The sequence below is a fragment of the Lissotriton vulgaris genome, chromosome 10, assembly GCF_964263255.1.
Source record: "Lissotriton vulgaris chromosome 10, aLisVul1.2, whole genome shotgun sequence".
Classification (NCBI taxonomy): domain Eukaryota; kingdom Metazoa; phylum Chordata; class Amphibia; order Caudata; family Salamandridae; genus Lissotriton; species Lissotriton vulgaris.
The window spans coordinates 97,660,384-98,813,816 of NC_141698.1; the positions used below are offsets into that span (position 1 = coordinate 97,660,384).

A 1,153,433-nucleotide genomic window follows, 5' to 3' on the forward strand; every position below is an offset into this window, starting at 1 on the left:
TCTCAAAGCTCTGCTTAGAAGCCCTCAGCTGGCACTATTAAATGTTGGCGTGCCCAATACCAAGGCTGCATAGTCTTGAATCCACCTCAGGCCTCTATTATCCACTGCTGGACACTCCCTGCCCCTTTATCTCCCTTTGTGACATTTTACCTTCTTTCTCATCCTCCTTCTTCTCCAATTGAGAGGTTTTCTCACCCTTGCTGTCTGGTTAGAAAAAAAAAAGTGTCAGTCACCAACAATGAGTGCCAGTGAGCCCCACCAGCAACCACCAGCCCAAATTAAGCACTGCTACCTTTCCATAAATGCCTCTAGCGTTGTTGGCATCCTTTTGATTTTGATGGGCCTTTGCCGTCATAAGTAATCTTTCTGCTGTTATTCCTCAACACATTAAGATGACTTTAAAATATACCCGGAGAGGCTTGTAATGATATTAATAACAGAACTTCCCTTTCCAAAATACCTCATGCCTATTCCTACATTGGGGCCGAAGTAGGCAACAGCAATACTTTCAAGCAAACAGCCGGAAAGAGAGACTAGCAGCTAGATTCATCAAAGAGCCGTTTTGCGAGTCCTTAATAGCGATTATTAAGGAATCGCTATTAAGGACTTGCAAAACGGGATTCATGTAGGAATCGCTGAATAAATTGTGATTCCTACACATTCCTTATTTGTGATTAGCAAATTGCTAATCGCAAATAAGGAATACTCCCCACTCATTCCTATGGGCCTAAAGGCCTATAGGAATGAATGGGGAGTATTCCTTATTTGCGATTAGCAATTTGCTAATCGCAAATAAGATAGCGATTTCAAGGGTGCCAGGGGTGTCCAAAGGACACCCTGTAGCATCCCTGAAATGCAAATTTACACAGGTGTTGCGCACACACATGTCCAAAGGACATGTGTGTGTGTAACATGCAACAGAGAAAAATGCACTGAAGTGCATTTTTCTATTTTTTCGCTATTTACCACGAAGTCAGACTTCGTGGTAAATAGCAGCCAAATATTGCGAATTCGCAATTTAAAATTGGTTAATGAATTGCATTTAATGAATCTCTAATAGAGATTCCTTAAATGCAATTCCTCGCAAATATGCAATTTCGCAAATAGCGATTTTTGCATTTGGGATGATGAATCCCAAATGCAAAAATTGCGCTCGCAAAGTACCAGATTCTCAGAATCTGGCCCTTTGCAAGCGCAATTTCCTTTCATGAATCTAGCTGTTTGAGCTGTATTATGCAAAGTTCCTCAGGGTCACAACAGGTTTCTTTCTCCTGGCCCATGGAAATGAATGGGAAAATATTCCTTAATTGCGATTAGCAATTTGCTAATCGCAATTAAGGAATTCGCAATTAAGGAATTTTAAGAAATCGATAAAAATAGCGATTTTCTACAGACATCCCAAATTGCAATTCTGAAATAGCGATTTCGAAAAAATCGCTATTTGAGAATCGCAAATGATGGTGATGATACATCTGCCCCTATGTTCCAAAAGGGTGCCCTTCTTCGAGGTGTACAGGGCTCCGGGGTCACCCCAGCCATCCTCTTGCAGGTGGGTGCAGCCACTCGCCGGACCTGGCTGCAGGTGGACCTCTGCTCCCCTAAATACGAGGAGGTGTTTTAAGCCTCATTATTTCTAACATTAATTAATCTAATTATTTCTAACTGTTCCCAGTGCAGGTGCAAATTCGCTGTGAACAGCCCATGGACTGTAATAGGGGGAACTGTCCCACCCGAAAAAGGTGCACAGGGAGGCTGGGTGAGACAGTGGGCACCATTTTTATTTCCAAGTAAATCCCCTCCCCTATTGTTTGTTTTGTGCAATAATTATACTCAGTAATTGCATACCTAATGTAGGTATTTTCACAGAGCACAAATAGCAAAGACGTATAATACCAGTGTGGTACCTTTCGACGCTGCTTCTCAGGTCACCTCTTTTGTAGGGTAACAGAATACTGCCACCGTATATTATTCATGAGTGACAGTATGAATAATGCATTTCTATATCTGTCAAGTGATGAGCGACAGCGTCGTGTCCACCCGGTGTTGACAAACCGATAGTCCTGGTGCGCCTGTGCGATGGTATTGTGTTTCACTACCATACCGCACCTTTCTTAGAAAGAGAGCGATCTCCGGCCAAAGAAAAGAAAACTAATTAATGATGGCAGCTCCTGCAAAATACTACAATTGTGTAAAGCAATAAAGCAATGACCAGGGGTTGGTTACTGGCATTTTCCATGCTGGATTTATATGGTGCATTGAATGCAACTGATTGTGCACAAGGCAACTGGAAGAACTCGATTTTGTGGCTGCAGCATTTACCGCATAATTATGTATTTGCTGTAATTGCCACATATTCCATTGCCTGCTGCAAAATTCGCATCTTTGAGCAAAATTCCAGCTCAAACGGATCAAAAGTTATAAAATTGGGGTGTGTACTTTTGCACAAAATGTGGAAGTGTAGTAAGTTCAAAAACTAGTAAGAGGGAAATTTAGGAGAACTACCTGCGATACTCTAATGTGAAATTCCAAAATCCACCCAGTTTGTAATCCTGTAAATCTGGGAATGCGTCAAGTCCCATGGTTGTTGCATGGGAACACCCACAGCAGCACCCAAGGAACGCCCCTTTCGTGCCGAGTTATGCGTGAAAGGGAAACATATTTACAAGGCCATGAAAAGTCACGCAGGGTGCCTTTACATGGCCTTGTAAATATGGAGAAGCCACCGGAGGCGCAATGGACTTGTAAATAAGCCCCATTATCTCCTCAATATACTCTGGTCATATCTAGGGAGAAGAACATGAAAAAAAATTGTGATTTTTTTCCATCAACCATCACATAAAAGTCACATTTTTTTGTATTACCCAAACAATTCACACAATTTCATGTTTATGACCTTCAAACCATCATATTCCTCACTGCTGCTTCAGTGGCGATACCAGGACCCCAAATGTTGTTGATTCGGTGCACACAATACCTCATATGTTAGGTGAAAGTCTGCCATTTCAATAGCTCGCTACGAGGACCTTATCCTTTGGCGCAATCACAGTGATAGGAATATGTAACCCATGCATAGTGCTGAGCTACTCTGTGCACTGTTGGGTAATATAAAGCAATCACAGTGACACAACTTCACAACGTATTATGCCAGAACATTTTAGGCTTAAAACCGAAGGGCCACATATTAAATGTGAGTGAGGGTAATTTTATATTGAATTGTGCGCCATCTTGACAACTCCAAATATAATTCAAATCAGAAAAACGTAAATCGTGAATAAAACCGAAAAAATTTTGGACAATTATTTCACATTCAGATCCTTATGATTTTTTTTTCTCACAGAGAACGGTATAAGCATGATTCCCTTTTCTCTACAGGGTGTATGTGGGGAAACCGCAGCAGTGGATTGACAACTTGGACAGTGAACCATAGCAAAATGGTGATTGGTTAAAAGTTAATAGTCTCTCTAATTCAAGATGACCATTTAACCTTAGATTTGCATTTTAAGTGAAAAAATACATTTTTTTTTATTTTTTCTGTAGGGTAATCAAGTTGTTGTGGACAAATACTTTCTCTGTGACTGTCTGTTAGACTTGGCATCCTTGGGGTGGTTTCCCCTGACTTTTTGCCTCACCCTCTTGCATTTTTCACTGTGTGACGGAATTTGTTTGCTGGCTTAGATGCTTTGGGCACTTTGCCACGGCTGATCAGTGTCAAAGTACAAGTGCTCCCTGTGTAAATTGCAACATGATTGGTTATCCAAGATTGGCACATTTGATTAACAGGTACGTCCCTAGTACAGTGCACTGGGTGTGCCCAGGGCATGTAAATCAAATGCTACTAAAGGGCCTGCAGCGCTGATTGTGCCACCCACACGAGAAGCCCAGTAAAAGTACCTAATTCCTGCCACTGCAGTGTCCTCGCGCCCAGTATTAATCTTTCTATGCATGATCAGGAGCATTTTTTGTCTCTTTAATTGAGCACTAAGCACAGTTTGACAGGTTTACATTGTTCTTTGGTGAAATAGGCTCCACTTGTAACTGATGTGAATAGGAGTTTGAGACGGAGTAAACACAATTACCAATCTGTTCCTCTCTATTCTTCGCTAATTTGGCCAAAAGCACGTGGCTCACAACCATATTTGCATTTTTGATCAGACTATGACTTTCTGGCTATGAGGTTATAATTGGTGATCATTATTTGTTAAATTATGAGTTCTCTCGAATAGACTGATGTATAAAATGATGTATTTTTGTTCATAGATACACCTGATCAAGGGCCTGGTAGTGACCCGAAATGCACTGGGTTTGAAATAATTTGGTAATCTTCATGAAAGTAAAAGACGCGCCATTCAATTGGATGAATCAACAACAACCACTTGTCTTTGCAGCATTTTTCATTGGACTACTGCTTACTTAATTTTGTACATTCTGGAAACAATTTGTGGATGCATTCCTTGTGACTAATGATTTTCTATTATTGATATCAATGTCTGATTGAATTACATTGGGAAGAAAACCCTAGAGGGGGACACCGTAGTGCACCTGGTGTCTAGACCAGTGGTTCCAGATATCTTTTACTTGTATTCCAGGGGCCGGGGTGGAACCCCTTCACCAAGTACATTTTATAAGCATGAGCAAACTGTTTAGGTTGTTTTTGGTAAAGAAGAATCAAAACAAGTGCATCACAACCATATTCATCACTTTAAGAAAGTAGGCATTTTCTTGTTTAACCATGTGTGCTTCTGCTGGTTTGTGTATTGACTGTCTGGTTTTTGGAGTGACAGAAGCTGGGGATGTGAATTCACTGTAGACAGTCACAAGAGGGGTCGAGTTGTGCCCTGCCTATCCTGAGTGACTCATAGCTGGGCTGAACAGACCTTGGCTGCATTTAGAGTGGTGGGAGGAGTTTCACTTACACCGGAATAAGCTGTATCTCCTTTGCACAATGATGTCTCCGCCTGCTGAGGTCATGCTGCACCAGAGAGGACAGAACTGGTTTGGACTGGGCTCTGAGACCCATGCCACAGAGAGAACAAAGCTGAAAATTGGGTATAAGTATTGGGCCTTAAACCACAGAGACTTAGATCATTTCTGGACTCAAGGGGGACCTCTGCCAAGGAGAAGAGCTGGAAAGCTGTAAGGAGGAGAATAGCTCCTTTGCTGTGTTGCTTGGCTGCGTTGACCTGTAGTTACTGCTTATGCCAAAGAGAGGACATAACTGGAACCTTGCTGTGAATATACTTGAAGAAGAGTCTTCAAGGGCTTGTGTCTGCTTGCTTCCTGTTCTGAAGTCTCAGGGCCACAAAGACTTCACCTGCACCCACTGACCAGCATCTGGACTCCTGTGTGGACTCCTGTGTTCAAAAGGGTGCCAATTCCAGTTCCTGGGCCTTGAGAATTGTGTAGTTGGTTTTGCAAAGCAAGAAGAACAATTCCAATGCAACCAGTGACACAGCGACCTGCACTGAGGCTGGGGGCTTGATGCCACGCCTTCCCTTGGCATAAAGGAATCAGCTTCTCCTCTGCACCCACACCTTACCTCCATGACACCGTGCATTGTCTGTTGACTTTGTTTCCAAGGTACTGTTGGTTGGGGGTTCGTGTGATTCATTGTCTGGCCCGCGAACCTCCATGTCGGTGCCGTACTTTGGATTTGTGCCTGTCACGATATCGCAATAGCCCCAGGTGGAGATATTTTGTTTCTACCGTTCTATTTTTGCAAGTAACCATTTTAAAAGTACTATCTTGATACATGTATGTTGGATTTTTGTCGTTTTGGTCTTGTTTGGTTTAGATAAAGATAATGTACTTTTCTAAACTTGTGTGGTGTCCATTTGTAGTGTTTTCACTGTGTTACTTTGTGTTTGGAGTACAAATACTTTACACATTGCCTTTGGGATAAGTGAGTCTGCTCGTGCCAAGCTACTAAGGGGGTGAGCAGGGGTTATCTAAAGTGTGTAACTCCCTTACCCTGACTAGAAGGAAGAATCCCTACTTGGACAAAGGTGCATACCTCTTCCAATTGGAGACCCCATTTCTAACACTGTCCATTTAATGTTATCTGGAGAGTGTTGGTTTTTAAAAATTAATGTGTAATCAATTTCATGATGCGTTTTGATTGTCGAATTGTGCTTCAATGTTCTGGAATTCCTAGTTTAACCGTGCTGGAAGTTAATCCAATTCATTACAATTGACAGGGGCAATCCTATGTGGCATTTGTCTTTTATGTCTGGTAACATAGTTTGCCATGTACCAGCTGTTCACGTTTCTGCTCTCTCATCTAAAAGCAAATCTGGGTTAAATCATGGCTGATTGCCTGCACTCAAGTTCTTCCAACTCTCTGTATGATTTTCTTCATCTGCTTTGACTAAGTGCAATAATTGCAGTCATGCCCTCAGTTTTATTTTTCACATGTGGTTCTAGTTAAACATTTCATGTTGCTATAAAAGCTTGTTTGTTGGCTTTTTGAATCATTCCTTTGTGGTAACCCTGTGCCCTAAATCTAACCTGAGGATTTTTTGCCTGGATCGTCTATGCCTCCGTGGTTCTACTATTCCTTTAATATCTCAAAAACTGTCCCACAGGAAGATCTTGAATGAGATGATTTGTTGGATAATAGTGCAATATTTTCTTTTGGTTTTAAACCACACTGTTCCGCAGACTCATCTCTGGACATAATTCGTAGGTAAGTTGTTATTTTGTTGGTTGATTAGTTAGAAACAGCTCCTTATCTTTAGGTGTTCCGTACCAAATGTATAAAGCATTATTAGGACATTGGAATGTTGAGCGCTCCATTGAAGACAATGGAGTGCGTCGGGCTTCTAATGACTGGTAGAAGCCTGGAGAGCAACATTCCAATGCTTTTTTAATTTCACAGCTGTTGCTGAGAACAAAGACCTCTTGGAGCCCGAGGGGATTTAAGCCCCCTCAGGCTCTTTGTTTTTACAAATGAGAACATTCTGCCCTCAAGGAGCAGAATGTTCTAATAGCCTGAGAACCCTCAGTAGCAGGCTCTACTGGCAATTTAAGGCCCGCTCCCATGTTAAAGGCCCGAGCCGAAGCCTTTAATGGCCGGAAGAGCCTGCTACTAAGGGCACTATGGCTACATTATAGCACTTTTTCCACAGTTTACTCTACCCAGATAAAGACTCATGCCACTGTGGAAATAAGCTTCTTCAAACAAAACTGGGCAACAAAAATAGTCACAAGGCAGGGCGTAAAGAGATCCCCATCTAGGTCCCACCCACTTGCTAATATTATTGTCCCTAAACTCGAAAAAGTTATTTGTTAAAGACAACGCAAAACACTGAATAACAAATTGGATGGGGCATCATAAAACCATTCTGTCTACAGCTTCCAAGGTTGCTCTCTGAAGGATGCTTCTGGAGAGCATTGATGTCTAACGTTACCAAAATGTAATTATCAGACTCAAACTGATAACCCTTAATGATCTTCAATACCTGCACGGTATCCCTGAGTAATGATGTCATGTTAGCTATTATCTCCCTAAGAGAAAAACCCACTGTATTTGGGTAGTGGTTCTAAATTAGACGCTATGTCTGAAATGATGGGACATCATGGTGGGGTATATTTGTTTTCATGTAGTTTAGGGAGAATGTAAAAGTTTAGTATGGGTGGATTTTGTTCAATTAGGGAATTTAAACATCCATGCACTTATCCATTTTGTATTTTTTGCATTTTCAAAATTAGAAGAATAGAGTTCCAAACCTTGTCTGCGAGATAATGCATATTTAACTGATAATTGCTTTGGTTACTCAGTAGTCTCACTGCCTCTGCAATGTATATATCTGTATCTACAAGGACTGTAGCGCCACCTTTATTGGCTGGCTTAATCACTATGTATTGATTATGATTGAGGTTCTATGGGGCTTATCTTTCACCCAAGGAAAGGTTTTGAAAGGATTTATACTAATGTTTTTTGAGTGCCTCTAATTCTTTCAGAACTGTATTCTCAAAAGTCTTTGGCACTGGAGTTGTGGGGCTATATAGGGGGAGGAATGAGAGTGGTAGTGTAAATCCATTGAAAATAGTTCTGCTTGCCAAGGTTGGTTGCCAAAAGATTGGCACAATCAAATTTTTCTCATAATTTCAAAACATTACAACCTGAAGGTAAATAGATTGTTGGTAGCACTTAGAACAAACCCCAGTTCCTTTTGTAGTACTCTCATTCCATACTCATAATAAGTGTATTTAAAGAGGGTTATATTATGGGATTCTGTTGGTTGAACCCTCTGATTGAGGCTGCTGTTGAACAGCCACCAGACACAGGGTTTGATTGTCTCTCATTACTTCAAGAGGAATCGACCAACCCCTGAAAATGCTCCCACAATTGCTCCATACTACTGGTCAGTGGAATACACTGTCCTATTTTAAGTGTTTTCTAGCCATGTTTGATCCTTCCATGACCAACAGTCCTTATATCAGGCTGGATACAGCAACTCTGGAATATGCTTCATGGTAGATAAAGAGAAAACAAGGCATCAAGAAATGACCTTTGCTGAAAAGAAATAGAGACCTTCACCACAATCAATTTTTACAGTAGTGGCAGCATCTGTGAATACTGCTGAAGCCAGTTTGTGCTGTAGAATATACCATGTCCATTTGCTGGTTAATGTCCTGCATTCTGTGATCATCTGACCGCTGCAGACTTTAGGAAGGGAAAATGCTCCCCGGTTAGGCTAGGGAGAGCATGTACTGCTGCCTTAAAGCCCCTATAGCAAACTGTCATGTTTTTTGGATAACCAATCCCACCAACAGAGTAATTCATTATTAAATTTAATATTTGCTTTGTACCAAATAGGAGAATACTTGAAAAAATCTAATTTTAGCAGTGAATGTTGTAAAAGGGATCTTGCTAACAATGCAGAATAATCAGTAACAGAAGAAGAAACAAAGAAAGGTTTCTTTACCATATATACAAACTCCTTAAATGTAAAAGGAGAGAATAAAGTATGTTCTTACTTCTGCCAGATGTTTAGACATTCTGGAGGTCTGTCAGACAAAAATGGTCACATCTGGTCAAGTGTAAATGCTGAATGGTAATTCCTAAAATTCAGGAAAATGACACCATTTTGTTTGGAATACTGTACTTTGTCCAAAGAAATCCGAGCCCTTTTGGAATTACACAGAAATTTGGTTCTACAACTAGCTACGGCTATATAAAACAAAATTAATAAGAGGTTAAAAAAAAAAAATAAAAAAAATTATAATAATAAGAGGTAAAAGTAGCATTTTAATGGTGTCAAGCCTTCTCCCCCAAGAAAGCAAAAGAGGAGACCACTTTTCTGTGAGCACCCCAATTTTACGTTTAATTTCCTGAAGATTAATAATGATAGTTTTGCTTATAGAGTTTGAATTGAAAATACCTAAGTATTTTATTTTCATAGATTTCCAGCTGAAACCCCTGCTTAAAAACATATCTTTATAACAGTATAACTGTATTTTTTTAGTGCGATTGCTTCAGGCCTATCAATATTTAACCTGTAGCCAGAAACTAGTGAATATGAATTTCAAAAAAGGACAGGACGGATGTATCAGGGTTAGACACATAAAACAAAATGTCATCTGCAAAACCAGTAAACTTGGCTTCAGCTTCTTTAAATTTGTATCCACTAAAATTAGTAGAAGTATAAATCTTCTCTTTGAAAAAAAAGGTTACCATGTTAAACTATAGAGTGAAGGTGAATGAGGGCAACCTTGCCTGGTAACTCTTCTAGGATCAAAATATGAAGATTGTATGCCAGGAACAAAGACTATGATATATAATAAAGTGAAATATTGTGTTAGAGTTTTGGCCAAAAACCATGTAATTGTAAATCTTTAAGCATAAATTCCAAGATTACCCAATCTAGTGTGATTGTAGCAACTGGATCTGATATTCTTGATAAACCATGAATTATATTTTAAAAAGTCCTAAAATTATCAGCAAGATATGGATTAGAAACAAAACCAGATTGCGTGTGTCTCACCAAAGAAGGGATACATTCTCTAATATGCATTATCAGTACTTATCAATAAAATAGGTTTAACGTTTTAGCAATCTGATAGGTCCTTTTTATTTTTAGGTATCAAGCAACACATAATATCTAGAAAGGAACCTTGAGCATAACCTTCAGAATGAAAAGTTTGAAACAACAACAGTATTTTAGGAATAAGAATCTCAGAGAATTAAGAATAGAACTCAACAGAAACCCAATCAGACGCAGGAGCTTTGTCTTTGAGGAGAATGGAAATAGCATTTTAATATACTCAATGACAATATCTGCTTCTAATAAAGATAGGTCCAGTTGCTGTGTTTCATTTTTAGGTATAGTATCAAAATAGTTGTCAATGATATACTGTGATGGAGTATACCCAGGTGTTTAAAACTCCACAAAACAATTCAGAAAATCAGAATTGTTGTAAAGTTTATTACCCTGAGAGTAATTATGGACTTTTCTCTCTTAATTTTAAAGTAATTAGCTAGCGGTTTGTTATCTTTATTACGTTCATCAACATATTTGGCATTAATCTTCAAGAGTGTTCCGCATACCTCATTGGTAGATTTCTTGTCAATTTACAATTTTGCCTGAATAAGTCAAGCAAAAGTATCTTTATGACTGGAAGAGAAATATTTACACTCTAAACGTTTGATAGACTTTAAACGCTACAAGGACTCTTTAGCAGCTAATTTCTTTTTAACAGCAACATAGTTAATAATGAAACCTCTAGCAGTGGCTTTGAACGAATCCCCAAAATAATTATGTTTTGAGTCAATAGTAGTGTTGATGTCAAAGAATTCTGTAGCAAATGTAACACATTTATCAGTAAAAACGTAATCTTGCAATAAGAAATTAATAACTCTCCACATTTACAGTCAGAAGATGCTGATAGAAGATCCTAGAGCACCAGCACTAGGGTGTGTCCAGATGATATTAAAATGGTATCTTTTTCAGAATGTATATGAGATTAAGTAATGGTTTACTTAAGAAAATAAGGTCTATTCTAGATCTGGCTTGATGACCAAAATATTGGGGTTGCATAGCCTCCGAGTATCTAATAGATCTCTAGAATTAATAGCCTTCTGAAAACCTTTTCGCATTATATTGGGATTATATTTTGGATTTGAATTTCGATCAGTAAATGGGTCCTGTTGATTGCAATCACCTTCCATGAGAAGGTTAGTGTTAGAAATCACCCTCATTTGGATTCAGTACCAACCCAAAAATTAACATTAATGCCATTAGGACCATATATGTTAAAAATGGAAAAGGGGGCATTATTAATCTTTAGATCTAGAAATAACCATCTGCCATTATTATCAACTTATTGTTTTAAAAAACTTGTAGGTTTAGATAGAGAACAATGACACAATTTTCGTAACAGATAAAAATGTATCCAATGCGGTCAATTGAGGCTCTTTATATGTTAACTGTGTTTCCTGAAGTAAAGCAATTTGGCATTCCAATTTTGAACAGTGTGTAATGAATCTCTGTCTTTTCATGGGATTACAAATTACTTCAACACACACACCCACACACCCACACCTATATATATATATATATATATATATAAAAAATTTCTTCCTCACACAAGCAGGCAAGCATGGATGATGCCGTGTACTGGCCAATAGTACTTTATTGGGACAGCTGTCCCAATAAAGTACAATTGGCCAGTACACGGCGCCGTCCATCCTTGCCTGCTTGTGTGAGAACGAAATTTGATATTCAGGACCGTACCTGGGTGGTCCTTTGGCGACGACGAACTCGCTGCTCTGGAGCGCAGCGGCGTTACCGAGGTGGGGAAGAGTACAATATATATATATTAGAATCACAGCACTGTACGGTACCTATTCCATCACCTAAACAAGGAAATGCTGCTCACGTGAGGTCCACCTTCTTGCTTAATAATTGCCAAAAGTCCTTCTTGTCACAGAAAGAATGGGCGCACCGCAGACTTTAGGAAGATAACAGTCATGCCACTTTTATTTAGGTATGAAACACCAACACCAGCACCAAACATATGCGCCTGTTCTTTTGGAATCCGTTTACCCTTTTCAGTGAATTCCTAAACATTTTTCATTTAAAGTAACATATTATTAAAATTCCTGACTGTAATATCACTTTAACATATGTTTTTCAGTAAATTTCTATTTAAAAAAAATGTGAAGTAAGATGTTGATTGCCATGTCAGGTGTAGGGTTGGGGGCCCAAATCACCTGCTGTGCACAGTCTTTGGCCATTGACGGCTTGGTGTGGGTCACAGGGCCTGGCTTTCAGCCTGGCGCTACACCCAACCCCTGGCCACACACAGCTGACTATGTCATCTAACAATGTAGAGGGTGTCATTTTAAGTAAGGCAGACCTACTGGCTTTGTTAACACATCAAAATACAAAAAGTGTTGGACCTATTGACTTTAAGAAGTCAGCACATCAAAGCAGAAATATTTGTTTTGTCCCAGAACCCCCAAGCCCCGGCTGGCTTCCCAACCAACACTGTGGCGGGAGCCGGCCAAGTTTTAATTGTTTAGTGGATGTCCACCCTTGGGACCAACTAGTTAGGTTTCAACGGAGGCTGTGGGAGGAGCCCCAAAGACCTCATAGCCCCTGGCAGCTCCCCTGGCAGAAGCCGGACAATTTTTCATTTTTTAGTGGGTGCCCCAATACCCACCTGGGGCACCCACGTGCTAGATTTTGTTGGTGGACACAAGGGGAGCCCCCAAGGCCTCTGTGGCCCCTGCCGGCTCCCGTGGTGGGAGCCGACCATTTTTTAATTATTTTGAAGAAATATTTTCATTTTTGATGGTTGCAAGCCCCCCTCCCCTTTTGTAAATAATTGGTCTCAGCGGATGGGGGCCAAACGGCCTGTCGAAGGCCCGGAATGGAACTTAGCGCGAGTCCCTGTCCTAAATATTAACATACCAGTTTCGGGGGATGGAGTCCCCAAGGTCCATTCAAGGCTCATCAAAAGGAGGGAGACCACTTTTTTAAATTTTTGATCGTTGATGCAAATCCTCCGCTGATTCACAGCCAATTACAAAATACTGTTTTTGCTCCCCCTCAACCAGGTCTGGGGGCCTGGGTGTCCCTATCCTACCCCCATATGTTTTTTTTCCTTTTTATAGGGCAAGTGATTGAGTCCCCAGGTCCTAATATGACTGCCATCACATCCTTGTTGATATGGTCAGATCTCATTTTGAGATCCTCCACAGTGTGAAGTATGAAAAATGAATGGGGAAACACGTTTTGGCATTCCGCCCTTTTTCTCATCCTCACTTGATGGATCACCACAAATCTTTTCAGGAACGAGCTTAGGTGGATAAAACTTTTTTCTGGAATGTTTTGTCAAGATGTGTGAAATGGCACCAAGTTATAAGCAAACCAGGAAATGCTGGCATAGGGATTTATTTATTTTTCTATGGCATGACGCGTTTCAGCTGATGTGCCTTCCTTAAATGCCAATGGCTCTGGTGCTCACCTGAGGGTTTTTACATGCATGCTGCCTCGCTCCTATTGGAGGAAACCATATGGTTGTTCCAACTACATGTCCCAGCATTCCCCTCGATGGGAACACTGTTGATTGCTCCTTGCAACAGAGTCTGTACTGAAAAATGTAAATGCCTCTGCAGACACCTATGTCCTCCTCAATTTCCAATGTATGCAGACCTGAAGGCGCAATTTAAGTAATTGGCGTCTCTCCAGAAAGTCTTGGCCTGACTCAGTCAGCCGGTTTCATCTCCTCTCGGGTTTGCAGCGGTACGGAGTCTTACAATACCTTGAAAGAAACAAAACACCTGGTGCCACTGCTGCCTCCTAACAATAGAAGGAGGGGTTCCCAAGTGTGCCTGTGGGCGCACGCATATATCACACCAAGTTATTTCCTTCAATATGGGTACACATATATGTCTACCCATGCCAATGTTAAATATAGAATTATATCCACTTGGAGATATATTGAAGGTTAACCCTATTCTATTCTATATATTTTTTTCAGATCCCAGACGGCACACTATGTGCAATACCAATGAGCACCGAATTCAAAGATAATCTACACAGAAAAGCGACCCCAACATGAAACCTCTTCTTGGGCTACTACAGCCGAACTATCATGATCTGGTACTTTATCCTTGTAAGGTCTCGCCTGAGCCAGCGGATGTGCTGGACTGGTGAGACATTTAGTGAGCGGGCTTTAGAAATCCGACCACAAGCTTTTGTTTTTGGCCTAAAGCTTGCGGTTACGCGCACGGGCATGTGCACAGCCGCCATCTGCCTCTCCTATCTCTTCCTTAATAAGCGTCATGTGCCATCTGGCTTTCCTTGTCAAGGCTCATTTACTCTCTCGTCATGGCTAATTAAACTTTCAGTGCACCCCCTCACCTGCCTAGCCTTTCCTTATGACCAATGTCCCCCCCAGCACACAACCTGCCCCCCCCCTCCTGGCCACTCACTGCCTATCAGCCTCCTCTCAGCAAGGTCCCTTGACGCTTTTCCTCCTCACTGCCCCGGTTTGTTGCCTGGCCTCTTTTTATTGTCTATCCTCCTCAAACCCAGAGCACCGTTCAGGGCCTACCACCCTCGCAGGCCCCACAAAAGCAGCTCGGCCTGCCACCCACGGAACTTGGCTTGCCCACAGCAGACATACCTCTGACCGCTGTACTCTTTCCAGCACAGCCCTTACACCTCACAGCCGGCTACCCGGCCCCTCCCCTCGTCACTGCCCAGTCCTGACAGCAGCTCCCCTCTTTCTCGGTCATAGCCTGCGGCCCCTCATGCTGCCCCTCCAAAGGCTGCCTTCTTCACAGCCTTCCTCACCGCTTGTTCTGCTCGCTGGCTTTTCTTCTCACCGCCTACCTCCTCAAAGCCTGTCCTCATGCGCATAAGTAAAATGAAGTCACAATTTAACAGTATAATGCACTTATGCAGCTCTGCCTGGCTTCTCTCACGACTCTGATGTTTCTGTCCCTCTAATTAGCCGCCTGCAGCCAAGCCCTTATCAGCTCCTAGCAGACGGCAGGCCGGGCACCCTTTCCGTAGCAGTAATCTCTGACACGCAGCCCTCCTCCTCTTTAGCAACCCCTTCCCTGTCTAGCCTTGCCTCACAACCAACGCCACCCCCCTAACACACAACCCGGCCCCCTTCCCGCACACACAACCCGCCCCCCTCCCAGCCACTCACTGCCAATCAGCCTCCTCTCAGCCAGGTCCCTCACCGCTTTTCCTCTTCACTGCCCCTGTTTGTTGCCTGGCCTCTTTTTACAGTCTTTCCTCCTCAAATGCAGCACACAGATCACTGCCTGCTACCCTCGCAGCCCCCACATAACCAGCTCGGCCTGCCACCCTCGGAACCTGCCGTGCCCACAGCAGACGTACCTCTGATGGCTGTACTCTTTACAGCATAGCCCTTACACCTCACAGCTGGCATCCGGGACCTGCCCTCGTCACTGCCCAGTCCTTACAGCAGCCCCCCCTTCTCTGTCATAGCCTTGCGCCCCTCATGCTGCCCCTTCAAAGGCTGCCTTGTTCACAGCCTTCCTCACAGCTAGCCCTGCTAGCTGGCTTTTCTTCTCACCGCCTTCCTCCTCGAAGCCTGGCCTCATGCGCATAAGTAAAATGAAGTCACAATTTGACAGTATAATGCAGATTTTCAAAGCGCAAAAACATTATTCCTAATTTTATATTCAACAAGAAGGCTCGGCAGCACAGACCGTGATCTTGATTCGTGGGGGAGGGAGGAGGGAGTGATGTTTGAAAATTGGTAGGGCATAATTTTTAACCCCAATTTCAGCAAAGACAGCAAGTCCAACTTGTAGGCGGATTCGGGTCAGTAGGAAGGGGGCAGGGAGAGAAAATTTAGAGACCATGGTATCATATCATGCGTTTAAGGGCACAATTTTCACACCTATTTTCTAAACAAGCATTGGCATAGCCAATAGGTCTTGCCTTTGGAACCTTATAAGTATTTAGTTATGCAGCACAATATCCTTACTGCAACAACATTAACTGTTGCATGGCTAAACACTTATATGGTCCCAAAGACCTATGCCAATGCTTGTTGTTTTAGTTATTATAACTATTCGCCATCAAGACCCACACCAATTATTTTGATAGTCGGGGACTAACCCAGGGGAGCATCTGTGAAACATACCTGGCTTCCAACGGGTATAGATACACTCCTTAATTACATTCAGTTAAACCAGGGGCAGACTAGCACTGGGCAACGACCCCGATCACTCCGTACAGCCCACCAGACTTAACCAAAGGACACTGTGGACGACATCATGGGAATTGAGGTCCGAGAATGAATACCCGTGGGAAATACGACAAGGGCCAACACACCATTAGGTTTACTAAATTCTTTTGAAGATTTCATGTTGATAAAATTGCATCATATAAAAATATACATAATCTTTTGTTCGATTAATTGTGGTGTATATACAACTTTATTGGTTTAATGAAGATGGCAACATTGAATAAAAGGTCTTTTCTTCATTTTTATCTCGCTGAATGCTTCGGCCTGATATAATGTTTAAATGCCTGTAAGATTACTCTTGTGGTCATCTGACCAGACTCTAAGGAGTCAAAACGCATTATCTACTGTCTGCCTGATATTAAATCAATGCATTGACCAGCATCAATTACGGGGTGGCTGTTTTCTTTTCCTCAGATATGAGAATCGAATTTCCTCTGTGCGTGTGTTGTATGTCGGTTTAGATTCCGTATGCATTTTCCCGATTCATGCTCTTATATTGGTATAATTCACATTGCCCTTATATAGGCATAGAAATCCAGTCCATATTTAGGCATAGCCCATGCTACCCGAGGTGGATCACTGACATAATATCGAGGGACATAATATCGACTACCAAAAATATCGGCGACAAAATATCGACAGACAGAATATCGACTTTGTATCTACAAACAGGTAAGTACAAAAATATCGAGTAAAAAATATCGTTTACAAAAATATAGTTTTTAAAAATATCGACTTTATAAAAAACAATGTTAAATTAAATTAATATTACAAATTATTTAATAAAATATACTTAAAAATACTTAAATTACCTTATAATAATTAAATAATTAATTAAAGTTATAAAAAAGTTTTACAATCATATTTGTTAGCACATATATATATATATATATAGAAACCAAAATATCCAATATTATTACCGTAGGATAGCGGAAGTGTAAAAGTACTATTCCCACTCCAGAGAGTGCAACAGTAGATAAGGCATTGGATAGCGTAGAGGTAAAAATTACTATTCCCACTCCAGAGAGTGCAACAGTAGGGAAAGTGTTGGATAGCGTAGGGGTAAAAATTACTATTCCCACTCCAGACAGTGCAACAGTAGGGAAAGGGTTGGATAGCGTAGGGGTTAAAATTACTATTCCCACTCCAGTGGGTGCAACAGTAGGGAAAGCGTTGGATAGCGTAGGGGTTAAAATTACTATTTCCACTCCAGTGGGTGCAACAGTAGGGAAAGCATTGGATAGTGTAGGGGTTAAAATTACTATTCCCACTCCAGTGGGTGCAAAAGTAGGGAAAGCGTTGGATAGCATAGGGGTTAAAATTACTATTCCCACTCCAGTGGGTGCAACAGTAGGGAAAGCGTTGGATAGCATAGGGGTTAAAATTACTATTCCCACTCCAGTGGGTGCAACAGTAGGGAAAGCGTTGGATAGCGTAGGGGGTTAAACTTACTATTCCCACTCCAGTGGGTGCAACAGTAGGAAAAGCGTTGGATAGCGTAGGGGTTAAAATTACTATTCCAACTCCATTGGATGCAACAGTAAGGAAAGCGTTGGAAAGCGTAGTTGTAAAAATTAAATTAGTAAAAATCACATATTAACCAATTAATCAATTAATATAAAATAATTAACAATTATTATTTAATTAATTAACACATATAAATTAATTATCAATTATTTACTAATTACTATCAATAAATATATTTACATATTTAATTATCATTAATTAAATTACTTCCCACCCTATTCCCCTACAATCCCACAACCCGCTACTGCATTAAATTAGTAAAATTTACATATTTACCAATTAATCAATTTTTATTAATTATTTTGCAATTACTATTAAATTAGTTGACACATATAAATTAATTAACAATTATTTTTAAATTAATATCAATTAATTAATTTACATATTTAATTAATTATAATTAAATTACTTCCCACCCTATTCCCCTATAAACCCACAACCCGCTACAGAATTACATTACGCAATTATTATAAAAACAAAATTAATTTAATATAATTATTTATAACATAAATACACACTTTTCACACATATTATTACATAAAAACACACTATAAAATATTATATATTATTAAAAATTCGATATTTTTGATATCTATATTTTATACAGTCGATATTACTTCACTTACCTTAAAAACGATATTTTTGTAGTCGATATTCTGTCCAGTCGATATTTTGTCCAGTCTATATTATTTACTCGATATTATGTCCAAACGATATTTTGGACTCGATATTATGTCTGTGAACAGATAGATAGATAGATAGATAGATAGATAGATAGATAGATAGATAGATAGATAGATAGATAGATAGATAGATAGATAGATAGATAGATAGTTATAGTTTTATAGGTAGCTCTGGTTTTATAGTTAGGACCATGTTTCCACAGGAATAGCGTTCTTTGACTTGCCTATATCGTTGGTGGTGTTTGAAGAATCTTCATGAAAAAGGTTTGGTCAAAAAAGGGTGTTTCCAATGTTAATTCCCATAGGGGTTTTGAACATGACTACAGCTCAAACTGCTGGACGAATTACACCAAATTGGGCAGAAATGTATATTTGTAATGAGATTGCGCTTTTGGTTATTTGGTGTAAATCAATTCAGTAGTTTTGGAGATATTAAAGGAAATCCATATTTGCATCTCTATGGATGCCGATCTTCTAAGTATCTGACAGTCTCCGTGCTGAAATCTGATTGACTGCCAACAATTCAACCAGGAAGTGTTGGCAGCCACCTTGGGACTCGGCTGAAGCTGAGCCCCCCAAAAAAAGAAAAGGGGGCATGGTAGGAATACCCTAACCCCCCAACTATGGTCCTGGGGTCCCCATGGGACCCTGCCAAGACAAAAAGCACTTTAAAAAATGTAAATTGTTGTAAAATATTGACGAAGTCGCAAATCCACAGCAAAAAACAAGTGTGGTCTCCTGCGATTGTTTACATTATAGTCCCAGGTGGGCCACGTTCTGGGGCCATGTGGGCATTAAAAATTAAAAGGAGGGGACTGCACAGGGTCCACCCTCCGAGGGCTCTTTGAGCCCCGAGCACCACCAGCTCCCCAGGGCTTTGTTTTTAATAAAAGAGTGGGGCTGCTCAGATCCCCTTCCTAGGCTTCCTAGAAGCCCCAGGGACCACCACCTTCCCAGGTCTTTGTTTTCAATAATGATGGGGGACTGCCACCTCCCAGGGCTGGCTCCTGCTATGTCTTGGGATGACCGCCTCAGGACATTGCAGTTTGCATAGCAGTGATGGAATCAATGTGAGGACAAGCCATGACCCAGCCGCCTCGCTGCTGTTGCATGCCGGGGGAATCCCTGAAACTCGGCTGTCGGATTGATTGACAGTCTGTCATCCAGCGCGGCAGCTAGGCAGCAAGGCAGCGCAGCAGCGAGGACGCCGTTGCATGCCCAGCTCAAAGGATTATCGGATGATTCGCAGCAGAACAGAGGGCTGCCTAATACTCTGCGTGGCTATCTTCTTTAGGCGCCGGCATCGGGGCTGTCTTGGAACAGTGGTTTCTATGGCCCTGAACGCACGATCACCGGCGGCGGTCAAACTGCACTTCTGGCAGCCAGACAGGAGCAACAGAGCTCTGGGAAAGAGGATGACGACGAGGCAGCAAAAAAACAAATTGAACCTAATACAGGCCGAAGGAGAGAAGGCGGACGTGACCCTGAAAGGTAAACGGGACTTGGGGGCAGTTAGGAAGACTACTCTAAAGACTACTCTAAAACCTAATACAGCTAAGGAGGTAACCTTGAATAGCCCAGGACACCCTCCAGGGCACCCTCCCTCAATTAGCCAACATTTTGCAAGCTTGGGAACTAAATCTACAACCGCCTCAACTGCTCCCACTAACACCCCGGCAGACGCTAGCTCAATAGAGAGCGGGAATGACAGGCAGAACCATCAGGATAACTGCTCCCAAGATCTCTCACCTGAGGAGATAACGCAATTATCGCAAAGAAGAGCCCCAAATGTGAGCCTAGAGACAGGGACATTCACTGCACTAGCGGCAAATGATGCTGGGGGTATGGAGCAAGCGATACCTGTAGTCGGAGTGACCGAAGGAGGGAGCAGAGATAATGATAATGGAGAGATCCTTGTTTTTAATCATGACGGCCCTCCTCCTCAAACCCCAGACCCTGGCACGGAGCATTTTTTCTCGGTATCCAACGGTTCTGAAACCGAAAACGACCGAGAGAGCTACTCGTTGTCAGAAGACCCCCAGTCAGAAGGGCTCTTGAGTGAAGGAGAGGCCTCTCAAAGTAAAACAATGGATACGGTACTAAGGAAAAGACAGTCTAGAAAAAAACGTAGACAACTAAAGTGGGATTACACTGACTCCCCTAGCTTGACACCCAACGGGGAAGGTGCAATGTCACAGTTACCTAGTAAATTACCCACCCCAGAACCTGAAGCACCCTCACTTGCCTCCATCCTTAAATCCATCAAACAATTCCAAGAAGAGGTGCGATGCGATAGCCACACAGCTAGAAATGCTGCTAAGAGATTGTAGTCTGGTATGAGGAAACTGAACAAAGCATGTACTGAAATTGGGGACAGGGTGGTAATGGTGGAGGCCAGGATGGAGGTACTGGAAGTAGAGGTAGCTAAAGTCAAAGAGCAGGGTAGCTCTCACGAAGCGTGTCTGACTGATCTAATGACAAAACTCGAGGACCAGGAAAACAGGTTACGCCGAAACAACTTGCGACTGCTAGGCGTCCCGGAGGGAGTGGAAGGGGGTGACCCTAGGGGGTATGTAGTCAGACTACTTCAAGCCGCGTTTCCAGAAGAGACTAATTGGAACTGGGATCTCGAAGTGTAGAGAGCGCACAGATTCCCATTCAACATCAAAGCAAGAAGGGGGAAGCTCATACCAACTCAAAACCCCGAGTCTTCCTAGTATTCTTTGGTAACTTTTTACTGAGCCAGGAGGTCTATGATCAGGCAAGACCAAATGCGCAGAAAGAAGCGAATGGGGTCAAATTCTTCGCAAAACCAGATTTCTATCACGCTACAGTCGAGCGCCGGTGGAGACTTCGCCAATTAATCTCGCCCTTTCAACAACAAGGAGCAAAGTCTTCCTCATGAACCCGGCCAGGCTAAAAGTATTGCACGAGGGGAAAACCTGTGTCTTCCTCTCAGAAGTTAAGGCAGGAGAATTCCTAAAGGTCATCACTGAAGGGAGGTCTCAGAGAAGCTGAATTGAGTCATGAATTAGACTAACATATTCTGGTTGTGACATTAAGGATTCCAGCCTCTCTATTTGTCTTTTTGTTGATTTTCTTTTGCGGTTTTGTTTTTTTATCGGCTGCTTTTTTGGGTTTTTTTTTTTTACTACACTGTTCTTTTGTTTCTACAACTAAATAGTGGCGGGCGGCTGGAACTCACACATGATCTCCATCTTACAAGACCATCTTGACTGCTCAGCAAGAGTGTGGGGGAGGAGGGTGGGCACACCTAAAAATGAGGTACCAAGGGAAGCACTTAGACACAATGGGCCAGATTTTAAGGAGGGAGAAAAGAGAGGAAAAACATTACTGCACACAGGGGCTTCATGGCAAGGACTGGAAACCGTAGTAGAAGCTGAGGCTGGGAAACTTAGGCTAACTAGAGTAAATAAAGAACAAGCATTTACAATGCAATGGTTTTGCCTTTGTTAAAGTTAGAGCTATTGACATTGCTCTTGACATTATTTTTATATGTTTTTTTTTAACATAAATAAATGGCATTGTCATTTACAATGCCACTAGCTTTATCTCTCGCAAATGACACACACAAACACACACAGAGCCCCCCCACACACACCCACACAGAGCCCCCCACACACACAGCCACACAAAGCTCCCCACACAGAGCCCTCCACACACCCACACAGAGCCTTCCACACACACCCACACAGCACAAGCAGGCAACAGGGGCACGAAAACGGAGGCACAAGCAGGCAACAGGGGCACACGGAGGCACAAGCAGGCAATAGGGGCACACAGAGGCACAAGCAGGCAATAGGGGCACACAGAGGCACAAGCAGGCAACAGGGTCACGAAAACATGCACAAGCAGGCAAAAGGGTCACAAGCAGGAATTGTAATTTAGACGGGGCTGAAGTGGAGAACGGTCAGTAGGGAAGTAGTGCGGCTGGTGCAGTGGTACCAGGCTGAAAGGTGAGAGGGGCTGTCTGCACCCCAGTTTGGACAGTTTCCACTACCTAACAGGGATTGGTGGGAGGGGGGTGTACTTCTTGCTTTCTTTAGGGCTGTTACTTCGGGGACGCAGTGCACGCTCTTGCCTGCTGCCTGCTGCCGCCGGGACACGACAACAGGCAGGGAGAGGACAGGCTGGGAGTGGGCAGGGAGGGGACAGGCTGGGAGAGGGCAGGTTGGGAGAGGGCAGGCTGGAAGTGGACAAGCTGGGAGAGGACAGGCTGGGAAAGGTCATGGAGGGGACAGGCTGGGAGAGGGCAGGCTGGAAGTGGACAGGCTGGAAGAGGACAGACTGGGAAAGGGCAGGGAGGGGACAGGCTGGGAGTGGGCAGGCTGGGAGTGGGCAGGCTGCGAGAGGACAGGCTGCGAGAGGACAGGCTGCGAGAGGACAGGCAGGGAGGGGACAGGCTGGAAGTGGACAAGCTGGGAGAGGACAGGCTGGGAAAGGTCATGGAGGGGACAGGCTGGGAAAGGTCATGGAGGGGACAGGCTGGGAGAGGGCAGGCTGGAAGTGGACAGGCTGGAAGAGGACAGGCTGGGAAAGGGCAGGGAGAGGGCAGGCTGGGAGTGGACAGGCTGGGAGTGGACAGGCTGGGAGTGGGCAGGCTGCGAGAGGACAGGCTGCGAGAGGACAGGCTGCGAGAGGACAGGCTGCGAGAGGACAGGCTGCGAGAGGACAGGCTGCGAGAGGACAGGCTGCGAGAGGACAGGCTGCGAGAGGACAGGCTGCGAGAGGGCAGGCTGGGAGAGGGCAGGCTGGGAGAGGGCAGGCTGGGAGAGGGCAGGCTGGGAGAGGGCAGGCTGGGTGACGACAGGCTGGGAAGCAGAGAGGGTCTTAACTGAGAAGTCTGCCAGCGCGGAGCTCTCCGGGGCGCAGAGCAGCAGCAGGGCCCAGCAGAGCAGGGCGGGGGGCGGTAGGGGCTCGCAGAGGTGGCTCCTGGGGCAGCCGACCAGGTCCACCATGGTTTGGCTCCGAGCCCCAAGCTCACATGGTGCCAGCCCTCCTCCGGGGCAGGCGCTTCACACCTTTGTGACACTTCACACCCCTTCACTGGCCTCTTTTTAACAGAAGGCGATGGTTGTCAAGCTATGCTCCTTGCTAATAAACTAGCGGGTCAAAAAGGGACATTTGCACCTAAAGTATCGGAGAAACCGATACTGGAAACACACACAAGGGCTGAAGTAATGTGCTTAATTAATTGTATTTAACGCACTCCAATTTAACATATATGAGATATGATCACATTCACAGGAGTACATTATGCATTTTACGGACCTTCATTTGAAAACATGGACACATAAAACGTTGACACAACCATGCATACTAAGGCCGAGGGAGACAGCCTGGCATCTGATATATTGGGTAACACCGGTTCTTGTCCTTGTGTCTCGTCCATGCAACGAAAGTACTGACGTTCTCGGATGGGTGTGCGCTTACCTATGAGCAGGGCATATAGGATCTGAATGAGGGGCTCGTGTTTCAGCCCCCTAAAGGCAGTGCTGGGGATCCGTTCCAGAATCCCCTCGTAGATGCGCCGTGCCACCTCATGGTCCGAGGGCTGAAATTCCCGAATGTAAACCCGGTCCTTGGTCCTGGCATCCTCCTCTTCAGCGGCGACAAAGGACGAGGAGACCGGGGCAGCTGCTGGCATCAAGGGCCACATCTGGGAGGAGGACACGATCTGGGCATCTTTCTGTGTGCTCCCCGGTATGGAATTGTGATCTTCAGCCACTATTTTACTCTTGCAAACCATTTTGGAAGACGAATACATCCTAAGTCATTCCGATCCTTACGACTCGTGTGGGGGGAAGGGGGGGGGGGAGGGAGGGGGACTCACGCGGGGGTTAAAAAGTACATTTTTTTAAAATAAGAAAACTTACCTGACTGCCCGTGTCCGCGTCAGAGCGGAGGAAGCAGCTCTAGTGATTACGCGACTCTTTGCACCTGCCCTCCTCACCACATCTGTTGCCTACAGCCACCGGAAGCCCCTCTTTTTCGTCCACTTCTCACCACATCCAGTTTAGATTACAATTTACAAGTAAAGCGCCTCGAGGCCAGGCTTCCCTCCTCTGCTTGCTAACACCCTTCACAGTTTGCTACACTATTGGTTAAAGCTTTGCTGATGCATTGCTGCTCTCAAGTTGCTGCCAGTGCCAGTTTAGTTGCTCCCTTGGTTAATCATTTGCATAGTTACACCCATGTTTATGCCATGGCTTTGAAAATAAATGTGGCCCATTAACACATAACATGTTATTTAGATTAACCGTACTAATAAGCGCACATTCACACGTTACTACTTCGGTGCAAAGATCAAATTAGATGTTATTATCGCAATTCAGCAAAAGAAGCAGGAGAAAAACACCTATGTTGCTTCACAGATTGCATTCAACTATTACTCTACACAGGGAAACAACTCCCCTAATAGTCACAGATATCCCTTCGGTGTGGTTGTACAGTGCTGAACAAATTGCAATAGCCTCTGCATCCTGATTTCAGTGAAATATGGTTACAAAAATAAATAAAGAAAAGAAACAGAATAAAATTCTCCAGCACAAACCATATATGCAGGTGCACAATATATAACATGAGATTTAGTACCACAGTTGAGTTTAGGGAGGGGGGTCATGGCCTGTTTTACAATGGAAATAAAAGACAAATTATATACCTGCGTGTTTATTATATATATGTGTGTGTGTTTACACACACACAGAACTCCCGCTCCCGAAGAATAATTTATGTATCTCATTGATTTCCTTTTTCCTGGTCACAAGCTGATTACTCGAGTTGACAGAAAATATCCGAATACAACGAACACATCCAAACATGATACCCGGATTCACCACTAGTATTGATGCAATCAGCCTCCCCTGCAAGAAATGTACACAAAACGGGGACATTTCCATTGAAACCACGGACCACTGCAAGCCGAACACTGCAGGAATCTGCGAGGCAACCCTTCACTTCTGCATACAATTGTGCTCATTGTGCATTCATAAAATCTCCCTCTTCTCAAGAGCAAACTCGAACATGCCCTGTTCTTGTACCACAGAGAACGGACAGCCGAACAGCAGGTGCAGTATTTGCATTTCTGTTTTCAAAAACATGTTCCGTTTTAAAAAAAGGGGCCAAGTATTCCATACCTAGTGTGGCAAAACAATCATGAAATACATAACGGGTGACAAGTGTTTTATGGTCTAAGGTGGGGATGGACATCTTGTGATTAAGGGGAGAGCACAGTAAATTCCCGCTTCCTTTCCCCCATCTTCCTTCTCTCCCTAAGCTCTCACGAGCTCTCGAGAAGAGAGAGACACTCGGGAGAGCACCTACCGTGTCACATTCACACGCGCACAGACGGTGCTGTCACAGGTACCTTATGGTCTAAGGTGGGGATGGACATCTTGTGATTAAGGGGAGAGCACAGTAAATTCCCGCTTCCTTTCCCCCATCTTCCTTCTCTCCCTAAGCTCTCACGAGCTCTCGAGAAGAGAGAGACACTCGGGAGAGCACCTACCGTGTCACATTCACACGCGCACAGACGGTGCTGTCACAGGTACCTTATGGTCTAAGGTGGGGATGGACATCTTGTGATTAAGGGGAGAGCACAGTAAATTCCCGCTTCCTTTCCCCCATCTTCCTTCTCTCCCTAAGCTCTCACGAGCTCTCGAGAAGAGAGAGACACTCGGGAGAGCACCTACCGTGTCACATTCACACGCGCACAGACGGTGCTGTCACAGGTACCCTATGACGCAGAGGAGACTGCAGCAGACACTTCCACGTGCCGAGCTGCGCGAGGCCCGTGGTGCCCAGTGTAACATGGCGCTCCCAGTGCCAGGCGGACTCGTGCACAGTACTCAGCCATGGCAGTGTAATGTATGCGGTGCGGTACACATAAATAACGTCCCAGTTCGATTTCAGATGTGCACAGAGTAATGTGCTCAAATACGTCTGCGCAGACCAAGAGAAGGCAGAACTATCAGCGTTTGGAAAGATAATAGTGGCCATCTTGGGAAGGTAAACGCAGGCATAACAGGCGATCACACCACATAGATCAAGAGAAGGCAGAGCTTTTCAGTGTTCATAAAGGTAAAGGCGCTAATGAGCAACACTTTCGCCCGAACTACCCGATATAGCGGTGGGAGGCAGAGATGTTGCTTAGTCACAACAGAACACACCAGAGACCAACAGATAAAACGAAAACAAAACTCCAACTTGGGGGGCGGCCGTCGTAAGGGCACACAAGCGAAGGAAAGTCACGAGACCTACACAAACGCCTCAAACCCAGCAGGAAAGGCAGTGTAAAAGGCTTAGCTGTAGTGAGACCAGTCATACCCAAGTCACGTTCTTTCCCCGGGGCTCCTCCTGTGCTCGGGAGCCTCGGGACGGTCGGTGAAGGCTGCTTCCTCCTTCCGGCTCTCTCCTCCTCCTGCGATGACGCAGAAGGGGGCTCGGCCGGCTGGGCCAATCCCAGCGCGGCCCCAACAGATAAAACGAAAACAAAACTCCAACTGGGGGGGGGGGGGGGCGGCCGTCGTAAGGGCACACAAGCGAAGGAAAGTCACGAGACCTACACAAACGCCTCAAACCCAGCAGGAAAGGCAGTGTAAAAGGCTTAGCTGTAGTGAGACCAGTCATACCCAAGTCACGTTCTTTCCCCGGGGCTCCTCCTGTGCTCGGGAGCCTCGGGACGGTCGGTGAAGGCTGCTTCCTCCTTCCGGCTCTCTCCTCCTCCTGCGATGACGCAGAAGGGGGCTCGGCCGGCTGGGCCAATCCCAGCGCGGCCCCAACAGATAAAACAAAAACAAAACTCCAACTGGGGGGGGGGGGGGGGGGGGGGCGGCCGTCGTAAGGGCACACAAGCGAAGGAAAGGCATGAGACCTACACAAACGTCTCAAACCCAGCAGGAAAGGCAGTGGGGGGGGGGGAAGTGCCGGCAATGCCGGACCAGACACGGGGGCGTTCCCGGCGTCGCGTGACGTCGGCAAAAGCCAAAGAATGTCGGGAACGCCCCCGTGTCTGGTCCGGCATTGACGGACAGGCCCTCTCGTCCAATGGCAAGGCTCCGTTTACGGAGCCAGCCAATCAACGACGAGGGCCGAGCCAAAGCCACACTATGCAACTCAACAGGATTTCGCCTGCGCCGAAAAGATGCGCAGAGCGCATCTTCGGCGAGGCAAAACCTAAAAATGAGTGGAATAAGCAATTTGAAAATAGTAACACTGAACATCTGTGGACTCAACGACATGAAGAAAAGGCAGAAGGTTGCACTTGGACTACGGACATTGGGTCCAGATATAATATGCTTACAAGAGACACACATTGAAGGGGCTCAAAAACAACTTTTAAACTCGATGGGATTCAAACTAATCGGGGCTACTACCGAGGGGGTCAGAGTGAAAGGAGTTGGGATCCTAGTAAATCACAGGCTTTCTTTAAAAATGGAGAAGGTCAAATCAGATAGTTTGGGCCGATGAGTAATCGCCCGCTGCTCTCAACCGTCACAGCACTCCTTCACAATTTGCTCTATCTATGGAAGTAACTTAGACGACCCAGGGGTAATTAACTGGATGACAGACGAACTGGCACATTGGCAAACTCCTATTGTATTATGTGGAGATTTAAATATAAACCTACCAAGCCACTGACAAGCGGAGAGGAATTGGAAATACACGAGGAGAAAACCAAGGGTATATCAAGCCATGCTAAATTTGATTGAAACACACGGGCTCGTGGACGTCTGGGCAGACCTAAGACCTATGCAAGATGGCTATACGTTCTTTTCAGCTCCCCATGGGTCACTTGCTAGACTCGACTATTTCCTTATCTCTTCTGGTCTGATTGATTCCTCACAAGTGGAAATATCCCCCCGGTTTTTATCAGATCACAACCCAATTATACTAACTCTGAAAGGTATAAATCCAGAAGCCCTAAGCATAACATGGACTTTTGAAAAAGCACTATTGCTTGACGACAAGTATAAAACACATATGAAGAGTTGGATTTCTGAATTCTTTCAGGTAAACATGGGAACTGCTCCTCTTATGATTGTCTGGGATACATTCAAAGCTGGAGTCAGGGGCGAGACTATTAGCTACTCACTAAGGAAGAATAAAATTGAAAGGGGGCAGGTGCAGAAGCTCCAGGAAAGGCTAAAGGGAGAGGAAACTAAATTAACACAGGCCATTAAATCCGGCGGGCTATCTGAGACAGCTCAGCAGTCGATTGCCAAGCTTAAAGCTGAAATTGGCTCAGTATTTGCGGAAAGAATAGAAGCAAAATGGGCCTCAACTCATGGAAAGATCTACGAATGTGGGGAGCAAATAGGACACCATCTAGCTCTCGCCATTAGGCAGCAATCAACTATAAATCCAATAATAGCAATAAATATAGAGGGTGAGGGAGTTACCAAGGATCTGGGAAAAATTTGCAAGGCCTTTGAAGGGTATTACTTGAACCTTTACCTTGAGACAGATGCTAGGCCTTTAGAGGTCAGGAGTTCTGACATTGCAGACTACTTAGACCCTACACCAATGATCAGACTTAGCCCCGACAAGCAAGAACTAATGGAACATCCCCCCTCTTGGGAGGAAATAGACAACGCAATAAAAACCTTGCCGGATGGCAAAGCAACTGGCTTGGATTGTATCCCAGCCGAGTTTTATAAAACATTTTTTGGGCAAATTAAAGAAATTTTCACTTCAGTCGTTCTTTCCATATTAGGTGGCACCCATCCTCCTCCCTCTTGGTCTCTTGCGAAGATAGTCATCTTTCCTAAAAAAGACAAAAATCCACACAAAATGTCTTCATATAGGCCAATAATGCTGATCAATACGGATTCTAAAATCTTTTCTAAAATACTGGCTGGCAGAATTTACCTAAACATACAGGACTTAGTTTCCAATTGGCAAAATGGCTACATCCCTAAAAAGGGTACCACTGAGCATGTGCGAAGACAATATGTTGTTTGACGCCGCTAAGATAGCAGGAGATTCGATCGCCTTAATATTATTAGATACCAAAAAGGCATTCGATCAGGTCTCCTGGCACTTCTTATGGGAGGTCATGAAGAGGGCGGGCTTCGGCCCTAATATACTGCTGGCAGTCCAGGCACTGTATAGAACCCCAAGGGCCAAAATTATGGTAAATGGTAAACTTACGGACACAATAGAAATCTCAAGAGGGACCAGACAGGGATACCCTCGCTCCCCTCTACTTTTTGCCCTATTCATTAATCCACGTATTTGCAAAATAGAGGCTAATCTCGAGATACCATCAGACACCAGACACGGTATAAGTACAAAAATCATAGCAAAGGCTGATAACTTAGCTATAGTGACCCCAAACCCCATGAAATCCATAAAAGCCTTAGAAAAAGAAGCCCTATCATGTGGGAAAATTTCTGGATATGCACTAAACAAAACTAAGACACAGATAATTGTGAATGAAAACATTGTCTGGACAGACAGACGGGTAGTTCCTCAAGCGAAGTATTTAGGAGTAAATATTATGGCTAATCTAGAGCAGATAGTAGAGAAAAATCTGAGCCCCCTATCCATAGATATAAAAAAAGCCCTCAAAAGAATTGATAATCTACATCTGACTATAATTGGACGCTGTAACGTAATAAAAATGACGTATTTCCCGAAACTATTATACTACTTCCGCACGATCCCCCTGGAATTTAATAACTCAATCCTGCATCTATTTGAACACATTTTTTGCCACTTCTTTTGGACCTATTCTAATACAAGGAGGTCCTATAAATTACTATCTTTACCTAAAGAGAGAGGAGGTTGGGCACTCCCAAACCTGAAACTGTACTACTGTCTACTGGGCAACCGTCTTGCAGTACAGCTCATGGTTACTACATGACACTTGTGGAACGATAAATTCAGGATTACCCTCCCCATATATGGCGTTACTGGGGGAAGACAGCAAGGGATCCCTATGGAGACAACTTGAGTTTGGGTACTACAAACGTGTGCGCTGTAAGACTCTCGAGAATGCATACCGGGTCTTCACCAACTCCCGAAAACTATTTGGATTGGGCAGACTGAACTACTATACACCACTAACTAATAACCCAATGATTGTTTGGCAACGCATATCTTCAGAGATGGAATAGCTCAGGAGTCAAGAGATTGGGTGATCTGATTACAACTGAGGGGGTAAAGACCTTCGCTGAGCTCAGCTCGCAATTCTCGATAGAGGGGAATCAGAGCTTCCACTATCACGCAATCAGGGATTTCCTAATACGCAAGACAGGGGGCCTAGCCGGCTTTGTAAGAGTAGACATTGTTGATAGATTGCAGGAAGGGATGACACCTCAAATAGGAACAATATATACTGCTATGAACACTAAAATGCCGGATGACCTGGAAAAAATTTACACAAAATGGCAGGCCAAACTCAATAATGACCAGAACACCTTCCACAAAGCCCTGAAGTTATCCCATAAATATCTATTGTCAACTAAACTGCAGGCCCAATTCTATAAGACAGGATTTTTCCTCTATATAACACCTAGCAAAATAGCCAAGTGGGGATCGGGTAGTGGAACTCTCTGTCCCAGGTGTCATGTATTCTCAGCCGATCAAGTACATATGTTCGCCACCTGTCCGAAACTTAGTCCACTTTTAGAACAAATACAGCATTTCATTGGGGCAGTTTTGGGACAGGACATACAATTAACACCCACAATTAACACTCTTGGGCTGGATGACACAAACCAGATTGGGGGCCCCTTCATTTTTGTAGCCTTGACCATCTATAGAATCTGCATTGCAGCCAACTGGAAAGGTCAAGATCCCCCTTCATTCGCACAATGGAAAGCTAGGCTGTTAGCTACCTGTAAACTTGAGATAGCCATCTATGGGAAAAATGCAAACGAGCTAGGAAAACTGGGCTCTTGGTCTGGGAACAATTGTCTAACTGGATAGAGGGGACACCTGAAGAAACTACCAGCGGGTAATAGGAGGAAGCGATGGATAGAAAATGATACCGCAGCCTTAGCCTCATTATGCTTTTATTATGCTTTTATAGTTCCAGTCAGGAGGAGTGTTAAACTTAGATTGTTTTTAGCTTTCTTAAGATGTAAAGTATGTTCTGTATTTTCTTCTCACTAAATTCTTCTTTTTTTCCCCCTTTTTTCTCTATCTTCGTTGTCCTTCTCTCTCTTTTTCATCTATTTGAAGTATGCTCAAATTTTTTTTCCTTTGTCTTAATTACGATGTGACCTAAAGGTGTGTGGGTGGGGAGAGGGGGGGGGAACGCTGGAAAACAAAAAGTGACGGTAACTTTGTAACTTCTGGTTTTTCTTTGTGACGAAAAAAAAATTAACATTTATTATTAAAAATAAAGGACATTGCAGTTTGCTCTGACTTGGCAGAAGCTCCCGCTAAGTTAGCACAAACACTAATTCCACTCCCAGCAAGCGGGAGCTGGAAACCGCACCCGCTTCCTGTGAGCTGATTTTTTTGTCTGTTTCCCTGCCCTCTCTTAGGAAAACGGGAAAACTGATGTAAGAATTGCTCTCACACACAGGGAGCTGCTTGTATCGCAGCTCCCTGTGTGTGAGAGCAATGCAGGCTCCCGGGGGCATTCCACCTCCCCCGCGGTCAACCAACGTGCTGACTGGGTGCCTTGGGTGGGTTCCAGGACTCCCAACATTTCAAGGCCAGACCCAGGGGAATAGGGTGCCCAGGATCAAAATCAGCCGGGGAGGGGGGCAGCCAACTGTATTGTGGTCAGGCCCCAGGGAGGCGGTCCCTGGGTTGAAATCAGCTCGGGAGGGGGGCGTGTGGCCCCCCTCCCTTTCTAATAATTGAGCAGGCCTCCCTGCCCACCCTAGTAGTAGGCAAAGGTCTTCTTGCCTTTACAAAGGATGATGGACAGCTTACCAAAAGGCCCCCCAGCATTTCCCACTGATTTGGGTGATGCATTCTTCATGCCGAGGAATATGAGGATAGCTACACCAAACAAAAAAGGACTTACTTCATATAGCTAAGAGGAAGTACCACTGTTTGGTGGAGATCTACCTCTCTGTAGTCTCGTTGTCCTCTCTATAGGAATATTCATGTTATCACAGATTTCTGGATAAAGGCGCAGAAGGAACAATCACATTGCCGAAATGCACACAAGGTCACTAGAGCCATTTCCTTATGGTCTATTTGGCAGCTGGAGTGTAGAATATGCACTGGACATTTACTCAATGAGGTAGCAGTTACTAATTAACCAGAAGAGAGTACTCCACTTGATATTTAGGGCATGTATGTTTTGTTGTGGTCCAGTTACTCACACAGATACTGACACATACACTTAGACACCCACACACACCCTCAAACGCTCACACACCCAATGAAAGACCCACTCAGACACTTATACACCTACTCAGACACTCACACACCCACTCAGACTCATTCACACCGACTCAAAGACCTATTCAGAGACTCTCACACAAACTCATAGACCCGCTCACTCATGCAGCCACTCACAGACACCCTTAGACACACACTCATTCATAGACCCACTCAGACTCTCATGCACCCCCTTACAGAACCACTCATGCTGTCTCACACCCACTAACAGACCTACTTAGAGACTCATGCAGTGACTCAGAGACTCAGATAGAGACTCACAGATCCACTCACAGACCCACTCAGTGAATCACGCACCCACTCCCAGACCCACTCACAGTCGTACTCACACACACACACACAGATTCATTCAGACAGTCATGCACTCACTCACAAACTGACTCACACATTCATGGAAGCACTCGCAAACCCATTCAGACACTCTCTCACCCACTCACAGAACCACTCAGATACTCATACACCTACTCACAGATCCAGACAGCCACTCACACCCACAAAATCCCTCACACACCGAGTCACAGACCCATACAGCTACTCACACACACACTCACCAACCTATACAGCCACTCATACACACACTCTCAAAGGTTACAGTTGAGAAATAAAATTTTAAAAACTCTCCGAAATTCAATAAAAAAGCAAAGTTTACAGGGACTTTAGAGTTAGGAATTAATATTAAAAACCCTTAGAAATTCACTGAAAAACAAATGTTACTGGGATGTTATAGTTAAGAAATATCATTTTTTTAAACCTTAAAAATTCACTGAAAACAAACAAAGGTTACAGGGACATTATAGTTAGGCTCAGATTTCACTTGTACAAAACCATAGAAATTCAGCATTTATGGTTACTTGAGCTAACTATAACTTACACCCCGCAATGCACTACTTATGACCTCACTTATTACAGAACTCATTGTCATTGGATTCTTTATTCGATGATTAAAAATCACCATAAAAGTACAAACATTCAATATACATTCAATTCATTTTTTTAAAAAAGACCATTAAATTAACATGAATCCTAATATAAGTGCAACAAAGTCCCAGTATGTTAAAAAACATTTTAAGCCTTTAAAAAAAAAACAATCACAGAAATCTCACAATTCCCCCCCCCCTCTAGTTGCTCTTATTCGAACCGCTACTTTAATAAAATTAATGATGCAGCACTATGTAAGGGGATCCGTCGCCTGTTGTAAAAAAATCAAAGCCTCTTGAGCATATTTTATGTTAGATTTTTTAAGGATGTCTACCAAGAATCTACGCCTAGGTTCAGAATAAAATGAACATAACAGTACAAAATGAAGGGAATCCTGCGGGGACCTATTGTCGCAGCCGCAGGTTCCCTTCTGCTCAATAGTAAGTGAATACCCTAGTGGTGATCCCAATGAATATGGTAAAAGATTGAGCCTAAAACGGTTCATTAAAAACCTTTCCTGTGCATTATGTATCAAATATAGATAAGGTTCCTTTCCTTCTGTGGTCTTTACAAGGTTATATGCGCACACCGTGGATTTAGCCCTTTCTTGCTCTGTTCTCTGTGCGACTTTGTGTGTAAGGAACGCTTTTTTAACAATTGTCTTGTGCTGGGGAATAATCGCTGTCGGATCCGCAAAGAGATTCCCGAGGCCCAAGGTTACCAATACAGACTTGACATAACTGAGCCACGGGATTCGCAACCATTTTGCTCTGCCCAAGCAGTCCTTCATTATTTCCCTGCTTAGGCTTGCCTCTGGGTTTATCCAGATTTTAAGCCAGGCTAGGATTGTCCTAACCTTTATCGAATCTTCAGGGTAGGGTATCCCTAACTCCCTGTGTGCAATTGCAGCTGCTAAACTGTGTGGGGCTTTCAGGACGGAGCGTAGATGTTTATTCTCCTACCGCTGCAGTTGGCAAGTATTTACAAAGCCCCACACCTCTGCCCCATAAATAACTTTAGAGCAACACATTGAGTTGTACAGGTTCATCACCTGTTCACGGCACCACCTCCCCAGCCTTCGACCATAATCTGCTATTTAATCAATCAATCAATCATAGACATTTATAGAGCGCTCTACTTACCCGGAGGGTCTCAAGGCGCTAGGGGGGGGGGGGTGCTGCTACTACCCGAACAGCCAGGTCTTGAGCTTCTTCCTGAAGGCGAGGTGGTCTTGGGTCAGGTGCAGGTCGGGAGGGAGGGAGTTCCAGGTCTTGGCGGCCAGGTGGGAGAAGGACCTTCCTCCTGTTGTCGTTCTTCGGATGCGGGGGACGGCGGCGAGGGCGTGACTGGCTGATCGGAGGTGTCGTTTGGGAGCGTAGAAGTTGATGCGGTTGTTGAGGTAGCTCGGGCCTTGATCGTGAAGAGCTTTGTGTGCGTGGGTAAGGAGACGGAAGGTGATTCTCTTGTTGACCGGGAGCCAGTGCAGGTCTCTTAGGTGTCCGGAGATGTGGCTGTGTCGTGGGATGTCGAGGATGAGTCTGGCTGAGGCGTTCTGGATCCGTTGGAGTCTCTTCTGGAGCTTGGCGGTGGTTCCGGCGTAGAGGGCGTTGCCGTAGTCCAGTCGGCTGGTGACGAGTGCCTGGTTGACCGTCTTCCTGGTCTCGGTGGGGATCCACCGGAAGTTCTTCCGTAGCATGCGCAGGATGTTGAAGCACGACGAGGAGACTGCGTTGACTTGCTTGGTCATGGAGAGGGAGGAGTCCAGGATGAAGCCCTGGTTGCGTGCGTGGTCTGTCGTTTTGGGTGCGGTTCCCAGGGCGGGGGGCCACCAGGAGTCGTCCCAGGCGGAGGGCGAGGATCCCAGGATGAGGACTTCCGTCTTGTCCGAGTTCAGCTTCAGGCGGCTGGTCGACATCCACTCGGCTACCTCTTTCATTCCTTCGTGAAGGTTGGCTCTGGCGGCGGCGGGGTCGTTGGTAAGGGAGAGGATCAGCTGGGTATCGTCGGCGTAGGAGATGATGTTCAGGTTGTGTTGGCGTGCGATGGCCGCGAGGGGGCTCATGTATACGTTGAAGAGGGTTGGGCTCAGCGAGGATCCTTGGGGTATTGCCCCATTGGCAAAAAACACAGTTGATGGACAGAATGTAGAACAATGTCATACATTCACCCCAGTACAAGGATCTGGGCCTAAATCCATCGTTTTTTTGCACTCCACACCACCCTGGGTTAGACACTGGCTATATGCAAATCAGCTCTGACCCTGTGCCTCATGGGAACAGTCCAGTCCGAACTATCAAGCCATGTCTTTCCCAGACCGGAATCAAGCATCCAAGGACCGGTTTCTGGCTATCAGCCTTCTTCAGCCTGGATAGCTTGACTCCAGTGGTGTGGAGAGCCTGGGACTCACGTCTGAGTATACCCAGCACACTCGGGGTGAAAATTGCAAAAAACACAGTTGATGGACAGAATGTAGAACAATGTCATACATTTACCCCAGTACAAGGATCTGGGCCTAAATCCATCGTTTTTTTGCACTCCACACCACCCTGGGTTAGACACTGGCTATATGCAAATCAGCTCTGACCCTGTGCCTCATGGGAACAGTCCAGTCCGAACTACCAAGCCATGTCTTTCCCAGACCGGAATCAAGCATCCAAGGACCGGTTTCTGGCTATCAGCCTCTTCAGCCTGGATAACTTGTCTAACCCAGGGTGGTGTGGAGTGCAAAAAAACGATGGATTTAGGCCCAGATCCTTGTACTGGGGTGAATGTATGACATTGTTCTACATTCTATCCATCAACTGTGTTTTTTTGCAATTTTCACCCCGAGTGTGCTGGGTATACTCAGACGTGAGTCCCAGGCTCTCCACACCACTGGAGTCAAGCTATCCAGGCTGATGAAGGCTGATAGCCAGAAACCGGTCCTTGGATGCTTGATTCCGGTCTGGGAAAGACATGGCTTGGTAGTTCGGACTGGACTTTTCCCATGAGGCACAGGGTCAGAGCTGATTTGCATATAGCCAGTGACTAACCCAGGGTGTTGTGGAGTGCAAAAAAACGATGGATTTAGGCCCAGATCCTTGTACTGGGGTGAATGTATGACATTGTTCTACATTCTATCCATCAACTGTGTTTTTTTGCAATTTTCACCCCGAGTGTGCTGGGTATACTCAGACGTGAGTCCCAGGCTCTCCACACCACTGGAGTCAAGCTATCCAGGCTGATGAAGGCTGATAGCCAGAAACCGGTCCTTGGATGCTTGATTCCGGTCTGGGAAAGACATGGCTTGGCAGTTCGGACTGGACTGTTCCCATGAGGCACAGGATAAAGGCTAATTTGCATATGGCCATGTCTGAACTGGGGTGGTGTGGTGAGCAAAGAGAACGATGGATTTAGGCCCAGATCTCTGTACTGGGGTGAATGTATGACATTGTTCTGCATTCTGTCCATCAACTGTGGTTTTTGCAATTTTCACCCCGAGTGTGCTGGGTATACTCAGACCTAAGTCCCAGGCTCTCCACATCACTGGAGTCAAGCTATACAGGCTGAAGAAGGCTGATAGCCAGAAACCGGTCCTTGGATGCTTGATTCCGGTCTAGGAAAGACAGGCTTGGTAGTTCGGGCTGGACTGTTCCCATGAGGCACAGGGCCAAGGCTGATTTGCATATAGTCATTGTCTGACCTAGGGTGGTGTGGAGTGCAAAAAAACGATGGATTTAGGCCCAGATCCTTGTACTGGGGTGAATGTATGACATTGTTCTACATTCTATCCATCAACTGTGGTTTTTTTCAATTGCCCCATTGGCGGCATTCATTTTACGGCAACGATCCTCTATCAGGGCATTAAATTTTAATAACCCGTCAAATAGTAAGCCCAGATATGAGAATGATTTAACTTTCTCTATCTTGTGACTCCCTATCGTGAAGGTGCATTTGTTGGAGGGTTTTTTGCCAGCAGATAAAACATAGGATTTTCCCAAATTAACAGAAAGGTCTAATGAGCCCATAAAAGAAACAAAACCATCAATTAAAATCTGTAAACTCTTTGGTGTGCGTCCGAGGAGGACCGTGTCATCTGCGTAAAGTAACACAGGAACATGACGCGTCCCTACTCAGGGACAGTCAGATCCTAACTGTAAGAGATACTGCTCAAGATTATTAATATAAAGGGAGAATAAAAAAGGCACCAGGATGCAGCCTTGGCGTACCCCACTTCTGCATTGGAAGGAGTCAGTACGTCCACCCTCCATGTTATACCTAACTTGCGCTGAGGTATTACTATGCAGTTCCCTTAAGATGTTAATAAGACTTAAAGATATATACTAAGTTACACGATAAGTTATTCTTTCTGTACTACTAATGAATGGTAGTGCTTCTAACATATGCCATCTGAGTGCCTTTGTGACTGTCTGTATAAGTGTGGAGTAGGTTTATGAGTGGCTGTATGGGTGAATAAATGGGGGTGTAAGTAGCTTTTTGGGTAAATAAATGAATGGGTGTGTGAGCACCTGTATGGGTGAGTGAGTGCCTGTATGGGTGAGTGAGTGAATGTGTAAGTGGCTGTGTGGGTGAGTGGCTGTTTGAGTGAGTGTTTGGTTAACTGAGTATATATCTTTGATCTCAAAAACATTTACGAAACACTTACACTTCACTGGCTGATGTAATCAGTGATGTCATTTGCGGCAGAACGAAGCAGCTTAATATCTAACAAACCTTCTTCACTTGAAAAGAGAAGTCACACTCTCGGATTTGCAGCAAGTTGTTTTAATGGTTTCACTCCTACAGAAATTTTATTCGAATCCATGCTGCCATTTTGGTACTACAACCAATAAATAAGTCTATGTAAAATGCATTGGGGTCCATATCTGTTTGGGGCCTCCTTTTTTTCATTGCACCCCCCTTAACCAAACCCTGCAACACTTTCTGTCATCTGCCAATGTACAACGAGGAATAGTTCTGGAAAATTTCGTGAGCTTTGTCAAACGGGAACAAAGTTACTAAGCAGCAAAAATCAGAAGAATTCCTATCTTTGGCAATCATAACTATAACTACAGAGTGGCTAACACCACTCTGTGATATATATATATATATATATATTTATTAGAGTTTTTTTACCTGGTAACAAGGATGCTCAGTATTTATGTATTTATGTACTTTGGAAATTACAAATATGATTGTGTAACATGTCGGTATCAAGTCTTTGCAGAGCCATGCTATACCCTGCTAATATTTGTATTAGTGGCAAGTGTACCTAGTGATCATTTAAGAATTTTAAAAAAATCTATGAATGCACTAAAACGGCTATTCTAAGTAATGATAACAGACTGACATGTTAAGGCACAGGGATCGATTTCGAATTATTTTATACATTTTTAACTATTTTCAAATGTATTTTTATCATGTGCTGCTAGTTTGCACGAGTGTAATGTTTACAGCAATATCAATCAGGCATGATGTCAACAGCAATAACAAAAAAACAACCATGATAATTCACCCAGTTGAAATATGTCTTCTATGACCATTCCTCCCTGGTATCAGGTGGTGTGTTGGGTTGTATTTCTTTAAATGGTGGTTTCGAGGGGCGTCAGTAGATGTGAGCAAGGGCCGAAATGCCTCATCTGGTCCTGTTGGTGAATAAAAGAAACTAAAGTCAGCACAAAACTTGGAGTCCGTGTCCCGTTTCTGCATTGGAGCGTAGTGGGATGTTTTTGGAAATATATATATTAAAATATATATATATATATATTAAAAAAAATATATATATATATATATATATGCACACACACACTTCCACAAATAGCATACTCAGACGTCTTCTTACATATTTAAGGACTAACAATGACAATCAATTTGCTTTCAGTTGAATATCCTAAGTTAAGGATTTCAGCATAGCCTTTTTCAAGACAACTGTGTCACAGGGCATTCCATATTCTGCAGTAGGTGATGATTCCTTTGTATACATGAAAGTGAAACCTAAAGTGATCACAGTATCTTGGCGTCATATCATGTGATCTTTGCTGGAAAACACCGGGCACACCCTTTGAAACAGCAACGCCTGGTTCTAACCTCTCACCACCTGTCAGTCCTTTCTGACTCACCTTCTGATTCACAAGCTTGTCCACACCTTATGAGCTGGCAGAAGGTATGGCACATTATGCTGCTAAAAGGTAAACAATAGCCCTTGATGCAGAGCTAGACTAAAAGCATTCACAGTGCTGCAGCCATTACCTTCCGGTAAATTTAAAAGTGAAAAGCTATCCTATGTGGCAAGGATAACTGATCTTTAAATTAATCTGGCTAATATCAGAATGACCATCTGCATTAAAGATTTTGGATCTGGTACCATGCTGATTTTAGACAGCATTGATCAGTGTTCATATTCCTCGTTATTAGCATGCAGAGACAACTTTAGCTGTGGCGGTGACCGGTGCAACAATTGTTTTTGGTGCCCCCACACTCCATGACCGGCTCCTCGGAATCTCTCACTACCACCGGGCAAAAGGGTCCCTCATTTCTCCAATCATAAGTTATTGCTAAACGCAGCGTCACCCCTATGAGGTCAGCGCCCCCTCCACAGGTCAGTGCCCAGTTTGGCCGCACCGGTCGCACTGCCCTCAAGCCGGCCCTGTTACCATGTCAAAGGGTAAAGAACTGTTTCTAAAGCAGAGGTCTTGAATTGGTATTGGGGTGGGGTGCCAGGCTCTGGCCATGAGGTGCATTTATTATACTCTAGGGACAGAGGCACATCGTTCTTCAAACAATGCTGTGTTTTAGCAAAAGAAAACATTTGCAGTGAGCCACTATATTGCTCCGTGATTAATGTCATCAGTGGCCAATAATTATAAGTGATTGTAATGACCATTCTTTCCCAATTTCCTAAAACAATGGGGCCTAGTGATGCACAGATTACAGACCCTGATGATGAACCAGACTCCTCCCGCCTTCTCAATTGGCCTTGTTCTTCCCTTTTGGTTTTCTTGAGAAGAGGAATTCCCTCTGGGAACACTGGCTCACTTTCTTCACACACTAAGTGCACTTTAGAGCTGGCATTTACACCTCACCACTTTCAAGGTTCACTTGCCACCCCAGGCATGGATCCTTCTCCCACAGAGCGACTAAACTTCAAATTCCCTCACTACTGGAGAAGTGTGGCTCAATGGTTAGAGCGGCAGAACCTGATGCAGAGGTCTGGCCCGGGACCAGGGTTCAATTCCCCGCCTCGGCGGGTCTTGGGCTCAAAAATTCCACGGACCTGATAATTCTTGCCTCGGTGCCTATTCCAATCATAGAGTCCCACTCTGCAACTCTGGGCAATAGCTTGCTTAATCTCCATAACGGCCCTCACAACGCTAAGGATGCCTGGCCTCCACCTTGGGGGCGCCCAGGAGTGGACGCCTCACAGGGAAAGCCAGGATGGGTTCCACAGCGGTATTCGTACAAGCGCCTTGAGACCCTTGCGGGTGAGTAATGCGCTATACAAGTATCAATTTACATTTACCTGGCCCAGGCCAGGTTAAAAAAGTATTCTTAGTCCATGGTGCAGAAACTCTCTCTTCCTCAAAGGCCTGGCTAAGGCTATGTGCACAGATGACAACCTAGTCCTTGAGGAAGGGTGCAGTCTATGATGCAGAGAACAGGCATTGCCATGCAGCCTCCAAAGGTTCCTTCTAAATGGCGCCCATTAAAGATATATCAAGAGAGAGAAGACGCATAACTAGGCTTCTTATTTTTTTTACCAGCAAGTTGCTTCGCATGGAGTTTTGTTAAGGTTTATTGAGAAATGTCCAATACCAAACGAGCAGCTAAATTAAGAATGAATACACCATGCCTCTTAATGCACTTTAAACATTCTAAAATGGCGTATTAAATCCAGCACAGGTCCACACCTCTACTATTGGATCAATCTGTGACATATGAAGGTGTCAGGGAAAGCAACGACGGACATTAACCGGGCTTATCTCGAATCAACTATTCGCTAGGCCAAGGCCCCGCCACAAGGCGAGGAGCTTCCCTTCCAAATAAATATTTTGCTAGATAAACTACTATTGGGGGCAGTGTAGTCGCGTGCGAGCTTCCAACTCACAGAGAACGTCTTTGTATGCATATACATTTTCACAATGAATATTCACGCTGTCGACTAGAAGAAATATTACTTTACCTATATTTAGAACTCTATTTCTTTATATATGTATATATATATATAAAGAAATAGAGATCTAAATATAGGTAAAGTGATATTTATTCTAATCAACAGCGTGATTATTCATAGTGAATTATCTAGCAGCACAGATAATATTTTTCCACACTTATTACCCTTTTAACCAGACAATAATGTCTCCCTTGTGCGAACATTACGGCGAGGTAATTCATGCTGAATTGAGGCACACACCTCTACAAAGCTTTCATTTTGTTAGGAGGGGTGGTCCCGTGGAATGAGGTTTTTGTACCGCTGCGCGGAGGCAAATATTGCATTTACGCCCCTATAATGATATCTGGGCATTAACCCAGCTCATCATTAATCTGAATCTCAACACATGTGCCTCGTGCCTCATGTTCTAAGACGCACCCAGTGCCCGGGAGCAAATTTCCACGGTGATTGCTGAAGACGTAAAGATGCCTGGCTGTGTGAATTCGCTTACCTCACAGACGCAGGCCCTCTCTGGGCGGTGGGTCTGGCCGCGGTGCATTTAAAGTGACAGTCGCACACCTATTACCATGCAGCGACAGTCACCGGCTTAATCATGTGCTTCGGTGATTTTCAGCGCAAAGGCTGACGCTGAGCCTTGCCTTAACTGCAAAAGTAATTTACAGTAATTATAAATAAATCAAACCACTCACATCGCCCGTGATGGAAGGTGCGCACGCGGCAAGCATAATTCATGCGCTCGAGACACTTCGACAGGGGTTTGCTATTTTCATTGTCATAAATGCAGCGAATGCAGATCGCCGCGTAATGAACTTGCACCCTCGCGCGCTCCTCGGTTCTGAAGTCCAGCAGCCTAAACTTTTAAGCAGACTGAAATAGAATTCAAAATGGCAGGTGAGGTCACTAATGCCACCTGAAAAACTCAAAGCACAAAATATCGAGGCGCTACGATTCAGTGCCACTGGGATATTTTTTTTCGAACACGGATATGAACCCTATTCCAACATCTGACCCAGATATGTAAACTTTTTCGTAATATAGAATTAAGAATAGTTAAGGATTGGTACCCTTCTGACGCAATTTGATCCAAATTGATGCTTTAGCTAAGATCTGACTATTTTGTTGTTTGGCACATATATAGCGCTTGGTCGAATATTATTATGTCATAGCCGCGTGTTTGTAGTCCAGGGCCTTATCATGATGGGCTGATCTGCCTCAGCACAGGCACCAGTTTGAATGAGCCTTCACAATTTGAGCTGTGGTTGCAGGTGAGGCCCACTTACACTTAGGGGCAGATTTACAATAACTGGCGCATCCCCAGGGATGCAGCAGTTATTGTGCGCCACAGCTCCGCCACCCATGGTGCGCCGCATTTACAATGCGGCGCACCATGGGGCAAAAACGGCACAGATGCGTGACGCATCTGTGCCGTAAAGGTGGCGCATTGCTGGAGTTGCGTCGCAAGCGCGACGCAGCTCCAGCAAGGCTCGGGGGTGCCCTATTAGTCCAATGCTGCGTCAAGCCTTACGCCTGCTTCAAGCAGGCGCAGGGTTTTGACGCAGCATTGGCCTAAAAGTGAGTGAGTGAAATCTTGTAGATTTCACTCAGCCACTTTTGCGAGGCGCACCTGCCCCGGAACGCCCACCCTGTGCTAGAACGCCCACATGTGGCGCAGGGCTTTACACTGTGACGCATCTGCCTAGAAGCGTCACGTTGTAAATGGGTCGCAGGGATGCGTGACGCAACGGCGGCTTAAACGTGGCACAAGTCCGACATAAATCTGCCCCTTGGGGAATTATATACGAGAAGTGTCACTTCGCTGCCCTCCTTGCAACACGATGGATGAGTCATATTTACTGTATGACGCGTCATGTCGCAAGGAATGAGTGATACGTCAGTATTGCTGACGTATCTGTCAGCGCAAAAGTGGCGCATTACTGGAGTGTGTCTGAAAACAGACGCAACTCCAGCAATGTGTCCAGGGCCTGCGTCACTCTTACGCCTGCCATGAGGCAGGCGTAAGGTTTTGACACACTGGCGTCCTAGAAGTGGCGCAGTTAAATCTTATAGATTTCACTGCGCCACTCCTACGACCCTTTCTTGTGGGGGAATGCCCATCCTGCATACATTATACCTGACGCAGGTATAAGTAGCGCAGGGGTTTATGGAATGACGCATCTGCCTAGATGAAAAGTGCAACATGGCGCATTATTTACGCCACTGCTGGTCAGCAATGGCGGCGCAAAAGTGGCACAGGGGCTCTTAAATAAGTACCTTATTCCTAATTCTTCTCTGAGCAAGAGAGAGAAAAACACAGCAGGTGGAGGCAAAGGACAGAAAAACAGTGACAAAGAGAGAAAGTTAGGATGCAAAAGAACCTGCAATAGTGAAATAAGGGGTCAGTAAGTGCTTGGTGGTGCGTGAAAGAGGCACGAGGCAGAACCAAAACTAGGCAGGCGCAGCAGCTCCTCTGCTAAGGCGGAGGTGCGTTGCCCCACTGCTTTTGAGCAGTGAAAAAAAAGAGAAAATGATAATAACAAAGTTTTTTTCATTTAGGTTTTTCCTCGCTTACTTCCTGCAGTGGAGTATTCAAAACTGTTCATTGATTACTGGGACCCCTTCCTCTTATCACGTTACTTCCTGCAGTGAGCCAAGGGCAGGACCATCCATTCACGTCGACACAGCCGCAAGAAGGAGGAGGAGTGGCATAGCTTCTTTTAAGGACACATGAAATTTTGCCGGCCATCTAAGGCCAACCAAACCGTCATGCGCACTTAGATCTCTCCCCCCGAGATGTGTTTTACAGCTGGGTGGAGAACAAGCAGAGGGTCATTATCCCTTAGTGAGAGCCTAACTATGGAGCTCACACCAATCACTGCGCTGCTCTCTTGCTGGGTAATACCAGCATGAGAGCAGCGTCTGGACTGGTGTAGGGGACCCTGTGGCATGCTAGGAGTTAAGGAGTAGAGACCAGAGGAGCACCGTCGCTGCAAAATGCAGGTAAGCATTATTTTTTCAATTTTTTTCCCCCGTGCTGCCCCCCGCGCTGCCCTCCCCGCGCTACCCTTCCCCGCGCTACCTCACCACTTAAATGCCACAGAAGCCGCCACTGGCAGCTTTGGTGTTTACACCCAAACATTCTACAGCCCAGCAGGAGGCTTTTAAGCCTAGCACTGTTGCAATGTAAGTTCTGCGCTGTCAGTGGGTAAAGTGTATTCATTTAACCCAATATTTCTCTGAGTTAGGGCTTGATTTTCAGACAGTACAGCTCAGAAACAGTGAGAAGGTGTTTACCTCTTTTTTGTTTCTGAGCTGTGCTGGCTAAAATACTGCACTAAGCCAGAGAAACAAAAAGTTAAATGAAGTCACTTTACAAACTGCAGGTGCATAACAATAGGTGCTCAGCTCTGCACTAAGCCAGAGCAACCCTTCCTAGTACATCCCCTGGTGTGACCGTCCAAATGGTTTTCCAATGCAGATCAGTCTGAATAGGGTTGTGCATATGGGAATGTGCCATTGTTAAGTGAATTTGTGAGACCTCAGGGGTTGTGATATGGCCAGCTCAGGCCAGGAGGCTCTACAGCAGTGGGCTTCAAACTTTTTAATGCAGCACCACCCCCCATGAAAAATAATCATAGCCCCCCTCAAAAATGTTCACAATTATTCTATGAAACTGCCAATCTTTACAAATATCTAGACTTATTTAAACATTGCAGTTAAGTTCTGCTACCATTTTAAAAATGAAATCAAATACATGATTGCCGCACATAACATTCTGGTCAAGCAGGCTAACGTGTAAAAGTCCCACAGTGTGATTATTAGAAATGGGGGTGGGGGTTCTGAAGAATATTTGGAGTCCCTTCCCATTTGACATCTTCTCCTAGCCAGGATATAAGTGACAAAAGATGTTAGTGATGGCCCATTAGAGCGCGGCTTACTGCTGCTCCCGCCACCAGCTGAAATTAAAGCACTGTTATCGGCATAATGCTTCTTTTGGCCAGAGCCTGGTGTCCCCTCCCCCATCACTTGAGGCCCCCCAGTTTGGAGATCCCTGCTCTACAGGATCATTCACAGATCTCAGGAAGTGCCCCAGCACATTTCCTGACATGTATGGTGGGTTTAGGTAGCAGGTGGAGCAGTAGTGGCCCGTATAGGGCGTGCTGCCGGGCGGTGACGTGGGGCGGGAAAGGGGCAGGGTGGGGGGCGATGCAGGGCGCGCAACGAAATTTGTTTTATTGATTTAACTGTCTACTTACCTGCATTCGTCAGTTTGCCGGTGTTTACTACCCCCCCGCCCCACCTCACCGCCCGCCAGCACACCCTATAAAGGTCACTACTGAGGTGGAGGCCCCCGGGCTCAGTACAAGAAGACACATGTTTTTATGCGTTTGAGTTGTCCAAAGTTCATATGTGTCATGCGGAATTTCCTTAAGTTAAGGAATGAAATGCAGACAGCACAGGGCGGAAACAGTGAGCACTGATTGCTTCTCTCTGTTGCCGACTTGTGCTGTCTGAAATTAATTCATTTAACTGAGAGAAATTCCGAGCTATATGTATGAACTATAGACACAGCAAATTCAATAAAGAGGCAGTTGGCTCGGCTGTGATCCTGCGCACGTGAGCCCGCGCACATGTTCACGGAAATGGCCGAGAGGCCCATTGGTTCAGACAGTTCGGAGCGTGTGATTGGACGTCTGTATTCATGCATTCTGCTATAGGAAATAGTGCTTAATTTGATCCGGTGGGTATAGGTGGAGCCCACCAGCACTCTTTATTGGTATACGGAATGTATTTCTCCATAATTATCCATAGCTCTAGAACAAGAGAGAGAGCGCGAGAGGGGCAGAAAAAAGGGGAAAAGAAAGGAAGAGGATTATGGAAAAATCATTTGAAATGGCGAGAGCAGGGATGAAAAAGAACCTGCAAGAGTGAGAAAATGTGGCAGGTACATAGTGTATGGTGATGGATGGAAGAGGCATGCGATGGAATCAAGACTGGGTAGCCTTGGCATTCGGCCACGACATTGTTCGGTAGCACCAGCCGCAGGCTTCTGAGAAAAAGGTTTGGACACCAGCACATATTATTTTACAAATTAAGCCCTGAATTGCGAAATATGTGGTGCTGTGCATTATTAGTGCAAAGTGCTGTTGTGTGGATGGAAGTGGTTAAATTGACTAACGGCCAGATTCATGAAAGACCCATTTTGCGAGTCTGAAATAGCGATTCATAAGGAATCGCTATTACAGACTCGCAAAACGTGATTCATGTAGGAATCGCAAAATTAAATGCGATTCCTACAGATTCCTTATTTGCGATTAGCAAATTGCTAATCACAAATAAGGAATAACTCCCCATTCATTCTGAATGGGGAGTAATTCCTTATTTGCGATTAGCAATTTGCTAATCGCAAAGAAGATAGCGATTTGAAGGGTGCCAGGGGTGTCCAAAGGACACCCTGTAGCACCCCTTAAATGCACATTTCAATAGGTGTTGCGCACACACATGTCCTAAGAACATGTGTGTGTGTAACATGCAACTTAGAAAAATGCTTTTAAAAGCATTTTTCTAAGTTTTCGCAATTTACCACGAGGTTTGACCTCGCTGTAAATAGCGGCCGAAATTTGCGAATTCGCATTTTTAAAATGTTTCAAGAATAGCATTTAAGGAATCTCAAATAGAGATTCCTTAAATGCTATTCCTCGCAAATTTGCGAGTTTCTAAATAGCGATTTTTGCATTTGGGATGATGAATCCCAAATGCAAAAATTCCACTCGCAAAGGGCCAGATTCTCAGAATCTGGCCCTTTGCGAGCGCAAATATGATTGATGAATCAGGCTGTAAATGCCAAGCCTGCACATTTCAGCGAGCTTGGAAGAAATGTGGACACTGCTGATAAAGTCAGATGGAAAACCTGCTTTGGAATTGTCCCATTGTCCCAGCCTTATTAGTAAAAGTACAAATTGGGGGGGCGTGGCTTGGCGGGCGAAGATGGCGGTCGCAGCCTTGTAGAGCTCCCGCCGGCCCGGACTTAATTCGATCATTTATCCTGACCCCCGAGCCCACTGTTGGTACCCAGTGATTGCTTTCGATCTGGTGAAGTCTCCTGTCTACTTTGGTGTGTCGATCCTGCATTTCTTCCCTTCCTGCGATCGGAGGGAGGCGGCGGCGGAGTGCGGCCTGGTGGCCGGCCGGAGACCGGGGTCCTCGAGTTTCACGACGCCTGGTGGCAGTTGCGATCTGGCGGGTGCGGGTGGCATCCGCTACGCCGCCCTTGGCTCATCTCTTTGGCCGCGATCGTCTGGAGATCAGGACAGTGCCAACAGCTCCTACCCATCGGCTCGCCCCCTGTGTGACCAACGAGCGGAGGCGGTGAGGCGTGCCCCGCGACAGTCTGGAGACGGGGTTCCTTGAGCCCCGAGGCGGCCGGTGACGGACTGGCGGACGGAAGTGGCATCCGATCTGCCCCCCCCTGGCCCGGCCCGTTGGATACGGCTGCCCACAGACCACGGACCCACAGCTTCTTCCTTTTGTACTTTGGACGGCCGCTCGTGGGGACGAGGGCGGGTGCGGCCTGTCCCGCCTGGGTGACGCCGGGACCTCGATTTTCGCGACACCCGGTCACGGCGGCCGGCCCGCATTCCTTTCTGGGGCCTCATCTGGGCCGTCCCGTTCAGGACTTGTGACAGTGCCCGAAGGTTCGGGGGTGGTGCCCGCTCTGCTCAGCGTGTGCCATGACCAGGGACAGAGGAGGTGGCCCGCCTAAACATGGCCCCATCGATAAATTCACCGGGCCGAGTGGTGGCGCCGGGGCGGCCGGTGGCAGCGGTGGCCCTGGGCCGGACAATGCAGCTATACTGGCGGCCATCACCCAATCCCGAGACATGCTCGATGCCAAGATTGGAGCGGTTGGGGCGGATGTCACGCTCCTGCGCCAGGACCTCCGCAACGCGGTGGAGCGGATCGCTGGGGCGGAGACCCGTATCACGGAGACCGAGGCGGACATTGGTGGCCTAAAGAAGCGACTGGCAGAGGTGGAGAGCATCCAAAAGACACTGGCGGCCCGCGTGGAAGATGCAGAAGGGCGCGCGCGGCGCAACAACCTCCGCTTCATTGGCTTTCCAGAGCGGTGCGAGAAGGACAACATGGAGCGGTTCCTAACCGGGTGGCTGGAAAGCTGGCTCCCCGAAGGGGCACTGTCTACGTGCTTCGTGATTGAGAGGGCCCACAGGGCCCTGACCCAGCGACCGCCGGAGGGCGAGCGCCCACGGCCTGTTATCGCTCGCCTGCTGAACTATCATGACCGGGATGTTATCCTGCGGGAGGCGAGGAACAAGGGCTCACTCGCCTTCGAGAATCATACTATCATGATTTTCCCGGACTACACGAAGATGGTGCAGCAACAGAGGCAATCCTTCATGGACGCTAAGGCTAAGCTTAGGGGCCTCAAGCTCCAATACTCGCTCCTGTATCCGGCTCGCCTGCGTGTAATATATCAGTCTCGGACCCATTTCTTCGATTCGCCGGAGGAGGTGTTCCGCTGGACCGATGAGGCGGTGCGACTCAGGCCCCATGCCCAGCCGGGGCTGGACCCGGGCAGGTCCCAGGGATCGTCGCCGGAACGGACGGATCGCCCAAACAGGAAGGGCCGCCATCGGAGGTCTCGCTCCAAGAAGAGATCGGCTTCCGCCAGTGCATCGCAATCGGGTGGTGCCAGGGACTCGGAGCACTCCGATGCGGGCAGCTGAACATTGCTGGGTCTACACGCACTTTGTATGCTGAATACTGAACTGCTCTGCTTTGGCTGGTGAGACTGTTTCATTCTGTCCTTGATGTGCCAGTCGGTTCCCATGTGAAGACTCCAGTTATTGCCATGGGGACGCAGTGGGGCTCGGGGGTACCGCTTGTGGGCCTCAGACCCTCACGGATGTGAGTGTTGTTGGGGGGGTGGTGTGTGTGTCATTGTGGGGTTGTTGGGATCCATTGGTATGGCGGGCCCTGGGTCCTCTGTTTTGGACCCGGGTCTCTCCATGCCGCGACAGATACTTCAATGTTTTCTGAGGTATTGGGGTGGTGGGTGTGGGGCGTGGGGGGGAGTTCTGGTGTTGCGCTTGTTGGGGGGGTTCTGGGTTTGGAAGGGGGCGCTGAGTTTGCAGGCTGGGGGGGTGGGTCCACACATGTCTGAGGCTTTGATTCTTGTCGATTTGCGGGTTGCACCAGGGTGGGAGGGAGGGCCGGATTCTGGACTGTGTATTGACAATGGCTGATACTGCGCTTGTGTCTCCTTCGAAGACCCTGCGGGTGGTGACATGGAATGTGCGGGGTATCCTGGATAAGATCAAGCGTGGGGCTGTGCTGCGGTGGGGGAAGAGGGAGATGGTGGATGTACTCCTGCTCCAGGAGACTCACATGCTGGGCTCCAAGGCCCTTAGCCTTTAGAGGTTCGGCTATCAACAGGTTTATCATGCTGGCTTTACGAGGGGATCACGGGGGTGGCCATTTTGGTACATCGTAGGGTGGCCTATGTTCATGAGAAGCAATGGATTGATCCTCAGGGTAGGTTTGTCTTTATTAAGGGCCTACTGGGTTCCGAGCCGGTGGTCTTTGGAAGTGTTTACGCCCCTCCCCCCTGCAATGGGCACTGTCTGAGCGGCTGTTTGCGCTGTGGGACGAAATCCCCGAGGTCCTGACCATGGTGGGGGGTGATTGGAATGAGGTCATGGATGTGGGCCTGGACCGCCTGAGGCGAGCACATGTAGTGTCTGACCCCCCCCCCGCGGCTGCTCCCACCCGATTGTGTGCGACTGTGCGTAGTCTGGGCTGGATTGATGTGTGGCGGCATTTTCATCCTGCAGTGCAGGCCTTCACGTATGTATCGGCGGTGCATGGGTCCTTCTCGAGACTCGACTATCTGTTTGTACCGGGTGCCTGTCTGAGCCGTATCAGGGATGCCGCGATACTCCCCAGGGGCCTCTCGGATCATTCCCCTGTCCTAGCCACCATGACCCTCCCCTCTAAACGGCAACCCTTTCGCTGGCGTATGTCCGCCTGGCAGCTGCAGCGGCCGGAGTACGTGACGCATTTACGCGAAGCGATCGATCACTTCTGGCGCGAGAACTTAGTGGGGGGTGTCGATGCCATTGTTGTGTGGGAGGCGCTGAAGCCTACGATCCGGGGCATTGATATAACTTGGTGTGCGGCCGCTCGGCGGGAGCGTCAGGAAGCCATTGTGACTGCCGCGGCCCGCGTGGAGGAGCTGGAGCAGCGTGGTCGACTCGGGGGTGACGAGGGCGTCGTGCGACGGCTCCTGCAGGCCCAGCAGACGTATGCCTCGGTCCTATACGAGGAGGCCCGACAGGCGTGGCTCGCCACGCGCAGCAGGGTGTACCAGTGGGGCGATAAGTCCTGCACCATGTTGCATAGGCTTTGCCAGGCGACTTTCCAGCCCCTAGAGCTGCCCGGCCTTACGGCGGAGGACGGCTCGGTCATGACCGACCCGTGTCTGTTGGCGGCTAGCTTTGCCCGCTACTACGAGGCACAATACGCTCCTCGTGACCCCTCGGTGGAGGGCGAGATTGCCTCATACTTGGACGACCTACTCCCACAGGCAGTCCCGGATGAGACTAGAACGGCCTTGGAGGCCCCGCTTACATCCGAGGAACTTGGGGAGGCCCTTGGCCAGTTGAATACTGGGAAGGCGCCCGGCCCGAGCGGTTATCCTGCCGAATTTTATAAAAAGTTCCACGTTCAGCTGGGACCCCACTTTCGCAACGCCCTGGAGGCAGCGCGGACTAGAGGCGAGCTGCCACCTGACTGGCGTCATGCCGAGATTGTGGTCTTCTTGAAGCCGGGCAGGGCGCCGGACCGACACGACTCTTACAGGCCGATCTCCCTTCTCAACATCGAGGCCAAAATTTTGGCGAAAGCCCTGGCGAACCGCCTTCTACCCCACGTCGCCGACCTGGTCCACCCTGACCAGGCCGGGTTCATGCCACGCAGGGCCACCCGGCATAATATCCGGCGGGCACAGGCAGCGATCGACGCCATGGGTGCTAGGGATGAACAGGCCGCACTCCTTCTTGCGGACATGGACCGAGCCTTTGACTCGGTGAGTTGGGCGTATTTGTTCACCTTGCTGGCCCGCCTCAATCTAGGGCCTGTCTTCTTGTCCTATATTCGTCTCCTATACACCAATGTTACGGCGTCGGTCCGTGTAGCCGGTGCGGTCTCTGGGCGCTTCCAAATCGGACGTGGTACTCGACAGGGTTGCCCGCTGTCCCCCTACCTGTTCGCCCTGGCCATGGAGCCCCTGGCGTCGCGGATACGACTGGATGCCCATCTACGCGGCTTTGTCTGGAACGATAACCTAACAGATAGGATTGCACTCTATGCGGACGACGTCCTCCTGTTCCTCACTAATCTGCGGCGCTCGGGTCCCCGAGTTTTGGAGATCATGCGGGGGTTTGGCGAGGTCTCGGGGCTTCATCTTAATCTGTCTAAATCGACCCTGCGGATTCTACATGGCGGAGTGGTTGCCGACCCTTGGGCCGCCGACTTGCGCGTGGCGACGGACGGCCTGAAGTATCTGGGTGTCTTCCTCTCGACCTCGCGAGCCGTGGCCTGGACACGCAGTGTCTTGCCGGTGTGGGAACGGGTCCAGACAGATGTCAAAACATGGTCCAGGATGCCCCTCACAATCTTTGGGAGGTCGGCCATCTTTAAGATGGTGGCGCTGCCGAGGCTGTTGTACCAACTCCAAAACTTCCCGCACCCTATTGGCATGGAGTGGTTCCGCCAGGTGAACTCTGTGCTGAGCCGCTTCCTGTGGGATGGCGGTGCAGCCAGGGTGGCCCTGAGGACGTGTTTTCTGTCCACATACTGTGGTGGCTTGGCCACATCCGACCTCCTCTCCTACTACCAGGCGTCACACCTGCTTGTCCTCAATGACTGGTGGTACGGGGATAGGAGTGACCCGGCCTATGCCCTGGAGAGACATCTCATGGGAGATCGTACGCTCCACACCATTCTTTATTTGGCCCGTATACGCCGTGGGTTGCCGTCGGTAACTAAAGTGGTCTTTGCAGTGTGGCGGCAGTCTCTGCGCTGCATGGGTTGGTGGGGCAAATTAACAGCTGAAACGCCGCTGTGGCACAATGGCATGCTCCCGGAACTGGCGGCCCTGGCCGGGTTTGAGGGTTGGGAGGCTATTGGAATTACACAACTGGGCCAGGTCGTATCGGGCGCCACCCTCAAGTCTTTTGAAGACCTCCGTGTGGAGTTCCAGATGCCTCAGTCCCAGTTCTTCCGTTACCTCCAGCTGAGGCATGCCCTTGCCCCGAGCATTGCCGGCCTCGACTCCCTGCCGGAGTTCAGCCCAATTGAGGCGAAAGTGTTTATGGGAGACTTGGGAGACAAGAAGGTCTCTAGGATCTATCAGTCACTTGTTACTCACTGCTCCTCCACTCTCAGCTCCCTTCGGGAGGCGTGGGAGGTGGACGTGGGCGCCCTAGATGAGGACGATTGGAGGGAGGCGCTGGAGTCCCCGCGCGGCACCGCTGTTGCGGTTCGGCTCCGCCTGATACAGTTCAAATACCTGCATCGTGCCTATTATACACGTGAACGTCTGTGGAAGGCTGGTTTGATTGCGTCATCGGAGTGCCTGCGCTGTGGGGAAGTGCCTGGCTCCCTGCTACATACGGTGTGGTCGTGTGGTCGCCTGGCTGGATTCTGGAGGGGCGTATGGAGTTGCCTGGCTGAGGTCCTGGGCTGGGATCTTCCTCGAACCCACCGGCTAGGCCTGCTGCATATTAGGGAAGGGGTTGGGGGCAACATGTATAAGCGCCATCTGTTGCTCCTGGGCCTGGTCGTGGCCAAGCGGGACCTGGCTCGGGCCTGGAAATCTGTGAGGCCCCCCCCCCTGTCTGCATGGAAGGCTGGGCTGGACTACTTTATGGGCCTTGAAAAACCGGTCTTTGAGGCGCGGGGCTGCCCACGCAAACATTTCAAGATCTGGAAGCGGTGGGCCGACTACCGTGGCCTGTCCTTGGAACCCCCGGCGGAGCAGGAGGTGGACATTTGATCACAGTGACACTTCTGGCCCGAATGGCAAAGCCCTGGTTGCATTATACCTGCTTCTTCTATGTATATCGTATTTGTGTTGCTTCTGTACATGTGTGGTGGGGGGGGTGTTGGGTACGGGTGGGGGTGTAGTTGGGGTTGGGGTGGGCTGTTAGGGCGTCTTTAAAGCTGAGCTTCATTGACACTTGCTTCATGGATTACTATGTATGTCACCATTACATTGATACTGTTGTGGGGATCTTGGTGTGTGAAGATACCACATTCTTAATACTCTTCTGCTCAATAAAATTGGTTGTGAAAAAAAAGTACAAATTGGGTTCTCTGTCTCAGGTGTGTGGATACAGGGAGTAAAATCTTTTCTGAGATTTTCAATCCTCAAGGCCATATCTCCCAAAAATATTTTGGGGGAGATTTTTAAAAAATACACGCAATGCAGCGCAGCCCCCGCGAGGCTGCGCAGCATCGTGCGACAAGAAGGGATCAGGGGAGCGCCATATGTTCAGAGATATGTCTCTCTGCTCCCCTTTCCCTTGCGCCACTGCTGATTTCAGCTGCCGTGCGCCAGGCACACAGCTGAGTGGCATAGCGCTAAGGTGTGTGCATGAGTCTAGCATAGGTTTTGTACAAACTACTATGCCTGGGCATGATGCAAAGCTTTTAACCCACTTTATGTGCATGCTGCACAGTGCAGCAGATATGCAAAGTCGGAAAATCAAGGAGAAATGAAAGCACCTCCATTGAAGGGGCGTTAACTTTTGGTGCCAAACCATTTCTACAAATCTTTATAAATATGGTTTTGTGTCAAAAGACATGGGTGGTTGCATGGGAACGCCCATGTGCCACCCATATAACGCCCCCTTGGCACTAAGTAACACCCAACAGTGCTTCACGCTGCTTTGCGCTTCTTTGCGCTACTTTGAGGGTGCTCTCCAGCGCAAAGCAAGTTTTGCGCTGGAAAGTATATATAAAAATAAACATTTGGTACTGATTAGCATCACTTTGTGGCATTAACCTAGCACAAAATGTTTGTAATTCTCCCCCTTTGTGTTCACAAAGCCTGCGCTTGGCACAGCGACAGGCTTTGTGAATGCAAAATCCTGAATCACAATGTGCTAAAATCATATTTCCAATTGTAAAAGTATTTGTGCATAGCAATGTTCACAGTGCAACATCCTTGTGAGCTGTAATGCAAAAGGGGCAACATATGGGTGTTCCCATCCTTCATGGGACTCACAAAAAAATGTAGCAGTGATTTGTGGCAACTCATGCGGTTGCAAACCATTGAAAGGTTACATATAAGGGGCTGAGGCAAAAAAACATTGACTATGTGAATCGGTCACATGTAGTTTTATTGGAATTATTTTCGCCTCTTGTGGACATAATGAAAACTTCAAGAGCCTCCAAACCCCTTGGACAACGGTTCTATTACACACTTCTGATCCACTGAATTTGATACAACAGAACATGCAGAGCTCCTGAAATACCAGCATCGATTACCCCTGTCTACCGTAGCATGGCTATAATCTTCGGCGCATTGCATTTTCCACAGGTACGTCCTCTATACTGGAACACAGAGTGGTTCCTGTTGATGCCGACCCTGAACAGATCACTCATAGTAAGTAATGCCGACACTTCACCTGTAATGGGTTTTTGCTTATAAAGAGTAAATGTTCTTCATCGAAGAGGCTTCACTGATGCTACTGAATTTATTTATGGATGTATGATGAATCCTGCTCTTGGTTCATATTTGTTGTTTTAATAAATTATTCTATCATGGCAGTTGAAATACATTTTTTAAAGTGTAATAAAAGAGTAGGGCTGGTGCATGGAATGTTCATTTTCTAGGCAAAGTGAAATTTTGGTCTGGTCGGGGCAATCTCGTGCCCCCCTCCATATGAGCGAACCCTTTGGAGGCCCTTAGTGCCTTTCCATACAACCATCTTTACTAAATGGACGTAGATTCAGCAAAGGGCCAGGGGCAGTGGAAGTGACATCACAAACCTTTTGACTCCCAGTGACATCACATGGTAAACACCTTGAACCATTGTTAGGCTGTCAAAAGCCTCCTGTTTTCTGCTGCAGGGCCAGCACAGACCTTTGAGAAAATTAACTGGCAAGAGATCCAAAAAGCAAGACAGTGACTCTTCAATGCTCTGGCTACCTCACAGATATACAAAGGTCCTGGAAGGCCCTGAAGAGTGGGGAACCTTTGTATCACTGGGATTTCAGGAGCCATTGTTACAGCTCGAGGCAAAGGTAATGAACAGCCCTGTCAGGTTTCCTTGGTCCATGCATGATGTGCTGCTCCAGACCAGTTTTTTTCTTGAATTCTGGGACATGTAATCTGGTTTGTTGTATTATAGAACAGGACTACAAGTCCCAGAATACATACAAAAAAACCTGAGTTGGACTAGCACATCACACATGAACCTGGGAAAATCGCCACTATGACTTGAGCACCAAAGAACTACAGCTAAGCATGGGTGAAGGGAAGAGGAGGGTTCATATATGAAGAACAACTCTCACAACCAATATCAGAACACAGATTATCAGACATAAACTGGTGTGTATTGATCGAGGGACTAGATCCAAGTAATGAAGGACTGCCCTATGTGTTACTGTACAACTTGAGACAGCTAAAGGGGCCTATCAGAGGTTAGTGGTGACTCTTTAAAGGTGGCCTGGAGGTGGCTAGCAAGACCAAGAGCTACTACTGTGTTTTTGTTGAGTGATACTTGGTACTGAAGATCCTAAAATGATATCTGAAAGGACTATGGGCTTCATTTAGATGTGGATGGTAATGGGATACCTTCCAAATAATGGATGTCCCGTTCACACACCTCTTAGTTCCTACACCTCAATTAGAGAAGCGCGAACCACAATGTTACAGAGATCAGAGCCTCAGGCAGCTCTACTGTTGGAAATATCCTCAGGCCAGACACCGCAAAACTGCAGGTTTCATCATGTTGGACAATTACTCCTACTTGGACCAGAAATCCAATGCCATTTCGCCAAATCTTATTGTGCCCAGAGCCACCATGCATGCCAGTTCCAGGATAGATTAAACGAATACTGCCATTTGAGGGTTTGACTTGGAAAGATACATAAAATGAATTGAGTCTCGTTCTTTGCCGGGTCGAAAAAGGAGGTGCCTCTATCACCCCAGTGGCTGTTCATATGGCGCTAAATGAACCCTTAAGTTTTCTAGAACTACATTACCAATAAAGTGTATTACAATTTATAAAAATACAAGTTTCACATAAAAAGATACCACGATAGAATACACTCTAATACAATAATTATGTAAATTAAGCATGAAATCAATTCGCCATCGCTTGACTGTATCAATATATCCTACGCACCTCATAATAACTCCAGATCAATCAGATAAAAACTTGATTAATTCTCTAAATTAACAACAAAATCCACTTATGCCTGAAGATATTTCTCAAGATCGTCTCTCGCATCCAGGTTTTGCGCAGATAATAAAGCTGGGTGCTCCACCTAGACACGATAAAGAGTTTCCTGGTGCTCACCACCCACTCTGCAGACAGCCTCCTGCATGCATTTTACCACTGGGCTTTTTCAACCTTATGTGAATTAGCCATTTTACTTCAATTCAACTTAGCAGCAACAGCTTTAACTTCTGTTGATGCTTCATCAAGTGGACAGTAGCAGACCATTGCAGTTAGAAGTATGACTCAAAGACACAGAAATGTACCCTTTTTTCCACTGCCAGTGATGAATGTTGATCAACGCCTCAGATCTTACACTTTTTCAGCCTATGGTCCTAAAACCCTCTGAAATGATGTCCCTTTGCACATCAGATATTGTGAACCATCCATATTCCGGCTTCGATATTCCAGACCTGCACCCTCTATGAGTAGAGCTCCATGTCCATTGGTCAGGGGTCCCTCTCCCTTTCAGTGGGTGGTTGGCAGCCTTGCCAGTCCTAATGGACAAGGGGACTTCCAAAGGGGGCAAGGGAACCACTAGCAGAGCTCTCTGTGCATTTGAAGAGCACAAGCTAAGAAGGAGCTTGGCGTATAATACATATATAACAAATAAGGCTCCCTGTTTTCTATTTTTACAGATAAATACAGACAGAAAACAATGTGTTTTCTGTCTAAATTTATTTTAAAAATTGATAAATACAGAAAATTTTGCTTTTTTTAGTGACTCTCCGTACTGTCTTTAATGAATTGTAGCCCAATAGCTGAGCAGATGGACAGTGTGGTAAATTAGAAAACAGGATGAAATTTCTTTAAATAATGTCATATGTCAACATATATTTGTGGTATAATGCTAATATTTAGTGGATGTATCATTACGTAATATTTGGCAGCTTAAGTAGCTACATCATGACAGACATCAACCTTTGAGAATGTGTCTATCAGTTAAATAAATATGGAAATGTACAGTTTTAAAACTTCATTAATACAAAAAACACAAAATAAATGTGGATAAATGCAGATAAACTGGCCAAAAAATAAATACTGATAAAAACAGACCGAAATGTTACAAAAATAAATACCCTAAAACCAGGAGCCCTAATAATAAAGTAATCCAGGAACACCAGCACGGGTAATTCCAGTTACATCTTGTAACTAATTGTTTGAGTCTAATGGTTTCTTTTTGTATTGTTTTAAGCTCTAGAACATCCTGAATTCACTTCTTGTGTTTGGAGTGACTGGAAAGTGTTACTGTTCCCCAAACTTATTTCCTCTTCAACATGGGATAGGGAAAGAATGCTGCCGTCTTGATTACAATCAGAAAGGGGGATCCACTAAGATGGTGCTGATCCCATTGACAATTTGGTTTATTGATAGAAGAGATCCTTTTTCTTGTGATGAGAACTGTGAATTCAAAGTTAGAAGTGGGGTGGCTTCCCAGCTGCTGCCACAAAAGGCCATTATTAGGATTTGAGAAGCCCTTTCAACAGGCACCTTTGGGGATGGGTGTGTTTGACAACTTGTTTCCTTTGCCACCTTAACCTCCTGTAACATATAGGGTGACATAAAATCACCTAAACTTTATGGGGCCGATTCACAGAACTAATCTGAGATAAAATCCTAAACTTACTACTTTTGGTATTCACAGAAGGCAATTAGAAGTAGTAAAGTTAAGACTCCTAACTTTACTACTACATATATGGTCATTATATACCAAGGCATTATGCTAAGCTTAACCTAAGGTGACCATCTATGGTTTCTGATGGGTATCTTGGCATATATGGATACTTCTGACATTTGGTGGCTATGTTGGGCATACCTGGCTTTTTGATAAAGTGGGAATTTGAGTCAGATTCTGTCTATTAGGGTAAACTGCGCTTGTGATAAGTAGACGGAAATTACAAACTGGTATTTGAGCTTCCATTTCTTGGGTTAATAAAAAGAAATGTTGGCTTTTGGGTGGACAAACGTTGTTTTAAAATAATGAAATGCTTTTGTTTGGGACACTAATTTGTTTTACCCTAAAATGAATACCTGTTATTTGGAAGCAATTTTTCAGAAAATGTCAAAATGATGTTTGGGGAAAAATGATTTCTTTTACGTGCTATCCTTAACACTAATATTTTAGTGATAATTCCTGCTGAATTGGAGAACAGATATTAATGATATTATTTTGTGCCAAAAAGGTCTTGCTACAGTGACAGTTTTTCATGACTCATGGAAATATAAAACATGTTGGTACTATTATCACTATTTCCATCAGAAGTCAGTCTGTAAGGTTGGGGTAACCTGAAGCATATGTCTGCGGGGAACATCCTTTACGACGCGGATGTTACTCCGCGCTACCATTACGACGCGTCTCTTACAACGCAAGTCGTAACCACGACTTGCGCTGGAGGGCGCTCAAGGACAAGGAATAGTTAATTTACTATTCCAACACCTTCCCTACTATCCACGGGGACTGGTGTTGGAATAGTAAATTAAACTATTCCTAAGTCCGCACCCTACAGCGCAAGTCGTGGTAACGACTTGCGTTGTAAAACACGCGTTGTAACGGTACGCGTGGTAATAGCCCGGGTCGTACTGTCATACATCCTATGTCTGCTGGTCTAAAACTGTTAGGTCGACTTGCCTGGCACCAAGTTGGCTTCACTTCTAGGAGTGTGTATTGGCCATTTTCCACTGTTGGGAAGGCAGTGATGAAGCTTTGGTGATTGGAGGCAATCAATGGAGGAGACAGCATCTTTGGGGGCAGCCCAGCCTGTCCCATACGCCACCCCCAGAATTGGCAAGATCGTGACACCAACCTCCGAAAGGTAAAGGACAGTTCCTATATAGCCCAGTAAATTGGTGAAAATGGTGGGTGTGCTATGGTACTCCCCCAGTGGAGCTGGAGACCAGGGAGTCCTTTCAAAGTGTGAGGTAGGGTGGCAAGGAGAACAGGAAGAGAGACAGTCAATGTTTAAATCTGTTTTATTGTTTTTTCAAATATCAGGGAGCATATTCATGGTACATACAGCGTTAGCTTCAATTGTACAATATGTGCATCCATATACGTAAAGCCACCTACCGTATCATAATGCAGAGTGTAACAGTACAATGCTAGTATGTATGCAATCATTAATTTCCATTAGTGGACCAGGCTTCAATGAGTTTGGATTACAGATCTAGACAATGTTTACTGCAAACCAACATAATATAGCATACACTTGTTATACGGCTACCCAAAAACGAAAAAATGGGAAGAGAGAAAATATCTTGTCCCAATCAACAAATCTCGTCAGTCCAATGCTACGTGTATTATGCACCTTCATCTGGGTGAGTATAGGTTCCTATATCAGTGGCTGCTACCAATGCTTTTAACGTCAATGGATGGTTCGGCACAACTAAGAATGGATATCCACACTGTCATGAGGAAGAGACAGTGGCGGCCACCACTGATGGGTAGTAACATTCATTTAAAAGAAATCACACACTTACCTGCAGCCAGCTCTGCCTCAGAGGTTCCAGGAGACTTGGGACTGCTGCCTTAGACCTAAGATCAGCCAATGAGGGAAGGAAGCAGTCCCTACGTCGTCACAGAGTGGGATGGGGTCAGTAAGACTGCTGGCCCCACCCCACGTCACTGAGTGACACTCGACCCTGTGCGCTTCAGGGCTTACAACTGAAGCGCCCAGGTGCGAGGCAATCAGTGACGCTACCCCTCGTCACTGAGGGGAGGGCCTCGAGGACCTTTACTGAGCTGAGGAGGTCACGCCCCCAGGAGCTGTGAGTTCCTCAGCCCAGCAAAGTTCAGCTCAGGCAGCCAGGAACCTGTGCATTTAGCGCATGTCTGGCTCCTGGCTGCCTGACCTGAAATGAACCGGGTCTGGCAGGCTGACCTTTGTTCACCCTGACAGACACTATTCGTGAGTAGCAAAAGGGGAGGTGGCTTCGACCCTTAGCCCCAATGGACTGGCAATGGCTGGAAATACAGACAGTCATAAGGAGAGAATAGGGAGATGCAACTGGCTCAGTGCCAATGGGTTTTCTACCTGTACAGTGATGATGACCGACTGCCTGCATAGAGCTCCTGAACACTGCAGAGCTGTGGATGTATTAAGAACTATGCCACCAAAAAGAACACAACCCACCCAAACACTAAGAAAGATGTATTTACCCCAAGGGCCCAATATCAAATCAGAGGCTGTCAAGAGGAAGTAGATTTTCCGGAAGACTCTGGATCATGGCTCTCATAGAAAGAGTTCCTGATAATGAGTATGTCCAGAGACTTGCAGGGAACTATACAAAGAGTTGAGGAGAAAGTTCCTCCATGGAAAGGGCAGTGGAAAATACTCAAAGGTGTGTCTGGAGTACAGAAGGGAAGGTTAAAAACTGAATCAGAGAATGATTCTGGTGGAGGAACTTTCAGTGAAGATCTAGAGAAGTGAGTTTTTTACTTTTCTCTTTTTCGTTTTTGATAGGACATATTTATCTTTGTTGAAACCAATGCCCATTGATTTGTTCAGAGTCTAAATTGCTCCTTCATTTTCTTTCCCCCACTTGTGTCCTGTTCTGGGGTTACATATGGTGGAGCCAATGCAAAATATCTAGAGCTATTGAAATATATTATTCTGTTCCATTTCCGCGGGTGCTTGTTTCGACTACTAGAAGTGTGTTTAATCCTATGTATTAGTATTGCTTGCCACTGCTGTTCGCGTGCTTCTCAAAACATCTCAATAAAACAAAAGAGTCAAACCTAAAACTGTAAGGTTTTTCTAACTTTAGCAATAGATCTAGCTTAACCTTGTGTGTGAGCTGTCTAGCCTGAGGAAGTATCTCCACTCCATACTGATAGAGATTATGAGATATGTGTAACTTTTCATTTTCTCACCCTGCACCTCCAAGTGCCAAGGGCTGGCTGACAAAATGAAACATACTGGGAGGTAGAAGTGTTTGGCACAAGATTAAAGTGATGGACCCCATCATGCATTCTCTTTCAGAACCTATGCCTTTCACCAATTTGTCTGCAAAATGTGAAAAGAAAGACAACATTTTACCACATTCTAACCTTAACATGCCACAGGAAAGAGCTCTCCTTCCTAGTACCCTGCTGGGCGGGACAGGCTTGCTCATCCTCTCTGGGATGTTCAAGTCGGCTATTTATTTTTTACAACTTTAAAATGTCACCAGCTGTCCTGATCTACCTGCCTAGGTGTAATATTCCTTGCAGGTCGCCTGTTCGTCCACGCTTGCCAATCCTAGGTCCGCCTTGCTGGACACATCCCTTGTGGTGACCTTAGTGAAGCTGTGCCCAGGGACCTATTGCTCAGTAAATATGAAAAACTCCACTTATTTCTCCCTCCAACCTTGCCTGTTCAGGACCACAAAAATACACAGAATCTCAGATTAGACAACCCAGTGTAGTAACCGGCTAAGCAGACTATATCATATGAAATACCATAAACGGACCTGTAGAGCTGTACAAAGCTTCCAGCACACTGAAAACAATAGAACTGCCCGTTGGTCACTCACAGTTCATCCTCCAACACACTGCTACGCGGTGTGACCCATAACACAATAACCGCACCTCGGTGGTCATCACACACGACATGGAAACATTTCCCACTCCGGATAAAACAATATCAACATCCTTCCAACTACAGAGCCGACCAGTGGGGGCTCCTCCGCTATGGTGGAAGAGCGTCGTCCCCCTACAGCAGCCGCAAAACTCGAAAAGTAAAATGATAATACGGGTTGACGATCATTTTAATATTTTACAAGAATGAGTCCTGGGGAGGGGCCAGACAGTGACAGGCTCGGGGTAGAGTGTTGGGCACTGCTGTCAGTGCGCATGTCGGTTTCTCTGGTCTCATAGGGCTGCCAAACTGACATGCGTACTGCAATGTCTCCAACCTGAGCTGCATTGCCGGGTTGTAGACAGCAGGCACAGGCTCCTAGTCTCACTGGGAGCGCAAATTGAGAGCACTCAGGCCAATTCTGAGAGCAGCGTCAGGATTGCATGAGAGCAGCGTCAGCATTGGCTGCCGTGGAGTCTGGGAGCCTGTACTGTGCAGCAAAAGAGCACCGAGTTGGCAATGCAGCAATCGGCAGGTAAGTGGTTTTCTTTTTTTCCGTGGTCATCCATCGTCTGATCCACCACCTGCCCCGCCAGTCTGCCCTAATACTAGCCGCCACTGGAGCCTACAAGGTGTATAATGCTACTCAAGTAGGAAAGCACTTTAGCCCCCCCACTGATGGGTAGTAAGCACTACATAAATGCTACAATACAATAACATATAATAGGACCTCTGTTTATTCGTGCACCACCATCAGGTGGCGCTACAGTACTCTTCTCAGATAATGTGATAGTATGAAAAGGCCCCAGAAAGTGAAGCCATCAACTCAACTGCAAAGGCTGGCTCCTTCCCCTTCTTCACAACAGTGCCACTGTGTTAAAAAATCCTTTACTCCCCGTGACCCCCTTTCCTTCAAACTAGAGCGCTTCAGTAGTTCCTCACTCGCTTGTCCTTAAACATATGACCTTCCAGGAAGAGAGAAACATGTCGTCTTTAGTGCCTCGTCAACAAGCAGCAAGTAGAAGGCCGCAATCAAGGAGGGTTTATCCAACTGAAGGACGTTCTTGAAACTCCACGGGGTGCATTTTATTGTTCCTTTGACTTAAGATGCTTTCATCACCAAATGAGTGATTTATACTTTTATGTTATCAGTAATGTGCACGATTATTCACTCCTAATAAGACAGTTATCAATTATTCCATCTTAATTAGCCAGCAATAACTATCATATTGTACTTTAATTAAATCCTTAATTGTCGCAGAGAGTTGCCGCGGTTCGGGCCTATAATCTCCGCCTTTCATTCGTCGAGGCTTCCGCTTCGGCTGGGCGGCCCCTGTTCGGAGCCGCGTGCAGCCGAACGGCGCGTGGATTACACTCCCTTCCCGCCAGATAATTACCGGAAGGACAAAATAAAACCCCAGGATTCAAAGCTGCGGCACAGTCTGGGAGTGTGAGGTGCTCTTAACACGCAGCAACTAAAAACCGGCTGGCGAAAAAAACACAGGAACAAACTAATGAAAAACAAAAATTAATGAAAAGCAATAAATCAGCGAGGCTTCTTGTTCGGAGCGTGTTGTTACCCCGTAATTACCCGCGCCAGACCTTGCTTACACCAGTGCTGTGCAGGCGGCTTGTTTTGAGGGCTTTTGCTTGTCATCAATTAAACGGAAGTGTTGTGTGCAGTCTCTTCTTGCAAACTGACCAATCTGTGTACAAAGGTGGCGTTCTGTTGCACCTAATGCCAATTTCTTTAGTGCTGAACCGTCTGATTCACAAAGGGGCATATGTACAAGCCTCTATCGCCACCGAAGCATCAAATTGTTTTGACGTTCTGGTGGTGTAGCGCCATTTCCCATATTTACAAGGTGGGTCTAAGCCACTTAAAGTGGGTTAAAGTCAGGGCTTTAAGTGGGCCGGATCTCACCGTGTCTGAGCACCAGCAGTTTTTTAAAGGGGGTCTCCAAACGGGTCTGTTTCGGGCTCTGATTTGTGCCTGCTGTCACTGCAGTCCGTTTTTTTCTGTGTGCGCGTGCTCGCGTTGCTCTCTTCTCACAAGTGTAGAATTTACGGCATAGCGTCATGCCAGGTGAGCTTTGTAGGGGAAGGGAGATCCTTTAAAGAGAGGCCTTTTCTCTCTGGATTTCCCTTCTCGTTTTGAAACTCGGGAGCAGCAACACTGTCCTTGTGTCACCAGGGCTCTGAGTGGAAGCTTTTTCAATATTATATACAACAAGCCATAGTTACTGCTTATTTATCTAATGCAACTAACAACCATTGATAAAGCCAATAGTCCTGACTTGTTCTAGGTATGATGTTACTTGTACTATATCTAGATGCAATAACAAACAGCAAAATACTAGTCGGGAGGCACACTATGCTAAGCACAGATTTTTTAGTTTAAGTGTTTTAAGCCACGCCCTTAATTACATTGGCCACGCCCTTTTGAGAGACCCTCCAGTTTTTTCATCCCACTTAAAGCCCTCCTTAACATCACCTTGTAAATAAGCCCCTTTCGATCGCAGTCCTCTGCGGCAAAGGGGCGTGCAATGTGTGCTGCAGTGGGCATTCCAGTGCAACAGCCACTGTTTTTTGACGCTGCCCCAGATTTACAAGGCTGAGGCAGCTCCAAAAAAGATAGCCGTGGAATACATGGTATTAGAATGGCGATACAAGGAAAATGTATTTCTCCTTTTTTTTTGCTCTTCCTATGTGCGCTGCATTCTTCAACACACATAGAAAGAGCAACTCACGATTATTGATTGTTTATGTGCAGGAAGGTGTCCCTTCTTGCACAAAAACAATCGTCCCTGTAGCGCAGGCACCCTTGCCACATGGTGGCAGGGTGCCTGCGTATCGCTTGGCAGCTTTTCTTGCGCTAGTGCTCGGGGACACAGAGGGGTGCACCATATTCTTGTGAATATGTTGCAATGCTGCATCTAAAAATGTTTTACTTGATAGGGGTTAGCATCAAAAGCATGAGTGGTTGCATGGGAACCCCCATGTGCACCCATGTAACGCCCCCTTGACGCAAAGTAATGCAAAGCAGCATTTTGTGCATTCAAACCAACGCAAATACCAATTTGCGTTGGTTTGTTAATCTCCAAAAAGGTTTAGCATCGGTTTGACGTCAATAAAGTAACACTAACCCGATGCTAAACCTTTGTGAATCTTGTCCTAGGACTCAAGCACTTTCAATGTTCGAAGCGCTCCAGTGACTTTGCAGGGATAGATACTTTATTTAGTTTACTAAAGTTCCACTTTATTGCATCAAAGTAGCTTGCAGCCATTCAACCCCCTACTTTATCTAGGTGACTCTGAAAAAACACACTCATATACGTCTGAAACTTCAGGGTCTACCGCACAATTTGTCAGTAAGGAACTTATATGTTGTTTCCTCTTTTTGCGCTGTTGTCTTCGTTGGGTCTGTGTCAAGTGTCTAAGTAGAGGCATCATATCATTGTAATGGTTTGTATCCGCAGGCCGGAAGACAGGAAAAGTCAGTGGAGTTTTCAGGAGCAGACAGTAGCAAAACCTAGGGACTTAATTACAAGGTGGCATTAAGCCACATTAAGTGGCTTGATGCCACTTTTTAAATAAGGAGAAGGGGATATCCCCCAGAACGTCATAACAGTGACATTCTGGTGGCAATATTCCCTTGTAAATATGTCCCCTAGAGTACAGTGGACCAGGATACCACAGTCATTTGGAAGTTCTGTTGAGCTATGACTATGTCATGGGTTCTACAAGGCTGTGCGGTTTACTCCCAAGCCGAACCAGGGACATTGCCTATCCAGTGCTTAATTTGTAAAATAGGAAGTACAGGTGCTCAAATGTTTGTTGGAGGCCACGCCTACTTTCGCTGGCTCCACCCATTTCCTCCATGGGCTCCACCCACTTTATTAGCTCCACCCACATCCTCAGCTGGCACTGCTAAAAGTCAGATGTAATATGGGGTACAAATACCTGTTCGTAACAATTCAGGGAAAGGGTGGAAACAGTAACATGATAATTGCACCGACGAGAGGATAAAAAAACAAGCACTGGCGTTGCCAATAGGTCTCGCAGTAGGAAAGTTGGAGCTATTGGTTTTGTAAATGACATTTTATATTTATGTTTTGTGATTTACAAGCCTTAGTTTGATGAGTATTTTGAGCACTAGAATTCTCTCCATTTTCCATTCCTGCGGAATGGAAAAAGCGAGACCTAAAAACAACCTGTGTGCACAAGAGGAAGTAGTGATGCCAAGGCATATACATGCTTTGAGTAGAGGGGCGGGCGCTGTTGTAGTAATATATAATATTACACTAAGAGACATTGGGTGAAGTGCAACAAACATGAAGTCTCCGTCCCAAGTTTCACAGCAGACTGGCCCCTTCCCCACCCAGACAAATTAGTAGCTTACTAATGCGTTAATGATCGGCAACTTGCTGCTCTCCATGTAGCGGGTGTCTCCCTTTGACCCCCACCCCCAATCCTGTCCCGGGACTGGCATTTGAAAGCAATTGTACTTCACTGTACTCTGCTCCTGAGGGCTGAGCGGACTCGGACACAGCTGCGGCTCTCCCCGTGCTGCATAATGGAATGCAGATGGCCTGGAATGAGGTGCATCGGCAGAGCTATCATTTGGACACAAGACAGGAATATCCAGGGCAAGGAACCAGGAAGTCACGGTTAAGGTGAATAGGCAGAGCGCTGCACGTGGTAGTTATGCATGCTATGAGAGTTATAGAGCGCATGGTGGAAAGTTTGTTTTCGTGAGTCTTTGTATTGGGCTTTTGGGTGCGTAGTGTATGGTTTTGCATGGGGAATAGTTCTAGGTATGCTGTAAATGTTTTTGATTCAGTTGGCGGCATGGAATTCTTTGCGCAGTAATCAATGATTTTACATGGAGCGCATGAGGTTTTCACTAATCACGAGTTTGTCATTTTATTTATTTTCAACTTTGGTGGAGGTCTTTGAGTGATTAAGTTTGGGATTGAAATACAGGAACCCTATGTCAGGGGTCCAGAGACCTGGTAGGTGTTTGTATGGTCACTGCTTATTAAGTCAGTGTGTACCAAAAAATGTGTAAAAAAGAAAAGTATGCGGTCCGGCGAGGAGACACCAGGTAGTACCGAGCGGGTCTGCCGATAGGAACAATGTTTCCACGAGGCGTTCCTGCCCTTGCCTAAGACCATGGGGTGTAATTATATACTCATTTAAAAATCGAAGTGAAATACAAAACGTATGTAAAACAACACGCATGTTTATTGACAACAGCGTTCATTGTAAATAAGTATTTTTAGCAATACTTTTTCATTTGAAAAACAGGAGTGGCAATACAGGGCTGGACCCTGTATGGTCCTGAAGAAAAGCTTGGGGGAGCTTGAAACATGTTGACCTTGACACTGATCTAACCCAGTAAAAGTTAGAAGACAGTGTTACCCCTTTTTAATTTTTTATACCACACTAGGAGCGAAATAAATTGTTGAGGCCCACTAGCACGGTATTTTTAATTCCACACCCACTCCATCATCATTACACATGCACCACACATAGTCATCTCACAAATCCAGTGCTCCTGCGTAGTCGCCTTGTCGCAGCACGCCCCTTTTCGTAGAGAACTGGGATGGCCCCAATGATGAAGCATGTCACTGTGGGGCAACCCCGGTGAGTGAGGGGACTCTAAAAAGAAATTTTTCTTTTTTACACATTTTTTGGTACACACTGACTTAATAAGCAGTGACCATACAAACACCTACCAGGTCTCTGGACCCCTGACATAGGGTTCCTGTATTTCGTACACAGAGTGGAGGACGACCTGGTTTGGTTTAACCTCCTTCTCCCTCCTTTTTTGTTTAAGTTTGGGATTGCACATTATGCACGGGGTGATTTAGGGCCAAATTGCTCATTAACCCCTTCACTGCGGCGGCAATTCCGCCGCAGCGCTAGGGGGGAGGGGGCTGAGCGGCGCTCTCATGCTGGTGACGGAACCGCTCCGTCACCAGCCATGGTTGCGCTGTGCTTATGACGGAGCGGTTCCGTCATGGCCCCGCCCGCTCAATAGAACACGCCGCGCAGGCGCGAAATCAGCGCCACGCAGGAGCGCCGAGCGGGCCATGACGGAACCTCTCCGTCATCAGCACAGCGCTACCGAGGCTGATGACGGACCGGTTCCGTCATCAGCATGGAACCGGTTAACGGAAGACACATGTTATCTGCTGGTACTGATGTGCTTTTTTTTATACATTACTGTTACCCCTGAATCTAGTAATGGAATAAACTGAGGGCCTCTGGGGCAGGGTGGACGTACATTGGTGGGTCTAAGCTTGGACACTGAAATGATGCGGCAGGGCAGAAAAGAAGTGGGGGGCACAGGCAGGTCTGTATGTAGTCTCCAGATTCGAAAAGGGTGCTTGGACTATCAGGAGTGCTGACCTCCTGGCATGGCTTTTCTAAAGGGGTTCACTCTTACCATTTTGATTGTGATTCATCTTTTTCATACCCCGGCCAAGCATAATACATATTTTTAAAGGGCTCCTGATTTGCAAATCAGTTTCTTAAAGAATGGATGACAACAGCTCATGTACCCTTCTTTCACAATAGCCCACTGTATCTGTCTCTACACCCCCTTTCTTATGCTTAGCACTGCACATTGAAAACTGCTGGTATTCAGATGTACTCGTTTTGCCACAGGCTTATGCAATGACAATCATTTCCTCTGGCACTTTGTAATCTGCCTGAGAACCTCTGGAAAATTGAAAACACCTTTCATTTTGGAAGCCTTTTAAGAGTTTTTTGCTCATAGAACTGCCCAACCCTGATGCTCCTTTGCCCATAAATGTGAACTTCCTGTTCAAAATCATGCTTCGGTTTTCGGTCATTCTGTCCCGGGCCGGCATAAGTGTACCCCATTCTACGGGAAGTGACATGGTCAACTGTGAGGAGTGAAGGTCCTGACTAGCATCTTCTTAAAATGGAAAGGACAGGCTTCTCCGAATCCTCATCCCCAAGATGAAGGCATTCTCCTGAGGGAGGCTGGGCGTTACCTGGACTGTGGCCGGCAGACATTCTGTCCACAAGGGAGGTGGCCAGAATCCTCCGCAAGTTCAGGTTTTACCTGCTATACCGAATGTGTCTCATTTCATGTGTGTGCTATTAATCCACCCAGTGAACCTTTTTTGGAGCCACATGGTCTCTTTCTGGCACCATGCCGCAACACCTTCGCCAGCGTTAGGCTTTTGTGTTTTGTGGTCTGAGATATGTCGTGGAATTTTTCTACGGTAAACTCAGATGACTTAACTGGGACACAGGAAGATATCCACATCATGTGTCAGTGGGGAGCTAGGACTTATAACAGTCAGTCTCCATGTCCATTCCTTACAAGGTGAGATCATATCAACATCTACACCCTCAAATTAAGCTGGAATATACTCTGGAGAAAAACTAGGAAAGTGAGTTTAACCATAGTGAGATTATCCATCAGCAAAGAGATGCCCATCATGTTAGATGCTGGATGTCATTTATAGTCACCTGGTATAATATCAAGGCATACGAAATAGTATGTAACAAATACAATTTGCACTGGGTGCTCATCCAGTTTTAGGGCTGATTTTGACCTCTGCATGAGCATTTTTAATAACAAGTGCAAATAGTTTTAGCACCCATTTCCACCTCTAAATGCAACATTTTGCAGATGTTGGTTGCTTCTGATGGTGCTAGTTTTGCTCATCTGCATCAGAGCAGCCATATAAACAGGCTTAATAGAAACTTGTGCTCATTTTAGGTCTGGCCTAGAAAAAACTTTGGGTGTCTCACCAGCCTCATGTTTTCCAAAATAATCATGATAAAAATAGAATATACTCTTCATCCACTGGTCTGTTCAAGTTATATTCACATTTTGCATCCACCATCCCACAGCATACAACATGTGGCAATGGTTCTGGCTACTTCATTCACAGGCTGCCTCATACGGTCACTGCATTTTGCCTGACGGCATGTACACAGCTGCCAGAAGAGGAGTGCACTTCAGGGTCAAGGGCTGGTGTGCCAGTGCTACTGGGCCCCTCCTTTAATTGTTATAATGTTCTCTTTTTGTTTATATTTTACATATGTTTGCCAATGAAAAACTATTTGACATATTTTCAAAAGTGCAAGATTGTCAAGGCCACACCTCTTTGCTTTTGCCAATGCCTGTTACTGGCAGTATCATCTGGCACAGGGCGGGCAGGGAAGTGGGGCAAAGATAAAAAAAGAAAACTTACCTCCTCATGTCTCTCCGCGTTGTCCCTCGTCATCGTCCTTCCGCTCCAGCCAGAAGTGGAAGCAGCCAGGCTGCCCTGACCAATCACAACGAAGCAATGCACTGTTGTGATTGGGCTGAGTGCCGTGGTACGGCGCTCGATGGGGAACGGAGGCCTGGGAATGTTCTCCATTCAGGCTATATTGCAGTCTGCATGGTGTACATGCAAAGTGCACATGACTCTTTGGCCTGCCCAAGAGGGCCAGTCAAACATTCATTCGCACTTTACAGAGTGCCACCACTTCTTTCCCTGCTCTTAGAGCAGAGCAGCCCCACCCCACAAAGACGCAGGAACAAACAAAATGCTAATAACCCCAAGTTATTATCATTTTATTTTTCCTTCATTTCCACTGCGAAGAGCAGTGGGGCGATGCTCCTCCACCTCAGCGTAGGAGCCGCCACTGGTTACTGGTTTGGGTTAAAAGTAGTAGGAACAAGGGGGCATATTACCAAGCAATAGCGATAATTATTGCTATTGCTTGGTTAGAGACAAAAATGTATCGCCGACCTGCGGCGATTTTTAACGCAGATAAACCTTGGTATTACCAAGGTTTATCGCAAATGCAATAAAAATCGGCCGCAATGCATGAATATCGCTGAAAAGTCAGCGATATTCAAGCATTACTGAGCTAATGCTCTTAGCCATGTTATCCACCTCCCATTGGATAACATGGCTAAGAACTGCTCAGGGGCAGGTGTTAGCTTTTGGAGATATTCGCTCTTAGCGGGAATATCTCCAAAAGTTGGTAATAGGAGATAGTGATATTAGCGACTGTTTCCAGTCGCTAACATCTTGGCACGCCCACTTTGCATGTCATTAGTGATAAATATCACTGACATGCAAAGTGGGGCCCAAGATCAGGGCCGGCTCTAGGCTCATGGTGGCCCTGTGCAGGGAGCGTAGATGGGGGCCCCGGAAGAGGGGGTCCGGACAGGGCGGAGCTCAGGAAGGTGTTTTACTAATAATACGTCCAGAAAAGTCGTTAGATGATTGACCAGTACCTGTGCAGCTGCTCCTACCCTTCCGAATTCGTCTCAGAACGATACAATTTAGGAGGAGGAGGGCATTGTGACACACGACCTGAGGGACTGGGCGCACAAAAAAATGTTTATGGAAGGAAATTTCTGAACCGAAGAAAGAGCTCCTCTAAAGTCCAGTACACTCCCATAGGCCACAGATTGGACATTCATTGTTCTCTTGTGTTATTACAAAAAATGGAGACATGCAACTCTCATATTTGCGAGGAAAAATAAAGTAGGAAAACTTGAGTTCACACACTACTGAACGCGCACTCTTAAGTGCATCAGCAGTGCACTGTGAATCGGAGCGTTTCACAGTCCTGTCACAGATAAGAAATGCTATCAAAACGAAATCTTACAAAACAATATACTACTGGCCGGCAGCAACTCATACCCGGACAACGTTGGGACGGCCTGCTATTAAATATAGTTTGATGTGATTGCTAGACTGCAGTGACCTTAATGGTACTTCTGTTTCTTCAAGCTGGTGATGTCTGGACAAGAATGATGTCTTTTTTTTTTTGTCTAAAACCTTTTAATAAAACGTTTTTATTTTCCTCCAGTTTGCAGTTTGGCCTTTTTATTGTCTATCTTAATACAGAACCATTAGTTGGGGTGACACAAGGAACAGTCTTACTCTCTTTTCAAAAGCAATTCAGGCACCTCACACATACACACATGGACATGCATATTGAGATGGAGTTTCCCAGCGTATGCCTGGCAGTTTACATGCTGCTCTATGGTGCTGGCACATAACTCACTAATCTCACCATTATATGGCAGGAACCCTCATTTTTGTGACCAACAGGTAACTGAAGGACCTATTGCAACAACAGCAGCAACACGGTGGTCAAAAACATTCAAATCTATCACCTGCGTGTTATACACTGTGCTGGGGAGCAGGCACATAATCCCTCCATGCTAGCTTATGGTGAAACCTGCTATTCATCTGCATACACCCCTCCAGGATTTAGAACGCACCAGAGTGGTTGGGGGTATCTATGATAATAAGACGTTATTGCTACCCAAAGGAACCCTTTTAGCAACCTTAGAGTAATGACCGATTGAGAAAAAACACATTAAGGTTCTAAACCCTTGTCTTGCAGGTTACATGCAACTCCTTGATGGAGCTTCATAGATCACTGCAATATTCAAAGGATTGGAATTTATGAACTCCAAGTACAAAAGCATCTCGGTGTCAAAAGAAAGTTACACACTTCCCTAGAAATATAAAATACAAGTACATGATCTGCAGGCTTCACAACCTGATTTGCAGTAGGCATGTTAAACGTATAAGCTACTATGACTCAGAACTGCACGAGACAAAACACATATCTCTTCAGCAAGTGCATTAACCACCAGAGTTATTTTACTGTTATTAGCCCTGGAAAAATCGCTGGGCACACAAGATCTCTGCAGGCTCAGGTGCCCCAACCCATAAAGTATTTTAATAAACACAAGTTTTTTTTTAAATTATAAATTGACTGTCAGACTCTGTTCTCGTGAGCCCGCCCCCTTTCCACCGCCAGACCTTGAACCCCAATTTATGGCTTCCCAGACCCGGAGTAAATGTTTTCCATTTCCGGCACTGCCCAACACCCCCCATTTCCACATTATGAGAAGTTTCACCAGACTGCAAGACACCTTTCTCTCTCATCTAATCAAACTAGTCACCCTAGAAAGAGAGTCTATGCAGAATATGTATTTGCAAGTTTACCTCTTGGACAGTTTTTTTTAACAGAATGGCCCTGCACAATAATAAGTGTTTACTTGGGGCATGTTTTATTCCGTACTACTATGTTAGTGTTAGATAGAAATACGTGCGGCAATTACATTATTGCAAAGGTTACGGCTTCGACACTAGTAAGTGGCGCTATGAAAAACTTTGAAGCATAACTTCAGAACGGTTGCCAAAAATAACAAAAAACAAGCTTTGTAACTTTGCACACCCATTATGTTTTTGCCTAATGTGTGCGCCTTCTTTCAGCCAGACTTTCGATTGCAAAATGTTTGTAACTAACCACGGAAGAGAGTCGTTGTTTCCTTTCTGTGGTGTTTACTACTTCTAACCACAGTTTAAAAAGCAGCTGCCGTGGATGGGGTAACACAGTGACATTCATAAGATCACACTGTGCGCTGGCGGCAGGACGTGCATGCATTAAATACCGGAGCAGGCTTTCTCCAATGTGACTGGGCCTGTACTTTATGGGGAAGGGGGTTATACGGGGAGTAGAATCCGGAGCCTGGCCTGTAGCTGGAGCCCCCCAGGCCCCCGAAAGCATGTACCCTCTGCAGGTCTGCTTACCAGAGGGTTCCCGCGCTCCCTGTGCTGAAGGATTCTGATTGAATCAAAGCTCCTTGAGACACATGTGTTGTTATTAACACTCACTCGTCGATGATCGGGTGGTCGGCGACAGGACGACGTTATTTGTTCTTTGATTCTCAGTCTCAAACACGACGATGAGTGACGAATCGACGCACCGCTCACTGACGCACTCAGTCTCCCAGTGAGGCGGGTCGGAGTCGCGTGACCACAGCACCGTGACGCGTCACTGCTGAGCGGCTAAATTGCGCACAGCGCGCGGGGGCTGTCCCAGGGCCGTCTCGTCGTTGTAGGGCTAAGATTGACGGCCCTGGTACCCAACTGTCTGCTGGCTGGCTGCCTGGGCAAGTGAAACCAATTTAAACATCAGCACAGGGGCGTAGCTAGAGCTTGTGGCGCCCGGGGATATCCCTCAGATTGCCGCCCCTGGGGTGGGGGAAGGTGCTGGGGAAAAAGGACGGCGAGCACTTGAAAGCGGTCCGAGAGACACGTAGTATCGCCATTAATAATTACCTCGATCATGCAAGTTACATGCACATACATGACACGGTCCAAAGCTACACAGTTGAATACATTGGTGACTGGCAGTACAAAAGAGAACACACAGACTGCATGATCTATCTGGGGACTCAGAAAAAACGCATGTGACATCCATCAGAGAGCTGCATGAACAATTACTTGGTAATCCCCTCAGCACAATGCAAACATGCACATACATGACACTGTTCAGGGATCCATCATCTACAGCTGACATTAAATGACCATTCATCATGGTCCTCCCATTAAATCAGTGCACTTTGTGGTCTGCATAATACATGTTGTTTGCACCAGGCACATTAACCCTCTGTGCTACCTTTCCAGGAGTCAACCCTTCCCCTAGACAAAACTCCAATCTCTAGGAAGAACATTAATCACCGAAGTTATCATGACATTTTTATTGTTTCTGAAAATTGTTGGAGGCAGCAAGTTTTTTAAAAACCATAATATACTTGCAAACACTACGCACCCACTCGAAACCCAGCGCAGTCACAGTGTTCGCACCGCCCTAACCTGCTCAAGGTTCATGTGACCTCAGTGAACTTATTGAAATATAATTATTTGTTTATAAGGCTGTGTGTCTGTGTTTTGACTCTCATTGTACACTTGGAGAGATTCAAGTAATCAATGAAAAATATTAAAATGTGTAGAATGGAAATCTTACTATATTTGTTCCACTATTTTCAGCAGTTGGGATATTCTGAGACAAGGCAGCAACCATAGAAAGTGTGTGAAATTCAGGCTGCTACTTCAAGTTTATTCTAGTATTTCTGGCTCCCCACAGACACAGCTTTAGATTTGTCACAAAAGGCAAAGGGTTGGATAAATGCTTCAAAGCATTATTGTTCCAACAACGGAAGATGAGAGTTTGACAGGATCATGCCTAACAAGTTACATTGCACAAATCCGTTTTTTAGGCACAGCAAGATTAAGTGATTTGTCCAGAACCACAGGATACTAGGCCGATGCAGAGACTCGCACCTAGTTCCCTAGCCCCAAATTCTGCAGCTGTGGCCTAACACATTCTCTGCTTGCGTTGTTGAATGCCTGGTCAGTCATGCCTCTAATGGATGCTGGTTTGCATGGACCACACCCATGCCACTTACTGAAGAGCATCAGCTAGGTGTCACAAATCACTGCACAAGTATCTGCATAAATGACAGGACAGGCGTGGTGCCTGCACATGCAACCAATACACCAGATACGCATTTGTAAACAGGATTTGAACTTCAGTCTGTAGATCTAACCTGCCACTTTACTGGCACAAAATAGTCATCTTTCATTGTGGCCTATTTCTAGTGCAGTCCATTAAACATTGGGCTAAGACACAGGGCAGGAGGGAAATAGTTAGAGCTGAAGCTCCTTTTGCCCAGTTGGTGTTGTGCCTGCCTGCCATCCATTCTTTACTCTTACTTCCGTATCCCTTGCCCTCCACTCGCCTACATTCTCTCTCCTTTCATGTCTCCTGCCATTCTCTCCATCTCGGGAGGTCTTGCCTTCCCTCCTCCTTCCTGTCTCCCTTTCAGAACTTCCTCCTCTCTCAGAAGCGCTTCTTTCCCCCCACGCAAAAGTTTCCGGGTGTTCTGCTCGCCCCCTATCTTTCTTGCCACCTGCCCCCCTTTCTCCCTCATCCCTTTCACACCTCCACTATCAGCGCCTAAAGTGATCCACAAGATGAACTGCAGCGTTTTAAAAAACATCTAACCAAAGAAACACTCTATCTGATGTATTCTTCGGCTTCCCACCCTTTGAGACTGGGGATGGGATGAGGCCTGCCGCCTCACGGCCAGATCTGCCGAGCGGGGACCCAGGTTTGAGCCTCAGCGTCCTGTGGTTCTGCGCAAATCAGTTTATCTCCCCGTGTCAGTAAAAAAGAATGTGTCCTTGTGTAACCTAACTGGACTGGTGCTCATCATGTAAAGCGCTCCACTACCTTCGGGTCTAGTTCGCGCTATACAAAAACACTCTCTCCAGGACCCTACTGTGGTGTCGCTGCCCGCTGGGCTGGGGAGATGGCGGTTCGGCTGGAGCTGCGGGCGGGTTGCTGCTGCCTCAACCTCTTTCTTGTTGTTACCTCAGTACTTCTTCATTACCTCTTCCGCTAGGGAGGGACACGAGCAGGCGGGGGCAGCATAGCGCAGCACCTGTACCGCCGTGCCCCGCATGCCTGCATCTGTTCCTGGGCAGCTTCTTCAGATTATGTCACGCGCGGGCTGCGGGGGCCCCACGCTGCAGTCAACTCATGATGAAAGACTGCCACATATCCCATTAATTTTAGAGAAGGCGGAGTACCGGGACTACAGCGTTGCCCTTCCCCTGGCACTGCAATTTAGGCGCGAGGGCTGGCCAAACATTGTTACCAGGGCCGTCATTGGTAGCGCTTTCACGCGCTACAAGATTGACGGCCCTGGGACAGTCACGGGACCCACAAACGCGGTACGCACTATGTTGTGCACCGTACGTGCACTGCAGGCAGTATTTACAACTTAGTAGATGTTCTGCTTGCATTTCACGTGGTTTCATTTCTGCTCGTCCGTCGGTCGTCGTGGCGGCCCCTGGGGTTTGGCGGCCCCTGGGGTTTGGCGGCCCTGTGCAGGTGCACAGTTTGCACATGCCTAGGGCCGGCCCTGCCAAGATGGTCGCTATCTCCTACTAGCTGTCGCTAACTGGTGTTAGAGACAGCTAGGTAATAGGGAGATAATTTTATCACCGCTTTCTTGGCTTTAAAAGCCAAGAAAGCGGAGATAAACCCCCTTGATAATATGCCCCATGGTCTTTATAACTTGGGTTTATTTGCCACAACCTCATTTTTTTTTTTTTTTAACATCATTTTTATTGCATCACCAATATAAAGTACAGACAAGATATTCATCAACATCAGTATAAACATGGACCAATTCAATTGAGGGGTTTTGCGTCTTCTTTCCGGGGGGTTCTCCCCGCTTGTGATGCGGGCATCTTCATCTTCCGTCTTGGTCTCGTACTTCTTACATTGTCTGACCGCTTCATTGTGCAAATAACCCTGGAATGCTTTTGTGGTTTACGCCCCTCCCCCTCCCCAAATCTTGGTGCCCCAATCCCCCTCCAAATCAGCTTCCTATACACCCTCCCCCGTGGCCGCGCTACGCTTGAGTAATCATGTGACAGTGCCTGGTGCGTTGCAGGAGGAAGCAAACAATCGCTAAGGTGTGTTCTCCTGTATAGTGTTAGGGTCTGCTCCTGCTAGTCCGCTCTCGCCTTCCTGCTCCTCATCGCCCACATCCCTGAGCGCCTGCACCATCATCTCCCATGCAGTCGCCCTTTCCAGTGCTTTCTCGTCATTCGACCTCCAGGCCATCTGGTATCGCAGAGTGCTATCACACGCGGCCCATCTCAGACACTCCCCATACCATCTTTTATACGTGGGCCCCACTCTGGACTTCCAATTTCGTGTGATCTCCCGCTTGGCCAAGATAAGCCCTAAATCTATAAATTTACTTGACATCGTATTTCTAGGTGTATGTGGGAACCAGTGAAGGATGCCAACTGCCTTAGTATACTGAATATCCCTATCCGTCGCCTCGTTAAGGGCCCGCCCAACTTCCTGCCAATAGTCGCCCAGAGAGGGGCAATCCCACAGCATATGACATAGATCCGCCCCCGCTGTACTACATCTGGGGCAAGCAGCGTCGGTCGCCCCAAAGTATTTTTGGATTTTCCCGGGCGTGAGGTATGCCCTGTGGACAACATAAAAGTGGATCAATTGGAACCTGGCATTCCTCGAGCTCTTCCGCGCCCTCCCCAGCAGTTGGCCCCAGGTCGTGTCTGGTATCTCCACCTGGAGGTCCAACTCCCACTTGGCCTTCAGGGCTGTCAAAGGTTGCAAGGCCTCCCGCTGCATTCTCGAGTACAAGCACGTGACGGCCTTAAAGGTTCCCGCCGCCATCATGGCGTACTGGCATGCCATTGAGGTACCTGGTTCCTGCTGCCCTTCCCCCCAATGGGCTCGCACGGCGCCTGTGACTGCCGCGTGCAGCAGATAGTCACCCCTCGGTAGGTCAAATCTCTCTTGTAGGTCCTGAAACGACAGCAACACCCCATCTTCGTAGAGGTCACCCAGCACGTGTACTCCCGCCTCCTCCCACCCGAGCAAGCGCGACCAGTCACCTCCGTGTGGGAGGGCAGTGATCATTCCCAGCGGTATTTCGGGGGCGTACATAAGGCGGACACCCGCCCGCTTACGGGCTCGGTCCCAACATAGACGGAAAGTCTGCTCCTCGACCGACAGGTCTCCCACTCGGAGTTTCTGGTGCAGCGTGATATACGCCAGAACGGGGTGCCTTCGATTCTCGCGTCCTCGGGACCTCTATATACTCTCGCCACCTCCTGAGTAAAAGTCTGCAGCTGGGCAGCAAGGTAATATCCTTCGAAGTCCGGCACTGCCATACCTCCCTCATCTTTGGGGCGTAACAGCGTGTCGAGCGCTATGCGTCTCCTGCCCGTGCCCCACAGGAACATTATGATCAGTGACCTCAGGCGTTTGAAAATCGAACTCGGGATCCATACCGGCAGTGTCCTAAAATAGTACAAAAGCCTGGGCAGGGCTATCATTTTTAGCAGGGAAATTCTACCAGCCAGAGAGAGCGGTAGAGTCGCCCAGAAGTCCATGGATCCAGGCAGGGCGTTAATACAGCGAGTTACGTTGCCATCTAGCAGGTCGGATGGGGTGTGGTAGACATAAACCCCTAGATAATGTAGGCAGCGCGGCTCCCACCGGAGTTCCTGAGCAGTGAGTGGGCACGGCTCTCCCGGCCTCAGGGGGAACAGACAGGATTTGGGCCAGTTGACCCTCAAGCCCGATAATCTACCGAACTGCTCCAGTAGCCTCCGTGCCCCCTGGAGTTCAGCGCCGGCATCAGCCAAAAACATTAACAAGTCATCCGCATAAAGGGAGATGAGGTGTGGCCTCCCCCTAAAAGGCAAACCTGCGTAGTGGCGGCCCAGTCTGGCTACCGCAGCGAAGGGTTCCATTGCTAACGCAAACAGTAGCGGGGATAGGGAACAACCCTGTCTAGTGCCACGCCTGATCGGGTATTGTCTCGAGATCAGCGCACCTACCCGGACCCTTGCCACCGCCTCAGTATAGAGGACCTTGGTCCACTGTATATATCCGTCTCCCAGTCCAAAGCGACGCATCACCTCATACAGGTATCCCCATTCGAGGCTGTCAAACGCCTTTTCAATGTCGATGGACAGGACAAATGGGGAGACGGCGTCTGGCCAGTCCACACCCATCAGTCTCGTGAGTCTGCGGATGTTATGTGTGGTGTTGCGTGTCGGTATGAAACCGCACTGGTCACCATGAACCAGGCTCGTCATATGCACTAGCAATCTGTTGGCTAGAATTTTACTGAGGATTTTGTAATCCGTCGTCAGCATAGACAACGGGCGGTACGAGGACAGCGCCGTACCCTCCCTGCCCGGCTTCAAGAGTGGGATCATAAGGGCCTCGCACATGGAGCCCGGGAGTCGGCCCTTCTCCTGCGCCTCATTGTATACCTCGCGCAGCCGTGGGGCAAGATGCTCCAGGTATTTGCCATAAAATTCGATCGGTAGACCGTCAAGGCCCGGGGTCTTGTTTCTAGCCATCTGTTTTACAGCGCAACCTATTTCTCCGAGGGAGATGGGCCGTCCTAACTCCTCTGCCTCCGAGTCCTCCACTCGCGGCAACTCCAGCCCGTCCAAGAACTCCTCTAGCTCCTCCGCCCCTCCAGTATCACCACTCAGATAGAGCCCTTCATAATAGGCTCGGAACTTGTTCAGGATCCCGGGCTGGGAGTGGCAAGGCTCCTCCCCTGGCACCTGGATCCTCATGATCGGCCCTCCCCCCCGGATAGGGTTAGCAAGCCAAGCCAACATCGCCCCCGCCTTATCACCTTCCGCATGCGCCCTCGTCACGTACGCCTTGTGGTCGAAGCTACGCAGCCGCTCTAGCTCTACCGCCAGCCCCTCCCGCGCCCCGCTAAGCCCCTCCTGTAATTCTGGGTGATTCGGGCGCCTCTTCTCAAGATCCCTCAGCCGCGTCTCAGCCTTATCTAAGTCATCCAACAAAGTCTTCCGTGCCCCTGCCGTGTGCCCAATACAGTGTCCCCGCACCACCACCTTGAAAGCATCCCATTCCACCGCCCTCGTGGAAGCCGAGCCACTGTTCTCCTCAAAATATCTCTCAATACGGTCACTCAGGGCCTCCCTGAACAACAAGTCGTCCAGGGTGTCAGGTTGCAGGCGCCATGTTGGTACGCTGTTGACAGTCACCATCCATTCCAGAGACATCAACAAGGGGTTGTGGTCCGATATCGTCCTTGCCAAGTATTCCGCCCCACCCACCGCAGGGAGCACACATTCCGAACAAAGAAACGCATCCAGCCTCACATGTAAATCATGCAGGTGCGAGTGAAAGGAGTAATCCCTAGTGGTGGGGTGCAACGCCCGCCATGCATCCTTGAGGGCCCAGCTCTCCTGCCACTCTAATCTGCGCTTGGCGATCCTATGTGCTGGGGATGCGCGAAGCGGGGGATGGGACCTATCTAGTAGTACATCCTCAACCGAGTTGAAGTCCCCCCCCAGGAGGACCGGCCCTGCCAAGTAGCCCGCCAATTTGCCCGAAACGTTAGATAAGAAAGCGGGCAGGTCTACATTAGGAGCATACACATTGCATAGCGATATCATCCTGCCTCTCAGCCTTCCTTCCACAGCCACATATCTGCCCTCTGGGTCTATCGACGACTTCGAGACTTGGAAGGGGACCCCCGCCCGTATCCAAATCAATGTCCCCCTCGCAAATGCTGAAAATGTCGTGTAGAATAACTGCCCCCTCCAGCGCCTTTGTAGAGCCGCCCCTTCCTGCTTATTTAGGTGCGTCTCCTGCAGGAACGCTATGTGAACCCCCCTACGCTTGAGGTATGCCTGAACCTTATGTCTGCGCGTCATGGACTGCATGCCCCGCACATTCCAGGTAACACATTTCAATGCTCCAGTACTAGCCATTCCCCCCTACACAACCGGACCATACAACAAAGAACAGTGGTCGCCTAAGTCCCGCGACCACGGGCCCTCCCCCCCACCCTCTCCAAACAGGAAGCCAAACCCCTCCAACAAATACAACCCCTCGAGCAACCCCAACGGCCCGCAACTCCCACCCCCCCAGGACAGGCCCCCCCGCAACTGGAAGTACCCCCATCCAAACCAACACTCCCGACCACCCCTCAAGGAAAGGCGGTAATATTCGCAGTCTCCACTGCGATGACCTTAGGGGCCAGTAAGGCGCGGTTCAATGCTATAAGACCTCCAACAAATCAGCCCCGCGTGCTCCACCCCACAATCCCCACATTACAGTTCCCCAAAACCTCAATCAATGTCTTTCCACTGCTGTGGGTCCATCGCCCCGGTGTCCAACCAGCGAGTCCATTCCGCCAACCCAGTTCAGCACGCCTCCAGTATCTCTCCCGAGGTCTGTGGCGTCACAATAGGGCCCCGGGCTCCACCAAACTCCGATTGTCCTGTCTCTGAGCCCGTTCCTGGGGCCTCCGAATCCGTGCCCTTCCCAGATTGAGTCCTGGCGGCTCTAGATAAGTCCACCACCGCCTGTAGGGCCGCCTGCCTCTCCGCCTCCGTCTGTGACATCGAGGGTTTCCCGGTCCTCCTGCGATTCTTCCTGATCCGTTGGGACTGTCTGATCGGCCTATCCGCCTTGGCCTCTTCCTCCCTGACCTTGGCACCGTCCGTTCCTGCCTTATAAGTGTCCCACCAGTCCCATGCATCCGCGGAAGTCGTGAAGAATAAAGACTTTTCGTCCACCACCACTCGTAGTTTGGCAGGAAACAACAGGGAGTACTTGATGCCTTCCTGGCGGAGCTCTCGCTTGAGGGACAAGAAGTTTGCTCGAAGTCGCTGAGTCTCAAACGTGTAGTCCGGGAACATGGTGACTCTGTTGTTTTCCACTTGAAAGGGCCCTGCCTCTCTCGCCCTCTGCAAAAGCCAGTCTCTGTCTCGGTAATGGAGCAACTTGAACACCACCGGGCGAGGAGGAAGGCCCAAGGCTGGCGGACGCGCCGGGACTCTATGCGCCCGCTCCAGGGAGAAGAAGGGGGACAGACCTTCAGGTGCCACCTCCGTCCGCAGCCAGTTATCCAAGTAGCCCACCATGTCGTCGCCTTCAATTTTCTCCGGCAGGCCCACTAGGCGTACGTTGTTGCGCCTGTTCCTGTTTTCTGCATCCTCGGCCCTCCTTTCCAGTACCTTCAGACGGTCCATCACATCGGCCATCTGGGCCTTCACCGTTGCCTGGGCCGGGGCTAAATCCTTAACCGTGGTCTCCACGGATTTCACCCTGTCCTTCAGTTTGTCGTGGTCGGCCTTCAGGAGACCCAAGCCCGTCGCCACCTGAGCTATATCTTGCTGCAGGGCATCCTTTGTGGTGGCGATGGCTTCCAGGATACGATCCTGCATCCGTTGTAACGCCGCCTGGTCTCTCTCCGCTCCTTCCGCCGCCTCAGTGTCGGTCGCGCCATCTCCCTTCCCCTTCGGTTTCCCCATCTGGGCCGGGATGGGCGGTGGACCTCAGAATATGTTCCTGGTCACCCTCCAAGCGTCGCCGGGCACCTTCCTCCGGCCGGGTCCTCAGTTCCAGAAGCGTCACCAAGAGGCAGGAAGCACCGAGCGGTCTTGGCCCGGCCAGCGCCAGTTGCGCCTGAGATCCGGGGTTCTCGTCTCCGAGTCACTGTCGCTCCGTTGTCGCCCCAGTCAGGAGACGGCCCTCAACCACCGCCCAAGGGTGCGCCCAAAGTTCTGCCAGTGCCGGGGGAGAGGCGCGACGCGGCCGCCAGCACCTCTAGCGTGTCCGGGAGCGATCTTCAGTGGGTCTCCAGGCAGATGTCTCCGTCACCAGCGATCTCATGCCATCGCCGCCATTTTGGGGTCCGCGACTTCTCGGCCGAGTTCAGCTTTCGAAGTTACGATACTGCTGCGGGAATGCTCGGTGTCGTCTTCCACGGGTCCCGGACCCTCCGCAGTACCGTCTAGTATCGGATTATGTCCTTTATCATGGGGTTCGAATGGATTTTCAGGATATTTTCCGGGATCGGGCACGGAGCTCCGAGCTCACGCTGCCTACCTCCTCGGCATCCAAGCCACGCCCCCCTTGCCACAACCTCATAACATAACATGTTTTTTAAAAACATATGTAGTTTTCATACATGCGGAAAACATAGCCATAATTTAAGCAGCCAGGAAACCATCACACATAATAGAGTAGGAACCCATGACTTTGCTTCTGTTGTTGAACTTTTAGGAAGAAGCGCCCACTTGACTTTACGATGTACAACATTTTGTGGTTTTTGTTCATATTTGGCCCCAGCCAGCTCTTCAAGTTAGGTCTTCTGGGCACAATCAGACCACTTACAGAGATGCTACGAATCTGTTTTTTTAGTCATGGAACGAAGCAGCCCGAAAACATTTTGATATTCTTTTAGGTTTGTAGCCTTCTACCCAACCATAAAACCCCACCATGTGTGCAACTCACATCATTCTGTGGCTAAGACCAAGGAAACAGCATTTTGGTCGTATTCACTGTTTTCAGGATCAGCAAACTAGACTTCCAGCTGAGACGTCATACACCAGATATTGCTTAGGAGGTAACCTTCATACCAAATGGTAGCCGCAGGGTTTATCTACGATGGGGTCACAAGCTTGAGGAAGTCTCAAAGGCATTCAGATTTTACATGCACAGATGATTTGTGATCTGGCAACTAACTTTATTACTCCTGGAAACCCTGATCTGGACAGAGTCAGCCGACTTCTCACTTGGCACACTGGGGTTTAAAAGTAGACACTCAAGAGGAGAGCACATTCTAGATCATGGCTGGTATCTTGAAGTCTAAGTCCCTCTTCATGTATGACTATGCAAGACCATTATTAGATAATTACTAGAGTTCGGGCGACATTTACAACAAGCCATTTTACTGCACCAAGTTGCGTCATTTTAAAAGCAGAAGGATGCGTTGTATTTGGATCACTGAAATAATATCGAGGGACAAAATATCGACTTGCAAAAATATTGTGGACAAAATATCGACAGTCAAAATATCGAGTTTGTATCTACAAACAGGTAAGTACAAAAATATCGAGTACAAAATATCGTTTACAATAATATTGTTGCAAAAAATATCGACTTTATTAAAAACAGTGTTAAATTAAATTAATATTCAAATTTAATTACTAAAATATACTTAAAAATACTTAAATTATCTTATAATAATTAAATAATAAATGAAAATAATAAAAAAAATTACAATCTTATTTGTTAAAACATATATATATAGTAACATACTATAATTAAATAAGATACTATTATATTACCGTACGATACCAGCAGTGTAAAAAATACTATTCCCACTCCAAAGAGTGCAAGCGTAGGGAAAGCGTTGGATAGCGTAGGGGTTAAAATTACTATTCCCACTCCAGTGGGTGCAACAGTAGGGAAAACTGACCCTGAACCCAAAGAATACCCCTTTACCCAAGAACTGAAAACTGACCCTTAACCCTAAAAATACCCCTTTACCCAAAAACCCAAAACTGACCCTGAACCCTAAAAATACCCCTTTACCCAAAAACTGAAAACTGACCCTGAACCAAAAAAATACCCCTTTACCCAAAAACTGAAAACTGACCCTGAACCCTAAAAATACCCCTTTACCCAAAAACTGAAAACTGACCCTGTACCCTAAAAATACCCCTTTACCCAAAAACTGAAAACTGACCCTGAACCCTAAAAATACCCCTTTACCCAAAAACTGAAAACTGACCCAGAACCCTAAAAATACCCTTTTACCCAAAAAACAAGAACTGACCCTGAATCCTAAAAATACCCCTTTACCCAAAAACCAAAACTGACCCTGAACCCTAAAAAAGACTCATTTACCCAAAATTAATTAATATTATTTAATTACCAATTAATTATTAATTAACAATAACAATAAAGTAAATATATTAGCACATTAGCTGTAATTAATTAAATTTAATAATTAATATTATTTTTCCCAATTAATTAATTAACAATAACTAAAAATTATATATATAAATAAATTACTCTAATTAACTAATTAATATTATTTAATTACCAATTAATTACTAATTAAAAATATGTACAAAATTATATTAATTAATTAACTAATTAATATTAATTAATTACCAATTAATTATTAATTAAAAATATTTGCAAACATATATTAATTAATTAATTATTATTAAATTACTCCCCACCCTTATCCCCTATTAACCCAACATCCCGCTCCTAAACATTAACTACAATTTATATTACTATTAATAAAAAAATAAAAAAATTGTAACCTTTTTTCTACATATTATCTATATTTTTTACTTTGACTATTTATCAATATTTTGTCTTGTCAATTTTTTTGAGTCGATATTTTTGTACTTGATATTTTTTTATCATTATTTTATTCGATATATTTACCAACGATATTTTTGTTATCGATATTTTATTGTTGTCGATATTTTTAACTCGATATTTTGTCCATTCGATATTTTGGAGTCGATATTTTGTCTGTGCACCGTTGTATTTACAACAATATGACGCATCCCTGTGCTTTCCCTTGTGCTGGTGCACAATTGACTGCTGTTGGAAATGGCTCTTTTTGCAGGGCTACCCCCAAACTTTTTGCTTCTTCATCCTGTATTTTTCCTGACCTGTGGTTGTTGGTGATAGGACTCTGGGCACATTACCACTGCTGATCAGTGCTAAAGTGCATATGCTCTCTGTGTACATTGTTATTGTGATTGGTTATCCATGATTGGCATATTTGTTTTACCAGTGGGTCCCTAGTAAAGTGCAGTGAGTGTGCCAGGGCTGGTGATTCAAATGCTGCTAGTGGGCCTGCAGCACTGATTGTGCCAACCACACGAGTAGCCCTAATAGGTGTCTCAGGCCTGCCACCGCAGTGCCTGTGTGCAGTTGCTAACTGCCATGCTGACCCGACCAGTGTCCACACTAGCCAGGCCTAACCCTTCCCTTTCTGTACACATTGGACACTCCTATGGAAGGCCCAAGGTACCCCCCTGGGCAGGGTGCAGTGTATGTGACAGGTAGAGCATGTACTAGTGTAGGTGACATGCTCTGATAGTGAAATACTGCCAATTTCGTTTTTCACTATTGAAAGGCTATCTTGCCCATAGGCTATAATGGGGAATGCTGAATATAATGTTTACCTGCATATCTTCCCATAGGAGCAAGATAGAAAATTGAAGTCTGGTATCCCTGAACTCGGAATTTAATAACCCATTTTTTAGGAAAAGATATTTTTTAAATCCTGCGTTTGAAAACAGCACTTTTAGAAAGTGGCTGTTTTCTTGTCTAACCTTTCTGTATGCCTCTGCCTGTTGGTGAATTGACTGTCTGGTTTGTGAGTGACAGGGGCTGGGGTGGCTCCAGGAGGCTGGATGAGTCAGCACAGGGCTGAATAGCTCCATCTGCATCTTGAGTGATGGGAGGGGATAGCACTTGGGCCTGAATAGGCCTGTGCCTGCCTTCCACAATGCTGGCTCCACGTCCTGCTGGGCGGCTGACGACCCTGCCCCTCTCTCTCAAAGGAAAGAAGGAGTCATGTAAACAGAGTGCTCCAGGACTGACCAGAACTGGTTCGGACCTCTGCCTTCTGAGAACAAAGACAATATTGGTATAAAAAGGGATACTCAGACCCCAGAACTTTAGATCATCCTAGAATCAAGAAGGAAGTGGAACCTCTGCCAAGGAGAAAGCTGGAAGACTGAAGAAGAAGGACTGACCTGCTGTAAGGCTGACCTACAGTTGCTTTGCTGCCAAGGAGAGGGGAAGGACTTTGCTTTTGCTGTGTCTCCTTGCTTGAAGAGATCTCCAAGGGCCTGAGGAGAGCTGGCCTCATGTTAAGAAGTCCCAGGAACAAAAGGACTTCACCCCAGCTTCCCCCAAGAACTCTGCTGTGTGAGTTCTGACCTGCATCGAGTTCTTGATCCATTTGTGGGGCCTCTGGAGGTTGTTTTTCTGCTGTTTGGGGAGCTGGACAAGAAGAAAAGAAGAAGATATACAATTTACACGCATCGCTCGCTTGCGGAGCACATCGTCGACAGTGCGAGAGAATTCCCGTCACTGCGAAGATCGTCGCAGCACCTGTTGCCGCTGCAAGAACCAACGCATTATTCGTTTGCACAGCGCATCGCCCCGGTGCGGGAAGATTTCTGTCGCTGCGAGTATCATCACAGAGCCTGTCATTGCTGTGTGAGATTGTCACACCGCTTGCTTTCTGATCGCATCACGTCGCTGCGAACATCGTTGCAGAGTCCAGCGCAAGCGCATTGAGGGGCCGCGGCAGAAGAGGATCAATGCTGCGCCTTGCATCGCCGCTGCACCGAAGATCGTTACCGCCCCGAAGATCGTCGCATTATGCCTGTGCGAGACGCATCCTACCAGAGAAGCTATGCGCTGTAATCCCCACAAGGTATCGCATCCCCTCCCCATACAGACCGGATTCGTCTCAACACGTCCGCTGCATGCAGCGGGGCTGTCGCATCGCCTCCCCAGGGTCTCAAGAGTGACAAATCTCTTGTTTTTAAACACTTCAGTTACCGCTTGGAACTTTTGTCGCATCTACAGGTACTTTGGACTGAAAGTGACGCAACTGTTTATTTTGACGCAAACCCTAGATTTCTTTTTAAATCATTTTCTTGAACTGTGTATGTTGGATTTTTGTCGTTTTGGTCTTCTGTAGTTTATATAAAGATACTTTATTTTCTAAACTGGTGTGGAGTCCATTTGTGGTGTTTTCACTGTGTTTCTGTGAGTGTTGGTACAAATACTTTACACATTGCCTTTGATAAGCCTGTCTGCTCCTGCCAAGCTACCAAGGGGGTGAGCAGGGGCTATTTAGAGAGTGTATCCCTCTTACCCTGTCTAGATGCAAGGGTCCCTATCTGGACATTGGTACCTACCTCTGCCAACTAGAGACCCCCAGATCTAACAGCTGCCATGTACCTACACAGGCACCCTTGCACCATGGTGTAAGGATGCCTGCTTTGTGGGGATGAATGTTGTTGTGCAGGAGGGGATCAAATTGATGCACAAAAATATAAATTGATGGAGTTTTACTCTTTCGATGCAAGCTGCAGATTGCAACACGCACACAAAGAGGAAAGAACTAGGACAAATACAGGTATTTCTCATCGTTGCACCTCCTTAGGCATACAATTTTGATGCATTCCCATGTTTACAAAGTACTGTAAATCTAGGAATGCAGAAGAATCCATGGGTTTTGCTTGGGAAAACTCACAGCAATACCAATGGCAAGCCCCTTTCACGCAAAGTGATGCGTGAAAAGGGACTGTATTTACAAGGCCATGAAAAGCTACACCGAGTGGCTTTGCGTGACCTTGTGAATATGGGCCAACCCACTGAGCCCCTGGTGCGTCAAACAAGTGACACAATGGCGGTGCAAGGGACTTGTAAAAAAGCCCCTTCATGTTTGCCTGGTTGCCTCCTCCACTCATCAGTGCCTCAAACCTGGTAGGTAGAGTCCTTTACATAGGAATAAAGTGACTGAGGTACAGGTTGCTCTCTGGAATAATTAAGGTTCATGGGGCCCTCATTTACAGTTTGGGGAAAAGTGAACTCTAGCACAAATCTGGTGGAGTACCCTTCTGCAAAACTGACATCTGACCACTCTATGTAGAGTTAGGCAAACGGTCATGTTTCTGCCAGCGATGCTTCTGCTGAATTTGGTGACAGAAACCTTAGACCAGGGGTCTCCAAACCGCATGGCCGGAACATGCCAGATTTTTTGGATATCCCCATTGAGATACATGTAGTTATGTAAAAAATCTGGGATGGATCCGGCCCTCCAGGACCGGTTTGGAGACCCCTGCCTTAGACTGATCGACCGACCGACTTGGTGCCGTTGCTCACAGATGGTCCGTCTTTTTTAGAGTAAACAGTCCGATGTACTTTTTTTCAATTCCGGACTGGCAGGTGCAAGGTCCAATAGTTTTTCATTTTACAAAAATAGATTCTGGGAGTTTGGTTTAGTAAAAAAAAAAGTTACTGAGTGGTTGCCTGAATCATAGCAACTTTCAATGTCTCTAGAGGAGCCACCATGGTGGCAGGCAGAAGACAGTGAGCCTCCCTCCAGGTATAATGAAGGGCCTCATGTACTTATTTTGGGCGTAGGGCAGTGCCCCAAGTCTTCCTGCTGCGCTGCCCTACATCAAACGAAAAGGGCGGGAATGCACCGTATCTATGAGACACAGCACATTCTTGGCCTCTTACCTGTGCTGGCGCAAAAATGGCTGCCTAGCACGAAAGCAGGCTTCCTTGCAAGGGTGCCTGCATTGAAATCAGGTTGTTTGTGTGCAGGAAGGAGCACCTTCCTTCATGAAAACAACCGTTACACCACCCTTGGGGAGGAGTAGACTTTGGACGCATTCCCAGTTTTACAACATGTCTTAATTCTAGAATGTGTCAAATGACATGGGTGTTATGTGGAAACGCCCACCATACCGCCCATGGCATGCCTCCCTATCGCAGTGTGAGGCACACAGCGAATTGCGTTGCTTTGCCTCACACCATTTCTACGAGGCCATGAAAAGCCACCCAGGGTGGCTTTACGTAACCTCGTAGATATGGCTTTGTAGTGTGCGTTACCGGAGCGTCATTAAAAGTGAAGTTTGGCTTGTAAATGAGCCCCAAAGTCTTTAGCCTTTAAATCCCTTCTGTTATCCGGCCCACCCTCATTCATAGTACTCCAGTGCAATCTTGAAGGGGAAACGGCCACTACAACGTGGCCGTTTCCACGGAAACATTAACCACGCATGCATTACAACGCATGCGTGGTTACCACGAAAGCCTTTACCACGCATACCATTACTACGAGGTACGTAGTAAAGGCATGTGTGGTAAAGGGTAACAAAATAAAGGGGGGCTTGGGGGGGTCTCCCCCCCAAAAAAAGAAACTCACCTCAAAAAACGTCGAGATGTGCAGGCAAACGGCGTCCTTTAAGAGGAAACGGAAAGAAACTTCCTCTTCCTCTTAACGACGTACAACGTCACCACGGAAGTATTAGAGGAAAAAGCTATGCGAAGAAAATCCATTCCGTTGTAACGCATGCGTGGTAAAGGCATGCGTTGCAACGGAATTCGTTGTAAGAACACATATTCTCTTAAAGGGGCCATCAGGTGGATGATGTCAGACTAGATACGAAAACCCAAGCAGGCACCATCAAACAAACCCAAGCAGGCACCATCAAACAAACCCAAGCAGGCATCATCAAACAAACCCAAGCAGGCACCATCAAACAAACCCAAGCAGGCATCATCAAACAAAGGGTCATTCTAAAACATCACCACATCTTAAACTATGTGTCTGATAGATGCACTGCACACAGAAAGCATGTTTTTTTTGTTTCCATGTTTTTAATGCAGCAGGCTGGTTTAAAGTCTTAGTCAGAACTTAAAAGGCAAGCCAGGCCAGGCCTATTGGCTTTGCCAATGCTTGTTAGTACAAGGCTGCCTGCACACTTGGGTTGAGTCAGCACAACGGGCCAGATTTTATCAGAACTGACTTGGTTTCCTCTGGAGTGCACTCGAGTTCAGACCCCATGGAAGAACCAGTCACAGGCTGGGGTGATGTCTAACACTATTTTTACAGATTCCTCCCACCGATGATGATGATGATGCTGTTTTTGTGTCTGCTGAGGGGAGGAAATCCTTCTTGATGAATGATAACTGATATTTCTGTTAGCAGCTGGTGTGCTGGTGGGACATAACAATGCTTTAGTCATTGCCTGCTCACAGAATGACCACCGCGGTCACCGCCCTGACGCGCGTCTGAAAGAGGTGAGCCATCGCACACTTCCTTCCCTACTGGATGGCTTCCTCGTGGTATGGAGGCGTGCTGCGGCAACCCTCACAAAGTACGTGTCACACCACAGACCACATGCCTACACACCACTTGACAAGACCTGCTGCTGAAGACAAATCATTGAGCAAAGCATTTTTCATTGAACAAAGGTTTGAGCAATTCCATCCAAATGCTAATAAAAAGTAGCATTTCGATTTAAAGCAAGGGTGTGTGTCACTATGTTGAAATCAACAATATCTACCTACAAAAAAGTTGTAGATGCTACATTGCATACCCCTGCATCTAAAACATAAAGATATATTTACTCTTCTTAACTATGTACAGGGCCACTGGAATTATGTGATTGGTAAGCTGCTGAGTTTTTCGTATACATATGTTGCCACATAATCCATTTTCTGCTGCTTAATCTGCATATTTTAACAAAAAATAAATATTGTTTCTAGCTTAAACGGTTCAAACGTGACTAAAAATGCAGCAACGTCATGTTGCCGTGCAGTAGAAGGCCCTTTACAAAGCTTGATTGGTCACCTTTCTGTTGCTTATTTGCTATATTTGGGTGTTAAACTGGTACTGATGAGGTGCAACCAATGCCCAGAGAATATTAACAAGTGTAAAATGACAAAATAATGCAGGCATTACCACGCAGTGTCTTTATCATGCATCATTTACCATGCATTGCCTTGACAACGCAATGCCTTCACCATGCATGCCTTACCACGCAAATGACTTCACCACACATATGCCTTTACAAGGCAAGGTAAGTATAGTTAAGGTAAGTATGTGTGTGAGTGTGTGTGTGTGTGTGTGTGTGTGTGTGTATGGATAGATAGATAGATAGATAGATAGATAGATAGATAGATAGATAGATAGATAGATAGATAGATAGATAGATAGATAGATAGATAGATAGATAGATAGATAGATAGATAGATAGATAGATAGATAGATAGATAGATAGATAGATAGATAGATATGTATAAATTAGGGTATAAGGGTAAGTAAGGTTATAGGGTGGTAATGTTGTCTAAAGGGTTTAGGGGTGGTTAGGAGTATAAGGTGATAAAGGTGTTTTTAGGCTTCAGGGGTGTGTAGAGGTATAGCGTGGTAAGGGCATTTTTAGGGTTTAGAGGTGGGTAGGGGTATGGGGTGGTAAGGGTATTTTTATGGTTTAGGGTTGAGTAGGGGTATAGGTTGGTAGAGATTTTTTTAGAGTTATGGGGTGGGTAGAAGTATAGGGTGGTAAGGGCATTTTTAGGGGTGTGTAAGGATATAGGGTGCGCAGGTGCCTCGGATGAATCCTCCAAATTACATGCAATGACTTACCCTATGCACCCAGTATTACCCTTCAAACTATGCTGCGATTTTCGGATTTTTTTTTCAGTCGGAGACTTAGTCGCCTGGCATGGCAGGTCCGTCGACACAGTGGGAGACTTATTCTTAGACCAACACTTACTGACGTTCAACTAATTACAAGAAGATCATGGAATTCCCAGAGGCCAATTTCTGGTCCATGGCCAATTGCTGGCCACATTCCGTCAACTGTGACGTACGGTTGAGAAAGAACGTTGTCATACACAAGAACGTTGTCATACACATCTTATTCACTATGGATCCTGGGCAGCACCTGATAACATGGCTAAACAAGGCCATCTAGGAACATACAAGGGTGCCCTTGTTGTCTCCACATCAGAAATGAATAGAAGACATTGTGCATCCCCTTCATGACTCTGAGGGGGTAATGGCACTTGAATCCCCACAGACCATTCCTCAAAAATTAACAATACGTGATACTACACAGAGCCCACTTAACCCCGCCCAAACTAAATTGCATATTAGCCACAGTGGGGCTCAGCTGTCCAAGATGTCACTCTAATGAGGCAGACTTCCAGAACATGTTTAGGTCCTGTCCCACCTGGGCGAACTATTAGTGCGCTGTCCATGAGACCCTTGCTTCGGTCTCTGAAGTCCTACACTTGAATAACTGGGCAGCCACCACCTTATCACCTTAGCCTCGTCGAACGTTCAGCACCCAGTGCTGAACGTTCGAATAACGAGCGCTGGCCCGTCGCCCAACGGTCGTTCGCAGCACTGGGGAGGTAGCGTTGCCGTCGGCCATTGGCCGACGGCATCGCTTAAGGGGTTATGGATATATAAGTGAAGGAAGACACCGATGGGTCGAGTTCTATTTGTGAACCAGGCCACCCTACTGGTCAAAAGCACTCTTATGTTGCGCTTTAGAGCCATCCCAGCCCCCTTCACTTACCTAGTGGTGCACAGCAATGCTGCAATGGGAGGAGGGCGAAAGCACTAATCTCTATTACGGAGAGGTGCGTTGCCTCCTCAAGAAATCCATAGCAACAGCCTGGAACACAATGCTCACACAATTCCAGAAACTATCACAAGAAGGCAAACCTTCCTGAGATTGTCAGACACAGTAATGCATGCAGCCCCTCCACTAAGCTGGCCCGCCCCAGTACAGAGCACTAAGCGCATTCACGACCCCTCCACAACACACTCGCACAAGATGCCACTGCTCCTTATGGACCCATGATGTATCCATTAGTCAATTCACAGCCCGCCGCCTCCTCCTGGCTCGCTTGGGCACCTGTGACCTGCCCCAGTCCCACAGGCACACTTGATGCTCACACCAGCTCTGCCGTTTCAGCTACCCCCTTTTCCCCAGTTTTGATTCCATAGAAGATTGTACACTTACCAACACACTACAAGAGCTTGTTTCCATAGGGGACATGACCTAACAACACTCAGATCACATACCTCACTATGCACCTGACATGGGTCCAACGACAAAGCTCTACTGTCACGACCCGAATGACTTTCATAACACACTTATGTGTTGGTCTAAATAACTGTATACACCAGATATTGCAATTGAATTTAACATTAATCTGGCTTGATTGTAACCATGGCAAAGATGTGTAAATGTTACAAAACTAAAACCTCAATAAAAAGAGTTGAAAAAAACAAAATTGAGCGAAGAGCCAGGCTGGTGTGGTGGATCCCAATGTTCCTGCCTTATAATATAAAATTCCTTTTCAAAGAAAAAGAAGTGGGAGCAAACTGCCTCACATCCCAGCACTCAGTTCGCCCCAGTGCATCATGGTAAATGCACTCCATGATAACACTTCCTACAGTGACAGTCTTTAGTTTTTCACCCTTGTTAGTACAGCCAGTGCTATGTATAGGGCTCTAGACACGTATTTCAGGATAGTTGCCCATCTTAAAAGAGCAACAACATTGTTTGGGGTGCTGGAAATGCTGCCCAAAATCTTCTCAGGTCTCTGTACCACTCTCTGGGTGTATGTGCCTCAGCCAGAGCTCGTCAGCTCATTAGCCCAAGGGAGCCTTTTCAAACAAAAAGAGGTTGGGCGCACACTGCCCCACATCCCAGCACTCAGTGTGCCCCAATGCATCACGACATAGAATTCCTAGGGGCTGGAGTGTTGCTTTAAGTGGCATGTGTAATTAGAGGGTGGCCTCCATGCAGGCTGTCCCATCACAAAGGATTTACCTGTGGTGATGGCTTTTGGATGTCTTTAGCTCTGTCTATTGCTTGGTATGCATTCACTCCTTGGGCCTTCTTAGTTAGTCTGAAATACGTTTTCTGCTGCACAGCTAAATGACTGTGGTCAGTGGTAACTCTGACCAACCTCTATGTCAGATCAGTAGATACCTTATGACATACAAGCATGAAGCGCAGTTACAGGTATCGAGCAGACTACATCTTTTTTCCCAGAGCCTCGTAGATACTAAGCAGGTCTCCCATATACATAAAAAATTAGAATAAAACATTTAAGCCGCTTTTGTATCACATTTTACTGATGCTGCGGCAGCATAAACAATCCGCCACATTGGGCCCTATTTACAAAGTGACGCATCTAGACAGATTGCTCACTTTGTAAACCCCTCTGCTACATTATTCCCGCGACAGGTGTAATGTATGCAAGGTGGGCGTTCTGAAGCAGGAAAGCCTTGTAGAAGTGGAGCAGTGAAATCTATGCGATTTCACGTCACCACTTTTACGGCGTAACTGTGTCAAATCCTTATGCCCGTTTGAAGCAGGTGTGAGGGGTGATGCAGGCCTTTTCACATGGGGCTGCCACTTACCCCATATGAAATGACACATTTCTGGAGATGCATCTGTTTTTAGACACACACCATTTTTTGCGCCCCGAAAGATATGTCAGGATTCCAGACGTATCTGTTAATCCTTGGGACAGGGAGCGCTACACTGTAAATACGGCACATCCATGGTGTCGCAAGGATGGCGCACTGAAAAGTGTTGCATCGCTGTTCTCCCACAGCACTGCGACACTTTTCATAAATAAAGCCCTGATTTTCTTAAGTACCGTTAGCCTCATTACGATGCCCCTGAATGTGAGGCTGTTAAAATTAAAGCCCTAGGGTTAATGATACTAGGGATCCTGTTAACTCAAGGTTGAAATTAACGGGGATTCCAGGTTAAACTCTGAGATTCCGCAGTGGCATGAGGGATTGCTGGGGAAACAGCCATTCAGGACCCAATTTCTCCAGTTATTCCTCATCCTCACCAGCTGTTACTCTCACAGATTTTGCCTGTGTTCAGCAGCCACCATATCCAAGGAAAACATGAAAGGGTTCCCAGTTACTCTGCAGATGTTCTGGGGCTTATTTCTGCAAACTGTTGATTCGCTGCGTAAAAATAGCGCTGCAACAGTTTTCACTGCGCCCTCCTTGCGACAAGATGGATGCGCCTTATTTAATGTACGGCGCTCCATATCCCAAGGAGATACAGATACGTCAGTATTTCTGACTTATCTGAAGGCGCAGTAATAACGCATTGCTGGAGTATGTCGCAAAAGTGACGCAGCTCCAGCAATGAGTCATTAGACATGGGCAAGTCCCATGTTAAAGTGCCTGCTTCAGTCTTACGCTTGCTGTGAGGCAGGCATAAGATTTTGATGCAGTGGCGTCCTAGAAGTGGCACAGTGAAATCTGATAGATTTCACTGCGCCACTTCTACGAGGCTTTTTGCAGGGGAAGGCCCACCCTGCATACATTATACCTGATGCAGGTATAATGTAGCGCAGGGCTTTACAAAGTGATGCATCTGCTTAGATGTGTCACTTTGTAAATAGGGCACACATGGTGCATTTTTGACGCCACCAGTGCACGTCAAAATATGACGCAACGGCAGCACAAAAGTGTTGCAAGGCCTCATAATTAGGGCTCTCTGTTTCCAGATGGAGCTGTTAACAGGATTACTGCACCCATCAGGAATGACGGGCTTTTCGTAATTATGTTTATTTTTTTGTTTTTATAAATGATCTTTATTATTTTCCAGTAATGTTAAATGTCATATACTTGTAAAGCGCACAGCTGCCCCAGCAAAGGGGCGTCCCGGCGTTGTATACCGCTGGGGAACCCATCCTGGCTTTCCCTGTGAGATGGTCCCTCCTGGGCATCTCCAAGGTGAAGACAAGCATCCCCGGCGCTGATGGGGCCGTTAGTTGCCCAGAGTTACTGAGTGGGACCCATTGTTGGAGTAGGCACCGAGGCGAGAATTATCGAGTCCGCTGACCATGGCCCAAGACCCTGCCGCGTCGGGAATTGAACCCTGGTCCCGGGCAGACCTCTGCTTCCGGGTCTGCCGCCTCTAACCAGTGAGCCACACCACTCCACTGAACAACACAAGACATACACAGCACCATTATTTCAGCAGCCCTGTGCAATGTAAATAGATTTTTCTTGTTGGGCACACCAGTCCACCACTGCCCGCCACTCAACCAAAGAGGGGGTCTGTGAAGAGTTCCATCTCTGGACGATATTGTGCTTGGCAACCGAAGAGGTGACCCTAATGAACATCTGTTCTGCCCGTGGATCACCAAGATCATCTAGTATGCCCAGTAAGGTCACCCTGGTGATAAGAACCACAGGTCAGTCAAGCACCTGTTAGAGGTCTTGTGTTATCTCCTGCCAGTAGCAAACCATCATGGGGCAGGCCCAAACCACATGGTAAAAGTGTACATCGGGCGCAGAACAGTGAAAGTAGGCGACCTGGTTGATTCTACCAGCTCGATCGAGTCATATAGGGGTCTTATAAGTCAAGTAATGTTCATTAGGGTCACCTCTCCGGTTGCCAAGCACAATATCGTCCAGAGATGGAACTCTTCGCAGACCCCCTCTTTGGTTGAGTGGCGGGCAGTGGTGGATGTCAGTTTCTGGAGGTTTGTTGGTAGTGAGGGCCTGGCGCAACTGCAGAATGATGAGCAGGCACTATTCCACTGAAATGTTTTGCACCCCAGTCCTTTTGTTAATATGTTGGAAATACTAAAATGTTGTATGGCTCTTACATACAAAGAAAAATAATGTTACACTACAGAAGCCAATATAATTACCTACACATGCAAATAGTGTTTACTGCTGTGGTTAATAAATATGACTAATGAGATCAATGACAATAAAATCAAATTAAATATTTCACATCTTTATAGATCTAATTTTGGCAAATGCATAAATGGAAAAGTCAAATTAGTGGACAGAGTTAAATCAGCAGAACATACGGAGTGGGAATGGTGACTGATAGGGAGAGGTTCTCATGGAAAGACAACACAGCCTCTATCCTTCGAGATTATTAACGTTTAATTGAACAACATTATGTTTTTTGAATGATTTCAAGTCACATTTCAGGACACATCTGTTATTATTTTGTGTTCTTCTATTACACTAAAATTACTTTAACCAACTGTAAATCATCTGCTACATTCTTTTATAATTGTTGTTTGATTTGATTTTATTGTGAAAATATTTAGGCCCATATTTACTACATTTTCTCGCAGCGGAGCAGCCAAAAATGCGGCGCTGGTGCAGAAATTTGCTGCTGTGTGCCACGCACACATCTTTGCACCATAGTGCAAAGGTGTCTGCGTGAGTTAGTAGAGTCTTTTTTAGGTCAAGCCTAGGCAGCGCTAACTCTGTCTCTTCCAGACATGTTGTATACACTTTGTGGGCTTACAGCCTGCCCATTGCCTTTTTAGTCATTGCTTCGATTGTCCTTTAAAATGGCTTGCTTGCTGGTGGTTAATGTTTGCTTTTTGTCCCTTCTTTTTGAGTTTTATTTTACTCCTAAGGAGAACCTCCCAATTACAGGTATCATTACATTTTGGTGCTTATCAGTTCGTTTTTGGGCACTATTTTTTTCTTTGTGTCCTGCCCGTTTTTTGAAGAAGATTCCCTTTTCGCGGGTTCCTCGTTAGGAGTGCCGCGTTTTCACTTGCTATAGTGCCATTGTAAACAAGGCTGTAAAACATGTTCTTATCTCTCCATATTTGCGGAGCATTCAAAGTCTGAGATCAAATGTCAGACAGTGCACTTGTTCTGTGCCCCAACCCCCTCCCTCATCGCTGCTTGCTGAATCCGTTAAATCATTGCTCACTGCAGCCCCTCAGCAGAAACTGCTTGCCTGGATCACCCTGTCCCTGGCAGACTTGACTGTCTGAGGAAAGCTTTCCTGACATGGACTCAGGGCCACTGGATTTATGTGATTGTGCAGCCACAGCGATTTCCACATAAATATAGATTTGCCACATTTGACACATAATCCATCATGTGCCGCATGATCTGCAGATTTTAACAAAAAACATTTTGTTTCTAGTTCAAAGGTTACTAAAAATGAAATAACATGTGTTGCTGTGCAGTGAAAGGCCCTTTGAAAAGCTGGGCTTGTCACATTTTGGTAGCTTATTGGTTTTTTGGGTATTAAAATGGCACTAATGAGGTGCAAACAGTGCCCAGACAGTGTTGTCAAGTTTAAAAATGATGAAATAATGAAGTAATACTATGATAAAATATGCTACACAATTTGGCTTTTCTTGCCGCACAATTTGTCTCTCTCTTGCCACATAATTCCTGTGGCCCTAACCATACTGATTCACAGAAGGTAAAAAACTAATCTCATGATTCTCCAGGTAATACAAACATTTGATCTTTGTGCTATGATGTCAACAGAGGGGCTCAGTGTAATAGGAGGGATGCCAATGAAGAATTTCCATCTGGCATTGTAGTCCGCAACTCATGCATCGTGCTTTTTCCTGCGGCATGTAATACAACTAAACAGAAAAAATGTATGGTACCGTAAATTGAATTAACCATGGCTCTGCCAGCTTACTAGACGCGATTTGCATGATTATGTCTCTTGCTTTTTCTTGCGGCATTTAACACAACTAAACAGAAAAAAAGTATGGTACAGTGAATTGAATTAACCATTGCTCCTCCAGCTTACTACACGCGATGTGCGTGATTATGTCACTTGTCCCGGCATCATGGGCTGTGTAGTTTTGGAGCTGCCCGACAACACCCAAGAAAAGACTGTTTTGTATTCTCGAGCGGCGGCTTTCTAGTACACCATGTCCTCCGCTCACTGATAATATTCGGAGGGTGCGCTCACTGGCCAAAAGCATCACTTCTGCAAAATACAAATGTAACAATTTATCAGGTTAACACCTTGCATTGCATTATCCACTTGAAGACTATCTAAATTTTTGATACCAAGAGCTTTCCAACTACATTGTTATTATCAATCATATCCTATTACAACATCATTTCCTGAGCTTTCAGTTTTGACTTTCACCTCTCTGTTTCAGAGCACTCTATTTAACTTTAAACTTAATACCACATAAATACACCACACATAAAACCACTCTATGCCACATAGCAACAATCCACATAACTACACTCCTCACCATGCCAAATAATTCCAATCAGCATAATTTCACTCAACGCCACACAGTTCCACAGCACAAAATTCAACTTCACACATTTCCATTCCACACCAGCTAATTTAACATAATTCAACCAGTGGCGGCTCCTCCCCTAAGGCAGAGTAGTGTCGCCTCACTGCTCAAAACAAAAAATAAAATGATAATAACGTATTGTTATTATTTTATTTTTACTATTGCAGTCAGTGGCTCTGTTTCATGCGGGCGGAGCTGACCAGAGCAGGGGGGAGGAGTGGGGGCACTCTTTAAGTGTGTATGACTGTTTGGTTGGCCGTCTTGGGCTGGCCAAACAGTAATGCATACTTTGCTTGTTCCCCACCAAGCTGTAATGCACAGCCTGGTGGGGAACATGCACATGCTCTATGTCCCCTTCCGTGCGCCGAACCATGGCGCTCAGACCAATTGCAACGCTGCACAGCAGCATTGTGATTGTCTTAGGGGAGTCACTTAGGGGAGCTTAGGAGAGCCACAAAATTCCACAGCACTCCACATAATTATACTCTAATACTTACCTCGCCACAACACAAAATACCATTCCACATAATTACACTACATGACACACAAACCCACTCCACATAATTCTAGTACACACAATACCACATAACTACTATCCACATAATTCCATTACACAATGCCACATAATTCTACCTCTCAGATGCCCTCCACACCACACTATTCCACACCACACAATTCCACTAATAATTCCAATCCAACCCACATAATTTCATTCCACACCACATATGTCCAAGCCACTCCATAACACATGGGTAAAAGGCATTGTCATTTACAACGGCTATAGGTAAAACTCTTGCAAATGCGAGACCTATTGGCTTTGCCAATGCTGGTTTCACTTATGTCCTGATTGAAAGTAGGTGTCAAAGTTTGGGGGAGTTGATTGAGGGGTTCCAAATAACCCTCAAAAGTCCTCATTACAGGAGCACAGAAAATGTTGATATGCGTGGTAACGGCTGATACCATGCATATCACAATCTTGGGTTTGTGATCAATATTTGCAGGTCAAACCTGCCGTGTTTATCTGGGGGATAATGCCCAGTATTTAACCGTAACATGTGAATTTTGGTGCCATGGGTACCTAACACTCAAGTTATTCCCCGAAAACTAGTAATTGGGTGGTATTTATCGCACATGGGGCATATTACCAAGCAATAGCGATAATTGTCGCTATTGCTTGTTTAGAGACAAAAATTTACCGCTGAGCTGCGGCGATTTTTATCGCAAATAAACCTTGGTATTACCAAGGTTTATCGCAAATGCGATAAAAATCGGCCACAATGCATGAATATCGCTGAAAAGTCCGCGATATTCATGCATTAGCGAGCTAATGCTCTTAGCCATGTTATCCACCTCCCATTGGATAACATGGCTAAGAACTGCTCAGGGCAGGTGTTAGCTTTTGGAGATATTCGCGCTTAGCGCGAATATCTCCAAAAGTTGGTAATAGGAGATAGCGATGTTAGCGACTGTTTTCAGTCTCTAACATCTTGGCACGCCCACTTTGCATATCATTAGTGATAAATATCACTGACATGCAAAGTGGGGCCTAAGATGGTCGCTTTCTCCTACTAGCTGTCGCTAACTGGTGTTAGCGACAGCTAGGTAATAGGGAGATAATTTTATCTCCGCTTTCTTGGCTTTTAAAGCCAAAAAAGCGGAGATAAACCCCCTTGATAATATGCCCCCTGATTATTCCAATTCATAGTTGAGTTTTATCAGGTGTAATAAACAAAAATATGTTTGTCATTCAGGGAGTTTCTGACGGTTTTTTTTAACACACGAAGAGCGGGTGGCACGCGCCATTACAGAGTTTGAACTCAATGCTTCCCTGTGTAGTTCGGCTCCTGCTTACATCCTCAGAGTGTTCGGCGCTGGCCCCACGAACTGCTGTCTTTTTAAAGATTATACCGCCCTCTGCTGGTGTTTAGTGGTCTGGCCACTTACATCACGCGCACAATGTGACATTTTAGGGAAGCCATTTTCAAATCTGCCTGATTAACAAAAGCCAATGTTTTACAGTTTAAAATGTGTCTTAGATTCTTTTTAATTGGGAAACTTTTCCTTAGTCTAGATGTTATTAAATCTTATATTCCACCGATTAATGATGCGTTGATCCTAATAGGAATCAAGACACTAATTGTCAAATAATGAATGCATCCTGTTAGAAAATAATTATGGCTGATTTTCAAGCAATGTACATTTTAGGATTCTAACTTTCAAGATTAAATATTGTTGTAGATTAAACAGAAGATGTGTTTTCTATCTCGAAATGCGCTCATATCCCGTTGTATTTTATTGTCTCAAACTCCTCCAATATCGTACTCTCAGTTCACATGCCTAATTCCCAAGCCACCCATTTTGGTCGATTAATTTCCACATGGGAGTTCAGGGAAGAAATGCAAGGGCCAAGGAGAGGGAGAGTAGACTCGGTGGAATAAAGATTACAGGTAATTAATGAGAACATTCATCGTCCTCATCACATTCTTTACTTTATTTAATCTTGGCGTTTGTAAAAAAGAATTGCCAGAGTGCCTGGCTTAATATCCTCCCGCCTAAACGTGTTACTTTGTTACAGGTTTGGCAACATTTCAGTTCGAACTGTTAATGATTGTAAGTACTGAAAGGTGGCTGACGCAAAGATAGACACAGGGCAACGAAAAACAATGCAATGGTAACTTTGTAATTGGAATTCAAAGTGTCTCGAAACTTGGGAAAGTAGAATAAAGTATCGTGAAAGGTAAACCAGTTTGCTGATTTAGGATTATGGTGAACCATTTGACAATAGTGTGTAAACCCTGCTGGATAAATTGCACACTCAGGGGCTTATTTCCAAGCCCATTGCGCCGCTGGTGCGTCACTTTTATTGACGCATCGGCAGCACCATGGGCTTCCCCATATTTACAAGACCATGTAAAGTCACCCTGCGTGACTTTTCATGGCCTTGTAAATATGTTTCCCTTGGTTTCCAAAATACCACCAGTGCGTGAGGCAGCTGTGTGTTGAACAAGCCGGTAGACCCGCGTTGTGCTCGATTTCGAACGCGAGTAAATACTTTGATGAATTAACTTTAGTTTAAGCAAGAACCAAGCCAGGACTCGTAGACTGGCAGTATTTTGGAAATTAACAAACACCGGGCTCTTTACCAATGACCCTCAACTTTGTTTGGGCTTTATTCACAGAGTCCCATTGAACGGAATCTTTGGATTCAATATCTCTTACATTCTCACGTCATTAAAGAACAGTGATCGTTTTTTCATCATATTGAAGGTTGGAGCACACCATTTTGGTGGCCAACCTCCTTGATTGGGGTGCTGTGTCTACCATTATATGTATAGGTTCCCTCCCATTCCCTGTCCTGAGGAAGACCCGTAGCTGAGGTGTTGATCCTCCCACCAATGCGCAAGGGTCGAAACTTTGACAATTTCCCCCCTATTATGAAGCCTGAACCTCTTCTCCCTTTCCCCTTTCTTTAGATAACGCATTTGATCATTCTGATTAATTACGTGGGTCAAGCTCCTACAAAGGAATTTGTACCTGTTTTTCAGGAATTATTGACTTTTTCTTTAGAATTCAGTTTTTCCTTTTTCCTATCACTTGAGCACCACTTTTGCACTTTCTACTGCACCTGGCAGCATCCTTTAGATTTTCTCAAATTTCTTTGTTTTAATGAATACGTGTATATTATTGTATAATAAATTGAGAAATAATATATCTCTATGCAAAGTTGTTTTCTGAATTAATTATGGGTACTATTTCTTTGTTTTAGATTTGAAATGCATTTGGCTTTTTACAAGTGTTTTTCTTTATTTTAGGATTAAGTCCTATGAAGTATATATAAAAAAGTTTCTTTGATTGATTATCTGTATAAAACTTGATGCTCTCTGGCCATCATCCAAGCACCGTATTGTAAACAACAGTCTCCCAAACATGAAGATGTTCTCAATCATATATCATAACCCCAGTGAATGGTGCACCGGCTAGTTAATGCAATCAACCTCCCATAAGGACACGTTCTGTTGATCACAATCATTATTACAAAACTAATACAAACAAAGGGAGGTTCTGGTGGGTTTTACTGTGCTCCTCGTTCTAGAAACAAATATCTGGACCGGGTATGCAACAGGACCTATGAAGTACTGGTCAGGTAGGAGTGGTCGGCTGCAGTCACATCAGGTCTGAGAAGATTTATTCACAAACACCTGGGTCCTTAATATAATCGCACTAGGGTACGCAAACTATGTTCGCGGTCGTCCATTTAATTCAACCTTCTCTTACCATGACACATATGTGGTAGACTCCAGCTTCACTCTTATTTACAAGTATTCCATGTCCATTACAGACACTCTTTTAAGGTTTTACCTATCTTAATGGAACATGAAATAGAGTTTCTCTGCGATGCATTGATATGTTCAATATTCAGTAATTTGCTTGACTGTGGCTTACATCTGGTCCACACATCCATCAACATACACAAAAAGAGAGTGTTTATTAATCCATAGTTACAAGTATGTTAGATAAAAGAAGCACATAGATGTTTGCGAGAAAGTAAACAGATTTTCTTACATACAAGTAAGCTAGGCAGTGCTTATTAGAACCTGTGGTTTCCGGTGCTCAGCACCGGCACTTAATCATCAACATCAGCACTTTTCATGAGCACCAGTTAAGGATACATTAATTTAAGGGAAATTCCCCAGAATCCCAGGATATTGAACGGACCCTGAGACTTGAACCTTGCTCCCCAGCTCTGGCCATTATGCCACATCCTCTCCCCACTTTCATGGTTAGCAGTTGGTTCTGTTTTAGGCAGCGCTAACACGAGAAATGGGCTAGTGCAACCTGCCTCCTGGTGAGAGCCCCAGCTTTTTAGTTTTTTTACAAATTAACCACCTAAGCTAGATTACTTAATGCAGATGGGGACACAGACCACAATCAACAACAAATATATTTTTATACATACGACACACGACTTAGAACGTGGAACACACACAACTCAAATAGTGGAAAATCAAATGCTAAGATGAATTTTTATTAAATGAGTGACTTTTTGAGAATAAGATGTTTCGGTATTCAGACCTATACTAAGCCTGGGGGAAATTTTATTTATATTGGTGCAATCATGCATAATTTTCAGGTTTTTGCATTGCATGACGTGCCCACGATTGTGTCATTACACCACATTGCGTAGTTGAGATTTCTTCCAAGTAGAAATCCTATCTCTGGAGCACAGGAAAAACACAAATGGTTAGAACATGAGTGACTGTTGCCTTCCCCAAACGTAATTTTGTGCAAAATGTATCTTCATGAGCAAAATGGAGCAGTCCTACAATCAGATAACCTCCTAGTTGACCCCCACAGGCAACGCATTCTCTCTCCTGCTCAACTGTGCTTCCAAGCTTTCCTTGTTTGGACAAAGCAAGAGTTTTTGTCCATGCGAAGGAAACGGGTCGCAAACCACTGCCATCAGGAAAGTTGAGGTTTAAGCGATTGGTGGTGAAACGCATTGCAGAAGCATCAGCAAGGTAGGCGCTTGCTGATCGGCCAGTACTGACCTCTCTCGAGGGCCTGTGTGAACAGCACTACAGATACCCCAGTTTTACCCAAAGCAGAGTTCCAAACCCCGCGATGCCATAACTGAGTAGTCAGGTCATTGACTGAGTCCCCAGTGAGTGAGAAGGTCACTTCCACTTGGGTCATGTCTTCAGTACAAGCATGTACCTGGGTCACTGAGCAGGTCAGAAGATCGCTGGTGCTACCCAGAAGGCCACAAAGTGTAAATTCCAGAATTATACGTGTGGTTTAGTATGCTTAAGTGAGAGACTGCAGTTGAAACAATGTCTTCCAATCATGGTAATCTCTGCCACACCACTTTATCACTATATGGAGTTCCTAACCTAAAAGATTTCCATTTGCTCACTTCAAGCCCTCAAAGTTCAGAAAATTGAATACAAATCAGACAGCAATTAGAGAAAATAGATTTATTACTCAAATGCGCCCGACCACAAGACATTCCAGCTGCAAGCCAGGTGTGGCTCTTCCAGCGTTCTCTGCTCTTTGCATATGTGCTTACATGGAAGAAAGTTTCTATCATTTCACAAATCAACTGAATACTAATCAGCATTTTTTTAGAAGATCACATATCAATTGATTCCATAATGAATTCCAGTGTGTGTAGGTAATGGCAATTGGAAAAAATGTAAATTCTGTGATACAAAAAGACGGTCTCAAAAGAACATCAAACCCTGGAGGCTAAGGAGAAACAGTCGAATATGTTAAGGCGGGTTAACATTGATAAAGTTGCTGGACATTTTTGGTGCATATTTAGTACACTGACACAACTACATATAGGCTCATTGGAAATATGCTAATGCTTATTGTACACATCTATTGATTTATTGATGTGGCTTGAATGGCTCCTCAATAGCTCCTCAGTGTGGCTATTTCTATATGGATAAAAAGGAACAAAATGCAGCATAAGGTAGGCATTAACATGATCATACATTTTTGGGGGACCACTTTGTCTCTCTTGCTTATCACATCGATTCACGCAGGCAGCACAACCAGCCTGGTATTTGAGTCATAGTTTGAAATAGAAACATGAAAGACAATGTTGGGGGATGTGTTTGATGAAATAGCTGAATGTACCCAAATTTGAAGTTTGTGCCCACCTTCAAAGACTGACCCATGCATCAAGAGACTCCTAAAAGACAGACGATAATGTACCACAGAGGAGAAAATAATGCCAGATGGTTCAACAATGGCTACTAACCGAATCCCCAGGGAGACATACCGTTTTCAAAAGTATGTGGCAAAAGCCAGAGCACAAACTTGCCACCTCACCCAAACCCTGGTGAAAGTTTGCTGGTTATTTCCAGTGTGTTAGTTCCCCCACTAGGCAGCATTCCTCGTCCTCAGAACATGGCTGCATGTTTTATCTGTGAATCAGTTTAAATGGCAAGTGTACTCAATTTTATCCTCAGCCAGGGCTTTAAGTCAAGCCGGTGCTCGACACTATCAGTTCTAAAAAGCAGGCACTGAGACTGGTCCCTATTGGGCTCTCGATTTTTGCCCTCACCCTCAGAATGGAAAAACAATCTTAACTCTGCAGTAGTACCACCCTTCACTGCCTTTGAGGTAACTACAAGGCGACTTGTTATAGTTCTTTCAGAATCTCATCATGTCAGAACTGAAGCATTTTCAATGTTATATACATAAAGCCATAGTTGTTGCTTATTTATCTTTTGCAACTAACAACCATTGGCAAAGCCAATAGTCCTGGCTAGTTGTAGGTGTATTTGTTACTTGTATTATATATCTGAATGGAATGACAGAAGCAGCAAAATACCAGTCTATGCCAAGCACAGATTTTTAGTTTATGGGTTTTTAAGCTATGCCCCTAATTACATTGGCCACACCCCTTTGAGAGAACCCTCAGTTTTTTCATCCCACGTAAAGACCGGTCCTCAGCCTAAGGCCTGTCATTTTGTAATACATGTACATTTACACCAGGCCCCATCTCTTTCAGAACGGAGATACAATTTATCATTGAAAGGCACAAGGGTCTTCGCACAGTGCAGACCAAATACTTGAAAAGGTTTTAACCGCATGAATGCTGATGATATCCTCCTACTATGCTGATAATGGTGATATCCCATTGAGCATCGAAGGGGTTAATCCCCATCCCAACCCCTACCCATCTGCCACTCTCCACTCTCCCCTTACACTATAACTCCTACTGATCTCTCCTTTCCTTTTCTTCTCTCTCTTCCCACCTCCTTCTCTCTATCGCTCTTCACCCATCTGCATAAAAACAAGATACCTCTCACACCTCCCTCAGTAAATAACTTTACTCTCTCACCATACAAACATTAGACAACTCTACCTCATCTTTATAAACAGATACACGTATACCTCACCTCTTCCTCTACATAAAACCCACTTATATGGGATATACTGTTGCTTCCATATGGATTGCCAGTACCGTCCACCCTATGGTTTGCTTTCTCTGTATTTTCTGAGCTGTACCTTAATATTTGTACAAAATCCTAATAAAAAAACTTTCTGGAAAAAATAAAAAAGGTTTTATTCTGTCATTGCAGGATGATGCTCATGTGAATTTTCTTGCACCTGCAGGAATAAAGTCATCATGGCCATGAAGATGAAGAGTAGTGACTGCATCCTGAGCAAGTCTTTCTAGCGGCTTCTTACGAGCCATGTCTCAAAGTTAGAATAAAAGTTTCCTTCCCGCACTGCTTCAAGTTCAGAATCTGGCTCTTGCGTTCCAACGCCATGGAGAAGAGAAGTTCAATCTGTCAGACTCTGCCCAGGCCTTCATTTTGCTCTACTATATCTGATCCAGTTGGTGAGTGTGGTTCAGTCCGGCTCAGAGCTGCAGAGCTCTGGATCTCGTCTTCATGCTCACGAGCTTTGGCCCTCAGGGTGGCAATGCTGTGAGATCTGAAATCCTCTGCACACATACGCTCCTCTTCCAGGGTCTTCTGTGGTTCCTTGCTACATGGGGAGTTAGGGTGAGCATGGTCTTGGATGGACGCTCCCTCGATGTTTGCAATCCTAGGGTTCAAGTCTTGCCTTTCAGCCTCCTCACATGTTTTGGATTTCCTGTCGGAAGGAGAGTCGTTACTGATATTTGTACCTCCAGACCTCATGTGTTGTACTTTCATCTGTCGTCTCATCTTTGCTCGACGATTCTGGAACCAAACCTAGAACAATAAATAAAAAAAGCAAATTTGTATCACTACTGTCTTCAACAAGCCCAAAACATATCCTGTTAGGAGGAAACATTGCTGTAGAAAAGTGATCATAAGATATCCAGTAGATAACTCATTTGAGTGACATTAAATGTTTACTAGATTGTGGCTGACACTGGAAAGGACAGAAGACATCACCCAGGATAACCATTAGAGTAACAAGCAAAAGCAAAGCCAATCAGTCTCTTTTACCAATTTTGAGCGAACAACACAATCAGCTTTGCCAATGACCGGATGGCCATGTTAAAATTATACTTTCTATACTTCCAAGATGGCTACCAAGTCGGGTAACGCAACATGTACTATGTCCTCATGCATTGCTGGCATGGCGCAACACATCATGCAATGTGGAGGCCATCTTGAAAATATAGAAAATAATGTTTTCATTCTTTTCTATACAATCTGAAGGACTGGACCCCACTACTGACTTCACCAGTGCTGGTGGAGACTAAAGCCACCACCATTAGTACAGCCAATAGTGAGTATCACCATACGAGTGGCAATATCCAGGGCATCACCAAGGTTATAATTTGATGGCTTGCACACCACAGAGGAGCATCATCAGGGAAAGTGGTAGGGAACATTCATGGCAGCACAAAGGCCGCCTTCCAGTGCCTGCAATGCTGCTAAGGTGCATCTAGATGGAGGACTATAGGGAATATCCAGGGCTTCACCAAGGCCACCATGTGGGGACTGGCATGTCATTGAGGGGCATCAAGAGGGAAGGCAGGAGGGAAAGATGGAGGAGTTGGGGTGGGTAAAATTGAAGTGTGTGAGCTTGCTCTGAAAAACAGGGTGTGCACTACCACTGAGTGCTAAAGAGGTAATGACAATAACAAAAACATAATAAATAGTTCCATGATACCAGCAGTGGAAGGCTACACCATAATCAATAGAAAGCAAGAGGGCGTAACATGGTTGGTGCTACTGGTTTTGAAGCAAATCCCTATCTACTAACATTTGTCTATAGTAATTAGCACCAAAGAATTACACACCCTCGATGCAAGCGTGGACAGTGGAGGAAGTTTTACAACTCTCCACTTTGCTAGTATGCTGCACAGTACAGCACGCATACAAAGTGAAGATAGTAATAAAGCATTGTTTTAGTTTTTGTGCTAGAAGGGTCCAATTTCAGTACAAGGCCTGCGCTTGATAGAACGCAAACACCCTTGCACCACAGGACAAGGTTGTGTGCATTGGCGCATGGCAGCGTGTGCCAGCGCAGGGAGAAAGAACAACAGAGCCATACCTTGGTATATATGGCGCTGTTCTCCTCTCTTTCTTTCATGCAACACAGGAACTTTGATTACTGCACTGCAATGTGGGAAAAGTTAGTAAATCTGGCCCTCAGACTCATGAGTTCAACCAGGTAATATTACACATAAAACAAAACTCCTCTTAAAATGGCTGTTAGTGTATCCTGAACAAGCAAAGTTGTAAACTGTCTCCTGCTAGCTAGCTAGCACTTTTAAAGAGGAGATACCTAGACCAAAACTTTAGGTAGCCAATGCTTATCGGTGCATGGATTCTTGGCGTGATAGCTTAATGCATGGTTTTTCATTGACTTGGGGTGGTACTACAGGACAAGTAGGTAAGGGGAAGGAATGACAGCTGGATGAGTATCAATTCAATCTTAAATATCCTTTAAATATTCATTCCAACTCCGATCTCACACCTAGTCTGGTTCATTAGAATGCTATAAGCGTGATAACTTAAGTAGATTGTGGTTGTCACTCACAGCTATTTACTTCTATTGCCACATTTAGTGAAATATTCAAAGTGTTTTTAACAATTCTCTATGGACAGAGGTCAAAATATCTATACTCTTGACCTAAACATTCCATAGGTGTCAACAGAACGGCAGATAAAGGTCCTAAAACCTTTCTTACTCTTACTGAACACCTAAACTAAACACAAATGAACCAGGCATAAGTGCTGCAGGTAGTACAGTAAGGTACAACAATTTTATGCAGGTTTTGAATGAAATGTTAGGAAGGGGTGCCATATAATCGAAATAATTTATTTTTGGCTAAAGAAATGTGAAAACAAAATAATTTGTGAATTTGCTTTTTTTCTTAAAATAGAAATTCATACTGTATGCAAAGTGTACAGTGAGCATATTTAGGGCTAAAGGCGGCCTATCATCTTGCACTTAAGCATGCGATTTATTTCATTTTAGGGATTGGTAGTGTGTGCAGCCCCCAAAAGGGTTTCCCGGGACAAAGCAAAAAAGGAGGGTAAACTAGGTGCATCAGATTAAAAAATCCAGGTCTTCAGTCCCTTGCGGAACCCAATTAGTGATGTACAGTGTCTCAAAGACTCTGGAAGAGAGTTCCATAACTTCGGGCCTAAGTAGGCAAAGGAGCGCCCTTTCATGCGAGCCAGGAGGAATCTAGGCACAGTGAATCATTCTCGGTTCAGAGATCTCAGGACCGGCTGATAGGGCATCACCAAATCCTGAATGTAGCGTGAACCGAATCCAGTTTTAGCCTTACACATAAGGCTTTGAATTTGATGCGTTTAGAGATAGTGAGCCAATGCAGCTTGTGGAAAAGATGGGAGACTGAGGCAAATTTTGGGAGCTGGTCCAGGAGCCTAGCGGCTGCATTCTGTACTACCTGTAGCCGGCGAATAGTTGTCTCTTCAGTACCCAGATAAAATTCATTACCCTAGTATAATCTGGGTAAGATTAGGGAATGGATCATAGTCCTTTGGGCTGAAGCGGGGATCAACCAGATTACCTTTTTTAGCCACTTGAGCACTGCAAAGTTTATCCAAAAGAAATAGCAAATTTTTAACCTTTGAAGAAGGAATAAGGGTGCCCCTTGAGGTTCTGCCCAATGATGCGGGCCCCAGAGAGAGGAGTGCTTGCCTGGAATCATGACCTCAGTTTTATCACCACTGAGCTTGAGCGAGTTTTTTTTCATCCATGAGGAGATGCGAGTCTAGCCCAGGCTGAGGGCAGAAAGAACGCGATTCTGTGCAGATGACAAAGTAAAGATAATCTGCGTATCATCAGCATAAGAAGGAAGGGTCAGGCCACAACTCTCCACTACAGCCGCCAAAGAGCGGACAAAAATTTTGAACAACACAGGGCTCAGAACCGAGCCTTGAGGGATTCCTGAGGTTAAAGTTTGCAGTTCGGACCTGGCACGAGATAAAAAGACTTGGAATGAACGCTCTTTTAAAAAAGATTTAAGCCAAGCCAGAGCTGAGCCTGGGAGGCAAAGTGGCATCCATCTTTCCACCAAAATGGAGTGGGACACAGTGCCAAAAGCCGCTCAGAGATCTAATAGAATAAGCACGACTGTTCCTCCCTCATCAAGGCGCTGCCTGCGATGCTCGGTTATGCACAGGAGGACGGACTCCGTATTGTGTCCAGCCCTAAAACTCGACTGCAATGGATGCAAGAAGTTTTGAGCCTACACAAATGAAGTGAGCTGAGCATTGATATGTTTCTCCAAAATATTGGAGAAGATAGGTAGCAAGGAGATAGGGTGATAATTCGACAAAGTTGATGAATCCAAATTAGCTTTTTTTGGAAGCGGAAGACTCATCGCATGCCTCCAATTATGAGGGGCAAACCCCTCAGATAAAGAGGAGTTGTGAAGCTCTATTATCATTAGTAGCGAACTAGAGTTCAGTAACCTAAGCATATTGGGCGGTAGGGGATCCCAATTTAATGGACTGTAGAATGGCTTTAAGGTCACAATTTATAAAGGAGACCATATCCTTATTGTTTTTTTTTTTGTGAATATAATACTCAGGCAAATGTATGGACAACACTAGCACATGATTATTGGCATTAGCCAAATAAAAAAAAAAAAAAAAAAAAAAAAACATATCCTTATTGTACATATAAAGCCAGGACTGGTCAAAGTGTCAATATAATCTGCTTGAGTAGGATTTCGAATGTCAGCTTCTACAGCAGGGACAGTCAACTGTACTCCTTTCATGCAATCCTTCGCCTGTTGGGAATTAATATTTCCCACTTTATGGGTAAAAAAAGAGCTAGCTCCTTGAATTGAGTCTGGGAAAGAGGGGGTGTAGGAGGCAAGTTATTAGAGGCAGAAAGTTCTTTCACCACTTGAAAAAGTGTGACAAGTTTGAGCACTTACAATTTTATCAGAGTAAAACATTGCAAGAGACGATTTGCAAAGCCCATGGTACTTTTTTAGCGCTACTCAGTAATTAGTTTTAACTTTCTCTATATAGGACTTTCTCCAGAGTCTTTCTAAGAACTGGCATTGTTTTTCTCCTGTATCATTAAACCAGAGAGCTGGTGGATAGCAATGGCCTGAGCATTTTACTGTGGCCGGTAAAGTTTCCTCTACAGCTTCCATAAGCCAATTATGAACCAGATCCTGATCCATGTCAGCCGCTTGCTTTAAAGCAGCCCTGGTGCTATGAAGTTTCTCATTCGGAGCAAAGGCATTCAGTTTTGACCAATTTCTAGATTTTGATGAAAACGTGTCATGTTGTTAAAGGACAAAGTGGGATTCTAATCAAGACAAGTCAGTCTTCTTTTTATTGCAGGTGCACTAGTGTGCATGCACGCTGCTTCCCCACATACTTTGAACAGCTTCGGCTTTGTTAAATGGCAGTGGACGCAATCGGCTCCCTGTCATGATACACCGCTTGGAGAGCAAAATACAGCTTTTTGGGACTGTTTGCTCCTTTCTTAAGCCCTTCTCCAAGGGTCGTAAAATTTACTGGTCAAGGCTTTGCCTTAGAGGTTTCAGGCCGCCGTCTTCACATCTTAATCTACTGATTTGTTTCTGGCCTATTATTGAGGACACTCCCGCCCTAGACTCCCTTTGGGATTGGGCATGTGGAGCTTGTGGATATTTCTAAAATTTGTGAGTGCCAGCCCTTTGACAGTGGGGAATACATGGATTATGAGAATGACCCTGCGAGGACCGATTTGGAAGAGCAATTGGTGGAAGCCTTTAACAACTCTCTCTGAAAAGATATGGGCTGTGCCAACACAATGGCTCCTCTGCTCCATTTGTCGAAATAAAGGTGCCTGACAATATGGCGTCCTCAGCAACAAGAAAAGAGGCAGCGAATTGCCCGCTTACTGATGCCCTTGAAAAGATCTCTCATTATATTTTGCTAGACCAATGGATATGAGGCGCTCGGGATTCCAGGCCCCTCGGGGTCTGACCCTCTGAGCAGACATGCTTTTGGTGATGTCTCTTCCCTCTCTTCTGAATCAAATTAATCTCAGGATGAACCTCAGCCTATGAAAGCAAAACAGAAACGAAAGGTCCATTATGATGAGGCGAACCCTTTGCTTGAGGGAAAAGGGAGAGTGCTAGATTTTGAACCAGAAGAAATTGTGCACCCTAGATCTGCAGGCTGGATGCCTAGTCTGGAGGTGGCAGAATAAGTATAAATTCAACTCTGCAAAGATTGGAAAGAAAAGTTAGAAATCGGCTACATGCCGAATGCCCCTGACCATCACTCACTGGTAAAGTGGCGAGTGACGCCAGAGGTTGACTCCAATATGGCGGTGTTCATGTGAAATTTTCCAAAGACCCCAAAGTAAACTTCTTGATATAACCAGCCCTCTAATGAAAATTTTAGAATTGGCCTACAAAGCCAAAGACACTTTTACCCCCACTGACCCTGATGTTTTAATTTGATTGTCCCAATGCAGTTTGCCAGTTGGGCAATGTAAATTGTGAAATCTCCTCGGACAGGTGCTGCTCTATCCTAATGCGCACACATTCAAAACTTACGGACCTGACAACCCCTGAAGCCGGTCCATTGGCCAATAGACGCATTCATCAAATCAAATCAAATCACAAAAGTATTCCAAACTGGCCTTTTTGCCAGGGCTGAATGGTTAGGAGGCCGATCACCAGACCAAGGTTATTATCAGACCTCCCAAAGAGAATTCAGCACTCGGAGACACGGAAGATGGGTGGACAGCAATAGAGGAAACCCATTCTTTCCCTTCAGAGCTCAATGGGGAAAGGGCCACTTTAACTGAGGCATCTACAGAGGTGAAGACACAGGAATCTCAAGCCCCAACAATACAGATAAACATTATCCCACTATCCATGGTGGTTCCGTGAGGCAGGGAGCGTTGCTTTTTGCAAAATTGACACTCTCACCCACCACACATAGGTTCTAGAAACAATAGAAAGGTACAGACTGGAATTTTATGGGACTCCCTCTACAACAATATCACCCCAAACCCATACATTGTTCCTAACAAGAGAAAGCCTTCATATAATCCGAGACCCAGGAGTTACTGGGCAAGGTAGCTAACTGCCGCACGTAGCCACATTGTCGAGGGTTCCTCAGCACTATCTTTTTAGTACAAAAGAAAGGAGGTTCAGATTGGTCCTGACCCTGCTAGATTTCAATTTCTAGATAGTATATCGTCATTTCAAGATGGAGGGTATTCATCTTCTTCGGGATCTCCTTCAAGAAGGGTGTTGGTACATTCCGTCACAATCTCAAAGACACCTATCTCACTGTACCCATTCTTCCACCCCACAGGAGATTTCTCCAATTCCAGTGGGTGGCAAATTGGTACAAATTCACAGTCGTGCTATTCGGGCTATCATCCGTAGTGCTTCAGCAAAAGGATGAGATCAGAGGCCGAATCTCTCAAAGCAAAAGTTATATACCAGGAAGTTTACTTGGACGACCGGATCTTAATGGCTCAGAATCAAACCACACAGAGCAGTTAACCCTGTTTTGGATAATTCAACTGCTCCAAGACTTAGTTTTCATAATTCATTTCTTGAAATCGAGGTTTGTGCCAACTCAATGTATCAAATACCTGGGATTCCAAGTGGACTCAATGCAAATACAAATCACATTACCTATGCAGAAGGTGAATTCTATCAAGAAAGAGTTCAAACTGGCATTGCCCTTTCAGCCATTATATTTAAGGTCTCTGGCCAGGATTGTGGGGTTGTTGACTTCATCTATCCAAGCGATCTTCCAGGGCCCCTCCATTATTGGGCCCTGCAGCACCTCCACCTATGGAAAGGGGTAACATATTTAGAGCAGATTTCCCTGCCCGAGGAAGCCAGGATGGAGATCTCATAGTGACTCAGTCATATGCATGCATGGAATGGCAGAGCTATCTTTGGTAGAGTTCTGGAAGTCATAAAGGAATCAGATGCCAGAAGGTGGGTTGGGATGCTAGATGCAGCCCCATTTCCACAGGGGGCAGACAATCTTCTGCAGAGTTACAACTCCATATCAACTGTCTGGAGCTTCTGTCTGGGTCATTTGCCACCATACCCTTGCAACTCACAAGGCGAACTGTTGCATCCTCCTTGTGATGGACAACATTTCCTAGGTGAGGTATATAAACAAATTGGTGGGAACCCAGTCCTGGCTGTTGACAGAGATAGCCAAGGATTTCTGGCTTTTTTGCCTTCATCATCAAATCTCCATCATAGTGGAGTACATCATGGATAGAAAAATGTCATAGTAGATTGGAATTCTCTATTTTAGCGGGACAAAAGCAACTGGAAGTTGCAACCTCAGATATTCAAGTTAATCAATCAATAGTGGGTTCCATATGCAGCAGACCTCTTTGCAGCCCATCTGAACAGTTGCCAATTTTCTTCAGTTTGAGACCTGATCACTTAGTGGCGAGTTCCAAAGTATTCCTGAAAAATTGGGGGTGGGAACATTTTCACTATGTCTTCCCTCCCTTTGTGATGACACCAAAAGTGTACTCTTAAATGAGGTGTCAGGCAGCCAAATTGGTTCTGGTGACACCAATGTTGAAGGCACAGCCTTGGTACCCAGTGCTACTGGGAATGTCTTACAACAGTCCGATGAAGCTTCCAACCTTCCAGGTCCTTCTAACGGACCAGATGGGTATGCCTTATCCATTGATTATGACAGATCAACTCTCCGTGATGGCATGGAGGATTTCAGTGCCCATGGCAAATGTCAGGAATTTTGCAACAAGCTTCTTTCCATCTGCGACAATCTTGGGCTGCCAGTACCCATAAATGAAATTCTTCAGCCTGGCGATGATAGGTTAGATGGTACAACAATTGGAATGTAGATCCTCTGGCAGCAGAGTTGCATCTAATTATTAATTTTCTTTTCCAACTAGCAGAAAGTGGTTTAGCATACAGCTCTGTTAACAATTTTCGATCTGCAATTTCAGCCAGTAACAATACCATCAATGGTAAACCTGTGGAGGAACACCCTTAAATCTGTAAAATGTTTAGGGGTATTAGACTAGTACAGCCTCCCAAACCTAAATACTTGATTTTGTAGGATGTGAAAGGGGTTTTAGAATTTTTGGAAAGATGGCCTGCTAATGACGATTTCTCAAGAAAGCAGTTATCAGCCAAATTGACTGTTCTACTATGCCTCACTTTGTGTTGGAAAGTCTTGGATGTATGAGCTCTTAATCTGCAGATAGAGTATTCTCTCCTTCTGGTGTGATTTTTACAATTTCGAAAAGAGCAAAAACAAACTCCCAGTGTGTGTCTTATTCAGCCTTTCCTGACATTCCCAGGTTTGTGTGGTCAATCAATCAATCAATCAATCAGAACATTTGTAAAGCGCGCTACTTACCCGTGGGGGTCTCTAGGCGCGGGGAGGGGGGAGGATGCTGCTCGAATAGCCAGGTCTTGAGTAGTCTTCTGAAGGTTAGCAGGTCCTGGGTCTGCCGTAGGAGGATGGGGAGGGTGTTCCAGGTCTTGACAGCAAGGTGGGAGAACGATATGCTGCCGGATGTCACTCTTCGGATACGGGGGACGGTGGCGAGGGAGAGGTCTGCGGAGCGGAGCTGGTGGTTGAGGGTGTAGAAGGTGAGACGTCTGTTGAGGTATGCTGGTCCGGTGTCGTGGAGTGCCTTGTGTGCGTGGGTGAGGAGCTTGAAGGTGATCCTCTTGTTGACACGGAGCCAGTGCAGGTAGGGTGTGATGTGGCTGCGGCAGGGGATGTCGAGGACCAGGCGTGCAGAGGCGTTCTGAATGCGTTTTAGAAGTTTGGCAGGGGCTCCTGCATAGAGGGTGTTTCCGTAGTCCAACCTGCTGCTGCTGATGAGGGCCTGGGTGATCGTTCTTCTTGTTTTGGTGGGGATCTACCTGTAGATCTTGCGGAGCATGTAGAGGGTATTGAAGCAGGAGGACGAGACGGAGTTGACCTGCTTTGTCATGGAGAGAGTAGAGTCGAGGATGAACCCCATGTTGCGTGCTTGGTCGGTGGGTGTGGGTTCTGTTGCCAGTGCGGTCGGGCACCAGGAGTTGGCCCAGGCTGAGGGGGTGGAGCTGAGGATGAGGACATCTGTCTTGTCCGAGTTTAGCTTCAGGCGGCCGTTCTTCATCCACTCGGCGACGGCTTTCATTCCTTCATGGAGGTTGGTTTTGGCGGTGAGGGGGTCCTTGGTGAGGGATAGGATCAGCTGGGTGTCGTTGGCGTAGGAGATGATGTTGAGGTCATGCAGTGGGGCGACCTGGGCGAGCGGTGCCATGTAGATGTTGAACAATGTCAGGCTGAGGGATGAGCCCTGGGGTACGCCGCAGATAATCTCGGTGGCTTCGGAGCGGAAAGGGGGAGGCGGATGCTCTGGGTTCTGCCGGAGAGGTAGGATGTGGTCCAGAGCCTGGTCTCGGATCCCTGCTTCGTGAAGGCGTGTGCGTAGGGTGCGGTGGCAGACAGTGTCGAAGGCGGCTGACAGGCCCAGTAGGATGAGGGCCGCTGTTTCGCCGTTGTCCAGCAGGGCCCTGATGTCATCAGTGGTGGCAATGAGAGCAGTTTCGGTGCTGTGGTTGCTGCGGAACCCCGCCTGGGATGGGTCCAGGATGTTGTTCTCCTCGAGGTAGCGGGTCAGTTGTCTGTTGATGGTCTTCTTGATGACCTTCGCCGGGAATGGGAGCAGGGAGATGGGCCGGAAGTTCTTGAGATCCTTAGGGTCAGTCTTGGGTTTTTTGAGTAGAGCGTTGATCTCGGCGTGCTTCCAGCTCTCCGGAAAGGTTGCTGTCTTGAAGGAGATGTTCATGGCTTTCCGGAGGTGGGGTGCAATGGTGGTGCTGGCTTTGTTGAAGATGTGGTGTGGGCATGGGTCTGACGGAGATCCGGAGTGGATGATGTTCATGATTTTGATAGAGTCGTCGTCGCTTATGTTGGTCCAGGAGAGCAGGGGATCGGTGCGGATGGTGGCCGTGGGGATGAGGGTCTCAGTGGCTGTCAGGGCGGTCGTGACGTTGAAGCTGTCGTGGATGTCTACGATGTTGCGATGGAAGATGGTGGCAAGGGAGTCACACAGGTCTTGCGAAGGTGGGATGTTGTTGGTGTAGGAGAGTTCCTTCACGATGCTGAAGAGCTCTTTGCTGTTGTGTGTGTTGTCGTCTAGGCGGTCTTTGAAGGAGGCCCTTTTGGCGGATCTGATGAGGTGATGGTGTTGGCGCATGGCTTTCTTGTGGGCTGTATAGTTGTCCGGTGTTGGTTCACAGTGCCATGTCTTCTCTAGTTTTCTGCAAGTTTGTTTGGAGGCATGGAGGTCTTCGGTGAACCAGCTGGCTTTCTTGCTGGTGAGTCTGTTGGAGGGTTTCTTGATTGGGCGAGGGTGTTGGCGCAGTTGTCGATCCACTGTCTGAGGTTGCGGGCGGCGGTGTCGGGGTCGGTGGGTTCGGCGGGTGGGCTCCAGGCGAGGGTGGTTGTTAGATGGTCTTCGGTGACTTTGCTCCAGCAGCGGCGAGGGATCTGTTGGGTGCGGTGGTGCGTGGTGGATTTCCGGATGGTGAAGTGGATGCAGGGATGGTCGGTCCAATGGAGTTTGGTGGAGTGGCTGAAGGAGACGTGGGAGCTTGCGGAGAAGATGGGGTCAAGCGTGTGGCCGGCAGAGTGGGTGGGTGTTGTGACGATGGGGTCAAGCGTGTGGCCGGTAGAGTGGGTGGGTGTTGTGACGATCTGTCTGAGTCCAAGGTTGGCGAGGTTGGCGATCAAGGTGGTGGAGTTGGTGTCATTGTTGTTCTAGAGGTGGAAGTTCAGGTCTCCGAGGAGGATGTAGTATGTGGAGGCAAGGGCGTGTGTACTTTAGAAGTCGGCGATGGAGTTGCTGAACTGTGGCCGGGGTCCGGGGTGTCTGTAGATGAGAGTTCCTTTGAGGGTGGTGTTGGTATCGGTGTGGATCTGGAAGTGCAGGTGTTCGGCGGTGTTGGTCGAGACTCTGAGAGTGTTCCTGTGGACGATGGCGATTCCTCCTCCTGTTCCATTGGTGCGGTCCCTGCGGATGATCTTGTAGCCTTCTGGGATGGCTATGGCGATGTCGGGTGACGAGGAGGGGTTCATCCAAGTCTCCGTCAGGAAGGCGACGTCTGGGGAGGTGGAGTTGAGTAGGTCCCAGAGTTTAACGGCGTGTTTGCGGGCGGAGCGGGTGTTGAGAAGGATGCATCTGAGGTGGTTGCGTTCTTTCACGGTGGGTGGCTTGGTGGATCGGATGCTGGTGAAGCTGCAGTTCGGCAGGAGAAGGGTCCTTGGGTGCGCTTCAGGGCGGCCAGGAAGCAGGTGTGTGATCATCCGGTGTTGAGTGCGTGGAGGGTGCTGGCATCGTAGCGGTGTCTGGTGTCGTGGTGTTCGCGGGGGCCAGGGGTTTTGGCTCTGGGCGCGGTCCATGTGCGGACGGGTGCAGACGGGCTTGCCTTAGGCGTGGCTTCGGCGCGGCCGCCATAAGAAGGGGAGATGGGAGGGAGGAGCAGCTGGGAGAAGGGCGTGAGCGAATGGACAAGCGGGGGTGCGGGCCACAGGGGACGCAGCGGTGGGAAGAACGGGGGCAGGAACAGCGTGGGAATAGAAGGCGAAAGGGGCACAGGGCACAGAATGCAAGGGGAAAGGAAGAAAAACGAAATAATTAAACAATATAAAGGCAGAAGCAATACAGTACAAAGCAGGGGGGTGGGGCCGCAGGGGATGCAGCGGCGGGAAAAAAGGGGGCCGGAACGGCGAGGTAACAGAGGCAAAAGGGGCACAGGGCACAGAGGACAAAGGGGAAAGGAGGAAAAATGAAACAATGAAACAATAAAAAACAGAAGCAATACAGTATCTGTGGTAAAATGCTTGAAAGCATACGAGGACAGTACAAGGGAGTTAAGACAGGATTCCTCTGGACAATTACTGATTGCGCTTCACAAAACTTTTAGACCAGTAACGTTGGCTACTTTAGCTAGATGGGTAAGATGGCTGTTTGCTGAAGTTGATTTGTCTGCTTTTGGAGCACATTCTGTTAGGGTACTATGGCTTACAGAGCTTATTTTCTAGTCTCTCATCTGGAGAATATCATGCGGCAGAAGATTGGTCATCAGAGTCGACCTTTAATATATTCTATCATAAACCAATCATGGATGGTGCTTCTGTTGCTATGGTAGAGCCTCCAGTCGTGACATAGAATAAAACATTTTCTAGCTGACGCATCAAGAACTTTCAATTCTATTAAGGACACAGAGTTGAGGATCATACCCCCTTATCTGACTTTATGTTCAGTATTTAATGATGTGTGATTACAATATAATACGTTTATTATTGCATATTGGGGTTGGTATATGATGGCGAACCCTTCCTGTTATTGTCTGAGGTTGATTATATGTTCTTCATTAATAGTGGTACGGCTTTAGATTTTTCTTTCACAGGGAATGAACAGAACAAGACTGAGCTTCAATATCAACCATCTAAATTGTGGCTGTGGTGGATGTTGGTGTAGTTCCCTGAGCAGATCGTTCCACCATCGATTAGCCAGGCAAACGTTTAGTGAGAACTGTGAGCTACTGGATTTCAATTGGACTGGCAAGAAGTTTCCATGGGTTTAGAGACAGTTAAAGTTGATGTCCGGTGCATTTTGTGGGCTGTGGTGCAAAGAAAGAGAATGGACAATAATCTCTTCTGATTATATAGGACTACAAGGGCTCTGAATGGTGGTTGGAGTCACCTTAAGGTTGCAAGTATTCATGGGAAATTAAGTTTAAAGTCAATGATGGCTTTCATTGGCTGCTGTTTGCAAGCAGTAAAGTTTAAGAAGCATAATCATTGCTACCGAGTCCTTAATAGAATTGAAAGTTCTTGACACGTCAACTAGAATTTGTTTTAGTCTTCCTCCTGATTGTCATATGAGCAAAACAATACATGAATTAAAAGTACAGTGGTCATTTGTTGACAATGGCACTAAATTGCAAAGATGTCCAGCTTTCTATGTATTGCTGCAAACAGGAAATGTATGTAACTCAACAGCAATGGATGACTTGGCTCTAGGCACTGGAATCTGCAAAATATCCATGGGAGGAGAAACAACGCTGTGACAATTTGCATTAGGATTTTTAGCCTATGTAAGCCTACTTCATTCATTCAACACTCACTTCTAAATTGTCGGTGGCTTACTGACTTTACCTGGACTCTGGCTTCGATGAGATCGAGGCGCAGGGCCAACGCCTCCCTCATAAAGATGTCAGGGTAGTGGGTGGTCTCAAACACCTTCTCCAGCTCCTCCAGCTGCCAGCTGCTGTAGTTAGCCCGGGCTCTTCGCTGCTTCAATGGACGGCCTTCATCTAGGGAGAAACAGTTCTACAAATCAGCCATGGAAAGAGAGGCAGCCACTGGGAGGACAGCGCTGACGCGAATGAGCTCTAGAAACCAGTCATCGAAAGAGAGGAGGCCACACAGTCCTAGAGGTAGGAAAGTGCTTCAGAAATGATATAATACAATAAAGTGTTGAGAGAATAAGCTCAGAGGCCAGTGGTCAAAAGAGAACTGCTCACAGAGAAGAAGAGTGCTGAAGAGAGAATCCATGCAAGAGATCAGTCAAGAGAAAGAGAGAGGCGTCCACTGGGAAGAGTGCTGTGGAGAGACATCTCTAAAGATCTGTCCTCAAAAGAGAGGCTGCCAAACAGAGAACAGTGCTAAAACGAATGTTCTTTACAAATCAGGCAAGGAAAAAGAGACAACAAAAGGGAAGATCAGTGCTGAGGAGAATCAGTTCTAGGATTCAAACATGGAAGGAGAGGCAGCCACAGCAAAGATAGCATTGAAGAGCATCAGATCTAGAAATCAGTCATGGATGGAGAGTTTGCTTAGTAGTAATAATAGCAGCAACTTACAGTGCACAGTACTTGCAGCAGTAATGAGCATTGGTAGTAATATCACAGGTTGGAGGAGCAGTCATGTATTGGAGGCACCAGTAATGGCAATAACACTAGAGTTGGTCATAGTAGCAGTTCTAAAAGTAACACTAACAGTAGAAGTCTATGCTACTGAGAGAGCACAGACTACTTGCAGCAGTAGTGTACATTTAGTAGTAGTATCACTAGTGGGAGCGGTAGTGTAGCAGTGGCACCAGTAGTAATAACACTACATTTACTCATAGTAGCAGTTCTGGAAATAATGCTAGAGGTATTCTGTGCTCCTCAGACAGCGCACAGTACTTGCAGCAGTAGTGTACTTTTAGTAGTATTTAGGTAGCTGTGCAAGCAGCAGTGTAGTAGTGGTACCAGTCGTAGTAACAATGGGGTTAGTCATAGTAACAGTTCCAGAAGTAATACTATTTTATTTTATTTATAAAGTTTTATATAGCGCGAACCTGACCCAAGAGGGTATCAGAGCTCTTTACATTTAGGATCGTTGCGTTTAAAGTTACATCAGTTACAAGAGCATAGTAAGGTACAGTACACATAAACAATGTTGCAAGAATTTGTAGGAGGGTGGGGAGGAAGGAGTAATAGCGGGGAGATGAGGAGGAACTGTGCCAATGTCCGGCTGGGTAGGTGACGGTCAAGGGGCTAACCAGGGCCAATCTCATTAGCTGTCTAGCAGCTTCACCGGGCATCAGCCATATTGTTCAGGTCTCAGCGTTCAGGAAAAACAGTTTTGAGTTTATTTGATTTGAGATGTTTACATATCGCTGGTTAGACCCGGAGGTATCAGAGCGCTTAACCAGAGGACGTTGCATTAGAAGGTACATCGAAAAAGGTTTATATAGCGCTGGCTAGACCCGGAGGAATCAGAGCGCTATACCAGAAGAACATTACGTTACAAGTTGCAACAGTTAAAATAGCGTAGTAAGGTACAGTAAACAAACAATGAGGTTGTGAGAATTTGTAGGAAAGGAGGGGAGGAAGGAGCCATGGTAGGGAGACGAGGAAGAACTGTGACTAATATACGGCTGGATAGGTGACGGTCGTGGGGGGAAACCAGGGCTAATCTCCTCATTAGCTGTCTTGCAACTCCACGGGGCATCAGCCATGTTGCTCAGATCTCAGCGTTTCAGGAAAAATCGTTTTGAATAGATACATAGGCTACAGTAACAGAGTCAGGTAGTGGAAGAGCATGTCCCCACTGGAGGATAGAGGTAAAACAAAGGAGGTGGGGGAGGGAGTAAAAACAAACCAGAGAAGGAGCTGGGGCTGCCTTTTAGGCCGATGGGGGATGTGTTCCAGGTCTCGACGGAGTACAGTGGTAGGGAAAACTGTGGCAGCCGTCATGGGGTCAGGTAAGGGATTCCGACTCTACATCTGATGTGAATTATCCCTGTGCCAAGGTTTGCTGGATTCCGTGTGGGGTCAAGTTAAGGTTGCGTCTGCATCACCTTTAATGTATTGTTTTGTCCCTTCACTTGCTGTAGTTGGGCCTGTGTACTGTAGGAGCGTCACGACCGGGCGCCATCTTGGGGTCATACTAGAGGTAGTGTTCTGTGCTCCTCAAGCAGCAGCTACGACTTGCAGCAATAGAGTACATTTAGTAGTAGTGTCACTAGTTTTGGAAGCAGTAGTGTAGCAGCGGCACCAGCAGTAATAACAATAGAATTAGTCACAGCAGAAGTAATACTAGCACAAGTCTTCTGAAAGTACAGAGTCTAGATACCACACTTACACCAAGGTGAGCACAACAGACCACCAAAGCCAAGCAGTTGGTAGCGCGCTGCCAATCAACAGCACTGCTACAGACCACAACAGGTTCTTGTCTAGAACCCCTCCGATAAAACTCCTGCCTGCCCCACATTGAAGCACACAACGTCACATAATTGTCTCTGGACCAATCTTATCCACACCTGCAGCACATGTCAAGGTCCCCTGTCTGCACTGGAGGAGAAAGATCAACAGGAACAAGAAAAGCCTGGGTTGACCACCCACATGCGCCACAGCAGGCCATTGTATGCACCCACTGCGGTCTGAAATCAGAGCAGCCACTTATGGGCACCCCTGCTGACGTTGCATCAGCCCTAGCCCCCAACCTCTGCAATGAAGACATATTCCACCACTCTGTCTGCTACATCTCACTCTAGGGCAAGCAGTGAAGTGCACTGCCATTTGTATTAGGATAACTCACTGAATTGCCCACAAGCACTTACACCTTCACCATACCCCACTCGCAGGCTGACATCCTGCACGAGCCAGCCAGATACTTGGACATGTACGGCTTCCAAGAGGTGTCCTGCTGTTTGGTGCAGATTCTGTTTGTCCCCACTTTGTACTAGTCACCCACAAGGCATGACTGCAGCCCTCCATCACACTGAACTCTTTCCCAGTTGAGCCTCGATGGCCTCGTCCCACACTGTCCTGCCACTCGCAAAGGGCTCGGTGTGCCACCCGAACCCTGCCTGTGACTGTACTGTCGCTACTCAACCTGTCTAATACCTGTCGACCTGCATGCTGCTGCAGATGATTCAGAACTCTCAAAGAAGCAACATGAGGTGCTAAAACACATATAAAATGACTTTATCTGCTCATATACTTTACCACAGCCATTTCCCTACTGGGCTCACTCCCAAAGACCCCTAGCGCACACTTGAATATTTGACATTGACTATAATAGCTTCAACTTCAGCAGTGCAACACTAGGGTGCACGGAGAAAAGAACATGTTTCACACCAAACACGGTGGTGAGACTTCGATAAAGAGGACAGAATCCAAACAAAATACTACCTGGGTGGCACTAACAGCAGAGGCAGTGACACATCTTATGCAGCCCAAATGTGACACTGGGCGATGCTTGGAGAAAAGACCCAACAAATAAGGAACCTTACTTAATCCAAGTATAGAGATATTACCGTCTGTATGATGGCAATGGAATGACGTATGCCTAAATCACACGGTCTTAACCACGACCGCGTCTTTACCACTCATGCCTTAACCACGTATGCTTTTACCACACAATTTTGTGGTAAACACATGATTGGTAAAGGGGCATGTGTGCTAAAGCTCATACCCCTGTCCCTTTCCCCCAACCCATCTTGAGCCCTAAAAATTAATCCCACGCCCTAAAAACGAACCCTACCCCTGTAAAGTACCCTGACCTAGCCCCCCTCCGCCCTGAGGCCTACAACTGCCGCAGCCCTGAAAACTGTCCCTTCCACCAAACCTCGCCCTGAGCCCAACAAACTGACCCCATGCCCTAAATACGACCTCGGCCTCAGCCCCCCTGCCCTGAGCCCTAAAACTGCTCCCTGCCCTATAAACAACCCCGAGCCATAAAAACTACCACCTTCCCAAAAAACTACCTCCTCCACTCCCCCCCCCAAGACCTGGCCCCAGCCCCACTTACCTCACAGCGTGCTCTCCCGATCCTTCCTCCTCCTGTTTTCCTGTGCCCACCCATCAGCTCTGCATCTATACCACGCATTGCCTTAACCACGCATTTGCGCTATTAAGGCATATACATGGTTAAAGCAAGCATGGTACGGCTTGTGGGGAAACGGCACGCGTGGTTGAGCCCATAAGGCAGTTTCCTAATAATACCACGTCCCTGGCAGTCTCCTCCATCAAGTGGACCATACTCAGTCAGCCCATCTACTTTCCAAGTTGACTCATCTCGAACCATTTTGTGCTACATGGGGGTCCACCATGGAACTACACGGCTTGCTTCTACACCACCAATGGCAGGTCCAAACAAACAATCAGTGTGTTAGTCCCTACCTACACCTGTGATTTGCAGACAAAGGCACAATACAGGGTTTACAGCAAGCTCAACCACTTAGCAGCTAGGATACCCTTCCCCAACACAGCAAAGCACACATCATTAGCTGATGTTGTTTGCAAGACAACGGGCTTCCCTCGACGATTCTTGAACAATCCTCCATGTCTATGACATTCTGCTGGAAACATTGATATTTATTTTATTTTATTTTGCAGCATTTATAGAGCGCTAACATTCATCTCCAGAGGGACATCTCGGCTCTTATACTGCCATATGTTCAATCAACAGGAAAACTGGGGAAGGAGAAGGTCGATTAGTCTGGCAAAAGCCATGTTTCAGTTTTTTTCTGCACCCAAAATAGTTCTCAGCAAGGCGAATATCCAAAGGAAGTAGATTGCATTGGGCCGCGGCCAAATAGGTAAAAGAACGGCCTCCAGCTCTGGCTTTCCTGATGCTTTTTGTTTCAGCTAGGACTTTATTTATGGACCTTAGATTTCTTGAGGGTTGATAGAATTCCACCTTTGGTCTCAGAATCAAAAGTCCTGAGCTACGTTCCCTCTAAGGCGCGGGCGCGCGCGCGCACCGCTCCTGACCTCACCGCGCACCACCTAGCGTGGAGCGTGCACACAGTCAGGAAGTCGCGCCGCCGGCCGCTTTGAAAGAAGCGAGCGGCGCGAATGCGGCGGAGCGGTCGTTAGGCATGCAGGTAAGGAGGTGGGGGAGGGCTTGTGGCGCTTGAGGCTATGGAGGGAGGGCGGGGTAGACTCTGGCCTTTTGTTTAAGTAATGCTGTTAATCAGAGCCCCTTCACGGGCTCCGATTAACAGTAATACTTAAACAAAAGGCCAGAGTCTTCCCCGCGCTTTCCTAACAAAAGAGTAGACAGTTTCCAAACACACGCTGTGTTTGGAAACTGCCTACGCTTTTGTTAGGAAAGCGCGGGGAAGACTCTGGCATTTTGCTTAAGTATTACAAGACGTTTCGGTCTCTGAGGTATGAGTATGTGAGACTATCATCCGAACAATATAGCATACTGCCAAAATGGCCATAGATATCCAAATATAAAAGAAATTAAAAAGTATAGATAAGCATAGGAGTAAACAATACACGAGAATACCGTAAACAGGGCTAAATGTGATCAAGCAAAAGGCACATGTTGGACCAGACCCAAACAATAAGCGAAACCATGTTGGCTATTCACTAACAACCTACTGACCTATTGGGCTACTCACCAAGATTAAAACAAGACAAAAAATCTAATAGCTGTAGGCAGATGCTAAAAAAGGCGGACCAGCTAAGAATGCATCTTATGTCAAGGGCCCAAATAGCTTCTGAGTCAAAATAGTGTCAGAGAGAAATGACATGTTAATGGTACTCGAATAATCAGTCCATTGAGGAAAATAAATCTTAGCCTACTATACAGAACAATTATGACCAAGTATATTATTCTAAAATCCATAATGGTGTGCTGAGTATATAGGCGAATCATAAAGTAGTCAACAGCAAGAGGAATACTGAAGGGCCCTTATATCTCACCTTAGACTTCAGAGCAATAAAGATAAGTGTGAGTGAGGACTGAAGCACCTAGGTGCAGCCTATGATTTTTTTTCTGCTAGAGACTCGTTATCGAAGACGTCCTCTTGTACTGTTGACTTTAGAGCCATTGATGGTTATTCCACAGTGGCTTGGAACTATTTCACAGTGCACTGTTCATTGTAACCAAGACTTTGATTGGCCCTTTTCCCCTTGTCAAGTGGAACTACAGCTACACTGATTTATGTAACTTTGTTATGCGTGGACTTTGATCTCAATAGCTCTTTGCATAGATGTCAGCTGTTCCGTTTTTGCCAGGACAGTCCTGGCAAGTTGGAGACTGTCCCGGGTAATTCAGTATCCCGGTACAGACCCGGCAATTGCACTTCCAGTCCTGCCTAGTGTCTTGTAGGGAATTACGATGATAATTTCAAACTGAGTTGGAAAAAGTCTCCAATGCAGATGAATGGAAGAATTTTTCCAACTCAGCTATTTTGTTTGATCTTAAGTTTGAAATTCCCATCTCAATTTCTTGGAATTCTCTCTTTATTGTATGTGGGTTGAACTTTACATCACACATGCAATGTGTGAAAACTCTAAACGTTTGTCTGCTCATAGTATTTTCTAAAGGCAAGGAACCATTCCAGGACAAATTCTGTGCTAGACATCACACATTAATAAATTAAGTATTTCTAAAGCTCATACACATTCCATAAGGCGTCTGAGCACTGATGCAGTTGTAGCTAACTGGTGGGCAGATTATGAAAGTTAGATAGATTTCCAAGGCAAAAAGCCAGGTCTTCAAAGTTTTACGGAAAGGAAGATGTAGCTCTGAACTGGATATGGATAAAGGAAGAGTTTTCCAGTTCTTAGCTACTGTGACCAAGAAGGCTTTCCTCCCCTCTTGCTCTTCTGTATGTCGAAACTATCATCATGTTTTTATTGGTTGATTGTAATTGTCAATTAGGGATATAGAGGAGGAAGATGTTTCTGATTCCTGCTGGTCCTATATTGAGTAGTGCCTTATGAACAATGCACAAAAGTTTAAATAAAATTCTTGCTGACAGCCAATGCAAATATATAAATCGCTCCAAGTTTGCTGACCTAGTAAAGATGGAAGGCTGAGCCTGCCTGCCTGGTGTGTCTGTTCCTGCGTGTGCATAGGCAGTGCCACTTTTCCTCGTGTTTATGTGTGTTGCTGCCACTGGCCTCTTAATCTTTATTTGGGAGTGTGTAGTTTCTTTCCACTGACGCACAGCAGGAGAAAAGCCTCTGTGGAGCAGTTATCAGAACCCCTTCCCAGCGTGAGAAGCTGGGTGGGGTAGGTGGGTGGGAGGTAGGTGGGCAGTGGTGGGTAAGGCGGATAGAGGGGCCAGTTCCTAATAGCCGTTTGAAATGCTCTAGGGCACGGTGGGTTCGCTGATTCTCAGTGATTTCTGGAAGTTTATCTCGCTGTTTGTCTTTTTCCAATTTCGCGGGAGGGAGCCTTGGGAGGAGGTCGAATCGCGGGCTTCCAACTCTGCCTGACATCCTTCAAAGTTTGTTCAAGTCAACTAACTGAACACGAGTCCATCTATACTACTATTATAAAGAGAGAACTGTGTTCTTTGAGCCAGGTAAACTCGAAAAGTACACCACCAATCCAAACACCCAAGACATCTTTGAAAACCTCAGGGCAAGCTGAAGGACATAGGCTATATAAAAATAAAAAATATACGTTCTTTAAAAAATTTAGGAATAAAAAAAAAGTAGTCCCTTGCAAGTAGCGCAGGCCGCGACTTGCGTGATGACATCGGGAGCGCGGGGAGGAGCAAGAGGAAAAGTGGTGGGGAGGAGCGCGGGGAGGAGCTGCGGACAGGCGAGGAGCAGAGGCAAGCGGTGGACAAGCGGTGAGGAGCAGCGAGAAGCAGAGGAGCAGTAAACAGCCGCGCGGAGAGGAGCGGCGGCTGAGGTAAGTGAAGCAGCCGCGGGTGCGCACCGAGGGACGGGCGGGGGCCATAAGTGCTCGCAAGCCTTTTCCTCAAAGTCGGGACGTCGGGGGAAACAGCGGACACGAGCGTGGGCAAAAGCGGCCAGGAGCAACAAAACCGGAGCAAGGAAAGACTGTAAGTACGCTCTGCTGCTCCCGGCCACTCTGCTGCGCCTCTCCTGCAGCGATGCTCCCCCAGCCCCCTTCTGCCCCGGGCAACGCTGGGGCGGGCTGCTAGTTGAGTAGTAATATTAAATGTTCTGCCGGTCTGTCGCCTGAGTTATCCGGTTGAAATGCGCTAACCAAAAGCAAGTGGGGCAGAGGGCAGGAGGGCACCAAAAGCGAGTGGGGCAGAGGACAGGAGGGCACCAAAAGCGAGTGGGGCAGAGGGCAGGAGGGCACCAAAAGCGAGTGGGACAGAGGGCAGGAGGGCACCAAAAGCGAGTGGGGCAGAGGGCAGAAAGGCACCAAAAGCGAGTGGGGCAGAGGGCAGGAGGGCACCAAAAGCGAGTGGGACAGAGGGCAGGAGGGCACCAAAAGCGAGTGGGGCAGAGGGCAGGAGGGCACCAAAAACGAGAGGCATTTGGCGCCGCAGACACGCGAGGTTCGGTTCCTGGCGCACATAGCCATGGTTGCAGCGCACAGAGACCCTCCACTGCCGCACACAGAGGAAAATAATTAGAGGGAACATTGGTCCTGAGTCCTTTGATTCTCCACAAGCACCTATCGTAAGCACAGGCACCACATGCACATATTGTAAGCAACAAACCTCCATTGCCCCACATTGACAATAGCACACACGATGTCAGCAATGCAACCAGGTGACCCATTGTGATTGCTTCTAAAATCAAGCACGATAGAGGAATGTGCCTCTGCATGGATACAAAATGCTGCAAAAAGATGGACCATCAGATGGGATCATTAGTCGTTACAAAATATAATGATATCACAACGGTTATGGGATCCTGAACTTCTGAAAACTCATCCTCAACGCAAGGTACCACCACCTTGATCTCCATTCAAACTGGCAGTACATCCCAACCTGCACCACCTTGGCCCGACACACTCAGGAGGCTCCATGTTGGGGGTTCTTTTGCTGCTGAAATCCCTCAGAATTTGTTAATGAAATCCATGTTGGGCTGTGACATGAAAGAGCCAATTGATGCCTTTTAACATAATGTGATGGATCAGGACACAATACAAGTCTATTAAAATGGCGGCATGGAGAATGGTGCACTAGACACACATCTGAGATTCCGAGAATTAATTGTAGGTAAACAGTTGTGGAAGTCAAAGTTTAAAAGGTCTCTTCTCTGAATGCATTTCTGTGAGGATCTCTTTATAAATTATTCTCCGTGATGGCATTTTTGTACCTTGTACCTGGCGAAAAACATCATTATTTGGTATGTGAATGTGGGAGGATGGGGTCGGCTAATATTTCAGAAAAACATGGAAATGAAGAAAGATGTTATGGTGTATTTTAAAAAAGCTGTAGATATATTATTTTGCTAATATCATTTGGATTTAATTCGAAAAAAAGAATTGCCAAAGCCTAAAGGTCTGGGTTTGCAAGTGTGTCATTTTCGTTTGCAAACATGAAATATGGAAAAGAAATTTGGAAAAAATATAAAAAATATATAAAAGGAGTTGTCTAGCAACCCAGCGCCACCTGCCTTGGCCCTGAAGTACACTCCTTTTCAGGTGGCTATGCACATGTGACCATGCAAAATTGCCACACCTCTCACTCTGCAAGTAAACCAGTAGATGAAGTGGGCTCACCCCCTGTCCCATGCTGTGGTGGGCTGAAGCAAAATGTGAATGGCATTTCAATAGACCAATGAATGAAGATGTTTGTATGTATATATATATATATATATATATATATATATATATATATATATATATATATATATATATATATATCCTAGCACATTCTGAAAAACGGCATTCTCGGACCACAGAATGACGGACCACCAGGCAGCAAATAAGTATTTCAGGATGACTTATTAACTCTTCTCACGGTTTTCTTCCGGCATGACGCGGTTAACAGGTAACCTTGATCACATGGCGACAATGCAGTATACTTCCTCAATAAATACTTAATTTTTTTATTCATTCTCACCACGTGGTGCATAAAAAGTGAAGACATACTTTTGCTGACAATCTCTATATTCACATGAAAATGCAATGTTACATTTACATCAACCTGTTTGTGTACTCGGTTTCAATCTATTTTGCAGTCACTTTATATGTTTGTGCATAAATGCATTATTTATAACTGTGCAACATTCTGCCATAAATAGTAATAAATAATAAATAATAAATATGTGTAAAATTATTACATTTACAACATTTTAGAAAAAAATGGTTAAAAACTCTAAAATTCATCGCATTTTAGAATTCATATATACCAGCATAAATGCTTTAAAACCAAATTGTTTTTGTGCAATATCACGCATTGGTTATGTTAAACTCATAAGAATATAACACTTTAGAGTTAAAACAAGATAACGGCATTAATGCATATAAAACCAATTTTTGTGCAATTTACGCAATTACAGTGCAAAAAAGAAGAGCAAAGAACCTTACTGCATATATATACATACATAAAATGAGGCTAACGAGCCAGGTAAAGCTGTCTCTAGCCAGGCCTATAATTGGTGTTAATTGTGTCTATTTCAAGATATGTTTCAGGGTGACATCAATTATATGGTAAAACATCCTGGGACACTTTGAGAAATACTTCACCCTTTTCCAAGGTATTTCTCTTCTGTAATTAAGTGCATAAATATGCCAGCGACCCCCTCACCTTTCACGGCTCCTCCCACTTACTCAGGCTCCCTACAAGGTACAAATCCCTTCCCTGACTCCACACCTTGCCGCTCACTCCCTCACGACCCTTCCACCACCCCCAGAGCAATCCATCGCCCTCCTGACACCCATTATTTGTGGAGCGAGCTTTGCCTTGAACAAACATATGTTAATGTCTTAGGAACTGTACCATTCATTTTATTTTAATTTCAAAAGTCCACCGTATCAATATTTCATGAACATAATATTGTGTGCGCGGTGCCTGGGCCGCCGCACTGGTTTAAACCTTGGAGCCTAAATTGAAAAATGATTTATATTAAAGTGAAAGAAAATTGTTTTGCTGGAATGTCAAAAGGGGGGAGTGAAAAAAACATGTCTAGGAAATAACTTTTTTTCTTATTGCTGGTTATTATTAATGTGCCCCTTCGTTTATGGCACTGTGTAAATGCGGGCATGTATAATATGTATGCACTGGAGAACAGTTTGCAATTTCCTATTGAAAGGTTTTATCGCACAAGATTTCCATTTATTTCTGTTCACTTGCCGTTGTATGTGTTTCCGGGCAAGGGGAGCTCAACCTTGCAACGAGAGAGAAATAAAGGTTACCGAATGAAAATCCCCAATGCTCCTTGAATAACAGCCCTGCTAATGCCACACGTCAGGCCAGTAAATCTAGACACATTTAGTGTTTGTGTACACATGGGGTGTTATGTACTGGCTGGCATCGCTGGCAAGGATGTTGTTGGTGGTTCGCGCGATTGCCAGGTCAGAAACGGCGGGCGGAACCTTGGGTGCCAGCGGCCATTTTGTGGAATTTCAGGTTTGTTGAATTACAAACCTTTATCAATCTCTTAGGATTCAGGAGGTTTTAGAAAAAGTATAATTTTACACAAGGAAGATGTGTTTTATTTTTCTTCTGATTGATTGGTTTGCTGCATTCTTAGCGTCAAGAAGCCTTGGTTGGCTGTAATGTACTTAATACAATTAATATGTTAATTAAAAAAATAATGAATTGCTAAATCCCTTGCTTTTGCCAATGACTAACCCTAAAGCCAGCTTCCATTAGGAACTCAGGTATGGGAGGGGACGTCGTCTATTGGCTAAATCAGATCAGGAAAACTAGGTCAGTGTAAGTTTCAATCCCGGCTTACTCACTTCACAAATGGGCACAGACCTCAGCAAATCACTTGACATCACTATGTCTTTGGTCCCTTATCTGATAAATGTGTGAGCAATTCAGAACAGGTTAAAACAGTTTTTAACCAAACTATTAGATGAGCCCAGACAAAACCATTAGTTTGGATTATGGCGTGGTGGAAAGCTGTTGGGTTGCACGGTGAAGGCATGTAGCGGCGGGGAGTACAGAACCCAGGAAAATGGGGATTGAAAACTGTGCTCTTTGTGACGAAAGAGTGCGAAGAGTGGCTACATAGGTTTTGAACGTTAGACAACATAGCAGGTTATATTAATCTGTTTTGTAATTTTTTATCCAAATGGGCCAATTGTTGATATTGCAGTTCATCAGGATGTTTGCTTCAGTAAACTTGCACACATTTATTTGGTTTTCTCTATAACATGTTTGTGGTATATTTTTACTAACTGACAAACCTTCAGTGTATATCTGTGTTATGGATTTAGGTTCTAACAAGTATACATGGACTTACTGTCGGTGACAATGCAATCTAACAGCAAAATTGATAGCCTTCATTTTAATTTCACCCACTGCCTTCACCACACTGTGCAATCCTGAGCAAACACTTCACCTCTCAGTGCATCCATTTCCTTCCTTGTCAAAAGTGGGTGTTCTCTGAAAAAATTGAAATATTGGTATAAAGCTCTATAAAAATAAGCATTTACAGATTCAATTTTTGAACCTTATACCCTAGCGAAATGTCAAAATGGCGACTGATTAGTGTGAAGATATAGCCCTACCTACCGGGTAGTCGCATGGTGTAGAGAGTATCTATTTAAATCACTCCTGTGTGTTGAACTAACCATTTGCAACAAACACACGGAGGGTCTGTTCCCGATGACAAGCATATAGCAAGGTGGGTTCTATCATTTATTGCTAACGAATATGCGAGCGAGCCGTTAGGAGCTTAGTAGTGGTCACTCTAAGTTTTTTAGGGATATGATATCTATATATCCTGTTGTTTAACTTAATATGGATAGAGTTAAACATAGGGGGCTAACATAAAACATAACATAAAACAAGATGTGAGTTTCTCATAAAATCTATAGACAATTAAAGACATTTCTATAGCTGGTATTTATCTTGTATGGTGCCAGGAAGTAAGTTCAAAATCCTGTTAGGAGGTATAGGGAACACTGTAACAGCTTATGAGCGGCCAACCAATAATGATTGATGGAGGGGGGAAATGTGACATGCTGAAACAAGCTTTTTTATAACTAAGGATGTGAAAAGAAATAGGCAGAATAAGGGACCCCCCACATAGTGTTTGTAGTTAATAAGAGGACTTTTTGCTCATTTATTTGAGGAAATATTTATACATCACAATAATAAATGATGATATTTTTTTCTAGGCTATTTTGGGCCACCTAATTTGATGGAGGTATAAATCTATACCTCAACAAAAAGTGGCGAATTACTATCCCACTTTAAGCATAATATATGCAGATTCTTACAGATAAAAGAACCCAGGTAACAATTGCTACCAACATTTTTTTGCATTGATTTTTATGAAATGAATAATGGACAAACAACAATTAATGGGGCGAATGCCCTTATTTTCAGGTTTCTGTCGGGCTCAACCAGGGATATAATGTATAGGGAGATATACCAACATCAACTGGTATGAGGAGTGGACAATCTAGATTCCCTAATGTTTGGAAAGGAATCTATTTATAAAGAGAACATTTATTTTTATATCTACATGGAAGGTTTACCTATTTTGTACTTTCTTAAATTAAAATGATACTGTGGTATGATAGAGTGATGGCTGTTACAGTATGAAAGAGATAATTTATTTAGGAACTTTTAATATCACACTAATGTAAATACTTTTAACATTGGAATGAATTAATGTTATGTAAGCGAAGGATATATTATTTTATGCTCATTTTATGTTTCTGTATATTGTTTTGATAGAATAATGTTGTTGGGAGATATCGTTCTTTCTGAGGAAGGTGGTCGAGAAACCAATGAACCCACCAAAATGCGTCAATGCTATGAAAAATTGTACACTAGATGACCTAAACGTTTGATTGAACTAAAAAATTAGGACAAAAGAACCTCATTTTAATAAGGGGTTGGTTCAACTAATGATTTTTTTGTGATTAGTGTCTCTCTAATGACATAATTTATTGTCTAAAATACTCTCCCACTAGGTATTAATGTTTTGTTAATGAATGTTTTTATGAATATTTTTATTTTTTTTCTGATAGAATGATCAGTGTGATCTTTTAAATGGTAAATATGCTCGGATTATTACAATATTCAATATAGAGTGTTTTTAATCAATGTACAACAATTTTTCTATAGAAATAAATATTTGTTTATATATATATATATATATAAGAATTTATTTTTTGCTGATATTGGTTGGTCCTTGGTATGAATGATTGAAAGTTGGTTGTGAAGTTACCCAAGGGGGAATTACTTTGACTTATTGTCGGCTTTAATTGTTCCACCTGATCTTGTTCTCGGAAACTGTGAACTGTCATCACCAGCGTCCAGGATCTGTGTCAGCTGTGTAGAGGTATCAGCAGTCACTGATGTTTGACACCCAGTATCTCCTTCAACAGTTAGATCCGATAAACGTTGAGTTGAATGCCTGAAGTGAGAACAGTCTATGGTTATAGACTTCCAAGGGCTCTGGGCAGTCACCACGTGTCCCTTGGCAGACACCACTTGAAAAGGTTCTGCATCAAATGGAGTATCAAATTTTCTTCTTTGCATCTGTTGTGCGAGTACTCAATCTCCTTTTTTGAACCCATTCGCTACCAGGCCTCCCCCGTGCCATGACCTTGTTTGGCTATTTGGGGTAGTTCGCGCTAAGGCCCCTATAACTTTTTGTCCACATGAGGTATCTGTGCCAAATTGGCATCCTTTTCTTCCAACATGCTGAGGATTCTAAAAGGTATCCTAGGGTTTGGTAATTCCCCTGGAGGGGATCGAGAAATTAGGCAAAAATGTTGAGAGATCTTGGGTTTTGGGGGGAAATGGGGAAAAAGTGCTGCAGAAGAAAGCATCTATTTTTTTCCCTGCAAATGGTATCAATGAAGGTTTTGTGGTGCTATAACCACCATCTTCCCAGCGTTCAGGATCAGGCAGACTGTCACGCAGACTTTTGCCAGAAATCTAAATTTTCTACACAGTTTTGCCATTTTACTGGGACATAGCCTATTTTTATATTTTTGTGCTTTCAACCTCCTTCCAGTCAGTGGTAGAAATGGGTGTGAAAACAATAATGGATCCAGGATAGCTATATATTTCTGAAAAGTAGGCAAAGTTCTGAATTCAGCAAGGGGTCATTTGTGTAGATCCTTCAAGGGTTTCCTTTAGAAAGTAACAGTTGAAATAAAAGAATATTGACATTTTGTTGAAAAAAAAACAGCCATTTGTGCCTCCATTTTCACCTGTAACTTCTAACTATGGTAGATGTTTGAAAGCTATATACTGTTACGTCCAGAGAACCCTTCTAGTTGCAGTTATATATAGAGATTGTGGTGTTTACAAATAACCCGAGGTACCCAGAGCCAATAACTGAGCTGCACCTTGCAATGGTTTTTCATTGTGGACCGGGTATACAGTAACTCATTTGGTAAAACATAGTAGTGAAAAATAGGTATCAAGGAAACCTATGTATATCTGAAATTGGAACAAGATATGGAGTTTAGGAGCAGTGGTTATTTGTGCATCTCTGAATTTGCGGGTTCTCATATTAGCATGTGAATTAGAGGGTATTGTTCAAAATGACTTCTTTTTTACACACTGTCTTACATGTTGAAGGCAGAAATGCATAGAAAGACAAATGGTAATTACACTTGTTCTACTATTCCATCCCAATAAAAATGCTACTTCTTCACTTGTGTGGGTAGACCTAGTATCTGCAACATGAAATGTCCCAAAACGCAACGTCGACAAGTCACATTTTTCCACTGAAACCTGACCCATTTTTCGCAATGTGCCTAGTTGAGGATTTTTGACCCTAGCTCAGTGGACACGAATGGAAACCTAGCAAACCTGCTTATTCAGGGGAATCTTGGATGGGGTGACTTGAGTGGCTCTCACTTAGGGCCATATGTATGAAGCCGTTTTTGAATCGCAAAGGCCGAAATTCGCAGAATTTCGGCCTTTGCGATTCGCACACGGCCTTTTTGCATTATTTCCAATGTATCATACAATCGCAATTTAAGGAATCGTAATAATTTGCGATTCCTTAAATGATATGTATGATACATTATTGAAGTGCGATTTTGTGTTAAGGAATCGCAATTTACCACCAACTTGTAGTTGGTGGTAATTTGCGATTTCTCATAATAATGCCCTATTTGGCATTCGTGAGGGTGGTATGTGACACACATACATGCCCATAGGGCATGTATGTGTGCCACATGCACACACATGTAGATTTGAGGGGTGCAGCAGGGTGTCTTTGAGACACCCCTGCACCCTTGTAATAATTCTCAAATTGGGATTAGCAAATTGCGAATTCGCAATTTGAGAATTTTTGCACCATCATTCCTATGGGCCTCCTGGCCCATAGGAATGCATTGGAAATCATTCTTTATTTGCGATTTCGCAAATTGGGAATTCGCAAATAAAGAATGATAAGGAATCGCTAAAAAATAGCGATTTTGTACATACATACCGTTTTGCGATTTCTAAATAGTGATTCGCAAAAAATCGCTATTTAGAAATCGCAAAACGATATCTTGATACATACGGCCCAAAGTTCTGTTACCCAGAATCCCTAGAAAACCTCAAACTTTGTCAAAAAACTAATTTTCCTCACATTTTTGTGAGGGAAAGTTCTGGAATCTGCGGGGAGCCACACACTTCCACCCACCCAGCATTTCCCTCATGTCTGCCAATATAAATGGTACTTCACTTGTGTGGGTAGGCCTAGTGTCCATGGCAGGGATAGGTCTAAAACACAACATGGAAACATCACATTTTTCCGGTGAAAACTGACCCTTTTTTTGTAATGTGCCTAGCTGTGGAGTTTGGGCCCTAGAACTGCAGCACCTAGGTAAACCGAACAAACCTGTACATTTTTTTAAAACTAGATACCCAGGGGAGTCCAGGATAGGGTGACTTGTGTGACTCTCACAAAGGTATGTTACCCAGAATCCCTTGCAAACCTCAAACTTTGTCAAAAAAACTACTTTTTCTCACATTTCTGTGACCAAGCATGACCCACCATTCCCCCAAGTCTTCCAATAAAAATGGTACCTCACTTCTGTGGGTAGGCCTAGATGCTGCAATAGGAAATGGCCAAAAACGTATTATGAATACATCAAAATCATTTTTCACGAAACACACTGGTCATCTGTGTTTTTGGTCCCGGGATCAACGGTCATCTAGGGAAACTGACCAAACCCAGACATTTCTGAAAAATAGACACCCAGGGGAGTCGAGGGAAGTGTAGCTTACGTGGATCCCCCAATGTTTTTTGCCCAGAATCCCCTGCAAACCTCAAATTTTGCTTGAAAAAAATCTACTTCTTTACAGCAGCTGGAGTTGCACTTTGACTCCACATGAGTTAAGCATCGGTTCTGCACTTTGACTGCAACATACGTAGCACGCAGCAGTAGTTTGCTTGGACTACGGCAAACTCTCTGGGAGAGCATTGTCGATCTTCAGGTTACTGATCTCCTAACTCGTCACCAGTTGTAGGGTCTTCCCCAGCCTGGGTACCCGCCAATGACTACGCCACACATGGAGCTTAGTTTTACATCTCTATTTGTCTGAGTGTAACTGCAAACTCAACATTCTAAACCAGCTTTCAGAACATACTTCGCTAACACTCCTATCAGAGTTCTACGGATTCCATCAGGAGCTGAAAGGGTTCCATCATTTCTAACTCGCAAGACACTACAAAGAACACATAAAACAAGTACAGAATAGGCAGCTGCTGAGCATGCTTCTCTCACACAAGGCAAGGTAAGACTGGAGCAGTAGCAGAGAAGGCATCTCTAACATCATAGGAAGCAGCTGTGTGAATGCCCTCCACACAAAAGGTACTCCTTCCACAGCATCAAATCAATCTTACAACACACATGGGACCAATGTGCCTCTTATTGCCCAATCTCACTTATTAATATGGAGGTGAAGCTAGATTTCAAGGTCATGATGAATAGGCTCCTCCGACTACTTAGCCAATTAGTTTATCCAGACCAAATCGACTTTATGCCGCACACCACAGTACATAACATTGTAGCCACAGAGTACAGGTAGTCCTAGCACAGGTGCATCATCTCAGAGATTCAGTGTCATTGCTAGTCATTGACTTTGAGAATGAATTTGAGTCCTTGGACTGGGAGTTTCTGGAGGGGCATTGTTAAAAATGGATTTTAGTCCTAGGTTCATGTTGTATGTTCAAATCTTTTACGGTCACCCACAGGCACATGTGCAAGTGAATAGCACTCTCTCTCCCTGGTTCACAACAAGTCGATGTACCAGGCAGGGATGCCCTCTAGCCCCAACTCCTTTTTGCCCTGGTAATCTGGGCCAGATATGATGCACAAGTGTGGAGGTTTGAATGGGGGATCACAGTGGAAGATCGGATTGCCCTCTATGCTAACAACGTGCTTTTCTTCCCTCTCTCACCATTCATGTTCTGGGCCTTACCTAGTGTACATGCTTGAGCTCTATGGAGTTGCGCTGAGTCTGTGGGTGAACTAGTCCAAGTCCCTGCTTGTGCTCCTGAAGAGAGACAAGGGAAAAATGGAGTGGAAGGAGCAACTACATATCTGTATAGTGTGGAGTAAAAAATGAGGGCTCCACATCACCCTTGAATCCAATCTCACTTAGGCCCTAAATCTAGGCCCACAGACACTTTTGCCGAACAACTGGATAAGTGGGAGGTGGACTGATTCCGTGTTTCATCTAGAGGTGGCCACGGTGGGCCCCAACAATGTTACCTACATACTTTATGTCTATCCCTTCCCTTGCACTCTTACAGAGATTACTAGGGTGGTATTTCTGGCGTGGCAAGCGACCATCAGATCGACTGTGTGGGAGCAGAGGGTCACAACGGAGCTCCTCCATCTGGCACCGCAGATGTCTACATCATTGCACACCACTTTCTTGGTTCTACAAATGGGACCTCATTGGTTTCTTGTGGCTGGGTACATATTGCAAGATTCTCAGATGAGGTAATTTTCTGAATTCCAACAGAGTGAACTAATGGTGTTTGAGGAAGGTAGCAATCTAGCTTAGCCAGTCTCATCACTCCATAGAAGGTATTAATGATGCTTGAGTAAGACTGAGGTCTGGCTGAGCCATGGTCCTCAATCCATAGAGTGTGATAATGAAGGTTGAGGAAGGTAGAGGTGTGGTTAAGCAAATCCCATCAATCCATAGGTTGCTAATATTTGATACAGACACTAGTCCGATCACAACAGATGACACAGACACTCATTTGAATAAAATGTACTCGTAGATAGCACAATGCATACAGTATGAGAGAACTAGCATCTTATGACGATCTATGGGAAAGGTATCAAGCAAACCTCACACTATGCCAAACCTGCCAATATTTACTGGGAGAAAAAACCTAATAATACCAATGTATGCAGAATTCAGTGGGGTAAGCAGTATATTCCACATGTTACGCCTCATTTTACAAGTGAAACTTTAAAATAGTATAGATTAATCATACACAGAAAATCTCACCCAGTAATGTTTATATTTACCAGGTATGGTAAATATCTCATTACCATCTTACCCACTTGGATTTCCTTCTTGCTTGACTGTGGAGCAGACTGCCTGCTTGTTCAGCTCTGGAAGAAAGGGAGATGATGGCTAGTGGTACCTACCTGTGATGATGTCTCGGCACCCTCTTAAGCCCCCGGCATGACTGGCCAGCAGCAGAGCCTGCTTGCAGGTTTCTGGAGGGGCGCAAGACTGGATAAGTTGATATCGAAACAGCGGTCCCGACATGTAGAGATTTGTGCCAAAATGGATGGGGACTGTCGGGCTGTAAAGGTGACCCGCAGCCAGGAGGTGCCCTGTAGTGAACATCCTTTCCTGGGACATTAGAGGAGCTGCACCTGCAAGAGAAAAAAGAGAATGGTGGAGCTGTATGCATGGACAAAAGAGAGGTGCCATGGATAAATACTTGGGAGAAAAGATTGACAATTTAATTATAATTGTAACACTATTATTATTACTTTTGTTATTAGTTTTATTAGTATTACTGATAATAACATCATGTTTCTGTACAGTTTTTAAACTCTATAAGGGATCTGAGCGAACAATCATAACAGATGTAACTATTGCCCAACTCAATGGTACTCATTTTCACAACTTGAAATGAATGAAAGACGGAGGGCCTCACTTAGCGATTGGCAGGTGGGAGTTATCTGACAAAAGTAGTCATGTGACCTGTAAACCAGTCCTCCAGTTCCCCTCCTCATTCAGAGTTGGGGCAGCCCCAGTGTCTCTGCCATCAGGAACCTTTAGCTGTTGGTTTATCCACTGCTAAACTACTGGCTTGAGAAGATCAGAAGGACCACCCTCTTTATAGTGAGTGTACTGAAGCTCTTTTTTCCCATCTGTCAAGCACTATGTAAACCATGGTGGTAATGTACAGGAAAATGAAGAAGCTCCCTGAGACAAAAGCTCCCTGTGAATCAGTGTTATTTATAATTTTTTTCCGGAAATAAATCAATTTCTTAGAGTGAGCACATTCCAAGACTTTAAACTGGAAAGAATAGAAACTTTTAGCAAACTAAGATGGTTACACATGATACATATGACAAAGAATGAGAGTTAGAAAACGCAGATTAGAAAAAAAATGAGAATTGAAGACTGCCAGATTAAAAGAGGGAACGCATTGGGAAAGGAGTGAAGTGAGTGTTAGAGATTTAGAAAATTAAAGCAGTCAGGGTATTTTGGACATACAACAAGAAGTAGTGAAGGATAGAATCCTCAGATCTAAATAGAATTAGGTTCTGAGTAACTATAGACCTAATTCATTTCTTCCCACAGTTGCTAAATTACTTGAGAAAAATGTTAATAGGCAGATTTCACATTTTCTTGAATCTAATCCCCTGCTGCACGACTTCCAATTAGGATTCTGTGCTGGCTACAACTCTGAGTCAGCCCTGCTTGAAGTCTCAAAACACATTGAAGAAAATTTGGATTTAAATACCCCGGTGATGGTAATGCTCCTGGACCTTTACTCAGCATTCAATATAGTCTCTCATGCTGTTCTGCTTGAGAGACTAGAAAAGATCGGTCGGTATTAGAGACCAAGCCCTGTTATGGTTGAAATCCTTCATTAGCGACTGCACCCAGGCAGTTTTTCTCCCAGCTTTTACCTCTGCCACAAAACCACTAGAGTGCAGAGTGCCTCAGTGCTCAGCCCCTAGCCCTACCAATTTTAATATATATTTTAAGCTACGGGTAAAAGTAGGCAAGTCTTGGGGATGAGAGTTGTATCCTACACGGATGACACCCTACTCTCCTGGCCTTCCAGGAAAACGCCCCCACAACTCTGTGTTCCTTCAAACTTTGTCTCAAAGCAGTTGTTGATTGGATGAATGCAAGCTGTCTAAAACTAAACTCAGAAAAGACGGAAATTCTTTTCTTTGTCATTAAAACCTCTCCCGGTCCAGTATTTGGTGGCCATCTGAAATGCCCCCCCCCCCCCTCCTCCCACCTCTTCCGGCACCATTGGTAAGAAATCTCAGGGTGAAATTTTACTCCAACCTTGCCTTTGAGACCCAAATCAAGTCATTATCTGCTACCTGCTTCTTCACTCTTAAGCCCTTAAGAAGGATACTGCATCTCATCCCTGTGGATTTCCGCAAGAATATAGTTCATGCCTTCATTATCTCCAGGTTGGATTATGCCAACAGTTTGTACCTGGGGCTGTCTGCTTTTCTGATTCAGCGTCTTCAGATTATTCAGAATGCTGCTGCCTGGCTACTTCTTAAGATTCCCCCTAGAGCAGCAGTGTCAGGATACTTACAACATCTTCTTTGGCTTCCAGTAAATAAAAGGATCCAGTTTAAGGCAGTCATCTTTGCCTTTAGCGCCTACACCCATAAAGACCCTCTCTATCGCAGGCGCCACGTCAAACCTTACACCCAGAAGAGATCTTTGAGATCTAACAAATTTAAACACCACCAGTTCCCCTGCATCCGTAATGCCAGAAGAGGAGGTAGATTGTTCTCCTCGCCTCAAAATTGTGTAATGCTCTTTTTATTGGCCTGAGAAGCAGCCCGTCTTAAGCTGTCTTCAGAAAGAGCCTCCTCTTCGACTCTAGCCTAAACGTCGTCTAGGTTCTCTGCTGTCAGATTTCTTATAGATGATCTGTCTGCCAGCATTGGGCCGCCTCCTTGGAGGTAGCTTGGCCGGTACTGTCTCCTGGGAAGCAGAGTCAGTAACAAAAGATCTCTGGCGAGACACAGCGCTTACGCGCTGTTTTTGCTACGAGACCTAAAAAGGGATCTTTCTGAACCAATCCCGACATTTTTGCCAAATTTGATGTAAATCCGTTCAGCAGTTTGGGGTGTAGCTTTGTTAAAAGTTGCTATGGAAATTAACATGGGGAAAACGTGTTTTAGAACCTCCCTTATTTCTCGGTCCCCGCTTGACAAATCACCCAGAAACTTACAAGACAGGAGCTGACCGTAGTGAGCCATCTTTTTAGAACATTTCGCGAAGATTCATCAAATGGCGCCAAAGTTACTGGCAAAACAAAAAACGACTTACCTATGGAAACTAGGTTTTAACTATAACTACCTACTGGCGACCGCCAGTAGGATATATATATATATATATATATATATATATATATGTATATATATATATATATATATATATATAATATATATATATATACATACACACACCCTGAATCTCGAATACCCGACTAATTAGGGACAATATAACTCCCAATAATTTCTTCCCATAAATGCACCCCAGGACAAAAGAACATGCTAAACACAATGCTAAACCAACACCACACTTCTCCGTTTCAGACATCCAATGACACACAACACAGTGCAAACTAGCACTCATAAATAGGCAACATGAAACCTAGCTAGTTGGCCAGATAGACCTGATAAAAAGTCCAGCAAAAAAAAAAAAAGAAAACGCCAAAAAAGCTTTGCCATTGTTGGATTTGGACTTTACAGTGAAACTCGAAAAAGAGAAGCGGGAGGAAGAGTCAGACAGGTATGGGGCCAGTTCAAGCCCCGGGGCAGGTGGAGAAGGGGTTAAAAAACAGGGAAACACTGCAAACGTGAGACCAGTGGGGAGGTGGTGGCAGGGACGAGCAGCAGAAAGACTTTTGGTGCCAAGGAACCCACAGAGCCACAGCATTTGGGGCGGTGGGATTTGGAGGGTGCCAAGAGAGAGAGAAGCCAATGAAGGATTGCGGAAACAGGCATGAGACAAGTAGACCAGAGCAAGGTAGACGCTGGGCGATTCAGAGGCATTGTCATTTCCCTTTCTGACCATAATTCTGAGGGGCATATTTATGAAGGTTTTGCGTCACCCTTACGCCCCAAAAGGGGGTACTGGGGCGATGCAAAACCTAAGTCGGATTTATCAAGCCAAGCAAGGCCACCTTGCATGGCCCTGCGTGGCTTGATAAATCTAGAGTAACGCAACGCAGCGCAAATCGCTGCATTGCGTTACTCTGGCCCGGGGAGGCATTCAATGGGTGGGGTGTGGGTTTTCCCACACATCCTCCCATGGATTTTGGTGCATTCCCAGATTTACCAGCACTGGTAAACTTGGGAATGTGTCAAAATGCAACACCTCCCCAGGGGAGACAAAACAAGGAGAACTATGTTTATTTCTCCTCATTTTTCCCTCTTTCAATGAGTGCTGCATCATTCTGCAGCACACAAATAAATGCAGCACTCATACAAATAGGAAAATGTCTAAGTGGCATGGGCGGTTCTTGTATATGGGTGTGGTGGGCTTGACCCCCTACTGGGAGGCCCCACAGTCAGACAGACTAATTCTTAACCTATTTTCCCTGCTAAATACATGCGTACCATCATTAAGTTCCCTTCATTAGGGTCGGGCTGCAGCGCTCTCTCTCTTTCTCTCATTCATTGGGACGATCAGGAACATCTGAGGCAAATTTGACTGAACTGCGCATGTGAGATTGGCCGGTGTTTTCACTGTGGCCAGCCTAACATGCGCAGTTCAGGCTTCCAGAACCAATGCTACCAACAAGCTGGAATAGCAGACCCACATCCCCATTGGTCTCCGATGGAGCGCTGTGTCTGCCTGACCAAGCCAATCCTGGAACTGCTCTTATGCTGTTTAGTATTATAAGCATTATGAGAGAAATGCTTATATTGGCTGGGAAGCTTAAGGCTGATGTTCTGTGGGACCAGCATGATTTACAGCCAGGCAGCGCAACACAAGAGAATTTAAACCTCTGGTGTACCGCAAGCTGAATAAAGGTGTCATGGTAAGATTATCTTTAATACTCCAAGCTAACAATGGACAGTAAATGCTTCATAAATAGAATGTGCCGCTATCACCTCTGCATTACGAATTCCATTCTGCAACTATGCTATGCTTCAAAATTGAATTCGTATTGCAGGGGTGATCTGGGCATATTCTATTTATAAAGCAATTCCCGTCCACTATCAGTATATTTAACTCTTACGTGCCTCACCACTTTCAAAGGTCATCAGCCGCTGCTGCTGGGAGGATTGTTTTTTATGCACAAAGGTGTCCCTTCCTGCTCAAAAACAATCCTGTCTGCAACGCAGGCACCCTTGCACCTCAGCGCAAGCGTGCCTGCATAGGTGCTAGGCGGCAGGCCCGGACTGGCCGTTGAGGGCACCGGGCAATCCCCCGGAGGGCCGCATGGTTGGGGGACGGTTTTCGGCCCCTGGGGCCGTTTTTGTTACAGGGCCGTTATGCTGCAAAAACGGCCCTGTAACAAAAACGGCCGAAAACCGGCCCTGTCACAGAGCGCGGTCGCACCTCTTCCCCCCTCCCCTCTCCTCCCGGAGGGGGGAGGGGGGCCGGCCGAGCACTTTGCCAGGGCCGGTTCGGGTTCCCAGTCCGGCCCTGCTAGGCGGCCAAAAGGGCGCCCGTGCAAGGACAGAAATGCGTTGTAATATGCTACATAGGGCACATTCCGCCCTGCCTGCCTTAAGCCCCTGGCATCCAGCGCTGTTATACCCTGACAGGCGAAACACACCACATCACTTCAAAAATATGTGCAACATCACTCAGTGTTTCACAGAAAAATGGCATAGTGCCTGTACCTTGCAGATTTTTACATTTTTAACAGACTTTTTGAGGTTTCAACATGTGATGCAGATAATTCCACAAAGACAGTAACCTTATTTGCAACAGAGTAAAAGTAGTTCATCCATTGTTGACTGCTCAGGCCGCTGTAGCAACGTTATCCACTGCTTGGTATAGGTAATAAACTATCAACGCTGGGTTGCTGTAGATACAACACTGGGTGCAAACTATCAACGTCGGTGCACTAACTATCAACTCTGGGGTGCAGCAAATGCAACACAGAGTGAAAATTGTCCCAGGCACACACTATCAACGCTGGGGTGCTGCAAATGCAACACAGAGTGCAAATTGTCCCAAGCACACACTATCAACGCTGGGGTGCTGCAAATGCAACACAGAGTGCAAATTGTCCCAAGCACACACTATCAACGCTGGGGTGCTGCAAATGAAACACAGAGTGCAAATTGTCCCAAGAACACACTATCAACGCTGGGGTGCTGCAAATGCAACACAGAGTGCAAATTGTCCCAAGCACACACTATCAACGCTGGGGTGCTGCAAATGCAACACAGAGTGCAAATTGTCCCAAGCACACACTATCAACGCTGGGGTGCTGCAAATGCAACACAGAGTGCAAATTGTCCCAGGCACACACTATCAACGCTGGGGTGCTGCAAATGCAACACAGAGTGCAAATTGTCCCAGGCACACACTATCAACGCTGGGGTGCTGCAAATGCAACACTGGGTGCAAACTATCAACGTTGAGGTGGTGCAAAGGAAACACTGTCCACAAACTATCAACACTGGGTTGCTGCAGATGCAACACTGGGTGCAAACTATCAACGTTGAGGTGGTGCAAAGGAAACACTGTCCACAAACTATCAACACTGGGTTGCTGCAGATGCAACACTGGGTGCAAACTATCAACGTTGAGGTGGTGCAAAGGAAACACTGTCCACAAACTATCAACACTGGGTTGTTGCAGATGCAACACTGGGTGCAAACTATCAACGTTGAGGTGGTGCAAAGGAAACACTGTCCACAAACTATCAACACTGGGTTGCTGCAGATGCAACACTGGGTGCAAACTATCAACGTTGAGGTGGTGCAAAGGAAACACTGTCCACAAACTATCAACACTGGGTTGCTGCAGATGCAACACTGGGTGCAAACTATCAACGTTGAGGTGGTGCAAAGGAAACACTGTCCACAAACTATCAACACTGGGGTGCTGCAGATGCAACACTGGGTGCAAACTATCAACGTTGAGGTGGTGCAAAGGCAACACTGTTCACAAACTATCAACACTGGGGTTCTGCAGATGCAACACTGGGTGCAAACTATCAACACTGGGGTGCTGCGGATGCAACACCAAGTACACACTATCAACACTGGGTGCAAACTATCAACACTGGGGTGCTGCAGATGCAACACCAAGTACACACTATCAACACTGGGTGCAAACTATCAACGCTGGGATGCTGCAAATGCAACATCGGGTGGGTGCAAATTGTCAACTCCAGGCACACACTATCAAAGCTGGGGTGCTGCAAATGTAGCGTCAGGTGCAAACTATCAACTCCAGGAACAAACTATCAACACAGGGGTGCTGCAAATCCAACAGCACTCGAGGGGGCTTGATTTTCCCTCCCCTCACAGCGGGAAGAGAATTCCAGGGAACCGAAGCAGCTAAATGGCGCCCAAGCCCTAAACACATCATGGCTGACCAACACTGGAAAACTTTTTATCATGGCAGAACATGTAATATACCAACTTGCATCAAAACAAAATAGCAAACATAGTATCATAACATAACAATGAAGCAGATGTTCTCTTATCTTTGGTGTAAATAACTAGCAACATAACATGTTAAAGAGTAAGATAAATGCATAAAAAACCATCATTTAATGACACGGTAAAACATTAAATCATATCACCACCCGCTTTTGAAATATAACATTGTAAGGCTTAGTGCGATGCTAGCAATGAGAGCTGGGGATACTGCACAAACGGTTTAGAGAGAAAAGGGGTTGATTTACCATAATGTCCAAGGTGAGGGAGGGTTTTTTGCCACATTTAGCATGGAGGATCTATATGGGGTGCTGCAAATTCATTAAGGATGTGGAAACCATATATTCTTTCTAGAGTTGTGTTTTCACCTCTTCTCTGGAGTGCAAGTGAGGAGTAACATAACAATATCATAGATAAAATAAAACATTATAATCAGGGCCACAGGAATTATGCTGCAGAGGATGACCAAATTAGGCATCAGGGAAGCCCAAATCATGTCACAAGAAAAATCAAATTATGGGACACAAGGAGGCACATTTTGTGTTAGTATTACTTCCTTATTTTGTCATTTTTGTGCAGGTTAACACTGTCTGGGCAAATGTTTCACCTCATTAGTACCAATTTAAAACCCAAATATACACTAAGAAACAGAAAGGGGGCCAATCAATTTATGCAAATGATCTTTCAGTGCGCTGCAACACGTGTCACATCACTATCAGGGACTTTCGATCCGTTTGAATTAGAAACAAATATTTGCAGAGTATGCTGCAAATCATAGATTATGTGGCATACACCGCTAATGCATAAAACCTCTGCGGCCGCATAATTGCAGTGTCCCTGATTATAACACACCATAGATTGTGAGACACAGCAGGATATAACATACTATAAAATTTGCTACATGTTATACTGTGTTCCATCAAAACCTTACCTCTTCCTTGGCCCAAACCCCAAAGTACTGAATTCTCCTGTTCTCTGTAGTCTAGTTGAGCTGACGCAATGGGCGGCTATTGGCTGATTCTTGGATGGACGGCCCGGACTCTCAATCAGGCAGCGCGGTTATTTCTTGGACCCGGTGCTGGCCAGAGTTGCTCGGTCCCAGGTGAAGCACGAGACTAAATCAGAGCACGAGAGGAGGGACGCGCCTGGTGACGGCCCTGAGGTGTCCTGTTCCACTAATGCCCGGCTGTCTCCCCGCCAGTGGGAGTCGCTCGGCTCCCCATCACCTGCCGTCAGCCACTAGACACTGCTCCTTCCCTTCAAAGGGGCTCTTCAGTCAATTAAGGACAAGTGTGAGCAGAAGCCAGGGTAGAGTTTCCGAGTAAATACGCATCTAATGCATCCGTGCCACTGACCCGGAAAAGCTGTCTCAACCCGAGCGATGACTTCACGTAGCAGGCCTCGCGCAGAGCAAAGAAGATCAGTCAGACGGGCAGACAGCTCTAGACCCCTGACGCCATTTTGTAAGTTACCGAAACCTGCCACCTTACCTGAGGCAGCCGGAAAACACGGGGGACCGTGAATATGGGATGCCAAAGAGAGAGACATTCAGCAATAACATGGTGTCTGTCTCCTTCCCATCCAATGCATGAGTGGAGGGGGGCAAGGGGTCTTAAGTGGACTTTGAAGTTTACAGCGCACTGGCATTCCACTTTCTCAATGACCATAGGACAGTTTACACAACTTTATAGTAGAACATGCAGAGATTCTGTGTGCTGACGAATAGACTCTAAATTTTGAGACTGGTCTCCTTGCTTCTCAAAAAGCATAACTTTTATTTTAGAGGGATCAGTTTTCTCACTCTTTTTCCCAAAGGCCCTTCAAAACAGTTGGCTATCCAAACTTCAAGCATGAATCTGATACTACACAAGTTCAGACAACCGTGTTTGATAAACTACACACTGCCCTTTTGTTCCAGATTTCCCAAGCAACATCAGAGAGGTCTGAGGTTTGAACTTGAAGCCTCGCTCGTCTGCACCATTCTCCAGTGAAAAGAAAAGCACGGCTTCCCAAAGCTTAGCTCTGAAAACTCACCCCTTCAAGCTGCCACTCTTAAATTTGTGTGATTGTGTCACTCAGTCTCTCCTCTGCATTTCCATCCCCTCATCGTGGTTACTTCTTCGCTGTGGACTTTCCTCATCAGAACTTAATCCAGGCTGCCTATCAGTTTCAGAAAGCATGTACTCAAAAACAGAAGGCAGCTGCCTTTTTCAGAAAGGAAATGAAGTTATGCAGGAACCCGAGTGATATCAGTTATCAAGATATTTTTTTTATTTCAATTCTAAGAATGTCATTGGTCCACCAAGAGAGAAAGAGGCATAGAGATACTCTGGATGAATATAATTTATTATAGCAAGTGCCCAAGGAGTCTACTCAGAGAAAAAACCCATTAAAATTATAAATCTCATATTATTATTATTATTATTATTATTATTATTATTTATTTTTATAAAGCGCGATAGTCACCCGGAGGTATCCCAGCGCTGAGGAACCCTAAATCACCAAATCTGAGGAGCGGGAGCTGAGGTCGGAAGAGGGAAGGATGAAGGATCAAAACAGGGGGGGGGGTGCACAGGTTAGGGAAAGAGATGGGTTTTTAGCAGCTTCCTGAAGCGCAGGTATTGAGGTTCAAGTCGTAAGTCACGAGGGAGTGAGTTCCAAAGGCGGGCGGCTTGTACCGAGAAGCGTCTTCCTCCTGATCGAGTTTTCCTGAATCTTGGGGCGTTGATAAGGTTTTCTGCATTGGAACGGAGGGATCTAGAAGTTCTGTAGGGGGTGACAAAATTACTGAGGACAGGGGGGCCTTGGTTATGCAGAGTTTTGTGGACGAGACATAAGGCCTTAAATTTGACTCTCTCCCTTATGGGGAGCCAATGGAGGAGTTTGAGAGCGGGTTTAGCAGATGATCTGGCCGGGGTGTTTGTGATGATCCGGGCGGCAGTGTTCTGAATTCTCTGCAGTTTAGTAAGGGTCGCTTCGGGAGCGCCCAGATAAATCACGTTACTATAATCCAGCCTCGATATTATGAGACCTTGGACTAATAGTTTTTGGGATTTAGGGGGGAGAAGGGGCAGGACTTTCCTCAGAGATTTTAAGAGACCAAAGCAGGTCCCTGCCACCTTCTTTGCTTGCGAAGTGAATGAGAGATCGGAATCGATCCACACACCCAGACTTTTCACCTCTGTTTTTGGGTCAGGGGGAGGACCCAGACAGGTTGGCCAACTGTCCAGGGGAAGTGAGGTTCCTTTTGGGCCAAGTATAAGGACCTCGGTTTTTGTCCCATTTAGCTTTAGGGCTGATCTGTTCATCCAGCGATGGACCTGCGTAAGGCAGTTGAAGAGATCAGCTTTCTGTTGTTTGGGATGGGACAGAGACACCACTAGTTGTGTGTCGTCAGCGTAGCTGACGACGCTCACTCCGAAAGGGGTGATAACCTCCTCCAATGTGGACATATAGATATTAAATAATGTAGGGCTCAGGGAGGAGCCCTGAGGCACACCAAATTGGAGGGGCATTTCGGAGGAGCGGGCGTTCTTTTCCCAAATCTGGTAAGACCGCTGGGCCAGGAAAGATGAAAGCCAAGATAAGGCTGTACCTTCCACTCCAACTCTAGCCAATCTTTCGATGAGGAGTTGGTGGTCTACGGTATCGAACGCCGCACTAAGGTCGAGGAGGATCACTGCCACTGATCCTCCCCCATCCAATAGTGCTCTGGCCTCCTCTACCGCAGCCAGAAGGGCGATGTCCGTGCCCTGTCCTGGTCGGAAGCCCGTCTGGGAGCTTTTTAATTTGTTATTGGCCTCTAGGAACTGCGAGAGTTTCCTGTTGACCAGCTTCTCTGCGATCTTGCTAACTCCTGGGAGTAAGGAAATGGGCCTGTAATTTGCCAGGTTCTCGGGATCGAGCGCAGGTTTCTTCAGTAGGGCTTTTACCACAGCCTTCTTCCAGCTCGAGGGTACCACTCCTTGTTGTAGTGAAGTATTAATCAGATGGGTAAGGGGGGGGATGATAGTTGGGGCTACCTCCTTAAGGATCCGAAGAGGAGCAGGGTCACTAGGGGAGCCGCTCTTCATGGAGTTGAACGTATTTCTCACCTCGTCTATCGTGACCTGGCCCCACGTAGACAGACAGGTGGAGGTGTGTGGAAAAGCAATTTCTTCCTCAGGGCTAGAGGGGGGGATTGATTCCAGAATTAGTCGGATTTTATCGTGGAAGAAATTAGCCAGTTGTTGGCATTTCTCCAGGTCGACTTTAGGATCAGAAGGAGGTCCTAGTCCTTGTTCTGGGGGTTTTGAAAGCTCTTTAAGGATGGCGTACGCTTCCTTGCTAGAGCATCCCGCTTTCTCTATTCTCTCCTGAAAAAACACGCTTTTGGTTTTACGAATAGCGGTTTTATAGGTCAGAAGAGAAATAGAGTAGATGTTCTTATTGGGTCCTGTTTTGTCGCGTCTCCAAGAGCGTTCGGTTTTTTTACACTCTTGACGCAGAGCTTTAAGCTCTGGGGTGTACCATAAAGCGGGGGGTATTCTTTTAGGTTGTTTGAAGGTGGTAGTTTTCGGAAGCAACGTATCAAGGGAGGAAGTGATCCAATCGCTGAATTGTTTATCAGCTGTATTGGGGTCAGAGGAGAGCTCAGGGATGGAATCTGCAAGAAAGTCAGCCCATATCTCAGGTGATAGTTTGCGCCATTGTCGGTCGGTAACCTGGGTTTTAGGGATAGAGTGAGTGGGTGTGGGGATTTCCCAGGAAAAAGGGACCAGAAAGTGGTCCGTCCATGGTAGGGTCACAGGTAGGTTAGTGGTCACTGTTGCTATATTGGTAAGGATAGGATCCAATAGGTGGCCCTTCTCATGGGTAGGCTCGTTGTTCACTAGACGAATCTTTAAGGATGTTAAATCGTGTCTAATGTCCGATGCTGCTCGATCCGTGGGGTCCAGGAAGTGGACGTTCAAGTCACCTAGTATAAGGAAATTGGGGGTGGAGGAAGCTAGTTGTGATACGGATTCGAATACAGCGTTGATGAAATTACCCGGGGCCCCTGGGGGGCGGTAGATCAGAAGCCCTGCCAGGGTAAGAGCTGGGGAAATTTGGATGGAGAATTGGCCGCTCTCGCAATCCTCAATACCAGCGTTGGTCATCCGACAGGTAAATTGTTCCCTGTGGATTATAGCTACCCCGCCTCCTCTCCCTCTAGGTCTATTTAGAGCTTGGCAGATATACCCGGTGGGGAGGGCCGCGACAACATCCGAGTCGGTGTTGTCTGAAAGCCATGTTTCCGTTATGAACAGTAGGTCAAGCTCCTGGTTCTGGATCAGGAGGTTCATTTCGGTAGCATGTTTGGGGAGGGAGCGGCAGTTAAGAAGTCCCAGTTTCAGAGCAAGAGTGGTTGATTTCAGGGTGGGGGTCGGATTGCATCGTGGACAGGTCGAGAATGCCTTACCAGCAGTAAGCGTGTGGTGGCAGGCAAGGATGTTCTTAGGTCGTAAGTCGCGTAATGCATCCGCTGTATACGTTACTCGTACCTGAGGGCTACCCGGCAGAGTAACGGGGCCTGGGGCCGTCTGGGCCCGGACGGGCCCAGACGGGCTTGCCTTTGGCCCGCCTTCGGCGCGCTGACGGCGCGCCCGCTGCGCCCGTCCGCTGCGCGTCCGGTAGTTGCACATCTTTTATGTGTAGGAAAAAGGGCGGGTGGGCGTGGCCTCAAAGTGGGCGTGGCCTCTCTCCCTCGCCGTGAATGGCGGCAGAAATGTTTGTTTTGCTGGTTTTAAAGTTGCAGCGAAGGGGTCGCTGTTTCGGCGATTCTGAGCCCGCTCCAGTGGTGGCAGACGGGTGAGTGATATTTTAAAACACAGAGTATTTAGGCGGGTTGTGACACATATACAATTTAAAAAAATAAGTGATTAGTCTCCCGGCTTCCGCCTCAGGAGCTTTCAGGGTTCTGATTTGTAGCGCTGAAGGCAGCGTTTAAATACCGTGGGCGGCGGGTGGGCGTGGCCTCAAAGTGGGCGTGGCCTCTCTCCCTCGCCGTGAATGGCGGCAGAAATGTTTGTTTTGCTGGTTTTAAAGTTGCAGCGAAGGGGTCGCTGTTTCGGCGATTCTGAGCCCGCTCCAGTGGTGGCAGACGGGTGAGTGATATTTTAAAACACAGAGTATTTAGGCGGGTTGTGACACATATACAATTTTAAAAATAAGTGATTAGTCTCCCGGCTTCCGCCTCAGGAGCTTTCAGGGTTCTGATTTGTAGCGCTGAAGGCAGCGTTTAAATACCGTGGGCGGCGGGTGGGCGTGGCCTCAAAGTGGGCGTGGCCTCTCTCCCTCGCCGTGAATGGCGGCAGAAATGTTTATTTTGCTGGTTTTAAAGTTGCAGCGAAGGGGTCGCTGTTTCGGCGATTCTGAGCCCGCTCCAGTGGTGGCAGACGGGTGAGTGATATTTTAAAACACAGAGTATTTAGGCGGGTTGTGACACATATACAATTTAAAAAAATAAGTGATTAGTCTCCCGGCTTCCGCCTCAGGAGCTTTCAGGGTTCTGATTTGTAGCGCTGAAGGCAGCGTTTAAATACCGTGGGCGGCGGGTGGGCGTGGCCTCAAAGTGGGCGTGGCCTCTCTCCCTCGCCGTGAATGGCGGCAGAAATGTTTGTTTTGCTGGTTTTAAAGTTGCAGCGAAGGGGTCGCTGTTTCGGCGATTCTGAGCCCGCTCCAGTGGTGGCAGACGGGTGAGTGATATTTTAAAACACAGAGTATTTAGGCGGGTTGTGACACATATACAATTTTAAAAAATAAGTGATTAGTCTCCCGGCTTCCGCCTCAGGAGCTTTCAGGGTTCTCATATTAGATATGTACTATGATCTAAGGAGACAACACTCAGCAGAGTGAAACATCAGAGTAGTGATACCTACTGTCTCTGTTTCTTTCTCTTTTCCCATTCCCCTTTCCTTAGGTCTATTGCAAACCATCATATTCTTATTGTGTATGTTTCATTGTGGATATGGAGAGTGCAGAATAGTCCATTGCTCCCGTTGAATCTAGAATTCAGGTTAGTGCATTCTGACAGAAACTTAGAGCATATTCAACAAAATTGCTCGCAATGCAGGGCAGCAAGCAAAGTTGCTGTGCTGCGTTGTGTGAACGGGAGAGAGCTACTAAGATATGGCACCCTTCACCACCCTCCTAATGCTGGTACCCTTGTGGCTGCCTAACGCCAATGCAGGCACCCTTGCGCTACGCTGCAAGGTTGCCCGTGATATGGCCATGATTATTTTTGTGCAGGAAGGGATACCTTCCTGCACAAAAACAATCTTGTAAGGCGATTTCCTCTTTCTAAGCATGATATAGAATGCATCACATCTAGAAAGAGGAATTAATGAGGAGAAATTAATATATTTCTCCTTGCTACTCCTCACTGGGGAAGTGGGGTAGTATATTGATGTATTCCCAGGTTTACTCACTTTAGAACATCTGGGAATGCGCCAAAGTCCATTGGTGGAGGCATGGGCATCCATCCATCCATGGAAAACATCCCAGATGCAGTGTAACACAACGTAGCGCAAAGGGCTATATTGCTTTACATTTTCTTTACCAACACAAGTTGGGCTTAGTGTGGCTTAGTAAATATCAACTAACATTTTGCGTCATGGCTGTATCAATAAATGGCGCAACTCCGACACAAAATGTTAGGAAGTTTAGGCCTAAGAGTTGTAATGAAATACATGGCAATATGATGGTGAACAACCTTTACAATGAAACTTTTACAACGCACTACCATTACAACGCAACCATTACAACGCAAAGCATTACAACGCATTGCGCTGGGGGGCGCTCTAGGATAGGGAATACGTTTAATTTACTATCCCACACCTTCCCTAATGTCCACGGGGACTGGAGTTGGAATAGTAAATTAAACTTTTCACTATCCAGCACCCCAAAGCGCTATGCGTTGTAAAGGTTTGCAATGTAAAAACCGCGTTGTAAAGGCATGCGTGGTAAAAGTATGCGTTGTAACGTCATACATCCCAATATGATACACAATAGGGAAATTATTTTAAGAATGCAGATGCCTACAACAATATTGGAGGAAGGAGTTGGCTGTGCCAATGTGAATACATTAATTTTATCATTTGTTTTTATTTTGGTATATATATATATAGGTTAGCTTTTATTTTGATTAATTCTCTCCTGAGACAAACAGAGATTCAGATAAACTCTTGGAATTCCCTTACATATTTGAAAAAAATGATTTACAGGCATTTACGGTTACTGTTTGAAATATTCAGTTTATTATGTTGCACATAGTTTCACTGTTATGCATTGCATTTTTCAAAATTAAGGCTAGACTCATCGCAAAAAGATGTGGATATATTAATTGAAACAGTACTGGGAAATTAATCTGAACTGCTGGGTTCTCTCCAGGGTCAAAGGAACATAACTGAGAACAATGACATCAGGAATGCTAATTTGAAAACTAATTGAGTTGAATTACACTCTCTCACTGTTTATGACAAGGCAACTGCACTGTATTCATCATCTACAATAACACAATATGAAACACCACAGCAACAATGGTATCTGAGTAATTGGTGCCTTCTGGTGATATCACATTTCTACTGTACTCCAATTTCAGTTTGTTTAGCATACAATGACTGACACAGAGCAAACATGTATCATCAACTGAATTTACACAGTTTCTCTCATTAACTGAGAAAAGGTAGAGGATACACTAGAGGATACACACATTTTTAAATGGGATAATCTTGTAACTAGCATATATTTTCAAAAATGACTTTTTATTACATTTACTACAATTAGATTATGATTTTCTAAGGTTTTATTAGTGAGGATGGTAAGTGTGTATGTATGTGTCTACACCAGCTTGTCACGCTGCCCTCTCTTCTAGTGTTTTTTGCTAATGCCTTTTAAGGGGAACAAAAGGTTTTGAGTTTGCATGCTAGTCTTTCTTTTTGTCTATTGTTAGTTATTAAAACATTTGGGGACACATTGATAATGGTAAATTTGAGGTAGATTTAAGAGGAGGTTACGTGTTATGAGGAGGGACACATATAATTCAGAGATGGAAACCTTTCAGTGAAATCCTCAAAAAGTCAAATAAAAAGGCATCAAAGTTGAAAGGCATGTTAGAATTTGCCTTTCATGCCATTTCCAGCTTTGATGAATTTTGGTCCAGATATTTTTGAGAAAGAATCCAAAATGTGGCTGTCTGATGGGCATGCAATCTATGAATATATCAATTAGTCTTCTATAGAATGACAGGATTCTTCTTTTTTTTTTTTAAATAAAGAGGCCCTCTTATCGGCAGAAAAGTTCTAATGTACTCGTACACAAACAAACAAAAACATCAACATGATCACAGGCTATCGAAAAAAGAAAGAAAATAGATCTTAAATGTAAAAAACATGCAACACCAGTTGAAAATGGTACACGTGGTGAAACATGTTCTTTTTATGTGGCAAAAGGGAGCTTTTTGAAAAAGAAATCTTCTAATGTTTGCAAAACATTGGAAGGGATTAGAATATGCAGCACCGCAGGAGACTGGAAGCTTCATAATGCAAAAGTGGGCAGGCCACTAAAGAACCCACTTTTGTCCCTTTCCTCACTGGACTGCCATCTTGTCCCATAAGTAGGGCGTCACATCAGTACAGTTGTCCTGCACAGGTCCCAAAGAGGTTTAAAAATATAGCCCTTCCTTGTAGAACAGCAGAGGTAGTGTAACATAATGGCTTCTCCATTCCTGTTACTATTGATGTGTCAAAGGGAAGATAGCACTATTTTCTCCCCAACCTTACCAAGGGAATGTGGAGAGATGTTTTCGAACTCCTGCAGCAGGGGCGGCTCTAGGCTCATGGCGGCCCTGGGCAGGGATCATAGGTAGGGGGCCCCGGAAGAGGGGGTCCGGGCGGGGTGGAGCGCGGAGGCCAGTAAAGAGGGGGGGGGGGGGCAGGGTGTTTGGAAGTGGAACAGAGCCGGAGGCCACCAAATCCCTGCCAGTGGCCGCTAAGCAAATATGTATCCATCCTCAGATGATTATTATATTAAGGATATATATTGGCGTGGTGGCCCCTGGGATTTGGTGGCCCTGTGCAGGTGCACAGCTTGCACATGCTTAAGGCCACCCCTGCCTGCAACCTTGCACACAGGCTTATCTGGCAGACAAGTTCACCTTCTCTGGTGGTTTTCAGCACACGCAGCCAGGATACGATTAGACTGCAGACTATGAAGTGTGTAAAATAAGACTGCAGGTCTTTTCCATCTATGCAGATAGGATCTGTAACAACATCTCTGTAAACACGAGGACCGCCCCCACCGCTCTCAGACTTACTTACCTCTTTAAAAAACACTACATCACAATGCATTAACTGTCCACAACCCAGGTTCCTCTCTTATTGATTGTTGATTTTATGCTTGTCTTTGACCATGTACAGTGTTCCACTGACTTTTGGCTAGGTTTGCTCAATATAAATATTATATAAACACATACATCGGACAAACTTCGATTTGAATTCTATTTGGGTGCCCCAAGTCGACAAACATTTAAGAGGTATGGGCTCTGAAGTTCGTGGCAATTCAAACATGTCTGTGTTTTTTGTAAACTGCAGAGCCAGTAGTTTGTGCCTGAAGTTGTTCACAAGAAGCAGTCTTATTTTCTTGGAGTCTTGAAAAAGCTGGCAGAAGTGAAATGAAATATAAAAAACGTATTTTTTTTCAACAGGCACAAAACGGTGCTTAAATAGCGAAGAATGTGTGTACAGAAGGCTACAGGTATCAATCTTTTTTGTAAACCAGAATTATTTCTTGGAACTAGAGATAGTTGTTAATTTGGCCCAATTCAATGGTACTTAATTTATTGACTTCAGGAGTATGGAAGTCTGAGTAATCAATGGCTGTATTATAACTAGGGCTTCCGGGTTTCCTTTTTACTGATATTTACAAATAAATCAGACCGAAAACAATGTGCTTCCTGTCTGTATTTATTTTTAAAAGTGGAAAATACTGAAAATTGGAGTTCTTGTGTGCGACACTCAATGCTCTCTTTCATGAATTCTTGGCCAAAAGATGAGCTGATAGGCAGCATGGGGATTGTATTTCCTTAAATACAGGCGTACATTAACATATATTTGCAGTATATTGCTAATATTTACCTGTGGGTGTACTGTTTTGTTATATTTGGCTGCTTAATTTTGGTAACACATAACAGGCAACAAAGCCAGAGTGCATGTTTAGCAGTTAAATAAATGTGGAAATACACCATTTTACGACATAATTTAGTCTCAAAATGCCAAATAAATATGGTTAAATACCAACAAAATGTCCCAAAAATGAATATGAAGAAAAACAGACGGTAACATTAAAATAAAATGCATACCATAAAGCCGAGAGCCCAAATTTCAACCCACCCCTGCATTGATATCTTAACCCAATGAGCTATCTGACTGTGAAACTCAAATTTGAATTATACAGTTTTGTATTTATAAACTGCTAGTATCAGAATGTAAAAGCAGGAACCAGGACTGGAAGAGGTACTTACGGTGCAAGTTGGACAATTTGTGATCTCTTGCTTTGCCCAGACCTGTGAATTTTGGATTATCCCTATTCAGTCTCACAACACTTACCGCCTTCTTTTCCCATATGGTGTCTCTACTACTCTGCAGCCATTCATCCTTCTGGGGGGTCTGTTTTTGAAGAAGTGTTTTCATGTTACCCAGGTTCTACAGGCTATATCTGAAGTTAACCAGCAAAGTAGCAAATCTCCTACGGAGTATATAGCTCAGATTTGCATACCACATTTGGAAACTTTGCGTCTCTGGACACGAAAAGTGCTCACTTGTTCACAAGCAGGCCCATAGCCAAAAGTTTATTTTTAGGGTAGGCCCTTAGCTATGACAAAACATTAAAGCTATGCACTATAGGTGCATTCTTTTTCAAATTAAAGGACACAATGCTTTTTTGGTGCTGTTTATATTATTGGTGGGATTCTATTTGAAGGAATACTTGGAGTTTTTTTTAAGTACATACTAAGCGCACTTAATTAAGTTTTCACAATCAAACTTTAAATCATATCAATTAGATAGAATTTAAAGTGCAGGGGTGTAAAGCTGTACAGTCAGCTGACTCTCAACTGTGTGCATTTTTTAAACTGTTCACGCTTTGAGAAATGCAAAGCTTGTGAAGTTATTATTATTTTATTTTAATGAACGAGCCCTAGGTTGGAGCCTCTCTCCCACACCTCTTACTTGAGGTGCTGGATGTCCAGTCCCCACACTCAACATATTTTTCCTGAATGATGTTCTAACTGGGACACTCTGCATCAGGAAATCGTAACATGTGGAAGGCTCCTGTTTCCATGTTATTGGACTTCTCCGAAGGGTGTTCCCCTTGCTACCTGATTCCACCAGGAAAACTTTAGTTCAGTCGCTCGTGCTGAGTAGACTGGACTACTGTAATGGTTTGCTGCTAGCCACCAATGAAGGGGTCATTGCTAGACTTCAAGTCGTGCAGAACACGGCTGCCCGCCTTGTTCTCAATGCCCCGGCCAGGACTCCTTCAAAGCCGCTCCTCAAAAAACTTCACTGGCTCACCATAAAACAAAGAGTGCTGTTTAAGACTTGCTGCACTATTCACAAGTGCCTGTCTGGTAGAGGCCCGGAGGACCTAAATAAGAAATTCATCCCATATACTCCCGCAAGAACCCTGAGATCCGGAGACCATGAACTATTATGTGTTCCCAGATTTCGGAAGACACGACAAGGTGGAAGAGCTCTGTCAGTGGCAGGTCCGAAACTTTGGAATGAACTTCCATTGCAAATCAGAACATGCAGGGAACATTTTCCCTTCAGGAAAAAGCTTAAAACTTTCCTGTTTAACTACTAATACTGCTGAATATTAATAATATATGATAGGGCTTCTGCTTTCTGATGTTGCCAAGGGCGCGGAGATACTCCCAAGGGAGTCGATTCTTAGCGCGGTACACGTCTGAAAATAAATAAAATAAATAAAGGCCCTGAGGGATAAACCTTACCTCAAGTAAAGTTAGGAAACTTCATATGCTTCGCCAAGTGTGGAGTTTTCTAATTCATCCAACTTCATACGTGAAGTTTTAATTTAACCCACCACTAATTTAAAATAACTTTACATGGGAAAGTAGTGGCAAACGGTGTGTTTTAAACATTTAGAGCTGAAATAATGGTGAAAAGAAAATAGAATTTAAATCTAATTTTACAGGGGAAGTTGGGAAAGTAAGAAAGAACTTGGTCACTCTTAGCTATATTTGTCCTTTGCTGGTGGCCTCATACGAATATTCAGAGGCAACCTGGCCCAAGATTTCCTTTCGAAGTATTCTAAATACTCTTGGTGCTAAGTGTAACAAGACAATGGGATGCTATAGGAAAAGTTACCTTGTCCAGGATGGCTAAGGCATTTCATTCCAATTTTGTTAGCCAATAGTGCAACAACCAGGTGCTGCTCTGGTCTAAGGTACATGCTCTTCCCCAATACATGTTTCTAAACCTTACAGCTGAATTAGCTGCCATTCAGACACCACAGTGGCTCAGATATATCTCAATGGAGCTGATAGAATTATTTTTCTTTGTCATGACAATGACTGTTATATCTCGTTTATAGGTGGCTGAGGAGTTTCAGTAAACACTGAATAGTTGACACACTACCTGCAATTTATCGTTGATCTGGGCCTTACAAATGGTTCGTTACAACATTGTTAAGAAATAGTTCATGGTCTTCTAATTTGGGCCAAACTCAGAGAAATTGGATGGGGAGAGCAGGATGATTTTCCACAAAATGGTGGCACCTGTGATCCACCAGCAGCTTCCAACTTCAAAGCTTGATCCCCGCTCTCAAATAGAGATATCTGAGGTGTAAATTAGGGTTGTGGTAAGCTGCAAAGTAGGAAAAGTCACATTTTTGCATTTTTTCTAAAAACATTGCCTACTTTGCTGCAACAGAAACCTTTCCTTCTGCAACCAAGGACCATGCAAGGCAGTAGAAGAACCACCACCTGTTCTAGCCATCGACCCCTCTACTAAATAGTGAGTTTTGTGCAAGAACTGTTGTAGTAACCACGCTACGCTGGTATGATGTAAACCAAGTAGGTTTATTCACAAGTAAGTAACAGGTGGTAAATTACAGTAAACCACAGCCCCACCAGGAGCAGCCTGCTAGCTGCTCAGCCTCTCTGACCAACTGTCACCCCTCATCCAGTCACCCAGGCATTCTAGTGAAGGTCCACGCACCAACATTCCATACAGAGGACACACACACAGGCTGAGCAGCTAGAGTGAAGAAACAGGGAAAGAAACACCATGTGAGGATACTACATACCTCTTCCCTAATGAACAGAAGAAAGAGTGAATGCATAGCAAAGAACATGCAATTAACTATAAGCATAAATGTACAATATACAAAAATAGTCCACATCTCAAAAATGAAGAAAACATCATGAAGAGAAAATGAACAATTTAAAATAGAGTCAAAAGCCCAAACCCAGGGATGACGGGAACACCGCACCACGAGAGGGAAAGGAACCCAAGACAAGAAGGAAAGATGGCCGTTCAATACAATACAATACAACCATCCCCCTTCTCAAATACAGAAAATAAATATAGACCAAATTGAAATGTGGAATAAGGGACAGAAACCCCAAATACTGCCCCCACAATTAACAAGGGACAACTGTAATGTGGATAAAAATGGACTGAAACCTGAAATCCTGCCCCCACCATTAACAAGGGACAACTGTAATGTGGAATAGAGGGACTGAAACCCAAAACCCTGCTGCAAGGGGAAAGAAACACCATGTGAGGATACTACAAAGGTCTGAACCTGCCCTGCAAGGGACCTTGCTGTATCTGCTGCAGCACAGCATACCTACTCTTCCCACATTCAAGCTGCAGTGAGCCGTCCCCTGCTTTCCCTGGCAATCGAGCTGTCCTGTGGCACCTTGGCCTCACAAATACACAGCTATGGTCACCGGGTCCCCCGGCACCTAACCTATTTCCAGCTAACCCAAAGCCACCCCAGACCTCACACAGTTTTGCTTTCCCTCTGCTCTCTACCTCCATGTCTTTGTAGGGAGGGTTTGTAGCTACGCCGTCAGAGATTTCCTGGTGCTGGCTGTCCCATCCGTGGACAATCAGCATCAGGAAATCCTGTCTCCAGTTGGATCACACAAGTTTCACTTCCACTCAGGTGCAGTAAAGCAAAGTTAGGATTCTTTACCAACCTTCACCAAGACAGTTTCTGCAATTTATTTTGAGTATGTGAGCAAAATAAAAGTATCTCAGGGGTAACCTGTCCTTCACGGCTGAGATAAAAACGAGATGGCTACCATCAAAGTTGAGTACCCATCTAATGAGTAAAGCAATTGTTGTGAATCAGATAAAATATTGTTATTTGTTTCCTAGATTTATTTATTTATTTATTCATGTGTTTTATAGAGCACGGACTTAACCCGTTAGGGTATCAGAGCGCTTTACAGAGTCATAGAGTTGTACAAGAGGCATGGGATCGCAAGAGTATACCATAAATTAGGGAGGGTGGGGGGGACTGAGTACAAGAGGGATGGAAGTATGCAGTACAGTTAGTATTACAGATAAAATATTGTTATCTAGCAACATTTAGTGTGACAATGTAGCTTTAACTGATGACCCACATTTGAACATAAATCCTACTCTTATTTTACTCCACGGTTTGAGTATTCATGTGACTTGGCCAACTCAATGCATCAATGTTTTGAATTTTTAATTCAAGTTCACAATCTTATTACATAATTGGTTTTGGAGAAGAACAGCATCTGTCTGACTGGATACTAATTAATTATTTTGAACATCTTTAAATGATCCTAATTTTGATGTGCACTATTAATCTTTAATGACATTGCTATGTCTCCATGGGTTGTCTTTTATGATGTCTCTGGAGTACACGGAGGTCAGGGGAGCAGGTCACAGCACTAGTGATACCCTTCTATAATTTAACTTTCTAAGACAGGCAACCTTTTGAAATGTTTAAATGGGACTATTTAATGCTACTGCGATTGTTCGACACTAATCTGCCCACGCAAGTTTTGTGTTCCCACAAGCAGAAACTCAAATCAATTTGTTGGAAGACATGGAGTGGTGGTCACATTGGACCCTCCTCATTTCCTCAAAATGTTCTAGGTGTGCCAATTTTTGATCCCATAAATTTACAACAAAGCAGACAGGAAACACATTTCTTTATGCCCTCTCTCTCAAAATATGTTGACCCTATTTATAAGTGTAAATTAAATCTTCACAGTGCATAGTGACAAATCCTCCACACTTTATTCCAAATCTTCAATGATGGCCTCATATAAGTATTGCATCAAAGTAGCGGCATGACTCTTCTTTTTGGCCAGATGCAATCAAATAATAGTAAGAAAAGGACTGAAATTTGTGTTACCCATTGTATCACCTTTACTCTGATCTTGAACAGTCCTGCTTGTTGACTTCCACTCTCAACAAACTCTTGTAAATGATAAATAAACTCTACCACTTCAGCAGGATAGATAATTGACATCTATAAGTATTTCGACGCCAGCTTTGCAGGTAATTTTGAACCACCACAAAACTTCCATCGGATGATATGAAATGAAATGCCAGCATTTGTAAAGTGCACAGCTACCTCCGGAGAGGTGTCCCGGCGCTGGGGGCCGTCGTGTAGATTAAACAAGCTCTTGCCCAGTCACATGGTGCTGGGCTAACCTACCGCAGGTGATCGAACCGTGAATCCCGTGGTCCAGAGTCAGGCGCCCTGGCTGCTGCGCCACACCTCTTCCATTTGTTACTTTGCCCTCCCAAGCCATATGTTTATAATCTCTTGTGTATTTGCTATATTTCTGGTAGAGGCACACTTCACCAATATATGCAGGCTTTTTTTAACAGTTCACTAGAATTAATGGATTTTCCCACATTTTTAGAAATCATTATTGTTTGATAAATGGATTTTGACAACAATCTCGTTTGCACCTTGTGACTGTGACAGGATTAACTAGGCTCCAATATTTCCAAATCTGAAAAAATGTCAATATTACCTTATGGGAAGCAACATTCCTCTAACAAGCACCTGAGCTTGTTCATATCATTTGTAAACATGTTTACCTCCCATTTCTAGTAGAGGCTGTCGTAAATTTTTTCTGCTACTTGGAGTGCATGACATTTTATATTTCTGTCCTCATTTCCTACAACAGAAAAATGATATATTGTAGTGAAAGAATTGACAATATGGGTGAAACTATTAATAACACTATGTGTAAGGCCATTTGGTCAGAACGACAAAAATAGATACTCAGAGTAAAATGGGATACAGGTGCTGGAGCCATCCTGACAGACTCAGAAAGGGAACGGATATTGGAGAATTTAGGAGTTCTATAGTAACCCATATCTACATAGAGTACATATGACCCCCACAATCATCGGCAAAGTATAGTTGGAGCATGGACAAATTACCTTAGGTATTACTGGCAGGTGAAGACATCGTGCACATGGTATAGATATGGCCAGTGGCTACCGTGTTTTGGGAAAGATTTACAAAAAGTAGGAGGATCCATGATGGACATACATATGAAACAATGTATATTGAGATTACATAAAATCCCAAAGGGTAAACATATACAGTACAAATTCATAGCCCTAGCATTGACCTTAACACACATAAGAATAGCGATTCATTGGAAGTGGGCAAGGGGACATGAATATATGTTAGGTAAAAAGATTTTTGGGACTTGACATTGGCAGAAGAACTGCGTCTAAGAGAGGTCCGTAATGACACAAAACCCGAAACTGATATTGCAACATGGAAACAATAGAAGATATGGGGCAAATTGATCATAGTGTTGCAGTGTTCTTGTGTCCTGGCCAAAAAGATGATAAAGTGTTAGCTTGAAATGCGAATGTAAATAGTGTGGGTGACGAGAAGTAATGTTACATAATATAAATGTGCGTATTCATGGTATTTGTGTAAAATACTGAAGTGTGTTGAACATGCATATTGAACATGACATGTTACACTCTAGTAAACAGATTTCAAAAAAAGAAAAATTGAGGACCTTATTACGATGGCGGTGAGACCGCCAATCACAGGGCGTCAGTGGCGGTCCCACCACCGACAGCTCTTCGGTACAACCGTCACATTGCGATGCTGGCGGTCGGACCATTTCTGTCGAAGGACGGACCGCTACCTCCGATAGGATCTACTGATCCCGATGGTACGGCAGTCGAAATGGCAATCTCTAATGGCGGCGTGCCGATGCAGGCACCCATGTCCGGATTACGATGTCTCTTTCCGACAGTCTTTTTCATTGCAGTCCGAATGCCATGGAAAGGCTGTCAGATAGGGACTTTGGGGGTCACAAACAGGGCTCCATTCCCCCGTGGGCCACATGTAGTGCTCCCACTCCCCATGTGCCACTTGGAGCATGAATGTGCAGGAAATTTTCTTTAACACCGTGGCTGGTGTTGTGGCCCTTTTCCTGGATTAAAGTGCACTTTTAGACCGCAGGCTCGGTGGTCGCATTATGATTTGGCAGTCGGACCACCAACTGCTTGTCGGGCAGTCTCCTGACTGCTGTGATAGCGGTCAGTGGTACGACCACTGATATCATAATAAGACCTTAAATGTTCTCCTTAAAAACCAAGAATATGAAACACTCGTCTATTATATTTTTCTTGTGTTCTGTTTTTTTTTTAATAGTGAGAATTGTATTTATTATTATATTTTAGAGAGCATCACACAGTACAGATTCATCAAAACAAACAAAAGAAATTCCATCAATCACAATGATACCAACACCAATCAGCCAGGAGAACAAAGGATAATAAACAAAAAAAAAACATAAAGTGTAATGTGCATCAGATAAAAATACATATAGCTAACAAATCATTGAACAAAAATCCAATTAATGCCATACGCTATGAAAATAACAGTTCATGACCCGCCACAACTTTTGACATCCATACTCTCAGTGAGTCCCAGATACGGTTTAATCTGGATCGATGACTGACATTTTCTAGAATAAACATTTAAAAATTCTTGCCACCATATCTTTGGACCCAGTGCTACACTTAGCACCCAGTGTTGTGCCAGAACCAAGAGAAATAGCTGAAAATAAATCCCTGTTACTGCAGGTGGAATCAGAGGGTCATGCTTGAGTTTTATCAATTTATTGTCACATGTGAGGTGGATGAAAAAAAATCCCATTTAGTGGCTAGAAAATATAGTCCCAGTACCCATGATACTTATACATGCAGCAGAAATATTAACAGCTCCTGTTCCATCTGCCACACACTGATAAATTGACTTTTCTGCCTTCTCCTATTTCCATGCAAACAATACGGTGTATAGTGCAATCGTTCATAAACTTAAAATGGTGGGCCTTGACTTGAGACACATTCAAAACAGTCTGTGCATGAATGTTACTACTCTCAGTCTCATGATGTCACGTCACTCACATGTGCACTACTCAAATTAAGAACTTATATTTCCCTATATTAATTCCACCACTAATCCTTTTGAGTTCCGGAGTAGAGTGTTAATCACCAAAAAATTTGCTTAAACGCCTCGTTAGGGGTAGTAAGCACTATATAAATACAATCACAATATGTCACCTCAGCTTCAGAATATCCACTTTATTTATCAGCTCTAAGTTGATGATACTGTATGTTGCATCAAGGTTTTTTGTAATTGCATATAAACTTTTGCCAAAGGGCTTCAATTTTATAAAAAAAACATAGCAAGGTATAGCGGTATAAATACCGAAGCAGAATAACCATTTTTAGAAGATTACACCTCCCACTAAGCCCCAAATACAGTCTTTTCAATTTGTTAAAAAGCACTATGGATTGTTGTAAACTTTAAACAGCCTTATCTTAAGTGTATGCAACACTTAACCTTAGCGCAGTGTTGCTGTATAGCGGAACCCGCTAAAAATATATAAACACTCTTAATTGCGTTTTCAAAAAGAGTTTTTAGTATTTTTACAAACGAATATTTTCAAAGCTTCATAAACACAATCCAATTTTGTTATAAGTTCAACACAAACAATGTTAACAACATAACATTTCCAAAAACTTCAATGTCAGTTTCTTGAAACTTTTTACATTTCCTCTGTATATGCCCAATGCATTTCGAGCTGTATGCAGCTCTTCGTCGGGGGCCTGTAAAGATGAGATATAAGATACAATACAATCACTTCAAATTCTTCTAGAACATGGCATTAGATATGTATAGGCACTCAAAATGGTTTAAAAGAGAATTAATCTTCGTCATAAGATCAGTTAGATAGGTTTGTTTGTATGTTTTGTTTTTGCAGAAGGATTTAGCTCTTGAGGAGCGCGAATATAGTAAGTTCATAGTGGTGTTGTATTTTCACATGCACTAAGGTGTTGGTGATGGTTTCATCTGGTAGTATCATTACCGCTTTCTTTTAAACCATTTTGAGTGCCTATACATATCTAATGCCATGTACTAGAAGAATTTGAAGTGATTGTATTGTATCTTATATCTCATCTTTACAGGCCCCCGACGAAGAGCTGCATACAGCTCGAAATGCATTGGGCATATACAGAGGAAATGTAAAAAGTTTCAAGAAACTGACATTGAAGTTTTTGAAATGTTATGTTGTTAACATTGTTTGTGTTGAACTTATAACAAAATTGGATTGTGTTTATGAAGCTTTGAAAATATTCGTTTGTAAAAATACTAAAAACTCTTTTTGAAAACGCAATTAAGAGTGTTTATATATTTTTAGCGGGTTCCGCTATACAGCAACAGTGCGCTAAGGTTAAGTGTTGCATACACTTAAGATAAGGCTGTTTAATGTTAGGCACGTTTTAGGGCAGACGTGCCACCTCAGCTGCACGCTTAAGTTAAAATTCTAAATAGCTAAAAACAAAAGATAAGCAAGAATAATACTAAAGTGAGTGCTCCTCTCATCACACAAATATACATTTTGTTGTAAACTTTGCCATAATTTAGGTCAATGGCCTCCTCAGGTCGCATAGTCCTTTCCACCCCTAGGGAAATTCAGAATGTACCTTCCTATTATCAAGATCCAGCACAGAGACATTTGAAATAACCTGGACCTTATTGGAGTTAAGCATATAACGAGAGACCCGACCGAACTCCGTTGCCAGTGATTCTGCCGCCCTCAATGCTACGACCATGGAGGATGTTAGAATAGAAACATCAACAGTATAGGCAAGGACTTTAAGCTCTAAGTGAAGCAGGCGCAATGCGCTGATGGAGTCCACAAGCTGCAAAGCCTAGATATAGGTTCAAGATAGAGCGCAAGACAGTTTGGTGGTAAGGGACACTGCTGCTGTGTGCCTCTGGTAATTTTAAATATGATCAGATAAATTGCCACCACATTAGAACCTCGCACTTAATCCCCTGTACAGTAGTTTAACCTAAGGATAAACCCTAGGCCAAACCCTGAGATGGCCATAATAGCCCAGTTGAACTGCCAGAAGACCTGATCAAATGACTTTTCGGCATGCACCATGATCATCCCAACAGGGCCTCTTCCTCTGACGCTACCTACAAGGCAGTTATGGCAGGAGATCGTATCACGTCCTAGGATAAACCCATGTTGCTTATGGTCAACCAGGTGCAGATAATCTATTGGCCAATATCCTAGTGTAAATCTTTGAATCCGCATTAATCAAGAATATAGGCCAAACCACAGTGCGTTGGATCCTTCCCTTTCTTCAGCAAGATGATGATTTTGGTTTCTCCCACGAACAGGGGCCCTGGATAAAAAAGTCAAATGAGTTAAAGAGATCTCAGAGGAGCAGTGCGAGTACCCTTGTAAAAGGTTTATAGAACTCCAGGCAAATTTTATCCGGCCTGGATACGTTTCCCTTCACTAGCTGGCTAATAGCCATTTACACTTCAACTATAATGACAAGCCCGTCCAACCTTTCCTGGTGTTGTTGTCTCAATTTTCAGTGCTGGAATTTTTCTATATATTTGTTGAAAGCTTCTAGGAAGGCAACACAATCCTCTTTATAAAGGCTTTGATAACATTTTCTAAACACCCTGATTTCCATCTGCTCAACAATTGACTCCCCCTGTTCATTAAAAATCTTCTGAATGAGATTACCACTTACTTTGTCCTTTACCCTGAAAGCAAGTACACAGCCCATATCCTCATTACTCTCAAAATATAACATTTGTCCATCTTAATATTGTTATTATCCGTAACCCAGATATTTTAAGGTCTCGGACCGTAGGCTGCGCTTGCGCAGTCTCGCTCCGATATTTAATGTTTCTTAGTATGGGGGCTTGAACCCGCCCCTCTTATCCATTGGCTGGCTTCCTAAAAGGAGGCCAGCCATTGGAGGAGAGAGGCGTCACTCTGTTCAAGGCCCATCTTTTTCGGATTCGGGGGCGTGTTTTTTGCATGTTTTAACTATGTGACGTCATCCGTCACTCACAGCAAAAACCATGCCCCGAATGCGAAAATGTCAGCGCTTTTCTGACGCCATTTCTGCCCGACCGCCGCCGCAAGAAGTCGAGAAGCTGCCGAGTCCTCCGGTGAGTGCTTACTGTCCTGTCCCTTCGTTGCTCGTGCTTTCTGTCCTGCCTCCCCCTCGTTGCTCGTGTTTGCTGTCCTGCCCCCCCTCATTGTTTGTGCTTGCTGTCTTGCCCCCTCGTTGCTTGTGCTGGCTGTCCTGCCCCCTCGTTGCTCGTGCTTGCTCTCCTGCCCCCCTTGTTGCTTGTGCTTGCTGTCCTGCCCCCCCCTCGTTGCTTGTGCTTGCTGTCCTGCCCCCTCATTGCTTGTGCTTGCTGTCCTGCCCCCTCGTTCATTGTGCTTGCTGTCCTGCCCCCTTGTTGCTTGTGCTTACTGTCCTGCCCCCCCTCGTTGCTTGTGCTTGCTGTACTGCCCCCCTCGTTGGTTGTGCTTGCTGTCCTGCCCCCCCCTCGTTGCTTGTGCTTGCTCTCCAGCCCCCCCCTCGCTGGTTGTGCTTGCTCTCCTGCCCCCCCTCGTTGCATGTATTGTGTACCATTCATAAGTTTGTCTTTGCCACGATTCCTGTTGACACTTATCAGTCAACCTTGTGTTTCAACCGCTCTTTTACCTGTGCTGCTGTAGATGGAATTTCTTTTTGTTCTGCAAGCAAGTTCAGTGTAATTTGAGTGGGTGACTGCTTCCACGTTTCTCCAAAATGGCCTCTAGTACGGGCTCCCATTCCCCTACTGCTTGAATTCCCTTCCTCAGAGTAGCGATTTAAGAAGGTTGAGCCCTCCATCTGGTAATTCCATCTGCTTTTGGCTGTTTTGATTTATTCCAATTAACCAGTTGCCACGTTACCAATAATGTGCTTGAAAAACAAAACGAAAGTTACTTTGAAAACCAGCCAGCCTAAATGCAGCAGTGTCACGAGAAACTGAGCCCAGTGCTCCCATAGAATATTGCTGGCGGAAGGCCATCCCATCTAGACTCTTAAGATGCCATAAACATACATTGTAAACTGTCAGAGCGAGAGCAGCTGCAAGTTCTTTGAAATCTTCATGTGGTAACTTCAGCTTGGTTAACACAGTTGAAATTAGCCGTCAAAGTAGCAAATAAATGGTTCAATACAGACATGGCAGGCTGGGATGCAGGTGTTAGTGATGATGGAAGCCAATATGGTCAGCTACCTACAAAGACTGCTGAAAAAACAACTTTGGACGCTTCCTGCAAGGTGTTTCTAGGCCCCAGAACGACAAAGACAAGTTTGATAGGGCTGCAACCAAACTAGTAAACTGTTCAGTATTTTGACCTTAGAAATGTGACTGAATAAGAACCATCCAACAAATCTTCGTATGTGATCTGCTGAATAGTATAAAAACCTTGCCTCTTTCACTGACTAGATAAAAAAAATCAAGAGAGCAACAACATGGAGCGCCCCTTTCGCTAGCATTTCACCACCAAAAAACACTTGCAACCTTTTCTAAGTTGTCAACCGTTAATGTCTCTTACATTTTAAAAGCAGCCCAAAATAACAATCAAATATTAAGCCCCTCGTTGGTTGTGCTTGCTCTCCTGCCCCCCCTCGTTGCTTGTGCTTGCTGTCCTGCCCCCTCATTGCTCATGCTTGTTGTCCTGCCCCCCCTCGTTGCTCGTGCTTGCTGTCCTGCCCCCCTCGTTGCATGTGCTTGCTGTCTTGCCCCCTCGTTGCTTGTGCTTGCAGTCCTGCCCCCTCGTTGCTCGTGCTTGCTCTCCTGCCCCCCTCGTTGCTTGTGCTTGCTGTCCTGCCCCCTCGTTGCTTGTGCTTGCTCCCTTGCCCCCTCGTTGGCTATGCTTGCTCTCCTGCCCCCCCTCGCTGGTTGTGCTTTCTCTCCTGCCCCCCCCCTCGTTGCTTGTGCTTGCTGTCCTGCCTCCTCGTTGCTTGTACTTGCTGTCTTGCCCCTTCGTTGCTTGTGCTTGCTGTCTTGCCCCCTCGTTGCTTGTGCTTGCTGTCTTGCCCCCTCGTTGCTTGTGCTTGCTATCCTGCCCCCCTCATTGCTTGTGCTTGCTCTCCCGCCCCCCTCATTGCTTGTGCTTGCTGTCCTGCCCCATGTTGCTTGTGCTTGCTGTCCTGCCCCCTCCTTGCTTGAGCTTGCTGTCCTGCCCCCTCGTTGCTTGTGCTTGCTGTCCTTCTCCCTCGTTGCTTGTGCTTGCTGTCCTGCCCCCTCGTTGCTTGTGCTTGCTATCCTGCCCCCTCGTAGCTTGTGCTTGCTGTTCTGCCCCCTCGTTCGTTGTGCTTGCTCTCATGCCCTGCTATTGGCATTGTAAATGACAATGCCATTTATTTATGTTTAAAAAAAAAAACATAAATAAAAATAATGTCATGAGCAAAGCCAATAGCTCTAACTTTAAGAATGCCGAGACCATTGCATTGTAAATGCTTGTTCTTTAAAGTTTTGTCAAGCTGTTTTGCTGTTTTGAGACCTTTGAGTCTCCTTTGGCAGTCTTGGTCAATTATACATTGGGCCATTCTAACCTCGATTCCCACCACACCCTCCTGCTCGGCCTCCACCATATGGGAATCCAAGGGAAAGCCCTCAAATGGGACTCTTTATTTTCCTCCGGCCGAACCGAAAGTGTCCGCTTCCCACCTTTCACCTCGGGCCGAAATACATAATCTGTGGTATCCCACAAGGATCCTCTCTAATCCCCGACCCTTTTCAACACTTATATGGCACCCCTGGTCACCCTGGTCAGATCCAACATCATGAACGTAATTTCCTACAGTGACAACACTCAGCTTATCCTCTCGCTCTCCTCGGAACTCACTAAATAACACCCAATCTAACTTCCACAGGTGCATGACCAGTGTTGCAGGCTGGATGCACAGTAAATGCCTCAAACTCAACACAGACTCATACTCATCTTTGGGAGCAGCAACTCCCTGTGGCATTACTCCTGGTGGCAAACGGAGCTCGGTCCCACACCCACAGTACAGGCTAGAAACCTCAGAATAAAACCTGACAGCAAGCTCTCGATGAGGATGCAGATAAACGCTGACTCATCCTCTTGATTTCTCACCCTGCACTTACTCGAAAAATCTTCAACTGTTTCCCCTTCAAAATCAGATGCACTGTCACCCAAGCCCTCATCTCAACTACTTAACAGACTCCGGACCATCCAAAACACAGCAGCTAGGCTCATTCCCGAACTCCAGAGGCAGACCCACACCCCCACCTCAAAGCCCTACACTGGCTCCCCATCAGCAAACAGTGCCAGTTCAAACTTCTCACCCTCACCTACAAAGCCCTTCACAACAAAGTTCCAGCTTACCTCAACCCCAGGGTGAACTTCCACCAACCTACCTGCATACTTCATTCCTCATCCCTCTTCCTGGCCCACACCCACAGAAACAGGAGCGGTGGCTGCGCCTTCTCACACCTGGCAGCCAAGTCCTGGAACGGCCTCCCTCTCCACTTACATACCTCCCCCACCCTGCAGGAGTTCAGAAAGGACCTGAAGACCTAGCTCTTGAACTAACTCATCTCAGCCACAGGATCCTCACCCCCCATCGCCTGGATACCCTCAGGGATGATAAGTAGCGCTCTACAAATCCTATTTGATTGATCTGGCTGAGAGAAAGCCACTTTTGAGACTTCACATTATACCAGGCTTTCTGTAGATGTTTTGAAAAAGTGTACATTTGCACCCTAGAGAAAGCCTTAAGTTCAACCCAAATAACAATTGTAGATTTGATCTGAATGTAACAACGATGTAATCCCTTAAACTATTGTTCATTACACTGGCGTATTCTTCATCCAATAGCAGCTTCCAGTCAAAAGTTAAGTTACATAGGTTAGGGGACTGACAAAGCCACTTTGTGATAATAGACATTGACAAAGAGTTATGATCCAATATTATTCTCGCGTTTAAGTGGATACTAACGTAAGAGTGAAGTGATTAACTCACTAAGAACGCGTCATTCCGAGAAAGAGACTCATGGGGTGATGAATAGAAAGTAAAATCTACAACGCCAAACATCCACCAATGGATGAGAACTCATAATCTGTTTCTTTGAGGTTTCTTTTCTCCCCCCACTTACCATGTTTAATAATCCCCTATGACTAGAGTCAACCCATGGACATAGGGTAATGTTAAAATTCCCACATAACACTATGGGCTCAGGCCCTTGATGAAGTTCGGCCAGCTGATTGAAATTACTGCAATCAGCCACCCCCCCCCCTATATTAGATTTCGTTTTCACTAAAACCCAGTTAGGATCGCCTACCAGTAAAGCTACCTCCCTCTAATTGGAATTATAGCTAGAGGCACTAAGGAACCTACACCACAGCTCCATTAATAGAGAAGTTTGCTCACAAGACAGATGAGTTTCCTGCATACAAATAATATGCGGCTTAAGAGCATGTAATTCCAGCTTAATCAGCTTGCGCTTATGTAGTGCTTTCATACCATTAATGTTCCAAGAAATAATGTGAACTTGGAGCCACAACCTGTCACACCATTACCCATCACCTTACCTTTTTCTTAAAACGCCGCCACATGCACCATCCTTTCCACATACCTGTTTGCCCAACGCATTAATTCCATTTGTTGCAATTATTTTCCCTATTTTGACCCCCTGTACTTCTACACCATTGAAAGTGATATGAAGTATGCTTAAACCTTGACCCCTCCTATGCACCACCACAATTTACACCCGCACAACCACGCCTACCCAGACAACAAACCCACCCCTCAACTTCTATGCCCAAATCCTGGGTCATCCACCCACTCACCTATCCACCATGCCTTATAAAGTAACACCAATCAACAGTTTAGCCCCCCCCCCAGGTATAACAAAATAATCACTGGTCAACATAATACAAACAGTAAGTATAACTGGAAGAAAAAAAAGAATAAATAAAAAAGGGAAGAGCAAAAAACCTCATCACGACTAGGGGGGAGGGGGTACTCCAGATAAAGAGAGAATGTGGCATAACAGCTAGAGCTGCTGACTTTGAAACTGGGGAACCAGGTTCGAGTCTCTGTGTCAGCTCAAAATCCTGTGATTCTGGGCAAATCACCTAATTTCCCTATGCCTACAAAAATGAATTTGTCCTTCTGTAATATAACTGGTGCTCAACGTAGAGCACTTCATTACCTTTGGGTCGAGTTTGTGCGATATAAAACTGCAGAAAAAAAGAACAGATATCTGCACTTGGCTTGAGATGCTCCAAACCTTTAGGAGATAAAAAAGCAATTTTACTGATTGCCACTTGTTGTGCAATTCCTCAACTTAAGCAGCATCTTAGCAGAAATACATATGTCCTTTGAATTTGATCCTCAAGTTAGCTGGCTCCATTAAGGAGACCGTTATCCCGATATTCTGTAATGCCGGAATTAATTCACAAAGTTGCCAGCAATGAACAACTGTTATATAACAGAAGTTGGATCAAACCAAAAACTCCAAACCACAAGCTCTGACAGGGTATTGAGGACACACCACTTGAAAAATCGCCTGTCGCAAAATGAAGTTTCCAGCATATATTAAGATAGCCTGAGGATAGCGGGCAGCTCTGCCCTTCCTGGGTTGCTGAAATGGAAACGGTGTGCCCTTTGAATAATAGGGTCCGTGTCCCAGTCATTTAGTGCCAGAAAGGCTTCTCTGAAGGGACTGACAATATACCTTCTTGGGTCATATTCTTTGATGCCCTCAAGAAAACATAAAACCCTGAGGTTATTCCTCCAAGATCGATTTTCCAAGTCTTCTAATTTAGATTTTTGCTTCTGAGTGGCAGATTAATTCTCTCTGACTGACTGTTGTAAAGTGACCTGACACTCCGCTAGGTCCTCCTATCGAGTATGGAGAATGTCCATATTTCTAGACTGTTTTCTTAGCACCGCCTGTGTCTTCAGGTGTGCTGTCTTTAGAAATAGAGTCCTTTCTACACTCCTTCCTATGGAGCTGGAGTGGAGATCATAGATAGCAGCTAGGGTGGGAGTATCGTTTGGAGTGGCTTTCTTGAGCTCAGCAGCGATCGCCTCCGTTACACTAGGCCTGACGGTGCAGACTTCGCAGACCTACAGGGAGAGAGAGTGAAGACGTCTCTTTGTGATGGACTAAAATAGCTTTTTAGAGCATGCCCTAGACCGTCAGGATCTCATAAAAGTTCTTCCTCCAATCTAGAGATTACAGGATCCAATTCCCCTTGAGCAAAGACATTATTAACCAAGTCTTCCAGCTGCTTAGTTGTTAGGGGTCTGGCCACATCTTCTGCCGGATTACTGTCAACTGCTTCCTTACCAGCAGTCGCTTTTAATTACGAATACAACAACTCCCTATGATCCATTGCCGCCACTTCAGCTGGGTTATCCAAACCAAGCTCTGCAGCTTCCAGATCTGGCAAGCTGCTAGAATCTGACAGTGCGTAAAAAAGCCTTGGCAGGTTCCTGTGGATTTAGGCCAGGGTGCTGAATATCACTGGCCTCTGGGACATCTAAATCAAAGATCCTGTCCTGCTGCACGATTTGCCCTCCCCCTACTCTTCCAGAGTGCCACTTACCATTTGCCCAGATATTAATGGGTTACACCTTCCACCACATCTGTTCCTTAAAGGCTCTAGGGTCATCAGAGTCATCACTTTCAACCAATTTCCCACTGCCTTCAATATTGCCAGAGTGTTTTCATGCTTGAATCTGTTGTACCTAAAAGAGGCTCCTTTAATGCAGATGAATTAGAGACCGATGATTCAGGAGCAGAAGCAAGAGCAAATATGAGTACAGATTTAGTAGGCACCACCCTAGAATCATTGGTAAATGTGCTGCTAAAGTGATTAGCAGGTCTACCCAGCCCAGCTGTTCCACTCACATCTCCCACCAACATTGGGTTAGGAGGGCATATGTACTGATCAATAGTTTTTTGAGAGAGGTCTGACAAGGAGGCATCCGTTTAAAGCAGAGGGAAGTTGAGACAAGCCACATGAAAACAAGGAGTTACAGGTACAATTCAGGAGAGCTCAGCATCCTCCCGAGGAATTCCCCATGCCGCCATCTTGCAGCCTGGAACTTTTCCTTGTTTTCTGTCACCAAAAGCAATGCATTGCTATTACTGGTCCTGTTGTAGATGCCTGGGATGACAGAATTAACCCGAATGGTGCCCAAAGTCTTGAAAGATGCTGTTAGGAAGCACTCAGTGATGCTCACAACACCAAAAGGGAGCTTTCTTAAAAGGCCCTTGTTAGACTTGACATCTTTTGGCGTGTTTCCCCTGAGTTTTTGCTTTCTGAACTCCCGATTTTGACTCCGTTTTTACTGGCGTAGTGTTTCTGTGCACTTTTCTCACTGCTGATCAGTGGTAATGTGCAAGTGCTCCTGTGGTAAATTGTGTTATGGATTGGTGTTTCCATGATTAGATATTTGATTACCTTGTTAGTCCCTAGTAAAGCGCTCTGAGTGTGCCAAGGCCTGTGAATCAAATGCTACTAGTGGGCCTGCAGCACTGATTGTGCCACCCACATGAGTAGCCCTGAAAAGATAACTCAGACCCGCCATTGCGGAGTCTGCACGCAGTTTGTAACTGCCATGTCGACTTGGCCAGTGCGCACACTTGCCAGTTCCTCACCTTCCCTTTTCTTACATGTCAGCCACCCCTAAGGTAGGTCCAAGGTACCCCTGTGTGCCTGGTGCAGTGTATGTGAAAGGTAGGACATGCCCTGGTGTGTGTGGCATGTCCTGATAGCGAATTACAGGCAATTTCGTTTTTTGCTATTGCAAGGCTACCTGTTCCTCATAGGACAGAATTAGGAGTTTGTTTATTACATCTTATATACATAACTGGCCCGGTAATTAGGTAGGAAATTAAAGTTTAGTATATCTGAACTCAGAATCCAAAGATGTCTGCTGTGACATACAGCGTTCACCTGCAAAGCTCAGTTCAGCAGACAGGAAACAACAAAAAGAAAGCAAAACCATAGGCCTTTTTTTATTTATTTAAAGCGACAAGAACCCACCTCAAACAAACCCTAAACATAGTTTCAAATAAACACACCTTTCTTTACACATAAGCATTGTCCTATGTTTGTAATATGTTTGACAATATTACACTGCAAACTCAACCATATTATTCAAAAATTCTTAAAGCCTGTTAATACCAGTGTATGGGAAGTAAGAGAGAGAGAGAGAGAGAGAGAGAGAAAGGGTGTGTGTGCGTGTGTGTGTGTGTGTGTGGGTGCGTGGGTGTGTGTGTGGGTGTGGGTGTATATACATTACATATATGTGTATATAACATAAAATCAAGTACTGCTGCAAGGCTAAGAATGTAAATGTGTATCACTGACGGCACAGTGAATTTAAAAAAAATACAAAATTCGCCCGCCTCCCCTTACAAGAGTGCATTAACACAGGGGAAGGGAACGGGTTAATACAGGTTAATACACCACTTGCTGCTGGCAAATCCTGCAAGCTAAAGAGGCTGATTCCTTTCCCTTGAATCCTTTATCCATTTTCAGTAATGCATGTTTGTCTCTGCTCCTAAGACAGAAACAAGGGCTACAGAAACACACAATGCCTCTTCACAAATAACAGGGACACACACATGGCTGATTTCACCTAATATTTCAGTGCGGTTTAACTCTAAATTCAGATACTTCATTGCTTTGAGAAATAAAACAAAAACAACAGAGAAAATGTAATCATTTATAATGGTAAATAAATCAAATGGGAAAGCAGGCATGGAAATTTCATCTAAAATATACCTCAAGAAGAATTTTCCAGGGCATAATTGCTACAATGCGAAACTGAAATTTGGAAAAAGATAGGAAAAGGAAAGTTGCAGCATTAGAGCTTTTCCTCTGTGGTTAGCACAAACCTTTATTTCCGTCCCCCGACTCCCCTGAGGTTAAGTGGTTTGGATCTTTTGTGTAAGAAGTTATAAACTTCGGAAGGTGATCGGTTTGGAAAATAAAGGATATCGTGTTCCCCCTGGAGCCGTACGCCGCACCCGGAGAGAGTTAATAAGTACAGTCTGTACAGATCACTGTAATTCTCTCTTGCAGACAGATGAATGCCTGCAACCTTAACCTTCACCCTAGACGGATCCAGATGGGCTCCTTCCACGAAGCTTTTTTCATGTGTAAATCAGACAGACATAAGGGAAAGAAAATCTGTATGCAAAACTCCCAGGTGACCCGCAAAAGCTGGTTTTGCATGGTGGCCTTTGCACGGGCTAGGCTCTCCTATGCCTGCATGTGTGTGTGTGCACACAAAAACTATTTATATATATATATATATATATATATATATATATATATATATATATATATATATATGTGTGTGTGTGTGTGTGTGCGCGTGTGTGTGTGTGTCTATATCTATATGTATATATATATATATATATATATATATATATATATATATATATATATATATATATATATATATACGCAGATCCCGCTGAGGGGGAACCTTGTGCTCTCATATATATATATATATATATATATATATATATATATATATATATATATATATATATATATATATATATATATATATATATGTGTGTGTGTCTAGATAGATAGATAGATAGATAGATAGATAGATAGATAGATAGATAGATGGATGGATGGATGGATGGATGGATGATGGATGGATGGATGGATGGATGGATGGATGGATGGATGGATGGATGGATGGATGGATGGATGGATGGATGGATGGATGGATGGATGGATGGATGGATAGATAGATAGATAGATAGATAGACAGACAGACAGACAGACAGACAGACAGACAGATAGATAGATAGATAGATAGATAGATAGATAGATAGATAGATAGATAGATAGATAGATAGATAGATAGATAGATAGATAGCATCGGACAGCACCAACACCATAGCCCCCCTCAAGAAAAACAATACCCGTGCCAAGAAAGCCAGATGGTTTACCACCGAACTTCGAGAGTCCAGGCGCACATGCCGCCGCCTTGAAAAGGCCTGGAGAAACACCAAATCCACAGAAGCCCACAACAACTTCAGAGCCGCCACCAACGCCCACCATCAACTCATCAGAGAAACGAGGAAAAAAGCGATTGAAGACAGAATCTCCACCCACGCACACAACAGCAAGGAACTCTTCAGTATCATCAAGGAGTTCGCCCAACCCACCAGCGAGTCTACCGACATCCCTCCCTCACAAGACCTCTGCGACAAACTCAGCATCTTTTTCCACCACAAAATCAAGAGCATCTACGACAACTTCGACGAAGACAACCAACACACTGAACCCTCACCAACCACCCCCGACACCCGGAAACCAGCGATTGATGACTGGACAGCCCTCACCACCGAAGACACACTGAAGACAATGAAGTCAATCCACTCAGGGGCCCCCACGGACCCCTGCCCCCACCACATCTTCAACAGAGCCGCCAACACCATCGCACCCATGCTCCGCCAAACCATCAACCGCTCCCTGGCGACCGCCTCGTTCCCCGACGACTGGAAACACGCCGAGGTCAACCCCCTCCTAAAGAAACCCTCAGCGGACCCCACCGACCTCAAAAACTACAGACCCATCTCCCTGCTCCCGTTCCCAGCGAAAGCCATCGAGAAAGCCATCAACAGCCAACTCGCCCCATTCATTGAAGAACACAACATCCTCGACTCCTCCCAATCCGGCTTCAGAAAAAACCACAGTACGGAAACCGCCCTCCTCGCCGCAACAGACGACATCCGCACCTTACTGGACAAAGGAGAAACAGTAGCCCTCATCCTCCTCGACCTATCAGCGGCGTTCGACACAGTCTCCCACCGCACCCTAATACGCAGACTCTACGATGCAGGAATCCAGGACAAGGCCCTCGACTGGATCCGCTCCTTCCTCTCCGGCAGGACACAGCGGGTCAGACTCCCCCCTTTCCTCTCGGACCCCACACCGATCACCTGCGGAGTACCCCAGGGCTCCTCCCTCAGCCCGACGCTCTTCAACGTCTACATGGCTCCACTTGCCCCCATCATCAGAACCTACGGACTCAACATCGTGTCATATGCAGACGACACCCAGCTCATCCTCTCCCTATCCAACGAGCCCAACACCGCCAGACGCAACTTTCGAGAAGGCATGGAAGCCGTCGCCAAATGGATGAAAAACAGCTGCCTTCAACTAAACACCAACAAAACAGAAGTACTCATCATGGGCCCAAACCCCGACGCCTGGAGCGACACCTGGTGGCCCACCGCCCTCGGAAACCTGCCAACCCCCACAGACCACGCACGCAACCTGGGAATCATCCTGGACTCCAAGCTCAAAATGGACCGCCAGATCAACTCTGTCTCATCTTCCTGCTTCCACACCCTCCGCCTCCTTCGTAAGACCTTCAAATGGATCCCCCTCGAACACCGAAAGACAGTCACTCACGCCCTGGTCACCAGCAGACTCGACTACGGCAACGCACTCTACGCCGGAATAAACAAAAACCTCATCGCAAGCTACAGAACATCCAGAACGCCGCTGCAAGACTGGACCTCAACCTGCCAAAACACTGCCACATCTCCCAGCACCTGCGCACACTCCACTGGCTCCCCGTAGAGGCGAGAATCACCTTTAAGATGCTCACCCACGCACACAAGGCCCTCCACGGCACCGGACCAGCATACCTGAACAGCCGACTCAAATTCCACGCACCCCAAAGGACCCTACGATCAGCCCAGCTTTCCTACGCCGTGGTCCCCTGCACCAGAAAGACCAGATCGGGAGGCCGCTCCTTCTCCTTCCTCGCGGCCAAAGCATGGAACGCCCTTCCGCTCCACCTCAGACAGACAACATCGCTCCCCATCTTCGCAAGAAACCTCAAAACCTGGCTCTTCGACAGACCCCCCTCCTTGATGGAATGGAACCTGCACCCCCCCACCCCCCCACCCCTAGCGCCTTGAGACCCTTACGGGTGAGTAGTCGCGCTTTAACAAACTCCTGATTAATTGATTGATAGATAGATAGTACCCCGGCACAGGAAAAAGCTACTGTAACATTACTACTAATAGTCGTGTCCCCATTTAAAGGCGGAAAACCCTAAATCCTGAGGTAATACCAGAGCACTCATTTGTGGTATTTCTCCTGGATTAGCTGCAGGAGTCCAAATGGGGTCTCCTGCAAGTGATTTTTAACACATCGTATTGTGTACTAAGCCCTTTCTCTGACACTGTTCCGTGGGGTGCAAATCTGGAGTAGAAAGAACTTCCTTCGAGTGTACATAGTCGAACAACCACCTCAAAATGCCTGATCAGATACTCGAGCTTCTGTACAGACATACAACCAAATAAACCAGCCTACCAGATCTTTAGTCAAACCTATAACCTGCCAGACCTAGACAAAACAATGAGGGACTGATTCGCAAAGGTAAACGTACACTTTTGTGTAAGTTTACGATTGTTTGCTATTCAAAAATGGATTTACGAGTAGCATCTTTAAGCGTGCAGGGTCTTCGCACATAAAAAGATAAGACAGTCCTATTGGGGCGGTGGAATTTATTGGGTGCGATAAATTACACCTATTTTAAGATTTTGAGGGGGAATACCATGAGGAATTTGATGCCTCCCGCTGCAATTTCCGTATGTCACGAACATACCTTACATTTTTCCCCTGTTGAAATGCAGCAGGTTGAACCTGCCAGAATTGATCAAATGGGACAGAATTTTTCTTACCAGGTAATTATCTAGAACTTCGAACTCGGAGTAAATAGGGTGTTGCAAAGGTGACAGAAACCTCTGGCTGATTCATAATCAGAGCCTTTATCATCTTTCTCAGAACAGAATTGTTTGATTTGCAAGAGTGCAAGCTCAGTTCTCACCGGCGCCATCATCTCCATTTCCCTTCCTACTGTTTCAAAATATCTTTATGCTTTCAGGATCGTCTACACTTTTGCTAGCATTCTTCTTGCACTACTTTCACCTCTAACTCCTTAATATTACTATGGTAGCAGTGAGTAAGTATATGTGCACATCTCCAGATTGTATGTGGCAGTATAGGAAAACAGCAAGTATAATAAAGAAACTTACTTTGGCGAATAGATATATGCAACTATGACAAACTGGACTTTATCATGGCTGTAATTCAACAAATTATAGCAATAAAAAGTCTGCCAAGTAGATTAAAGTCTATGTATTTATAAGAAATCAGTTGTAGACGGTATGTACTCCTAAAGACAATGGACAATATAGAGATGACAGGGCCAAATCAAAAGTGCAGAGACTCTCAGAGTTAGGTTACATAATGTAGTGCTGTCATAATTGTTTATTAAAAATCACATTTCTCTGATCTCTGATTTTGAATTCAGATACCATGTATATGCATCTTATCTAAAATTCATAAACCGTCTAGCCTTCCCTCCAGGTAGACCAATAATCTTTGCTCTAAATTAACCAGCAGAACACATTTCTCCAAACATACGTGTTCATTCAACCGCTGGTACACAGCTTAGCATCATACATACATGACTCTAAATTTCATAAATACAATCAGCAATATACTGTGGACACCAAACATGATTTTTGTGACACTAGATGTCTGCTCATTATACACCTGTATACCTCATTCTGATGGCCTCTCTGACATGAACTATTTTCTATCCAACAGTGATGCCAATCTACAGGCACGCACAACCATGCTTGTGGATATGATTTCCTTGGTCTTGGATAATGATGCGTTCTTACACACGCGGTAGTATTGCCAGCATTGGGAGTTGCGATGTGCCCGAATGTTTCTCCACCATACACTAGCCACCATAAGGGGTGGTTAGATTCAGCAAAAACTAGAACAAATCCAGTATAGGAGGTATACATGGACAATGGAAGTGGAGTGGTGTGGCTCACTGGTTAGAGGCAGCAGACCCAGGAGCAGAGGACGGCCCGGGACCAGGGTTCAATTCCCGACGCGGCAGGGTCGTGGACCAGGGTCAGCGGACTCGATAATTCTCACCTCGGTGCCTACTCTAACCAGGGATCACACTCGGCAACTCTGGGCATTAGCTTGCCTCATCTCCACATACGCCGGGGATGCCTGGTTTCCCCTTGGAGATACCCAGTAGGGACCATCTCACAGGTAAAGCCAGGACGGGTTCCCCAGCGGTCTATTGCGCAGAGATACCCCTTCAGGAGTCGATTCTAGCGCGTTAGAAACACACAATTAAATGGGAAAATAGCATTCAAAATCTATTGCAAACCCAGAACTTGCAACTCAATTCTGTTTGTGAATAGAGTACATCCTAAATCACAAATAACATATATGCCCAAGGGAGAAATGAAAGGATTACATAGAAACTGTATTAATGATGATGTTTTTCAATGATGATGCTTTAATGACGCTTTACCCAACACCTTCAGCAACTTGCAATTTGGGTCAGTTACAGTAATGGTCTCTACACCCACTCTAACATCTCTCCATGTGCTATCATTCGATAGATGGCTGTAGGCAAACACTCCAGAATTTGATCTGGAGGTCAAAGGAAATGTTTCTTCTACCCAGTGCTGATTTTGTGCAGGTGGTTTCCGGTGCGCTGCTCCCACTTAATTGTCAACACCGGCATTTATGACAGCTGCCACATGGTGGCGCTGTTTGTGTAATTTAGAGAAGAGCAGAACAGCAGCTGTTTATTAATTCAACATACATTAAAAACAAGTGATACCTATCGCCCAAGCCATTCTTCTATCTTTGGAGGCCTGGAGTAGTCTGAATTGTCACACTTGTAGGAGTGTGATGGTTAGTAGTTGTGTTGGTACTGTCTTTGCACAACTCTGGCAAAGGAAGTGGGCGGTGCAAGCTGCAGTGCCATCCTAACGAGGACCATGGCATGTATTTTTTTTTTATAAATTAAGCACTGCTGCTACCTAACCTGTCCAATTACATGTCCTACTGTCCTAATTTTTGGCACCTCCCTCTTTCAGGGGCGGCTCCTCTGCTAAGGCGGAGGAGCATCACCCCACTAAGCAGGTCAAAGAGGAAAAAATTAAATGATAATAACTCCTTGTTATTATCATTTTAGTTTTCCCCTTGATGTGGAGAAGTGTGGCTCAATGGTCAGAGTGGCAGACCCTGATGCAGAGGTCTGGCCCGGGACCAGGGTTCAATTCCCGCCTCGGCGGGTCTTGGGCTCAATTTCCTCGGACCTGATAATTGTCGCCACTGTGCCTATTCTAATCATGGGTCCCACTCTGCAACTCTGGGCAATAGCTTGCTTCATCTCCACAACAGCCCCAACAGCGCTGGGATGCCTTCACCTTGGGGGTGCCCAGGAGTGGACATTTCACAGGGAAAAGCCAGGAAGGGTTCCACAGCGGTATGTGTACAGCGCCAAGATGCCTCAGGTATAAGTGCGCAATACAAGTACGAATTCATTTCATTTCACCTGGGTAGGGGCAGGGTTGTTCTGCTCACAGAGCAAGGCAGGAGTGGTTGGCCCACTGCAAGTGTGCAGGACTCTTTGACCAGCAGTCTTGAGCCGGGCAAACACAGTGCACACTTTGCTAGTTCTCCATGGAGGCTGGAGAACACGCCCAGACTCCCATTCTCTAGCTGAGAGCTGATTTACGGCACTCAGACCAATCACAATGCTGCATGGCAGCGTTGTGATTGGCTGCTGGGAGCTTTCTGCTTCCTGCCCTGGAAGCGGGTGAAGAGGAGGCAGCGGTAGAAAGCTTTTTTCCTTCAGTCACTACCCCCTTGGCCCCGCAAGAACAAGAAGAACTATTACTCGTAGAATTTTCTAAACATTAATTCAGAGCCATCCTTCACTTGAGGTGAATCTCCTAGGGAAACATAACACCTCTCCCTATATTACACATTCTGTTTGCAATCATGAGGCACCTTTTGATGGGGTGTTCAAGCTCCTAAGGGTTCAGTTTCAAATTCATATGGCACACTGTGTTCCAATATCTACAATAGTACAGCTTCATCTTTCCAGCTGTGGCCTTCAGAACCAAGTTTTAGCCTCCATATTACCTGGATACACCACCCAGGCACTGCACTCATACACACCCAGATTCGATTCATGGAAGCACACAGCAAGACTCCCTAGAGGTGATTCCCCCAGCCCAACCTCATTTACATAGACAACCCCTCTATTACTCCCACTTTAAACATCAATGAAAATATAAGACAAGTAATGTTTTTGCGTAGTCGAGATGGGCCTTCATCTTCTATGCCACCAGGACACTTGCATCTCCAGTTGTCCCCTTTAGCCTATTCTCTACTCATCAGAGATTGGTATTCTGTCCATGAGCTGGACAGTGTGACAGAAAGTCTGGTCCAAACAACTGGCAGGAAGATTTACTACGGCCATGGGAGTCCCAGACCGTCTTCACAAAGAACATGGTGCAGCAGGTGGAGATGGATTGGATACCCTGGGGGTAAGTACCCTCCCGGGGAACCAGGCCCCCTGCGTATGCGCACTCCAGTTATGGAGATAATTTTATGGGCGTAGGGGGTGTTCGGGGGGAAGTACCCTCCCGGGGAACCGGGCCCCCGGCGCATACGCACTCCAGTTGGAGTGCGGGCATAGCTTGATCAGGATTTGGGGGCCAGTTCTGACCTTGCCGTGGGCTCAAACAGGGATACGCAGAAAGATAATGATATTTGTTTTGAATGTTTAGTTTAGGATAGGAATGTCTATGTATTAGAAACTTGTTAATGTTAGACAACAAGAAATATGTACCTATCAATATAACTGTTTGACTTTCTGCATATTGTATACTGTGAATATACTGTATTGTTTGAATATTAATGTCTAAATATTAATTTTTTAATTTTAATAAATACGGCCAGGGGTTTACGACCAATAATCCAAAAAGTTGTGTTTTTATGGATTATTTGCTTTGGCGGAAGATGGGAGGTGAGCCCTTTGGGACACCGAGGTGGCCCCGTCTTCACTCAGAGAGGGTTACACAGTTAGAGGGGCACTAGGCGGTACCTGGCCATATCACAAAGAACATGATGCAGCCGGTGGAGATGGATTGTACCCTGGATCCAATTACATTGTTTACGGTGTAGGTGATTGATGAACTATGGGTTACAAGGGACAGGGCTACCCACCAGGGTGTGTAAGCAAGACCACAGTACTCCAGGTTTGCAGGGGGGGGGGCTCTGCCTTAGATTCAGGTCCAACTAGTTTCCTAGCATAGAATAAAAGCACAACCTGACACGAGTTGGGCCGTTAGGGGACAAATGAGGAGTGGTGCCTTACACTGAGTTCTCAAGTTTACCAGGTCCATGTGTAAGAAGCTCATCCATTTCAAGATATTTCTTTGAAACCTGGGAGATGCAGCCTTGCTGTAATAATGGGATGAACAGGAGTACCAATCTCAAAAATGCAAACAAAACAGCTGGACTGGATGAGCTGCTCAAGGATTGACTTGGGAAACTTGAGAAGTCTACCCACACCTACTTGTAGATTCCATGCAATTTCATTGCAGCCTGTCTGCAACCACTAGATCAGGTGGGAGACGCGTTTGGGTTACTACTAGGACGGTGTGAGGAGCCCCCATCAATCAGCAAGGAAGAGTAGGAATTATCAAAATACGGAGCGAAAATCTAGGGTCATAATGAAGAGAAGAGTGTAGATTATACGAGGAAGCAATTGACTATACGTTAAACTATATTTCTCTGGACCAGGGTGTTAGTGCACAATACCCAGTTGGGAACCATTATAAAGTAATTTTAGCTACGCATGGAAATATCGGAGCATAAGTAGTTGTTTCTCATGTTTTGCTCCCAATTATTGTAGAGTGGGATGGCGCTTGAATGCTTAGGGGTGAGTTTTCACTTGATAAATGGGTGATTGAGTGAATAGTAATAATGTTAGCATTCCATAACCAGGTCAAGGCACTCAGTAAACAATATGACAATGTCGAAATTTTTCTGTATGCCCTGAATATACGTTGCTTTCTAAACCAGAAAGGGACACTGCTCCCGTACAAGCTATGACCAACCCAGAAATGCTGTCCATGGACTTGGGTGTCTCCTATATCGGAATCGACATCTACAACTACAAATCCCAGAAAGCAAAGCACTATCTAAAAAAAACAACAATTGGCTGGCAGTCACACATGGCACGAGGTCACTTTGCAGCCATACTATAAAATCTGTATCCAAACCACAAAGTAAGCTAATGTGCTACTGCACTAGACTCACATCTATCTTTACTTTGGAGACTTCAATCTCTTTATTAAAGCCTGTTTCTAATTTCCTTATTACAGGCGAGAGAGACTTAGGGGGTCATTAGGATGGCGGGCGGACTTTGCCCGCCCGCCATCCTCGTGGTAATCGGGACGGCCCGCCATAAGGGCGGGGGTCCCGTGGGGATCATTAGGATGTGCCCTGTATTTTTAGCATTGTGGTGGGCAGTGCTCTCTGCACCACCTGCCACAATGCTAAAAAAGCATTTCAGCATTTGTATAATCAAAGCAGCAGGCAACGCGCGGTGCCTGCCACTTTGATTATGCAAATGCAGGGGTGTACCACAGGTACCCCCCGTGTGCACCCCCGTACTCTCCTTCACTCTGGGGGCCCGCAGGGTGCCCCAAGAGTGAAGACCGCATGCCTTTCCGTGGCGGCATTGCCGCCACGGAAAGGCATCTACTAAAGACCATTGTAATATGGCTGGCGGTGTCTAATAGACACCGCAACCATATGAAACATTTTCCGCCCCGGCCTCAAGGCGACCGGGCGGAAAAGTGGCGTGCATTGTTTTGCTCCGCTGCGGTCCCCCCGCCATTGTAATATGGCGGGGGGAATTCAGGGAAGGATGTCGGGCGGATTGTCCCCACCAGGCTGGCGGGGGCTACCGCCAGCCTGGCGGGGGCAATCCGTCCGACATCCTAATGGGCCCCTTAATGTCTCTAGTCACCTGTAATAAATTACATAGCAGGTCTGTAATAAAATTATTTCCAGAGCCAGAAGCCCAGGTCACAGAGCATAACGACTGCTGCCACTTAAACACGAAAAATGAAAACTGTTTTTTTGTTCTTCTGATCTGTTTTTCTAAAATGATCAGCAGAAAAGAGAGATTTATTGTAACATGTTTTTTGCATGAGCCATTAGAGGACAGATAGAATCTCTCTGCCGGTTTTTATACATTCTGACCCTTAGCATTTTGTTTCTATCCGACTTACACTAAACTGGCACTAATATCTTTTTTGCAACAAATTGCTAAATGCTCTTTGGTGCGCTAAATTTCAAACAACAGATTCTGCTTTTATTTTTCATGTCTGCAGCCATGCTAACTCCTTCATACGAAAGAGCCAGAAGTCAAGGATGTAAGATGTGTATGGGAAGGCTGATGGTGTAATTATGTAATATAAGGAATAAAATATCCTCTGAAACAAGTTAAATGGATATTGCAAGTCACCTCGGAGTTCCATGGCACTATAGAGGAACTCAGCAGGGCTTTAAGCGGGCGGGGTCCTGCCGGTGCTGAGCACCAACTGTTCTAAAAAGTAGGTGCTGAGACTGGTCCCTATCGGGCTCTCAATTTTTGTCCTCGCCCTCAGGGTGAAAAAGAATCTTCACTCTGCATCAGTACTACGCTTTGTTGCCTTTCATCTCATTTCAAAGATACTAGTTACAGTTCTTTCTCAGTCTCATTATTTCAGAACTGAATCATTTTCGATATTATATACAACAAAGCCATAGTTGTTGGTTATTTATCTTATGCAACTAACAACCACTGACAAAGCCATTAGTCCTGGTTTGTAGGTGTAATGTTACTTGTTGTATGATATATTGGGATGCAATGACAGAAGCAACAAAATACCAGTAGGGTGGCATGCTATGCTAAGCACAGATTTTTAGGTCTTGCACCTGCGATACAGGGCGAAAGCCCTGTCGCAGCGAGACCTGTTGCTGTTGGCTCTGCTTACAAGGAGCCAAAAGGGAGACAAGAGATGGGCACGCGCAGCATGCCAGAATCGGATCAGGTCGCGCGCGTGAACACGCGCTACAATTCTGGCATGCTGGTCACACACACACACACACAGACGCGCACACACACACACACAGGCACACAAGCATACACACATCCCTTCCCTCTCTCCCCCCCCACTCACCGGGCTCTTTCCGCGTGTTCTTCCGAAGCGGGTCAGTCTCGGCAGCAGGCTCTAATTCAGACTCGGAGCTCGGCGTGTCTTCTCCGGTGATCCTCAGCTTGCGCCGGGACAGCCGATGTGCACGCTCACGGCGATGGCGTCTCGTGCGCTCCCACCGCACTTTCAGTTTCGCGTGCTGAGACAATGTCCCCGCTGCACTCCGACGACTCCGTGGGCTTAATATTTTACAGTACCTAGAGAGAAAGGCTGCAAAAGGAGGCACCAGCGGATCCAAAAGTAGATGTACATGACACTGCATTACGCCGCTGTAATAAGGTGGGCGTCCTGGCGAATCCATCGCCTTTAATTCCTGCAATTATGTTAAGTATTCCAGCTCCCACACACTGGCAACATTCCCCCAGAAATAAAAGCCAATTTATGTAATTGGCCTTTCTTCCTAAAATGTTAATTCAAATCCCAGAGCAGCGGCTTCTTCCTAAGTAACTGTACATCAAGAGGCGGCGGATACAGGCCTCGCACATGGTACGCGGAGCTGTGATGCCTCAGACGCTGTGACAACATCGATCGGGTGTGGGAGGGGCACCCGGGGGGCCTTATCCCTCGGAGAGGCGCTGCTGATCCGGGGATTATCCGTTTGTCACTGGAGTGGGCCAGGGTTTAGCTGTCCACAGGCTGAGCCGGCACCTGGCCGGGAAAGATTGGAGCAGCTCCGACAGCAGGTAACACGAGTGGACGCAGATCACACTGCCAGGCAGGCAGCGCGCCGGGACTTGAGATGCTGTCAGGGAGAAACAGCGCAAATAAACCTGGGTGCCTCTAAAGCTCCTTCCATCCCGGAGAGCAAGGTCTTAATCTGAGGCTGGATGAACACATCACCTGCTGAACGGCTAAATTACTGAAGAAGAACAGGCACTGGTAAATCCAACCGTTCTGGATGTAACCTGGGAAGAGAAGTATGCGCACGTGTGCGTTTGTACATGTGTCAGCACGAGGAACTAACAGAGGGACAGAGATGTATAAAACGGTCCCTCATTTATTGCAATATGCGCTCCTTTGAGCTGCAAGGGCGCAGACAATAGCATTAGGAGATAGAAATCCTCCCCAGGGCTTAGCAAGATGTGATTGACTAAGTAAACCCAATGGTTTAAAAGGGCCGGCCCAAAGATCACAGTATATATTATGGAAAATAATAGTTCGATTTAAATTAGACATGCACAGAATCCTAAATCGAGACATTTTGTTGTTTTCCTTCCAAGCAGTGCTGTTAACTGGAGGTATGACTTGGGTGACTTCAGCCACTCCTGGTTTTGTTAAACAAAGACTTCCATGACCTGCTTCCCTAATTTGCTCATCCGTAACCACCATCTTGAATTGATAAATAAAAAAAGCAAAGCAAATTGCACCCATGACATTCTTCTAGTGTGCAAGCTTTCTGATGCATGCTCACACATAAGTCATCATGCACCACTGGAATGATGCAGATGTCAGCAGCAGCGCCGGCCACATAACACACCACCATTTGTCTGTGCCTCGGCATTAGACTGCAAAGGCTGCCGCTCCCCCGCCCCCGCGTGCACATCACGCACCACCATTTGTCTGTGCCTCGGCATCAGACTTCAAACTCTGCCGCTCCCCAGCCCCCCCCCCCCCCCCCCCAGCCACAGCAATGCCGAGAGCTTGTTTCTGGTGGAAAGTAAAAGCCTACTGTGCTTGTTTACAGTAGCCTTGCTCCTCAAATGCTTTGTTGCTGTGTTGCCATCTCTCTAGGGACACTCAGCTTGAAAACACTCAACTTGCTAGCTGCAATGCTACATCCGCTATACTTTGCCTCTAGACACGTTGATCCCTCGTAGGCTGTGCTGGCTATGCCCCTCCTGATTCTGAAACTGACCAACGCAGTCACCACGCAGTCTCTTCTCTCTATCTTATGATGTCTGCCCTGCCACCATTTACTTCGGAACGTCACATCTCCTCACCCTCACACACCCTCTCACCCTCACACACCCTCACTCACCCTCACTCACCCTCAACCACCATCACTCACCCTCACCCACCCTCACTCACACCTCCTCACCCTCATACCCCCTCACCCTCACCCTCACACACCCTCACCCTCCATTACTCAACCTCACCCACCCTCACTCACCCTCACTCACACCTCCTCACCCTCACCCTCACACCCCCTCACCCTCACACACTCTCACCCCATCACCCTCACCCCGCCACCCTCACCCTCACACCCCCTCACCCTCACACACGCTCATTCACCCTCAAACCCTCACTCGCCCTTACAACCTCACACCCCTCACCCTTACAACCCTCTCACCCTCACTCACCCTCACACCCTCACACACCACATCACTCAGGAACACCACCACATCACTCAGGGACACCACCACATCACTCAGAGGCACCACTCAGGGGTACCACCACGTCACTCAGGGACACCACCACATCACTCAGGAACACCACCACATCACTCAGGAACACCATCACATCACTCGGACACCACCACATCACTCAGGGACACCACCACATCACTCTGGGACACCACCACATCACTCGGGTACACCACCACATCACTCGGGGGCACCACCACATCACTCGGGGGCACCACCACATCACTCGGGAACACCACCACATCACTCGGAGACACCACCACATCACTCGGAGACACCACCACATCACTCTGGGACACCACCACATCACTCAGGAACATCGCCACATCACTCAGGGGCACCGCCACATCACTCAGGGACACCACCACATCACTCAGGGACACCACCACATCACTCAGGAACACCACCACATCACTCAGGGACACCACCACATCACTCAGGGGCACCACTCAGGGGCACCACAACATCACTCAGGGACACCACCACATCACTCAGGGGCACCACTCAGGGGCACCACCACATCACTCAGGGACACCACCACATCACTCAGGGGCACCACACCACATCCCTCAGGAACACCACACCACATCACTCAGGGGCACCACCACATCACTCAGGAACATCACCACATCACTCGGGGACACCACCACATCACTCGGGGACACCACCACTTCACTCTGGGACAACACCACATCACTCTGGGACACCACCACATCACTCAGGAACACCACCTCATCACTCAGGGGCACCACCACATCACTCAGGGGCACCACCACATCATTCAGGGACACCACCACATCACTCGGGGACACCACCACATCACTCGGGGACACCACCTCATCACTCAGGAACACCACCTCATCACTCAGGAACACCACCACATCACTCAGGGGCACCACCACATCACTCGGGGACACCACCACATCACTCAGAAACACCACCACATCACTCGGGGACACCACCACATCACTCAGGGACACCACCACATCACTCAGGGGCACCACCACATCACTCAGGAGCACCACTCAGGGGCACCACACATCACTCAGGGACACCACCACATCACTCTGGGACACTACCACATCACTCTAATACACCACCACATCACTCTAATACACCACCACATCACTCGGGGACACCCCCACGTCACTCAGCCCAACCACATCATCACTCAGCACCACAACAGCACTGTCCTTGCTTGTTTTTACCTGTCGCCTGCCCAAGATCAGGAAGCAGGCACACCGAACCAGCACCTCCTCACCACTTCTTGACAGCCAATAGCAACCCCCATGCCCAGCATACACAGAAAACTACACTGCTATGGCACAGCACTACCAACTGCCTGCCCCTACACTGTTACCCCGCGGTGCAGCCACAGGACAGTGGCTACATTGCCCGTGTCTGCCCCACAACATGTTGTTCCTGCTATGGAGGTTTCCCACAACCAGGTGCAGTTAATAAGTACAGGGACCCAAAGATATGTGGCATCGCAGAATAAGAACTGACGTGGTACAGGTAGGCTTTTTAAAATGTATTTATTCGTTTTCACTTTTATATAGCGCAAACTTTACCCGCAGGTATAAGAGCGCTTTAAATCAGCATGCTTATAACAAGCAAGACTAGCACTCTATATTACTTCCAACTTTGCTTAGCATAAGCAACAGCTAACCATTCACAAACAATGTTTATTTACCAATTGCAAATTAAAAAAAATTAATGCAAAACATTGTCATTTATAATGCCAGTAACTCAAACTTTAATGCTGCGAGACCTACTGCATTGTAAATGCTTGTTTGCTTATGTGTTCAAAAGCCACACCCTTAATTAGAACGGCCATGCCCCTTTGAGAGAACCCACTTGCATACCTGCCAGCTTGAAGAACAATCTTACCCTGTGAGAAGGAGGCAGGGCCTTGAAGGGGCGGGCCCATTGCGGAGAAGTACCTACGAGGCACTTTTGAACCCCACCCCCCTCAAAAAAAAAAAAAAAAAGATTGCAGAGGCTGGTGCCGATGTCCTAGGGTGTTTTCACACCCCTCAATAGACGACGATATTTCAAAGCCTCAGAAAAGGATCTGGAAACCACTATTTATACAGTGCTATTCAGCCAGGGTTGGCTCCTCTATTAGTGTGGAGGAGCGCCGGCCCATTGCTTTCTCACAGTGCGAGAAGCAGAAACATAAAATGGTATTTTAAATACCATTTTATGTTTCAGCTTCTCCCACTGAGAGAAAGCAGAAGGTATTGCAATAAGTAAAAGTGTATAGCTAGGTGATTATTCAAACCAACAACATTTCTATATCTCTCTGGGACCAATGAACCCCCCCCTCCTAACACATCTACACACAGTGATGAATCTAGAAACACATATTTATTTTATTATTTGATATATAATTCATAATCAAATTTTTGCATTTTTTTTAAACACATTTTATTGTCAAAGTTGCAAATGCAGCACAGGGCCCTGACACCCAAGGGAACCTGTCACAGGAAACATCACAAGATCCTCAGCATTTGACTTTTCCACTGTATAAACATACACTACAAAGAAAACGTGAAAGCCCCCTAACCCACTCTCCTGTGCCCCACCCACTCCCCCTCCCAACTGCCCCCCACACCCCAACTCCCTTTCCCACCCCTTTCCCCTTTCCCCTCCCGCACCCCTCCCCCCCACAGTCGCACAGCTTTCAAGAAGACCAGAGAAAAATAACGAGGAAAAGAAGTCCACACCGAACATATATTATGCCATATGTAGAATCGAGCCCCTATAGTCCATACATCCTGTCTGCACCATATTCCAGACTCTTTAATACAGCCCCCGTCACTCATACAGAGGGAGAACATCCTGCTCCAGCGGAGGCTCCAACCACACCCCCCTGTAATCTGCCCAGCGTTTCCAAATTTGAAAATGCTTCCGAGGGCAACCCCTAGCAATTTAAATCGGGCGCTCCAGGCCCATATCGAAATCAAGGCCCCTCTTCCAGATCGTCATCTTAGGGGCACGGGATCCTTCCACCCTTGGGCTATGTCTCTCTTAGCAGTGGTAAGGCCTAGTAACGTCAGGTGTCTTTTATACAAGTTGCCCCCGACCCCATCCATCACATGCAATAAGGCAAACTGCGGCGTATGTGGGAGCTCCCACCCCAACACCTCCGCTAAGCAGGCCAGCATTCCCCTCCAGAAACGCGCTACAATCCCGCAACTCCATACCATGTGGAGGAATGTCCCTTCCTCGCTCTGGCAGCGAAGACAAGCCGGCGAGGCTATCAGGTCCGCCCTAAACAGACGAACTCTTGTATAATAGACCCTATGCAGGAATTTGAACTGGACCAAGCAGAGGCGCATAGCAATAGCCGCGCCCGAGGTGAGGCCAGCGCCTCCCTCCAGTCCTCCTCCTCCTACTCCCCCACATCTCCCTCCCAGTGTTCCCTGAGTTTCTGAAGCATGGGAGAACTATGGATGACCAGTGTTTGGTATATGCGTGAAATCTTCTTTGTTACAAGGTCCCCCATGAACACTTTCGCTTCCAGGGGATTGAAGTCCGGCAATGTCTACAGACTCACCAGGCTGGGGGATAGGGTGTGGCGAAACTGAAGGTAGCGAAAAAATTGGGAATTGGGCATCTCAAATTCATCTCGGAGTTCTTGGAAAGATTTCAGTGTAGTGTCATGCATCACATCCCCTAAGGTTGAGATCCCCACCCTGTCCCACCCCACAAAGCCCTGTAGAGAGGCTAGAGCTGGAAAGCGGCCATTGTGCCATAAGGGTGTCTCCGCCGTCAGGGCATAACACCACCCCACGCGGCGCAGGGCCTGTTTCCAGATGAGGAATACCAACCGAGTAGCTGTGGGCAGTGCATTACGCAGGGGCGCAGAGTAGAGGATAGTATGAAGCGTATGAGGGCCCATCAAAAAGAGCTCCATGGCATAAGCCGGATCCGCATGGTCACCATACCACCATTCATTCAACACCATCAAATGGGAGGCCTGATAGTAGGAAAGAACATCCGACGTGGCCAGTCCACCACAATAGGTGGAGAGGAAGCACGTGCGCAATGCTACCCGGACCGCACCCCCCTCCCACAAGAATTGTCCCAGGTGAGAATTGACCTGACGAAACCAGCTCGGGAGAATCGGATAGGGGTGATTCTGGAGCTGATACAGCAGGCGCAGGAGCGCCACCATCTTAAAGATGGCCGATCTACCATAAATGGTAAGTGGCATACGCGCCCAGGTCTTCAAAATTTTTGCTTTTTAATTCATAGACATGTGCCTTTTTAAATTCATTGATTTCATATAAAACATTTGACAGAAATCCACATACGTAAACACAATCCTTAAATATATACGACAGACGTGAAGATGGTGGAGGCAGTGCGGCAGGTCTAAGAAAGTAGAAGGTATGCCTGGTTGAGGGCAGGCGGGTCAGGGAGGAGAGAATTGTCCAATGCTGTGGGCCCTGACTGTTTGATCAGCCCTCTGGGGCCAACCAAACCAGTCATGCGCACTCTGACTTTACTCTATGTAGGTTGCTTGCCTCCTCATAGGCGCTCGGCTGGGCGCCGACCCCACCAATCACAACGCTAGCATTGAGATTGGCTTAGGGGAGGGGAGAGTGGCTGCCTGGGGCTGCTTCCTGTTAGGAAAACGTGGGACCCGGCCCGGAGCTGAGGCAGTGCGGGACCTGGTAAGGTACGTTTTATTAAATTTTAATTAAGGCCCACCCGCCTTCCACCCCGTGAACATGCGTTGCCCCCTCAGTGACCCCCACCCGCCCCCGAGTCATGCCAGCCGCCACTGTTTTCAGCTCGTTTTTCCTGCCAGCATGTGATATAGGCCTCCTCACAGGTAGACCGAGTGATGGGAGCCAATATTGTGTGTCACATGGTGGCACTGTGAGATTTGGCAGGTATGCACTTTCCCCCTAGATTTTTCATCCCACTTAAAGCCCAGGAACTCTCCCTTTGGGCTCGTTCCTCTCTATGGTCACACCCCTCTGGCCTGGTTCCTCTCTATGGTCACATCCCTCCTCTGTGATATTCAATATCCTGCTAGAAGTGATTTCCTTGCCGGGCTCGGATCGCTTTCACAAAAGGCAAACGAGTCTCCTTTCTGGAACGGAATGTAAACAGGGAGACACCAAATCACTCACAGATAGCAGGTAATTTAATTACCTCCACTCACCTGCGCGCATTAACCAAATCACCTAGCTGTCTGCGGCTAGAACCCACCCACAAAAACCCCGTCTGACAGGTTATTACGGCGACTCCTTCCTCAATTAACTGCAGATTACTGAACAGACGGGCAGCCCCGCTGCAGCTAACAGGTCCCCCCTGCACTCTCCGCGCTCAATTAGCCAGCAGCGCCTGACAGCTGTTAATTTACAAAACGTTTCCAAAACGCTTCACCTATCCGAAGAGGACCCCCAGTGCGCCCCCGCGGAGCCACCGCCATATGCAGAGGAGATGAGCGCGTTAAATAACACTTGGATAAATCAGTTTGTAAACAGACACCCCCATTTGTCTCAATATAGGCGCATCGGCTCACAATCCTTTTCAAGAGATAGCAGCTAGTTTAACTCTGGCTGTTCCACTGTTTCCACAGGCAGCTCAACTCTGGCAAAATTGTGTTGTATTGGTATGTATATAGCGTTTCTTTAGATCTTGCGAAGCCTAAAGCGCTTAAAATGTGGATTTTTTGTTCTTGCTGTGAGTCAACGGCACAAAAGCTGGAAAAAGCCCTGCAACAAAGTAGCACATCTTTACAATATCTATAGGGTGACCAGGTTTCCCAGATCTTTCCGGGACAGTCACGGTTTATTTATTTATTTATTTATTTTAGTCACTTGTAAAGCGCGAACAGCTACCCGCAACGGGGGTGTCCAGGTGCAGACAACGTGTGAAGTCCTAGAGGGTCCAACAGAGAGTTCCAACAGGCTAGATCTGAGAGAAAAACCAGGTTTTGAGTTTCCTGCGAAAAACAACCTTGGATGAAAGAAATCTCAGTTCTTCTGGAAGGGCCTTCCACAATCTTGAAGTGGCCACGGCAAAAGCTCTACCGCCTGTGCGAGTCAGACGAAAGCGTGGGCAGAACATAAGCCCAAGATGGTTGGTTCTAAGATCCCTAGTGGCAAGAGATCGCCTGATTCTGAGCCTTAAGAATGCCGGGCCACGACCATTGAGAGCTCTGAAGGCAAGGACCAAGGCCTTGAACTGGATGCGATATCTCACAGGTAGCCAATGGAGGTTGGCCCTGGTGGGGTGAAATCGAGTGGCGATAGGGGATGTTGCAGATCAGCCGGGTCGCTGAATTCTGCACAAGTTGCAGCCGGTTAATGAGATAAGCAGGGGCGGTTTATTAACTGCTGTACTGGCAGATTTCAGTTACTTTGGCTCAAACACCGGTTTTCAGACATAGCCAACTGAAAACGGTGGAAGGAAGCTTTAATGTGTTCCAAAGCAACACTATTTACAGGGCTTCAGTAAGGAGAAAAAAACTGGGGAGTCTCTCAAAGTGGCGTGGGCAATATAATTAAGGGGAGTGGCTTATAAACACGGTTAAGCTAAAAATCTGTGCTTAGCATAGTGTGCAGCTGGACTTGTATTTTGCTGTTTCTGTCATTGCATCCAGATATATGATACAACATGTAACGTCATACCTACAACAAGTCAGGACTATTGGCTTTGTCAAAGGTTCTTAGTTGCATAAGATAAATAAGCAGTAACTATGGCTTGTATATTATTGAAAAAGCTTCCACTTAAGGCCCTGGTGACACCACGACAATGTTGCTGCTCCTGAGTTTCAAAAAGAAAAGGAAAATCCAGAGAGAAAATGACTCTCTAAAGGATTTCCCTTCCCCTACAATGCTTACCTGGCATGACGTCATGCCCTAACTTCTCCACTAGTGAAAAGTGAGCAGTGTGAGCACGCATACATAGACCTGCCTGTAGTCTGGGGAAAAACGGACCGCCTGTGCCAGGACACAAAACGGAGCTCGATAGAGACCCGTTTCAAGACATCCTTTAAAAAACTGCCGGTGCTCAGAACCGGTGAGACCCGGGCCACTTAAAGCCCTGGGTTAGCAACTGTTATCTGAAAGCAATTTGATGAGAATGAGGTAAGATACTGGAATAAAAAAAGTGCATTTTATTTCTTTAGTAACTTATTGTCTGTGTTGTTTTTTGAATGAGCACTGTCATTCTGTGCCCTCGGGTGATGTAAAGGTGTGGTTCTTCTTTTATTTTTGCAACATGTCCCGTTTTTTCGTTTTCAAAATCCTGGTCACCCTAAATTACTAATAGGGTGTAAAATAGACTGGAGGCAGAGCTCCCAGGTTTTCCAGGTTCATGTTAGCAGTTCATCCAGTCCAGGTTTTTACTTTGCATTCTGGATCTTGTAGTTTGTTTTTTGTCTCATTATACAATTAGGACTTACCTAACCTAGGGCCTGTTTGACAAATTGCATTTTATAATAGGTAAAGCAGTTCTTTTGATAGTACTTCTACGTAGTGCAATTCACATACCTCCTGGTTGGAGATTTCCTGCACTCCTGTCTCTTCTGTGTGGAGAGCTCTGCCACATTGTTGGATATCTCCATACAGGTAGGTCTACGTTTTGGAAGTAAATGTGGAAGTAGCAAGGGAAGAGGCTGGAAAATTGGGAATAGTTACTACTAAATGGGTGGGGCTTAGGGAATGTAAGCAGGTGTTTGGAAGGGACATACTAATACAAAACACACACCCACACAAAAGTAAGACACTTACCATACACAAAATACACTTCTAAAGTTACTACAGACTTAAAGGTGTCAGAACAGGTGTAAAGGTACTCCAGCCTAGGCTTGGAGTAAGTAAAGAACCATACGTGGCCAACCGCTGGCACTGCAGCAGACTCCCATATGAAGAAATGGATGAAAGGGATTAAAAAATAACACCCCATAAAAACTAATGTTAAATTAATTAACACGTAACATTATCTAAAATAACAAAGAAGAGAACCCTGGGCAGTTCCAAGGGTTCCCATCTTCTTTTATCCATAATTTATGCTGCCCTTCAAACATGAAAGGGCACTATTTGGATTTTAAATTATGAACACCTACTTATGTTAAGTGATTACAAATTATATGCAATTATTAATTAAAAATATAATAAACTTAATTTTAAAATAACTACATTCAACTTTTGAAAATAAAAAAATTATATATTTTAAGCACATTAATTATATAACCGATAACCATGTTTACAAAATATTAAATAAAAATTAAAATGTTAGTGGGTATATTTTCAAAGTATTGTTCAAAACTTAATATGTATGTAGTTTTTTAATATAATTTATGTTATCATTGAAAACACATTTAATTTGAGGAGTTAATGTGCTGTACAATTGTGTTCTATTAGTTCCAGGCTAATAATACATGTTTTAAATAATTTATATGTATATAGTTCACCCTCTTTTTTATTTTTTATTGATTTTTTTGTTGCAAGTAAAGCAGATTATATCATATTATTCAGATATTCAAGATATATACATACATTCTACAAAGCATCAAAAACGAAATACAAAGAGACAAGGGCGACAATAAAGAGAACATATATAGATCTTATTGGGTCGTTTCCCCATCAATCCATTGTTGTATTGGAGTCCAGATTTTCATGCCTAATTGCTTCCTTTTTCTTCCTTTTGTTGTATAGATTGCAAGTTCAAATTTGTATCTAGCTAATAATCAACCCCTCCATATCGAGAACAACGGTGGTTCCGGACTAATCCATTCCTGAGTGATACATGCACGCAGTTCAGACATCATGATAAATAATAAATTTTGTTGTTCCAACTCTGTGGAGTCTTTAGATATACCAAATAATATTAACTCAGGTGATAAGATTATTGTTTTTCCTATAGTTTTTTCAATACATTTTTGAATATCAGACATTATATTTGCAAGCTTTATACAAGAATAAAACATATGTATTGTGTCAGCTCCTCTCGTATTACATTGATTACTGCTTATTCCAACCGTAGCCCCCCATTTCATAACCTTGGCAGGTGTGTAATAGAGATCACACATTACCATATATTGTTGAGTTCGAGTTCGCCCTGAAAATAAAATAGAATTAGCCACTTTAATTGATTCCTTTAACATTAAATCTTTCATTCCTAATTTCTCTTCCCATTTATAACACAGACTATTAAAGTCATCAGGGAGGTAGGTCATAAATATGTTATAGTAATAGCCTATTTTTCTTTTAATAGCCAGACTGTCCAAAAGCAAGATTGGTTTTAATCCTTGTCTCTCATCATTAGAGAATGACTTTAAGAAGCTATAAATCTGTAGGTATTTAAAATAATCTTGAGAAGGGAGTTTGTACTTATGCTGGAGATCAGTAAAAGAAAGTAAGGAGGTAGAGTTAGTTGTATATAAATCAGAAAGATAGCGAATACCTTTAGTATTCCATTTCTTCATCACCTGATCTCTAAATATGGGGGGAAAGTAATGTATTGAATTTAATGGGGTGTATCTTATAACCTTTCTAATGCCGACCAATTTTTTTATGATTCGCCATACTTTGTATGCTGCTACTATAATCTTGAATTTTGTTTTTTTATAGAATCTTGGTTCTATTATTTTTAAAAGATGATGATTAGCTTCAGTACCTAATACTAATTCATATATCGTTGGATATTGTGCTAATGATGTAGGCATTTTATTACCAGCAGTCAAAGGGGATATGTATTGAAGTACAGCTGCTAGGTAATAAAATAAAAAGTGTGGTACAGCCCAACCCCCTCTATCTCTTGGAATAATCATCTTCTTGTAAGCTCTCCTGATGCCTCTATATCCCCAGAAAAATCTTCCTGAAATTTTTTCAAGTTCTTGAAAAAAAACTAACGGAAATTCCAACGGAATTGTTCTAAATAGGTAAATAAATTTCGGAAGTATTAGCATCTTTAATACATTATTTCTACCATGGAGGGATAAGTGTAGATGATTTAATCTTTCCAAAGTTGAGTTGACTTTCTTAAGGATCGGGGTATAGTTTAGGCTAGGTATTTTCGAAATTGGTGTGGTTAGTTTAATTCCTAAGTAGACTGCTTCAGAGACTACATTTCTAATAGGCGGAGGATTAGAACCTATGAAAAGAATTTGTGTCTTAGACAAATTGAATTTATATCCTGAGAAGGATCCAAATATATCTGCAAATTCTTCGATCCTTAAGAAAGCTCTTTCAATATCTTTGGTAACCACTACCAAATCATCTGCGTAGGCAAGAGCTCTATAGGAGATGCCTACTAACTGTACCGGTAATATGTTCTCGTCTCTATTCAATTGGTTAAGACAAATATCAATATATATGGCAAAAAGAAGAGGGGAAGATGGGCATCCCTGACGTGTTCCTCGCTGAATAGGAAATAGTGCAGACTTAGTGGGTCCTATTTTTACAGCTGATACCGGGTTTTTAAATAGAGCTTTAAATGCAGTCACTATTCCTGGACCAAAGCCTTTCATAGACAACAAATCCCAGAGATAGGGCCATGCCACCCTATCAAATGCTTTTTCAGCATCCAGGAGGGGGATCCCTATTGATATATTAGAGGCTTCCGCCCAGTCCATCATGGCGATAATTCTTCGTATATGATCTGCTGTATCTCTGTTTGGAATGAATCCATGTTGCCATCGGGACACTATTAAGGATATTATTTTTGAAAGTCGTGTGGCTAGTATTTTAGAGTATATTTTGCTGTCAGCATTTATTAAAGATATTGGCCTGTAGGATACTGGATTAGTTGGATCCTTATCCTTTTTTAAGAAAGTCATGATTACTGATTGGGCCCAAGAATCTGGTGGTATGCCTTTCTGAGCTTCCAAAAAAGTAATGAGCATATCATGTTTTATGTTATTTCTGAAAATCTTATAAAACTCTAATGGAATAAGATCAGGTCCAGTTGCTTTGCCTATTGCTAATGAATTTAGTGCATTTTCTATTTCTTCCCAAGTGATTGCTGATTCTAAAAAAGCAGTTTGATCATAAGAGAGAGATGGCAAGACATTTTCCTTGGCAAAGTTCATACATGCTTCTAACGAATAATAGTCGTTCTCTTATTTGTAAAGTTTAAGGTAAAATTGGCGTAAGACTTCCAGAATTGATTCCGGTTTATTATGTAACTGGCCTGTTTCGTCTTGTATTACATTAATAGAATTATAAGCTTCTTTTTGCCTGGTTCTTTTTGCCAATATTTTCCCAGTATTTTCACCCATCTCATATAACTGAGATCTAAAAGTTGCCATCTGTTGTGCTGCTTTGTATGCAAAGGATTCATAACAAGAAGCTTTATGAATCGCTAGATTCGTTTCTATGTCAGATATTGGTTGTTTTTGTGCAATTGCTGTTATTGGTTTCTTTTCCCATAATGATACTCTTTCATATACTTGTTCGATTTTTCCACGTATAATTTTCTGTTTTTTTATAACATATGACAGTGATTCACCCCTTATCCCTGATTTGAACGTATCCCAGACTATTTGAACTGAGGCTGTTCCTCTATTAATGTCAAAAAATTATTTTATCCATAAGGACATCAAGTCTAAGTATTCCGAGTCATATAATAATTTACGATCAAAAGTCCAGGGTTTTGGTTGGAAAATTGATGTATCATTTTTAATTTCAATCAGTATTGGGTTGTGATCCGAAATTATACGTGGAAATAGATCGAATTTAGTATCATAGATAAATGATTTTTTAATAAAGAAATAATCCAGACGCACAAACTTTTTATGAGGACAGGAGAAAAATGTGAACCCAGGAGATGGTAATTTTTTTTCATAGACTACATCAACTAAACCATGGTCCAAAACCAATGAACGGAAAGCCTTAAATGATTTCTTTTTAGACCCTTGGTAACTAAAGAAGTCGCATATATCCATATTAGAATCTAAATGAAGATTAAAATCCCCGCAGAGTATTAGTGATGAGGACCAGTTGGCTAATTCCAAGTTCAGAAGGTCCAGAATGGATGGATCATCTACATTTGGAGCATAGACAGCACAAACAGTCCATACTATATTGTTAATTCTAAACTCTGTAATTGCCCATCTACCGTATTGGTCTGCTTTATGCCGGATCAGAGTACCCAAGCCTTTCCTAAATAGAATTGCAACTCCTTTTGTTGTTGACCCTTGTGATGTACAGACAGCTAAATTCATGCCTAAGTCTTTATATAAATGTCTTTCCTTCCACGTAATATGTGATTCCTGGATACAGAGTATATCAGGTTTCATGGACTGTATGATTTGTGCCGCAATCCCTCTCTTTTTTTTATTATTCAACCCAGATATATTCCATGAGCAGATTCGTAGTTTTCCCATTTAAATTAAAAAGTTTCCTCCCCCCTCACTTCCCAGGTGAGAGATCATGCAAGACAATATATAAGTAAATACAATCAAACGATACCTCCAATATATCACCATGTCAGAGAGATTTAAGAACAAAATGAAAGCTAGAAAAATAATCACGAATGCCAAAAAAGAAGTCCTTCTGCTTTACTCAGCCTGAGCCCACCCCCCCCCCCACCCCCCAAAGCTATCAGGGCAGAGGGACTTAATAGTTCCTCGCATTGATGATGTGATGAGCGCTAAGTGGTTCTCATCGTATGGCTCTATTCCATGATTATTGCTCCTTTCTGAAAGTCATTTCAGATTCAGCATATCTGAAAATATTATTCAATATTAAATGAAAAAAAAGAACAGCTAAGCAGTCTATATCATTCATTTGCTGAGCCTTTTGTCAATTTCTACAAGCCTGTAGAGACACAGAAAGGAAAACAGAGAAAAAAAGAACTTACACTATATTGAATTCTTATTTCATTCTTATTACATTGGAACATGTCTAGTCGGTGAGCCGCTATAGTCCATACTTAATCAGAAAAAAAAAGAATTCCCCCCCCCCCCCAAAGATAGCCGAGGATAGCTATTGTATTTTTCCCCCTCATATAGACATTAGAAACTCTTTGGCTGCTCCCTCTGAAGTGAAAAAATAGGAGCGCTCCTTATAAATTACTTTAAGTTTGGCAGGGTTTAAGAGAAATGCCTGCGCTCCTTTCGCTTGGAATAGAGGAATAAGCTGTCGAAGCTGCCATCGTAGTTGAACTGTAGCGTGGCAGTAATCGGGGCGCACGAAGAATTCCACATCTTTAGCCTTGCGCTTTCTGTTAGGTCTTGCCAGATCGTAGAGGGCTTCTCTAGCCAAGAAGTTGTTTAATGAGATCAAAATAGCTCGTGGTTTGAGAGCTGAATCTTGTCGTGTTATCTGAAACGGAAATCTATGGGCCCTTTGAATTTCAATCTCCCATTTCCACTGAGTTAACTCTGGGAAGGCATCTGAAAATAAGTCTATCACATATTGTCGTGGATTTGAATCTTCCTTCCCTTCCGGCACACCTAAGACTCGGAGATTATTGCGGCGTGATCTATTTTCTAAATCCACGAGTTTCCAGTTGATCTCCTCTTTCAAGCCCTCCATTGATTTTAATTGAGAGCTCTGTTGAACCATTGAATCTTCTATTTGCGATATTCTATTTTCTGTCTCAGTAACTCTGACGACCGTATCGTTAGAAATTTTCATCACTTTTCTCAGGTTGTTTTGTAGTTTTCTCACAGCTCCCTGAGTTCGGAGATTTTCGGCTTTAGTTTCCTCTCTATGATGTAACATCACTTGATAAAGAACTTCCAATGTTATCTCGGGTGATTCAATAGGTGATTTATTAGTTTCTGGTGTAGTGGCGGTAGGAGGTGAGATAGGTCTGTTAGGGCCCTGCATAGTGGCATTAGGATTCTCCTCATCTTCTTCCTCCCCCATTCAGGTCTGTTAGGGGACTCCTCAGGATCCGAGTCTTCAAGATTACTTAGCTCCTCTTGTCCTGGATCTGAGAAGGATTTTTCATGCTCCTGCAATGAACCCCCATCTCTCGCCAAATCTTCTGTACTATCCGAATCTAGTGCTTGTGAGAGGTCAGTCATAGAATAAAAATTGCCAGCAGAGTCTATAGATTCCGTGTCTTCACCTCTGGTCTCAGTAGCTACCAGTGTCTTTTCTATTGGATCACGACTTTGCTCAATGGTGGCTACTTCTTTGACAGAGCTTTCAGTCACGTATAGTTGCTTATCTAAAATTTTTAAATTGAGGTCTGAGTTGACCGTTTTTTTTCTAAACATGACTGGAATTTTTGGTATAGCTCCTAGCCTACAACTCCCAGAATTCACCTAATTCGTATCTTCAGCCCTGGCGATATTAGAAACTGCTATTGGTAATTCCGAAGGAGTAGGCTGTGAAGTAGTATGTAAATGGCCTTCAATCAGAGTCATATTGGTAAGTGCAGCATCTGAATTTGATAGAATGTTCGTACTCACAGTAGTAAACGAGAGATTAGTTACAGATACTGCCCCCGCATGCTGGTTCGTCTCATGTGCAGCCGCGGTGACTGCTCTCGTTTTCGGCTTCTGCTGCCTCTGTGCTCCCGTCGGATTCTTCGGTGCCATTGAAGCAGGAGAAATTTCCGACGCTGATGCAGAGTCTCTTAGATGTTTCTTCCGTGGTTGCCGAGCGTACTCCGCAAGGTGCGAGCGTCCCATCCGGGATTGGAGCCGGCGTGTACCACAGATAGCCGGTTCAATCGCTCCCAATGTATCCCTGGGTGAGAGCGGTGAGAGCGGAGGAGTTGGGCGTAGCCACGCCGAATGAAGAGTACGAGTGTAACTCTTCCAAAGATCCAGGCGCATAGCCGTACACTCTCTCCGTAGACTCCAGCCGCAGTAAAAAGCAGTAAATGTAAGTAAGTAGCAGTCCCCAACAAGTAGCAGCACAAAGTTTTTAAGTTCTTTAAGAAATCAGCGTGCGTGAAACAGAGCCACACGAGAGCTCCAGTTCAGCGTCTCCTTACTCGGACTCGCCGTCCGCCATCTTGCCCCCATATGTATATAGTTCATGAGAAAATATTTGTACTTATTTAAAAAACATAAATTACAAATTACTTTTAAAAATTTCTCGATTTTTTCCCATGGGGAGATCTCTCTGGCTGAGTTTGTCACCCCTATGGCAGACGTGTGCCAACTCGGAAGGACATAAAATACAGTTGTAAAGGTACTTCTAGTAACTTAACTGTCAGAAATACCATTGTGCAAACCTTAGTGTAAATATTCATTCTGAAAAAGAGAATAGTAAAATGTGAGGTACATCTACGTATTGGGGTAAATATAGACATGAGTAAATATACATGTGTAAATGTACCTTTGTGAATCAGGCCTTAAGACTTGGCAAGCTACTCACAGGTGGACCTAGGGATCTTGAGAGCTCTACGAACGGGCACATTAACATCACCCAGGCTGTTTGTAGTCTCCTCCAAAATTATTTAAAGTGTTATAAAAAAGCAAAACTACATTAAAAACGTATTTATATAACATGCATTGGCAAGGGCAATAGGTCAAACCTTGCAATTGCATTACCCTACCTTTTGGCTTTGCCATTGCTTGTTGCTGATGATATTCTGTTTTGACAAAAAGGAAAAACATGGCTGTTTCCTAATGCAAAAAAGTATCAGCAAAAACAACAGGTGGAGTAAAACGAATGGATTCACATGCATGCATGTTAGTCATGACGCTTATGACAGCTAGAGCACAAACCCACATGAACCATGACTTATGCCCTCGAATGCATCACTGTGCATGTCAGGATGCTGTGGTCATTTTGTTTTTAATTTAATTTGCCTTTGTAAGGTGGGGACGCCCATCTTTGAGTGGAAAATTGAAAAATCATAAAAAGTGCACCCAAGTATATATTTTTAGGTCGAGCTATTAAATCCCGCAGGGATTAATTAGCTCGACCCTATAGCAGGGGAACAAACTCTCTTGACCAAGCGGATTTCTCTGCGGATTTTTCACAATGCATGTTAACTCTTGAAGCGTGACGCTTCTCCAGCGCGCGCTTGGCCTCGCACACCACATCAAAGGCTTCTGCTCCCCCTCACTCACACCCCATCCCCATATGTTCCTTCCCTCCCTCCCACTCCCTGGCTCCCCCGCCCCCCCCCCCCCACCAGGCTCTTGAAGCGCGACGCTTCCCCAGCGCTTCCCTCCCACTCGCTCACTCCCCTTCTCCCCCGCCCCCACCCCCATCCGACTTGTTTCACTTGCATGTGCCTCAGCTGTTTCAGGGTCTCATGTAAACTCGCGCTGTGTCTCTTGGGGTTCTGGAAGTTTTTTAAAGCCAGACAGATGGGCCTATTTGCTACTCTAAATATTTGTGTGAATGTTTTCCAGAAGAGGGAGTCATTTGCCAACGAATTAATGTCCGTCGCCTTTCCTCACCAACTTGTTTCCGTCTCGAACGCCACAATGTCGGCACTTCCCTTTCACAGGTTTGTTTGATGTTAACCAAAAATGTGCCCCTTATCATCTGCAATGAAGCCCTAAACAGGACGCTGGACAAGGTTACTATAAGCGCTGAAGAGCACTTCGGGCCGGTGCCCAGGGGACTAATTCACCACAGTTAAAATGGTGCGTCAAGGTGATTAGGAACTGGTCTAAAAAAAACATATACGATGTTTATTTATACTTGATCTGTCTTGTTTTAACTGGTATACTTCACATTATTTCTTAGTTTTAAAAAGCACAATGGGTTCCCTGCTTTTAAGCGTCAAGTAGAATTTATTTTCAACAAATTAAAAGTGAAAACTAATCTGACATGTCACCTTATCCGTGCGAACTGTTACCAATGTCGACATGTTAGCGGATTTTACGTGACAATATCATACATGCCCACAGTGTTAATGGAAATAAAGTGACTGTAAGTGAAAGCCCGATCCTTACGGCAGGCACCTTGAGTAGCCCGCGTTAACAATATTAAATGCTTGGTTATTCGCCGCTGACAAGTTGCATCATTCTCACGCTCACCTGGCACTGTTTGGGAAAGCGCCTTGAATCTGAGTTAGGCGCTTTTAGATCTGATCGGTTGTGATCGGAGGGGGAGAGAGCTCGATCCAGACTGGTGAACCCGTGTGCGTACAGAGTTTAACTTAGATTCAGTTTATACATTAAAGCATCCACGTCAAACCCTTTCACAAATGACACGTCACTCTTATCTCCGTAGTGCTTTGCTTTCTTTACTTTGTAAAGAAATTAAGCGAAGGCGCTGAAAAAAAAACATTTCAGTTAAGTCAACGTTAAATAACAACACTCCCCCAAAATTTTTTTTAACTAAAACTTTTAAAACTGAATATCTGCCCAGTTGTTGCAAAATATGATCAGAAAAGCGGATGTTTCTTTTTGCAGGTGCACACATATACAGATGGATGGAACAGTGCTTGTTTGGACTTTGATTGTGCCACTGCCGCTTTTACAGCTTTCAAATCATACATATTTTTAGGTCGAGCAGACCTACATTCAATGCGTAAGCATTGATTGTGTCTGCTTTAGACCTATTGTCACCCGTATTTAGGAATGAAGACACGAGTCAGACGCGCGCTTTTGCAGTCTCAGTTTTGACCGAGGAGCACACACACACACTCCGGTTTCCAGGAGTCCTTAAACTCTAGGGTTACTCATACAGTTGATCTACCTGGCGCAACATTCAGTAAGTGGCGCAGTTATGCGCATTCGGATACTTATGTTATTGTCCACAGGCACAATATGTTTACAGTGCACAACCCCCTCTCACCTCCTGCTGCGGGCCCGGCCGGGGATGCTGCTGCTGCCGGGCCTCGGACTCGCTGACCAGCGAGGTCTTGAGCTTGGCCAGGTCGCGTTCCGTCAGGCCCCGGCTCTCCCGGCTCTTCTCCTCCTGCTCGCCCTCCTCCTTGAAGGAGATCATCTCGTCGTTGGCCCTCAGGTCATCGCCACCGCCGCTGCTGAGCTGGGGCATGGTGACGGCCGGGGGGGGCACCGGGTTGGAAGAGGCCCCTGAGGGTGGACTGGAAGGGTCCGGGGGGGGGGGGTCAAACACTAGAGGGGACGAGGTGCGGGGCTCCCTGAGGACCCTAATGCAGGTACCTTAGAGGGGGCTCTGGATCCTTAGTGGGGGCGGGGGCCCTCCATGTGCTCGGGCGTTACTTTGGGGGAGGGGGTCGTTTCCTGCTCTGTCTGGCGAGGGTAGTTTTCTTCCCTGGTTGGGGGTGGGGGGTGCTGGGAAGAGTGTTGTTCTTTCCTTGCTCTTGGTGGAAGCGGTGCGGACTCCCCTCTTCTGTTCTCCAGGTGGGGGCTGCTCCCCACGCTCTGCCCCGGGCTCTGCTTCTCTTGGGGCGGGGAGCTCCTCCCTCTCTCGGTGGTGTGCCGGTCGGGGGTCTCCGGTGTCCCCGGAGCAGGGCTCTACGCTGGCTCCAAACTTTCCCTGCGCCGGCTCTGCTACTGGGAGTCTCTAGGCGCCGGAGCGTGTGAGCTGCTGAGAGCACAGGGGGCGGGGCCACGACTTCAAAGCACGCCGTCGCTGATTGACAAGGAGCGCCGCGGGGAGCAGCGCATTCTTAAAGGGCCAGGAGCCGATCGAGCAGCATGCACAATGCACTGGAGAAACGCTGGGCATCCAGGCACCAATCACTCATCCTCCATGCCGGGAGACCCAAGCTCAGTGTGTGGTGGTGTGTCCCACCGCACCTTCCTGCTTCTCTTGCTGAAACCCACACAGCCGGGGGAGGGGGGTTAAGGGGAGTCTCGGGTATTCTTAGGAAGAGGGACTTTGTGTTTTTTTTATTTTCTATATACCTGTGCAGTGTGATCCCATGCAGTCCTTAATTTGTAAAAAAAAAAAATAAATAAGTGACCGGGCTTTCGTCAGGAGGCCACTGCAGCTTTCATCAGTGCCCCAGCCAGAGCTGCAAATGATAGTAACAACACAAATAACCATTACACTCCCCTAAGCGTGACAATTGCCACTATTTCTAGCCTCAAAAGCTATAAGAATGACTTTGGGAGAAGGTACTAGTAATTCACCACCACATCACTCACAGACACCACCACATAACTCACAAACACCACCACATCACTCAGGGACACCACCACATCACTCAGGGACACCACCACATCACTCGGGGACACCACCACATCACTCGGGGACACCACCACATCACTTGGGGACACCATCACATCACTCGGGGACACCACAACATCACTCAGGGCACCACCACATCACTCAGGGACACCACCATATGACTCAGGGACACCACCACATCACTCACAGACACCACCACACCACCACATCACTCTGGGGCACCACCATATGACTCAGGGACACCACCACATCACTCACAGACACCACCACACCACCACATCACTCTGGGACACCACCACAACACTCTGGGACACCACCACATCACTCTGGGACACCACCACATCACTCACAGACACCACCACATCACTCGGGGACACCACCACATCACTCACAGACACCACCACATCATTACAAATGCTATAGGTGTCACATTTGCGAAAGTTAAAACTATTGGCATTGTAAATGACAAAGCTATTAATTTCGCTATTTTCAAAACCAACACATAAATAAAAAAATTGTCATGTACAATACCAATAGCTCAAATTTTCCTAATGCGAGACCTATTGCATTGCAAATGCTTGTTTTAATTCTGTGACTGAGTCATTAAATGCTTTCAATTCTTCAACTAGGCTGGGCTATGAGATGGTTTGAAAAGATAGAGTTTGCGCACACAAAGAATAGGTTGCATTAAAAAAAATATTTGTGGTCTGACATGAGGGCTTTGTGCTCCTGTCATGCAGTGCAGGGCACTGCTGTTTGTGCTTGGGACATCTCGACATATTTACTGCCCTCCCCTCCCCTCTTTCCAGGCCAGACCAGGCACAAAGGGAACCAGGTAATAAATCACCATCAGGTGCTCGAAAGATGACCGCAGATAAACCTTGCAGAGGCCAGGCACTACCTGAGACGACTGAAGCTCTTTCCCATCACTTCACTGCCAGTAAACACCCGGGGGCTTGTTTTCATACAAAACAAAACGCCCTTGAAGCAACATCATGAACCAATGGCACATGGAACAAACCTACTCCTATCACAGCTTATAATACACTTTAGGTGTCGGAGTATTGTAATGCAACTTCGATGCATCCAAAACCCAAACTTAACAAGAACTGACAATGCCAACTGTCTGAACACCTTTCAGAGGGCCGCAGGCATGCAGGGGCTACTATACTAGCCCAACCATTGGGGTTGAGGCCTTTTATTCCTTATGTTTCAGAGCCAGATCGACTATGTCACCAGAGCACTTGACTTTCAGTGGAGAGGGTGGGATGGAGGCGGAACAGGCTCACAATTCAAAATATGTTCGACAGTAACAATAAATGAGTGTCCCGCTTGATCTCACTCATGGCACAAATATGAGATTTTGCAACACTTTTTTAATCACTCTGAGCACGCACTATAGTTTACCTTGACTTGATGTAATTTCACGTTCTTCATGGGCAGCTGCCCAGTGCTAAACAATGCTGACAGTGCATGGCAAAGTCGTGCGGTCTGAACAAACATATTAAGTATAATAAGTTGTTGTAATTGGTATTGGTTTCTCCTTTTTTAAGAAAATGTTAGTTTCTATTTTTGAATGTGTGTGTCTAAGGTTATTTTATGCTGATAGGAGGTCTGCCACTTTGTCACAAGGATGTTGTCATCAGTGATGTCATTTGAGATGTCATCAGTGATGTCATGAGTGATGTCACTGACCATGTCATGAGTGATGTAATATGGGACGTCATCAGCAGTGCATTGCACGCGCAAGTTATAGTGAGTCCAACTAACTATAACGTGGGAATTTCAATGGTTTTATGCGAGTAAAATTTCCACCTAACTATAACTGGTGTGAAACCTATGGTTTTTTCAGTGAATTTAATAGGTTTTTTAAATGCTAATTCCTAACTATAACTGGTGTGAAACCTATGGTTTTTTTCAGTGAATATATATCATTTCTATGGCAAAATGAAACCCCTCATTTTGTTCCTTTTCTTATTAAATGTATTAAGTGTTACCACTTTATTCCAATCAAGATGACTTCAGGTGTGCCATACTTTTGTCATAAGTAAGACTGTTAGCGTTCTAGTTATTCTTTAGAACACTCTGGGACATTCTGTCATTGGGCTATAGTTGGGCTACATCTGGCTGATATTTGGGCTACATTTGGGCTCTTTTGTCTCTGGTGGCCATCTTGGGAGACTGCATATCAGAATTTTTTTAATGAAATATAAGAGGATTTGAGAAGTCACTCAAAATGTGCCCTAATTTTTCTTTCTTCAGCACTAATCATAATTTCTATGGCAAAATGAACCCCCTCATTTTGTTCCTTTGCAAATTAAATGTTTTAAGTGTTAACACTTTATTCCAATCAAGATGACTTCAGGTGTGCCATACTTTTGTCATAAGTAAGACTGTTAGCGCTCTAGTTGTTCTTTAGAACACTCTGGGACATTCTGTCATTGGGCTATAGTTGGGCTACATCTGGCTGATATTTGGGCTACATTTGTTTTTTTTTGTCTCTGGTGGCCATCTTTGGGCTACATTGGGCTACATTTGGGCTCTAACATATATAGCCCAATGTAGCCCAATATATATTTTTTCAAAGTTAATTTTCGTAAAAACCACTGGAGCACATATCTTGAGACATAGCAAAGGCACATCGGGCTACCAGTCCCTACAATTTTGCCAAGTTTGGTGGAAATCCATTCAGCCGTTCGGGCTAAAAGTGAGGTCGACCGCCCTATGGAAATTAACATGGGGAAAACACATTTTGGAACCCCCCTTTTATCTCGGCCCCCGCTTGACGAATCCCCCCGAAACTTTCAGGGAAGGACCGGAGCTCCGCGAGGCAAATTTGAGGACATTTGCAGGCAGATTCGTCAACTGGCGCCAAAGTTATTCTTAATAGAATTTTGAGATTTTGCATTGAAAAAAATCCTAACTATAACTACCTACTGGCGACCGCCAGTAGGTAATATATATGTATGTGTGTATATGTATGTATATATATATATATATATATATATATATATACATATATACATATGTATATATATATATATATATATATATATATATATATATATATATATATATATATATATATATATATATATATATATATATATAAGAAAAAGAGAAACGCTTCTTCCGGGGTGCTGGGACCCATGGGAGTTGGCGCAAATACCGGCGAAGCAGTCCGGTTGAACAGTATCCAAGGAAAACCAAGTTCGTTTTGGGCTCTCAGGTAATCAGACAAAAGATTCCAAAGTGTAATATAAGCAGTTTATTACACTGCTTATATTACACTTTGGAATCTTTTGTCTGATTACCTGAGAGCGCAAAACGAACTTGGTTTTCCTTGGATATATATATATATACACACACCAAGGTACCTATTTGCGGAGAGGGTTAGTTTTTCAAATATTCAAAGTCTATACATACTTACCTTTCAATATTTTGGTCTGCAATATCTGGTCAGGATATTGTGATTACTCTAAATTCTTTCTTCGATATTCCAGACCCACACCCACTGTGAGATGATATCGATCTACTGTGAAAACTATGTTTGAGCTACCTTTCTAGTAAATCCCTCCATGAACTTAAATTGCAGTAATCCGTTTCATCAATATTACATGAACCATTATAACTTGTTCTTTTGTGACTATAGGGAATGAAAAAATGCTTGCTAAATTTTTACAACTCGTCTCATTTTGTTGTGATCTCATACCTTACAATAGTGATATGTTTCTGTGTTTTTCTCATACTAGGAGAACGGCCTCTTGCTCGGATCTCCTGCAAATTAAACCTTCTATGCACACTTGCATGTACAACCACCTTTCATAGGTTGCTTGTTTTGATGTTTTTCCTTTTTTACTCAAATTACACGCTAGAGACGCGAAGCATACTTATTTATTCTGCCAGGCTCGATTTGAAGGTTTACTGAAATACCCTGAAGCTTGTTGAAAGTCATTGACTATCCTAGCTTTTATTCGACATACGACCTCAAGGGAAAATTCATTTCCCACGTTGTCGTGTGTTGAAATCCCCCCTACCTAGCCCCACCGCTCTTACCTGCACAGGCCGCGGCAGCAAGTACAGCTATTGGATCTTCACCATCGTATTGATTCATCTTTTGTGGTTGGATTGATATCATTCAGAGTGGAACTTTTAGACATTAATCTCGTATTTATTCATTACTGAAACGTGATTTACAAGATTAATATTGTTAAGGAACTTTATGACTTGTACCCTTTTAAACAATATCTATCGAATATATTGACTTTCATATGTATGCAGCTTTTCTTTTCTCATTTTTGAGGATGCTATTGCATTACGAACTACTTGTTTGATTGAGTTAAAAACATTCTATGTTTTCATCTTTTGGGACAAGCAGTTGAAGCAGAACATTCAAAATATTTCCTTTTTATAAGTGATTCCCTTGTCAGCTCGTTACCTTTCAATATAGTTTTGTTGCATGGGCCACTTGGCGGGCTGCCGGCCTTTGCTGTGAGTTGTACCTAGAATGGCACAGTGGTCTCTTTCATGTCTGGCTCATGGCTCACGGCCTTCAAAGCAGCTTCCCACATTGCACCAAACAATCTCCTCCCCTGGAAACACCAGAATTCCAGAAATCCCAATGGTGCTCAGTAGCGATGCTCTTAGATATATGGCATATGGTCTCCCTGGGACTGTGAGAAGTACATATATCTGTATAGTTTCATTAACTCCTTAACTGCGGCGCAAATTCCGCCACGGTGCAGGAGTTCTGTTAAGTGGGCGGGGCCGCGTCGGCCAACGGACGTGCCCAGCACTACCGAGGTAGTGCTCCCAATGGCCGTTGGCCGACGCGCGCACGCAACGTGTTAACATAGCCGTAAACAGGAACATACCATGAGGGTAATTTTCAACCATTCCTCCTTTTCCATCCATCAGCACCATCCATGTTGTGACTTGCAGATTCACTTTTCCCATTCTAATTATTGGCCTACATGCTGAGCATGCTTAGTGTGTACTTGGCTAAGAAACAATGCAGCATGTTTACAACAAAATGGCACAGCGCAAAGCTGCAAGCAATTTAGCAGCGCCAAGCTGCGTCATTCTAAAAATGCAGGGATGTACTGTATTGACAAGAATACGACGCACCCATACGTTTTCCCTTGCGCCGGCGCTATAAAAGTTGCCTATCGCCAGCGCAGGCACCCTTGCACCATGTTACAAGGGTGCCTGCCTTGTGTGGATGATTGTGTTTGTACAGGAAGGGACACCGTCCTGCACAAAAACAACCATTAATGTCGTTTTGCTCCTTCTATGTGGGCTGCAGAATGCAGCACACACAGAAAGAGCAAAAAACGAGTAGAAATAAAAGTATTTCTCCTCGTTGCACCACTCCAAAGTCTCCTTTTCAAAGCCGTTAGTTATTGGCGCTGCCTCAGATTTACATATCCTTGTAAAACTGGGGCAGTGTCAAAAAGCAGTGGGTGTTACGTGGGTACGCCCACAGCAACACCTGTTACCCATTTGCCGAGGAAAACTGCCGGGAGGAGGCCCATATTTACAAGGCGGTAGTAGTAAAGCTTTATTTCGATATAGAAACATATCATAAAAGCAAAACAAGACAGCATAAAAACAATGGTCGAAACAAAGCAATTTACAATTCATATTATCATTAAAAACATTTCATATTTACACGAGATAATCTTAAAATTTATGAAAAATGAAAAAGGGACACTTTACTGTATCGTCAGTTGTTTAGCAGATCTTATGCGCCAAGCCCAGCCTAGGAATTTAGCCAAACAAATGGCAAAAAAGGGTCTTGTATCTGAGAGCAGTATTCTTATAGCTTCCAGATGTGAGCGAGTTCCCAGGCTCCTACAAAGAGGCTTCAACCACCTCCGTCTAGGGGCCATATAGACTCGACACTCAAATAGAAAGTGTGCGACAGATTCAATTTTTAGCTCGCAAAATGGGCAATAGGGTACAGTTTGCAGTGGTGGTTTCCAGGTAGAGGTAAACTGACATAAAGGTAAGACCCCAACCCTGAATTTAAAATATAATGCCCTATCATGTGAACTGTGAATCAAGTCCAAATATGGTTCTCTGGAGGGAATATCTTTAACCATCAAGAAGTTGGCAACAGATCTTGGGTGATTTGATTTACCAAGTCTCTCGTTATCCACCCAAGACCAGTAAGCCTTCTTCAGTTCTTGTTTAAGAGGTGCTGTTTTATTTTCCCACGCAGCTCCCAGACCGAGCTTGTATAATGCCCTCTTGACCTCTCTGAGCCAGGCGATCTTATGCCAGCCAGGTAAGGACAGTACATCTTTTAGGGCGTCTGCATAGCTGTGGAGTTCGGGGACGTTCCAAATTCTAGACCAAAGTAGTAAGGGGCGTAATTTAGCTTGCTCGCAGATTGGACGAGTACCTGCGTCCAGCAAGAGGGGGATTGTGGGGGTGCTCTGGGGTAGCCTCATCAGATCTTTGTGAAATTTATTTTCTAGGTGGGCCAAAGTATCCACTCTCTGGGTACCCCAAAGTTCTGCGCCATACAGTGCTGCACTCACAACCCTACCCCTATAAATATCAAGAAGTGCCCCAATAGGTTTTATGGGGGAAGCACGCTGCTCTTTAAGTAAAGCACCAACAACCCTCTTATGGGTTAGAAACACTTTTTGGTGATGGGCCTTCCAGCTCATACTATCACAAAGACGTATGCCTAGATAGTCAAATTCTTTGACCCGTTCTAATGTGACAGAGTCTAGAGTGGGGGGTTTAACAGATTTCTTAGGGGGGTTGAGGACAAGAAATTTGGTCTTGCCAATATTTATGGCCAGTCCCTTGGTGTCACAGAAGGCCTTGAAGCTGGAAAGTAGTGACTGTATGCCTGCAGGTGATTTCGAAATCAGGAGGGTGTCGTCCGCAAACAGGAGCGTCGGGATTTTCCTTCCAGCCAGGGATGGTGCATCTGCAGGATGTTGAAGAAGGTGCTCCACCACTCCATTGACGTAAAGCGAAAACAGAGTGGGGGCAAGCACACACCCCTGGCGGACGCCCCTGTCTACTGGAATACACGGGGTTTTTTCTCCCTGGGCACCCCATCTGATTTGGGCAAGGTTGTTTTCGTGGAATTTTATCAGCAAGGCCAACAAATAGGGAGGTAGACCTAACTCGTCAAGGACCTTCCACAATAATGCTCTTGGAACCAGGTCGAAGGCTGTTTTTAAGTCTATGAAGACTAAGTATAAGCTGCCCCCTCCTAGCACCACTACCTTCCAATAGAGCATTAAAAGGCGGAATGTCTGCTCGACGGTGCCTGTCCCTGATCTAAAACCCGCTTGGAAATCAGACAATATCTGATTTTCATCCACCCACTCCAGAATCCTGCCCAATACCACTTTCCCCGCTACCTTTTGCGTCGAATCCAGCAAACTGATGGGGCGGTAATTGGCTGGGTCTTCCCTGCTACCCTTCTTGAAAATGGGGACTACTTCAGCGCCCCTCCAAGAGTCAGGGAAAGACCCCCCCCCAACATAACCTCATTAAGAAGAGCAGCAATTAATCTGCTCCAAAATGGGGGATTATTTTTTATCAGGTCGCCCGGGATCCCATCAGGTCCTGCCGCTTTGTTAGAAACAGTACACCTAATTGCCTTCTCTACTTCCAAGGTGGTAAATAGGACTTCATTTGGTGGGAGATCTGTGGAACTGAGCCTTGGGAGCGGGTCTGGTTGCGGAGGCCCTGTCTGAGCCGAATACAATTTCGAAAAGTGGGCAAACCAGGCAACACCAGGGATATTACAAGTCAGTTGTTGATCAATGGGCTTGTCTCTTGATCTTAGCAAGTCCCAGAACCCCTTAGCATCTTTCCTTGTGCTCGCCTCCGTTAGGTCACACCAAAAGTTGAAATCATATGTCCGCTTGGCCTCAGTCACAGTTTTCCTATAAAGTTTCCTTGCAGACCTGATGGTAGCTTTGTCTTTTCCTTTTACTGCAGCAACAAGATCACCCTTAGCAAGTCGACACTTGGCTGTGAACCACTTTTCACTTGTTCTCAGGGCCCCCTTTGAAGCAGTTCTGGAGCTGGGTTTGGGAATGATAAACAGCCCACTTAGTGCCGTTACAGTCTCCGTAAATAACGATAAAAACATCTTGCTATCGCTATTCGTGCTATCAAGCCTAGATTCAGCCTCTAGTAAGATGGTTTCAGCTTGTGACATCCTAGCCTCATCCGCTGAGACTCTTGCCCATTTAAGACGTCTGCCACAGTTTGAGGGAAGAATCTCATGTGAAGCTTTCCATAACTGATTAGTGGTTTCTTGAGACCCAGTTTGCCAGGGGACAGAAATGGTTAAAGCGAGAGGGTTGTGGTCGCTGTCACAGGTCTCTATAACCTCCATGTCTTGATGATATGGCCAGAGGTTATAGTTGAGCATAACAAAGTCAATTCTGGATGAGTGGCCCGTCCTATTGTATGTATGGGCACCCATGGGATCTGATTTAGAACGCCCATTCGTTGCTCTCAAGTTATACTCCATGCAAAGAGCATTTATATCGATCGCCATTTGTGTCCATTTAGGGATCGGTTCGAGGTTCAAAATAGGGATGCCCCTCCTGTTATCCTCATCGTTGGTATCCAGAATATCTTCTTTGGCTAAAGGCTCAAAACAGCATTGGGAACAAGACATTGTAATGTGGCACTAAGGATATTACTTTCAGACACTCGCACATTTTACGCATGCGCCACCTCGAAGTATCTTGGGTGGGCATGGCGGATTCGGTCAAAAAGACTTAGACAAATTGTTTAATCATGTTTTTACCTTTGTGGTCTGTTTCATAAACATACCTTTTTAGGTAATTTATATATTCTTCCCCTAAAAAATAATAGTAAAAATTGCAGATTTACATCATGCAAGGGGTCTTTTATACGTTTTATCCTTAATGCTTTGAAAAGAATTTTATATGTATGTATGCTTTTCAAGATATTTTTTATGTCGAAATAAAGCCTTTTTGACTTGACTTGACTTGAAAATAGGGATGCCCCTCCTGTTATCCTCATCGTTGGTATCCAGAATATCTTCTTTGGCTAAAGGCTCAAAACAGCAATTAAAATCGCCTGCCAGCAGGACGAGAGAGTCGGCGTCACAGGCAGACAGGTAGTTACTTAGGCCTAAAGAGTTTAGAGATCCTCCGTTCCTATTGCCCCTTAAGTAGAGATTAAATAGTTCTAGTTTCCTTCCCCCTTTGTAGTGCACTGTTAGCCATTGAAGGTCAGGTGTTTCGGTGGTCCTTTGAGAAACACTGAGGTCTAGTGCTATGTTGATCCAGATGAGAAGACCACCGGATGGGCGTCCTTTAGAACCTTGGTGACATACAGCCGGAACATAGAAGGTCGAAAACCCCACTCTATGTCTAGGTTCCTGGCACCATGTTTCCTGTAGCAAGCAAATGTCATAGGGTGCCAGGAAGGTGTTCCATTCCGGGTTATCAAAGTTACGTGCAAGGCCAGCCACATTCCAGCTTAAGACCCTCAGTGAAGAATCGCCTGGGGAGGCAACTCTATCAGGCAGGTCGATCTCCATTGGATTAGATTGTACTGGAGGAGGGGGGATCGGACAGGGGCTGTCTGGCCTCGTTTCCACTCTTTTGCAATCTAAAATGGCAATTTTGATCGGTTCCATGGCCCGGGGCAAGAGAGTCAGAAGCCCGGCTTGGCTAGTTGGAGGGCCGTTGGTTGGATTTCCAATTATGTCTGTAACATGTGGAGACGATGCTTTTTCTAGTTGTGGGCATGCTGGGAACATAGAAAGTCAATCGACCTCCTCCAGGTCTCCAAATCTATTGTAGGTTGAAAGGCCATTCCAGTGTAAAAGAGTATTCTTTTGCCTCATGGGATGGGTGTTCCATGGGTGGTGCTGCACCAAGGACCAGTTATCCGCTTGGGTATGCACTTGGCGTGGGGGGTAAAAATAGGATAGCGGCCTTGGTATGACTAAAGAATCTTCACTAGTTGGCCAGGAACAGATATGGTGCGCCGTATGTGGGTCTTCAAAAGTTACAACTACACAGTCCCCTTGCTTAGATTTCTTGGTTGGGCCCACCCAGGGTATTCTACGGACCATCATTACTCGGCTTCTTTTGCCATTGGGAATCGGTCTGTTGACGTTAAGCCAGTGCATAGTTTTATTTTTCAATGACCAGTGGTTTTCGTGTTGGTCAGTGCCAATCACAGGGACGCCTGTCAACACGACCACATAGTCATTGGCCTCTGGTGGAAGGTCTATATAGCCTCCTCTAAAATTTTCTTTTGGACGAGGACCCTGGGTTTCGGCAGGCTGGGGTCTGGCGGATGCTACCAGGTTTGGATTTACTTTTCCAGGCTTAGAGTTCCGTGTGGGGATCTGCGGTTTGGTAGCCTGAGGTTTAGCGGTTATGGAAACTTGATCCACAGCCACAGTCCTCGGCTTAGGAACAGGCCTTACAGCAACAGGTACTGGTGGGGGGTGCTGCTCAGCTTGCAAAACAGGGGCTGGCGAAAGTGGGTCAGATAAGGACACGCCCTGGTTTTCGAGACTTCTCAGGCCAAGAGTGGCCAGAGCAATAATGCTCTTCTCCATCTCGAGTAGATTGTTTTCTATCCTAGACAATCTTAAGTCGAGTGGTGAGAGAAGTTTTTTTAATGTTTCCCAGACTTGATCTATAAATTCCTTATCATTCCTTCCCTGGTCTTGTACCTGCGCCCCCTCGTCTACTGGGGTGGTGTTGGCTGGACCCTCTCCCATACTTTGGCATACTGACTGTGTGCTCGAGGAACCCTCAGGTAAAGCATTACATGCCTGAGTGTTGGTCATTGTGAGCTGGTGGGAGACTGCGACCTTTGCCTTTTTACGAGAGTAGGCTGAGCGTGATTGGCGTTTTCTTTTGGGTTGTGCACCACTAACACGGGAAGTAGTTGGGAATACTTGGGAAAGGGGATTAAGGGTGGGGGTCTGGGCCTGAGAAGGTGCAGCGAAACTTAGCTCTTCTGTAATGCGTGATTGTTCTAAGGGCGGAGTGAGGGTGGAAGTAATCGGGGGCTGGTGTAAATCAACCTGGGTGGTAATACTATTTGGGCGGGCAGGGCATGCTGGAGTGACAGCAGAGGCTATATGTCCTAGGGATGATTTTTTCGAGAGGGCAATTACCTCGGACAGCCTACGTGCAGCTACCAATTCTAGGGATACCCGGGTTTGAAGTTTAGATATTTCTTCATCGATGGCTATATTTGTGCGGGTGATGAAGTCGTCCATAGGGCCACAGATTTGTGAACCACCTTTGGAGGCTTTGCTACGTGTCATCCTAGTACTCATGGTGCTTACGATGAGATCAGGGTCGTCACTCGACTTACTAACTAGGGAGCTTCAGTTTAAGCTAACCTGTCTCAGCACGATGATACAATAACAAGCAGGTTAGGAGCAATAAGGGGGGTGGGCCAGGGCCGTCCTCTGCCGTCCTCGAACGGCCTCAAACGGCCCGCTCTTAGCCCGGTCTTAGCCCGGTCTTCGCCCCGGCCGTTGCCCCGCGCGCGTCCCGCGTGCGCGTTGTCCACACAAGCTATGAAGGAAAAACAAGCGGAAGGGGCAGGAAGAGGACCAGCTGCGGCCGATCCACGCCGCTAGGAATGCTGGTCCTCGCAGTCCCGCCTCTACCCCTGTTGACCAGATGACAGCTTGCAAGGGGCGCGTTGGTGCTCAAAGCATGTGAAGGGAGGCAGAAAGGATGTTCCCCAGAGAGAGTCTAAGCCTACGAGCGGCGCCCGCGAAGCGGGGGCCGCGAGGCGTGGCGAAGTGGCCAGACAGCAACAACACAGGAACAGCGCTTCTTTGCAGGAAGGGTCCCAAGGCTCACTCACTCCACACAGATTTTAAAGAGGAGGAGGAGGGGGCGGGAAGAGGACCAGCTGCGGCCGATCCTCGCCGCTAGGAATGCTGGTCCTCGCAGTCCCGCCTCTACCCCTGTTGACCAGATGACAGCTTGCAAGGGGCGCGTTGGTGCTCAAAGCACGTGAAGGGAGGCAGAAAGGATGTTCCCCAGAGAGAGTCTAAGCCTACGAGCGGCTCCCGCGAAGCGGGGGCCGCGAGGCGTGGCGAAGTGGCCAGACAGCAACAACACAGGAACAGCGCTTCTTTGCAGGAAGGGTCCCAAGGCTCACTCACTCCACACAGATTTTAAAGAGGAGGAGGAGGGGGCGGGAAGAGGACCAACTGCGGCCGATCCACGCCGCTAGGAATGCTGGTCCTCGCAGTCCCGCCTCTACCCCTGTTGACCAGATGACAGCTTGCAAGGGGCGCGTTGGTACCAGATTCTTTTTATGGATGGCTGGTAGAGGGAGGTGGAGATGGGTGGCATGACACCAGGTTTGATATGACATAGGGAGCTGAGGCAGATGAAGTCCTCCTGAGTATGCCCACCCCCTTGAATCTTGTACAACTGCTTCCAACTCCTGTTGGAAGCAGGGTGTGATGACTTGCATGGGCCATTAAAGAAACGTATGATTGTTGATGGTTACAGTGACTAACTGGGGTGTTTTTCACCTTGGGGTTCTGACTGGCATCATAGACTACTGAAATGTATGTCTTGTTGGCTATTCTAGCCTTAGAGCCCTCTGTAGCGGGCTTTACTGGCCATTAAAGGCCCGCTCCAGCATTAAAGTGCCAAGGCGAGGGCCTTTATCAAGGGAGTGGGCCTTTAATGGCCGGTAGAGCTCGCTACAGAGGGTTCTAAGGCTATTAGAACATTCCGCCCCTTGAGGGCAGAATGTTCTAGTTAGTAAAAACAAAGGCCTCTCGGAGGCCGAGGGGCTTTAAATCCCCTCGGCTTCGAGAGACTTTTGTTCAAAGAAACAGCTGTGAAATGACAAAAACATTGGAATGTTGCTCTCCGTGCTTCTACCAGCCATTAAAAGCCCGGAGCACTTCATTGACTTCAATAAAGTGCTCAACATTCCAGTGTTCTAATTATTGTTATTCAGAACCACTCAGGGAAAAACATTTGTTATTTACTGCTACCCATCTCTATATACATAATGCATACCTGTAATAATTGTATACCTACATGTCCCTTATATATAGTCAAGTAGTAAAATCACTAGTCCCCTGTATAAGGAAAGTGACATTACAACTCTCCTTTAGTAAGTTACTACAAATAGGTTGTGCAGTCACAATGCCTTGTAGCAGCAGACAATGTGAAAAGTAGGCCAATAAACAGAATTACGACAGCTGTTTTATAATAAAAGGGTGGCTATCTTTTGGGCTTTTTTTTAATCTGAGCTATTGTTCTCTGAAGATTCCTTATTTGTGGATAAGGTGCATTTTCCCTCGACACACTTCTGCACTCGAGAAATAGCAACTCGGGAACAATGTCATTTCCAGTACTACACCTGCAAACCTATGACTGGTGCAGCTTTCTAGGCGTACTACTGAAAATGTTGTAAGAAGATAAAAAAATCATAAATGTGCTTCCATATGCAGGAGTACTTTTATTGGTTCAGGCTTATGATTCCCCTTATCAATCGGGCCCATGGTGTGTCCTGGGACCTCACCATAATCTCTCTTTGGGCATTGATTGTCGATTTCAATAATATTTGTATACATATGGGCCTATTTCTTTTTTGGATATAGACCACCATAGTATGAAACTCAGAGAAGCAGGCCCTTAACTCTGGAAAAAAATATGATGTCTCCGTTTTGGACATGGGTCTTGGGATTTAGCAGTATTAAACAGGCAAAGTGTGCCAACACAAACAGGCTACAAGCTATTGGCTTTGTAGGAGAAATCCATGTTTTGTTTATAAATTCTCTAACCTAGCTATTAAATAATGTATTGAGACGAGAGAGAAGAAGGGGTCAGCATGTTTTTCCTGATGAATTATTTAGGTCTTGTTGTTCCTTTTTTTTCTATTCTTCACTTAGTTGAACATTTTGTACATTCATTTTGCAGAAAACAAGTGTCTGGTCCAAGCTAGCTTCATCTTCCAACAATCATAAGGATGACAGAGGCATATCCCTTGGCCCCCTCCCATGACATCACAGGAAATGGCATCACAATACCCTTGATCCTAAGAGTATTATTTCAGCATTTAACCCTGTTGACATCACAGAAAGTAGACAACGTGGGGCATCTAGCTATTTAGCAAATGGCGTGGGTTCAGGAGTAGATTAGTCTGGCATATGCAAATCTCCCAGATTCATAATTGGTCATTAGATCTGTCTTGACAGTCCCAGGCATTATGGGATCAACAGAAAAAGAGCTTTAAGAAGCACTACTTAGAGAGGGACTTTGCTGCTGCCAAAATATTGATTTTCCTGCTGTTGATTGTGCAGGCATTTATGCTTCCATAGAGAAAGAGTGCTAGTATTGCACTTTTTGTCTTATGAGAAAGCTAAGCATAATACAGCAGGACTGACCTGGCTATTGCGATAAGCTATTACTCAAGGCCATAGGCCTGATTTGTTTAATATGAAACATCACAACAAAGGCATTAGGCTTGTATATTGCTTTGACAATCATCATTTTGTACATGTTTTTAATTTTATGACTGTATACCAATAGTTGCCTTGTGGGAAAGCGTATGTGGAATACTTTAGGCCCAAGTTGCTTAGTAATAAATGCTATAGGACTAATTGGTTCTTTGGAAAAATGTGTCTCAGATGCCATATGTCTGACATATTTATCATGTTAAATTGAGACAAATACAAAAGATTGAGTTATTGATTGTGAAAATCATATGTTAAAGCCAATAGGCCTTTAAGTGTGGATTTGTAGTACCCATTGTTAAAGCCTGTAGACAGATATTGCATGGATTATCACAGATCACACTAGTGGGCAAAGGTTTTGAGTTTGGCTCGTTTTCACCTCTTTCGAACTCTGCAGGTAGATTTGCACTTTGATAATATTTGTTGACTCTTCTAGGCAGGGTTGAATATTGCCGTACAAACTAAAATTTCGTGTATATTTATAATTTTCTAACTGTATGCCTGAGGGCTACCTTATGGGAAAGTTCCTACAGATCTACTAGGCCTTAGTTGGGTATGGTGACACACCAGTGATAAAAGCTATAGCACTGATAGGTTATTTGGGAAATTTTATATGAGATGCCAAAGGTCTAATAAATACATTTATTGTGAAAAGCATTTGTTAAAGACAATAGGCCTTTAAAGGAGGATAGCATTTACATGGAGTTTCATATTACCATAGTAGAAAAGGGTCTGTGTTAGTTACCACCTCTGACAAATATGTGGGTCCAGATTTATCAACACTTTGCACTATTGAAAAAGGTTGCATGTTGGAACAACAAGGTCCTCTACCCCGCATACCTTAACAACGCAGTCTCTATAACAACCGCACCTTAACCACGAATTGCTTTACAACGCATGTCTTTACCACAAATTTTTGTGTTAAAGGTATGCATGGTAAACAGCTATGTGTGGATAATGTTACCACCCCTCCCCCTTCCCCTGAGCCCTAAAAACAACCCTGTCCTCCCTATATCCCTTTAAATGACCCCATCTCCCTCCCTGAGCCCTAAAAACAACCCCTATAAAAAATACCCCAAACTCTCTCTGAAAATGTTCACGAACTCCAATCTACCCCCTAAAAACTACCCCAAACCCCCACCCCTAAAAACTACTGCAATCCTCCAACCCCTAAAAACTACCCTAGAACTACCCTGAACCCCCAACCCCTAAAAATTACCCAGAACCTCCCACCCATGAAAACGACCCCGAACCCCCACCCCCCAAAGAGTACCCTGAAACCCCACATACCTGTCCGTGTCCACTTACTGACGCTCCTCTCTCCCCGCCCATTCAGAAAACTTGATCGCCTTTGCCTTAACCACGCACATGCGTGGTTAAGGCAAAGTCGTTGTTCGGGCAAGTCGTTGTTCGGCTTGCGGACTTCCGGAACTTGTGGCTCTGGCCTTATTTTTCCTGATTTTTCCCATTGAAAAATCATCAAAGGTGATGCAAACCAGAGCAAAGTGTCAATGTGGGATTTGCTTTCTGGCACAAACCTTATTTCGCACTGGGAAGTGATTGTAAGTTACCACAAAGTAGAGCTTTGCACAACTTTGTGTCAAGTGAGTTCTCATGCAACCAGCTGTGGTTTTTGACCCTGAGCACTATCTACTAACATTTGTAAACAGGGATTTGCTCCACAAATTTTCAACCCCTTGAGGAGTGCGCAAAGTTGGAAAAAAGTTTTATTTGCTGCTCTGAATTTCTTGAGAAAATGTGTAAATGTAAATGTGCTTCGATTTATATAGCGCACTTTAACCCAGGGGCCTCAAGGCGCTTGCTTAGGGAACCCGTCCTGGTATTCCCCTGTGAGACACCCCGGCCGGGTATCCACAAGGTGAAAGCCAGGCATCCCGCCGCGAGGGGCTGTAGTGGAGATTAAGCAAGCTATTGCCCAGAGTCGCAGAGTGTGACCCCGTGAGTCGAGTAGGCACCAGAGCGAGAATTATCAACTCCGTGGAATTTTTGAGCCCGAGACCCCCCCGAGGCGGGGAATCGAACCCTGGTCCACGGCCGATCTCAGCTTCTGGGTCTGCCACCTCTAACCACTGAGCCACGCTTCTCCACATAGTAAATGTATCCCATGGAGGTGAAGGTTTGCAATGTGATAAACCTTGTTAGGCCGTTTTCAGATGGGTTCTATATTGCTTTGCCAATTGTTATTTTGAGTATAGCCTCAGCTGATTATCACAACAAGCAATCAAGAAAGCTATGGTCTTCATTGGTTAATTAGAAAAGATTATGTCAGATGTCATAAGTCTGATCTGTATATTATGAAAGTTATGACAATGGTGGTAAGCCTGACATATGTATTATGAAATGCATTTGTCGCCTTAGCTGCGCCCCTTGCCAGTATACATCCTGCAAGAAACAGTGCTTTGATAAAAGAAGTGGGGCCAGATGTTCACATGTGCAGAAGAATTCAGAACAATGTATTTCCTTCTATTTAAAGTTATGCCATGCTCTCATGACCAAAACTGATTGACACTGCATCCTTGCTCCTGTACTGTGTGCTACATGAAGCCGAAGGTGTCCATCTCCAAGTTCCCATGTATTGTGGTCCTCTTCGACGACCTAACGTCTGTGGTGCAATCCTAAATCCTCTCCAAGCTGGACTACGATAACACAAAGATAATGGGCTCCCCTAAATCACGCCAGACTACTCTCTGTGGAGAGTCGCTTTGACCACATCACTCCCACACTCAGTACACTCAGCTGTCTACAAATAGAGGCTACCAATCAAGGTGAGGTGTACATTCATAACCCACAACGCTCTCTACACTGAAAGCCATCCTACCTCGCTAACAAACTAACAAAAACTGGCTAAAATAAACCTCTTTGAAGCTCCAATACCCTACTCCTGATTACACCCAAATTCAAGAAAGAAAAACAACGCTCTGCTCATTCTCCGGGAATGCGCAAAAACTCTGGAATTCGCTGCCGTAGGACATACGTGAGGAACAATCATTCCCTCTCTTCAGAAAAAATCGTCAACTACTTCCTCTCAACAAATACGTAAACCCTCCCCTTAAACCAGGGGTCTCCAATCCGGTCCTAGAGGGCAGGATCCATGCCAGATTTTTTGGATATCCCCATTGAGATACATGTAGCTTTTTTAAAAATCTGGCATGGATCCGGCCCTTCAGGACCGGTTTGGAGACCCCTGCCTTAAACCAACCACTGCGCCTAACGCTCCTACCTTTTACCCTCCAATGAATCTGAACTTTAAGTAATCAGGATAAAACTGTGACTCCACCTCCCTTACTCCTGAGGCTCTGTACCGAATCTACCTTTGAACTAATTCAGCCACATTTCCCTTGTGTCTATTGTAATCATCTTTTATATATAATCACCATATTTTTTTTATTTTTCTTCTACTTACCACATTTACACCTTGTGCAACTGCTACTGTGCTACTATTCTACCTCACTACGTATTTTGCACAAATCCTTGCACCTACTGTCATTTTCTTTTATATATCGTCACATGTATTTTTGTTTTCCTGCATACACCGTATGCACCACATGTAACTGCTGCTATGCTTCCATATCTAACTCACTATGCATTGTGCATCTTTATGTACGCCTCATGCACCTCATGTAATTGCTACTGTGCTAACCCTATGAAACACTCTGATACCTTCGAGTCAAGTTCACGCTCTACAAAACCCAATGAATAAAATAAATATATGCCTGTGGCGGCAGCAACGTGGAACCAGTAGCAAAGTACTCAAAGCCTTGGTAATTACAGGTGGGAATCTTATGCTTCAAGTGCTCTTCTGGTAAATAAGATGTGTTTGTGCTGCTTTGAGTTCTCAGGTCTCACACTGGCAGAAGATGTAGAGCTTGTTTGTAAATAGCAGGTTTCCTGAGGCTGCAACAATCCCTACCACAGAAAGTACTCTTCATTTCTGATGTCCAGGTCTTCAATACTGGTGCATGGTGCATCATGTGGGTACATGCTGGGCACTCTTCTGAAGCAGAATTTGCAGTTGAGGTCCAAAAGTCACATGAAGCAGATATGCTCCTGCCTCTCGCATCACTGCCTTTTTTGATATGGCACAGCATCAATGTCAAGCTGCTGTGAGAATTCCTTACATGTCCCCTTTGCATTCCCCACAGACTTGCTGCCTGTTGTCCCCACTTAAATTGAATGCGTTGAGTCTCCAAGCCGCCAAAACAGGGTATAGCATAGAGTGTACCACTGGTGGAGAAAGGATTCAAGAAAAAAGAACTTGCTCGGATCAATTCCTCATTAACAAGTACTAATCTCTAGATATAGAAAGGAAGTGAAAATTAACATACGCACGACATTCACATATGGGGGAGAGAGCTTTTGGCATGTAAATAACAAAGAATAATTTGCAGCACGATCAAATGTAGCTTTAACCTGAAAATGCTTCTGCGCATGCGCAAACCAGAACCTACTAAATGATCATGTGATTAACTTGTTTGAGAGGGAAACTCTTGCGCATGTGCAGGAATTACGAACCTTGGGTCTTGAGGCACTGCGTGCCTAGCACATGCTTGCTTGAAGTTTAAAAGAAGATGTTGCTGCTAATGCTTTTGCTTAAAGAAAGAGCATTTAACATGGGATAGAGTTGGAGTGGGTGGTGAACAGTGATTCTTTTATTAATAGTGTACATGTACATTTGGGCCGGTATATCTTGACAATGAAAGAAAATGGCGCTGGAAGAAAGATTGTACTGCGCATGTCCGGTAAGAGACGGAATGTGACCTAGTGCCCAGAAAGATGAACAACTGCCAAAGATCAAGGACAGTAGCTGTGTGAACATGGGAACGTGTGATATTTGTCAATGGAGCTTGAATAAAATGTTATTTAATAAGTTACAAAATGTGTATGGGAAAGAAAGACATTGATGAGCTAAACGGGAAGGGTTTACAAAACAAAAGGGTCTTAATAAATTGCCTGTGTCAGCATAGTATGATGTGAACTCCCCTAGTCTTAACCAATCACATTTTATATATTACTGAGATTTGCAACTTTTGAGTGTGGGACGTGCAGAAGCAAGAGTATAACTAGAGTGACATTAGTTGAAAGGGGTGTCGTCGATGCTGAGTGAGGTGTGGGGGAAATCTGCTGCTGCAAAGAAGAAGAACAGACTGGGAAGATTCATTCTTGAAAGACAGCCTGATTAGATTGAAGACTGCGGAAGAATATTGAGGAGGGAGAGAGAGTAAGAGAGGGTTGCGCTCCGGTGCGTCGGGGTTCTAGAGAAGTTTTAGTAAGTATTATCCTATCCTTATCCTGTCCTATAGTCTGAGTCCCTTGCTCACTTTGCCACTGGATTCGAGCAAGCCTGGCTGAAGACTGCTGTAATGCCAGAAACCGGTCCTAGGAAGCTTGTTTCCGGTCCAGGGAAGGCATGGCTTGGCAGTTCGGGCTGGATTGTTCCCATGAGGCACAGGGTCAGACTGATTTGCATATGGCCATGTCTGAACTGGGGTGGCAGAGTGGGCTAAAGAACGGTGATGGATTAAACCCAGATCTGTTGACTGGGTGTGAGTGTTTGATTGGTTCAGATGCTCCGTCCATCACCACCCCCTTTTGTACCGCTTTGTTCGCCATAAATTGGCAGGGTATGCTCAGACGTGAGTCCCTTGCTCACTTTGCCACTGGATTCAAGCAAGCCTGGCTGAAGACGGCTGTAATGCCAGAAAACGGTTGTAGGAAGCTTGTTTCCGGTCCAGGGAAGGCATGGCTTGGCAGTTCGGGCTGAGCTGTTCCCATGAGGCACAGGGTCAGACGGATTTGCATATGGCCATGTCTGAACTGGGGTGGCAGAGTGGGCTAAAGAACGGTGATGGATTAAACCCAGATCTGTTGACTGGGTGTGAGTGTTTGATTGGTTCAGATGCTCCGTCCATCACCACCCCCTTTTGTACCGCTTTGACTAAAAGCGAAGCACAATCCATGTGATTTCCCTCAAACTGCCCAGTTTCAGGATGCGATTTAAAGAAGGGTTTGAAGGCCTACACGGCTTCTTGCCCGTATGCTGGCCCAGCCATGCCCTCAGCGCTGGTGGAACATAGCCACGCAGTGGTCTCTCCGGGAATTAGCCACTAACTAGTTCAGTTGACTACCGGGGTTTTGCTGGACCGGCTTTTAAGTGAAACTTTAGATAGCTGGTTACCCATTGAGTACAAATACACTTAGAGGGGCGCTTGTCTATCCTTCTACTTATTTCAAATATTTATCTTGCTTTACGATGCATACGTTTTAGACATAGAGGTCGTCAAATTCATTTTCAAAATGTGTTCTAAATGAATTGTGTACGTTCAAGTTTTATTTGAGCCGCTCTTGTTTTCTCCTTTTTCCATGACTTCTGTTAAATGTTTTTGATCTCTGTATACTTTACTATGTTTATGTTTCTCGTTCTCTACGTTTCACATAAGTTTCGCATTTGCACTAACGGATTTGCTCAGAATCTCGGGCACACTTTTAGGTCTCGCCTTGGCAGCGCATAAGAATTTATGCTATTGGCATTGTAAATGACAATGCCTTTTATTTACTTGTTTAAAAAATCAACACATTAATAAAAGGCATTGAAATCTACTATGCCAATAGCTCAAACTCCAGTAAATGCAAGACCTATTGCATTGCAAATGCTTGTTTTGTTTTCTTGGTCACCTTTGAATCCTTTAATCAATGTCTTCATGTTGTAGCATTTTTTTACGTAAATACATTTTGTTAAGACTAGGAGTGGGCAGAATTGGCCGAATTTGATTCTGCAGTATTCCATGGAATTACATTTAAATTCCACAATATTACGTGGAATCTGCAACAGTTCTTAGAGCGTAATGCACCCTTGCGTCCAAAAATGGATTCAAGGATGCATTTTGCACTAAGAAATAGCACTGCCAAATACCAAATGCACTGCAGTGAATATACCTCACCACCCTTACATACTCTGCAGTTATTACTGAAGAGTATATAAGGGCACCGAGGGGTATGCCCTGTAGTACATACCCGTTGGGACCCTTAGATGCTCTGCAGAAATAAATGCAGAGTATGTTGGGGCATCGAAGAGTATGCAATGCTGTGCATATCCCTCAGTGCCCCTACATACTCTGCAATAATCACTACAGAGTATGTAAGGGTACCAAGGGTTATGCACTATAGTGTATACTGAATACTCCTCGAGTGCATACAGTGGTTACTAAACAGGGCCAGAAGAGGGGGCTGTCCCTCTATGTTTAAAAACCACTGCAGCTTAAACTTTCATCTGCAGTGGTTTTTAAATATAGAAAGACCCTTTCCCCCTCCAAGCCCGTTTAAAAACCAAACACTCCCGATAATTTCCGCTGGGGGAGTGGTGGGGTTTATCAGTAATTCCTTGTTACAAGAGTAACGCACAGTTACAAAATTGCTCTAATACTACAGGTGGAATGAATACTTCTGCCCAGGCCTAGGTAAGACTACCCTGATTTGGTCCTTCTAAGATCTTTATTGCTTAAGTGCATTGGTGTATTAACTAGTTGTTGCATAAGCTACTGATAGCATGGCTGCTTGTGGTAAGCTATCAAAAGGCAGCCAGGAATTGCTCTCAAAAACCTGGTTAGCATTGTGGGTGAGCTTGTTTGAGCAAGCTAACTTCAAGATGATGGCCTCCATCCCCCATAGCCTAGCAATCCGATTCCCTGCATGTTCCAAAGTCCATCATTGAAATAGAGGCTAGTAAAGTGCACTTGTCTCCCATAACACTTTAAAGACAAAAAAAACACCAACAACAAACACTCTTACAGACAATGGAAAAACTAGACATCCAGCAACACAACACCCACCTTGAAAAAAAACCTATAAACATACAGCTCAAAGACATACATATCCTCTACAACTGGATCTCCACTGCACTGAAAAAAAAGATACCAACAAAAACCACATCCAAAGTTGACCATTAAAAGAACACAACATTAGCTAGTGGCAAAATCAAAAGAATGAAAACACAACTTAACATACTACAACGCAAATGGAGACAATCAAGAGATGAAATCAACAAAAGCATGCTCAGGCACTATAGCAGGGGACTACAAAAGATCCATCAGAACCACAAAAAGACACCACTGCTCCACACACACGTAACGTAAGCAGACTGTTCTTCCAAAGAATTCCATGAATTCTCACTAAATTCTGATATGCAGAGTGCCTAAACACAGAAAAACCACGACCACAAGACATTTGTGACAAAATGTCCAATTGATTGATCTAAAAATTTACAAAGATTGAAAATTGCTTGAAGATGAACACAGACAACACCACAACGTGTGACCTAACCACCACAGAAAGAGACAATAATAACCACCCATCAATGCATAACTTGAATACCCTGTTACCAAAGGCTTTCTTCAATATTATTATTGCAGCAAGACCATCAGGATCACCTCAGCACATCTAAGAATCTCTGATGCTATCCTACGCTCAGTCTGTGCAGGAGAGCCAGATGCCTACTCAAGAAGTCCCTGGAACAAAGTTAATTCCCATCTGAGCTAAAAAAACAAACTCCTGCATCAGACCTATCCTCAAAAAGAGAGAGCAGTGTTTTCTCAACTCTCTAATTTTACAGAACATTGTGGCTTGCTGTCGGACCAACAGTCCAGTTTCAGAGGAGGCAAAGGCACAGAGTCAGCCATTCTGTCCATCTGTAATGATCTAAAACTCACAGTGGACAAAAACGGTTTAGCTGCCTCATCACTTCTGGATTTATCAGATGCATTTGACACTGTCTACCACCACACCATACTTCAAAGACTTCACAATATTGGAATCCGTGAAAATGCTTTTAAAATGGATTGCTTGTTATCTCACAGACAGACACAGTATAGTCTATCTAGCCTCTTTTACATTCTCACGGGCCCATTATATCCCCTCTATTGTTCAATATCTACCTAACCCCCATTACCAAATCTATTTAAACCATACAACCTCACCTGTTACAACTATGCAGATGCCACCAAAATAAGTTTGAAAATAGATAGCACCCAAGACCTAAACCATTCAAAACTCAATAACTGTCTTCAAGTCCTAAACACGTGGATGATGAACCATCCAAAGCTAAATACCGCAAAGAGAGATTATGACAAGCGGACAATGGTAAAACTACAAGCCTACTCAGATATGCCCTCTGTAACTTCAAGCCCCTCCAAAACATCAAGAGAAGTTAGCATCCATGGATAACCATGTATTCCGACTAATCTTTAATACTGCATGCTAACAACTTCACAAAGATGGCCTTCTACTCAATTGAAACACTAAGACGCATCCTCCCACACCTTGCATACTAACAAACTACAACCCATCCCCACGCTCATAATCTCCAAGATTGACTAAGCATATACTGTGGCGCACCTGCAATCATTAGATGCAAAATATAACACATCCAAAATGCTGCTGCAAGGCTTCTTCTCCACCTTCGCTCAAAAGAACTGCAATTGCTCCACTGTGCACTTATTGCTAGAAGAGCAATGTTCAAGGCACTGTGCATTGTCTACTGAGCCCCCAAGGAAAAGGACCACTATAACTACAATTATTAAGAAAAGAGAGGTACCCCTCTTTTTGCTGTTGATCATGGATTGAATGTGACATATTAAATAGTTTTTTTCAATCTCTTCTAATATGTTGCATATCTATTTTAGGGATATTATATGACCCCCTGGTTACGACAGATATTGTGATAGTCTTGAAAAAGGTGGCAAAAATGAAGAAAATCCACCGAAACGCGTCAACGCTTTCTCAAGTTGTATAATTCAAGACTCCTCCATCGTTGTAGATATACTGATGATTTATATATATGACATTGATGTGATCAATTAGGAGTCCGAATATACTAGGAGTATTGTACAATTTTTATGTCTTACTGTTTCTGTCTTCCTTTCACCAATTATGCGGGTCATAATTGTATGTAATGTATTTTATGTCCTGTATTGATTTGTTTTTATTCAAAATCCTTTATATGTGTTCAGTTCAAGAATCTACTGTATTTTAGTGCAATTTTCATTGTATGTATACATAACAAACTGTGATTTCCTTTTTGATTTAGTGTGTAAAGATATTTATTATTTCCTGTGATTTTGGTTTTAATTGCTCTTACCAAATACTGTATAGTTTTGTTCAAGGGAATTTTACTTTTTTCTGGTTGTTCACCACTATAACTAAAAGCTAAATCCTAGCTTTACAATCCAAATAGAACACTGTGCTCCAGGCTTGCACCACTCATCATTGTACCACCTTACCATAAGAAATCTGTAGGAGGCACTGCCTTTTCAGTACAAGCTGTCAAGCTCTGTAACTCACTATAGCCAGCATTAGAAGCACCCAGGAGAATTTACACTTCCGAAGACAGGTGAATGCTTAGCTATTCCCTAGATAAATGCACCACCTGCAGATAGGCAACAGTGCTAAAAATCCACCAGAACTATTCAAATGCTGATGGAACAGATGTGCTTTAAAAGGCCACCATTCCATTAAAATATTGCTGTTTAGAGACTACAGGATTAGTAAACTGTCCAGGATAGCATGGAATACATCAGTAAAGTTCAATTCTAAAAGCATTGCTTAGTGAAAAGTTTGGATGCTAAACAGCATAAAATATGTAAAATAGAATAGGGAATGCTGAAACCCCTGGAAACTGCCCATTTTAACTAAAGGCCACTGCAAGTGAAATGCATCAATCAGCCAGTAACTGGTCTGGACACTTAAATTGTAATTGCATTAATAAGCGCTTACTGCCCCTGACGAGGCGTCAAATTGCTTTTTAGGGGAGTTGCAAGCTACTCCGGAACCTGAAAAGGATTAGTGGTGAAGGAAAATATTAAATTAACTTGCGCTGCAGAACTGTTAGTCTGTTATTTGGATTGAAAAGGATACTGGAGGGATAGAAGAGGGAAGGGTTTGCATTTATATAGCGCTTATATAGCGCCTGATGGGGTGTTGAAGCGCTTTTCGGCGGGTAGCACTAGCACGCTACTCCGGAACCCAAGCAGAATTAGTCGGTAACTAGTATAGGGGAATATAAAATGATTTTAAGTGGTGGACTTGCGAGTTTATTATTTGTATTGAAAAAGGATAGTGGAGGGATAGAAGAGGGAAGGGTTTTCATATACATATTGCTTGCTATCTCTGATAAGGTGTTGAAGTGATTTTCGGCAGACAGCACGATACTCCGAAACCCAAAAAAGATTAGTGGTTAAATAATATAGGGAAATATTAAATTAATTTGACCGGTGGACATGTTAGTCTGTTATTTTGATTGAAAAGGGATAGTGGAGGAATATAAGAGAGAAGGGTTTGTATTTATATTTATATATCGCTTGCTGATGAAGTGTTGAAGCGCTTTTCGGCAGGTAGCACGCTACTCCGGAAACCATTAGGATTAGTGGGGAATTAGTATAGGGAAATATTAAACTGATTTGAATGGTGGACATGCTAGTCTGTTATTTGGATTGAAAAGGATAGTGGAGGGATAGAAGAGGGAAGGATTTAGAATGACTCAAATCGATCAACGTCTTTCAAGCATTTGGATTGTTTCAGAGCCAACTGTATCAAGCCCAATGAGTCTTTTTGCCTTTACTAGTGAGGTAATATAAATTTTATGGTCATGTTGTGTTCCCTAGCGAGTACCCCACCGACTCCATGTACGAGTTAAAAGTGCATGTAACTTCCCTCCTGTACCAGCTATGAAGACGCAAATACATTTGCGTCCAACGTTAACTTGTCCTCTTTCAGACCCACCATGAATGGGTTTGATGGTCCGTTCCTAAGTATGCTATGCCAACGTCTTTTTGAAGTGTACTCCTACGTTTTTCAGCCTGGCTGAAAGTAGGCCCTGAATCTCTGCCACCGAGCCTCTTTTCTGGCTTCTGACTGCGAGGGCCTCTGCCCAAGCAGCCCCCGTACCCGTGAACTCTGACTTACTTCTAGCGCGGCCCTCCGTGCTCAGCTCAGCCTGCTGCCTGCCAAGATTGACTATAACCTTCGAGTTATCTGTTTTCCTCCCCGAAGATACATTCCAGCCTGCTAGCTTCAGTAAACATCCTTCCTCAGCTACAGGGCTAAAGGGCCGACCTGTCTTTATGCAAGTAATTCATAGCCTCTGTTGCCATGCTTCCATGGAAGGCCCCATGCCCCCACGCTTCTCATACAGACACTCAGGCGCTTATACACGCACTCACAGCAAGTATAGAATAGCTTCTGCTCTAGAGACCTTTCTGCCCAGATAGCTTAGTTCCTAAACATCAGATATCGGATATGATAGAAGCACAAGTTGATCTGACATGCCAGACTTCTGTCTCTTTCCGCCAGTGTAAATGTCAAGTCCCCTGCACCCCGTCTATCACACGTCATGCAGCTGCGCGCGCATCCAAGCTTCCGATTTCCGCTGACATTGCAACATTCTGTTAGCACCACCCCTTGGTGCCACCCACTTGCGTCACCTATCAGTGACGTTTCTAGCACACACGCCTAGTTTACGCCTCTTGATGATGTACTAGCACCACGTGTATACTGTTATCTTGTCTTCTCTCAGCTGTTACGCCTCTTACATTGAACATTATGATGTAAATCAAGTATATAAGCTATGTATTGTCAATAAACGACGGCGCGCTCATCTATCCCTTCTGACATCCTGTGTGGTGGTCAGAACATGATATCCTGATTCCTTTATGAGGAATAAAACCCTTAGAAACTCTTACACCACGGACTCTGTTTTCCTTCTTTCCGATTGAGTTATTATTGATTAAGTACTTACCTGCATAGAAATTAAGAGAGTAAATTAATTATTTACATCATTTTGGCGCCCGAATAGGGACCCCTCCCCCACCTCACGCGCCGGAAGGTGCGTTGCAATCCGTGTCCCCTGCCATCAGTTAGACGGACAACACGTGTACTGGCAGGATTTCCTGCATCCCCCTCTGACACACGGAGGTGACGAAGACTGCGATCAGTGCCCAGACGAGGCGGTGAGGAGTGCGGAGGATCCCGACCAGAGCCCAGCCGAAGGAAGCAAGGTCCGAGGTGTGAAGAGGCCCACCAGTTTTCCGAAGTTTTCCGAAGTTTTCCGAAGTTTTCCGAAGTTTTCCGAAGTTCCGAGTCGAGTCCAGTCGAGTTTTCCGAGGCCTTCTGTTTTCCGTGCTTCCCGGTGAGTACCATTGCTGGGTCGTATCTAGACGGGTTTGGGTACGCAAGTCCGGTCTGCACTGTTTTTAGGCAGTGTATCTGTACTGTTTAGCAGTATATAAAGTATTCCGAATTTCTGCACTGTTACAGCAGTGTATCTGTATCGTTGAGCGGTACATTCAGAGTAGGGGGAAGTTAGCTATGTCTTTAAATGTTTCATGTGATTAATGTCGTGGTATGAATGTGATTGTTCTTGTGTATTATTGTGTTTTTTTGTTTAAATAGTTACAGGCGAAATTAAGTATTAAGGATCAAGCATTTCAGTATCAAGTAGGCACAATGCCGTTTTTTAACAAATTAAAGCAGATAGGAACTAGGAAAGGGATGTTAGAGGAAGAGATTCCAATCCCCCCTAGGGACACTCCAGGTAATTTCATGTATAATAAGCATGGCATAGACGCCATCTTGTATCTAGAGTTATGGACAGATTATACCAAGCACCTAGAGGAAAGATACCGATGGCCAGTTAACGGAACATGGGATGCCGAGTGCATCATAAAGGTAGAAGAAATATTACGGAAAAAGAAAGCTAGACAATCTCAGAAAGACGCCATAGAATTTTGGCGTAAGGAATCACGTAAGCGTGCTGATAGAGCACTCCGTAGAGAAGACAGGCTTAAAGAATCAGAAAAGGCCCAAGAAAACGAATTAGTTACTGAGGGAATTCGAGTAAAAGTAGAACAAATAGATCGTATCCTAAATGGCAAAGTGAACAACATGTATCTTTTGGCCGATGGTACCCCTGACGCCATTTCAGAAATACCGAAAAATTTGCCGTCACCATTAGTTCCAACTAAAGTAATGCATAAGACTACTAAAGACATATTCCTAAATTCATATCTCGAAGATGTAGCGCCAGCTTACACCAATCTGCCTGTTCGTGCCCTGCCTACTGACAGGGCCGGGGGTGGTACTGCCCCCCAAGATCACTCTCAGCCGACACCGAAAAAGACTAGTCCCGTTCCGCCAGCTCCGCCACTTCCCTCACCTAAAACTGATCTGCCGAAACCACTTCAATCAGATCCTACTAAAAGACAAATTCAGATACTGACTACACACAGAGATAATGCCCAAGTTTCCGCTTCAGGAGGTGCGACCGCGGGTCTCCAGACCCCGCCACCGACTCACAGATTAAATCTCAGAGGTATGCAGAGTCCTTTTACGCACAGATCCCCCCGTTCTTCTAATTCATCCCGTCTTGATGCACTAAAAGAAAATATGTCAGTTTGTAGATATGATCCAGAACCTGGACAGGACGACTTAATGATATTAGCGTCTTTACGGTTAAGATCTGCTACTGATAGTTTGTTATGTTATGCAGGAATGAAGGAGCACCTAGATAGAATATATGAGTTCGTTCAAACGGGAAAGGACCCCGACAGTATTAAGGATGCCCTGGAGAAACAGAAAGTTACCATGCAAGCACTGATACTACGATTTTTCATAAATTGTCTAATAAGAGAACGAGACAGGCCCGGAACAGAGCAGAGTGAATTGGATGCATTGAACAAGTGGGGTCAAAATATAGCCGATGGAAAACATGACAGACAAAATTGCATAGAGGCCATGTATAAAAAGATTAAGAAAGCAGTGATAGCAGTACACGAGAAAGAGAAAGAAAAGGCTCCCTCCGAGGAGGAAGAAGAATCTGAAGAACTAGAACCGACTACAAGCACTATAGCATATGTAGGTAAGGGAACTTATCTTAGGAAGGGTATCCGTCCAGAAAGCAAGAGAGTTTTCTTCTCTGCCTTAACGAATCCGAATTCTGCTGAACATCAGTTCCAGGAAACTGATAAACGGCTTCGAGATCGAGTTGGGTACCATGTACTCAATTCTATGGATGAACAAGAATTAGCCCGATCAGCGGTATCATGGGCCGAAAATGCAGACATATATAATGATGACACCGTAGCACAGACATTTCTGAACCTCTCCCCCGACGAACAGAAATTAGCAGGTATATATATGATTCAGCACCTTCTCATTAAGTACAGAAAACATTATTCCGATCCAGGTCCCTTACATGAGACACTAGAAGCACTACTGATGGATAGATGGAGAGGCCTAAGCACTAAATTAGTCCAAATAATTCTAGAACAACGACGCAGATATGACACCTTTGTAAGTCCTGAATATGTTCCCGCCCCACCTCCAGAAAGGAAAATGTACCATATGCAGTGCGGGGGTGGTATTGAAAGTCAGAACCCCTTGCGAGAAGTGCACCCTGTTATGGGTGAGGATAAAATTTTGAAACGCGTGTATGTACACACACCTCTAACTAAATTAGAACTGTTAGAAATGAAGAAATTAGTACCGTGCCATGATAAAGACCCTGCAGGTTTTCATAGAGAGCTCAAAGACATGTTACTGATGGGGGACTACACATATGATGATATCATGAAAATGTTGAAAGTATTATTGCCTACGGGTATATTCGAGAAATTAAAGGAAAAGGACTGGGAGGTGGGAGACGCAAAGATTGCCTGGGCAGAAATAGAGGATGAAGAAAAGAAACGGGTTCCAGGGTTAGGCCTTGGGGACAAAACTAAAGCATTACCAGGTTTAATAGTACAGGTCCTGCCCAGATTATTGACAACTAGAAAGGAGGATTGGGATGCAATCTCGTCCTGTAAACAGAAACATGATGAAGATACTAGCGACTTTTATTCAAGATTCGAGAAATGTTTTATTATCAATAGTGGCCTCCAGCCAAGTAGCGAGTCGTACCCACATCTTTTTGTATCAAAGTTAGTCGAGAATTCCCTACCGTTAGTTAAAAATAGAGTGTATAAAGTCGAGAGTACATGGCAAGCAAATACGCCATCCCAGATGTTACAAATGTTACAATATCACCAGAATAGAATTAGGGAAGAACAAGATCAGGAACAGAAACGTATGAAAGACACGAAAATGAAAATGTTAGTAGCCCAGACGGTTCCATCCGACAGTCACAGAAAAGGTACGACCCAGACAAGTCACACTGCAGCTCCTGTTAAAGGGACATGCAATTATTGCAAGCAGCCAGGTCACTACGTACACGAATGTGCAGTTCTGAAACATAACATAGCGACAGGTAAAACTAAAGAGAGACCGCATCCGCCTAGACAAGACCATAACCAGCATCAGTCTACACAGAATACACAGCCCATGCATGCATCCGCACAGACAGCACAGACCGTAGCAGTACCACAGCCACAGCCCATTGCTGCAACTCAGCAAGTCTCACAACAGATGTATCAGTATGCCCAGTCTGCTTACCCCGAATATTCCCGATATACATGAAACAGCCTAGAGAGGGAAGGTGGCTTGCCTCTTATCGAGATTCCTGTAGATCAAGAAGGTCCTTATGTACACAGTCAAGTATTGGGGAAAGATAGAAAGTTTTTAATTGACACAGGGGCAAGTCGCACTACAATAAGTCATGACGAAGTTCCAGGGGCACCCCTCTCAGGCTCACAAAATGTTTCCCTTGGTTTTTCAGGACAACCTATTGTAAATGAAGTCTCAGAACCAGTTCCCCTGGCTGTGGGTCCATTATCACGCGTTACAGACCTGTTACTAACAAAATCATGTCCGGAAAATCTGTTAGGAATTAAAACACTGAAGGCTCTAGGGGCTATAATATGCTGCTCCCCGGAGGGAGTTAGACTCTTTCTGCGGGATTTCAAGGGTCATTACGTCCTTCGTGAGTTTGACGTCAGATTGAAAAATGTACCTGATTACTTGTGGGCAAAAGGCCCAACTGATGTAGGATGTATGCACATTACACCATACCGCGTTACCCTCAAGGCAGGTGTTGTATTACCCAGAATCAGACAATACAAGTTACCACCCGATGCTGTAGCGGCTTTACTGAAAATCATTGAAGAGCTCATTGCCCAAGGAGTGGTCGTCGAGACCGACTCCAATATCTGTAACTCACCCATCATTCCGATTCTTAAACGTACTGATCCCAATGCACCGCCAGTATATCGGCTGGTGATTGATCTTCGAGAATTGAATAAATGCATTATCCCACAGTATCCTGTGGTCCCCGATATATCATCTCTCTTGACTGCTATTGATTCAGAAGCAACGTTCTTTACTGTAATTGATCTCAAGAACGCCTTCTTCAGCGTGCCTATTGATCCAGAGAGCCAATATCTCTTCGGATTCTGTTTAAATGGACGCAGTTTCAAATTTTCGCGCGCACCTCAAGGATTCACAGAAAGCCCCAGCATCTATAGTCAAGCACTGAAAAGACAACTAGATTGTATTCAAATGCCAGTTAACACCGCTTTACTACAATACGTCGATGATCTGCTGATCACCGCACGAAGTGAGCCCGAATGTGAAAAAGCATCACTGACAGTTTTACATTTCCTGGCTGACAAGGGACACAAGGTGTCTCCTTCGAAGCTACAATTCTGCGCTCAGCAAGTTGTGTACTTGGGTCACTTACTGTCCAAAGTGGGGAGACAGCTCACTCCCGATCGCATTCAGTTAATTGTGAACATGCCGCAACCCAAGACACAAAAGGAAGTGCGGGCCTTCATAGGCCTCACCTCGTACTGCAGACAATGGATTCCCCAGTATGCATTTCTAGCTAAACCACTCATCCAGTTAACGACACAGGAGGCAGCGACTTCGACTGTCCTCCCTTGGACTCAGGAACACACACAAGCTTTTGAAGAATTAAAGAAAGTTTTATGCCAAGCACCAGTTTTAGCGACACCATGTTACAGCAAACCGTTTACACTTTTTGTTACAGAACGTGATGGCACAGCGTTGTCTGTCCTCACTCAAGACCAAGCAGGTTCACATAAGCCTTGTGCTTATTTTTCTAGTACATTGGATTCAGTAGCTCAAGCACTCCCTGCGTGCTTAAAGTCAGTAGCAGCAACAGCGTTAGCAATAAGACAAAGTGATTCAATTGTTTTAGGTCATCAGTTAACAGTTCAAGTACCACATTCTGTAGAGGTTTTGTTAAACAGAACCCAGACTCAACACTTAACTATAGCACGACTGACAGGTTATGAATTAACACTATTCCAGCCACACATAGAAATCAGACGTTGCAGCATCCTGAACCCAGCAACACTGTTACCTACAGTTATGACAGATCCAGCTCCGCATGATTGTATAGAAATAATTAATGCAGTAACTAAGCCTAGACGAGACTTAACAGATGTCCCATTGACAAATCCAGACCTGACACTTTATGTGGACGGTTCATGCATGAGAACAAGTACAGGAGAATTAGTGGCCGCGTACGCCGTGACCACTGAAACTGAAATTAAAGAAACACATCGTATTGACACCCTGTCTGCTCAAGCAGCAGAGCTCATCGCTCTGACCCGAGCTTGTATTCTAGCCAAGAACAGAAATGTTAACATATACACAGATTCCCGCTATGCCTTCGGAGTTGTACACGACTTCGGAGTCCTCTGGCAAGAACGAGGTTTTCTGACTTCCCATGGGGCCAAGATACAACATGGCCCCCTCATTCAAGCACTGTTAGAAGCAATACATTTGCCCTCGGGCATATCAGTCATGAAGTGTAAGGCACATACTAAAGTCACAGATTCTGTTTCCCAGGGTAACGACCTGGCAGACCAGACAGCAAAACATACAGCATTGACTTACACCCAGACTACTGATGTGACAAAGACAATAGTCCAGACCCAGTGTATGGCAGTTAGAGATCCCGCCCTAGATGTAATTGATATCCAGACACATGCTACTCCAGAGGAGATAAAGAAATGGACTGAACTAGGAGGGATTCAGACAGATCAAGGTTGGGTGACGAAGGGAAAATCTATATGGTTTCTCCCCGACTCAATGGTTCAAGTCATGATAAATACAGCACATAGTCCTGCCCATCTTGGAGAGAAAGCCATGTTAGACAGTTTACAGAATCTCTGGTACAACAAACACTTACGAGCAGCAGCAAAACAGAAAGTGCGTACTTGCATGATCTGTTGTCAGTTCAATCCAGGTAAAAGCGTCCCTGTTGAGCAAGGTGGATTCCATCCTCCCGATCACCCTTTTGAAGTCCTCCAGATGGATTATATCCAGATGAATAGCTGTAGAGGATTTAAGTATGTCCTTGTAATTGTTTGTGCTCTGTCCCGCTGGACCGAAGCATACCCAGTCCCAGACTACACTGCTCCGACCACTGCCAGACAGTTGGTTCGTGAATTCTTCCCACGGTACGGTTTGCCCCGTGTCGTGTATTCAGACAACGGACAGCCGTTCTCGTCCGAGCTGATGAGACAAGTTTCCCTCTTGCTAGGATATCAGTGGAGGTTCCACTGTGTCCGACATCCCGAAGCAGCTGGCCTTGTAGAAAGGCATAATCAGACACTAAAAATCCGTCTTGCCAAGATCTGTCAGGAAAAAGGGGTCGACTGGATAGTCGCCCTGCCCGTGGCACTATTCTACATGAGGATGGTCGCCCACTCGAGATCAGGGCTATCCCCGTACGAAGTGGTCTTTGGCAGACCGCCGAATATGTGGGGGACGCCCGTTCCGAAAAAGATCACTGATATTGATTGTAACATGTTGACAGATTACCTTGCCTCCTTGATGTCTGCACTCCAATCATGTCGTTCACAGGTTGCCGCAGCCTTCCCTGACAACACCGATGTAAAGGCGCATGAGGTCCGTCCAGGGGACCTGGTAGTCGTCCGGAATTTCGACCGGAAAAGTCCGCTGGAGCCCCGCTGGAAGTCTCCAAAGACCGTTCTGCTTACCACTAGGACCGCCGTGAAAATCGAGGGGAGAAAGGGGTGGGTCCACACGAGTCACATCAAACTATGCAATGAACTAAAAAACGGACTGAAACAGGACTCTGACTCGTCCACCCCCACCAAAGACTGTGTTGAAGCACAAGACGTTACTGTGCCTAAAAGAGAAAAGACTCCTCAAGAACTTTACCGAATGAAGCTTCGATCTAGCAAGTCAGACAGTTTAATTGTTTAAGTCCTCCCTTAGGTGAATCGGTTAAATAGTTTCTGACATGTATCCCCTAGATCGAGTTAGAGAGAGAGAGGAAAAGAGAAGAACATATTGCAAATCACTTCGTAGTCACTGCATAGTGACACTAATAATCATGTTTATTCTGAGTATTCTAATTATTATTGCCAGCATTCTGCTTCCTATGTACTGGCCTATTTTCAGGCGTGAACAATCTGCTTACAATGTCTCTGCTGAACACACTTTTAGTGAACTTCCTGCACATGAACTCTCTTACAGACTTGCGCTGCGCAACAATACATTTATTAGTATGTTACACCATTCCCATCAGACAAATAATGCTACAGACTGTTGGATATGTGGCCGACTCCCTCCCTACCAGAATTACAAGGGAGCTCTGCCTCTCTTTCCGTACCCATTCACTCACAATGGCTCCTGTGGAGCATGGTTTAAAATAATTAATTCTTTAGATCCTGATATTGCTGTTTTCGATGGGGGCTGGGTTTGGGGAAACTTGAACTTAGTCCTGCTCAACGTCTGTTATCCGGATAAAGAGGGACTTCCCACTCGAATAGGAACTGATCTAGAAAATGAAGTATATGGATTAGGTAATTACACAATTAGCCTTATGATCCTCACTGTTGAATCTGAAACTGCTCCAGTTTTGCCCCATATGTTAGTGTTACCAGTCACAGGTGAATTATGTGTTAGCAAGAAAGGTTCAGTACACGTAGGTCATAGTAAATGCACTACTGTGGTCGAGTTCAGTGACCATGGTAAATCGTCCTTTAAAGCTATCAGTCATTCCTACTTTGTTTGTGGTCATACCGCATACATACGTTTGCCTCCAGACTGGGATGGTACCTGTTACATTGCATTCCTTCTGCCACCTGTTTTCCTAGCTCCTCCTGATTACCATAGAAATACGAATCTAGCACCGAATAGACCCAAAAGAGATATTCCCCTTGTCGACTACACAGAAACGGCATGGGAACAGTACACTGATTTCAATAAAGGATTCTTTTTCTTCCTAGGACCTGTCCAAAACAGTAAATTAATACGCAGATTAACGAGAACACTTGAAGCAGTAGTGAACGAAACTGCCTCCGCTCTAGGTAACTTAACAGAGGAGCAGTCTGCTATACGGACTGTTGTCCTTCAAAATCGTCTCGTGATTGACGTCATCTTGGCAGATAGAGGTGGAGCCTGTAAGGTCATCGGGTCAAGTTGCTGTGTTTTCATTCCACAAAATGCACCATCTGTCTATCAGGCTATCACCCGTTTACATAAAATTGCAAATCAGATACATCAGAATCCAGGCACCTGGACTTGGTCCGGTTGGTTCTGGACTACGTTGACAGCTTGGGGATGGAAGATCTTATCGTTCCTAGGCATTGGCCTTGTTATAGTATTCAGTTGTTGCCTATGCCTGCAGTGTGGGCCAGCGATATGTGGACTGTGTGCCACATCCTGCATTGAGCATTCCAGTTGTCTTTCAAACAGTCAAAGAAAGAAAGACGAACATATAATGTTACAAGAACAAACCGATCGATTTATGAGGATCGACATATCATGAAGGGTCCGTAGGGAACAAGGAGGGAATGAGGTAATATAAATTTTATGGTCATGTTGTGTTCCCTAGCGAGTACCCCACCGACTCCATGTACGAGTTAAAAGTGCATGTAACTTCCCTCCTGTACCAGCTATGAAGACGCAAATACATTTGCGTCCAACGTTAACTTGTCCTCTTTCAGACCCACCATGAATGGGTTTGATGGTCCGTTCCTAAGTATGCTATGCCAACGTCTTTTTGAAGTGTACTCCTACGTTTTTCAGCCTGGCTGAAAGTAGGCCCTGAATCTCTGCCACCGAGCCTCTTTTCTGGCTTCTGACTGCGAGGGCCTCTGCCCAAGCAGCCCCCGTACCCGTGAACTCTGACTTACTTCTAGCGCGGCCCTCCGTGCTCAGCTCAGCCTGCTGCCTGCCAAGATTGACTATAACCTTCGAGTTATCTGTTTTCCTCCCCGAAGATACATTCCAGCCTGCTAGCTTCAGTAAACATCCTTCCTCAGCTACAGGGCTAAAGGGCCGACCTGTCTTTATGCAAGTAATTCATAGCCTCTGTTGCCATGCTTCCATGGAAGGCCCCATGCCCCCACGCTTCTCATACAGACACTCAGGCGCTTATACACGCACTCACAGCAAGTATAGAATAGCTTCTGCTCTAGAGACCTTTCTGCCCAGATAGCTTAGTTCCTAAACATCAGATATCGGATATGATAGAAGCACAAGTTGATCTGACATGCCAGACTTCTGTCTCTTTCCGCCAGTGTAAATGTCAAGTCCCCTGCACCCCGTCTATCACACGTCATGCAGCTGCGCGCGCATCCAAGCTTCCGATTTCCGCTGACATTGCAACATTCTGTTAGCACCACCCCTTGGTGCCACCCACTTGCGTCACCTATCAGTGACGTTTCTAGCACACACGCCTAGTTTACGCCTCTTGATGATGTACTAGCACCACGTGTATACTGTTATCTTGTCTTCTCTCAGCTGTTACGCCTCTTACATTGAACATTATGATGTAAATCAAGTATATAAGCTATGTATTGTCAATAAACGACGGCGCGCTCATCTATCCCTTCTGACATCCTGTGTGGTGGTCAGAACATGATATCCTGATTCCTTTATGAGGAATAAAACCCTTAGAAACTCTTACACCACGGACTCTGTTTTCCTTCTTTCCGATTGAGTTATTATTGATTAAGTACTTACCTGCATAGAAATTAAGAGAGTAAATTAATTATTTACATCACTAGGACTGTAAGTATTTCAGCTTTGGAACTGGTAAACTGCCATTCAAGTAAACCTAAAACACATATAAAAATAAATCATGTATAGTATATCCTTCGCTGTCAGTGCGTTATATTCCCATCCTCTCTCTCTTTTGATTGTCCCTTCCTTTCTTCTGCCCTGTGCCTGCTCTCCACAGATCATCGAAGCAGCATTAAAGGCGCTATACAAAGCGACTAGCATGGTATGAAATAACTGCGACACCGAAATGACGTCAGTGCAGCTCCCGCTGGCAGATTCGGGCGCCCTTCCTCGGGCAGCAGGCCCGCCTGAGTTGTGAAGACGTCTGCCCGCGTGCGTGGCACGCGCGCCCCGAGGCTGTCGCGAGCCCAGGCTGTTCCCGCCACAGCTCCTCGCGGAAGGCTTTCACCCCTATTTACCTCGGCACCAGTCACCGTTAATCCAAGATGATTCCCGCCAGTCAGTCAGAAGGGCGCAGCTACAAATCGGAGCAACTCGCGAGACAAATGACCTCCCACTGTACACAAAGGGGGTGTTAGCGGCACAATGAAGGGGCAGATCTCGCCCACATTACCCCCGAGGGGAGAGACGCGGGGTAAGCCTGCGACTGATACCGCATTGTCTGCACTAAAAGCTTCGCGGGTACCTCCTCGGCATTAAGGGAGGGCGCACGTGTCTGCGGGCGGACAATGGCCAAGCGTTTCCCGCCACTAAAGGCCGCACATGGCGCTCTTGTCCTCCATTAGTGCGTCTGATATGATCAGCCCTCGGACTTTGCAGGGATTTGGCCGATTACAAAAAGGCAGACGCACTGGCTGTAAGAGCCAGACACGCCACAGGAGAGGCTCATTGTGACAGATTTCAGAGATACACCAGAATGGGAGTGAGGGAGTCATTGTATAGCGCTTACTACCCCTGACAAGGCGTTGAAGCGCTTTACGGCGTGTAGCTCGCTATTTTCGAACCCAAGGTTAGTAGTCAAGTGGTTATTGTTGGAAAGTGTCATTAGTCACGTGCTCTTAAGAAGAAAAAGTGTGTGTGCATTTATGTTTTTATTTGTTGTACAGCACATTCCCAATTCCTTTAAAAGGTGTCAGTGCACTTAACAAAAGCAAAATAATGTTTTAACAGATATATATAGAATATATAATCACAGGGGATACATGTACCAGTAGGTATGCTGGAGACATATTATTTTAGCGAGATTAAAAAAACGTGCAGCTACTCAAAAGAGTGTGCCAATGCTGAATCAGGCAGCCTACAACAATAAGCAATAATGCTTGCTGGAAGAGCTGTGTTTTTAGTTTTTTTTCTTGAAAGTGGAGAGTTCCATTGTAGTTTGTAGCTCTAGAGGGAGTTTATTCTATGTGACTGGCCCAAGATCAGAAAAATACCTGCCACAGCTCTGGCACGATGGTTTTTAGGAACTCTACCCAGTTGCTCTGCAGAGGAGTGAAGGCTTCTGGTAGGCACATAGGGCCATATGTATCAAGCCAAATTGACTTCGCAAAAGCCGAAATTCGCAGAATTTCAGCGTTTGCGAATGCAATTTGGCCTAATGGTATGTATCAAGGAAATCTGCTTGCAGAATAAGGAATCGCAAAATTTGCGATTCCTTATTTTGCGATTGCATTTAAGGAATCATAACATTTGCGATTCCTTAAATGCAATGTAAGAAGCCAAAAACATTCGCAAATTGGCCTTAAGGAATCGCAAATTACCACCAACTTCTAGTTGGTGGTAAGTTGCAAATTCCTTGAAAAATGCATATTTTTGCATTTTTCAAAGTGCCATGTGACGCACATACATGCCCTTAGGGCATGTATGTGCGCCACATATGCACCCATGCATATTTCAGGGGTGCAACAGGGTGTCCTTTGGACACCCCTGCACCCTTGAAAATATTCTCAATTTGCGATTAGCAAATTGCGAATCGCAAATTTCCCATTCATTCCTATGGGCCTCCTGGCCCATAGAAATGAATGGGAAAGTATTCCTTAATTGCGAATTCGCAATTAAGGAATATCAGGAAATCGCTATAAAATTGCGAATTTCTTGATACATAGCAATTAGCAATTCTGAAATAGCGATTTCTTAAAAATCGCTATTATAGAATCGCTAATTGCTACCTTCATACATTTGGCCCATAGTCATGAATCCTCTCTTTCAAATAGTTGGCTTCTGAGACTTGCAGAGGTTTGTGTTTCAGGGATTTTAAGAGAATCCTTTTTTTTTCCAATGAGGAGCCAGTGCAGAGCTCAGATGCGGGGAAATGCGTTTTCTCGGGGAAGATTGAGGCAGATACGGGCTGCCGCATTTTGCACCACCTGAAGTCTACTAAGAAGGTACTCTGGGAGACCCAGGTGTAGGGCATTTTCCTAGTCCAGCCTGGAGGTTATTAAAGCTTTGATTGCCTTTATCTTAGTGTCCTCCAACAATAGAGTGAGGAATTTTTTCATTGACCGTAACAGCCAGAAACAGGAACCACTCAGTGCAAGAAAAGGCATTATCAAACTTGATTCTTAAGTTCTTTACTGTGCCATGTTGGGCGCCGTGTAGGGGGGGCTTCCTTTAGCCAGAAGGTCATCCATAAATCTGGCGATGTTGGGCCAAAAAACACAATCTCTGTTTTATCCTAAATACATTTTAGTTGGTTGATATACAACCAATTGAACACATTAGATTTTCATTTTTAAACGACTTCCCCAGCGAGCTCTTCTCCTTTCCCACAAGAGAAGAGAAGCTGAGTATCATCAGCATAGGAGATTACTTTAGCTCCTAGAGTCTCTGCTAATACAGCTAAGGGCGTGAGATAAACATTGAACCAAGTAAGGCTGAGTGCAACCAAACCTCTTGTCTTCTTCCCTCCAGAAAGTAGGTGAGCCTCTTTAGGGCTATGCTCTTGATCCCAATAGCTTGGAGTCGATCAAGGAGTCTCTGAAAGCGGGCAGTATCGAAGGCCACTGATAAGTCCAACATGATCAAGGTGGCCTTCTCCCCCATTGTCTAGGGAGCCCTTTATGTGCTCTGCATCCCCTAATAGGACCGTCACAGTGCTAAAATGGGGTATGAAGCCCGATTGACTAGAGTGCAAAAGATTATTCTCCTCCAAAAATTGAGAGAGCTGCGAATTTCAATTTTTACAATATTTTTGAAAAAGCGGGTAGCAGGGAGATGGTCCTATAATTCGCTGGGACCTTGGGAGCCGCAGTGGGTTTTTTAAGCAGTGGCAGAATTTTTGCATTTTATCCAATTTGCAAGGACTGAGCCAGTTGGCAATGAGTTGTTCAACACACTATATTACATGAGTACTTGTAAACATTTTCCTAGGGGCCAAAACGTTTGGTCTTTGGTGTAACCAAGGGCCGCACTGATGCCAGTGGGATAGTAGTCATGGTGGCCTAAAATGGGTGTAGGGGAAGTGAAGCATGTACATCTAGTGGCTGAACTGAATTGCCCAATGTGGAACCAGAAAACCTAGGGTGAATCCCGGCTTCTCCACTTGTGGAAATTGCGTGATCCTGGGCAATTGTTTTATTTCAATTTCCCTCCATTTTCTTCATTATCACATATGAGGGCCTCGAAATACAAAACATCAGGATGTGTGCTGTAAAAACCCTTCTCCTGTGTTTGGATTAAATCACTAATGGCATGGGGGGGGGAAGAATGAACGTTTCTAAATTCATGTTTGAAAACCATGATTAGAAATAAAATACGTCTTGCACAACTTTAACCAGTATCAAGTGAGAGCATGGGTCAGATGGCGATCCCGATTTAAGGCTCTTGATGGGCGCCACAGAATCCTCTAGGGACATAGGTTGTTAGTTGGAAATGGCCGTCATCCCAGAAATGGTTTTAGTTGCATTCAAGACAGACATAAATTTGCCAGCGCCACAACAGTAACATAAACGTAACCAGCTGGATGTTCCAGCTGAACCATTGCAACTGATGACCTTTTATGTCTGCTTATGCCTGTTGTTTTGGGTTGGTGTTTCTCTGCCCAAGACTTCTCCTTGTTTTTCTGTACACTCTAATGGAGTCTGGATAAACCGTATGCAAATGCTGGGGGTCCATGTTTTTATTGGAGGAGGGAGAGGAACATAGCGTGAATCTGAAATTTCCTGGCAGTCCCCATAATGTACACAAACAAAATGATGATGGTGAATGCCAGGCAAGAGTACTAGAGGGAAGAAGGAAGGGTCAGTATTATTGGGTGTGTAAAGGAGTTGGGATTCGTAGGACGAATGAGGATGTTACTCTGAAAAGTAATTACCATTCTTGGTAACTTTAATGATATTATAATGGACTGGGGTTTTATCTTCTTTTTAATGTGTAATACTTTTCTTATTTTTTGTAACTTGCAAAGGTTTTTTTTAAATCATGCAATAAAGTTTAAAGTACTGCAACTTTAATGATATTAACACATGAGATTGCCAGTTCTGTCACCATCTCAGTTTTCTCGTCCCTCTAAGGACCTCTTTCAGAGGTGGTAGGAAATATTAATCTGGTAACAGGAGTTACTGGCCAAATTGGGATTACAAATTTCACAGGAAAATCTGCAGCTCTGCTATTTTCACATTTACATTTCACCACAGAGAACCATAGAAATGTGAATGAGAAGCAGGGACCTGTATTTGGGGGGAAAGCTGGGGGAATCGGTGTGGAAACACCAATTTAAACGATTATTCAATTCCAGGAATTCCTCCCAATTTCCCAGGTCGCTCATAATGTTGAAAGAGCTGTACCTGTAATTATGAATTCTATTCTGAGGAATTCGATTGGTGGTCCCATTTCCAGAAAGGACAAAATTCTGAAGTAGTACTATCACAAAATATGCTGCATAATGCTACATAATTTACTCAAGCCTGCCTCATAATTTGACCCTTCCCTGCTGCCTAATTTCAGTTGTCTTGCCTATTTTTCCAAAATTGTAACTTGCAATGCAGGTAACACAATGATTTCTGCAACAAAAAGCATTAACCTGCTGAGCTATCAGCCAATAATTTTCGATTTACAGAGTGCATGGGATGGGCAGTAGCAAACAGATTAATTCTCTGGGCTATTTTTTGAGGAGTCAAATTTGTGTCTAGAGAATGCCTCCAGATCTCTCAAGCAAATGCATTAACCTCCTCAGCTTTAACACTATGATACCCTGAAGTTGTACCCTCCCCCAAGCCATTTTAGTGTGTTTGTGTCAATTGAGTGAGTCACAACGGCTTTACCATCTCAAGTTTTCATGTAGAGAAATTGATAAAAATATAAAAATAAAGGAATCTGCAGCCCAGCTAAACCTATCCTGGAACCGAAATGCACCTCCTATTCAGTCAGGTATTCACTTGTGACCAGGGCTCAGCTTCGGCAGTTCTAAAAAAAAAATAACTCTGCAGCGGAGCCAACCTTCACTGCCTTTCATGTAATTTCAAAGCCACTCGGTATAGTTCTTTCACAGTCTCATCATTTCAGAACTGAAGCATTTCCAATATTCTATACAACAAAGTCATAGTTGTTGCTTATTTACCTTATGCAACTAACAACCATTGGCAAAGCCAATAGTCCTGGCTTGTTGTGGGTGTAATTTAACTTGTATTACATATCTGGATGCAATGACATAAGCAGCAAATTACCAGTCAGGCGACACACTATGCTAAGCACAGATTTTAAGCTTACTTTTAAGCCACGCCCCTTTGAGAGAGACCCCTCCCTCCTTCAGTTTTTTTAATCCCACTTAAAGACCTGCTGGTGACCATGCAAAACTTCTGTCACTAAAAGAACAAGACTTACAATAGATGAAGGTAGCTGGGCTGTAAGCTATGATGGGTGGTAGCTAGGGTCAGCACTTGGCGCTGACCTGGGAGGGGAAAAGAGGGAGGTCTGTGTTTAGAAATTTCTTATGGTTTTAAAAGCACCTGCTGCTGAGTTCCTTGTGTGTGCAGCAGTTTTCAGGCAGCAATATAAATGTCAAAATAACTCTGTGATTATGGTTACTGCTGGAGAGAGATCAGAGTTTTGTCTATGGCAGTTTGACTCATCAAAAAGTAGCCCAGAGGGTTATTGTGCCTGCTGCAACAAATGTGTGCCATGCAGATCACAGAACTATATTTTATGTAGCTAGATCAGTGGCTTACTACTTTTGTCACAGAGATCCCGTTGTTACTTGCAGTTCATAAGTTACAACCCTAATTATAGAACAGTGACTTATGAGAGCTGTCTTGGCAGGGGGGACGGCGTCCACCCTGTGAAAAGAGTGGGGGTATGCCGTGTACCTGCGTGTACCCCCGACTCGAGCCCTGGGTATTTGTGCATGCGCTTACTTATGAATTGATGGAAAACTCGAGGCTGGTGAGCCCGCTAAAGCTGCCACTTAAGACGAGGCACGGGGTGGTGCCAGGAAAACTTGGACTAGGGATGAAAGGGGTGATGAGGTATGACCCAAAGATACCCCTGTGCCAGAACAGTTATCGGGTGAGGCAAAGAGAGGCTCACCGTAGTTCAGTTTGTTTATACAACTTTGGAAAATTATTTTGTTTCCGATGTTGCACATCGGAAAAAGTCTTTGTGAATTGGGCCCCGTATTTAATGTTTCCTGTGAACCTTTTTCATGACAACGCATGCACACGAAAGAAACAGGGGCGTAACACAGGCAACTGTGGCAAAGGGGGACCCCCAAAGCTACTGGGGGGCTCCATTCCGACCAAGACACATGAATATATCAGAGTCTCCGGGGCCCCTTATCTACATTTTGTAGGGGCCCCAATCATGATGCGCCACTGACTAACACGAAGATACACAGAACAAGCAATTGCAACAACACGAGGCTTCGCGGGACAAACCTATAAAACCGGCATGTAGGCGAAACATTGTTCCTGGAACTGACAGTCCTACCTTCAAAAGTTGCTTCAGGGCCTTTAATATTATCTGCCTGCCCTGTGCCAACCAGTTTAGTTTCGGGTCATTGGCGACGTGAAAACCCGTGCAGGCGAATCTCACAAGAAGAGACTGTCTGGAGTGCCAGAAATCCTACTTCAAAGGCAGGTGTGTAACCGAAGCGAGTAGTAGACATTCTTCGGTGCAGTCTAGTGCACGTGACGTCATGCGTGTTAGATAGAGAAAAAAGTGAAGAGGTGTCCTCCCTACGAGGATAGTCCGGCTAGCTAGTAAGCAGGTGCCTGTGAGTTGTAAAACTAGTCATTGTTTATCATCAGCGGCAAACATATTTTATTTGTTTATATTATATAAGATAGGGTGCATCGTGCGAAACCCATACACACTAGTTAGTAAAGAGACGTACACCACAAACAACTTTCAGAGTTATTGCCCCCCAAAACTTGTTTGAAATAGTAGATTTTGCCAGGTGTTTTAAATAGGAAACACATAATCAGCCTATTGCATTTTAAATTCCAGAATGTTATGCTCCAATTTTTTGTAAATCCGATGCCATTTCCACAGCTTTATGACTGGCTCTCTTTGATTTCTCAAAGTGTGGGGCTAAATGTAGGTTATCATGTTGGAGGGAGCTGCTATGTTGTGGCACTGGAGTTAAAGACCCTGGCGCAATGTCTGATGCAACCAGTTCACCTTCCGAACAATGGAGACTGCTGCAGTTGAAGGTTTACGCATAAATGCTCCCAAATTAGCCAGGCAAATAAAGATTTCCTTAACCTTAATAAGGTAGTCACTTTTAGAGTTTGATGAAATGGCAGAAAACCTATGAAGCGGTAGGGCTTCCGTATACCAAATCCGAGGTTATCCCCATCTTATTTAATGTGCAGAACTCAAGGCTCTACCCTTGGAAACCTTTGACCAGCCCATCCACCAGAGGGCTGGTCAAAGGGTTGTGTACATGCCACAAGGCTTGCCCAATATGGGTCACACCTTCTGACGGCTTCTTCTCCATCACACATCCTGAGCGGGCCACAATGAATTGGTGGCCTCCCCCCGCCCTTGGAAAGCATGTTACCACCACGTTGGCAGGAGGACTTTCTGCAAAAACTGATCCAACAAAGCATTGGGTAACTCAGAAAATCACTCGTGGATTGCAGCGGCCTCTGCAATTTCTGACAAAGGCTCCCCCAACTCGGGGGAGCCACGCATATGGCGGCGAGACAGTCCAAACCGGGGTTGCAGCATGGTGCGCCGCAACTTTACAACGACAGTTGGTGTGGGATTAGCTGGCATGGGCAAGGTCCCATAGGGGGGGGGCAGACAGTAGGTGAACTATGCTGGCCTGCAGCAGGCGAGTCCATGATTAGAGCCATATAAAGAATCCTCTTCTTTTTAGACCAAAATAACAGCAGCGTCATGGGACCCGCCAAGGAGTGCTGGCAGCAAGTTGAAGGGAGGTTGCAGGGGCACATTGCAGCCATTGACACATGGTCCTTACCTGCCAACCGCCCACGCAGGCGCACTGGATGCAACCTAGCACAGGCGCTTGGGGTGGGGGTACAAATGCTGGGTGTAGGGGGTGCCCGAGGTAAGTATCCCAGTAGTGGCGGTCGGTGAGTCGGGTCCTCCCATTAGGAGGGACCCACCCATGTGCAGTTTGATTAGACACAAGGTGTTAAGAGGAAAGGACACCAGAACCAGTTATGATCTCACCTGAAAATGGCAGAAGCAACTGTGGCCTCAGGGCACTAGTTGGCAAGGAGAAGTTAAGAAACACAGAGAACATAATATCAGTAGAAAACTACAGACAAGGAAAAGAAACTCCAGACAGCGGTACCAAATGGTTCACAAAGGGCTCAACCAGACAAGAGGCCCTGAGAGCAAGAATACCATCACTTCCATCTCCAGGAAGCAGCACAAAAGGGACAGTGACAGACCCTAGTAATCAGTTACCACCAGAGCTAAAGTACAGTAAAACGGGGGGAGTGCAAAGCACAAAGCTAGCAGATGGACACATCCTGGCAGATCTCACAGACAGTCAAACACATGCTCGCGTCCAGGGGACAGTCAACCTCACAGGACAAAGAAACCAGCAAAAATGGCCAAGTGGCCAGAACCAAGTATCCAGGTCCAGTAAAAACAGAAGATCCGCACACAGGCAAATAAATCATAAGGATGAACTGCACGTCCACTCCACTATGGGCAAATGCACCACACGACCATGCAAGAGCAAGAAGCGCAGCGGGCAGGAGAACTCAACCATCAACAGAGGCTGCGGGTAAAATGACATAACCTGCTGCATAAGAAACACCTTTGGTGGGGAATCACTATCCAAAGTCTAGTTATCATTCAGACAGCATAGAACCTACCACTGGTAGTACACTAGAGCTACATTAGCAGAGACCACCAAAACAGTGATTGGTAAAATAAACTCAACAAGGAACATTACCTTCTGGCGCCCTAACAGAGCACACATTTTGATAATGACAATCCATTTAACAAGAGTGAGTCCAACATGGAGACAGCCCCAGCAGGTTGCCTTCCCCAAAAAATGCAGGATGAAAAAAATACCTGGAAGGTAAAGTCAACAAGACAGAAAAGAGGTTCAAAAAAAGGGAACTGAACACACACCCTTTCACTAAAGAAGCATTGGCAAAGCCAATCAATTGCCCCTATGCATGAGCTATCGGCTTTGACAATATATTTTAGCGATGTTGCTCACCAGCATTGCTAAAAAGTAGTGGCGTAAAAGAGAGTGGTGTGGATTAGAGTGTCGTTAAGTAGAATGTCATGGAGTAGAGTGGACTGCTGTAGAGACTCGTGGAATGGCATGAAGTGGTTTAGAGTAGAGTTAAGTGTCATGGAGTGGTGTAAAATGTTGTGGAGTGTCGCTGAGGGAATAGATTTTTGTATATTGGAAGGGTGTATAGTGGAGAAGAGTAGAGTGATGTATAGTGAAGTGGCGTATAGGGTATTGCATAGAGTGTTGCAGAGTACAATGGCGTGGAGTAGATTGTCATAGAATTATTGTAGGAAAAGAGGATCAGCTTTTATGGTTTCCCTCACTTTTTGCTTGGTGCTAAGCAGTTTCTGACCAGTCTGACTGGGATCCTGCTAACCAGGACCCCAGTTTCTGCGCTTTCTCCCCTAAATTGGTTATAGTAAGTTCTTAGGTACATCCCAGATTGGATACTGGTGTACCCTTATAAGTCCCTAGTATATGGTACTGAGGTACCCAGGGCATAGGTACACCAGGGGACCCCCATGGGCTGAATCACGTATTATGCCACTCAAACTGTAACTACAGGCCTGCCATTGCAGCCTGTGTAAGCTGGTGCTAGCAAAACTTATGAAAGATATATGTTTCCCTATATCCAAGGTCACTGCACTTAAAACCTATGTCATCTCTTCAATATTGAAGGCAGGGTGCTTGGTTCTAAATGTGAGGGTGCCCCTGCATGAGTAGGACACCCCTACAACCTTTAGAGTCCATTCTTCCAGGTTATAAGTGCAGCAGCCATTACGATATATAGAGTGGCCATGCGTCATTACGCCATGACCATCTCTAAGCTGGCTGTATTGAACCCGGTCATGTTTGGTATCAAATGTGTCGGAATCATACCCCTACACCATAAACAGTGTGAGAGGTATGATACCATGCACTGTAAAGCTCCTCCGGGAGGCCCTCGGTGCTCCTAGTACCAGACTTCTAGACCCAGACATCGCAACATGACTGCTGCTGACCAGAGACACGATTCTGCCTGCCAGTGCTCAGCAGCAAACCATGCTTGAGCAGGGGAAGGCAGAACAATAGGTATCCTGTCACAGGGAGGTGTGACCACCTCCCAGACAGGGTTTAGTGTATTGGGGCCCGGTGGGAGCGCTTGCCAACATCATTCAGTCTGCTTGAAGAGCACATTTGGTACCCTCCTTGCATAGTCCAGTTCAAACCAGCTCAGGGAGCCGTTGGCTCCCGCTCTGGCGCACACCTGGACATGGGAGTATCCTTCCCACTGTCCAGCCCCTACCCTGGGAGGGAACCCTGAATCATCCCAACCCTTTCCTTAGGCTTACCAGAGGGTGGGTCCCTAGATTTGTTGTGGGACAAGATTCATTTCAAGACACCACTTCTTCGACCGTCCAGGCACTCTGGACTTCACTGGACTTCACTCTGGGCATCAAGACTGCGACTGGGAAGACTCCTGCTGCTTCTGGTCTCATCGCCCTGCTTGTCTGCTGCAACGTCCATGCCTGTGCTCTATACAGGAACCTTCCAAGGCCTGTGGACATCCAAGACACCTGAAGGAATCTCTCTTGAAGTGAAGGAGTCCCTTCCCTGCATCTGCAGGCACCGCAACAAAGCTGTCTGGTCTGCTGATCCTGGGCTCCCAAGTACTCTGGAAGGCTCAGCAACACAGGTGGTGGTTGTTCAAATCCCTCAAGGCCTGCCCTGTTCTCTCACTAGGTTTGAGGCCACTATCCCTACAGCTACATGCAAGTAGCTCTCCTGTGTGCAACACACTCTACTAAATTAGATGCTTTATATTGGTTGAATTAATATATGTATATCAAAAATGAGAATGTGCACTTGAGACAAAAATGTGTATATTTTCTGAATTTGTAAGTTGATGAAAACCAGCTCAGTTACAAAATATATATTTAAAGCAGACATTTGAGTGATAAACAATGTGGTGTTGAAGAGATTAATTGAACAAGTTACTTACCTTTGGTAAAACTCTTTCTGGTACTCTATCTAGTTGCAGATTCGTCACCTTTTGAATATGCCCCAGGCACCAGACTGGATCCAGGAACTTTTGAGTAGTAACTTGGAGCGCCATCTGGTGGCACCATGTGGATCTGCACAGACGCCTTATTGCTGCACAAATTAGTTGCAGGGTCCTCCCAGTCACGCGAATGTCAGCTGCTTGTGAGTCTGTCCGTGTTCCCAGACGTTGAACCTCATGTGCGAATTGGTTGTGAGCAGGATCCTAGACTGGGATCTCAATAATGAGTAGAGTCCAATCACAGAACAAGGAGGATAAGAGGAATCTGCGGTCAGATAGTCTCTACCAGAAAGAGCATTACTGAAGTTAAGTAACTTGTTCTTCTGATGAGACTTCCAGCTGCAGATTCCTCAACTTTTGAATAGATACCAAAGCAGTAGCTATTGGGAGGAGAGTCTGTAGATGGACTCAAACCAGAAGGTCCTACAGGACCAAGCAGACAAAGAGCCCCTCTCAACAAACCTGGCTATCCAGGCACTAGTGTTATGTGAATGTATGGAGAGACCCCATGAAGGTGTCTAGCAGATGTCTAGGACAGGACATACTCATGCTGACAAAGTGGTAGCAGCTTTGGCCCTGGTAGAATGAGCACGCAGTCCTTCCAAAGGCTGCTCTTTAGCACGTGCATAGCAGATTTTAATGCAGTGAACGTCCAAGTGGAAGAAGGTTCTCTTCTGCAATTATTTACTTTATTCTGCACCAGCAAACACCACAACGAGCTGATTGTCCACCTGGTGTTCTCTGGTACACTCTATGCAGATTCTCAGTGCTCTCTTGGGGTCCAAAGATGGAGTATTTCCTCCTCCTTAAAGGGGTGGCGCAGCACATAGACCGCTAGCAGGATGATGGCTTTATCGACGTGGAATGGCATCACAACTTTCGGCAGTCTGCAAACCAGTTTGTCTGGGGGAAAAGTGGTGTATGATTGATTAACACAAAGAGCCTGAAGTTAACAGTCTGTGCCAAGGTGATGGCGACGAGGAGCACACTCTTGATAGTAAGTAGCCATGGCTGCTCAAACAGAGTGCACATCAGGCATGTGAGGACCAGGTTAAAGGTCCCATTGGGGCATCACAAAGGGAGAAGGGGGTAACCTGTTGAATCCCTTTCAAAAATTGCATCTCAACTCTCAACTTAAATGAGGAGGGCTGATCTGGCCAATGCAAAAAGCCTTTATTAAGCCTCTATATCACTTCTGATAAAGAATTGTGAATTGGCCACTGGCGTCACACAGCACCAGCTGACGCACAAGTTACTTACCTTCGGTAACGATATATCTGCAAGAAACAGTAGTTAGTATTAGATTCCTTACCTTAGAATATCCCCAGGCATCAGACTGGATCTGGAAACTTTTGCGTAGCAGTACCCTTGCACGTCGGTAGGCGTCGTCTGCGGTTCCGCGTCCGTCGTCGGCGTCGTGATGACGTCAGAGTACTTAGACGCCGCCCTTGCGCGCTGACGTCAGTTCCTATACACAGCTTTTCCGAACGAGAAACTCAGAGCCATGATAAAAACTAACACTGGTGCCATGAAACTAGGGCCATGAAAGGGGATGACCTTAACCCTAGATATCTGTTCGCAGAACGGGGAGGATGGGTGGGGCGGTAAGGAATCTTATACTAACTACTGTTTCTTACAGATATATTGTTACCGAAGGTAAGTAACTTGTGCATCTGAAAGAAACAGGTTAGTATTAGATTCCTTACCTTAGAATAGATACCCCAACAATACCAACCCCGGTGGTGGGTCTGCGAACTAATAATCACACCAGAAAGTCCTGGAGGACGGAACGGCCATAGCTGCCTGACAGATGTCCTGCAAGGGGACTACCCGACCCAGGGCAGTAGTAGCCACCGTGGCCCGAGTGGAATGGGCCCTCAGCCCAACAGGAAGCTCCTTCTTAGCCAAAGAGTAGCATGCCTTGATGCACAACACGACCCACCGAGAGATGGTCCGTTTGTGCACTGCCCGTCCCTTCTTAGCGCCCACATAACCAACAAAGAGTTGGTCATCCACCCGGAACTGGCGTGTGCGATCCAGATAGAATGAGAGCCCGCGTTTTGGGTCCAGATGGTGGAGACACTCTTCCTCTTTAGAGGGATGCGGAGGCGGAAAGAAGTTGGGCAAAGTGATGGACTGCCCGATGGGGAAAGCTGTGACTACCTTGGGCAGGAAAGAGGGTCTTGTCCGCAACACAACTTTGCCCGGATGGACAGAAAGGAAGGGGTTTCGAGGAAAGAGCCTGGAGCTCACTCACTCTTCTGGCAGAGGTGATGGCAACCAGGAAAGCATTCTTAAGCGTAAGAAGACGGAGAGGACAGTTATGAAGTGGCTCGAAAGGAGCGCACATCAGATAAATCAGAACAAGGTTCAAGTCCCACTGGGGCATCACGAAAGGAACAGGGGGAAACATGTGAGTGATGCCCTTCAAAAACCTATTTACAATCTGGCACTTGAACAAAGAAGGCTGATCAGGTAGCCTCAAGAAGGCGGAAAGGGCAGAAAGATTGCCCTTGATAGTGCCCAGAGCAGAGCCCTGCTGGGCAAGAGAAAGAAGGAAGAGGAGAACCTCAGAAAGAGGGGCAGAGAGTGGATCCACAGCCTTTGCTGTGCACCATGCCACAAATCTGTTCCACCTGCAGGCGTATACCGACTTAGTGGAGGGACGCCTGGCTGCCAGAATCACATTACTAACTTCAGGAGGCAAGTCAAATGGCCTCAACTGTCGCCGCTCAATCTCCAAGCATGGTGGAGACTGGACAGGTTCGGGTTGAGGACCGTCCCCATCTGCAGCGACAGAAGGTCCTCCTGAAGAGGCAGATGCATCGGGGGATCAACAGACATGCTGAGTAGCTCGGGATACCAGTATCTTCATGCCCAGTCCGGAGCCACAAGGATGACTTGGGCCCGGTCACGCCTGATCTTCTTCAACACTCTGGGCAGAAGTGGTGTAGGCGGAAAGGCGTACAACAGACAGCAGCTCCACTCGCGACAAAAAGCGTCTCCGAGCGAGTGCCGCCTTGGAAATCCCAACGCGCGGAACTGATGACATTGCCCGTTCTCTTCTGTGGCGAATAGATCTAACCAAGGCTCTCCCCACTGCTGAAAGAGGCCTTGCGCCACGTCCGAGTTCAGACGCCATTCGTGATCCATCATGCACTGACGGCTGAGTTAGTCCGCTCTGGCGTTCAGGGAACCTGCCAGGTGTTGAACCACCAGGGTCACTCCCTGATGTTCCAGCATTGGGTCCACGACCCCACCCCGCCCTGTTTGTTGGAGTACCACATGGCGGTGGTGTTGTCCGTGAACACCTGCAATACACTCCCCCGGACAGAGGGGAGGAATGCCTTCAGTGCAAGCCGGATCGCCCGCAGCTCCAGAAGGTTGATATGGAGCCGGGACTCCGCCGGAGACCAGAGGCCTCTGATCTCCGCCTCTCCCATGTGGCTCCCCCAGCCCTGGGGGGGCGCGTCCGTCACAACTACGTGCTCCGGGTGGGGTAGGGAGAGGGATCTGCCGCTGACCCAATCGCGGTCCGTGAGCCACCACTGCAACTGTCTTGCAGTGCCCTCCGAGATCAAGACATGGTCGGACAAGTTGCCCTGATGCTGAGCCCAATGAAACTTCAGGTTCCACTGCAGAGCCCGCATCCGCCACCTGGCGTGATGCACCTGAAGGATGCAGGAGGTCATCAGCCCCAGAAGCCGCAGCGTCAACCTGACCGAGTGTAATGGCTGACTTTTTCTGGCTCCTTTAAGAGGGAGAATGATGGAGAGTGACTCCAGTCTATCATCCTTATAGCATAGGGATTAGGACTATAGATAGGACCTCTGTCTTTTACATAGTAGGGTATTTTCGTGCCCCTTTCTTTAGAGTAGGGCTTATGAATTCAAGCTAGGGGATAAATATATAAGTATTAATCATGATCTGTCCTTTTGCTAGCGTGTTAGGATATTTTCCATGGAGTTATGCGCATTGTGGGCCCCGTAGACCTTAAACGGGACAGACTCCATCTTGCCCTCTGCCCGGTAGCTCGAGAGTCCTTCTAGGTCAAGTGTAATGTTTTAGTTTCAAGCTGTTGTTCGCTTGGAGAGAACCGGCTCAGGCTGGCCCTTATCGAAGGAATGTATTTTTCTCTACTCCGAAGACACAACTTCAGGCCGGCCGGCTGGGAACGTGTCCTTGGTACGGGGAGGTACAAGAATTTGGTGGGCGGCAGGTTACTGGCCGTAGCTTTCCATGAAGGAACATGCTTTGATATTAGCGAAGGTGTTAGACAGTCGAGAGTTAGTTCGTAGGCGGCAGCTAGCCGTTAGCATCTCTGCCATTAATTATTTCATGGCGGACAGTCGCCATCTTTGAAGTCCGAGAAAGATTTAAGACCGAGACTCTCTGAGAAAGACTGAAGGAGAATTAGCGCGGAGCGCACTGAAACAGAGAGATAGAGAGATACGGTAGCTAATAATCAGCAAGGTTCCAGTGGCTTGGAGGGAAGCAGACGAGATTGAGCCTAGCGGTGCAGATGTGTACTTGTGACGGCTGGGGTGTGACTGCGAGACGAGCCAAGACACAGAGACGAGAAAGGAACCTAGATGACTGCCGAGTCCCGACTTCACATTAATAAGGTGACCTCCGCCCTTTCCGTAATGAGCGCGCATTCTAATCTTTACCTTTTCTTTGCAGAATCTGTGTTGCATAGTACTGTGTTATATGTTTATTGACAATAAATACCCTAGTTCTTAGTGAACTGATATGTGCCGTGTATTCTTGTTCAATCCTGGTAAACGGAGCTTCTAGTTGATAATTGTTTATATGAACGGATGTGTAATCCCGATCAGGTAAGTGGTGATCAAATAAATAGGGAGCTAGTGGACCTTTTATGCCAAGAATAAGAGGTACATCATACTATTCGGAAACCGTACTAAATTCTATTATTATAGTTTTATCCCAAGTAGACAAATGAGAAATTGTTCTGATAGGTGCTCATAGGAAAGTGGTCGTCGTTGATATACAGCGTTAGTGAGAGCGCTGGGGTGGATTACCAGCGTGTAGGTTCGCCGGATTGCGACCGTGTGTAAGTGAGAGCGCTTGGGCGGATTACCAGCGTGTAGGTTCGCCGGATTGTGAACCGTGTGTAAAAGAGAGCACTGGGTTCTGCAGGCCCGTGTGTAGACACGCCGGATTGTGTGTCACATCTGCCCTGGGGTAGATCAGTCTGGGTCTGAGAGGCCGCGAGACTAACCGAGGTGAATAAGATATGGTAGAAAGCCTATGCATGTGTATTGCTATTTTCCCATCCTTAGTTACGATCTGTACATATATATATCTATACCCATTGTAAATACGTTCCAAGGAGGGAGGTAAGTACGTTCTGGCTGGGTTAGAGGGGCCCCCAGGGGCTGATTCCACCTAAGTGGAAAATCCGGCCATTACACCGAGACTCGGGATAACGTCTGAAAGATCGGAATCAGAGCCTGAATATCCCGAACCCGCTGTTCGGGAGGATAAACCCGAAACTGTGCCTAGTCGAGAACAGCTCCGATGAAGAGGAGCTTCTGAGAGGGGCACAGGTGTGACTTCAGCACATTGATGAAGAACCCCAGCAGGTACAGGAGGTCGGCCATAGTCTGGAGGTGGCTGACGACTGTCTGGGGCGAGCCCGCCTTCAACAACCAGTCGTCGAGGTAGGGGAAGACTGACACCCCTAACCTGCGCAGATGAGCTGGGACCACCGCCATCACTTTCGTGAACACCCATGGGGCGCTGGTAAGGCCGAAGGGGAGCACGGTAAACTGAAAGTGCTCGTTGCCTACCGTGAACCGCAGCTAACACCGGTGGGCCGGCAGGACAGGAATGTGGAAATAAGCGTCCTGCAAGTCCAACGCTACCATCCAGTCTCCTGGGTCCAGGGCAGCTAAGACCTGAGGCAAAGTGAGCATCTTGAACTTCTCCTTCCGGAGAAAGCCGCTGACGTTCCGTAGGTCCAAGATAGGGCGTAAGCCCCCTTTGCCCTTCTTGGGTACCAGAAAGTAGTGGGAGTAACAACCACACCCTACGTCTGGCCCAGGAACGCCCTCGATGGCCCCCTTGGCCAAGAGGGCCGTAACTTCCTCTTGTAGAAGTATCAAGTGATCCCCCGACATGCGGTGGTACTGCGGTGGCATGGCTGAAGGGGTCGCCTTGAAGGGGAGCGAGTAGCCCCTTCGGACTATTTGCAGCACCCACATGTCCGATGTGACAGTGCGCCAGTGGTGGTGGTGATGGTGAACCCTGCCCCCCACTGGCGTCACATGGGCCTGAAAGCTCGGACTAGGAGGATTTAGAGGCGGATGCTGCAGGGGCAGGTGTGGACTGGCCTCGCCATTGTCCCCGACTGCCGCAACGGCGGTCTCTACGTCCGCCACTGCGCTGGATGGTAGTCTGCGGCCCTTGGCTGGCAGGATATGTGGGGGCGCCCCTTCCTTGGCCACGAAAGGAGCGAAAGGTGACCGTTTGCTGGCGTGGGGCCGAGAGGCTCAAGGACTTGGCCATAGCCCTGGATTACTTAAAACTCTCAAGCGCATGGTCCGCCTTGTCGCCAAAGAGGCGATGGCCATCAAACGGCATGTCCATAAGAGTATTTTGGACATCTGGCGAAAAGTTAGCGGACCTCAACCAGGCGTGGCGTCGCCTCGTCACCGTCGTTGCAATTGCTCTGCCCAGTGAGTCCGTGGTATCCAGTCCACACCGGATGGAATACCGCGCTGCATCTCGACCCTCCGCAAGGGCTTGGGCAAGTTTAGTCCGGACCCTCTCCGGACATTGTGGCAGCACGTCCGCGACCGTGTCCCACAGAGAGTGGGTGTAACGGCCCAAGAGGCACGCGGTGTTGACTGACCGCAACCCCAAACTAATTGAGGAGAACATCTTTTTACCATACTGTTCATACCTCTTGGATTCCCGATCGGGGGAGCTGACGGGAATGCAGTCTGGGAGTTGGAGGCCTGGATGACCAGGCTCTCGGGGTGGCGTGGGTGGACAGGAAGCAAGGGTCGCCCGGAGCCGGGCAGTGGCGCCTGGCCACGTTCCTATCTACAGGCGAACCTGTAGCGGGCTTGGACCAAGTGCCCAGAAGAACGTCCGACAAGGCCTCATTAAACGGCAGCAGAGGCTCAGCCGAGCTTGCTTGTGGTTTAAGGACCTCAGTGAGGAGGTTGGTCCTCACGGCCGGGATGGGGAGCTCAAGGCCCAAAGCCTTGGCAGCCCATGTCAGCACCACACTATAGGTAGCCCCCTCCTCCGTAGCCAGTAGGAGGGGAGACAAAACCAGTGTCGGACAAAGTATCCAGACCACTGGCATCCCCAAGCTCACCTGCCCAGTCCTGAGTAGACTGGCACTCACGTGCCAGAGGGTCCTCGGACCCCTCCCTATCCCCCTCGTCACCCATCACCTGGTACTCAGGTGTAAAGGATGGGGCCGGGACATAGAAAGAAAAATCTCCAAGCGGCGTCGTATACGGCGCCGCTCCGACGTCGGACCCGAATCGAGGGTGGGATCGGGGACGGCGCCGTCCTGAAAGGCGCCGGAGGCGACACCCTGGGGGGCGGCGAGGTTGTAAGGTTGACCGACGACGACCCGGATCCGGAGCCGGATCCAGCGGGACCCTGCGCCGTCGGGACCGAAGCAGCCAACAGCGCCGGGGCTGAAGCACCCAACGGCGCCGGGGCCGAAGCACCCGGCCCGCATGGGCCCAGTTGGGGCCGCTTGGCCCGAAGGTGCCACGGAACCCGACGGAGGAGTGAGTGACCTCATGGCCGAGAGGAACGCCTTGATCTCCTCCGGTGTCGCATTCTGCCCAGGGACTGGCGGGTATGGAGCAGGCCGCGATGCCTGCGGCTCCGGCGGAGCCACGGTGTCGCCCGAAGCCCCGGCCACGTCGTGCGAGCGTCGTGGGGGAGTCAGAAGAGCGATGACGCCTCTTCGACTTCTTGTGCCTCTTACCTGAGGACTTCGAGCCCGAAGACAGGTGACGACTCCTAGAGCGATGATGATTCCGAACCCGCGACCGGTCCCTCGACCTCATCGTGGACCGGGACCTCGAGCGACGCGGGGCCGACTGACGGAGCTCGAGTCGCTTGCGAGACCGCTCCCGTCTAGCTTTGGACGCCAGGGCCCGGCAGTTGGAACAGGACTTGTCGTCGTGGTCGGGGCCCAGACAGTGAAGGCACCGGCGATGGGGGTCGGTCGGATGTGGAGTGGTGTTGCTCACCAGTTAGAGGCGGCAGACCCGGGAGCAGAAGTCGGCCGGGACCAGGGTTCAATTCCCGACGCGGCAGGGTCGTGGACTTGGATCAGCAGACTCGATAATTCTCGCTTCGGTGCCTACTCTAATCTGGGGTCTCACTCGGCAACTCTGGGCATTAGCTTGCCTAATCTCCACAACTGCCCCCCCCAACGCTGGGGATGCCTGGCTCCACCCTGGGGACTCCCAGCAGGGACCACCCCACAGGGAAAGCCAGGACGGGTTCCCCAGCGTTGCACAGCGCCAGGAAACCTCCGGGTAGCAGCGCGCTTTACAAGTGCAAACATAATAATAATAATAATAATAATAATAATAATAACCGACATCAGTCGGTTGCAGTCGACGCAGGGTTTAAACCCGGGCATCCCTACCGGCACCGTCGAGTCGATAGACTTCGAGAAAAATTATCAAAAAGGATCGAAAAAGTTAGTAAAAAATTGACTAAGGGTACTACTTTTTCCGGATCGGCGCTTGCTGGCGCGGAAAAAAGAAGAACTGACGTCAGCGCACGAGGACGGCGTCTAAGTACTCCGACGACGTCATCACGGCGCCAACGACGGACGCCGAGCCGCAGACAACGCCTACCGACGCGCAAGGGTACTGCTACGCAAAAGTTTCCGGATCCAGTCTGACGCCTGGGGATATTCTAAGGTTAGGAATCTAATACTAACCTGTTTCTTTCAAATACTGGTGACACGCAGCACTTTGAAATTTTTGTTGATAAAGTCTGACACATGGGAAAGGGTTTACAAACTGAATCTGTGGTAAACAGTATCCATTAAAATGAATCAAAAAACAAAATGACCATCTATAGATCACACTGGCATTATTGCATGGGTTTTTATTTAACGAAAGCCAATTCAAATTGTAAATGTTGCAAGTGCACACTAGTGTGAATTTAGGGCACAGGCTAAACCCTTATGAAACCAAACTAAAGGCAAAATAAGAAAAGCAAAGGAAATACAGATAAAAAGGTGGCTGTAGGAAGGTGGATGCCCGACTATGGTTACCCTAGATTTTTTGCCTAGTGTTTAGCTGGTTTTCGACTTAGTTGGCCTGGGATCCTGCTAATTAGGGCCCCAGGCTATCCACTCACACTGTAAAATGGACTCCATGTACTTTAGGTATATCTCCAATTGGATATTGGGTCACCTTACGAGCCCCTGTATAGTGTACCTTAGTTACCCAGGGCATAGGTGCATCCAAGGCCTACCAGGGGCTGCAACACATATTATGCCACCCCTGGCTGGCCATTCACATTGACACAACTGGCTGATCACTCAGCTGGGGCAAGGTCGTGTAATCACCCTTTGCTTAGGTGTAGTATCCCTATACCTATCTTTAAATATAGACACATATATACCTATACGTCACTCCTATGGCAGGCCTTAACAATCCTGGAGGCAGAGTGCTTGGTTTTATGTGAGATGGTGCTCTAGCATGGGCTGAGCCTGTCTGCAGCTTTCGGAACCATGTCCTTATAGCTGTTCTAGGATATTGCCATACCATATACTCTTAAGTGCATTATAACCCTTGCGGTTATTGCAAACTTTGGTTTGGCTTTATCAAAATATGTCGTGTAAGGTGTCATACGCTTTGGAGTACCACCCCCTCGCAAGTTCTGGCGACGGGGGTAGCATTCCACCCTTCTAGAGGGAGAAGACATGTTGTTCCTAGTAAACCCGGTTAAAGTTAACCAGAGCCTCAGCATCACAAAATGAATGCTGCTGCCACAGACACAAGTCTGACCTCCTGCTGCTGGGAGTCCTTCCAGCGAGGGAGGCTTGGACAATAGGTTTCCTGTCTTTGGAGGTGCTAGCACCACCCCAGACAGGCTATAGTGTATTGGGGCAGGGAGGGCTGAATGAAATGAGACACTGCCTGGGGCACACAAGGTGTCCCATGCATAGTCCAGTTCAAACCGGTGTTGGGCACTCCAGCCCCAGCTCTGGCGTGAAACTGGACAAATGTAAAGGGGTGTAACCACCCCTTTCCCTGGTCCCACCCATAGGAGGGACCTAGCAGGTAATCCAGCTCCTAAATTTGGTATATAGGTAGGAGCCGAGTCCCAAGACTTTAGATTAATCGTGACTGCAACTTGAAACAAAACTCTGGACCTTCGACGTTCTACTTGAAGATAGAAGACTGAAGAATCTCCCTTGTGGTCAAGGAAGGACCACCCTGCACAAGCAGGCACCATCAAGCGATCAACGGTTTGCTTTGTCGTCTCTCCCGCCGGAGCCCGAACACAGAGCCTGACAAGACCCGGACTTCCAGACTTCCTTCAGCCCGATCCACAGCAAAGCTGAGACCCGTGGAGGCGACGCGAGACGTGGGACCAGCCATCTCTGAAAGCCCGCGAATTGCTTTCCGTGCTACTTCTGAGGCACCCTCGAAGTTGTGCATTGGGGATTGAGAAGCCCCAGCCCCGAGCACCAACTGCACCGAAGATCAGCTCTCCACACTCCACGAGTTCTGCGTGGGGCCCTTCTGCATTTTCCTGCTCGACGCGTCTGTCCGGTCACTTGCCCGTTGGCTAGTGGCCTCTGTGATGACGAAACCTTGAATCTACTGGTCTGGTTGCTCCAGACTGGCCCTTGCTTCCCTGAAAAGGAGAAGCCCATCAGACCTTGCTGGTCTGATCCAGAAGCCATCTTCGATTCCTGCGTGGGTTGCCTTTGCCAAGGCTTGTTGACTCCAATCCGGAAGCAGACAACGCCGACAGCGAGAGCCTTCATCGGACAGTCCGTGCCTGACTCCTGGTCGTCGTCGATGCCTCCTGGTCCACATGGCTGCAGAGACAAGCTTCACGACATCGCCTGGTTCCTTCCTGGTCACTGGCTAGTGACCCAGACTCTGTCCCCTCTGCTTTCAGGTGCTCTTCATCCTCGATCCGCCCTTGGATCCAACCGGACACTTCTCTCCTGGTCGCCTGCAGCATCTTTCTTCAAGGCTCCATAGGATTCAGCGACTAAACCTGACACACTTTGACACCTATGCACGAGCTTCCTGTGGGTGAGGTAACGCAAGTACTCCGGTGCTCCTGTGGATATTAACTATCCTAGTGTCCTAGTTTCAAGTAGCTTTCTCCTAGTCCATCCGGAAGTGACCTAAAAGAACTAGTTTCCAATTCTTTCGTTCCCATTCTAACTCTATGGTAACGTGTGTGTGTGTAAAGACACTGCACACGCCTCCCGTCGGCCTCCTACTTCCTTTTCTTTTTGTAGTACAGTGTAGCCCCAACGATTCCCTAGGCCTATCCTTTGTTCGTGACGTGGTTCTTATACCACTATTTTAGTATATGGTTCGACGTGCCCCTAGGCACTACTGTGTATTGTGCAACTTATTGTATGATAATTGAGTCTCTTGTTATGTGCTTTTACCTATGACCTCAAAGAGTTCAGAGGGGTTGTGTTAGAAATAAATACATATATATATTTTATATATAACCTGTGTGGTGTCCTTTCATTTGGTATTAAAGGGGTTACATATGGTAAAACAGCTGGCTTTACACGCCCTCTTGCGTTTAGCCTAAGACTGCTTTGTCCATGCTACCATTAGGATAGCTGGTCTATAAGGTTGACTTTACAACCATCACTATAAGGGTTGTTTGGACTGATACAGGGTGCCCACTAGAATAGTGGACATCACATATCAGGCCAACTTCTCACATTGGTGTGCAGTGGTTGGGATAAGAGCTTACTGTTGTTTTACCAATTGTAGTCTTTGAGATATCGTTTCAAAGATCACATTAGGTACCTATAGGTACATATATCAAGATTTATAATACTTAAGTTCTACTGAACGTAGTTGTTGTAGACCAAAGGGCCTAGCACACCCTGACTACAACTCCTAGAGAGGTTTAGTAGGAAACACTCAGTGTAGGTAGGTGCAGACACCACACCTCACTAGATCATGTCTACCACAGATGAACCTAGTGTGTCTCTACCTGTGGAAGGTGACCCCCCAAGGGCACCCTCCAGATATGATATACTCAGCTTCAGAGAACTGAGACACTTGTGTACCACAAGAAAGCTGAAACAGCGGTCTAATCCTACCCTGCAGCAACTGATAGAACTCCTAGAGGAATCTGAAGTTCTTAAGGCCTCTGGTTCAGGCCCTACAGGGAATGCAGATGAGGTCCTCCCCTCAGCAGATGATGCCACTGATCCTGCAGTCATAGAAGATGATGAGGATGACATTGAGGAAGATTATGAGGAAGAGGTAGACAGCCAGGCCCAAGTTAGGAGACTTAGCCAGGCTAACCTAAGCCTATTTGGGGCTGAGAATGGGGCAGCCCCATTCAGTCCTACAAGTGGACTTAATCAGAGGCAGAGGAGGGACAGATCCCACTCAAGAGATTCTCTCCACTCCAATGCTTCAAGGGGTTCCCAGAGGGGATGACTTCCCCTCAGAGAAGAGAACACCGGGCTAGGATGAGGGAAGTCAATCTCAGAATTGAGAGAGAAGAACTTGCCCTAGCCAAAGAGAAACTTGCTTTTGCTAGAGAGCAGACGTTGAGTGGGTCAGAACCCACTGGTGGCAGCAATATCCCTAAGGATAAAGACAGGTCCTATGACAATAGAAACCTAAGTAAGATTGTGCCCCCCTTACAAAGATGGGGATGACATCCATAAATGGATAACTGCTTTGGAGAGGGCCTGCAAAGCACAGCAGGTACCCCAAAGTCAGTGGGCAGCAATCTTGTGGCTCTCCTTTTTAGAAAAAGGTAGAGATAAGCTCCTCACAGTTAGTGATGAGGATGCTAAAAACTACTCAGCCCTGAAGAGTGCTCTAATTGATGGGTTTGGCTTAACCACTGAGCAATAAAGGTTGTTGTTCAAGGATACCCATAAGACACAGACTCAGGACTGGACTGAATTTGTAGATTGTGCTACTAAGGCTCTGGAGGGCTGGTTATTGGGCAGCAAAGTACATGACTATACAGGATTGTATAATTTGATTATGAGGGAGCAGATCCTTAGTAATTGTCAAAACCAGCTTCTACACCAGCACCTGGTGGACTCAGATCTGACCTCACCACAAGAATTAGGTAAGAGGGCAGACAAATGGGTCAGAACCAGGATTAGGCCTAAAATTCAGGGTGGTGACCAGAAGAAAGATTCTTCCAAGCCTAAAGAGAAAGGTGGGGATAAATCAAAAGACAAGTCCTCCACTGGGCCCCAAAACTCCAATGGTGGGGGTGGGTCCCACAACACTTTCTCTAACCCTAAGAAACCTTATTGCCATGTCTGTAAACAGCCTGGCCACTGGAAGACTGACAGCAGTTGCCCAAGGGCCAACAATAAGGAAAACATTCCCCCAAGTAATACTCCCAGACCTCCAGTTACTATTTGTAGTAATCCCCCAGGTGGTGGGAGTGCCCCCAAGAATTTGGCTGGGTTTACTATGGGAACTCATGTGGTCTCTGGCCTAACCAGTTCCCCTCATGTAGCTACTTTTGTCTGTGAAAATGGCATGGGGTTTATAAACTTCACTGCTTGTCCCAACACTTTGGGCAAGTACAGACAGGAGCCCCACATCAATGGCCAGAAAGTTGAAGCCTACAGAGACACAGGGGCTAGCATCACTATGGTGACTGACAGTCTAGTCCCCGCGGGACCTTTTACCTGGGTTCACCTATTAGGTGAACAACATTGATGGAGTGCAGAAAGATCATCCCATGGCACTAGTTAATGTCAGCTGGGGAGGTGTCACTGGCCCCAAGAGAGTGGAAATGTCTACAAACTTGCCTGTAGATTGTCTACTGGGGAATGATCTAGAGATCTCAGCCTGGGCTGGGGTAGAGCAAGAAACCCATTCCAAAATGATAGGCCTTTCATAAAAGGTTAGTGGGCTGTGACGGCTACAGCCCCAGCTCAAGCAGAATTCCTTCCTAAAGAGGTTGGAAGGGCTGTGATGGTCACAGCCCAAGCAGACTTCCCTGAAAAGGTTGGCAGGGCTGTGATGGTCACAGCCCACACACAAACAGAGTTCCTTCCTGAAAAGGTTGATAGGGCTGTGTCAGTCAGTCAGTCAAAAAATAACTTTATTTGGTTTATTATAACCATAAAGCTTTTAAAACCCAATTCATTACATGAAAATATTAAAAGCGATGCGTTTTTTCCACTCTGTTAAAATATTTACAATTTCAATAAAAGGACCTTTTCTGGCCCGAGCCTTTAGTCTTTTCCAGTTTTCGTGAGTAGATTTTCCACTAATGACATGAATTTTACCCCCCGACATATTAAAATGTTTGATGAGGCGCCCATCCAACTTGTTACCACATGTCTACAAGTGCGAACGTGTAAATTGATTAAGACCGTTTTCAGCATGCTCCTTCTTTCCGCTTTTACTGATTCACAGACGCACAGTAGGTGGCTTGAAGTTTCCATATGGTACCCACATAAACGACATGCCTTTGTTTGGTGTTTATTTTTCCAGGTAGGAGCCAAGTCCTTCGAGCAGTGATCGCCAAATCTAAATGCCATAAACTTCCTTTTTAATGATAATCGGAAGTGGGCTGCTAGGTAGGGTTGTGGTTTTAAGCTTGTATATGAGTTTATTACAAACCATGCAAGGGTGCGTTTGGCCAGTCTCCTTTTATCTTCCACCAAGGATAATGCCTTTGCCCTGATGTTACAGGCTTTGTTAAATGAGGACCTTTCCATCTTGCTATTCCATGCTTCTTCGATTTTCAGTTTTTCCATGGCAGTGCGCAAATGGTCACCCCAGGTGTTTGGGATTCTCTGCTCATATTGTAGTTTTATTCCTGTCCAACATACTTTGTTTAATGTACCCGTTTCTGCTGCTCTTAGTTTCCAGCATAATTTTACCAAGATTGCTTTCCTTTGGAATTCTTGGTTCTGGAGCCCAAATTCCAAGCGTTTTTGTGCTGGCGACGAGCCTTTAAAAATATTGAATACTGCTTTGTAGACCCTGATTTGTAGTTTGTTTAAAATGTTGTTTTCTTGGCTGTGCCATGTTTCCAATCCATAGGATAAGGTTGGGAGCAATTGTGCTGCCATGATTTTTAGATGTTCGTGTGAAGGCCATTCCAATTTCTTATATAACTGTTTATAGGCAAAGTTTAATGATTGGGCTTTTGCTGTGATCTCCCTTTTCTGGTCCGCCCAAGACATATTTAATACATATATATATTTTATATATAACCTGTGTAGTGTCCTTTCATTTGGTATTAAAGGGTCTACATATGGTAAAAAAGCTGGCTTCACATGCCCTCCTGAGTTTAGCCTAAGACTGCTTTGTCCATGCTACCACTAGGATAGCTGGTCTATAAGGTTGACTTTACAACCATCACCATAAGGGTTGTTTGGACTGATACAGGGTGCCCACTAGAATAGTGGACATCACATATCAGGCCAACTTCTCACAGTGGCATCCTTTGAAACCCTGAGAAAGGCATGCTGTACTTTTAAGGTACCCAGTAGCCCCAGGGATACACAATGCATTGTATTGGCTATTACATTAGTTTGATTTGAAGGAACCACACTATAGCGATCTTCAATAATCTACTATTCTGATGTCGCTTCCTGGGAAGGATGAAGAGGTACTTACGACTTCAACAATGATTCTCAAGATGATAACTAGAACCACAAACATTTCTTTCTCCATCGTGGGATGATCATTTGTTGCCAAACACTGAATAGCCCATCAGAAAGTGGAAGGAAGACCAACAGGATGGTAACCCATACAGATGATTTAATCAAACAGACTACACCGAGTGCCACACTTGGATGTCTGCCTTGGATTAGAGTCCGGATAGTGCTGTCTAATAAACATGTGACCAGACATTCATGTTGCCACTTGGTGTATGTCAGCTATGGGGACATTTTATATTAAAGCTGAGATAGCAATGTTTCCACTTGTGAAATTGGCCTTTGGTTTCAATGGAAGGCATCTGTTAACCTTCCGATAACAAAGATATGCAAGATACTTTCCATCTGAATAGAAGTCCCAGTGCAAATGAGCTTATATTACACAAATAGTGGTATTTAGTTAAAAGCGTTTGATGAAGAATTAAAGGGACGCCATGACGTCTCTGTTTTTAATAAACACTGTGTATGGTTCTTGTGACGGTACGAAGTGCATCTCACTAACTCTACAAATAGAGGTGAATGCTGCTAGGAAGGTTGCCTTCCATAAAAGATGTACAAGCACGGGAGCAATTTCATGTGATTTCCCTCCCAGATATCACCCAATTTGGAAATTCACATGCAGTCACAGGACCTAAAGCTTGTGCTGAGTTGGCCAGACAATTACCCTGTCGAAGAGGAGTTCATGCTTGATTGAGCCTGCCCTTTCAATCAACTAATCTGTATCGGGACTTCATGTCAAGCTTGTAATGCGATTTTCATGACGGAGAGGATCCCTTACACAGCAGTGGTTCCCAATGAATCCTGCTCTACCCTGTGTGCCGAGTTCATTGCTTTTTCTGAAAGGCAATTCGCAGTTAGTGATAAGTTGAGTCATCCAGTAGTAAAGTTGCATGCCTGGTATGCCCTGACCCCGTCATATGCCATCTGCAAGCATCTAGCGAAGGACACCATAGATTTTTTTCCTGTTCACAAGAATTTGCAAAGTAGTGAGTGCACCGTGAGGAAGAAAGCAGCTAGAATTTCATTTGGGTATTGTAGGAGTGTGTAAAGCTTGCTCTGTAATGCAATCATTTTGTAGTGTTGATCTTCCCAAGATAGTTGAAGAGAGTCCCAACCCCAGAGGTTTCACTGATGTGTTTCTAATAACAGGAGCATATTGAGGTCCCAGTGCCATTGTTGGTGCCATGAGATATGATTAATAAGGTATATGGAACTTACTGGCTGGATCTGCGGCCCAGAGTGCCTTTCCGCTGCCCGTCACTGAATAGAGCGCAGATTTATCCTAATTTACCATAAAGGTTCAGGATTTCCATTGACCACTGGCCAACCCATAGGGGATAAGTATAACCTCCACATAGAAACACAATCAATCTTCTATTTCCCCCCTTCCATTGAAAACCGTGTAATAAACAGTCTTTTTCAGATCCCCTCAGCCAGTGGCTCCATCACAGCTGCAAACAGAGGTGGCAACGCATACCCATCGATGATTTAATTCAATGACGAACGCCTAAAATCACTTGAGCTAATGGGCCAGTGTGGATCGCAAAACACACAAGATGATGGACGAAATGTTGCACAATGGCAAAACAATCACCCCCAGTCACAGATCTGGGTTTAATCTATTGTTATTTTGCTCACCAAGCCACCCCAATTCAGACATGGCTATTTGCTAATCAGTCTTGACCCTGTGCCTCATGGGAACAGTCCAGCCCGAACTGCTAAGCCATGTCTTCCCTGGACCGGTTTCGGGCTATCAGCCATCTTCAGCCAGGATAGCTTGACTCCAGTGGCTTAGTGAGCACGGGACCCACCTCTGGGCATAAAGTCACAGATCTGGGTTTAATCCATCGTTATTTTGCTCACCAAGTAACCCCAGTTCAGACATGGCCATATGCAAATCAGTCTTGACCCTGTGCCTCATGGGAACAGTCCAGCCCGAACTGCTAAGCCATGTCTTCCCTGGACCGGAATCAAGCATCCTAGGACCGGTTTCTGGCTATCAGCCGTCTTCAGCCAGGATAGCTTGACTTCAGTGGCTTAGTGAGCACGGGACCCACGTCTGGGCATACCCTTCCCACATAGGGTGAACAGCAAAGCACACAAGATGATGGACGAAATGTTGCACAATGGCAAAACAATCACCCCTAGTCACAGATCTGGGTTTAATCCATCGTTATTTTGCTCACCAAGCCACCCCAGCTCAGACATGGCCATATGCAAATCAGTCTTGACCCTACGCCTCATAGGAACAGTTCAGCCCGAACTGCTAAGCAATGTCTTCCCTGCACCGGAATCAAGCATCCTAGGACCGGTTTCTGGCTATCAGCCGTCTTCAGCCAGGATAGCTTGACTCTAGTGGCTTAGTGAGCACGGGACCCACGTCTGGGCATACCCTTCCCACATAGGGTGAACAGCAAAACACACAAGATGATGGACGAAATGTTGCACAATGGCTAAACAATCCCCCCCAGTCACAGATCTGGGTTTAATCCATCGTTATTTTGCTCACCAAGCCACCCCAGTTCAGACATGGCCATATGCAAATCAGTCTTGACCCTATGCCTCATAGGAACAGTTCAGCCCGAACTGCTAAACCATGTCTTCCCTGCACCGGAATCAAGCATCCTAGGACCGGTTTCTGGCTATCAGCCATCTTCAGCCAGGATAGCTTGACTCTAGTGGCTTAGTGAGCACGGGACCCACGTCTGGGCATACCCTTCCCACATAGGGTGAACAGCAAAACACACAAGATGATGGACGAAATGTTGCACAATGGCTAAACAATCCCCCCCAGTCACAGATCTGGGTTTAATCCATCGTTATTTTGCTCACCAAGCCACCCCAGTTCAGACATGGCCATATGCAAATCAGTCTTGACCCTATGCCTCATAGGAACAGTTCAGCCCGAACTGCTAAACCATGTCTTCCCTGCACCGGAATCAAGCATCCTAGGACCGGTTTCTGGCTATCAGCCGTCTTCAGCCAGGATAGCTTGACTCTAGTGGCTTAGTGAGCACGGGACCCACGTCTGGGCATACCCTTCCCACATAGGGTGAACAGCAAAACACACAAGATGATGGACCAAATGTTGCACAATGGCACAACAATCACCCCCAGTCACAGATCTGGGTTTAATCCATCGTTATTTTGCTCACCAAACCACCCCAGTTCAGACATGGCCATACGCAAATCAGTCTTGACCCTGTGCCACATGGGAATAGTCCAGCCCAAACTGCTAAGCCATGTCTTCCCCGGACCGGAATCAAGCATCCTAGGACCGGTTTCTGGCTATCAGCCGTCTTCAGCCACGATAGCTTGACTCAAGTGGAGTGAGGCCATATTTCATCTTGTGTCTTAATTTGCATAGAGTTCTAGCTAAGGGAATCAAACGCCGTCTCAAAATCCACCAGGGCACAAGGACCTGAAAACTCATAGGCAATTTCTACTGCCGGTGGGCGATAAGGCTAGGTGCTACGTGCAGGCATAAAGCCATGTGAGCCAGGAAAATCACAGACCTGATCAGATGGTTTGCAGTACCTGGTCTACAATGTTTGTCTTCATGTAAAGAGGACGATCTGCCTGTAGGAAGAGCATCTGTAGAAGTTCAACAAGGCTTTAGCAGCACTTTTATTGAAGCACCATGGAGAACGGTCTTGTCTGGGATACCCTTTGAATAGAGCCACTCGGTGGGGAGAGAAAGAAGGAATGAGGACGTTTGAAGAGCTGTTGTCAGGGCCCGTAAGGGCCAGAGTCTTATCTGACTGCATCCCAGCATTTGCTTCAGAGACTTCTTAAGACGACAGAGGGAGCTGAAGATCTTCTTAGCCTGACTCACCTAGCGCCTGGACAGGAAGGTCCAGGATTAAGAGGTTTGCTGCTTCAACTTCCGGTGAATGGCTCACCGGGTATAGTAAGTGGTAATAATCAACAAATATGCCTATGATTCCGAGAGAATTGGCAGCTGTGCGTACTGTGGGAACCATTCTAGAAGCGCCTTAGGAGTAGACAGTCAATAAAAAATGTACCTTTTAAAGGTTGATGTAACCTATGGCTCTTTCTCGAATGACTGTCTTAAATGCCTCCCATAAAAAGTAAAGTGAGACTGCGTGTACACTTAACCTGAAGTACAACTCCATCTCTCTCCACAGGAAAGGTGCAAAGGCATCATGAGTGAGCCACCAGGCATTCACCTGTCACAAATTGTGTGGCCAAGGCGCTGGGCAGTAAACCTCCATCTCCGCTACTGAGAGATACGATAAGCCCAAGGAAGGATGTGGTTCCCTACCACCTTATAAATATCTGATAATCGGAGGTTAACAATTTACACAGGAAAAGGAACCAGGGGGACTGGAGTAAAAGGTGTGCCTCTCTTCCAGACCCACAAACATCATTAGGCTCAGAGAATCTGCCTAAGTTGGCAACCGCTCAAGACAAGGGGTTTCATATATACCAGTTCTTGTTAAAGATGGCATTGAAATCTCACAGGGCATGGTTGCACCTAGCAGTGTCTATCAGAAGGTTGGTAAGGGATGTCCACCAAAGAGGGCAGGGCACATACCCTGTGTTTAGGAGGACAGTCACTCCTCTAGTCCCTACTGTATAACCAGAGTGGAACACTCCGGAAATCACATTTGGTGTGTTTCTTAAAGCTTGGGAAATGGCGAATAGCAAACTAATGGACTGCTCCTCTTTTAATCTTGAATTTGAGAATGCTGATGAGGTATGAGAGGGCCCCCCTATACGTGCAGGTGTCTGCTGTGACAACTAGGTAGGCCATAAAAAAATTGCTGAGAAAATTCCCTCAAGCAAATCATTTACAGTAACAAGCATTGGAAATGCAATAGGTCTCGCATTAGGAAAGTTTGAGCTATTGGTCTTATAAATGCCTTTTTTTTATTTATGTGTTTTTTAAAATAGCTAAATTAATAGCTTTGTCATTTACAATGCCAATAGTTATAACTTTCGCAAATGTGACACCTATAGCATTTGTAATGCAACATGTTTTGTATTTACGTGACTTAGATGTATTGATATTACAAATAACAATGGCTTTTAATTTTTTTAAATAATTAATACTTAAATAATTTATTTAATTTGTAATGTCAATAGCTTAAACTTTTGTAAATAACTTTTGTGAAGATTATGTTCAGTGTTTTTTATTGTGACGAAAATCCAAGAACAGAAGTGAAATATTAACATCTTTTTGTGATTTGTAATAAAGCTTGAAAACAGCTTGAAACATTGAAAGAACATATTTGAACCAGTGATGCTGTGGTTGCGCTGAGTGCTGCTGTGGTTGCGCTGAGTGCTGCTGTGGTTGCGCTGAGTGCTGCTGTGGTTGCGCTGAGTGCTGCTGTGGTTGCGCTGAGTGCTGCTGTGGTTGCGCTGAGTGATGCTGTGGTTGCGCTGAGTGATGCTGTGGTTGCGCGGGGTGATGCTGTGGTGGTGCTGGGGTAGCGCTGAGTGATGATGTGGTGATGCTGAGTGGTGCTGTGGTGGTGCGGGGTGATGCTGAGTGGGAGATGGGGAGAGGGAGAAAAAGGAGGGAGAGGGTAAAGAGAGGGAGAGAAGAGAGGGAAAGGGAGAGAGGGAGAGGGAAGTGAGGGAAAGGGAGAGAGGGTAGAGGGAGAGAGGGGGAGGACGAGAGCGAAGGACGGAGGGGAGAGAGAGGGGAGAGGAGAGCAGGCAGAGTGGGAGAGGGAGAAAAAGGAGAGCAGGGGGAAGGTAAATAGAGGGAGAGAGGGAGAGAGGAGAGAGAAAGGGAGAGGGTGAGAGAGGAGAGAGGGAAGGGAGGGAAAGAGGGAGAGTGAGAGTGAGGACGAGAGGGAAGGAGGGAGAGGAGAGGGAGTGGAGTGAGAGAGAGGTAAAGAAAAATAAAAAAAACTGGGAAGCCTTGCTTCAAAAAGAGGCATACCTTATGTTTTACTTATTTGTAACACAATACTGATATTGCCGACCACATTAAACATGTTAGGATGTTGTCCGAGCATGTGATTTCATAAGAGTTCCATCTATTAATTGGAGAACTTCAAATTGTCACCCTACATAAATCTAAATGAAACAAACGTATGTTCGACATGATATAGACTACCGATTTAAGGTGTGCATTGGTCACACAGACAGGCAGTTAGGTGTAAATCGAAGAGAGGGCGCTACTGCATGCTTAAACAAAAGACTAATCTTAATATTGCGGGTAGCAGTTAACAGGGTTTCAAACTTTAGTAAGTTAGCAGGTCATCATCAGTACAAGAAAATATTGATCAGGGAGTTTTTAATCTGCCGAGAGGTCAGTTCAAGAGGTACAAATAAATCTTGAATCCACCTAGTCAGAATATTGTACGGGTATCCTGAAATTCAGTCCTGTACAAGACACTTCCTAGAAGTTTAGCTCTTTGGGAATGTTGGCAACACCCACACAGTTGGACTTTTCTTATACCTCTCCCACCCTTCTTGCTTACATATGTTTTTGTACTAAAACAGTTGATGTAAATTGAAACACATGTAATCTATAATTGTCTCTGGGGTGAGCTGGGGCCATCTGAGAATGCTACAGAACACAAAGCCCATTCATTCATTAGTGCCTGGAGACACTAGCATCCTTCTTTGCAGCACGTTTGTAGAGCTAGTGATTTCTTCCTCAGCTTGGAAGCTGGGGAAAGAGCTAAGTGAACTAATGATTCCACTGAAGAGTAAAAAAAGTGATCACATAACGTGTAAAGCGCTCTGATACCTTCGGGTCTAGCTAGCTATACAAATTTAAAACAATAACAGGCTCCAAATTCAGTCTTTCATCCTTACGAGTCGAAAAAAAGGGTAACATTGAGTTGGGTAGTAATGTACATATCAGTGCCTAGATCCCAAACACAAAATGGTAGACAGCGCTATGTACAGTTAATTGTGTTATTTTTGTCTTCCAAAGCCGTACATAAGTTGGCTCAACAATACTTTTTCCGGGCTAACTAAAAAAAATTTACATTAAAAGTAATACCTGTGGCGTACACATTCCTTGCACTGGCTGTGTTTTCAAAAACTTAAACCGGTGCGAAATATTTCGCGAGTCTCAGGCCACACATCCCCGCAGCTGGTGAAAGGAGGTGCAAGCGGAACCGAGTGGTGAAGAACAGAGGTGAAATGAGCAACACTGAACAAAAGGCGCGCCCTCTGAAGTGTTGTGGCAGCTTTAACATCTTTTCTGTGACGTGGCCGAGGTGCGAATGGCGGCGGCACAAGCTACAGTAAGGTCCCTGCTAGAGGACTGCAGCAACATGGGGCAGAGGAGGAGCACGAATGACAAAAGAGAAGTGGGAAGTTGAGAAGCCAAACAAGGAAGGGGCAGAAAGGATCGGATTGCAGACTATGGTCAGAGATCAAAAGATAGCAACACAAGGGGAGCCTTGGAGTGACGAGGCGCTATTTGTATGTCTTGCAGATGGATGCGGGGAGGAAGGAACCGGAAGGAACGGCAGGCTGCTGTAATGAGCGTCATTCAATATGTGTGGGAGAATGAACGAGGGGCACTCACTGCAGGTGAATAAACAAACACGGGCCCGCAGTGGGATTGCCCGAACAGGAAAGTTATCAGAATACATCACACAGAAGGAGGTCGCCAAAAGTTAGGTAAACTTGCACACACATGGCCACGCCGACTCTCATCTGGCGTCTAACTTGGGTGCACTCAAAGAAAGATGAAATTAGATGTACTGATAGAAGACAATCCAGATGTGGTGTCGTCCCCGAGACAATTCCTTTCTCAACAAGACGGAGGGCATTGCTGTGGGGAGGGGGGAGGAGAAATGCGACACGGCGGGCAGGGGAGGGGGCGGAGCGGCGATGAAAATAGATTGACTACTTGCTTTAGTTGGGATTGCAGATTGCTCTAAAAATGATATGATGAAACAAGAATCCCGCCGCCGCCCCGTTTCCATCTCTTGTGCCTCCACGCGAGACTGAGGTAGCGCAGGATGTCTGCACACTGCTGTTGCCTTAAGAACAAGAAGCAGTGGCGCTGTCAAGAACACGTTTGCATCAAATAAAGTAAGCGAGTGAAGCCGGCTACCACTTACGGCCTGTCATTAGAGGGACGAAGTCAGGCAGGTAGCAAACTATAGTCCCGACTTCCATGCGGAAGTAAAACAAATCAGATTATATTTGTTTATCCTCGGGTCAATGTAGCGTGAACTCGGCTTGAAGGTATTCGAGTGCTTTACATGAGCACCATTTACATTACACAGCCTCAGGTTCATTTGTGTAGGCGCGGGGAGAGTACGTGATTTGTCCAGCATCGCAGGATGTTGAGGCGACGCTGAGACACCCGATTCTCCTATTCCACTGTGGGCCGCTCTGGTTGTTAAACACATTCTGATCCCACTTTACCTGCACCCTGTGACACTGTCATGGCATTTGGATGCAGAGCAGCAAAGAAAGGACACAGCAATTGATACCCAGAAGCACGTTTTACTTCTCACAGTATGTGTGTGCCAGGGACAAAGCTGCACACCTTTACAGTAAAGTGCTGTTATTAATAGTTGTTACAAACAGCCACCAAAATGGTCGTGGTGAAGAAAATTTGACACCCTTGGACGCTAAGCTGCCATTTCCACCATTCAAACGTTATCGTGCACCTGCGAGAGTTCACACACTGAAGACTGACTCGATCACATGTAGCACACACTGCAAACTGACCCGCCTCTAAGCGCTATCTAAGGAAGTACTAATCACACGCATAGAACACACTGAAAACTGACTCGCCTCTAAGCTCTTCCAGTGAGACTACTAATCACACAGGTCTCAGTCGCACTACAAACTGACTCTCCTCTAAGCGCGACCTCTCGAAGTAATGATCACACAGATCGCACACTCACTGCAAACTGACTCTCCTCTAAGCTCTTTCAGTGAGAGTACTAATCGCACAGATCGCAGTCACACTACTCGCCTCTAAGCACTACCTATGGAAGTATTAATAACACGCATTGCATACAGAATCGCCTCTAAGCTCTACGAGTGAAGTACTAATCACACAGATCGCAGTCACACTACAAACTGACCCGCCTCTAAGCGCTATCTAAGGAAGTTCTAATCACACGCATAGCACACACTGCAACCAGAATCGCCTCTAAGCTCTACCTGTGGAAGTACTCAGAAAGAGAGCTGTTATTAGCTTCAGATTAACCAGGATCTTGTTGGGACTAGAAACAGAGAACACTGCCAGCAGACCAAAAATGAGCCGTAGCCGGCATCGGGCCAAGATCACAGTCTGAGAAGAGGGGTGGGGGAGGAGAAATGCGACACGGCGGGCAGGGGAGGGGGCGGAGCGGGTAAAAAAAAAAAAAGCAAGACGGAGGGAAGGCAGAGAAGGGGAGGTGGGAGGAGAAATGCGACACGGCGGGCAGGGGAGGGGGCGGAGCGGGGAGCGGGTGTGAAAGCAGCAGGGGCCTGGAGTGCGGCTGAGGGAATAGACGGCGATTTGGTGATGTGCACGCGCATTTTAGGTCAATGCGCTTGCGCATTGACCTAAAAGCCACGGGCACAGCACCAAATCGCCCAGTAAGTTAAAGTTTGTTTGAAGCCCTATATGCTCGCAAGCTCGATGCGTGCGCATCGAATAGCGAGACCTAATAAAAACACAACACACACATGACTATTCCATTCTTTAATGGAATAGTCCATTATGGGTAGGAATGTTTGCTGCAGTGCAGAGGGATTTGTGATAAATTAAACTCTGACAAACATGTAATGAAACAAAAAGGCAATTTGCAAAAATATTTTTTAATTTACATAAAATGGTCTACCTCCAAACACAAAGAACTGTACAATAACAATATTTTAATCAAGGACTTCTGTATGCTCGACTATGAGGATATTTGCATTTAACGGGTAATAAGGATGTGACGTACGTGTATGGTCCTAGCCAAAACAAAACAAACGGAATGCTAATGTGTATGGAAACCAAAAATCATTACATTTCTCATTATATTATTTCATTCCTCTTACAGGCTGAACTTTCAGCTATGATAAATAAAATAGTATCTCGGATGTACAGACATCAAGAACGCAAACGCATTTGTATTTACTCGCCATCTGCTTTGACAGAAACAACGATGAATCAGATGTATTTCAAGGTTCCACTGCAAATCCTCAAAGTGCCAATGTTGATTCTGCTTCATATCCATTCCATCTGACCTATTACATGAGGTAAAACGTCTCCATGTCATACGTCCCATTGGCAAATCAAATGTTCACAATAAAATCCTACTCATTTACAAGTATTTAGTCCCAGGAGAGTTCAGCACTTCGATCACGTCAAGGCTTCCATATGAAGGACCTTCAGGGTCTCAGAAATCTGTGAGCTAGTGTCCACCTGTCCATACATTCCAACCAGAAAGGCCCTGTGCAGCAACACTGCAGCATGTTCTGCAACAAGAGAAAAGACAGTGGTTTAGGGGATCTGGATGCTGTATGATAAAAAGCAAAACTAATGCCAAAAACATATTATGCAATGCATGCAGAAAAAAAGGTTCACTATCTACAACATCTGCGTTAATCAAGGCTGGTGTTGAGACTTCAGTTACAAAGAGACCTCTTCACCTTCCACCCACAAATGTACCCCTCAGAGAACTCCCACCACATGACTTAAAATCCATTCCAATGCTATTTAATTGGCGAGTCAAAACGAATATCCTACTTACCAGTATGCATCTGTTCTTGGCATGTAGGGCTGCTGACATTCATATCTGTGCATAGATTGCCGCCTAGTGTTGGGTCCGGATGATCGCACATTGTTGTCCTGGAAGAGTCTTCGAAGTATCACGAGATAGGTGGCTCCTCCCCTGGACTACAGTGCGCATGGGCATCGACTCCATCCCCAGATTGTTTTTAGCCATTGTGGCAAAGATGGAGTGTAACACTGTGAGTGATGACCATGCTAAGAGTATTTCTGAGTGCTGCAGCCGCTACAGGCGCCGGGGAGGAGGGCGGGCGATATGAATGTCAGCAGCCCTACATGCCAAGAACAGATGCATACTGGTAAGTAGCATATTCGGTTCGAGGCATGTGGGCTGCTGAATTCATATCTGTGCATAGAATACATAGCAGTCCCTCCATTAGCGGCGGCCGCCTGTGCCAGCTGCAGCAGTTTGAAAAAGTGTTTTTAGAACAGCCTGCCCTACAGCTGCCTGCTGTTTGGAGTGCACATCTACACAGTAGTGTTTTGTAAATGTGTGAGTGGTAGACCATGTGGCTGCTCTACATATGTCTTCTAAAGGAATATTTCCAAGGAAAGCGATGGAGGCCCCCAACTTCCGGGTGGAGTGGGCCCGTGGGGGGACCGTTAGAGTGCGCTTGGCTTTCTGATAGCAGATCTGAATACACTTAACGATCCACCTGGCTATCCCTGCTTTGGAAATGGGGTTGCCTTTGTGTTGTGGCGAAAAGGCAACAAATAGTTGTTTCGTCTTCCGAAAATCTTTGGTCCTATCAATGTAGTACATCAAGTCTCTCTTGACGTCTAGTGTGTGGAGCCTTCTCTCCGCCACTGACTCAGGATTTTGGAAGAACACAGGCAGTTCTATAGTCTGATTGATATGGAACTGTGAAACCACCTTAGGAAGAAATTTAGGGTTAGTGCGAAGCACCACCCTGTTGGAGTGAATCTGTATGAATGGCTCTAGGATAGTTAGTGCCTGGAGTTCACTAACGCGTCGTAGCGATGTAATCTCTATCAGGAAAGCCACTTTCCATGTTAAGAACTGAATCTCGCATGAATGCAGAGGCTCAAAAGGTGGACCCATCAGTCTGGTGAGGACCACATTCAGGTTCCATTCGGGGGCTGGTGGGGTCCGGGGAGGAATGACTCGTTTGAGTCCTTCCAGAAAGGCTTTGATGGCAGGCACTCTGAAAAGTGAGAGATGCTGCCTGTTTTGGAGATAAGAAGCTATTGCGGATAAATGTATACGAATGGAAGCATAGGCCAGATTGCATTTGTATAGATGTAACAGATAACAAATGATGTTTTGAGTAGATGCGTGTAGCGGGTTGATGTTGTGGTTTGCACAATAAATGACAAACCGCTTCCATTTTGCCGCATAGCATGCTCTGGTGGTGGGCTTCCTTGCCTCTCTGATGATGTCCATACAGTCGGGAGGCAAGTTGAGGTAGCCAAATTCTAAGACCTCAGGAGCCAGATCGCCAGGTTGAGCTGTTGCGGATCTGGATGCTGAATGTCGCCATGGCTCTGCGTCAAAAGCCTGGGTGTGAGGTGCAGCCTTTGATGCGGTACCACGGATAGTTCCAGAACGTGGTGTACCAAGGTTGGCGTGCCCACGTTGGAGCAACCAGGATGAGTGTCATCGAGTGTTGCTTCAGCTTGCGTGCCACCAGCGGTATTAGAGGTGCTGGGGGAAAAGCGTACGCAAATATGCCTGACCAGTTCATCCATATCGCATTGCCCTGCGACTGTGGGTGTGGAAACCTGGCGGCAAGGCTTCGGCATTTGGCGTTTTCCTTTGTGGCGAACAGGCTATCTCTGGATGACCCCACTGCTGGAAGTACGGGTGGAGTACTGATGGATGTATCTCCCACTCGTGCATCTGGTGGCTGTACCTGCTGAGCAGGTCCGCCATCTGATTGTCCTTGCCTGGGAGGTGTTCCGCCATGAGGAAGATGTTCCTCTGAATGGCCCACTTCCACATGCTCTGAGCCAGATGAGACAGCTGTGGAGAGTGTGTACCTCCCTGCTTCTGAATGTAGTACATGGCCGTCATGTTGTCCGTCCGGATCAACACGACCTTGTTACACAGATGTACTTTGAATGCTGTCATCGCCATGAAGATAGCCATCAGTTCTAGAACGTTGATGTGCACCTTCTTTTGCTGCGTTGTCCATAGTCCCTGCACTGTGTAGTGGAGAACATGAGCTCCCCAACCCTGGAGAGATGCGTCCGTCGTCGGAATGATCTGTGGCACAGGCTCCTGGAACGGTCGTCCCTTACAAAGGTTTTGTGGATTCCACCAATGCAGAGAGTTGTATGCACGACCGGTTACCAACACTAGGTCTTTAAACTGTCCGTGAGCCTGATTCCACTGACGTGCTAAGCACTCCTGAAGCGGACGCATATGTAGTCTCGCGTGCGGCACTATGAAGATGCAGGAGGCCATCATGCCTATCAACTGCATGAACACTTGTGCCTGAAGCGAGTGTTGAGGTCTGAATTTCTGTATCAGCGATTGAATGCTGCTAATCCTCACTGAATTTGGCTGTGCTTTGGCTGCCAGAGTGTATCGTCGCACCCAGATACTGCCGTATGAGGGCGGGTTGCAGGTGGGACTTCGGGTAATTCAGTGAGAATCCCAGATCGTGAAGAAGGTGAATGGTGTGGGACATGTGGGCGGCACACTGCTGGGCCAACTTTGCTTGGATAAGCCAGTCGTCCAGATAAGGGTAGACGTGAATGTTTTGTCTTCGTAGGTGTGCCGTCACCGTCGCCAGGCACTTTGTAAACACCCTGGGTGCCGTTGTTACTCCGAAAGGGAGGACCTTGAATTGGTAATGCTGATTTTGAATGGTGAATCTGAGGTATTTTCTGTGTGACGGGTGTAGTGGAATATGAAAATACGCATCCTTCAGATCTAATGTTGCGAGGAAATCTCCCTGACTGAGCAACGGTAGAACCTACTGCAGTGTTAGCATATGAAAGTGTTCTGATAGAATATACTGATTGAGGGGTCTGAGGTCCAGTATGGGTCTGAGGGACCCGTCCTTTTTTGGGATCAAGAAGTACAGAGAGTAAACTCCTGTGCCTCTTTCTTCCACAGGCACGAGCTCGATTGCTCCTTTTTGCAGCATGACGAGTACCTCCTGCCGCAATAAGTGCAAATGCTCTGTGGACATAGGACGGTGTCTTGGGGTTATGTTGGGTGGAGTGGATGTTAACTCCAGACAATAACCGTACTGGATAAGCTTTGTGACCCACCTGTCTGTGGTGATGGACTTCCAGACTGGCAGGAACTGTTGGAGTCTCCTCCCGACCGGTGTTGTATGGTTGGGGGGCAGTGACAAGGCGTCACTGTTTGTTAGTGGCAGAGGACCTGGAGCTGTTGTTTCCACGACCTCTGCCCTTGGCGCTGTTTTCACGATAGCCACCTCTACTTTGTTTGGTATAGGTGTTTTGCGCGCCACCTTTATTGTACTGTGTTTGCTGGGACAGCTGGCCTCTGGAAACACCGCTATTGCCTGAGCGACGAAAAGAACCACCCCTGAACTGCTGCGACTGGAGAGCCCCCATAGACTTTGCAGTCTCAGTGTCTTTCTTGATTTTCTCCAAGGTGGTGTCCACCTCTGGGCCAAATAAATGATCAGGGTTTACTGGCTGATTGAGAATGGTGGTCTGTATCTCTGACTTGAACCCGGAGATTCTGAGCCAGGCATGTCGCCTCAACATGACACTAGTGTTAACGGCTCTGGCCGTGGTGTCTGCTGCGTCCAGTGCACATTTGATAGAAGCGTTTGATATGAGCTTCCCTTCCTGAATGAGCATCTCAGCTGCCTCCTTATATTCATCTGGCAGGTGCTGTAACAGGGTCTCCAGTGTGTCGTAATGGGCCCTGTCATACCTGGCTAAGAGTGCCTGAGTGTTTGAAATGCGCCAGATATTGGCCGCTTGAGCTGCCACCCTTTTCCCAGATGCCTCTAGCACCTTAGATTCTTTATCAGGGGGAGGAGCATCACCCATTGTTTGTGAATTAGCCCTCTTCCGGGCATTAGAAACAACAAGAGAGTCCAACGGCAACTGTCCCTTAATGTAGGTAGGGTCCCCAGGCGCCGGTTTGTACTTTTTCTCCATCATGGGGTTTTTCACCCTGGCCCTTGTGGGCTCCTTATATATCTCCCCAGCATGTTTCAAGACACCCTTCAGCATAGGCAGAGTCTTGACAGTCCTCTCTGAGGTGGAAAAGGTGTCGAACAGAAAGTCCACTTCAATAGGGTCAGCATGGAGCTGGACGTCATGATTCTTGGCTGCCCTTTCAATAAGTGCATTAAACGCCGCCGAATCCTCAGTAGGCGATGTTTTTACAGTATACACATGAGCGTCTGGGGCAGTGTGTGGATCTCATTATTATCTTCTGGATCAGTGTCCACAGGATAGTTGTTCTCCTCATCGTCACCTTCCCCTGTTTCTACATCCGAATAAGTGGTTGAGACATCTTGGCCACGTGGAGAAACAGGTTCTACAAGAACAGGTGTTGTAGTAGAATCCTTCTTTTTCAGTGGGATTCTATACAACTCCATTGGCTGTTCCGGGGCGATCTTTCGTTTATAAATAGAAAGTCTGCCTGTATCGGCATCGATAAACTGTTCCTGTTGCTCTTCAGGCGAGGGTTGTCGATGCTTTGTGGCCGGAATCCCAGTTGTGGGCTTCAGCCCCGTGGACACCTTCCTGGGCGCTTCGACGGCCGGTTTAGGGACGAAGGCCTTCGGCACCACTTTTGGTTGCAGCGTGAAGTGGATGGGCGCCAACGTCTTTTGAGGCTTATCGGCAGGCTTCGATGGTGGAGGATCCTTTGGTCCGACAGCCGAAGCCTTGTCCTTAATGCGCTTTAGTGATTCCGCCACCTGCTTCGAGAAGGAGGTGGACGGCTGCGTTGACTCGACGGAATCCTTCGAGGCACCGCCAGGCGTGAACTCTAGGGTTGTACCACTTTTAGCCTTGTCCGGTCGACGCATAGGCTGGAGAACCTTTGGATCACCAAGACCTTTGTCGGTGTCGACTGTCTTTGGCGCCAATTTTTTCGGGTCGACGTCCTTGACCTGTGCCTTCGGCGTGCCAGACTTTGGCTCGACGCCCTTTAGCGGTCTCTTCGGGTCGATAACACTTTTATGCTTCGTCGGTGCCGACAGTTCTGAGGACTTCGAGCCGACCAAAGCAATACGCACTTTCGGTTTCGATTTCGCCTCAAGTGCTTTGGGTTGCGTAGACACCGAAGCTTTCTCTTTCGGTTTTGATTTTGCAACTTGCGGCTCCTTAGAAATGTCCGACGCCGAGCCCGAAGGCGGGGCTGTAGAACTTAGTGGAAGATCTTGGGTAAGGCCAAGAGGCGATCCCTCGACCTGAGCTTTATGAAGTGTCTTGGCCCCAGTATCAGTTTGTGGGCCTAGCTCCTCGCTTGAGCTATCTTCCATGGCCCCAAAGGCCCCATCGTCGTCTCCTACCTCGTCGACGACGTCTTCCGCATCGAGCATCTCAACATCAGCGTCGTAGATGGAGTCGACCTCCGATGCGGGATCCGACAGGTTCTCTCGAACCTCCCGCTCTGCTCCATCATCATCCTCGGCATCGAAGATGTTCACCGGTTCAGGTGCCGTCTGCTGGGCTTCCTTGCGTGCAGAAGTCGAATTGTCTTCTTGGATCGGAAACGGGAACAAGCCATACAGCTGGCTTCATCGCGATCCAACGACAGGCACTTGTTGCACAACGGGTGGACATCGATGTGAGGATATTTCGAGTTGCACACGGGACATCTTTTTGAACGGGCTCCGTTCCATGATGAATCGTCGATAAGGCCTCTGGCGTCGACCGGGCCTTCAGTGCCGAAAAGCACGCGGCTCCTCTGGGTGTCTGGCTCGGGAACTGAGCTGGAACAGAACTGGGCACCGATCGCAAGACAATACCGACGATAAACTAAAGGCCTTTTGGCCAAAAGAGAGTTTTATATCGATTCCGAACTTGAGTGAAACAATATGCATCCGAACCCAATGGTGGAAAAAAACAATCTGGGGATGGAGTCGATGCCCATGCGCACTGTAGTCCAGGGGAGGAGCCACCTATCTTGTGATACTTCGAAGACTCTTCCAGGACAACAATGTGCGATCATCCGGACCCAACACTAGGCGGCGATCTATGCACAGATATGAATTCAGCAGCCCACATGCCTCGAACCACTGTCGAGGTAAGTTAGCCTTTTATGTCTCTCAATCAGCTGAAAATGATCCTCACTTCATGCACGATTGTCAAGTTGGTCTCAAAAAGGCCTTAAAACAACTACAGAAATGCTTGAACTGAACTTTGAGACGCTCTCAATATGGTGAGTTAATATCATTATGTTGAGTTGTGATAATTTGTGTAGCGCGCTAATCATACTTAAGGGTATCCAGGCACTTTGCAGTTGGGTAAGCGGCTGTCTACTTGGTGAACTTATTTGAAGAGCTAGGTCTTCAACTTCTTGCAGAACTCAAGAAGCAATGAGGAGCCTCTGATGTGATAAGGGAGGTCTTTGCAGCTGAATTTACAGAATTAAAGGTCTGTTACGACTGATCGCTTACACTCTCTGAACGTTTGCAGACTGAATGCAACAGGGTTTTACCAGTACCAGATCAAAGCTTCAGCAAATTTCTAGTAATGCTCGTTCTTTTTTGTTGTTGCAATCTTTACTTATTAAAGCTTTCAAACAAGAGGTGGGTACAGAAAAAAAATGTGAGCAACACTCTAGAGAGAGAACAATGGGAAGCATCCAAATCATTTTAGTCAGATTAGTATCCAAAAACAATATCCCCAACACCCCCTAACAAAAGAGAGAGGGTGGGGAGAATCCGTGGGTGTGGTGATTCAGGATGAAGGAAAAGGGGACACATGGCTGGAGGTGGGCGGGAAGAGGAGGGATAGTGGTGGGCACAGAGGTCATAATATGGGTGGGGGATTGAACCATGTTGGGCACCAGTTGTACTGGGACCCATCCAGGCCATCCAAGCAAAGGCAGGGAAGAAGCACCTAAGCAAATCATGCAGAGCATGTAGCTGTGCAACAGTTGGGAGAGCACCTAATGAGGGGCCGTGTGAGAATGGGTCAGATGATAAAAAAAACTTGCCTCAAATGGTGTTGAAAGTGTTCAGTTTATCATTGATCTCGTAGGTGGCCCGTTCATGGCCAAACACTCTGCAAAGTTTGAAGAGCCACTCCGTGCATGTTTCTGAAGAGGGTGAGGTTCCGTGATAATTGTAAGTGGTGTTTTCGACTCGCACGAATATGGTCGAGTCTGGTATCTACGAACCGCAAATTACGAGTTCAGTGGGTGTGCGCAGTTTCGCTGTGCTAACCTAAACCGTTCGTCTGTTTCGTGGGTTTATCCATCTGTACCCACGGGTTCCATCTTAGATACGGCATCCATTTTGTCTCTTGCCCTCAAGTAGCCAGCGAACGGACGTTGTCCGCTTCGCGACCCTGGGATTCCCAAGCCATTTGCAGAAGACACATTTCCTTTGAAAGTGTCTTTATGATGAGGGGGATGATACTGTAAGGCAGATGGCCCCGCTCGAGGCTCATCTTACCGTGCCGGTCTATTGTCTCAGCCGTTCATCCCATTAGGCACGTCCCTTTGATGCCTGTAGCTCGTGTTTCCCGATACCTCCCCTTTTACACCCTTTCCCATCTCCCCACTGTTTCCATCTTCCTTTGCACCTGTCCTTGTTCCCTCTTCGATCTGTTTATTGTTGATTGGAGTGTACTAATGGTGGGAAGATAGGTTTTTACAGTTGGGAACCGCCAAATGTTTCCGCACTTATGTTCCGGACCCTGAATACATCAATGCGACACCCTTTCGGGGATAATTATGGGAACCAAGTTGTAAACCTTTGTGTACCATGTAAACGTATGGGAGAAATGTGTATATAAGGAGCGACCCACTTGCAGCAATTTGAAGCAGTCTCCCCAAGTTGCACGTGTTGTACTTGCTGTGACTTCTGTGTTCCCTGCAGTAATAAACCTCGAATCTTTGACGCCGAAGGAAGTGTCCCGTGTCTCTGTCACTTGTACTCCGGAACAGGTTACCCACGAAGGTTTCAGGTGTTGTCCCCTGGCACCGCTGGGTCTTAAAGAACCCAGTCCTTCAGTTGGCGCCCAACGTGGGGCTGCATCAGTGGTACCGGTCCAAGCCTGACGATCGTGAGGAACTTCGTTTGAAATCTCCGAGGGAAGGTGCACTCCGCTTCATCGATCCTGTTGTCGAAATAAGTGGCCTGAAGACTTTTCCCGCGAAGATTCCCGCCTCCTAACGGCTGCGACGGACTGCTGCCCTGACTGTAGACCTGTTTTGGCGCCTGGCGTAGACCTTGGTATAGCGAGACGATTGGCGGGCCTTCCTGGTGACGCCATTGATCTTTGAGTTAAGTATTTGTGGGTCGCTCCCAGAGTTCTTGGTTGTGGTTGCTTAGTTGTTGCATGGTTCCATTGCATTTGTGGTTCTTGGTACTTTGTTGTGATATTTGACGACTGCAGCCGCCAAAGACCGAGGGTTTTTTGCTCTTTACTGGGACTTGGTAAATCCCGTAACCCTTGAAGTTTGTGAAACTCGGCTAGTGTGCAAGATGCCTGGTCGCTGTACTCTGTTTAGTTGTTTCAGACGTTGTGGTACGGATTCCCGACTGAAGGACTCTTGTCCGATACCTCCGGTTGGAACTCCCACTTATGAGCTCTACAGTAAGCACGGGCTAGGCCCGATTACTTTTAATGAATATTGGATTCGTTACACCAAAAAAGATGGTGTCCTTAGTTGGCCACCTCATGGTAGTTTCGAGACCCCGATCTTAGATAACCTCGAGGCAAAATTGTTTAAGAAAAAGTCAAGGCCGGCCATGTTTGATGCTTTTTGGTTGTGGCGTAAGGAAGCCCGACAGAAAGAGATCAGACAGACTAAACGTAATCAGAGAGATGGTGTGGCTACTATTGTAAAGAAAGCAGAGCAGTTCCAGCGTGATAAGGAGGATAAGGAAAAGGAAGTATTTGATAGGCTACAGCGTATGTCGATAGATAAATGCTATCCTGTTTAGCCTGCGGAGTCGGATAACAAGGAAGAATTAGTTGAGGATCCTTTAATGTCCTATCTTATGAAATCACCACCTCCGTATGTACAGGGTACCGCGGCTCCTGTGGTTCCCTCTGTACCTGCTCCTCAACCTGCACCCGTTCTTCCGACTGTTCCCGCTCCTTTGTCTACTGCTGTTCCTACTGCTCCTCCGCTTATACTTCCACATACTCCTGCTCCCGCTACCGCTACCGCTTTACTTACTCCTGTTGCTTCGTCTGTCTCTACTCCTTCTCTTGTTAACCCCTTATGCTATTCTTCTCCATCTACTCGAAGTCGTACCTCTCCGGTTGCGGCTAGCTTCTTTAATTCTCTTGGCCCTGTTCTTGGGTCCGCTGGTTCGGACGGTCCTCAAAGGCGTAGCCAGCTTCCTGGAAACAGGGAACGTGCCGCGCTGTATAACATGGCGATGGGTTGGATGACATATCCTCTTAGAAATCCTCCACGTGCTGTACTTGACACGTTCTGTCAATTCAATATTCCGACGCAGAGATACGTTTTCGAAGAAATGTGTAAGGTTCTGCGCGATCAAATATCGGCCGATGCACCTGATGATGTATTGACCGCTCTGTCCGATCTACAGCTGCAGTTTTCGAGCGGAATGATAGTGGACACCAACGTTCGACGTGCTGTCGAACGTTTGTTGTCTCTCCGTCCCTCTCCGATACCTCAAGCCTTGTTCGTTGAGGACGTTGAGAGGCAGTTAGATGCGTCTGGTCAGTTTCCCATGCGTGAAGTTCCACCAGTGTGGATGCCGGGTGATGCCGCCCAAGTTCCGCCGATTCTGCCACATTTCCAGAGAGTATGGATACATCTCCCATGGAAACGTTCTGAAGTTTTGCAGGTGAAGCAATCTTTGCCTGATCCTCGCAAAAATCCTGCAGGATATTATAAGGAATTGTCACAGCTCGTAGACGCTACGATAATGAATCTTGCCGATATCGATATGCTGTTTGGCAATGTCGTACCGCAACCGGTATGGGCTAAGATTCGTCAGGAAGATCATGCAAACGAATTGGGTGGTGATTGGGCTGCCCTTACTGCGGCAGATACACGACAAATTGGTGGGGCTAAGCCCGAACAGCTCATTACGGCTCTCCCACAGAGAATAATTACCCTAATTATTATTATTATTATTATTGAATTTTGTACCGCGCACGGTTACCATGAGGCATCCCAGCGCTTATAGAAACCAAGAAGCAGGCTACTAATAAAAAACAGAGAAGCTACAGTTATTCTGGGAACAGATACGTTTTCAGATGTTTCCGGAATCTGAGAAGGTTTGGTTCGGACCGCAGCGAGAATGGGAGGGAGTTCCAGGCGAGCGCTGTATGGATAGAAAAACTCCTGCCCCCTGAGCGGGATCTCCTGATTCTCTTAGTCTGAAGGAAATGTTTATTGTCAGAATGAAAACACTTATGCCAGCTATGAGGGTGAACTGGGACAAATTGTCAGCTTGCAAACAAAAGAAGGACGAGAGTGTCTCGGATTTCTTTACGAGATTCGAGGAGGCTTTCCTCGACCACAGCGGTCAAGATATGGGCACCGAAGGTGGTCAAAGGTTGTTTGTGGACAAATTTGTTTCAAATTTACTGCCTGACTTGAGCAATAAATTAAAAAATTCTGAGAGTGCGTGGGCTGTTTCTACCTCTGCTCAAATACTGGCTACGGCACAGTATTACGAGAACAGAGAAAAAGAGGAGAACGACCGTGCAGATAAAAAGACGAAAGAACTCAAAACAAAAGTGTTGTTGCAGCAGGCTTATCCTCCGCGTTCGAATCAGAATGCTTCACAGCAAAATAGATCGCAGTCGCAATTGAATAGGTTGCAATCTCGAAATGACTCCTCTTCCCAAAGATCTTCGTTAGGGTACAATCAGTGTGCCTATTGTAGACAGGAGGGTCACTTAAAATTCAACTGTCCTGTTCTAAATGATCGTAATAATGGTAACTCCTCTAGAGGAGGTCGTGGTGGTTCTCAGCAGACATCACGTGGTAGGGGTCGTGGTGCTCAAAATGATCGTTCAGATAACTCATCGAATTCCAATAACTGTTTTGATCAACGTGGATCATCGCAAGGACGATCTGCGCAGTACAATGTAGACGATTATTAAGTCGATCAGGGAACTGACGACAGTAATTACTAGGACAGCCATAGACAAGGAGAGGGAGTGGTATCAGTTCCGGTTGATCAGAGAGGGCCTTACGTCGCAGTTGCTACATCGGGCGTCGTTGAGCCTTTTCTGTTGGACACTGGTGCAGCGAAAAGTTCCATAATGCATTCGAAACTCCCTGGCGCACCTTTGTCTGGCTTAACAAATGTTTCCGTTGGATTCTCTGGCGCCCCCGTTAGCAATCCAGTTTCACGCCCTTTGTCCCTTGCAATTGGGCCACGTGAGCTCGAAGCTCCGTTGATTTTGACTACTGGTTGTGGTGAAAATCTTTTGGGCCTGGATTTGCTAAAACGTTTGTATGCGACTTTGTATTGTTCTCCTGCGGGAGTAAAGCTTACTTTGGGTGAGAGGGTTGTCTCTCCTATGTACTTGTCTCTCGATAAGCTTCCACCGGAATTGAGCTCTCTTCCTGCATCTTTGTGGGCAACGGGTCCCAATGATGTGGGCCTGCTCGATATCTCCCCTTATGTTGTTCAGTTGAAATCTAATGTACGATTGCCACGTATTCCCCAGTATCGAATCTCTCTTGATGGTGAACGAGCACTGTTAGCGATCATCTATGATCTGATCGAGAAAGACGTTATTGAAGAAACTCGGGGAAACGTGTGCAATAGCCCTGTACTGCCCATTCTGAAACGCACCGATCCTTCGAAACCGCCTGCTTATCGTTTTGTTATCGATTTACGGGAGGTAAATAAAATTGTGATTCCTCAGTTCCCTGTTGTGCCTGACATCACGGCGCTACTGACTCTGATTCCAGCTTCTGCATCTTGGTTTTCGGTGATCGATTTGAAGATTGCTTTCTTTAGCATTCCGATTGCCGAAGAAAGCAGAGACCTTTTCGGTTTCTCCCTTGGTGGACGTAGTTTCCGGTTTAAACGTGCTCCTCAGGGCTACTGTGAGAGTCCATCGATTTACAGTCAAGCCTTGAAGGGTCAACTGGATGCGTTTGTGTTGCCGGCTGGTGCGGCTTTAATCCAATATGTCGACGACTTATTGGTGGCTGCAGATACTCAGGACATTTGCAAAATTGCTACGGTGTCGTTGCTGCAGCATCTCTGTGACTTACATCACAAGGTGTCCCCTTCTAAACTCCAATATTGTTATCAAGAAGTAACCTATCTAGGTCACTTATTGTCAAAGGAGGGAAGGCGGTTGACCCTAGAGAGAATTGCAGCAATTGCGCGAATGACTGTGCCAACAACCCAAAGAGATGTGCGTGCCTTTCTGGGCATCACGTCATACTGCAGACAGTGGATCCCGAATTTTTCACTGTTAGCGAAACCATTGGTGGCTCTCACGTGCAAGGATGTTTCAACTCCTTTACCATGGACGGAAGAATGTCAGAAGAGTTTTTCTGAATTGCGTGACTCATTGTGTTCGGCTCCTGTGTTAGGTACCCCTGACTACAGCAAGCCGTTTACATTATATGTTCACGAGAGGGAAGGTTGTGCTTTGAGTGTCTTAACGTAACCTTTTGGAGGAAAGCAACGTCCATGTGCATATTTTTCCTCGACCTTGGACCCTGTAGCTAGAGCATTGCCAAGTTGCCTGAGAGCAACAGCGGCAGCTGCGGTGTCTATCCGACAATCAGCAGGATTGGTCATGGATAATATGCTTACGGTGATGGTTCCGCATGCAGTTGACACTCTTTTGAATCGTACGAAAACTCAGCATTTGACGAGTGCGAGGTTGTCTGGGTACGAGTTGACGCTGTTGGCAAGTCATATTCAGATAAAACGCTGCAATGTTCTGAACCCGGCGACTTTGTTACCAATCAGTACGGAGTCAGATGAAATAGCAGAACATGACTGTTATTTGAGGACTGAAGAGGAAACAAAAGGTCGAGTGGACCTTAAAAACACTCCTTTGGAAAATCCAGATGGAACTTTGTATGTGGATGGTTCATGTTTCAAATTGCCAAATGGTGATGTGACTACTGCGTATGCTGTTGTAACTTTGAATACTGTTGTGGAAGCTGCAAGATTGAATCAGAACTCTGCCCAGGCTGCAGAACTGATTGCTCTCACTAGAGCGTGTGTGTTAGCGAAAGGGAAACGTGTGAATGTGTTTACTGACAGCCAATATGCATTTGGCGTCGCTCATAGTTTTGGACGATTGTGGAGAGAGAGAGGGTTTATGACGTCGCATGGTACGAAGATTCAGCATGGTCAGCTTGTCAATGATCTTTTGGATGCACTCACGTTGCCTAAGCAGGTAGCGATTGTTAAATGTAGTGCGCATCGTAAGGTGACGGATGATGTCGGTCGTGGTAATGCGTTTGCGGACGAAACTGCTAAGGAGACTGCCCGGAACCTTAGCACTCGAATGTATGTAGCGAGTTCGGTTAGGTGGCCTACAGAAACGATAATGTGTGAGGATACTATCGAGAGTGTGAAAGCGATACAGAATGAGGCCACCGAGACTGAAAAGACGAAGTGGAAAGAAAGTACGGGAAAGTTGGATGCGAATGGTTGTTGGGTCGATTTGTCGGAACACAAGAGATGGATGTTGCCAGATGCGTATGTGCTAGCTGTTGTGACGATGGCACATGGGTTGGCACATATTAGTGTGAAAGGTATTTGTAAATTGCTGTCCCCTGTGTAGAAGAATGATGGTATCACGAAATGTGCTGAACGGTTGGTTAAGAATTGTATGGTGTGTATGTTGTACAATCCTGGTAAGGGAACCCCAACACCTCCTGGCCATTTTGCTCCACCATCATGTCCTTTTGAGGTGATTCAATTAGACTTCATCCATATGGAGAGATGCAATAACCTGAAATACGTTTTAGTTGTGGTTTGCGCGTTCTCCCGATGGATTGAAGCCTACCCTCTCAAAGACAACACTGCCCTGTCGACTGCGAAAATCCTGCTGAAGGAATACTTTCCTCGGTATGGAATGCCTCGGATTGTATGGTCTGATAACGGAAGTGAGTTTGTGGGGAGTGTGATGAAGAGTGTGTGTAAGGGCCTTGGAATTAATCAGAAATTCCATAGCGCCAATCATCCCCAGTCAGCTGGTTTGGTTGAAGGGTATAATGGCACCCTTAAACTAAAGTTGGCGAAGATTCAGGCTACGACTGGTCTTTCGTGGCCTGACGCTTTACCCTTAGCTTTATTGTCAACAAGGGCGACAGTACACTCCCGAGTAGGGCTCAGTCCCTACGAGATAGTGTTCGGTCGTCCTGCAAATATTTGGGGGGTCCCTAGACCTAAACTGTTTTCACATCTTGAGTACCCCATGTTGATTGACTATCTTCATGATCTGACTGCTAAACTGAGGTTAATTCATCAACAGGTCTTTGAAGCACTGCCGATGCAGACGGAGGGTCCAGGTCACCAGCTGCAACCTGGTGATTGGGTGGTGACGCGCAACTTTAGCCGAAAACACAGTTTGGAACCCCGCTTCACTGGACCCCATCAAGTCTTGCTGGCCACGAGGACTGCTGTTCGATTGGAGGGACGTAAACATTGGGTGCACGCCACCCATACTAAAAAGGTCCCTATTCCTTTACCAGCAGACTCGTGGGTGAAGAAAGGCATCGCTTCATTTGAGACCGAAACAACATCGAAGTTCGTTCCTTTCAGTGACGCGCAGCTTGTCGGAGACACCTCAGTGCAGCAGGAAGATATTGTTGAACATTTGTCACCAAACTCAAGATTTAAACATTCAACTGATCCACAGAACTCTGTTTCGTCACCAGACCAATTGTTTGAAGAACAGACACGTCCTGGGAGACATCGTTATTCTCTTCGTTCTAACGTTAAAGATTAATAAAATCCATACTTTTGATTCTCCCCTGACATACTACGTTACCCTCAACGTTGCTACTCTTCAGTCTGAACACCCGTATTATTGTGATTGTTTTTGTATGTATTGAGTTTCATTCCACCTGCGTTTTTGTTCCCATAGCTGAGAGACATTTTGTATATACATTGTGAATAAAGGCCGTAGGGCCGTGCGTGTACTTCCTTCTGGTTAGTAGGTCTTGACGCTAGGTTAAAGGCCGTCGGTTCCTGGGAACCCCTAGGGATTGACTACTGCTACACAAAACGAAGTGCGTCAAGAAACGTTGCGGACGGTCATAGGGGATGGCGTTTTCAAAGCTGATGGACTTGGAAGAAGCTCAGGCGCAAAGATTCAAACTGCAACAACTTAGTCGTACCAAATGTTTTGTGTTTCAAGTGTTCGTATTACTTTTGACTGTTTCTGCACTATTGGCGGGTGGGGTGTATTACATGATGTCGTACTTCTTACCTTCTGCCATACCTACTCCTACTTCTGACCCTAAACTTACCTCCACTGTATCCCCTCATTCTTTCCCGAACACGAGCAGGCTAGACGTGCAGAATTCCAAAATAATTCCTTTATTCAGCTCCTTCACCAGCACCAGTTAGTGGTTAACACTACTAATTGTTGGGTGTGTGGGCTGATGCCACATACCACGGATAAGGGAATTCCATATCTGGTCTTACCGTATAGCTCCCAGGGTTCAGCTCGAGCATTTCAAACAATGTTTCGAAGCGCACTAGATTCTTACCCCAGTCGAGAGCCACGTTCTCCCTACTTTGGCCCTGGCTCGTATCATAAGCCTTTGTCTATAGCGATAGAAGATTTAGATAGAGATATCTATGAGCCGTCGCTCATCCCAGAGGAAGAGGTACAAGCCTATAGGGTCCTGAGTAAGGTCGAGTATAGTGCGCTCACGAGTGAAAAACAGTTTAGAAGCTCGCCTCCTATATGGGTCGTACCCCACATTGGAAATTTTTGTTTAATGGGTCGTGGCCGAAGATCGAAAGCTCGACTTGGAGAGAGTGCTTGCACAGAGAATTACATTCTGCCGATGGTTTCGTCCCCTGTGTTTCTGGCTGCCAAGGGTACATACTTTGTCTGCCATGATCATGCGTATGCATGGTTGCCCTCCGACTTTGTGGGCTCATGTTTTATCGCAAATCTGTTGCCTCCGACGTTCACTGTAGATGGAGACTATCACAAGACTAGAGTTGTGAGGGGCGTAATTAGCGAAGAGGACACTGCCGGTCAAGAGGCAGGAGACTTTTTCAAGGGTTTCCTCCCGTTTTGGGGGCCTATGGCTAATAGTAGGAACCTGAGACAATTGACTCGAGTGGTGGAATCGACAGCTAATATTACTGCCAGTGCCCTTGGTAATATCACCACAGAACTTCAGGCGGATAGGCTTATGACGTTACAAAACCGAATGGTTTTAGACGTGATCTTAGCAGATCGCGGTGGGGTATGTAAGGTGATCCATTCGAGCTGCTGTATTTTCATTCCAGATAATGCTCCGACTGTTTATCAAGCCATCTCAAAGTTGCATAAGATCTCTGAGTCCATACACGTGGACGTAGGGGATTGGACGCTGCTTGGGTGGTTTTGGGGCTTGATGTCGACTTGGGGTTGGAAGATTCTGATGATTGTCGGAGTCGTTGTGGCGTTCCTGTTCACGTGCTGCCTTTGTGTGCAGTGTGGACCTGCCTTATGTGGCCTCTGTGCTACGACGTGTATAAGGCAACCACCTGTTACCAGAGGAGCTCGGTTGGACAGAGCGATGTTACAGCAACATCTAGATGGTCTGATGAATATCGAATATGATTCCGACTAGTGCTTGCCTACATGAGGGCAAAAGGAGCGTCTGAGGTTCCGTGATAATTGTAAGTGGTGTTTTCGACTCGCACGAATATGGTCGAGTCTGGTATCTACGAACCGCAAATGACGAGTTCAGTGGGTGTGCGCAGTTTCGCTGTGCTAACCTAAACCGTTCGTCTGTTTCGTGGGTTTATCCATCTGTACCCACGGGTTCCATCTTAGATACGGCATCCATTTTGTCTCTTGCCCTCAAGTAGCCAGCGAACGGACGTTGTCCGCTTCGCGACCCTGGGATTCCCAAGCCATTTGCAGAAGACACATTTCCTTTGAAAGTGTCTTTATGATGAGGGGGATGATACTGTAAGGCAGATGGCCCCGCTCGAGGCTCATCTTACCGTGCCAGTCTATTGTCTCAGCCGTTCATCCCATTAGGCACGTCCCTTTGATGCCTGTAGCTCGTGTTTCCCGATACCTCCCCTTTTACACCCTTTCCCATCTCCCCACTGTTTCCATCTTCCTTTGCACCTGTCCTTGTTCCCTCTTCGATCTGTTTATTGTTGATTGGAGTGTACTAATGGTGGGAAGATAGGTTTTTACAGTTGGGAACCGCCAAATGTTTCCGCACTTATGTTCCGGACCCTGAATACATCAATGCGACCCCCTTTCGGGGATAATTATGGGAACCAAGTTGTAAACCTTTGTGTACCATGTAAACGTATGGGAGAAATGTGTATATAAGGAGCGACCCACTTGCAGCAATTTGAAGCAGTCTCCCCAAGTTGCACGTGTTGTACTTGCTGTGACTTCTGTGTTCCCTGCAGTAATAAACCTCGAATCTTTGACGCCGAAGGAAGTGTCCTGTGTCTCTGTCACTTGTACGCCGGAACAGGTTACCCACGAAGGTTTCAGGTGTTGTCCCCTGGCACCGCTGGGTCTTAAAGAACCCAGTCCTTCAAGGGCTGCATCCAATGGTGGAGAATGCAGATTTTGGGCTCTGCAAGGTACGTCGCCAGAGATCGGTGCTTAGGTGACATGAATTCAGGGTTGTCCATACATCATGGAGAATTGCCAATGGGGGAGGGGCAGAGCAGAAGCGAGCCTTAGTGACGCAGTTCTGAACACAGTTGTCCAATAGCCAGACAAAGCCGGGCAAGACAACAGGATATGGTGCTAAATACAATTATCAAATTAAATTTTCAACAGATGTTGTGCGGCAGCTGCTTTGAAATCTCTAATTTCCTGGGGGACCGGTACCAATCATGGAGGATATTAAAATATAAACATTTCATTTTAGATTCACAGAGTGCTCGGTCATGGTCAAGGAGGAGGGATGCCCAGTTGTCTAAGGAGTAGGCTTTATGGAGGATTTGCCTGCCAGCATAGTCTGATTGCGAAAAGGATGGGAGCGGAGTGTGTGGCTTTAATGAGCACCCTGCATAATTCAGAGGCCTCACCCTCAGTATTGGCTCAGGGTTTGAATGTAGTGAAGAACAAGGGCAGGGAGGATAAGCTTATCTTGATATTGTTTCAAGCCTTAACTGTATTGTAAGAAGAGAGAGGAACCCCTTGAGTTAATCAAGGGAAGTGGGGTATTAGACCCAAAAATTAAACTAGTTCCCTTGAGACATATACAGGATAAGCTGAGACTTAGCTATCAATCAAACAAAGATAAAATCATGAACTAATGCAATTCTAAACATAAGATACACAACAATTTATTAAAGAAGCAATAATAAAAACAGTTTACATCATGTATACATCATACAATTTCTAAGTAACAATTAAAATTTGAACTAATAATACAATCTATTGTGACCTGCACAATACAAAAGACAGACAACAATTTTTTGTAAAACATAAAAAATTGTAAAATACAAGTGGTACATTCAATACTACAATTTCATCACTCCCTTGTTTTATAGCCACAAATTTGTATATCAACAAGGGAGGAGAGGACTTGAATTGTACAGGAGTTGGGCGTCGACGCGTTTCGGTGGTTCTGAAGCAGATATGATCCACCTTTATCAAGACTAAGGTTCGATGTCTGTCTTGTTTCAGGGTCTGTACAATTCCCCGGTGTACATCTGTAAAATGCGGTAAACGGATGGGTCTGGAGATCAATTCTCTTGTCACGTTTTTAAGAAGCAATGTAGGATAAATTCCTGTCTTATCTCTTCGAGATGTTGAATGATGGCACTTTATGAATTGCGTAGATGTACAAATTAAAGTGGTTCCTGAAGAAGATCAGTCAATTTCCATCTCTAAAATCGAGTGAAGTGTCTTCTCCAGTAAGGGGAACAATCACGCTGTTTCTGGGGGTTCTGGTTCGAATGATATGATTCGAACCAGAACCCCCAGAAGCAGCGTGATTGATCCGCTTAATTAGGGGAGATTCTATTCCCGCTCGAGGAAACTGCTAGAGCGCTCCGCCTAAAAAACATCAACATTCATTGACAGCAAAAGACGCTAACCGTTTCCCAGCAGAACCATGCAATCATAACGTTCTTCTTTCCCTTACTGGAGAAGACACTTCACTCGATTTTAGAGATGGAAATTGACTGATCTCCTTCAGGAACCACTTTAATTTGTACATCTACGCAATTCATAAAGTGCCATCATTCAACATCTCGAAGAGATAAGACAGGAATTTATCCTACATTGCTTCTTAAAAACGTGACAAGAGAATTGATCTCCAGACCCATCCGTTTACCGCATTTTACAGATGTACACCGGGGAATTGTACAGACCCTGAAACAAGACAGACATCGAACCTTAGTCTTGATAAAGGTGGATCATATCTGCTATAGAAACCACCGAAACGCGTCGACGCCCAACTCCTGTACAATTCAAGTCCTCTCCTCCCTTGTTGATATACAAATTTGTGGCCATAAAACAAGGGAGTGATGAAATTGTAGTATTGAATGTACCACTTGTATTTTACAATTTTTTATGTTTTACAAAAAATTGTTGTCTGTCTTTTGTATTGTGCAGGTCACAATAGATTGTATTATTAGTTCAAATTTTAATTGTTACTTAGAAATTGTATGATGTATAAATGTAAACAGTTTTTATTATTGCTTCTTTAATAAATTGTTGTGTATCTTATGTTTAGAATTGCATTAGTTCATGATTTTATCTTTGTTTGATTGATAGCTAAGTCTCAGCTTATCCTGTATATGTCTCAAGGGAACTAGTTTAATTTTCAAGCCTTAACTGCACACTGCTTCTGGACAACAATATCAGCCTATTTATCAGTAGTTGCCGGCATTGCTTGTGGGTGGGGTCGGAGGGAGGTGAGAGGGGTCACGGGGGGATTCACGGGGTGTGTCCTCGGGCAGGAGAGGGGTTGTGAGGGGTCGCAGGGAAATAAAAAAAATCGAATATTAAACTTACCTTTCTACCGGGTCCCGCGTCTTCTCGGCTCCTGCTCTCGTACCTCAAACAGGAACAGGAATCCGGCAGCCAGACTCTCTCCCCAAAGCCAATCACAACACTGCAAGCAGCATTGGGATTGGTCAGGATCCTGCCCTGACAGGGGCTAATCGGTTGGCCATGTTCTCCATGACAAGGGCAGAGTGGCAATAACTGGTTTGAGCGGCCCGAGAGGGCCGACCAAACCGTCTTTGCGCACTCAGGAGTGGGCAAACCACTCCTCCCCATTCCTGATAAAAGAGCAGAGCAGCCCTGCCCACCCGCCCGCCCGCCCGCAATACGCAAAGTAAACAAAATTATAATACCATTTCGTTATTACCATTTTATGTTTTGGCTTTCGTGGAGGAGCAGCCCCTGATTTTTATGTTACTGCAATGCGCTTTGGCATCACTTCTGTGAATTTTTTCTGCACCCACAAATGGCAAACTTCAAAGAATGAACTAAAGGAATGAACACAAGCAGCCTACCAAAATCCCAACGATACATGTAAACTAATTAACTGAGAGGCCACTCTTTTGCACGGGGAGGAGGGCGGGCAGGAATCTTTGAGGAAAATGAGAGTATCCAATAGGAACAGTGTTGCCGAAGGTAATTAACTTGATCTTCTGATGGATACTTCTTTCTGCACATTTTTAACCTTTAGAAAAAGTCCCCAAGGAATGCTAACATTGAAGGTGGGATTGAGGAGTGTCACCCTACACCAAAAAAGAGCAGAAAAACACACAGGTCCCAATTATGAAAATGCCCATTGCTCCTTGCAAGAGTCTAGGCAGTAATGGCTGCAAACATAAGGAGAAAACACCACTTTACATTGCCACCTGTGCCCTTAGTTCTAGTGGAATGGCTAATCTTCCCCAAATCTTAGCTTTTTTTTTTTGTTAAGTTCAACGTGAGGAACAAGTTACTTACCTTTGGTAACACACTTCACCTGAGGAGCTGGTCTAAGGATTGTGACTGCTATCCTGTACTTTGGTACACTGTGTGTTTCCCCCCTGATTACCTTTAAGAAGTGCCTATCGGTCTTCAAGTAGACTAAAGCCAAGATGGCTGAGTTGGAGCCCTTGGAATATGAATCCTATCCTTCTAATGAAGCTCAAAGGCATTACCTATAAGATGATGTAGTGAAGGCTCATGACCTAAGGCCTTGACAGCCGCCCTTAAACCCATCACAAGGTAACTTGAGCAATATGCCAAAAGTCAGGGATGTGCCCAACCGTCTAGTTCCAACTCTGGGCAAGAACTGTGAAAAAATACCAGAAGGCGAAAGACAAATCAGGCTCCTAGCCGCATGCTGAAGTGCTTACTACTAGACTATTGCAAAACTACCTAGCATGGCTATTGTACAGCACCTAACTTACCAAACAAATTCTCAAACCTGTCAACTCATAAGACCGGCACAGATACAGACGCTGATCAATCTAACTAGCCCGACCAAAACAAGATCTCCCAACGCAAACGAAAAAGGCAAGCAGATCCTGCGAACTTGTGGGAGTGCAATCTGTTGATAGCAAACCCCCGTAATTTGACCCGGAAGACATTGTGCACCAAAGGTCGTCCGACAGGGTTCCATCTTCCGCTATGAGGGAACATCTGCATACCAGAATTTGAAAGAACTTTGATAAGGAGGTACGTAACAGGTTGTGAGCAGAAGGCCCAAAACTGGATTTGTCATGCAGAGCTGCCGACACCCCTTATGTAGACCCCTGCAAGCTCACCTTTTTGAAAAAATATGGGAAAGACCCAAAGAAGGGTACAGACTGCGCTTGGCTTAGCAAGCCTGTCTAGACAAGCTGCTGGATGTGACAGGGCTATTTGATAAAAACCTGTAGTTGGTATTGAAGGAGAAAGAAACAGGGCAACCTATTGTCCCGGATACACTTGCAGGCAGGTCTCAATGTGAAGTGCGCCTATAAGGTAACGCTAACTGCGCTTTCTCATCAGAACAACTCAAATCTCTGCTTATGCGCATTGACCCTAAACTGGTTGTTCTCGTCTCGGATGAGGCAGGCCCGTTTGCTTAAGGACTTTTATTTGGAGACATGTTTGTCAAAGATTTCAGCAAGTTCGTCAGTACCTTTACGGCCTAGGATAAGGCTCAAATATCTTTGAGGAAGGTCTTTCAACCCCACCTTTTTGGGAGGGCCCGTCGAAGCCAGGGGCATTCATCATGCCGACTACAATTTCAGGGCCCCTAAAGAGTTTAATGCCTACCACAAAAATTGGCAAGACAGTTCCAGAGGAGGAGCCCAAACTGCCAAGCCAGGTCTTCCGTGGACCGGAAACAAGCATCCTGGGACTGGTTTCGGGGTAACACCACATATCAGCCAGGCTAGCTTGAATCCAGTGGCAAAGTGAGCAAGGGACCCACATCTGGACATACCCTGCCAACCTAGGGCGAACAAAGCAAACAAGGAGATAATAGACGGAGCGCTGAAACTTTTCAGACACTCACCCCCCAGTTACAGATCTGGGCTGAATCCATCATTGTTCTTTAGCTTACTTCGCCACACCAGATCACATCCAGCCATATGCAAGTCAGTCTTGATCCTGTGCCTCATGGGAACAGTCCTGCCCAAACTACCAAGACAGCCGAAGATATACACAATGCACACAATGCTTTTCAATAGAAACAGATGAGTAGCACGTAATACACAATGGTCACCAGGGGGAGACCAAATCAAATACTAAAATAGTGGTATGCGAACCACGACTCGAGTCAAGGCTATACCGGGAAGACATAAAAGTGCCGGGGAGCCAAGGAACCACCTGAGGTAAGTAACTAGGAGCCCCACGGAGGCCATGTGCAGAGTGGGAACACGACCTTAGATCAATGCAAGCCAATGGGTACGTCGCAGTAGCAATTTTTAAGAAGGACCCTTCCCAGTGGACCCAGAAGAAACCCCGTGGAAGACAGAAGGTTGGAGAGCCATCCCACTTGTGGATGCCTTAGGAACCAGGATACCTGCACCAGGGAAGCCGGGTGCATAGGTGTGAAGTGATGTCGGAAACCGCTGTCGAACTGAACAGAGGTCTTCATGAAGATGTTGCTGCTGGAGAAGGTGAAAGTGTGCGGTGGAACCCAAAGGTGGATTCCGGATGTGAAGAACCTGCAAGCAGAGGGAACAGAGTCATGGGTGACCAGGAGGCACGGAAGACTAATGCCCACTACGTTTTGCAGGAGAGCTGATGGGGACCTTGATACTGCAGCTCTGTGGACCAATTGACGCTGTAGAAGATCAGGAGCCGTACACCATCTGTTCCACGTCGGATGTTGAGAGTTGAAGTGTTGGTGTCCGGCGGGAGCACCAACAAGCCTTGGCAACTGCAACCAACATGGAAGTTGAAGAATTTGCAATGTCGGGACCAGCAAGGTATAAGAGATTTACCACAAGCAGGGGAGCCAGGGCAGGCCCGAGCAATCATGGGAGCACAAAGAATTCAAAGCTGACCATCAAGAGGACACACAGGCCGGACGCACTGGAGTTGTAAGAGTAACTCGAGCAGCTTACCAAAGATGCAAGCCCATGATACAAGTGATGCGGTGAGGGTGAAGGTCTTGGTCACATGAGATGCTTGAGGTTGGGGCTACTTGGAGCCTGAAGATCTTGGTGGAGGAAGATAATAAGCCTTTGCAACTGCTAGTCGACGCGGTGCACAGGGGTTCGGTTCCTTGGGCTCCAATGAAGGATACTGGCCTCAAACTTGGTGAGAAGACAGGGCAGGCCTCGAGGGATGAGAAGAACCACTACCTGAGTTGCTGACCCTTTCGGAGTCCGTGGGAGCTCAGGATCAACAGACCGGCCAGCTTAGTTGCAGTGCCTGCATATGCAGGGAAGTGACTCCTTCACTTCAAGGGAGATCCCTTGAGGTGTCTTGAATGCCCACAGGCCTTGGAAGGTTCCTATATGGTGCACAGGCACAGACGTTGCAGCAGACTAGCAGAGTGAGAAGTTTAGGAGCAGCAGGAGACTTCCCGGTTGCAGCCTTGATACACAGAGCATAGTCCAGAGTGCCCAGACGTTTAAAGAAGTGGTGTCTTGAATGAATCTTGTCCCATGACGAATCTAGGGACCCACCCACAGGTAAGTCCTTAACGACCCTTAGGAAGGCATTGGGATGATTCAGGGGTCCCTCCCTACGGAGCGGCTGGACGAGGGGGAGGATACTCCCTGTCCTTTGTCCAGTTTAGCGCCAGAGCTGGAGCCAACACCTCCCTGGACTGGACTATGCATGGAGGGCACCAAGTGTGCCCTTCATACAGACTATGTGGCACCGGTAAGCGCCCCCACCATGCCCCAATCCACTGAACCCTGTCTGGGAAGTGGTCACACCCCTTGCGACAGGATACCTATTGTTCTGCCTTCCCCTGCCCAAGTGTGGCTCAGCAGTAGGAGGGCAGAAATGTGTCTCTGGCCAGCAGCAGCCCTAGCTTGCTATCCGGGTTTTGAAGACTGGTACCGGGAGCACAGTTTTACGGTGTATGGAATCATACCTCCCACACCGTTTATGGTGTGGGGGTATGATTCCAACATGTTGGATACCAAACATGACAGGGTTCGATACAGCCAGTTTAGAGATGGTCATTGCGTAATGACGTGGTGCCCCTCTATATGTTATATGACCGTCTCACTTACAACCCAGGAGAATGGACTCCGTCGGCTGTAGGGGTGCCCTCACACTTAGAACCGTCACCCTGCCTTAAGGATTTACTTATAGGTTTTAAGTGAGGAGACCTTAGATATAGGTAAAACTATATCTTTCATAAGTGATGCTAGCACCAGCTTACACAGGCTGCAATGGCAGGCCTATAGTTACATATTGAGTGGTCTCCCATGGGTGGCATGCTTCAGCCCATGGGGGAGCCTTTGTGTGCCTATGCCCTGGGTACATTAGTACCATATACTAGGGATTGATAAGGTTACACCAGTTTCCAATCTAGGATGTATCTAGGTACTTACCAACCAAATTTAGGGGAGAAAGCACAGAGACGGGGGTCCTGGTTAGCAGGATCCTAGTCAGAAGGAAAATGCTACTTACCAGTATGCATCTGTTCTTGGCATGTAGAGCTGCAGAGTTGTACACTATGCATTAGATCGCCACCTGGTGTTGGGCTCGGATGATTGCAGGTTGTTGTCTTCTTGGAAGAAGTCTTTGTAGTCACGAGATAGGCGACTCCTCCCTTGGACAATACTGCGCATGGACATCGGCTCTATCCTTAGATTGTTTTTCGCCATGATGGGGAATGATGGAGTCAGTAGAAGTAAAGAAAAAAGGATGTCCATGCGTGTGCATCTAAGTAAGATAAAAAACAGGAACGGATACAAGTCCCGGGGAGGCGGGAGGGCGTGTACAACTCTGCAGCTCTACATGCCAAGAACAGATGCATACTGGTAAGTAACATTTTCCGTTCAAGGCATATGAGCTGCAGATTGTACACTATGCATTGATTGTGCAGCAGTGTCTCCCTTAGCGGTGGTCACCTGTATCCGTTGCAGTAGTTTGAAAGAGAGTTCTAAGGACAGCTTGGCCTACTGCAGCTTGCTGCTTGGCTTGCACGTCAACACAATAGTGTTTTGTGAAGGTGTGTGGTGTAGACCATGTTGCTGCCCTGCATATGTCCTCTAGGGTTATGTTTCCTAAGAAAGCCATAGAGGCTCCTAGTTTGCGAGTGGAGTGCGCTCTAGGAGGAACTGTTAATGTACGTTTAGCTTTAATATAGCATATTTGTATACACTTTACAATCCACCTTGCAATCCCACCTTTGGAGATGGGGTTGCCTTTGTGTGGAGGAGAGCAAGATACAAAAAGTTGTTTTGTCTTTCGAAAGGATTTAGTTCTATCTATCTATACTACTATTATAAAGAGAGAACTTGCACCTTTTGGCCAGGTAAACTCGGGAACCACAGCGCCAATCTACACACCCGATACATCGTAGAAAACGTCAGGGTGTGTAGATGGTTATAGGCTATAAACATTTTCAAAATAAACGTTATTTAAAAAGATATATTTTTTAAAAAAGTAGTCCCCCAAATTAGCGTCGACCACGACGTGCGTGGTCACGTCAGGAGCAGGGGAGGAGCGGCTAGGAGCGTTGGACTGAGGAGCGGAGGCAAAGGTAAGGCAGCAGGGGGCAGGGGTCGGGGCAGGCAGGGGTCGGGGCAGGCAGGGGTCGGGGCAGGCGGGGGCCGGGGCAGGCGGGGGCCGGGGCAGGCGGGGAACGGGCCGGGCGATAGCTGCACTTATCATTTCTCTCGATGTGTGGATGACGAGTCAGTGCAGCTATCGGCACCAATTGTAGCGCAATTGCAGAACATAACTATTACTAGAAACACCCAGGGTGGGTGGATGAAGGAACCCGTGGAGAAGTGAACAGATGGAGCAACGAGTGTGTGAAGGAATGTTTTAATGAACATCTGAATGAATACATATGAATGAATGAAGCAACATGCGAGTGTCTGCATGTATCAATCTGTGCGCTAATGATTGAAATAATTGCCTGTGTGAATGAATGTGTTAATGGACACACACGAACATGTAAATGAACCAGTGTGTGCACCACGCTAACGAGGGGTTCCAGCATTCTTAAGGGGTTTCATTGCACAACCATAGTGCAAGAGATGCCCACCCACCTGAAGCCGAGGGGTGGCCCGTCTCAGAGGTCATGACCTTGAGGATGAAGGCTCGCTGAGGAGGACGGAAGTGGAGGACGTGGGGTGACCTTCTGTAATGTGACTGGTGCTCACGTAAAGCGCTGCAATCCCTTCGGGTGGAGTTAGCGCTATGTAAAGCTGCAACAAACATATAAAGTACCGTATTTAAACCCGATACATGCCTCCCTCGCCAGTAGCAAGACCGGGGAGCATGTGGCTAGATGGCATCAGGCGGGCACCTCGTAAATAAATAAATGGAGGCGAGGGGCTCCCCCCGTGGCCCCCCTTCCCTCCCCGCGCCCGGCACCCCCTCCTCTCATGCACCTGCTGGAGCTCGGTGGTTCGGGGCTCGGATACACAGCCTGCTGGCAGGATGAATGCCCAGCCAGTCAGACTGGCTCGGGTGACAGCCGAGGGAGGGAAACTCATGACCAATACCCGGAGAGCTCCCCGTGGGGCGAGTGCCAGGGCGGCCCTAAGAAAGTACACACAACCAGAGGTACATGCTACAGGCCAGCCAGGCAGATGCACACAGCCAGAGAAGAGGTACACACTGCAGACAACCAGACAGGCAGGCACACACAGCCAGAGGTACACACTGCGGACAACCAGGCAGGCACACACAGCCAGAGGTACACACTGCAGACAACCAGACAGCAGGCACACACAGCCAGAGGTACACACTGCAGACAACCAGGCAGGCACACACAGCCAGAGGTACACACTGCAGACAACCAGACAGGCAGGCATACACAGCCAGAGGCACACACTACAGGCCAGACAGGCACACACAGCCAGAGGTACACACTGCAGACAACCAGACAGGCAGGCACACACAGCCAGAGGTACACACCGCAGACAACCAGGCAGGCACACACAGCCAGAGGTACACACTGCAGACAACCAGGCAGGCACACACAGCCAGAGGTACTCACTGCAGAGAACCAGGCAGGCACACACAGCCAGAGGTACACACTGCAGACAGGCAGGCACACACAGCCAGAGGTACACACTGCAGACAGGCAGGCAGGCACACACAGCCAGAGGTACACACTGCAGACAACCAGGCAGGCACACACAGCCAGAGGTACACACTGCAGACAACCAGGCAGGCACACACAACCAGAGGTACACACTGCAGACAACTAGGCAGGCACACACAGCCAGAGGTACACACTGCAGACAACCAGGCAGGCAGGCACACACAGCCAGAGGTACACACTGCAGAGAACCAGGCAGGCACACACAGCCAGAGGTACACACTGCAGACAACCAGACATGCAGGCACACACAGCCAGAGGTACACACTGCAGACAACCAGGCAGGCACACACAACCAGGAGGTACACACTGCAGACAACCAGGCAGGCACACACAGCCAGAGGTACACACTGCAGACAACCAGACAGGCAGGCACACACAGCCAGAGGTACACACTGCAGGCCAGACAGGCACACACAGCCAGAGGTACACACTGCAGACAACCAGACAGGCAGGCACACACAGCCAGAGGTACACACTGCAGACAACCAGGCAGGCACACACAGCCAGAGGTACTCACTGCAGAGAACCAGGCAGGCACACACAGCCAGAGGTACACACTGCAGACAGGCAGGCAGGCACACACAGCCAGAGGTACACACTGCAGACAGGCAGGCAGGCACACACAGCCAGAGGTACACACTGCAGACAACCAGGCAGACACACACAGCCAGAGGTACACACTGCAGACAACCAGGCAGGCAGGCACACACAGCCAGAGGTACACACTGCAGACAACCAGACAGGCAGGCACACACAGCCAGAGGTACACACTGCAGACAACCAGGCAGGCACACACAGCCAGAGGTACTCACTGCAGAGAACCAGGCAGGCACACACAGCCAGAGGTACACACTGCAGACAGGCAGGCAGGCGCGCACAGCCAGAGGTACACATTGCAGGCAGGCACACACAGTCAGAGGTACACACTGCAGACAACCAGGCAGAAACACACAGCCAGAGGTACACGCTGCAGACAACCAGGCAGGCAGGCACACACAGCCAGAGGTACACACTGTAGAGAACCAGGCAGGCACACACAGCCAGAGGTACACACTGCAGACAACCAGACAGGCAGGCACACACAGACAGAGGTACACACTGCAGACAACCAGGCAGGCACACACAATCAGAGGTACACACTGCAGACAACCAGGCAGGCACACACAGCCAGAGGTACACACTGCAGACAACCAGACAGGCAGGCACACACAGCCAGAGGTACACACTGCAGGCCAGACAGGCACACACAGCCAGAGGTACACACTGCAGACAACCAGACAGGCAGGCACACACAGCCAGAGGTACACACTGCAGACAACCAGGCAGGCACACACAGCCAGAGGTACTCACTGCAGAGAACCAGGCAGGCACACACAGCCAGAGGTACACACTGCAGACAGGCAGGCAGGCACACACAGCCAGAGGTACACACTGCAGACAGGCAGGCAGGCACACACAGCCAGAGGTACACACTGCAGACAACCAGGCAGACACACACAGCCAGAGGTACACACTGCAGACAACCAGGCAGGCAGGCACACACAGCCAGAGGTACACACTGCAGACAACCAGACAGGCAGGCACACACAGCCAGAGGTACACACTGCAGACAACCAGGCAGGCACACACAGCCAGAGGTACTCACTGCAGAGAACCAGGCAGGCACACACAGCCAGAGGTACACACTGCAGACAGGCAGGCAGGCGCGCACAGCCAGAGGTACACATTGCAGGCAGGCACACACAGTCAGAGGTACACACTGCAGACAACCAGGCAGACACACACAGCCAGAGGTACACGCTGCAGACAACCAGGCAGGCAGGCACACACAGCCAGAGGTACACACTGCAGAGAACCAGGCAGGCACACACAGCCAGAGGTACACACTGCAGACAACCAGACAGGCAGGCACACACAGACAGAGGTACACACTGCAGACAACCAGGCAGGCACACACAATCAGAGGTACACACTGCAGACAACCAGGCAGGCACACACAGCCAGAGGTACACACTGCAGACAACCAGACAGGCAGGCACACACAGCCAGAGGTACACACTGCAGGCCAGACTGGCACACACAGCCAGAGGTACACACTGCAGACAACCAGACAGGCAGGCACACACAGCCAGAGGTACACACTGCAGACAACCAGGCAGGCACACACAGCCAGAGGTACTCACTGCAGAGAACCAGGCAGGCACACACAGCCAGAGGTACACACTGCAGACAGGCAGGCAGGCACACACAGCCAGAGGTACACACTGCAGACAGGCAGGCAGGCACACACAGCCAGAGGTACACACTGCAGACAGGCAGGCAGGCACACACAGCCAGAGGTACACACTGCAGACAACCAGGCAGACACACACAGCCAGAGGTACACACTGCAGACAACCAGGCAGGCAGGCACACACAGCCAGAGGTACACACTGCAGACAACCAGACAGGCAGGCACACACAGCCAGAGGTACACACTGCAGACAACCAGGCAGGCACACACAGCCAGAGGTACTCACTGCAGAGAACCAGGCAGGCACACACAGCCAGAGGTACACACTGCAGACAGGCAGGCAGGCGCGCACAGCCAGAGGTACACATTGCAGGCAGGCACACACAGTCAGAGGTACACACTGCAGACAACCAGGCAGACACACACAGCCAGAGGTACACGCTGCAGACAACCAGGCAGGCAGGCACACACAGCCAGAGGTACACACTGCAGAGAACCAGGCAGGCACACACAGCCAGAGGTACACACTGCAGACAACCAGACAGGCAGGCACACACAGACAGAGGTACACACTGCAGACAACCAGGCAGGCACACACAATCAGAGGTACACACTGCAGACAACCAGGCAGGCACACACAGCCAGAGGTACACACTGCAGACAACCAGACAGGCAGGCACACACAGCCAGAGGTACACACTGCAGGCCAGACAGGCACACACAGCCAGAGGTACACACTGCAGACAACCAGACAGGCAGGCACACACAGCCAGAGGTACACACTGCAGACAACCAGGCAGGCACACACAGCCAGAGGTACTCACTGCAGAGAACCAGGCAGGCACACACAGCCAGAGGTACACACTGCAGACAGGCAGGCAGGCACACACAGCCAGAGGTACACACTGCAGACAGGCAGGCAGGCACACACAGCCAGAGGTACACACTGCAGACAACCAGGCAGACACACACAGCCAGAGGTACACACTGCAGACAACCAGGCAGGCAGGCACACACAGCCAGAGGTACACACTGCAGACAACCAGACAGGCAGGCACACACAGCCAGAGGTACACACTGCAGACAACCAGGCAGGCACACACAGCCAGAGGTACTCACTGCAGAGAACCAGGCAGGCACACACAGCCAGAGGTACACACTGCAGACAGGCAGGCAGGCGCGCACAGCCAGAGGTACACATTGCAGGCAGGCACACACAGTCAGAGGTACACACTGCAGACAACCAGGCAGACACACACAGCCAGAGGTACACGCTGCAGACAACCAGGCAGGCAGGCACACACAGCCAGAGGTACACACTGCAGAGAACCAGGCAGGCACACACAGCCAGAGGTACACACTGCAGACAACCAGACATGCAGGCACACACAGACAGAGGTACACACTGCAGACAACCAGGCAGGCACACACAATCAGAGGTACACACTGCAGACAACCAGGCAGGCACACACAGCCAGAGGTACACACTGCAGACAACCAGACAGGCAGGCACACACAGCCAGAGGTACACACTGCAGGCCAGACAGGCACACACAGCCAGAGGTACACACTGCAGACAACCAGACAGGCAGGCACACACAGCTAGAGGTACACACTGCAGACAACCAGGCAGGCACACACAGCCAGAGGTACTCACTGCAGAGAACCAGGCAGGCACACACAGCCAGAGGTACACACTGCAGACAACCAGACAGGCAGGCACACACAGCCAGAGGTACACACTGCAGGCCAGACAGGCACACACAGCCAGAGGTACACACTGCAGACAACCAGACAGGCAGGCACACACAGCCAGAGGTACACACTGCAGACAACCAGGCAGGCACACACAGCCAGAGGTACTCACTGCAGAGAACCAGGCAGGCACACACAGCCAGAGGTACACACTGCAGACAACCAGGCAGGCAGGCACACACAGCCAGAGGTACACACTGCAGAGAACCAGGCAGGCACACACAGCCAGAGGTACACACTACAGACAACCAGACAGGCAGGCACACACAGCCAGAGGTACACACTGCAGACAACCAGACAGGCAGGCACACACAGCCAGAGGTACACACTGCAGGCTACCAGGCAGGCAGGCACACACAGCCAGAGGTACACACTGCAGATAACCAGGCAGGCACACACAGCCAGAGGTACACACTGCAGACAACCAGACATGCAGGCACACACAGACAGAGGTACACACTGCAGACAACCAGGCAGGCACACACAATCAGAGGTACACACTGCAGACAACCAGGCAGGCACACACAGCCAGAGGTACACACTGCAGACAACCAGACAGGCAGGCACACACAGCCAGAGGTACACACTGCAGACAACCAGACAGGCAGGCACACACAGCCAGAGGTACACACTGCAGACAACCAGGCAGGCACACACAGCCAGAGGTACTCACTGCAGAGAACCAGGCAGGCACACACAGCCAGAGGTACACACTGCAGACAGGCAGGCAGGCACACACAGCCAGAGGTACACACTGCAGACAGGCAGGCAGGCACACACAGCCAGAGGTACACACTGCAGACAACCAGGCAGACACACACAGCCAGAGGTACACACTGCAGACAACCAGGCAGGCAGGCACACACAGCCAGAGGTACACACTGCAGACAACCAGGCAGGCACACACAGCCAGAGGTACTCACTGCAGAGAACCAGGCAGGCACACACAGCCAGAGGTACACACTGCAGACAGGCAGGCAGGCGCGCACAGCCAGAGGTACACATTGCAGGCAGGCACACACAGTCAGAGGTACACACTGCAGACAACCAGGCAGACACACACAGCCAGAGGTACACGCTGCAGACAACCAGGCAGGCAGGCACACACAGCCAGAGGTACACACTGCAGAGAACCAGGCAGGCACACACAGCCAGAGGTACACACTACAGACAACCAGACAGGCAGGCACACACAGCCAGAGGTACACACTGCAGACGACCAGGCAGGCACACACAACCAGAGGTACAAACTGCAGAGAACCAGGCAGGCACACACAGCCAGAGGTACACACTGCAGACAGGCAGGCAGGCAAACACAGCCAGAGGTACACACTGCAGACAACCAGGCAGACACACACAGCCAAAGGTACACACTGCAGACAACCAGGCAGGCAGGCACACACAGCCAGAGGTACACACTGCAGACAACCAGGCAGGCACACACAGCCAGAGGTACACACTGTAGACAACTAGACAGGCAGGCACACACAGCCAGAGGTACACACTGCAGACAACCAGGCAGGCAGGCACACACAGCCAGAGGTACTCACTGCAGAGAATCAGGCAGGTACACACAACCAGATGTACACTCTGCAGACAACCAGGAGGAGGAGCGACAGGAGGAGCGGCGTACAGGCGGGGAGGAGCAGCGGAGGATAGGCGGTGAGGAGCAGCGGACAGGCGGTGAAGAGCAGTGGACAGGCGGTGAAGAGCAGCGGACAGGCGGTGAGGAGCGGTGGACAGGCGGTGAGGAGCGGAGGACAGGTGGTGAGGAGCAGCGGACAGGAGTGGTGAGGAGCAGCGGAGGACAGGCGGTGAGGAGCAGCGGACAGGCGGTGAGGAGCGGCGGACAGGCGGGGAGGAGCGGTGAGGAGCAGCGGAGTACAGGCGGTGAGGACCGGCGGACAGGCGGAGGTAAGTGAAGCAGCCACGGGTGCGCTCACGGGGCGGGCGGGGGCCCTGAAGCCTGATTGCTCCCGGACAAGGTCGGGACGGGCTGCTAGTATAGTATAAAAGAGCCCTTTTAACATCTAATGTGTAAAGCCCTTTCCGCTACAGAGTCTAAGTTTTGGAAAAACACAGGTAACTCTACGGATTGATTTAGGTGAAAAGGAGTGATGACCTTTGGAAGAAATTTTGGATTAAATTAAGAACCACTTTGTTAGGATGTATTTGAAAAAATAGTTCTTGTATAGCGAAAGCTTGTATCTCACTTACTCTTCTGAGAGAAGTAATTGCAACAAGGAAAGCTGTTTTCCATGTTAGGAATTGCAGTTCACATTTATGTAGAGGCTCGAAAGGGGACCCCATGAGTCTTGTAAGGACAAGATTCATGTTCCACACAGGAGAAGGTGGCAATCTGGGTGGGATTATTCTTTTTAATCCTTCCATGAATGCTTTGATTGCAGGTACTCTGAAGAGAGACAGTTGTTGCCTGTTTTGTAAAGAGGCTGCAATTGCTGCAAGGTGCAGGCGTATGGAAGAATATTACAAATTAGACCTTTGTAAATGTAAAAGGTAGCAAATGATATTTTGGATGGAAGCATCCAGGGGATCAATTTGGTTATTGTTGCAATAAATGGCAAATCTTTTCCATTTAGCGGCATAACACACTCTGGTAGTAGGTCTCCTAGCCTCTTTAATGATGTACATACAGTCTGGTGGTAGGTTTAGATAACCAAACTCTAAGACTTCAGGAGCCAGATCGCCAAATTCAGTTGGTTTGGGTCTGGGTGTCTGATTTCTCCATGGTTCTGTGTTAACAGGGAGGGTGTGAGCTGTAACTTTGATGTGGAACTAGAGAGAGATCTAGTAGTGTGGTGAACCATGGTTGGCGTGCCCATGTGGGAGCTACCAGGATCAATGTGAGAGACTGTTGTATGAGCTTGCGCACTACTAATGGAATGAGTGGGAGAGGCGGAAAAGCGTACGCAAATCTGCCTGACCAGTTCATCCATATTGCATTGCCTTCGGACAGTGGGTGTGGAAACCTGGCGGCGAAGGCTGGGTATTTTGCATTGTCGTGTGTGGCAACCAGATCTATGTGTGGGTGCCCCCACCTTTGGAAGAATGGCTGAAGAAATTGTGGATGTAGTTCCCATTCGTGAAGCTGTTGTGACTGTCGACTTAACAGATCTGCTATCCGATTGTGAACTCCTGGAAGGTGTTCCGCTAACAGATGTATGTTTTGAGGAATGGCCCATCTTCAAATGTTCTCTGCAAGTTGGGACAGTTGCAGAGAGTGTGTCGCCCCCCTGTTTTTGTATATAGTACATGGCTGTCATATTGTCTGTTCGGATTAGGACAGCTTTGTTTTGTACTTGAAGTTGAAAAGTTTTGAGTGCTAAGAATATTGCTAGCAGCTCTAGATGGTTGATATGGAACAATTTTTGTTGATTGGTCCATTGACCCCGAGTTGTGTGATGTAAGAGATGGGCTCCCCATCCTGTGAGGGATGCGTCTGTTGTGAGCACTACCTGTGGAACAGGCTTGAGGAACGGCCGCCCCTTTGTCAAGTTTTTGGTGTTTCACCACTGCAGAGAGCGATGCGTGAGACTGTCTACCAACACCAGGTCTGTTAGTTGACCTTGAGCTTGGTTCCACTGTTGTGCTAGGCACTCTTGTAATGGACGCATTTGCAATCTTGCGTGTGGTACTATGAAGATGCAAGATGCCTTCATGCCTATTAGTCTCATGAACACCCTGGCTTGCAGAAACTGCTGGTGTTGAAAAGTGGCGACAAAGGCTTGAATGCTTTGTATCCTGGCTGAACTGGGATACGCTAGGGCTGTAGACGTGTTTAGTGTAGCTCCTAGATATTGATGTACATGCGATGGCTGCAGGTGCGACTTGGTGTAGTTTATTGTAAACCCTAAGTCGTGCAATGTTTGAATTGTCTGATGTGTGTGTTGGACACACTGATTGAATGACTTGGCTTTTATGAGCCAGTCGTCTAGATAAGGGAAGACATGTATTTGCTGTCTTCTGAGATGTGCTGCTACCACTGCTAGGAACTTTGTGAATACTCTTGGTGCCGTTGTCACTACGAATGGGAGGACTTTGAACTGATAGTGTTGTCCTTCCAGTACAAACCTTAGATACTTTCTGTGAGCAGGATGTATGGGGATATGGAAGTAGGCATCCTTTAGATCTAGTGTTGTAAGGAAGTCGCCTTGTTGTAGCAGTGGAAGCACTTGTTGTAGAGTGATCGTATGAAAATGATCTGATTGTATATAATGGTTGAGGGGCCGGAGGTCGAGAATTGGCCTTAGTGTTCCGTCCTTCTTGGGAATTAGAAAGTACAGCGAGTAAACCCCTGTTCCTTGTTCTTCTAAAGGAACTATTTGAATAGCATCTTTTTGTAGAAGTGATAGAACTTCCTGTTGAAGCAGAGTTAGATGGTCTGTAGACATTGGACGCTGCCTGGGAGGTATGGTTGGAGGAGTTGCTGTAAGTTCAAGGCAGTAGCCATGCTGGATAATCTGTCTTACCCACTTGTCTGTTGTAATGGAGTTCCAGACAGGCAGGAACTGTGGTAATCTGCACCCTACAGGAGTGGAATTCTGTGGGGGAGCAGGGGGAAGTCACTGTTTTGTGGCGGAAGAGGATTGGTTACTATTGTTACCGCAACCTCTTCCTTTGCTATTATTGCCTCTGTATCCTCCTCTAAATTATCCCTTGTTAGAGGATGTTTGTGATTTAATAGATGATGTAGTGTCTGCTCCAGTTTGTTTGGAGCCTCCTCTGAAGAAGGAGCGACGAAAGGAGCTTCTAGCTGGTGTAAAGCCCCCATAGACTTTGTGGTGTTGGTATCTTTCTTCATTTTTTCCAGTGTAGTGTCTACCTCTAGGCCAAATAACTGGTTCTGATTAAATGGTTGGTTTAAAATGGTGGTTTGCACTTCTTGTTTAAACCCTGAAATGCGTAACCACGCATGTCTCCTAAGTATGACACTGGTATTTACAGCTCTAGATTTTGTGTCTGCGACATCTAGCGCACATTTTATTGAGGCATTGGATATTAGCTTGCCTTCGTCATTTGCTTGATCTTTGTACTGATCTGGTAGGTGCTCAAGTAGTTTTTCTAATTGATCATAATGAGCCCTATCGTAACGAGAGAGGAGGGCTCGAGTATTTGCTATCAGCAAATGTTTGTAGCTTGTGCAGCTATTCTTTTACCTGACGCATCAATTACTTTTGATTCCTTGTCAGGTGGGGGTGCTTCGCCAGAAGTTTAGTGTTTGCCCTCTTTCTAGCATTGGCCACAACTAATCAGTCCAGTGGTCGATGCCCTTTAATGTAGACTGGATCCGTGGGTGCCGGTCTATATTTTTTCTCGATTTGAGGGTTTAATATTCTAGTGCGTACAGGGTATTTAAATACCTCTGGAGCGTGTTTTATAACCCCCTTGATCATGGGAAGAATTTGAGCAGACTGCTGAGACTGCTCAAAGGTAGCTAGTACAAAATCCTCCTCAATGTCATCAGAATGCATAGGGACGCCATGATAAACAGCAGCTCTGTTTAACAGATGGCCAAAATCAATGGTATCTTCTGGAGGGGAAGGTTTTGATGGGTATGACTGCGGTTCAGGAATGAAGACCACAAAAGAGATGACTGGGCTGTTCCTTAGGGAAGGAAGAAGGAAAGGGTCACTAGGGAAAAAGGGTTAGTCCTCAATGGAGGACAACCCCTGGGTATCCAATTTGTTGGATATAATGGCCTCACAAACCCTTGCTAGTGTCATGCTTCATCATCGGCAATGCTCCTCGTTGGGCAGGCGGTGCAATGCCCAACAGGCTCACCTCAAAGAGGGGCTCTTTATCGGAGATCTTTTATCCAACTGCCTATGGGTGAAGTGGAGTGGGGGTGAGGGGTCAGGACAGAGTAGATAGTGTGGGTGTGGATAAAATGTGGCACAAGGTACCGGAAAGCAATTTTATTCTGGTGGTCCTCTGCCACAAGTAAAATCAAGGATAGCCGGTGCTCATGGGGACTATGGTTTCCCAGAGTGGACCAGGGCTAAAGTGCAAATGGTGTGGTCAACATGTTTCTCGCTTCTAGTACATTGACTGCGATTCTTCAGGACCTAGTAAAAAACTACAAAAATCTACAAAACATGACCTAATGATTAGTATCAGTTTAAATACATCACATAAGTTGTACTACCTGTATGACACTGCTCTTGCCTAAGGGTTAGAGTTATTGTAATTGTAATTTATATTTATATAGCGCATTATCACCAACGGTCTCTAAGCGCTTGCTTTGGGAACCCGTCCTGGTGTTTCCCTGTGAGATAACCCGTACTGGGCACCCCCAAGGTGAAAGCCAGGCATTCCGCCGCGGGGGGCCATAGTGGAGATTAAGCAAGCTATTGCCGGGAGTTGCAGAGTGTGAACCCGTGATTCGAGCAGGCACCGAAGCGAGAATTATCGAGTCCGTGGACATTTGGGCTCAAGACCCTGCCGCGTCGGGAATTGAACCCTGGTCCCGGGTCTGACCTCTGCTTCATGGTCTGCCTCTTCTAACCATTGAGCCACACTTCTCCACTGTGTCAACAGTACCCGGTGGGTCTGACATCAAGGGAGAAGCCATAAAGTTTGAGGTTTCTACTGCTCGTGTCAGGGCCAGTCAAGCCTACCCATCTGACCGGTTCAGGAATGTCAGGCACATTTTGTGGGTTTGTAAAGTCCCATATAGGCACATTTTTTGGGTTTGAAAAGTCCCATATACCCTCATCTACCTGGTATGAATCAGGTTCTTGAATGTCCTCCCCTCCACCCAAATTGTATTCATCATCATTCTGCTGTGGGGAATGTGATGATAATGGAGAATGAACAGGAGAGATTTGAGGCGATATGTGAGGAGGAACAGGAGAAGAAGGAAGAGGAGGTATAGGAGAGGAAGGGTGCATAGGAGATGTTGCACAGTCCTTCTTCTTGGCAGGAACCACAGGTGTGGGTGGTGCATCTGCTGGTCTCTTCTTGTGAGGTGTAGCACCTACATGACCTGTCTTTGGGTCTATGTAGATTTTCTTTTGTCGAGGATCTGGTGCCGAAGAGTCGTTTGACTTCGGTGTTGAAGGGTCTTTTGGCTTCGGTGCCGAGGCATCTTTATTTTTCGGTGCCGATGGAAGAGGCTTGCTCGGTGTCGAGGCACTAGAAGGCTTAGTTGGTTTCTTCGGAGCCGGGCTGGAAGGCGGGGCTTTCGAAGCAGGTATTCGGTCTCGACTGGGCCCTTTGGGCGGAGTGCTGACCTTTGCCTTCCGTTTGGGCAGAATATGTGGTGCAGGGGCAGTAATACTCACGTGCTGACTCGATGGAATGGAGTCATCTGAGTCGTCTGCCTCCGAAACGATCTGGAGATCAGGTGAACGAGAGGAACCTCTTTGTCGAAGATGTCTTCCGGTGCTGGAGCTGATCTCCTCATTTCGTGTCGACGGGCCCTCCGGTCCAGATTGTTTTCTTCGATCGAAAGGATGCAAAAGCTGTGCAAGTGGACTCGTCGTGTTCCGGCGATAGACAGAGGTTGCAGACCTCGTGGTGGTCGCTATGTGGAAACTTTGCTCGACATACCGGGCATCTTTTGAACAGAGTTCTTTCCATGTGGTGTAGGCCGCACGGCGTCGGTAGGCCCAACGGGCCGCGTCGATGACCGGAATGGAACTGATGGAGTCAAAAGTATTGTAGTCGATGTCGAGGGTAGTTTGTAGAAGTTTGAGGAAGTTCTGCGCTTCGAAGTTGCTGAAAAGTCTTTTTCTAGTCGGAGCGGAGAAACTTTCATCCGAACCCAGTGGCGGAAAAAAACAATCTAAGGATGGAGCCGATGCCCTTGCGCAGTATTGTCCAAAGGAGGAGTCACCTATCTCGTGACTACAAAGACTTCTTCCAAGAAGATAACAATCTGCAATCATCCGAGCCCAACACCAGGTGGCGATCTAATGCATAGTGTACAATCTGCAGCTCTTATGCCTCGAACACAGTATTACATCAAGCAAAAAGTGGGGGTAACCATAAAAGCAGATCCTACTTTCCGACAGCCAGAAACTGGTTTTACACACCTGGCCACTTGGCAATTCTCCAGTGGGGAAAATGGCTCTGAGTGCCCATCAAGGTATCAGTGAGGGCCTTGGGGAGCTAGGGCTCAGACGCAGGTGGCACATGATGCTAAAATGTCTGTAAGGACATTAGTCTTCATCTCGATTGAAGTCAGCTGCAATTCCAGGACTTCCGCTGCCCACTACTGCAAATCATGCACTTCCTTTAGTTGGAGGTCCAAGTGGCGAACGCAACCATGTGTCGGGTAAGTTTTCAAGTCTACTGATCCTTTGTAAGTCCATGTAAAAACAGTCATCGTCATAAAGAGGGGGGAGATCACTGTCCACTTCCTCACCATTATTACATTCCTCTGGTGGATTACCTTGCACAGAACGGGAGCCAAAAAGATAATGGAGCTTCTATTGGTGCTCTGCCTTGGTCGAGGCATTAGTACAGAGTCAGGCTGTATGGTATGTTATATTATACATGCTTGTATAGCGCATGGCTGCCCCAGCAACGGGGCGTCCCAGTGCTTGCGGATGGGTGGTCATAGAAGATGACTGCTAGCCATATGGAAAGGCAGCCAGGAAAGTCTTTCTAAAAACCCAGGGAGCAGGAGCGTAGCATGCGGGCGCATCAGGTGCTATGATGACCTATTGCGCTTTAGTAATTGTGTTGCACAATATCGGTTTAGTATGGTTTAAGTCGACTCAGGGTTGGACAACAGAATTCGCACTGCATCCTCTTCCAGTGCCTTCAACAAGGAAAGGCCCAGTCAGATCCTGAGACAGTAGATGTACGTCCTGGAGTTGGTAAGTGATTCAAAATGGGTACCAAGTGCTCAGATGATGCAGACTTGCTGTAACTCGACTAGAGGCCCCTGCAGTTCCTTGGGGCCCAAAGGCGTGAAAGTGAGTATGTGGCAAAATCTGCAGCATGGGCTCCTTGAAGGCATCAGTCTCCTGAGGCATTGCCAATGGCGCAGGAAATTCATGGCACACTGGAATCAGTAGGGGGATCATCTCCATGACCAGGGACCTAGAGGGAGACCAACTGGCATTGTGATATCCTTGCAACCTCTCTTCATATAGGGTGCTGGAATGTGGTCAAGTCCTGTTTTCTTTTTTATGCTTGATCTTTGATTTGGATTTACTGGAGGACTTCAACCATGAAGTAGACCTCTTGCAGGGAACGGCCTTGGAAGCAAGAACGAGGCTGCAACATCGACTTGCTGCAGGACATATGCAAAGGAACAGGAGTTTTACTTATGTTCGGGGACGTACCGCTTTGTTTCTCGGTAATGGATTGCCATCGGGTGCATGAGGGCGCACCTGTTGTGAGACACATCATGTATGGGTCCGTAACAGACATCGGATTCCAACCGTCACTACATGGGTTGAAACCTGTTGTTTTAGTAGAGGACATTGTTCCCAAGCACAATGGATTGAGTTCCTGATCCGTATTGAAAGGTGCAGAAAGAAAGGAAGAAAGTAACCAGCTTACATGCAGTCCCCACTTCGGGGTGGAATGGAACCAGCGTGGAGCCGCACAGTGCCTCCTTTTTCTACACAGATGCATTGCTGGAAAACGTTTACAGTCTGGCCCTAAGGGAGTATTCTAAGGTGAAGAATCTGGTGTTAGAAGTATCCATCAGAAACAATCATATTATTCAAAATATTTGATTAGTTTTTTTAAGTGGTTGGTGCTATAGGCTCCACACCAACGACTTTATCTTCCGCCTGATAAAGAGAACAACAAAGATGCAATAAGTAAACCAGACACACAAACCTGAAGACTGCCAACACAGGAAGAGTTGCCATTAGATGAAATATCGGGATCATAGCTCAAAACGCCATGAGGCATCTGGCAAGGGAAAAGATTTCGCTGAGGTCCACATCAACAGCCACCCATATGAAGATAGAAACATGGCTGGTTACAGTTGCAATTTCTTGGCATTGACTGAAAGATGGTGGAGGATATCCACAGTCTGCATCAGGTGCATGGAGACCAAGTAGGGTGAATTTGCCTTTACTAATCATTATCACCTTAATGAAAAACAAAGGTGCTGACATCAGCTCTAAGGACAGAATTGTATTCCAACGCAAAACAGTGGCACCTCCTCTGAGAAAGCAGAATTGGACTGTGGAAGTAGGCATTATGCAAGTCTAAGGACAAAATCCTGAGTCAAATACCAGGGACAACATCTTGAGCTTGACCTGTCTCAGAAAACAATTGGAGCAGTAAGTACAAAGCTAGCGTATTAGGTTTACATTAACAAATAAACATGTGTGTACATATATATATATTTTTTTAACAAAGTGGCCATAACCACTGAATAGTTATGTTTTAACCCTGCTTTCCAATGAAAAGGTATTTTTTTGGTTTGCTTATAACTTTGGAACTCATGGGCATACCTACTTCAAATCTGGCACTCCCTTAGCTTATGCGGCAGAGGTCTTGTTTGTCAATTTTGTTTTCAAGTGGAAAAAAGATAACGGATTTAGTGAAAAGAAGACGCAAATTCCGATTTTAACTCCAGGAAATGTTTCTCATTACTACAGCAGAAACCGCTGAACAGGTTTATGCCCAACTTGCCATGAAAGTATAACTTAACTCAGAAAGCGAGCTTTCAGTGAAAGTACAACTTAACTCGGAACGCTCACACCTTCACACCTTCACTCCTCTCTCCAGGATTCAAATTGTTTTCGTTTTTATTTAAAGGTATTCCTTGCTGCAGTGTACACATGCACGCAGCAAGGCTCAAAGGTTAAAGAACCTTTGTCTAGGTTTTGCAAAGCCCTTGGACACTAAATGGCCCCCTTCTAGGTCCAATAAGGGCCCACAAGTCTGAAAGGGTTTGCTACACACCACCTCTCAACAAAATAAAAAAAATAAGAGGCTAGCCCCCGCTTGAATGCTCGTAGGACATGCACAGCGAGGGGCGCCCAACATACTCCCTGCAAAGGGCCTTGTAATTCTCCTGCTTTCCCCCAAAACACTGATGTTTCCTGGTACCCCTAATTTTGACAAATGGTTGAGGAAAAATACCAGGCACCCCTATTTAGGCCTTAAGTCCTACTTTGTAGTTATTGCATTGTGTTCGATGTGGAAACGAAATATAGTCATCATTTAGTATATAAAATGTAAATTGAATGTACATATTTCTTGGTATTTTAAAATCAAAAACAGATACAAAATAAGTGACTGACTCAGTTTATGCTTCAACCTGAAAAAGAGATGGTTAGAAGGTTCATAAACTGTTAACAACATTAACAGCAGAACTGAACTGTATATCGGTGGAGCGTCTCTAGATTGGAGGATGCTGGAAGGGACCTGAAACAATGTCGCCCGACACCCCATAGCAGAGCAGAAGCTAAACTTCAACAGGAGACTGAGTTTACACAACATTTGCAGAATATTTGGTTTCTGGATGTCTAGCAATGATAAATACATCCTTTGTTATCGCTCTTGAATTTCGGATAGGAAAATACATGGAAAAAACTCAAAACCCCAGAGAACAGAAGCATTAGGTAGAGTTCATCCCTTGCCGATCTCCAGTGCTGTGAATGTAGTGCAGGTTCCTCTACTTGGTCACAATAAATAGATAAATAGAAGGCAGGAAAAGTAAGGTGGCTCAAGTAGCAGTTACAGTCATCTGACCCAAGTGGATGGTGTCTAGGCAGGATACTTTCACTGGCTCACAGAGCAAGCCTTGACCCCTGACTAGAACATCTGGATTGCCTTGGAAGTGAGAGTCTGAGGTTTGCTACTAGACACAAACAACTTTAGTATCTGTATGCCCGATTGTTGATGCTATCTCAGGTGATCAGATAAGATAACAAGCACACACGAAGGATCGTGGACAGTGTTGTCCTCAAGGACAAATGAGGAAATGCGTCCTTAAATCAAGAATATATTTAAAACAGCACTTTAAACAGCAATCAATTAATAAGACAATTCTGAAGTATTTGAGTCGAGGCTTATTTGAAAAGGATCGAGATCACAATTAAGAAAACTTGAAGGTTTATATGGTTTATGAAAACAAAGTGCAATACAGAAGGCAACAATTGAGCGTCTCAAATTGTAAAATAAATGAGTCACAGGGAATTAACAGCATGAGCAAAATCTAGGAAACAGTCTAACACAAGAATATTCAGCAAATTATTAGAAAATCGGGCAGCATCCCTAGAGGCTGGGGAAGAGTCCAAAAAGGTCTCCTGGCGCACTCCTAAAATCTTATCCGTTTATGGACAAATGCATGCCAGTGCTTAATATATTTCATAACAGGATGCAATATAGTTTTTACCTTGGCAGAGGAGGGTGTACTCCGGTAGGTTCCTCAACGCTGTCTGTACTACTTCAAAATCCCGACTTCCAAGACAGTACATATAGGTGGGAAGGAAGTCTGCGGCGATGCTGCAGAAACAAAGCATAAACAACCCTAATGTACATATGAACCTGTTAAGCAAATATGTTTCAGTGCAAATAAATGGATGCCTGCACAACTCCTGAAAAGCCAGTGAATCGCACCAAACTAGTGGCAACTGCTAATCCCAAGCAATCAGTCGTATCCAAGGAACCACAATTCATTTATTTGGCTGCATCCTGACCATCTTAAATGGTCTGAGGCAGAGGCCCTAAATTCTTCCTAATTTGTTGACCTACCTTCAAGGCTAGACTCGCTGAAGAAAATATTCGATTTTTGAATACCTTGATCCTCTTTGACTATCTATACAAGGGAGGGGTGGAGAATTAGGTTATGGAGTATGAACTATGATTCACCTTGCTGGTGGAAAGTTAGTACACAAACGTCTCCAGAGGAACATATTGTGTAAGAAAATCAGTGTCACCAAGCGTTGGTCTGTGGTACCTGGCCACCGGTCTGTTCCCCAGTGGGCAAGAGAAAGGCCTTCCTAGACCAAGTGCTCATCAGAGTGAGCGTGAGGAATCGTTGAATCATTGCACGATTTAGGCCCGTGCCAAAGATCAATGGGGTACCTCATGTACGCCAGTTACTGCCACCTGATTCTGCAGTCTCACCATGTTTTGAAGCCTGTAGTTTTAGGTAGGAACATCATTCCTGCGTACTAATTCATTTTAATTGTCTGCAAAAGACGTAGTGGAAAACTCTAGATCCACATTTGAAGTCGTAGAAAAAAAGGAACTGCCCTCTGCGTGCAGGGCGGCGCTTACATGCAGCTCCATTCCCAGGTAAAAAGGTAGCCTATACGATACCACACATTGACTCCTAGCAGCACACTGGAGCACCACTATAATACGTTTCCAGGTCCTAGCACACGCTTGGGGAATATGGCTAAAGGTGACAAATCTGTGGTAAGAAGTATTGATCAAGCCTCGCCCCAAGACTATAAGACTCCCCTTTATTTCAAAAGATCAGGACAAATCTGAAACACCTGCCATCTCCGAGTTAATCCTCTGGTGCTTTCCAGGGTGTTTTTCATACACACAATTCCATTAACACACCTGAATGCTCCCAAATACAGACAACTACATCCCTTACCTCCCCCCCAAAGTGCTTTGCAAGCGTACTCGGCATCTTGAGCTCTCTACAACAGAGAGAGCTCTGAGAAGAGTTTGACATGAAGAATTAGATACCAGCGAATTAAAATGAACATTGACGCCACATCAGAAACCCATTGTGGGTTGGAAATATCCCCACATAGAAAAACAGTTTTTACACAACTAATAGCCTTGAGAAAGTCGCAGGATGACCTCCAGGTTGCGACGAAACAAGTGTTGGCTGTAGAGAACAATTTGTGAAGACTTGCACATATTAAATTGAACGACAAAGAAGAAAGAAGAACAATTTCTTGTCTATTATTTATGTTTGTACTTATTGAACACATTACGCACCTGTGTTACCTCAAAGATTGATATATACGTGTGCTAAGGAGTGTTATATGTTCTTGAAGGCTGAGGCTTGTCCTGAGGAGTTAGGTGGTTCTCCCCACTGTTTAGCACCGTTAAATAATTGTTTTTTTTAACGATATTGTGTGCGAATACTCTACGTGGCGCCGTTGTACCTAAACTTAATACCACTGTCCGGATTAATTGATTTATAAGCCTCCTCTGTTGTACTGGTGCACTTTAGGTGATGGGGTAAGGGTTGACAGCAGTCAATCAAAAAAATACTTTAAAAATCATTCATTGCTATGAAGGACCCCCTCCCATCAGAAAAGGAAGAAATATTAATTTGCAGCTTCTTAATAGGACAGAGTTTTTATATTGCACTCATGACGCACAAGTTACTACTTGTGTAACAATATATCTGTAAGAGACATTAGTTAGTGATAGATTCCTTACCTTAGAATATCCCCAGGCGTCAGACTGGATACGGAAAGTTTTGCATAGCAGTACCCCTGCGCGTCAGTAGGTGGCACCCTGCGACTCCGCGTCCGTCACTGGCGTTGTTGGCGCCGAGACGACGTCACAGAGGGTACTTAGGCGCCACCCATCCACGCTGACGTCAGTTCTGTACACGACTTTTCGCGCCGAACGCGGAGCCATGCAAGATACTGACCATTGGTGCATAAAACTAGGGCCCTAAAAGGGGATGAGCCTAACCAGAGTAAGTAGTTCGCAGAATGGGGAGGATGGGTGGGGCGGTAAGGAATCTATCACTAACTAATGTCTCTTACAGATATATCGTTACACAAATGGTAACTTGTGCATCTGAAAGAGACACGTTAGTGATAGATTCCTTACCTTAGAATAGATACCCCAGCAATACCAACTCCGGTGGTGGGTCTGCGAACAAAATTACACCAGAAAGTCACGGAGCATGGAACGGCCAAAGAAGCTGGCTCTCCGGACCGGACTGTCAAGGCAACAGTGCTTGGCAAACGTGTGCTGCATGGCTCACGTAGCTGCTTGATTAAATGTCCTGCAAGGGAACGCCGCGTCCCAAGGCAGTAGTGGCTGCAGTTGCCCTGGTCGAATGGGCACGCAACCCAATAGGAGACTCCTTCTTGGCCAAGGAGTAACATGCTTTGATGCACAGAATGACCCACAAGGAGATGGTCCGTTTGTGGACAGCCTGACCTTTTTTGGCGCCTGTGTAGCCAACAAAGAGCTGATCATCCACCCGGAACTGCTGTGTCAGCTGTAGATAGAATGCAAGCGCACGGTTTGGGTCCAGACGGTGGAGCCTCTCCTCTTTCTTTGAAGGATGCGGAGGAGGAAAGAAGGTGGGCAAAGTGATGGTCTGCCCGATGTGGAAGGGCGTGACAACCTTTGGCAGAAAAGAAGGACGGGTCCTTAAAACCACCTTGTCCGGATGAACAGAAAGGAAAGGAGGTTTGGAAGAAAGGGCCTGGAGCTCACTCACTCTTCTGGCAGAGGTGATAGCAATCAGGAAAGCCGTCTTTAGAATGAGAAGACGTAAGGGACAGTTAATGAAGGGGCTCAAAGGGAGCGCATATCAGAAAAGTCAAGACAAGATTCAATTCCCACTAAGGCATTATGAAGGGCAAGGGTGGAAACGTATGGGTAATGCCTTTAATGAAACGGCTAACAACCGGGGACTTAAAAAAGAGAAGGCTGATCTGGAAGCCGTAGAAAGGCAGAGATGGCCGAAAGATAACCTTTGATAGTGCCCAGAGCAGAGCCCTGCTGGGCCAAAGAGAGGGAACAGAAGAACCTCCCGAAGAGGCAGACGGATCGGGGGATCGATGCTCATACTGAGTAGCTCAGGATACCATACTCTTTGAGCCCAGTCCGGAGCCACAAGCATGACTTGGGCTCGTCACGCCTGATCTTCTTCAGCACTCTGGGCAGAAGTGGTATAGGCTTCACTCGAGACGAAAAGCATCTCCGAGCGAGTGCCACCTTGGAAATTCCAACGTGCAGAACTGATGACATTGCACGTTCTCTTCGGTGGTGAATAGATCTAACCAAGGCTCTCCCCAACACAGAAAGAGACCTTGCGCCACGTCCAAGTTCAGACGCCATTCGTGATCCACCATGCACCGGCGGCTGAGTTAGTCCGCCCTGGCGTTCAGAAAACCTGCCAGGTGTTGAACCACCAAGGTAATGCCTTGATGTTTCAGCCATGTCCAGAGGTGCAGAGCCTCCTGACATAGGGTCCACGACCCCACCCGCCCTGTTTTTTGCAATACCACATGGCGGTGGTGTTGTCCTTGAACACCTGCACTACACTTCCCCGGACAGAGGGAAGAAATGCCTTCAGTGCAAGTCGGATCGCCCGCAGCTCCAGAAGGTTGATATGGAGCCGGGAATCCGTCGGAGACCAGAACCCTCTGATCTCCGCCTCTCCCAAGTGGCCGCCCCATCCTAGGAGGGATGCATCCATCACCACTGTGTGCTCCGGTTGGGGAAGGGAGAGGGATCTGCCACTGACCCAATCGCGATTTGTGAGCCACCACTGCAACTGTCGTGCAGCGCCCTCCGAGATCTGGACATGATCGGACTGGTTGCCCTGATGCTGTGCCTACTGGAACTTCAGGTCCCACAGCAGAACCCGCATATGCCATCTGGCATGTGTCACCAGCAGGATGCAGGAGACCATCAGGCCCAGAAGCGGGAGGGTCATCCTGACAAACCCGGGATAGAGGCTGAAAGAGCGGAATCATAGCTTGAATATCCCGGACTCGCTGCTCGGGAGGATATACCCGAAACAGCGTCGAATCCAGAACCGCTCCGATGAAGGGGAGCTTCTGAGAGGGACTCAGGTGCAATTTCGGCACATTGATGGAGAACCCCAGCAAATGCAGGAGGTCGGCCGTAGTATGGAGGTGGGTGACGACAGCCAGTCGTCGAGGTAAGGGAAGACTGACACCCCTGACCTGCGCAGATGGACTGCGACCACCGCCATCACCTTTGTGAACACCCGAGGGGCACTGGTAAGACTGAAGGGGAGCACGGCAAATTTAAAATGCTCCCGGCCTACCGTGAACCGTAGTAAACGCCGATGGGCCGGGCATGTGAAAATAAGCGTCCTGCAAGTCCAACGCTACCATCCAGTCACCAGGGTAGCCAGGACCTGAGCCAGAGTCAGCATCTTGAACTTCTACTTCCGAAGGAAGCGATTGGTGTCCCAGAGGTCCAAGATGGGGCGCAGGCCCCCCTTGTCCTTGTTGGGGATCAGAAAGTAGTGAGAATAACAATCACTCAATACTTCCTGACCGGGAACGCACTCAATGGCCGCCTTGGCCAGGAGGGACGTGTCTTCCTGATGGAGAGGAGCCAAATGATCCCCCGACATGCGGTGGTAACGAGGTGGCATGGCTGGAGGGGAGGACAGAAAGGGGAGTGAGTAACCTTGAAAGATTATCTGCAGCACCCACTTGTCCGATGTAATTTCGCGCCAGTGGTGGAGGTGGTAGCGGACCCTGCCACCCACTGGCGTGGGGTGCTCCCTAAAGCTCTGATTAGGAAGGCTTAGAGGTGGAAGCAGCGGAGGTGGACTGACCCGTGCGATGGTTACCAGACCCGCCCCTGCGGATTCTGCGGCCGTACTGAGGCTGGTTCTGCACAGGCTTGTTGGAGGAGCTTGCTTGGGTGCCCTTGCCCTGGTCACGAAAGAAACAAATACCCGGCGTGGCAGGGTTCTTTGTGGAAAGACCCAAAGACTTGCCCGTGGCCCGAGAGTCTTTAAAGCATTCTAGGGCATTGTCAGCCTTATCCCCAAAGAGGCAGGAGCCATCAAAGGGCATGTCCATGAGCAAGCCCTGGACATTGGGCGAGAACCCAGTTGACCGCAACCAGGTGTGGCGCCGCAACGCCAGTCGTGGAAATTGCCCTGCCCAAAGAATCCGTGGTGTCCAAACCACACCTGATGGCAAACTTAGTTGCATCCTTACCCTCCGCAATCGCTTGGGAAAGGACAGCCTGGACCGCCTAAGAACACTGAGGCAAGACCTGAGCTACAGAATCCCACACTGCATGGGAGTAACAGCCCAATAAGCAGGCGGTGTTAACCGACCGCAGCCCCAAGCTGGCTGAGGAGAACAACCTCTTGCCAAATTGTTTTAGCCTTTTAGAGTCCTTATCCTGTGGAGCCGTGGGAAAGGCATTCTGCGACGTCGAGGCCTGAATGACCAGGCTCTCAGGCGTAGGATGAGTGGTCAAGAAGGCAGGGTTCACCAGGCGATGATGCCTAGCGACGTTTTTTATCCACCGCCGCCCCCGTGGCCTGTCGCAACCAAGTGCCCAAGAGGACTTAAGTGAGGGCCTCATTGAAAGGGAGCAGCGGCTCCAACGATGCAGACGCTGTCTGGAGCACCTCCGTAAGGAGAATGGTTTTAAGGGCCTCTGTAGGGAGGTCGAGATTGAGAGCCTCTGCAGCCCGATGCAGCACCAAGGTGTAGGAAGCACCCTCCTCCATAGTAGGTGGAGGACAGGCAAACCCCGGGTCAGAAGACACATCAAGTTCGCCCGCATCTTCAAGTTCGTCCACCCAATCTTGCTCGGAGTCACACTGCCGGGCAACGGGGGTCCTCGGACCCATCCGAGTCTTCGTCCGGCTCTGGCGTAGAGGGGGCCGGTGTTGGAAACGGCGCAGGCCGGGGCCTAGCTGGAGCTGCATCCCAATTCGGATCCTAGGCCAGAACAAAATGGTCCAGGAAATGGGGCAGGGGTGGGATAAACGGCACCCAGTGCAGCGCCTGGTGCAGATTCAGGGCCGGAGCCAGCAACCCTGTTCCTCGTGGCGCCGGAGCCAGCAGCGCAGGATCCTGTGGCACCGGGAGCCGCCGGGTCAACAGGATCTGGACACGGGACCGCGGGGCCCGAAGGCACGCCAGCGGGAGTCCGGGGCCTAAAAAGGCGGTCCATGGCAGTAAGAAACTCTTGCATCTGTTCGGGAGTCGCCGACGGACCCAGGTATAGCGGGTAGGCTGAGGGACTCCCCAGCTCCAGAGGAACCGCAGGGGCAGAGCCCCGGTTCCCCTCGTCCGCCTCCCGGGAGTGAAGGGTGGGGGGATTGGAGGGGGGGGGTCGGAGACCGAACACGCTTCCTCGACTTCTTTTTATGGCGTCGCTTACCGGAATCTGAAGGCGAAGACTTAGAGTCCGAGGACGACGGCCCCGGTTCCGCGAGCAGTCTCGTGAACGGCCCCTCGACCCGGAGCAGCGGTGAGAGGAGTGCCGGACCTCCAGCAACTTTCGGTGCCGCTCCCGCAAGGCCTTCGGGGCCATGGCCCGACAGTCTCGACAGTCCCGGGAGTCATGATAGGTCTCCAGGCAGTAGAGGCACACATCGTGGGGGCACGCCACCGACATGTTACGGCGGCAAGACCCACAAGACTTAAATCTGGGCATCCAAACGTGCACCAGGAGACAACAGTAGTCAAAAAATGACTCAATGGTAGGTGCTCAATCCGGATCTGCGCTTTCGGCGCGGAAAAAGAAAGAACTTATTTCAGCACGCATGGGTGGCACCTAAGTACCCTCCGTGATGTCGTCTCGGCGCTGATGACGCCAGTGACGGACGTGGAGCCGCAGGTCGCCACCTACTGACGCACAGGGGTACTGCTAATCAAAACTTTCCGGATCCAGTCGGACGCCTGGAGATATTCTAAGGTAAAGAATCTATCACTAACGTGTCTCTTTCAGATAATAGGGATCTGGACTTTTAAGCGAGTTTGTATTTTTTTATAGAGAAAGAGCAAGGAGAGTGAGGCAACCGGACTAACAGTGAATGTCAACGTGCAGGAACATCCACAACAAGAATTCTATGACAGGACTGGTGGCCAAGATTATGCTCTTCCTTCTTCATTTTATTTAACAGTAGCCATATAAAAGTTAAACAACAAAACTTAATTTCCCATAAGCAATAGGGAAAAAAAGAACATTAACCAATAAGGAACCAGAATATCTTTTCATATGCTCCTGTCTGCTCACCCCGCCCCCCCCCCCTCTTTCTTCGCTGCTCCAGGATTGGGACCACAGTCCTCTTTTTTTGCCTCCGTGTTTCATTTGGTGATTTTCTTAAAGTTTGCAGTCCAATGCACATTTTTGATTGTCCTTCGCAGACAGTTGATTTCCCGGCCTCTTAGGGAGAGCAGAGTGAGCGCACAGTGGTCTTCCTGCAGCTGACGTGTGTGTCGTTCCGAGCCTCCACAGACCGAAGAGGACATCAGCACTTCCTGTGCTCGACAGCCGAGCTTCGACTTACCCCTACCCCGACTAGAGTCCATACACCCAGCAGGGTCTGTACTGTTATTTCATAGAGGCGCCCACCTTCCGCTCAGTGAGACACTGACCCAGGTGGCAATCGAAGAGCCCACTAAATATTTAAAAGGACGTGTGGTGTCCTGAGAGGCCCAAAGCCTTCAATATTGCAAGTGACTGTGGCGCTTCGCTACCCCAACATTCTCTGAGTTCCCCATAGCTATTGATTGCCCTCTATACGTGTATACACATGTGTACTCATATTTATCTATTATAGAAATATGAGGACTCATAAGCTGAGGTGGAAGAGATCTCCTACTTCACAGTCATAGATGAGTTCTGTGAGGCAGTAGACACCTCTATTCACAAGGCGGTCTCGGACGTGGTGGCGCCCTTGGAGAAGAAGCTCCTAGCTATGGCGCAAAAGTGCCCACAACCCCTTCCCCGAGAGCAGATCTACCAGAACCTTTGGCCTCCCTACCACCAGGGCTGACTGATGCCAAACAAGCAAGAACCCGTAAAAAACGCCAGCAGACCCTTGGGGTTGACCTGCCCACTTTCTCCAGGTTTATAAAAGGCCTTCCTGGGCCATGGGCCCCCAGCACCCCTATCCTAATGCACTAGAGGGCCTTCATGCACCAGGAACAGACCTGCCCAAATTCCTCCGACTCAAATGAATCTCCCACTGGGTCCGATGAGGAAATCGGACCACGACCGGTCACGGCAACCAACAGCTAACCACCCCCCCATCTGGGTTAGACCCTGCCACAGAGGAGGCCCGCAGCCCAGAATCAGACATGCTTGAGGAACTGATGCACCTTCATTCCTCTGAATAGACACCGTTGATAGAGTAGCCACATATTTGACGGGAAGGCTGAGCAAGCCCCTTGACAAAGAGATACACAACTCCCTGACCTTGCCCCTAATTGGACATCAAGGTGGACATAACACCAGAGATTGACCCCAGAATGGCCACGTTTCTGATGTGGCTATTCTATGGTCAAAGAGGGCCATTGGCCGCTCCTGGTGGACACATGACGGGCCATTGGCAAGAATACTCAACATGGCAGAGGATACCAATGCCTCAGGTGCGCCTCATCTCCCCAGAAGTACTTTCTGGTTGGGCCCAGTGTGCCATTATTTTCCTGGGCAACACCAATTGCGCCATCTCTACTGAGAGGCACAGATTACCGCTGATCAAAATAGACCTGAAGTTGGGGAATCTGGCGATCCCAGACCTGGGTAGGTTGTGGTTGGCAGGTTCTTTGGTGAACCTTTCATCAAGGAGCTCTGCAAGCTTGTCTCGACCTTCAACTCTCTGAACAAAGCCCAGTCCTTAATAAAGTGCATCTTCACCCCTCGAGTTTTCATGGGGCTGGCCGTGGCAGAGGGTGCGGTGCTGTCGCCCTCAGTCTCAAGCCTCCAATAGAGGTCAGACCACCAGGCGGGGTCAATGGCAGGATGCCTCCCGTTCAGGGCTTTCTACCCCACCAAGGAGTACACTCAACACAGAAGATCTCTAGGTGATTCCAAGGAGGAAGTCCTTCAGCCAAGATACATGGTGTGTGTTGTTTCACACACAGGCGTTTTGAGAGGGGAGGTCTGGAACATTTCGTACACCTTTGGAAAACTTTCACGTCCGACACCTTCAGGGTTTCCATATAGAATTCTATGGGTCCCCCTTCCAACCTCAACCCCTATACTTCTCAGAGACAGAATCCGCCCATATCCAGTTAGAGATCCAGGAATTCCTTTCCAAGGTAGCCATCTCCCCATCCACGCCCCACCTCTGGGGCATCTTCAGCAATTTAATTTCAGAAGTTTCCTGACAAGGGGATGCTCCCCCACTGGAAGGCCTCCCACATGGGCATCACCCGAAGAGATTCCTGACCAAAAGGTGTTGACCGATCTATAGGCCATCCTGTCTGCCGCCAATGAGGCCAGGAAGTTCGGGATATTGACAACATCCGTGCCCACGGGACCCAGGTCCCACTGCTGACACCAAACCAACCATCGAGGCCAAGCCAATCAGTAGAGTTTGATCGTAAACGTTCCCCCAGGTTCAAGAGAGGTCTGCAGCTTTTTTTGAAACATCCCAAGACATGCAAGAGACTAGCATCAACACAAAAATGTTCGGAGCCCATTCTATCAGAGGGGCTATGGTGTCAAAAGCCTTCACTCTTGGAGCACGCTTGGAGGATATTCTGAACGCAGTGGACTGGTCCTCAGATTCGACCTCCAAAAGGTTCTACTTCAAACCGGTTCCTTCCATTGCGCTCTAGTGGTAGATAGGTTTTAAACTAGCATAGTCCACGCCTCCGGTCCAGACATAGAATGAACAATTTCCTAGCTTCCATAACAGTAAGTTTCAATTCTATTAAGGACATGGAGGCAAGAATTAGCCCTCCCATTGCTCTCGGAACGCCAGGATCAAGGATACATTTATTTTTGAGTAAGTACTATACTATACAATATGTTTGCAATTTGACAGGAGTACATGCCCTAGTTGGGGGGTTGTCTGTACCTTCCAATGCACTTTCCAAATACTGGTTGGATTGTTTGTTCGCCTATGAGGTACACCTATGAATAAAAAATCTGATCCTTTGGTGCAGGAAGAGCGAGGGGGAAGCGAGCAGTCAGGAGTTTATGAAGGGATATCTTTGCTCCTGATTGGTTAATGGACTTCAACCTTTCCCTATGGCTTACAGGACATTAAGTTTTATTCTTTTAACTTTGATATGGGTGTTGTTAAATAAAATTAACAAAGAAGGGCATAATCCTTGACTCTGTTTCCTTTAATAGAATTGAAACTTTCCGCTACGAAGCTAGGACATTTTTAATTCATGGATAAGGAAGTATGCGCATGATAATAATAAAAGAGGAGTCAACTCAGTGTGTCAGACTGAAGACTCCCTAAATCTACCTAAAGGGGAAATGTTTTCATTTTTATAAAAGTACTCTTTATACACTGATCAGAACAGTGGCATGCTTCACAGATACACAATATATCGGGGCATGCTTATGACCTCAATCCTCGAGGGAGTATCAAGTATATTGAGAGGGACCTTGAAAGAGTAAAATTGTCTACACAGAGCCCTAGATTTGCATTTTAATATGTGTCAGTGTGGCAAGATTAGAAACTAAAAGTGATGCCTTTGAGGTTGTTTTATTCAAGCATCTATTGCGGTCCACATGTTTCAGCCATCTTTTCGGCCAGCTTATGGTCATACGGCTTTCCTCAGGACAAAAATAGGTCCATAGACCTTCCATAATTTTGTGCGTGTCAAGCACACTTTGCTCAGTCTCACTCACTCCAACACATTCATATAAACAGATCTGGGAGGACTGCTCCGTATTGTGATCAGTATCGGTTTTTGCCCCTTAGGGTGCTGGTGGCCTGGGGGAAGGGAGGATGGGGGGGGGGGGGGGGGGGGGGGAGGTTAGAGGGATTGCGCCTTCAGAGCCACCTAGTTCTCATCTCCAGTCCTTGAATGGAGCACATCCAAAATTTCATAATGGCACTGGTGAGTGGAAAGCGTTCTTATAGATAAAAGAAGTGAGGCATGTACATTCAAATTAACATTACAGAGAATGGACGCGGCGGCAGGGGGAGAATCAGGTACGTGTGGTAAGGTCTCCTGTGACCGACGGTAGAAAATCAGGGAACCTGTGGTTAAAAGTCTATTTCCTCACGACAGAAGAATGGTGCACTGTGACAGAACGAAAGTAATGGTTAAATTATAGACCACTGATAAAGGAAGAGGGAATTACAACGGTCATGCATGCTCTCACAGAACACAGGGAATGCGTTGAATCTATTCATTTAGCAATTGAGGAAGCATATGTGTATACATGACCGTAGTGATAAGGCACGCAAACTGGGAATCGCAGTTAAAAAAGGAAAGAAATAAGATGACAGTCCTGGGTAGCTGCCAGTATAAAAGTAAATACTTGTGTCAAACCAATCACCATTTTGGAGACCTATGCAACTTCCATCCTTCCTACTCAATAGACCCAATTTTGTCTCACCTGGGATTGTTCTGTATTGAGCGAAGTGCCAGACTGAATGCCAAATTCCTACAGGACTCTTCTGCAGAACTCATTAATCTCTGGAGATCAGTCTGTTTGGATACAAAGATACACTATCAGATACCTAAAATAAGAGCCAAATAAGTTTGGCACTACATACATAGCATATATATGCAAGGTGTGGAAAGTGGAAATGAGTAACGAATGCAAAGAGAACACTGTAATTTTCCAAAGTTAAATAATACAGGCTTGTGAATCAAATTCTCAAACTCCAAGGTATTTTGTACATTCAGACACAATCAGAAGCAGGGTAGAATATGGCTGTGTCTCCTAGCAGCCTCTTTGGCATCCAATGGCGAGCAGGTGCTCCTGGGCAACTAGAGCAGCAGAACAGCCTGCTTCTGTCTTCCTTTCAAACCAGCAGTGATCCGAGGACTGTGTGCCTGGGGTTCTACCTTCATGACATCTTCTTGTTTGTGGGAGGGGAGGACTCATTAGCCCATTAGGCAGTAGTTCCTACAAGGCAACGCTTTCCATTCTACCTCATTTGCTGGGAGTTTTGCCACCAAACAATCGCATGATACACTTCTCTACTCAAATCCAATACCTCGGGACCCTTCTTCTCAGGGACAGAGCTCTGAGCTCAACGCAGGGGTCTATCCAGCACAATGAGCCACGCCTTCTGTGATTAGCTTGTGCAACATTGTTTCCACCTCTTGAGGAGATGCAAGCCTGTTTGCCTAAACTAGAGTGGGCAGGGGCAGGTGTGATCACCATCTGCTTCACTGTGGCGATAGCCGCTGGAGGCAGGTGCATCTGTAGCCACACACCCGGTAGTCATCCTGCTGGAGGTGGTCCCATATCCTCCCACCAGCAATTCTCTTAGTTTCCTGTTCACACTTCCTAGCAAGCGGCCAGTATGCCGTCTCTAGTGACAAATGCAGCAGATAGACAGGAAAGGCTAACAGAGGTAACAAAGGCAACAAAGTGGTGACTTCTAAAGTCACCATTCTATTAAAAGGTACCTTAAATCCGACCTCTGGAATGAGCTGGGCTTAATGTAACGATTAATTTGATACCCTGGAGTAAAATCCTCAGCAGTCCAAAGTGGAAGCAAGCAATTAGCGCTGTGGCTAGTGAAACTCCATGTTAACCAATGGGAGCATCTGCCTTGCTACAGTGAAAACTGCAATTTCGGGTATTCGCTGTCCAGTCATTTTAAATACAAAATAAACATGTCTTCCTTTCAATATTAAGCACCCTGTCTGGTGGGCTACCAAGGACTTTCCTAGGGATTATTTGTTAATATTAAAATGAAGGTTTTGACCTGGCAAATTTACTTTGTCATGGCCAGCTTTTACGCTGCTGGACTAGGCTGCAATGGCAGGCATATAGTCACATTTTCTCCTCATCACTGCAGTGGCGGCAAAATTAAAGTGTTTCAGTCCACTAGTGACATTTAACTTACTAGCAATAGATATCTCTGGTATCATATACTAAGAGTTTATAGGTAAGTTAAATAAACAAATTAGGTATTAGCCAATTGCACACATACCTTGGGGGTCAGAGCACATGGGTCTCGACAGCAGAGCCCTGTGTATTACAAAGCCACAAAAACCAGCAGTATCAGTCCAAAAATGTGGTGGAGCTGTGGGGTGATCATACACAATGAGGTCCTTTCCTCCTGGTATGATGTGTAGATGCTCAGAGAGAATATACATTTTCAACTTCACATCCTTTTGTTTATTGTTTTAATCTTAATAACATTGGCATTACAGCAACTTTGAATGTGAATATTCCATGGTAGATGTGCAGATGAAAAGGTGCACGTCCTCCATGCACATGTGCATATGTCACTACATATGTTGTGACACACAGAGCTGAATAATGTTTACGGCACAATTTTATATGTGATGTTTTGAAACAGTGCCCATGAAGAGTAAATATGTGTTTGGCCAGTGACATACTCTGCCTACTACTTTGCTAAAGACCAATCGTGTTCTCGTTTACACTTTTCTACTTCTTTTAAAAGGCAACTGTCCTTGCAGGAGGTATGCTTCTTCCAGGGAGTGGAGGGCAAACATGTCTCACAACAATATTATTTAGGTAGTATGCAGTCTGCATTAGGCCCTGCTTTCATGGCCCCCTGATTGGGTGACGTCACTGTTTTCTCCCCTGCAAAATATTCAACAATATGACTTACAGTGCCTGCTCTAAAGTCATCTCTTCATGCTTTTTTGGCCAATGGGTAAGGTCACCATCAATTAGTCATTGCATACTCTGTTACCCAAAGAATCACTTGATTGAGGGAAATCATGGCTAATTTCTTCAGTCACAAAGTATATACTGCCAAGCAAAGTCGTCTAGGAGGAGACTTCCCTTCTAAGAGCCAGAGGGGTCCTTTTTACTGTAGGGTAATGTGCTCTTATCACTAACTGTATATGTACAAAGGTAAAAGATTGTAGTTCACTGATTGGCATGTAGATATGAAGAATCATACTTGTGGATCGAAGTAAGGCTACAGCAGAGGAATATATTAGATTGCACTGGGATCTGCCAGACCTAGGCACTTATACTGCCTGTGGGACCATCCTGCTGGTTTATTATGACTCAGTGTGAATATAATTTTTTCAAAAATATGCTGTCTGAAGTGAAGAACTAAAAGTCACTAAAACACCAACTTCATGTCTTCATCCTCCCCCTTTCACAATGGCCTTTATCACTAAAGACATAAAAGCTCTAGCGTCATAGCCAGCTGGATGGCAGTGAACGGCGTTTGTGTGGTATCATTAAAGGTATGAGGATACATAAATAAATAAGGGAAGTGTTACTTAGCCTGCAACTATGTGTTTGAAGGTTGTAGTCCTGTAAATTCACATGCTCTGCACGCTACTGCCACCTAATGTTGGGAAGGAAGCACCAAGTTGTGTTGCTTTAAAGTATAAGCTTCAATATCAAGGTGTCTCGTGATCTTTCCGAGTAACCCACAATGCACAAGGACAAATACTCCACCTCTGACTTGGAGCTTGGGTTTCCTACGTGGGGTTTGGTAAATGCAACAAAAACTGTTCGGTTGGGAGAACGGATTTGGTAGGGTCAATGTAATACATTAGAGCCCTCTTTACACGTTTGTGTGCAATGCTTTTTCCGCCATTGTTTGAGAGTGTGGAAATAATTAAGTCAACTGTTTGATTGACAAGGAATAGGGAGACAACCTTTGATGGGAAAATCAGTTCCATCCTCAGCATGCAGCTTACTAACCCTGCACAATTCCTTATTACAGGTTGGAACACAGTGACAAACCCTATTTTTAGTATACCGACCTAGGAGCAGAATAAAATTGTTGAGGCCCACTAGTACGGTATTTTTAATTCACTCACACCCACTCCACTACACTTTTTGCACCACACATAGTCCTTCACAAAAAAAGTTCTCCTACGTAGTTCGTCAGTCGCAGCACGCCCCTTTTCGTAGAGAACTGGGATGGCCCCAATGATGAAGCATGTCACCATGGGGCAACCCCGGTGAGTGAGGGGACACTAGAAAGAAATTTTTCTTTCTTTTGGTTTCACTGATCAAATTGATTAGCAACCACTACATAAACTAGGTCTTGGAGCCCAACATTTTGGGGGCTCTCATTTTCTCCTGCTTAACAAGCCCATAATGTCACTGTCCATCCCTGGCAGATGCTCTGCTAGGAGCAACATGTGAAGCCATTTGGCCCAATACCATACTGACTGCAACAGTGCCAACAGCTGAGCAAAGTGAGTGCCTCCTTTTTTTGGATGATACCAATCAAAGATGTGTTATCTATTCTTACTAGAACTGTCTTGATGCATGTAAAATACTGTAAGTCCTAAGTGTACTACAGTCAACTCTACAAAATTGATATGAATGTTCTGCTGTTGCTGCAATCATACCCTGAACAGTCAAATCAATCATTACTAGCCCTTTGGCTAGTAATGATTGAAGCATCTGTGGTGATGGTCAAGTGCGCTTGTGGGATGGCATACGATCTGTCCTGTAACATTCTTATAGTTCCACTGTAAGAAAATGCCCCTTTTTGACATGGTCACTCACACTTTTTGCCTTATATTTGATGCACTTTTAACAGAAGTGCATTCTGTTCCTGCTATCCAGGTCCACAGTCCACATTTCTTTCACTCTTGTTCCTCTAATCGGCAATAACATTAGCACCCCCTGTAAGTCCTTAGTAAATAGTACCCCTTGTAGCAAGGGCAGGGAGGCTAAACAGGGACCCTAAAGGCTGCAGCAGGTATTGTGCCACCCTAAGGAACCCCTCACCACACTCATGCAAGCTGCCATCGCAGATGCATCACATGGTGCAGAGAAAAGTGAAGACATGACATGGCACACTTTCTGTGTGCCATTCCTGCAGACACAGCATGTAATATACTTAAGCTAAACGGCAAAAAAACTGAGGTTCATATTTTGGGTAAAAATAAAAATCTTTGGGGCCCCCAGCATTGGCCGTGTGAAATGGGTGCTCTTCCTCAGCCCACTGATTATGTCCGTAATTTGGGAGTCCTCATTGATAACAAACTATCTATGAAGCAGCAGGCATTAAAGGTGGCAGCCACCTGTTTCACAATTTTTAAATGGTTGAAAAAAATTATTTGGATGCTTCCGGTCTCCACTCAGAAAACCGTAGTCCAGGCGCTTGTGACATCTAGAATAGACTACGGAAACATCCTTTATTTGGGAACAAATAAGAATGTTACACAGAAATTACAGGTGGTACGAAACTCTGCTGCCAGGCTGCTCTGCCAGCTCTCTAAAACTTCTTCCACCTCCAGTGCTTTGCGAAATCTTCATTGGCTTAAGTTTGAAAACCATGTTAAGTTTAAGGCCCTGAGTTATATGCATAAAATCAAAGTTGGCTCTGCTCCTAAAAATTTGCAAACTCTAGTTCACCCTTACCAACCTCTTCGCTTACTTCGTTCGACCACTCAGGGAAAATTCTTGGTGCCCAGGATTAAACTCACAAGAATGGGAGGTCGTTCATTTGCCTGCCTTGGTCCATCTACGTGGAATTCTCTGCCCATTGCACTCCGCAATGAAACTTGTTGCATGAATTTTCGCAAACTTTTAAAAACGTGGTTATTTAACCAATAATTCACTTTGTACTGCATTTCTTGTTTCTTTTTATTCTTTTTGTCTTCTGTCAGGTTTAGCGCTGGGAAACCCTTGTTGGGAAGCTGTGCGCTGTATAAAACTAATATAACATAACATAACATAAAACGTTTAAGTAGTCACCCCTACAGCAGGCCTTACAGCCCCAAGGCAGGGTAAATGATATTACATGTGAGGACATATCTGCATGAGGAGATATGCCCCTGTGATGCTCATGTCGGTCCTTGGACATTGCAATTGAGTAGGGAAGCTATCTTGAGTATATGTACTGCGCACTGGTGATTAGGAGTTACCCAGCTACATGATGGTTTCACTGAAACTCAACTTGTATTAATAGGCCCACACTGATTCCAGTGATGGATTTAATAGTACATACACACAGCGGGCACCTTAGAAATCCTACCAACCTCTCATGTACCGGCTCACTTGTGTAGACCAGCTTGCCACCACAGACAGATTTCTAACCTCCTGCCGTTGAGAGCCCACACTCTCTGAGGGCAGAAACAATACTTGCTCCGGCCAGAGGTGTTCTCACCTTCTCCAAGCAAGATGGCTAAATAATCAGCCTATCAAGGCAGGAGGCTTCAAAGGCCTCTGCTGCCTTTGATGTGCATCCCGCCTTCCCGCCAGACTTGGGAGATGCCACTCCCTGCCCGGAGGCCAATTTGGCACCTGGACAGGCCGGAAAAATAGCTAGTCAGGAGGCGTGTTCTCAATCAGGCTAGGTTCCACCCCTAAGGTGGGCTATCTGATGTGAACACAAAAACTAGAATTCCACCATCTTGTTTTTTGGCGCAATTAGGCTCACTGGGTCAAGGTTTTGCCCACTTCCCACAGAAAGTGCTCATATAGAGGGTGCAGTCACCCTAAAGGTAAGTAGCACATTGGCTACTACTTGTCACTCCTCTTAATGCCCCTACATTGAGTACTTAGAGGCACCTTTGATGCCAGGAACTTAGATTTGATGGATCCAGAAGAAGAGGACAAAGAAGAGTCGCCAGGAAGCTAGAACTTAAGACTGCTGTGAACGTTTGGCGCCAAACCCTATCTATCTGCACCAGCATCGAGCTATGACCAAGTGACTCATCCTGCAGCTGAGTATGTGACAAGAACCCAGGTAGACTGCCAGCCTTTCGCAAATTGCAAGCAATCTCCATTGCAGTGGAGGAGCTACTCCCCTGCAGTCCGGAGGCACAGAAGAAGCAGAGCCCGGTTTACTGTGTTGCCACTCCCCGGCTAGCCCAACACAGCAGCCCCGGAGAATAGGTACCTGTGCTCCTGAAGGGCAGATGTGTCCCTCCACCGAGTGAGTACACACCAGGATCGACCTGAGCCACACAGCACTAATACCTTGGGTATCAGACACCTTTCAGCAAACAGGGCTTGTTTAAGTTCAAGGGGACTCTAATAGCACTGGGACCGAGCAGTTGTCGAGGGACGTCAGCACCGTAGAGACCCACTTCCAGAGTGGCCCATCTGTCCTGATTTATGCCCCCTCAACTGGCGAGACGGACAGCCGCTAGGGCCTTGGATGCAGAGAGCCCAGCCAACCTATCTACTCAGCACTCACATGTCCCATCCCAGGTAGCCAAACACCAGCTGCCCCCCCTTGCTCTCAGGACCCTTGGGACCACAGTCCCTGTTGTGAGTTCCCGTACTTGTCCCCAAGTCCCTCTCTGCAGCCTGTTTCTAGGTGCCCCCCCTTCTTTCTACCGGCATAGCGTGCAAAGTTACCAATCCAGCCAGGACCTCTGCACGCGGATGCCCCAGGGTAGGTAACGAGTAACTGCTGGTGGTACTTTGTACCTTTGCCCCCTACGACCCTAAGTCCAGAAGGAGACCCCAGAAACCCACTGTAAATAACTATACAACATATGCCTTTTTTCCGATAGGAAAGTATTGCTGCGTAAAGAAGCATTTAAGTGAACATTTTACTTATCTTTAAAAATCGATATTTAAAAAAAGTACTTACTTGACAACGAAGTTCTTCGCATCAAACTTTAAATACAAAAATATGAAATTTTTCTAAAGTGGTCTCAGATTTATTCTTGAGTGTGTCTCTCATTTAATTAGCTCTGTGAGTACAACCAATGCTTAGCACTACCACAAAAGAGGGCATTTAGTGTTATCATTTCTGCCTCTGTGAACCAATCAGGGTTGCCTGGACTCTCTGCAGAGCATACCTCGTTTTGGTACACTATACAGTGATCTAGCTTCCTACATCCACCATTTGAGATTGTGCTGGACCCTCGGCTCTAAAGCTGTGCTGAACACTGGGCTCTACAAATATTAGATCTTCCTATTGACCCATCACTTGTGACAATTGCCTGGATAGTCACTCCTGTAATGGACATGCGCAGTCGAGAGTGCAACACTAAAGCAATGCACAAAGCCTTCATCCCTAACAATTTAATGATTGTTCTTTCTGTTAGAGGTCGTGATGTCTGATAAAGAGGGCGTAGCCTCTGAAATGCCAAAACTCTATCCTCGTTGGCATAAGCTTTGCCTGTTACTATGTTTAACATCAGTACCTCAAAATGTTGCATCTGATCCACTGGATAACATATAGTTTGTTCATTCGCTTGAGATCGAGGATAGGTGAGAAATTCTTTAATAGCTTGCTGACTGCTGAAAGTTTACATTCTTGTAACAGTTGAAGGTTGCTTATACAGTATTCCATGACTTGAGATCCTGTGTATCCTCTTTGTTTTGGTTTTGTCACAATGTTCATTGAAACCACATGTATGAAAATATATGAATTTATTTATTTATTTTATTTATGACTTCTGTCCTTGTTTACATAGCTTACACGCTCACAACGTGCTAGAGAATTCCCTTACTGGCCAGCTACGTGATTCACAAACTCACTTTCAAACTAAGACTACTATGTGCCCAGATTTTCTTTAACGGCAAGAAATGGCCTACATCACCTGTTCTTGATTTTACCTGGACGTATATAAAACATTAAAAAAAGGTGAAGGCTAAGATTGGCAGTATGACCAAATAATTATCTTGGAAGTCACTCTTTGGGGAGTATTTTCTGTTCTTTTCGTCAAGTCCAGCACCCATCCAGGGTGCAGCAGTAAACCTTTGACTGGTTGAAGAATGTTGCATACTCACAGCAAAGAAGGTGAGAATCTCGGGTCTACGTTTAGACATTTCATCGATATCACCCAGAATCTGTAAGATGTCTGAGAAAGAAACAAGGAAACACTGAATTATTTAAGCAGGTGAGGCCACAATTGCAAAAGAATATTTATGTTCAAAATGAAACCCCCTCAGAATCCAAACCTTGGTTCTACCCAGCCCCACTCAAACCATTGTCTTCAAACATATACTCAACACCTTAGAGGCTGGAAAGACAGGGAAACAAGGTACATTGTGAATAAAGAAGGTAGAGGGATCCATAGATAACCAGTTCAATCCTTCGGCGAATGGTCATGCCACAGGCATGCTGTGATATCTGCTACTTCTCTGTGCATTTTTTTGGTCTATGCTCGTTGGCTCAGCATCCAATTGACCTCTCCTCAGTCTAATCTCTACATACACTTCTCTTTTAGTTTAAAATAGGACATATTTTAACTTTAGTAGGCCCAGTCCAACAACAACCATAAAACACACAGGAGAGAACAGACATAATGGAAACATCGAACAGCAGTATAAACAAAATCAAAGATATTTACAACAGTTTAATTACTTTAAAGTGTAAGATAATGGTTTTCAGATCTGCCTTAAAGACACCAAATGTAAAATGAGCTCACTGTAATCCCACCAACTGTATTCATAAAATTGATCTCACAACAGCCAAACTCCTTCCTCATGCTTGGTACCTGAATATATAAGAGTATCACACACAATGAGAGGCGTGGGTGTGTGAAAGAGGGGAGGGCGGGAGAGAAGTGTCCCTCTGAATCCACACAGCTTGCAGAGGCAGTGGATGAGACTTATCACCCACTATGTCAAACAAGCCTAGGCGAAAGCTCTTGAGGGGGCTGCTTTTCACTTTCTTATCAGCAAAACCAATTGAGTACATTTAGCAGCCTCTTCCAATCCGAGACAAACCTCAGCACTTATTGTGTCTTCTGCTTCTTTTAAGAATGAAATCTGTCTTACTCAGGCAGTAGATGTCTGAGCTGCCAGAGGGTGAGCAGTAGTCTTCACCTTGTACTCTCCACCACATACATATAGTACATGCCTACGAAAATCTGCAAGGCATCATTCTGTACTGATGAACTAAACAAACAGTCCAAGTAGCGGACTAATTCACAGAACCTATATGAATGTCAGCAGCCCTACATGCCAAGAACAGATGCATACTGGTAAGTAGCATTTGCAGTTCGAGGCATGTGGGCTGCTGAATTCATATCTGTGCATAGAATACATAGCAGTCCCTCCATTAGCGGCGGCCGCCCGTGCCAGCTGCAGCCGTCTGAAAAAGCGTTTTGAGAACAGCCTGGCCAACAGCTGCCTGTTGTTTAGAGTGCACATCTACACAGTAATGCTTTGTGAAAGTATGTGTGGTTGACCATGTAGCTGCTCTACAAATATCTTCTAAGGGAATGTTACCTAGGAAAGCCATAGAGGCCCCCAACTTTCTAGTGGAGTGGGCTCTTGGTGGAATTGTGAGAGTGCGTTTAGCTTTAGCGTAACAGATCTGAATGCATTTCACTATCCACCTAGCGATCCCAGCTTTGGAGATACCGTTTCCCTTGTGGTGTGTGGCAAAAGCAACGAAAAGCTGCTTTGTTTTGCGAAAATCTTTTGTCCTGTCTACATAGTACATCAAGGCTCTCTTAACGTCAAGGGTGTGGAGCATCCGCTCCGCCAGCGTCTCTGGGTTCTGGAAAAACACTGGCAACTCAATTGTCTGGTTCATATGGAATTGAGATACCACCTTGGGTAAGAATTTAGGGTTAGTGCGGAGCACAACCCTGTTAGCGTGTACCTGGAAGAAAGGTTCTTGGATGGTGAGCGCCTGCAGCTCGCTAACCCTCCGTAGCGATGTGATTGCTACTAAGAACGCAACCTTCCAAGTTAGGAACTGAAGCTCACAAGAGTGCAGTGGCTCGAAGGGAGGACCCATCAGTCTGGTAAGAACCACATTGAGGTTCCATTCTGGAGCTGGTGGTGTCCTTGGTGGAATGACTCTCTTGAGTCCTTCCAAAAAAGCCTTGATCGCAGGGACCTTAAAGAGCGACAGATGTTGCCTATTCTGGAGGTATGCCGCCATAGCAGACAGGTGAATGCGGATGGAAGAGTACGCCAAATTGCATTGATACAGGTGGAACAGGTAACAAATGATGTTTTGAATGGAAGCATCTAGCGGGTCAATATTGTGGTTAACACAGTAGATGACAAACCTGTTCCATTTAGCCGCATAGCAAGCTCTAGTAGTGGGCTTCCTTGCCTCTCGAATGATGTCCATGCAATCGGGAGGAAGATTGAGGTAGCCAAACTCTAGGACTTCAGGAGCCAGATCGCCAGGTTGAGCTGTTGCGGATCTGGGTGCTGAATGTCGCCATGGCTCTGCGTCAGAAGGCTGGGGGCGAGATGAAGCCTCTGATGCGGTACCACGGAGAGTTCCAGAAACGTGGTGTACCATGGTTGGCGAGCCCATGTTGGAGCAACCAGGATGAGAGTCATCGAGTGCTGCCTGAGTTTGCGTGCCACCAGCGGTATCAGAGGTGCTGGGGGAAAAGCGTACGCAAATCTGCCTGACCAGTTCATCCACATCGCATTGCCCTGTGATTGCGGGTGTGGGAACCTGGCGGCGAAGCTTTGGCATTTTGCGTTCTCTTTCGTGGCGAACAGGTCTATCTCTGGATGACCCCACTTTTGGAAGTACGGTTGGAGTACTGATGGATGTATCTCCCACTCGTGCATCTGATGGCTGTGCCTGCTGAGCAGATCCGCCATCTGATTGTCCTTGCCCGGGAGATGCTCTGCCATGAGGAAGATGTTCCTCTGAATGGCCCACTTCCACATGCTCTGAGCCAGATGAGACAGCTGTGGAGAGTGTGTGCCTCCCTGCTTCTGGATGTAGTACATGGCCGTCATGTTGTCCGTCCGGATCAACACGACCTTGTTGCACAGATGTACTTTGAACGCCTTTAAGGCCATGAAGACTGCCATCAGTTCCAACACATTGATGTGCATCTTCCTTTGCTGTAGTGTCCATAGTCCCTGCACCGTGTACTGGAGTACATGCGCTCCCCATCCCTGGAGAGAGGCGTCCGTTGTCAGGACAATCTGTGGCACAGGCTCCTGGAATGGTCGGCCCATGCAAAGGTTTTGTGGATTCCACCAATGCAGAGAGTCGTATGCCCGACCGCTCACCAACACTAGGTCTGTCAGTTGCCCATGAGCCAGAGTCCACTGACGTGCAAGGCACTCCTGAAGCGGACGCATATGTAGTCTCGCGTGCGGGACGATGGAGATGCAGGAGGCCATCATGCCTATCAACTGCATGAACACCTTCGCTGGAAGCGAGTGTTGAGGTCTGAACCGTTGGATCAGCGCCTGAATACTGGCGATTCTCACTGAATTTGGCTGCGCAGTGGCTGCCAGAGTGTTGATAGTCGCGCCCAGATACTGTCGCACGTGGGCTGGCTGGAGATGGGACTTGGGGTAGTTCAGAGAGAATCCCAGATCGTGCAGGAGATGAATGGTGCGTGACACATGGTCGACGCACAGTTGTTCTGTCTTTGCTTGAATGAGCCAGTCGTCCAGGTAGGGGTAGACATGGACGTTCTGGCGCCGGAGATGCGCCGCCACGGTCGCCAGGCACTTTGTAAATACCCTCGGCGCCGTGGTGACCCCGAACGGCAGAACCCTGAACTGGTAATGCTGGTCTTGAATCGTGAACCTGAGATACTTCCTGTGGGAAGGATGCAGTGGGATATGAAAATATGCATCTTTCAGATCCAGCGTAGCCAGGAAGTCCCCCTGCTGAAGCAGAGGGAGTACTTGCTGTAACGTGAGCATATGGAAGTTCTCCGAGAGAATGTACCAGTTGAGGGGCCTGAGGTCCAGGATGGGCCTGAGGGATCCATCCTTTTTGGGAATTAGAAAATACAGGGAGTAAACCCCTGTTCCCCTTTCCTGCAACGGAACGGGCTCTATTGCCCCTTTTTGCAGCATGACCAGGACTTCCTGCTGCAACAAGGTCAAGTGCTCGCCGGACATAGGACGGCTTCTTGGGGGTATGTTTGGTGGAATGGAAGTAAGTTCCAGACAGTAACCGTACTGGATAAGAGACTTGACCCACCTGTCCGTGGTGATGGATTTCCACGCGGGCAGGAACTGCTGGAGTCTCCCCCGACCGGTGTTGTATGGTCGGGGGGCAGTGACAAGACGTCACTGTTTGTTGGCGGTGGTGGACCTGGAGCTGTTGTTTCCACGTCCCCGGCCCTTGATGTTATTGCCTCTGTAGCCACCTCTATCCTTGTTGTTGTATGAGGGTTGGGTGTTACTTTTGTAATACTGGGTGGATTGCGATGCCTGACCCCTTGAGGTGCCTCTGGAATTGGAGCGACGAAAGGAACCGCTCCGAAACTGCTGAGACTGGAGGGCCCCCATAGACTTGGCAGTGTCCGTATCTTTCTTCATCTTTTCCAGCGTCGCATCCACCTCAGGGCCAAATAGGTGGTCAGGATTAACAGTTTGGTTCAGTATTGTCGTTTGAATATCGGGCTTGAACCCTGAAATTCTCAGCCAAGCATGCCGTCTAAGCAACACACTAGTGTTGATTACCCTGGAGGCCGTATCAGCCACATCCAGCGCACATTTAATGGATGCATTTGTGATGAGCTTGCCTTCCTGAATAAGCATTTCTCCTGCCTCCTTGTACTGGTCAGGCAGGTGTTGCAGCAGTGTTTCTAAGGTGTCATAATGAGCCCTATCATAGCGTGCAAGTAGGGCCTGTGTGTTTGAGATTCTCCAAATGTTTGCTGCCTGTGCAGCAATTCGTTTCCCAGAGGCCTCGAAGATCTTGGACTCTTTGTCTGGGGGAGGAGCGTCACCAGTGGTCTGCGAGTTCGCCCTCTTCCGAGCGTTGGATACAACCAACGAGTCCAGTGGCAAGTGTCCCTTGATGTATGTGGGATCCGAGGGCGCTGCCTTATATTTTCTGTCTATGCGAGGGTTGATGACACGCGCCCGGGTGGGCTCCCTGAAGACCTCCGTTGCGTGTTTTAGCACCCCCTTAAGCATCGGCAGTGTCTTGACTGACTTTTCGGCTACTGAGAAAGTGTCAAATAAAAAGTCCACATCCACCGGGTCTGAGTGCAGCTCGACGTCGTGGTTAGCCGCAGCTCTCTCGAGGAGAGCGTTGAAGGCCGCTGAGTCCTCCGTCGGTGAGGTCTTTGCCGCAAAGAGCTGCGGTTCCTGACCCGATTGCGGGTCGTCTGGGTCGGCTCCGGCAGACCAAGGAGCAGGTTCCTCCTCCGGATCCGAGTACGCCGGATAGTTGTACTCGTCGTACTCCTCATCGTCACCTTCCCCTGCATTAGAACGAGTAGGATAACGTTCTACATGTGTGGGAGACGAAGGCTCCATAAGGTCCGAACCACCCGTCGAGTCCTTCTTGTTCTTCAGAGGAATCCGAAAACGCCCCAGCACCGGTTCCGCAGTGATTTTTCTCTTGAGGAGGGACAATTTCCCTGTATTGGCGTCGATGACGACCTCTCGGCGCTCTTCCTCTGCGAGTGACTGGAGCCGAGGCTTCAACACCCCTAACGCCTGCTTCGGAGCGAAGGCCTTCGGCGCCGATTTCGGCGGCAGGGTGTAGCGAATAGGCGTCTGCGCCTTCGCCGGCTTCGATGCAGGCTTCGGCTTCACTCCCTCCGGCTCGAGAACTTCAGCGCTTCGAATCCGTTGGAGGGATTCCACTACCTTCTTCGCCAATACCGGAGAGGGCTTGACTGGCTTGTGAGCCCTCCCGGAGTCGGAAGTCGAATCTGCCGGGGACAGCGTCTTCGGAGTCGACACCTTTCCATCCTTGGTTCCGACGGTCGGAGCCGGTACAGCCGGAGCCGTGGAATCGCTTTGGCGCTTCTTCGGAGCCTTTTTTGGGTCGTCGACCCCCAATGTCTTCGGCGCCGACGCAGCTGCGTCGGCCGCCTTTGGTTTCGGCGTCGACCCCGAGGCCCTGGGGTCGGCCATCTTGGCGTGGCTCTTCAAGTCGGCCATCTTGAGTGCCTTAGGTGTTGACACCTCCCGAGCCTTCTGCCCCATCAATGGAGCTTTCACTTTCGGTTTCGAAACCGACTGCGTGGATCCCGATGGCTTCACTTTCGCTTCCTTCAACGGGAGTGGCCCCTCCAAAATGTCCGTGGCCTGGCCGAGAGGCGGGGCTGCTGGACTAGTAACGAGGTCTTGGGTAAGGCCCGAAGGCGATCCCTCGACCTGGGCCGTGTCTTTGGGATTAACCCCTGAGTCAGTTTGGGGATGCTCTTCCTCCGAGCTATCCCCCACGGTGGCAATGGCCTCATCGTCGCCCCCTACCTCGTCGCCGGCTTCATAAAAGTCCGCATCTTCCGCGTCGCCGGTTTCCTCTTCCTCCGACGCAGGGTTAGAGTCCGAAACTTCAAAACCTTCGAAGATGTTGTCCGGCAGGCTCGCAGGGGGTTCCGCCAACTGGGCCTGGAGCCGAGCGGCGCGACGCTGCTTTAGGGTCTTCTTGCACCGGAACTTTGAACAGGCCATACACCTGGTCTCGTCATGTTTCGGTGATAAACATTTGTTGCACACAGGGTGCACGTCGAGGTGCGAATATTTGGAATTGCACACCGGGCACTTCTTGAACGGAGTACGTTCCATGATAGGAGCTTCGAGCGTCGAGTAGGCCCGTCCGCGCCGAGAGCACGCGGAGGGGCAGAGAGTGTTCAGAGCTGAGAATAAGATAACCCGAACGAAACAGTACCGACGCCCAGCCTAAAGACCGTTAGGTCTCAAGTAGAAACAGAAAAGTACTATCGGTTCCGACAGCGGGACCGAAACACATCCGAACCCAATGGCGGAAAAAAACAATCTGGGGATGGAGGCGATGCCCATGCGCACTGTAGTCCAGGGGAGGAGCCACCTATCTCGTGATACTTCGAAGACTCTTCCAGGACAACAATGTGCAATCATCCGGACCCAACACTAGGCGGCGATCTATGCACAGATATGAATTCAGCAGCCCACATGCCTCGAACCTAAAAGCACCACTTATGAGTTAGTTCTTGAAGTCTTGAGTGAAAGAAGAAGAAAGAAGTATGTGCAAGTTCTTAACAGTCGCTTTCTGAATAAAATGTAGAAAAATGCAATTTTCCTGCAGCTTTTGTGGAAAATAACAGAGGTATTAATTCATAACTGCACCGGGCTTGAATTATGTGCACATTTATACTGTGGTGAGCGGAACAAGGTCCAGATCACCAGGCTCTCCTGAGCCCTTTAAGCCTGCCAAGACACACATGTAGTTAATTCAACTTTCCGAGTTGTATCCCAAAAGAACACAATGCTGGAAATCTTCCCAACTCTAATATATCCAGCTCCCCAAATCTAGACGAGGATAGACCTAATGTCTAAATGCGCGAAGTTAACAGCTGATGGATTACCATGAAGGACACAATGATCTAAGAAAGCTGGAGAGGCCCCCTACCTTAAATTACTGCCATACTCTGTGCATAGATATAGTAATTTCTCATTTCATCTCACCAACCGCTCACACTACATTCTTTGTGCAGCTCCGCAATTAGACTCGCTCAACATTCACAGAGACAACCCTTTCTAGAAAGATATGAAGTCACTGCTCATTACCATATGAATTACCGAATAATGAGATGGCAGTAAACCAGGTATCTTAACCTGTTATGGAAGGATTTACATTTTTGCAATTGCAGAGCCTCTTTTTTTATTCACAGTTGCTCTCTTCTTACGCTGTGATTTTTGAGTCAGCAAATTCTTAAAATGTGAAATGCGATAATGGTCTGTATGGTGAGGAGTCGTGTTCTCCAATTTAAGTACTGTTTTAATCTCCAAATCTTTAATTCTTTAATTTCCTGGTGTATTTAGGTTGCAAACGTCTGTGCTTTTTGATTGAGATCTACATGATAGTATGATAAATCTCCTAATATTTAGGTATATACTTAAACTGTGCTAATCTGCTTGTTGAATTCTTGATGTATTTATGTTAGATTTTATATGCAATTGTGTATGTTTTTATGCTATCTTTTATGTCAAAAACACAAATCAATCAGTCAATGAACCAAAGTACTCCACAGTTGTTAGAAGAGGACATGTTCATCACTACAAGAAACACTTAAAATTAACAAAAATTTAATATTTTAATATAATAACGATTTTTTAATTTAATAACGATTTTTAAAGCGCCTGGTGACCCAAGGGCATCCCCGCGCTGTAAATTTTGTAATCCTGTTGAGGGGGAGGTGGGGTGGAGAGATGCTTGTATGGGAACTCTATTTCGGAAATAGGTGGGTCTTTAGTTTTTTGCGAAAAGCAAGGTAGTTAGGTTCAAGTCTGAGGGAGCGTGGAAGGGCGTTCCAACCAGCAGCCGCTTGAACGGAGAATTGTCGTCCTCCTGTACGAGTTTTTTTAAATCTCGGTATACTGGCCAGGTTCTCATTCTGGGATCGCAGAGATCTGGTTGTAGTGTAGGGTGTGATCATTTTGCTGAGAATCGCGGGGCCAGATCCGTTGATCAGCTTATGTGTTGTGCACATCGCCTTGAATTGCACCCTTTGGCGCACAGGGAGCCAGTGCAGGGCTTTGAGGGCCGGCTTTATCCTTTAAAAATATCCTTTAAAAATATCCTTTCAAATCAGTATACTGGCCGTTTTCTTCAGAGGAAGAAGAGGCAACGGTCTGAAAACAAAATTTTCAAAACCTTAAAGCCTGGGTTTAAAAGCAGGCTTTGCCTGCACAGATGAACAAAGCATTTTTGCATGGTTTTAACCGACATAACTGGGATTGAAATGGAACTCTTAGTTAACAGTGACATCAAGAACACAGTCACCCCTTCTCTCTTTCAAATTAACTGTTGTTGTGAGAGCTGCTTGCTCTCAGTAATTTTACTGGTTTACTGTATCAAACAGCCATAAATGAGGCCTATGTCAACAGAAGTTCAAGTATTCAGTAACAGGTATTTATTACAGCTCGTAAGCACTGGGTAAAGTCAGTTTCAAGGCTTATGTTGCAAAGGGGGATACTATATGAGGTTCACCAGCCTGACTTTAGTACAAGTTATTAATTTTACATACATAGCGACAGGAGATTCTTAACCTCTTCGAGGCTATTGACGGAACCGTTCCGTCACGGCTCGCGGGTGAGCTGTGCTCATGACGGAACGGTTCCGTCACGGCCCGGCCGCCGCAGCGCTGATTTCGCACCTGCGCGGCGCGTTTAATTGAGCGGGCGGGGCCGTGACGGAACCGTTCCGTCATGAGCACAGCTCACCCGCGAGCCGAGACAGAACGGTTCTGTCACCCGCGCAGCTCACCCGCGCGCCCCCCGCGACCGTTAGCGCTGCGGCGGAATAGCCGCCGCAGCGAAAGGGTTAAGGTCAGTCGAACATGGAAGAAGTAACCTCTGCCTAAGGATGTTGAGAGGCTAAATAAATGTTTGACAACTGTTTGAAAAGCCACAATCTAAAGTAAAGTGTTTGCTAAACTGCATGCGCTTCAGAAAAAGATACAATGATGGAGAATGTGTGCTAATCATATATTTCCTATGAGTAGTGTATTAATATTGCTTCACTACTTTTAAATGTTAACGCATTCATAAGGTCAATCTTACTCTTGACAATAACACCACGGAACTCTGATGAAGAAACAAACAAACACTACAGCTTGTCTCCAGCAATCAGCTTTCTTATAGTGCAATGCATTCTATGGTAACCAATTACCTTCTAGAGTCTGGCTCCTGGAGATCCTCTTTAGATAGGGAGCCATTTCAGCTGCTGTTAAAGGAGTGAACACAGACATACTGACTAGAGGCAGAGACCCTGGAGTAGCCTCATCTGTAAAGCAAAAGAAAATGAAAAATCAGATCCAAAAAAACTTCCTGAAAAACCCCAGCAAGCAGATGACTATGTAGACCAAAGATTCTATGTGACGACTCAGTTTCACTGAGACACTTTTTTACTTTCTACATCAAACTCTGACCCAAAGTAAAAAGGTAAAAGCATTTTAATATATTTTAGATTGTTATAAGATGGTTAGTTTGGTAGTTGGCCTGAAAAGGAAATGTAGAAAGAACAAATCCAACCCACCTTGATGAAATTGCAATCATCTGAAGATAAAGACAATTTGTATTTAGGGATAAAATAATGAAACTGCAAGATTGTTGCTCAACTGCCTACAATAGAGTCTTGAAGTTTTACATTACTTGCCAATGAAAAACGTTGCAAATCTCACAACCTGTTTGTATTATAGATATGATGTGGCTACATACCAGTGTTTACAATGCCAAATAATTAGCCTTTGTAGTTGGCTGGAACACAATCACCGGATTATGACGTGGTTAACAACCTATAGGCTCACCTTCTTTTTCTTCTTCTGATGTCCTTTCCAAACCACCAGTCTTACTAGGTAGGCTCAATCCAGCCAATAAGGATTTCAGCATTACCAGATCACTGTTCTCTGAAGATAGACCACTGAAAAAAGCAAAGGAAACACAAGAAGATATATTAACTACCACCAACTCATCAGAGGACATGCATATGAAAGTTCGGAAAATAGAACCGTTGTTAAGGAATGAGGAGTAGGATTGGTGCAAAAGAGAGGTTTACATCACAATTGACTAAGTTTATGATCACAATGATTGAGGTACTTTCAGCATCCTGAAGAGTGTCAAAATAGAAATATTGCCAGCACCTCTCTACTACTTAACTCGTCAGGGGAATGAGCCCTATGACATAAATGTCAGATATAGAGAACTTTCAAGGTAGGGTTGTTCATCTTTCTTGTGAAGCACCACTCAGTGTGAAGATTCTAGTTAATAGATGTGCTAAAAGCACCCTATTTCATGGCAAGCACTTCCAAATTAATAAATGAACCCACTTGGTGTACCACAAGTACTCTTAGCTTACCACTCACGTTTTCATAATATACAGTTAATATTACACTCATGTTTATCCAGAAGGATTAAATACGTAGATTTGAGAGTGCACATGGAGGGTGAGCGGGTCATATAAAAAGAAGTTCAGATACTTGTCTAAAACCACCAGAATTATTACTTGTAAACATAATGCTTCATCATCTGCAATTATTCTTAAAATGCTTAGACAGTAGGTTAGAGCATTTTCTTAGTTCTGTTCCTATCCGGACAGTTCAGACATTCCAATACAACCATGCAATTCCCGTCTGACAGCTGGTAGTGCCTATAGGAACTAGAAAGTGGATTGGTTTTATTTACAAAATAAAGTTAAGAAACATTCAGATCTGATAAGATTAGTCATTTTAATTTGGGCATCTGATTCTACTTTTCAGCTCATGGCATTAGGTGACAGGAAAAATGTGACATTAACATAGGGTCTGTGGTGGATCTTATCATCTCGGTGAATGAGCAAACTACAATATGAAGTGGTGGCTGTTCTAATAATAGTTCTACAGATTGGATATGACAAAGTGATCACCTCTACAGACTTCAGAATCAAGACTGTAATGTCTTGTGGAAGATGTGGGCTGAACACAGTACCTTCACAAGCCCATGTCCTCACAGCCCAGCACATGTCCTCAATAGGGACAACCTGGACAGACCTGACAAGGCAACTTTCAATCTCGTGGAAGAGCCCTGATCCCCTGAGAAGGTTCCTTTTTGGGAGCAGCACAGGAAATCATAACAAACAGCACATTATATCTGAATAAAATACTCTTTTGAGTGCCCCTGCCCTTCTTGGCACCCACATATCTAATGAACAACTGATCATTGATCAAGTTTTTCAGAGCCCTGTCTGCATTGAATCTCATCACACTGCGACAATCCAAACAATGGATCCTTTCCTCCTTTTTGGTTGAATGAAGAGGCTGGTATAATGCAGGCAGGGTGATAGCCTGACCTAAGAGTCCATTTTTGGAGACATGAGACTTCGACTTTCAAAACCAGTTTGTCTGGAAAAAAATAATAGTAAATGAAGGATGGACGCAGACCCTAAAGTTTGCTTACTCGCTAAACAGAAATACTGGTAATCAGAAAAAACTGTTTTCCTTGTCAACAGCCACAACACGATGCTGTACATGGTGTGTAACTCAGACACTATCAAAAAGGTGAACAGCAAGTTAAAGTACCATTGTTGTACTAATAAGTTTGAAGGCTGAAACATGTACACCCCTTAAAGGAATCTCATAATGACAGAGGACAAACAAAGCTGGTAGGTCAGGTAAACAAAGAAAAGCTGAAAGGTTGCCTTTAACCTCTTGCATGCGGCGCAAATTTTCGCGCTGTGCGGGCGAAATGAAGAGTGGGCGTCACAAGTAAAACAAAAGAGTTAGAGTTGTTCCTCTCTAACTTCAGGTATGACGGAGCAGGCTCTGGAGGTTGGGATGCAGAACCTGCTTCTCCCATTTTTGCCTGGGCCGCTTTCAGTTCCCAATCAGACCATGGATTTCCCCTCATCTTTTCTCTCTTTTGGATCTTCTCAGGAACTGATGCTCTATCAACAGCATTCTTGAAAATGAACCTTACTCAACAATGAAAAGATCAGCATCCAAATCTCAAGTTCATCTTTGATGACAAAATGCTGGCTTTTTTAGCATGTCATTTTCTCCTAAGAGAGGTATGATCCAAAAAACGGATTAGAAATTCAGTGCTGTTACATGTACTTTTCTGACTCAAGAGGTTTGTGTGGAGACCTATGTGCTCTTTAGTTTCTTTTAGATGGACTGTACTTTAGCCCTGAAGATTTTCCTCCTTTGTCTTCAAAGTGAAATATATTTATATAAATTTAAAGAGGTGTCCTCAAACGAGTCCGGATACTGACCTTCAGAATTGAAACTTTGGAATCCAAACGGACTCAGACTCATTAATTCTGCGGTGCTGCACTATGGTGATGAAGCAATGCTCAGCTCATGTAGACTCAGCAGAGACCCCTCTCATCCCCCGACCCAAACACAAGCAGAACAATATTTCTCTAGTTGAATTATCAGGCTCTACGTCCTCATTAATGTATGTTATGGTTGAGTGCCACTTTTTTCATCTAGTTAGAAAAAAGGCACTGTTCCTAACCAAGCCACTAAATCGCTGGATTATCCAAAGCAGGTAAATCAAATAGATCTATGCTGATAAACCAGTCTTAACACCAGGGTAGAGGAGTCTAATTAATTAGCATTTAGCATGCTAAGATTACCACGGCAGCGGTCTGCATTATCTATTGTTACCAATTACTTAAAATATGCATGAGTAAGCTCTGGCTACACCCACCAGAAGATTAAATCTCTCTCACCAAAAGCTATTGGCTGTTTTGTGTATCATTTCACCTGCCAGGGAATGTTTACACTCAATCATCTATCTCACAGAGGCAGCGTAGACAGAATACAGATGTTTTTGTGTTACTTTTGCACAACAAAGGCTTTTACGTGGTTTTGTTTTTTCACTTCTAGTTTAGACTCAAAATGCAAGTCAGGATAATAGTTTTTTTGCTAATGCTTTGTACTCTATGTAGTGAATTAATCATGACACGCAATAGGCTCATTAATCAGCAGGTCCGTTCACCCGATGCACTGCAGACCCTGCAAACTAAAGTTTTTCTAACTAAAGCTTATTTTTGCATACGTCTTTGAAAGGTAAAAAGTAAATAATAGTGTCAGTGCAAATATACTTCTTTTCAGTGAAAACTGTGTACAATGTCGACAAATCGGTTAGTCACAGAGAACTGTCTGAGACCCTATCCAGGCAGTGAAAGAATGCGAGATAACTTCAAGGGGAGAGACAAATGCATAACGAGCATTTGCAATGCAATAGGTCTCGAATTCACACGAGTTTGAGCTAGTACCATTGTAAATGACAATGCCTTTTATTTATGTTTTGGGTTTTAAAACATAAATAAAAGGCTGATATTACATGCTACATTGAGTGATCCTTACGTATATTCTTATACCTTGGACCTATACCCATGAAACTTCTCTTAACCTATGGGTATCTACACCTTTATAAGATCCTTTTGAGGACTTTGACTCTAATTTGATGAGACAAGATTAGTGGGTGACGACGGCGGTTTTCCTTCGGGTCACCGCATTCTCTCTTCATTTGAAGCTTTTTTCTTTCAATGCCCTGAAGAAGTCCCCTGTTGGGACGAAACGCGTCAGATGTATGGTGTTTAATCTTGCACTGAAATAAAGAAATTGAATCGAGGAAGCAGCATCTCTGTGACTCATTGGAACCACATTATATAACAATTTATTTTATGTCTAATATTGTGGTGCACCTGTGCTGTTTTGCATAAATAAAAGGCATTGTCATTTACAATACAATTAGCTTAAACTCTCACAAATGCGAGACCTATTGCATTGCAATAAAGGGCCTTCTCGACCGCTTGTTAGATTGTGATGATCAGTGGAAGAGACCGGCCTGCGATGTCTTCAAAGTAATGATAAATAGTGCAGTGAAGAAGATGAATAAGTGTTGTAAATTACACAGACACAAAGTGTGAAGTGAGAGTTACATATGATCCGAGCTATAAACACGAACAAAGCGCTCCAACACCTTTTGCTATGGGACTACACTGTTGCGGCTCAGGTGGATGAGGGGGGGCTATTTCCTGTCCTCTCCGTGATTTGATATGCAGTGTGGCATTGCATAAAGTTATTGCTATCTGTGGTCTAATAAACACTCCAACTGTAGAAGGGCCCTGGCTTCACCTCCTGGTGCAGGGCGGGCTGTGATTTATGGCAGGCGAGGAAGGGAGGGATGGCCTTGGCTGCAGCTCCGGCCTCGTCCGGTGGTGGGGGTATTAGTGGTATTGGTGGTGGTATTAGTGGTATTGGTGGTGATGGTATTGGTGGTGGCGGTATTATTGGTGGTGGTGGGATTGGTAGTGATGGTGGTATTGATGGCGATGGTATTGGTGGTAGTAGTATTGGTGGTGCTACTGGTAATGGTGGTATTGATGGTGGTGGTGGTATTGGTGGCAGTGGAATTGGTGTTGGTATTGGTGGTGGTTGTTGTGGTATTGGTGGTGGTTGTTGTGGTATTGGTGGTGGTATTGGTGGTGGTGATGGTATTGGTGGTGGTGATGGTATTGGTGGTGGTGATGGTATTGGCGGTGGTGCTGGTATTGGTGGTGGTGCTGGCATTGGTGGTGGTATTGGTGTTAATAAAATAGGCTTTTGAAAACAACCCTGTCAAGTGGCTTTAGTGCAGATGGCATGTAACACAAATGTGCTGTTGTTAGCTTCAGTCCATTAGCACACGATTATGTGCTACCTGGAATTCACATTCTGAGCTGGGATGGTGCAGTGAGCTAAATAACGGTGATGGATCAAGCCCTGATCTTTGGACTGGGTAAGAGTGGTCTGCTTAATTCAGACACTCTGTTCATCACCACCCCCTTTTCTGAATCACCTGGAATTCACGTGACTTAATTCGCTAATCATTTCTAAATCCATTTTACATCGAAGGTTGATAATGCTTTTAAAGTGATTGAAAGCGGGCTCCCATGTTACGGGGGTGGCCGGGCTGCTTTAAAACACAAGCGATTTCAGCTGAAGCAGTTCATGTCCAGTCTGCAGTAAGAGAAACTCAATAAAGTAAATAGTGCCCACAGACTAAACAACAGGTCCCGTGTAACAACAGAAGTAAAGGGACCAGTAGCCATGGGAGGTTACAAATGAAGACAAGGCAATACTAAGGAGGAACTAAAAAGCCTATTAATGAATCCGAAGGCAGCATTTACGAAAGACAATGACACAAGCCAATGAAAAATATAGGCGGAGAGTGGGTGCTGGCTTCTCTCCCATACCCAACTACAGCAGTCTCACAGAGCGAGCAACGCATACACGCTGCCTCCACGCTCTATTTAATAAAAAGGGACAAGCGCTGCTAAATTGAAACATCTGTGTTGACGGAAAGGGAGAAATGGACTCCATGCCGGACAACTAGAAATATACAACAAAGCAAGCAAATCTACTAAAGATGCACAGGCTGGCGACCTGTTCTCATTGGGAACAGCTTCACCTTGATGTGAGAGTCTGATCTCAATTCACGTTATGGCCCTTGGTGCAAAACGTAAGCACTGATGGGAGCGGGAGGGGGGTCAAGGGGTTGGAATACTTTGGCCCCCTTCGGCTATGTGGCAGAGAAGACCTAGCCTTCATTGTTTGCAGATGCTAAAACAAAACTGTGAAATGCCACAGAAATAAACAAATCTTGCAAAAAAGTCTCTGTGGAGATCCCACTTGTGGAACTCTGAAACGGTTCTTAATTGGGTGGTGGTTCCAAGAGAGAAACAAAACAAAAAAGAGAGGAGGAAGAGTGAAAATAGAGATATTGGGAAAAAACAGGAATGTAAAAGAGCCCCCAAGCCTAAAATAAAAAGCCAGGAGGGCTTTAATTGGGCCGGGTCCCTCAGCTCCTAGACCCTGCAGTAACTAAAAAACGGACATTGAAACACGTCCCTATCTGACCCTATATTCACGTTGTTGGCAATACTGGCAAATAACACTGACGATTTCTGACCAATAATGTAAAAGGCATTTAGGTAATCCTGGTCCGCGATTTAGTTCCTGTTTACATACATGTCAACATTTTGAAAGAGGGAGAAAGTGAAAAGAATCTGTGGAAATACATGTTCCCTACTGACTAAGATTAAAACAGAATCACTTTTAGGCAAGAGAGACAGATAAAAGAAAGCCATGGTGGGCTTTAGGAATCGAGGTCTGCTGGCATGTTTGGGTTATTATTTCACGTTTTACTTATTCTTGCATTCCCTTGGTCTGTTGGTTATTTCCAGAATGTTGCGTTTCTGAATTTGTTTCGTATAGCATATTACTCTTGTAAAGTGCATACTTTGAACTAAGTTGCCTTGAAGTTATTTTGCTTTAAACAGCCACGATTGACCGCTCTGTAGTAGCGGTTGAAGGCAGTCAGAGTTTCTCCCAATCGCAGTCAGTGGATCAAATAAGGTGTTCAGAATCACATTGTCATCCAGTCCTTGCCCTTTCGGCAGAGTGCAAATGTGCGTGAGGCAGGTACACAGTTGTCAAAATATTGACACAGCAAAATTAATACACAATATAGTGGTTACAGGTGAGTGGATGTATTGTGTGCATATGGAGGGTGGTGAAGTGGAGATGCAAGGACGTGTATTCAGGAGAAAGTGAAAAGAGGGTGCTGAAGAGGAAAGAAATAAGGTATAAGATGTGCAGATGGACGAGATGTGGAGAGAAAAAGAGCGACCATGTTTAAAAGAGTCATTATAATACGCACCACAACCCTCAGTAATGTTTAATTTACAGTCTCACATTTTCAGAATTGTAATATTTTCAATATATATTTTATTTACAACAAAATAATTGGTTACTCATTTACCTTAAACAGCTAACAACTAATGACAAAGCCAATAGTCCTGTTTGGTTTTAGGTGTATGTCAGTTGTGTTATATATCTGGAGGTAATAACAAAGAACAGAACGAGACCAAAATATTGGCCCAGTGGCACACTATGGGAAGCACAGAAATTTAGTTTAGATGTTTAAGTCACGTCCGTTACATAGGCAGCGCCCAACTTTTTGGATCCCACTTAAAGCCATGAGAGCCATTAAGCGTAGGATGGTGGAATAAAGCAGGATGAGATGGAATCAAGACTCTAGAACCTTGGTATTCAACAACCATAGCATTTGGCAATGCAATAATTTACAAATGAAGCATTGCTCCATCCAAGATGTGCCACTCAACTAGCTTTCCCGATCAGACCAGGCGAGTGCCCCACTGTCGACTGCATGTCTCACTTTAAAGACCCATTCCATACCATCTGAGCCGTCCTTGCAAGAACCTCCCACAGTGAAAAATCTGAATGCTGGATCTGGTTGACTTGTAAGCCCAGGATTGAAAACTCTCAAATGCATGCCCCACTGAGGCAAACGCACACCTTCCAAATTCTCATTTTCACCGAACAGCAATTATTCCATCCACTACTCAAGGTGCCGTGACCTTCCACACAATTGAGTATGAAGTCTAAGTTTATGTCCAAGGGAAAACAAGCCTTCTGTGGGGTGTCTTTAAGCCATCTGCCACAAGTGGGATAACATTGCTTCAAGGTCTGAGGCTGGTACCAAGTGCTTGAACCTCCCTCGTAGGCACGTAGAGTTATTGAGTCAACTTTAGATACGTGTTAAGAAAGTTAAGATCATAAGCAAAAGAGAAATATTTTTAAAAACTGTGCTATTCACCAGCTGCTAAAGGTTTAAAAAAGTGCCTCTTTTGTCAAACAGTGAGAATTTAACAGATGTATTATGGAACTTGAGATTAACAGCTTCATTTATTTACCTGGGATGCAAAAGTTACACGTCTTGGATCTGTCAAGAACCACAAATGAAACTAAAATCTACCTGCACACTTAGCCGGGAGCAAGCATAAATAAATGGCAATCAGTTATCACAAGCACAATAAGTAAAAACTCAGGTGCGATGAAAGCCACTTACTGCAGAGGGTCCGAGTGCTTTTGCAGGAAAGCTACAGCTGCTTGTGCATCGCATGTGATGTACTTGTGAATAAACTGCACAAACTTGTTGATGAAAAATGTCAGGAAACGGGATGATTTTTTGTGCGACTAAGAGCAGAAAACAGAAGTAGTGCATTACAATAATGTCAGACATTGGTGACCCCCATCACTGAAAAGTGCGGGATGCGAACATGCTGCTCACCATTTTTACACTATATTTCATTGAATTTAATTCAAGTAATAAATACACCAGCCACAAAACAAATGATGCATCTCGGTGCTGTCACACTCAACAACAACTATGGGGTCTAAAAGCGCACTTAGTACATCTCCAATTATGTACAGCAGATAACTTTCATTTACAACAATAAATGGGAACACAGCTCAATGTGTCATTAAATGCTCTCACAGTGCTTGCAGGGGTAATGCTGGCACGTGTCAAGCCTCGTTTCAACACCATAGCTCCAAACTTCACTTCGGTATGGGGACACAAGCAATGAATGTTGAACTTGGTCATCATGGGACAGTATCATGAACATGTTGTACATCAGTCTGCAGACTCGCAACAGGTTCATGCACCTGTTTTTTGTTAAACTTGAACTGTCTCGATCACATTCTGGAAAACACAGAGAAATGTTTGCCTCTTCATGTGTTTGAGCTGCACTGTGTGCAGATCAGATTCTAATTCGTAGATTTTCAGGGTTAATGTTAATGATGTAGGGAGCAAAGCCAGTAAATGGATGCCTTCTAAGTTCATGCATGTTCTTGAAATGTCCCCTAATCTTTATGCAAGGCGCTGTGTTGTTCCTTTGTTATGCTTTTCAGACCATAAAAATTAAAAACAAAGCACGGAGTACTATGTGAGGTGCTTTTTGGAAGACATGTATTATCTCAGGTATTTGTGTGCACAGTGATCTTTGTTGCCAGATGAGCACTAGAAACCGATGCTCCAACCTGCTCTCAGTGAAGGATGACATCATGGTGATGCCCTTCACTGAGATTCTTCTCAGAGTTCAGTTGCGGACTTGGAGGCTGCACTTTTACTGCTTTGACACCAGAGGGGACAAAGCAGGAAAAGTGCAGCAAAAGCCAGTGTTTTTTGGTTTCTACTGACAAGCAAATATTCCCCGTGCTTATGTTTTATCTGTTATAATTGGTTTTAACTGGAAAACAAAAACCCTAAATATATCCTATGCAACACCTTTTCTTGGAGCAATCTGAATCCTATTCTCATTGACAAATCCCTGGGGTGTGTGAACACTTCATCCCATATCATGTCTTCTATTTCACCTAGGTCTGTCTACCAATGAGTTCTCAATGTAGCTACGAGGCTATGTGTATCATCAATGTTCTTTACATTGAGGAGATTGCCATCTTCACCATGTAAATTTCAAATAATCTACTTTCCAAAGATGTCTCTTCTGGTATACATACATTGCTTGGTATACATTGGCACAGTGCATGTTTAGGCTGCATTTATTTGGAAGCCAAATATTTCTCTAGTATAGACATGGTTTGTAGCTGCTCAGAGGTTGTGATCCCCTTCTTTCCCTGGGCATTCCCAATGTAGATATGCCTGTAGACCCAAAGTTCTTAACCCTTTCGATGCTCATGACGAGCTCAGCTCGTCATGAGGCACAGTTGAGCTGTGCTGATGACGAGCTGAGCTCGTCATGAATAATGGGAAAACAAAGGATCAAGCATGGGAGGGGAAAAGTCACAGCAGCCAAGGTGTTAAAGGCTGCCAATGTTGTTAGATACTCATATCTACTTCCCATCCAGAGCTGCGCATTTTGTATCCACGCTCCTTTTCACCCCACTTCACTAGTGACTCTGCCCCACATTTCCAAACCCAATTCTGTGGCAGTATGGCAGATAGTAGAGCATGTTTATTAAGTTTAGTAACAGTCTTTTTGGCAGATACTTTATCTAACCACAGACTCCTCAACTTTTCAATTTCCCTAGGCCCCAGAATGGATCCAGAAATATTCAACCAATTGCTCAGGTATGGGGAAAGATGGCATAATTGGATTCTGTGGCGGCCTAGCAACACCTCTGGAAGTGACCGTGTGGAGCCCCATACAGGTGCTGCCCTTGTGCGCTGACGTCAGTTCTTCTTGAATTCTTCCACGCTGCCAGAAGCAGATCAACTGTGACAAACTGGCGATAGCTGTGTGCCATCCTTTTTATATCACAGGGGTTCACTGCACAGAAAGGGGAGGAGTGAGGGCAGTGAGGACTCTTCGGTTAATATCCACTAAAACGAGAATTAGAGAGTGAAGTAACTTGTCCTTCTGATGGATACTTCTATTCACAGATTCCTCAACTTATGAATAGATACCCATGCAGAACCTGCCAAAAAGTGGAATGTCTGAGGAGTGATCTCACAACGAGTCTTGCAGTATTGAACAGGTAAAACCATCTTCACTGCAGACTTAATTGTTGAGAGAATAGTGCTTTGTGAAAGTATACAGACTTTCTCTGAGCAGCCTGGTAGATGTCTAGTACCAGGACACAGCAAACTAAGTCCCTTGGCTCCCTATTGGCCTGGGTGCAGTGTTTTTTTATGCACAGGATGATCTGTTGTGACAGGGTTCCTTTCTACTGAGCTTCCCTTTCTTAGCACCAGCAACACCAGTACTCTCTGGTACACTCCATGCATAAACAGAGCTCTTCAAGTCTAAAGTTGGTCCTGTCAATTCCTGAATTTATGATTGACCCTAGGAAGGGTTGCATTTTGAGAGGGACAAAGTGTGAATCGGTGATGTGAAAAGGTGTCTACGAGAGGTATAGCGGTTTATATTTGTGCGAGACACAGAAGCTTGCTTGAGCTGTTGATCAGCCAATCGTCTAAGTAAGGGAATACAAGAGTACCCCCTCATCTTAGATGTTCTGCGACTACCACAAGGCATTTAATGATGACCATTGGGCTGGTATTTACTCTGAAAGGCAAGACTTTGAATTGATAATGATGGCCACTTACGACGAAGTGCAGGTAGCATTGGTGGGCTGGATGGATGAGATATGGAAATATGCATTCTTTAAATCCAATGCTGTCATAAAATCGCCTTGATGCAGAAGTGGTATGATGCCCTGCAGGCTCACCATGTGGAAATTCTCTGGCAAGATATATTGGTTGACAGTCCTGAGATTGAGGATTGATCAGAGTAACCGACCTTCTTGGGGATAAGAAAGTAAAGGGAGTAAATAACCTGCCCTCAGTGTTGTAAGGGAATGGGTTGAATGGCTCCTTAATGTAGGAGGGCTCATACCTCCTCCTCTAGAAGGGTTATGTGATCCCCAGTGAGGCGGTATTCTGGAAGAGTATGAATGAAGCTCAAGAGAGTAATCTAATTAGACCACAGTAGGAACTCATATGTCTGAACTGATGTACTGCCAGTGCAGGAGGAAATTCTAGAGTTTCCCCAAAATGTGTTGTGTGGGAGTTGTAGGGAGTCAGTGTTTAGTGGTGATAGTGGCCCCCTTACCAGAGCCTTCCTTGCCTCTCTCTATTGTTGTTGACCTTTACCTGCCTTTTGTGTAACGTTTAGGAGTGTTGGGGTGGTAACCTTGCTGCTGCGGATGGTAAAATCTTGAGTCTGGGGAGGAGGCCTTCGAAATCACACAGTATTGCTGCCTTCGAAAGACTCCTCTCTGGCTAGTGGTCTGGACAGCATCCATGGCCTTGCCATATCCTTCTTAAAATATTCTAGTATATGGTCTACCTGTGGCCTTAACAAGCATTCTCCATCCCTCTTGGGGTGGAGATGAGTGGGAAGGAGCACAGCTGAAATACGTTTTAGATCTGGTCTCCTATTTGCCTACAGGGAATACAGCCATCAGGAACCCTTCATGTCTTGGTGGAGAAGAGCTTAGAGGAGGCCATATCTCCTGGTTTCAGCGGTATAACACCTTGCTCAGTAGTCTTACTTTATTGGAGTCTGCCCCTTTAAAGCCAGTGTAACTCGTAGTTGGTGGTGCACCTGTGTTGTACAGTCACCCTGAAATATAGATGGGGCAATTTGAAAGGAGCTTAACAGGAGTTGTGGTTGTACATGCACTACTCCAAGCTGTGGTGGAAGGGAACACTGGAACCTAGACTAAAACATACCCATTGCTGCAAAAACTAACCATGGTCTCTTGTAGCTAAACCTCCGGTGAGTGCTTAGGCTGCCTCATCAGGTACAGGTGGGTAATCAGTTGTGGGCTATACACTCAACTGGCTGCAGTTGATACTGAAGGTCAGAGTCTGACCTCTCATGGCCGGCTCTCAACCCGGGCCTAGGGAGAAGTGAGGACTACTGCGCCTTGCACCTTCATATAGATTCATGTTACAAGAAATTCCAATTTATGGCATTAAAATGTAGTGTTCTAGCTAAAAGCTCAAGCTAAAAACAGTCACAGCGAAAATATTACTAGAACTGGGTAAGTAATCCCTTCCTAAACAAAAATGTGATGTCTATCGACAAGCAAAGTTGAAGGCTCCTTACCTGTAGAATGCCGATGATGGAGAGGAGACAATCCCACAGAGGTTGCTGGTGTTCAGCGTTGAATACCTGTGGCTGTAATAGTTCTAGGATACCCAGAACATGGGTAAAGAAGGTTAGATGGTTCTGCTGTCGGAAATCCGGAAAATTGAGGTGTACTCTTCCATGTAACAGGGCAGCGATCATTGGTAGGTGCCTGCACAGAAGCATTATATTTACACTTTGATACACCAAACACAAAACTATTTTAGGTGGAGAAGAGCAAAGTAACAGCAAGCATTTTGTACAAGACTGTGCAAGAAAAACTTTGCATGGCTATCACATCAACAATATGCTTCTGTGGCCAACAGATGTGCTGTAGCTATATTTACGATTTACAAAAGGGGGTGGTGATGAACAGAGTGTCTGAGTTAAACAGACCACTCTTACCCAGTCCAAAGATCAGGGCTTGATCCATCACCGTTATTTATCTCACTGCCCCATCCCAGCTCAGAACCTGGCTATATGCAAATCAGTCTGTCCCTGGCCCAGTGCATCATGGGAACAGGGCAGACTAAACTACCAAGCCAATTCTTCACCAGAAAGGAGACAAGCTACCGGGGACCGGTTTCTGGCATTTCAGCCTTCTTCGGCCCGGCTTGCTTGAATCCTGATGGAGCAGTGAGAAAGGGACTCATGTCTGAGTATACCCTGCCACACCTATAGTGGCCAAAAACGATTTACAAAAGGGGGTGGTGATGAACAGAGTGTCTGAGTTAAACAGACCACTCTTACCCAGTCCAAAGATCAGGGCTTTATCCATCACCGTTATTTATCTCACTGCCCCATCCCAGCTCAGAACCTGGCTATATGCAAATCAGTCTGTCCCTGGCCCAGTGCATCATGGGAACAGGGCAGACTAAACTACCAAGCCAATTCTTCACCAGAAAGAAGACAAGCTACCGGGGACCGGTTTCTGGCATTTCAGCCTTCTTCGGCCCGGCTTGCTTGAATCCTGATGGAGCAGTGAGAAAGGGACTCATGTCTGAGTATACCCTGCCACACCTATAGTGGCCAAAAACGATTTACAAAAGGGGGTGGTGATGAACAGAGTGTCTGAGTTAAACAGACCACTCTTACCCAGTCCAAAGATCAGGGCTTGATCCATCACCGTTATTTATCTCACTGCCCCATCCCAGCTCAGAACCTGGCTATATGCAAATCAGTCTGTCCCTGGCCCAGTGCATCATGGGAACAGGGCAGACTAAACTACCAAGCCAATTCTTCACCAGAAAGGAGACAAGCTACCGGGGACCGGTTTCTGGCATTTCAGCCTTCTTCGGCCCGGCTTGCTTGAATCCTGATGGAGCAGTGAGAAAGGGACTCATGTCTGAGTATACCCTGCCACACCTATAGTGGCCAAAAACGATTTACAAAAGGGGGTGGTGATGAACAGAGTGTCTGAGTTAAACAGACCACTCTTACCCAGTCCAAAGATCAGGGCTTGATCCATCACCGTTATTTATCTCACTGCCCCATCCCAGCTCAGAACCTGGCTATATGCAAATCAGTCTGTCCCTGGCCCAGTGCATCATGGGAACAGGGCAGACTAAACTACCAAGCCAATTCTTCACCAGAAAGGAGACAAGCTACCGGGGACCGGTTTCTGGCATTTCAGCCTTCTTCGGCCCGGCTTGCTTGAATCCTGATGGAGCAGTGAGAAAGGGACTCATGTCTGAGTATACCCTGCCACACCTATAGTGGCCAAAAACGATTTACAAAAGGGGGTGGTGATGAACAGAGTGTCTGAGTTAAACAGACCACTCTTACCCAGTCCAAAGATCAGGGCTTGATCCATCACCGTTATTTGCCTCATTGCACCATCAGGATTCAAGCAAGCCGGGCCGAAGAGGCTGAAATGCCAGAAACCGGTCCCCGGTAGCTTGTTTCCTTCCCAGTGTAAGAATTGGCTTTTGTAGTTTGGTTTGCCCTGTTCCCATCATGCACTGGGACAGGAACAGACTAATTTGCATACAGCCAGGTTCTGAAACTGGGATGGTGCAGTGAGCTAAAAAACGGTGTTGGATCTAGCCCTGATCTCTTGACTGGGTGAGAGTATTCTGTTTAATTCAGAGACTCTGTCCCTCACCACCCCTTGTTGTAAATATTTTTGTCCACCCTAAGCGTGGAAGGGTATACTCAGATGTGAGTCCCTTGCTCATTGCACCATCAGGATTCAAGCAAGCCGGGCCGAAGAGGCTGAAATGCCAGAAACCGGTCCCCGGTAGCTTGTTTCCTTCCCAGTGTAAGAATTGGCTTTTGTAGTTTGGTTTGCCCTGTTCCCATCATGCACTGGGACAGGAACAGACTAATTTGCATACAGCCAGGTTCTGAAACTGGGATGGTGCAGTGAGCTAAAAAACGGTGTTGGATCTAGCCCTGATCTCTTGACTGGGTGAGAGTATTCTGTTTAATTCAGAGACTCTGTCCCTCACCACCCCTTGTTGTAGCTATATTTACAGCATAAAGGGTTCCAAAATCGAGTAGGAAGACAACTGAGAAGTTACAGAAACTTGTGTATTTTACAGAAACAAAGTCACTCATTTTGCCAATCTTCAAAGCCAGAAGTTCTGTCTCACACAAAATAAAGCTGTATTGTGGTACCAGAGAAGGCTAAATATTGCTGGGTGAAGTACAGAAGCAGGAAAACTACCTACCTCAGCAGAAGGATAGGGTGAGCCACAGCAAGCTTCCTGCATGCCATGTTAGCATCTGACATACGATTTTCAGCTACTTTTGAGTCAGTAGTGTCAGCCAGGAGGGTTATAAATCTGTGAACAAGAGCATCCAGCTACAAGTGGAATAAAAGGAAACACAAATTAAGTAGTAGAAAGTAAATAAATGAATTATAATAACTCTGCCTTCATGCCCACAGTGTTTCTTGCAAAATTAGGAAAATGCTACTTACCAGTATGCATCTGTGTTAGACGGACCGGGAGGGTCGGCCGAGGAGAGAGGGAGAGGTCTCCGGGGAGAGCCGTCTCCAGCGATCGTACAGACAAGTAACTTCCCCCCCACAGACGTACACCACACAAGGATAAGGTTCAACGTTACTTTATAAGCAATTCTTTAAGTACGGTGAAATGGTACAAGGAGGTCTGGACTCCAGGGTCCCCTCTAGATTAGTCTCTTGGTTGGGTAAGGGGGTAGCGGGACAGTCTCGTTACCAATCTGGTGGATATGGTGGTAGATGAAATAGCTCACAATCCTCGAGCTCGGCGTTCTAGATGATCGGGCCGCGGCGGAGCCAGCAGGTCCCGATGGAGGTGGAGGTTACAAACGGTCCGCGGCCACGCCAGCAGGTCCCGACGACGATGAAGGTTTCAGAAGGTTGCGGCAGCGCCAGCAGGCAGGACGATGGTTCGCAAGGCAGGGCTACGGCAGCGCCAGTAGTCCGTCAAGGATGAGTTCTTCACTGCGTCTCTCGACTCCAGGATACAACTGCCTTCCTGCTCTGGAGCTGCCCCAGTTATAGGTCTGGCGCCCTTTGATGTACGGACCCTCGCACTTGGAGGTCGGGAGGTCCGGGATGAGGGAGTCCAGACACCCAGCAGGGGGGTGGAGCCAGCGCCTGGGGGAGCTGGGGGCGATCGGCACTTGGCGGGGGAGAGCCATCGACACCTCTCTCTCCCATTGACCTGCCAAGTAGTCCGCTCACCTCCTGGGTGGATGGTGGTGCCGGGATGTCGGGGCCTGGCCAGGCCCAGGGTTAGGGTCGATCGGAGGCCACGCGGCCTCGTGGTGCTGTGTCCAAGATGGCGCCCAGGCCGGGCGAGGGGGCCGGTAGGGGATCGGGCCCATGAGGTGGAGATGTTCAGGGGCAGGGGTCCCATAGGAGACGGGAAACGGGTAGTGGTTGCGTGTAACACCTGAGGAGCCGGGCTCGGGCCTGGTCGTGCGGGGAGGGAGCAAGCCCTTCATGTGGCCTGTCCAACATGCGTCCCCCCCAGCTGAAGGCGGGGAGAGTCACCCATCCTCTTGGGGACTCTCCTCGTCGAGGCGGAAAAAGCGTGACAGGCCATCTGCGTTGGCGTGGTCTTGCCCAGGCCGATGTTCCACAGTGAAGTCCATCCCCTGCAGGGAGATGGACCAACGTAGTAGTTTCGGGTTTTCCCCCCGCATCTGCATTAGCCACTGCAGGGGCCGGTGATCGGTCTGTACCCGGAAGTGGGTACCGAAGAGATAGGGCCGGAGCTTTTTGAGGGCCCACACCACTGCGAAGGCCTCCCTCTCAATGGTGCTCCAGCGTTGCTCTCGGGCCAGGAGTCGCCTGCTGATGAAAGCCACTGGCTGGTCAAGTCCTTCGGTGTTCAACTGGGAAAGGACTGCCCCAATGCCATGGTCGGAGGCATCCGTCTGGACGATAAATTCCCGACTGTAGTCGGGGGCCTGGAGCACAGGGGCGGAGCACATGGCGGCCTTCAGCTTCTCGAAGGCCGCTTGACAGTCTGGGGTCCAGTTGACCTTCTTTGGTTGGTTTTTGGATGTGAGTTCCGTGAGGGGCCCCACAATGCTGCCATAGTCTCGCACGAACCGCCGGTAGTAGCCTGTGAGTCCCAAAAAGGCACGGACCTCGGTCTGGGTGATGGGGGGCTGCCAAGACTGAATGGCCGCGATCTTGAGTTGCAGAGGGGCCACCAGGCCGCTTCCCACCTGGTGCCCGAGATAGGTCACGGACCCCTGGCCAATTTGGCATTTGCTGGCCTTGATCGTGAGGCCAGCTCGTTGGAGGGCCTGTAGCACCTCTCGGAGGTGGTGGAGGTGGTCGGACCAGTGGTGGCTGTACACAGCGATATCGTCCAGGTAGGCGGCGCTGAATTCTTCAAGCCCCGCCAGGACCTGGTTAACTAGCCGCTGAAACGTTGCTGGGGCATTCTTCATGCCGAATGGCATGACCTTGAAATGGTAGTGGCCATCAGGGGTGGAGAATGCAGATCGTTCTTGGGCCCGGGGTGTGAGACCGATCTGCCAGTAGCCCGCTGTCAGGTCGAAGATACTGAGGTAGCGGGCAGCTCCCATGCGGTCGATTAGTTCATCTGCCCAGGGGATGGGATGTGCGTCTGTTCTGGTGACCGCATTCAAGCCCCGGTAGTCGACGCAGAACCGGAGTTCCGGCGTGGCGCCGGGGGCGGCCGCTTTGGGGACCAGTACTACGGGGCTGGCCCAGGGGCTGTCGGAGGGCTCGATGACCCCGAGCGTGAGCATCCTGGCCACCTCCTCTTGGATGCAGGCCCGTACCCGATCTGGTACGCGGTAGGCCCGGTGGCGGATAGGGGGACTGTCCCCAGTGTCCACGTCGTGTACGCACCAGGGGGTGACCCCTGGGGTGAGGGAGAACAGGGTGGCGAACTGTAGCAGGAGGTCTCGGCATCCTTGGCGCTGTTCCAGGGTGAGGGCCTCTGAGAGTCGGACCCCGTCCACGGAGCCGTCCTTCTCCCGAGTTCGTAGGAGGTCAGGGAGGGGTTCGGAGTCCTCCTCGGCTCCATTGTCTGTTGCCATCAGGAGGCTGAGTTCTGAACGCACAAAATGGGGTTTCAGCCTATTAGCGTGGAGGACCCGGAGAGGGTTCCGTGAAGATTCCATATCAATGAGATAGGTGACAGGGCTCTTGCGCTCAATTACTTTGAAGGGCCCCGTCCACTTGTCCTGCAGGGCGCATGGCTCGGTGGGGGACATTACCCACACTTGTTGGCCGGGTTCAAATTCGATGGAGGAGGCATTTTGATCGTACCACCTTTTCATGTCCTCCTGACTGGCCTCCAAGTTTGCTTTCGCCATCTCTCTGAATCGTCGGGTCTGGTTGCGGAGGGTTAGGAGGTACTTGAAGACATCTGGAGGGTTCTTTAGTGGGGGCATTTCCCAGCCTTCTTTGACTAGGCTGAGCGGCCCTCGTACCGGGTGTCCATACAAGAGTTCAAACGGGCTGAAGCCGAGGGACTTCTGGGGAACTTCTCGGTAGGCAAAGAGGAGGCACGGCAGTAGCACATCCCACTGGCGACGGAGGGGCTCTTCCAACCCCCCAATCATCCCTTTGAGCGTGCGGTTGAACCGCTCAACGAGTCCGTTTCCTTGAGGGTGATAGGGGGTCGTGAATCGGTAGGTGACCCCACACTGTTGCCAGAGGGACTTCATGTATTTTGAAATAAAGTTTGTGCCTCGGTCGCTGACGACTTCCCGGGGGAAGCCCACACGGGAGAAGATCCCCATCAGGGCCCGACCGACTACAGGGGCTGTCACAGTTCGCAGGGGAACAGCCTCAGGGTAGCGGGTGGCGTGGTCCACCAGTACCAGGATGAACCGATGTCCTTGTGCTGTACGGGGGTCTAGGGGCCCCACAATGTCTATCCCCACCCTCTCGAACGGGGTGGTGACTACTGGAAAGGGTTGCAGGGGGGCTTTCAGCTTGTGGCCGCTTTTTCCACTGGCTTGGCACGTGGGGCAAGATCGGCAGTGCTGGAGTACATCGTTCCTCATCTTGGGCCAGAAAAAGTGGGTGACCAGGCGACTGTAGGTTTTATCCTGACCCAGGTGGCCAGCCAGGGGGACATCGTGGGCCAGGTTTAGCAAGAAGTCTCTAAAGCGGAGGGGCACCACTAGCACTCGACTAGCCCCTAACTCCGCGATTCTCTGTTCGCTATACAACAGGTCATTGTCCCAATAGACCCAATGGGTTCCGGAAGTATCCCCTGAGCTCTGAGCGAGGGCTTGTTGGCGGAGTCCCTCGAGGGAGGGACAGGTCTTCTGTTCTTGGCGAAACTGTTCCTGGGTGGGCCCCCCTTCTTGACGCCACTGGTCCAGGCCGGGAAGGTCCTGAGGCTGAACGAGGCCTTCGGGAGTTTGTTCTGGGGGGACGGCCCGGTCGGTGTCTTCTACTGGAGCGACCGGGGGAGGAGGTGCCGGCCATTCAGGTTCTTCGGGTCGGGGGATGGCACGGGCGGCCATGGACCGGGTGGTTACGCACGCCCAGTCCGGGATGCCCAACATCCCCAGGTGCTCTCTCCTTTCTACGGCGGCCCACGGGGAACTCTCAAGGTCATTCCCCAGGAGACAGTCTACGGGGGCGTCATCTCGGACCGTCACTTTCAACATGCCGGAGACTCCTCCCCACTCGAAGGGGACGCAGGCCATCCGACATAGACTCTCCGAATTGTCGGCTGAACGGACAGGGCAGAGAATGTTCGGCAGGATCTGTTCTGGGGTCACCAGGTGACAGCGGACGGCGGTTACACTGGCCCCGGTGTCACGTAGGGCTTCAGCCCGGCGTCCATTAATGTTCACCCATTGACTGTACTTCCGGGTGTTGGCGGGTAGGGGGACCCGCGGGACCATGTCTCTTCCCCCTAGGCATGCTAGAACCATGGCGGCTGGTTCCCATTCTTGGTGTTCTTGCTCACATTCTTCATGTTCTTCGGAGATTTGCTCTTCCCCCAGGGCGACGGCAGCCATCTGGCGGGGTCTCGGAGTCTGGTTCTGTGGACAATTCGGGTCGTTTGCGTAGTGGCCGACTCGCTGGCATCGGTGACACGTGACATTGGCTCTGTATCCCGGCCGCGCCGGGGTGTTGCCCCGGTTGGCCGGGGGTGGGGTGCTGGTAGCGGGGGCGGCCGGAGCGTTGTCTCTTCCTCGTCCTTGGCCCCCTCCTCCTCCTCGGGGACGGTGCTGACCGTGGTGGTTCCGGTTCTGTTCATAGGACCCATTTCGGCCCACTCGGGTGATTTCCCACCGGTCAGCCTCGGCGGCGAGCTGCCGTGGATCAGTCAGTTTACTGTCTAGGAGGTGTTGCCTGAGCTCGATGAAGCAGTTGTTTGATAGATGCTCCCATACCATGAGATTGAAGAGTTGTTCGTAAGTCGTTACGTTGCTTCCCTTGATCCAACCCTCGAAGGCCCGGCTGAAATAGTTCACGTATTCCACCCAAGTCGTACCCGGGATCCGGGTGCAGTCTCGGAACCTCTGGCGGTACATTTCGGGTGTGAGCCCATAGCGGGTGAGGAGGGCTTTCATGTGGTCATAGGAGGTCATCAGATGGTCTGGGAGCTGTAGCAGGGCATCGCGGCCCTCATTGAGGAACCTCCCCCATAGACCGGCTCCCCAGTCGCTTCGATCGATCCGGTGGGAGGTCATAGCGATCTCGTAGGCTTTGAACCATTGCTGTATGTCGTCCTCTCGAAAATATTCTCGGACGACATCCTTGGGGATGTGTACCTTTTTTTCTGTTGCCCCTGGGGTGCGCGGTTGCTCGGGCACCCCTAATTCTTTGGTCTGCTTGCGTAAGTCTATCTCAGCTAGTTTGCGCTCATGTTCATACGCCAGCCTCTTCTCCTCGAGCTCTCTTTGTCTCTGTTTCTCTTCCCGTTCTTCTCGGAGCCGCAGATGTTCCAGGTTCAGTTTTTGTTCGGCTAACTTGAGTTCGCCATCCATTTTGAGCCGGGCCATTTCTAGTTCGTGTAGTCGGGTTCTTTCTCGTTCTTGGATCTCGTCTTGCGAGAGACCCGTTCTTCGCTCCTCGGGAGCCGTGGTGTCTTTTTCTGCTGCTGCGACATTTTGGTCCGGGGGTCTGACGGCCCCGGTTTCTGCCCAAGACTCAATGGCGTGCTTGAAATCGTCTTTAGTACTTAGACCGGTGGTAGCGATACCTAGTTCAATGCAGAATTGTTTCAACTCACGATGGCTGTATTCTTCCAATTTCTCTATCTGGAATTTCTCGGTGGATCCGCTTTCTTTGGTTGTCATTGTGATTTCGTCGTGGGGTGAGCTACTCTCTGTACGATTATGCAGTGATTCGGATCGCGCCGCTGGCCACCAATGTTAGACGGACCGGGAGGGTCGGCCGAGGAGAGAGGGAGAGGTCTCCGGGGAGAGCCGTCTCCAGCGATCGTACAGACAAGTAACTTCCCCCCCACAGACGTACACCACACAAGGATAAGGTTCAACGTTACTTTATAAGCAATTCTTTAAGTACGGTGAAATGGTACAAGGAGGTCTGGACTCCGGGGTCCCCTCTAGATTAGTCTCTTGGTTGGGTAAGGGGGTAGCGGGACAGTCTCGTTACCAATCTGGTGGATATGGTGGTAGATGAAATAGCTCACAATCCTCGAGCTCGGCGTTCTAGATGATCGGGCCGCGGCGGAGCCAGCAGGTTCCGATGGAGGTGGAGGTTACAAACGGTCCGCGGCCACGCCAGCAGGTCCCGACGACGATGAAGGTTTCAGAAGGTTGCGGCAGCGCCAGCAGGCAGGACGATGGTTCGCAAGGCAGGGCTACGGCAGCGCCAGTAGTCCGTCAAGGATGAGTTCTTCACTGCGTCTCTCGACTCCAGGATACAACTGCCTTCCTGCTCTGGAGCTGCCCCAGTTATAGGTCTGGCGCCCTTTGATGTCCGGACCCTCGCACTTGGAGGTCGGGAGGTCCGGGATGAGGGAGTCCAGACACCCAGCAGGGGGGTGGAGCCAGCGCCTGGGGGAGCTGGGGGCGATCGGCACTTGGCGGGGGAGAGCCATCGACACCTCTCTCTCCCATTGACCTGCCAAGTAGTCCGCTCACCTCCTGGGTGGATGGTGGTGCCGGGATGTCGGGGCCTGGCCAGGCCCAGGGTTAGGGTCGATCGGAGGCCACGCGGCCTCGTGGTGCTGTGTCCAAGATGGCGCCCAGGCCGGGCGAGGGGGCCGGTAGGGGATCGGGCCCATGAGGTGGAGATGTTCAAGGGCAGGGGTCCCATAGGAGACGGGAAACGGGTAGTGGTTGCGTGTAACACCTGAGGAGCCGGGCTCGGGCCTGGTCGTGCGGGGAGGGAGCAAGCCCTTCATGTGGCCTGTCCAACAATCTGGTTCTTGGCATATAGAGCTGCAAAGTTGCACACTGTGCATAGATCGCCACCTAGTGTTGAGCCCAGATGTTTGCAGTTTGTTGTTTTCCTGAAAAGTTCTTTGAAAGTCACGAGATAGGCGACTCCTCCCTTGGACCACATTGCGCATGGGCATCGGCTCCATCCCCAGATTGTTTTTCGCCATTAGGGAAATGATGGAGCTTTGCAAGAAAAAGGAAGGATGCCCATGTAATTTGTATCTAATTAAGATAATACTGGAACAGACAAGGGTAGCCGGGTGGGCGTGTGCAACTCTGCAGCTCTACATGCCAAGAACAGATGCATACTGGTAAGTAGCATTTTCCGTTCGAGGCATATGAGCTGCAGATTACACACTGTGCATAAATTGTATAGCAGTACCCACTCTTAGCGGCGACCACCCCTATCTGTTGCAGTAGTTTGGAATAATGTTTTGAGAACAGCCTGGCCCACATTAGCTTGTTGCGTGGTTTGCACATCTACTCAATAGTGTTTTGTGAATGTGTGCGGTGTAGACCATGTAGTTGCTCTGCAGAGGTCATCTAGGGGAATGTTCCCTAGAAATGCCATTGAAGCCCCTATTTTTCTTGTAGAGTGGGCTTTAGGAGGAACAGATAACATACGTTAGCTTTGTGGTAACACATCTGTATGCATTTGACAATCCATCTAGCTATCCCCGATTTTGAAATGGGATTACCTTTGTGTGGTGGTGAGAAAGACACAAAAAGTTGTTTTGTCTTACGAAAGGGTTGTGTCTTCTATGTAGTATAGCAATACTCTTTTGACATCCAATGTGTGAAGAGCTCTTTCTGGTACTGTCTGTGGTTGCGAGAAGAAAACGGGCAGTTCCACAGATTGATTGAGATGGAAGGTAGAAATGACTTTGGGCAAGAATTTTGGATTAGTACACAGAACTACCTTATTGTGACGCATTTGCAAGAAGGGTTCTTGAATGGTTAGTGCCTGTAGTTCACTAACTCTCCGCAGAGAAGTAATAGCTACTAGGAATGCAACCTTCCACGTTAAAAATTGTAGTTCACATTTGTCTAACGTTTAAATTCCACCTAGGTGAAGGTGGTACTCTGGGAGGAATTATTCTTTTAAGGCCTTCCATAAAGGCTTTAATGGCAGGCACTCTGAATAGAGATAGATAGATGTCTGTTTTGCAGATATGCTGCTATTGCAGTAAGATGTAGTCTAATAGACGTATAGGCTAAGTTACATCTTTGGAGATGCAGTAAATATCCTACGATGTGTTGAATAGACACATCTAGAGGATTAATATTGTTGTTGTGACAATATATTACAAATCGTTTCCACTTGGCTGCATAACATGCCCTAGTAGTTGGACGTCTAGCTTCTTTTATGACATTCATGCAGTCTGGAGGAAGGTTCACATATCCAAATTCTAGAATTTCAGGAGCCAGATCGCAAGGATGAGCTGAGCTGGGTCTGGGTGTCTGATCTCTCCACGGTTTTGTGTTAAGAGGTGTATAGAGAGGTGCAGGTTTTGGTGCGGTACTACGGACAGTTGTAGCAGTGAAGTGTACAACAGCTGTCTGGCCCACATTGGAGCAACTAGGATGAGGGTCAGAGAATGCTGCTGTAGTTTGCGTACTACTAATGGCATGAGTGGTAGAGGTGGAAAAGTGTATGCAAATCTGTTTGACCAGTTCATCCATATCGCATTACCTTTGGACAGTGGGTGCGGATATCTGGCGGCGAAGCTTGGGCATTTGGTGTTTTCGTGGGTGGCAAATAGATCTATCTGAGGTTGTCCCCACATCTGAAAGAATGGCTGAAGAATTTGCATATGAAGTTCCCACTCGTGGGTCTGTTGTGTTTGACAACTTAACAGATCCGCTATGGTATTTTGTACTCCTGGAACATTCTGGGCTAGGTGGAATATGTTTTGAGCTATAGCCCACTGCCATATGTCCTGTGCTAGTTGAGTCCTGCAGGGAGTGGGTGCCTCCCTGCTTCTGTATGTAATACATGGCTGTCATGTTGTTTGTGCGGACTAACACAGCTTTGTTTGATACTTGTTTTTGGAAAGCTTTCAGTGCTAGGAATATAGCTAGTAACTCCAGATGATTGATGTGGAGTAACTTTTGTTACGGTGTCCACCTGCCTTGCATGGTGTGTTGCAGTAGGTGGGTTACCCAGCCAGAGAGCGATGCGTCCGCAGTCAAGATAATCTGAGGAACTGGCTCTAGGAACGGTCGTTCCTTTGGAAAGGTTTTTGGTGTTCCACCACTGCAGAGAGTGATGAGTTCGACCGTCTACCAACACTAGGTCTGTCAATTGACCTTGAGCCTGGTTCCATTGACGTGATAAGCATTCTTGTAGCGGACACATTTGAAGTCTTGCATGGGGCACTATGAAAATGCAAGAGGCCATCATCCCTATGAGTTGCATTAACACTTTTGCTGGAAGGGAGTGTTGTAGCTAAAACTTTGTTAGAAGAGTTTGCATGCTGGCTATCCTCGCTGGAGTGGGATAAGCTAGCGCTTTTGAGGTGTTTATTGTGGCACCGAGGTACTTTTGTACTTTGGATGGTTGTAGATGGGACTTGGCGTGGTTTATTGTGAACCCCAAGTCGTGAAACAGTTGTATGATGGCATGAGTGTGTTTCACGCATTGGTTGTATGAGCTGGCTTTTATGAGCCAGTCTTCGAGGTACGGGAAGACATGGATGTGCTGTCTTCGTAAATGCGCTGCCACTACTGCTAAGCACTTGGTGAATACTCTTGGTGCTGTTGTGACTCCGAATGGAGTACTTTGAATTGATAGTTTTGCCCGTCTATTACAAATCTGCGATACTTCCTGTGAGCCTTGTGAATGGGAATGTGGAAGTATGCGTCCTTGAGATCTAAAGCAGCAAGGAAGTCATTTTGTGACAGAAGCGGAAGGACTTGTTGAAGTGTGACCATGTGAAAATGGTCTGACTGTATGTATATGTTTAGTGGCCTGAGGTCTAGAATAGGCCTTAGAGAGCCGTCCTTCTTTGGAATTAGAAAATATAGAGAGTAAACCCCCTTGTTCTGTTGGTGCAGGGGAACTGGTTCTATTGCACTTTTTTGTAGCAGAGATTCTACTTCTTGCTTTAACAGTGATTGATGTTCTTGTGACATTGGACGCTGTTTGGGTGGTATGTTTGGGGGGGTAGATGTTAGTTCTAGACAGTACCTGACTGAATAATTTGTCGCACCCACCTGTCTGATGTGATGTTGGTCCAGGCAGGAAGGAATTGCTGCAGTCTTCCCCCCACAGGAGAGGAATGTTGGGGGGGAAGGGGAGGAAAGTCATTGGGTAGGGGTAGAGGCAGAGCGGAAGTCGTTGGTTTAGCCTCTGCCTTTGTTGTTGTTACCCCTGTAACCCCCTCTCTGGTACCCCTTAGTGAATGTGGATTGGCTAGGGGTTTTGTAAGAAGTGGAGGGACTTTCTGAGGACTAGCCTCTAGTATTGCCTCTGTATGATGAGCGACGAAAAGAACGTTTGGGAGCTTGCTGCTGCAAGGCTCCCATAGACTTTGCTGTATCGGTGTCTTTTTTCATCTTTTCCAAAGACACATCAACATTTGGGCCAAATAAATGTGTCTCATCAAATGGCTGATTAAGGATGGAGTTTTGTACCTCAGGTTTAAAACCTGAGATATGTAGCCAAGCATGTTTACGTAGAAGGGTGCTGGTATTGATTGCCCTTGAGGCGGTATCTGCAGCATCTAGGGCACAACGAATGGAAGTATTAGTAATATTTTTACCTTCCTGTAGAAGTTCATTGGCCCTATTTTTGTATTTGTCTGGTAGATGCTGCATTATGGACTCTAGTTCATCATAATGTGCCCAGCCATATCTGGCCAGCTACGCTTGGGTGTTGGCAATGCGCCAGATATTAGCTGCTTGTGACGCTGTTCTTTTACCAAAGGCGTGAAGTAGCTTGGATTCTTTGTCTGGTGGTGAGGGCTCACCTGATGTCTGAGAATTAGACACTACTAAAGAGTCTAATGGTGCTGGTCCTTTAATATAGACTGGCTCTGTAGGGGCAGCTTTATATTTTTTCTCAATGCGAGGATTGAGGACCCTAGCACTGACAGGGTCTTTAAAAACCTCTATTGTGTGTTTGATTACACCCTTAACCATTGGTAAAATGGCAGTAGACCTTTCTGTGTTATCAAAAGTGTCTAGTAGGAAATATTCCTCCACCGCATCGGTGTGTAAGTCCACCTCGTGATATTGGGCAGCTCTTTGGACTAGTAGGTTAAAACCTATAGTGTCCTCTGGTGGGGAAGGTCTAGAAGGGTATATATCGTCTTGTGGGACATAAGGCACATCAGGGGTGTTGTAATCATTCCATTGATTAGGTGACTGAGGGGGACTATTGGTCCATGTTGGGTCATGTGCACCCCCACCTGTGTCATCAGAGTCTGTGTCTACATCATCATCTGGATTAGGGGATGGTGTAGGTGAATGGTGAGGTGGAGGAGGTGTAGGAGGAGGAACAGTCTGGGGAGGTGGTGGAGAAGGCACCCTTAATGGAGAGGTTGCAATGTCTCTTTTCTTTGGAGGAGGAGGAGGAGGTGTTTGCGCATCAAGTGGTCTCTTCTTGGAACTGAGAGTCAATTGACCAGTCTTAGGATGCTTTACAAGAGTTTTTTGGTTAGGATCAGGTGTGAAAATAGGGCAGATCCTTCGGCGTCGAGGTTTTCGGCTCAGTAGGTTTTTTCGGCACCGAGTCGGTAGCTGGTTTTGGTTTAGAAGTGTGCCTTTTTGAAATGTCCTTTAAAGGAACCTGTTTCTTCGGTTCCGGGTGTTTTTTCGGTTCCGAAGCGTGTTCTTGAGCTTTGGGTGGATTTTTAGTCGGCTCCGAATGCGGTTTCAGCATTGATGAGCCACTGCCAGTCTTCGGCGCCGTATGCTTAGGTGTTGGATCAACGGTTGGCATGGTTGAGGAAGATGGCTTTTTCTTCGGTGTCGGTATAGGAGCGGCACCGGGGATAGGCTGGCTCTAGCCCGAGCCGCCTGAAGGCTTAATGGGCTTCTTTGCCGGGCCCGAAGGCGGGGCGTGGGAAGCAGTCTCTCGGTGTACACCCGGGCCCGAAGTTGAGGGTGTGCCCCAAGCCTTTTTAGAGGGTATCAAGGAAGGGTTGGGGTCGACGAACTTACTTACGACCCGTTGAGTTGGAGTGACTTCTTCGACGTCGGAGTCTTGGGCGTCTGAGGATGCAAATGCTACTTACCAGTATGCATCTGTTCTTGGCATGTAGGGCTGCTGACATTCATATCTGTGCATAGTCCGCCACCTAGTGTTGGGTCCGGATGATTGCACATTGTTGTCCTGGAAGAGTCTTCGAAGTATCACGAGATAGGTGGCTCCTCCCCTGGACTACAGTGCGCATGGGCATCGCCTCCATCCCCAGATTGTTTTTAGCCATTGGCAGAGATGGAGTGAAGAATGTGAGTGATGACCATGCTATGAGCATATGTGTTTATATGAATAAATACTGCAGCTGCTACAGGCGCCGGGGAGGAGGGCGGGCGATATGAATGTCAGCAGCCCTACATGCCAAGAACAGATGCATACTGGTAAGTAGCATTTGCAGTTCGAGGCATGTGGGCTGCTGAATTCATATCTGTGCATAGAATACATAGCAGTCCCTCCATTAACGGCGGCCGCCCGTGCCAGCTGCAGCAGTCTGAAAAAGCATTTTTAGAACAGCCTGACCAACAGCTGCCTGCTGTTTGGAATGCACGTCTACACAGTAGTGCTTAGTGAAAGTATGTGTGGTAGACCATGTGGCTGCTCTACAGATGTCTTCTAAGGGAATGTTACCTAGGAAAGCCATAGAGGCCCCCAACTTCCTAGTGGAGTGGGCCCTCGGTGGGATAGTGAGAGTGCGCTTAGCTTTAGCGTAACAGATCTGAATGCACTTTACTATCCATCTAGCAATCCCCGCTTTGGAGATAGCGTTTCCCTTGTGTTGTGTGGCAAAAGCAACAAAAAGTTGTTTGGTTTTGCGGAAATCTTTTGTCCTGTCCACATAGTACATCAAGGCCCTTTTCACATCAAGAGTGTGGAGCATGCGCTCCGCCAGCGTCTCTGGGTTTTGGAAAAACACCGGCAATTCAATTGTTTGGTTTATGTGGAATTGTGAGACCACTTTGGGTAAGAATTTAGGGTTAGTGCGGAGCACCACCCTGTTAGCATGTACCTGGAAGAAAGGTTCTTGGATGGTGAGCGCCTGCAGTTCGCTAACCCTCCGTAGCGATGTAATTGCTACTAAGAACGCAACCTTCCAAGTTAAAAACTGGAGCTCACAAGAGTGCAGTGGCTCAAAGGGAGGACCCATCAGCCTTGTAAGAACCACATTGAGGTTCCATTCTGGAGCTGGTGGAGTCCTTGGTGGAATGACCCTTTTGAGTCCTTCCAGAAAAGCCTTGATAGCAGGGACCTTAAAGAGTGACAGGTGCTGCCTATTCTGGAGGTATGCCGCCATAGCAGACAGGTGAATGCGGATGGAAGAGTACGCTAGATTACATCGATACAGGTGAAAAAGGTAACATATGATGTTTTGAATGGAAGCATCTAGCGGGTCAATGTTGTGGTTCACACAGTAGATGACAAACCTCTTCCATTTAGCCGCATAACAAGCTCTAGTAGTGGGCTTCCTTGCCTCCCGAATGATGTCCATGCAATCGGGAGGAAGATTGAGGTAGCCAAACTCTAGGACTTCAGGAGCCAGATCGCCAGGTTGAGCTGTTGCGGATCTGGGTGCTGAATGTCGCCATGGCTCTGCGTCAGAAGGCTGGGAGTGAGATGAAGCCTTTGATGCGGTACCACGGAGAGTTCCAGAAACGTGGTGTACCATGGTTGGCGAGCCCACGTTGGAGCAACCAGGATGAGCGTCATCGAGTGTTGCCTGAGCTTGCGTGCCACCAGCGGTATCAGAGGTGCTGGGGGAAAAGCGTACGCAAATCTGCCTGACCAGTTCATCCACATCGCATTGCCCTGTGATTGGGGGTGTGGGAACCTGGCGGCGAAGCTTTGGCATTTTGCGTTCTCCTTTGTGGCGAACAGGTCTATCTCTGGATGACCCCACATTTGGAAGTACGGTTGGAGTACTGATGGATGTATCTCCCACTCGTGCATCTGATGGCTGTGCCTGCTGAGCAGATCTGCCATCTGATTGTCCTTGCCCGGGAGGTGTTCTGCCATGAGGAAGATGTTCCTCTGAATGGCCCACTTCCACATGCTCTGAGCCAGATGAGACAGCTGTGGAGAGTGTGTACCTCCCTGCTTCTGGATGTAGTACATGGCCGTCATGTTGTCCGTCCGGATCAACACGACCTTGTTGCACAGATGTACTTTGAACGCCTTTAAGGCCATGAAGATTGCCATCAGTTCCAACACATTGATGTGCATCTTCCTTTGCTGTAGTGTCCATAGTCCCTGCACAGTGTAATGGAGTACATGCGCTCCCCATCCCTGGAGAGAGGCGTCCGTCGTCAGGATAATCTGTGGGACAGGCTCTTGGAATGGTCGGCCCTTGCAAAGGTTTTGTGGATTCCACCAATGCAGAGAGTTGTATGCCCGACCGCTCACCAACACTAGGTCTGTCAGTTGCCCATGAGCCTGAGTCCACTGACGTGCTAGGCACTCCTGAAGCGGACGCATATGTAGTCTCGCGTGCGGGACAATGGAGATGCAGGAGGCCATCATGCCTATCAACTGCATGAACACCTTTGCTGGAAGCGAGTGTTGGGGTCTGAATCGTTGGATCCGCGCCTGGATACTGGCGATTCTCACTGAATTCGGCTGCGCAGTGGCTGCCAGAGTGTCGATTGTCGCGCCCAGATACTGACGCACGTGGGCGGGCTGGAGATGGGACTTTGGGTAGTTCAGAGAGAATCCCAGATCGTGCAGGAGGTGAATGGTGCGTGACACGTGGTCTACGCACTGCTGTTCTGTTTTTGCTTGAATGAGCCAGTCGTCCAGGTATGGAAAGACGTGGACGTGCTGGCCACGGAGATGCGCCGCCACAGTCGCTAGGCATTTTGTAAACACCCTTGGTGCCGTGGTGACCCCGAACGGCAGGACTCTGAACTGGTAATGCTGGTCTAAGATCGTGAATCTGAGATACTTCCTGTGGGAAGGATGCAGGGGAATATGAAAATAGGCATCCTTCAGATCCAGCGTAGCCAGAAAGTCCCCCTGTTGAAGCAGGGGAAGCACCTGCTGCAACGTGAGCATATGGAAGTGCTCCGAGAGGATGTACCAGTTCAGGGGCCTGAGGTCCAGGATCGGTCTGAGTGATCCGTCCTTTTTGGGGATCAAAAAATACAGGGAGTAAACCCCTGTTCCCCGCTCTTGCAATGGAACGAGCTCTATCGCCCCTTTTTGCAGCATGACTAGAACTTCTTGCTGCAACAAGGTCAAGTGCTCGCCGGACATAGCACGGCTTCTTGGCGGTATGTCCGGTGGAATGGACGTAAGCTCTAGACAGTACCCGTACTGGATAAGAGACCTCACCCACCTGTCCGTGGTGATGGACCTCCACGCCGGCAGGAACTGCTGGAGTCTCCCCCCGACCGGTGTTGTGTGATCGGGGGGCAGTGACAAGACGTCACTGCTTGTTGGTGGTGGTGGACCTGGAGCCATTGTTTCCACGTCCCCTGCCTTTGATATTATTGCCTCTGTAACCACCTCTGCCCTTGTTGTTATACGAGGGCTGGGAGTTACCCTTGTAGTATTGTGTGGACTGGGATGCCTGTCCCCGTGAGGTGCCTTTTGAATTGGAGCGGCGAAAGGAACCACCCCGAAACTGCTGACTTTGTAAAGCCCCCATTGACTTGGCAGTTTCGGTATCTTTTTTCATCTTTTCTAGGGAGGCATCCACCTCAGGGCCAAACAGATGGTCAGGATTCACTGTTTGACTCAATATTGTGGTTTGGATGTCGGGTTTGAACCCCGAAATTCGAAGCCAGGCATGGCGTCTAAGTAACACACTTGTATTGATAGCTCTGGAGGCTGTGTCCGCCACATCTAGGGCACATTTGATGGATGCATTTGTAATGAGTTTACCCTCCTGAATGAGCATCTCTCCTGCCTCCTTGTATTGGTCAGGCAAGTGTTGCAGAATGGCCTCTAATGTGTCATAATGGGCCCTATCATAACGTGCTAGCAGAGCTTGGGTGTTAGAGATCCTCCAGATGTTAGCTGCCTGTGCAGCAATGCGTTTGCCTGAGGCCTCAAAGATCTTGGACTCTTTGTCTGGGGGAGGAGCGTCACCAGTAGTCTGAGAATTCGCCCTCTTCCGAGCGTTGGAAACAACCAGGGAGTCCAATGGCAAGTGTCCCTTGATATAAGTGGGATCCGTGGGCGCTGCTTTATATTTCCTGTCGATGCGAGGGTTGACCACCCGCGCCCGGGTGGGCTCTTTGAAAACCTCCGGGGCATGTTTCAGCACCCCTTTAAGCATCGGTAGCGTTTTGACTTGCTTTTCGGCTACCGAGAAGGTGTCGAATAAGAAGTCCGCATCCACGGGGTCCGAGTGCAGGTCGACGTCATGGTTCGCCGCAGCTCTCTCTATTAAAGCATTGAAGGCCGCCGAGTCCTCTGTCGGGGACGTCTTGGCGGCGAAAAGTTGAGTGTCCTGACCCGACTGCGGGTCTTCTGTGTCGCCTCCTGCAGCCCAAGGCACATGCTCCTCTTCCGGATCCGAGTACGCAGGATAGGTGTACTCGGCATCTTCCTCGTCCGCATCAGGCGCGGGGGAATGCGTCGGCGAGTGTTCCAAGGCCTGTGGGGATACAGGTTCCATCTGAGCCGAAGAGTCCGCAGAGTACTTCTTGTTCTTGAGCGGGATCTTAAAAGGTTCCAACGCCGGCTCCGACGTAATCTTTCGTTTGAGGAGCGACAATTTCCCGGTGTTGGCGTCGATGATTACCTCACGACGTTCCTCCACCGCAAGCGGCTGGAGCCGAAGCTTCGACACCACCAAGGCAGCTTTCGGCGTCAATACCTCCTTTGCGTGCCCGCCCTGTTTAGGCGCGAAGGCCTTCGGCGCCGACTTGGGTGGAAGGGTAAACCGAATGGGCGTTTGCTCTTTAGTAGGCTTAGGCGTGAGCGTAGGCACTACAGTGTCCTGAGCGGGAACCACAGTGGACTTTCGGATCCGCTGTAAGGATTCCCCCACTTTTTTCGTAAAGGCAGCCGAGGGCTGAACCGGCTCGAGCGACCCCTCATCTTCGAGAGCCTGATCGCCGGTAGGCTTCTTCTTCGGGGCCGACGCCCCATGTCAATGCGCGTCATCGCTGAATACAGATCAATTTGCTGCTGTGTGTCCATCGTTTTGTTGTCTGTGCCGGCTGAGCCCCTGTCTGAAGAAAGGGCTGTTTAGCGCTCACGTTCTAAAGCGCCTGGAGCGTTTGAAGCGCCACGGAGCTGTGCCTTTCTTTCACCTTGAGTGCACACACAGCTACAGCTCGCGTTTCCCGCTCCGCGGGAAACACTCGCATTCCGTAGTCGGCGGACTGCGACAGCAAAAGAACTCCAAGAACCACAAACCTCTTGGCCCCGGAGCACCACCCTGACACGCCCCCCTCACCTGCCGATAATTGAGGAGGAGGAACGCGCATCGCGGGACGCGCGCGGGCGACGCCGGGCTAAGCCCGGGCAAAGGGCGGGCCCTCTGTGGCCCTCAGAGGCCGAGGTAGGCTGGGCTGGGCCCACTTTCTTTCATTTAGTAATCAAAACACACCATCAGTCTATATAGCTGACGGATTCTTGGCATTGTGAACATGTACTCATTGGACCTGGCACATACAGCCTAACACGTGCATAGACTTTTATATAGTTTGAGTCAGTCCATTTCTAATTTTTTATTTTTGATTTCAATCTTCACAAATTTGAGTCTAACCATAAAACAATTGACTGGTAGCTGCAGAGTGCATTATGTCAGCTAGGAAATTACGTTCTGGAAGAACACTTGAAGGACGGCCAAATACATCAATAAGATCGAACCCCTTGCAAAACAAATACGCTAACAGCTTGCAGTTAAAGGGCCAAAGGCAACTAATGGAAATTTGGGAAAATTCGGCAAAAAAGGAAATGGAAAGATCTCTTCCAAAGGATGAGGGGTCGCTACCACAATTAGACTTTCCCTTTGAGTCTGATCTGTCTCAAGACTCAATCGCAAGGTTTCTTCCAATCTCTAAGGAGACAAGTACTATGCCAGCCTCTACTGACAGTGAGCTCCCTAAGTTGATACCATCAAAGCTAGAAGTAAAACAGCAAAATGAGAAGGTGGGACAGATGGAGCAGGATGCTGTGGAATTATCTATGTTGTCCAGTATTGATTTAGAACTCTGTGGTCGTTACATGGATGAGAGACAGGGGAACCAATCTGAACTGAACAAAACTCCCAACAAAATCCATCCACCTGGACTAACATTATATAGCAGTACTCCATCCATTGCACCCAACGACATTCCGTCTTTACAAAGTGAGATGAAATCTCCAAACCTCAACCTATCAGGGATTCGTGCTTATGTAGAGACCGAATACCCAAGAAATGAAAAACCGATCTCAGAATCCTTAATAGCGCTTGAGGACCTTTTGGCCTCTATATTACTGCTATTAGGAAGATTTGCTGTGAGTACTGACTGTATTATGGACTCAGTAACTGAGATTTTGAAAGTCCTAATGACAAAGCATATGGAGAATGGAAAAGTTATGTCTACTACTCCAGTAAAGCCTAATTCTGTGGAAGGTGATAACATGTTAAGAACAACTCCTGCGAACCCAATTACTGCGGAAGGCGATAACTTGTCAAGAGCAAATACTGTGGTTGGGCCAAAGCTCCAGGTAGAAGTACATGAGCAGGTCGAAACTTTAATACCATCCTCCACAATAAAGTTGAATGAGAAACAAAGAGACTCTATAGTGATGGATGAAAGCTCACGCCTCACATCTGATACAACATCAAAGAGTCAAATAAAGGAGGAAAATGGTTCTCTAGTGAACAACCAAACCACGGGAAATGCGTTATTCCCTATCTTTAGTCATGACACTAAGGGATTTAAAAAGGGTAAATGCAAAAAATATAAAGGAAAGAACAGGAAGCAAGTTCGCAAGTACACAAGAAGACGCCAAAGGCAAGTTATATTTCAACAACATGTAAATGAAGCTTTGGAGGAACTAGAAATCCCAGAAAACTCCATAGTAAACACTAATATGATAGTGGCAGAGGTTTGTGCCCCCACCTTGACTGTGAAAGACATTCCTGCTGCCAAAATTACTGAAGGAAGAGCCCCAAGTTCAGAGATTAACGAGTCAGAACCACGTGTACCACTAGAAGAAAAAATAAGTAAGGAGACTACGGTAATACGGTCACTTAATCCATCTGCTCCTATTTTTCAATTGCCTTTGGAAGTACCACTAGAACCAATTAATGTGCCACAAAAAGTCGCTCCAGTATGGGTAGATACACTAACATTGGACTTTTTGCCATTGTTTGACTTTGACCTAACTTTAAACAGGTCGTGGTTGCTTAACTGTCTTAAAGATATTGAAAGCTTAAAATTAATTCAGTCAAGTGACATAGATCTGGTCTCAATTATAACTTGTGAGAATGGTCAACGAGCAAGAGTCAAATTCTGCTCAAAAATAATTTCTAATATCATTATACAGCAAGCAGAAGCTTTTCAATGTCGAGGTATAGATGTATTACCATTTATTAGTTTCTGTTATAGAGAAGGACCAACTAGCTTGGGTATTAAGCAAAATGTCTTGTCTGCTAGTAATAAGGATTTAAAAATCTGTGTATCAAGGGGAAAGCGTATGGTGTCTAAGATTCAAACATGTAATGAGAACGTGAACTCATCTCAATGTCATGACCCCCAGAAATGGAATTGGCTACCTGGAGCATTATCGAGTAATACATCGATGAGTAAATGCTTATTTCAGCATCTTTAACAGACAACTTAATATCATCTCTTGGAATGCTGCAGGTTTATACAATTCCCCTGAGAAATTGAACTATCTCCTTTCTCTAAATGCTGACATATTGTGTATCCAAGAAACATGGTGTAAAGATATACAATATGGGGGGAAAGACTATTTTGTTTTTGAGGCCCCAGCTACTCCATCCAATAGAGGTCATGCAAAAGGGGGACTTGTCTGTTTTTTATCTAATGCTTTCCAATGGCAATTCTCTCATCATGTTGATATTAGTAAACTCTTTCAAGTAATATCCATTAACAATCTAGCTTTAGAGGGTCCTCGAAAGTCACTGGTGGTTATTAATGCATATATACCTCCAGAACATAAATTTAATGCTGTTTTAAAGCGAATGTTCTTATATATAAAACAGTTGATAGAGGGGCCTGTCCCTCCATATATTCTTCTCATGGGTGACCTGAATTGTAAAGTCTCCAACATAAGCCTAGAGCTATTTAGAAATAAGACAAAGGAAGAAGCGTATAACATACCTCAATCTCTTTTTCCTAATAAAATAAAAACTAACAAAAGAGGAAAGATCTTATTAGAGGAAATAAGCTTGGTAGAGGGGCTTATAGTAAATGGCAGAATGCCCTCTGATGTCCCAGCTAAGTTCACACATGGGTCTTACAAAGGTGAATCTATTTTAGATTATGTCATCACAGACTATGAAACGTACTCTTTTATTCAGGATATTGTGATTTCTAACTCTACATTGAGTGATCATAAAATTATTAATACAACAATTTCTCTCCAACCCCCCGCGGCTGAGTCCTGGTCTTTGAGTAATACAGGATTTAATATTAAGTGTAATGGAGGCAGATGTTTCTGGGATTCTAGATCCCTAAAGAATGTTCAAAGTATTCTTGCCCAAACCATATTGGAACTAGAGGAATGGCAAGGTTCAGAACTCCTTCAGTTTGAATTACTATCACAGAAACTAAGAAGGATGGCAAAGATGAATAGTAACCCTAAAAACCTTCCACGCCCTCCGCCTCCATTGCTATCCTTAAATAAGGAAGTAAATAAACTCGTTAGGCAACATTACCTAAATAGAACTGGAGAAAACGAACGAAACTTAGCCCTACTCAAAAGAAGAAGGAACAGATTGAAAAATAAATTAAAGAAAGAAAAAGAAGACAAGTTATGGATACGGTTAAGAGAGGCATCTGTCAATAATAACTCAAGAGACTTCTGGTCTGTAATAGGAAAAGGATGTGGAACGAGAACTCTTCCGACTCCAGTTTCTATAGCAGAGGAAGTATGGATGACATTTATCTCTAATCTTTACGCTTCCAATAGAGTGGAAGATAATAATTTGGAATCTATCCTGAATAAAGATGATAATATAGATCTTCCTACTGAAGATTCTATAGCAGCTGTGATAAGAAGTATGCGCTGTTCCGGAGCCATGGGCCCGGACGAATTGCCCATGACCATGATAAAGCAGGATGTTATTCTATGGAGTAAGATATTACTCCCACTGTTTCGGAGATGTTTTATTACTAAATTAGTCCCCAATTCTTGGAGGGGTAGTATTCTGATTCCCATATTCAAAAAGGGAGAACGGGATAACCCTAAGAATTATCGCTTAATTGCACTTTTAGATTCAATAGGAAAAATCTTCGCAAAATGTGTTCTATTATTAATTATGAAATGGATAGACGTAAATGATATTTTACCTATGCAGCAAACTGGCTTCCGCAAAGAGCATGGAACCCTGGATAATTTAACTGCCTTACAGGTGCTTGTAGACAAATATGTTCGAGTTAGAAGAGGCGGAATATATGTGGCATTCATTGATTTTTCAACCGCGTTTGATAAGGTAGATCGGTCAATGCTATGGAAAAAACTTGCCACAATGGGTATGCCAGCATATTTGTTAGAATTGGTAAAATCCCTTCACACCAACACATGGTGCAAGCTGCTACTAGGTGGGGAAAGGGGGCTTTCCCAATCAATCCCTTCCCCGAATGGATTAAAACAAGGATGTATACTAGCCCCTATTCTGTTCTCCCTATATACAGCTGACCTACCGTCCCAAATAACATCCAGTGGAGGAAAAGCCCCAAAAATTGGGGGAGTACCGATATCTGTTTTAATGTATGCAGACGACATACTTGTTCTTGACTTAACTCCGAAGGGCCTGTCAAATCGCCTGCATGCATTATCACTTTTCGCAGAAAAACACTTTATGAAGATCAATGCTACTAAAAGCAAGATTATGTGTATTTTCGGTAAGAAAAAATGCAGGTCTGCAAGCTACAACTGGATATTGGGAGGACAGAAATTAGAGGTAGTTAAAACCTACACCTTTTTAGGGAAAATAATTACAGCAAACATAAGTGAGACTGCCCATATAGAGCACAATTCTCGTAAAGCGTTGTCACATGGGATGGGATTGTCCTCTTTGTATAATGCTACAGGGAAGAGACACTTTAAATTATTCCTTGATGTGTTTAAAGCCAAGATACCTGCCACTCTCCTTTATGGGATTGAATTAGTGGATATAAAACATTGGGGATTTGTGTCGAAAGTAGAAGGAAAGATCTTAAGGAAAATATCAACTCTAAATACGGCCTGCTCCGATAGCTCATGCAGGCTAGAATTTGGTTTGAGAAGCGGTTGGGTGCAGGGGCTGATTGCCCTTGTAAGATGGGTAGCCTGTCTGGTTAGAGGAAAAAATGGTTCCCTGAGAGAAGCGATTAAAAGAGAACTTTTGGGGGATCTCAATGACTTCTCTTTACTGGTAAAAAACTTTAGAATGGCTGTTGATCTACTAGAGTTGGATGCAAATATCTTGTTCTCATTAGACCCCGTTGAACTTAAGACGAAATTAAAAAATGCATCCTGGGAACTATGTTATAAACTAGATTGGATAGCCCAAACAAAGAAAAAAGATAGACAATCTTTGTTAAATACATACTTGTTTAAACAGCCCCAACAATATCTCATCTGGAACATCCCTCATAGAATCAGAAGGTTATGGTTTTTATTGAGACAAGATCTGCTTCCTTTAAATTCTCTTCATGCAAAATGGTACGGTGTGTCTCCTGTATGTAATTTCTGCCATAATGATGTACAGAATCGCAATCATGTTTTGTTTGTATGTAAGGTATTGCGTCCTTTTCGCCTCAAATGGCTAAAACCAATTTGTCTACAGCTAGGAATTTTAAATGTATATACTTTCCTCCATGCACTTTATAGCCCACCTAATGAAATGTTTTGCTACAGAATTTTTAACTTTTTTAAATGCTTTTTAGATATTTATTAATAATGCACGCAGAATGGCTGAGGACTGCGAGACTAATGACTGTATGTTCTACATCGCTTTTTCTAGACAGTAAGGTGTTATTTTGTTGACTCTTTTATGTGATGTATATTGTATGCTTTATTTTATGTGGCCCTCATTGAGAGCCAAAAACATAATAAACTTTGAATTGAATTGCGCGTCATCGCCCTGACGCTTCCTTGGAGCCGTCTTCGGGTCCACGACCCCTTTCGGCGCCGACGCAGCCGCGTCGGAGGCCTTCACCTTCGGCGCCGACCCAGAGGGCTTCGGGTCGGCCATTGTGGCGTGGCTCTTCAAGTCAGCCATTTTGGTTTTCTTGGAAGTTGACGCCTCCAGAACCTTCTTTACCAACGCAACTTTCAGTTTCGGTTTCGCATCCGAGGGTGCGTGACCAGTTGGCTTCACTTTCGTTTTCTTCAAACCAAGTGATGGCTTAGAAATGTCCGTGACCGGGCCCGGAGGCGGGGACGTAGGACTCATAGTTAGATCTTGGGTAAGGCCCGAAGGCGATCCCTCGACCTGGGCCGTATGAAGGGGAATAACCCCTGAGTCTGTTTGGGGATGCTCCTCCTCCGAGCTATCTCCCATCGTGGCACAAGCCTGATCGTCGTCCCCTACCTCGTCGGAGACTTCGTCATAGTCCTCCTCACCCGCGTCGTAGGTCTCCTCCTCGGACGCGGGCCAGAGTCCGACCCTCGCACGTCGTCTTCTCCCTCGACAGATTCCTGGAAAATGTCATCTGGTGGGGGTGCCGAAGCCGATAATTGAGCCTGGAGCCGATTGGCCCGGCGAATCTTTAAAGTCTTCTTGCTTCGGAATTTCGAACACGCCATGCAGGTGTCTTCGCGGTGATCCGGTGACAAGCAGGTATTGCACACAGGGTGCACGTCGAGGTGTGAATATTTAGAGTGACACAGCGGACACTTTTTGAATGGAGTCCGCTCCATAGCAAAGGGTGTAGTGTAGGCCCGTCCGCGCCGAAAGCACGTGGAAGGGCAGTAAGAGATCGGAGCTGAGAGTCAGAAAGAAACCCGTACGCAACTATACCGACGCCCAGCCTAAAGACCTTTTGGTCTCGAGTATAAGTAGAACAACTATCGGTTCCGACAGAGGGAACCGAAACACAACCGAACCCAATGGCGGAAAAAAACAATCTGGGGATGGAGGCGATGCCCATGCGCACTGTAGTCCAGGGGAGGAGCCACCTATCTCGTGATACTTCGAAGACTCTTCCAGGACAACAATGTGCAATCATCCGGACCCAACACTAGGTGGCGGACTATGCACAGATATGAATTCAGCAGCCCACATGCCTCGAACGCTGGTATTCTCTACAGTGTGCTGGTGTTCTGGCACGTTGACGCCCTCTTCGAAGATGTAGTCGGGGATCGAAGCTGACGAGCGACCCATTGTTCTCCGAGCTCATCGGTCCCAGATAGTCTTCTTGGAGCGGAAGGAGGCACAAGCGGAACAGTCTTTGGCCTCGTGCTCCGGTGAGAGGCAAAGGTTGCACACTTCATGTAGGTCGGTGTGGGGAAACTTCGACCCACATTGAGGACACTTTTTAAATGGCATCCTTTCCATGAGCCAGAAAGTAAGGCCTAGGTAGGCCCGAAAGCCTTCGTTGACGACCGGAATCGAAGACTTCAAAGTGGTGAAGAATCGCGTCGATGTGCAGCTCGATCGAAACAATACCGTCGAGCTGGGTGAGGATTGTGCACCGAAGGAAATTCGGTTCCAAACCGGAGCGCAGGAAACATATCCGAGCCTGATGGCGGAAAAAAACAATCTGGGGATGGAGCCGATGCCCATGCGCAATGTGGTCCAAAGGAGGAGTCATCTATCTCATGACTTCCAAAGAACTTTTCAAGGCAACAACAAACTGCAAACATCCGGGCCCAACACTAGGTGGCGATCTATGCACAGTGTGCAATCTGCAGCTCATATGCCTCGAACTTATATTTACTCAAACATCTCCTATTGGTAAACCCACATTGACGCCGGTGTTGGATTAGCCAATACATGCACCCAGAGGGTACCTTAGAGATGCTCCCTGAAACCTACCAGCCTCTGGTGTCCTTGCTGACTGGTTTCTGCAAGTCTACCACCCGAGACACTGTTTCTTACTTCCTAGGGTAACAGCCTCTGCTCTCAGGAGACACAAAACAAAAGCCTGTCTGGTAAGAGGGTGTAACACCCCTCCCACAGGATGACCTGCTGATTAGCCTTTTTTGGGCAGAAGCGAAATCTGGCTCTGCCTCAAAGAAGCCAACCCCTTTGTACACTGCCCTCTTGGCACCTGGACAGGCGGGAAAATTAACTAGTTAGGTAGGCGTGCCACCTCCAGGCTAGTACAACCCTAAGGTGGGCTACTGTGAGGTGGACACTATTTTTTAGAAGTAGCCATCTTTGTGGTTCCCGCAGGAAGTGGTCATATAGGGGGCGTAGAGACTCCATGGGTCAGTGGCTCATTGGCTACCACCCTACACTTCCCTAGAACCCCTAAATTTAGGGGAGCCAATAGCACCAGAGAAGCAGATCCTGAGGACCTAAGAAGAGAGAGGACACCGAAGAGCCACAAAAGCAGAGAGAAGAGAAGCTGCAGCTGACCTGGTACCAGCTTCGTCAGCCTGTCTGCATCCCTTGTCAAATACTGCACGAAAGGAGACTCGTCCAGCAGCTGTTAACTCCAGAAACTTGGGAGGAATGCCTGCCTTTGATAAAGAAACAAGACCTCTCATGGGATAGCGGAACTGTTTCCTGCATCTCACAGCAACTCCAAAAGAAAGGACTCTGAGGCCTCCGGAAATGCCAAAACCTGACACCTGAAGGCACCCCTGCGCCCCTCGCCTCTGGTCTGAGTTGAAGTGGGCCACCACTGTCAACAAAGTTCCTTAGCCCTCCAGAGTTCGAGTCCATTGTGGTCTCACCCCTCGTCAACTCCCCGATGCCGCCAGCTACCTCAGCGCGCAGCCCCGGGCCATGGAAAAGGTGTCCCAATGTCCCCGAGCATTGCAAGCCTTGAACCTCCCCTTGTTGGTTCACTCCGACTGGCCTTCCAGCCAGAGCCTGCACCCTCTTTTCACAGTGAACGATCTCCATAGAAACGTTTTGGGCTCACAACGCTGTATAGGAAGCCTGCACTAGGCTGCCCTTGTGCCGCTGGTGGTGTACTGTTGATGTTGCCTTAGACCTTATCCTCCACTCACCTTAACACCTGGAGATTTGTCTTCTAAGTCGCTGTACTATACCTGTTTGCAGAACTTGTTCATCCTTCCATAGGATAACATTGCAGAACTCTGAAATTGCACTGTGCCCACTTTTAAAAGGCTAAACTATTTATATTTAAAAACCTACTTACCTGAACAAATTTCCTAAAATGCTTAAAGATACATGCCCACATGCATCAAGGTAAATTGCATTCGCAAACTGTGCAAATCGCAAAATTCGGCCGTTTGCAAATGCAATTTCCTTTTTTGGGATGCATCATGTTTTTTTATTTTTTCACAATTTAAGGAATCGCAATTATATTGCAATTTCTTAAATTGCGATTGCATTTAAGAAATCGCAATTTGTGATTTCTTAAATGCAATGCATGAATATTTTTTTTTTGCGAATTCGCAAGTAGGAAGAGGTAAATTACCATGAAGTTGAACTTCAGGGTAATTTGCTAAAACTTTCAAAAATGCACTAAAGTGCATTTTTGAAAGTTTCATTTTACACACACACATGCCCTTGGGGCATGTGTGTGTGAAAAATGTTCTTAAAGTAAAATTTTAGGGGTGCAGGGGGGGGGGGGGTCCTTGGGACCCCCCCTGCACCCTTGAAATAGCATTCTCATTTTGCGATTCCTTAATTGCGAATCGCAAAATGAGAATGGCTTCCCATTCATTCCTATGGGCCTCTAGGCCCATAGGAATCAATGGGAAGGGATTCCTTAATTGTGATTCGCAAATTGTGAATCGCAATTATGGAAAATTAATGAATCGCAAAAAATATTGCAATTTCTTAATGCATAGCATTTTGCGATTTCTTAATTGCGATTCCTTAATTTTCGCAATTAAGAAATCGCAAAATGTAACAATGATGCATGTGGCCGACAGATACCAGCTATTTCTATAAATTGGTGTGGATCTCCTTCTTGAGTCGTGTGTGTTATTTATTGCTCATTGCGTGCATCTGCAAATGTCTTGCACTCCTTTGTTTTAAACCTACAGCTGCTCGACCACACAACCCCCTAATTGAGCAATTTGCGTTTGCATAGCAAGCCCCTGTCCAATCATAAGGGAACGCCTAGACTCTTTACACAGAATATCATTCTTGATATATTTCATATAAAGAGCCAGATTCCTACAACTATCCTCTCAAGTCTATCAGAGACCGGACAGTGGCAGACCGGTTCTTACTCTTAGACCCTTTAAGTTCAACCAGAACACTAAACAGGTGCTGCTGCCCTTGATGTCTAAGCCATGCCACATCGACTAAGAGGCAACTAGTTAGAAAATCTGGAAAACAGGTAATACAAGAGAGAAAGGGAAAACTTCATCTAAGTAAGCTCCTAGGAAATCTTTTATTTTGAAAACAATGCAGGCTTGTTAAAGAGTATTGGAAAGTGGAAATCCTTTGTAGGCCGCAAAAAGACCTCAGGACAGATCTGATCTAAAAATCTTAAAATAATAATGAGGAATTAATTTGTTCTAAATATAAGAAATCACTTTATAAATCAAAATCTACGAGCGCCCATGAGACTAATGTACTCACAGTATTACAAACCATTTCACTCCTTTCAATAAACAGACAACAGTGCTCTGTGCTCACCTTGCAGGTACTGCTCTCAGTGGCACCCTCACTGGTCAGGAGGATTTCGGGAACAGGTACAATAAGATCAGGCGCTTGCAGATAAAGCTGCAAGAGAAAGTTACGGCAGTGTTTCCCCATAGAGCTGCAAGAGAGGAAACCACAGTGTCAAGGGAAAGCATGGGGAATACTAAAAATAATCTTTATCATATAAGAAGTCACTTGTTATTTTATCAGAATAAGTACTTTGAGCAAAAAGTTCTCTAATGTACCCCCAACTAAAGCTCCTTAAGCCCTTAACATTCTCAGAATTAGGTTTTCAACAATAAGAGCATTCCCAGTACAACAAAATAAAAAAACAAATTTCTAAGACTTTTTCATTATTAAAAAAAAAAAGCAATCAACATTTCAAGTATAAGGCCATTAAATACAAATAGAAGGAATGCATTAATTTAATTTAGAAAACGGTTAACTTATTTAAAAAAAAAAAAAGTTTAAAGGTAAAAGGAATGACAAAATGTGTGCCACTTAGGAGTATCCATTTCATATTGTGTTAGTGGAACTCGCATATCGGCAAAGAAAAGTCCATCTGATTAATGTAAAATTAAGATCAATAGTTTAACCTAACTTGATATCCCTTGTTGCTTATCCCTTGTTTTATAGGAAGGAAGGTAAAGTTGTTTATCTATTGCAGGAGTTGAATCTGCAGGTATAATGCTTAGCTGAAGGATACTCTGAATTTTAAAAACTGATTTGGTCTAATGTTCTTAAAATGCCCAGTCTACGGCTGTTCTCAGCCTCTGTTTTTCATGTTTAGCATGAACACTGAGAAGGAAGACCCCAGAAAACAAACCATCACAAATTTTCTTTTTGGCCTTGATTTTGAGGCCAGAAAGCATTGCCAAACACCCTTTTCGGCACATAAGCTACCTGGTGAACTACGTATGGACGGTTGTAATTAAGTGTTTCAACAATGGCAAGCTCCTCAAAACTGCTCACATTTTCAGATATGTCCTCAACATCATGTCCCTGACAATTACCTGCAAGGTTTCTGCACTATTTCAGATTCTTCTTGTGAGCCTGAACATGCCTCCAAAGGCCTTTCTTCATCATGTATGTGGGAATCTCAGCTGTTACTTCACATATCAATACATCAGGAGCCATTACATTGTGGTAATTACTTAAAAAGAATTTTACTTTGAATCATTAATGAAAATATGTGTTTTCTTTAATAACATACATTTATGTATGTTTGTTTTAAAAATTAAAAACTGTAATACTTTTTAATGAAATTATTTTATTATACTGTTATATTTATTTTTAACTCTAGATTAACTTGAGTGATGGTCTGACCAAAAAAGAATGGAGTCACAACTTTTGTTAGAAAAGATGACAGAGTCCGCAGAACCAGTGTGTCTGGGAAGGTTGTGCATTATGGTTTAACACAAAGAGATCGAAGCTCATTCACCCACCATGACGAGGTGATGGCAATGAGGAACACTATCTTCATAGTAAGGGGCTGTAAGGGGTAGCTGTGAAGCAGCTCAAATGGAGTATATAGGAAACTGGCCTTTTGTTGCAGCTGTTCCCACACTTTCTGCCCCCTTTTTAGCTATTAGATACTAATTGTTTAGACTGACAGTGCACTGAGGCCTGTTAACCAGACCTCAGTGCGTCTTCTCTAGAACAAGGTGATGTCTAATTATTTTATAATTGGCTAAGGACCTTAGCACCCCTGTAAGTCCCTAGTAAATAGTATCCCAGGTACCTAGGGCATGGGCGTCAAAGAGGGTCCCTAAAGGCTGCAGCATATCTTATGCCACCCTTAGGAACTCGCATACAAATTCCCCACAGACTGCCATTGCAGGCTGCATGGCATGGTGCAAACCATATGTGAAAACATGATATGACAACCTCCTGTGTGCCATGCCAAAGTCACTGCATCTAATATATGTAAGTCACCCCTACAGCAGGCCTTTGAGCCCTAAGGCTGGTGCATTATATTTTATGTGGTGACATTATCTCCAAGAGCAGATATGCCCCTGTGACGTCCAGTTCTATTAGTAAATACTGCAAGCGAGCGGGGAACGTACTGGACACTGGTCAAAATGGGTTACCCAGCTACATGATGGCTTCACTGAAACCTAAGGTGTTTGGTATCAAACACATCATATAATTAAACCCACACTGATACCAGTGATGATTTTATTAATAAATACACCCAAAGATACCTTAGAGGTACCCTCTAAACCCAATTAGTCAACTATTGTGCTGGCTGACTGACTGGTTCAGTCCATCCTGCCACCACAGATGTGTCTGACCCTCTAAGAGATGAGAGCCTCCCTCTCAGAGGACAGAAACAATGCCTGCTGTGGCAGGAGGTGTTTGCACCTCCTCCTCCATCACCGCCGGGGATGCCTGGCTGCACCTTGGGGATGCCCAGTAAAGGGACCATCTCACAGGGAAAGCCAGGAAGAGGTACAGCGCTGGGACGCTTCCGGGTAACCATGCGCTCTATAAATCCAACATTCATTCATTCATTCATTCATTCCTAGCAGGATGACTGGTGATCTGCATATCAAGGCAGGAGGTTTCAAAGGCCTCTGCTGCTGCTGCCTTTGATATGCGATGCAACGCTTCCTCAGACAGGAGAAATGACATCCCCTGTCCTGGGCCCATTTGGCACTAGGGCAGGCAGGAAGGTTAGCTATGAAGGAGGCGTGGTGCACTGCCAGGCTGGCCACACCTCTCGGATGAAACGCCAGAAGTGAACACAAAGTTAGAAATGCCACCATCTTGTGTGTGGTAGAATTAGGAATTCTGGGACAGGGTGATGCCCACACCCCAAAGGAACTGGTCATTTAGGGGTTGTAGTGACCCCAGAGGTAAGGAGATCATTGGCTACTACCTCTCACTTCCTTAAACACCCTTAAATTGAGTATTTAGGGGGTCCCCTGATACCAGTACTTCAGATTTCGACGGACACAAAACAAGGTAATGGACAAAGAAGAATGCTGACCATTGTGAAAAGCACAACTGACTTGGCACCAGCCCTGCCAGCTGCACCCGACCCTCGCGGAGCAACCGACTCGTAAGTCGCTGTTAAGTGCCTGAACGCAGTACATGTTTTTCCCCCATAGGATAATCTTATCGCTCCCAAAAATTGCATTGTGTCAACTTTTGAAAACTGTAAAAATTCATAACTTGAAAAGTGCTTACCTGATTCTGATGATCTTGACATCTAAATTCATATAAAAGTAAGTGTTATTTTTATAAACTGGTTTGGGATTTATTTTGTGAGTGTGTTTCACTTACTGCCTTTGTGTGTGCAATAAATGCTTAGCACTACCCTCTGATATGCCTACCTCCTCGCCTACACTACCACAAAAGAGAGTGTTTGGGGTTTCATTTGTGCCTCTGTTTTCAGATTGCCAAATAAACTTATTGGAGTAGAGGAGTTACTCCCCTGCAACCGCAGACACCAAAGAAGCAAGACCTGGTCCACAGACCTGCAGGTCATCGGGACTACCAATGCAGCAACCACCTAGGAATAGGTAGCCATGCTCCTATAGGTCAGATCCGTCCTCCCTCCGAGTGAGAGGATGCTAGGTCTGACCAGAGGCGCACAACACCAATACATGGGGTACTGGACCTCTTGCAGCAAGCATGGCTTGTTCTGTCCAGTCTAAGGAAGACTGACCTGCACGTTGAGGGACTTCAGTGACAGTGAGGCCCACACAGAGTGGCCCAGCTGTCCGGTTTGCCCCTTTTCTGCAAAACCCAGCCAAAGAGTGAGTCCCTGACTGCTGACACCTCAAAGCACCTCTGCACCTGTGCCCCACAGCCCGATTCAGGGGGAGAGGACAGTGCCCACTGGGTCCCGAGACCCACAAGAGCCAAGCCTATCCTTGGGTCTAGCCAGACTGGATTTCCAGTCGCTGCCTGCAGCCTCTTTCTTCAGGCACCCTCCAACCGCATGCAACTCCAAAAGACATGACTGCACCGAGCCCCACTGCCCAAGGAGAAGTGGTCCAATGGTGTCGCTACGTGCAAACGCATCTCAAGGGTCAAGCCCCTCTGTGGGTTCCCCCAGACTGGTCCCCAGTTCCAGCTTGCAGCATCTTTCCCACCAAACCATTCCCCATTATAGTGAATGGCACACTCGACGCCGTAACACAACTCTGCACCCGGAAGTCGCAGAGATTCCCGAGGTGACCTGTTGGTGTGACCTTGGACCTAGTCCCATTCACCTTAAGTCCAGAAGAATAGTCACATAACTAGCTGTTAAGTGCCCGGAAGCAGTACATGTTTTCCCCTCTTATAAGAACATTACAGCGTCCAGAAATTGCACTGTCAACTTTCGAAAACTGTAAAAATTAATAACTCTAAAAGAACTTACCTGATTCCGAAGATCTTGTTAACTAAATTCATATAGAAGTATGTGTTTTTTTAATAAATTGGTGTCAAATTTCTTTATTGAGTGTGGTCTCACTTACTGCCTTTGTGTGTGCAATAAATGCTTAGCACTACACTCTAGCTGCTTAACAGCTCACCCACACTACTACAAAAGAGGGCATTTGGGGTGTCATTTGTGCCTCTGTAAACCAGTTGGAGTTTGCTTGGGCTATTTACCCTCATTTTGGTCCACTATATAAAGAGCCAGCTTCCTACAGAGATTACATTAAATAAGTGAGGGCCAGATTAAGGTCACATTGGGGCATCACAAAAGAAACATATGTTGTAGCCCTTCTCAAACGTTTACTTAAACAGGAGGGCAGATCTGGCAACAATAAGCTGGAACGGCTGATAGATAACCTTTAACAGTGCCCCCAAAAATCCCAAGTCTTGTCGGGCAAGGGAACAAAACAAATAACAGAATGTCAGATAACTTGGCCTGGAGGAGGTCAGTCCAGCATGTGCCACACCAAACCAAAACTTTGTCCCGATGACAATGGCTTATACCTTTTTCGTCGGGGGAGGCCTGGCTGCCAAGATGACCTCAACCATTTCTGGAAGAACAAAAAAGGCCGTCTGGAATTGTTGCAGTTTGCGAGATGAATTGAAAAGGCCCACAGAGCGTGCAGTAGCCCTACACTCCATAAACACTTTAAAGCGGAATTAGCCTTGTCCTCGAACAGGTGGGTTCTCGTCGAAGGGTTTCTACTTCTGTTGCGTGCTTATCTAGGTTCCTGATCGATACTGTGACCTTATGCCCCTATTCGGCTATAAAGCCATTTATTCCCTATATTGGCATAACCGTTCAAGTGCGATTTTCTGTAAAGTCATCTCTGGCCTCACACGAACAGAGCCACATTCCAGCATGACTCTCTGCTACTTCCTTTGCGACCAATTAGTGCAATGACAGAGCAGCAGTCACTATCTGATATTCCTAGATAACACTCCGAGTTCTTCAACAAGATAAAAACTCAGCAAACCTGGAAATCCCCGCTTGCTGTGTTTTGATTAGTAATGGAACTCTAATGAGCAACTGATAACTGCCACTTCCTAGTGACATCTTTAATTGACGTCTTATGTCCAGCAAACTTGCGTCAAACCCGGCACCTGTCAGGTATAAATATTACCAACGTTGCCTTAAGCAATGTGAGCTGCTAGGTGCTGTTGAGCTGCAAGCTACTGTTGCTGATGCCAGCTGCCTGCATGACCCTGTGTTGGTAAAAACTAGCACTCTGTCGCTGCAGCCTGCTATCCTGTGGTGGTGAAGCTACTGATTACCATTATCGCCGCTACAGCGCGACCTATGGTGCAGTACGCTTGAGGAGCCGTGCAGCCGTCCTCTGCGAAGACATCCAGCCCAGCTGCCCGCGGACGCTGTCACCCCTCCTTCCTCGACGCGCTGAGAGAAGCCGCTGCCTTTCTCGTGCAGAGAAATCCAGTCCCGGCGCTTCCAGTTTACCCTCGCAGGTGACTGGGATATCGAGAGAGACCCCTGAAGGAGATACCAATCCTCCATCATTCTATTCAGAGGTATGGTGTTGACTAAACCCTTAGACGAGAATTCTTGAAACAAACCTTGGCAAAACCAACTTAACTTAAAGCTACTTACTTACTCCCCTTTTCACGTGTTAGGCTTAGGTCAGGCACACTGGGGTAGGCTTAGTTAGAAGCACCAGTTGAGTATGTTAGCCTAATGTATATATGACTGTATATATGTTTCATTACTTTTAAACCATTGTATGGCTAAGAAACCATATCAATGCTTTTACAGTTCTATTTCGCATTACTTATCTTACTGTACGTACTTTTTATAATAACAGTTATTGCAATTGTGGCAATACATTTCTCTTGTACGAGAAGAAAGACTGTTCAATAAATGTTAACCCTTTATTGATACACGCCCGTCTCTCTATTCTCTACATATTGTGAAAGTAAACTGCACTAGACTGACTGAGTGAAATCTATGTCTATTGTTTCACACGACCCTAGAGATCGACTCTTGATCTGAGGAGCAAAGTTGTCATGTTGCACGGTTGTTGGAAAACTGAATCCCTTCTTGTCTGTGCCAAGGAAGCTGATCACTTCCTATGCAGAGAAGAAAGTTTCCAGTGACCTCTGAGCTAGTTGGTAACACAACCTAATTAAGTTTAGCATAGTCAGTGGAGACCTGGAATATAAGCAGTTCCACGTCGATACTACTGTTTATGTTATTCCAATGCGCAGGGCCTAGTGGGAAACTAGGAACTACACTACATGGCGCCCAAACGTTTGGTAAGGCGATAAACTAACGCAAGACTTGTAGAGTAACTCAGTCGTGCATATTTCACACCCCTTTCTCCCGTAAATACTCCAATAGACGTCTGGAGTGGGTGAAAGGTTAAAATCCGCCCGACCTTAGTAGGAAGAGATTCCTATGTAAAGCTCTGGTTTATTCAACGTTACAGTGTTCCAAAATATTGTGCATCTAATCTTTGTCTCCTTGGAGACAAACTCTGCAAAAACTGCATTTTTAAAATGTCAGACAATGAGGAAGCAGTTAGACTGGCTTCCATACTAATAGAGGAAGACACGAGTCTCCTACAGGCAGACCCGGGTGCTATTATCATCCCGGTCCAGTTAAGAAGATCTATAACTTTAAAACTTATAGAACACGGACTGACACCTCAAGGTGGTACAGTAATTTTCGTGATAGAGGCTCACGAGTATCGGCAGACAGAGGTATTCTATTCATGGATAAACTTTCCAGCGGTAAACGCTATAACACAAGAGTTTCACTATTACAAAATAGAGGAACCTCCGGGAGAGTACGCTCCTTTCGAGGAGATTGAAATCCCACTTAAATTTCAAGAGCACCTGCTCTGGTTTAATGGCGCCCTAAAACACAATGATCACATAACTAGGCTCGGTCCACTAGGTAGACCAGGAGCCACGTGGCCGGTTCTAGCCAGCTACACACCACATCCTGACATTGCAAGAATGTCTAAGGAAGAGCTGTTAGAACAGCTAAACACATTAATAAAAATACATAGGCAATTAGTCCAATATGTAATACGGACTGCAACAGTCCAGCCAGCTGTTAATTCACACCAGCTGACCCCTCATCAGGGGAACACAAATAAAATTACACCACAGAACATACAGTCATGTCTTGGTAAAACACCCGTAAAACGGGAACAAATTCCTTTCTGGTTAGCCCAGAAAATCACTCAAATAGAGGCAGTATTTCCTGATACTACCCCTATTGAGAAACACAGAATCTTGACCATCTGCCTTCCTATGGGAATCGCACCACACGTGGAGGACTGCGACACTTGGGGTACAGTCTTTGCTTCCATTTACACAAAAACACACGGTGTTCCGTCTATGGCGGTAATACCAGAAGTGCTAAAACAGATTCAAAATGAATTCGGTCCAGAGCCCGCTTTAAATCTAGGTATGAAATTACTGAAAGACTTCAAGCAGGTCACGGCTATATTATTAGCCAACATTAAAGGAGAAGCAGCATCTGTGGCGATCCGCCAGAAGTTGAGGGAAACAGATATAAAAGATCCTGTTGAGCTTGCAAAAATCATAGAAAAATGCTATGAAGAATTAGGTAGAGACAGCTTGGGTGGGAAACCAGTAAAGCCCCAACTTCTCGAAAATCCTGAAAAATTAGTTATTAAAAATAATTTAAATACTCCTAAAAAGAGCTGGGATGGAACTAAACAATCCACTCCCAAGGAAAAAGTTTTCCAGTCCAGAGGAAGGTCTCCTCGACGGAGGGAAAGAACTCCGACTCGAGAACGCCAGTCTCCCCAGAGGGATCCCTCTGAGAAAAGATATAACCTTAGAAACAGGGATAATCTGAAAAAACCTGATAGATATCAAAGTATTGATACACGTCCCTCTCGATCTTTTCCACAGAATTCGGAAAGAAGAGGACGGTCAGACCCAGGAGAGCACACCAAGTCCAAAGACAAGGAACCTGCTCAAAATAAGAAATCTCAATTTCAGAAAAAGAAGGTAGCCAGTATTAGAGTAATCAACCATGCCGAGAATACTGAGGACACAGTTGAAAAACGGGGAGTGGGCATTGACAATGTTGGACAGTGCAGCAGAGATCAGTATAGCGCACAAGATCTTGATGAGTCATCTGGAGACAGTGGACACGAATGAATACATTCAGGTTGAAACTACCGACACCAGACTTAGCGAGCCCCGTAAAATATACGAAATAACATTGCGTATAGAGGGTGATAAGACTAGGAAAATTAAGGGTCTGTTTTGGGATAAGCTCTCAAAAGGCTATGATATTCTGTTAGCTGAAAAAGATTGGCCCCCGGAGTTTGTCAGGGAGTGCCCTCGTGGCGAAGAGGTGATTATGCCTGCCTTCTCGAATCACATTCCGATTCATAAAAAATACACATATGCAAGGAAATGGGCAGTGGCCCAGGCACCTGCATTGTATAAAAATCATGTAGGATGGGATGAGGATTCACCGCCTCACAAAATCCAATTAAAAAGTGAACCAACTGCCCAACGGCAGTATCCCATAAAGCAAGAAGCTAAAAAACAAGTCAGGGAGATCTTAGATCAACTTGAGTACCAGGGGGTGATTGAAACATGCACCTCTCAAATGAACAATCCTTTGTTTCCTGTCTCCAAGCCAGACAATTCATATCGTCTAGTTTTGGACTACAGACACCTTAATTCATGTTGCAAAACTTTTGCGGTACAAAACTCGCATAGTGCAGCCCTAATGAATAATATAGTTAGGAAAAAATATAAAACGACATTAGACATTTCTAATGGTTTCTTTTGTCAAAACATTGCACCAGAAAGCAGATATTTGACCGCTTTCTCCGCATTTGGGTCACAGAAAAAATTCTGTCGACTCCCACAGGGGTTCAAGAACAGCCCAGGACTATTCTCAGCTAGGGTAACAGAGTTACTACAAATCTATGATGATGAAGCATTGTCTTACGTAGATGATATTTATCTCACAGACGACGACTTGGATACTCACTTGAAAAGGGTGAACACCATTATACTTGGGTTCGCAGCAGAGGGTTACAAATTCAACTTTAAAAAGTCCCGAATTGCCCATCTGACAGTACTGTTTTTAGGGTACGAATTATCAAGTGAAGGGAAAAGCCTAGCGGACAACTTCTTAGAGAAGTGCGCTGTACTCCAAGCTCCAAAAACGCTGAAGAATTTACAATCCATACTAGGTTTTCTGAATTTCGGAAGAACTTACATCCTAAATTACGCAGAGAGGGTTAAACCACTCTACGAACTAATAAAACCTGATTTTAAACAAATCAATTGGACTCAAAAACACACAGAAATTTTGAGAGCACTGCAAACAGACATGTTAGCAAAAACAAAATTAGATACACGTGACAACACACGTGATCTTGTAATCCGAGTCATCCCAGGAAGATGCGGATTCACGTACCTAACCTCTAATGAGGGAGAAAAGGTACCAATAGCTTACAAATCACATTTGTACACAAAGGCTGAAATAAAATTCAGTTCAACTGAGAAAATTCTAACTGCGGTTCAGACTGCTGTAGCGAAAGAAAGGCCCCTAGCACAAGGTAAACGAATAATAATCGTAACACCCATACCGGCTTTAGAAGCGGTAACTAAAGCAAGCATTCCTAATGCTAAAGCTTTGCATCCGAGATGGATTCAGTGGGTTAATTCTCTTGCTGCAACAGACGTAGTTTACGAATTTGATCCTAACTTAAAAACACAGGAATTTTTACAATATGAATATGAATGTCCTCTGCCAATTGAAATCCTGCCTCTCGAAGAATACGGAAGTATTATATATACTGACGGATCAGCACAACCCGCAGTTGGGGGTAAGCAAGCTTACAGTGCTGCGTGCGCGATTGTTAAAGGTCGCTGGCACAAAGGAAAATTTAGACCATTGGTCACTAAAACACAATCTCTAGGAGATTGCTCGGCTCAACGAGCTGAATTAGTAGCATTAAAGATGGCGCTAGAAAATACCGATCGCGAATTCCCGACACTAATAGTGTGCGATTCTTTTTATTGCGTACAATCTTATAATGAATACTTGCAGAATTGGGTGGAAAATGGTTTCAAAGATGCAAAAGGTGGCACAATAAAGCATAAAATGCTTTGGGAACAGGTAGTGCTTTTACAGAAAGAACTACAAAAGACTCACGTGATACATACACTGAGTCATCAACGTGATGGCGTTCACGTTGCAGGGAATTCATTGGCTGATGAAGCCGCGAAGGCAGCTGTACAAACGGCTTCCGTAGCTGCGATAACTCGGTCACAAACAAAAATAGACAGCGAAATTCTACAAGCTGTCAGTACGTCAGTAAAAGATGATAAGAAAACACTCCCAAAAGGCTTTCCTAAAAAGTACTTGTACTTAACGGATACAAATAATGTTCCTTTTGCTCGAATCCCTGGAGTGGGGGATAGAGTAATTCCAAACAGGGAACACAGACTAGGACTAATCAAAGCGGCACACGAAGGGCTTGCTTCTGCACACGCTGGCGTTTCCGCAACAGTATCACTATTAAAACAGAGATACTGGTGGCCTCGCTTGAGAATACAAACTAAAAAGTATGTGTTAGAATGCGACATATGCCAAAGGATAAAAGTATCAACAGTGAAACGACCAGCGCAGACACCCCTTCTCATCTCGGATAAACCATTTGCATGCGTTTACCTGGACCACTGTGGTCCCCTACAAAGGGACGGTAACTATAGATATATCATGGTAGCAGTGGATTCCTGTACGAGGTTCATATGGATGTGGCCCCAGCGCTCGGCTGACGCTAGAACGGTTATAAAAGATTTGCGAGTCTTTATCGGCACATACGCAATTACCACGTTCCATTCTGACCAGGGTCCTGCTTTCAGCTCTCGAGCCTATAGGGAGCCCATGGCTAGCATGGGAATTGGGTTGCGGTATTCTTGTCAGTCATACCCCGGGAGGGAATAGTGTGATAGAAAGAAAAAAACCGTGACATAAAGCAATCTATAACAGCGAAGGTATTAGGTTCAGGCGCTGGGTGGGTCAAACATTTAATAAGTGTCCAGACTAGTCTTAACAACATGCCAAGAAATTCTCTAAAAGGTTTCAGCCCATACGAACTATTGTTCGGAATTAGAATGAACGTTCAGGACCTCGATAGTCAGATGTCAGTGGTACAAGAAGAAACAAAGCACTTTGAAGTAAAAGACCGTTTGGCTGTTTTACAGGAACTGAATGAAACAAGAAAATAATTAAGCAACATAAAGTTAAAGCAACAGCCAAGTACCACTGACGAGGCACCACCAGCAACAGCCCCAGCAAGGCCTGTCTGGATTCCAAAGATTGGGGATCTAGTCAGAGAAAAGATCGCGGTTAAGAAGGAATTTGGGCCTTCTTACAGAAAAGCAGTACCTGTCTTAGCAGTCACCGGAACAAGATCAGTTGTGCTACTGCCCCTTGCTGGTAAAAAGGAGAACAGAGTCGTGTCCATCGATCTGGTAAAACCACAAGCATGTGGCCTATAATCAACAGTAGGCCCAGTGGAGTCCCAAGAAACAACAGAATACCCAAACTTGCAACAATCCAAGAGGTTCAAACTGAAATACTCATCACATTCGATCAGCCTGCAGTGCACAATGAAGGACTATGCAATAATGCCATGGAACTCGTGCCTCTTGAAACACAGATTGAAACAGTTCGTCAAGAAACAACACCAGTCTACACTAATGTGGCATCAGAAAGTGCTACCGAGAGACAGATTGAAAGAACAATCCCATCAATTGACAGAACTGCCTCTGGTTATTTCATCAACTTCGACAACTTCTCTGAAGATTTAAACGACCCCGAAGTGATGCCAGAAACAAAAAAGTCTTTTAAAGAAAAAGCAACGGAACTCTTTCATCAACTGAAGGAAATCTACCTTATTTCCCCTTGGCTAGAGTTCTGGTTCGGTCTAGGTGTATTTTTCCTCCTGCTTTGGCTCATCATGGTACTATGTTTGGGAAAATTCATTGAAGGAAAATATATTACAATGGACACAGCAAGTCAGAACATCAACCTAGTCCTGAAACCACACAGATCATCCCACGTGAAGAAAAGAGAACTGTCAGCAGTAAATGTCACAGCAATTCCAATACCTGGAGGGGTAGTATGGGAGAAAACAGACTATGAGATCTATGGTCCGGTCGAAATCCTGAAGTATCCTCATCAACTAAAGGTTTCCTTAAGTGACTTTGTGACACCAAGTACATTCTCTGATGATTGGGACTTTAACAGTATTAATGACATGATGTCTGATTTAGTAATGTCAGCTAGATTCACAGATCATGATTATTTACAAGGTTCATCTAGTTATGAGCAGTTATTCTGTTACACCCATTATGGGGATCATTACTTGCATAAATCTGCACAGCCTAGAAATGTTTTTATGTATAATCAATGGGAACATTGTTCTACACCACCTAAAAGCAGTTCTAAAGCATTTTTTGAGAAATTCAAATACTTCTCAGGGTTTAACACCAGTGATGCAGAAACGTTTTATTATAAACTGTTAGATAAAACAGGAATGAAAACAATGCTGACAAATTCTAAATTGATATATTCAGAAGCATTTTATGACAAAATGATGACATTTGGTTTTGATTATTGGAAAAATAATATTGAAACGAAAACAATTTGGGGTACAAAAGATTGGCAGGCGCAAGGCATAGAAGCACTGTTTAGAACCTGCATGATACCAGAACAAATGTTATTTTTAAATGACACTGTACACCAAACATCTTGTCTTGGCCTAGCCAAGAACAAAGACCTTAAAACACCGTCTATTCCAAAGCCAATACCTGAAAATGCAACAGCTGATATTGAGTTAGACGTGTCACACATTTTACATTTCAACAGAACACATCCTGATTGGAAAAAATGGTTAATCTGGCCTACAGACACAAATAGCTGTCAAGATAGGTTCCTGAACAAAACACAGGGTTTAAAAATGACCAGATTAGACTCAAGATACTCCCAGAGACAGCATCCAGGGATTATAACAACATACAGTGTAGGGAAACTCTGCCTAGAATGGCTAACTACATCCACACTGGCTGAAATTAAGCAACACTTGTCTTTATTAAAAGATGGTGCTGATTTGCGCGATTTCATTCTTGGACCACACAAACAGCGTCAAAAGCGTTTCATAGCGACCAGCATCTATGCTGCTTACAATGAGGCTTGGAAAGTAAAGCAAATTGAAACTGCTGAAAAGATACGAGAAATTGATCGTATTAATTTGGAGAAATCACTTTCTGTGGTAGACAATGGGTTAATGACTCTGTCTTCCAGAATATATTCGTTGGACAATATTGTATCATCTGCCTTTGATGTGATAGACAGAGATTTGCTAATGTTACAACATGGCCAGTCTCAATTGCGCTCTATTATAGAATTAGGCTGGACGCTGCAAAATCTTCGTTCAGGCTATGTGCCTTGACGTTTAATCAACACAACGTCATTATTTTCCAGTTTTAACCTTACTGATAAACAGATCAGTTTGGCACAGAAAGGAGCAGACTATACAATCTTGAGCATCGAGAAACTCGAGAGATTACCATTGACAATGTCAGAGAGTCCTGTCATTGAATGGATAATACACGGAATTATCACAATTCCGATAACAACTTTCCGATTTAAAAAGTGCCTTGAATACATACCTGCTGGCCAGTATGAACAAATGGGTAAGGGATATGTAAAATCCGAATGGAAATTACCATACACTCATTCTTGCTATAGTGACAGCGACAAAAATGTATTTCTTAGTGGTGACAACTGTAAACACTCACTAAGCGGTATACTTTTGTGTCAGGGTATTAATTTACACGGAGCATGTGATGGAAATTCAAACAACCTTTCATGCCACCAGCTAGTCACACCTGCAACTCAGATAGAGCCCTTCTTTATGCAACTCGCGAACGGGAGTTACATTCTTAGAACGGATCACAGGTGCTGTGGCCTCGCGCCAGGGAAAAGTTATCTAGTACAAGTAACGTCCATGGTCAAATGCTGTATGCAAGCATTGTTTCCGAGCGGGCCTCCAGACATAGTGACTCCCGTCTGGCCTCGTCTGAATCTCTATTCTATACGAATTGATACATTAAGCAAAATGAAATCTGTGCTTTTACAGACAACAGTGCCTATAACGTCATCTAAAGAGACGTATGATCTTCTAGTCGCAAGGACGGCTACTGAAGTCCATGACCTTTTATCAACAAATTGCCCCGTGCATTTCGTAGAAATGTTGAGCCAACTCCTTAACATGTCTAGTGCAACAAGCATCCCAGGCATATTTAAGACAGTCTTTACGGGACTGCTAACACCCTTCCAGGCAATTTTGGGAATCTTTCCTAATTTTGTGCACTCCATTTTTGGCGGTATTCCACTATTTTTGGGACTCATCGCAGGGATTCTATTTTTGACCATCCTGCTACGATATGGCAAGCCTCGGCTCAGACATAGCTCCCATGGGAATGGAAGAGACAATCCTAGCAATGCGCTACAGGGACAGGATAACTAACGTCCTCGGATTGGCCAGGCTGAGAGATCTAAACATGACCTGGTTCCTTTCATTCAGACCGATATGGCAAAATTGCATTTTACCTGTGCTACGGTGTATGCTTTGCGGCGAGGAATGCGTGTTGGACATCTGTCTTTCACTTCCATCAGCAGTACCAATGGACGTCGATACTTTGCTCAGTCCAATAACGGCTCACGCATTGTGTTGTCCCCAGCGGCTACCAATCCTGATGACGGCATTCGTGGAGACTCCTGTACTACAGCCAAGTGGTAACAGTGGAGCGAGTGACAAAAGCAACATCATCCAGGTACAACGTTCTGTGAGCATTGCTGGTCCTGCCTTCGATGACAGCAATCATTCTCACACCTGCCAAGTTACAGCGCTATCTAATTTGGTTGAACTATCACCTGATTTTGTAGACCAATTCTTTGCGAGCCTGTCTGATACGATGTTCTCTCCCATAGAGAAACAATAACTTTTTTAGAAACTTTCCGACACACAGCGTTCCCATGAACTCTGAATTCGGCCTTCAGTTTTGATCAACAAAAACTGCCAGGAGCTTTGGAAATCTATTTTCTTTGAATTGGACAATTTTTCAAATATTGACCTTTTCTTTTTGGCACGAACAATTCTTTGCTTAACGTAGAAACTATTCTTAGAGAACAGAAGCTTCACACTTCTATTTCTAAACACATCTAGAGACATAACAACATAACACCAGCCTCTAGCACACATGTTATTACAATGCATTTTTATGTGATGATTTATCTCGCATTTCTTCTATCAGAGATACTTCATGTGTAATTCCTTTTGCATAATCGTTCATTGATTTCATATGCAATAATTTTTTGAATGATTACTATGCTTTAAAAAACGTACAGTACCTAAATTCCATGTATTACAAGTACGCCTATTTCGAATGCATTTATGTATTTTGGGGTGGGCAATGTTACACATGCATCTAATTGCTTAGTTTTAGTAATTTTGATGGACATTAACCCGTGGAGTGGGTGTTGCGTGCTTATCTAGGTTCCTGATCGATACTGTGACCTTATGCCCCTATTCGGCTATAAAGCCATTTATTCCCTATATTGGCATAACCGTTCAAGTGCGATTTTCTGTAAAGTCATCTCTGGCCTCACACGAACAGAGCCACATTCCAGCATGACTCTCTGCTACTTCCTTTGCGACCAATTAGTGCAATGACAGAGCAGCAGTCACTATCTGATATTCCTAGATAACACTCCGAGTTCTTCAACAAGATAAAAACTCAGCAAACCTGGAAATCCCCGCTTGCTGTGTTTTGATTAGTAATGGAACTCTAATGAGCAACTGATAACTGCCACTTCCTAGTGACATCTTTAATTGACGTCTTATGTCCAGCAAACTTGCGTCAAACCCGGCACCTGTCAGGTATAAATATTACCAACGTTGCCTTAAGCAATGTGAGCTGCTAGCTGCTGTTGAGCTGCAAGCTACTGTTGCTGATGCCAGCTGCCTGCATGACCCTGTGTTGGTAAAAACTAGCACTCTGTCGCTGCAGCCTGCTTTCCTGTGGTGGTGAAGCTACTGATTACCATTATCGCCGCTACAGCGCGACCTATGGTGCAGTACGCTTGAGGAGCCGTGCAGCCGTCCTCTGCGAAGACATCCAGCCCAGCTGCCCGCGGACGCTGTCACCCCTCCTTCCTCGACGCGCTGAGAGAAGCCGCTGCCTTTCTCGTGCAGAGAAATCCAGTCCCGGCGCTTCCAGTTTACCCTCGCAGGTGACTGGGATATCGAGAGAGACCCCTGAAGGAGATACCAATCCTCCATCATTCTATTCAGAGGTATGGTGTTGACTAAACCCTTAGACGAGAATTCTTGAAACAAACCTTGGCAAAACCAACTTAACTTAAAGCTACTTACTTACTCCCCTTTTCACGTGTTAGGCTTAGGTCAGGCACACTGGGGTAGGCTTAGTTAGAAGCACCAGTTGAGTATGTTAGCCTAATGTATATATGACTGTATATATGTTTCATTACTTTTAAACCATTGTATGGCTAAGAAACCATATCAATGCTTTTACAGTTCTATTTCGCATTACTTATCTTACTGTACGTACTTTTTATAATAACAGTTATTGCAATTGTGGCAATACATTTCTCTTGTACGAGAAGAAAGACTGTTCAATAAATGTTAACCCTTTATTGATACACGCCCGTCTCTCTATTCTCTACATATTGTGAAAGTAAACTGCACTAGACTGACTGAGTGAAATCTATGTCTATTGTTTCACACGACCCTAGAGATCGACTCTTGATCTGAGGAGCAAAGTTGTCATGTTGCACGGTTGTTGGAAAACTGAATCCCTTCTTGTCTGTGCCAAGGAAGCTGATCACTTCCTATGCAGAGAACAAAGTTTCCAGTGACCTCTGAGCTAGTTGGTAACACAACCTAATTAAGTTTAGCATAGTCAGTGGAGACCTGGAATATAAGCAGTTCCACGTCGATACTACTGTTTATGTTATTCCAATGCGCAGGGCCTAGTGGGAAACTAGGAACTACACTACACTTCAGGGAGGCCAGTACATTGCCTGAGAGCCCAGTGAATTGCAGTCGCACATGGAGGCGAATGGCAACATCGGTGCCTATGACCCACCTATTGGTGCCTATGGCCCACCTGTTGGAATCACTGTTGTCCAAGCCACAATGAATCATGAACTTGACCACATCCTGGTCGTCTTGAATCGCCTGAGCCAGAACATGTGAAAGGTCTTCGGGCACACCATGGGGTATGTGTGCCACTGAATCCCAAAGAGTGTGGGAGTAATGGGCAAACAAACAGCTGGAGTTAACCGATCAGACGGCCAGACTGGTGTTATGTTATGTTATGTTAAATGTATACAGCGCACGTACGCCCATGGGCTTCATGGCGCTATTGAAACTTTTGGGAACAGCAACACAACAGCACAACAACATGAAAGTCAGAAAACTAATCTAAGGATATGCATGTCTGAAAAGCCAGGTCTTAAAGGCGTGTCTAAAATTAAGGAGACTATCGCTTTGTCTCAAGGAGGCAGGCAGAGAGTTCCACAAAGAGGCGGCCAAGAACTGAAAAGAGCTACCACCTTGACGCTTCCTCCTAACTAAGGGGATAGTTAACAGATCTTTGTGAGCAGATCTAAGATTGCGTGAAGGGGTATATTTACACACCAGGTTGATCATAAATTTGGGGCCTTTCCCTTGTAAAGCCTTGAATATAATGCAATCGGTTTTAAATATAGCTATCTGACCTATTGGTAACCAGTGAAGGTTAGCTAGTCCTGTCCTGATAGATTGCCATTTGGGTAGATTATAGATAAGCCTAGCTGCCTGATTTTGGACATACTGTAATCTTTTCAGTTGCCCAACTGGGAGTCCTAGATACAGACTGTTAGAATAATCTAGGCGGGACAAGACTAGGGCAATGACTGCTTGAATGAGGGCAGAGTGGGTCAACAAATGAGAAATTTTCTTAATCTTCCGCAGTTGGAAAAAACTAGAAGATACAACCGTTCCAATCTGGGCTTTAAGAGCTAAATCGTTGCTAAGAGTAACCCCTAGACTCTTGACAGTGTTGGATTTAGTCGGAGGGGCACCCAGGTCAGGAGGCCAGAAGTGAGGCCCCCAGCTAATTTCACTTTTCCCAGGCAAGACCAACTCTGTCTTGCCTGGGTTAAGTTTCAAGTGGTTTAGATTCATCCATCTCTGGATGTGGCACATGACCTGTTGAAATTCCGACACGGCATCAGGGGAGTTCAGAGGAAATACCAGTTGCAGATCGTCTGCGTAATTAAAAATAGTGACCTTATAATTTTTCAAAGAGTAAAGTAAGGGGCGCAGACACAGATTAAATAAAAGTGGAGACAGAGACGATCCCTGAGGCACTCCGCACTCCGACTGGTGGAAGAAAATATAAGTCTGCCAAACGTTTACAACCGCTTAGAAAAGCATGGTCGGAATGAAGCGGTTGTTGTTGGCTGGCAATCTGTCAATTGACTTTGGGGTAGGAACAAGGATTGGTAAAAGACTCCAATAAGGTATCCATTGGTTCCTGTTAAATGAAAGAAGGGGCTCAGAAGAGGTTCGCTTCAGTTGGAGAACTTAACCTCCAAAGTGGGGAGCTGGAAGTCATGAACTTTGGCCGCCCTCATGGCTCAGGAAGCAGATTCCTCTGTGGGTGGTCCAGGTGGTAAGAGGAGACCCATTCCCAGGGAGATATCAAGAACATTAGCCTCCTGTAAGTCCTTGTACCAATTATAATCCTGGTTGGGTTGAGTGAACTTATCACCCATAAAATGGTGCCTTGGGCAGGACTTCGGGTTGAGGTTGAACTGGCATCGACTCGGCATCAGAGAGAACAATTGAACCTCCTCCTCTGGCATTGATGGAGTCGGCATTGGCTTCAAAGTGCCCAGGGGCTGGGCAGGTCATGGTGCTGGTTGCGGGGTCAGGTCTGGAGCCGGAAGTAAGATGGGCTGGGAGAATCAAATTATGCAGAGTGCAAACCCACCAGTGGAACTCCAGATGGAAGGTCTCTTGGCTCCTTGGGCTCCAAAGGCAAGGATCTGATGAACCAGAGCATGGCTTTGATCTTCTGTTGCTGTTGGTCCCAGAAACTCGGTTTAGGCCAGAATTAGTTGCAGGATCAGCTCCAAAGTCATCTGACATCGTGAGAGGTCGTGAGGTGAGCACCACCCTCGGGCCAGCTCTGCCAAATGTGAGTGGCACGAGGGAGCGGAATACCGCTTCGGTTTCTTATGCTTCTTTTTCGACTTAAATAATGATGTAGACCACAACAAAGACCGGCCTCTCAAACGGCTTCATCGACTCCAGGAGCAGGATCAGACTTTGAACACTTGGAGCGGTGTCGATGAGGAGTCCTTTTGTGCTTGGCGATGTAGAGCTTTGCCTCGAAGTCCCCTGATGGCCTTTTGGTTAATCGACACCCAGTTGCAACAGGCATTGGCTTAGTGATGCAACACTGGCATACCTGGTGGGAATGTATCAGATATTAGTTTATGACAGTTCCTACAGGGTTTGAAATCTGACGTTTTTGAGCGTGACATCCCTTGCACACTGAAAAAAGGTTGAGATGCACAAAGGACACACCGGATCCAAGTCTAGTGGGGAGGATAGAAAGGAACTGATGTCAGCGCGCAGGGGTGGCAATGCATGTCATTTCTGAAGAAGAGCGGCATTAGTGTGGAGCCATAAGGCGACACCTAACAGCACGCCGAGGTACTGCGGCCTTTTTTCTGAATCCAGTCTGATGCCTTAGGAACATTTCAAAAGGTGAGAAATCAGCAGCTAGAAGTGTCTATCAGAAATTAATTAATAAAATAATGTTGCATTAAATTTATAACAATAATTTCAGGTTTGTTTTTACTCGTTAACATCTTAATGTTATAATCACCTTCCAAATTATTTTTAAATGAACTTCTTTTTACCATTAAATTATTCAATATTCATTAATGTTTAATATAAATTATTTTCATCAATTTCATTTAAATCAATACTCTCTGATTATATACATATGTGTACACATATATGTAGAAGTGTACAGATACATTTAAACAATAATGTATTTCCTTACCTGCAGAGTAAAATGTTGATGATGTAAAAGCGAGAAATCTGATGTAATGACTCCTGATGTGATAACCGCAATGTAAAGACTCCAGATGTAAGGCTGCCAAGGTACTGGCAGCACAGACACTGTGGCCATTGTTAACCTATTCCATGAAGTAAGGAGATGGCAAACCCACATTGTGGGAGGTCTGTGAGACCGGATGTTGCAAGGAGGCAACTGTACAATTATCAAAAAGATCTGATACTGAAAAATATAGTTTACCTTTGAAATACTTACTGAGAACAGATTTCAGTTAAACTGTTGAAGCAATGTCTTTCCTCACCTGTTTCCCCACTTTCGAATGCAACCAATGAGGTACTCCATAACTTTCTTGATATTTTCAATTTCTCCATGGCAACAGTTGAGCAGTAAGGGGAGCCTTGACTGGATAAGAGAACTTGCATCCTCCTCTGAGCTTTGACTTCTGGTTTCAGACTCGGTCAAGATCAATTCCACCAGGCAAACCAATTCAGGTGCTTTTAGTTGTAGCACAAATTCATCACGCCGTTTCTGTAAAATGACAGTCACACTTCTTATGATAAAATGTAATGAGATACCTTATGTCACTTTTGCAAAAAGTACTCCACACTTTTAGTTGAGCTATGTTAATTTACCTCCATCTCTAGCAGTTTGTGGGGCAAGTAAATGAGGGTGGGAATGCCACAAAGTGCCAAAAACAGATTATATTACATGAGATTTTGGTGGTGGAAGAGTTTTGATGATTAGATTCAGAGTGAATATTCCAAAGGGATGGCAGAAAGGCTGCCATCTAGACTCTGCACTCATGGTCGTATCCTTTCCTTTCAAATTCTCAGTAACAAAAACTTTACTTATCTGTAACAATCAGATTGCAGCTTATAGTGCTGAAAATTCACTTTCTGCATAATACTGCCCTCTTGTGTGTATGTTACTTTTCTAAAAAAAAGGAGGTGGTTTTGGTTTTGAGGTGACTTGATACCGTCCCCAAAACCCACCACACTCCAGAACACAAACTCCACCTCTGACTGTCTTTCTCCCCTAAGGGTAGGAGTAAGTGATGTACTGATGTAAAGCAGTAAATTGTTTGTGTTATGGTAGAGAAAAATGAATCTAGAGAAAAACGTATGAAGCAAAACAGACTAAACCACAAGTTACTTACCTTCGGTAACGATAGATCTGTAAGAAACAGTAGTTAGTATTAGATTCCTTACCTTAGAATATCCCCAGGCGTCAGACTGGATCGGGAAACTTTTGCGTACCAGTACCCTGGCGCGTCCGTGTCCGTCGTCATTGGCGCCGGGATGACGTCGCCGGAGTACTTAGACGCCGCCCTCGCGAGCTGACTTCAGTTCTTATACACAGCTTTTCCGCGCCAGAAATGCAGAGCCATGATAAAAACGAACACTGGTGCCATGAAACTAGGGCCCTGAAAGGGGATGACCTTAACCCTAGATATCGGTTCGCAGAACGGGGAGGATGGGTGGGGCGGTAAGGAATCTAATATTAACTACTGCTTCTTACAGATATATCGTTACCGAAGGTAAGTAACTTGTGCATCTGAAAGAAACAGGTTAGTATTAGATTCCTTACCTTAGAATAGATACCCCAGCAATACCAACCCCGGTGGTTGGTCTGCGAACCAATGATCACACCAGAAAATCCTGGAGAACGGAATGGCCGAAAAAGCCATCTCTCCAGACTTGGCTGTCCAGGCAGTAGTGTCTTGCAAACGTGTGCAGCGAGGCCCACGTAGCTGCCTGACAGATGTCCTGCAAGGGGACTCCCCGACCCAGGGCAGTAGTAGCCGCCGTGGCCCGAGTGGAATGGGCACATAGCCCCACAGGAGGCTCCTTTCTAGCCAGAGAGTAACAAGCCTTGATGCACAAGACGACCCATCGAGAAATGGTCCGTTTGTGCACCGCCCGTACCTTCTTAGCGCCCACGTAACCAACAAAGAATTGGTCATCCACGCGGAACTGGCAAGTGCGATCCAGATAGAATGAGAGAGCACATTTTGGGTCCAGATGGTTGAGCCTCTCTTCCTCTTTCGAGGGATGCGGAAGCGGAAAGAAGGTGGGCAAGGTGATGGACTGCCCGATGTGGAAGGCTGTGACTACCTTGGGCAGGAAAGAGGGTCGCGTCCGCAACACAACTTTGTCTGGATGGACAGAAAGGAAAAGAGGTTTAGAAGAAAGAGTCTGGAGCTCACTCACCCTCCTGGCAGAGGTGATGGCAACCAGGAATGCAGTCTTAAGAGTAAGGAGATGAAGAGGACAGTTATGAAGTGGCTCGAAGGGAGCGCACATCAGATACGTCAGAACAAGGTTCAAGTCCCACTGAGGCATCACGAAAGGAACAGGAGGAAACATATGAGTGATGCCCTTCAAAAACCTATTTACAACAAGGGACTTGAACAAAGAAGGCTGATCAGGGAGCCTTAAGAAGGCGGAAATGGCAAGAGAGGTAGCCCTTCAGAGTGCCCAGAGCAGAGCCCTGCTGGGCAAGAGAAAGAAGAAAAAGAAGAACCTCTGAAAGAGGGGCAGAAAGGGGATCCACAGCCTTTGCTGTGCACCATGCCACAAATTTGTTCCACCTGCAGGCGTATACCGATTTTGTGGAGGGATGCCTGGCTGCCAGAATCACATTACAGACTTCAGGAGGCAAGTCAAATGGCCTCAACTGCCGCCGCTCAATCTCCACGCATGTAAGTGGAGACTGGACAGGTTCGGGTGGAGGACCGTCCGCTGCTGCTGCGACAGAAGGTCATCCTGAAGGGGCAGAAAAATCGGGGGATCGACAGACATGCTGAGTAGCTCGGGATACCAGTATCTTCGTGCCCAGTCCGGAGCCGCAAGGATGACTTGGGCCCGGTCGCGCCTGATCTTCTTCAGCACTCTGGGCAGAAGTGGTATAGGCGGAAAGGCGTACAAGAGACCGCAACTCCACTCGTGACGAAAAGCGTCTTCGAGCGAGTGCCGCCTTGGAAATTCCAACGCGCAGAACTGATGACATTGCGCGTTCTCTTCTGTGGCGAATAGATCTAACCAAGGCTCTTCCCACTGCTGAAAGAGGCCTTGCGCCACGTGCGAGTTCAGACGCCATTCGTGATCCATCATGCACCGACGGCTGAGTTTGTCCGCCCTGGCGCGTTCAGGGAACCTGACAGGTGTTGAACCACCAGGGTCACGCCCTGATGTTCCAGCCATTGCCAGAGGCGCAGAGCCTCCTGGCATAGAGTCCACGACCCCACCCCGCCCGGTTTGTTGCAGTACCACATGGCGGTGGTGTGGTCCGTGAACGCCTGCACTACACTCCCCCAGACAGAGGGGAAGAATGCCTTCAGTGCAAGCCGGATCGCCCGCAGCTCCAGAAGGTTGATGTGGAGCCGGGACTCCGCCGGAGACCAGAGGCCTCTGATCTCCGCCTCTCCCATGTGGCCACCCCAGCCCTGGAGGGACGCGTCCGTCACAACTACGTGCTCCGGTTGGGAGAGGGATCTGCCGCTGACCCAATCGCGGTCCGTGAGCCACCACGGCAGCTGTCTTGCAGTGCCCTCCGAGATCAAGACATGGTCGGACAAGTTGCCCTGATGCTGGGCCCACTGAAACTTCAGGTCCCACTGCAGAGCCCGCATCCGCCACCTGGCGTGATGCACCAGAAGGATGCAGGAGGCCATCAGCCCCAGAAGCCGCAGCGTCAACCTGACCGAGACTCGGGATAACGGCTGAAAGATCGGAATCAGAGCCTGAATATCCCGAACCCGTTGTTCGGGAGGATAAACCCAAAACTGCGTCGAGTCTAGAACCGCTCTGATGAAGAGGAGCTTCTGAGAGGGACACAGGTGTGACTTCGGCACACGGATGGAGAACCCGAGCAGGTGCAGGAGGTCGGACGTAGTCTGGAGGTGGCTGACGACTGTCTGGGGCGAGCCCGCCTACAACAACCAGTCGTCGAGGTAGGGGAAGACTGAAACCCCTAATCTGCGCAGATGAGCTGCAACCACCTTCATGAACACCCGTTGGGCGCTGGTAAGGCCGAAGGGGAGCACGGTAAACTGAAAGTGCTCGTTGCCTACCATGAACCGCAGGTAGCGCCGGTGGGCCGGCAGGACGGGGATGTGGAAATAAGCGTCCTGCAAGTCCAACGCTACCATCCAGTCTTCCGGGTCCAGGGCAGCTAAGACCTGAGCCAGTGTGCATCTTAAACTTCTCCTTCCGGAGGAAGCCGTTGACGTTCCGCAGGTCCAAGATAGGGCGTAGGCCCCCCTTTGCCCTTCTTGGGAACCAGAAAGTAGTGGGAGTAACAATCACAACCTACTTCTGGCCCAGGAACGCCCTTGATGGCCCCCTTTCCCAAGAGGGCCGTAACTTCCTCTAACAGAAGATTCAAGTGATCCCCCGACACGCGGTGGTACTGCGGTGGCATGGCTGGAGGGGTCGCCTCGAAAGGGAGGGAGTAGCCTCTTCGGACGATTTGCAGCACCCACTTGTACGAAGTGATGTCGCGCCAGTGGAGGAGGTGATGGCGAACCCTGCCCCCCACTGGTGTCACGTGGGCCTGAAAGCTCGGACTAGGAGGGCTTTGAGGCGGATGCTGCGGGGGTGGATGTGGACTGGCCTCGCCGTTGTCCCTGGGCACCGCCACAGCGGTTACCACGTCCACCACCGCGCTGGATGTTAGTCTGCAGCCCGTGGCTGGCAGGACGTGTGGGGGTGCCCCTTCCTTGGCCACGAAATGAGCAAAAGGCAGCAGTTTGCTGGCGCGGGCCGACAGGCCCAAGGACTTGGCCGTAGCCCTGGAGTCCTTAAAGCGCTCAAGCGCACGGTCTGCCTTGTCGCCAAAAAGGCGACGGCCATCAAACGGCATGTCCATAAGGGTGTTTTTGGACATCAGCCGAAAGGTTGGCGGAACTCAGCCAGGCGTGGTGACGAATCGCCACCGTTGTTGCCATCGCTCTGCCCAGCGAGTCCGTTGTATCCAGCCCACATCGGATGGAATACCGTGCCGCATCTCGACCCTCCGCAAGGGCTTGGGCGAGTTTAGTCCGGGCTTCCTCCGGACATTGTGGCAGCACGTCCGTGACCGTGTCCCACAGAGAGTGGGTATAGCGGCCCAAGAGGCACGCGGTGTTAACTGACCGCAAACCCAAACTCAGTGAGGAGAACATCTTCTTACCATACTGTTCGTACCTCTTGGATTCCCGATCGGGGGGAGCCGTCGGGAATGTAGTCTGGGAGTTAGAGGCCTGTATGACCAGGCTCTCGGGAGTGGGGTGAGTGGACAGGAAGCAAGGGTCGCCTGGAGCCGGGCTGTGGCGTCTGGCCATGTTCCTATCTACAGGTGGACCTGTAGCAGGCCTGGACCAGGTGCCCAGAAGAACGTCAGACAAGGCCTCATTAAACAGCAACATAGGCTCCGAAGAGCTTGCTTGCGGTTTAAGGGCCTCAGTGAGGAGGTTAGTCCTCACGGACGCGAAGGGGAGTTCAAAGGATAAGGCCTTGGCCGCCCGCGTCAACACCACACTATAGGCAGCCCCCTCCTCCGAAGCCACGGTAGGAGGGGAGACAAAACCAGTGTCTGGCGAAGTGTCCAACCGACTGGCATACCCTAGCTCACCTGCCCAGTCCTGATAAGACTGCCACTCACGTGCCAGAGGGTCCTCAGACCCCTCCCAATCCGCCTCGCCACCCATCTCCTGGTAGTCAGGGTAAAATGATGGGGCCGGATCATAGAAGAAAAAGTATTCTCTCGACGTCAAATGCAGCGTCGAGCGGCAACGCTCCGGCGTCGGAACCGGGTCGAGGGGGGGACCGGGGACGACGTCCTTCGTGGACGGCGCCAGGGGCGACACCCTAAGGGCCGGCGAGGTCATAAGGTCGACCGGCGAAGACCCGGATCCGGAACCGGATGCAGCGGAGCCCTGCGGCGTCCGGACCGAAGTCGCCGACAGCGCCGGGCCGAAGCACCCGGCCCGCTTGGGCTCCCAGTTGGGGACGCTTGGCCCGAAGGCGCTGCGGAACCCGATGGAGGAGTGAGCGACCTCATGGCCGTAGGGAGGGCGTCGATCTCCTCCGGCGTCGCGTTCTGCCCAGGGACCGGCGGGTATGGAGCAGGCCGCGACGCCTGCGGATCCGGCAGAGCCTCGTGGGCGGTTTCGCGCTAACCCCCGGCCGCGTCGCTCGAGTGTCGGGGGTAGTCGGAAGAGCGATGTCGCCTCTTCGACTTCTTGTGCCTCTTACCTGAGGACTTGGAGCTCGAGGAGTGGTGTCGACTCTCCGAGCCGTGATGACTCTGGGCCGCGACCGGTCCCACGACCTCCTTTCGGACCGGGACCTCGAACGGCGCGGCGCCGACTGCCGGAGCTCGAGGCGCTTGCGGGACCGCTCCCGCCTAGCCTTTGACGTCAAGACCCGGCAGTCGGGGCACGACTTGTCATCGTGGTCGGGCCCCAGGCAATGAAGACACAGGCGATGGGGGTCGGTAACCGACATCCGTCGGTTGCAGACGACGCAGGGCTTGGACCCGGGCATCCCTACCGGCACCGTCGGAGTCATTCAACTTCGAATGAAGATCAGAAATGATCTAAAAAGTTTAGTCAAAAATTGACTAAGGGTACCACTTTTTCCGGATCGGCGCTTGCTGGCGCGGAAAAAATAGAAACTGACCTCAGCGCGCGAGGGCGGCGTCTAAGTACTCCGGCGACGTCATCCCGGCGCCAACGACGACGGACGCGGAGCCACAGACGACGCCTACCAATGCACAAGGGTACTGCTACGCAAAAGTTTCCGGATCCAGTCTGACGCCTGGGGATACACTAAGGTAAGGAATCTAATACTAACCTGTTTCTTTCAGATAAACCTCTCACTGTGAGCTCACATCAGGGAGGTTATTGGTAGTGGGGGGTTCCCTTTTCTTCAGTATAGGGTAAGCCTGAAATTCTTCTGAAGCACACGTTACTACTTGTGTAACGATATATCTGTGAGAGACATTAGTTAGTGATAGATTCCATACCTTAGAAATTTCCCAGGCGTCAGACTGGAACCGGAAAGTTTTGCTTAGCAGTACCCCTGCGCGTCAGTAGGTGGAGTCCTGCGGCTCTGCGTCCGTCACTGGCGTCGTAAGCGCCGAGATAACGTCACGGAGACTACTTAGGTGCCAACGATGCGCGCTGACGTCAATTCTGTACGCGACTTTCCGCACCAGGAACGCAGAGCCATGCAAGATGCTGACCATTGGTGCATAAAACTAGGGCCCTGAAAGGGATGACCTTAATCCTAGTAATCATTTCGCAGAACGGGGAGGATGGGTGGGGCGGTAAGGAATCTATCACTAACTAATGTCTCTTAAGATATATCGTTACACAAGTAGTACCTTGTGGATCTGAAAGAGACACGTTAGTGATAGATTTCTTACCTTAGAATAGATACCCCAGCAATACCAACCCCAGTGGTGGGTTTGCGAACAAGATTACACCAGAAAAGTCAAGGAGCACAGAACGGCCAAAAAAGCTGTCTCTCCGAACCTGACTGTCAAGGCAGTAGTGCTTGGTAAACGTGTGCAGCGAGGCCCACGTAGCTGCCTGACAAATGTCCTTCAAGGGAACGCCACGTCCCAAGGCAGTAGTGGTTGCCGTTGCCCTGGTGGAATGGGCGCACAGTCCCACAGGAGGCTCCTTCTTAGCCAACGAGTAACAGGCCTTGATGCAGAGAACAACCCACCGAGAGATAGTCCGTTTGTGCACGGCCCGACCTTTTTTGGCGCCCACGTATCCAACAAAGAACTGGTCATCCACCCGGAACTGTTGTGTACGCTGCAGATAGAAAAGGAGCGCCCGTTATGGGTCCAGACGGTGGAGCCTCTCCTCTTCTCTAGAAGGATGCAGAGTCGAAAAGAAGGTGGCCAAAGTGATGGTCTGCCCGATGTGGAAGGTCGTGACAACCTTTGGCAAGAAAGAAGGAAGGGTCCTCAGAACCACCTTGTCTGGATGAATAGAGAGGAAAGGAGGTTTAGAAGAGAGAGTCTGGAGCTCACTCACCCTTCTGGAAGGGGTGATAGCTACCAGGAAAGCCTTCTTAAGAGTGAGAAGATGTAAGGGACAGTTATGAAGGGGCTCAAAGGGAGCACAGATCAGAAAAGTCAAGACAAGATTCAAGTCCACTGAGGCATTATGAAAGGCACGGGTGGAAACAACCGGGACTTAAAAAGAGAAGGCTGATCTGGAAGCCGTGGAAAGGCGGAGATGGCCGAAAGATAACCTTTGATAGTGCCCAGAGCAGAGCCCAGCTGGGTCAGCGAGAGAAGGAACAGAAGGACCTCGGAAATAGGGGCAGAAAGGGGATCCACAGCCTTTGCTGTGCACCATGCCACAAATTTGTTCCACCTGCAGGCGTTTCCCGTTTTAGAGGAGGGATGCCTGGCTGCCAAGATAATGTTACAGACTTCGGAAGGGAGGTCAAAAGCTGTCAACTGTCGTCTCTCAATCTCCACGCATGGAGGTGGAGGCTGGACAAGTTCGGGTGAAGGACCCTTCCCTGCTCGTGCGACAGAAGATCCTCCTGGAGAGGCAGACGGATCGGGGGATCGACCGCCATGCTGAGTAGCTCGGGATACCAGTATCTTCGTGCCCAATCCGGAGCCACAAGGATGACTTGGGCCCGGTCGGGCCTGATCTTCTTCAGCACTCTGGGCAGAAGTGGTATAGGCGGAAAGGCCACAACTCCACTTGCGACGAAAAGCGTCGCCGAGCGAATGCCACCTTGAAAATTCCAACACACAGAACTGATGACATTGCACATTCTTTTCGGTGGCGAATAGATCTAACCAAGGCTCTCCCCACTGCTGAAAGAGACCTTGCGCAACATCAGAGTTCAGACGCCAGTCGTGATTCATCACTCACCGGCGGCTGAGTTTGTTCGCCCTGGCGTTCAGAGAACCTGCCAGGTGTTGAATCACCAAGGTAATGCCTTGATGTTCCAGCCATGTCCAGAGGCGCGGAGCCTCCTGACGACTTGGGTCTAGAACCCCACCCCGCCCTGTTTGTTGCAATACCACATTGCGGTGGTGTTGTCCGTGAACACCTGCACCACACTTCCACGGACAGAGGGAAGGAATGCCTTCAGTGCAAGTCGGATCGCCCGCAGCTCCAAAAGGTTGATATGGAGCCGGGACTCCGCCGGAGACCAGAGGCCTCTAATCTCCGCCTCCCCCAAGTGGCCTCCCCATCCCAGGAGGGACGCATCTGTCACCACTGTGTGCTCTGGTTGGGGAAGGGAGAGGGATCTGCCACTGACCCAATCTCTATTCGTGAGCCACCACTGCAATTGTTGAGCAGTGCCCTCAGAGTTCTGGACATGATCGGACAGGTTGCCCTGATGCTGCGCCCACTGGAACTTCAGGTCCCACTGCAGAGCTCGCATATGCCATCAGGCATGTGTCACCAGCAGGATGCAGGAGGCCATCAGCCCCAGAAGCCGGAGGGTCAACCTGACTGAAACCCGGGATAGAGGCCGAAAGATCGGAATCATAGCCTGAATATCCTGGACTCGCTGTTCGGGAGTATAAATCCGAAACAGCGTCGAATCCAGTACCGCTCCGATGAAGGGGAGCTTCTGAAAGGGACTCAGGTGCGACTTTGGCACGTTGATGGAGTACCCCAGCAGATGCAGGAGGTCGGCCGTAGTCTGAAGGTGGCTGACGACTGTTTGGGGCGAGCCCGCCTTCAACAACCAGTCGTCGAGGTAGGGGAAGGCTGACACCCCTGACCTGCGCAGGTGAGCTGCGACCACCGCCATCACTTTCGTGAACACCCGAGGGGCGCTGTTAAGGCCGAAGGGGAGCACGGCAAACTGAAAATGCTCCTGGCCTACCGTGAACCCCAGGTAACGCTGGTGGGCCGGCAGGACTGGGATGTGAAAATAGGAGTGCTGCAAGTCCAACACTACCATCCAGTCTCCAGGGTCGAGGGCAGCCAGGACCATAGTCCGCATTTAGAATTTTTCCTTCCGGAGGAAGCGATTGACGCCCCGGAGGTCCAAGATGGGGCGCAGGCCCCCCCTTGTCCTTCTTGGGGACCAGAAAGTAGTGGGAACAACAACCACTCCCTACTTCCTGCCCGGGAACGCACTCGATGGCCCCCTTGGCCAAGAGGGCCATGACTTCCTGCCGAAGAAGAGCAAGATGGTCCCCCGACGTGGTGGTACTGAGGTGGCATGGCCGGAGGGGAGGATTGAAAGGAGAGGGAATAACCCTTGCGGATTATTTGCAGCACCCATTCGTCCGACGTGATATCGCGCCAGTGGGGAAGGTGGTGGCGGATCCTGACACCCATCGACATGGGGTGCTCCACAAAGCACGGACTAGGAAGTTTTGTAGGAAGGAGTAGCGGAGGTGGAGGTGGACTGACCCGCGTGCTGATTCCCCTACCCGCCCTGGCGGAAGCCGCGGCCACGGCCGCGCTGGGTCTGCACAGGATTGTTGGAAGAAAGTGCCTGGGTAAATCTGCCTTGGCCACGAAAGGAACGAAAACCAGGAGTAGCCGGGTTCTTAGCAGAAAGGCCCAAGCACTTGGCTGTGGCCCGTGAGTCCTTAAAACGCTCCAAGGCGCGGTCGGCCTTATCGCCAAACAAGCAGGTGCCGTCGAAGGGTATATCCATGAGCGAGCCCTGGACATCGGGCGAGGACCCAGTTGAATGTAACCAGGCGTGGCGTCGCAACGCCACCCTTGTAGACATCGCCCTGCCCAACGAGTCTGCGGTGTCCAAACCACACCGAATGGCAAACTTAGCTGCATCTTCCTTTCAGCAATCACTTTAGAAAGGACAGCCTCGACTTCCTCAGAACACTGAGGCAACACCTGAGCAACGGTATCCCACACTGCGTGAGAGTAGCAGCCCAACAAGAAGGCGGTGTTCACCGACCGCAGCCCGAAGCTGGCCGAAGAGAACAACCGCTTACCAAACTGATCCAGTTTCTTGGAGTCCTTATCCAGCGGAGCCATGGGAAAGGCAATCTGCGACGTTGAGGCCTGGATGACCAGACTCTCAGGTGTGGGATGGGTGGTCAGAAAGGTAGGGTCGCCCGGCGGTGGCGTCCCTACCCGGAGCCCCAATGGCTGGCCGCGTCATTGAAGGGAAGCAACGGCTCCGACGAAGTAGACGCCGTTTGGAGAACCTCCATGAGAAGGTTGGTTTTGAGGGCCACTGTGAGGAGGTCCACATGGAGGGCTTCATCAGTCCAATGGAGCACCATCATGTAGGAAGCGCCCTCCTCCATCGTAGGTGGAGGAGAGGCAAACCCCAGGTCAGAAGAGACATCGAGGTCGCCGGCGTCCTCCAAGTCGTACCCCAATCCTGCTCGGAGTCACACTGCTGGGTCAGGGGGTCCTCGGATCCTTCCCAGTCCTCCTTCGCCTCCGGCACCTGAGGGGCCGGTCGTAGCGGCAGGGCCGGAACCGGAGAAGGGACAAACGGCACAGGCCGGGACCGGACCGGCGCCTCCTCCCAATGCGGACCCCAGGCTGGAACAAAATGGTCCTGGAACCGGGGCAAGGGCGGAAGGAACGGCACCCAATGCGCTGCAGAGGGTGGAGCCAAGGACAGCGCCAGGGCCGGAGCCGGTAACGTAGCACCTCGTGGCACCGGGGCCGGAGCCAACGGCGTAGGATCCTGTGGCGCCGGGTCTGGATCCGCTGGCGGAGCCGCCAAGTCGACAGGGTCGGGACACAGGACCGTGGAGCCCGAAGGCGCGCCAGCGGGAGGCCGGGGCCTTAAAAGGCGATCCATGGCAGCAAGAAACTCTTGCACCTGTTCGGGAGTCACCGACGGACCCAGGTAGGGCGGGTAGACCGTGGGACTCCCAGGTTCCCGAGGACCCTCTTGTCCGCCTCCGAGGAGCGACAGGGGGACGTCGGAGAGCGAACACACTTCTTCGACTTCTTTTTATGGCATCGCTTACCAGAATCCGAAGGCGAAGACTTCGAGCCGGAGGGGCGATGGCTCGGAACGGCCCCTAGACCCAGAGCGGCGGTGGGACGAATGCCGGACCTCCAGCAATTTCCAGTGCCGCTCCCTCAAGGCCTTCAGGCCATGGCTCGGCAGTCCCGGGAGTCGTGATCAGTCTCCAGGCAGTAGAGGCAAACATGGTTGGGGTCCGCCACCAACATATATTACGGCGGCAGGCCCCACAGGACTTAAAGCCAGGCATCCCTACGTGCGCCAGTAAAAAAAAGAGGGGGAGACAAAAGCGCCTTGATGTTGAAGTTTCCAGGTCTGTAAAAACAACAGTACCGGAATACTGGAATAGTTGTTCAAGCACGATGGGAGAAAATAAAACAATCTAAGTCTGTGTCCTAGTAAAAAAGAAAGTTGTAATATCTTTTCCACATTGCAAAATCCTACTTCAGCAGCTTAGGCTACAGCTGTTTGGCATCCAGTTGGCCTCCTGCAATGTAACCTTGCATAGGTTCTACAGCAGGTGCTCCCTTGGAAGTTTAAGAAATTCAATGGGTATAGTGCGGTTTACAGGGGCGGTATCATGAGTCACCTTGAAACTGAATTCTCTTCTTCAAAAGAAACATCTAGCAACATCCGCACACAACAATAGATGGCAGGAGTATGCACAGCATGTGATCTACAGTAGCACATTCTGTAAGCATGCACTACCTACAGTTTGTAGTTGCTCCTCTTTTTAATCTGGAAATAAATATATTCACTTACCTGAGGTGTTCGCTGATCCCTGCCTTGCCAGATGCGAGGAATGTGGATACAGGCCCACAAGAAATCCAGAGAGGCGGATGGATCAAATCTGAGAAGCCAAAAATGGATATTACAAACAAAGAACAGAGGAGCAAGACTATTGCAGAACACTTTTAGAAACAAATCTATTTCCAGGCCATTACCTGCAGCAGAGAAGAAGCAAATATCTGAGGATCAATTTGGAAACCTTTCACAAACCTAATCCTATGAAGAACATGATGGCTACTCGTATGTCATCACTGATTTCTTACCTAGAAATATCCTAGTGTACCACACTAGATCCTGACAATTATCAACAATTCAACCCATTTAGAAGCACATGGAGCCCGTCCAAGGGTGACCCAAATGAATACGAAGAAGCAGCTCCATAAATGCGTCACAAGAGTCTGTATCATTTCTTTAATTTAATTTACTTGAAATCATAAAGCCAGCATGATGAGGGTGGCACTACTTTCTTATAAGTGGGGAGGTTTGAGGGTCATGAGGATTCAGCAAGTAGACAATACTGAGGTGAAAATCTTTAAGCATAGTATGCAAACTGTTACCCTAAATGAAAACTCTGCCAGCACATTCAACACCTAGAAACATTCCCACAGTAAAGACCATGACAGAAGGAAGATATGAAATACAGAACTAACTCATTTATATTAATAAACGCTGCAGCACCGCTCACTCGAAATTAGCTTCACTGTTCAAGTAAAAGATGCAGAGGTTCATGAATCTACAAAGAACAAAACTTTCTGATACCAAAACTGGGTTCTTGTTGCAGACGTCTCCTCACTTTTTTGCCTGGTATTTCTTGCAACTTTGACTGAAGTGCACTGGGCTCCAGCTAATCAGGTCCCCAGTGCCTGTGTTCTTCCCCCAAAACAAGACAACTGGTCACTTGATCCGCAAGTGACCAGGCACTTAGCCCCTCTGTAAGAGGGTCTTTAAGAGCTGCAGCATATCTTGTGCCACTGTAATGGACCCAGCAACAAAGAGGCTGCATGACAAGGTGCTCTAAAAAGTGAAAACACAACATGGCACAAACCCTGTGTGGCATGCCCCCCAACACTGAAGGTAATATTTGTAAGTCACTCCTACAGCAGGCCTTACAGCCCTAAGGCAGGGACATGTATGCCCATGCACTAGCCAGTACAATTACTGACAGTACAAGTAAACATAGAAGCCATCTTAAGTTATGTATTGGGCAGTGGTCAAAACGAGCTCCACAGCTACAGGACAGCTTCTATGAAACCTATACTGCTTGGTATCAAACACCTCATATTAATAAACCCACACAAAACCGAGCATTTGGGGTGTAATTTGTGCCTCGAATGCCTTTGGGGTTTGCCTGGACTCTTTACACTGTGTACCTGTTTTTGGTCCACTATATAAAGAGTCAGGTTCGTACAAGATCTAACTCTTAGCAGTGAAGAAGATGCCTGCCTTTTGCAGAATGGGCACTAATCTCGTCTGTTTGCCCTCCTGACCTTCTCTACCTCCAACTTTTCTTGTGCCTACTCTCCTCTGCTACCTCTGGATCCTTGGCCACATTCACCAAGGGGTTCTTTGCATTCAGGGTATGGTGGAGAACCTGTTTGTTGTCAGTTCTGGATCCCAAAATGACCTGCCATATCATCTATAGGCCCAGCCCTTCGGACGACTATGGTCCCTTACCATGACGACTGCTGATCATGAGTGACATGCTGCAGAAATGCAGAGTGCACACTCAGACCACCATAACTCTTCTCCAGAGTGTGTTTTACTATCAATGTAACCAAATCCCACCTTCTTCAAGCACAGCCTTTCCTCTGCCACATACTCAATTCCTGCATGAGGAAAGCATACCCCAACCCAGCAAGGGTAGAAGCACTCCATGCTACACAACCTCTTTTTCAGACCGATTACCTGTTAACAGTCAGAACAGTTATTAGCTTGCGTAATGGCCAAGCAAGCAAATAACTGTCCTGCATTGCCACAGTTCCTCATGCCAGGTTACACATGCGTCCATTGCTGCAGGGCGTAGCAGCATAATGGTCACAAGTGGACAGTCATTGGGAGGATCAAATGTTGTTCTGGGGTTTTACTTATCCCACTCTGCAGTGGTGGAGTACCAACAACCTGCTGAGGGGGCAGCCTTTTCTCGACCCAGTTACGCAAGAGAGCATCACCATGAATACTATGTTTACTGGCTGGGGAACACACTTACAGAACCTGACTATCCAAGGTGCGTGGACTCCTACCCAGCCCGGACGCTACATCAACTACCTTGAGTTACTAGCTATCCAGCCTTCCTTCCACTCACCCAACAAAAAGATAGTCTTAGTCCGAACAGACAGCATGACTGCCATGTTTTACTTGCTAAAACAAGGGAGTACAAATTCACTACAGTTGTCTTTTTTAGCCAAGAGCATTTGGCTGTGGGTGATAAATCACAGAGTCCATCTCCTAATGCAGTATAATCCAGGGATGGACAACGATTTGGCACACCTGCTCAACCGGACGCATCAACAAGTCCACAATTGGTAACCCCACCCCCAAGTCCTACTCCTGTACTTCCACTGTTGGGGAGTCCCACAGATAGATCTGTTCGTCACCGCCAAAAAAGCAAAATGCAGGACACTGTTTGTTACCTTCTCCAACTGCTGAAGGTGGGCCTTGCCTATACCTTCATAAGACTTCACTTAGCTGCTGTGACTGCTCATCTACAGAATAGGGAACACACTTTGCTTTTCAGAATCTCTATTACACAAGCTTGAATTGAAGGACTCTTAAGGGTTATACCACCATAGACACCCCAATTTCAGTGTGGAAGCTCAACGTAGTGCTCAATAGGCTAATGGGCCCTCCATTCAAAACCACTTCACTCTTGTCCCTTACAGTTCCTTTTCTGGAAGGTGGCATTTCTTGTAGCCATCACTTCCTCAGGGGTGTAAGTGAAATACATGCTCTTACTTTGAAAGAGCCTTACTTGCAGGTGCCCATCCCTCCTCCTCATTTGCCTGTGGTTGTTGCACACAGTATTACCCTCCGTTTATTTCTTTGCAACATCATTGTTTCTGTATCTCTTTGCCCCATCTACATCCTCACCCATCATGAGAAAAAAACGATTGAATAATGGAACCGATGCCCATGCGCACGCATTACCAGAGATAGGTGGATTCACTATAGTTCGTGATTCGAAACCACTTCTTCGAAGAAAACAAGTTGCACACATCAGAGCACCACACTAGATGGCAGGAGTATGCACAGCATGTGAATCTACAGCTACACATGCTACGAGCATATGCTTATGTTAATGCACACCACAATGCCCATTTGTGTTCTGTACCTCATTCATGTCATAAAACAGGTGTAGCAGTTTTGTGTGTGTGTGTGTGTATGTATATATATATATATATATATATATATATATATATATATATATATATATATATATATATATATATGTATATGTATATATATATATATATATATATATATATATATTAGGTTATGTACTGAGAAAAACACACTCTGTGCATCTTAAGTGTCCATGCAAACGACTTTTATTATCGTCCGTCCTTGTTCAGACACAAAACAAGTTGTCTTCAACTTTGGTAGAAGTAACATCATATGCTTGATCACAAAATTCTCTTCACATAGTAGTGGTACAGAACAGTCAAGCCAACACATGTTTCGCAAAATTAATTTGCTTCTTCAGGGCTTCAGAATGTCAGTTACTTCATACTAATAGTCTTCTCAACTCTTGGTAAAGAGATCCCAGATTCTTCCTGGCAATATGCACTGTATAATACAGACTTCCAATATCAGGAAAAACGACTAGCGCCTCCCATTGATACAAACACCAGTCAGTTCCTTAGTATGAATTTATTTTCTGAGCAAACAGTTTAAAGATGCATATCTAGACTTGGCCACAGGCCAAACTCTTTATTTGGCAACAGAAAGCGTCAGGAGTACCTGTATTTGGCTCAATCCAAATGTCGGACTTCATGTATAACTGTTTTATCAAGGCCACCACTCCATTCAAGATGTTTGTGTGGGGTTAGGTAATGGCAGAGATGATGTTCTGGAGATCCCTGGACTACTGGAGACATTACCAAATATCAGATGATCAGAACTGGTCCCAGGTAATCTATCTCAACCTCAGCAGGAACCATGACACCCACAAGAGAATTGTGCCCATTTGCTTCAAATTGTCTACTATAAAGGAACCAGTGGAAATGCATTGGTTCTCACCTTGGATAATAAATTGGAATAACTAATTTCTACAGGACTGAAATGTTGCGCTTGGGAGATCCTTCAACTCCAAAAGCATTCGAAAGCTTCTCCGCCGGCCATGCCCAAATTAGATAGAGGCAAGAGTTGAGCAGCCTTGTCATGCTCTTCTTTCTCTCTTTCCCCGTATGGATTGAGAATGGTAAAAGCACTAGCATCTGATCCGAACAGTTCCTCTAAGCAGGTCCCTGAAAATATTTTCACACGTGTTCCTTGAGGTGAAAAACGTCATCAGCCCTGAAGATAGCAGTCATGAGAATCATCTGTCTAACAGGCATTAAGAGTTGGTGTCACCACAGTCATCTGCAGCAGTTATTAATACAAAGATTTAAACCTTAAAATGCACCATAAATGAAAAGTTCCTGGTAAAGGTACCAACTGGTACCTTGGAGGTGTTGTTATAGGTTCCACTGGAGCCATGCAAGGCAAAGGAGCTATTTATGTCGCTGCCAGGGAGAAGAAAGGTGCCACTCCCAGAACTGTAATCTCAGTAGCAGGTACTCCAGGCATGAAGGTCCCACCCAAAATGGGAGCAGTAATTAGGATTTTTAGCACAATTTCTTAATACCATCTTTTGATATGGAATGGAAAATTACATAGGACTTTTGCCCATTTTTAGCTGGAGATCTGCAGGGAAAGGCACTGACCTCAAAGGGGAATCCAACTAACAGATTGGAGTGCAGCTCCACTAGATCAGAAAGTGGCATCATTACTGGAAAACTTCTGTGTGCAGATATAAAAGAATTCATTTTAAGTATTGGTTTCCTAAAATGGTGCAAAGATTCCCTCCTTGATGGTGAATGGTTAGATAACAAAAGCAGACTTATATTTTAACATCACCACCATCCAGGTTAAGTACATAATCAATAAGTAACTTATCTTTGGTAACACTCTTTCTTGTGGATGCTCTATCTAACAACAGATTCCTCTCACCTTGTGAATATCCCTCGGTGCTAGACTGGATCTGAAGATTTTTCTCAGCAATTTCCTTGTGTGACGGTAGGTAGCGACACATGGCTCAGAGTGGAGTCCATCTTACCACAGAAGTAACGTTGAGGCAACATATAAATGCTACCCCTGCTTGTCAATGTCAGTTTCTTTCTATCTGTCTGTGCCATTGGAAAATGAGCTATGCATTAATTAGATTTGCCAGTGTGCGAAACGGGAAGGTCGGTGAGGAATCTGCAGTTAGACAGACTATCCACCAGAAAGAGCGTTACCACAAGTATGCAACTATTTATTCTGATGAATACTTCTAACCAAAGATTCCTCAAGTTCTGGACGGATACCAAAACAGCACTTCCCCAGGTGGTGAAACAGCTCAGACAAGGACCAAATGGAAACAGTGTCCCTCTCATCAGACCTGGCTATCAAGGCAGTAGTGCTTTGTGAACATTGAACTGACGCTCATGTCGCAGCCTGGCAGATGTCCTTGTGCCAGGGGAGTGGTAGTAGCCTTGGTGCTGGTAAAACTCTATGGAGGGCAGTTCCTAGCCAGTGCATAGCAGAACTGTATGCAGATGACTATCCTCCTTGAAATTATTCTATTCTGCACCACCTAATACATATGGGTTGCTGCAAACCACACAATGAGTTGCTTGTTCGCCTGATGTTCCTTGCTGCGATCGATATATAAGCTCAGGTTCTCTTGGAGTCCAAACAATGGAGGCTCTTCCTCTTTGAATGGGTGAGGTGGAGCAAAGAGCATCAAAAGGTTGATAGGACAGACTATGTGAAAAGGCATCACAACATTTGGAAGAAACGCCGCCTTAGCCCTGAGCACTAGTCTGTCTGGGAGGAGGTGGCATACAGTTGTTTGCTTGAAGATGTCTGTAACTCGCTCACATGATGAGATGATGTGATCGCTATGAGGAACACATTCCTTAGAGTTCATAGATAGAGGGCAGCTGTGCAACGGTTCAAATGAAGTTCACATCAAGAAAGTACGAAAGGGGCGTGGCTTAGGCTCCGATTAGAGAGGCGGCGTGAGTTAAACGCTCCGTGCCCGATCTCGGAATTAATCCTGTCTATATTCCTGGAAAGTGGTTAAATTTGCCTGACAGGCGTTGGAAGCTGAGGGGCACAATACCCAGCCAACGCGGGGACAATAGACGCTCTCAGTGGAGCTCAAGAGCGAGCTGAACAGACCCTGGGGGCCGGCGCAGACAAGATGGCGGCGAAATGAAACTGGTGAAAGCGAACGGAGTGGAAGACGTGGCACACGAGCCCGTGAGTGACCCCTCCAGGAGACATAGACTCGCCGGAGAGGCGGAACTGGGGCCCGGATGGCTCGGCAGAACAGCAGGCAACTGGAGCTTGCGGAACACCGGCGGGACGAGGAAGGTCTGGTACGCCGTGGGCCCCAAGATGGCGGATCCTAGCTATGGGGCAGCTTGACCGGGGATCCTGGGCTCTGCACGCCGGAGAGATCGCGAGCAGCGGCAGAGGGAACGGCGGACCTGCAGAGGCGTTTTGCTCCGGTGCAGAACCGATAGCGCTGGGACGGAGGGCACCTATACGCTGGGTGACCCTCCCGCATATTGCCGTGGGGAAGAACGGATCGGCAGGCCGGTGGGGGCACGAGGGAGAACGGCGCCCTTCCGACTGACTGCAGGAGTGGCTGTGGCATCGCTGCAGGAGCCGAGAGTTAGCAGCCCAGCGTCAACAGCTCGATCCTGGTGAGTGGGGTGGAGCGGGCCTGCACCCAGCGCTGCGGAGGTGGGGGCGGGGTACAGCTCCGCGCAACCACACGACCCGGGGCGGGATAGGTGCCTGGGGGAATTGCCCATTGCAGGCTCACTGGAGGGGAACACGGCGAAGGCAAAGATTGACCCCTGTGAGGGGGCTGGGGACCCCGGAGCGCTGCGGATGACCGAGTGGCCATACATATTGGGCCTTGCCACCTAGAAAGAAGGCCAGTTGAGCGTCGCGATTGCCGGACGCAACGTTTCAAGCTGACGTTATGGGGGCAACACCTGAAGCTGCGATTTATGAGCTCTGGTGGGAGCTTGCCTAGAGGCCACTCCGACTGAAAGAGGACACCTGAGGGGTGAAACGTGCGCAGACCACTAGCTGGAAAGGAGCGGCTGCAAGAGGCGACTCTTTTCACCCACGAGCACGACGCAAGGACTAGAGGTGCGAGCGGGCTCTCAGGGGTCCCCTGCCCTTGGATATTGACTGTGGAGGAGGCACGGCCAGCGCCTACGGCTGTGGGAGCAGCTTGGGTGGCGCGGCGGGCGCCTGAAGTATCCGGGCAACTGATCTCTGGCTGTAGCTGGTGGGGCACGGCTCGCGCGGTAGCCTGCGAAGAGTGCCGTTGCGCAGGACAGTTTGAATCGGCGGGATAAGGACCACTCTGTAAGTCACAATGAAGCCAAAGGGTAAGAAGGAGGAAGCCGCGGAGCAGGACGGCGCCCAGGATGACGGAGAAGACACTGAGGGCACAGGGTCGGAAAGGAGGCTGAACAAACTCCTGGACGCCATTTTGGAGGCCATCACTGCGACAAAGGAATCCTTGCACCAAGACATCACACAGGTCGCAACGGGGCTGGGACTTCTGAGAGCCGACCACTCGAAATTGGCGGACAGAGTAAAAGAAACGGAATTGGTTGTCCAAGACCTTAAACCAGTGGTGGTGACAGTGGAACGCAAACTGGAAGACGCGCTACAACGCCTAGCGACTTTGGAGAAGAAGGCCGAAGATGCGGAAAGTCGAAATCGGCGAAACAACGTACGGGTGGTAGGTCTGCCCGAAAAAATAGAGGGGACGGACATGATAGCCTATTTGGAGGACTGGTTCAGATCTAAGGTTGCCCCGGAGGGTCTCTCCCCCTTCTTCACACCTGAGAGGGCGCATAGGGTTCCAGCCAAACCACCCTTGCCGGGCCGTCCACCCAGGCCTGTAGTGGCTTGAGTCCTTCACTACAAAGACAGGGATCTGCTGATCCAAAATGCACGTGCAGGGGGGCCTTTTAAAGTAGAGAACGGAACTGTAACGATCTTCCCGGACTATACACAAGAGATACAGAGGAGCAGGGCCTCGTATTTGACCATCAAGAAAGAGCTCCGGGACGAGGGGATCCAATACTCGCTGTTGTTCCTGGCCAAGTTAAGGGTCATCATGGACGGCTCAACGCAGTTCTTCCTGACACCCGAGGACGCTTGGTCCTGGCTCGAATCTTACCGGGCTGGCACAGATCGTAGGGGTAAAAGTGACTGAGAACAGTCTAAACCGCCGCGGATGCGCCAATTGCAACGTCTTCAAAAGAAGAACAGAAACCAGCGGGCACTGCAGCTCTTGTAGTTGGCGGCGGACAAGCAGGGGGCTCTGGCGGCGACGATAACGGGTTCCCAGAAAGAAGAATCGGTCGGGGGCTCGGAGTCAGATGACGACAGAAGGCAATCAGGCACTGAGCCTTCGGATGCAGATAGCACCAGAGGACTGGAGGTGACGCCCAGGGCAGCGGACGATCTGTAGAGTGTCGGACCCCTTGTGGGGGTCCCCGCCTATAGACTGGACTTGAAGGGGCTGGAGTGCCTGGTAATATTTATGACTATTATACCTGTGCCATGCTACAGTGCGGGATTGAGGGGCTGGAGGTTGGGGCGGGGGCTGCCACCTGTCGGGGCTGAACCGCACTCCCATTGCCCTTAAGGCACCCTGTAGTTACTACTGCAGGATAGTACGGGGTGATCTATTTTGAGAGTTTGGATGGGGACTGATAATCTGATATTGGGTCCTGTTCTGGGGTGGGGTGGGTTCTGGGGGTTTTAAGGGATGTTACGAGTTTGGGGTTCAATGGTGGTGCTGGTGTGGGCGACAATAACATGAGAGGGACGGCAAGGCAAGGTTACATTGATGGGGACATTACGTGATTTGATATGTATCACTTGGAATGTGAGGGGCTTAAATACCATGACTAGGCGCCACAAAGTGCATGCTTATTTATTGAGGAGGGGAGTGCATATAGCTTTATTACAAGAGATACACCTTACTAGGGCGGAAGGCCAGGCGCTGCAGCGCAAGTGGAGAGGGCAGGTCTTCAGCACAGCTTATTTAGCGTTTGCGAGGGGGGTGCTCATCTGGATTCGCGAGGGGGTTCCATTTCAGGTCACCAGACAGGTCTCGGATCAAGAGGGCAGGTATGTAGCAGTGGAAGGTAGATTGTATGGCAGGGATGTTGTGCTGTGCAGTGTTTATTCCCCGAATGCCGAGCAGGCTCGTTTCTTGGCTAACTTGTCAGGTGCGCTGGCGCCTTTTCTGGTAGGCCCGGCCATTGTAGGGGGGGATTTTAATGCAATCACTGATTTGGACATGGACAGATCGCATCCTCCTCTGGCAGCGACCCCGGTTGAGAACTTAGCTAAGGCGAGGTTTGACTGGCAGGAAAGCTGGGGACTGCTTAATGTGTGGCGCACACAACATCCTCATGATAGGGATTATTCCTTCTTTTCCTCCGTGCATGAACTACATGTTCGAATTGATGCCATCCTGTGCTCCCCCTTGATAGCTCATATGGCGGCTTACACTGAATACCTTGCCAGAACTATCTCTGACCACAACCCGCTATTAATGTCACTTAACTGGCAGAGGGCGAGAACGGCGATCCCGACATGGCAATTGCGCCCTGACACCCTGGAGGACCAGGTGTTTCGGACGGAGGTTGGTGAAGGTATTGACCATTACTTCCAGGAAAACAGAGGCACGGCGTCCTCGAGGGCGCTTGAATGGGATGCCTTTAAGGTGGCCATTCGGGGGATCTGCATCACTAAATATGCGGGAGCTCGGAAGACAGTGCTGGAGGACGTGGCTAAAGCGGAACAGGGCCTGAGGGACCTAGAACTGCGGCGGCCAGAATGCCCATCCCTGCATGAGCAATTAGTGGACGCTAGAGAAGCGGTGGCGACCGAGACCGAGAGGCTCCGATGCTTCGATCACCAAGGGGTACTTGGCGAAGGTACATGCGGAAAGGGACAAGGTTGGTACCCTGTTGGCCAAATTGGCTGACCCGGTACCGCAGAGCGGACTTATTATGCAGATAACACTGGATTCCGGCGTCCTGACTCACTCGCAGGAGCAGGTGGTGTCCCGCTTCGCCGCTTATTATGAAGCACTCTATAGCAGTCGAAGGGAGGATACAGAATCAGACAAAGAAATACCGGGAGGGTACCCCTTTGCCACAACTGGATGAAGACCAGGCTGAGTTATTGGGGCAAGATATCACAGAGGCAGAAGTGCGTGGTGCGATTAAGCACATGGCTCGGAATAAGACGCCTGGGCCAGATGGGCTGCCAATCGAATTCTATGCTCAGTAAATTGACGCATTGGCGCCCTCCCTGGTGGAGATTATCGGGAGGCAGGGGAGGTAGGGATTGTTCCCCTTCTGAAGCCGGGACGTTCAGATATGGATGTGGCTTCGTATCGGCCATTGTCCATGCTGTCGGTGGACTACAAAATCCTGAGTAGCATTCTGGCATCCCGGTTATTGCCGCACATGACAACGCTGGTACACCCTGATCAGGCAGGATTTATTCCCACGAGAAGTACAGCTTTGAGCATCCGTCACTTCCTTAGAGTTATGGAGGAGAACCAGGATGGTCAGGGTTCTGCAGCGGTCCTCTCAGTTGATATAGAGAAGGCGTTCGATGGCCTGGAATGGGCCTTCCTCCGCAGAGTACTGCATGGTTTCGGATTGGGTGAACAGATTGTGAAGTGGACAACGGTGTTGTACTCTTCGGCCACGGCCAGGGTAAAAATAGGAGACGGGATTTCTGACCAATGCCAAATCATGAGAGGTACAAGACAGGGGTGCTCGTTGTCACCGTTGCTGTTCGCATTGGCAATGGAACCCCTTGCGGTCCAGGCGAGGTCGGGACGGCCCTATACAGGGCTGGTGCACAGGGGTGACCAACATTACATTTCCCTGTACGCGGAGGATTTACTTCTCTTTCTCCAGGATGCTGAGGCGGAGCTACAGGGGGCTACAACCATGTTGTCCCGTTTTGGGACGGTCTCAGGACTTAAGGTGAATTGGACCAAGACGTGCCTTTTCCCGACCCGGCGGGGCATGCCCCCTCGGGCGTCCCTGGGAGAGCTAATGTGGGAACCGACATGCCTCACTTATTTGGGGGTTCGGGTCTATCATAATGAGAAGGATCTGTTGGAGGGTAATATAGGTAGGTGTGTTCGAGCTTTGAGGAGTTGTATGGAGTTCTGGAAGACGCTCCCCCTGTCGGTAATGGGCAGAGTGGCGTTGCTTAAGATGGTAGCACTCCCCAGACTTCTATACTATTTTCGTACCTTGCCGGTCTGGCTCCCGCCGAAAATTTTTAAAGACCTGAGGTCGCTGATGGTGGGTTTCGTCTGGGGCAGCGGGAGGCGATGAGTAGCACTGACGACGTTGATGAGACCCAGATTGGAGGGCAGGCTGTCAGTGCCTGACTTTTAGCTTTATTACCTGGCGGCTCAATTACAAGTTTTGACACAAAACATAGCTCGGGAGTATCGGGGCCCGGAGAGTAGCTGGGGAAGGGGAATACCACGCCATGTATTGGCCTACATAGTGATGCAACAGAACCTCGTTCTGCAGGACCTGACCGGTGAGGAGCTAACCTTGCGACTTTGCTGGAACAGAACGCAACGCAGGGCGGGGACCCGTCACCCATACGCTACAGAGATCCCACTGGGCATGCCGACGGCCCTGCCGCATGGCGGGGACTGGTCCCCATTAGCGCACTGGGAACAGTTGGGTGTTCAAATGGTAGGGGACATGTATGTGGACGGGGAACTGGCGCCCTTCTCAGTACTGCAGGACGTGTATGGGCTTCCGGACGGAGATTTCTTCATTCCTGCTGCGGTTACGTCTGCGATACAGAAACACTGGAAAACGGGGAGAACGGAACTGGTCTTAACTCTTGCTTGACAGTATACGGTGATGGCGGCGGGAACGGTTAGAGCAGTGACATGCCTGCAGTCCCGGCTGTTGCGGGAGGGCATGCTTCCCTTGGACGTTCTTAAGGCAAAATGGGAGAAGAGGGTGGGTCGGCCGATCCCTGACACCACCTGGGAACAAGTCCTCAAGCGAGCGTGGAAGGGCACTAGGAACGCTCGTCTTCAACAAATCCAGTATTTCATACTGCATAGGGCCTACTTAACGCCGGGGAAGATCCGGAAGTATTTCCGGGCCCAGAATGCAGCATGCCCGAGATCTGGGGAGGAGGATGCTGAACTGGAACACATGCTATGGCTATGCCCAAGTATGGATGGTTACTGGGAGGAAGTGGGGGAGCTTTTGAACAAAGTCATAGACAGACAATTAGAATATAATATGGCCACCTGCCTGCTGCATTGGTTCCCACACACTGCTAAGACCAAGGTTACTAGTAAATTTATCAATCTAGGGCTTCTGCTAGCTAAGCACGAGATTACCTGGCATTGGAAGGCGAGAGAGGGTTCATCGAGTGGGCGCTGGAGGAGGGAATTCTGTAAGTGGGCGAGCTGTGAAAGTGTGGTAAGGCTCAGACAAGCTACCCGCTCAGGTAAGGAGAAGGCATTGGAAGTAGCTAGAGCATGGGAGGCCTTAGTCCAGGAGCTGAATGGTCTTCAAACGACTGAGGGGGAGGACTGAGTACCCCACTTCCAGGTGATTACTATAGCTAAGTACACAACTTTGCTAGCCTCTATATGACATAGTCGAGATGGTTGAGAGTTCCTGCAACAGCCCACACCACCGTTGCTGTAGGGAGGGAGGGACCTGGGAGGGGGCGTGTTGAATATTGACATGGGGAACTGATGATAGAGTAAGCTACAGGAATGCTCACTGTTGACTATAGGATGAGGGCACTAACCTGCTCTGGTGTGTTTTTTGTGGAATGTGCACTGGACAGGGGGTGGCGGGAGTAATGCTGCTGAAGACTAGCGTTTAAGGAAAAAAGTGCCAGCAAGGGATTTGTTTACTGCTTAAAGTTTAACAGTGTAGTGAAGTCTGTATTATTTAGACTTATCAGCTGAGTGGAACAGCAACTGTTCAACGTATTTTCAATCTGTTTCAAAATTCTATAGAAGCTACCACACTAGCCCCATACCAGTACAACAACTTGAACAGATTCACAACAGCTTTTATGGTTATAACCAATAAATGAAATATTGGACACAAGAACAAAGGTAGAGCAACACGGAAAGGTTTGTTCTTCAAAGAAAATTATTATTTATATTCTTCCAAATGTAAATTGTCAAAATATCAAGGGTATACAGTTAATGGTGATTGCATATGTATCTTAAGTAAATGGAGCTGACAAAACAATCCATTAATATAAAAGAAAACAATCCAGTCTATAACAAAATAGATAAAATTGACTTCTTTTAAAAGATAATAAATAGAAAGTCAAGTGCGGACAGTAGACTTGGAGTGATGTGTCGACGTTTCGGTCTCAGTGGTGAAATCCAGAGACCATCATCAGGACAGTGAAATTAATGCAATGAAGATGACCCTTATAGTAAATTTAGGAACAAGCTATAGGTGAGCTGAAGTATAAATTCAAGGTTCATTGCCTTAAGGGAACGTCAAGTCTCCCCTGTGGTTGTATCCATATATTCAGGCCAAATAAGTATTAAATCCTTATGGTGAAGAATCCCTGTATCATCAATCTCAGGATCCACGTTAGTTAGGCAAATGGCGTAAGGCACGAAGCGTCTCCTCTGCGTCAGGTCAAAGGTGATCCTACGTCGACACATCAATCCAAGTCTACTGTCCGCACTTGACTTTCTATTTATTATCTTTTAAAAGAAGTCAATTTTATCTATTTTGTTATAGACTGGATTGTTTTCTTTTATATTAATGGATTGTTTTGTCAGCTCCATTTACTTAAGATACATATGCAATCACCATTAACTGTATACCCTTGATATTTTGACAATTTACATTTGGAAGAATATAAATAATAATTTTCTTTGAAGAACAAACCTTTCCGTGTTGCTCTACCTTTGTTCTTGTGTCCAATATTTCATTTATTGGTTATAACCATAAAAGCTGTTGTGAATCTGTTCAAGTTGTTGTACTGGTATGGGGCTAGTGTGGTAGCTTCTATAGAATTTTGAAACAGATTGAAAATACGTTGAACAGTTGCTGTTCCACTCAGCTGATAATTCTAAATAATACAGACTTCACTACACTGTTAAACTTTAAGCAGTAAACAAATCCCTTGCTGGCACTTTTTTCCTTAAACACTTTGACTGCCCAAGCCCGCATGGGTTTATTGGGTTACCCACCCCTATAACAAGCTGAAGACTAGCGGCACAGATCAGTCAACACTGGCTTCAATGAGCTATTGCCTTTGGTTGGTTGGGGTATTGGGAGAAAAAGAAAAGCGGATGCAAAGTCATATTGTTAACCGGTCTTGGATACATCTGTATGTCATGTATGCGCTCATCACTTCGATGGATAATGCCGCCCGCCCTCCGGGTTGTGGGCTGAATGGCCGTGTACTGTGAGATCACGTGAGATACATATAGTATATATTGTTTGTATTGATGCTGCCCGGAATCATTGTTTATTTTCTCAATCTGCAATAAAAATATATTTAAAAAAATAAAATAAAATCAAGAAAGTACGTACAAAATTAGCGTTCCATTGTGACATTATAAAAGGTTTTTGCAAAAACATGGGAGTCAACCCTTTTATAAAAAAAAATTAAAAACATCATGATAGGTAATTTAAACAATGCTAACGGACCAGGAAAACATGAGGAAGCTGATAAGACCAACAAGTATCCTATTACAGTAGTCACAGCAAGTTCTTGATGGGTTAGAGAGAGCAAACCGTAAAACATCAGACAACTTGAATTGTAAAGATTGTATCGGCCTATGCAACAAACTTTTTCCAGCATTCAGCATAGATGGTTTTGGTGGATGGACACCAACATTCCCTACTTCAGTAGGAATGTAAAAAGCAGATAACTGTTGCAGTTTAAACTCTACGCATGGAGGTGTAGGTTGTGTAGGGCCAGAAGCAGAACTCTGCTGCCCTGCTGCTATAACAGAAATATCTCCAAAAACCACAGCCGGATCGGAGGACCGTTGTTCATGGCCAAATGATCTGGGTACCAATCTCTGTTGGCCCAATCCAGTACCACATGGTGGTGTTTGTGAGGACCAGCGATCAATCCACCTTGATAGGCAGGGTGAAGGATTTTAGTGCCAAGCTAATCCTGTGAAGGCAGGTTTTCGCCAGAGTTGAGATTCCTCTGAACTCCAGCTCTCCCAGATCTTCCAGCCCAGCAATGATGCATCCATCACAACGGTTAGCAGCTACCATAACAGATCCTTTGTAGTCTTCTTATATACCTGGATTGAATCTGACAGTCCTTGGTGTTGATCCACTGCAGAGCCTGCATGTGCCACCTCTCATGGTCCACATTTAGGATGCAGGAGTCCAAGAATACTCCAAGCTACCCTAAAGAGATTTGGGTCAAAGGTCGAAACATTGGGATCATAGCCTGAATGTCCTAGACTTGGAAGGTGGAAGGAGGGCCCCAAACTGCCCCAATGTAGAATGGCCCCAACTGAGGGGAGCTGCTGTGAAGGTGTGAGGTGTGACTTTGGCATGTCGATTGAGAACCTCATAAGAGGTTCATCTTCATCTAACAGTGGTCTACAAGTGTCTGAGGCGAGCTTGCGTTTGAGCAGCCAGTCATCGAGATATGGGAAGACTGGTACTTCCAACCTCCGTAAATGCGATGCAACCGCAAACATCACCTATATGACTATACAAAGGGCGCTGGAGAGGCTGAAGAGTACCACAGAGAACTGAAAGCACTAATGGTCCACTTATAATTGCAGGTCTGTAGGATTCCAGGACGGGGATGTGGAAATATGTTCCATTCAAATCCAACACCAGCATCCAGTCTACTAGATCCAGGGAAGACAAAACTTGACCCAGGGTAAGCTTCGTGAAATAGTCATTCTTGAGGAAGACATTCTGGGGGCGAAGGTCTGGAACAGCCCTCCACCTTTCTTTGGCAACAGGAAATAATGGGAGTAGCACCCAGTCCCTATGTTTGGTGCCAGTACCATCTAGATAGCCCCCTTGTCCAAGAGGGCTTCAACTTATCTTTGGAGGATGGACAAGTGGCCCTTCAATGGTCACTGAGGTGTGAGTGGCAGATAAGGAGGTGTTGAGAGAAAAGATAGGGAGTAGCGATTATTGACAATCTCTAGTTCTCATCTGTCTGATGTAATGCTACCCTAGGAGGTAATAACTTATCATGCATACAACAGGGTGCCAGTGTGCATCAAAGGGCAAACTAAAAGTGTTATGATGCTGTGGCAGAAGGGGCTGGAGACTGGGTAGTACGTTGCCCCTGAGGTCCTAGATACGGTCAGATGGATCCCTGACCTTTCTCTTAAAAGGGCTGGGAGATATATTGCTGTCTATGAAGGCTTAGGCATTGTCTCTGCTGTATGTCTTTTCCGAAGCCTCAAAAAGGGTGATATTGTTGGGGATACTGCTACACAGGCTTAGAGAGGCCAATGGAGAGCGATGTTGCTCTGCTGGACTTAAAGCGCCCCAGTGCCGAGTCGCCTACATCCCCGAAGACACAGGTGCCATCGAATGGCATATTCATCAGTGACATGTGGACGTCACTGGAGAAGCCCATGTACCTTATCTAAGAACAGCACCGAAATACCATGCTTGTATCAACTGCCTTACCAAAGTCATCAGTGGTGTAAAGTGCCAACCTGAGAATGTACTTTGCAACATCTTGCCTGGCTTGTATTATTTGCTACAAATTGGCACATGCGTGACCTGGGAATGCGGGCAATATTTTGCTCACCATGTCCCATAACATGGGAATAACTTCCTAAGAAGCAACATTTGACTAACCTAAGGTTCCAATCTGGAGGAGTGGTAGGAAACGAATTCGGGTTGAGTCTGTTAGATGTCATTTACACCTCAAGACATTCAGGGGTGGGGTGCTGATGTAGGAAAGATGGATCCCCAGGGAAAGTCTATGTAACCATGCGATTTAACGGTTTATGAAAGGGGAAGAACCAGGCTTTGCCCAAATGCCCATTAAGGTGTCCATATGGGCTTCACTGAATGGGAGAGGTGTTTCGAGGAGGTCTGTCCGGACTGAAAAACTTACAACAAGGCTGAAGGCAGCTGAGATAACCAATGCAAATGTTGCAGATTGCTCTGTGGGATGTCCAGGTGGAGGGTAGAGGCTTGTTTCAGGTGACATATCAAGACCACTGGCATATTGGAAATCCAAAAATAAATTATCATACATTTGGGAGTTATCATCTCCGTCATCATGATAGGGTTCGGAGTAATAGAACCATTGTGGTTAAAAAAACAAAGTGCCCCTTCTGTGTCCAAAATCCGAATGAGGCTGGTTGTGTTAAGGTGAAAGTGAGCGTGACTTATGTCTAGGTCACAGCGGACTTATTTCTGAAAGGACAATTGTTCTTCCTCCAGCATCAATGGATGAGGACAGGTGAGGATATCAGTGCCGGGTGTGAAGTCAGAGCAGGCATTAGGATGGGAACCGGAGCAAGGTCAAGAGGGACAGACAGAATTGGGATGAACTAGAAGCATCCTCAGATCCTTGGAAACCTGAAGTACGAAGGGTGTCGTAAACTGGCAACATGGCCTTTTTGAAGGCTATGAGCTGTTGCAGAGGCCTTGATGGGCCCGGAACTCGGGCTGGATAGGGACACGTTGCAGAATTGGTTCCGCAGTCGGAGACCAGAACCAAGATCAAAAGGCACCCTGAAGTTCTCTTCACTTCTCTTGACAAGGAATGGCTGGAAGAAGGAGAATCGGGTTTTACCTTCTTTTGGTTCTTTTTTGTCTTTGACTTACCTGACGACTTGGAAGCTCACCTCTCAAGAGTGCAAGAACACATCTGCGTGCTACACTTCGAACAAGACCATCCTTGTCTGCTTTCTATCGGTGTTCAACGATGTAGAGCATGACCTTGTGGTCTTAGTTTAACCAAAGCACAGTTGTGGCACATCTTCAATCATGTGAGGAGCCCACACACAAACTTTGTGCAGGCAAGTCACCAACATCTGCTGATGGTAATCTTTGGAGGGTTTGAAGTTTGTCAATTTAGGGGGAGATATTTTCAGTTGCACATTGTGAAAAATGTGGCAGGGAACTTTCTGTGGCTGATAGAAAAATGAGGGAGTGAGCCCCACATCAGAAAGCACAGAAAGATAGGAACTGACATTGATGCACAGAGCTGGCGTTTTTATGTGCCCCCGTTGCCACTTTGGGGTTGGACAGACCCAATGCAGAGCCGCATCACGCCACGTACCAGCGCATGAGGGAATTGCTGAGAAAAACCTCCAGATCCTGTCTGACGCCTAATGGCATTAACAAGGAATCTTCAGTTAGAAGTATGAAGGCTTAATATTGCACCTCAGTGAGCAGGTCACACATCATAGTCAGGCACAAGACACCACAAACATAAAGCATGCACGTTAGACCCTGGCATCTTGCACTAAGGGAATGACAAAGTATGAGATAAAGTGAAAAACTCCATTAGAGAAATTGGAATGTTTTTGAAAAAACTTTGAGGCAACCTCGTGTTGCCGGAGAATCCTAACTGTAGTGCATTAAGAAACAAGCATTTGCAATGCAATAGGTCTCGCATTAGGAAAGTTTGAGCTATTGGTATTGTAAATGACAAATATTTTATTTATGTGTTGGTTTTGAAAATAGTGAAATTAATAGCTTTGTCATTTACAATGCCAATAGTTATAACTTTTGCAAATGTGACACCTATAGCATTTGTAATGCAATATGTGTTGTATTTACCTGACTTAGATGTATTGATATTACAAATAAAAATGGCTTTTAATTTTTTTTAATAAGTAATACTTAAATAAAAGTTATTGTAATTTATAATGGCAATAGCTTAAACTTTTGTAAATAACTTTTGTGAAGATTATGTTTAGTGTATTTTATTGTGACGAAAATCCAAGAACAGAAGGGAAATATTAACATCTTTTTGTGACATTTGTAATAAAGCTTGAAACATTGAAAGAACATATTTGAACCAGTTGTTGTTGAATGGTTGCACAGATTGATGCTGTGGTGCCACTGAGTGATGCTGTGCTGGTGCTGAGTGATGCTGTGGTGATGCGATAGATAGACAGGGTGAGTGTGAATGATAGATAGAGGGAAGGTGATAGATAGATAGAGGGAGGGAGATAGATAGATATAGGGAGGGCGATAGAGGGAGGGAGATAGATAGAGTGAGGGAGGGCGATAGATAGAGTAAGGGCGATAGATAGTGGGAGGTTGATAGATAGAGAGAGTGAGGGCGATAGAGTGAAGGCGATAGATAGATAGAGTGAGGGAGATAGATAGATAGATAGATAGATATAGATAGATAGATAGATAGAGGGAGGGTGAGAGATAGAGGGAGGGCGATAGATAGATAGATAGAGTGAGGGCAATAGATAGATAGATAGATAGATGGAGTGATGGCGATAGAGTGAGTGCGATAGATACATAGATAGATAGATAGATAGATAGAGTGAAGGCAATAGATAGATAGAGAGAGGGCGATAGATAGATAGATTGATAGAGAGAGGGGCGAAAGACAGAGTGAGGGGCGATAGAGTGAGGGCGATAGATGGATAGAGTGTGGGAGATAGATAGATAGATAGATATTCAACCCACACTAGATTCTTGGGAGATACCTCAACAGTGAGGGATGTGAAATCCATACAGATTAGAATATTTAAGGTATTACATTTGCTTTGACGCAAAAGACAGGAGAGTAAAATAGCCAGGAGCAGGCCTTACAGTTCATGGATGCCCTTGCTGGACTCAAGGTCTTTATACATTTTGGGGGCCCTTGACTTTTCTATATTTTAGCATTATTACTGCCTGCTGACAAATAAAATTAAAGTCTTAGTATACATTACACGAGTTTCCGGTGTGTGACCATGTGCCTTAAGTAAAGAGTACACAAGAGAACAAAATCGATAAAAAAACTGAGTATTTGAAAGACCCCTATCGAAGTGAGCAAATTAAAATGTGTATTTTTAAAGCAGAGAGTGGTTAGCAATCGGCAGAATCTATAATACACACTGCTACTAGTCTTCGTGATTCCGTAAACTCCAGGCTGGTGTAAAACTAAACAAATGGCTCCACCAATAACAAGGAACGCACCCTCCCAGCCACATTCCCACATGGTGTAGCTTACCATCCGTGCCGTGCAGCAGATGGACTGTCCAGAGCTCGCGCCGCCGGCCTGCGACCAGGAAGTCAGGCAGGCCGGGCGGGAAAACAGGAAACAGGAAGGAGGAGGGCGGGAGCCTACCCCGCCTCCCGCGGAAGAGCCGCGGCTGTTTGGAGCACCGGAGCAGGCAGGAGCCTACCCTGCGCCCCGGTGCCTAAAGAGGGAGGAAGAGTCCTGCTGCCGATGAGAGGAGCCGCCGCCACCGCACCAAAGAAGCCGGTGAGTGTGGCTTCGCCTTGTTGATGATCCGCGAGGGCGGGGGGGGCATGCTGTGTGCGCGTGCGGCGGTGGGGGGCTGTGTATGTGTGTGAGCGTGCGTGTGTGTGTGTATGTGTCTTGGAGTGTGTATGCGTGTGTGTGTGTGACTGTGGGGGGTGGGGGGTTGCCTGTCTGGGTGCCTGCGTGTCTGTAAGTGTAAGTGCGTGTGCGCGTGTGTGTGCATGCATGCGCGTTAGGCTGACTTGCTGGGAGTATGGGAGGGAAGTGCACGGCGCGGCGCAGGACGGAACGTGCGTGTTCGCGCACCCAAATCTGCCTTCAAAAGCTCGTGACAGTTTCTTGTCCTCATTCCCCCGTGTCCGATAACTATAAGTCTCCGACCCTGGACGCATCCTTCGGATGCGAATTCCAGGGCGAGACGTAAAAAAGGAATGACTGACATCACAGTGGATGGTCACAAAACACAAAACACCTAGTCCCAAAGGCAATACTTTCTGTAGAACTATGGGCATGATTGGATTTGTCAATAAATCATTCCAATTACTCATCTAAAGATAGAAGTAGTTGTCATGCTCAAGAAACTTGCCAAAAATAGTTAATAAAAGTAGCCACTCTCTGATACATCTAAACATTAGACAACACAGTACTAACATTCACTAGAAAGACAACATTTGAAAAAAATGTGTGAATAGCTAGAGGACACCTCACGGGCGAACCACCAATGGGGCTCCTGGTTGGTACTCACCAGGTTAGCCCTGTTCTCATCATCGGTGTCCACTAGCTTAACGCAAACGTGTCCGACTCCCAAAAGTAAAAAGACAGTGAATGGTGCAGTGTACACAAACTTATATGTGACAAAAACTAACAACATTCAACATATAACAAGACCATATACTGTGCATGCAAGACACATAGACCTTTTTATTTGTATCTTCTTGTCTGCAACAGTAAACATATAAACATAAAAGAGGAGAAAAGCGAATACTACCTATCGATTCGCTTTCACCTTTGGGACTAGGTGTTTTGTGTTTTGTGACTGCATGAGTGGAGGGCTACCTAGTCCCTGAAATCCCTCTCAACTCCTATTTTTTGTACATCACAGTGGATGGTGCCTTTTTAGATCTGCTTCATAACCTCTGGTAGGGACACCCTGGGAGAGTTCTGGTTGACACAACTGTGTCATTACTTCGAGCTTGATGTATGGATCGCTGAAAATTTTCCAAATCTAGTTTACCAACAGATTCTAGAGGAGGAATCTTCAATAAGAAAGCCTACTTCTCTTCCAGGGGATCCTCATCAATAGTCATAAGCACTGAATATTCCCGCCCATGTGCGGGACCCCGGAAACAAGATAAAAATATATATGTAAAAACACATATATCTCGCTCCACATATATGTACATACATATATTATTTTTCTCACACCAATGCAGCTCCAAAACTGAGGCTTAAAATATGTAATCACATGTACATGTACTGCAATTAGTAAGGAAAAAACACCACATTAGGTCAAAAATCCCTTGAACTTTGTGTTTTAATGAGTAAAACCACTCATAAATCCTGAAAATTGCTAATAAATAGACATTGTTAGCCCTCAGGCTGCATTGTAAAACAATAGCATAGAAAATGAAACCATTTTCAACAAAAACTGACACCGTCCCTTTAAGGCAGCCATGACCCCAGGCTTCCCATCATGCCTCAGGGGTGACAGGTCAGTTGTTCTTTCCGGCTCCTTCAGTCAGGACCCTGGTGAAACAGCTCCCTTTCTTTTTGACTTTCTGTCAAAAAATATTCTAATTAATCTACAAATTTTGCTTTCACTCGACGTCTTTTAGACATAGGGTGTTACTACTACCTTTTTTAGGCTTAAAAAAGGTGATTTTTCTGTCAAAATGCCTTCCCTCTTTGACAAATGTCCTTCATGTGGAAGGAAAATGGCCAAGACTGACACTCATTCAGTGTGTATCATTCGACGTCGAGGCATCCTCCGTCGCCGTCAGAGCATCGGCGTTCGACGTCGAAGCAGCCTCCGTCGTCATCGAGCAGGCAACCTTCGACGGCGAGACGCTCTATGTCGAGGGACAGTCATCGACACTCGAGGCGCAGATCGGCGTCGAGGAGATCACGGTCGAAGTCGAGAGGGCGTCCATCTGTTCGGCCTTCGACGCCGGAGCAGCCACCGTCGACCGTTCAGCGGAGATCCAGGGAGCGAGGCGACTCGAATTCAGGGAATGTCTCCCCTACAAGATCACTGGGGAGGTCACCCTTGAGGCAGGTGGTTCAAGAGATGGAGAATCAATCATTGGACCAGCCTCAGGCCCTGAGGTCTCAACAGGGTTCCCCAAGATCAGCATCGGCTGCGGAGGGGGAACAATCACCGATACAGGATCCTCCCGTCAAAAGACAAAGGGTTTCGAAGGAGAGAGATCGGTCGGGGTCTTCCTCTACGCGGTCTCTGGTGAGCCTATCCTCATCCTCCTCGGCATCTCGAAGTGACAGATCTTCGGATGGAGAAGTCAGCTCTTCGGATAGGGAGAAGTCAAAGTCCCCTGCAAGGTTGCAGCAGGAACAAGAGGATCAGCCTCCTCCTACACGTTCGCCAGTGAGGGATCATACGCAGAAATCTCCTCCGGTTCGTCTTTCCCCAAGGTGGTATAGACCTCTTCACCACTGGGCCAAGGACAAGGAGACGGCAGATCGTTTGAGGGCGTATCGAGATCAAGCCTCCCGCCACAAAGAGCGGTCTCGCTCTAGGGTGCACTCAAGTAAGAGAAGATCTAGCCACAGGGAGCGATCTCGTTCTAGAGCGCGTTCAAGTAGGAGAAGATCTAGGTCCAGGAGCAGAGGGTGGACTCATAGTTCTTCAAGTTCATCGAGGACCCTCTCTCACAGAAATTACTCCCCTACTAACGGACAGCCCACGATCGAGAATATCTCCAACTGAGGATATTTTCTCGTTCCAAGACATCTCGGGCAGGGGAGCACTGAAGCTAGAAGTGCCTATGAAAGCTCCGCAGGTCAAGACGACTCATCTTTGAAACCCTGCAGCACAGATCGGCACCCAAACATTTATTGCCGTTGGTCCCGGGTATCATGGATCCGGTGAATGAGGACTTCCTGACTAAGGCTACGGTGAAGTCAGTTCCAGTGAGGATTCTCAAGAAATATCGCCCTCCTGAAGAGGATCCCCTGTTCCTCAAGTCCGATCCACCGCCAGATTCAGTGATCAATGCGCGGGCTAAAAAATCCAATGCGGTGGCCTCCTCATCCACGGTACCGCCGGACAAAGACAGCAAGTTACAAGACTCATGGGGGAGAACAGTGTGTAACACCTCAGCCTCTTTCCTCAAGGTCGCCAATGCGGAAGCGCTACTGGGCAGATATGATAGATCTCTGTGGGACTCGCTTCAGAGGTTTTCTGCAAAACTCCCTCAGGAAGATAGAAAGGCCTTTGAGGAGATTCTGATGGAGGGCAGTCAAGTCTCCAATCAAATTATAGGGGCGGCGGCAGATGGAGCTACTCTGGCTGCGCATGGCTATGCGCATGGAATCACAGCGAGGAGGTCTTCATGGTTGCGCCTAACAGCGTTGAAACCCGAGGCTCAAGCCAGAATACTAAATCTTCCTTTTTCGGGCACATCTCTCTTTGGGGCGAGTGCTGATGAGGAAATGCAACGGATGAAAACGGAGTTAGACACCCTTAAAGCCGTGGGGCTTGAAAAGAAAAAGGAATTCCGGAAGAAGTTCCGTTAGGACAACAAGGGCTCTTCGAAGCAGAGGGTTCAAACCCCTCACTGGCAGAAGGGCCAGAACCAGCAAGGACAACAAAAATCGCAGTTAAAGGCAAGCGCAATTCCAAAGGAAGCGGGAATCAGCTTCAATAAGCCTCAGCAGAAGCAATGAGTCTTCACTTCCCCCAACGCCGTTGTCCACTCCAGTGGGGGGAAGCATTGCACATCACAGGACAGAGTGGCAGGCCATTACAAAAGATCAATGGGTGTTGTCTACGCTGCAGAATGGGTACTGTCTTCGTTTTCATCGTCTACCTCCACTCGTTCCTCCGATGCCAACGTCAAGCCACCAGCTACAAATGCTAAAGAAAGAAGTAGCGACACTCCTCGAAAAATCAGCCATCGAGAGGGTTCCGGTGTCTCAAAGGGGGAAAGGAGTCTATTCGAGGTATTTTCTGGTCAGAAAAAAGGGCCAAAAGATGGAATATAGGCCCATTCTGGACCTGAGAACACTCAATCTACATGTCAGAAAAGAAAAGTTTCGCATGTTGGCGCTTCACCAAATATATCCAAATCTCAGGAAGGGGGATTGGATGTGTTCGCTGGACCTTCAAGATGCATACTTTCATGTCCCGATACGGCCCGATCACAGGAGATTCCTTCGATTCCGGGTGGGGACCTCCCACTACCAGTTCAAGGTCCTACCGTTTGGGTTGAAGTTGGCCCCCAGGTTGTTCACGAAGTATGTCGCAGTGGTGGCGGCAGCTCTACGCCGCAGGGGGGTCTTCGTATACCCATACCTAGACGATTGGCTGTTGAAAGGTCCTTCTCCAGATAACGTAAGGAATTAATTCCAGGCCTGCATAGAGCTCTGTCAGCGTCTAGGCCTGCATGTCAACTACAGCAAATCTGTCGCCCAACCCACTCAGAAGATTCACTTCCTAGGAGCTCTGCTAGACTTCGAGGTAGGAAAAGTGTTTCCTTCGCAGGAGAGACAGTGTTCGATAACGCTCGAATGCCAGCAAGTTCTTCGCAACAGGACTCAGAAAGTGCGAAAGATAGCCTCCCTCTTAGGCTCGATGGCTTCATGCATCTTCTTAGTACCGAACGCCAGACTTCGGATGCGTCCTCTTCAGCAGGATCTGGAGGACAAATGGGACCAGCAATCAGATCGCTGGGAGGATCAGATCACTTTGTCGGAGGTAGCCCGAGCTTCCATCCCGTGGTGGACAAAGAAGCAGAACATGCAGGTGGGAGTTCTCTTCCATCCGCCTCCTCCTGCACAAACGATAATCACAGACGCGTCTTTACAAGGCTGGGGGGCGTACATGGGGCCTCTCCAAGTGCAGGGTCTGTGGTCTTCCAAAAAAAGCACCTACCACATCAACTTGCTGGAATTGAGAGCAGTCCACCTGGCCCTCAAAGCGTTCCTTCCCTCGCTTCAGGAGGTAACGGTTCTAGTACAAACGGACAACACCACCACGATGTACTATTTGAACAAGCAGGGAGGAACACGCTCAAGGACGCTATCACTGGAAGCTCAGCGCATCTGGCATTGGCTTCTGGCTCGCAAGTTGTCTGTTCAAGCAGTCCACCTCCCAGGAGAGCAGAATGTGAGGGCGGACGCACTAAGTCGGCACTTCGAAGACAGAGAGGACTGGGTTCTCAACGACGAAGTGCTAGAAGACAGTTTCCAGTCTTGGGGTCGTCCTTCCATAGACCTCTTCGGGGACGACATAAACAGCAAATGCCCAAGCTATGCCTCAAGGTTCTACTGACCAGGAACGAGAGGGAATGCTCTTTTGATCGACTGGTCAGGGGAATTGGTGTACGCCTTTCCACCCCTTCCGCTGATCCCGACGGTGGTGAGCAAGCTGAACCACTCGTGCACAATTATGATCCTAATTGCCCCCGACTGGCCGAGACGATGGTGGTACACGGATCTACTTCACCTCCCAGTATCTCCTCACAAGAGGCTTCCGTGCAGGCCGGACCTGTTATCGAAGATGAACGGGAGGATTCACCATCCCAACCTTCCGTCACTGAACTTGGCAGCATGGCTCCTGAGGTCATCCAGTACGGCCATCTAGGACTGCCACAAGACTGCATGTCCATTCTGAGAGAAGCACGACGCCCTTCCACAAGACACTCTTACGCATGCAAGTGGAAGCGGTTCTATATGTGGTGCATCCAGAGTGGTCATAATCCGGTGAAGGGTCAGGAAGAAGCAGTTCTTCCCTACTTGTTGTACCTGGCTAAAGCAGGGTTGAAGTTTAATTCCATTAAGGTGCATTTAGCCGCTATAACTGCTTATAGGCGATCACCTTCACAAACCTCTTTTTTCCAGTTGCCAGCGGTAAAAGATTTCCTGCAGGGTCTGAAAAAGGTGTACCCTCCAGTACGTCCTCCTTCTCCACCCTGGGAGCTGAACCTAGTACTATCAAAGTTGATGGGTCCTCCTTTTGAGCCCATTCATAAAGCTACTTTACAGCATATTTCCTGGAAAGCAGCTTTTTTGGTAGCGATTACGTCAGCCCGTAGGGTGAGCGAGATTCAGGCTCTCTGTACCAAGGAACCATATACAGTGTTTCATTTGAATAGAGTGGTGCTGAGAACGCACACATCTTTCCTGCCGAAAGTGGTGTCAGATTTTCATGTCAATCATTCGATCTCTCTGCCCACTTATTTTCCCAATCCCTCTACTCCAGCTGAGAGGGCTTTACACTCTTTGGACCTGAAAAGGGTTTTAAAGTTCTATCTGGACAGGTCCAAGTCTATTCAGCATTCTGATCAGTTATTTATTAACTATGGAACGATCAGAACTGGTCATGCAGCATCGAAACGTTCTATTTCCAGATGGATCGTTTCGTGTATCAAACTTGCTTACCAATTGGCGCAAAAACCTCTGGGGTTTACCCCTAAAGCGCATTCCACTAGAGGTAGGGCTGCCACGGCGGCTTACCTACATAATGTGCCCATGTCTGCGATTTGTAAAGCGGCGACCTGGAGGTCTGTCCATACATTTACCATACATTACTGTCTAGATTCTGACACAAGAGCAGATACCCAGGTGGACCAGGCCTCCCTGAGGAATCTGTTTAACAGCTGAGTTATTAGCTGTTTTGATTTGGTTGGGTCATGTACTACTCATTTACCTGCAGGTGGTTGATGGGTTTGTTATTCTATTCAGTGCTTATGACTATTGATGAGGATCCCCTGGAAGAGAAGGATAAGTTACTTACCTGTAATCCTAGTTCTCTTCCAGGGGTATCCTCATCAAAGTCATAAGCAACCCACCCGCCTCTCCAGGTAAATGAGAGCTGTACGTTTTTTATATTTGTATTTAGCCCTGACATCAGGTTTATGCAAAGAGCAACTGACCTAACTGTCACACCTGAGGCATGATGGGAAGACTGGGGTCATGGCTGCCTTAAAGGCACGGTGCCAGTTTTTGTTGAAAATGGTTTCATTTTCTATGCTATTGTTTTACAATGCAGCCTGAGGGCTAACAATGTCTATTTATTAGCAATTTTCAGGATTTATGAGCGGTTTTACTCATTAAAACACAAAGTTCAAGGGATTTTTGACCTAATGTGTTGTTTTTTCCTTACTAATTGCAGTACATGTACATGTGATTACATTGTTTTAGCCTGTTTTGGAGCTGCATTGGTGTGAGAAAGATAATATATGTATGTACATATATGTGGAGCGAGATATATGTGTTTTTACATATATATTTTTATATTGTTTCCGGGGTCCCGCACATGGGCGGGAATATTCAGTGCTTACGACTTTGATGAGGATACCCCTGGAAGAGAACTAGGATTACAGGTAAGTAACTTATCCTTTCTAAATATGCTTCCAGAGTTAAAGGTCAAATAGCTGGAGGTTAACTGTGATCAGTAAAGCAATTTGCACCCGTTTGAGATAATTCATTCTGCCTGGGAATTTCACATAATGAACACGATTCACACGTTACTGGCATGTGGGAGAAAATTAGTTTTACAGAGAATAACATTTCCTCTTGGGGATGCAGGCGTTCTTTCCCTCCTTATACTGATGAGACCTTGAAAGAGAAAACTTCTTCCATTGCTCAGCTAATCAAGTGAGATAACGGCTCCATTGCCTATTAATTGAACATTCAATTTACAATGGCTGCCAAATGGTAAATATTCACTGGCAATATTCAATTAAAAAACAGAAAAAGACTATGCTCTTTCACTTGATCTGAAAGCAGGTACGCACCTCAGCTCTCTCTGCTTGCTGAGCAAAATACTGATGCACCGGTGCAAAGTTGTCCAGTTGGATTGGTGAGTCAGGACAGTCAGCAGATAAGGGCGAAAAGAAAGTACCTGGGATCCTGAGGCACCTTTCACCTTAAAACAAAAGAAGTTATTAGGAAAATTACAAAGGGAAACTTAAGATGCGGTCCTGAAAAATTACAAACTTTCCCTTTTAGTGCATCATTCCACAACTAAAACCAGTGGTATACAAATAAACAACCGAGAAGAATAACAGCTATGGAATATACAAACCAATTTAGAGTAGTTGCTTCTCTATTATTTCAGCCAGTTTAATTCATGTAGGTCTGTTCGCGTACAATCAGCTCAATGCATTATTCAGTCAATTCACAATCACGCTGTATTATTTTTTTTTATTTTGTGCCAAATAATTTTGTCACCTTTAAATAACATTTAAACGCCTGATACTCTAATGGTGGATTAGGCGCGCTCTACAAATTCACATAACACAACATCATTTTGCTTCTTCATTTTCATTCACTGCCATAACTTAAAAACAGATTTTTGAACATGCAAGACAAACACATTTTAATTTTTACTGAAATAATATTGTATTATTCAAAAGTTGTTAAACAATGACAAACCAACGGCTTGTGAATTTGCTAAAATCTGAGACACAACTGCCATTCCTAGTGAAAAATGAAGAATAGGAAAATATTTGTGGCAAATACACAAGATAAATTGTTGTCTTGCAGCTTATTGACCAAAGCTGTGCACTGCTCTTAGACCAAGGGCTGACAGGGTAGTATTTGCAGGTTGAGTTGTGCACACAGTACTCCTTCAGATGTCTATGATAGGAACTTTCTGGAAAAGGCAACTCAAGCCACTTTGGTTTTGGCAGACTAAGCGGACACATATTTGCAGATGTACATGATCCATCCAAATAACATCAATGTTTGGTATAGGACTCTATGCACAATAGAATGATGACCTAAGAAGCTGTTTTTTGCAAATCACAAAGGTGATGAAAATCTGAACAGAGCACCAAGATAGTTGACATTACTGAGGAAAAATCTAAGTATTGGATTTGTATTAAAGGTGTGAAATTCCTCTCCAGCCTAGGAGCATAAACATAGAAGTTTGAAAGACACAGTATATAGCTTAGTCCTTCTCCTGAGTTCCAATTATTTGGTTCAGCAGGTGGGATCCTTCATCAGCACAGGTTCACCAGAGTTCTGAAGAGGGTAGGCTGGGGTGTGACTTATGTCTGGCACTAGCTTGTGGGTGGGGTGATTCCCTAACCAACCGGGAACAAGTTCCTAGGGGAACCCTACCCACTTTGGCATCATTTCATTGGAGGTGGTCCTAAACAAACTCCTAGTGTCCTGCTCTGCCAAAAATCAACATGACAGAATCTTTCTTCCCTTGGTGAGAGATCTGGGCACACCCCTGAAGTTTGCCTAGGGAAATGAGGAACTCCCACAGAAAAAAAGCAGTTCTGGGACAGAGTTTCCACCTACTGGCACAGGTGCCACTCTGGGTACTTGGCAGGGGCAGGCCTAGGTGCAAGTTACATCTGCATGTGATACAGGCGGCTCCTATGAAGCTTGTACAGTTGGTGGTCACATCTCCCAGACCATCCTGTCAGGAGGAGGTCACACCTCTTCCAAAACCTAGGCCCTTTTGTTGCTTTTCCAAGAGCCTTTCACACCTTCCACCAGGCTGACCGGTGACAGTTGGGGATTATCTCAGAAAGGGATACTAGAGGCATTGGGCAGAAATATACCAACTTTCTAAAACTGGTATTTTCAAAATAGTCATTTTAAATCCGACTTTACAATCAGTTTTGATTTTGAATTACTAATAATTTGAGTGGTTGAACCATTGGTTTAGCTATTCCCAAACTGAAATTATACATTATAAAAAGGTTTATAATGTAACTAAGTGCTTTTCCATGGGTGAGCTACGACTTGCCACAGTGATCAACAACTTTGGAAATGTTTCCTTTTAATACCATGCACCCTCCCCTATGGGCATTTAAGGCCTACTTTAGGGGTGACTTGTAAGTATTAAAAAGGAAAGTTTAGGCCTGATAAAAAGGTTATTTTGTGGTCTTAAAACTATAACACTAGGCTGCAGTGCAGGCCTAGAGGCATATTTTCACTTAGTCACTGTAGTGGTGGCACAATCAGTGCTGCATTGCACTAGTGACATTTAACATTTAACTTCTAAAAACCACCCTGTTAAAAAATGATATCTAACTCCATCTCCATACCACGCCCGCTGTTTACCGGTTCCAAAAGCGCAGAGATACTCCAGTAGGAGTGGATTCAAGCGCTATATAAACCAGCAAATAAATAAACTTACAGGCCCTGGGTGTGAGAAGGTGGCCTGATATGCAGTGCTCACTATTCTAGTGAACACTATGTATCAGTCCAGCAACCCTTATTGATGATTGGTTGTAAGTCAACCTTATAGACCAGCTATCCTAGTAGCGTGGATACGAGCAGTCTAAGGCTAAAGACTCGAGAGGGCGCGTTAAGCCAGCTGTTTACCACACATATACCCCTTGAATACCAAGTGAAAGGACACCACACAAGTGTTATGAAAATAAACAGTTATTTATTTAAAGATCACAACAGCCCTGTACTCTTTATGAGGACAGGGTACTAAGCACAAACCAAAACTCTTACAAAAATACTTAAGTTAGCACAGTATATACAAATGCCCGAGGGGCACGGAAAACCATATACTCTGAAAGTGGAATGCGAAATTCCTAGCAGGTAAGTACAGTACTAATAGCTTTTGGAATCGCTAGGACTTGACTAGGGAATCGTTAGATTACGTCTAGGAGGCCTAGGGGACTCGGGTGCAGTGTGTGCACTCTCACGCGAGATGCGGGACAAAAGTCTATGGTAGCTAGGAATTAGAAAGTTAGTGTTCTCGGGCGAACCCGACCTGGTAGGGAGAAAACGAAAGTAGATTCTGACCCTTGGATAGTGAGGCTATGCTGGGGCACCGAAATGCCGAAGTTACCTAGCCCAGGGGCTGCAGCTGCATAGGTCTGAAAAGACGTCGGGAATCCTCGTAGACGGACCAGGAGCCGGAAGAAAAGATGCTGGCCGGTGACCAGTGAAGAAAGTTCAGTCGGATCCAAGCCTGGATCTTGAAGATAGATGACACCTGAAAGCAGAGGGGACCAAGTTCGAGACTACTAGCCAGTAGTCAGTGGGCACCAGGAGGGCACCGGATGGTAGCCACCTCGACTAGGTGAGTGGGTGACGCTTGACTCGAAGATCTCACGGACCAGGAGGCGTTGTCGGCGACCAGGATGGAGGATCGAGCTGTCCCACGAAGATAGAAGCTGTCGGCGTCGCTGGACCCAGGATTGGGCAACAAAGCCTTGGCAAATTCAAGCCCACGCGGTGGACCTAAAATGGCGTCTGGAGTGGACCAGGAGGGTCCGGGGTGCCTCTCTTGAACAAGGAAGCAAGGGCCAGCCTGGAGCAACCAGACCAGCAGAAGAGTTGTCGTCGGGCGTCGTTCAGAAGGCCACAAGCCAGCCGGCTAGTAGCCAAACAACGCGGTGCACAGCAAACAGCAGAAGGGCCCCACGCCGATCGTGGAGATGCAGGGAGGCTGATCTTGGGTGCTGGAGCTGCGCAGGGTTGGGGCTTCTCGGACCCCAAAGCACTCACCAGTGGAAGACTCGGTGGGCTTGCAATAAAGATGTCGTGCAGTCTTGGCGATCGTCGGTCCCTTGAGGTCTCGTCGCACTCACGGTTCTCAGCTTTGCTGTAGAGGTGAGTAGAGGTCAGAGGTGCCAGGGAAGTCGGGTCTCGTCGTGCTGGGTCGTCGGATTCGTGATGAAGGACTTGCAGCAGACCGCAGTGTTCTTTAGGATGGTGCCTGCGGATGCAGGGTGACTACTCCTTAGCCACAAGGGAGAATCTTGAAGAAGAAATCGTGAAGTCCTTTCGAAGAAAGTGGTATCTTGATTCCAAAGATGATCTAATTTTAACAGGGGGCCCGCTCCCATCTTTATACTAAAAAAGGGGGCTGACCCGGTGACTAGGTCCTGCCTATGGGTGGGACTAGGTGGGGGGGGTGGTTACACCCCTCAGCCATGCCGGACTTCCCCAGGCCAGGGGCTGGTGTGCCCCTGGAACTGGTTCAGACCGGCCTATGCGTAGTGAGCACCGGGGTGCCACTCAGCAGTCACCTTCCTGTAAAGCCCTGCCTACCCAGGATACACAAAACCATGTCTGGGACGGTGCTAGCACCGCCCCTGACAGGAAACCCTTTGTCCAGGCTCCCCTCGCTGGAAGGACTCCCAGCTGCAGGGGGTCAGACTCGTGTCTGTGGTGGCAGCATCCATTTTGTGGAGCTGAGGCTTCAGTTAACTTTAACCGGGGTTCACAGTTACATACATGTCGTGTCCCTCTAGAAGGGTGGAATGCTAACCCCGTCGCCAGAATTGGCGAGGGGTTAGTATTCCAATTCGTATGACACCTTACTCGACATGTTTTGATAAAGCAATACCAAAGATAGCATTTAACCGCGAGGATTATAATGCACTTAAGAGTATATGGTATGCGATATCATGGAACAGCTATTAGGACTTGATTCCGCAAGCTGCAGACAGGCTCAGCTCATGCCAGAGCACCATCTCACATGATTCCAAGCACTCTGCCTTCAGGATTGTCAAGGCCTGCCATAGGAGTGACTGATAGGAATCTGTGTGTCCATTTTAGGGTTAGGTATAGGTATACTACACCTACAGCAAAGGGTGATTACACGACTTTGCCCCAGCTGTCATGCAGCCAGTTGTGTCAAATTTAGGAGGCCAGCCAGGGGTGGCACAATACGTGCTGCAGCCCCTGGCAGCCCTGGGTACACCTATGCCCTGAGTTACAGGGTCTGATAAGGTGGCCCAGTACCAATTGGTAGATGCACCTAGGGTACATGAGGTAATTTAGAAAGAGAACAGCCAGGCTGTGGGTCTGATTGGCAGGCCCACAGCCAGAGAAAGTCGTAAACCAGTGAAACAAAAGCAAAAAATCTGGGTGATCATAGGATTGCAGACCCTACTCTCCTACATGACCCCCCCCCAAACTTTGGGACAATAAGCTAACCTTGACCAGGTGAGTCTTCTTGTTCTAAGTGGAAATATCTGGAGAGCCCATCGGCATTGCCATGATCAGTACCAGGTCTATGTTCCACTGTAAAGTCCATCCCCTGTAGGGAAATGGACCACCTAAGCAGTTTGGGGTTTTCACCCTTCATCTGATTTAGCCACAAGAGGGGCTTATGGTCGGTCTGAATCTTGAAGTGAGTGCCAAACAAGTATGGCCTCAGCTTCTTCAGGGCCCAAACCACAGCAAAGGCCTCCCTCTCAATAGCTGACCAATTCTTCTCTCTGGGGGTCAGCCTTCTGCTTATAAAAGCAATGGGCTGATCCTGACCATCAAAATTCAGTTGAGAAAGAACAGCTCCCACACCCAACTCAGAAGCATCTGTTTGGACAATGAATGGTTTGGAGTAGTCTGGACTCTTAAGGATAGGTGCTGTGCACATGGCCTGCTTTAGGTCATCGAATGCTTTTTGACAGCCTGCTGTCCACTGAACCTTTTTTGGCATTTTCTTACTTGTCAGTTCATTTAATGGTGTCACAATGGAACCATAGTTCCTGACAAATTTTCTGTAGTATCCAGTCAGGCCCAAGAAAGCTCGAACCTGAGTCTGGGTGGTTGGAGGAGCCCAGTCCCTGATTGACTGTATTTTGCTCTCCAGTGGCTGAACCTGGCCTCCACCTACAAGGTGGCCCAGGTATACAACCTGTGTCTGCCCTATCTGGCACTTGGTGGCCTTGATAGTGAGGCCTGCTGCTTGCAGAGCCTCTAACACTTTCCTCAGGTGGACCAGGTGATCCTCCCAGGTGGAGCTAAAGACAGCAATATCATCTAGATATGCTGCACAGAAGTCATCCAGCCCAGTAAGGACTTGATTCACCAACCTTTGGAAGGTGGCAGGTGCATTTTTCAGACCAAAGGGCATTACCACAAATTGATAATGCCCACCAGGGGTTGAAAATGCTGTTTTGGGTTTGGCATCCTCAGCTAACCTGATTTGCCAATACCCAGCTGTTAAGTCAAATGTACTTAAGTAGTTGGCAGAAGCCAATCTATCTATAAGTTCATCTGCCCTTGGTATTGGATGGGCATCAGTCTTAGTGACTGCATTGAGACCCCTGTAGTCTACGCAAAACCTCATCTCTCTCTTACCATCTTGGGTGTGAGGCTTTGGCACTAGAACTACTGGACTAGCCCAAGGGCTATCTGAGGGTTCAATGACTCCCAATTCCAACATTTTCTGCACTTCAGTTTTTATGCAGTCTCTAACATGATCAGGCTGCCTGTAGATTTTACTCTTGACTGGCAGGCTGTCACCAGTGTCAACCTCATGGGTGCACCAATTGGTCTGACTGGGTGTCAGAGAGAACATATGTCTGAAAGACTGAAGAACCTGTTTACAGTCTTTCTGCTGATGTTCAGAGAGGCTGCCACAAAAGACAACACCATCTACTGACCCATCATCAGGATTCTGAGTGAGCAGGTCTGGGAGAGGGTCACTCTCTTCCTCCTGTCCCTCATCTATGGCCATGAGCAAGCTCATGTCCTTCCTGTCGACATATGCTTTGAGCCTGTTGACATGGAGTACCCTATGGGGACTCCTGGGAGTTCCAAGGTCCACCAGGTAGGTGACCTCTCCCTTTTGCTCAAGGATTGTGTGGGGCCCAGACCATTTGTCTTTGAGTGCTGCTGGGGCCACTGGCTCCAGCACCCACACCTTCTGTCCAGGCTGATAAACAGTCAGGACAGCCTTTTGGTCATGCCAAGCTTTTTGAAGTTCTTGACTGGCCTTAAGGTTTTCTGATGCCTTCTCCATATACTCAGCCATCCTGGAGCGGAGACCAAGTACATAGTCCATTATGTTGGTTGCAGGCTTTTTGAGAGGTCTCTCCCATCCTTCCTTCACCAAACACAAGGGGCCTCTCACAGGGTGCCCATACAAAAGTTCAAAAGGGCTGTAGCCAACCCCCTTTTGTGGGACCTCTCTGTAAGCAAACAGAAGGCAGGGCATCAGGACATCCCATCTACGCCTGAGTGTTTCAGGTAGTCCATGAATCATCCCTTTTAGGGTCCTGTTGAACCTTTCAACAAGCCCATTGCATTGTGGGTGATAGGGTGTAGTGAATTTGTAATTGACACCACACTCCTTCCACATAGCAGTTAAATAGCTTGACATGAAGTTTGCACCTCTGTCAGAGACAACCTCCTTAGGGAAGCCCACTCTGGAGAACACTCCAACTAGGGCCCTTGCCACCACAGGGGCTGTGGTGGTCCTAAGTGGAATAGCTTCAGGATACCTGGTGGCATGATCCACTACCACCAGTATAAACTTGTGCCCTGATGCTGTCTGGGGTTCCATTGGACCAACAATGTCAATCCCCACTCTTTCAAAGGGCACCCCCACCACAGGCATTGGTATAAGGGGGGCCTTTGTTGTGCCACCTGACTTACCACTGGCTTGGCAAGTGACACAGGAGCGACAAAACTCCTTGGTATCCTCATTCATGTGAGGCCAGTGAAAGTGTGAGACAAGCCTGTCCCAAGTCTTTGTCTGGCCTAAGTGACCTGCTAAGGGAATCTCATGGGCCAAGGTAAGTAGGAAACCTCTCTGAGACAAGGGTACAACCAGCCTCCTGGTCATGCCAGGCTTGGGGTCTCTTGACTCAGTGTACAGGAGTCCATCTTCCCAGTATACCTTGTGGGTACCTGTGGCGTTCCCAGCAGCCTCAGCAGCAGCCTGCTGTCTGAGGGGTTCAAGAGAAGGGCAGCCTAACTGGTCCTTCCCCAGGTCTTCCCTTGAGGGTCCCCCTGAACCCAAGAATTCAACTTGATCAAGTTCAAACTCTCTAGGCTCAGTTTCCCTCAATTCCTGCAGGTCAGCCTCCTCTGAGACTTGATCCACAACCTGGGGCAAGGGGGAAGGCACAGCCTTAACCCTACTGCTCTTTTTCTTGGAAGGTGTCTGGTCCATTGTTCCAGGATCCAGCACCTGTTCAGTGGGGCATCTTCTGGCCTGTGACCTAGTCACAGCAAACACATGTGCTGGCAAACCTAACATTTCCAGATGAGTCCTCTGCTCCACTTCTGACCATTGTGATGACTCCAAATCATTGCCCAACAAACAATCCACTGGGAGGTCTGAACTAACTACAACCTTCTTTTGGCCAGTTACCCCTCCCCAGGAGAAAGCTACAATTGCCATACTATGATTGGTAGTGACATTGCTTGCATTGGTCACCAGGAATTCCGTACCTGGCATGATCTGTCCAGGGTCCACAAAGCTAGGTGTCACCATTGTGACACTGGCACAAGTGTCCCTATAGGCCTGAGCCATTTTTCCATTAATAAAAGGTGTCTGTCTGTATTTGCCCAAAGTATTGGGACTTATGTCAGGGGACACATCCATATCCCCTGTACTGACAAGGACAGCCTGAGTGAGGGTGCCAACTAAGTTGTCACTCCCCTCAGAACCCAGGGTTAACCCTACTAAACCCTTGGGAGGTGCACTACCACTGCTGGCTGTACTAGGGGGCACAGGTGCCTTAGGGGCTGCAGTGGCAGGAGTCTGCCCTCCTCCTTTCTTGGTGCACTCACTAAACCAGTGAGTTTTACTTTTGCAGTATTGGCACCACCTTTTAGATTGGCCTTCTTTCTTCTTTTGGGGAGCCTGACCCCCACCCTCTTTGGGTTGTTGGGGACCTGTCGAAGACTTCTGGTCATTTTGTTCCCCTTTCGAATCCTTACCCTTCTGGTCTGCTTTCTTCTGACCACCTTGATTCTGGCCCTGGTTCTGTTTAACTCTTGTTCTAACCCATCTGTCTGCCTTCTTTCCCAATTCTTGGGGAGAGGTCAGATCTGAGTCAACAAGATGCTGATGCAACAACTGGTTCTGACAATTGTTTAAAATTTGCTCTCTCATCATCAAATTGTACAATCCTTTATAATCAGTAACCTTACTGCCCAGCAACCAGCCCTCAAAAGCCTTAGTGGCACAATCTACAAAGTCAGCCCAATCTTGAGACTGAGTTTTCTGGGTATCCCTGAACAGCACCCTGTACTGCTCAGTGGTTAGGCCAAACCCATCAACCAGTGCATTTTTCAAGACTTGGTAATCATTAGCATCCTCCACCCTTGTGGTGAGGAGCTTGTCTCTTCCTTTACCCTCAAAGGAGAGCCACAAGATAGCTGCCCACTGACTTGGGGGAACACCTTGCACAGTGCAGGCCCTCTCCAAAGCAGTAATCCATTTGTGGATGTCATCCCCTTGTTTAAAGGGGGGCACTATCTTACCAAGGTGTTTTGTATCAAAACTCCTTTCCCTATTGCTAGGTACAATGCTGCCACCAGTGGGGACTGTCCCACTCAATTGTTGCTCTCTAGCAAAGGCAAGCCTCTCTTTGGCCAGGGCAAGTTCTTCCCTTTCAATCCTCAGATTGGCTGCCTTTTCCTTAGCTTCATACATTCTCCTCTGGGGAGATGTCATTCCCCTTTGAGAGGAACGTTGAGAGCCATTGGTATGAAGGGATCTGATAGAGCCTCTTGATAGAGATCTATCTCGTCCATTCCCAATGTTAAGCTGACCTGAGAGTGGCCCCAAGGGTCCCCTAGTGCCCATCTCATGTCTGCTTAAGTTGGACCTGGTTAGTCTGCTGACTTCTACCTGTTCCTTTTCTGCCTCATCCCCTGATACCAAATCATCATCCTCATCATCAGCATCATCTGCTTCCTGAAGAGGATGGTCCTGGGCATCAAAGGGACCCTGTAAGGAGGGCATGTTGCCATCTGAATTAGAAGGGTCTGGGTTACCAGCCCTCCTTGCATCATGAGTCTCCAAGAGACCAATCAGAAAGGCAGTTGTGGGGTTAGACCCCTGCTTAATCTTCCTAGAGGTACACACTTGTCGTAACTCATGGAAGCTAAGCGCAGTATATCTTGAAGGGATGACCTGTGGAGGGTCCACTGACACAAGGGGAACCTCAGTGTTTCCTCCTTTGTCCGACATACTGTTTCTAGTGTGGTGTAAGTGATGCACCTACCTACACTATGTGTTTACCTACTGATCCCTTGCTAAGAGTTGCAGCCAAGGTGTGCTAAGCCTTGAGGAGCTACAACAGCTGGTTCAGTAGAACTCAGAGTATTCTAAGCTTTAGTTATGTGTACCTAACAGTACTTATGTGATCTTTCAACAAGATATTCTTAGGATACGTGTGGTAAAACAACAGCAAGCTCAAATCCCAACCGCTGCTCACCAATGTGAGAAGGTGGCCTGATATGCAGTGCTCACTATTCTAGTGAACACTATGTATCAGTCCAGCAACCCTTATTGATGATTGGTTGTAAGTCAACCTTATAGACCAGCTATCCTAGTAGCGTGGATACGAGCAGTCTAAGGCTAAAGACTCGAGAGGGCGCGTTAAGCCAGCTGTTTACCACACATATACCCCTTGAATACCAAGTGAAAGGACACCACACAAGTGTTATGAAAATAAACAGTTATTTATTTAAAGATCACAACAGCCCTGTACTCTTTATGAGGACAGGGTACTAAGCACAAACCAAAACTCTTACAAAAATACTTAAGTTAGCACAGTATATACAAATGCCCGAGGGGCACGGAAAACCATATACTCTGAAAGTGGAATGCGAAATTCCTAGCAGGTAAGTACAGTACTAATAGCTTTTGGAATCGCTAGGACTTGACTAGGGAATCGTTAGATTACGTCTAGGAGGCCTAGGGGACTCGGGTGCAGTGTGTGCACTCTCACGCGAGATGCGGGACAAAAGTCTATGGTAGCTAGGAATTAGAAAGTTAGTGTTCTCGGGCGAACCCGACCTGGTAGGGAGAAAACGAAAGTAGATTCTGACCCTTGGATAGTGAGGCTATGCTGGGGCACCGAAATGCCGAAGTTACCTAGCCCAGGGGCTGCAGCTGCATAGGTCTGAAAAGACGTCGGGAATCCTCGTAGACGGACCAGGAGCCGGAAGAAAAGATGCTGGCCGGTGACCAGTGAAGAAAGTTCAGTCGGATCCAAGCCTGGATCTTGAAGATAGATGACACCTGAAAGCAGAGGGGACCAAGTTCGAGACTACTAGCCAGTAGTCAGTGGGCACCAGGAGGGCACCGGATGGTAGCCACCTCGACTAGGTGAGTGGGTGACGCTTGACTCGAAGATCTCACGGACCAGGAGGCGTTGTCGGCGACCAGGATGGAGGATCGAGCTGTCCCACGAAGATAGAAGCTGTCGGCGTCGCTGGACCCAGGATTGGGCAACAAAGCCTTGGCAAATTCAAGCCCACGCGGTGGACCTAAAATGGCGTCTGGAGTGGACCAGGAGGGTCCGGGGTGCCTCTCTTGAACAAGGAAGCAAGGGCCAGCCTGGAGCAACCAGACCAGCAGAAGAGTTGTCGTCGGGCGTCGTTCAGAAGGCCACAAGCCAGCCGGCTAGTAGCCAAACAACGCGGTGCACAGCAAACAGCAGAAGGGCCCCACGCCGATCGTGGAGATGCAGGGAGGCTGATCTTGGGTGCTGGAGCTGCGCAGGGTTGGGGCTTCTCGGACCCCAAAGCACTCACCAGTGGAAGACTCGGTGGGCTTGCAATAAAGATGTCGTGCAGTCTTGGCGATCGTCGGTCCCTTGAGGTCTCGTCGCACTCACGGTTCTCAGCTTTGCTGTAGAGGTGAGTAGAGGTCAGAGGTGCCAGGGAAGTCGGGTCTCGTCGTGCTGGGTCGTCGGATTCGTGATGAAGGACTTGCAGCAGACCGCAGTGTTCTTTAGGATGGTGCCTGCGGATGCAGGGTGACTACTCCTTAGCCACAAGGGAGAATCTTGAAGAAGAAATCGTGAAGTCCTTTCGAAGAAAGTGGTATCTTGATTCCAAAGATGATCTAATTTTAACAGGGGGCCCGCTCCCATCTTTATACTAAAAAAGGGGGCTGACCCGGTGACTAGGTCCTGCCTATGGGTGGGACTAGGTGGGGGGGGTGGTTACACCCCTCAGCCATGCCGGACTTCCCCAGGCCAGGGGCTGGTGTGCCCCTGGAACTGGTTCAGACCGGCCTATGCGTAGTGAGCACCGGGGTGCCACTCAGCAGTCACCTTCCTGTAAAGCCCTGCCTACCCAGGATACACAAAACCATGTCTGGGACGGTGCTAGCACCGCCCCTGACAGGAAACCCTTTGTCCAGGCTCCCCTCGCTGGAAGGACTCCCAGCTGCAGGGGGTCAGACTCGTGTCTGTGGTGGCAGCATCCATTTTGTGGAGCTGAGGCTTCAGTTAACTTTAACCGGGGTTCACAGTTACATACATGTCGTGTCCCTCTAGAAGGGTGGAATGCTAACCCCGTCGCCAGAATTGGCGAGGGGTTAGTATTCCAATTCGTATGACACCTTACTCGACATGTTTTGATAAAGCAATACCAAAGATAGCATTTAACCGCGAGGATTATAATGCACTTAAGAGTATATGGTATGCGATATCATGGAACAGCTATTAGGACTTGATTCCGCAAGCTGCAGACAGGCTCAGCTCATGCCAGAGCACCATCTCACATGATTCCAAGCACTCTGCCTTCAGGATTGTCAAGGCCTGCCATAGGAGTGACTGATAGGAATCTGTGTGTCCATTTTAGGGTTAGGTATAGGTATACTACACCTACAGCAAAGGGTGATTACACGACTTTGCCCCAGCTGTCATGCAGCCAGTTGTGTCAAATTTAGGAGGCCAGCCAGGGGTGGCACAATACGTGCTGCAGCCCCTGGCAGCCCTGGGTACACCTATGCCCTGAGTTACAGGGTCTGATAAGGTGGCCCAGTACCAATTGGTAGATGCACCTAGGGTACATGAGGTAATTTAGAAAGAGAACAGCCAGGCTGTGGGTCTGATTGGCAGGCCCACAGCCAGAGAAAGTCGTAAACCAGTGAAACAAAAGCAAAAAATCTGGGTGATCATAGGATTGCAGACCCTACTCTCCTACACTGGGTACACAGAATACCATTTACTAGGGACAAGGGGCGGTTCCTCCATGTGGGCGGAGGAGCATCACTCCACTGCTTTCTCGCAGTGCAAGAAGCAGAAACATAAAATTATATTATAAGTAGCATTTTGTTTCTGCTTCTTGCACTGCAGGGCAGGGGAGGAGTGACTTGCCCTCTCTGAGGGCTCAGACTGTTTGGTTGGCCCCAGGGCCGACCAAACCAGTCCTACGCACTCTCCCTTTTCTCCATGTAGGCTACATGCAGCCTACATGGAGAAAATGGCCTCCCCATTGACGCCTGTGTAGTTGGCGTCCCAACCAATCACAACGCTGCCATTGTAGAGTTGTTATTGGCTTAAGGGCGGGGAGGGAGGCTGCCTGCATCCTGTGAAGTGCGGAGAGAGAAGCAGACGAGACGCAGGACCAGACGGGCCGGAGAAGGTACGTTTTTAAAAAAAATTAAACCCCCCCCCCCACTCCCCCCCCCACCCCCCACGACCTCCTGCCCGCGCGACCAGTGAGACATGCCGGCCACAACTGTTAGGGACTTATATTTAGGTTAAATATGTCGGTCAATTATGAGCCAATTGTACATACACTTTATGGGTCAGAGCAGATACACTGGGAACTGGCTGGATGCCAGTGCAAAAACAACAATTGATGAACGGAATGTTGCACAACGGCAAAACATTCACCCCCAGTCACAGATCTGGGTTTAATCCATCGTTATTTTGCTCACCACACCACTCCAGTTCAGACATGGCCATATGCAAATCAGTCTTGACCCTGTGCCTCATGGGAACAGTCCAGCCCGAACTGCCAAGCCATGTCTTCCCTGGAACGGAATCAAGCATCCTAGGACCGGTTTCTGGCTATCAGCCTTCATCAGCCAGGATAGCTTGATTCCAGTGGCATGGAGAGCACGGGACTCACGTCTGAGCATTCACCCACTCGGGGTGACAAATGCAAAAACAACAATTGATGGACGGAATGTTGCACAATGGCAAAACATTCACCCCCCCAGTCACAGATCTGGGTTTAATCCATCGTTATTTTGCTCACCACACCACCCCAGATCAGACATGGCCAAATGCAAATCAGTCTTGACCCTGTGCCTCATGGGAACAGTCCGGCCCGAACTGCCAAGCCATGTCTTCCCTGGACCGGAATCAAGCATCCTAGGACCGGTTTCTGGCTATCAACCTTCATCAGTCAGAATAGCTTGATTCCAGTGGCATGGAGAGCACAGGACTCACGTCTGAGCATACCCGTCCCACTCGGGGTGACAAATGCAAAAACAACAATTGATGGACGGAATGTTGCACAATGGCAATACATTCACCCCCAGTTAAAGATCTGGGTTTAATCCATCGTTATTTTGCTCACCACACCACCCCAGTTCAGACATGGCCAAATGCAAATCAGTCTTGACCCTGTGCCTCATGGGAACAGTCCAGCCCGAACTGCCAAGCCATGTCTTCCCTGGACAAGAATCAAGCATCCTAGGACCGGTTTCTGGCTATCAGCCTTCATCAGCCAGGATAGCTTGATTCCAGTGGTATATGGTGCTGGGAGGTTGTCATTACGAACTTCACAGCACCATGATGGCTTCACTGAAGACTGAGAAGTTTGATATCAAACTTCTCAGCACATTAAACCCGCAGTGATGCCAGTGTGGGATTTAATGTAAAATGCACGACAGAGGGCATCTTAGAGGTGCCTCCTGAAACCTAACCAACTCCCAATGTCCTGATTGCGTGGCTACAGAGGAGCCACCACCAGACATGTTTCTGGGCCTGAAACAATGCACATCCTGGGACGAGGTGCCAAGCCTCCTCCCCCAGGATGGGCAGGGGAAGCTTCAAAGGCAGATGGCCCCCACCGGTTCTGACCCCTACTCTGGCGGGAAGAACGGCGGGAAACCCTAAGTAAGGAAAGGGGGTGTGCCAGCCTATGCTAACTCCACCCCTCAGGTGGGAGAGGCGAGGTGAAGCACAACTCTGGGCTCCGGCCATCTTGAGGATGGGGAGCCCTACCCAATCAGAGATAGGCTCCTGCCCCTCTCCCACAGGAGATGGGCAGTCTAGGGGGTGTACTCACAGGTCCCTGCCCTTGCCCTACCTGTAACAACCCTAAATTTTGTATTTAGGGGCACCCTGAACCTTCCTTCCTCAGATCCCGATTGCAACAACAAGAAGGACAAGAAACAAGAAGATTTGCTGCTGACAAGAGGACAACACCAACTAACTTGGCCCCAGAACCCTACAGGCTTGTTGATCCTTGAACCTGCTAAACCCCGGCGTCTCCTGCGGACAGTAACCTCGAAAACCCCAGAGGATCTGCCTGCCTTGAACCTCTTAAAAGACCGGGACTCCCACGAGCAGTGGTTCTGCTCAAACAGCAACACCCCTGGTGCCAGACCGGAACCGCAAATCCAGCCCATTCTGCACCCGCCGAGCCCGGCCTGTGCTTGAGTGAACAAAGACCCGAGGTTTTTCGAGCGACAAGATTGCGTCACTGGTTTCACTTCACATCACGCATTTGTAGTTCGATCCTGTGTATTCGTTTTTTTGTTGTTGTTGTTGTTCATTTCTTCATTTACAGGTACCCCAACAGGATCGCTGTCTTCTTTTAGGCATTTCATTTAGATCCATTGTGTTTCTCCCTTCCGTGTTTTTCTCACTACTTTCTTTTCTCAGTACTCGCATTTTAGACCCTTTTGTTTTTCATGACACTAATCACCTTGTAAATCACAAATTGTGCTTATTTTTTCCCAATAGGTGTTCTCTTTTTGGAAGTGCTAGTCACTATTCGTTTGAAGAGTTCTGCCAGATGCGTGGACTTGAGATAAACACCTCCAAAACCAAGTTCATGTCCCTGAATCAGCGGAAAACATTCAAAGGCATAATTAATTTTAATGGTATTCCACTGGAACAGGTTGAGGCTTTTACGTACCTAGGAATATCCCTTCAGAGTAACATGAGCCGGAAAAACCACATTGATATGGCCGTTTTAAAATTTCACCAGCTGGCGGGTGTAATAGCCCTTAAACATAAAGCTTCTCTGACCAAGCCAATCACCCCGGCTCTAGAAATATATAACATGAAGGTGATAAGTGCCTCTCTGTACGGTTCAGAACTGTGGGGATTTTCCAATTTGAATCAATTAAAATTAGCTGAGAATAGGTTTTTACGTCGTCTAGTTGGGGTCCCCCAAAGTACCCCCACTGTACCGCTTGAATATGATCTTGGCAGGAAAAAAATAGAGGATTTGGCACGGTTACGTCCCTTATTATATTGGAGACGGAGCATGACAGCTCCTGAACTAGTTCACTATGCCACTGCCCTGAAGGACAAGCACAACAGGTGATGGACCGAATGTGGATCAATGTCACACACTCACCCCAGTCCAAAGATCTGGGCCCAAATCCATTGTTTTTTTGCACTCCACACCACCCTGGGTTAGACAATGGCGATATGCAAATCAGCTCTGACCCTGTGCCCCATGGGAACAGTCCAGTCCGAACTACAAAAGCCATGTCCTTCCCAGAACGGAATCAAGCATCCGAGGACCGGACCGGTTTCGAGGTAACACCTCTCATCAGCCCGGCTAGCTTGACTCCAGTGGTGTGGAGTGCCTGGGACCCACGTCTGGGCATCCCCAGCGCACTTAGGGCGGAATATGCAAGCACAACAGGTGATGGACCGAATGTGGATCAATGTCACACACTCACCCCAGTCCAAAGATCTGGGCCCAAATCCATCGTTTTTTTGCACTCCACACCACCCTGGGTTAGACAATGGCGATATGCAAATCAGCTCTGACCCTGTGCCCCATGGAACAGTCCAGTCCGAACTACAAAAGCCATGTCCTTCCCAGAACGGAATCAAGCATCCGAGGACCGGACCGGTTTCGAGGTAACACCTCTCATCAGCCCGGCTAGCTTGACTCCAGTGGTGTGGAGTGCCTGGGACCCACGTCTGGGCATCCCCAGCGCACTTAGGGCGGAATATGCAAGCACAACAGGTGATGGACCGAATGTGGATCAATGTCACACACTCACCCCAGTCCAAAGATCTGGGCCCAAATCCATCGTTTTTTTGCACTCCACACCACCCTGGGTTAGTCAATGGCGATATGCAAATCAGCTCTGACCCTGTGCCCCATGGGAACAGTCCAGTCCGAACTACAAAAGCCATGTCCTTCCCAGAACGGAATCAAGCATCCGAGGACCGGACCGGTTTCGAGGTAACACCTCTCATCAGCCCGGCTAGCTTGACTCCAGTGGTGTGGAGTGCCTGGGACCCACGTCTGGGCATCCCCAGCGCACTTAGGGCGGAATATGCAAGCACAACAGGTGATGGACCGAATGTGGATCAATGTCACACACTCACCCCAGTCCAAAGATCTGGGCCCAAATCCATCGTTTTTTTGCACTCCACACCACCCTGGGTTAGACAATGGCGATATGCAAATCAGCTCTGACCCTGTGCCCCATGGGAACAGTCCAGTCCGAACTACAAAAGCCATGTCCTTCCCAGAACGGAATCAAGCATCCGAGGACCGGACCGGTTTCGAGGTAACACCTCTCATCAGCCCGGCTAGCTTGACTCCAGTGGTGTGGAGTGCCAGGGACCCACGTCTGGGCATCCCCAGCGCACTTATGGCGGAATATGCAAGCACAACAGGTAATGGACCGAATGTGGATCAATGTCACACACTCACCCCAGTCCAAAGATCTGGGCCCAAATCCATCGTTTTTTTGCACTCCACACCACCCTGGGTTAGACAATGGCGATATGCAAATCAGCTCTGACCCTGTGCCCCATGGGAACAGTCCAGTCCGAACTACAAAAGCCATGTCCTTCCCAGAACGGAATCAAGCATCCGAGGACCGGACCGGTTTCAAGGTAACACCTCTCATCAGCCCGGCTAGCTTGACTCCAGTGGTGTGGAGTGCCTGGGACCCACGTCTGGGCATCCCCAGCGCACTTAGGGCGGAATATGCAAGCACAACAGGTGATGGACCGAATGTGGATCAATGTCACACACTCACCCCAGTCCAAAGATCTGGGCCCAAATCCATCGTTTTTTTGCACTCCACACCACCCTGGGTTAGACAATGGCGATATGCAAATCAGCTCTGACCCTGTGCCCCATGGGAACAGTCCAGTCCGAACTACAAAAGCCATGTCCTTCCCAGAACGGAATCAAGCATCCGAGGACCGGACCGGTTTCGAGGTAACACCTCTCATCAGCCCGGCTAGCTTGACTCCAGTAGTGTGGAGTGCCTGGGACCCACGTCTGGGCATCCCCAGCGCACTTAGGGCGGAATATGCAAGCACAACAGGTGATGGACCGAATGTGGATCAATGTCACACACTCACCCCAGTCCAAAGATCTGGGCCCAAATCCATCGTTTTTTTGCACTCCACACCACCCTGGGTTAGACAATGGCGATATGCAAATCAGCTCTGACCCTGTGCCCCATGGGAACAGTCCAGTCCGAACTACAAAAGCCATGTCCTTCCCAGAACGGAATCAAGCATCCGAGGACCGGACCGGTTTCGAGGTAACACCTCATCAGCCCGGCTAGCTTGACTCCAGTGGTGTGGAGTGCCTGGGACCCACGTCTGGGCATCCCCAGCGCACTTAGGGCGGAATATGCAAGCACAACAGGTGATGGACCGAATGTGGATCAATGTCACACACTCACCCCAGTCCAAAGATCTGGGCCCAAATCCATCGTTTTTTTGCACTCCACACCACCCTGGGTTAGACAATGGCGATATGCAAATCAGCTCTGACCCTGTGCCCCATGGGAACAGTCCAGTCCGAACTACAAAAGCCATGTCCTTCCCAGAACGGAATCAAGCATCCGAGGACCGGACCGGTTTCGAGGTAACACCTCTCATCAGCCCGGCTAGCTTGACTCCAGTGGTGTGGAGTGCCTGGGACCCACGTCTGGGCATCCCCAGCGCACTTAGGGCGGAATATGCAAGCACAACAGGTGATGGACCGAATGTGGATCAATGTCACACACTCACCCCAGTCCAAAGATCTGGGCCCAAATCCATCGTTTTTTTGCACTCCACACCACCCTGGGTTAGACAATGGCGATATGCAAATCAGCTCTGACCCTGTGCCCCATGGGAACAGTCCAGTCCGAACTACAAAAGCCATGTCCTTCCCAGAACGGAATCAAGCATTCGAGGACCGGACCGGTTTCGAGGTAACACCTCTCATCAGCCCGGCTAGCTTGACTCCAGTGGTGTGGAGTGCCTGGGACCCACGTCTGGGCATCCCCAGCGCACTTAGGGCGGAATATGCAAGCACAACAGGTGATGGACCGGATGCTCGGATGCTTGATTCCGTTCTGGGAAGGACATGGCTTTTGTAGTTCGGACTGGACTGTTCCCATGGGGCACAGGGTCAGAGCTGATTTGCATATCGCCATTGTCTAACCCAGGGTGGTGTGGAGTGCAAAAAAACGATGGATTTGGGCCCAGATCTTTTGACTGGGTTGAATGTGTGACATTGATCCACATTCGGTCCATCACCTGTTTTGTTTGCAAATTCCGCCATAAGTGCGCTGGGGATGCTCAGACGTGGGTCCCAGGCACTCCACACCACTGGAGTCAAGCTAGCCGGGCTGATGAGAGGTGTTACCTCGAAACCGGTCCGGTCCTCGGATGCTTGATTCCGTTCTGGGAAGGACATGGCTTTTGTAGTTCGGACTGGACTGTTCCCATGGGGCACTGGGTCAGAGCTGATTTGCATATCGCCACTGTCTAACCCAGGGTGGTGTGGAGTGCAAAAAAACGATGGATTTGGGCCCAGATCTTTTGACTGGGTTGAATGTGTGACATTGATCCACATTCGGTCCATCACCTGTTTTGTTTGCAAATTCCGCCATAAGTGCGCTGGGGATGCTCAGACGTGGGTCCCAGGCACTCCACACCACTGGAGTCAAGCTAGCCGGGCTGATGAGAGGTGTTACCTCGAAACCGGTCCGGTCCTCGGATGCTTGATTCCGTTCTGGGAAGGACATGGCTTTTGTAGTTCGGACTGGACTGTTCCCATGGGGCACAGGGTCAGAGCTGATTTGCATATCGCCATTGTCTAACCCAGGGTGGTGTGGAGTGCAAAAAAACGATGGATTTGGGCCCAGATCTTTTGACTGGGTTGAATGTGTGACATTGATCCACAATCGGTCCATCACCTGTTTTGTTTGCAAATTCCGCCATAAGTGCGCTGGGGATGCTCAGACGTGGGTCCCAGGCACTCCACACCACTGGAGTCAAGCTAGCCGGGCTGATGAGAGGTGTTAACTCGAAACCGGTCCGGTCCTCGGATGCTTGCTTCCGTTCTGGGAAGGACATGGCTTTTGTAGTTCGAACTGGACTGTTCCCATGGGGCACAGGGTCAGAGCTGATTTGCATATCGCCATTGTCTAACCCAGGGTGGTGTGGAGTGCAAAAAAACGATGGATTTGGGCCCAGATCTTTTGACTGGGTTGAATGTGTGACATTGATCCACATTCGGTCCATCACCTGTTTTGTTTGCACTGCCCTGAAGGACATCACTAGGGCAGATCGATTTCATTCTATCCCGTGGCTCAAAGAAATAAGGGGCTTATTAACAAAGTTGGAACTAGATCACCTATGGGTCGACCCAAATGCCTCAAGTTTCCCATCAAAGATAACCCTGAAAAAAATGTACTGGAACATGGTTAGGTTCTCTGCCCTTAGTACTGGATCCAACACAGAGTTAACTGGTCGATTTCTTGATATTAAATCCCTACCATTGTGTGAGTCTTATTGGGACATTATAGAAAGGCCCTATGAAAGAAAATTGTATTTTCAATTCAGAATTGGGACCCTTCCAGTAAAAGCTTTTACTTATAAATGGTCGGTAAACCAGAATGACAAATGCCATTATTGTAAACATATGATTGAGAAAGTATCCCATCTTCTGTTAGTATGTCCCCTTTATATAAGCTCCGGTCGTAAGTGGATAAAACCTGTGTGTACAAACCTGGGGACACGCAGTTTTGTAGAGGCTTTAAAAATACTCGCATCAGATTGCACACCCTCCATGGCAATAGCCGTTGCAAAATTCCTAAAGTGGGCCTGGACAATACGCACCCGCTCTTTGCAGTCCCTAGAGGCTAGCCAATGAATTTTATCACATTGAGTAATGTACGATCAACTTTTTAACCAATGTTTTATTGAACTGTTTTAACTCATTTTGTATAAATTGTTCTTAATCCTTGTAAGCGACAGCACCATGGTTTAATGAGTTTTTAAAAATGATGAACTTAATTTTGTAGTATTTATAGTGTAGTCTTAGGATGAATAATTGCTTTTATGCATGCTGTCGAATAAAGCTTTGAAATTTGAATTTGCTAGTCACTATTCATGTCCTTTACATCACTTTCTTCTTATGGTTTCCACACACATAAGGTATTCCCTCTTTCAATTCTTTACCCTTTAAATGTGTTCTTTTGCTTTTTGACTTACAACATTCCCACACCCCCTTTTCCTTGTATCACCTCCAGCCCTGAAGAGTCATTGGGTTAACACCCTTACTGACGAAACACGTGTTGGCTGGTTTCTTTCTTTATGGATCTCCTTGAATAAGAGAACCATTCACATACCAATTAAAACAAGAATAGAAAGAAATGAAATGAAATGAAATGAAATTTATATAGCGCACGATTACCCTGGGGCATCTCAGCGCTTGCTTAGGGAACCCGTCCTGGTAATCCCCTGTGAGATAACCCTGGCAGGGTATCCACAAGGTGAAAGCCAGGCATCCCACCGCGAGGGGCCATTGTGGAGATTAAGCAAGCTATTGCCCAGAGTCGCAGAGTGTGAACCCGTGAGTTGAGAAGGCACCAGAGCGAGAATTAACGAGTCCGTGGAATTTTGAGCCCAAGACCCGCCGAGGCGGGGAATTGAACCCTGGTCCCAGGCCGAACTCAAGCTCCAGGTCTGCCGCCTCTAACCCCTGAGCCACACTTCTCCACATAAAACATTTGTGTGTGATCTTATCCTTGAAACACTTTAGCTTGATCACTCAAATCAGTACAATTGTTGTGTGCGCTTGACTGGTCAGTTCATTTAACATAAGGATGAGCCTCCTCACCCTTTGGTTTCAGAGTTCTCAGGGTTTTCTCTGAACAAGCAGCACCAAACAGCGTTACCCTCTTCGTTACTACTCAACCACTACATGTTGTGCGCCATTTATTTCTGTACACTGATAACCCTTCGCTGAACTAAAGACCCGAGGACGTACCCCCGGCGATTATGACCCGGAGTCCAGTGCCCAAAGACCCTCCTCGACGAACCAGACGATGCCTGCAGCCTCAGAACCAGGGACCCCTTCAACCGCGACCAGCTGAGGGTAAGATTTCCTGACACCAAAAGACACGCCCTGCACCCGTCGACCCCCTGTGTCATCCTCTGGGGAACCTACCTCTTCTCCAAGATCCCAACTTACCTCTCGAAGTGGTGGCCGCACCTGAAGAATTTCCGTCCAGAGTATGCAGCCTTTGTTCATTTTTTAACTCTTCAATTGATTAACATTGAGCACCCGATGGCTCAAAATCACCCTGCAACCAGCCGCCCGAGTGCCGTTGGAAGTGCAGAAACTATCCTACTTTACTTCCACACTTGCCCGGTGTAATTGACCAGGAGCTCAGCTCCCACAGCCGCGTGGCCTGCTTGCTTGCAGCCACCAACAGAAGGCCCCCTATCCTCCATAGGATAATATTGGGCCTACTCTCTCTGCACCCAGCTGCCCCTGTGCCGCTGAGGGTGCAACAACTGTAACTTTCCGACCCTGGGAGAACCCTGAGTCTATGCCCAGAACCTTCACTCTGCCTGTCAAGTACTTACCTAAACGCAGATAACGCATTTTCCTTCCATAGGATAACATTGACTGGTTTCACTTGAAAATTCTTCTAAGTGTTGAGTTTTGCAACTTTAAAATATTCATCTAAAATCAGCCGAATAACGAATTACGATTTACTCACCTGTTATCAGGAGAGAACCCAGTGCTGTATCTTTTAGCCCAGCACTGAACCGAAAAAGTAATTATATCTGTACTTACTAGTAACTTGAATTTCCTCCCATAGGATAACAATGCTTGGTTTTCACTGAAAAGTTTTTAAGTGCCAACTTTGAAAATACAATAATATTCCTTAAAAATCACTTTTGTAACCAAAACGCTTTTACTCAACTGTTTACAGGAGATTGCCCGGGACTGAATCTAGGATCCAGTCTTGTGGTTAGAAAAGTAATCTATAAAGTATAAAGGCGCGCTATTTCTGAAATAGATGCCATGATGTCGAGCGTATTTTGCTTCAAAAGGAGGCATATTTAATCCTGAAATTCAACAGCACGCAAAGTGGGCTTAACAATCTCTCAGAAATAGCGCGCCTGTGATAGCCTGACCAGTTTCTAGAGTGACTTGACTGTCAGGCTTGACTTGCCAGGTTGGGCCAGTAGGCCGTGTTCCTCTTGTCTTTGCAAATAATAATTTTGATAAAATTACCGAGGGCTGCCTGGGCTTGCCGGCATCTGTATCAAATCTACAAATACAACACGCGCCACCAGACTTCATCAACACGCCCTAAGCAATATCGTGCGCGTAATAAACCCTATTCTATAGCAGCTTCTACAAGTACGCTAAACATAGGTTAAATTAGTAACTCGTTTTTTAACCAATTAGTGTCTGGTGACCAGCTTATAACTTCAAGGTCCATAATGCACTGGGGTCTGGATTAAATATAACAAGCTTGGACGCAAGTCAGCCATCTTGATTGAGACCGCGATGATCCCAGTTGCTGTTGGAGTGCGTTGAGAGAAGGTAATGCTTCAGCTAAGACGTGTACCACCTGTTTTAGTATTCGACCTGCCAGACTTTACAAAAGCGTTTCTTTATCCGATAGGACCGCGAATGTCGGAGAAACACTGTATCTAAGAAACACGAAGTCACTGGCATTGTATGCACCAGCTTCCCCTTTTTTTCCAAAGCATTCCGAATGTAGAATGAGCATTAGGATCGGTTGCCTTCATTTAAACGTGCCTTTCATGCTCCTTACAGGAACACCATTGATGGTTACACCTCACGATTAATCACGCCGGTAGACGGCACACGAAAGGTCAGCGAGGTATGTTGATTATAACGATGGGGTTTTCTCACTAGATAGGTATTTAAACATCCTACAAGTTTAATCAATTTAAACCCTGATTTTTCAGACTTGACTGCCTGGCCATAACACCGAATGATCCCCTTGGTGCCCCGGATTTATACAACAAGATCCACACCCCTTCTTCTCCCCTCCAAAAGAGCCTGGTATGTAGTTATTACCCCTGTTTAAACCACTACTGTAGTGTAGAGGCTATCTATGCGTCTGATAGTAAAACGTTGTTTATTTGCATCTTTCAGACACAAAGAATAAAAGCCCTGCTGAGAGACCAGGGACACTAGTCCTGGCCTCGAAACGCGTCAGCAGTTTTTGGTGGAATAGATTATTATTTATAAGAAACTAGGACTGGCAAGTCCAGACATCATCATTCATTGAGTCCTCTATTTCACTATATTCCCCATTTCTTTGATTCTTCTCGTTTATTGATTCTTTATGTATGTGATATTTTTTCTTTGTAATGTATTGATTTCTTTGTAGGATGTTCGATGTATCATTGTTTGTTTTCATGTGTGCTTGAACTATGTATAATATTGTAAATATTTGAATGTACAGTTTGTCTTTTTTCTGTTAATTATGTGAAAGAAAATTCTAAAAATTATAAAATAATTGGCATTGAATAAGGTTGCCGGGGTGAGATGTAATAAACATTTTTCTAACCCCCAAAGAATTTTTTTTCTGTTTAAAGTAAGTGTGGTTTAGGCAAATTGTGTTTTGCATGGACATTCATATCTTAGCATATATCGCCGCCTAGTGTTGGGTCGGGATGTTTGCACCTTGTTGTCTTGGAAGAGTCTTCGAAGTATCACGAGATAGGTGACTCCACCCCTGGACTACAGTGCGCATGGGCATCTTCATCTTCGGATTGTTTTTCGCCATTGTGGCAAAGATGGAGTATGAGAAAGTAAGAGATGACCATGTAAATGTATGTAAAGAATAACTCTGCAGCTGTGACGAAGCGGGGAGGAGGGTGGGCGATATGAATGTCAGCAGCACTACATGCCAAGAACAGATATATACTGGTAAGTAGCATTTTCTGTTCGAGGCAGGTGGGCTGCTGAATTCATATCTTAGCATAGACTGTATAGCAGTTTCTCCTCTAGCGGTGGTCACCTGTACCAGCTGCAGTGGTTTGAAAAAGAGTTTTAAGGGCAGCCTAGCCTACAGCAGCTTGTTGCTTGGCTTGCACATCTACACAGTAGTCTTTAGTGAAAGTGTGTATGGTAGACCATGTAGCCGCTTTACATATGTCCTCTAGGGGAATATTTCCTAGGAAAGCCATGGATGCCCCCATTTTGCGCGTTGAGTGGGCTTTTGGGGGAACTGTTAAAGTGTGCTTTGCCTTTTGATAGCATATTTGAATGCATTTAACTATCCATCTGGCTATTCCTGTCTTTGAAATGGGATTACCTTTTTGTTGCGGAGAAAAGGCAACAAAAAGTTGTTTTGTTTTCCTGAATGATTTAGTTCTGTCAACGTAATATAGCAGAGCTCTTTTGACATCTAGTGTGTGTAGGGCTCTTTCAGCCACCGACTGCGAGTTTTGACAGAAAACTGGCAATTCTATGGACTGATTGATGTGGAAAGTGGATATTACTTTTGGCATAAATTTAGGGTTAGTGCGAAGCACTACCTTATTGTGGTGTATTTGCATGAAGGGTTCCTGTGAATACCTGCACTGGCCTTCCTTTGATGGAGGGTATAAAGGCCTTCAATGCAAGCCAAATTGCCCGGAGCTCCAGTAGGCTGATGTGGAGTCCACAATCTGACTGAGACCACAGGGGTCTCATCTCCACCTCTCCCAGATGGCCGCACCCATTCCAGAAGTGACACATCTGTCACTATTGTAAGATCTAGTTGGGGAAGGGAGAGGGGCCTGCTGCTGACCCAATTGGGGTTTGTTAACCATCATTGCAGATCTTTTGCAGTTCTTTCTGAGATCTAGACCATGTCAGAGATTTCCCTGATATTGCGCTCAATGGAACTTCAGGGCGCACTGCAAAGCATGCATATGCCAGTGGCCTTGTGTCACTGACAAGATGCAGGAGGCCATGAAGCCCAACAGCCACAGTCGCACAGAAGCCCAGGATAGAGGCTGAACCACCGGTATCATAGCCTGAATATTCTGGACTTGCAGCTCGGGAGGATAAGACCAAAATTCCAATGTGTCCAGAACAGCTCCGATGAAAAGGGAGCGTCTAAGAGGGTGTCAGGTGTGACTTTGGCACATTAAAAGAGAACCCCAGTAAGAGCAGAAGGTCCAACATAGTCTGAAGGTGGGAGATAATTGCCTAGGGTGAGCCCGCCTTCAACGGCCAGTCGTCGAGATAGGGTAAGGCTGGTACCCCTGATCTCCACAGATGAGCAGCAACCACCGCCATCACCTTGGTGAGCACCCGTGGGGCACTGTTATGGCCAAAAGAAGCACAGCAAACTGAAAGTGCTTGTGGCCCACTAGGAACTGCAGGTAATATATGTGGGCAGGCAGGACAGAAATGTGAAAGCATGCATCGTGCAAATCCAATGCTACCATACAGTCTCCCGGGCAGACAGGAATTGAGCGAGCGTTAGCATTCTGAACTTTTCTTTTTTGAGGAAAAATTGCGTGGGTGCAAATCTAGAATAGGATGAAGGACTCAGCTCTTTCTGAGCACAGAAAGTAGCGAGAATAACAACCATGACCTACTTCTGGTGTCAGCACCCTCGCTATGGCTCCTTTGGCCAAGACCTTGAACTCAAGGAGAGGGGGCTTTTTAATCCAAAGGGATGGAGCACCCAGAAACTATCAAGTTAGAAAAAGAAGGTTCCCTTTGGATGAGATCCAAATTCAGCAACTCACACTCCAACCTCACTTCTGTTCCACACACACTCGCACCTAATGATTAAGTAGTTGATTTATAAGTGCCTTAACCCCTTTGATGCTGATGACGAGCTCAGCTCGTCATCAGCCACGGTGGTCGTGTGCTGATGACGAGCTGAGCTCGTCATGAATATATGGCATCAAGGATTTTCCAGCACAGGGGAAAAATAACCACAGCAGCCAAGGTGTTAATCATTAGGTGCGAGTGTGTGTGGAATAGAAGTGAGGTTGGAGTGTGAGTTGCTGAATTTAGATCTCATCCGAAGGGAACCTTCTTTTTCTAACCTCCTTTGGCCAAGAGCCACCATTTCCCGGCGGAGTAAGGAGAGATTGTCCTTCGTCAGCCTGTCATCAGTGGGTGGCATGGGTGGGGGAATAATCATCATGAGGAGCCCGTCAGACAATCTGTAGAACCCAGTCGTCTGATGTTATTAACCTCCAGTGGTGCAGATGGTGTGTCCTGCCTCCCACTGGTTGCCCATGATTGTTGGAGAGCGAACTGAAGAGATTTGGAGGCTGATGCTGACAAGTGTGTGGTGGGCTGGCCTGACCTCTGGCTGCTTGACCCACGGGAAGAAACGCGTTACTTACCTGTAACAGCAGTTATCTAGTATTGGTGTCTTTCATAGATTCACATGCCTGAATCATTCCCCGTCGTCGAGACGGGAGCCTCCGGTACATAAAAAAGTAATGTCCTATAGACATACATAGAGAAAATAGGCCTAAGGACCTCACCTTAGTAGCCTATCCTTGTCCTTATGCAAAAAGGACCAAACTCTTAGAGTCAGCCAATCAGCTATGACCTCCCTCTAGAACCTTCCTGGGAGGAGCCTCAGTCCCTCAGATTTTCGTACGCACCCAGCTAGGTATGGCGTAATATAGTTAGAGAGGGATGTGAGTCCTTCCAGGGGAGGCGGGAGGGTTGCATGTGAATCTATGAAAGACACCAATACTGGATAACTGCTGTTACAGGTAAGTAACGCGTTTCTTATCCAGTATTAGGGGTGTCTTTCATAGATTCACATGCCTGAATCAGAGTAGATAGCAATAACTTATGCACATTTCTGATGTAATGTTGCCTTACAGTCATGTTAGACAATACACATATTATCATATAACATGGGAATGATAGCATAAAGCAGAATATTATAAAGACAAAGAATGTGCATACCCGGATGGCGGGATGTTGGAAGGCTCACCTCACTGAAAGAGATGGCGAAGCACCGCCTGGCCCACTGCTGCATCCTTCTGAAGTTCGATATCCAGGCAGTAATGTCTGGAGAAAGTGTGTGGCGTTTTCCAGGTCGCCGCTCTGCATATTTCCAAAATCGGTACTCCAGCGAACAGTGCTGCCGACATGGAAATTGCCCTGGTGGAATGCGCAGTAACATGATCACTCAAAGGCTGTCCGGCCTTGTCATGGCAGAATGCTATCGCTGAGGAGATCCACCTTGAGATGCTTTGTTTTGTGAGAGGCACACCCATTCTCGGTCTGCTGTAGGCCACAAATAGTTGTGAAGATTTTCTGAAAGACTTAGTTTTGTCTAGGTAGAACTTTAGACACCTCTTGAGATCCAAAGAATGTAGTGTTCTTTCTGCTGCGGTGGAAGGGTTCGCAAAGAAAGACCGAAGGACTATCGGTTCATTGAGATGAAAGTCTGAAGGCACTTTCGGTATGAATTTAGGATTCGGTCTCAGCACCACCCTGTCCTGTTTGAACTGCATGAATGGTTCCTGAATGGATAGAGCCTGTAGCTCGCTTACTCTCCTGGCAGATGTTAAAGCGAGTAAGAGTGCCGTTTTCCATGAGATGTACTTGATGGATGCTCGATGAATGGGCTCAAAAGGATGCCTCATGAGTTGGTTGAGGACTAGATTGAGGTGCCATGTCGGAGGGACCTTCCGAGGTCTCGGGAAGGATCTATAAAGTCCCTTTAGGAACTGTTTTACTGTTTTACTAGTCTACTGGACCATAGTGAGGGTCCTGTGAAAGTTCTGGTGAACCGTGAGATAGCCGCCAGGTGAACCTTTATGGATGAATGCGCCAGTCCTGACTGTGCTAAATGCAGGAGTATGGCAATATCTGCTCGGGTGTGATGTGCAGTGGTCGCAGGCCTTGCTCTGAACACCAAATGCAGAATCTTTTCCATTTGAGAGAGTAGGTTTTGTTGGTACTGTCTGCTCTCGCTTTTGCCAATACGTCTCTGCATTCCTGCGGGATATTCAGGCTACAGAACTCTCTGTGCTCAGGAGCCAGGCCGATAACCTGAGCAATTGCAGGTTCGGGTGTTGTACCTGTCCGTTGGACATTGTTAGGAGGTTCGGGTGCTGCCGCAGAGGAATCGGTGTCCTGATGGAGAATCGAAGCAGATCCGAGAACCAGTGCTGTCTCGGCCAGAACGGGGCAATAAGGATCAGGGTACAAGGTTCCGCCTTCATCTTCCTGAGGACTCTTGGGATCATCGGAAACGGAGGAAAAGCGTACGCAAACACGCTGAACCAACCGATGGAAAAAGCATTTCCCAGTGATCCTTGTTGGGGATGCCAGCTTGCGTAGTTTGGGCATTTGGCGTTCCCCCTGGTGGCGAACAGGTCGATTCCTGGGACTCCCCATTGAGAGAATATGTGAGTCAGTGCGCTTTCGCTTAGTTCCCACTCGTGGGAGAGGGACTTTTGCCTGCTTAAGGCGTCCGCGATGGTATTGTCCTTGCCTGGTACATAGTCTGCTCTGAGCGTGATTCCATGTAGCACTAGCCAGTTCCAGATCTTCTGCGATTCGCGTGATAGAGTGAGCGAACGCGTTCCTCCCTGTTTGTTGAGATAGTGCATCGTCGTGGTGTTGTCCGTTTTGACGAGCACCTGGGAGTTCTGGATGCGTGGTAGAAAGGCCTGCAGTGCCAGATACACAGCTCTCAGCTCCAGAAGGTTTATATGGAGCTGTTTTTCCTGAGTGACCCACTTGCCGCTTATCCGAAGGTCTTGGAGGACAGCGCCCCATCCTTCCAGGGAGGCGTCCGTGGTGACCACCAGAGGTGTTGCCGGAAGTAGAAATGGCAGCCCTACAGACAGATTCTTGCGACACCTCCACCAGTCCAGACGCTTGGATATTTTTGGCGTTATTTTTACAACGTCCTCGAAAGAACCTGTACTCTGGGTCCATTGGTTCGTGAGGGCCTCCTGCAATGGGCGCATCCTGAGTCTGCAGTGAGGGATGAGGAGTATGCAGGAAGACATCATAACCAGAAGAGATTTGTAGGTCCGGACTTTTAGGCTCTTCTTTGACGCCACAGCCGTGGCCAGAGATATTATCTTGTTTGTCCTTTCCATCGAGGGGAAGGCCCTTGCTCGCTCCGTGTCCAAGGTCACCCCGAGGAAGGTAATTTTTGTTGTAGGGATTATGCAGGATTTCTTGAGATTGAGAGTTAATCCTAGCCTTTGAAAAAGATTGGTGCAGGCGTTGGAGGATTCGGTCGCACCTGTAGCTGAGGGTGCCTTCACCAGCCAGTCGTCGAGGTAGGGGAAGACTTGGTGACCCATTTGACGCAGGAAAGCTGCCACCGGTGCAAGGCACTTTGTGAAAATCTGCGGCGCGGACTTGAGGCCAAACGGCAGGACATTGAATTGGTAATGTTGTCCTGCGACTTCGAACCTCAGGAATTTTCTGTGACACTTGAGGATGGGGATATGGCAGTAGGCATCTTGGAGATCCAAAGATGTCATGAAGTCCCCTTTTTCCAGCATGCCTAGTATTTCTTGAATGGTCACCATCCTGAACGATTGGCTCCGAAGGAAAGCGTTGAGCGCTCGGAGGTCCAGAATGGGCCTCCATTTTTCCTCCTTCTGGTGTACAAGAAAGAAGTGGGAATAGAAGCCTTTCCCTTTCAGAGGTGTTGGAACTCGTTCGATTGCACCTTTCTTTAGCATCACAGAAATTTCTTGGAGAAGCAGGCGTAGATGTTTGTGTGTCCGTCTGCGGGGAGGTGTTGTAGGAGGGATGGTGGTGAATTCCAGGGAATGGCCGAATCTTATTATTTGGAGAACCCACCGGTCTGTGGTGATGAGTTGCCAATTTGTGAGGAAATGGGTCAATTTTCCTCCAATTTGTAATGAGGGATAGGGTGGCTGGGCTGGCTGGAGTAATAGGTCACTGGCGGCCGCCAGTGCCCCTCTTCTGATTTTTGCCCCTGAAGCTTGATCTTCCGTAAGAAGACTGATGACTCTGTTGGTGTTTTTGTTGGTATTGATTTTTATTTTGGTAGGAGTACGAGGACCTATTGTGATAGGAACCTCTGTAAGAGGATTGTCCTCTGGATCTGTTGCCTCGAAAGGACTGGTTCCGCGCCTGCAAGGTACCCAGTGCTCTGGCAGTATCGGTGTCCTTCTTTATGGTTTGTAGTGCTTCATCGATCTTGTCCCCAAAAAGGTGCTGGCAGTCGAAGGGCATGCCAAGCACTTTTGATTGCACCTCCTGTCGGAACGATGTCGCTTTAAGCCATCCTTGACGGCGTAGGACTGCTGCTCCAGCAAGTTGACGAAAGCCGGTCATGGCTGCATCAATAGCACAGTCAATTATTTCCGCTGCTGAGGTTTGACCCTCCGTAAGCAGTGCCTTGACTTCACCCTGGACTGTGTCAGGTAGTTCTGCTAACTAGGGGACTATGTCTTCCCAGAGTTGGCGATTATAACGCCCCAATAGAGCTATGGAATTGGCCACCTTGATGGTCATGGCAGATGTTGTCGTAAATCGTTTCCCGATCGTGTCCAACTTCCTGCCCTCTTTGTCCGGAGGTGCTGACAGAGGGGAGGAAGGGTTGCGGGAGTTCTTCTGGGCCGCCTGCGTAATCACCGAATCTGGTTTCGGGTGTCCATTGAGGCAGGCCGCCGCTGTAAGTGGGGCTTTATATTTTTTGTCCAGGCGTGGAACAACCGCAGGTACAGAAGCGGGCGTCAGCATTAGTTTCTTGCCTTGCTCCCACAGGAATTCTATTATTGGAATAGATTTTGTTGACTTCTGCGTCTGTTCCTTGAAATCGTGCAAGAAGCATTCAGTTTCAGTTGATTCCATAACCATATGGAATCGCTTTGCCGCCCTTTCCACAATTTTATGGAAGCCGCCAATATCCACAGGTGGTGAATCCGCTTGGCGTGGTTGGGGTGAAGCTGGGGAAGATGCCACATACTCATCCTCCTCATCATGGGCAGAGTGGATTTCCTGGACCTCTCCTTCTTCCAATTCATCCTCATCATCATCTTCGTCTGACGATACTACCATCTGAGGTTGGATTCTCTCACGGTGGGTTTGAGGGAGAGGTTGAGACTGTTTTGGGGCTGACGCTGGTTTATTTACTGCAGGCGTCTGATTCCCACTTTCCGTTGATTTCCGGGAAGCGTTGCTTGTAATCCTATATAAGGTATTTCAGGTCATTGACGCTGGTGTCGTCGTCGACGGTGGCAGCGTTAGAGACGACACTTCTACGAGCTTGGACTTCTTCCATGGCTCAGAAAGGGCCAGTGTCGACGACGAGTCATCCGTCGACGGTGTCTTCGTCGACGGTATGGTCTTCGTCGACGGTATCTCCGTAGACGGCATTTTGGTCGTCGACGATGACCTCGACGTCGGTGTGGTCGTCGTCGGTGCACTTGTCGACGGTGAGCCCGTCGTCGACGCTTTCGTCGTCGACGCTTTCGTCGTCGACGCTTTCGTCGTCGACGCTTTCGTCGTCGATGCCCTCGTCGACGCCTTCGTCGTCAACGCGATTGTCGACGGTGGGCTCTTCATCGCAGTCGCCGACGGTGGGCTCTTCATCGACGACGCCGTCGTCGATGGTGTAATCTTTGTCGTCGATGAGGTTTTCGACGCCGACGACGATTTTAGCAGGACAATAGATGAAATAGGTCTACCTGCTGACGACTATGATGGAGTTGTCGTCGTCGATGAGGAAGCCGTCGACGCTGTAGTCGTCGACACAGTGGTTGTCACTGTGGTAATCCTTTGCGCCTGCCTGCTAGATGACTGAGCAGGCTTCTTAAAAGTCTGTGTATCTTTGGCAGACACTGAAGATGTCGTAGATCTTGCCTCTGAAGACTTCTTTTGTGCCTTCTTAGGAGGAGTGTCTGAGGGGCCAGGGGAAGTTACTCTTGGCCTCCTTAGAGAGACTTCTGAGGTCCTTGAAACGCTGCCCTCTGAAGATTCCAAGTTGTCTCTCTCCTTGAGCCTGTCAAGCCAGATGAGCAGGCGGCCTTCCCTGTCCCTTACGGTCTTCTTAGGGACTGAGGCTCCTCCCAGGAAGGTTGTAGAGGGAGGTCATAGCTGATTGGCTGACTCTAAGAGTTTGGTCCTTTTTGCATAAGGACAAGGATAGGCTACTAAGGTGAGGTCCTTAGGCCTATTTTCTCTATGTATGTCTATAGGACATTACTTTTTTATGTACCGGAGGCTCCCGTCTCGACGGGGAATGATTCAGGCATGTGAATCTATGAAAGACACCCCTAATACTGGATAACTGGGGGAACCGCATCCTCGACCACGCGGAAGCTGCAGTGCTTACGTGCTTTAGTGGCTGGATGTGTAAGAACGTGGCTGGAAACCACTTCCATGGCCACGAAAGAAGCGGACGGCAGACTGGGGTTGGCAGGGCCAACGGAAAGGTCTAGGGACCTGGCCATAGCTCTGCAATCCTCTAATAAAACTTGCCACAAAACGACCCCAATCCGGATCTGTGCTTACTAGTGCGGAAAGGAAAGAACTGACATAAGTGCAAAGGAGTGGCGCCTATAAGGGCACCGTACACGTCAGTGCAACAGCAGAGGCTACATAAAGCCAAACGCTGCCACGTACCTACGCACAGGTCTACTGCTCATGAAACATTTCTGATCCATTCTGACACCTGGGGATAATTCTAAGGTATGGAATCTGCAGCTAGAAGTATCTATCAGATAGCGCCAACGTTTCATACCATTTCAATGCAGACTACACATTGCTGTACCTAACAGTATCCTCACCCACGGACATAGAGTTCTTCACCCTGAAACTAGTGAAAAGAGAATCTTGGATGTACCAGCATCATCTAAACCTGCATACACAAAAGACAGAATTGTTACGGATATCATCCCCTAATATCAGTGCACCAGTTCAAACATGGCTGAAAGCCAGCAACATCCTAAACTGCCAGCTATCAATCGGAGACTGCACAAAATCCTTTGGTTTCTACCAATACAAAAGCCTTCCCTTTAAGCACACACAATCAAAAGCACAAAAGGAGCACAAATTCAAATTACTATGAAAAGTAGAGCACTTCCTCCACAAAGGTTCAGACAGGTGGTTCCATCGCTTGAACTATCTAGACTAGGCTACCATAATGTGCTTCTTCTTGGGATCCCTGAACTCCACATCGAGCACTTAAAACCACCCTCCACTCCACTACTAGACTTGCATCTGACTCAAGAAAATAGGCCACATCACACCAATCCTAATTGCACTAAGCTGGTTATCGACTTAAGTCAGAACTATCTTGAAACTGACCTGAATTATTCACAAAGCCTTTCACAAAAAGTCCCCGCTCTATATGGCTGAGAAACTGATCATCTCGGAAGACAACACCTCCTGAGGAGCTCCAACAACTTCCCATTTAAAATACCTCCCTAAAAAATAAAAATAACTTGAAAACAAGTCTTTTAAGGACATGCTGCCAGGCTTTGGAACATGTGCCCTTCAATCAGAATGAATTCCTCTCTCAAAGTCTTCAAAGAGGAGATAAAAAGCTACTCTTCCAACAATTTCTCCACAACGGCCAGCTACGTTCTCCTAGTAGCTTACTCTGCTGAAAATGCAAAACAAGAGGAAATAGATCACCCCTTATATCAAGTATAACTCAACAACTAAGTAAATATAGATTAACAATCCTATCTTAGTTCCCACTTGGATGAAGGGACGTCATTGATACAAGGATTCCTTGCACTAAAACTAACACAAACACAGACTGAAACTTACTAACCTCAGGGTGCCACGAGATAACTCAGACGAAGAACAACTGAAGCAACCCATGCACTGGAACAGACTACACATCAATTTCCTACCTATCTACAAGGAAACAAAAAGATTTTCATTGTCCCCAAAACCTTGTTGCTTAAGGATCTCCTGGAATTATATTGATTTGGACACTGGCACAGCAATATATATTAGACACGGTACTGCAGTATATGTCTCTATATGACTAATAAAAGAATTGCTGCATAATCTCATATTTCATCTGCAAGGGTCTTTGATAGCTCTTTCAGGGTAATAGTTTGTGTTATATAAAAGCCCTTGAATAAATGCACAGGTGAATCTGGTATAGAAAGATACTTTTCCACTTGAAAAGGGGGCTACATACTCCTGCTACTCAAAGTTATGCATGCGATCATGCATTTACAGTTCTTCTCTTTGGTCTCCTTCCTTGTGTTCCAGTCCAGGAACATCATGCCTGGGAGAGGCCGGCGTTGCTACAGGTAGTAGAGATGGTGGCAGAAGAGGCTGTTGTAGCATGGTACAGAAATTGTTTACAAGGCCTGATAGTAATGCTATGAAGTCTGCTGGGACTTGACCAATTGGTGGCTCTTTGAAGCAAGGCAGTTCATCATATTAATGGTAATATTCTCTGAAACACTGCAGTTCATAGTATTCTTTGGAGACCCTCCTACTTCAATTTTTTCCTCGTCTTAATAATGCTAAAGACACCACTGCTTCTCAATATCTGCTGGCAGCCACTTAATTTAGAGCGGTCACGGATAGAAATTAGCATTATAGGCATCTGTGCCATCACTCTTGATCTCACTCTCATCTTCTGGCTCTAAGGTTGGATACCTCACTTTAATGGTGAGGTATGTACCATGAGGATGGATAATGTTACTCCTATCAGAGGGATCAAACTTGCAGATGGTGGCTATGTACAGTCTATGGTAGTTTATTAGGCGTCACTGATAAGGGCGTTGTTGACCGTGGATGGACTTCCTGTTATTTGACAAGAACAATAAACAAGATAAAGTATAAATCCTGGATCAATGACATAAACCTTGAATGCTTCAAACCCAACTTTCACTGAACGCTAAGTCACTTGGATTCACCCTAGAAATCAACTTCACCCCCAAGGAAGAGAAATAAAAAAAACTAAAATGGCCTGGTACCATCAATCACTTCCAAAGAAAGTCAAACCACTTCTTCCAGAAAGCGACTTCACAGCTGCCTTTCAAGCATGCGTACTCTCACATCTGGATGGTGGTCTAGATCCTCCTACTCCACAGCCTCCCAGACTCTATACTGGCACCCCTAATGGGAATCCTATATACTGTAACAGAAATATGATGAATCACCCCCATCCTGTTAGAACACTATTGGCTTCCGATGTTGGCCAGCATTATCATCAAAACCAGCGGCTTCACTTACAAAGTTACACATATAGAATCCTGCATATCTTGAAGACAACTTCACTATCTCTGGGGAATAGCTGCTCAACCACAGCTAGGGCACCATTAGACTGCAGGCTAAGAAGTGTGAAAAAGAAAAAACAAGACTGCCTTTTTCATCTATGCATCTAGGATCTGGAACAACATCCATCAAGACCGCCCCAACAAGTCTACTCATGTCTTAACCACCCACAACCCAGTCTCCTTTCCTCTTATTTGCTGACTTTATCCTGGTCTTTGACAGCATTCCACTGCCTTTTAGCTAGGATCGCCCTATAGAAATACTATATACATAAAATAACATTAAAGACTGAGGTGCTAAGAAAAACATTTGTGATCTGGACACTATGTTCCAGGGATATCACACTTTTTCAAGGGTCTGCTTAGCATGATGTTCAGTGGTAAAAATGATAAAATCATTCAAATGCAATTAAGTGAAGACTTTTAATTGTAAGTATATTTGTCAAACTTTTTACTCCAACTTAAATTAAGAAAGTTATGGCAATGTTTCCAAGGCTGTGGAAAATCCAGAGGTTCCAGCATGCCTTAAGCATCATTGAAACCAAACGTCACAGGTTACAAATTTTTCCTGATAGGCAGCCCTTTGAAATACAGTAGGCGCCACGTACCACACACAGTGCCGAAGACTCTGATTCTCTCTAACAGTAGCACCCAGGCCAACAAGTCACTTCTATTTTATTAATTCTTCCTGCGTTTTAGTTTGTTGTTTGTTATCAACCTAATTCCCATGAGATCACCAGGATTATCACTGTTCTTGTTCAATCTGTGGTGATCAGGTGATCATGGAGACCACTTTTTCTTCGCTGCCTTCGTGTTCATGTGAAAAAAAGAAACCCAATCGGCTATCACATCATAACTCTAATGGCGAAGAACGATTCAGCATGTAAATATATGAAAGAAGTGTTGCGGGAGACTGGGAAACAGTGTGGATACTTGCATATTGTAAAAATGTATGCAACAGACAGGAAAGATTAAGGTAAGTAATGCTGTTACCTTTCAAACAGCTAAGCACACCTCAGTGGTATGGAAAACATTTAGGTGGATGCGCTCACAATATTCTTTAAGTGTGCCGAAAATGACGCCCTCAACACAATACAGGATGTCCAAACTAAATTAGAAATGGTCAAACATTCACTGATTCTATTGTAAGCAGCAGATGTTCAGTAAACTGTACCTTGTTCAAGGAGAATAATAATCTCTGTTGAATGTCCGGGCATATCCCGATCACCTCAGGATCCAGCAAGTCCAACCAGTCAATTAGGAGACCAGAAGAATGCCCCATTAGGGTTGCATCAATACTGGAAAAGGAAAGCAATTGATGACTACATTAAGGCAAAAACAAGTACAAAAGTCTTATGTTAAAATACCCACAGCCCCTATAGCCCTAAAAGACTACTCAGAGGCAATACCTTTAGCTGGCCCTTCTGAGAACTCAACGGGGTTCTTCCTCTCTTATTTTGATAAGTACTACATTGCATTGTCAAAGTTGGGTCAAACCTCTCCCCACTTACCAAGCACTATCATTTTCCTTCTTCACCTTGCTCTCCTCTTTTTCCTGCAGCAGTAAAGAACTAACTACTGCAACCGGACCAGAAGCAGGAAACCTAGAAGCAGTCTCTATGGTGATCGAGAGTAGGACAGTCAGCAGCTCCTCCAGGTAAGGCGACTTTGCTTCAATCAACCCCTGTAGAACTAAAGGAAACAAATTGATAAAAAGAAAAAGTACATCTTCAGCATTTGCCACAGCAAAAATACCTTACTTATAAACCATAACTTAATTCATACACGAAGCAGAGCTATACCCATTTATGAGATCTCAGAAAACTTATTTCAAAGGGAAACCTTTCTGCTGAACATATCATTTAAACAGATGTCTATCTAAGCACTGCATGGTCTGTGTTTTTATCCATTAAAATATAAAATCAGCAGATATCTGTGTTGGTTAACCCTTATGCAAATGTAACTATATTTAGATTATAGGAAACCCTTGCCTTGGAAAATGTATCACCTCTATGTATAGCTAGAACTACACAGAGTTCAGGATATACGGAGAATATCGAGAACCTATCTACGACTATTTTGAGAGAGAAACCACAATTATTTGATTATTGTACTTCTTTTTTGATTCTGGAAGAAAATTCTATAAGTTATTGAAAACCTCTGTAAGCGCATATCTGGCTTTGAGTTCAAATGTAGGGGACACATCCATACCTTAGCTTGGTGTTTTATCCTCATCAGTAGGTGCCAGCTGATATTCGGCCTGCAAAAATCAGTGAATGGGATAACCCCGCCCCGCAGCCACAGGTCACCCACTTTGCGATTCCAATAAGATTCCACTTATTGAAACCCGACTGACTAAGTACCCACAGGGTTAAGTCGCGCAGTATCCGATAGGGGAGTGGCCCGAGTGATCCAGTCCCACCACTTCAGAGAACACAACAATAGTAACAGCTGTGGGGAGCAGGAAGGATGTGGGGAGCAGGAAGGATGTGGGCGGCTCCCCCTATAGAGTGTCCTGAGGTAGCCACCCAGCTGCATGGCATATTGGTTCATACGGTAGGCCAGCTCCGAGTCTGTAAGATGAGCCCAAGGGTTGATGTCTGCTAGTTGCGCCGCCCATTATTAATTTTGTATATCTGGCAGAGCAATACCACTATGGTACCAGTTCTGGGTTAGTTTCTTAGTAGCTTTCTGTGCGGGACCCACTCCCAAAATAGCATGCAAATTTCATGAACTACAGCATGAAAATAGGAGCCTGGAATCAGGTAAGGCATATTAAGGAGTGCATATAGTGATCGGGTCAATGCCATCATTTTGAATAAGGCGACCTTTCTCCAATGCTCAACATCCTTCTGAAGACGCGTCAATGGGGACTCCAGGTTATTAGTGTGGAAAACACTCGGTTCCGCAGGGATATATATTCTCAAATAGAGGAACCCTACACAGCCATGTGGGTGGCACAGCCATCGGGCAGCCACTGGGCACCCCAGCAGAGGAGGTAAATCAGGGATTTCTCTCAATTGATATACCCCAATATCAAAGGTAGAGCGTAAAAACGTGTGTGATTCTGTCAAGGGTGTTTAATAGTCTTCCACCTTTTATGGACGGATCTGTTCGCAGCATACCAAAATTTAGGCTTGCAGAGGAGAAAGACACTGGTTGTCTGTGTCACCAATGAGCTCTACAGACTCCCATGCTACTTTTATTCTTCTGTGACCTTGATCAAGTCTGCAAGAGAAAGTTTCTGTGCCCAGTTTTACATCGATTAGGCATCAGGATCGGTGAAGTGTCACTGGTTTGTCAAATGGCTATGAATCTACCATTGGTAAATTCTCCTCAATTAATATTTCTATGGGTTGATATGAGGCAGAGACTATTTGGAACAACATTATATATATATGAAGTCACAGCTGATTATATAAGTTCTTTATAATACAAGTTATCACATTTTATAACAGGCAAGGAAAACTATACTGCAAAGTTTGTTGATTCTATGACATAAATTAGTATGCTAATTTGTATTATTTCTTTATTTGTATTGCTTGATGTGATAATCGTGTCACTGTAGGACAATAGATGGATATGATCAAAATAAAAGGTTTTAAAGAAGAAGATAATATTATTCAAGCAACTGGGCTGGATTTCATTTTACTAGATGTTTTAACACCAAACATAAAGATAGTGGTGGCATGCGGACAGCGGCCTCACAAGACTGAGATTCTGCATTGCTATTACAAAGCAGAGAGCTACCTAGGTTATATACAGTGTTTCGTAATGACAAGCAGTTATTTCAGATGTACCAGATCGCTTATACATCTTTTCATTCTCTTGTCCTCTACTGGGACTGCAAGATTGTTTATTACCCGACTATTCCCATGAAGGAGCACGAAGAATACAAGTAAACCTTCCCTGCCACCTTGGTACCCTCATTGCTATTCATTAACAGACTATAAAACAAGCTGATTCCCCCACACTAGGAGGCAAGTAATCCAGAAGTATGCACAACAAAAGTGAGAAAGGAAACCTAACCAAATAGGTTTCACAGAGAGAGACTGGATCACTTGTGTCTCTGTTCTGCAGTCAGCAACTAAACAAAAAAGTTAGTTACCGTCAGTAATGTTCTTTCTGGTGGATACTCGATCTAACCGCAGATTATTCCCCTTGTGATATCTTCAGGTGCCAGACTGGATCCGGAAAACTCAAACCAGTGCTCCTCTACACGCCAGGTGGGGCCATAGGACTCCATGCCAATGCCATCCTACCAGAAGCGGAGAACTGAGCTGCATTTAAGTGCCCCATCCATTAGGGATGACGTCAGTTTGTTTCATGAACTCTTCTGCGCCCTCAGATGTAGAACCTCTCAGCAGATTCAACAAACCAGTGTGCAGATTTCAAGCATGGGATCTTTTTAGATAAAGAGTCCACACCAAAGAAAGTGAGTTGGGAGAGTGGTGGGGAATGTGGAGTTAAATATAGTATCCAAAAGGATAAAACGTTATCAAAGTTGAATAAGGAGTATGTTACCTACCCTGTAAGTATCTATTTGTACTGTTAAGTGCTGCAGATTCAGATGCTATGCATACTCCTGCCCTTTAGTGTTGGGCTCGAACTCTACAAGTTCAAGTTTCAAGTTTATTTATTTGTTTGATTAATTAAAATCTTACAAAAAGCAGCTAAAACATCAACAATTTTAAAATCAGTACTTCAATTCATTTCCTAAAACTTAAGTATGTATCATGCACATTAGGTTATACAATAATTTGTGATTATTTCAAAGACTTGATTATATAAAGTACATATTCGTACAGTCCGTTATTTAATCAAGCAAGAGCCTCCAAATTTTTTGTACAGCACAAAGGAATTTGACAAATGCTGAATTCATTGGCAGATCTTCTGGATTTAAACTTGCACTCAGGGCTTGTCTACATGTCCTTCCACCACGTATGTTAAACAGTCTCTTAAGTATAGTTTTTCTTTCGATTTCCAAATCCGGGCAAAGACACAGTAGGTGTAGAATTTTTTCGTGTCCTAGTTTACAAAGCCTGTATAATTTGTTGTCTTTTAATCTTTTCCATGGTGCTAAGTGACATAAGCCTAGAAAACAGCCAAACCTAGCATTTATAAAGATTTGTTTGTTTTTCTTGGACCATGATGTTTCCAGGTAGTTTTGGACCTTTTTTTTCTTGAATCCGTTGACAATTGGCCATGCGTGTTTTCGTTTAACCAAAATATCTTTATCCTTTCTCAGGGAAAAATGGTTGGTAAGTTTGTTTAGGGTTTTTTGTAAGCTCTCCTGTGCGATAGTGGTGTTCCAGATAGGTGTTCTACCAAATTCTACAATTGCTCTATTAAGTAGGAGCAGGTGTTGGAATTTCTGTTATTTTTTACTTCTTGCCACAGTAAATGAGTTTGTTAATGTGCCTGCGTGATCAGAGGAGCCAATTGACTTCCTAGTGGAATCTATTTTGCTCACAGAGTGCACAATTCAATATCTGCCAGTGATTTGATCTGTTGTCAATTTATCCAAAGACATTTCAAAGACCCGGTCACATCCAGAGTCCTAACTCCTGATCATAAAAAAGAATACAAGCCATCTCTAACTGACCCTAGTTACATAAGGGGACATCCCCAAGCAGATTCCCTCGTTTTCACCACAGCCAGGAAAAGTGCTGCAACAGCAGGCACTGGAGAGGTCCTCCTCCAGACAAAGATAGTACAAGAATTGATGCAGCCGGCAAAAGAGTAGCATCAGGACACGCAAACCACTGGAAGATCGCCAGTTCAGTTGGCCTACTCTCCCGATACAATAGGGCTACCTGGCATGAGATGCAAGAGCTGATGAAGTACGGCTGGGGCGGCTGCTGAGATGGTAACATCTGCTAGCAATGCTGAACCCCCGTACCATTGCTACTGGGGGAGCAATAATGGCTTGTGTAGAGCGATCATCATTCCAATGGAGATGCTGTGGCCCTAAGCTCTAGCGGAGAATGTGCCTTGTCCCTGAAAAGTAGGGGACTGTTAAAGTAAATATCCACAAGGTTTGATTAGACACCACCAGAAAACCAGTGGACCGCAACCATGGGTCCTGCCCGCCCAATGAGTCAGTAATGTCAATGCTGCACCAAATTGTGGATTTAGCTGCATGGTGGCCCTCCTGCATGGCTTAAGAGAGGATAGCCCGGGCTTCCTCAGGTGACAATGGTAAAATTTGGGCCACAAAGTCCCATAAGGCATGGGAGTAGCGGCCCACAAGATGTGCTGTTCACAGAATGTAAGACAAGACTGATGGATGAGAAAACTCTATGCCCATGAGTGTTGATCCTTTTTGTTTCCCTATCCGGAGGGCTGGAAGGGGACGCACTTGTATTGACTTTACTGGCTGCAGCCTGCAAAACCAGACTCTCAGGAGAGGAATACTGGCTATAGGACCTTATTCAGCACATTTGCTTTGACTTCTTTTGTAGGGAGCTGGAGGTCAAGGACTTAAGCAGCTCTACATGCCTCCATGGTGAATGATGCACTCCCTTCCATAGTCAGCCTTGGAGGGGAGAACAAGATAGTACCCAGAGAAGTATCCACACCATTGGCATCTAGGAGTTCATCATTCCAGTTATTGTCCTGGTATGGCTGAGCAATGTCATCCCCTGCATCATAGGTGCCATTGTCAGAGTTGTTACCAACTATGTAGTAAATAAACAGCTCCCTGCCTTGGAATAGTTTCTGTGTTAGATGGATTGACAGTGCTGAGAGGTATAAGTAGCTTTTACGAATCTGAGGGGTACAACGAGGTCAAATCCCTCCTGGACTTTTTCCTACGTCTCCTTGGACTTACCCGAAGACCCTGACCTAGACAACAACATGTTTCGAGAGCGTTTTCAGAAGCAGGGCCGTCAACCTGGTGACATTTGACTGACGCAAGGTCTTTCAGTATTGGTCAATGAACAACTTTAATTCTTGCTCCTGGATGGCCTTCGGGCACTGTTGCTACAGGCCATGGAGTCATGGGGCGACTCCAGGCAATACAGGTAGCCTAAGTGGGGATCAGTTACTAACATCTGTCTGTGACATTCCCCCCAAGGCTTAAACCCTGTTGAGGGACATGTCCCTTGCACACTGGTAAAACATTCTGTCGAAAAAGTGGTCTCAAGAGACCAGCGGTAGCTCTAGACCGCGTCTGCTTGAGCAGAAAGAAAGGTACTGATATCAGTGCACATATATGGCACCCATATATAGAACTGCACGTCACATCGACATTGGTGCAGTCATACGCACCACTTCTCGGCACGCAGAAGTACTGTTTCAAAGTTTTCCGGATTCAGTCTGAAGACTGGGGACTATTCTAAGGTGAGGCATTCTGCTGTTAGAAATCTCTATCAGAAAGAAATGGCACAGCGCAATCCCTTTGGACAATCCCCAGGACCCATGTCTAACAATGTTCTGCCAACCTTGCAGGAAATGGCGGATCCTGAGGCCCGCTGTATGGCAGTGTGCCGCTAACAGTGTGCTAAAGAGGCTTTGCAGTAATCACTCTAGCATGAACATCAAATATTGCATGGCACCAAAGCCCACGCTAGTTCTATGACCTTTCCAAGACAATTTTTGGTGTCTAGGCCAAAGCAAATGATAAATTTGGGCTGCATCACAACCATCTTCAAAGTTTGGGCTGGTAAAGTTCATAGTTCTTCAGGGACCGCAGGAAAAATATCACCTAAAGTGTCCCAAAGTATGTAGGTAAAATCACCCAGTAGTCACCTCGCATTATCTGACCTCAGGGTAAGGCTGGCAGAGGCGAACATATGCTTGACAAAAGTGTTCATTTGATTGGTTGGAAATGCATTAGGGTTTACTTTTCTGGTAGAGGCCTTTATCACAATGCCCTCTGGTGAACGATGTTGGGTCAAGGGTCAAAATATCTGACTCGTCTGACTGGAATGCCAGAGCATGGTTTAGCCTGAGTGCCTAACAGTATCTCAGTAAGGGAGTCATTAAGGGACAAAAGAGGCTCATCTTAGTGACAATCAGGATGGAAGTCCTCTGTGATAACATTACATTTAATCACTGTAGTTAAAATGTGAAAGTCAAGCAACTCAACAGCCCCTATAATTATTGTGGCAAAGGAAGTACTCTCCTTTGTTGCTGGTCCAGGGTCGGAACACATCAAAGTTGTGTGAGGTACCAGTCCACTGGCCTCCTGTAATGACATGTACCAATCGTCTACATCCTAAAAGGGGCAAGTTCTTAGATTTCCCTTCCACGGTCATGTCCATATCGCTAACTCTGATCAGAGTTCTCCGAAAAGTGATAGGAAGGGGCAGAGTCCAAATTGGACTTCTTGTGTTTCTTCTTCGACTTACCCAACTTTGACCTTGAGGAAGACTGGCCTTGGGAACGACTTCCAGAGTGGATCTGTGCTCTCTATTTCGGCTTGGAAGAGGACCAACACAGAGCTTTCCGGTGCTTCACCACGTAGCGCTCCAATCGCAATCTTGGATGGTTTTAACAGGATATCGGACTTTACAAGGCAGGTCATTACCCTAGCGCGCCTTAACCAGCTTTTTTCCTTTCTCATTTTTGAGTTGTAACCTTTGAAATGCCCATTAAAAAAAGAATTCCACTACCCTTTACTTCTACCCTTCAATGAACCCAAAAAAACACTTGCATTTCTTTACCTCTGCCCACTCCTGAATCCTAAAAAACACTTACCATTACCCCAACCTGCCCCTGAACCGTAAAAATACTGATTAAATTTTACATACATACCCTCCCTTTAACGCTTAAAAAACCCTAACCTCTAGCCACCCTGAACCCTAAAAAATCCTTTTCCCCTTTACTTCTACCCTTCCCTGAATCCTAACTCCATACCTGCCTTTTCCTCTACCCTCCATTAACCTTACTAATCCCTTAACTCTTAAAATCCGTTTTTCTATTTTTAACAACTTAACATTTATGTTACTAAAAAATACATACCTCATGGTGCAGTACAGTGGGGTAAAGTATTGAAAATGGCCCTGCATGCTACTTACCTGTGTGGTAGTGTCCTTTTGGGGTAAAGATAACATGGTAAAGTCTGCATACCCTTTAGGTTCATCTGGGCACTGTGGTTCAAGGCCTTGGAGTTGTGCAATGAACTTAAGCACCAAAGACACATCTTATGGGGATCCGTCAAAGACGTTGGTTTGCGTCAGTCCCTACAAGGCTTAAACCCTGTAGTCTGACATTCCTTGCACACTAGAACATTTTGGAGGGAAAACTTCTTTTCACTAGTAAACAAAAAGAAGAAACAATGCTATGGATCCACATCTGTAGGCATGGAAAGAAAGCAACCAACATCAGCATGCGTGGATGTTGCTTTTTGGGATCCGATTGTAACTTTCTGGGCGGAATGGCGAGGAAAAGGAGTCCCAAACGCTATCTGCCGGCGTGCAGGGGCACTGCTTTGAATTTTCTGGACACAGTCTGGCACCTGGGGATAGCCATCAGAAAGTACTTCTACCCAAATTGCTCCTCTATAGAGTGCAGGTGTCATGATTGTTATGGCTTTTCTCTTATATGAATTCCCCTCCTTGAGTTACATGTAATTATCAATCAAAAGTGAACATACAGAATGAAAATAAGTTAAAGGGCATTAGGCCATTCTCTGTTAATTGTATATTCTAAGAGTTTCAACATTAACAAAAGAAAGTTAGAAAAGCTGAGCACAACAAGTGAGGGGCTAGAAAGAAACCTTCACATTAGGCAACACGAACATAAATGTGAGAAAGACAGAAAACTGAATATTTCTATTCTAATTAACTGGTTATGCTTATTCTGGGATAAACAATTTGATTTCATTTGGACCCAGAACCTTTGTGAAAGGCATTCTACTAGTCATTCTGCAGTTTCAAAGGATCTCCCTTCAGTCCCTCTGCGAACAGATTGGATTTGAATGGCCACTGGTATTTAGATTTATTTGTTTTACAACTCATAGGAACATGTTAGCTGCTTATATCATCCTAGTTTCTTTTTTTTATTCACTCAAAGATTTGTGTAGTAGTTACCTTGTGTTGGGTATATGTGGTTTGCTAACTACCTCATTGGTAGCAGTACTTCTATTTTCACACAATAGGAGGAAATGCTGAAATAAACATGCCTTTGGTTGTTAGGTAAAATTAGACTATTAGAAATTGGTAACTCTGGCAAGCAGTGCAAATCTACTAAAGCAAATAGGGAGTATGCTCTTCTTTTAAGCTACTTTATGACTAGAGGCTCTATTACTTCCTTAAAGAACAAATATTTGGTAGAGACTCCATCTAGCTGCAGATTCCTTACCTTTGAATTTCCAAGGCGTCAGTCTGGATCCGGAAACGTTTGCTGAGCAATAACCCTTGCACGCAGCGCCGTTTGGCTCCATTCAGCTACGTGTGACGTCGGTAGCGCCAGTTATGATGTTTCAGTGCCTATAGAGGCGGCACCCAGGTGCGCGGACGTCAGTACTTTTTTTTTCCCACGTCAGAAGCGCAGAGCCACTAAGTAACTGATGTATTGTGGGCAAAGCTAGGGCCTGAAAAGGGGAATAGCTCTAGCTCTTCAATATTAGTCCTCAAAGCGGGGAGGCATGGGTGAGGCTGTAAGGCATCAGCAGCTAGATAGAGTCTCTACCAGATAATGCGTTACTAAAGATAAGTAACTTGTTTACCTGATCGAGACTTCTAGCTGCAGATTCCTTACCTTTGAATTAGATACCCAAGCCATACCATCCCAGCAGTGGGCTGCAGACCAAGATCCTAAACTAGAAAGTCCTGCAGGACCGAGCGGGCAAAGTGCCCATCTCGGCAGATCGGACCATCCAGGCGATAGTGCTTTGCAAACGTGTACAACGATGCCCACGTTGCTGCCTGACAGATGTTTCGGAAAGGGACATCCAGAGCCAAGGCCATAGTTGCAGCCTTTCCCCCTGGTGGAATGGACCCTTAATCCCTCAGGGGGTTGCTTCTTCACCAGGGAAGAGAACGACCAGCAAGAGACGGTCCTTTACTGCACTGCCCTTCCCTTCGTCGCTTCCATGTACCCCACAAAGAGTTGGTCATCCACCCCAAACTCTTTTGTTTGGTCAGCGTAGAACGAGCACACTCTTTTTGGGTCCAGCCGATGGAGACGCTCTTCTTCCTCAGTAGGATGTGGGGAGCAAAGAAGGTGAGCACCGTGATGGACTCACCCAGAGAAAAGAGGTCACAAGCTTTGGTAAAAATGATGCCCAGGTGCGAAGCACCACCTTGTCCAGAAAGAACATAAGATAAGGAGGCGAGCAAGATAATGCCTGCAGCTCACTCACCCTCCAGGGTGATGCGATCACCACCAGGATGGGGCTGTTTTGATGGTCAATCGCAGGAGGGGAAAATTGTGTAAAGGCTCAAAGGGAGTGCACATCAGGTAGGTGAGGACCAAATTAGGGTCTCACTGCGGCATAACAAAGGGTGTAGGTGGAAACAGGCGAGCAAGCCCTTTCAGAAATCTATGTCCAATGGGAGATTTGAAGAGAGGGGGATGGTCTAGCAGTCACAAAAAAGCAGACAGAGCACAAAAGGTAACCCTTGAGATTTCCCAAAGCAGAGCCCTGTTGGGCAAGGGTCAGAACGAACAAAAGGACAGTAGAAAGAGTGTCAATAGACCTTTCTGTACAGTATAATACAAATTTCTGCCAATGGCAGACGTCAATTCAAAATTTTATTTTGCATTTGATTAAATGCATAAAAGTACAAAAATAAAACAGTTCATATAATGCATACTGCGAACCACGAAATACAAGAACAATTAAAGTGCAGGACAAAATAAAATGCGAATTAATATGATATGGATGAATAAAACCATTGGCCAAAATTTCATATGCTACGTCAATAAGATTAAATACGATAAAACATGGGGTTAAAACTGAAATTAATGACAGAGTTCACTGTAACCAATAGACAATTAATAAATTCATATGTGCTGAATGTACAGCACATTAGCCAAAAGCATTTAAATGGTTTGTAGGTACAAATATGACTGTGCAATTCTAGGTGGCATTAAAAACTTGACTCAATGGACAATTAAAATCGAGGTGTGCCCCAGATATAAATTCATTCAGGTTAAAGGGGCGGTCCATTACGGATTTTTTTAACGCAGCTTGTAGGAAGGAGGCCATAGTGAGACAGACATTCGGGGTTTCTAGATTTTGTAACATAGCAAATGCTGAGCGACTAAATGTTTTTAACAAGGGATTAATATATTGCTTCCTCACTTTTACTTAGAAAGTGCAGAGGAACAATATGTGCAAGGTCGATTGAGGTGGCTTGTTATTGCATGGGCAAGGGGGGAGTTGGGAAATTGAAAATACATGCATTGGATACCCGAGCATAATCAGTATATAATTCAATTGAAATTTGATTCAAATGTACCGGTGTTGAATGTTCTCAACAAAGAAGAGATATTGTGGAACCCCTTGCTGGAGGCAAAGTCAGACCGAGCAAATCCGCAGCCTTCCTAATCACGACATGATAGGGTGTCACGTCCTTAGATGGTGCATCTGAAACAAATGGCAAACCCCACTCAGGAGAAAGTTCCAGGCCACTAGCGCTATGGAGGTCCTCAAAACAATCCCCTTGTTCTAGAAGCTCTCCTTCATCAACTTCAGAATCTTCGTACATCTTTTCCTCCAAGAGGCGCTGAGCTCTGCATCTCGACCATTCCATGCGAACCGAAGTCGACGGATCCGGAAAAGACTCTGACGGAGCCGGAACTGGCGTCAAACGAGGAGCCGAGGCAGCAGGAGGAAAGGATTCATGAACCGACGTGGCACCACGTTCCGAATCACGAGGTCGTTCCGGAGCCGGCGAAGCCGCATGCGGAGTCGATGACCTCGGCGGCGCCGTACCGAGCCAAGGAGCACAAGGCACCGGCATGAACGGCATAAAAGGGGCCGGAGCGTAAGCCTGAGGTACGCCCAAATTAAAAGACAATGGACCCATGGGACCAACCGGTGCGCCAGTGGGGTACATTGCCCTCGCATAAACACCAAACATGGCATTAAGGAATTGCGAGGGGTCCTGCCCCGGACCAGGAAAGGGAGGGTACGAACCCAACGGCCGCTCCGAAGGAGGCTGCTCCGGCAAAGGTTGACCCTGGCCCTCTTGACTTTCAGGCTCCTCCACCGAAGTCGGAGCCCGAGGAACCTCCTCTTCTTCATGCTCCGAAGAATGGTGCGACTCCAGATCCGGTTCCTGCTCCTGAACCGGGGAACCTCCACGAGATTGCATAATAGATGGGGACACGAAGTCTTTATGATGTTTACGAGACTTCTTCTTCGAATCCGAAGACTCCTTGCCAGAGTGATGTTTTGAGCGATGCTTACTCCTCTTGTGCTTCTTCCTCGAGGAGCTCGAAGCATGACCCGAAGCGACTTGGATCCAGACCTCGACCTCTCTCTGGATCTTGACCTCGCTCTGGACCTCTATCTCAAAGCTGATCGCGACTTCTGCCTCGACCTCGAGCGCCTGGACGCCGACCTCGAAGACCTTCCAGCTTCTCTTCCTTTCACCTTTGCAAGTAGAAGCTTCGCCTCCCGCTCTCGTAAAGCCTTGGGGTTCATCTTGAAGCAGGAACGACAATTCTTAACATCATGGTCCGACCCAAGACACCACAAACAAACGTCATGCGGATCAGTGATCGACATCATTCGGGCACACGAACCGCACTGCTTGAACCCAGTCTTCCTCGACGAAGAAGAAACACTCAATAGAGAAACAGTCACACAAAATAGTAACAAGATACTTTCAGTATCGCAGAAGATCCCAGAAACCGTTAGCGTCGACGACGCGGAAAAAAGGGAACTGACGTCATCACGCCGACGTGGCCTTATGAGGAGTCGGTGACGTCAGACGGAGTCGCGCGCAATGTCGTGCTCCTATGACGTCGTCCACGCCGGCGTGCTACAAAGAATTTTCCGAACGTTGCTGGCGCAAGGGGATATTCATAAGGTGAGGAATCCACAAGGCAGGTGTATCTATCAGAACAGAAATGTTCCCCTGCATCTATCCCACCTATCAGAAGCAGTTTTCGTGATAAAGAGTTCCTTTAACCTACATTTAGGGAAACCTTCACAGAGACTAAGTTTCGATAGCCCCAGTGAAGCGAAAGTGTGTTTTATATAGGATAGCCATGGGATTTTGTGGGCATGGTCTAAAGACATGATATCTTTCAGGATCATTTGGTTCAAGTCAACACTATTCCTTTTCCACAGTAACAACCACATGAAAAGCGGGGCCAATTTAATAACATCACTAATGTGGGGCAGATCAACTTTCTTGTGGGCGACAACATTTCTACAGGCTGTTGGAACTGATAACAGTCACTTAAGAAAGTTGTATTCCATTACTTGCAAGGCAGTGGTATCCGCTATCCCCCAGATCGCCGCCACATAAGTAGCAATAGATCTCAATTTAGCCAGATAGATTTTAATAATTTCCAAAAGGGGCTTTTGCCCAGTTAAAAAAAGAAACTGAAAATAGCGACTATACTCTTGCCCATGATGTCTGCCATATTCTGTACCATCACCTTCCAAGACTGTTTAGAATTGAAGACCACCCCAAAGCAGTAAAAACTTGTGACCAGTTCTATTTTTTCCCCATAGAGATAAAAACTCAGTGGTTTCTTTTTTAGCACCTCCATGGCCAAAATAAAGGTCTTAGTTTTATTTACTTGGAGGTCCAGGTCGGATATAAAGGCGTGTAGTCAGCAATAAGATTTTTAAGTGCTATGGGGGTTCTAGCTAAGGCGGGCGCATAGAGTCTTAGTGGAGGGCCGCCTGGCTGCCAGCATAACATTACAGACTTCAGGAGGAAGGTCAAAAGCGATCAACTGTCGCCGCTCAATCACCACGCATGGCGGCGTAGAGTTGACAAGTTCAGGTGGAGAACCCTTCCCTGCTGCTGTGACAAAAGATACTCCCAAAGAGGTAGCCTGATCGGAGGATCGATGCTCATTCTCAGAAGCTCTGGATACCAGACTCTCATTGTCCAGTCCGGAGCCACAAGGATGACTTGGACCCGGTCGCTCCTGATCTTCTTCAGAACCCTGTGCAGGAGTGATATGGGCAGAAAGGCATACAGCATGCCTGAGCTCCACTTGCGACGAAAGGTGTCAGCGAGAGATAGCCACCTTGGAAACTTCAGCGCGCAGAACTGCTGACACTGTGCATTCTCCTCAGAGGCGAACAAATCTAACCAAGGTTCTCCCCACTGCTGAAAGAGACCTTGCAACACCTCCGACTGGAGAAGTCACTCGTGATCTGCTAGGCATAGTCGGATGAGTTAGTCCGCTCCGGCGTTCAGAGAACCGGCCAGGGGTTGAGTCACAAGGGTTATATCCTGCATTTTCAAGCCATGTCCGGAAACGCAGGGCCTCCCGACAAGGGTACACAACTCCACCCTGCCCTGCTTGTGGCAGTACAGCAGGCGGTAATGTTGTTAGTGAAAACTTGCACCAGCTTCCCCTTGATAGAGGGAATAAATGCCTTCAATGCAAACCGAATCACCCAGAGCTCAAACAAATGTATGTGGAGCCCCGTTTCCGCAGGAGACCAGATTCCCCTGATCTCCACCTTTCCCAGATGGCTGCCCGATCCCAAAAGTGAGATCTGGTTGGGGAATGGAGAGGGATCTGCCACTGACCCAATCGTGGTTCGTCAACCACCACTGCAGATCTCTCGCAGTTCCTTCCGAGAACTGGACCAGGTCGGTGTGATTTCCACAATGCTGTGCCAATTGAAATTTCAGGTTACACTACAGAGCTCGCATACACCACCTGGCATGCTTTATAAACAGGAGACAGGAGGCCATGAGGCCCAACAGCTTCAGAGTTAGTCTCACGGAAAGCCAGGATAGAGGCTGAAACATTGGAATCATAACCTGAATATCCTGGACTTGCTGCTTGGGAGGATAGGCCCAAAACTGCACTGTGTCTAGAACTGCTCCAATGAAAGGGAGCATCTGAGAAGGAGTCAGGTGTGACTTTGGCACGTTTATAGAGAACCCCAGCAAATGCAGGAGGTCGGCCTTACTCTGAGGGTGGGAGACGACTGCCCGGGGCGTGGACGCCTTTAACAGCCAGTCATCGAGGTAGGGGAATACTGACACCCCTAACATGCGGAAATGAGCTGCGACCACCGCCATCATCTTGCTGAAAACCCAAGGAGGACTGGTATTGTGAAAGGGGAGCATGGAAAACTGAAAGTGCTTGAGTCCTACCTTGAACCGCAGGTAACACCTGTGGCTCGGTTGGATGTGAAAATTACACCCTGCAAGTCCAATGCCACCATCCAGCCAGAGTGAGCATCTTGAACTTCTATTTCTTGAGGAAGAGATTGATAGTTCGAAGATCCAAAATGTGTTGCAACCCTTTGTTCTTCTTTGGAATCAGAAAGTAGAGGGAATAACAGCCACTGTCTACTTCTGAAACTGGAACCCTTTCTATAGATCCCTTGGCCAAGAGAGCTGTAACTTCCTCTTGGGGCAACATTAAATGATCCTCCGTCAGCCGTTCATGAATTGGCAGAATGAGAGGAGAAAAAGAGAGGAAATGTAGAGAATAGCCCTTCTGGACGATCTGCAAGACCCACTTGTCCGATGTTATGGATCTCCAGTAGGGGAGAGGATGACAAATTCTCCCATCAACTAGGGTAGTGTGGTCCTGCAGAGTCAGCCTAGGAGTGCTTGGAGTCTGTGGCTGCTGGTGGCAGTGTGGCCGACGTCTTCTGGCCTCCATTCCTTAATTGAGTTGCACCGCTTCCACGTCCTCGCACGGCTTGGGCAGTCTATGCAGGGAGTTGGCTGGGATAGGGCCGACGCAGCTGGAAACCCCTTCCGATGTCACAAAAGAAGTGAAAAGAAGACTGGCCACAAGGATTGAAGGGGAGGTCCAAGGACTTGAACCTGACCAGGGCCGAGTCTGCCTTTTCCCCAAAAAGACAGATTCCATTAAAAGGCATGTCCATCAGATTAACTTTGACATCGCTCGAGAAGCCAGTTGTTCTAAGCCAGGCATGGCGCCTCATGGCCACGGTCATTGCAATTGATCTTCCCAGCAATCCATCGTATCTAGGTCACACTGTACGGTGAATTTTGCTGCATCTTTACCATCCTTGACTGCTTGCGAAAGTACAGCCAGGGCCTCCTCTGGTACGTGTGGCAGCACTTGAACAACTGTCTCCCAAAGCGAATGGGAAAAAAGGCCCAATAAGCATGCGGTATTCACAGACTGCAATGCCAGGCTGGAGGAAGAAAACAACTTCTTTCCAAATGAGTCCAGCCTCTTGGATTTACTATCCGGAGGGGCAGAAGGGAACGCGCCCTGGGACGTAGAGGCCTACACCACCAAACTTTCTGTGGTGGGGTTTTAACTGAGGAACCTGGGGTCATCCGGAGATGGGCGATGGTGGCGTGCAGCCATCCTATTCACAGGAGCCCTTGTGCTAGGCTTGGATCATATGCTGAGAACAACCTCCGTAAGGGCCTCATTAAAGGGCAAAAGGGGTTCAGAAGTTAAAGCCCCTGGTTGAAGCACCTCAGTCAGGAGATTAGCAGTGACCTGCACTGAGGTCAGCTCAAGTCCAATGACCTCTGCCGCCTTATTTACCACCATGGCATAGGATCCCCCCTCCTCAGTAGCCATTATTGGAGGAGAAAGAATGCCTGTATCTGGGCAAGTGTCCAGTCCAATGGCCTCCACAAATTCCCCATACCAGTTCAAGTTATCCACAGAGAACTCCTAGTGTCCCAGTGTGTCCATAGACTGCTCCCCTTCCTCTCCTGAGCCTAGCACAGCTTCAAAGTGTTCAGGCGACAACATAGAACCTTGGGGTTCAATTGATAGCAGAATTGCAGTCAAGCAACGTCGTTCTGGCTCCATGTAATGGGGATGAGGATTGGGTTGGCATTGCCAATGGGCACCAGCGGCGCAGCAGGCACCGACTTAAGGTCCGCCGCCAGGGGAGGTCACGATGGCACGATTAGCGTCAACCCGGACCTGGGATCGGATCCTTGAGGCCATACCGGCGCCGTGGCCGGAGCTGATGCAATTGAACAAGATGGGGCCCCCGTCTGACTTCACTGGGCCAGAGGGTTCTCCAGCAAGTTCGTTCCGCTTAAATACGCAGCGCATGGCCTCATAAAATTCTTTTATTTTAGCTGGAGTCGTTCCGGCTTCTGGAAAGGGTGGAAGTCTCTGCAGGACCGTGCCTAGAGCATCAGTGCTCCTTACCTCTTTCAATGACAGACATCAGCCGAGGTCACAATGAAGTCCGCTTCGACGACTTCTTCTTATGCCTCTTCCCTAAGTGTCCCGAGGATCTCAAGTGGGATGAAGAGGACTTAGGGCTCCGTGAGCGGTCCCGCGACCTCCTCTTAGTCAATCGGGACTGAGACCTCTGAAGTCTCGCTGGATGGTGTCGACTGCCGCGCCATGAGGAGCTTTATCGCTTGCTCCCTCAAGGCCTTCGGAGCCGTGGCCCCACAGTCTGAACATGACTTTTGAGTCAAATCGTGCTCGAGATACAGACGAGGTGGGGATCGGTAACCAACATCATGCGGTGGGAGCCATCACATGGCTTGAAAAACGTCTTCCTCCTAGACATACCTTGCACACAAAGTGGATTTTTTTTTCGCATTCAACAAAAGTCAAGAAAAAAACCTGCCAAAAAGCGGCAGAGGATCAGCACTTAACTGGCACGGAAAGAAAAGAACGGACGTCCGTGCCCCTCGGTGGCACCTGTATAGGCACTGCATCTTCATACCGACGCGGAGGACGTAACGCAGAGCCGAATAAAGCCACCCGGCGCCGCGCCTAGGGGGTATTGCTCAGCAAAAGTTTCCTGATCCAGCCTTACGCCTGGGAACTTCAACGATACGGAATCTGCAACTAGAAGTCTATCAGCTATAACATTTTCTGCTAGTTATAAACAACAGTTGTCTCCAGGAAATGCACATACCATACCTTTGCCAATCAGTTCCGGTTCTACGTTGCACTTCTCACCAGATTTAAGAGTAGTGGCAAGGGTTCGAACAGTGGAATTGATCAATTCAGGTTCACGATGAAATGCCAATATCTCTGCCAAGTGCATGAACCCTGTTCGAACTACAAAAAACATGAGAATCAGTTGAATAACTAGGAGGAACATACGCCATCCTTCCATATGCCAATAGAACACAAATAGCAGGTATTCTCAGTATCACAAAAGCACAGATGAAATGTCAGAAACTAACAGCTAGAAACACAGTAAAAGGAAAACAGATGGGACAACACTCCCAAGAATCAATTAAGAGCGCTTCCAAAATGTAACGCACATACAGGTGTACGGGCCTGGATTGCTTAAGTGCAAGAAGAATGTAAAATGTAGCATGTAATAAGCTGCAAGCATTGGAAATCATACATAATGTACCCATAGGGCAGCCCTATCTTCCATAGTTCATTTAGGTTTTACCCTAAACACTCCCAATTTTGACATCCATACGCAATACAAATATTTTAAAAATCAGTATACTGATTGATACTCCACCAATGAGCACTTTATAGTTAGAGCAAATTGAAATAAGAAAGCACTGATTAATAATCAAAATATGTGGGCTTCAATATTACAGATCATTTTGTGAAAAAGATTTCGGCAAATCTCAAACTCTCACTAAAGAATATTAAATTCAAAAGATGGCCCCATGCCAGGAAGTCAGTTACATTGAAGGGCTGTGCTGAGTTAAAAAAACTAAGACTATATAATGAACAATGCAAAACATCAAATAAAAAAGTAAAAATTAAATTAAGATTCAGTTCCACAGCTAGGGCTAGAACAACGCCCACACTCATTCCAGTTCCATACCATCAGGTATTCTGTGCTTCGAAGAATAATGTGCAGCAAAGGACTTAATTTGGCCACGGAGTGGCCCTTCTTCCACAGCTGGGTTCTCCAACCAGTGAAGCATTTGCATGAGAACCTTGAAGAACAGTGAAGAGAAGGCAGTATCCTGTGGAACGCAAAGCTGAAAGGAAGTCAAAATAAACATATATGTTGTGAATTACACAGCCGAGGAAAAAAGAAGCCAGCCTTTGATCTGGTAAAGGGTTGGTGAAATGAAGGATGGTAGGGTATGCCTTAAGAAAAACAAATACACAGTGGTAAGCATTTTCACAAAGATAAATGCGGAGGACAGCGCACTTCTGCTTAAACAGCGATACACTTTATGTTCTTCCAAATAAGATATAGCCCTTCCTCATATGAAAAGGTACTTAAATGTTCTGAAATCACTTTCCACAAACTTATCTATTACTGCAGATCTCGGTATTACAAATAAGGAAAATGTTACTTACTGTGTAAGCATCTATTTGTAACTTGAAGTATTGTAGATTCACATGCTTTGCATACTTCTGCCTTCTAGTGCTGGGCTCAGACATTACAAGTTGCTTCTCTTCGAAGAAACTTTGAATACCTGGATGTTGTGCAACTACTCCCTTAGCGTTCCAATACACACGGACACTGATTTCACCCTTAGATAGTTTTCCGCTCAGCAGACGAAAGTGGAGTGCTGAGAGTAGTAGGTATGTGTCCTGTAGTATACATTGAGGAAGATATATGCATTTATTGCAAGAAACATGTGCCCTGACCGCCCATTTACATGGAGGAGGGTAGGTGCATGTGAACCTACAGCACTACATGATACGAACAGATTATTACAGGGTAAGACCCATTTTCCATGTGTAGCATGTGTGGCTGTAGATGCACATGCTTTGTTTGCATCAACTGTAAAGCAGTTTCTTCCTTGCAGGGGCTAAGAGGAAGCTAATGTGGATGTTTGAAACAATGTTCTTAAAATAGTCTGGCCAAACACATTTAGCTGACAAGCTAAGATGTCGACACATTAATACTCTGTCAATGTGTGTATATTAACCAAGTAGGATATTTGCAGTTATCTGCTTTAAGATGGCTACCTAGGAAAGCCATACTGGCACCCTTCATGCGCGTAGAGTGAGCCGTAGGTGTGTAGAGTGTACAAGTTTTGCCTCTGCATAAACAGTCTGAATATATTTAAAAATCCACTTTGCAATACCTATCTTAGAGATACAATGTCCTCTACAAGGTGTAGCTAAGCCTACAAAAAGTTGATTGGTCCTTCGAAAATGTTTAGTCTTACATGAGCACCCTGTTAATATCTGTGGTATGTAACTGTCTATCTGCAATCCTATCTAGTATTGGGAAGAAAAGGGTAAGCTCAATACTCTAATTGACATGAAAAAGTGAAACCTCTTTAAAAAAGAACGTTTTTTTTCTCCAAGCACCAATCTGTCCCTGTGAACTTGTGTAAATGTGTCTGTGATCGTAAGAGGTTGCATTTCACTAATTCGTCTAACTGAAGCTTTCAGGAAGCTGGCTCTTTATATAGTGGACCAAAATGAGGTACACTGTGTAATAAGCCCAGGCAAACCCCACATGGTTTACAGGGGCACAAATGATAACCTAAATGCTCTGTTTTGTGATAGCGTGGGCAAGCAGTTAGGCTTATCAGGGGGCAGCATTTATTACACACAGAAAGCAGTAAGTGAGTCAGACACACAATTAAGAAATCAGACACCAATTTATAAAAATAACACAGATGTTTATATGATTTTAGATACCAAGTTCATAGGAATCAGGTAAGTACTTTTGGAGCAATGAAATTACACGTTTCAAAAGTTCACACTTGAAGCAATTTCTGGAGCGGTAATGTTATCCTATAAGAAAAAAACATATACTGCATTCGGCCACTTGTCAGCGACTTACGCGACCCTTCTCCTGGACTTAAGGTGAGCAGGGGGCAAGGTCCAAGGCAACACCAACAAGTCACCTCAGGCAGTACTAGGGCGGCCTGGTACAGCTGTGTGTTTCAGAGTTGAGTGCCCTGTTCACTTAAATGGAGAACAGTCTGGTTGAAAAGAGGCTGCAAGCTGGGACTGAGGGGTCAGCACAGTTGGTCATCAAGATACTCGTGCACGAAGGGACCCTGTTGTCACAGTCTCCTCCCTCAGACTCAGGATATAGGGCGCGGGTGCAGAGGTATTTTGAGGTGTCGGGTGGCAGCAGTTGGAGGCTCACTCTTTGTCTAAATTCTGCAGAAAAGGGGCATACAGGACAGCTGGGCAAATCGAATGTGTTGCACTGTCCCCGAAATCCCTCGACATACAGATCAGTGTTCCTCAGTGTTGCTGTCTGAGCTGGACACAACAAGCCTTGGTTGCTGCAAAGGGTCCCCCCAGGTATTGGTACAGTGCAGCTCAGGTCAGGCCTGATATCCCCACACTTGGGGGGAGGACGGATCGGACCTTTGGGAGCATGGTTCAGGTAAGTGACAGGGCAGGGAACCGGACCTTCCTTCTTTGGTGCCTGTGGCTACAGGGAGTAGCTCCTCAACTCCAAGAGAGTTAGCTGGCAATTTGCGAAGCACTGGCAGCTCTTCGTGCTCCTTGTTTTAGCCAAGTGTAGCGTGGTTATGACGTGGGGAAGATGGTTGGCACCGAAAGAGAAAGATTGGCTTCAGGATGCGGCCTATTGTTTTGATCAATTATTGCACTTTTGGAGCATAAAGGTCGCAAAGATATCGCCGAAAAGATATCTGGGAACCTCTGTTAAGCTATCTGAGATCCCAAGACGACACGGGTTCAACAGAACCTCTGATTCATCCCCCCAGGCTAGGTTAGATAGCTTGACACAGATGTCTGCCCACTAGAATAAACAAGTTGTACATCTGTATATTCAAATGTTTTTTTTTACTGTAATACACATAGCAGAAGTCCACTGCTATACGTATACTGCTTATACTTGTGTTGTTAACGACAAAAACATTAACATGCAATGGTCTCGCATAGAATGGTTGCTGATGTTGGCTGGCCCTAATAACAACTGTTGATGATCCGCAAATTGCAATGCGTTTTTCTTTTTTTTCTTCACTAAGCTGCACACGTTCTTCAAAGTTGTTGCACCAGGCCTGACTGAATATGTACAAATGCACTGTTTAAAAATGCTGGAAATGTGGCCATGCAGGCTAAATGTTTGTAAAGGTACACAAATGCCAATTAAATTTTTTTTTTTTTTTAAAGTATGAGGATGAATCCTGCACTTTGTAAAAATAGCCACTTCTGGAAAAAAACAAGTTACTTACCTGTACATTGTGGTTCTCTAGTATTGATATTTTTTATAGATTCACATGCTTGATTCTTCCCCGTCATCATGGTGGGAGTCCCACGGTAACAGTAAAATAGGAGTATCAAAGTTTAAAACGTAGTCTACCTTGAAATTCAATAGCATTTAGTAACCAGCTAACCTCATTGCAGAACATCCAAGCTTCAGCCAATCACATCACAGACCCGGAGTATCCATCTGATCAAAAACACACAAGCAAATAGAGAGGCAACAATACAATTATTTTCACAGTGGTTCAATGCACTAGAAAGAAAGAATGTCTTTCGGTGATGTGAAAAAACTGACTCTTTAATACATCTTTAAAATGTTCTTCATGAAAGATGATCAGATATAACAGCCAAACAGCCAACAGCCATCACGTTTCGCCGAGATAGGGCTTCCCCAGGGCGTATATTCGAGACAACCGGCGTAGCAGTGCTTTCTATTGCAACAGAACAAGGATATAGGCTTCTTGTAGGGATATCCTGTCCTCCAGACAGGGACGTTGAGTAAAAAATAGCACTGTTTGCAACAGTCGACGCAAGGTTTCTTGTTAAGCTCCACGTAAAGTCAATGCCGACGTTCTGCTACCACTGCTAGTGTACTCTATGATATGCGACACTGAAAAAAGAAGGAATATTACTTAGAAAGGCCCCCATGGGACGCCGAGTCTCTCGACCTGCCGACAGTCCAGTTTAAAGTTCGCGCGACGCGACCAACAGAGTATCCATCCCCTGCAGAGTCGCCATACCTCAGATTTCTAGCAAAAGTGGAGTTAGTAAAAGGATAGAGGTAAGGAAGGTGAACCTGGAAAGGGGGGACGGAGGGCCGCATGTGAATCTATATAAGATATCAATACTTGCGAACCACAGTGCACAGGTAAGTAACTTGTTTTTTCTCCAGTATTGTATCTTTTATAGATTCACATGCTTGAATCACATCCTGATTTCTTCAGAAGCGGTCGCTCCTCACGCTGCTCCCTGCCCTGCACACCGAACTGGTATCGTAGCGCCCACTGCCAGACTACTGCCTGCATTGATTACTAATTGAATACCCTCGATGCGCTAGATCGCCATATTACGATTTAAATACCTGCTCAATTGTGCTGCGCTGCCTTGTCTATTTCCCGATCGCTAATTAGCATATTATCGTAGCGCTAGTCTGCCAAAGCGCGCTGCAACGCTCTGCTCAATTGTGCTGCCTGGTTTTGTGCCTGATTGTGCCTTGTGCCGGTTCCACTGCCTTTCACATCGCGTTTTTCACATATTGTGCCCCAACCCTGTTTCGCTTTAGGCTGACTGCCATTTTGTTTTTGTTGTTGTTGTTGTGCCTCCCTGCCCGGCTCTCCACCCCGCTCCCGCCTCCCAGCTGCTCCTCCCTCGCCCCTCCCCTCCACTATCCGCATATGACAGATGCATTTGCGCGCAGCGTCCACGCGCAGCGGTCGCGCCCTATGCGCGCCGAAGGTGCGCCAAAGGAAAGCCCGTCGGCGCCTGGCCCGCGCCCAGCGCCAGACCCCCTGGCCCCCGCAATTCCCATGCCACCCGCATAACTTATGACGCCGCAACCCTCTCTGCCCTCAACCCCGGCCGACCACCTAACTGCTACCAAGCCGCCCCTGGACACACCCAAGGACCCTTCACCTGCCACTCCTGCAAGTTCAACTGCATCAGGACCCATACCAAACCCACAAACTCCAAACAGAGCCCCGACACTAACCACCTAAACTGCTTCCTGCTCAACACCCGCTCAATCCACAAACACTCAATCGAACTCTGGAACCTACTCGACTCTACATCGCCGGACGTCGCCTTCCTTACAGAAACATGGATGAACGCCTCATCAGCTCCCGACATCGCCATAGCCATCCCGGACACTTACAAGATCATCCGAAAAGATCGCACCAACCAAACAGGAGGAGGCATCGCCATCGTCCACAAGAACACCATCCGCATCACGACCAGCTCCGATGATAACCTCGCTTCCGCCGAACACCTTCACTTTCAGATTCACACCGACCACAAAACCACACTCAGAGGCACCCTCATCTACAGACCACCAGGACCCCGCACACAATTCAGCGAAGACATCGCCGACTTCATCAGCCCGCATGCCCTTCCCTCCGAAAACTACATTCTACTGGGAGACCTCAACTTCCACATGGAAATGAAAAACGACAACAACACCACCACCCTTCTGGACAACCTGGCCAATCTCGGACTCAAACAACTTGTTGACACCCCCACCCACTTGGCCGGACATACGCTCGACCCTATCTTCACCTCCAGCAAGCACATCTCCTTTGATCAAACCTCAGCTCTCCATTGGACGGACCACAGCTGCGTTCACTTCAACTACAAAAAGCCCATGACCCACAACCCCCCACAACCTATTCCTCGAAAAAATTGGAACAAAATCACCACCGAACAACTCTTCACATCGCTTCACCAAAACCCCCCCACCAAATCATCGGACCCAAACCAAGCAGCCACTAACCTCACCCAATGGATCACCCATAGCGCCGACGAACTGGCACCTCTGAAAAACCATTGAATCAAGCAAGGTAGCAAACAAGCCCCCTGGTTCAACGATGACCTTAAGAAATCCAAGAAGCTCTGTCGTACTCTCGAGAAAACCTGGAGAAAAAACCCAACCACTGAGAACCTAGACACCTTCAAGAACGCCACCCGAAAACACCACCAACTAATCCGATCCACCAAGAAATCAGCATTCAAGGATGGACTTGACAACAATGCCCAAAACAGCAAGGAACTATTCAACATCGTCAAAGATTTTACTAACCCCACCGCCGGCACCAACGACATCTCTCCCTCCCAAGACCTCTGCGATTCTCTATCCTCATTCTTCCACAACAAAATCGCTGATATACATAATAGCTTTGAAAACCAGTCTGAAGATTTGTCCACTCCACCCACTTCCGAACCAACACCGCTCTCTACCAAACGTTGCACCTGGAACACCATCACCACCGAAGACACCATCCACCTGATGAACTCCATCCACTCAGGATCGCCAACCGACCCATGTCCACACCACATTTTCAACAAAGCAAGCTCCATCATCGCACCCCATCTCCGCGATGTCATCAACTGCTCCTTCAACTTCCCGGAAATCTGGAAACATGCCGAACTCAGCGCCCTTCTAAAGAAACCCACAGCAGACCCCACTGAACTTAAGAACTACCGCCCCATATCGCTCCTCCCATTCCCCGCCAAAGTCATGGAGAAAGCCGTCAACAGTCAACTCGCCGCCTTCCTCGAATCCAACAAATCCCTCGACCCCTCACAATCCGGCTTCCGAGCCAAACACAGCACCGAAACCGCCCTCATCGCGGCAACAGACGACATCCGAACACTACTGGACAACGGAGAAACAGTTGCCCTCATCTTACTTGACCTCTCCGCAGCCTTCGACACAGTCTGTCATAGCACCCTCATACAACGCCTCAGCAACGCCGGAATACAAGGAAAAGCATTGGACTGGATCATCTCGTTCCTAACCGGAAGAACCCAGAAGTCCGCCTCCCCCCCTTCAAATCAGAGGCCACCGAAGTCATCTGCGGCGTTCCACAAGGATCTTCACTCAGTCCCACCCTCTTCAACGTATACATGAGTCCCCTCGCATCCATCGCACGCCAACACAACCTCAACATCATCTCCTACGCAGACGACACTCAGCTGATCCTCTCCCTCACCAAAGACCCAAACACCGCCAAAACCAACTTACACCAAGGAACGAAAGAAGTAGCCGAGTGGATGAAGAATAGTCGTTTAAAACTCAATTCGGACAAAACGGAAGTCCTCATCTTAGGATCATCCCTCTCTGCCTGGGACAACTCATGGTGGCCACCGGCCCTGGGAACCGCACCCACACCTACGGACCACGCACGTAACCTGGGCTTCATCCTGGACTCCTCCCTCTCGATGACCAGACAAGTCAACGCCGTCTCACCATCATGCTTCAACATCCTACGCATGCTTAAAAAAATCTTCCGATGGATCCCCACCGAAACAAGAAAGACGGTCACTCACGCACTGGTCACTAGCTGATTGGACTACGGAAATACCCTTTACGCAGGTACCACAGCCAAGCTACAGAAAAAACTCCAATGCATCCAAAACGCCTCAGCTAGACTCATACTGGACATCCCTCGACAAGCTCACATTTCCGGCCACCTGAAAGATCTCCATTGGCTCCCTGTCAACAAGAGAATAACGTTCCGTCTCCTCACCCACGCACACAAAGCCCTCTACGACCTAGATCCCGAATGCCTCAACACACGACTATCCTTCTACACCCCCTCCCGCCAGCTACGATTGTCCAATCAAGCCCTCGCCGCAATTCCGAGAATTCACAGATCCATCATGGGAGGTAGATCCTTCTCCTACTTGGCGGCCAAGACCTGGAACTCTCTCCCCACCCACCTCCGCCTTACCCAGAACCACCTCTCCTTCAGAAAACAACTAAAAACTTGGATATTTGATAAGTAAAGCACCTCCCTCAAGCGCCTTGAGACCCTCTGGGTGAGTAGTGCGCTATACAAATTTTGGAACTTGAATAGCAAGTGGACCATAGAGACAACTGGTTTGAACGCCTCCTCTATCTAGAGATCACCGCTAAGTGTACTTTAATCGATGAGTGGGAAAGAACAGCCATCGCCAGAGACAAGAGATATGGCAAAACTTCTTCTGGAGGGGACTAGAGAGGATGACAAGAGTGCGGAGCACACAAGGAGCAGCTTTTTTCCATTTAGCCGAATAGTACTTGACTGTAGAAGGAGCTCAGACTTTGCTAAGTATTGAACGGCACTCCTCAGAGAGAATTAAGTCCCCAAACTCCATGTGGTGAGTAGCCCAACCAACAAGTGAAGTGTGTGAATCTTCGGATGAATCACCTGGCCTTGGTCCATGGAAAGCAGATGTTCCGTTGATGGCAGATGGATTGGTGAAGACTCTGATAGGCGAACAGCTCTGTGTACCAGTACGGTCTTGCCCATGCGGGGGCAATGAAGATAAAGCGGCAGGGTTCCCATTTGATTTTGAAGAACTTTCGGAATGAGAGGGAACGGAGGAAACACGTGAGCAAATGTTCCTTCCCAAGAAAAGTGGAAGGCGTTCCCCACAGAACCTGATTGAGGAAATCTGCTGGTGTAAAATTCGAATTTTTTTGTTGAGTGATGTAGCGAATAGATCCAGGGTTGGTAACCCCCAGCACTGAAACACCCTTCGTAGCTGAACGGCATCCCTCTCCCATTCGTGACACTGTTTGGTGTCCCTGCGGTGGGAATGGGCCCATTCGTTCTGCATGTGGGGGACTTGTATAGATAAGTTGTGGTGATTTAGCCTTTCCAAATTCGTTGCGCTAGACTTGACCGTGCCAGAGACCTCGTTCCCCCTTGTTTCTGTAGAAAGAACATGGTGGCGGGGGTTGGGGGCGGGATGGGAGTTGTGGGGGGGGGTTCTGGGAGGTGGGCTGTTAAGAGCTGGGGCATATAACTGTATAATTTACGGATCGTAATTGTTGCTGGAATGATCTGCTTGCAGTGCCTTCCGGGCTCGGAGGGCTGCATTGATATTGTGATCTTTAAATAAAAAGAGTTTTGAAGAAAGAAAAAAAAGAAAGAAAAAAAAGAAAGAACATGGTGGTTGTGATGTCTGTGCGGATGAGGATCGACGATCCCCTTAGGATCGGAGCCCTAGAAAGACTGCTTTTAGTTCCAACAGATTAATGTGACACAATGACTCTGGGTCCGACCACCTCTCTTGGACCTGAAGCAGAGGAGTTGAGCTCCCCATCCCTCCATGGAAGCGTCTGTTGTCATTACCATCTTTGATTTTGTTGGAAGGAAGGACAGGCCTTGAGAGAGATTGCTTCAGATTGTCCACCAGGACATCGCCATGGACATCTCCCACGTGATTAAGACGAGGTCGTCAAAGGAGCCTCGAGATTGAATCCATTCAGATTCAAGCTGCTCTTGGAGATGTCTCATTCACAATCAACAGTGTGCAATTAATGGGATGCAGGATGACCTAATCCCCAAGATCGACTTTTAAGTCCTCACAGAAACGCACCTTTTTGAGGAGAGGGACTGAGCCAACCTTTAGGGACGTGAGATTCTTTCCTCTGTGGAATAGGGTCATTGAGCGGTTGGTATCCAATATCATTCCCAGAAAAACCAGCCACTTGGAGGAAAGGAGAGAGGACTTTTCTCTGTTGAGATTGAGACCCAGAGAGTGAAAAAGTTGAAGACCGGCTCTCGTAGACACTTTGGCACCTCAAAGGGATGGGGCTTTGACCAACCAGTCGTGCAGGTAGGGAAAGCCCTGGTGCCTGCAACGCCGAAGAAAGGCTGCCATCGGCGCCAGACACTTGGTGAAAACCCTGGGTGCTGATTTTAGCCCGAAAGGCAGCACTTTGAATTGATAATGGCACCCTGCCACCTTGAACCTGAGAAAACCCTGATGCTTCGGATGTATGGGAATATGTAAGTATGCATCCAGAAGATCCAGGGAGGTCATGTAATCCCCTGTGTTCGAGAAAAGAAGGATGTCCTGGAGCGACAACATCCTGCAAGGCTAACTTTTTATGAACTTGGTCAACTACCTGAAGACCATAATTAGCGAGAGGAGGAGCCAAGATGGCCGCGGAGACGGACGTGTAGTCTCCCGGCTCCCGGAGCCTTTGTCTCCCGCACAGCCATCCTGTCCACTATCCTGCTATTGCGTACCAGCGGGATGTTTGGAAACGTTTCCTGACTCTACTGGTGTTCCTCCGATGTCCCTACCTGTTTGCTAACCTGGGGTTTCGTCGAGATACACGCCGACTCCTCTCCTGGCCCTGGACCCGGGACCTGAGATACAGCGCACCGCCTGTGTCTACTGCAGCTGCGGGGGCCGATCGATCTGGAACGGCGCTGACATCCTGTGTTGGTCGGATGGCTCTGTGGTCGTTTACACCGGGCGCTTGTGTGGAGGGCACTGCTGGCCAGCTGGGAGTCTATTTTATCGCCTCATCTGTGGGACTCTGAAGGTGAGCCGCGCTTTGCTCTCTCCAGTGTCGGAGGTGCCCCCGGCTACCGGGGCTCCTTCCTTGCCTCGCCTCTGCCTGTGCCGAGCGGAGAGGGACGCTTCGATGTGAGCCGTCCACGATTGCGGACTTGTCCTGTTCCGAAGGGATTGATTACCGCACCATAGCGGTGACCTCGCCGGTAATCCTTTGTTGTCCCTGGAGGCAGGATCAAGACGGCTGGCTCCCCAACAACTATGGCGGACGGCGCTTCGGCTCCTGCCCGGTGTACCCAGCTCGAACCCGATTGGGAAGCGGACCTGTCTACTGCGCCTCGCACCGAGGGGGTAATGAATGATCAACAGACATTTACCCGCGGTTCTGTGCTACGTGCCCTTACTCGGCTGCGGGATGAGTGGCGTGCAAACTCGAGACTGTTGAGGGAGAAACTGGATGGGTTTGTGACTGGATCGTGCTATACTTTGCCTGTTTTCTCTCCTCGCAATGTCTATCAGCCTCCGCTGATCCCTGTCAGTGATACATTGTTGCCGCGGGAGTGTGTGACTAAACAGCAACTTCACGATGATACAGAGTGTGAGCTGCGATCTGACCGCCCTGGCGCTGCTACAGTGTCTCTCTCCCCGGTGCAACACACAACCTCGCCCACGGAGTCCACAGGGCTGCTGCTACAACATCTGACTATCCTGTTAGACTGTGCCTATTCAATGGAGACATCGACACCTTCTGCAACGCAAAGAGTTATTATATTGAAAATGCAGCTCCTTCTATGTGTCGGCTCTGGTTGGGACTGGCGACGTCCATTTTGTCCCTGGACATTTCTTCATCATCAAGTGCGGCCATTTTGCCTCTTTGTTCTCACTGGGGCGGGCTTTCTCCTTTTCTCCAGCGGTTGTGGCTTCTCACGGGGGGTGGATACCTGGGGTCACCCAAGATCGGGCCAGGGCTAGGCGATTTCTTTAGTGTGATGGACGTATTGACGGGCGGGGACTAGGATGGGACTGCTTTTTGTCTGATTCACTTGCACATCTGGAAATGACTCTCCCCAACTACAGTTCTGCTTGCTACTTCTGTCGTGCTAATGGTACTTGGGGTGGGGGATGCTTACGGGGCCGATGGGGACCGGGAGTATGTTGATCCTTCCTCCTCCCGCCTTTTCTGAGAGTTGGAGATTAGGATGGTTCTTTCTCACTCTCCATACTCTCTTTCCCACTTGGGGGTTCTCTTGGGGCGACAGGCATGCCTATTGGGGGGGGGGGGGGGGAGGGGGGGCCGTGGCCTTCCGCTGGTATGCAGGGTGGGGGGATGGGATGTGTTTTATGTTTTCTCTTTGTTTCTATGGCCCTCTTTCTTTTTCTTCTCTGCTTCTGTTTCTTTTTCTACTTCATCTCTTTGCTTCCTTTGGGGTCGGGGTTCCGTGTTATTAGGGAGTTTATTGTATTGTATCATTATGTGACATAGCGGTTGGTCCTAGTTCTTTGATGGTGGTCAAATTGCTTTCTGATAAATGCCTTCCTCTATCACGCCTCCTTCCGGGTGCTCCTTGAATGATGATAGCTATCCTGGTCAGTGATTAGCTTCGACTCTTTTTGTAGTTTTATAAATTGTACTCGACAAAATCATAAAATTAAACCTTTTTCTATCCTCATGCTATGGTTCTATGCTCCACACGATACTTTTCGCTCAGAGACTGCTTTAACGGCGTTCTGTCCTAATGGTTCTTTTTTTATCCTTTTTCCATATGTCATAGCGGCCGGCCCCGAGGGGTTGTAGGCAGACGCTGTGTATTGTACATTTTACAAATAAAGGTTTAAAAAAAAAAAAGAAAAAGAAAAAGAAGACCATAATTAGCCTCCATTTTCCTGTCATTTACTTTATCAGTAAAAAGCGAGAGTAGAAGCCTACGTTGTGTTGTCTGCGTGGCACCTCCTCGATTGCCTGCTTGTCGAAAAGGAGAACTATTTCTTTTTTAAGAAGAGCCAGATGACGGTAAACAGTCTTCCGTGGAGGGAAATTCGGAGGTCGCTCAAGAAATTCCAGGGTGTGACCATGGTTGAAGACGTCGAACACACATTGTCGGAAGAAATGGTATTCTATTGAAAGGAGAATTTGGAGGAAGTCTGAGCCAATTGGCTGAGGTGACGGATGTCTTAAAGTTGTCATTGTCTTCTGCATGCATCATGAGACTTTCCTCCAGATGCGGGACGGCTGCGTGCTGGTGCTCTCGTGTAAGACAGTGTGGAAGTCTGGCGAAAGGACTGCGCAGAATATTGCGGTCGGAAACCCTGCTGATAGTAAAGCTGAAAACGCTGCTGGAGCTGGGACCAAGATGTAAATTGGCCTCTTCCTCAAAAAGAAGAAAATGTCTTCTGTTGCAGATTGGCCAAGGATTTAGCGGTGTCAGTGTTCAAATTAATAGACTGAAGCGCCTCATCCACATGCTTGCCAAAAAGGTATTCATCGTCGAACAGCATGTCAAGCATCTTAGCCTGGACTTCCAGGCGGAATGTCGTTGCTTTGAGCCATCCCTGTCTTCGTAAAACGGCAACACCCGCCCTTTGTCTGAAGGCGGTAGAAGAGATGTCCAGCGCCACATCGATGATCTCTGATGAGACTCTCATCCCCTCAGAGTATATCCGTCACTTCTTTCTTCTTGTCTTCTGGCAGAAATTCCAGGAAGGGAGAGAAGTCAACCACATCTGCCTGTCATACCTTCCAGAGGATGGCCATGGCACTGGAGGCCCTGATGGCTGGTGCTGCCAACGCAGAAAACCTCTTTTCAATATTATCTACCCTGCGCCCTTCCTTGTCCGGCGGGGCAGTACATGGCGATGCAGGACTCTTCGATCTTCTTTGGGCAGCTTGCATTATCACACAATCAGGCTTTGGATGGTCAATAAGGCATGCAGTATAGTCCTCCGGCAACCTGTACTTTTTATCCAATTTCGGGATAACTGCAGGCACAGAAGCTGGAGTCTTCATTAGTTTAAGGCCTTCCTGCCACAAGAAATCAACATTAGGGATTTCCCTAATAAAGCGCTGCGTGGTGGCCTTGAAATCGTATAATAAGCATTCCATTTGCTTTACAGGTATGGGGAGATCAAAACGTTTTAATGTCCGCTCTAAAAGGTCATGAAAATCGCCAATATCCGCCGGAGAATCGGCCAGTGGCAGAGTGGGAAAAGGAGGTGTGTGTGTGTGTGCCACATAGTCAATCCATTCGTCATGGACATCTGGATCCAATTGCTGCTTTCCTTTTTCCAGCTGCTGGTCACCACTGTCCAACATTTGAACAGGAATCTGCAAGGGTGATAGGATGTCTGCTTCGGCAGTGCAAGTGCAGCCTGCTAATCAGAGAGGACGACAGGATCCTCCTGTACAGGAGCTGGCCTTTGAGCAACATTAGCCTCCGGAAAGCGCTTATAGTAGTTAATGAGCATCAGACGCATGTCCATGACTACAGACATCGGAACATTAATGGAGGGTTCCTGCTGAGGTTCCTCCTCTTCCTGCTCATAATAAGGATAATGCTCCTGAAAAGTGTCCAAGCACTGCATGCCAGGGTGCCCTCTGCCAGAGAAGGAATATTCCCCTCCCAAATACCCTGAAGGGTCTTCCAGTGGCTCTTCGTCCTCAGATTCCTCGCACTTGACCCTAAGCTGTGAAGGGCTATATATGGGACTATAAGGACCCTCATCCTCTGATTCCTGGAAGTCCAGGAGGCGAGTAGGAGGCAGTGGAGAGATGTTGAAGGAATCCTGCAATAGGGGTGGAATGGTCTTTGAAACGGGCATGTCAATCCTCTTGAATGGTACGAGTGACTGCGTCGACGGATTGGATATGCTCGTTGATGAAGCAGCGTCCAGCTGAACCGTCGACGGTTAAGCTCTCTACAACATAGAACTCCTCATCCTTGCCGCCATCACCACCTCCACTTTCGTCGACGCTACAGCTGTCGTTGTCCTGACAGTCGCCGTCTTCGATGTCGCCGAGGAAACTGTTGGTGCACTGGATAGAGCGGTCGTAGACGGAGAATGCTTGGTTGCTGAGGCCGTCGATGGGTGGATTTTCTGTGAGGCAGTATGTGGCGCAGATGGAGGTGCAGAGCCAGATCTTTGCTGGGAATTAGATGAGCCAGCCTGCTCTTTTTTTAGCCCTTTTCTTCACGGGTGACTCCTCACTCTGAGGCCTTGATTTCTTTGGATCTCTCTGGACAGAAGGAGGATCTTCTTCCTTCCTTTTCTTAGAAGAAGCGGAGTCAGAATCTTTTATAGATTTTCTCATTTGAAGCCAGAGGAGCAGTCTTCCCTCTTGATCCTTCAGGGTTTTTGAAGAAAAAGTCCGGCAGTGATTATAGCCCCTGTACTTATGGTCTGGATATAGACAGTATAAGCACTCCTTATGTGGATATTCAGAGAAAAGCCTGGACTTTCCACAAGTCTAGCAGGGCCTAAACAGACCCTTTTTTAGACTTAGACATTCTGCAACAGTGACAGAAAAGGTAGACTCACTTTCCCTCAGCACCACAGCTGAAGAGACGGATGCAGAAAAGGGAACTACTAGCTAAAAGTTGAAAAGGTCAAGGAAGAAACACTGTGACTGAGCAGAGCTCGGGGAGACTCCGTAACGCACTACATGTGGTAAGAAATCAGCTGTATGGTGGCACTGCAGGGGGTGGATACTCTGGGTCTGTGATGTGATTGGCTGGAGTTTGGATGTTCTTCAATGAGGTTAGCTGGTTTCAAATGCTATTGACTTTCAAGGGAGATTTAAACTTTGATAATGCTATTTTACTGTTACCGTGGGGCTCCCACCATGACAACGGGGAAGATTTAAGCATGTGAATCTATAAAAGATTCAATACTGAAGAATCTAATATTTCTTTATACAACATCAGACCAAATGTACAAAAATAACTATATAAGGAAGAAAAAAGACTACACAAAAGTGATACTGAACACTATATCCCTGATGGGAACATGAAATCCTATGCATTCACGGAAGGGCACACATTAGCAGAAGTCTCAACCCACCTACAGAGGTAAAAAGGTGTTATGGCAATAGACTCCGATAGTACTAATTCTCATAGAACTAACAATAGTGCCAACAGACCAAGCAGTTATAATAGTCCTAAACCTTGTTGTAGTTGTGCTACTTGTAAGAGTCAAAGCATAGTAGTAGCAGAAACAGAATTTTAAATTAATTCTTACAAATAGAAATATGTCCCTAAAGATCTATGAAACTCAATTTGAATCCATACCCAAAAACAATAAGAATTAATTGACTTTTCACTTCCAAGATGAATGCTGGATGCACTCTGTTTCAAAAATAGCATTTCTCTGACACCAATTTGTCTGCTGAAAAGTTAAGAGACGGGTAATCTTTCTCTCCACATACTTCACGCAAGCAAGAACCCTCACCTGATACTGGTACAGCTGTCGCATTATTGGACAGGATATGAAGTGATTCCGATGCATGGACAAAACCAATGCTGCGCTGTGCTGGGAATTCAATAAAGCTGCCAGAGCCTGGAGAAGACGAACTGCAACACCTGTCACTTGTGTGTTTCCTTGCCGGATGCGTGCCAGTTCCTGCCCTAGAGCTTGCTGCATTGCTAGGGAGATTGGTCGCGGATTTGCGTTCTGCCACCGTGGGTCTGAATTCAAAGGGAAGAGCTAAAAGAAAAAAACACATTAAAAAAGTTACTCAACCACTGTGCAGCATGTCCTGTCTCTTGCTACTTCAAGAAAATCAAGTCCATTAGCTTAGAGACCATGACTTCCTTTACCAACGCTCAGTCAATTGGATCAATATGCATATATGGTTTCCTTCAAATACTTTATGCATGGCATGCAGCTAGTCAATGAAAAGAAAGTGCTGAGCATGACAGCATACGTCTGGAGGCAAACTGTTAACAAATACTTCAGAGGATCAATAAAATGGATCCTGCACAGAAATACACCTGTTTGAATAGATTAATGTGGTAATGGGAACGGAGGGGAGTTAGAGGACTGCAGAATTCCGAACCTTACAGATCTTAAGGATCTAGATTGCAGAGTATTCAATTCCTTGTTAAGAACCAGGATTTAAACACACCCATTTTAAAAATGGTTCCTTCATCGCAAAGGGCAAATCTGTTGGCAGAATTACGCTTTGATGTAGAGGTTAGTTTACATTTGAAATGTAATCAGCTACACTCGGAGCCACACCTAAAGCTCTTTCTGACAGTGGCCATTCTCCTGGAGGCCACACTGTTGATGAGAGCAGAATGTTAAGAAGGCTTTATGTTGGCTCGGCATTAACGCATATAAGGCAGCATGTTGACTATGCATTCTATTTAAAAGAAAATGGCTTTTGAAATATGGAATCAAGGACCTCATCTTAGGCCAGGCTCTATCCACCAGAGGAAAGCTGGGCACTGCATCCGTTATCAGCTTTTAAAGGGTACAGAAACATTTTATTTTCATAATGTTGTTTCACAAAATGCTGGGTATGATGGGCTAATTACAGAAAGCTGGTGAAATGTATTTTCTGTCTGCACACCTGCAAAGAAACTACACTTTGTGATATTTTGAGGGATGAATTTGCCTTCCTTGGAGAATGGGTTCAGATTAACTAGGGTCTTCGACATAACTTGACTATTATAGACAAATTGTCTTTAGAGAGAATATAACAAGGACATCCTCAAACTTCAGACAATGTAAAACTAAGCATCTGGACTTTGCCGCATCCTGGAGAGATCTCATTATAATTTCCAGCCCTAATGGAACTTTGCTGGTCCCGGTTGCCCAGACAATCAAGTTCAAACTAATTTTCACAATCTTCAAAACAGGGAGATTTGAGTTCATCTATCTATAAAAACTAACCCTAACTCACCACGTCCAGCTGCAACATCAGAACAAGCAAAGCTAACCTTTTTGATCAGCCCTCATTTTCCAAAAAGACTCTTGCATGATGAACATTCAGAAATCCTGGCGCACACATCTAAGGAACTTAGAAATAAGGGCATTAGATTTCAACTGAACTTGACATCTGTGGAGTGGTGTGGCTCACTGGTTAGAGGCAGCAGACCCAGAAGCACAAGTTACTACTTGTGTAACGATATATCTGTAAGAGACATTAGTTAGTGATAGATTCCTTACCTTAGAATATCCCCAGGCGTCAGACTGGATCCGGAAATTTTTGCGTAGCAATACCCCTGCGCGCTGGTAGGCGTCGTCTGCGGCTCCGCGTCCGTTGTCGGCGTCGTGAGCGCCGGGATGACGTCATCGGAGTATATAGACGGCGCCCATGCGCGCTGACGTCAGTTCTGATAACACAGCTTTTCCGCGCCAGATACGCAGAGCCATGATAGAACTAACACTGGTGCCATGAAACTAGGGCCCTGAAAGGGGATGACCTTAACCCTAAATATCGGTTCGCAGAACGGGGAGGATGGGAGGGCGGTAAGGAATCTATCACTAACTAATGTCTCTTACAGATATATCGTTACACAAGTAGTAACTTGTGCATCTGAAAGAGACACGTTAGTGATAGATTCCTTACCTTAGAATAGATACCCCAGCAATACCAACCCCGGTGGTGGGTCTGCGAACCAATATCACACCAGAAAGTCCTGGAGGACGGAACGGCCAAAGAAGCCATCCCTCCGGACTTGACTGTCCAGGCAGTAGTGTCTCGCGAACGTGTGCAGCGAGGCCCACGTGGCTGCCTGACAGATGTCCTGCAGGGGGACACCGCGGCCCAGGGCAGTTGTCGTTGCCGTGGCCCGAGTGGAGTGAGCCCGCAATCCAGCCGGGGGCTCCTTCCTCGCCATGGAGTAGCATGCTTGGATGCACAAGATGATCCACCTGGAGATGGTCCTCTTGTGTACAGCCTTTCCCTTCTTCGCGCCCACGTAACCAACGAAGAGTTGGTCATCCACCCGGAATTGGCGAGTGCGGTCTAGGTAGTAGGAGAGCGCACGTTTTGGATCCAGACGGTGGAGCCTCTCCTCCTCTTTCGAGGGATGCGGAGGCGGAAAGAAGGTGGGCAAGGTGATGGACTGCCCGATGTGGAAGGCCGTGACGACCTTGGGCAGAAAGGAAGGCCGTGTACGCAACACCACCTTATCAGGATGAACAGACAGAAAAGGTGGAGAAGAAGAAAGAGCCTGGAGCTCACTCACCCTCCTGGCAGAGGTGATGGCAACCAGGAAGGCCGTCTTCAGAGTAAGGAGACGAAGAGGACAGTTATGAAGTGGCTCAAAGGGAGCACACATCAGATAGGTGAGAACAAGATTCAAGTCCCACTGGGGCATCACGAAGGGAACAGGAGGGAACATGTGCGTGATGCCCTTCAGAAATCTACTCACTATAGGGGACTTGAACAAGGAAGGCTGATCTGGTAGCCTCAAGAAGGCTGAAAGAGCAGAAAGGTACCCTTTAAGAGTGCCCAGAGCAGAGCCCTGCTGGGCAAGGGAAAGAAGAAAGAGCAGCACTTCCGAAAGGGGTGCAGAGAGGGGATCCACAGCCTTTGCTGCGCACCATGCCACAAATCTATTCCACCGGCAGGCGTATACCGACTTCGTGGAGGGACGCCTGGCTGCCAGAATGATGTCACAGACTTCGGGAGGCAAGTCAAATGGCCTCAACTGCCGCCGCTCAATCTCCAAGCTTGTAGGTGGAGACTGGACAGGTTCGGGTGCAGGACCGTCCCCTGCTGCTGCGACAGAAGGTCCTCCCGAAGAGGCAGACGAATCGGGGGATCGACTGACATGCTGAGTAGCTCGGGATACCAGTATCTTCATGCCCAGTCCGGAGCCACAAGGACGACCTGGGCCCGGTCGCGCCTGATCTTCTTCAGCACTCTGGGCAGAAGTGGTATAGGCGGAAAGGCGTACAACAGGCCGCAGCTCCACTCGCGACGAAAAGCGTCTCCGAGCGAGTGCCGCCTTGGAAACTCCAACGCGCAGAACTGCTGACATTGCGCGTTCTCTTCTGTGGCGAATAGATCTAACCAAGGCTCTCCCCACTGTCGAAAGAGACCTTGCGCCACGTCCGAGTTCAGACGCCATTCGTGATCCATCATGCACCGGCAGCTGAGTTCGTCCGCCCTGGCATTCAGAGAACCTGCCAGGTGTTGAACCACCAGAGTCACGCCCTGATGTTTCAGCCACTGCCAGAGGCGCAGAGCCTCCTGGCAAAGGGTCCACGACCCCACACCGCCCTGTTTGTTGCAGTACCACATGGCGGTGGTGTTGTCGGTGAACACTTGCACCACGCTCCCCCGGACAGAGGGGAGGAATGCCTTCAGTGCAAGACGAATCGCCCGCAGCTCCAGAAGGTTGATGTGGAGCCGGGACTCCGCCGGAGACCAGAGGCCTCTGATCTCCGCCTCTCCCATGTGGCCTCCCCAGCCCTGGAGGGACGCGTCCGTCACAACTACGTGCTCCGGCTGGGGTAGAGAGAGGGGTCTGCCACTGACCCAGTCGCGGTCCGTGAGCCACCACTGCAGTTGCTTCGCAGTGCCCTCCGAGATCAGGACATGATCGGACAGGTTGCCCTGATGCTGGGCCCACTGAAACTTCAGGTCCCACTGCAGAGCCCGCATCCGCCACCTGGCGTGACGCACCAGAAGGATGCAGGAGGCCATCAGTCCCAGAAGCCGCAGCGTCAACCTGACCGAGACCCGGGATAACGGCCCGAAGACAGGAATCAGAGCCTGAATATCCCGAACCCGCTGCTCGGGTGGGTAAACCCGAAACTGCGCCGAGTCGAGAACCGCTCCGATGAAAAGGAGCTTCTGAGAGGGACACAGGTGCGACTTCGGCACATTGATGGAAAACCCCAGCAAGTGCAGGAGGTCGGCCGTAGTCTGGAGGTGGGTGACGACTGTCTGGGGCGAGCCCGCCTTCAACAACCAGTCGTCGAGGTAGGGGAAGACTGACACCCCTTGCCTGCGCAGATGGGCTGCGACCACCGCCATCACCTTCGTGAACACCCGTGGGGCGCTGGTAAGGCCGAAGGGGAGCACGGTAAACTGAAAGTGCTCCAGGCCTACCGTGAACCGCAGGTAACGCCGGTGGGCCGGCAGGACGGGGATGTGGAAATAGGCGTCCTGCAAGTCCAACGCTACCATCCAGTCTCCTGGGTCCAGGGCAGCCAGGACCTGAGCCAAAGTGAGCATCTTGAACTTCTCCGTCCGGAGGAAGCCGTTGACGTTCCGCAGATCCAAGATAGGGCGTAGGCCCCCTTTGCCCTTCTTGGGTACCAGAAAGTAGTGGGAGTAACAACCACGTCCTACTTCTGGCCCAGGAACGCGCTCGATGGCCCTCTTGGCCAAGAGGGCCGAAACCTCCTCTTGCAGAAGTCGCAAGTGATCCCCCGACACACGGTGGTATTGAGGTGGCATGGATGGAGGGGAAGACTCGAAGGGGAGGGAGAAACCCCTTCGGACAATTCGCAGCACCCACCTGTCCGAAGTGACTGTATGCCAGTGGGAGAGGTGATGGCGAACCCTGCCTCCCACAGGCGTCACATGGGCCTGAAAACTCGGACTAGGAAGGTTTTGAGGCGGGGGCTGCTGAGGGAGGTGTGGACTGGCCTCGCCGCTGGCCCCAACCACCGCCACGGCGGTTCCCACGGCCGCCACCGCGTTGCTGAACATTCTGCGGCGCGTGGCTGACGGTCCGTGGTGGGGCGCCCCTTCCGTGGCCACGAAAGGAGCGAAAGGCACCCGATTGCTGGCGTGGGGCCGTAAGGCCCAAGGACTTGGCCGTGGCCCTGGAGTCCTTAAAACGTTCCAGCGCATGGTCTGCCTTGTCGCCGAAGAGGCGACGGCCATCAAACGGCATGTCCAGGAGAGTGGCCTGGACATCGGCCGAGAAATTGGCGGACCTCAACCAGGCGTGGCGTCGAACCGCCACCGTCGTTGCCATCGCCCTGCCCAGTGAGTCCGTGGTATCCAGCCCACACCGGATAGAAAAGCGTGCCGCATCTCGGCCGTCCGCAAGGGTTTGGCTGAGTTTAGCCCTGACCTCCTCAGGGCATTGTGGCAGCACCTCCGCAACCGTGTCCCACAGAGTGTGGGTGTAGCGGCCCAAGAGACAGTTGGTGTTCACTGACCGGAGCCCTAGGCTCACAGACGAGAAGACCTTCTTCCCGAACTGCTCATATCTCTTGGATTCCCTGTCGGGCGGGGCCGACGGGAATGCGGTCTGGGAGTTGGAGGCCTGGATGACCAGGCTCTCGGGGGTGGGGTGGGTGGACAAAAAGCAAGGGTCGCCCGGTGCCGGGCGGTAGCGTCTGGCCACGTTCCTATCCACAGGGGGACCTGTGGCGGGCTTGGACCAAGTGCCCAGCAGAACGTCACACAAGGCCTCATTGAACGGCAGAAGGGGCTCCGCGGAGCCGGACTGCTGTTTGAGGACCTCAGTGAGGAGATTAGTCCTCACGGCCGCGACGGGGAGCTCAAGGTTTAGGGCCTTAGCTGCCTTCGTCAACACTACACTGTAAGCAGAACCCGCCTCCGAAGCCACAGTCGGGGGCGACGTAAATCCAGTGTCTGGCGAGGTGTCAATACCACTGGCCTCCCCAAGCTCATATGTCCAGTCCTGATGAGACTGGCAATCACGTGCCAGAGGGTCCTCGGACCCCTCCCATTGCTCCTCGTCACCCGGCTCCTGGAGACCAGGATTAACAGCCAGGGCCTCCTCGTGGAGATAGAACTCTCCGAAGGCCGACGGAATCGGCGCCCAGCGGCGCCCCTCCGACACCTGAGTAGGACCGTAGGAAGCATTGGGGTCGGCAACCACTTCGGCTGCCGGGGACGACACCTGAAGGGACGTCGCCGGCGAGGTCGTAAGGTCGACCGGCGAGGTCCCGGACCCGGAGCCGGATCCAGCGAGGTCGCGCGGCGCCGGGACCGAAGTCGCCAGCGGCGCCGGGGCCGAAGCACCCGACGTCGTCGGGGCCGAAGCGCCCGACCCGGAAGGACCTCCAGACGGAGCCGATCGTCCCGAAGGCGCCACGGGAACCGACTGAGGAGGGAGGGCCCTCATGGCCATGAGGTACCTCTCGACCTCCTCCTGCGACGCGCCGTGCCCAGGGACCCGAAGGTGTGGGGCAGGCGGCGACGCTTGCGACTCCCGCGGAGCCGCGTGGGCGGTGTCGCCCGAATCCCCGGTCGCATCGTGCGAGCGACGGGGCGGGTCGGAGGACCGATGGTGTCGCTCCGACCTCTCATGCCTCTTACCTGAGGACTTGGAACCAGACGATCGGTGTCCACTCCCGGAACGTCGATGACTCCGACCTCGCGACCTGTCCCTCGACCTCCCGTGGGACCGGGACCGGGACCTGGAGCGGCGCGGGGCCGACTGCCTCAGCTCGAGACGCTTGCGGGACCGCTCCCGCCTAGCCTTCGACGTCAGGGCCCGGCAGTCGGAGCAGGTTCGATCGTCGTGGTCGAGGCCTAAGCACTTCAGGCACCGGCGATGGGGGTCCGTGACCGACATGAGTCGGCCGCACTTCGAGCAAGGCTTGAACCCGGGCATCCCTGGCACCGATAGTCGAGAATCGACTAACTAGAGGATCAAAAAGATCAAAAAAGTTTTTAGTCAAAAAGTGACTGGGGGTAGAGCTTCTTCCGGATCTGCGCTAGCTGGCGCGGAAAAAAGAAGAACTGACGTCAGCGCGCATGGGCGCCGTCTATATACTCCGATGACGTCATCCCGGCGCTCACGACGCCGACGACGGACGCGGAGCCGCAGACGACGCCTACCAGCGCGCAGGGGTATTGCTACGCAAAAATTTCCGGATCCAGTCTGACGCCTGGGGATATTCTAAGGTAAGGAATCTATCACTAACGTGTCTCTTTCAGATGCAGAGGACGGCCCGGGACCAGGCTTCAATCCCCGATGCGGCAGGGTCGTGAACCAGGGTCAGTGGACTCGATAATTCTCTCCTCGGTGCCTACTCTAACCAGGGCTCACACTCGGCAGCTCTGGGCATTAGCTTGCCTCATCTCCACAACAGCCCCCCACAAACGCCAGGGATGCCTGGTTTCACCTTGGAGAGACCCAGGAGGGAACATCTCACAGGGAAAGCCAGGACGGGTTCCCCAGCGGTCTGTAGCGCCAGGACGCCTCCGGGTAGCAGTGCGCTTTACAAGACACACACACACATCTTGAGAGGAAATCTGTAAACAAGGCTTTTTGTCACTGCTCATAGCCTCATGGACTACACCTGCTCTAAGGTCTAGAGGACAAGATCCAAGATGGACTATTTTTCTCTGTGGCAGCAGCTATTAAAGTCAAACACCCTTTTAACCACCAATTTCTTCAATTACTGAGGAAAGAGGTCATATCTTTATATTTTCGACCTAAAAAGACTCTACGGAGTGATTCAACACCACAGAACACACACTTTGCCAATCAATAAAATGAATAGAGATTTAGGCATTGCTTGGAGGGGTTCTTTGTGAATGTTATTTGCAACATCCCAAAGGTTAGGCAGTCGTCAAACAAAGTATACTTAAAAAAACACAACATCCAGGGAAAGAACTAGGCCCTGCAGTGTTAAACAGCGTTATGATACTACAAGGAGACCTGAACCCTGCAATCAAGCTATATCCACTTGACTGATCCAATAGTGCCCTCTGAGGTAGGCTATACATACAAGAACACTTGCTCTTAAGCAAGCATAAATGTTGCAAAGGCATTTAATAATCAGTGCTCTCAGATTTCATCTTCATACCTGAAGCAGCATCCCAGCAAGATCGTCCTCTGGGCCTAAAACAGGAATCTGAGTGAGAGCGCGTATCCTCCCTGGACCCTGAGGGGCTTCCGTGCTTACTTTTGGCCTTAGAGAATCAATGCTGTCTGTGAATATAAACAATATTCTTTAGGTGATTATCATTTCTATGAGTTCCACATCCTTAACTAAACAATTACCCAGTCTGATCCCACCACATTTGTGCCTAAATACATCAGTTTTGTTTTGTGGCAAGATAAAAAGAAGTAATGCACAGAGCACAAGAGAAGGAATGAATAAGGGAAATTCTCCGACAAGTCCAAAAGACCGTGTGCCCTGATGAACAAGTTACTAACCTTCCGTAAACATCTTTCTTGTGGATGCTCTTTCTAACTGCAAATTCCTTACCTTATCAATATTCCCCACGCGTCAGTATGTGGTTCCATACCAACGTTGTTCCCCTCTGGAAGTGACGAGAGAAGCCACAAATATGTGCCACCCAAGCACGCTCACAGTGTGCCGATCTCTACATTGGGAGCCATTTAGATGGAAAAAGAGTCCTGTTCACAGAATATGTAGTTAGATAGAGTATCCACCAGAAAGATTGTTACTGAAGGTAAGTAACTTGTTCTTCTAAAAAATACTTCTAACATGAAATGGAGCAACCACATAAGGTAGAAAAGAACGCTCGGATCCTCAACACCAATGTATCCGTACAGAAGGTTGTATAAGATAGGAGGACAGAAAGGCTTTCACATCTATGTTATGGCGATGAGAAAGATGGTCTTCAACATCAGGAGTCTCGATGGACAACTGCAGCAGCTCAAAGTGGGTGCATATCAAAACAGTGAGGTTTTTGGGCAGAAATAAATGTTTCAAACTTTCCAAAAATCTCACCACAAATGTTCGTCTAAACAAAGAGGGTTGATCAGACAACCGGGAAAAAAAGACAAAAAGGCCCTAGCGCAAGTCATTAGTGAGCCAGCGACAAAATGTACAACATTTCAGACAACTTTGTTTGCACGGGTGCTGCACCAATCCACACATTTGTTCCAACGACTGTTGTACACTGATTTTGTGAAAAGAAGCTTAGCTGCCAAGATTACATCAACGAACTCAGGAAAAAAGAACTAGTGCTACCGCTTAACTAATCTCCAATATCCGAGATGCAGATCTTGCAGACCCAGTTTCAGTACCCTGCCCTGCTTTTGCGACAGAAGTTTTTCCAAAAGCAGCATCCTGATCGGAGTACATGCCTCATGCCCAGGAGTTCGGGTACCACACTTTTTAGGTCTCGCCTGTCGATGCGCATGCGCATCGAGCAAGCGAGAGTATTGGGACTTATCCACTCTTTCCCCAACTTGCAAGGAATCGTAGCGATTCCTTGCATTGCCCGTGACTTTTAAGCTCAATGCGCATGCGCATTGAGCTTAAAAGCGCGTGCACATGGCCCCAGCCGCCTGCCTTGCCTACTCTCCCGCCCCCTCACTTCTTGATTGCACGGCCGCTAGGCCGTGCTTCCCCTACTCCTCCTCCTACTCTCCTCCCCTCCCGTCTGTTCCCACACTCCTCCCACACCCCCGCTCGGCCCCCTCACTCTCTCTGCCCGCCCGCTCTCCACTCTATCAGGCAGCCAGCCGCACTCCTCCCACACCCCCGCTCCGCCCCCTCACTCTCTCTGCCCGCCCGCTCTCCACTCCATCAGGCAGCCAGCTTCAGGAGAGCAATCTGGAGAGCAATCTGCGGGTGCCGACATTTTGTATAGGGTAAAGGCTCAGGCGCCAGCATCTAAAAGTTATATTTAAACAGCCCCCTCTCGCAGCAATTGTGTCCCGCACTCCTCCCACACCCCCGCTCCGCCCCCTCACTCTCTCTGCCCGCCCGCTCTCCACTCTATCAGGCAGCCAGCCGCACTCCTCCCACACCCCCGCTCCGCCCCCTCACTCTCTCTGCCCGCCCGCTCTCCACTCCATCAGGCAGCCAGCTTCAGGAGAGCAATCTGCGGGGTGCCGCCATTTTGTATAGGGTAAAGGCTCAGGCAGCCAGCTTCAGGAGAGCAATCTGCTGATGCATGCAATGTGTAGATCTGGCGCTCGAGGCAGCGCGGTCCGCCAGCCCCAGGCACCTTTGCGTGCTTTGGTTCGTTCTCCGCAGTTTCCCACAGCTGCGGCCTTCAGTCTCGCTTTCCGCCTCGATTTTAGCAGCGAGATAATGGTGCTCGCCTGCGGCTGGTTCAGTGTCTCCCAATTGGGTCCCACCTTCCTCCGGATCTCGCCCAGCGGGACACTTTTCGCTACGTTGTTTTTCGTTCGAGGGGCCACAAAAGCTTACCCCACCGTGTAGAGTGAACAGCACGCCAGTTACAGCTTGTATTGCAGGATAAATTAAGAGGATTAATCCCCCGGTCGGCGGAGCTCGCTCACATGGCGGCCATCTCGCAGCTCGGCTAGCCACGCACCCCCAATGAATCACCGAACTTAGTGGAGAATGAATCAAAATAGAGTGGGACATCACAAGAAAAACACACTCACACTCACGCAACGTCACACACCCGAAGCCTCACACCCCCTCACTCACACTCACCCTCACACCCCCTAACCCGCACACCGCCTAACGCTCACACCCCCTAACGCTCACACCCCCTAACAATCACCCCCTAACCCTCACCCCCTCACTCTCACCCCACACCCTCACCCTCACCCTCCACCCTCAACCCCTCACCCTCACACCCTCAACCCTTCACCTTCAACCTCTCACTCACCCTCAACCCCTCACCCCAGCCTCACCCTCACTCACCCTCAACCCCTCACACTCACTCACCCTCAACTCCTCACCCTCACTCACCCTCAACTCCTCACCCTCACTCACCCTCACTCACTCACCCTCACCCTCACTCACCCTCCCTCAACCCCTCACCCTCACTCACCCTCAACCCCTCACCCTCACCCTCAATCCTTCACCCTCAACCCCTCACTCACCCTCACTCTCACTCACCCTCACTCAGCCTCAACTACTCTCACTCACCCTCAACCCCTCACCCTAACTCACCCTCACCCTCACTCACCCTCAACACCTCACTCACCCTCACCCTCCCTCACCCTCAACACCTCACCCTCAACCCCTCACCCTCACCCTCACTCACCCTCACCCTCACTCACCCTCACTCACCCTCACTCTCACTCACCCTCAACCCCTCACCCTCACTCACCCTCACTCACCCTCAACCCCTCACCCTCACTCACCCTCACTCACCCTCACCCTCAACCCGTCACCCTCACACAGTGCAATAGGTCTCGGAGCATTTGAGTTAGAGCTTTTAGAATTGTTTATGGCTTTTTTTATTTGTAATTCTTTAGCATTGGCTACAGGAAACAAAAATGCTAAAGATTTACAAAAAAAACCCATAAACAATTCTAAAAGCACTAACTCTAATGCTGCGAGACCTATTGCATTTCCAATGCTTGTTTGATCCTTCCGATTCTTATTCAAAACTGAGGGCAGGAGAGAAAGAGGTGGAAAGGCATATAGGGGTCTCGAGCTCCATTCTAGACAGAAGGATTCTCCAAGACGGATCTGCCTTGGAAACTAAAATGAGCAAAAGTGCTAACATTGCACATTCTCATCAGTGGTGAAAAGATCGAGCCATGGTTCTCTCAACTGCTGGCAGACACGATGCCACCTCCAGGTGCAATTGCCAGTTATGATCCTCGGAGTGGTGGCAGCTGACTTAGTCCACCCTCGTGTTTAGAGATCCTGCCAGGTGGTTTACCACTAGAGAAATTCCTTGTCTGTCCAGCCACTTTCAGAGTCAGAGAGCTTTCTGACAGAAGGCCCTAGACCCCATATCAACCTGCTTGTTGTAGTACCATATAGTGGTGGTGATGTCTGTGAGCACCTGTACCAGCCTTTCTCTGATAATGGGTAGAAAGGCCTTCAAAGTCAAGTGAATCGCTCTTACCTCCAACAAACCAATGTGCAGCCCAGTCTCAGCAGGAGATCAGAGGCCTCTGATCTTCATCTCTCCTAGACAGCCTTCCCAACCCAGTACCTTTGCATCTGTAAACACTGTCAGCTCTGGGTAGGGTAAAGAGAGGGGTCTGCCACTAACCCAGTCATGGTCCAGTGGTCACCCGTGCAGTACATTTGTATCTTCTTCGAAATCTCGGTTCAATCGGAAAGATTTACCTAATGCTGTGCCCACTGGGAATTGAGGCCTCACTGCTTAGCCCGCATGCAATGCCTGGTATTGTTGGCCAGTAAGATGCAGCAAGCCAACACTCCCAGGACACTGAGTGTCTCGCGAATGCAATGAGATCCAGGACAGAGGATTAAACATCGGGGACATACCCTGAATGTCCTGAACTCTCCACTCCGGGGAAAAGGTACAAAATAAAAGAATATCCAGAATAGCTCAGATGAATTGGAGCATCTGCGAAGGAGTGAGGTATGACCCAGGTCCACGCATCAACTTCTACCTCGCATTCCAGCCAAACACTGCCGGACCCTTCAACTGTCGAGACTGCCCTGTCCACTGCTAAATCGAACCTGCCACCCCAAGGCGCCCTCCAACCATAACCACCAAGGATCAACACCACTGCCTAATAACACCTGCTCACGCCACAAACATGCCAGTGAAAACTGGGACATTGTCTCTCTCATACTGGGTCCAGCCTTTCTCATGGCTCAACCAGGCATCAACACCCATCCTCGCCTCCGCTATATCTCGCAGATACAAGATAATCCACAGCGACTGCACCAACAAGCAAGGAGGTAGCCATCACCCATAAAGAGTGTGTCAACTGCACAGCTATCACAGACGTCCAAACCCCCATCAAGGAATTTCCAGATCAACATCAACACCACATTCTGAGGCACCCTCGCCTACAGACCCCCCCGGACTTCGTCACCGCCTTCTGCAAGGATATCTCTGACTTCACCATCCCATTACCCATCCACTCTAAAGACTTCCTCTTCCTAGGGGATTTTAACTTCCACCTGGAAGACCACACTAACACCAACTTTTCTTACTTCCTAGAAATCATAGACATCCTCTGACTCTCCTAGTGAGCCACCAACCCCACACAAATCATTAAACACACACTGGACCCCATACTCTCTGCCAGCAACAGGGTCAGATAAGGCCACACCAGCGAAGTCACCCGGTCCGACCATTCAATAGTAAACTTCTACATCTCCGCCACTACCAACCCTTCTAACAGCCCCTCCAGCACCCGTATAGGAGCAGTAAGGTAACACGTCACAGCTGCACTCCTCCCTAACCCAGATGAAGCCATCAAAGACTTCAACACCCGGCTTACCAACTGCACTGACAAAGTTGCACCCCCCTTTAAACCTTGCAAACATGACAGACGCCGCCCCGACCATGCCAAATGGTTCACAGACAAACTCCTAAACTCAAAACGCAACAGCAAAAGATTGGAAAGGATCTGAAGCACCAGCAATACCCCCTCTAACAGAGAAAAATTCAAACTAGTATTAAACAACTAACACTCTCAATTAAAGAACCCCAAGAAAGACACCCTCAATACTGGCCTTGAAACCAGTTCCAACCGCAGCAAGGAACTCTTCTGCATTGTCTAAGAGTTCTCCAACTCCACAGTAACTGAAAAACCATCACCCCTTTCCAGGACCTCTGCTATTCCCTCACAGATTTCTTCCACAACAAAATCACAATCATCTATGAACACTTTGACGCCCAACCACCCCTAGATAGCATCAACATTCCCCCCACTAAAAAGGATCACAACCCATCAACAATCTCTATATGGGAGACTCTCCCAATGCAGACCATTGCCACCATCATGAGCTCCATACACTCAGGAGCACATGTAGACCACACCATATGTTCAACAAGAGAATCAATCTCATCAGCAAGTAGCTCACCACCATCCTCAATGCCTCCATTCCCTCTGTATACTTCCCAGCAGCCTGGAAGCACACAGAAGGCAGACCTCTAGTAAGAAACAAAACCTCTGCAGACCTGGTAGATCTTAAAAAAACTACTGACTAATCTCCCTTCTCCCCTTCCCAGCCAAAGACCTGGAAAAGGCAATAAACATCCAACTTACCAACCATCTGGAAAACAACAAACTCCTGGACCCCTCTCAGTCAGGATTCCGCACCAACCACAGCATGAAAACAGCCCTTATAGCAGCCACAGATGATAAGGGAGCGATCGCTTCCCTCAGCCACTCCGAAGCTTTTGACACCGCATCTCACTACACCCTCCCACGCGTTCTCCACCAGATGGCTATGCAAGAGAAAGCCCTCAAGTGTATCACGTCATTTCTCAAAGGAAGAACCCAGAGCATCCACCTCCCACCATACTCCTCGCCACCCAAGGACATCGTCTGCAGAGTCCCGTAAGGATAATCTTTAAGCCCAACTCTCTTCAACACCTACATGGCCCTGATAGCCACCCTGGTCAGAGCACATATTGTGAACATCATATCCTACGCGGATGACACTCAGCTTATCCCGTCACTGTCCTCCGACCCACCAACAGCAAAGCTAACTTCCACAAACATCGCCTGCTGGATGTAGAGCAAGTGCCTCAAGCTCAACACCAACAAAACAGAGGTACTCATCTTCGGAAGCACCACTCCCCCTGGAAAGACATCTGGTAGCCAACAGAAATCAGTCCCCTATCCACACCCACAGAACACGCTAAATACCTGGGCATCATACTCAATAGCAAGCTCAATGAGAAAAGAGGTAAATTACTTCTCATCGGCACACCTCTACATCCCCCACATGCTAAAGCAAATCTTCAAATGGCTCCCCACTGACACCAGAATCACCATCCCCAAAGCTCTCGTCATCCGCCGCCTGGACTACAGCAACACCCTCTACGGTGGAATCAACACCCACCTGCACATAGAATGCTGCAGCAAGGCTTGTCCTTGACCTCCGGATGCAAACCCACATACCACCTCCCCCTCAATGCGCTGCACTGGCTCTGAGTTAACAAACAATGCCAGTTCAAACTCCCCACCCACAAAGCCTTACACAACACTGGCCCAGTATACCTCAACAGAATGAACTTACACCAGACAACTAAGCTGCTCATCTCTCTACCTTGCCCACACTCTGCGCAACCCCAGAAGAGGCGGTTGCACCATCTCCCTCTTGGTCGCAAAACACTAGCACAACCTCCCTTTTCAAGTCTGAACAACCTCAACCCTTCAGGAGTTCAGAAATAACCTCAAAACTTGGCTCATCAACAGGAGCAGCAGCCCCCCTCTCACAACCCCTCCCTCCAGCTATGAGGATACACTTACGGGTGACAAGTAGTGCTTTATAGATCCCCTTTGATTTGCTTTGATGGCGTTGGAACGTTGAAAGTGAACCTCAACAATGTCAGTAGGTTTGCTGTCATCTGGAGGTGGGAAACGATGACCGGGTGAGCCTGCCATGAGCAGCTAAACATTGCGGTATAGTAAGAAGAATACCCCCTACCTTCAAAGGTGTTTTGTGACCCGTCCTAACAATTTTGTGAATACCAAACTAAAAAAGCTTGTGGTCTACAGTGAGCTGCAGGTAGTGTCTCTGGGTTTGCAGGACAGGGATATGGAAATAAACGCCCTGCAAGTGAAACTCCACCATCCAGTCTACAGTGTTTAAAGCAGACAAGACCTAGATGAACTAGAGCATCTTGAATTTGTTGTGTCGCTGGAAGGCATTGAGAGGGTAAGTCTCTAAAATAGGATGAAGGCCTCTGTACTGCTTCGGTACAGGAAGTCATGACGGTAGCATCCACTACTACCATGACCAGAACTGTCTCTATTGTCCAGTTGGCCTAAAGAGGGCATGCACTTGCTACAGTTAATTGGACAGAAGGTCCTTCGTTAGCTGCACTAAGGGTGGTGGAATGTGCAGCGAGTTAGAAAGAAATGGGAGGCTGCAGCACCGATGGACAATTTGGAGGACCTACTTGCCCGAGTAGATGGCCTGCCACCCAAGGAGGTAAAATTACATTCTGCCTCCAACAGGGCGACTCTGTGCTGGTATGGACACACTCAAGCAGATTTGCTAGAGGGGTGGGCACTGAACTGCACATTATCCTTCTGTCTAGTTTCTGTCTCTGAGAATTGCAGACTGCCACGAAAGAGCTAAATGGCCTGCTTGGCTGGTGGGTCTGGCGTAGGCAAAACTGAAAACCCCTGACCACAGCCACGGAGAGGCTGAAATGGTTGGTGCATCTGTCTGGTGGGACAGAAATAGCCAAGGAACTTGGTGTGCCCCCAGGCTCCTTAAACCATTCCATGGATGAGTCTGCTTTTTCGCCAAAGAGTAGAGAGCTGTCAAACGGCATGCCCATCATGGATGATTAGGCATCCGCAGAGAAGCCTTTAAACCCCATCCAGGCAAGACACTGAAGTGCCACACTGGTTTCCACTGCTTGGTCCAGGATGTCGGGTGTGTCCAAGTCAGAGTGTATTATAGATTTCACTGCATTGCAACTATCCTGGATAACTATTAAGAGATGCTTGAAGGTCATCCACAAAGGCAGGTAAAAGTTGCACCACAGTGTCCCAATGGGCATAGGACTAGCAGCCAAGGCAGATGGAATTTACTGACCTGTGATCAAGGCTTATAGGGGAGACAACCCGCTTGCCAAATGTCTCCATCTATTTTGACTCATGATCAAGTAGAGTGGTAGGAAAGGCATTTACTGTGCTGGTGGACGCATGGACAACTGAACTCTCTGGTGTCAGATTTTGTGTAAGAAATGGCTGGGTTGCTAGGTGCAGGATGATGGTGATGACCTGGCAGAAGTCCCTCAATGAAAAGATTAGCCTTGACCTCCATAGTGCGGAGCTCCACGTCTAAGATTTCTGCCACCCTCTGCATAACTAATGCAAAGAAGGCACTTACCTCCATAGCAGGACCATGGTGGGATGCAAAGTTGGTGTCTGGAGAAGTATCCAGACCACTGGCATGGAGTTCTATCGTCATCACATTGTGGGATTTAATAATCCCCTTCATCATAATTGTCATTTTCCAAATCAGTTGAGCTGGAGCTCGAAGTAGGGCAAATTGTCAGAATCTTAGTGATTGCCTGTTGGTCGCTTGCCAGGCTAAGTGAAACCTCAGTCAGGTCGTGGTGGATTCTACAGAGAGACAAACAGCACAATTGGCTGAAATTTCTCCTTCAGCATTTACGGTATCACGTTGATGCAAATGGAACCAGAACAGGGGGTGGCGTTGGGACTGAAGTGAGCACCAGTGCTGAACCCGATGCAGGTTCACTTGCAAAGATGGCGCGGATGGGGGACCTGCCAGTAGAAATCTGACTGGAGGCACCTGTGAGTCCTCCTTTTTCCAAACGCACAACAGTGGGAGCCAGTAGAGAGCTGAAAATGTACAGCATGCCCCCCCCCCCAAGAAAGCCCCTATTTACTATGACGTTGCCGATGAACCCAGAACCTCAGGGAGAGCCAAGACTTGACTTGAAATCACCTCTGGTTGGGAGCTAGATTAGAAGGTACACTGACACCCTTGAATCCTTCCTACAGTCCAAGATTGGCTGGATAGGGCTGATCCCACTTCGACTTATGATGCTTTTATCGGACTCACCCTAAGAGTTTGATCGCGAGGAGAGCTGGAACAGGACCTTCCTTTAGTCTTTACAGGTCGCATCATGGAATCTTCTTGTGTTTGCAGATGTAAAGTTTGCCTCAAAGTCCCAAAAGGCCTTCAGGTTCATCTGGGTCCAGTCATCACAGGACCTGGAATTTGTGCTCCAACCCCAGGCACCAAAGACACACTTCGTTTAGGACTAATTACAGACACCCGTTTGCAACAGTCCCTACAAGGTTTAAACCCGATCATCTTAGGTGGTGACATTCCCCTGGAATACTGGTAAATGTTTACTAAATTTGTGGTCTTGAGACCAAGAAGAAGCTCTGATCAACATCTGAAGGCCCCAAAAGGAAGGAACTAAGATCAGTGCGTATGACATGTGCCTATAAGTGGTTCACTTCATCACTTCTGAAGCGAAACGTTGCTGATGCGAAACCGCACTGTGCAACTACTGACGCGCAGGAGTACTGCTTTAAATTTTCCAGATTCAGTCGGACAGCAGAGAAATATTCAAATGGTGAGGAATCTGTGGTTAAAAGTATCCATCTGTGGGAAAAAGTGATCTTTTGAACCGATGCATAGAGATATAAAAGTGGCTACCTTACATATTGGAAGGAATGCAAGATGTACCCAGGAAGAGAGCACAATAAACAGAAGACTAATGCCACTGAAATAGATTATTTAAACAAAAATCAGCTAACACTCCTCGTAGTCATGACATCAGTCTGAGAAAGCCAACAGAAGTGAAATATTTTAATTTAAAAGATCACCATCTACTGAGCATTGTAGGTGCATGAATTCCTACTTCTATTAAACATTAAAGTGCAATACCTCGTCTCGTTTGAATGGTTGCAGTGAGCAAACTGTGGAAGGTTTGGCCGCCAGAAGCTCCCCTCTCATGCTGAACTTCGACAAGATGAGCCATGTAATCTGCAAAGATGCAACCCCAAAAAATAGACAAAGAAACCTCTGTAAAATGTATAACTTTAGTCAATATGTGACACGAGAGAAACAGTGCAGTAAAGTGATGGCAATGCATATTGAAAAAGAGGTAACAAAAACCCACAATTCAATAAAAATTGTGTAACTAAAATAGTACAGAAATAGAGACAGAAGAAATTTGACTTAGTGGTAACTCAAAATTTAGCATATTGCTGCCTCAGGGCTAATTAAATACTATTCATCACACTAAAAAAGAGACACAAGTAAAAATAAAAGTGTGACAGTTTTACAACTTATTAGTGTCACTTTAACATAATAAAAATCACTATTCACAACTTCTGATTAAACACTCTATGAAAGAAACTCTTGAACATCTATGGTGAAGAACGGGTGCCCATGTGTCATTCATTTTCTTTTCTCAACAATACCACCCGTTTCCCTAAAATTCCACATATATTTTGAGTTTCCCACACATTTTCAATTACCTTCTTTGTCTGATGCACAAGTTACTTACCTTCGGTAACGATATATCTTTAAGAAACAGTAGTTAGTGTTAGATTCCTTACCTTAGACTATCCCCAGGCATCAGACTGGATCCGGAAAGTTTTGCGTAGCAGTACCTCTGCGTGTCGATAGGCGTCATCTGCGGCTCCGCGTCAGTCGTTGGCGCCGGGATGACGTCGTTGGAGTGCTTAGACGCCGCCCTCGCGCACGGACGTCAGTTCTTATACACAGCTTTTCCGAACCAGAAACGCAGAGCCATGATAAAAACCGACACTGTTGCCATGAAACTAGGGCCCTCAAATGGAAGAACCTTAACCCTAGATATCGGTTCGCAGAACGGGGTGGATGGGTGGGGCGGTAAGGAATCTAACACTAACTACATTTATTTTCTTACAGATATATCGTTACCGAAGGTAAGTAACTTGTGTATCTAAAAGAAAGGTTAGTGTTAGATTCCTTACCTTAGAATAGATACCCCAGCAATACCAACCCCGGTGGTGGGTCTGCGAACCAATGAGCACACCAGAAAGTCCTGGAGAAAAGAATGGCCGAAAAAGCCATCTCCCCGGACTTGGCTGTCCAGGCAGTAGTGTCTAGCGAACGTGTGCAGCGAGGCCCACGTAGCTGCCTGACAGATGTCCTGCAAGAAACTCCCCGACCCAGGGCAGTAGTAACCGCTGTGGCCCGAGTGGAATGGGCAAGCAGCCCCACAGGAGGCCCCTTTTTAGCCAGTGAATAACAAGCCTTCATGCACAAAACGACCAATCGAGAAATGGTCCGGTTGTGCACCGCCCGTCCTTTCTTAGCGCCCATGTAACCAACAAAATGCCGGTCGTCTACCCGGAACTGGCGAGTGCGGTCCAGATAGAATGAGAGCGCACGTTTTGGGTCCAGATGGTGGAGCCTCTCTTCCTCTTTCGAGGCATGCGGAAAGAAGGTGGGTAAGGTGATGCACTGCCCGATGTGGAAGGCTGTGACTACTTTGGGCAGGAAAGAGGGACGTGTTCTCAAGACAACTTTGTCCGGATGGACAGAGAGGAAAGGAGGTTTGGTAGAAAGAGCCTAGAGCTCACTCAGTCTCCTGGCAGAGGTGATGGCAACCAGGAATGCAATCTTAAGAGTTAGAAGACTGAGAGGACAATTGTGAAGTGGCTCAAAGGGAGCGCACATCAGATAAGTAAGAACAAGGTTCAAGTCCCACTGGGGCATCACGAAATGAACAGGAGGAAACATGTGAGTGATGCCCTTCAAGAATCTATTCACAAGAGGGGACTTGAAAAGAGAAGGCTGATCAGGAAGCCTTAAGAAGGCTGAAATGGCAGAGAGATAGCCTTTGATAGTGCCCAGAGCAGAGCCCTGCTGGGCAAGAGAAAGAAGAAAGAGGAGAACCTCTGAAAGGGGGGCAAAAAGGGGATCCACAGCCTTTGCTGTGCACCATGCCACAAATTTGTTCCACCTGCAGGCGTATACCAATTTTGTGGAGTGACGCCTGGCTGCCAGAATCACATCACAGACTTCAGGAGGCAAGTTAAATCGCCTTAACTGTCGCCGCTCAATCTCAATGCATAGAGGTGGAGACTGGACAGGTTTGGGTGGAGGACAGTCCCCTGCTGCTGCGACAGAAGGTCATCCTGAAGAGGCAGACGAATCAGGGGATCGACTGACATGCTGAGTAGCTCGGGATACCAGTATCTTTGTGCCCAGTCCGGAGCCACAAGGATGACTTGGGCCCGGTCGCACCTGATCTTCTTCAGCACTCTGGGCAGAAGTGGTATAGGTGGAAAGGCGTACAATAGACCGCAGCTCCACTCGCGACGAAAAGGGTCTCCGAGCGAGTGCCGCCTTGGAAATTGCAACGCGCAGAACTGATGACATTGCGAGTCCTCTTCTGTGGCGAATAGATCTAACCAAGGCTCTCCCCACTGCTGAAAGAGACCTTGTGCCACGTCAGAGTTCAGTCGCCATTCGTGATCCGTCGTGCACTGACATCTGAGTTCGTCCGCCCTGGCGTTCAGGGAACCTGCCATGTGCTGAACCACCAGGGAGACGCCCTGGTGTTCCAGCCATTGCCGGAGGCGCAGAGCCTCCTGACAAAGGGTCCACGACCCCACCCCGCCCTGTTTGTTGCAGTACCACATGGCGGTGGTGTTGTCCGTGAACAACTGCACCACACATCCCAGGACAGAGGGAAGGAAGGCTTTCAGTGCAAGCCGGATCGCCCGCAGCTCCAGAAGGTTGATGTGAAGCTGGGACTCCGCTGGAGACCAGAGGCCTCTGATCTCCGCCTCTACCATGTGGCCTCACCAACCCAGGAGGGACGCGTCGTCAGAACTATGTGCTCCGGTTGGGGTAGGGAGAGGGATCTGCCGCTGACCCAATCGCGGTCCGTGAGCCACCACTGCAACTGTCTCGCAGTGCCCTCCGAGATCAGGATGTGGTCGGACAGGTTGCCCTGATGCCGGGCTCCCTGAAACTTCAGGTCCCACTGCAGAGCTCGCATCTGGCATGATGCACCAGAAGGATGCAGGAGGCCGTCAGTCCCAGAAGCCGCAGCGTCAACCTGACCAAGACTCGGGATAAAGGTTGAAAGATCGGAATCAGAGCCTGAATATCCCGAACCCGCTGTTCGGGAGGATAAACCCGAAACTGCGCCAAATCCAGAACCGCTCCGATGAAGAGGAGCTTCTGAGAGGGACTCAGGTGTGACATCGGCACATTGATGGAGAACCCCAGCAGGTGCAGGAGGTCGGCCGTAGTCTGGAGATGGCTGACGACTGTCTGGGGCGAGCCCGCCTTCAACAACCAGTCGTCGAGATAGGGGGAAGACTGACACCTCTAGTCTGCGCAGATGAGCTGCGGCCACCGCCATCAATTTCGTGAACACTTGAGGGGCGCTGGTTAGGCAGAAGGGGAGCACGGTAAACTGAAAGTGCTCGTGACCTACCGTGAACCGCAGGTAACGCCGGTGGGCCGGCAGGACGGGGATGTGAAAATATGCGTCCTGCAAGTCCAATGCTACCATCCAGTCTCCGGGGTCTAGGGCAGTTAAGACCTGAGCCAAAGTCAGCATCTTGAACTTCTCCTTCCGGAGGAAGCCGTTGACGTTCCACAGGTCCAAGATAGGGCGTAGGCCCCCTTTGCCCTTCTTGGGAACCAGAAAGTAGAGGGAGTAACAACCACACCCTACTTCTGGCCCAGGAACGCGCTCGATGGCCCCCTTGGCCAAGAGGACCGAAACTTCCTCTTGCAGAAGTTGCAACTGATCCCCCGACACGTGGTGGTACTGCGGTGGCATGGCTGGAGGGGTCGCTTCAAAGGGGAGGGAGTAGCCCCTTTGGACGATTTGCAGCACCCACCTGTCCGATGTGATGGTGTGCCAGAGTGGGAGGTGATGGCGAATCCTGCCCCCCACTAGCGTCAAATGGGCCTGAAAAGCTCGGAGTTGGAAGGCTTTGAGGCAGATGCTGCGGGGGTGGATTTGGACTGGCCTCACTGTTGTCCCCGCGCTGGATGTTAGTCTGCGGCCCGTGGCTGTCAGGACATGAGGGGGCTCCCCTTCCTTGGCCACGAAAGGAGCGAAGGCAGAAGTTTGCTGGCGCTGGCCCGACAGGCCCAAGCACACTGTCTGCCTTGTCGCCAAAGAGGCGACTGCCATCGAACGGCATGTCCATGAGCGTTTACTGGACCTCAGCCGGGCGTGGCGGCGAACCGCCATCGTCATGGAAATCGCCCTGTCTAGCGAGTCCGTGGTATCCAGCCCACATCGAATGGAGTACCGCGCTGCATCTCGCCCTTCTGCAAGGGCTTGAGCGAGCTTTAACCGGGCCTCCTCCGGGCAGTCCGGCAGCACCACTGCAACCGTGTCCCACAGAGAGTGGGTGTAACGGCCCAAAAGGCTAGCGGTGTTCACTGACCGCAACCCCAAACTAAGAGAGGAGAACAGCTTCTTACCAAACTGTTCATACCTTTTGGATTCCCGATCAGGATATGGCGTTGGGAATGCAGACTGGAAATTAGAGGCCTGGATAACCAGGGTCTCTGGAGTAGGGTGGGTGGACAGGAAGCTAGGGTCGCCCGGGGCCGGGCAGAGGCGTCTGGCTACATTCCTGTCTACAGGAGGGCCTGTAGCGGGCTTTGACCAGGTGCCCAACAGAACGTCAGTAAGGGCCTCATTAAACGGCAGTAGAGGCTCCGAGGAGCTTGCGTGCGGTTTAAGGACCTCGGTGAGGATGTTAGTCCTCACGGTCGTGACGGGGAGCTCAAGAGCCAACGCCTTGGCCACCCTCGTCAGCACCACGCTGTAAGCAGCCCCCTCCTCCGTAGCCACGGTAGGAGGGGAGACAAATCCAGTGTTGGGTGAAGTGTCCAGACCACTGGCCTTCCCTAGCTCATCTGCCCAGTCCTGATACGACTGGCACTCCTGTGCCAGAGGGTCCTCAGACCCCTCACCCCCCATCTCCTGAAACTCAGGTGCAAAAGATGGGGCCGTATAATAGAAAAATTGCTCTTCTGCCGGCGTTGAATGCGGGTCGAGCGACGCAGGTCTGACGCCGGATCCGAACCGAGGAAGGGACCGGGGACGTCGTCGTCCGGGGACGGCGTCGAGGGCGACACCCTGGGGGGTCGGCGCCGGCGGGGTCGTAAGGTCGACCAGCGGCAACCCGGATGCGGATCCAGTGGGGCCCTGCGGCGTCGGGACCGAAGTCGCCAACGTGGCCGGAGCACCCGACGGCGCAGGGCCGAAGCCCCCGGCCCGCTTGGGCCCCCAGACGGGGCAGCGGGGTCCGGAGGCGCCATTGAGGGACCTGACCAAGGAGAGAGCGACCTCATGGCCATGAGGAAGGCATTGATCTCCTCCGGTGTTGTGTTCAGCCCAGGGACCGGTGGGTATGGAGCTGGCCGCGGCGCCTGCGGTTCCGGCGGAGCCACGTGGGCGGTGTCGCCCGAACCACCAACCGCATCGCGCGAGCGTCGGAGGGGAGTCGGAAGAGGGATGCTGTCCCTACGACTTCTTGTGCCTCTTACCTGAGGACTTGGGAGCCCAACGAATGGTGACGACTCGCCAAGCTGCAACGACTGTGGCCCCACGACCAGTCCCTCGACCCCCTCCTGGACCGGGACCATGAACTGCACGGGCCGACTGCCAGAGCTCGAGGCGCTTACAGGACTGCTCCCGCCAAACCTTCGACATCAAGGCCCGGAGGTCAGGGCACCACTTGTCGTCGTGGTCGGCCCCAAGGCAATAGAGGCACCGACGGTGGGGGTCGGTAACCAACATCAGTCGGCTACAATCGGCACAGGGCTTGAACCCGGGCATCCCTATCGGCACCGAGAGTCGTAAAGACTCGAAAAATGATCAAAAGAGATCGAAAAAGTTTAGTCAAAAAGTGACTAAGAAGTACTGCTTTTTCCGGACCTGAGCTTGCTGTCGCAGAAAAAAGGAGAACTAACGTCATTGCGCGAGGGCGGTGTCTGAGTACTCCGATGACGTCATCCCGGCGCCAACGATGCAGACGACGGAAGCGGAGCTGCAGACGATGCCTACCGACGCGCAGAGGTACTGCTACGCAAAACTTTCCGGATCCAGTCTGACGCCTGGGGATATTCTAAGGTAAGGAATCTAACACTAACCTGTTTCTTTTAGCTACTTCAAATAGTGAAGGCAGATGCTACTGTGGAAGTATATGCACCACAGTCTTGTGTAGACATCTTCTTGTTTTGCTGCTAAAAACATGATATATATATAAATCTATGGGTTCCACGAAACAGTAGATTCCAAGAGAGTTCCCAGCACATGGGAGTTAAGTTTGTTACTTTTTTTTCTCAAAGACAGACATACAAATTAAGTCAGGTCTACCAAGTTGGCATTGTAGGCAGGACCTTTCACCACATAGCCCTTCTCCAAATAGGCAACTACCATGTACCAGGAATTGCCTAGTATGGTAAACTGGCTGAGGTGGTTGAGAAGGTGCATCAGCTGTGCTAGCCATTCAGTGACTGGCTTTCCAAATGGTACATCAGGCTCTAAGTCCTTGCAAGTGTTGCAATTTCTTTCTACACATCTCCTTTTCAGTTGACTAGTTTTCACTCAATGGAAATATTCACAAGTTACCTTTGTCAGTGGCATCACACTATCAAAATTATAGAATTAGTGAACATAACAACAAATGAAAATGGACCTCTTCCTCCAGTTAAGATACAGGATGTCAAGTTGTAGGATGTGACACTATTAAGCTTCAAAGCAGATAAATAAAATACATTATTCAGAAAGTGCCTCATCTAAGTTGAAAAGAGCTCACTTACCATGACTTTGTAAGTGCCAGCTGTTGCAAAGTAGGTCTTTCATGTACTCATCTAAATAGAGACCTAAGGTTATCCTATCTTCAGGCCAGAGCTCCAAAAAATACATTACATGTTCGGAAGTTTTGTTATGGTTCTCTTGACAGCCAGGAGGACATTCAAGCTTTGTAGAGCTACGGTCAGTACCTAAGGCTGAATGGCTGAGAGATACGTCACCTTCCCTTTGTGGAGAGGCCATGCTTCAGACAGAATTGATCTTCCTGTTGCAAGTCGAAAACATCTCAATATCAGAACTGATGTGACCATTGTTTGGCTAGAAGCATGGCAGAACAATTGGGGATTGTAGCTGTAGAATGAAAAGGATCATTGGAAAGGAATAGATGAATCTTTGCAACGAATTGATCAAGCTGCAGCCCGACCATTCAAATAATTGCACATCCATGATTCAAATAGTTTGCATGTGGTATTCTGAATAGTGTCAAAGATTCCATTCCAATTGTCCCCTTTCTCGTCATGTATCATTCTCTGAGATCACGGAGTCATCAATAATAAGTGTCTGACTACCTGCTAAGGATGCAAGTCTAAACAATAAGTAACCTTGGGCTTTGGTATGCAAAGCGAAAGAAGCAATAAGAGGATGGCACATTTACAAAACTGCATTTACGAATGCAATAGTGATATATAATGCAGACTGTAAACGTTTCAAACTTATTAAGGGGCTATCATGTGTTGAACACAACCACTTTTAACACGATCACAGAAAAGAAGGCCCTAAAGGTGAAAAATAAATATCTTTAACTCCAAGACAGTCCATATCAACTGAATCACTGTAGACAAGTCAGAAAATAATTTAGTAAATGAATGGAGAAATCTATTTTCAAAGGAGGAGCAGGACTGGAGGATGCCCAGGAAGCAAAACACCAACATGGGCAGTAGTTTGGAGGCGGCTGGCAGACCAAGTGGAGTAGGGATGGGAGAGCAGAACATTTAATTGACAGTGTTAGCCCTTTTGGCACACCAGTAACCTTGCTTTAGTCTTGGCACACATGATATGAAAAGAACAAGCAACTCAGCATTGAGCTTTAATGCCTTTTATCTTGAGTGCCTAGACATCCATTTGGTGTACCAGGAATACTGTGAATAGTTTCATCTTTTTTCTTTGATATCTCCTGGTGAGGGGTCCATGACATTCTTGGACAATGCTGAGGTGGAAGCAGTAGCTCCATTAGATCCATTGGCGTTGCTATATAGCACATCAGTCCCACGTGCACTGCCCCAGCTACCAGAATTCCAGTTGTTAGCTTGCACAAAGCTCTGGGCCACATTTAATAGCATGGCACCATGACTAACTCGGCTCCACTATGGAAGGGCACTTGGCTCTCCTAAGCTACCTGAATAATGGGTTTCCATGCATAGGATTTAATTGGCATCTCACTCCTGGATGATGTATGTTCTCTAGACCATATTAAATCTGACTATGACCTGGCATAAGATTACTGACTTCACCCATTAGAGTTAATGTGCAACCTACAGCTACACCACACCATATTCTGTTAAAGAATATATATTTTTTAAACAGAAAAGAGACATGGAGCTATTTACAATACTATAAAAAATAAAAGCATTTCCAGCTAATTTCAGCAAAGGGACAAAATTAAGGAAAATGCTCATTCTTATAGTGCGAGTATCAAATACATGCCATGAAACTCACAGACAATCTCAAAAGAGCAATGAAAAGAGCGTGGTGGACCCCTAGGGAATGCCTTTTAGAGAAAACATTCAAGAAAGAAGCGGACAGAATAGTGTTTGTATCTACCTACTGTCCCAACTCCAACCTAGCCAAAAAAGTCATCTCACAGAACTGGCACTTGGTCAAGAATCTCCATGAAACACTGAATAATGCACCACTATTTGCCTTTAAAAAGGAACAAAGTATTTCCAATCATCTAGTCAGAGCAGCTCTCCCAAAAAAAGACCAAACCACAATGAGATCATTTGTAGGTCTGCCGCCCATTCAAGGACATCATAAGTGCGGTACTTGCATCTGTTGCCCATCTACAGAAGAAGGATCATTGTTCCAACACAATAACATCTTTTGGAAACACCACACATTTACCAACTGTAAATCTCGGTATGTGATCTATGGCATCAAATGCCCTTGCGGTATGCTTTATGTTGGGAAAACAAATTAGGAGGTTAGATCAAGAATAACCCAACATAAATCATGCAGCCGCAAAAATATTCAGGCTGCACCGCTGGTCAACCACTGGCGTTTGAAGAACCATGATGAAAATGACTTAAAATGGACGGTGATCTGTAAAGTAAAAAGATACTAGAGGTGGCGACTTGGACGCCAAACTCTCTAAAAGAGAAGCAATGCTAATTGTGAAGTTCAATTCGGCCGTTGATGGCCTAAATGAGTTATCAGAGATTTATAAATTGTCATGAAAGTGACATCTCACTTAATGTTAAGTTGTTAACAGACAACATCAGCCACCGGAAGAAACACACTGGCAGTAGGTATTCTAGGTCAGTGCCGACGAGACTTGTATTTCATGAAGACTAGGTGAACAACATCGTTCTCAAGAAAATAAATCTGCTTTTGGGGTTGCGAATCACAAGTTAGCCCAACAGTCATACACTACCGTTTGACAATCTGTGTCAAAATGCAGTCTTTGGTATTCACGAACTACATCTCCCAGACAGCTTTCATTCAGGAAGCAGTCTTCGTTCCAATACAAACAACTCCCAAGTACAATTGAGGACCATGCGAAAGAAAATTCACAACGCATCACAAATTATAAAGCTAAGGGCCCGCAAACATAATAAGCGCATTGAGATATAGATGCCATTTTCCTGACAACATAGAGGGAGTTAAGAACGCTTCATCAAGAATAGGGAACTACAGGTCCCAGGCACCTTACAACAAATTTCTCTGCATTGACGGTAAGCGGTCTGCTTGTAGAGGAGGGCTTGGTCATTTTCTGCTAGATACGAATAAAACACTAAGAAGGGTTCTTGTTTTCTCCGCAGCTTTGGGTCCTGATGAGAACTCCATACAAGATTGGAGTTCGAAACGCGTAGACCACTGTTTTGTGAGCCATAAGACTATTCATTGTAACAACTGTGCTCCAAAAATAAGGAAATAAGAACAATTTGATGCTGTGGTTTTTCATTGAAATGTATATGTAAATGTGTATATATAGAGGGTGTGTGGGTGAGAGAAAAGATATCTGTGCGAATGGGAGAAATGAATGGGTGTCAATATGTATAGAATTTTGATGTTTTAAAATGTGCTTTTGTATTGTAGATGTTTAAAATGTAAATCTGTTGAAATTGAATCAACAAACGTATGAAGAATCTGAATAAAATAATTGATTAATTCATAGTGAATGGAAATTTCACACTTACATTTAGTTTGAATCAAATGTGGTATAAAATGGTTCACAGAAATTTAGGATAACAGTATTGGCATTTGTTCAGTTTTGTATTGAATGAAACGACAGTTTGAAATGGCTACCTTCTTTTAGTGTTAAAAACATAATTCTTCTTTCTGGTTTGGCCAAAGGAAATACCGCTGCTGTAGGGGAAAGTGAAAGCTGGGTGTGGCTTACGTTTAGAGCTGGGTACTATAAATTTCACCATATACTGCCTTCTTTGATTTTATTGCCATGCAACATGGAGTCGGGTTTCACCTGCTACAAGAATTTCTTCTTAAGTGTTCAATACGGAAGTGGAAAAGCAAACTTTTTTCTGAACATGTCTATGTCGAAATTCAAAAAGAAACATTAAAAGTAAGTAAATTACTCTATGGCCCTTGGGGGCCATACAGGGTAAGTAGTCTTAGGGATTGCTATTCTTGACTTCCATCAACGGATATTTCTCTTTGAACTGTCCTAAAACTTTAATAACAGTGCATAGAGCATAACAATGCACAGAGCAAACATAATCCAGTGCTTTTAGTTTCCAGAACAACTACAAGGAAGGGGAGAAAGGTGTTTCTCAGTTCTGAGGTAGAGGTAGTCAGCTGGCCATTAACAAATGCCGGTACTGACAAGGATCGTTGTGAACAGGCAAGGTCTCAAATTCATAGTGGGATAGATGAGTAAAGTGTTTCCTCATTCCAGAATGGTCTGCATATTTCAAGTGCAAACTGAAGGATAGTGAAAACTATCCAATACCACAGAAGTGTCAGATGAAATGTGGAAGAAGAGGTTACACTTCCAAAAACATTTTCAATCAGGTACTTGCCAATGTTGTCTTGCTCAGGATGTGGCAAGTTCTGGTAATCATGATGTAGAAGAAAATGGAATTACATGGAAAGTGTATTGTATGCAAGGGACTTAAAGGAGATGAAGTTGTAGATGTAAAGAAGGGATCCCCAGAGGACAAACATAAATCACACTCCACTTGCTACTGGAATAGTATTGCAACAAGTTCTAGTACTATATACTCGGTGAACTTGAATCCAAACATTTAGAATGAATGTGGCTGGACGTAATAAATATCTTTAAAAAAAATCACACACTGGATATCTGCCTCGCATACATTCGAACAGAGTTTGCTCAAAGTAAACAGTGAAAGAGAGAGAAACTAGCAACAAGTGACTGCTAATGACTGTGAAATCCAATTATAAACAGAACATCTATATTCTTCACAAATCAGATTTAAAGGACTGCATATCCACTCGTAGTGGTCTTACTTTTGTCCATGATGTTCTGCTCCAAGGTTTGGGGGTCGTGAGAAACAGCCTGATCAAGATATTGCAGCAGTTTACTCATGCTGGACACTGGGATCCCAAACGACTGGACGAACAGCAGTAGCTGCTGGGGCTCCAGATCCTGCAATGCTGAAACAAGGCAAGTTCACTCAAATAGTATACCTAACACAGGATGTATGTTGACTGTAAAGGAATGCATATTTTTCAGATGTCACAAACAACCTACCTGATGAATATAGCACTCCCAAGGCATCATTTACTCGGACAAATGCACAATATTTTCTGTTTCTGCACCCTTTCCCAAATCATTTCTGGATTGCTCTCTTATGCATGGGCACTGTTTTGACCATGGACAGGTTCAGCTTTTTGTTTAGGAACATCTACAGCAACTTACGCCCCTTGATAACCATGATGCACCCTTTCCTTTTCTGGGTATTATTTTATCGCCCACTTAGGAAAGCCTTCCCATGATATAGGGAGTGATTTACTAGTGAACATTCCATTAACTGTAATAATTTTCATTAAAATAAATTATCAAATGATGCATTGTCATGCAACTGCACCATCATTCCAGATTTGTTCAGTAATACCACTACACTAATATCCCACGCAATGAGTACCACTGCTAACAATCCTCTCCTATATCTCTGTGTCACTGTTCAAGGATATTCGATTAGAACAATGTAGGCAGGAACGTGTATGCTAGTGACACCCAGATCACTCTCAGAACTCAAGAGGCTACATATAAATGCTTTTAAATCAAGGAATGTTACACCAATGTCCAAAGTTTGAGGTAGTTAATCTGGTTCTCCCTCAAAGGTTCAAAGACTTGCGGGCTGCTCTTAAGACTTGGAAATACAATCTCAATAACATTCAACTAGCTAGTACATATGGTAAAAGCCTCAACTTCGGGAAAACTATAACAAGCCTTAAGTCATGTTATCCTCCACATAATCAACTCAAAACTATCAGACCACATATCCCCCGTTACGTGTCTACTGCAGAGGCTCATGATCAGGAAAAGGGTGTAAAATAAATTCCTCTGCCAGGCTATTTCACCACAATACTCTATAATCCCTAGCCACCATAAGTCCTATCTCTCACTGAATACCTTTGCTAACAGAGAGAAACATCTTCATGCATATGGCTCTATTCAACAGACTTGCCTCCCTCCCCACTGCCACTTTGCCTGACATTTTGATAAGTATTTGTAAGGTGCTGATAGCGCACCTATTCTCCTTCGCGTATCTAAAGTCGATGTTGAACCTCATTACCATTTTCCTATCAGCTTTCCCATTGCCCTCATATTCCCTCTTCACATTTCTCAGGCCAAGCACCCTGAAGCAGCTGAAAGACTGCCAGTATTTAAGAAATCTAATTTTCCTTACCGCTGAACATTGAGTTTCAAATGTGCCCTTTTCCAGGTTTTTGAAACCTCTTTTTATCCTGAAAAAATACCCAATATTTAGATTTTTACTATTGGTGCACACTTTGCTGCTGAAATGGTTCTGCGTTCTACATGGATCGTTGTCAGCTGCCATAGAACAAGCCATATCAGTAGATTCGCCAGGCCTGAATATTACAAGGACTACCTGTCATTAAGTCGCCCACATTAAACCGGTATTACATTCAAAGAAGTAAAGCACGCCTTGCAGAAAAAATGCAAAACCCACATTAACAAACTTAACGAAAAGCAAGACTAAATTGGCTCTTTAATACAATTGACAAGTTACTGTTTTAGCCCATGATTCATTTAACTTTTTCCGATTGATGTGCATTTCATATCCTAGCCCAAAACATCACATACCAGCATCCACTAGACGGGGGACCTCAGAACGAATCATGCGCAACTTCAGCCAATCAGGGAGAAGAAGAGCCTCTTCAGAAGTGTCAACAAGAAAAGCAGTGGGAAGTGGCTTCTTATCAGGAAACCAGATGTCCAACAGGGCATAGAAATCAGTCTCTTCTGTAGACAAACATTGAAGAAACAACATTATTCCCTTTTTTATAGTTTATTTTTAATAAATCCCTCATTTTTCCCATACACTAGCAGCAAGTGTACATAAATAAATTACATGAAAGTCCATTAGGATAACTAAAACAGATAAAATACAATAGAAAAGCAGCACAAATTCATAAAACATTCCTACTTGTAAACAAGAACAGCGTATAACATGTTCCCAGCAATAATACTTATTAACACATAGGCAGCCAGGGCGTGAGCGCCCCCATATCCTCCTCCCTTTGTGTAAACATGCAAGAAGTGCCCTTTCCATTGCAGAAAAGCCAGAGGTAGAGGGTCAAGCCGAGATGAGGAGATACACAGCCTAAAAACCGTCATTGCTATAAAAAGAATTTCCGATCCAGACCCAGCTAATGACTCGTCCACCCCCAACAACATAAGCTGAGGTGATGGAGAGATATTAATCTTCAAAATTTCCCTTAAAAAACCTACAATTTCCAATCCAAGCAATTTTAAGCTGGGGCATGAGTAGAACATATGAACCATCTCCGCATCAATGGCATGGAATTTAGGAAAGCAAGTCCCCACTTCGCCACCCCATTTAGCGATCTTTGCTGGAGTTATATATAGATCAAACAGCATTTTGTAGTGTTGGGACTGTAGGGTCGAGGCACACAGTATTGACCCTCCCATTTCAAGTGATTTCAAGAAACCGGACTCACCACCTCAAGACTCTCCCGCCATTTTCCATTATGCTTATACAAGTCATCTGTGACCCCTTCCAGCAAACAGCCATATAGCTGCGAGATAGAGTGGCTTAGTGCTTTTAACTAGTATCTCCATCAGGGGAAGTGGAGCAAAGCTAACTGCCTCACCCCCCACCAGCTTTTCTAGTAAGAAAATCACCACCTGTAAATATTTAAAAATGCCGAGGCCCAACATTGAATCTACTGCACACAACCTCAAAGGACGCAAAGAGATTCCCAACGAGGAGGTCTCCAATCCTGCGCCATCCCTGCGTCCCCACCTAGCTAGGCAATTGTCATGAAATATGCTGGGCAGATGTTCATTTCTAAGCAAGAGGGTGTATCTCCTATATCTACCCACCTACAATGTCTTCCAAACACGTGCCCAGTTTCGAAATGTGGCAAGCAGTCTTAAAACTAGTCCGTTTGAAATAGCTCAGCGCAAAGAACTTCAGTAAACAGGCGTGGGCTGAGTTGCCAATGAAAAGCTCATAGATGAAGGGTGCATAACATATTGTTCCACATTCCAATATCCTGTAGTTGAATAATATACTGTAGCATTGCAGGGCTGCAGCTAAATAATATAATCTGAAATTGGGGAGTGCCCCCCCGTCTCTAGGTAAGCACATAAAAATGTTAGCCCTCCTAGTCCTCAAATAAGCCCAGATGAATCTTGCCACTAATCTATCAATTGTTTTAAACCATTCATTATTAACCTCCAATGAGACAGTGTGAAAAACATATAGCAATTTCGGAAGAAATATCATTTTAACCAGGTTAAAGAAATAAAATTATTCCCTGTGTGGGTATGAAGATTATTATATCAGATACACAAGTTTATGGTCCCCAAATACAACCTCAAGATCTTTTTTTCGGGAAACGTTCACTGAAGAAGACTTGTACACAGTTCTGATTCTTTTGAAATTCGGGGAACCAACACAGTCCTGTCCAATATCAGTTTTAAAACAGCGTCACAGCTCCAATCTTATTCCACTAAGATTAGCCATAAATTCCTTTGAGCAAGGATTCATACTTAGAATTGGCATTAGTCACAGAGTTAAATGTTATCAAGAAATTTCCCACTATACCTCTCCTACACTGCTGGTAAATCATGAAGTCAACGGTTAATTGTTCATATGCTGGCTTTTAACAATACTCAAGCAGCAGTTCACCATGCCGACGATAATCCTGCATCTTTCATGGCTTTTGATACCACCAACCAGTATACTCTACTGGGTCAGTAAATTCAGCAGGGACTGCTAATGCATACTTGTCTAGGTTCATGTCTTTTAAGTTGGAGTGAAGCTATCAGTTTGGTTTTGTCCATTTACCACTTCATTTAGCAAAGGGGTTCCTCAGCGCATGGCTCTATCATCACATATGTTTAATCTTTATGTGCAGTCACTGCCCAAACTCACCCATTCTAAATAAGTCGACTTCAACATGCATGCCAACAACACCTGGTTGCTAGTATGGCTGAGTGGTGACCCAGCACCTGATGTATAACTCTAGCCATGCATGAGATGCCTCTGAGAATATGTGGGTAGTAAATGTCACAAGCTCACACCAGGGAAGCCCAAATTGTTAGTGGTTAAGGGGAGAGAAGACATATATATCTTGATAATCATTGGTGAGTTGAATTAGGTCCTTTCCCATCCCCAGTGGAACTTTTAAAAAACCCGAGAACAAAAACAATTATAGATTTGTACATGTTTAATTAGGTGTCAACGTTACTGTCAAAGTGCTTTTATTGCTTGAAATTACTTAAGACAATCATACTTGTTCATAATAAAGTTGACAAAAGATGGGCCATTTCTGAGATCGTTGGATTCAGACTGGACTATACCAACTACCTCTACTTTGACCAGAGCTGGCCATCTTGGCTCCTCCTTCTATGGTGGTAACATCCTTACACATTTTTCGTTTATTTGACATTAATGAATTAAGCGCTGTATAAGAAGTTAAATATTCCTGGTACTGGAAATGACTTTGGCTATTCATTTTGAAATTACACCAAATGTGCAAAGATGCTCAATTTATTAAGGCCTATTTTAGAACATTAAAAATTGTAACCACGCCACCTTCTTCCAACAATCATTCACGGTACCAGTTTATTTAAAAGTCTTACGAGTTAACCCACTGGTGTACTTAAGGTAAGGCATAGCTTGACACTTGCATGTTTTTAAAGACACAACCAAATAAACAATTTAATTTACTTGATTTTTCACAACTTATGGATACTGCATTAAACACACATTGGAATGGGCTTGTCAATTGTTTTCCAGAAAATTATGCCTTCATGTTATCCAATCTAAAAGTACTACTTACCTTGAGGAGGTCCAAGTGTAAGCAGAATGACCATAGCATGTACAACTAGGATGTGCATGGTGGCTGCTTCCCCACTGGTCCAGCGAAGGAACACCTGATCTTGAGACTCTGACTGCAAACAATATGAGAACAAACAAGATATGAAGCAAAAATATCATAACTATGAGAAATGTTTATTTTTCCTGTAAATGCTCCATGCTAGCAAATCTATTCATGTAGATCAGAAACCTAGCTGATTAGCATAGGAAGCTAAATATACATATAAATTGTGTAACTATTCACCTCTTAACAGAGAAAATCAAGCACTAGGGCTCAAAAAATGGAACTGAGCTTCAACAACACTAGATAGAAATAAGATAAATACCTAAAAGAAAGGTGCAAACAAGACCCTGAAAACAAATATCTTGGCAAATAGAAAAACCAACATTACAACGAAAGTGAGACTAGTGTACCAAGGGTAAAATAAGTTTTGTGGCTTATTCTACCACAAAGGCATCCGCTAGAAATATTTGGCATGGGAGGCTTTTTTGCACCTGGTGTAGAAATAAAATTATTTGCCACTGGCAAACTCTACCAATAACAAATACTTGTGGTAATTTGCATTAATATTTGCAGATGCTTCTCCTAAAGGAGCTTTTAACAGTCAGTAACTCAGAAATGGACCGATCTGATAACCAACTCTGAAGGTGGCTCACCACAATGTAAGTCTCATTTTGCGGTTTAACAATGTGATCAATGGGCTTAATGAAATCTCAGGACTTCAAAATATAATTCACTCATGGGCAGGAAGTGAATTTGAACACATCAATTAAGCTGTAAATATAAAAGCATTGCATTTGCACCTAGAATAGAAACTATACCACCACCTAAGTGACTAAACTGTGATTTGTAAGTTGTCCAACGCACTGTAAATACAAGGAGCTCCCTGTGCACTGGGATCAGAATGATGGAAACAGCAATCCTCATATGACATTGTCACATTAGACATAAGATGACACAATTTACCGCTATACTGAAGAACGATGAAAGACTGCTTCAATGCCAGATTCCACATGAACAAGTATGACACCGTACTTTGCAGCTGTTAAACGGAACACACTCTGGCCCTCGGGCATTGGCACGTAGTGGTAAAACGACTGCCTGTTTGTATGAAGGTTGACAAGCGGTTTTATTTTCAGTCCAATTTTAAATTTACTTTGGACACCAAGATTTTACGGGGAATCCTTTGAGTTTGGCGATATGTGTCTCCATCTTTATCCTCATTTCATCAACTAGGGCTTCCAATAGATGGTTCTCACTAAAGGGCAAGTTGAGGAGATGATGGTGGACCTCTGGCTTAAAACCTAAAACTCGGAACCAGGCATGGTGTCTAATAAGGAGGAAGGTGGTAAACACCCACCTCCTCCCAGAGGCTATGTCCGCAGCATCTAGAGCACAACGAATTGTGGTGTTGGAGATGGTCTTGCCCTTGGACTTCAGCTCTTCCCTCATCTTTCTGAATACTTTTGGGAGTTATTTGGCCATCTTCTGCATTTCTTCCCATAGGGCCCTTTCATACTGGGAGAGGGGTCCCACGAAATTTGCTCTGCAGCAGATGGTAACCGCCCCTACAGCTACCCTCTTACCAGCTGTGGCCAGCGTTTTGCTCTCCATATCAGGCAGAAGGGCGTCCCGTGTCGTTTAAGCCCACTTGTGGGAGGTGTGCATCATCAGGGAGTCGAGCAGGACAAGGTTCCTGTTGTACACATTGTGGGAAGGTTTATACTTCTTCTCTACCCTTGTTGTTCCTACCCTTGCCTTAACGGGTTCCCTGGGTGCCTCTGGGGCGGACATGGGCATACTCTTTATTATTTACAAAAATTGTCCCTTCAGCTCTGACTTTGACAATGTATCAATGACAACATGGGCTTTCTCTTAGTGGACTTGCAAGTCCACCGTGTGGAAAATGGCTGCTTTAAGAATGGCCTTGTAGTAGACTATGGTACCATTGACGGAAGATGCCCCAACGAAATAATGGTCAAGGCCTGTGTCACCCGGTGTGTCAACTTCGTAATCGGCCCAAGGGGTAGTCCATGTGATGCGGCTCGAAAGCTGTGTCATACAATATAAATGTAAAAGCAATTCCTGTGCACCGGGATTTATATATAAAAAGAGCTGTGTACACATAGTGATTTGTAACATGTCAAACACACTGTAATTACAAAGTCCTGCCTGCGCACCAGAATCAGAATTAACTACAATACTCATCATATGAAGTATGTCACACTAGACGCACAAGGACACAGCCTACCGCTATACAGAAGAACCACAAAAGACAGCTTCTACGCAATGTCACAAGCCAGTGAGGACACTGCATTTTGCAGCTGTTAAACAGACCAAACTCTAGCTACAAGCATTGGGAGGTACAGTGGAGGGATGTGGAATTCCTATAGCTCGATGCCCAGGACATATTGTTTGGGGTCAAGGGCAATACGTTTTCATGTGTATTTTGTCCTTGGGACAAGTAGGCCCAACCCCCTGCAGCACAAACCCTTTGGCTGCGAGTTTGCAGTACCACATTATGGATCAGGGAAGGGCACTGTCTGCAGTTAAAGTAATATTTTTGTCCATATGTTAATGCTGTTCAAACTTGTATTTATGGTTCATTAATTGAAAGCCTTTATTATTAGGGTGAGTGCTCTAAGTAAATCTTGTAAGCTCTGACTGCACTACTTACAGTTGTTCCTGTATAAAAATGTGTACACACGTTTTCAAAGTTTAGCAATATGAGGCTACGTATAATGCCCCCAAAATACTCTCTGGTTTGATGCAAATATTTGCAGAAGCTTGAAAGCAAGATTCATGATTCTTTGCTTTGAAAATAAAAAGTTCATTAAAAAATGAAAGCAGGAACAAAATTAGCTAAACCACTGTAACATTTTAGGTACCAATTCTTTGCATCATAATTTCCCCAAAACATTTGTAATGCAACATCAGTGTAACCAATTTCAATAAGATTATGGGAAACAACAATAAAAAAGCATTGGCAAAGCCAGTAGGTCTGAAATTGGTGGTCAGCTTTTTAGTTTTGTCAATGTGTGACAGGTTTTGGCATAGTTTTTGTAAAACCTTGGGTGGGAGCTGCCGATCCCTCATCATTATAACAAACATTACGAAAAGTTGTTTTTGGTCTGAAAAAGCACACACATTCCACAGTAGTTAAAATAAGTGGTAACAGATTAGAGGAGTTGTAGAAAACCCTTAAAGCATACAAGTTAGTAGGTTTGCACAGACTCAAAAGGCCATTCTAACCCTGGAAGTATTGCTTACCACTACCTTCAGCCCCAGTTTGTAGATCTGTGGAAACTTGGCAACATAGGGGGATTGAAAGTATTCAGACACTATGGTATGATCCCTGGCATAATCAGAGAGGCTATATCAAAGCTCTCATATAATGAAATAGCTGCCATAATTGTGTCAGAATCCCGCCCACTATGTAAATGACCCGCACAGCGTGAAAATTTGCCGCACATGCAAGGAGTTAAATTTCACACCCCTGTTATCATTATCGTTATTATTCATTCTATTTTTCCTACTGAAGACACTGGCTCTGGGAGAGTGGTTTACACTTCTTAAGTACATATAACTGGTGGGCCGGTCTTCTCGGGCCAGCCAAACAGTCCTGCGCACTTTGCATCTTCCCCACCAGGCTTGCTTTACACAGCCTGAGGAGGACCATGCAAAGCATCCCAGCCCAGTTTGAGCGCTGTGGTTCAGCGCTCAGAAAAATCACTACGCTGCATTGCAGCTTTGGGATGGGCTAAGGGGAGCCCGGGTGCTTCCTTCTCCTTCCTGCAGCTGGCGAAGACAGGAACAAGAGGACGGAGAAGAGGTAGCGGCCAGCCCTGGTAAGTGTTTTTTTTGTTGCTATTTCATTCCGTCTCGCACCCCATCCACCTCAGCCCCTCCCCACCACTCCCATCAGTAGCAGCGCTACTGCTACTAAAAATTATAAATAGACAAGAGTTAAGAAGAAAACAATACTATAGCGACGAAGACCCTCTTTCACAATGTGCCTTCCTTTCCCTTCCTGCAGCTGTGCTTTCTGCTGTCAATCAAAGCAGACAAGCAGAACTGCGCTAACAGGATCTCAGAGATCCCCGACACACGCCATGGAAGGCATTTTATGATGTCACATTAACCGCAAAGGAAGTGGGTTGCCTAACAAGCACACAGAGTAGGAGCCCAAGATTGGGATCAGAAGCTACCTGGTACAGGTCACGTTGGACCCCTCAAAACAAGGAGGCCATTCTTAGTGGAAGAGGATGCCTCACACACATTATCGTGTCATGCTTCATCATAGGCATCCTCTCCCTCTTACGATGTCACAACAGTTGATAACCAGTTTTTTTGATCAACTGTTGTGATGTCATAGCAAGGACTTATTTCAGAAACTGAAATAAATGATAGAGGCTCTCTATGAGAGCCATACGTAACAAAAATATAAGTGAACAATTAGCTACACTGGATCCGAAACATCAGTGACTGAAAGATCGTATCATAGTGAATGCGCACAACTTAATGTCTTACATCACTCCTCCCACAAAAATATGTATAGCTTTATAATTTCTTACATTTTGTGTTTTCAGTGTGGCACAAAAGAAGTTTGGGAAAGCAAACAAAAAACAAATACATTGACACCAATGACTTACTTCACTAGGGTATTCCCTCTGGATTTCAGAATTTGTTTTCATTGAACTGGGTGCCGTCCATATTGATTGAGGGCCCCAATTTGTGGATTCGATTCTGGAAGAACTAAAGCTATACCTACGTATACTTAATCTCACAATTTTGTGGTAATAAATATTTTAGTTATGATATCTGTCTAGCATAATGCACAAGTTACTACTTGTGTAACGATATATCTGTAAGAGACATTAGTTAGTGATAGATTCCTTACCTTAGAATATCCCCAGGCGTCAGACTGGATCCGGAAATTTTTGCGTAGCAATACCCCTGCGCGCTGGTAGGCGTCGTCTGCGGCTCCGCGTCCGTCGTCGGCGTCGTGAGCGCCGGGATGACGTCATCGGAGTATATAGACGGCGCCCATGCGCGCTGACGTCAGTTCTGATAACACAGCTTTTCCGCGCCAGATACGCAGAGCCATGATAGAACTAACACTGGTGCCATGAAACTAGGGCCCTGAAAGGGGATGACCTTAACCCTAAATATCGGTCCGCAGAACGGGGAGGATGGGAGGGCGGTAAGGAATCTATCACTAACTAATGTCTCTTACAGATATATCGTTACACAAGTAGTAACTTGTGCATCTGAAAGAGACACGTTAGTGATAGATTCCTTACCTTAGAATAGATACCCCAGCAATACCAACCCCGGTGGTGGGTCTGCGAACCAATATCACACCAGAAAGTCCTGGAGGACGGAACGGCCAAAGAAGCCATCCCTCCGGACTTGACTGTCCAGGCAGTAGTGTCTCGCGAACGTGTGCAGCGAGGCCCACGTGGCTGCCTGACAGATGTCCTGCAGGGGGACACCGCGGCCCAGGGCAGTTGTCGTTGCCGTGGCCCGAGTGGAGTGAGCCCGCAATCCAGCCGGGGGCTCCTTCCTCGCCATGGAGTAGCATGCTTGGATGCACAAGATGATCCACCTGGAGATGGTCCTCTTGTGTACAGCCTTTCCCTTCTTCGCGCCCACGTAACCAACGAAGAGTTGGTCATCCACCCGGAATTGGCGAGTGCGGTCTAGGTAGTAGGAGAGCGCACGTTTTGGATCCAGACGGTGGAGCCTCTCCTCCTCTTTCGAGGGATGCGGAGGCGGAAAGAAGGTGGGCAAGGTGATGGACTGCCCGATGTGGAAGGCCGTGACGACCTTGGGCAGAAAGGAAGGCCGTGTACGCAACACCACCTTATCAGGATGAACAGACAGAAAAGGTGGAGAAGAAGAAAGAGCCTGGAGCTCACTCACCCTCCTGGCAGAGGTGATGGCAACCAGGAAGGCCGTCTTCAGAGTAAGGAGACGAAGAGGACAGTTATGAAGTGGCTCAAAGGGAGCACACATCAGATAGGTGAGAACAAGATTCAAGTCCCACTGGGGCATCACGAAGGGAACAGGAGGGAACATGTGCGTGATGCCCTTCAGAAATCTACTCACTATAGGGGACTTGAACAAGGAAGGCTGATCTGGTAGCCTCAAGAAGGCTGAAAGAGCAGAAAGGTACCCTTTAAGAGTGCCCAGAGCAGAGCCCTGCTGGGCAAGGGAAAGAAGAAAGAGCAGCACTTCCGAAAGGGGTGCAGAGAGGGGATCCACAGCCTTTGCTGCGCACCATGCCACAAATCTATTCCACCGGCAGGCGTATACCGACTTCGTGGAGGGACGCCTGGCTGCCAGAATGATGTCACAGACTTCGGGAGGCAAGTCAAATGGCCTCAACTGCCGCCGCTCAATCTCCAAGCTTGTAGGTGGAGACTGGACAGGTTCGGGTGCAGGACCGTCCCCTGCTGCTGCGACAGAAGGTCCTCCCGAAGAGGCAGACGAATCGGGGGATCGACTGACATGCTGAGTAGCTCGGGATACCAGTATCTTCGTGCCCAGTCCGGAGCCACAAGGACGACCTGGGCCCGGTCGCGCCTGATCTTCTTCAGCACTCTGGGCAGAAGTGGTATAGGCGGAAAGGCGTACAACAGGCCGCAGCTCCACTCGCGACGAAAAGCGTCTCCGAGCGAGTGCCGCCTTGGAAACTCCAACGCGCAGAACTGCTGACATTGCGCGTTCTCTTCTGTGGCGAATAGATCTAACCAAGGCTCTCCCCACTGTCGAAAGAGACCTTGCGCCACGTCCGAGTTCAGACGCCATTCGTGATCCATCATGCACCGGCGGCTGAGTTCGTCCGCCCTGGCATTCAGAGAACCTGCCAGGTGTTGAACCACCAGAGTCACGCCCTGATGTTCCAGCCACTGCCAGAGGCGCAGAGCCTCCTGGCAAAGGGTCCACGACCCCACACCGCCCTGTTTGTTGCAGTACCACATGGCGGTGGTGTTGTCGGTGAACACTTGCACCACGCTCCCCCGGACAGAGGGGAGGAATGCCTTCAGTGCAAGACGAATCGCCCGCAGCTCCAGAAGGTTGATGTGGAGCCGGGACTCCGCCGGAGACCAGAGGCCTCTGATCTCCGCCTCTCCCATGTGGCCTCCCCAGCCCTGGAGGGACGCGTCCGTCACAACTACGTGCTCCGGCTGGGGTAGAGAGAGGGGTCTGCCACTGACCCAGTCGCGGTCCGTGAGCCACCACTGCAGTTGCTTCGCAGTGCCCTCCGAGATCAGGACATGATCGGACAGGTTGCCCTGATGCTGGGCCCACTGAAACTTCAGGTCCCACTGCAGAGCCCGCATCCGCCACCTGGCGTGACGCACCAGAAGGATGCAGGAGGCCATCAGTCCCAGAAGCCGCAGCGTCAACCTGACCGAGACCCGGGATAACGGCCCGAAGACAGGAATCAGAGCCTGAATATCCCGAACCCGCTGCTTGGGTGGGTAAACCCGAAACTGCGCCGAGTCGAGAACCGCTCCGATGAAAAGGAGCTTCTGAGAGGGACACAGGTGCGACTTCGGCACATTGATGGAAAACCCCAGCAAGTGCAGGAGGTCGGCCGTAGTCTGGAGGTGGGTGACGACTGTCTGGGGCGAGCCCGCCTTCAACAACCAGTCGTCGAGGTAGGGGAAGACTGACACCCCTTGCCTGCGCAGATGGGCTGCGACCACCGCCATCACCTTCGTGAACACCCGTGGGGCGCTGGTAAGGCCGAAGGGGAGCACGGTAAACTGAAAGTGCTCCAGGCCTACCGTGAACCGCAGTTAACGCCGGTGGGCCGGCAGGACGGGGATGTGGAAATAGGCGTCCTGCAAGTCCAACGCTACCATCCAGTCTCCTGGGTCCAGGGCAGCCAGGACCTGAGCCAAAGTGAGCATCTTGAACTTCTCCGTCCGGAGGAAGCCGTTGACGTTCCGCAGATCCAAGATAGGGCGTAGGCCCCCTTTGCCCTTCTTGGGTACCAGAAAGTAGTGGGAGTAACAACCACGTCCTACTTCTGGCCCAGGAACGCGCTCGATGGCCCTCTTGGCCAAGAGGGCCGAAACCTCCTCTTGCAGAAGTCGCAAGTGATCCCCCGACACACGGTGGTATTGAGGTGGCATGGATGGAGGGGAAGACTCGAAGGGGAGGGAGAAACCCCTTCGGACAATTCGCAGCACCCACCTGTCCGAAGTGACTGTATGCCAGTGGGAGAGGTGATGGCGAACCCTGCCTCCCACAGGCGTCACATGGGCCTGAAAACTCGGACTAGGAAGGTTTTGAGGCGGGGGCTGCTGAGGGAGGTGTGGACTGGCCTCGCCGCTGGCCCCGACCACCGCCACGGCGGTTCCCACGGCCGCCACCGCGTTGCTGAACATTCTGCGGCGCGTGGCTGACGGTCCGTGGTGGGGCGCCCCTTCCGTGGCCACGAAAGGAGCGAAAGGCACCCGATTGCTGGCGTGGGGCCGTAAGGCCCAAGGACTTGGCCGTGGCCCTGGAGTCCTTAAAACGTTCCAGCGCATGGTCTGCCTTGTCGCCGAAGAGGCGACGGCCATCAAACGGCATGTCCAGGAGAGTGGCCTGGACATCGGCCGAGAAATTGGCGGACCTCAACCAGGCGTGGCGTCGAACCGCCACCGTCGTTGCCATCGCCCTGCCCAGTGAGTCCGTGGTATCCAGCCCACACCGGATAGAAAAGCGTGCCGCATCTCGGCCGTCCGCAAGGGTTTGGCTGAGTTTAGCCCTGACCTCCTCAGGGCATTGTGGCAGCACCTCCGCAACCGTGTCCCACAGAGTGTGGGTGTAGCGGCCCAAGAGACAGTTGGTGTTCACTGACCGGAGCCCTAGGCTCACAGACGAGAAGACCTTCTTCCCGAACTGCTCATATCTCTTGGATTCCCTGTCGGGCGGGGCCGACGGGAATGCGGTCTGGGAGTTGGAGGCCTGGATGACCAGGCTCTCGGGGGTGGGGTGGGTGGACAAAAAGCAAGGGTCGCCCGGTGCCGGGCGGTAGCGTCTGGCCACGTTCCTATCCACAGGGGGACCTGTGGCGGGCTTGGACCAAGTGCCCAGCAGAACGTCACACAAGGCCTCATTGAACGGCAGAAGGGGCTCCGCGGAGCCGGACTGCTGTTTGAGGACCTCAGTGAGGAGATTAGTCCTCACGGCCGCGACGGGGAGCTCAAGGTTTAGGGCCTTAGCTGCCTTCGTCAACACTACACTGTAAGCAGAACCCGCCTCCGAAGCCACAGTCGGGGGCGACGTAAATCCAGTGTCTGGCGAGGTGTCAATACCACTGGCCTCCCCAAGCTCATATGTCCAGTCCTGATGAGACTGGCAATCACGTGCCAGAGGGTCCTCAGACCCCTCCCATTGCTCCTTGTCACCCGGCTCCTGGAGACCAGGATTAACAGCCAGGGCCTCCTCGTGGAGATAGAACTCTCCGAAGGCCGACGGAATCGGCGCCCAGCGGCGCCCCTCCGACACCTGAGTAGGACCGTAGGAAGCATTGGGGTCGGCAACCACTTCGGCTGCCGGGGACGACACCTGAAGGGACGTCGCCGGCGAGGTCGTAAGGTCGACCGGCGAGGTCCCGGACCCGGAGCCGGATCCAGCGAGGTCGCGCGGCGCCGGGACCGAAGTCGCCAGCGGCGCCGGGGCCGAAGCACCCGACGTCGTCGGGGCCGAAGCGCCCGACCCGGAAGGACCTCCAGACGGAGCCGATCGGCCCGAAGGCGCCACGGGAACCGACTGAGGAGGGAGGGCCCTCATGGCCATGAGGTACCTCTCGACCTCCTCCTGCGACGCGCCGTGCCCAGGGACCCGAAGGTATGGGGCAGGCGGCGACGCTTGCGACTCCCGCGGAGCCGCGTGGGCGGTGTCGCCCGAATCCCCGGTCGCATCGTGCGAGCGACGGGGCGGGTCGGAGGACCGATGGTGTCGCTCCGACCTCTCATGCCTCTTACCTGAGGACTTGGAACCAGACGATCGGTGTCCACTCCCGGAACGTCGATGACTCCGACCTCGCGACCTGTCCCTCGACCTCCCGTGGGACCGGGACCGGGACCTGGAGCGGCGCGGGGCCGACTGCCTCAGCTCGAGACGCTTGCGGGACCGCTCCCGCCTAGCCTTCGACGCCAGGGCCCGGCAGTCGGAGCAGGTTCGATCGTCGTGGTCGAGGCCTAAGCACTTCAGGCACCGGCGATGGGGGTCCGTGACCGACATGAGTCGGCCGCACTTCGAGCAAGGCTTGAACCCGGGCATCCCTGGCACCGATAGTCGAGAATCGACTAACTAGAGGATCAAAAAGATCAAAAAAGTTTTCAGTCAAAAAGTGACTGGGGGTAGAGCTTCTTCCGGATCTGCGCTAGCTGGCGCGGAAAAAAGAAGAACTGACGTCAGCGCGCATGGGCGCCGTCTATATACTCCGATGACGTCATCCCGGCGCTCACGACGCCGACGACGGACGCGGAGCCGCAGACGACGCCTACCAGCGCGCAGGGGTATTGCTACGCAAAAATTTCCGGATCCAGTCTGACGCCTGGGGATATTCTAAGGTAAGGAATCTATCACTAACGTGTCTCTTTCAGATATTTAAAATACAACATTATGTCAAAATGCCATTGGATCCAGGAGGACAACCAGCATGTTTCACATCAAGAAACATGGTGAAACAGTGTTGATGGTGTGTCAAGGGAGGCATAGCGCTCAGCAGGGGGAGCTTCACTGAAAAAGTGCAAACAGGCACTTCACAGGATATTGTGAGTGGAAGCTTCTAGCAGCGGTCACTCACCAGCTTTCTGAAGCTTGGAAAGAATTGTTGGCAGATCCATTTGCATAGTAGGATTAACACAAAATGGCACCATTACCAAGTCCAGGCACCAATATTCAACTTTCCTGGGCTATGCTCTTTGGAAATACTGGTGGAAGCAATTCTTGTAATCCATATATCCGATGCCGCAGACCAGACTCACATTGAAGAAATTATGTAATTCAGGGACAACAATAATCTATAAGTGTGAGGAAAATCAAGAAGGCAAATCAAGTATGGCACCTGCATCTATTACAGTAATCTCCCATCTGACTTCCTGCAGGCCTGACTTTCTTTGCAGCAACAGACAGATTATTCTCTAGGTTAACCTAACCACCCTCAAAGTAATATCTATCTTATGAGGTATTCCAATATGGTATTTGAACCTTCCAGAAGATTGCATTCAAATCAGGAATTAGGGTTGATCAAGATGAAGTACAAAAGATTCAATGTTTGTTAATGGTGCTGAGGTTGTAACCGCTTGATCAGTTCGGAAACTGATCAAGAAATGGCCTTCTTACTATATTCAGGTGCATCTAGCCAAGAGACGTCTCCACTACTTTTCTATTTAGGTTCACTCTTGGTAATTGCAGCAGACCAAACACAAACACCACCTACACAAATCAGCAGTATATTCAGTAATTCAGACCTCACCTGGAGTTGACACTTAAATTGATTAAGTTTCAAAACAATACAAAACTCTAATCCACAGGGGAACTGCTAGATAAAGGAATGATGTACAATTTGTGAATCTATGTTAAAGTCACACTGCACAAGGGAATTCTAACAAACACCACAAGACTGTGGTATAAGTAGATGGGAGTCACCACCCCTTACAGTTGTTTATTGTTTTCCAGTGAGGAACTACTTAAATATCCAAGCAATACCTGGAAAAGTAGTGTTTTGTAGAAAATGAAGCTAATCGCAAAAACACATGATTGAAGTTAAAAAAAATCTTTTGTTAACAGATCCAAGTGAGAATTCCTGCTTCTTAGCATTACTATATTTTTTATACAGTGAGGACCGAAAACAGACTTTGTCCCCTTAAAGAAAATAGTCTTCACAAAGATATTCATGACTATACCATGCCCACTAGTGCTAGGTTAATCAGAGTGGAGTTGGCTTGGAAAATCTTTTCATTAACCATTAGATCGAAGATGTAAAAAGCTTTTTGTTGTGCATCATTAGGAGTTAGTTGAACACCAACACAGCTCTTTTCTCAACTACTAATGAAACCCAATTAGAGTGAATTGTGCCAAACACATTTCATAGAGAAGAACCCTACAGACATCTTTTTAAAATAAAAAACAAGAAACAAACCAGGATTCAAGGATGCGAGAGCAGTCATACCTACCCAGCTGTAAACGTCATCACCCTCCTTACTCTTGCGCATACGTCTCACATATCTTGAGAAGATGGACAATAGGGCGGCCAGCACAGCATCAGATTCGGGACAGTAGGTTAACTTGGAGAAGAGGTGATTCATGATAGTTGATCGTTCCACTATTAATCTGGCCACATCCTGAAGTGAGGGAACAAATACAGGCTCTAGTAATAAGGTAGATATGCTCTGCCATCCTTTAAGATATCAAGTTTGTATGTGGGTCATGTGTGTCTGCTCGTGTTTGTGTGAGTGGAAAGAATGGGCTTCATCTAGCAGCTGGAATGAGCACAACACAGAACAATTTAAAGACAATATGCTTTTTCTAGTACACTGTATCCATAACAGAATCGAGTTTACAGGGTTTTCCAAGGACGTTAGAAATACAATTAACAAAAAACGGTCTTGTTCATTATTAATATTATTGAAAGGGAAGATCAGACCATGAGCTCTGATGAATTTCAGTGATCAATAGGGTCTGTAATAATTTTGTAAATTTTGCAAATCTCCAATCAGTGATTGAATAGGTTTGTGGAAGCAACAATATTTAGTACTGCCTGTGGATCTACAAAGGGATTAAACTATATCAAGACACTTGTGGTGCTCTTCAGAAATCAATGCTTGAAATACTTTGTATAAAAAACAGTTGTTGGACAAAATGCTCAAGTCATATTTTTCTCACCAGAGTGAGGTCATTATGCTGACCCTGGTCTTCAATTGGAGCATGCTGCGAAAGATAGATCAGGTAGGCACTGATGGTTTGAGGATCAGTCTCCATGTGAATGGCCTGTAGTGAAATCATAAAACAAATGAAAAAGCAATCATAACTGAAAGGGGTAGAATTATTTTCAAATATTAATATTTGGAAAAGCCACTATTACTAAATAGCATCAGCTCTAAATACCATTGGATTTTTATTTAGTTTTATATAGTGCAAACTGCGCACCACATCACTTCACAGGAGAACCAAACTAGTTTTGCATTTTTTTTATTCTCTGGTAGACTAAATGATTTACTCAGAGGCACCGGATGTTGTGCCGAGCCAGAGATTGGACCCTGGTTCCTCAGTCCCAAAGTTAGCAGCTGTAGCTGCTATGCCACATCTCCGTGCTATATCAGTTTGCTACCAAGCACCTGTGTACAAGACCAACTCTATTGCCTGACTTATTCCCATTACTCAACTTGCACATTAAACTAGTTACTTTCCTGTATTTATTGGTTTTACAACTTGCAACGCTTCTAGATTCACATGCTTTGCACAAAGTGTCTGTTCTCTTTAAAGTTTGTTAGCTTATGGGTGGAACTCAACATAGGAGAGCCCCTGTACGATGTTGACCATAATCATACAAATGTGCATGCCCATCTTGTTACCTTCCACTGAACTCCTGCAACGGGGAGCTGGGAAGGTTGCATGTGAATCTTAAGTGCTTCAAGCTGCAAAACCATAATTACAGGTAAACAACTGTTTTCTTTTACAGCATGAACGCTCTTCTAAATTCACATGCTTTGCAGATTACATAGCAGTATTGCCTGCCTTATGGCAGTGGAAAGAAGAGTGAGTGGAAGCAAAAATATTTCTAAGTACAGCTTGTCTCACGTCAACCTCTTAAGCGTGATTGTAAGTCAATGCAGTACTATTTTGTGAAGATATGTCCTGAGGCACATTTGGCTGGTTTGCATATTTCCTAAATTCAAGTGTTGGCCAAAAAGGCCACAGGAGCCCCATTTTTCCCAGCAGAATGTGCTCTTGACTTAGCGACCAAAGGTGTACTTGCTAATATATAGCACAGCTGAATAATCTCTACAGTCCATCAAGCAATGGTGTTCTTAGGTACAGACATACATAGGCCAGACGTCTTCAAACTTGGGGGCAGCCCCACTGGGGGGGGGGGGGGGGGGGGGGGGGGGGATTAACTGATGAAATTAAATAAAATACCAGCATTTGTAAAGTGCACAGCTACCTCCAGAGAGGTGTCCTGGTGCTGTGGGCCGTCAGGAAGATTAAGCAAGCTATTGCTCAGAGTCACATGGTGCTGGGTTTACCTGCCGCCGGAGCTGGGGATCGAACCGTGAACTCCGGCCGCTGCACCACACCTCTTCCACAAGAGGATCTCAAGGGGAGTGCCAGGCACTGGTCAAGAGAAGCATCATGCTAACAGTGCTTTGCTTTTAGTGTTAAAAGAAAGCAACAGTCAACTGCTCTGTTACAGGCCATCACTAAAAAATGTTCTGTTATTCATATCCTGGATGGGAGTAGGTGTCAAGGTGGAGGGCCTCAAACTCAGTGTGTAAAGAATAACGAGGCAGATATTTTTATACTTTAGAAACGTCCTGGCAGAACAGAATCGTTTGCAATCAAATATGTGATTGCATTTTTAACAGGATGTTTGAACATAACTGCAATGTTTGAATGTTTTTACACATTTAAATATTCGCCATTGTATGGAATAAAATCATGTGAAAAAATATGTTCATTCTGGGGGCCAAATTAATTTCGTTTTTTAATTGGGGGGATTGGAAGAAAGCCAGGATATTGATAGTCTGGCTTATGTGAAAAGGTGAGATGGCTTTGGTAAGATTTTTGGGTGTGTCCTCATTATTACCTTATCCATTGTATGGAAATGTAAGGTTTATGCACTGTGAACTCAAGAGCGCCAAGAAGAACTGCCGAGCCCTCGAGAGAACCTGGCGCAGAGACCCAACACCGGACAACATGACTGCCCTCAAGCTCGCCACCCGAAAACACCACCAACTCATCCGCGCCACCAAGAAAACCGCATTCAAGGAACGACTGGACAACAACACGCACAACAGCAAAGAACTCTTCAACATCGTCAAAGAGCTCTCCAACCCCAACGCCGGAAACAACAACATCACCCCGTCGCAAGACCTCTGCAACTCCCTCGCCTCCTACTTCCACAACAAGATCGCGGACATTCACAACAGCTTCAGCACTCAACCGACGAACACCACGACCGAACCACCGCCCCCCCACCACCACCACCCTCCGCGCCTGGACTCCGATCAGCACCGAAGACACCATTCTCACGATGAACTCCATCCACTCCGGATCTCCGACCGACCCCTGCCCTCATCACATCTTCAACAAGGCCGACGCTATCATCGCACCCCACCTGCGGGACATCATCAACACCTCCTTCGACACCGCTACCTTCCCGGAGAGCTGGAAGCACGCCAAACTCAGCGCTCTACTCAAGAAGCCATCGGCTGACCCCACCGACCTCAAGAACTACCGACCCATCTCGCTGCTCCCATTTCCTGCAAAAGTCATCGAGAAGACCGTCAACAAGCAGCTGGCCGCCTTCCTCGAGACGAACGGATCCCTCGACCCCTCGCAGTCTGGCTTCCGGGCCAACCACAGCACCGAGACCGCCCTGATCGCAGTCACCGATGACATCCGAGCGCTGCTCGACAACGGAGAGACAGCGGCCCTCATCCTCCTCGACCTCTCCGCGGCCTTCAACACTGTCTGCCATCGCACCCTAGTGCAGCGCCTCAGCAACGTCGGAATCCAGGAGAAGGCACTGGAATGGATCATCTCGTTCCTTGCCGGAAGGACACAGAGAGTCCGCCTCCCCCCGTTCAGATCAGAAGCCACCGAAGTCATCCGCGGCGTTCCTCAAGGCTCCTCGCTCAGCCCAACCCTCTTCAAAGTCTACATGAGCCCCCTCGCAGCCATCGCACGCCAACACAACCTCAACATCATCTCCTACGCCGACGACACCCAGCTGATCCTCTTCCTCACCAACGACCCCGCCACCGCCAGAGCCAACCTTCACGAAGGGATGAAAGAGGTAGCCGAATGGATGAAGAACAGCCGCCTGAAACTGAACTCAGATAAGACGGAAGTCCTCATCCTGGGATCCTCACCCGCCGCCTGGGACGACTCCTGGTGGCCCCCCGCCCTAGGCAGCGCACCCAAACCAACAGACCACGCACGCAACCTGGGCTTCATCCTGGACTCCTCCCTCTCCATGACCAGACAAGTCAACGCCGTCTCCTCGTCATGCTTCAACATCCTGCGCATGCTACGTAAGATCTTCCGGTGGATCCCCACCGAGACCAGGAAGACGGTCACCCAGGCCCTCGTCACCAGCCGTCTGGACTACGGCAACACCCTCTACGCCGGAACCACCGCCAAACTCCAGAAGAAACTCCAGCGGATCCAGAACGCCTCAGCACGACTCATCCTGGACATCCCCCGTCGCAGCCACATCTCCGGACACCTGAAAGATCTGCATTGGCTCCCGGTCAACAAGAGAATAACCTTCCTTCTCCTCACCCACGCACACAAAGCCCTACACAGCCAAGGGCCAGGATACCTCAACAGCCGCCTCAACTTCTACGCTCCCAAACGCCAGCTTCGGTCGACCAGCCATGCCCTCGCCGCCGTCCCCCGCATCCGTAGAGCCACCACAGGAGGGCGGTCCTTCTCCTACCTCGCCGCCAAGACAAGGAACTCCCTGCATGCACTGTCTAGAGCCAAGACCTTAAAAATGGGGCAAAAAGTATGTGGGGGGAGGTAAGGATTTGAGCTAGCATGGCCTGCACCCTCCGTGTGGTTGATTAGGCCATTGCCAACTGGGTGTTGAGTTTTTCCCTACAGGTCATTTTGGTTGATTCTAGGGTGGAAGATGATTGTCTCCAGTTTACTGTGAACCCTAGTAGGTATAGTAGTGATGCTATCTTTGTCATGTTGTAAGGTGTTCACTTTCACTAGCAGTCTTTATCCCAAATGGTAGGACTTTGAACTGGTAATGTTCCCCCTCCATTACAGACCTTAAATACTGCTTGTGTGGTGTAAAAATAGGGATGAGGAAGAAAGTGTCCTTCAGATCTACAGTTGCTAAGAAGTCCCTCTTGTCTAGCAAAGGTATAATATTTTACTATGTCGTCATTTGATTTTTTTTGCCTTTATGTAGGTTTACAAGGCAAATATCTAGAATAGGTTCTATGATCAATATAGGAAGCTGACTTTTTATGTAGTTTACCAAAATGAGGTATACTATGTAGAAGTCAACCCTTACTGGCTCACAGGGCTTAAATTAATAATGCCAAATGCTGTTTTACAGAGCTTAAATTAATAATCCCAAATATTCTCTTTTGTGGTAGTGGGGGCGAGCAGTTTAGGTTTATCAGAGAGTACTGTTAAGCATTTGTTGTACACACAAGAAACTCAAGACCGATTTAGAAAAATAACCAAGATTTTTATATCATTTTAGACACCAAGATCTTCAGAATTCGGTAAGTACTTTTCCAGTCATCAATTTTTACAGTAAATCAAAAAGTCACACAAATTAGCTTTTATGCGGTAATGCTTTACTACGGAGAAAGAAACATATACTGCATATAAGTATTTGCAATCGTAGTTCAGGGGTCCCCTTTAGGTCTTAAGGTGCATGGGGGTCAAGATCATAAGATCCACAAGCTGTTCGGGTTTACCTACCCTGGAGTGTCTGGGTGCAGAGATGCTGGACAAGTTGGTAGTCTTGCGCGCTACTCCATTGGTAAAGTAGGGGGTGCCTAGAAACAGACTGGGACTTGGGCACAAGTCTGGGAGCTCCCAACAGAGGGCTTGGTTCGGGAGGGCCTTGGAAGTAGGGGGGCACAGTCGTCATGCTTGGATCCGATCCGGGGAGCTCAGGGGCACCATTTCAGTCAGCCGAAAGTGGCAGTCTGCATGAGTTTGGTGGTAGGTACCTTTGGGGGGCACAATTCATGCTGCAGTCTTCAGGGACCTTCTTTAGTACACTTGCCCTAGCTACCAGGTGGACCATTTACTAGGGATTTACAGAGGTTGTTTTATGTAATAGCAGATATAATGTGTACCCGATTGGGTAACTTCTTGAAGAGTTACCTTGTTTTAGGGAAACAGCACTGGCACTAGAGACTGGTTTAGTGGGAAGCCAGTACTCTTCAGTCAAAATTGCAGCAAATACCAGGCAAAAAGTGGGTGTGACCATGTCAAAAGGAATCAGTGCCTACAGGGAGGTACTGATTTCTTTTATAGATCGGGCTTAGTGTTTCCAGGAGAAAACAGGTCTCTTCTTTCTCCGTTTCCATCTGCTGCCTTTTTCATAACCACATGGTATGTGGAGATATCATCCAGGGGGATGACGTCAGGGTTAGGATTCTATCTTTTACAGAGGAGAGCCCGTCTCAAGGTCTTTAACAACATTTCCTCCTGTCGGTCGTCGAACCGAAATTGCTCGAGGTGAGCGGTGAAAATAAACTCTTCCTCCCCCATGTACGTGTCTTGACCTGCCCAAGGTGATCCCTCTTATTTTGTTGAGACAAGCTCCTGTGTAGGCTTTCTAACCCCTGCTGTTCCGATTCCTTCAGAGGAGGGATGGTTTTCCCAAAAGCCATCTTTTTCTTTAATTAAATATCTCTCTCTGTCTCCAATGCCCCCTTCTTTCTCTCAACATCAATTGATGCACCTTAGATTTTCCATGGATCTTTTTCTTCTAGGGTGCCCATCCCTCCACCACTTTTCACGCTCAATCGTCCTCCGAAGTCAAGCCAATGACTTTTGGTGTATGTTTATCGGTGTGTTTTCTCTGCCGGTGAGACAGGAAGATGTTTGTGCCCCTGCTACTGCTTATTTTTTCGGTGTCCAGGGCTTGATTTTGTATGACTTTGTGCTCTCATTCGAAGGGCTGTGATTCGGATTCGGCAGCTTGGGCATGAATGTTCAAATGCCTTCTCCTTGTTAAGTGTTTCACCGGCATGTGGCACTTAGGTTCTCTGTGGTGTTTTTTACCTCATATGCTTCGAGCTTGACATCTAGATGTTCTCCTTGGACCTCCTATGTCAGTTGTTGGCAAATAAACCCATCTCTTCCATCGACAGAGCACCAGTCCTCTGCTTTTCCATCTCTGATGATCCCCCCATGTCTGCATTTACCAGATGAGCTTGAAGAATCCTGCAGAGGTGGACCAGACTTTTGGGTTAAAAGTAAGAGAATGGGACACAGTCCTCCAAATAGTGGTCTTCAGTGAGACAAACATACAGACTGGATGTTCGTCATTCAGAGTGAACGTTCGATGGCAGTTTGGGCAAAACTTGAAGAGAGTGCTCAATCTACAATGGCACTAAAATCTAAAATGGTTAGGAACTCCAGGGATCCCAACTCTACTAAATAACATTTGCTGAATGTCAATCCCCACAAAAAAAACTGAAAACCTCTCTCTCGTGTCGAGTACCAATCTCAGTTCTTCCCTCAACTGCTTTCTGTTGGTCTTCCAGGAGCTCTTGATGACCTTTGTTGGGAAAAAGTCCAGAACACTCTGATGTGACTCCGTACCCAACGGCAGAAAAAATTATCTAATATGGTGGGCACACAGATGAGCATTGTGGATTTATGATCTTACATGGCCTCACCCATGTCGACTCGCACCCACAGGATCAAAACATTTGTTTTTTTAGGAAAACAAAGACATTTCCAAAATGCAAACCACTAAAAGGCAGAATTGTGAAAAGCATGTGAATGTAGAATAGATATCATGTTGCAAAACAAGTGCTTACCCTGGGCATTTCTCTATTTTCTTTTCTAACTTTTGTTTTAGCACTTTACAAGTACACCTTTGAACGACTGGTAAGAGGGCTGTTTATGGTTCTCCAACACTACCCTTCTCCTTTACCTCCTTCTGCCTAGTATGGTGTGCCAACCTTACGTTCCTCTTTGAGGTTATAAATCCCCCATGTTTGAGATGATTTCCTGAAAGCAAAGGACAAGGGGAATCGTACACTTCCCACTGTACTATATACAACCGGTGCCTTTGAGTTTGTGGACCATATATTCGTTCTCTAGAGAGGAACGGTCCAGAAAGTTCAGGGTTATAGAGATATCTCCTACTTGCAGACATTTATGATAGAGATACCACTGAGTAATACAAAACTGTTCTCCAGAGCCTCCATTACTAGGAAGAATAAGTTATAAATTGGCAATAACAATTATAATTAATCTCTCCATTTCATCTATTACCCAGCTTAAACATCCTAAATTGAAAACTCTTCATCTTTTGTGTACTAAAAAAGCCTTGGGAAAAGTAAGAATTGATACCAATGTAATTATAAGACTTCCAATATTAGGGGTGAACATGGGCCTCTGACCTCTGAAAACTAATGTGGGAAAACCAATGAATGACCTGCTAATTAAATGCTTCCCAGAACCCATATCAAACTAGTGACCGGATGTACCCCTACATAATTTTACTTCAGCCTTCAAAGCACTGCTTCTTCTCAAACATCACAATCATTGTGCACAGGCAGTTTTTTGATCAAGTATATGTGCCTCCAAAGGTGATCCACCAACATTAGACATACTCAAGGCTGACAGATACCTACATACACATACCCTACACACTCCCCAGCCCACACACCTTTAAGGGTGCTTGGTAATTTTACCTGCTGCAAAGCCATAGCAGTAGTTCCCCTGACGCTGTTGAATAAGGGAAGCCTAGGCAGGTCTTTCAGCAGCCACTGGTAAGCCTGTAGCATCTCTACATCTTCAGGGTCTTCTTCCATGGGCTGCTCCTTCTCCTCCCCACCACCTTCTGAAAGGACTAGGCACAAACCCTATAACAAAAAAGAAAAATATACCTAATAAACAAAGAATAGCCACTGCATAACCCTACAGTGTTCCCAGAAAGTGAAAGTGTGAAAGAAAAAACAAGTTTGCAATTCCATAAATCTATCGAGTGACTGATAATCCCTTAGGCAGCAGTCATGGTTACCTTCATAGCAAGAATACGTGCAGACACTTGTGAGGAGCTGAGACGTCGCAGAAAGTAGTCAAGCACCTCGCACGTTGTCTGCTCATCTGCTTTTGGTCCCAGAAGGAGGTCCTGCAGGCGTCCTAGAAGCTGCCGCTGTTTTTGCTGCCTCTGAAATGAAACATTTAACTCTGTGAAATATTACAGTGAGCAGCACCATTGTTCTCATTGAAGTGCCGGGTGCATCTGATATTATCCAAACACTAACATAACTGTGTCAAAAAACAACTCCACTTTTCAACCATCAGTGAGCTGGTCCACTGCAGAGAAATGTAAGCAGAAGATGGTCAATTCTCCGGACAGCCATGTGCCGCCTACTTGCAAACGAAAAACCAAATAACTCTTGAGACAAAGCAAAGAACCGTTATTTGCATCCCTACTCACCTGTCGTTTCTTTGCACGTTGCTCTTTACTCTCTCCTTCCTCTTCTTCCTCACCAGATGCAGATTCATCTGCAGCATCATGCAGCAAAAATTCACACAAGCACTGTACAGGCAGCACATCCAAGGACCCCTCACTAGACTGTACCAAGTCCGCCAGCCAGGGCATGGATTGCGATGAGGCCTAAGGGAGAAGAGTCCATTTGCAGACAGTAAACACATAGCAAAAGCATAAGAGAAAAATCAGCTCTATGAATCATGAACATTATGCATGCTTTTCTGATGTTTCCCTATTCAGCCATGTTCAATTCCTGCATCTCTAACATATTTTAATGATTTTAAAACCAAACCATATGGGATGTAGAGGAGCTGTGAGGATCTCCGATCATTTGTGACGAGAGTAGAGTCACTTGCTTTCGGACTCTAAATATAGGATTAATTTATACCTTTCTCCCAGTGAAGATTTTGAGGTGCTTGACTATGGAGTGGTTCAGAGAACCCTAAAGGGATAGTTGCCTTTACCAGGAAACCACAGTTTCTCCTCCTCTTCAGACAAACGACTTATCCTTCCTGCTATCATGGTCAGTAAAAAGTGGCATCATGAGAAAACATGTTTAGACTAAAGGCTCTACTGTGGGACAAACAGCGCATCTGTAGGTTATGGCTCAGACAGACAGTAATAGAGGTAAACAAATACTACTCTGAACAAGCCTGGCATTCTTGAAAATGCCCAGATCAGACATCTTTTCAAGTTTGTGGGTCAATTAAATGAAGTTCCTTAAAGACAAACCTTGCTATGCACAACACCTCTAAATCTGGTGCCAAACTGACAAAGGGCCACAAGCAAGATGTTTCAGTAAACCAGTGCTGTGGATATGTAAGTCTTTCAGGAATTTGTACAATATTAAAGCATTGTGAAAAGACAGTTCAAGAAACAGAGCATAGATTGATTTGGTTCATTTGAGGTCCCTTGTTAAACTAACAAAAACAACTCTCCTCTATTTTCATTTCCTCTTGCATTGCAGATTGGCATGTAATTGATGGAGAGGCAGTGCTATGTAAAAAACGTGTTCAATAAATCAAGATGTAATACCACTGTAGGGAATACCACTAGTTTTGCTCTTAAGCTAAAGTTAGAGCCTATGCAATACTCCACGGCATTATCTCGAGTTTCAGGAAATTTGTTTATGTGTGAAGCACCTCTGTGAATGGATTTTTATGGTGTTAACACAGGAATAATATAGCTAGCAATCCTGTCAAAGAATATCATATTAGTGTTTTAAAAACATATAAACAAGAATAAAAAAAGACCTTTTTTAGGTTAAAAATACTGCAGAGGAAGAAAAATTTTGAAGTACATTTTTTTTCTTAGTTATTTTTCACAGATCCGATTCTTGGATTCTTTGAACCAATGTACTAAGACTTCATCGCAAAACAGGATGTGTAATTTGTATACCGAAGAGTCTGCAGATGGGTATGCAATTTGCAATGTGACCTACATCTTACTGGACATAACAAATTGCACATTCATTGCTGGTCGGAAAATAAAACAGCCCATTAAGAATTAAGCAGATCGCAATTCGTGACCCCTTGAAATTGGCAGCGAACAGAGAGATGGTAGCATGCATGACTCTGTGGATCGCCATCCCTGCATTTGTTTTCCCATACGGCACAAATTATTTGAGCAGCCAGACCCGATTCTCAGGAGATATTGCTCCATGGTAACAGCTTTACCTTCACGAATCAGATTCCTCCCCAGCTTGGATGTTGATTTTTGATCAATGCTTTGTAACAGCAACTGTAGTTCCGAACCATTGGCACGTGTCACTGCAAAATCACATTTTAGGAGGGTCACTCCACCTCTGATGTCCCCTTCTAGGATTTGTTACGCCTCACAATACTGTTTTTGTGAGTTAGGAAGGTTTTTACTCACAAATACAGGTTTGTAAATTTAAAAAAACTCTTCTGCAGTTGCCAATTTTGCAATGTTTACATATGCAGAATTTGCAACAGCAAAACTGTTCTGTACATGGAGACCTGTGTCAATGTAAACCACTGCCTCTCAATCAAAGTTTAGCCTGACCATTAGAAGTGACTCGAGAGCAGAACCTAGAGGTTTGAAGTCCAATTCTGTGACAGAGATATTAGGCAAAAAGCTGTTTTTGTAAGATTAACTTCTCATGTTTAGACAAGAGTATTCAATTGAAGAGGGGATTTGGATTCATAATGGATACAAATTCTTGAAAGTAGGCTCAGGACCACATTCACAAGGTAACCCACCTGCCTCTGGATAATGTTCAGCAGGAAGTCTGGATTTCGGCTACGACACAGGAGATGCCCTAATTTCAGTGTCTGATTGAGGGTCTTAATCTGCTCTAGCACTGCAGGTGGAGGTTTGCGAGGAGGCCCCCTAAAAAAAAAGAAAATTTAAAATTACACAGATAGACCAGCAATACCAACAAGCATTTGCAATGCAATAGGTCTCGCATTAGGAAAGTTTGAGCTATTGGTCTTGTAAATGACAATTTTTTTATTTATGTGTTGGTTTTGAAAATTGCTAAATTAATAGCTTTGTCATTTACAATGCCAATAGTTATAACTTTCGCAAATGTGACACCTATAGCATTTGTAATGCAAAATGTTTTTTTTTCTTTTTTTTTTCGTTTTTTTTTTTTCTTTTTTATCCTCATTTGTGTGCATAGCTCCAATCTATCAAAACCGAGAAGAAAACCACCACAGAGCAAAGAGCCAAAAGGTCATGTACTGTGCCAACTCAGCTATATAGCTGGTGAGGGGATTTGTCTAACGAGAGGTAAGGCCAGTTCCCATTTGGCACTAAATACAGCGACCAGTCTTGGACTCGCTTAGGATGGTACCTCAGTTGATAGAGCCCGAATCATCGAGACCCCCTTGAAATGTAGACTATTAGTCTTGATAGCCAAGGTAGGCAATGCTCACATTAATCATAGGACCTGGGGAAAAAAACAAACAAAAAAAAAAAAAACCCCAGGTGAGGTCGCGACTAACCAAGCATTGCCCAGTATGCTCTAGTATTCGGGTTTCCTACCCTGGCAAGGTCAAGTTTAGAAATTTGGAGGAGTGATGTTCGCCATTCATGCACTGTAGGTGGTAGAGCGTCTTTCCAGTGTCTACATATCTCCCTACGTGCTGCAAGGATAGAATAAAATATCAATCTTGTTGCTGCATTGTGGGTTTTATTTCTCAGACCAAAAATCACAAGCGTGAGGTCTATTGTAATGTGTTCGCCCACAGAATGCGACAACTTATTTTTAATGGCTTCCCAATATTCTGATAAACTTGGACAATCCAAGAACATATGTGTATCCGTGGCTGCAGTTAACCCGCATCTAGGACAAGAAACTGGGCCTGTTAATGAGAATTTTGTTAACCTGTGGGGAGAATAGTATGCCCTATGCAAAGTAAAGAGGTGGTTCCGACGAAGCCACGATGGTTTAACTAAATCCCAAAGCAATGAACAGGAAGCACTCCAGAGCTCTTCCACATCAAGCCCCGGCATTAGTTCTGCCCATAAATTTGTTGGTAGTTGAAAACTAACATCTATTTCATCTAATATTTTGTTATACCACCGGGAAATTTCTTTTTTTGCCGCTGGGTTGTCTAATAAGGAAGTTATCAAGTCACTGATGCCACCTATAGGTTGCTTGCTACGTCTCATTAACTGACCATTATATGTCTGAGCCCAGCTAGAAATCTGAATATATTTAAATCTTGACAACTCAGGGCCGACTTTGTTAATAAGATAATCCCATGGGAGTAAAGCCCCATCCATGAACAAGTCGTCCCAACAATAAATACCAGCTTCTAGTAAGGGTTTATTAAGGGCGTCTGTTGTCCATAAGGGGGGGCAGGTAAGTTCCATATCGGTGCCCTAGCTGAATAGTAGCCAATCTTTATCGCTTGTCTTATTTTGTACCAAGTAGATACACAATCTTTTAGAACTTTCAATTTGATTTTTTTAAAGAATTTGGGGTCACTGAACTTAAACAAGAAACCGGCATGATTAACCCCCTCACTGTCCAATAGAGTAGAAAAAAGAGGGCCCATCCCAGTAGATAGCGGAGTTTTAAGCAACATACGCATGTGCGATAATTGGAAGGCCCATGCGTATATTTGAAGGTCTGGTCCAGCCAGCCCTCCCTTCTCCCTCCGTCGTCTAATTTTTTTCCACGAAATTCTGGCACTTTTGTTATTCCAAATAAAACTAGTAATAGCACTCTGTAGTTTAGAAATTAGTTTTGAATCAAAATAAAGTGGAATTGAATTAAATAAAAAAGAAACTTTCGGTAAAATGCTCATCTTCACCAGATTAAGCTTACCCAGAACAGAAAGCGGGAGATGAGACCAATCTCTCATGAGTTTCCTGCACTCTGCAGCGACTTTATTGAAATTGAGAGAGGCGATTGCATTGATATCCTCAACTATATTCACCCCTAGATAACGAATTTGACTTTTAGATGTCCCAGTATTGTTAGTTCTGTTACAATTCCAGGACATTGATTCTGTCTTGAGAGCATTGATCTCATACCCTGAAACTTTCCCAAATGTATGGGCCTGTTCAATTATTTCTGGGTACGCCTCTTCATAATCTGTGGAAAAAATCATAATATCGTCTGCATAAAGTGCCACCTTCCTATCCCAGCCACCATAAACAAAAGGTTTGATAAGTGTATTGTCCCTAAGAATCTGAGCGAATGGCTCTATATATATGTCAAAAAGAAGGGGGGACAGGGGGCAACCCTGTCTGGTTCCTCTCATGATCTTAAAAGGTTCTGTCAGGCCTCCATTAATTAGCAGGGAAGCAGAAGGGTTACGATATAGAAGCTCAATTGTCCTCCGAAATCCATCCCCAATGCCAAAACTCTTCAAGGCCTCCGATAGGTACAACCAATTCACCCTATCGAAGGCCTTGGTGGCGTCTAGAGTGAGAACAACCAGTGGAATTTCTTCCTTTATAGCAATGTCGATTGAACCAATCAATTCATATGTAAGCTCACAGAGCTGTCTCCCTTTTATAAAACCCTTTTGGTTCGGAGCTATTATATCCGGAGCAACCCGCCCCAGCCGATTTGCTAAGATTGATGTAAAAATTTTATAATCGGCATTTAGTATAGAGATGGGCCTGTATGAGCCACAATCTGAGGCGGGTTTACCAGGTTTCAGAATTAGGGTTATAGCGGCACTGTTCCATGACTCAGGTGGTGTTTTGCCCTCTTTAAGAATTTGGTTAAACAAAGTGGCCAGCACAGCACAGGTGAGACTTCCGAGATAAGTTTTTTATAAATCTCGCTAGGCATACCATCCGTGCCAACCGCCTTTCCGTTTTTTGATTTCTTTATGGCCTCCTCCACCTCCGCTATAGTGATTTCCCCATCTAAGTAGCAAGACTGTTCTGTTGTTAGGGACGGAAGAGGTATGCCCCCCAGCCAACGATTGGGCCTAAGATCGTCTTGATATATGGTTTCGAAGAACTCTCTAAAAACTGCTCTGATTTCCTCATCTCTGGAGAAAGTACCTTCCGCTGAAGTAACTGAACAGATGTTATTACGTGCCCGGTCAGATTTTGTTTTCCAGGCAAGTAGTTTACCTGCCCCCTCCCCATATTGAAAATGGGAAAGCTTACTTGCTTCCCATCTCTGCATGACCCGCTTCTCCAAAACTGCTGACAATAAAAGTTTCAGCCTGCTCAATTCTGCTTGTTTAAGATCAAGGGTTGGATTTCCTATGGGATCGATGTTATCCATATCGTTTTGTACTCTTGAGATGTTTCTCTCAATGGAGGTAACTTCATCTAAATATTGTCTACTGCGGAAGGCTACTTTATTTTTAATAAGGCCTCTTAGAGTACACTTGAACGCGTCCCAAATTATCCCTATTGGAGCCGAATCCTCATTAATGCTAAAGAAGTAGTTTGTCTCGGATTGTAAAAATACAATATCCTCTGTTGAAGAGAGAAGAGATCTATCAAAGGACCATATTTTAGTGGGAGGTGTCGTGGCTAATTTTAGTACTAGTTCAATTGCAGAGTGGTCAGAAAGATGTATTGGGGTGTATTGTATTGAGATAGTATTTTCAGCAAAAGCTCTACTTATAAGAATAAAATCAATTCTAGACCTGTCTATATTTATGATTTCTAAATGAAAATTCTTGCCTTTGACCCTCTTTAAACCGCCAAATATCTAGATAGTCATATTGGCGCATCAAACCTAACAGGCAGTTTCTAGATTTGGAAGTTATTTTCTGCCTACTGTTAGGGGTTCTATCTAAGAGTGGATTCAAGGTTATATTAAAATCTCCTGCTATTATCACTGGGTCTGGGAAACTAAGCAAGTGGCTAAATAAAGTTTCCAGTGTTGAGGGATCATCTATGTTAGGACCATAATATCCCACGAGTGTTAACTTTGTGTCTCCTAATTCTATTGCCGCAATAACCCATCTACCTCCGATATCTACTTTCTGCTGCTTAATTTTGAATATGACAGATTTTTTGAAAAATATCGAGACCCCCCGTGTGTTAGAGCCTTGTGTTGTTGAGATTGATGATTCTATCCATCTGTTCCTACGGACCAAGTCAAGTATCTCACTCTCGACTAAGTGAGTCTCCTGGAGGATAATGATTCCCGCATCGGTGTCCCGAAGATACTGCATGATTTTATTAGCTCGTGGTTTGGTGCGGAGACCATTAACGTTCCAGGACAATATTTCTAGTTTACTCATTAGATTGTACAGTTAAGACATTTATTAGGGCTGGCTGTGACAGGAAGATGATAAACGATTCAAACGAATTGTTACTTTGTATCTTAAGATGAGAAGAGAACATTGTGTTGAAAAAAAAAGCTATTTACATATAAAGATTGGAGCTCTTTACTAAAAATGTGATTTTGCCCCCTTCCCCCCCCCCGTGCCCACCCCAACTCCCTCCCTGGAAAAACCCTGTACTCACCAACCGGAAAACTTCCGGAAGTAAGTGCTCCTAGCTCTTCCCCGTCTCGTCACCTCGTGCCCATACTATCTAAAAAGTGACTCGCCGAACATGGCTGTATAAATCGTATATTTGTGTTTGTTTTAATTCGTTCGTTTTTTTTTTTCCCCCCATACTTTCCCCTTTTTTTTTTGCCTCTTGTTTTTGTGTTTTTGTTTTTTTTAATTTGTTATTTTTTTTTTTTTAATTACACATTTTTTTTCCTTGGTCCTTCCCCTTATCCCTTCCTTCCCATTATTTTTTTTTTTTTCCTTGTATTTATTATTATTTTTTTTTTCCATTTGTAGCTTTTTATTATTTCCTTTAACTTAATTCCCTTTCGACCTTGTGGCCATATCAATGTTCTGATCCAATTCTTTAGCACCTCTAAGATTAAGGGTCAATGACGATCCTTTGATTCCTCAATTATGATTGTGATAGTTTCAATAAAACTTAGTATCACTCTCCTTGCTTTCCTATTGCCAAAGGCTAACAAAAGTTCTTCTGCGGCTTGCACTGATCTAATGTTGTGCATAACATAACTTTAAGAGATGCAGGGAACCCCATTTGTACTGTGGCGCCAAATTTACGAAAAGCGTCCATTCTTTTACCGAGCTCCCATTGTTTATCCAAGGTGAAGCGGGACAAGTCTGAACGGATCTGGAAATTATAGCCTTTATATGTTTGCGACTTAAGCTTAAGAGCCTGGTTCAAGATGTGTTCTTTTAGTGAATAAGTGTGAAAATTTACGAGAATTTTCCTAGGCTTAGACCGCTGGATATTGCGCCTAAAGGGATCCCGGTGTATACGCTGAATATCCGCTGCTAGCTCCTCAATGGATTGAGAGAGATTTAAAGTTTCTTTCAAAAGAGTGATTATATAACTCTTAATGTCTGCACCTTCAGACCCCTCCGGAATATTCAAAATGCGTATGTTACTCCGCCTTGCATTATTTTCTAAAACCTCCATTCTTTCTGAGATGGCCTGGTCTTCTTTCCTTAGTTTAACAACGTCCTCCATGGTGCCCTCAGCTCTCATTGATATTTGGCCCACCGTCTCTTCTAAGGCTTGTGTTCTTAGCGTCAAATTACCTAATCTCTCATCGAGAGATTCACAGAAGGTCCTTATCTCTTTCTGATTAGAGGCTGACTCAGCGAAGCCTTGTTTAATTTCTGCAGACAGTTCCGCAAACATTCTTTGTACTGAGGCAACTGATATTGTGTCCGCACTAGAGCCAGCCACATCACATAGATCTTGATCTTGAGGAGTTCTCAGAGGGGCTTCAGCAAATATATCAGCCTCAAAGTTGTCTTCAGTGTTAGCATTGGCGTTAGGGATCTCGAGAGGATTCCTACCATCTGCTGGAAAGATAGAAGATAACGATTCACCCCCTGCTTTTAAGGTTCCATCGTCTATTGTGTCTATTGTGACTTGGTGGACAGAGCTCTCCGCCTCAGACTCTCTCTGTGGGCTTGATGTACTCTCTTCTGGTTGTGATATATGGGGCAGATCAATATTAGCAGCTTGATTATCTACTAGCTGGTTGGTTTCCATAGTCTCAGACCCAAACTTGGAAATGCTATTGCTTTTACTGGATTGAACTTGTTCTTTCCCTAGGTTCAAGATTTGAGGGATCGCCTTGAAATATGAGCGCAACGAAGGGGTGACTCTAGGGGGGAGAGCTGTAGCGGGGTTTGCTTTGGCACGTTTTCTTCCCCTTTTAGCTTTCACTTCAACCGAGAGGTATGAAGATGTTTCCCGATCTGCTTGTGGACTCTTTTCTAATTTAGAAACTTTTTTATCAGCTTCCTCCTCGATGGCTTGTAGTGCGCTCTTTGCTTTCTTTTTTCGAGATGCACTGGCCCCCGCTGTGTTCCTTGCTACGCTCTTTCCCCTTAACTTTCGAACAGAGTCTGAAGCACTCATGTGTGCCAAATTATGGCAAAAGGGCGCGCTGTTCGCTTTGCAGTTAATCACCACATCTACACACTTTATTGTACTCACAACGTACACAGTACTTACTGTGGGAGTCTCAGAAAACACGAGGAGCCCGCTTTTTGGTGTAACATTCGGTATAATACTCGCGTGCAGGGAAGAGTAATCACCATGTATCTTGTTACCTTCTTGAGTGCTGAATCCAAATTTCAAATTGTAAATACCAGAGGCTCCGTTAACATAGTTGGTGCTTCCTACGCCAAGAAGACTCTGAAGCCGTTTTACCCTATGAACCTCAAAAGCAGCTAGGCTCCAGGGTTGTAGCCTCGCAGTCGGGAGCAGCCCACACGAAGAGCGGTTACTTCCGCGTTCGTCTCCGCGGTTACTGGGGTTCCAGGGTTGTAGCCTCGCAGTCGGGAGCAGCCCACACGAAGAGCGAAAACTTCCGCGTTCGTCTCCGCGGTTACTGGTGTTACCGAGGCTGCCGCGCCCTTCCCGGACGCTGCTGGAAATACTGTAAACTCGGCACATTGAGCAAAAAAGGTATTACCCTCGCCGATCAGCCGTGTAGGTAGCGTGTAGGTGAGTGATGACCGAGTCAGGTTTAAACTGCTAGCTGACAGGCATCTACGGACGAGACGGAGCGGAGCACTGCCGCAGTCAGCCGACTGCCGCCATGTTTCCCCTCGTAATGCAAAATGTTTTGTATTTACGTGACTTAGATGGATTGATATTAAAAAAAATAACATTGGCTTTTAATTTTTTTTAAAATAATTAATACTTAAATAAAAGTGATTGTGATTTATAATGGCAATAGCTTAAACTTTTGTAAATAACTTTTGTGAAGATTAAGTTCAGTGTATTTTATTGTGACGAAAATCCAAGAACAGAAGTGAAATATTAACATCTTTTTGTGACATTTGTAATAAAGCTTGAAACATTGAGAGAACATATTAGAACCAGTTGTTGTTGAATGGTTGCACAGATTGATGCTGGGGTGGCGCTGAGTGATGCTGGAGTGGCGCTGAGTGATGCTGGGGTGGCGATGAGTGATGCTGGGGTGGCGCTGAGTGATGCTGGGGTGGCGCTGAGTGATGCTGGGGTGGCGCTGAGTGATGCTGAGTGATGCTGGGGTGGCGCTGAGTGATGCTGGGGTGGCGCTGAGTGATGCTGGGGTGGCGCTGAGTGATGCTGGGGTGGCGCTGAGTGATGCTGGGGTAGCGCTGAGTGATGCTGGGGTGGCGCTGAGTGGTGCTGTGGTGGCGATGAGTGGTGCTGTGGTGCCGCTGAGTGGTTCTGTGGTGCCGCTGAGTGGTGCGGTGGAGGCGCGGAGTGATGCTGGGGTGGCGCTGAGGTGGAGCTGAGTGGTGCTGAGTGATGCTGTGGTGATGCTGAGTGATGCTGTGGTAGTGCTGAGTGATGCTGTGGTGGTGCTGAGTGATGCTGTGGTGGTGCTGAGTGATGCTGAGTGATGCTGTGGTGGTGCTGAGTGATGCTGTGGTGGTGCTGAGTGATGCTGTGGTGGTGCTGAGTGATGCTGGGGTGGCACTGAGTGAGGTGGCGCTGAGTGATGCTGGGGTGGCGCTGAGTGATGCTGGGGTGGCGCTCAGTGATGCTGGGGTGGCGCTCAGTGATGCTGGGGTGGCGCTCAGTGATGCTGGGGTGGCGCTGAGTGGTGCTGTAGTGGCGCTGAGTGGTGCTGTAGTGGCGCTGAGTGGTGCTGTGGTGCCGCTGAGTGGTGCTGTGGTGCCGCTGAGTGGTGCTGTGGAGGCGCGGAGTGATGCTGGGGTGGCGCTGAGTGATGCTGTGGTGACGCTGAGGTGGAGCTGAGTGGTGCTGAGTGATGCTGTGGTGATGCTGAGTGATGCTGTGGTGGTGCTGAGTGATGCTGTGGTGGTGCTGAGTGATGCTGTGGTGGCGCTGAGGTGGAGCTGAGTGGTGCTGAGTGATGCTGTGGTGATGCTGAGTGATGCTGTGGTGGTGCTGAGTGATGCTGTGGTGGTGCTGAGTGGTGCTGTGGTGGTGCTGAGTGATGCTGTGGTGGTGCTGAGTGATGCTGGGGTGGCACTGAGTGAGGTGGCGCTGAGTGATGCTGGGGTGGCGCTCAGTGATGCTGGGGTGGCGCACAGTGATGCTGGGGTGGCGCACAGTGATGCTGGGGTGGCGCTCAGTGATGCTGGGGTGGCGCTGAGTGGTGCTGTAGTGGCGCTGAGTGGTGCTGTAGTGGCGCTGAGTGGTGCTGTGGTGCCGCTGAGTAGTGCTGTGGTGCCGCTGAGTGGTGCTGTGGTGCCGCTGAGTGGTGCTGTGGAGGCGCGGAGTGATGCTGGGGTGGCGCTGAGTGATGCTGTGGTGGCGCTGAGGTGGAGCTGAGTGGTGCTGAGTGATGCTGTGGTGATGCTGAGTGATGCTGTGGTGGTGCTGAGTGATGCTGTGGTGGTGCTGAGTGATGCTGAGTGATGCTGTGGTGGTGCTGAGTGATGCTGTGGTGGTGCTGAGTGATGCTGTGGTGGTGCTGAATGTGCTGTGGTGGTGCTGAGTGGTGCTGTGGTGGTGCTGAGTGGTGCTGTGGTGGTGCTGAGTGGTACTGTGGTGGTGCTGAGTGATGCTGTGGTGGTGCTGAGGGATGCTGTGGTGGTGCTGAGTGATAATGGGCTGGTGCTGAGTGATAATGGGGTGGTGCTGAGTGATAATGGGGTGGTGCTGTGTTGGTGCCTAGTGGTGCTGTGGTGGTGCTGAGTGGTGCTGTGGTGGTGCTGAGTGGTGCTGTGGTGGTGCTGTGGTGGTGCTGAGTGGTGCTGTGGTGGTGCTGTGGTGGTGCTGAGTGGTGCTGTGGTGGTGCTGAGTGGTGCTTTGGTGGTGCTGAGTGGTGCTGTGGTGGTGCTGAGTGATAATGTGGTGGTGCTGAGTGATAATAGCACAGAATAGATCAGGCAGATAACATGAGTAGGGAACTTTTTAGAATTGTTAAAGAGTTTGTTGATCCTGCCGTAGGTGCCCTCTCACACTCTCATACTGAAGGGTGGATTAGGCAGCTTGCTGACTTCTTTGTCACGAAAATTAAAACTATTCAAGACTCCTCCCCCCCGCGGATCCTTCCATGGACACCGACGCCTCAGGTTGCAAATGGAGGACGGTACCTTCCTTAGAGGCAGAGCCTGGGCCCACACTATCGGTCTTTCCACAGATGTCCTGTGCAACATCGCTTGAGCTACTGTCCCGGCTTCAATCTGGCTCACCCCTGGATGTATGTCCAGCAAAGTGCTTGGGCAGAGTGGCATCGGCAGTAAACAGCTTGCTGAATCCCCTGCTCAATCTGTCTTTGAGCTCCGGAGTGGTGCCTCTGGAATGGAAACACGCACTGATTCTGCCGCTGATCAAAAAACCTCTGTTAGATCCCTTGCTGCAGGCTAACTATAGACCGATCTCCCTCCTCCCTGCTCTGGCGAAGGTGGTTGAGAAACATGTTCAGCATACACTTACCAACTTTATTGAGAGTAACAACATTCTCCATGATTCTCAATCTGGTTTCCGTGCTAACTATAGCACGGAGACAGCCCTCGTGGAGGTGACCGAAGCCATCAGGGAGACGCTCGATCTTGGGGGAAAGGCTATGTTAGTCATGCTGGACCTGTCGGCGGCTTTCGACACCATACCACATGCAGGTCTCCTTTCAAGACTCTGGGAGATCGGACTGCGTGGGACGGTGTTGGATTGGTTTCAATCCTTCCTATCGGGCCGTTGACAGGTGATCTGGGCTCCACCGTTCTCCGCTGAAATGCCATCGCTAGAGGTTGGGGTTCCTCAAGGGTCCATTCTGAGCCCCACCCTTTTTAACATCTATATGGCCCCTCTGGCGATGGTAGCGGAGGCTTATGGGGCCCGGGTCATCTCATACGCTGATGACACCCAGCTCCTGTTTACTTGCAGGAAAGGAGAGGTTTTTGACGGCGACAGGATCAAAGACTGTCTGAGTGCGGTCTTTGCGTGGTTTCAGAGGCACAGCCTGAAATGCAACTCGGATAAGTCTGAGCTGCTTTTCTTTGGCAGTGCCCCTGATCCTGGCTGGAAGTCGTGGTGGCCCCATGACATGTTCCCTCCGGAGAAGTCGTCCTCCCAAGTGAAAAATCTTGGAGTTGTGTTTGATGACGACCTTTCTTTTCGACCCCATATTATGGGGCTATCAGGGAAATGTTTCGGCATCCTCAAGATGCTCAGAAAATTTCTTCCACTGCTTTCCCTGCAGTACCGCAAGACTGTTGTCCAGGCGCTAGTAGGGTCTCGGTTAGACTACGCAAATGCGCTATTTGCAGGTCTGCCCAGGTACCTTCTGGCTAGACTGCAAATTGTTCAAAACTCGGCGGCCAGAGCCATATTTGGCCTGCCAAGGAGAGCCAGTGCCTCATTGCTTCTAAATAGGTTGCATTGGCTACCTATTTCTAGAAGAATCATGTTTAAAATTCTCACGCTGGCATTCAAAGCCCTTCACTCTGTTGGTCCTAACTACATCAGAAAGCGTACCGCTTTCTAAGTGCCGCGGAGGATGTTGCGGTCAGCCGATTTGGCTAAAATGGAGGTGCCTGCTGTCAAACGCGTTCGGATGGGAGGAAGATCTTTCCAATATGTGGCGGCTCGCCTTTGGAATGAGCTCCCTCTCTCCCTCCGCAAAGCCAATAGCCTCCTAGCTTTCAGGAAGGAGCTGAAGACCACGCTCTTTTCCATGTAATCCCTGTGACTGTAGCGTTTCGTAGCCTTTGTGTTTCTGGGTTTTCAGGCCTCTTTGTCAAAGCGCCGGGACACCCCCTGGGGTAGCCGTGCGCTCTAAAAGAATGGCTATAACATAACATAACATAATGATGTGGTGGTGCTGAGTGATATTGTGGTGGTGCTGAGTGATGCTGTGGTGGTGCTGAGTGGTGCTGTGGTGGTGTGGTGGTGCTGAGTGATAATATGGTGGTGCTGAGTGGTAATGTGGTGGTGCTGAGTGATAATGTGGTGGTGCTGAGTGATGCTGTGGTGGTGCAGTGTTGGTGCTGTGGTGGTGCTGAGTGATAATGTGGTGGTGCTGAGTGGCGCTGTGGTGGTGCTGAGTGATAATGGGGTGGTGCTGAGTGGTGCTGTGTTGGTGCTGTGTTGGTGCTGAGTGGTGCTGTGGTGGTGCTGAGGGGTGCTGTGGTGGTGCTGTGGTGGTGCTGAGTGGTGGTGCTGAGTGGTGCTGTGGTGGTGCTGAGTGGTGCTGTGGTGGTGCTGAGTGGTGCTGTGGTGGTGCTGAGTGATAATGGGGTGATGCTGAGTGGTGCTGTGTTGGTGCTGAGTGGTGCTGTGGTGGTGGTGAGTGGTGCCGAGTGGTGCGGTGGTGGTGCTGAGTGGTGATGCTGAGTGATGCTGTGGTGGTGCTGAGTGATAATGTGGTGGTGCTGAGTGATAATGTGGTGGTGTTGTGGTGGTGCTGACTGATAATGTGGTGGTGCTGAGTGATGCTGTGGTGGTGCTGAGTGGTGCTGTGGTGGTGCTGAGTGGTGCTGTGGTGATGCTGAGTGGTGCTGAGTGATGCTGTGGTAGTGCTGATAATGTGGTGGTGCTGAGTGATAATGTGGTGGTGCTGAGTGGTGCTGTGGTGATGCTGAGGAGTGCTGAGTGGTGCTGAGTGATGCTGTGGTAGTGCTGATAATGTGGTGGTGCTGAGTGATAATGTGGTGGTGCTGAGTGATAGTGTGGTGGTGCTGAGTGGTGCCGTGCTGTGGTGGTGCTGAGTGGTGCTGTGGTGGTGCTGAGTGATAATGTGGTGGTGCTGAGTGATGCTGTGGTGGTGCTAAGTGATGCTGTAGTGGTGCTGTGGTGGTGCTGAGTAATAATGTGGTGATGCTGAGTGATAATGTGGTGGTGCTGTGGTGGTGCTGAATGGTGCTGTGGTGGTGCTGAGTGGTGCTGCTGAGTGGTGCTGCTGAGTGATGCTGTGGTGGTGCCCAGTGATAATGTGGTGGTGCCCAGTGATAATGTGGTGGTGCTGAGTGATAATGTGGTGGTGCTGAGTGGTGCTGCCGAGTGATAATGTAGTGGTGCTGAGTGATGCTGTGGTGGTGCCGAGTGGTGTTGTGGTGGTGCTGAGTGGTGCTGTGGTGGTGCTGAGTGGTGCTGTGGTGGTGCTGAGTGGTGCTGTGGGGGTGCTGAGCGGTGCTGTGGTGGTGCTGAGTGATGCTGTGGTGGTGCTGAGTGATGCTGTGGTGGTGCTGAGTGATGCTGTGGTGGTGCTGAGTGATGCTGTGGTGGTGCTGAGTAGTGCTGTGGTGGTGCTGATAATGTGGTGGTGCTGAGTGATAATGTGGTAGTGCTGAGTGGTGCTGTGGTGGTGCTGAGTGATAATGTGGTGGTGCTGAGTGATGCTGTGGTGGTGCTGAGTGATGCTGTGGTGGTGCCGAGTGATGCTGTGGTGGTGCCGAGTGGTGCTGTGGTGGTGCCGAGTGGTGCTGTGGTGGTGCTGAGTGGTGCTGTGGTGGTGCTGAGTGGTGCTGTGGTAGTGCTGAGTGATGCTGTGGTAGTACTGAGTGATGCTGTGGTGGTGCTGAGTGGTGCTCTAATGGTGCTGAGTGGTGCTGAGTGAAGCTGTGGTGGTGCTGAGTGGTGCTGTGGTGGTGCCGAGTGATGCTGTGGTGATGCTCAGTGGTGTTGTGCTGAGGGGTGCAGTTGTAGTGCTGTGGTAGTGCTGATAATGTGGTGGTGCTGAGTGATAATGTGGTGGTGCTGAGTGATAATGTGGTGGTGCTGAGTGGTGCCATGCTGTGGTGGTGCTGAGTGGTATTGTGGTGGTGCTGAGTGATAATGTGGTGGTGCTGAGTGATGCTGTGGTGGTGCTAAGTGATGCTGTGGTGGGGCTGAGGGGTGCTTAGGGGTGCTGAGTGATGCTGTAGTGGTGCTGTGGAGTAATAATGTGGTGGTGCTGAGTGATAATGTGGTGGTGCTGAATGGTGCTGTGGTGGTGCTGAGTGGTGGTGCTGAGTGGTGCTGCTGAGTGGTGCTGCTGAGTGATGCTGTGGTGGTGCTGAGTGGTGCTGTGGTGGTGCCCAGAGATAATGTGGTGGTGCTGAGTGATAATGTGGTGGTGCTGCTGAGTGATAATGTGGTGGTGCTGAGTGGTGCTGAGTGATGCTGTGGTGGTGCTGAGTGGTGTTGTGGTGGTGCTGAGTGGTGCTGTGGTGGTGCTGAGCGGTGCTGTGGTGGTGCTGAGCGGTGCTGTGGTGGTGCTGAGTGATGCTGTGGTGGTGCTGAGTAGTGCTGTGGTGGTGCTGATAATGTGGTGGTGCTGAGTGATAATGTGGTAGTGCTGAGTGGTGCTGTGGTGGTGCTGAGTGATAATGTGGTGGTGCTGAGTGATGCTGTGGTGGTGCTGCGTGATGCTGTGGTGGTGCCGAGTGGTGCTGTGGTGGTGCCGAGTGGTGCTGTGGTGGTGCTGAGTGGTGCTGTGGTGGTGCTGAGTGGTGCTGTGGTGGTGCTGAGTGATGCTGTGGTAGTGCTGAGTGATGCTGTGGTGGTGCTGAGTGGTGCTCTAATGGTGCTGAGTGGTGCTGAGTGAATCTGTGGTGGTGCTGAGTGGTGCTGTGGTGGTGCTGAGTGGTGCTGTGGTGATGCTCAGTGGTGTTGTGCTGAGGGGTGCAGTTGTAGTGCTGTGGTAGTGCTGAGTGATGCTGTGGTGGTGCTGAGTGGTGCTGTGGTGGTGCTGAGTGCTAATGTGGTGGTGCTGAGTGGTGCTGTGGTCGTGCTGAGTGGTGCTGTGGTCGTGCTGAGTGGTGCTGCCGAGTGATGCTGTGGTGATGCTCAGTGGTGTTGTGCTGAGGGGTGCAGTTGTAGTGCTGTGGTAGTGCTGATAATGTGGTGGTGCTGAGTGATAATGTGGTGGTGCTGAGTGATAGTGTGGTGGTGCTGAGTGGTGCCATGCTGTGGTGGTGCTGAGTGGTATTGTGGTGGTGCTGAGTGATAATGTGGTGGTGCTGAGTGATGCTGTGGTGGTGCTAAGTGATGACGTGGTGGTGCTGAGGGGTGCTTAGGGGTGCTGAGTGATGCTGTAGTGGTGCTGTGGAGTAATAATGTGGTGGTGCTGAGTGATAATGTGGTGGTGCTGAATGGTGCTGTGGTGGTGCTGAGTGGTGGTGCTGAGTGGTGCTGCTGAGTGATGCTGTGGTGGTGCTGAGTGGTGCTGTGGTGGTGCCCAGAGATAATGTGGTGGTGCTGAGTGATAATGTGGTGGTGCTTCTGAGTGATAACTTGGTGGTGCTGAGTGGTGCTGAGTGATGCTGTGGTGGTGCTGAGTGGTGTTGCTGAGTGGTGCTATGGTGGTGCTGAGCGGTGCTGTGGTGGTGCTGAGTGATGCTGTGGTGGTGCTGAGTGATGCTGTGGTGGTGCTGAGTAGTGCTGTGGTGGTGCTGATAATGTGGTGGTGCTGAGTGATAATGTGGTGGTGCTGAGTGATAATGTGGTAGTGCTGAGTGATAATGTGGTAGTGCTGAGTGGTGCTGTGGTGGTGCTGAGTGATAATGTGGTGGTGCTGAGTGATGCTGTGGTGGTGCCGAGTGATGCTGTGGTAGTGCTGAGTGATGCTGTGGTGGTGCTGAGTGATGCTGTGGTGGTGCTGAGTGGTGCTGAGTGAATCTGTGGTGGTGCTGAGTGGTGCTGTGGTGGTGCTGAGTGGTGCTGTGGTGATGCTCAGTGGTGTTGTGCTGAGGGGTGCAGTTGTAGTGATGTGGTAGTGCTGAGTGATGCTGTGGTGGTGCTGTGGTGGTGCTGAGTGCTAATGTGGTGGTGCTGAGTGGTGCTGTGGTCGTGCTGAGTGGTGCTGTGGTCGTGCTGAGTGGTGCTGTGGTCGTGCTGAGTGGTGCTGCTGAGTGATAATGTGATGGTGCTGAGTGATAATGTGGTGGTGCCGTGGTGGTGCTGTGGTGGTGCTGAGTGATAATGTGGTGGTGCTGAGTGGTGCTGAGTGGTGCTGTGGTGGTGCTGAGTAGTTTTGTTGTGGTGCTGTGGTGGTGCTGAGTGGTGCTGTGGTGGTGCTGTGGTGGTGCTTAGTGATAATGTGGTGGTGCTGAGTAAGCTGTGGTGGTGCCGAGTGGTGCTGATTGATAATGTGGTGGTGCTGAGTGATGCTGTGGTGGTGCTGAGTGGTGCTGTGGTGGTGCTGAGTGGTGCTGTGGTGGTGCGGAGTGGTGCTGTGGCGGTGCTGAGTGGTGCTGTGGTGGTGCTGAGTGGTGCTTCTGAGTGGTGCTGTGGTGATGCTGAGTGATACTGTGGTAGTGCTGATAATGTGGTGGTGCTGAGTGATAATGTGGTGGTGCTGTGGTGGTGCTGTGGTGGTGCTGAGTGATAATGTGGTGGTGCTGAGTGATGCTGTGGTGCTGTGGTGGTGCTGAGTGGTGCTGTGGTGGTGCTAAGTGGTGCTGTGGGGGTGCTGAGTGATGCTGTGGTGGTGCTGTGGTGGTGCTGAGTGATAATGTGGTGGTGCTGGGTGATAATGTGGTGGTGCTGAGTGGTGCTGTGATGGTGCTGAGTGGTGCTGAGTGGTGCTGGGGTGGCACTGAGTGATGCTGTGGTCGTGCTGAGTGGTGCTGAGTGGTGCTGCTGATGGATGCTGTGGTGGTGCTGAGTGATGCTGTGGTGGTGCTGAGTGGTGCTGTGGTGGTGCCCAGTGATAATGTGGTGGTGCCCAGTGATAATGTGGTGGTGCTGAGTGGTGCTGCTGAGTGATAATGTGGTGGTGCTGAGTGGTGCTGAGTGATGCTGTGGTGGTGCTGAGTGATGCTGTGGTGGTGCTGAGTGGTGCTGTGGTGGTGCTGAGTAGTGCTGAGCGGTGCTGTGGTGGTGCTGAGTGATGCTGTGGTGGTGCTGTGGTGATGCTGAGTGATGCTGTGGTGGTGCTGAGTAGTGCTGTGGTGGTGCTGAGTAGTGCTGTGGTGGTGCTGTGGTGGTGCTGTGGTGGTGCTTAGTGATAATGTGGTGGTACTGAGTGATGCTGTGGTGGTGCGGAGTGATAATGTGGTGGTGCTGAGTGGTGCTGCTGAGTGATAATGTGGTGGTGCTGAGTGGTGCTAAGTGATGCTGTGGTGGTGCTGAGTGGTGCTGTGGTGGTGCTGAGCAGTGCTGTGGTGGTGCTGCGTGATGCTGTGGTGGTGCTGTGGTGGTGCTGAGTGGTGCTGTGGTGGTGCTTAGTGATAATGTGGTGGTACTGAGTGATGCTGTGGTGGTGTGGTGATGAGTGATGCTGTGGTGGTTCTGAGTGATGCTGTGGTGGTGCTGAGTGGTGGTGCTGAGTGATGCTGTGGTGGTTCTGAGTGATGCTGTGGTGGTGCTGAGGTGGTGCTGAGTGGTGCCGATGGATGCTGTGGTGGTGCTGAGTGATGTTGTGGTAGTGATGCTGTGGTGGTGCTGAGTGATGCTGTGGTGGTGCTGAGTGAATCTGTGGTGGTGCTGAGTGAATCTGTGGTGGTGCTGAGTGAATCTGTGGTGGTGCTGAGTGATGCTGTGGTGGTGCGGAGTGATGCTGTGGTGGTGCTGAGTGATGCTGGGGTGGCGCTGAGTGATGCTGAGTGGTGCTGTGGTGGTGCTGTGGTGGTGCTGAGTGATGCTGTGGTAGTTCTGAGTGATGCTGTGGTGGTGCTGAGTGGTGCTGTGGTGGTGCTGTTGATTGCTGTGGTGGTGCTGAGTGATGCTGTGGTGGTGCTGAGTGATGCTGTGGTGGTGCTGAGTGATGCTGTGGTGGTGCTGAGTGATGCTGGGGTGGCGCTCAGTGATGCTGGGGTGGCGCTGAGTGATGCTGAATGGTGCTGTGGTGGTGCTGAGTGGTGCCGTGGGGGTGATGATTGATGCTGGGGTGGCGCTGAGTGATGCTGAGTGGTGCTGTGGTGGTGCTGAGTGGTGCCGTGGGGGTGATGATTGATGCTGTGGTGGTGCTGAGTGATAATGTGGTGGTGCTGAGTGGTGCTGAGTGATGCTGTGGTGGTGCTGAGTGGTGCTGAGTGATGCTGTGGTGGTGCTGAGTGGTGGTGCTGAGTGATGCTGTAGTGGTGCTGAGTGATGCTGTGGTGGTGCTGAGTGATGCTGTGGTGGTGGTGCTGAGACCTGGTTCCGGAAGCCCAGTAAAACCGACAAAAGACGAGCAAAAAAGCCCTTCCAAAAACATATTTAAAAGTTTAACAATTTCCAAAATGACTTGGTTCCTGAATAAAAGCATTTGATCAGCTTATCTACTACCTTTTACAAATGTGTATCCTAGGACTTTTGCATATTACAAGATCCATTGTTCTTAACTCCTTCCACGCTCATGACGAGCCCAGCTCGTCATGCAGTAGCCTGCTGCTACACTCATGACGAGCTGAGCTCGTCATGAACTAATGGAAAAGGGCCAAAGTCAGCGCAGCAGGGGAATTCCCATAGCATTGAAGGTGTTAAAAATTATTTGGCTAGGGTGGACTGTGTACAGGGACAGTTTGTGTTGTAAGTGATAGTGGAAGAGATTGATTGTACATCAAAAGCAGACCACAGATGTCTGTGACTGGAAGGTGGCTGTGGAATCAGGAACATGTTTTTGCCATTTGGATTTCTGTGGACATGTTAGTTAGGTATGTCTTGATTAGAGACTTTTTACTAATCATGCATGCAAAAACCTTGTCTGTAAGCGTCCTGGGCCCATGCCTTAAAAAGAGATTTACATTGTGCAGAGGACAAAGAATTTGTATTTGAACTGAAATGTGGAGCTGGTGGAGTGTCTTAAACCAGATTTCATGATTGAGCCTTTTTACATTCAACCTTAACATGACGATCTAGGTCTGTTCCTATTGCAGCTAGACATGTGTCTGTGGTTACAATAAAAACTCACCAGGATTCGAGAAAATCGATGGTGAATTGCACTTTTCATAAAGTTTAAGAAACATCTAGGTCATGAATGTCCAAATTAGCTGCATGTCCATGCTCGTTTTTCACGACATCTGCATAAAATATGTTTACATACAGTAAATTTCAATTGAATTTATTTGCAGATTACAGATTGTCCTAAGAATCTACTACAGATCCTTTTCAGTTGGCCCTACTTTGGACACACATTTCTGGGGCAGTGAGTAATATTCTTCCAGCCTCAAAGGGGTGGCCGCTGCACAGATATGCCAATGCTAAGCATTTCTCTTGGGTTACCTTTCCGTCAGATGTGGCTTTTTTTAGCCAGCAGCTTCCAGCTTAAGCAGATCAAAAGCAGCTACAATCGCTAGACGGGGGGTTGGACACCAGGCCAGACGCCTTGCATAAGCTCACGGGCCTGCTGTTGATTGCTCTAATGCGGTACTTAGAGATGTGAGACTTAACCGCGACGGTGTCAACGTTAGAATTTAAAGGACTGGGTGAGGTGTTACGTTTTCGGGATAATTCAAATAAGGTGGAAAGGCTGTTTCGCTCTTTGTCATGTTGCCTTTAGCGATGCATGAAAATACACGTTTGTGTCACAGAACACTACACTTGAAGTAGCAATTACTGCAAAGAAACTCAGACTTGAGAAGAAACGTGGACATTTCCGTCTCTTTTTTATAATAGTAAAGACTGTTAGTGAAAGGCGTGCATACTAAAAAATAGTGTTGGGAAATGCGCTTTCCTTTGTAGTGAGGGGAGCGGATCTCTTTGAAGTAGCTCACGGCCTCACGGCCGTGAAAGTGAAAGCAATTAGGGGGAGGTGGGAGGGAGGCTGATGGCTTTGATGTGGACGCGCGTTCCGCACTAGTAATCAACAAGCACTGTCCAAAATCCACGATGGTTTCAGAGCTTGGATTGCCTACTATAATTCTCGACAACAAGCAGTGCTAAAAGCAATGCTTTAAGTCGAGACCTAAAAATGGACACAAATCCCAATTCATTAGCAGGATCAAAGCGTAACAAGTAGATGCAAACTGTTTAATACATTCTTCTAAACAAAGAAGCCACTAATTCGAAGACTATCCTTTTAATTTTGTTGCATTTTTTGGTCTCCATTGAAAGGTAAATTTGTTAAGGTTGAAACGTACCATTCAATATATGTTATTTACAAATTGTCACAACAAAACATTCTAGAATGTATTTATTTAGCGACCAAAGTGCTTCAAACAGAAACTGGGCACTAAACCAAATTCCACAACCTAGGACTAGAACATGGGGTCAATGTAGGAAATGACCTCTTTCTGTATGCTCTCCCCCACAAGTTGCTGGTTTTTTGTCTCTGTAGTGCACTGGGCCTTGCTGTCCAAGCCGCCATGCATGTGTTCTGGCTCCTAAAGTACGTTCAGAATTGGCTCATGATTGGCTCATTTAACACACATATAAGTTCCTAGTATAAGGTACAAGAGGGATCCAGGCCTAAAAATATAAATGCAACTAGGTGACTGAAGCACTTAATTGTGGTGCCATTACAGTGACAAGCTGAAAATGTGACTCTAGGCCTCCACTGCAGCCTAGTCGGGCAGCTGTAAACACAGTAACTTGTAAATAGCAACATAACCCCTTTTGCCAGGTCAAAACCTTTTTAATATTAGTAAAAGACCCCTAGGAAAAGCCTGGGTAGCCCACCAGGCAGGGTGCTTAGCATTAAAAAGAATAGTATGTTCTTTTGTATTTAACATTCCCCGACAGTGAAAGGACAAAATTGCTGTTTTCACTGTAGCAAGGCCAGTGGTCCCATTGGCCAAAATGAAGCCTAACTAGCCACCACACTAAGCTCTACCTTTCTTTTGAGACCACCAAAGATATTACTACAAGGTATCAAAATGATTGTTTATTTAAACCAGTATACCGGACTCATTGTAGAGATCAAATTTAAGGTGACTTTTAATAGAAAGGTGACCTTAGGTACTCACCAATTTGTTGCCCAAATCTTCAGTACCAGAAAAAAGAACACAGAGAACTGCTGACCTCCTCCAGTCTGCCTGCTGCTGGATGCATAACTGCCTGCTAGAAGACAGAGTCCTGACCTGCCCAAGGTGTCCCCAATCCGCAAAAAGTACAGTCATCATCAAAGTGGAACCTCATTCTACTGAAAGAATGACATTCACTTGTAGACAACCACTCAAGACCGCTGTAACCAGAGACCATTCAACGAGTGGTAACTGGCGCTTCACTGGACTTCAATGGGGTATAGTGATAGATCGAGTCCTAAGGCAACCCCTGATGTTCATGGACACCTGGGTCGCAACAGGAACCCTCACCACATCTCTTCCACAACTCCAGCATCTTCAGCATCCTTAGCATCTTCTACGCATCCTCTGCATCCCTAGCATCAGGACTACTTCTATGCTAGAACCATAACTCTGGTGAAATCTTCTGTGAGGCCTCAGAATGTTGGACCGGACAGGTAATTGTATCCCTGTACCTAAGTGGTCCCTGTGACTGGCTTCCAATCAGCTATGGCCAGTCCAAGAGAGGATTGGTAGTTGGTCTAGATCTCTGGCTCAAGAACAGCAACACAGATTATAAAGATTTATTGGAAGTTAAAAGAATTTACTAATCTCATCGAAACCAGATCTCCAGTCCCCTTGAATAGATTTTTGTTGTTTTGGTATCTAATTTAAGATAAAATACGCTATTTGTCTCAAATTGGTGCTAAATGTTTATTGTGTTGTGCTTTTTACTTACCCGTTGTTTTTAATTGCTAACTGTTTGCTATTTGGTTTGTAATAACTAGAAAAATAACTGCTTACCTAACAAATAGTGTGTGTATAGCTTTCTCAGTGTGTCTTTGGTTGCTAAAAAAAATGCAAGATGGTAAATGGACTGATTAACTTGAACACTGAAGCATTTTTGGATATATATTTCGAATTGGTTCTCATTATAACCATGTCTTTATGGATTTGTAGGTATCGTTCTCGTAAAGGTAGACCTTGTATCTTACTTACTCTGTATAAGGAAGTGATTGCTATAAGGAAAATGCCCTTTTATGTATAGTGCTTTACTATTGCTTTAAGCCTTGCTTGAAAGGGTGATTTAATTAAACCTGTTTGCACTACGTTAAGCTTCCACACCGGAGGTGGTACTGTTGAAGGAGGTTTAACCTTTGTCACCCCTTCTAGGAAATGTCAAATAGATACAAACATACAGGGAGAACACCCATGCACTTTCAGACAATTCCTGTGGTGAAATCACAAGTCTGGTCTTATGCATTCACTGGAAGAATTTAAGAAAAAGCTAGAGACTTCTCAGTGCAAGTTTAATGGGAGTTTGTTTTTAACTCTGTTGCATCCGAATCAAAGTGAGTTTCTTTCAGCATTAGTCTTCGGCTACGATGACCCTGGGTTCCTCTTGCTCTGACCGTGTGTCCAAAAATTAAAAACAATGCCCATTGTGTGCCATCTTTAATTAATAGTTTGCTTAATAAGTCAGGGTTTATTATGTCTCATTGTAAAAGTTTTGAATTGTCCACAATACAGAGTTGGCTTTGGGTCAGCCCCTTGCTCGTGATTGGATGGTGTTATTGTCGGTCTCTGTTCCATTCTCCTTATTTAAAGGCTTTCTGCCCAATTAATATGTTTTGTCCTGTCCCATTTCTGGTTAAACGTGTTTCTGATTGGTTGACTTGTATCCTTCCACAGCTTACGTGTTGAGACTATTTTTAGGTCGAGCCTACAAGACAGTGCACCGGTTTGGTTGGAAAAGACCTATTGTCATCTTATCAAAAACTTACAGTAGGTTTAAAGGTCGCCCATTGCTTGGCCTTATTGGCACTTTCATTTGCTTGTATCTTACTCAATGACTTGCCTTGTTCTTTTTGTGTTTGACTCCACCCTGGAGCATAACCTCTTTACTTGTGTCCTTCAACCTTTCACAATTAATGATCTACTTTTTTCTTTCTGCTTAAGCACTCCACGAGAGTATGCACTTTCCAGTTTTCCTCCTCATGTCTTTCTCTCCCGCCACTCTCTGTGCTGTTTCCTCTCTTACATGTACTTCCTTCTCCCCCGCAGTTAATGTTGTGCGCTCTTGCTTGAATGCTCTCTCTGATGTCTAGGTTGCTATCCCTCGTAAGCCGTATTTCCCCTCCACTTGTCCACTCCCCGATGTTTCCTACCCCATCTGCTCAACCTTATCCACTCCTCCATTGCCCAACGCACAACCGCAGTCCTATTATTTTAAATTACATTTTTCTTTCTTAATGTATGCTTTACAAAGAAAAAAAACACATTCACACTACTTTGAAAAAAAAATTTAACAATACATCTTGGAAAAAGAGCACTTACTTCATTTTGGAGGTAAGCACACTTGTGTGATGATACATACACATGAATACAAAAACAGCCATTTGTACCTTTCTTTCCCTCTTTTTGCTAATTTCTTATCCAATCCTTATCTGATTATATTTCTTTCATTTCCTGTCTGCTCACACAATACCACTGCTTGAACAATACTCCATTTTTTAAATAAAACCTTTAGCTCAGTCCTAGGTAACGTGGCACAGAGCAAACATGCATACTCAAATAAACAAGTGCAAACCATTTAGAAGTACCAAAACAGTCAATAAGTAAGAAACACATCTCAATAAAAATCTCACAGATTTATAAATCAATATTTTTATTTTTAACTAGACACAAAAACCACAAAAAATCTATTGACGGAAACCAGAGATTTGATTTTTCAAAGCTAAAATAAGTCACTGTACTTCAGTCTTAAGAATGCAATAAAACACTGCAACTCGCTTAGCGGTTTTGAGCCAATGGGCTAGAACGGCTACCAGAATTCTCTTAGACAGGCCACCACAAGCTGGAAGCCAATCACAAGGACCACACAGTTCCATCAGGACAGTTACCTGTCGGGTCCAGGAGTCTCAGGGTATTCACTGTATTTTATCCTTTATTGCGGCCAAGCAAAGAAGCAGTCCTGATGCCATGGATGCTGAAGAAGTACAATGTGTCTTCCTGCAACCACTCTTGGGTTCACAAACACAATGGATCTCATCCAGCCTCAGGACTCTATCTCCCAAGATAGTCCAGTGCAGGTCCAGTCGCAACTGGGCAACTGGCCTCCCGGTTACATCAGTCTCAGCTGTTACTTGCAGGTAACTAAATCTTTCTTGTAGGGGTACCAGGGTCCACTTTGAGTTCAGTCACAGGTCCCAAAATCTACGGGGCACCTTGTGTAAGTCAGGACTCGGTCTATCAGGGTGCACATCAGTGTCCATATGCAGGCAGGTGTTCCTAGGCGGTAGGACTCCAGAGGGTGAAGGCATCCTTAGAAGGGCCATCTGTGGCCACCCAATGGTAGCCATCCTGCTGGAGAACGTCACAACTTCCCCCACCAACAGTTCTCTTCCTTCCCTGTTCATGGGAGCTTCATAGCAGGGGCAGATTGTTGGCTTGGGGGACAACCGCTGCAGTAGGTCAGCAAGGGCTTCCAGAGGTTTGGGGAACAAAATAATAACTTTCAAAAGTCACCTTTTCCTTAAAAGTGAATTTAAATCTGGCTTCACCAATAAGTTGGGTTTAATGCTACAAATAATTTGATAACCTGAAGTACCATATCCGATAGTCCCATATGAAAGTTTACACATGGCACGTGGGCTTATGAAACTCTAGGTTAGCAAATGAGGCTACTAGTCTTACTACACTAAAAACAACAATTGTGAGGTTTTTTTGGCAGGACATGTAAGGTATAATTTCAACATATTGTTCTTTTTAATATGTGCACACTGCCTAATGGGCTTATAAGGTCTTCCTTAGGGGTGACTTATAGATATTAAAGTACGAGTTACTTACCTTCGGTAACTATGTATTTGGTAGAGACAATTCTAGCCGCAGATTCCTTCACGTAGAATTACTCCCAGGCGTGAGACTGGATCCGGAAACTTTTTTGCGACAGCATCCCTGCGCGCCGTGGGCGGGACAACATCATGCGACCCCGCCCAGGCGTCGTCCGCGCACGTGACGTCAGCGAGGTCACATAAGACCCGCCCCGGTGCGCCTATGTCACTTTTCTTCGGAGAATTTTTCTGCGCCACAACGCGGAACCACCAGACACAAAACTGTGGAAGCATGGGAACAGTGTGCGAAAAACAGAAAATGTGGAGAGAAACGGTGACTAACAACACCACACAGTAGTGCCACACCGCAGAACCCAAGGCAGGAAAAGAAAAGGGAGAAGAAGAGAACCAAGCCCTGCACCCCCACCCTGCCTGCACATAGACAGCCTCCCACCTCTGTGCCCAGAGGCAAGGAACATGCGTAAGGACATGGTACACGTGGGAAACCTACCACCCCCATCCTGAGCAAGGAAGGGGACCAGTCCCAACAAAGACCGGGACAACAAACCAAGATATGGCCACATGATCCTTAATCAGAGGATAGAAATGGAAGGAAGGGAATGGAGAGAGGACCGGGATAGAAAGCAATCCATCGGCAACCCCAGTACACGGCCTATCCCTGCTGATGAGGGGTAATACCCCGAAACACGTGTCCAGGGATGGCGAAGACAGCCAAGATAGCAGAAGATCGAAAGATGATGCATCGCGAACACTTGAATACATTGACCAGAGTCCTTAGGGGCGACACTGCCGGTGTGTGAGTAGTGTGCGACCCCACCCCCATTTGTAACTTTAAAGCTCCCTTGAGCAGCGGGCTGACGAGCCTGGGATCCCGCACCTACGCGCCTGAGTGGTACTATACCTGGCAGATATTGGCAGCCATCGGCAACCCCAGTAAACGGCCTATCCATGCTGAGGGGTAATACCCCGAAACACGTGCCCAGGGATGGCGAAGACAACGAAGATAGCAGAAGATCGAAAGATGATGCATCGCGAACACTTTACTACATTGACCAGAGTCCTTAGGGGCGACACTGCCGGTGTGTGAGTAGTGTGCGACCCCACCCCCATTTGTAACTTTAAAGCTCCCTTGAGCAGCGGGCTGACGAGCCTGGGATCCCGCACCTACGCGCCTGAGTGGTACTATACCTGGCAGATGTTGGCAGCCATCGGCAACCCCAGTAAATGGCCTATCCCTGCTGATGAGGGGTAATACCCCAAAACACGTGTCCAGGGATGGCGAAGACAGCGAAGATAGGAGAAGATCGAAAGATGATGCATCGCGAACACTTTACTACATTGACCAGAGTCCTTAGGGGCGACACTGCCGGTGTGCGAGTAGTGTGCGACCCCACCCCCATTTGTAACTAGAAAGTAATCCCCCCAAATCTGGAGTAGCAAGAGCAACAGGGCACCGGAGCACCAGAACCCCATCCTCCAAAGAACCAAGGGAGGAATGAACCGCCCCCAGACAGAACCACTCGTCAAAAACCAAAGAAAGCACCCACAGGAGATACAGCCCCCACCGGGAGGTGAGTTCCGAAGACCAACCTAAGGGTCCTCGCAGAATAACGCTATACAAAACTTTATAAATAAATAAATAAATAAATAGGGGAGGAAGGGCGGGCCGTGAAGGAATCTACGGCTAGAATCGTCTCTACCAGATACGTCGTTACCAAAGGTAAGTAACTCGAGACTACTAGCCGCAGATTCCTTCACGTAGAATAGATAGCCTAGCAATACGCCCAGGGAAGGAGGGTCTGCGTAAGGACCCCACCAGCCAATACAGAACAAATGGCCCCGCAGGGAACCAGATCTGTGGACCAGGTAGAACCTCGTCCCTGCCAGGGAAGGGGCACCCTCCCAAGCAGACCCCACCGACCCCAAAAAGGATGTAGGAGGGAGAGAAGGCTGAAGAGGAACAAAGGGCCGGGACAGAGGAGCCAAAGCACCCCACTGCCCAACAAGGCAACACAGCTTCCGCCCAATGCCGAGACAGGAAGGGAGGAAGAAGAAGAAGCCTAGAAGACCCAAGGAAGCGAGGGAAAAAAAGGCGAACCCACTCCAGTGGGAGAACAACCTGCCAGCCAGAACAGCGCTGGCAGTCAAAAGCCGCCAGAAGCTAGAAGAACAGCCCGAGGCCCCAGGAAAGCAGAGTAGGCAGCGCCTGGCAAGGGAGAACATATGATTATCCCAGACCTCATGGCAGGAGCAGGGAGAGGAGGAGACGCCCGGGCACACCACTACGAGTGGCCGCGTACACAACCTAAAGGAGCAAAGCAACCCACACAACGCCATGGAGGACAGACACCCAAAGACGACCAAAACACTCCAGCAGAGCGCTAGCCATATGACAGCTACCAACACCTCACCTAGGGTACGATAAATCCCACAATATGGGAACCCTCTTTGGAAGAACTTCCGCAGCAGAGGAAAAAACAAAAGAGCCACGGGGAACAAAACAGCCCAGCGAAAGGCTTGACAAGCAGCCCAAGAAAGCAGAAGGCCTAATCTCAGGGCCAAGTCTGTGCAACATTTCCAGACACACAATCAACAAAAGGGCCATCCAGCAGCCAACAATGCCCAAGTCCCAGGGAGGAACGTAATGGCCAGAAAACACTCTCCACAGCCAAAACAACTGGCCTTAGAAGGTCCAGAGTCAACCCGACTCAGGAGTCACTGAGGAGGGGACGGAGGAGGAGGAGAGTAAGGCGGAGGAGGAGGACGGAGCCCTGCCAAGAGCCTCTGGATGGCAGAGTCGGCCGGGGCATGGAACAACATGCTGCCATCAAACGGAAGGTCAAGGAGTCGCTCCCGAATATTCTCAGGGAATACTCCGTCCCGAAGCCAAGCATGGCGACGGAGAGCGACCAAGGAAGCCATGGCCCGGCCCAGCACCTATGAGATGTCCAGAGCGGAGCGGAGAATGAACACCGCAAGCTCCCGGCCATCCAACGCATGATGCCGTAAATCCACATGACCACCCTCCTAGGACGCTGCGGATCCAAAAGACTCAACTGAGTCTCACAAATAGGAGGAGGCCCTAGCCAGCACACAGAAGGTGTTCAGGGCCCGAGGGGCAGCACTGGTCGAGGCGACCATGTTGCGCCACCCAGAGTCTAGCCAGCGGGCCTCTCGGGATGGCGGAGTCAACAGCGGCGGCAGGGAGGGAAAAGCAGTACGTAAAAGAGGGCTGGCAGCAGAGGGGTGGAGGGAAAGGCACGCCGGGTCACAAGGTGCCAGGAGGTGCCGGTGCAGAAGATGCTGAGGCACCGGGTCCCCTGAGGCAGGACACCTCCAAGCCCCCGACAGAAAAAAGGAGGGAACCCTCAAAGGGAAGCAAGATTTCCCTCCCACCAGAGCCCTGGTGGAGGACCTCCAATAGATGGTCCACCGGAAAGTGAGCCACCGGGTCACCCATCCGCAGGATGCCCACAGCCGTGGACATCGCGTGAGCGAAGGCCGCACCTGCCTCTGTAGTGCCCAGCGGTGGGGAAAGCAGCTCCTCCGTGGGCGATGGCTGCAAACTAAGTCGGCCGTCCCCGAGGCCAAGCGGGATGGGCAAGGGCCAGACCTGGAAGTCAGAAGAAGCCAAAGAATGAGGGCCATGCCACTCTTCCGACGAACACCTCTGCCTCAGGAAGGGCAGGGAGCCGCCCTTCAACGCCGGTGAAAAAGACACCACACGGCGACCAGTCTCCGGGGAGGACGACACCAATATATAGCCTGCCTCCAGAGAAGGAGCGTCCGAAGATGAATCCGCGGTACGACCCCTATGCGGAGACGTAGAGTCCGCCGCCTGAGGCAGGTTGTCGGCACCATCCGGCATCGCCGGTCAAGGGTCTTCCAAATCACCCCGCACCAGAGACCGGAATGGAGCTGGGTTGGCGCCGACCCGGCCCCCACTGAGGTAGCCACCTGCGTGGGGAGACGAGACGGGCACAGGGAGTGACACGAAGCCCTCCACCAGGCGCAACCCAGAATGGGGCGGAGATCGCTCGGCAACCCACGTGGCCGTGCCAGGGAAGATCCAACCTCCAACTCGCCCTCAGTCTGGAGAGGATGAGGGGTCCTCACTCGGCCTCGACCTGGAACGACACGAGGAGGATCCACGGACCCTTGTTGCTCCGCACGGTCCGGCCGCCGACAGCGCCGTAGCGGCGTCACCTCGCCACCTTGTCAAAGGACCTAGAGGGGCTCGGGGATGCGACCCAAGCCCCGGCGACAGCACAGGGACTCCCGCAGGAGTTTGCGGCGAGGCAGAGACGCCATGGCCTGAAGGGGGTGCCCCAGAGGAGCCGCATCCCAACAGCACCACATCCTCCAAGCCTGGATCCGAACCAGCCAGGGCCGAAGCCACCGGCGGCAGCGCTGCGGAGGGCCCTGCGCAAGGTGAGGGGTCCGCTGACGCCCAAGGAAAGGAAGGAGGAGTAGACGCTAGCGAGGCCTGCTAAGCCGCCGCATAGGTCTCCATTTGGACTCTCGACGCCCCAGCAACGGGAAACGGTGGATAGGACGACACGCGGGGTCGCATCACCCACAGAGAGTCCACGCCCCAGGCAGGCCGTAAACCAGCCCCCGGGGACAAACTGTGACACTTACGAATCAGGGAGCGACGCTCACGTGACATCGGAGAAGGGAGAGGGAGACAACCACGGCCAAACCTGAACACGTCCGCTGAAGCAGGCCGAGGAGAGGATGTCGACCTGGAGAGACGCGCCAAGAGAAGTTTCATACGGCGCTTCCGCCGTGACTTCGGCTTCAACTGTTGACAGGCCTCACAGTCGGTGGTGTTGTGATCCTCCCCCAGACACCACATACAAATGAGGTGCAGGTCCGTCACCGACATAAGACGCCCATAAAATGTACAAGTTTTGAAGCCCGAAGGCATTCGCACACTGCTCCACCAAAGAAATGGAGAGAAAAAAGGAGCCCGAAACTGGCCCGTAGCAAGGACCGGATCCGCGTTGCACGCAGAAAAGGAAAAAACTGACATAGGCGAGCCGGGGCGGGTCTTATGTGACCTCACTGACATCACATGCGTGGACGACGCCTGGGCGGAGATGCGGGATGTCATCCCGGCGCGCAGGGATGTTGTGACAAAAAAGTTTCAGAATCCAGTCTCATGCTTGGGAGTAATTCTACGTGAAGGAATCTGGGGCTAGTAGTCTCTATCAGATATGGAAGGTTTGGATCGGGCAAAATGTTATTTTGCAATGTTGAGTTGGCAGTTTAGAAACTGCCTGATTAGGGTGAGATGCCATTCCTAGAGCCATGTTTTCAGAGCTCCAGTCCACTAGTGACACTTAACTTACTAGCACTGGGTACTGAAAGTACCATACACTAGGGTCGTATAAGTACGTTAACTATGCCAATGAGGGATTATTAGCCCATTGTGCATACACTTTTGAGGGGTCAGAGAACATACACCGGGGCCTGGATAGCAGGGCCCGATGGGCTACAAAGACAAAAAACAGCAGCATCAGTCCATAATTTGTGAGATGATCATACAAAAAAAGGCACTTTCCTATAATCCTTGAATCCTTAATGTAGTATTTTATTTCTGTTTTTCCGCTCACTTCTTTCTTCCCACACTCATGCATTTTTTGTGTGTCATTTTGTTTTAAAATGGCTGCCAGCAATGTTGGAACTTAATTAAAGACAGCCACCCATGTGTCGCAAGCCAAAACAAACAAACACTGGCAACGTCAATAGCTTACTCTTTCAAAGGTGAGACCAACTGGCTTTGCCAGTGCTTAGAAAATCAAGTCACTATAATAATTCACTTATAGGCCACTCATACAAGACCAATCAGATATACAAGAGATTTTGTACTGCGATGTCTTTCATTGTTCATTTTTGAATGTATGGCATTGTCTACGAGTAAAAACTAACAGCAGTATGTGTTTCGCTCAATGGCAGAAAATACACAGACAGCAAAACACAAGATGATGGACGGAATGTTGCACAATGGCAAAACATTCACCCCCAGTCACAGATCTAGATTTAAGCCATTGTTATTTTGCTCATCAAGCCACCCCAGTTAAGTCATGGCCATATGCAAATCAGTCTTGACCCTGTGCCTCATGGGAGGCACAGATCGAGGTTTCTGCCTGGCTGTCAAGGTCTACTCCAGTCGAGTTGACAAAAATGCAGAGGGAGAGATGTCAGTGATGTACTTCTTTTGATTATTGGCATTGCAATGTGTATTTAGTGTATATATCTTTCTGATTATTTGCATTTAACAGGGTTTATTTCTTGCAGTGGACGTCCAGTATTATCTGCTGTATTTTATTCCATGCATTTAACAGTTGCATTTGCTTACTTATATGCATGTTATTATTGCTTGCACATATATATATATATATATATATATATATATATATATATCGCCATATACATTAAAATGTTGTTCATTTGACAACTGGGAAAGCCTTTCTGTTAGAGAGTGTTGCGCAAATAAAACTCCATGCTTTATTTTGAAACTGACTTATGAAGTGCCTCATTTTATGAGAGTGAAATCCCTATCCAGGTGTTTTTATTGCTTTGTTGTGTGTGTGCCTGCGTGTGGGAGAGCAGCATTTTCTATTATTTGGGAGGGCGAAACAATACACCTTACTAGTGGACAGGGCTTACTATGCAATCCCAAAGTGCTATGTTAGTTTGTAGTGTGGTCTAACAGCCTTAGCCTTAACACAGAAGAGTGTAGGACACTTGCAAATACACAAAGATGACTAAATGACAACACAACTAAAGAAGGCGAGCCGCACCAATTTATAAAAACAGCAAGTATCTTTATATATGTTTAGGCATCAGAGAAAAATTGTTCAGGTAAGTACGTTTTTAAAAATAAATTATTTTCAATTTAAAAAGTGGACACAGTGCAATTTCGGAGTTCTGCAATGTTACCCTATGGTAAGAAGAACAAGCTCTGCAAACAGGTATAGTACAGCAACCTACAAGACCATACCCAGGATTTAAGGTGAGTGGTGGCCAACATCCAAGGCAGCACCAACAGAACACAACAAGCGGCACGAGGGTGGCCAGGTGCAGGGTGAAAAACACAGGTGTGAAAAGAGGCTGGAGACTCTGGCCAGGAGGCCAGTCGGGCTGTACCAGCAAGGGGGTTCAAGACTTGCGATTCTTGGGAAGGAAGGGACAACTTTGGTCCTCTTCTCCAAGGTCCATAGGCGACAGGTGCCTGGGGGTGCTTAGGCTTCGGGTTTTTTCTTACCGGAGCAGTCGCAGTACAGAGGGGCTGTTTGTAGAGGCTGCAAGCGTCGTCGGGGAATCCAGAAGGGGTATAACTACGATGAACCTGAGATCTGGATGGCTGGGGGGCCTTGTTGGCACCGTTGGCCCACCTCAACTCGGGCCAGAGGCATTGGTGCAGTGGTTGCTTTAGGCGTCGGGTTTTGGCAGTTCCGGAGGCCTCAGAGTCTTCCCCTTTGGAGATTCTTCATAACAGGTCTGCTGTTCACGGAAGGTCTCGAGTCTTTTTCAAAGGCAGGTAGTTCTCCCAAGTTTCTGAAGTCAACAGCTGCAAGACAAGTCTACTTTTGCGCAGTTTTTAACAAGGGCTGCAGTCAGGCTGACGGTGCTGAAGCCGAGTCAGGGGCTCACTTCAGTCTTCTCTGCTTTTGCAGCTCTTCGGAGTCCTCTCTCTTCTCTCCAGGGACTCTCCTAAATATGGAATTTTGGGGCATTAGGGGAGTGGAGGGCAGGAGCCAATGGGCTTCGGACCCTTGGGACCCTACGCTCCCTATATGACCACTTCCTGAGGGAAGTGGGCATAACCCTGTTCCAGAATTCCTAGGTATGCCATCACAAAAATGGCTACCTCCCGAATTTTGTGTCGACCTCGCAGTTAGCTCACCTTAGGGGTGGTACTTGCCTGGGGTTGGCACGCCTACCTGACTAGCTAATTTTCCCACCTGTCCAAGTGGGCTCTGAACATGGGGGAAAGGGGGGGGGGGTCTTACTCTCCTGTGAGGGGAGTTGGATTCGCATTTCCAAAGGCAGCAGCTTCTTTGAAGCTCACCAGCCCTAGGAGGCTAATCAGGAAGTCGTACTGGAGAAGGGGGCGTTACACCCTCCTCCCGGACAGGTTTTTTCCCTGACCTCCTGAAAGCAAAAGTCTTTCACCCTATGAGGTTAGAAACTTGTCTCGAGTGGCAAGCTGGCAAAATCGTGCCAGCAAGAATACCATAGGCTGGTAGGCTTTCAGGGGAACCTCTAAGGTGCCCTCTGAGGGCATGTTTTGATACATCCAATAAAAGGATCAGCATGGGTTCATCAAGATGAGATGTTTGGTACCAAACATCCCTATTTTTAGTGAAGCCATCATGTATCTGGGAAACTCACTTTCACCAGTATCTAGTACAAGGTTTAGGATGGCTTCCCTCGTCACCTGCAGTGGAAGCAATAGGACTGACCAGCACAGGGGCATATCTGTTCATGCACATATGTCCTCACATATAATATTAAGCTCCCTGCCTTAGTACCATCAGGCCTGCTGTAAGGGTGACTTACAAATATGCAGTGGTAGGGGACATGGCACACAGGGATGTGTGACAGGTCGTGTTTTCACTTTGTCTGCACCAAGACATGCTGCCTGCAATGGCATCCATGCATGTGCTTGGTGAGGGGTCCCTTAGGGCGGCACAATTCGTGCTGCAGCCCTTAGGGACCCTCTTTAGTACCTCAGGCCCTAGGTATCAGGGTACCATTTACTAGGGACTTACAGAGGGTCCTAAAGGTTTTCCCAATTGGGGGAACAATTGCACAGTGGACCTGGCTGGCAGGAATTCAGTGCATTTTCAGTTGAAATCACATCATGTACCAGGTAAAAAGTGGGTGCAACCATGTTAAAAAGGGGCATTTTCCTGCAACTATCAACTATTGAAATAGATCATTTTTGTTTGTTATTATCTGTTATTTCATAATTGAGCTAAAAGCCTTAAAAAGCTCCAGAATTGCAAGTCACCAGGTGCAAAACACGTGTTGGTTGGGTTCCCCCTACCAACCATACTTTATCAAAACATTATTAGGGAAAGATAGTGGTTAAGGGACTTTGGGGTCTCTTTAGTTATCTTGTTCATTTTAGTTCCTTTAACTGCAGACGGTTTGTCTTTCAGCATCAAGGGCACTCTTCTCCCCATTGAGTCTAATGAACCTGCCGGCTGAGAGTGTCTATCCCTATGAGGTATTGTCGACCAAGGATTCTTCAGCATCCAAATATTTTTCAGCATCAATTCTGTGTACGTGATGCCTGCTTGCACTGACATTTCAACGTGGTTTGAAAACAGCTTGTTTGTTAGGTGACATCCTCACACTAGGGAAGAAATCTCAGAAAAACAGTCGACAAAAAGTCATAAAACACCCATCAAAAAATGACTGAGGAGTAGCTTATTCCGGATCAGCACTATCAGGTGCAGCAATGAAAGAATTAACGTCAGTGCGTCGAGGTGGCACCTATATAGACAATGTGTACGTAACTTTCGTCGTGGAACCGAACGACGACACCTACCGGCTTTGCATGGGTGTAGGAAGCTGGCTCTGTATATACTATACCAAAGTGAGGTATAGTGTGCACAGAGTCCAGTGGAACCCCAAAGGTAGGCATAGGTCAAGTTAGATAGAACCTTACTCTCTATTTGCGATAGTGTAGTCGATCAGTAAGGCAGGATCAGAGGACAGTGTTAAGCATTTGTTGTACACTCAGTCAGCAAATGAATTCACACACTCAAAGACTGAACTTCAGACCAATTGTTTTTGTACAAAAATATTCTTTCAGCCAGCCTGGCACAGGTAAGCAAAACATACTTTACAGTAGTAATGCCGTTTTTAAACAGTTTGAATTGTAATTGCATGTGCACTTTGTTTTGACTTACAAAATGGTTGCAGAGAAATACAATACTTTGTAAATGCAGTACTTAGACTTGAATGGGCTTTTCAGTAAAATACCAGGTAAGTGACTTTTTGGATTACTTTTCTTACACAGAGTAGTATACCTAGATACTACTCTGGGACATTTCCTGTAAACAGGTAAGTAAAATCTTTTTTGTTAAACAATACCATTTAAAAGAATTTCTTTAGGTTTTCAAACTCCACACTTCGAAATTTTTCCAAGAAAAACAGTCAACGTTATCCTATGGAGAAAAGGAAAATGCTACTTACCAGTATGCATCTGTTCTTGGCATGTAGAGCAGCAGAGTTACACACTGTGCACAGATCGCCACCTAGTGTTGGGCCTGGATGTTTGCAGTTTGTTTTTGTCCTGAAAAGTTCTCTGGAAGTCACAAGATAGGTGACTCCTCCTTTGGACCACATTGCGCATGGGCATCGGCTCCACCCTTAGATTGTTTTTCGTCATTAGGGAAATGATGGAGCTTTGTAAGAAAAAGAAGGATGTCCATGTAAGCTGTATCTAATTAAGATGATACTGGAACAGACAAGGGTAACAGGGGAGGCGGGTGGGCGTGTGTAACTCTGCAGCTCTACATGCCAAGAACAGGTGCATACTGGTAAGTTGCATTTTCCGTTCGAGGCATATGAGCTGAAGATTACACACTGTGCATAGATTCTATAGCAGTACCCACTCTTAGCGGCGACCACCCCTATCTGTTGCAGGAGTTTGAAATAGTGTTTTGAGAACAGCCTGGCCCATATTAGCTGCTTGTTTTGTTTGTACATCTACACAATAGTGTTTTGTGAATGTGTGCGGTGTAGACCATGTAGCTGCTCTGCAGATGTCATCTAGGGGAATGTTCCCTAAAAATTCAATTGAAGCCCCTATTTTCCTTGTAGAGTGGGCTTTAGGAGGAACAGATAACGTACGTTTAGCTTTATGGTAGCAAATCTGTATGCATTTGACAATCCATCTAGCTAACCCCGATTTTGAAATGGGATTGCCTTTGTGAGGTGGTGAGAAAGACACAAAGAGTTGCTTGGTCTTACGAAAGGGTTGTGTTCTCTCGATGTAGTATAGCAATGCTCTTTTGACATCTAGGGTATGAAGAGCTCTTTCTGCTACTGTTTGTGGCTGCGAGAAGAAAACTGGCAGTTCCACTTATTGATTGAGGTGGAAGGGAGCTATGACTTTGGGAATACATTTTGGATTGGTACGGAGAACAACCTTATTGTGATTCAATTCAATTTCAATTTCAATTTTCAAGCTTTATTCGACTATTAAAAACAATCACAAAAGCGTACAATAAAACACAATACAAACATTATAATAAAACAATAGCTCAGAAATGAAAAATTTCGGAAGATTTAAAACACCAGACTTTTCCTATGAGAAATGGCTTTAAGTAAAAAAGTAGCAGTAAAAAAACAGGTGTCTGCAGAGTCAAGTGCAAATAATAATTCCATGGCTTGGGTAATAGTATACACTGATAAACTTAAAAACATAGGTCTGAGATAGAGACGGCGAAGATGCATATAGAGTGGACAAATAAGCATGAAATGCCGAGTACTTTGCCTAGTCTGACCATCACAAGGACAGGGGGAATGGCTAGGAAGTTTCATCTCAGGGAAGGCAACTAAATTATGTACTATACCAAGTCTGAGACGTGTCAGAACAAACTGATGGGACTGCTTGGTTATGAATTTTAAGTACATAGGCATGCCCTTTCCTTCAGGTTTAGTGGTGTGATAAAATACATAGGTAGACATGGTAGTACACTTTACCCTACGCATATCAGACTTAGTTTGGATGAAAACATCTTTAAGTTCCTTTTTCGATACAGTAACGGCACAATAGGGATCCTTAATGATGTCAAAATTAAATACCTTGCCATAAGTAAAAGAGACATAGCTTAGCCAGGGAATCTTAAGGACTTTGTCCAACTTCAAACAATCGGTGATAATCTTCCTGGAAAAAGTAGTCTCTTCTTTAGCCCAAATTGACCTCCATACCATGAGGGGTCTTAATCCCATAAGATCAGTCAGATAATTTAAACAGACTTCGCTATGGCACAGTACAGTAGGTGCCGAGGGAGGTAGGCAAAGCAATCTTCTAAGGAACCCATTCTCGGTATTTTGCAGTGTCCTATGCTGACTATAGCCCCAAATACCAGAGCCGTACAGAGCAATAGACGCACATCTATGCCTGTAAATGTCTACCATATCAGGTATACGGCGGCTTCCTAGCTTTGCAGCAAATCGAAAAATACCAGATGAGCTTTTGGCCATTCTACCATTAACATTTGAGATCTCCTGGGACCATTTCCCCTTGTTGTTAAAGGTAACACCGAGGTAGCAGAACCTATCCACTACCTCAATATTATGATTGTTAAAATGGAACGGCATAACAGACTTCATCCGTTTACCACAGGCCATAATAAAGGTCTTGGTGTTATTTATTTTCAATTTCCTCGCATTAATAAAATCATAAAAAGTATTCATAAGTTTCTGTAGCCCATTTGGAGTACGCGAAAGAAGCACCGTATCGTCAGCATAAAGCAGAACTGGTACGGGAAGTCCACCGACTTGAGGGGAATCAGCCTGGACCTTTTTGAGTTCAGATTCAATGGAATTGATAAAGAGGGAAAATAGCAGGGGGGCCAGTACACAGCCCTGCCTTATGCCTGACTTAACCCTGATTTTCTCGGTACATTCACCCGACGGACCAAAACGTATCTGGGCCGACAGCTTATTATAGAGACGAGCCAGAAAGTGAATGATTGCCGGGGGGGCGCCCATGGCCAATAAAGTGCACCACAAGAGTTCATGGTCCACAAGGTCAAAGGCGCTCGAGAGATCGGCAAAACAGAGAAATAGGGACCCTTGTTTCGCTCTCGTATATTTCCCTATAAGGAGGTCAAGGTTAAGGCACTGCTCCGTAGTCCCTAAGCCTTTGCGAAAACCAAATTGGGATTCAGCCATGATATTATTTTCTTCAACCCACTCCTCAAGCCTTATAAGGAGAACCCTACTCATAATCTTCAGGGAGGAATCAAGAAGGGAGATAGGGCGATAGTTCTTTGCCTCGCCTCTATCTCCCTTCTTGTAAATAGGTAGAATTAGGGATTCACTCCAAGTAGGAGGGGTGTTCTCCAGGACTGATGCATTAAACACCTGGGTCAGGAGTGGGCACCAAAGACTGGGGTTAGATTTGTACAGATCTACCGGTACCCCATCGGGTCCCGGTGCCTTTCCACCTTTGCTCTGGCTTAGGGAGATAACCACCTCTGATAGGGTAATATCCAAAGGTATCCTAGTGTCAGACATCGGGATAGTAGGACCGTCAGAGTCTCCCCCGGGTGGGTTAAAAATACCAGAAAAATGGGAGACCCAATTGGCTTCGCTAACCTGCGCTGACAGTTTGGGAAACTCTTCATTGGCAAGAAAAGGGCTGTTAACCGTAGACCAAAACAGCCTACTGTCCCGTAGTACTGATGCTTGGTTCAGGGCATCCCAGGCAAGTTCCCTGAGTTCCTGCTTCCTACGTACAAGATTACTTTTATAGGTAAGCCTAAGTAATTTGACGGCCTCCCTATCTCTCGGGAGTTTTGTTAAGGCCAACTTGAGTTCCCGCAGGGATTGAGTACATAGGCTATCAAACCAGCCCGCGTTTTGGTTCCTAATTCGGGCTTTAGTAATGGTAAGGCACCTTTTTACAGCATCACCGAGTGCCACAAAATTAGTTATAATGCACCCGTTAGGGGCCTCAGGATTAAGGCAACTATAAATTTCAGCGAACCCCTCTTTAATAATTCTAGCTTGCAATTTTTCGGAGTTATCCAAATTCCACTTTATACGGAAACCATTCTGTCTACATGGGGTAACATCTTCTAATACCAAATAATCATTCTTAGCACTAGGCCCCCATGCAGAAATAAGCATGGTGATTGCTTGGTGATCACTACCTCCAAGATCAGTAACGACGGGAACCGTACAATGAGGAGTAAAATGCGTAGAAACCAGTAAGTGATCAATGGCAGAAGACGAGCTGGGTCCTACAAAAGTTGGAACAGGCTTACCATCCGCATCTAGGGCCGGGGAGTGGATCATAAGATCCAGGTTCAGCACGAGGGAATTAAAAGAGTCACCATGGGGAGAATGTACAAAGTGTGCTCTGTTTTCCCCGTTGTCTCCATCAAATCCACAAATTCTAGTAAAGGAATATGGGCAAGTACGGAGGTTAAAATCCCCACCCCAAATGATGTCAATTGGTTTACTGACATCGTTTCGTAAGTTCCTCAAAATAGGACCCAGCTCCTCTGCCACCGAGGTATCTGAGGCATTAAACAGATTGTTATAGTGGTTGACCACCACAAAAACATGGCCCTTAGGATGTTCTAGTATTAAAATTTGGGAGTGGTGTCCCACAGGGAGGTAGGAAATCAAACATAGTGGAAGTTTGACTGATGTAAAAATCACTAACCCCCCTTTAGCCCTACCCATACCTGTCCTTATTGCCTGGTTGTTATAAGACACAAACCCATCCAGTTCAATATCAGCAGTTGCCCAGGTCTCTTGTAAGCATAAAATATCAAAGTCCGAGAGGATCTCTTTCCACCCCAGAGAGGCCGATTGCCTGCTCCACCCTGCAACATTCCAGGTAACAAACTTCAGCCCAGGGGAACAAGTGGGGGGTTGAATAGGCACTGGTACCGTGGTGATTAAAGCATTATTGACAGGTAGAGGGTCCAATAATACTGGATAAGCCACGGGGATTATCAGCAAAGTACCTAGGGTAGTGGCAAGTTCTATAGCACCTGAAGTGAATGTTTACTTGAAAAAAGCATACTCTCAACCGTTCCCTGAACGTCGACTGTATATTAGATTTATTTTGTACTTTTAATAAAGTCAGCACCTCAGATGTAATTGACAAACTAATCTGAGGATACTAAGTCTCACTAAATTGTCAATATTATACAAAACTGTTTATGCATAATCTCCCTCAACATAAGTAAGAATGAATCATTGGTCACACTAGTCAGCTCGAAGTAAATACCCAACTTGCCTATCAGTCAGTAATTTTAGAAGCGTCAAATGGTACAGATGTCCTCATTCGCAATGAAGTCATTAATGAACCTTTATTTAACTAAAGGAAACACTCAAGACTGGGAAGACCTTTGGCTTACTGGCACTGCCCAAATTAACTTATGGGCACTGGCTACAATCTCCAATATACCAGAGCTTCTCTCTCTTACCTTTCTCAAATTGCTTAATTTAATTTTGTGAAAAAAACAATTCAGAATGCCATTGACATTAAAATACAGTCACAGAATATCTAGATACATTTGCAGATCCATCTTTTTCAGATTCTAAAATATTGTGGGCTCAGGTACAGGAAGATTGAGACGTGTGCTTAGCATTGACAACATTCTGTACAAACACACCAAACCCAGGTTTTGGAATATAGCATCCAAACCAATCAGATCTCCTGACATGATATGAATAATGATCTTAGTTGATGAGAGCCGAGCAATCAGCCCTGCATCTTTAACATTACAACCTTACTGATGAACTTAGTGAGCACTTCTCACAAATGATTTAGTAGTGAAAGTGTACTCTATGGGCACTAGATTCTCTCAAATTTCTCTAAAGACTCTTTCATTAATAGTAGCAGCACTACTGGAAGCACTTACTGTGGGTCTAAACTGGTGAGCTGGGAGAGTAAAAGGCTGTTGCTCTCAGTAATTGTCTGTTTTGTTGACGCAGCAGCTAAATGACTCTCGAATGCCAAAATCTCCTGCTTCTCGCGTTGGGAGATCTGAAGTTCACGATTAATGAGCTCAGTTCTGGTCTCTTCATCCGTTACGGTGCAGGGAGGATAAGAGAAATTACTGTATAGGAGGGGGAAAAAAACAAAATCCAAATGATCATTTAAGAAAATTGAAAAGCCATACATCCGATGCAAGACTGTCAATTAAACCATGTCAAGGATTTTGAGTACCAGGGCCTGCCAAAATTCTCTCTGTAAGTGAAGAATAAAACAAATAGGGCAAGAAAAACGTTTGAAGAAAAGCCACAAAACAGAACTGCAGTAAAAGCGATTGACAACCCTAGTCTCCACATGCAATGTTTAAGCTTATCTTTGAGAAAAAAAAGGAACTTATCAATACAACTTTACAGAGGCAAGAAAAATTACCAAACACATTGTGCGAATGACGAGAAACAGGGCAAAAAGTTGGCAAGAACCAAAACACATCGGTGTGCAAATATCTGATGATGCTTTTACTCCCCTTTTCCCAGCCCTAAACAATATTCCATCAGAGAGTTCTTTTCTTTGTGAGTTGATGCAATTCAGGGAAGGATTAAAAACATGGCTTTTTCAAGACTAACTGTTCCACACTCCATTTTCCATCCGCTCCTATAGGCAATACTAAGAGACTCCATCAGAGTGATACTGTACTTTATGAAAGGCCAATAAATACCTTTCAACGTCCAATTAAAGATCTAATATAACTAGGTGAAACACAGATTCAATCCTATATCACTACAACCAGAAACCTGATTAACAAGGCATTTGAGGAGAGCTCCCCTCAGAGAGAGCACACATACATTCTAAATGCTTCCAGTATTTTCAATAATTATATGATTATCCTTGCGCGACAGATTGAGAATGTGGTCTGCAGAGGAAAAAAAGATGCTAGAGACCCACAAACGCTGGAACTACATGATTTAGATGATGCTTTTCAGGTGTTTGATTGTCTGGATGCTGTTGAGACATGAATGAAGATGAACTATCTGTGCCTTACCAGTCACACATCTGAGAACACATTATGGCCCATCTGAACCTCCTGCCTTTCAGTGAAGATTCAGGCTCAGTCAAGCACCTTCTACAGTGAGTTCGACCCACAATCTAATGGTGATTTTGAACCCAATGTTCAGGTAGAAGCTATCATCACAACACACTGAGCAGGGGGTTCCAAGGGACAAAGATGGGAATGATCTTGACTGTCCAATATCTATTGTATATAGACTTGGTGATAGCTGGTCAAGTGAGTGGCATGTTAAGACCCCCTCAACCTTCAGGATCACGGAGGACTTGATGATGGAAGCTGCTTCAATGGAGGACCCAATGCTGCCACCAGGGCACAGAAAACTCTATGCTCCACGTAGGCACACAACCCTCTAAGGACAAAGCCTTGATGTCCTTGGCTTGCACTAAGCAATACCAACTGGACAGGAGCAGGTTCTTGAGTTCGTTAGTAGTGGCCCAAGTGTTGTTTGTACTTTTACATAGTGGATGCCTATGAGTTGGTTCCACTGGAGTCCGACACACCTCAAAGGTCATTTTGAGGTAAATTATAGTGCACCATGAGGTTGCACCTGGAGCAACAATGAAAAATATGTATGAGGCAGGGCAAAAACTGCAGGGAAGGGCTGGCACGCTGGTGATGAGGGACACTGAGCTGTATGGGTGAAATCTCTTTGGGCTTCTGCTTACACTCAAGGTTTCTAACAGGGTGTCTGACCCAAAGGCAGAAGTCAGTATCATAACAACCTTTACTTGGGTCTGTGGGAAGCTGAGCATAACAACTGGACTCCAGATTCTGCTGCTCCCACTAAGAAGGGTCACCTCTGAGGTATAAGTCCATCTTGAGGGGGAAAAGGGGTGACAGACAACACAGATGTTGGAATCATTTGAGTAATGCCGCATGAGGAACTAGGCTATACTACAACATGCAACGCTCCAGATGCAAAACAGTTCGAATGGACCGAGCCCCCGCCACATAATTAGGCAGAGGCATGTACCTGACCTCTCTGTGCAGAGAGTCAACAGCACAGTACCCTAAAAGAGATTGAGTCAATCCCACAGTTAAAAGGAAGCTTGGGATCAATACACATAGAAACTCGGTGGGACTCTTGGCAACAGTGCAAGGAAATCCCAGGAGCAAAAGAAGGTGTGGACACAAAAAGGTCCTGAACATTTGGCAGCTGTTTCCAGGGTCTTGACAAGCTAATTACGACTGAAACAGAAATCCAGGTGCTAGAGAGGTAATGGGGGCAGAAAATGGTTGCACTATGTTACTTTAATCTTCCCCTGCAAGTTGCATTACTTACATAGACTAAGTGAGGGTGTCGGCATCTAGGGACATGAGGGTGCTCATAGTTGAGCGGCCTGATGGATTGTTGGCAAATCATCCTTGGTTCAACATCTGGTTGCTGAGCCAATAAACAAACTTTTGACTCTTCATTCAAGTGATGAATTTCAGTTTCGAGCATGATCGGGGCTCATTACTCAGCATGCAACCCAGACAGTTATTGAAGGACCTTGCGCTGATATCAGCGTGCAGATGACAGCTATGCATTGGATGACTATCAGGAAAATCACTGAGGTTATTCAGATAAGGTGCTATAAACAGATGGTGAAGCAAAACGAATGACCTAAGTTGGTGTTGCTGCATAAAGTTTACCAGACAAACAGCAAACAATTCTAGTAAATGAAAGGAACACTGCTACATGAAGGAAGTCGCTTAGCGTAAGTGAAGCAGGTTCCGATGCACACTGATTGGTGGAACGAAGGACACTGGCATAGGTGCACAAATGTGCAAGGAAGGAGAGTGGCTACAGACGACTTAAACACAAGTGCATATGATTAGGCCTGCACAATTCTAATGAACTGTTATGAAAGCAGTCTCTGATCATGCACTAAGTGACGTGTTACCCAATACTCACTGGTTGTGAATGGTAGAGAGTGAGAACATCAGGGTAAGTGGGAACAGCCCACACATAATGCAGTGTATATTTCCATGATCATTCCCGATCAATAATGCCTTCTTGCGTTAAGAGAGCTTGTGAATTCATATAAATTTAGTAAATGGAGGTTAGTGAACTGAAACCTATTAATATGCGTAAAGATATAGCAATTTTTGAAACATTTTTTTCCAATAGGGGAACGTTATGTGTTATAGATGATACTTGTAAATTAATGCTCTCGCCACAGAATGAAAAGAAGAAACAGTTAAAACACAAAACATCAAAACAAAAAGGGAAGTACAAGCTGAAAAGACTCACTTAGTCATCACCATCTCCATGACCATTTTGAGGGTTGGGTATTCTTCCCACGCAGTCAAACCTGCAACAGAAAGGTTACAAAGAGAGAGAGTCATATTGTAAGAGGTCTAGATTGCACATTACGTAAGTGAATGTTAAATTTAAAAGGTTAGCTTTGTGACTCCTATAGGAAGCTGGCTCTGTATGTAGCATACCAAAATGTGGTATGGTGTGCACAGAGTCCAGTAGAATCCCAAAGGTAGGCAGAGATAAAAGTAGATAGCACATTACTCTCTATTTGTGGTAGTGTGTGATAGCTGTAAGTCTTAATCAGAAGATAGTGTTAAGCATTTGTTGTACACACTCAGGCAAGAATTTATGTTACACACTCAAAGACTGAACTCAGACCATTTTGTTAGCATCAAAAATATTATTTTGTTATTTTATTTCCGGAACCAACCCAAGCCTGGTGTGGGTTAGTGAAATAATACATGAACAATCTTATTCAGGGTTTTACAGTTGAATGCAGGTTCAAAGGCAGTCGGTTGAATTACAGGAAAGTCAACAGTTCAAAATAACTTTTCAGTTACTTTACAGATTACTGTGCACGTTACTTTTTAGATTACTTTTTAAGTTTGTTTTTCAGTGCTTCATACAAATCAACTCCACACAAAGAGGATTTTCAAGGAAAAGCAGCCAATGCAATCCTATGGAAAGAAATTAAGTAAACGGTTTACAGGTAAGTACTTATTTGTGGGAGATGGTATTGCAAATGCTACTTACCAGTATGCATCTGTTCTTGGCATGTAGGGCTGCTGATATTCATATCTGTGCATAGTCCGCCACCTAGTGTTGGGTCCGGATGATTGCACATTGTTGTCCTGGAAGAGTCTTCGAAGTATCACGAGATAGGTGGCTCCTCCCCTGGACTACAGTGCGCATGGGCATCGCCTCCATCCCCAGATTGTTTTTAGCCATTGGCAGAGATGGAGTGAAGAAAGTGAGTGATGACCATGCTATGAGCATATGTGTATATGAATGAATACTGCAGCTGCTACAGGCGCCGGGGAGGAGGGTGGGCGATATGAATATCAGCAGCCCTACATGCCAAGAACAGATGCATACTGGTAAGTAGCATTTGCAGTTCGAGGCATGTGGGCTGCTGAATTCATATCTGTGCATAGAATACATAGCAGTCCCTCCATTAACGGCGGCCGCCCGTGCCAGCTGCAGCAGTTTGAAAAAGCGTTTTTAGAACAGCCTGACCAACAGCTGCCTGCTGTCTGGAATGCACGTCTACACAGTAGTGCTTAGTGAAGGTATGTGTGGTAGACCATGTGGCTGCTCTACAGATGTCTTCTAAGGGAATGTTACCTATGAAGGCCATAGAGGCCCCCAACTTCCTAGTGGAGTGGGCCCTCGGTGGGATAGTGAGAGTGCGCTTAGCTTTAGCGTAACAGATCTGAATGCACTTTACTATCCATCTAGCAATCCCCGCTTTGGAGATAGCGTTTCCCTTGTGGTGTGTGGCAAAAGCAACAAAAAGTTGTTTGGTTTTGCGGAAATCTTTCGTCCTGTCTACATAGTACATTAAAGCCCGTTTCACATCAAGGGTATGGAGCATGCGCTCCGCCAGCGTCTCTGGGTTTTGGAAAAACACCGGCAATTCAATTGTTTGATTCATGTGGAATTGTGATACCACTTTGGGTAGGAATTTAGGGTTAGTGCGGAGCACCACCCTGTTAGCATGTACTTGGAAGAAAGGTTCTTGGATGGTGAGCGCCTGCAGCTCGCTAACCCTCCGTAGCGATGTAATTGCTACTAAGAACGCAACCTTCCAAGTCAGAAACTGAAGCTCACAAGAGTGCAGTGGCTCAAAGGGAGGACCCATCAGCCTCGTAAGAACCACATTGAGGTTCCATTCTGGAGCTGGTGGGGTCCTTGGTGGAATGACCCTTTTGAGTCCTTCCAGAAAGGTTTTGATAGCAGGGACCTTAAAGAGTGACAGGTGCTGCCTATTCTGGAGGTATGCTGCCATAGCAGACAGGTGAATGCGGATGGAAGAGTACGCTAGATTGCATCGATACAGGTGAAAAAGGTAACAGATGATGTTTTGAATGGAAGCATCTAGCGGGTCAATATCGTGGTTAGCACAGTAGATGACAAATCTCTTCCATTTAGCCGCATAACAAGCTCTAGTAGTGGGCTTCCTTGCCTCCCGAATGATGTCCATGCAATCGGGAGGAAGATTGAGGTAGCCAAACTCTAGGACTTCAGGAGCCAGATCGCCAGGTTGAGCTGTTGCGGATCTGGGTGCTGAATGTCGCCATGGCTCTGCGTCAGAAGGCTGGGAGTGAGATGAAGCCTTTGATGCGGTACCACGGATAGTTCGAGAAACGTGGTGTACCATGGTTGGCGAGCCCACGTTGGAGCAACCAGGATGAGAGTCATCGAGTGCTGCCTGAGCTTGCGTGCCACCAGCGGTATCAGAGGTGCTGGGGGAAAAGCGTACGCAAATCTGCCTGACCAGTTCATCCACATCGCATTGCCCTGTGATTGCGGGTGTGGGAACCTGGCGGCGAAGCTTTGGCATTTTGCGTTCTCCTTTGTGGCGAATAGGTCTATCTCTGGATGACCCCACCTTTGGAAGTACGGTTGGAGTACTGATGGATGTATCTCCCACTCGTGCATCTGATGGCTGTGCCTGCTGAGCAGGGCCGCCATTTGATTGTCTTTGCCCGGGAGATGCTCTGCCATGAGGAAGATGTTCCTCTGAATGGCCCACTTCCACATGCTCTGAGCCAGATGAGACAGCTGTGGAGAGTGTGTGCCTCCCTGTTTCAGAATGTAGTACATGGCTGTCATGTTGTCCGTCCGGATCAACACGACTTTGTTGCACAGATGTACTTTGAACGCCTTTAAGGCCATGAAGATTGCCATCAATTCCAACACATTGATGTGCATCTTCCGTTGCTGTAGTGTCCATAGTCCTTGCACAGTGTAATGGAGTACATGCGCTCCCCATCCCTGGAGAGAGGCGTCCGTTGTCAGGATAATCTGTGGGACAGGCTCTTGGAATGGTCGGCCCTTGCAAAGGTTTAGTGGATTCCACCAATGCAGAGAGTTGTACGCCCGACCGCTCACCAACACTAGGTCTGTCAGTTGCCCATGAGCCTGAGTCCACTGACGTGCCAGGCACTCCTGAAGCGGACGCATATGTAGTCTCGCGTGCGGGACAATGGAGATGCAGGAGGCCATCATGCCTATCAACTGCATGAACACCCTCGCTGGAAGCGAGTGTTGGGGTCTGAATCGTTGGATCAGCGCCTGGATACTGGCGATTCTCACTGAATTTGGCTGCGCAGTGGCTGCCAGAGTGTCGATTGTCGCGCCCAGATACTGTCGCACGTGGGCGGGCTGGAGATGGGACTTTGGGTAGTTCAGAGAGAATCCCAGATCGTGCAGGAGATGAATGGTGCGTGACACGTGGTCGACGCACTGCTGTTCTGTCCTTGCTTGAATGAGCCAGTCGTCCAGGTAGGGAAAGACGTGGACGTGCTGGCGACGGAGATGCGCCGCCACGGTCGCCAGGCATTTTGTAAATACCCTTGGTGCTGTGGTGACCCCGAACGGCAGAACCTTGAACTGGTAATGCTGGTTTAAGATTGTGAATCTGAGATACTTCCTGTGTGAAGGATGCAGGGGGATATGAAAATATGCATCCTTCAGATCCAGTGTAGCCAGGAAGTCCCCCTGTTGAAGCAGGGGAAGCACCTGCTGCAACGTGAGCATATGGAAGTGCTCCGAGAGGATGTACCAGTTCAGGGGCCTGAGGTCCAGGATCGGTCTGAGGGACCCGTCCTTTTTGGGGATGAGAAAATAGAGGGAGTAAACCCCTGTTCCCTGTTCTTGCAATGGAACGAGCTCTATCGCCCCTTTTTGCAGCATGAGTAGAGCTTCTTGCTGCAACAAGGTCAAGTGCTCGCCGGACATAGGACGGTTTCTTGGCGGTATGTCCGGTGGAGTGGACGTAAGCTCTAGACAGTACCCGTACTGGATAAGAGACCTCACCCACCTGTCTGTGGTGATGGACTCCCACGCCGGCAGGAACTGCTGGAGTCTCCCCCCGACTGGTGTTGCGTGGTCGGGGGGCAGTGACAAGACGTCACTGCTTGTTGGTGGTGGTGGACCTGGAGCCATTGTTTCCACGTCCCCTGCCCTTGACATTATTGCCTCTGTAACCACCTCTGCCCTTGTTGTTAAACGAGGCTTGGGTGTTACCCTTGTAATATTGTGTGGATTGGGATGCCTGTCCTCTTGAGGTGCCTTTTGAATTTGAGCGGCGAAAGGAGCCACCCCGAAACTGCTGACTTTGTAAAGCCCCCATTGATTTGGCAGTTTCCTGGTCTTTTTTCATTTTTTCCAGGGAGGCATCCACTTCAGGGCCAAACAGATGGTCTGGATTGACTGTTTGGTTTAGTATAGTAGTCTGGATGTCGGGTTTGAACCCCGAAATCCTAAGCCAGGCATGGCGTCTAAGCAACACGCTTGTATTGATAGCCCTGGAGGCCGTGTCTGCCACATCCAGTGCACATTTGATGGATGCGTTAGTAATGAGTTTACCCTCCTGAATAAGCATCTCCCCTGCCTCCTTGTATTGGTCAGGTAGGTGTTGTAGGATGGCCTCAAGTGTGTCATAATGTGCCCTATCATAACGTGCGAGCAGGGCTTGGGTGTTAGAAATCTTCCAGATGTTAGCTGCCTGTGCAGCGATCCTTTTGCCTGAGGCTTCGAAGATTTTCGACTCTTTATCTGGGGGAGGAGCGTCACCAGTTGTTTGAGAGTTTGCCCTCTTCCGAGCGTTGGAAACGACCAAGGAGTCCAATGGCAAGTGTCCCTTGATATACGTTGGATCTGTGGGTGCTGCCCGATATTTCCTGTCGATCCGAGGGTTGACCACACGCGCCCGTGTGGGTTCCCTGAAGACCTCTGCGGCATGCTTGAGCACCCCCTTAAGCATCGGCAGCGTTTTGACCGACTTTTCAGCCACCGAGAAGGTGTCGAACAAGAAGTCCACATCCACGGGGTCGGAGTGTAGTTCGACGTCGTGGTTGGCCGCAGCTCTCTCTATCAGTGCATTGAAGGCCGCCGAGTCTTCTGTAGGGGACGTCTTGGCGGCGAAAAGCTGAGTGTCCTGACCCGACTGCGGGTCCTCGTTGTCGGCCCCGGTGGTCCAGGGCACAGGCTCCTCCTCCGGATCCGAGTACGCCGGATAGGTGTACTCGGCATCCTCCTCGTCGGCATCGACTGCGACTGAATGCGCCGGCGAGTGCCCCAGGGCCTGGGGGGACACAGGTTCCACCATAGCCGAAGATCCCGCAGAGTCCTTTTTGTTTTTAAGAGGGATCTTAAAGGGTTCCAACGCCGGCTCCGTCGTGATCTTCCTCTTGAGGAGCGACAGTTTACCGGTGTTGGCGTCGATGAACACCGCACGACGTTCCTCGACCGCAAGTGACTGGAGTCGAGGCTTTGGCACCGCTGAGGCAGCTTTGGGTGTCAATGGTTCCTTAGCGGGTCCGCCCGGCTTCGGCGCGAAGGCCTTCGGCGCCGACTTGGGCGGGAGAGTGAAACGGATAGGCTTGTGGCCCGCGGTAGTCTGAGGCGCCACAGTGTCCTGAGCGGGAACCACCCCGGCTTTTCGAATCCGCTGCAAGGATTCCGCCACCTTCTTTGTGAAGGCTGGAGAGGGCTGGACTGGCTCGAGCGAATCCTCATCCTCGAGATCCACAACGACAGAGGGCACTTTCTTCGGTGCCGGCGGCCCATGCCCATCGGCGTCGTCGCCCTGACGTTTCCTCTGAGCCGTCTTCGGGTCCACGACCCCTTTCGGCGCCGATGCAGCCGCATCTGAGATCTTCGCCTTCGGCGCCGACCCGGATGGTTTCGGGTCGGCCATTTTGGCGCGACGCTTCTGGTCGGCCATTTTGGATGCCTTTGTATTTGACGCCTCCAGAACCTTCATCACCTGCGCCACTTTCGGTTTCGGTTTCGGATCCGATGGCGCGTGACCAGTTGGCTTCACTTTCGGTTTTATCAACTGAAGTGATGGTTCCGAAATGTCCGTGACCGGGCCCGGAGGCGGGGACGTAGGACTTATAGTGAGATCTTGGGTAAGGCCCGAAGGCGATCCCTCGACCTGGGCCGTTTGAAGGGGTATAACCCCTGAGTCTGGTTGGGGATGCTCCTCCTCTGAGCTATCCCCCATCGTGGCACAAGCCTGATCGTCGTCCCCTACCTCGTCGGAGACTTCGTCAAAGTCCTCCTCACCCGCGTCGTAGGTCTCCTCATCGTACACGGGACCGGAGTCCGAGTCTTGCGAGTCGTCTTCTACCTCGACAGATTCCTGGAAAATGTCTTCTGGAGGGGGCGCCGCAGCCGATAGTTGAGCCTGGAGTCGATTGGCCCGGCGAATTTTCAGTGTCTTCTTGCTCCGGAATTTCGAACACGCCATGCAGGTGTCCTCGCGGTGATCCGGCGACAAGCAGGTATTGCACACAGGGTGCACGTCGAGGTGCGAATATTTTGAGTGGCACAGCGGACACTTTTTAAATGGAGTCCGCTCCATGACTAGAGGTGTAATGTAGGCCCGTCCGCGCCGAAGGCACGTGGAAGGGCAGCAAGAAATCGGAGCTGAGAGTCAGAAAGAAAACCCGCACGCAACTATACCGACGCCCAGCCTAAAGACCTTTTGGTCTCGAGTAGAAATAGAACAACTATCGGTTCCGACAGAGGGAACCGAAACACATCCGAACCCAATGGCGGAAAAAAACAATCTGGGGATGGAGGCGATGCCCATGCGCACTGTAGTCCAGGGGAGGAGCCACCTATCTCGTGATACTTCGAAGACTCTTCCAGGACAACAATGTGCAATCATCCGGACCCAACACTAGGTGGCGGACTATGCACAGATATGAATTCAGCAGCCCACATGCCTCGAACTCTGGGGTTACCCCAGGGTCAATGATGCACTCTCAAAGCACCCTCAGCTGCACTAGGGCAGCCAGGTGCTGAGGCCCAATGTTTATCCAATGGGGGATAGGGGGCCTCAAGTTGGTGGCTGCTCACAAGCAGGCCACAAGGTTGTGGGAGCAAAGCTCCTGGTGTTAATCTCAGGGAAAAGTGGGATCAGAGTTAGCACCCAATGTGCACACACAGCGGAACTAGGGCGGCCGGGTGCAGGGTGCTGTTTCGGCATCAGGTGCCCTGTTGTTTTCAATGGGAGTTGCAGGTTTTGGATTTTGGCTGCAGGCTCAGTCCATGAAGACTTCTGGGAGGAACCAACAGCTGGGCAGGTAAGTTGGAGGGCTCAGGGACGTAAGTAAACCTCAGGTCCTCTTCTCCAGGGCGCAGGGTGGCTGGATGCTGAGGTGTCTTTTGAGGTCGGATTTCACCTTACCGGGCCACTCGAGTTTGGGTGAGGTCTCTGTGCAGAGGCTGCAGGAGATGTCGGGGAGTCCTGGAGGGGTCAACCCACGGTGGACTCGGACTCTGGAGCGCTGGGGGACCTTGCTGGGACCGGTGGACCACTCTGATTCAGAACATAGGCATCTGGTGCAGTTGGGGTTCCAGGTGTCGGGTTTCTTTGCCTTCAGCACGCTCAGCGTCTGTCTTGGGACTTTCTTTTGAACAGGAGGTCCGGACTTTATTGAAGGCAGTCAGTCCTCCCAGGGGTTCTGGAGGTCGCTGGCTGCAGGACAAGGCAACTTTTTGTGCAGGATCTCTGGAAACTGCAGACGGGCCCATAGGGCTGGGGCCAAGTCAGTTCTTCTCTGCAGTCTCCTCTGCTGGATGCCTTCTTTCGTCCTTCTTCTTCTTAGGTTGAGGGAATCTGTCTTCTTGGTTCAGGGCTGTCCCCTAAATACTGTATTTAGGGGGCATTTTAGGGGCCTCGAGGTCAGTAACCAATGGGCTACTGACCTTTGGGTGACTACACCCTTGGAGTGCTCACCCTAAGTGGGGTAGTGGGCACAATCCCTAATCCTGATTGGAGAGTGTCTGCCACCGGAAAGATGGCTGGCACTGAAGAGTGGGCTTCACCTCGCCTCCCCCATCTGAGGTGTGGATTTGGCAGAGGTGGGAACCCTTCTGGGCTGTGCTAATTTTTCCTGCTGCGCATGCAAGTGTACCCTCACCAGGTGTATAGTGCACCCACCTAGAGGGGTGTCTTACCTATACAATAGGCAGTGGGTTGCAGGCATGGCACACAGGTATATGGGCCATGCTGACTCTTCACCTTTCTCTGCACCAAAACACGCAGCCTGCAATGGCAGTGCGTGTGTTAAGGTACATGACTTCTAAGGGTGGCACAATTTGTGCTGCAGCTCTTGGAGGCCTTCCCTGGTCACAGTGCCCTTGGTACCCATGGAACCTTCACAAGGGACTTATATGTGACCAGAGAGGTACCAATTGGGGGTACAAAGGTACAGTTTTGGGAAAGAACACATCATTTCAAAGTGCACCAGTAGTCTGGCAAAAAGTTTGTGTCTTTGTGGGTTTGGCGGGGGGGGTTACTGCATCAGAAACCCAGCTTCCTACACCTTCTTACACACATCCACTTGAGCTGCGAGTGTGCAGGCATGGTGAGTCAAGGCATCTCCAGTCTCTATGATTTTACATTCAAACCTGGTTGCGTCTAGATTATGGAGATAATGATTCTGAGGTCTGATTAAATCAGACTTCTGTATACGCATTTAATTTACCAGGAAATTATTAAATGACTGAGTACTATTCTGCAGAAAGGTCCATGGAATCAACTACTATCTGATGTTGCAGTCACAAATCCAGAAACTCTTCCACACTGCAACAAGACTGGTTTGATAGTCTTCACAGAACTAAGGAAGTTATAATGTAATAAAGAATAAAGGGAGGGAGTTTGTTGTACATGTTGAGTATGAGAACTGTCTATCCCATTTTGTCAAAAAATGATGATAACTAAGATCTGGGCAACAACACAAACTGTTAAAAATGCACCAAACTTTCAAGAGTCCAATATAGTTACTACATTTTTTCCAAGTCAGGCACAGAAAGTGCCAAAACAGTCTGCCAGTTCTTCAGAAACATACATATAAATGAATATATAGATCACAGATATATAGATCGATGTTAGATTTGGGGGTCTCTAGTTGGCACAGGTAGGTACTTGTGACAAATAGGGACCCTTGCTTCTAGTCAGGGTAAGGGGTACACTCCTAAAATAACCCCTGCTCACCACCTTGGTAGTTTGGCACGAGCAGGCAGGCGTATCTCAGAGGCAGTGTGTAAAGCATTTGTGACCACATCCAGTAACCCAGTTACAACACTACAAATGGACACCACTCAAGATTTATATAGACTTAACACATAACCACAAACGACAAAAATCCACAATACTATTCTTAAGACTGTACTTTTAGCTTAGTTCAGTTCAGTTCTTAAGATGCGACACTTTGCGTCAATGTACCTTACGATGCGTTGCGCTTCCACAACAAGCAATGTTGCAGCGATTGAAATGTGGCAAAGTTCCGGTGCAAAGAAATAAAGACAGGAAGATCTTCCAGATGCGGCACGCTTCTTCGATGATGCGATGAGTCTCGGTTCGATGCGTCAGCTGCAGCGGCGACACTCTTGTTCCGCAATGCGACTGCAACAGCTTCAGCTGCGTGTTAGACCTGTCTGACTTTTTGCGTAGTCCCTCCAATTTAATATTTATTTTGTCCCCTTTTTGCCCCTCATGCCTTTATTTATTTTTGTGTCCACTAGCTTTGAAGGTGTTGGTCTAGGGGATAGGTGCTTTTTCACCCTCATAGTTTTTCACCTCAGGCCTAGAGGCCTTTCCTGACGGGAATTCCCTTGGAGTCACAAAATGGTGGCTACCAACTGTCCCAACTGTCATACCTGGAACCTGTCCCATAGGATAGAGTAGGGCATTCCAGAACCTTCTGGTCCCTTCTGGACCTCTGAGGGTCAGCCTATAAAAGGCGGAATGCTGGTCAGCCATTTTGTCTTGCAGTGTGGGCTGGTTGGAGGACAGGCTGTAGCGGAAGGTGGGGGTAGGATAGTCAAAGGGTTGACCTCCCAGTTTAGGGACGCTCCTTATTGATTCACCACCCGTCCTCTCTTTGGTTACTTGACCTGACCCCGCTGGGTGAGAAATCCTGAAGACCCTGGGCACCAATTCCCCCCGGGACCCAGTAGAAGGCGTGGGTGAGGGAGCTTGTATGAAGTAGAGCTCTATCCCCTGGACAGTGAGAGAAAAGGGAAGGACCATCTAGCCCTTTCAACCGACCCCCTCCTATTCCCCCCTCATCTGGTAATGTGGGTCTGAACTGCCTTGAGAACTCAAGAGTGTTAATCCTGCTCTGGGTCGACATTAAGGATTGTGCCATTGAGCAAACCGACACCCTACTTTTCTCCTTACCCTCGGTTATATCAGGGTCCTGTGGGAGCTGAGGGAGATTGTCGCGCCCCAGCCGGGTGCCCCCTGCCTGCACCTCCAGCGGTTTCCTGGTTTGTGGCAGAGAGACTCGGAGAGGCCGTTGAGCGGTAGTGTCTTGGTGCCGCTTCTGCGTGGAGGAGAGGGAGAAGCGTCTCCCCTTGGTGTCAGCGCAGTGAAAGCGGGTCCGGAGGAAGTGCCCGGAGGCTCGAGGTGAGAGGCGGCGCCAGCGTGAAGGAGAAGCGTCTCCCCTTGGGTGCCAGCGCGGTGAGAGGCGGCGCCAGCGTGGGCGTACCGCGCATGTCAGGAGGAGTAGTGCTTCCCTCGACCGGCGCGAAGGAGAGGTGAGGAGAGGCGCCATAGGGGTCTGTGGGGAAATCCCCTCGCGGGAGCACCGCGGAAGGAGCGGCTGACTGGGGAACGGGGGCGGAACTCTTCCTACCCCCCTGGGAAAGACCAACGCCGAGATCCCTGGCAATTGTAGAAGTACTGAATCCTCCCACTTGCAGGGCCGATTCACTGGCCGGAAGCCAGCCAATGAAGCGGAATAGGTGAGGAGAGGGAGGGAGAGTAACAGAGGAGATCGACATACCGTTTGGGCATTGGTAAGATTGGAGATTCTCCCCCCAAGGCTTGGAGTGGGGAAGACTTATGAACAGCGATTAAACTATCCTTATTTTGCCAGACCTGTGAGGAGTTGGGGCTAAGCAGCAGTCAATGTCTGAGGGAGGTTGATTACACATCCTCTGTATAACCTTGGGAAACAGCTGAGGGTTGTATATTACTCTTGAAAATTACTGCCAGAAGTATCTGAAGTTGCCGAATAGCCCTGGTTTCAGGCAGAAGGGAAGTAGAGTAAAGAAACTGTATTTGTTAGCCTGTGGTTGTAAAGAAGCAAAATCTAGAAACTGTTCCTTTGAATGTATTAGGCTCAATCAGAAAAGCGAAGTCCAGCTAAATACAGTCATTGCTTCTGGGTAACAGAGGGTTGTGTTGTTGTACAGGAAAGCCAAAGAGTGAAGTAATCTGTAAACTGTGAAGAAATTTATAAATCTCTGGTGGAATGTAATGTAATGAACTGTATTAACTAATGCTATATAATTGACAAAAAGAGCAAAGATTATTTTTTATAAACAAGCTCATATTTTTCCAAACATTGGTGTAGCGTCCTTTTTGAGTGAAATTGCATTGGTTTATTGCTGGGTGGTTTGCAACCTTTACACAAGTGTCTCTGTTGATAGTGTCTTACCCTAGGCCAGGCTACCCTAGGTGACCTGACATATTTAGGTTCCAACAAGTTGGTGTCTAGCGGTGGGATTCTGACTGTGGTTGCAGCTACTCAGTAGTAATTGAACGTAATTCACTAGCCTACACCAGGAGTTTTCTCCTAGCGGCCCTCCTAATTTTACTTTTGTTTTTCCAAATTTGTTCCTGGTGGTGGGGTGGAGGTGGCTTTAGGTTGCCCTTGCAACTCTAATTTCCTTGTGTGTATAACTTGATATTGCCTATTTCAAAATGGAGTTTGCACTAGAAAACTAGACACCTATTCTGTGGCTCAGCTGAAAGATTTCTGCCAACAAATGGGGGTATTTTTTAAGCATGGTGCCAGGAAGGGGGAACTCCAAACCAGTCTAAGGGCTTGGGTGGAGGCACACAAAGAAGGGAAGGAGGAGGATGAAGGGACAGACCGGGACACGGTTGTGGAGATAGAAGGCTTATTCCACTCAGAGGGGGAAAACCTACTCCCAGGACCAGTGTCCTACTCCCGGAGGGGCAGTAGTGTCTCCGGGGGAAGCCTGACTGAAGCCGAGCTCCCTGACAGGAGGGAAATGAGATAGTTAAAATGGGAGTTGGCTAAGCTGGAGCAGGAAAAGGAGGAGCGGAGGATGGCCCATGAGTTCAGGTTGAAAGAATTAGAACTCCAGAACCTGCGACGGGGGTCCTCTCCTGTAATGAATGGTGGCAGCGAATCCAAAGAGACAGCCAGGGAGTCCAGACCCTATTTACCAAAAGACCTTATAGCTAGCTTTAGTCAGGGGGATGACATAGCCAAGTGGTTGGCTGCCTATGAGGTCTCCCGAAGAGCCCATGGGGTGCAGGAGAAGCACTGGGGGGGTGGTTTGTATAAGTACATACCTCCTGCTGGTCGGGACACCTTGCTGGCCCTGGAACCAGAGGAACAAACCAACTACCCCACCATGAAGCTAGCATTGGTAAGGAAGTTTGGGCTTACCCCTGAGAAATATCGCCAGAAGTTCAGGGGGAGCCACAAGTTAAGCACCCAGAACTGGGTGGACTTCCTTGATTACGCAAGAAAGGCCTTAGAGGGCTGGGTCAAGGGCAGTGAGGTGAAAGATTATGAGGGGTTGTATGATCTATTTTTGAAAGAGCACCTCCTCGAGAAATGTTTTCCCGAGGTTCGCCAACACCTGGTGGACAGCAAGCTGACCAATCCCCGGAAGCTTGCAGAGGAGGCGGACATCTGGGCAAGTACCCGGGTGTCCTCAAAGGGGACTGGAGGGGATTCCCAAAAGGCCGGACAGGGCGCCCCCCAGAAGAAGGAGGGGGGAGATGAAAAGAGGGAGTTCTCTAAAGGTCCCCAAAACAATTTCCAAGGAAAGGGAACAGGTTTCACCCTTAAGGCAAACCCGCCCAGAAACCCTAATCCTGGCCAAAGCCAGCAGCCAAGGGTTCTCCACTGTTTTGAGTGTGGTGGTGTTGGACATTATAAGGGAGATGTCAGATGCCCAAAGAGACCACCCCCTCCCACCGGAGGAAAACCACCGGGAGTAGCTAGTGTAGCGCTCGGGGAGGAGTTGCCCTTAGATAAGGGGGGTGAGTGGGCGGGTGTCACCTTAGTGTCCCTGGGAGAACGGGAGATGGTTCCTAAGATCCAGGTGCCCCCAAATACTGCAAAGTATGGGCAATGGGTCACCATCAATGGCCAGAGAGGGGAGGCTCTGAGAGATACAGGAGCCAGTATGACTATGGTGAGAAGTCAACTGGTTAAGTAAGGGATGTATGTACTTGTGAGAGTGTTGATTGTTTTGTATACCGTTTCCCCTGCATTTAATAGTTTTTTTACTGATGATATTAGTAAATGATGTGTTTTATACTATGTGTTTTTTGATAAAATATATTAACTGATGTGATAAAACGACAAATGAAAAAAATCTCTGTACTAAGAAATATAACTAAAAAAGAAAAAATAATAAAATGATAAAGGTTCAAAAAAAACCCTTCCTTGTTGTTTGCCCTTATGTATGAAAATAATAGAATTAAAGTATTGGATATATACCGCTAAAGTTTTAGAGGTCAAGGGGGAATATATTCTGTTAGTGCTCAACTGGTGTCTCCAGAGCAGGTGGTTCCCCATGTACTCCACCCCGCCGCGATGGCTGACGGCAGAATGGGCCACTATCCAGTGGCTGAGGTTCCCTTTGAGTGGGAAGGGGTTGCAGGTTCACTTCGAGTTGCTTTAAGCCCTGCCGTGCCAGTTGATTGTCTGCTGGGGAATGACATGGAGCACAACGCTTGGAGAGAGGTGGAATACCGGACGCACACTGCGATGCTGGGTACACCTGACTGGGCCTGTGTGAGCACACGGTCTGCGACTGCCCGGAGAGGGAGTTCGCCTGGGTTGGAGCCTGGAACAATGGCCCAACCCGCTGCCAAAAAGGGACAGACCCGAAGACAGGAAGAGCCTGCTTCGGCTTCCACACCCCATGTGACAGATCGGCCACCTGCGGTGGTGGACCAGGAGTCCGTGGAGGGGGAAGTAGTCTCTCTGGAGGACCTACCCATCCCTGCTGAGTGGCATGTGGAGGGGGGGTCTACCAGAGAGGAATTCTGTAAGGGGCAGAGGGAGTGCCCTACCCTTGAGGGACTGAGGCATCAGGCTGAAGCCCAGGCAGCAGGTGATGTTACGGGACACTACCATATTTACTGGGAGGATGGACTCCTCTACAGTGAACCCAAGGTACCTTTACCTGGTTCATCAAGGGCCTTGGTAGTCCCGCAACAATACTGAGCCTTTCTGCTGGAATTGGCTCATGCTATACCCTTGGCAGGACACTTAGGTCAGGACAAGACCTTTGCTCGGCTTGTCCTCCACTTTTACTGGCCTCAGATGAAAGTGGCGTCCAACACTTACTGTCGGACATGTGTATTCTGCCAGGCCAGTGGGAAAACAGGGGTAAAGCTGAAGGCTCCCCTGGAACCACTTCCAGTCGTTAGCACCCCCTTTGAAAGGGTGGGCATCGACATTGTAGGGCCTTTAGATCCACCAACAACAGCTGGTCACAGGTTCATCCTGGTTCTGGTGGATCATGCCACACGGTATCCAGAGGCAATTCCTCTGAGGACAGTCACTGCACCTGTGGTGGCTAGAGCCCTAATGGGGATCTTTACCCGAGTGGGATTTCCCAAAGAAGTTGTGTCTGACAGGGGGACCAACTTTATGTCAGCTTACATGCGGGCAATGTGGAAGGAGTGTGGAGTGACCTACCGGTTCACCACTCCTTATCACCCCCAGTCGAATGGACTGGTTGAGAGGTTCAACAAGACCTTGAAGGGCATGATCAGAAGTCTGCCCGAGAGCCTGCGGAGGAAATGGGACGTCCTCCTACCCTGTTTGCTATTCTCCTACTGGGAAGTGCCACAGAAGGGAGTGGGCTTCAGCCCCTTTGAACTTCTGTATGGGCACCCTGTACGCGGTCCTCTCAGCCTGGTGAAGGATAGCTGGGAAAAGTCTCCCAGGAAACCCCCCAAGGATGTGGTGAGCTACATGCTGGCCTTCCGGAGCCAAATGGCGAAGTTGTGGAAGCAAGCTTCTGACAACTTGGAGGCCAGCCAGGCAGTCATGAAAGAGTGGTATGACCACAATGCTCACCAGGTGGAATTGGAGCCTGGCCAGAAAGTGTGGGTGATGGAACCTGGAGAGCTTAGTGCCCTCCAGGATCGCTGGACAGGCCCATTTAAAGTGTTGGAAAAGAAGGGTAAGGCCACATACCTGGTGGACCTTAAGACCCCTCGACAGCCCCTACGGGTGCTGCATGCCAACCGACTCAAACCCCACCATGAGAGGCCCGAGGTCATTTTAATGATGGTGACTAATGGGGAAGAGGAAGCGGAAAGCGAACCTCTCCCAGACTTGTTCTAGTCTCGAGAGAAGGATGGGTCAGTGGAGGGAGTGATTCTCTCTCCCACTCTAACTCCTGAACAGCGGGAGGACTTTCGCCAGATACTGGAGCAGTACTCTACGTTGTTCTCCCTTGTCCCGGGAAGGACTCACCTGTGTACCCATGATGTGGACACAGTGGACAGCCCACCAGTGAAGTCGAAGACCTACCGGCTGTCTGACAAGGTGAAGGCTAGCATCCATGGAGAGGTTGCCAAGATGCTAGAGCTGGGAGTTATAGAACCTTCCAACAGTCCTTGATCCAGTCCGGTGGTGCTAGTGCCAAAAGCCGCTCCACAAGGCACCACACCAGAACTGAGGTTCTGTGTGGATTACCGGGGACTGAACTCAGTTACAAAGACTGATGCTCATCCGATCCCTAGGGCGGATGAATTAATTGACCGGTTAGGAGCTGCCCAATATCTAAGTACCTTTGACCTCACTTCAGGGTACTGGCAGATCTCCTTAACAGATGGAGCAAAGGAAAGGTCAGCCTTCTCCACGCCTGAGGGACACTTCCAATTTTGCGTGATGCCCTTTGGGCTCAAAAATGCCCCTGCCACATTTCAGCGGCTGGTGAATCAGGTCCTCTCTGGTATGGAGAGTTTCTCTGCTGCTTACCTGGATGACATTGCTGTCTTCAGTGGCAGTTGGGAGGACCATTTGCAACATTTGCAAGCAGTTCTCCAGGCCCTGAAACAAGCTGGATTGACAATCAAGGCCAGCAAATGCCAGATTGGGCAGGGGTCGGTCGTGTACCTTGGACACTTCTTGGGTAGGGGGACAGTGCAGCCCCTGCAGGCGAAGATTGAGGCAATCATGGCCTGGGAACCCCCCAAGACACAGACTAAGGTCCGAGCTTTCCTGGGCCTCACAGGCTACTACCGTCGCTTTGTGAAGGGGTATGGCACTATTGTAGCGCCTCTCACAGAGCTCACCTCTAAGAAACAACCTCGACGGGTAGTTTGGACGAACGCTTGTCAGCAAGCTTTTGAGAAACTGAAGCAGGCAATGTGTGCAGCACCGGTCCTGAGGGCCCCAGACTTCTCCAAGGAGTTCATTGTCCAGACAGATGCATCAGAACATGGCATTGGGGCAGTGTTATCGCAACTGAATGAAGAGGGCCTGGATCAGCCTGTGGTCTTCTTATCCAGGAGACTGCTTCCCCGGGAACAGAAGTGGAGTGCAATTGAGAGGGAAGCTTTTGCGGTGGTGTGGGCTCTGAAGAAGCTGCGGCCATACCTGTTTGGCTCGCACTTCCTGGTTCAGACTGACCACCGACCCCTTTGTTGGCTAATGCAGATGAAGGGGGAGAACCCCAAGCTGTTGAGGTGGTCCATCTCCCTACAGGGAATGGACTTCCGGGTGGAACATCGGCCTGGAGTGGACCACGCCAATGCAGACGGTCTCTCCAGGTATTTCCGCCTTAGTGATGAGGACTCCCAAGGGGTTGGGTAGCCCTCCCCACTTTCAGCTGGGGGGGACGCGTGTTAGACCTGTCTGACTTTTTGCGTAGTCCCTCCAATTTATTATTTATTTTGTCCCCTTTTTGCCCCTGATGCCTTTATTTATTTTTGTGTCCACTAGCTTTTTCAAGGTGTTGGTCTAGGGGATAGGTGCTTTTTCACCCTCATAGTTTTTCACCTCAGGCCTAGAGGCCTTTCCTGACAGGTATTCCCTTGGAGTTACAAAATGGTGGCTACCAACTGTCCCAACTGTCATACCTGGAACCTGTCCCATAGGATAGAGTAGGGCATTCCAGAACCTTCTGGTCCCTTCTGGACCTCTGAGGGTCAGCCTATAAAAGGCGGAATGCTAGTCAGCCATTTTGTCTTGCAGTGTGGGCTGGTTGGAGGACAGGCTGTAGCGGAAGGTGGGGGTAGGATAGTCAAAGGGTTGACCTCCCAGTTTAGGGACGCTCCTTATTGATTCACCACCCGTCCTCCCTTTGGTTACTTGACCTGACCCCGCTGGGTGAGAAATCCTGAAGACCCTGGGCACCAATTCCCCCCGGGACCCAGTAGAAGGCGTGGGTGAGGGAGCTTGTATGAAGTAGAGCTCCATCCCCTGGACAGTGAGAGAAAAGGGAAGGACCATCTAGCCCTTCCAACCGACCCCCTCCTATTCCCCCCTCATCTGGTAATGTGGGTCTGAACTGCCTTGAGAACTCAAGAGTGTTAATCCTGCTCTGGGTCGACATTAAGGATTGTGCCATTGAGCAAACCGACACCCAACTTTTCTCCTTACCCTCGGTTATATCAGGGTCCTGTGGGAGCTGAGGGAGATTGCCGCGCCCCAGCCGGGTGCCCCTGCCTGCACCTCCAGCGGTTTCCTGGTTTGTGGCAGAGAGACTCGGAGAGGCCGTTGAGCGGTAGTGTCTTGGTGCTGCTTCTGCGTGGAGGAGAGGGAGAAGCATCTCCCCTTGGTGTCAGCGCAGTGAAAGCGGGTCCGGAGGAAGTGCCCGGAGGCTCGAGGTGAGAGGCGGCGCCAGCGTGAAGGAGAAGCGTCTCCCCTTGGGTGCCAGCGTGGTGAGAGGCGGCGCCCGCGTGGGCGTACAGCGCATGTCGGGAGGAGTAGTGCTTCCCTCGACGGGCACGAAGGAGAGGTGAGGAGAGGCGCCATAGGGGTCTGTGGGGAAATCCCCTCGCGGGAGCACCGCGGAAGGAGCGGCTGACTGGGGAACGGGGGCGGAACTCTTCCTACCCCCCTGGGAAAGACCAACGCCGAGATCCCTGGCAATTGTAGAAGAAGCACTGAATCCTCCCACTTGCAGGGCCGATTCACTGGCCGGAAGCCAGCCAATGAAGCGGAATAGGTGAGGAGAGGGAGGGAGAGTAACAGAGGAGTTCGACATACCGTTTGGGCATTGGTAAGATTGGAGATTCTCCCCCCAAGGCTTGGAGTGGGGAAGACTTATGAACAGCGATTAAACTATCCTTATTTTGCCAGACCTGTGAGGAGTTGGGGCTAAGCAGCAGTCAATGTCTGAGGGAGGTTGATTACACATCCTCTGTATAACCTTGGGAAACAGCTGAGGGTTGTATATTACTCTTGAAAATTACTGCCAGAAGTATCTGAAGTTGCCGAATTGCCCTGGTTTCAGGCAGAAGGGAAGTAGAGTTAAGAAACTGTATTTGTTAGCCTGTGGTTGTAAAGAAGCAAAATCTAGAAACTGTTCCTTTGAATGTATTAGGCTCAATCAGAAAAGCGAAGTCCAGCTAAATACAGTCATTGCTTCTGGGTAACAGAGGGTTGTGTTGTTGTACAGGAAAGCCAAAGAGTGAAGTAATCTGTAAACTGTGAAGAAATGTATAAATCTCTGGTGGAATGTAATGTAATGAACTGTAATAACTAATGCTATATAACTGACAAAAAGAGCAAAGATTATTTTTATAAACAAGCTCATATTTTTCCAAACATTGGTGTAGCGTACTTTTTGAGTGAAATTGCGTTGGTTTATTGCTGGGTGGTTTGCAACCTTTACACAAGTGTCTCTGTTGATAGTGTCTTACCCTAGGCCAGGCTACCCTAGGTGACCTGACATATTTAGGTTCCAACACTGCGACACTCTCCTCCGACGTTGCGAGAAGCTTCCGCACGGTGCAACAACTACAGCGCCGACATCCAAGATGCGACGGCAGCAGCTCCGACGGTGGCGCGCTTCTCTGGGGATGCGAGGCGCTTTTCTAGATGCAGTGCAATACGACAGCTACAGCGCCGACATCCACTATGCGACGGCAGCAACAGCGACGGCGACACGCTTCCTCTTCGATGCAAGAAGCTTCTCTCAACGCGATGCAATACGACAGCTACAGCGCCGACATTCACGATGCGACGGCAGCAGCAGCTCCTTGCGACACGCAGTCCCTCAGAAGGCCCAAAACAGCAGCAGGCACTTCCAAAGAACTTTGGGGAGCTGGGGTTTGAAGTCTGTTGTCCCCGAGACTTCAGCAGGAGGCAAGCTCTGTTCCGAGCCCTTGGAGATCCTTCACAAGTTCAAAATAAAGCACACAAAGTTCTCTAAGCAGCTTAGGGATAGTCTCTCCTCAGTTTCTTCAGGTTCCTCTCTTCAGCAAAGGTTTCTTCTTGTAGTCCAAAAGAGATTTAATTTCTTGGGATCAGGGTCCCAATATTTATACTCCAAAATCCTTTGTCCTCTGAGGGCAGAGGGGCCTTTGCCCAGTCCAAACCAGTTCTGGAGCACCTTGTTTACATCACTCCTTCTTTCCTTTCACAGTGCAGAGCAGAAACATCAGGCGTCTCATAGGAGGTGGAGCCAGCATTGTGGAGGGAAAGCACAGCCTTGGAGCACGTTGTTGACCGGATTCCTTCTGTTCTTTCACTGTGCAGGGCAGAGACATCAGTCACACCCCAGGAGGTGGAGCCAGCATTGTGGAAGGCAGGCACAGCCCTATTCAAGGTTCAGGTGCAACTCCTCCCTCCCATCTAGATGCAGATCTCTCTATTCACCACTGGGCTGACACATTTGGTCTCCTGGAATCCCCAGCCCTGTCACTCACAAACTCCAGACAAGGAATACACAACCTAGCAGAGGCAGGCTTGAAAGGTTAGGCAAGGAAATACCTACTTTCTATAAGTGGTATTTTCAAACACAGAATGTTAAAACCAACTTCACTAAAAGATGTATTTTATCATTCTGAGTCCAGGCATACTAAACTCGAATTTCTACCATGTTCTCTGAGTCAGTTAGGATTATAAAAATGTACTAATCTAACTGCCCATTCTGGCCTATGGAGAACAGGTAGCCTTGCAATAGTGAACAACGAAAATGGCTGTAATTCACTATTAGGACATTCCACACACACCAGGGCATGTCCTACCTTATACTTACAATGCACCCTGCCCTTGGGCCTACCATAGGGGTGTCTGATATGAAGAAAATGGAATGTTTAGGGACTGGAAAGTGGGTGCACTTGCCCAGTCAGCATGACAGTACCAGACTGCACACAGGCTCTGCAATGGCAGACCTTAGACACACTTTTACAGGCTGCTTCTGTGGGTGGCACCACCAGTGCTGCAAGCCCACTAGCAGTGTTTGGTTTACAAGCCCTGGGCACACCTAGTGTACTGTACTAGGTTCTGCCAGCAGTGGCTCAGTGCCCAAAGCATCTAACACCAGCAAAAATACATGAGGCAACAGCAAAAATGGAAGGGAGACCCTTGCCAATGGTGCCAGGTCTAACAATCGATATGTAGATAGATCAATTTAGAGATGCACATTAAACTATTTGGCAGAGTATGACAATCCCAGGACAATACTGCAATTAATGAAAAGTCAGACATAAGTGGAATCATTGCAAAAGTTTTCATTGCACCCCAGGTTGTAATTCATATACACGTTTACAGTTGTGGATTAATGACTGAAAACTTTATATAACAAGAAAGAACGTTAATATTTTACCCGCTGTCATTTGATTCAAAGCGGTTGACTAAGGTTTGTTACACAAAATGAAACAATCTTAACAATCCCTCAATGTATTTATCTTGAAGAAAAGAGAATGAGCAAGCTAGTAAAAGTGACAAGGGTCCATAGAGAACATGTAACACAGTTATTAATAAAATAACAAGAAAACCAAACTGGACTTGCAAGGTTTATTCTTCGTAAATGTACACCACACAAAAAATATTGCACTTGTATGTAGACTTACCAATGTTCTCTGGGTTAAATGCAGCCACTACTAGCAGCAAAGGCCAGGCCTTCCAGTACAGAGTTGAGATTGCCAGGTTGGGAGGCTGGTACCTGAAAATGAGTTTACAGTCACACTTTTACAAATGGGTTTGTCCGATATGCAAAGTAAACTTTCTCATGGAACACATTTGAGATGTCATGTACGTAAAGAGGATGGGTTTGAGTTAGTGGACAGGAAGAATTGGCGCTCTTGCGTGTACGATTCTAAGTAGGTGTTTGGATTGAGGTTGCACGGTGCAAACAGGTCAGGGGCAACAAACCCAGGCAGTGAAACAACCCCTGCCAAAGTGTGGGACAAGCCTACACTGAACAAATATATACAAGATCCTGTGCACATGTTGCAGTGTAATGGGTTATGATTTCAGAACTCAACAATTATGATAATGTACACACAAATTAAATTAGGTTCAAAGTCCATTTCTTTGTTGAAGGTGAGATTTAGATAACAATTTTGATCAGTACAAATGACATGAACCAGCCGACACGTGTTTCGTCACACCGTTTGTACGACGTGACTCTTCAGGGCTGTGGTGTTCTCGTAAGGGGCGGTGGATCGCAGTACTGGTGTTAATTCCAACCCGGCTGCGATGGGTAAATGTTGAGGCGGGTGAAGGTACTTTAACCTGCTCCCTACCTGGAGCCTCGAGATCTGTTCGTCGCACTTATCCGTGCGTTATCCTGATATTACGACCGCAACCTCTACTAAGGATATACCCATCCTTAGTACCACTGATCACTGTGTCTCGTCCAGCAGGGAGCAGGTTAAAGTACCTCCACCCGCCTCAACATTTACCCATCGCAGTCGGGTCATGTTGCCAGACTGTTCACAGGAGTTACCAGGAGTTCCTTGGCACCCTTCCTCTTTGCAATTCACAGGCAAAGTCATAATTATTGGTCTTGTTTCTCAAACCTTCTTACTCCCAAGAAACAAATACATGCTTGATACATGTTTAGTGATGAAGTGAAATAATAAGAAATGATTGCATATTCATCCAGTGGTCTCAATCAAACTCATGATCAAATCAACCAGTAAGATCAGACAAACGATTGCACTGCACTTGGGAGTATTTCATCCAGTCCACGGCACCCTCACTGGTTATGTACTCTTTCTGGACTCTTACTTCAACCAACAATTACTAGGACTGGAAGAGTTACATTTAATTTGATAATTGCCAACAACACTTGATCTGGGTTATTTGAAAATGTCATGAAACTGACTGTGGAATGCATATATCAAGACAGAGACATTAAAATGCCAACCATGAATTCTGAAGTCTTAATATATTTAAATGGTCGCTCTTACCAGACTCTTTCATGTCAAGTAACAGGCAGGAATTGAAGACCAATTCAAATCCTGAGACAAACACAGGGACACATGACTTGGTGAGAAGACTGCAGAAGCTCAGAGTGTGAAAATGGACAGAATGCTTGGAGCTCATGTCTGCTGGAACATTTTGCTACCATCTTATCTTGATCAATTTGATAACTAAGATTAGAATTCCAGATGACTTACATTTCATTCAAAATCAGGTATATTAAAAGTGGAGAAAGTCACTTTTTGTAAGTGTGGTCTTTTCTATGTTTGTGGAACCCAATGCCTCCCCAGTCAAGTAGGCCTGCTGATTTCACTCCGTGACTTACCCTGGAGGCAACTGTATGTTTTCCGGATGGTGGTAGGTGCAAAGATTCAAAACTGCATCTAGCAGTTGAATTCTCTCCACCTTCAAGACACGCAGGTCTAAAAAGGGAATAATAAAAGGAACAAAAAGAAAGTTACAAATATCCATCATGCAAGGCAATCGCACAGCATACAATTTTGAAATACGACAACATTCCGAAAATGCCAATAATGTATGTCAAAGTTACAACCTCATAAATGTCGTAAATATGACTGGGAAAAGTGTAAGATGACTAAAACTGGTGGCATTTCAGTGGAATATGAATATTTTACCATCTGATTGCACGGCTGCTGCTCGTTTCACCAGGTGGTCTGCCAGCTCCATGGCATCAGCAGGACCAAGAGGTAGGTCCCGTGAGAGACCAATCACCAGAATACGCATCAGTGTGTCTTCCAGGAGAGGCACTTCTGAACACAGGCGAAGAAAGAAACTGGAAATGTAAAATTATCTGAGATTAGTGTGTGATAGAGATAAAGATGTTTGCTTCCACACTGGTAAAACAGAATAGCTTTAAAACAACATACTAAAATAATGTATGTCAATTTCACAAAGAAAACAAGCATCAATGCCCATTAGAGAGAGAAAGATTTTCACAGGGTTCAGTGAGATAGAAAGAAAATGTGTGACTGAGTTAACAATATTTGTCTACTAGAATATCTGCACCATGGCAGCATAGTTCCAGCCCTGTCAGGCTTACTCAATGAGGCAATGTAGGCTCACATGCTCTGTGCTGCGGTCATCAGTTGCAAACTATCAAAGAACTAGGTGTTTCATACTGTTTGGTTACAAAATATATGAAGGTTTAAACAGAACATGCCACTATGGCTGTATAAATTAATGTATTTATTTATTAAACTTGTAACGCGCAACAGCTACCCACAGTGGGTTTCCCGGCGCTAGGGATAGACTCAAGAAGAAAAGAACATATCAGGTAATACCAGCAAACTCACGACAGCGGGCGAACTAAAGACAAAAATCACTCAAAAAGCAACATCCGGACATCATAGAGGTGGCAGTGTTACATAAAGGCGTTTCATTACAATGGCAAAACGTTTATGTTGCCACAACAGGATTGTGAAGAGAGCTGCCCTGGACTGGAAGGAAGAAATTAGATGCTCACTACAAAATGAGAAGGAGTTATCCCTACCCGCAATTTTGCTGAGGAGGCTCAGCATTTTGGTGCCCGTCACGAGGCATGAATGTCCTAAGCTCCATAGGTGAGTATGCCTGGCATCAGGATTGAAGAAAAGGTACTGTTAACTTTCAGCCCAGTTCTCTGTTCGGCTTGGGTACAGTTTGTAATTTCTGAGGAAGGTGGTAATGGTCTACTGTTTCACTACTTGTGCTCTTCAACTGCATCGTTTTTTTTTCCATTGTGAGGGTGATTAACTGTGCACAGGGCACACAGGCTTTGTTTTAGTTTAAAACTGCACTAGGCATACATGAAAGCACAGCCTTGTTTTAGTTACAAAACGGTGTACAAGAATGTGAGTTTTAAGTGGTGTGTGCACTATCAACATATAATTTGGATTTGTGAAGCAGATGCACATGGTCAGCACCAATAATCTCAGGGTTCTCGGTGTTCTGCACTGTTGTGCATAGTAGATGGCATTACCACCGGTTATCAGAGGTCGAGGTCTTAAACTCACTATCAGCACCCGGACATTCCCCCTTTCGTATTTCTGGTCTCATTCGCGAGAACAGAAAAAGACAGGTTGTGCTTCCCAAGCTTCACTTCAAGGGCACCTTGACGACTGGAGAATGACGAAGGACTTAGGCGTGACTACGAGCACTTTGGGTATACTGTTTTGTGGTACGTGAGGTTTGTATGGTAACAAAGAACAATACATTGACATGTGGAGTACCTACTGCTATATCTTGTCACGAAGTTTAAACTTTTTATTTGGCAAAACAAATAAAGCTCAACATTACATCAATGGTATGCTGAATCTGAGGTACAAAACTGGTATTCGTTACATTGGGTGTCTCGGTTCCAGGCGATCACCGTTTTATTTTCTGTCCTTCGGTCCCCCAGAGAGGCCCTGTCCTCACCAGGAAGAGCTTACTTAAACTATCCGTGAGGTGTAAAAGTAGATTTGACATCCGTGCAGCTCAAACCCCAAAACAAGCAATATTTAAATCACTCTGAATTCCCGAAGAACAGAAGGCTCAACTGTGCCTTAGTGAAGACAATGCATTAATTTCTATGCCTTCACCACCTGCACCACATCTGGCTAGAAAACCGAATAAAATGACTATTTTTTAAAAGCTATTAATCCGAGGAATAGGAAAAAACAGAATATCAGGCTTTCATCTTTGTGGGGACAACTGTCCACCAGTCACATGCCTACAGGCAAATACTCACTAAGCACTTGAAACATCAATAACTATCTACTTTGTCATCATGAAAAATCATTCCCAAACTAATTCTAGTCTGAAGTACTTGAAGTGCTTCCCTGCACTGTTTCTAATTGTTTCCCTGTGTCATATGCAAAGCAGTAAGGTTTATATCCAGGTTTAAATCCACAAATGAGATGGGATTTCAAAACAAAGCAAACAAACCAAGAATTATTCAAAGTGATGACTGTTCATCTATCTGGAAAATAAAAACTAGACCCCAGTGTAGATAATGTGGCTTGGGCTACAGTAGAAATACACATTCAAATGACATTCAGAATCAGAAGATAAGGAAGCTTGCTAATGCCTCTTCATAGTAAAGTGATTGAAATCATCCACCACTGAAGTGATCAATGTCCGATGACTCGCAGTTAACAAACGATTGTAAGTGCACTAGTCAATCACAAAAAATGTTCAACCAAGCACAGTGCTCTTACTTGCGGTCGCTCTCAGGAGGCCAGTTGTCCCATTTGTAGTATGTTTCTGGTTGCTCTGTGAATAATACTTTGTGAAGGCTGTGGAGAAAAATGTACAAGGGGCTCAGATTGGATTACAGGTTAAAGTGAATAAAGAGCGGAATGAATTACATTCAAACGTCAGGTGAAGTTGCTGAATGCTATGCGCCATATTCTAAACATAATCAGACATTCAAATTAATCTATAGCCAGCCTCTAGCAAAACACACACCAACTCAAAGACCTTTGTCAGACTTGGCACAGGCACTAAGAACTGGGCGTAGATAGTCTCACAACAGGGATCTGTCTTACAATAGTCTGTTTCTCTTGGGCAGGATCCAATTACAGTTAGCGGAATCTGGTAATGCTGCTGTATTTTAAGCCATTGCTCTACAGTGTCACAAAATACCAGACTACCTCTAACGCACACCAGAACCCTGCCACGTGAAAATGTGAATCTAGAACACCTATATGGTGAATCTTCTGAACCAGAAGAGCAACAGTTTTGAAAACCATATCTACCATATAATTTCACAATACAGCACTTACTGGCACTGAAGCACAATGAATCGAGGCAGGCACCATTTGCAATATCTTTAGAAATCTCTAACCTCTTCTTGACCATGAAACAAATGACCCACTTAAAAAAAATGTATCTGGCAGTAAACAAGAAAAGTACGCTGTAGCATCAACATTAGGCAAAATGCTCTTGGACGCTGAGTGGCAATTTGAGAAGACATCCAGCTCTTGCATCGCCAACACTTTGTGGCAAACACTTGATTAACTGGAAGTATGAACACAAGTAAGGACTTATACTATCAGAATGCATTAGTAGGACGAGTTCTAGTAGGCTATTGTGTTCCCCTCTCCCACTGTTAATATTTCCTAAAGGATGTTGAGTTGATGATCCCTGGGGATGCAACTGAGATCTTGAGGTTAGATAGAAGCAGATTTACTGAAAGGAGCTTGCCAAGTACCCCCAAACTAAATGATTGTTCCTTACTGATGAATGACAATTAGAATAAAATGTGTGTCCAAGAATATCCAGCCCTTTTTCTGCCAACACCAAAGGACAAATACTTGCATAATTGAATGACAACTATTATGGTTTATGACTGAATGCATAGGGAGGACTAACACACACAGGCAGGTTGTTCCACTTCCTCAGTGTTTATATTTTATCAGTCTGTGTTAGGTCCACTTACATCAACATATTAAAACTTGCACCATTCGTATTACATCCCATTTGCTTTGTACGCCGCTGTGACTTGGTCTGCATAAATATGAATACTTCACACTAGCCCTAGAGCTCTGAAGTGATGTAAGTGGCAATTTATAAATGCAAACTAAGATAAGGAGTAGTTTCTGTCCTGTAACTCCAGTTCTGTAGTAGGGGTATCTCTGTTATAGTCATAATCTAGTGAATAGTCCCGCCCATGTGCGCGGACCCCGGAGCAATCAAAAATAATCTCTTAAGCTGTCAAAACATGCAGACCTGCATAGACACTTAAGAGAGAATTTAAAGACAGATAATGCAGCCTATATCCACAGGCTACACTGTCCAATACTTCAACTGGAAATTCCACCAAAAACCACAACAGCACAGCCTGTCCAGGGTTTTCCACAGAGAAAAACCTTGCTTTTAACAGCAAAACCCTCTGGAATGATAGAGAGGAAGGAGTTGACAGACACGCCCCATAGGCTGCCATTATGTGGCTCAAAACAGGATACTGTGCCTTTAAGAGAACTTTCCAGAAGCCTCACAGTATCCCCGAATGCAGTGCAGGTCCCTTTCACCTTCAGTTCTTTTTGAAGGCGTAACACGCCAGACCTGTAGCATTCCTTACATGAATATCTCTCTCCACCGGGGAGGAGGGCGGGCGCTTATGACTATAACAGAGATACCCCTACTACAGAACTGGAGTTACAGGACAGAAACTACTCCTTCTGTAGTAGGGGATCTCTGTGTATAGTCAATCTAGTGAATAGAATGGCAAGCCCATCCCCACACCAAAGCGGCGGTGGAGAAACGAGATATAACACCACTATTGTGCGAACAAATTTCGCAGCGAAGCCTGCCCAACCTGAGCTTCTGCCCTGGTATCAGCGTCCAGACAGTAATGCTTAGCCAAGGTATGGACCGTCTTCCAAGTGGCGGCCTTGCAGATTTCTGCAATCGGAACATTAAGCAGCAAAGCAGTCGTGGCAGGTTTACCTCCTAAGGTTGTATTAGTCTGTTGGTAACACAATAGTGTACAGGACACAATCCACCTAGAGATGGACTGTTTTGAGGTAGCAAGACCGGTCCAGACTGATCCATAATTGACAAACAATTGATCTGAACCACAAATATCTCTGGTTTTAGCCAGATAAAATTCCAACACCCTCCTAACATCCAGGGAATGTAGGGACCTTCCAGCTGGAGATGCCGGATTCCGAACAAACGTAGGCAATGTTATTGTCTGGTTGACATGAAAACCAGAAATAACCTTAGGAAGACATTTAGGGTGAGTATGCTGAACAACCTCAGCAGCATGGAATACAGTATAAGGTCCTTGGCAACACAACGCCTGAATATCACTCCCCCTGCGGGCCAATGTGATGGCCACGAGGAACGCCGCCCTCCAGGACAGATGCTGCAACGAAGCCCTATGAATAGGTTCAAAAGGCTCCTACATCCAGCCGGACAGCACCACATTCAATTCCCATGAAGGCGAAGGAAGCCAGACAGGAGGGAAATGCTTTCTTCCAGCCTTCCCAAAAAAATCTTTGATCACAGGGATCTGGAAGAAGGAAGTCTGAAGGGCATTTCCTGTAGGCAGTCAGTGCAGCAATATGAACCGTAATGGATTAGACATTAAGGCCTGACTGCGCCAGGCGTAGAAGATACAGAAGGAAGACATCTTCCTTACACGTCGACAGGTCATGGTCCTTGGACTTGCACCAGATGCAAAAACTTCTTCCACTAGTAAGCAGAAGAAGTCCTAGTGGAAGGATGCTAAGCCTCCTTCAGTATGTCCATACAAACTTCTGGTAGATTCAAATGGCCATATCACACTATCTCAGGAGCCATGCAGCCAAATTCAAAGACGAGAGGTTGGGGTGCAACGTCTGCCCCCTGAACTTTGCGAGAAGGTCCGGCCTGCAAAGCCTCCGTATGAGAGGACGGAGAGACCGGTGAAGCAGGTCCGCGAACCACCACTGTCTGGGCCATTCTGGGGCAAACAGGATCATCCGCGCCCTGGACTGGGACAGCTCGATGAACACCGCCGGAATCAAGGGAAAGGGTGGAAAAGCGTACAGAAAGCTGTTCGACCAGTTAATCCAGAACGCATTCCCCAGCTTCCCCACAGGCAGTACCTGGAGGCGAAGCCTTGGCATTCGCCGAAGTCTTCTCCTAGTACTTCGTCGTTTATGACCCATTCGTGTCTTTCCTGAATCAGTCTGCTCAGCACGTCTGCCTGAACATTCTGCACACCTGGCAGATGGGTAGCCGTTAGAGTCAGTCGCCAGATTGCCCGCGCCTCCTGCGACAGAGTGCGCGATCTCGAACCCCCCCTGCTTGTTGAGGTAATACATTGTGGTCAAATTGTCCGTCTGTACAAGCAGAGAGTTGGTCTGGATGGACGGAAGAAACGCCTTCAATGCCAAGGAAACAGCTCTGAGATCCCAGTAAATGATGTGATACGTGGACTCCATCGGGGACCACGTTCCTTGTATCTGTAAGTCTCCGGAAAGCGCCCCCCAGCCGTGGGGAGACGCATCCGTCACGACAGTCTGTGTGGAAATGTCCTTGTGAAAGGGAACCCCTCTTAGGAGATTCTCCGCTGAACACTACCACTTCAGAGACTGAAGAGCACGCAGAGACAGTCGTATCTTGTCGCCCAAGGATCCTTTCCTCTAATCCCACTGATCCTCCAAGCACTCCTGCAAAGGTCTCATGAGCAGCCGTGCGTGTGGCGTGAGGAATATACAAGAGGCCATCGACCCCAGTAGAGAAGACACCGTCTTCACTGTTGTAGATGGGGCGGTCACAAGAGCCTGAGCCTTCCTAAGGAGGGATAATTGTCTCTCCTCCGAAGGAGACACGTTCGCTGACAGTGTATTGACGGAGGCTCCCAAGTACTGTATGCACTGGACCGGAATGGGGACAGACTTGGACATGTTGATGTGCAACCCCAGCTCGCTCAAGAGAACGCACGTCCCCTGGAAGTGTGCCTGAGCTTCCGAGAAGGAGGAGGCCTTGATCAACCAATCGTCCAGGTACGGTTAGAGAAATCACCTCGTTTTTCCTCAGGCGTGCAGCTACCACTGCCATGCACTTCGAGAATGGTCTGGGCGCAGACTTCAGCCCGACTGGCAGTACTGTGTACTGATAATGATGGGCGCCGACTTGGAATCGCAGGAACTTCCTGTGTTTGTGTGCAATGAGCACATGGGAGTATGCATCCTGTAGATCTATGGCACCGAGCCAATCTCCCTGTTGCAGCTGAGTATAAACCTGATGCAACGACAGCATGCGAAATTCCTCTTCTGCGAATCCACTTGTTTGCTTGTCGCAAATCCAGAATGGGCCTGAACTCGTTCTTGTCCTTCTTGCGAACCAGAAAGAACCGGGAGTACAGACCTCTTCCCCTTTGAGACAGAGGTACGTCCTCTATCGCCCTTGTCCTAAACAGGATATCGGCCTCTGCTTAGAGCTCGCGCAGCTGAAACCGCGAGCCGACCGGAGGAATTGCTGGAGGAGGGCAGATGAACCGAAAACTGACTTAGACCCAGCCGGCCTTTGTTCGCCGAGCAGCAATAAGCTCTCCCGCGTATGCGCACAATATACTTGTAAAGCATTAAATGACGGCCCGGGACCACCGGCAAATCCTGGGAGGAAAAACGCCGCTGGAAAGGGCAGAAGGCCTCAAGCCGTTCTCCATGCCCCAAACCTACAGCCGTCCAAAAGTCTCCGATTCAGACTTCATGCGAGCCACTCACTACTCTCATGGCAGCCCAAGGGTAGCCCAAAAAACGGGAGAGTAGAAGCACACTGCTGAGCCGCAGGCTGCAGAGACGTCAGGCGAAGAAAAGTATGGCAACGTAGGACAAACCCACAATACCTGGGGGTCGGCAGGAGAGAAAAACTCCGCTCCGACACCGAAGCCTAGATCCGAAACTATCAGGCCCATTAGACCACCTCTTGTAAGGCTTCCCTCCTGTCTCTCGGCAGAGGAACCACAAATCGGTGAAGAAAACACCCCCACAGAGGGATCTCACAACAACGGCCCAACAACAGCGGGCCACAGCACGAGGTCTACACGCCGCCACCCATGCGACCAAGTCAGGAGCACGGTCGGAGCCAGAACCTCCTGTCAGGTGGTAGTGGACAAAAGTTAAGTCCCGCCAACCAGTAAAGAGTCGGAGAAAGACTCCCCGTACTCATGGAAGACGCATCCCTGGTATCAAGGCACGGAGGTTCGCAGACTGAGGGGCCAAAGGCCCCTGGGGTGGTGGGCGGGAGAGGTAACCGAGAGGATTCTGAAACATCCCCGGTGGTCTCACCAGTAGTGGTTGAGCAGGAGGCGACCAAGCAGACGTGCAGGTATGCAAGTACTCAAAACTAAGCAAAAGGACCAACGTCCCTCGCTTACACGTGGTGAGTAACCACAAACTCCCCATCAGAAGGGTTCCTCGACGCTGATCAACTGCTCTGCGTCGTGAGTGGAAGGTGCCGGGAACACAAAGTCCCCTCCTACGAAGAGAGGCTCACCAAGGAGCGAGGCCTGGAACAAGACCCAGGCGTCAGGAGCCGGCAGTATTCTGCGGCTGTAACCCATGACGTCGACCTCACTACTACGTCACCATCACTAAGACAGTGACTGTCTCTACGACAACCAACACTCAGACGCCAAAAAGTCACTAGGTGTCAAACACGGAGCACCGAGCCATCCCTAACGGTGACGGCCGGACCCAACGGAAGAGGGCAGAGCCCAAGTGACCAATGCCCCAAAAGGAGCATCACTGCGCCATGACGTCGAGCCTCACCGCTCCATGACGTCTAGCCTCACTATCCCATGACGTCGAGCATCCCTGCCCCATGACGTCGAGCATCCCTGCTCCATGACTTCGAGCATCCCTGCTCCATGACTTCGAGCATCACCGCTCCATGACGTAGAGCATCACCGCTCCATGACGTAGAGCATCACCGCTCCATGACGTCGAGCATCACCGCTCCATGACGTCGAGCATCACCGCTCCATGACGTCGAGCATCACCGCTCCATGACGTCGAGCAACACCGCTCCATGACGTCGAGGCACCCCATGACGTCGGGGAACCCCATGACGTCGAGGTACTCCATGACATAGAGACACTCCATGACGTCGACACACTCCATGACATCGGCGTCAAAACACTCCATGACGTCGACGTCGAGACACTCCATGACGTCGAGACACTCCATGACGTCGAGGCCCTTCATGTCGTCGACGTCGAGGCACTTCATGACGTCGAGGCACCCCATGACGTCGAGGCACTCCATGGTGTCGAGGCACTCCATGGTGTCGAGGCACTCCATGGTGTCGACGTCGAGGCACTCCATGGTGTCGACGTCGAGGCACTCCATGGTGTCGACGTCGAGGCACTCCATGGTGTCGACGTCGAGGCACTCCATGGTGTCGACGTCGAGGCACTCCATGGTGTCGACGTCGAGGCACTTCATGGTGTCGACGTCGAGGCACTTCATGACGTCGACGTTGAGGAACTCCACGACGTCGAGGCACTCCATGACGTCCAGGCACTCCACGACGGCCCCAACGCCGACTGGAACCGCGTCATAGCTCAGACGTGCCCTTACTGGGGACAACCCCAGAGATTACAGCATGGGACTCGGTAGAGGACCTACCCTCACCTCACCCAGAGGCTGAAGATGCCTTCAAACTCCTCTGTCTGAAACCTGGAAGCCGAAGCCCCCTAGAAAAGAAGGTACAGAGAAGACAGGTGTCCAAAGACACAGGCAAGCACAGAGTACAAACCCTGTGAGCTTCAGCTTTGGCCTTCAGTTCAGCTGCAGACAAAGCACATGTCAGACTAGAAATAGTCTAAAGACAAAAAGACTGCAGAAATTCTGCCAAAAAACCACAGCAGAATGCAGATAAAGGCCAAAGACGTCGAGTGAAGCTACAAAAATCCAAAAATATCACAAAAATAGTATAGAAAAAGCTCAGAAAAGAAGAGCTAATGCTCCAGGGTCCTGCTAGCAGGAGCCGGAAAAAAGAACTGAAGGTGAAAGGGACCTGCACTGCATTCTGGGATACTGTGAGGCTTCTGGAAAGTTCTCTTAAAGGCACAGTATCCTGTTTTGAGCCACATAATGGCAGCCTATGGGGCGTGTCTGTCCACTCCTTCCTCTCTATCATTCCAGAGGGTTTTGCTGTTAAAAGCAAGGTTTTTCTCTGTGGAAAACCCTGGACAGGCTGTGCTGTTGTGGTTTTTGGTGGAATTTCCAGTTGAAGTATTGGACAGTGTAGCCTGTGGATATAGGCTGCATTATCTGTCTTTAAATTCTCTCTTAAGTGTCTATGCAGGTCTGCATGTTTTGACAGCTTAAGAGATTATTTTTGATTGCTCCGGGGTCCGCGCACATGGGCGGGACTATTCACTAGATTATGACTATACACAGAGATCCCCTACTACAGAACATAACAATACTTTGTTCACATTTGGAAATCAACAACACAACGTAAAATAAAACAGGACCAAAAATGTGAACGTTGGATAACAACAACAAAGTGAAGCAGGGCACTAGTGAGTAAATAAGCCAAGTCCACAGTGATCAAGCCTGAGATGCAACAGAAGCGACCACCAAGAAAGAAGAGCTAAAATAAAGTGAATCAAGCTATCTGAGAAGAGGAGCACTGATCAAATGCACAAAGCAAGTGTAGGAAAGAGGGAAAATAGCAAAGCTGGTAGAAAGGAGAGCACAAAGCACACATTATAAAGTAATAGGGGACATAAAAGTGACAGCAAAGCAAATGGTTCAACCTTTTGTCTTGAGGATTGGATTCGTGTTGTCTGTATTTCAGGATAACCCTATGTATGATTTTACCCTGCAAATTGTCTCGCCGGTCTTTGTCGCTTTACATGTGGATGTACATTATGATAATATGCTTGATTTTGATGCCAATATGAATTTGTGGTTTGATAAAAATTCAATACATTTGATTATCAAAATAAAAGTGACAGCAAAGGAGAAGCAAAATATTTCTACGTTACAATTTCTAAATTATAATGGATTGCATGAAGCAATGAACTGCATTGTTGTATGTCACCGGCATTAAATACATTATCAGCATGTTTTACCTACTATCACTTATACTTGGGCTAGAGAGTGGAGATTCTGGTAATACTCTAAACATGCATATGCAATAAATAGTTGTTAAAGGAGGATTGTCTCTTCAATGAGGTGAGAGCCTTACCAGTGCACAAACTCCTTGGGGGGCAGCTTGCTTATTATTGGCACAACTGTATGCAGCCACCACACAGCATCTCGCTGAATTGCAGCTATCTGGTTCTGGAACGAGCGCAAAACCTCCAAATCTGAAATTAAGGAAAACAAATTTGCTTAACATTGTACAACAATTTTTAGTGGAAGGAGGGTGGTGTGGGTACATTGCTCTGTGCCTCCTCAGAGGTGTTTTTCTAATAATTTACTCACCTTAATTCATGGATTGATTCTTGAGGTGGTCTTCATCTGCCTCACAAGGCTTTAATCACTGGAATCCTGATAATAGAAGGATCAATGTTGCTGCTTGAGGCCATCAACAGCCAGTTTGTGTTGCTGCTTATTAAGGTGATCCCTTGCACCTCAGTCTGACCAACTGGCATGCATCCTGTACTATTTATTCCCTGGGTATGGGCCCTTTCATTCTGTAGGATTCCTTTCCCTATAAGCATTATGACCATTTGCACATCATTCCCCAACTGAAACTGAAGCAGCAATAGCAGTATTCAGGAGGCCACACCCACTGCAGCAGAACCCTAGAAGGCCACAACAGTCGACACCGTCTGAAGGAAGCTCCAGCGGGCTTCTTTCTCTTGAAGCAATGAAAAACAAGCAAGGGAATGGTGAGAAGTGTTCATTGACTGTCAGACGTTGCCACCACTTTGAATGGTGAGACGCTTCTCAAAATTACACGAAATACCCCAAAAGAGGGAAACAAAAAAAATACAGAGTTATTCTGCAGAGGCAATCTTATGTTTTACTGGATGTCTTCACCCTCAGGTTTCAGAGGCTTCATTGAAATAGTCGGCACTTCTCCAATGGATGTGCCCTAGTGAGAGGCAAATAACATCATAGACAGACTGAAAAAAACACCCAATTAAAAGGACATTCAAACCAGAATGTCAAGACTAAAGTAGGAAATATGGTTAAATATTCAACAGAAGATGCGCCAGACAGCAATTTGGCAATCCTGCTCCCTACAAGCCAATTGGCACCTTAAAAGTGGTATGCTGGCCTCCAACTGTCCCCAGGAGAGGAGACATAGGCCTCGCCCCCTCTTCACTTCCATATTTGCAGAGTTTGGCGCGGACGGGAAAACGGGGTTGCGCTGCAACTGGTCACTGCTGGTGAACTTTGCCTCCAGTAGGCATTGACCTGCCACATTCAACTTAACGCCTGAAGCAGATGGAGTAAGTTCACAGAAGCTGCAGGTTGGTGTGCCTAGGAGCAGCTGTGGAAGATTGGCCTGAAAGCCAAGCAAGGACTTCGTCTCCACCTAGGCAGAAGCAGTAGTTGTGAGGAAGCAAGGAGACGCTTTGCCGCTCTCAGGCCCTGCTGTGGGAGTCAGATCCCTGGCGGGGAGGGTTGAGAAGGCACTCTGCCTCCACTCTGTGGGCTGCGCTGTGCTTTCAGATACGATGGACTGCCTGAGGGAATGGCTCAGCTCAGGGAGGAGGCTAGCAGTTGATGGGCGCAGCTCGGAAAAGTCTGGCTATAGCATTCCTGCCTGCCTGCTGAGTAAGGGGCCCGCTTGACTATGTCCCTCACAGCTAAGCACTGCACTCTCCTTCAACTGCAATGGCTACAGCTGACTATGTTTGGCGATCTATTGCCTGAAGACCAATTGGCTTTGTTGGAAGGTGGATACCTGACTATGGTTACCCCAGATTTTTTTGCCTAGTGTTTAGCTGGTTTTCGACTTAGTTGGCCTGGGATCCTGCTAATCAGGGTCCCAGGCTATCTGCTCTCTCTGTAAAATGGACTTCATGTACCTTAGGTACATCTCCAATCGGATATTGGGTCACCTTATGAGCCCCTGTACAGTGTACTATAGGTACCCAGGGCATAGGTGCACCCAAGGCCTACCAGGAGCTGCAGCATATCTTTTGCCATCCCTGACTGGCCATCCAAATTGACACAACTGGCTGATCACTCAGCTGGGGCAAGGTGGTGTAATCACCCTTTGCTTTAGATATAGTATTCCTATATCCAACCTTATATCTAGACACATATATACCTATAAGTCACTCCTATGGCAGGCCTTAACAATCCTGGAGGCAAAGTGCTTGGTTTTATGTGAGATGGTGCTCTAGCATGAGCTGAGCCTGTCTGCAGCATTCGGAACCATGTCCTTATAGCGGTTCTAGGATATTGCCATACCATATACTCTTAAGTGCATTATGAACCTCGCCGTTAAATACTATCTCTGGTTTGGCTTTATCAAAACATGTCGAGTAAGGTGTCATACGTTTTGGAATACTACCCCCTCACCAGTTCTGGCGACGGCGGTATCATTCCACCCTTCCAGAGGGAGAAGACATGTTGTTCCTACTAATCCCGGTTAAAGTTAACCAGAGCCTCAGCATCACAAAATGGATGCTGCTGCCACAGACACAAGTCTGACCTCCTGCTGCTGGGAATCATTCCAGCGAGGGAGGCTTGGACAATAGGTTTCCTGTCTGGGGAGGTGCTAGCATGTTTACTAGGAACCTACCTGCAAATGTGGTTGCCAAGATGTATCTATCATTAGTCAATTTGTTTTTTTAATTACCTTTTTAGCTGAGAGATTCTAACTGCTTAAAAGACCATCATTGCTCCAAGAATATTTACCTTTCTCTATATTTTTCTTAGCTATACATACAGTGGGTTTTAACTAAGAAACAGATCTATGCACATAGTGTGCAAAAACTAAATATGACGAGCCAAAAACTCAACAACAAAAGTATTGTTGTGCTGAATAGACATAGTATCGCTCACAGGAAGTAATGATTTTGATTAAAAATGTGTTTTCTGGGCTCCACATCCCAAAACTAGATATTATTAGGGCAGTAAACATGCTGAGAAAAAAATACAGTTAATGGATTTTTGAAAACTAATTTAATCATTACCCTCTCACCCACTTACTTTTGAATTACTTTTTGAAAACAGTTCCATTTTAAACTTGCCTTGACAATCGCTCCTGGGCACAATGTGTCAGAGCAAACAGTGTGCTGGCTGTCTTACACTGTCTCACAAACCTTAAACCTTCATCAATTACACTAAAACTAATCTCTGAATAAATACATCATATTTAAACCAAATGGCTGCTGAAAAAAAATCTTTATCAATGGAACAAATTGGACCAAACTTTTACTAACCAGATTTACGATGAGTGCTATATATAATTCCTCTTCTAACCTACACCTATCCCTAGGAGAACCACTATTGTGCTTTAAGTATATAAAACAGACTTACTTTTTTTCTCTCCTTTATCCCATGCAACACCAGCCTCCTTCACCTGTGCAGTAATCCCCAGCATCATGGAGACCGCAAGCAGGTCTGTTATGTGGACTACAAAGCGCTCCTAGAATTAAAGCGAGTTGGTTAGTAATGTATTCCCAGGCCCAGTCGAGAATTAAGTTACAGTTTATAAAAGAAATAGGACCTGAAAATATTAAAATAATAATACTGAATAATAATTCAAAGTGCACAGTGCTCATCAGAAACCAAATTATGCCTTATCAAGAAGAAGTCATGGTAAATTAAGGGTATTATTTCTAATAAGCCAGGCTCTCTAGAAATTTTCAACAATCACCCTTTATCCTGGTACCTAAACATATTGTCATTGCATCACGCAAAAATTATAATATTAAGATCCTTCAATATAGGTTTCAGGCATAGGCACCGTACTTATTTATAGAGGGAGCAAAGGAACACGAAATGGCACACATATTCTTTTGTATTACACAGTCCCTTGACCTGTTTAATCTTCTTACTACAGACTCCCCTGATTTTCTGTTCCTAACGGAAACATGGTTTTCGGAGGCTTCCCTCCCCGACATTCTTGCCATCCTTCCCCATTCCTATTATGTCCTTCGGGCTGACCGCCCCGCGGACAAGATCGGGGGGGGGGGGGGTGTTGCCATGATTGTCCGATCCACTATTCAATTCCAGCTCCTCCCCCAAGCACCCATCGCTGGAGTGGACTTCCTGGTCGCTCGCTCCTCCAATCTGCTGGCACCTCTCACCGTTGTCCTTGTCTACCGCCCTCCCCTGAACATGCCCCTGTTCGTGGCTTCCCTGCAGGAACTTCTCGCCACGCTGGTGGTTAATAACTCCTCTGTCCTCCTGCTTGGGGACTTTAACTACTGGCCCAGCGATCCCAGGGAGGACTCAGCATCTAAGGACTTCACGGCCACTCTCCTCTGTCTCAACCTTAAGTCTCACGTCCTGGTCCCTACCCACAAATTCGGACACATCCTGGACCAAGTCTGGTCATCCCAGGACATAGTCTCCCCCCCCAGTATCCTCCCATGTACATGGTCTGATCATTCCCTCATCTCCTTCTCTATCACCACTGGCTCCCCTCACAAGCCCCCCCGCCCCAAGAATGTTTTCTCCCGTAGCTGGAATCGTGTTGACTTGGCTTCCCTCTCTCACTCCCTTGCTTCTTCTTCCCCAGACCTCACTGGTATTCCCCTTGACTCACAGGCCGCTGCAGTTGGTAACTGGCTCTCTTCTGCATGTGATTTAGTAGCCCCCCTCAAGTTAGTCAAATCCATTCGCCCTCACGAGGCTCACCGTTGGTTTAGCCCGGAGCTCAAGACCCTTAAACTGGAGCTTAGACGCTCAGAGCGCCTTTGGCGCCGTAGCTACTGCCCTGACCACAAGGCCAAATACAAAATTCTTCTTAAGGAGTACAAGCAGGCCATCTTGGCCACTAAGACCAAGTACTTCTCCGAACAAGTGGCGCTCTCGGCCAACAAAGCTAAAGAAATTTTCTCTCTGGTAAACAACTTGCCACCTCTGATCGTGCTTGCCCTCACTTCACTCCCTCCCAGGCCCTCTGCTCTTCTCTTAACAACTTCTTTATCGAGAAGATTATAAAAATTAAATCTAACATCTTGGTCACTCCTTTTACTCCTCCTCACTCTGTTCCCTCTGCGCCTAAATCCTCCTTCTCTTCTTTTCCCCCCCTCCCCTTGGATTCTTTTCTAGCTCTGCTCACCAAAATCAAGTCTGGCTCCCCCACTGACTGTGCCCCTGCCCGTATTCTTAAAACCCTCTTTTCTTCCTGTCCTGATACCCCTCTCTCCTTTCTTAATGCCTCTCTCTCCACTGGATTGGTCCCTTCTTCATTTAAATCTGCTATTGTTTCTCCCATTCTTAAAAAACCTGGTCTCGATTCTTCTCTTCCCTCTAACTTTAGACCTATCTCTCTTCTCCCTTATCTTGCTAAAATTCTCGAATCTTACGTTACTTCCTGTCTCTCTGTTTATGTTGAACAGAACCAGCTCCTGGCTTCTCACCAAGCTGGTTTCCGTTCGGGTCATTCGACCGAAACCGTGGTGTTAGCCGTCCTTGACGAGCTTAAGGCCAAGGCCGACGTCAACTCCCCCCAAGCTTTGATCCTCCTCGACTTGTCCGCTGCGTTTGACACGGTCGACCATAACATTCTTTTGGACCGTGTCAGCGCAGCGGGCATACGAGGTTCTGCCCTCTCCTGGATCACCTCCTTCTTGACAGGTCGTTCTCAAGCCGTTCACCTTCCCGGCTTTTCTGCTTCCCCCCTCCCGGTGCCCTGTGGGGTCCCCCAAGGTTCCTCTCTCTCTCCCCTTCTTTTCAACCTCTATATTCACCCTCTTATCTCTTCCCTTCTTGAGCTGGGGGTCTCTGTGTATAACTACGCTGACGACCTCCAGCTCGTCTTTGATCTTTCCTCTTCTTCTCACTCTCTATCCTTTTTTCACTCCACCATGGTCTTTATTTCTGGGTGGATGAGCGCCAACCACCTCAAGCTCAACCCAGATAAGACTGAGCTTGTCCTGATTGGCGGCTCATCCAGTCCCTGGTCCCCTGCTTTCTGACCTCCCATTCTTGGCCCCCCTCCCACCCCCGTTCCCTCTGTTAAAACTTTGGGCATCAAGGTCAGACAGGACCTGTCCATGCATGGCCAGGTCAGTGACGTGGTGTCCTCCTGTTTTCTTTCCCTTCGAATGATCCGAAAAATTTCTCGTTTCTTTTCTCTTGACTCCCTTAAAATCATTATTTCTGCCCTTATCACTTCCCGCCTTGATTATGGCAATAGCTTGTTCGCTGGCATTCCTGCCTATGAAACCCGCCGCTTACAAGCTATCCAGAATCAGGCCGCTATCTTTCACTTGCCCAAAACCCATCACATCACTCCCGTCCTCAAATCCCTTCACTGGTTGCCCATTTTGCAGAGATCTCTGTTTAAACTAGGGTGCCTTGTTTATCGGGCCCTTGATCACTCTGCACCGGCTTTCATCAATTCTTTGATTTCCCTTCACACCCCTGCCCGCACTCTCCGTTCATCATCTTCTGCCCTCCTCACTGTTCCCCGCTTTCACAAATCTCGCACTGGTGGAACCCGTTTTTCTGTTCTTGCTCCCCGGTTCTGGAACTCCCTTCCTCTTTCTATGCGTTCGATCCCTATCTTTTCACACTTCCGTAAAGCGCTGAAAACTTTTCTGTTTGCCCTGGCCTACCCCTGCTAAACCTCCTGGCCCTGTCTGTTCGGTTCTTTAGAGCTCCCAGCGCCAGGAAGCCGTTTTGGCCATCGTGCGCTCTACAAATAATTTCATTCATTCATTCATTCATTCCCTGTTACAATTAAAACAAGTGTCAGAGGTAAAGGGGACATGAACACTGACACAAAGCAAAACATCTTCGTAAAAGAAGATTTACCAGTAGTAATTACTGGAGAACATAAGTTACTGACATTATTTCATAAGCTAACAAGATGGTGGAGTTTATGAGAGAATTCATTGGGCATCACAGAAGCAGAATTTTGGAATGAGAAGGTTGAACTACATGTCGCATGAATCATTGTAGAGGTCAGTTGCTCTATAACCTTTAGTAATTAATGACTCCCAATTACCCGAAAGAGCTATAAAAAGGGCTTCCGGTTGAGGAACAAGGCAGAGTATTCAGTCTCTGGACCCTTTCCAGATCTTCTGCTGTTTTCCTGAAAATCCTCGTACTTGTGAGGTGGTAAGGGTTCTTCCACAGATTCCTGTTCATATATTCTAAAAGTCTACGTCTGTGCTTTCTCTGTTACATTAGAGTAAAGATTTAGCTACGGAGTGCTTTCAATAACAGTGCTGATTTTCTGAAAAGCTGTAGTTAGTTATATTCAGTTCAACAGAGTGTTCTCTTTTACATTTCCAAGTTCGTCAGTTTGAAATCTGGTAAAGCTATAATTGGTGTGAAGGTCACCCGTAAGCATAGGAAATGTATGAGTGGATCTCTGGGAAGAACTTAATGTTTCAAAGAGAAAATCTTCCTCAAGTGACTCTTTATGAAGCTGAACTGCATGATATTCAGCAGCCCCATTTATTAACTCTATGTACCCTATATTATCATCAGGAAGATAGGGTTTTGTAGGGTATAAGTCTGGATCATTATCTTCATTTGGATCTGTATTTTAATAGTTCCCTGGATCAGAACTATTATCATCTACCCCATCCTAGTCATCCTGGTTGTCAGATGATTGTGGTGTTGGTGAATTTGTGGGTGTTATTAACAAATTTGGATTAGGAGGGAAAGGAGTTGATAAAGGAGGAGGCGAGGGGTTAGTACCAACATGTTTTCTCGTAAGAGGAATGTGGTAAGTGTCCTCTGTCTCTGGTTTGCGTTTCAATGGCGATGTTGTGTGAATATGTCCAGTTTTGGGATTGATGACCAGTTCCTTTTGTTTCGGGTCCGGGTTTGAAGGCAGGATGTTGAAACAATGCTCCTTTAATGGGGTAGGAGCTGTTTTCTTTTTCAGTGGCAATATTTTTGGAGCCGATGTTTTCGGCGCCTTAGTGCTCAGATTCAAAAATGATTTTGGTGGCAATTGTTTCGGCTCGGTGCCCGTATGGGGCTGACTCGATCCGGAACCGGAAAGCTTTTATGTCTGTTTCGGTGCTTGGCCCGAGGGTGGGGCGTTTGAAACCTGTTCTCGTGCCGACCTTGGCCCGAAGGCAGAGGAGGGACCAGAGCCTTTTTCTTTGGCTGAGGTAGAATTTGGGGCAGGGGAGCATCGGTACTTACGGTACCCTGCCCCGGCGGAATGTGTTCATCCATGTCTGAGTCGGCTTCTGACACAGGAATGTGTTTGTCTTCTTCCTTGGCTCCTTATGCGTCAAAGACATCATGGTTGGAATCTTATCAGGAGTGGAGCCGCTGTGTTGTTGCATTTCATGACGTCGAGCCCGAAGGTCAGGGAACATCTTCTTGGATCGGAAGGATCTACACGCGTTGCAGTCTTGTTCGTTGTGCTCCAGGGAGAGACACAAGTTGAACACTTTGTGCAAGTCGGTGCGCGGGAACTTGGCGTGGTACAGAGGACAGAATTTAAATGGAGTCTGTTCCATCGACTGTGACGCGGCTAGGCCCAACGACCTTCCACAAAGTTTCCAATCGGAAGAGATTTTTCTGAAAAGATGCGCGGACAATGGGAAACGCGATCGAATGACAATACCATTGAGGGTAAGTTGATTGCGCCCCGAGGGGAACCCAAGAAATGATGTTGAACCGGAGCGCAGAAATTCACGTCCGAACCCAATGGCGAAAAATAACAATCTAACAATGGAGTTGATGTCCATGTACACTATCACCGAAAGGAGGAGTCACCTTCCTTGTGACTGGAAAGCCGTGTTTGAAGAGAAACAAACTGCAAACATCTGGCCCCAACACTAGATAGCAGGAGTATGCAAATCATGTGATCTGCAGCTTCCATGCCTCGAACTTAACCATTTCTTATGTTCATTCATGTATGATGAAATATACATGTATTTTTACCAGAAGTAATTCATTTTTTGGGAAGAAGAGCTGTGCTTGGAAAAAGTGTTCTCTCATGAAGATTTACACATTTGGTTTTGTGGTTTTACAAAAATTAACAGGGGGTCAATTGGAGTCTAGGAAGTTTGGTTCTTCCCCTGCGAGGCACAGTTTCTATTTGTTTTTGGTAGGCATAAGTTTCCTCATATAGAGGTACTATGTGTTTGAGTATGACTAGTATAAATAAATGACATCTGCTTCTTATTTTTTAGCTTTGTCATTAGGCAAGCATAAGGACAGACATACTACTTTTAAAACATCCTCTTCCTCATCTTAGAATTACAAGAGTAGAAATATTATTGTGTTTTGTTACAGGTAAAGCTTAAGTTATAGGGAACATATTTATAATGTTAAACAATGTGTGGAGTGATTAATGTGTGTGTGCTCATTCCAGGTCTTCTTCCCAGCTGTTCCCTTCCCTTTCCTTCCCTCCGTTGATCACCTCAAACCTCTGTGGTATGATAGCAGACAGAATTTAAGCTATTGAGAAGTGGACCCTATTGTGCATCGAACAGATCCAGAGAGCATTGATCTTCATTGTTACACTACCCCAGGATGGGCCAGTGCTTCAAAGAAAGACGCTTTAAAGGCCTGCCTCCTTTGTAATGCGACTCCCAGCATCTGCTGCTAACAGCAGATGGCAGTACCCAGTTTACATTCCTACTTTGGGTGGGAAAACCGGGGCGAAAACTTAAGAATATGAGGTGTGACCACCTCTGTAACTCCACTGCTAAGGTAGGGGAGGCGAGGTGAAGAACAACTTTCAGTCCCCACCATCTTGAAGATGGGGAGACACCTCAAATCAGGGCTAGGTTTATGACCCCTCCCACAAGAGGGTGGCATATTAGAGGGTGTAGTCACCCCAGGTTGGCCCATTGACCCTACCAACTACTCCCATAAAACATCTCCAGAATTTAGTATTCAGATGGATCCCCCAGGCCTAGAAAATAGATCTGGGAAGACCTACAAAGAAAGAAGACAACCCTGCAGAGAAGACTGAAGGAGATAATTGCCTTGGCCCCAGGCCTACTGGCCTGTCTCCAGCATAGACGAACCTGCAACCTGTCTAGCAGCCAGCGACCTCTAAAACCCCTGGGAGGACTGCAGCCTTCAACAAAGACTCCAATCTACTGTGACAATCGGAGCTGTCCAGAAGAAACCATCAACCAAGACTCTGGATCCAAGCAGATCCGCGACTCGTGCCCACACTGCACCCGATGCCCATGGCCTGAGTCTGACGGCCCAACTGCCCACTGAAGTCTCCCCAGCGACCAGGACTCAGAATCTAGCATTGGTCGACCTCTCCTGACACCCTTGACAGTGCCTGCAGAGTGAATCTGAAGGGTCCCCCCTACCGCGACCGGTCCAGTAAGAAGATTTCCGATGTCCAATGGCACCCCTGCACCTGCAGGCCCCAAGCTTTGGCGAGTTCGACCTGCGGTGCCCCTGTGACCCCCAACATCTCAACCTACCTGTGCCACCACTGGTGTTCTGCCTGGACCCTCTGGTTCGACGCTTGCATCCTGTTTCCGAAAAAAGAAGCTCCATCGGATTGCGTTGGGCACCCAAAGCTGTGTTGGCACCCTGCACCCAGCCGCCCCTGTGCCACTGGTGGTGTATGTTTGGTGCTAGTCCACGTAAAGGTACTCCCCTTTGAGTCTAACCGTCAGAGATGGTTACATCTATGGTAGGCTGAACAGCCGATGGAACCCATGCCGATTAGGTTTACGGACAGGGCAGGACCTGGAAGGATGGCCTCCCCTTTCTGAGTGCGGTTTCATCTGTTTTCTTTACTCTCCCAATACCGGATTGAGTGATTTACATACAAACAAAAGGAGCAGCTATCTGCTCTTATTTTAGTAAATAGTGTAGGGTAATTCCCTCTTCACTTATTTCCCAGGGCGGACTTCAATCTGAAGAAAGTCCTGCAGCATTTTCTGGGCACTTGTCTGGACTGAAACATGTTGGCCTTAGGGTCCTAGGACCATAATACTCCAAAAGACCATATCGTTCTATATTTTAATATCCCTGCCAGATGCAAGAATAAAGGGATACTGGGAACTGTCAGTGGATTTTTAATCTTTATACCTCTGTCCATATATATATATGGATTAAGCGCTCCCTGGATTAACCTAGTACACGTCTTACAAAATTGCATCAGAAACCAGGCAAAAAGTGGGGTGACCATGTAAAACAAGCATTTGCAATACAATAGGTCTCGTATTAGGAAAGTTTGAGCTATTGGTATTGTAAATGACATTTTTTATTTAGGTTTTGTTTTTGAAAATAGCGAAATTAATAGCTTTGTCATTTACAATGCCAATAGTTATAACTCTCGCAAATGTGACACCTATAGCATTTGTAATGCAATATGTGTTGTATTTACGTGACTTACATGTATTGATATTACAAATAACAATGGCTTTTAATTTTTGTTAAATAATACTTAAATAAAAGTGATTGTAATTTATAATGGCAATACCTTAAACGTTTGTAAATAACTTTTGTGAAGATTATGTTCAGTATTTTATTGTGACCAAAATCCAAGAACAGAAGTGAAATATTTATATCTTTTTGTGACATTTGTAATAAAGCTTGAACCATTGAGAGAACATATTTGAACCAGTTGTTGTTGAATGGTTGTGCAGATTGATGCTGAGGTGGCGCGGAGTGATGCTGTAGTGGTGCTGAGTGATGCTGTGGTGGTGCTGAGTGATGCTGTGGTGGTGCTGAGTGATGCTGTGGAGGTGCTGAGTGATGCTGGAGTGGTGCTAAGTGATGCTGGGGTGGTACTGAGTTGTGCTGTGGTGGTGATGAGTGATGTTGTGCTGCTGAGTGATAATGTGGTGGTGCTGAGTGATAATGTGGTGGTGCTGAGTGGTGCTGAGTGATAATGTGGTGGTGCTGAGTGATCACGTGGTGGTGCTGAGTGATAATGTGGTGGTGCTGAGTGATAATGTGGTGGTGCTGAGTGAAAATGTGGTGGTGCTGAGTGAAAATGGGGTGGTGCTGAGTCATGCTGGGGTAGAAATGAGTGATGATGTGGTGGTGCTGAGTTGTGCAGTGGTTGTGCTGAGTGATAATGTGGTGGTGCTGAGTGATAATGTGGTGGTGCTGAGTGATAATGTGGTGGTGCTGAGTGATAATGTGGTGGTGCTGAATGAAGCTGGGGTAGAAATGAGTGATGATGTGGTGATGCAGAGGGCAGAAAGGCACAACAATTGCAAATTTCTTTTAAAACCATCCCTATTTATACGTTTTCCCTGGCACCCTTGGCTGTGTGCGCGCGTGCAGTGCCGGTGTGTGTGCGCAGTGCCGGTGTGTGTGTGAAGTGCCTGTGTGTGTGAGCTGCGTCTGTGTGTGTGAGCAGTGTCTGTGTGTGTGTGTGTGAGCAGTGTCTGTGTGTGTGTGTGTGAACAGTGCCTGTGTGTGAACAGTGCCTGTGTGTGTGAGCAGCCTATGTTTCTGAGAGCATTGTGTGTGAACAGTGCCTGTGTGTGTGAGCAGCCTGTGTGTCTGAGAGCATTGTGTGGGTGACAGTAACTTGTGTGTGTGAGGGCAGTGTGTTTCAATGCAACGGGGCTCATGTTATCGACCTCAGAAGCATGAAAAGTGTGTGTCTTGGAACGTCTGAGGGCAGCTCGTGTTACAAGCTTGCTTTGAAGATGGTCATGCAGCGCTGGGAGTGGAGCAGTTGGTCCTGTTTATGACCTGCAGAGCGTGTGTGAAGTGGGCGCGGATGAAGTGACTGGGGGTGAGGGGGTGTGCAGCCTGGTGTGCTGAAGCCTGGCAGCAGAGGCGGCGCGCGGCAGCACCGGCGGAGGCCGCACACAAAGTGGCTCAGTGGCTGGTGGCAAATGGACGCACATCAAAGGAGCCGCGAAAGTAGCATGCAAGCAGAGGGCTTTTGTTATTTATTTATTTCCTCCCATCTGTACTAGTGCTCGTGCTCAAATGACCCCAGAGAACACGTAAATTATACATGATGAAAGGCCAAGAAATTATGTTGGGTTACTGCCACAATATATGTACAGTTCATGAATGTGCAATTTGTTGTTTGCTGATAGCTGGATTAATAAAGCTAAAAAAAACGTTAACTTGACATACAGATAATGTGTGAATAAGTATGTCTCCCTTTTGAAGAGACATAATAACTGCTAGGAAAAAAAGCACTGGCGTTGCCAATAGGTCTCGCAGTAGGAAAGTTTGAGCTATTGGTTGTGTAAATGACAAAGCCCTTTATGTATTCAAAATGATAACAACAGTGAAAGGCATTGTTATTTGCCATTGTAATAGTTCCACCTGTCGTACTGCGCGATCTATTGGCAAGGTGAGTGTTTTTCGTGTGTGAGTGGCGTTGTGTGTGTGAGTGGCGTTGCGTGTGTGAGTGGCGTTGCGTGTGTGAGTGGCGTTGCGTGTGTGAGTGGTGTTGCGTGTGTGAGTGGCGTTGCCTGTGTGAGTGGCGTTGCCTGTGTGAGAGGTGTTGCCTGTGTGTGAGGCGTTGGCTGTGTGATTTGTGTTGCCTGTGTGAGTGGCGTTGCCTGTGTGAGTGGCGTTGCCTGTGTGAGTGTGGTTGGCAGTGTGAGTGGCGTTGCATGTGTGAGTGGCGTTGCATGTGTGAGTGGCGTTGCATGTGTGCGTAGTTGAGTGGCGTTGCGTTGTTGAGTGGCGTTGCATGTGTGAGTGGCGTTGCATGTGTGAGTGGCGTTGCATGTGTGAGTGGCGTTGCATGTGTGAGTGGCGTTGCATGTGTGAGTGGCGTTGCATGTGTGAGTGTTGTTGCGTAGTTGAGTGGCATTGCGTAGTTGAGTGGCATTGCGTAGTTGAGTGGCATTGCGTAGTTGAGTGGCGTTGCGTAGTTGAGTGGCTTTTAGTAGATGAGTGGCGTTGCGTCGATGAGTGGTGTTGCGTAGGTATGTGGCGTTGCGTAGGTGAGTGGTGTTGCGTAGGTGAGTGGTGTTGCGTAGGTGAGTGGCGTTGCGTAGTTGAGTGGGCAGCGTTGCGTAGTTGAGTGGCGTTGCGTATGTGAGTGCCGTTGCGTACTTGAGTGGCGTTGTGTAGTTGAGTGGCGTTGCGTAGTTGAGTGGCGTTGCGTAGTTGAGTAGTGTTGCGTCTTTTCGTGGCATTGCGTAGTTGTGTTGAGTAGTAGCGTTGCGTAGTTGACAGTGGCGTTGGAAATGCAATATGTCTCGCAGCATTAGAGTTAGTGCTGTTAGAATTGTTTATGAGTTTTTTTTGGAAATCTTTAGCTTTTTTGTTCTCTGTAGCCAATGCTAAAGAATTACAAATAAAAAAAGCCATAAACAATTCTAAAAGCTCTAACTCAAATGGTCCGAGACCTATTGCACTGTGTGAGGGTGAGGGGTTGAGGGTGAGTGAGGGTGAGGGTGTGTGAGGGTGAGTGAGGGTGAGTGAGGGTGAGTGAGGTGTTGAGGGTGAGTGAGGGGTTGAGGGTGAGTGAGAGTGAGGGTGAGTGAGGGTGAGGGTGAGTGAGAGTGAGGGTGAGTGAGGGTGAGTGAGGGTGAGGGTGAGTGTGAGTTAGGGTGAGTGTTTGAGGGTGTGTGAGGGTGAGGGTGTGAGGATGAGTGAGGGTGAGTGAGGGGTTGAGGGTGAGTGAGGAGTTGAGTGTGAGGGGTTGAGGGTGAGGGGTTGAGGGTGAGTGAGGGTGAGGGTGAGTGAGGATGAGGTGTTGACGGTGGGTGATGGTGAGTGAGGGTGAGGGTGAGTGAGGGTGAGGGTGAGGGTGAGTGAGGGTGAGGGTGAGGGGTTGAGGGTGAGTGAGGCTGAGTGTTTGAGGGTGAGTGAGGGTGAGAGTTTGAGGGTGGGTGAGGGGGGTGAGGGTGAGGGTGTGGGTGAGTGGTGTTATTGTTAAGGGTGTTGTGGATGAGGGGTGTTAGTATGAGGGAGTTGAGGGTGAGGGTGAGTGTGAGGGGAGGGGAGGCAGAGTGAGGGAGGTTGAGGGGGTGAGGGAGTGTAAGGGAGAGTGAGGGTGAGGCTGAGCGGGTGTGAGAGAGTCAGTGAGGGAGTGCGTGAGAGGGTGAGTGAGGGGGTGTGTGATGTGGTGTGTGAGAGCGTGAGTGATGGGGTGTGTGAGGGGTGTGTGAGAGGGTGTGTGAGAGGGTGAGGGTGTGTTAGGGTGAATGAGGGTGAATGAGGGGGTGTGAGGGGGGTGAGGGTGGGGTGTTGAGGGAGTGAGTGTGAGGGTGTGAGGGGTGAGGTTGAGGGGGTGAGTGTAAGGGGGTGGGAGCGTTAGGGTGTGTTATTTTTAGGGTGTGTGAGGGTGAGTGAGGGTGTGTGACTTTTCTGGTGTGTGACGGTGCTGAGTGATGGTGTTATGGTGCTGAGTGGTGTGGTGGTGTCCCTGAGTGGTGTGGTGGTGTCCCTGAGTGGTGTGGTGGTGTCCCTGAGTGATGTGGTGGTGTCCCTGATTGATTTTGTGGTGTACATCAGTGATGTGGTGGTGTCCCTGAGTGCTGTGTTGGTGTCCCTGAGTGCCGTGTTGGTGTCCCTGAGGGCTGTGGTAGTGTCCCTGAGGGCTGTGGTGGTGTCCCTCAGTGCTGTGGTGGTGTCCCTGAGTGGTGTGGATGTTTATACAAGTGCATTTAAGTTGTGGCAGGTAAAAAACAATGCATTTTCATGCGTCATCAATTTAAAGGATGATGTGAACATTGTGATAGGCCATGGGCGGACCCAAAACATGAATGAAAACCGATTGACCCAATGCCTGAAGGGGACTGTCGGAAACAAGACAATGGCTGAAGGGGGCTGACCAAAAGCCTCTTACTGTATGTATGCAAGTGTTGTGTGGTGTAGTGTAATGTGCCAACATAAGGTTTTGCTAAACAGCTAAAGCAGTCTATATTGAGGCCTAAAACCCCCGAACAGAAAATGAAGTTCTATTACAGGTCTCTGCACTGCAGGACTCTCCCATGAGCCCTCCTCCCTGTGCTCACCGCACATACTACTACAAAAAGAAAATTAAAAGTTGAAACCTGCAAAACGAAAGTAACGCTGCCCAAGTAAAAAACAAGCTATCCCAGCCTGCTATGCGCTTTTAATGGTGCTGTACCGTATTGCTATGATGTGAAAATAATGCATTTAAACGATGCAGTATTTTCGTTTACACTCTGCAAAGGATCTTCGAAGTGCGCAGTCCAGAGTGGGGGCAGAGACGCAGACATACGAGAGAGCGCAATACGGAGGAACAGGAGAGAAGCACACATGGGAGACATCAGGCAAGCACATGCACTCTCGTGGACTTCTTAGTCAAAAATAAAGACAAGTACGGGAAATGCAAGCGGCGGGGGGGGGGGGTTGGGTTCACAAGGGAGAGAAGAACACGAGTGGTGGGGGAAAACCACGAGGGAGACAGCAACACAGGAAGAAGTACACGCTGTGCTGGGGGAGGGGGGAGGGCCATTAGGAACAGGAACAGATGGCCATGAAAGTGTATGGGCCAAATGCCAGCAACACAGGAAGAAATACACGAAGGAGCCAGCAACACAGGGAGTGGGCAAAATTCAGACATGGCAGACAGCAACAGTCAAGAGAACATCACAGCGTAGGGGAGAGAAGCATTTGGTTGTGAAGGAGAGAATGGGGGCAGAGACGCAGACATACGAGAGAGCGCAATACGGAGGAGCAGGAGAGATGCACACAAGGGAGATATCAGGCAAGCACATGCACTCTCGTGGACTTCTTAGTCAAAAATAAAAACAAGTACGGGAAATGCAAGAGGCGGGGGGGGTGGGTTGGGTTCACAAGGGAGAGAGCAACACGAGTGGTGGGGGAAAAGCACGAGGGAGACAGCAACACAGGAAGAAGTACACGCTGTGCTGGGGGAGGGGGGAGGGCCATTAGGAACAGGAACAGATGGCCATGAAAGTGTATGGGCCAAATGCGCGTGCCTGTACGTGCACTCGAAGAAAACGCCACGGAAAAAAGCGGTGGTTTGACTATCCGATGGAGCACATGAATTCTCCCCCATTTCTTCATTGTTTTGCCCTTAAAGGAAAGGTATGAAAAAAGGCATTGGCAAACTCAGCAAGTGTAGTAGGCGCCTGCTCAAATATTAAGCAAGGCACCCCTGTTGCAGTGGAAAGTAACAATGAAAAATACGATAAAGAGTGATGTGGGTCACAGGAGTCCCACATGTTCAATTGCCGCAGGGAGGACGAGGAGCTGATGCTTCTGGGGCCTGGACAAATCCAGCATGGAAAGGGGGGAAGAGGGCGGGGTGAAAGTACAGCAGCTGCTGAACGCAAGCCAGGATTTAAAGGAGCAGGCATCATTAATTTGATTAAATACCAGACGCATACGAAAACAAATATATTAAATAAATAACAAAAATACAACCTAATGTGTATAAAATTGCATGATGACGGGCGCCGTGCTGATTATGTAAAACTAACAGCGTAGCACTCGTGAGAGCTCCGTGCAGGGTCACAGGAGTCCCACATGTTCAATTGCCGCAGGGAGGACGAGGAGCTGATGCTTCTGGGGCCTGGACAAATCCAGCATGGAAAGGGGGGAAGAGGGCGGGGTGAAAGTAAAGCAGCTGCTGAACGCAAGCCAGGATTTAAAGGAGCAGGCATCATTAATTTGATTAAATACCAGACGCATACGAAAACAAATATAATTAAATAAATAACAAAAATACAACCTAATGTGTATAAAATTGCATGATGACGGGCGCCGTGCTGATTATGTAAAACTAACAGCGTAGCACTCGTGAGAGCTCCGTGCAGATGCATGCTGGGCATCAAAAAAAACAAGCGGAAAACGAAAGCTGTGCAAAACTAGATGCTGCTGGTAGGGGAAGCCTGTCGCATTAAACAGAGAACATGTAGCAAGGAAAACTTCAATGCAGAAACTACTTCAAGGTATGGCATCAATGTGAATGTCTAAGGAAAACAAAACCGGCATTAAAAAACACTGACTGCTTCAGAGAAATGCACCGTAGGTCACACACAGAGAGGAAAAGGAAGTTAAACTTACAGGGATGTCTAAGGAAAACAGAACCGGCATTAAATAAATAATGTTTCGGGAGAGCCTGGGGCGGGAATGCGAGCGAGGGGAGGCAGGCAGATTACGAGGGAAGCCGGATGGGGGCGGGAAAGCCTGGTGGGAGGCGTGAACGCCGGATGGGGGCGGGAAAGCCTGGTGGGAGGCGTGAATGCGCGAGGGGAGGCAGGCGGATTGGGAGAGAAGCCTGATGGGGGCGGGAGAGCCTGGTGGGTGGGCGTGAATGAGGGGAGGACTGGGCTGGGCTTGCATGCGATGCGTGTGCATGTACACGGGCACTGCATGAAAACCGCGGGGCTGAAAGCCCTTTGGTTTGAAGATGTTTTCGCCACATGAATTCTCGCTACGCTCGATGCGCTTGCGCGCATCGATAGGTCGCGAGACCTAAAAAGGTGTAACTCGTTTCACACTTTACTAGTGTGCTCCTGCATTGTGCTTAACGTTTTAAAGAATTTGCATTTTAAGATACTTGGGTTTCCGTGAATTGCTACTTATTTGTTGCTTGATGAAGACGAACTGAGAGGTCAAGTCAGAGCAGGATGCAAGTATACAAAAAAAAAGTCCTTACCTGGCTTAGCCTGCATGACACTGCTCTCTCCAGCCAAAGCACATACAGACCCAGAAAAGTGGTCACATTAGCATATGTATAGCTGCTTAGCAACAGCTTCCATCCCCCAAAGCCCCCAGCCCCTCTGATGCTCCATGCACCTCACCCAGGTAGTTTAAAAGCAGCTAGTGCTTGCAATGAGCCCCGCAATGTGAGCTTCCCAGAGAAATCTGGCAAGTGTATGTGGTGAGGAAATGGGGGATTGCTTATAGAGTGGCCATTCCTTGATATAGGGTCACACATTTTGAAATACGAGTTACAAATATTTTATAACATAGAATAATATAAAAAGTGTGACAAACTTGCACGAAGTGTATAAAAAATATAGAATGCGTCTGTGAGTATTTTCCGGCCTCACAACGAACCTTGACCTTTAATTACAGACTGTTTTTCAGCTTCCAGGCCCGTTTGTTTACTGTGTAAATAGTTTCTCTTTCTCTCGTGTAACACCCGTCTTCAAACATCACTTACACGAGTAAACAGTAATGTGAAGCTGCACTCTGAAGCGCGTGCCAGCCTTTTGTGTTTTACTAGTAGATAGCTCAGAGGGTTAAAGCGCTGACGACCGATCTACCTGTGATATGCAGTTAACACGCTGGAGACCCTTAGGGCCGACGCAGCCTCTCATGTTTCTGCGGTCGATAAAATGAGCAGCTTGGTTTATGTGCACATATAACATAAATTAGGCTCTGTTTTCTTAGTATTATTACACTTAAAGTGTAGGCTGTTTTTCTGCATTTAGTTCAATATACACTGCTATAACCAGTGTCGAAAGTTTAGTTATAATGTTTCGGATTGTCAGTTAGTTTATGGGTGGATTAACTTTCTTCTTTAATCCTTCAGTGTTGTCTTGTATTGTTTTATACGCATGGCAATGTTTGTTGGTGAGTTTAGTACACGAATTCCATATGTCCGCATTTGCTACAGTTTTGGGACTTTCGTGTTTTTTTTTAGAATCGGATGGAAGGCTTCTTGTGGTGATTGTGAGATAAACAATTGCCCGTGCGACTGTTCCTTGTGCGTTGTTTCAGAGTCGGTGCTCCCCCTGGGTAGTGAGTTTTGTGATTTGCAGCAATAGAAGGAAATTGCAAAGAAAGGAATATCGAATAGGAAGATGGGTCTGAGGACTTTAAAAAGAGAGGAAAAAGTGTATGAATTAAATAGTGAAAGAAAGATGCTGAGGAAGGACGGGGTGTGTGATAAGGGAGGGCAGGACATAAGATGGAAAGAAAGAAATCTGTGGGTAGATGAGAAAAAGTGAGAGAAAAAGGTAGGAGAAAGGGACGACACACAGAGCGAATAGAGGTTACAATGAGGATCGGAGAGAAGAAAGGTAATTTAAAGGGAAATATTAAAATAAAGAAAAAATATTGAAGAAAACAGAGCACTAATTAAAAAGTGAGAGATGGGCGAATGAAAGAAACAGTGAAAAGTAATGGAAAGGAATGAAGCATTAAGTCGTGGCTAAAGAAGAAAGAAAGCCCACAGTGGAAAGAAGGAAGGAAAAGAATTACGCATTGAGAGAAGGAAACTGTGGAGTACAGGGAAAGAAGAAGTAAGCCCTGAAGTGAGAGAAGGAAGTAAGAGAAGGACTGTCATAGGGAGGATGAGGAAGACGGGGCAGACTGAGGCAGCTGGAGAATAATGGAACATGAGAGAGTGATGCGTGGGCAGAAAGAAAGCAGACGCTGGAGAGGGAGGGGGTGGGATGCCTGCGAAAGGGACGACACACAGAGTGAATAGAGGTTACAATGAGGATCGGAGAGAAGAAAGGTAATTTAAAGGGAAATATTAAAATAAAGAAAAATAATGAAGAAAACAGAGCACTAATTAACAAGAAAAGGCAAATGAATCAGTACTGTATTATGCGGGCACATTGTTTAAAGGCACAGACAGGGAGGGGGTGGGCAGGCTGATTAGCTGCGGAGCGGATCTCTTTGAAGGAAAGCAATTAGGGGGGAGGTGGGAGGGAGGCTGATAGGCAGAAGGCTCGGGCAGATGTCAGATTAGAAGGAGGGGGTGGGCTACCTGCAACTCGAGTGACCATATGGAGAGGGAGGGGGGTGGGCTGCCTGCTGGGAGAAGCTTGTGTGCCGTTGATGATCGAATGCAAGCTTGTGCACGAGGAGCTTGTGGTCACGTGATTTCACGTGAACTGTTGAAAATCCTCATCGTAAAAAGTCCGCTTTGTGGATGGACGGCAAAAGGTCTCTCTACGAGACCTAAAAAGGAGCATTTTCTTTCAGATATACAAATACAGGGCTTCTTAACCCCTTCAGTGCTCATGACAAGGTCAACTCGTCATGGGTTTTACCTGCCCTGTGCTTATGATGAGTTGACCTTGTCATGAACAATGGGGATCCTGTAAATCCAGCGCACAAGGGGAAAACCCCCTAGCAGCCAAGGTGTTAAAGAATTCTTGCTTTTTGCTGCTAGGGATCCTGAGCTTGGTTTTTAATCAGTTTCATAATGCGGAAGGTTACTATTTACAATTTTTTTAAGCTTGTTAACGATACACTGAATTGTGGGTCATGGAGACCGACCTACCACCCTGCTGAAAACAGATAGGAAAGTTTTCACAAAGGCCATGAGGTAAAACAAGGTCATGCCCGGCATGGTTTCTCCCCAACAGATGGGATTCCTTAGAAAGAGACAGGAGGTACATAATATTTACAGCAAACAACAGGAAGGATAAAAGGCTGCTGCAATGTGCCAGTTAAACCAGCTCACTGCAAGGTTTGTCCCTTTGTGTAGACCAGGAGGCATGAAGAAAGAGCTCTGCGTGGCCAGGGCTCGCCACCAGTATCAAAACGAAGTGTAAATTGTCAAAATCGGCCCAACAGGGCCCAAAGTATGGCTTTGTGGAGTTCTGGTGTCCTTTGACCCCCAACCGGCCAGCGCCTGCATGTAGAGCTCCTCTGCGGATGATTGTTTTCTTCCCATGTTTCACTCTCATCCCTACTAAGAGCTAATACTCTTACGAAATCCATTCACCGCACATGAATCAATAACAGGTTCAGACAGCAAAAGAAATGACTTACCTGTAATAATAGTTTTACAGCTTGAACCTATTCTATATTTACATGTGATCCTTCCAACTCATCCGTCAAGGAGGAGAGTAAGTGCAGCAAAATGCAAACAAAATTGTTAAAAATCATAAAAAGACAATAGGCTATAAATACCACTGCAAAATTACTATACAGGGGGAAATGATTTGAAGATGGTGTGTGTGAACTGGAGAACTATGGGCTTAGGCTCAACATCATAGTGAGTCACTCTGACTCAGCTGATCGTCGATGCCAACACAAACAAGCATTGACATAACCAATAGGTCTCGCCTTTGAGACCATCTAAGTGTTAAACCTGGGCTATTGGTTTTGCTAATGTGCTTAAGATATGTTGTAGAGCAGTGTGGCTGCTGTGCAGCATGTTGAAAAGTTTTAACAACAAGCTATTCAGGAGCTTGGCATGATTGTGTACTAACACTTTGAAGTGAGATGAGAGCAGGAATACCAGTCGTATTTCACAGACTTTACTCATTAACGCACATTAGTGGTCTGAAGAGTGCTGCAGAAGTTTTGAGTACCTGTACCTCACCTTCCATGCTGTGATACTGGTCACGGGTCATGTGTCACAACGCAAAAGGTAAACGTGATGCTGGCTTTGTTTTGGTGCACCTAGTACCCAGAATGTGCACATGAGTCTTTTAATTAAACAATATAAATACATCACAGGAGAAAGCAACAACTACAACACCATGGGATGTTCGCCTTGAAGCACACGTTTCAGCACAGTTACTACAACACCAGTAGATTTGCCTCAAAACGTCAACACAGAAAATCCTTTTAGTCAGTAAGTAATATGCAACACAATGAATTACTACTGCCCTAAAACACTTCCAAGACAGCTTACCTTTGTTGCATGCACAGGTAGAGTAGTGATGTGCACAATTCAGCGGGTTGCATTAGCCCCCTAATAGTCTACACAGTTTGAGTGATCTGGTATTCTTAAAACTTGCTGAAAAAGCTAGTACTTTCAGAAGGTGTCGCATGGCAGCTCCCAGGCATATAATCATTTTTAGTTAAGAAGAATGCATTAGTCACTGCAAGCTATTCACTGAAGAGGTAAATTTTTAATATTTTTGCATGAAGGCGGGAGCCAGCCAGAACTTTTTTGGAATCTCATTACATTATTCAAAATCAAGATTTTAAGTCTCATCTACTCATCTCAATTTTCTAGTTTTATTACACAACTAGCTATAAAATGAGAATATTTACAAATTCATTTCACTCTGTGTAGCAGCTGTTGTTGGTGCCCACCTCACTCAATCTCTTTGCAGGGATTGTTTCCACTCTTGGGCTGTCATGTGACAACCTAGTGCATTCTGGGAGTTGCAGTCTTGGTAAGGTTCCACTGAGCTCCTTGGAAAAACACACCTGATAGCAATGGCTTGTTGGTCAAAAGCTTAAGATTGGAGAGACTGCCCTTGATTACCTGGATTGAAGGTATACTGATTTGCCAATCTAAGCAGCAGGGAGCATTTTTACCATATTGCATTGGAGTATTTGTAGAGTGTCCAAGATGGCAGTGGAGTGCTGTACATTTAGCAACAGGAAATGCAGCCAGCATGTGGAACGGGCAGACATGTAGCCCATCTTTAGGAGCGCCTCCTGACTTCTCCATAAATACACTCTGGTTGAAAAGCTGCCACCCTACCACACTCAGCCTATTTTGATATCAACACCATGAAGGGAAACCATTGCTACGCCCCTCCCCAGAAGCAGGTTTGCTTTACGCAAGTAACGTTATTTCCTTTTACATTCAAAAACTAAATCAGTCTATCGCCCACCAAAGTCTGTGCCTCTGTAATTGCAAGCTGTAATTAGCTTCTTACAATTACGAGGAAAAATATGTTCCGTTTTAACAGACATATTACAGTTGTGATGAAGTAATCGAGTCCCGGCCTGCCTTTGTTTTATTTGTTGACCTGTGCCCCTTAAGTAAAACAGCTTGATAACCTAATATATGGGATGATCCAGCTCAGGGCTGCCAAAGGATTACGCGCAAAACTCTCACCCAGCTCTACAAAAACAAAAATCTGGCTGACATGGATAATGCTCATAACAGCGGCACCTTGACGGGACGTTTTATGGAATCCAAAAATTCTTATCTTTTCGAACCTTTTATGGATTTTATCTTTCCTCTTTTGGCGAGGAAACTGTTCCTGCAATGGAGGTTTGGTACACTCCCCACCAAAGTATTCACCCATAAATGGTCCACAGGGGGTGACAAACTTTGCCCTTGTTGCAAAACTCAGGATGAAGATGATTTACACATAATGTTTGTTTGCCACGCCTACCAGAGTCCCAGGAAGCGTTGGATAGCACCGCTGTGCCGAAACCTGGGTTTTAGGGAGTACTTACAGGCATACAGGGTTATGAAAACTAACACCCTGGGCCATATTGTCTTTGCTGTTTCAAAATTCCTAATGGCAGCATGGATAATAAGGAAGAAAATGTCCCCCTGAACTGGTACCATGTATTCCTTACCCCATGCAGATCCAGTAGATCTTTTTATATGTAAATACTGTGTAATATATGTACTGTATTTTATTGTATCTTTTATGGCCTATGTGGCCGAAATAAAGAATTTTTGGAATTGGAATTGGATAACCTAATAAATCTGGAATACTGTTACAGAAATGCTGTGTCACTGTCACCAGGTCAGGTTACTTAAAGATTATGTGATTTTGTATCGAAAGTAGGTTTCATGTTTTTAACTGGTGCAGCATCATGTCCACCGACTGTAGCTTTTAAATCACAATAGTTTGCATTAATATGAATAAAGTCTTTCATCCACTGACATTCTTCAACTGAATGTAAGGGGCAGCCACAGGCGGGGGAGAGAAGGGACGGCACAGCATGGGATAGTTAGTTAAGACAGGTCCTAAGTAGTTAAAATAACAGGCAGTAACGGGAGTAAGCGGCACAGGAAAATTCCTGAATTAGTTTCTGTGTTTTTAATTGGTGCCGCATACTGCCCACCCACGTTCAATTTTAAATCAAGATAATTTGCATTAATCTGAATAAACTCTTTCATCTGATGACATCGTTCAACTGAAAATAAGAGGCAGCCACGGGCAGGGGAGAGAGGGGACCGACGGCACAATGTGTTGAAGGCGGGTGCCAAAGTAGTTAAAACAGGCAGTGACAGGCGGAGCGGCACTGGGAAATTCCTGAAAAGAAAGATCTGCAGGTGTTTTTTTAAGCCAGAGTTAGCGCTGATGCAGCTTTGTTTTTTTATTGCAATCCAAGACAAAACATGAAGCACAGTGTCCCTGAAGGGGGCGCCATTCTGATTCACGACCCAAGTCAAACAATTAAACAAGTCATAGACACTCACACAGTAAACACTAGCACAATTTAAAACAATAAGTCCCTAAAGAAACACAAACAACTACAGTGTAAGGAAACTGTAGTTGGCCGGTGTTCCTGAACTATAAAAAACGGACGTCAAGAATCAGGAGCGCCAACAATAAAGAGCCAGGAAATACACGCGACACAGGAGTGAACCAATTGAAGCAGAAGGCGGGATTAAACTCCGTATAGAGCGATTACAGCAGGTCTTGCAGACAGCGCATGCATGCTGTAAGCTCGACCTAAAAATTTTGCCAATTTGGAACCTTTCCCGGAACTAGCCATTTGGGGAGAAACAATGCAATTCATGTGATTATCAAACTGGTTAACATCAAAAATTGCTTGTAATTGCATTTATTTCAAAATCAATTAAAACCAGCTGTAAATTCTAAAAACCCAGGTTCAAACGTGGCTAGGAAATTGGGGCAGATGCTTCATTCGAGATGAAAAAACACTCTTGCACAGTTTACATAGTGGGGAGAACACCCATACAAAATAAGTGGAGGGAGAAATCCTAATTGTCAGAATTAACCTTCACTCCAACCGCACATTTTTTATCACAGAATAAAACCAAATATTAAGCATGTTTTCATTTTGACATTCACAAAGGGCCATTATGCAGCGACCCTGCATTTCAATCACATTAATTATATTGTGAGTTGGATGCAAGTCCCTTAAAGTAATATACTCTCACTCATGGGTTTCCTGGGAATATGTTTATCTCTATTTGCCCATGTGGCTTGGTTGCAATGTGTCTCTGTGTTGTGTTCTGTATACCGGTTTGCTTGAGGTAGGTGGAGGCTGTTGATAATATGCTGACCTGACATCTGCATGTTTGTTATAGAAGCAGAGATAGCAAGGAACAAGGTTCAGCCCTTCAATGCTCTTACCTTGAATTCCATGTCTGTGAATGGTGACTCTTTCCTCTCCTGCATGAGCCCAAGACAGAAAGCCTGGAAGTTGATTTCATGTTTGGTCTGTTTGATTATCTCTCGAAGCAATGCCCGGGATGCTCTCAGGTAATCCTCCTTATTTGTCAGCAAATCCTGAAACACCATCGCCAGGAACTGAAAAGAACAACGATTCGGATACATGACCCATGACCAAAGTGACAAACGGGCAGAATTTTAAATGTAATGCTAAAAAGTGGACGTAGGCCACATTGAATAATATTCACAAACGAAAATATGCCTGATGGCAAGGTCCTCTAACAAATAGCTATTAAGTCAGAGAATAGGCCAAGCAATCAAGGAGACATCTGAAAGATTAAGGGATGAATTATATGCTAACAGCTGTTTTGGCAACATGTGCACAATCTTTATATCACAACAGCACAGTTAGGCAAAGAGATAATTGACTGGTAATATTTGTAATAGATTGGCAATAGGTTAATATGTTGAAAGGTTCGTTGTACTTTTTGGAGAAAAAAAACATTAATTAAAAAAAAAAAACATAATAAGGCACAATGAAGAGTTACTTGTATTGTGAAAAATAGTCATCAAAAGACGGTAAACAGGGAATGAAGGTAACCTGGCACAAGGGATGACTTATTCATGGTTTCCCGGGCACCAGCTCTGACAGAGTGTGAGCCTTAAATGGGAGCTTGGAAGATAAAGGGAAAATGAGGTAACAAGACACCAAAGGGGTGTCATGGATGTTCATCTCATCTTAGCACCACTTAATGACTCCTGTGCACAGGATCTTCTTTCCATAGTTAAAGATATGCTTACTGGTCTGTAGACGAGTGTCACTGAAGTGTTTTTAAACCAATTTTTCATAAATCTGCAAAGTTTATTTTTAAGATGACCCTCTTATACTGTGTACTTCAACATTATAAAGGCCTCTTATCTGCCTGTGGGATAGTTAACAAAGATTTGATTTGTTGGAAAAAAAGGACTTTCATTTACGTAGGTATACTCTACTAGTCAAAAAAGTGATCTTTAGGATTACAGCATACAAAAATTGTTAGGATGTCTCTCACTAAACTACACAAGCAGCTATTTTTTAACTTTGAATTGCCAGTTCATTGGGTGTTTCAACAGTAGTAGATAAGAAAATGCTTGAAATAGAAAGTATATTAGCTGCATCAAAAGATCCCTAAAGTGTGAGAAGTTGATAACACTTAAGAAGACAGATTTATGATACCTTTGGCGCCAGCTCCGAGCTGTGCTGTAACACAGTGTACAGAATCTGCATATTATTGGGATTCCTGGCATTGGAAAGTTCATTGAAAATCACAAATTTCACCATTGTGCCAAGGTTGTCACGATGCGCATTCAGCAGCTCCCTAAAAATAAAGACCATCATTAAAACAATAGGAACACAATATTTGAGTTCATTACAACTTGGTAACCTAGTCTTACAACGGCTTCAGTCCTTCAAAGGCATATCCAATCCACCCACAGAACATGCAAGCTGTTCACTAGCAAGAGGATAAACACATTGACTTTGGACTACTCAAAGTGCAGAGGGATCCGTTGGAGACAACTGATAAAATACTTACTTTTGTCAGCATAAGGACTACCAAATTCATATCTTTTTGCAGTAAACAAAAAAGTAGTACATCCAAAATGTACAATGTACATGAGAATCGGGTATGCCCACATGTATCTGGCAGGAAAAACTATTTAAGAAATTAAAGCCTTATTTAAGGCCGTATTTCATAAATCATATGCATAACTTCTAGGTTGGGGACAACTAAATGGACAAGGTGAAACAAAATTACTTGGAGCCATCTTATAAAACGCAGAGAAAAATAGCACAATATGAGTGGCCAACTGGTTGCCACATTCGGCCTACGGACACACAAAATCGTTAAAGATATCACAGCATATTACAGAACTCTATAGGAGAATAAAGACATATGCATCAAAGCAGATGATGCATATCCATGCTTAAGACACAAACGTGGATGAAGCATGAATCAGGATTAGAAAAAAAAGATTTCATGTTTTTAAAGAAATTTCCAAGTCAACAGTAGGGTGCACTAAATGCCCAGATCGAGTATATGATAGAAGAGAAGCTGCAAAAGCAGTAAATATGAATCTTTTTTGTCTCAGGAAAAGGGACAACCTTGTGAGTTATCGTTTTTGGGCTCTGCATACAATGATGAAGGAAGCAATACTTAAAATGTATTTTCTGGTCAGAAAAAGACACAACATAAATACATATTATTGAATGGTGTTTTAGGTACTTTTAGAAGTGGCCCAAACATGCACAGCATCGTTAACAGCCATTGCCCCAGTTGACAAGTCAGGCCTGGTCATGGATATGTTGATGCACGATGAGCAGGCAGCTGCTCTCACCAATTGCAAATTTCCTCCCCAAAGCCCTCAATCCAAGCGTGCACCATCGAAAGTGGTGTTGCTTTGCTCAATGCACAACAGATGACTTGATATATACAAGTACTAGTGCAATATCGGACTGCTTCAAAGTTGCACATTTATTATGCAATATAATCAGTGGTATGGCTCTCGCACATAACTTTTTCTTTTAGTTTCAAGTCAGTTCATATTTGTTAATTCATTATTTTCACATGTTCATAAAGACTAAATGTTAATTATGTCCAACAATGTGGATGCAAATTTTGCTGCAGTACAACCAGCATGCACACACCACCTATAACCCACACTTCCCTGTTTCATGCGAATCACAAGCATAGAAACCCGCTCTTAGGCATCTTTTTACAAATACACTGTATCCAATTCTTCAGCTTCTTACCTGACGCTAAGCATATAATGGTTAAGGAGCACTTTTGGCTTCAATCGAATTTTGATCAGGTTGGAAATCACCTCAATGTCTTCTGAGCCATGTGTGTTGCAGTTCATGCAGACAGACATTAGCAGGTCTTGGGCAGGCCTTGTAAGCTGCAGTAAAATGTTGACATAGAAGTTAGTGATGGTATAGACATGGTCTGGGGTTGCTACATCAGACATGGTTGCAGACAATCAGAACAATTACACCTTGTGTAAGCATAAAGTTCCAATGGGATCACCCTTTAAAATGCTCTCGACACACGTTCAAGATAGAAAGGTAATGCCAAGTCCTTTGTGAAACTCAGATGTACATTAAGCATACTGGGCTGAAGGCCAGGTTCATTTCCCTCACTTCTCAGAAGTTTAGCAAAACAGCTCATAGACAGTTCAAACACTTCCTGCTTAGCATTAAATGTGTGAGTGATCTGGAAGCCAGAAGGAATATATTGATAGGATTCTGGTTGAAGCACCCCAGTTACGTTTCCATGTCAACTACAAAGAGCCCATAATATTACAGGCCAACCAGCAAAGTATTTGAGCCTTCCAATTTCTTGTGATCCTGCTTAAAGCATGTTATGATCATTCAAATATTGGCCAAGCACACAAGCTACTTGAGCACGACTGCATGGGGAAATCCCATCTATGTGTTGAAATGTGATTGCAAATTAGGCTGTAGCTAATAATTCAGCCAGGATAATTTCTTTAAGTGTTTTTTTATTTCTTATTAAAGGTAGAATGGTCAGGCAAGATTCTGACATGGGTGACACTCATAGACAACCTAAAACGGACAGAGAATAATCATCTGATCTCATCTTAGCATGTGTTATTAGACTGAGGCTCTGTGAAGGGGAATTCCACAGTAGGAACAAAACTGGAATCATTTTGAAAGGTACTCCTGGCCTCTTACATTGACTGTGTGATAGGCTAAAATCCAAGTGTGCCAATACATAAAAGCCTTTTACAAAAAGGGATGGTGAGGGACAGAGTCTCTGAATTAAACAGAAAGCTCTCACCCAGTCAAAAGATCAGGGCTAGATCCAACACCGTTTTTTAGCTCACTGCACCATCCCAGTTTCAGAACCTGACTGTATGCAAATTAGTCTGTTCCTGTCCCAGTGCATGATGGGAACAGGACAAACCAAACTACAGAAGCCAATTCTTACACTGGGAAGGAAACAAGCTCCCGGGGACCGGTTTCTGGCATTACAGCCGTCTTCGGCCCGGTTTGCTTGAATCCTGATGGTGCAATGAGCAAGGGTCTCACATCTGAGAATACCCTTCCACGCTTAGGGTGGACAAAAATATTTACAAAAAGGGGTGGTGAGGGACAGAGTCTCTGAATTAAACAGAAAGCTCTCACCCAGTCAAAAGATCAGGGCTAGATCCAACACCGTTTTTTAGCTCACTGCACCATCCCAGTTTCAGAACCTGACTGTATGCAAATTAGTCTGTTCCTGTCCCAGTGCATGATGGGAACAGGACAAACCAAACTACAGAAGCCAATTCTTACACTGGGAAGGAAACAAGCTCCCGGGGACCGGTTTCTGGCATTACAGCCGTCTTCGGCCCGGTTTGCTTGAATCCTGATGGTGCAATGAGCAAGGGTCTCACATCTGAGAATACCCTTCCACGCTTAGGGTGGACAAAAATATTTACAAAAAGGGGTGGTGAGGGACAGAGTCTCTGAATTAAACAGAAAGCTCTCACCCAGTCAAAAGATCAGGGCTAGATCCAACACCATTTTTTTTTTAGCTCACTGCACCATCCCAGTTTCAGAACCTGACTGTATGCAAATTAGTCTGTTCCTGTCCCAGTGCATGATGGGAACAGGACAAACCAAACTACAGAAGCCAATTCTTACACTGGGAAGGAAACAAGCTCCCGGGGACCGGTTTCTGGCATTACAGCCGTCTTCGGCCCGGTTTGCTTGAATCCTGATGGTGCAATGAGCAAGGGTCTCACATCTGAGAATACCCTTCCACGCTTAGGGTGGACAAAAATATTTACAAAAAGGGGTGGTGAGGGACAGAGTCTCTGAATTAAACAGAAAGCTCTCACCCAGTCAAAAGATCAGGGCTAGATCCAACACCGTTTTTTAGCTCACTGCACCATCCCAGTTTCAGAACCTGACTGTATGCAAATTAGTCTGTTCCTGTCCCAGTGCATGATGGGAACAGGACAAACCAAACTACAGAAGCCAATTCTTACACTGGGAAGGAAACAAGCTCCCGGGGACCGGTTTCTGGCATTACAGCCGTCTTCGGCCCGGTTTGCTTGAATCCTGATGGTGCAATGAGCAAGGGTCTCACATCTGAGAATACCCTTCCACGCTTAGGGTGGACAAAAATATTTACAAAAAGGGGTGGTGAGGGACAGAGTCTCTGAATTAAACAGAAAGCTCTCACCCAGTCAAAAGATCAGGGCTAGATCCAACACCGTTTTTTAGCTCACTGCACCATCCCAGTTTCAGAACCTGACTGTATGCAAATTAGTCTGTTCCTGTCCCAGTGCATGATGGGAACAGGACAAACCAAACTACAGAAGCCAATTCTTACACTGGGAAGGAAACAAGCTCCCGGGGACCGGTTTCTGGCATTACAGCCGTCTTCGGCCCGGTTTGCTTGAATCCTGATGGTGCAATGAGCAAGGGTCTCACATCTGAGAATACCCTTCCACGCTTAGGGTGGACAAAAATATTTACAAAAAGGGGTGGTGAGGGACAGAGTCTCTGAATTAAACAGAAAGCTCTCACCCAGTCAAAAGATCAGGGCTAGATCCAACACCGTTTTTTAGCTCACTGCACCATCCCAGTTTCAGAACCTGACTGTATGCAAATTAGACTGTTCCTGTCCCAGTGCATGATGGGAACAGGACAAACCAAACTACAGAAGCCAATTCTTACACTGGGAAGGAAACAAGCTCCCGGGGACCGGTTTCTGGCATTACAGCCGTCTTCGGCCCGGTTTGCTTGAATCCTGATGGTGCAATGAGCAAGGGTCTCACATCTGAGAATACCCTTCCACGCTTAGGGTGGACAAAAATATTTACAAAAAGGGGTGGTGAGGGACAGAGTCTCTGAATTAAACAGAAAGCTCTCACCCAGTCAAAAGATCAGGGCTAGATCCAACACCGTTTTTTAGCTCACTGCACCATCAGGATTCAAGCAAGCCGGGCCGAAGAGGCTGAAATGCCAGAAACCGGTCCCCGGTAGCTTGTCTCCTTTCTGGTAAAGAATTGGCTTGGTAGTTTAGTCTGCCCTGTTCCCATGATGCACTGGGCCAGGGACAGACTGATTTGCATATAGCCAGGTTCTGAGCTGGGATGGGGCAGTGAGATAAATAACGGTGATGGATCAAGCCCTGATCTTTGGACTGGGTAAGAGTGGTCTGCTCAATTCAGACACTCTGTTCATCACCACCCCCTTTTGTAAATCAATACATAAAAGCCAGCGCAGTAACAGTAAATGGACTGGAAACCACGTCTACATACATTACTCATTACAGGTCATTGCAAAACCAGCCCTAGAGTGATATGAGTGAGGCACTCATTGCGGATATTTATGAGGGGTGGCCGGTCATAACTTCAAATCCTGGAAAGGTCAATAAATCCCTTTGAGGACAAAGTATCAACCACTGTATAATTTTTTTTTATTTTGAATGGCAGAAAAAAGGAATGGGAATCACACCAGCATACACATGAAAAGAATAGAGAGTTTTTCTCAAGACGGCCTTGTTTAGTGAGCAAATTACCTCGAAGAGAAGAAAAACTGAAGTTTTTTTGCCCCTTCTTAAAGTTATGCTTTGCTATGGGTCAGCATGTTCTTGGGAAAATAATGTTCCTCTTGTTCAACACTATATATGTATGAAGGCCAGCAAATGGTCACACAACATGAAGAAAACAGACTTGTGCAGCTGGGAAGTGTATTTACCTCTATCCCAAATAAACCACTTCTTATTTAAAAAATATTAATGGGGGCATGGGTTTAACTTAATAGCTAGTCCTGTACCCAGAACCTTGCAAAGCACTTAACTATAGCGCCCATTACAACAAAGGCATTATGATACCTAGTGCATACCAGACAATTGCATCATTACTACAGACATTTCCGTCAGGCCAACTGGGAGAGATCTGCTTACTTTTATAACCCAAAAGTTATCAAGTGCTTCCAAACTACAAGTTATTCAGCCATACTAAGAGGAACATTTAGGCAAGTTTCTAAAAAAAATGGGTAGACTGTAATAACTGGGCTGAGACTATCACAGTGAAATGACCATGAACGGTGGAAAAAAGCACTGACAGAGCACTTCACAAAGCAAGTCAGACATGTTCTGATCAATTTACCATAACATGTGTCTTGTTGATAATTTTCACTTTAGCAAGAAAATGTAAATTGTTTCATATAAGAACGCTGAATGCAATGTCTCTGACCTTTGGGTTTTGAAGCCACATCTCGAGTCGCTGAACGGCCATCATTCTTCCTTCCTTGTATCCACAGGCAGCAGTTAGAAGACGAAGGAGATTCCGGGACACATTATCCATGGGTTGTCGGCGGTTGAGTTGATCTCGCAGCATGTCTACCACATACTCCTCCACGCTCTCTGCCAGATCCTCATATCTAAAAAAAGCAACTAGACGGGTTCACAACTGTGGGAATCCTTGCATTATAAACTGCATGGGCATTACTCCTTTAGGCAAAACAACTGGATTATTTAAAAACACCTTTCCAAGTGCAATCTAGACTGCAAAATTGCAGAGCCAAGAGAACTACAGAAGAATAAGCTTCTTACACGTTTAGAACCATTCTTTCTGGTGAACACCCTATCCAACCACAGACTCCATGTCAGAGTTGAAGACTCAGATTATGCTTCTCTTACTTTAAAGAAACGTTCACAGAAGCTAATAAACAACAACCATTAACAAAAATTCAATGAATCATTAGGAAAAAGAGCTGCATGCTACTCCTCTCATAATTCAAATGGAGCCAACACCATCACAACTTCCTCTTTCTTTTACTGCTCCACAGTCCCAATACATATCTGCTCTATTTGCTCTGCTTTTCATGTATTTTGTTGCATAGTGTCAGATATTGATTGTTTGAGGCCATTATTCTGTATTAATTGGCATCCACGTCCTCAAAAAATGGCGTCTGTACATCACATCACTGTTGCAGGCCCGTGGTCCTTCAGCTTCAATGATTCACATTACTGGAGTGATTATCTTTGTCTCCCACCCATTGCGCCTCCGGCCCCAACCCCAACCCATATATTCGAGGGAGGCCCCTGCTTCTGAATGCCGTTCTTGTAGAATGAGGAAGAGGTGCTTGGTTCTGTCTTTGAAGGCCAGCGCAGTCCTCTTTTTATGTCTAGGTCTGGAGGTGCTACTTTGCACACAACTGCAGATCCCAGAGCAGACTGAACAGGGAAGGAGCGGCTTGCGTTTATACCTCAAGCTTCATATGCTGTAATAACCTGATTTTAGTCTGGATTTCACAGGTATAGAGAATTTAGGCAATTATTCTATATTTTAAACTCATTTAAAATAAATGGATTTACTAAATTTCTCACCTGATGCACCACACCTGTGGAGAGGGTGGGGTGAAATAATTCTAATTACAGCCCTCTTTGAGTGGCTTGCTGAATCATTCCCACCCCACTGATTTAGGGCTCACTATGGGTAACTCTCCCCCCACTGTCTCAGAGGCTTACGTTGTTACTGGAGTGAGCAACCACTCACATATAACTAAGGATTGTTGTTATTATCACTTAAGGACAGAATGAGCTATGAGTATGGCACCTTCTTACTTAATAAGTAGGAAGAATACAGTGAATAGGGTCTTTTCACCTACTATTTGGATGACAGACTTGCCCAGGCCATACAATACGGTCCAGCCATTGATAATCAAAGCCTTTAAGCCTTTCACTTGGCAGTTGAAGATATAGTGCCCCAACCGCCCCCCCCCCCCCCACGCAGGCGGCAATATTGAAAGTGATCTCTCCACCTCCCCTGAAGCCTCTGGGAGGGGTGCAAAAGGCGCTCTACAAGTCTAGAATACAAATACAAATACAAAAATGTGATGGACACTGACAAACAGAAAGCTATTTTTTTGATTTATCATAGACCAAGCTCCACCAAGCTCAGCAACCAGAGGCACCGAGTTTATGATAATTCATGAGGCAAACATGAATTTGACACTGGGTCTGATAATTATTTGGGGGAAGTTGACTTTGATACCGGGCAAGACAATTCCCATTTACTGGCATCAGCCAAACCTTCTGTGGCAGACTTGATAAGATGTAATGTGTTCACAGGCAATATGCCAGTGCCATGATCCCTGTATAGGTTAACGTTTCACTTTATAAAAGCTTGTTAATAATAAAAAGCCCTAGCAGCTTAGCGCTGAAGGAAGAAAATGTGAGAGAACACCACGTACAGGTAGCCTTAAGCACCTCACACAGCCCCTCGATTGATAAAGTGCACTTGTTCAGTCCATAAAACATTGTGTACCTGAAATCGGTGGAATGGGTTCTTTTCTGCCCAGTTGCAGCATATTGACAATCCCATTATAGGAAGATTTTTAACAAGGAAGTGATAGACTTCGGTGACAGCCTAGCCACAGATCCGAGCATGCTCACCTTCAGGAACAAATGTACAAAGAACCACAAAAAAGGGAATGGTCAGGTAATAGAGGGCCTGACAAGACAAGTAACTAGACCTGTCAGGACTTCTGACGAAAATCCTAGACTTGACTTACCAAGCAAAAGATGAGGGCTTGAGTATCGATTACAATATTGTATCTGGTCGGACGCACAGAGCCATAGGCTCCTTGGCAACAGTAATAGCTCCATTTTGGTTGGCACACACTGATCCCTTTTCTTACAAACTAATCCCATGTGGCAGAGGTTCAGCAAACTATAATTCAACCTCAGAAATTGTAGTTCAACATCACTCCCTTTCACATATAATATTGTCGGCACAGTTTATTCAAAATTTGCAAATACTGAGACAAGATATTTAGGTTTTGGAAACAATTTAGCATTTCCACTTTGATTTTTATGGAACTCCGAAACAAAAATCTCCACTTAGCCCCTAAATTGTTCCTTATGAGACCAAGCCTCTATTAATGAAGAAATGCAATAGTTGCAGCTCAAAGGGGCAATCTGTTCTACGACCCCACAATCCAGAGAGTTTTGCAGCAAATATAAAAGTTCAAGTTTTCAGATTGCTGTTGAACCTTCGAGAACCGAATGTCAGCATCTTCCATTGTCACTTCAAGATAAAAGGTATCCATCTTCTGAGGGATCTTCTGAAGGAGGACAACTGAATTGTCCAATTGGACCTCAAAAATCCATACTTGACCATTCAGATTGTTTTCACTGCACAGAAAATGTCAATGGTGGGACAAATGGTACAGACTTCACAGTCCTAGTGTCTCTCCTATCACCAGCCCCTTGCTGCTTCACTAGGATATTGAAGCCGGTAGTCAAAACACTGAGAGCCAGGAGCATCTGTCGCACAGTTCAGTTAGACCACATGATTCTAATTGCTCAAGACCCCTCTAGAGCTTCAGACCCATTGTGCATGGACAATTTGTCTGCTTCAGGGGGTTGGGGTTCATCTTCAACAAGAAAAATACAGTTCTCAAACTAACTTAACAGGATAGAATTTAATGGCTTTCGAGTAGACTCAGTGGCTGATCTGCTTTAATTGCCAATAAAGAAAGCCAAGGATTATCAAGAAAGCACTGACTTCTGCCCTCAACAAAAAAAAAATCAGATGTTCCAGTATCTGATTAAAAAGTAGGCCCATGTTTGATTGACTTGTTTGTCTTGCATCTAAATATACAACTTTCTTAATTCTTCAGCTCAAGACCCGACCTGGAGACTCAAGCGACTAATGCCCTACTGCAAAACCATGATCCAACCCCGTGATTCGTAAGGGGTTAATGAGAAGGCCAAACACCCCCTCCCTTGGTTGCCCCACCCAGTCCTGAAAAAGACCCGCAAGGCCAAGGTCTAAATATACCTCACGGCCACAAGACGTGTCGAAACGTCGACACCACTTTGAATAGGCCTGGACGCCAACTCCATACCCAGCGTGCCAACGAGAATATATTTCAAATGCAAAATTGTAACAAAATTGAAGTTGTTTACTGAGAAATGTGGCGAGGCCAAAAAGGACGGTGATTTACAGCCAGTCCACCTGTTTAACTGTACAGAATCAGATCCTTTTTTTTCTTATGTCACCACCTTGAGTATTCCTCCACACCACTTCACACTTGAGCACCCTCTTCACGCACGTTCCCTTTGGAGCAACTTCTAATGCGTAAATACCAATGTAGAGAAATAAAATTAGTTTGTATGTCTCACCTTCGACATGAAAATAAAATGTACGGTAAACTAGACTGGTTTGTTGCACTTTTCTGTTGTTTAAGACTGAATAATTTATTGAGTATTGGGAGCATATTTTCTTTAGCATGCTCATGAAACAATTTTCTGAATATATCAAAGAAGTAAACCGATTGATCTCTTTTCGTAATAAGGTCTAGGTTGGAGGACATCACAAAGGTCTCAGACTGTTCATCTGGTTTGACTTTTAAGACATTTTATTTAAAGCCTATTATTGATGTTGCTTTACTGGTTGTGAGATAGCTTTGACAAGCTAAGTCTGAGTTCCGGTCCTGACAGAAGAAAAACATTTCTAGCGAACATCTCAATAATGTTCAACTCTATTTGAGGACACAGAGGCAAGAATAATCTCACCTAGAATACTAATAAAAATGTGCATGATATTGTTAATATTTCTAAAATACATTGATATTTACATTATATTGTGATAAGCAAAATGTGTTTCAGGGCATCACCCCTTATCAGTCAGGCTAGCTTGAATCCAGTGGCTCAGTCAGTACAGAACCCACGTTTGGGCGTACCCTTCCCATTTAGGGCAACAAATGCAAAAGAAACAATTGGACGGAATGCTGAACAATGCAAACATTCACCCCCAGTCACAAGGATCTTGGTTTAATCCATTATTCCAGCCCAAACTTCCAAGCCAGGTCTTCCCTGGACCAGAAACAAGCATCCTGGGATCGGTTTTCAGGGCTGGGATGAATGTATGACATTGTTCTGCATTCTGTCCATCAATTTTTCTTTTTGCATTTGTCACCTCAAGTTGGATGGGTATGCCCGGACATGGGTCCTGTGCTCTCCATGCCACTCGAGTCAGGCTATTCCGGCTGATGAGGGGTGAAAATCCTGAAACCGGTCCTAGGATACTTGTTTCCAGTCCAGGGAGGACCTGGATTGGCAGTTTGGGCTGGACTATTCCCATTGGGCGCAGGTCAAGACTGATTCGCATAAGGCTGGGTTCAAACTGGAATGGAATGGGGAGAGAAAAAACGATGTATTTAGTCCTAGATCTCTGTACTGGGGTGAATGTATGACAATGTTCTGCATTCTGTTCATCAATTGTTCTTTTTGCAACAAACAGAGCACCGGAAGGATGCTTGAAACTCGAAGAGCAAGCAGTTTGAGAACTGGGACAGTAGCACTTCCTTGAAATATCAGGATGATAGCATGAATGTCCGAGGATAATTGTGGAAAACGAACAGCTTTCAAAAGATTGTATCAAAAAATTTCTGATAAAGGGACGCCTCTTACAGGGTCAGCGATGGGAATTGGGATTGTTGATGGAAAACCTGCTGAGTAAACCGTAACACCTTTGTCTGAAGGTGGTTCAAAACAAGCTGAGGCAAGCCTGCCTTCCATAGTTAGTCATCGATGTATGGGAATACATGCATCGCTAAACCTGAGAAGATTGGCCTCATCCATCAACATGGCCTTCAGAAAATCTGAGGGGAGTGTGTCAGTTAAAAAGGCTGGTAAGTTAGTTGAAAGTATTGCAACCCCCCAGTAAATATCAGAGATGCATCCTATGGGACTATCAGGTTTGGTACCCAAAAGTATGTATCCGAATCCAGAAGAACCTGCTGGTATGTTTTTCAACTTTCCCTTTTTGAGGTACAAGTTCAGCATTCTGAGGTCAATGAGAGGCCACCATCCTTCCTGGGGACCAGGACGTAGAGCCCTAAACTTGCACCTCACAAACAGTTTTGATTGCACCTTAACTGAGCAACATCTGCTGACTTGTGAGAAAGCTGGAGGAATTTAAGGGGGTTGTCCACAAAGGAAAAGTCATAACCAAGTTGAATAATTTGAATTACTTACTGTACGAGATAACTGAGTGACAAAAGGTTAGGCTATACTGGATTAAACCTTCTACTGGTCCCAAATGGTCCCTGGAGGGGAAGTGCAATAGGTTTGGCACTGGTGGTGTGGTCTGGCTAGAGGAAGAGCAGAGTTGATGGTGCTGAACAGGTACTTACCATAGTCACTGCCCCCAGAAGAACAAATGCTTGTACTGACTTCTGGAAAGGCTGCTAATGGTGGATCTGACAATATGCAAGCCCTCTTGAATAGCCACTGAACCTTGGGTACTACCGGTGAAACTCGTAAGGAAGGACGAGCAACCGCAGCGAGAGAGCCACAACTGCTTCATTTAAAATGCTAAAAGCTGCATCGGTTTTCCCACCAAAGAGAAAGACAAAATAGCATGTCCGTAGGGGAGACTTGAATGACTCCTGAAAATCTAAGCCTGACATTAGTATGCACTTTGCAGTATTTTGACAATCTTGTAATGTATGAGCAAATGCATGTGGAAATACTCGGGTACCACAGGTAAAACCTTGTGTGTTATGTCCCAAAGGTCACGTGGTAACAAACCAGGAGGCAGACAGCATTCAATGAGTGTAGTGACAGGCTGGCAGATGAGAAAACTTTCCTGCCCATAACATCTAGCCTTTTAGACTCTCAAAGATGAGACAGTAGAATTAACAAATTAATTTAGCTAATGGAAGCCTGAACTATGAAGCTCTTGGGGGTTGAATGGGAGTCATGAATTGTGGACCACGTGACACAGGTCTTTTCCATCTCACAATAGACTGACTCACTGGCAAGGTTGAACACTATTTTGACCAGACAGCCATAACAAGGTCAGTTGGGCTTGGTGAAAGGCAGCAAGGAGTAATAAGTCTAAGGCACAGGCTACAAAACCTCCATTAGCAGTCTAGCCCTCATTTCTTCTGCAGGGTGAAATAATTTCAGGACTTCTGAAAATCCATTTTCTTGTACAGTATACAAGGCACTAGCATTTTGTAGGTCAAGCAATAAGCCATCATCTAAGTAATGAGAAGAAAGCAAGTTACCTGCCTATTCATCATCATCATCATCACCATCACCATGTAGAGCATGCTCAAGGCCATGTGCAGCATCATAGTCTGAAATGAGTCCCCATCATACCGAAGTATTGCTGCTGAGGCATGGGAATGGAGGAAAGCCTTCCTCAACCGGAGATTATCCTTTGTTGACCGCGTAATGCGAAATAGTGCAAGCTGGCTATGGAATCAGCAATAGAGTCAGATCAGTCACAATCGCTGCTGGGGCACGATAGAGCACCAGCAGAGAAATAAAATGGCTGAACCTATGCTTTTGGCAATGGAGTGGAGGAGCAGGCTGATCTCATCCGGGCCAGTCAGTGCCCGACTCAAGGTCTCAACTGATCCATGGAGCCTGAATGCACATAAGAGGGATCCGGAACCCTTTTGAACAGCTGCAGTACGGCCTCATTGAATGCTGAAATTTACTGCGGAGTCGATGATGGCTGGAGCAACTTAGTGCATATCAGATTAGAGTTGGAGTTCGAAGTTGGATCCGGGTTCCTTGAATGCAAACTATGTGACTTCTCCCTAGAGCAGGAGCCTCTGGACATGAAAGACCTTTGTTTGTTTTCACTTCTTGGGTTTTTTATTTGACTCATCCTTCAAATTCGGTTTAGATTCACCTAAATGGGTTAAACGGGACATGGGTGGTCTCGCAACGTATAAGGAGACAGCCCTGATTTTGTGTGCTTGGTGATGTAGAGTTTGGCTTCTACCTCTGTGGTAGCATTTGAATGCAGCAGAGAGCATTTGTTGCAAAGCTTGAAGACCTGTTTGGGGCAGACGCTCCAAAGCATAAGTCATGCCACAGATTGGATCCAACTGCATTAGGTGGCAACTTGGGAAAGACTGAATTTTTGGAAGAACAAAAATGTATTTAATGATGAAAACAGAAATCTTTAGCAGAGAATTGCAGATAAAAAGTAACTGATGTCAGCATTGGGAGCTTATAGAGGCTCTATGTCTTGTCTGGCAGTAGGATGGAATCACAACGGAGGCCAGTGGTGCCCACCTACTAGTGTGCAGGAGCTATTGAAGGATAGTTTTTTTGGATCCAGGCTTCCAGAGGGGGCTGGGGGACCAGTCTGGCAGAACCCAATGGGGGCTCGGCTCTTGAGGGTCTCAGGAGCAAAGGGAAGCACCATTGGTAGGCTCAGACTCTGGTTGTGGGGCTCAGGTGCAGAGGTATTTGTCCGGCAGATCGCTTGCGTTAGAGGCTATTGTTTTTTGGATCGACCTGGAGATGGGGACAGATGAGGACAACAAGATCACTGTCGCCGATGGCCTCGTCGGTGCCGACGTCCCACGTCGGTAGGTCATTTTGGCGGTATTGGTGTCTGGGCTGGACACTAAACAAGTCTTGGTTGCTGCAGGCCTCAAGTACCCAGAGTATTGGTGCAGGGAGGCTCCTGGCATCTTCAGGGCGACACACCTGACCTCCTCCTGGGATGCTGGTTCCTCAGTGGATCCAGGGATCAGTAGAACGGTGCACTGGGTCGATGCGGTTGGCGCCTGTAGGCTGCAGGGAAGTTGCTCCTCCACTTCGACGAAGATGCAGGCTGGTTGGCGAAGTGCTGTCAGCCCTCGGATGCTTTCGGAGGATGCACAGTTGCAGGACCACTCGAGCATTTGCAACTATCGGGACAGGAGCAGGCAGGCAAGTTTCGGTGCCAACTGGACAGCTGGTTCTCAGTTCTTGCATTTTTTGGCTTTTTTTAATCTTTCTTTAGTTCGGTGAATCCCAATTCCTGGTGTCAGGGGATCACCTGAATACTGAATTTAGGGGTTTTAAGGGGAGTGAATGTTAGTAGCCAATGGGATAACTATCCCTGGGGTCACTACTCCCCATTTATGACCGCTTCTATAGAGAGTGGTCTTAGCCCTGTCCCAGAGTGCCTAATTCCACCAAAAACAGAAAGGTGGAATCCCACTTTCATGGAGCACATCAGGTAGCCCATCATAGGGGTGTGACTAGCCTGGTGGTGCAACACGCCTACTTGCATAGTTAATTTCCCACCTGTCTTGGTGCCAAATAAGCCTCAGGGCAGGAGGTGGCATCTCCCAGCTCTGGAGAATGCCGGGTTTGCATATCAAAGGCAGCAGGGGCCTTGAAACCCCTGGCCTTGATATGCTAAATCACTAGCCATCGTGATGGAGGAGGTGTGAACACCTTACTCCAGAGTATGCATTGTTTCTTGCCTTAGAGAGCATGGGCTCTCACCTGCAGAGGGTTGGAAACATGTCTGTGGTGGCAGGCTGGATGAGACCAGTCAGTCAACACACTAGATAGGGCTAGGTGTTTCAGGGGGCTCCTCGAAGGTGCACTCTGGATGCATGCAATAATGAATCCTGTACTGGCAACAGTACAAGACAAGACAAGACAAGACAAGTCAAGACAAGTCAAGACAAGGTGTTTGATACCAAACACCATAGGTTTCAGTAAAGCTCTCATGTAGCTGGAGAACTGGTAATGACCGGTGTCCAGTACCTGTACTTAAGATGGCTTCCCTATTCACTTGTACCATCTAGTAATTGAACCAGGTAGCACAAGGGAAGATCTGCTCAGGAACATGCAATATAATTCTCCCTGCCCTAGAGCTACAAGGCCTCCTGTAGGGGTGAGTTATATATATTGCGTGCAGTGACTTTGGCATGGAACAGAGTGAGTTTACCATATTGTGTTTTCGCTCATGGTGTGCACCATGACACGCAGTCTGCAATGGCAGACTGCCTGCAATTTGTACGGGGTTCCCTTAGGGTGACATAATACATGCTGCAGCCCTTAGGGACCCTCTTTGCATCCATGCCCTAGGTACCAGGGGTACCACTTACTAGGGACTTACAGAGGTGCCAAAGTGTGTGCTAATTGTATTACAATTAGACAATTGTACCTTGTATTGGGAAAAGAGCACTGGCATCAGGTACTGGTTAGCAGAGACCCAGTGCACATCAGTTGAACAACATCAGGTCCAGTGGCAAAATGTGGGGGTGACCATGACAAAAAGGGGCACTTTCCGGCAAACACCACCTGAAAACCACAATGTACTTCTTTGACAATTATCTTATCAATTGATTTTCACATCACGCTTGAATGAGACTCTTGGCTGCTTTCTTCCAATATGTAGTGCTTAAATGCCTACCAGGATGCAGGAGGATTGGTAATACATTCAATGGCAGAGAAACAGGATTACAGGTTAGTAACATTTCATTCTACAACAGGGGGCCTTCCCTAATTTTGATAAGCACTGCATAGAAGGCAAAGGCCATGCCAAAGAAAGGGAGGTGGAGAAACCACAACTACAAAGAAAGTAAACATGTATATAAGCAAAGAGATTGTGAACAGAAGCTTGACAACCTCAGTAATTAGTCTAGAATTGTAGTCAAGACAGTACTGCAAAAGAATAGAGCAAAGTTAGGGTCAGCCAAGTGACTGCCTTGCAAATCTCCCCAATGAGAACATTCCTCAGAAGTGCAGCACCAGCTGCTTTAAAGTAGTTGAATTAAACTGAGGCTGTTCCAGGAAGTGTTGTCACCTCCTCCAAGCAGGATGGCTAAGTAATCAGCATATCAAGGCACGAGGCTACAAAGGACTCAACCGCCTTTGATATGCGACCCTAGGCTTCCCCAGACAAGGAAAAATGCCCACTCATTTATGGGCTTTGATAAAGCGCATCACTTATCCCCTGCGGGATATCACGGCGCTATAAAGCTCCCTCTCTTTTCAACTGGACAAAACTCCCACAGCAGGCCCTCTCAAATACAGAAGAGTCACTAACCCGAGAAGAGACACACTTTCACGTTCTTTCTGAATTGTGTATGGTTGTCAGTAAGGTGGTGAGGAGTTCCACTGGACTGCTGCCAGATATGAAAATGTGAGTAAGCCTGTTCTGGATTTCCGAACTTGTGTCAACCTTGCTAGAGCAAAATTGCAGGATCTCCATTTTTGTGCCGGCCTGTAAAATTCAACTCTAGCTTGAAGAATCTCTGATCTGGTGTTATACAAGGCCTTGTGAGCATGGCAAGGAGGTTGAAACTAGATTTATTCAGAACTGGAAAGCCAGTGTAGTACTATAAGTCTAGCTGATGCAGAGCCAAATCTGTCTATGTTACATTATAACTTGGCAGCAGCATTTTGAATTACCTGTAATCTTGTAAAGAGGTAATCCGCCATGCCCACAAAGAGGGCATTACCATAGTCCAAACGACTAGCAATCGAGACCTGGACTATGGTTTTCTGCCATGCTATTACAATACAGTTAAACAACCTTCTCAGTAACTTCAGAATGCCAAACCATTTACCACAAGTAGCCTTGATGTGTTCTTGCATTGAAAGAGTCTCCTCCACAATCGCACAGATGTTTTTGGGAGATTTCTTAGGGGTTGTTATATCCCCCAGAGAGTTAGGCCATCAAGAGGCGTCCCAAAATAGATGGGCCCCACCGAATAGCAAGATCGCAGTCTTATCTATGTTTACCTTTATGCAGTGACTGGTCATCCAACCTGCTATTTGGGTTAGGCACGCCTGCAACTTGCCTTAGGTTTACTCACGTTTCTCACCCAGTGACATAATCGACTGGGTTTTGTCGGCATAAGGCTGACATCAGATCCACATTTCCTTATGTATGTTGCTAATGGAGTCATGTACATGTTGAAAAGAGTCGGGCTCAAAGATGAACCCGTGGAACTCCGCAAACAGATTTGTGGGAATGGGATCTAAAAGTGCCAAGCTGCTAAGAGTGCGATCTATCTTTTAAGAAGGTACCCAGCCATTGGAGAGCCTTTGATTGTAAGCTGATATCATAAAGTTTGCTAATTAACCGGCTATGCAAGATCGTATCAAAGGCCGCGGAAAGGTCAAGTAAGATCAGGGCTGCGGTAAGATCAGGTCTACTGCTAGCCTGATGAAATAAAAAACAGCTAACAAAGGAGTGCTGTTATTGGCATGAAAACCAGTCTGAGGGACCTAATAAATTGTTGGTTTCAAAAAGTTAAAGAATAGCCTATTCACCAATTTCTCCAAGGTTTTTGACATCTATGGCAGGAGTGATATAGACCGATAGTTGGAAAGGACAGAAGCATTGATTCCCAATTTGTTCGGCACCATGACAGGTGTGAAAATTAGCTAGTAAGGAGGCGTGTTCCCCTCTCAGACTAGTACCATCCTTTAGGTTGGCTACCTAAAGTGAACATGACTTTTAGAATTCCACATCTTAGTTGGAAGTGGACATAAGGAGGGTGTAGACAACCTAAGGTAAGTTGCCCATTGGCTACCAACTGTCCCTCCCCATAACTCCCTTAAATTGAGTATTTAGGTAGCACCCCGGACACCAGGAACTTAAGATTCAACAAATCAAGAAGAAAGGACAAAGAAGAGACTTGAGAAAAAGCGAGAACTGAAGTGTGCTTTCAAATGCAATTAAAAGGAAGCTTCTCCCCCATTTTCACACTTTCACACTCCTCACTGGTCCGTTGGAAACACTTGATACAATCAATAGTGTCTATTTATAGAAAATAACCAGCTTGAATCACAAGGTTAAATTCAACCATGACAAGAGGTATGTAGGCCGCGAAAAGGATTCCCCTAGGAAGCACAGTCAGACTTCCCACACACTTAAAGACCCAAAGACAGAGAGCATTCAGCACCCCTGGTTGATATCCACTGTAGAGAACATGAGAAAAACGTACAGAAATGTTTCAATCAGAGGTATAAAACACAGGTTTCTGAGCAACAGTGCAAAAAAGTGTTTCATAGGCACTTCTAAAACCGTCCCAAACTGTGCGGATGTGTTGATGGCCTGCATGAATGGGCAGCAATAGTGTGACGGGCCCTTTAAAGGCCAGGTTGGGTAGCGTTCATACAGGGCAAGAAAAATGGAATTAATCTCCCTCAGGCTCGTCAAGGTAGTGATGAGATTGCCACTGGAGGAGCGGATGCATTAGTAGGTTCCAGTAGCTGAAAGGAGTGGTTGAATTTTCATCCTCTCCTTAATAGCTGCACAGATACTCACTATCCTGGAAGAAAGAAACCCTCTGTTAAAGTGTGACATAAGAGCTGGGAATGGAAGAATTTGTGTCTGCTGTGGTAAAATGGCAAAACACCATTAATGATCTTTGAAAAATGATGACAAGAAGTGGATGAAAACTGCAACTGAGCGGTAATCTTTAGACCCAGGGCACATTTTTGAAAGTTTCACTTTGGCCCACAAGTGTTTTTCCCACATTGGCTAACGTGCTGAACTGAATACTTTTATTTTGATGAAAAGTATGTGATAATAATACTCAGAAAGTTCCTTTTAGTTAAAACCTAACCATGAATGTAGATTGTCTGCTATCAAAGTCAATAAAACATATTTTTAAAAAAGAGCAGGGGTCACCAGAAATGGACTTCTCCATCTCTTAACCTATAGATCCTAGGGCTTCCTACAAGAGATCCTCAACTTCTGGTGTCATCACAATAGCTGTGAGACTATCACCTCCTGCCCACAAAGTCTCCCACACTGTACATTCATGCCAAGATCCACCAAGCAGAGCCTATCTGGAGAGAAGTACCAGCCTGACATCACCCTGTACACATTCTCCCAATGACGAAAGTAGAAACTATGGAATGTCTTTACAGCTCCAATACCATTTTTAAATGTCACTGACCTACCAAATACATTGCCTTAAGTTCCCATGTATGCCCAAGTCAACTCCTCACGCACTTTAATTACACATTGGGATAAAGTAGACACCAACCCACTCTCTGTTCACACAAACTAACAAACTTCTCTTAGTCTGTTTTCTCCACAGTTGCTGCTTGTTAAATATTCTGTAGATCTACCCAATGCCAAAATGGTAGAATTAAGACTTTTCAGTAGAAATGAGACATAACCACTTCCAGCTGACTTCAAATTCCTACATTTTAAGGACCATGAACATATATTGTGACAAAGAACCTGGGAAATATGGTTTAATCAACAGTTTGGATGTTGGTAGCGGCCTCTGAAGGGCAAATGTGAAGAGCAGAGAGTGGAAGGGAGCGTCTAGATGGTCTTTAAGGAGGGAGTTGGTCTGCAATAGAAATTACCTAAAGATAACTTCCAATACAGAGCAATGTTGGTTCAAGGATTGGGCCAATCTATTTTTAAAGTTGAAGAGCTTTTTGTTTGATGTTAACTTTTTATTTGTGCCTTGGTTTTAGGTTTCATTATTTAACAGAGTTTGGAAAAAAACGTGTAGTCAGTGTTTAGCTATTTTACAACAAACAAAAACAACTACAAGAAATAAATTTCAAATAATAATAATAATAATAATAATAAAAACATTTATTAAGCGCCTGAATACACTAAAAACAGTGCGTCTCCGCGCTAGGATGCGTTCCAACAACTAAGGAATCAGGATCAGACCACGGAAAGGAGAGAAGACAGGAAAGAGAAGCCCTAAGTTTACACTAATCTTCAGGAAATAGACAGGTCTTCAACTTCTGCCGGAACCTGATTTCTGACGGGCCCATCCGTAGCTCAACAGTTTCATATGAACTAATTTAATTAATAAAAGTATTCTCTGTTTACAATAGGTTACTTGATACCCGCACAGATGGAGACATCAAGAATACTCATTAATATCAAAGAATATCATACGATAAAGAACTGATTTTTACAAACCAGAGTCTATATAATGAAAAAGAAACAAAAGTGTTAGTTGCAGGGGAGATGGCACAAGGACCTGTTCAATGTGGTCGCGCTGCGGCATCCACTGAGTAAGTTCTGGGGGGAATGAGGGGCGCTGGGTGGCGGGAGGAGGGAAACGGAAGGAAGAGGGAAGAAACGAGCAGAAAAGGCAAAACAGAGGGCAGAAAACAAGCAGAAAAGGCAAAACAGAGCAGAAGAGGGAAAACGGGCGGCAGAAAAACAAGCAGAAAAGACTTAACTGACGGCAGAAAAACGAGCAGAAGAGACAAAACGGAGGGCAAAAAAACGAGCAGAAAAGGCAAAACAGAGCCAGAAATAAGCAGAGGAGGCACAAACAGAGGGCAGCAGGCTGCAAGCAAACTGGACTAGCTCCCTAAAACATTACATTGATGGAAGAGCGCACCATCATCTTATTATATCAGACGTTTTGATTGGTACTAGCCAAAACCCCAAGCAGCAACTGTAGGCAGAGTCAAACGGTAACTAACAACGTGGAATTCATAATCAGATTCTCCATATCAAAAGTTTATGGGGCTACCCCAGTGTTTCAGTGTGTGAGACTAAATACACAAATATACCGTGGCATGAGCTGGCCCTCTTGATCTGGACTCATTTTCTCCTCTGCTATTAGGAGCTCCGTTTGGCAATCCTCGTCTTCAGTCATTGAGGGGTGTGGGCTGCTCCCTGCAAATAAACCAGAAGAACAAGTTTGGGACAATACACAAGCTTTGTGCAAACGCAAATTGATCTTAGGTGCATGACAAGTACTTTCTAAAGTAACAAATGGTAATTCCCAATTTACAGAATCAGGATCTGCAGACATTTATGTTTAAAAAATGCATCTAATGGCTGTGGAAAATCTGCAAGTATGATGGATCTCTCACAGCCTACAATTTTCTTGTTAATCAGGGTGTTATCAGGGGACGTGCGATGGGGAGGTGGGTGAATCACTCAAAATGTTATCATGATGGGTAGTCACGAAAACTTCCTAATGCTGTTTCACGCCAAATGTTTTGCACCTACATCATATGAATGGAGTATGTGGGCAAATTAGATATGTGGGTATAGGAGGAGAATTTATACACAACAGGTGTGAAACAGGAATTATGTTGCCGCTGTCCCAACAACTTTTTGCTCCCATCAGAACTAATAGGTACTGTTTTTTTACTCTGACAGTGCACAGAAGCCTGCTAACCAGGCTCCAGTGTTCTTTCCCTAAAACAAGGTAAACTGGACTAATTGTGGTACAATAGGCGCACACTTTAGCACCCCTGTAAGTCCCTAGTAAATAGTACCCCTGGTACCGAAGGCCTAGGTACCAAGGTGGGTCCCTAAGGGCTGCAGTAGGTATTATGACACCTGAAGGGACCCTCATACAAATTGCAGGCAGCCATCCATTACAGACTCCGTGTCATGGTGCACACATGAGTGAAAACACAATATGGTACACTCACTCTGTGCCATGCCAAAGTCACTGCATGTAATATATGTAACTCACCCCTAGAGTAGGCCTTGTAGCCCTAAGGCAGTGTGCTTTATATTTCATGTGAGGGCATATCAGCACGGGCAGATATGCCCCATTGATGTCTAGTTCAATTACTAGAAGGTACAAGTGAACAGGGAAGCCATCATAAGTATATGCACAGGGCACTGGTTATTACAAGTTACTCAGGTGCATGATGGCTTTACTGAAACTTATGGTGTTTGAACTTGTCTTAATAAATTTGTACTGTTGCCACTACAAGATAAATTATGACATGAACCCAAACGTACCACTATCTAGTGTGCTGGCTGAACAGTATCAACCAGTCTGCCACCACAGATCGATGAGCTCCTGGCTCCTGTAGGTGAAAGCCCAGGCTGTGAGGCCAGAAATAATGCCTGCTCCTGTGGAAGGTATTCACACCTCCTCCAGCAGGATGGTTAATGATTTAACATATCAAGGACAGGAGCTTCAAAGCCCCTGCCACCTTTGATATGCAAACCCGGCTTCTTCCTAGACCTGGGAGAGGTCACCCCCTGCTCTGACACCCTTTGCCAGCAGGACAGGTGGGAAATTAGCTATGCAAGCAGGCATGTTGCACCACCAGGCTAGTCACACCCCTAAGATGAGCTACCTAATGGCTTCACAAAAGAAGGATTACACCATATTGTGTTTGATGGAATTAGGAACTCTCGGACAGGGTTATGCTCACTCCCCACAGGAAGTAGTCATATAGGGGGTGTAGTGAAACCAGGGGTAAGTAGCTCATTGGCTACTGCCCTTCACTCCTCTGAACGCCCAAAACGTAGTATATAGGTGGATCCCTGACACCAAGAACTCATATTGGTCTGCCGAGAAGAAGAAGAAGGACAAAGAAGAGCAGAAGACGCAAGAACTGTGGACTAGCTGTGGACTTTGGCGCCAAACACTGCCTACCTGTTCCTTTCCCGACAATTACAAAGGCCTGACTCATCCTGCAGCTGTGCATCCTCCCAGAGCTTTGGAGGACATGCCAGCACTTTGCCAACCAGCCAGCATCTCCCTTGAAGTGGAGGAGCCACTTCCCTCCAGCCACCAACCGCGAAGAACGGTTCACCGGTTTGCTGACCACCGGGGCCAGGGATGCAGCAGCAACTCAGGAGAAGGTTTCTAAAGCTCCCTGATGGACCCCTGTCTCTCCAGGGGGCTTCGAGATGCTTGACCCAACAGGAGGCTTTCAGCCCCAATACTGGGGTACCGGAGTCCTTGCAGGGTGTCCAGTCAAGACACCAACAACACCAAGACCGACTTACTGACATGGGATGTCAGCATCAGAGAGGCCATCATTGAGAACAGGCATGTTGCCCTGTTTTGTCCCAATCTTCAGGTCGAGCTAAAAAGTGAGAGCCTCCAATGCAAGTGACTGGCCAGACAAAATACCTCTGCACCCGAGCCCCAGTCTGAGCCGGAGCCTATCGACCATGCACCCTTGCTCCAGAGACCCTCAAGAGCCAAGACCACCCTTTGGGTTCTGTTGGGCTATTCCCCACTTGCAGCTTTTTTATTGCTACAGGTTTCCCCATTGACTTTAGCTGTAGCGTAAACGGCTACTCTTGTAAGCAGCACCTGTGCACCCGGACACACCAGGGCAGGTAAACTGAAAAGCTGGTGGTTCTAAGGACCTTGGCCCCTACTTACCTTAAGTCCAGAAGAACAACCCTGTAACTTGATTGCAAGTATCCTTACGTAGTGTATGTTTCTCCAAAATAACATTACTGCGTTCAAGACTCGTGCCTCAAATCTGATAGTGGTTATTTTCTGTATTTCTGAAAATCGCTAACCTGAAAAGTACTTACCTGACCTTGAAGATCCCGGAGATTAAATTAACATAAAAATTATATTATTTTTCTAAATTTCCGCGAATTTCCTTATTGAGTGTGTGGCTCATTTATTGACTGTGTGTACAACAAATGTTTAACACGCCCCCTTTGATAAGCCTAAACTGCTTTTCCACACTACCACAAAGAGAGCATTTAAAGAAAGCCTCTGTAAACCAATGAGGGTTGCCTGAACTATTTGCATTGTGTACCCGAGGTGTATTACATAAATAGTCAGCTTCCTACAACCACTGCAGATGGTTAGCCTGAGGACTATACTAGGATGTAAGCATTTGGTAACGTATGCATATCAACGTCTTCCTAAGATTTTCATACCTACTCCTAGGGGTTTTTGTGAATCACCTTAAAGATTGAAATCAACAAAATCATAGGAAGCAGTAAAGTAGATTTCTCACTTTTTAAGATTATTTGTAAACTAACTAATTAGGGTCAGATGTACAAACAATCATTCGCAAATCAGGATGTGCAATTCACTTCTGCAACATATTTCCTAGTAGTACAATAGGCCTAGTTTCAGGATAGAAGGTGTGGTGCATTTCGTACACCAACTTATCTATGTGAATAATGAAAAACATTAAATGAATGTGAAGAAATAAGTACATGCATTTTACTTACAACATGGCTAAGTTAATGTGCATCCTGCTAAAAAAGTATTATTTTATGATGATGTCACCAGATGCTATTGGGTCAAAAGTTTGGATTGTCAATAATTAACAACAACAAAATAATCCTTGTGATTCCCTAAAACTCTTCTCCCAAGTACATTTTAAATGATTGGCCACAATATCAGACATAGTGAAAACACACCAAAAATAGCATTAAAGACAAAGAGAGGTGTTTGTCACTGAGGGCCTAATTTATATATTGGCAGAGAGAGTACTCAGTCGCAACAGCGACAGAGTTTACTCCATACAAATATAGTGATCAACCCACTGCCTTTACATACGGGTGGACATTAGAATTAATCACGGCTAGGACTACTGTGTCTCCGGTGTGATTAGTACCCTCAGACATCCATGCGGAGCAAGGGCCGTCGTAGAAATGGCTACATGTCTGCCCTACAGAAATAGATGGGGTGGCACGGTGAGCAAGAGAATGATGGATTTAACCCAGATCTCTTGACTGGGGGTGAATGTTTTGATTTGTTCTGGATTCCGTCCATCAATTGTGTGTCTTGTGCTACTGAAATAGATGGGCAGACAGGTAATACCTGGTGGGAAGAACAGTAAAAACAACATTATAATGCTCTAATCATGGGAGAAGTGTCCCATGTCAAGTTGAGTATTACATTTTTTTTTTTTTTTTTTAAATCCAGTTTTGGGATTTTATTTTTGAAAAGAGTACTGTTTGCTACAGGGCTGCTTTCTTCCGACGCAGCCCCGTAGTAGGCAGTAAAATGCATTGACCGGAATCTCTGTGACAGCGGTTTCTGCCCTTGCCTTTGTAAATGACTGCCAGGTAGGTGGTCATTTAAAAATCTGGTGGGCGGACTAGTCTCGGCATGGTGGGCATAATATTCTCTGCCAGGCCAAGGGAGAATACTCCATCCACCAAAAAATAAATCAGGCCCCAAGTCAAATAACTGGAATGTAGATCTATCTTCAATGATGTAACCAAGTGCATCTTTTCTGACTGTTTTCCAAATAGCATTACCATCTGAAATGTTGTCATGCAACAGGTTCATGTAGCAGTAGGGTTAAACCTCAGGGATCAGAGCAGTGTAGTACCAAAGGCAGAATTTGCCTTCCCTCTGATGGCCAAAGAACACCAATGGGTTTGGCTCTAATCAGTAAGGCTGAGCCCTTTAACAATAGAAAACGCTGGAAATGCCAATACTGATGATCCTTTCGAATAGATTAGCACGGAGCATGAACACTCATCAATGTCAGCCGGAGCTGGTCAAAAGTTTTTATTTTAGAAAAATGATTTCATTTCTATTCTTTTCTTTTTTATAAATCACACTTGAATCAATATGTACAATATTACAAAAACACGACCGTAGCTCTTAAGTGAACTCACAACGAAAAATAGCCACAATCTGGGCTCACCTCGTCACTCTCACTCACAAATGTTCAAACATCCACGAGCATCATTCAGTACTAGTTGCACACCACAATCATTCAACTCACACACCACTTCCCTGGTCCCATACCAACTTTGTCACTTTCTTGGACCAAGGTATCAAACCAAATAACAAAAGAATAAACACAATGCTATTTTTTGTGCATAACACAAAATGACAAAATCTTTAAGTGTTAGTAAAACGTGCTTTACAAAAATGCACAAAAGACGAACACTTTACAAAATGTTAGTTTGGCAATCAAAAACGCAAGGTCGACGCGTTTCGAACCCTCTTCATTATAGGGTTCTCCTCAGGACCAAACTGTACAATTCTTTAAACACGAGATCTTCCAATCTCAACTGAATTTCTGATGGGAATTTTTTGTAGTCAACAATTCAGTTGTGTATTGGGGAAAATCCTGCTGTTTCCCTCTAACGGCGGGGACGACGGCATTCCATATGGACTACCCCATACCATGGTGTGAGGACGATTTCAAATACTTATGAATCCGCATTACGAAAGATAGAGATGAGCCATTGAGGCTGAATTATGGGACGACTATGACCCGGATATCAGACAAAATCTCACGGTGGATTACATTACCATTGTCCATGGCGGGGAGGCCATCCCTCATAAAGATGGTCATTCTACCACAATTATTATATCTTTTCCTGAATATACCTTTCTTCCCCGGGAGGAATTTTTTTAAAGTCTTACAGTCCGAATTGACCCGGTTGGTCTGGGGTGGCGAACGCCCAAGACTGGCCCGGGAGGTGTTGACTCGACCATACCTCCAAGGAGATTCGGAATTCCCGACTTTGAAATGTACTACTACAGTGCGCAAGCTCATTACGCATATTTTTGGATACATCCGCCCGATACATGCCTCAGGTAGCAATGGCTTGCCCTACCGGTACCCATAGAAGGAGCACTATATACACCAACCAAGGTAGGGACAAAACGCCAAACACTGTTATGAGCACGGTGAATGCATGGTCTTCCCTAGGGAAGACGCTAGGTGTGACAACGCTATACTCCCCCCTATTGCCATTAAGCTACCACTCTGCTATGCCCCTACTCCAAGAAGCACTATTCCGTAACCTTAAGACGCGCATACGAGTTACAACATGGGGAGATCTTTATCACAAAGGCAAAGTCCGGTCACTAGAACACCTCTTTGCGGGGGTGACTAGAACACCCCTGGACGTTTTTTTATATATTAGACTCCGACAGGGACTGAGAGCTATTACTCCAAGCTTCCCCGATGAACCTCCGGTCTTTGAGCCCCTACAGAGGATCCTGCAGGGGGAACAGGCTAAAAAGTTGGTGTCAGTGATATATAAAACAGTACATGGATTGAGAGATCGCCCAGACCCCATTGCTAGAGCCAAATGGAACCAGGAGCTGGGGATAACGCTTACTGACGAACAATGGGACTTCTGCGCGCAACAGACAGAGAGGGTGTCCGCTAACAGTAGACTCAGAATTATACACTATAGATACCTACATAGGCTTTACTGTACACCTGCACAAATGCACAGGCATAACCTGCGAGACAAAGATAACTGCGATAGATGTCATGCTCCAGGAGCTGACTTTCTACACCTTGCATGGAGCTGCGAGAGCGTTAGGGCGTACTGGACACAAGTCTTCAACGCGTTATCCACCATGATAAATACTGTCATGACTTTCTCACCAGTTCTTGCACTCCTGGGACACGTCACACCACTACCAGCAGTGAACCGTAAATTTGTTGCCTTTGCACTGCTAATGGCAAAACGACGGGTGGCTTGTAGATGGGGACGAGGGAGAGCACCTAAGTTTAAGGATTGGCTGAACGACCTGATTTATTGTCAGGAACAACTATTGACATATGCTGAGCTGTTACCTGTGACCTCCAGACCGACCGCTACTTAAGGTTATGCCACACAGCTGACCTTGTTGAAAGTGTTTATAAGAGTGTTAAATTAAGTTAAAGCAGCACAATCATAGTGGGATTAGCCCAGTAGTCCAGAAGAACTGAAATCCATCTATCATAGTTAAGGTACTGTAGAACCAGAGATTTGTAGTTATTTAACACTAAAGAACAAGTTACTTACCTTCGGTAACGCTTTTTCTGGTAGATACTATATCTGCCTTTGGATTCCTCACCTTGTGAATATGCCCTTGCGTCAGCAACATTCGGAAATTGTTTTCGTAGCCTCGCGCCGACGTGGACTTGGACGTCAGAGAGACGCGGCATCGCACGCGACTCCGCTGACGTCACCGACGCCTACAATAGGCCCACGCCGGCGTGATGACATCAGTTCCGCCCTTTTTCCGTGCCATCGAGGCACACGGACGGACCGATGACAGTCGAAATATACATAGTATACACAATACACAATAGCCAAGGAGAAACACACACAGTGTGAAGCAAGTGCAAGAAAGCAATGGAAACAACTCCTTAACATTACAATATATAAACAATACATTACAGTAACTCTGGTAAAGAAGAGTGGACAACGGGGAGGCGGGTGGGAAGGTGAGGAATCCACAGGCAGATATAGTATCTACCAGAAAAAGCGTTACCGAAGGTAAGTAACTTGTTCTTCTGATAGATACATCTGCTGTGTGGATTCCTCACCTTGTGAATAGAGTCCCACAGCAGTCCCCACTCCCGGAGGAGGGTGTCCACTCTTCTAAACCAGGAAATCCTGAAGGACAGAGCGCGCAAAGTGGCCGTTCCTCCTCACCTCAGTATCCAAGCAGTAATGCTTCGCGAACGTGTGGAGGGAAGACCATGTTGCCTCCCTACAAATGTCCTCTACAGGAACACCTCTAGCCAATGCTGAGGTAGACGACTTAGCCATACTAGAATGAGCCCTTATACCCTCTGGAGGATCCTTACCGGCCAAAGAGTAGCAGATCTTTATACAGAGGACGATCCATCTTGACAATGTTCTTTTATGGACCGCTCTTCCTCTTTTGCAGTCAGCAAACCCAACGAAGAGCTGGTCATCCAAACAACAGTCTTTAGTCCTGTCCAGGTAAAATGACACCGCCCTCTTAGGGTCCAGACAGTGTAACCTCTCCTCCTCCTTGGAAGGGTGTGGGGGAGGATAAAAGGTAGGGAGGGTAATGGATTGACTAAGGTGGAAAGGAGTCACCACCTTAGGAAGAAAAGCAGCCCTGGTCCTAAGAACCATTCGATCAGCATGAATGGTCAAGAAAGGGGGCTTGGAACTAAGAGCTTGAAGCTCACTTACCCTCCTTGCAGAGGTTATTGCAACGAGGAAGACTGCCTTAAGAGTCAAAAGCCTCATAGGACATTTATGAAGAGGCTCAAAGGGAGCACCCATCAGAAAGGTCAAGACAAGATTTAAGTCCCACTGAGGCACAATAAAAGGAGTAGGAGGAAACTTATTTGTGAGGCCCTTCAAAAACCTTAAAACTACAGGAGACTTAAAAAGAGATGGCTGGTCTGGCAAACAGAGAAAAGCCGACAGCGCCGAAAGATAGCCCTTAACCGTGGCAACAGCAAGTCCTTGCTGCGCCAGAGAAAGGACAAACTGGAGAACATCAGACAAACGGGCTCTCAAAGGGTCAATAGAATTCCCACCACACCAAGTGACAAATTTTGACCATCTATATGAATAGACAGACTTAGTGGAGTCACGCCTGGCTGACAAGATGACATCCACCACGTCAGGTGTGAGAGAAAAGGAAATCAGGTTGCCCCGTTCAATCTCCAGGCATGAAGGTGCAATGTCTGGAGGTGGGGGTGTAGAACCTGCCCCTCCATCTGAGAGAGGAGGTCTGCCCTGAGAGGGAGACGGAGCGGCTGGTGGGAGGAGAGGTGGAGAAGATCTGTATACCACACCCTTCTTGGCCAGTCCGGGGCGACCAATATAACTTGGGCCCGGTCTTGGCGAATCTTCCTCAGAACCCGGGGAATCAAAGGTATGGGAGGAAACGCGTAAAGGAGTTGACTTCCCCAACTCAACTGAAACGCGTCCCCCAAGGCTCCTTGCAACGGATACTGGAGACTGCAGAAGGACGGGCAGTGAGCATTCTCACGAGTTGCAAACAGGTCCACCTGAGGAGTCCCCCACGCCCGAAAGATGTGACGCACCACCTCCGGGTGAAGCCTCCACTCGTGGTCGGCAGAGAACTGCCGACTGAGACTGTCTGCACGCACGTTCAGAACTCCGGCCAGATGATTTGCCATCAGACAAATCTGGTGGTCCTGAACCCAGGACCAGAGACGCAGAGCCTCTCTGCAGAGACACTGTGACCCCACTCCTCCCTGCTTGTTGATGTACCACATCGCGGTCGTGTTGTCCGTCAGGACTTGGATCGACCGACCGCGAAGGGAAGGGAGGAAGGCCTTGAGCGCTAGACGTATCGCCCGCAATTCTAGAAGGTTGATGTGAAGCAACCTTTCCTCTGGAGACCAAAGACCCTGGACCTCCAGATCCCCCAGATGAGCACCCCACCCTAGAGTGGATGCATCCGTAATCACTGTGGCCACTGGAGGAGGCAGCTGAAAAGGCTTCCCCTGAGACAGGTTGCCTTCCACGCCCCACCAAGACAAATCCACTGCAGCTTCTCTGGAGATCCTCACGGACTTCCCGAGATCTCCGTTGTGCTGATACCACTGCCTGCGGAGGCACCACTGGAGCGTCCTCATGTGCCAGCGTGCATGGTTGACCAACAGAATGCAAGAAGCCATCAGACCGAGCAGGCGAAGGACCTTCAGGACTGGAACGACCGCTCCATTGAAAAATAAAGGAATCATTTCCTGTATGTCGCGAATCCTTTGTGGAGGAGGGAATGCACGACATACAGTTGTGTCCAGTACTGCACCTATGAACAGGTTGCGCTGGGAGGGCACCAGGTGAGATTTGGGTACATTTATCGAAAAACCCAACCTGAACAACAACTGGGTTGTCTCCTGCAGATGATGGAGCACTCTCTCTGGCGACTCTGCCTTGATCAGCCAGTCGTCCAAATAAGGGAATACAGGAATCCCCGACCTTCTGAGATGCGCCGCCACGACTGCCATCACCATGGTGAAGACTCGAGGCGCAGTAGTAAGCCCAAACGGAAGGACCGCAAACTAATAGTGCTGCGATCCCACCGTAAAACGGAGATACTTCCTGTGCGACTTCAGGATGGGGATGTGAAAGTACGCATCCTGCAAGTCGAGCGACACCATCCAGTCTTCTTCCAGCAGAGCCTGAAGAACCTGAGCAAGGGTGAGCATCTTGAATTTCTCTTGTTTCAGATAAAAATTCAAGTTCCTGAGATCCAAGATTGGACGAAGCCTGCCATCCTTCTTGGGGATCAGAAAATACTGGGAGTAGCATCCCTGACCCTTTTCCTGCTCTGGGACCACCTCTATCGCACCCTTTCTCAACAGAGTTTGAACTTCCTCCTGTAGGAGTAACAGATGTTCCTCTGAGCAATATCCCTGGCAAGGAGGGTATCTGGGAGGGAATTCCCGAAAGGGAAGGGCATACCCATTTTCTACGAGATTGAGAACCCAAAGATCTGATGTAACCGATTCCCAATCCCGTAGAAATTGGGTAAGCCGACCCCCCACCGGACCCACATGATCCTGAATGGCGGATCTAGGGCTGCTTTTCTGTGACTGGGGGGTTGGAGGAGGTGGAGGAGGAAGAGGCTTGACGCCCTCGAGGACGTGCCCTTTGCCTTCCCCTGTACGACTTATACAAGGTATTTTTCTGCTGCTGTTGATGCTGCTGCTGACCTTGTCTAAATCTACGAAAAGAAGAGCGACCAAAGCCTCTGAATTTCCTGGCTGTAGAACCTCTAACTTGAAGACCAAGAGATCTAGCAGTCGCCCTGCTATCCTTAAACCTCTCCAAGGCCGAATCTGCCTTCTTGCCGAAGAGTCCTTCACCATCAAAAGGCAGATCTAACAAAGCAGACTGTACATCAGCAGAAAAATCCGAGGATTTTAACCAAGCTGAACGCCTTGTGGCAACAGCAGTGCCCATGATCCTTGCCACAGAATCTGCAGTATCAAGGCCGCTCTGAATAACCTGACGAGCTGCCGCTTGAGTGTCAGATAAAACTTCCTCAAAGTCACCTCTGCAGTCTTCTGGAACCTTAGGGATCAACGTACGTACGTACAGAGTCCATAAGAGCGTGGACATATCTTCCCATAAGGCAAGTGGCATTTGTTGATTTTAACGCCATACTAGCTTCCTTGTCACCAGGAACTTGTGGAAAAGCACCAACTGACTTCTTAGAACATGCCGCCTGAATCACCAAACTTTCGGGAGAAGGGTGAGACGACAAAAAGGCAGGGTCCTCAGGAGCCACTCTATTCCTCCTAGCCACACCTTTCGAGACAGCAGGAGCAGAAAGAGGCTTCTTCCACACCTCCATAATGGGTTCAGTCAAAGCAGCATTAAAAGGGAGCAATGGCTCCACAGCGGAGCTCGGAGAATGAAGAACCTCAGTAAGCAGATTCGATTTAAATTCAACAGTAGGCAATTTTAAACCTAAAAGTCCCGCTGCTTTTTTCATCACCACATGATATGGCTGAACATCTTTAGACGCTAGATCAGAACCTGATGGCAAAACCCACTCTGGAGAAAACTCAAGACCACTAGCCTCTGCTAGATCCTCGAAATAATTTTCATACAGCTCACCTTCTTCCAAGTCAGAATGAGACTCACAATACCCCTGCTCTTCCAGGAGACGTTGAGCCTCTCTCCTAGATCTCTGCTTAACACGGAATGCAGCTGGATCCACTGTCGACTCCGACGGCGCCGGAGCCAACGTCGGAATCGAATCCGAAGGCTTAGAAGGATGTTCCAGAGATTTGCTTGGAGCGGGCGACGCCGGTGCAGGAGTCGTCGACTTCGGACGAGCCGGCGTCGACCTCAGTGGAGCCTGGTACTGCCACAGCGGGGTCGGAGCCGGCACAAACGGCATGAAAGGTGCCGGGGCATATGAATGAGGCACCCCCAAATTAAATGCCATTGGACCCATGGGACCCGAGGGCGCTCCAGAGGGGTACAAGTCCTTGAGAAAACATCATACATAGCGTTGAGAAACGCTGAAGGATCCTGACCTGGATCTGGATGCTCAGGTCGACCTAGAGGTAGATTCGAATCTGTCTCAACAACAGGAGTCGATTCCTCAACCTCCACAGGAACTTCATCAACCTCTTCTTGAGCAGGAGACGTGCCGGAGTCGGAGAATGAACTTGCGACCCCGAAGGCGAGGCCTCGCCCTCTTGATACAAAATCTCTCTCTTGTGGCGGAATTACTTTAGATTTAATCTTTTTGGGTGATCTCGACCTCCAGCCAGACTTATCACCCGAATGACGTCGAGACTCATGTCTCCTCTTCTTATGCTTCTTACGTGACCTCGAAGCGTGATCCGACGAAGACCTCGAAGCCGACGCCTCCCGAGACCTCGATCTCGACCTCTTCGAATGGGATTTCGAAGATTTCCTAACTTTATCGGCCTTCGGTTTAGTCACAAGAAGCTTAGACTCCCTTTCTCGCAGGGCCTTTGGATTCATCTTTTGACACAACGAACACCCATCCACGTCGTGGTCGGAGCTCAAACACCAAATACAGTCCTGGTGTGGGTCCGTAACGGACATCATCTTTCCACATTCTCTGCAGGGCTTAAAACCCGTCTTCTTTGTCGACATATTATCGAACAAAGAGGCAAGAGAACAGAGAAACGAAGAAATACAGCAACAGAGTAACTAGAAGATACAGAGTATCCCAAAACTGTTAGCGTCGACGACGCGGAAAAAAGGGAACTGATGTCATCACGCCGGCGTGGGCCTATTGTAGGCGTCGGTGACGTCAGCAGTGTCTCTATGACGTCCAAGTCCACGTAGGCGCGAGGCTACGAAAAGAATTTCCGAATGTTGCTGACGCAAGGGGATATTCACAAGGTGAGGAATCCACACGGCAGATGTATCTATCAGAACCATAGCTACTGAAGGGCTAGAGCAATTCTACAAAATGTGATTCAATTACAATTGGTAATGACTTAAAGTGCAAGACCACCAGCAAGACAGGTGGGAACAGGGAAGTGGCCCAACTGTCAGGTTGCAAAGGTTGATTGCGAGTGAGCAAAGATGGACTGAATGAATACCAGACTAAATGCAGACTGTCTGCACCATGTAAATACAGTACCAAACAATCATATAGACAAGAAAAAGCTTCCCTTGAAGGAGCTGCAGAAACATCCTTGACCGGGTACTTCCACAGTGTTAACACCATAAGAAGAAGTTAGCGGATCATCATCATGGGCCAACACCATGTCTGACTTTGTTTGCACTTTGAAAGACCGTCACAAAAGCATGGTGGTCTTTCACCAGTTTGTCCTGTTGGCGTAAAATGCAGAAAACCAAACCCAAAAAGCCAGGTAGACACATCCAGGTACTGACAAGGTATTCCACTTTCAAGGAAACGATAATGCCTTCATTTAGCTGGGGAATAGTGGAATTTCTGTCACAAATTTCTTCACGAAACACATTCCCGTCGCTCAGTCCCATAGTGGTTCCTCTCATGGAAGGGATGGCCACTCTAGGGGTCACAACTACCACTGCAGTAGTGCAAAATACTTTAAATACACCAATTTACACCTTCCACTGTGAAGTGTAAATCCAGCTTTCAGCTGACAGTTGTCGATGTGAAGATAGTTTTCTTCTTTACAGCAAATGCTATGTAATTTCAAAGAACCAGAGTTGCATACTTCTCCACTTACCAACCAAGTAAGTCCAATTAAATGGATTAGGTGCATCAACATAGATCCTTTGAGGTGGTTAGATGCTAGGGCTCACCTGGCAACAAAAAGCTTTCTTTCATGCTCTATCCTGAGTCCTTGGAAGATAGTTTGATAATCTTCTTCATTCTTGTAATCCAGATAAGAGTGTTCCAACTGAACAGCCACCAGAGTGATAATTACTGGCTCTAGAAGTGGAGCAGAGTTCCCCTGAATGGTCGAGAACCTAGCACAGGAACAAATTATCTCTCCTATTCACTGTTCAAGATAGCTCTGAAGTCTGCAGGCACTAATTCACATTGGTTTACAAATCCTAGCAGGGAACATGGGGTTTCCAACATTAGACCGAAGATGTATATGGTTATGGAGGGGAAGCTATCAACTGCTGGCAATCATAAGAGATGTGCACCCCTTAAATAATGCAATCAAGTATTGCAAGGTTTAGATGAAGACCCAAGATGTGTTGTGGTCAACACTGAAGTCCTTGCACAAAGAGAATTATCCCTACAGTTCTGCAATGAACTCAAGATTGTAATGGCCTTTTGAGGCAGAGATGGGGTAATGCACACTGATGAAGCCCCACTTTGGATACTGAAATTCAAAAGACAGGGTGAATTTTTGACTATGAACCCTAAACATGTTTAAGACTTTATTATTTTCAATGCAAATTGCTGGTTATAAAAGCAGTGTACTTTCCATAAAGCCTGGCTCGATTACATGAGGTCCTGTGAGATTCTTCACCTGACTTAGGAGAGCTGGCTGGGTGACAAGGCGGAATGAGTGCATTGCGAAATCTAAACCTTTCATGCATTATGTATCATGGGTAAAAGGTCCACAGGGAATAAAAAACACAGAAACCTTTACAACCACAAGATAGCATTCTTATCGTGAAGGTGACTGGTAGAGCTACCAATTTCTTCCTACTGCTCGAAAAAAGTTAACACAACTGTCTGGAATTTTAGCAAATTATTTGGACGCTCTGGCTATAATGTTAGAACATGGTCCTGCCACTGCTATAAGATCTGGCAATCATTGACTATTTCTGTTGTAAAGGAATTACCTAACCTCAGATGGGGAGATGCATTTCTTCTAATTTACTCTCCAAATGGCTGCATTATGAACAAACCTGTAAACCAAAAAAAGAAAAAAAAACACACAACCATACATACAATGAGCAATCTTACCTGCACTGAGATCGCCTCCAATGCGTCCCGTATCTCCTGGCAAAAGCATAGTTTTAGGAGGCATCTTTGTGCCAAATGCGGTCTGGATATTGTCCACAAATGTTTTACACTGAGGACTATCCACCCAAATTCGCTCCCCTAGTGAATCTTCTATGTACACCTACAAAGGAAAGCAGTAATCAGACACAAATGACCAGACAAAATGGAAAAATGGAAACAAACTCAATGAAAAAGAAAAACAGAAATACAATTGAAGCGGAAATACTGACGTGGAAATACAGTGAAAGCCACAGAGGCAAGCTATGACGAAAAGAAGAAGAAAATGAATAAACAGTAAAGATATGCAGCTGAAGTGAAGAATGTGGAAAACTGGAATATGTAAGAATCAGAGCAGAGAAGACATACATTTTGTAAAAGGGAGATGAAAATCTAAGGCAATCATTTAAAAAGGTGGGAGAAAAACACATGAACAGAAGAAGCAAGACAAGAAAAATGCACTTTGGAGAATCAAAGGGACATGCAAAAAGAAAGTAGAGAAAAATATACATTAAGTTATCAAATTAACTATTTTGACATTTGCTCTTTGTACTTTCACTGTGACAGATGAGTCCTGCATCTTGAGTGTTCAAGTTTACCTTCACAAAAATCTCAGGCCAGTTCTCATCCTCTTCGTACGCAGCCATCAACAGATTGCAGGCTAGCACGGACACAAGACTGTTCCCTTTTGCCTTGAAGTTAATGGACGCATCTCTACGAAGGAGGCTGCAAAGTGCCTGCAAAATACAATGGATATTATGCTCATCACTCTCAGGACCAATGGTGTCCCTACGTGCCCAAGGATCTCAAGGGTCCAGCTAACCTGTGGGTTTCCCCGGACGGGTCCCCCAGTCCCTGTTTGCAGCTTTTTTCTGACGGGACTGTTACCTATTGAAGTAAATGGGACATCAAATGCTGTGACACACCTCTGCACCCAGATGCCTTAGAGCCCCCTAAGGTGCTCCTGTTGAAGCCATCCTTTTGTTTGATACCAATTGAAGTAGCTTCAGGCCTATTAACTTAGCCTACATCTAAAAACCTCCATCTTGGGAAGTTTTGCCCTTTCACCGTCTGAGAAATGCTGTCCTTGCATTTCTCTACGCCCAGACGAGGTACGTGACACACTGCTTGCACAATACATTTTATTAGCAAATAACAGATTTCGCAATATTACTCATCGCCTTGCTTATGTCGCAGTCTCTATGGAAATATACCAGGCCATGGCAGCACGCATCTTGATTGACTGTCCCCAATACTGCCCATTCTGATCACATGGTTAGCTACAGTATGTGTGCATCAAATGTATCAAACCTTACAAGGAGATGTCTTGTTACAGACCTTTGTCCATTGGCTGTGGGAATCATGGTGGACTGTAACTACGTATAATACCTCTGGCTACGTGTCATATGGGTGGTCTTGTGGGTTGAGTCTATAAAGTGTACCAAACACATTAAATCTTTGGACATTCAGGTTTCTATGCTGACTGTCTCTGTGTTGCACGTTAAAATTGTTATTTGTTGTGCTAATAAACCTACCATTTTCCAAGCTGACAAAGAGCTGTGGTTGGGTTATCTTTTTATCATTTCTTATTCCTTATATTACAGATCTCACTTCTACACTCCGTTGGTGTGTCCTTGGACCTTGCCCCATACTCACCTTAAGTCCAGAAGAACAGTACAGTTTTCTCCCCATGCTATAACATTACCACACCCAACAAGCATTTGCAATGCAATAGGTCTCGCATTAGGAAAGTTTGAGCTATTGGTCTTGTAAATGATTTTTTTTTATTTATGTGTTGGTTTTGAAAATAGCTAAATTATTAGCTTTGTCATTTACAATGCCAATAGTTACAACTTTCGCAAATGTGACACCTATAACCTGGGGTTGCGCTGAGTGATGCTGTGGTGGTGCTGAGTGATGCTGAGTGATGCTGTGGTGGTGTTGAGTGATGCTGTGGTGGTGCTGAGTGGTGCTGAGTGGTGCTGCTGAGTGGTGCTGAGTGATAATGTGGTGGTGCTGAGTGATGCTGGGGTAGCGCTGAGTGATGTTGTGGTGGTGCCGAGTGATGCTGTTGTGGTGGTGCCGAGTGGTGCTGAGTGGTGCTGTGGTGGTGCAGAGTGGTGCTGTGGTGGTGCAGAGTGATGCTGGGGTGGCGCTGAGTGATGCTGGGGTGGCGCTGAGTGATGCTGGGGTGGCGCTGGGTGATGCTGGGGTGGCGCTGAGTGATGCTGGGGTGGCGCTGAGTGATGCTGGGGTGGCGCTGAGTGATGCTGGGGTGGCGCTGAGTGATGCTGGGGTGGCGCTGAGTGATGCTGGTGTGGCGCTGAGTGATGCTGGGGTGGCGCTGAGTGATGCTGGGGTGGCGCTGAGTGATGCTGGGGTGGCACTGAGTGATGCTGGGGTGGCGCTGGGGTGGTGCTGAGTGATAATGTGGTGGTGCTGAGTGATAATGTGGTGGTGCCAAGTGATAATGTGGTGGTGCTGAGTGATGCTGGGGTAGCGCTGAGTGATGATGTGGTGATGCAGGGTGCATAAAGGCACAAAAAACAAGTCTAACAGAGGGCAGAAAGGCACAAAGGCACAAAAACGGAGTCTAACAGAGGGCACAAAGGCACAACAAGTAGACAGAGGTGGCATTGATAAGTGTATTGTGAGTGTTGAGGTAGACAGAAGTGAGTTAAAGCAGGGCTGGTTTTGTAGGTGAGGTGCATAGAGATTTAGAAAGAGGGTAAACAGGAGGTAAAGAGGAGTGAGGTAGAAGAGATGAAATGAAATAAGGAGAGATGGGATAGAAAGATATGTGAGTGAGACAGAGAGAGACAGGCAGGATGTAATAGAGAGGTGAGACAGAGATAGAGAGAAAGGGAAACGGAGAAGCGAGGTAAAGAGATGAGCATGAATGTTGTGATTGGTGAGGTAGAGAGAAAAGATAAATGAAGACCGATTGGGAGGTACGGGCGTAAATAAAGATTGTGGGAATGACTGCAGGGGGTGCACTAATGGGGCGTAAACACTCACACATCCGCTCACCCACCAATGTAGCCATTCACACCTACACTTACTCTGCAGTACAGCCGCTGGTTCCAACAGTAGTTGAGTGCAAGTCCGGTGAATCCTGAGTGCCAGTCCGGCAGAGGCTCAAGGCGAGTCCCACAGATCATTAGTGCATGTGCCCCAGATCAAGAGTGCCAGCACCACAGAAGATAAGTGATATCCCGCAAGGGGGAAGCCCCACATGGGCCGAGTGCCAGCTCCACATACCCTTTTCTGCAAGGCGCACAAAGTGACTGTTGTATTTGGAATCAGAACTGCCAGTCACTGCCATTTACGGACCTGCAACCCCCGCCTGCTCTTCAAGGGGACATTTAAAAACGCCAGCCCTTGGCAGCCTGAGCAGACAGGCTTTGCCTCAAAGGCTGTGTGAATGGCTTCCCGCAGCAGGTTTGACATTGCATCGCGCGCTGCGGAACCTTCTGACCGAAGCGAACTTTACAAGAAAGGGTTTGAAGGAATGTACTAGAAGCTGCACTGCTTCTAGTTTCAATCAGGAAAAGGTTCTATTGAGAGACTCGCAAGTAGATGAAATAGTTATCTTTATTTTAGATAAAGAACGCAAAATCTAGTGTTGTATACAGCTCCCCATATCGCTTCATAGTGGTGTAAATAGCAGCCGCTAGTGTACTTATCTTTCTGGTTTATTCGATATTTCTTCTAAATTGAATGACAAACGATGATAAAATGCTAACGCGCGGATGGTATGCATGGGTGAAAGTGGGTAGATAAATGGATGAGGAGAGATGGAGGAAACGTGATTCTGTAGTCTGGATTGTGGAGAGGAGGGCAGTGAAAGGGAGGAGAGGGGAGGGGAACCATGCCAACTCCCCATCCAACAGTATTCCACAGCGAATGATCTACAGGTGGATGGAGAGTCGAAATGCACCAGTACAATAAGGGGAGAGGAGGTGGTCCGTCGGCTTAAACTGCCGACTCTGGTGCTGGAAACCAGGGGTTGAGCCTCAAGGTCGCGTCCGCATCCTGTGATTCTGGGCAAATCAATCTCCCCGTGCCTGAATGTGTAATGTAAATACGGTGCTCAGCTCATGTAAAGCGCTCCAATACCTTCGGGTCGAGTTCGCGCTATATAAAATATGCAAAAAAATAAATTAAAACTCTCTGAATACAGGTGACCGCGTTGCATTGTTCTTTCTCTTATCGATATATATACCTATTTTTGATGTGCAGCTGCTAAAATGGCTCTGAGCCACACGATAAGGAACAGACCACGTTGTGCTCTCACTTCATTTACGTCAAATGTGGTTCACGTCAGTGGAGATGAAGCAGGTAAGAAGCAGGTGCGGAGATATTAACAAGGCGCCGGAAGGAGGCTTGTGTGCGATGTGTGTTAAAACATTGGCCATGAACCCTCTGAGCAGGTTGTGAAGTCGTCGTTCACGAATCCAATCACACAGCGCTCTGCCGAGGTCCAGCCCTGTGGTGTAAAGCCCTGGTGAGCAAGGTTTGAAGTGCATCGAGGCACAGTGAACATTCTGTGGTGCGTAAGCCTGGTGGACAAGGCTTAAAGTGCAGCGAACACTCTCTGTGGTGCACAACCCTGGTGAGCAAAGCTTGAAGTGCAGGGCTGTGCCGGGATCCCGATCTATGGTGCACAACCCTGGTGAGCAAGGCTTAAAGTGCAGTGCTGCACAGTGAACACACTCTGTGGTGCATAACCCTGTTGAGTAACACTTGAAGCTTGAAGTGCAGCGCTGCACCTTTCACTCTCCACAGCGTTAAAGTGCAGCAACCGTGGCGCTGTGCTGGGGAAGGTGTGTGTGTTTTTCGGCGGGGGGGAGGCATTTCTAAGATGATAAGGAGCCCGTAAACATTGAACATGATGTTCATATCCGTTTCTCCTCTTCTTAACTACAGGATGAATGAAGCTAAAGTGAAATAAAAAAAATTAAAAACTAATATCTTTGCAGAATTATTAAAACTCGGCTTTATACTTCGCTTTGAAATATTAAACACGCTACAGTTTATAAACAGTTTCTTATCCTCTTCGCGGTTACACCTTCAGGTCAGTCTCGGGTGCATTGTAGGCTGTGCAACGGGCAGTGGTGGGGGCGCAGAAAACACTTTCGGCTGGACGCTGTTGTAGTTCCCAGGGGGTGGTGTGGCGCCACGGTTCAATTGGGCTCGTAGTGTTTGTTGCCCCAGCTGGTGTTTTGCAGCATCTGTGGTGCCCGTGGCGGAGGCACTGGGATGCGGGGAGGGAGAGCGGGGATTTAGGAACAGGATGCTGCTGTGTGAAGAAGTTGTGTGCTTGTGTGGTGCCAGGGTGCTGCTGGCGGAAGGGGAGCGGGGATGTAGTGCTTTCAGCCGGCGGGCGGGCGGAGCGGGATGTAGTGCTTTCGGTGGGCGTACAGGGTAGGGTTGCGGTTGTCGGTTCTTGAAAACAAGGATGAAATAAATAGCGCACCCTCACGGCATGCAGCAAGCCTTTCGACGTCTCTCGTCAGAATGAAAGGGAGAGCGGATTTCCACTTTCATCTGCACCAGGAAGGTTTCCTTTCACCAATGTCTTCACGCAGCGTTCCCAAGAATGTTCATGAAGTGATATGTAGTCCCTGCAACTCCTTCTATTCCGGCACTGAGAGCAGTTCAAAGAACAAGCTCTTGGCATTGCTGTGGGGAGGGGGGAGGAGAAATGCCAGACACGACCTGGCGGCCGTGAAAAGTGTGAAGCAGTGGGTGGGGGAGCGGATCCCTTTGAAGCTCTCGGAGGCAGGAGCAAATGGTAATAAAAAGCCTGTGGGGGAAAAGCGCGTGCTTGTGTTCACGTGAACGGTTTGAAATCCGCCTGATGGTTTGATAAGTTTTTTGCCTCCTATAATTCTCCCCTATCCATTCCTTGTGGAATGGGATTGGCGAGACCTAAAAATTGCACTGTTAACTTTTGAAAACTGTAAAAATTCATAACTCGTAAAGTACTTACCTGATTCTGATGATCTTGGTATCTAAATTCATAAAAAAGTATGTGTTATTTGTAAGAATTGGTGTCGGATTTCTTTATTGATTGTGTCTTACATACTGCTTTTGTGTGTGCAATGAAAGCTTTGCACTACTCTCGGACATGCCTAACTGCTTGCTCCCACTCCCACAAAAGAGAGCATTTGGGGTGACATTGTGCCTCAGAAATTCCTTTGGGACTGCCTGGACTCTTTACACAGTGTACCTCTTTTTGGTCCACCATATAAAGAGCCAGCTTCCTACGGCCAGAGGGTTGGCGCAAAGTCAGTTGCTGGTCTTCAGTCTAGCGACTCTTCAGTGTCTGTCTACTTCTTTCAGGTCAGCAGGACCTGATTTTCTGGTGCCAGGGGCTCTCCTAAATACTAGTTTTACAGATGTTAAGGGAGTGTAGGGTAGTAGCCAATGGGCTACTTACCCCTGGGGTCACTATGCCCCCTACATGAACACTTCCTGTGGAAAGTAGACATAAACCGGTCTCACGGTTCTACTTCAGCCGCAACAAAGATGGCAAACTTTTGTGTCCACATCAGTTAGCCAACCTTAAGGGTGAAACTAGCCTGAGGGTGAATACACCTCTCTGACTGCTAATTTTCCCACCTGTCTCGGCACCAGCTGGGCCCTCATCGGGGGTGGCATCACCTCTGAGGGAAGCCAGATTTGCATACCAAAGGCAGCGGGCTCTTCAAAGCCCACACCTTGAAATTCATTTCAATTCAATTAAGTTTATTTGATTTAGTTCTCGGCAGAGAACAACAAATATTTGATACATAAAATTTTCCTTTAAAAGTTTTGCAGTAAAATAATAAAGGTTGTCATTAAAGTACAAAGTTAAAAAAGATTTAAAAAATGTAAAAGATTTGTAACATACAAATTCATTTAGCGGTACCTTGCAAAGCGATATCAATGTTTGAGCTGAGTTAATTTTACATTTTGTTCTGATGGGTTGAATAAACCTTTTTCTTGCTTCAACATCGGTCACATTTGGGCAGATAAACAACATGTGATCCAAATCTTGCTCCCTGCCATTACATAGGTTCCAACAAGTACAGGTTTTTTCTTTTTCCTTTTGGAGCCACTTGAGGGTAAGAGATTTTAATGGGAGTATGCAGAGCCGAAATAATATAAATCGAGCGCCTGACACCATGCTTTAAGTTAAAATAAATATACTGCTGTATTTTCCTATCTTTAATTGTTTCAGCATGTTTTTTGTATATTGTCAATTTGGCGCAATGCTGAATGTCGAGATCAAAGCTTAACCTTGGTGTCAAATATTTTAAAAAAGAGCTTCAACTGGGCAGGAATCCAAGATTGCAACATATTTATATTTACATTTGATAACTTAAAAGTAATTGCAACGTACTTACAAAATACATATTTCAGCGATCCTTGTTCGAAAGTCTCTATTTTTAATAGGGATCATAGCGATCCTTGTTCTGCATGGATGAGGTTATATGCCCATTTAATCTTGTAGCTTATTCCTCTTGCAAAACAGCTGACTAGTGAAAGTTCAAGGTGGAGAGCTTGAACCGGAACTGCTTGGGACATCTTCGTTAGTTTCCGTAAGACTTTCCCTTCTTTAAGGTCCAGATATTTCCATTGACTTAGTGGGAAGTATTCAAGAGAGTATGATCGTACTGGTGGAATCTTAGCACTGTATACCTGAAGAAGAGAGGAAAAATGCCTTTGACCGTTCGAGGCATATAATCGTAAAAGTGCCCCCACATGAACGTCGACTTTTCGGCTCAGATTCTGTATATGGAGCGAGTTTTGCAGTGATTTAGAAAAAATTCTCCCTCAGTAGGTATATTCATTTGCCACTTCCAACAGTTTGCCCCCTAAAGTCCATTTATAGATGGTGCACCGTTTCCCTTCCGAAAAAGGACCCCCCATCTTGTAATGCTAAATTACAGGTAATTCTGCCGTAGGGGGTGTATAATGAAGGAGGCTTTGTTCCTGAGTGCATGGACCCTCACCCCACTGGGGGTCAGAAACTTGTATGTGGTGTCAAGCTGGTCAGAACCAGTCAGCTAGAGGGGTCCGGTAAGGTGGCACAATATGTGCTGCAGCCCTTAGGGACCCTGTTTAGTACCCCTGTCCTAGCTACCTGGGGTACCATTTACTAGGGACTTACAGTGGTGCCAAAGGTACTGCCAATTGGGGGAACAATTGTACTGTCTAGGGAAAGAGATCGGACACTGGGGACCTGGTTAGCAGGAACCCACTGTTCTTCCTGTCACAATTGCATTGAATATCAGGCAAAAAGTGGGGGTGACCATGTCAAAATGGGGAACTTTACTACAGTTAGTAATTTTGAAAACTTTAATTGTTTAAGCATTGAAATAAAATCAAGATAAATCAAATAAATCAGCAATGATACACATCTGTTTTATTGTAAACAAGGGTTTTGGCTGTCAGTTCATTTCTGAAAATTCCCTATTTTACTGTTGTTCTCTGTCCCTTCTAGAAACTGAGGGGAAAGGGATGAGGCAGGTAGGTTGGCTTTTCTTATTTGCAATAATCCTTACTTAAATTGGAGATGATCAGCGTTCCTCGAATGCGAGATCCCCAACTTGGAGTTTTGACATCTTTCGACACTGTGTGATTGTTTAGAGACTCTTGTCACAAAAGAAACAGTCGCGGGGGGAGAATGGCCATATAAGGACCCATAAATTATATATAATAAATATATTAGGTAAGGAAATATGTGTGTGTGTGACAAAGTCAAAAAACTGTGTGTTTGTGTTGGCACACATTATTAGTTGTTCAAGGAGAGAAGGGATGACTTTTGTTTTGCATCGTTCTTGAAACAAAGAAATTAAAATATTTGCAACCAAGGGGAACACATTTAAAGGTAAGTTAAGGCATCTGAGTAACTATAAATAGGAGATGTACTTCTGAGCACTGACAATCATGGGACTTCTGGAGACAGCTAATGACTGGTGATCTTAGCAGTTCAGATGATCTGAGACGGAAGCCTAAGAGTTTTGTGAAGGAAAAAAATGAAGAGGAACACATACTCTCATTTTAGAGTAAAAAAAACAAATAACTGTCTTTCACTCTTGATTATTCTGAAATGATCATACCTGCGACTAATTCCGTAAGCATTAGGCTGTGGACTCGGCATAACTGGTCGGTTCCTCAATGGATTCTTGCAGCTCAGTAATTTTAGCTGGGCTTTCTTCCCTCTCATGCTTTGAGGCAACAATGTGATTTCATAAGTGTTGTCATGGCAACTTTTGTTCACCAAACATGTTTCTAATAGTTTTAGCTTTCTTAAAGAGATATATCCATTGTTTGAGAGCTGCTAACAGAACAGATTTCATGTATTTTAATTCTGGAAATTAGCACTTCAAACTGCGATTCTTGCAATTGTTTATCATTTGGCGAGATCTGACCTGAGGAAATACCAGTTTGAAATATTGTCTTTGGTTGCCTCACTGTATATCAAGGAAAACATCTAGAGTGAAATTGTAAGTTTGTCTTGTGGCCACAGATGTGTTCTTATATGTTTTAGAATGAAGTCTGGTCTAGATATTGTTAAACCATATAATACAAGCATTACCATAGCCTATAGGTCTCGCTTTTGGGACTTTATACGTTTTTAGTCATGCAACAGTTGATGTTATTGCACCAAGGATATTGTGCTGCATAACGAAATACTTATAAGGTCCCAAAAGCAAGACTACTGGCTATGCCAATGCTTTTTTTGTGGTGTCACCCGCCTCACCACCCTTGGTACAAACCAGCCGCTACTTCTCTACTGTGTTTAAGATACGCGAGTTATGACTCCCAAATATTAGGCGGTAGCTCATGATGCTTGTCAGTTACCAAAAGTAGCTTTCACTACAGAAAAGGTTTGAGATCCCTGATCTAGACCATACCTTTTCCAAAGTCAGATTCACACTCATTTTCCTTCTGTTAATAAGAAACTGCTATATAGCCATTCGTGAGGAGACATTCCATGGCCACACTTTTAATCAGAGGTAGTTGTGTTTTTTCAATCTATACATTCAGTGAGTCATACGCGTCTTAAGGGGTGTGGTGCTGTGGCATGCTGTAGGACATTTGGCAGCCTGCACCAGCTCACTACTGGCATCATTTTTTTGGGGGGGTGGGGGGGGGGGGGGGCGGAATAGGAAACCACTTTTCTACAGTGGTGGTAACAGCTCCCTTCACAGCAGTAAGATTCCCACCAGGCAGGCAGGATCTCTAAATAAAACAGGCGGTCTTTCAAGGGCTAAATAAGATCCTTGGTCTCTAAAGGGGAATTAGGTAGTATCCGTGGTCCTTGGAAACCAGTGGTAAATGACAGTGCTCAGAATGGACCATGACTATCAACCACCGACTGCTCCGGGACATCAAGACATGACCTTACAACCTCTGCAAGAATAATTTGAGAGGATCAGTCTCTTTACACAAAGATTTTTAAATAGTATTTTCAACTGAAAAATGTTATTCTTTGAATATTTCCTCTCTAGGTTCAAAAGGTCCTGCTACAGGAGTGGTGCTCTTTGTCCCAGAAGACGCGTTTGTTTTACCTGTACTTTGCTCTAACTACCGGTACCTGCACTACCAAGTCTCATGTTTAATAGGAGTCTCCAGGGACTGCAACCAACATTTGACAAACTGTGCAGCCATTATTGCATTGGAATAAATCTGAAAGATGTTATTTGAAATCAATAGCCCTGCTCATTTGATATTTCAATGTTTTAGTGGAAATCACAAACTACTTAAAAACTACAATAATTCCCCTTCACTAACGTTCGCTCTTGGCCTGTTTTCCATTGCATAGTTACATAATCAATTAACAACAGCCATAAAGTGATGGTGCATTAAAATAAATAGCACAGATTCGTTCTAGTTTAACATAAATGTATTTACTGTGTGAGCACAAATATCCCCACAAATGAACCTAGTATGTGTTTCCTTTGCTCCACAATGAAGTTACTTTTTGACAAGAAAACACAATGATCAATAGTAAATAAATGCAATCAAATCAGAAATAATTATTTAAGTAAACTGGAAATATGTGGTCAGGACTCGGACAATGAATTGTAATGCTAAGATTAATCAAAGCATTTCTGTAGATGTGCAGTGCTTCTTAAGTAGTAACGCAGACGGTTATGAATGACCTGCTTTTATTAAGCGTGCCATTTTGTAATATATTGTTTCAAGAAGTGGTGGTATAGCATGTGTGCAGTTATTTGAGAAACAAACATAATAGTAAAAAGTATAAGCATCCGCATGGTTTGGGGAAAATAAAGATTCACTGACCTCAATGACTCCTTCTGTTGCAAATATGTTGGGTTTTATTTTTGCCAGAAACATCAGACTCAGATAACAGATTGGGTCTGGTTTGGCTCGGTTCTGCTTCAGCTGCTTCACGGCACCACAAAGCACTCCCTCGATTCGATCATCATTTCCTTCTGACTCAGCAGCTTCAATCTCTTCCAGAAGAGTAGCAGGGTTAACTGGAGATGGGTAAAAGGTGTGAAGTGTCTGTAAACATACAGCTAAAAGGAGGGTATATGCATCTTGTCAATGCCCTTCCAAACAGCTTTTGACATCGCTGATGGAGTTGGGAAGAAGACAGGTATCTACCAGTAGCCAAAGCTCTACAATATGGCCATGGACAACAGGTGAACACATCTGACATACTCCTATGTTGGCTGAGTGGAATCTTGATAAGTTTTTGCTAAAGTCTTTAAACACATTTAGGCCACATCATATGTGACTCTACAGAAGGCATCTAAATTGGAGGGTGTACACGGATGCATGAGGATACACATCACAAGCTTTAAAACAACTCCTGTTTGTACTGTCCAGACTTGGAGGGTCAGTTCATCAGACTTATTTTATTTTCATGGGTCCTACTTGCTCTTGTTCTAGTCAGCTCTACTGTGGTTTCCAGTATTCTCCCTTTTTGAAGGGAGGCAGAGAGTGTCCTATTTCCCGCTAGACTATCATATCAACAGGGGTTACCTATAGGGATTAATCAGCACTAGCCGTTTAAGTTCAACCATGGAGATTGATGCACTATTGGAGTGCGCTAGTCATTTCTATTAATCATGCAAATTCAATTTTCTTTAGTGATAAGGTTGCCACACCGTTAACACATATAAGTCAACATTATACAAACAACACATACGAGAATCAAATCATAACAAATTAATAAAGTCTCATATATACAAGTTCACATCTTCCATTCCTTGTGTGCTTGTTCAATGAGTGGGTCTCTAAAATTTCTAAAGTGAGTCCTTCCAAAAAAATTTCTTCAAATCATATTAGTTACTTGTTAATATTCTACCCCTCTTTCTTACCTTTTTAGGTCTCGACCTCTGCCAATGCGCTTGTTTCATATATCACTTCCCTAGTTGTTCTTTTAGTAGGGATCTTCATTCCCATCTTTGAAGTACCCTATACTTTTTCTTAACAGTGATGTTTAACTTACAGCTTTCTCTTACCCACATGAACAAGTCCTCTTTTCTTTCAGTCGTTGAATCCCAAAGTCCACATCATAACCTTGATGCCCCCTAACCATCCGCTTTCTGGTACTTTACTTGTTCCATCTTTCACTGTTCTCTATTTCCCATCCATTTTTGCTACCCCCTACTTCACTCAATGATCATTTTCATTCCTTTACATACATAGCCTCTTCACTTCGAAATAGAACTAGTTAATAAGGTTCCTAGGATAAAGAAGCATATAAAAAAAGAACAATATAAAATGTAAACTAAAAACAAAGTAAACAAGTACAGAAAAAACGAGTCGATCACAGTTACGACTCGTAGCCTAGAAAGCACCATTTCGCCCAATAAAATCTGTCAGTCGGCATGATTACTTAAAATTGGGCCCGTTTATATACTGACCTACTCTGCCAGGGAATTAAATGGGTGTAAGCGTTTTCGGACGACTTGTCACTTCAACCAGAATCCCTGTGTAAGCAGAAACCACCAATACTTGTCTTACCAACCGCAAAGCACTCCAAAGGTAAACAAGCGGCAGGGAAAGCGTTTGCTTTCACTTCCGATTAACCCCTTCGATGCGGATGACAAAGCCAGCTCGTCATGGGCGTTACCTGCGCTGCGCGCATGACGAGCTGGCTTTGTCACGAAATCCGCGATTTTCACATTTCAGCGCGCAGCGGGCAAACCCGCTAGCGCGCATGCGGTTAAAAAAAGAAAAAGCCTGCGAGTGGTGCGCGTGCACGCGCCACTGCTAGTCATGGCCTATTGGTGTCTATTATGCGCACCAAGCGCGTAATAGACACCAATATGCCATCAGCGGAGCAATGCGCCCGCATGTGGCCGATTACGTGCACTCGATAATTAAAAGACGCACGCAAAGGCCAATAGCTGCCCACAAAAGGAAAAGCACACGCACAAGGTGTGCGATTCCTAGGGCAGCTTCCAAACCCCGTTTTTAAGTCACTAAAGAACTTGCGCTGAACAGCACTGCTGTGGAGTGCAACGCAGGACGCGAGCCCTAATAAAAAGGCGTACAAAACAATGTCCACATAGTACAGAAGAACAAGTTATTAACCTTCAGTAATTGCAGATTCTTCACATTTTTAATGTTACCAGACTGGACCTGGACACTTTTCAGTAATTGCTCCTGTGTGCTGAGAATATTCCCTCTTTACTCTGCATGCTTTTTCTACACAGATAATTACAATGCGGTTGTTACCACGATCACGTTGTAATGCATACCATTACCCTGCAAGTCATAACAACAACTTGCTTTTGGGGGGGGGCGGGCGCTGGATGTTGGAATAGTATAATTTACTATTGCAACTCCAGTATGCGCAACAATAGGGAAGGTGTTGGATTTTAAATCAAACAACTTCTGACCCCTCCGCAAGTTGTTGTTCCGACTTGAGGAGTATTGGTATCCGTTTTTACAAGGAGGTTGTTGTAATGAGCATGTTGTAATTCCCTGCGGGGAAAGGATTTGTGGTAAACGCTGTGTATTGTGTGCTGATAGGTGGCACCATCTAACTTAGCAGCGACCTTGCCCCATCTCCAGAAGTGATGGCACGGAGCCATATGTAGGGATTGGCATCAGTTTACCATGAAGAATTTGGCACCTATGGATGCAGAGAATCAGTAACAGATTACAAACCATTACAGTATGCAAAATTTAACATGGGAAGGAGGGTGGGTGGTGAGAAATCTGTATATAGATAATAGTGTCCACTAGAAAGTGTGTTACTGAAGACAAGTAACTTATTCTTCTGAAGGATACTTCTAACTGCAGATTCCTCACTGTAAGAAGTTGGACTTCTTTGCAAATGTCCCCCCACTTTTTGCCCCTACTTGAACTGCTAGATGCTAGTTTTTCGACTCTGGCAGTGCACTGAAGTCTGCTAACCAGGCTCCAATGCTGGTGTTCTTTCCTTTAAAAATGAAATGTCCAATTGTAACCATGAACTTGGCGTAAATGCCTGCCTAACTGCTGGAAACTCAACAATGCGGTGGCAGACAGTGTCGAACGCTGCGGAGAGGTCTAGGAGGATGAGGGCTGTTTCCCCGTTGTCGAGCAGGGTCCGGATGTCGTCTGTGGCTGCGATGAGGGCGGTCTCGGTGCTGTGGTTGGCTCGGAAGCCGGACTGTGAGGTGTCGAGGGAACCGTTGGATTTGAGGAAGGCGGCAAGCTGACTGTTGACGGTCTTTTCGATGACTTTGGCGGGGAACAGGAGGAGCGAGATGGGGCGGTAGTTCTGGAGTTCGGTGGGGTCTGCTGACGGTTTCTTCAGGAGGGAGCCGAGCTCTGCATGCTTCCAGCTTTCTGGGAAGGTAGCGGTGTTGAAGGAGCAGTTGATGATGTCCCGGAGTTGGGGTGCGATGACGGAGTCGGCCATGTTGAAGATGTGGTGAGGGCATGGGTCGGTTGGCGATCCGGAGTGGATGGTGTTCATTGTGCGTATGGTGTCTTTGCTGCTGACCGGGGTCCAGGTGCGGAGGGTGGTGGTGGGGGGCTTCGGATCTGCGGTTGGGGGTGTGGTCGGGTCGCCGAAGCTGTTGTGTATGTCTACGATCTTGCTGTGGAAGAACGAGGCGAGAGAGTCGCAGAGTTCTTGTGAGGGAGCGATGTCGTTGCCGGCGCTGGGGTTGGTGAGCTCTTTGATGATGCTGAAGAGTTCCTTGCTGTTGTGGGCATTGTTGTCTAGTCGATCCTTGAATGCAGATTTCTTGGTGGTGCGAATCAGCTGGTGGTGTTTGCGGGTGGCGTGCTTGAGGGCGGTCATGTTGTCTGTGGTCAGGTTTTTTCGCCAGGCTTTCTCGAGGGTGCGGCAGTTCTTCTTGGAGATCTTGAGGTCGTCGTTGAACCAAGAGGCTTTTTTACTTCCTGGCTTGCTGGGATTGTTTTACAGGGGTGCGAAGTCGTCAGCGCAGTTGGAGATCCACTGTGTGAGGTTGTTGGCTGCTTGATTGGGGTCCGTTGATCTGGCAGGAGGGTTCTGGTTCAGTGATGAGGTGATTAGGTCGGTGGTAATCTTGTTCCAACTTCTGCGAGGAACCTGTTGCGGGTGGTGGTGGGTTGTGGCCTTTTTGAAGCTGAAGTGGACGCAGCTGTGGTCTGTCCAGTGGAGTCACGTGGAGTGGTTGAAGGAGATGTGCTTGCTGGAGGAGAAGATTGGGTCGAGCGTGTGTCCGGCATAGTGGGTGGGGGTGTTTACCAGTTGTTTGAGTCCGAGATTGGAGAGGCTGTCCAGCAGGGTGGTGGTGTTGTTGTCATTGTTGTTTTCCAGGTGGAAGTGGAGGTCCCCTAGGAGGATATAGTCATCGGAGGGGAGGGCGTGTGGGCTGACAAAGTCAGCGATGTCTTCGCTGAATTGTGTGCGGGGTCCTGGGGGTCTGTAAATGTGTGCCTCTGAGTGTGGTCTTGGGGTCGGTGTGTATCTGGAAGTGAAGATGTTCGGCGGCTGTAAGGGTGTCGTCGGAGCTGGTCGTGATGCGGATGGTGTTCTTGTGAACGATGGCGATGCCTCCTCTTATTTGGTTGATGCGGTCCCTTCGGATAATCTTGTATCCGTCCGGAATGGCTATGGCGATGTCGGGCTCGGATGAGGCGTTCATCCAGGTTTCCGCGAGGAAGGCGACGTCTGGAGTTGTGGTGTCAAGTAGGTTCCATAGTTCCACGGCGTGTCTGTGGACGGAGCGGGTGTTGAGCAGGTGGTTGAAGTTGGTGCTCTGCTTGGCGTCTGCGGGTGCAGTGTAGGTCCTGATGCAGAGGCTTGGTGGCAGACGGGGAGCCGGCCGGTATTGAGTGCGGTGAGGGTGGCGGCGTCGTACGTCCGGCGGGTGGGATGGCCTCGGCGGGGGCCAGGGGGTCTGGCGCTGGGCGCGGTCCAGCGGTAGACGGGCTTGCCTTTGGCGCGCTTAGGACGCACCCGCTGCGCGTGAATGCTGCACGTTTGCCACTCTGCCATAAGTGGAGAGTGGAGGGGGGCGGAGCGAGGGAGGAGCAGCTGGGAGGCGGGAGCGGGGTGGCGAGTGGGGAAGGGAACGTAGATGCGGGAGGGGAACGTAGATGCTGGAGGGAACGGGGGTGGGGCCGCGGGGGAGCAGCGGCAGGGAGCGGGGTGGGTCAGCAATAGAGACGGCGGTGGGGGCGCAGGGCGAGCAGGGGCACAACGATGAAAAAATAAATAAACAGAGCACAGGCACAATGCAGGGGGCAGAAACAAACAGGGTCCAAGAGACGATAACGGGCACAATGCAGGGGGCAAAGCAAGCTACAGCAGGGGCACAACAGAGGATAAAACAGCACAATAAATTACCGGCACAATTCTGGGGGCAGATACCCACTTGGGGGAGGAGCTACGTCAGCAAACAAAATGGCTGCTTAGGCTCCCGGCTCCGCCGACCTCAGTAACCCGCCGCGATATCCTGTACATTATCCTGACTTTACGCCTGGTCTCTGTGTGCATGAACTGTTCCGCTCTCCGATGGTGAAATCCGGAAACTTTTATCGGCTTGTTGGATGAAGTTCTGACGTGTTGAAGTTTGCGGCCTGCTCCAGCTGTGAAGCCGGGGCCTCGAGTACTTTCACAGCCGGGCTGCAGTGCAACAACATCGGCCAGAAGAACCAGGCTGGGTCCGGTCAACAGGAGTGGAGGCTTTGTTTAAGCCCGAATTTGGCGGCGATCGTCTCTATTGCTCATTATCGATGGAGGAGTGATTCTGCTTATTGCTGGCTGTGAGTGGGGGTCCCCGTCCCGCGGACCCGGTATTGGGGCCGCCGAGGTTTGTGATTCGGGGCCTCTGGCCTGCGGCCTTAACGGTGTGAACAGTGGCTGCGAACAAAGACCGGTCACTCTCCGCATCTGCACGTTCGCGATCCTGTTTGTCTCCCCCGAGGATGCCGGATTCACCCGGGGAGGTGATTGGGATTGATGTTGGGCATGAGACCATGGATCGAACGATGCATGAGCCATCGCTGAGGTCAGTACTGGCGGAAATTTGGGCGTTTCGCTCACAGGTGGACATCTTATTGAGCAAATTGGACTCGCGCCTATCTGAGATGCTCCTGGTAGAACCGGACCCGGCCTTACGGTTGAAACAGGAATCTGCAGCCATTCAAACCATGGCCATTTTGACTCCGTGCGAGAGCCCCATGAGGAAACAAGCATTGGAACCATCGGATGGTGCCCTGGGGGACAGTGTTCCCGAGGATGTCATGGTATCACCGAACCTTCCACCACTATCGGCTCTGGAGATATCAAAAGGCGTTCCCCTCCCGGAGACTTCTGTCTGTGACTTTCCTTTCACTTTGTGGTAGTCTTCTCCTTTCTTGGTGACTCTACGACTCCTGTGCAGGATACATTGGGACTGTTCATCCATGAGGGAGAGATCTTCAGCGTCTAAAGTTCCCGTGGACCCACTGCCTCGGAGTCGCCATGGATTGATTTTTGATGACTCTTTTCTCCTTTATTACCTCTTTGTGTGCCTTTGGGTCTCGATGGGGGGGGGTCCGTGTTCTTGTTCAGAAGGGCCAAGGTTAAGTTTGACTAGGTCGGGAAGGGTTGGAGTGGCTTTCACAAGTGTTCGACCTGTAACTGTTTGCTTTAAGAGGCTGGGCGGTGTTTTCCGGTACCCTCTACTTTTCTATAGTGTTGTCATAAGTGTTCTTTCAGTGATAGGGGGTGGCTGTATCTGGCGGGGGGTCCAAAAGGGACTGGGAGCCCAAATGTATATGCCCTCCACCATTCCTTTTCCTTCCTTTAGGGTTTTAGTTATTAGGGGCGACAGGCACGCTGCTAGTGGGGTTAGGCTGTAGCCATCTGCAGGGGTGCAGGGTGGGGGGCTGGACGTTTTTTTTTGGTTGGTTGATAGCTTTATTTCGATATTTGGAATATCTTAAAAGCATTTACATAACAAATTTAAAAACAGTGCATCCATAAGAAAAAAAAGACTGACATTAAAAACATCCAATAGGGAAGAATAGTAAATTGATCATAATAAGTTAATTAAAAGGAATTAAATTGAAATAGACAGTCTTTTTAAGTGAACCAACCAAGCCCATTTTAAAAACTTAGAGACAGCACAAACAATATTGGGGGCAGTGTCCGTTTGTAAAATCCGTAGGGCCACCAAACAATCTCGAATCCCCAGTTCTCTACAAATTGGTTTAAGCCAACGGGATCTTGGTCGCGCATAGTCCGGGCATTCAAAAAGGAAGTGTGCCACGGTTTCACGTCTGTCAATACATAAGGCACAGTTACATGAAGTCTGGTTAGATACTTTCCATCTAGAAACAAGATCGGCAAGCGGTAGGGTCCCTAATCTAAATTTAATGTAAAGAGCCCGATCCATGGGGATGGTAATAATGTCAAGGTATGGCTCAAGGGCAACAACGTCTTTGATTTCCAAGAAGGCTGCGGTGGATTTGCAGTGTCGCTGGTTGCTAATGAGCCTGGCTGAGACCCATTCCCAATAGAGTTTTTTCAAGGTCTCCTTGGGGTTTTTTTTTTTTAATTTTGCCTTTTTTATTTTCTATGGCCTTTCTTTTCCTTCTCTTTCTTTCTTAAGAATCAGTATAGCTATGAATCATTCGGACTTTTATCGTATGCTTGTATCTAGTGCTCATGCTTTTATGATATCCGATTTCCGGGTGGGCAGGCTCCGAGAATTGGCGCAACATGGAATGTATATTGTGTGTTCATTTGCATCGATCTGTATGCTTTGGCGCCGAATCTCTATCACAGTGGTTATTATATGTCTATCCTGTTTCTTACCCTGTCCCCCGCATTATCTGGTTTGATTGTATGGCACCTGATCCTCTCTCATATAATATAAAACGAAACCTCTGACTCATTCTGGAACTTAGTTGTTCAATTCTTATACCAGTTTTGTCCTGAATCGCTGCCGAACCTCTGGGTTGTCGGCTGATGAGCTGTGTAGTACTGTAATATCGATGGTTATAATTTATCTAGCGGCCGGCCCCGCGGTTGTATGCCCAGGCTTGTATTTTATTGAATGCTACAATAAAGGTTTATAAAAAAAAAAAAAAAAGATACCCACTTGGCAGCGGTGGTGGCAAGCGGAACCGGGCACACTCGAGGCGGGAGGAGCGACCGGCTCTGACCAGAACTCCGGCGTCAATCAATGCTCCTCGGTCAGCCCTATGCTATTTAACATCTACATGCTCCCTCTTGCCAACATCATCCACACTCACAGGCTCAGTATAATGTTTACGGCGACAACGCTCTGCCCATCCTCTCCCTCACAGAAGACACCACAAACACCCAAGCAAGCGTTATTAGCTGCATGTCCGAGGTCGTGAGATAAACCCCAATTGCCTGAATCTCAACACAACAAAACAGGAGTGGACACCTCCATCTGGTCTTCCACCTACTGGCCCTCAGAGCTAGGACTGATGACAAACCTGCCCAACTCAGCCAGGAACACCCAGGCAAACTTCATCAACTGCATGTCCAAAATCGCAAACTGGATGATACTCAATTGCCTTAATCTCAACACAACAATACAGGAGTGGTGGTCTTCAGTAAAGACACCTCTATCTGGTCGTCCGCCTACTGGCCCTCAGAGCTAGGACCAATACCAGTCCTGCCAAATTCAGCCAGAAACTTAGGAATTGTGATCAACAGTCTAATCTCCATGTTCAACGAGATCAACCCAGTCACCTTCACCTGCTTCCACATCCTTAAGCTCCTCAAAAAAGTATACAAATGACTTCCGCTGGACACCCAAAGATACCATAAACAAGTAGCGATCACCAGCAGACTCAACTACATCAATGCTCTTTATGTCAGATTCATCTCTCAACTCACCAAAAGACCCCAGGTCATACAGAATGCAGCAGCCAGACCCACTCTAAAACTCCCACTCTGCTCTCACATATCCAAATACCTTATGGACCTCCTCTGGCTCATAATCCACAAATGTGCCGTCTTGAAGCTCCCCAGACACACCTACTAAGTACTACACATGCAAGGCCCTGAAACCGTAGCCACCATATACAGCTCCACACACCGACCAGTCACCTCCTCCTCACTCACTTCCCCCCACATTCATTGAACCAGAGCTGGGGGCTGCGACTTTTCCTACCTGACCACAAAGCCCGGAACACCCCTCCATTCTCCTTCAAAGCTGCCACCTTCATCACAGAATTCAGCAAGAAACTAAAAACCTGACCCTAGTTAGGGCAGTTCCACCCTTCTAGGTTCCAATATAACCTCCTGGTGATGTGCACACCATACAAATAAACATAATGTGTTTTGTTGCTCTGAGGCATTACCTACCTCTGCTAGTGAGGTTCCCCAAAGTACTATGGTCATTAGTACAGCTTATTTTCAATACCTAGCTGGATTCTCTCCCACCTCTTTAATGCCACCACAATAAATAGGCTCCATGAAATCTTTGGTGTAATTCATAATGTTTGTAAGACAATATGTTTTTTCACATTACTGTTTTTTTTTTTCAAAACCGTGTTTATTAAGAGTTCAATCAAGATTCAGGACAGCCCTCCACAGTCAGGAGGAGACTGTCAACAACACAGACAGAGAAAGGCATGGTAGTGAACTCAGAGTTTCATGGAAACAAAGGGGCACGCCCCTAAACCCCCCAGCCCACCCATTCCCAACAGCATCCCCCAACACCCCTTCCAACTACCCACCCCTTATCCCACCCTAACCCAGTGCACGTGATCGCTAGCCAGCAACAGGAGACGGAAGCAATGTCAGGGTTGGCTAATAGCCTAGGGCCCGGGGTCCACATCAAGGGCCAGCACATCATCAATGTCAGCTGGGGGATCGAGGTCCAGACCCCTGTAGTCCGCCCACCGCTTCCAGATCTTATAGTGTTTCCGGGGGCACCCCCTGGCCTCAAACACGGGTAATTCTAAACCCATCAGATAGTCTAAACCTGCCTTCCACGCACTCAGGGGGGGGGCACGTTCGCACTTCCATGCTTGGGCCAGGTCACGCTTAGCCACCACTAGTCCCAACAGCAGTAGGTGGCGCTTGTAAATGTTACCCCCAACATTTTCCAGAATATGAAGGAGACCCAGCCTAGGGGTACGGGGAATATCCCACCCCAGCACTTCCGACAGGCAGTCCCACACACCCGCCCAGAATCGGGTCAGCCTCTCACAGGACCACACGGTATGGAAAAGCGTCCCCCTCTCAGCACCACACCTCAGACATTCAGGGGCAGCTATGAGGCCCGCACGCCACAGCCGCTCCCTAGTATAATAGGCCCTATGGAGGTATTTAAATTGAATGAACCGAAGACGGACGGCTATAGCTGCACTCCGAGGGGATTCGAGGGCCTCCCGCCAATCATCATCATCCAAGGGGCCAACATCATTCTCCCAGGCGGCCTTCAAAGTCGAGAGGGAGGGGGAGCAGTTGACGACCAGGGAGCGGTATATCTGAGAGACTTTCTTGTCGCCCAGGTCGCCCATAAACAATTTAGCCTCAATAGGACTAAAGTCGGGGAGCTGTTCCAACCCCACTAGGCTGGGGCCAAGGGCATGTCGGAACTGAAGATAGCGAAAGAATTGGGACCTGGACAAATTATACTCGGAGCTAAGGTCCTGGAAGGACTTAAGCGTGGTTCCGTTGAGAACATTACCGAGGGACGAGATCCCGATCGCGTCCCAGCCGCCGAACCCGAACAAGGAGGCCAGCTCTGGTAGTAGACCGTTATGCCACAGCGGCGTCTCGGCCGTCAGCCTGCCCCACCACCCCATGCGGCGCAGAGCCTGCCGCCAGATCGCGAAGACCACCTGGGTGACCCTTGGCAAGGCCCTCCTCCGCCTGGCCGAGTACAGCAGGGTGTGGAGAGTGGCACCGCCCATCAAGGAGTGTTCCAGTGCATAGGCCGGATCGCTACGATCCCCGTACCACCACTCGTTGAGCACTAGAAGGTGGGAGGCCTGGTAATACGATAGCAGGTCCGCGGACGCCAAGCCGCCACAGTAGGTAGAGAGGAAGCAGGTACGCAGTGCCACCCTAGAGGCACCCCCGGCCCACAGAAATCTGCCCAGCACCGAGTTGACACCACGGAACCACTGCGGGTCTATTTTATACGGGTGATTCTGAAGTTGGTAGAGGAGCCGAGGCAGGGCCACCATTTTGAAAATAGCCGACCGGCCATAGATATTGAGGGGCATACGCGTCCAGGTCTTAACGTCAACCTGGACCCTGTCCCACACCGGCTGGATGTTACGATCCCACGCCACAGCAGGCGAGGCCGAGAGGTAAACGCCCAGGTACTTCATGCCGTCGACCGCCACCTGAAGAGACGCAGCCCACTGGCAACTCACCGAGGCACCCCCCAGAATCCACAGGGTTGACTTGCGAGGGTTAAGAAAGAGCCCCGACGTCTGGCCGAACTCCCGCATTATGTCGAGTACACGAGGCCCTGTACGGTGTAAGTCGGTCATGAAGAAGAGCACGTCGTCCGCATATAGGGCAATGCGGTCCGAGTGGCCAGACCCCCACACAAAGCCCCGATAGAGCGCGTCCTGGCGCACTCGGGCGGCCATAGGTTCCATGGCCAGCGCGAAGAGGTACGGGGAGAGGGGGCACCCCTGACGAGTGCCCCTGGCCACGGGGAATCGCGCGGAAATCGCCCCAGAGACGCGCACAGAAGCGGTGATATCGGTATAGAGTAGCTTTACATAGGAGACGAAAACCGGACCCAGGTTCAGTAGTGGCAGGAGGGTAAGGAGGTAGGTCCAGCTGACCGAGTCAAAGGCACTATCTATGTCAGCCAACAACAGCGCCGCCTGGTCCCCAGTCGTCCCGATCGCGTCAATCGCCGCCTGCGCCCGCCGAATGTTGTGTCGCGTCGCCCGGTGCGGCATGAATCCCGCCTGATCCGGGTGGACAAGGGCCGATATGTGAGGAAGCAGGCGATTCGCAAGCGCCTTGGCCAGGAGTTTGGCTTCAAAATTAATAAGGGAGATGGGTCGGTAGGACTCGTGGCGCTCGGGGGGTCTGCCCGGCTTTTGAAACACCACAATCTCGGCGTGACGCCAGTCCGGGGGGAGGCTACCCCGCTCCCGAGCCAGTTCCAGTGCCCGCCTGTAATGCGGCCCAAGCTGCAGGTGGAATCACATTACTGTTTTAAGTGGAAGATTACACAAAGGGATACTGCATTGCTCAGTTTAGATGAAAAGACATTGCCCTTCTTTTCTCCTCTCCGAGGTAACACTTATTATGAGTGAGCGCAAAGTAGAACTTTCTCCTGAAACACATTGGAACAAATAAAATATTTTGAGACTTGCAACAACAAAAAAAGAATCAGGAAAAAAAAAGAATTGATAAAGGCTCCTACGTAAAACCGAAATGATCTAATAGCAAAAGTACCCTAATTTTAGGAATTGTGATTACTTTCAAAGCAACCTAGCCATTCGGATGCTGGGTTTCATTGAGAAAATGTTCTTCTTTCGTGAATTGTTCATAGAAGGTACAGTGGAGCCCAAAAAGCCAGACTAAAGTAAAATTTTCTTTAAATTCACAAACGCCCCATTTTAAAATGATGTTCCTGCCCAGTTTCCTCTATGCCCTACAAAATTCGGCTGATCCTGGCCCAAACTCTTACTTCAAGGAAATTATGGGGCTCCAACTGGACCATCTATGGTGCGGGAGACCGCACATAGCTTTATCAAAACTCACGCTCAGCTGGTTTGACAGTGGAATCAGGCTACCCGACATTAAAAAATACTACTGGGCTGCACACCATACAGCAATAAACCACGGCCCTTTCGGCCGCCCCGACGTCCCAGGGTTCCGTATGGATCGCTGGATCCTTCCGAGCGAAGCCTACACTCGAGCACTTTATTTCAAACCAGACAGATATTCACTTACTGGACCTACCGATCACACAGTAAGATCTGGTATGCTGCAACTAAATCACTTGGCTGGAATGGTGAGTTGACCCTCGCCATACCCTTGTGTGATTCACAAAAGCTAGGAGATCTGGGTAACTCCAAAGGTTTCGATAAATGGGACCTAATTGGCATCTCCCATATGAGGGACCTATGGGATGCAGGGGGCGTGAAGCCTTTCGAAGCTCTCCAAAGACAACACTCATTGGAAGACTCTGTGCTTTTCCGCTATTCAGCAGTCCGCCATGCATTACAGACAGCTTTCCCAGTGACTCCTCCCAACCAGATAGCTCCCCACTCGAGGACAGATTGCTAGATGTCCACCTGCCCGAAAGGGCAGTCTCCCTAACCTACCGAAAACTCATCAACAATATGGACGATCCCCTAATATCACTGAGGGAGAAATGGACTGGAGACGGCATCAACTTGGATGATGAAAGTTGGCAGACGTCGGTCTCCCCCAAAACGGTTGCATTCTGGAGCGGCTTCGGATTGTGCAGCTAGAGATCCTGCATAGAATCTATGTCACAGGTCCCCAACTGGTACACATGGGTGGGCAGACGACCGGGTCGTGTAGACGGGGATGCACTCATCTAGGCACATTCATGACCATTATATGGCACTGTGATCCAATCCAGGAATATTAGCGTAAGATACATACAGTCATGAGCGAAACATTTGAGGTCGAGATTAAGCCAGAAGCGCCCAGATGCATTCTTAACATATGGGAACCGACCGACCTAAACACATACACCCCACAATGGGTCACACTCGGATGTATGATTGCTAAAAGGAACATCGCGCAGCTTTGGGGGGGCTTGCATGCACCCAAAATTGCAGATTGAAAAAAAGACCTTGATTGGTGCATGCTAAGAGAAAAGACTGTATATACGGCATGAGGCATGCCACCGAAAATGGTCCAAGATATGGTCCCGCTTGGAATTCATATCGTGGAAACATTTGTACCCTCCTAGTAACCTGGACAGTGATGACCCCCCCTCCCCGTGATTTCCAATGCACTATCCTATTGTATCTGTATGTATACTTGCTTTCGTTGTACCGTTTGCATTGATCTTTGTGGAACTGTACCTTGTTATCGAGTATGTTTATTAAAAAGATTTATAAAAAAATTAATTCACAAACGCCTTCCTTATCCATTTTAGATAGAAAAAGTGAGCTTAATGGATGAGTCACTTGTCAGAATAGCAGTTTGCTTATTATTTCAGCTATCTTTTGTATTATGTGTTATGGGAACAGGTACTGTATGTGGCTGGTGCCTATGATTAAACTTGTCAACTTCTGGCTATAATTTTTCCTCCAAAAGACCATTGAAATTCAACATTTTGGATACCGCAAATCTTCAATTTACGGCTCTTAAAAACTGAAACATGAATAACAAAAAAAAAGAACAAATAAAGGAGGAAACTACAGAAAGAGCAAACCTGTGACTGAGAAATACGTTACACCATCCAAGAGTACCATCGCTACCATAAGGGTTTTCTTTGGCAGTGTCTGAGAGGACTCCTCACCTTCGATCGGGATCACAGATGGTTCTTTTATGGAAGGAGAAATGGCACGTTTCTCTGCCACAGCAGCTTCTGCTAGTCGACCAAGAGCACTTAATGGAGGTGTCGATGAAAGCTTGGGTCGCTTGGTGAGTCCAGTCAGTGCAGAGGTACTGGTTAAAGCTGTAGGAGCTTCACGTTTGCGCTCTGATGATAAACTTGTGGGAGTGGGTTTCAGAATAGCTGCAGGAGCTTTGGGCTCATTGTTCTGGCCCTTGGAGCCTAAAGCAATAAAGTCCCCAGGTGGGGGGTGGCCTAGGAAAAAGGAATGTACAATCAAAAACTGAGACAAGACAGTGAAGAAGGTATATTAAGCTGCTCACATGGTGCAATAAGTAATAACAAGGCACTAGTTATTCATCTCAAAGATAAGTAATTCCCCTGGAACATAACTGGCAAAGCATAATTACATCAAAAGCAGGCGGAATACACAAACCAATACCAGCATGCAGCAAATGCAGAAACACACAGGTAAACAAACACACACTATCAGCATGAAAAACAAGAAGCAACATGCAGCAGTCAGTAATACACTAAGCATTGTTTTCGGTATCCATCAGGGTTGAGTAGTAGACTCACAAAGGTTCTTAAAATCTTATTAAAGGATGGAAAATAACTCAGAGATAATATCACAATGACATTGTCACTTAAAACAATTATTGAACAGTCATCTCAGGGTAGCAAAAATGTGGTAAAGTGCTCTGGACACTGGAATGCAAATCCTCAGAAAATCATAAAACAATATCACATAAATAGATAATGCATATGATGCATACCATGACCAGGCATGCACGCAAAACAGAAGCAAAGCTAAGCTTCACACTTCTGGATCAGACAGCCCAAAAAAGAGCAAGTCAAATGCACCAACATAAAACTGACCTCGCTCGAAATGATACATCACTAAATACAAAACAAACCATTCACAGTAAGAAGGCCCAAACCTGAATACGTATACAATAAAAAGAAAATGGCCTCCAGGGATTTAAACTTGTCTACCTCTTATTCAAACAATTATGCAGAAAGTAAAGTTTCAGATCCTGTTCTGATCAAGGAAGGCACAAGCAGAATTTTAAATGTTACAAAAACTTGCAGAGATTGAAATGGCCAAGTCTTCATCAAATCAACTAATAAAAATAATAAAACTGTCCAACTTAACCGTTCCTTCTCAATCAATGCCAGCTTTATTAAATTTTTTGTGCAAAAATTATAAAAGCATACAGTTTAAAACATCAATATTACATGATAAAAAGTGCATTGGGTACTTTTAAAAACAAATTACTCGATAATACAGCGTTTGATTCCAACAATACGTTACAAGTTCATTTTGTCATCCCCAGCAAATTTCATATAAAAATTCCTTACAGTTTACGATACTTTTTTAAAAAGATGCTATTGACTTTACAAAACATTCCTTTTTTAAAAATGTTAGTGATAAATGCGCTGGCCTACATTGTCTCAATTCCAACAATCTCAAGATTTGTCAAATCCATCTCCTTCTTTGCACAGCATAACATTTGCAAAATAATACCACAAGCATTGTTGTTTGCTGAGATTGTTTATCACAAGGGCTACTACTTAATGTTGTGGGCCAATTGTTTAATTCAGGAAAGCTTATCAAGCGATGAAAAAATCTGAATCTGAAATGGGCTACGACAAATCAGTCATACCCACTTAATGCAAAGTTTAGGTACGGCTGCAGACCATAAGTGGTGAGTATGAGTTGGTTAGATTGTACCGACGACTTAGCTGCCTCAGCGGCAAATCTATTTGCCTCCATGTGAGTCAAGCAACATTTTTTAAGGTGCTTTCCGGTGACGGGATATAAAATTCCAGGATTATTAAAGTATTCAGAGTGGCCCAAATCATTCATAAAAGTTTTTATATATATTTCAGCCAAGGAATCTCCAGGGCCCGATCCAACATGAGGCGATCTTTTAATATATCACAATTAAAAGAAGAAGTCCAGATCCTATGCCACAGCAGAACTGGTTGGACTTTTATTAAGTCAAAAATATAAGCCAATCCTAGTTCTGAGTGGCATACGTCGGTGGAAGTACTATCTGGGACCGCCAAGAGATATTTTAAGAAAGCATTCTCCACCTGCTGAATAGGTGGTGATATTTTAAGAAAGCATTCTCCACCTGCTAAATAGCCCCACTCACCCGTACCATACGTCGCTATACTGATACATTTTGCCCTATAAATTTGTAGAAGCTCCACAGGTGGTTTTCTGCCCAACATCTTAGCGAAATTGGCTAGGGACAATTCATATAAAGCAAACTCCTGTTTTTAACTGCCTGGTACCATTTTCCTTTATTATCAAACAAGATACCTAGGTAAGGAAATGTTTTAGTAGGTTCCACCTTTTTATTGCCAATAAAAATGCCCCTACACCCAGAGCTATTTTTACCACACTTCATTATGAAAGTTTTTGTAATATTAACTCGTAGACCCAACTTCTCCATATACTCAGTGTATCAAGTGAGTACTGTTGCTTCTCTAAAATCCTTCTCCACGTACCAAAACACTCTTTGCAAGAACAAACAGACTTTACAAACAAGAATGAAGTTCACTATACAAGATCCCGGCCTAAACTTTAAATCCAACAAAAATGTTATACATATCTCCAGAGTCGCTATGGGGGTACAAGCGGCATTGATCCTGCTTGGCAATCAAAAAACAATAATGAAACAGGCCACCTGCTAAAAATGATCAACACTTAACTGCAGAGCTGTCATGCTTAATTTGGAAGAGGGTCTCATAACCTACTCAGAGGACGACCATCCTGACCAGTGTTCCCAGTAAGTCGCGCGGCTGCGCACCCGCGCACCTATAGGGCACCGAGCGCGCAGTGTCTCCTGTGAAGCGCGCACACGTTCTCACCGCTGCCCGCTTTTAAAGCGCGAGCGATCAAAACCAGCAATTTCCCTGTTGCCTAGGGCCTTTGTGAAAGTATTCCTGTTAATCCCAGTGCCCATTATTCGCTGCAATTAACAGGAATACTTAAAAAAATTCCCACAATCAGCCGCAGCCTCTCACTATTCATAAAAGACACGCATCAAGTCCATTAGCACGACGTGTGCTTTACAATTCATGCTTTCCGACTTGCTTCATTTCTTTTCTAAATAGAGCGCGGCTGGGTGCTGATTGTGGGTCATTATGAAACTATTTATGTTGATTGCAGCGCATAACAGTGCTGCAATTAACAGAAACCTTTCACAAAGGCCCACAATCAGCCCGCAGCCAGAATCCATTAAAAATGCAGCAAGTCCAAAGTCGTGCTTTTGGACTTGATGCATGTCTTTTCTCAATAGCGAGAGGCTGCGGGCTGATTGTGGAAATTAGTGAAAGTATTCCTGTTAATTGCAGCGCATAATGGGCGCTGTGATACTTACTTTTCACGTGTTTCACTTGTCCTACTGATGCGTGCGACGCTTTGAAAAATTGGGTTTCCCTTCGGGTAAGTGCACAAAACCCCACTCGCTCGTGGTACTTCACATCCAATAACAATATTGGTGTACGTACAGTGCACAGGGCAAAGCAAAAATTCTTGCATCACTTGAGGCAAAAAAAATTCCTATTTCAATAGGTTGAAAAGTTAGTTTTTTAGATGTTTTGCATGTGAAATTTATGTACAGATCTGGTCACAATTTGGCCCAACCGAATGTATTTAAATGTACAGAAAAATGTCTCGAAGTTGAGAAAGGGTCTGATGGGGCGAACGGGGGCCCTGCATGCGGAGACCACCGCAAGTCTTTGCTGAAACGGAACACACATGTTTTATTTAATAAAATGTAGATTTGACCCCTGAATGAGACGCATTGAAGTGTCTGCGCGTCGTTCCCACAGCGCTAGCTTTCTTCATGGCGCACAGAAGATGCATACGCCCTCTCACCACCTTCCTGCACCCTATAACAGTAACTGCAGACAGTCCCTGGTTTCTATTAACCACCGACTAGCAAGGTACCTCGATATCGCAAGGATGAAAAAGCTGCAGGCTGTCAGAGAGAGTGAAAGTGTAAAGCTGTGGTTGTTGGAGGCCATCGCCAGAGAGGCGTGATTTGCAGAACTCCTGCCGCTAGCATGCATGTCCCAGTGAAACTCCAGACAGGCACCTCTTTGAAGTGACAACACATTTTCTTGTGGGGAACCCCATGTTGTCACCTCATAGCTTTCATCACCACCACCTCGTTAAATGTCAACGTTAGTCAAATGTGAATGCAAAAGTCCAGCTAGTTATGTACTGCTTTAACATGTTTAGAGATAAGTTTGCAATGGGATTCTGTAAGGTTGCCTGCCTTGTTGTAATATTAAGCAGCAAACTCAACAAAAACATTTCCATGTGCATCGTAAACCGTAGACTTGTTATGTTATGTTATGTTATTTTTACTTATACCTCGCACAGCTGCCCCAGCGAAGGGGCGTCCTGGCGCTTTGACAAGGCAAACACAACACAACACTGATAAAACAAAGAGGCCACAGGAACAGCATGAGAGCTAAGCAAATAAGAAGGTCTTGATGGCACGTTTAAACTGAAGTAGGTCATCAATAGCCCGGATATGAAGAGGAAGAGAATTCCACCAATTCGCCGCTAGCACTCGAAAAGAGCGGCCACCAATTCTGCTCAACCTGAAGCGCGAAACCACAGCCAGATTCTGACCCAAAGATCTGAGGGTTCGCGGGGGTACGTACGATGTCAGCAGCTTCTCCAGAATTTGAGGAGACATACCCTTGAGGATTTTAAATGCAAGGCAAAGAACCTTGAATTTAATCCTCTGATTTACAGGGAGTCAGTGAAGAGAGTGCAACGATTTAGAGACCGAGCACCGCCTAGGCAGACCTATCACCACTCTGGCTGCAGCATTTTGAACTCGCTGAAGCTGGGTTAGTTCTGATTGATTAACCCGGCCAAGAGCGAGCTGGCATAATCCAGCCGGGACAACACTGATGCCTGAACCACCAGTTGTCTAGTGGAGGCATCAAAGAATTTAAGGATAGGCCTAAGTCCTCTAATAATGCAGGTTATCGTAGCGATACAGGTGTAACTGGATCCAGGGATCCTTTTAGGTTTAGTCTCTGAGGGAAGGGGGTAGCGGGACAGTCTTGGTACCGGCGTGGTACGGGGATACCCTACGCTCAGCTCTCAATTCTTGAGCTGGGGGTTCTTCCGGGTTGGGCCGCGGCAGCTCCAGCAGGGTTCCAGAGATGGTTTCAACGAAGATGGGCCGCGGCAGCGCCAGCAGGGCTCCAAGGATGGATTCAGCGAAGATGGGCCGCGGCAGCGCCAGCAGGGCTCCAGAAGATGGTTTCAACAAAGATGGGCCGCGTCAGCGCCAGCAGGGCTCCAGAAGATGGTTTCAACAAAGATGGGCCGCATCAGCGCCAGCAGGGCTCCAGAAGATGGTTTCAACGAAAATGGGCCGCGGCAGCGCCAGCAGGGCTCCAGAAGATGGTTTCAACGAAGGTGGGCCGTGGCAGAGCCAGCAGGGCTCCAAGGATAGTTTCGGCGAAGGATGAGCCGCGGCAGTGCCAGCAGGGCTCCAAAAGGTGGTTACGGGTTCCACGCGGATGAGTTCGCCTCGGTGTCTCTCGACTCCAGGATACAACTGCCGACCTGCTCCAGAGCGGCCCCAGATATAGGTCTGGCGTCCTTTGATGTCCGGACCCTCGCACCTGGGGGTCGGAGGGGCCGGGATGAGCGTGTCCAGACACCCAGCAGGGGGGTGGAGCCAGCGCCCAGGGAGACCGGAGGCGATCGAAACCAGGCGTCGGGGGACGGTTGGAGGACCATCGAAACTCGTCCCCCCATTGATCCGTCAAGTGGCCTCTTGACCACCTGGTCGGATCGTGGTGCCTCGATGTCGGGGCTTCGCTGGGTCTGCGGCCGGGGTCGGGCCGAGGCCACGGGGCCTGGTCGTGGAGGGTCCAAGATGGAGTCTGGGTTTGAGATGGTGGTCCGGGATAGGGTTCGGACCAGCCGAGTGTGTCGAGGAGGGGTTGCCGAGTTCCAAAGGGGGAGCGCCGGCGGTTGCCCGGAGGGGCGGCTCTCGTGTAGGGTGGATGGTGCCGCCCTCGGCCAGAGGACAGGGGCCGAGGTAGTCCAGGGCCCGCCATGCGGGAGGAGTGGGACCACGCTACGAGGCCGGGTCCAACAAGGCTCAAAGAATCAAAGGCCTCCCTAGTTAGGGAAGGCAGGATAGTAAGACACTCACAGTCTCCCAAAATGCATCTGACCCGCTCTGGATTTGTAGAACCCAACGGGAAGGAACGGTAGATGGCTTGAACCTTCTCAAGAAAGAAGGAGGCCAGACCCTCACAATGGGAGTCCGAACATATTTCTGCCGCCGTTGTCCTCTTAGCCATGAGATCCTTTAACACCTTAAATATACGTTTCGAAGGATTAGAGCTGTTCTGAAACTCTTGGGCATAAAAGGCTGCTCGTGTTCTACACACCGCCCTGTGGTAGATTTTAGTTTTAACAAGGTAGCAAGCCTTTAGTTCAGGATCAAACGATTTCCTCCATAGCCTTTCAGCCTGTCTACAAGCTCTTTTCAGAGACGCTAAGGCACCATCGTACCATGGGCTGGGCTCTTTCGAACGACACTTGGACCATACTGAAGGAATCAAAGAATCGAGGGCACGGGAGATCCACATACAAAAGGAATCATATCCGTGATCAACATCCGTAAAGGGGCCCAGTGGTGCCTCCTCAAGCAGGTGGTAGAAGTCCTCCAATTTTAGTCTGTTCCAGTGGCGTTTGAAAACTAATCTGTCCTGAGGTATAAAAGGAGGTTCAGATATGGGGTATATCATTTTCACCAACATATGGTCTGTCCAGGCCATCTGGGTAGGACAGAGTGCTCTGATCCCTCTAGGTTAGTGAAAAAAGGGTCAAGGGTGTGGCCATCTCTATGAGTGGGGGAAGTGACCAGCTGGGAAAACTGCAAGGCTTCTAAGTCAGCCAAAAAGCTCCTAATAGGGGGCGAGGACAGGCAGTCAAGATGAAGATTAAGGTCTCCGAGAACATTGAAATTAGCACATCCTAGTACCTCCGTGCTAATTAGATCCGGGAGAGCAGCCCTAAAAGCAGAGTCGCAGCCCGGGGGGCGATATATTAATAGGCCAGAGAAGGCGAACTGATGGCTGAACGAAATTTTAAAACGAGCACTTTCACATCCTGAGAGATTTAATGCCTTCCATTCACATGGATAGCACCGCTTAGTAGCCATTGCAATTCCACCCCCCCTGGTAGCACGATTAAAAGTGAAGGTAGAATAACCGGGGGGGAAGGCCAAATTAAGTATGGAAGAATCAGAGTCCTGCAACCAGGTTTCGGTCAAAGAGCACGTCAGGGGACTCATCTTTAAGAAGATCAAATATCTCTTGATGGTGCTTTACCAGTGATCCGACCTTCAGAATCCAAATGTTCAGATCACGCATCCCTGCCGTATTTTTACGCAGAGATGGCGAGTCCAATGATCGAATGCGGGCAGGAGTATCTAATGCCCAGCCGCCACAGGTACAGCGGTAAGGACCACATACCGGAACCACAGGCGGAAGATCGCAGGTAGTAATCCGACCCCGAATTGCCAGCAGATCCTCCCTATGATACCTGATAATAGGCGCTGTCATGGTGGGGAGAAAAATGCTCAGGGTCCTGCCACGACCCGCGCTACCTTAGCGCAGACGGGCAGGACTCTGGCACGACTCCGCGCAGCGGGTGCGCCTTCGCTGCGCGATCCCGCTGCGCGTAGAGGGGAGCTTTAAATAAGCGTCCCTCTACTCATCTGGAGCGCTAGACCACTCACCAATGTGACCCACTGACAGTCCACACCACTCCAAGATTCCCCGCCCCAGGAACCGGACCCGCTAAACAGCGGTGGAATGCCGATTACAGTGCTAGAGTAAGTGGATAGAATGACACCCAGTTAAAAACAGGGGAAAATACAACAAATAAAAACACAAATATCGAATAGGTAGGTTAAAAAAAGCAACGCGGCAATTAAGGCGTAGAGCGCAGTGCAGCGTGCAGGTACCTCATCAAGGCAATCCCCGGGACTGGTCGCCTTAAATAAGCGTCCCTCTACTCATCCGGAGCGCTAGACCGCTCACCAATGTGACCCACTGACAGTCCACACCACTAAAAGATGGCGCAGAAAAATTCCCCGCCCCAGGAACCGTACCCGCTAAACAGCGGTGGAATGCAGATTACAGTGCGAGTAAGTGGATAGAACGACACCCAGTTAAAAACAGGGGAAAATACATCAAATAAAAACACAAATATCGAATAGGTAGGTTAAAAGAAGCAACGCGGCAATTAAGGCGCAGAGCGCAGTGCAGCGTGCAGGTACCTCACCTCGTGTTAATGTCAGTGTAAAAGTTCCTGCGTGTTTGAAATGGCTCCTTCAATGTGCAAATGAGGTGCAAATTTATAGCGCACGCAGAAGAACACGCGCTCTTTACCAACAGCAAATATTATTTAAATTCACTGACCAGTCTCAGCAGGGCAGCATGTGCATTCCTATTTTGGCTCGCCCCTTCTACTCCCACTCAATTCTCACACCTCCTCACAGTCCCCGATTCGTCTTTCCTTTGCCATTTACTGCCTCCTCTCTCCTCCCATTCTCCGCTATTCCACCTATCTTCTTTTCACTTCACTGTCTGACACACCCATCCTCGCGCTATCCTGCACCCTAACTTTCTCCCTATCTTCCTCTCCCTACTTTATTATGTCTCTGCCCACCCCATCCCCAGCCTTCGCTCTCTTCCATTCACCATTTATCCCCCGTCCTTTCCCCTTTCACTCAGTCATTCCATTCTTACCCCTCCTTCATTCACCACTGCCTCTCACCCTTCTGTTATTTTCTTTCCTACTCTTGCCTCTATCAGTTCTCTTCTTCTCTAGATCTTTCCCTCTTTGCTATCTCACCCCTCACTACTCTCCTGTCCTCTCCTCTATTTTCTTCATCCGTTCTTCCTCCAATGTCCCCTCTCAGTGCCTGTAGGTGGTTTTTGCAGCTATGTCGTTTATGCCCCATGACTGGCCGCTCCTTCCACCGTCTCAGATAATATAGTTTTTTTTAAAAATAATATGCCTTTATTTCTACAGCGTCCGTTACTGCACATGACACCACATCAGTGGCCTGCATATGTACCTGGGTGCTGTGTGAGCAAGATGTACACTTCACAGCGTATTACAAAATTAGTTATCTTTACCTCCTCACATGCAGTTAGATTCAGTACCATCCGACCGAAGGTGAAATGTATCAAACAATTTAAGACCAGTAGATGATGTAGCCCTCAGGCTAACGTACGTGCTTCATGGTTAAATACTTATAAGGTCCCAAAGGCGACCCAAATACTTATAAGGGATTGGCTATGCCAATGCTTGTTTGAATGTGCCAGTCACCCTAAAGACTCACTGACTTTCTTAATATGCTCTAAGCAGCGGCTACATCAGGCTATTCTCCACTGAGCCCCCTTGAACCCGGATTGCTCCTTTCAAACATATTGCCACCACGACAGTGTAACCACTTATTCGAGACAGCGCAAGACGCAGCTCTACACTCTGCTTTAATTAACACACTTAGGCGGGTTAGGTGGGGATTTGTAATGATCCAAGAAAAGGTTTTGGAACACATAAATGAGGAATTGGTCAAGACCACTACTGCCTTGGCTAGCGCCCAGGGTCTAGAGGACGATCTGTGGCAAATTACTGTTCTCCACAAGAAATTCTTTGAAACTATAAGGGCCCATTTTTTCAAGGTAGCATCTAAGTCAGCAAGTAAAAAAAAGCACCCGTCAAGAGTGGGATGGTATAACAAAGCTTGCAGAGTGGCGAGAACATCCCTTGGGGCGGCATTAAAGAACAGAGGCCCTAATGCGGTAAGACTTGCCAGACAGATTTACAAGGAAACCATCTTTTTGGCAAAAAAATGATGGGACGAACAACATTGGCAGGCCCTTAATTCAGCCAGCACCTCCAAGGATTCCAAACTTTTTTGGAATATTGTTAAGTGGGGGAAAGGAGGTCGCCCTGAACCCCCAGTTAATTATGTAACGCAGAAAAGTTAGGTAGAGCACTTTGGCCCACAATATGCTTACACCCGTGAAGACAGGCTTAGGGACCCAATAAATAATACCCTTAGTCTAGAACCACCTTTCAGTATTGGTGATGTCCAACTGCCATTGAAAGCAGTTTCAAGGGGAAAAGCACCGGGTCCCGATGGGGTCCCAGCGGATGTTTTTCTCCAAAATGAAATGCCCTGGGATCGCTATATCTTGAGGCTGGCCAACGCTGTGGCCCTGGGAGCTCCTGTACCAGGGTCTTGGCAGGGGGGCCGTAATAATCCCCATATATAAGAAGGGTGATCGAACGCAGGCTGGGAATTATAGGCCTATCAGCCTACTTGATACAATACAAAAGGTGATTGGGAAAATGATTCTAGATAAAAATTTACACTGGGTGGAAGAAGAAAATATCCTGTCCACATTTCAGGCTGGTTTTCGCACATTAACGAGTACCACCGATCAGATTTTCCGAATTATTTTGTTACATTGGAAAACAGTATTATTGGGGAAAAGTAGCATTTATGCTGCTTTTATTGACTTGCGAGCAGCCTTCGACTTAGTACCACGGAAAAAGTTGTGGAGTGTATTGAATAGTTTAGGAATGCCATCAGATATCCTTACCTTGGTTATGAGATTACATGAGACGAATTATGCAAAAATCCAATGGGGGGGCATGGTCAAGTCACTCCTGAATTTCCTGTGGAGCGTGGGGTCCGCCAAGGCTGCTCCATGGCTCCCACGCTCTTTTCATTATATATTAATGGGATAGTTGGGCGCATGTTGTCTGAATCTGTAGATGCCCCCACTCTGGCCGGACTGAAAACTCTGATTTTGTTATTTGCTGATGACACCCTTATTGTGTCAAAATCTCCTAGTGGCCTACAGCGAGCGCTGAATATATTTGAGGACTTTTGCAGTGACTATGGTTTGGAGGTAAATGTGGCAAAAACCAAACTTATGGTGTTTAACCCACACAAAAGTTTTAAAGGGAATTTTTATATGAACGGGTTAAAACTGGAAATGGTCCCAGATTTTGTGTACCTGGGCATACATGTGGCCAAGGATATTAAGTGGGGGAACCATCTTGATATGGCGGCCTTGAAACTCCGCCAAAATGCGGGTGCAGTACTTGTTGAGCACAAGAAATCCATGACCAAGCCAATCCAGCCAGCTCTTCAAGTGTACGAGGCAAAAGCCCTAAGCTCAGCACTATATGGTGCCAAGATATGGGGTTATGACAATCGGTTACCCCTAACACGTGTTGAGAATACATTTTTGCGTAATCTTACTAATCTACCCAAAAGTACACCTATGAAACCACTTCGGTATGATCTAGGCAGGAAAGCCTTGGTAGATATGGCTAGATTGCGCCCATTATTATATTGGCGACGGCTATGGATAACCCCCGAACTCGCCCTTTATGCCCAGGGTTTTTTGGCTGTAATCAAAAACGATCAGTTTCATAAGATATCCTGGTTAAAGGATCTTTCCAAAAATCTAGTGGAAATGGGCATGAAGGGGTTGTGGGAGAACCCAGAAGTAGCCTCTTTTCCCTCTAAGGTTACACTAAAAGAAAAATACTGGGAAATGATTGTGTATAGAGACTGGAATACTGCTCAATGGAGGGTCGTTTTCTTGAGTGCAAAGTTGTGCCTAAATTAGAGCCATATTGGGATGGTATCACAAAGCCATAGATAGAAAGCTCTATTTCCAGCTTAGAGCAGGATCCCTTCCAATAAGATCGCTAACAGGAAGGTGGGCCTCTGCCTGTTCCAACTTGTGCCCGGTCTGTAAGACGGATAAAGAGTCTCTCGCCCATCTTCTCTTTGTGTGTAAAGCTTATACCATCCCGAGACGAGTCTGGTTAAAAGCAGTTTGTAGACTCCTAGGCACAAGGGATAGTACGGTGGCATTAAGGTTAATTTGCACCAGTACATTACCTGTTATTTCATATGCAGTTGCAAAATATCTCGGTTGGGTTTGGGCGATTAGAAAAAAATCTCTTCCGTGATTAAATCAATCGCATGTAGTATTGTAATGATTTTAGAATTGTTAAAAATGAATTGAACCAGTGCTTTGTGTATATAACTGAGTCCATACTGTTTTTACAAAGACATGATCTTAGAGATTGTTTTAAAAGTGTAATAGTACTAATCTGTTTTGAGTGGTTTCGTTTTAAGTATATGTGCCAGCCAGTCAAGGTTAATTTAACTGGACTGATACTATCAAATGGAATGTTTTAATGTCTATGCTTTTATGAGTGTTTTTAAATCTCGAATAAAGCAACTTTGAACTGAATTTGAATTGAATTAACACACTGTGAATATGCTGTGACAGCCCAGCCAAGTGCCATTCATTGTGCAACAATCTCAGGCATTGCGGTAATGCGGAAACTTTTCTTTAAATGCGTTAGTATAACGTGCAATGCATGGCACTTGCAGAGCTGCAGTCAACGGCTAGGAGTGACACTTTCTCGCGAATAAAATCAAGCAGTGAAGACAAGGGAAACATGACAATTTCAGAAATTGCACCCATTTAAGCTACGAGAAACTCTAAGAAATCTTAAGCCACTATAAAACACAAGAAATTGCATGGCATTCCGTTAGTGGGGATGTGAGTGAAGGTAAAAGTGCTCTGTAAGATAACCACAAAGACATAGAAGGTGGAAACGCAAGTGGTGAAGGTATGGGCTGCAAGAGCTTTTAAATCTCACCTCCAGCAGAGGCAACAACCAAAAACCCTCAAAAAGAACACATTCGCTATTAGCTGCCAATATTTTTTTAGATATTATATTTCACATTTCCATGCTTTCTGTCTACTTAAGAGTGACACAAGTGTCAGATGTTTGACAGTTAGTGCGGCATTTTCCCCGAGAGTGAAACCAAGCGATGCAGTGCATGGAAACAGATAATTTTTCGAGAGGGTGTAATTTCCATTATTTAAGACCTACAATATCTTGAAACTGTTTCAAAACCCCTGAAATGGAAAGTTAAGATACTGATATGATTTGTGTGCCCACAAGATATAAAAATAAAGAAATCATCCTAATACATCTCATACCTCCCATGCATCTGTACTTTATTGCACCTTAATACAGCTAAGCACATCTTGCTGAAATCAAATGAACACAGGGCGGATACTTTGATGTTGCGGACAGTACAACAATAGGCAAAATCACGTAAAGCTGGAATTTTTACATTTTATCTGTACATACTACAAAGAACAAATATGAATAGAAAACCGGTTTTAAAGTGTTCTGGAGGTGTTCTATGAGCGAACAACACTTAAGGTAAACATATAAAGTAACATATAAAGAAATGGCACGTTACAAATGAATACAATTTTGTTTTCAGTCCTGTTTAGTGTCAGGTCCACCTTTGCAGACTCTTTGAATAACAATTAATGTAAAATTTTTCCCTAGGGTTAGTTACCTGACTGCTACTTTCCACCAGTGCCTGAGAGCAGCTTGTTTTAGTGCTTCAGCCGGGGAGGAAGGGAGAAAGTCTATAGCTGCAATTTAAAGATGTGTCAGAGCGCATGGAAAACCACAGGCAGTTCTCCTCAGGAGTTTCTCACTCTGGCTCACAGTAGTTTTTGCTTCTTATAGGGCCCCCTGTATACTGTTTTATGGGGGCCCAGCCGCCCACCCGAGCAGCAGGAATGCCTTTTTGGTGAAGGCATCCTGCATAGTCTTAGTCACCAATGCTAACAAAACTGTGAAGTACAGTAAGCACGAACATGGTACATTGCCATTGAGACCCGAGTGTACGCTATGACACCAATCCCACACTCTCCCTGTGCCTGCAGCCAGCACTGCAAGAAGAAAACATTTTTTTTAATTTGCCCACCATTTAGTTAATAATTGTAGCTCAGTTCCTACTGTGGATCGCGTTATTCAGTAATTTTGTGAAAGGCGGATGTATTCGGTGAAATGTTACCATTTGGTGCTAGAGTACACACCAGGTAATTCACCAACTTGTCTTCTAAACTTTACATCACCGATAATAGGTCAGGCGTACTACCATACCCTGTGTATGGTTTACAGCTTTGCTTAAGATGTTCCTCAGTAGGCGGCCGGGAAATTCTAATGAAAGAATATTACACTCTTTCCCAAAATTAAATCAATTTGATTGTGACTGTTAATACTGTAACTGACAGTGAATGGTGGTTATACTTACTGTGTTCATTCTGTAGTTCTTTAACATTCCCTCTGCACCTTGACTCTCCACTTGTGACTAACGGCCCTCTCACTGATGTCTCCTGACTGCATGATGCAGCAGTGCACTCTCCCTTGCCCAGTGGACTCGATTTGGCCGTCTGGGGCTGCTTGCAAATAATTCTCTGGTATGGCCAATAATTTAGTTCCTGTGTCCCCTGACAGAGCGGGCCGCCTGGGCAGGTCTGACCACCATCATGCTTTACACGTCATGCTTTGAGACTTGCTGCATTTCTTTTAGGTAACACATGTTTGAAATCTTTGCTTAGCTAGTGCCGCCTGGCTGGTGTTTTGCTGCTTCTTTCTGTATCTACATTCAGCTATATAATACAACAAGTAACATTACACCTACAGCAGTAAAATCATATGATGGTACCACCGTTGGAGTCTTGTGCTTTTCTAAACCCAAAGTGTACTTGCCTGTGTAACCAATTCATGTCATGGCGTGTGTATCCAAATTGCAAACCTGCCTTAAGACCCTTAACGTGGCGCTGTATGTGTGGAAATGCACAGTTTTTCCACTTTTTTAAGCAAAGATTTGGAGTGATATTTCGCGCTGCACCCGCATATGCAATCTGGTTCCTGGCGCACTTAGCCTTCCCTGCAGCCCACATAGACCCTACACTGCCGCCCACAGAGGAAAAAAATTAGAGGGAACATTGATCCTGACTGTGAAGAATGTAAACAAACTTGAAAATTGATTATAAGAAAGATGTTTCCATTTATTTTCAAAATACTAAGTAACCTTGAAAGAAACAGCAGAGAATCATACAGCCTTAAAGTAAATACCTTTACGCTGTCTCCTCCAAAAATATGTCTTAATGTGTGAGAAGTTAAACATTTTACTACTCTGAAAAAGACTTTTGCATTCCCTACTATTTGGTCATCTTTCCCGGTCACAATCACTCCTTAAAATACTCTCTCCCAAACTTTTTGGGAATAAACATAAGTGTGCTTTTGACAATTCATGTTTTATCTTATTTTGTACAATTAAGTTTTTCTCAAAAAAGCACCATCCCGCACCATTCTAACTGGGGCCAAAACGGACCCATACATCTATGTGTCAATCAGCTATGGATAAACGATCAAACATGTCCACACAACACAAAATGGACCCATACATCTAAATGTCAATCAGCTATGGATAAACGATCAAACATGTCCACACAACACAAAAAGGACCCATACATCTATATGTCAATCAGCTATGGATAAACGATCAAACATGTCCACACAACACACCTGCGTTTATTTATAGCAGAAAGGATGCAAGGGAAAAACTAATTTTCAGCTAAAATCAAACTTTTTTAACTGGAAGCAGGATGTCACACTTACCAGAAGGCTTGGCAGCAGTACTTGGTCTTCGTACCGTGGTGGGTTTAGGACGATTCATTTTGATGAACCTCTGACACTCAGTTGTATTCTTATTTGCTAAATGGTTTTCTGAAGAACGGAAATAAATGGAACCCAAAATCAGTATAAAACACACTGTTACACATAGCAAGTGTGATAGGAAATCCGTGCATGACTTGTCAAAGAGTGGTTCAAAAGGAAGTTGGGAAATTGAGATACAAAAAAATCAATACAAATTACTTTACAAATTGAGGCATAGAAAATTAAATCCCAACCATGAAAGATTATTTAAGTGTCAATCCAAGATTATTTAAGTGTTAAGGTATGGAACGATCTCTATGACAAGCTGTAATAATTGGTTTACAAAGTAACATCATGGACAACATCCATACGTACACATATCTCAACATCGACATCCTCTGCACAACAGACTACACAGGAGTCATTCGGATAGCCCTGTCATTGCATTTTCGTAAATGTCCTTATTACCATACTATCGGGCAAAATTTAACTTTAAGCTCCTTTGATAATTAAGCTTGGGTTTTTAATGCAATGTAACATATGCCCAACTCACTTTAATGATACGATTGTTATACATGTATACCTGCATGTGAAGGGTCTGCTGGTATATAGAAGCAAGCCATGCATAATTATGGTGTAGCCAAGTGGCTGTTCCTTATATAGTGGCAAAGCTGAAAGATTTCCACATAGCATGTCATTCATACGACAGATCGGATGAATGTGTAAGCCTCCTGTACGGACAGTAATTTATACTGAAAGGCTAATAGATGGGAGAGTTCAAGCTGCATGTTGGGTTGTGCACAACTGATATGCTGAGCTGGAAGCAGATATGCAGAGCTTCTTCCAATAACTGTGCAAAGTAAAATTTCAAGCCCTGTTCCAAACATACATGCAGAGCTACCCTAACACATGCATAGATCTCTATCCACCAAATCTTAAGGATTGGGTTCAGAGACTGCCACTTGCATATGGAGTAGAGCAAATGTGCAAAAAGTTCTGTACAAAAGTGCCTCAGAGATATCTGCGTATCTATTCTATAAACATGGTTCTGTCTTGTATGCAAATAGAGAGACACAATCAGAAGTTCTGAAGCCCACACCAACCCATCTTTCTTCTTGAAAGAACTCCAATAAATAAGCATCCACAAGACATACACATAATCTACATTTAGATATCCACTGCACTGGACAAACCAATACCAATAAAAGTCACATCCACGGTTAACAACAAAAAGAACACAACATGGATTAATGACAACATCATAATAAAAAGAACACATCTCAACATACTAGAACACAAGAGGAGAATATCCAGAGGTGAAAAAGACAATCGAATTTCACCGCCATAACAGAGCCTACAGAACCATGAAAAGATAAAAATCAATCCATATGAATTACTGCAGCTAACCCCCTTCCTTCTAGGGAACTCCACAATATTTTAGCAGAATTCCTCAATACACAGTGGAAAAATACAGAACCACCACCATTGCAAGAATTCTGTGCCAAAATCACAAAGGACTTGATTTCAAAACAGTACGCAGATATCATCCCAACACATGACCCAACCATTACAGAGAAAAGCAATCCTCCACCATTATATTTATAGAGAACTGGACTTTTGTTGCATTTATCCCAAACACCTTTTGCCCCCTTTTTTCACTGCTAGATGCTGATTTTCCACTCTAACAGTGCACTGAGGCCTGCTAACCGGACTTCAGTGCCAGTGCTCCTTCCCTAAATCAAGGTGTTGTCTAATTGCGCTACAGTTGGCATAGGAGTTTAGTGCCCTGTACGTTGCAAGTACCAAGGTACCTAGGGCAGGGGTACTAAAGAGAGCTTGCAGAACGTGGCTGGGTAGTGTCTTGCGCAAAACCAATAGAGGTAGAAGGAACAAATTTATAATGATAGATGCTCTAGGGAACACAAAGGCGACGACCACTAACGTGCCAAAACAATCTCCTGTGAGACACGGAAGAAACAGCTAACAAAACTTTGTTCCCGAGCAATCAAATACAGTATTAGAGAGCAATTTCAGTCCAAAAGAATCCTCCAGATTGTGCCATTGAAAAAATAAATTCTTTCTTTTCTTTATGTAGAGGTTTGAAGTGACACATTCTGAGAGATGATCCTATGTAGTTGGTATCATCCAATGTAGCCAAACAGTCAAACAGCCGACACGTGTTTCGTCTTGGGGACAAATCACCCAATGACTTCCTCAGGGCAAACAGTTCTATGATAGTCTCATCATCATGACATAAGTGTATCTGTGTACGGTCCCATATAATAATGGTCTAAAGACAAATAAGTTCCGTTGCGTTTGTCGTGTTCCAAAGTCAGCTTAATCAAAAAGCAGCGAAAATTTCTTAAAATTGACTTATTTTTCAGGTCCAATCAGTTTATCAAACCGAAATCGACAGCGTTCGAATGATGGCGGGAGTACTCTTCGGGACCTGATCTAGGACTTGCTACACTACTTTACCTTTGGACCTCAATTTCTAGTCCACCTAAGACTAAAGAATTTCGATTTGATAAACCGGGCGGGGCGCCGAGCCCCACGCATCTCGCGTGAGGAGGGTGGGGTGCCAACCCTCACGCATCTCGCGTGAAGTGGGTGGGGTGCCAACCCTCACGCATCTCGCGTGAGGTGGGTGCGGTGCCAACCTCACGCATCTCGCGTGAGGTGGGTGCGGTGCCAACCTCACGCATCTCGCGTGAGGTGCCAAACCTCACGCATCTCGGGTGAGGTGCCAAACCTCACGCATCTGGCGTGAGGTGCGTTGGGTGCCAAACCTCACGCATCTGGCGTGAGGTGCCAAACCTCACGCATCTGGCGTGAGGTGCCAAACCTCACGCATCTGGCGTGAGGTGCCAAACCTCACGGATCTGGCGTGAGGTGCCAAACCTCACGCATCTCGGGTGAGGTGCCAAACCTCACGCATCTCGGGTGAGGTGCCAAACCTCACGCATCTCGGGTGAGGTGCCAAACCTCACGCATCTCGCGTGAGGTGCCAAACCTCCCGCATATGGCGTGAGGTGCCAAACCTCACGCATCTCGCGTGAGGTGCCAAACCTCGCGCATCTCGCGTGAGGTGCCAAACCTCACGCATCTGGCGTGAGGTGCCAAACCTCACGCATCTCGCGTGAGGTGCGTTGGGTGCCAAACCTCACGCATCTGGCGTGAGGTGCCAAACCTCACGCATCTCGCGTGAGGTGCCAAACCTCACGCATCTCGGGTGAGGTGCCAAACCTCACGCATCTCGGGTGAGGTGCCAAACCTCACGCATCTCGGGTGAGGTGCCAAACCTCACGCATCTCGGGTGAGGTGCCAAACCTCACGCATCTCGCGTGAGGTGCCAAACCCCACGCATCTCACGTGGGGTGCCAAACCCCACGCATCTCACGTGGGGTGCCAAACCCCACGCATCTCGCGTGGGGTGCCAAACCCCACGCATCTCGCGTGGGGTGCCAAACCCCACGCATCTCGCGTGAGGTGCCAAACCCCACGCATCTGGCGTGAGGTGCGTTGGGTGCCAAACCTCACGCATCTCGCGTGAGGTGCCAAACTTCACGCATCTCGGGTGAGGTGCCAAACCTCACGCATCTCGCGTGAGGTGCCAAACCTCACGCATCTCGCGTGAGGTGCCAAACCCCACGCATCTCGCGTGAGGTGCCAAACCTCACGCATCTGGCGTGAGGTGCCAAACCTCACGCATCTGGCGTGAGGTGCCAAACCTCACGCATCTGGCGTGAGGTGCCAAACCTCACGCATCTGGCGTGAGGTGCCAAACCTCACGCATCTGGCGTGAGGAGCTAAACCTCACGCATCTGGCGTGAGGTGCCAAACCTCACGCATCTGGCGTGAGGTGCCAAACCTCACGCATCTGGCGTGAGGTGCCAAACCTCACGCATCTGGCGTGAGGTGCCAAACCGCACGCATCTGGCGTGAGGTGCCAAACCTCACGCATCTGGCGTGAGGTGCGTTGGGTGCCAAACCTCACGCATCTGGCGTGAGGTGCCAAACCTCACGCATCTGGCGTGAGGTGCCAAACCTCACGCATCTGGCGTGAGGTGCCAAACCTCACGCATCCCGCGTGAGGTGCCAAACCTCACGCATCTCGCGTGAGGTGCCAAACCTCACGCATCTCGCGTGAGGTGCCAAACCTCACGCATCTCGGGTGAGGTGCCAAACCTCACGCATCTCGGGTGAGGTGCCAAACCTCACGCATCTCGGGTGAGGTGCCAAACCTCACGCATCTCGGGTGAGGTGCCAAACCCCACGCATCTCACGTGGGGTGCCAAACCCCACGCATCTCACGTGGGGTGCCAAACCCCACGCATCTCGCGTGGGGTGCCAAACCCCACGCATCTCGCGTGGGGTGCCAAACCTCACGCATCTCGCGTGAGGTGCCAAACCTCACGCATCTGGCGTGAGGTGCGTTGGGTGCCAAACCTCACGCATCTCGCGTGAGGTGCCAAACTTCACGCATCTTGGGTGAGGTGCCAAACCTCACGCATCTCGCGTGAGGTGCCAAACCTCACGCATCTCGCGTGAGGTGCCAAACCTCACGCATCTGGCGTGAGGTGCGTTGGGTGCCAAACCTCACGCATCTCGCGTGAGGTGCCAAACTTCACGCATCTCGGGTGAGGTGCCAAACCTCACGCATCTCGCGTGAGGTGCCAAACCTCACGCATCTCGCGTGAGGTGCCAAACCTCACGCATCTCGCGTGAGGTGCCAAACCTCACGCATCTCGCGTGAGGTGCCAAACCCCACGCATCTCGCGTGAGGTGCCAAACCTCACGCATCTGGCGTGAGGTGCCAAACCTCACGCATCTCGGGTGAGGTGGCAAACCTCACGCATCTCGGGTGAGGTGCCAAACCTCACGCATCTCGGGTGAGGTGCCAAACCTCACGCATCTGGCGTGAGGTGCCAAACCTCACGCATCTGGCGTGAGGTGCCAAACCTCACGCATCTGGCGTGAGGTGCCAAACCTCACGCATCTGGCGTGAGGAGCTAAACCTCACGCATCTGGCGTGAGGTGCCAAACCTCACGCATCTGGCGTGAGGTGCCAAACCTCACGCATCTGGCGTGAGGTGCCAAACCGCACGCATCTGGCGTGAGGTGCCAAACCTCACGCATCTGGCGTGAGGTGCGTTGGGTGCCAAACCTCACGCATCTGGCGTGAGGTGCCAAACCTCACGCATCTGGCGTGAGGTGCCAAACCTCACGCATCCCGCGTGAGGTGCCAAATCTCACGCATCTGGCGTGAGGTGCCAAACCTCACGCATCTCGGGTGAGGTGCCAAACCTCACGCATCTCGGGTGAGGTGCCAAACCTCACGCATCTCGGGTGAGGTGCCAAACCTCACGCATCTCGGGTGAGGTGCCAAACCCCACGCATCTCGCGTGGGGTGCCAAACCCCACGCATCTCGCGTGGGGTGCCAAACCCCACGCATCTCGCGTGGGGTGCCAAACCCCACGCATCTCGCGTGGGGTGCCAAACCTCACGCATCTCGCGTGAGGTGCCAAACCTCACGCATCTGGCGTGAGGTGCGTTGGGTGCCAAACCTCACGCATCTCGCGTGAGGTGCCAAACTTCACGCATCTCGGGTGAGGTGCCAAACCTCACGCATCTCGCGTGAGGTGCCAAACCTCACGCATCTCGCGTGAGGTGCCAAACCCCACGCATCTCGCGTGAGGTGCCAAACCCCACGCATCTCGCGTGAGGTGCCAAACCCCACGCATCTCGCGTGAGGTGCCAAACCTCACGCATCTGGCGTGAGGTGCCAAACCTCACGCATCTGGCGTGAGGTGCCAAACCTCACGCATCTGGCGTGAGGTGCCAAACCTCACGCATCTGGCGTGAGGAGCTAAACCTCACGCATCTGGCGTGAGGTGCCAAACCTCACGCATCTGGCGTGAGGTGCCAAACCTCACGCATCTGGCGTGAGGTGCCAAACCGCACGCATCTGGCGTGAGGTGCCAAACCTCACGCATCTGGCGTGAGGTGCGTTGGGTGCCAAACCTCACGCATCTGGCGTGAGGTGCCAAACCTCACGCATCTGGCGTGAGGTGCCAAACCTCACGCATCCCGCGTGAGGTGCCAAATCTCACGCATCTGGCGTGAGGTGCCAAACCTCACGCATCTCGGGTGAGGTGCCAAACCTCACGCATCTCGGGTGAGGTGCCAAACCTCACGCATCTCGGGTGAGGTGCCAAACCTCACGCATCTCGGGTGAGGTGCCAAACCTCACGCATCTCGGGTGAGGTGCCAAACCCCACGCATCTCGCGTGGGGTGCCAAACCCCACGCATCTCGCGTGGGGTGCCAAACCCCACGCATCTCGCGTGGGGTGCCAAACCCCACGCATCTCGCGTGGGGTGCCAAACCTCACGCATCTCGCGTGAGGTGCCAAACCTCACGCATCTGGCGTGAGGTGCGTTGGGTGCCAAACCTCACGCATCTCGCGTGAGGTGCCAAACTTCACGCATCTCGGGTGAGGTGCCAAACCTCACGCATCTCGCGTGAGGTGCCAAACCTCACGCATCTCGCGTGAGGTGCCAAACCCCACGCATCTCGCGTGAGGTGCCAAACCCCACGCATCTCGCGTGAGGTGCCAAACCCCACGCATCTCGCGTGAGGTGCCAAACCTCACGCATCTGGCGTGAGGTGCCAAACCTCACGCATCTCGGGTGAGGTGGCAAACCTCACGCATCTCGGGTGAGGTGCCAAACCTCACGCATCTGGCGTGAGGTGCCAAACCTCACGCATCTGGCGTGAGGTGCCAAACCTCACGCATCTGGCGTGAGGTGCCAAACCTCACGCATCTGGCGTGAGGTGCCAAACCTCACGCATCTGGCGTGAGGTGCCAAACCTCACGCATCTGGCGTGAGGTGCCAAACCTCACGCATCCCGCGTGAGGTGCCAAATCTCACGCATCTCGCGTGAGGTGCCAAACCTCACGCATCTCGCGTGAGGTGCCAAACCTCACGCATCTCGCGTGAGGTGCCAAACCTCACGCATCTCGCGTGAGGTGCCAAACCTCACGCATCTCGCGTGAGGTGCCAAACCTCACGCATCTGGCGTGAGGTTCCAAACCTCACGCATCTGGCGTGAGGTTCCAAACCTCACGCATCTGGCGTGAGGTGCCAAACCTCACGCATCTGGCGTGAGGTGCCAAACCTCACGCATCTCGCGTGAGGTGCGTTGGGTGCCAAACCTCACGCATCTGGCGTGAGGTGCCAAACCTCACGCATCTCGCGTGAGGTGCCAAACCTCACGCATCTGGCGTGAGGTGCCAAACCTCACGCATCTGGCGTGAGGTGCCAAACCTCACGCATCTGGCGTGAGGTGCCAAACCTCACGCATCCGGCGTGAGGTGCCAAACCTCACGCATCTGGCGTGAGGTGCGTTGGGTGCCAAACCTCACGCATCTGGCGTGAGGTGCCAAACCTCACGCATCTGGCGTGAGGTGCCAAACCTCACGCATCCCGCGTGAGGTGCCAAATCTCACGCATCTGGCGTGAGGTGCCAAACCTCACGCATCTCGGGTGAGGTGCCAAACCTCACGCATCTCGGGTGAGGTGCCAAACCTCACGCATCTCGGGTGAGGTGCCAAACCCCACGCATCTCACGTGGGGTGCCAAACCCCACGCATCTCGCGTGGGGTGCCAAACCCCACGCATCTCGCGTGGGGTGCCAAACCTCACGCATCTCGCGTGAGGTGCCAAACCTCACGCATCTGGCGTGAGGTGCGTTGGGTGCCAAACCTCACGCATCTCGCGTGAGGTGCCAAACCTCACGCATCTCGCGTGAGGTGCCAAACTTCACGCATCTCGGGTGAGGTGCCAAACCTCACGCATCTCGCGTGAGGTGCCAAACCTCACGCATCTCGCGTGAGGTGCCAAACCCCACGCATCTCGCGTGAGGTGCCAAACCCCACGCATCTCGCGTGAGGTGCCAAACCCCACGCATCTCGCGTGAGGTGCCAAACCCCACGCATCTCGCGTGAGGTGCCAAACCTCACGCATCTGGCGTGAGGTGCCAAACCTCACGCATCTCGGGTGAGGTGGCAAACCTCACGCATCTCGGGTGAGGTGCCAAACCTCACGCATCTGGCGTGAGGTGCCAAACCTCACGCATCTGGCGTGAGGTGCCAAACCTCACGCATCTGGCGTGAGGTGCCAAACCTCACGCATCTGGCGTGAGGTGCCAAACCTCACGCATCTGGCGTGAGGAGCTAAACCTCACGCATCTGGCGTGAGGTGCCAAACCTCACGCATCTGGCGTGAGGTGCCAAACCGCACGCATCTGGCGTGAGGTGCCAAACCTCACGCATCTGGCGTGAGGTGCGTTGGGTGCCAAACCTCACGCATCTGGCGTGAGGTGCCAAACCTCACGCATCTGGCGTGAGGTGCCAAACCTCACGCATCTGGCGTGAGGTGCCAAACCTCACGCATCTGGCGTGAGGTGCCAAACCTCACGCATCTGGCGTGAGGTGCCAAACCTCACGCATCTGGCGTGAGGTGCCAAACCTCACGCATCCCGCGTGAGGTGCCAAACCTCACGCATCTCGCGTGAGGTGCCAAACCTCACTCATCTCGCGTGAGGTGCCAAACCTCACGCATCTCGCGTGAGGTGCCAAACCTCACGCATCTCGCGTGAGGTGCCAAACCTCACGCATCTCGCGTGAGGTGCCAAACCTCACGCATCTGGCGTGAGGTTCCAAACCTCACGCATCTGGCGTGAGGTTCCAAACCTCACGCATCTGGCGTGAGGTGCCAAACCTCACGCATCTGGCGTGAGGTGCCAAACCTCACGCATCTCGCGTGAGGTGCGTTGGGTGCCAAACCTCACGCATCTGGCGTGAGGTGCCAAACCTCACGCATCTCGCGTGAGGTGCCAAACCTCACGCATCTGGCGTGAGGTGCCAAACCTCACGCATCTGGCGTGAGGTGCCAAACCTCACGCATCTGGCGTGAGGTGCCAAACCTCACGCATCCGGCGTGAGGTGCCAAACCTCACGCATCCGGCGTGAGGTGCCAAACCTCACGCATCCGGCGTGAGGTGCCAAACCTCACGCATCTGGCGTGAGGTGCCAAACCTCACGCATCTGGCGTGAGGTTCCAAACCTCACGCATCTGGCGTGAGGTGCCAAACCTCACGCATCTCGCGTGAGGTGCGTTGGGTGCCAAACCTCACGCATCTGGCGTGAGGTGCCGAACCTCACGCATCTGGCGTGAGGTGCCAAACCTCACGCATCTGGCGTGAGGTGCCAAACCTCACGCATCTGGCGTGAGGTGCCAAACCTCACGCATCTGGCGTGAGGTGCCAAACCTCACGCATCTGGCGTGAGGTGCCAAACCTCACGCATCTCGCGTGAGGTGCGTTGGGTGCCAAACCTCACGCATCTGGCGTGAGGTGCCAAACCTCACGCATCTCGGGTGAGGTGCCAAACCTCACGCATCTCGGGTGAGGTGCCAAACCTCACGCATCTCGCGTGAGGTGCCAAACCTCACGCATCTCGCGTGAGGTGCCAAACCTCACGCATCTCGCGTGAGGTGCCAAACCTCACGCATCTCGCGTGAGGTGCCAAACCTCACGCATCTCGCGTGAGGTGCCAAACCTCACGCATCTCGCGTGAGGTGCGTTGGGTGCCAAACCTCACGCATCTGGCGTGAGGTGCCCAAACCTCACGCATCTGGCGTGAGGTGCCCAAACCTCACGCATCTGGCGTGAGGTGCCCAAACCTCACGCATCTCGCGTGAGGTGGGTGAGGTGCCAAACCTCACGCATCTCGCGTGAGGTGCCCAAACCTCACGCATCTCGCGTGAGGTGCCCAAATCTCACGCATCTCGCGTGAGGTGCCCAAACCTCACGCATCTCGCGTGAGGTGGGTGAGGTGCCCAAACCTCACGCATCTCGCGTGAGGTGGGTGAGGTGCCAAACCTCACGCATCTCGGGTGAGGTGCCAAACCTCACGCATCTCGCGTGAGGTGTGTGGGGTGCCAAACCTCACGCATCTCGCGTGAGGTGGGTGAGGTACCAAACCTCACGCATCGCGCGTGAGGCGCCGAACCTCACCTCACACATCGCGCGTGAGGCGCCGAACCTCACCTCACGCATCGCGCGTGAGGCGCCCAACCTCACGCATCGCGCGTGAGGCGCCCAACCTCACGCATCGCGCGTGAGGCGCCCAACCTCACGCATCGCGCGTGAGGCGCCCAACCTCACGCATCGCGCGTGAGGCGCCCAACCTCACGCATCGCGCCTGAGGCGCCCAACCTCACGCATCGCGCCTGAGGCGCCCAAACCTCACGCATCGCGCGTGAGGCGCCCAAACCTCACGCATCTCGCGTGAGGCGCCCAAACCTCACGCATCTCGCGTGAGGCGCCCAAACCTCACGCATCTCGCGTGAGGTGCCCAAACCTCACGCATCTCGCGTGAGGTGCCCAAACCTCACGCATCTCGCGTGAGGTGCCCAAACCTCACGCATCTCGCGTGAGGTGCCCAAACCTCACGCATCTCGCGTGAGGTGCCCAAACCTCACGCATCTCGCGTGAGGTGCCCAAACCTCACGCATCTCGCGTGAGGTGCCCAAACCTCACGCATCTCGCGTGAGGTGCCCAAACCTCACGCATCTCGCGTGAGGTGGGTGAGGTGCCCAAACCTCACGCATCTCGCGTGAGGTGGGTGAGGTGCCCAAACCTCACGCATCTCGCGTGAGGTGGGTGAGGTGCCCAAACCTCACGCATCTCGCGTGAGGTGGGTGAGGTGCCCAAACCTCACGCATCTCGCGTGAGGTGGGTGAGGTGCCCAAACCTCACGCATCGCGCGTGAGGCGCCGAACCGAACCTCACGCATCGCGCGTGAGGCGCCGAACCTCACGCATCGCGCGTGAGGCGCCGAACCTCACGCATCGCGCGTGAGGCGCCGAACCTCACGCATCGCGCGTGAGGCGCCGAACCTCACGCATCGCGCGTGAGGCGCCGAACCTCACGCATCGCGCGTGAGGCGCCGAACCTCACGCATCGCGCGTGAGGAGCTAAACCTCACGCATCTGGCGTGAGGAGCTAAACCTCACGCATCTGGCGTGAGGTGCCAAACCTCACGCATCTGGCGTGAGGTGCCGAACCTCACGCATCGCGCGTGAGGCGCCGAACCTCACGCATCGCGCGTGAGGCGCCGAACCTCACGCATCGCGCGTGAGGCGCCGAACCTCACGCATCGCGCGTGAGGCGCCGAACCTCACGCATCGCGCGTGAGGCGCCGAACCTCACGCATCGCGCGTGAGGCGCCGAACCTCACGCATCGCGCGTGAGGCGCCGAACCTCACGCATCGCGCGTGAGGCGCCGAACCTCACGCATCGCGCGTGAGGCGCCGAACCTCACGCATCGCGCGCTAGGGCATGCTGTGGTCGGAGGTGGGAGGGGTCTGCAGGCACTGCTGATGGAGCTGTGGTGGGAGGCAGGAGGGGTATGCCGGCACTGCCGATGGCGCTGGGGCAGGCTGTGGCGGGAGGAGTCTGTAGGTATTGCCATTGGCGCAGGCTGTGGTGGGAGACGGGAGGGGTATGCAGGCACTGCCAATGGCGCTGGGGCAGGCTGTGGCGGGAGGGGTATGCAGGCACTGCCGATGGCGCTGGGGCAGGCTGTGGCGGGAGGGGTATGCAGGCACTGCCGATGGCGCTGGGAGGGGTATGCAGGCACTGCCGATGGCGCTGGGGCAGGCAGTGGTGGGAGACGGGAGGGGTATGCAGGCACTGCCGATGGTGCTGGGGCAGGCTGTGGTGGGAGGCGGGAGGGGTCTGTAGGCATTGCCGATAGCGCTTGGGCTGGCTGTGGTGGAGGCGGCTGCAGGCACCGCCGATCTTCTGTAAAAATGGCAGGATATAGAGGGATACGAACAGGAAGAGAGACACACCATTTCAGCATATGCGGATGACCGCATATACTTCAATAATCTGAATGAGGATTATGACCCAATGCCCACAATTTTTTAGTGCATTTCAGCGGCTTTCAGGTCTTTCCATAAATGAAAACAAATCATATGTATATTTTTTTTACTGACACAGCAAAAGCTGAACCACTTCTTTTTGGGCACTGGACATTTTAAACAGCGACAGTTACTTTCAAATATCTGGGCATCCAGATATACAGAGAGACGGAAGGTATTTTAGATGGAAATCTAAACCAAGTTATGGCGGCGCTTAGAGCGCAAATAAGATTCTGGACATCCCTGCCCATATCGGTACCAGGATGAGTAGCCATTGCCAAAATGGGTATGCTCCCTAGGCTGTTATATTATTTCACCAATCTACCTATCATTATTCCAACACAGGTGTTTAAACTGCTAGACTCCCTCCTCAAAGAATTAATATGGGGGGCGGGACATTGACGGATAGGACTCACAAAACTACAATTCGATACGAAACAAGGGAGACTGGGAGTTCTGGACCTTAAGGCTTACTGTTGTGCGGGCCAATTGCAATAGTTGGCGTACTTAATTGCAGGCCGCAATTTGCAAGAAATCGCTATGACTCACCAGGCTTGGGAGGGAGGGGAAGTACATACACAGCAAAATTACTTCGACAGTGCCGCCACTGTTAAGGACTGCATTGTTGTATTGAAAAAAGGCAACACGTTACACAAAGATACTGACACCTTATGCTCCTATATCCCCTTACTGGGACTCTCCTTAACCTCAGGGGCGGTAACTCTTCGACATATAGAGGCATGGGCGGAGACGGGTGTGACCACATTGGGCATGTTTTTTACGAATGGTACCTTGATGAACCACAATACATTCGTGGGAGAACAGGGCATGCGCACATATTATTTCTGCTCCATGCAAATATTACTCACTATATCTAATCTGCCTGGGCCCTAGAGGGAGCAGAACCTCCAACACATGAATTAACCCACATGCAATACTTGATGGGCAAAGGTAGTCACTTGACAAAATGGTCATACCGGGGAATTTGGATGCACACTTTAGTGTCACTCCAGACCACCCGTGACACATGGAACTTGGATCTAGGCCGTGCACTCACTGATAAAGAATGGGGGACATTGTTGGAATACCCAAGAAAGGATCCAGAAATCCAACATTTTAATTCATACAGCTCATGATTGTCCACCACGCTTTTTTGACCCAGCACAAACTAAGCTTAATGTTTCCAGACACAGCGGATACTTTCCCCCAATGCCACTCCTCAAACGCAGCTTTACTACATATGTTATGGGACTGCCCGAGACTGACCCATTACTGGTCATCAATACAAGGAATATTAAATAGTGTTGCCCCAGCACGGAACAGTGAAACATTGGAGTATTGTCTCTAGGGATTGGGTCCAAAAGGAAAGAAGGGGAGCCCTGTCCGCAAATTTGCGAATCGGGCTCTGCTATTAGCTAAGAGAAATATCACTATGAGATGTAAGACTGCTAAATCACCATCTTTATTAGATTGGTATACTGAAATGGTTAGATGGGGTAGGGCAGAAGGTGCTGAACTTAAGTGAGAGGAACTGAGGGGTTTACGGAAGACAACGCGATGCTGGAAGAATTTATAGCTATATATGTGCAGGCATAATAGTGGGATCCATATATACGTACTGGGGTCGCTCATAACACTGTGTTGGGCAAAACTCGGAATAGTGTACGCCCCTTATATAATGCAAAGGATATGGAATGTAACTGTGTTATGTACAAATGTTTATACTGTAGTGCTGACTGTTAAGCATGTAGAACAATGCACAACTCAGTCCGTATGGGGTGGGTAGAAGAGTTCAATATTTTTTTTCACTACTACAGTGCAATGTACATGCTACGAACAGTTGTTTATGAGACTTGTAATGTTAAGAGAATCAATAAAAATATGTTTAAAAAAAATACCTGCAGATTCAAGAGCTCTTAAATCTCCTACATGTGCAAGACTGGGTCAGGAAACTTTAAATTGTGCCGATAGGTGGCACCTCAGCTTTGTTTTGGCTCTGCAATCTATCCTGTCCACACTGTCTGAGGCAGATACTAACTAGGCTGACCAGATTGACAAACAAGCATTTACAATGCAACGGTTTCGCCTTTTGAAAAGTTAGAGCTATTGGCATTGTAAATGACAAAATTTTGATTTATGTGTTGGTTTTGAAAACAGATAAATAAATGGCATTGTCATTTACATTGGCAATAGCTTAATCTCTCGCAAATGTGAGACCTATGGTACCCTACTGGACGAGCTCAGCAGACAGCAATTACTTGCAGACGAGTTCTATAACACAACAGCGCTGTAAATGACGAGCGTTATTATCGCGGGCGGTTGTGGTACACATTTTATCCAGTCAAGAACGGTTTGCTTTTGTATAAATAAAACAAACAAAGCCGTTGTAATTGTGTAGCAGATCTAAGCTACCAGACAGGACGTACTGGGAGAATAAACTTTCAAATAGTTTGAAACTTTAGTATGCCGTTGGCGCAAAGACAGCCAGCTCATCTGCAGATATGTTGCGTCTGTCGCGTTGTGTGCAACTGGAAATGACATGGCATGGATGTAACTTCTGCAGCAAGTATTCAAATCTCAATATATGTATGGATTATTCAGACATACAGAGAGGGGAGGCTGAGACTTACACCGAGTATATATAGCTATATAGGCGCATACACCTATAGATCTGAGTGGTAACCTATGTGCCCCATTAGCTAGTCAAACATCTCATTTATTTCCTGACTCGCGTCTCTCTATGATAATCGAGTCCATTTTACAGGTTCTGGTACGACAAAGACATTAGCATTAAATACTTTGCGGCTACATTCGCCCCCTTGCCATGCAACCTGCTCGATCGAGATTAAGGAAAGGGAATTTCTAATGTTTTCCCCATGGAGGAAAAAAGCACAGGAGAAGTTACACGATTTATACTCTGGCAGAGAATTCTTCCACTAGGGAGAAATTCTGCGTGTGCCCGTTGTACACGTGTTGTCCCACCTGGGAATATGAAACCAAGATATATTTTAGAAAATACTCCTTGAATAGCCTAAAAAAAAAAAAAAAATCGGAAACAGGCTGAAAATATGAGAATCGTTCTCCGTTGGTACATTTCCAACTTGTTTCCCAAATCAATCAAATGAATAAAATCGAATATCAGAAGAATCTATATGGCAAGAAACGGAGTATGGAATGGAAATAAAAAAACTGTGGAGCTACTGAGGTCAGCTTTTGCGGGCTCACATCAGATGAAAGAAGCCACATTGAGACATTGAAAAGATGTAATACTGAGAAACTATTATGCCAGGGGATTTTACCACTATTGTCACAAACCGGTTGTAGGCCAACTACCTTTTATCCAAGACACAGAACAGAAAACAATTACGAGGGAAGAGCACAAAGCACACACAAAACACTTTCACGACGCTACAAAATGCAATCTAAATAAATGAGAGGGAAACAAATGGACAAAAAGAACAGACTGCTGCTCCTGGGAAGCAAAATAAAGCCGGTGTTCAAACGTTTCTGTATTTATTTAAAACACTGACCAGATGAAAAAATAACTTGCAGTTCATACTGACAGCTGAAAATGTTTCCTTCAATCAAACTATATCAATGAGCTTTAAGTACTAAAGGCAAAAATCAGACAAAAGTAAAGCATAAGTACAGTCTGATCCTCAGCGCGGAACAATGTTGAAGAATCCTCTATTTCTGGAGTCTGGAGGGAAAATATTTAATTGACATCAATGAGTGATACGGAAGAAGGCCAACGGCCATTGATCATAGCGACTGTTCTTTGAAAGAAGCTAAAAGAAGAATCACACTGTCACCTTGCACTCATATCCTGCATGAAAACACAATGGTGGCAACATCTAAAGCGTGAACTTTCTTAGGTTACTGCTTGAAAGCAATAGCAAACGCGTAACCAATTAAAAAATAAAATAGTGAATCAGGAGAACATCTCCCCAGTCCCGGAAACTAAATCTGCCTGTTAAATTAATGTCAGAAAGACTAAGAATAAGCTTGCATGGTCCCATTTCCGAAAATATAAGTGCGGCTTTCTCCAAGGAGGCATTACATGCTGTGTACTCCACAATTATTCTAAAACTGACCTCATCTACTCAAATGATGGCTTAAAATGAAACCCAACAACGCCGTTAGACCACACCAAATAGCAAGCCTGGGAAATGGATATTACAAAAGCCGCAGCTTGAATTGACTTTCTTGCTTGCATTGAGCGTACAGCAGAGTTCAGTTGCTGTTAGGTGCATAGGTGTAACATTGATTACATTACGAAAATGTATGAATTCATTGTGATTAGAGCCTTATGCGCTCAATGAAAAGAATAGGAAGACATGCACAATGAAAAAGAAAGGTGAAGCTAAATATAATGGATGAATGGTGGAGGGGTAGTGAACGTCAGAGAGTTGCAACATGGTTAGAACAGATCCTTTACGACAAGAGAAGGTGGTGTCTAATTCAATTACACTGTCAAATAGACTGGCGGATGAGTGTGGCCGTGTATCTCTGTGTGTGGCTGTCTCTTGGGCGTATCTGTATGTGCGGATGCCTCGTGTATATCTGTATGTCTTTTGCGTGGCTATGTGTGTGGATGAGGTGGGTGGGGGCCAGCAGGGCGAGCTACAGTGCAGGGAGGATTTAGATGGAAATGAGGGAAGAGAGACGATCGAAAGAGGACGAGAGAAAGATGTGCCGAAACAGAATTCGAAAGAGGGGAACATGAAGGAGAGAGAGTGATTGGCGGAATGAGAGCCATCGAAAGGGGGCGGGGGGGCATGAGGGAAAGAGAGAGTGGCACAGGACGAGCGAGTGGGGAGAGGGGTACACAGTCTGAGAGAAGTGAAGGGAGAGAGGAGGGTGAGGGGCAGGAGAGAGCGGGTATCTCGAGACAGCGTTTCTCAAGCTGCTGATCCGGTCGCATAGCTGCCGGTGGTGAAGCGGGTGCAGTGGCACTGGAGCCACTCTGTGCACTAAATGATAATTCATACACTCATTCTTTGCTAAGGGAGATAGTAAACACGGCGAGTTGGAGCAATTTAAAGGCACTGTGCGACGGCGTAAACCTGGCACCATGCAATGTGCTACATTGAGGTTTGGCCAGATGTACATAAGCTTTCAGACGGGGCAATGTCTGAGCAGTCTGTTTGTCCCTTACTGTGAGTCGGGGAGCCTCACGGGGGGGGGGGGCAGGCACCGGCAATGTGCTTCGCGCCCCCTCCGCTCGCTTCTGAAGGCCGCTCCTCTCGCTGCAGGGCTCCCTCCGCTCACAGGGGCCCTGCAGTCCAGCTGCCATCACTCTTCCTCCTCTTCTCCCCGGACCCGGCGGTGATTACCCGGCACTTCGGAGATTCCCTCGGCGAGGACGGGGTCGAACGGCTGGACTCGGCTTCCGGATCCTCGCTGGGGCGGCTCCACTGCTGCGGCCCAATCCGGTCGCGGCTCCTGCGTCGAGCCTCCATACACGCCCAGCTTCTGCGGGCAAGGCATCGAATCAGAGCGCGGCTCTCGGGACAGGCCTACTGCAAACGGCCAATCAGAGCGCGCCTCCTGTCAACAGAGGACCAATAAGGTCGCGGCCCCTTCGTTTCTCTCGCTTCAGCTTCTGATCACTTTCAGGCCCCCGGGCCGCAGCGGTGAGAACACGGGGCAATGCCGGGTGGGCACCGGCTCTTCAGTTAGTTAACAATCGAGGTGGCCACTCGATCGGGCCATAACAGGACAGCGAGGAGGGGGGAGGGGGGACGGCGGGAGGAGGGACACAAGGCAGGACAGCAGCAACGGGACAGGCCTACTGCAAACGGCCAATCAGAGCGCGCCTCCTGTCAACAGAGGACCAATCAGGTCGCGGCCCCTTCGTTTCTCTCGCTTCAGCTTCTGATCACTTTCAGGCCCCGGGCCGCAGCGGTGAGAACACGGGGCAATGCCGGGTGGGCACCGGCTCTTCAGTTAGTTAACAATCGAGGTGGCCACTCGATCGGGCCATAACAGGACAGCGAGGAGGGGGGAGGGGGGACGGCGGGAGGAGGGACACAAGGCAGGACAGCAGCAAGCACGGCCCGGCCGGACCAGATTCGGGGGCGTTCCCGGCTTTTGGCTGACGTAGCTTGACGTAGCCAAAAGCCAAAGATTCTCGGGAACGCCCCAGAATCTGGTCCGGCCATGACGGACGCCTCTCTGTTCCAATGGCTAGCCTCCATTTATGGAGCTAGCCAATGAAATAGAGGGGCGTATTCAAGGCACCCTTACTAGAAACTACAGATTTCTCTGGAGGCGGAGCTTACAGCTCCGTTCCCCAGCGAAACCTAAAAAGTGCAGTGTATCAGAACTAATGTGGGACCTTATCACAAACAATAAAATGTGCACTCTTAAGAATGGGGAGGTGGGTAGGATGAGTGAAATATCTGTAAGTAGATGGGGTATGCGCCAGAAAGATCCTTACCAAAGATAAGTAACTTGCTCCTCTGATGGACACTCCTGCCTGCAGACTCCTCATCTCTTGAATCACTACCTCAGCAGTATGTCCAAGGTGGTGGGTATAAGATGTTGGCCAAAACAAGAACCCCTGCAAAAATACTGATTGGGCAAAATGTTTTTTCCCTGCAAACTTCACAGTCAAGGCAAGAATGCCATGTGACTGAACAAAAGCCCATGCTCCTGCCCAGCAGCTATTTAGGACATCAACACCCCTGGATAGGGCCAAAGAAGCTGCTTCTCCTCCACAGAATGAGCGCTTATGTCCTCGGGAAGCTCCTCTTTGGCAAGGGTATATCATATTGTAATGCACAGGATGAACCAGCACAAAATGCTTCTTGATGACCTTGTCTTTCTTTACACCGCTAGAGCCTAGTACTCGAGGACCCTATCAATGTCCTGACAGTGTAGCCTCTCTTCTCTTTGGTAGGGTGAGGCAGATTAAACTCTTTTAGATGGATGCACTGGTCCATGTGAAATGGTGGGGACCTCCTTTAGAAAGAAAGAGGTTTTTGCACTAAGAACCAATTTGTCCAGCAAAAACTGTCGTGGAAAGAGGGTTGACCAGTTTGCAGCTTTCTAACATGCTGAGTAATTAGGAACATGGTCTGCAAAGTGAGCAACCAAAGAGGACAATGCTTTAAAAGATCAAACAATGAGCCCATCAAGAATTTAGGCACCACTTTAAGGTGCCACTGAAGCATAACAAAGGGATAGTGGGGAACTAATAGCTCAATCCCTTAAAAAAAAAAAGAATAACTTTAGGAGATTTGAACAATGCCAGATTTGGTAACAAAGAATAGTCGAAAGGACAGACAAATAGCCCTTACCAAAGCCTTACCGGGTCAAGAAAACCACGAAGTGCAACACATCTGTTTTAAGTGCACCCTGAGCATATCAGCGTTTGCTTAAGCATACCCTGTCACAAAATGGGACCAATAATGGACTGATAAAAACAGGTTCCCCACCTCTCTCCAGGCAGATCAAATGAACTCCGGATTCTGGGCTCAATCTTCAGGCATGAAGGTAATGGCTCTAGAGCAGGGGTCTCCACACCGGTCCTGGAGGGCCGGATCCATGCCAGATTTTTGGGGTATCCCCATTGAGATACATGTAGTAATTTTAAAAATCTGGCATGGATCCGGCCCTCCAGGACCGGTTTGGAGACCCCTGCTCTAGAGGTTCAGGTACAGAACCTGTTGCTCCCGTTGCAATAGGTGGTCACAATTGAGTAGAAATGGGAACGGAGGGGGCACAGGGAATGAAGCAACAGATCTGAGTTCCACAGTCTGCAGCCAGTCAATCATCATCTGTACTTTGTTCTGTCTCAGCTTTTGAAGAACTGAAGGAATTAGATGGGCAGGAAGAAAAGCTTCAAGGAGCTGGAAGTCCCACCTTAGACAGCACACATCCCCTACTCACCATGAAACTGCAGAGCACAGAACAGTGGACAATGCCTGTTTTCGCGAGAAAGGGAAAAGATGGTTCTCTTCCAAGGATCCTCATCAATAGTCATAAGCAATGAATATTTCCACCCACGTGAAGGGACCCAGGAGTACTTTAAAAATATGTGTGTGTGTGTGTGTATATATATATATATATATATATATATATATATATAGCGCTCCAAGTTTTCTCCCAATTTGAAGAATACACGCAGGCTGCTTCTGAATGCTTGAGTGTTTATTTAAGGCACAAAATCTGGTAGCTGCCTACCGAAGCGTTTCGCCACTAAGGCTAAGTCACGGTAAAAATCAATTTGTGCTTGGTACTTTTACATACAAGTTAGTTTGCATGGAAATAGGACTGTACTGAACATTCTGTTCATTTACTTTGGCAGACATATTTGAATGGTCAAAAATATAGCGGTTCTAGAGGAGCTACGCCGTGATCCAAGATGGCCGCATAAGCTCCCGGCTCCACCGGCGGCCAGACTATCCTGTCGACTATCCTCTACCCACGCCCCGTGCCTGGCTGTAGGACGGTTGCCTGATGCCAATGGTGCTTTCCCGGATTTTCTATTTTCTTTAGCGACAAAGTTATGTTGTGTTCCATTTTCGGCCTACTCCAGGGCTGCCGCCGGGTCCTCGATTTCTGAAGCACCCGAGAGGGACCTCATCAACATCGGCTGTGGGACCGCGATTGTGGCCGGTCTTCCAGGTCTGGAAACAACTCTTTTCTGCTTTTGACTCTTGTCCTTGTTGATGGATGGTGAAGAGACACTGCCGGGATCCTCCTGCACCGCGGCTGTGGGTTGTGTGCCTGCCCCCGTTTCACGGTCCCGGGGCCGACGGGCTGCACCCGGGGCGGGTGTCTGTCCTGAGTGCGCCAGTTCGGGTCGCCCTTGCTGTTGCGATCGTCAAGTGAGTGCCCGGAGCCCGGTGCTGGAGTTTGTGTTCCCCTCCGTCCTCTGAGCCCCGGGATGGAGGGGATGGATGGCGCACTTTCATTGAGGTCCGTAATGGCGGCGATTGGGGCGCTCCGATCGCAATTCACCGGCGCTTGTGTCTCCCTGGGGGCGAAACTGGACGATGTTTGCTCACGGCCGGCCACGGTTGCTGCAGTGCCTGCACAGAAATCTGCGATCCAGATGACTGATTTGACCCTCCATCCGCGGGGGCCCGAGCGGCAGCCCGATCTTGTTCATTTGAGAGTCAGCCCCACCTTTCCTTCATCTACTGCAGCGCATGGTCTTCCTTCTACATCTCCTCTTCGATGGTGTGTCGTCGTTGGAAATCCTGTTCCCCATTGCCGAGTCTCACGCTCCCATCAGAGAAGATCGCCATTTTCCTTTGTCCCGGCCAGTCTGCGCAACGGATGCCGCCATTTTGAAACCGACCCGTGCTTCGCCTTTACTGCCCTGGTCCACCATGGACGCTTTGATTGCCTCTGGTCTGATGCGGCTTGGTTGAGAGGTGCTCCGGAACGGATCCGCACTGGTCAGGGCTGACTTTGACTTAGGAATTTTCCTGCTCCTTGCCACTGCATTGAACTTTGAGACGCTTCCTCGGTTTGCAACTGTTACGACTTTGGCGATATAACTCCTTGTGCCGCTTGCGGGGTGGACTTCTGATTCCCTGGGGTTGCTCCGTTTCTTCTTGCCGGGATTGCACCGAATACCTCACCGGGCAAGGGGTTGGGGGGGGGGGGGGGGGGGGGGGGGTTTCTGGTGACTCTCCTCCCCGTGCTAATGCTGACTGATTCTGCTTACTGATGATGATTGTGCTATGGGGGGGATACCGCCGGCGGGAGGTATCAGGTGTCCGGGGGCTTGTTTGACTTCTACTCCTCCACTTCTTTTAATACTTTCCCTTCTGTGGGGCAGTTCCGGGGCGACAGGCACGCTGTTAGTGGGTTAGGCCGAAGCCATTACAGGGGTGCAGGGTGGTGGGTGTGGGGGGGGGGGGTTGTTATTTTAGTTTGTTTTGTTCTATGGTTTCTATCGCTCTTTTCTGGCTTTGGGAGGGTTCTTTCCCCTTTCGTAGGGTTGGCTGTCTCTTGGTCTTGCACCTTTCTTTTTCTTTACTCGGCTTCTCGATAAGCCTCTGTTTTTCAGTTCTTGGGGGGTAGGCTCTTTGGGGTGATTTTTAGAACTGTGGATCATTGTAATGTGGTTTCCCGTCCAGTATTATCGCCGTGGCTGTTTGGATTGTATAGTTGCTTTGGTTATAGCCTACCTCCGGCTGTGAATGGGGTTGGTCCCAATCGTCTACTTTGTGCTCCTATCCTGTGAGGTGCGATGCCCTTGTTGTTGCAGCCCCCACTCTTCTTCTAAAATGTAAAAATGAAAACCTCATATCCTGTCTGCGAGCCCCACAATCGCATTTGATGTACTTTGATATATCCTGTTTCCTGCTTGGCCTCGGTTTCTCCTGTTTTATTGATTGCTTTTGCGGCCGGCCATGATGGTCGTGGGCCTGCGCATGTATCTCCTTTTCTGAATAAAGGTTTTCAAAAAAAAAATATATATATATAGCGGTTGTTGCCACAATTCCATTACAGTCAGTAATATTCATTATTTTTACAATTGTAATCATCTACCTCATTACTGGCTGTAATGGAATCGTGGCAACAACCGCTATATTTTTGACCATTCAAATATGTCTGCCAAAGTAAATGAACAGAATGTTCAGTATAGTCCTATTTCTATGCAAACTAACTTGCATGTAAAAGCACCAAGCACGAATTGATTTTTACCGTGACCAAGCCTTAGTGGCGAAACGCGTCGGTAGGCAGCTACCAGATTTTGTGCCTTAAATAAACACTGATTTTTATATAAAGACAATGGTTCTGTCGGGAAACAATCTCTTTTACAAACCTTCTATATAGGTAATTCATATCATTTGCATTGTTATTAGACAGATTCTTTTCTCTAATAATGCCAATACATTAGACAAAGGAAAGGGGGTTAGAACACCCTATGGAAGTAACCACACACACCTCTTCTCGAGGATTGTATCAAATTTTATCTTATTTTTAAATTTTTAACCTCAGAAATGTCATATATACACATATGTACAATGGCTGTCCTAAACAAAAATAGACAAAACAATATCTCCATAAAAAAAATTTGTGTTACAGTGCAATAGTGACAAGTGTTTTAGCTAGTGAATTGATACATATATACAAACAAAACAAGTGTGGCAGTCCCAAACTCAAAACAATAGTTTCAATAGATACAACTTTCTCCTTTATATTGAAACTTAGATAGGGACTGATCCGTGTGTTAACGTCGACGTTTCGACCCTAGACATTGGTGCTGGTTTTATCGCAACCCTTCATCAGGACTATAATACAGTTGGACAACCTGTTATTTTGGAAGACGGCCTGCTTGTATCTCTCATTAACAGCTGGGCAGAATTGGTGTGCCAGCCGGCACTATCTGACACCGAATAATCAATCGTGGTATCTTACTCGTTTTCTACTTATCCACCAACCGGCGGAAAATTCTGGATATCACTTTATGGTTGTGCCGCCCTTGCGATCACTTCTTATTCCATTTAAACCCGAAGCTATATTTCTTTAGCTTTCTCCTGGTCGATGCTCGAAGTGCTCCAAACGCCGGTCTGCTAAATCAAACCAACCGTCCTGTGCGTGCTGACGATTTGGGCCACCCCATTATATTTAATGGTAAATAAACACTGAAGCATTCAGAAGCAGCCTGCGTGTATTCTTCAAATGGGGAGAAAACTTGGAGCGCAATTTTAAGGGTGTTCGGCACCCGCGCAGGCTCGCCGCAACATTGAAACCCGGAACAGCCGGGTATGGTGGACCGTTATATATATATATATATATATATATATATATATATCATTTTTCCACAAGTAAGACAATGCAGCCTTAAGGAAAACAAGGCTAAACAATGCATCAATAAATTGCATTGGCATCAATAGACATATACTTTGTTTTTAGGTCTCGCGACCTATCAATGCGCATTGAGCGGAGCGAGAATTCATGTAGGCAAAATCCTCGTCAAACCAAGGGCTTTCAGCCCGCGGTTTTCTTGAAGTTCACGTGAATCACGTGAACAAACAAGCACGCGCATCGCATGCAAGCCCAGCCTCTGCACCCTCTGCACTCCTCCCCTCGCTCGCATTCCCAGGCTCTCCCGTCCCCATCCGGCATCAGGCACTCCTCCCACACCTCACGGACATCTGTTCATTTCTCCTCCCCATCCCCAGCCAGCTTCCGTCAGGCCCCTACTGCTTCACACCCCTCTGCACCCTCTGCACTCCTCCCCTCGCTCGCATTCCCAGGCTCTCCCGCCCCCATCCGGCTTCCCTCCCACACTTCTCCCAAGACGACAATGAAAATTTGATGATGGCGGCCGATGTCACTGTTCAACTGGATTTTATCCAATCCCATTCCAGCCTTTACGGACAATTACACACCACTTGTCCTTACATACCCTACAGATACATCTCTTCTGCATCTTGGGACACTACTCTGACACCCCATTAAAGTTTATCAAAAGCACACCTCCTATGCCTACTCAACATGAGCTACAAGCACATACTTACTCACCCTTGTAAACATACCGATAAGGCAAAGACGTATTCCAAGTTTGTTTAACGCGGCTTCAACCAACAGTTTCATGAGATCCCACACCGTCTTCACAGATTGCTTTCCCTCCAGTTCCGGTCAAACGTCAAACCCGTAAAATACTGGAGGGGCACAAGTAAACAAGGCCACAAATTGCCAGACACTAACCACCCACCAGCTGAGCAAACATCCAGCATCCTGCACTTTCGGATCAAAGCCTCGCGCCCCTCTTCCATGGTATATGCGCTTTGCATCTATTTTTATACGTGTTGAGAGTGTTCGATGACAGTCTACTGTTAGGCGGAGTCGCTAATTACTGTTGCCTTTTCTGAATATTAATTAGGAGCTCGTGCCTGCAGCACCGCTTCGACGGTGGCGGGGCACATTCCTTGCATGCATTTTCCACATGCATCGAAATGAAACTGCAGGGTGCGCACCACGTTTGTACCACCCTAACACTCCCAGGGTGTGGACTGCTGCTCCCTGCAGACGTGCCTCGAAGCCTCATGTGGAGTAGACGTCATTTTAGAAAGGCAGCTACAGTGCAATGCATCACGTTGGATCCGGCACTGTTGTTACACATGTCTACGTCTAAAAAAGGATGAACCGTGGATCCAAGCGTGTCTTTGCCACCACTGGGCATGACTGCAGAAACTCTGAGCCAATCAACCCCCTTTGCTTCATTCATTGTATCACATCACCAATAATCAAACTTTCCAGCCACACAATTAATTACGTTTTCCATAATGTAGTTCCTGCGTCCTAGCCGTAAAGAAACAGTGCCAAGTCAATCCACAGGTCCAAGGTCATACGAGAACACACTGGCTAGCTGGAGGCCACCCATTAGCGCCCTGGGTCTCAGTTTAACGCCAATGGGAATGTTCAGAAGCGTGGCCCAACCAGTTGAAGTACCAACAATCATTGTGTGTACTTGACTCCTAAAGCCCAGCACTGTCTCTTTAAAAGTGCCAAAAACATGTCAATCACTAACCACAGGGAAAGCACACCACTTACCTGGGCCTTGAGTAAGGCAGGGACAGGTTCACCCGGGAGACACGCCACATGGGCCAGGTTTATCACGGTGTCAAAGGCCGCATTATCCAAGCCACTTGACAACACAAAATGCCTTCTTCCCATGTTGTGCTAACAAACCACTAGACTTTGCACACTTCATAACAATCTTTCTGCACTGAATGCGGAGGTTTGAAAACAAAGCACCCCCCTCCCCACATTCGGCCTCGGAGAACATTAGCAAAGGGTCTTGACGAAAGCAGTTAGCAGCCTGCTCTTTCCTAAGCCTCAGGCTACTCCTCCCCTCGCTCGCATTCCCAGACTCTCCCGCCCCCATCCGGCATTAGGCACTCCTCCCACACCTCACGGACATCTGTTAATTTCTCCTCCCCCTCCCCAGCCAGCTTCCCCCAGGCCCCTGCTGCTTCACACCCGTCACACCGAGGGCACATTCGGCCTCGAAGAACATTAGCAAAGGGTCTTGACAAAAGCAGTTAGCAGCCTGCTCTTTCCTAAGACTCGGGCTACAGCGCCTACACGAACAGCAAAGCTGTTTACTTAAACATGTAGGAACGTTTGCACATAACAGAGCTGGTGCATATGATGTTGGCAGGCTGGGAAAATGTGGAGGGGCCACCGAGTGATTTCACAGAATCGCCCTGTGCGAAATGCAAGTTACGCATACCAGAGAAAGTGCAAGGGACGACCAGGGCTGCGAGCATGACCTGCCTGGCCCTAGCAACTCACAACGAGAAACCTCCTACCACACACTGAAACACGACTTCTAAGTACTGTGTGCGAACGTGTGCCCCCCTCCATGATGCGAACCCAACAACAAAAGAGCAAAACTGTTCAACAAGCACTGGCGTTGCCAATAGGTCTCGCAGGAGGAAAGTTGGAGCTATTGGTTTTCTAAATGACATTTTATATTTATATATCGTTATTGGCATTGTCAATAACAATATGTAAATATAAAATGTTATTTACAAAACCAATAGCTCCAACTTTCCTACTGCAAGACCTATTGGCAATGCCAGTGCTTGTTAATTCTTTTATATATGCTTACAGGAAGCAAAAACAGAAGAAGAACAAGCACACTCATACTCTCTTTATTGAACTACTGTAGCTGCAATGTAATGGACTAGGCATTGTTAGCCTGTTTTCACAAGAAAGATAAAGGTCCTCCAATGGAGTACATCAAAGGGAAAAGATGGTTTGAACTACCTCTGGATGAAGACGCTACTTGTGGTCGGCAAGATGGCACCAACTGAGAAAATTAGCCTGCCAGATTGTTTGGGATAAAGCAGACATTGTTAACCTGATCTTAAGAACAAAATCTTAGAGCTACCATACGGATGCACTGTGGGCCTACACCATCCCGCCTGCGGACATGCCACATTATAGTTGTGTCGTCCCTCCAGAGGTACAATAGCAACACAAAAAGATTATGGACAGAATGCTGAACATTGTCAAACATACACCCCTAGTACAGAGATCTGGGACTAAATTCATAGTTTTTTTGCTCACCATGCCATTCCAGTATGGAACCAGCCATATACAAATCAGTCTTGACCCTGCTCCCCATGGCAACAGTCCAGCCCGAACGACCAGGCCAGGTTCTCTCTGAACCGGAAAACAAGCATCCTTTGATGGGTTTCAGGGGATCACCTCTCATTAGCTAGGCTAGATTGAATCCACTGGCATAGTGAGCACGGGACACTTGTCTGGGCATACCCTTCCCACTTAGGGCGACTATAGAAACACAAAACAAGCATTTGCAATGCAATAGGTCTCGCATTACTGAAAGTTTGAGCTATTGGCGTTGCTAATAATAATGCAATGGCTTAAACTTTCAGTTATATGAGAACTGCTGGATTGCAAATGCTTTTTTAGATCGAGTAGACCTACATTCAATGCGTAAGCATTGAAGGTGTCTGCTTTAGACCTATTGTCACCCGTATTTAGGAATGAAGACACGAGTCAGACGCGCGCTTTTGCAGTCTCAGTTTTGACTGCGGGAGCGCGCGTCTGAGCCGCGCTTGCGCAGACGAACTCTCAGCCCCTGCTTTTGCTTCGCTCGCATACATTAACGGCGCACACACACACAGACACAGCCAGCTCCCACCCCTCTGCATGCACGCACACACACACACTGCATACACACATGCTCCCCCCTTACCTCCCCAGAGACACACACAAACGCACATACACACACACACGCATACAGAGACACCCCCGCCGTCGCACACATGCACACACACAAGCGCGCGCACACACACATACACACACGCCCCCCCCGCTCCCGAATACAGTCCCACTTACCGCCAATCTGGTGTTCTGTAGCCTCCGCGGGCTCTCCCTCGGGCATGGGAGCCCCGCGTCACCACTGCTTCTTGGGCCAGGAACTCCGTGGGCGCTGATTCGCGCACAAGACGGAAGTCCCGCCCCCACGCTAAGTTTCGTTTTAATGAGTGCGTGCGCACATCTCACCCAGTTGTTTTAACTATTCGGGCATTTACCTTCCATGATTTCTTTCTATTTGTCACTTCTCCTCTTTCGCCTTATATACATTTTCTTTTTCCAACCCTGATGGCCCATCGGCAACGCACGCCCTTCCTTCGCCCTCCCCCACCTCACCCATTTCTTCTATATTGGGAGTTTTGTCACACTCGCGAGCAACTCTCCTACGCTGATGCAGATCTGCATTCCCCGCAGCGAGGGTAAGCCATTGGGCTTATTACAATTACGGCTGCGTTACCCCGAACCTTGGTTTCACATTCCAGCCTAGTCCGGCACGCCCATGTCCCACTCCATTTGTGGCAGGTTTGGTGACAGACTACTCACTTATCATAAATAGTTTCGGCCTCTTTTTAATTACAGGCGGGGTCTCTTCTGCTTTCTCTGACTTTTTCAAGGCGCAGGTTATGTATCACCCTTTCTCCCTCCTTCCCTTTTTTTCTTATTGTTACGTTACATCACCGGCCTCTTTTACACATTTGGCTGTGTTGCCTCTGGTTACATGACTTCCAAGAAGCCATACTACGATGCGTTCGGGTTGCCAAGCAACGAACACGGCTTCCACAACCCGTCTTTTGTTTTTACAATCCTAGCGTTGACCGGTCGTTAGGCAACTCTGCGCAGTTTAGCATGACGTCCAGGCCAGCTGTTCTGACGTCAGTAAAACGCATAGCTGCTTTCCGCAGCGAACCACACTCTGGTTTTGGCTTCTCGCCAACTGAGTCTGTCTTCACCATCCTTCTAACTCTCATGATGCTTTCGCATGCTTTCCTTTTACTTTTCCACTATATAAGGAGTTGTGGAATCCCCAGCCTCACTTCGCTTTTTGCCGCAAACGCAGCTACGACTTTCTGAGGTAAGCTCGAGACGCTATGTTTTTTGTTGTATTTCACGCTAACACCTGAACCCCTTTGTTCCCCCGCAGCACCAGGGATAAGACCGCCAACCCTGCAGTAACTTAACAGTCATTTCTGCCACAGGAGCTTTTTAAGACACGCTGCCAGCGCTTTGCCCTTACCTGTATCCTGTCCACTTACATACAGACTCTGCTTTAGCTTCACCAGCCTCCCCGCTGTGCTTAGGACTATTCACCCCCGCACAGGTCGCAGCTCCCTGTATCGTATTAGACGACCCCGTTGGCGCTCGTTTCACATCATGCGCTCTATTAGCTGCACATGCAGCAGTATTCTGTGGTGCTCGTTTTTTAGGTCGAGCAGACCAACATTCAATGCGTAAGCATTGAAGGTGTCTGCTTTAGACCTATTGTCACCCGTATTTAGGAATGAAGACACGAGTCAGACGCGCGCTTTTGCAGTCTCAGTTTTGACTGCGGGAGCGCGCGTCTGAGCCGCGCTTGTGCAGACGAACTCCCAGCCCCTGCTTTCGCTTCGCTCGCATACATTAACGGCGCACACACACACAGACACAGCCAGCCCCCACCCCTCTGCATGCACGCACACTGCATACACACACACTCTCCCCCCTTACCTCACCAGAGACACACACACAAGCGCACATACACACACGCACGCATACTGAGACACTCCCGCATCGCACACATACACACACACACGCGCACACACATACACACACGCCCCCCCGCTCCCGAATACAGTCCAACTTACCGCCAATCCGGTGTTCTGTAGCCTCCGCGGGGCTCTCCCTCGGGCATGGGAGCCCCGCGTCACCACTGCTACTCGGGCCAGGAACTCCGTGGGCGTTGATTCGCGCACAAGACGGAAGTCCCGCCCCCGCGCTAAGTTTCGTTTTCATGAGTGCGTGCGCACATCTTGTTATCACTTGTTGTGTGTTCCCGTGCGTCACTGCTTATTTTGGTATGAAGAAGTATGGCTCGCGCACCCGAGACTGCAGCCAGCCAGCACTGAGCCGCAGATGAGTCCGTCATCAGAGAGGAGGGTGCAGCCAGCCAGCACTGAGCCTGCAGATGAGTCCGTCATCAGAGAGGAGGGCTGGGTGATGCTGGTCAGGATGCCACCATGGCCATACCGGGTCAGGCCTGTGCTGGGTGATGTGATCAGGGGTCAGTGGGGTCACGCAAGTGAGTTTATCAGGAGAGCGAGTTAAGACTTTTCCATCCGATCCCATGGGTTGCTGGGGGCAGCCAGGGATGGGAGCAGCGATGAATTGCCCTAAGAAGGAACCATGACTCCGCAATGACAAAACAGCTACTTTTCATTTTGTTTCCTCTGTGATAGCTGATGCTTTACCATTGCCAAAATGCAAAAATAGCCTTTAACATTGTTGTTGTGGTGGTGTCTGGTGAGGACTTCTTCACACAAAGTGTACTGAAATGCATTGGGCAAAAAATCGATATGTTATGAAAAACGAATAATGTATTGAAGAAACATATATGAAAAGAAAAACCACTATGAAAATAAAAATTAATTGTTGATGAAAAAAGAGCAAGAAGAATTTTTGCCAAAGGGAAATTACACACGTCACGTGTAATGCACATTTTGAACACTTTCCCAAAGTGACATTTCCATCACTGTAATGTTGAACCCACTTCTATTACCGGAGAGGATTCGCCATTACGAGCCATTCAATACCAAACACTACATTGCTACTTACTATTCTGCCAGTTGGGAATAAAAAAACTTTTCATGTTGGTGACACACCTTTTAGACAATCTTCATCTTGTGACACGGTAATGCGAGCGAGCAAGGCCGAACCACCTAAGGAGGGCTCGGGAGGGGGGGGGGGGGGGGGGGCTTCTCCTCCGAGAAAATTTAGTAGAAATAGTAGGCAAATTGTTCCTTTTTTCAAGCAAATTTGAGAAAGCCAGAAGGTTAATAAAGCAATTGTGAACCTGTTCTAACAAAGACAGTGACTGGCAAAACTGGGTGTAAGCAAGGTTAGGGTTCGGCCTGAAACAAGAATATAATCATGCACACATTGACACATGCCCCAGTGATTTACGGCACAAAAACAAAATCGCCACCTCAGTTCAGACCCAGCTATATGACAATGAATTTACACTGGAAGAGAAAGCAGTAAACACAGAGCTGGAATCTCAACCAATTTTGAAAGTCATAAATATAAACAAAGAAGTTACCTAACATCAACAGCTTTCTTGAAATGGGACTTTAGGAATGTACAAACAACCAGAGTTGGTGGGTTGGGAAACTACCTACAGAACTGTTTTGCTATTTAACATGCAGAGCGAAGAAAGTCTACCTGCATGCACAAGAAGCTGGACTGTACCTGCCAGGAGGAGTGGCATGATCCGAGAAAGACCCAGCTGACATGAAGGAACATATTGAGGACAGCTCAAGGAATTGAGATAGCCCAGGAGGACCAAGAAGGCCACCCTAGCCCGGCTGCATCAACTCTTGAAAAACCCACCCTTGTTCTTTTTTTGGTCTAAATTAGGGAAGGGATAATTGTTTTACTAAGTACAGAAGCCGAACTGAGGCAGCTTGCTTCTGTGACTACACAATTCACATTAATGGAGAAGTATCTTCTGAAATTTGGAGTAGCCTGGTCAGCCCCAGGTCTGTTAGTGTTTGTTAGGCATAAATGTGCAAGATTTATCAATGAGTTTCTGTGAAGAACTATAAATCATAAAAACGTTCAAGGGGTTGAAGATAAGAAAGATGACTAATCTCAGCGAGGACTGCATCTGCTTCTCTGTTTCAAAAAGCATAATATTCCAAGGATCTTTAATTTTATCTTTTCACTCTTCTGTAACTTTACCTTTCAATCACAGCTCAAGTTGGCAAATAATAACAACATAAATACAATGCAGAAACATACTGCAGAGTCGTCACAGGCTTAGAACACAAGCATTGTAATAACGGAGGCAGAAGTACATTAAGCAACATAATATCAGCCCTGGGGCTATTACGCCCTTTCTTTTATTAACAGATGGAATCTCAGAACAAGAGCCCTGCAAGCTTAGCTACACAACCTTGCGGAGAGATCAACACACCATAGGTTTCAACCGCAACATCACATAGCACCCCCTCCAGATTGGCTTCTAATACAAATTTGATTATTAGTGCAAGGAAGAACCTCAGTTTGGAAAGCTCTGTTCTAGCATATCACTCTGTCTTTTATGCTCAGAATGCGCACACCAATGTTTCATACTAGAATCTCTTTCCTGAACTTTGATGCTCCCATAAATCTAGTTAAGGTTAGCAGCATTCTTTTTAGCTTCCAATTTCAAATTCCTTCATATTTACAGAGTCTATTAAAATTTTACATTTTGTCTTTGGCTTTTTTATGCATAATTTAGGAGGCAAAAAACAAAATGTCTTCTATTTGACATGTCAGTAGGCAACAATAATTCAAAACAGATAGGTGATCAAGAATTTTCAGTGTGAGCATCTTGAGGCGTCTTAATAGGGGATTTCAATTTGTTTCTGTCAGAGTGTAGTTTTTAAGCTATCTTGTTCAGACCCTCGTGATCCGACATTAAGTGAAAAAACCACCCCCCCAGCATGCATCATAACTGTCTAGGACCCCAGTGTTGATCATGAGCCTGCTGTGGTCTTGTAAATTGCCCAGTAAAGGGAGCGGGTGAAAATTAATTCATATCAACAGAGTGTAGGAAATATAGGAACTCTCCATTTTTGCCAGAGTCTTGTCATGGAGGGTGATGAGTATCATAGCGGGGTCTAAGAGGCTGCATTTCTAGTTTATGAAGGCAGGGCCCAAGAACTGTGGCCTCGTGGTGTTGCAATTAACAACCATGGTCTGTTTTTTTGATGCTGGCACATGGGAGTGAATGCGATGAGCCCTCTGAAACTGCCAAGCTTTTAAGTCTAATAAGGCAACAGAGCATTGAATAGAGTCGAAAGATAAAACGATGGTAAAGATTAATATATATAGCGCGAACTAGACCCAAAGATATCGGGCATCAGAGCGCTTTACATAGCACCAGTTTAGTTACACAAGGACACATATTTATTATGCAAATAAAACCCGCAGCAATGTTTTCTCCAACAAACAATGTGTCTTGTGTGTTCTTTATTATGAGATTTCTGTGCTGTGCAGGAGGGGTATGTTGCTGATATTGCCACTATGGTCCTGGCCAGACCCTACTCTCCCTGTGTCTCTGTTCAGTGGTTTGACAATGTGTGAGCACAGTCAAATGTGCTCAACGTAAGAACTTTTAAAAACCAAGGGCATATTCCCAGACAGGACCCCAGCATGGCATCCATTCCCCCATTCAGGGCTGTTTAATTTAAGACTGCAGTATTGTCGCCTCCAAAGCTGAAGGTGATTCAGAAAAAGGGGGGGGTGATGGACAGAGTTTCTGAATTAAGCAGAATACTCCTACCCAGTCAAGAGATCAGGGCTTGATCCATCACCGTTTTTTAGCTCACTGCACGATCCCAGCTCAGAACCTGGCTACATGCAAATTAGTCTGTCCCTGTCCCAGTGCATCATGGGAACAGGGCAAACCAAACTACCAAGCCAATTGTTATACTGGGAAGGAAACAAGCTTCCGGGGACCGGTTTCTGGCATTACAGCCGTCTTCGGCCCGGCTTGCTTGAATCCTGATGGTGCAATGAGCAAGGGACTCACATCTGAGTGTACCCTTCCACGCTTATGGTGGACAAAATGATTCAGAAAAAGAGGGTGGTGATGGACAGAGTTTCTGAATTAAGCAGAATACTCCTACCCAGTCAAGAGATCAGGGCTTGATCCATCACCGTTTTTTAGCTCACTGCACCATCCCAGCTCAGAACCTGGCTACATGCAAATTAGTCTGTCCCTGTCCCAGTGCATCATGGGAACAGGGCAAACCAAACTACCAAGCCAATTGTTATACTGGGAAGGAAACAAGCTTCCGGGGACCGGTTTCTGGCATTACAGCCGTCTTCGGCCCGGCTTGCTTGAATCCTGATGGTGCAATGAGCAAGGGACTCACATCTGAGTATACCCTTCCACGCTTATGGTGGACAAAATGATTCAGAAAAAGGGGGTGGTGATGGACAGAGTTTCTGAATTAAGCAGAATACTCCTACCCAGTCAAGAGATCAGGGCTTGATACATCACCGTTTTTTAGCTCACTGCACCATCCCAGCTCAGAACCTGGCTACATGCAAATTAGTTTGTCCCTGTCCCAGTGCATCATGGGAACAGGGCAAACCAAACTACCAAGCCAATTCTTATACTGGGAAGGAAACAAGCTTTCGGGGACCGGTTTCTGGCATTACAGCCGTCTTCAGCCCGGCTTGCTTGAATCCTGATGGTGCAATGAGCAAGGGACTCGCATCTGAGTATACCCTTCCACGCTTATGGTGGACAAAATGATTCAGAAAAAGGGGGTGGTGATGGACAGAGCTTCTGAATTAAGCAGAATACTCCTACCCAGTCAAGAGACCAGGGCTTGACCCATCACCGTTTTTTAGCTCACTGCACCATCCCAGCTCAGAACCTGGCTACATGCAAATTAGTCTGTCCCTGCCCCAGTGCATCATGGGAACAGGGCAAACCAAACTACCAAGCCAATTCTTATACTGGGAAGGAAGCTTATCTCCTTTCTGGTGAAGAATTGGCTTGGTAGTTTAGTCTGCCCTGTTCCCATGATGCACTGGGCCAGGGACAGACTGATTTGCATATAGCCAGGTTCTGAGCTGGGATGGTGCAGTGAGATAAATAACGGTGATGGATCAAGCCCTGATCTTTGGACTGGGTAAGAGTGGTCTGCTTAATTCAGACACTCTGTTCATCACCACCCCCTTTTCTGAATCGTTTTTGGCCACTATAGGTGTGGCAGGGTATATTCAGACATGAGACCCTTTCTCACTGCATCATCAGGATTCAAGCAAGCCGGGCCGAAGACGGCTGAAATGCCAGAAACCGGTCCCTGTTAGCTTGTCTCCTTTCTGGTGAAGAATTGGCTTGGTAGTTTAGTCTGCCCTGTTCCCATGATGCACTGGGCCAGGGACAGACTGATTTGCATATAGCCAGGTTCTGAGCTGGGATGGTGCAGTGAGATAAATAACAAACGGTGATGGTTCAAGCCCTGATCTTTGGACTGGGTAAGAGTGGTCTGCTTAATTCAGACACTCTGTTCATCACCACCCCATTTTCCAAAGCTGAAGGGGCAGTGACCTTGCAAAGCGTAGGACCCCTTCCAGGGCCTCTGCCCCTCCCTTCTGGTTAGGGACAGACACCTCTTTTACAGCGCATAGAGAGCTGAAAGAGTAAATATTGTGCTGTGAGAGGATCGAAAATGGCGAGGAATAAAAATGTCACCCCCACAAGTCTGTGAGGGCTGAGGGATGGGAACCATCACAGGACAAACCTGTAACATGCGGACAGTTAATCTGCCTAGCCCTAGTAAAATCATGTCATACCTCCCACAGCTTTCCAAACTCGGGCTGTGTTGCGAGAAAGCTCTCCCTCCTCGCCCCTGTTCCTGCGTACTCCTTCCACATTCCTTGCCGGCACACATTTCTCTCCCAGCAGTTACCGTTCGGGCTTCCCTCAGATGTCACAGTAGGTTACAAGAGTTCAAGGTATGGGGAGGGAGGGGCAGCTGCTTTTTTTTTTAGGGGGAGAAGGGCTGTGAATACGCAATTGCCTTTAGTGTTGAAAGACAATCACACTTGTTCTCAATTTCAAAGCTACTGCCCCAGCGTGTTCATGACCGAGGATGGGGTTTTGGTTTTAAAGTGCTTAAATTGCAGGCCCTACGAAACCTGAGTTAGAGTGCTAGTTTCCCCGTGTTAACAAATCGTGTGATATTGGACAAGTAATGAATGACTCTGCCCTCATGGTTTGCAAAGATGGGGGTGGGGGCTGGGCGGGGGGGGGGGGGGCTGAATTAGGCAAAGCACTCATATGCTGAGTGAGAAGAAACTGAGCTGAACCCAAATTTCCCTGCGCCTTAGAGTCGCAGAAAAATACCTTGTTACCAGAGACACACAGCGCATTCCACCCACGGGTTCTCCGTTTCTATGGGGCACAGGGGATACAATTGAGTTTTTAAATTGATAAACTTACAGTTCCAAGCGGCTGGTATCGGATGGAGAGCAAAGGCGGCTCCGTGGACTGACAGGGCGTTTAACGCGCGCCACCTCACCTTTCTCTGCATTCTGCATCACAATGCAAACGTCCAAGAGAGCATTCACCCTAATCTGCCCCCCTGCAGACATCATCGTCACCTCAGATCTTAAGGGGTTTTTACTAACCCACGCAAGCAAGAATAATTCCTAGTGTACCATAAAGAGCCTTGCCGAATCATTCGGGTAAGACTGCACAATCATTGTTCTTATTAAATGTTGTAAAATATCAACAGGATAGGAAAGTGATATATCTTTTTTGAAACATTCCCGTTTCAGGCAGGGAGATCTTTTAATCAGAAAACAACCATTATCCAAGGTGTTTTTCAAATTTTTGAACATACAGGAAGAATTCTTATTATACTATAAGGTAAGCCGCTTTAGGATTTGAATGAAAGAATGCGCAATTTGGTAAACCACTAAAATATTTATAGTAGACACTGATCTATCTCAACAGGAAGATCCTCCGCTCAATTTAGATATATCCACAGCTTCAATATAGATATATCCACAGCTACAAAGAGCCCTGCCGTATTATTTCGGGTAAGATGTGAAACCTTAGTTTTTATACTTAACTCAAAGAGATTGTGATTAAGACATGAGGTTCTAATTTCTCAACTCTCCCGTCTTGTTTTACATTCAACAGGCAGGGAGATCTTTTAACTAACTCGAGAATTGAAACATACCAGATTTTAGAAACACACCCTTAACATCCATCTGGCAGGCGGGAATACAAAATTCTTGTTATCTGATATAAGGTAATCTTAAGAACAATTTCCTAACAGACCATATTTATTAAAATTGGCAACATAAACTAAAAAAGAATGCTATCTTTGTCTTTCATTTTTTCAAATAAAAGCATCAAGAACAGACCTACTAGTTAGAAAATATCTAAAACCATCAGCTATACGTCTCAAGAACTATTAATGTGAAAACCTGAAAATTACCTGTGAGTACCAATTTTCTATGATCACCCTATTAGATAAATAACATAGTTTAAAAATCAAGCTACAAGTCTGAAGTATGCTAGCGATGTTATAAATCGAATAGGATCAACATGAAGTGTCAAAATTAGGTGTCCACTGATAATAAAGTGGGGATATTGAAATACTATCAATATCCAGGTGATCCTTTAGTTTGAAATCCTTCTTATTAGCTACTAGTATGGAAGCATTATATCCCATAAATATCTATATGCCCATATACTATTCCATCCCAATTGATGCCTTTAATAAAGATCTGTGTCTGATTGGACTCATGAACCCCACTAGGAAATGAAAAGATATAAATTAGATTATCTATATACAAGACTTATTGGCTACAGTGTTAAGATATAAATTGCTATGTGTTTTTTTATATATATTGTTTTAAGGATGTATTACTAATGCAATGTTTTTTTTAAATGTTTTAGAGCTTTGTGTGGCTACTCCAGAAGAAGGCGCTGGCTCGCCGAAACGCGCGTAGAGATCCTATCGGCCACTTTTTATGCTTTTTTTTTTTTTTTAATGCAATTTTCATGTATGTTGTTACCAATGTATAAACTTGTTGAACTTTTATTTATATGATAGTAAATTCTGATTCATGTCTATTGTCTATTGTATTACATGTCATGCACTTTTTAAATATAACCTAAGAATAAAATAACATTTTCTCAACTTCTTGTAGCCATTTGTCTGTGATTACACTGTATAGGTTGCCTAGGTTGTTTTTTGTCAATTGGTTCTTTTTCCCTGGCCTAGGAACTTCTTTGTATCCGAATCCTCAGGGGGTCCTTGTTAAATACTCAAGGATCATCGTCATGCGACACACTCACACATGGCAGGTGACACAGTACTGTGTCGCGCCACAGAGTTTGGAAAGCTCTGCCCTACAGCCTCTCATGCTAATCCAATACTAGAAGCAGGCCCTGTCATACCAAGCACATCCCTCTGTGCCATTTACAACCCTTGCAGGTAGCGCATACATGCACATGCCTAACCTCTTCCCAACGCCGAACCATCACAAGGGAGAACACGGATATAGCAAGAGACATGCAGCATCTTGACACATAGCTTGGTAAATGCCAAGTCGAGTAACATAAACCCATGCACACAGGGCCCACCAAGATAAACCTGTGGCACAATCGATGAGATACCTCCTTGGATGGCACAACCAGTGCGGCAGGTCCTCGCAGGAGCATTCGAGATACATGTCCCAGCTATAGGTAACAGATGCCAGGTCTGACACCTTGGATAGAACTTTGAAAGATAATCACACATTCAAATACAATCTACAGTTTACAGGCCACATATATGGAAAAAGCCAGTCAGCACACTACTTTCTATATCCAGGTAAGCTAGTAATGTAAATTCATGTATGACCCATCTGGCCCTCACTAATATAATACTCATCGGTCAGCAGCCAACTGTAGCTTACTCCTCTCACACTCACATAAGACATATCTGATACAGGCACTGCCCATCACTCAGTACTGTAGCAGCCAATAAACCACCTACCACCAATTGATCAGGCATGGAATAACTAAAGATTGGTTGCATACAGCTGGCCAATCTGAGGACTCTTATCTGGTCTACCACTGTGGCTAGACACTATGACCGCTTCTTTACATATCGCAATGACATTCAGATATGGGATGATAGTTACAAAGGCTACCCCAGCAGATCCCGCATCCACCACTTCTCTCTCCAGCCACGCCTGCTTAGCACCAAAAAGCCTTAAACAAAATATCAGCGTGGGCAACCTTATTCGTAAGAAACTCCACAAAGGGATGTTCACAGCTGTAGCTCACTAAAATGCATTAATTGTTTCTCTGTTTCTCATACTTCTTTATCCACCACACTGCTAAGCAGTGTGTCTCATGACATGATAACCACAACTCAGTGGTCACCGCGTATGAAATATAAAGACTGTCCACCTAGGACTAACAACCAAGACACTACTCTCCTAGCCCCTTCCAAGCCACACACCCTATATAGTTTACTTTGCTGCTAATGTAGGAATAAACTTCAGTGTTACACAAAGGAGTACAAAGCGGTATATAAATGTTACACTGGAATGCAAATATAGACGACTACCCCAGGTCAAACAGGATTACTTTAGAAGCCATCCCAGAGTCATTGGACGATCATCCAACTACCTTAGAAGTCATTTACACGTCATCAGACATCATCAAGCTCTTGAAGTCATCAGCAAGCTGCAGAACCTCAGCCTGATGATTTGAGGATGACTTGAAAATGAGTATCTGATGACTTTAGTAGCATTATTCATGATTTAAGGATGACTTGAAAAGGAGTACCTGATGACTTTAGTAGGTGTCATTCATTATTCCTGATGATCTGAGGATGACTTGTAAATGACTCTCCGATAACTTTACAAGATGACATTGTTCCTGATGACTTTGGGGCGATTTGAAAATAAGCATCTGAATACTTCAAAGGTACTATTTTGTGTTCAATAAGATGTTTTTGCGTCTGGTGATTTTAACAGGAATTGCTGGTCTATTTAAAGATCACGTCCACCACTTTGGTTTCAGTTTTCCAGAAAAATGCAAACTGTTGGATAATTGCACAATGAATTGCAGATAAACGTCTGACCCCCTGCAGCTGGGAGCCCCAAAACCCAAACACACCCTGAACCCCCAAATTAACTCTTGCACCCCAAAACCCAAACACACCCTGAACCCTAATATTAACCCTTGCACCCCAAAACCCAAACACACCCTAAACCCTAAAATTAAGCCTGGCACCCCAAAACCCAAACACACCCTGAACCCCCAAATTAACCCTTGCACCCCAAAACCCAAACACACCTGAACCCCAATATTAACCCTTGCACCCCAAAACCCAAACTCACCCTTAACCCTAAAATTATCCCTGGCACCCCAAAACCCAAACACACCCTGAACAACCAAATTAACCCTTGCACCTCAAAACCCAAACACACCCTAAACCCTAAAATTAACCTTGGCACCCCAAAACCCAAACACACCCTGAACCCCCAAATTAACCCTTGCACCCCAAAACCCAAACACACCCTGATCCCCAATATAAAATTAACCCTGGCACCCAAAAACCCAAACACACCCTGAACCCCCAAATTAACCCTTGCACCCCAAACCCAAACACACCCTAAACCCTAAAATTAACCCTTAAACCCCAAACGCACCCTGAACCCCCAAATTAACCCATGCACCCCAAACACACCCTAAACCCTAAAATTAACCCTGGCACCCCAAAACCCAAACACACCCTGAACCCCCAAAATAACCCTTGCACACCAAACCCAAACACACCCTAAACCCTAATATTAACCCTTGTACCCTAAAACCCAAACACACCCTAAACCCTAAAACTAACCCTGGCACCCCAAAACCCAAACACACCCTGAATCCCCAAATTAACCCTTGCACCCCAAAACCCAAACACACCCTGAACCCCCAAATTAACCCTTGCACATCAAACACACACACCCTAAACCCTAATATTAACCCTTGTACCCTAAAACCCAAACACACCCTAAACCCTCAAATTAACCCTTGCACCCCAAACCCAAACATGCTTTAAACCCTTAAATTACACCTGGCCCCCCAAAACACTAACCCACCCTTAACCCTAAAATGACCATGTACGCCCTAAAATCCAAAAGCCCTACGAACCCCCAAACTGTTTATGAATGCGGAATGCCGGGAGGCGCTGCTGTGATTGCAAATTATACTTTCTGTACCCCCAGGCTGCACTTCCTTCATAGAGTATTTCCATAAACACCTAGTTTAATGGAATCCGATTGTTAGACTCATTAAACAACTGCGGACAGACCTGCTCATGGTCCGATGAGTAGTCCTGCAAAGGAAAACAAGCTTTGTCGTCATGGTGACTGCCGAATTCACTCCATCACAATACTAAAATACATTTTTTAAAAAGCACAGCTGCCTCGAACACAATGCCAAAATCACCTACTGTAAACCATCAGTCTGCCGGCTGGCTGGGACTCGAACCGCTGGTCCTCATGGAGAGCAGCTCTCTCACCTTTGCATATACCTGAAGCCGGAGGATTCCTCTTGCAAAAGCCTACGCACATCCGGGAGCGCCGGAAGTGACGTCTTTGTTCTGCGGCAAGAACGAAGACCGCTGTCAGTGCAATGGCCATAAAAGGGACAGATGGATTGGCATCGGTCTTTTTATTTTTTTAACTCCACTTTCTTCATCGATTCCAGCTGCTACCAGGGGGAAGATGTTAGTCCATTGGGGCAAGCTCCACGCTAGATCTGCACGTTCCCATCCTGGGTCAGAGCCCCCATTCATAGCGCTGCCTTTCTTAAAAAAGAGCAGCATCGATCCTCCGCTCTCGGTCCCAGCTGCTCAATTTCCGTCCCAGACCAGCTTCCTCATTTTTCGGAAAGCACGAGTTTTCATTAAGGGGCCAAATTCAGACGAAGCTCCCTGCATGTGTGTGCTTCGTACGTTTTATAATGAATGCCTACTTTGCAATGTGTGTGCATTATGTGTGTTTGATGTTAGTCTGTATCAGCCTGCCTGCTTAATATGCACCTTTTGTGTTTGAGCATGTGTATTTTTGTGAGCATGTGTATTTTTGTGTATGTGTGACGTAGTGCGTGCCTGTGTAAGTTGTGGAAAATTGCAAAAAGACTTAAAAATCTGTTTTACAGCAAGTTCTTCGCCGTAAGGAAAAATAAATTACTGCCCGTGTATTGTAGGTCACATGTTGGTTCCAAGTGCACCTGCGTGTATTCAAGATTCTCGACCAAATGGAACAGTTTTCGATCTACTGAAAAGTTGTCAATCAAAGAAGGCTAAATACATTTATTTATGTGAATACTGTATATTGTTGAGTATTACTTGTGTCCTTGCAACTTGTAGTGAGCTTTCATTACTAAATGAATGTGTGCTCTATTGTTGAATCCTGGTCACGTCCCCCAAGCTGTGTAGTGTGTTGAGCAGCACATCTTCTAAAACACTGGCAGTTTTCATGGATGCGTTTCAAAGTATAAGGATAAATGCTTCAAATAACTTAGCCGTTGTAATGCTGGTTCCTTATTTTGTTTGCTATTTGTGTAATTGAAAGGGCTGGTGGCGTTTGAGGTTTACGCCTTATTTAGGAAACTTAGTCCGACGCATTCCAACATCTTGCAATATCTACTTTCTCAAAACTGGCTATCATTCTGGTTTCGTTCCATGTGCATGCAATGTTTTTAACTCGTTTGTATATATTATTGAGACAGGGCCAATTACGTATTCCCTGTTTGCGCTAATTTGCCTTGACCGCTAAGATCTCTGTAAAAATGAAGCCGGTCTTGTAACATCTGCCACTATCGATCCCAGCCATACATTATCCAGTTACAACCTGACCTATTGCTAAAGTATTGAGGCAGAGGGAACGAGCCCTGAGATAAATCACATTAATATTTCCTATTAATTCCAGCCCATTGGGTTTCAATCATGGCCAAGCGGCACTCGGCCCCAGGAGCCTGCGTGTCCTGGTGGCGGTGTGTACACTGCGGCTAAGACGCGGTAAATCATCTACCTGCCTTAATGGTGGATTATGTATTACCTCGAGCTGGGATCTCGACAGGAGCTGCGCAGGCAGCATTTCCAACCAAGCATCCTGGTCCAATGCTTTTCTCTCTCCTCTCTCTTTCTCTCTCTCTCTCCTTCTCCCTCTCTAAGCATACACTCTGGCTCTCCAAAAATAAAGTGGATTATTAGGTAATTTCCTCAATGGCTTTCAGTGCATGCCTAAACACTTCTTTGTAGTCCAAAATCTAGGCATATTAGATAGAAATTGCACCAGGTCAGTGTACTTTTTGGGGCGCTTTTCTCCAATTAAATCTGTTAATCAGTTTGATATGCTTTGTATTTTACCTCTGAAACTTAAACCACACACAAACTAATTCCTGATTTTTATATCTAGCAGGACATAATCATGGTTTCATTCAGCGTTCTGTTTTTCACTTGCGATCATTCTGTGTGTGTTAGAAAAGATGGTGACTTCCTGCTTTTGGACAATCCCGGGGAAGTTCTTTGTAAATGGCTGGTCGAAAATCTAGATGAAGCTGGTTGGCCAATCAGCGAAGAGAGAGAGATTTTAAAGCTATAATTCTGTTCCAATCATCCGGTAAGCACAAGAAGTCAACCTTTATAATAAGTTTGCAACTGCAGGATAACGGTACAAATTACCAACCTGTTTCAGTAAAAACCTACATACAGATGCAACGACAAAAAACCCAAGCAGAGTGGACTTGATTATATAAGAGTTGGTAACAAAGCTCATGCTGAAAGCACAACTTCTCAGCCTGGTGATGCAAGTTCGCAGAGGAGTTTGCAGAAACTTGAAAACCTGGCCCTTTTAGCAGGGATGGCTAGTGTCCTTCATCAAAAATCCACAACTAAAAGGACTCATCAGACCGTGAAAATGAACTTGTCTTTGAGTCCCCGCTTAAAAGCAAATCACCCACCTTCAAAGGTTCATTTTTAAAATGTTTGCCAGAATAATCAAAATGATGCTTCAGAGCATCTTGATTAGCCTCAAACCTGGATCTAATTGAGTCCAGAGATTCAATTTCTTGGCCACTCTTGCTGGAAAGCCAGGTGGGACACAAATTGGAGTGCACTGTTCTTCCTCTGAGCAAAGTGGAAGGTGCAACCCCACTGGTACTGTGAGGTGTGATTATTATATCGCCAAATCCTGTTCTTTAAGAACCCTTAAACATCCAAACCTGACGATATTGCGGTTTGCACACCCTCCGATTATTCTGTTCCCCCTTTCGACTAGGCCATTGGAAGAAGGTGAGCAAGGAGCTGCTTTGAGATGTTGAATATCGATGCTTTAGAAACGCACACATCCGTTGAGAAATGGAGTAGTCCCATTGTCTGTGACAAATGATTTCGGTGGTCCCTCCACTTTGAAGATCTGTTCTAAAAACTTTATGGCATGATCTGTAGTGGGACCTTCACAAAACATCAACTTTGAAAAATAATCGACTATTAAGATTAAAACATGGTTATCGGTAGGTAACACCTCATAAGGAGCAGAACAGTCAAGACCAACTTTATCCCAGGGGCCCCTTGGAAAAGGTACAGGATGTATGGGTGTGTTAATGGTGTTCCACCTTTTTGTCAGAGAGTAAGCATTCCACACAACTTTCAGTGGTTGATCTAACCTGAATATTGTTTATGGAACAGATAAGCTGTCTGGATGATTTCCTTGTGCAAACTTTCTGGAGAAATAAACAGATCATGACGCATCAACAACCGAAAGTTCTGGTGCCACAAAAGGGACATTTTTAATTTCACCAGAAAGCGTTCCACTCTCTGGCCAACCTTTGACAATAAATTCTTTGATTTTATTGAGGTTGTGAACTTTGGCATACTCCTCTCTCCATGTACATTCAGAAATGGGGGCACATTCCATTACAGCACCCACTGCTGCAGCCACACGTTCAGTATCTTCTGTATCATTTTCTTCACATTCCAGAGACATGCAGGATTAACAGCTCTAAAGTTCTTCCAACCAGCCAGATGTTTGATAAAATGATACTCTTGAAATTTTGAAAATAAACATACTAACCTGGCAGTCGCCTTATTTGTTCCACCACCATTGAGGATGTACATCAGTGGTTTGTGATCTGTAAAAACATCAAATTCACTAGCCCAAATGTATGATCTGAACTTGTATATTGCCCAGACACATGCAAGTGCTCCTCTTTCAATAGTGCTGTAACATGTTTCTGCAGGGTTTAATGCTCTGGAAGCAAATGCAATGGTGTGTTCATTGCCACCAACCCAGTGCCCAAGTCCAGACAAGTTTGCATCTACATTAAAAAAACATTTACATTCATCTTAAAAAGGTTGTAATGCAGGAGCCTGCTCAATGAGGAGTATGACCCTATTAAAAGTGTGGTGTAATTCTTCACTCCATTTGAATTTAGCACCCTTTCTATGTAATGCTCTCCAAGATAGTACAATTTGAGCATACCCATGCACAAACCGAGCAGAATATTCAGCCAACCCTAAGAATGAACTTAAAGTATCCCTATCTTTAGGTTGCAAAGCATCACAAATAGCCTTGATGAAAGACAATTTAGGTATGATACCTTCTGGTGACAGTGTGTCCCCTAACTAGTCAAGTTCTTGAACAACAAACTTACATTTCTCATGTCTAATGGTCATACCCCACGTGCTTAACTTAGAGAGAACTTCAGACAAGATGTTATTGTGGGCCTCACAACTGCTAGCATGCACCAGAATGTCATCCTGGTAAGCTTATAATCCAGTAATTTCTTCAAAAAGTGTATCCATGACCCTTCTGGAAAACACTAGCAGCGGAGGCCAAACCAGATGGGAGTCAAGAGTACTTGAATGCACCAAACAGAGTCACAAAGGTGGTAAGTTCCTGAGACTCAACACTAAGGGGAATTTGGTGATAGGCAAAACGCAACTCAATTACAGAAAAGAATTTGGAGCCTCCAAGACCAGCCAAAAGGTCATGAATTTTTGGGGAAGGAATGACAGTCTACGACACAGCTTTCCAAACTTTTCATGTTGGTGACACACTTTTTAGACAATTATTTTGTGACACAGTAATGTGAGTGAGACCGAACCTCCTAAGGGGGGTTCGGGCGGGTTATCCCCTAAGAATTAAAAAAAAAATAGTGGGCAAATGGTGCATTTTCAAGCCAATTTGAGAAAGCAGGAAGGTTAATTAAGCAATTGTGAATCTGATCTAACAAAGACAGTAACTGTCAAATGGGTGTAAGAAAGGTTAGTTTTGTGCTTGAAAGAAGAATATAATCATGCACACTGCAGGTACTGATCTGCAGAAAACACAACACTGTACAGCAGAAAATGTTTTTCAGCTCTTGCTCTTTCTCACAGGCGGGCCTTGGCTATATGTTCCCACCATCACTGATCTTTTGGTAAGAGCACCCATCACAAGCAAAGAGTTGAAGCAGCCGCTCTTTTCACACTTCACCCTCGAACCACTTCAGGTTCTCTTGAGTTTAGTTTCCCAGTGATGGTTTAAGTCAGACATGGCCACTGTCAATGTACATTAGGATCACTATGTCCCCATTTCTATAGTTTTACGGAGAGAGAATGTGGCCTAACAGCTAAGGCGGTCGACCTAGGAGCTGGGGAACAGGGTTCGAGTCTCGGCATGCACGCTCAACATTCTGTGATTCCGGGCTAATCACTTAATCTCCCCATCTCACTTTTCATTGACACTAAATGTGCTTTAAAACACTTGGCTTTCGTTACTCTCTTTGTTTCCGTGCATCTCGCATTGATTTTCCCGAACTTGACATGGCGTGGTCCACCTCTCCACTGTCGCTCAGCCCACACCCCCTCATGGAAGTCTGGTTTTGTCAAAGATTAGCAGGTGTTATTTGGGGTCAGCACAGACCATAGCCAGCCGCTTTTGTACATGACCACAATTTAACAAAGCATGGGGTACTGTTGAGTCCCTGAGTACAGCAGTCCCAGACGCACCATATGGGTGTTGTGCACCAGCCCAGCCTCCGAGGCGCTATTCCAAAGATGTTCAGGGGTCATGTTAAAGTTGCAAGGGGAGGTTTGCAGCCTGGAAGCCCTGCCAGGCATGTTGCTGTTTCACCATGGGGCACCGGCGAGTGACTTGTGAAAAAGGCCTCCCCTCATAATAGGTAATAAATGATGCCTCCTATAAATGTGAAAGCGCGCCCAAGTTTTACAGTTTATATTGGCTTAGAAAAAATGTACTTTCAAATTTGACCTTTAAGAGAACAAGTATGTAAAAGGTCAAAAAGCATGTGTTGCACACACTATGCTCCGCAAAAGACACGAAAACATGAAGAATGCACAGAGCACTTTAAACATAACACTTTTACCAGGCCTTCAAATCATGCCAATTGATGCATGGCAGTTAAAAATACGTTAAGAGTCAACTCAACACTTCTGCCTGTAAATCCATGTAGCCACCGCCTATATCAGCAAAACTTATGAAGCAAGCGGCCTGTGTGCACCTTGTGACAGCCCTACCTCAGTAATTGTTAGCACACTATCAACCCCCTGCCCTCCTCCCATCTTCCTCACTCCTCTTGCAATTACATCACAACGACCTCAGCCCCTACAACAATCAGTTTATTTCTGCAGTCCCAGTCATTCGATTACGGCCAGCAATGCATGTGACCCTCTGCAGGCCCCCTCCCCGCCTCTTTCACAGTGAACTGCTTCTCTCTCTATTGGAAATCCCTAAAGCAATTTAAGGTCTCACCAAAAATAAGGCACTAGGGCCGGTTGGCACCCCCCCCGATCTCTACCCAAGTAACATCGAATCATGGGCACCGATCATGACCAGAGTACTAAATGCAGCAATTCGAACTGGGCTTCCACGATCTTGGTCTACAGCACAGATTGTCCCTATTTACAAGAAAGGGAGTAGGGACAACCTGCAATGCTATAGACCAATTTCGCTGATAGACGTGTCAGCCAAACTATTAGGCAGGGCAGTCTTAAATCACCTTGCTGAATGGACTGAAGCACACCATACCCTAGCAGACACCCAATACAGATTTAGATCCGGCAAATCAACTAGTGGTCAATGTCTAAATCTCTATACTAAAGCCAGTAACGGAACTCTGTATATGGTTTTTATGGACTTGGCGGCTGCATTTGATAATGTAAACTGAAGCAAACTCTGCGCCCTCATGTTCAAACTGGGAATTGACCCTAAACTTATAAACATCCTAAAAGAGTTGCACTGGAACACCACTGCCAAGGTCCGCTATAGTGCGGGGGGGGGGGGGTGAATACCGATCCCTTCCCGTGCACCAGCGGAGTGAGGCAGGGGTGCATCCTGGCCCCTTTTCTGTTTTCCCTTTATATAAACGACCTAGAAAGCTCCTTGTTGGATATGAAGACTGACTGCACTAAAGCAGGATCGCGCCATATACCAGTACTGCTATACACGGATGACGCGGTCCTGCTGGCACGAACAGCAATGAGCCTACAACATCTGGTGAATGGATTTGTAAAGTTCATGGAGAATCTGGACCTCTCCGTGAACTTGACCAAATCATTCGTTATGGTGGCAGGGGAAAAAACCTACCAAAAGATTTGGATTTAAAATAGGAACACATGTCCTTGAAACTGTTAATACATTTTCGTACTTGGGCCTTCTGTTTGATGGAGAGATAAGGTTTGCCCCCTTGGTGGAGGAAAGATGCAGGAAATTGATCTCAGCAAATGGTGCTATTTTACATTTTGCACGCAGACTGGGTCGGTGGTCACCAGAGCAAGTGATGACGCTGTATAGAGTGGTCAGCACCGCCAAAACCTCGTGTGGGGCAGAGGTGTGGGGTTTTAGGGACGCACATCAGCTGCAAGTAGAGGAAGATAAATTCCTACGAAAGATGCTGAAGACTCCACAGTGCATCCCAGCATCGATTGTACATATGGAACTTGGTATTCCATATATTACAGACCAAATAAAAGTAAGACCAATTCTGGCCTGGCTCCGGATCTGGGTAAACCCAGAAGCAGAGCTTAGCAGAGAAATTATTAAAGACTGTCTTCAGAGAGATAGGTGGCTACAAATTCCCTGGCTTAAATATGTCAAAGAAACCCTAGGGTGTATAGACCACCAAACACTATTCACAGATCCATCTCTGATTGACTCATTCTGTAAAAATCTGATCCAGAAACTGTTATTGGGGAAATATGATTCAAGTAGGAAACAACTTGACTCTACAAAAAAATCTGTAATATCATATTCCTTAGTTAGTAACGGAGAGGGTATGGAACCATATTTATTCTTAATGTATAATCAGCAAGATAGATTTTTGATGTGTCGTTTTAGGCTCAATTTGTTACCCAATATTTTAGCTTACCCATCTGGTTTTACCCTAACAATTGAGCAGAAGGGTGCCTGCGGCTGCGACAATAGGTCTTCGCAGGACACCCTTCATTTTGTATTATGTTCATTTTATCGCACCCCCCGTCATAGATTCCTTGTAAATATTTTCAAAGAGTCAAAATTGCGTCACGCTAAAACTGCCCTATCATTTTTGCAGAGAGCAACTGACACACACACTTTGTGCTCTATCTTGAGCTTTTTAAAACTTGCTGTTAAATTAAGAAATACCAGGGGCTGACTCAGGCTGTATTGAATGCTTTTTAATCAATCTTGTTTTTAACACTGTACGGTTCAGAAATGTAACGTTATTGAGGACTCCGATGATTTGTATTATGTACTATGTATTTTTATGATGGTTTTTAATCATCGAAATAAAATTTACTGAACTGAGTCTGAGGCATACGAGTGACGTCAGCAGAGCAGTGTGCGAAGCAGGTGGGGGTTAGTGCGAACAGGGATTAACACGGATGGATTCTGAGGTTAGAGGGGTTGGGGGAGTGAGTGCGAAGCAGGTGGGGGTTAGTGCGAACAGGGATTAACACGGATGGATTCTGAGAGGTTAGAGGGGTTGGGGGAGTGAGTGCGAAGCAGGTGGGGGTTAGTGCGAACAGGGATTAACACGGATGGATTCTGAAAGGTTAGAGGGGTTGGGGGAGTGAGTGCAAAGCAGGTGGGGGTTAGTGCGAACAGGGATTAACACGGATGGATTCTGAAAGGTTAGAGGGAGTGAGTGCGAAGCAGGTGGGGGTTAGTGCGAACAGGGATTAACACGGATGGATTCTGAAAGGTTAGAGGGGTTGGGGGAGTGAGTGCGAAGCAGGTGGGGGTTAGGTGGAACAGGGATTAACACAGATGGATTCTGAGAGGTTAGAGGGGTTGGGGGAGGGAGTGTTGTTCTGTTGACAGCACACCGTTGAAGAGGCCTCGAAGAAGGAGTAATTAGCCAAAGTCCCTCTGTTTCTTTCACATTTGCTTGTCCTGTAATGGCAGCAAGTTTATTCAGGTGGGTGTTTTGGATTTCTTTAAGTGTGTTTATGTTTGATTATATCTGACCTTGTAAGCAACAGAGGCTTAGGGTACATTATATGTTTCAGTGTTTGCAGAAGAATACACGCATTGGCTTCATCCCCATGGAAAAATACACAAAGTTTGTCCGATAAATGCTTCAAGACTTGTGAAAAATATGAAACCCCCAAATGACTGACGGGACATATATTTATTATTTTACATGTTCCTCACCATTCAATAAAAAAAATGACATCTATTTTCACAATGTTCTGAAAGCTTGTGAATAAAGTTTGTTTTACAGTTTATTATAGGAATGTAACACTTCCAGCAGTGAGAAACAGGCAATCAAAATAGCGTCCTTAATAATTGCCAGTCATACTTTTCTAACACAGAGGGACTTCCTTACGTCGATGCGTCACGGAATTCAAATTCATCCAGCGAATGCCTCATTGCATTTTCTCTGTAGACTCCCTAAATGAATATTAACAGCCATGGCGGACCGGCCAGGGGGTGGCTGCTTCTCCCTGCTTAAGACCCTCAGCGTCCTGTTCTGTGTGAGGTGCAGCGCCGGCGTGTCTCACAAGGAGGAGGGAAGGATTGGGGGTACTTCCCAGGTGTCACCTGCCCCGCTACCAGCACCTATGTTCACCTATTCTGCCACTCAGCGGCTCACCTACCGCCGATCCTAATGGCCCCACTGCCCTGCTTACAGCCGGCCTTATTACCAGTTCCTCCTGCATCCCGCCCCTCTCACCTGCCCTGCTTACAGCAATCTCCCCTCTCATCTGCCCCGCTTACACGTTGACCCTTTCACCTGCCATGCTTATAACCACCTCCTCTCCCCTGCCTTCAACAATGGACCTCTCTTCGCCACCCTGCTTACAACCACCACCTCTCACTTGCCCTGCTTACAAACGGCACCTCTGCCCTACCCTGCTTACAGCCATCTCTCACTTGCCCTGCTTACAAACGGCCCCTCTGCCCTACCCTGCTTGCAACCATCATCTCTCACCTGCCCTGCTTACTAACGGCCCATCACCTCTGCTGACCTGACACCCACCCCCCTCGAGATGGCGCAGCCCTGCTTCCCAGCCAACGGCTCTTGCGCCTCATCCTCTCGGCATCACTCAGAGGCGCAGCGACCACTGGTGCAGCAGGTGCAGTGGCACCGGGTCCCAAGCGGCGCATTAAACCCTCACAATCGCTCATTTTACTCCCGCCCCAGCAGTCGCAGGGCCCGTTTTCCATGTTTGCACCAGAGCCCGGGGCATAATCTCTACGGTACTTACCTGCACCAATACATTACCAGACTCTCCTCGCCTCCAAAGTGGACACCCCTCTCTTAAGCCCGCCAGCGCGTCGTGACTCGACGTCACAAGGTGCCAGTGGGTCAAGTAATGCCCTTTGGGGCAGGTAGGGTACCTTTAAAGCTGCACTGAACGAACGAGTACATTAGTTTAAATTATCAAGTGTACAATTTTAATTTTGCAACTGTGTTTAACACGTACAAAAAAACCTTTAATCTATAGGATAGGTAGAGACAGGTTTTTCACACAAGCTGGCGATGTTTAAAACTCTCACAGACCGTCTCGCGCCACACTCCATCCCTCGCCCCACACTCAATCCCTCACACACCCTCTATCTCTCTCTTGCACACCCTCTCTCGCCCTCCCTCTGTCTATCTTTCGCCCTCCCTCTATCTCTCTCTCCCCCTCCCTCTATCTCTATCTCTCTCGCCCTCCCTCTATCTCTCTCGCCCTCCCTCTATCTCTCTTTCGCCCTCCCTCTATCTATCGCCCTCACTATCTATCCTATCACCACAGCATCACTCGGCACCACCACAGCATCACTCACTTTATCTTCTACCCAGTTGCTTTGGTTCAGTGTGAACTCACAGGTTGAGTGAGCTTGTCCTTGGTGATTTCTTCCGCTCATCTACAGTTGGTTTCCCTGATAGGGTGCCTGCTTGAGTTTACATATAAGATTTCTTCTTAGTTACAAGTTTCTTTAGTTGTTTATTGACAAAAGAAGTTCATTATTCAGAGTCATTGTTTGTTTATTTTGATGCTGCAAGCCATGGTTAGTAGTCAGCTACTGCAGCAATCAATAATTGGGTTCAGCAGGCCAATTTTCAAGCTAATTTGTCAGCGCGTAAGTTGGCCCATGGAGGAATCCAGAGTAGGTCCAGCAGGTATATGGCAGTTTTGTGGGTGATTGAGACACCCTTGGTTAAAATACTAGGGCTGCCATTTAGGCTCATATATATATATACATGCCTCCCAATACCGAATATACTGGGAAATGATAGTGGCAATTTTGTTTCTGGGGTATTACATGCTGTTAATGTTTGACTTCAATACCGTTTTCTTCACTGCCTCCCGGTTCCTGTTGTGTGTTCCAGCAACTGTGTTGTGTAGAGATTCAATTCTGGAAGGACAAGGAAGTTGGATACAGAAGTAACATGCTAATGACTTACCCGTAGTCTTCGTTACACTTACCCCTTGTCTTCATTTGTCCCAGGTCTCTTCCCTCACTCCTATCTTCCTCCACTTGGAACTTGAACCTCGTGTGGGTTCTCCGGTCTTTACGTACTGATACAGGGTCTGAGGTGAGGATTAGTTTAGAGGTATGCGAAAATAAACTTTACTAAACCTTCTAAGACTAAAGTTGAAATAGCTAATTATCCGTCCCTCAAATATTTGGTGGGAACCCTATGTTGCTCCCATTTCTAAGAGAAGTAAAGAAATGCATCTATTATCAGCAGTTTTTCTGCCTCTGCTAGTAAGTGTACACATATATAAGTCTCTTAGTAGTGCATGCGTAACTGAACTTGTTAATCAGGATATAGAGGGGGAGATACCGTCTAGGCCAGGCAAGACTATTGACAGGCAAGCTAGAGTGTTCCATGCTGTCCACTGTAATTTGTGGGTTGTGCCGGAGGCTGCAACCCCTGCCCGCATATTAACCTTTTTTCTGCTAACTAAAATCGGGCTTGGTGTTCCTGCACTCAGTAATCCTTGTTACAAAAACACAGGCCAGTTCGTTGTGATTGGACAGAGAGGTATCCCACAGGGTGCTCCTGCTTCGTCCAGTGTGCAAATGGGATATGTTTGCATGTTCTTAAATAAGGGTGCAATTAAATTGGAAGAGTAGCCTGGGATCACTGTAGGAAGAAAGTCAAAGGCAGTTACTGTAAAAAGGTGTCTCACAAACACATGTTCAATCTAAAACATTATAAAAGAGTCCATACAGCATATCAGAAATTATGTACATTATGAGCCCACAGTTTCATTGGTTACCCCTAGATCTCCAAAAGCAGGATTGTGGCAGACAGCAGTTTGAGGACATCTTAGAGAGAATATCAGCATAATGAACTCTGTTTCCACATATGGAGTTTCGAAATCAATATGCTCGACTCTTCCTTTAATAATAATTTTTGCAGAGAGCTTGTCATTGTGAACTGGAATTGCATTATATGTGGTTTCTTTTAGAACACTCCTTCAATGCTTTCATAAACTGGGTGTTTTAATACAATCGAATGTCTGAATTCCATCCACCATACTATGCCTATAGTTGAGGATTTCCAGGCAGCGGACTCTACTGTGCATTTATCATTTCCTACAGAAATTGTAGGATTTTTTGTTATTACAGAACTCTAGATTGGATCTGTAATTATTTGACGGGCTGCAAGGTAATCAGCTAGTTTACTGTATCATGCCTGCCTTTCATTGATAATGTGAACGCAATGTGGTTTTATTACCTATTCTATTTATTTGTTCCCTCCTAATTTACATTTGTTGTAGTATGTCCTTTATTTCTAGTGTTTACGATTAGCTCATATGACTAGATTAGTCTAAGTTTCAAAAATCAAATACATTTAAAAAAAATAAATTGCATCACTTGGTCAAATCCTTTTTTTGTCCTAATGATGACGATTTGGAAACGCAACATCTGCAACATGTCGACTGCATATTAATATATTAAGGAAAAAGTTGATTTCCACACAAAATCTCAGTGGACACTAATGAATGTGCCTCTATGCATTTTAGCATATTCTCACAGCAGTACTGCATCTTTTACTGAAAGCCCTGGCAAACCTTGTCACCACAATACTGCATTTTGTAACTGTGCCAGCCTAGTATTTGTTAGAGAATGTAACAATCGTTTTTTTCTGTAAGAACTACATTTACTGGAACAACAAAAAAACAACAAAGGCGATGCGTTATCTAGTTATGTCAAAAGAAACCACAGATGACAATCCCATATTGACTGAAAACAAAACACATATACTCGCTGAATAAAGTCTTGGTCCATCATTCCATTCTATTTCAGCACAATCAACATAGAATGACATTCAAATACTGTTCTGAATTCATTAACTATTGATGCTTAAGGACTTTGACTCATCAACCTAGAGGTATTCAGCGACACGCATTGCAAGAAGGGTAACCAATGAGGGCCTTGAAAATTGAGTTTATTGTAGGTTTACCAACAAATCAAGATGATTCAGGTGTTAACAAATTATTCGGGCACACTCTCAAGGTAACTAAGAACTAACTAAGCCTGTCTGCCCCCAAAGGCAGTTCAGAAGGATCAAAAACGTGCATGTTCATCATCCTCGACCCAAGAAATGATGCACCTTACCATTCGTGAGCCTCTAGGTAAAAGTTGTTAAGTTAGGAATAAACTGATCTACAAAATAATTGATGTACTATTTAATTTTGAACAGAGGCACTTAATTAGAAGGGATGATTGAGAGAATGATTAAGGAGTTGTTCCTCGAGAAATCAATCAATTCATACAGTGAAGAATCAATAAATTACACAAGTAATAAAAAACGTAATACAATCAAGATAACAGGGAGGGGGAAATAGGAGCTCCCCATGGCCAAATAAGTAACTCATCAGAAGACAAATATTGAGCTGATATATGGACAATGGAAGAGGTGAGCAAAAGCAGTCAAGAAACAGTGTTTTACATTTGCCAGGAAAATATCCTGGTAGTCTCATCCTACACTTTACATCGCATGTGCACTTTTTTATTGGTGTAAGCAGTTACATCTATGTGCAGCATGGTACTAATTTGCTGACAACCAATCCATGCCATATTTTATGAATGTATAACTCATAAGTTTTCAAACTCTGAAGCTTGGCATTTCATGGAGCTCCGGAAGCTTTCGGAAAGCTGATATTTTGAAGCAGGAGATCAGATCAGTTGATGTATCAGTCACTGATATGTTCAACATACAGATGCTTTTTCTTTATAAATTGCTCTCCAATTGGTGTTCAGGATATTTCTAGAAATAATTCAGGACCTTAGTGCTCAAACAGCCACAATAATCACATCCATTGAATGGTGAATCCTACACTGAGATTCAAATGAAGATTATCCACAAGAAGAACCTGTAGACAGGGACAAAGTAAATAAAGGGAAAAAGAAACAAGGAGTTAGGCCAGCTCATTTGTTGATTAATTTGCTCTGACTCTCCACAATCTCAAGAGGGAGGAAAAATTATTATGTTTTTTCGGTCACATATACTTTACCACATAAGCTGCACACAGTGCTCATTACAGTACATGCTATTAGGTTAGGGCAAGGGGTTCTTTATTACTAGAGCCCAAGCGATTCAGATCGCTCTTCTCAGTCTTCACTCAGCTGGCAGACTAACAAAGCACCAAAAAATAGCATGCTGTGGAGCTTCCGGTCAGCTACACCTTTGCCTGGTTCATAGGCCCCTTCCTTCTCTCTGCAGAAGGGTGGCTTCAAGGTGCTTCTGGTCAGAGAGTTGGCTTTTTTAAGCAAGGCCGCATCCTGGTGATGACCTATCAACTCTGTCAGACAGTATCCAGCTCTAGTTGCACAATAATCCTTTTATCACTCTGTGGAGCACTCCCTTCCTTGGTTAAAGAGAACTTGAAACTGGAACAATAAGTGGGCTGATGGCTCCCAGATTTATACAGCCAAAACAGACCGGGGATTGTGGATTTGTTGCACTTTTAGAGTCGGTTTGGTGCAGCTCTTTCACCTGTCCTCCCAAACTATTTGTGCAGAGTGATGCTCCCTAGAGCAGGGTTGACTCCAGTCCACAGTACCCACAACAAAGGCACAAAGGTGTGCGTTTTCTGCACCTAGATCTCCGATAGCCACCCTTGATAGAAAAGGTGTAAATAATTGGCCTCAGCTATGAGACCCTTCTTACCGTTAACAAAAGACACTGCAGCTCTACCCTTCTCCCCCACCATCTACCAAATGGCAGTGCTCAGGAAGTCTGTTCAGTAGCTCCTCCCTGTAAAAGGACCTAATTGAACTTCTAAAGGAGACTTGTGTTCTCTTTCCCCACTTCAGTGCCTAGGTCTCCACCCTCCAGCTAAAGAAGTGTCAGCAGTCAGGGCGAGGTCACCCAGATCTAACCCTTCATTGATATTTATACTCAACACTGTCCTTACAAACAGATACATTTGTAGAAGGAAGCGGTGCAACAGCATTATCAAGGCTCTTCCACTGTCTTAAGTAGACACATTGCAACATAAATAAATAATTTTAATAAGTAATAGGTGTAACACCCTTGTTAACGGCCTTGTATCAGATTGTATTAGTCACTCAAATATTGAACTAGATTTACCAAAATAGTGTGGATATAAAATGAAGCTATTTTAACAAATCAGCCGTACAACGTATTTGGACTGTCAGTTCATAACTGTGCTAAAACTTTAGCTAGAAATCTAATCTAATTAACTAAAATGTAGCTATACCAATATGATTATAACAACATTTCATTTGTGACTATCTTTCCCAAGAATGGCTTAGTACAATGAGAGTTTTGCCAATCTGGTTATCCCCCCACCCTTCCTTTGTATCAACTGCAAGATGAAAGATATAGGAACCCCTCTGCCAGAGAGATTGCCAGTATTTACCTGATTTTCCAGATAAGAGAAAGCCATTTCTTTGGTGTTGACCATGACCTTCGATGGCCGAGCCGGGACCCCAAAGACTTTCAGTACATCCACAGTCCTGTAAGTGGCATCCACGTTGGCATGAATAACAGTAGATGTGAAGATATTCTAAAAATAATAAGAGGATTTACAGTCCAATGACCAGCCTAATAATCACAGCTTATAATAACATTTTACTTATATATTTTAGACCGTAGAAATACTTCACACACAACTAGGGCCTTCAATATGAGCAGCCACGTAATTCCAGTGGGGCCAGTAACTGCAGTTTCCAGCCCCATCAGAATGATGAGATCTCTGAAAACACTGTGGATCTGTTAACATTTACCCAGAGATTTTGAGTGAATCACCAGGCGAACACCGAGTAATTAACCAGGGGAATTAGACCTCAAATTACTGATTCCACTGGTAATTCCTAATTTCTTAGTGGACAAAAAAGTGAATCCAAAAAAGGCTGTGTTTGCGTATTTATGGCAATAAAAGGCCTCTGTGACACAATGTACAGACTGGAGTGCTGTAACTACACCTAGAACGCCTACCTAGTGCCAACAGGATTGTATGATTTGTAGGACTACTGGAACATTCTGTATTCTTGGAGATCAAACATTATTAATGAAATAGTTAATACATTGAGGTCTACAATTCGGAATTGATGGCGCAGTACTGCTGGGCACACGATCAATGATGATGGCTGCCGATTAAACAGTGATCATCATTAATGGCTGGTGTGCTCCATTGGTGGATTTACCAATAGGGAGTGCATAATGCCGAGCTTCATCAAGTGGCTGAGCAGCCAGTTGTACAGGAGTATGCTCCATAAAAAAATGCAATTGATCCATTTCACCTCAGATACTGTACACCTTTATGGTAATACATGCTAGCAAGGAAAGCGGAAAAGAGAACATAAAACACCGACGTTTGCAGATCTGTCCTGGCAGTATCCTGGAGGAAGACTTCGTGGATCTCCCCAACACCGGTAAAGATGTAGGGGTATAATTACCAGGGAGCTGCCCCATCATGGAAAGGGGGCACAAAATTCCCCCTCCATATGTTACCACACATCACATCTACTATGAGACTTCATTTTCACCCAGCTTTTGACTAAAGGACCGAAGTAAACAACATTGTTGAAATGGCATATTTTACTACAGTAGTGTTTGGACAGGGAGGTATTTCTGAAAACATTGCTCTATTGTTATAACTAAGTAGCAACGTTTAACTCCTACCTATACGGGTGGTTACTCTACTTCAATAGATTCCCTAGGCCTTGTGTATTTTAGGTGCTAGGATTAGAACTATGTCTTGCAACAAGGAAATACTTGTTGCCATTGCTGAAGGGAAGAGGTTTCACAGAATAAATGAACAATTAATAACCAAAAAATAAAAGGTTTATACATAACCAGTAAATAAAGATCACTCACTTGTAATCCTAAATCTCCATTAAGAGTATTGGTATTAAAGTGGAAAACATTGAATTAGCAGAATTTCGGGATACTTTCAAAGGACAAAGAAAATCACCAGTTTTAAAACCTACATCACAAACCTCTGTATGGCTTTACTTTGGGAAACAAATATAGTGAACTTACATTTAAGAAAAAGATGTGTTTATCTTTCCCAAATGGCTATTTTGAAAAGGGCGGAAACGAGAAACCAAAGCAACAAACTAAAGCCTGGGGAGAAAGCCAAACCAATTAGAAAAAAAGAGAAAGCAACACATATACCACTCTATTATGCAAACATAGTTTACAGAGATGAATGGCCTATGACAGCAACTGCTCTTGACTCAAGACAATAGTGTCTGGTGTAGCTATGGGCTAATTCCATTTTGTTGCTCTGCCAATATCTTTAGAAGAGCAGTATTAGAGGCTTTCCTGCTAGTGAAATCACCTTGGGTGTACCAAAAACGGGGTTGTTAGCCCCTGAAGTGCATGGCTACGTATGTTTGGAAGCTTCGGTTTATTTGCAATTTTTAATTCATTAATTAAAAAAATATATATGTATTTCTCATTAAAAGCAGCCCTAGTAATAATTTGCTTTTATATCTTAGAAAATGTTTTGATAATATGCCAGCTTTCTACAGAACAAAAGTATTTGCATCGCAATACGCAGGTAATAATTTCCTGCACTGTACGCCTTTGAGCTTTTCTGAACAGTGAGAAAAACAACAAATGACAAAAGCCTATTCGATTTTTCCTGAATAATAAAACATGCTCGACCATTTGTTTTACACAATGGGAATTTTTTTTGCCACCAGACAGTAGTAGATGCCCCGAACACATGTGACTCAATCTATCGTTATTAAGTACTATAGTGGTTTCCCAAGAAAGCCATAGTAGAAATAGAAGTATATTTGTGGATTGCTTCTATTGTGATTTCTCTACCATAAAGATTCCTCGTCTTATTAACTGTTATATTGGCGTCGGCTATGGAGTACAGTAGAGCTGGCCCACTACAGGGAGGAACTAAAGGCACTGTTACTGTTACCCGGGGCTGTTGGAAGCATACCATGGCTGTCCTACGTGCGGGATTCATTTGATGCTATCCACAAGGAGGACTTATGGTTCTCCCAGAGGAGGCATGTCTAGCAACCCCAAAACAAACTTTAGTTAAAGAGCTGAGAACCCTCAAACTAGCAAGTTTAATTCAAGCGGCTAGTTCCACAAGTTTGACTCACTGGTTTTTGAATTTCAAGGCACAGTACCGCTTTAAACAGGTTCTGGACCGAATTTATCCTTTGTCTACAAGGAGACTTTACCTTCAATTCAGATATGGGACCCTCCCGCTTTTTGCAACAACTAATAAGTGGTCGGGTAAGGTTTCCTATCTTTGTCCTGGATGCCGTGTGGCAGAGGAAACTAAAATTCACGTATTCTTCTTCTGCCCTGCATATTCGAAGGCCAGGTCAAAATGGACCATCCAATTGTGTAGAAATGTTGGCATCAGGGATTATTCCACCTTTTTTAGAATCTTGAAATCGGATATGGACGAACTGTGTGTGTTTGTAACATCCACATTTCTGCAGGCAATGTGGGTAAAACGAAGGTATCTCCTGGAAACTGATGTCTAGTTAACCATGACAGTGCTATTTATTTGTAATTCCTTTGGAGCATTTTAAAGTATCCCATGAATTGGCAGTGGAGCCTCCGAACAGACGGCAGTGAGCGGCAGTGCCCTAGCTGCCTACGGGGAGGAAAAGCAGATCCCTGGGTCGGAGGCTCTCGGTGGCTCATATGTTGAAAGTGCTCCTAGCGTGTCATAAGACCTCATTGGAGCCTACCTGTACGTTCTTGCCCTGCTGCGGCACGTTGCCTTGAGAGCCCCACTATACTGTCCGGGGAAGAAGCGGAACGGCACTACGGAGCAGTTACAGGCAATCAGCATCGACGGCCCAGCGGCAGGAGTATCTTGGGCGACGGCCGCCACCTGGGGACTGCGAGCAGCCTGGGGCATAACCCCGCATGCGGCCTGACCAGTTTACAGACCCGAGCGATCCGTTCCTCGGGGGCCTGTCTGGGAAGGGGCCTTTGCACCGCAGCTGAAGGCGGTGGCGGTGACTCGGGCGCCTGATAAAGCGCCGCCACTTGCGTGAAGGAGCTTGAAGGAGCCTGGAGTACCGCTCGTACCCTGGCGAGGCCCCATTGAAGACGCAGCTGGGAAGCAGGGCTTGCCGGAGGGGAAGGTCACCGCGAGAGGCCCGGGGAAACATGAGTGAGGGGACGGGCGGAGACGGGGCCTTGTCACGAGCCTGGACTTTTGCGCCATTCGAGCCTGGGGTCTCCCTGCTTGGCAGGGCCTCCCCCTTATAGGCGCCTGGATCACAGGATCACTCACCGCTCTGACGGTCCTCTTTGGAATCAGTCGGATCGATTGGCCCTGCTGCAGCAAGTTGCCTTGAGGGCCCCACAGTGCTACTCTAAGACTGAATAGAGCAGCGCTCCGAGGCGGCTCTAAGTGATTTGCACCGACGGCGAAGAGTCGGGTCTGACACTCAATCTGGCATAGTGGGGAAGACAGAGACGGCGCAATGTCCTCCAAGCCCCGTAAGGAGAAGCCGGGCAGGGAGGCCCCACCGAGGGGAGCCCAGCAGACGTTAGGCGCCTACCACTAAGGCCTTCATGTTAGAGCTTTTCTCTGCTATAAAGGAGGACATCTCGGAGCTCCGCTCCCAGCTCGCTTCAGATATCCGCGAGGTGAGGAGGGATGTAGATGGCATTGGTGAGCGAGTGGCCACACTGGAAGACCATGACTTGGGACTGGCTGGCGAAGTGCACCAACTCCAGCAGGATGTAATCCGGCTCACATAACAGAATTTAGACCTCCAGGCCCACGCGGAGGACTTGGAAAACAGGTCCTGCCGGAACAACATCCGCATCCGAGCCGTGCCCTGGGACGGGGAAGCTGGAGACTTGCGCGGCTACGTGGAGGCCCTCTTCCTGCAGATCCTGGGTGGTGAGGACTACCTCCACGAGATTCGTATGGACAGGGTCCATAGAGTTGGTCTGCCGAGAGGCGGGGGGCTCCACCCCCTGATATCCTGGTTTGCATCCACGACTTCCAACTGAAAGAACGCATACTTCGGAAAGCTCGAGGGATTTCTTTATTGCAATTTCGGGACCATAGTCCCCAGCTGTTCCATGACCTGGCGGCCTCGACGCTTCAGAAGAGGCGTGACTTTTGGCCTGTTACGGCCTTCTTGCGTGATCAGAATATGGCCTACTCCTGGGGCCATCCCTTTCACCTTATCTTTAGATGGCAAAACAGGTTGGTTCAAGTCAGATCCTTGCAGGCTGCCAAGGACCGCCTGGGCTTGGATGGCGCTGCCCCTTCCCCGAGTGGAGGGAACTCCCCGTCGAGACGGAGACGGCGCTCCCCATCCTGGCAAAGAGTGGGTCGGGCGGCTGCATCGAGAAGGCCGGATCCCACAGTCAGCCTGCAGGAGAGAGGTGCAGCAGTTGCCTCTGTGGCAACGGTGACGGTGGCACCGTCGCAGGATAGATCAGGAGCAGCCTGAGCCCAGGGAGGAAGGTTGGTTGGCGTCGGAGGGACACCTCCCTTTCAGGTACCGTGGGTACTTATGTACTTTTGGGAAGACACCCCGGGCCGGAGATTTGGGGGACACTAACTGTTGCCAAGGCCCCCGTCCCCTGAGGGTTCCTACGGACGTCCACATCCTGGGATTGTCAATTCCTCTGTTCTTTGTTATGGGCTTTCTTATGGGACTCTTCGTTGCTTCATTTTGTTCCGTTGGGTTTTTGGTAGGGTTCCTGAGTCTTGGGTGGTCTGTCGGGGGTTGGGGGTTTGGAGGGTAGTGGTGGTGACCAAGGTGTATGGGTCTGTGCAGCTTCCAGTTTGTGGTATGATGTGTATGCCTTCTGACCAACCAGGGCTGGGCTCTGGGGCAATGAGTGTCCGCTGTGTTGAATCTGCTGCCTTGATGGTTGTGTGGTGCTGGGGTCCTGGTGTGAAAAGGTCATAGGCACCGATAAGGACCCAGAGTGCTCCTGTACTGTATCCCTTCATGCCCCGCAGGTGGCCGTTGCCTCAGTTCTTTTTTCCTGCTCCTGTTGACAGGATCTTAGCGCACTGAGTTCGGCATGTTTTGGCTTTTTTCTCTCAAAAATCTCATACAAACTTTTTGACAGCTATTTCACTCAATGAATTTCATCGGTTTCAGTGTTTTTCAGTCATTTTCTGACAGAAAATATTTTTAAGTTGTCAAATAAAATAGCATCTATAATTCACAAGTGTACTGCTTATGGAAGAAAGAAGGCCAGGTCCGATCCTCATGCAATCTGCATCATCTGCCTTCCTGACAGTCACATTCCTGACAAGTGCTCACACTGTAAGAGCTTTTCTAGATGCACCCTGAGGGAAAGGCCTCCATGTAACAGCACAGGCAGCAGCAGGCGCAACCTAAAGGTGGGACGTCCATGCAGTTCTTCCATCTTCCTCTGTGGACTCCAGCTGTGGGAGATCCAAAAAGAGAAGCCACCAACTAAAATTATGTTGATCCAGGTGGACGTCAAAGGCTTCGATGTTGTGACAAGGTAGTGTTCCTCCATGCTCGACATAAAGAGATGGATCGACGTCAAAGAGAAGATGACTTTCGATGTTGAGGCATAGGAAGTCAATGTCGAGGCAAAGGAGCACATCGATGTCGAGAAGTTTGTAGACTTAGGAGACAACTGACGTTGAGACATTCCAGAGGGGTGTGAAGGTCAGGGCCACAAAGTCTACCATCTACTTTAGATTCTGAGTACTCCAGGGCGTATTTGCCATCACCTACAGTACTTCTAGACTCTCCTGCTCTTCCGCCAACTCTGCCTTACAACACTTTTCTTGGAAAGTTGTTTTCCTTGTGGCTATCATGTCAGCTAGTAGGGTTAGTGAGATATCGGGCATCATGTTCTCCCGAACCATACATGGTATTCCATAGTAGTAAGATGGTTAGGAGGACTCACCCAACATTCTTATTAAAATTTATTTTGAATTTCAACTTTAATCAGACCATTACACTGCCTGCTTTCTTTTATCACCCTTCTACACCAGCTGAAAGGCCTCTCCAATCTCTAGATGTCAGGTTAGCCTTAAAATGTTTTCTGAACAAGACAAATGATATCTGTAAGCCGGATCAATTGTTTGTTAACTATGACCCAGTCCGTACCGGTTAAGCCACGGCTAAACAATCCGTATCCTGATGGATGGTGTTGTGCATTCTATTTATGCTATCAGAAAGCTAACAAAGTTCAGTCCTGTAGAACTAAAGCTCATTGCACTAGAGGGGAAAGCGGCTACAGCTGCTTTAATGAAACATATTCAACACACTGAAAACTGTAAAGCGGCAACGTGGAGATTTGTTCACACTTTTACCAAGCACCATTGTTTGTATTCAGATATGAGAACAAAGATTCTCAAGTAGGACAGGCATTCCTGAAAAATGTATTTGCTTAAACTGGTCCTTTAATCGAAGAAGAAGACATGCATTGAAGTGTATCCATAAACATACTCTATAAAGCAAAGTTAATAGAATTCCTACCTGTGACACATTGAAAATCAGATATGAATAGTTCCCGCTCTCAAAAGTGTCCAGGCTTTCACCATCATCCCAAAACAGATCCCCAAATGCTGTGCCATTCTCAGAAAGGGTGGCAATTAAGCAAAGGGAATTCCCACTGCTCACCCAGGTGGTAGTGTCTGGTTTCTAAAGAGGAGATGAAAGGAACACACAGAGTTATGAGCAACAATGTCTTCTTTTCAACTTGTTAAAAAAAAAATATATAAGACACTAACAGCAAGAAATTCAGGAGAACAACTCAGTGGAATATATGGTATGGACATCTAGCTCAACCTACATGGATTACAATATTTTGCATTTTCACTTTAGTAATTGAACAGTAAATTACATTACAGCTTCACCAGCAGCGCAATTATAAGTTCCTGTGATCTGACTTTATAGGACCCGCTTTTCCACAATTCATTTCTCGGTCGGAGCACTCGCTTAGTGTAATGGTTATATAATTTGCAGACGCGTTTTGCCATTTATGCTTTCTTCTGCGCTTAAAAAACATTTTACATGCTATACTGTGATTGGTGTCCTTAAAACATTCAACACCCATTCTTATTGGTGGAATTGCCGATTGCGGTTGCCATTACAATATTAGGGAAACTAGAGTTACATCAGACATTGGAGTCTGTATTGAAATTCATGGATATTGAGGGTGCCAATGCAGCAACATAGATTTTGACCATACAAATTCAAGCAAAAATATTTCCAGCGCTTCCATTGGCCACAATTCCACCAATAAGAACGGCCCCATATCCCATTTAATTTTTTTTTAATTTCTAGGACATAGGTACATTGTTCCTAAGACCTCTAGTGGCGGCCACAACATTTTTCTCTGGGTTGCAGCCAGCCATTCAGATTGCTCCGTACTGCAGGACCGGTACCAGTCCCGTTGTACGGAAACGACAAACATGGAAGAAAGCTTCCTGGGCCAATCAGAAGACCCTATTTTGTTTAAAATTTTCGGTACCACAGGACTCCCACAGGACCAGCGTCGTGACATACCCATTTATTTATTCCCTTCAAGAACACTCAAAGCACCTTTTAAAACAAATTCTCAAAAACAGCTTAACAGCTTTACACTAGATCACAAAAAGCACGGTTTCGGAGTAAACTTTTGCCAAATTTGGTGTCATTTTTTTCAGAATCTGAAACTGAAATTTCCCATGGGAATTAACATGGAAGGTCAACGTTTTGGAAGCCATCACCAATTGTTCTTAGACCTTGCTTAACGGATCAGTGCAACCCTTTAAGGAAGAGGCTGAAATACATGCACTAGTTTAGTGAATGTTCAGTGAAATTTCTGGAACTATCGTCACATTACACTTGTCTTTATAACTCTAGCCAACAACATAAGCAGTGTCATTTACAAATGAATCGATAATCTGCTTCTGTTATATTCTGTAGAAAGGTGTAACACATTGCAGATAAATAGATCACATTTGGCCCTTGTAAATACTATACTGACTGAAAAAAAAAGAGGTGGTCAATGTAAAGCTATTGTTAGCTTTGGTCATAAAACCCGAATATATGCTTTAAAAACCTTACAAATTCACTTACAAAACTACAATTAAAGAGCAGTTATGATTGCGAATTAAAATCCCCAAAACACTGAATTTGGAACTGCAATCCATTACTCCGATAACAGGCATGCAAACCAAATTTTGCACCACAAATGAAATGCTCATGACCTCACCCTTGATGTGATTGTATACTACATTTGTAATTGCATCAATCTTGCAGATGAAATTACATACAACATTACTCCCTTAATGCTATAAAAAAAATCCTACAAGTGTCTTATTATTTATTAGTTTGGCTATGTATTATTAATTATGTTGTGCTTTTAGTGTTGTTACTAATTGGTGTAAATATTGTGAGAACATAAGCATTACATTTGGTGAGCGAGTTATTTTGAACAGTTAACCTTTTGCATATTTTGCAATTAATTGTTGGATGGTCACTGGTCCAGGCAGCAGAGGACTTCTTACAATTATAAATAGGATTCAATTAGCTCATGGAGTATTTACTCCTGTCAGCCATTCAATAATCCACAGTCTGAAGGGAAGTGCAAGAACCTAAGCAACCTGATTCTAAGTCAGGAACGGAGGCGAGGATTATGCTATCCTTTCTTCACTTTAATCACAAAATGTATAAACAGCAGCCATTAATATCAAAACTACATTTCGCATGAACCAGGGAAAAAATTAATAACAGCAATTTCATTAGTCCTGTTACAGTGTCCACATTCCAGGTTGTATAACACTCCATGTCACTGCCTGCTATCCCTCTTTCTTCGCTGCTCGGCAGATAGTTAAAGTACATTTTTTCTCTTGTTCCTTACTTAGGCTGACTGTTTTTACATGTGAGGCGCAGAGCTGTGAGGCGGATGCACGTTGGTACTGTTTTCATTTTCAGATCCCTCAATTAGTTGTGGGACAGATTGGCACGCCTTACGCGACCGGTGTTCCAAACCAGATGCCGCGGTGCAGTCCTCCACCTGCTAGAGGGTGCTGCGGGGTTTCCCTGACTCGCTGGCTGCAGAGCACGCTTCCTGTGAGGGAATTTTCAGTTGCGCTCCATGCAATTGTCATTGCTCGCGCCCCTGGCTGCCTGATAAGCTCAGAGTGTCTGGGTCAGTATTTAATTCTCCCATCTTAATTCAAAACGCCCGCCTGGGCAGGTGGTGGTTCGGTACACCAGGGCTCGGCACAATTTCGCCCTGAGGTGAGTTTATTCAGGATCAGTGAAGCGCTGGGCCTAGTGGCCTGTGCAAGGACACCTTACTTCAGGCGGTATATACCCTGTGTATTTTGAGGGTGCTAGGTGTCCCGAGGGACATGCCTCGCCAAATTGTGTGCCTCTGGCCACTATTATCTGGGGGGGGCCCTCAGACCAAATCTTCACATGTTGATTGTGCCTGCTCCCCTAGAGACGCCTCATCCCCTGTGGACTTGGTGAATACCCCTAGTAACCTAAGAATGGATCAGGATTATTACAAGGAGGAGGACTCCCTAGCCTACCTACAGTGGGACGATAATTTCTATGTGGACATTGATACCTCCATTAACCGGGCCGTCAATGAGCTGATGACGCCCATGGAACAGAGGTTGGCTGATAGGATTATGCAGGAGTGCGCAAAGATGGCACAGGATAAGGGCCCTGACCAAGACAGTAAGGATGCAACCCCCCAAGAGTAAGTGTGAACAAGGGGTTGATAAGGACGATTTTACGTACCTTAAGAAGGCCTTCCTGGCTAAAACCTTGTAGGTAGAGTCGCTGAAGGTCCCAGCCACTGACTCTGTTCCGCCCTCAGCCAGATTCACCCCAACCCCAGGAGGAGGACTCCCCTGAGAAGTCGGACGAGGATGGAGGTCCCTCAAGAATGAAGCGGCCGTCAAGTCCTCAGGAACCTCCCAAGGAGGGCATGTCAGACATGCTGGACCCAGACGACATTGTCCATCTGAGGTCAGCGGAGTGGACTCCTGCGGATAAGGCAGATAAGTATGTGACAGCAGGCCTTAGGTAGCCTTTAGAGAATAAGGCCCGCAGCAGGCTCAGGGCGGAGTGCCCTCGCGCCACGTTGGAGGGGAAGGTGGCGCTTTCGCCAGATAGCGATTCCAAAATAGCCATGTTCTTGGCAAAGTTTGGTTCTGGCGGGCTTGCCAGGACAAGCTCCTGGATGCCATTGGTCCCATGATCAAGATTTTGGACATGGCAGAGGAAGTCTGGCTGTGCGGTTCCCTGATTGCCCCAGATGTTCTTTCGGCATGGGCGCAGCGAGCCATCTGTTTTATGGGAAACACTAACTGCTCCCTGTCGTCGGAACGCCGGCGGTCCCTTTTGATTAAAGTTGACCCGAAGTTGGGCGACCTGGTCTCCTCAGAGGCGGGTGCAGTAGTACGGGGGGGTTTGTTTGGCGGGCCTTTCGTCAAACAATTGGGCAAGTTTGTTGCGACGTTTACGTCCCGGGACAAGGCCCAGATGAATATTAAAGGAGTCTTCCACCCTTGGGTTTTCCAAGGGGTCGGTCATGGCAGGGGCCGCTCGACCAGCCGGATCGCATCTCAAAACCCCCAGCCCTGGGGGCAAGCCTCCAGGCTCGAGCAGTACCAGGCAAACCCGCGATTTAATAACTTCTACCCAATTAGGGGACAACGTTTCAAAGGCCGCGGAGGATACAAAGGCAGAGGTTCCAACAGTGAGTGTTTTGCCTTCAGCGCAGTTGCGGGAGGGGGCCAGTTGGCGCGGTTTCTCCCCACTTGGGAGGCGATTACAGGGGATGCTTGGGTTCTCCAGATGGTACAGGGGTTCCAAATAGTTTGCCTGCCCACGGCCAATCTCCTTTTCCACCGCCAATGCGGCAATGATAGACAAAGACGTTTCCGTTCTCCTATGGAAGGGAGCAATTTGCCGCACAAAGGTTCATCCAGGGGGTTTCCTCAGCAATCTCTTATTGGTCGACAAGGCAGATGGGGTTCGGAGGCCGGTTATCAACCTCAGGATTTCAACAAGTGGCTTGTGTACCGCCACTTCAAGATGGAAGGTATCCATCTCCTCAGGGACATGCTGCTTCCATCCGATTGGATTGTATGCCTGGATCTGAAGGATGCTACCTGCCGGTTCCGATATTCCCTCCCCACCGTCGTTATCTCCAATTTCTGTGGCGCAAGCAGGCTTACGAGTTCCTAACTCTGCCATTAGGCCTCTCGTCCGCCCTTGGTGTTTCACCAAGGTCCTCAAACCAGAGGTAGAGTTTTTGCGCGTGCAAGGAGTCCGGCTGATTATTTACCTGGACGACATGTTTATTCTGGCGCACTGCCCGCCGAGACTGAGGGTTCACCTTCAGATGGCCGTGGAGCTTCTACAGGGCTTGGGTTTTATGATCAACGAGACAAAGTCGCTCATGGTCCCGATGCAGAGGGAGGTCTTTCTGGATTGCGTCATAGACTCCACCTCTGGAAGATCCGACACGAGATTCGACAGACAGCGAACCTCTGAGGCAGATCGCACGCCTTGTGGGTCTACTCTCAGCCTTGATTCAGGCGATCTTTCCCAGCCCATTACACTACCAGGCCCTGCAGCGTCTGAAGAGGTCTTACTTACTCCCAGGTGGTCCCCCAGACGGATGAGGAGAGAGAGGAGTTAGAGTGGTGGCTAGCGCATATGGAGGTCTGGAACAGAAGGGCTATCCTATCTTCGGTTCCATTCCCGACTTGGTGATAGAGTCGGACGCCAGAAGGTCGGACTGGGGCACTTGGTGTGGGGATATCTCCACCGCCGGAAATTGGTCTCCTCGACAACAAAACCTGCATATAAACTGCCTGGAGCTTTTGGCAGGGTCATTCTCAGTCCGCTGCTGGACCAAGGATCGGGTTTAGTTCTCGGTACTCCTAAAGATGGACAATGTCTGAGCAGTGAGGTATATCAATCATCTGGGAGGCACCAGATGTCAAGTCTTGGCGAACATGGCCAAGGAGTTCTGGAATTTCTGCCTGGACAACCAGGGCTCGGTGACGGCGGAGTACCTTTCTGGCCGGGGCAACCAAGTAGCGGATTGGCATTCCCGCAATCTGAGGGACTCCAGTGTCTGGAAGCTGGATCCACAGGTTTCTCACCTGCTGGCCTATCGATGGGGCCCTTTCTCCATCGACCTGTTTGCGTGCGGGCTCAACCACCAGCTCCACGGTTCTTCAGTTGGTGGCCGGACCCGCTGGTGGAAGCGACGGAAGCATTCATCCAGGATTGGAGTCAGGAGAATGGGTATGTGTTTCCCCCGTTCCCGATCACGCGGACAGCAGCCCTGGTCCGCAGGCAGAAGGCAACAGTGGTACAAGTAACACCGCTTTGGTGGTCGCAAGTTTGGTTTCCGGTACATCTGGAACTTTCTTGGGCTTCTCCTACTGGGCCCTCCCACTTTCCTCACATTCTGATGAATCCAGAGGGCGAGTCCTACCGTCTGGTGGAAGAGGGCTTGTTACACCTCATGGCCTGGCGGATTACAGGCAAAGATGGATACTCCCAGCCCTTTCGAGACACGCTGAGCTCTTACTTTCCAGAGCCTGGGCCGACAGCACAAACAATCGTTATCGGTCAATCTGGACGCCATGGGTATGCTGGTGTATGCGAAGGAGTGGATCCCGTGGGCTCAGATTTGACTCACATTCTCAATTACTTGGCGAGTTAAGCAGAAAAGGGTTTGGCCTATCGGTCAATAAATACCGTCAGATCCGCCATTTCAGCGGGGCACACTCCGGTGGAAGAAACACTGCTGGGCGAGCACCCTTTTGTCTGCAGATTACTAAGAGGGATCCGTTTGTTCCTTCCCCCGGAATATAGATACTTGGTCCTTTAGGACATCAATTTGGTGTTGAGCCTTTTCTTATCCTGGCAACCCAACCAGTTCTTATTGCGGAAAGAAATTGCAGCAAAGCTGACAATTTTGTTGTGCCTCATTTCTTGCAAGAGGGTCTCGGATGTGCGAGCCTTAGATATTACAGCTAGAGTTTTTTCCCTGGATGGGGTAACATTCACGGTGAGTAGATGCACCAAGTCAAACACCCGCACAAATTCTTACCCAGCTTTCGCAGATTCCCAGAAACTCTGTGTGGTGTAATGCCTTAAGGCCTATGAGGAGGCTACGGAGGAAGTCCGTCCACCGGGCGAACAACAACTCCTGATAGCGCTCAGAAAACTGTTCAAGGCAGTTTCTTCACCCACAATAGCCTGCAGGGTCAGGTGGGTAATGCAGGAGGTGGGCATCAATACAAAAGCATTCGGGGCCCATTCAGAACAGGGGCGATGGCCTTTAAGGCCTTTAGTCTTGGTGCTCGTTTGGAGGATCTCATGAGAGCGGCAGACTGGTCCTCAGATTCCATGTTTAAGAGGTTTTCTTTAAGCCAGTGCAGAATGCGGCCAGGTGGTGGTGAGTAAGCTTTGAAGGGCCATAATCCTCGCCTCCGGTCCGGACATAGAAAGAAAATTTGCCTAGCCTTGGAGAAGGTAAATTTCAATTCTATTAAGGATACAGAGGCGAGGATTATCCCGCCCAGTAACCAGAATGGATGCAGACCTACCAGTAAGGGAGTAAGTAATCTATTTTCATTGTTGCTCGTTCTATGATACAGCCTTACAGTGTTGCATTGCTTATCTGATACTATGCATGTGTTTTCTCTAATGTGACGACCAAATTTCCATTGATGATGCAGACGCATATTGTCTTTCCAGGTAACGATGGGTTGAAGCAATAAGCATGAAAAGAAAGGAATGGCGTGACTCCCGCGAAGAAAGAGGGATAGCAAGAAGTAACATGGGAGTGTTATACAGCCTGGAATGTGGAAACTGTAAAAGGGCTAATGAAATTGCTGTTACTGATTTTTTCCCCGGTTCATGGGAAATTACGTTTTTATATTAATGGGTGCTGTTTATGAATTTTGTGATTAAAGTGAAGAAAAGATAGCATAATCCTCACCTCTGTGTCCTTAATAGAATTGAAACTTACCTTCTCCAAGGCTAGGCAAATTTTCATTAACTGCCAAAACAGAAGAATTTCTCTAGCAGCAGCCATTTTATGGAATCAAAAGCTTGGGAATAGTTGATCATCTCCTGTGCATGTTAAAATGATTAGGTGAGCACCACCCATCGCTAGGTCTGACCAGGATGCAGTCATGAAGGGTTGAAAGTACCACATTTTTTAACTAACACTGGCAAAGTTAATAGATCTGGCTGGCATTCTCATTCCTCACTTAATATTTAAAAGAAGCCTGCTGAAATGAAAAAACAAACAAATATGGTTTCCTGTGTACAATGCATCTATGCGATATCAAGCCTGTTGTACAAAGATTATATTTTAAAAAATTGGTTGCAAAATGCAGACATTTTGCAATTATAATCTTAATTTGTGAGCCAACCCATGTATAAATGAGTTGATTAAAAAAATATAGACTCGCAGGGAGGTGCAGAATGACCTGTCTAAGTAATATTCATTAGGCAGGTCTCCATTTGTGACCCCCTTTGATTTGCTACAATCATATTGATGATGGTCAGCAGGTCACCATCATCGGATTTTGTTTAAATAGAAAAATATGTATTTTTTTTTTAATGCAGCCCATTTTCCTTAAAGGAAACCGTACTGTATTTAAAAAAAAAAAAAAAGTTTTCCATTTTTAAAACATTTCACATTGGTAGTGGTCTTGTGGAACTTTTTTCATTCAACATTCACTAAGGCAAATGGCTCCAAAGAGAATACCTTCCTCTTTGTGAATCAGATACCATCCTCACCTGGGGGTGGGTAACTGACCAACTGTTTGAGGCGGGAATTACAATTGCAAACCCTTGATAAATGAGGGTACAAATAGCAAGTTGGAAAGGACACCCACAACACAGCAATTTATAATCCATTTCTAAACTCACCAATTTACCAACACTTTTACGAGTCAGTTAATGTGTTTAGTAAATACAAAAATGCTTTTTAACTGCAAGTGATTTAGTACACCAGAGGGTTAGTGACCCTTAAAAAAAATTGTTTTTTACATTAGGTCCACAGAATCAAAGGCGTCATGATTCGGTGCACATTTAAGAAGTAAAAGAGTTCTTTATGCACTGCATGTGAAAGGTTATGGACATTATGCCCAATGACATTCTTACCTGTGTGGGTATAATAGCTCCTTCTCGCAGATATATATTTATTTTATCAAGAGGAGCTGCTAGCTTCTTGCTTTCACCCTTGCTAGACATTGCTGAACCCTGGGGGAAAGCAGATGTAGTAATTAGAGGAAAATTAACAGAAGACAACTGTGGGTACAGATATGTTGAATAACCACCCAAGCCCAGTGTTCAAGTAATTATTCCTGTCATCCTGCATCTGACGTACTAAACAACAGCATATCAAAGACATGTTATCTTGAATGGAAAATGATTTGGAAAGAGGGTCCTACAGCTAAGATTAAAGGGAAAATAAACAAATACCAGAAACTGGTTTCCAAAAATAAAGAAGAAAGAGGGATTACAGGGAAGGAAGAATGTGTTAAATTTGTGGGGGTTATAGGCAGGCCATGGGAAGAGACAAGTTTCACAGCATTCCATTCTTTTCCATGATTTTTATAACACCAGAATGAAAGACAGCAGTGATGGGTGCCAAAGGTAGAGTGGGTGTAAAATAGAAGAAATGCTGTATCAGGGTTAGTTTTGCAAACAGGGAGCAGACCATACCACTGTACGTTTGTTCACATGTTCAGGTTAACACCTTGGCTGCTAGGACTTTTCCCCTCCTGTGCTGGAAATTCGTGATCCCCAGTGTATCATGACAAGCTCAGCTTGTCATAAGCACAGCTTCAGTGTGCCTCATGACGAGCTGAGCTCGTCATGAGCATCGAAGGGGTTAATACGTATTCAGACCTCAAAGGAAAGGTAATATCAGGTGTTTATTTACACCTGAGGGAACATTTGGTGACCCACTGTGCCTACACAGCTGACCCTAGTAACAGAACTGATAGGAGCCTTTCTTTCCATATTGCCACTATGGGAAGGCCAACCCGGCGTGAGGGAGTGAAGTGAATAGGAGCAAGAGAGAGCAGCTACGTCAGAGAGCAAACAGGGCACAAGAAGGGAGGTATTTTGCAGGAGATGGGGACAGAAATACAGCAGCGAGACAGCTACAAAACACATGCACTCAGATGTAGGGCTTAACCAAAAGAAGAAAATAAGTTACTTACCTGTAACTACGGTTATCCAGTATTGGTATCTTTCATGGATCAAATGCCGGAATCATTCCCGGTCGTCGAGATGGGAGTCCTATTGTAACATAATCAGGCAGTATTTAAATAATGCTATAGGCTATAATGGCCCTGAGCCATGTCACACATAGCCTATCTATATCCGTTTAAAAAAATGACCAAATTTTGAATGCAACCAATCAGCAGCTGCCAGCAGCCTCTACAACTCTTAGCAGAGGCAGTTCCCCCAGATTTTCCCAGCAGAAGTTAGTATCTTATTGAACAAAGGGGAAACAGCCTCTACGGGGAGGAGGGTGGGTGCATGTGAATCTGCAAAAGACATCAATACTGGATAACTGTAGTTACAGGTGAGTAACTTTTGTTCATATCCAGTATTGGGGTATCTCATAGATTTGCATGCCTGAATCAAAGTAGAAAGCAGTCGCATCCAATTTTGTTGTGTCAGTTGTGGATGGTGGGTGACTTCTAACACATAGTGAACCCCAAAAATCTGAGGTAACCTGAAAGGCACTTGAATGCTACACCTGAGCGTACTGTTGTAATTAGAAATGTTCAGAATATACTCCTAAAAGAAGGGCAAATTATCACATATATTAGCATTTCCATATACATAGCATTCGCGAAAGTCAAGGAAAAAACGACAGCGTAACTTATAATACACCTTACCTAGTTATGTTTTATATCTTACAAAACATGTCAGTTTGAAACCACCATAAAAACAAAAGACTTTCCAAGGGTTAGAAAGAGGCTTACCTAAATCGAAGAAATGACCAAGCACTGCTTGGCCAACCACTGCATCTGCATCCTGTGTGGACTCCAAGCAGTAGTGGTGTGTGAAGGTATGAGTGGTCCATCAGGTTGCAGCACAACAGATCTTTTACAGAGTCACTCCCGTGAAGAGGGTTGCTGAGGTAGCAACAGCTCTGGTGAAGTGAGCCTTCGTCGTCCTTTCCAAAGGTTTGTTAGTTTTGACATGACAGAACAGTATCGTAGCCGAATCCATCTTGCGATAGTGGCTTTTGTTTCTGCAGTCCCTTCTCTACCTTGGCCCTATGCAACTAATAACCGATCAGTTTTCTAATGTCCTTCGTTCTCTGAAGTTAGAACTTGAGGCAACGATTGACATCCAGCGTATGCAATATTTGCTCTACAGGTGTTGAGGATTGGGGAAAAAAGGACCGAAGGAGAACTGGCTCATTGAGGTGGAATTGCAACGCACGTTAGGAATGAATGTAGGATTAGTCCTTAGAATCACAGCAGCATCTTTAAATATTAAAATGTTGATTTAATGTTGAACGCTTGGGTCTTACTTACCCTTCTGGCTGAGAGCCAGCAGAAGAGCAATTTTCCATTTTGAATATTTAATGCAAATAAAAAGGAATATGCCAATATCAGCGTGTTAAAGGTTAAGTTCCCTGATCGGCAATAAACAGAGTAGAATAGTTACTTACCTGTAATCTGTGGTTCTCCAGTATTGGTGTCTTTCATAGATTCACATGCCTGAATCATTCCCCGTCGTCGGAGTGGGAGTCCCACGGTACATATAAAAGCAATAAAATGCCATAATAACATAGGAAAAAATCAGTAATTCCCAACCAGGAAGTAAAGTAGCTAAAGCTACAGGAGAAAAAACGTCCACATGGGCCTGAACTCGTTCTTGTCCTTCTTGCGAACCAGGAAGAACCGGGAGTACAGACCTCTTCCTCTCTGAGACAGAGGTACGTCTTCTATCGCCCTTTTCCTTAACAGGATATCTGCCTCCTCCTGGAGCTCCTGCAGCTGATACTGCGAACTGACTGGAGGGATTGATGGAGGCGGGCTGGTGAACCGAAGACTGTATCCATTGCAAACAATATTCAGCACCCACTTGTCCTGAGTAATTTTTCTCCACTCTGCCAGAAAAGATTGAATGCTTCCCCCTAGCGGAGTGGGTAACAGATCCGGGGGAAGTAGGTTCCTAGGGCCTAGACCCAGCCTGGCCCTTGGTCGCTGGAGCCGACTGCTGGCCTCCTCTGCCCTTCTGGCGTTTCTGGAACGGCTTACAGAACTGTTGTTGTTGCGACTGTCCCGAAGCCTGGCCACGTCCTCTGCCCTGCCCACCGAACCGCCGTTGGAATGGGCGGTACGATTTCTTTGTTTCTTTAGGCTTCTCCATACCCACAGCCGTGAGTGTTTCGGCCTCTGCCTTCATGCGGGCCATTTCGCCATCCGCATGTTTCCCAAAGAGGGTTTCGCCAGAGAATGGAAGGTTGGCCACCCTCTGCTGCGCGTCTGGTTTTAGTGACGTAAGGCGTAGCCAGGCGTGTCGTCTCTGGTTAATTCCATGGCAAAAGCCATGTGCCGCTAATAGGGATGAATCTGCCGCAGCGCTGATAATCTGATTAGCTACCAGCATCCCCTCATTTAGCACTTCCAGGAAATCCTCCCGCTTCTCTCGAGGTAAGTGCTCTGCAAACTGCTGAAGAGATTCCCAGAGGGAGCGGTCGTAGCGACCCAACAGAGCTGTGGCACTTGCAGCCTTCATAGAGGTCGCCGATGTTCCACACATCTTCCTTCCCGCTGAATCTATCCGCTTAGATTCTTTGTCCGGGGGGACGGTGGATGACTGGGTGGTGGCATGCTGTTTGCGGGCCGCCGTCACAATCACTGAATCCGGAGGGGGGTCCACCCGTAGAAAAGCCGGGTCCGAATCGGGAGCCCGTTACTTCTTCTGCAACCTCGATGGTGCCGCCCTAGTCACCGCAGGGGTGAGGAAAAGGTCCTTGGCCGGTTCCTCCAGGCCCGGCACCAAAGGTAGTAGTGGGCGAGACAGGTGTTTCTGGTGCAGTGTCTCGAAGATGACTGATGTCTTAGGCGTGGGCACCATCAAGGATATGCCCAATTTGGCAGCGCCTCGCAGAAGCATATCTTGGAACGCCACCAAGACATCAACCGGAGAGACCCTTGTATCCGGTGATCCAGACAACGTCGGGGAGAAGTCCCTGGTTCCTGAGGACCTTGTGCGTGAGCGAGATCTGTGCCTCCTATGGCGATGTCTCGACCGCGTGGACGACCTCTTACGCGATCGCTTCCTCCTCCGGGAACGAGAGCGTGACCTCCCGGTCCGTGGGCGCTCCGCAGGTTTCCTTGGGGGCGTCTTCCGCGGCTTATCCTGGGGACGAGGTTTTGGAGTCCCCTTAGGCGGAGTAGGGAGAAGCGGTAGCGACACCGATCTCGGCGGAGGGACAGGGGGTATCACCGGCCGAGGGGCGGGCCCATGCGGCAGAAGCGGTGGTGGTGGCTGTCCTGATGGTAGAGGAGGGTTGACGGGAGGATTCTCCTTCGGTATAGGAGGTGGAGACCTCGGCCGGGGTGGCGTATATACCACCGAGTACACCGAGCCCGGTGACTTCTTCGGAGGAGGGGACTGCGAATCAGCCCCTCCAGTACGTGATTGCCGCCTCCGGCGTCCTCCATCAGACCCAGCGTGACTTCTGGCGCCAGAATCCCTTCTGCGCCGCTTCGGGGAGTGCGAACGACTCCACGACGCTGACCTCTTTCTCCTCGACTCCGAACGACGTTGTTCCGGTGTCGGATGTCGCCTCCGCGACTCAGGTGTCGAACATCGCCTCCATGACGTCGAACTACCCATCCTCGACGTCGAACGCCGCATCCGCGACGTCGACCGATCCCTTCTCGACGACAAACGTCGACTCCTCCTCGACGCCGTCCTCTTCCTCGAGGTCTTCGACGCCGAAGATCCCCTTGACGGCGATCGTCTTCTCGATGGCGATCGTCTTCTCGATGGCGATCGTCTTCTCGACGGCGAACGGCGGTGTCGTCTCGACAACGAGCGCTGACGCCCGTCTGTCCTCCCTCGACGTCGATGGCTCGACGCGGACGTCGACGATGAAGGCACCGTCGACGGTGGGCTCGACGGCGGCCGAACCAGGCCCCTCGACATCGACCTCTCACGCCTTCTTGAGCCGGAGAGATGGAGAACACACCGTCGGCATCCCTCTCGACGCCGTCGTCGAGGCAATCGACGCCGGCGGAGACTGGGACCGTTTGCTGGTCTTCCTGCCCCTGGGGAGCCCCCCAGAGGCCTCAGCAGAGGCAGAGGGAACCTTCCCAGCCTGCCCAGACCCACCTGCAGCCGTCTCTTCTCAAGGCCTTGAAGCCTAATCTTCAGTCTTTCCCTCAGGGTCCTTGCTGAAAGGTGCTGGCAGATGTCGCAGTCTTCAGGGACATGTGCCTCAGGGAGACAGATAATGCAGACCTCATGTGAATCACTCTTGGCCTTCTTCCTTCCACACACTGGGCATTTGTCGAAGAGAGCAGGCATTTTAGAGCCCTAAAAGCCTGAACAAACGCACAGGAGAGAAGAAAAGCACCAAGGAATATATATCACAAACACTTTTTATCAAAAAAGTGAACAAAATCCAATAAACCCTTGAAAAAGGGGAGAGCTCAATGCCAGGGTCCTGTTAGCAGGAGCCGGAAAAAAGAACTGAAAGTAAAAGGGACCTGCTGTGCATTCTGGGATAAAGTTCCGGAAAGTTCTCTTAAAGGCACAGTATCCTATTGTAAGCCACATAATGGCAGCCTATGGGGCTTGTCTGTCCATGCCTTCCTTTCTATCATTCCAGAGGCTTTTACTGGTAGAGGCAAGTTTCTCTATGGAAGAAACTGGGCAGGCAGTGTTGTGTGTGGTTTTTTTGGTGAAATTTCTAGTTGAAGTACTGGACAGTGTAGCCTGTGGATATAGGCTGCATTATTTGTCTTTAATTCTCTCTTAAGTGTCTTGCAGTCCTGCATTTTTTGACAACTTAAGAGATTATTTTTGATTGCCGGGGTCCACGCACATGAGCGGGACTATTCACTAGATTAGGACTATACACAGAGATCCCCTACTACAGAATCAGCATTTGCTGTTGGTCTTGGTTGCAAAGAGGTCTAGGTCTGGATGACCCCATAGTTGAAAGATCCGATCCATGGTCTGCTGATGAAGTTCCCAATCGTGAGTGGATACGGTTGTCCTGCTGAATGCGTCTGCCAAGACGTTCTCGGTTCCAGGAACATGCACCGCTTGAAGATTGATATTGTGTTGTATTGACCATGTCCATAGCCTTTGGGCTTCCTGAGAAAGGAGAAGTGATCTTGTTCCTCCCTGCTTGTTTACGTAATGCATGCTTGTTGTGTTGTCTGTGCGTACCAACACATTGGCATCCTGGATGTTTGCACGAAATGCTTTGAGCGCAAGGAAAATGGCTCTCAGTTCTAGCCGGTTGATGTGCCAATGCATTTGTTGAGGGTTCCACTTGCCGCTGATTGTTAGGCCCTGAAGATGAGCTTCCCCAGCCTTCGAGGGATGCATCCGTGGTGATTGTCAAACTTGGTGCATCCTGGAGGAAAGCGCAACCCTGCAGATGTTTTCTTTGCTTCCACCAGAGGAGGGACCTCCGCATGTGAGGTGTGATCTGAATGAGATCCTCTAAAGAGCCGGAGACCTGCAGCCACTGTAAGCTCAGTTCTTCCTGCAGAGGCCTCATCCTGAGTCGGCAATTCGGTATTAATGGAATGCAAGACGATACTATCCCCAGAAAAGACTTGTACTGTCGACCTGAAACTGACTTTCTTGAAAGTAGATTTTTGGCCATATTTTGTATCTTGACTTGCCTCTCGTCCGAGACGAAGGCTTGGAGCAACTGGGTGTCCAAGGTTGCTCCCAGGAAAGCCGTCTTTGTGATGGTATCAACTGGGATTTGCTGAAGTTGATGGAGAGACCCAGGGACTGAAAAAGGTTCAGACACCGTTGTAAATGGTGTTCTGTTTCCCTGTAAGAACTGGCCTTGATAAGGCAGTCGTCCAGATATGGAAATATTTGAATCCCCTCCAGCCGGAGGTGAGCAGCCACTGGGGCTAAGACCTTTGTAAATACCCTTGGCGCCGAGCGTAGACCGAAGGGAAGTACTTTGAACTGGTAATCCCCGTCAGCCACTCTGAATCGCAGGAATTTTCTGTGGCGAGGTAAGATGGGGATATGGAAGTATGCATCTTGGAGATCCAAGGTGGTCATGTAGTCTCCCGCTTCTAGAAGATGCAGTATTTCCTGAAGTGACAACATCCTGAATGTAAAATTTTTCAAATATTTGTTTAGGGCACGGAGATCTAGAATCGGACGCCATTCTCCGGACTTTTTCTTGATTAGGAAAAATCTGGAGTAAAATCCCATTCCCCTCATATTTTGAGGTACTCTCTCGATTGCTCCTTTCCGTAGCATCAAATTGATCTGGGCAAATAGCTCCTCCAGGTGAGCTGGAGGTGGGCCTTTTGGGGGGACATTCGGAGAAAAATGGTCGAATTCTAAGGGGTGGCCCTTGGCTATAATATCCAGGACCCACCTGCCTGATGTTATCGATAGCCAATTTGAGTAAAACTTTGATATCTGTCCTCCAACTTTTTCTCGAGAGTGGGGTAGTAGTGGTGGCAGGTGACGGGTCTCATTGGCGCTTATCCTTTTTGCGGTAGGTAGTTTTCCCCCTGTTCTGGGAATAATTAGTTCTTCCCTGGCCGTAGGTTTGATAGCGCTGGGTCTGATAATGCTGATTTCCTTGTCTGTAGGAAGATTGTTGTGAGTATCCACATCTGTTTGAGAACGATCCACGTCCTCTCGCTCCTCGAAAGGGCGGCTTGCAAAATTGAAGTGTACCCAAGGATTTCGCTGTTTCTGTATCCTTCTTTATTGTTTGTAAGGCTTCTTCAACTTGCGGGCCAAACAGGAATTCACCATCATAAGGCATATCTAATACCTTAGATTGTACCTCCTGACAGAAAGAAGTAGATCGCAGCCACCCCTGCCTACGCAAGACAGCAGCACCAGCTAGCTGCCGGAAACCAGTTGAGGCGACGTCAACCGCTGAATCAATAATCTCCTCTGAGATTCTTTGTCCTTCCTGTAAGATCTTCAGCTCCTCAGATTTAGAAGGCTCAGGAAGGAGGTCTATGTACGGAGCTATGTCCGACCACATCTGCCGGTCATACCTGCCCAGGATGGCCAAAGAATTAGCAGCCCGGACTGTGGTAGCTGCCATCGTTGAAACTCGTTTTCCAATGGCATCCAGGCGCCTGCCAAGAAGAAGGGTTTCTAGCTCTCTTTTGCGCCGCCTGGATGATAACTGAGTCCAGTTTCGGTTGTCCTATAAGGCACGCAGGTGACTTTCCAGGAGCCTTGTACTTTTTCTCAATGCGTGGCAAGACCGGAGGAATGGATGCTGGAGTAGACATTACCTTTATATCCTCCTTCCAGATAAAGTCAATGATCGGTATGGATTTGACTTGTTTTCTAGGCTGGTCTTTAAAGTCGTAAAGAAAACATTCTTGCTCCGTTTGCTCCATATCAATTTGGAAACGCTTAGGAGCCCGTCCCATCAAGAGGTGGAAATCACCCAAGTCTACTGGTGTTAAGTCCGAGGTAGCCGGAGGTGATGGAGAGGGAGTTTGCACCTGATATTCATCCCACTCAGACATATCATCCACTTCGCCTTCCTCTCTCTGGTCATCTTCATCTGAAAGCTGTTGATCCTCAGGCTGAGTGGACGGCCGAGGTGGAGGAGACTTTAGCGGTCGAAAGTCTGGTGTAGGTGCTTCCGTAGCAGGCTTAGGAGGCACCGAGCCTGTAGATTCCGATGGGGGGAACCGTTTGTAGTAGTCATCTAACATGTATTGGAGGTTGGTGAGCAATGCAATCGGCACCTGCCTGGCAGGGACATCTGTTACAGGGGACAGCCTATGTTCAGGTGATTGCTGATCATCCTTTTAGTCGTCCTGATACTTGATATTTAACTCAGACGGACTAGTTGCTGTACCAAAGGTTTCCCCAATGTCTGAGTCTTCTTCGCTGTGTTCAGAATCCAGAAATTCATCAGGCACCTGCAGAGGTATCTTTTGTGGAGAAATATGCAGGGGTGAGAGCTTCACAGTCGACCCATGCCTCTGAAGCAAAGATTGTTTGGGTGTCAGAAAAACCGTAGACGGTGACCAGACCTGTAAAGCGGTACAAGAGGATAGTTGCGGTGTCGACGTTGGTACCACTGAAGGATTCGTTACAGTGGATTTAGCTGTAGACGAGGTCTTCGTCAACGTGGACAATGAAGGGTCCGTCGACTGTGTTTGTGTCGTCGGCGATATAGAATTAGTCGACGGAACAGACTTCGTCGACGGAACAGACTTCGTCGACGGAACAGACTTCGTCGACGGAACAGACTTCGTCGACGATGGAATCGTCGTCGACGGAGTGGAGCTCGCCGACGAGCCTGCCGACGGTAGATTCTTCGTTGACGGAAGAGAAGGCGTCGACGAAGATGTTGTCGACACTCTCGTCGACGGGATCTTCTTCAGAGGAGTCGACGACGATGCGCCGACGACTGCAGAAGAAAGCTGCGCCGTCGACGAGAGAGGTCTGACAGAAACATAGACCATAGTAGGCAAAGAAACCGCCGTCGACATGACCATATGAGGCTTAGGAGATGAAAACGTTACCGTCGACGTAGATGTAGCGTCGATGGAGATCCTCGTCGATGAAAGAGTTGAAGATGGCGCCGTCAACGACAGTGGAGGAATCTGAGGCAAATTCTTCTCAGAAGTCAGAGGCAATTTCCTGGAAGATTTTTTAGGGGGTGTAGATGGTCCCTCCGTCTCCTTGACTGGGGGAGTAGCCTTGATAGTAGAAGGCTTGTCAGACCCCTTAGATGGCAGACGTTTCTTAGCCACCTTAGCCTCAGGAGATGTCAACCCCTCAGTCGCACGCCTCTTCCTAGAGGTTGAAGTAGAACCAGAGGCAATACTGCCTACCTCAGACGCAGGGTTATCAGAATTCTTGAGCTTTTGTAGCCACAAAAGCAGGCGACCATCTCTATCCCTGAGGGTCTTTTGAGGGAAGTGTAGGAGAGTAGGGTCTGCAATCCTATGATCACCCGGACTTTTTGCTTTTGTTTCACTGGTTTACGACTTTCTATGGCTGTGGGCCTGCCAATCAGACCCACAGCCTAGCTGTTCTCTCGCTAAATTGCTGTGTGTACCCTAGGTGCATTACCCAATTGGAACTGGGCCACCCTGTCAGACCCTATAACTCAGGGCATCAGTGTACCCAGGGCCTACCAGGGGCTGAAGCATGTATTATGCCACCCCTGGCTGGCCCCCTAAATCTGACACAACTGGCTGCACGACAGCTGGGGCCACGTGGCGTACTCGCCCGTTGCTGTAGGTATAGTATCCCTATACCTAACCTTAAAATGGACACCCGAGTTCCTATCAGTCACTCCTATGGCACGCCTTGACAATCCTGAAGGCAGAGTGCATGGCACCGTGTGAATTGGGCTCTGGCACGAGCCGAGCCCGGTTGCAGCTTGCGGAACCAAGACCCAATGGCTGTTCCATGATAACGCGTATCATATCGGTAACTTCGGTATCGCGTTATCAAGACATGTCGAGTAAGGTGTCATACGAATCGGGATGCTGCCCCCTCACCAATTCTGGCGACGAGGTTAGCATTCCGCCCTTCTAGAGGGACACGACATGTACGTAACTGTGAACCCCGGTTAAAGTTAACTGAAGCCTCAGCTCCACAAAATGGACGCTGCCACCACAGACACGAGTCTGACCTCCTGCTGCTGGGAGTCCTTCCAGCGAGGAGAGCTTGGACAAAGGGTTTCCTGTCAGGGGCGGTGTTCGCACCATTGCAGACAGGGTTTGTGTATTCTGGGTAGGTAGGGCTTTGCGAGAAGGTGACTGCGGAGTGGCACCCCGGTGCTCACTATGCATCTGCCGGCTAGAACCAGTTCCAGGGGCGCGCAGCCCCTGACCTGGGGAAAGTCCAGCAGGGGGAGAGGGGTGTAACTACCCCCCTTCCTGGTCCCACCCCTAGGGCAGGACCTAGTCATGTACCCACCCCTTTCTTTAGGATAAAGGCCGGTGCGGGGACCCTTCCAAATTAGATCATCTTTGAATCAAGAACTACTTTCTACGAAAGGACGTTCGAGACTCTTCTCAAGATTTCTCCCTTGTGGCTAAGAAGTAGTCACCCTGCATCCGCAGGCACCATCTAAGAACTCTGCGGTTTGCTGCAAGTCCTTCCTCAGGAATCCGACGACCCAGCTCGACGAGAACCGGCTTCCCTGGCACCTCTGACCTCTACCCACATCGTCAGCTCAGCTGAGATCTGTGGGTGCGGCGAGACCTCGAGGGACCGGCCATCATCAAAACCTGCACGCTTTCTTAAACCAGCACGACCACCGAAGGAATCCTCTGGTGAGTGCTCCGGGGTCCGAGAAACCCCGATCCTGAGCAGCTCCAGCACCGAAGTGCAGCCTCCCAGCATCTCCACGATCTGCGTGGGGCCCTTCTGCTCGCCGCTCAGCACGTTGTCCGATCACTAGCCGCTGGCTTGTGATCTCCTTGACGACATCCGACAACCAACGCTGCTGGTCTGGTTGCTCCAGACCGGCCCTTGCTCCCTTTTCCGAGAGGAGCACCCCGGACCCTCCTGGTCCACTCAAGACGCCATTTTAGGCCCACCACGTGGCCCTGAAATCTGCCAAGGCTTGTTGCCCCAATCCTGGGCCCAGCGACGCCGACAGCATCAACCTTCGTGGGACAGCTCGCACCTCCATCCTGGTCGCCGACAACGCCTCCTGGTCCGTGAGACTGCAGAGCCTAGCGTCGCCCACTCACCTAGTCGAGGTGACGGCCATCCGGTGCCTTCCTGGTACCCTCTGACTACTGGCTAGTAGTACGAACTTGGTCCCCTCTGCTTTCAGGTATCATCGATCTCTGATCCAGGCTTGGATCTCTACGAACTATTCTTCACTGGTCGCTGGCCAGCAACTCCTTCCTTCCGGCTCCTGGCTCGTCAGCGAAGACCCCCGACGCCTGTAAGACTTGTGCAGCCGCAGCCCTTGTGGCTAGGTAACTCCGGCATTTCGGTGCCCGCATAGCTTCCTTACTTAAGGGTCCTGAGTCCCTCGCTTCCGACTTGCCTTATCGGGTCCGCCCGAGACCACTAAACTTTCCGTGCCCTCGGGCACTTGTATTGATTGTGCACTTGAAGTATTTTCCTAAGAGTTTTGTTCTGTGCTTAGTACCCTGCCCTCATAAAGAGTACAGGGCTGTTGTGATTCTAATAAATATACCGTTTATTTTCATAACACTTGTGTGGTGTCCTTTCACTTGGTGTTCAAGGGGTATGTGATGGTATAACAGCTGGCTTAACACGCCCTCTAGAGTTTAGCCCGAAGACTGCTCGTATCCACGCTACTAGGATAGCTGGTCTAAGGTTGACTTACAACCAATCACCATAAGGGTCGTTTGGAACGATACATAGTGGTCACTAGAATAGTGAACACTGCATATCGGGCCAACTTCTCACAGGAAGGTTCTACAAATTTTACAGTCCTTGACCTGATGATCAGGATAAAGGCAGTATATGCACTTTTTGTGGGGATCCTCTTTAAAAAGCCGGAGCTTACCACAAGAGTCACAAGCTCTAAATAAAGATTTCTTAGAAGACATTCTTGAAAAGAAGAATCCAACTGGATTAAGAGAAGAAAACTGAGCAGAGCTCAGGGAGACTCCCTTCACACGACGTGCGGTAGAAAATCTGAGAGCCTGAGCCTCTGGGGAGAACCTTCAGGTGGGTGCTGTCGCCTGATTGGCTGTAGTTTGGACTATACATAATGACTAGGAAAGTCATGTGTGGAAGATTTTTTCTCCTGTAGCTTTGGCTACTTTACTTCCTGGTTGGAAATTACTGTTTTTTTCCTATGTTATTATGGCATTTTATTGCTTTTTTATGTACCGTGGGACTCCCACTCAGACGACGGGGAATGATTCAGGCATGTGAATCTATGAAAGACACCCCTAATACTGGAGAATCCTAATTACAAATATACCCCTGGCAGGTTGTTCAAAATAGGGTCCTCGCGTACCTGAGGCATAAACATAAGCCAGAGGCAGTCTGGCTCTGAACCAAGAAGTCTGTGCTTATGAAGTGTTTGTAAGATGGAATGATTTCAAACTCACTGCGCGGTCATTGGCTATGGAGCTGGAACAAATTATATTTATGAAGAAATCGAAATATAGAAAGGCTTCACTGAATCCGCTACCTCGCTGGGTTTCTTTGCAATCCTGAAAATAAGATTCCCTTAAAGCCTAATGAAAAGGCTATCCAGCAGTTTATTAGGCTAGCCTGGGCAGCGCTATATTGAGGTATGGAATAGAAGCTCAGCCCATTTCCCGCCCACCGTTTCAATTGGCTCCTGTTACTGTCTTTTGTAAATGCTTGCTTTTGATTCATGAATAGGCTTGTTAGGCCCTCCTTAGTACCGCCTTGTCTGGACCTTTTACTTGTGTTGTTACTTGGCAGCTTTTATTACCAGTTGGTGAGGACTATTCAATTAATTAATGGGTTCATGGTTTAGCTGCAGAAGCACGCACGATGTGCTGTTTGTGTTCACATTTTTTTTTCTTACAACGCGGCACATCGGTAATGGCGTAAGCGATTCTTTTTAAAATACGGGTAATGCAGTTTAATTTAACATAAAATATGTATATTTATTTTTGCTACGCGGACACTTTAAGAATAGCGTCCCACACATTGCTTTTTTTAGGCTTTTATTTTGCGCACACACAAGAATCCCTGTTTTTCCAGGGCAGCCGAAGCTGCCTCACAACTCCCTCCATGCCGATTCCACAATAGGGCATGAGGCACAGGATGGAGAGCACATGCGTGTGGCACTGAGCAAGCCCACTCCTGCAAATGGTATTTACCGGTTAGAGGCTCCTGCTCCTGGGACAATTACAGCTCATCGCTATGGGTAGATGGGTGTTCTCAGCCCACCGTAATCATACAGTTAAGGCACAGGCTTCCTCCCATCGCCGTGCAGCTCTTTCCACAGACACCTCACGTACTCCAAGCTATTACAGTGGACATCAGGTATCGATAGTGCAACTGTGTGTAGCTTTCAGCTTTGCAATAGTGAACAAGCATTTGCAATGCAATAGGTCACGCATTTATGCGATTTTGAGCTATTGGCATTATAAATGACAATGCCTTTTATTTATGCTTTTGTTTTTAAAACATAAATAAAAGGCATTGTCATTTACAATGCCAATAGCTTAAAGGCGCGTAAATGCGAGACCTATTGCATTGCAAATGCTTGTTTGACATTGTCCTTGGCCGCTGGAGGTTACCTAATCCACATGTATTAACAGTAGAAATAATATTTTCTTAATTAAATTAATGACACTATCTTTTAGTGAGGTTCCCCATTCCAAGCCGGTGGCAGGAAATGAATCTAACTTCATGAATGTACGACTTCTGTATCTGCACAAGAAAGAACATTCTGTGGCTTTTATAATCTTGTAAATAGGTCCTTCTCCCAAGCAAGACATGAAAAGGAGCTCTTCTGTTTATATTTAAATGAAATGACAAACAGGGTGTGCCTCCTGGACTGGGATGATTTGTTAGGCAGCCCAGAGTGAGAAACTGAACTAAATTTAAATGTTATCTGGGTCCTGGTGAATCTCCCTCGTAATAAGATACTGTCATTTCTGAAAAATAAGGAAAAGCGCAAAAGATAAATAGCAAATGACGGTGTGACCTTAGTGTCCCACTGGTACATTATACCCCACTTGTGGGTCTATTTAGCACTAACCCTCATACAAACTGGAAGACCACCTAGGTCCCAAGTAATACCGGTCCATACCACTTCTTTGGAAAACCAGTGTTAGGAATAGCACCATTGGCCAGTTCCTCTTCTGGCATCAATGCCACCGCCCCTTTCAGGAGTAAGATCTCCACCTACTGTTGAAGAGTACATAGGTGGTTTCCTAAAGGAGGGAATGAGAGGAGGCAATGTGTATGGGAACTGTTTGAAAGGGTAGAACACACCACCTTTCCATGATCTGCAAGACTCAAACGTGTGAAGTTATGGTCCTCTTTCTTGTGAAAAAAAGGAAACCTATCTTCCAACAGGCACCATGTGTTCTGACAAGAGGGAACTAGGGTTGCTTCTCCTGCAATGGTCCGGAAAGAGGAGGGAAGTAGAAGCAAGACTCAGCCTCAAGCTTTGGCACAACCCCAATACTGACTCAAAGGGATATGCAGCTGCTGTTGGGGCTGTTTGCTTTGTCTTCCTCTGAATGAAAAGCTTTTACTAAAGTCCCAAAATATGTGGAACTGTCGGTAGTCCAGCAGCTTTGTTTGGAGCCCAGCATTCTAAGGTGTCCTTGTTTTCTTTAAAACTCGCCAATGCCAAATCCACTTTATCACATAATTGGTGGGAGTCAACAAATGGAAGCTCCGTTAAGGTAGTCTGGACATCAGTGGAAACTCTGGAGTTCCTCAACCAGGCATGATGTCGAAGAGCAACAGATGTCCCCATAGCCTGTGTTGCAGAGTTTGATGTGTCCAAACCAAACTGAATGACCTGCGTGGTTGTAACATATCAGTCTCAGTAACTTGGTAAAGTGCATCAGTAGATGTTCTGTTAAGTTGGAAATGACAAATTGTACTATGTCCCAAAAGGCATGGAAGTATTGACCCAGCAACTATGCGGCACTGAGTGACTTAAGTGCCATGCTCCCTGCCGCCAAAGACTTTTGGCAAATTGTTCGACCTTTTTGACTCCCTATCTAATAGAGTGGTAGGAAACACACCAAAAGATAATTCTGATATGCAAGATGCCTGAACACAAGACTACCAGGCAACCAAGTTGCTAACAGCCAGGTAGCGGATGGTATTGCTCATACTGCAAAGGTTGGTTATGTAAGAGCCTTGCTGAAAGGAAGAAAGGGTTCTAAAGATTAGAAAGTTGGGTGTAAGACCTATGTTAAGATAGAAGACTGGGTATATAAAGAAGGAAGAGATAGATCCAGGACTTCTGCAACATTGCATATTACAGCATAATATGAAGTGACCTCTAGAGATGGGATCTTAGAGAGTGGTCACATCAGGCTCCACAAAAACAGATTGGCCGTCTCATTTATCAGTTTATGGTCTGGGACCATCTACAGGATAAGTGATTTTCGCCTGAACCTATTCAGAGGGGTAGGAAACTCCATTAAGTACAATGGGCCTGGAGCTGAAGTCGGCATAGGTGAAGTTGGGAAAGGTTCCAGTTTAGTCGGAAGAAGTGGCGGTGAAGGTTGAAGCAACGCCAAAGGTCAAGACCCCTCTGAATGGTAAGAGAAGGCAGTGTCGGCAATAGAGCACAGGTGAGAAAAACAGCAGATAAGGGAGCGATGGGGTGGAGTGAGCTTGAGCAAAACCCACTGCGTCACCACAAAAAAACAAGCATTTGCAATGCAATAGGTCTCGCATTAGGAAATTTTGAGCTATTGGTCTTGTAAATGCCAATTTTTTTAATTATGTGTTGTTTTTGAAAATAGCTAAATTAATAGCTTTGTCATTTACAATGCCAATAGTTAAAACTTTCGCAAATGTGACACCTATAGCATTTGTAATACAACATGTTTTCTATTTACGTGACTTAGATGTATTGATATTACAAATAACAATGGCTTTTAATTTTTTTAAAATAATTAATACTTAAATAAAAGTGATTGTAATTTATAATGGCAATAGCTTAAACTTTTATAAATAACTTTTGTGAAGATTATGTTCATTGTATTTTATTGTGACGAAAATCCAAGAACAGAAGTGAAATATTAACATCTTTTTGTGACATTTGTAATAAAGCTTGAAACATTGAGAGAACATATTTGAACCAGTGATGCTGTGGTTGTGCTGAGTGATGCTGTGGTTGCGCTGAGTGATGCTGTGGTTGCGCTGAGTGATGCTGTGGTTACGCTGAGTGATGCTGTGGTTGCGCTGAGTGATGCTGTGGTTACGCTGAGTGATGCTGTGGTTACGCTGAGTGGTGCTGTGGTGGTGAAAAGTGATGCTGTGGTGGTGCTGAGTGATGCTGTGGTGGTGCTGAGTGGTGCTGTGGTGGTGCTGGGAGGTGCTGTGGTGGTGCTTAGTGATAATGTGGTGGTGCTGAGTGATAATGTGGTGGTGCTGTGGTTGTGCTGAGGGATGCTGTGGTGGTGCTGAGGGATGATGTGGTTGTGCTGAGGGATGCTGTGGTTGTGCTGAGGGATGCTGTGGTTGTGCTGAGGGATGCTGTGGTTGCGCTGAGTGATGCTGTGGTTGCGCTGAGTGGGGCTGTGGTGGTACTGAGAGGTGCTGTGGTGGTGCTGTGGTGGTGCTGAGTGATGCTGTGGTAGTGCTGAGTGATGCTGTGGTAGTGCTGAGTGGTGATGTTGTGGTGCTGAGTGATGCTGTGGTGGTGCTCAGTGGTGCTGTGGTGGTGCTGAGTGGTGCTGCTGAGTGATGCTGTGGTGGTGCTGAGTGGTGCTGCTGAGTGATGTTGTGGTGGTGCTGAGTGGTGCTGTGGTGGTGCTGGGTGGTGCTGTGGTGGTGCTGAGTGGTGTTGTGATGGTGCTGAATGACAATGTGATGGTGCTGAGTAATAATGTGGTGGTGCTGAGTGATAATGTGGTGGTGCGGAGTGATAATGTGGTGGTGCGGAGTGATAATGTGGTGGTGCGGAGTGATAATGTGGTGGTGCGGAGTGATAATGTGGTGGTGCGGAGTGATAATGTGGTGGTGCGGAGTGATAATGTGGTGGTGCTGAGTGATAATGTGGTGGTGCTGAGTGATAATGTGGTGGTGCTGAGTGATAATGTGGTGGTGCTGAGTGATACTGTGGTGGTGCTGAGTGATACTGTGGTGATGCAGAGGGCAGAAAGGCACAACAAGACCCAAGGCATTGCAAATGCTTGTTTAATTTATGGTTGGGGTAACACAAACAATGGCTGAGTGAGAGGTGGGGTGAAGAATTAACACAGACAATGAGAAGGTGAGCAGAGAGAAGGATAAACGAAAGAAGCAGCACAGGCAGGAAAAAAGAAAGAAGCAACAGCAACATTGACACTGAGATAGAAGGAGTAAATGGGAATCAGGCAGCATTTTTAAAGTGGACTTGACAAACACTGCGATTAGGTGGGAAACAATATTAGAAGAACACTTGCTGGAATAGCTACCCCTCAATATGTAGGCAAAAAAAGATGTTAAACCCAAAAGGATGCAAAAATTGCCGACGAAAAGTGACATAAAATCTGCACAGACCAGTTGATAATACTGCACCTGAAGCAGTTAAGTCAAAGTTGGCCCATGATGTGCATGTCGTACGCTGGCCCCTCGTTCCTGGTGGTGGGGCACAACTTCCTGTTTACTAAAGCAGAGCCATCATTGTCTCATCAGGTACAAGTATAAGCTCCGTTTTCAAAGCACACACACTTCAAATGAGTTTTAACCCCATACATAGAGGAATAACAAAGTAAAGAAGAAAACGCTACCTGAGTATATTGCAGAACTGTTTAAAAACTGTGTTCTGGGAGGAGGTATCATTCTCGGTAGACGTGTGAGCTGAGCTCCTTCTTTCGCAAAGAAAGTAGAGGTGAGCTTGTTTCTTGTTATTTCTCTTTGTTCACCATTTTGGGATAGGGTTGTTTTTTAAACATGAAGCGCGGACAGAACGGCTAAGAACTCTGTTTTAATCTAATAATTGTGACACATGCTAAGAGGGCACACCTGCACAGAGGGAAAAAAACAGTTATGATTAGAAAAATCCTATTTCGTAACACAACACTGCACAAGTTTGCGCTTTTCACCATGAAGTGTGATTTGCCCCCTGTCGGTTTCTGTCACTGTCGAAGACCGAAAGCAATTCATAATTATGATGGTCAATTAGGGAGGTTTCACAGCTGTAATTGGGCAAGATAAAACCTAGGCCAGCTAAAAAGTGCACTCTTGCGTAGGGCCCGTGGGTCAAGGCACTGAGGTCAGCAAAGGAGCAGACTTGTGGGAGGGAGCATTATGTTGTTGTCTATTATTGTATAACGTGTTAGGAGACACTTCGGAAGTAAATTGAGAACAACAAAAAATGGCAGAAAGAATAAGGAGGCACAAGTCATCTGCAGTTCACAGCGTTAACAAGTTTTCACGACCTGTTAGCAAAGCAAAGGGCAGCGCTTGAGGTGCTGACAACGCATGACACATGGCTACCCAGTGCACGCTTTGGGCTTTAGACTCTTGACATGCTCCCATGAAATAATCCCACCAGGTATTGAAATCACGCTGTGAAAAGGTGCCTCAAGGCTGTTACTCGCATTTCAGTTTGTTAGATTTCTTTAAAATGAAGGTGTTTGAGCCGTGCAGATCAAAAGTTCAAAATAAAGTGCGGCTAAAGTATTGTCTGTTTCTGATGTCTGCCTGCAGCGGGAGCCCCTGCTCGGTGAGGTTTTACGTAAAACATGGCTCATGCTTTCCTAACTTGAAAGTGGTCCTGCGTTGAGACAAAGCACAGCTCCTGTGTACTTAAAATTGATGTGTTGGCTGCCAGTGAAGCGGTGTGTAAGTAAGTGTACGTATAGAATGAATGCATGATCTGAATATGGCCCGCAATGGGAACGTTTTTTTTGTATGTGTTTAACAAACATGCAATGATAAAAGACATTGTAATTTACAATACCAATAGGTCAAAATTTTGAAAATGCGAGACCTATTGCATTGACTTATTCCTGGTGTAATCTGGTGCCAGTTGCGGAGCTGGGCAGGTAGCATGCAATGTGCCGGACCGGGGCAGACTGCTCAGCTTATGATTTTTATAGCGTTTTTATAGGGTTGAGAAAGCTGAAGTCTTTTTAAAATAATACAGCCTGGCTGTGACCTATGTGTGCCTCATACTTACTCTCCTGAGGGCTTATATGTTTTCCTGTCTTCATTGCTTGGTTTTGCTCACGAGAAAGTGTCACTAAATCATTGGATTGTCACTCAAGAGTGCACTGAAATTATGAAAATGTCACCATAAGCAATCTGAAACCTTGGAAGCTATGGTGGTTCTAGTTTTATACACGTAGCGCGCCTGCTTGTTGCCCATGTAACACTGTGCCCGGCAGTAACTCTACTGCTCTTCGCTGGAACAGCACGCACCCTGCTAAAGGGATCAAAAGAAAGAGAGAAAAAGTGTGACAAAGGGAGAAAGTAGGGGCGAAAAAGAACGTGCAGGAGTGTGTTTAAGGGGCATGGAGTGTCTTGTGATGGATTCAATATGCATGAGGGTAAATCATGACTATGCAGTTTTGATTTTCGGCACAACTGTGCATCGCTGGTAGCAGCATACGAGCAAAAAGGTCTGGGGCCGGCACTTATTATTTCACAAATTACGCACCAAATTACTCCCCTAACAGCTTGCATGCACAGATAACGCTTTCTACCCATTTAACTGGGAAAAGCGGAGTCTCTGCAGCCTCGCCATGGTCCCATGGCACTCTGTGCAACGCCGAGCCTCTGTAGCCTCCTCCTGTACCTACCGGCCGGGTCCGAAGTTCTCTGCCCATGACGTCATGTTAAGCTTCCACAACCTGCACCTGTTTCACGTTATCAGGGACAGTTCTAAAGCATATGGCCATGTAATGCTGTACCCCTACACCACCAGCATCCCTAAAGCGCTTTACCCTTTAAGCCCCAGATCAGACAGAGCCAGTGAATGCCCATACTGCTCCTGTGGACACGGTGTCAGCGAATGTTCTGTATCCGCATGCCTCTTGCAAAACTGCCTGCCCTAACATCCCGGTGGAAATGTGAGACTATGAGGGCAGCTAAAGCCGTGGTTGCCGTGCAGTGCACAACTTATGCAGCAAGAGACGGCTGTGTGCCTGAACCTTGGCGCACACAACTAATATCACACAGTAGTAAAAGAAAAAAACACTAGAGGCCACAATTTATTTTATAGCAGCACATTTGTTAAAAATAGCAGCCATCACGTGCTTCAGCGGATTTCAAAGGAATATCGTGATTAGCAAAATCTCAAAAAGCGTTTTCCTAGACAGCGAGCGCCACAAGCCTCTGAGTCACGAGAGCCCTAGAGCCCTGCTTTCATCCAGTGCACTTCTCATACTGCCTATGCAGCTCCGGCTAAACTGCTCTCGGCGAGGCCAAATCAAACCTGAACTGCCATGGTAAGCAGACATATCAGGCACACTAGGAATGTGTGTCTGGTCCTGTGGAGCAGAATGCTGTTCCACTGCTGTGTTTTGCTGGTGTGGGTTTAAAAAAAAAAAAAATTAACATGATGTTTTGGAGCAGGCGAAAGAGGGAAGAGGCATCCGACGCTGCGTGTCCACAGGCAGAGCCCGTAGCACAAAGTGGTGAAGCGAGGACGGAAGCGTGCAGCCTTAAGGTTGCAGACTCCAGGAGCTCACTCCACATCTGCAGGCTGGCTCCAAAAAAGAAGGGGGTGTGTGGAGGGCGGATAGGGCCATGCAGGGCTCGTGGCAGATCGACAGTCCAGCTGGGACGCATCCGTCCTGCCTTGCCGGCTGCTGACTTTCTCGGGTCAGTCTGGGCTGCAAATGGAGCACCTGCTGGAATTTAACATTGGAAAAATGTACGGTATGTACCGTACCATGAGGATTTTGATGCAGTAACCACCAGACTTTGCATGTTGCTCCCAAGAAACTGACAAAAGGTGCCACTTATCGCACCCGATAAATAACAGAGCCCACGGTATTGGCATTTATCTGATGCAGCAACAGACAGCTGGAGCCCCACACAGTCGGAATCAGAGCCTCTGTGGGGAATATGGGGATTCCCTTTGTCTAGAAAGGTTTAACTCTGCCTTTTTAATATGTTACTCCGTTAGTTTCTTTGCTTATATTCGAGTTCGCTTCTGTCTCTAGTCTCTACTTTCAGTTGCTGGTGCCTTAAAACTGTACTTGTGCAACAGTTTGCACTTTGGTTTAAGAATCCCAGCCAGAGGAACATTACACGGTATGGAATGTTGACCCTTCGCCATCGCCACGGAGCAGAGCGCCTGGAGACGTTTCATAGGCACTTTGGGCGGTTGTTCGAACTGCATGTGCGGGTTACAAATGAACAATAAAAAGAATAGAATTATTGTATTTCAACTCCTGGCTTTCTGACTTCATAGACTTGTGATAGCTCAGAAATACGCTATTTATGAACGGGGAGCAATGCGACCTGTTATATTCTGGGTTTAAATGCTTTACGTGTTCATCAGATGGATGAAGGAAACGCGGGACACGCCCAAGAGAGTTTATTTTCTGCATTGTTTGTAAAGCACAATCTGAACCCTGTCAACTACTCCCCATTTGGCTAAATCTTTAAAATGCACTTGGGTTACACATCACTAAAGTAACAAGTACCTGGAAATCGCTGGAGTTCCTGGCAAGCCACCGGCCCGACTAGCGAGAAATCCAGAAGTCCGGCAGCGTCATGCTTGCTGTGGGGCGGGACTTCCGCCATAAGCTCGTGCACGAAGTGACTCGCCGAGATGGACGTGGTGACGCCGGGCTCCCATGCCGGAGGGGGAGCCCGGCGGTGGCAGCAGAAAAGTGGTGACTGAGGCTAAGGATACAAGTGCGGGATCCCATCAGTGAGGGAAGCCCCGTGTGTGCCACGTCAATGGAGGCGGAGTAGATGACACCCGGTGAGTGAGAATTAATGCCTTGGGGGCTCGTGCACAGGCTCGGGCGGCTGGTGCGTGTGTGCGCGGCCATGGCGGCTGGTGCGTGTGTGGGCAGCTGGTGCGTGTGTGCGTGGCTAGGGGCGGCTGGTGCGTGTGTGAGCTGGTGCGTGTGTGAGCTGGTGCGTGTGCGTGCGGCTGGTGCCGGCTGGTGCGTCTGTGCATGTGGTGGCGGCTGGTGCGCGTGCACGGACCAGAATCTGCGCGATCACGGACCTGAATCGCCGCTCGTGACCCTCTCTGCGTCCGTTGACAAGTAACTTGGCAGCAATAGGTCTCGAACGAGACCTAATAAAGCCATAGGATCCGTGGAGTCCAAATGAACTTCAAAGGAAACCAAAGCCCTGTGAAAAACATCAAAACTTGCATTCAGAAAGTAAGCAGGGACTGAACTGGGAGTAGTAAACTCCGGGGAGGGCTAAAACTGAGCTGTATGTCTAAGGTCAGGAATCACCATCGGGCTCGAGGGAGCTGCAAGACCGATTCTGGCTCCTACGTGGAGTCATGGGGGAAAAGAGTGCTTTCGATTACTTACCTTTTGACAATGGGTGTAGCTTGGGAGTTGTGACATTGATGAATCTTATGCTGTCACCAGGAACATATCGACAATGACTACAATCATTTTGAGCCCGCTATGAAGGGCTTGTCCTCCTTTTCTCTGATGGCCTGGAGCTGCATGCTGCTCCATGACTCCCATGACTGTGTCTTGGTCAGAGACAAGGAACCAAAGACAAATGTTGTGAGGATCTTTGATGGACATTTGCTCATCGCGGTCTGTGCAGGGTTTAAATCCTGACCAGTGAGGACTAAAATCACACCATTGCACTGAAAACTGTTTGCAAAAGATGAAAAATTGTCAAAGCAAAATGTGTGAAAGTCTGAGGGTAGAAAAGCATCAGAACCTCCATGGCATGGAAAAGAAGTAGCTGACATAAGCATGCTAGTGGGGGCACTTTATTGCTACAGTGATGTCCCAGTGGTGTTGCTTCTGATGCAGAGATGGACCCAGCGCCATCTACTGGTATTAAAAACTTTCTGGTTCCAGTGGGATATTCAAAGGGTGAAGAAACGGACAGTAGATGTATGTGCACACACAACATAATGAGCCTTCAGAATCTCAAAAGAGGCTGAATGGTTGAGGAAGCAACAAGATAAACGCATCTGGTTGTAACTTATTGCCAGTAGGACATGAGTTTTGTTGGGTAACTACAGATTAGCCTTTCAGCTGGCCAGTGTCAAAGTGTATTCTAATCCCTCTTTGCCACATTTTCCCCTGCAGTATATATGAAGCCAAGGAGCTGGATGTCTTTCGGATCAGAATTTGTCATTCATACTAAAGGTCGAGGCACTAGTGGCGGTGTCCACCCATATTCTCTATATCATCTTCAAAGCAGCTACTTGTTTCAAGAAATAGCACAGGAAGATGCAATAGTTCAAATACATGGTATTCTACTAGACCTTAAAAGGGCCAATAGATTGTCATGTACTTGAACTGATCTCCAAATATGCCAAGGCAAGTCGAAATGGTCTAACATTGTGCCATTAAGATTATATGTGGCCTTAAAAGATGTAATTGTATATCAGATACTAGCCAGGTGGTGTTTGAGGGACCCAGTGCTATAAACTACCATTAAACAATCAAGCTTGAGGGCACACTGGAAATAAATAATTGATGAAAGAAGGAAGAAGCAAAAGGGGGAAATACAAGAGGGGTGGAAATGGTTTAGCTCTACAATGTGAGATAAGGAATATCAGCTGATGCACCACATTCTATCCTGGAGATGTTCAGTATCAAAACTCACCGTATAATAGTCATACCAGACACCTTTGGGAAAATAGCCAGTCACTAAGTCCACACCTGGGTCCAATACAGGTGTAACAAGCAGAGAACGTCCCCACAGAAACTGTTTGTCTATTGAATAAGTGGTCGAATCTTGTGGGAATCTGTATGGGAAATAAAGAAACGTATTATGTGAATAGAAATCAAAAGGCATATGTATAGGATTCAGAAAAACAACTTATCCTGAGCTCTCTATACTGTCAAAAAAATTAATTTTCTTGAAGTAAGGAAAGTAGACAAACATTGTTTAACTTTGTCATGCTTCTTACAACCAGGAACCCAGAGCACAGGTTTGACTTCACAGATTCACATGGTTTTCGATAGCAAATTAAAAAATCTTACTGACAAGTCTTCTCTTCACTGCACCAGTAACTGCTCTGCCCCATACAACATATAGGCTGCTGGTAGCAATTTACTAGGTATTTTGGCTTCATAAGAAAGAGACCAAGTTTAGGCACTGCAAAACCCTTGCTCTGTCCTTCAGATCTACTGCCTCCTCTTGGTGGAGCAGCCGGATGACATCCTGCAAGGATGACGCATGAAAGTGCACTGACAGAATGTACTAATTTAATGGACTCCGGCCCTAGATGGGGTAGAGGGAGCCACCCTTATATGGCATGAGTCATTAGAGAGAGTAGATGCCTTTGACCCGCTGGTGTCAGGGGTGTGAGCTGTATTGCACCCTTTTGAAGAAGTGGTTCAACCTCTTCCTTGAGAAGAGTGAGGTGGCTTTGCCTGAGGATGTAGTACAATAGTGGTACGTTAGAGGTGTGTGAAATTCTAATCAGTAGCTTTGCTGAACTACTGCTAGAATCCATTGATCTGAGTTTATTTCCTCTCATCGAAGTTGTAAACATCTTTGTCTGCCCCTGCCAGGTGTTATGTGATCAGTGGGAGAATGGATTAGTCCGACCATGGGAATGGGTGCTCCTTTGCCAGAGCCACATTTCCCCCTACCTATGCTGTCATTAACCCTGCAACTTCCCGCCTGGAATTTGTGAAAGAGACTGACTGTTGTTGTCGCTGGCACGTTTGGACTTAAAAGGAGTGTGTAGTCTTGGTTCTACCCCTAGGCTGCTGCCTGCAAAAGGTGGAACTTGAAGAGGCAGACTGCAGGGTGCCCATGGACTTCGAACTCTGTTCCTTTAAAAAAAATATCTTTTCCACATTCCGATCTACTTGGGACTCCAAGAGATACTCCCAATCAAATGGGATGCTGAGAAGGTCTTGTTGAATCTCTGGCTTGAACCCAAGATGCAAAGTCTTGCATAGTGGTAGAGTAGTTCGCTAGTGTTTATGTAGTGGCAGGCGGCAGAATCAAGTGCACAGCGTCTTATTAGTCCTCTCTCTTTCTGTAGGTCAGGGGGAGATGCTGCAGCAACCCCTTCCTCTCCTCCCATTGAAATCTGTCGTACATTGACAGCAAGACAACCATATTGGCAATACACCATTGGGTGGCTGCTCCAGTCCTCTTTCCCTTGCTGGCAGCATCTAGCTTGTTACTCTCCTTGTTCAACAATGAAAGGGTGTCCACCACTTCATAAGCTAAGGCCTACTATATTCTGTGTACCACCAGGGAGTCTGGGTTGACCTGGCCATGGATGAAATGGGTCATTGGTAGAGGCCTTGAACACCTCGGCCGGTGGCTTCACCACCTTTGCCCTAATGGGGTCTTTGAAATTATCTTCGGCCGACTTCAAGGTGCCCTTGAGCATGGTGAGGAACTGAATGGTATGTTCAGTCTTCGAGTGTCTCAACCAAAAAGTCCTCCTCCTACTGTAAGTTATGAAAATTGACTTTAATGTGGTGGACGCAATTGTATCACCTGGCGTGAATGGCTTAGCCAGGTATGGTTTGAGATCTGGGTGGTCTGCAGGGTCGAAATTGTAACTGTCCCGGGAAGGGGTTGAGGGGTCACTAACTCTTGCGGCTCAATGGCTCATGACTCTTGCGGCTTGACGCCCTTCACTGAAATCTTGCTCCGTTCCAAAACCTACTCTCGATTCTGACCGGAGTCCATTGGCAGACTGAGCCAGAGACTGTAATTTTCTTGCTGCCCTGCTTGGGGCTCATCTCCTGTGGGAGCTGTGCTCTACTTCAGTGTTGGGCCATCTAGATGAGTGGGGTTTCATCTACTGGCTTTGCTGCACTGAAGTAATACTCACGCCCCTTAGGGTCTTCTTGGTTCAAGGCCCTGCTAATTTCTACTCGGATGATGCCCTGTCATGGTCTGCACACTCAGATAAATCCAAGGAACATGTCTTAGGACTAGGTATCGGCTGAAGCCGAGAGGGTCCTCCTTATTGAAAATGTCACAGGTGTACAAGGACGACCCCTGCTGCATTTTTGAGTGTGCACAAGGCCATTCTCTTTGGCACCATAAGGTCTTCTTGCAACAAAAGGCAAGGCAGAACTCACAAGAAGGCTCATTCTGGTCGTGTGAGAGGATGGTGAGCTAGTCAAGATGAAACAGTTCCTGTTGGTGGAGGTAGAGTGAAAAACGACTCTGATAGCAATCACTGTTTGATCAATCGGAACTTCAAAGAGTGGAGCAGATAGGCTCTAAAAAGCTACAAGGATTACGACGGTCTTGAAGAACGTTTGTAACAGATGGAAAAAGAAATTTAGAGGTCATTTCAATTGAAAATGGGATGATAGTTTAATTAAACAGGTGGCAAAAGTGTGTTCTAAAATTTAGCCTGTGGTTCTAAAAAGTTAGGAAGCACTGATCTAAGGTAGAGTCTGTCTTTGTGTGCACTGTGATGGCTTGAAGCATCTTCAAAGAAAAATTGCAATATGAAAGCGCAACACTACGTGGCAGGAGTATGTAGAGCAAGTGTATCTAAAGGCACATATGCTATGAACACTTTTTTGTTGGAGATATGGATGTATTTGACAACAATCAAAGACAGTCTTCGTCAACAATGCTATTGTCAGTGATAAGGTTGTTCTGGCAATTAAGCATAATATCAATTATGTTGAGCACATCAGTGAAGTGATTACTGACGAGGGACATAGACTTGATCAACAGGAAAGTCCCTGATCAGAGTAGATTAGATAGTTGAGGACATTTTTCCATAGCAGCAAAAAGGCTTAGCGTAGCTGGTTAACAAGAGGAGTCCTTTTTAGGTCTCGTGACCTATCAATGCGCATGCGCATTGAGAGAAGCGAGACTATAGGGCTTTAAACAGAGTTTAACTAACTGGCGATTTGGTGCTGTGCCCGTGCGCTTTTAGGTCAATGCGCGCATTGACCTAAAATGCGCGTGCACATCATCAAATCGCCATCTGTTCCCCAGCAGCACTCCTCCCACACCTTTGAAGTGAAGCTTAGCTTCACTTCAAAGGCCCCTGCTGATTCACACCCTCATCGCCGCTCTCCCCGCTCGGCCCCCTCCCCTGCCCGCCATGTCGCATTTCTCCTCCCCCCTCCCCTTCTCTGCCCCATAGTAATTTCCATCTTGTGCACACAGATGTTCTGGTATTTGCTCTTTACTGTGTAAAGAGAGCAGAAATCCTCTGCCACTTTGAGTGGGTCGTTCAGCATCTGTTGTAACCTGAGCGGTGCCCTCCTGGTGATTTATAGCAGTTGAGAAGCAGTGGGTCAAGACGATTGGCTGTGACTCTTTGCACAACTATCTCGCTGCTGGCCTTGTGTGCTCCGTGTTCCACGGCCTCGCTGTGCCTTCTATACACGTCACCCACCCCCTGTAGCGTCCTTGCTGAGATACCTCTTTCCACACGAAGAAACTGGGTGACCTGAAATAATATATGACCGCGTGATGTGGAAGTCGAGGACTCCGCCACTGTTGCACAAGGTTATTTAAACAGCTGGTCCTACGCAACCAGTCCTAATCGTGTTTCTGTGCACTTGTGTAGCCTTGTTTTTTTTTGTTTTAGTTGTAGAGATGAATAGCTTGACTTGGTGCCATTCCGGCCCAGCAGGCTGGTGACCCTTCCTGCAGCCTTCGTTAGTTTTATTCAGAGGCCACCGCGGTCGAACACTCGGGCGGATTTTATGGCCCTCTTTATCACGATATCCATTGCATACACTTATGAGAGTTTGACGTAGCCAATGGCGGGTAGTTTTTCAGCTGCTGGCTGCAGGCTGGCATGGTAGTTAGTTCGAGGGTCGTGACCTCGAGCGTCGCATTGTTTTTCTTCCCTTAGTTATAGTGCATTGACTGGAGCTGTGTGGAAGTACGCATTTTCTGTTCCTGCTGCTGTGTATTTGCCTGCAACGGGGAGGGCTTGCAAACTGTGTCGGTGTACGCAATCTTAGTTTTTTTTGCTGCACCGTGTTTTTATAGTGATTTCAGCTTGCTGGGCCGTGTCGAAGCACCCATCCTCTGCTCACTGGTGCACGTTTTGTATAGTGAAGAGTTCATCAATGAGGTTTAAGTCAGCAAAGGTGATTTTCATGCATTTTCCAGTGTTGTAGAAGGATCTAAACTATCACCTAGGAGGGTATATATTACACAAAGAAAATCCGAGTCAGTAGTAAATCTTCACCCTTTTATCCCATTTTCCAATAGCTTTAATGTTCTTTCTTTTAGGTGACCTCTTAAAGGAGCACCCCCAATTGATGCTTCATCAGTCACTTTTAGAGAAACACTAGCCTTTTTTCTTTACCCCTCGAGGTGTTTTCTGAAAATGGTTGTTAAGCCTGGCTGCCCTAAGGCAAGTGTTTATGCAGTTAGCAGTAAATGCCTTCCACATATGGGTCATCTCAGAAATCGGTTTTAAACCATGTTTGGTAAGGCTTTAAGAGAGACCTCCTAGCTTTAGACAGACATCAATGTGAAGGTAGCAAGTAAACCAATTTAAAACCTAATCAGAAAAAACGTCTTAATTGGTCTAGCATCTCAGAGACTATTTCAGAGCACATACTGTGTCCAGGCATTAGTCTCTGAAGGTTTATACAACTGCCATGCTCATGCTCACGCTCACCTACCTGGGGCTAGTCATACTTCAGGGCATGTTTTTACAGCTTGCTCTTTGCCCCAGTTGGTTCTCTGCCTAAGCTGTTAGATGGGTGAGGCTCTGACTTTTCTTCAGGCTTGGGCATCATAGGCTAGCTGGGTACCTAAGCAAGCATGTTTCATTAATTATTTTCCCCTCAGAACCAGAATAGCGACCACCATGCTTCTGACGGATTTAACACAATCCAATATGAATGATACCTCTACAACTTTTAATTCTGTGAATTGGCCAGAAACAGGGTATAAACTGAATGTTGAACTGAAGTTCAGAGCATCACATTGCTTTGTTTATATTTATTAACTAGAGGTACTGCTACACTTGCACTGCAGATCTGTATCTGTGTTTTTCCCAATTCTTTAGCGGTTGTCCCTTACTACTATATACGCTGTTGCAATCTAGATTGTCCTCCATCTTTCTAAAACATTGGTGTCTGATTTTTGATCAACTGGTCTATGCAACATTTTTCAGCCATGGTTTCACCACTGTATTTTTAATGTCTTTGACGATTCCTCAAGCCAGTTGTTCCTTTCTAGGGATTTCAATCTTTATTTGAATCATTCAACTATGTATTCACTTCGAAACTGTTCATCCATAACTCAACCACTTAAAAGAAGGACATGTAGCAAAATTTGTTGCATTCACACATTGACCGCACATCATAGGAACTGCAACTAGGAATAGACACAGTTTTTGAAGAAACTGAAATCAGAAAAACTGTATTATTTATATTCTGAGGCAATGATGAAAAGATGCAGGGGATATAATTTTCAAACGCTGACAGAACAGAGCTCTGTAGGCCTGTGCTGGAACTTATTGTGTGGTATAAAATCTGAGTTCCCTGTGACCCCCGGGTCAGGGAGGTGGTAGGCAAAATTGAATCCTCCACATCATGCTGTGCTAAGCAAACATTGAGCTAAGATGATATGAGACTCTACTATACTGTATGCCTTTTTACTACTGGCCTAATTGACATTAGAGTCCTACTAATGTGAATAATCCAACGGATGCATCTTGGAGTGAAAGGGAAAATCCTTCATGTCCCTCTTGAGCTGGAAACAGGGCATTAAATGCTCCCAAGAAACTCAGGGGGACAAGAGGCAGTGTAGGTTCAACAACAAAAGGTTCTTTAGTGGTCCTGACCCAACCTGAACCAACAGGTAATAGACATGGACCAGCATCATCTCCTATATTCATGGGAAGGGTCTATCACCAAATGGCTAGAGAGATGGACATGAAAGTGCAGAATTCTTGAATGGGTCTCTAATTTCCAGATAGCTTCCTGTGCCTGACAAACAAACCACGGATGGCTACAAGACAAATCTCATCAGAGAAGGCTATAAACACCCTTTTAGGGGTAAGTCTTCCCTGGGCAGATAAGAGAAAATGGTTCCCTGAACAACCAAACTGTAGATAGTCCAAAACTATTGCCCAAAACCAAAGAAAGCGCTGGGCTCGGTTCACACAAAAATGTTTTTTCCGTGTTCCCTGATGAGGGAAAACTAAATATAGGCTGTCATTTACAATTTGGAAGGCTCATGTCTCTATTGTGCTACAATCATTGTGTTGTCAAAGAGAACCACATGCACTCCATACATGGCTTTCCAATCACAGAACATCCAAAACATACACCATCATTTGCAGGCCACACTGCAACGTATACAAGCAGTGGGAAGAAGGCCTTATTAACAGTGTTACACAGCGAAATATAAGGGTAAAAATGCTTACAAACCTCGTTCAAATCTCAGCTGATACCAACTTTACCTTTTCTTCAAAGCCTATGAAGAGAAATCGCCTCCCTTTATTATCAGAGGTAGTACAATTTAGGTGGGCCTGCCAATTTTGAGCTCACTGTGGAAAATCCCTGGTCAGCCAGAGAACAGAACATAGGTTATAGAACACTGCTGACTACAGCCTTCTGTCCCTGAAGTAGATAGGCAAGAGGCAATTGGCGAGGTTCTAATAAGGAACAGAAGCGTGCATTACCAATTCCTCAAAGCGAAAGAAATACTGTTCAGACATTTTTCAGTTGGGTGACTATATCAAGATAAATAGTATTGCAAGCTTGAAGAACAATTAGACACTAAGTGAAGACATGTCTAGTCATGATTTTATATGATCAACCAGAAAGGATTAAGGAGGCTTCAGAGATCCACCTTCTGGCATCACTGTTTCATTCCATGAGATCATGAGATCAGTCCGTTAGAAACCGCATCATATTTCAATGGACGCAGTACTGACTTCTGTCTAGCTCTTTCAAGGAATTTCACATTCAAAGCAATAATTGACCAAAAGCCATCAAGGAGGAAAAGCAGTTTGCTGATGTGCATTAATCAGTATGTCTCTGAGGTTAAACATTTGCTTGTTTTGAGTCCCTGATAAGGTTGTGAAAATCCACAAAAAATTAAAGCATCCAGTCACAAAATGAAGACATTAATTCAATGCACAGATCAAGTATGCCTTAAATGTAAAAAGGTGGACCTCTATAAGAACAAATCAATCTAGAGAAAATGTGTTACTTACTCAAAAAACAACGGACGGACTACAGTCTCTCCTCTAAGATGTGACTTGTGAAACAAGGTGTAGAGGAATGGAAGCAGAGAATACCGTGTCAGCAAAGCATCCTTCATTGCATTTTGTCCAGAGGATGAAAAGGATGTAGGATCCTGAGCCTACAAAAAAGATAATAAAAAGGTTACTTTAAGAGGGATGGTTTAGATGCTCAGAAAATTTAACCCCTTAGTTATGAACCAGTTTATATAATGTCTGTGTAGTACATAAAGAGCATAGATTTCTGATCAATAAACAGATGGTCACTGTTACTTTCAGGCATGTCAATAATTCACAGTTCCTGGTGCACCTGCCAAATACAAAAAAAGTGTTGTAATATTATTGACAATTGAAGAATGTAAGTCCTTCCAGTACTAGTCTTTTAGTGCTGTTCGCTTTATTGAAGCACTTTCCAAAGCATTGCAAGGTTTCCGACACAGATCAGGGTCTCCATTGACAAGTACCGATGTATTTCAGATGTTATGCTCTGGACTGCCACAAGGATTGGTGGCAAGGTCTTCTATGCTCAGCTATTGGTGTAGGATTTTGGTTCCTTAGCCCTTCCATTGCCGGATGCTGGAGGTAAACTGAGCACAGTGTTGCAGGCTATGTGGCATGTCTGACCTGGACACGAGGGGCGTTATATATTTTGTGTATTGTGTATAATATGTGGATGTCTCTATAATGGTTAGTTCTTCTTTTGTGTTTTGTTGTACATGGACGAAAGAGGGTTATTGTGCCAATGTCTTTTGTTGTATATGTGTGGCGTCTCAAAGTGGGTGCCTTAAATGGCCCAATCTATGAATTTCCTGTGCTAAGTTGAATGTGTGTGAAATTATCTATCTAATGTATTTTCCAGCTTTGAGCTCCAGCGAGATGTTTGTTTCTATGCAAAACATTATGAAGGGTGGTGCTTTTAGCAGAAAAAAGATGCAATTTTGGTATGACACAGGTGACTAAAGTGTTTGTCAGATGTTCTCAATATAATGTTTTGTCGGATGTCTGCATGTACTGTAATGCACTGCCACTTGCAGTAAGTTGCACAGTGATGGTGAACTATTTGGCTACTACATTGCATATCTGTATTTCTTGTCTTTTAAGGTTTTGTGTAATACGCACAATCCACCTCCCATCAACCTTAATTAACCTCCACTTCAGATTAGTTCCGGTAATACCCTTATTTGTTTTTGTGGTTCCAATTCTCATTCTTTAGCATCTATGGATCCTGGTTTTAATGAGGATCAATGTCCCCCACTAGGAAACAGCCTGAATGTGCCAATTTATTTATAAGAGTTAAAGGTCCCAGGTACTTATGCCCAGTGTCAGTACAGTACCTAAAGAGCAATGCTGTCAGCCAATATTGAGATACAATTGACTTAGTAGTACTGAGTAACACTGTAGCCAGTCACTGATGAGTATCAATATGGCCAGAGATGGTAATGAAAATATATCCTGCCAGGAACTAATCAATGTCACCAGGAAGAAATAATGAGCGTCAATGGTCTCAATCACAGGTGAACATCAATGGGTGTATGCACTAATGAATATGAATGGCACCAAGCAATATTGACACTCAATAGTAGTAGTATTAATGGAGCTTCAATGACCAAGAATTGGTGACCCTTAATTGCCCCATGAAGATCATGAACACTAATGACACCAGGCTGTAATGGGACATAATGAGGAGGCACTATTAAAGAGCTTTAACGGCCCCACCACTGCTGAGCCCTAATAACCCCAAGCGATAATAAGGATCAACTGCCATAGGGAGTGAGAACATTAGTGGGGCAGGCATTAACAAGCATTAGTGGCTCTATTCAGTAAACTGCCAGTTTGCCAAAGCATGGGCAGGTTTGTTAGTCTCATCAATTTTGGGTCTGGAGAGCAAATCCAGGTCCTGGATGCTTAGAGAGTTTCTTTCAACTGTGAAAGAAGAGGGGATACATACTTCCAATTTAATAACTTGAAAACAAAGTGGTATCCTCCCTCATAGAGATAATCTAGTAAGGAAACAAGAAAATACATATTCCACCTAATCTAAAAATGGGGAAAGGCAAACCCTTTTTTTATATAACCCTCATCCACTCTAATAGTGGCATGCTTCATCATCTCGTTCACCCTGATTCTAAATGGTCAGGGTGGACTCAATCATGTTCCAGTGAGCTCATAGAAGAGATTTTCTTTTTTTTACATTAAAGAATTCCACGATCAACCCAAGGTATCCCATTATTCACGGGGTGACTGGGAACAGTTAAAAACCATTAATAAGTGGAGCAATAAGGAGATTGTGGTCGTATGACCCTAACTTATGTTCACCAACATGTTTCTGCCCTACTCGATTTGCCTTCATAGGTCAGGGTGCACCAGATGATGAAGTGTGCCCAGATTCAAGTGGGTGAGTTTTATATATAAAAAAAAAGGTTTTGCCTTTCCAAATCTTTAGATTAGGTGGAATATAAGTTGTTTCTTGTTTTACTTACTAGATTAGCTCTATGAGGGAGGATACCACTTTGTTTTCATGTTTCTTAGTCACCCCAACCTGCTCAAAGGTCAAGGATCCTAAAGGTAGTTCACTGCTTCATGCAATTATAAACAAGGCATCTGCTAGGAGGTCTGGGTCTATTTATGGTATTCAGGGTGCCAATTTGGAAATGGTGATCGGGCACCAGTTTGGCCATCTGCTGGCTCTGTAACATAACAGTAATGCCCCATCCAGCCTGCCCTTAGGAGAAAAGCGTGAAGTGAAAATAAGTCAAAGAGCCTTTTTCTGGAACTGGAAAGGAGAATGACATTAGTCTAGAAGGTCAGGACATTCCAACAGACATTAAAAAAAAAAAGAATAACTGGAAAAAAATACAAAAGTTCTGATGAGCTTATCATCTCAGCATAGCACTCTATGAGCAATTAGGAGGGATATCAAGTTTACGTAGACAAATGCCTTGAACCCCTCACATTCTTGTGCTGAGGTTGGATAGACTGTCTGACCTTTCCTAACCCAGTATCCTTCCAGCCTCTAACCTTGCTAAATTTTGTCAGGGGACAGGATATGTGCCCATTTGCCCAAAATAAAAATGTTTTGCAAAAACAAAAAAGAAAATATGCTGCTACTGTGCTGTGGCATCTCACAGTTGCACCTCACTCTTGTTGAGTGTGAAGCCGGTCCAGGTAAGATAACATCAGCCGAAGTGCCCTATTCACAACTTTGAAAAGAACATTGTGTCAGCTTTGAGCTGCCTTGTTCCCCCTTTCCCATTATATTTTGTAGTGTAATCCCTCCTGCCCATGGAAAGATGGGTGGGTGGGTGGGGGGAATGGTGGGTGGGGGGAATGGGGGAGAGGGGGCAATGCACTCAATCAATCCCTTCACCTCTGGCAAGGCAGAAGCAGAAATAACCCTTCTAGTCCTATACAATTCCCAGAGGGGAACCCAAGTATATTGTTCTAGAAAAAACCTTTTAATCGCTAGCCACCACCATACTGGCCTTACAGCAGTGGGTAGGGGACTGATGCATACAGAAAGAAAAGGACACTACATCTTGCTCTTGAGATCATTTGGGGGGGGGGGAATGGAAGTCTCCCCACCCACCTTCTCCAGTCCAGGCCAGACTAAGGGAATCGGTGGAGTCCATTTCTTTCTTTATTTACTGCAAAGTACGTAAGTAGTAAAATCAGGTTGACACAACTATAGGGATCTTGTTATTAAGAGTGAGGGATCTATCAATCTTCAGAACCAACTAGGGCTCGGGAATTAACCAAGTTGGGAAGGCCTGTATGTCAACAGTGGTACAAAAAGGGGTGGTGATGGACGGAGCATCTGAATCAATCAAACACTCACAGTCAAAAGATCTGGGTTTAATCCATCACCGTTCTTTAGCCCACTCTGCCACCCCAGTTCAGACATGTCTATATGCAAATCAGTCTGACCCTGTGCCTCATGGGAACAGTTCAACCCGAACTGCCAAGCCATGTCTTCCCTGGACCGGAAACAAGCTTCCGAGGACCGGTTTTGTGCCAGAAACCGGTCCCCGGAAGCTTGTTTCCTTTCCAGTATAAGAATTGGCTTGGTAGTTTGGTCTGCCCTGTTCCCATGATGCACTGGGCCAGGGACAGACTAATTTGCATGTAGCCAGGTTCTGAGCTGGGATGGTGCAGTGAGCTAAAAAACGGTGATGGATCAAGCCCTGATCTTTGGACTGGGTAGGAGTGGTCTGCTTAATTCAGACACTCTGTCCATCACCACCCCCTTTTCTGAATTGTATGTCAACAGTGGTCGGTAGCATTTCTATCGGCCACTGAGACTGCTGTTTTCTCTGCATTCAGCCTCAAAATGTTTATGCCCACCCACTCCCAGATATAGTTTTAGCAGTATTTGTGAATCATCAGATTACATGTACATTTCAAAGCCTTTTGCTGGCAAAGCCTTAGCCAGCAGCGCTATGTACATATTAAAAAGATGTGGCGACAGGGCAAAGCGGACAGGGACGCAAAATAATGAATATGCTACTTACCAGTATGCATCTGTTCTTGGCATGTAGGGCTGCTAACATTCATATCTTAGCATTAGATCGCCACCTAGTGTTGGGTCCGGATGATCGCACATTGTTGTCCTGGAAGAGTCTTCGAAGTATCCTGAGATGGGTGGCTCCTCCCCTGGACTACAGTGCGCATGGGCATCGGCTCCATCCCCAGATTGTTTTTCGCCATTGTGGCAGAGGATGGAGTGAAAAGTGTAAAGGATGTCCATGCTAATGATTGAATACAATAGTATATCTGCAGCTGCGACGGGCACCGGGGAGGAGGGTGGGCGATATGAATGTTAGCAGCCCTACATGCCAAGAACAGATGCATACTGGTAAGTAGCATATTCAGTTCGAGGCATGTGGGCTGCTAAATTCATATCTTAGCATAGAATACATAGCAGTCCCTCCATTAGCGGCGGTTGCCCGTGCCAGCTGCAGAAACCTGAAAAAGTGTCTTGAGAACAGCCTGCCCTACAGCCGCTTGCTGTTTGGAATGTACATCAACACAGTAGTGTTTTGTAAAGGTATGTGGTGTAATCCACGTGGCTGCTCTGCAAATGTCCTCTAGAGGAATGTTTCCTAGGAAAGCCATGGATGCCCCCAACTTGCGTGTGGAGTGTGCCTTTGGGGGTATTGTTAAAGTGCGCTTGGCTTTTTGATAACAGATTTGAATGCACTTAACAATCCATCTGGCTATTCCTGCTTTGGAAATCGGGTTGCCTTTGTGTTGTGGTGAGAAGGCAACAAAGAGTTGTGTCCTGTCTATGTAGTACATCAACGCCCTCCGTACGTCTAACGTATGGAGCATTCTTTCCGCCACTGTTTGTGGGTTCTGGAAGAATGCCGGCAAATCGATAGTTTGGTTGAGATGAAAATGTGACACCACCTTTGGAAGGAATTTGGGGTTAGTACGTAGCACTACCCTATTTGGATGAATTTGAATGAAAGGCTCTTGTATTGTGAGCGCTTGCAGCTCACTAACACGCCTTAGTGACGTAATAGCAATTAGGAAAGCAACTTTCCACGTTAGGAATTGCAGTTCGCACGAGTGCAGTGGCTCAAATGGTGGTCCCATCAGTCTGGTGAGGACCACATTGAGGTTCCACACCGGAGCTGGCGGTGTTCTTGGGGGAATGACTCGTTTCAGACCTTCAAGAAACGCTTTAATGGCAGGCACCCTAAAGACCGAGAGATGCTGCCTATTTTGAAGGTAAGCTGCGATGGCGGATAGATGTATCCGAATAGAAGTGAACGCTAGGTTGCACTTATAAAGGTGTAACAGATAGCAAATGATGTTAGGGATAGATGCATCTAGCGGGTTTATGTTATTGTCCGCACAGTAAATGACAAAACGCTTCCATTTTGCGGCATAGCATGCTCTGGTTGACGGCTTCCTCGCCTCCTTGATGATGTTCATGCATTCAGGAGGTAGGTTGAGGTATCCAAACTCTAAGACTTCAGGAGCCAGATCGCTAGGTTGAGCTGTTGCGGATCTGGATGCTGAATTTCTCCATGGTTCTGCGTCAGAAGTCTGGGCGTGAGGCGCAGTCTTTGATGCGGCACCACTGAGAGTTCGAGGAACGTGGTGTACCAGGCTTGGCGCGCCCACGTTGGAGCAACCAGGATGAGTGTCATCGAGTGTTGCCTTAGTTTTCTCGCCACCAGTGGTATCAGAGGTGTCGGGGGAAAAGCGTAAGCAAATTTGCCTGACCAGTTCATCCATATCGCATTGCCCTGCGATTGGGGGTGTGGGAACCTGGCGGCGAAGCTTTGGCATTTTGCGTTTTCCCTTGTGGCGAACAGGTCTATGTCTGGACGACCCCACCTTTGGAAGTACGGCTGGAGTACCGATGGATGTATCTCCCACTCGTGCATTTGATGGCTGTATCTGCTGAGCAGATCCGCCATCTGATTGTCCTTCCCTGGGAGGTGTTCTGCCATGAGGAAGATGTTCCTCTGAATGGCCCACTTCCACATGCTCTGAGCCAGGTGAGACAGCTGTGGTGAGTGGGTGCCCCCCTGCTTTTGGATGTAGTACATCGCGGTCATGTTGTCCGTCCGGACTAACACCACTTTGTTGCATAGATGTACAATGAAGGACTTGAGTGCCATGAAGATCGCCATCAGTTCTAGATAGTTGATGTGCATCTTCTGTTGCTGCGTCGACCATAGTCCCTGCACCGTGTAAGTGAGCAGATGAGCTCCCCATCCCTGGAGAGATGCGTCCGTTGTCAGGATAACCTGTGGCACTGGCTCCTGGAACAGTCGGCCCTTGCAAAGGTTGTGTGGAGTCCACCAATGCAGAGAGGTGTATGCCCGACTGGTAACCAACACTAGGTCTGTTAATTGTCCCTGAGCCTGTGTCCACTGATATGCTAAGCACTCCTGGAGCGGGCGCATATGCAACCGTGCGTGAGGGACTATGAAGATGCAGGAGGCCATCATGCCTATCAACTGCATGAACACTCTTGCTGGAAGTGAGTGTCCCGGTCTGAACTTCTGGATTAAAGGCTGTATGCCGTCTATCCTGACCTGGTTTGGTTGCGCCTTGGCCGTCAGGGTATTGATTGTTGCACCCAGAAACTGCCGGACATGTGCCGGCTGAAGGTGTGACTTTGGGTAATTCAACGAGAAACCCAGGTCGTGAAGGAGGTGAATGGTAGTCGACATGTCCGCGGCGCACTGCTGTTCCGACCTGGCTTGCACGAGCCAGTCGTCGAGGTAGGGGTAGACATGGATGTTCTGCCTCCTGAGGTGCGCTGCTACTGTCGCCAGACACTTGGTAAACACCCTTGGGGCAGTTGTGACTCCGAAGGGTAGGACTTTGAACTGATAATGCGTGCCCTGGATAGTGAACCTGAGGTACTTTCTGTGGGACGGATGTAGCGGAATGTGGAAATAAGCATCCTTGAGATCTAAGGTTGCTAAGAAGTCTCCTTTGTTTAACATAGGAAGAATCTGTTGCAGTGTAAGCATATGGAAATGCTCTGACAGTATGTACAGATTGAGGGGACGGAGATCCAGAATTGGTCTGAGAGATCCGTCCTTCTTTGGAATGAGGAAGTACAGGGAATAAACCCCTGTGCCTTCCTCCCCCACTGGCACGAGCTCGATTGCCCCTTTTTGCAGCATCACCAACACTTCCTGCTGCAATAAGTGCAAGTGCTCTGCGGACATAGGTCTTTGCCTTGGTGGAATGTTGGGTGGAGTGGATTTTAACTCTAGACAATAACCGTACTGGATAAGCTGTCGCACCCACCTGTCTGTGGTGATGTTGATCCAGACGGGCAGGAACTGCTGTATTCTCCCCCCGACAGGTGTTAAGTGGTCGGGGGGCAGTGACAGCGAGTCACTGGCTGCTTGGGGCAGAGGAGCGCGAATTGTTGCCTCCTTTGCCGCGTCCTTTGTTGCTGTTTCCCCTGTAGCCCCTCTTGTTTTGTTTGGGGTACGAGGATTGTGCTCCACCTCTAGGGAACTGTGACTGTTGACCCAACTGTCCTCTGGTGACTCCACGGGCACCTGAGCGACGAAAATTATTGCCACGAAACTGCTGTGATTGTAGGGCCCCCATAGATTTAGCAGTTTCAGTATCTTTTTTAATTTTTTCCAGGGTGGTGTCAACATCTGGACCAAACAGTCTATCCGGATTGACTGGTTGATTAAGTATGGTTGTTTGAATGTCAGGTTTGAACCCTGATATGCGGAGCCACGCCTGTCTTCTGAGCATAACACTGGTGTTAATGGCCCTAGCGGCTGTGTCCGCGGCATCAAGTGCACACTTTATGGCCGCGTTGGAGATCAGTTGTCCTTCTTGTATAATCATTTTGGTGCCCTCTTGAAACTGCGGAGGCAGGTGTTCCACAATCTGCTCTAGTGTGTCGTAATGTGATCTATCATAACGTGCCAGTAGTGCCTGTGTATTTGCAATACGCCAGAAATTGGCAGCCTGCGCAGCCACTCTTTTGCCTCCTGCCTCTAGCACTTTGGACTCCTTATCCGGGGGAGGAGCTTCACCCGTTGTTTGGGAGTTGGCCCTTTTGCGTGCGTTTGCGACCACCAGGGAGTCAAGCGGCAACTGTCCTCGAATGTATGCAGGGTCCGCAGGCGCTGGTCTGTACTTTTTTTCAATACGTGGGTTGACCACCCTCGCCCTGGTAGGCTCCTTAAAGATGTCCGCAGCATGCTTGAGGACCCCTTTGAGCATAGGCAGTGTCTTTACAGATTTTTCCGAAACTGAAAAGGTGTCGAACAGAAAGTCTTCCTCAACTGGGTCAGCATGCATGTCCACATCATGATTAGCAGCTGCCCTCTCAATGAGTGCATGAAAACCTGCAGAATCCTCTGTAGGGGATGCACGTGTACTGAAAGTCTGTGGGTCTTGTCCCATATCTTGGGTGCCTTGGTCCCCAATGACATCATATGAATCTGGCTGTGTCTCAGGTTCATTGACTGGGAATGTGTATTGTTCATCTTCACCATAGCCCTCACTTTCAGAGTGGTCTGGAGACGGTGTTGGGCTCCTTCCCGGAGGAGGCTGGATAGGTTCCATGAGGCCTGAGGCGTCCTGTGGAAACTTTTTCTTCTTTAGGGGGATGACATAGGATTCCACCGGCTGCGAAGTGATCTTCCTTTTGTAAAGGGTTAACTTCCCCGTGTCCGCATCAATGAAACAATCCGAATCCTCTTCTTGGTCGAGCACCTGACCTGAAGATGCCCCTGCCGTAGAAGATTCCGACTTCTTTGGCGTCGATTTCGATGAAAAGGCCTTCGGCGCCACTTTTGGCGGTAGAAGGAAGAGGAGTTTACTTGCGGGCTTGACCGGGACGTCTGCCGCCTTTTGCGTCGATGGCGTTGGCGTCGACGAAGAAAAAGCCTTCTCCCTAATTCTTTGTAGTGAAGAAGCAACGAGAGATGCGTCGGTGACCGATGTCTTTGGCACCGACGAGGTGGCCTTGCCTTCGGATGCGACGTTCCGTTGGTCTTTTGGAGGGATGGACGGCGCCGACCCCGAGTCCCTGGAGCGATGCGCAGATGTCCCCGTTGGAGCCGGGGCTGTGTCGCTTGCTTTGGCTGGCTTTGCCGGCGCCGACGCGCTTGTCTTGTGCGTGCCACCCTTTTTAGAGGATCTCTCCTCCGGCGCCGATTTTGACCCTGTGGAATCGCCGTGTTTCTTCGACTTCTGCGGACCGGAGGTCGACGGAGTCGATGAGGCTGCCGGTTTATTTGTTTTTGCTGTTACGACCGCCATCTTAGGGACGATTGAGTCCGTAACTTTCGGTTTCGGTTTTGGGTCGGCCATTTTAGGTGCAGTCGAGACCGTTGCTTTCAGTTTCGGTTTCGAAACCCTCGGCGCCGCAAGTATGTCCGTGGCCGGGCCAGCAGGCAGGGCCGTGGCTTGCGCTACAGGGTCTTGGGTAAGGCCGACAGGCGATCCCGCGACCCTCTCCTGATGTTCGTCAACTTCGGGGCATAGCTCGTCCCCTGAGCTATCTTCCGCGGCCCCATAAACCATATCGTCGTCCCCTACCTCGTCGACGTATTCAAGGCCTTGACCCACGACCCCGTCGTCGTCATATTCCGGATCAGCCTCGACCTCCGTCTCGGGCGGGGAGATTTGAAGATGATGGCTCTGGTCCTCCTCTTCTTGGTCGTCGAAGATGTTTTCTGGATCCGGGGCCGCCTGTTTGGCCACAAGGCGCACCGCGCGCCGAATCGTGAGAGTCTTCTTCGACCTGAAACTCGCACAGGCCCTGCAACTTCCTTCGTCATGGTCTGGCGAAAGGCATTTATTACAGACCGGGTGCACGTCTATATGTGGGTATTTTGACCCACAGAGCGGACAGAGCTTAAACGGGCTCCGCTCCATGTTGGGAACTTGGTGTCGAGTCGCGATGAGAAGGCCTCGATGTCCGAAGAGTGGTAAAAACTCCGCTGATTCCGGCTCCGAGAGACGGAAGAACTCGAGACCGTATGCAAACAATACCGACGTAAAGAACCCAAAGCCTTTTGGCCTTTAAAATTGATGTTTATTCGGTTCCGACGGAGAGACGTCGAGACCGCATCCGAACCCAATGGCGGAAAAAAACAATCTGGGGATGGAGCCGATGCCCATGCGCACTGTAGTCCAGGGGAGGAGCCACCCATCTCAGGATACTTCGAAGACTCTTCCAGGACAACAATGTGCGATCATCCGGACCCAACACTAGGTGGCGATCTAATGCTAAGATATGAATTTAGCAGCCCACATGCCTCGAACCTGGCTAACTTTATAGCTTGTTTACATTCGGACAAAAAAAAAACAACACATCGAAACCAAGACAGAGCAATGTCTCCAGGCCCGCCACAGTAATTCGATTGATGAGGTGGAGACAGATCTACTGAGACCTGTTCCTTGTCCCAGTAGTACACAGGGTCGGATTGGTAACGGGGTCAGTAGGGCAAGGCCCGAGGGGCCGGGGTCAGAGTTCCAGCTGACGGCTGCTTTTCCAGCTGACGGCTGCTTTTGAGCAGCCTGGGGTCGATTTGGGGGTGTCTCTGTTGTTTGACTACAGCGGCCCAGTGGGTGTCTGAGTGGCCTTTCTTGAGGGAGATGGGCACTCATTATCTCTCTTATAGCAGCAACAGGTACAGGTGTCACCCCTTTTCTTTCGCTGGGCCTCCCATTAATGTAGGCATACTGAGCAGGGCAGGGGGCCGGAGCAGAGGTGGCCTCACTTGTTTTCAGGTGTGCCTCACTAGTGTAAACTGATGCTTGCATTTTTTTTAAGCTCCCCCCCCCCCCCTTTTATGTGAAATTACGCTGAAAGCAGTGATTTGAGGGAAGGCATTATGCAAATGTGGGCCGATTTTTTTATGTGTGCCCGGGCAACTTTTAATCCCAATCCAACCCTGGTAGTACATATTGTCATGGTTAGTAATCAACCTCTATAATCTAATGCAGGTGGTCAATAGCACTCTATAATCTCTCGCAGGTTGGCAATCTTTATTCTCAGTAACTTCTTATTCTTGCCTTTCTGCCAACGTTGGTCATGTCTGCCCTTGGAATACTAACAAATTGGTCACCACCAGTTCAACTTTATCCTACCCTGAAAGCATTTTAGGTGCTCGGTATGTCCGGGGTACTACAATGTGTTAGTAAGGATCACACTGGGAAGATGGGTTAGCAGTTGCGTATTTTGTGAAGAACTCTGCATTACCATTAACTGTAGCTATAGATATCCATAAGTAGTAGATCTCAATGGTGAACAGAGGATTTGCTTACAATCACAGCAACTGGAATTTTTTATAATTCTGCAGCCGCTATCTTTTCTACATAATCATATACTTACCATGCTGCCCACATAATCAACCATTTACTACATAGTCTACATATTTCAACAAAAAATTGTTTGTAGCTCAAATGAAGAACAAGTTACTATAATAATGCAACACATCATGGAGGCCAGCGGGAATTACTATGCAAATGTTAATTGTTTACCTTTCAGCTGATGATTACAGTGTTCATGTGTTAGAATTGTGCTACTGAGGAGCAACATTTGCCCACACAGAATTAATGTGTCAAAAGAGGACACTAATGAAATATCGCAGAAAGTCCCAAATTTTGAAACCTAATCAGATTTTTCCTTGCCATGTAATTTATTTGACAATGCCACCAAATGCGTTCAACCATTGCCACATAAATCAGTGGCCTTGATGGAAAGGAACGGGACATCTCTACCTGCCTTTTCTCTGCTAAGTGGGCTTGAAGTGCAGGCTGAATGTTTTGGGGAACTTTTAATTCATGAACCATTGTTTACAGGCACTCAGGTACTGATAGATAGGTCGGTTCTCCTTTGTACCTATTACATTTAGCAAACCTTGCTTGGACAAAACTGCTTCTATACTGTTTTTGAAGGAGGATTTAGGTGTACCTTCGGATGCCTTGTATTTAGTACAAGTATGTGACTGAAAATCGGGTCCTCACCACATGTGGACCAGCCATATGTTTGGTACCACTGTTTTGTACACTTCTCCATTTTTCAGAACAATCCCGGTTAGATTTACATAGCCCTCAGAGATATGGGTTAAGCCAGGTATCCTGTGCCACTCCCAGACGGCAACAAAATAACTCCAGATACAATTCTGGAGTCACAAACCGCCACTAGTGCTAGTGTACTAGGTGCAAGCAAAGAAGGTCAAGATGCAGAGTAGAGATTCATATAAAGAGTGAAAAAGAGAGAACCCATTCAGGATTATTGGTATCCCATCATTTCACTTGAAGTGCCCAGTGTCATCATCTGGGTTTCCAAACAACTCTTCTTCTTTCCTCCTCAGTCAAAGAGAAATAATAAATTAGTTGTATCCTCTTGTTGAGTTCTTGCCAGAGGAAAAAAACATCAAGGAAAATCTTTCCTTTTAGAAAAGTGCAGTGCAGGAAAAAAGAAGAAATGTGTAGTTAAAATAGGATAGGCAAAAGAGGCAAACATTTTTATTCCTCTTTTTATGATCTCAAATTGCATTCCTACTTAAAAAAAGTGCAGTAGAAAGACAGCAGTTGTAACTATTCACTGCTTGTATCTATGGTCGACATGTTTCAGCCAATGGGATAACTCTCCCTGGCTTTCTTCAGGACCTCACCACAAACAATCTTTGCTACTGCAATAACCAAAATTTATACATACCGATGGGATATTACTATACCCTTGTGATCACTGTTCAGATCCTCTGTATATACATGATGTATAGGACATCAATGCAATATATGCCCTACGACAACGACGGACAGAGCGGGGCCTCTTTGACTGGAGCTGGTGCTAAGAGAGGTGAGGTCTAGTCCTCGTGTTACATGGATGCCCTATAAATCATGTATATTCAGAGGATCTGAACACTGATCACAAGGGTATAGTAATATCCCAGCAGTATGTATAAAGTTTGGTTATTGCAGTAGCAAAGTTTGTTTGTGGTGAGGAAACAGTGTTTTTCCAGTGTTTATGAAACGTTTTGCTTTTATTATTGCTTACTATCTACACTGACAGTGCATGGTATCTAGACCGTGTACGTACATTGTAAATGAAGTCCAAATACATTTTTACAAATCAAACTTATCACAGTACACCATACAATAAGTCTTTGGTCAGGCACGCTCGCTCTTTCCATCCCATGTAAACCTTTTTGGCACTTGAGCTAGACAACGCCAAAATAGCCAGTATACAATTTGCTAACTGGCCACTGGCATAGCTTTCCATGCCAATACTGGTGCACCAGAATATTGTGATTCTCTGTAACAAGTTCTGCAACATATGCGTTGAACTGGGCACAGAGTTATTGAAGCGGTCACAAATGAGGCAGCACTTTTGAAACTCTGGAGACAATTTCACTTTATGGAAGCGATCTATAACTATGTGCAGAGTACCACAGTAGGCTTTATTGACTTGAAATGCTATGGTTGATGAAGGGCTATTTCTCATACATTGTAAAATAAAAGTTCCTGAATTGCTCCTCCGCATTTCTTTGCTTACCGAGTGGCAGGCACTCTAACATGGAATATGTTGCAGTGCCAAAGTCACAAAGTTTTGACCAGTCTACTCTCAAGGAGATGTTTCACATCTACACCAATTATGCTGAACACTTGGTAGACAAGGGTGTTTCAGACTCTAGTTTTTTTATTATGTCCACTACAGCAGTCATGCTTTCCTGTAAAAATAAATCCACGAATGCAGTAGAGTGTTCTTTATTTTCAAATCACTATCAATATCTGACCAAGGATCCTCACTTTTCTTGCCTTTGGCATCATCACTCAGCAAAAATTCTGTAAACGGTTGCCACATGAGTAATGTAGCATTCATGTCCTTTAGGACTGAGAACCACCAGCTAAGTGACACAGTTGGGATTACTTTTTCTTTGATTTTTGGCAATTCACCTGCAATCAATGCTGACTCACTAGAAAAGGGGGCTGATGTATCAACAGTTTTTACCAATTCTCTTTGAGTAAATGTGATGATACATATTGAGAAAGATTCTCATGAAACCAACATTTTTCCTATCAGTAAAAGACTCAAACGTAGCCAAAAAATAAAATATGATTTTGATATTTCCTGATTTTCTACAGTTTTTAAAATAAATAAACACCTAAAACATGCTTAAACACCCTGAATCTTTAGACCAATGACTACAAAACTGAAAAATGGAAGAAGAAACAATATTTTAGTGACATCCCTAAACAACAAAAGTCAAGCAGAATAATGTTAGCCCAGTCTTTCATACTGCTACCTTATATAACAAAGATACATTGTATTGGCCCCTTCAGGAAGAAATAAAATTGACTTTTTCACTCTCCTTTTCCTTTCTTTGAATGGCATTTAGTTTGTGTTTGTGCAGGGGTTTTTTCAGTGTTTATATGTTTACACTGGTGAGGGCTTTTTCCTATCCAGTGGGGATTTATCAGTTATTATATGTTTAAACCTAAAACTGGACAGCCTAAGTGTAATCCTCTGTGCTCCGGATAGTTTGAATGTTATAATGTAATGCCGACTTCTTGTACCACCTCGCTAAGGTGTCGATGTAATGTCATAAATGCTGCAGTTTGTTTCCAACAATAAAAAATGTAAAACATTTTTTTTTTAAAAAGGACCGAAGAGTCGTACTGACTCAGGAAGAAGAGGACACCAACTGCTTAGGTCCCAGCACTACCGGCCTGTTCTGACTCCGACCTGCCTACAGCGGAAACCCCAAGGTAGCCAGGTGCCACCCAGAAGACCTGCCCTGCAATCATCTGAAAGCCTCTTTCCAGTGAGCACTGGATTTGCTAAACAAAGACTTCAACACAGAACCCGGATCCAGGGGGCTTCACACCATTCTACACCAGACGTCCATTCCCAGAATTCGAGTGACCAAACACCATGAGGAGATCTTCCCAGAGATCCAGACCTGGGTCTGGTGATTTCTGACCTACCGCAAGCTTCAGACCGACACCTGCAGCCTCAACTTGAATGGGACCCCCCCGACCGCGACAGGAGCTGGTAAGAAGATCTGTCGCCTAAAGACACCCTTGCACCCGACACGCCATGGGCTTGGGTGAACCAACTGACCATGTCCAGGTATCCCCTCCAAGAACACAATTTACCTCTCCTGCCGGTGGTCGCCATCAGGAAACCGCTTTGCTTGAGCCTGCAGCCTTTTCTTCAAACAGGAGATCACCATTTCAAACCATAGGGCTCCCGACAAACCATAGGGCTCCCGACAAACCTCCACTGGCTCCCCATAAATAAGAGGATTACCTTCCGCCTCCTAACCCACGCACACAAAGCACTTTACGAACTTGGACCCGAATTCCTCAACACACGACTGTCCTTCTACACCCCCTCCCGTCAGCTACGATCCTCCAACCAAGCCCTTGCCACTGTACCTCGCATCAACAAAGCCACCATGGGAGGTAGATCCTTCTCCTACCTGGCAGCTAAAACTTGGAACTCTTTTCCCACTCACCTTCGCCTTACTCAGAACCACCTAGCATTCAGAAAGCAACTTAAAACTTGGATATTCGACAAGTAATTCCCCCCCATTCCTCAAGCGCCTTGAGACCCTCTGGGTATGTAGCGCGCTATATAAATCTTGACTTGACTTGACTTGACATCTTCTTGGCACTCTGCATCCGGATGCCTCCGTGCTGCTGGTAGTGCAGCTCCTGTGCAGATTGTTGGCCCCTGCTGTGCTGATACTAACCCCAGGAGCTGAGCTCCCACACCGAGTGGCCTACTCATAAGCAGCCCCTGACCGAAGGACCCCTTAGTCCTATTGGCTAATATCGTGGATGTCTGTGGGTCAGCCGATCTCGGGGGCTCGTCTGTTCTCTGGAGGTAGAGTCTTTAATGCGGAGTATCCAGCAGGTTTCCTCCAATGATTGCAGTTGGTGCAGCTTGCCATCTAAACAGAAGATGAGCCAGAATGGGTGGACCCATGAGTAGGTAACGCTAATGTTCTGCAGGTGAGAAGTCACTGGGCGAAAGTCAGAACGCTTCTGCAGAGTTATTGCCGCCAAGTCTTGACAGAGCATCGATGTATGCCCCCTTAAGTGCACCGGGTTTTTGTCTCTGGCCTTTCGCAGAATCTTTTCTTTTAACTAAAATTCATTGATACAAACTAAGATATTGGGGGGGGAATGGCCCACCTTGGTATCCAATTTTGATCCTCAGATCCAACGGAAATTCCAGGAAGTATAGAAAAATATCCCTAATGTAAATGGCTAGATCTGACCCTTCTCCTTTTGTTGACACTACTTTAATAAGAATATTATTTCACCTCGATCTGTTTTCTAAGTCCTCAGCATCCTCAGTCAATCTGCTGCTCCTGAACGCGAATTATCTCATGGTGTAAGTGCTCCGCTTCTTAATCATGGGTGTTTTAATGGTCTTCAATGGCTGAGACCCGGTCCCAGACTGCGTCTAGGTCTCGTTGGACTTCTTTGATATCATTTGAAAGATCTTGTTTGACTGCTGGCAGGTTGTCCCGCAAAAGACACACAGAGGGCCTTGAGAAAGGAGCAAGTTACTGGTTCTTCTGGGTTTTTGCCTTCTTGAAGGAGGCCCAAGCCGGACGTCGACTTGTGATCCCCTGCCGGGTCACCAAGACGTTTGATTAGCATATCATTCAGGTTGTGATCTTTTTTAGCCCAGGCTGTTGCCAGAACTCCAGGATTCGAGGTAGTGCCTCGGCCACTCCTCTGCTCCAGCCGTCTTTCCCATCCTCCGCTGAGGTGTGCAAGATCCGACGCGGGTGGCGTGGTAGGATTCAGTTGGGTCTTCTATGTGCACCAATTGACCCCTGGTGGAGTGGGTGGGTAGTGTAGGAAGGCCACTGTTTACTCCACCGCTGCGCGGACTGGACCCGCGGGCCTGGGTCCAGAGCTGCGATCTCTGATCTTTGGAGCCCGAGGTAGGTAGCTTGTGTTCATTGGAGAGGTGTCAGGGTGCCTCTGTAGCTGATGTCGAAGGAGTGCATCCTGGATCCTCAATCATATAATGTGCGGTTTAGTCTTGATGGCGTGGACTCTTGGGCTAGCTATTCAGCAGCAAGAAATCAGTTCACCAAACCATGTTACGAAATTGTATTGTCAATCTTTCTTTCATTTAGACACTGATGAAGTTTAAGAATTGCCAGGCTATTTAGTTTTTTCCACAGTGCTTTGAAGGATTCCCAGTTGCCTTTTTTACTAAGCAGAAACAATCATTATAATAAATTGTAAGATAGTGCCCCTTTTGGCATGGGTACCCTCCACTTTTTGCCTGACTCTGAATACAACTTTGACTGAATGTACACTGGGTTCCTGCTTATGTTCCAGTGCCTGCGTTCTTTCCCAAAATTGTACCCTTGTTTCCACAATTGGCACACCTCTGGCCCACATATAAGTCCCTTGTAATAGTGAACCAAGGGCACTGTGACCAGAGAGGGTCTCTAATGGCTGCAGCATGTATTATACCACCCTAAGACACCACATACTAAACACAAGCACACTGCCTCTGCAGCCTGCATGTTTTGGTGCAGCTAAAAGTAATGAGTCAACCTGGCATACACCCCTGGTGTCCCCTGAAAACCTACCAGACCGCTAGTGTGTGGCTGACTGGTCTGCAACAGCCTGCCACTTCCAGACATTTTTCTGACCCCCCTGAGGTGGGAGCCTTGTGCTCTCGTGGGTCAGAAACTAAGCCTTCTCTGGGTGGAGGTCCTTCACACCTACCCCAAAGAAGGAACAGCATTCAAGGGTGGTGAGCCTCATAGGCTTCCTGTCCTTTGTTATGCTATCCAAAGCCTCTCCAGCTAGTGGAGATGCCAGCCCCGCCTGACCAAGCCCCACTTTTGGCAGCAAGCCCGGCTGGCAAAATAGTAAGCAGGTGAGGTGTGTCCCCTCTCAGCCAGGACCACCCCATAGGTGTACTGAGCTGAATTGACCCCCTCCTTTGGAAATCCTCCATATGTTTGTGATGATTTCAGCCAATAGGATTAGGGTTATGTTCCCTTCAAAAAGGGAGGGGAAATATAAAAGGTGTAGTCACCCTAAAGGTAAGTAGCCCATTGGCAACTACCTGCCAGCCCCTGTAACACCCCTACATTTGAGTATTCAGAGGCACCCCTGAACAGTGATCCTAAGATCCCTGGTGACCTAAAGAAGAAGGACCAGTAGTGAAGACTTCAGATGACAATTGACTTGGCCCCAGCCCTACCGGCTTGTCTGCAGCTCCCAAAGAACCCTGCTCCAAAAAGCGATTTGTCCTGCCAGACCAGTGACCTTCTAAACCCTTCGAGGACTGCCTGCCTTCCCCAAAGACCAAGAACTCCAGAGGACAGCGGCCCTGTCCACAAAGAAACCAACAACCAAAGCTCCAGTGCCCTGCTGAACTGCACATCCAGACCTTCGGACCTACCTCTGCAACGCACACCTCCAGCCCGAGTCGAAGTGGCCCACCGGTCCCAAAAAGGTTCCCCAGCGGTCCTGAGCTCGAGTACACTTCAGGGTGACCTCTCCTAGGTTCCACAACTCAACCTGCAGCCTAAACCCAAAGGGTCCCACAATCGTGACTGGCTCCATTAAGACTTTTACGATGTCCAAAGATCACCCCTGCACCCGCAGCCCCTGTTACAGTGTCCCTCGGATCTTTAGCATCCAAACTTCCCTTTAGTGCTACCTGTTCCCATCCTCCAGCTTCCTGGTCCGAGCCAGCAGCCTTTGCTTGAAATCGTCATTCTTAATTGGTTTGCATTGGGTGCCTGACACTGTGTTGGCACTCTGCACCTGGCTGCCTCTGTGCTGCTGAGAGTGTGTGTTTGGTGCTGCCTCGTGGCCCCAACAGTACTAACCTAAACCCCCGGAGACTGACCTCCAACATTGATTTTACCTACTTTCAACTGGCACCTCTTTGATTGCCCCCAGTCTCAATTGAATAACATGGAATCCCAGTGACCAAATTGGACCTCTGCACCCAGCTGCACCAGTGCACCGGTCTCTACACTTACCTGATCCTTGCCCAGTGTTAAACCCGAACACTGGAACTGTAAGTCATGTACTTACCCAGTAGTAAATGCTATTTAACGCTGGTGAGGGGGCGAGGAGGGAATGAAAAAGTTTTGGTAACACTTACCTGTTTGCCGCCGCCACCTCTCGGTCCTCTTCACCAGCTTCCAGGGCAGGAAGAAAAAGCCCCCAGGCTTCCAGGACCCCCTAAGCCAATCACAATGCTGCAATGCAGTGTTGTGATTGGTCTGAGTGTCGTGATTCGGCGCTCAGCCAGGCAATAGGAGCCTGGGCATGTTCTCCACCCAGACTGTAATGCAGTCTCGAGGAGAACATGCAAAGTGCGCATGACGGTTTAGCCGGCCTGCCAGTTATGTGCACTTAAGAAAGTGTGAACCACTCCTCCTCCAGCACCTCTGTCAGAGCCCCGCCCCACCCCAACATAGCTGAGCAACAACGAAAAAACAGAATGATAATAATGAGCTATTTTATTTTTTCCTTTTTGACCTCGTCAGTGGGGTGACGCTCCTCCGCCTTAGCAGAGGAGCAGCCCCTGTACTTAACTGTGAAATTGCATTATTGTTTTCCTTCCATAGGTTAACATTGAACTGCTTGAAAAATGCAATAAGGGTCCGCATTTTATACTGAAAAACTGTGATATTGCAAAACCTATTTTACTGCAACTAAGTATCTTTGGTTTGGTTCTAGTAATAAACATATAAATAGTAATATTTTAAGATAAAATTGGTTTCGGATTTAGTCACTGAGTGAATGTAATAATTTCGTGCCTGAGCGTGAACAAAAAATAGAGCACAGCGCTCTGATAAGTCTAACTGCTCGCCCACACTACCCCAAAAGAGGGCATTAGAATTATCTACTTTAGCCTCTGTACAGGCTCTGGAGATCCACTGGACTCTGTGCACACTATACCTTCCTTTGGTATAGTATATACAGAGCCAGCTTCCTACATAAATAAAATAGTAATTTCCATATCTGCTGTGACATACTTGACTGTACCTACACTCTGGGTCCGTCTTTGCTCCTGCACTGCAAACATTTCTTTATGCATATCCCTTGTGCCAGCATCCATTTAATTTCTTTCTGGTAACTTTTCTACTCACAAGGCTGTCCCATGCACTTGAGTCCTCTTTTTCAACATCTTTAAACATCTTTATCTCAAGCTTCCCCTGTAAATCCCATTGTTTTAGAAACATCAGTTGTTCTTGAAGCACACCTCTGTCATAAATATCCACCTCCCACTATTGTGGCACACCTAAAGTAAATTAAGTGTTTCCATCATAGTTCCCTTTGCCCTCCTCCAAACGGTGCTAAATTAAGTTACTGTATTTTTCTTAATAGTGTGTTTCTATAGCGTGGCACCACACTGACCCATCTCGACTCAAAAATTTCCAATCAAACTTTCGTCTGTTTGGCAAAATGGGCCCAAGAAATAAACCCTAACACTCCAAACAAGGCATTGCTACACTTTTATAGACTTGTGACCTAACATCCGCGTTTTCATGATTTGAAAAGTTCTCTCCCTGTGCACATTATATGCCTTGACTCTTATCAGCTGCTTTGTCACTTTGTTCTGAAGCGCCTAGGTCACTTGAAAAACTGATTCCAAGATTCTCCTCTTAGGATTATAGCATCCTATACACGGTTCTTCATTGTATACTCCATCATAGGAATTCTTGCTCCAAGTGAAAGATTTTGCCCTTGGCTGCTTTGCATTTTAGCTAGGGGTCATTCAATCACTTCCTAATGTTTTTGTTGTTTTTTTTAAACCCTTATTCATCTCTTTATGGGATATCAACATATTTGCAGATCAGTACACAGAACAGCTTCCCTGCAGTTTATCTGTAATATTTTAAATAATAGAAAATAAAGACTGTAAAGGTGAATTTTGGGCCACTCCACTGTCCACTTATTGTCTCCCATTGTGAATTTCTCTGCTTCCCTTGCTCTTTTCATTCGGTTGTTAACAGCAGCTACAAAATGAATTGTCTGTTAAAGCTGAACTTTTCACACAGTTTAACATGTATTCTCTTTCTATTTCCCAATAAAGTCCTACCATTTCATTGTTCGAGTTGTGATTTCGTGCAAAAGGATAGAAAGCACCAAGCTGTGTCCACCGAATACACAGCTCTTCTGTTGTGGAACCTGAAAATCCACAGATATCTGCCCCGATTAGAGGGATCCCAAACATGTTAAAGTTCATCAATCCTAGAAAACAGAAAAACAAGAAAAATTACCTTCACGATCAACCAGTTATTCTTTGCTCTCGCTCTTTCATTCCAGCACCACAATTTGGGAATTGAAAACGTTGTTAGCAGGATTGATAAAAATGTCTAAAGACTGCTTTCAGCTTAAACTTTACACAAACCATACAATAATAACCATCATCAAAAAGCAGGGTTTACAATTTATCCCTGCATCACCAACTATTCAGCCCATTTCTGACAAGTTTTCTCCAATAGGATGAAGACTGAACATCCCTACTAAAAAAAAGGCTAAGTGAATTGTTTTGAAGCATGAGCAAACAGTATGAGAATCATCATGAAGTAAATTTTCCTAAATCTATAATCCAGCACTTCCCTCCTTGCCAACTGGTTGGGTTCCAAATTTCACATGGCAAACATCTTGGGAGGAGCATGCAGTGTATCCCGATTAGGTTGTAAGTAAAGGATTGTGCAGAACTTTCTGCCAGAGGAGGTGACAAGTAAACCAACACACATACAACCCGTATGCAGTGCCAGAAGAATATGTCACAAATGTTATCAACTAACCCCAGGTGTATTAAAAAAATATATAGAACCATAACAGAAAGGGAACTAAGCAAGACTGTAACATGTTTGAGCATCAGTATTTGTAAAGAATATGAAGATCTTGGAGGATAAAATAGTGCTACAATTGTGATAAGAAAGCACATTTTTTTTATCTGTTTGATAATGTTACATATGTCACAGGCCCTGATGCATGTTGACACAATCATTGTTTCTGCACGAACAGGACACAAGCGACGGCTTGAGTGCTTGAATTAGTAAATATAATAACTGGGATAGGCCTAAATGCAAGCCTATATAACATTATAATAAGCGGCTTCACTTCACAGTAGGCATGTATTTGCTGCTGCTCACGTTATGTTAACCAGAGAAAGGTTTCCATTCTCAGTTTCACTGTAGCTGAAATCTCCTTACAGGCTGACCGTGGGCAGTTTTTGTGCTAGCAGAATTCTAGACATACAAAACAGTGGCTTTCCTATGCTTTCTAACAATCTTACAGGAGCATTGTTTGTGTTGGAATATAGGGTTCAGAGCAACAACCACCTACTTGCTCCACATACTCCAACACAAGTAAACAGTACAAAAAATAAATTATAACCCATTATAATACACTAGTACTTGTGTCCTGATTTTCAGGGTTCAGGACTGGGTTCTGCATTACCACCTGAAGAAGCAAGACATTTACCAAGAGGTTTGTCAGATTCCTAACACCCCATCTCCACAAGAGCATAATTCAGTGGGAGGAGTGCCATTGGCGCGAGGGGTGCGCGAGCTAAAAGCCCTCACAGCCAACCCACCATACACCACATTTTTCTCCAGTTAACCTGGATTTGAAAACCCGAGCCTCCTTTCTTCCGAAGGCTGTGACTTTTTTTTATGACGGTCACAACTCCAGTATATCACATTCCATTAGAAAACTGGTTCCAGGCTGAATATAAAGAATCAAGTAAAACCATCTACTCTACTAAGTTTCTGACATGTACCTTTTGGACAGTTACATAGTTGCAGTATGATTCTGGGATAGATTCCAACTATTCAAAAGTACACTATGAAATCGTTCAGTTGCACACCCTACATGTTCACCACTGTTACCTTCACTATCAATTACTCTTCACCTATAACTATGCCTAACCTCATAAAATACAAGAACAAGTTACTTACCTTTGGTAACATTATTTCTGGTAGATACTCTACCTACCAGCAGACTCTTCACCTTTTGAATATCAATCCTGGGGCCCAGATATACCCCATTAAAAAATTGCTGTTCCGAGATTTTGATTTTTTTGGGGGATCATTGGAGAAGTAATTTTCCTGGACTACATTTTTAAAAATGGCTGATGTGTTGCAGTGATGATGTCATATTTCAGGAACAATGAGACCTATATACTTCATTTTGGTGTCAAAACAGGTTTTGGGGGTCAAGTAGTCTTATAGATCAGAAATTAGCTCCCCAGAGCAATCCTTCAACCATTTTCCAAAATGGTGGCTATAATAGAGGAAGAAGAGACATTTAGATATTAAACAAATAATAATGGTTTTTAATCCTTTTATATATACACCAAACAATGCATATGATCAGAATATGAAAAAATAATGTTTCTCACTCTTGTTTTAGACACATTTTCATAGTTCACTTTATTTGTTTAGGCAATCGCTCATGGTACATGTGCAGAATATTGAACATCTGAGAACAGCATATCGACAGGGAAAGTTTTTGGAGCACAGGTTTTACAAGTACATGTATTTTCTCTGGGTAGAGGCTTTAGAAATTCCGTAGGAACTGATCTCTAGAACTCGCTAGTCTTTAAAGTCACATTCTTCTTCTGTCTCAGCAAGTCCTTTAAGAAACTTCACAGGTTCATCAGTTAAAACTCCAAGCTTTGTTCCAAAGTTACTCAAAATGTCATCACCCGTAAGAATTTGTGCCTTGTTAAGAACACTGAGCATCTCTGGGTCAAGTTTCTTGTACAGAACATGAAGCAGGATTAAGTGTCTTTTCTCGCCTGTTCCATAACTCTGACAATCCTTGACTAATGAACATTGCAACAAATCTAAGTAGCCAATAATATCTGTGTCATTTGACCCTACAATGATTCGATAGCAACCATTTCGAAAAGCCCGCTGACCATGTGGCACAACACAAAGGTCAGCTGCCTCCATTTTGCTGTTAAGTTCTTGAACAATACGGGCTGTAAATCTGAATATATCTCTGCAGGCAAACACAAGGAGATGATGGACGGAGCACTGAAACTTTTCTGACACTCACCCCCAGTCACAGATCTGGGTTGAATCCTTACCACCCAGTTAAGACATGGCTATATGCAAATCAGTCTTGACCCTGTGTCTCATGGGAACAATCCAGACTGAACTGTCAAGCCAAGTCTTCCCTGGACTGGAAACAAGCATCCTGGGACCGGTTTCGGATTTTGTTTTAGAACTGTGTATACTGCTGCATAGTTTGTGACTGGAGATGGTATTACTGGCAAAAACCCACCCTTCTTCAATGAGACGGTAATCTGGGAGATCAGAGCATGAATTTCAGCCCACGGAGGAACTGGTGTTTCTTCATCCTTTAGTCTGCACTGAATAAGCGATGTGATGAATTCAGTTACATCAGTTTTGCGGACAGCAGCATCAGGTAGAAGATCCACAGCCACTTTGAAACTTTCTGGTAGACTGGGACTTGTTGATGGCTTGCAGTGATTTTGCACACGTTGGCAATGCAATTGTATTATAAGTTAGCAGGTTTGTTTGTTTACACCTACAGCTGACACAGCTCGTTTTCCAGCACCTACTTCATTGGTACAGTCTTGAAAAAGCACCATGGAAGTATCATGTGAGCTGGATGTTCCAACCAAGAAGAGCGGTCTTCAAAATCAAAATTATCAAGAGTACCAATTGTAAATCCCTTCCTGGTAAAGTCGCTTGGAAGTGGTGTGCTGCCGGATTTACAAGATTTTACAGCATGAGCTGCTAACAAGTTCCTGCTCCGTACTATGCCATTATATGTTAATGTTAAAAGAGCTTATAGAATGCGCAGCTACTCAACAGAGTGTTCCGGCGCTAAGACAGAAGAGACGGGGACCAAAGGAAAACTCAGATTCCGGGGTAGCAGCCACTATGCGGATTGTTGATACAACCAGGTTTTCATTAGTTTCCTGAAAGCTAGTATGTTCGTGGCCTGCCTAAGCAAAAGTGGCAGCTTGTTCCAGATATGGGCCACTTGCACTTGGAGAGCGCCCTCCACGGCAGGCTCTGAGAAATTTAGGGACGGCAATTAGGTGTTGGTGTGCTGTTCTGAGGGATCTGCCTGGGACATAGTGTGAGACTCTACTGCGGATACAATGAGCCCCCATGCCATGCAAAGCCTTGAAAGCCAGTACTAGTGCTTTGAAAAGAATTCTGCATCGGACAGGCAGCCAATGTAGATTCTTCAGATGGTGGGAGATCCGGTCTCTAGGCCAGAGTCTCAAGACTGCCCTAGCAGCCGCGTTCTGTACAACTAGAAGGCTATTCAATAAAATCTCTGGCACGCCCAAAAAGAGGACGTTGACAGTCTAATCTGGAGGTTATAAGGGCCTGAACGACCGTCTTTCTGTGAGAGGTCGCAGCAGGTAAAGAAATCTTCTGAGCATTTTCAGGAGACCAAAACACGTGCCTGCCACTGACAGGACTTGAGATGTGATGGATAAGGCATCGTCCATTTTCACTCCCATGTTTTTGACAGTCTTAACCGCTGACTGGGGAGGAGACATGTCAGCTGGCCACCATGGTTTCAAAGCGTTCAGGGGGGGGGGGACGGGTTTCAAAGCGTTCTCCTACCGCGACCAGAGCGGGTAAGAAAATCCGACGTCCAAAGGCACCCCTGCACCAGACGCCCCACAGCCTTGTGTGCCCAACCAAGCGGTACCTAAACAACCCTCAACATCCCAACGCACCCCTCGAAGTGGTGGTTGCTCCAGGAAGATACCTGTCCCCGAGCCTGCAGTGTTTCTTTTGTCCCAGAGAATTTCCATTGAAATCAACAGGGCACCCGACCTCAAAACAGCACCCTTCACCCGTCAGCCCTAGATTATTTCAGACTTTTCTGGGTTGCATTTAAGATGGTTATGTCTGAACCAGGAAAAGACTTCTGTAAGACATTTGTTTATCTTCCCCCAGTTAAACTCCTCCCCCTTCTTATATGTGAACAACAGCTGGGTGTCGTCAGCATAAGATATAATCTTTGCCTCGACAGCTTCCGCCAGGGTGGCCAGGGGAGCCATGTACAGATTAAAAAATACTGGCCTTAGAATAGAACCCTGTGGAATGCCAATCTTCAAGGGCGGAACACTGGCTGCAAACGGGGGGGGGGGGGACCAGACCTCTTGTTTCCTGTCCTCCAAAAAGGAGGAAAACCACTTCAACACTGTGCCACCAAGTCTGCACTCCAGTAATCTCTGCAGGAGGAGACCGTGGGGCACGGTGTTGAAAGCCTCAGAGAGGTCTAAAAGAATAAGAACCGCTTTGTCTCCTTTATCAAGTGTCTCTTTGATGGATTTGGAGACCTCGAGCAAAGCAGTCTCTGTACTTCGGTTCTGTCTAAAGCCGGACTGGCTCGGATGCAGAAGGTTATTCACTCCAACAAAGCCGCTAATCACAGAGTGTACATATTTCTCTATTGTCTTTGCAAAAAAGGGCAACAAGGAAATAGGTTTAGAATTAGATAATTCTGAGGGGTCTGCCGCAGGTTTTTTCAATAGTGGAATTATTTTGGCACTCTTCCAGCTTACAGGAACATGGCCATTACTAAGAGACACATTCAAAATGCTATTCACTGTGAGATTGAAAATCTCAGCCATTGAGGCCAGAAATTTCACCGGGTAGGGGTCCGCAGGAGATCCAGACTTAAGGCCCTTCATTATATGTCAGAGAAGTTTCTAAGGACAGGGGTGTGGGGGGGAGGGAGAGGAAAGCACTACCCACTTGAATCTGGGAGTAGATCGATGGGAAGGCCTGCGCCTCTTTCCCACTCAAGGCATCAAAAGAAGATTGAATAGTTGTGATCTTTGTGTGGAAGAAATTTGCCAACTGTCTAATCCAATCAGCTGAATGAGAGGCAAGTCTGGTCACAGAATTGGGCGAAGAGAAACTTTCAACAATACTAAAAATGTCTCTACTTTTATTCCCAGCGGACTCAATTTTAGATGCAAAGAAGCTCTTCTTCACTTCCTGGATCCTTGTGTGGTAGGGTCTTAAGACGTTTTTAGAACTTCTTTTAGTTTCCTCATTAAAATCTTTCCTTCACACTCTTTCTTGACGTTTGCAATCCCTTTTACACTGTTGCAAAATTTCATTGAACCAAGGAGCTGAGCATCTGACAACTTTAGAAGAGCGGGAGATCAGGGGGGCAAGAGACCAGGCACCTTGCGTGACCCATCTTTCAAGGGCCTCAGCATCCCGGTCAATATTGCTACTCGGCATGAGAGGATGTTGGGATAGTTCATTTTTTAGGGTAGCCGAGGTGATTCTATGAAATGGCCTAGATGTGAAAGGCGGCCTCTTCGACTGGATCGGCGGCCTCTTCGACTGGATCAGCGGCCGCTTCATTAATTTTGGTAGCCTAAAGCCCACCAAGAAGTGATCTGACCATAGTAAAGGCAGAGGAACATCCGTCTGGATTTGCTGTTGGAAAATATTTGATCAAGGGTGTGGCCCTTATCATGCGTAGGGGCAAAAACATATGGAGCAAGGTTAAGCGCATCCATAGATTCCAACAGTGTCTGGGATATCCGGTTTGTCTAAATGGACATTAAAATCCCCCAAGACAAGGAAATATTTAAATCTAGAGGCCAGTGGCGTGATGGAGTCACTATAGGACTTCAAGAAGTCCCCTGCATGGCCCCGGGGTCTATGTATAAGGATTCCATCCAGGCACTGATGAGGGGAAAACGTGCACTGAAAACTAAGGCACTCAACCCCTTCAATTTCTTCCATGGGAATGCAGGTGATGGGGATGTCCCTCTTGCTAATAATTGCAACTCCACCCCCTTTGCAACCGGCACAATCCTTCCTCAAAATACAGTAGCCTGGTGGTATGGCTATGGAAATAGTCGGATTCGACATATCCGATAGCCAAGTCTTGTTGATACACCAATCCTCCTTATTGAAATGATTAGCTCTCTACTTTTGACCTTGTCATAGATTGAATGGGCAGTCATCAAGTGTAGCAGAGTTTTCTTTTTGCTGTGATTTATATAAAAAAACATGATTTGGAGAAGACAGTACATTTGCACAGCATTGGCCTGTTAGTTCATGGGATTGTCTTCCACTTCTTTGCTTATATCTTAAAAGCCATCATCAATGTTGTCGGCTTCTGTTCCGAACTCAAGAGCTTTAGTTTGAAACAGTTTTGCTTTGCTGATGTTAAACAATGATGTAAAAAATGGTAAGAGAACATCAGGAATTCTTGTTGCATTCTATGATTTGCGGAGCTATGGGGCATCACAAAATGTGTCATTAAGTCCTAAATCGAAATATTTCAGGACGTCTCTGAAAATGGTTCCTGCTGATTTTACTGCATCCTGAGATCTTATTTGGAAGCAAGAACTCCAGAGGTCAAATCGGCAGATAATACCATAAGTGTCTCATTATTTTTGTTAGACTGACAAAAACGAATCCTGTTGTACATACTCGCCAGAAAAATCTTAATTTTATTATTACGGATCAATACACTTTCATCAATGTTGACTATTATTTCTCTGATCTCACCGAGTGTGAACCCGTAGCCAGCATTCAAGAGTGGTTTTAAAACTTAATTGGCTTTTTCAAATAGTGCAAACTTAACTGAAGGATGGAGGTAACAAACATTTGCAAAGGGCTACACAGACTGCAATGCACGGTTTTAAACAGCAAATTCAACATAATGAACTAGAGGAACAAACACTACACTGCTCATTCAACCAACATAGTGCCAAGGGCGTTAAAGACGCAAACATGTGTGCCCTAAACATAACCAGAATGACGCAACACCAACACTACTAGGGAGACACAAAATGCAGCATTATTACCATAATTCAGCACTCAATGAAACAAGCACTAAATATAAAAAAAAATGAAATCCACCAATCCTTAACTTTCAAAATAGAAAATGCACTATAATCCAACAAATGCACCAACATCACCGTCGTAGGCAACCAACAAAGTTCTAAAGGACATCATTATCCAACTTCAACAACAAACATCAAATAAAAGACAACACACTAGGGGCCAGACATATCAACATTACATTTTGAGAGTCTATAATAGCGAATTTTACCGATTCGCTATTATAGACTCGCCAAATGCAATGTATGTAGAATTCTGCAATTTTTTTGAGATTCCTACGCATTCCTTAATTGCGACTCCCCATAAAGGACTGTCTTCTCATTCATTTCTATGGGCCAAGAGGCCCATAGGAATGAATGGGAATTATGTGCGCAAATTGCGAGTACTAAATAGGTACTCACTGTAAGAAACTGGCTCTATATATACTGTACCAAAGTGAGGTACAGAGTGTATAGAGTCCAAGGGTCTCCAGAGGTTTGGCAGAGGTTAAAGTTAGGTAGAACCTTACTCTAAAGTGGTAGCTTGTTTGAGCAGTAAGGCAGTATCAGAGGACAGTGTTAAGCATTTGATGTACCCACTCAGTCAGCAAATGAATTCACACACTCCAGAACTGAACTCTAGGCCAATGGTTTTTGTATAAAAAATATACTGTTTATTTTTAGAACCAAGCAAGCCTGGCACAGGTAAGCATTAAATTACTTTTCAGATACGAGATGCTGTTGTTGAAGATGTTAAAAATACAGTAGGACTTTGTACCAATTCGAGGTTACAGGGGTTGCAATGCAATGCACAAACTTAGTAGACTCAGTACACAGGAATCAATAGGCTTTTTAAGTAAAATGCAGTTGATTACTTTTCGGATTACTTTTTCTAACAGTGCTGGATCCTAGATTCAGCACTGGGACATTTCCTGAAAACAGTTGAGAAAATGTGTTTTAGTTATATGTACGATTTTTAAAGAATAATCTTGTATTTCAAAAGTTGACACTTACAAACTTTTTCACATCGAACCACCCATGCTATCCTATGGAAGGAAATTCAATTCACAGGTAAGTTACTTTGACGTTACTTTTCTTACTCAGTGCTGGATACCTAGAATCAGCACTGGGTTACTTCTTGAAAACAGTTGAGAAAATGCGTTTTGGTTATTTGTGTGATTTTTAAGGAATATTCTTAGTTTTCAAAAGTCGACAATAACATTGACAAAAGTGTCAATGTTATTCTATGAGGAAAAAGCAGGTTATCGGTTTCGAGGTAAGTACTCGGTCTTTGGAGTTAGGGTTCTGGGGTTAGACTCAGGGGTCTCCCAGGGTCAGTGATGCACTGTTTTTGCCTAGGACGGCCGGGTGCAGAGTGTTGAGGCCCAATGTTATCCTATGGAAGATGGGGGGCTCCGGTTGGTGGCTGCTAGCAAGCAGGACACGGGTTGTGGGAGCAAAGCTCCTAGGGTTTAGCTCAGGGCAAGTTGGGGACCAAGTTAGCACAAAAGGGGCACCCTCAGTGGCACTAGGGCTGACGGGTGAAGGGTGCTGTTTTGAGGTCGGGTGCCCTGTTGATTTCAATGGAAATTCTCTGGGACAAAAGAAACACTGCAGGCTCGGGGACAGGTATCTTCCTGGAGCAACCACCACTTCGAGAGGTGCGTTGGGATGTTGAGGGTTGTTTAGGTACCGCTTGGTTGGGCACACAAGGCTGTGGGGCGTCTGGTGCAGGGGTGCCTTTGGACGTCGGATTTTCTTACCCGCTCTGGTCGCGGTAGGAGGGGTCCTCTGGATTGAGACTGCAGGCGTGTCAGGAGGCTTGAGGCAGGTCAGGGGTCTCCGGATCTCGGTTCAGGATCACCAGGTGGACCTCCTTATGGTTTTTTCCCCACTCAAGCTCGGGCCGGGATCGGCGGGTGCGGAGTGGGCTGGATTCGAGGTTTCTGGCTGACACCAGAAGCTGCAGTTTAAACACGTCCGGTGTTCACGGGAGAAACAGTCCTTAAAAGTGAAGGTAGGCAGGTCCTCCGGGGTTTTTGAATTTGCTGGCCGCTGGAGATGCCAGGGCTTTGCAGGAGCAGGCTCAAGGGGAAAAGGCCCTGTAAGCCTGGGGCCAAGTCAGTGGACGTCGTCTTCTTGCTAGCTCTGCACAGCTTCTCGTCCTGCTCTTCTTTTCTTGTGGTTGCTGGATCTGAGGAAGGTTGGTTCAGGGTGCCCCTAAATACTAAATGTAGGGGTGTTACAGGTAGGTAAAGGGCAGGGACCAATGGGTCCCTTCCCTGGGGTGGGTACACCCCCTATTCTGCCACTCTCCAGTGGGAGGGGGCAGGAGCCTGTCCCTGGTTGGCTGGGTTCCCCATCCTCAAGATGGCGGGGACTCGATGTTGTGCTTCACCTCGCCCACCTTAGGTGTGGAGTTGGCAGAGGTGGGCACACCTCTCTTCCTCACTTGTTTTTCCCGCATGTTCTCCTGCCCAAAGTGGGGGGTGGAACCAGTGGGGACCAGTTGCTGAAAGCAGCAAATGGTCTGGAGAGGCTCACGATGGCGGCATGCCTTTGAAGCTTCCCCTTCGTGAACCCTGCCCACCCTGGGGGAGGAGGCTTGGCACCTCGTCCCAGGAAGTGCATTGTTTCAGGCCCGAGAGCAGCAGCTCTCGACCCAGGTGTCCAGAAACATGTCTGGTGGTGGCAGCCTAAGCATCCACTCAGTCAGGTCACTAGAAGTTGGTCGAGTTTCAGGGGGCATCTCTAAGATGTCCTCTGTTGTGCATTTTACATTAAATCTCACACTGGCATCAGTGTGGGTTTAACGTGCTGAGAAGTTTGATACCAAGCTGCCCAGTCTTCAGTGTAGCCATTATGGTACTGTGGAGTTCGTAATGACAAACTCCCAGCACCATATACTCTTAATGGCAGCACTGCACTTACAGTTCCCAGGAATGGACTTGGGCACAGTAGGGGTACATGGATCATGCACCTGTACCCTCACTACTGGCATAGGGCACCCAGCTAGAGGGGTGACCGATGTATGCCACTGCGGTGGTTTGTGGGCATGGCACACAGCGATGTGTGTCATGTCGACTTTTCACTTTGTTTTGCACCAAGACACGCAGCCTGCAAAGGCAGTGTGTGAGTGTCAGGGTACAGGGCTCTAAGGGTGGTACAATAAGTGATGCAGCTCTTAGAGGCCTTCTCTGGTCTCAATGCCCTGGGTACCTGTGGTACCATTTACCAGGGACTGACAGGTAGCCTGATATGTCCATTGGGTTAGTTTTGGGGAAAGTACACCTGCACTGGGAACCTGATTGGCAGGGACCCAGGGAACACCAAGAAAAAGTGCATCAGTTGTCTGGCAAAAAGTGTGGGGGAGTTACTGCAACAGAAACCCACTTTCCTACACTCGCAAATTGCATACACAATTTCAAGGGTGCAAGGGTTCAAAAAGGACACCCTATTGCACCCCTGAAATGTGCATGTGTGCACATGTGGCGCACATACATTCCCTGAGGGCATGTATGTGTGCCACATGGCACTTTGAAAAAAGCAAAAAAGTGCTTTTTTCTAGGAAATTGCAAATAACCACCAACTTTAAGTTGGTGGTAATGTGCGATTCCTTTAAGCAATATCGCAATTTGCGATGCCTACTAGCATAGCATTTAGGGAATCGCAAATTACGATTCTCTAAATCCATGCGCTAAATAGGGAATCACAATGTATGTGATTTCTTATTTTGCAAGTAGGTTTTTGCTTCCCTACATTGCTCATAGCTAAATTGCAATTGCGAATTTCAGCGGTTGCGATAGCAATTGAGCTCGATACATCTGGCCCTAGGTTCTCAATGACCGCTTTCCTATATAAACAGGGTCACAGGCCATACAGCTTCAAAAACAATGAAAACAGGAAGAAAGGTAAATGGGCTACACTAGCTTTGTTGGATAGCTTTGTTGGATAGAAATGCAATCCTCCTAAAACCATGCAGCATGACACACACTGCAGAGTACTATCTGAGCTAAGAAAAAATGCTATCATGCATGCAAAGCCAGGCTGTAAGCACTACACAGATACTGATTACATAACAAACCTACGTATTACATAAAAAAATGTTCCAACTATTGCAAAGGTTCTCACAAGGCACTTTAACACACTTTCAACGCCATCCTGAAATTACTGCCACCTAAATAGCTGCCACTCATCAGAAGGGCCACTGACCATCCGGACACAAATAAGAATCCAATTGATTTATGCTCAGAACCAAGAAACGCTACCACTGGACAAAAGTTGTAGGGCTGAGAATTTCCTGGAAGGGTTGTTCAGTCTTCCACTCCTTTGGCATTCTCTCCAACTATATCCACAATTTTTGACTTACTTAATCTTGGAATAAGCCATTATCATTTAAGCAAACATTCAGTCACTACCAACAGACATTGCAAAACTAACCTAGTGAAGCTTTTGTTGTCAGCCCTAGACTCCTCACTACTTCTCATTAGTCAGATGAACATTATCTCAGACGCACAAGCAGGCCATTATCATACTCATCCTATTCTGTAAATACTAACACAACCACCGCACTCTTCTCCACTGGTTTCCTAGACGATTTTACAATCTTGAAATAAAAAGCATCCAGGACGGTCACTGTGTTGAAACACAACTATGTTTTTGTTATAACTATAATATGGCATTTGTTTACCGTGATTAGGCTGAGAGGCCCAAGTAATATATTCTGAAACGAGGTGCACTGATCAACACAAATGTATCCTGTATACTGGTTGCTAATCACTGAGCAGTGCGATATTTTGAGATTGTGGTCTTAATTCTCCCAGTCTATCATCATGTCATTTTAATTATGAGCTTGGGGCTTCTTACAATTCGAAGGCTGGCCCGTGCATGAAGTGAACTCTCTGCAACTCAATTTCTTGGTTAAGATTAGGCCTAGGCAAAATTTTAATTATGCAGGCTTAGTTTTGGTACTTTTGCGTAATAACATTTTGTGTAGAATTACAGAGATTACAGCATTACGCATTTCTTTAACCAAGCACACTACTCAGGTAATTGTTCGAGTGATAAATACATAAAAATATTTATGCTTCATTTCCCGTACTTACACTACATCAAATTGGGCGAGTTTCGCTCCCCCTTAGTTGCGATGTTGTTTTAGAGTCAAGAGTTTTCACTAAGCTGTCTTTCATTTTGGGCATAGTGGTACATGAGGTAGGGAACATGCATGTCTCCCTTCGTTTAAACAGTGACCCATTGGCCTTGTGAGCTACTTCCCACTTGTGGATGGTGCAAGTAGGGATGTGATAGACCACTTTTCTGTATATACTTACAGAGCCAATAATTAAATTTTCCTTTTGAACAAGCTGAGATTATATAAATGACTTGAGTGCCTTAGGTGCTAGAAATTTGACTACTTGTGAATGTTTCAATTGTTTTTCAAAATCCTTTTCACGTTGATGGTCAACAGATGGTTTTGTTCATAAATGGTTAAAGTGTTTTGCTAAAGTTGGAGGACGATAAATCATCGGCCACTCCTCCGCAATGGCGGAGGAGCATCGCCCCACTCACTGCAGAAGAAAAATAAAACGATAATGAAGGATAATGTTACTTACCCAGTAATCATCTGTTCTTGGCATGTACAGCTGTAGATTATTTTCCAGTCTCAAGGCAGGTGACTCCTCCTTTCGGTGATAGTGCGCATGGGCATCGACTCCTTTGTTAGATTGTTTTCACGCAGAGGGTGAGAATGGAGTAATAGTAAAGAATAGAGATGTCCATATGTAAGTAAACTAAAGAGAGATCTGCAGCAGCTACAGGTACCCGGGGAGGTCAGTGGGCGCATGTGAATCTACAGCTCTACCTGCCAAGAACAGATGCTTCCTGGGTAAGTAACCTTATCCATTCGAGGAATGTGAGCTGTACATCACGTGCTGTGCATTGACTATATAGCAGTATCCTGCCAAAGCGGCGGCTATCCTGCAGCTGTTGGAGTTGTTTGAAATCGTGTTTTAAGTACTGCTTGACCCACATTGGCTTGTTGCCTCGCTAACACATCTACACAATAGTGTTTGGTGAATGTGTGTGGTATAGACCATGTTGCAGTTTTGCAAATGTCAACTATGGGAATGTTTCCCAAGAAAGCCATTGTGGCCACTAGCTTGCGTGTGGAATGGCCCTTGGGGGTAGAGTTAGTTCTCTTAGCTTCTGCATAGCAATGTTGAATGCACCTCAACAATCCACCTTGAAATACCAGATTTGGAGATCAGATTGCCCTTGTGTGGTGGCCCAAAAGCAACAAAGAGGTGTTTTGTTTTACAAAATGATTTTTTTCTTTCATTGTAGTACAAGAGTGCTCTTCTGATATCTAAGGTGTAGAGTTAATTCAGCAACTGAATCAGGTGAGGGAAGAATACAGGTAATTTTACCAACTGATTTATGTGAAATGAAGATAATACCTTAGGTAAAAAATTTGGGTTGGTACAAAGAACCACTTTGTCTCTGGGTAGTTGGAAAAATGGTTCTTGTATGGTTAGTTCCTGTAGTTCACTCACTTTCCTTAATGAAGTGATTGCAATGAGGAAAGCGGTTTTCCAAGAGAGGAACTATGATTTGCATTTGTGCATGGGCTCAAAAGGTGGGCCCATTAATCTTGTGAGGACTATGTTAAGATTCCACACTGGGGCAGGTGGGAGTCTTGGTGGTAGGTCTCATTTTAGTCCTTTCATGAAAGCTTTGATTACCGGTAGTCTAAACAACGACAAATGCTGCCTATTTTGTAAATATGCAGTTATTGCTGCGAGATGTAGTCGGATGGAGGTGTAAGCCAATGCGGACTGTTGCAAGTGTAACAGACAGCAGATGATGTTTTGTATGGAAGCATCAAGGAGTGTTTATAGGATTGTTATTACAATAAATACCAAATCCCTTCCACTTAGCTGTGTAACAGGCTCTTATGGTAGGCCTTCTAGCCTCCCTCAAGATAGTCATACTTTCTGGTGGAAGGTGTAAATAACAAAACTCTAAGACTTCAGGAGCCACATCGCGAGGTTCAGTTGTTTGGGATCTGGGTGTCTGATTTCTCCATGGCTCTGTGTGAGGAGACTGGCGGTTAAATTAAGCTTTTGATGCAAGACCAGAGACAGCTAGAACAGGGTTGTGAACCAAGGTTGACGTGCCCATGTGGGAGCTACTAGGATTAGTGGGAGAGATATTTGCCTGAGCTTCCAAACCACTAACCGAATGAGTGGGAGAGGCAGAAAAGCGTAGGCAAATATCCCTGACCAGTTCATCCATAGTACATTTCCTTTGGATTGTGGGTGCGGGTACCTGGAGACGAAGCTTTGGCATTTTGCGTTTTGGTATGTGGCAAAAAGATCTATCTGAGGGACTCCCCAAGCTTGGAAGTATGGGAGGAGAACTTGAGGGTGAAGTTCCCATTTGGGTATTTGATGCCTCTACCTGCGGAGGAGGTCTGCAATCTGGTTGTTCACTCCTGGGAGTTGTTCCGCTAGGAGATAAAGTTTGTGGTGAATGGCCCACCTCCAGAAGTCTTGGGCTAAGTGTGAGAGTTGGAGAGAGTCTGCCACCCATTTTTGTATGTAATACAAAGCTGTTATGTTGTCTGTACAAACAAAGACAGCTTTGCCCTCCAGGTGAGTCTGAAACGACTTGAGAGCTAGAAAGAGTGCAAGCAACTCTAAATGATTGATATGGAGCAACTTTTGCCTTTGGCTCCACAGGCCTTGCACTGTGTGTTGTTGATGATGAGCTTCCCAACCAGTGAGGGACGCATCCGCTGTTAGTACTATCTGTGGAACCAGGTCTATGAAGGGCCGTCCTTTTGGTTCATTTTGTGTGCTCCACCACTGCAGAGAGCAAATAGTACGGCCGCTAACCAACACTAGATAGGTTAATAGACCCTGTGACTGGTTCCATTGACTGGCTAAGCATTCTTGAAGTGGACGCATGTGTAGCCTGGCATGGGGGCCGATTATGATGCAAGATGCCATCATTCCCAGCAGTTGCATATAAACCCGAGCTGGAAGCCAATGATTGGGTTGAAAATGGAGAACTAAAGCCTTAATATTGCGAACTCTGGCTGCATTGGGAAACGCCAGAGCTTTTTGAGTGCCTCTTAGGTAGTTCTGAGTATTGGCTGGTTGGAGATGTGATTTTAGCACATTGATTGTGAACCCTAGTTGATGTAGTAACTAATTGTTCTGAAAAAGTGTGCTGAAAAGCTTTGATGAGCCAGTCGTCCACATATGGGAAGACAGGGATGCTTTGTCTTCTCAGGTGAGCAGCTACTACCGCCAGACACTTTGTGAAGACTTTGGGGTAGTGGTGACTCCGAACGGTAGTACCTGGAACTGGAAGTGTTGACCCGCTAACACAAACTTGAGGAATTTGCGATGAGTGGGGTGGAATGGAATATGAAAATAGGAGTCTAAGTCTTGAGTAGACAAAGTCGCCTTTCTGCAGAAGAGGTAGTACTTGTTGAAGTGTTACCATGTGGAAATGATCTGACTGTATGTAAAGATTGAGTTCTCTGAGATCTAATATTGGTCTGAGAGAACCATCTTTTTTGGGTATTAAGAAGTAAAAAGAGTACACGCCCGACTCTTGATGTTCAGGTGGTACAGATTCTATAGTCCCTTTTAGAAGGAGAGACTGTACCTCTTGTTTGAGGAGGTGAAGGTGATCTGATGAAAGTTTGTGTGACTTTGGGGGATGTTGGGAGGAGTGTTGGTGAACTCCAGGCAGTAACCACAACGGATAACTTGTAGTACCCACTTGTCTGTTGTTATTGACTGCCAGATTGGTAGGAAATCTGAAAGTCTTCCCCAACAGGTGTTGAGTAGCCGAAGGGAAGTGTAGGCAAGTCACTGTTTTGTATTGGAGGGGGAGGTGCGTGTGTTTGAACCTCTACCCCCTGCCTTTGCCGTTGTTGCCTCTGGCACCCCCTCTGAAGTAACCCTTAGAGGCAGAGGGTTGGTTATTGCCCTTGTAGGTGGAGGTGGTCTCCAAGGAGGTATATATTGAGCCTCCACAGTAGAAAGAGTGCCGAAAGAAATCACTAGCTTGTGTTGACTGAAGGGCTCCCATGGATTTGGCCACTTGAGTGTCTATCTTAACCTTTTTCAGTGAAGAATCTACCACTGGGCCTAAGAGGTGTTCCTTATCAAAGGGTGTGTTTAATATGGAGGTTTGAACCTCGGGTTTGAACCCAGATATGAGGAGCCAGGCACAGTGGCGGCTGGTGACATTTGAAAGTGGTGAGGCGGAAAATGATATTCATACTGCACCGTAGCGAGCACCGTAGCGTGCGAGCCCGGACCCCCTAAGGAGGGTACCGGGGGAATTCCCCCCGAGAAAATTTTGAAAAAATAGTGGGAAAATGGTGCATTTCCAAGCAAATCTGAGAAAGCAGGAAGGTTAATAAAGCAATTGTGAAAGTGCAGGGATTACATTATTAAAGAGCTGTCATATAACATACTAGGTAGCTGCTTTTTCAGTATAACAACAGAGCTTCATCACAATATGAAAGAAGCCTGTCAATAGTCAAAGTACAACGCATAAGATTTGGTGCAATAATATCAAATTTCAGTACAAATACATATATCTTATGCAGGACAGCAATATAGCTGCAACAGCTCATTTGAATGGCCAGGCATGGGTGGCATAATACATGCTGCAGCCCCTGGTAGGCCTTGGGTGCACCTGTGTACCTATGGTACACTATACATGGACTCACAAGAGTGACCCAATACCCAATTGGCAATGCACCTAAAGTACATTGTGTGAATTTAGAGAGAGAACATCTGGGCTGTGGGTCTGATTAGAAGGACCACAGCCTTTCTAAGTTGTAAACCAGTAAAGCAAAAAGCAAAAAAATGGGGTGACCATAGGAAAGCAGACCCTACTCTCCTACATAACGCTCCCCTTTGGACAACAGGAAAAGACTAAATTTGATTACTCTGCACTCCTAGGAGAAATAAAGGCCTGATATTGATGTATTTACTATTTTAAAATGTACTGATAAAACTAAACCATCCTCAAATCATGTTTCTGCCTTTCCATGTCTCATCTTCAATTATTAATTGTGCATTCCAACTGAGTATTAATGAGAGCCAGGAATCTGAATAGAGAGATCTCTGAATAGCAAATTCTAATGTTAAATATTCTGCATAGCTCTAACTGAGTTATTGGTTTGTATGATTTTAGACCGACTGACTTTCCCAAAGAGATTTGGTCTAGATGTGATAATTCTGTATCTGTATTGCATAGTGTTGAGGGTTATATATATGAATCTAATTACTAGTTTGTAGGTCAATTTTCCAATTCCTGGTCCTCACTGGATAACTACATTGGGTCCCCTATATCTGACTCCTCTCAGCACAATCAAGATCCATTGGAAAACCAGGTATATGAAACCTGAAGTGTAGTGTTAGTAGACAAGGTGAGAAAAAGTAAACCTGCCCAGTGGTGCTACAACAACTGCTATCCCTAAACAGTACACATTTCAGGAGCGGTCACTATGCAAAAAGATTCATGAAGATTTCAACAGCTGGTCTTGCATTCTTCTGAATTCCACTCTCATAAAACCTCTACTTAGCGAACAACAACCCAAAAAAGTTGATATTATAGTAGCTAAACATGGTTAAATCAAACACAAGAAGGTGTCTGTCAGTAGTGACAGAATGCAATACAGTTAGCTAAACCTACAAAGCACTCACGAATGATAAAACAAACAGTCTAGCTGTTGCATTCAAAATATGACAGAGTTTTATCTAAAATGGCAGCAACTTTTTATGGTGATTGTTTACAACCATACAAAGCTCGTAACCTTTACAGAAATCCTCTCAGAGCCCACTGCATTGAACTATCGCAGTTAAATTATCTCTATCTTAATTAAAGGCCTGCAGCACAAGTGGGGGGGGGGCTACAATAATAAAGAAAAGGCACTCAATGGCCTGTAAATACCTCAGCAGAAGTGCTTTATTGCAATGTATGAAAACATATAAAACATAAACAAATCAGTCTGACCCTGTGCCTCATGGGAACAGTCCAGCCCAAACTGCCAAGCCATGCTTTCCCTGGGCCGGAAACAAGCTACCGAGGACCGGTTTCTGGCATTTCAGCCTTCTTCAGCCCAGCTTGCTTGAATCCAGTGGCAAAGTGAGCAAGGGACTCACGTCTGAGCATACCCTGCCAACTTATGGCGAACAAAGAAAAACCAAAGGAAATGATGGACGGAGAGTTGACAATACAAGCACTCGCCCCCAGTTAACTGATCTGGGTTTAATCCATCACCGTTCTTTAGCCCACTCTGCCACCCCTGTTCAGACATGGCCATATGCAAAAGGCCATGTCTGAACTGGGGTGGCTGAGTGAGCTAAAGAATGGTGATGGATTAAACCCAGATCAGTTGACTGGGGGTGAGTGTTTGATTTGCTCAAACGCTACGTCCATCATCCCCTTTTGTTTCGCTCTGACATCATAGGCCACTGTAAATTCTCATTTTTGCAGGAATCCAGTACCAGGCCATGGCCTTCGGCCCAGAGAAGAAGCTTCAGCCAGTTCTCAACTTTATGTTTTTGTATACGAGTGCGAATCAACCTAAATAAAGTGACTTTGTTAGGGGTAAAGGTACACATTATGGTGAAAACCGAGTGGTCCACTGCAGCGGATTGCTCGATATATGATGCACATTGCTTTAAAGGCGTTATATCTAGCTATCTGCAGCCAGTGTAAGAATTTGATGGCTGATGGGAGTCCAAATGGGTAGGCTGAGGAGCCACATTTAAAATTCTCTATAACCTGTGAAGTAGGACGATGGGGTGGGGGGGCTTAGTGGCAAAATCAGCACAGGAAAGTGCTACAGTGATATTGGCTGGAACTTCTCTAAGGAGACCTAGGTAGGGAAATGTGGACACTGGCCTCTTATGAGGTAGAAGCTTTCTTTGAAATCTTGGTACAAGGGAGGGAGAAATTGAGCAACACTAGTGGACTAGTGGCAGCCTAATTCTTGTGGAGAGATGGGTGAGGATGAACATATAAATGTATCTTGTTTGTCAACGTATTTAACTGTAGGCGTTTAGATAGTATGCAGGTGTTAACTGCTCTGAAGCACTCTCCAATGTGACAGGAATTGTAGTTTTATGAATTTTCCAGCTGAGGTCAAGCAGCAGGCTGAGTAAACTACTGAGAAAGAGAAGAGCAATGGTCAAGCACTGAGGGTCTGCATGGCAGATTCACAAATGTCTGAGACATACACCTTAGATGCAAAAGGGATCTGATCTCTAATCACAAAAGACAGTTTGAAACATGAAAAAGAAGGAGCAGAAAAAACGGAAGCAGGATATTTTGCAAATGTTGCCAAACATAAAATAAATAGATCTTTATTCCAAGGCAACTTCAGGTAGAAAGGCAGATGGGAAATTGCAGGACTTTTACAAGGCTACTTCCGGGCAAAACAAGATAAAGTTAACATAGGAAAATACCCCAGATATCTGGCAACGCTCAGTACTGGGTTCCCCTCATGGATCAATGATATTCAAATTAGGTAGGCACCTTTAGGATCCAGCATTTAAGAAAGCTATGGAATTAACTGATGCACAAACATATGAATACTACCCTTTAATTTCACCGTTATGCAAAGGAAAGACTGGTGAAACAGAATACTTCTAAAAACCCAACTGTCATATGCACTGCAATCACATTTAACGTAAACGTAATGTACATACTAGTCATTGTCATGTTAATTTGCACAGCAACTGAAATGTGAATTTAAAAAACAAAAATGTTTCCTTCTCAATATAATAGGTGAAAATATTTACACAATTAGCAAATACTGAATGCTGCGGCAGAACATGGTGTTCCAAGCTACAGGGCTAAAGTGCCACAACAACAGAAGTGACATACAAAACATTATGGACTGACAGCACTGTTTGTCTTTTCGCATGCATAGAATGTAGTGGAATGTTTATGACATGGAGCAGTTGCACTAATAAAATGTTCACGGGGTATACTTTTATGAAAATGTTGCAAAGGCAACAAATGCATCAAGCTTGAGTAAAAGCATAATTTCTAACCTTTTCTCATTTTATGTGAAGTAATGTGTACGTACACATTAGAGGACCACAGTTACCAATATGTAGTGAGTGCAACCCCTTCATTCATTGTCACAGTGAGCACAGTCTCCCATTTAGCACTGATCGCTAATTAGTTCATGTGTTTGTTTTTCAATAAACAGCAGCCGCCTCCAGTTTAACAGTAATCGCCCCCCTGACTCAGATGACGCCAGATTTAGCAGCCTCGTGCCCTAATTCATCATCACCTGTAGAAACCTCCAGCCTGTGACCAGGCTGAGTGAGAAGCGCTCACAGCGGCGCGTCCGAGTCCGACTTTGTGAGCAGAACTTAAGACTGGCAGCCACCAGTCACGGCGCACTGACTGCTCAACAGATCACGACCCAGACCCAGACGGCGACCTTACTAGTACTGCCGGCCCGTCGGTTTCGGTTTATTAACACTCCACAGACTACAAAGAATAACAAATAACTCTGAGATTTTGCTAGTAAAGGTGAGCTTTCCTATCATATGGTAGAGAATACCCCAGAAGTTCTATTACAGGCAGGTCTAATTGAAGCAGGTAGTTTTCAGTGCTTAGCACCCGCACTTAAACATACACGAACACCGCTTTTCATGAGCACCAGCACCATTTAAGGACATATTTATTTGCTGGGAGATTAAGTGATTTGCCCAGAATCAAAGGATGTTGAGCCGACGCCGAGACTCGACCCAGGTACCCCAGCTCCGAAGTCACCAGCTCTGGACATTACGTCACACCCTCTCTCAGTATTAGTAGTTGGTTCTCTTTTATGCAGCGCGAACAGGAGAAATGGGCTGGTGCAATCTGCCTCCTGATGAGCGCCACGGCACGTATTACTTTTTGCAAATTAGCCACTCTCTAGTAGGTAGATAATGCACCCGATTGGACCCATCACACCTCTGAAGTACACCTTTGATATGTAATAGTACAGGAGCCGACACTTCAAATAAAGTTAATGCCCTGAGAGCGAGGCTGATAATGCCCACGAACGGGTTTATAATTCCAGGAAGCAAACCTGGGACTGATATGCCTGTTTGCAGGCCTGGAAGCTGTCACAAACCGGCGATTCACAATAAAACAGCAGCCGGCCTATCCCAGGCAAATGACCGGGTACCCGGCCTGTAGCTGGCAGCTTACATCCCAGAAACAGACTTTTGACGGGCAGAAAATCTTTTGAGAATGACTCACCAGCACCACATTTATAAAGGGGGTTCTCCTGGGAAGAATGTCCTTGGAAGCAGGCCTGTTGTGCACTGCCACGGTGCTTGTCCCTGCTGAGTGTGTTTAAGAAGGTTTGGGGGGCTGTGATGCTCACTACCGGAAAATGAAGGCAGACAGTCCTATCCTGTGGGGTGTCCTTCACTCGCTGCCTGTTCCCGCACTGCTGCGGATGGAGACAGCTAGCTCTTAAGTGTGACGTCGAGGGGGGTGATAGTTGCCTGGTGACGTCACAATGTCCCAAGGCCTGCGCAAAGTCCCATCGCGGTCTACTATTCCTTTAGGTTTTAAATCCTGCTCAGTCGGTCCGATTGGTGCGAGCGATTCTCGGAAAGGCTTTACCCCTGCACCCCCCCCCCCCCCGACCTCCCGGGAGCCCCTCTCAGGTGAGGGAGGGGGGAGGCTAGAAGGCAACTCCTGTGTGAATGGCAGGCGGATTGACCAGAAACCAGGACTGATGCCTAGGCTAGCATACACTATTGGTGTGATCTCGGGCAATACATACATACACTGATTGCACAACAACACATGCTGCCCTGCTGATGCTAATGCTAACTGTAGGCAAGCGCAGGCCAGGCCAGGGCAGCTATGCAGTACAGTATTACTGCTCGTTTGGGTGAAGGAAGCCTCTATTTTCAAACAGTCACAGTGTGCTGTGCAGTGCACAGTAAAAAACTTACGTGGACCGGTGGACGGTGGACGCGGTGCCGTGTTGCGGTGGTGGTGAGGTCCGGACAGTAGGGGTACGCACGACGTCGCACACACACTTAAGTTAACCAAGCCAGGCCCAGGGCAGCAGCCAGCAGCAGGACGACGACGACGACGACGAGTCACGAGCGACGACCGAGTTGTGAGTGACTCTGGTAGTGGTCACTGGCTGCACTAGTGACCAGTCTATGAGTCTACGACTTCTACTTTCACTTACTAGACCGAAACTTCACTATTAGCAGTTGTTTTGGTGCGCCACCAGCGCCACGCGTGCTAATGGCCAATCACCTCGAATTTGCTTGATAATAGCTACAGGTGATTGGCCAAGCAGTGCGGGCCGCAGCAGAGCAGCCAACACCCACGCTTGGCGGCACCATCCTGCTGCAGCAGCCAATCCTGGCGCAGCGTTAACAGCGCCACTGCGCCAGGATTGGCTTACGAGCAGACTGCTATTTGCCCCTAATGAGACCGGGGCCGGGACTTCATGCCTGTCTAGTCTCCACTGCTAAGGTGGGGGGGTGGTGGACGGACAACAGTACGCATGCGCAGGCCAGTCAAAATATCGAGGCCTCCTGGAGTTCATATGCGCAGTGTGTACAGTTACTGTAGTACACACTGCGCATGTGAAACCCACGAGTCCTCAATATTTTGACAGGCCGGCGCAGCGCGCAGCTACTGGCCAACGCTATTCTGATTGCTCCGCCCCCGCACGGCCACTGCCTTACGCGCTGCCCGATTCTGCCCGATTCTGTCGGGCTTCTCCCGGCCGGGGACGATAGCGCGCTGCAAATTAATCCCGGCTGACTCTTTAAAATAAATTAGACATGTTCTTGTTGGCAGGTGCGTCCATGGCTAGTGGGGCAACGCCCCAACGCCCCCAATGGACGCACCGCCACTGGCCAGGCATGTCTCCTTAAAATAATGCTGGTGTTTACAGCTCTAGCAGCAGTGTCTGCAGATTCTAGAGAGCACCAGATTGCATTGTTTGAAATAAGTTGTCCCTCACGCGCCAGGTCTTACGCTTTACATCTACGTTCTTGGGGCAGAAATTGGATCAATTGCTCCATTTCGTCCCAGTGCACATGGTCGTATCGTGCTAGCAACGCCTGAGTGTTAGAGATGCGCCACAGGTTTGCTGCCTGAGAGGCCACCCTTTTCCCTGAAGCATCAATAAGCTTGGATTCTTTGGAGTGAGGCTTTTCGGAGCAAAAAGGCTTTATTCGTAGGCTTCGGTGCCGAGCTAGAAGGCGGGGCATCAGAAGCGTGGTCTCAGTGCTGACCAGGGCCCGAGGGCGCAGGTTGGACCGTAGACTTCTTTTTGTGTTGAGGTAGATCTTGGGACGAGGGAGGGTCTGTACTCCCAGTACGTTGTCCATGCAGGATGTCTTCATCTTGGTCAGAGCCGTGCTCCAAGATGGAGATCGGCTCCTGCTCCTCTTCGGTTCACATGGCATCCCCGGCCTTGTCAGATTGTTGCCTGAAGATGTCCGGAATGGAGCTCGTGTGCTGGCTCTGCATGCTGCGATATCGAGCTAGACGTTCGCGAAGTGTTTACTTGGAGCGGAAAGCCTGGCACCCGTCACAGTCATGTTCTCTGTGTTCCGGAGACAAACACAAGTTGCACACTTCGTGCGAGTCGGTGCGCGGGTATTTCGCGTGACACCGAGGGCAGAATTTGAAGGGAGTTCGTTCCATCGACTACGGATTGGACAGACGCAGGTTGGCCAGATTGCCTACCACGAGCTTTCCAATCGAAAGATTGTTTTTCTGTATCCTATTTACTTATTAAAACTAAGTGAAAACATCCGGACTCAACACTAGATAGCAGGAATATGCGCAGCATAAGATCTACAGCTCACATGCCTTGAACATAATTTTATTATCGTTTTATTTTTCTCTGACAGACGATGCTGCCTACTCAAGGGCGGGCCGGGCATCCTGGGTGACAGCCAGGAGGAGAAGTTGTTGGGCACTGGAAGTGGGCATGACGGTTTAGCCAGCTATCTTAGGCGGGCCACACCATAATGTGCACTTTGATTTCTCCAACCCAGCGTTAATGTACAGCAAGGTGGAGGAATGGCAAAGGCTTCAAGTCAGTTACTGAGCGCCTATACAGGCTGCTCAGACCAATCCTGACACTGGTCTTATGCGGAGAGCAGTATTCTGGATTGCGTGGGAGTGGCACATCCTCATATCTTCACTGAGGAAGCTGGCAGCAGCAGCGTGAGGTGTTTTTTTATTAGTATCTTCCCCCTGCGCTGCCCCACCAGTTTATTTGGCAGCAGCCCCCCCTGCGATTGGTGACCCATGATTCTACTTGCAGTTTTGTATTATTGGTTGAATCACTGTTTATAGTCTATTTTTCCCATTTGGTAAGCTTTGTTGATCTTTTAGGTTATTTCTGTTTGTGGGCTGCATAGCTGCATATATCAGCCAGTAGGGCTTCCTGGTGCCTGTGAAGTGGGTTGTACTGTCTGTCTCGGGCATATTGGAAGAGCTAGGTTTTCGATTTCTTCTGGAATTCAAGAATGGAGCTGGTGTCTGATGTGGTGAGGGAGTTCATTCCAGGCTTTCGGGGGCTATCGCCAAAAAAGTCAGACGTCCCGCTCTGACCAAGGCGGATGTGAGTGACATGATCAAGGAATAGGTTAGCCGAGAGAAGGTTCCTGTCCAGGGTCTAAAACAGGATGCAGCCGATGAGGTAGGCTGGGGCTTGGTTGTGTCGTGCTTTATAGGTGTTTGTGAGCAGTTTCAAAAGGGAGCACTTGTGGATATGGAGCTAGTGGAGGTCTTTGAGGTGTTTGGATGTTTGAGTGTATTGTGGTGGTACTTTGAGTGTGAGTATTGGTGCTGTATAACTTGGAACCTGTTGGTGAGTTGGGCAGTGGTGCCAAAGTGGAAGGTGTTATAAATATGAGCCCAAGGAAAACCCCAAGCTACTAGAGGCACAGCAGATGGGCAATCAGCCTTTTTAAATGTAATCACACATTCGCCGTTTCTGTATACTAGTATTGCGAGTCTATTTATTCTCTTGACATAGAATGTTTGTAAAGAAGAAATTGAACTGATAAGTACAAATTAAGCACTGTAGTTATTATCACACAAAAGTTCCTATGTAAACAGAAAATGTTCATAAATCACATGATCAATTTACATTTCGTCATCAATTGAAATAAACATCAAAATTGTCATAATTCATATCCAAAATCCTAATGAATTTCGGGTTCAAATTGAACCCTTCGTCAGGGGATATAAAAATTAAAGATTTGTAATATATGATCTTGAGGTGTCGGCGTTCTGTGATGAAGTCTTTTCAGGATCTACAAAACAGCAACAGAAAAATCGATATTCCAATCTGTCATAGATTACATGTTCAAGAATAAATGGCTAGGGAGTGCCGCCGAGAGAATACCATCATATGATGAAAGGTGATGAGCTCGGTGCTAAGAGCGCACCGGCCCCTGTGTCGAGCAGACATGCGTGCACCCACAAACAACGTGAAAAAAAGGGTGATGCTGATCTAACAGATAAAAAAAAAGGTGTTGGCATGTCTGTGCTTTAGTTTTAGCATTCCTACTCTGCTTCTCTTGAGGATACACTTTACACATCCTTTCCCCCCAGCTAATCCCTGTGGAATAGAACTTTAATACATAATGTATCACAATGCATTTCTTCTCCTTGCCTTGAGGTTAACAAGTAATGTTCACATTCTATAAGGTTTCAGTAACTTATCTGAATCTGAAACATGCCACATTCAAAAAGGTAAAGCCTGCACTTCTTGCTTAAGCACAAGATTCAAGTTTCAAAATGATTGTATAAGTCGGAGGAAATGTTTCTTTTCTTGTAAGGGAAATAAAATCACTTTAAAGCTCTCTGAACACAAGCAGCATGGTAATTGATTTCTGTATTCTTTGAGAACTAGATTCCATCTTACCAGGAATAGACCAATACATGTCCTTCCATTGGCTCCTGTTATCCCCCAGCCAGTGTCCAGAGTACTTTCCCTGGCTGGGGAAAGTGGAACGAGAGATCACAAAAGGGCGTTTCTTTCGGAGTTTGATCAAAGCACTGTAATAAAAAGATGATTTCCTGATGAAAACACTGAAAATCATGGCTCAGTTATAGATCCGACAATACATTTTGTACATGGTACAGAAGTCCCCGCTTGAGGTAAACTTCAAATTGGCTTGGTGGTTTACACCAAGTGTGTGGAAAATATTTGCAAACATTTTGATTTGATAATTTGTAAAGCGTGCGATTGCCCATGGGCGTCTTGGCGCTATGATAAATCCTTTCATCCCTTGAACGGTATCTAAAGTTATGAAGAGAAAAGCCATGTTACATGTTACAAGGTACAATAATGAAACACATTTACAAAGGAATGGGTTAGAAAAGTAATTTATTTAGGATGACAAATTAACTAAGCACACTGCCCTAAAAAAAAATCCTAATTAAATTTATTGCGAATTAACAAGTCCAGTGTCTTTTTATGGGATACCTTGAATTTCATTCTTGTGGAGTAACACATAGGGTTCTTGCTAAGACCAAAATGACGAGGAAAGTCATTTAGAAACAAATATTGGCTGCTAATCTTATGGCTTTTCATATACGGGTTTTGTTTTGTCACGTTTTTGTAAACTTTTATTGTTGGAGATCTTCAGGGTTCCAGACAAAAAAACACATAAAAATAACCTGGCTAAAAGCAAAAAATTTTTTGGGGTTTCAAAAAGCATACATTTTCATAGCAGTTTGAGGGACTGCAGAGAGTTACTTTTGTATGTGAATGTGCTCTTTGTTAATGAACAGAATGCCATCACTCATTGAAGTGGGCTGATCCACACCCCTAGTTGTATGCTTTAGAAAATCATAGGATATAGTGAAAACAAATGGTTCATCAAGGACTCATTTCTTAGAAATAACGAATGAATTAACTCAATTATCAATACACAATGTAAAAGAAATAAAGTAGCCAAAACAATGGTTTTTAATGTGCACATAAACCAAAATAAATGGCACATAAGGTGCTCAGAGACACTGCGATCATACAGTGTAAACAGTGAGGGTGAATACTGGTGTGTGTATATATCATACTCCACAGAAATGAGGAGGAAGAAAAGACCAAGGGTTGATGTATAGTTTTTAACTTTCTTTGCTAAATAGACCAATAGAGGGTACACACCTGCGTTTTACTAGGCCCACCATTGGAACTTTTTTATAAAAACCCTCTACAACCCTATATTGTCTTAAAAATCCTTTAACGCACTTTATGATTTTAAACAGATTTTTATCATGTATTAGTGGACCTTGTAAACAACTTGAAGATACTAGTGTCTCCATTTTTATAGTTTAGTACTGTAGAGCTGCAGGTCATATGACCCCCTGTTTTTATGGCAAAATTGTGTTTCTTTTAATGACAGTATTTATTAATGAAGGGCTAAACTACTATGATATTGGATTACTGTTTTCTTTTTTATGTACTGTTTTATGAATGAAATTCTGAGTAAACATTTGCCTTTGAGCAAGGATTATACCCTGCTAACCATAATAACACAATGCAGAATACTCCTAGTCAGCTGTCGGAGGTCATAATTGTAGGTCAGAGACGTGTGGGCCCAATTGCATTGACAAAAGCCCTCTCCCGACGCACCCATGGGTGGCATGTTTCTTCTGATGGCCCCTTGTCACACTGACTCCATGTGTTGTGACAGTGTGGGCTACTACCCAATAGAAAGGAGAGCTCTTAGAGTTTTAAAATGTTAGGAGGGGGTCCTCTATAACTTCAACCTATTATATCTAGTTAATATCTTGAAAAATTGTATCCATCTTACTACTGGGTTATTTTCAGGTAGCCCATGCCCCATCTGGAGGTTGAGTTAAGAATCGTTTTCTCCTAAATCTTTGTCTTTGTGTGCTGTGCACCCCCTCCCTTCACCACTTACACTATGTGGTATACAACAGAGCTCAGGCCCAACGATGGTCCAAGGGAATCCTAACTTAAGTCACTGTTTTTATGTTATGTATTGTAACGTGTTTTGTTTCTAGACTAACAAAAGGTACAGAACCAGAGGTTTCCTCAAAAGGTTCTTCTATTATTGGTTATAAACCCCTTTACTTTTAATTTACTACAACATTATGAGTCCTATGAGCAGATGGCGGTATGGTTCTGAAGAATAGCTTCACACACTTTTTTGAGGGTATATCCTAAACAGAAATGTCATAATGAGCCCTATAATGAAGCATGCTACCCTTGGGTTGATGAGATCTTTTGTGCGATAATGCAATTGGACCCACATATCTCAGACATACATTTTGATCCCTGATAGCTGAATAGGAGTATTCGTTTTTATGTTATTGGTGTGTATATGCAAAAGAAGCCTCTTTGAAAGCAACATATGATCTGGGTACATCAATATACATAGAGCAAGCAGTCTGTTTAGGACGGTGCCTATGTTTCAACCTTGTGTATAAAAATATCTAGGGGAGGAAAGTGAGTGGCCTCACTCTTTTTCCCACCCTGGGCAGTGACAGTCACAATGCAAGGTTTCCGAATGCTATATGTTTTGAGCAGTTGTTTCAGAAACCAAGGGTTACTAAGAACCCCTTCTGCTTACTAGAATGTGGATTGTCACTTTGATCCTGAATTTTATTGCGTCCAATAACATAATTCCTGGAACTGACACTAATATTAAGGGGTCCATTACTGTCTTGTCCAGATGAATATATTGTAACGACACAGGAGGGCACAATGTCAACACTAAGGCAAACAGGCTGTTCTTTATTTAAATACAGGAGAGACCAAGTGGTGTACTTATATTTAGGTAGCCATAGCATCCATTCTTTTCAAAGTTGTATGCTTTTGGATGTACAGCCATAATTCACCATCAGTGTTGACATTGTTACACTGAACACATTATATGCATTTCTTTTGATTTACGCGAGCATTAAAATGTCATTATTTCGGCTAGTTGATCTTTGTTCGAGGAACTGTTTTGGTAAACTGGGTTACCATGAGCACTTTCATTATTATTAAGAAATGAGTCCTTAGTGAACCATTGTTTCTCTATTTCTATAAGCCCATCAGTTACTAAGCAGTGATTATGATCTGTACTTGTGCAATGTTAGAACGCCAGGATACACTTAGGCCCCCAACTACACTACACCTGGTAAATTCAGGCGTGTGTGGTACTCCTGTAACTGCACAGATTGGATTTTCAAAGTTTGTGGTAAACATTGAACCCCTCACAAATTTCAGCAGGTTGAAGCTACCACAATTTACCAGGGGAAACATTCCTGGTATAGAAGGGGATATCCAGATTTCAGTGCTGGAAGCACCATAAATAAGCACGTTATGTCACAATTTTAAGGCAATAATTGTAATTGGTGCTACTTATCGTACCGGGGAAAGTCCGATCAGTGTTTTGCAGTCAACATCGAAGCTAGGGAACCGGGTTAGAGTCTCTGCAAAGAAGCACAACATCCTGTGATTCTGGGCAAATCGTGTAAACTCCCCTTGCCTAACAAAAAAGAATGTGTCCTCCTGTAACAAAACTGGTGCTATGTAAAGCACTCTGATACCCAATATCTTCGGGTCTAGTTCGCGCTATATAGAACTTAAAACAATTCCGAATTTATCTAGTTAGTGGACCAGTGCTACATTTTTGATGGAATACAAAACCAAAACTCAGCTTGAGATGACCACTGTCATACCAAGGATGGCCACAGCAATGCCAGGAACAGCCACATCCAGTAAGGGTAACCAATATGCCAAGCTGGATCATCAGAATGCTACGGCTGCAAACAATAAGATGATGAGCACACCATGCTAGTGCGAAACTAAAGTTTTGCCACAAGCACCACCCACTGTGCTCGAGTTCCTCACCATTATGCAAACAAAGCACTTCTCAGATATCAAGGAGGCTGCCGGCCAGATATCATTCACCCAAACATGCGCACACACACGCGTGCATGAATGCATGCATGAATAGACCTATTTGCTTAACTGAAACTATCCTCTCCTCCACTTCTCAATGCTTCATCATCAAATTAAAGCATCACTGCACAGCTGCCCAGTCACATAAAGGGAAAGGGCTCCCAGCTGCTCAGACCAAGCATAAGGAATGTTGCCAGATCTCTCCTGGAGAGAAGGAAGGGAGCTGCAAAGTGTAACTCTGACTACCGTGTATCCGAGAGATTTTAGCAACAGCATCATCAAGGGTGACAAGGGCCCCAGGGACATCTGGTGCACATTCCAGTAAGAGAGCGCACAGCAGCAAGGACAAGGAATGGGGCATGCAGAAAAGAATACTGCATACTCTTTCCCACTAATGTCTCAATGGATGAATTTCTGTGAAGCTCATCCAATGAGAGGAGGAGGAGGAGCCCAGCTGCCAGCACCACGCTGGTCTGGCAGCTGGGCTAGGCGTCTACCACAGCTCAGAGTTAGACTCATTCACCCAAATTCTGGACAAGAATACTGCAGGTTTTAGAAGGGCAATCCAGGACGGATGTGAATGCACACAAACATGCAATCCGAGTGTGTGCACAACAAAGGACACACCACACTAAGACACAATATGAGTTTTTTCAATGTTTTTCTGCATCTCTACTCGCAAACTTAGCAGTGGCAGAGCAGTTGGCCCTGCTGAATGATCTACAAATGATCCCTTGGCTTCTACATTCATTCAGAGTTTTCTATCAAGTGAAAACAATAAAAACCACCCTCCCAACTACTTATTCACATCTATACCATTTGATATGCTCTACCATAGTTACAATGGCAATGCATGTTCAATGGTGTTCAAGCTTTTTTTGCCTATTGACAATCCACAGGTACTCAACCACATCACCCATTCCTTAAAGATTTGCATTGACACTACCTACCAGCCTGCATTGAGTGTAAAACCTACTGCATAATTTACAGTGTGTTCAACATCAGTAAAATAAACAATCTACTCAACAAGCTTGCAAACAGAAGTGGTCATACAGAAACCTGCATCTTTAATATCCCCTAAACTGAAACCTAGAAAGTCAATAAGGAAAAAGCTTAAGAAAAGGAATGCTACATAACTAAACTATGGAATTACCTCCCCATAAAATAAAATCAGTCCCATCCATCATCATCCCCTGTTAAAAAGAATCCATGAACATTCCAGTTTCAGCAACTTGTAGGCCACAATGAAAAATGGTCTGCCCTTCACCAGGCACTTTTTAGGTCTCGTGGCGTTAACCGCGCAAAAGCGCGGTCTCGCCAGAGACCTATAGTGAGTGACTCAGCTTTCCAGGAGACAGGAGCTGGCCACGCGCATCTTCCAAAAGGCGATGGGAGCGGGCCGCGCGCGCACGCTGTGGCCATCTCCTGTCTCCTGGGAAGCTCCAACACACACACAGCCACACATCCCCCTGCACGCATGCGCAAACACAGAGACACACACACGAGCGCACATACATGCACCCACACATATAGACACCCCCCCCGCCGCCGCACACATACACACACACACACACAAGCGCACCGAGCAGGTTCTCCCTGAGGGGCCTGTCGTACGCTGAGCAGTGCGAGGGCCGAGGCGCCTTTGACCTGAGCAGTGGCACGCCCTGATCCGCAGGGATACTGCTGAGCTCCGTGACCTGTGGCTGCCCCGAGAACTCCCTGGACTGGTGCCGGGGGACGCCCATGCCGATGTGAAGGCTGAGAGTGCAATGAGCTACTTGGTGGCTAGTGCGGAGGTTCCATCTGCGGCGAGTGGTTGCTGTTGACCCACATGAGCTACCAAAGGGTAGGTGTCCCAGCAAAGGGGTGACCGGCTCCCTCTCACCTGACCCGGCCTTGGTGTTGACCGTGAGTGCCGATTCAGACAGGGCGGCGTAGACGAGGCCCTAGGCATCTGAACTCCCCCTGGCTGGTGGGCAACATCTTCTGTAGTGCGTGGTGAAGCTGGAGGAGCGCTCCGGTAGTATACTTTGTCTTCCCTTCTTGATACAACACCTGCTAGAAGTGCTCATGCTCCAGTTTCTCCACCACTGCGAGCCGCAAGCAGTATTCGCTCACTGAGTCGACAGGATCTATGGTCATAAGATATTCCATGGCGCAGTGTTGGGGGCAACTACATAACAGGTCGAAGGCCTAACGCCTGGGATCACATAACAGTCTCCTGCTCGGGGAGGAAGGCAGCTGAGCAGAGTGGGGTCTCGAGGCCAGACAGGGACAGTGCCGGAGACGTAACAGATATTATTTCAATGTGCTGCATTGTGCTATGCTTTGATATGCTATGGTTTGGTTTGCAGTGTTATGACGTTCAATGTCATGCGGTGCCACCTAATGGTACGTGTACTATGCTACCTTAAGACATCGTACGTTGTGCTCATGTCACGTCACGCCCTGCTGTGTTGTGCTGTACTTTGTTATGATATGCTGTATATTATATTATGTAATGCCCAATCTAATATGCAGTGCTGTGCTATATTATGCTACTCTCGTTATGCTTCTCTGTTCTTCTGTGCTACTACTATGCTGTGCAAATTGTATACTACTCTAGCTAGTATTTGTGGACTCCAAGCTATTGTACAAGACAAAGGTGTTAGTGTGTCTAGCCTGCACTTTTGGGTGTTTTCAGCCTGCTAGGAGGTAGGAATACCAGTAGTTTAGTTGCTAAATTTGTAAGCTGAGTACCGGGTTATAACCCTAGCATGCACATTTGATTACACTAAATTTGATGCTCTACATTTGCGCAATGGTAATATACAAAATTAACATACTTTACCCCCCTTTGCACCAGTTCCTTTATCCACAATAAATTAATAATTTTGTAAAATATTGCTATCGCTATATGAAAAATACATATGTACATGTGTATTTGCATTACAAAATAAATACAAAGATGCTGCAGTACTAAGTTGGAACTGCAATATTTGGGCTACTTAAAGTTTTAATGATCATAACCTCGTTTACCAATGTTAACCCTAGTGACATGGCCCGACCTGCGTTTATCCACATTTTTAAAGCTATTTAGGAGTCAAAATTCGCCAGGCCCTACCAGTTAACACAGAGACAACTAGGATCCTGGGTCCTGTTAGTCAGTCACACTGAGTTACTTGATGATGACAGTCTGTCCGACTACTTTGAAAACAGGAAGCCAAAGAACGGCGACTCTGGTGTCCCCCAATTGGCAGAGAAGTTTGTGGCTGCAGCGGAATGAGGAAGTGCAGAGGGAGGGGTTCTGGGCCATTGTAAGGAGTTGGGTACGCAGCAGTAGTCCCTGGTTCGAGCTCCCTGTCCCTAAGGGGTGCACACAAACGCAGTAGCTTCTGAGGTAATGGTTCATTACTGAGGAAACAAATACTGCCTCTTATGTGTGAAGGCACGCTGCACTAAGCCCCAGTGAAGACATTGTTAAGGCATTGTCATTTACACCACCACATCACTCGGGGACACGACTCACTTCACCCTTCCACTGACTCAATTACAAAAACTTTTATTTAAGTATTAATTATTTTAAAAAATTAAAAGCCATTGTTATTTGTAATATCAATACATCTAAGTCACGTAAATACAACACATATTGCATTACAAATGCTATAGATGTCACATTTGCAAAAGTTATAACTATTGGCATTGTCATACACAATGCCAATAACTCAAACTTTAATGCTGCAAGACCTATTGCATTGCAAATGCTTGTTAAAGGTTTATAATCCACCCAGTACCTCAATTGATCTAATGATAATGATTAGCACATAGAGGATTGTAATTCTGGTTATAATGACAATAAATTATAGCAAGTCAAACTTTACAAAATGGATGTTGAATAACTAAACCGCACATCCACTAATTCTGGCAAAATCATGTAATTTGTGACAACCCAACTTCTCTGTATCACCATTCGTATTCTTTGGTTTGCTGCACTTTAGGTCCAGATTGTGTTAACAAAAGTATAGTGGATTAATGATTCTCTGATGGTGCTGACAGTGGAAGTCTTCGAGCAACAGGAAGATGCCTTGTGGTGGGGCTAAAGTTAAACGCAAAAATACCTACCAGACATTTTCTGTTCTTAATCAAAATTAGTTTTTAAAACTGTGGAACTCCTTCCATGTGCCAGTAAGACACCTCTCTGCTTGAATGCCTATCTACAGTGGAAAGGAGCTGAAACATCAGCAATATCAGATAGGTAGAAGTGGTGAAAAGGAATATTATAATGCACGCTCTTCTGTGGTCCGTATTACGAGCAGGAGGGATACCAACCAGGGCAACTACAAGTTTTGCAGTGTCTCTGGACTTTAATTATCAGGTCCACGAATTCGGCACCCAATAATTACTTGCCTGGAGACTTCATACCGGGAATCATCATCAGAGCTACGCGGGCTGCGGGCACCTGCAGAGCCCGGCTAACGCTGCCTGCATATTTCAGCACGGTGGGGCAGAAGAAGTTCCCGCCAGCTGACGAAAAAGATATAGCTTTCCTGATGCCGCCCCCTTTCCGACCACCTACAAACAAGAGTATAAGCCCCCGCAGCATATAATAGGGATCTCTTAATAGGGCCTTATGTCTTTTACATTGGAGATCTGCTTGTCATATGTGGGGACATTTTAAAATTTGGCATGTGCACATAGGAACCAAATAATGCAGTAGATAGACATTTGCACTTTGCCAAAAAGAGAAGATTGCAGCTCTCTAACTATCCTACATTTGAGCCCTTTAAAAAGTATTTTGTAGGATCGCTTAGATTTCAATTATCCAGGGTACAACTTTCCAACTATATGTTTACTACCAACCATTTCACTACTGCTGATTCTGGGGCTCTCCCTTCTAAGGATCATGGGGTTGTGAACTGTTGCCTGTGACTGGTGACTTACAAAGGAGTTGCCAAACTGGGCCAGTGAAGACAGAGTGCCCTTTTGAACACTGTAAGGGTATGCATTATACTAATAGAAACTTGGGTCAGTAAGATTTTGACAGCTCGGATAACATGAATAAGCATTTATCAGTTGAATAATGTACATCCACGTGAGGTATACTAAAGATACACTCCTTACCTGGCTGTGGCCTTGGCTTCCATAAGACCATACAGATTGTGCACATTGTAATGCAGAGAGGCCTTCTGTTGAGCTGAGGCACACAATGTCTTTGCATAGAGAGTCCCACCTAACACCGCTGAGAGAATGATAAGACCAAAATAAGAGATTTTTAAAAAAAAGAAAAGTTAAACAACATATACAGAATAAAAAATTAATCATTTGAAATATTTATTAAATATGTACATAATGGTGCCAATAACAATTATACAAATGTAAAAAAGCGGGTTGGAATACCCAACTGATCTGAGGTTATTCTAGATGTTCGTGCTGAGTGGCTGGGAGAAGAAACTGGCTGCCAAAAATGTCAGAAAAGCAAAGTGAGGAGAAAATTAGATCAAGATAGATTGGGAAAACATTTAAACCAGAATGCACATCTATGCTAGATTGGCTAAGGAGAGAGAATCCAAGTACAAAACAATGCTGTGAAAATATTACAATCGGATTAAGGTGCATGTCTGGGACAAAAGAAAATCTGACAGATGCTGGGAGGCCAGGAGGAGTAGCAGCAGAACTCTTACATGTAACCTGGAAATATCTGGAGTTGAAGGAAAATTGGAGAGGTGTTTTCCTCCACAGACAAGATCCCTTATGTGCTGCCTCGAAACCTAGACGATTCTGCTGAAGATGCTGGAACTTATTAGTTCCCACTTTATTTGGCAAGAAGGAACCATATTGACCAGGTTCTCTTGTCAGCAAAGCAGATCATTCCAGCCCACTCTAGTAAGAAAATGCTCCTTTCAAAGAATATCTACAGACTATGGGAGCTGCTGGGGATAGAAAACTCTCTAATAACGTTTAAAAGAGGTGCGCAGCTGTAGAACCATAGTCAGACGGATGCCACAAAGCACAGGCTGACCATATGTTCATGTTTCTTGAAGCGTCTCAAAATAATTCCCCATGAGCAATCTCGGTTTGTGTAATCATAGGTACTGGCATTGAGAAGTGCTAACCTTAGTGGAAGGATCCCTAGACTCTGTGTGGAGGACGTTGATCGGAGTTTCCCAGGAATGTTTCAGTTTCAGTCCAAACTCTGAGCAGTTTATCACCTGACTAGCATAGGAAGTACACAGATGGATGTTGTGAAACGGCTGGGAGGGGAGTTGATGAGGCTTTGGTTATATATTGGTTTACCATCCCACTAGAATGTTAGGGTTGTCTGCCAGTATGAAAACTTCAATAAAAACATTTAAACATACAAATTAAAAAGGAGAATCATACATATAAAAAAGCTTACCAAATTAAAGCACCACCAATTCTATTTCAATACCAACTGCTTTTCATCATTTTGCTAATTAGAACTGTACTCATGCATTCCGCAATATATAATTTTAAAGTCCTAGGTTCAACAAAGAAATGTGTCCCCTGCTTCCCGAGTCCCTTTGTTTGTTGCTAATAAAATAGCACTATAGGCATTTCTGACTGTTCTTACATCCATTTACAGAACAATTGTTGTATATTTCAGTGCGATACCCTAAATGTAACTGATATGTTCAGACGTTGTTCCTGCACTCATTGTGCCACTGGAAGCAACTGACGAGCTCGAGTCAGGAGGAAGCCGGTCTTGGATTGCTTCTGTTCCCGTTCAGAGGGGACAAATCCTGCCAGTTTAGGTTGGACTGTTTCTACTGAAGCAAAGTCAAGACTGATTTGCATATGGCAGGGTCCAACATAAGGTAGTATGGTATGCAAACTAATGATGGACTGCGATACGACCCCCATGTTATTACCAGTGGCTGAGATTAATTTGAGCATTCCAACAGTCATATTTTTGTATTACTAAGGATTGCTAAGCCATCAGTCTCTTTAATGCCCTGAATTGGCAAAAAGATACAAAATGGACTATGGTTCCCAGAGCCTGGGCATCCCACATACAGTGTGTCGACGATATAAACTAGAATAGTCCGTCGTTCTCTGCTGTCACATGTAGACAACCCAGTCAAAAATGCAACACATAATTCTAAGAATCCGCAGTGACATTTTGTCTAGATCGGTTTCTCTTCCTCGTTCAGATTCCACAAGAAAAGCCATAATGTCATTCTGCAAATACCTCACAGGGGCAAGCCGCTCTAGTTTCCCGATGGGCTGCGTTCAAGTTTTCCATATTACGGCATACTATCAATTCTGGAAACCCCCAGATATATCCCAATAACAGATTCAATTGTGGCTCTACATGCGTAAGGAATAGCATAACCTTACTCATTTTGAATCCAGGATCTCCATCATTGTTATTTTACTGAATGTATTGACTATCTCGATGCATGCAGTAGATTCTAAAAAGCACTTTGAACAACCACATTTAAGAATTTTGAAAATAACTATAAGAAAATATGCCAATAGGAGACAACATTTTCTGTATAGGTTTCTAAAGAAAGTCAACTGAACCACATCTGCGATTTCAAAGTAAATTTCAGACCAGAAATGATTTAACAAGGTGAAACAGGCAATGGTGCATCAATATGTAGATATTAACATGAGTGAAAGTGGACATTATTATAGAAAAGTCTGTCAACTTGCACAGCAAGTTTTGTTAAATAGTTTGTTTTAGATAATGGCCAGAGAAAGCATTACTCAGAATCATACTAGCACTATGCTTCTAGTTCAATATGGATGAAGGTTTGGTGTCTGAGTTTTTTGAAAATAGATATTCAGGAGAAGAAATAGTTACTGACTTGTAATCAGAGTTCTTCACCCTAGGTATTCTCTTTCCATTAGGCACGGCAATTACTGACTGCCTAGAGGTAGCTAGTAATACGCATGCTCCTCTCTGTAAAGCCAAAGAGGCCAGATGACACGACCCAGCCAAATGATTCACAGAAGATCTAAAACTAGCTAAACTTCAACTACACCGCAGTGAACACAAATGGTGCAACAGTTATTCACCTGAAAAAAAGGAAGTCTACGAAAACACCTCAAAGAATATAAAATGCTAATCATGCCAGTTAAATCCTCTTTTTTTTATTTAAACAAAATCTTGAATTCCAAGAATAAATCAAAAGAGATCTTCAGATATCTCCGAACTCTCAAACCCTGACAAGTCACTCTACCAATTTCCCAAGATATGCAAAGCCATTACCACTGTCTTTATTGATAAGCTCCAGATCATTAAAGACAGCATTCTCTCTAGCTCATAGTCTAATAAAACCCACTCTGGAAGACAGGAACCTTGTCACCCTCTCTGCCTTTCCCACTATTACCAAGAATTGCCTTGTGCTCCTGCTTAACGAAGTCAAATCAGGATCTCCAAATGACAATTGTCTGCCATGAGTCCTAAAAACAGTATTCTCTTGTTGGAAAGTAGATCTGTTTTCATGGTTAACCCCACTTTTTGCTGGTTATTCTGTTTTATGACTAGCCTGACTAGGATGCTTCTAATCAGGACCCCAGTCACTGTGTTTTCTCTCTAAATTTGACAGTGGTAAGTACTTTGGTACCTTCACAATTGGCTAGCTGTGTGCCTTTCTAAGTCCTTAGTATATGGTACTAAGGTACCCAGGGCACTGGTACACCAGCGGTCTCCCCTGGGCTGCTGTATGTATAGTGCCACCAAGGGTAGTCCACTTGAACTGTGACTACAGGCCTGTCATTGCAGCCTGTGTGAGTTGGTGCTTGCACCTCTCACAACAGATATACGTTTCCTTATATCTGAGGTCACTACACTTAAAACCTATAAGTCACCCCTATGGCAGGCTCTTCAGTCCTGAGGGCAGGGTGCTTGGTTATAAGTATGAGGGTGCCCCTGCATGAGCAGGACACCCTTACAACCCCCAGCGGCGATTCAGCTCCTGCCGGACACCAACCCCCTAGTTTCCAGACGTGGGGGACAGCTCGCGAATGGCCCCTGATCTTCCACAGATTCGCCTAGTCCTCACAGCTGCAGCAACATGGTCACAGTCATTACTCCTGCATCTCCCGTCATCAGTGGTCATTGCTCTTACGTGCTTCCTGGTCACCTCTAAGTGGCATAGACTCTGCCTGCAGGTTCTTCTCTTCAAGAATCCCCCTTGGATTCCACTGGACTCTTACCTTCTTCACCAGCTGCATCTTTCCATATGTCATTGATTGTGGTCTACGGCGGTTTCTGACGTCCCTTCGCACCTACGTACCTGGTGTCGGTATCTTGGTTCCTGGGGTATCCACGGGTGGGGTGACACTCCAACCTTCTGTTTTCCACTGGGTTTCTTCAGGGTCCACTGGGAAGGGTCCATCTTTAAAACTGACTTTCCCATTGACTTGCATCGAGTATGCTGCTGTGTTTCCACTCTGCACATAGCCTCCATGGGGTTCCTGGGAACTTACCTCAGGTGGTTCCTTCTGTCCCCAGCTCTTCCGGGTCTCCGGGTCTCCTGGTTCAAGTGCCGACTTCGGTCGCAGTTCACATTCCACTTCTTTAGTATATGGTTTGGTCTCTCTCTGGAGACCACTGTGTATTGTATTTACTTACCTCTTGCAATTGAAGTATTCTTGTTTATTTGTGCTGATATCTCTGGGTAGGAGATATACCAATGTGTTAGTGACTGTTGTGTAATAAATAGACCTATTTTCATAACAGTGTGTGGTTCTTTTTCATTTAATCTACACTACATGATTGGACCTGGTATAACAAGCTGCTTAACACTCCTTCTAGACTAAGCCTGAAGGCTGCTCTCCACAGGTACCACTTAGAGAGCTTGCTGGTTGTCTAAAACCACTAAAATCCCCATAAGAGTTATCTGGATTAGTGCACGGTTCTACACTTAAATAAGTGTGCACCATATGCTAAACGAGCCTCCTACACATCTGATATACCTGATTCAGCTATTTCCCTCCTTAACCGGTCCCTTAGCGAAGGCAAAGTACCTAGCTCATTCAAGGAGGCTATAGTGGTACTCCTCCAAAAGAAAGTCTGCCAAGACCAACTGGAACTGAAAGATTTTATGGCAAGACAGGAGGCTAACATTATGCATTAACCTTTTATTGTCACTTTCAAGCAGAAACTTTAAAGAATTCAAAAAAGTACTTTAACAACCAAACAATGAAATAGAACTTTGCAAGTCACAAATGACTCGTGCCAGCCCTCTTCTTCCTCTTTTGTGTGCTGCTTCGGACCAGATAATTATTCATATTTAGTTAATTATGAGTGTTCTAGTTGGTGAATTTGATGGGTACGTTTTGTTGGGAGTTTGAGGTATGGTCATGTATGGTTGAAAATCCAATTTATGGATTGATAAAAGGATTTTTCATCTGAAGATTTCTATTGTATTTCAATAGGCTTATTTGGTTAGTATTAATTTAAAATAGAATACGTTTGTTATAGATTAAGTTTGAAGAGGTTTTTTTCTTGATTGTAGTTTATCGGTTTGTAACTGGCAAGCATTATTTTGCTTGAATTTTGAACGAAAATGTTTATTTTAAATTGGGGTTAATTACCTCAGCGAAGATCAGTTTGAATGAGACGGTTGACTCGAATGATTGTACTGCCTCGCTCTGACATTTGAGTCGATACACGTGCAGGACGAGCCGTGCTATGATAGCAACTGCTCTCGCAGTCACGAGAGCAGTATGGGCAATTTTCAATGGCCATTTCTGCTTTGGTAAAGTGTTTGTGCATGGCAGCCATCTTTGTTGAGGGCACGCAAGTTTATTTTTAAAGGAAAAAGAGCACAAAAAAGCGGAAATTGAATACAATTGTATGAATTTTAATTTTATCCATGTTGTCCAATTTTAAATCTGCCTATTTGCACTTAAGTACTGCTGCTTCGTGACGGTACCACAAGTAAGGGCAGGCCGCCATTTCTGGGTTAACGCTTTAGGAAGCTTGCACCGGCCCCAGGGGGATTGTACGCTGTTTTATAGTGAAAATCCGATTTTACAAATCTTAACTTTTTTTTTAAAATGGTATGAATTCGAATTTTATCACTGTTGTCCCATTTTAAAGCTGCCTATTTGCACTTAAGTATTGCTGCTTCTTGACAGTCCTGCAAGTTAGGGCTGGCCGCCATAACTGGGTTAACCCTCTAGTTGTTCGAGCGTTACGTTATCCCAAACCTCTACAAGAGGGCATGCTGACGTGACCGCGCGGCCGGCGTGCCAAACGCAAGCCCGTCTGCACCCGTCCGCAACTTGATCGCGCCGTGCGCCAGAACCCCTGGACAAAATTCAATTATCACCTACTCTAAAGCGTCTCTGCTAACCATTCAAGATAAAGGTGAGCAAAATAAATGTGATTCCATACATTCCCAAAGTGATTCCCTGGTTTCCGACTGTCCTACATGTAGCTATTATGGACACCAATTTTTCAAACTCCCATCCTATTAATGCCAAAAATGTGAAACTATCAGACACGTCCAGGCAATCCTTGTAATCCCAATGAGCGTGCTTTAACTTGTGTCTTATTGAATACTAGATCGCTTTCCAAGCATAAATATGAACTTGCCGACTTCTTTGAACACCACAAGCCAGACATAATGTTCCATACAGAGACAACATGGACTCACAGTTCCTCCGAACCGGACTTAAATTCTGCCATACCATCTGGCTATGACTTGTTTAAAATTGACTGAGAAGGAAAACGAGTTCGGGGGTAGCCATTGCTCACTGTATCTATATTAAAGCTACCTTCTCAGATATTGCCCAATTGAAGAAAGAAGCTATCCTGATCACCTTCAAATGCAATAACACATCAGTTTTTAATGGACTACTAATTTACAGACCACCTGGGCCTAGAAACCCTTTTATTGAATCTATTTTATCGGTTACTGAGTCTTGTATGGAATACTCTAATTTCTCCATACTGGGGGGGGGGGGGGGGGACTTCAGTTTTCATTTAGATTCCACCAAAAGCTATGACACCAACAACTTAATAGACCGGATAAAAAGTCTAGACCTAAAGCAAATTGTCACCCAGCCTACCCTATTTTTATTTATAAAGTTTTATATAGCGCAAACTTGATCCCGAAGGACTGGAAAACACACTTCGGACGGTACCTTTACCAATTATGCAAAGATAAAATTTAACAGCACATTACCATTGACCTGGACTGATCACAGTGCTATCTTCTTCGAAGTACTCACTAGAGCTCAGAATAAAAACAGGACTGGTGTAGTATGCCCCTGGAGGCAAATAATCAACCCAGACCTGGAAACCCATAGTCCCCACATAGACACTGACCCTGATCCTGATTGAGCAGCTTTAAATTTTAACAGCTGGATCGACCTGGAAGTAAAAAAACTAGCCCCAGAAACGTGCACACACATTGGCAAAAGATCACCATCAGCCCCTTAGTACACCGCAGAGCTAAAATAATTAAAGAAAAAATGTAGATCCAAAGAACGAAACTGGAGGAAGGAATATTCTGAAAACGATAAAAAACAGTACAATGAGGCGTTAAAGTACAAAGAATACATATTCACGGCAAAATCTAGTTTTTTCACTGAGAAAATGATAGCCTCTAAAAATACTTCTAGAGAACTTTTCAAAACAATTTCTAACTTAGCCAAATTCGGTAACAACAATCAGTTCTGTCCCGCTACGCAGTTTTGCGATAAATTAGCAGAATGTTTCCACGATAAAGTGGTTAAAGTCTACTGCGAGTTCTCTAACAACAAAGGTGGAATTAAGTCAGACAGGCCTAACGATGATAGGGTGAATATGCAGGTCTATTTACAAGAATTCAATACCCTAACACCTGAGAAAGTTGAGAAGCTTATAATGTCAACTAAGTCAGGATCCCCTCTGGACCCTCGCCCTGCCACTGTTCTTCACATGGTCCCTAACATAATTGCGAACTACTTAACAAATCTTCCTAATAAGATTCTGGATTCAGGACACTTTCCTGCCATCTGGAAAAAATCCCTGGTTAGACTTATCCTGAAAAAGTTAACCCTTGATCCCATGAAGGTTAGCAATTATCGGCCCAACTCATGCTTACCATTTCCACCCAAAATCCTGGAAAAAGCCCTAAATGAAGAACTGCTGTCTTTCATAGAGGTGAAAGATAAACTTGATCCAGCACAACACGGTTTTCGACCACGGCATAGTACAGAATCGGCACTGATTGAAGCCAAAGAGGACAACTTGACGGGGGTGGGGAGGGCCATTCTGATTCTACTTGACCTATCGGCCCCATTCGATACGGTTGATCACCACATACTTATCCAGCGTCTGGTCGAAATAGGGATTGTAGATAAAGCCTTGGATATTCTTTATTTCCACCTAACCGATCGAGAGCAATCTACAATGATGGAAGAACACAAATCCCACCCCACGGCTTGCTGTATGGGTTTCCCTAGGGATCCTCACTTTCCCCAACCCTGTTCAACGTTTATGTCACCTCGTTGGCCAAACTCATACGCTCCCATGGCTTTACTGTCATTTGCTACGCTGATGACACGCAAATAGTCATCTCCTTATCTTCTAAACCGGAGAATGTGGCAGCAAGTTTTTAGCGATTGCATGAGTCATAATATTAGATGGATGCTAGGCAACTACTTGAAGTTTAATACTGGCTAAACTGAATTGGTTATGTTTGGAAGGGACACTTCCCTTTGGAATTCTACTTGGTGACCGGAAGCAGCAGGGCCCTGCCCTTGGCAGGTAGTAAAAAAGATTAAAAACCTTGGGATTACGATAGACTACCTATGGCCGGGATCCCCGTCACCCCGTCCCAACACAATCCCCAAGAATGGGAAGACGGAAACAGTTCTTGAGCTTTTGGAAGGCGGGAGGGAGTTACCCTCCCGGCCGTATTTATTAAAAATATGAAACAAAATTAAAACATTAAAATAACAGTTTCATATCATGTACAATTTTATTTACACATTACGATGTTTATTGGCTAACCTTCGCATATCTCTAATACAAAGGTTCTCCTAGCCGATTTCTAAAACATCCTGTAAATGCATTTCTCAAAATTCAAATTGTACATTCTAACATTACGGGCCAACGGCAAGGTCGTAACCGGTGTCAGATCCCTAATACCAGAACTCCCCCCCCTTACTTGTGAGGGGCGGGCGCACAGAGGACTGTACCTCTGTGCCAACTTCCAATTTCCCTTGTCTTAACGGAGGCCCCATATTTACTCGATGCCATCTTGGTGGTCGTCCGAGGACTCGTGTGAGGTGTCTAGAAGGTAGCGTAGACCCCCCTCCCACCCCACACTGCTTACCACATCCGCCGTCGCGGATGTCCTGGCCCCGGGAAATTCCCAGGAGGGGCCCGTAGCCCCTCCTCCCCAGGGAGGGGCCTTGACTGCCTTCCCTTTCGGCGGCCCCATCCTTAGAGGGTACCGCCTCCCCGTGTGAGGGGCCAATGGCCGCCTCCCCCCGGGCGCTCCCATCCATAATGGGTGGCGCCCCACCTCTAGGGATCTTCCAATTACTGCTCACCGATCATGACCTTACCGCCACAGGCCGGATAGTTGACCGGCTATCCGGACCCCCCACAAAACTCCTACTAAAGGTCATGGCTACACAAACTTATTAACCAAGCTATGAAGTCACCTATGAGTAAGACATTTCCCTCCCGGGACAAATGGACCCCGTCTTCCAGATACATATGGTCCCCCCGGATACATCCATGCGGAACACAATGCAAATTTCCTGTACGAAACAACCTACCCAGTTTGTTATTAACCTTTTTTACCGATTGATTCAAGGCTGACACAGAGAGGGCCCCCCGCCACACCTTCCGAGGAATCATGTGTGACCATGCAATCGTGCACCCCGGAACCCTTCTCGCCAACCAACTTACTGAGGATAAGATTAACTCGAGAAGTACTCGTCGACCAATGGTCACCAAATCATTGCCCCCAAGATGCACTATGATTACAGACGGCGGTGACCTTGTCCACCCTAACAGTCCCTCCATAAAACCTTGAAACTGGTCAATACAGAGCCCGCCCCTTCCGTGGAAGGTCACCCTGTACCCGTATTCCCCAGCCACGTGAATCATGTCACCTGCTTTGAATACGTCCGCGGCGCGCCTCACGTATGAGTGGCCAACGACCCACACCACTCTTCCCTCAGCCGGTGATCTTTGACCGCTGGTCCCCAGGTGTCGGGTCAACTGCACAGTCCGCCCCGCAAAGCCTGCTCGCGAAACTGTAAACCAAACAGAAGACAAGAACGTGAGTGCATGACATTAGCTTCACAACATGTGCAACCGCACATACCTTTTGTAACAATTAGAAGACCAACGCCCCAACTGTTTCACCTTCTCCACACTCAGACCCCTGGCTGTAGCCTCTGTAGCAGCCCCTATCCGGAAGGAATGGGTCCCAAAGTCGCTCGGGTCCAAGCCCGCTGCCGCGATTGCCATTGTTAACACCCGCTGAAACTGAAATCTAGTCAGTGGGGTGGCGTCGGTGTGTCTCAGCAAGCTCCCCCCCCATGATGCCGCCCTCTGCGCTAAATACTCCTCCACGCATTTTACCGGGCACATGGGAGACCCCGGGATCCGCTGGATTACCACACTGTCCCCGATGGCTCCCTGATCGGTCTTGGACTTGGCTATTGTGACCACCATTGTGTCACCCCTTATCTGAATGTGTTCTCGACACAGACCTCCCCCCGTATCCTGCTTATTCCTCTCTACCAGCTCGCTTACCCGCATAGCCCCATGGAATGCTAATGCAAAAGCGGCCCGGAACAGCACTGTCTCCGTTTGAGATGAACAAGTCGCAGGGAGTACGGACATTAACATGGACAACCTCGCTAGATCTATCGGGTGCCTCTCATCCTCCCTACGGCCCTCAAGGCGTTGCCACCCACGCAGTGCCTTCTTTACTAGAAAGGACGATGTGGGGTCCTGGATGCCATGCACCTGCGCCATAAAGGCAATGGCGGCCCTGTGCCTATTGGCTGTTGCCAATGATCGGCCTGCCTGATGTAGTGCTACCAGAAATTTCAGGACATACTCCTCCTGCCCCCAATGCTCCCCCCTAGCTGGACCCAAAAATGACCAATAGGAACGGAACGCTCCTTCATATGCCTTCCTTGTCCTGGGTGCTAGACTCTCTCCCACGAGGTTTTGTAATCCGGGGCACCGAGAGACCAGAGAGCTTCGGGAAATGGCGCCGCCACCAAGTCCGCTGAGGGCAGAAAACCCCGGAAGGCCTGCATATGGGAACGAGAGAGTGCATCAGCTGCCTGGTTCAGTACCCCCGGCACGTGTCTTGCCCTAAAGTGGACGTTTAATCTCATACATAGCAGGACAATTTCCTTCAGTAATCTCAAAATCCACTTGCAGCGTGCTGCCTGATTATTGATACATTCCACAACAGTCATATTATCAGACCAGAACACTACAGCGTGATCACGAAACCCCTCTGGCCATGTGTTAAAGGCTACCAGAATGGGGAACAGCTCAAGAAACCCAATGTTACCTGTGAGCCCACTATCGTGCCATCATGCTGGCCATGTTTGCGCCGACCATCGATTACCAAAGATGGCGCCAAAGCCCACACTTCCTGCCGAGTCGGTCCACAACCCCAGCTCCTCAGAGGAAGCTGATGGTTTGTTCCACACGACACGACCGTTGAAATCCGCCAGAAATGCCAGCCATATGCGCATATCCTGGCGAACCTCTGCTGACAGTCTTGTGCGGTGGTGCCCTTCCTTGAGGCCCACCATGGCTTGTGCGATAGAGCGGGAAAAGGGGCGAGCCATCGGTATTACTCTAAGGGCAAAGTTAAGCTGACCCACAGTTTGCTGCAACTGACGGAGAGTTATTTTACTCTCGCCAAGGCATATTCCAAGAGAGGCCTTAAATTTCATTACCTTCTCCATGGGTAGACGGAAGCACCCCTCCACTGAATCGAGCTCAATTCCCAGAAACTCGAGTGAAGTAGATGGCCCCACTGTCTTGCCTGGTGCCAATGGCACGCCGAAATTTTTCATGAGTTCGCAAAATTCATTCAAAGCCTGTTCACATTCCGTGCCCCCGGCTGCCCCCAGAAACAGAAAATCATCAAGGTAATGCATAACCTGAGTGAAGCCCGTGGCTCTGGTGAACGCCCATTGCAAAAAAGTACTGAACTTCTCAAAATACGCACAGGAGATGGAGCAACCCATCGGCATACATTTATCCATGTAGTAGCGCCCTTGAAACACAAAACCTAAGAGACGCTGATCTTGTGGGTGTACCGGGAGCAACCGGAACGCTGACTCGATATCTGATTTAGCCATCAGCGCTCCGGGCCCCAGGCGATTCAACATGGCGACGGCCTCATCAAAGGATGCGTACCGCACCGAACAAACTCCCAGGTCAATCGCATCGTTCACCGAAAGACCCCTAGGAGCGGATAAATTATGGATTAATCGAAACTCACCTGGGTCCTTCTTGGGGACTACTCCCAACGGTGAACAAACAAAGTTAACAACAGGCGGATTCACATACGGTCCCGCAACCCGACCTCGGGTCACCTCCTTTGCAATTTTTGCCTGTACCACCGCCGTATTTTGTTGAACAGATAGTTGATTTTTACACTGTGCTTCCCCCCGAAAATCCCCCGCCGGGATGTGGAAACCATACGAGAAACCATCTCGCAACACCCCAGCGGAGACATGATCAGGGTATTCGTTCAGCCAAGGGATCAATGCCATGATGTCAACGGGAGTAGGTAACGGTGCCCCTCGGTCGATGTTAGACCTGTTTGGCTCCTCCTCTACCTCCTGTCTCACCATTCTTGGCTCTGCACAAACTCTCGGGGTGTGAAGACTGCCCACACCCTGCACACTCATGCCTGAACTTGCATGTCCCTTGTGGCCTAGTGCACTTGCCTCTGTTAAAGCTCCAACAGACCCCTTTTTTACCTGAGTTCCCATTATTCTTTGTGTGCTGATCCCCGTTGGCGCCTGCCCGAAAGGGCGCCGCCGAATAATGGCGGGAAGGCTCTGTCCCATTCCCGCCAGAAGAAGACGACTTCGCCGAGTTCGTCATACCCTGCTTCTGCCATGAAATGGAGTCGAAACAATCCCACGTCAGGGATGAGTCGTGCTCCTTGGCTTTACGAAATTTGTTATCATAACTCATCCATTGATTGCCTTCGTATGATTCATAAAATTCCATAATACGTGTTTGATAACAGGCTAATTCCGCCAACAGTTCAGGCCTACGTTCCCCCATGATAGCAGTGAACATTCCAAAGGCCCTGGCCCAATTAGCGATCGTTTCATCTACTCTGAAACCCGCCATTTTTGCACGCCATACACTCGGATGTAACAACTCCTTCTGATTTTTAACGTGCTCTATCTCATAGTGATCGGTCAACAGAGAAAACATATTCACATATTTATCAGACCAGATCCTTTCTTTCACATCCATCGGAATATGCTGCACCATCCTTTCCCTCCTTGAGGGTAACGATCCCACCCCCGCCATTGGCAACGGCTGCTTACCCGAACCGGTAGCTGTATCTGTTGTTGCTGCCGCTCCAACGCTTGCCGCCGGCCTTTCAGAGGGAACCTGCGGGGAAACAAGAGGACAAGGTGCCTTCGCAGCATCTCTCGTTTGCCGCAACTGCTTCATTATTAACCTGGCCTCTTCGGCTGTGTCTCCTGGTGCCCCACCACTCTCGTTCTTGCCCAACCATGTCGCCAACTGGGCGGCCAGTTCGGGGGGCATATCCTCCTCGCTAACGGGTGTAACTACTACCGGGATCGGCTGTCCCGCGTTCGGGATCGGAACTGGGGCCTCCACCGGACCGACCGGGCTTGCTGGAGGGGACTCGGGCACCGGCGCCTCCCCTCCTGCCGCCCTATTCCTGGCCCTTTTACCTCTCCCGGCAGGGACTACTCCCGGCAATGCTGGTCCGATGACTTTCTTCGGTCTACCCGTGCCATTCATCGCCGCCATCTGCTTCTTCATGTTCGCCATGTCCTTTACCAGCATGCGAAGCATTTGTTCGGTCCCAACCTTCTTTCCGACCTTCTTGCCAGGCATCGTCTACGGATATTCGATTCGAGGTCCTGGATCCAAAGCTTCGGACTCACTGAAAGAGAAACGCAAAAATTACAAGCTCTCAAAAATGGCTCCTTGTTCCATCTCGGGCTCACACGTGCAACAAGGGGGTGCAGCTTCCAAGCACAGGAACAAGAGGATGCTTTCTTGGATTGTTGCTCCTTTTATTCTTCCTCGGGGGGGGGGGGGCGTGGACCCTCCTCCAACCGCCCACGGGGCGTGTCCAACGGTGTAGGTGTCTAGGACAACCCCTCTTGGGCGGGAAAAGGCGCGCCCCGGCTACGCCACTTCGGGCATACCAGCCGAGACACGCCTCCCGCCCAAAATGGTTTCCCGGGGGGATCGGGGCACCCCACCATACGTTCGGGGGGACCGAGTGGTCGCCCCTTTCCAATCTTTCATTATATGACAATGTCAATAGCATTACTTCCTTGTGCTTTCATACTTTAAAAATCCTTCAAAAGATTCTACCTTTCATTCCCATGGCCCTCACAAAAACAGTTATCAATGACTTGATACTACGCAAGCCTGACTACTGTAACACACTCTATCTGGGAGCAAACAAAAGTAAGATATGTAAGCTGCAGACTTTACAGAATGTTGCTGCCTGTCTACTACTTAAGATTCAAAAATTCAGCCCAATAAGCCAAGCCATTCAGGATCTGCACTGGCTGCCTGTCCAGGCAAGGATCCAATTCAAATCTATGTGTATTGTGCATAAGACTTTGTATGGGCCTGCCTATCTCAGTCAACATATCAAGTGCCATAATCCACAGCAAAACCCGATTGGCTTCCCTACTTGTAGTTCCTATGGTAAAGACATTAACCCCTTCCTTGCTCATGACAAGGTCAGCTCGTCATGAGGCACGGTTGAGCTGTGCTTATGACAAGCTGACCTTGTCATGAAACTATAGTATTCAAGCATTTTCAGCACAGGAGGGGAAAACCCCTAGCAGCCAAGGTGTTAAATGGGCTGGCAAAAGTTTTCTCCATCTGGCCCCTATATTAAGGAATATGTTACCCATCAGTCTCGGAAACCAAACCAATTTACTGTTGTTCAGGAAAGCATTAAAAACATGGCTATTCTTCCCTAAACAATAGCCGTTCCTACCTCCCGCTGAATAAATCAATGACAGTTCGCGCTAAGACGCCACTGCAAATATGCACTTTACAAAACCATCATTTCATTTAATTACATACACAACTCGAGCTGTTTGAGAGTTAATGCATATTTAAAATAAAAACATTTTTTTAAAAAGGGTCTAAATAGTTTATTGTATTGGTTGGAGGTTTAACAAAACAATATTGTGAAAATTATTTGTAAAAGTGCTCTACATCGTTGTTTGTGTATTTGGACCTGTTTCTTTAGAAAGTTAAAGGGTATGTGCTACTAGGTGACACTTTGTCAGATCAGCGTTGGCAGTTATTTCTAGCCATGACCCGAGAAGATTAGGTTCAGGATAATTCATGGTTATTTTAGAGAGGTGTTGCTGAGAAATAGGTAGTTTGGAGACTTTTTTAGCGAATATAAATAGGAGTTAGATAATATTGTTAGTATTTTTTAATAAGACTAAGTTTATTAAAACTAAATATGGTAGAACTGGCATCTAATGAGGCTAACCAAATCTGGTAAAGTTGTAAGCTGCATTTCTAAAGAATTAAGGGAGCTGGTACAGGAGTCTGTGCTGAAGCTTTGTGAGGAATGAAAATAAAGTTTAATAAAGAGGAAGATGAGTATTTTTCGATATTAGAAGGTGAGGATAGAGCTCAAAGAGGTCCAGGGTGAAAATATACAAGAATGAGAAAGAATATAGATATTCAATTAGAGCGGAGAGGAGTCCCAAGCAGCTCATAAAGAATGGGTGTCATAAGGGCCCCTCAGATGGGCAGGTCAAGCCTGCATAGGATATCGAACATGTTGATGAATATATTTTGGATCCGGATTATAAAGACTAATTTGATGATGGAGATGGAAGTTTACAGAGCAAAGAAGCATCTAAAGGTTCTGTGACTAACCCCTTGGGTGATACATTTTTGTTCCAAGAGAAATTAAACCTCCTCTGGAAGTGAATGGTGGCATTTGCCTCACGTAGCAAAATATATAAAGAAATCCATACGCAAGCCTCTTTGAGAAGGAGGAACAACGACTTGGGGATGAGAGTTCACGTCCTGTGCTAGGTGACAAGGAGACTACGACTCCAAATCTGGATCATGAGTTGATAAAGTATCTTTTCAAGCTAGGGCGTGATCCAAGTAAAGGGTTGGAAAGCTCATTGAAACAGTGTGAAGATAAACTGTTAGATGTTCTGGGTCCTTTGCCCCGAAGTTTTGATTTAGTAGAAGATTCGTACATTAAAGGTTGTGATTTAGATAATCTATTTAGAGGTTGGAGCCAGCGTGCAATTTGTTTTTTGAGAAATGCAATCGCTGGATTAATATCTGAAAGGCGAAAGGAGGTTCTTTTGCTGAAATATCCCAAATTAGGGGATTTGGCAAGGAGAGAACCTAGTGAGGGGGTAAAAAGATTTCTTTTCGGTGAAGGAATGGTTACAAGTTTGGGAAAATATATACAAACGTTTACTGCCTTAGACAAGGAACATTATTCTATGAGGAGAGTTTTTTCAGGACACAATTTATATGGTAGGGCCGGGAGGAGAGGGCAACCTCTTGGCCGTGCCTATTATAAGTCCCAGTATGCTGGAAGGGGTTCATTTAGAAGACCCCAAGGATCAAGTAGTGGAGGATTCTATACTCCGAGAGGAAGATCATCCAGAGCAAGGGCACATCGTGGAAGAGGGCATTCATTGTCGTCAGAAGCAGGTGAGTATGAAGAAAATCATTGGTTTTATCCACACAAAAGTGGGAGGAAGACTAAAATTCCATGTAGAGAAAAGGAAGTCGATAACAAACGATGCATGGGTTATAGCCACAATTACAGGTTATCAAATAGAGTTAGATTTAATGCCATGGTGGGTTAAAGAGGCAAATGAGCTCTGTTTCAACGCAGAGTTACAAGATGTTGTGAGTTGCGAAATTGTCTCTATGATTAACAAAGGTGCAATAAGAAAGATTCGCAACGAAGAAGTGGGTTATGTAAGCACTTTGTTTGTAGGAGAAACAAAGAGCAAAGGTTGGCGTCCTGTAATACATTTGAGGGATCTGAATATTTTTGTGACTTAGATATTTCTAGATGGAGGGAGTCCATCTTCTGCGGGATGTGTTATAAGAAGGAGATTGTTTGGTGAAGATGGATCTAAAAGATGCTTACTTCACAGTGCCTATAGCAGAGGACAGCAAAGCTCTCTGCAGTTCTGTTGGAAGGGCCAATTATTTCAGATGTTGTGCCTTCCATTTGGATTATCATCGGCCCCATGGTGTTTCACCAAGGTGATGAGGGCGGTTGTAGGTTTTTTGAGAGAGAGAAAAGTTTGGCTTTTGATTTATCTGTAGGATATTTTGATAAAGAATCAAAGCAGTTCAGACCTAGTATCACAGTTGATGATGGTGAAGGAACTTTTAGAGTGTTTAGGATTAGTGATAAATATGGAGAAATCAATTTTGCAACCCACTCAAAATCTTTAGCTTTTGGGTTTTGTGGTGGACACAGTCAAGGAACAACTTTTGTTGCCAGAGAAGAAAATGTCAAAAAATAATGAAGGATATAAGGTCTCCAGAGTGATAGGACTTTTATCTTCGTAGATTCAAGTGGTGTTTCCAGGTCCGTTACATTACAGGGCTTTGCCGAGAATAAAAATATTGGCACTTTCAAGAGGGCTATGGTATAGAGACATGGTGAGGATTTCTGTGGCAGCTCAAGAGGAGTGGACATGGTGGTTGGAGACTCGTTATGCTTGGAATGGAAGGGCAATTTTTGGGACAAACTCAGATTTTGTATTGGAAACAGATGCAAGCAATTTAGGATAGAGAGCGGTGTTGTCGGATCAAGAGACAGGTGGTATCTGGAGTTTGAGAGAAAGAGGATCATATCAGTTGTTTAGAAAGCAGGATTTTTTGCATTACAGAGTTTCAGATTGCTGTTCCAAGGAGATTTCGTTTTACTAAGGATGCACAATGTAACAGTGGTAACATATGTAAATAGGTTGGGAGGAAGCAGGTTAAAGAAGCTATGTGGGAGTATTGTCTAAAGCACAAGATTGGATTGGTGGCCCAGTGGATTCAACATCACTGGAAAAACCAGTCGACCAGAGTCAGGCATGGCGACAGGTGGCAACATTGGTGCCAATACCGCGCCTAATGGGATTGGTGATACCAAGGCCACAATGAATTGTGAAGGTGGCTTCATCCTGACCGTCCTACATAGCATGGGCGAGGACAGATTGGAGGTCTTCGAGCACACCTGGGAGAACATGAGCCACCGAGTCACAAAGACAATGGGAATAGAAGGCAGCAGGCAACTTGCACTGAGGGATCTGAGCATCAAACTAGTGGAAGAAAATACCCTCTTCCCAAAGATCTCAACATGTTTGGATTTTCTATTGGGGCGTGTAGTCAAAAACTGTTTGGATTTCCTATCAGGGCACGTAGTTGGGAAAGTGTTGGGGTTTTTCCAACTAGTTGAAGAATGCACTACCAAGCTCTTGGGAGAGGGGTGCTAAGATAAAAATGCAAGGTCGCCCGGGGCAGGCTGGTGGTACCTAGCGATTTAGCAATTCACTGTGAGGCCAGAGCAAGGTTTGGCACAGGTGGAGAGCATATCAGTGAGTGCCTCATTAAATGGTAGTAAGGATTCAGTAGTGGTTTGTTCCGGCTGAAAAGATTTAGTCAAAATAATGGTTTTGACGAACAAGTTACTTACCTTAGGAAACGATGTATCTGTAAGAGACATATGTTCATTATAGATTCCTTACCTTAGAATTGCCCCCAGGCGACAGACTGGATCCGGACAATTTTTCTCTTAGCAGTACCCCTGCACGTCAGTAGGTGGCGTCGGTCAACTCTGCATCCGTCTTCATGGTCGCCGGGATGACGTTGCGATGTCTTCTTAGGACGTCAGTTAGGACATGACTTTCCATGCCAGAAGCGCAGAGCCATGCAAGACACTGAACACTGGTGAACATAACTAGGGCCCTGAAAGGAGGTCCCTATCCCTAGTAGTCAGTTAACAGAACGGGGAGGATGGATGGGGCAGTAAGTTACCTATAGTATGATTTACTTACCTTTGGTAAGGATGTATCTGGTAGAGAGGATTCTAGCCGCAGATTCCTTTCATTTAGAATTATCCCCAGGCGTGAGACTGGATCCGGAAACTTTTTTGCCACAGCATCCCTGCGCGCCAGGGGCAGGGCGACATCACGCGTCTCCGCCCAGGCATCGTCTGCGTACGTGACGTCAGCGAGGTCACATAAGACCCACCCCGGCGCGCCTACGTCAGTTTTCTTCAGAGAACTTTTCCGCACCACAACGCGGAACCACCAGATATAAAACTTTGGAAGCATGGCAACAGTGTGCGAAGAACAGAAAAATTGGAAAGCAACGGTGACTAACAACACCACACAGAGTGGTGTCAACACTGCAGAACCCGAAGGCAGGGAAAGAAGAAAGAACAAGCAGAGCCCTGCGCAGCCACCCTGCCAGCACATGGACAGACTCCCACCCCTGTGCCCCAGAGACAAAGAACATGCGTAAAAGTAATGCACACGTAGTAACCTACCACCCTGATCCTGAGCAAGGAAGGGCACCAGTCCCAAGACAGACAGGGACAACAAACCTCCAAGCCATCCCAACAGAGGGCAACCACCCACAAGGGAAAGGCACAGCCAGATTACCCTTAATCAGAGGATAACAATGGAAAGAAGGGAAAGGGGGGGGGGGAGGGAGGGATAGAAAGAAAATCCCCCCCCCCCCCCCCCCCCCCTCAAACCTGGAGTAGCCAGAACAGCAGGACCCCGGAGCACCGGAACCCCATCCTCCAACAAACCAGAGGAGGAAGGAACCGCCCCCAGACGGAGCCACCCTTCAAAAACAAAGAAGGCACTCACAGGAGACACAGGATCCCACCGGGAGGCGAATACCAAAGACCAACCGAAGGGTTCTCGCAGAATAGTGGAGGAAGGGCGTGCCGTGAAGGAATCTGCGGCTAGAATCCTCTCTACCAGATACATCGTTACCGAAGATAAGTAACTCGTACATCTGATAGAGACTACTAGCTGCAGATTCCTTCACTTAGAATAGATACCCTAGCAATACCCCCTGGGAAGGAGGGTCTGCGAAAGGACCCCACCAGCCAATTAACAACAGGGGGCCCCACAGGGGACCAGACCTGTGGACCAGGTAGAACCTCATCCCTGCCAGGCAATGGGAACCCCCACAAGCAGAATCCCACCGACCCCAGGAGGATGTAGGAGGGAGAAGAAGGCTGAAGAGGCCCGTACACTCACAGCAGAGGACCCAAGGGCAAGGTCGGAGAGGCCGAAGCACCCCACTCCCCCTCACAAGGCAACATAGCTTTCGCCCAATGCCAAGACAGGTAGGGAGGAATAAGAAGCCTAGAAGATCCAAGGAAGCGAGGGAAAAGAAGGCAAACCCACTCCAGATGGAGAGCAACCTGCCAGCCAGAACAGCGCCGGCAGTCAAAAGCCGCCAGAAGCAAGCTGAGGCCCCAGGAAGGCCGAGTAGGCGGCGCCTGGCAAGGGAGAACACAGTATCATCCTAGACCTTAGGACAGGAGCAGGGAGAGGAGGAGATGTCCGGGCACACTACTACGAGTGGCCGCACCCACAACCTCAAGAAGCAAAAGCATAAATGCCATGGAGAACAGGCACCCGAAGGCGACCAGAACCCACCTAGCAGATCGCAAGCCATATGACAGCTATCACTACCACACATAGGGTGCACGTTATGTCCCAAAATATGGGAACCCTCTTTGGAAGAACATCTGCAGCAGAGGAAAAACAAAAGGGAAAAAAACACCCCCGCGAAAGGTGTGACAAGCAGCCCAAGCAAAGCAGAAGGCCTAATCTCAGGGCCAAGTCTGCGCAACAACTCCGGCAGAACACACACACAAGCAACAAAAGGGCCGTCCAGCAGCCAACAATGCCAAAGTCCTAAGGAAGGACGCAAATGGCCAGAAAACACACTCCACAGCCAGAACAACCGGCCTAAGAACGCCCAGAATCAGTCCAACTCAGGAGTCACTGAGGAGGGGACAGAGGAGGAGGAGGAGGAGGAAGAGGATAAGGCGGAGGAGGAGGACGGAGCCCCACCAAGAGCCTTTGGATGGCAGAGTCGGCCGGGGCATGGAACAACAGGCTGCCATCAAACGGAAGGTGGATGAGTCGCTCCCGAATATTCTCAGGGAATACTCAATACCGAAGCCAAGCAAGGCGATGGAAAGTGACTGAGGAAGCCATGGCCCGGCCCAGCACCTCTGAGATGTCCAGAGCGGAGAATAAACCCCGCAAGCTCCCGGCCATCCAACGCATGATGCCGCAAGTCCACCTGACCAGTCTCCTGGGACGCTGTGGATCCCAGAGACTCAGCCAAGTCCCACAAACAGGAGGAGGCCCTAGCCAGAAAACACAAGATGTTAAGGATCTCCAGGGCAGCGCTGGTCGAGGCGAACATGTTGTGCCCCCAAGAGTCAAGCCAGCGGGCCTCCCGGGACGGCGGAGTTAACATTGGCTGCAGGGAGGGAAAAGCAGTCCGCAAAAAGGGGTTGACGGGCGAGGGGTGAAGGGAAAGACACGCCGGGTCACGCAGCGCTGTGTGGTGCCGGTGTAGAAGATGCTGAGGCGCCAGTTCCCCTGAGGCAGGGCGCCTTCAAGCCCCCGTCAAGGAAGAAAGGAGCGAGCCTTCAAAGGGAAGTAAGATTTCCCTCCAACCAGAGCCCTGGTAGAGGACCTCCAAGAGATGGTCCACCGGAAAGAGAGCCACCGGGATGCCCACAGCCGTGGAAACCGCGTGGGCGAAGGCCGCACCCGCCTCGGTAGGGCCCAATGGCGGAAAAAGCAGCTCCTCCGTGGGCGACGGCTGCAAACTAATGCGGCCGTCCCCGAGGCCAGGCGGGACGGGCAAGGGCCAGACCTGGAAGTCAGAAGGAGCCGAAGAATGAGGGACCTGCTGCTCTTCCGACAATCACCTCTGCCTCAGGAAGGGTGGGGAGCCACCCTGCGATGCCGGTAAAAAAAGACACCACCCGGCGACCAATCTCCGGGGAGGACAACACCACTACACAGCCTGCCTCCCTCCAGACAAGAAAGAGCGTCCGAAGACGAATCCGCGGTACGACCCCTGCGCGGAGCCGTAGAATCTGCTGCCTGAGGCAGGAAGTTGGCACCATCTGGGGTCACCGGACAAGGTTCCTCCAAGTCACCCCATACCGGAGACCGGAGTGGAGCTGGAGCCGAACCGGCTCCGGAACAATGCCGACCCGACCCCTGCCGAGGCAGCCACCTGCGTGGGGGAACAAGACGGGCCTGGGGGGTGACACAAAGCCCTCCGACAGCCGCGGCCCAGAATGTGGCGGAGATCGCCCGGCAACCCATGTGGCGGTGCCAGGGACGATTCAACCTCCGACTCGCCTTCCGATGAGGCAGCCGCCTGTGGGGAGGGACGAGAGGGGCCAGGAGAGGGACAAGAGGTCCTCACCTGGCCTCAACCCGGAGCGGGACGAGGAGGGTTTACCGACCCCTGTGGCTCCGCACCGACCAGGCGTCACCTCGGCCTTAGACAGGACCACCTTGTTAAAGAACCGATGAGACCCGAGCTCAGGCGACCTCCTGTTACACCACAGGGACTCCTGCAGGAGTGTGTGGCGAGGCAGAGACGCCGTGACCAGAAGGAGGTGCCCCAGAGGAGACTGACCCCAACAGCACCACATCCTCCAAGCTTGGATCTGAACCAGACGGCGCTGGGGCCGCCGGCGGCGCCGCTGAGGGCCCTGCGCAAGACGAGGAATCCGCCGACACCCCAGGAGGAGAAGACGCCAGCGAGGCCTTTAAAGCCGCCGTTTGGACTATTGATGCCCCAACATCAGGTAACGGTGGATAGGACGACCCGCTGGGCCACCCGCGGAGAGTCCACGCCTCCGGCAATTCGGAAACCAGCCCCCCCGAGGACAAACTGCGACACTTACCTATCTGGAGCGGCGCTCACGTGACATCGGAGAAGGGCGAGGACGACGACCACGGCCGTATCTGAAGCTGCTAGCCGAAGCAGACCGAGGGGAGGACGGCAACCTGGAGAGACGCACCGAGAGAAGTTTCATGCGGCGCTCCCGCCGTGACTTCGGCTGCAACTGTTGGCACGCCTCACAATCAGTGGTGCCGTCATCCTCCCCCAAACACCACATACAAATGAGGTGAGGGTCCGTCGCCGACACAAGACGCCCACAACGTGCAAGTTTTGAAGCCCGAAGGCATTCGCACACTGTTCCACCAAAAAGAAATGGTAGAAAAAAAGGGCCCTAAACAGGCCCGTAGCAAGGACCGGATCCGAGTTGCACACAGAAAAGGAAAAATTTGACGTAGGCGCGCCGGGGCGGGGCTTATGTGACCTCGCTGACGTCACGTACGCGGAAGACGCCTGGGCGGAGTCGTGTGATGTTGCCCCGCCCCCTCGGCACGCACGGGATGCTGTGGCAAAAAGGTTTCTAGATCCAGTCTTACGCCTGGGGATAAGTCTACGTGAAGGAATCTGCGGCTAGTAGTCTATCAGATGCTAACATATGTCTTTGTACAGATACATCATTACCAAAGGTAAGTAACTTGTTCATCTGAAAGAGAATGCTAGTTATAGATTCCTTACCTTAGAATAGATACCCCAGCAATGCCAACCCCGGAGGTTGGTCTGCGAATCAAGTTCCCAAAAGAAAGTCTTGGCTGTCTAGGCAATAATATTCAGTAAACGTGTGCAGTGATGCCCACGTGGTCGCCTGACAGTTGTCAATGAGTGGGACTCCATGTCCCAAGACAGTAGTAGCTGCCGTAACCCTGGTGGGTCCCACTGGAGCGTCTTTTCTTGCTAGGGAATAGCAGATCTTAATGCATAGGACAACCCACCGAGATATGGTACGTTTTTGCACTGCCTTACATTTCTTGGCATCCACATAGCCAACAAAGAGTTGATCGTCCACCCTGAAATCCTTTGTGTGGTCGAGATAGAAAGGCAGCGCATGTTTTGAGTCCAGATAGTGGAGTCTCTTCCTGCTTGGAAGGGTGCAGACGCGGGAATAAGATGGGCAAAGTGATGGTCAGTCCTACATGGAAATAGGTAACCACTTTGGGAAGAAAAGAGGGCCTCGTAAGAAGGACCACTTTGTCTGGATGAACAGCCAGAAAAGGAGGTTTGGAGGATAGAGCTTGAAGCTCACTCACTCTGCGAGCAGAGGTGATGGCAACAAGGAAAGCTGTCTTCAGAGTAGGGAGCCTGAGAGGACAATTGTGAAGAGGCTCGAAGGGAGCATGCATTAGATAGGTTAAGACCGGGTTCAAGTCCCACTGGGGCATTATGTATGGAGCAGGAGGAAAGAGATCAGTAATGCCCTTTAGAAATCTATTATGGTACTTGAAAAGAAAAGGTTAATCAGGGAGGCGAAGAAAGGCCGATATGGCCGAAAGGTAGCCTTTGAGAGTGCCCAGAGCAGAGCAGAGCCCTGCTGGGCCAAAGATAGAATGACTCCGAAAGAGGGGCAGAAAGGGGATCTACAGTCTTTGCTGTGCACCATGCCACAGATTTGTTCCATCCAAAGGCGTATTGAATATGCTACTTACCAGTATGCATCTGTTCTTGGCATGTAGGGCTGCTAACATTCATATCTTAGCATTAGATCGCCGCCTAGTGTTGGGTCCGGATGATTGCACATTGTTGTCCTGGAAAAGTCTTCGAAGTATCCTGAGATAGGTGGCTCCTCCCCTGGACTACAGTGCGCATGGGCATCGGCTCCATCCCCAGATTGTTTTTCGCCATTGTGGCAGAGGATGGAGTGAAAAGTGTAAAGGATGTCCATGCTAATGATTGAATACAATAGTATATCTGCAGCTGCGACAGGCACCGGGGAGGAGGGTGGGCGATATGAATGTTAGCAGCCCTACATGCCAAGAACAGATGCATACTGGTAAGTAGCATATTCAGTTCGAGGCATGTGGGCTGCTAAATTCATATCTTAGCATAGAATACATAGCAGTCCCTCCATTAGCGGCGGTTGCCCGTGCCAGCTGCAGAAACCTGAAAAAGTGTCTTGAGAACAGCCTGTCCTACAGCCGCTTGCTGTTTGGAATGTACATCAACACAGTAGTGTTTTGTAAAGGTATGTGGTGTAATCCACGTGGCTGCTCTGCAAATGTCCTCTAGAGGAATGTTTCCTAGGAAAGCCATGGATGCCCCCAATTTGCGTGTGGAGTGCGCCTTTGGGGGTATTGTTAAAGTGCGCTTGGCTTTTTGATAACAGATTTGAATGCACTTAACAATCCATCTGGCTATTCCTGCTTTGGAAATCGGGTTGCCTTTGTGTTGTGGTGAGAAGGCAACAAAGAGTTGTTTTGTTTTCCTAAAGTGTTGTGTCCTGTCTATGTAGTACATCAATGCCCTCCGTACGTCTAACGTATGGAGCATTCTTTCCGCCACTGTTTGTGGGTTCTGGAAGAATGCCGGCAAATCGATAGTTTGGTTGAGATGAAAATGTGACACCACCTTTGGAAGGAATTTGGGGTTAGTACGTAGCACTACCCTATTTGGATGAATCTGAATGAATGGCTCTTGGATTGTGAGCGCTTGCAGCTCACTAACACGCCTTAGTGACGTAATAGCAATTAGGAAAGCAACTTTCCACGTTAGGAATTGCAGTTCACACGAGTGCAGTGGCTCAAATGGTGGTCCCATCAGTCTGGTGAGGACCACATTGAGGTTCCACACCGGAGCTGGCGGTGTTCTTGGGGGAATGACTCGTTTCAGACCTTCAAGAAACGCTTTAATGGCAGGCACCCTGAAGACCGAGAGATGCTGCCTGTTTTGAAGGTAAGCTGCGATGGCGGATAGATGTATCCGAATAGAAGTGAACGCTAGTTTGCACTTATAAAGGTGTAACAGATAGCAAATGATGTCAGGGATAGATGCATCTAGCGGGTTTATGTCATTGTGTGCACAGTAAATGACAAAACGCTTCCATTTTGCGGCATAGCATGCCCTGGTTGACGGCTTCCTCGCCTCCTTGATGATGTTCATGCATTCAGGAGGTAGGTTGAGGTATCCAAACTCTAAGACTTCAGGAGCCAGATCGCCAGGTTGAGCTGTCGCGGATCTGGATGCTGAATTTCTCCATGGTTCTGCGTCAGAAGTCTGGGCGTGAGGCGCAGTCTTTGATGCGGTACCACTGAGAGTTCGAGGAACGTGGTGTACCATGCCTGGCGCGCCCACGTTGGAGCAACTAGGATGAGTGTCATCGAGTGTTGTCTTAGTTTTCTCGCCACCAGTGGTATCAGAGGTGTCGGGGGAAAAGCGTACGCAAATTTGCCTGACCAGTTCATCCATATCGCATTGCCCTGCGATTGCGGGTGTGGGAACCTGGCGGCGAAGCTTTGGCATTTTGCGTTCTCCCTTGTGGCGAACAGGTCTATGTCTGGATGACCCCACCTTTGGAAGTACGGCTGGAGTACTGATGGATGTATCTCCCACTCGTGCATTTGATGGCTGTATCTGCTGAGCAGATCCGCCATCTGATTGTCCTTTCCTGGGAGGTGTTCTGCCATGAGGAAGATGTTCCTCTGAATGGCCCACTTCCACATGCTCTGAGCCAGGTGAGACAGCTGTGGTGAGTGGGTGCCCCCCTGCTTTTGGATGTAGTACATCGCGGTCATGTTGTCCGTCCGGACTAACACCACTTTGTTGCACAGATGTACAATGAAGGACTTGAGCGCCATGAAGATCGCCATCAGTTCTAGATAGTTGATGTGCATCTTCTGTTGCTGCGTCGTCCATAGTCCCTGCACCGTGTAAGTGAGCAGATGAGCTCCCCATCCCTGGAGAGATGCGTCCGTTGTCAGGATAACCTGTGGCACTGGCTCCTGGAACAGTCGGCCCTTGCAAAGGTTGTGTGGAGTCCACCAATGCAGAGAGTTGTATGCCCGACTGGTAACCAACACTAGGTCTGTTAATTGTCCCTGAGCCTGTGTCCACTGGTTTGCTAAGCACTCCTGGAGCGGGCGCATATGCAACCGTGCGTGAGGGACTATGAAGATGCAGGAGGCCATCATGCCTATCAACTGCATGAACACTCTTGCTGGAAGTGAGTGTCCCGGTCTGAACTTCTGGATTAGAGACTGCATGCTGTCTATCCTGACCTGGTTTGGTTGCGCCTTGGCCGTCAGGGTATTGATTGTCGCACCCAGAAACTGCCGGACATGTGCCGGCTGAAGGTGTGACTTTGGGTAATTCAACGAGAAACCCAGGTCGTGAAGGAGGTGAATGGTAGTCGACATGTCCGCGGCGCACTGTTGTTCCGACCTGGCTTGAACGAGCCAGTCGTCGAGGTAGGGGTAGACGTGGATGTTCTGCCTCCTGAGGTGCGCTGCTACTGTCGCCAGACACTTGGTAAACACCCTTGGGGCTGTTGTGACTCCGAAGGGTAGGACTTTGAACTGATAATGCGTGCCCTGGATAGTGAACCTGAGGTACTTTCTGTGGGACGGATGTAGTGGAATGTGGAAATAAGCATCCTTGAGATCTAAGGTTGCCAAGAAGTCTCCCTTGTTTAACATAGGAAGAATCTGTTGCAGTGTAAGCATATGGAAATGCTCTGACAGTATGTACAGATTGAGGGGACGGAGATCCAGAATTGGTCTGAGAGATCCGTCCTTCTTTGGAATGAGGAAGTACAGGGAATATACCCCTGTGCCTTCCTCTCCCACTGGCACGAGCTCGATTGCTCCTTTTTGCAGCATCACCAACACCTCCTGCTGCAATAAGTGCAAGTGCTCTGCGGACATAGGTCTTTGCCTTGGTGGAATGTTGGGTGGAGTGGATTTTAACTCTAGACAATAACCGTACTGGATAAGTTGTCGCACCCACCTGTCTGTGGTGATGTTGATCCAGACGGGCAGGAACTGCTGTATTCTCCCCCCGACAGGTGTTAAGTGGTCAGGGGGCAGTGACAGAGAGTCACTGGCTGCTCGGGGCAGAGGAGCGTGAGTTGTTGCCTCCTCTGCCGCGTCCTTTGTTGCTGTTTCCCCTGTAGCCCCTTTTGTTTTGTTTGGGGTACGAGGATTGTGCTCCACCTCTAGTGAACTGTGAGTGCTGACCCATCTGTCCTCTGGTGACTCCACGGGCACCTGAGCGACGAAAATTATTGCCACGAAACTGTTGTGATTGTAGGGCCCCCATAGATTTAGCAGTTTCGGTGTCTTTTTTAATTTTTTCTAGGGTGGTGTCAACATCTGGACCAAACAGTCTATCCGGATTGACTGGTTGATTAAGTATGGTTGTTTGAATGTCAGGTTTGAACCCCGATATGCGGAGCCACGCCTGTCTTCTTAGCATGACACTGGTGTTAATGGCCCTAGCGGCTGTGTCCGCGGCATCAAGTGCACACTTTATGGCCGCGTTGGAGATCAGTTGTCCTTCTTGTATAATCATTTTGGTGCCCTCTTGAAACTGCGGAGGCAGGTGTTCCACAATCTGCTCTAGTGTGTCGTAATGTGATCTATCATAACGTGCCAGTAGTGCCTGTGTATTTGCAATACGCCAGAAATTGGCAGCCTGCGCAGCCACTCTTTTGCCTCCTGCCTCTAGCACTTTGGACTCCTTATCCGGGGGAGGAGCTTCACCCGTTGTTTGGGAGTTGGCCCTTTTTCGTGCGTTTGCGACCACTAGGGAGTCAAGCGGCAACTGTCCTCGAATGTATGCGGGGTCTGCAGGCGCTGGTCTGTACTTTTTTTCAATACGTGGGTTGACCACCCTCGCCCTGGTAGGCTCTTTAAAGATGTCCGCAGCATGCTTGAGGACCCCTTTGAGCATAGGCAGTGTCTTTACAGTTCTTTCCGAAACTGAAAAGGTGTCGAATAGAAAGTCTTCTTCAACTGGGTCAGCATGCATGTCCACATCATGATTAGCAGCTGCCCTTTCAATGAGTGCATGAAAACCTGCAGAATCCTCTGTTGGGGATGCACGTGTACTGAAAGCCTGTGGGTCTTGTCCCATATCTAGGGTGCCTTGGTCCCCAATGACATCATATGAATCCGGCTGTGCATCTGGTTCATTGACCGGGAACGTGTATTGTTCATCTTCACCATAGCCCTCACTTTCAGAGTGGTCTGGAGACGGTGTTGGGCTCCTTCTTGGAGGGGGCTGGATAGGTTCCATGAGGCCTGAGGCGTCCTGTGGAAACTTTGTCTTCTTTAGGGGGATGACATAGGATTCCACCGGCTGTGAAGTGATCTTCCTTTTGTAAAGGGTTAACTTTCCCGTGTCTGCGTCTATGAAGCACTCCGAATCCTCTTCTGGGTCGAGCACTTGACCTGAAGATGCCCCTGCCGTAGAAGACTCTGACTTCTTTGGCGTCGATTTCGATAAAAATGCCTTCGGCGCCACTTTTGGCGGTAGAAGGAAGAGGAGTTTACTTGCGGGCTTGACCGGGACGTCCGCCGCCTTCTGCGTCGATGGCGTTGGCGTCGACGAAGAAAAGGCCTTCTCCCTAATTCTTTGTAGTGAAGAAGCAACGAGAGATGCGTCGGTGACAGTGGTCTTTGGCACCGACGAGGTGGCCTTGCCTTCGGATGCGACGTTCCGTTGGTCTTTTGGAGGGATGGACGACCCCGAGTCCTTGGACCGATGCGCAGATGTCCCAGTCGGAGCCGGGGCTGTGTCGCTTGCTTTGGCTGGCTTTGCCGGCGCCGGCGCGCTTGTCTTGTGCGTGCCACCCTTTTTAGAGGATCTCTCTTCCGGCGCCGATTTTGACTTTGACTTCTGCGGACCGGAGGTCGACGGAGTCGATGAGGCTGCCGGTTTATTCGTTTTTGCTGTTACGACCGCCATCTTAGGGACGACTGGATCCTTAAGTTTCGGTTTCGGGTCGGCCATTTTAGGTGCAGTCGAGACCGTTGCTTTCAGTTTCGGTTTCGATACCCTCGGCGCAGCAAGTATGTCCGTGGCCGGGCCAGCAGGCGGGGCCGTGGCTTGCGCTACAGGGTCTTGGGTAAGGCCGACAGGCGATCCCGTGACCCGCTCCCGATGTCCGTCAAGTTCGGGGCATAGCTCGTCCCCTGAGCTATCTTCCGCGGCCCCATAAACCATATCGTCGTCCCCTACCTCGTCGACGTATTCAAGGCCTTGACCCACGACTCCGTCGTCGTCATATTCCGGATCAGCCTCGACCTCCGTCTCGGGCGGGGAGATTTGAAGATGATGGCTCTGGTCCTCCTCTTCTTGGTCGTCGAAGATGTTTTCTGGATCCGGGGCCGCTTGTTTGGCCACAAGGCGCACCGCGCGCCGAATCGTGAGAGTCTTTTTTGACCTGAAACTCGCACAGGCCCTGCAGCTTCCTTCGTCATGGTCTGGCGAAAGGCATTTGTTACAGACCGGGTGCACGTCTATATGTGGGTATTTGGACCCACAGAGCGGACAGAGCTTAAACGGACTCCGCTCCATGTTGGGAAACTTGGTGTCGAGTCGCGATGAGAAGGCCTCGATGTCCGAAGAGTGGTAAAAACTCCGCTGATTCCGGCTCCGAGAGACGGAAGAACTCGAGACCGCACGCAAACAATACCGACGTAAAGAACCCAAAGCCTTTTGGCCGTTTAAATTGAAGTTTACTCGGTTCCGACGGAGAGACGTCGAGACCGCATCCGAACCCAATGGCGGAAAAAAACAATCTGGGGATGGAGCCGATGCCCATGCGCACTGTAGTCCAGGGGAGGAGCCACCTATCTCAGGATACTTCGAAGACTTTTCCAGGACAACAATGTGCAATCATCCGGACCCAACACTAGGCGGCGATCTAATGCTAAGATATGAATTTAGCAGCCCACATGCCTCGAACATATCGCTTTAGTGGAGGGATGCCTGGCTGGCAAGATGACGTTATAGACTTCGGGAGGAAGGTCAAAAGCAGTCAACCGCTGCCGCTCAATCTCCACGCAAGGAGGTGGAGGCTGGACAGGTTTGGGTGGAGGACCGCCCCCTGCTGCTGCAACAGAAGATCCTTCCGAAAAGGAATTCTTATCGGAGGATCGATGGCCATACTCAAGAGTTCGGGGTACCAGACTCTTAGTGCCCAGTCCGAAGCCACAAGAATGACTTGGGCCCGGTCGCACCTCATCTTCTTCAGCACTCTGGGCAGAAGTGGTACAGGCGGAAAGGCGTACAGGAGGCCGCAAATCCACTTGTGATGAAGTGTCGCCGAGCGAGTACCGCCTTGTAAATTCCAATGTGCAGAACTGCTGATATTGCGCGTTCTCTTCAGTCACAAACAGATTGAACCAAGGCTCTCGTCACTGCTGAAAGAGACTTTGCACCACCTCAGAGTGAAGACTCCATTCGTTATCCATCATGCACCGACAGCTGAGCTCGTCCAGCCAGGCGTTCAAAGAACCTGCCAGGTGTTAAACCACCATGGATATGCCTTGATGTTCCAGCCATATCCAAATTCAAAGAGTCTCTTGACATAGGGTCCACAACACCACCCCGCCCTATTTGTTGAAGTACCACGTGGCGGTGGAGTTGTCTGTGAACACCTACACTACTCTTCCCCTGAGAGAAGGAAGGAATGCCTTCAGAGCAACACCAATCGGCCAGAGCTCCAAAAGGTTGACATGGAGACCAGACTCCACCGGAGACCAGAGACCCTGAATCTCTGCCTCTCCCAGGTGGCAGCCCCAACCCAGGAGTGATGCATCAGTCACTACTATGAACTTGGTTGGGGGAAGGGAGAGGGATCTGCTGCTGACACAATCCTTGTTCGTGAGCCACCACTGCAATTGACGTGCAGTCCCCTCCGAGATCTGGACGGCGTTGGAGAGATTCCGATGATGCTGCAACAACTGAAACTTCAGGTCTCACTGCAAAGCCGGCATATGCCACCTGGCACGATCCACCAGGAGGTTGCAGGGGACCATGAGGCCAAGCAGCCTCAAAGTCAATCTCACTGAAATCTGGGATAGAGGCTGAAACATCGGTATCTTAGCCCGAAAATCCTGGACTCGCTGCTCGGGAGGATACGTCCAAAACTGCGTTGTATCCAGAACTGCTCCGGTGAAAAGGAGCTTCTGAGATGGAGTCAGATCTGATGGTGAATTTAACTGAGTCTCTACCCTCTGCCACAATGCAGCTGAGAACTGCCCGGGCCTCCTCCGGAGACTGTGGCAGCACTTGCGCAAACGTATCCCACACCGAATGGGTAGAACTGCCCAAGAGGCATGCGGTATTCGCCGACAGCAGCGCTAAGTTGGTGGAAGAAAACACCTTCTTCCCAAGGTTGTCCAGCTTCTTGGATTCCCTATCTGGGGAGCAGTAGGGAATGTGCTTTTAGAGTTTAAATGACCAGGCTCTCGTGGGTCCGGTGTACGGAGAGTGTGAGAAGTTGGCCTGATATATGATGTTTCCAATTCTGGAACCACCTTGCATCAGTCCAAACAATCCCTTATGGTGTCTGGTTGTAAGTCAACCTTATTAGACAAGCTATCTTAAAGGTAGCATAGACTAGGCAGCCTTAAAGGCTTAACTCACGAGGTCGTGTTAAGCGAGCTGTTTTACCAATCACAGTCCTGTAATATCAAATGAAAGGACACCACACAAGTATATATTATAAAAATATATGTATTTATTTCTAAATTAATCCCCAGTACTCTTTATGAGCAAATGGGCACAAGTGTTAAATCAAAAGCACAGTATAACATACAAAGTTGCACAATTATGGATGAGGGCGGGTGGCCACTCAAACCATATATTAAAAAAGTGGTATAAGAGATGCCAATCGAACAGTGGTTAGGTCTAGGGCCTAGGGAATCGTTGGGAGCAGTTGGGACAAGCAATGCTGAAGTCGGAAAAAGCCCGCGGGATTCGGGTGCAGCACTTAAAGTGCGGCTTGCACCAATGCAATGTCAATGGTGCGTAAACGTTACACAAATAGAGTTTAAGGACACTTCCGCTGAACCTAGAGGAACCAAATTTTAGACACAGACCCTAGAGGTGTGTACCAGTGTGGGAACACCCGCGTTGCAATGTTACCTCACCCACAGGAAGCGGGTGCATAGGGTCAAAGTGGCGTCGGGTTTTGACACGCAGGCTCTTGGTGCTTGGAGCTGAAGATGCTGCAGGCGATGTGAAGGAGAAGTGTCCGGTGTGATCCAAGGGTGGATCAGAGTAGAAAAGTACCTGAAAGCAGAGGGGACAGAGTCTGGGTCACTCAGCAGTGACCAGGGTGGAACCAGGACGGAACCAGGCAATGTCGGGCGCAATCAGGTGGTTGTCGAGGAGGTTCTCCCCGCTGTCACGTGGGCTCTGGGGCATCTGCGAAGTCCACGAGCGGGTCACGATCTGTCCCATGCAGGCTCTCACCGTCGGTGCAGTCTGCTTCAAGATTGGAGCGAACAACACTTGGCAAGAGCAATCCACGCAGGACCGGAAGATTGCTTCGCACTCGGACCAGGAGGGTCAGAGCGGGTGCTCCTTTTCAGAGGAGCTGGTGCAAGTCTGGAGCAACCAGAATCGCAAGTCGGTTTTAGGTTTGTCGGCACAGGGGTCACAAGCCAACTGGCAAGTGACCGGGCCAACGCGTCGAGCCAAAGCAAGCAGAAGGGCCCCACGCAGCACTCGTGTAGAGGGGTGAGCTTCGGTGCAAGAGTGGCTCAGGGTTGGGGCTTCTCAAACCCCGGTGTACAGCTTCGAGGGTCACTCGTGGGCTGCACGGTCAGCGTCTCGTGGTCTTTTCAAGATGGCGTGCCCCACGCTTCCGGTCGCCTCCACGGGTCTCAGCTCTGCAGGGACTGTATATCGGGCTGTCAGAAGGCAGGCAAGCTTGATCTTGTCGATCTCTGTTGCTCAAGTTCCGTTGGGAACTGCAACAAAGCAGACGTCGAGGTGCTGGATGGTGCCTGTTTGCACAGGGTGGTCACTCCTTGACCACAAGGGCGATTCTTCAGTCTTATACGTTGAGTAGGATGTCGAAGGGTCCAGAGTTTCGTTTCAAATGTTTCATCAGGATAATCTGAGTGCGCTGGCACTGCTCCCATTCTTATACCAATCTAGGGGGCTGGATTACCTGCTAGGTCCCTCCTATGGGTGGGACCAGGGAAGGGGCGGTTACACCCCTTTCCCTTTGTTCAGTTTTGCGCCAGAGCTGGGGCAGGAAAGCCCCAGCACCGGTTTGAACTGGACTATGCATGGGGCACCTTGTGTGCCCCAGGCATGTCTCAATCCTTAGAGCCCTCCCTGTCCCAATACGCAAAATTCTGTCTGGGGTGGTGCTAGCACCTCCCAAGGCAGGAAACCTATTGTCCAAGCCTCCCTCGCTGGAAGGACTCCCAGCAGCAGGAGGTCAGACTTGTGCCTGTGGCAGCAGCAACTATTTTGGGATGCTGAGGCTCTGGTTAACTTTAACCGGGAATAGTTAGAACAACATGTCTTCTCCCTCTAGAAGGGTGGAATGCTACCCCCGTCGCCAGGACTGGCGAGGGGGTAGTATTCCAAATCGTATGACACCTTACTCGACATGTTTTGATAAAGCCAAACCATAGTTAGCATCTAACCGCGAGGATTATAATGCACTTAAAGAGTATATGGTATGGCAATATCCCAGAACAGATAAAGGCCATGGTCCGAAAGCTGCAGACAGGCTCAGCTCATGCTAGAGCACCATCTCACATAAAACCAAGCACTCTGCCTCCAGGATTGTTAAGGCCTGCCATAGGAGTGACTTATAGGTGTATATATGTCCAGATTTAAGGTTAGGTATACTATATCTAAGCAAGGGGTGATTACACCACCTTGCCCCAGCTGAGTGATCAGTCAGTTGTGTCAATTTGAATGGCCAGCCAGGGGTGGCAAAAGATATGCTGCAGCCCCTGGTAGGCCTTGGATGCACCTATGCCCTGGGTACCTATGGTACACTGTACAGGGGCTCATAAGGTGACCCAGAATCCAATTGGTAATGTACCTAAAGTACAATGTAGTGAATTTAGAGAGAGAACAGCTGGGCTGTGGGTCCGATTACCAGGCCCACAGCCACATTAAGTCGAAAACCAGTGAAGCAAAAAGTGGGGTGACCATAGGAAAGCAGACCCTACTCTCCTACACCTTGTACACCAGCAGTCGATAGACTCAAAAAGAAGTCGACATCAGTTGATAAAAAAGTTTGACAAAAAGTGACTAAGGGGTAGCTCTGTCCGGATCCGCGCTAGGCTGGTGCGGAAAAAGGAAGGAACTGATGTCAGCATGCAGGGGCAGCTGCTAAGTAGTCACAGAGACGTCATCCCGGCGACCACGACGCCGACGACGGACGCGGAGTGGACCGACGCCACCTACCGCACATGGATATTGCTAAGAGATAAAATTCTCCGGATCCAGTCTGACTCCTGTGGGTAATTCCAAGGTAAGAAATACAGAACTAACAGTCTCTTTCAGAACTGGTATAGTTGGTCAATTTCATCAAGCATTGTAAACCTGGTCAGTATCAGTGCCAAACAAGAAATGCTGCGTGTGGGGTCTTGTAGGGTTGGAATAACAAGCGGCACAGGTTGCAGTTCGATGAGCAAGGTTGTGAACCCAGAGAGCACAATAGGCATCTCAGCCTCAGACCGAGTCGCCATCGACGTTCTAGACTTACAGGGAGTCCGGTTAGGCTTGTGGGAGATGACACCCTGGGGCTAGCCCGCAGTCAACAGGAAGTTGTCGAGATAGGGGAAGACTTGCACCCCTGATCTGCGCAGATGAGCTGCGACCACCGCCATCACCTTTGCGAACACATGAGGGTCGCTGGTAAGGAAAAGGTTGAGCACTGAACTGAAAGTGCTCATGGACCACCGTAAACCGTAGGTAGGACTGATGAGCTGGCAGGAACAGAGTGTAAAAAAAGGTGTCCTGCAAGTCCAACACTACCTTCTAGTCTCCTGGGTCCAGGGCAGACAAGACCTGAGCCAGAGTGAGCATTTCCAATTTGAGGAAGTCATGGAAGGCTCACAGCTCTAAGATGGAATATGGATCCTAGTCATTTTTCGGAACCAGAAATTAGCAGGAACAACAACCACAGTCTATTCCTGGTGCGGGAAACCTCTCTATGGCTCCCTTGGCCAAGAAAGTCATGACTTCCTCCTAAAGCAAAGTCAAGTGATTCTCCGCCAGCTGGTCGTAAGCTGGAGGCATAGAGGAAGGGGGAGTCTCAAAGGGGAGGAAGCAGCCCCTTCGTTTCTGGAGAATCTGTCTGTCTGAAGTGATGTTCTTCCAGTGATGGAGGGGATGGCTGATCCTGCCACCTAGCTGATGAGGGGTGTTACCCCGAAACCGGTCCCTTGTTTCCAGTCCAGGGAAGACCTGGTTTGGCTGTTCGAGCGGGGCTGTTCCCATTAGGAACAGGATCAGGACTGATTTGCATATGGCTAGGTCTGAACTGGTGTGGGAAGTGAAAGAACGATGATGGATTCAACTCCGATCTGTGACTGGGGGTGAGTTTCTGAAAAGTTTCAGCACTCCATCCATCATCTCCTCCTGTTTGCTTTGTTCGCCACAAGTTGGCAGAGTATGCCCAAATGTGGGTCCCTTGCTCACTATGCCACTGGATTCATGCTAGTTTGGCTGATATGGGGTGTTACCCCAAAACCAGTCCCAGGATGCTGGTTTCCGGTCCTGGGAAGACCTGGCTTGGCAGTTTGGGCTGGACTGTTTCCATAAGGAACAGGGTCAAGACTGATTTGCATATGGCTAGGTCTGAACTGGGGTGGCTAAGGAAGCTCAAGAACGATGATGGATTCAACCCAGATCTGTGACTGGGGGTGAGTGTCTGAAAAGGTTTAGCGCTCCGTCCATCATCTCCTTGTGTTTGCTTTGATCCTGACACCAACTGGCCACCCATGATCTGGAAGAGCTGGACTAGGAAGGTTTGGAGGCTGAGGCTGTGGGAGGTTGGCGGTCTGACCAGACCTCTGGTCTCTCGACCCATGGGTTCATAACAAGCTGGGCCCATGGCGCACAGAGATTACTAAACTTCTGTGGTCTTGTGGCTGTGGTGTGGCTGAAAGTCCCTTCCATAGCCAAGAAAGGAACGGAAGGCAGACAGGGGACGTGCGGCCACAGAGGCCCAAGGACTTGGACGTAGTCCGCGAGTCCTTAAAGCGCTCCTGTGCCATATCTACCTTGTCTCTGAAGAGACAAGAGCATTTCCATGAAAGAAACATGGACATCCCCTGAAAAGCCAGAAGTTCTCAACCAGCCACCGTCGATGAAATCGCTCTGCCCAGCGAGTCGGTTGTATCAAGACCACAATGAATGGCAACCTTTGCTGCATGTCCCCTATCTGATACTGCTTGGGAGAGGATAGCCGGGCCTCCTCCAGGACCTGTGGCAGCACTTGCGTAACCGTTTCCCACAGGAAGTGGGTGTGACAGCCTAATAGACAAGTGGTGTTCACCAACCACAATGCAAGGCTGGTGGAAGAAAACAATTTCTTACATCAACTATACAGCCTCTTGGATTCCCCATCAGGGGGTGTGGATTGGAACATGCTGTGGGAGGTAGAGGCTTGGACCACCAAGCTCTCAGGGTAGGGTGGTTGGTGAGGAAATTTGGGTCACCCGGTGCAAGGCAATGGCGGCAGGTGATTGTCCTATTCATAGGAACCCCTGTGTTGGACTTAGACCAGGTTCCCAGTAGGATATCAGTTAAGGCCTCGTTGAAGGGCAGCAAGGGTTCCAAGAGGAGACACCTGGCTGCAGGACCTCTGTTAAGATAGTAGTCTTGACTGCCATGAAAAAGAGCTGAAACTCCAGGACCTCACCTGCCCTTTGCACCACCATAGCGTATGATGCTCCCTTCTCGGTAGGGGGAAAAAGCAGGCCAGAATCTGGAGAGGTACCCAGTCCACTAGCATCGTCCAATTCCTCATACTACAGTGGCGTAACACAGTCCCCCACAGCCGCCAAGCTGCAGGGCATGGACTGCTATGGGCTACCTTAGCACAGAACTCTAGCTCGAGAGCAAATGAATAAATCTGGAGCAGGGCCACTTCAATTACCATACAGGGGGGCCCCCTCAAGTTTCATTAAGCCACTGTTGTACCAGTCCATGTCTTGATAAGGTCAATCTTCCTCCATTCCTAGTCCTTCAGAACAAGGCTGAGGAAACAACTTGTGACCTGAGGGTTCTGTTGGCGTCAGGATCAGCGAAGATAGGCGCTAATCCGGCTCGTCAAGAATGCGAATGGAGCTTTCGCCACCATTGGCGTCAGGATCTCTGTGTCAGGGCCGGAGCAGGTCGCAATGGTATGACCCGGGTCGGTCTGGATCTACCGGTGAATCCACTGAAGCCACAGGCGCGGAACCCGATGGAGACCCCTCTCAGCCTTCGGCCCCATAGGGTCATGCCTCCCAAATATGAGGCACATGGTGTCCAAATTCTTGGAGCTGGGCGGCGGTCGCTCTGGCCCCCGAGAAGGCGGGAAAGCAAAGAGCCAACCCAGGCGCAGGCTCAGAGGAACAAGGCCTAGAAAGCAGAGACTTCTCCGTCACTTCGGCAGACAGATGGGGAGAAGTATGTTTTTTGTGATTCATACCTAACCAACTCGACGACTTCGAGTGGGAGGATGAAGATTTAGGACTCCTGGAGCGGTGCCTGGACTTTATTTTTGGCCGGGACCATGAACGAGACATCCGAGGAGAACAAAGTAGTGCCAAGCGCTGGGCCACAAGCAATTTAAAATACTGATCCCGAAGCAATGGCCCGCCAGTCTGAGCATGACTACGAGTCGTGGTCGCGCTCCAGGCACCAAAGACAAACCAGGTTTGGGTCCATCACCGACATGGTGCGGTGGCAGGTGCTGTATGGTTTGAACCCAGAAGTCTTCTTGGACATGAGGAAAAACCTACATACCAAAAAAGGGGTCAACAAAACACCAAAAAAAGGCAATCAAAAAGTAATACTGGAAGTTCTTTTCACAAAGTTGCGATGGCTTGCACAAAAAGAAAGGACACCAGCGCGCCGAGGGGGTGCCTATATAGTTGATGCAGACGTAACAACTGCACCGATGCAGTCACGCAAAGCCCACCGATGCCACCTACCGGCGCGCAGGGGTATTGCTCGCAGGGGTATTGCTCGAATAACAATCATACGAATCCAGTCTGACGCCTAGGAAATGCAAAGGTAAGGAATCGGCAGCTAGAGGTCTCTATCTAATCATTAAATTTAGAACTTGCAGCTGAGAAAATACAAAATGTACAATCTATTTGTAAGAACATTTAAAGGGGAAATTTTAATGGTTGGTTGTGCAGCTATTCTCGATTTAGGTTTTAGATTTTTGGCTAACATTGGGAAAATGACAGTAAAAGCAGCAGTAACAGAATTGGAGGGTTTTAGCATTACTGCCAGCCTTTAAAACCATATTCAGAAGTTACACCTGAAAATTCAGGAACTGTGATGACATTAATAATGATGGTCATTTCCCAAATGAACTCAGGCAAAAGAAATTCTGGTAATACCAGGAGGTGTGATACCCTCATTCCTCCTATGAACTGCTGCAAAAGTGAAAACGAGGATATGCAAAAGTATGGTTCTGGATATTTTTTTTCCCCATTGCAATCCCAACCACCTTTCAAAGGGAGCCTATGAAGCTGATCAGTAGCAATGGTTTTGGATTGCATGCTATATATATATTTAAATGTTTTACCTGGCGTGTATGGAGGGTTATCAAATTCTCCAGCAGGGCAGCCATCTGTTGATCCATCAACAAAGTTAGATGGTTCGTTCATGTCCTATTGAAAACATTTAATATTTTAGCTCATAACTTATAATAGTTCAGTAGTGTATGCAAAGTAAATGCAGCAATCAATTTTAAGTTCTAAATAATAACACTTCTAGTGGTTACCACTCAAATCAAATCAAAATAAGCTTTATCTGATTTTAGTCATAGAAAATCATAAAAGCATATATAACAGTTAAAACATATTAAACACTCTTAAAATACATACAATTATTCTGTTTTTCCAAGAATTCATTTGCCATGAAAAGGGGCCAGGAAGTAGGTTTAACTTTGATGTTTAGAGGTGGGGTGGAAATATTATGCATTACACGAAGCTTGCGATACCATCGCTCACAGTTTACTCATTTTGGGTTAATTGTAATAGTTAGCCCTCAACGCTCTTCCTGACTCAGAGTACACTTTTTAAAAATCTAGCAATTGCACTGACACTGTAAAAGCTATAACTGCAAGAATAGGAAGGCTGGTCAGCATTGCCTCCAACCTCCTGCCTTCAGGAGGGGCAAAATCCATCTCACTCTTTCTTTTGTATATAATATACAAAAAAGAACCACATTAATTGTAGATTGTGGGGATAGATCATCATAGGGGCAGCGACATAGCTCTCTTGACCAGTCGTTTCTATTAGGGTAGCTGATCAATCGTTGGAAAGTCCCAAATCTGAAACTCGTTAGCACAATCGGTCATGACCATTTAGACAGCATAGTAAATAAGGCTGTAATTGATATGTGATTAAAATCAATGCAAAATGTCCTAGTAACCATGACGGAAAGTTTCAATTCTATTAAGGACGAGGAGGCGAGGATTATGCTGTAACTTCCTTTAGTCCTACAGTCAGCAGTGTTCAACTCAAACAGATAACAAAAAACTAGCACTCCCAAGGTGCTCTGGGCAGTCCATAACGTCCACCAATCAGCATGCCCCGTCATCCCCGAAGGCGTGTGCTTCGTGGATCACCTCCTCTTTCGAGACTGCAGCCAGAACCAATTTCCAACTCGTCACTCGTTCTTGGTTCCATCAGATCCTGAGAGAAAGAACCAGAGGCCCATGACTCTGTTCTCCACCCCAAGAATAATCAATAAGCCAACAAAGAGCAGAAGCAGGATGACACAAGGCATGCATCTGCAATAGCCAATATAAGAGAATACTTATACCATGCGAGGCCTCGTTCACCCAAAAGAAAGGTAAAGCTATTAAAAACCCAAACCCGGGCGGGAACAGGAGTTCGCAAGAGCCCTGGGTGGGAATAATCCTCGCCTCCGCGTCCTTAAATGAATTGAAACTTTCCGTCATGGTTACTAGGAAATTTTTCAATCTATGTCAGGACCGGAGGCGAGGATTTTGCTTGTTCAAAGTTTATTCACAGCCAGCGAGGCCATATCCATGACTGGCTTAAAATAGAATCTCTTAAACATCAAGTCTGATGACCAGTCTGCCGCGTTCAGGATATCCTCCAACCTGGCACCCAGGAAGAAGGCCTTCGGGAACATGGCTCCTCGCACAGAATGGGCGCCAAACTGCGAGACATTTATGCCCGCCTCCTGCATCACCCATCTGCACCAACATGCTATCGTTGGTGATTAAACTGCCTGGAAGGGCTTACGCAGTGAGATCAGAAGTTGGCGCTCGCCTGGCGGGCGAGTCTCCTCATCATATTCTCATACTCCTTAAGACATCTGACCACATAGAGCTTAGGGGAATGATCGAAAGATGGATAAGAAATGATCCTAGAATCAGATTTCGTCCTCCTAACGATATAGAAGGTAACTCCATGAGGAGGATACACTGTACCTCAAATGTCTAGGGCTCTAACATCTGAGACCCTACGACATGAGACCAGGCATAAAAGCATTGCTAATTTTGCCAACAACTCTTTCCTGGACAGGTATCTATTGGCTTGCCAAGACTTGAACAGACGAAGGACCTTGTTAACGTCCCACAAAGAAGAATACCTGGGTTCTGGAGGGAGCGTCAAGCAAATGCCCCTCAATAACTTGCAAACCATTGGGTGCTTTTCCACGGGATGGCCCTGAACTGGCACATGACCCGCAGAAATCGTTGATCGATAAGAGTTAATTGTTCTGTAGGCAAGGCCTTGAGACGCCAAGAAATTGAGGATGGCTACCGCATCGCACCCCATGGGATCTTGGTTTTTATGAACACACCAACTGACCCATTGAGCCCAGGCCGATTTATATCGCTTGTTGGTGCTGTCCGCCCATGACGCCCCTTCTGAGCATCTTGCGATAATCCGCCGACTCTCCAGCGATGCCTGAAATCCTCCATGCCACGAGGGGCACCTTGGGGATCCCTCAGAAGAAAAGGATCTTGAGGTAGTAGGATTGGAGAATCCCAAGAAAGTTCCAGAAGAACTGGAAACAACACTTGAGACTTCCAATACGGGGTAATCAACACCACTCTCGTTCGCTGTGTTAGGAAGCGGAGACTTGGGCTGACTCGAAGACCTTGACATGCGTGTTTGTCCTGGAATCCCCTTCCCATTTTTTCACCTGATCCCTACCCACTTTGGCTTACAGAAGAGGGAAATTACAGACCCTCCCTGGCGCACGTAAAGAGGCGCGTCGGAACGTAGCCGTTGCTTGGCTTACTGTCCCGGTACCACGCCCCCTTCCTATTTCCTGATTCTGAGAAGCGCGTTGCCACAGCGTTCGCTGCTCCTTTTTGGCGTTACTTGGCATTCTCTCCTGATTCCTGCTTGCGGAACCCTCCTCTTGGCCCTGACTTCACCTTGCCCTTCTGGAGTCATGACCTGCTTTTGCCGGCGATTCCTTCGCTGTTCCCGGTCGGGCGCTGGCGTTTCACCCTACCTTTCCCCACGCATTTAGCAGACTTTCTGCTCCGCCCGGGTTTTGGTTCCTAAACCCCATTACTGGCGAACGGAATTGCCTCTTTTTAAACCTTTGACCTCGTTCCTATTGAGAGAGAGCGCTCCGCCCGGATTCTCCCTCTGGGCCGGGTGTCTCTCCTCCTGGGTGTGTCACTGCTCCGCTATCCTTGCCCCTGGACAGCCGGTCGGTGTACCTCATTCCTTCCCCTTTTTCTTTACCTTCGTGTACGTATGAAGTGTGCGAGTTCTTCTTGAGTTCTGCCCTTCCTGGCCTGGTATCCTGGTCTACAGGTCGTTTCCTATGTACTAAGAACTCAACTGTAAAGCGATCACGAACTTCATTGGGGTAAGAATTTCCTTGCAACACAACAACTCATGTCAATGTTTTGAGTGCTTACATGTATGTCTAGAGTGTATTGTATAGTACCTCCTGTTCTTTTTCCTAGCCTGGACCACCACCTGAAGTACTCCTTCCTGTATGCTGACCCCACGTATGAGGAGAGTGGTGGACACTCCTTGGGTTTTTCCCTCATACTTTTAGGGGACAGTTGACAGGAGTGTGTTCCCTATCACATTCTTGTTTCTGTGTCCTGGAGGTAGGGGGATTCTTCTTCGTTCCCGTGGAAACGGGCGAATCTGCTAACACGCTGCCTGCGAACCGGAGTCGTGAGTTGCATGATTATTGCAAATGGGGGAAAGCGTAGCCCGCTTCCGCGGACCAATCCTGTAGGAAAGCATCCGTGGCCACTACTAGATGGTCCAGCTTCCAACTGTAAAACTTTGGTATTTGCTGGTCCAACCTGGAGGCAAACAGATCAAATGAAAACAGACCCCACGTGTCGTAGAGGCATTGAAAGACCTCTAGACGAAGCTGCCACAGGCTCATATCCGTCCAATTCCTGGAGCACCGGTCCGCAACTACATTGGCAACTCTCGGAAGATACTCCGCTGATACAGAGATATTGTGGGACAGGCAAAACGTCCACAGATCTGCTAATGCCTTGGACCTCGTCCCCTCCAGGTGGTTGATGTAACGCACCGCCGAGACATTGTCTATTTTCAACAGGACGTTTCACGAGACCTTGTCTTTGGTACAACAGCGAATGGCAAAAGATCCGGCCATCAATTCCAGGCAATTGATGTGTAACTGGCCTTATACGGCGGACCACTTTTCTCCTGTAGAGGAGACCCCGCAGCGAGCCCCCAAACCCAGCTTGCTGGCGTCTGACTCTATGACCAAATCTGGATCGCAACCAAAGATGGCCCTGCCATTCCAGGCTCCCATATGGTCGAGCCACCACCTCATTTCCCTGCGCACCTCCTCTGTGAGCGGGACTTGGTTCGAGTACTGGAGCCCTCTGCGGAGGTGCGATGCCTTGAGGCCCTGAAGAGCTCTGTAATGGAGCGGACCGGGAAAAATCACCTGAATGGACAAGGACAAGAGGCCCACCACTCTCGCCATCTGCCGAAGCGAAGTGGAGGGGCGGGCCAGAGTCCGCCGGAGCTCCCTGCGGATCTTGACGATCTTCCTGGGAGGAAGGCTTAGGGTCCAAGCCACCGAATCGATGGTAAACCCTAGGAAGGCCACGTGCCTTGAAGGAACCAGAAGGAATTTTTTGACGTTGATGACAAATCCCAGATGCTGCAACAACTCTGTAGTCTCTATGAGACAATCGGCCAACAGCTCTGGGCACTGTTCCAACAGCAGAATATCGTCCAAGTAGACGATGAGACGCAGACCTCTCCCCGTAGCGTTTCCACTACTGGCTTGAGAACCTTCTTGAAGCACCACGGTGCTGACAAAAGGCCGAAGGGAAGGGTCGCAAACTTGTAGACCTGATCTCTCCACATAAACTGAAGAAATCGCTGGTGGGGGGAAAACACAGTCACCGTTAGATATGCGTTCTTCAGGTCCAAGTGGACCATCCACTCTCCAGGTTGCAACAGGTCGCGCAGCAGATGGATCCCCTTCATCTTGAAGTGGCTGTAAACCAACCACTGTTTGAATTCCTTGAGGTTTATGGCGGGGCGTTGACCCCCATCCTTCTTGTCCACCACAAAGATAATGCTGAGAAAACCCAGCAGATGCAAGGGAGCAGGGACCATCACTCCTTTCCACAAGAGCTCTGCCACCTCCTTGTCTACGAGAGCGGCCTTGCCTCATGCGACAAACAGCGGTCGGGGTCGAACGTCCTGCACAGGAGTGCCGTAAAACTCTACCTGAAAGCCCTTTACGGTCTGCAACACCCAGGCATCCGAGGTAATGGTTTTCCAGTAGCTCTCGAAAAGAGTCAACCTGCCCCCCACCCCGAAGTGTGACAGAGGAAAGGCACTCACCTGAACCGGCCATTTGTTGGCCTCGACCTCTGCCACCTCAGCATCTGGAGCCAGGACAGGACTGGAAGAACTCTTGCAGTCCGGGATCTGCGGATTTCTTTCCGCCCCTCTGCGGGCTTTGCGTGTAAAACTTGCCGGCCGAGCTGCCCCTGGACGACCGGCACTTGACAAAAACACGCTGGCCTAACACCTTCTTTATTGAAGTCTGCGCCTTGTCCAGAGATGTAAATGTAGAGACGGATTTCAGCAATTCCTTTATGAAAGGGTCCCCGAACAAGCTGCCATCTGCAACCGTGCCCGCCTCCGAAGAGGCCAGGTCTCCTAGATTGGGATCCACTTTTAGCAAGTAGGAACGTGCCTCTCAGTAGAGAGGGCGCAGTTGACGTTTCCTAAGAAAACTATTGCCCTTTGAGCCCAATTAGATATGCGTTCAGGAGACAAGGCAGACCCCAAAGCCTTGGCTTCCTCAGCTAATTCCAGAATCTTCGTAAGGGGGCCAGTCAAGTCCAGGAGCTTGTCCTGGCAGTTTTTCCAGGTACTGTTTATACCCTTTTTGGGGTCCCTAATGTGGTTCTGAAGAAAAGTCGCCATCTTCTGGTCGACCTCTGGTGTAATGGCCACCTTGCACGGACAAGGATGGTCGGGGCACTCAGCCCTAAGGCAGGCCCTAACCTCCTTCTCAAGAGGTTTGCAAAGCCGACTCGCCACAAACGCCGTCACCCTAGGAGAGGGAAGCTATGCAGAAGAAAGGGGGTGCACCAGATCCTCAGGGACCACCATGTCCGCGGGTCCTTCGGGTTGAGCAGAAGGCTCTGATGTTGGAACGCTGGGATACCATGAGGTAGACGGGCCTGTTTCGTCCAGGGAGTCCCCTTCCGAATCTTCATCACTGTCACCAGCTAGTTGCGGCTCCTCTGGGATTTCTGGGGTTTAATCCTGCTCCGAACGCAGAGTTTTTGCCAGAAACGCCGTCTTCAAACGCCCCTTGTTTGGACTCCTTGGCAAGCTTCCGCTTCTCAGCGCGCTGGGGCTGCTCGGCTTGGATAGCATAAACATATTTCATGATGCAGCGCTCAAAGGGCCCCATTGCCGCCTCTACAGCCCTATGAATAGACGTGACAACCGCATCACAAAGATCGTCATCCAAAGGAATTACTTGGAGGGTCTCTTCTTCGGAGTACTCAGCATCCATTGCTTGGTTCTTGCTCAAAGAAATAGCACAATTCCCTTACACAGGCCAGAAAGGCAGGTTTTAAAGGCGCGAATCGCTACATTTTGTGCCACCCGAAGGCTGGTCAGAACAAGGTGCGACTCACCCTGCCTTCACCAGGTGTCCCAAGTCTGGGCCTGCCCCAATCCACAGCAAGCGAGTATCAGGAATATAATCAGCTCGCAAAATTGCCTCACGACAAAGGTCTGACCCCAAGGGGTGTCCTGCTGTGGATTTACTGCCAAAATAATCAACCTGAACACAGGTGTCAAGGTCCCAAACTCTACGCTATATGTATGCACTGTGTCTTCTCTGAATCGCGGGCACGCTCGAACTCGCTGGTCCCCGCCACAGGGAGCGACACGGACCAGCGAGACGACACACGCGCCCCCCAACGATGAGACGCTCACTATGCGGCGGAGAAAGGGGCCATGAGCGGAGCTTACAGCGAGCGCTCCTGCGGCCCCTCAAAGCCTATGAAGCAAATGAAATGGCGCCGCAGCGCTGCCTAACAGAAACGCTCTCACCGGCGTAAGAGGGAAGCTGCCGCGGGCCGGCAGACGGTACCACGGCGGGATTTCCCCCCCTACCGCATCCGCCGAATAGACTAGGTGACGCGAGTAGACAAACACACACCTGTGTGAGAACCTGAAACAGCCTGACAAACAGCCAGCAAACGGCAGCACTGGTGCAAAAATAAGCAAATGCCAACAATATCCAACAACACAATTATAAATTGAGCATTAAAAAACACATATCAAAGCTCTAACACAAGGTATGAGGGAGAAACAAGAAAACAAAAGTAACTGTGGCAGCAGGAAAGAAAGAGGAGGTGATCCAGGAAGCACACACATTCGGGGATGACGGGACATGCTCATTAGGGGACATTATGGACTGCCCAGAGCACCTTGGGACTGCTAGTTATTTGTTATCTGTTAAGGAAGTTACAGCATAATCCTCGCCTCCGGTCCTGACATAGAATTGATGCTGTACAACTGTTTGCTTGTTAATTTCCAGCGCATGTCAATTTTCTTCCAGATGGCTCATACTATTTTTTTTCAACTCTTTCCTGGATATACAATTAATTGACTCTGGATGCCCAAGATCACACACATGTTTTATATATTTCAAACAAAGGATCTTGGTCGCATGATCCAGCTTCATACTTCATCTTTCGCTTTGATTTGATTGTCGTTTCTGGTTATGTTTATTCATTATAGAAATGTTAATCACTCATATCTTTTATTTATAGGACATTCCTCCTCTATTTTGCACCTTTTCTGTACTCTTTGACCTCGCTTCCAAATTTTGCCCATAGGCTTGTGTTTAATGCAAAGACAAATTATTGACTGTTGCATAACCATGATTATATTTCTGTTTGTTTACTTTATAAAGTGTGTTATTGTTCGCAAATATTTTCAAGTTGTAGAATTTCTTACACTAACTTAAACCTTCACTTCAATGAATGTTGACTAATCAAATGCCCTTTATTAGAGTATTTTGCTGCAAAGAAAATCCTTAAAAAGACAAAACAAAATATATGATAGACAAAAGCAGAAATATTACTAATGAGCCAGTAGGTCTGTGAGCCTCAACAGTCAGATATGTCAAGGGACAAGAATTTGGAAAGTTTGAGTCAATTAAGAGAGGAGTGGTCTAGAGAAGTTGTGAGTAGAAGCAGAGTGGATAGGGTGATCATCTCCGATTAGGTTCAGAATTTTTAAAATCCATGTTTGTGCAAAAAAAATGTTCTTTATCTTCAAGGCGAATTGTAAGCAATGTTTCATACTGGGGTCCTCCAGGAATAGAAAAGTTAAGCTTTTTTCATTTAGGATCTCTCAACTGGAACTTCAAGTAAACTTTACAGGTCACAACAATACTTTGCAATAGTCAATCATTAAATAGAGACTATATAGACTCTGTATGCCCTATCCATAATGTAATCACTTTGTGTTCACATTCTCCCTCTTAATGGGATGAAATGACCTTTTTAACAATACCCAATATGTGGTCTTGAAATTTACAACAGCCCAGGCTAGGAGTACAACTAGAATAAAGAATGAGCGCAGAAGATAACCGAATGAAACTAATGTGTGGAAGATCTATGTAACTATGGTTGGAAAGTAGTGCAGATGCTTATCTAAACTCCAAAGATTAGATGGCAGCTGCTCCAACTGGAAACTTCTTCTGTGAGGAGTGGAATGAGGGCCATACTTTCTATTTGTCAGGAGAATTAAGGTCATACTTAAGAGCAGAATGTTCTGAATGAGCACTTTCAAATGTCATTTATCTTTTTACTAACTTTGTAAATATGAATAAGAGGAGATGTTTTTGTCAAATACTTACAATCCAAAGTCCATCAAAGGGCACCTTACTGTACAGTTGTTGTAAATTCTCTAGCCACCACTGATGTGTCTCTGGGTTTGTGAAGTCAGGAAAAGCAGTTAGACCAGGCCACACCTGGAAAGGAAATGAGGATAGGTTTACACACATTCCCTATTCTAATCTCTAGACACAGATAGGCACAAGAACAATTGTTACTTACCTGTAAACAGGTGGTTCTCCAGTATTGGTGTCTTTCATAGATTCACATGCTTGAATATTCCCCGTCGTCGAAGTGGGAGTCCCACGGTAAATAAAATAGCAATAATGCTAATAAATATATATATATATAAATATATAAAGTATCATATAAGTAGTAAAACTGATAAAATATGTACTGAAAAACCTTTACAAAGGTTACTACATAGGAATGCATTAGAGAGAAAAAACTCATTTGCAACATATCAATGTCCTTATGTTAGTCCAAACTGCAGCCAATCAGGCTCAAGCACCCTCTAGAACCTTCTCCTCAGAAGCTCAAGCCCTCAGATTTTCGTAGCACTAGTAATAATAGCGCATGAGGAGAAAAGAGCCTCTGAGGGGAGGATGGGTGGGTCGCATGTGAATCTATGAAAGACACCAATACTGGAGAACCACCTGTTTACAGGTAAGTAACAATTGTTCTTCTCCAGTATTAGGGGTGTCTTTCATAGATTCACATGCTTGAATAGAATAGATAGCAGTAACCTCCTGGAGATGAGATTGCAATATTTCCAAACATTAGAAGAACTATATATATATAGCATAAAAGCAAGGCAATCTCAAGAATGGAGGAGGGAAAGAGGCTCACCTTATTTGAAAAGATGAAGAAGCACTGCTTGCCCCACTGCGGTGTCCGCCTCGTTGACAGCATCCAAACAATAATGTCTGGTAAAGGTGTGCCTGCTGGACCATGTCGCTGCACGACAAATCTGGTGTAGAGGCACTCCGGCAAACAATGCGATGGACGACGCCATCGCTCTCGTAGAATGTGCTCTCACTGGAGTAGGTAAAGGTCTGCCAGCCTGCTGATGGCAAAACGATATGGCTGAAGAGAGCCATCGTGTTATAGTCTGTTTAGTCACTGAGTGTCCTTTGCGCAGTAGTCCATATGCTAAGAATAGCTGATTGGATTTACGAAAAGGGGCTGTCCTAGAAATGTAGAATTTCAGACACCGTTTGATGTCTAAGGAATGTAGTCGCTGTTCCGCAGGGGATTTAGGATCCGGGAAAAAAGTCTTTAAGAAAACTGGCTCGTTCAAATGGAAGTCAGAAGGCACCTTTGGAAGAAACGAAGGATTGGTACGAAGTGACACTCCATCAGGTTTGAACTGCAAATATGGAGGTTTGATGGTGAAAGCGTGTAAGTCACTTACACGACGAGACGAAGTTAAAGCTAAAAGCAAAGCCACTTTCCAGGTCAGAAACTTGAGGTTTGAACGATGAATTGGCTCAAATGGAGGTTTCATAAGTTGTGATAACACCACGTTGAGGTGCCAAGCTGGAGGAGGGCGCCTTACCGGAGGGAACTTCCTGAAAAGTCCTTTAAAGAACTGTCTGATGATTCTGGATGAACAGAGAGACGTAGAGCCGTCATGACGGTAGCGTGAGATGGCCGCCAAAAAGACTCTCAATGTGGCATGTGAAAGACCAGACTGAGCAAGGCTTAAGAAGAACGGTAACAGTTGTTCTGGAGTGGAACTGATAGGATGTACGTTGGATGCTGCGCACCAATGACAGAAGCGCTTCCACTTTAGCCTATATGTCTTGATTGTTGATGGAGCTCTAGCTGACGCTAGAATGTCTCTACAGTCTTGAGGTATACTTAAAGAGGCAAACTCCATGAATTCAGGTTCCAAGCCCATAATTGAAGCGTTGACGGATCTGGGTGACACACTTGTCCGCCGTCCATAGTCAGAAGATCCGGACGTGGATGGAGGCGAATTGGTTTGCATTGGGACATCAGAAGGAGTTCTGAAAACCACGCCTGTCTGGGCCAACGTGGGGCGATTAAGATCAAGCGGCAGGGTTGCCTGCGCATCTTCCATAACGTCCTTGGTACCAATGGGAGTGGTGGAAACGCATATGCAAATAGGCCGGTCCAATCCATGAGTAGGGCATTGCCGCTGGATTCCGGATGTGGATGCCAACTGGCAAAAGCCTGGCATTTTCGATTCACTGGCGTTGCAAATAGGTCGATCTTGGGATGACCCCATTGGTGGAACACGAGGTCCAGAGTCGACTGGTGTAACTCCCATTCGTGAGTGGATGACGCAGACCTGCTTAGGGAATCTGCTAGTATGTTTGACGCTCCCGGCAAATGGACTGCTGTCAAAGAAATGTGGTGACGAAGTGCCCATTCCCAAATCCGCCGGGCAAGACAAGACAGGGGCTGAGATTTCGTGCCTCCCTGCTTGTTCATGTAGTGCATGCTGGTGGTGTTGTCCGTTTGAACCAGCACCGATTCTCCGTGCACCACCGGTAAGAAGGCCTTCAGCGCTAGGAAGATCGCCAGCAATTCCAGCCTGTTGATATGCCAGGTTTTCTGAGTCGCTGTCCACTTTCCTTTGATGGAAAGATCCAGGATATGGGCTCCCCATCCGTCCATGGACGCATCCGTGGTCAATGTCAGATCTGGAGTCTGGATAAGGAAAGAGACCCCTTGGTTCAGATTGTTCCGTCGCTCCCACCAGAGTAGACTGTTCTTCATGCCAGCTGTGACTGTCACCTGGTCGTTGAACGACCCCGACACCTGTCGCCATTGTAGGTCCAATTCCTCCTGAATAGGACGGGTACGTAACCTGCAATTCGAGATCAGTGCGATACAAGATGATGCCATCCCCAGAAATGACTTTAACATTCGCACTGAAACTGACTTTCTTGATCTGATGGTGGAGACCAGATGAACTATCTTCAGTCTCCGCTCGGGGGAGATGAACGCTTTTGACACGTCCGTGTCTATAACAGCTCCGAGGAATGTCCTGCTTCGTAGAGGAGTGAAATGTGACTTCTTTACATTGATGGTCAACCCTAGGGAATTGAAGAGGGTGAGACACAAGCGTGTGTCGTGATGTAGCTGACTTGCGGATTGGGATTTCAACAGACAATCGTCCAAGTAAGGAAATATCTGGACCCCTTGAAGACGCAGGTAAGCCATGACCGGAGCCAGAACCTTCGTGAACACACGGGGAGCTGATCTGAGGCCAAACGGTAGGACCTTGAATTGATAGTAGTTGCGTCCCACTTTGAATCTCAAGTACTTTCGATGTTGAGGAATGATTGGTACGTGAAAATAGGCGTCTTGCAGGTCTATTGTAGTCAAAAAATCGCCGCTGCAGAGAAACCGCAAGACTTCTGACAATGTTAGCATGCGGAAGGACTGTTGTTTCAGGAAGAGGTTAAGATACCTCAAATCCATAATGGGACGCCACTCCCCCGTCTTCTTTAGGATGAGGAAGAACCTCGAATAGAAGCCTTTCTCCCGCTGTGATAGCGGAACCACTTCGACTGCACCCTTTGTTAGTAATAGTTGAACTTGATGTTGTAGTTCTTCGAGATGGGGAGGTGGCGGACCCGAAGGCGGAGATGGAGGAGGAAACTCTGTGAATTCCAAGGCGTGACCCTTGCGCACAATGTCCAACACCCATTGGTCCGATGTTATTTGAGACCACTGGGAGTAGAACTGCGAGATTCGACCTCCAACATCCTGCTGAACTGGCAAGTCATTGTCGTTTGTTGGTGTTGTTGGCACCTCTATAATTGGACTTCCCTCTATAGGGTCTGGATTGTTGTTGGCGAGCAGATTGAGGATTCGAGTACCGTTGGCTTCCTTGGTTGTACTGGCGGTACTGAGACTGTCCTCCTCTGTTAAAATTGGACGAGGTGCCCCGCCCTCGTGCAGCACGAAAGGGCTGTTTCTTAAATTGTAATGACCCAAGCGACTTTGCTGTGTCGGTATCCTTCTTTATGGTTTCCAAAGAAGCATCGATTTGGGAACCGAACAAAGATTCGCCATCATACGGCATGTCAATTATCATTGACTGGACCTCTTGCCTGAAAGAAGTAGACTTTAACCATCCCTGGCGTCGGAGCGCCGCCGCACTGGCAAGGATACGGAATGCAGTATTCGCCACATCTACAGCACAGTCTATAATCTCCTCCGAAGCCCTTTGACCATCTTGAAGGACCTGGAGCGCTTCCACTTTCGATGACTCAGGAAGTTGCGCAAGAAAGATGGACATGTCTGACCACATTTGTCGGTCGAAACGACCCAAAATTGCAAGAGCATTCGCAGCACGGGCTGAAGTTGAAGCCATGGATGAAAATTTCTTTCCGATTGCATCCAATCGGCGTCCCTCTCTATCGGGAGGGGAAGTGACAGGCGCTGTAGGATTACGTGCACGACGTTGTGCTGCTTGAGTCACAACTGAATCTGGCTTTGGGTGAGAGAGCAGACAAGCAGGTGAGCCAGTTGGAGCCTTGTACTTCTTCTCCAATCTAGGTATCTGGGCCGGCAAGGAATTAGGAGCCTTCATAATCTTCTGCCCTTCCTTCCAAATAAATTCAATAATTGGAATTGTATGCACCTGTTTATACGGCTGATTCTTGAAATCATACAGAAAACAGTCTTCATCACGTTGGACCCTTGTCAACTTGAAGCGGTCCGCCGCCTTGTCCATAAGTTTATGAAAACTCGCAATGTCCACAGGAGGTGAATCACTTGAAGGGCCCTGTTGCGGCGAAGGTGTTTGCACTCGATAATCATCAAACTCCGCCAAATAAGGATCCTGCTCACCCTCTGAGTCCTGACACACCTCACCTTCCTCTCTCTCTGGCTCTGAGTCAGTGTCAGTAAGTGGGTTAGTAGACAGGGGAGCACTCAAATGTACTGACGGAGCCGACTGTCTTGGAGGAGTATGTAGTGGTTGATGCGAAAGTGATACATCAGTAGACTCATGAACCGGAGTACCCTGAGGGGTAGGTGGAAAACGTCTGTTATAATCGTCCAACATATGTTGGAGGTTAGAGAAAAGTGTCATTGGAATAGACGTCATAGGGATTTGCACGCATTGGCCTTCGTGCTCATCTACCTGCTCAACTTCTTCTTCCTCTTCTTCTTCAGAAGAAGTGTCCTGGCATTTAATAATTAACTCTGATGGACTCCGTGCATCCCCATAAACAGTGTCATCTGGAACTGACTCAGTCTCATGGTCAGACACGAACAACTGAAGTGGTGGTTGTAGAGCAGGGGATTGAAGGTGGAATGCGGAATCTTCCTCTTTATTGAATGAGGACTGTACAGTAGAAACTGAAGTGTCCATGGCCACCAAAGGCATGTTGGCAAAGGAAGAAGAACTGGAAGTTGCTGTCGCCGTAGACGGTAAATCTCTAGGCGCCTCCGTGGACATAGAAGGCTTAGGCCCTACTGTCGCTGGTTTGCTCATCGACGAGCTCGTCGATGACGCTGTCGTCGACGATGCAGTAAACGTCGTCTGGGCCGTCGACGGTGACTGTATTGCAGGCGGCATCCTAGACATCGAAGGTGCCTTCGTCGACGGTGCCTTCGTCGACGGTGTCTTCGTCGACGGTACCTTCGTCGACGGTACCTTCGTCGACGGTACCTTCGTCGACGGTACCTTCGTCGACGGGAGCTTCGTCGTTGCCGTCGACGGGAGCCTCGTCGACGAGGCCTTCGTCGACGATGGGATTGACGACGATGGGTTCTTCATCGACGATGGCTTCTTCGTCGACGATATGATTGGGATCGTCGACGAGATTGAAGAAACAGAGGCTCTCGTCGACGAGAGAGCCGTCGTCGAGATTCTCGTCGACGATGACGACGCCGATGTCGTCGTGACTGTAGTCGTAGACGAGGCCACAGCAGCCAATCTCGTCGTCGGAGTGGTCGTCGACGGGCCCGTCGACGACCGCGCTGTGAGAAGCGTAACCACTTTAATAGAAGCTGGAAACGACGCCTGAGAGTCAGATCTCGTGGGCGTAGTTACAACAGGCACAGAAGCAGTAGGTGGAACTGTAGCCACAGTCAAAGCCAGCTTTCTTTTCTTCAGGAAAGGAGATGGCAACTCCTGAACACTGCCACGCTTAGAAGCCACAGAAGAAGGAGCTGACTGAAGGCTTTCTGCGTCAGAAACAACAGCGTCCTTATCTTGAAGGCGCTTAAGCCATAAAAGGAGGCGACCCTCCCTGTCCTTAAGGGTTTTAGGATTGAAAGTTCTACATAACCTACAATCAACCACTTTGTGATCAGGATACAAGCAATAAATGCACTTGTCATGAGGGTCTTTCTCAAATAAACGTAATTTCCCACAGGAGGAACAAGGTCTAAATAAAGACTTCTTACTTGACATCTTTGTGAAAAAACTGAGAAGAGTAGATAAGTTGAAAAGAACTGAGCAGAGCTCAGGGAGACTCCCTTCACACGACGTGCGGTAGAAAATCTGAGGGCTTGAGCTTCTGAGGAGAAGGTTCTAGAGGGTGCTTGAGCCTGATTGGCTGCAGTTTGGACTAACATAAGGACATTGATATGTTGCAAATGAGTTTTTTCTCTCTAATGCATTCCTATGTAGTAACCTTTGTAAAGGTTTTTCAGTACATATTTTATCAGTTTTACTACTTATATGATACTTTATATATTTATATATATATATATTTATTAGCATTATTGCTATTTTATTTACCGTGGGACTCCCACTTCGACGACGGGGAATATTCAAGCATGTGAATCTATGAAAGACACCCCTAATACTGGAGAACTTATGTTACCCACTAGGCATCAACATATAATGCTCACATGAGGACCAATGCTGAGCTGTCTTTATGCTTGTTTGTGATAACTGCTGTTACAGCTTTGAGGGAACATGCAGATGTTTTGAAGCAATGTAATCAGTGCTATCAGTTAATAAGCTCTTAAAAGCAAATGATGAGATCAAGGGAGGTGTGCATCTTTGAAGAAAACACATTAGACTCAAACTTCAAATTAATATTTTACAACAGAAAAATACTCAAGTCCACTTATCCAGAACAGGGTAACACTTTCTCTAAAATAACATCATAGGTACATCCCTTTAAAATGAAAAGGAAAACAATACACTTTGCACTAAGAAAAGCTTCTTTAGCTGAAGGTGTCAGAGATGGTGAGGAGTCATCTGGCTCTTGCTGCATGGTTTAAAGAGCACTCAAATTGCCACAGAGCCACAATTGTTTGCATAGCCAATGAAAAAGGAACAGCTCCTAAACCAGGGAGGGGGATGATTGAAGGGGGGCAAGTGAGAGGGATGTGTTAGAGTACTGCCACAGGTCAATCACACAGGGTAGGAATGAGATCATACTCTGCCACCAATTACACCACAACAGATTTAATGGATGCAGACGGGTTTGGTTGCACGTACCATTACAAACCACATCAAAATGTACAACTTATAAAGGGATATGAAATTCGCCAGGACTTGTAAGGGCACATTTTGGCATGGAAGTTAATGCCCACACCTTGATTCTGAGCTTTGCAAGTGAGCGATTAAAAAGGTAAGAAGAATGTGGCATTTGGACATTTGCCGTACACATAGCTGAAGCCTCTGTGTACCTTATTTCTCCCTTCTCCTTGTGCAGGGTTTGGTGCAGATTAGGGGAAGACAGGCTGCACCAAAAACCACACTTATTGCACCTCACCATAGGCCAATGATCTATTTTTCATATTTCTTTGTCAATGACGGAGTGAGTTGTCCACTAGTTAGACAAATTCAGTTCACTAAGTAAGTTAACTCAATACAATTAGGAGCTTATGGTTGCTTGGTTTAAGATCGATAAATTTCATAGTTGCTCAACTGGGACTGCAGATGATACATGGCTTAGCAAATCCTCACGGTGCTATCAAAGATCAAGCTCGACTCATCTGAAATGTTTTTGATGCTACAAATCAAGAAATCCTACTTTCTAAAGTTAAATAGCATTGACTATCTGCACTTTGTCAGGACTCGAAACTGAAGGTATTGCTTACCATTTGGAACTTGGCTAGTGTGGGGAGTGATACTTCAAACCATATTTTGCTGTTTCAGGGAAGCATAGGCTATCTGTCACTGAAGAGTGCCAGTACTGTCTGGACCGAAGATCACACGTGCGGAGAACGCACTATGCAGCAGCGTCCAATGAATTACAATAGTCAGAGGGCCACTTTCCTCTAGAATAGTCCATATGGTCTGTGACCATCTTGGTTATCTGGGTATACCTTACCATGTGGACCATGGTGTGTTTGCAAGGCAATCATGATAAAATGTTACTGCAGCCAGGGTCCTGCTATGCATATCTCAGTTTTCCCTGGCAAGAACTGCCTTCTTACCTACAAATTTGTAATGAAGGACACTAGAATTACACATAATTATTTCAGGGAGTCATGTTGTTGGTTTATACAAACTTTGAACTATTTCATTAACATTTTGATGAAATCTTTTAACACTAAGGGATGTTACATTTTATTGAGGGTTATCTTGTGTTGGAACAGGGAGGATTTTTAGCATGGACAATGTTGCTCATGCTATGTATGCATGTCAAAGTATAAAGTATTAGTATTCTAGTATGTTTACACAAATTATTAGGAATAGGAAACATCAGAATATTAACATTAATAAACATTTTGCAGAGCTCCCAGAGTGGAGTAGAAACTATAACTAGTCTTCCAGGGAGAGAACAAGTTGAAGACATTTGGGGTAGGTACTCAAGTCACAGGGAGAAGTGTTAGTGAACATATTTTTAAAGTATTCATTCTTCTTTGGATGTTTAGGAATTTTCAGTTTTAAATCAAAGCACAGATTTTGGTTACACAAAGATATTCCTAGGGTATATCCATTTACTGTTATAAGTAAGCAGAGACCCCCTAAATGGCAACCACTCTTTGCCTTAAAATATCCAGCACATTCTGCAGCACCCTGGAGCAGTCAGAGAGGTGAAGTCAAGTGTCTGTTTTATTTCTTATCCCCATTACTACAACTGCCTGTCATAATCCCTTGTACGTGAGCAATGGAAGAGGCATTGAGAGACGAATAGTAGGTCTCTCCAGAGCACAAAGTTATTGCATTTTGTGTACACAGTTAATTCATAATTGGCTTTTAAAGTAGTTTCAATTAGGCTACTTCAAACGTTTGCAGATTCTTAGTTTAAAAAATCTTAAGCTGAATTAAAACAGACAGACTTTGAAAGAAAAATAAATTGGACTGACCTGTTTAGGCAACTCAAGAGACACACAAGGCAGTACAATGTCACCTAGCACCTGTTAACTTTTTGGCTTACTAAGTGAAAGTACATGAATTGCTTCCTTCATAAGTATTCTCGCTCCTCTGGAGAGATGGTTACTGTTTTCATTCATTTAATCCAGATTTCCATAATGGAGAATGTTGCCATGGGTTCTTCACTAATGTTTGGTAATTTTCATAAACAGTAACTAGGAGAGCATGTTTAATGCTTATCTGGCCTATTGTTTTTTTCAACACTAGTTTATTTTGTTCACGCACAATTATTAAATCATACAATACAATGTACCTAATGTAAATATCTAAAACCATATTTCAATTCGAAACAAATAACCTGTGAGAAATGCCAATATCCCAACAGAACTCGTGCTTAAACAATCATTAATATCACTTTTGTTGAGCTAGCCCAAATTCTCTCTAAGCTTTAACAGCACTAAGGAGATTCGAGACCACAAAACGTTCTAGAGTCAAACATAATACAGCTTGTCTGGAGTTATTTACACACATCTTCGTCGTGACCTGGCACAAAAATGTCTTTCTAAGCTATGGATAAATTAGATAAAAAAATATATGAATAACGGTCTGCCAAGATTTTTCTACCACAAGGAAACAGGGATTGCCTTCTTTATGGGCCCTACACATAGGAAAATTAAACATTTCTGAGAGGCTCAACCTAGATTTAGTTGAAACGCTATACTCTTGATAGTGGGACACCCTTTTCAAGGCACTGCTCCATCATATTTTTAGTACTCAAGTAAATGGCATCCTAGTTGAAGGTTTCAGTAGCTCACAGGATGTTGTCTCCCTTCCTTCCTCAGTGGATGATAATGCTAACTATCTATTCATTTATTTAAATTGAGAAAGAGTGTGATCTTTTTGGTCAATATTTTAAACCATGAAGCAGGAGGAGTAAATTACTTTGTCCTTTACTTTGCCCTTTTGAGACTTGGATACTTTTCAATTGCATTTTTAGTCTGGGTGATAAGATGTTTAACGAAGCAATGTTGAATTTAGAGATTACCTATTCTTTACCCAATTGTTGATTATGCTATCCTGCAAGATTATGTGTTTCCTTCCCACCTCGGCTACTATGATTCGACTTAACTATGGCAGGGCGGTTAGCTCGCTGGAGTCCCAGATTGTGAGATGGCTACGTCTTCCGCTGTCTATGGCTGGGAGAGTTGCTATAATTAAAATGGTGCTCCTTCCCCGGTTCCTCTACCTTTTCACTAATTTCCCTATCCCACTGACGAAGACCTTTTTTTCGCAGCTGCGCACGTTACCGTTACGACTCGTGTGGGGAGACAAGACTCCTCACGTCTCCTGTCAGACCCTGACTCTACCGTACGACAGGGGGGGGGGGGTTGGGGGTCCCGGATTTTTATCTGTACTCGCCGGTTGCAATATGCTGCTACGCGCATGTGTGGTTCCATCCGGACGCACGTGTTCCATACCTGAAACCGGAGGCAGATCTGGTACTTCCGCGCCAGCTTCTGACTATCTTCCCTACTGGATTCCCCCGAGACCCGCAAGATGTGCAAACTGTCTCTACCACATGTTGGGCATGGAGCAGACTGCGTAGGTTGCTGGGATTGGATTTGTTGTACTCGCCGGAATTGCCTCTGCCTAACCCTTCTTTGCTCCCCATAACAGGGGAAGCCTTGGTCCAACGCACCCTGGAGAAATTTTACATTCGCACCCTCTGTGATTTATTCCCGGAGGGTCATCCCTTTTCGATATCGGAAGAGGCCAGATTCAGTGACCGCTCCTTACTTAGGGCCACTTTCCCTTCCTTCCCTTCCGCCCCTGAGCCGACCCCGCCACTGACATTGCTGGTACAGAGCCCTACTGGTGCACACTTGGTTTCAAAGCTATACAAACAGTGCTGTGCACTCCGGCTGGTGTCTGACGCTAGGGTACGGGCTGCGTGGGAGGGGGATCTGGGCAAACCCTTGGGAGCAGTGTTGTAGAGCCACCAAGGAGGTCACATTGAACAGCAGACACAAGCTACTTCACTTTAAGTTCCTTCGTAGTATGTACCACACTCCCGCTCGCTCCCATAAAATAGATCACACCAGGCCCCATCATTGCCAGAAATGCTTGGCTCCCTTTGCCGATTTTGCCCACCTCACATGGACATGTCCTAAAATACATCAGTACTGGACCCAGGTCCACTCTGCTCTGGGAAACATGCTTTCCATGCAGCTCTTACCCACTCCTGAGATTGCACTGTTGGGTTATGTGTCCAATTTCCCTTGTAAGGTCAGAAAGCTGGCCCCCTTGGGCTTCCTATTGGCCAAACGGAAATCGCGTTGTTGTGGGGTGGCAGAAGAGTTCCCACTCTGCAGGCATGGCTCAGGAGTCTGGCCTTTTGTAATGTAAACTGTGAAGAGTTTTCCACATTAATACCTAGCTCGTCCAGACCAGTGGACATATGGGATCCATACAGAGACTACATCGTCAGACGCAGGTCGGCACAGGGGTCTCAGGTAGCCAGCGGAATAGTCCCGGAGGGGGTGGGTTAGGTGTCCACTCTTGACTGCATATTGTGGGTAGTGTCTATTGTTGATTATGGTCATGGATCCTTCACGGCTGCCAGGTTGTTTTTAGGTGCTGTGTATGCTGTTGTCTCCTTCTGCCATGATTTGCAGGGTTGTTGGTAGCTTTGCGAGAAATGTTTGTCTCCAATGTATGACCATGGTTCGCCTCGCTTTTTCATCTCTGTAAGTGAATGTACCATGCTTGCTTTTTTACATTTAGATCTTGTTCATGTCAGTGCTATGATCTATATCGCGCCATCACCACAATGCCTGTATGATAAAACTGGAAAATAAAGTTTAAAAAAAAAATGTGTTTCCTTCCCACCTAGGCAACATGAAAATAGACTACAGGTGAGTGCAGGTCACTGCTTTCAAGTTGGTAGTGGTTTTCCAGCAACTATTGGTGTCTGTTTTTTCTTTCTTTGTAAGGTACCATTGCATGGGTTACATGTGTACTGAATGTTGTTGCTGCCAATACAGGAGTGTGCCATTGGGAAAACTGAAGAATAATTAGAAGTCCGAAATGTAGGTGAAGATAAGCGGCCCCTTATTCAACCTCATCCAACAACTTCGTTCTCCAACTGCTTTCAACAGAATGCGCAGCCTATGACCGCCTACAAGACATCAGAGAATTACAAAACTCTGTTGCAGGCAAGTGCAGCAAGACATTATACTTCTTCCCTTGTAACCAAACAAAATATAACCATAGTTGGTAAAGTAATATGTTCACTTATACAAACACCACAATAGAAAACCAAAACAATAGTAAAAAAATAAACTTAAAATTGAGAAATTAAGTTCAAATGTCAATTTCACAGTCAAGAAACGTAATCTTTCAGCTACTTTTTCAAAATGCATTTCACCTACTCAAAGAGGCAACATCTAAAAAACAGAATTACTCATCCACACCTCTTTGTGTTTCAACTGATTGTTGGACACAAGAGGCCAGCCTGTAGTCCCACATCTTCTTTGCAAAGCGAAACCCAGGGGAGATTCCAGGTCATTTCTTCTCTGGTCTTAACAGCATTAAAGAACTCTGCATATGTGGACCACTGCTTGGCATTTACAGGACCCAACTTCCTATTTTCCTCTCATCAAAACTAGAATTACTGGCATCATCTTGGATAACGGTGTCTCTCTCTCCATTCATAAAACTCAGATACGCTCACCCAACCATTCTTCTAGTTCATCCATCCAAGTAGTGACTTACAGAGAGGTTTTCTCCCAAGGAATAATTTTAACATTAGTACAGCTGGGAGATAGTCTGTAAGCAAACAAACTTGAAGAACCTGCGTCCAGTCAATCTGGTTTTCAATGGCAAGTAGAATTTCCGCTTTAAGAGTGTGCTGAAAACGTTATACCATACCCTTCATCTGTGGGTGGTAGAGCAAGCTTTTTCTGTGTTTGAGGTCACAATTCATCAAAAAATAAACATCCTGAGAACACAAATGGACTTTTTTTTATCAAAGATAGTTTTTGGAAAACCTTCCAGTTACGTTGTCCAGGGGTAACCTTAAATTTCATTGATTTAAATCACTTAATTTAGGGAATTTCCAATTACAGTTGTCATGTGAAATTCCCAAAATAAAACTTAATTACGTGCCATTTGCAGTACAAATTTCACATACACACACATGAACAGAATGCGAGTGCAGTTGTTCATAGTGCTTTCGTTTTTTGCCTTGTATACGTTATAGAAAATGTGTCCTTCCATCAGAAACATTTTGCAAGACACTTCACACTAAACTACAATGCTAAGTAGTAGTAAATATCTTTATTCGGCAATTTGATCACCATAAAAGAATACATATACATAATACATTTCCAATTCTCAAGTTAAAACTAGAAAATGATACGCATAAAAGGGAAGAATGCACCACGGTCACTAGTTGACTACAAGCGGTTACAAACATCAGACCGTTGGTACCCTGGAATGCAATTTCAGTAACCGGGAGCGCGTCACCCACGCACTGTCCAAAAATGTTGCCACCCCACATATCATGGAGGATGAAGAGTCAGTAGTAAGAACACGTAGTGCCTGGCTATGACACCTCAACCCCAGCTCCCTACATACAGGTTTTAGCCAGATTTTCCGGGCCACTTTGTAAGCGGGGCAGGCAAAGAATAGGTGGGCCACAGTCTCTTTTGGTGCTGCGCAGCCAGGGCACGGACGCAAGGGGGCACCAGAGTTGGACCACCTCGCCGTGAAGTCATACACCGGGAGCGTCCCATATCTCAGTTTTAGATATAGCGCTCTATCTAGAGGTTTAGTTATTCGGTCGAGGAAGGGTTCCAGTTTTTTCACCCATTTAAATAGCAAAAATTGATCCGTGAGTGAACCCCCATCCAAACCACTCAGTGCTTTACTCTGTACCCAGTCCCAATATAGCTTTTTGATCACTTCCTTGGGTGGCGGCGTTTGGGACTCCCATGCATCCCTTAGACCTAATTTAAGAACCAGGTCTCTTACATTATTCAGCCATCCTATTTTTTTCCCCAGTGTCCAACAAAAGAAGATCATCCAACCCTTCAGCGTATTTTGCAAGCTCCTCGGTTCTTCTTAAACGGGTCCAGAAGAGCAATGGGCGTAGCCTCACGAGATCTTTTAGGGCTCTTCTGCCCAAATCTAGTCTCAGGGGAATCAGTGGGGTGGAAGCGGGAAGAGCCACCACCTTCCTCAGAAAGTTGTTTTCCGCTGTGGAGAGATCTGAAACATTTTCGAACCCCCAGAGTTCGGAGCCATATAATGCCGCCGGTAGAATCTGACCCTCATAAATCGCCATGGCCGGGGAGACAGGTTTACTACTTGACTCACGGAGCTCCCTCAGGGTCACCCCAGATACTCTTTGGTGGCTGAGTAACATTTTGGCAATGCTAAGTAAAAAAAATTGCATTTCATGTAATTCCATGGAATTTTGCAATAGTTTGGTGTAGATACCCAAAAGTATATGATGCAAATTGCGCACAGCCATTATGCCACGAAACCACAAAATGTCAACCAGCTAAGTAAAAAAAATGTACATGCAACACCATAATGAATGTAACTGGCAGAGGCACTTCTGCTGTAGTCACTTCCTCACGAACACTCCCAAGTGTCGAGGTACTGATCCAGTCACTTCCTAAAAGCACTCATATTCATGTATTTTTTTTTTTTTAAAGGAGGATTTCGCTGATGCTCATCTCTGCCCACCAACGATGTACAGCAGCTCTGCAGCGCACAACTGAGTAGATGTCACAAACATCCCTCAGGTCACCAATGAAGTTGAGTGGCTCTGCAGCACGTACCACAGCAGCCCCTGATGGTATGGTGCAATATGCATCCAGAAAGATGTAACAAAGCAAATCTGTCACTGATTTCTGGCATTGATCTATATGAAGTGACTTCCCATCGGCCATTTCTTGACACACACTACTATGTTTCAGCCAACAGGACCGTAACTTTTATGCCATTTCAAAAGAGGCCTCACTACTTTAAGTAATCCATAAACACACTAGGTTTCAGAAATATTTTCAAATACTCCTCTAGGGCTCTATAATTCAAAGCTGTTCAGAAGCCATAGCGCTCCAAGCAGCATTATATGGTAGAGCGCAGGGAGACCACCAGCTTTGCAGCAATCACACTCATCCCTCTAATGTTGCATCTCAGCGATCCACTCAACGAGAAAAAATCCCCAACTCCTGTAACAAAAGTTTAATCAATATTGTTTTAGTCCTGCTCAGATTGAGGAACCTCTATGTCAACTTGTCACCAGTGTAGGAAGCTGGCTCTGTATATACTATACCAAAGTAAGGTATAGTGTGCACAAAGTAAGGTATAGTGTGCACAGAGTCCAGTGGATCCCCAAAGGCTTACAGAGGTAAAAGTAGATAATACCTCACTCTCTAGTTGTGGTAGTGTGGGCGAGCAGTAAGGCTTTATCAGAGGGTAGTGTTAAGCATTTATTGTACACACTCAGCCAAGAAATGATTTCACATACTCAAAGACTTCTGACCATTTATTTTGTATAAAAATATTTCTTTGTTGTATTTTATTTTTAAAACCAAGCCAGACTTGTTGGAGGTAAGTAAAAATAATACTTTTCTGATAATACAGTTAAATGTAGATACAGGTAGGTGAAATATTCAGAAACAGTTGAAATTACTTCGTAGTTTCTTTGCAATTACTTTGTGATTAATCTTTAAGTTACTTATCAGATTACTTTTTCAACTCCGTGTGATAGGCCTAACCCGAACACTTCATGTGCCAGATCGCAAGGTCGGGATAACTGGGATCTGGATGTCTTATTTCTCAACAGCTCTGTGTGAGAAGATTGGGTGTAAGATGTAGATTTTGGAGAGGAACTACTGAGAGTTCCAACAGGGTGGTGAACCAGGGTTCACAGGCCCATGTGGTAGCAACTAGGATTAGTGTCAGGGACGCCTGTCTGAGCTTCCGAACCACTACTGGAATGAGTGGGAGAGGCGGAAAAATGTAGCCAAATATCCCTGACCAATTCATCCATAGTGCATTGCCTCGGGACAACGGTGTGGATACCTGGATGCGAAGCTTGGGCATTTTTGCGTTTAGGTGTGTGGCAAACAGATTTATGTCTGGGAAGCCCCACATCTGAAAGAATGGAAGGGGAACTCGAGGGTGGAGTTCCCACTCGTGGATCTGTTGTCTTGGTCTACTGAGCAGATCTGCTATTTGAAGGTCTGCGAGGAGGTATTTATTTACATTTTGTGACGTATGGCCCACCTCCAGATGCTCTGTGCTAGTTGTGACAGCTGGAGAGAATGTGTCACCCCGTTTCTGTATGTAGTACATTGCTGTCATGTTGTCTGTACTATCAGGACACCTTTGCCTACTAGATGAACTTGAAAGGCTTTGAGCGCTAGAAAAATCGCTAGAAGCTCTAGATGATTTATGTAAAGCTGCTTTTGCTGCAGGCTCCACATGCCCTGAATTGTGTGTCTTTGGAGATAATCTCCCCAACCAGTGAGCGATGTGTCTGCAATTAGTACTGTCTGTGAAACTAGGTCGATGAAGGACCGCCTTTTGGAAAGGTTTTGTGGATTCCACCATTGCAGAGAGCGATGAGTGCAGCTGTCTACCAAGACTAGATCTGATAACTGACCCAGAGACTGGTTCCACTGACGTGCTAAGCATTCCTGAAGGGGACGCATTTGAAGTCTTGCGTAAAGGACTATTAGGATGTAAGACGCCATCATCGCTAATAACTGCATGAACACTCAAGCTGGCAATGAGTGTTGAGGCTGGGACTGAGAGTAGAGTCTGCATATTGCGGATTCTGGCCGGATTGGGGGAGGCCAGAGCCTTTTGTGTATCTAGAGTGGCTCCCAAGTACGCTTGTGTGTTGGAGGGTTGGAGATGGGACTTGGACAGATTTACTGTGAATCCAAGATCGTGGAGCAGCTGCACTGTTTTGTGAGTGTGTTGTAGACTGTTTGTTGCGAGCTGGTTTTCATGAGCCAATCGTCTAAGTATGGGAATAGGTAAATGTGTTGTCTTCGTAGATGAGCTGCAACTACTGCCAGGCATTTGGTGAAAACTCTAGTTGCAGTAGTGACTCCGAATGGGAGCACTTTGAATTGATACTGTTGGCCCGCAGGCTGCTGTGTCTGCTTTATCTAAGGCACACTGTGAGAAAGTGCCATCTTTCTTGCATTGGTATGCCCCCACTTTTTTCTTAACTGCTGATGTACTTTGACTGAGGTACCCAGGGCCTGTGTTCCTTCCCTAAAACTGTGTTGAAACTAAAACCCAATTGGCATCTCTGGCCACCTGTCAGCCCCTAGTAAATGTTACCCTAGGTACCCAGGGCATGGTGACCAGAGAAGACCCCTGAGGGCTGCAGCACTTATTGTGCCACCCTCAGGGGCCCTGTACCCGGACACCAACACACTGCCTTTGCTGGCTGAGTGGCTAAGTACAGTACTAAACAAAGAGTCGACATGGCACACACTCCTGTGTGTCATGCCCACAGAACTCACTGCCCTGGCATACTTCAGTCACCCCTCACGCTTGGTGGCCTATGCCAGAGGTGTGGGCACAGGTGCATGAGCCCTGTGCCCCTACAGTACCCAGGGCCATTCCTGGGCACTGTAAGTCCAGTGATGCCATTAAGAGTATATGGTGCTGGGAGGTTGTCATTACGAACTCCACAGCACCATAATGGCTACACTGAAGACTGAGAAGTTTTGTACCAAACTTCTCAGCACATTAAACCTGCACTGATGACAGTGTGGGATTTAATGTAAAATGCACCAGAGGGCATCTTTGAGATGCCCCCTGAAAAACCTAACCTACAATCCACGTCTGGGCTGAGTGGCTGCCATACAGCAGACATGTTGCAGGACCCCCGGGTAGGAGAGCCCCCGCTCTCCTGGGCCTGCAACAGTGCACATCCGGGGCGAGGTGCTAGGTCTCCTCCCCCAGGATGGACAGGGGGAAGCTTCAAAGGCATGCTGTCTCTGTGAGCTTCCCCAGACCATTTGCTGTACCCAGCAACCAGCCCCCACCAGTCCTGACCCCCACTCTGGCGGGAAGACTGGCAGGAAAAACTATGTCAGGAAGGGGGGTGTGCCAGCCTGTGCCAACCCCACTCCTCAGGTGGGGGAGACTAGGTGAAGCACGACCCCGGGCTCCGGGCATCTTGAGCCCTGCCCAATCACAGCTAGGCTCTTGCCCCCCTCCCACAGGAGAGGAGCAGGCTAGGGGATGTACCCACCCTAGGACAGGGACCTATTGGTCCCTGTCCTTGCCCTGCCTGTAGCGCCCCTAAATTCAGTATTTAGGGGCTCCCTTACCCTTTCTTCCTCAGATCCCGATAGAAAAAGAAGAAAGAAGATCAAGAAGAAGACCTGCCGTGCAGCTGCTAACAACAGGACCACAATAACTGACTTGGCCCCAGCCCTACCAGCCTGTTGATCCTGGAACCTGCTCCAGCATAAATCCCGGCAACTCCTGCGGACAGCAACCTTGGGACACCCAGAGGACCTGCCTGCCTTGACCCTCTTGAAGATTTGGACTCCCATCAGCAGAGGCTCTGAAGCAAAACCCCCCCCAGTTGCCAGCCAGGAAGCTCCGGGCCAGCCCACTTTGCACCCGCCGAGCCTGGCCCTTGTCCAAGTGAACCAAGACCACGAGGACGTCCCCCCGGCGACTTGGACCCCAAGTCCAGTGCCCAAAGACCCTCCTCGACGAACCAGACGACGCCTGCAGACTCAGAACCAGGGGCCACCCCAACCGCGACCAGCTGAGGGTAAGCTTTCCAACACCTAAAGACACCCCTGCACCCGGCGCCCCTTGGCTCCCTGTGCCTCCCTTTGGGGTACCTACCTGTGCTCCAAGATCCCAACATACCTCTCGAAGTGCTGGTCGCCCCTGGAGAGTATCCGTCCCCGAGGCTGCAGCCTTTGTTCCCCTTTGACCTTTCCCATTGGATAACATTGAGCGACCAACGGCTCAAAAGCACCCTGCACCAGCCGCCCGAGTGCCGCTGGCTGTGCCACCTTTGTCCTATCCTACTTCCCCCTTTGCCCAAAGCAAGTGACCAGGAGCTCAGCTCCCACAGCCGCGTGGCCTGCTAGCCAGCATCCACCAACCGGAGGCCCGCCTTTCCTCGTTGGATAACATTGGGCCTAACTACCTCTGCACCCGGCTGCCCCTGTGCCGCTGGGGGTGAACTAACTGTACTTACCTGACATTGGGGGACCCCTGAGTCTATGCCCAGAACCTTGACTTCACCAGGCTAGTACTCACCTGGAAACCGATAACTCACTTACCTGCCATTGGATAACATTGACTGGTTTGGCTTGAAAAATCTTCTAAGTGTGAAGTTTTGGAAACTAAAAATATTCATATAAAATCACCCGAATTCCGAAGTACTCACCTGCAACCAGGGGAGAAGCCAGTACTGTACCTTGTAGCCCAGTACTGAACCGCTAAAGTAATCCTTACCGGGTTTATCAGTAACCTGTACTTTCTCCACAGGAATCCATTGTATGATTTTCTCTGAAAATTCTTTTAAGTGTCTACTTTTGAAAACTTGAAATATTCTTTAAAAATACTGCGACATACTGAAACACAATTACCTACCTGTTTTACGTTGAGACCCCAGTGCTGGCCCCAGGAGCCCAGTACTGGATTACAAAAGTAACGAGAACGTACTTTACTTGCAACCGGCATTTTCTCCCATTGCATAACATTGTCAGCTTTACAGTGAAAAGTTTCTTTTTTTTATTTAAATATTTTTATTGGAAATTTCTGGTGCATTAAAAAACAAAAAAGAAAGAAAAAACACATACAATTCATTATTCAGAATAGATTAAACAGATCTGAGCCCGACAATTGAAACAGATAAATAGTTGCATATTCAGAACAGTTACAATATTAGTCAAAGAGTAAAAAAAAAACAGAGCTGTTAATAAAAGCGTTGTTAGAACCGGAACCCTAGAACCCAATCCGGCCAGCCTGCGGGTAAAACAAATTTAGACAAGGTATACTGTGCCCAGAAATTACAATCTTGCCTCCCTCCATTCCAAGAGTGGGGCCCAAATGAGTCTTCCCAGCTCCTGCGTTCTATTGCCCTTCTGTTCATATAGGCAGGACTCTATATTATGTATGCCCAATAATCTGGAAAGCCACATTTGGAATGAGGGAGCGATGATATCTTTCCACCCCGAAGAAATTAAAATCCGAAGTACTGCTACTGAAATAAAGACCAAGGCTTTCTCATCTTTTCCCAGTTGCAGCTTATCGTCTATACCCAATAGCATCAGGGTAGGGGATAGATCGATCTTATGACCTAGCAGCCCCTCCCAAAATTTCCCAATCTCATCCCTAATTGGAACTAGTGAACTACAATGTAAGAACAATCGCAATAGATCTGCTTGTCCCTCATTACACCTAGGGCAGCTATCGTCCTCCCTAACCCCCCAAGCAAATAGCTTTGCTGGCGTGTAGTACAGGTTAAACAGCGTTTTATAGTGCTGGGCTCTCAGATTTGAAGACCTAAATATTTTCTTGTTCAGACTTAGGGCAAGATCCAGATCTACATCGGGATTGCCCAATTTAGTTGCCAAGGCAGATTCAGTCTTCTCCATATCATCTTGAATTCCCATCAAAAGAAGATTATAAACTATTTTTATCTTCTTGCACCCTTTTGCTAATGAGTCCAACAAAGGGAAACCGAACAGAGATACCAACTTGGGCCTTAGTGCCTTCAGGGTACGTACGATTTGGCCGTACAAAAGCCGATGGTTAGATGGGATAGCAATCTTTACACTACAAGACCTCAAAACTTGCTATCCCATCACCTTCCATAATATCTCCAAAAGTCTTGATTCCCAGCGCCTTCCAAACCTGAAGATTCCCTTCTGCACCCAATTGGGAAAAAGACTAGAGTTGCATAAATGAAGGTATGTATTTACCTTCGGAACCTTAAAGAACTTTAGGGTAGACATCCATACTCTCCATGCCCCTTCCAGAATCTTAAATCGAACCCTCTTGTAATATCTGCGATTGACTTCGCACAACAATAATCCTATTGCCTTTCTCCCCAGCAGAAGGTCAAAGATAGATGGGGGGCTCTGAGTTTCCGTAACAACGGTGTTCGCCTCAGTCTGAAACAGAACTAGCATTTGTGTAAGGAGGCAAGTCCAATGGTATAATCTTAAGTTTGGAAGGGTCATCCCACCCCTTTCCCTATTGAGAGATGTTAGACGGGACCTGGAGGGTCGGCCGAGGACAAGGGGAGAGGTCTCCGGGGAGAGCCGTCTCCAGCGATCGTACAGACAAGTAACTTCCCCCCCACAGAGGTACACCACACAAGGATAAGGTTTAACGTTCTTTATAAGCAAGACTTCAAGTACGGTGAAATGGTACAAGGAGGTCTGGACTCAGGGGTCCCCTCTAGTCTAGTCTCTTGTTTGGGAAAAGGGGTAGCGGGACAGTCTCGTTACCAATCTGGTAGATGAAATAGCTCACAATCCTCGAGCTCGGCGTTCTAGATGGTCGGGCCGCGGCGGAGCCAGCAGGTCCCGGGGTTGTTGAAGGTAGCGACGGTCCGCGGCGGAGCCAGCAGGTCCCGATGAAGGTGGTGGTTACAACGGTCCGCGGCCACGCCAGCAGGTCCCGACGACGATGAAGGTTTCAGAAGGTTGCGGCAGCGCCAGCAGGCAGGTCGATAGTTCGCAAGGCAGGGCTACGGCAGCGCCAGTAGTCCGTCAAGGATGAGTTCTTCACTGCGTCTCTCGACTCCAGGATACAACTCCTTCCTGCTCTGGAGCTGCCCCAGTTATAGGTCTGGCTCCCTTTGATGTCCGGACCCTCGCACTTGGAGGTCGGGAGGTCCAGGATGAGGGAGTCCAGACACCCAGCAGGGGGGTGGAGCCAGCGCCCGGGGGAGCTGGGGCGATCGGCACCTGGCGGGGGGAGAGCCATCGACACCTCTTTCTCCCATTGACCTGCCAAGTAGTCCGCTCACCTCCTGGGTGGATGGTGGTGCCGGGATGTCGGGGCCTGGCCAGGCCCAGGGTTGGGGTCGATCGGAGGCCACGCGGCCTCGTGGTGCTGTGTCCAAGATGGCGCCCAGGCCGGGCGAGAGGGCCGGTAGGGAATCGGCCCATGATGGGGAGATGTCCAGGGCAGGGGTCCCATATGAGACGGGAAACGGGTGGTTGTTGCGTGTAACACCTGAAGAGCCAGGCTCGGGCCTGGTCGTGCGGGGAGGGAGCAAGCCTCTCACGTGGCCTGTCCAACAAGAGACATATAGTTAGTGGAGCGCCTGACCTTGCCATACTGCCAAATAAATCTTATAAATACAGATTCCAATCTTTTAACTATTCTCTCTTCAAAAAATAAAGGTAAGGCCCTAAACAAGTACAGCACTTTAGGGAACATTGTCATCTTTACCGCGTTTACCCTCCCAATCAATGAGAGGTGAAGCACATCTAATCTTTTAAATTCTGTTTCAGTAGATTTAATGAGTGGGAGGTAGTTTTCATCCACAATTTTGTCAATTAAGGCATTAATTCTAACCCCTAGATACATTGCAGAATCAACAAATCTAGGGTCGATTTAACAATATTTTTAGTGCAGATTATCTGTGTTTTTATTTCATTCAATAAACACCCTGATCGACTGCCAAAAGCCTTTGCCAATTGAGCCAAAACAGGCATCGCCTGTTGAGGATCTGTGGTGATGACCGCCAGGTCATCAGCATATGCCAAGATTTTATTTACGTGACCATTTAATATGACAGGGCTAATCCTAGGACACCCTAATATTTTCTGGATAAGAGGGTTGATGTAGAGGGAGAAGAGGATCGGGGAACAGGGGCACCCTAGACGCGTACCTCTCTTGATAGAAATCTTATCTGAACTCTCACCCATGACCACCACTCGCGCTACTGGTTCTCTATACATAGCTTTGAGGGCACTGCTAATTTTATCCACAAAGCCTCTGCCTGCCAGGATACCCCACAGAGAATTACAAACCACCCAGTCAAAAGACTTCTCTGCGTCGAGCAGGATCAAGCCAATCTCCCCCCCCCCCCCCCGAAGCACCCTGGGCGTCGAACAGAGCAATTGCTCTCCTTGTGTGGTCCGTCATACCTCGCCCAGGGACAAATCCATGCTGCCACGGGGAAATGAGACCGCCTATGATCCTGCCCAACCTCTTGGCCCAGATTTTAGAATACAATTTAGTATCCGCATTAATCTGCGAGATAGGGCGGTAGGACCCCAGATTCTCCCTGGGTTTCCCTTTCTCATGAAAGATTACTATATTAGTTTCTCTCCAAGAATCTGGGATCTCTCCGGAGTACATTACACCATTAAATAAATCCACGAGCAGCGGGGTAATTTCAGATTCGAGACATTTATAAACCTCCACGGGGATCCCATCTGGGCCCGCCGCCTTGCCCACCGGTAATATCCCTATCCAGCTCTAGTCTCGCTAGATCATCTAGTCGGGGACCATTATCCCAACCCTCCTCCCCCCTGTTCTCCATCACGGACTTCCTCCTCGTACAGCTTTTGATAGAAGTTTTTGAAGACCTGTAGTATCTCTTTAGCCTCAGTGTAATCTTTACCATTTTCTTCTATACTGGTAAATATATTTTTCGCTTTTTCCTGTCTTAACCGTAACGCTAGAGCTCTACCTGCCTGTTCACCAGTTTCGTAACGCCTGGCTCTGGATATTTGATATTCAGAAGTGGCCTTCTGCGTTACCACCTTCTGGAGCTCTGCTTCGACACTTAACAGTTCCCTTTGGCTCTCGCTACCACCCAACCCATGGGCTATATCCGTGATATGTTGTTCTTCTGCACGAGCTAATGTCCCCATTAGTCTCTCCACCTCATTCCTATCCTCTCTGCTCAGCCTAGCTGAGCAACTTATGGATTCGCCGCTTAAAGCCGCCTTAAAGGCCTCCCAGACCTTATTTCGTGAAGTACTATATCTATTAGCTGCGAAGAATTCACCCGCCCATTTGATGAGGTGCTCTACAAATCTATTGTCCACCAGTAACTTCCTTTCAAAGGTCCAACTGGTCCTTTTCCTAACCACTTTATCCAGTTCATAAGTTCGTATCAACGGATTGTGGTCCGAAATTGTTCTAGGGAGTTTTGTTATTCCTACCCTATTTACTTCGGGAGAAGAGAGGAGGAAATAGTCCAGTTTGGTATACCTCTTGAAGGGATTTGAGAAGTATGTGACGCCTGAGTTTTGTGGCTCTTTGGCCGCCCAAACATCTTTCAGCCCATGAGAACTGACGAGAGCCTTTACTGCCCTAAAAACTCTCGGTTTCCGGCCTGCATATGGTACTTTATTATCCCAATCTGCTGAAATATTTAGATCACCACAGAATATTGTGGAGGTCAGCCAACCAGCTAATTCTGTTTCTAAAAAATCGTAAATATCTGGGTCATCTTTATTTGACCTGTAGACTACACATAATGTAAAGCCCATTTCAAGCTCAGCGATTACCCATCTTCCATAGCTATCTGCTTTAACCCGTTTCACCCCTCCCAAGGATGTTCTTGCTAAAATTGCAACACCCCCTAATTGTCTAAGATTGCGTTGAACAAACAACCAGCTCAAAACCACTAAGAAACAATAGGTTCCTCTTAGCCCAACGAAGATGGGTCTCTTGGAGACAAACAACATCAATTCTATTAAATTTCACAAAATGAGCCAATCTTTGACGTTTCCTCCAATCATTCACCCCCCCAATATTGATTGAGCATATTCTAATGTTCACCATCCTGACGATCTAATTGACCAACTACATTGACCTGAGCCTTAAACAGACTATCCTTCACTGGGCCTATTAATTGTAGAAAAAAATAGCCAAAAAATTCCAAAAAGCTCCATTTTTTCCACTTTTCTAATGTTCACCCTTCCCCCGCCCCACCCTCTCTCCCACCCCTCTAGCCCCACCAGCCCACCCACCTCCCACACAAACCGCCCTGAACCCCCCCCCCCCCTGAAACCCCTTCTGTGAAGCGCTCAGACCTAGTCTGTGCACATGATGGTCTTACAGTGTAAGCAGTGAGGACTAATTCTGGAAACAAAACCTAAAATTCCAATATAGCCCTCCCTACCAATAAACATAGTGGACAGTTCACAACCAAACACCCCACCATTCTTATACAATAACGTCAGGCCTTTCAGTTTCATAAAGGAGGCCGATGGCCCATACTTAGTTGAGCATTTAGACCTATTAGCCGACAGAGTCTAGGTACCCCTTTGCTTTAATTTCTGATGAGAAATATAGTGTCCTCCCTTCATTAATTACTTTTAGCTGAGCCGGATTTATCAGGAAGGCTTGAATCTTTTTATCCTGAAAAGGCTTGATCATTTCCCTCAAATGCCACCTTCGCTCTACGGTCGAGTGGCAGTAATCTGGGCGAACGAAGAACGAGACCCCATCACTGCTTCTCCTGGCGTCTGGTCTGGCCTTTTCTGCAATTGCCTGCCTTAGAATAAAGTTGCCAAGGAATATTAAAACCGCCCTGGGTTTATCCCCTTCCTTGGCGTTCCTTCGTATTTTGAAGGGAGTACGATGTACCCGCTGTAGCTCAATGGACCAGTTCCAGCTGGAAAGCTCGGGAAATGCTTTCTCGAAGAGCTTGATGATATATGCCCTGATATCGGACCCCTCGACCCCCTCCGGAATTCCCAGGACCCTTAAATTGTTCTGGCGGAGCCGGTTCTCCATCTCCTCGAGCTTCCACTGTAGATCTATCAACTGAGCACAGTGAGCATTGACCTTACTGGTGGCAGCGGTGCCTCTGCCTCAGTTGACACCACTCTCTCTTCCAAGTTAGAGACTCTGTCCCCGGTGTTGGTACAGGCTTTAGATAACTTCCTGACCACCCCCTGCATTTCCCATCGCGGCCTGGGATTTGCGGTTGTCTTGGCGCGTTTCCTCCCTATGCGCAAGTATCTCTTGATGGATTGTCTCCAAAAGCGACATATGAGTGAGTTCCACACGGGGGATTCCCTGCAAGGGCATGGCAGAGGAATGATCCCAGCTCAGTTCTCGTTGGGGATGAGCCTGACCCTTAGTGACCGCCTGAGGTCTTATCGCGGTTGCTGGCTAATCGGGGTCGCGACTGGATCAGACTCAATACTCTGGGCATCAGAGTTAGCAGTGACCCCGACTCCGAAAGTTCCGCCGTGTTGACGATAGTGGGAACCTGCAAAGAAGTCTGGTCGCCACCCGCCAATAATTCCGTTTCCGGACACGCAGCGGAGATCTCATCCCTTTTTCCCAAGCTTGGGGTTGATTTTTTCTAGGGTCACCCCGTCGTCTACAGCCTGATGTTTCTCTACCGATACCGGGGTGACCTTAGCCGGGAGTGGGGCCGGGTTGGGGGGTGGTTCAATATTGACATTAGTTTGTTCCTCGATTGGCACCTCATCTCGTACCTCCAGCACAACAGAGCTGCCCCCGCTTCTTTAGCCTCCTTAGCCTCTTTAGCCTCCTTCTCCTTACCAGCCATGGAGAACAGGTCCGCAATTAAAGCTGCAGCCAAACGAGTCCTCGTAGCGACTTGTTGCCTCTTTTTTGGTTCTTCCGTCGGGGGTGATTGGTCTCGCCATGATTCCTCACTCATCTGCCTCGATTCTTTCACGGGCGGCTTTTTTCTTCAGAGATGCCGCTTTTGATCAGAGATTAATTTTGGAAGCCATTGCTTCTTTCCAAGCCTCCCTCCTCCAACAACAAGGCCGGGTCAGAGCTCCTCGGCGCCCGCTCCCTCTTCCGATCTCCGCTCTGCGCTCCGCTTCACTCCGCCGACTCCACACTCGGCTCCGCCCACTAACACTCACAGGATGTCTGCGGCTGGGAGAGAAGGCAGTGAACGCCGACACAAGTGCTCGCAGAAATTGTCTAGCGGACCCTCGACAAGTAAGTGCTGTCAGCATGCCGTTCTGTTTAATGATGAAGATTCCTCTCGTAACGGTATCGGGATTCTTGGCTGTGAAAGTTACATCTCCATTGGGCTATCTCTCGTCCTCACTGCTCCGATGTAACAGCCACAACTACGCAGCCGCCATCTTGCTTCGCATCACAGTGAAAAGTTTCTAAGTGTGAACTTTTAAAACAGCTTTATATTCCTGAAAATTCACTACAGCAACTAAAACGTTTTTGCTAATCTGGTTTCAGCTTAGACCCCAGGACTGAATCTAAGATATAGTCCTGGAACTACTAAAGTAATCTGTACTTTAATCAACTGTACTTTTATGATGACAATCCATTGAGCTCAATGCTAAAGTGTGCTTAGACTAGTGATGCCTACTGCAATACCTATATCTACTGTGTTCACAAACTTTATTGCTTCCTTGTAAAGTAATTACACGAGAGTACTCGTATCTAGCAAAGTATATTTTTATGCCTGTTGGTTCTAAAAATAAAACACCTATATCTCTGGATATAAAAACAATTGGCCTGGAGTTCAGTCTTTGAGTGTGTGAAATCCTTTGCTGACTAGGTGTGTACAACAAATGCTTTGGACTGCCCTCTGGTACTGCCTTACTGCTCGACCAAGCTACCACTTTTGAGAGTACGGTCAGTCCTGACTTTAACCTGTTATACCTTTGGGGTTTGTGGATTCTATACACACAGTACTTCATTATAGTCCAGTATATATAGAGCCACTTTCTCACACACACCTAATAAGAGATATTTGTGAATAATTTACCCTCCTGAATGAGGTCATTGGCCTTTGTTTTGTGCTTGTCGGGCAGAAAACTGCATTAATTTTTCTAGCTCATCTTAATGAGCTCTGTCGTAGCGAGCTAATAGAGCTTGTGCATCGATTGGCTGCTTGTGATGCTACTCTTTTGCCAGAGACATAGATTTATCTTGACTCCTGAACAGGAGGGGCCTCATGTCAGAATTAGTATATTTTGTTGGGTTCCTCAAAAGCACAACCCTCAAGAAGCCCACCTTCCAGCAGCCTTGACTCAAGCTTAATTGCACTGAGGATCAAAGTGGCTAGACAGGGGAAGGGATTTGTTAAGGGTACTGCGGGAAAGGAGACCTGGCACGAGACTTTGTCTTCAGTTAGCTTCCTGATATACCATATGAACTCTTGGACTAAACTAGCATAGATAAGTAAAAATCATACCTGTAAAGGAAAGCAGATTACATATGGAACAGTTGTCACTCTCTCTTAATTGCTTCACAAGGAATGGAACTGCTGTTCTCATAGTCCTTAAAATAAAAGCTAACAATATGGACTCTATCATTAGTCTAGTTATTGCATAAACCTATGCTCCAGAGCGAATCACACATACATATAAAGTGCCAACTGGCTTCTGTTACACCTTTACCTTCTCCAGTTATGATTAGCAAGTAACACTGTTAACATCACAGTGCTAATTCTCACAAGCTTTTATAATTACGCAACTGGTGTTATAATGTACCAATACTCACTATGGAAATGTCATTCTAATATGCATCAGTTCAAGAAAGCGTCCCAGCGCGCTATGCCTCCAATTCCAATAAGCAAAAGCCGAAAAATGCGCTTCAGATGTGCCAATGTCCTATATAGCAATGCTCAAGAAACGCTTCAGGGCAGTGTACTGAAATTCAGGATTCGAATGTTCCAAAACCCACGTCAGTGCGATGTGTCAGATTTCTCATACAAGTGTTCAAAATAGAGCGTTTTGTAAATGCCAATATACCAATGTCCAAAATCACGCTTCAGCGCGATGTGTCAGAATTCCTTAAACAAATGCCCAAGAAAACACTTTGATCACAAATGCTCAAATACAAAATGCAAACATCAGCATATGGCCCCCTTGTACAAAATGGAACGATCCTACCTGCTGGTGTTCAAAGAAAGGATCAATAACCTGCATTATGTTGACGAGAGGCTTCTGACTGCAACCGGAGATGTGCGGCTGCTGTTCATCAGAGTTCTCAATAACCAGCAAAAAGAACTGTACGGAACCGCGCCGTCACGAGCCTCGGGTGGGCTGTGCTTGTGACGGAACGGTTCCGTCACGGCCCCGCACGCTCAATAAAACGCTCAGCGCAGGCGCGGAATTCGCACCGCGCAGGCGCGGCGAGCGGGCCGTGACGGAACCGTTACGTCACCAGCACAGCCCCCCAGAGGCTTGTGACGGAACGGTTCCGTCACGAGCACGCAAGGGGTTAAAGGCCTTCTCAAAAAGTTCCAGATTCTACTGGAGCTGAGAAGGGCCAAAATGCCTTAGGCAGCAGACTATGAGTTGGAAGTCTGCAATAAGCATTGCCACCAACAAGTGACAATGCAAAACAAGCAGCACAGATAAAACCAATAAAACAAGCACTGGTAAAAACAAATAGCAAATATGAAAATACATTGATTGACAGAATCATGACAGTCCAAACAAGCACTGGTAAAAACAATAGCAAATATAAAAAGAAAACAAGCAATGGTAAAAAAACAATAGCAAATATGAAAGACAGTGATTGACAGGATCATGACAGTCCACCTCTGCTTTGTGAATTTGCTCTCTTACGAGCATTGGAAACTACAAGGGAGTCTAATGGACGCTCACCCTTGATGTAAGTGGGGTCAGTAGGTGCTGGCTTGTACTTTTTCTCTATCCCGGGCGAAATAATTCTTGCCCCCACAGGGTCCTTAAAGATTTTGTACATATGCTTAAGCATTCCCTTGAGCATACGCATTGTGTGAGTAGATCTTTGAGAGAAACTTAAGGTTTCGAACAAAAAATCCTCCTAAAGAGCCTCATTGTGTAATTCCAACCCAGGTAATGAGCAGCCCTATTAAGTAGATCTATATACCCTATGTTCGTCGTCTGGTGGTGAGGGTTTGGTAAGGTATAGATCCTGATCATTGTCAGTGTTCGGATCAGTGTCAGTCTTTCCATGGGTCATTAATGTCCTGTGGCCTATCTTCTTCCCCATCCCCCTCATCTTGTGGGTAATAGTGGTTGTGGAGAATTTGTGGGTGCGATCAGCAAATTTGGGTCAGTGGGTGAAGGAGGTGCAATGTAAGGAGGAGAAGGGTTAGTACCCACATTCTTGTGCTTTAAAGAATGTGGTAGTCCTCCTGTAGGCCCATTTTCCTCTTGTCTGGTAGTTTAGCGTGAATATGGCCAGTGTTTGTATGGAAGACCAGTTCTTTTTGTTTTGGATCCGTGTTTGCAGGCGGAACGTCAAAACAAGGCTATTCTGATGGTAAAATAGTTGTTTCTTTGGGCGCCGTAGTTATTGGTGTCAAAAGTTTTGGCTCTGAAGTCTTTAGCTCCGAAGATTTACTCTTCGGTAGCGAGTGGATGGCAACAACGACATGCTTCAACTTCGATGCTGGAGGTTTCGGTTGGGCACGGGCATGGGGACGACTCGATCCCGAGCCGGAAGGCTTTGCCTTGTGTTTCTGTGCCGGGCCCGAGGCCCGGCATCCAAAAAGCTTTCTCAGTGCCGACCTTGGCCCGAGGGCAGAGGAAGGACAGGAGCCTTTTTCTTTGGCAAGTGTTGGGGAAGCGGGGTATCTGTACTCACGGTACGCTGACTCGGTGTCACTTGCTCTTGTTCTTCCATGTTGGAGTCTGCTTCGGACACGGAGATGTGCTCCCCCTCTTCTTCGGCTCGTTGTGTGTGGAATTCTTGCTGGTCGGAATCTTCACCGAAGATGTCCGGTGCAGAGCCACTTTATTGGTGCATTTTGTGACGGCGAGCCAGATGGTCACGGAGCGTCTTCTTGGATCGAAACGATCGGCATGCGTCACAGTCTTGTTCGTCGTGTTCCGGGGATAGACAGAGATTGACACTTCGTGCAAGTTGGTGCGTGGAAACTTAGCGCTACACCCGGGACATAATTTGAATGGAGTCCGTTCCATCGACTGCTAGCCAGCCCGACGCAGGTAGGCCCAACGGCCCTCCACGAATCTTCCGATCAAAGACATGGACTCGAAATGATAGGCGGAGAATGGGAAACGCGATCTAGAAACTATACAGTTGAGGGTAGTGGATTGCATGTTTAGGGGTACCCGAGAAACGGTGTCGAACCAGAGCGCTGCAATTCACATCCGAACCAGATGACGGAAAAAAAACAAGCTAACAATGGAGTCGATACCCATGCGCACTATCACCGAAAGGAGGAGTCACCTATCTCGTGACTGGAAAAGACTTCTTCGAAGAAAAATATAGTGCAAGCATCCGAACCCAACACTAGATGGCAGGCTATGCAAAGCATGTGATCTACAGCTCACATGCCCCGAATAGGAGGTTATTTTTTTGCAGGAAAATATACGGTCTTAATGGTTGAGTTTCTGGGGTTAAAAACGGGTTTCCCTAGGGTCAAGAATGCACTCAAAAAGCACCTCAGTGACACTTGGGCGGCCGGGTGCGGAGGCCCAATGTTATCCAATAGGGGATAGGGGGCCTCCGGTTGGTGGCTGCTAACAAGCAGGCCACACGGTTGAGGGAGCAAAGCTCCTGGAATTAAGCTATGGGCAAAGGGGCAAGTTAGCACACAAACTGCACCCAAAGCGGTGCCGGGTGTAGGGTGCTGTTTTGGCGTTAGAAGCACTGTTTTCAATTGGGATTCTCCTGTTGCAACAAACACTGCAGGTTCGAGGATGAAGATCTTCTGGTGGTGACCACCAGTTGGAGAGGTAAGTTGGGATGCCGGGACACAGTCGGTTGGGCCACCCAAGGCCTTGGGGCGTCCAGTGCAGGGGTATCTTTTAGTGTCAGGTTTTTCTTATCAGCCATGGTCAGGGGGATCCTCGGAAAGGGGCTGCAGTTGTCGTCTGGAGACTAGAGGTAGGTCAGGGATCACCAAATTTCAGGTCAGGATCACCAGGGAGACCGCTCTAACTCGGGCCGGGGGCATCAGGTGCAGACACGCAGATCTGGCCGGAGCCAGAGTCTGTCGGCGAGCAAATCTGGTGCTCACAGGAGACAATGTCTTCAGTGAATGCAGGGCAGGTCCTTCAGGTTCTGTGGGGCGCAGGACATGCTGGGATTCCGCTGCATCAGGTCGAGGTCGGGACACGCCGGTTGGGCTGGGGAAAGTCAGTTGGTGTCCTTCCTTCAGCACAGCTCTTCGGTCCTTCTTGTCTAAGGAGGCAAGGTTCGGGGTTGCACCTAAATACTAGATTTAGGGGCATTTCAGGTAGGTACAGGTTGAGTACCTTTCTTGGGGTGGGTACACCCCCTATTATGCCATCCTCTAGTGGGAGGGAGGGACATAACCCTCACTCTGGTTGGCTGGGTAGCCCCATCTTTAAGATGGTGGGGACTGAGAGTTGGGTTTCTCCTCGCCACCCCCCTTTGAGGGGTGGGGTTGGCAAAAGTGGGAAAACCCCTCCTCCTAACTTGGTTTTCCCTCCGATTCTCCCACCCAAAGTGGGAGTCAGTTGCTGGGGGCAGCAAATGGCTGGATAAGCTCACAAAGGCCTTTGAAGCTTCCCCTTCGTGGACTCTGCCCATCCTGGGGGAAGAGGCTTGACACCTCTGCCCAGGATGAGCTTGGTTTCCAGACCAGACAGCAGGAGGCTCTGCCATCCTCAGAAGCATGTCTGGGGGTGGCAGCTGGTGAGCAGCCAGTCAGCCAGGACACTAGAGTTAGGTTATTTTTCAGAGGGCATCTCTAAGATGCCCTCTGAGTGCATGTTCCATTAAATTCCACAATGGCATCAGTGTGGGCTAATGTGCTGAGAAGTTTGATACCACACTTCCCAGATTTCAGTAAAGCCATTATGGTGCTGTGGAGTTCGTAATAACAAACTCTCAGACCATATATTGTTTATGGCTTTAGAGCACTGTACCTTCACCAGTTGCATCGTGCACACAGTTAGAGGGGTGGCTGACGTTTGTCATAGGCAGTAGGTTGTAGGCATGGCACATAGGGATTTGTGCCATGTCGACACTTCACTTTTCTCTGTACCAAAACAAGGGACTTGCACGTGGCCAGAGGTGCCAATTTGGGGGTACACAGTAGTACAGTTTTTGGGAAAGAACATAGGCCCTTAGTAGCTGGTTGGCAGGCACCCAGGGCAAACCCCGTCAAAGAACATCTACATCAGCCAAAAAGTGGGGGGCAACCATGCAAAAAAAGGGCACTTTCCTACAACCACTGAAGAAAGGTTACATGCCAGGCAGGTGCATGAAGCTAATTGGAAGTTTATTCAACCTAATCCACCAACTTTGCTCTCCAACCGCTTTCTACAGCACACACACACTAGAACAGCCTACATAACATCTGGGTATTCTAGAACTCTAATGAAGGTAAGTGAAGCAAAACATTACAAATACCTTTTTGGGTTTAATTTGCATTAGGTATAACAGAGTTTTACTTCAGTTTGACTAGGTCCAACGTTTTCAGGTTTCCAATAACAATCTTTTTTCTTGTTACTTTACTTCTGTGAACGATCCAAACAGTGACATGCAAGAGAACTGTACATCTAGGATTCTGATGTGGGCATCTACCACCACTTAAGTGGGACTCAGCTAAAAATGACTTCCCATGGAGCGAAAATGACAGATTTCATTTATTGATGGATCCACTAAATGTTTTATTCCCCTAACACAATGCATCCTTCCTTCACAAATTATTTGAGCATTTCTCTTTGATCTACTGGCAGGCAAGTCAAGTCACATGCTAAATAGAGTGCCACAGTAACTTGCCATACCTATATCAACCTCCGAAACCTGGTATCTCTTTACTTACTGCTGTGTAGATGCAGGACTATGGGAAGATTCTACTGTAGGATAGAAAAGACCCAGAAACAATTTTAAGTGGGAAGCTAGCATAATAGCACCAGCTCAGAAACATCACCTGTTTGATGCTGAAGAATTCAAGTACAAAATATGAATTTTGTGGCAGGCCTATGCCTCACACCTGCAGATTTAGTGAAGCTCTTTATGAAGGGACAAAACCAGGTACATTGGAGAACAAGTACTATAGAAAGAATATGTGCTTCTGTTGATGCCTTGAAGTAGGAAAATATCTAGGTGACAAGCATGCAAAGTGTTTTGAAGGGGTTTCACGCCTTCTTGGAGACTGAAACCTGCCCTTAGAAGTTGAATGATGTCTACACCCAGATACAATTATCCTTAATGATGAATGGGTGAACTTTGATATCCGAATAAGATATCTTTTTTCAGTTTTGTGGATTTGGCACTTGTGCCTGAAGACAGCCAATGCCTGGAATAGATATTGAGGGTTCTGAGGATGGACTGGGTCAGTCAGGTCCTCAATACTGATGCCATTAGAATGAACGCTTGCAGTGAAACATGCATAATCAAAGAACAATCCCTCAAAATCAAGCATGTCGCCATCAGGGTTCTTGACATCATGACAATGGCATTATGATAACTATGCTTGTACCCCAAAATCTATTAAATAGAGGCCAGCAAGGACCAGGGCAAGGGAAGAAAACAAGTTACTTACCTGTAACTTTGGCTCTCCAGTATTGTTAACTTTCATAGATTCCCAAAGCTTGTATCATTACCCGTCGTCGGAATGGGAGTCTCGGTAACCAAAATAACAAAGCAGTAGATACAAAAGAGAAAGAAAAGGGCCTAGGCCTCATTCCCTTTTGTAGCATATCCACCTCTTTTTGCAAAAGACACCAAATTAAGCAACAACCAATCAGATTAGCCTCACCCCATAGAACCCTCCTGAGAGAAACTCAGAGCCTCAGATTTTCTACCGCATGTTATGCTAAGGGAGTCTCCTTTGAGCTCCGCTCACTTCAACTCTACTTGGCTATTTTTAACAGTTTTTTCTTCAGATTTGCTCAGGTTTTCTTCTAGAATGTCTGACAAGGAGAAGAAAGCTCTTTTTAAGGCTTGGTCCACCTGTGGGAAGAAGAGAATATATGTGGAGGACAGGCATAAGGACTGCATTTATTGCCTGTATCCTGATCTCAAGGCAGCGGACTGCAAGATCTGCCGCACCTTCTCCACAAAGTCTCTCTGGGACTGTGAGGGTCGTCTTCTCACTTGGCTCCAAAATCTGAAGTCAAGGTGAGAAACTGTCAAGTGACAGTGAAGATTCATCATCGGCAACTTCATCCAGGTCAGTGAAAAGGGGGTAGGGCTACCCCCTTCACCATCCATAGACCGTCCTTCAAAGGCCTCAAAAAGACCCCCTGTGAGTCTGAAAGTAAAAGTCCAAGCAAATCTCCTCACCGTGGTGCAAAGGAGAGGGAAGGACTATCTTCAGCTGCAGCAATGGTGGAGTCTGCTAAAGCTTTCAAAAAGCCCTCTTTTCTAACATCTGAGAAGTCTGATAACAGTTCCAGATCGTAGACGACGCTGCAGAAGACTCCGCCGACGAAGACAACTAAAGCACAGGTGAAAAAAGTTCCACCGTCAACTGGCTTGTCGACTGTTCCTTCAAGTCTCCACATCTCGACGCCAATGTCGACGGGCACGTCGACGACGACGATTACAGCGACGTCAACGAGAGTGTTGACGAGGGTGTCGCCCTTTTCTTTCTCTTTTGTATCTACTGCTATGTTATTTTGGTTACCGAGACTCCCATTGCGGCGACGGAGAATGATACAAGCTTTGGGAATCTATGAAAGTTCCAATACTGGAGGAAGTATTCCTCCGGTTCTGTCAAGAAAAGGCCTAAAGTGTGCCAAGGAAGTTTTAATTTGACCCTAAACTGCGATCCCTTTCTGTCCCACAGCTGCTTTGGCGCAATTCATCGGAGATTCTCCACCGCAAAACATGGACTCGTCCAACAGCACATCAAACAAGCGGAAGACTGACTCGAAAGAGAATATAAAATCGAGCTCAGGTCAAGGGTGACTCGAACATATTACCCAGTACCCTCAATCCTGATGTCTCGAACGTCCTTGATGCTCTAGTTCTGTTCCCGTAGGTAGCGAGTCTGCCAATTAATCATCTGTTGGTAGTCGCTCATCCTCCTTTCTCTTACGACTCATTATTATTGGTGTTTTGAATTGATTGACTCCATCAGGTAGGTCCATTTAGTGTACATGTTCAACGCCACCTGACACATCCATTGGTTATTCCATCCCTTGCCCTAGCACATGGCTCGCTTTGTGTTCACTCTCAACCGAATAAGGTGCAATTGTTCTGTTGCATAGTCGATGCCACCGATGCCTTACCAGGTTATAAGAGATGATGCCTTTATCTCTAGAAAGATTCCTCATGTTCTCATGATTACTATTGCGCTTGTTTGGTCATGCAAAGAATGTATAAAATGCACGACTGGATAGACATGGTTAGCAAGTTTCTAGTTAACAGGTTTCTACCTTACAGTATATAACAATGTTTCATGTTCTACCTCGTGAACACTTAATCACAACTTATTGTGCACAGCCGGTCCTTAACGATGCTTGACAAAGAATATTAAGGAGTTGGTTATTGTTTCCTGTTAAAATTATCGATCTGAACCCTTTCCTGCGTCGCAGGTGAACGGTAATGCCGTCGCAGTTCCTAAGTTCTTTTGAGAGGGGAGGTGGGAGGGGGGGAAGGGAAGAAGAGGGGGAAGAAGAGGGAAGGGGGGAGAGGAGAGGGGGGAAAAGGGGAAGAAAAAACATTGGATTGTTTCAGTATGCTTTCTGTATTTGTTTAATACTTATTTCCACCTATATGTCTACAAAAGTACTGCTTACCAATAACCTAAGTGGGCCGTCACAGATCACTCACGAATGTCTAACTAACCATATCATGAGCCTGTTCTTTGAAATAGCCCACATTAACATACTCAACACACACTCAAAATCCGTTACTTCAACCGATTCCACTGTAACATCTGTACATGCGCGACAGAGACTGCTCATCGCAATAGTCCACTCAATCACACTCAACACACACTTAAAACTCACTACCTTAATTAATACCACTATGCCACCTGATCAGGAGCGACAGCCTAATACCCAATGACTCGTAATGCCTCCATTTCGGAAGGCCTTAATATGGTCTCCTTAAACGTTAAAGGCCTCAATCACCCGGTCAAGAGGAGAAAAGTTCTTGAGTACCTGACCAAATCCAAGGGCGACATCCTCCTCCTACAGGAGACTAAACTGTCAAAGGATGACGCTGAATTTATAAACCAACATTGGATCTCACATAATCTTTGCTCACCAGCAGTTCATAAAAAGAGAGGGGTCCTCACACTAATAGCAAAGAAATCAAACATTTCCGTAGTTTCACACACTCACGATACCGATGGCCGCTTCATCATGGCACACCTTCTGAGAAACGAAGATCATTTCCATGTCATGAACATATATGGCCCTAATGGAGACGACCCGGACTTCTGGGATTCATTAGCCCCGACCCTAGAAAGCGTACCACAGGGAGAATTGCTAATTGTGGGAGGAGACTTTAACCTGCCACTAGACCCAATCACCGGCCGACACTCGAAATGCTCCTACCACCCCACACGTTCGCATGATACTTTACACCGTCTATGCTCCAGATTCAATCTACACGACTCATGGAGACTCCAACACCCTGACGGCCGAGACTACACCTTCTATTCGCCTCCTCACAACTCCTACTCGAGGATAGATTATATCCTCATTAATAGCCCTTTCACACACCTCATCAAGGAAACTAGCATTGCTTCCATACTGATCTCTGACCACTCAAGTATTCAGACCAAATTAGCGGGCTCCAGATCCATTCTCCCCCCTAAGAGATGGAGATTCAATGACAAAATCTTTTCTGAACCGGAAAACAAACAAAAGATCGAGGCTGACATTCTAGACTACCTCAACCTAAACAATACCCCTGAATCGGAAATTGCGAATGTATGGGAGGCGCTCAAGGCCACTATTAGAGGTGTAATCATTGGCATTCGAGCGCAAGCTAACAAAAAATTAAACAAGGAATTGACCACTCTGGAAGATAACATTAAAAGCCTAGAAACCGATCATATGGCAGATCTTTAAAACTCTCTGATTTTAAAAGATCTTACCAAACTGAAATATGAATATAATACGATACTCAGCAGAAGGGCGGGGGTTTGGGTCAATAAGTTTAATGCTTTAAGGACTTGTGAGGGCAACACAGCTGGAAAAATTTTGGCATCATATCTAAAACACAAAAAAAAGCAATTCAACATCGCCTCAGTTAAAGATCGTAACAATGTCATCCAAACGAAGCAGGACCTAATTCTCCACACATTTAAATCATTCTACGAAGACCTATACAAGAATAATCTAGACTTTAACTCGGAAGAGTGTAATAAGTACCTAAGCTCACTAGGCCTCCCAAAACTCAATGATGCGGACAAAACCGCACTAAACTCTCCACTCACTCTACAGGAAGTATCAGCGTCCATTAAAACCCTTAAATGTAAGAAAGCACCGGGCCCTGATGGATTCTCGGCTAGCTTTTACAAGGAACTCACGAACTCCCTTAGCCTGACCCTTCTAAAACTATTCCAATCCTTTAGCGTAACAAAAGGGATAACCAAATCGATGAGTGAAGCCACCATTATCGTTATCCCCAAAGAAGGAAAAGACCCACTGCTAACCAAAAACTACAGGCCAATCTCCCTAATTAATTTAGATTGCAAAATTTACGCAAAGATTCTCGCCACACTGTTAAACTCACAACTTATAAAAGCTAATTAGTACATCACAAGTTGGATTCATGAAACAGCGTATGTCTAACGATAACACAAGGAGCCTCAGTAACGTCATTGAGAAAGCGAAATTACTCGCAGCCCCCTCCGTAGCTATTACTCTCAACGCGGAGAAGGCGTTCAACAGAGTCTCCTGGCTTTTCCTCAAGAGCTGTATGTCCGTCTTTAACCTTGGGGAAACCTTTACTGACTTTGTGATGGCCCTATACCTTTCACCAACCGCACGCATTGCTATAAATGGTTCGTTGTCGGACCCCTTTTCTCTGGAACAGGGGACAAGGCAGGGTTGCCCCCTCTCCCCATCACTCTTCCTCTTGGCAATGGAACCCCTAATTGCAAATATTTAAAAAAATGACGATATCAGCGGTGTGAACTTTGGGGGTAAGTGTGTCAAGCGGGCCGCCTACGCGGACGATATCCTGATTGTATCAGAATCACCAGAATCCTCCATCCCTGCCCTAATGACTACTATTGACACTTACGTCACCCATTCAGGGTACAAACTCAATCGTGATAAGTCAGAGGTTAAACCACTCAATATTTTAACGCCCAAAGAAGTGCTGGGAAACTCAGGTCTTTGTTGGCAACCAGAGTTTGTGAAATACCTAGGTATTGAATTCGGTGACTCCCTTATGGAGACCCTCCAACGGAATGAAAAGACAACTCTGAGCAAAATCAAGACCCAATTAGAGGGATGGTCTCCTCGCTTCATTACCTGGTGAGGCAGAGTAGAGACCATCAAGATGATGATATCACCTCTAGTTAACTACCTCATATCTATGCTCCCTCTAACCCTTACTCCAGACTTTTACCACAAATTAGACCAAGCTATCTCAAATTTCCTTTGGAAAGGGAAAAGGGCAAGGATTAGCAGAAAAAAGCTCCGCTTAGATAAAACCGCGGGAGGGGTCAATCTACCAGATTTTAAAAGATATGAAGCCGCCTTTTTGGCCAAGCAGGGAGCCCACTGGCTCGCACCCTCACCTGACTATACTCCAGTGTGGCTAGAAATTGAGAAGGAAATTCTAGATGGTATTGCCCCTAGCGCGGCTCTTTCGACAAATCTAAACAAACTAACCCACTCCAAATCAATATTTCATAATACAAAATCTGCTCTTCTTAAGTTTGACAGAATCCTAGAAAATAGCATACAGGGCTCACAATGGGAATCCTTATGGAACAACTGTAACATATTGTACAAGGGTAAACCTCTACACAATGCGACATGGATCAAAAAAGGCATACTGTTCCCTTACCAACTGTTTGCAGGGTCATATCCTATCCCATTCAGTGACTTGCAAAACAAATATGATCTTGAACCAATAGAATTCTACAACTTTTTAAACGTAAAAGCAGCACGGTCCAAAACCAAACTCTCCCTGACACCACCCGCCCTACCTTGCCAGATTAAACAGACTGGGCCATCAGGTTTCCTTTCTATATAGACTCAGTCGCCCCCAACAAACTAACCTCACTGACCCAATCACACAATTCTGGAATAATCTCTCGTCCAGGCCAATCACAGAAACAGAATGGACCAGTACATGGGAATCTTGCACGAGACAAAATCAGCCCTACACTATCCCAGACCAAATACTGGCTCCTTCATAAGGCCTTCTGGACTCCGGCGCGCTTATTTGCACACAACATCAGCCCAGTCGCCTTTTGCTGGAATTGCAAACATGCGGAAGGTGATTTATCACACATTATCCTAGAATGCGACTATGTGGCACCTTTTTGGGAGAAGACATTCGAGTTTCTCTCAAGACTCTTCCACATCACACCAGCTAAAGAGCTTCCTTACTTAGTTTTCGGATTCTCCCAGGACCCTTCCCTTAACGCAGACGATAAGGCGTTACTTGATCTCCTGCTTACAGCAGCGGTCAAGACAGTCCTTAGTAACTGGAAAGATACCAGCAAAGCCAACTTCGCAGGGTGGCTGAATTGGATAATCAGCCTACGTGGTGACGATAATGTAGCACTCCAACAGTCACCGTGGCGCCCTCCCACGAGAAAACTGGTCAACTCTTGACAATTATTTCACGACACATAAGCCACCTTAAACTGGTCCCACACCGTCCACAATTCATTAGCATGTGTCTGCAGATTCCCATCAATGTAATATATATCATGGTGTTTTATGTTGAGTAAAATGATGTTTGAGTAAATTGATTATGACTAAAATGTTGTTGAGTATAAGGTATATGCACCAACACATTCGACAAGATATCAGCTCTGTACTTTTGTATTGACATTCTCTTTTTGCTGTAAAGTAGCGTACTGTAATATTCGCCTGTAAAATGTTGACTCTACTTATGCTACTTGATCTAGTCATTGTATGTTCATGCTTAAACAACCAATAAAACTTTTTGAAATCAAAAACTGGGCAATGTTCATTGCTGCAACTGTCAGGCAGACGGACAATTAAACCACATTAGAGAAACAAAACCCATATTAATCGGATACTGTGAAAGAATTTCTTAAAAGATATTGAGTGAAGCAAAAACAAATCCTAAAGAGCTTGTAGATCTATTTTGTTTACTTCTACAAAAGTTAAAAATGCCCAGTCAGCTGTTTATAGACTGTTGGGAAAATGGAAATGAGGCAAATTGATTCAGTGCAGCATTGTGGGGCTCCAACAAATTTATGTAACTATGATTACTATGATTAACTATTCATTTATTTCATCATACCTTTCAAAACTGGAGTTGGGCAAAGGTCATAAAGCAGTACAGTTCTGATTTGAAGTCACAACAATTCGAAATTGTCTTTAAAAAAAAATAGTAAAGTCTGGGTAACTTATTTTTGTGTTTTGAAAGCAATTTTTAATGGAGACTTCTTGGAGATGCCAAAGAAGATGAAAAGTATTTATGAATAATATTAAAGATTCTGTTAGAAATTTGTCCTTTCTGCAGGGTCACCTCAATTTTTTTTGCTAAAGCCTTTTTCTGCCAGCTACTGAAGTCTGTGCACTTTACAGCTGCCAGCGAGTGGTAATCTGCCAGTGCAACTCTTTTCACTATGGTAGAATTGCTATACATCTGATTGGTTTATTTAATTTGCCTACAGGAGTATATCGTACCAACTGTACCCAGTGCCGGTAGATTAAATGTTACCAGTCGATTACAGCACTCATTGTGCCAGTCACTGCAGTGGCAGTGTAAAAACCTGCATCCAGGTCTACCGCTGAAAAATGGCTGTGCAGGTTTAAGAATGCAAATTTAACATATCAAAATGAACTCTTCTGACAGGACTAAACCCATACTTTTGAATATTTATAATACGCTCCTAAATAAGCCTTACTGCCCATAAAAGTAGGGCTGTAGAAGTTTAGTGTTAAACATGTCCTTACAGTGACTAGCATCTCAAAGTTATTTTCATTGTAGCAAGGATTGCTTTTCTATTGTAAAACACTGGGATGCAATATTTGAAACTGATACTGTATATTGGGAAGGGGACCAGCTAGAAAAATAATTAAATCCCAATTTTTTATATTTATGATTAGGGCTCCCAGTTTTATGGTATTTATTTTTTTAACATTTCCATCTGTATTTATCCATATTTATTTTTGTGCCATGTTCTCTGTATTTATCCATATTTATTTTGTGTTTTGCATATAAATGTAGTTGTAAAACTGTACATTTCCATATTTATTGAAATGATAGACACGCAGTCATACTTTGATGTCGGTCGTGTTTTAGCTATTTAAGTTGGGAAATATTACATAACAGTACATCTACTGGTAAATATTAGCATTATAACCTAAATGTTAGTTGACAATGCAGTTATTTAAAGAAAGGTCATCCTATTTTTCAATTTCCCATACTGTCCATCTGCTCAGCTGTTGGGTTAAATTCAGGAAAGACAGCACGAAGAGTTACTGAAAAGAAGCAGATTTTCTCTATTTATCCATTTTTACAGATAAATGCAGACAGAAAACATTGTTTTCTGACTGTATTTATCTGTAAAAATCCGTAAAAACGGAAAACAGGGAGCCTTATTTATGATCAATCAAATTCAATGGTGAATTCAGATTTGTTTATAAATATTACGGAAAAGTAACTGTTAGAAAGTTACTTTAGCTCTGAAGGTCCTAGGGGCTAAATCTACATTTTATTCTCTCACTTTGGCCAGCCAGTATTTAGAATTTAAATAGGAGTGAATGAGGTGTGAACTTCTTTCCAGGAGCAAAATAGGCGGACCTGAATGAGCAGAGATGACCTCCGTGAACCAGACAGATTATGCCTTGGGGGCCTGAGAAGGAACAAACAGTATCCATGATAATTCATAAGCACTTTAATTATCCCACTCACGTGCCAGGACCCGGGAGCACTTCTTCAGATATATCTTTTTAAGTGGGTATTTTTCACCTTTCTTCAGGAAGGCCTGCAAAGACACTTCAGAGATAGAAAAGACAATAATGCAGCCTAGATACCAGGCTAACTGGCCGCAACTTCATCTTGAAGTGAAAAAAAGATAGCCAGTATACTGTATTTTGTGCCATTTTTATGGGGTTTATCAGAAAAATCCCCTTCACAAAACTCCTTTTTTCATGATAGTGAAGAAAGGATAGGACAGAATAGCCCCATAGGCTGCCCTTATAGGTCTTAAAATAGAAGCTGTGCCTTTAAGTACTCCGGAGACCACCAGTATCCCACGGAGCACAGCCCCGTGGCAGTTAATTCAGTTCTTTTTGAAGGCGCTGAGAAAGTGAATGCCTATTCTATGTTATGGATTCGTCTGTCTATTCCACCGGGGAGGAGGGAGGGTTGCTTATGACTTATCATGGAAATACCCCTACAAGAGAACTGGAGTTACAGGCAAGAAACTGTTCCTTCTCTTGTATAGGATTTCCATGTATAGTCATAAGCACTTGAGTAGACTAGCAATCCCACCCCTATAAAGAAAACAAAGTGGAAGAGACAGAGAAATTGATATGCAGCTTTAAGCAAATAGGTTCCGAAGGGAAGCCTGTCCTACTGGAGCATCCACCTTGGCATCAGAGTCCAGGCAGTAATGTTTTGCGAATGTATAGACTGACTTCCAGGTAGCAGCCTTACAAATCTCAGAAATGAGTATATTACGAAGCAAGGCCACAGTAGCTCCCTTTCCTCTGGTAGAGTGAGCTTTAGGCTTACTGGCAAGGGATTTGTTAGCTTTTTGGCAATAGAGTAAAATACATGAAACAATCCATCTGGAAATTGATTGTTTGGATGTCATTAGACCTGTACGGAGAGAGCCATTATTCACAAATAACAGATCCAATTTCCTTAGATCCTTAGTTTTATTCAGATAGGATAAAAAAAACCTTCTAACAGCCAGGGAATGAAGAGATCTCTCAGTTGGAGAAAATGGATGCTGGAAAAAAAATAGGCAAGTAAATAGTCTGGTTCACATAGAACTACCTTAGGGAGGAATTTCGGATGAGTCCTCATAACTACTTTAGATGTATGGAAAACTGTGTATGGTTCTTGACAGAAAAGTGCCTGGATTTAGCTGACCCTGCAGGCGGAAGAGATAGCCACAAGGAAGGTGGTCTTCCATGACAAATGTTGAAGAGTAGCCTTATGAATGGGATCAAAGGGCTCTTGCATTAGCCGAGAGAGATCCACATTAAGTTCCCAAGGAGGAGAAGGACTTTTAATGAGAGGAAAAATCTTCTTCAAACCCTCCAAGAAATATTTAGTGACAGGAATTCTGAAAAAGGAAGTTTGTGAAGGGCATTTCCTGTAGGCAGTTAGGGCTGCCAAGTGAACCTTAATGAAAGAAAATTGAAGGCCAGGTTGTGCTAGATGAAGCAAATATGGAAGGATGGCATCTTCCTGGAAAGAGGTAGGATCCACATTCCTCGATGAACATCAAATACAAAATCTCTTCCATTTATGAGCATAAGCGGAGCATGTGCATGGGCACTTAGCTTCCTTAAGAATGTCCATGCAGTCCTGAGGTAAGTTCAAGTGTCCATACGGCACTAGTTCAGGAGCCATGCTGCCAAATTCATAGAGGAGAGGTTGGGGTGCATAATCTGTCCTCCGAATTCCGTTAGTAGGTCTGATTTGCATGGAAGCCTGAGATGTGGACAGATAGACCGGTGAAGGTCTGCGAACCACCAATGACGTGGCCACTCCGGGGCTATGAGTATCATCTTGGCCCGTGACTGTGAGAGCTTGATGAGGACTGCTGGCATCAGGGGAACTGGAGGAAAGGCGTAGGGAAATCTGCCTGACCCGTTGACCCATAAGGCATTCCCCAGGGTTCCCGGTTGGTAGAACCTCGTTGTGAAGCTTTGGAATTTGTAGTTTTCTGTGGCGGCAAACAAATTGACCTCAGAAGCACCCCATTATTCGAATAGATCTTTGACCATGTCGTCATTTAAGACCCACTCATGATTTTCCTGAAGTAGTCTGCTTAGAGAGTCAGCCTGAGTCGTCCTGAGCATTTTGAACACCTGGGAGATGAGTTGCTGTTATAGTCAGGCTTCTAGCTAGAAGCCACTTCGAGATCGTCTGGGATTCCTGTGATAATGGTCTAGATCTTGAGCCTCCCTGCTTGTTGAGGTAGAACATTGTTGTTGTATTTTCCGTCTGGATAAGTAGGGAGCTGGCACAGAATGATGGTGGATAGGCTTTCAGAGCCATATGAACTGCTTGCAGCTCTAGCAGATTGATGTGGTAAGTGGATTCCTTGAGTGACCATTTACACTGAATTTGAAGATGATCGGTATGGGCTCCTAATCCCAGGAGAGAGGAATCCGTGACTATGGTTTGAACAGATATCTCCTTATGAAAAGGAATCCCTCGTAGAAGATTGGTGGGTGCACACCACCATTTGATGGACAGGAGGGCGTATGGAGACAGTTGAATCCAGTCTTCCCAATCTCCTGTTCGCTGGTCCCATTGGTCTTCCAGACATTCTTTCAGGGGTCTCATGTGGAGGCATGCATTTGGTGTGAGGAATATACAAGATGACATTGAGCACAGAAGAGAGGAGACCTTCCTCACAGTCGGGTGAGACACGGTCATGAGAGCCTGAGCCTTCCGAAGGATCGATAGGCGTCTCTCCTCCGAAGGACACACGTTTGCTGTGAAAGTACCGATGGATGCTCCCAGATATTGTAGGCACTGCACAGGTGCCGCGGTAGACTTAATTTGGTTGACGTGAAGACCCAATCGAAGGAGACAGTCGGAGGTCCAATTGAAGTGTAGTTGAGCTTCCTGATTCGTGGATGCCTTGATTAGCCAATCGTCTAGGTAAGGGTAGACAAACACTTTGTGTTTGCTCAGATAGGCAGCTATCACCGATGTGCACTTGGAGAAGGTCCTGGGCGCTGACTTCAGGCTGAATGGAAGTACACAGTATTGGTTGCTCCCCACTGCAAACCTCAAGAACTTGCGATGTTTACTTATGATGGGAATGTGGAAGTATGCATCTTGCAGGTTGATTGCGCATAACTAATCCCCTCAATGTAGCGGAGGGTAGTTCTGGTGTAATGCTAGCATCCGGAATCCCTCCGAATCAACTTGTTGGCCGTTCTTAGATTGAGAAAGGGTCTGAACTAGTTCTCGCCTTTCTTTTTGACAAGAAATTATCTTGAATAATGCCCTTTGCCCCGTTGTAAAGAAACAGGTTCCACCGATCTGTTTTTGTTAGAGAATGTTTGCTTCCGATTGTAACTGGCACAGTTAGAATCTTGACTGTTTCGGAGGTATTGATGGTGGAGGGCTGATGAATTGGAGACACTATTCATTGCAAACAATATTCAGCACTCAATTGTCTTACGTGATTTTCTGCTACTCTGCAAAGTAATGTTGAATGCTTCCCCCTACTGGAGTGGGTAACGGAAGAGGGCGATGACAGGATTCAGGGTTTGGAACCTGTCAGCATCTAGTCTCCTTGAGAAGGTTGCTGTCCTGACCTCCCTCTCGGTTGACGCTTTTGAGAAGGTTGGTAGTATCGTTGGGAACGATTGTTGCGTGCCTGACTGTCAGCCCTGATACCACCGAGGGGTTTGAACCCTCTGTGTCGAATACCGGCGTGAGAAAGGGTGGAAAGATTTACGTTGCTCTTTGGGTCTTTTGAAGCCAACGTCTTTTAGTGTTAACATCTCCGCCTTCATTCAGGCAATCTTCTCGTCTGCATGAGTGCCAAAAAGGGTTGTACCTGAAAACGGGAGATTCAGGATGCGCTGCTGTGCTTCAGGCTTAAGTGAGGTCAAGCTAAGCCATGAATGCCATCCAAGTGCCACGCTGTGGCAATACCTATGTGCAGCCAGAAGGTATGTGTCCGTTGCTGCACTGATTACTTGATTAGATACCATAAGACCTTCCATTAAAAATGAGTTCAAGTCCTCTCTTTTATCTCTAGGGAGGTGATCCGCAAACTGTTGGGAGAGACTCCCACAATGCCCGATCATATCTGCCTAGCCGTGCTGTGGCACTAGCAGCTCTCATGGAAGTCGCTGCTGTGTTGCACACCTTCCTTCCCACTGAATCTATCTCACGACTCTCTATCAGGTGGAACTGTAGATGTTGGAGCCATAGTATGTTGCTTCTTCGCTGCCACCACAATGACAGAATCCGGAGCCGAGTCGATAATAGGAATGTAGGGTCCTGCCATGGAGTACGATACTTCTTTTGCAGCCTGGATGAAGCTGGCTTAATAGAAGAGGGTGTTAGAAAAAGTTTCATTGCCGGTTCTAAGAGGCCCGGCACCAGAGGAAGCAAGGGACGAGATGCTTGTCTCTGTAGTTAATGGTGTCAGAGTGGACATTGGAATGTACAATTTGGAGGCCCCACGCACCAAAACTTCTTGAAAGGTAGAAATCAAATCAACTGGTGAAATCCATGGAGGAGCAGGAGTCAGATAACGATGGAGAATATCATCCTGTACTTGAAGAGGAAGTGTCCCTGGTGTGTCTGGAACAAGATCTTCCCCTACGACATTGACGATGGTAACGAGTAGAGGAATGTCTATGGCTGCGAGAACGATCCCTCGTGTGAGACCTAGACCTTGGTCTTCGTGGTGTAGGTGGAGGAGGAAGAGGAGGCGGTGGCGGTGTAGGAAGTCTTGGTTGATCATCTGGTCGATGAGAAGGAGACTAAGTTAGTGATATCATCCTAGATGGAGAGTAAGTTCGGGAATACTACGAATCCAAAGAGTGGATTAGTCTTCTCTTTTTCCGTGCCTTTTGGAGTGAGGAAGCCGCCTTGATTCTGCAGAAGAACCATCGCTCCCCCTCAACACCAATCTACTTGTCGACGATGACCTTCGATGTAGTCCGAAAAAGAATTTCATCTCGACGTTGATCGCCGACTTCTTGACGTCGACCATGTCCGTGATCGACTGTGATGTCTCAATGACGATCGGTGGTGTCTCGACGTCGAGTGGTACGATAAGGGTCTCGGTGGCGACCTCCGAGGTGTTACAGTGCGCAGTGGGCTTCTTGACGCCGAACGAGGCGTTCTCGCCACCGGTGTAAAACATCTTGTTCCCGACATGGAACTTCGACGTCGTTCCGACCTAGAGCCTTGAGTCGATGGAGAACAGGTCGGCGCTGTACCTCCTCAACGTCATATTCTTCAACGTTGACCCGGAACAGTGCCGTGTATCAGCCTTTCTTCTGCTGGGGAACCCACCAGAGGCTGAAGACGGAGCCCTGGTAGAGGACTGACCCTCTCCTCGCCCTGAAGTCCCACCTGATGACTTGGTCTGCTGTTTTCTTCGCACTTCTGCTCCTTTAAGTCGAACCTTCTCCCGGTCATGAAGGGTGCACCTGGAAAAGGTTTTACAGATGGAACAGGAGTCAGGAAAATGAGTAGCAGGCAGGCAAGCAAATAATGCACACTCTGAGTGTCAGTTTTGTCCTTCTTCCTATCACAGTCTAGACACTTATCAAAAAGAGATGGCATTTCTGAGTGAAAACTGTGAAGATTTCTGTCAGAAGAAGACAGAAAAGGTATAGAAAGACCAAAGACGTTGAATAAAGCACTTACAATCTAAATTCTGAAATGATTTTTAAAGAAAAAAACAAATGTGGTAGAGCTCAATGCTCCAGGGTCCTAATAGCAGGAGCCGGAAAAAAGAACTGAAGTAACTGCCACTTGCTGTGAATCATGGGATATCGGTGGTCTCTGGAGTTCTTAAAGTCGCAGCTTATATTTTAAGACATATAATGGCAGCCTATGGGGCTATTCTGTCCTATCCTTTCATCTCGATCATGAAAAAAGGAATTTTGTGAAGGGGAGTTTTCTGTGTGTTAAACACCATAAAAATGACACAAAATATAGTATATTGGTTATCTTTTTTCACTTCAAGTCAAAGTTGCGGCCAGTGTAGCCTGGTATCTAGGCTGCAATATTGTCTTTTCTATCTCTTAAGTGTCTTTGTAGGCCTTCCTAAAGAAAGGCAAAAAATACCCACTTAAGAAGATGTATCTAAAGAAGTGCTCCGGGGTCCCGGCTCATGGGCGGGGCTATTCAAGTGCTTATGACTATACATGGAAATCGCCTACAAGAGGACCTTTTTGACATTGAATTGTCAAGTTCTGCTTGAATGGTACATCCTGCTTGACAGGTCTGCTGGGGTTTTTTATAGGGTACTTGGGGAGCACTTTAAAAAAGCATCACCTGTCACAGGAAAATGTTAGCAGACACTTAGGCAGGGCCCTTCTGTTGTCTTGACAGCTACTTAGGCTCTAATTCTTTTGATATTACAGTGTCACAGCCTGTTTGACAGTTCATTTGGGTTTACATATAACATTTGGGGCACTCCTCAAAGGAGGGGAACATAATTCCAAAACAATGTGTGTGCATTTACTGTCCGCTTGCTGAAAGCTGAGCTTTGTCATACCAGACTGTCTGAGATTGTTGTGCATAGAGGGACTCAATCAAGCCGGAGTTGGTGTCAGATGTGGGGGACACTATGATAACCATAGAATGCGCCACTCATACACATTCAGCACACAAGTTTGGTGTGGCCAAAGACTTTGGTAATTTTGAAAATGGCCAACGTGTCATCGCAGGGCTAGCCCATTGGCTAGGTCATACCCAGGCGTCATTCCCACCCACTAGCTTGTGCCTGGCATACATGTGACACCTGCTGGCACCCACTTCACAACACTCCTGGACCAATGGCAGATCAAAAGTGGACTGAACCTGCTCTCAATCTTGTACACAAGAAGTGGATCTAAGTGTCAGATGGCTGACCTGTAAAAGCTACAGGGACACAAGCTACAGAAAGCCTTTCCAGCAACTGCCCAGCTGACCACTGGCCCTGGAAACTAGACAAAGAATGAACACTGCCATAGGCCTCTGCCTGACACCCTGTGAGTCTCTAATAGCCCCCCTGAAGTACTGTGGGGCCTTTAGATGTGTACTCCTGTGGTGAAAGTCAGAAGATAAAATGTTTGACCAGGAGAAACCTGGTTAGTGTATCTGATTACGGTCAGCGTGAAATTGTGCCTACTTCCTGTTCTACTACCACCATTGACTATTATGCCACTTTGTGCTGATTGGTGCTATTTCTACTTATAATTTTAAAGAGGTATATCCCCGGGTCACCCTTATTGGATTTTTTTTGTCATTTTGCGGTCACTGTGTTTATTATATTTTACTCTATTTTGCTTGTTGTTGGGATATTTATTATTTTGCATGTATACTTTATTACTGGTTTAGTACTGCATACATATTTCACACATCGCTCTAAATTAAGCCTGTATGCTTTGTGCCAAATCTACCAGAGGTTGAGCTCATGTTAATTTACTGACTTTAAATGTTCACCCTGGCAAGGATTTTGATTATTAATTGCGGTATGTAGTTACTCTCCTCAACTAATAATCCAATTTCATAAGTGTTCAGTGGTGGGATCAAGGATTTATGTTGCAGTACCACCCAGTGATGTGTTAAAATGAAAAATACCTTTTTCTATAATCGGACATCGAAATCTATATTAAATGTTGAAATTCTTTAAATTGTTTGAGGCATTTTTACTTTCTTAAATTTCATTGTTACCTGTATTCAATACAGGGTCTGAGATTTTGGATCAAAGAATAAAGAGGTCTAGCTGGTGATGAACAATGTAAAAGCAACTCATTCAATTCTCAGTACATAGGCCTTGAGAATCTTGTTCTAAGGCATAAAATGAATGCACCAAAGAGAACAGAGCCTGGCTAAATTAGTATAATGCAATAACACTACCCATGCATGATAAGACCATCCCTCGAGGTTAGAAAAATCTGTAGCATATGCATGAAACTGGAGTGACCCTGGAGAGAGCTTAGCCATTATTAGATTGAAATAGACTGATTATTTCTGTTCCTGTATAGTAGGACAGTATCCTCCTGAAACATAGCAATGACAGTTCTAAAACTGTGATAAGGACTATGTTCTGCTAGTTCCCTTATTTGATCCCACATGCATGGGTTCCTAATGTGGAGAAGAGTTAGTTTCCTAATTTTCTAAAAGGATAAACTCTTGGAAAAGCATGAAAACCCAGACAGACATCTTTCTTTCATTACCTCTCTCAAAATCTACATTCAATTAACAAAACTATGTCAATATGTTCAGACAAAGGAAGTAGGATAATAAGTATTAATTCATCCTTGATCTCTTTTAATCCATGTCAAAATAACGTCATTTAGTTCCTATTACAACAAGTAATCTCAGCATTCAATTGGCAAAAACAAGTCCATAAGTTAATGCCTTTATATTTCCTTGCTGAATATCAAAAATACTTTCCTCAGTAGAATGCTTAATATTAGAGTCCTGAAAGATCTTCTTGAAACCAAAAAAGAAAGGAAGCATAACTACAGCCATTATCAGAAGGACGTATTAAAGGTGTAGCACAAGCCAAAATAGGTTCATTAAGACGGTTAATGAAGTAACCTACTATGGCTCAATCATGAGAATAAGGTGTAGAATGAAGAAAAGGGCACAATTTGTGAATTCAAAAATTCCCTCAATTTCATAAGGTACCCAGAAAACAGAGGGGCACCCAAAGGCACTAGTGTGCTTAATGCTAATGTTTGTTTTAGAGCTGCATTCTCAAGAAGGACTTCTTGTAGTTCTTAAATCTATAGCTAAAGCAAACCTTTGGAGTCATTGGTGTAACAATCTGTGAAGGACTAGACGCAGTGAAGCTCCTTTGTTTGTACGGAGACTGCCTGAAGAAAGGGATACGTATCACAGTGCCACCTTGGCAGTAAAATCCTCCTTGACCATACTGATAGGTCTTCAATGAATATGAAGAGATGAGCTTTTCACGAATTTGGAAGCAGGGCATCAACACTAGTCAGAGGAGAGAACGTCTAGCATAATCTTCCTGGTTAATGAGTTCACTAGGTGGAAAACATGTGCAGAAACAATTAGCAAAATTCAGCTACAAAAATAATCTAAAGTGAGAGATGGACTTAAAAATTGAGGAATCAACGCATTGCAACTCATCCTTCTCTGATCCAAGATCCCTTACAAATGAGCAGAACAAGAAATGACTACACAGGAAAATGATTTAACACCATCTTTGGCAGGAAAAGTTCGACACCACAAACTGGTAAGACTATCACATTGATTAAGAATTAACATAGACCTAACCACACGAACCACCACTGGAAAATGGTCTTGTCCTCGTATGGCAGACACAATGAGAGGGATTGACCACCCAACATTCTCCCATTAATACATCAGGCATCTCTGATCTTGTGTACCTTCTTATACCGCTCTCTGAATTCTCAGGCACAGCAGAAGACAGTATGGGCTATCACCACCATGAGCACACCAGGAAACCAAGGGCTGCAGTCTGAAATTGTACTAGCTACTGACAGAATGGAGTTGTGTACATGTGTGTAAAGAGAAATACGTTCCAAAATAGGCCAGAAATGGCAAAGACGCTGATAAGCATAGACGTGAAATAAGTAATCAATAAATGAGTAAGCCAAGAAAAGCATATTTGCACATTACTTATTTACATTTTCCCCAAAAAATAGGGATTCCCTGGAAATAATATGAAGAAATTAAGGGTCACTGTGTAATAAATATGATGGAATTTGTGGGCAGCTACATTCATTCTACCATCCACAAAGTGAGAAATTGGAATTTTATTAACATAGATTCTCCTACCAAGGCCAGCATTTGTGAATCTGAACACGAGCAGAGTTGTTGAGATGGATTTTTTGGGAACAAGAGGAGGAATAAGGACTACGACTGTAAACGCATCACTTTTATGCAGGCAGCACAAACAATCCAGTGGTTTATGAAGGTTGCCTTACCCCAGCATGTAGGGGTAGATGCTGCAGAATGGCTGCAGATAAAGAGACTTGAAGAGTTAATAAACAATTGTGTATTGTGGAACCATATAAGAATAATAATTGGATTGTTTAAACATATGAAAGGTTTACTTTCGCAGCTCTGCTTAACAATTAGGACAGAAATTGATCAATAAGTAGAGAAGGCTAAAACAAAGTAAAATTAAGGCGCAGAAATAACAGAAAACGAGGGAATGAGAACACAGACCAGCGGCATTAAAGTAACTGTAGGAGCATTGGCCAAGAGGAGACCTCTAATGTTATAGCCAACTGGCCCAAAATTGGAAAAAACTAGCAAGAAATAAATCTTTGTTACATTTCTTGGATGGTAAATTAATATTAGAATTATCATTTAAGATGCTAATACCACTTCTTTAGAATGCAGAAAAGCAAAATGTAAAATTGCAGTAAGAGATCGAAGCAGTAAACAAGAAATAAAGATGAAAAAGCAAAGAGATTCCTATGAGATACAAATCATTATTCCTAAGATTAGGCATATAACTTTGTGAAGCAATATGAACAACAACAGAAATCATGACAACAAGCACAGGATGAAAAGAATAATAAGCTGAAGACAGTTCAAAAGACAGATCCCCGAGGATGACGGACTACTGAGGAAAATGCACTTTTTTAAGATCAGTCCAGAGTTCGATCCTTTCTCAAATGTGAGGCCTTGAGTCCTGAAAAACATAGGAATATAGCTTGTATGGATGAAAAGAGGAGCAACACAATCCTTTAGAGTCATCTAAGTTAAATAAGCTCCCTCAGGCGGGACCTCCTGAGTTCCCTCCATAGGCATACTACCTTCTTCTGTGCCAGACTCATCATAGGTGAGACTGAATTAACGACAAGCCCTAGGAAGACCAACCTCTTTCGGGGCACCTCCCTCTAATTTGTCTGCTTTGAATCCAGATCCCATGCACTGACGCAGATAGAACTCCAAATGCAGAGGGCATTGATGAATTAGAAGGATGTCAGCTAGGTAGACAATCAATCTTACACCCAGGGATCTGTTTGGCTTTGGAACAGCTTGGTAAAGCACAAAGGTGCTAACAACATGCCACAGGCATGTCAAAGACCTGTCCCTTGCAGATGAACTGCAGAACCCGGTGTTGAGGATGGGTACCATTAGATATAAGGCTGCAAGTCTCAACGCATCATCATATCGGCCACATGTAGGATACCCTAAAGGTGATGTATCCATCTCTAGTTTGAAGTGGTGAATAAACAAAACACTCAAATTCCAGGAGTTAATAACTCAACAGGGACTTTTATCTGTCTTTTCCACCAGGAACAGATTACTCGAGAAACGAGCAGGATCGAAGTCTGCTCAGACAATAGCCGCTTTTGCTTCTAAGGGCACTATCCCTGTGAGAAGTTGGCCTGATATGTAGTGTTTCCAATTCTGGAACCACTGGGTATCAGTCCAAACAAACCCCAAAGATGTCAGGTTGTAAGTCAACCTTGTAGACAAGCTATCCTAGTGGTAGCATGGACTAAGCAGCCTTAAAGGCTTAACTTAAGAGGTCGTGTTAAGCGAGCTTGTTTTACCACATACAATCCTGTAATCAAATGAAAGGACACCACACAAGTATATATTGTAAAAATATATGTATTTATTTCTAAATTACTCCCCAGTACTCTTTATGAGGAAAGGGGCACAAGCGTTAAATCAAAAGCACTGTTAAACATATAAAGTTGGCACAATTATGGCTGAGGGCGGGGGGCCACTCAGACCATATACTAAAAAAATGGTATAAGTAACACTTATCGAACAATGGTTAGGCCTAGGGCCTAGAGATTCGCTGGGAGCAGTCAGGACAAGCAATGAAGAAGTCGGGAGTAGCCCACAGGAGACGGGTGCAGCACGGAAAGTGCGGCGCGCACCAATGTAATGTCAATGGTGCGTAAAAGTTAGTTAAAGTGAATTAAATGATACTTCCGCTGAACCTAGGAACACAAAACTTTAGACACAGACCCTAGAGGTGTGTACCAGTGTAAAGACACCGGCGTTGCAAAGTTACCTCACCCACAGGCCGTGGGTGCACAGGGTCGAAGTGGCGTCGGGTTCTGTCACGCAGGTTCTTGGTGCTTGGAGCTGTTGCAGCTGCAGGCGCTGTGAAGCAGAAGTGTCCGGTGCGATCCAAGGGTGGATCGAAGTAGAAAAGTACCTGAAAGCAGAGGGGACAGAGTCTGGGTCACTCAGCAGTGACCAGGGTGGAACCAGGACGGAACCAGGCAATGTCGGGCGCAATCAGGCGGTTGTCGATAGGCTTCTCTCCGCTGTCACGTGGGCTCTGGGGCATCTGCGACGTCCAGGAGCAGGTCACGATCTGTCCCACGTAGGCTCTCGCCGTCAGCACCGTCGGCTTCAAGATTGCAGCAAACAGCACTTGGCAAAAGCAATCCACGCAGAACCGGGAGATTGCTTATCACTCGAACCAGGAGGGTCAGAGTGGGTGCTCCTTTTCACAGGAGCTGGTGCAGATCTGGAGCAACCAGAAAAGCAAGTCGGATTTCAAGTTTCGTCGGCACAGGGGCCACAAGCCAGCTGGCAAGTGACCGGGCCAACGCGTCGAGCACACACAGGCAGAAGGGCCCCACGCAGCACTCGTCGAGTGTGGAGGGGTGAGCTTTGGTGCAAGTGGAGCTCGGGGCTGGGGCTTCTCAAACCCCGGTGTACAGCTTCGAGGGTCACTCGTGGGCTGCACGGTCAGCGTCTCGTGGCCTTTTCAAGATGGCGTGCCCCACGCTTCCGGTCGCCTCCACGGGTCTCAGCTCTGCAGGGACTGTGGATCGGGCTGGTAGAAGGCAGGCAAGCTTGATCTCGTCGATCTCTGTCGCTCGAGTTCCGGCGGGAACTGCAACAAAGCAAGGGTCGAGGGCTGGATGGTGCCTGTTTGCACAGGGTGGTCACTCCTTGACCACAAGGGAGATTCTTCAGTCTTCTCACGTCGTGTAGAAAGTCGAAGGGTCCAGATTTCGTTTCTTATGTTTCTTCAGGATGATCTGAAGTCCGTTGGGACTGCTCCCCCTCTTATTCGAATCTAGGGGGTTGGACATCCTGCTAGGTCCCCTCCTATGGGTGGGACCCAGGAAGGGGGTGGTTACACCCCTCTCCTTTGATCCTGGCCGCGCTGGGACAGGGGCTGGGAGGCCCCAGAACCGGTTTGGCCGGATCCTGCAAGGGGCAGCCTTGTGCTCCCCAGGCAGTGTCTGGTTTCTTTGAAACCTCCCTACTCCAATCCACTATCTCCTGTCTGGGGTGGTTTGACACCGCCCTGTGACAGGAAACTCTTTGTCCAGGCCTCCTCTGCCGGGTTTCGGTCAGCAGCAGGAGGCCAGACCCGTGTCTGTGGCAGGGGCATCCATTTTGTGGATCTGAGGCTCATTTTAAATCAACCGCGTTTCAGTAAAGTAACATGTCTTCTCCCTCTAGAAGGGTGGAATGCTACCCCCGTCGCCAGAACTGGCGAGGGGGTAGTATTCCAATTCGTATGACACCTTACACGACATGTTTTGATAAAGCCAAACCAAAGTTGCTATATAACCGCGAGGATTATAAGGCGCTTAAGAGTATATGGTATGGCATTATCCCGGATCAGCTTAGGGAGTTGTTCCCGACAGCTGCAGACAGGCTCAGCTCATGCCAGAGCTCCATCTCACATAAAACCACGCACTCTGCCTCCAGGATTGATGAGGCCTTCCATAGGAGTGGCTCACAGGTTATATATGTGTCCAGATATAGGGTTAGATATAGGTATACTATATCTAAGCAAGGGGTGATTACACCCACTTGCCCCAGCTGAGTGATCAGCCAGTTGTGTCAATTTAAGAACCAGCCAGGGGTGGCAAAAGCTATGCTTCAGCCCCTGGTAGGCCTTGGTGGCACCTATGCCCTGAGCACCTATAGTGCATGGTACAGGGGCTGACAAGGAGTCCATTTCCAATTGTGGTATGTACCTATAGCACATGTATTATAAATTTAGAGAGAGAACAGCAGGCTGGGGGTCTGATTAGCAGGCCCACAGCCTCAGTAAGTCGAAAACCAGTGAAGCAAAAAGCAAAAATTGGGGTGACCATAGGATAGCAGACCCTACTCTCCTACATAACCCCCCCCCAAACGCAGGGACATTAAACTTAACCTTGACCAGATAAGTCTTCATGTTCTAAGTGGAAGTACCTGGAGAGACCATCTGCATTACCATGGTCAGTCCCTGGGCGGTGCTCCACTGTAAAGTCCATCCCCTGTAGGGAAATGGACCACCTGAGCAGTTTGGGATTTTCACCCTTCATCTGATTTAGCCACAAGAGGGGCTTATGGTCTGTCTGAATTAGGAAGTGAGTACCAAACAAGTATGGCCTCAACTTCTTCAGGGCCCAAACCACAGCAAAGGCCTCCCTCTCAATAGCTGACCAACGTTTCTCCCTGGGGGTCAGCCTTCTGCTAATAAAAGCAATGGGCTGGTCTTGACCATCTTGATTAAGTTGTGAAAGCACAGCTCCCACCCCCAACTCAGAAGCATCTGTCTGTACAATGAACTGTTTGGAGTAGTCAGGACTCTTCAGGATAGGTGCAGAGCACATGGCCTTCTTCAGGTCATCAAATGCCTTTTGACAGCTAACTGTCCACTGAACCTTTTTGGGCATCTTCTTGGATGTCAAGTCATTCAATGGTGTCACAATGGACCCATAGTTCTTTACAAATTTTCTGTAATACCCAGTCAGGCCCAAGAAGGCTCTGACTTGAGTCTGGGTAGTTGGAGGAGCCCAGTCCTGTATGGTCTGGATCTTGCTCTCCAGTGGTTGAACTTGACCCCCACCTACTAGGTGGCCCAAGTACACAACCTTGCTCTGCCCTATCTGGCACTTAGTAGCCTTGATAGTCAGGCCTGCCTTTTGCAGGGCCTCCAGAACCTTCTTCAGGTGGATCAGGTGATCCTCCCAGGTGGAGCTAAAGACAGCAATATCATCTAGATATGCTGCACAAAAGTCATCCAACCCAGCAAGGACTTGGTTCACCAACCTTTGGAAAGTGGCAGGTGCATTCTTCAAGCCAAAGGGCATTACCACAAATTGATAATGTCCACTAGGGGTCGAAAATGCTGTTTTGGCTTTTGACTCCTCAGCTAGTCTGATTTGCCAGTAGCCAGCTGTCAAATCAAATGTGCTCAGAAACTTGGCAGAAGCCAATTTATCAATGAGCTCATCTGCTCTTGGAATGGGATGAGCATCTGTCCTAGTGACAGCATTGAGACCTCTGTAGTCCACACAAAACCTCATTTCTCTCTTCCCATCTTTGGTATGAGGTTTTGGCACAAGGACCACTGGGCTAGCCCATGGGCTCTCCGATGGCTCAATCACTCCAAGCTCCAACATCTTTTGCACCTCAGCCTTTATACAATCCCTGACATGGTCAGGTTGCCTGTAGATCTTATTCTTCACAGGCAGATTGTCACCAGTGTCCACCTCATGGGTGCACCAGTTAGTCTGACTGGGTGTGAGTGAAAACAATTGTCTGTGGGCCTGCAACACCTGTCTGCAGTCCACCTGTTGCTGCTCAGTGAGGCTGCCTGCCAAGGCTACTCCATCAACTGAACCATCATCAGGGTTCTGGGAAAGCAGGTCTGGGAGAGGGTCACTCTCTTCCTCCTGTTCCCCATCTGTGGCCATGAGGAGACTCATGTCCTCCCTGTCAACAAATGCTTTCAATCTGTTCACATGGAGCACCCTGTGGGGGCTCCTAGGGGTACCAAAGTCAACCAAGTAGGTGACTTCTCCCTTCTTTTCAATGATAGGGTAGGGTCCAGTCCATTTGTCCTGGAGAGCTGCTGGCCCCACTGGGTCCAACACCCACACCTTCTGTCCTGGCTGGAACTCAACCATAACAGCCTTTTGGTCATGCCAGGCTTTCTGTAATTCCTGACTTGCCTCAAGGTTTTTGGATGCTCTCTCCATGTATTCAGCCATCCTGGAGCGGAGACCAAGTACATAGTCCACAATGTCTAGTTTAGGCTTTTTGAGAGGTAACTCCCATCCTTCCTTCACCAAACTCAATGGACCTCTTACAGGGTGGCCGAACAAAAGTTCAAAAGGGCTGTAGCCAACCCCCTTCTGTGGGACCTCTCTGTAAGCAAAGAGCAAGCAGGGTAAAAGGATGTCCCATTTCCGCCTAAGCTTCTCTGGTAAACCTTTTATCATTCCCTTTAGGGTCTTGTTGAACCTTTCCACAAGCCCATTGCACTGTGGATGGTAGGGTGTGGTAAACTTATAGTTTACTCCACACTCTTTCCACATTGCTTTTAAGTATCCAGACATAAAGTTAGTACCTCTGTCTGAAAGAACCTCCTTTGGAAAGCCCACTCTTGAGAAAACTGCAATGAGGGCTTTTGCCACCACAGGAGCTGTGGTGGTCCTCAGGGGAATTGCCTCTGGGTACCTGGTGGCATGATCCACTACCACCAGTATAAATCTGTGCCCAGATGCTGTTTGAGGATCCATGGGACCCACAATGTCTATTCCAACTCTTTCAAAGGGTACCCCCACCACAGGTAGTGGTATCAGGGGGGCCTTTGTTGTGCCACCTGACTTGCCACTGGCTTGGCAAGTGACACAGGAGCGACAAAACTCCTTGACATTTTCTGACATGTGAGGCCAGTGAAAGTGTGGAACAAGCCTGTCCCAAGTCTTATTCTGGCCTAAGTGTCCTGCAAGGGGAATATCATGGGCCAAGGTAAGAAGGAAGCCCCTAAACTTCAAAGGTATAACCAACCTCCTGGTGGTGCCAGGCTTGGGGTCTCTAGCCTCTGAATAAAGGAGCCCTTCATCCCAATACACCTTATGGGTACCTTGAGCATTCCCTGCAGCCTCAGCAGCAGCTTGCTGTCTGAGGGGTTCAAGTGAAGGGCAATCTAATTGGGCCTGCCCCAGGTCTGCCCTTGAGGGTCCCCCTGTCCCCAGAAACTCAACCTGTTCAGGTTCAAGCTCATCTGAGACAGTCTCCTCTTGGACTGCAGAATCAGTTTCCTGTGAAACTTGATCCTCAACCTGGGGCAAGTGGGAAGGCACAGCCTTAACCCTCTTGCTCCTCCTCTTGGGTTGTGGTTGGTCTATTGTTTCAAGATCCACCACTGGTTCAGGAAGGCACTTCTTAGCCTGAGACCTTGTCACTGCAAGGACATGAGCTGAAATCCCTAGCATTTCTGCATGAGTCCTGTACTCCACTTCTGACCAAACTGAGCTTTCAAGATCATTGCCTAACAGACAGTCTACTGGGAGGTCTGCACTCACAACAACTTTCTTTAGGCCATCTACCCCTCCCCAGGAGAAGTTCACAACAGCCACACTATGGGAAGTAGTGGAGTTGCTTGCATTGGTCACTAGGTAACTTTCACCTAGTACAATCTGTCCAGGGTCCACAAAGCCAGGTGTCACCATTGTGACACTGGCACAAGTGTCCCTGTAGGCCTGAGCCAGTTTCTCATTAATTAAGGGAGTCTGCCTATATTTGCCCAGATTACTGGGGCTTACTGCAGTGGGCAAAGATAAGTCCACATCATATAGGAGAACTGCCTGTGTGGGGATTCTGACTAGGCCAGATTCCACCTCAGTACCCAGGGTCAACCCTACTAAACCCTTTGGCTGTGTACCACCACTGTTAACTGTACTAGGGGGTGCAGGTGCTTTAGGAGCTGCAGTGGTGGGGACTGGATTTTTCTTAGTGCATTCACTGCCCCAGTGTGAAACTGATTTGCAGGTATTACACCAAGGTTTCTTTGGGCCATCATTCTTCTTTTTCTTGTTTCCATTTTGGGAACCCCCCTCCTTATTGCTAGTTTGGGGGCCTGAAGACTTCTGGTCCTTTTCTTTATCTTTCTGATTCCCACCCTTCTGGTCTGTTTTCTTCTGGTCACCTTGGTTCTGGTTTTTCTGCTTAATCCTTGTTCTGACCCATTTGTCTGCCTTCTTTCCCAATTCTTGGGGAGAGGTCAAATCAGAGTCAACAAGGTATTGATGCAACAGCTGGTTCTGACAGTTATTAAGGATCTGTTCTCTCATCATAAGATTGTACAATCCTGTATAGTCTGAAACTTTACTTCCCTGCAGCCAACCCTCCAGAGCCTTAGTGGCACAATCTACAAAATCAGTCCAGTCCTGAGTCTGTGCTTTTTGGGTGTCTCTGAACAACAACCTGTATTGCTCAGTGGTTAGGCCAAACCCTTCAATAAGAGCACTCTTCAGAACAGAGTAGTTTTTGGCATCCTCAGGTCTAACAGTGAGGAGCCTGTCCCTCCCTTTCTCAGAAAAGGAGTACCATAAAATTGCTGCCCACTGATCCTCAGGGACCTGCTGTACCATGCAGGCCCTCTCAAGAGCAGTCATCCATTTGTGGATATCATCCCCTTCCTTGTAGGGGGGCACAATTTTTGTCAGGTTTCTATTGTCATAGGCCCTGTCTTTTTCTTTAGGAACTTTGCTGCCACCAGTGGCATCTAAGCCACACAATTTTCTCTCTCTTGCTAAAGCAAGTTTAGCTTGAGCCAAGGCTACCTCTTCCCTTTCTATTTGGAGTTGGACAGCCCTCATCCTGGCCCTATGCTCTTTTCTCTGGGAGGAAGTCATTCCTCTTTGAGATTCTCTTGAGGCACTAGAAAGGTGAGAGTCCCCTGATAGAGATCTCTCCCTCCTATTACCTGGGAGAATTTGGTTATGAGATCTGGGGTGGTGCTGGCCCCCCCCCATTCCCATGTAGGTCCAAGTTGGCCTGGTTAAGGCTGGCAACCTGTACCTGGTTTCCCCTCTGATCCTGATCTTCAGGCTCTTCTAAATCAGAGCCTTCCTCTTCCTCTTCCTCCTCCACTACATCATCATCTGGAAGATCCTCATTCTCAGGGGAGTTTATCCCTTCACCTGCACCTAAGGGAGCCTGACTCACCTTATCTAGATCATCCTTTTCTAGGAGAGCTATTAGGGAAGGAATGGTAGGGCCTCTGCCCTTTTTTAGCCCCCTGGCTGTGCACAAGGCACTCAGGTCTTTGTGGCTAAGGTTGTCATATCTGGATGTTGTCCCTATAGGATCAACTTCTACAGGAGCAGAGCCTGAGGCTCTATCTGCATCAGACATGACTGCTAGTGAGGTGTAAGTGGTGCACTTACCTACACTAAGTGGTTTCCTACTGTACCTTGCTAGTGAGTTGTAGTCAGGGTGTGCTAATCCCTTTAATCTACAACTACTAAGTTCAGTAGAACTTAATATGCTAAGCTTTTGATTTATATGTACCTAGAGGTACTTGATGTGATCTTTCAATTTGATAAAGATTGCAATGGTAAAACAAACAGCAAGCTCAAATCCGCACCGCTGCACACCAATGTGAGAAGTTGGCCTGATATGTAGTGTTTCCAATTCTGGAACCACTGGGTATCAGTCCAAACAAACCCCAAAGATGTCAGGTTGTAAGTCAACCTTGTAGACAAGCTATCCTAGTGGTAGCATGGACTAAGCAGCCTTAAAGGCTTAACTTAAGAGGTCGTGTTAAGCGAGCTTGTTTTACCACATACAATCCTGTAATCAAATGAAAGGACACCACACAAGTATATATTGTAAAAATATATGTATTTATTTCTAAATTACTCCCCAGTACTCTTTATGAGGAAAGGGGCACAAGCGTTAAATCAAAAGCACTGTTAAACATATAAAGTTGGCACAATTATGGCTGAGGGCGGGGGGCCACTCAGACCATATACTAAAAAAATGGTATAAGTAACACTTATCGAACAATGGTTAGGCCTAGGGCCTAGAGATTCGCTGGGAGCAGTCAGGACAAGCAATGAAGAAGTCGGGAGTAGCCCACAGGAGACGGGTGCAGCACGGAAAGTGCGGCGCGCACCAATGTAATGTCAATGGTGCGTAAAAGTTAGTTAAAGTGAATTAAATGATACTTCCGCTGAACCTAGGAACACAAAACTTTAGACACAGACCCTAGAGGTGTGTACCAGTGTAAAGACACCGGCGTTGCAAAGTTACCTCACCCACAGGCCGTGGGTGCACAGGGTCGAAGTGGCGTCGGGTTCTGTCACGCAGGTTCTTGGTGCTTGGAGCTGTTGCAGCTGCAGGCGCTGTGAAGCAGAAGTGTCCGGTGCGATCCAAGGGTGGATCGAAGTAGAAAAGTACCTGAAAGCAGAGGGGACAGAGTCTGGGTCACTCAGCAGTGACCAGGGTGGAACCAGGACGGAACCAGGCAATGTCGGGCGCAATCAGGCGGTTGTCGATAGGCTTCTCTCCGCTGTCACGTGGGCTCTGGGGCATCTGCGACGTCCAGGAGCAGGTCACGATCTGTCCCACGTAGGCTCTCGCCGTCAGCACCGTCGGCTTCAAGATTGCAGCAAACAGCACTTGGCAAAAGCAATCCACGCAGAACCGGGAGATTGCTTATCACTCGAACCAGGAGGGTCAGAGTGGGTGCTCCTTTTCACAGGAGCTGGTGCAGATCTGGAGCAACCAGAAAAGCAAGTCGGATTTCAAGTTTCGTCGGCACAGGGGCCACAAGCCAGCTGGCAAGTGACCGGGCCAACGCGTCGAGCACACACAGGCAGAAGGGCCCCACGCAGCACTCGTCGAGTGTGGAGGGGTGAGCTTTGGTGCAAGTGGAGCTCGGGGCTGGGGCTTCTCAAACCCCGGTGTACAGCTTCGAGGGTCACTCGTGGGCTGCACGGTCAGCGTCTCGTGGCCTTTTCAAGATGGCGTGCCCCACGCTTCCGGTCGCCTCCACGGGTCTCAGCTCTGCAGGGACTGTGGATCGGGCTGGTAGAAGGCAGGCAAGCTTGATCTCGTCGATCTCTGTCGCTCGAGTTCCGGCGGGAACTGCAACAAAGCAAGGGTCGAGGGCTGGATGGTGCCTGTTTGCACAGGGTGGTCACTCCTTGACCACAAGGGAGATTCTTCAGTCTTCTCACGTCGTGTAGAAAGTCGAAGGGTCCAGATTTCGTTTCTTATGTTTCTTCAGGATGATCTGAAGTCCGTTGGGACTGCTCCCCCTCTTATTCGAATCTAGGGGGTTGGACATCCTGCTAGGTCCCCTCCTATGGGTGGGACCCAGGAAGGGGGTGGTTACACCCCTCTCCTTTGATCCTGGCCGCGCTGGGACAGGGGCTGGGAGGCCCCAGAACCGGTTTGGCCGGATCCTGCAAGGGGCAGCCTTGTGCTCCCCAGGCAGTGTCTGGTTTCTTTGAAACCTCCCTACTCCAATCCACTATCTCCTGTCTGGGGTGGTTTGACACCGCCCTGTGACAGGAAACTCTTTGTCCAGGCCTCCTCTGCCGGGTTTCGGTCAGCAGCAGGAGGCCAGACCCGTGTCTGTGGCAGGGGCATCCATTTTGTGGATCTGAGGCTCATTTTAAATCAACCGCGTTTCAGTAAAGTAACATGTCTTCTCCCTCTAGAAGGGTGGAATGCTACCCCCGTCGCCAGAACTGGCGAGGGGGTAGTATTCCAATTCGTATGACACCTTACACGACATGTTTTGATAAAGCCAAACCAAAGTTGCTATATAACCGCGAGGATTATAAGGCGCTTAAGAGTATATGGTATGGCATTATCCCGGATCAGCTTAGGGAGTTGTTCCCGACAGCTGCAGACAGGCTCAGCTCATGCCAGAGCTCCATCTCACATAAAACCACGCACTCTGCCTCCAGGATTGATGAGGCCTTCCATAGGAGTGGCTCACAGGTTATATATGTGTCCAGATATAGGGTTAGATATAGGTATACTATATCTAAGCAAGGGGTGATTACACCCACTTGCCCCAGCTGAGTGATCAGCCAGTTGTGTCAATTTAAGAACCAGCCAGGGGTGGCAAAAGCTATGCTTCAGCCCCTGGTAGGCCTTGGTGGCACCTATGCCCTGAGCACCTATAGTGCATGGTACAGGGGCTGACAAGGAGTCCATTTCCAATTGTGGTATGTACCTATAGCACATGTATTATAAATTTAGAGAGAGAACAGCAGGCTGGGGGTCTGATTAGCAGGCCCACAGCCTCAGTAAGTCGAAAACCAGTGAAGCAAAAAGCAAAAATTGGGGTGACCATAGGATAGCAGACCCTACTCTCCTACAATCCCTTAGTCAATGAGGCTTCACTCTGGGCCTGAATGAGAACGGGTGGAGGTTTCCTTAGTTGCCTTGGAAAAACCATAGAATTCAATTTGAAAACATGGCACAAGAACTGGTTGGAGGTTTGTCGGAGGAAGTTCTTAATTTCTCTTAAAAAAGAAAAAAGAAATGGCGGCTGCATAAATCATTTTGCGACCTGCCTGGGTAGAACACTCAGCAATGAACATTGAGCTCCTTCATGACCTGCCTAAAAGGAGACATAACACAGGCACTAACCTCGCTACTCACTGGGTACGATTCATAGGGTCACCACCTCAACAATAAATTCATTGAAGAAGCAAATTGGATATCACACTCAAATCAAAACTTTAAAAACTGAGGACTAGGACACAACAAAGAAGATAAGGGCATATGTGTCCAGAACAGTTAAATGAATTTAAGTGTACAGTGAAAGGCATTCATCTAAATAAGGTGAATAGGGCATAAATCAGTACCTGTATCCAAGTTATATGAAAGGAGTAGTTAAGAGAAACCCAAGGACTGCATAGCAATGAAGAACGAGGGCTTCCGAAGGTTCATCAGAGTATATATCCTCCTCATTAAGTGCTCTGATTAGTTCTGGTGTTTTTTATGGTTTATATTAATTTTCTCTGTTCATGGATACAGTAGTTTTGGGTTGTGACTTTAATCTGCTGTGTTTGCTTAGTTAATAAATGGAGATGGTGATGCATAATTCTTGCATCCGAATCCTTAGTACAATTAAAACTTTCCTTCAATAGTGTGATTCACATTGAGCAATACACAGTAGCAATGGAGTTTAAATAATTCCAACATAGAAAAACTCTCATCTCACCTTTCCAATCATAGGTTGCCCCGTTGACGAATTAATGAATATCCCTCGCTTTAAGCCTTCATCATAAGGCCAATATGAACCAGGCGGTTGGGTACTACTGATTGCTGGATCCTATAAAAACAATAAAAAACATGACATTTTTTTTCTGTGGACCAGCAATCCCATTCTCACACTTTTTTAAAGGAATTTTGTAACCTGTGGAATATACCAAATATTTGGCTCTAGTTTATTTTTTAATTCAAACACATATAGTGACAAACATAAAATGTGCTCTTGTTTAAGGAACAGACATTTACGGGAATATTTTTTTTTGTTTTTTGTAGCAGCATGCAAATGGTGTACAATTTGAAACAAGCAACTGTAGTTCTTTCTTAAGTATGCCAATTTATAGATTAATTTAGTGTGTTAATTACGGAAATAAGAATGCAATAAAGTCATACAGTAAGTTAACCAAGGAGGATCCCTAAGCATAATTTGTATAACATCACAATTATCGTTGATCAAGTCTATGCTAAAGGGAGTTTCAAATGTCTACATTGTGTAATTTGTTTTCTAGACTTTTGATAACAGAAGGTGGATTATCTGGATATTTATGGCTCTTAAACAAGGATGCCCAATATAAAACTAGAAAATATAATAATCAAAACAAGGTGGCAAGTGTTTTGCATCCTTTGTTGATAATTGTTACAGTCCTTTGTTGATTACCTCTTAAGATAGTGAGCAACTAGTAGGACAAATTAACATTCTCTGAATTCTATGGATCAGAAATTAAATAATTCCCATGATCACCAAAACTCCCTGAACCCATTCATGAAGAGTCTGAACCACTGATGAAAGGTATTCAGTATGTGCATGCTAATTATTTACTGCTCAGAAAGACAACTCGTTTTTTTCCACTGAAAGAAACACATCTCAAAGGTGCACATACAAAAGGTCTATTGACCGTGATTACACTTTACTCCTATGCAATGGGAACATTTACTGTTTGCCCGATTCACAAAACGTTCAATTATACAAACAGATATGTTTCGATTGCTGTCAGTGACACACCTATGGCCATTAACATTCTCAAAACAGCTGACAAGCTACCGATCTGCCAATTCTCCCTGAGTAGATTCCATGCATGCATTGCACAGGTTACATACACATGCATACGGTATGGGTATTTCTGAAAAGTAAAATGTTTCTATTGAACTACTGTTCATAAATAACATTTTCCTTCCGTTGTTTTCCATCTTCACTGACCCCCTTTAAAAAGCATTGGCAAAGCCCAAAGGTCTCACATTTGAGACGTATTTGCTTTGTCAATGTTTTTTAGCTATGCTGTGCAGCATTCCTAATACCCTGTGTCATTTTGTTGGTACCATGTATGCGTGTGCCTACATAATTACGCGGACACTTTTTTTGCCTTGTGTGAATTTAAGCCAACCACTTCCATGTGAGTTAATGGTCAATATGAAACGATCTATTTAAGACCTCAGTTACCTAAAATCTGATGAGAAACCAGAGGAACGCCAAAAACTCAGGGATGTTCAGAAGAACCCACACAATGAAGAAGCGTTCACTTTATTAAGAGACATGTGATGCACTGAAATCATCTGATGTTTATTAATGCTGAAGGGGGAGGGCTGTGAGGAGAGTTAATTTCCTGGCCAGTACCTACCATTGCTCACTGCTGAGGGCCCTACTGTTTTATTAGATTTTAAGCGAGAGCAAAGTTGTTCACATACATAACTAGCTACATGTGGGAACAGACCAGTCACTCCCATACAAAATACTTACAGTTTAAAGAAGAAAAACAGAAAACTTAAGACAGGCTGCTGCAGATAGTTTAGCACTGAATACCTTGATTATAGTTCTTGGAACAAAAATGTACAAGTACCAGCACTAACTATGCAAGAGTACCCGTTTGTCACTGGGAAGAGCCAGTAGTCTCCCACTAACAGTATTGCACTGCTGCTAGGAAGTGCAGACATGCTTCCTTTCAAAAAAGTTAAATGCGGATACTCAGTACCTACCCGTTTAAAGCTGTTCATGAATCACTTATGCCCTTTGAAACTGGGATAAGAAGAGTTAAAGACTTGCTCAAATTCCTAGTACACAACCAGGGTCACATCGTATCAGGATGTAACGTGGACTGGACATCAGGGTTTCACGTTGACAATGAGGATGGAACATTTTAAACGTGGACATTTTAGGGACAATTAAGTATTAACATCCAGAAATACTAATCTGTTCTGGACACAGTACAAATCCCAAATAGAAACATTTAGCAAAACCAAGTTACGTTTTTCCAAACCAAACCTATGTATGTGACGCGAAGCATACAATTACCTTTACAAACAGAAATGGAAATGAAGGATGTACTTTCACCTTCATGTCCAATTAATTCCAATGACCTTAAAAAGGTGCACTGGCAATAAACCCAAGGATCTCTCCTCCACCTTCTCAGCGATCTTAAAAATCACAAGCATCCAACAGCAACCCGCAAACTGTCCGGTTTAGCCATGGGGAGGAGAGTAGGAAAGGTGCAACAAAGCTCCATAACAAACTGTTTGAAGAAGTATGCGAAGAAAGCGATGCAGGGTTTAGTAAGGAGTAGTTTCTTACCTGTAACTCCAGTTCTCTTGTAGGGGTATTTCCGTGATAGTCATTTATCATGTGAATAGTCCCGCCCATGTGCGTGGACCCCGGAGCACTTCATTAGATATATCTTCTTAAGTTGTCATCCTCTGCCTTTCTTCAGGAAGGCCTATAGAGACACTTAAGGTATAAAAAGACAATAATGCAGCCTAACCAACTCTAGGCTACACTGGCCATTACTTCATATTGAAGTGAAAAAGATAGCCAGCTTAACTTTACATTTAGCAATTTGCTGAGTTTTACACATAGAAAACTCCTTCACAAACTCCTTTTTTCATGATAATACAAAAAGGAATGGATAGAGAAGCCCCCATGGGCTGCCATTATGTGTCTGCAAATGTATACCGTGCCTTTAAGCGTCTCCAGAGACTCCTGGTATCCCATGATGCACAGCCAAAGGCAATTACTTTCAGTTCTTTTTGAAGGCGCAAAGAAGCAGAGTCTACTGAGTCTTGGGGACATCTCTGTCTGTCACCGGGGAGGCGGGTAGGTTGCTTATGACTATCACGGAAATACCCCTACAAGAGAACTGGAGTCACAAGTAAGACACTACTCCTTCTCTTGTAGGGATTTCATATTCGTGTGAATAGACTAGGAAGCCCATCCCAAAACAGCTCTCCAGTGGTGGAAAAAACAGAGAACAACCGCACTGTTGTGCATATAGATTTCGAAGAGAAGCATTCCCAACCGGAACATCTGCCCTAGCACCAGTGTCTAGGCAGTAGTGCTTAGTAAATGTATGGACTGACTTCCCCTTGGCAGCCTTCAAGATTTCTGAAATAGGTACATTATGAAGTAAAGCCCCAGTAGCGGCTTTACCACTGGTAGAGTGAGCCCTAGGCTTACTAACCAGAGTCCTGTTGACTTTCTAATAACACAGCTGAATACAGGAAACAATCCACCTAGAAATGGATTATTTGGAGGTAGTCAGACCAGTTCGGCTTGAGCCATATTTTACAAATAACTGGTCTGATCTACGGATAACCTTAGTCTTGTCCAAATAGAACTTCAAGACCCTCCTAACATCAAGGGAATGAAGCGACCTCAGCAGGAGAAGAGGGATTCTGAAAAAATGTAGGCAATGTAATAGTTTGGTTCACATGAAACTCTGAAACAACTTTAGGGAGGAAATTAGGCTGAGTCATCATAACTACCTTAGAGGAATGAAAGACTGTACAAGTCTCTTTACAACATAATGCCTGAAGTTCGCTAACCCTGCGAGCAGAAGTTATGGCCACAAGGAAAGTTGTCTTCCAAAACAGATGCTAAATAGAAGCCTTATGAATGGGTTCAAACGGCTCCCTCATCAGTCGTGAAAGGACCACATTGAGCTCCCAGGGAGGCGACGGATGTCTAATGGGAGGAAACACTTTCTTAAATCCTTCAAGAAAAACTCTGATGACTGGGAATTTAAAAAAGGAAGTTTGTGAAGGACATTTCCTATAAGCATTTAAAGCTCCCAGGTGAACCTTGATCGAATGAAACTGAAGGCCAGATTGAGCCAAGTGTAGCAAGTAAGGAAGAATGACCTCCTCCTTGCAGGAGGTAGGATCCACATTCTTAGATGCACACCAGATGCAAAATCTCTTCCATTTATATGCATAGGATGTGCTAGTAGATGGTCGTTTGGCCTCATTCAATATCTCCATAGAGTCCTGAGGGAGATTCAAATGTCCGTACTGTACTAACTCAGGAGCCATGTCGCCAAATTCAACGAGAGATTGGGGTGCACCATCTGTCTGCCGAATTTCATCAGAAGATCCGGCCGGCATGGAAGACGGAGATGTGGCAGGAGAGACCGGTGGAGTAGGTCTGTGCACCACCACTGACGGGCCCCTCCGGAGCAATGGGTCAAACAGTCTAAGGGCCAATTCTAGCAAGTCCGAGGTTCTATTCTTCGGTTGCGTTGTCGATCCGGAGTGGCAGCACTGGTGGCCGTCCGACATGAGCCCTCCTGCACAGTCTTCCTTGGTGGCTAAAAATCTGGGTGTCAAGCTGGACAACCAGCTGTCGCTGCGAACACATATTCTGGGTCTGGCTGGCACCTGTTATGGAATTTTGAAAATGCTCCGTAAATTCCTGCCCCTGCTGTCTGAGGAGCACAGGCGTATTACTGTGCAGGCTCTCGTCGGCTCTAGGCTAGATTATGCTAATGCCCTCTTTCTTGGCCTCCCTGATTACCTAGTTCAGCGCCTACAGGTGGTACAGAACTCTGCCGCCCGGGCTATCTTTGGCCTGCGTAGACGAGCCCGAGCTTCCGGGCTGCTACAGGCGCTACACTGGCTGCCTATCCGGAAGCGGATCCAGTTTAAATCCCTGACTCTGATGCACAAAGCCCTGTTTGGATCAGGGGCTGGATACCTGCGGCGGAGACTGGCCTTTTATCGACCAGTCCGCCCCTTGCACTCGGAATCCCTTTACAAAGCGGTGGTCCCTCGGGTGAGGAAGGCCCGCACGGGAGGGCGCTCTTTCAGCTGCAAAGCTCCACAGCTGTGGAACTCGCTTCCTCTTTCACTGCGCAGCACTGCCAATTTGTTCCAGTTCAGGAAGAGCCTGAAGACCTGGCTTTTTAATCTTTAGGCTGTTCTTATTGTTTCAGTTTCAGTTCTTTTTCTCATTCTTTTTGCTGTGTTGTGTTATTTTTATTCTGAGCTGCAGGTGGAAAGCGCCGGGACACTCTTTTCGAGTAGCCGTGCGCTATACAAGAACGCTGTAACATAACATAACAATGAGGACCATCTTGGCCCGTGATTGCGGGAGCTTGATCAGTACTGTCGGGATCAGGGGGATTGGCAGAGAAGCGGAGAGAAAGCCGCCTGACCAGTTGATCCATAGTGCATTCCCCAGAGTCTCTGGTTGGTAAAACCTGGATGCGAAGCCGCTGCATTTGCTGTTTTCCGCGGTAGCGAACAGATCGACTTCTGGAGTACCCCATCTTTCGAAGATGCCTCGCACCACTTCGTCATTTAAGAGCCATTTGTGATTTTCTTGAAGGAGTCTGCTGAGCGCGTCTGCCTGAGCATTCTGAACACCTGGGATGTGAGTTGGAATAATGGTCAGGTTCCAGGCTAACAGCCAGTTCCAGATGGCCTGGGCTTTCCGAGATAACGCTCGAGACCTTGAGCTCCCCTGCTTGTTGAGGTAGAACATTGTGGCGTATTGTCCGTCTGAACAAGCAGGGAACTGGTGTGAAACGACAGTTGGAAGGCTTTCAGTGCCAAATGGACTGCTTGAAGCTCCAGGGAGTTGATGTGGTACTTGGTCTCTTTTTGGGACCATGTGCCCTGTATCTGAAGGTGGTCGGAATGTGCACCCCAGCCGTGGAGAGAAGCATCCGTCACTATGGTTTGCGTCAGTATTTCTTTGTGGAAGGGAATCCCCCAGAGGAGATTGCGTGGAAACACCACAGTCGGATGGACTGGAGAGCCTGATGAGACAGCTGAATCCTGTCTTCCCAATCCCCCAGTTTCTGGTCCCACTGATCTTCCAGACATTCTTGCAGGGGTCTCATATGGAGGCGTGCATTCGGAGTGAGGAAGATACAGGAGGCCATGGAGCCCAGGAGAGAAGATACCTTCCTCACCATCGGGGAGGGCATGGTCATGAGAACTTGAGCCTTCTAAAGGATAGATAAGAGTCTCTCCTCCGAAGGACACACGTTTGCTGTGCGTGTATCGATGATGGTGGCTTCCAAGTACTGTAGGCATTGAACAGGAGTCGAGACAGACTTCGTGAAGTTGATGTGGAGGCCCAAACGAAGTAGGAGATTGGAAGTCCGATTGAAATGCTGTCGCGCTTCCTGAAGTGTAGCTGCCTTGATCAACCAGTCGTCCAGATACGGGTAGACGAACAGCTTGTTCTTCTTTAGATGTGCAGCCACCACGGCCATGCATTTGGAAAATGTCAGAGGAGCTGACTTCAGGCCGAAAGACAGCACGGAGTATTGATAATGGTTGTTGCCCACAGTGAAATGCAGACACTTGTGATGTTTCCTCGCTATGGGCACGTGAAAATATGTGTCTTGCAGATCTATTTCACATAGCCAGTCTCCCTGAAGAAGTTGAGGGTAGATCTGATGCAAGGACAACATCAGAAACGTTTCTCTGCTAAACCTTTTTTTGGCCTGTCGCAAGTCGAGGATAGGTCTGAACTCATTCTGGTCTTTCTTGCTGACTAGAAAGAACCGAGAATACAGTCCTGTTTCTCTTTGTGCCAGAGGAACCGGTTCTATCGCCCTTTTCTGTAAGAGGGTGTTGGCCTCCTTCTGCAACTCGCGTAGCATGTAGCATGATCGAGTTGGAGGAATCTATGGAGGAGGACTTGTAAAACGTAGCGAGTATCCACTGCGAACAATATTCAGCACCCAATTGTCCAGAATTATTTTCAGCCACTCTGCCAGATGGTTTTGAATGCTTCCCTCCACGAGGTGGATAACGGACAAGAGGGAAGAAACCCTTCAGGGCTTGGAACCAGCAGGAGCCTTGTTCCGTTGTTCAGACTGCTGGTTGGATCGTCCTCGCTGTTGGCGATTCTGAAACTGCTGAAAAGACTGCTGAAACTGCTGCTGTTGGTTTGACTGACGGCCCTGAGAACACTGAAACCTCGGAGGGAATAACACCGCTGGAAAGGGCGGGAGGTCTTTCGCTGGTCTTTAGGTTTCTCTAAACCTACAGCCTTCAAAGTCTCCATTTCAGTCTTCATGCGGGCCATCTCGTCGTCCGCATGGGTGCCAAAGAGTCGTGCCTGAGAACGGAAGATTGGAAATGCGCTGTTGCGCCTCAGGCTTCAGAGAAGTAAGACGAAGCCAAGCATGTCTCCATAGAGCACGGGCACTCATAATATGGCCCGCGGACCTTGCAGACAATTTACCTGTGATTAAAAAAAAATCAGTGTGTCTGCAAACACTGGGTCCGAGACTCTGCTGCTCTGTGGGGGCCTGGGCATTCCAATGATAGTCAGAGTGCAGCTGCAGGGGCGCAAAGGGGTGAAAGACAAAAGCCTCATTAACATGCAAATGGTCTTTTAAAGACCTGTGAAGTGTTCGGGTGCGGCTGTGCGAGTGTGAGCCCTGAAGTTGTCTCAGCCCGGGCACAGACAAGCAGGGAAAGATGAAGAGGGTGACAGAGGGAGGTAGAGGGTGGAAGACAGAGGGAGTGAGAGAAAGGGAGGGAGACAGAGGGAGAGCAAGGGAGGGAGGGAAAGGGAGAGGGAGGGAGGGAGGAGGGAGGGAGGGAGGGAAAGGGAGGCAGGGAGGAAAAGGGAGGCAGGGAGCGATAGATAGCGAGGGAGGGAGGGAGGTGTGGAGAAGTGTGGCTCACTGGTTAGAGCAGGCAGACCCTGAAGCAGAGGTCAGACCCGGGACCAGGGTTCGATTCCAGACGCGGCAGGGTGTTGAGCTCAAATGTCCACGGACTCGATAATTCTCGCTTCGGTGCCTGACCTAATCATGGGTTCACACTCTGCAACTCTGGGCATTAAGCTTGCTTAATCTCCACAACGGCCCCCCGCGGCGGGATGCCTGGCTTTCACCTTGGGGATGCCCTGTAGGGGCTATCTCACAGGGAAAAACCAGGACGGGTTCCCAAGGCAAGCGTGGAGATACCCCTTCGGGGGTCGATTCTGGCGCTATATAAGAAATATAATAAGGTAAAGGTAGGCAGACAGAGGAAGAGGGAGGGAGGGAGGGAAAGGGAGGCAGACAGAGGAAGAGCGAGGGAGGGAGAGGGAGGGAGGTAAAGGGAGGGAGAGCGAGGGAGGCAGAAAGAGGGAGCATAAGGGAGGGAGGGAAAGGGAGTCAGACAGAGGGGGAGGGAGGGAAAGGGAGGCAGGGAGGAAAAGGGAGGCAGGGAGAGAGAGATAGCGAGGGAGGGAGGGAGGGAGGGAAAGGGAGGCAGACAGAGGAAGAGCGAGGGAGGGAGAGGGAGGGAGGTAAAGGGAGGGAGAGCGAGGGAGGCAGAAAGAGGGAGCATAAGGGAGGGAGGGAAAGGGAGTCAGACAGAGGGGGAGGGAGGGAAAGGGAGGCAGGGAGGAAAAGGGAGGCAGGGAGAGAGAGATAGCGAGGGAGGGAGGGAGGGAGGTAAAGGTAGGCAGACAGAGGAATAGGGAGGGAGGGAAAGTGAGTCAGACAGAGGGGGAGGGAGGTAAAGGGAGGCAGACAGAGAGAGCGAGGGAGGGAGGTAAAGGGAGAGGGAGGGAGGTAAAGGGAGAGGGAGGGAGGTAAAGGGAGGGAAAGGGAGGCAGGGAGGAAAAGGGAGGCAGGGAGAGAGAGATAGCGAGGGAGGGAGGGAGGTAAAGGTAGGCAGACAGAGGAAGAGGGAGGGAAAGGGAGTCAGACAGAGGGGGAGGGAGGGAAAGGGAGGCAGACAGAGAGAGCGAGGGAGGGAGGTAAAGGGAGTCAGACAGAGGGAGAGCGAGGAAGGGAGGGAAAGGGACGCAGGGGGGAAAGGGAGGCAGGGAGAGAGAGATAGCGAGGGAGGGAGGGAAAGGGAGGCAGACAGAGGAAGAGCGAGGGAGGGAGGGAGGGAAAGGGAGGCAGAGGAAGAGCGAGGGAGGGACAGGGAGGGAGGGAAAGGGAGGGAGAGCGAGGGAGGCAGAAAGAGGGAGCATGAGGGAGGAGGGAAAGGGAGGCAGACAGAGGGGGAGGGAAAGGGAGGCAGACAGAGGGGGAGGGAGGGAGGGAAAGGGAGGCAGAGAGAGAGCGAGGGAGGTAAAGGGAGTCAGACAGAGGGAGAGCGAGGAAGGGAGGTGGAGGGAGGGGGAGGGAGGGAGAGGGAAAGGAGGGAGGGAAAGGGAGGCAGATAGAGGGAGAGCAAGGGAAGGAAGGAAAGGAGAGAGGAAAAGGGAGGGAGACAGAGGGAGGGATAGAAAGGGAGACCGAGAGAGGGAGACAGACAGAGGGAGGAGGGAGGCAGAGCGAGGAGGGAGGAGGGATGGAGGAGGGAGAGAGGAGGGAGAGAGGAGGGAGGGAGGAGGGAGGGAGGAGGGAGGGAGGAGGGAGGGAGGAGGGAGGGAGGAGGGAGGGAGGAGGGAGGGAGGGAGGAAGGGAGGAGGGAGGGAGGAGGGAGGGAGGAGGGAGCGAGGAGGGAGCGAGGAGGGAGCGAGGAGGGAGCGAGGAGGGAGCGAGGAGGGAGCGAGGAGGGAGCGAGGAGGGAGCGAGGAGGGAGCGAGGAGGGAAGGAGGAGGGAAGGAGGAGGGAAGGAGGAGGGAAGGAGGAGGGTGACGGAGGGAAGGAGGAGGGTGACGGAGGGAAGGAGGAGGGTGACGGAGGGAAGGAGGAGGGTGACGGAGGGAAGGAGGAGGGTGACGGAGGGAAGGAGGAGGGTGACGGAGGGAAGGAGGAGGGTGACGGAGGGAAGGAGGAGGGTGACGGAGGGAGGGAGGAGGGGGACGGAGGGAGGGAGGAGGGTGACTGAGGGAGGGAGGGAGAAGGGTGACTGAGGGAGGGAGGGAGAAGGGTGACTGAGGGAGGGAGGGAGGGAGAAGGGTGACTGAGGGAGGGAGGGAGGGAGAAGGGTGACTGAGGGAGAGAGGAGGGTGACTGACAGAGGGAGAGAGGAGGGAGGAGGGTGACTGACAGAGGGATGGAGGAGGGAGAGAGGAGGGATGGAGGAGGGTGACAGAGAGGGAGGGAGGAGGCGGGAGGAGGGTGACAGAGGGAGGGAGGGAGGAGGCGGGAGGAGGGTGACAGAGGGAGGGAGGGAGGAGGCAGGAGGAGGGTGACAGAGGGAGGGAGGGAGGAGGCAGGAGGAGGGTGACAGAGGGAGGGAGGGAGGAGGCGGGAGGAGGGTGACAGACAGAGGGAGGGAGGAGGAAGGAGGAGGGTGACAGACAGAGGGAGGGAGGAGGCAGGAGGAGGGTGACAGAGGGAGGGAGGAGGCAGGAGGAGGGTGAGGGAGGGAGGGAGGAGGGTGACTGAGGGAGGGAGGAGGGAGGAGGGTGACTGACAGAGGGAGGGAGGAGGGAGACTGACAGAGGGAGAGAGAAGGGAGGAGGGTGACTGACAGAGGGAGAGAGGAGGGAGGTGGGTGACTGACAGAGGGAGAGAGGAGGGAGGAGGGTGACTGACAGAGGGAGAGAGGAGGGAGGAGTTTGACTGACAGAAGGAGGGAGGAGGGAGGAGGGTGACTGACAGAGGGAGGGAGGAGGGTGACTGACAGAGGGAGAGAGGAGGGTGACTGACAGAGGGAGAGAGGAGGGAGGAGGGTGACTGACAGAGGGAGAGAGGAGGGAGGAGGGTGACTGACAGAGAGAGAGAGGAGGGAGGAGGGTGACTGACAGAGGGATGGAGGAGGGAGAGAGGAGGGATGGAGGAGGGTGACAGACAGAGGGAGGGAGGAGGCAGGAGGAGGGTGACAGACAGAGGGAGGGAGGAGGCTGGAGGAGGGTGACAGACAGAGGGAGGGAGGAGGCGGGAGGAGGGTGACAGACAGAGGGAGGGAGGAGGCGGGAGGAGGGTGACAGACAGAGGGAGGGAGGAGGCAGGAGGAGGAGGGTGACAGACAGAGGGAGGGAGGAGGCAGGAGGAGGGTGACAGACAGAGGGAGGGAGGAGGCAGGAGGAAGGTGACAGAGGGAGGGAGGAGGGAGGGAGGAGGGTGACTGAGGGAGGGAGGAGGGAGGGAGGAGGGTGACTGACAGAGGGAGGGAGGAGGGGAGAGGAGGGATGGAGGAGGGAGAGAGGAGGGATGGAGGAGGCAGGAGGAGGGTGACTGAGGGAGGTAGGGAGGAGGGAGACTGAGGGAGGAAGGAGGGAGGAGGGTGACTGACAGAGGGAGGGAGGAGGGAGACTGGCAGAGGGAGAGAGGAGGGTGACTGACAGAGGGAGAGAGGAGGGAGGAGGGTGACTGACAGAGGGAGAGAGGAGGGAGGAGGGTGACTGACAGAGGGAGAGAGGAGGGAGGAGGGTGACTGACAGAGGGAGAGAGGAGGGAGGAGGGTGACTGACAGAGGAAGAGAGGAGGGAGGAGGGTGACTGACAGAGGGAGAGAGGAGGGAGGAGGGTGACTGACAGAGGGAGAGAGGAGGATGGAGGAGGGAGAGAGGAGGGATGGAGGAGGGTGACAGACAGAGGGAGGGAGGAGGCGGGAGGAGGGTGACAGACAGAGGGAGGGAGGAGGCGGGAGGAGGGTGACAGACAGAGGGAGGGAGGAGGCGGGAGGAGGGTGACAGACAGAGGGAGGGAGGAGGCGGGAGGAGGGTGACAGACAGAGGGAGGGAGGGAGGAGGCAGGAGGAGGGTGACAGACAGAGGGAGGGAGGAGGCAGGAGGAGGGTGACAGACAGAGGGAGGGAGGAGGCAGGAGGAGGGTGACAGAGGGAGGGAGGAGGCAGGAGGAGGGTGAGGGAGGGAGGGAGGAGGGTGACTGAGGGAGGGAGGAGGGAGGAGGGTGACTGACAGAGGGAGGGAGGAGGGAGACTGACAGAGGGAGAGAGGAGGGAGGAGGGTGACTGACAGAGGGAGAGAGGAGGGAGGAGGGTGACTGACAGAGGGAGAGAGGAGGGAGGAGGGTGACTGACAGAGAGAGAGAGGAGGGAGGAGGGTGACAGACAGAGAGAGGAGGGAGGAGGGTGACTGACAGAGGGATGGAGGAGGGAGAGAGGAGGGATGGAGGAGGGTGACAGACAGAGGGAGGGAGGAGGCGGGAGGAGGGTGACAGAGGGAGGAGGAGGCTGGAGGAGGGTGACAGACAGAGGGAGGGAGGAGGCGGGAGGAGGGTGACAGACAGAGGGAGGGAGGAGGCAGGAGGAGGGTGACAGACAGAGGGAGGGAGGAGGCGGGAGGAGGGTGACAGACAGAGGGAGGGAGGAGGCAGGAGGAGGGTGACAGACAGGGGGAGGGAGGAGGCAGGAGGAGGGTGACTGAGGGGGTGGGAGGAGGCAGGAGGAGGGTGACTGAGGGAGGGAGGAGGCAGGAGGAGGGTGACTGAGGGAGAGAGGAGGGAGGAGGGTGACTGACAGAGGGAGAGAGGAGGGAGGAGGGTGACTGACAGAGGGAGGGAGGAGGGAGGGAGGTCAATGAAATTGTCTTTTCAAAATTCAAAAAGTATCGTATTTTTCAAATTTGCAGTCTTTAACAAGCATTTTTATGGAATAGGTCTCGCATTACCAAAAGTTTAAGCTATTGGCAATGCAATAGCTTAAACTCACGCAAACGTGCAACCTATTGCATTGCAAACATTTGTTTGACTAGAGCCCATGCAGCACTTTCACATTCATGAAGGGCACCCCCCTTTCTTTAGACAAGCCGCGTCTAAAGAAAGGGGCGTGTCCGACATTAAAGTGAAACCACGGCATGGGGGCTTTGACAAAAAAAAAAATAAGCATCCGGTTGTCACGTTGACAAACACATGGTTTTTTTGCCAAAAGCGCCATTGCCGCGTTTTTACTTTAATGTCGGTTGCGTACCTTTCTTTAGACGTGGTTTGTGTAAAGAAAGGAGCGCCGCCTTTATGAATGTGAAAGTGCCGCATGGGCGCTAGTAAACAAAATAAATATATAAGCTAAATACAGCCCGACTGTCAAAATAAATACATTAAAAAACGCGACTACTGTAGTTAAAGCGGACCACCATTAGTAAAAATAAAAGCAGACGCCGTGGACCGCCATTAGTAAAAATAAAAGCGGGCAGTGTGCTGCGAGGTGGTGGGTGGAATAGGGCGAGAGCATTAAATAAATAGTGCTCACCCACTGGATAAAGCAGACCATGTAACAACACCAGTAAAAGGTCCCATCGTTATGGGAGGTAACAAATGCAGACAAGGCGGTTCCAAGGAGGGACCAACAAGACGAACAACAACTCGGAAGCCACAGTATACGGAGGACACGGACACAAGCCAATTAAAAAATATGGGCGGAGAGTGGGCGGGGCTTCAAAGGCAAGCCATACTCTACTACTGCATGCCTGGCAGTAGTGCCTGAGCTGCCCAGGCTCGACTTAAAAATGAAGATGTTCCTAAAGTTAAGTGCCTAGTTACTTCCTTTTGTTTAACTGCAATTAACCTTTAAATAAGTGTGTGCTGTATGTATATATTTTTTAATATTCATGCTGAGTCGAGTGAACAGCAGCCTAGTGCTGCTGCTTCTCAGGGGGCAGCATCCCTTTATGGGGGCAGCATCCCTTTAGGGATGCGGCCACCAGGCCGTACTTTGAGTATCACTGGGCTAGGGTGTATATATGTGACCAACTAGCACTTGCGCCCCTGCTGAGATGGATTAGGGTGTGGAGTAATCTAGCGCTTGATCTTAACCGTGCAATTATGGAGGACCGTCTGACCACTTTAGACAGGCCACTTCACAACCCATGGAGTAAATACATCAAAGATGTCACTCCTAAATTGGTCCTCCCAGCATCTGTATGGCATTATAAATGGGGATTTGTCCTGGGCGAAGAAACACTATACGCATAGAAAGGGAGGTGCAGGAACTCTCTAACCCTTCAGTTCAGTCCTGCATTATGTTAAAAAACGTGCCCCTCGATGGAACCTTATCTAACAAAAGCCACGCTCCCTCATCACCGAGTCCTATTGACCAGATTCAGATTCAATCTTCTGCATTGGTCTTCAACATTTTGGCGAGCCAGCCAGGAGAGATTGGTACCTCGGTCCCAACTGAAGCCGAAGGAAAGGGACCCCGCCTGGATGGATTCACACCTGCGAAGCAAGGAAGGTGAGCAGACGTCACAATTGATTGGAGGCTCTGCTGAATCCGTGGGGTGGAGGTATGTCCTGAAGCCACTGTCCGAGGGTAAGAGACCACATCTGGTCCTTCGTCCTTAGCATTTGGCTTATGGCAAATTAGGAAGAACGCAAAAATCTAACCTGAGCACCCTGCCATTGACCGAGTTCGAATATTTTACCTATTTAATGTGTCCGAATGGAGTAGTCACAAGGTGGCCTCAGAGGTGGTCGAGCGGAGGTCACCTTTTTCCGATAGACAGCACACTAGGAAAGGTGAAATTGGCTGTCGATTGGACTGCTGGCCGTGTCACAGATGGTACACTTGTCCCCTGGGTATGATACAGGGTTGAGGCCTCACCACTTTGACCGCTGGGCGTAACACAGATGGTACGCATCGGCCCAGGGTGTGATTAGGGCCAGCACGTCAATCTTATTTTTTAGACTAAAGAGTTTTCTCAGTGCTACCGGTTTCTTAACACTGCTGGTATCTGAAAGAAGTGAGAGGTTTTGATCGCTTGGACAGCTGGGCGGGATACAGATGATACGATAAGCCGATGGGTGTGAAACAGGGTGCAATTCTGACATTAGGGAAAACGATTTGGATGATCAGGTGTAGCTTGTATTTGGCCAAGAGGGGCCTGTGGTTCTTCAAGTGATTCCTTTTGTCCGCGAAAAAAGTCATTGTCTTTGTCCCGGAGACTATCAGGCTCACTTAGTCCCATGTACCACGCAGTGTCGGGTAGTTCCTACAAATCTAAACAGACCTGTGCATTTAGACAACATAAACTAAGGGCTTGATGTCCAGACCGATTCCAGACACCCCCAAAGGATACGTTAGTCTTTAGACCAGCTGGCTCACAGTGCCATTTAAGCCCCACAACCTTACCAAGGAGCGGATAGGTTCTGGCAACTATCGAACATGACGACCCTGACCCTTCAGGTATTGTGGAAACAGTACAGTACTTTTCGCTCAGTCACTCGTGCTCACTCTGTCTCCGAGAGATATACAGAATAAACGGTGGGGATGTTTGATAAACATTTATTGAACCAGCGACATTCTAGCATAAAATACATGTGCTGCAACAACCATTAAACAGAAACAGATGTATACAGTTATAAGCACCAACAGAGTAAAGAAAAGGTAGAAGTCCACCATGGTGCTAAAACAATGAATATATGCAGGCATTTAGATACATGGCAATAATCAGGAGTAACTCTAACTCACTGTACCTAGCATGTGTGAAGGAATATATCCAAGAATCCCACAAGGAAAGAGTCAACCCCCATTACCTGATGGGAGAGAACAAAGGACCCTGTCTTTGTTTCAAAATGGACACCCCGCGAGGGATGTCAGACCACTGCGTGCTGGAGTGCCTGCAAGCAGGGACTTCAGCGTCTCACGTCAGCATGGAAGCCTGTTCTCCCTTGGTTTGCCCAGCGAAGATGTGGGACTTATATACCTGAAAGGTACCTTCAGGGGTTCTACCTAGATGTGCCATGGTACTGTGGGCTTGTCTGCCAAGGATGACGATAGTGGTGACTTTTGTACAGAGTTATTATGCAGAAGATGGAAATCCTGCTGTGATACTAAGAATCCTCATGCATAATAAATTAGGCTAGTTTTCAAAGAAAACAACACAACATTTATTCGGCACCTAACTGGGTAAAAGATCAGCATCAGACCAGTTATGTGGAGCAAGGCAGTACAAATGTAGGTAAAAGGTCATGCAACTACCTAGGCCTAAACTGGGGTACACTGGGGCTCATGACAGCAGGGCTTTCCGTGGTCACAGGATAGCATGCACTAGGAGCGGGCTAAGGTATTTTCTGACGTCCTTTTTTCTCTATCAGTTTTTTCTTTTTGCAGGATTGAAATTGATGCAAGGTATATTTGATGTTGTAGTGATTTGATACCATGGTGCTGGTAAATTAATGCAACTGTATTTTGTCTTGAGTATTGTGTTTGTCAATGTTCCAATGGGCTATAAGAAGGCATTGCTATTTCTCACAATCGTTATTTCATATAAAAGTGAAGTCTGCTATTTGCTGCCAAATTTCATGACGTTTTAACAATTGCACTTTCATCTAGGTTGTGACCCTTCACATGCATTGTTATTTGTGATAGTGAAATGTTAGTTTTGATGCATCCATAAAAAGCGTTGAGCACATAGCAAGTAGTTAGAACCAGCAATGCCCGTATATAATATTTCCCCACAATCCAAGTCAAACTTAAGGATTATATAAAACCAGAAAAACTAGGGTGCATCTCTCTCTTATAAAGAACCCAACTTACCACAAAGTCACAACTAAAACACATGCAAACCAGGTTCCCTACACAGGATAAAACACTTAAGTATTGCCACGAATTGGCATGCACACACTAAGGTACACACGTTTCCATGGCCAATATTGCCACGAATTGGCATGCACACACTAAGGTACACATGTTTCCATGGCCAAAGGAGAGAATCTTTGACACTAACATCATCAAACCCATGAGGACACATATTTGACCAAATACGCAAGACAGATGAACAGGAGAGAGGCCCAATTAGAGCTGTGAGACATTTTGAGGAGGTCCAGACTAACAGTCATATCCCACAGACAATAAGCAAGGCTGCTATCCCCGATTATGATAAACAAACCTGCCAATTGAGGGAGCTGGAGGTTCCCCTAACAAACAACGAACTGTTAGGTCCAGGAATGAGAAACTAACAGGTCAGCAGGCCTAGGAAATCCCAGCACCACTGCAGTCCAGTGCTAGGGCTCCCCCCAAAGATAGACCCCTTGTTTAACGCGTTCAGCCCATCGAACTCCAGTGGGGTGAAGAACACGCACTCCCACCAGGTCAGGTGAACACACCTGAGTGACAGGGAGATTCATGGCTGGTCTGGACAATGATTCAACTAGCAGGGGTGAGGGAAGGGATCACAGTCCTCCGAGAACCGATAACGAGGTGGAAGCCACAGGTTTTGCTCAGGTAGCCAAAGAAACAACTGGAAGCAAGTTTGAAGGCAAGTCCGACCAAATGGAACACATGGCTCAGAGTGAAGGAGGCAATCTAGATGGGTTTTAGAGGAAAGGCGCAAACTAATGAGGGAGAGAAAGACAGCTCACACCCTGGAAGCACAGCTAGAATGCAGAACAGCGCGGCCGCCACCAGAGGAGAGAGGGATAGGTACAGGGCAACATTTGGGGAAGAATGCGAAGCAGAACTAGAGGATCCGAGCCTCCCTAGATGATCAACGCAGGAAAGGGGCTGACCAGGAAATAGAAGACCAAGGTAGCCTGGTGTGAACTAAACTAAGACGTAGGAGAAGTAAAATGGCACCTTTACGGGCGCACAAGGGGAGCAGCAACAAAGACGTCCACTGCTCCTCCTGAATGCGTGGGACGTCGAGGGAGATAGTGACCAGAGAGAAAGGGGAGATCTTCACACAGCCATTTTGTCACCTGCTAAGACACTGAACCGATGGAAAGGACAAGTACGATAGACCCTGACCGGAAGTGGGATCCTTCAAACAAGAGGACATGGCCGTTGCGGAAGACTGCATCTTGCAAGTAAGCGGTAGATCCAAAGCGGAACTTCTTCTACATGCACGATTGTCTAAGAAGATGGGAACGCTATGTAAGAGAAAGACCAGTGGAGCTTCCCGTAGCAAAAATCTACCCACTACTACAGAAAGGCATGTCAAGGACCATCTATGGGCCCTGGGCTCAGATGGATGAAGAATGGCTAAGGACTAAATTGCCGCCCTTGATGGATGGAGCAGGAAAATGGATCTCATGTTTGAGTAGAACATCGCTGGAGTAAATCTAGCGAATGGCGATCTTGAAAGTCTGCTAAGTAGCCTCATTGGAGAACAGACAAACACAGTGTTCGCCTGAGCTTGCATTGCAAGCAATCACGCTGACAAACACCAAGCATGATGTAGGCGCATTCAATTTGTACAGGCAGCAAACATGGACGGCCTTGAAGGAAATGTTCTGACTGCCTAGATGTAGGAGGGTTAATAGCAGAAACTGTAAAACCTGGGCAGGTCATAACTGAGTTTCTGGATAGAATGAGGGAACGATGGGGACTAGAGACCGGACAGCCATGGACTGATACAGGCCTGCAAATCACATTATTTTAAAATAGCCTGAAAAAGGGCATGCCCACCAAGATATAGAGCGGGTTGGACAACATAGTGGGGTTAGACATCAAATCCTGGTGGGAGATACATGCCCACATATTGAACTATTACAATAAGAAATAACAAAAGGACAGGGAGAAACAGGAGCAAACCCAGAGAGACGCTGCTAAGTTGGTCCAACACAAGTTGAAAAAGACCATCCTCAAGGGGGCAGCGTTGGCCGCAAGAGTGCAAATGGCACTAGTCTTGAAGGGGGATCCACCAACAAACACCAGAGGGTTTCAACCTAGCTATAACAGCAGAAGTCAGGGAGGTTGGCAGCAGCCAGACCTTAGTGAATGTTACTATTGCCACAGAATAGGCCACATGGCCGACCAATGCTGGCTAAAGGCATATTACGAACAGAGGTCGATAAAGCTGGGCCAGTCCCTGCAAAACCTCCATCCACAAAGCCAAGCACAGGGGAACCCGAATGCACCCTATACACAGCCTCAGGGAAGTCAGTCAGCTACCTCACCACCACAACAGGGCTCAGGAAGTTGGCAACAGTAACAACTGACAGACAGCCCGGCCCAACAGGGACCAGCACCATAACCGCGGCAGGGAGGAGTAACTGTCTGGGGAGGCAATAACTTCACACAAACACAAAACCCAAATGTGCAGTAAATCAAAACAATTCACAGTACGAAAACTCAAAAGAAGGACTGAATGACACAATATTAGGAATTCAAGCCTTTACTTGCGTTCGGGAGTTTAGGGCTGATGGACGTATTTTGTCGATCGGGTAACATCACTAGAGTGCGCCATTCAGGGTGCCTGCAGGAGCCTAGGCCCCCAATCTGCTGCTGATCCTCCAGGGCGGGGCTGGCAGACCACACTCCAGGGAGAGAACAGTTTGACGAGGGGGGCAAAGTGGCTTCTCGTCCAGTCCTTTAAAGCAGGCACCCAGGCCACCACACCCACAAGTCAATTGGGACGGGTCACGATTACCAAATCGAAAGGACCCCATTCTCGGGCCCCCTGCGTGGACCCAAAATTCCTTCATGGAGTGAGGTTCCAACAGCGCCCCGATAAAGCTGGCAGCCTCCAGCCAATGGAGGGCCCTTATAGGTTCCAAAACAAGGCTGTCCTCCAGTGTCGGGAGCAGGAGGTTCCCATACGCTTGCGGTAGTGAAGACGCCATAACCTCCACTGCACATAATCCGACAGGTTGCAAGGCGACAAACGGAACTGAGTCAGTTAGGAGTGGAGGTCAACCCGAATAACCAACTGTCCCAGTCCATCACATTCATTAGACAAATTTCAACGAGTTCTCGACCTTCGACTCTGGATTCTCCATACAACAATGTTTTTTCTCCCTCAAAATTTACCATGTGTCCAAAGCCTATTCACCGGGTTGTGCGCATCCAGAATAACAGAAGCATGCAACTGGTTAGAAGCCCCTAGTCACAGCTAGGAACCGCAGGTCCAAATACCCAGAAAAATACATTGTCTGAGGGAGAGGGGGTGCCGGGGAAAAGGGAGTCCACAAGTCCATCACAGCTCAGTGTGAAATTGAAACACAAGACTGTGCTCATCCTCATATCAGGCCTAGCAATCAACGAATACAGAAGGCCTCACACTCATCTGAAGGTAACAATAAGCCAAATCTCAGATACCACTATATCAGAAGGATACTGATGCCAAGGGCAGCTTTCCGACCACCTGCCTTTTTTTCCTGCTAAAATGAGATAGCAAATCACCGGAGATCTAGGGGAGGCACTAAAAGACCATTAAAAAGGAACTTCAAAAGGATAGCACGTAGAGGAAAAGGAAAAACAAAAAAAGAATTTACGGAGTCACAACAAAGTTTAGTTATTAACATTTCATCTGCAGTATTAACAAAAGAACAACTAAAAGTATTGGAAAAGGGAACATCATTTGTGAACATATACAATACCAATGTTTAGGAAAGTGAGGTATCACTCTTTCGGTTTATAAGAACACTGAGGTTAAAGCACTTTTTTACCAACATATTACCTCCTCAAGGCACATTAAATCAGAGTGATTTTATGGAATTCAAACCCAGGAGTACGTACCAAGCGCTCACTTCTCACAAATTGTTGGATACCTTTATACTTTTGCTGAAAACGGATTTGAACAAGTTCGAATACAGATCCAAGAGTAAACAAATCTTAACTAATAAAGAAACAAGCATTGGAAATGCAATAGGTCTCGCAGCATTAGAGTTAGTGCTTTTAGAATTGTTTATGGGTTTTTTTTGTAAATCTTTAGCATTTTTGTTTCCTGTAGCCAATGCTAAAGAATTACAAATAAAAAAGCCATAAACAATTCTAAAAGCTGTAACTCAAATGCTCCGAGACCTATTGCACTGTGTGAGGGTGAGGGGTTGAGGGTGAGTGAGGGTGAGGGTGGGTGAGGGGTGGTGGGTGAGGGGTTGAGGGTGAGGGGTTGAGGGTGAGTGAGGGTGAGTGAGGGTGAGGGGTTGAGGGTGAGTGAGAGTGAGGGTGAGTGAGGGTGAGTGAGGGTGAGGGGTTGAGGGTGAGTGAGGGTGAGGGGTTGAGGGTGAGTGAGAGTGAGAGTGAGAGTGAGGGTGAGTGAGGGTGAGGGGTTGAGGGTGAGTGAGGGTGAGTGAGGGTGAGTGAGGGTGAGTGAGTGAGAGTGAGGGAGAGTGAGGGTGAGTGAGGGTGAGTGAGGGTGAGTGAGGGTGAGTGAGGGTGAGTGAGGGTGAGTGAGGGTGAGTGAGGGTGAGTGAGGGTGAGTGAGGGTGAGTGAGGGTGAGTGAGGGTGAGTGAGGGTGAGTGAGGGTGAGTGAGGGTGAGTGAGGGTGAGGGTGAGGGTGAGGGTGAGTGAGGGTGAGTGAGGGTGAGTGAGGGGTTGAGGTTGAGGGTGAGGTGTTGAGGGTGAGGGTGAGTGAGGGTGAGGGTGAGTGAGGTGTTGAGGGTGAGTGAGGGTGAGGGTGAGTGAGGGTGAGTTAGGGTGAGGGGTTGAGGGTGAGTGAGAGTAGTTGAGGCTGAGTGAGGGTGAGTGAGGGTGAGTGAGGGGTTGAGGGTGAAGGTTTGAGGGTGAGGGTGAGGTGAGGGGTTGAGGGTGAGGGGTTGAGGGAGGGTGAGTGAGGGTGAGGGTGAGTGAGTGAGGGTGAGGAGTTGAGGGTGAGTGAGGGTGAGGAGTTGAGGGTGAGTGAGTGTGAGGGGTTGAGGGTGAGTGAGGGTGAGGCTGGGGTGAGGGTGAGTGAGAGGTTGAAGGTGAAGGGTTGAGGGTGTGAGGGTGAGGGGTTGAGGGTGAGTGAGGGTGGAGGGTGAGGGTGGGGGGTGAGGGGGTGAGGGTGTGGGGTGAGAGTGAGGGGGTGAGGGTTAGGGGGTGATTGTTAGGGGGTGTGAGCGTTAGGGGGTGTGAGCGTTAGGGGGTGTGAGCGTTAGGGGGTGTGAGCGTTAGGGGGTGTGAGCGTTAGGGGGTGTGAGCGTTAGGGGGTGTGAGTGAGGGGGTGTGAGGCTTCGGGTGTGTGACGTTGCGTGAGTGTGAGTGTGTTTTTCTTGTGATGTCCCACTCTATTTTGATTCATTCTCCACTAAGTTCGGTGATTCATTGGGGGTGCGTGGCTAGCCGAGCTGCGAGATGGCCGCCATGTGAGCGAGCCCACCCAAAGTTCTAGGGCTCTGTGCAATGACAGAAGTTACAATTCTTGACCAGAGGCCCCAGTTGGCACACATGCAAATCAGAACCAAACTTTCCTCTAAAAGGAAACTCAATCCGCAACACAAGACCTGTAGTGCCGATAATGGTATGATACTTAGTTGTTTCTATGCGTTTCAAAAATAGCTTTAAGGTATTGTGACTTATTACACTCTGCATATATGGTTTATACCATGGTATTTTTTTTATAAATGTATTTGCTTTAAATCAAGGTACATAACTGAAACCAGAATGCAAGGGGTTAAATGTGTGCAGTAAGAAAATCTCCCTTTGAAGAGGCCTCCCACTCTTAGAAGACATGTAGGGTCATTGTAACATGCAGTCTGTGAGGCGGTAAACAGTGTTTTTTCTCATGTACATTTCGCAGTGCTGTAATAATACTAGTCAAATGGAATGTGACATCCACAGTTTTGTAATGGGGGTGTCTATATTGGTATACTTGATGGGAATAATTGTTATTGGGCCACAGACACTCCTTTTGTACCGTGCGTCGAGGTGCACGCCAGGATGTAAAATTCGTGCCAGAAATGCCCTGTTTTGAAAATTAAGGATAGTAACACCCTTGAAGTATTTCCTGAGAAATAAACCAATGTACGTTGACAAGCAAACGCTGCTGCGGAAGAGTAACATGTGAAGAAACGCGGGGTTTAAGGGCAGAAGCCCTCCCCCTCCAGCAGCGCTGATGCGGACAATGGTGGGAAGGAAGTGGCGGCAATTACTTGTGTTTGTTTCAGACACGGAGCACCTTGGGAGTAAAATCAGAGAATGGCGGCGGTGGAAAGAGGTTGATTGGGGTTTCCCCGGCTGTCTTGAAAAGTGAGCGCGCCGTTTGATTGGAGGAAGGCGTGTCATCCTGGGCCTGGCGTGAAAGCTGCTGCACGCGCACGCAGGCCCCCTGGGGGGCTTGGCACTGTTTTCCTGTGCAGTGAGTTCTCTTAAGGAGAGAAGCAATTGGGCGGGGGAGGGGCAGGTGGTAGAGGGGCATTAATAACTGGTAGCCTATATGCTACCCATTCCCTTGTTTATTTTAATGTATTTATTTCCGGTTATGTATAGCGCGGATCGTGTGAAGTCCACGTTAAAGCGCTTTACAGTGGAGTAGAGGATAAAATAAGATTGTGGAGAAGAGGCCGCATTAAAATATACATTCGATAAAAAAGCGAACTTGTAACACTGCCCTTGAATATTACTGTGCTGATAATAACAGTTGTGAAATGAAAAACGTGTAGACATATTTACGTGTTCAAAAATGATACCAGGGTCTGAAATAGATAACGGCATATATTAAGGATGGGACGGTAACCATAAGGACGACTAGCGGGCCAAAGCATGTCCAGTAAGTGATGGATGGGTTAATGCGGGTGTCTTCGTTTTGGGATAGCAGTTCTTTCGTTTTTATTGACATATATATATCCCAGCGTAATGGTGCGCATTTAGGATGAAAGGTTGAGTGTGAACCGCTAGTAATGTACCAAATGCTGCAGATGGTGCATTTAGTCACTACTACATTTTACAAGCTTGTGCGCCCGAATGTCCTTCAGGGTGGGGTGCGTGTCACTCTTGTTTTCCATCCTGGGTGTCTGAAGGTATGCCCGAGCTTGATACTCTGGGTGTCTGAAGGCATGCCGGAGTGGGATACGTGAAGTACAGGTACTCAGAATATAAAGTAACGATTTGCTCTATGACGTGCGGGCACTGCCTCATTACATATATTGCAGCAGTGCTGATAAGTGCAGATACTCTACCATTCAAACTAACGAAGTGCAGGTACTCAGTCCCTGCCCATTAAAAGCACGGTGACAAAGGGAAAATCCGCTTAGCATCCATCGAGTCATCGCCCCATGCCTTAAACATGATTCTGAAATTATGTAATGTAATGTAATATAGTGCTCATGTAAAGCACTTCAATGCCTTTGTGCCGAGCTCGAGCAATATACAACTGTAAATGAAGGTCAGCAGTGCACCGCCCAAAATCGGAAGTCGAGAACTGTTCCGACATGTGTTTTTCTGGCTCACCCGAGCATGCTTCAGTACTTCCTGGAGAGCGGGCGGGCAGAGAGAGTGAGGGGGCGGAGCGGGGGTGTGGGAGGAGTGCGGCTGGCTGCCTGATAGAGTGGAGAGCGGGCGGGCAGAGAGAGTGAGGGGGCGGAGCGGGGGTGTGGGAGGAGTGCGGGAACAGACGGGAGGGGAGGGGAGGAGAGTAGGAGGAGGAGTAGGGGAGGCACGGCCTAGCGGCCGTGCAATCAAGAAGTGAGGGGGCGGGAGAGTAGGCAAGGCAGGCGGCTGGGGCCATGTGCACGCGCTTTTAAGCTCAATGCGCATGCGCATTGAGCTTAAAAGTCACGGGCACTGCAAGGAATCGCCACAATTCCTTGCAAGTTGGGGAAAGAGTGGATAAGTCCCAATACTCTCGCTTGCTCGATGCGCATGCGCATCGACAGGCGAGACCTAAAAAGCATTCTAAGGTCATTGGCATCTAATACTAATCTGGTGTTCCAATTGGCAGATAAAGGTGGAGGTCTAGTACTTATGGATAAATCATTCTATACATCGAAAGTAGAACATGTGAACGACACATCAACATACATTAATTGGAGAGAGATCCCATGTTAGTAGTATCACAAGTTCTGGCACTTATATTACAAAGACTTGGGATGGATTTCCTCGACAACCAGATAATTTCTAACCATATCATACCCTAAAAGACCACATTTATACCTGCTTCCCAAGGTGCACAAATATATTTGTACTCAGCTTTCAGACCAATAGTGTCAGGACGTAACTCAGTGTTTGAACGAATAGGGAAATATCTGGACACTTTTTTACAACCATTTGTACAGACGTGAAGTACATATATTAAAGACACCACACATTTTTTAAACAAACTTAATTATTTACCAACAGACAACTTACAAGCTTGCTTAATTTGTAAAATTTGAAGTCCAGGTGCTCAAATGTTTGTGGGAGGCCACACCCAATTCCGCCGGCCCCATCCACATCCTCAACTGGTACTGCTGAAAGTCAGATACAATACCTGATCTGAATTTCAGCAAGGGAGCCTTCCGACTCAGATGGAAATAAGTAAATATAACATCTGCGCCTAGACAATTCACTTCATATAGTGTTATGACTGGTTTAAATATTAGAACCATAAAACGTGATAATTTATTTTCATAGTGCATGCTAACTGTGGACTTTGTCACTTTAAAGCACTGTAAATACTAAGTGTTACTATTCAGTGGATCTACTTCAGAAGGATAAATGACTAAGTGTGAAGTTTGCAGATTAACACACATACATATATATGCACGATATGCACGATATGCACCCATCTCGACAGGTCGAGCGTATCTCACTGAGCTATCTTCACGCAAAATGGGTGTCGGTCACAGTTCAAGCGTGTAACTTATGCTTGACTTGTTAAACACAGTGTCACACGATATACATTCTGAAAATGTGATGATGTAGGAAAGAGAGGAGGTGAAGGAGGTGTGCGTTTAGAAAGAAAAAGAAGCAGTTTCAAAGACAACTGCGTAGACCACAAGAGTTTTTAACAATAAATGGATACACAAAAAAGAAAATATGCAAGTAAGACAGTAGGAGAGGGCATGCCGAAAGATCTCACCTTTTGAGGAAAATGACAAGGCGAATGCAAGCTAAGTAGTGAGAAAAAAGTGATGACACTTTTAACTATCCTTTCCCTTAAGTATGTTTAACGGAGCGTGAATAAAACCTAGAAAGGGACACTTCTATTTCCAACATAAGAACAGTTCCTCTGCCTTTTTTCAATAATAAATACATTGTTCCATGACACTTCTACTAACAGGAAAAGTATAGAAGGTAAGGAAGTCATGGGACGTCATAGGGGGCGGGCTACATTTTCCTCATGTTCCATCAACCACATGAAGAAATATCTGGATATGCATAAGTAGTTTATAGTCACAAGAGGGGCGAAGGGCCAACTTTCTGTCTCCGCCCCCATTTTTGACACAGGTGCAGTGACCAGACAGTCAAAACTACATTCATCAACATGGAAAAACGAATTTAACGAGGCTTGCGAACCTAAGATCAGCATTTTTCTGGTAATAAAACAGGGAAAGTTCATGTATATTTTTCACACAGTCATCTGCGTATCGTGAACTGCTAAGTAATAGAGTTGTTTGTCCCTCTAAGTTGTGTCCAGGCATTACAAGGAAGCAGGCCCACTGTTCAAAAAGGTCGCTTAAGCAGTGCATCCTGGGCTGGAAATAAAAACAATATACATTAAATGACAATAAACTGTGTCAGAACACCCGGAAAATCTGGGCCTTAGGACTACAGCATCAGAAGGACTCGCAGGCAAAGGCAATCAGGTGACTCTATCCAGTGCTTAATTTGTAAAAGTAATAAGTGAGAGTGCCCACAGCTGTGCTCCAAAGGCCTCAAATGGTGCTATTAAATGTCTACTCACTGATTACCGAGGCTGCGTAGTCCAGAATTCCTCTCAGGCCTCCTTAATCTATTCCCAAACACTACCTGCTTCTTTAGCTCACTGTTGTTGGTACCTGCATTCCCCCTTTGTTACTTTTTACATATTTATTTTACTTCTCCTTTCCCATTTGTTTGTTTTTCACCTCGCTTGTTCTCGCCAGGAGCAGCTCTGACAGTAATTAATGAGGAAAAGCAAGTGGCCGGTTCAAATTAAACATGGCTATTTCACAGGAATATAACTCTCCCCCCCCCCCCCCTTTATCGGGTCATGTTTATCAGGGTATGTTGAAAATCTAGTTCAAGTGCACAGTCTACAACTCCCAGAATACATTCATTTGCTAAACAAGAGAGAGAAGACAGGAACAGGAATTGTGATGTCCCATGCAGTCATGTGGTGACAAGCTTCCAGTTCACATAAAAAATTGAAGGTTTGAATATTCTATATTCTTTATAAAGCTCTTCGAGGCGACAGGATATGCCCCAAGAAAGTAATAAACTCGAGAATGTGTTCTAAGTAAATAAAGGGCACTATTAGCACTGACTGCATGAAAAAGCAAAGTTGAACTAAAACCAAATGTTAGAAACAAAAAACACATGTAACATCAACATTTCATCAGTTACGTAACAAACTGTGAGACAGAGGAAGATGTATCCTACATATTCTGGGGACACCACTTAAGAGTGTGATTAAACAGAACTGCTTTACTGGGGACGTTGAAGGGAGGGCAATATTACTGATTGCTTATCCCGCCCTGCGGTTTTATCGGGCAACTTCTGCAAATGTTCTTCTCCGTTTCCATGTTGACCACGTGCCCAGGGTCACAATGAATCCTGCTTGAAGCTTCGGCACATACTATCTCCTTCCCGGGCCCAAGCACACCACTACTCCAGAGCGGTCAGTCTGAGTTATGTACTCACCATCCCCCCAGCTGTGCAGGGCTCAATGCTTACATTGTGGGACCATCCCAGGGAGAAGAGGAGGCGACTGCCAGCGAAGCAGAGAAGACAGACTACCAGTGACATGACAGTTCCCGAGGGCCACTGGGGAGAACAGGTATTAAAACACCGAAATATATTTGAAAGAGATTAAACATGGCACGGAAAAACAGCACTTCAAATGCAAGTCAAAGTATAGATAGGTAGGAATACACACAGAAAGGGGTTAAGGAGGCCCTGCCCTTCCAGCCTTCTGACCCGTGGGATTGCACACAGTGCCCGGCAGCAGCATGATTGCCCCTAAGACTCGGAGTCGGTTCATACAAAGTTTACAAATCACCACGGTGTCCACATTAAACTAAAGAAACAGCAGCATTAGTTGGTTACTTCGGTGTTACTTACTGCCTTAAGAAGAGGCCTAATGTTGTACACTGACTGCACGACACGTGGTCTGCTTCAAATAATAGTGCTGTGGCGTTGACGTTGTGCTGAAGTGCTGGTTCGTCGTGACTCAAGTGTGTGTGACCCGGAGCGTAGAATTTTTAAAAAGGTAACGCACGCTGCCACGGCCTATCAGAACCAAATTTAGCCCAGTCATTGGCCTACCCACTGTTAACACCGACTTCACTGAAGTCAGATTGGCATGAATTTATTATCGGCTCAGCAGCACTCTTCTAGGGTGACCAACTGGCATAGGTGCAAATTCAGGACGGTGAGTGTAAAAATTCGGGACAAAAGGGTCAAAATTCAGGACAAAAATTTAAGACAAAAGGTACGTTTTACAGACACGTCAGAGGTGGTCGTGTAATAGTATATAAGTAAGTAAATAGACAACCATCTAAGTACAAGTCAAAATAGGTTTATATTAGGTTGAGACAATCGTGCACTTCACGTTTTTCAGAATGGCCGCAGCTTGCTGCCTTAGACAATTCAAAATTTGCATCTCACTCCAGCAGGTACATTAGTTACCAGACAATGGTGAACCACACCCGAATATAAATGAGGCCGCTTTTATTGTTGATTGAAAACTACTGGACATACAAGGAACTTTGCAGTGCCAGCCCCAGTAACAAAACCGCTCCCCCCCCCTTTCCAGCCTCCCAGGGAAACACCCGATGCCCGGTCCGGCCAGTCCTGCCTTGCTACCACCCTTCAATGGTGGCCCTCATCTTCACTTAGACCGTCTCTCATGTGTATTTAATTTCTCTTATAGTGTTACTCATCCCAATTATGTAGGGCAGGGTGTCGGAGTGCGTTACATCACACACATTATATAGAGACAATGACTCATATTAATGTGAAAGTCAATGTATAGGAAATGCCACTTAAGATAATGGGTGCTACAAGCTGTAATTCATCTTTTATCTATTATTCAGTCTTTCATCATTCATTCTGTCCTTCCATCTATGTGCCCATTTGTATCCAAACATATTCAACCATTTGCAAACCTATCCACCATAGATCCTTCCATCCATTTCACTCATCCATCCCTCCATCCACCCTTTCACTCATCCATCCATTATTCATCTACCCACCCTTTCACCCCATCCATCCATTCTTTCACCCATCCATCTATTCACTCATCCATCCAACCATTTACCCTTTCATCCATCCAGCCATTACCCTTTCATCCATCCAGCCATTACCCTTTCACCCATCCAGCCATTACCCTTTCACCCATCCAGCCATTTATTCATTCACTTACTCATCCATCGACCCAGTCACTTATCCTTCCACCCATTCACTCTTTCAGTCATTCATCCTCCCTTTCTCTCTCCATCCCCCTTTCACTTATCCATCCATCCATCATCCACCCATTCATCTACTCATCCATTCATTTATTCCATCCATTGATCCTATTACTCATCCATCCTTTCACTCATCCATCCATCCGTTCTCTCATCCATTTACCCTTTCACTTCTTCACTCATCTATTCATCCTTTTGTCCATCTACCCCCTTTCACTCATCCATCCATCCATTTACCCTTTCACTTATCAATTCAATCCATCCATCCTTTCACTCATCTATCCACCCATTCACTTGCCCATCATCTAAGCTTTCACTCAGCCAACCTGCAGAGTTGCAGACAGAAGAGGCCCATCAAAAACTTAACCCTGCTGTAGTTCCTAAAGGAAGGGGTGGGGTGGGGGAAAGTTCACTATGCCCCTGCACATAGGCAGTCTGAAAACGTAGAAGTCATGCATGATGCAGTGCCAGGATGTGAGGGGACTGTGACATGGTGTTGTTTCCAGGGCTTTAAGTGGTGTGAAAAAACTGGGGAGGGATCTCTTCAAAGGGGCTTTTCGATGTAATGAAAGGCGTAGTTTAAAACACCTAGGCTAAAAATCAGCGCTAGCAGAGTGTTCCGCCCGACTGGTATTATGTTGTTTATGTCATTGTATATATATATATATATATATATATATATATATATATATAATACAGCAAGTATTATTACACCAACAAAAACCAGGACTATTGGCTTTGTCAATGGTTGTTAGTTACTTATAATAAAAAAGCAGCAACCATGGCTTTGTTGAATATAATTTTTTCAAAATACTTCAGTTAAAAAATGATGAGACAGTGACAGAACGATAACCCGTTCTTTTTAACTTATTTTATAGGCTTCTTTATATAAACTGTTTTCCAACGTAAAATTTCAACACAAAAAAAAGTTGCAGCATTAGCGTTTTACCATTTATTTTACAGAATGCCCTGCAGTAGACTGAGGCAGGAGTAGGCAGCCACATGCTTTACCAGCCCAGACTGCCCCATTGTCATTCTGTATGTGGCAATCAGCCCCATACAGAATGACAATAGGCGGGGTGGGGCTGCTCATGTGTTCCAGGAGGAGCGTGAGGCGGCCCATCAGGAAGGTGAGGCCTCTCACAGGGGAGCAGTGCTGCTCCCTGTGATGGCCAAAATTACGGACAAAAGGCGTCCGTAAAAGGTATCCTCATGGACAACAGACGTGAGGTCCATATTATGGACTGTCCGTGAAATTTACGGACGGTTTGTCAACCTACACTCTTTACCGAGGAATCGATAGATTGTGAACACTGTAGTCAATCAATTTTCGTGACGCATGACGTGCAATCATTGATGTTTGGTGGCACTCTGGTATAGATCCAACCCTGATAAGCACCAGCACAAATTAAGGCCAGCTTACAAGATTGGATACGGTGTACTGTCGGCGTGAAATCAATATATACCTCAATTCCGCATCAGGAAGGTATAGAAGCGGTGGAATTGGCACTACTCAAGCAATCGGACATTAAGGCTCACAAAGTTTTTTTATTAGAACTATTACATTTTCGCCTATACCACAGCTATTTTGAGTGGAATAAGGAATTCTATAAACAACTCAGAGGAACTTCGATGAGATTTGCCGGGGCTCCGGCTTACGCCAATATATTCATGGCAAAATTTGAGGCAGAGAACATACCAGACAATCCAACTTGGCAAGTGTGACGGGGTGCTGGGTGACCCCCGTACTGTCACGGAATGGTGGTCCACCGCTCCCCTCTCACCTTGCACCTTGTCCCCACAGCTGCCCGAGAACGAGTGGAGAGAGAAACAGGACGATTGCTGGGTGCCACCTGAAACGGGTCCTGGCGCCTTTAACTGGTACGATCCGATCGACTCAGCCCCGCCCCTTCTCTACGGAACGACGTCAAAAGGCGGAAGCACTTCACCATCGGCGGACGGTGTTTCCCAGGAGGAAGACGGTGTGGAAAGGAGAAGGACCGACGCGAGTGAAAATCTGAAGGAGGACGGAGTGCGGACGAGTCCAGCTGAGTTCAACAAGCCTGGAGGCCAACGTTTCGGCGCTTCGCCCTGCCACGGTCCCGAGGGAGGAACGTGGCTTAACAAGGTACGGGGCCGGATTGCGGGGTGGGTCGGACGCAGTAGCGTCCCTACCGAGTAATACTCCGCTTCCGAGTGTACATAGCGTTCCCTGTGACCATCCCTTCACGAGCACTGAGAGCACTTCGTGACGTTAGCAAAACTTCACTGTCACTTGGTTTCCTTCACTTCCCCTCCCTGATATTTTTTTTTATTGTGAACGTCCCAGTAACCGTTAGTCTCTCCTTGCTTTCTGGGTACCTGTGGTCCGGACGAGCAACACCCCGGAGCTAAAGGCGGAACCGCCCCAACCGGAAGCCTTCATCGGATTCGGATGGGACCCCTCCTTGTCATCAACGGACTACCCGAACCACCTTGTTGTTGAACTTTACTTTCAACCCCTTTCAAGAGACTGAAGTGCATTCTTTCAGAACTCGTTAATCTGTTATGCAGAAGAGGACTTACATTCCAATAAAACCCTCGTTAAAAGCCTTAATTAAGGAACCGACCTTTGTGTTTAATCCTAGTTCAGACAGAACGGAAGGGCAGGTTCAAGTTGAGGAACCCCCCCTGGGACAACTGGTGTCAGAAGTGGGATCAGAAACAACAACCTTCTGCCCAAAAGAGATGGAAACCCTAATAGACCACATCATAAAAGGCCAAGAGAAGCTCGAATGGGCGGTACAGCAACAGATACAATGCGCCCAAGCCGACAGGGATTTGATTAAATCCACAGTGACCGCCCAACTCGAAGGCCTTAAGAATGTGCCGCCTCCCACACAGATTGTAACGGGAACGGGAGAAGTACGCCAAATCTCGCCTCACCATGCAGGTGTGGCTCTACAAAAATACATCACCGGTGAGGATCCTGACGCTTTTCTGCTAAATTTTGAAAGGGCGGCCAGGGCTATGGGATGGCCCGAAGAGAAGTGGCCATTTTTCCTCGCTCCTCTCCTCACTGGAGAGGCCCAATCCGCTTATCAAGCAGCGAACCCCTTGGGGAACACCGCCTACAAAACGATTAAAGAAGTAATCCTTGACCATCTAGGCTTAGACCAGGAGGCTTATCGGGTGAAGTTCAGAAAAGAGCGGGGAACCCCGGGAGAGAATCCAAAGACTTTGTTTTTCAGACTAAGGATGGCCGCCGACAAGTGGCTAAGACCCGATACATGTACCAAGGAAGAAATACTAAATAAAATATACTTGGAGCAGTTTATGGAGGCTCTGCCTTATGCCACTCAACGTTGGTTACGTCAACATGCCAGTTTAGACGTGAACCAAGCCATTGAAATGGCCTCTCATTTCTCCAGAGCCCAACCACGTACAATTGTATGGGATACCAATAAGACAGAGAAGTCACAAAAGTCGATAGTCCCAACGAAGCAGGACAAGAAACCCAAAGTAGGGACTGAAACCTTGCGGTCCCGTCCGGCTGGAATGCTGTCTCCCCTGAACAGGGGACCCCAGTGTTTTGAGTGTGGAGAATGGGGCCACATAGCAAGAATGTGCCCCCGAAAAAAACCTCCCGAGGAACCCATGGAAGTGGGCTATCTCCCCAGGACCGTGATGTATTCAGCGGAGCTCGGTAGCACCTTTTATGTGAGTATGAAGCTTAATGGACTTTTAGTGAAAGCTCTACTAGATTCCGGGTGCCGACAGTCGGTGGTCCAGGAACGCTTTGTTAAGCCTGAACAATTCTCTACCCCGGCCACGGTATACATCCGCTGTGTACATGGCGATGTAAAGCCATACCCGGTAGCCGAGTTAACCCTATACCTGCCACAAAGAGATCCTTGTAAAGTCAGGGTGGGGGTGGTGGAGTCTCTACCAGAAGACATGATACTGGGGACCGATAATCCTGAGTTCCTTTCCCTTTTTCGGGAAACATTGGCCCCGACTCCCTCTCACAAGGCCACCTACCTCTCTGCCGAACCGTGGGTTTTGGACAAGAGTTTCCGATTTGCGCAGGCGGAAGACCTAACATTGTATAACGCCTGGGAAACAGCACACGCTAGCGAAGGCACCCCAAGTCAGACATATCCCAGGTTCGTGATCAAGAAAGAGTTATTGTACCGACAAGCTCAGAGTGATGGGGATCTGCAATTGTTGGTTCCGACGTCCTTTAGAGAACAGGTCTTGTTCTTTGCCCATGCACATCTAACAGCAGGACACACCGGCAAGGAGAAAACCACAGATGTCATACTTCGTAATTTCTTTTGGCCCGGCATATATAAAGACGTCCAGGACTACTGTGCACGGTGCGAGATATGTCAAAAGAGAAACACTCAAAGACCACCGGCCGCCCCTCTCCAGAAGATGCCAATCATTGGAACACCTTTCGAAAGAATAGGCATGGACCTAATAGGCCCTCTTCCGAAAACTCCCCGGGGTCACCTGTACGCTTTGGTTGTAGTCGATTACGCCACTAGGTTTGTGGAAGCTTTTCCATTACGTACCACTACAACTACAGCCATTTCAGAAAAATTCGTGGAGCTATTCTCCCGGGTGGGTTTTCCGAAAGAGGTCCTCACAGACCAGGGAACCCCATTCACCTCTAAGTTAATGAAAGAGGTATGCAAAGTATTAAACGTCAAACACCTGAAAACTTCAGTATACCACCCACAGACGGATGGCCTCGTCGAGAGGTACAATCAGACCCTGAAACTAACCTTGAAAAAAATGCTAACCGCAGAAGGACCGTCCTGGGACAGGTTACTTCCCCTGGCCCTTTTTGTGATTAGATCCCAAAAGCAGAGCAGCCTAGGATGTTCCTCGTTTGAATTGTTGTATGGGCGTGTTCCCAGGTCCCTGTTGGAAATGACCAAAGAAATGTGGGAGACAGAGGAAGAACTAGACAAGAAAGGGATGCTGGAGTATACAACACAATTGAGAACTAAACTGGGGAAGCTTAGGGAGCTGGCCCACTCCTCACTCGAACAACAGCAGGAGAAAATCAAGAGGAATTACGACAAGGGGAAGAAGCTCCGCAAGATTGCTGTAGGAAAATGGGCTCTTGTACTTCTTCCTTCCATCAGTAACAGTTCCAAGAGTGAATGGCAAGGGCCCTATCGAGTGATTGAAGCCATTGGGCAAACCACTTACCGGCTACAGATAACAGCTACAAAAACACAAACCTATCACATCAACCTACTCAAGGAGTGGCTGGGGCCTCCGCCTAAAGATAATCACCTGGTCATGCCATCAGCAACGGCACAGTCCTCGCTTCAACAGCTTGTAGTAAACGAAGAATTGACCAGAGGACAGAAAGAAGAGCTACATGAGGTTCTGACCCCCTTTTCGGATGTGTTTTCGGATACTCCCGGAAGGACCACGTTGGTAGAGCACCGGATTGACACCTTACCTGGGAAGATAGTCAAACAAAGGCCATATTGAATTCCGGCAGCTCGCCGTGAAGCCGTAAGGAAAGAAGTCTCCGAAATGCTGCAATTGGGAGTAATTCGTCCGTCCCAGAGTCCCTGGTCTTCTCCGATCGTTATGATCCCCAAGCCAGATGGCTCGAAGAGGTTCTGCATGGATTTCAGGGCCCTGAATGCAGTATCCCACTTCGACACATACCCGATTCCCCGGGTAGATGAGTTGGTGGAAAAGATAGGTGACGCCCGTTACATCACCACCCTCGACCTCACGAAGGGGTATTGGCAAGTGCCTCTTCGTGAGGAGGACAAGAAGAAGACCGCCTTTGTCACAGACGAAGGCTCGTATGAATTCACGGTCCTCCCGTTTGGCCTACATGGAGCACCGGCGACTTTTCAACGTCTTATGAATCAAGTACTTCGACCATATTCCACCTTCAGCTCGGCGTACTTGGATGACATCGTCATTTACAGCAACAGTTGGAAGGAACACATGAGACACTTGCAGACCATCCTCTTCGCCTTAAGGGACGCCGGATTGCATATTAATGCAAAAAAATCACGGGTAGCCTTTACCAAGGTCAACTACCTAGGATATGTTCTGGGTGGCGGGGCCATCGCCCCTCAAAACGAAAAAATCACGGCAATAGAGAAGGTGCCTTTTCCTGCCAATAAAAGAGAGATGAGGGCATTCCTCGGCCTGGTGGGGTACTACCGTAGGTTTATTCCTAACTTTGCGGAGACAGCTGCACCCCTAACCGATCTCCTGCGGAAAGAAGTACCAGTTAAACGGTTCACGCATCCATCTCAGGAGTCGCGGGAAGCCTTTGAATCGCTAAAACGATCATTGACCACAGCCCCAGTATTGCTATCTCCCGACTACACAAAACCCTTTATTTTGGCTACAGACGCCTCTAATGTGGGGATAGGGGCAGTCTTATCCCAGCTTGGAGACGACGGGACGGAACATCCCATCCTGTATGTGAGCCGGAAACTGTTCCCCACGAGAATGTCACTACTCCACTATCGAGAAAGAGGCACTGGCCATCAAATGGGCCGTAGATAAGTTGAAATACTATTTAGAAGGCACGCAATTCATTCTTCACACTGACCATGCCCCTTTAAGATGGATCCACCAGAACAGTAGCCAGAACCCCAGAGTACTGAGATGGTTTCTTTCACTGCAGCCCTACTCCTTCAATGTGCAACATCGCAAGGGCAAAGACAATGGGAATGCAGACTTCTTATCCAGGGTCTTTCCTCTCCCCGATCGGGAGAAGCCAGGGGGGGAGGTATGTGACGGGGTGCTGGGTGACCCCCGTACTGTCACGGAGTGGTGGTCCACCGCTCCCCTCTCGCCTTGCACCTTGTCCCCACAGCTGCCCGAGAACGAGTGGAGAGAGAAACAGGACGATTGCTGGGTGCCACCTGAAACGGGTCCTGGCGCCTTTAACTGGTACGATCCGATCGACTCAGCCCCGCCCCTTCTCTACGGAACGACGTCAAAAGGCGGAAGCACTTCACCATCGGCGGACGGCGTTTCCCAGGAGGAAGACGGTGTGGAAAGGAGAAGGACCGACGCGAGTGAAAATCTGAAGGAGGACGGAGTGCGGACGAGTCCAGCTGAGTTCAACAAGCCTGGAGGCCAACGTTTCGGCGCTTCGCCCTGCCACGGTCCCGAGGGAGGAACGTGGCTTAACAAGGTACGGGGCCGGATTGCGGGGTGAGTCGGACGCAGTAGCGTCCCTACCGAGTAATACTCCGCTTCCGAGTGTACATAGCGTTCCCTGTGACCCTCCCTTCACGAGCACTGAGAGCACTTCGTGACGTTAGCAAAACTTCACTGTCACTTGGTTTCCTTCACTTCCCCTCCCTGATATTTCTTTTTATTGTGAACGTCCCAGTAACCGTTAGTCTCTCCTTGTTTTCTGGGTACCTGTGGTCCGGACGAGCAACACCCCGGAGCTAAAGGCGGAACCGCCCCAACCGGAAGCCTTCATCAGATTCGGATGGGACCCCTCCTTGTCATCAACGGACTACCCGAACCACCTTGTTGTTGAACTTTACTTTCAACCCCTTTCAAGAGACTGAAGTGCATTCTTTCAGAACTCGTTAATCTGTTATGCAGAAGAGGACTTACATTCCAATAAAACCCTCGTTAAAAGCCTTAATTAAGGAACCGACCTTTGTGTTTAATCCTAGTTCAGACAGAACGGAAGGGCAGGTTCAAGTTGAGGAACCCCCCCTGGGACAGCAAGATACTTTGATCATGTATTGTCGTTTTATTGACAACATATTTCTAATTTGGAAAGGGATGCTGGAGACACGGTCTCTCCACATTACTGAATTAAATCAAATTGATTGCAGAATGCAATTAACCAGCAACATTAGTCACACAGAAACATAATTCTTGGATGTAAGCATCCAGAAATATGAGACTGGAGTAAGCACAAGTGGACACTAGAACCTCACTGATAGGAAAAACACACTACTTTCACCCGGGAAATCTGCTGAAGAATTTACTGTTCTCTCAGTTTTTGTGAATAAGAAGGATCTCCTCTGATTCGGAAACATGTATAGAGACCATAAAAGAGTACAAAGAAAAATGACACTGAAGAAAAAGTAATGGCATTGGATAGCAAACCTTACTGAGAAAACATCCCAAAAAGGAATCAAAGAGTATGGTACTGGTCTCCAAATACTCCACCCAGTCAACAAACATCAAACAAATCATAAACTAACGATGGGAATTATTACAACAGGAACCAGATTTTAAGGGACTTTTTGAACAGAAACCTATATTATTCGCTTACACCAGAACGAAACATGTGAATGAGAAACTGAAATTTGTTGAAGTTACACCAAAATCAAATAGGACAGCCAAGAGACAATGTCACAATTGCATACATTGCAATAATGTGATCGTTGGAGACACGGTTACACACCCTAGATTGTGAGAAACTATCAAATTACGACATTCCACCACTTCTAATTCACATAATGTAATATATAGTATCACATGCCCTTGTGGGACATTATACATTGGATAAGGTAAAAATTCTTATAACAGAACATAAGAGCATGATACGAACTCAGAATGTGAATCCTAACTTCGCTTCACATTGGATGAAATTTAGACATACGATTTCCCAATTAAGGTTTCAAATAACAGAATTTGTGGACATTTACACTGGATGCAATAATTCCCAGATATTGTCACAAAGAGTGTTATTGGATAAAACGTTTAGATACTAGGTTTCAAAAAGGTTTGAATTATATTTTTTCACACAAACTATGTTATTATTTGCGCACAGTTTGTGATGACAAACTAACTCACCATTTAAATATTCTTTTTTCTCCCAAAAATTTATGTTCATGTTTCAATTCTCTATTTTTATCACAGTTTTTAGGTCTCGCAGACCAAGCGCTGGAGTGTGCATGGCCTCCTCACTCTGCGAGGGCTTTTTGTCATCAATAGGCTTTTCGAAGGCGACTTGAAGCCCCCCCATCTTTTTAATTGGGTAGCGTCATCCTCCATGCTAAACGCTGGCTTCTGATTGAAAAGGAGGCTTCTTAGTCCCTCGTTGTTACCGCCCTATCCACTTGTGGCCCCACCCACCCGGACTGGCTCGTGTACGGACGGCATGATACTGTCTCCTTAGTTTACTCGTGTGAGGAATTTTTTTCCCATTAAGGGCTTTGGCAATAGCGACGCATGTTTATTTTTGCATCACGCTCCATGAAAATATTTTAACTTGTTATTGAGTTTTTGCTATGTGTTTTACAATGGAGACAGCTTGTATCAGTCGCTTTTCAGTCTCCCTCGCGATGTAGTGCTTTTTTTAGGTCTCGTAGAGAGACCTATTAGAGTGAAACCAAAAAGCTAAACCAGCGGATTTGTAGAAGTGCACAATGTCCTCATGCACTAGCTTGCCCGAGCCTTCCAGCAGCATTTCTCCTCCCCTTACCATTTGCTCCTGCCTCCGAGAGCTTCAAAGGCATCTGTTTCCCCGCCCAGTGCTTCACACTCATTTCTCCTTCCTTCGTGCCCAGCCCCCCTCCCAGCGCTGCCTGGCCGGCACATCAAAGGCTTCTGCTCCCCTAATTATTCACTGCCCACGGATGTCTGCCACCCTCTCTTCTCGCCCTCTCCTTGTTTAATTTCTCTTTGCTTGCATTTCACTTTCTCAATTTTTTTTTTGCTCTAAGCTTATTTTTCTATTGCCCTTCTCCCCCATCTGTCTTTTCTCACGGTGTGATGCTGGCTTTCACAGCATGCCAAGCTGCTGCGTGCCTCCCTATTACATTAACTGGCTCCTGTCTCTTCACCGACCACTTTGGCGATCAGCGTCCTGAAGCAGCAGGAACAACAGTGTAAAACACCGATTTTCACGGATAATTAGGCCCACACGCACTCTGAAACACATGCGAGTGAAGCCACCGCCCTTTCAAGAACACTCCCTGTGCCCTGTGGGGTTTACTTAAGGTTTTTTTTCCCATTTTCTGCGCGGTTGGTGCTTTGCATTAACTACAGGAGTGTGTAGTGTGCTGGCATCCCGCCTTACAGGCACCAATCATGCTCCAGGAGATAGAGTGCTTTAGTACGTAAAAATGCATCCATTAAAGGGAGAGGCAGAAATGTTTTGTGGGAGAGGCTAGGAGCGCACTAAGGCTGCACGGCTTTCTTTTCTATGCATGCGCCCGAATGTAACATTTTGTTTCAGATTAATTTAATTCATGGCAGCTGTTTCCAGACCCTGCAAAATCGTCACTTCTACATGCGAACCCAGTCCACCTTGAAGAACAGACACCCACTGGCTCTAGTCTGGGTACATTAACTCACCGTAACTTTTTTGCGGTGCTCCTCAGCTCAGGGAACTCCCTCTCTCGCATGTCTCGCCACACCACCTCACACCCTCTTCTCAGTCTAACTCTCTCTCGCCTTAGGACCCCCCCCACACTTCAGTTCAGATTATCACGCAACCTCTGGTGCTTGCCACCCCCTCCTCCCCATCTATACTGACACCCCCATGCTGACCTCCCACCGCAGACGTCTCCTCCCTCACAGTCCACACCACCTCCACTTCACTCACTAACATTCAGAGCCTGTTTTTTTTTAGTGTGTGGCAAAAATGCAGCTCATCCCCTGCTACTTTGACCATTGTCACACAGCTCTTCTCTCTTAGCATGGCGGCTCCTTAACTCAGCTCCTTGGCTGCTCCACCTTTACAGACACCCAGAGACCCTGCCTGCCATGGTACCTCTCGGCAAATGACGAGCGCTGTCAAAGGAAGTAGGGTCTGGCTTGTAAATAACCATGCCAGAAATATTAGCTTTACCAGTACTTCTGTATTGTTCACATTAATCAAACGTTCACTTTTCTCCTACTCGCTAAAGTGTGACGTCAGCAGCTTTTAGTTTTGATTAAACAGTTAAAGCTTCTGGCTTGTTAGAACAGAGCTCTCCGTTTTAGAGGCGTACACTGGTTAAACTGAAAGCGAGTAGAGTTGGTACCATTGTGTGAGCATGAAGACATGCGCACATCTTTATGGAGCAGTATATCTGCTTGAACTCGGGTTACTTCATGGCGGGACCAGCGTCTTCTGTAACGCCAAAGAGGCATCCGGCCTGTCTCTCAGAAACTCAGGAATCTGGACAAACCTGATTTAAAAAAATAAAATTAAAACAGTTGCTATAAACTGATTTTTTTGTTTGTTTAAAAAATATAAATAAAAGCATTTGCTACACGTTAGTTGCTTTTTGCTGGTCTGGTTTACTCCCTCAGTGGTTTCGTTCTACCTGATCAATGCATCACATACTAGCATTTCGCTCCTTATAGTTTTCAATTCCTCAGCTTTTCCTAAGAACTGCTGTTGCCAGTTGGATTGTGCGCTCTCAGAAATGTAGAAGAACTTATCCTACATTTCGTTGTTTGACCTAGCAAAAAAGATTAACAGGTCTGCAAGTAAGGAAAATAGAATGAGAGAAAGATTATGTATGTGCATGCTTCACGTGTGTGTGCGCCTGCACTCTGGTTAAACACATTTCTTAGCGATCACCTCAGCTGTTGACGAGACCACGGCAGTTTCCACAGTTGAGTTGCTCTTAGCAATTTGAAATTAAAATTCAGACACTGACTGCATAGTGATATTGTAATGTTATTTTCTTCAGTGGGTTTCGGTGTCTGCAGCAGTATAGTATGTCGTAGCTAGTGATATGTTGTGTTCCAGTTTCTGGCACATACTTCTAAAAAATAATTTATTAACCACTTTTATTCCTACTACAGAGTGTAAGAAGGGCTCACTATTCAAGTGGGCATACAACTGTAGCACGTGAGCCTGTAATGCGTGCATGAAAGCATCATTCTGTCTCTTGTTGTTTATCAAGCTTAATAGCAAACACAATCTCGTCTAAAAATAAATATGCAGCTATATAAAACCGATTATGTAGCTTCATAAGAAAAATATATATTTATAGAACAGCCCAGTGTGCAATTCGAGGTTTGAAAGGCCTTTTCTTCGCTCGTCAGGGAATATTAATATCCATATAGAGGACCGGATGCAGTGTGAGCGTTTGCTCACTGGGCATTATTTGGTTGGCCAACAAAATGTGCTAAACGTTAATGAATATGAAGCTGAGAGTTTGCACACAACCACACACACACAACCACACACACACACATAACCACACACACATAACCACACACACATAACCACACGTCAGTGCACATTTTCACCTGGCACAAACACCACCAGCTGTCAGTGCACGCTTTCACTGGGCACAAGCACCACCAGCCGTCAGTGCACGCTTTGAACGGGCACAAGTACCACTAGCCGTCAGTGCACGCTTCCACCAGGCACACACCACCAGACGTCAGTGCACACTTTCAGCAGGCACACACACACCACCAGCTGTTAGTGCACGCTTTCACCAGGCACACACCACCAGCCTTCAATGCACACTTACACCAGGCACACACACCACCAGCCGTCAGTGCACGCTTCCATCAGGCACACACCACCAGCCGTCAGTGCACGCTTCCACCAGGCATGCACACCACCAGCCGTCAGTGCACGCTTCCACCAGGCACACATACCACCAGCCGGCAGTGCACACTTCCACCAGGCACACACATCACCAGCCATCAGTGCACGCTTCCACCAGGCATACACACCACCAGCCGTCAGTGCACGCTTCCACCAGGCACACACACCACCAGCCGTCCGTGCATGCTTCCACCAGGCACACACACCACCAGCCGTCAGTGCACAATTTCTACAAGCACACTCACCACCAGCCATCAGTGCACACATCAATTGTTAACGCATCCACAATTAACTATTGTAGCAATCGCAGTATGGCGCACTTTACTTTTAAACATATTCATCTAAAGCGCAGCATGCCACCATTGCTACAAAAATAAATACACATTTTTTTGGCCTACAATTTATACATTTTGTTGCAATTGATGTTGCAATATTTAGCAATGCCAATAACTCAAACTTAATTAATGCGAGACCTATTGCATTGCAAATGCTTGTTTAACTTGGAAATTAACTTAAAGTTAGTGGTTGATGTTCCGTGTTCTTTTCGGTCTTGCAACTGCAAGCAAGATATGACAATGTACGCTCAGTGCTCGTGTTTTCCTATTACTGTAATCGGCTCGGCTCTAAAGTAAGCACTCAAGCACTCTTATTTTTATTTTCACAGCAGTCCGCTGCACACAAGCTTGTTTATTTATTTTGCCACGCGGGGAAAAAGGGAGCGTTTCTCCTCACTAAAGCAGTGTGATACTGAAATTAGTTTCTCTGTATAACGTTGTTGAATGTGTTCCTAGGCCAGTCCAGGCTCTTATTTTGCATTTGTTTTATTCTCCTTATCTTGGTTGTGATAGCTTAGCTTTCTCCTCAAAACACTTTAATTCAGTGAATTTCTAATTTGGTCACATTATGTGGCTTTTTGATGACACGTATATTCTTTCATATGTGCAGGTTTGAGTCGTACCTTTTACTGTTTGCGGAGCACTTTAGTTCATTTGTTAGGTCTCTCTATGTTTACGTCCTATCAGCAGTCACAGAAGGGGTCTCAGTTGTGCAGTTGTCATGGTGAAGCAGGCGCTGCGCTCAAGGAAAGCTTCTCAATGGGCTGATCATCCATCGGCATGTCGCGAGACCCTGTGGAGCCTGACAAGAGAATCCATATCCCGCAAGAACCACAGCCAATCCCCCAACTGCCTAAACAAGCATTTGCAATGCAATAGGTCTCGCATTACTGACAGTTTGAGCTATTGGCTTTGCAAATAATAAAACGACACCAATAACCCAAACTTTTAGTTATACGAGACCTATTGCATTGCAAATGCTTGTTATGTTTAAGGAGGGCCTATGCGAGACATTTGTATCCGTCAGGGGTGGCATATCGATTGGCACTCTATTACAAACATTTATTTTGTGCATTGCAGTAAATGAACTGTGCATTTGTGGGCATGGTAAAACTAAAAGTACTTTGATTGAATGGGTAAAAACATAATTAGATTTGGAACGCCCTGCCGCTCCACCTCCAAAAAAAAGTCTAGTCATTGCGCCTTCAGGAAACAACTCAAAACCTTTCTATTCCCTTAAATTAATCATTCTGTCCCACCCATCCGTTCACTAGTCATGCTTAGCGCTGGAAGGCCTTCTGGTAGCCATGAGCTCTACAAATGCCCTTTTCATTTCATTCATTTCATTTTATTAACTATTCACAAGTGTTTTGAACGATACAGCTTCACACTTTTAAGTTGTCCTGCATCAGATTGCAGCATACAGTCCTCGGCTGGGATGGAGGTTTTCTCTATACCATGGTCTGCTGTAAGTGCACAGCTCTCCTCTGTCAGCTGTGTCTGGTTGGATGGTGCTGTAATGCACTCCGCCTACCTGCACGGGCTGGCGGGGGGGAGGGGGGCAGGAATAGAGAGCTGGGAGAGCTGTCCCAATGGCCGGTGGTAATTAACTCCGGCGCCCACGCTAAGCACTCCAACAACCTTCCGGCTATCAAGAGGATGCAGGCAGACCCGGAATGGCTGTAGTTGGCACCGGGTGTTTCCCCGGTGGGCTGCCAGGGTTGGCCCGGTTTTATACCCCTGGGGCATAGTTTATGTTATGGGGCAATTTTGCAGAAGAGCTGCAATACCGGGCCCTCTAACAAAAGCAGCTGCAGTGTTTTCCACACGCACACTCCCCTATCCCCCGCTCCCGGTCCGACACAATTGCCAGGACTGGTTTGCGTTCCAAATCGGCTCTGGATGCAGGGGCCATGCTTGGTGCATGGCACTACCACTAGTTGTTTTGAAGGGGGTAATGAGTGTGTTTAGTATCAAGTCTTAGTGTCCTTAGGCTCAATCCTTATTTGTATAATCAGAAGCAAAAAGTCCTTATTTTGTAGAAAAGTTAGAAAAGGACACTAAGACTAGATACTAAACACACTCATTACCCCCTTCAAAACTTCATTGTCTAAAAACTCAAGAGGTCCAGAGTTTTTTTGAGTGTGTTACCGCCACCAAAACTATGTACAAACTGATGTGGACTTGGATTCTCCTGTGGACCACTCCCTCTCTGTAGAAAACTACCACTAGTGGTCTGGGGGGTGCCGTGGCAGTACTGGGGTCAGGGTGGAACAAGCATTTACAATGCAATGGTTTTGCCTTTGTTAAAGTTAGAGCTATTGGCATTGCTCTTGACATTATTTTTATTTATGGTTTTTTTAACATAAATAAATGGCATTGTCATTTACAATGCCACTAGCTTTATCTCTCGCAAATGACACACACAAACACCCACAGAGAGCCCCCCAAACACACACAGAGCCCCCCCCCCCACACACACACAGCCACACAGAGCCCCACACACACAGCCACACAAAGCCCCCCACACACACAGCCACACAAAGCCCCCCACACACACCCACACAGAGCCCTCCACACACACCCACACTGAGCCCCCCACACACCTTCTGGCCCATTATCTTTTCTCCTCATTAAATAACTGCCACGCCCCTTTCTTTGTTCTGAAAATGTACCTACATGTAAGAGTGCAAGAGGCTAAAATGTGAATGCACTTGTGTTTAAGAGACCCATGGAACTTCAGTTCTAATTGATATCCTGATGCCGGTAAGCAGAAATGTCAGCAATAGATGTTGGCATTCTTTACATGCATTTCACTTGTCGCCGTAAAGCTCTACTTTCGCCTCTATTATAATGTTTCACCTTGAAAACACAGTGGCACTCTTCGAGTTGGTGGCACCCAGTAGAACACAGGAGCAAGGACTTCACACTACCTAAAATACATGGACGAGATACAAATGATCACGTTCGCTGTCCCATGATAGCTACAGCACAACAGCGAAATAAATGGCATTGTCATTTACAATGCCAATAGCTTAATCTCTCGCAAATGCCACCCACATACACCCACACAGAGCTCCCACCCACAGACACAGGGCCCCCCCACACAGAGCCCCCCACACACAGCTCCCCACACACAGCCACACAGAGCCCCCCCACACACCCACACAGAGCCCCCACACACACTGCGAGCCCCCCCACACAGAGCCCTCCACACACCCACACAGAGCCCCCCACACACCCACACAGAGACCACCCACACAGAGCCCCTCACACAGCCCTCCACACACCCACACAGAGCCCCCCACACACCCACACAGAGCCCCCCCCCCACACACTGCGAGCCCCCTCCAGGCAAAACCTAAAAAATGCAAGTCCCAAATATTCATGGATTTACCACAAACATAGCACCTTTACGCAGGACCAGAAGCAATTACACCATGAGGCATTTAAAAGTTTCAGTACATTAGTTATTCAGTTGCCATGAAATAATGCTTTAGGCCCTGGAACACCAATGGTAAACACACGTAGCCGCCTGTCTCAGTCCCTGTGTTTTTATCTATTTATTTATGCAACTTTCTATAGCGCTGACTTTACCCGAAGGTGTCACGCAGGACCAGAAGCAATTACACCATGAGGCATTTAGTACATTAGTTATTCAGTTGCCATGAAATAACGCTTTAGGCCCTGGAACACCAATGGTAAACACACGTAGCCGCCTGTCTCAGTCCCTGTGTTTTTATCTATTTATTTATGCAACTTTATATAGCGCTGACTTTACCCGAAGGTGTCAGAGCGCTTCACTGAAGTACCAATAATGAAATGAATGTGTGGTGACTTGTAGTGACATCGAGTTGCATCACTAGCCTGTGACATACGAGAAGGTCGTGTTTTTCAGCTGGCAAATGACGGAAGTAGAGTGCCCCATAGGGTCTGCTTCAGTGTTCATTGTTGGCTTTACCGGGGAATGCCCTGGCACTCTTCAAGCACTGCTCTTCATGCACACTCTCGTCCTTCAATTCCCTCCCCTAGTACTCTTCCCACACGGTCTCCTCCTCTTACACTACACTCTTCTCACCCGTCCCTCGCCCTTCGTCAGTTGTGAAGAAGATGGTCTATTGAGCAAGTGCTAGCGTGCCTCATTCACACACTTACCTCGCTGCCCGCGATGGGCCGGAACCCAGCCGGCATGGCTCCGACCTAGGTGGGACGCTGTTCAGGCCTCGACCAAGGTGAAAGGTCACCGGAGGGTGGACCCGCTGAGCGCTGCTCCTGCAAGAAGTCCCCAGGAAGCCATGGGATGGGGGCACAGGGAGGGACCCTTTAAGGATGATGGGCGCCGTGTGGGCGTCTTCTTGGCGCTGCTTCTGGGGGCTCTGAGGAGTGAGTGGGCAAGGAGGGGTGTGGAGGGCGGGGTAGGGCTGGCACGGGTGGGTGCAGAGGGGAGGTGAGTGTGCTCGGCTTCACAGGGGCTGGAAAGTCCTTCAGAGCGGAGTTCCTGCCCTCCGCCTGCCCCTCCCCGCTACACCGCCCAGATCCGCGCATCACCGCCGCGACCTGGGACTCATAACCGCTAAGAAAACACACCGCCAGCGGCCCGGGACCCGTGAGCAGCATCGGAGCGGCCGCGCTGGGATTGGCTCGCTCAGGGAGGCTCGCCTGAGAAGGACGCGCTGCCATTGGTCCACCGCCAGGGTCTACATGAAGGAGCCGCGCTCCTATTGGCCGAGGACCGGAGAGGCATGCGGCGTCATCAGGGGCTCGTCCCGAGAGCCGCGCACGGATTGGACGCGCGCCTGTGCCCCTCGAGAAGAGGCGCTGCTGCCGGGGAAGTCCTCCTGCCAGCCCCTGGGCCCTCGCGTGACTGCTGCCTACCCCGCGTGTGGCGAACTCGTCACCAGAGATCCTCGACTGTTGTGGGGGCATAACGAGGAGCACGGGGAAGGTGACCGGAAGCGCTGAGAGCGCAGGAGAGACGTGGCGGAGGCTCGGCCGGCTGGGCCAATCCCAGCGCGGCCCTGGCTGGAGGCACACGGCTGCTTCCTTCGGGCCGGATCTCGCTGCGGGCAGCATCTCCGGTCTCCCTCACAACACGGGAGACCTTCAAGGCAGGAAATGGCTTCCCCAAGGAAGGGGGAAGCGAAACCACGTCCTCCCGGCCCCGCCCACAACCAGGCGGCGGGCCGCACATCTTCTTCCGGTGTTTCCAATGCCGGCCCAGATTCGGGGGCGTTCCCGAGAACAGGCTTTCGGCTGACGTCGCCAAAAGCCAAAAATTCTCGGGAACGCCCCCGAATCTGGTCCTGCATTGACGGACAAACGTGTCTTCCAATGGCTAGACTCCATTTATGGAGCTAGCCAATGGAAGACGAGGCAAATTCCAACCCCTATACTATACTCATTAGGTTTTTCCTAGCACATGCGTACTTCGTACGCATTGGCTAGGCAAAACCTAAAAACAGTAAAACCGAAGAACGAGCTCCCGGCTGACCTTCAGACTCCAGCTTGATCTGAGTGTGGTTCTACACTCTTAGTTATTAAAAAACAAAATCAAGACATTCCGTGCTGAGCCTTGGTTCCTGTGCCCCTTGTTCTTCTACAGAACTTCCGTGTTTTTGTTTTTCTCAAAGTGGCGTCTGTAGCTGTCAGTCTGGGGAGGGTCATTGCATCTCACACTAGGTCTATGTCCCTTCTTTGCTGAGCGTAACACTGCTATTGCTAAGCAGCGAAGGAACCTATTCCAAAAACGTCTTTTAGTGTTTGCGTGCCCAACTTCATTCCATTTCTCTGAACCAATATTATATTTTGTCATGTAAGCATTTATTTGGCGTGCATCTTTTTCAGTCAGGCATTATAATAAGAGTAGCTGACGGGTATTGCGTCGTTCCCAAAAACAACCACAGAATACGACTGTGTAAGTGCCATGACATGTACATTCTAAGCGCCGCACAATTGCAGGAAGTGACTTAATGCGGCATGCATAGGGTTTGTTCTCAGAAGCAGATGCGCATATTATTATTATAAACTAGGTGGAGCAGCAGAGGGCCCGGGTGGGGAGTCGTGACGCAGCGCGGGGCCGGGCCGGGGCGCGTCACGTGTGCCGACAGGAGGGTTGGTCAGCAGAGCACTTCTCCAATCTGAAGTCAGAGCGGCCGGGGAGGCAGGCACTGCAATGGAAACAACCTAATGCACAGGATCTATATGCTGCAGTGCGTTCAGCCTGGGACTTGGAGAAGGCTGGCTCTGGCACTGATATTCCAGTAGGGACAAGACACAGTAAGTACTTGGCATCGAGAAGTGCTGCGCCACAGTTTTACGTTGTCCATGTTCAGATGGATTCTTGCTTTTTAACTTTCGGCTCTTCTGCAAACGGAGCCCTAGAGCTGCCGGTTCCTGCGGATGTTGGACGCTGCGGGACATTTCTGTTCCCTGCTCTTGCTGACTTATCAGAGAGGCACCGTGTACACAAACACAGCGTGGGGGAACCAAACACGTCTGCCCTAGACATATTTCCCTCCGATAAACAACTCGGTGCTGTTTGCTGGGATCCCACATAATATTTACCTGCAAACTGTGACGTGTGGCTCTTTTGCTGCATGTGTGTTAATCCACGATCTGTTGTTTTTCACACTCTTAGAGTCACGTAAAGCTTTTCTCGTGCCAGGCAGTGAGCTGGTTCATGCCGCAGAGCCGTGGCACTCTGGCAGAAAGTTTGGCGTCATGTCATTAGATTTAAAGCACTCGGAAGCTTTTTGCAGGGTGTGGTGAGCTGTGCAGACGGAGCCTCCAGTGAGAGCAGCGCACATGTATGTGAAAAGTTCTCCGAGTACCGCCCTGTCCAGTGTGACTCCATGCTTGAGGTTCTTCGAGGGTAGTCCCCGCAGAGGCATCAGCTGCCTGTGCTCTGGCCGAGCCTGGAAGTGGTCCAATCTTCTGTCTGTCGAGACGGCTGTTCCTGGGAGTGCTAAATGAGATGTGCTTTGTCTAAGTGGCGCAGAGTTACTGACGCGCTAACTCGAGTCGCTCATTGTGCATCTGTTTGTGGCGCTCCAGCAGGAAGCGACATCTGAGGGACGGAAGAACGTAAACTTTGGTCGTGGTTTGCCCACGGTATGGACTTCTAGGCCTCTTAGTACATTTCTCAACTGACTGCGTAATTCAATTTTAAACTGCTGTGAGGGGTGAGGCTGAGAGGAATGGCAAACGTGCCTATGTTACATCTTTCAGGCCTGTCAGTGCTTCCCATGTAAGTTTCTGTTTTGCATATTTACATTCTGGACCTGGACATCTCAGTTCATTACTTGATAACTGATGTCTTTTAAGGAGGGACAACTGCATTTGCGTCAGGAGGCCACACTTCACTCACTGCACCCCCATGTGTGTGGCCCGGGAGCTCAGAGGAAAGGTTGCTTTGTCCTGCCTCTGCGAACATTGTTAGGTGATTCATGTACAGCTTTGAGTCCAGACTCAATGGTAAAGTACTCCTTCGTGAGTCTCTTCCCTGTCCCCCGAGTGCTGAATGTGACTGTGTTTACGTTTATGCAGTGCTGCTTGGCAGTTCTGTGCCCAGGGACCATGGGTGAGACTGGATGTGACCCATTGGCCAGGGTGTGGGTACTTGGTTGGAGGCAGGAGCTGGCCCTCTAAATCCTTATTGACAGGGTAGTTTGGAGGGGGTGAGGAGGCTGAGGCAGGATGCAGTATAGCACAGTTGTTTGAGTTTCAATGCAGAAGGAATGTCCAGCTGGAGTTGCTATCCAGTGAAAACATTAAATATATATACATAACACTAAAGTAAAAACAAATAATATAAAGCAACACGCTCATTAAAACCACAGCACATCAGCAATTAATACAAAGTAGTAATATCATTGAGCATCCACAAATACGATTCCTAATTATTTTAATGAGCATGTTAACTGCCGTTTGTGATTGAGTGGTCTTAATTACATGAATCACAGCATCTTTCTTAGGAAGCAAATAACACTATCCTTACTGAGTACCAAGACTGCCACCAAAAACTATACCTCCTGCTACACTGTTGTGGATCAACAGTTGAACGAGATCACAGGTAAAATTACAATCCCAATACAATGTCCTATAGACGACCTGTGGGAAGATATTCTATGTTTTCTTTCAATATATTTTTTCCAGGAAATCTGCTCTGCCTTCCAATTTTGGGTTAGGGTTTTCAAAGTATCTTCAAAACTCAAAAGTTGTAGCTATTGAAACTCAATAGTTGCTGGTTATATTGGGTCAATGTCTCCACATCCAGGAAGGAAAAGCTGTAATACTGAAGGAAACAGAATCGGTTCTTACCTATGGCTGCAGAGCAAAGGGGACACAAAGACCAGTCAGGAGTTTCTTCAAGCTCTGGATCAGGCTAGGAATCAAACAAGCACTTCACTGGACTCCTACATAGCCATGAATTGTGAGTTGAACCCCGCAACTGGGTTGCAGGCCACCGAGAATAGTAGTGGGCTTATGGTTTTTGCCCGCTGGCCTGATCTAGTAGTTACCAAGAAAGGGCAACATCAGCTTGTCCTGCAGAGTTGAAGCAAGTCACTCTGGGCAAAGGGAGGGAGTTTGCTTGCGAGGCAGAGTCATCATCTAGCTCACCTTTACCAGCAGCATCTCATGGCAACCATCCTCTCGTCTACTCGTACAGGGTAAAGAGGGAATCTTGGTGCTCTGTGTGATCATTTGTGGACACTTTGAGTTGGCCATGGGCGTCCACCTTGGTGAGATCAACATCAGAAGCAGGGTAATATGCAAGCAAACACACCGCCAGCGGCCCGGGACCCGTGAGCAGCATCGGAGCGGCCGCGCTGGGATTGGCTCGCTCAGGGAGGCTCGCCTGAGAAGGACGCGCTGCCATTGGTCCACCGCCAGGGTCTACACGAAGGAGCCGCACTCCTATTCGCCGAGGACCGGAGAGGCGTGCTGCGTCATCAGGGGCTCGTCTCGAGAGCCGTGCAAGGATTGGACGCGCGCCTGTGCCCCTCGAGAAGAGGCGCTGCCGCCGGGGAAGTTCTCCTGCCAGCCCCTGAGCCCTCGCGTGACTGTTGCCTACCCCGCGTGTGGCGAACTCGTCACCAGAGATCCCAGACTGTTGTGAGGGCATCACGGGGAAGGTGACCGGAAGCGCTGAGAGCGCAGGAGAGACGTGGCGGAGGCTGGGCCGGCTGGGCCAATCCCAGCGCGGCCCTGGCTGGAGGCACACGGCTGCTTCCTTCGGGCCGGATCTCGCTGCGGGCAGCATCTCCGGTCTCCCTCACAACACGGGAGACCGGCAAGGCAGGAAATGGCTTCCCCAAGGAAGGGGGAAGGGGGAAGCGGAAACCACGTCCTCCCGGCCCCGCCCACAACCAGGCGGCGGGCCGGACATCTTCTTCCGGTGTTTCCAATGCCGGCCCAGATTCGGGGGCAGGCCCGAGAACTGGCTTTTGGCTGACGTCGCCAAAAGCCAAAAATTCTCGGGAACGCCCCCGAATCTGGTCCTGCATTGACGGACAAACGTGTCTTCCAATGGCTAGCCTCCATTTATGGAGCTAGCCAATGAAAGACGGGGGCGGATTCCCAGCCCCCATACTATACTCATTAGCTTTTTCCTAGCACATGCGTACTTCGTACGCATTGGCTAGGCAAAACCTAAAAATTATCTGGTCCTGCCTGCTGCGGCCTGTAAGAAAGAATGGAATAAGACTCAACTTTCCTACCCCACCTGCGCCTGAAGATCCCGCAGCCTGCTATGTGTCGGCCGGGCTGCCTAGGAGAGTTATATGTATTTTTGCTGTGCAGCATAGTGACTGAAACATACATCTCACAGCACCATAGCAATGAGTTAACTGGGGCTGCTTTTGGAGCCTCATTTGATCCCAGTGTGTCAGGAAGCAGCATGCGTGTCTAATGCATTTTAGTGCAGTGGTGCATTAGTCTAACCCTGATGTGTGGTACTTGGCAGGGCTGGTTTAGCAAGAAAGAGAACATTCTTGTTCATTATTGCTGTGTAACTCTGAGCAAATCACTTAATCTCCCTGTGACCAAACAAATAAATAGTCTTATTAGGATCGATACAGTACCCGTTATTAATATAAACAAATAACACGTTTCCTACCCATTGTCCGTTTATAAAGGTTTAAAAATTACAATAATTCTGAAAAAAACACCTTAAACTCTGCAGTGGCATGCATAGCTGCCAAGGTTTCAGATTGCTATATGTGACATTTCCATAATTTTAGAATAATTATGAGTGACATTTCACAGACTATGAGTGACACTTTCTCACGAAAAAAATCAAGCAGATAAGATGAGGGAAACAAATATCTGAAATTACACTCATTTGAGCTACGTGACTGTCAGGAAAAAGAAATGTTCATAGCATAGCAGTCAGTGCAACAGTAGATGTTGATTTACACACTCTTCCTGCACGGGGCAACGTAGGTCTGACACTGGCCTGATTCACCATAGCGCAGTAAGTAACTGTATGTGTTATAATCTGACACTGTACAACCAGCACCAGCTGCCTGATCGCGCTCTGCCAAAAATAAATTTGCTAATTATCACACCCACCGCACCCCTCTTCCCCCCCCCCCATGCGCTAAGGCTGAATAACTGAAGCACTATATTTAGGGCTTAAGAATCAATCCACATGTTACTTACCTTCGGTAATGATATATCTGTAAGAAACAGTAGTTAGTATTAGATTCCTCACCTTCGAATATCCCCAGGCGTCAGACTGGATCCGGAAAATTTTGCGTAGCAGTACCCCTTTGCGTCGGTAGGCGTCGTCTGCGGCTCCACGTCCGTCGTCGGCGTCGTTGGTGCCGGGATGACGTTGTCGGAGTACTTAGACGTCGCCCTCGCGTGCTGACCTCAGTTCTTATACATAGCTTTTCCACGCCAGAAACGCAGAGCCATGATAAAAACCAACACTGGTGCCATGAAACTAGGGCCCTGAAAGGGGATGACCTTAACCCTAGATATCGGTTTGCAGAACAGGGAGGATGGGTGGGGTGGTAAGGAATCTAATACTAACTACTGTTTCTTACAGATATATTGTTACCGAAGGTAAGTAACTTGTGCATCTGAAAGAAACAGGTTAGTATTCGATTCCTCACCTTAGAATAGATACCTCAGCAATACCAACCCCGGTGGTGGGTCTGCGAACCAATGATCACACCAGAAAGTCCTGGAGAACGGAACGGCCGAAAAAGCCATCTCTCCGGACTTGGCTGTCCAGGCAGTAGGGTCTTGCAAATGTGTGCAGCGAGGCCCACGTAGCTGTCTGACAGATGTCCTGCAAGGGGACTGCCCGACCCAGGGAAGTAGTAGCCGTCGTGGCCAGAGTGGAATGGGCCCTCAGCCCGACAGGAGGCTCCTTTTTAGCCAAAGAGTAGCATACCTTGATGCACAGCACGACCCACCGAGAGATGGTCCGCTTGTGCACCGCCCGACCTTTCTTAGCGCCCACGTAACCAACAAAGAGTTGGTCATCCAGCCGGAACTAGCGTGTGCGATCCAAATGGAATGAGAGCGCATGTTTTGGGTCCAGACGGAGTCTTTCTTCCTCTTTCGAGGGATGCGGAAAGAAGGTGGGCAAGGTGATGGACTGCCCGATGTGGAAGGCTGTGACTACCTTGGGCAGGAAAGAGGGTCGCGTCCGCAACACAACTTTCAGCAGGTTATGCACAATTTAAAAACAGCTTCCTTACTCTTAGTGCGCGATACAATCTCGTCGCAGCCGGCAAGTCATCTGGCTTTTATGCAAATTCCCCCCCGGAAGTGACGCTGATAAAGGGGAGGAGCTATATTTTTCCACTCAAACAGCCCGCAAAGACCGCAGTGGACCGGGGACCACTAAGCCCTACAATGCGGTAAGGGTGCGTGCAAGTGGTGAATAGTGCAGGTTAGAAAAGAATCCTCAGCAGGTTATGCACAATTTAAAAACAGCTTCCTTACTCTTAGCGCACAATACTATGTACTTTACAAGCGAAATTACATCACTATTATCAAATTCGCCCATCATGAACTCTCCATCAACCCAGAATCAGAAATACGTGGTAAGGCAGGCTCTATGTCCTAGGGCCAATGTTACCGATTGGCAGGTCACAGGTAGGGTGGCACGTAGCTGGTAGACAAACGTGCAAACAGGAAACTCAGGTCAATCCCCCCTAATATGCGCAGTGACACCACAATGGTTCAGGGAGACTGGTCCCAATAAAGCACGCAAGGCCAGAGGGGTGTGCACATTCCCAAAACATCATCAAATCAGAGGCCACACATAGCCAATCAGGTCACAGCACACACAGGCCAGACATCTGGACACTTTACCCACTGCCCCCCCCCCCCCCCATTGTGTCCACCCAAGGTCGAGGACCACTGGCATTTGTTATCATGGGCCTAATTTATGACTTCGTAGACAAGACTTGCATTCTTTTACCAAAAAATGATCACCCGAAGTACTTTATAACACCCAAAAACTGTATACATACTCGTTCAGACTGATTGTACTATGTTCCAGTCCTCAGACCCGCTTCTGTAACTGTGCTCTCGGTCAAAGTGTTTAACTAAACCAACTGGTCCTGTTTTGCCAAACGCCTCTTGTCTTTTTTTTTCCCCCAAGGTAAATTCGTATTCGAGCAACAACTCATAAAATAATATATGTAATCTTATAAAGAAAGCAAAGCTCTCTTTTGACCCTTTCTATGAGCCTGGTAAATCTATATAAATAAAAATGTAAATGTTCGTTCAAAAACTTAAATCTCCGAAAGTTCTTCACCGAGTGCTTTGAAATTTTGACACAGCGCTGGATTCGAATACACGCGTGTTTTTATATACACAACGTTGGATTTGAATACGCTTGTGTCGAATACGCGCGTGTTTCTTAATCAAAAGCCCAAACAGACACATTAAAAGGTCAATGTTAGTTTGTTCAAAATCTTAAATCTCCGAAAGTTCTTCACCGATTGCTTTGAAATTTTGACAGAATGTTGGATTCGATTAAGCGCGTGTTTATATATACACAACGTTGGATTCGAATACGCACGTGTCCAATATGCGCATGTTTTTATTCGAAAGGCCGAACAGACCCTATTGATTTGGTTGCTGCGCAACAACTACAAGGGACGCATAGAGACAATAGTCTACATATATTAGGATGGACAGCTGGTATCAGGATGGCAGACCGGGAAGTGGTTGGAGGGAGGGGGGAGGAGTTGGTTCACTGTGCAACATTAGCGCGTTTTTATATAAACATAACGTTGGAGTCGAATACGCGCATGTCCAATACTCACGTGTTTTTCATCGAAAGGCCGAACAGACCCTATTGATTAGCTTACTGCGCAACAACTACAAGGGACGCATAGAGACAATAGTCACTAAAACATATTGTATACCCACAAGCATTGTGAAATTGAACATATAAGAAACGTGCACTTACTCTTTTCTTTCTCTTCCATTTAACCAGACTGAGCCACAGTAACGCGTGGCCGGGTACAGCTAGTACCATATAAAAACGAAAGATAAAAAATGTAAAAAAACGCCAAAACCTACAAAAAAGGCACAAAGCAATCCTTACCAGAATCACAACATAGTGTTGACTGTGGTTGTGAAGGTCTTCCACCAGCTGAGGGAGAGTCCCAAATGTTTTAATGTCAATTGTGAAGTCTTGTGCAGATTTCATATAATCTATATCGTTCCACTGAGCATCCTAGAGGAATCATAACACAGTATAAACATTAGATTATCCACATTGTCCATATGTGTTAATTACTTTTATCATGTATGTAACGTTTTTACCTGTGGAATTTGATTCTCCCTCATTGCTCTCACAATCTGCCAAGTGTTGTTACTGGTTCTGTAACCCCAGCGGCAGAGATGGAAACCCAGACCCCATAAAGGGGGCATTGCAGGAAAACCTAAGAAAAAGAGATTCTATAAAAATAATGGATATATCAAGAAAAGATACCCTAATTAATTAATTGCAATCACTTTGTTGTGCATTGGCTCTCAACTGTACAAACCAGATAAGTGTACAAATCAGATAAGCTGTACGGAAAGAATCGTTTCACTTTTTTTAGTAAGTTTCTCAAATAATCCATCACAAATGAAAAGATTGACCTCAGAATGGAATTATATTAGACCTGAAAGAAAAATTAACAACCAATGAAGGCAATCAATGGTGTTATTTTGTACTGTGCATAATGTCAACAAATGGTGTAACGAACCAAAAAAAGCCCATTCATGATAAATGTCTTCATTCTAGGTTTCTTGGGCCCCAACACCATTTACGTGGGCTTTAGTAAGGTTGACTAAATCACTCATAAAAGAGCCAAAAGTATTCAAGAGGGTTTGTAGACCATAGTCCATTCTCGCTATCAACACTGCGTCATTCGCGTATCATAGAACTGGAAGGGAACAAGAGCCAATCAATGGACCATCTGCATTTGCAGCAGTTAGGACCAGTTCCAGTCCATTAACGTACAAGGAGAATTAAAAAAGGGGCAAGGATGCATCCTTGACGAGCTCCACGACCCGTTTTGAAATTATCTGTACATAAAAAATTGTTACAGTACCAAACTCTAGCAGATGTCTCAGCATGAGGCTCACAGAGAAAGTATACTAGGTTGGAGTCCACACCCAGACCTAAATGGATCTTCCAGAGCTTATTGCGATCAAACATATGGCCAGGTGGATTGTTGCGGAATGTGCAACTGTATTTTTGCTTATCACCATGTAAAGGTTCATAAGCTGGTCTATGGTGGATTTGTCAGACTGAAAACCTTATTGAGAGTGAGAAATTATATTGTCATCTTCAGCCCAACTTCTCAATTTATCTAAAAGCGCCCGCCCAGCTACTTTAACAACTGGATCTAAGAGAAAGAGATGTGGGTCTATAACCCTGTGGATTATCTTTGTTCCCTTTTTTGAATATAAGGACTATAACAGATAATGACAATGAGGGGAGGGGGCCACCCCCCCCTGCAGCTTTCAGGACAAATGTCAACAGTGGGCCCAACAAGGCTTTTTGTCAGCTAAGCCCCTTTATGCTCTTAGTATCTCGCCAGTGTAAAGATCAAGCCAGGTTTCACCGCCACCACACGACTCCTCGGTCTGGGTTGGCAAACATATGTGAGGTGTAGCTTACCTGATGGATCGGAGAATAGTCTGTCCTTATAGGCCGGTGATGTCATGCTCTTTTTGCAAGACCAGGAGGATTGACTGTTGAGTCTGCATCAAATGCTGCAGGTCTACTGGGATGCCTCGGGTCAGACAGTGAACTGGAATAAATGCACCTACATACAGGCGTAAGGTGAGACCCCATGGCAATCACTTGGAATTATTTGCATTTAGCTGGGCACCATTTTGAATTCTTGGGCATGGTAGAAATTTTAGACCAAAGTTTGGCCTGGGTCCTTAATATTGCCACAGTTCTACAATGGGGTGGCAGGGATATGGAAACATGGCCCTCCCTACCAATCTCTATTATGGGGCAGGCCGGTTTATATAAAATGATAGCCCTACCACACTTCTTATCCTACAAAAGTATCCCTTTATCCTCCAGTCAACCTTTTCCCCAAAGTACAGGCCATGACCACTAAACACATTTGTAATGATAAACTCTCCAGGGGGACACATTATAAATGTACAATGACTACATTTAATGGGGAGCTAGGTGTTCCTGGTTTATGCTTCCATTATTGGACTGCACAGATTGGTTGCTTGGGAATAGGCGTGCCCCAGCATTATATCTTGAACCTTGGAACAATATGCTATGTTACATTTACATAGAGAGGTCGCCCCCCTCACTCCCTTCTTCACATAACTTAGCTCCACTTGCTATGCTGGAGTGCAAAATTGAGCCATATTAAATAGTTGGGTATTATGTCGAGCCTATATCCCCTATGGCATGGGACTCAGTTGCCTCAGGTCGCAAGACTGCCCGGTTTTAAATTAGCAGACCACATTAAAATGTGTCACTTGGGAGAAGTGTGGGAAGATGGCCACCTTAAATAGTTTAACCAACTTGCACTGACCTTTTACTCGCAGGGACCACAATTTCTTTTAGGTACATTCAACTTTGTCATGCATTCACTACATATAGTGATATTTTGAAGGATATTCCAGAGATAACACTCCTTGGGCACAAGGGAATATCCCCACTGTATAGGTCCCTGTTCCTCAAACAACCAATGGACAACATTAAGGTAGGCTGGGAGCAAGATCTGGACGAATGAGATGAGGAATCGTAGGAGGCACGGATGGCAGCACGTACTTTGGCCATGCCCTCTCATCTTAGAGCAATACAGTTCAACTACCTGCTTAGGAATTATATTCCCAATGAGTGCGGAAGATGGGAAGAGCCAGCAGCCCAACTTGCATCAACTAGATGTGAACTTCCATTAATTACATTTTATCATGCGATTTGAGAGTGCCCACAGATTCAATTATCTCGGGGACACGTTTACGATATAATGGGCAGAATTTTATATACGCTTAGTATGCAAGATTCTCATTCTGGGCTAATGGACAGTTGGCCCTCCTCTAGAGTATAGATAATACTTACGGGGCTGAGCTTTTTGATTGCTAAGAGTGATACTGTGCACCATTGGTACAGAGCAGAACGTTTCTAAATGAGGGAAAGCAAGAGAGGAATTGACAACTGTGCGAAGGCTGAACAGGTAGTGTATAGGAAGAGGGGATATGAAAGAAAGACCGGTATAAGAATATCTGGGATACGTGGACTTCTGGTCATGTTTAGATGTATGTTAAACTGTAGTACATGCAACTAAACACATTAACCAGGTCATCACAGGAAATGGAAAGTACAATTTGTCTGACCAGCCCTTTTAGTCTCTATCAAGTTTGATTTGTTAATGTGATGTTGTCACAAAACTAATAAAAAGTAGAAACATAAAGTGATACAGCCTGAGTATGCATTATATCAAAACATTAAATAGAGCATGGAATTATCAAATTGGAAAACAGTGGATTGTGAAGTTGCATTGATCAGAATGTATTCAACTTCTCCCTTAAAAGCAGAAATATAATCATATACAGGGAAAAGCATTACACGTCAAAAACATATGCGTGCACAGACACACACCGCAGTGTCATTAAACAACAAGTTACTTACCTTTGGTAACACATCTAACAGATTTAACCATGCCCACGCAGAATCCACATTTGTATTATGGAATTTTGCTGGTCTCCACTGAATCCAAGAGCAGGGCTGAGCCACACAATTATCATGAACAATTTGACTGCAAATCACTTTATCTGTCCACATTCCTCATATTGTGGAGTCAACACACTTGACCCATGGGCATGGCAATACCTGATGTGTTTCAACCAGACGTGCATGTCATTTAATGTATTTCTTGCCACTTAGGTTCTTCTGTCTCGTACAAATAACAAGATAGGTAGTTCACTAAGCCTTGACAGAGCAGAGATGACATGTTCCTGTCTAACTGATATTCCGGTAACAGGGAACAACATTTATAAAAGTAAGGGAATTGAATTGAGAGGGAAAATAGAAGCTCATGCTCAAAAGAATTCTATGGCACGACCGTAAGCTCAGATTATGCTTTTCTTTCTCCGCTCTTTATTTATAATACAAAACACAGCAGCCTCAGAAAAGCTTCCGACAAAAATGCTTATATACCAATATATAGTAAAAGCATTCCACAAAAAAGTAATAAGTCTCTTTGACAACTACAACTCCCAACAGTCCATCGCAGTAGTCCATAACATTAGTCCTTCCACCATGTCAATCCACGCTAGATAGGGAGTCTCTTTTCTCTCTTCCTCTTTAGTTAAGTGATTTTATCTTTCTCTCCCTTGTATGTTGTTCAATGCTTCTTTGATAAGGGTAACGCTGTTTTAAGGGGGGGGGGGCGCTCCTGTACGGTGATTTTATTCCACAGAGCCCAGTTTGAGCCGCAGGAGCTATTTTCGTTCCCAACGAGTCTTTTTACCGAATCTTTGAGTGCGGAGCGCAGACACCCACTAGAGGGCGCTGTTCCGTCTCGTTGCTCCGCAGCGCGGTTTCTCCTCACAGAGAGGAGCCGCGCTGAGGAGTTTTGCCAAGCCGGAGCCTTGCCGCCTCGCTGAACGCCCGGTTCTCCGGGTCTGTATTTGCCCCAAAATCTCCTTTGAACGCCCCTGTTTGGGTCAGTATTGCGGGTAAACCGTGTTAAACGCCTGCGGGCAGATTAGCACTCAGCATTGCAAGTGTTTGGTAGCGCGCTGTGAGGTGGGCGGACCCGGTCCTTTTAGGAGGGTTCGCGCGCTTTGGGGTGTCTAGTGCGCCCTGTATTTGCTGGTTGCTGGCTCCTAAAAAACGTTGCAGTCCTTGGGTCTGCCCATACTTGACTGACTCCCACACTGATTGGGTAGTAATTGGGGATCTCTTAGGTTCATCTCATTATCAGTCATGGAGCAGGAGAGTTACTATGAGGATGATTCCCAGTCCTATCTGAATGATGAGGAATTCTATAATGCGGTTGACAGCTCCATTTACCGCTGCGTCACCAAAGTGGTGGGCACCATGGAAGAGCGTCTTTCAGCTCGCATTGTTGAGGAGTGCGCAAAACTTGCGCAAGCTCAGGGAGGAGCACCATTGGTCCTCCCAGGTCCCTCAGGAGAGGGTCCCCCTGCCCTGAAAAAACCCTGCAGGGAGGGGTTGTCCAAGGAGGCCAGGAGGTGGACAGGGGCGCCTTTCAGCGTCTGCATGACGCCTTCTTGGCAAAAGCAACCGTTCCTCCTCCTGCACTGCCCTCGATCCCCGAGCCCTCGGTAGCTTCAGGTACGGCTCCTCCGTCTCCGGCTGGGGACACCACAGACACAGATGAGGAGTCAGTGCGCTCTTGGCGCCCCTCGAGCTCGGCCGCCGAGTTGCCTCGGGACAGTTCAGGCATGCTGGATCCAGATGAAATTATCCATCCACGATCCGCGGCCTGGGCCCCGGGCGACAAAGTTTGTGGCGAGTCTTTGGAGAAAGAAGCTAGGGGGTGTCTGCGTGGGGAATGTCCAAGGCCCACGCTGGAAGGTAAGGTGGCCCCGACACTGGAATTAGACGCCAAAATGGGCACCTTCCTAGCAAAATTCATGAAGGATCCACGTAAGGGCATTGACCGCTCCTGGTCGGTCATGCCAGGATAAGCTGTTAGACGCGGTCGGGCCTATCACGAAGATCCTTGATATGGCGGAGGAGGCGAAAATGACAGGGTCCGTCATTTCTCCCGACGTCCTGTCGAACCGGGCGCAAAGGGTGATAATTATTCTAGGGAACACCAATTGCGCCCTACCGACTGAACGCAAGAGATCGCTTTTGATTAAACTAGACCCCAAATTGGGGGACCTAGCCTCCTCAGAGGCAGGGGCAGTGGCCCAGGGAGGCCTTTTTGGGGAGCCTTTCATAAAGGAGTTGGGAAAATTTGTATCAACTTTTACGTCACTGGATAAAGCCCAGTCCAGCATAAGGATGGGTTTTCCAGCAGCGTTTCTCCCAAGGGGCCGGTCGTAGAAGGGGCCGCACGACCGGCCATGGTGGTCAGAATACCAACAATAGAGGGCAAGTTTCTGGGCGAGGCCAGTGTACCACCTCAGCCAATTTCAACAATTTCCATCCCACAAGAGGGCAATGCTTCGGTGGTCGAGGCTACAGAAAAAACTCTGGACCTAACAATTCGAACGGTGAGTGTTATCCCTGCAGAACAAGTTAAAATTGGCAGCCGGGTAGCGACCTTTCAGAGGGAGTGGGTAGAGCTTACTGTGGACGCATGGGTTTTACAAACCGTACGCAGATTCCATATAGAATTTTACGATCAGCCCAAACAGGTAGGTACCCCTCGTCCTATAGTTTTTTATGGGTCCGAGGCTCAGTTGATAGACGAAGAGGTCTCAGAGCTCCTTCGCAAGGGGCCATTCGTCAATCAACTCGACATCCCTCGGGGTTCCTCAGCAATCTTTTTTTGGTGGACAAAACCGATGGGGGCAGACGACCGGTAATCAATCTCAAGGAATTCAACGGGTGGTTGATTAATCAGCATTCCAAGATGGAGGGGATACACCTCCTTCGGAATGTCCTCCTCCCACAAGACTGGATGGTGCGGTTGGACTTCAAGGATGCTTACCTTGTGGTTCCCATTCACCTCCTCATCGCAGTTTCCTGCAGTTTTTCTGGAGGGATCGGGTGTTTGAATTCACCGCCCGTCCGTTCGGGCTTTCTTCAGTCCCATGGTGTTTCGTGAAAGTGTTGCACCCAGCGGTGGAATACCTGCGGGGGCAGGGTATACGGATGATCGTCTACCTGGAAGACATCCTGCTGATGGCGCAATGCCCCGAGAAATTGAATTATCAACTTCAGCAGACAATTGCCCTGTTACAGGGGCTAGGGTTTATCATCAACAGCAACAAATCTGTCCTTGTTCCGTGTCAAAGGGTGATATTCCTGGGGTTTGTCATAGACTCCGTCGAGGCATCACTCAGTCTTCCGTCACAGAAAATGTCCAAGATCAGACATGTCTTGCGGCAGATAATTGCAAAAATCCAGACGGCTTTACGGCAGATTGCCAGGGTGGGGGGGGGGGCTCCTATCCTCTTCCATTCAGGCAATCTTCCCAGGGCCCCTTCATTACAGGGCGCTCCAACGCCTCAAGGCGCATCATCTCCGGAGGGGCATGGCTTACGATCAGATGGTTCCTCTCTCTGAGGAGTTGAAGGAAGAAATGTCGTGGTGGCTGTCCCACATGGAAGCCTGGAACGGTCGGGTGATATTCGGGTCAGTCCCGGATCTGGTAATCAAGTCCGACGCCAGCAGGACAGGTTGGGGTGCACGCTGCGGGGAATTCTTCACAGGCGGCACCTGGTCGTCAAAAGAACAAAAGTTGCACATCAACTGCTTGGAGCTTCTGGCGGGTTCTTTCGCAGTACGCTGCTGGATCAGAGATTCATCGAAGTCCTGTCTGGGATAGCAGTTACATTTCTTTGACTAAAAATGGTCAATGAACTATAGAGATGTGAAATTACTATATTTTAATGTTATCCATCACGAAGCAATACTGCTACATAATATGGTTTTAATTCCCGTAACGCATTTCTTATAGGGTCCTACTATAAAAAGTCCTATAATTCTCCTTTTCTGTGTGCTGTGATTTTTCTAAAATGGAGATTTGATTCACCCTTCTATGGAATCATTAGAAATGCAATTGGCCTTCCATTAATTGAGCGATGCCAGTAAAGCTGCGAATAACACCTCGTCCAAAACGTCAAATACTCCATCTCCTGGTGTGCGTTTTAACATTACGAATAAATCTAGTTCATGTTTTTTACTATTTTTCAAAAACAAATTTTCTTCGATATTTTTGTTGTTCTTGTTTTTTTTTTATAATTTCCTCAAGAAGTTGAGCATCTGTCAGGTATAGCTAATACTAATTCTCCATGCAAAAATGGCCGCTCTAAACCGAGTATTGAATACAGTTTCAAAATGGCCCCTCCAACTATCGTGAAGTTTTGGGATGAATAATAACTGATTGGGCGTTGGCAGTTATTTGAGCGATACTAATAAGGTTTTGAATTATAATTTGTTAAGATACGTTAAATATCTTATTGCCAAACCACCCTCAATATTTTATCCCAGTGCTTGTTTCAACATAACCAATTTATCTATTCGTAAATGTTTGTCATCAATTTTGACATTTTTTATATTTTTGCTAATTTGGGTTTTTTTCTGTGATACTTCCCCAAGTAGTTTGATATCTATCACTAATAGCAAATTTCCATTTAATAATGGCCGCCTAAACAGATCATCTAATGCCGTTCCAAAATGGCCTCTTCGGTTTTCTAGAACATTGGTTGCTATTTTACTGTTTAGCATTTGCTTTGACAGAGCAAATTTATATTGCGTTTGTGTTTCACTATTTATAAACATGCCCCATTTCTCTCTTAATTCTTGGGATTGTGTTTAAACAATTCACAAAGCTTTTTATAGATACATACTGTAGGAGAGTAGGGTCTGCAATCCTATGATCACCCAGATTTTTTGCTTTTGTTTCACTGGTTTACGACTTTCTCTGGCTGTGGGCCTGCCAATCAGACCCACAGCCTGGCTGTTCTCTTTCTAAATTACCTCATGTACCCTAGGTGCATCTACCAATTGGTACTGGGCCACCTTATCAGACCCTGTAACTCAGGGCATAGGTGTACCCAGGGCTGCCAGGGGCTGCAGCATGTATTATGCCACCCCTGGCTGGCCTCCTAAATTTGACACAACTGGCTGCATGACAGCTGGGGCAAAGTCGTGTAATCACCCTTTGCTGTAGGTGTAGTATACCTATACCTAACCCTAAAATGGACACACAGATTCCTATCAGTCACTCCTATGGCAGGCCTTGACAATCCTGAAGGCAGAGTGCTTGGAATCGTGTGAGATGGTGCTCTGGCATGAGCTGAGCCTGTCTGCAGCTTGCGGAACCAAGTCCTAATAGCTGTTCCATGATATCGCATACCATATACTCTTAAGTGCATTATAATCCTCGCGGTTAAATGCTAACTTTGGTATTGCTTTATCAAAACATGTCGAGTAAGGTGTCATACGAATTGGAATACTAACCCCTCGCCAATTCTGGCGACGGGGTTAGCATTCCACCCTTCTAGAGGGACACGACATGTATGTAACTGTGAACCCCGGTTAAAGTTAACTGAAGCCTCAGCTCCACAAAATGGATGCTGCCACCACAGACACGAGTCTGACCTCCTGCTGCTGGGAGTCCTTCCAGCGAGGGAGGCCTGGACAAAGGGTTTCCTGTCCGGGGCGGTGCTAGCACCGTCCCAGACATGGTTTTGTGTATCCTGGGTAGGCAGGGCTTTTCAGGAAGGTGACTGCTGAGTGGCACCCCGGTGCTCACTACGCATAGGCCAGTCAGAACCAGTTCCAGGGGCACACCAGCCCCTGGCCTGGGGAAGTCCGGCAGGGGAGAGGGGTGTAACCACCCCCCCTCCTGGTCCCACCCATAGGCAGGACCTAGTCACCGGGTCAGCCCCCTTTTTTAGTATAAAGATAGGAGCGGGCCCCCTGTTCAAATTAGATCATCTTTGGAATCAAGATACCACTTTCTTCGAAAGGACTTCACGATTTCTTCTTCAAGATTCTCCCTTGTGGCTAAGGAGTAGTCACCCTGCATCCGCAGGCACCATCCTAAAGAACACTGCGGTCTGCTGCAAGTCCTTCATCACGAATCCGACGACCCAGCTCGACGAGACCCGGCTTCCCTGGCACCTCTGACCTCTACTCACCTCTACAGCCAAGCTGAGAACCGTGAGTGCGACGAGACCTCGAGGGACCGACGATCGCCAAGACTGCACGACATCTTTACTGCAAGCCCACCGTGTCCTCCACTGGTGAGTGCTTTGGGGTCCGAGAAGCCCCGACCCTGCGCAGCTCCAGCACCCAAGGTCAGCCTCCCTGCATCTCCACGATCGGCGTGGGGCCCTTCTGCTGTTTGCTGTGCACCGCGTTGTTTGGCTACTAGCCGGCTGGCTTGTGGCCTTCCGAACGACGCCCGACGACAACTCTTCTGCTGGTCTGGTTGCTCCAGGCTGGCCCTTGCTTCCCTTTTCAAGAGAGGCACCCCGGACCCTCCTGGTCCACTCCAGACGCCATTTTAGGTCCACCGCGTGGGCTTGAATTTGCCAAGGCTTTGTTGCCCAATCCTGGGTCCAGCGACGCCGACAGCTTCTATCTTCGTGGGACAGCTCGATCCTCCATCCTGGTCGCCGACAACGCCTCCTGGTCCGTGAGATCTTCGAGCTCCAGCGTCACCCACTCACCTTGTCGAGGTGGCTACCATCCGGTGCCCTCCTGGTGCCCACTGACTACTGGCTAGTAGTCTCGAACTTGGTCCCCTCTGCTTTCAGGTGTCATCCATCTTCGAGATCCAGGCTTGGATCCAACTGAACTTTCTTCACTGGTCACCGGCCAGCATCTTTTCTTCCGGCTCCTGGTCCGTCTACGAGGATTCCCGACGTCTTTTCAGACCTATGCAGCTGCAGCCCCTGGGCTAGGTAACTTCGGCATTTCGGTGCCCCAGCATAGCCTCACTATCCAAGGGTCAGAATCTACTTTCGTTTTCTCCCTACCAGGTCGGGTTCGCCCGAGAACACTAACTTTCTATTTCCTAGCTACCATAGACTTTTGTCCGCATCTCGCGTGAGAGTGCACACACTGCACCCGAGTCCCCTAGGCCTCCTAGTCGTAATCTAACGATTCCCTAGTCAAGTCCTAGCGATTCCAAAAGCTATTAGTACTGTACTTACCTGCTAGGAATTTCACATTCCACTTTTAGAGTATATGGTTTTCCGTGCCCCTCGGGCATTTGTATATACTGTGCTAACTTAAGTATTTTTGTAAGAGTTTTGGTTTGTGCTTAGTACCCTGTCCTCATAAAGAGTACAGGGCTGTTGTGATCTTTAATAAATAACTGTTTATTTTCATAACACTTGTGTGGTGTCCTTTCACTGGGTATTCAAGGGGTATATGTGTGGTAAACAGCTGGCTTAACACGCCCTCTCGAGTCTTTAGCCTTAGACTGCTCGTATCCATGCTACTAGGATAGCTGGTCTATAAGGTTGACTTACAACCAATCATCAATAAGGGTTGCTGGACTGATACATAGTGGGCACTAGAATAGTGACCACTGCATATCAGGCCACCTTCTCACATTGGTGAGCAGCGGGTGGGATTTGAGCTTGCTGTTGTTTTACCACACGTATCCTAAGAATATCTTGTTGAAAGATCACATAAGTACTGTTAGGTACATATAACTAAAGCTTAGAATACTCTGAGTTCTACTGAACCAGCTGTTGTAGCTCCTCAAGGCTTAGCACACCTTGGCTGCAACTCTAGCAAGGGATCAGTAGATAACACATAGTGTAGGTAGGTGCATCACTTACACCACACTAGAATCAGCATGTCAGACAAAGGAGGAAACACTCAGTCTCCCCTTGTGTCAGTTGACCCTCCACAGGTCATACCTTCAAGATATGCTGTGCTTAGCTTCCAGGAGTTACGACAAGTATGTACCTCTAGGAAGATTAAGCAGGGGTCTAACCCCACAACTGCTTTTCTGATTGGTCTCTTAGAGACTCATGATGCAAGAAGGGCTGGTAACCCAGACCCTTCTACTTCAGAAGGCAACATGCCCTCCCTACAGGGTCCCTTTGATAGCCAAGACCATCCCCTTCAGGAAGCAGATGATGCTGATGATGAGGATGATGACTTGGAGTCTAGGGGTGAGGCAGACCAGGGACAGGTAGAAGTCGTTAGACTAACCCGGACCAACTTAAGCAGACATGAGAGGGACTCTAGGGGAGCCCTGGGGCCACTCTCAGGTCAGCTTAACATTGGGAATGGACGAGTTAGGTCTCTATCTAGAGGCTCTAACAGATCCCTTCATACCAATGGCTCTCAACGTTCCTCTCAAAGGGGAATGACATCTCCCCAGAGGAGAGTGTATGAGGCAAAGGAAAAGGCAGCCAATCTGAGGATTGAAAGGGAAGAACTTGCCCTGGCCAAAGAAAGGCTTGCCTTTGCTAGAGAGCAACAATTGAGTGGGGCAGTCCCCACTGGTGGCAGCATTGTACCTAGCAATAGGGAAAGGAGTTTTGATACAAAACACCTTGGTAAGATAGTGCCCCCCTTTAAACAAGGGGATGACATCCACAAATGGATTACTGCTTTGGAGAGGGCCTGCACTGTGCAAGGTGTTCCCCCAAGTCAGTGGGCAGCTATCTTGTGGCTCTCCTTTGAGGGTAAAGGAAGAGACAAGCTCCTCACCACAAGGGTAGAGGATGCTAATGATTACCAAGTCTTGAAGAATGCACTGGTTGAAGGGTTCGGCCTAACCACTGAGCAGTACAGGGTGCTGTTCAGGGATACCCAGAAAACTCAGTCTCAAGATTGGGCTGACTTTGTAGATTGTGCCACTAAGGCTTTTGAGGGCTGGTTGCTGGGCAGTAAGGTTACTGATTATAAAGGATTGTACAATTTGATGATGAGAGAACAAATTTTAAACAATTGTCAGAACCAGTTGTTGCATCAGCATCTTGTTGACTCAGATCTGACCTCTCCCCAAGAATTGGGAAAGAAGGCAGACAGATGGGTTAGAACAAGAGTTAAACAGAACCAGGGCCAGAATCAAGGTGGTCAGAAGAAAGCAGACCAGAAGGGTAAGGATTCTAAAGGGGAACAAAATGACCAGAAGTCTTCGACAGGTCCCCAACAACCCAAAGAGGGTGGGGGTCAGGCTCCCCAAAAGAAGAAAGAAGGCCAATCTAAAAGGTGGTGCCAATACTGCAAAAGTAAAACTCACTGGTTTAGTGAGTGCACCAAGAAAGGAGGAGGGCAGACTCCTGCCACTGCAGCCCCTAAGGCACCTGTGCCCCCTAGTACAGCCAGCAGTGGTAGTGCACCTCCCAAGGGTTTAGTAGGGTTAACCCTGGGTTCTGAGGGGAGTGACAACTTAGTTGGCACCCTTACTCAAGCTGTCCTTGTCAGTACAGGGGATATGGATATGTCCCCTGACATCAGTCCCAATACTTTGGGCAAATACAGACAGACACCTTTTATTAATGGAAAAATGGCTCAGGCCTATAGGGACACTTGTGCCAGTGTCACAATGGTGACACCTAGCTTTGTGGACCCTGGACAGATCATGCCAGGTACAGAATTCCTGGTGACCAATGCAAGCAATGTCACTACCAATCACAGTATGGCAATTGTAGCTTTCTCCTGGGGAGGGGTAACTGGCCAAAAGAAGGTTGTAGTTAGTTCAGACCTCCCAGTGGATTGTTTGTTGGGCAATGATTTGGAGTCATCACAATGGTCAGAAGTGGAGCAGAGGACTCATCTGGAAATGTTAGGCTTGCCAGCACATGTGTTTGCTGTGACCAGGTCACAGGCCAGAAAATGCCCCACTGAACAGGTGCTGGATCCTGGAACAATGGACCAGGCACCTTCCAAGAAAAAGAGCAGTAGGGTTAAGGCTGTGCCTTCCCCCTTGCCCCAGGTTGTGGATCAAGTCTCAGAGGAGGCTGACCTACAGGAATTGAGGGAAACTGAGCCTAGGGAGTTTGAACTTGATCAAGTTGAATTCTTGGGCTCAGGGGGACCCTCAAGGGAAGACCTGGGGAAGGACCAGTTAGACTGCCCTTCTCTTGAACCCCTCAGACAGCAGGCTGCTGCTGAGGCTGCTGGGAACGCCACAGGTACCCACAAGGTATACTGGGAAGATGGACTCCTGTACACTGAGTCAAGAGACCCCAAGCCTGGCATGACCAGGAGGCTGGTTGTACCCTTGTCTCAGAGAGGTTTCCTACTTACCTTGGCCCATGAGATTCCCTTAGCAGGTCACTTAGGCCAGACAAAGACTTGGGACAGACTTGTCTCACACTTTCACTGGCCTCACATGAATGAGGATACCAAGGAGTTTTGTCGCTCCTGTGTCACTTGCCAAGCCAGTGGTAAGTCAGGTGGCACAACAAAGGCCCCCCTTATACCAATGCCTGTGGTGGGGGTGCCCTTTGAAAGAGTGGGGATTGACATTGTTGGTCCAATGGAACCCCAGACAGCATCAGGGCACAAGTTTATACTGGTGGTAGTGGATCATGCCACCAGGTATCCTGAAGCTATTCCACTTAGGACCACCACAGCACCTGTGGTGGCAAGGGCCCTAGTTGGAGTGTTCTCCAGAGTGGGCTTCCCTAAGGAGGTTGTCTCTGACAGAGGTGCAAACTTCATGTCAAGCTACTTAACTGCTATGGGGAAGGAGTGTGGTGTCAATTACAAATTCACTACACCCTATCACCCACAATGCAATGGGCTTGTTGAAAGGTTCAACAGGACCCTAAAAGGGATGATTCATGGACTACCTGAAACACTCAGGCGTAGATGGGATGTCCTGATGCCCTGCCTTCTGTTTGCTTACAGAGAGGTCCCACAAAAGGGGGTTGGCTACAGCCCTTTTGAACTTTTGTATGGGCATCCTGTGAGAGGCCCCTTGTGTTTGGTGAAGGAAGGATGGGAGAGACCTCTCAAAAAGCCTGCAACCAACATAATGGACTATGTACTTGGTCTCCGCTCCAGGATGGCTGAGTATATGGAGAAGGCATCTGAAAACCTTAAGGCCAGTCAAGAACTTCAAAAAGCTTGGCATGACCAAAAGGCTGTCCTAACTGTTTACCAGCCTGGACAGAAGGTGTGGGTGTTGGAGCCAGTGGCCCCAGCAGCACTCAAAGACAAATGGTCTGGGCCCCACACAATTCTTGAGCAAAAGGGAGAGGTCACCTACCTGGTGGACCTTGGAACTCCCAGGAGTCCCCACAGGGTACTCCATGTCAACAGGCTCAAAGCATATGTCGACAGGAAGGACATGAGCTTGCTCATGGCCATAGATGAGGGACAGGAGGAGGAGAGTGACCCTCTCCCAGACCTGCTCACTCAGAATCCTGATGATGGGTCAGTAGATGGTGTTGTCTTTTGTGGCAGCCTCTCTGAACATCAGCAGAAAGACTGTAAACAGGTTCTTCAGTCTTTCAGACGTATGTTCTCTCTGACACCCAGTCAGACCAATTGGTGCACCCATGAGGTTGACACTGGTGACAGCCTACCTGTCAAGAGTAAAATCTACAGGCAGCCTGATCATGTTAGAGACTGCATAAAAACTGAAGTGCAGAAAATGTTGGAGTTGGGAGTCATTGAACCCTCAGATAGCCCCTGGGCTAGTCCAGTAGTTCTAGTGCCAAAGCCTCACACCCAAGATGGTAAGAGAGAGATGAGGTTTTGCGTAGACTACAGGGGTCTCAATGCAGTCACTAAGACTGATGCCCACCCAATACCAAGGGCAGATGAACTTATAGATAGATTGGCTTCTGCCAACTACTTAAGTACATTTGACTTAAAAGCTGGGTATTGGCAAATCAGGTTAGCTGAGGATGCCAAGCCCAAGACAGCATTTTCAACCCCTGGTGGGCATTATCAGTTTGTGGTAATGCCCTTTGGTCTGAAAAATGCACCTGCCACCTTCCAAAGGTTGGTGAATCAAGTCCTTACTGGGCTGGATGACTTCTGTGCAGCATATCTAGATGATATTGCTGTCTTTAGCTCCACCTGGGAGGATCACCTGGTCCACCTGAGGAAAGTGTTAGAGGCTCTGCAAGCAGCAGGCCTCACTATCAAGGCCACCAAGTGCCAGATAGGGCAGACACAGGTTGTATACCTGGGCCACCTTGTAGGTGGAGGCCAGGTTCAGCCACTGGAGAGCAAAATACAGTCAATCAGGGACTGGGCTCCTCCAACCACCCAGACTCAGGTTCGAGCTTTCTTGGGCCTGACTGGATACTACAGAAAGTTTGTCAGGAACTATGGTTCCATTGTGACACCATTAAATGAACTGACAAGTAAGAAAATGCCAAAAAAGGTTCAGTGGACAGCAGGCTGTCAAAAAGCATTCGATGACCTAAAGCAGGCCATGTGCACAGCACCTATCCTTAAGAGTCCAGACTACTCCAAACCATTCATTGTCCAAACAGATGCTTCTGAGTTGGGTGTGGGAGCTGTTCTTTCTCAACTGAATTTTGATGGTCAGGATCAGCCCATTGCTTTTATAAGCAGAAGGCTGACCCCCAGAGAGAAGAATTGGTCAGCTATTGAGAGGGAGGCCTTTGCTGTGGTTTGGGCCCTGAAGAAGCTGAGGCCATACTTGTTTGGCACTCACTTCAAGATTCAGACCGACCATAAGCCCCTCTTGTGGCTAAATCAGATGAAGGGTGAAAACCCCAAACTGCTTAGGTGGTCCATTTCCCTACAGGGGATGGACTTTACAGTGGAACATAGACCTGGTACTGATCATGGCAATGCCGATGGGCTCTCCAGATATTTCCACTTAGAACAAGAAGACTCACCTGGTCAAGGTTAGCTTATTGTCCCAAAGTTTGGGGGGGGGGGGTCATGTAGGAGAGTAGGGTCTGCAATCCTATGATCACCCAGATTTTTTGCTTTTGTTTCACTGGTTTACGACTTTCTCTGGCTGTGGGCCTGCCAATCAGACCCACAGCCTGGCTGTTCTCTTTCTAAATTACCTCATGTACCCTAGGTGCATCTACCAATTGGTACTGGGCCACCTTATCAGACCCTGTAACTCAGGGCATAGGTGTACCCAGGGCTGCCAGGGGCTGCAGCATGTATTATGCCACCCCTGGCTGGCCTCCTAAATTTGACACAACTGGCTGCATGACAGCTGGGGCAAAGTCGTGTAATCACCCTTTGCTGTAGGTGTAGTATACCTATACCTAACCCTAAAATGGACACACAGATTCCTATCAGTCACTCCTATGGCAGGCCTTGACAATCCTGAAGGCAGAGTGCTTGGAATCGTGTGAGATGATGCTCTGGCATGAGCTGAGCCTGTCTGCAGCTTGCGGAACCAAGTCCTAATAGCTGTTCCATGATATCGCATACCATATACTCTTAAGTGCATTATAATCCTCGCGGTTAAATGCTAACTTTGGTATTGCTTTATCAAAACATGTCGAGTAAGGTGTCATACGAATTGGAATACTAACCCCTCGCCAATTCTGGCGACGGGGTTAGCATTCCACCCTTCTAGAGGGACACGACATGTATGTAACTGTGAACCCCGGTTAAAGTTAACTGAAGCCTCAGCTCCACAAAATGGATGCTGCCACCACAGACACGAGTCTGACCTCCTGCTGCTGGGAGTCCTTCCAGCGAGGGAGGCCTGGACAAAGGGTTTCCTGTCCGGGGCGGTGCTAGCACCGTCCCAGACATGGTTTTGTGTATCCTGGGTAGGCAGGGCTTTTCAGGAAGGTGACTGCTGAGTGGCACCCCGGTGCTCACTACGCATAGGCCAGTCAGAACCAGTTCCAGGGGCACACCAGCCCCTGGCCTGGGGAAGTCCGGCAGGGGAGAGGGGTGTAACCACCCCCCCTCCTGGTCCCACCCATAGGCAGGACCTAGTCACCGGGTCAGCCCCCTTTTTTAGTATAAAGATAGGAGCGGGCCCCCTGTTCAAATTAGATCATCTTTGGAATCAAGATACCACTTTCTTCGAAAGGACTTCACGATTTCTTCTTCAAGATTCTCCCTTGTGGCTAAGGAGTAGTCACCCTGCATCCGCAGGCACCATCCTAAAGAACACTGCGGTCTGCTGCAAGTCCTTCATCACGAATCCGACGACCCAGCTCGACGAGACCCGGCTTCCCTGGCACCTCTGACCTCTACTCACCTCTACAGCCAAGCTGAGAACCGTGAGTGCGACGAGACCTCGAGGGACCGACGATCGCCAAGACTGCACGACATCTTTACTGCAAGCCCACCGTGTCCTCCACTGGTGAGTGCTTTGGGGTCCGAGAAGCCCCGACCCTGCGCAGCTCCAGCACCCAAGGTCAGCCTCCCTGCATCTCCACGATCGGCGTGGGGCCCTTCTGCTGTTTGCTGTGCACCGCGTTGTTTGGCTACTAGCCGGCTGGCTTGTGGCCTTCCGAACGACGCCCGACGACAACTCTTCTGCTGGTCTGGTTGCTCCAGGCTGGCCCTTGCTTCCCTTTTCAAGAGAGGCACCCCGGACCCTCCTGGTCCACTCCAGACGCCATTTTAGGTCCACCGCGTGGGCTTGAATTTGCCAAGGCTTTGTTGCCCAATCCTGGGTCCAGCGACGCCGACAGCTTCTATCTTCGTGGGACAGCTCGATCCTCCATCCTGGTCGCCGACAACGCCTCCTGGTCCGTGAGATCTTCGAGCTCCAGCGTCACCCACTCACCTTGTCGAGGTGGCTACCATCCGGTGCCCTCCTGGTGCCCACTGACTACTGGCTAGTAGTCTCGAACTTGGTCCCCTCTGCTTTCAGGTGTCATCCATCTTCGAGATCCAGGCTTGGATCCAACTGAACTTTCTTCACTGGTCACCGGCCAGCATCTTTTCTTCCGGCTCCTGGTCCGTCTACGAGGATTCCCGACGTCTTTTCAGACCTATGCAGCTGCAGCCCCTGGGCTAGGTAACTTCGGCATTTCGGTGCCCCAGCATAGCCTCACTATCCAAGGGTCAGAATCTACTTTCGTTTTCTCCCTACCAGGTCGGGTTCGCCCGAGAACACTAACTTTCTATTTCCTAGCTACCATAGACTTTTGTCCGCATCTCGCGTGAGAGTGCACACACTGCACCCGAGTCCCCTAGGCCTCCTAGTCGTAATCTAACGATTCCCTAGTCAAGTCCTAGCGATTCCAAAAGCTATTAGTACTGTACTTACCTGCTAGGAATTTCACATTCCACTTTTAGAGTATATGGTTTTCCGTGCCCCTCGGGCATTTGTATATACTGTGCTAACTTAAGTATTTTTGTAAGAGTTTTGGTTTGTGCTTAGTACCCTGTCCTCATAAAGAGTACAGGGCTGTTGTGATCTTTAATAAATAACTGTTTATTTTCATAACACTTGTGTGGTGTCCTTTCACTGGGTATTCAAGGGGTATATGTGTGGTAAACAGCTGGCTTAACACGCCCTCTCGAGTCTTTAGCCTTAGACTGCTCGTATCCATGCTACTAGGATAGCTGGTCTATAAGGTTGACTTACAACCAATCATCAATAAGGGTTGCTGGACTGATACATAGTGGGCACTAGAATAGTGACCACTGCATATCAGGCCACCTTCTCACACATACTATTTTATGACTATCTTTTTGGTTTAGAAACGAACGCTAACGTTACAAGATGGTGCCCATAACTTTGTGTTAGTATTATTCGGCAAAGAAGTCATTTGTTTCTATGACCATCGCAGTAACACAGGTGAAACACTTTGAGGCAGAGGTTTTCTCTATAAAATGGCCTGGATCACAGTATTCGGCTCGATCTCTACGAACGCTGGCGTTTCGAACTGCTCCTGGCTACCGTGCCATTCCCTGGTGAGTAGATATAGGGACTGGCTAGTTCTAGTGACTTTTATAGATACAGCTAGTTGCTAATATATGTAAATGGGGTACTTTGGTAAAGAAGTCACATGTTTTCTCTCGCTTTTTTTTATTTTCTCTTTATCTAGTTACCCGGGCTTAATTACTTACTTACTACAGGTAAAAGCATCTTTTGTTTTGTTTTTCGGACGTAGCAATTTTATTCTACAGACAGGATTTAGCTGAAATTTATCTGAGGAATATACGTGTCTATTTACTGCTATATTTTGCGATAGTTAAATTGAGGACTTGAATGTCTATGTGAGGACTTATATTATTAGATTATTATTATTATATACGAAGGGTCCATCTGTACTCGAAATGCATTGGGTTGATGTGAAATGCGTTAAATAATGAAATCTGCAAATATTTGAAAAATGAGTTTAATGAGAAAAGATCATTAAAATAAAAAACATTGCATGGAAAGATGCTTCAGAAAAAAGTTTCTCATGGATTTTTTCATTGAGTAATGAAGAATTGAAGAAAAGGACCGTCTTTGGTCCAATTAAAAGTGTGCACACCTCAAAACCGAGAGTAGTACTCCTGCCCTCATCTATGTTGACTTATATTATTTTGCCATATTAATGACAGCATTGGGGGAATGCGGTGTGTACATATTACTTGGTTACACAGTTATCTTATGCCCTTGGATTTCTAAAACATGTCGGATTTATTAACCCGCATTCAGACATTTTGCACTTATTATTAGCGGGAATGTCGCTCTAATACAAACGGCTTTACTAACCAAATTACGAAGTGAGCGAACAGGTATACTTATTTTCTGGGCACCTACCTACATTAGGAGCTGGCAGCCAGAGTGATGTGTTGTTTAGGAATATAACCATGTCTTTCGTACAGTAATGGACCTGCTGAGGTATTTCTGGGCAGCAGTGGCAGTGCTGCTTTTTTTTTTTCTTTTTTCTTCAAAACGTGCAAACAACATTTCTGGCACTTGGACCCTATTGATACATTTGCTGGTGATATTGCTATGTCGATCAGTACTATGCATTCCATCTTTTAAGAGATCACTTAATTCTATTATGATTTCTATTATTAGACAAGGACTTGCAATTTTAATACCAATGATGCATTTTATATTTTGCATCTGTATATCTAGATCCATTCTGGACCATGGACTGACTGAGCGTACAATCAAATTTGACTACTATTCTCTTTATATTTGAGAATAAGTTGAATATCACTTTCAGGTATGTTACATTAGCATTCTTTACTCTAGGCATCTTGTTAAGAAAAATTCTCTCTGTTTGGTACTATTCCTTAATTGAGACTCGTTATCCATATAGTGCAAGGTATGCCATCCACAGCAAAGGTTATGTTATGTTATTATTTATTTATAGAGCGCACGTACACCCATAGGTTTCATGGCGCTAGTGTCAAAAGGCCAGATACAACCCCTAAGCATAGGTCTGCTTGAATAACCACGTTTTAGGGACTTCCTAAAGACCAGAAGATTGTCACAATTCCTGAGTGAAAGGGGAAAGGAATTCCAGAGGGTAGCCGCCAGAAAGGAGAAGCAGCATCCTCCTTGCCTTTTCCTATTAAAAGAGGGGATGGTGACCAGACTGAGATGGGCGGAGCGTAAGTTGCGCTGGGGTTTGTAAACAGTTATCATATGTCTAACAAATTTGGGGCCGTTGCCAGGCAGTGCTTTAAAGGCAGTGCAACCGGTCTTAAAGGCAATCCTTTGGGCCATCAGTAACCAGTGAAGTTTTGCCGCCTGATTTTGGACCATCTGGAGTAGTTTCAGCAATCCGGCTGGAAGACCAAGGTACAGGACATTCGAAAAGTCCAGGCGGGAAACTACTAGGGCTATTATTACCTGTACGAGTGCCGAATGGGTCAGCAAGTGTGCGATTTTCCTGATTTTCCGTAGTTGGAAAAAGCTGGAGGAGGTTGTCTTGTCACAAGTTATAATAAGGTAATCCTTCACTTACAATCTATGAAACAGAAGGGATTGGTCTCAGATAGTGGGAATGTTCAATAGATAATATCTGCCATTCTTATGGCGGCGTCTTATGAATGTGACAGCTACAAATGATTCACCGCCTTATCTGTATCTTATCAACAGATAGTCCTTCTCTTTACTACCTGAGTGAACACTACCGTGTGAACAGGTCTATATATACTAGCAGAATCCACCTAAATCCTCTACATCTCATCTTGAAGTATGTCATATAATTTCAAACAATTTAGATACAACTAATGCACAATGGGAACTTTCATTTAGACTTAAGAGTCATGAGATTGCAATAGAAGCTCTTTCGAAAGTATAATTGCATGAAATAATTATTTTCCTTTGTCCTTGAATATAACGAATTGAAAACATAATAGGTCTTCCTCCCCCTGGTAAAAATGGTACTGTTATTCACAACGAATGGTTCAGTAAGATGTCTAAAATACAAAAATATTAGCTAGCTAGCAAATCTGACAGGATGTGAAATGTATTGATGAATAATAACGGTTTTAATAATTTATGTGGCCACATACATGTTTTTACATGTAAATGGCAACAATATTGACTGATCTGTATATTTGTGTATATATATGTAATGTGTATTGTTTTTAAAACATTGTATATATATTGTTTAGTCTTTAGCCCTGAAGAAGTCTCGACAGACGAAACGCGTTGGCTACAAATTTCTGAAAATTTGGATTTTAAAAGACGTTGTGGAAGTTTATCAATAAAGAACATTTTTTCTACTAAAAGTCGACTTGGGACCTGCTCTCTTAAATCTTTTCCTTTTGGACATTTGCTGCTGTGATAATTATCAAATGTTATAATTTTGATGGGTGCTAATTCCAATGTGCTTTATGAAGTCCTGTGTACTGTGGAAGATGGACAAGGTCTCAGCGGTTCGTTACGTCAACCATCTGGGAGGTCCACAATCTCGAGCTCTGGCAGATCTAGCAAAAGAGTTCTGGAATTACTGTCTGGCTCATCATGTATCCGTGACGGCAGAGAACTTACCGGGCCAAGCCAATCAGGTGGCAGACTAGCACTCCAGACACCTGCGGGACTCCAATCAGTGGATGTTGGACTTTCAGGTTTTTCAGTGGCTGAACGATCTGTGGGGCCCTTTCTCAGTGGACCTGTTTGCGTCTCGCTTAGATCATCAACTTCCGAGGTTCTTCAGTTGGAGGACGGACCTTCTAGCGGAAGCCACGGACGCATTCCTCCAAGATTGGAGTCTGGCGAGACCCTTTGCTTTTCTTCCGTTTTCAATGGTGGTGCGGGCGGCGGCCCAGGTTCGCCGGCAGAATGTGGAGCTGGTGTTGGTGACGCCGCTCTGGAGGTACCAAGTTTGGTTTCCGGTTCTTCTGGAACTTTCTTGGGATTCTCCAATCCTACTCTCCCGGTTTCCTCAACTGCTGCTCAATCCGGATCGGGAGCCACATCATCTAATCAATCAGGGTTCTTTCCACCTCATGGCATGGAGGCTTTTCGGCGACGTTGGTCGCTCCCGGGCCTTTCGAGATCAGCTGAGGGCCTTTTGTCAAAGGCCTGGGCAACCAGTACGGAGAAGCGCTACAAATCCGCTTGGACTAAGAGGGTGTGTTGGTGTCTTCGACGGGACTCGTTCCCATTCTGAATTTTTGGGCGGAACTGGCCACAGATGGCCTTGCGTACTGAACGATGAACGCAATGCGTTCAGCGATTTCATCAGCTCACCATCCGGTAGAGGGGGTGTCGGTTGGGGAACACCCTCTTGTTTGTAGACTCTTACGAGGGATTCGGTTGTGGTTACCCCCAGAAACTCATTATTTGGTCCTTTGGGACGTCAATGTGGTTCTGAACCATTTCTTATCTTGGCAACCCAATAAATAACTGTCTTTGAAGGAACTCTCGGCCAAGTTGGCTATGCTTTTATGTTTGCTTTCTTGTCGGAGGGTGTCAGATGTTCCCGCTTTGGACATCTCAGCACAAGTTTTTTCCCCGGACGAAGTTACCTTCACCGTCAGACGGCGCACAAAATCCGCATCAAGAACTATTTCGTATCCAGCTTTTGTGGATGTTCTTAGGTTGTGTGTTGTTCAATGTCTGAAAGCATACGAGGATACGACTCTCGATTTCGTCCTCCGGGCGAACGACAATTGTTAATTGCCTTGCGAAAACCACACAATGCAGTCTCTTCCCTCACCATAGCCAGGTGGGTGCGCTGGGTCATGCAAGAGGCAGGCATAGATACCAAGCATTTTGGAGCTCACTCTGCCAGGGGGGCCATGGCCTCTAAGCCTTTCTTGGTAGGAGCTCGTTTGGAGGCTGCAGACTGGTCCACAGATTCCACGTTTAAGAGGTTTTATTTTAAACCAGTGGTGGATATTGCTCATTTGGTGGTGAGTACACTTTGAACTAGCATAATCTGAGCCTCCGGCCCTGCCATAGAATTAAAATTTGCCTAGCTTACGTAACGGTAAGTTTCAATTCTATTAAGGACACAGAGGCTTGGATTATCCCTCCCAGAGCATCTTCGAGCGAGATCCCACCCGTATGTCTGTAAGTAATCAGATTTACAATCAGTACTATGTTAAGTGCTAGATCATGTTGTTTATTAATGATGATCGTAAGTGTGTAGTTTATTTTTACAACACTTATTCTGTCATGTTTTTCTGCTAGGGAATGACAGTGCCAAACAGGACCAATGAGATGTGAGCGTAATTCGCGCTCACATTGCTTTGCGCTTTAAAGAACTGCTGCCTGCTTTAATTCAATAGCGCTTTAATCCTCACTTACACATTCTCGTTTGTGCAGTCCTAATCTGTATTGCTCATCTGTGCATTGCTCGCTTGTGCAGTTTAGACCATAATTTGTATTGCTCGTTTGTGCAGTTGTTATCGTAGCGCACGCATCACAAATTTGAAAACAATTGTTAGTGCCTGATTGTGCCGGTGCCACTGCCCACAGCGTAATCCAACTTTGTGCCCCAACCTTTTTTGGTTTTGCTTTTGCTGCCATCTTGTTGTTGTGCCTTTGGAGCCCGCCCTCTCCACCCCGCTCCCGCCTCCGAGCTGCTCCTCCCTCCCACTGACTGCTAAGGCTCGCCCCGTCCTCAGAAGCGCTGTGACCGTCCTGACACTTTCAGAAGCGGTCGCTCCCCACGCTCCCTGGACTCCACTGGTATCGTTGGGCTGCGCTCACATTGCTTCGCGCTTTAAAGAACTGCTGCCTGCTTTAATTCAATTGCGCTTTAATCCTCACTTATACATTGCTCGTTTGTGCAGTCCTAATCTGTATTGCTCATCTGTGCATTGCTCGCTTGTGCAGTTTACACCATAATTTGTATTGCTCGTTTGTGCAGTTGTTATCGTAGCGCTCGCATCACAGATTTGAAAACAATTGTTAGTGCCTGATTGTGCCGGTGCCACTGCCCACAGCGTAATCCAACTTTGTGCTCCAACCTGTTTCGGTTTTGCTTTTGCTGCCATCTTGTTGTTGTGCCTCGGAGCCCGTCCTCTCCACCCCGCTCCCGCCTCCCAGCTGCTCCTCCGTCGCTCCGCCCCCCTCCACTATCCACTTATGTCAGATGCATTTGCGCGCAGCGGACGCGCCCTATGCGCGCCAAAGGTAAGCCCGTCTACGCCCGTCCGCGCCCTGCACCAGACCCCCTGGCCCCCACAAAATGCTCTCCACCCGCATAACGTACGACACCGCTACCCTCTCAGCACTCAACTCCGGCCGTCTCCCAGACTGCTACAAAGCCGCCCCTGGACACACCCATGGACCCTTCACCTGCCACTCCTGCAAGTTCGACTGCATCAGGACCCACACCAAATCCACAGACTCCAAACAGAGCTCCGACACTAACCATCTGAAGTGCATCCTACTCAACACCCGCTCGGTCCACAGACACGCCATTGAACTTTGGAACCTACTCGACACCACATCGCCGGACGCGCCTTTCTTACAGAAACCTGGATGAACGCCTCATCAGCGCCCGACATCGCCATTGCCATCCCGGACGGCTACAAGATCATCCGAAAGGACCGCATCAACCAAACAGGAGGAGGAATCGCCATCGTTCATAACACCATCCGCATCACGACCAGTTCTGATGACAAACTCACAACCGCCTAACACCTTCACTTCCAGATTCACACCGACCCTAAGACCACACTCAGAGGCACCCTCATCTATAGACCACCCGGACCCCGCACACAATTCAGCGAAGACATAACTGACTTCATCAGCCCTCACACCCTCCCCTCCGAGGACTACATCCTACTGGGAGACATCAACTTCCACCTGGAAAAGAACAGCAACACCACCACCCTTTTGGACAACCTCGCCAATCTCAGACTCAAACAACTTGTTGACACCCCCACCCACTTTGCCGGGCATACGCTCGACCCAATCTTCACCTCCAGCAAGCACATCTCCTTTAATCACACCACAGCTCTCCATTGGACGGACCACAGCTGCGTTCACTTCAACTACAAAAAGACTACGACCCACAACCACCCACAACCAATTCCCCGGAGAAACTGGAATAAAATTACCACCGACCAGCTCTTCACATCGCTTCACCAAAACCCTCCTGCAAAATCATTGGACCCAAACCAAGCAGCCACCAACCTCACATAATGGATCACCCACAGCGCTGACGAATTAGCACCCTTGAAAAACCATCAAATCAAGCAAGGCAGCAAAAAAGCCCCCTGGTTTAATGACGACCTTAAGAAATCCAAGAAGATCTGTCGCACCCTCGAGAAAAAACCCAACCACTGACAACCTGACCACCTTCAAGAACGCCACCCGCAAACACCACCAACTGATCCGATCCACCAAGAAATCAGCATTCAAGGATCGACTGGACAACAACGCCCACAACAGCAAGGAACTATTCAACATCGTCAAAGAGTTTACCAACCCCACCGCTGGCACCAACGACATCACTCCATCCCAAGACCTCTGACTCTCTAGCCTCGTTCTTCCACAACAAAATTGCTGACATACATAACCGCTTTGGAGACCAGCCCACCCCACCTACCTCCGAACTTAAACCCCCCTCCAACAACCTTTGCGCCTGGAACCCAATCACCACTGAAGACACCATCCGCCTTATGAACGCCATTCACTCAGGATCGCCAACCGACCCATGTCCCCACCACATTTTCAACAAAGCAGACTCCATTATCGCACCCCATCTCCGAGACGTCATCAACTGCTCTATCAACTCCGCCATCTTCCCGGAAAGCTGGAAACATGCCGAACTCAGCGCCCTCTTGAAGAAACCTACAGCAGACCCCACTGAACTTAAGAACTGCCACCCCATTTCACTCCTCTTATTCCCTGCCAAAGTCATTGAGAAAGCAGTCAGTCAACTCGCCGCCTTCCTCGAATCCAACAAATCCCTCGACCCTTCACAGTCCGGTTTCCGAGCCAAACACAGCACCGAGACCGCCCTCATCGCAGCAACAGACGACATTCGAACTCTACTGGACAACGGAGAAACTGCTGCCCTCATCCTACTAGACCTCTCCGCAGCCTTCGACACAGTCTGTCATAACACCCTTATACAACGCCTCAGCAACGTCGGAATACAAGGAAAAGCATTGGACTGGATAATCTCGTTCCTCGCCGGAAGAACCCAGAGTCCGCCTCCCCCCTTTTAGATCAGAGGCCACCGAAGTCATCTGTGGCGTACCCCAAGGATCTTCACTCAGTCCCACCCTTTTCAACGTATACATGAGTCCCCTCGCATCCATTGTGCGCCAACACAACCTCAACATTATCTCCTACGCAGACGACACTCAGCTGATCCTATCCCTCACCAAAGACCCAAACACCGCCAAAACCAACCTACACGAAGGGATGAAAGAAGTAGCCAAGTGGATGAAGAACAGCGGTTTAAAACTAAACTCTGACAGATGTAGAAACGGCACTAAGCCATATCCCAGAACGGAGGAGAGAGTTCATACCGAAGGGAGGAAGAAGAACTACGCCCAGAGCTCAATGGTGCACTAAGTTGACACCAACCAAATCTAGAGGACAACATGGAGAGACGTAACCAGAGCCTACCAGGCGAGCCCACGCAAGGGAGGCCGGACAGGCATCATCCAGGAGCTGTCCCGCAGGCACACCCGACACAGATTAGGGTGACACCCAAAGGAAAAAGACCTATCCGAAGGGTGTGGTATCCGAGGCACACATAGCTGTTGAGAACAACATCAGATCTCCAGACCACCATCTCCGACCCGCAGGGGAGATGCACCCCCACAGAAGAGAGGGACTGTGCAGTACATGAATAGGACAGACAAGACCCCCAAGAAAAGAGCATCCAGAAGCAGAGGCCCACTCGAGGGAGCGGAACCCTAGGAACCCTCATTGCCGAAGATGCATAAAAGTGCTAAGAAAAAACACCGCCGTGCAGAACGATGGCAAGCTTGAGTACAAGGCACCCAACTGCTCCCCGAAAAACGGGGAGATAGGACAAGCGAAGAGAGGTGGAGGTGTGTAAAAAGGGATACTCAACGGGCAATTGGGCGCTATATGCACCCGTGGTAGGAGGCAGCCTCATTTTGAAGCATGTGGAAATACACTGAAAAGAGTTAGTACAAGGAAAAATCCTCTAGAAGAGAAGAATGAGGCACACACGCAAGGCACAAGCAAACGAGACCTGTGGTGTGTAGGAGGCAGTGCCAGAAGGTACAACACTGAAAAACGTCCAAACGGTAAGATAATGGCGTCAGTAGACGTAGAGAGCCCAAGGGGACCTCCACGCCAGCCTGGCACAGAACGGAGCTACACAATAACATACAGGTACACACTCCTGGAGTATATCACGCCCCCAAGAAAAACAGGGGAACACCTCTTAGGGTAAACCACAGTCAGAGGACAGAACACAAACAACCTGTGGACCACTGCCACAGTAGGCTTACTGCCAGCCCAAAAATACATAGTCCAACTAGTGGACGTTAAATGAAAGGTTAACCACCCCAGGATATGACAAACTGAGACCTGCTAAGTACAGACCTATGGGGGAGGGCGAAAGCCCGCAAGGAGGCGCTGATCTGCTGAATCGGCGTGGGTATCAAACAAAAGGACCCCATCAAAGGGCAGGTCATGAAGGCGTTCCCGTTTATTCTCACAGGACGACGCCATCCCGCAACCAAGCATAGCGTCATAGTGCAACCGAACCAGCCATAGCTCAGCCTAAGAAATCAGAGGTAACCAGGGCCGAGCGGATAGTAAATTCCGCCAGATCACAGCCGTCACGGATAAGATGGAGGTCAAAACGAGCGCCCTCAAAGGTGGAAGATAGAAGAGACTCGGCAGAGTCCCAAAGGGCAGAAGTAGCCCGAGCCATGACACACACTGTATTGAATGAGCGAAGAGCGGCGCTAGTGGAAGCGAAAATATTACGACCCCACGACTCCAGCCATCTGGACTCCTGGGAGGGAGATAGCAGCAGCTGGGGAAAGGAAGGAAAAGCAGCTTGCAGAACAAACCCCTGAACTTCTGGATGAACAAATAAGCAAACTGGATCGTTTGGAGCAGGGTGGTGGCGGTGCATGATAGAACGAGCCACCGTATCACCCGACGCCAGCATAGCCCAGGTGCCCAGAAGGGCTTCATAAAGAGAAGCTTCGAAAGGCAGAAGCGGCTCTACATTCGCCGATCGATGGTGAAGGACATCCAACAGAGGGTCAACAGCCAGGGGTACAGAAGGGGGGGGTGCATACTCAGAATGCAGGAGGCCAAAGTAAACAACTCTTATAAATGCTGCACCAGCCTCTGTAGCCCTCCGAGGAGGGGACAGCAATTCATCCGTGGAAGAGGGCTGTAAATGTCCAAATGAAGGAAGCCCCATTGATGAATGAGGGGCCTGATGAGATTCCTGAGGAGGCGGGGAGTCTGCTGGAGCCATATAATCCAGGGAGGGGGGGGGGAAAGAGGCAAGGATAGATCCGGCGTCGCCAGATGTCGGGGTGATGCCGAACTCCCCCCCCAGAAGCCTCCGGAGAGGAGTCCATGATCTAGCGTCGAGGCGGAGCCAAGGCGTCCTCTGCCGGCGCCAACTCTGCCTCGTCCGGCGCCGACTCGCCATCAACCATGACAAGCGCCAGTTTCGAAGAAAGGAACGGTGCCGAATCCGGGGAGGCAAGTCTACGGCACCAGACCAGTGCTGACTCAGCCTTAATCACAACAGGCTCCGAGCCCGAAGTAAGGAACAGTGTAGGAGTAGGGGAGGCAAGCCTATGGCGCCGGCTCAGCCTCCGAAAAGGCAGCCGCCTGTCCGGAAGGCCAAGGTGGACTCGGAGCCAAGCTGCGAGCATCAGCAACCACCTGCGACACCACAAGGAGCCCCACTGGACTATGCGGCGCAGTAGGGTGCTATGGGTCGAAGAGGGGGACCCAGCCGGGCCGTGCCCTGACGCCATATCTCCATCATCCCTAGAGGCAAGGGGCTCAATCGGCGCCGGGGGCAAACCCACTGGCTAGTCTACCGGAGACCCCGCACGTAGCGCAGGTTCTGAGGATGCCCCAGAGAGAGGAAGGGACCCAAGGAAGGCCTGCAGGGCAGTGGCATAGGCCGACATCTGGGTTAGAGTTGCCCTGCGCCAGGAAAAGGCAGATAGGGGAGGGACGACTCAAGGGGGTGCATGTCTGGAGAAATCTGGGAACTAGTGCCTCCGACAAGAGAAGGAAGGGAGGTCGAGGACCTCGGCGACATGTGCCCGGACTTACCAGGAAGGGGCGAGCGACGCACACGGGAACCAGACGGCGACCGACGCCGCAAACTGAACCCATTGCCACAGGGACCTGCCACCGTAGAGGAGGCTGGTGGCCGTGACGACTCCGACTGGGACAGGCAAGCCGAAAGTAGCTTAATCCGGCACTCCAGACGGGACTTTGGCTTGAGTTGTTGGCAGGCGTCACAATCCGTCGAGTCGTGGTGTTAACCCAGACACCACATGCAGATATGGTGTGGGTCCGTCGCTGACATTTGCAGCGATAGAAGGCACAGGTTTTAAAGCCCGAAGGCATCGCATACCGTTTCAGAAGCAAAAGCGTCAAAGGGGCCTGAAAGCAGGCCAGAGGAACCGCTTACCTCGGATCCGTATAGCACACGGAAAAGAAGGAAACTGATGCCAGCGCGCCAGGGAGGGACTTGTAGGACCTCGCTGACGTCACGTCCGTGGACGACATCAGGGTGGGGTCGTGTGGTGCCGTCCCCCAGCGCGCAGAGTTGCTGCTACAACACAAAATCCGGATCCAGTCTGACGCCTGGGGATAATTCCAAGTTAACCCCTTCCATGCTCGTGACGGAACCATTCCGTCATGAGTCACGGTTGGGCTGTGCTGATGAAGGAATGGTTCCATCACGACCACACCCGCGATTGGAATGTCCAGCACAGGGCTGGAATTCCTGCCGCACGCAAGCGGTTAAGGAATCTGCCGCTAGAGGTCTGTATCAGGTACAGATAATAGCCCGTTTGGGATATTGACATTTTAGTATCTACCAATTACCACAGCTATTCCACCAGTAAATTGACCATCAAAGTCAAGTAAAAAACAAAACTATCCACCCCCTCCCTCTAGTCTGGCTCACCCCCGGTTGAGGTACTTGGGCCCAAGATTCAGCCTTGTTCCATTGTTTACGTCATGTGGGGATCTCTGACTGGCCCAGTATCAAGCATATAGCCCTTAGTTTGAGGTCAAAGGCAGAAGCACAATGGTGCTGCCCTGAAGTCCAGAAAACATTACCAGGAAAACAAGATCTCCAACACCAAAGCACCACCAGATCGGCAAACATTTTGGGCTTTCATCCTCCAGGGCAGAGTATCTGGTTAGAATCCAAAGACAACACGAGGTTTGATAATGTTAGAGATAATGAGGTCCTTGGAACTACAGGTGAACTGAAAAGAGTCCTTTCGCAATCACAAACCCAGCAGGTCACAAAATCAGAGGGACTGAAACCGCAGAGGGGTTTTTCTTAATCTACAAAATCACTTTTTAGAGACAGAAAATGATTTCGACTTGTAAATATGCCACTCCAACCTCCCAAACAACAAACTTCATCCTTGCTGTTATAATTAATCCTAGCAGTGCACACCTTATCTTCTTTCTTCTGTGAAGTAGCTCTCAAAAGTGTCCTAGTCCACATTTCATCCATAATCCCAGAAGGACAACACCAGGAGAGATGGATGCACATACTGTGGGTACAATCTATTTTCTTTGGTTAGTACCTTTTCTTCCAGTAGTACTGAGTAGAGTACCCAGAGCCATGTCCAAAATTGGAAACACAAGAGTGAGCCCGTACAGTAAACAAAATAATCTCTATGAGCGCCCAGTTAGTGGCAGACTAGTGAACTGCGGTACAGGGAAAAAATATGATTTTGTGACCAGGTTAGGAATCTGGGGATTTAAAACTAAAAGGAAGGCTTCTTCTTCCCTGCCTCTATGTTGGACTGTTACAAAAATCCTAAAAAAAACACATTTGACAATCGTAAAGAAAAACACCAAGACGTACTTCATGTAAAAGGTCTGGCAAAGCTTTCACTCGGACAAAATGCAACCTTAAAATGGGTTTTCCAGAAAAACTAAAAGAAAGAAAATGCACATTACATTGTTGATTGCAATCAAAAAGAGCTTTATTTGGAAGAGAAGCGCAGGATCTGCTCTGCTGGGGATGATGGAGAGAAGCTGGTCTGTTTTCCTCGCGGAAATTCCAGTTGACCTTTTACTAACGTTTCATCTGGGTGTCATTTGAACCTATGGTTTACCTGACTGGAGCTCTATCAGCACAAGGTGAAGAACAATCGACATTCTGCTAGGTAATCACATTTTCACCTAAGAACAGGCTATTGGTAACATGAATCGCAAATAACCAAGTTCAACATGAGATTAAATGGGATTTTTTACCACAACAATTCACTGGGTTCCTGTGACACCTGCATCCCAGATGGGTTCAACAAACTATGTATAACTGTTTAACTACAACTTCAGAGAGTCCTCATTCCGCCTTTCTGTCGTCCCAAACGCTAGCATACAATATATTTCCAACATCTATAAAGAATTTGGGCAATTTAGTATATTTAAAGGTATGGTCAGCTTAACAGATACAGCGACGACCGCAAAAGACCACACTTATCTAGCACAAACATCACCCCGGTACGAGTCTTAAGGGTCTGAACTGAAGCTCAGAATGACCAAGTTTAACTTCCGCTTCTGGCATACCTATTGCCACAACGATGTGGCGATGAGAACTTCTTATCTTGCTCCTTCTGGTTTTGGACAGGAAATAAGTGGCTGTGTATTTCACAGAGAGCATGTAATGCTCGCTCAGACACATTTTCGGGTGCAAGTTTCTTTTTAATTTCAAGGTTCCCAGTGTGCCAGCAGCCCACGCCCCCCCCCTCCCAAGATCCTGCATCTCTCTAAAAGCAGCCCCCACAGTGCCACAGAAGGGCCTGTGGGTTGCGCATGTGGCCTGCCTTGCTGATAAACAACAGACTAACTCACATTACCGCTCTTGTCTCAACTGTCAAGTCTGGAAACCCTCTTGTCCACTCTCCACCTGAGGGTCATACTTGATGTGACATTGAGACAGAAAAGAGGGGGCTCGGATTAGAAGGACAGACGGGCAGGGCCCATGTGCCGAAGTAACATTGTGTATGTAGAGGGATCATCACGTTCACGCGGGGCAAGGGATGTGCGCTGGTAATGCCAAACTCTCGGTCTCCAGGTGAGACCTGGCCCTCCTTTAGAACTGCAGCATCAATGGTACTGCATGCAGCCAGTCTCAGCACTGCAAAAACTGAAACAAAGCCTACGCTTATTTACTTTAAGAATATCTTCATGTGAATCAGATCACCTAAAACTCCGGTCAAAAAATTCTTGCAGAGTAAACATGATGTAAATACCGGGAAAGGGACTGTGACAGTGCGGGCCCCCTGAGTGACACGGCGGTTCCCCTAACGGAGGATCAGACTCCGGAACTGGACTGGTGGTCCGCCACCATGCTTTCACGTACCTCCGTTCCCTCCCAACAGCAACCTGGTCGCGAAGTAGCAGAGGAGTGGCCGACAGGAGATCCCGAATACTGGTGGCCAAAAGCGGAAGGAATGGAACCCTGTCCCTTTAAAGAGGAGTACACCACAGACGAAACTCCGCCCCTATGGAGTGTCACGCCGACGTCAAAAGGGGGCCGAAACCAGGAAGCGACGGACGGCGTTTCCCTGGAGGCGAGGAGTGTATACAGCGACGGAGAGTACAGAAAGCGTGAGGAGTACGAGACCAACCCGAAGACCGGAGCAGAGACGGAGAAGCCAGGAGGGCAACGTCTTAAAGCGTCGCCCCAACAGGTACGGGGCAGAGTGGCGGGCTGGATGGGACATCGGGTCCAACCTACCAAGTAGTCTGTAAATCTGTACAGCCCCTTGTAAAGTCCTCATCCCCGGTTTCCCTTTACCTCACGAGCACTACCCCACGGCCATTACGTGTACATACTCACCTTAGAACTGGTTTCCCTCACTCCCGGTCCTGACGTACGATAGTTCCCAAACCCTTTTCCTAATATGTCCTTGTCTCTTTCATTTCCATACGGAGACGGCTGTACCTGCTGGACGAGCTGATAAGATCCCAGAGGCAAGCTGGATCCCCTTCGCAAGCCTGTATTTGACTCAGCAGCGTTTGCAAGAGAAAGAATCACCAGCAGGAGGAGAAAGACTTACACTCAAATAAAGCCTTCACTTAAAAGCCTATTTAAGGTCTCCGGCTCTGCTTCCCTAGACAGTCCTCCACTAGAAGTGACCGGCTCTATCCCTACGTCTCACCTCAACCTGGGACAGGGACAAAGACAATTTGAAAGCATAAAGCAGTTATATGAAAGTAATGGCAGCTACTCACTTCCTACCTGCTGGCGTCTCTTCCGCACGGTGGGAGCCCCTCCAGCGCCTGCAATGAAGGCTTCATTGGTAAGTTTATAAATACCTGGTCATGTAAAGACCCATCGAGGAGTCGGTCCCGGGGGTTGCTGCACTCTTCTCCTCCTCTCCTTCCCATTTTTTCAGAGAAGGCTACCCAGTTTGGTTCCCCTCACTCTCTCCTTTCCTCATCAGTTCCTGGATGTCACTGAAATGATAAACATTTTCCTACCAGCGCAGAACAAGCAGGCTGCTCACTACTTCATTTAAGGGGGAGCGGCGGCGTTAGCAGGGCCGGTGTCCTCTGTTCTCGCTCCAGGCGCTGTAGGAGAGGGCATAGACACCAAGTGCAGCCAAGAGCTCCAGACAGCAGCCCCACTGTGTTCAAACAAAGGCCGGGTGAAGTATGACAGTCAGCGCACAAAGCACCCAGAGCAGGAGAAGGACTGCCTTAACTGCAGACTGTTATACCACCCCATAAATATTCTGATGCACTGCGAAGGCCGTGTCCGCTGCTCTTTGTTTTTGTGTGTGACATACGGGGACAATGCAGCGTCTAGCCTTGGTGTAAACCAATTAAGCTTAGGTTTGCCACCTGGATGGTTTTATACTGGCATGTTCGGTATTTTAATGTTAAAATTAGGAGATCACCTAAAGTCAGTATTCTTCTCCTCCCATTATTACATACTTTAAACAAAACAATTCAGATGAAAACAAAGAAAACACTTTTAAATGTATTCTTCTGAAAACTACACTGCCTTGAAAGGAGTACTCACCCCCTCGCACTACGAGAACAAGCACCAATCTCGTAGCTTTATGGGGCCAGGTGTTTCCAATTAGAAACCATGGCCCCATAAAGATAAGAAAGTGCTTTGCGACAGCAGCAAAGCAGGCGACCCGGTCCGGATCGGAGGCGAAAGGGCATCAACAAAAACCCTAATTTCCAATAGCAGGTCACAGTTTAGCATAAACGGTGATGCAAGCCAATGGAAATGAGGAGTGGGGCTTAGAGTACCTTTCTGAAAACTCCTCATCCACAAAATATCTCGCCATGCGAGCAGCGCTTTGCACTGCAACGCCAGGCGAGACCTATCAAGGATGGGGGAACCAGCGCCTGTCTTTTATTACTACGCACTCTGCACTAAACCATGATGTTTTCAAGGTTCTGAATAAACATTGGACTCTTGAAGGGGGTACCTGGAGTTGGTAATGTGATCTCTGCAAAACCTATTACCTATAGGAGGAGTAAAACCCTATGCCCCAGCTACACACTTTTGAAAACCCCGAATATCCAGAATTGGCTTGAGAAACCGTTGGGCTTTTATACCTGTGGGGATTGTAACATTTGCCATTTAGGGTGTAACAAGACAATGTTTCAGCTATAACACAAGAAGAAAACACATCATTCAACACTTTATCAACTGCCTGACCAGCCATGTGGTAGATGTACTGATTTGTGTATGTAACAAGATCTATGCTGGCTGCACACGTCAACTTAAGATGCGAATCCAGGAGCATGGTAGAGAGTGCCTGAACCGAGACACTCCATATGCCCTAGTGTCCCATGATTGTGAAGGGAATACTGACATGTCCAATGTTCGGTTTCTTTGTATTGACATAGCATTGCCAAACAAAAGAGGGGGTGACAGGGAGCAATCCATGAGACAACTAGAGGCAAGGTGGATTTGCAATCTATGATCCGTGAAACAGGGGTTGAATATGGGCAATTAAATGCCCTACTTCCTGTAGGGGATATTTATTACTAATGTAGAAACTTAGTGCAACTGACTAGACTAGCAGTAGCCCCAGTTAGAATACCCATGTTGGAGCTATTTTAATTTCATTCATTACGACCTGTGGGTTCTGACACACTACGGTGTTGGTAATACCTAACTACCTCGTGTTATAACATATGAGTCAAGACCTATAACTGAGCAGTGTCAACATAATAAGAAATGTTTAACGGAAACTGAGTAGTCCTGGATATTACTAATGTATTGGTTTAAACGTGTAATCATGTGTGACCTAAGGGCTCAATAGTTAATATAACTGAGCAGTGTCAACATAATAAAAAATGTTTGTGGCTAGTATATTTACAATCATTGTTTTTTTTGCATTCATTATACCGTCAGGGATTGAACTATGCCA

General features: G+C 46.8%; 2 protein-coding genes and 1 pseudogene across 3 annotated transcripts in view; 1 reads left to right on the forward strand and 2 right to left on the reverse strand.

The window, feature by feature from the left end:
* Positions 1-288,873: 288,873 nt before the first annotated feature.
* Positions 288,874-825,454, reverse strand: INTS1 (integrator complex subunit 1). Of its 2 annotated transcripts, none has more exons than XM_086940596.1 (48): positions 825,326-825,454; positions 784,249-784,356; positions 768,591-768,881; positions 753,973-754,169; positions 743,268-743,405; positions 742,633-742,792; positions 727,835-727,940; positions 712,743-712,929; positions 708,280-708,425; positions 706,705-706,846; positions 705,450-705,626; positions 682,921-683,029; positions 679,661-679,781; positions 671,179-671,256; positions 668,617-668,774; positions 668,307-668,403; positions 666,625-666,716; positions 645,327-645,387; positions 641,951-642,148; positions 601,915-602,044; positions 599,639-599,818; positions 599,216-599,365; positions 598,887-599,057; positions 591,139-591,243; positions 590,430-590,597; positions 578,200-578,311; positions 574,970-575,128; positions 573,145-573,291; positions 561,528-561,626; positions 551,094-551,218; positions 542,781-543,035; positions 526,987-527,146; positions 526,110-526,250; positions 508,619-508,799; positions 508,282-508,405; positions 470,469-470,599; positions 441,715-441,802; positions 429,306-429,532; positions 408,371-408,494; positions 380,075-380,208; positions 377,382-377,574; positions 372,872-372,999; positions 364,780-364,892; positions 364,143-364,256; positions 354,359-354,429; positions 346,085-346,176; positions 334,209-334,318; positions 288,874-289,534 (listed from the first exon to the last, which is right to left on the reverse strand). In XM_086940596.1, the coding sequence occupies exons 1-48, from the start codon at positions 825,444-825,446 to the stop codon at positions 289,419-289,421; spliced, it is 6,735 nt and encodes a 2,244-aa protein (XP_086796722.1). In that variant the 5' UTR covers positions 825,447-825,454; the 3' UTR covers positions 288,874-289,418. The 2 variants fall into 2 exon arrangements, with proteins under 2 accessions (XP_086796722.1, XP_086796723.1); XM_086940597.1 differs by having other exon boundaries at positions 825,322-825,444.
* Positions 407,245-407,373, forward strand: LOC147684750 (U11 spliceosomal RNA; annotated as a pseudogene).
* A 13,287-nt stretch (positions 825,455-838,741) lies between the features above and the next one.
* Positions 838,742-1,153,433, reverse strand: part of LOC147684751 (lysosomal alpha-glucosidase-like) — a 496,980-nt gene continuing 182,288 nt past the window's right edge. Inside the window, exons 7-20 of the mRNA XM_086940598.1 lie at positions 1,117,178-1,117,296; positions 1,116,957-1,117,088; positions 1,061,224-1,061,334; positions 995,041-995,154; positions 986,210-986,294; positions 946,416-946,533; positions 937,320-937,453; positions 910,571-910,722; positions 888,967-889,115; positions 881,427-881,568; positions 856,947-857,045; positions 848,274-848,438; positions 841,199-841,345; positions 838,742-839,686 (exon numbers count right to left, since the gene is read on the reverse strand). Of these exons, the coding sequence (XP_086796724.1) occupies positions 839,624-839,686; positions 841,199-841,345; positions 848,274-848,438; positions 856,947-857,045; positions 881,427-881,568; positions 888,967-889,115; positions 910,571-910,722; positions 937,320-937,453; positions 946,416-946,533; positions 986,210-986,294; positions 995,041-995,154; positions 1,061,224-1,061,334; positions 1,116,957-1,117,088; positions 1,117,178-1,117,296 (1,730 nt within the window). The 3' untranslated portion in view covers positions 838,742-839,623. The remainder of the gene's footprint in view (positions 839,687-841,198; positions 841,346-848,273; positions 848,439-856,946; positions 857,046-881,426; positions 881,569-888,966; positions 889,116-910,570; positions 910,723-937,319; positions 937,454-946,415; positions 946,534-986,209; positions 986,295-995,040; positions 995,155-1,061,223; positions 1,061,335-1,116,956; positions 1,117,089-1,117,177; positions 1,117,297-1,153,433) is intronic.

What these genes read in the sequence shown, in the direction of transcription:
- INTS1 (XM_086940596.1), bottom strand. Translation starts at nt 825,446, where the DNA reads ATGTGCGTAGGCTTTTGCAAGAGGAATCCTCCGGCTTCAGGTATATGC. An exon ending in CAACAGAAGGAGTCATTGAG is followed by an intron (nt 743,406 to 753,972) that starts GTCAGTGAATCT and finishes TGTATTTTGCAG; the next exon opens with GCACTTTGCAGCCTCCTTCG. An exon ending in AAGCACTCGGACCCTCTGCA is followed by an intron (nt 364,893 to 372,871) that starts GTAAGTGGCTTT and finishes TGCTTTTTTCAG; the next exon opens with TGGTCTATCTTCAGAGAACA.